The sequence below is a fragment of the Macaca mulatta genome, chromosome 1 (assembly GCF_049350105.2).
Source record: "Macaca mulatta isolate MMU2019108-1 chromosome 1, T2T-MMU8v2.0, whole genome shotgun sequence".
In the NCBI taxonomy this organism is placed as follows: Eukaryota; Metazoa; Chordata; class Mammalia; order Primates; family Cercopithecidae; genus Macaca; species Macaca mulatta.
In genome coordinates, this window is record NC_133406.1 from 82,442,475 (window position 1) to 83,451,475 (window position 1,009,001).

Consider the following 1,009,001-nt stretch of genomic DNA (forward strand, 5'->3'; position numbering starts at 1 on the left):
GAAAGTCTTCCCATAAGCCATTATGGTCTCCTTGCCAGTTAATTTCATTTCAAATGAAGTTGAAAGGTAATCTGATAGGTTTTGTTATTTCTGCAAATAATTCATAAAATCAGATGAACTCAGAACTCTGGCTTAGAATGTAGGAGGATTTCAAAGTCTGACAAGGTGATAATTACCAGGACTGCACTGGAACTGACAGCTAGTATTGGAATGATCTCCTTTTTATTGAAATCCTCAGTGTGATTAGGAAAAAAGACAGTTTAATTCAGTTAATCTGAAGCAGCCAGTAGACCTGAATTGCTTCAGTGCAGACAAGCAGAGCTGATGTGTGTGGAGATGGCAGTCTTTGTGGTTGATTTAGAACGTCATACACAGAAGACTCTCACATTTTACTGATGACAAGAGCAGTTCAGATATGCAGAGAAGAATGGCATGTTCAGTTCCAGAATCCTGAAGCAGCCTTAGAAAGGGAATCCGAATACATTTATTGCACCAGCAAGCTCATTTGTAGTAGGTCCCGCTTTGCTCAGGCTGGAGACATATTGATGCATTAGTTGGTTACATTCATTCTGCAATCTCTCCCCTCTCCATCGCTCCCCTACGGATAGCAGAAAGTGAAGACAACATAAATATTTGTCTGATGGACCAGAGGAAAGATGGTCTTTTATAAACAATAAAGTATTGCTTTATGGTAAGGATACCTAAGCAGATAGAATATCTTCTACAACCTGAAATATGTGTAACCTTATGAAAAAAACACAGTTTATGTAAGTTTAAGTTTCAAGATGACCATACAGGTATTGGATAGAGTGCATATATTAGATAATTAGTACCTGCAAGTTATTCATCTGTTTATTCATTCATGTATTATTTATCCACTCATTCATTCATTCATTCATTCATTTATTCCATACAAGTTTATAAAACCTCTGCCACGTACAACATAAAATGCATAAAGATTAATAAGATGAGGCTTCTTCTGTCAGTCCTCCAGGAGTTCACACCTGTCCATTTCTCTACCTCTGTCTCCATCCATCCATTCATCCACCTAATATGCCCACTGGGAACTCAGTGGCCCTTAGTGATTTAACCAAACTTCAAATCCTCACTATCATAGCTCTGTGAAACTCCAAAGTCCTCCTTATGGTTTCTCTGTGTCCCTGAGGCTTACTCCTTTTCCTGCTCTCTGCCTTTGTGCTTTAGGGCTTCCTGGGTGGTCTTTATTCCAATACATCAGCATGGACACAGAGGCTTGCCCCTTCACTAGTTTCCACTTCTCCAATTGTTGTGTCTCAACTATTTTGTGAGTTTAATAATTTTACTCAAGATGATAGGGAGGGGCAAAGGGAAGAGTCGTATCATGGAGCCTTTGCTCTTCACCCCTTTCTTCTCTGTTTATCTCATTCTTGTGTTTCTTCTCCAAATGCACCAATAAATATGACTTCCAAACCCCCTCCCTCTATATATCCTATAATCTTTTTTCTTTTTTTTTTTTTTGAGATGGAGTCTTGCTCTTTTGCCCACGCTGGAGTGCAGTGGCACGATCTTGGCTCACTGCAACCTCTGCCTGCCAGGTTCAAGCAATTCTCCTGCCTCAGCCTCCTGAGTAGCTGGGATTACAGGCATGCACCACCACACCTGGCTAATTTTTGTATTTTTAGTAGAGACGGGGTTTCACCATGTTGGTCAGGCTGGTCTCAAACTCTTGACCTCGTGATCCGAGGCGTGAGCCACTGTGCCAGGTCTATATCCTACAATCTTATACCAAAGTAAATCATGCCCTGGAGGCTCAACTTTTACCCCAAGTCAGTTGATCAAAAAACCATTTTCTGAAGAACTTTTCCCTAAAAGGATTTCTAGAAAAGAAAATTTCTTGCCACCAGTACTGTATATTATTTATCTGTGTACTTCTGTCTTAAAACCCCAGTCTTAAGACATAGCATGGATAGATGAGTGAATGTGAAGGAAAATAGGTGATTGACAGGCAGGTGAACAAGCAGTAAGCTTTGAAACTAGTGTCAGCTTCTGCATATCTCAGAAAAAGACAATGAAAAACTTTAACAATTATAGTTGTGTTTGCATTTCTTATTAAACTAATGTTTTTAAAGTAAGTATCTTGGCCTGAAATCATAGACAGCAAGGTACAGAAATGCATTCAATTCTCTTTAAACAAAAGAGCATGTATTAGTTATCTATTTCTATGTAATAAATTACTACAAAACCTTGTTGCATAAAACAACAAGCATTCATTATCTCATAGTTTCTGAGGACCAAGAAACTGGGAGATGTGTTGCTGATGGTTCTGGCTCAGGATCCCTGTTGAGGGTGGAGTCCAGATGTTGGCCAGGGCTGCAGCCATCCAAAGGGTTGATCAGGGTGGAGGATTTGCTTCTCAAGTGGCTCCCTCATAGGGCTGTTAGCAGGAGGCCTCAGTTCCTCATAATGTTGGCCCCTTTTCACAACATGGTACGTGGCTTCTACCAGAGTGATTGGAGAGAGGGAGAAGTCAATGTGTTTTATGACCTAGCTTGGGAGGACACTGCAGATGGGCATGGTGGCTAGGAAGTGAGGATCAAGGGCCATCTTGGATGCTGGCTACCACCGGGCATTTACTTACGTGCATCAGAATCAATTTTATGAACATCTGAGAGCACAAAACCAGTTTTATAGGTGGACTGGGAAGACCTAGTGCTCATAGCTTAATATGATCACTTCAGGATCCAACTTCATATACTTTTCAGTTCAGCATTAGCAACAACCATAATAACAATGTATTTTGCTATAATTGTTTTTTGAGACAGGGTCTCACTCTGTCACCCAGTACAGTGTTGCAGTCTTGACTCACTGTAGCCTCAACCTCCTGGGCTCAAGTAATCCTCCCACCTCAGGCCTGGTGGCAAATGCCGGTAGTCCCAGCTACTCAGGAGGCATGAGCCATTGTGCCTGGCTTCACTAATGTATTTTACAATTTTTATTTTTGCAGTGACTAACATTTCTTGAGTGGTTGTTTGTCTATGCAGTGTGTTAACTACATTGCCAAAGTGATTACATTTAATTCCAAAATCATATGCCTATATTACAAATGAGGAAACTGAGAATAAGTGATATGTCAAAGGTTACAGTGCTAAGGTTTCTGTGCCATTCATTTCAAGTTTTTTTTTACGTAGAATATCACTGGTCATTGCCAATCCAGTTTCCATATGTGGCCAGAAAGATGCATGTCATAGCAGAGAGGCTTCCCAATTCTGAGGCTGTGGGCACAACATACTAAGCTAGATGAGAAAATTGAGCATGGCAGGAAAGTTGATTAGCATATTTGCTTCAGTAAAAAATCACTTTGTGTTAAGCCTAGGACCTTGCCTTAATTGCCACCATTAGTAAATAGAAATCTGCTTGTAGAGTATGCAGCTAGCAGCTAAAAGCATTAAAAGTACTCTGAAAGATTTTCTCTCAGAATATCAGCAGTTTAAATGTATGCTACCTTTTTTTCATGTTAATTTTTTGCCATCCTGTGGCTTGCTTTACAGCTACTGAAGAAGCAGGGGGTTTTGAAATGAGATACAAGCAAAAACTCTAGAGGATGGGTCTACGGTGGGTGTGTTTTTCAAGTATACCTCTAGCTCCCCCACCAATAGAGCAGATAAGAAGCCAGGATATCCCCATAAGAAGTAAAGAAATAACTTAAATGCCAAGCACTTCATCCAACTCTACTATATTTTTGTCTCATTCCATCTTTTTATATTTTTACTTTGTTTTTCAGAAAACCAGGGTGGTGAATATCAGGAATGTGGATAAGTAGGAGACAGGAGTTTTCATTCCATTCATTCATTCATTCATTCATTCATTCATTCATTCAACAAACACGTGTTGAGCTTTAGTGTTCAAGGTATTGTGCTGGGGGATGGTGTGTTCAGAATTCATTCACCATCTTCCGATAGTATTTATTGAGTACTTTTTAGCTCCCTGACACCCTGTTCGGTGCTGTGAAAGTTTAGGGAAAAAAAGTGAGTGAGTAAGTTAAGTGAGACAAGCTTCTTGTTCCAAAAATATCTTGAAACATCATTGGGACAAGAGAATCAACATGAACCAATTGAGGAATGAAACAAAGTAGTCATTAAGTGCAAATTTTTGTGGTACAATCTCTGGGAGTACCAGGAGTTTTTAGAGGAGGCTGATGAGGAAGACAGGAGAGCTGGGGAGAATTCTTGGTGGAGGTGTCACTGCACTGGGGCTCTGATGACATAGACCATGCTGCTGTTCTCATAGGGGGCTGCTTCAAAGAGCCAGGAGAGAGAGGTGGGGTCATAAGTAAGGAAAGGGACATTCTGGAGAAAGTCCCACCACTCTGACTTGGTTTCACCCTAAGTCAGACATTTTCCTGTGTACATCTCCTCTTCCCACTCCCCTCTGAAAGTCCAGAGCTAAACTGGGTGCTTGTGATGAACACTCAAGTTCAGACTAGGCCAGGTTAGAACCTTGTGAGCCCTGACACTGCAGCCCACATTCCCCACTGGACTCCGAAGATGAGAATTCCACCCAGAGGTAGGGACAATCCCCTGGAGCCTTTGGTCTTTCTCTGGTTCTAACTGAGGGGCCAGGGGCCAGGATGGGGTGGGGTCAGAGGAGAGTAACCAGGGATGATGGCATGACAGCACAGCTAGAAGGGACTGGTATTATTCAATCCGGAGAACACAGGAAAATGAAATAAAAATGATTCTTAAGTACATCAAAGCTCTTATACTTTGATGTGTATCACCAGTGAGAGGCTGGTGAACTGTGCTGTTTTCTCTGAAGGCATTTGAAGAAATCAAAAGGGCCGTTATAAAACAGAAAGTTTGGGGTTAGCACTGTTGGGCTTCCCCCCCACCACCTTTGACATGACCTGACACCTTGGCACAATCCACCTACGAGGGGACCTTTAGGATTTTCCTAGGGTGGCCAACCATCCCAGTTTGCCCAGGACTTTCAGTGCTAAAACTGGGATGGTCCGGGGCAAACCAGGTACCGAGAACACCTCTCTTGTACTTACCTGCTCAGTTCTGCTTCTCCTCCTGGCCCTGGCTCAGGTGTGGTCCCCTCCAGCACTGCCCAAATAAGGGAATTGTGACCCCTCCAGATGGAAGAGGGTAGTCCCAAATTGAGCTGAGCGGGAATTTGCCCAAGAGCACATGATCTGATGGATCAGGACAGGTTCCTGGTCATAGCTGCAACCCACTGTGCCTTGCAGCAGACCTGGAGGGCACCGAGAGAATAAAACTGGAATCATGAGCAAGGTCTGACGCCAGGGGTGTCGGGCACAAGGAAGATGACACTGCAGAAAATGAATCTATTCTTTTTTGTTTGTTTTGGGTTTTTTTTGTTTGTTCGTTGTTTTTGAGACGGAATCTCGCTCTGTCGCCAGACTAGTGCTGTGGCGCCATCTCGGCTCACTGCAACCTCCAACTCCCTGGTTCAAGGGATTCTCCTACCTCCGCCTCCCGAGTAGCTGGGATTACAGGCATGAGCCACCACACCTAGCTAATTTTTGTATTTTTAGTAGAGATGGGGTTTCACCATGTTGGCCAGGATGGTCTCAATCTCCTGACCTTGTGATCCACCCGCCTTGGCCTCCCAAAGTGCTGGGATTACAGGTGTGAGCCACCACGCTCCACTGAAAGTGAATCTATTCTTGTGCCCAGTTACCCCAGGGCGGGAAAACAGCCCCTGACAAAACGGGCAGATCCGCAGACTCCATCTTTCTCATTCTCGCACCAGTGAACTTAGTCACGAATCTCGCGGCTCCTGCGAGCCTTGTCAGGCACAGTTTCTGACAGTTAACAAGACTGACTTTCTGCTGACTGAACTTACTTTTCAAGGGACCACATTTCTTTGGAATAGTTTTAATTTTATCTTAAACAGAAATAAGTTTTTAAATTTTATTTACTTATTTATTTTTAGACAGAGTCTCACTCTGTCATCCAGGCTGGAGTGCAGTGGTGTGATCTCAGCTCACTGCAACCTCTGCCTCCCAGGGTTCAAACGTTTCTCCTGCCTCAGCCTCTGAGGCAGCTGGGATTATAAGCACCTGCCACCATGTCTGGCTAATTTTCATATTTTCAGTTGAGATGGGGTTTCACCATGTTGGCCAGGCTGGTCTCGAACTCCTGACCTCAAGTGATCCACCCGCCTTGGCCTCCCAAAGTGTTGGGATTACAAGCATGAGCCACTGCGCCCGGCCTGATTTTATTTTAATTGAGTAATTTTAATTACACTTAAGCATTTCTAAATGCTTGGCAACATGCTGAGTACTTCATTTGAATTATTTTACTAAACTCTCACAATAATCCTATGGGTAAAGTGCCTTTATATTCCCTGTATTTACAGGTGAAAAAACTGAGGTCAGGGAAGAGATCACAAGGCCAGCAAGCTGGGAATCAGCCAGTGAGTCTGGCTCCAGAGCCCATGTTTTGAACTGTGCCATGGGCCTGGGTTAACCTGTCGGCTGAAATGAGTTTTAGAGATTCTGGATTTTACTTTGCTGTCCAAGAGATACCCTCTATTTATAGTTGGCTTCAGTAATCAAGTTAATAACCAATAACACTTATATTTAGCTGATTTTATTAGAAACTATCAATAATCCTAAAAATAGTCTCTGTTGGTTATCATGTTGATTCTTTTTCTTCCCCCGCCCCCAAGGCAGAATCTCACTCTGTTGCCCAGAAGTGCAGTGGCGCAATCTTGGCTCACTGCAATCTCTGCCTCCTGGGTTCAAGCAATTCTCCTGCCTCAGTCTCCTGAGTAGCTAGGACTACAGGTGTGCACCACCATGCCCGGCTAAATTTTTTTTTTTTTTTTAGTAGAGACAAGGTTTCACTGTATTGGTCAGGCTGGTCTTGAACTCTTGACCTCAAGTGATTCGCCTGCATCGGCCTCCCAAAGTGCTGGGATTACAGGGGTGAGCCACCATGCCTGGCTGTTGATTCTCATTTTTAAAGGGGCAAAGAGAGGCAAAGCTATGATTCTATTTAAAGGATCATTACTATTTATGCAAATCTCATCCCAAGACCACACTGGGGATGAGAGTTTACTAGTTTAAATGCTATTTTTCATGCATATAATTGAAAGGAACCAAGTTTAGGCAGTCAGAGGAGATGAAAGAGTGATTTGGGACCTGAGTGCTCACTTCAGGAAACTCACAGCTACATCCTCCATGCTTAGACTTCAAGTCCCCAGACAGGATGCAGGAGAAGGAATTCAGCCTGTGCAGGCCTTTAGTTTGAAAAATTTTCAGTGGTTTGAGCCAAACCAAGCACCCCAGGTTACATCCCAGTGATAAAACTTAACTGGATTGTCTAAAACAGTCTGGTCTCTGGGAAAGCGTAAAGTTTTAAGATTTGGCGTGACTATGCGTCAGGTCCTACACAAGGGACAAGGATATAAAGCCAAATAAAACATAGTCCCTGCTTCCAAGAACCATACAATAACTTGTTTCCTCTGAGGGTAGCATGCACATGAACACATGAAACAATGCAGCTGTGACCAAGATTTGGCCTGGCCCTAGGGGAGTAGATGGGAGGGCCTCCTAAACCAGCTCAGGGGTGAGAAGGCTTGGGATTAGGGAGAGTATTCTGGAGGAAGGGGGCCTGAGCTGAAATATGCACTTGGCCCATCTTGGAGCATCTGTAGCTACCCAGAGTTAAGAGTAGTGAAGAGCTTGGGCCCTGATGTCAGCTGGAACTGAGGCTGAATCTTGGCTCTGCCAGTTATTAGCTATGTGACTTAGGTGAGTTACTTGTCCTCTCCAAGTCTCGGTTTTCTGATCTATAAAATAGGAAGATGATAACACCAACTTTCATGGGGGTATTGTGATGAATCAAATAATGTACGTGAAGCTCTTAGCTTCACAGTGCTCAATTCATGGCAATGTTATTGTTGTTATATGTTTGTCTAAGAGTCCCATTGTTATAGGCCCAACAGGTTCATGTGCTCTCTGTGCAATAATAGACCAATACACTGAGACAGCAGGGTTTCCAGCAGACAAAGAGTTTAACAATTGCAAGGCAGCCAAGAAAGGAGATGGGAGTAGACCATCAAATTCATCTTCTGAAGGAGTTTTGGGCTGAGGTTTACAAGATAATTGCAGAGGGCAAGGGGCTGGAAAACTGGGGTTGTGGATTGGTTGCGGTGAGGAGGATGAAATTATCAGGATGTGGAAACTGCATTCTTTGCAAAGTCAGTTTCTCATGGGGCCCTTCAGACCAGCTGATGTCAGTAGTGTCACTGGTGTGCAGGACCTGAAAGAATATCTCAAATAGAAAAATTAACATTTCATAATGCTCAAGTTGTTATCTATAGAGCAGTTACAGGGAACTCTAATCTAGGGTCCATGTGACTCTGAGGCAATAGGCATCAAACAGCTCTGAGGAAGTGGGCTAGAGAGCAGGCTGGCCTCACAATGAATGCTGAGTGTGCTGCAAGCTGGATTTATTTTCATTTCTCTCCCCCTCTTCTTCCCTGATTAACTTTATAAAATTTATAGGGATGGTTTCACCATGTGATGGCTGCTGGGCAGGAGCTCAGTCTCTTGTGTGGGCAACCAGGGGTGTAATTTCAGAAGAGTCAGGGTCACCAGATCCCTCTGGAGCTGCTAAGCCCCTCCTTTATCCTCTCTTAATGTTAGAATGCTATTGACACAAGACAAAGCCTTCCATTTTGTAATCCCATGAGCATTAACCAGGAAGCCATCCAGGAGAAGGCAATTTCAGAGGATGAATCTGCTCCAGGCTTTTTTTTCTCAAAGTAGTTTCTGCACAAACCGTGTTACTACCACATGGGTCATGGTGGAAGGCAGAAAGACAGGAAAAGAATGAGGAGAAAGAAAGTTGGGGGACACAGAATCAAAATTCCCCTGGATTTGTCCAGGTATATGCTTGGTAGTAGCGTGCTTGGGAGGAAAACAGATGGGGAGCTGGCAGGGTCACTCCCTGCATGGTTTGGGTGGACTTGTGCTCCTGGCTATCAGTCAGGTCTCATCCTAGGATCCTGCAGCCTGAGCAAGTGGCCAGCTCAGTGGGGGCTGGGAGTCTGGGCTCCTTGGGATGCTCCATTGCTTATCTTGCTCCCCTTGGCCAGGCCGATTTCCTCATTTTTCCAAAGCTGGAGTCCAGCGATGTGGGGACAGACTGGTCAGATAGTGGCTCCTTCAACCAAAGATTCTGTTGCCAACAGAAGCCTGAAGAATATGATACCAAAGGGCTGGGCAGGGGTGTGGGTTTTTCCTGATGGCAGCCTTGGGCATCGATTTATCTGATTTCTTTGACATTTTCTTCCAGTAGTTCCCCCTCTTGGGGTAAAACATTTCCCTGAATCACTGGCATTGCTTTCCTGCAATGGACTTTAGGGTATTGGCCAGTGACTCATGAATTGCAACTGCACCAAGAAGACCTCATTTCTAGGGTGGCAGTGTCCCAGTGAAGATCCTGGTCCTAGCCATGTCACTATCTCTGTCAATTCCCAGTCCTGACCTTCTGGTCTTTCCTTCTCACACAGCCTTGAGTTGTGTCGTAACACCTCTCTCCGCTTGGAGTTGATTGCTTTTCTGTCCTTTGAGGCCAAGTGGAGTTATATAAATCACCCATTGCAGGTGAGCAGGAACAATATTTTACCGGAAGGGCTGACCTGTATCCAAATAGCCATGTCTAAAATGCAAAAGTGGTGGATAAAAATAAGCCGTGCTCATTAGATGGCTCCCTGCCCTACATAGCTGCTCAAAAACCTACGTCTTGTTCTGCCCAAGTGTAAATAGTTTCCCTATTTAGAAATGGCACAGTGGGAGGTAAATGAATTGGCTAGGAGAAACCAGTCATAACTCATCACATTGAGAAGCTTAAAAACTCTTTATGTGAAATATACTAATGCTGTGAGTTGCTGAAAGCCAGGCAGTGTGCTAGGAGCTTTACATACATTATCTTATTTAATCCTTCCACCGACTCTGCAAGGTTCTCCTTATTCTATTTTACAGATGAGGAAAGTAGGCTCAGCAAAGTTAGGTTAAGCTTGCTCAGGGTCATACAGATAGTGATAGTGAAATTGGCAATCAAATATTGGTCACTCTTGTTGGGACAAAGCCCAGCGTTCTTCTCACTGAACCTCACTGCTAGGGATTGGCCAGGATCATTAGGTTATCAGGTGCATTTAGAGACCTGGTCTCTTATTGTTGTCAAATGACTCTTGGTCTGAGCCTTGACTGAAAGGTGTTCTGCAGTGAGGCTGCTTATATGGAGAATAAAGCTTGAAATTAAATTCCCTCTTGCCATGGTCATGTCCATCCCTCGCTTCCCTGGATCTCAGCCCATTGGCAGGGCTCCTGTTCCCTAACTGATGACCCACGTGGTAATGACACTGTTGTACCCTACCTGCCTCTATGCACTGATCTTTCCTGGATTTCCTAATGAGAATGGCCATTCAGATTTTGAAGCAGTCTGGTAAATAGTGCCCGTGTTCCCTGTCCAGATTCTGAATCAGAAATGAGGCAAAGAGTAAGGAAGCTGTAGGCCAAATCTCATCTTAGTTATGAATAAGGGCTAGATTGGAGAATGTAGTTTACTACAGGAGAAAAATGAATTAATGTTGCAGGGGAGTAGGAAACAAAATCCAAGATGAAGGTTGGCTTGCGGAAGTTTATTAGTTCTTTTGGGATCTACACCCATAGGAGGGGAAGGAATGGAAGCAGGATTGGCAGAGGGAAAAGTCAAGCAGTACTGCAGTCTTATCAAAGGTCTCACCGATCCTGTGGAGCATGCTGGGTCTTTATACTTTTTTTTGGTTTTAATCTGGTCTTCATTTTTACTGAAGTTATCCATGATGAAAAACTCTCAATCGTTATCCTAGGGTTACTACAAACAGCAGATCCTGGCTATGACCACTGTACCAACTGCCAGCTACTATGAGGCAATGACTTACAACCCTTCTGGCTTTAAAAAAATTATTAACTAAAAAAATGCTAATACTGCTATCTGTGAATATTTTAGTTTGAAATAATATCTGTTCATATTTTACTTTGGAAGATGAGTCTCTGAAACCCTCCCAAATTAGTTATATCCTCTTCTTTATTTGCAGCACTCATAGTTGTATTTATTACTTTTTTCATTGACAAATAAAAATTTTATACATTTCTTGTGTACATGATATTTTGAAATATGTATACATTGTGGAAGGGCTAAATCGAGCTATTTAACATATGCATTACCTCACGTACTTATAATTTTTTGTGGTAAGAACACTTAAAATCTACTTTCTTAGCAATTTTCAAGACTCTAATAGATTGTTATTAATGATAATCACTATGTTGTACAATTGTTCTCTTGAATCTGAACCTGGGGAGGCAGCAATCTTCAGTCAAATGCAATTCCCAGAGAGGGCTATTCGCTGAGGGCTGTCAGCCAGCAGCGCTCACCATACAAGGAGAGAAGACCTTCAGTCCCCAAGATGGATCTTGGAGGCTCATGACAGCATTCACTGCATGGACCTATATTTCATACATTTCCGGAAGCAGTGTCTCCAGCATTCCCACAGCCTTGTTCCCTGGCAGGGGATTACAAAATAAAGATTAGTGGGACAAACTACAGCTTCCATCGCAACTGATATTCATTCTCTCTCATCCTCAGGAAATACCTCTGCTGGTTGAGTCACACTTCTTGCCAGTTGGTGTGACTTAGACCCTCATCTCTAATGACTCAAGTCCCTGGACACTATGCCTTCCTCAGGCTCTGGTTGATGAACTTGCACATTGATCATCAAAACTGGTCAGAGGAAGTGCCAAGAGGTGCACAGTGGATCATCTGGGTGCCAGATTTCCTTGTGTCCCTACTGGGCACAGCAGCTCTCTCTCCTCCTGCTGGTCAGGGCCAATTTCCTCTGCCACGGTGGTGACACCACTTCTTGTGAGGGTCCTTGGCACAGGCCCCAAGTGTCCTGGCAGCATGTGCTACATCCTTTGGTAGGAATGTTCCCCCTCTGGAACCTGGACCTCTAAACCTGAAAAGCCCAGAATAGAAGGGATAGGAAGCACAAAGTCCCCAGTGGGTTACAAGCAGTGACAGTAAATGGGGCCATGCCACTATAGTTTCCTACTACTGAACCCTGGAATTAGGTTCGGTAACTCACCCAATCACAGCCCAGTTGGGCCTGGGAATGGTGAAGCAGGGGGGATCAGAGTTACATCAGCTTCCTCCTCCTCCCTTACCCCTGACTTCGTTCTCATACAAGGACAGACTTGGCTCCTGCAAGAACAATGGAGGATGTATACTCTTTGGGGACAGTTCCATTTTTTTTTATTTTTTTGAGATGGAATTTCGCTCTTGTTGCCCAGGCTGGAGTGCAATGGCACGATCTCAGCTCACTGCAGCCTCTGCCTCCCGGCTTCAAGCAATTCTCCTGCCTCAGCCTCCTGAGTAGCTGGGATTACAGGCATGCACCACCATGCTCAGCTAATTTTGTATTTTTAGTAGAGATGGAGTTTCTCCATGTTGGTCAGGCTGGTCTAGAACTCCCAACCTCAGGTGATCCTCCTGCCTCGACCTACCAAAGTGCTGGGATTACAGGCATGAGCCACTGCGCTGGCCAGCAGTTTTATTCTTAAGAGGAAAAGGGAGCAACTGAGCCAAGCATGTCCAATTTGCTCTTCCCAAGTTAATTGATGAGGTATCACGCGACTTCCCCCGTGGCAGAGTGAGTGCAGCGGTGGAGAGATGCTGACAGTGTTATGCCAATGGGGCTCCCTCCACTTGGAAGGAAACAGCAAGGACTGTGAAGAATTTTCTTTCTTCAAAAGCTCCAAAGTGTTGTTTATTGAGCACTTACTCTTTGCCAAGCTCCCTGCTCAGTACTTTTCTTCAGTTATTTTCACAACAATCCTTTGAAGTGGGGACTATTTTTGCCTCCAGTTTATTGATGATTAAATAAAGTACATCCCTGTAAATAAATTGAGAGTCGAACCCAGTCAGGCCCCATGGCCCAGGCTCCGAACCACTAATTTAGTAGCTCTTTGGCTGGTTTGCTTAGGAATCATCTGGGGTAGTTTGTGACAACTCAGATCCTGGACCCACCTTCAAAGATTCTGATGGGCTTGAGGCAAGGTCCAGGAATCTGAATTTTTAAAATAATTTAATTTAATTTAATGTTAAGTTCTGGGATACATGTGCAGGACGTGCAGGTTTGTGTGCCATGGTGGTTTGCTGCATCTATCAACCCATCACCTAGGTATTAAGCCCCACGTGCATTAGCTATTTATCTTGATGCTCTCCCTTTCCTTGCACCCTCCATGACAGGTCCTAGTGTGTGTTGTTCCCCTCCCTGTGTCCATGTGTTCTCATTGTTCAGCTCCCACTTATAAGTGAGAACATGCGGTGTTTGGTTTTCTGTTCCTGTGTTAGTGTGCTGAGGATAATGGCTTCTAGCTTCATTCATGTCCCTGCAAAGGACATGATCTTGTTCCTTTTTATGGCTGCACAGTATTCCATGGTGTATATGTACCACATTTTCTTTATCCAGTCTATCATTGATGGGCATTTGAGTTGATTCTATGTCTTTGCTATCATGAACAGGGCTGGAATGAACATATGAATGCATGCATCTTTATAATAGGATTATTTATATTCCTTTGGGTATATACCCAGTAATGGGATTGCTGGGTCAAATGGTATTTCTGGTTCTAGGTCTTTGAGGAATCACCACACTGTCTTCCACAATGGTTGACCTAATTTACATTTCCACCAACAGTGTAAAAGCATTCCTATTTCTCCAGGAATCTGAATTTTTAACAGGTTCTTCTTTACCCCCCGCCAGGAGAATATGATTTAAGTGACATGACCCCCATCCTTTGAGAAATACTTCATGATACTATACTTTCTTCTCACGTGTAAGCCCAGGGCATGAAAATGAATAAATGCTACCCAATACTTGGGCATCTTTTCTGTTTCCACTGCTGGAGGGAGGGGCAGATGGGTTGGAGGAGCACAATGTGAGGATAGGCAGGTTCACCTTGCTTTTATGGAGCACAGATCACCAAAGATAATGCAGCACACCATAGGTGGAGGGGCTAAACCACGTGACTCAGACTGGAAACACGCTAAGAATTTAGAAAACAGAGCCTCCACTTTAGTGGGACCTGAGTGGTCAGCAAAGGAGTTAGTAGGCAAGCTGGGCTGGTGAAGGAGATACAGCATGTGGGAGTAGGACAGGGAGGAGCTACTTGGAGAATACGTCTAAGGGAAGGAGGTTAGACGTGGGGAACTGTAAGAACAGATGTGATATGGGAAGAAGTAGAAGCAGAGACACATGAGATTATGTCGGCAGTAAGCAGGTGCACAGTAGCATGGGGATGTCAGCCTTCTCATTGTGGAAAGCATGAGCCTCAGCCCCAGAAGAACGTGAAACATCCACAGAGAGCCTGAGAAACCATGAAGACCAAAAAAGGGACAATGGAGCAGCAGCATCCAGTGCATGTTCGACAAGCGTGTATTGCGCGTCAGGCATCGAGTCAGTACTTACGATGCAGGGAGGACTAAGACTCTGTTCCCACTCTCCATAAGACACTACCAAAGTGTAGAGTTAGGGAAGACAACTTCCTTGTGTTCCTTTCTTTCATATATTTAACTAAGTTTTTTAAAAAATTTTATTTTTGAAGCACATAAGGCAGACTTTGTTAGCTTTGAGGGGAATCTGTGCTGGGTAGGGAGGTGGTAAGAAAAGGATGAAAAGAGAAACAGTCTTTTCTCCTAACAAGTTAATGCTTGAATAGGGGGAATGAGACATAATAGGATGTAGAAGCTAAGACTGGATTCCAGTCTTCTGGGATTCCAAGTTCTTCTGCACGAGCTTAATGACAATAAGATTGCTTCTGACTTCACTCCTCGCCTTGACCACACAGATGCAAGGTTTTGGCTGTGTTAGGTCATTGCATGGGGAAAGGTGTCAGTCAGTGTTGGGCAAAAGCAGAGGCAGGATCTGAGGGCAGGACAAACTGGGGGCTCCTGCTTGATTGTCTCTCTTTGGGAGCAAGTTGTGTCCCTGGCCTTTCAGACTTAGGCAGAGGGGAGATTTCAAGTCAGATGGTGCCTGTACAGTCTATGGAATAGGCCCTGTCTTGAAGCTAATGAGGTCTGGAGTTGATGTTGCCTGCGTCTCCTTTCTCTGATCACTTTCATGTCACTCACCCATCCCAGATGCCATGGTGTTCTCAATGCCCCAGTTCGGGGGTTTCCTGCCCCACTCCACCTTTCCCTTCCTGATCCTCAAGAAAACTGACTTCTTTTCCTAGGCCCCCTGTCTCCACTTTGTAAGGGGCATTCTGAGCATGGAGGCTAATCAAGATATTCTGTGTCCAATGGAAGCCTAACGTGCCACCCCTTCCAAGGGCAGTGCATTTTAACTCAGACCCAATGCCCCAACCAAATGAAAGATCTCTAATCTGGAATTTTCAACAATGGACCTGCTGGGTCAGGGTGCACCAGATCTCAGGAGGTTTTTCCAGAAGCCTTTCAAATGCCCCAAGAGGCTGAGTGGTCCACCAAGTGCCTGCGTGTGTGCAATCAGGAAGCTTGAGTCTGGGTTCTCTCCTGGGGCAAGTCGCTACAACTCCCAGACCCTCATTTCTGCTATTTGTAAAATGGAGAAGACACCTCCTATGATGTCAAGTGACCGACTTGTTCCCAGATAAAAATGAAATGGAAAGCTGCTTTGTGAACCAAAATGCATGCTTTTCTTACAGTGTGGGGATGCTGACTGGCAACGGCTGTGAAGCGGAGGCAAGAGGGTGCTGGTGGGAGGAGAGCTGCGGAAGCAGAGTAATCTGCAGAGTTAAAAGCAGGCTGTGTAAGGAAGGGGCAGGTGGCCTTTCCAGAAATCTGTACATGGCTGTCTAATTGCACACAGCATGGGATTTAATGCAACCTGCATGACAGTTCCCTGCCTCCAGCCCCTCCTTCCATCACCCCTGCAGCTGATGGAGAATTTGAGTTTAGGCATTAAAAGGGCCATTTTGCAGCAGCAGAAGTTATTTCTGCTACCTTGCCTCTTATCATTAAAAAAAGAATAGAAAAATTTCCAGAAACGTTATTTTGAGGAGAGGGGCTTGGTTCACCTGCTGACAATGAGGCAGTGAGAGGAAGACACTAGAGAAGGCAGCTCTACATGGAGGGATCCGGGTGGGTGCTGTAAGTCCCAAGGACCCCACAAGACTGCCCGCCTGGGCTGACCTTAGCAAAGTCTGGACCAGCTTGGTAATTATTCAGAGACTATTAAGTGCGTGTTGCTTGTGGATTAATTAGTTTAGAAGAAGGAAGGAATTAAGTGGCATCTTAACATGATGGGAGGCTTTATGATATTATGAACCACATTTAATCTAGCATCTCTGGTAAATTTGTAAGCACACTTAGCAAATAATTGCATCCAATTATAATTGCAATTATGACTGGAGGTAGCTGCAAGTGGTCTTAACACAAGCAAGTCACAGTCTCAAGGATGTGTAATTCACATCAAATATACAGGGCATTTCAGACCCGGTGGGGTTGGGAGAAGGAGGAGGGGAAGAGCAGGAGGAATTGAACAAGGATGCAAGAGAAAAAAATGAAGAAACAGGGCATAACAATGTCCTTTCCTCTGCTGATTGAAATTCAGTAGAGAAGCAAAGAAACTGTGAAAACAGATGGAAATGCAGAGTAGACAATAAAGATTTAATCCCCAAATGAAATTAGTGAGTGGATCTTCCATCACAATGAACACAATGAACCTGTATTGACCTCTGAATTAATTTTCATCTCAGTTGAAAAAGCACTTGTTCTTTACCAGCTATCCGGAGACAACACACACAGTTGCCTTCATTTGGGTTGTGTTGATCCCAGGTTTCTGGAAAGCTTGTCCTTACTCACTTCAAAGGATTATAGTTTCTACTCTGACACTCGAAGAGTAATCCGTTCAGCAGGGTGAAGAGAAAGCCTCGCTGACTACAATCAGATAATGTTGTTAAAAGTCCTTCCAATAAGCCGTCTCATTTAAGGCTACATGAAACCTGAAGAAAAGGGCTGATAAAATTGGAACATACGGTCTTTACACTGTGTCCAGCATGGATAACAATGATGCCTTAGTAATACCTTAAATTATAAAGGGATTTATCCTTAGGAAGATGTTTAGAGCTAGTGGTTTCCACCATTAGAATCACCCAGAGAGCTAAAAAAAAAAAAAAAAAAAAGGCCAAATGCCCCCACAGCTCCACTCCTCAAGATTTTGATTTAATTGATGTAGGGTGGGTTGCGAGCTTGGGTATTTGTTAATCTGCCCAGGTGGTTTTTTATACAGCTAAAGTAGGGAAATGCTGACTTACAAAGTTCACCTGACTGCAGTTCCTTATTGCAGAGGCAGGGCCCACTCTTAGACGTTGATATTTAGTGGGTTTAGGGTGGGCCTGAGAATCTGCATTTCTAACAAGTTCCAGGGTTGTGGTGATGCTGCTGGACCTAAGGACTTCTCTTTGAGAACTACTGTCCTATAGTATTGTGTACGGACCCTGGCCCTTCAGCTTTCTGATGGTTAAACGTGGCCATGCCCAGTGACCTGCAAAGGTGAACTATGGCTACGGTTCCAGCACCATTTTGGATCCTCCCTGAGTTGCTCCAAATTGGCAATTGGCTTCTTTTCTCCTCTGAGTTCTACCTGGCTCCTGACCCATGGCATCCTTCCCCACTAACCAGCAGCATTTGGCTTTTGGCTTGGCTTCCCTGGCTCAGACTCTCTCAGCACTTCTTCAGGTCTTGCCTTGGTCTTTCCCCTCTGACTGTGCTCCTGGATGGCTAAGAAAGGATTCCTGGCCGGGCGCTGTGGCTCCTGCCTGTAATCCCAGCATTTCGGAAGGCTGAGGCAGGCAGATCACCTGAAGTCAGGAGATCGAGACCAACCTGAACAACATGGAGAAACTCCATCTCTGAGAAAAATACAAAATTAGCTGGGCGTGGTGGTGCATGCCTGTAATCCCAGCTACTTGGGAGGCTGAGGCAGGAGAATCACTTGAACCCAGGAGGCGGAGGTTGCGGTGAGCTGAGATCACATCATTGCACTCCAGCCTGGGCAACAAGAGGGAAACTCCGTCTCAAAAAAAAAAAAAAAAAAAAAAAAGAATGGATTCCTATCCCAAGCTGCTGTCCCTGGGGCAACCCTCCAGCACTGGCTCAGTTGCCATGCCTCCTTTGCCCCTACAAGGGCTGAAAGGAAGATGGATGGTGGCAATGCAAACAGTGAGGATACCAGTGTGTTTCTCAACATTGTTCTCATGTTTCTGTCAGTTATCTTATATTCCCAATAACAATCGTAATAATACTGATAGCTAAAGCTCTTTGAATCCACACTATGTGCCAGGCATATGGTATGCTAAATACTTACATGGATAATTTCCCTTTCTGTTTTCTTGTTTGCCCAACTTTACTATAAGTCACCTGAGGCCAAGGATTATGTAATTCACAGGTTGCCGCTGTAATATAGTGGAGCTGATGGTCTTGTGTGTCATTTAGTTAGCCCCCTCACTTTATAATATGTAGTACTTCTCTGATTGACTTGAGAAGTTTAAAGAGAGAGGAAAATGTGAAGCTATGTAACAGGGCAGTCATTTGCCACTGGACATTGCTGTGAATGTTCATGCTAATCCCACCAGCTGGGAGCATGTTGTTGACTTCCTGTCTTCTTGTGTAGTGGATACACTGCTGAGGCTGCTGTGCTGAACACAGGGTTAGTTGCAAGGTGGACTGGAATACTTCTCTTCACACTCTATTAGGGATCCACCACCTTCTGCAGTAAACACTGACGGCATGCATAGAAGTGACATCTATAACTACATCTCTCTTCATCTTGGGACATCTGAAACATCAAGAAAGCCCGATATTGATAGCAATTGTGTGGTTTAGCCAATAGGCAAAGACCCTCAGATTATTTGGTAGTCAAAGGTTCTGGAGTTGCTCCCATCAACTCTCAGGACAGCAAAGGCTTGTCCTAAGGCACGGGGTGAATGTCCAGTCTCCACTCTAAAGTTGTGTTTACATATTTGACATGTGACTCACCCTTGTAATGGATTCGGGCTATTTCTGAGAGTGATATCTGAAGTATCTGAAGGGCTTTCAAGGAGGGATAGTTTATAAAATTGGCTAAAGTGACATTAAGGAGAATAACTGCACATAAATTTCAAGTTAGTAGGTTTTAATTAAAATTTTAAAAATTATGTTGGGGGGCAACATTTGATTCCTCTGTTAGACTAACATAAAAATGACTTTCTTCTGGCTAGGGAGTACCAGTCTTAACATGTGTGGAAACAATTGTAGCTGATTCTATTTTCATTTTTATTCTATCACATCAGAGGGTACATGTAGGGGGATCCAGGGATGGAATTCCCCTACAGTGGGTCTCCTGATTAATCCAGAGTCCTAGAAAAAGATCACAGATCTTTTCTTCAGCTCATTCATTCAGTCTAACCAGCATGACAGGCCACCTGCACACTGGCCCAGCCCTCTGGTTCATAGGGCCAGACATCTGGACAGCAAGCTAATTTGAAACCCCAGTAGTGTGAGCACCTCAGGAGTTAAATTCTTAGGTAGGACTGATAATGGGTTAGAAAGGAGTGCCTTAGTCAAAATTTTTGTATTCAATTTGGGTTAGAGTAAGTGAATGGAATAGAATGGAAAAGATTCTGGAGAATGGCAACTAAAAACAGGTGTTTTTAAAAATCTTAGGGGACTTCTTCAACATTGTTACCTATTGTTCGTTATGCTTAGTCAATTTAAGGCTCGGTAAAGTTTAAAAAAATGTTTTAAGGCATGGAATTTTTTCAAGCTTTTAAGAAACAAATGACTTCCATGCTAATTTCATTTATAGAAGACGCAAAGCCCCCAATCTGTTCTACAAAGCAAAACAAAAGAAAACACAGAAAGCAAATGACCAGCTTCGCTTCTGAATATAGACGAAGACATTCTAAATAAAACATTAGCAAATAGAATGCAGTCTTATTTCCCATAATGCAGTGGGGTGGATGCCAGGAATGATAGGAGTATTCGAATTCAGCGAATACATTCATAGAACTCATAAGAAGAACCTTACTGGTATTGAGGGCTGTCGGGACTACAAACTGGGAGCCCTTGCAAGATCTTGAGCACAGTGAGGTAATGTGATACGTGGTTTAAGTGGACCACTTTGGCTACCGTGTGAAGAAGTGATTTAAGGGAGGTAAGAAACTGGGAGTGAGTTAGGAGGTGTGGTGAGCAGAGTAACGGCCCACAAAGATGTCCACATCCAAATCCTTGGAACCTGTGAAAATGTTATTTTACATGACAAGGAGCAATTAAAGTTACAGATGGAGCTATGGTTGCTAATCAGCTGACCGTGAGGTGGGGAGACGATCTTGGATTATCCAGGTGCATAATGAAATCACAAGGGTCCTTATAAGTGACAGGAAGGCAGGAGAGAGGCAGGCAGGGTGATGCAGTGTGAGAAAGACTTGACCAACTATTGTTGGCTTTGAGATGGAAGGGGCCATGAGCTACACAATGCGAGTCATCTGTAGAAGCTCAATAAGGCAAGAAAATGACTTCTGCTTGGAGTCTCCAGATGGAAAGCAGCCCTGCTGACACCTTGATTTTAGCCCAGTGAAATCCACTTCAGACTTCTGACCTCCAGAACTGTGAGAACATAAATCTGTGTTGCTTTAAGTCACTCAGTTTGAGGAGTTTGTTGCAGTGGCAATAGGCTACTAACACAGGTTGACTACTGCAATAACCCAAGTGGGAGTTGGCAGCAGCTTGGATTGGAATGGTGGCAGAGAAAGTGCCAGGAAGTGGTTGGATTCTGGACATGGTCTGAAGTGAAGTCAATGAGATTTACCAACAAACAAGGTATTTGATTGGGTTTGAGAGAACGAGAAGTCAATGTGAGTCTCAGCGGAGAGGAGACTTCGAGTTTCTGTAAAGAGGCAGTAGAATGTGAAAAAGTGCCCCTAAGAGACTGAGCACTTTCTTCTTCCCCCTTCCAGCCCTACCCCTCATCACACCCAAAGACCAGTGATCTAGACTGAAACCATGCCAAATGGGTTTTGTGGACCATTTTTCTAGACCTACCCCCAAAGGTTGGCCTTTAAGATATTGTCACCTTGATGAAAAGAATGATCAAGAAATAAGTTATTGAATTATGAGATTTACAGCATCTTTCCTATCCTCCTGACTGTGAAGGAAAGAGAATCCTTGAACTTCCCTCCTCCCTTTCTTTCCAAGGGAAACTTTGAATTTGTTAGCTCAATGCTTGGGCAGGAACATCTACTGGGAGAGGCCAGAACATTTCCATCAAAGAGGAGGCAAATATCTAGTGAGAGAAAAAAGTAGTTCCAAGACGGGGAGCTGGGGAGACCACTGGCTTTTGCCATGCCTCCTTTGCCCTACAAGGACTGAAAGGAAGATGGATGGTGACAATGCAAACAGTGAGGATACTGGTGTGTTTCTCAACATTGTTTTCATGTTTCTGACAGTAACCTTATATTCCCAATAACACTCATAATAATACTCATAGCTAAAGCTCTTTGAATCCACACCATGTGCCAGGCATATGGTATGTTAAATACTTACATGGATAATTTCTAGACTTGACTTGAGTTGAGGAGTTGAGAGCCACCTGGATGGTTTACTGGAGAAGTGTTGACAGCAAGCTGGAAATGAAATGGAGAGAGACTCTTTGATCCACAAGGTCTATGAGCAAGATTGAAAGGAAAGAAAGGGAGAGAGGGTTTTAAGCTACGTTGTCATGGATTGGAACTGTATCTTCTGTGACATTCTTTGAGAACATTGGTAAACATTGGCATTGCTTTTAAGTATATAGATGAAAAACATCTTACGCCCTATAACTCATTTGTTAATCCTCCTGTGCTACCCTTCTTTTTTCGAAATTGTAAGTCCTCAGATTGTCAGTCTGTTCTGTTTTCTTAGGTGCTAAAAAATGAAATTACATTGCTTAGCCTTGAAACTGTGCAACCTTTCAACTGCTGATGAAAACAACCTCAGCAAGATGAAAATTTCTCCATTTTCCTGAAACTATCCTGCATCATAAAATTCATTGCGGGTGGTACCTCTAAAAATAAAAGACTTGTAAAAAATGTTTTTGCAATTCTTTTTTTTTTTTTTTTTTTTTTTTTTTGAGATGGAGTCTCGCTCTGCCGCCCAGGCTGGAGTGCAGTGGCCGGATCTCAGCTCACTGCAAGCTCCGCCTCCCGGGTTCACGCCATTCTCCTGCCTCAGCCTCCCGAGTAGTTGGGACTACAGGCACCCGCCACCGCGCCCGGCTAGCTTTTTGTATTTTTTTTTTTTTAGTAGAGACGGGGTTTCACCGTGTTAGCCAGGATGGTCTCGATCTCCTGACCTCGTGATCCGCCCGTCTCGGCCTCCCAAAGTGCTGGGATTACAGGCTTGAGCCACCGCGCCCGGCCTTTGCAATTCTTAATGGTTGTCTTACTTAAGAATTAGTTGTCCTGGTGAGGGAATAATGTTTAAGTCGGTATCTCTGTTTTCTGAAAGGTGTCAGTGTTGTAAGTTTTCATTGATACTTTCTTCTTCCACAGGAATGGACATAAAGATAGGTAAAACCTAAGACTTTGTTAGGTTTCTTATTTTAAACAAAATGTTTGGGTATCTGGGTCTCATTCTCTGTTATCAGACACTTGTATTTGCTGAACCATGTTTCCTGGAATATGATGCTGAGCAGAGACTGGCCTCTGTGATTAACTGATGGGCTCACAGAAAGAATAATTTTCATAAACCTGGGAGAGAATGGGACTGAGCTGATCTCTCCGTACATCCTGGGGAGGTAAAGAAGTCATCCTGAGCAGTAGATTTCCACCACCATTCCCATCCCAAGCTGCATAGGAAAGAAGGGTTGGAGGGGTCCCGAAGCCACTTGAAGAAGGGCCATTTGTCAAGAGAGTGCCTATACCATCCAGCACTCTTCACCTGCTCCTACTAGAGGCTCCTCCTCCAGTCATAGCCCCTCAGCTCTGTCCTTGAAACTGTCTCTGGTTTTGACCCATTTCAGGGAAGAGTAAAATCAGGGAGCAAAAGCCTCACTTCTCCTGAGGTTAGTCAACTTTTCTCCCTATATTTGTTTCTTCTATTGACTCAAGGACTTCTTAATAGCCTGGACTGTTGATGCCACAGTTAAGAGAGATCAATGGAATATCAGGAAATTTTTTCCCAGTATTTTCATGAAACTCTTCCTCTGACCCTTCTCATGGCTTGTGGTATCACCTTTCTCATTGAAAGCTCTATGTATTAATCATGCATTTTAATCTTCTGTATTTTCTGATGTTTTGATATCGGTGGCTTTGCTGATCCCAAGGAGATGTTTACTCCCAGGGCTAACTAGTTCTTAGAGATAGAAAAGGATGGGTTTGCAAGTATACTTCTCATCTGGCCACTAACCAACCCCAGGCCCATATTCCCCAACCACTGCCTTTATCAGATGCTCACAGGGCTCTCACACTCTGGGCTGGAATTCCCCTGTCCTAACCGTCCCAGGACCAGGTCCCAGGCAACTCCGGACAGCTCCTAAACCTCACAGCGTGTCAGACTTATTCACAACTCCTAAACCTCACAGCGTGTCCACTTATGCTGCCCTTCCTGTTCCTTCCAACAGACACCACAGTAAAGGCCCTTCCACACTTCCTCCCTCACTCTGCCTGCTGACTGAGCCTGGTGCTTCCCCATGTGGCCCTGTGTGGTGTGGCATGCACCCTCCTCTGAGGAACTGTGGGTGATATACTATCTTTTCAGTGGCAGTCAACTCCTGATCCCAAATCATAATAAACTCACCATGCCCATATAATAATAAAGCTTGCATTTTGAAACACCCCAGTCTAATGCTGGACACATAAGTGGTGCTCAATACATGTTCATTGAATCAATGGCCAGTGAGATAAGCAACTCGGCAAATCAAGGCTCTTGAATGTAGCTGTTAGGAGACTCTGAAAGTGATCAGGAAATTATTTCAAATAAGCTCTACTCCAAGTTGACTAAATACCAGACCCAAAACTTATGGCCAAGGTTTATTTCACATCTTAAATTACGTTCGGCCATGTCCTTCAACCAAGCTTACCAGACCAAACTATACAAAGGTACAGGTATGCATGGAAAGCTCCGGCACCCACAGCATGCCAGGAGCAAGACATGTCCAAAATTTGCTTATACTCAACAACACGGAAATACTCCTACCATTATCAAATCAATTCATTGTTCCCTTAGAGGAATAGAGATTCCCCCCTACCCCCAAAATTACAGAACATTTTGCCCTTGGATCTCTTCTTCAGGAGCTTCGGGCATCTTCTACTTGAATTCACAGGGCTGTTTCTGCACTTTCAAGGTGGGCTGACTCCAGGCCCAAGCCTCTTCCGAGGTTCCAGGGTGTTACCATGGTACTCAAGAATGTTGCAGCATTATTTAGAAAGAAAATCACCAAATATCTCAACCAAATGTGACTGATGCAGTAGCTAATAATCTGAAGAAATAATTATCTTACATAAGAGCTCATTAAGAAAAGACATCAAAATGGATATGATAAAATTGAACATCTGTTACTAATAAAACCTCTTAAAAATTAAGAATAGATGGACGTTTTTTTCAACTAATTAAAAAGTATGACATTTAATCATCAGCCAGCATCATATGAAACAGTGAAATAGTGAAGAACTAGGCACAAAGTAAGGATGTTCATAACCACCATTGTTTATTTTTTGGGGTGTTCTGGCCAATTTGATATAAATAGAATAAAAAAGAAAGAGGCCTAAATATTGTTAAAGAGGAGAAAAAGGCCATTATTAATTGAAGGTAGAAATGCATCTATTGAAAATCCAAAGGAGTAAAACTGAGAAAAAGATATGAGAATTAACGAGCTCAGTAAGGTGGCTGATTGTGTAATAAATACATAAAATCAATAGCTTGCTTCTACAGTATTAAAAACAAGTTATAAAATATAATAAAAACTGGGATCCTGATTATAATAGCAGAAAAAGTACAAAATGCCTGTAAGCAAACTTAATGATAAAATTGAATGATGTATTTGGAGAAAACTAAAAAATTACAAAATTTTATTGAGAATTGTAAAAGAAAACTTGGGTAGAATTTTGGAATATGTGAAATATGTCAATTCTTTAAAATTTAATTGCTGTATTTAATATATATTTAATTCAATAGTTCAATGTGATATTTTCATAAGTTGAAAAAAATCATTCCTACTTTCACCTGACAGAATAAGCAAGCAAGAACAGCAGTGAGTTAGGAAGGGAATATTAAATTATTAGGTATTAAAATTCAGAAAACTTCAGAAATTGAAAGTGTGATATTTGTGCAAGAATAAATCAGGTACTCTTGCTATGAGCCACCATGGCATTCTTCATATATTTTCTTCAAAGCTATTAGAAATACTATAATTAAGTAATTATTGATTTGTTATTTGTTTAATAAGTCTGCTATCATCCTCCACTGTATCCAGACATTTAGACCAGTATCTGGCATGTGTAGGCACTGAATATTTACTAACTGAGTGAGTGGATAAATAGAAGAAAGCAAAGAAACATATTCTACTACATATAAGAATCTAGTATTTGTCAATGGGAAAGAGAATATCTGTAATAAATGAATTTAGGTTCTATGGTTAGAAAATCGAGAGATAAATTAGTTTGTTCTCATTCCACATACTAAATTCCATACCTTCCATACAGTAGACTGAATTCTTGATGGAATAAAAAGTTAAATATTAACAAATGCAAACTATAGAAAAAAATAGTGGATATTCACTAACCCTCCAAGCTTAGAATAGAGGGAAGATAATATAAATATAATATAAACTTTAAAAACTTTTCTAGGTCCAACAAGCCTGCACACAAACATAAACAAATGCCCCATATTTAAAAATCTCTAAATTGAGGAAAAGATGGCAAAAATAGTAGAACACAATGTATGTCAAGATCCTTAAAAAATATTTGCATCCTCTGATATAATAAAGTACCTGTATCATCTGGACCAAAGGGAAGGGATCTTGGAACAATAAAGTTCTGGGTTTAATTATTGCTTAGCTTTGCATCTTAAAGCAAATTAATGTCTGAGTTTCAGTTTCCTCATCTAGAAGATGGGGATATTATTATTTACCTTGAAAAGTTGTGAGTAGGGATAATGCAAGTTAAATTCCTATAGTAAATGCTCAAAAAGTGATCATTAGCTATATTACTATTTTGTATCTAAAACTCCATTTTAGAACAAAGCTAACTATGAGATTAGCTTTATGCAAAAAGAGTTGACATGAATTATTTTATAGCAAGAAATGCCCTAAATGTTCTCCTAAGGGGAATAGCTACATAAATTAAGATTCATCTTCTCACTGGAATATCATCCAGCCATAAAAATGAATGTTTATGAGGGTTATGTAACATCATGGGAAAATGCTTATGGCTCTTTAGTGGGAAAAAGCTGAGTAAGAAACTGCATTTGTAGTAGGTTTACAATGCTGTAAAATATATATGTATACATAAATAAAAGCCTGGAAGGAAACATAATAAAATGTTAACAATGACTGTGTTTGTGAAGACTATGGATGGTTTATTTCTAATAGTATTTTCTGCATTTCCAGTTTAAAGACTGAGTACAGCATATTTTTTGAAATAAAAATATATACATTGAGAGAAGGAAAAACAAAGACACTAAAAAAAATTGCTTTGGTAATCTGGATATTATTTAAAGAGTCAGTCTTGAGCAGTATGACTGAGGCTCAATATGACACCTCTCACCATCTGAAACATTCTGAAAAGAGAGAAAAAATCTCTTAAGTTCTAAAACTGAAGACTTGTAAGTGACTTCATACATCATTAGAATATCTGAGAATTCAGATGGGAATTTGAATTCCTGGGGAATTCAGAAGGATTGGAAGCACTGGTCAGTAGGAGCCTATTTTCTAGGAGCCAAATTCAAGAAAATTGATTGGCATCTTTAAAGTGTGCTTGGGGAGGGACAAGCTTCCAGGATTCATAAAGAGTAACTCAATAGTGCTGTCTGCATTGCAATTCTGTCTTTTCCCTGCTTCCTTTTTCTCACCTTCTTCCCACCCATCTCTCTATCATCTTCCACCCCTACATAGTCTAGGGGAGAATGTAAAATAGTACAGAATTTCCAGAGGGCAGCTCAGCAATATATATTTTTACCCTTTAATTTTTAAATTTTAATTTATGTATTTATAGTTATTGTAGAGATGGGGTCTCACTATGTTGCCCAGGCTGGTCTTGAACCCCTGGACTCAAGAGATATTCCCAAAGTGTTGAGATCATAGGTGTGATCCATTGTGCCCAGCCCCTACATCCTTTAATAATTTCACTGTTATCAATCAATCCCAGTGAAATAAACAGAGAGGTGTAGGGGAAAAGGTATAAAAAAACTTACTGTTCATCAAACTGTTTATCATAGCAGAAAGCAAAACACAAGATAAGGGCCAACATTGCTGGGGGAGCATTGGTTAAATAAATTAATGTTTATATATTTGATGAACCAGTGTGTAACCATTAAAATGGTTTTTATATTATTTTATATGTTAAATGGGAAATGCAGTAAACTAAATTCCAGATACAATAGGACTCCAATTAAGTAAAAGAAAAACACACAAAATCCCTATAGATGTGTACCTATGTGAGTATAAGTTGACCAGAAGGAATACCCCAGAAAGTTAACAATAGTTCTGTCTAGGTGGCTTCATGATGAGAGATTATTAATTTCTTTATATTTTTTACATGTTTTCAAAAATTATTCTTACAGAAAGATACATTATTTTCACATGCACCAAAAAGGTATTATCTAACAAAGAAACAAAGATAGTAATTATTGTGGAAATGGAAGAATATTTGTTTCTAAGATGATTTATATTCTAAGGAGAAAACCGTTGTCCATCTCCTTGTCTTTTCAGTCCTTTCTGCACCTGGATATCCTCAGCATTAACAGTAACACCATCAACTCACTCACTGGACTTCATGAACGTGTGGTGGAGCCTCCTGAGGATTTAACTTTCAATACCCTGACTTACTGATGAGACTTGTAAATCAACAATAAAACTGGAAGGCCCCCTAACCATCTGCATTAGTCCATTCCTGAGCTGCTATAAAGAACTACCTGAGACTGGGTAATTTATAAAGAAAAGAGGTTTAATTGACTCACGGTTCTGAGAGGTGTACAGGCCTCTGCTTCTGGGGTGGCCTCAGGAAACTTACAATCATAGTGGAAGGTGAAGGGGAAGCAAGCATGTCTTACATGGCAGGAGCAGGAGACAGAAGGTGGGGGAGGTGCCACACACTTTTAAACAACCAGATTTCATGAGAACTCTATCATGAGACAGCACTTGGGAGATGGTGCTAAGCCATTAGAAACCACACACATGAGCCAATCACCTCCCACCAGGCCCCACTTCCAACACTGGGGATTACAATTCAACTTGAGATTTGGATGGGGACTCAGAGTCAAACCATATTACCATCTGAATGGACCCTTCCTCTCGGCCAAGAGCAGTCCAGAATTAATCTGAAAAAGTAGTTCAGGCTGGATGAAGAGGGGATTGGGCATGATGACTCATTCCTCTGCAGCATTAACATCAATACGGACCTTAAGTCTGATAAGAAACATTTACAATCTATTGTCTCTGAAGCTTGCTACTTGGAGGCTTTATCGGCATGATAAAACCTTGGTCTCCATAACTCCAGACATTCCTTTCGACTGATGATAACTTTCTACTGATAATAACTCTTTCAACCAATTGCCAATCAGAAAATGTTGAAATCTACCAATGATCTGGAAGTCCCCCTCCTCAAGTTGTGTTGCCCTTCCAGATCAAACCAGTGTAAATCTTGCATGTATTGGTTGATGTATTATGTCTCCCTAAAATGTATAAAAGCAATCTGTACCCCAATCACCTTGGACACATGTCATCAGGACGTCCTGAGGCTGTGCCATGGGTGTGTCCTTAACCTTGGCAAAATAAACTTTCTAAATTGATTGAGACCTGTCTCAGATACTTTTGGGTTCACAGCCTAAGTATAGGCTCCTTTAATAGTTAAGCGACTCCCTGAAGAGATTTTGTGAATTGTTAAATTCTCCATTCCGGCTTTTAGAGGATGCACAGAAACAACTGGATTGTCTGGAGTCAGCCCCATTGCAGGTCGCTGAGAAAGACAGCTGCAGACTATCTGGAGCTAAAATCACAATGCTAGCTCCACCAAGGTAAGGACTGTGTTTGCCTAACTTATGGCTTTATGCACAGCAACCAGCACATCTACCTACACACATAGGGGTCACTTAATAATATGTGAATTGACTTTGAGTGAGTGAATAAAAGAGTAGATATTTGTTTAACAAAGGAACTAAAAAAAAAGGGTGGTCTATTAATATCTCATTACGTTGTTGGAATGGGAGGCAAGTTTCTATGAATCTCTCATATTTCTTCACATCTAGGCATTAACAGCCACTTTCCTCAGATTTATTTACTTTCCAGAACTGTAAAGATAGTGAGCATGTCTCCCTCCCTGGAGATGGTCTAGGATAATAACGATAAAGACCTCTCTGCTCTTCTTGAGAAAGATTTGTTTACATTGCAGGGTAGTAAGATAACATCTCTCCCTGAGGGAAGGATGGGCAGTTTTCCAGAAGCCCCATTGTGACACAGCCAGGGTTCCTAAGCTCAGGATTCCTCAGCTGTGACGCGGCCCTGCACTCCATGCGTGGTATTCACCAGTGCCAACCTTTGCATCACCCTTGTGAGATCTGGGGGGTAAAGAGAACTAATACAAACAGGAAGCTTCTACCATTGCTGTGCTGTGAGTAATAAAGTATCTAAATCCATCCACGTGGGCTCATTGTGTCCTTACTGGCAGAGACTATGGAGCTGTGATCAGGCAACCTATCAGTTCTCACTGTTCTGCTGCTCAGTGCCTAACTGACCATGGGACATGCCTATCATGTTTTTGCTTGGTATCATGATCCAAGTGAGCTATGGAATTACCTTTTCTATGGGCCTCATATTTAGATGAACTTCTACTATATGATGTTGGGGAAATGACTTTACATTTCTTAGCCTCAGTTTCTACACCTGTAAAATGACTTTCTTATGAGTTTGTTGTCAAGATTAACTATAAAGTGCCCAGCACAATGGCAGGCCCACATTAGTACAGCACCCTACAAAAGCTAATTTACCCTCTTTCCTATAAGTCCAGAAATCATAGATTACAATTTACTTAATTTGCTACTGTAGAATACTCTTTGATAACTTTTAATCCATAATTTCCATTTAAAATAAAATAATTATATTACATTTTTTTCTTAAAATTCTTATTAAAAGCAATCACAGATATTTTACACAATGATATTAAAAATACTTTCATAAAGCAGTTGTAAATATGTAAAAGTATACAGAAATATACAAACTAGCTTATTGTACAAATAGGAATCTTATTTATCTTATTTTCCCAGAGGGAAGAGAAAGGGGAATATTTATGAAGCAGCAATTTTCCAGCCACTTTACATGCATTATGTTACTTAAAACTTTTAGGAATATTCTTTGTTATTATATTGCAAATGAAGAAACAGAGGCTCAGACATATCAAGTAAAATTTGTATGAGATCACACAGTAGTGAAATCAAAACTTGAACCTTGAGTCTATTTGACTTTAAAACATGAACTCTCTCTTTTACAAGTACTTGGAACCCAACTGCAGAAAGTGTTTACTCTGAGTTTCTCATCCTCTGCCCCTAATTCCCTGCCCCCTTCCACACCTCTTGCTGCAATCATAAATGAATTAGCACTGAGTTCCCTGTGTCCTCAAAATGGCAGTGTTTCCTGGTATAACTAAAACTGGAACTTTGAGCCCTTTAGTATGGTGAATTCTACCTCCCTTCAAGTACAGAATCGCACAACTTAATATGCAAAAAGAAGCTTAATATTTATTTGTTTGCTTGTTTGTGCTAAAAGAGAAGAGAGGATCCAGCAAAAGAGCTGGGGGGAAGAGTGATAATGAGTGGGCCACATGGCATCCTGGTGGACATTTGCCATTGCTTTTTTTTCGACCACCCAACTCCTGAATCTACTTTGTATATTTGGGACTTTCCACTGTGTGAGCTGAGATCACTTTTGTGACCTCAAGAGAAGTCCAGACAACTGCTCCCTCAGCCCTCCTGCAGCCTGGGTATGGCAACTGACCAAGGCTTGGGCAATCAGGCAACCCCTGCAAGGACTCTGAATTGGGAAGTAGTGAGCAGGAGGAGGTTAGGGCCAGCGGCTGAAAGATAAGTGTTGCCGACAGACTTTGTCAGTGTCTAGGAACCATCTGCATGAATCTGAGGCTAAGAAACATAGTATCACCCATAGATGGAGAGGGGACTGTCCCTCTACTCTGCTTCCCGAGCCCACTTGGCTATGGCCATGGTACCTCTGGTACCCTGAGGACCCTGGGTTCAGCAGCGAAAGAGGCCTGAGTTTTGGAGGGAGAGTGTCTTCATATCCTCCTGGAGGCCACCAGCAGTGGAGGGGCCAGGAGCTTTGATGAGGAAACTGGAGGAAGGGACATCGGCAGATTTGTTTCTGATTACATACAAGACACTCTGCCAGGGAGGTCCAGAAAGAACCAAGGGAGATCTCAAAGGGCTTGTTTCTGTGTAGGTGAGTGGGCTAAGGGCCATGTGCATTAGGACAAATGAGGTCTGGGATATTCAGGTGACCTGTACAATGAATAGATCTCTTCTAGCAATCCCATCAAAGAGTGTGGGCTTGAAGATGTAAACACTGATTTCACAGCCCACCTCCAACACAAATAAGGTGTGTTGGTGACACATCACAGAGTGAAGTCACAGTGTCTGAATCTGTGAAATGGACATAATAATGAATGTTTATCCAGTTGTTATCGAATGTTGTCGAAGGATTTAGTCTAGGTCCTGTTGCTTGCTGCATGGAAAGTTAATCACTGAGGCAATGATTATTGCCAGGGAGGCTTTATTTGGGTGATGTCAACTGAAGAGATGGAGACAAGCCTCAAGTCTATATCTCCTCCCATCTAAAATTATGGGTTGATATAGCTGGGAAGGAAAACAGAAGGGGCAAGGAAGAGGAGTTGGTCAGCAGGCAGCAGGTGGTCAAATGAGGGTTCTGGTGTCTCACTGTAATTGCATGTGGGAAAACAGGAATTAGGGAGGGGTAAGGAAGAGGAAGTGGTCAGCAGGCAGCAGGTGCGTTTCATTGTACAAAAGTAAGTTTCTCAAGCTTCAGTTCTATGGCCGTCTGGCTGGTTGGAAAATCGGGCTGGTTTTACAGTTTACAGAGCAATTATAAATAAATGAGAGTCTCTAAGTTAAAGAGCAAGACTTTGGGGGAGGAGGGTACCAGGTACCAATTATATCTATACCTTAGAAAACATTTCCTGCCTTAGCTAGTACTAGGAAAGTGAGCGGCATCACGTGGTAAAACTTTAATCTCCTTATATTTGCCTCTAAACGTGATCCACACATGTTTAGAGCATTTTAACCAGGAATCCTGTCCTTTTCCAGTGAGAAGCCTTTGGTTGGAAACACAGTAGAGTGGACACCTGTTTTTGTTTTTGTTTTTTTTTCAATTGTTGTTTCTTTTTGAGGAGGCACAGCATCCCTTATTTAGGGAAACTGCCTCCACAAATCCATGTGGTTCTGATGAGGCTGACAACGTCGGTATTCCAGGGTCCTGACCACAACAAATGGCATTTAGCCTAAGCAGAGAATGTCACTTTCTCTGGAATCTAATCTGGAATAGAGACACTCAGAGCTAAAGGCCATTGGTGCCACATACAACGGCAATACCTCTGAGAAACAGAGACCAGAAACTCCTGCCCACTGCTGTCCACACTGTCGCCATCGTTTCTGTATTTCTGAAACCATTTGTTAGCTTTTCCTTTTTATGTAATACTTTGGATAACTCCCTCTTCCTGTTTATGTTAGAGTTTACTTGTGCTGCTCAAACCCAAAAATATCTTAACAGATAGATTGATTTTTACTTTACGTCATGGAGAAAGAAATGCTATTTAAAACTAAAACTATAAAGCAGCTTTTGAGTTTAAAGGGGAGGGTGGTTTCAAGATGATGGTAACATATTTCTAAGCTGTCCCTTTCCTCTGGCAGAGGCTGGTGGGAGGGTGAGAAAGGGAAGATGGTGCATCTCAGAGCACAGCCATGCAAAAAGAGGTGTGGGGATGGGTTGAGATAAGGGCTTGATTGCTCTGCCTAACAGAGTGGGAAAAGTTGCTGGAAGACAGTAGGCCAAGCCATATGGCAGGAGACTAGAACTTAAGGAGAAAGTGGCCAAAGGAATTTTGAGAAGGAGGATAACATATTTAAAGTTAAGTAGTTTGAATTGTTTCAGTGTCAATCCAACATCCATTTCCTTCTGGGGAATGTCTGTTGCACACAACTTTGTGTATGATCAACTGTGTGTGTGTGTGCCTGTGTCATGTGTGTTTTGTATGTGTGCATTGGGGGAAAGGGGGCTAGAATCTATGTCTGGCATGATGTGTTGCGGAATGGGGATGGAAAAGTAGAGGAAGGCAAGATGATTCATAAACTAAACCACTTTAGCAGAATGGGTGACTTCATTCCCCCTGGAGAGACTGAGAAGCACACAAGCTTGCCTCTACATGTGGTTTCATTTTAATCTCATAGGGCACAGTACTTTAGCTAACATCTGGCTCACATGATTATATATTCACAATCAATACATATACACTTTGATGCTCTGGAGAAGAACTTGGAAAACAAGTAGGAAAGAATCTTATTCCTCTAGAGAAGGGGTTGGCAAACTACTGGCAATTGGTGTAAATAAAGTTTTTCTGGAACATAGCCTGCTCATTCCTTTGCATCGATTTGCCCCAGTTACCTTATGGACCACAACACCTAAAATATTTACTCTCCAGTCCTTTAAGGAAAAATTTGCTTACTTCTGCTTTAGAGGCCAAATGAGGCCTTACAGGAAGGAATAGGTTAGCCTTGTTCTACAAGTTGGACAACTTAAACAATGTACCACTGGCTCAAGGTTTAAAGGTCCTACATATTTGGTCTATAAACCTGAGGTGAGATCCCACTGTTTATTTCAAGAGAAATCAGATAAAATCAGAAACCAAGTACAGAAATGCTTTTTACAAATTTTATTTTAACTTTTGTCTATGGATTTCTTAACTCTCTTCTTCCCTTTTCTGCTATTAAAAGCAGCACGGTAGAGAGTCAAGGGCATGGGTTGGGGATTAAATAGTTACACATATGCAAGCTAGCTTCTCCATGTATTGCTTGTGTGACCTTGGGCAACTTTCCTAATTGAGAGCTATACCTGTTTTCTCATCTGTGAAATGGGCAGCATAGTGCTCATTTCATAGGGCAGTTGTAAAGATGGTAAAGACAATGTTCATAGGGGGTCTAGAATTTTGAAGATTCTCAACTTATATTACTCACACCCCTCCCCACCCTACACCTGGTTCTTTGTTGTACTTTGCGCATGCAATGGAGGGCTTCGTACTCAGCTGGTGTCCTCATGGTCATCTTTTTGCTACTAAACACTCATACTGTCAATTGTTTGGATTTGTGCCAGCAAGAAAATTGGGAGAGGCTGAGGGAATAATATTTACGCATTTGGAATCTTCATGTTATTCTAAGGAGGAATGAGAAATCAGACCTGCCTGGCTCTCTGGGAGTTCTTTAACCTACTAAGCCTGGATTTCCAACTTAGGGCCTCAGTGTGAACCTGGAGAGGAGGAGGTCACGGTCAAGAAGGGTTTGGGGCCAGGTCTGTAGAAGCATTAGTGTCCTGGCATCAGAAAAGTCCAGACAGAGTATTTAAGATTATTTAGGACAAAGAACTTCCCTCTCAATTTGTGGACCAGGTTTAAGATCCCAGAGACCCAAAATCAATGTAAGATTTCTGCTTGAGCAAGGCTATACCCCAAATTATCCCCTACAGAGAAATAACCAGCCTAATGCTTGGAAAGCACTTCACAGATGAAAGTGAACAAATACCATAGATACTAATGTGGCTAAAAAGTCTGGCCTCTTGGAATTGACTATGTCATGAAACTTCCATGCCCTCCACTCTAACTCTGTGAGATAGGAAAGTGCTCTGCCACCTCAGGGCTCTATTTTTTTTTTTTTTTTTTGGTCAAACCAGCTCCCAATAGTGCTGAAGTTAAAGGAAATACAATATCTTGTGTGAAATCCAAGTCTCTTCATTCCTGAATACAAATTAAGACCTCTTTGGCCTAATAAACATCATTGTCATGATTACAGTACCGATAGCTACCATTGGCTGAGCTCATGGTAGGTATGCACCAGGTATTTTACACAGCTATTATTTCCAGACTTCACCCAGCCTGAAAGTTTGGATTTGTTATCCCCATTTTAGAGAGGAAGAAATTGAGGCTCTAAGACATTAAATTTATTAAATTACTCACCTGAGTCAACAGGTAGTCAGATCTGTTTAACCTCAAAGCCACTCTCCCAGGCTTCCTTGCCTAAGCTGTTTTAGCTTTGCTCACAGAGGTCTAGCAATGCCCTAACTGCTCTGACCATTGTGGCAGGCACGGTTTCCCAGGTTCCTCTGCAGGAGAGTCTGATTGAGGGAATTTGGGGTGTAATAGGTGGTTCTTGTCATCAGGGAGCTTGAAAAACACTGATAGTCACCACTCCCCTCCTCCCACAGCTCCAAACTGTGACTCATCCTGAGACCAAAGTGTAGACCTGTGTTTGAGACATGAAGCAAACAGGCTTCCCAAGACACCATCTGATATGGTTTGGCTTTGTCCCCATCCAAATCTCATCTTGAATTATAATCCCCACTTGTCAAGGGAGGGACCTGGTGCGAGGTAATTGTGGTTTCCCCCATGCTGTTCTCATGATAGTGAATGAGTTCTCTCAGATCTGATGGTTTTATAAGTTTTTGACAGTTCCTCCCTCACAGGATCACACTTCCTCACTTGTCGCCATGTAAGATGTGTCTGCTTCCCCTTCCGCCCTGACTGTAACTTTCCTGAGGCCTCCCCAGCCATGGGGAACTGTGAGTCAATTAAACCTCTTTTCTTTATAAATTACCCAGTCTCAGGCAGCTCTTTATAGCAGTGTGAGAACAGACTAACACACCATCCCTATAAACTTTGAACATAAGGAGATAAAGAAGCCTATGTGTGATAACAGTTCCATTTCCTATGGGCTTGCCTTGATTTCTTGGGGATTTGAGATATAAGACATGGACTAATAACACAGGTGAGATAACTGTGCTAAATTAGTTGTTGTGGACTGGCTTTAGCAGATGCCAGCTGTGAAAACCAGCCAAAATAAACTGAGCAAAGCCTTCGAATGACTGAGACAAGCAGACTTCTCGGCTGTATGAACATTGTGCACTCTGTGATTGGTTGTAGATTGCTGAGATGATGAAGCTGCAGAGAAGCTGACATTCTACAGGACGCTATTCCATCAATGGAGAGCACTGAGAGAATAGATTCAGAAATGCCTTTAAATCCAAACTTATGAGAAGTCTTTCATGTGGAGGCAATTATAAGGATTAAAACAAAATCACAGTGTTTATCTCCAGGCAGATACAGGCCTTTCAAAAATAAAATAGAAAAAAAGGGGGGGTGGAACCAAGGGAAATTTTATCACATGTTCTGAAGTGGTATGCAAAAATAGAGATTTTTTTCCCCAATTATCCAGAATAAAAATGTTTGGTCCTACAACCATCCAGATAGTCTTCTCTATTGGTGTTTAATTCTTCCTGAGTTAGAAGATGTATCTGTTAGATTTAGGTACAAATGTGTATAATGAAAATAAATAGGTAAGCAAAACTGGCTTAAACAAGATAGTGTAGTTTTCTCTCTCATAAAAGAAGTTTGGAGGGAGAGTCCAGGGCTACAGTGACCATTCGTGGCCTCAAAAACTCGGGCTCCCAGGCTCGTTCTACTCAACTGTTCTTCCATTAGAATGTGGCTTCTACCCCAAGAAGGCTGCCTAAGACCCAACCATCATGTCCACATTCTAGTCCACAATAATGAGAGAGAGAAAGTGGCAAAGGACGTAAGTTAGCTCTATTTATTTTTATTTTATTTTATTGAGAAAGGGTCTTGCTCTGTCACCCAGCGATATGGTTAGGCTTTGTGTCCCCACCCAAATCTCATCTTGCATTGTAATCCGCACAGGTCAAGGGAGAGACCAGGAGGAGGTAATTGAATCATGGCGGCAGTTGTTTCTCCCATGCTGTTCTCATGATAGTGAGTGAGTTCTCACGAGATCTAATGGTTTTATAACGGGCTCTTCCCCCTTCACTGAGCACTTCTCCTTCCAGTTGCCTTATGAAGAAGGTGCTCTGCTTTCTCTTCGCCTTCTACCATGATTGTGAGTTTCCTGAGGCCGCCCTAGCCATGCTGAACTGTGAATCAACTAAACCTCTTTTCTTCATGAATTACCCAGTCTTGGGCAGTTCTTTATAGCAGTAGGAAAACAGACTAATACACTCAGGCTAGAGTACAGTGGTGACTGGTGTGATTATGGCTTATTGCAACCTCAACCTCTTTGGCTCAAGAGATCCTCCTACCTCAGCCTCCCAAGTAGTTGGGACTGCAGTCCTGGTTAATTAAAAAAAAACCTTTTTTTTAAGACATGGCGGGGTGGGTGTGTGGTCTTGCTTTGTTGCCAGGCTGGTCTGGAACTTCTGGCCTCAAGTGATCCTTGCACCTCAGCCTCCCAGAGTGCTAGCATTGAACCACTGCACCCAGCTGTAAAGAATTTTCCTGGAACTTGCAACCTGGCACTTCTGATTTCATCTAATTGGCCAGCACTGAGCCACATGGCAAGGAAAATGGGAAATTGGTTTTTGGGCACTCATTTGCATAGCTGAAAATTAGGGATGCTATCACTAAGGCACAAGGGTTAATGGATAGTAAAGTAGGCAAATTGTAGTTTTTGCAACAAAATGTAATGTCCAAGCCACAAATAAACAGGTTTGAGGTGATCATGTTACTGTGGGGATCATGTTTGAAGTGATCATGTTATGGTGAGACTACGGGAGGTACAGGCCAGGCAACTACAGGGACCTGAGTATAAGCCTATCGCTACCTGTTGGTTTCACCTGTATCATATTAGCAAATTACTGATTCAGAAAGGAAAGTCTCACCTGTGCACTGCCAGGTGCATTCAGACAACAGGTGCTACTCTGGTGCACTGACTGGCAACCCCCTTGGTAATTATACCACTGGTTCTTCTCACTAGGATGCCTGCTGCCAACCCAGTTGGCCTGAGATCTGGAACTCACACTGCCTCTGTGGCAGACATTGGCCCACCTGTTTTCTCTGGCCCAGAGTGCAAGGATTGGTCACTTAGCTGCCCTCAATGGGGATAAGAAGGTAATATGATGAAGCGGTTGTAGGAAGAGGGTTGCACAGCTCAAAGAGTTGAGTTTTCAGGTTAATAAAAACATCCAATGAGCACTTACTCTATGCCAAGCATCACTCAGCATTTTCTATTTAGTTCTCATAATAATATTGGGGAGAAGATGAACTCACCACGCCCATTTTACAGATGAGAAAACGAGACTTAACGAAACTACTTGCTCAAAGTGAATAAGTGATGTAGTCAGATTTTAAGCCTCGTGTGCCTCTGACACCAGAGAGAGCCCTTCATCCCTACATTATGCCTTCCAGCATCCTAAGGGGCATCTCAGAAACTCATGAGGCAGGAAACAAACTTCCTGATGCTGTTGACAATTGGATGCAGCCACCGCGGAAAAACTGCATGGCTGTGAGTGTTGTGGTAGTGGCAGGCTTCATTCCGCATTGCCATATACGAGTCCATGTGGGGGATTTTTGAGCAAAACTGATGCTGGCTAATTGCTCTAAATAAGACTCTGCCCAATGTAAGCTTGAAAGCGGCAACTTTTTCCCCCCACTTTAGATTTCTACCTCTCTTGCTCTGCTGCTTTTGAGCAGTTGTCAGTGACACTAACAAGCTAGCAGGGGATGTCAAGAAAGGGATAATTTATTCCCCTTCTGCAGCAGTTAAGGACATCACCTCCCTGATGACAGACACTCTCTTTCTACAGGGAGAAAGAGCAAAATCTGGCATTCTAATGAGTGGTCAGCCAGGGTTTCCTGACTAATATTCATTGTGTCGAAAAGGGAAGGGAAGGTTTTATTCCAAGATACGTTTCCATGCTGTCTGAAAGATGTTGGCTTCTGAGGCCTAAGGGCTGGCTCCTGGGACCACCAGGAGCACAGACCCAACTGTCCAGTCAGATAGCTGAAGAGGTCTCTAGCCCAGCCAGCACTGAATTCTTCTCTGAAACCATTGAAAAAGCATTGGCTTGGAAAACAAGAGAATTTTTGTTTGTTTGTTTGCTTGCTTTTTTTTTTAAGTTTGATAACAGAATTTGTCTGTTCGGTTTAGGTAGCCATTTTTCTCATTGTCTATAGCCAGTCAGTACAACCAAATTTGTGGTGACTCTATCAGATTCAAACCAATGGGTAGACTTCATCAGAGTAACAACTTTTTGTTAAAAATTATCTTGTCCAGGTTGATTCCTCTACATGGCTCCTAGTGTTCACAAGGAAAAAAAAAAGTGCATTAGTTGGCCGGGCACGGTGGCTCACACCTGTAATCCCAGTACTTTGGGAGGCTGAGGCAGGTGGATCACTTGAGGTCAGGAGTTTGAGACCAGCCTGGCCAACACAGTGAAGCCCTACCTCTACTAAAAATACAAAAATTAGCTGGGCATGGTGGCATACACCTGTAATCCCAGCTACTCTGAAGGCTGAAGCAGGAGAATGGCTTGAACCCGGGAGGTGGAGGTTGCAGTGAGCAGAGATCGCGCCACTGTACTCCAGCCTGGGTGACAGAGCGAGACTCCGTCTCAAGAAAAAAAGAAAGAAAGAAAGAAAGAAAAGGTGTATTAGCTGCTCAGGAGTTAACATTACTCTTTCTGGATCTGAGACTTTAAAGGAATTTATTTTACGGCTCTTTACAAAGTAGCCTCTGTAGAACAGAACAGTGAACAAGATATCTAGTGATATAGTATTCTCATGATTAGGTTTGCCAGATTTAGCAAATAAAGATACAAGACAGCAGTTAAATTTGAATTTCAGATAGGCAATAAATGACATTTTATTATAAGTATATCCCATGGAATACTTAGGACAAAATTGATACCAAAAATTATTTGATGTTTATCTGAAATTCAAATTTAACTGGGGTTTCTGTATTTTATCTAGCAACTCATGATAGAAAAACACTGAGGCTCATGAGGCTGCTTTTATTTTGTTTAACATTTTATTATCCATGCTATGTATATGCAAAGTTCAGGAAGTCATATAGTTCCATATGGCTTGCTGTAAAACCCCACTTCCTCCATTATTCCCTTCCTTCATTCCCCACAGTCCAAAACAACCTTTTCAGCTCTCCTAACTGATTTTTTTTTTTTTCTGGCAATGGAGTTTCAGCTCCATTTCTCTAAATGCCATGCTTGTATTGCGACATCTTGACTTCCTTCTATGAGAAATGAGAATTTAAACTCGTGCCACCCCCTCCTCAAGCTTACTTCCCTTCTCCACAACTTCCCGATATAGTTGGATGGTAATTTTAATCTGTTCAATATGCAGGGTTTACATTATTATGACCACATATGTCCTATTCATAGCTGAGCCATTTACATTTCCTTTGTGGCGTAACTTTTTCTTTTCTTTATCTTTTTTTTTTAGAGTCAATAATTACCTTGCTTTGCTGAGTTTTAAAGGTACTGATCACTAGCTTGGCCCCAAACCCTCTCCTAGTTGTATAAATCTCCTAATATATTCAAAGCACATTAGGTATCCTATCAATTTTATCTTCTTGAAGAAGTCCCACCCCCTGCTTACCTCCTCCAATTTGAATTGGTTGCTTTCTTGTTCAGCTGCATAGCCTCATCCTAGAATTATTCATTACCAATGGGGATATTCCCTTTGCTTCTTGTACTGGATCACCTATGCCCTGGAGGCAATCAGTGTCTCGTATTTCTTGAATCATTCCCGTATCTTGACATAGAACATCTTCTAATAAGTCCTCAATAACTACTTGAAGAAAGAGTGCATGAGTTAACGAAAACCATCAATGTGTGATGAGGACTGCAGTCCCTTAAAGGCTGCTATAGAGCCCTTCATCTTGCTTTGAACACGTTGTAGTATCTAAGACATGCTCTAGATCCTACCTTTCTGCTCTCATCACCATCACCCTCATTCTTCCCCAGCAGGAAGTATCAAGTTAGGATGTCTTCATTTTCCATATGAAACATCAGGGCAAACAGTACTAATGAGTTAATTGATAAGAGGACCCCAAGTTGCAGGCAGGATGCCTGAATGCTTTGCTGAGTTGGGCACTGCTGAGGGATGTCCAGATTCTCAATTCTTCCTGAGCCTGAGTAGAATCTCACCCCTTCACTGCCCAAATCTTGATTGACTCCCACTATTTCAAACAAAACAGTCTGAACAAAGAGTCATTAAAATGTCATTAGAAGCAGTGGGCACTAGATGATGAAATTACACTAAGAGTGATGAATAATGGAGGTAGAAGGACACTTTCTATGTTTTTTTTTCCTTCTTCACTAGTAATTCACTAGTAATTGATTAAAGGCCTAGCAATTTAATGGCCTCTCTTAATGGTTTGCCTCTCTTCTAATTGAGTGTGGATTGTTGTAAAGGGGATAGATTAGTTTATCTCCAAATCGTAGCTTGACAATGTTTTTCTTTTCTGATTGAAACTCTCGATTTTCATTCATTCACCTTTCCTCCCCCAATAGAATGAACATCATGCAGAATGAGAATCTGAATACTTCCCTCTTTCAATATGCCAGAGTTGTGACCCCAACATCACCTGGTCTGACCAGCACTGTCGGCTACATTTGTCTAGCTAATAAAAATAATATGGCTTGGCTCCATGACTGCAGTGAAGATGTTTTATGGTCCATGCTATCCACATAGATCAAAATTTGATCTTGTTCATTTTTTTTTTTAAAGAGTGGAAGGGACTTTCTTACCTGGAATTGACACATTGGTCATAAAAGACAATAGGAATCCAAACAAATTTTTATTCTGGACTCCCACAGTCGAGCAAGGGCTAGGCCAGCCAGTTTTGTGGATTGAACAGAAGCCAGTTTTGTGGATTGAAGAGACAGAGGGAGAGAATTCACATCTGCATTGAGAAGAAGCACAGAAAATTTCCTCTAGAACAACATAGTTAGAATGAAACATGGAGCCCTGCTGATGGCTGAGATTGTGCAACTTAGAAACCATGTTCAATGATGAACATTGTGAATTTCCATCTATTTAGGGGAAAATAGCTAATACACCTGCTTGTGTGGAATATTGTTCTTGGAGGAAAGTATCTGCATGAAATTACTTTTATTAAAAAAGCAGTCAGGAAAGTTCTAGTTGCCTTCGGTTGTTAATAATAAAGTCCCAAACATAAAGACAATAGTTTTTAGAAAAAGTACTTTTTAGTTCTGTAGCCAGTTAGAAATGCTGAGTCTTTCCCTAAGGCCAACTAGACAAAATGGCACAGATACTATCTGAGGAAAGAGGAAGGCAAGTTTTTAAAAGCAAAAGAAGGAAAAAGATAAAGAATGAAACATAGATGACAGCAAATGTTGAATGACAGAATATTTAGCCACAGTATTATTTAAAATGACAACAAATCCAATAAAGACCAGGAAATTGAGACTCATGGATGTAAGTAGAGATAGATAAGCCATCAAACCACCAGCAAATCTGGGGCTAATCTGTCTAGATGGGCTTTTCCACTCTCTGTCTTTGCTCCCACTGTGTCTTTGGTCTGGTGCACCTTTCTTGCCTTGCTCCAGCTGGCAGGATGACACTCATTCTTAGAGGCCTGTTTCAAATATTCTCTCAACTCCAGAATTTCTGCTTGACTCTTTGTACATCAATTTCTTTGTTAAATTTATCTGATAGGATTCTGAATTCCCTTTCTATGTTATCTTAATTTTCTTTGAGTTTCCTCAGAACAATGATTTTGAATTTTCTGTCTGAAAGGTCACATATCTCTGCCTCTCTGGGATGGGACCCTGCTACCTTATTTAGTTTGTTTGGTGACGTCTTCTTTTTCTGGATGGTCTTGATGCTTGTGGATGTTTGTTGGTGTCTGGGCATTAAAGAGTTAGGTACTTATTATAGTCTTTGCAGACTATAATAAGTATCAGTGCATTTATTATGCACTTTGCAGACTATAATAAATAGGACTTGTTTGTTCCTCTTCTTCTTGGGAAGGCTTTCCAAGTATTCAAAGGCATTTGGGTGTTGTGATCTAAGTTTTTGGTTACTGCAGCCATGTCTGCATTAAGGGGAACTCCAAGCCCAGTGTAACCGTGGTTCTTGCAGAGGCACTGCCTTGGTGGTCTTGGATAAGATCAGAAAGAAGTCCGGGCACAGTGGCTCACACATGTAATCCCAGCACTTTGGGAGGCCTAGGCGGGAGGATCACCTGAGGTTGGGAGTTCAAGACTAGCCTGGCCAACATGGTGAAACCCCGTATCTACTACAAATACAAAAAATTAACTGGGTGCAGTGGCGCGTGCCTGTAATCCCAGGTACTCGGGAAGCTGAGGCAAGAGAATTGCTTGAACCTAGGAGGTGGAGGTTGCGGTGAGCCGAGATCATGCCACTGTACTCCAGCCTGGCCTACAGAGTGAGATTTCATCTCACAAAAAAAAAAAAAAAAAAAAAAAAAAAGATTTATCTGGATTACCAGGCAGAGAATTATTTTCTTCCCTTATATTTTCCCGAACAAATAGATCTCTCTCTCTTTCTATGTTGAGCTGCCTGGAGTTCGGAAAGAAGGGTGACACAAGCACCCCTGTGGCCACCATCACTGGGACTGCACTGGATGACTTAATGCCAGCAAAGCGCTGGGTCTTGCCCAAGGCCTGCTGTAACGACTGTCTAGCTACTATCTATGTCTGCTCAAGGCCCTAGGGCTCCTTAAGCAGCAGGTGGTGAAGCCAGCCAAGTTGTGTCCTCCCCTTAAGAACTACAAGTTCCTCCAGGCCCTGGACAGGTCTGGAGATGCTGCCCTGGAGCCAGGGCCTGGCATTAGAAAACTTAGGAATCGACCTGGTACTCTATTCCACTGTAGCTGAGCAGGCACCAAAACCACAAGAAAAACTTCTTCCCACTCTTTCCTGCCCTTTCCTTAGGCAGAGGAGTCTCTCCCCAAGTCCACCACCACCACGGGCCCATGGGGAATACTGCAAGGGTACCATCAATGTTCACTTAAGTCCCAAGGGCTCTTTGTCAGCTTGTGGCAAGTGCTGCTACGCCTGGGACTCACCCTTCAGGGCAGTGGACTCCCCTCTGGCCCATGTTAGGTCCAGAGATGCCATCGGCCAACGTCTGAAATCAAGGACCCCAAGAGCATGCTTGGTGCTCTTCCCCATTGTGGCCAAGTTGGTACCTAAGCTGCAAGACAAAGTCCCCTTTACTGTTCCCTCTGCTTTTCTTAAGCAGAAGGAGTTTCTCCTCTCAGCCGCCACAGCTGTGAATATGCTGGGTCACACCTGAAGCCAGCATGTCTCAGTCTCACCCAAGGCCCATGGCATGCACTACCTGGGTACCACTGCTGATTATTCAGGGCCCAAGTGCTGTTTAATCAGGAGGCGATAAATCCTATCAGAAATGGGTCCTTCCTTTCAAGGCAGTAGATTCCCTTCTGGCCAAGGTTGTGTCAAGAAATGTCTGGGAGCTAGGGCCTGGAATGGGGGCCTCATGACTCTGCTTGGTGCCCTATCCTACTGTGGCTGAGCTGATATTCAAGTTGCAAGACAAAGTCCTCTTTACTCTTCCCTCTCCTCTCAAGTGGAAGGAGGAGTCTTTTTCAGAGCTGCAAGCTGCACTGCCTGGGGTTAGGGGAAGTTGGTACCAGCACTCCCTTAGCCACTCCAGCTGGTGTCTCACTAGGTTTTATGCCCCCAACGTCTATTGTCTTCAAGCCCAGTACAGTACTAGGATTTGCCTAAGAGTTGCAGTCCTTGCCACCTAGACTGCCTTTCAAGTTTGTTTAGAGCCTCAGAGCACTTTAGCCCGTGGGAGTGAGGCTTGCCAAAACTCAAATTCTGACTGCTGGGATGGTTGATTCCCCTCTGGCTAGGGCAGAATCTAAATGCTCCCTCCATTGGCCTCAGCTGAGTTCTGTCCAGTGTCGGCAGCACTGAGTTCCAATGCAAAGTCCCACAATTGCCATGCTCTCCCTTCACCAACTGCACAAATTCTCTCTCCATGTCACATTGCCACTGCCTGGGAGGGTAGAGGAGGAGTGGTGTTGGCAATTCAAGACTGTCTTTCCTACCTTCTTCAGTGCATCTTTCAGTGATATGAAGTTAAAACCACGTACTGTGGTCACTCACCTGATTTTGGGGGTCTTATGAAGGTACTTTTTCTGTGTAGACATCAAATTTGGTGTTCCTGTGGACAGGACAATTGATGGCGGGTTCTATTTGGACCTCCTGCCCCACCTCCTCTCAAATGGCCTCTCTCCTGGAGAATGCTCATAAGGTGACTTGGGAGCTGCTGCCATGTCTGTACCCATCTCTGATCTCACTATGCTGTCACTGTTCATGTGTCTGCTTTCTGCTAGCAGTGTGCTACCTGTGAGATCATCTTATTCATTTTTATGGCCCTAGCAAATGCTATCATACTTGAAAAACAGTACCTACTTAGTAAATAATTATTGAATGATTTAATAAATGACTTGTTATTTAATAATAATAACTTGCTTTCTAATTGCACTTTATAATTTTCAAAGTACATTCACACACACTATCTCATTTGCTTTTTCGAGCCTACTGTGAAGTAGGCAAGGCAAGTGTTAGTATTAAACAGGAGAGAAAACAAATTCAATCACTCCCTCTTAAGCTTTTAGAGAAGAAATGTGATATAGCCCAACTTATATTGGTTATTGTACAATGAGAAAAAACTGGAAACACTATATGCTTGATCAGATTCCCTTTTGTGGGATTCTTGGAAAAAAGTCTAGGTCACGTCTATATTCCTTCTATCTTTAATTATGAGCATATGGCCCTGCTTCCTGAGTCACGATCTGTGAAGCCTAGGCACACACATATAGAGATTATAAAACCAGTAGTAATGGTTCAAGACTTAAAAAAAAAAAAAATCTGTGTTCTTATCTGGGGTGGGAGCTATGGAGAGCACTAGGTTATACTCCCATTTCTTCATTCATCCCTCTGGGCACACAAGAGTTTGTGGACCACACGTTATGTCCTTCTTGACTCCAAAGAAAGCTACTATTACAGTGGAGGGATCCTTGGGATCGATGCTGAACTTTATTTTTATTTACTTATTTTTTGAGACGGAGTCTTACTGTGTCGCCCAGGCAGGGTAGAGTGCAATGACAGAATCTCGGCTCACTGCAACCTCTGCCTCCTGGGTTCAAGTGATTCTCCTGCCTCAACCTCCTGAGTAACTAGAATTACAGGCACATTCTACCATGCCCGGCTAATTTTTGTATTTTTAGTAGAGACAGGGTTTCACCATGTTGGCCAGGCTGGTCTTGAACTCCTGACCTCAAATGATCTGCCCACCTTGGCCTCCCAAAGTGCTGGGATTAGAGGTGTGAGCCATGACCTGGCCCAGTGGTGAACTTTAATATAGCTGTCTTTGCTCTGAGTTGTGAGAGTATGCTATAAAATCAAGATTCCAAAGAGACCATTGAGAAAAAAGAAAACGGCAATTAACTAAGGTAATGGACTTTCGTGCTTTTTTGTGCCTATTTTTCATTCCTTCTTCTGACACTAACTAATTTTCTTTGAAGAAACACTGTTCGCCTCGTACGGTTTTGGTGGGGCAGATTCCCTGGTAAGTGGGTAGTTGGGGTGGACTAGCTCCAGGAGCAACCATGTGACTTCAACCTGGCCCATGAGCGTCTTCCACCTCCCTAGCCAATGAGCGTCTTCCACCTCCCTAGCCACATTGATTGGCTCAGGGTTGTGCACATGGTTCAAGTTTCTCTACTGAGATTCAGTTCTGAGGCTTTGTTGGAACTATTAGACCAGAGAGGCTCTCTTCCTGAAGATGCTAATTAAAAGGAGACTGTAAACCCAGAGCTGGCCGGGGGTCACTCTGGATAGGTCCTGACTAAGACGAAGACAACTGAGAGCTGAGAAGAGAGAGATGGGCATGGTCTCAATGACTTTTTTGAGCCCCTGAATGCAGTTATACCTAACTTTGGACTTTTCAGTTACATACGCTAATACTTTATAACTGATTTTTATATTTCTGTTTTGTTTGTGTACTTTTGCTATTCAGAATCCTGACCAGAGCATGCATCTTGCAGTGGTGTAGTGAGAGGGTCACATGAAACAGGAAGTTGTTCATCCTGGATTTCCTATCTCACAGCATCTAGGTAGAAAACAGGAAAGGAAGGGGGATTAGAATTCTTATGCATCTTAAGAGGATAGTGTGGGTGTGTATAAATGCAGAGGCAGAAGCGAGTGATACCGCTAAACAATCACATGGTAACGTTATTGGCTGGTGCTGCAGATGGGCACAATGCTAAAGGGGTGTATGGGAATGGTTTGTAAAGACAAGTGGTTGGCATTGTCAATTAGAAATTAGAGGCAATATAGAATTGCTGTTGCTGTGTCTGTATCCAAGGAGCCTTCTTTTATGATCGGGTTGTAAGAAGTGCCTCTGCAATTTGAATGTTTGCTTTGTGCAAATTATTTTCATGACTCACTTTCCTGCATCTGTCACATATGGGAGAGGTAGAGGAGGTGCATTATAACAATAAAACTCTCTTGACCGGGGATTCTTCATCTGGGGTTCATGGCTTTATGTTTATGCTTTAGAGGATCTATGAACCCCTTAAAAGTAGGTGTGAAAATTGCACATATGTGCATTTTTCTGAGAGGGCCCAATTCTCCAAAAGGTAGAAAAAAAGACAGTTGCTTGGACCTGGGATGAACACCTGACCACGTTGGCCAATTAGCCGCCTCTTCTTGTGCATTAAGACTTGAGAGTGAGCAACTTCCTGTCAGTTTCTGAGAGGCTGGAACTGAGGAGAGTAGACACGGGGTGTGAGCTGTTGTGATGGGGGAAAGCAGACACGACACTGCCCATCTGCGGGGGAGAAAGGCAAACGGATGTCACAGAATGAAGACATAAGGACATGTGGCCCCGGAGACAGATGGTGAGAGCTGCTCTCTGAGTTGAGACAGCTTGCCAGCTCTTGGTTCAGGTGCCACGTGATGCCCTGAAGTCTGACTCTGCCCCTGTCTTGCCATCTGTATGTCGCCCCTGTGTCTTTCCAGTACCATTTGATTCTTTTTTTGAGAGGTTGGGGGTGGATTTGGTTATGCCATTTGCAAGTAAAAGAGTCCCCAATAAAATGAGTTACAATAAAAAGACATGACAAGATCCTTGCTGGAAGAGAAAGGAGAGCAAGTGGGGGCTTTCCTGCACCCTTTCTCATTTAATCTTCACCAAATTCCTGCCATTTTACAACTGAGGAAATGGAGTCTCAGAATGGCTAAAAACCTTCTCAAGCTACATAGCTAAGAAGGAGAACATTATAGTGATGTTCTGATAAACTTTGATGAATACTATTTTTATTATAACAATAACTTTGTAGTGGCTCAGGTATTCATATTGCCTCCTTTTGGGCAATGTGAGTGCAAATCGACACTCCTGGAATCTCTGGCTCATCCCAAGAACTTTTCAACTCTTTTCTGTCAAAAATCACTTATCTTCTTTCCTTATTTTAAAATTAATGTTGCCTTTTATCTCTACTAACTTTAATAACTACTTATTTTGTATAAAAATATATTTATATGTTCATCATACAAAATTTGAAAAATGGGAAAATAGGAAGAAAAGCCACCATCCCATTATCCCAAATCAATCACTACTAACATTTAGATATATTTCCTTCTTAACAGATTTTACTGTGCATAGTTTAGGACATTTTGTATTTCATTTTATCTCTTGTCATCGGGACCATCCTGTAATTATAATTGTACTTTACCAAGTTCCTGAGTGCAATAGAACTTTGAGATTGTAGGAAGCATTGGCTATTACTGTTGCTACTATTTTTTCTACTGCTATTGCTACTAGTATTCTTACTACTACTACTACTGTCTCAATTTGGTAAGGTACCTTATATTTATAAGGCACATTTATTTATTTATGTTTTATTTATTCTTATTTTTTACTTATTTTATGTATTCTTTATTTCCTTATATAAATGTATGGAAATGTGTCTTATATTTATAAAAAGCTTTCTTATATGATCTTAACTCATCTTCATCATTCCGTAAATAAGGTGAATCTTTTTTGTTCGCATTTTGAGAAGAAGAAACTGGTGCTTACAGAAACCAAATGACTTGCTCAAGTCCATGTGTATTGAGAGAGAGCTGGGACTAGACCCAGTCTGCTCACTTGGAGTGTAATGCTGTTTCCATAGAACTACCCACTGCTTCTTTGTCCCATCCTCTCCTACAGCCATGGGAGGAGCTGCTGAATGCCTAGTGCTCCTCAGAGGTGGATCACAAATACAAGATGAGGAGTGTAGTTTCAGATGTAAGGGCTACATAAAGCCTTTGACACTTGATATAGTTTGGATTTTTATCGTCTCCAAATCTCGTGTTGAAATGTGACCCCCAGTGTTGGAGGTAGGTCCTGGTGGGAGGTGTTTAAGTCATGGGGTCAGACCCTCATGAATACCTTGGTGCCCTTCCCATGATAATATGTTCATGCAAGACCTCATTGTTAAAAAGAGCCTGGGACTTCCCCTGCTACTTGCCCCCTCCCTTGCTATGTGACACGCCTGCTGCCTTCACTCTCCACCATAAGTAAAAGGTCCTGACCAGAAGCAGATGCTGGCGCATGCTTGTACAGCCTACAGAATCATGAGCCAAATAAACGTTTTTTCTTTATAAATTACCCAACCTCAAGTGTTCCTTTATAGGAACACAAAACAGACTAATATAACACTTCAGACATCATTTTGTGTCTTCAGTCTCCTGTCTTAGTGGCTCCATGCTAAAAAGTTTGAGGGCAACATACTGAGTATATCACCGTGGTTTTGGCCCTCAAGAGATTAGGTGACATTACCTGTCCTTTTTCTTGTGCCATTAGCTGCCCTCTTATTATTAAGCAATATCAAAAATTAAGTGATCTCCAACCTATCTTGTGGTTGCCATGGAGTTTGACTGTGTATCTCTTTAGGCTGGTAAAACCAATTGAGACGGTAGTTGGGCGAGGGGGAGCTGCCTGCGATTGCCAACAGAAAGAGCTCTCAGCAAGCCCACTAAATGATGCTTTCCAGTGGGAGGGAGCATGGGGCATAGCCACACTGCCTGAGCCTGGCAGCATATTCTAAAGCAGAATCAGGGCCAAACATGTTCAAGGAAGTTTCCAAAGAATCTTGAAATAATTTGGGAAATTTATTTTTTTGAGGAGACAGTATAGAAAATAGAAGAACAGATTGGGATTTGAACAAACCAGTGGCTTTCATATGTTTTCTGACATGACTCACAGTAAGAAATATATTGCAACGCTCTATATGTATATGTAAATCAAACAAGTTTCAGCAAATAATAATTTTATTACATGCTATGTATTCTGATCATTCCATTCCAAACCAATCCATTAAGATAAATGTCAGTTATGACTCACTAAATACATTTAGCACCCATTAATCCAATAATGGGTAGTGACCCACAAATCGAAACATATTGAGATAAACCCTAGTTCAAGTTCTGCTCCTCTACAACTTTTCCATCAGTAAAAGGGAAAAGATGATGCCCTCCTCTAGGTGGTTATGTTAATGAAATGCCACCCTGCATTGCATTAATGCAATAGCCGAGCTCTGTGCTTTTTTTCACAACAGTATCCCCTGCACTGAGTATAGAACCTAGTGAACAGAACGTGCTCAATATGTGGTAGCTATTTTCACTACAGTCCGGGCTGTTGGAAGCATGCAGACCACATTAGGGCATCTGTAGTGGGATACAGGGCAGGAGATTTGAGACTTACCATTCTGTGGGCCAATATGAGGAGCAGTATTACAGAGGTTGTTGTAATCAACCAGTTAGCTAAATCTGTATCTATCAAGTGTAAGACCTTGGAGCAGGACCAGGCAGGAATCAAAAGAAACCCTATTTTCTGTAGTCCCACTTACTAGGAGTTTACCTGGTTGAAGAAGTGACACAAAAAACACTAGGAGATGAGTAATGGCACCAGACAAGCTAATCAGTACTGTACACAGAGCACACAGGGATAAAGACTGGAGGACAGAGAATGCCAGCATTTTTGAGTTGATGCAATTTTAGTACACAATTGACCGTGAATATAATAAGAAAGCTCTAAGGAATATATTAATGATTAGATGAATCTATATGTTATTATTCTCTATAGAATGTGTATATATTTCATACTTAGTCCATAGACAATGGATTTGAGGACTCCTAACAATGCCAGGGAGACATTGAGGTCTCACTGCTAAGAGAAAGGGCTTTGGAATCATTCTGATGTGGGTTTGTCCCAGTTCTAACACTTTCTAGGTCTGTGGCCTTTGGCAGATGACAACCTCGGAGTCTCCCAACCTGCTAAATGGGGCTGGTAACTGTACCTCCCAGCAGTGTCTTTGAGATGATTAAATAGACGAAGATGTGTAGAGCTCTCAGCAGGGCTTCCGGCACGGTGAATTTTCAAGAAAGTTAACTGGTGCTCTTGTTGCTGCCCTTCAAGGGCCAAGGCCCTTAGCAGTAGGAGATGAAAGAAGGGGAAAACACAGCCAGGTGGCTGGCTTCCTCTGGCCCCAAAAGCATGTGGTTCTCTCAAAAGTCCTGCAGCCCTGCACGGACATTAGTCATCCTGTAGCAGAGAAGGTAGGAGGCAGCAGAAATTGTTTTCAAGATGGAGGGAATCTGGCACAAAGAGGTTGTGCTGAAGTTTCACATCTTAAAGAAAGTGGAAAAATTGAGCCACACTGAAAAGAGAACAAAACAACAATGGGTTTAAGCTCTGATTTTTCCACTTCATGAACTCTGTGATCCTTGGCAAGTCACAGAAACCATTTTGAGGTCCAATTTCCTCATCGATAAAGGGAGGATAACAACGCCTTCCAGGAACTCTTGGAGGGTGACAGAGGTGAGGGAGATGCAAAGAGAGTACAGTGAACAATTTTATTTTTGGTGACACAAAGTGGGTATAGTCAGCTTGTACTTTTTCCCAGAATAATACTGTATGTGTAATGCCACCCTGGATATATCTGCTTTCAATGTCCTTGTATCCTCCTGCCCTGCACTACTCTGCTTGCCTCACTCTCTCTCCTAATGAACTAAACTCCCACCTCCACACCAGTACCTATCCCACCCTTGGGAATTGCTTCTTCCTGCCTCAGGTGCTTCTCCAGCCCTGCCTGTGAGCCTGGAAAACTGGCTTCATCCTTGCCTTTCTTAATTAAATCCCACCCAGCCCTACACAGGTATGAGTGCTACGTATTTAAAGCTCTTTTCCAGGGGATGAACTACTGAGGGGCCCAAAGGGGCTCTAATCTGTTTTGTGGGAGGATACATGTAAAGAAGAGGGACCCACAGAAGGAGAGCCACACATACCCCAAGCAAACTGTTGCCATCCATCGTAGGTGAGGTGGGGCTAAGGAGCTTGGTCTTGGGTGGCCACACTGATGCTGGTCTGGAGGCAGTCATGGGTTCTTCACATCCAGATACTCACTGCTAGGAAGATGGTTTTGGGGAGTGAGAGGCCTGCCCTGGGGAGACAGCTGTTGACCACCATCAGGAAACAGGGTGCTCTCTGAATGACATGGTAATCCAATGGATGACTTCTAGTTCATCAGCACCTCTAGTGACAACCTACAAAGCTAATTAGATTAAATATGGCCACACATTCTTTGCAACAATTCCCATCCAAAGGGGGAGTCTTATTTCTCTATTCCTTTGAGTCTGGTTTGACCTTGTAACTTGTTTTGACCATTAGAGTGTGTCAGATGTGGCATACTATAACGTATAAGGCTTGGCCTCGAGAGGCTTTGCAGTTTCTGTTCTTACTCACTTGTAATGTTGCCACCCTGAAATTGTCAAACTGTGAAGAGGACTGGGATTAAAGACCACATGGTCCAGCCACCCAATTCAGCCCAGCCCCATGCCATCCCATTGGTTTTATGTGGTAGCCTGAGCTAGTCCAGGCAAGACTGGCAGAAGAACCACCCAGTCAATTCACAGAATTGTGAAAAATAGTAAATCACTTAAGCCACTAAATCTGGGGCTAGTTTGTTATGTAGCAGTAGCTAACTGATAGGGGCACACCTGTAAATTAACAGAGAAATGTGATGTGTGGGCCTAGCTGGCAGCTAGTCCAAGAGATTTAGGGGTAGGACAGGCTCAGAACCCAGACTGAGTGGCTTAAGTGGCTCATTTCACATCACTGTAGTAAAGCATAGGTCATGCCACAGGCCCCAGGGCCGAGATCTCAGCAGCTGAGCTGGTTATCCATCCTCACTTAGGGAATCCAGCTGTCAGTTGGGTTCTAGTCTTGTGCTCTAGCGTGCATTTCTTCTGCATGGGCTTGGGTCAACATCTATGGGTCTGCTTCTTTCACTGTTAAATTAGGATGATGGCAGTGATCTTTCAGTTCTGTTATGATCTTGGGCAAAGGACTTTCCTTCTTTGAGCTTCTATTTCCTTGTTAAAGTGAGAGGTTGGACTAATTGTTCTTCTGCGTCACTTTCAGCAATGAGTTTGTTTCTTTGATTTCTTGACAGGAACACTTTGTGGTTTTTTTAACTTAATATATCAAATGGTAAGTGTTGGGGAGGAACTATATTATACCTCAGTTTTAAAACCATTTCATGTGCTGTTGTCAGTTTAAAACTTACATTCTAATCAATGTGAATTGTAATACCTCAAAAAGATGCATTTTTGGTAATGTGAGCAACTAGCATCTGTATTATATTTTTTAACTTTATTTTGAAATAATTTCAGGCTTAAAAAACACAGCACAAAGAATTCCCATATACCCTTCACTCAGATTTCTCCCAAATTAACATTTTACCACAGTTGCTCAATCATTTGTTCTCTGTCCACAGAAACACACACACACACACATACACACACAGTTATTTTTCTAAGATGTTTGAGAGTAAGCATTGACCTCTATATATTTGAGTGTATAGAGGTCAGTACTTCCCTAAAAACATGGACATTCTCTCACCGAACCACAGTGCAATTATAAAAATCACAGAATTAACATTGTCACAATTCTAATGGAGGACCTTGCTTAAGGTCTGCCAGTTGTCCTACTAACATCCTTTCCTTGGTCCCTGATCACATGCTGCATTGACTTGTCTTGTCTTCTTAGTCTTCTTAATACAGAAGAGTTCCTTGGTCTGTCTTTGTCCTTCCTGACCTTGAAACTTTGAAACAGTACTGGCCAATAGTTATCTACAGCATAGCCCTCAAGTTGGATTTGTCTGATGTTTCTTTAGGCTTAGATTCATGTTACGCATTTTTGGCAAGAATACCAAAGAAGTGATGCTTTGTTCTTCTCAGTGCATGTCAGGAGTCATAGCCTGTCAATTATTTTGATTACCAGTGATGTTGACTTTGATCATGTGATTAAGGTGCTGTCAGCCAGATTTCTAAATTGTAAAGTTAATGTTTTTCCCTTTCCAATTAATAAGTAGTTTAGGGGTAAATACTTTGAAACTATTGAAAATCCTGTTTCTCATGCTTTCTCCCACTATACTTATTTGTGAATGAGTCTAGCCTGAAGCAATTATTACTGTGGTGGCTTACAGTGGTGATTGTCTAATTCTATTATTTCTGCTACTGTATTAGAAGAGCTGTTCCTTCTTTCCATCTATTTACACATTTATATCAATACAGATTTGTGAATTCCTTTGTTTTATTGGATATAGTCCATTGTTGTTGGTGGTGGTGGGGTTCAAATTGCTCCATATTGGGCCAGTGGGAACCCCTTTAAGCTCCTCCCCTATTGTTTTGACAAGCCCTCATCCTGTTTTAAGCTTTCCTTAGCTTCTGACATTACAAGATGTTCCAGGCTTATCTTGTATTTTCAATTCCCCACCCCTGGAATTAGCTATTTCTCAAAGAAGCCCTGGTTCTTCTGAATGGAAAATGGTCTTAAGAAATCAAGTTCTAGGCTGGGGCGCAGTGGCTCATGCCTATAATTCCAGCATTTTGGAAGGCCGACGCAGGTGGATCACTTGAGGTCAGGAGTTCAAGACCAGCCTGGCCAACACAGTGAAACCCTGTCTCTATTAAAAATACAAAAATTAGTTGGGTATTGTGGCACATACCTTTAATCTTAGCTACTGGGGAGGCTGAGGCATGAGAATTGCTTGAACCCAGGAGACGGAGGTTACAGTGAGCTGAGTTCACGCCACCAACAGAGCAAGACTGTCTCAAAAAAAAAGAAAGAAAAAGAAAAAGAAAAAATCAAGTTCTAGACACTAAGTATGCTAATTGGTTTTCCCTTTCCTTGGTGTCATTGTTTCTAGGCCCCCTAAGCAATCAGAGCTAGAAAAATATTTCTTATGTATTTATCAATGTACACACACATATTCATTTCTACATTTGTGCATGTGTGTCTGTGTGTGGGGTGAGAAAGAGAGAATGAGCACTATGAGTCTAAGGTCATACTGATATCTCCCTAATTCCCCTTCCAAAGCCATAGGGTTCATTCTAGCTTCCTCACTGCATTTATTTGTAACTCTTTGCCAACAGTGAGAAAGGTGGTTCTCTCATTATCTGTACTATATTTAATTGCTGTTATTATTATTATTTTATTTATAATAATAATAAATAATATGTTATTATTTATAATTAAATAATTATTACATAATATTATAATATTTAAATAATAATTAAATAAATTAAATAATAATTAAATAATAAATAATATAAATAATATATTATTTTTAATTATATAAATTAAATATATATTATATAAATTTATAAAATAAAATTATATAAATTTAATTATATAAATATAAGGCTGGAGTACAGTGGCTGGATCTTAGCTCACTGCAAGCTCCGCCTCCCGGGTTCATGCCATTCTTCTGCCTCAGCCTCCCAAGTAACTGGGACTACAGGTGCCCGCCACCTTGCCCGGCTAGTTTTTTGTATTTTTAGTAGAGACGGGGTTTCACCGTGTTCGCCAGGATGGTCTTGATCTCCTGACCTCGTGATCCGCCCATCTTGGCCTCTCAAAGTGCTGGGATTATAGGCTTGAGCCACCGCGCCTGACTATATTTAATTATTTGCTCAGTCTTACAATACACTTAGGGGAGTTTTGGAATTGGTAACGTATACCACTCTGAAAACAAATCTAACTCGAGTACGTTACAGTTCTTCAAAATGTGTTCCTTATATTTGTTCTGCACCCTCAGATCCCCTTTCTAAGTTTGGTTATTTTACTCATTTGGAATGTAGTTGGAGTTGTTTGTTTCTGTTTGTATTCCATTTTGAATTCCCTCACCTTGCCCCAGTCCTTGATGATTTTGCTTATTTTTTTGAGTATGCAACATATTATGAAAGTCAGAACTAGGCCAGGTGTGGCTCATCCCCATCATCCCAGCACTTTGGGAGGCCAATGCAGGTGGCCAGGCACTTGAGGCCAGGAGTTTGAGACCAGTCAGGCCAACATGGCAAAACCTCATCTCTACTAAAAATACAAAAGTCAGTCGGATGTGGTGGCATGCTCCTGTCGTCCCAGCTACTCAGGAGACTGAGGCATGAGAATTGCTTGAATCCTGGGAGGCAGAGGTTGCAGTGAGCTGAGATCATGCCACTGTACTCAAGCCTGGACAACAGAGCGAGACCCTGTCTCCAAAATAAATAAACAAATTAATTAAATTAACTGAAAGTCAGAACTATACAAAATACTGAGAAAAGTGTTTACCCCTCTCCCCCCAATCTTTTCTACCCCATTCCCATCCTCCCACCCTTTCCAATCTCTTCCTACCACTTCTGCGGTTAACCAATCTCATTTTTTTTCTGGTTATCCTCCCTGTGATTCTCTTTTGCCAAATTAGCAGACACACGTATAATTTCCAGTCCCTTCTTTCTTACACAAAAGACAGCATACTATGGATACTCTTTTGTGCTTTGCTTTTCTCACTTAGCACAGTGTCCTGGGAAGTGCTCCACTTCAGTTTGTACAGCTACAGGCTACTCCATTGCACTTCTGCTCATTCAACAATTCTCCAACATATGGGCATTTAGATGGTTGCTGCTCTGCCACCTAGAACCCGCTGCTCACTGCCAGAGCTCCTGGCCTTCCTGCTGTCTACCCTTGAGTGTCACCTTCCCTGGATTCCTCACTGTCTGGTCCAGCCCTCCAAGGCCTCAGTAGAGGCCAGGAGTGAGGCCTTGCTCCACCAGAGCTGCCTATGGGCACCCCTTGACTTTGAGTGAGTCCAGGACTGGCAGCAGCAGGGTTCACTGGCTTGACAAAGTACCTGGCCAAGAGTGAGAAGTGCAAAACATAAACAGGACCTAAAGGAGGAAGGTTGAGAGTTGGGAGAGGTGAAAAAGCGAGTGGCCAAACTGGAAGGTAAAAGGATCAGAAACCAGAGAAACAAGTACTAGTTGAAATGAGTCAGGGAGAAATGAGTCTGGGTATTGAAGTTTTGATCAAGAACTATATTATGAGATTTTCTGGGCCGAAGCATCTGAACTCTACCAGATACCCACAGCTGTGCTCGGTGTAACTATAGGGACCCTGCAGTCCACTGGCTCCTGGTGACCATGACTTGCTGTGTCGTGTGTCTGTGCACGTCAGCTTGGCCAGTCTGGACCCATTCTGGAATAAGAAGTGCCCTGCTGGCTTCTGTCCCACCCCAGAGAACTGGCCTATTTCCATAGCTGTTTCCCAGGTGAGGCCATAAGCACTAGGCTCTGCTTGGCGGAATTCTGAGCAGTGCAGTTCCCTTCCCTGATCAGTACCACTCTCTGTGGAACAGGCAAGCCAACTTTGCAGATAAGAAGATGGGAACTTGTAAAGGTCATTTGACTTGCTCAAGGTCACCCAGCTACTTTGCGACACAGAATCAACTTCTCCATTAGGTATAGTAGATGCAGTGACTAAGACCCGTGACACTTTCAGAGGTCTACGAAAACGTTTTCATTTTCATTTTTTTTAAATCAAAAGGAAGAAAAGAATATAATTCTAATCATAAAGAATATGTGATAATGAATTCAGCCTGGATTATATTCATCTCTATACCAACACAGTTGTAAAATACAATCATTAATACTTTTGAATGGAGGAAGAGAATTGCAAAGGCACAGAAGTGACTAGAGTCCCTGAAAGTCATAGCGTGGCCCTGTAGTGGCAGAGTGGGGACTAGAAAGTTCCCCGTTCTGCATGCAGTGTTCTTTGGCTTTAACCAGTGAGGGTCACTACTTCTTGGGTCTTTAAAAACAGGAATCTGAGGGCAGTGTCCATCAGAGTCACACAGGGATGAGGAGAGGAAACTTCCCCTCCCCTAGCAGAGGTCTTCATTCCCATCCCCTACGGTATTGCCAGGAGCCTCAGGCCCCAAGTCAGGAGTGCATGTGGGAGGGGAGGACAGGTTACCCCAGTGGCTATGTGGCCCCAGCATGTGTTTTGAGTATATATTGACCATATATTGAAATGTACATACATCCAGTTACTCTTACTTGCTATTAGCCTTTGGAAGATTTTTAATCTGTAAAACAGAGATAATAATAATTATATGGTTTGGCTGTGTTCTCACCCAAGTCTCATTTTGAATTGTAGCTCCCATAATTCCCAAGTGTTGTGGGAGGGACCCAGTGGGAGGTAATTGAATCATGGGAGTGGGTCTTTCCTGTGCTGTTCTCATGATAGTGAATTAAGTCTCACAAGATCTGATGGTTTTATAAAGAGTTTCCCTGCACAAGTTCTCTCTCTTTACCTGCTGCCATCCATGTAAGACACGACTTGTTCTTCCTTGCCTCCCACCATGATTGTGAGGCCTCCCAAGCCACATGGAACTATGAGTTTATTAAACCTCTTTTTCTTTATAAACTACCCAGTCTCAGGTATGTCTTTATCAGCAGCATGGAAATGGACTAATACAATTTCCCTCACATAATAGTTCAGAAGATGAAATGGAGTAAAGTGGGCCAAGTCCTGAGCGCTCTTCTATGCAGCAGGTGAAGTTAGCTCTTTTCCTCCCTCCTGTGTGCTTGCCACAGACTGGGCACGGGGGTCAGTGTCTCTCTCCCTCGCTCTCCCCATTCTTCCCTCTCCCCATCCCCTGTCTTTGGCTGCCTGAAGCTATCTGTGCTGAAGTTCTTATTGCCTTCTGTTGTACCTGTGACAAGTGGAATGTGAGAACACTCCACTGGATTCATTTTAGATTATAAATAGAAGAATTATTTAAATTTTTTTCAAGTCACTTGCATTTACCCCAACAGTTTGTTACTGAAACATGCAGTCCTGAACACAACAGGACTTGACAATAGAAAATGTAACCTGAAGAATAAGTAATTATTTGCCGCAAAGAACCAAAATAACCACGTCAGGTAGATACCGGCGGATGTTTGTCAGGTTTCAATCAGCGCTGCTGGGTGGTGGAGGGGGAGAGATAATTATAAATGTGACTTCACGTGGCTTGATGCCATTGCCCTCCATGTCCTTTGGTTGACTGTTGCCTCTTTGATTTCAGTGTATTTCATTTCCATGTGTTTCGCATTTCAGAAAGCGAACCTGAAATGAGACACAAACCTGGAGGGGGTCCATCTGTTTGCCCTCTTGCCCTCATGCCTGACTAGGGAGGATGTGGTAGCTGCCTTGGTCCGGCATACACAGGGACTCTGGCAATTCATCTTGTGGGTTTCTCCTGGGTCAACCTGAATGACAGGATGGTGATGTCTCAGATGCGTGGTAGCAGGAGAACAACTTCACATGGAGGCAAGACTGAGCAGCATTGTCATACGTGCTCTTTGAAAGAAGTGTGATGTCTTACCGGTCAGGAGCTACAAAACCCAACCTTGCATGAAGCAGGCGGGGCAGTTCTGATGCCTCACAGAGCTCCTCTCACCTAGGGAAACTCAGCCTTGATGAAAGAGGAACAAAAAGCAGGCAGGGGAGGCCCAGGCTGGGCCCTTGGCTCCCTTGCACCTCAGTAGTTGGCTCATCTTCCACCTTGGGCTGTTCGTCCCAGCAAAGTGCCGGGAACACATCAGGAAGATCTGAATGTCTCTGTTCTCTCCAAATTTAGCTTCTAAATTATAAGATGTCCTGACTTTCTACCTGTAAAATGGGAGTTTATTCAGGTTAGCTGAGAAATAGAAAATAACCCAGCCAGGTGCGGTGACTCATGCTTGTAATCCCAGCAATTTGGGAGGCCGAGACGGGTGGATCACTTGAGGTCAGGCATTTGAAACTAACCTAGCCAACGTGGTGAAATCCTGTCTCTACTAAAAATACAAAAATTAGCTGGGCATAGTGGTGCACACCTGTAATCCCAGCTACTCAGGAGGCTGAGGCAGGAGAATCGCTTGAACTTGGGTGGTGGAGGTTGCAGTGAGTGGAGATCGCACCACTGCACTGCAGCCTGGGTGACAGAGCAACTCTCTCCAAAAAAGGGAAAAAAAAAAAAAATAACCAACAGGTCGCTGCAGCATCCCTGTCCCCCAACCCCAACTCTGCCCCGGCATTCTGTTCCAGGCCAGCTTTGCCCTTCATCAAAACAGATATAAACCTAGCTCCTTTACTGGTACAAAAAAAGCCACTCACTTCAAGCACTGGGTGAGTGCATTCACTTTCATGAAGATTCCAGGGCCCAGGATGAGGTGCCCCAGAGCACACACATCCCTCTTTCATGGCCTCCCATGGAGAAGGAAAGATCTATACCCCACACTCTAGGGCAGATTACCCGTCTTCTCAGCATCTGGGCACCACCACTATCAATGCTGTTCAGAGCCTCTGCCCCTGCTAAGAGCTTATTTGTCAAGATTTTCCTTCCTAAGTACATGAAGCTGTTTCTCTCTACAGATATCAACTACTTTGAGCTTTATTGAAGCTTGTCTGTTTGGTTTTGTTCAATGTGAGGGGCCATTTATTCTTCAAGGTCAAGTCAAATATCACACGGCAGAAACAAAACCTAATTGAGGGAGTTATTCACTGTGCATTTCAAGTTCAAACACAGAGAGTTTGTAGCAATCCTGTGTCAAGATGGCTTACTGATTTTATTACGAAGAGTTGAGAAGAAACTAGAAATCATTTGTTTCTACGTTTTTTTCAGTTTGTGGTTTGCAAAAGCAACTAGTGGGTCAAGGACAACATTTTAAAAAGTGAAGTAAAATGGAACAAAAACAATACAAAATAACACTGTGCTATGTTCTGAATGTTTGTTCTCTTCCCACCCCCAAATTCATATGTCAAAATCTAATCATCACTGTGATGATAGTAGGAGGTCAGGCCTTTGGGGAGGTGATTAGGTCATCGTGGTGGAGCCCTCAGAAATGGGATCCGTGCCCTTGTAAAAGAGGACCGAGGGAGTTTGTTTTCTCCTCCACCATGTGAGGACACAGCAAATGAGAAAACTGCCCCTCCCCCAGATACCGTATCTACTAGCACCTTGATCTTGGGCTTTCTGGCCTCCAGAACTGTGAGAAATAGATTTCTGTTATTTATAAGCTACCCAGTTTATGGAGTTTTGTTATAGCATCTCAAACAGACTAAGACACTGAAAACTATAAAACATTGCTAGAAGAAATCAAAGAAGACACAACTAAATGGAAAGACATGCTGTGCTAATGGATTGGAAGACTTAATAATGTTAAAATGTCCATACTATGCAAAAGCAATCTACAGATTCAATGCAATCCCTATAAAATTCTAATGGCATTAAAAAAATTTTTGTTTTAAGTTCTGGGATACATGTGCAGGATGGGCAGGTTTGTTACATAGGTAAACGTGTGCCATGGTGGTTTGCTTACATAGGTAAACGTGTGCCATGGTGGTTTGCTGCACCTAAGTATTAAGCCCTGCATACATTAGCTGTCTATCCTGATGCTCTCCCTCCCCCCACCCCTACCAACAGGCCCCAGTGTGTGTTGTTCCCCTCCCTGTGTCCATATGTTCTCATTGTTCAGCTTCCACTTATAAGTGAGAACATGCAGTATTTGGTTTTCTGTTCCTGAGTTAGTTTGCTGAGAATAATGGATTCCAGTTTCATCCATGTCTCTGCAAAGGATGTAATCTCATTCCTTTTTATGGCTGCATAGTATCCCACGGTGTATATGTACCATATTTTTGTTATCCAGTCTATCATTGATGGGCATTTGGGTTGATTCTATGTCTTTGTTATTGTGAATAGTGCTGCAGTGAACATACATGTGCATGTATCTTTATAATAGAATGATTTATATTGCTTTGGGTATATACCCAGTAATGGGATTGCTGGGTCAAATGGTGTTTCTGGTTCTAGGTCTTTGAGGAATCACCACACTGTCTTCCACAATGGTTGACCTAATTTACATTCCCACCAACAGTGTAAAAGCTTTCCTGTTTCGCCACAGCCTCACCAGCATCTGATGTTTCTTGACTTTTAAATAATCACTCTAATGACATTTTTTATAGAATAAAAAAAAATCCTAAAACTTGTATGGAACCTCAAGGGACCCTGAATAGTCGAAACAATTTTGAAGAAAAACAAAGTTTGAGGCTTCACATTCTCTGGCTTTAAAACACACTACAAAGCAAAAATAATTAAGATAATGTGGTAGTGGTATTAAGATAGATATAGATGAATGAAACAGAATGAAGAATCCAGAAATAAACCTTTGCATATATGGTCAAATGATTTTTGACAAGGGTAGCAAAACTACACAATTGGAAAAATACAGTCTCTTCAACAAATGGTACTGGGAAAACTGAATATCCACATACAAAAGAATGAAGTTGGATTCTTACTTTATATAATATACACAAATTAACTCAAAATGGATTAAAAACCTAAATCTAAGGGCCAAAACTATTAAACTCCTAGGAGAAGACATAGGGGAAATCTTCAGGGCACTGGATTTGGCAGTTTCTTGGATATGACACCAAAAGCACAGACAACAAAACAATTACACAAATAGGACTAGATCAAGCTTGAAAACTTCTGCACATCAAAAGAAACAGCAGTGGCAAGGCAACCTATGGAATGGGAGAAAATAATTGCATATCGTATATCTTGATATCTAGACTATATAGGGAACTTCAACTCAACAACAAAAACAAAACAAGCTGATTAAGAAATGGGCAAAGGATTTGAATAGACAGTTCTTTAAAGAAAGTATCTGAATGGCCAATAAGTATATGCAAAGATGCTCAGTATCACTAATTATTAGGAAAGTGCAAATCAAAACCACAATGAGATACTTCTTACCCATAAGGATGGCCACTATTAAAAGAACATCCTTGTTAACAAGGATGTCGTGAAATTAGAACCCTTGTACACTGCTGGGAATATGAAATGGTGCAGCCATTATGGAAAACAATATGGTTTTTTTTTTGGAAAACAAACTGGAACTACCAATTGATCCAGCAATTCCACCTCTGGGCATATATTCAAAAAAACACAAAGGAGGACACCAAAGAGATTTTTGCATGGCAATGTTCATCATGGCATTATTCACAATAACCAACAGGTAGAGCAACCCAAATACCCATCAACAGATGAACGGATAAACAAAATGTGGTACATAAATACATACAATGAAATATTATGCAGCCTTAAAGAAGAAAACCCTGTCACATGTTAGAATATAGACGAATCTTGAGGATATTACACTAAGTGAAATAAGCCAGTCTTAAGGACGAATACTATATGATTTCACTCATGAATTATCTGAAGTCATCAAACTCAGAAACAGAAACTAGAATGGTGATGTCTTAGTCAATTCAGGCTGCTATAACAGAATACCACAGACTGGTGACTTAAACAACAGAAATGTATTACTCAGTTCTGGAGGCTGGGAAGTCTAAGATCAAGGCACTGGCAGGTTCGGTGTCTTGTGAGGGCTGGTCTCTGCTTCCAAGATGGTGCCTTGCTCTGTGTCCTCCAGAGGGGAGGGATGCTGTGTCTTCACATGGTAGAAGGCAGAAGGGCAAGATGCCTGAATGCTGCAAGAAGCTTTCTTTATAGGGGCCTTAATCTCACTCATGAGGGAGGAGCCATTATGGTCTAATCACCCTTTAAAGGCCCCACCTCTTACTACTATCACATTGGCCATTAAGTTTCAACATCTGAATTTTGGAGGGAACACATCCAGACAAGAGCAGGTGGTTTCCAAGGGCTGTGGGGAGAGGAGGAGAAGTTAGTGTTTAACGGATATAGAGTTTCAGTTTTGCAAGAAGAAAAAGCTCTGGAGATCTGTGACACAACAATGTGGCTATATTTAACACCACTGAACTATACACTTAAAATGGTTAAGATGGCACATCTAATGTTATGTGTTTTTTACCATAATAAAAAGTACAAAATAAATTGAATGCTTCATACAAGATGAACCCTATATATTGCTTTTAATATATCTGTTTTGATTGTTGTATGTGTGAATATCTTTATATATTTGATCATTGGATCATGATATAAAATCAGTTTCTTACTGAGATCATCCTGAGAAAAGTTTGAAACTCACTGATTCTATTTCATTATTTCTCAAACTGTTCTCTGGATTATTCAAAATTGCATTAGGGAAAGCTTGTTAAAAATGCAGATTCCAGGGTCTGCCTGCTTGGAGTCTGTGAGGTGAGCCTGGGAATATGCACATTTAATAAGTTTCCCCCACTTGAGTTTTATGTTTATGCACTTAAAATCTACTGGGCTCCTTACTCTGTGGCAGGAACAGGTCTTTGTGTTTCATGTGTATTACCAAGTTGTTAATATGAATGGGAAGGCAAGATGTGGAAGGCAAAGCGGTAGGCTGGTATACAGATCAGCCTGGTGCTCAGTGCCACTTCCCCATGTTTTGCTGCCTCTGTATGGTAATAACTGCACTCAAATTTGTGATCCTCTCATTTAAAAAATCATGGAGCAGAGATCCAGAGAATCCCGTGTAGCAATTGCCCAGAGTCACATTAATAGTTAATAGAAGAGCCAAGACCAGGACTCAGGCTCCAACTACAGGCCCACCCCTCTGCTCCCTGAGGATCTGTCTTTCCCCCATGACTGTCTGGCTCCCTGCCTGGGAGACTGTGGTCTTTGATAACTCAAGGGATATCAAGACGGACTTCCTGAGTATCCTGTCCACAAGTGGCATTCCCCCTTCCCTCTCATTCCAACCTCAGCTGCTCTCTTGGGTGACACACTCAATTTTCTGCTAGAAAAAAGGACTTCCCCAAGATCCTTCTACAGAATGGTCTCATTACCAGAGACATCAGTAGCCATTTGGAGTTCCTGGAAACTGGCAAGTGTCTGAACTCAAAGAAGGACAAAATGTATTTCCTTCCAACCCTTGAAATTGAGGTTAGGAATGGTTGCCTTCGTTTTCATATCCATGATTTTTATTTAGATATGACTCCCTGGAAGGATGGATTGAGTCATGATAATTTATTCAAAAATTGAAACCAAATGCTTTTCCACTCAGTACTTGTGATTTGCATTGCTTTGAAACAGTATGAATATGCAGAACTAACAGTGTGTCTTTAAATTTCCCCCAATATTGAATCCCTACATTGCATGCAAAGTTTGTCCTTGAATTCCATTAGCCCAGGGTCCCCATCCAGCTCCCTTCCCTTGCACTCTCCTGCCCATCAGGCACTATGTGCAGGTGCTATAGATAAGTCTTCATCAGCTGAGTCTCTTGGGGTGATGGGTGACTTGGGATTCTTGAGAACAGGGATGTGATGATTAATGTATGTGTCAATTGGGCTGGGCCAAATCAAACATTATTTTGATCAAACATAAGTTTCCATGAGGGTGTTTTTGGATGAGATTAACATTAAAATTAACAGACTTTGAATAAAGAGGATTGCCTTCCCTAATGTGGGTGGGCCTCATTAATCAGTTGAAGACTTAAATAGAACAAAGTACTGACCTCCCTCGAGCAAGAGGAAACTCTAGCAGACAGCCTTCAGGTTTCATCTGTGGCATTAGCTCTTCCTGGTTCTATAACAGACTGCCTTTAGACTCAAACTGCAACTCCTTCCTGAGTCTCCAGTCTGCCAGACTCCTCCATCAGATTTTGGACTTGCAACCTCCACAACTGTGTGAGCCAACTTTTTATAATAAGTCTCTTTCTCTCTTTCTATATATATGCACACACATCCTATTGGTTCTGTTTCTCTGGAGAACTCTGCTTAAAACAAAGGACAAGTGTGTTGCCACTGCTGTAGTCTTCTCCCCCATTAGGGGAACGGGGAGGGTTCTTGTGTTTTCTGCCTTTTGTACATGTAGTCAGAAAAACATTGTTAAGCTCTCAGCTCTTCCCCAAGTAGCCCAGTATTCCCTAGACCTCATGCCCCATGAAGGAAATTAACAGGAATAATAACATTCCCCTGATTTGTGTCCCAAGCAGCACAAGGAAGGATCCTCAGGTCTAATTTAAAATCTTGCCAGTGATTCCTGGAGGTTCCTAGGACTTCTCTCATGAGAACCCTTGAAACTCATGTCATGTACCCCTTGTTAGCCCATGAGGCTCACAGCTGCCACTCCAGGAAGGACCCACCCACAGGGAGGACACACTGCCCATGAAGAGCAGCATCTCTGCTTCCCTGCAGTCTTCCCTGGGCTGAAGTTACCCAAGTCCCAAGCAGAAGAGAGGACATGCCCTTTCCACGTTCTGGTCAGTGCGCGTTCTCCTGTATTGCGCAGAAGCCCCCTGAAACTGCGCCCTTAGCTTCTCCATGCAGCAACTCTCCATGACTGGAGTCCATGAGACCCAGCTTCTTTCCATCCCTTTCTCTTCCCCAAGCCCTGTCCACAATCACGGGCCACGCAAGCTGTTTCCTCCCTTGCTAGATCACTCAGGCAAATAGATGCCTACAGATTCCCCCACTCTATACTCCTCAGATATACCCAGAAAGGTCTGGATCCCAGGTGCAGGCACAGCGCAGACTGCGCCAGGATCCTCATTTAGCTGGGCATTGCATACATGTCCCAGTTGTCTCCCTAAGTAGTTTACAAGTGCAGCAAGGCACCTACCTCTCCTAAGTACCAAACAGAGTGCTAGCACAGACCCTCAGTTGTCCATCGTTGAGTGCAGGAAGCTCTACCTGTGCCTAGAGAGACAGAAAGTCATTGGCATGAGAAACAGGCAGTAAAGGGCAGCACCATCTTAGCATTTCTGTATGAGCTCCACTTCGGAATGCGTGGAGCTTAACCTTTCAAAACCCAAATGCCTAACCAGCTTGTTGTATTCTTTTGCCTTTTGTACCTTGTGGAAGGGGCTGGATACAGCCAGAAGGAAGGAAATGACACATAATCAGAGCTTCCTCCTAGCAGCCTAGTTTACCATAGTTGTGGAGGTGGAAGGGGGTGGAGACAGGTGGTTCCATGGGAGGGGAAGTAGGAAGTTGATTTTTCTCCCCGAATGCATGTGCTGCCCTCAAAGACCAAAATTATCTTCTCAAAAGTACCATTTGAATTGTGTCCTTTCACTCTTCAATCACTTCCTGGGGCCTTAAGATAAAGACTCAAAACTTTAATGTGACCTACCAGGCCCTATGTGTCTGGCCCCTGCCTCTTTCTCCCTGGCCATGTCATCCTGGGTGTTCCCTCCCCCAGACTTTCCTTCAGCCCCTTGAGTACACTCTTGTGCCCTCTCCCCACAAGCCTCAGCCTAACACTCTCTCCTGCTTTCCTTGATTCCCAAACCATCTCCCTGGTATACGCCCTCGCAGTACCATGTGCCCATTTTTGTTCTTATCACAGCGTTAATTAATGCAAAATTCAGTAATATCTGCCTGCCCGGTTAGCTGGCAAGTTCCATGAGACTGAGGACATGTCTGCTTAGCCTCATTGTTTTCAGTTCCTAACCCAGGGTGGAGCACAAGGAGGCCTTCCATGAGCATCTGCAGATTAACAACACTGGAAAAGTTATTTAATGTCTTGCAACCTCAATTATGTTATCTTACGTGTAAGATGGGGGTGATAATATTATCTACCACATAGGAGCATTGTGAGGATTCAGGCTAAGAATGTATAGAAAGTGCTCAGACCAGGGTCTGCCTCCTTAGAAAGCATGCTACAAATGGCAGCCAATATAATTCTATTTACTTGGGGGTAGAAGCTGTGGTAGCTCTGGAGATAGCATTATGAAACAGCCCTTGCAATATTTTATATCAACCAAACAGCTTTCAAGAGAGTTGGTGTTCTGGTTATCTGCTTAACAGACCACCACAGAACAGTGATTTAAAATAATTAATATTTATTTTTGCTCATGTGTCTGGGGTTTGACTGGGCTCAGCTATGCAGATTTTGCAGACAGATGGTGGTGTCTGCATTCATGTGTCTGGGGTTCCTCAGGATCTCTGTCTCTCTGGTTTCCGCACGTGGTGGCTTTGGGGTAGTTGAACCTTCTCATATGCCAATTGAACTGAAGGTTCCCAGAGCAAATGTCTCAGAAGATCAGCTGAAGCTGCAAGGCCTTTCCTGAGCTAGCATTGGAAGTGACAGCATCGCTCTGCTACCTTCTATTTGTCGAGGCAGTCATAGGTTCTGCCCTGACTCAAGGGAAGAGGACATAGACTCCAAAGCTTCATGACAAGATGGCCAAAGAACTTGCAGACACGTTTTGAAACTTCCATGGATGTGGCAAGTGTGTAATGGCCAGATAATGGAACCACAGGCTCTTGGCATTCCAATGATGTTTCTGGATTAAACCCCTAAACATGAATTTACAATTTTAACAGTCTTGTACGTGAGCTATAAAAATGAATCTTACCAGTCAATAATTCACAGTCTTCATTAGACTTTAAATTGGCAAGACTTCCACTGTCAAGACTTGGGCCTCAGTGGAACCATTTCCTTAGATACAAGAGAGAAACACAACTTGCCTTTTAGCACATTGCTGTGTCTGTGAAGTGGGTTATTTTCCATCCATTCCAAATTAGTTATGTTTTGTTGCTTTTTTCCTGAAATGAAAAGTATCCCAAAACATTCAAAACTACTGCACAAATAAGTGAGCTGGTAAACACAGGGCTGGTGACAGCTTTGGAAACACCTGTTAGGTGCGTGGTTGTAATGTTATGCTGAGAGCTGAGGATGGAGGCACCAGCAGGTGGTCTGTGGCTAGTTATCTCCTGGTGGCCTGATCTCAAGGAACTTGGCTCAGCCTGCTTTAGTCGTGTTGCTCATCTGGCTTCTCAGAATCCAGGCCTGAGGTTCTATACAAGACACTCGGTAATGGTTAAAAACTACGCAGATGGAGGCAGTTTATTACTTTCCTTCTGCAGTTTTGATTCCAAAAGAAAGCCAAGCAAGGAATTATTTAGTCTACTCCTTCAAACCAAAAGTAATAGGCCCTAGTTCATCCCACATCAGTCTCTGGCCACATGAGTAGGATTCCTGGAACAGGCATGAGCAAAAGTAGACACTGACTCCCTTACTAAACGTGCCACGGAGCAGATTATTAGATGGAAACCTGGAAAGAGGTTGAAGTCTTGATCAGGAGGGAAGGCCCATGAAAGATCTCCCATTTGAAACACAGAGAGCTCCCCTGATACAGATGAATCAGGTGTGTGGTTGAATGTGGCAAGGTCAGTGAGTGAGCTGCTTTAGTTTTGACCCTGACCCACAGTTGCTAACTAAATAATAATTTGAGCCATTATTGTATTTTTAGGATAAAATCCTGTATCACTTATTCCTATCTAACATACTTTTTAAAAAATTTTATTTTATTTTTGAGACACAGTCTCACTCTGCCGCCCAGGCAGGAGTGCGCTGGTGCAACTTCACCTCCCTGCAGCCTCCGCCTCCCAGGTTCAAGTGATTCTCATCCCTCAGCCTCCTGAGTAGTTGGGATTACAGGCATGCACCACCATGACTGGCTACTTTTTCTATTTTTAGTAGAGATGGGGTTTTGCCATGTCGGCCAGGCTGGTATCGATCTCCTGGCCTCAAGTGATCTGCCTGCCTCAGCCTCCCAAAGTGCTGGAATTACAGGTGTGAGCCACTGTGCCTGGCCCCTATCTAACATACTTTGAATGACATTGTTGAAATATGACACTGCTGAAATAGTTATTTCTTCTTCAGCACCACAGAGCTTTCTTTTAGGCGGCAAATCACTTCTTAGGGATGCTTTCTCTGTGTGCCTTTATTATATGTTGTTCACTCAAGGTTTTTGACTTAGCCTCCCTGATTGATAGGTGGGGTTGATTTCAGGATTTTCTTGCCTCCTAGGATATTAAAGGAGTAGTGTTTTTTAAAAGAGCTTTTCCTTATTAAATTATGATTACAATGACTTTCAGGACTTAAGAGAAATGGTTAAATTGAACACTCTACTTTTCTGTTTTCTTCTAAACTTTCTCCAGGTAAGACATGTCAGTTTGGAAACAGATAAGTTCAAAACTATTCATCTGTGTTCTGAGGTACAATAATGAATTTAAAGAAACTTATATCTTGGGATAGAGGAGAGTATTCCTAAGAAATCTACTAAACACTCTCTTGGGAATGCATGGAAGTGCTGATTAAATTCAATTAAACAAATGCTGTCTATTGTCTAAATTTATTGTGTATTATGCTAGGTCTTGTGAGGGCAACAAAAAAAATTAAATGGCCCTGTCTATTGGGTGCTTATGGTTTTCTTGGAGAGATCACCAAGGGAACACACAGCATTAAATGATCACCCAAGGCACCTTGAATGAGTCGTTTAACCCACCTGACCGAAGCAGGTGCCTAGTGGTGCTCTAGGCAGTAGTTAAGGGTGCATATCGACTCACTCACCAATGGAGCCTTTGATAATACACATGCTCCATCTTAGAAGATTTTAAAAGCTTCTTATTTTAAATGAATTTTAGACTTACAAAAGATTGCAAACATAACATATAGAGTTTCTATATATTGTTCACTCAGTTTTCCCCAAATAACTTCCCATTGCACACTTATATATATTTTTTATTTCAATAGATTTTTGGAGTATGAGTGGTTTTCGGTTACATGGATGAGTTCTTTAGTAGTGAATTCTGAGATTTTGGTGCACTTTTCACTAGAACAGTGTGCACTGGATCCAATATGTTGTCTTTTATCTCTCATCTCTCTCCTGACCTCCCCCCACCAAGTCCCCACAGTCCATGACATCACTCTGTATAGTATATTTTTGCGTTCTCATAGCTTAGCTCCCACTTATACATGAGAACATATGGTATTTGGCTTTTTCATTCCTGAATTACTTAGAGTAATGGCCTCCAGTTCCATTCAAGTTGCTGCAAAAGACATCATTTCATTCCTTTTTATGGCTGAGTAGTATTCCATAGTGTATATACACATTTTCTTTATCCACTCATTTGGGTCAATGGGCACTTAGATTGGTTCCATATCCTTGCAATTGTGAATTGTGCTGCTTTAAACATGCACGTGCATGTGTCTTTTTAATATAATGACTCTTTTCCTTTGGGTAGATACCCAGTAATGGGATTGCTGGATTGAATGGTAGATCATTAGTCTTTAAGGAATCTCCACACTATTTTCCACACTGGTTGTACTAATTTACATTCCCAGCAGCAGTGTAAAAATATTTCCCCTTTTACCATATCCACAACATCTATTTTTTGACTTTTTAATTATGGCCATTCTTGCAGGAGTAAGTTAGTATTTCACTGTGGTTTTAATTTGCATTTCCCTGATGATTGGTGTTGTTGAGCATGTTTTCATATGTTTGTTGGCTGTTTGTGTATCTTCTTTCGAGAAATGCCTATTCATGTCCTTTGCCCACTTTTTGATGGGATTATTTGTTTTTTCTTGCTAACTTGTTTTAGTTCCTTATAGATTCTGGATACTAGTCCTTTGTTGGATACAAAGTTTGCGAATATTTTCTCCCAATCTCTGGATTGTCTGTTTACTCTGCTGATTATTTCTTTTGCTGTGCAGAAGCTTTTTAGTTTAATTAGGTCCCATTTATTTACTTTTGTTGTATTTGCTTTTGGGGTTTTAGTCATGAACTCCTTGCCTAAGCCAATGTCCAGAAGTTTTTCTGACATTATCTTCTAGAATGTTTATGGTTACAAGTCTCAGATTTAAGTCTGTGATCCATCTTGAGTTGATTTTTGTATAAGGCGAGAGATGGGGATTCAGTTTCATTCTTCTACATGTGTCTTGCCAGTTTTCCCAGGACTATTTATTGAATAGAGGGTCCATTCCCCAATTTGTGTTTTTGTATGCTTTGTTGAAGATCAGTTGGTAAGTATTTGGCTTTATTTCTGGGTTCTCTATTCTGCTCTGTTGGTCTAAGTGCCTATTTTTATACCAGTACTATGCTGTTTTGGTAACCATAGTCTTGCAGCATAGTTTGAAATCAGGTAATGGGATGCCTCCAGATTCGTTCTTTTTGCTTAGTATTGCTTTGGCTGTTGTTGCAGGTTGTTTTTGATCCATATGACTTTTCAGATTGTTTTTTCTAGTACTGTGAAAAATGATGATGGTATTTTTATGGGAATTGCGTTAGATCTGTAGATTGCTTTGGGCAGTATGGTCAGTTTCACAATATCTGTTCTTCCTATCCATGAGCATGTTATGTTTGTTTTTCCATTTGTTTGTTTCATCTATGATTTCTTTCAGCAGTGGTTTGTAGTTTTCCTTGCAGATAACTTTCACCTGCTTGGTTAGTATATTCCTAGACATTTTATTTATTTATTTATTTGCAGTTGTTATAAAAGGGATGGAATTCTTGATTTGATTTTCAGCTTGGTCATTGTTGATGTATAGCTGTGCAACTGATTTGTGTACATTGATTTTGTAACCTGAGACTTTACTGAATTCACTTATCACATCTGGGAGACTTTGGGATGAGTGTTTAGAGTTTTCTAGGTGTATAATGTCATCAGCAAACAGCAAAGTTTGACTTGCTCTTTTCCAATTTGGATGCCCTTTATTTCTTTCTCTTGCCTGATTGCTCTGGCTAGGACTTTCGGTATCATGTTAAATAGAAGTGGTGAAAGTGGACATCCTTGTCTTATTCCAGTTATGAGGGGGAATGCTTTTAACTTTTCCCCATTCAGTATTATGTTGGCCGTGGGTTTGTCATAGATGGCTGTTATTACTTTGAGATAAGTTCCTTCTGTGCCTATTTTGTTAAGGGCTTTTATCATAAAGGGTTGCTGGATTTTATCAAATGCTTTTTCTGCATCTATCAAGATGATCATATGGTTTTTGTTTTTAATTCTGTTTATTCTGTTTATTGCACATTTGTTGAAACCAGGAGATTAACATTGACATAATACTATTAATATATAGACTTATTTAAATTTTTGCAAATTAGCCCATAAATATCCTTTTTTTTTTTTTTTTTGGTCTAAGAACTTATAATGCATTAAGTTATAATGTCTCCTTAGTTTCCTCTAATCGGTGTTGATATGGTTTGGCTGTGTGTCCCCACTCAAATCTTACCTTGAATTGTAATAACCCCCATGTGTCAAGGAAGGGTGGGACCAGGTGGAGATAACTGAATGATGGGGGCAGTTTCCCCCACACTGTTCTCTTGAGAGTGACTGAGTTCTCACAGATCTGGTGATTTTATAAGGGGCTTCCCCCTTAGCTTGGCACACATTCTCTCTTCTGCCCTGTGAAGAGGTGCATTCCACCATGATTGTAAATTTCCTGAGGCCTCTGTAGTCCTGCAGAACTGTGAGTCAATTAAACCTCCTTTCTTTATAAATTACCCAGTCTTGGGTATTTCTTCATAGCAACTGTGAATGGACTAATATATGTGTCCTAAGACATTCTTATTTGATAGGTTTGTGGTGAGTCCTAGGAAGGTCTATTTTTCAAAAGCTTCAAGAATGCATGCTCCCCAGTAGAAAATCTCTGCTCTGGCATATAAAGATAAATAATACTAATATTAATACTACTAACATTGCTACTTCTAATAATAGTTAATATTAAGTGATTTTTATGTGCCAGACACTGTTTAATTGTGTTGTATTTTCCACCCACTTAAATCTCACTACAACCCTTAATTAGGCACTATTATACAAGTCTTTCAGAAGAGGAAACAGAAAACTTTAAGTAACTTGTCCCAGGTTACATAGTTGCTTAGCGTTAGAGCTGGGACTTGAGCACAACCAATCTGGCTCAGAAGTCATACAAGATCTTAACTGCTGCAGTATATGCTTCCTCTGGTGGGAAGTGGTCTTTTCTAGAATGCAAACTTCAAAGTTCTGTAGTGTGGTAGACAAGATATGAACCATAAATAATTGTAGCCCTGCTGTGACAGAATTATATTTACAAAGGAGCTCATATCTCTGCCCTGGAGAAACTACAAATGCTCCTCGACTTATGATGGAGCTTACATTTCTTGACTTACAGTCCAATAAACCCATTATAAGTGAAAAATACTATAAGTAAAACATATATTTAGTATACCTAGCCTACTGAACATCACAGTTTAACCTAGCCTACCTTAGATGTGATCAGAACACTTTTATTAACATATAGATGGGCAAAATCATCTAAAACAAAGCCTGTTTTATAATAGAGCATTGAATATCTAGTGTAATTTATTGAACACTATACTGAAAGTGAAAAACAGAATGATTATATGGGCACTGGAAGTATGGTTTCTACCAAATGTGTATTGCTTTTGCACCATCATATAACTGAAAAATGGCAAGTCAAACCATCATTAGTCAAGGACTGTCTATAGTAAAAGCTTCTCAGAACAGACAACTGAGCTCATTATCTTCAGATGAGGTGTTTGCCTCATAAGAGAATAAGGCAAAGGGAGAAGGACCTCCCACGAGGAGAAAACAGCACGAAAGTGTAGAAGGAAGGGAAAGCAATCATGTGCCCCACAAGGTTGGCCACAAGTAGGGCCCAGGGGTGGTGGAAAAGAAACAGGGGATGAGTCCAGAAAGGCAGGCATGACTGTTGGATACATACGAAAGGGCCTTGAATGCCATGTGAAGAACTTGAACTGAACCCTGCAGGGGAGAGATCTGAAGCAGGGGAGTTTTATAAAGATCTCTCTGTCCACAGAATGGAAGACAGATCTGAGGGGTGGGCCTGAAAAATCCTATTTGCCTGGATTACAAGCCTAAATGTGAGTGACTGATACATCATAGGACTAGAGGAGGCCAGAAATGAAAACCACTCAGTCTGAAATGGACACTTGTTATAGTTGTCTGCAGGGAGGAGGAGGAGGAGAGAGAAGGAACCAACTTCATATTAAGCCAGAACTCTGAATATAACGCCCTCACAGAAACCTGATGGGAAGTGCATTAGCTTTCTCATAAGGTAGCTGTTAGCTCTGTTACATGGTGTCCTGGTTTGGGTTCCCTCAGAAGTAGACCCAGAGACAAGGACTCCAAGGCAAATGGTTTATTTAAGAGGGTCAGGAGACACCAGGAGGAAAGAGTGGGTGGCACAGGGAAGAGAAGGCAGCCCAGAAATAGTACATTGTCAAGCCAGCTACCTTTGCGGGTGCCCGGAACTTAATCGCAAGAGAACATTGGATAATTATGTAAAACATATTCCTCAGATTTATCCCACCTAAGGGATGAGGGACTTGGGGTATGTATACACCAGCTCCTGTTGGTCATTGGTTGAGAGCTGCTCCAGGGAAATGGACTGCTCCTTCCCCAGGTCCCTTGGGCTACAGGGAAAGCCTTCAGGCAGAGAGATGCGCATGTCCACCCTTGGAAGTTGGCAGGAGTTCACCAAAATGGTAGATGCCCAAAGAAATATTCTAGATCTGCTAACTACAGGATGGCTAATCTAGCAAATATGCTGTGTTGAGTGAAATAAGATTTAAGAATATGGATCTAAAATATTTCAAAATTGCATATTAAAATGAACTATTTTAATAATTCTACCTGTAAAAGTTTAACTTGTTAGTCACAGATTGTAATACAAGGTGTAAAGGGCTGTCTTGCAGGGTAATCCCTATTTTGTATAAGACCTGAACAAAGGAGAAGACGGGCTCTGAGAGATGTAATGTGGTAAGAATCACCAGAATGGGGCAGTCTGGTATATCCATAGAGAACTTTTAGATGAGAGGATCTGAGAAGGTCTCATGAAGGATGTGGAATTTGGCCCAGGATCTAGGACGGTTAGGATTCTAAGAGGCAAGGGTGGAATCCAGACTGCAACAGCCCAAATGATGGGAGTGAGGTCGAGTGGGGATGGAGTCTTCAGTTTGTTAGGGGAAAGCGTCTTGTGTAGGAAAACTGGGAGATAAACCTAGAAAGGTCAGGGTGAGACTAGGGAAGTGTGGGGAAAGAAAGAGAGATCAGCCTGTTATTGTGTCTATATAGAAAGAAGTAGACATAAGAGACTGCATTTGGTTCTGTATTTGAGATGCTGTTAATCTGTGACCCTACCCCCAACCTTGTCCTTGCAAGAGACATGTGCTGTGGTGACTCAAGGTTTAATGGATTTTGGACTGTGCAGGATGTGTCTTTGTTAAACAAGTGCCTGAAGGCAGCTTGCTGATTAAAAATCCTGCCCGTCCCTGGGCAATGGAACATCTCAGTGTAAAACCCGATTGTATGCTCTGTTTACTGAGATAGGAGAAAACTGACTTACGGCATAAGGTGGGACTTGCTGGTGGGACTTGCTGGCGCAATGCTGCTAAAAGGTTTATGGAGATGTTTGCATATGCGTATCAAGGCACAGCATTTTCCTTTGAACTTACTCATGTCACATAGATCTTTATCCATATGTCTTACTGCTAATTTTCTCCCTAAAATGATCCTATTGTCCTGCCACTCCCTTATCTTTAAGATGGTAAAGATAATTATCAATAAATACTAAGGGAACTCAGAGACCGGTGCCAGCGTGGGTCCTCTGTAAGCTGAGAGCTGGTCCCCCGGGCCCACTTTTTCTTTCTCTATACTTTGTCTCTGTGTCTCATTTCTTTTCTCAAGTCTCTCGTTCCACCTAACAAGAAACGCCCACAGGTGTGAAGGGGCAGGCCACCCCTTCAGGGAAGACTCTCAAATGCCAGATTAAGGCATTGGGACTTGTGTGGCAGGCAATCGGGAATAGCCTAAAGCTGAGAAAGAGAGGTACTCACTTGGAACAGTACTGTTGGAACACTAAGCTGGTAGCTTTTTATCAGATAAACTTGAGGGTAGAGATGAAGGCCAGAACACCTTATTAGGTTATTAAAAACGCTCAGGTCATAAGAAAGTAGAGTATGGAAGTAGCAGTCGAGGAGAATGCAATGAAAAATAAAACTCAGCAGGAAAGGGGTTTGGTTTTGTGGGGGAAGTGGTACTATCAGTGTGGAAAATGGACGGCATCATTAGCAGAATAAAGAAGTCATAAGAAGGGACAGATTTGGAGGGGAAGCAGATGAGTTTGGAGTGATAAACATTGTATTGAAGCCTCGTGTCAAATGCTTTGTTAGATGCTTTGGTAATTTCAAAGCTGAAACATAGACATACACTGTATCCAGAAGAAATGTCTAGTCTAATAAGAAAATTAATACCTGTTCTTAAATTACTATAACACAAGGTAGAAAAGGTAATTGTGAGTAACTAGAGAGGTACAGATGATAAAGAGTCTACAGGAGGGAGGGAGACAGGGAGGCAGGCATCCCTTTCAGCTGCAGGGATTTGGGAAGGCTGCCTGGAAGCATTTTATAGGTAGGATTTGAACAGGTCAAGAGAATAGTGCTCTAGGCTGAGGGAACATCAGGAACCAAGGTATAATGATTTTTTTTTTTTAAGTGGGCTCTGTTAGGAGATCTCAGTGGTTCATTTTGGAGGAGAGTGTGCATGAAAAGAAAAAACAGGAGATGAAGTTGGAACACAGTCTGGGGCCAGATGTCAAGGGCCTCTACTGCTGGATGAATGAATGCAAGTTTTAATTTATAGCTACTGAAGGCTCTTGAACTGGGGACCATCCCTGCCAGAGCATGGACTGGAGAGGGGACACGGAAAGCCCAGTCAGGTGATTGCATGAGGCATGAGATAATGAGATAACTCTAGCAGGATGGAGACAGTAGAAATTGGTAACAGGATCTATTTCAGGAAGATTAATGAGCAGGTGTGTTCAATAAGATGAGTTAGCAAGCCAGAGTATATCTGCATGAGATAAACAGCCCACTTCCAATTTCATGGTGTGCCTTTGAAGCACAGAGCAGAGCTTGCTTTACTTTTGAGGCAAATTCACTGGGGTTGGCCAATCTTGAGTATGTCTTGTCGGTTAATTAGTTTAGGTTTCCTTGCTTTCCAAAGTTTTTATTTTTACACACATAGCCATGGACTATGCTGAATCACTGCCTCATTCTCAGTGGGAAGCTTTAGACAGATCCAAGAGCACCGTTGGTTGAAGTGCACTGACATGCATTCATCCGGTAATTCTGCAAGTAGTTTTATCAAGTGTTTACTGTGATGTAACAAAAGTTTGCTGCAAATGACCTTGAAGAGAATTGGAGCACTGCCCATGTCAACCGTGAACAGATGGAAATTTATGTGCAGACAGCAAGAGAAAAACTTGTTTTGAAAGCTCTTGAAAAATCATGTCACCTACAACGTCAGAACAAGCATCAATGTAAGATCATGCTCTGTGCTGGCATAAAAAATAAGAATCTTATTTTATTCCTGACAAACTGGTTTTTTAAGAAAGCATACAAATGTGTGTTAGTTTTCCTATAAATTATTGATAATTTTTATTTTAATTTTGAACATGTAATTCAAAGAGCAGGACATTTGAAGTTTGCAATTTGAGGTTGACCTAAATACCCTTATGATAATTAAAATGTAAAGAAATAAAATATCTTGATCAGGAGAGCATACAACATCATCACAAGAATCCCTATGGCTGACTGTATTTTCCCTAAATTGAACAGCAATATTTCTGCTTCCACATGTGCTCCCAGAAATTGCCACTCCTCCATGAAGAGATGGAATCTATTTTTCTTCTTCTTGAAGCTAGGGCTAGGGGAACATTGCAATTGCCTCAATCAGTAGAATGTAGTGGACGTGACACTCTGGGACTTCTAAAGCTAGGTCATAAAAGGTGATACGACTTCCATTTGGCTTTCTCTCTCTCTCTCTCATGACACTCACCTTTGAGACCCAGCCACCATGTGGTGAAGAAGCCCAGGCTGCACGGGGAAGCCACGGGTAGTTGTTTTAGCCAACAGCATTAGACAAGTTGACAGCCAGCCTCAACCACCAGACACATGAGTAAGTTAGCCTGCAGCCGATTCCAGTTCCCAGCTCCAAATCATCCCAGCTGAAGCCAAGTGGAACAGAGGCAAGCCTTCTCCACCCAGCCCTGCCAAAATTGCAGATTCATGAGCAAAATAAATGTTGCTATTTTAAGAAGCTGAGTTTTGAGGTAATTGTTATACAGAAATAGGAACTGGAAAAGTCCTTTAATGCCTAAGAGGAAGGGCATGCTAAAAGGGTGCCAGTAAGTGGTATGTGTTGGGCTGAAATTCTTGATCATAAAGAGGCCAGGCAGCAGGTGAGAAACTTAGAATAGTTACAGAGAAGACACGTAGCATTCCAGGCCACAAGAAACCTATAGTCTGGTAAGAAAGGGATACTTATGGGCTTCAGGTGAAACCTCCTAACGGAAGCATGTGCATGAGCAAAAGAGAATGCAGGGCAGCAAGGGTCACAAATGCCTGAAAGGATAGAGGCACCTGGTGACAAATATCCATTTTCCAAGAGGCCTTAGTCATAGATCCTGAAAAGAACATTACCTAAAGGCTCCAGGGAGGATAAACAAAGTAGGAAAAGCAAAAGTTTTTTCTGTTCTCCGTCTAAATTGCAAAGGATAGACACTTGATGGGAAAGATTAATCAGTAATCAATGAAAACATGACATCCACAAAGGCCCCTCTGGTGTGGAATGTGAATGTAATAGGTGACAAATGGTGGGACAAAACCATCACTTCGTGTTCACCTCCATTTCACACCCAGGACAGCTTAGGCAAGTTTAGATACTTCACCCCATCAGTAAAAAGATTTCAAACATATACCATCAATATATGTATTTTATTTGTAAATTATATTCATGTAAACTCTACTGATATGGTATGTACATTTAAAAATGTATACAAAATAAAGATATAAATATTAATAGAATTTTTTAGTTAACAATGTCTTCCTCAATATTGAGTTATCTTGTGTCCCACTTTGGAGACTAATGGATTAAGAGTTTAGATTTTAGACTTAGACCTTAGTAATAATCACGATCAGGACACCACATTTCTGTATGGTTTTGTGTTACTTAACCATTCTAGGTTACATCTCATTATAATAGGATAACTAAGCACTGTACAAATTGATGCCATTACATACTGACTGAAAAACTATAGACACTTACATTGTGCTCAGTTAACAGTCTAAGCAGCTGTTTGGCTAGGCTAGAGGCTTTCCTCCATGCTGTGACTCATGGAACTGGTTCCTTTTCTTTTGGGTCTCTACTCTCCCCTAAAGGTCTTTACATTACACGAATCTAGTCAGTGGAAGAAGAAACAGAGGGTTGAGGATGCACCCTCTCTTAAAAGCTCTGCTTAGGAAGTGGCACCCATCACCTCTATTCTGCAGGAGAAAATTTAGTTATATGCCTAGCTGCAAGGGATGCTGGAAAATGTAGTCTAGCTTTCTATGCCTGGCCACAGGTCTATAATTATGGAAGGAGGGAAGGATAGATTTGACCTCCTCCTTATAAATTATCATCTCCCTATAAATTATTATAATTTTACAAGGGAATAAATTGAATGTGATCTCCTCACATTGAATGTGAGGAGATTATAACATTTTAAGTAATAATGCCTTATCCATGAGATTTATTTGGAGGATTAAAAGTAGAATATCTATGTAGACACTTGGCCCAGTCCTGGGACATTCAAGATGCTAAATAAGCCTCAGCCTCCTAGGGAGAGGGGAGAAGCAGGAATGCTGGGAAGGAGGTTGATGAAAGGAGGAATTGTCTTTAAGGTGGGAGGCCTGGATCTTCAGTGTGACTATGTCACCAGCCAGGGACCTTGGACAACGCACTCTCCCTCTGAGCCTCAGTTTTCTTACCTACGAAATAAGAATATTGAGCCTGTGATTTATGAGTTTCTATATCTTTCCACTTTCAGCTTTCCATTATTATCTCTTATGTTTCAGGGCCATCACTAGACTGACTCCTTTGAGGACAGAGACTGAATCTTTTATCCCTAGAACCGTGTGCTGGGCTGGCTTTCTGCAAACGTGACACCTTTTCTGTTCTCTCCATTTGCCCCACCCCCATCCTGATCCTCAAGCCTGTTATGCTATCCAAGGCCATCTATGATGCTGGAAATATCATTTGATGCCTACCTACCTATCTTATCTGCATGTTACAAGTCCTCATCCCATTGGGTTCCATTTGATCAAAAAGGCCTGAGGTTGGAACTTTGGGTACTTAATGACTGCAGGATCTTTTAGAGCTGGTGGCAGCGGGTGAGGAGTCTTCCTTCAAATTCTACTGCAGTGGCCTTCCCCCCAGAGGATCATAGCCTACAATGAGAAAAGACATTAACTTCATTTTTCTTTCTCTTCCAATTTATCTTTACAGTAAAAACGTTGTTTATTGATAATTTGGAAACTCAGGCCTCCCACCTTCCTCCTCCTGTGCCCCTGGCCAACACGCCCACGTACACACTCTAGTTATAGAGCAAGAAAACCATGGCCAAAGTGGGGACAAACCCAACACTGCTTATAGTGTCCAGATGGCTTACCTATCCCTTCCACATGGGATCCGAATCCACAGGCAGAATAGAAAAATTAACAGAAGGATAGAATGCAAACATTTCTATTATTAGCTGGCCGATGATTTCTGTCGGACTCATTTTCATAAGGGAAATGTCTTGTCTCCAGTTTATCTCATTGGCAGGGAGCAGGGCTGTAACAGGCAATAATAATTGCAGCATTCTGCCATTTACAGAGAGCACTTTCACACTGATTATCTTATTTGAGACTCATCCATGAAGACATGATGCCCAGAGAGGTTGTGACTTGCCCAGGGTCACAGAGCTCATACATGGCAAAGATAGGACTGGCATCCATGTCTTTGGGCTCTTGATCTAGTGTGCTTTCCTGGGCTCAAAGCTACTTTAAAATACAAAACTATTCAAATCAAACATTTTCCTTTCCAAAGGAAGAACCAATCAATGATGTAGAAAAATTGTTTAAGCTTGTTGGCAGAACTTTCCTCCCAAATTCTCATCCTAAACACAGTATTTATAGTCAATTGCCAGGCTGACAGTATTTCCTGCAAACTAGAAATGTTTCCACCTGCTTCCTAAGTGCACCTGTGAAATCTACAAGACACCACTGTCATGATTCAGTTACCAACCAATGTGATGCCTACTCCTGTCCAGCTCTTCTCTCCCTGTTTCCCCACCCCTCCTTTCCTTTTGTTTCATGTAGGAAACCGGAAATGTTCTTATTGGGTAAAGGAGGAGATGGGAATGCAACATTTGCTACTACATCTTTCATTAGACTCCAAAGTTAAAATAATTCATGTAGATGGCAAGGTCATCAGGGCTCTGCCAGTGTATTTTAGAAGAGTCATTTTCTACAATTTAGATGACAGGCTAAATGTCAACTCTAATAAGGCAGAAAATTCTTACAGTGGAAAACTCAGTGTGTGCGTGTTTCTGACTACAAACTCTGAGGGCCCACTGTGCATTGCCTTATTTAGAGATCATTTTTATTTTGTTCTTGCATAATGAAGAGGCTCGATTCCAATCTCAAAGGCAAATGCATATGAAGACATAAAGAATAAAAGGGGTGAGAGGGAGAAGCAATTTAAAACCCCACAGTATCTCTCTCAGCAAAATGAATAATTAAATTTCAGATTTGTCTTCTATCAAAAATGGTAATATGGGTAGAGATTGAGGGAAGTGTGGCCATGGCATGTTAATGATGGATGAAATGAAACATTATATCATTCTATTATTACTATGTGAAGCTAGGTGTGAGAGAAGAGGACCAGCTTACGGAAGCAGAGTGTCCCAGGAGATGAAGGTGCACTGTAGGTTTGTGATCTTACCTTGCCCTTGAGTTCCATTTGGACTAAGGAAAAATTTTATTCGGGTTTTATTATTATTGTTCCTTTCTCTCTCACTCTTTCCATAGCCCTTCACAGCCCTCTCTCTCGTGTGTGTGTGTCTGTGTGTGTGTGTGTGTGTGTGTGTATGTGTGTGTTTTGAGACAAAGTCTAGCTCTGTCAACCAGGATGGAGTGCAGTGGCGTGATCTCAGCTCACTGCAATCTCCCCTCCTGGGTTCAAGTGATTCTCCTGCCTCAGCCTCCAAGTAGCTGGGACTAGAGGCACACGCCACTACACGCAGCCGATTTCTGTATTCCTAGTAGAGATGGGTTTCACCATGCCGGCCAGGATGGTCTCAATCTCTTGACCTCGTGATCTGCCCACCTTGGCCTCCCAAAGTGCTGGGATTACAGGTGTGAGCCACCGCGTCTGGCCCAGCCCTCTGTGTTTAAGATTAGATTGGCTAAATTCAGGCCTGGTTTAAAAACTTTGACCTAGGCCAGGTGCAGGGGCTCACACCTGTAATCCTACCACTTTGGGAGGCCACGGTGGGCGGATCACAAAGTCAGGAGTTCGAGACTAGTCCGACCAACATAATGAAACCCTGTCTCTACTAAAAGTACAAAAAATTAGCCGAGTATGATGGTGTGCACCTGTAATCCCAGCTACTCGGGAGACTGAGGCAGGAGAATTGCATGAGTCTGGAAGGCGGAGGTTGCAGTGAGCCAAGATCGTGCCATTGTACTCCAGACCGGGGTGACAGTATGAGACTCTGTCTCAAAAACAAACAAACACAACAAAACAAAACAAACTTTGACCTATTCCTCGATGCCAAATAAATTAATAGTTTAGGAAATAAGAAATGGTAGAACACTAGTTTTCATATTAACAGCTAACTGGATGTGTCATAGCAGTACTATTCACAGTAACTCCAAACTGGAAATGACCCAAATGCTCATCAAGAGAAGAATAGATAAATTCGAGTGTATTCATCCAATGGAATGCTATGTTCCAGTGAGAACAAATGATCTACAACTTCTTGCTACAATATGGATGAATGTCACATACCCAATGTTGAATTGAAGGAGCTGGGCCCCAAAGAGAATCCACCATGGGAGTCTGTTGATAGACATGGAAAACAAAAATGGGTGAACCGAACCTCTCCTGTTAGAAGCATGGGTTGTACTTATCCTTGCAGGTCAGCAGTGACCAAAAGAGCACAACAGGGGCTTCCTAGGTGCAGATAACATTTTATTTCTGGATTTGGGTGCTGGTTAGTCAGGTGTATTCAGTTTGTGAAAATTCATTGAACCGTTCACTTCAGTGTCCTTTTCTGTATCTATATTCCAATTAAAAACCAAAAGACTTCACTGGGTGGAACTTTAAATGGTGTCTTTCACAAAGAGATTTAGCAAATTATAACATGTGTTCATCCGGGACCCAGGATGGATCGATCTTGGTACAAACGTAGTGCCACCAACAAGTAAAGGTAAACAACTAAAAATAATTAAAATGCAATTCTGGTCTTTCCTCTCCTGCCCTCTCCTTTTCCCTCTCTCACTGCTCTGCTCTGGAGCCTCCTGTTCACTTAAGCCCGATCTCCTCTTCTCCCTGGCCCATCCTTGAGTTCTAAGCCATGTGGCCCTCACGGCTGCTCCTCTGCCTCTCTCCTGATTTTCCAGTCCTGTCTCTTTCAATGCATTCTCTCTCTTATTTGATATTCTTAACACTTCTCTATGCTGCTTCTTTATTAAAATAAGGTACACGAAACCATTACAATAAACCTCTGGAATAGAGCATTCTGAAAGTCTAAGGGACAAGTTAGCAAGGAAAGATATTTTAAAGGTCTCATCCAGGGAGATAACCATGAGGGATTAAAAGGCCTTACTGTGCAGAGATAGTTTGCATCTTGTTTGATATAGAGAAGAATTTGCTTATGAACTTTGGATGAAGGAAGTCAACTGCTAGTATAGTAAATATGATGGTTAAGTTTAGCTTAGAACTCAAGGACTCGATTAAGAAACACCTAGAGCACTGACAAAACATTCCTTCTGGGTGTGTCTGTTAGGGTTTCCAGAGGAGACTGATGTGAGAGACAGTGGACTGAGTGGGGAAGTCCTCCCTCAATGTGAGCAAGCACCATCCAATCAGCTGGGTATCCCAATAGAACAAAAAAGGCAGAGAAAAGGCAACTGTCTCCACCCCTAACTCTCTCTCTCCTGGAACTTGGACATCAGAACTCTAGGCTCTCTGGGCTTTGGATTCTAGGACTTACACCAGTGGTGCCCTGGATTGGGTTCTCAGGTCTCTGGCCTTGGACTGAGCATTACATCATTGGCTTCCCTAGTTCTCAGGCTTTCAGACTTAGGCTGAGCCACGATACCAACATCCCAAGTTCCCCAGCTTGCAGACAGCCTGTTATAGAACTTCTCCACTTCCATAATCATGTGAGCCAAATCCCCTAATAAATCCCCACTCATGTTCTCTCTATATATGCTATTGGTTCTGTCTCTGGAGAACCCTGACTAATATAGTAAGCACTTGCAAATTAACCAGGGGAAGAAATGGATGACTAGTAATAGGATGAAGCAAAAAAAAAAAAAAAAAAGAAAAAGGAAATACAACATTATAAGCATAAGGTAAGATGAAATAAAAAGTTCTTGCCTGGATGAGAGCAATTGCCTCCTAATTGCTCTCCCTGCCACAAGTCTAACCTGTCACATATCCTCCACACAAGACCATGGCAATCTGTGATCACAACCCGACTCCTCCTGTGCCCTTGTGCCCCCATCTTGTATGCTGAGTCATCCACTGGGCAAAGCCCAAATCTGCCACACAGCCTCCCTACCTTGAAGGCTTGCCTTTCGCCACTCTCGTCCATCTTGGAACCTATTGCCAGGACCTCCTTTCTTCTGGGAATTGCTACCCCACACACATCCACATGGTTACCATTCAAGCTGTGGTGTCTATGTAACCTTTGGCCACAGTTGGTTGGTTCTGGGATGGGCACTTGACCAAATAGGGACCAATTACAGTCCCTTCTCCACATCACATCTCCCCTACTACAGTTGGTTGGTCCAGAAGTCAGAACTTAGTTGAAGTAAGTGAATTACAGTGCTTCTCCAGGATGTTTTGGAACTAGAATGGAGAAGGAGAAATAAGTCTTTTTCAGAAGTTAAAGCTATCGTGTTAAAATTTTAAGAACCTTGGCAGCCATGTATCCTGACATCTGGAACAGGGACATCATTAGGAGAAAGAGAGGTTAGAAAGGAAAGAGAGAAAAAGGAGAGAGAAAGAGAGATATCAGAAGAAAGCCAAGCTGAAGGTCGAAAGGGTCTGAGAGTGTTCAAGTTCTTGGTTACATCCCTTTCTGAAGGCCTGTGGCTTCCTTGGAGTTCACAAGAAAGCCCAGTATCCTGAGTATAACCTTCTGTTACTTCTAACCAAGAGTGTTGTTACCTTTAACATTAAGAAATTGCCTTGGTTCCTTGCATATAGTGGGCTAGTAAATGAGCTCTTCGAAAAACAACAAGAGCCAGCACCAGCTGCTGCCACTGCACGGCCCCAAGGTTTCTGGCTTCCTTGTCTTGGGTCATCGGGTTCTCTCTCCTCCTACTGCCCTTCTCATCAGCTTTCTCCCTTGGCTTGGATACCTTTTCAAGGTGTATTTCCTCTACCAGATCTTCTGGGAAGGCTTTTCTAACTCCCTCCCTGTTCCCTTAGCTCCCTTTGTTTGCCACTATTGTAGTACTCAGCATATTGAACTGAATTTATATAAAGACTTATGTGCCCCTCCAGGCTACCAAGGCTATGTCAGTCGTCTCTGTAGCCCCCATGCCAGCCTACATACTTGCTGCCCAGGACTGACTGAGAGTAGCTCTGGGTGCTGTTTGGCAGAAGATCCCTGGGTGAGACACTGCAGTAGGAGCCAAGCCCTTAGGAGACAGCCAGCAGAGTAAAGTCTCAACTAGCCAGAGCCCTGTGTGATGCTTAGTTCAGGACAGCCCTACTGAAATTGCTGGGGGCACTAATGAATCCAGGAAATAAATTATTGTCAGATGGAGCTTAGCTGTTCTCCTTGGAAATTGGCCATGGTCACAATGCATGCAGTACCAGATGTGTCAGGGTGTCATACTCCAAGTATCAAAAAAATCAGTCTTTGTATTGCAAACCAAAAATAAAATCCTAAGCTCCCCCAACCACCTGAACAGACCCTCCCCCTCCTGGCCAAGGAGATCCCAGAGAAATCTGAAACACTAAATTACAGGTCACTGATGGAAGGGAAGTTGGACATGCCTTTCCCTTTTGGAGTTTAGGCACAAATGACCAGCATTGACATTAAAATAGAGACAGAAGACTGACAAAACAGGCTCTTTGTGGCAATTAGATACCAAATTCCAACCTGACTCTGGTATAGCTATCTGAGGGCTGCCAGCTGAGACTTCATCTATATAACAAGGGCCTTGGCTTCCACCACCCTCTTATCTTAGCTCAAATATTCCTTGCTATTGACTTAAGTCTTTAGACAAGCTTAACCATTTCAAATAATTGCCTGTCAGAAAATCTTTTTCTTCTTCTTTTTTTTTTTTTTTTTTTGAGATGGAGTCTCACTCTGTCGCCCAGGCTGGAGTGCAGTGGCGTGATCTCGGCCCACTGCAAGCTCTGCCTCCTGGGTTCAGGCCATTCTCCTGCCTCAGCCTCCTGAGTAGCTGGGACTACAGTCGCCCACCACCATGCCCGGCTATTTTTTTGTATTTTTAGTAGAGACGGGGTTTCACCGTGTTAGCCGGGATAATCTGCCCGCCTCCATCTCCCAAAGTGCTGGGATTACAGGCGTGAGCCACCGCGCCCAGCCAACCAATCAGAAAATCTTTGAATCCACCAATGACCTGTCTACTTCCTCCCCCAAATGCCTGCTTACCCACCACCTTTGAGATGTCCTGCCTTTCGGGTAAACCAATGTATCCCTTACATGTACTGATTTATGTCTTTGCCTGTAACTTTTGTCTCCCTAAAATGTATAAAACCAAACTGTAACCTGACTGCCTCAGGCACATTTTCTCAGGACCTCTTGAGACTGTAACACAGGCTGTGGTCACTCATATTGGCTCACAGTAAGCCTCTTTAAATATTTTGCAGAGTTCAAGTTTTTTGTTAATAATATGTAGGATAAAAGATGTGATGCTGTTTAGTTCCCAAGCCTGTGCACCCTTAAGGGCTGAGAGGCCAAGCCAGCTAGTCTGATTTATAGTGACTCTGTTTGCTAACATCTAAGGACTTTTTATCTATAGCATTCAGTTGCTAATTAATCATTAGTTGATAATTAGTATTTGGATAACTATATACATAACTATTTTACAAACAGAATTTGTTATTACAAAAATTATTATTATTATTTTTGATTCAGAGTTTTTGCTCTTGTTGCCCAGGTTGGAGTGCAATGGCAGAATCTCAGCTCACTGCAACCTCTGCCTCCTGGGTTCAAGCGATTCTCCTGCCTCAGCCTCCCAAGTAGCTGGGATTACAGGCATGTGTCACCATGCCTGGCTAATCTTTGTATTTTTAGTAGAGACGGGGTTTCTCCATGTTGGTCAGGCTGATCTCGAACTTCTGACCTTGGGTAATCTGCCCACCTCGGCCTCCCAAAGTGCTGGGATTACAGACGTGAGCCGCCGTGCCGGGCCGCAAAACTTAATTTTTTATGTAGTTCTCATGATGGTGCCCAGTTTTTAAAGATCGTGTGACCGTGGTTGCATCTTTCTCTATATAACATTCCTCAGTGTCTTTCAGCACACATTGTAATCGGTTTTCTCCTTGAGTGCTCACCTGGGATGATGTTGATGGGCCTCCTCTTTGTGCAGGGCGGACAGCTGGGGGTCTGGGGGCCAGGAAACTGGAGAAAGCATTCATCCAGGCTCATTCATGCTTCAGGGTGGCTGGAGTTTTCAAAATATGAGTTGGTCCTTTCTTCATATCTGAATTAAATGTTATGCAAGACCCCTAAACAGTGCCCAATGACTGATTAGATGGAATAATTAATTTTACATGAGAGTGGAATTTCCTTTAGCCTTCACACAGATGGCACATTATGATAATGTTGCTTAATGCCATGGTTCTAGTTCTGAAGATGGTTTCAGGGGAGAACTATCACAATCAGAGACTTTTACCTTAGGTGAGACCTTTGCACCTGTAGGCTTTTGTCACAATCTGCTTAACTGTCTTGCAAATGGGGTTTCAAAAAAAGAGAGTGTGTAAATTAGTACAGCTGTTATGGAAAACAGTATGGAGTTTCCTCCAAAAGCTAAAAATAGAAGTACCCTATGATCCAGCAATCCCACTGCTGGATATATATATCCAAAGAAAATGAAGTCAGTATGTCAAAGAGATATTTGCACTGTCATGTTTATTGCAGCACTATTCACAATAGCCAAGATATGGGATCTACCTAAGTGTCCATCAACAGATGAATGGATAAAGAAAATTCAGTCTTAAAATAGAAGGAAATCTTGTCATTTGTGACAACATAGCTGAACCTGAAGGACATCATGTTAAGTGAAATAAACCAGGCACAGAAAGACAAATACTACATGATCTCACTTTTATGTGGAACCTAAAAAAGTTGAACTCACAGAAGCAGAGAGTACAATGTTGATTACTAGGGGATGAGGCAGGGATTGGCAGAGATAGAGAAAGGGGAGATAATGGATGAAAAGGTACAAAGTTTCAGTTAGGGGGAATAAGTTCAAAAGATCAATCGTACATCATGGTGACCACAGTTAATAATAATATATTGGGTCAGATGTGGTGGCTCATGCCTGTAATCCCAGCATTTTGAGAAGTTGAACCAGGAGGATCGCTTGAGCCTAGGAGTTCAAGACCAGCCTGAGCAACGTGGTAAAACACTGTCTCTACAAAAAAATACAAAAATGAGCCCGGCATGGTGGGATGCACTTGTAGACCTAGCTACCCAAGAGGCTGAGGTAACAGGATCACCTGAGCTTGGTGAGATTGAGGCCACAGTGAGTTGTGGTCATGCCACTGCACTCCAGCCTGGGCTACAAAGGGAGATCCTGTCACAATGATAATAATATATAATTGAAAATTGCTAAGAGAGTAGATTTTAAGTGTTCTCACCACAAGAAATGATAAGTATGTGAGGTGATACATATGTTAAATTCTTGATTTAGCCACTCCACATTGTATACATGTATCAGAACATCATGTTGTGTCAGAGGCTTTGAACCAGAGCTATTCCATCTTGAATAGGGGCTGGGTAAAATAAGGCGGAGACCTACTGGTTGCATTTACAGGTGGTTAGGCATTCTACATCATGAAATGAGATAGGAGGTCAGCACAAGATACAGGTCATACAGACCTTGCTGATAAAACAGTTTGTGGTGAAGAAATCGGCCAAAACCCACCAAAATCAAGACGGTGACAAAAGTGACCTCTGGTCGCCCTCACTGCTCATGATACACTAATTATAATGCATTAGCATGCTAAAAAGACACACCCACTAGCACCATGACAGTTTACAAGTGCAATGGCAATGTCAGGAAGTTACCCTATATGGTCTAAAAAGGGGAGGAACCCTGAATTCTGGAAATTGCCCACTGTTTTCCTGGAAAACTTAGGAATAATCCACTTCTTGTTTAGCATATAATCAAGAAACAACCATAAAAATGGCCAACCAACAGCCCTTGGGGCTGCTCTGCCTATGGAGTAGCCATTCTTTATTCCTTTACTTTTTAAATAAACTTGTTTTCACTTTACTCTATGGATTCACCTCAAATTCCTTCTTTCATAGGATCCAAGAATCCTCTCTTGGGATTAGGACTCCTTCCCAGTAACAATTGTACACCATAAATACATACAATTTTTACTTGTCAATTTAAAACATTTTTAGAAGAGAATGAGAGAATGAGTCAGTGATCATAATTCAAAAGCAGGCAGATCATGAGGTCAGGAGTTCGAGACCAGCCTGACCAACATGGTGAAACCCCGTCTCTACTAAAAATACAAAAATTAGCAGACGTGCGTGGTGGTGCGCACCTGTAATCCCAGCTACTCAGGAGGCTGAGGCAGGAGAATCACTTGAACCTGGCAGGTGGAGGTTACAGTGAGCTGAGATAGGGCCACTACACTCCAGCCTGGGTGACAGAGCGAGACTCCGTCTCAAAAAAAAAAAGCATATTCCTTGTTGACATCATCATTTTCCAAAATGAATCATACCATCTTTACACTTATCACCCGGTGCTAGATTGAAGGTGCTCTCCTCTGAAGCATTTATCTACAGATCTTACCTGATGGCTGCCTTTTTGAAGTCTGTGTCTGATGACTGAGGGGTCACCATGTTATTGCACCCACACACACGGCTGAGATGGGGCCCAGGTGATGAGGATCTTTGCCTACTGTATCACTGAAGCTCAAACGCACACATGGAGTTTCCATATTGTATTTGGATCACTTTGGTGAACTGGAAACAATAATCTGGCCATGAGGGTAGTAGGTTTTCCCAGTGGGGAAGACACCCCCCTAACCACAGGCGTCCCATTGGTGTGAAGGGAAATGAGCCAGGAGCTTTCATCATCATCGGACCATCAGACCACACACATCCACCCTCACACTCTGCTTCTAAATGCCCCGAGCGCCTTAAAGGTAGAGAAAACACATTTTCTTTGGTTATAAATCTGTGGTATGAATATGTTCTAGGCAGAGGGTGCTAACTCCTTTGCCTTGTTTTGATATTCATTTGTTCAGGGACCATTTATTGAGAGGTATCTACATGCAGACACCGTGTTAAGCTGAGAGCAAATTTGGGGCAGAGCACAATAAATAGTGTTTCTGGCTTTTAAATTGGTGAGCAAATATTCACACAAATAAATGTTCAATTCATCGGGTTGTCACCCTTTTCCATCTCAGACTGAGCTGCAGAATGGGGACCAGGCCATTTCACCTCTGCACCCCAGCATGCAGCCCAGTGTTTGGAGGAGTGCGTGCTGAGAAGTTGACTAAAAGCACCATCCTTGTGCTGTCTAATGTCAGCTCCTGCAAGGGAAGCTTTTGGGTCCCAGCACCAAGGGTAGAGGTCACTGTGGCTGTCCTGCCAAGATATGCTCTCCTGAGGTGGCTGTTGGAGGAACGGCCGAGTAGAGACATGGAGTGCATCTCAGAGCTCAGACCTTGGCCGCTCCTCTGGGATGGTTGCAGCATCTCTCTTCCTGACCGTACTACAAGAGTTGGTAACCAAAAGGAATGTTCTTTGAGCCTTCAGCAGTTACAGAAGTGAGGCCCTAAGCACTGCCCATCCAGTGCAGGCTTGGAATGGGGGTCGTTCCAAGGTGTCCACAGTCAGAGCATCTGCTCCAGGGTGGCTGAGAGCAAGAGAAAAAGTAACTTGCTCAGAGCGCTCAGTACTGACCCATGCTAGTCAGTGACAGCTGCCAATAAACAAGGGGGTGGGGGCTGCGCCTTCCAAGATAGGCCAGCCTAATTCTGTAAAACACTATTAGTTTAAATGTCCCAAAGTGAGCTGTGGACAAGAGCCTCAAAGTCCAGTGTTTTATAATGGGCATAAACACAAGGTGTCAGCTTGGAGTGCTTTCTGCTGATGCCCTCAACAGAGCCAGCTCAGGTATAGTGCCCTCTGCTGGTAATGTGGATCCATATTCAGCAAACCCGGGAAAAAAGGCAGGTCAAGACACTTTTGAGACTCCTTCTCAGACCAACACATGGTGTTTAATGATTATTGTTATATTCTAAGTTGATAGAAGTGCACTCTGGCCCTCAGCTGGGGACCAAAGCAAAGGAGTGGAGAAGAGCTAGGGCAGTAGTGGCACGGGACACCCTCTGAGCAGCAGCTCAGCCCGCCTCTGCCCTGGCCTTTCAGCCCCTCCTCCTGAGTCCTCTCAGCTTACTGCCATGAGGTCTTGTATGTTTCCTCCACGGGGCTGGGGGATCCAAGGGCAGGCGCTACTTTGACTTTCTGCATCTGGAGGCCACAGTAGGTACTGAATACACCTTTGATGGAAGGGCTCATCACCTGTTCCGTTTCCACACTGTTTCCATGACAAATGACTGAATGCAGACTGCTCTCCAGAGGCTCGGACAGCAGGGCCACTCCCACTGCTCTGTTGCCTAAACAGGAAACGGTCCAGCCTAGGGCACTGAAGGCAAAGGAGCAGAGGGGGTTTCTCTCAATTCAGTGAGGGGCACAGAAGGCAACCCACACCCAGCTCATCCCTGGGAGCCCAGAAGCCCATGAAGAAGGCTTTCTGCAGTGTCCCGGTTGCCCAGCATGGTACAGACAGACAGTGGGGCGAGTGAACAGTAGCACACTTTGGCTCCATTGGATCTGGGTTTGAATCCCTGTGCTTTCATATGCCGGCTCTGTGCCTGCTAACATCTCTGAGCTTCTGTTTTCTCATCTAAAAATAGAAACGATGATAATACAGACCTTTTCTGAGGATTACATGAATTTAGCTATGTAATGTGTCACCTAAAATGATGCTTAACACATAGTAGGGGCTCAAACCCGGTTGCCATGGCTGGTGATACGGCTATTCCTAGGAACGTTGTAGAGATGTGGGAGATTCAAATCAAAAATTTAAATTCCAGCCTGCTGTTGCCTACAGTTACCTGCAATACATCATAGACACCATGAAATGGAATAGAACAATTTCAAGATGACATTAATATTTTAGCTTTTACCCTTTGATAAATTGCTTCACATCTTTGGGTCTTGGTTTCTTCATGAGGAAAATGATGTAGTATATGATTCTGTAATCATATGCTATGTAGAGTAATCATGCTGGGATCCTGCACATGAGATCGCATAATACAAACCTAATCTAGGCGGTCCCAGTTTCTTGCAAAGTTGCATTTCACCTTCTCACCTACTCAATTATTCAGTTCTTAACACACACACACACACACACACACACACACACACACACACACACACACACATATATATAAAACTGCCTGCTGCCTTACTTGACTGGTTTAGAAACCAAGCTTCAGCCTGATTTGTTTCCTGATTTCTCTTGGACAACTGAGGCAGCATTTCATCTTATAAAGTCTCCATCTAGTGGTAGTAAAAGAAAATTGCAAGTCCGTAAGTCCCCTTTGCCTATCTGCATTCCTGGTCCTTAGGAAAAGTGGGACGGTATGAATGAATGAATGAATGAATGAATGCTGAGAATAGGACAGATCAGGTAAAACCAACTCAAGATGTGAGCTCTGAGTTGGGTCTTGAAATAAAATAACATAGATTGCCAAAGAAGCATTGTGAACTTTCCTGGTTGGAGGTAAGTCACTCACTAAAGCTCTGCCTTGAGAAGGGGAGTTTGGCATTCTTAGCCAAGAAAGCAACCGTTTGGGTGACAGTGGAGGGCCCATGTTGGTCAGTTGGGAATGACGAGAATGGTGTAACCAGGCAGAAGAGTTTAGACTTGATGTGAGAGTTTTCTAAGATGCCAAATTGGTCTGTTACAGAATCAGCAACCTGTCAGTGGGGTTCCAGATCACACTCTCAAAAGCAGTGTGGCCATGCCCTTCACTGTGGGTCTACAGCTCTCTTCTTAGTGGCACTTATAGAGCTGTTACTCTCCCTCTCATCTTCTGTTAAGTGTGTGGGTTTTGGACTCAGAAAGTCACCTTGTGTTCTTGAGAAAAGTATTAACTTCGTTTTTCTCATCTGTAAAACTGCAGGATGATACAGGTTGATGTGAGGATTAAGTGATGTGGTCTAGAGCATGGAACCTAATATATAGCCTGGCACAAAGTAACAGGCCAATAAACAGCATTATTAATGCTTTTTTTCCCTCTTATGGATCACTTCATTTTCCCCTTCCTTTGAGTTGCTAATTTTTATAAAGGTCTCTTTTGTGTCATGTTTGTGTAACAGGATGTTAAACACAACTTTTTCTATTCTCTTAATGCTTTAGCAAAAGCACTGGGGGCCAAGAACAACAGGTGCTGCACTATAAATGCAACAACTATGAAACCAGCCTTGACCCCTATCCTATCAGCCACCTGGCAGATATGTAAGAAAAGGCAAAGGTTTCATCAAGGGGTTCAAGAGGCCAGGAGAGAGCTGCCAGTGTGCAGTGCACCACCCCCTGCCCCACTCATAGGGGCTGAGGAAGGAGGGCCTTTTCCTTCTGTGTAAGCCCAAGAGCAAGAGAAAACTCACCTAGAGACACTGACATGGGTTCTCTGGCATTTGAGGGATCAACCTGAAAACAACTCTGTCCCAAAAGCCTTTCTGCCAGGGTCAGGCACCTACAGAAGAGAGAAGCTGGGGACACTGTTGGAAGCAGTGACTGGGTTGGGGTGGGGTACGAGAAGCTTGTACACTGTCAGCTGGAGGACCAGCTACACCAGGGAAGGGGGTCCCCAGGAAGAGGGTTCTCCAAAACCCATCAAAGCTCTCAGCCACACCCAGAAGGCCTTTTCTGTCCCTTGCCTCCCCTCCAAACCCCTGAACCACCCTAGAAAGGCCCCCAGGGAGGTAGAGAGCGAGAAAAAGAGGAGTCTAACCCCTGAGGGAGGTCCATGATGGAGCAGGAGGGAAAAATTTAGATTGAATGGGAGTCTAGGGTTTTGATAATAATAGCCGGAAATCTAATTTTATTAGATTACATTTTACTAACTGAAAATAGTCAGAAGAACTGTTATTACTAAAGAGTAATTAGAAAAGCTATGATACAAATCCAAGGTTCTATCCAAGGATGGAGTGGTAGGGATAATGAATTCTTCAGGAGGGGTGGGTTTAAAGGGTGATTATAGCCTCAGAGTCCAACTTATTTAATAAACTGGTAACAGGTGTATTTATCCTATGATTGTTAGCTTTGCTGTAAGTTTAGGAGTTGGCTTTTATCCTGGGAGGACTATGTTGACATGACTGTATCATCATAACATAAATCTTCATGTCTCAGGGATTATTATGCATAATCCTGCCTGGAAACACAAAGATGAAGTAGACTTGATTATTCATTGATATTTATTGTTAACCTGCACTGTAATCAGACAATTAGTACAACAGAAGAAGGGCTTTGGGCCATATAGAGCTCGGCTCAAATCCAGCCCCATTACTTCCTATCTGTGTACTTACGTGCCCTCAGTTTCATCACCTGTACAATGGGTATTACCCATGGGATACCCTTGAAGACTTGCAAGGATTTGATGAAATAATGCATGTCAGAGACCCAGAATGATGGCTGAAACAAGTACAGTGCCTAATCTAGTCAGTGAATAAATGTGGCTGCTATTATTGTATAGGGCAGAGGGTCAAGCCCTATGGGTTACAGAATAATGTACAGTCTCTCTGTTCAAAGAGTTTGCATTCTGGGGAAAGGTAAATGAAATGTGTACATGTATAACTTATGCTGTCAGTTTTTGATGTAGGCTATTATTTACCAAGGCTTTATTGATTTCTTTGTAGACAAAGTGGATAATTGGCTGGGTGTGGTGGCTCACACCTGTAATCCCAGCACTTTAAGAGGTCAAGGTGGGCGGGTCACGAGGTCAGGAGATGACTATCCTGGCTAACATGGGGAAACCCTGTCTCTACTAAAAATACAAAAAATTAGCTGGGCGTGGTGGCAAGCACCTGTAGTCTCAGCCACTTGGGACGCTGAGGCAGGAGAATCATTTGAACCCAGGAGGTGGAGGTTGCAGTGAGCTGAGATCGCACCACTGCACTCCAGCTTGGGTGACAGAGCAAGATTCCATCTCAAAAAAAAAAAAAAAAAAAAAAAAAAGTGGATAATTAGCAATGGGTGTCCATTTTCTCAGGCAAATTTGTAGCTGAATAAAAGACTAAACCCAAATAATCTTTAATTATTGGGTGTGACACAAGAGGCAGAATTAAACAAAAATGATCCTGGGAACTTACCCTAAGTTGTCTGAACAACAAGCCGCTGGGATTTGGGACATCCGTTTCTCTAGTAGGGTGTAACCATGGCATCCTCCCTGGAGCAGATAGGACTGCAGCATCCCATGGGCCTTAGGGTCTCCAGGCACTGGCAGTTTGCTTTCCCTAGGAAGCTCCTGAGATCAGCTGGCACCCAAATCCAGACTGCCCAATGCCCAATAAGTTTGTTCTCAGACTTACCCCAAAAGAATAGAAAGCAGCTGGGGGCCAGGTCCCTCTCCTGGAACAACCTCCATGGTGACGTCAGCTGTAATGCCCTGGCCCCATCTACCTCTCATGATGACCATGAGAGACAGGGAGCCCTACCTTCCCTTTTCTTGTTGACTCTCATTTTGTAAGTTTGCTTCATTTTCTAATAAAGTCCATTTCTTCCCCAGTCGGTTATGTTGTAAAATTCAACCAAGCCTTAGTACATGACTCTGAAGGAATCTGCCTCAGATGAAAATGTGTTAGTTTTAACTGGAGAGGCAGTTTCTTACAGCCTACCCATCACAATTGTCCATCGCAATGCTCTGCTAAGTGATTCGGCTCGGATAAAGATTTGGAAGGCAAGCTGCTCAGATCTGTAAGCAATATGAAGCTAGGACAGTGTGAATAGAGAAAACCCTGGAGGACCAAGTCAAGATACTAAAAGACTTCAATAAGATCTTTTTAAAATGCTGGGCCCATACATTAAAGAGAAAATACCACAAGATCAAATGTAAATTAATTTGGGTTAAAAACATTATAAAGCACAGAATGGGTGGTATGATTTGTCTCTGTGTGCCCACCCAAATCTCACCTTGAATTGTAATAATCCCTATGTGTCAAGAGTGAGACCAGTGGAGACAATTGAATCATGGGGGCAATTCCCCCATATTGTTCTCATGCTAGTGAGTGAGTTCTCACAGGATTTGATGGTTTTATAAGGGGCTTCCCCCTTCACTTAGCTCTCAGGTCTCATCCGCTACCACGTAAGATGTGCCTGTTTTGTCTTTCGCCATGACTGTAGGTTTCCTGAGGCCTCCCTAGCCAAGCACAACTGTGAGTCAATTACACTTCTTTTCTTTATAAATTACCCAGTCTCAGTTATATCTTCAAAGCAGCATGAAAATGGACTAATACAAGAACTTAATAGCAATTCTTATGAAAAATATCTGAAAGTTTAGTAGAGCCAGGTTCCATATGAACCAATAATATTATGTGGTTGACAAAGAAACTATTTCAGCCTCCAGTGATGGAAAGAAGAGAGACAGAGTTAGTTCCCCCAAGTTCTCCACTGGCTGGGTCAGATCTGGAACCAGTGACAACCTCAACAACACTCCGTGGAGTGCAAGAAGAATGTTGTAGGGTTTTATGGGGAAAGATTTACAGAGCTAGAGAAATTTAGCTTGAAAAAGGCAAAACTTCACTATCACTGAACAGCTTTCTTAAAATATTTGAAGGGCTGTTATTCAATTGCTCAATAAAAAATCCACTGTCACACTGAAGGAAAAATGTAGATTTTTTCTCAGTATGGTTTCATGGAACAGAACAAGTACAAATTGGTAAAAGTCATAGGAAAACAATCACCAGAGCCAAAACCAAAACAAAACAAAAGCTTGTAGACATTTGTTGCTCCAAAAATGTGACAAGCTGATTCACAGAGAAGTGCCCTCCTTAGTGCTGAGCCTGGGGGATGGCCATCACAAGAGAGAGTCTGGAGAGGTCCCTGAGCTGTACCAAAAAGGAGAGTGTAAGTCACCAACCCAATGTACATTCTGCCCTTCTTCAGTATAGAATCCTCATTTTACGTAGGCATCAATGCGCCTGGCCAAAAACCAGTGCCTTATTGCTAGGTGTGGCCACATATCTAAGTTCAGGACAAACAGTTATCAATGGAAGGGTTTTGTGGGAAGGCTCATTAAAGAGGGATTAGCAGGGAAGTACACTTTTTTGCCCTTCCTCTTTTATAACATGCTTAGAGTATGGATGTAATGGCTGGTGTACCAGCAGCCATCTTGGACCATGATGTAACTGTGAGGATAGAAACCATGCTCAGGATGGTAGCCGCAAACTACCCATGAACAGAAAGATGAAAAGAAGCTAAGTATCTAATGATGATAGAGCTGCCATTCTGCATATATTTTGGGCGCTATTTACTGTTTTCCAAGAGGTGTTCTAGGCACTTGGTGAACAAAACAGTGTCTGCTTTCACAGACCTTACGCTTGTGAGGAAGGCAAGGCTCTTGCTGCATTATTCAAACTCTGGAGACAGGGAGCATTATCCTAGAATGGAATGATGGCCTCTGAAGTTATGCAAAGAGTGGTCCTGAGGGGAGCTTTCCTCATAGTTGTTTGTTTGTTTGTTTGTTTGTTTATTGAGACAGAATCTCACACTGTTGCCCAGGCTGGAGTGCAATGGCACGATATCGGCTCACTGCAACCTCCACCTCCCAGGTTCAAGCGATTTTCCTGCCTCGGCTTCCTGAGTGGCTGGGATTACAGGTGTCTGCCACCATGCCTGGCTAATTGTTTGTATTTTTAGTAGAGATGGGGTTTCACTATGTTGGCCAGGCTAGTCTTGAACTTCTGACCTCATGAGCCACCCTCCTTGGCTTCCCAAAGTGCTAGGATTACAGGTGTGAGCACTTACAATCTTGATTACATAGATAGGAACATTGAGATTTACAGATATTATTTCCCCAGGTTACTCAAAGAGTGATCAGACTGAGATTCAGACCCAAGTGTGTTGGCTCCAACCTCACTTTTGTAACCACTTCTCTCAACTTGTTCAAAGGCAGGAGATGGGAGAAAGACAGGAATACACTCAGAGAAATAGGAAGGAGAACCAGGAGAGTGCACACTTTAGAAGAAAAGGAGGAGAAGAATTACAAGAAAGAGAGAGGTGAAGAGAAGGAAAGTGAGGACCAATAACGGGTGATAGGATTTGGAGAGTGGACATTAGTGACCTTCAAGAAAATTTTAGTAGAGAATCTTCCTGGCTTACTTTAATTCTTTAAACCTGAGTCTTTTTTTTCTCTCTCTGTAACAGGCTTATAAAACCTTTCATTTTTATCTATTATTGAGATTTATGTTAAAAATAGATTTCAGCAACTGTTTGGTAGTATAATTATTCCTATGACATCATTAGTACATCCAGTACCAATTTTTTTTCAAGCTACCAAATGCCACCAAGAATTGCATATTGTACAGTGGCAGCAGCTGTTTTGCAGGCATTTAAGTATAGAACTGAGACGTTTTTCACAAAAAACTTCTTGTATCCACATCCATGGACCTGAAAGGTGTTTGCACACCATATGCTTCATTTTCTTCAACTGTAGAGTAATAAATAACATTGTCAAAATCACTACTGAAAAGTATGTGCTCATTTTCTTGGGGGTGGAGGGAAGTGGAGTTCATGTTTCTAAAACTATTTCCTCATTTGAATTTATCTTCATCGCTCAGGAGAAAACTGCCCTTCTAATTGTCAAAGAACTGTGGTAGGTTGTAAACATCCCTGGGAATTCCAGTTTTGAATGATATTTCCTATAATGTCTTAAGTCTGAAGGATGAAATGGAAGGAGAGGCAAGGTAAGCTGCAAACTACCCATGACTCTTTTCTCACCCTATCATCTCACCTCCTCCACTCTCATCACTGACTTCCTCCCCTCTACATGCCCACCCTAACCAATTAAAACAGCAAGTTTATTTTCATATTTACCATTGAGAATGAAGACTCTTTAGCATAACAGGTGTTAGTGCCACAAAATATTTCTTGGAAGACAAAAACCACACTTGTTCAGGGTTTGATGAATAAGATGTAGGGCATGTTAATAACATGCCTTGTGCCCAGACAGTAGCACATGAGTAACTGCAGAGGGAGATACTTGCTTTCCTCCTAAGACCTTGTGAAAGGGCCACGTAAATGTGCAGTGGGTGTGTGTAGCGGATATGCGTGGTAAGATAAACTCTATCCTGAGGAAGGGACACATGCCAGTCTCCTGCTCAGGCTGTGGTCACCTGCCATGATGGTGATTGATTTGGTGGGGTCTGGGTGGTTACAAATTAGTCAAACGCAGAGTGGAAAGTACTATTGAATTTAGGATGAAGTTGGTTTTTTCCTTTTAAATTTTGTTTATTTTTTGTCATTTTATCCCACATGAATTTATTATATTAGGGTTCTTTAGAGGGACAGAACTAATAGGATAGATGTATATATAAAGCAGAACTTATTAAGGAGAATTGACTCACATGATCACAAGGTGAGGTCCCACAATAGGCTGTCTGCAAGCTGAGGAGCAAAGAAGCCAGTCTAAGTCCTGAAGCTGAAGAACTTGGAGTCTGATGTTTGAGGGCAGGAAGCATCCAGCACAGGAGAAAGACATGGGCCAGAAGACTAAACCAATCTAGTCTTTCCACATTCTTTTGCCTACTTTTATTCTGGCTGTGCTGGCAGCTGATTAGATTGTACCCACCCAGATTGAGGGTGGGTCTCCCTCTCCCAACCCACTGATTCAAATGTTAATTTCCTTTGGCTGCACCCTCACAGACTCACCTAGGAACAATACTTGACATCCTTCAATCCAATCAAGTTGACACTCAGGATTCTGAGTGTCTGATTCAGGATAACCATCACACTTATACTAGCAAAGAGAAATTAAATTAGTAAAGTCCCTGTTGGTTAGCCCACTGACTGCTGCACTGGGAGTGGGGGATGGTTCCCTTGCTGTGAGGAGAGGTACAGTGAGAGGAAGAGGGAGGAATAAGTTTGCCTTCTTGAAGCTGGACACTTGATACTTTGATGCATTACCTCATTTAATCCTCATGCCTTTGAGGCAGACATTATCTTCTCCATTTTTAGATTAATGAACTGGAATATCAAAAAGGTTAATAAGGTTCTTGTGGTCACACTGTTAATAGACGTGAGCCAGAACTTAAATTTAGTATTTGTTCTCCTTGCTTTTAAACATATTCTTCTGCTAGACTACAACATCACCATGAAAGAAAAGAGTTTTAACAATGGGGAGGGTCTGCTAGGTAACACTCAGACCAGAATATATTCAACATCTCACTTTGTGTGGCAGAAAACTTCAAACCCTTTTCTATCACTGCAGTGGCTCAAAAGCTATGGGAATTTAATTCACAACTCCTGCAGTGCCAGCATGGCACTTTTTCAATAGCAATTTGGGGCAGAAATAAAAATAGCAAGGACAATGGCAATGCAGTTGCTGAACGCTCAGTAGTTGAAGTAGAATATCTGTTTAAGGAGAGGACATGGAAAAGTCACAGACAAGTTAGCATGGCAGATCAGCATGGAAGCCAAACGGAGATCCAGACAGAGGACCCCGATTGGAGAGCAGGTTAACAAACTAGGAGACTCCAGATGGATGACAGAAACACTGCTCCAGCCTCTTTTTTAAGGGCTTCATAAGTTTGTTTGCCAAATATATTGTGCTAACTCTTAGAACTGCGTATGGCTCATTTCCGAAGAGTAATTTTGATTTCGTCACAATTCATACTTTTGTTGCCTTTGAGAACAATGTCGTCACAATTCATACTTTTGTTGCCTTTGAGAACAATGTCCAGATATTCTTAGGAGATAAGTGAATTAGGTGGGCCCTAGTGACATTTATAACTACAATATCATCCTCACAGAACAGTGCCTGAGCAGTTACTACCATTCCCATTTAACCAAATTAACCCTTACTTGGACACAACTTTTAACGCAATTTGACTTAAGGGTTACGTGACCCATTAGGCATGTCTCAAACAGTTCCCTTTCATCTGTAATTCCATAATTAAGGTTTTTTTTTTTTTTCCTTTTAAACCCTGAGTCATCTTTTAAGACCCAGCTAATCACTTACTCCTTCTAGTTCCATTCTATAGATCTTATTTTCCTTGAACTTGCTATTCTTTCCACACAATGAATACATAATCATACAGTGCAGGGGACCTCAGCTATCAAAGCCTTTCTGCAAAAATGGCCTTCAGCTTCCCTGGAAAGAAAAGCAGAGACACGCAGTTCAAGGATGCTTGTTGATTGGCTCTGCTTGTCCCTGCATGTGGAGATGGCCTGGTGGATGCTGAATTAGGTTCAAGAACCAGAGGAGTTCAGCATTTCCTTCAGTGGAAATGCATTCATTTGTATAACTTCCTCTTCACCAGTGATGTGAGCCCCCAGTTAAAAAAAAAGAAGGCCAGGTGTGGTGGCTCATGCCTGTAATCCCAGCACTTTTGGATGCTGAAGCGGGCGGATCACGAGGTCAGGAGATCGAGACCATCCTGGCTAACATGGTGAAATCCTATCTCTACTGAAAATACAAAAAATTAGCCAGGCGTGGTGGCGGGCACCTGTAGTCCCAGCTACTTGGGAGGCTGAGGCAGGAGAATGGTGTGAACCCGGGAAGCGGAGCTTGCAGTGAGCCGAGATGGCGCCCCTGCACTCCAGCCTGGGCGACAGAGCAAGGCTCTGTCTCAAAAAAAAAAAAAAAAAAAAAAAGAAAAAGAAAAAAGAAAAAAAAAGACATAGCTGGAGATAGGCTTCTCTGACCTAGCAAGACCTTCCTTGCGTGAGATGCAGCACAAACAGCTAGACACCTGTTAGGGACTTTGGGGACCCAGGGAAGTGTTATCAAGACAGGTTTCCTTTGCTTCTGTTGTGTGGGACCTCTGCATATCAGCTGCATTGTTGTGTCCTTTTAAAAATACATTGAGAACTTGGTCTAATCTTTCTCTCCCTCTCTCTTTCCACTCCTTATTCATTTATAGGTCACTGAAATGTTGCAGTAACCAGCCAAATTAGCAACTTAATTTCTTTACCCAACATTACATTTTTGAGATCTATCCATGACATAGAATGATAGATATACATGTAGTCCGTTCCCTTTTAACTGCTCTATAATCATTGAATGACTCTACCAGATTTTATTTATTCATTTCTGTATGATGGACATTTAGATTGTTTCTAGTTTTTTTTCCTAATGCAAGCAATGTAGCTGTCCATATCCTCATACCAGTTTCCTGAGAATGGTTGTATGATTTATTCACAATTACTTATTTTCTCAGTCCTTGTCACTGAGCAATGGGTTTATTGTCCAATGAACATAGAAGCTAATACTATGGTACCAGCCTTGGGGGAAAAAAAGCTTTATTGCAAGGAGACAAGAGGCAATGTTAAAATGTGTCTCCCCAAGCAGGGGTCTCGTGGAAGATTTTATAGGGAGGCAGTAACTATGAGGAAGAAAGGAAAATGCAGAAAATTATGATTTGTTTGGGTTTTGCAGAGAGGTGGTGCCTGGCCCTTGGCTCTTAAGTTCACACTGCAACAAAACAGTGCTCCCCTTGCTTCTTAATTTGGTCTGTGCTCTGGAGTCCAGGTACTTAGGTTCTCTATGTGGTTAACCTTTTTGTTGCAGCCACCTCCAGGGTCACTAATCAGACACGCCTGGTTCGTGTGCACATGCTCAGGTTATATGACTTGCAGCCTAGGGGTCCATTGCAACTGAAAAACAACTTATTCTGTTATTGACAAAGTTGAATCAGTTGGAACTGGTTCTGCAGTTACACCCTCGCTAAACTTCTCTATGGGTGGAATATCCTTCCCTTCTGCATTGACTTTGGGCTTGGGTGTATGACCTGCTTTGACCAATGGAGCTTATGCCGTGTCTAAGAAAAATATTTCCATGTATTTAGGGTGGTTTGGCTCTGCTTCCATCGAGGGTCTGTTCTCTGTTATAAGAACATCAAAACCCAAATACTAGCTGTGCCTTTAGCCTGAGAGGCAGTATGAGAGGATACATGCATCCATTTGTATAAGTTCTTCTTAACTAGTGATGTGAGCACCCAAAAAGAACACAGGTCAAGATTGGACTTCTCTGACAAAGACCTTCCATGCATGGACCACATCCCAAATGGTTGCCAAAATGAGCCCAGCCTACCCTGGTCAAGCCCAGCTGAGCCCAGCAACGCCCAGGGGAACCACAACCAACCTGTAGCCCTCGTGCGACACAAGGAAGAGAGAAATGTTTGTTGTAATCCATTGGAATTTGAGGATTGTTAGTTGCTGCAGCAAAAGCTGATTGCTACAGAAATAGTTCCCTAAGAGAAAGCTGACATCATAATAAAACCTAAAATATGTGGCTTTGGCTTCAGGACACTACGATGCATAACAATCTATATTATGCAGTTCATATGGTAAAACCATAAAAAATGTACCTAATGAACTTCTGGGTTTGGGAAAGGAGATTTCAAGGTAGAAAGGTCAGAATTATGAGTTGGTCGTTATTAGCCATATTAGATAAGGTACTAAAAGAAAGGGATATTCATAAAATAACCAGCCTATTTGTTTTGGGTTTTAAATTTTTTATTTATTTTATTTTTATTTTTTTTTAGATAGAGTCTCACTCTGTCATCCAGGTTGGAGTGCAGTGGCACAATCTTGGTTCACTGCAATCTCCGCCTCCTGGGTTCAAATGATTCTCCTGCCTCAGCCTCCCGAGTAGCTGAGATTGCAGGCACGCACCACCATGCCTGGTAATTTTTGTATTTTCAGTAGAGACGGGGTTTTGCCACGTTAGCTAGGCTGGTCTCAAACTCCCGACCTCAGGTGATCCACTTCCCTCAGCCTCCCAAAGTGCTGGGATTACAGGCATGAGTCACCATGCCCAGCTGCCAGCCTATTTGTTTTCTTGTGTTTTTTTGTTTGTTTGTTTGCTTTTTGGTGACGGAGTTTCGCTCTTGTTGCCCAGGCTGGAGTGCAATGGCACGATCTTGGCTCACCGCAACCTCTCCCTCCTGGGTTCAAGCAATTCTCCTGCCTCAGCCTCCCAAGTAGCTGGGATTATAGGCATGCGCCACTATGCCTGGCTAATTTTATATATATATATATTTAGTAGAGATGGGGTTTCTCCATGTTGGTGTAGAATTTGTTACAGTAAAAGCCATCCTTTTTAGTGTACAGTCTGTGAGTTTCGACAAATGCATACAATCATGTGACTATCACCAAACTCAGGATACAGAACCATTCTATCATACTAAAGAATCCTCAGATTCCCTTTGGAGTCAGCCCCCTGGCCCAGCCCCAGCCCCTAGAACTACTAATTTGTTTTCTCTCTATAATTTTGAATTTTCCAGAATGTCCTATAAATGGAATCATACAGTATGTAGCCTTTGAGCCTGGACTCTTTCATTTAGCACAATGCATTTGAAATGCATCCATGTTGTTGCATGTATCAAGAATCTGGTCCTTTTTATTTCTGAGTATTATTTTATTGTATAGGTGTACCTTGATTTATTCACTTGTTGAAAGACATTTGAGTTCTTTCCAGTTTGAGGCTTTTAAAAATTAAGCCACCATAAATATTTTCATACTGATTTGTGTGTGTGTGTGTGTGTGTGAACTTAAGTTTTTATTTCCTTTTATAAATATATAAGAGTGAGATTGCTGGGTCATGCGATAAGTATATGTTTAACTTTATAAGAAACGGCCAAACTGTTTCCAAAGTGGTTGTACATTGTACATTACCATCAATAGTTGCTCTGCATTCTTGCCAACACTTGTTGTTATTAGTCTTTTCAATTTTAGCCATTCCAGTAGCTAAGTAGTTGTATCTCATTGTGATTTAAGTTTGCATTTCCCTAATGACCAATGTTCAAATCATGTTGAACATCTTTCCATGTGCTTATTTGTCAACCATATATCTTTTTGGTGAAGTGTGTGCTCATATCTTTGCCCATTGTCTTAGTTCATTTGTGCTATGATAACAAAATGCCAGAGACTGAGTATAAACAGTTTATAAACAGTAGTAATTTATTTCTCACAGTTCTGGAGGTGAAAGTCCAAGATCAAACTGCTAGTAGGTTCAGTGTCTGCTGCAAGACTCAGTCTCTGCTTCCAAGATGATGCCTTGTTGCTGTGTCCTCCAGAAGTAATAAACACTGTGTCCTCACATGATAGCAGAGCAACTATTGGTGGTAATTTTGTATTTTTTTCTTTTTTTTAGTAGAAGTGCCTCAGCCTCCCAAGTAGCTGGGACTACCCGCCACCACACCTGGCTAATTTTTGTATTTTTTTGGTGGAGACGGGGTTTCACCCTGTTAGGCAGGCTGGTCTCCAACTCCTAACCTTGTGATCCACCCATCTCGACCTCCCAAAGTGCTGGGATTACAGGCGTGGTGGCTTATCCAGCACTCTCAACCCTGGGATGCCAGTGATAGATTTTGGGCCTGCCCCTCAGATGCAAAAGATGCACTGGCTTAGGTACACATTGTTTTCATCTAAACTTGTTTCTCACTTTTTCATGCCACAAGGTTATTGTGGATGAATGGTAGTGTCGAGAGAACCAGACCGGAAGTCAGAAGACCTAGGTGTAGGTCCCTATTGATAAGCTGTGTCTCTCAGCAAGTCAGCGATCTCTACAAAAATGAAGGGGTTGAACCGTTTGACTTCTAAGTTTCTTCCAAGCCATAAACAATGATTTTACTATTTAGTGAATCAATTTTTCTAGTCCATGATTTTGCTATGCTAGATCAGTAACCTGCAAATCTTCAGGGTCTAAAACACCCCAATCTTATTTCTTTTCACTTGTTTACCTTGCTGGATTACCCTGAATAAAAGGACAAGAAGGCATATCTTTTTAAAAGTCAGAGGTATATTTATCCAAGCAAAAGAATATGTTCACAAAAAGACTAATACAAAAATGCCTGCAGCTTCTTTATTTATAATGATTGGAAATGGACCAGGTGTCCATCAACAGGAGACTGAATAAACACAGTGTGCTGTAATCTTATAATGGAATACTACTTAGCAATAACAAGGAATGAACTATTGATACATACAACATAGATGAATTTTAAAACATTGTGCTAAGTGAAAGAAGCCTTAAAAAAACAGTACATATTATATGATCCTGTTGTGATTATAGAGCAGTCCAAACAAATCTACTGTGGATGTAACACTTTTATAATCTGAAACAAACAACATTGAAATATTTGCTTTAAAAATAAAGTGATAAAGTGATGAGGTTCAAATGAAGGGAAGCCCACTCCGATGCCAGGTTGGTGATTGCATCTGAGAGGTGGGGCAGGGATTGACTGGCAAGGAGCATGAGGGAACTTTCTGGGGTTTATGGTAACCTCTGTATCTCAACAGAGGTTTGGGTTACAAAGGTACAAAGGTTAATGCATTGTTCCAAATGCAGTGAATGTACTCTTTCAATGTATATACATTTAATATCTGTAAAATTTACATAAAATACTTCAAAAAATCAAACTTTATTATGAACTATATTAATTATATGCACATTGAAGTATTTTAGAGGAAGTCTACTGATGTCTTCACTTTACTTTGAAATGCATCAAGCAACAAGATGGATTCATGCCTGAATAAAAGGATGACTAGACAGACATGTAATAAAGCAGGCATAGTAAATATTAATAATAGTATTTAAGTGGTGAGTATACCAACGTTTACTGTAACGTTCTTTTAACATTGTTATTTGCTTGTAATTTTTCATGATAAAATATTGAAAGAAATCAAGGTAGTTTTTGTGTTTGTAATTTTAAGAATTGCATTAGATGATGATTAAGAAGACATATATATGAGTATTATGAAATCAGATTAAGAATCACTATTGTCTTATTTCAAAGGTCCATTAAAATCTGTTATTAAAATTAACAGAAACTGATGAGAATGTGGAGAAAAGAGAACTCTTATACACTGTCGGTGGGAATGTAAATTAGTACAGCCACTATGGAAAACAGTATGGAGATTTCTCAAAAACTAAAAATAGAACTACCATACGATCTAGCAATCCCACTACTGGGTATTTATCCAAAGGAAGAAAAATCAACATTTCAAAGATATATCTGCACTCCCATATTTATTGCAGCAGTATTCACAATAGTGAAGATATGGAATCAACCTAAGTGTTCATCGATAGATGAACGGATAATGAAAATGTGGCATATATACACAGTGTAAACTATTCAGCCACAAAAAAAGAATGAAAAATCATGTTATTTGCAGCACCATGGATGGAACTGGAGGTTGTTATGTTAAGTGAAATAAGCCAGACACAGACAGATATTGCATGTTCTCACTCATATGTGAGAGCCAAAAAGTTGATCTCATTGAGATGGGGAGTAGAATGAGAGATACTGGAGGCTGGGAAAGATGTGTGGATGGGATGGGGGAATACAGAGGAGCTGGTTAATGGGTAGAAACAGACAGTGAGATAGAAGGAATAAGTTCTCATGTTTGATAGCAAAGAAGAGTGACTATAGTTAGCAACAAAGTATTGTATATTTGAAAATAACTGAAAGAGAACACTTGAAATGTTCCCAACACATAGGAATGATAAATACTCGAGGTAATGGATATCCCAAATACCCTGACTTGATTATTACTCATTCTTGCACATAACAAAATATTACCTGTACCCCATAAATATGTACAAAATTATGTATCGATAAAAAAATCACCCTTGCAGAGGCAGAATTATATATCTTTACATCTCCCAACAGTGAGCACTTTATTCCTGATTTGCCAGGGAGCTAGTTTGATGGACAGAAGGAAATGTGGTAGACCTTATTCTCTAAGATGGTCCTCATCTCCTGGTATTCATGCACTGTGTCAGCAGTTCCCTTCTCTGCAGTGTGTCTGGACCTACCAATTCAGTTATAACGAATAAAACATGGCAAAAGTAATTGGATGTCATCACCAAGCTTAGGTTATAAAAAGATCGTAGTTCTCATCTTCGGCATTCTCTGGCTCTCTCTCTCTCTCTCTCTCTCTCTCTCTCTCTCTCTCTCTGTGTGTGTGTCTCTCATCAGCAGTTTCCATGTAGTGGGGACACTCAGGCAGCTTAGGGAGAGGCCCACATCCCAAGGAACAGAGGCCTGTTAACAACCATGTGAGTGACCTTAGAAGCAAATCTTCTGAGGCCCCACAATAGCCATGCTAGGGAGTCTGGAAGGGACTCCTCCAGTCCTACTGAAGCCTTCACATGACTGCAGCCCCGGCTGATAGCCTGACTACAAACTCCTGAGCCACCTGGCTAAGCTGCTTCTAAATCCTGACCCACAGAAACTGCATAAGATATTAGTTTGTTGTTTTAAGTTGCTGAATTTGAAGTACTTTACATGTATAATTTTATTTAATCCATACGTGTGGTAGATCCCATAATTATTTTCCTTTCTTAGTTGAGAAAACTGAAGCACAGAGGGGTTAAAGCAGCATAGACAAAATTTCACATCTTGTAAGTGCCAGAGTCAGGCTTGAACCCAGACAACCTGAACTCACTCTTACAGTCTCATTAGAATATGTTACATTCGGTCAACTTTAGGAAGTCTATAGCTTTCCTATCTTTACTCAGCATGGGTAAGGTAAAAAATATCTATTTTAAATTACCTTACTTTTGACTTACTCCTGCTTTTACCTCAAAATATTCATTATGCATTATGGAGAAGGGATTTGTGAATGAAATATGTAAGTATCTTTATTTCATGGTATCATCCTGGGCATGCTACTTGAACTCTCTGAGTCTCAGTTTCTTTTTCTGTAAAATGGGGACAATACCCATGCCTACCTCATAAAGTACTAAATAAGATAAAGCATATGAAGCACTTAGGAAGTGCCCGGCATAGAATATATGTTCAAGCAATTCATTTGTTCGTTCAGTGTAGACTTCTTGGGCATTTAGTAGTCAATAATACATGCCTGATGCCATTCTAGGCTCTGGGGATCCTGTAGTGAGTGAAAAAAGGCCTTGCTCAGATTGAGCTTTCAGTCTGGCGAGGGGAAACAGATATTATGATACGGGTAGCAATAAGGTTTGTGAAGAAAAAGTCCAGCAGGGGAAGGGGATGGAGTGTGTGAGTTTATAGAGGATGGTCACATTTGGGTGGAGACTGAAGGAATTGAGGGAGTGAACCTCTGCCTGCTTTGGGGAAAGGTGCTCTAGGCAGAGGCAACCACAACTGCGAAGGTCCTGGGGTGGGGTCTTGTTTAGTATGTTTAGAATAGGAAGGAGTTGGGGCCGGAGCAGAGAGAGATGAGGGCAGAGAAGTCATGGGAGCCAGATTCTGCAGGGCCTTGAAGACCATTGTTGAGAGTTCACATTTGACTCTGAGTGAGAGGAAGCTATTGGAAGGTTTAAGGTAGACCAGTGATATCGTCAGACTTATGTTTTAAAAGAATTACTTTGTCAGAGCAGGTGGATGGAATACAGGTTGATTGTTGTTTTTATTATTATTACTAGTATTTTTTGTATCTTTCTTCTCTGAGAGAACCAAGCTGTTCTCTCAGAACAGGCATAAAAATGTGAATAAATCCCCCAGAGGTGCTATCATATGGTACAGAGCAGTATTTTGGGGCTGCCTTATTTTCTTACAAAGCTAACTTCTCTTCAGAGCCTATTATAATTTTTTAGACTCTGGTTGAGGAACTTGAAAACAAAATATGTTTAGATTATTTTCTCAAAGAGCGATTGGTACAGATTTTAAACAACAATCAGTGTGTTCAGTAAAATCACTCATGGCCTTATTAGTCAAGCAGCACTTGTGGATTGGTCCAGAAAGCAGAATTTAAAGGATGGGTACATATGTATATTGTGCATGCTTGTTTATGTGCATAAGTGTGCATGCATGTGCAGATGCACAGGTACGTGTATGTGTATTACAGTCCTGGTGTAGGTATGTGAGTGAATGTGTTTCTATGTGCACGTGTAGGGTACATGCATGTGGCATATATGTGTGTGCATATATACATGTGTGCATATGGATGGCTGAGAGTGTATTCTGTGTGTGCACATATGTGTGCTTTATGTGCAGTATATGGATGGCTGAGAGTGTATTCTGTATGTGTGTGCACATATGTGTGCTTTATGTGCATTGTTGAATATTTATAAGCATGTGCAGTGTTCATGGGCCTCTGTTTGATGCAAAACTAAGAAGTGGCTCGTCATCATCTCTGTCCTTGATATATTTTCAATCCAGTTGGGGAGATTCAATATAGAAGCAGCTGTGAAATAGCACTGCCATCAATAGGTCATCTTTTATTGGAAGTTTTCTACAAAGTGTGTCATTATTCATTAGAGTATGCTGCAATAAAATATGGTCTTTGTTTTCTTTATCCATAAAGTTAAAAGGTGGAATTGAATAAGTTTTGGGTTCCCTCCTGTCTAAAGCATAATTTAAACACTCATTTTCCAGTATTACAACCATCATTTAAAAGTCTTCGAGAGCCGGGCGCGGTGGCTCAAGCCTGTAATCCCAGCACTTTGGGAGGCCGAGGCGGGTGGATCACGAGGTCAGGAGATCGAGACCATCCTGGCTAACATGGTGAAACCCCGTCTCTACTAAAAATACAAAAAAAACTAGCCGGGCATGGTGGCGGGCGCCTGTAGTCCCAGCTACTCGGAGGCTGAGGCGGGAGAATGGCGTGAACCCGGGAGGTAGAGCTTGCAGTGAGCCGAGATCGCGCCACTGCACTCCAGCCTGGGCGACAGAGCGAGACTCCGTCTCAAAAAAAAAAAAAAAAAAAAAAGTCTTTGAGAAAAGCAGCAACTGTAAAAAATTTTGCAGTGTTGAGCACCCTGGCCAGGCTTCTGCAGTTTGGAACATTTTCTCTAGCCTCCAAAGGGCTGTGGGGCTGCAGAGCTGAGGCAGGGTGGTTCCACCTCCTTCTCCAGAGAAGTGGTTAGAGCACCTTGAAAGGCTAGGGAAAGGCTTGAGGCTTTAGGGACTCATCCAGCTATGGCTTCTGTCCAGGTCCACTTGTCACCAGGCTTGATGAGTGTGAGTAACCCATCACCTTCACTCATTGACCTCCTTGCATCACTCATTCATTACTCATTCATTCATTCTGTTTCCTTTCTCTTCTCCCTCCCTGTCTCCTCTCCTATTTTTCTCCCTCTCCACTCACCAATTCTCTCCTCTCCTTCACTGAGGAGGCAGGCAAGATCAGACACCCAGGTGTGGGCTGGGCATAAAGAAACATGCATCTGACCTTTTCTACATGACAACTGTAGAAGTCTGCTGCTAAATCTTTCAGATCGACAATTCCTTTTTCCCACCTACAGATTACTCCATGCTTCCTATCTCTTGTCATAAATCCACAGATGCCTCATTTCACAATGAGGAAAACTGAGCCAAGACGGGTTTTAGTGACTCATTTAAAATCTCACTGCTGCTTATGGCACCTCTGATTATCATCCCCAAATAAAGTTTAAAAGCCACCACATCATGGGCTATTTTAAAAGATAGGCACATTAAAATTTTAAAGAGTTTATTTGAGCAGACAGGAATTCATGAATCAATAACACTAGACCACTCACAGTTCAGCACTCCACCATGGGGCGCCTGGAAGGCAGAGAGAGGAAAATTTTATAAGGTGTTTGTGGAAGTAAGAGAAAAAAAATATTTGATTGGCTAAAGTGGAAAGTTCCTAGTTAGAGGTTAACTGGTGGTTTCTGATTGGTTAAGCTTAAGTTTCATTTTTCTGTTTATATTGAGCTTAGGGTTGCTTTTGCAGGAATCTGAGGCGCACGAGTCATCTCAGCCTAATGGACTCATAATTTTTTTTTTTTTTAACAGCTACAGTCAATTTACAGGTTAATCTTTAGGCGAACTCTGGAGCTGAGTTCAAAGTCTTCCTTGTAATCCTGGGAAAGAAGAAATGAGAGGCCAGACCTGGTAATTTCTGAGCCATGGTCAGAGAGCAAAATGTGAGGATCATGTTGACTGTAGACCTAATGCATTTTTATTTTAAAATCCTTTTTCTTAACGAATCCAGACCATTGAAATCTATCTGTAATGGGTTTGCAATTCTACTGGATTTCCTACCCTTGCTCTTTTAAATATTGATTTGATATTGCCTTTAAAAGTTACATTTGGGGCTTGGAGGAGTTTAGACTTCTAATATAATAATATTCAGTAAAAATTGAAATACGGAGGAGATGTGATAATGAAATAGCTGGTGACAGCACAGTGTTCAGTTCATTTTAGAAACAATATGAATGATTATTAAATGAATATGTTGCTCTGTGTATATACATTTATATATAAAGTCCCATCAAAAGTGGTCAAATGGCATTTATAAATGGTAATATTAAATGTAACTATTAAATATAAAATATTGAGTCGAATTAACAACTAGTAGGGTTTTTCTTTTTCTTTTGTAGTGACTTTTGTTTTGACATGAATGCCTGAATGGTTTCTGCCCTAAGCTGAATAAAGGGCAAGGCTTCCCCTCTGGCTGCTGGCTGGGTGACCAGACTGCATACTTCAGTGGTATCACCTGTGAAAAGCAGGTTATGAGCCATGTTAGTCTTGTGGCATCTGTTCTGGACAAGGCTGTATTCGTCTTAAGGCCCCGAGAGGGCTGTGTTAGTATTCAGGCACCTGTTCGCTGTTGGGAGAGGAACAGCCTTTTGCTCAAAATGCTTGATTTATTGCAGGAACAAGCCAGCTTTCTGAACAAGTCTGTCTGGCTTCTAGGGTGAGTTAGAAAAATATTCTAAATGGATCTATTACAAGCATAGAGACTCAGGCATGTCAAACAAGACAGTAGAAACCTAGCACACCAGCAAGGGGCTATGGGCATTTGTTCTAAGTCTATAAAAAGAGTAATTACTTTGGAAAGTAGTTCATTTTCTGCCCCATAAAGACAGCGGTAGATGGGTTATAAAAAAGTAATGGCTCATAATTCATTAAAAACAAGAGGATGGAAAAAGTTTTAAGGGAGCATGAGTTTTAAGGATAACCTTTAAAATGCAAGACAGTGCACTGAGACAGCACAAGTACTTCCCCAAACATGCATCAGAATAACCAAAAGGAGACATTGACTTCCACATGGGGCAGTTTCTTCCAGCTCCCATCTGCAGTGGGCACATTCCTGGGTGTCGTCCTTCTTCCATAGGCACAGGCAGAACACCACACTTGGAATCAGAGGAATTAAATTCAAGTTACTCCCTGTAATCTTAGACAAATCACTTAATGTCCTTGAGCCTCAGTTCTTCAATCGCAAATGAGATAACAGCACCTGACTGACAAGTGGGTTTAAAGCTGCTTGTTTTATTCACTCAACAAATACATGATTTGTAATTGAAGTCCTATTTTATTCCACGTCCTGGGGAAGGTGCTGAGGATGAATCCAGTGCCCCAGAATTCAAAATACTTCCCTCCAGGGCTCACCCTAGACCAGCAGGGTCTGAATCTTTGGGAGTAGGGCCCAAGCATTGGTTTTTTGGTTTTTGTTTTTGAGACAGTCTTGCTCTGTCGCTCAGGCTGGAGTTCAGTGGTGTGTTTGTGGCTCACTGTAGCTTTGACCTCCTGGACTCAAGCAATCCTCCTGTCTCAGCCTCTCAAGTAGCTGGGACCACAGACATGCACCACCATGCTCAGCTAATTTTTAAAATTTTTTAGAGACAGTTCTCACCATATGGCTTAGGCTGGCACTAGTGTTTTTTACAAGATCCCCAGGTGAGCTCAGGGTTAAAGATTACTGGTGTAGGCAATAGTGGTAAGTATCCCAATGGAGGTAACATTAAGTAAATGGAAGTCAAGAGAGGTTTCAGTGAGCTAAGTCTTGAAGAAGGTGTGACAGTTTGCCAGCAGAGGGAACCCAGTGAACAAAGGCAGCATGCATTTGATCTGGTAGTTCAGAGTGGCTGAAGCCTGGGATGCATTTACTCAGGCTTGGGAGATGAGTTTGAGGTATCAGTGAAGGCATAATGCTTGGGCAGCAAAGGAGTGCTGGGCTCTCACAAAGGCAATGGAAGTCCCTGCAAGTTTTAATATTGATATGCTAGGAAAGTGGGGAAATAGGATGCCCTATTCAATAAATGATGCTGGGGAAACTGGCAAGACACATGTAGAAGAAGGAAACTATATCCTCATCTCTCAGCTTATAAAAAAAATCAAGATGGATCAAAGACTTAAGTCTAAGACCTGAGGCCATAAAAATTTCAGAAGAAAGCATTGGAAAAACTCTTCTAGACATTGGCTTAGGCAAAGAATTCATGACTAAGACCCCAAAAGCCAATGCGACAAAAACAAAAATAAATAGATGTGACCCAGTTAAACTAAAAAGCTTCTGCACAGCAAAAGAAATAATCAGTAGAGTAAACAGACAACCCACAGAGTGGGTAAAAATCTTCACAATCTATGCATCCAAAAAAGGACGAATACCCAGAATCTACAAGGAACTCAAATCAAGTAATCCCATCAAAAATTGGGCAAAGGATAAGAATAGATAATTCTCAAAAGAAGATGTGCAAACAGGCAACAAACATGAAAAAGATGCTCAACATTACTAATCAGGGAAACACAAATTAAAACTACAATGAGATAACACCTTACTCCTGCAAGAATGGCCATAATAAAACAATCAAAAAACAGATATTGGCATAGATGTGGTGAAAAGGGAACACTTCTACACTGCTGGTGTGAATATAAACTAGTACAACCACTATGGAAAACAGTATGGAAGCCAGGCACGGTTGCTCATGTCTGTAATCCCAGCACTTTGGGAGGCTGAGGTGGGTGGATCACCTGAGGTCAGGAATTTGAGACCTGCCTGGCCAACATGGAGAAACCCCATCTCTGCTAAAAATACAAAAATTAGCCAGACATGGTGGCTTGTGCCTGTAGTCTCAGCTACTTGGGTGGCTGAGGCAGGAGAATCACTTGAACCTGGGAGGCAGAGGTTGCAGCGAGCCAAGATTCTGCCACTGCACTCTAGCCTGGGCGAGAGAGCGAGACCCCATCTCAAAAAAAGAAAAAAAAAAGTACAGAGATTCCTGAAAGAACTAACAGTAGAACTACCATTTGATCCAGCAATCCAACTACTGGGTATCTCCAAAAGAAAAAGAACTCATTTTATGAAAAAGACACATGCATATGCATGTTTATTGCACAATTCGCAATTGCAAAGATATGGAACCTACCTAAGTGCCTATCAACCAACCCAGTGTATAAAGAAAATGTAGTCTGTATATATATACACACACACACACCATGAAATACTACTCAGCCATGAAATGGAATGAAATAATGGCCTTTGCAGCAACTTGGATGGAGCTAGAGGCCATTATTCTAAGTGAAGTAACTCAGGAATGGAAAATCAAATATTGTATGTTCTCACTTGTAAGTGGGAGTTAAACTATGAGGATGCAAAAGCATAAGAATGATATAATGGACTTTGGGCACTCTGGGGGAAGGTAGAAGCAGGGTGAAGGATAAAAGACTACATATTGGGTACAGTAAACACTGCTTGAGTGTATAAGAACTTATCCATGTAACCAAACACCACTTGTAACCCCAAAACTACTGAAATAAAGAATTTTAAAAAGTTTATATTAAATATATATATTTATTTACATTATGTATATTTATTATGCATTTACATTATATATACATTATATACATTGTATATTTATAGCAAATATATATATTTATAGTAAATATATATTTATATTAAATACATATATATTTCTATTATATATATTTAGATTATATATATATATATATATTTACATGCTAGGAAGCTTGTTCTGACTCTAGAAAGGGAGTGCAAACTGAAGGCAGAGCACCCTGTTACAGTCTTCCAGGTGATATGGCATAGGAAAGAGGTGCACAGACGGGAGGAATTATTATCCCCAGTTAGCAGTGCTCATACTCTTTCCCTGACGGGAGACACAAGGGGTGGAGAGGACTCCACACATTCTTCTTTTCAAAATCTGGAGCATCCCTAGGGAGCTGTCCCTGACCCACAGGCAGGCTTCTTCCCAATGCAGTTTCTCTTCCAGACCTGTCCCTCTTCCTCCTTATTCCCAAGGAAATGATAATCTGTGCCTCTTGCTTTCAGAGCCCATTTGTGTGCAGTGGGTTTGGAGAGGTGGCCATGGCCCAAAGAAATGATCCTGATAGCAGAAATTTTGAGTACCTTTGTTCATACTTTGTGAGATCGCAGTTTATTGTTTGTTTTGTTGTTTTATTTTGCCAAAGCAACCTGCTCCACCCAACACCGGAATGTGAATGACCCAACCACTACTCCTGTGACTCCAGGGGTTTTGTTCCCCCATATGCTCTAGCAGCAGCGTTCCCCAGTTTGAGGTTGAAGCAGGACCACAAGAATGGGGATGGACATCACTGTGCCTCCTGGTGGCCACACCCTTCCCAACCCTCGACACATATACAAACACTGGTCCAGTTCCCTGGAATGTCCTTCTTGCTTTCTCTGACTGGGCAGAGAAACTGACTCATTAGAGAAGAAGCTTAGGAGTTAAGGGCACACATTTGAGCTCCTGCTGCATGGATTCTATTTCTGGCTGGGTCACTTATTAGCTGTGTTAACTTTGGGCAAGTTTCTTAACTTCTCTGTGCCTCTGGTTTCTCACCTACAAATGTGATTTTTAAAAAACCCAACGATTGGTGGGGCACAGTGGCTCACTCCTGTAATCCCAGCACTTTGGGAGGCCAAGGTGGGCAGATCACTTGAGGTCAGGAGTTCGAGACCAGCCTGGCCAACACGGCCAAACGCTGTCTCTACTAAAAATACAAAAATTAGCCAGACGTGGTGGCAGGCACCTGTAGTCCCAGCTACTCAGGAGACTGAGTGAGGAAAATCTCTTGAACCCAGGAGGCAGAGGTTGCAGTGAGCTGAGATCGCAAAACTGTATTCCAGCCTGGGTGACAGAGCAAGACTCCATCTCAAAAAACAAAAAACAAAAAACAAACCAACAATTTTTATCTCATGGCAGTGTGGTTAAGACAAACTGAGCTCCTAATCATAAAGCACTTAGGGTAATGCCCAATACAGAACTGGTAATATGTGTTTGTTATTGTCATTTCCAATCCCTCTCCGAAGCCCCTTCCTCTGTGAGGTTCATCAGTGCCCTGGGATGAATGGCCCTCTGTTATCTCTTACCATTTGTATAGAAATTATTTGTCTATAGTAGTTCCTCTATCCACAGCTTTGCTTTCTGCAGTTTCAGTTACCCGCAGTCAACCACAGTCTGAAAATATTAAGTGGAAAATTCCAGAAATGAACAATTCATAAATTTTAAATTGCACATCATTCTGAGCAGTATGATGAAATCTCATGCTGTCCTGCTCTGTCCTGGGCATCTCAGTCCCTCCTGCCTGAGACATGAATCATTCCTTTGTCCAGTGTATCCAGCTGTCTCTACTCTCTACCGTTAATCACTTAGTAGCTGTCTCAGTTACCAGATTGACTGTCACAGTCTTGGGGTGTTTGTGGTCAAGTAACATTGTTAGCAATCAACAACAACTTTCCATTGTATTTTAAAGACTAAGATCTGATTCTTTCATACGTTGACAAAGGGCTTAGAAAGGCAAAGACATTTAACTACTTCATTTTTTTTCCATTAAAACTTTGGCCTTACTTGTGGCATTTTCTTGCTGCAAATCCTATAAAATATTTAGTTTCCTCAACACCTTGAAATTGAATCCTCATAAAGAAATTTCCATCTGGAAATGTCAGGCATAATTTATTAACTCCTGTTTTTTGCATGTTGATTGTGAAAGTACTGCACATTCTGCAGCTCTGATTGGGAGTGGACTGCAAATACAATACAGATATTGAAATAGACCAATTGCTTTCAAGGTAGAGGTAGAGGAAGTGGCTTGGAATCACTTGCAACTTTAGTGAATATGAGATCTGATGCACAGGATAATTTCAGCTCTCCAGGGCCTTAGCTGTTCCCTCTCTCTGGTGTCCACCTGGCTAATGCCTTCACTCCTTATAGGTCTTTGCTCAAATCTAACAGTATTTCATCCTCCTTAGGCACTCCTGACCACCCCCCTTATGCTTTCTACTTTTTCTTTTTTCCAAACCATTTTATTACCTTCTATAGTCTATATAATTTATTTCCTTATGTTTATTATCTGTCTCACCCCACTAGAATGTAAGCTCATGAGGGCTAGGACTTTTTGTTTTGTTTCAGGATGTAGCCCAAGTGCCTAGAGCATTTTCTGGTATACACTAGGTGCCCAATAAACATTGGTTGTATCAAAAGAAAAACTTATAACAAATTTAATTTAAAGATCAAATTGGCTTTTATTTACAATTTCAGAATCAGGCCACACCTCATTCTGAGACAGCCAGGTTAAAAGGGCTCCCCGGAGAATCTCCAACCAGTTTGCACACTGGGAAGATGGGGTGGAGCCTCGGGAAGTTTGTGCAGTTTGCAGGGTGAGGAGCCTGGCCTCTGCTGCTTCTGGGTGGTAACCAAGGATTCAATCTGTGAGGCAGGAAGTCTGCTAGCAGGATTCTCGCATTGCTGAGATTCCTTGTTTCCCTTTTTTTCCTTTTCACCCAATAAACCCTGCCCTTCTCACCCTTAAAAGTGTCTGCGAACCTAACCTTTCCTGGTCATGTGACAAGAACCCAGTTTTTCCTACAACAATTCTGTAAAATAGAGTGAATTTCCAATGAGCTGAGCAGAGGATGTTGGCTTTATAGAGAAGGGCTGAAGAAAGCAGATTGGTCATTTGAAAGTTACTTTCCATTTAGAATTAAAACAGAGGGGACTTTATTATACTGACACATATTGACTGGAATCTCCTGATTTTCTTTGGGAAACTGGCATGTTTCAAAGTTCAGTTTGATTAAATGACACAGCACAAGTGACTCCATTCTGGTTTGGTTTGGTCTGCCGGTGCCTAGTGCAGGAGGTAATCTAAATGGCCTACGGTATTAGTATGTTCTCACACTACTATAAAGACATACCTGAGACTGGGTAATTTATGGAGAAAAGAAGTTTAGCTGACTCACAGTTCTGCAGGCTGTGCAGTAGTCATAGCTGGGGAGGCCTCGGGAAACTTACAATAATGGTGGAAGGTGAAGGGGAAGCAGGCACAATCTTCACATGGTGGAGCTGGAGAAAGAGAAGGGGGAAGTGCTACATACTCTTTTTTTCTTTTCTTTTTTTTTTTTTTGAGACAGGGTCTCACTCTGTTGTGCAGGCTGGAGTGTAGTGGCATGATCTTGGCTCACTGCAACCTCTGCTTCCTGGGTTCAAGCTATTCTCCAGCCTCACCCTCCCAAGTAGCTGAGACTACAGGTACGTGCTACCACACCCAGCTACTTTTTGTATTTTTTTTGTAGGGACGAGGTTTTGCCATGTTGCCTAGGCTGGTCTCGAATTCCTGAGCTCAAAGTTATTTGCCTGCCTTGGTCTCCCAAACTGTTGGGATCATGAGCATGAGCCACTGCGCCTGGTCAGTGCTACACACGTTTAAACAACCAGATCTCATGAGAAGTCACTCACTACCATAAGAACAGCAAAGGGGAAATCCACTCCCATGATCCAGTCACCACCCACCAGGTCCCTGCCACAACACTGGGGATTCCAATTCAACACGAGATTTGGGTGGAGACACAGACACAAACCATATCACCTCCCATAAATTTTGTTTAACAATTCCCTTTTTTTGGTCACTCTCACCTAGACCATTAGTGCTATTCTCAGTTACCATCATTTTGGGTTTCTGGTCTGAAAACATTATTGTAGGTTATAGTGTCCTCATTAACATACTTTCTTGGAGTTTTCTCAGAGCAAAGATAAATATCTAAGAGGGAAAAGCCACAGGGTTGGGTAGTGTAATGTTTTCACAATGTTTCTTTAATACACAAAAATTTTCTTGAGGCTGGCATGTACCCTAGTGTCAGAACTAACCCTTGCTGTGACTCAGCTTATCCTAACACAGGAGACTTATTTTTAGGTGGCAAGTGCTCTAAGCAGTGTGTAGGTGCCTAACACTTGCCCAGCAGTCAAGTTGTGGCTTTGGCTCTGAGATCCCTTGAGCAACATAGCCAATGATTTCTTCCTACATGGGTAAACAAAAAAATTAATGAAGAGGAAAGAAGTGAAATCACTCATAATTTCTGAGAGCCGGAGTTGCATACCTTCTGTAGTAACAGATTCTTTCTGCAACTGCTGTCAGTTACCTTTAAAACTGCAGCACTTGCCAGTGACTCATCAGTCACCACAAATCCCAAAATGTCATGTGCTCTCTCAGTACAAACTAACCCTGGATTTGAAAGCCAAAAAGATTGGAGAATTTGTGGGGAGGGAGGCAATGCAAAAAAAAAAAAAAAAAAAAAAAAAAAAAAAAAAAAAAAAGAAGAAGAAAGCAAGTCCAACCCTAGAAAAACTTATTTGCAACCCTTGGGGCTCAGTGAGGAAGGCACAGGACCTGAAAGGGGTCAGCAGTGCCTCTCCTGCACTCCCCAAGGGGGCTCAGAAATCAGCAGCAGTCTCCCTTGGCTCCTTTTGTGGTTGCCCAAAACGGTCAAAAGACAATTATAACAAATTTAAAGATATAATTTACTTTTTAATTTTTTTTTTTTGAGATGGAGTCTCACTCTGTTGCCCAGGCTGAAATGCAGTGGCACAATCTCGGCTCACTGCGACCTCTGCCTCCCAGGTTCAAGTGATTCTCCTGCATTAGCCTCCCTAGTAGCTGGGACTACAGGCATGCACCACCATGCCTGGCTAACTTTTGTGTTTTTAGTAGAGATGGGCTTTCACCATGTTGGTCAGGGCGATCTTGAACTCCTGACCTCAAGTGATTTACCTGCCTCGGCCTCCCAAAGTTCTGGGATTATAGTTGTGAGCCACTGCGCCTGGCTGGCTTTTATTTGTTATTCTAGAATTGGGCAACACCTCGTTTTAGAAAATAGAGTGAGTTCAAGGAGCTGAGCATATGAATGTGACTTTATAATAGAAAAGGGCTGAAGAGAGCAGAAATATTGAACAAAGAGCAGATTGGTTATTTCAGAGTTACTTTCTTTAAAAGGTTCAAACAGAGGGGATTTCTTTATCACACTGCCTGGTGTTGACTGAAATCTCCTATATTTTTGGAAAACTGGTCCCTTTCAAAGTTTAGTTAGATTATATGACACTTAGCAAAAATGACTCCATTCTGATTTGGTCTGGTCTGCTGAGGCCTCATGTCAGAGGCTATGACAAAACAGTGACCTCCCATAAATTTGTTGAATAATTATATCAACTGCCAGGTCCCCAGCAATCGCCAATATTAGCTACTAATAAGGCAAAGCTGAGTTTATTGCTCACTGCACTGAGGGAGAGCACCTTGACTGAGCTTGCATAGGGTCTTGAAGGGAGAAAGAAAGACAAATGTATTGAGAACTTTAAGTTTGGTTTAAGGCAAGTCTTTCAATGGAGGGAGGAAAGCTGTCAATAAGGTTTTAATATCTTTATCTGTTTCTATTATCCTGCATGAAAACATAAGGATTCTGATATGGGAAAAAACAACTCGCCTAGGTTCTAAATTGGAATGGACCCCTGTTACAAAAGACAGATTAAATAAGAGGAAAACAAACAGAAGTGTATTAACATGTATATTTCATATATACATGGGAGACACCCAGAGAATGAGTCGTTCTCAAAGAGGTGAATTAGAATTCCAGTTCAAACAGTAAATTTTTAGCATGTGACAAGACAAAGGAAAAGGACTTTGAGTCTCTAAGGGCAGCAACTTGGAGGAAGGAAATAAGTGGCAATAAAGACCAGTAAGTAAAGCTTGTTAATGTAGATTCTTCTGGTACCATCTCTAGTTGTCTTTGGTAGTTAATATTTTTGTTCTTCCCAGTAGAAGGTGGGGCAGGATACCTTTTGTTTTTGCAAATCTATGTCCGCTTTTAGGCAAATAGAGGGAGGGCAGAGACCTTTCTTGCATCTGCTGCTTCTTAACTGCCTTCAGCTCAACAATCCTTCATATTTTCCTGTGGCATATTTCTGGTCTCCCACACTGGATCAAGGAAAATTATTATTACTTATTGTAGCCATAACTGCCTCAGTTCCCCACACCCCAGTTCTTCCCTCTTCTGAGGTGATGTGAGGAGGGCCAGATGGCTGGGCTCTGTGTATAAAGGGGTCTTCTTGTACTACAAGGGAGGAACCCTGAAATTATCCATCTGGCAGTTTACATAGGACAGCTTGCCCAACAGCTTTTCTGAGAGAGAGAAAAAAAATCTCTGCTATAAAGAAACTCTCCTTGAAAAGAGAAGGGGAAGAGCCCTTTGGAATGTAAATAAATGTCTCTGGGGAAAGATAAGACAAGCTTGGCAGAGTTTACAACCTTGGAATGGTTCCATGTCGGGGTTTTACTCTCCTTTGAATCTGCTTCTTACTCTCCTTTGAAATGTAAACACATACCTCCATGGAAGTACCTTCAGGGAGATAAATCTTTCAGTTCTCTGGAGATCCAATGACCCTTTAACTTCCAAGATTCATCCTTTAACCCAGATTCCGTAAAATTTACCCAGGAAGAAGCCCTAACAATGCAGAAACATGAAAATGTTTACTTCCTGACATGACCTTGATTAGGACTGGATAAAGATCATGATCTAACAGTTATGGAAATAAATGAAGACCACTCCAGGGAGAAGAGGCAAAGGCTATTTATTTGGAGCAAGGAAATCAGCCACCATCACTCGCAGTTGGCATTGACTCAAAGGAAGGCAGAGGAGTGGGAACGCTTTATACTGGGAAAGAGGGCATTCACGCATGCCCTGATTGGAGGTTGTTGGCAATGGGAGGTTAAAGGCAGATTGATCAAAATTGGGGCATTCTATTGATTGGTTAGGGCTGCATGTTTAGCTTTCTACAGTTGGTCCTACATTGAAAGCAGGGACAAAAATGAGGTAAGTTGGCAGTTATTAATAAGTCCTGGCTGTTTGGGGTCAATTGTGACAGGGTTATTTTTTGGCTCCTTGGACTGTTTGTAGAGATAGTGGTCTGATTTCTTATACATATGTATTAGTCTGTTCTCATACTGCTAATAAAGACACACCCGGGACTGGGTAATTTATAAAAGAGGTTTAATGGACTCACAATCATGGCAGAAGGTGAAAGAGGGGCAAAGGCATGTCTTACATGGTGGCAGGCAAGAGAGCGTGTGCAGGGTGTAAGGCCCTCTGAGCTGGCTGCACCATGGTCAAGCCATTGTGACATTCCCCCACCTTTGTGATAATGTACTTTGTGATGTTCCCAGTCCTTGTGAATGTCTTTCTAACATCTTCCCCACCCTTGTGACACACACCCTCCCCTGCCCTTGTGAATGTACTTTGTAACATCCTCCCCACCCTTGAGAATGTACTTTGTAACTTTCATCACCTGCCTGCAAAAAATTGCTCCTAACTCCACCGTCTACCCCAAACCTATAAGAACCAATGATAATCCCACCACCCTTCACTGACTCCTTTCTCAGACTCAGCCCCCTTGCACCCAAATGAATAAACAGTCTTGTTGCTCACAGTAAGCCTGCTAGGTGGTCTCTTATACGGACGTGCATAACATTTGGTGCTGAAACCCGGGACAGGGGAACTCCTTCAGGAGAGTGGTCCCCTGTCCTCATGCTCCCTCTATGAAGAGATCCACCTACAACCTCTGGTCATCAGACTAAGGACCATCTCACCAATTTCAAATTGGTAAGCCGTTTTTCACACTCAGGTAAGCCGTTTTTTCACTCTCTGCCTGACCTCTCTCACTTCCCTTCAATCTCTCTCCTTTCAATTTCAGTTTCTCTCCCTTCCTGGTAGAGACAAAAAGCAGACACACTTTATCTATGCATTCAAACACTCCGATGTCAATCACGGACTTGGGAAGACAGTCTTCTCTTGGTGTCTGATCACTGTGGGGATGCCTGCCTTGATCATTCATCCATATTCCCTTAGTGGCAGGTCAACTGCAGGGATACCTGCTTTGGCTGCTCACCCACATTACAGCCCAGGACTCAGTCAGGGACCCCTACTGGAAGCCTGGTAGCTGCCCACCTCCATTTCTCTGTGTCTCTGCCTTCCTCTTTAAACTTAACTTCTCCACTATGGGCAACCTTCTGCCATCCATTCCTCCCTCTTCCCCCTTAGCCTGCATTCTTAAAAACCTAAAACCCCTTCAACTAACACCTGACCTAAAACCTAAATGTCTTATTTTCTTCTGTAATACCGCTTGGTCCCAATACAAATTCGACAATAGTTCCAGGTGGCCAGAGAATGGCACTTTCGATTTGTCTATCCTAAAGAGCTAGATAATTTTTGTTGAAAATTGGGCAAATGGTCTGAGGTGCCTTACGTCCAGGCATTTTTTACACTTCACTCCCTCCCTAGTCTCTGCTCCCAATGCGAATTGTCCCAGATTTTCCTTCTTTCTCTCCCGTCTGCTCCTTCAGTCTCTACCTCAAGCTCAGAGTCCTCTGAATCCTCCTTTTCCACTGACCCCTCTGACCTCTCTCATCCTCCTCTGGCTGCTCCTCGCCAGGCTGAATTGGGCCCCAATTCTTCCACAGCCTCTGCTCCCCCACTTTATAACCCTTCTATTACCTCCCCTCTTCATACCTGGTCTGGCTTACAGTTTCGTTCCGTGACTAGCTCTCCCCCATGTGCCCAACAATTTCCTTTTAGAGAGGTGGCTGGAGCTGAAGGCATACTCCGGGTACATGTGCCTTTTTCTCTATCAGACCTTTCCCAAATCAGCCAGCGTTTAGGCTCTTTCTCATCAGACCCCACTAAATATATACAGGAATTGCGATATCTAACTCAGTCCTACAATTTAACCTGGAGTGACTTAAATGTTACCCTGACCTCTACCCTCTCCCCAGATGAATGAGAAAGAGCTTACTTTCTAGCCCAATCCTACGCAGACACCTGCTGGCTTCATGAGCCAGGCCTCCAAGAGGACTCCAGGGGCAGTTCCCTGAGAGGATCCCTATTGACACTACCAGACGGATTCCCCAGGTACAGCTAGGTAAGATTACATGGTCTCCTGCCTAATCGAGGGGCTCAAAAAGGCAGCATACAAAGCTGTTAATTATGACAAGCTAAAGGAAAGTACCCAAGGTAAAGATGAAAACCCAGCCCAATTCATGTCCCACTTAGCAGCAACCCTTAGACGCTTTACAGCCCTAGACCCACAGGGGCCAGAAGACCGCCTCATTCTTAATATGCATTTTATCACCCAATCCACTCTTGACATTAGAAAAAACTCCAAAAGTTAGATTCTGGCCCTTAAACCACACAACAGGATTTAATCAAACTTGCCTTCCAAGTGTTCGATAACAGAGAAGAAGCCGCCAAGTGGCAACATATCTCTGAGTTACAGCCACTTGCCTCTGCTGTAAGACAACCCACAACTACATCTCCAGCGTACAAAACCTTCAGAACATCCAAGCCATAGCTCCCAGGGGCTCTTTCAAAACCTCCTCATGGACCTTGCTTCAAATGCCAAAAGCCTGGCCACTGGGCCTCGGAATGCCTGTAGCCAGGGATTCCTCCTAAGCCATGCTCTGTCTGTGCAGGTCCCCACTGGAAGTTGGACATCTGACTCACATTGCTGCCACTCCTGAAGCTCTTGGAGCTCAAATCCAATGTTCCTTGGCCGACTCCTTCCCAGATCTCCTCAGCTTAGCGGATGAAGACTGAAACTGCCCGATCCCTTCAGAAGCCCCCTGGATCATCACAGATATTGAGCTTCAGGTAACTCTTACAGTGGAGGGTAAGTCCATCCCATGTTTAATCCATATGGGGGCTACCCACTCCACATTACCTTCTTTTCAAGGGCCTGTTTCCCTTGCCCCCGTAACTGTTGTGGGTATTGATGGCCAGGCTTCTAGACCTCTTAAAACTCCCCAACTCTGGTGCCAACTTGGACAACATTCTTTTATGCACTGCTTTTTAGTTATTCCCACCTGCCCAGTTCCCTTATTAGGCTGAGCCATTTTAACTAAATTATCTGCTCCCTGACTATTCCTGGACTATAGCCACACCTCATTGCTGCCTTTTTGCCCAAACCAAGGCCTCTTTTGAATCCTCCTCTTGTGTCTCCCTACCTTAATCCACAAGTATAGGACACCTTTACTCCCTCCTTGGTGACTGATGAGGCACCCCTTACCATCCCATTAAAACCTAATCACCCTTACCTTGCTCAACGCCAGTACCCCATCCCACAACAGGCTTTAAGAGGACTAAAGCCTGTTATCACTCGCCTGTTACAGCATGGCCTTTTAAAGCCTACAAATTCTCCTTACAACTCCCCTATCCTACCTGTCCAGAAACTGGACAAATCTTACAGGTTGGTTCAGGATCTTTACTTTATTAACAAAATTGTCCTACCTATCCATCCTGTGGTGCCAAACCCATATGCTCTCCTATCCTCAATACCTCCCTCCACAACCCATTATTCCATCCTCGATCTCAAAGATGCTTTCTTCACTATTCCTTTGCACCCCTCATCCCAACCTCTTTTTGCTTTCACATGGACTGACCCTGACACTCACCAATCTCAGCAACTCACCTGGACTGTACTGCCACAAGGCTTCAGAGACAGCCCCCATTACTTTAGTCAAGCTCTTTCTCATTATCTACTTTCTTTCCATCCGTTTCTTGCCTTATTCAGTATACGGACGACCTTCTCCTCTGCAGCCCCTCTTAAGAATTTTCCCAACAGGATACTCTCCTGCTCCTTCAACATCTATTCTCAAAGGGGTATCACGTATCCCCTTCTAAAATCCAAATTTCTTCCCCATCCATTACCTATCTTGGCATAGTCCTTCATCAAAACACACGTGCTCTCCCTGCTAACCATGTCCAGCTAATCTCCAAAACCCTAGCCCCTTCTACAAAGCAACAACTCCTTTCCTTCCTAGACATGATTGGATACTTTCACCTTTGGATACTAGGTTTTGCCATCCTAACTAAACCACTATATAAACTCACAAAGGAAAACCTGACTGACCCCATATACCCTAAGTCCTTTCCCCACTCTTCTTTTTGTTCCTTAAAGACAGCCCTAGAAACAGCTCCCACATTAACACTCCCTAACTTGTCCCAATCCTTCTTCTTACATATGGCTGAAATACAAGGCTGTGCAGTCGGAGTTCTTACACAGGAACCAGGCCCACGACCTGTAGCCTTCCTATCCAAACAACTTAACTTCACAGTTCTAGGCTGGCCCTCATGTCTACGTGAGGTGACAGCCACCGCTTCAATACTTCTAGAGGCCCTCAAGATCACCAACCATGCCCCACTTACTCTCTATATCTCTCATAACTTTCAAAATCTATTTTCCTTCTCACACTTGGCGCATATACTTTCTGCCCCCCTGACTCCTCCAACTTTACTCACTATTCATTGAAACTCCCTACATCACCATGCTGTTATATGGGCAGAAAGAGCCTTGTCACTACGCAAGGCTCCTCCATCCTCAATGCTTCCTTAATAAAAATCCTCCTTAAGGCTGCTCTACTGCCGAAGGAAGCAGGAGTCATTCACTGCAAGGGGCATCAGAGGTCACCAAATCCCACTGCTCGAGGCAATGCTTATGCTGATAATACAGCAAAAGCAGCAGCTAGTATTCCCACATCTGTCCCTAACAGCCAGTTTTTTTCCTTCTCGTCTATCACTCCCACCTGTTCTCCCACTGAAACTATTATCTATCAGTCCTTTCCTACTCAAGGCAAATGGTTCTTGGATCCAGGAAAATTCCTCCTTCCTGCCTCACAGGCTCATTCTATCTTATCGTCCTTCCATAACCTCTTTCATGTGGGTTATAAGCCAATGGCCCATCTCTTAGAACCTTTCATTTCTGTTCCATCATGGAAATCCATCCTCAAGGAAATTACTTCTCAGTGTTCCATCTGCTACTCTACCACCCCTCAGGGATATCTCAGGCCCCCTCCCTTTCCTATACATCAAGCTCAAGGATTTGCCCCCACCCAAGACTGGCAGGTTGACTTTGCCCATATGCGCCGAGTCAAAAAACTAAGATACATTTTGGTCTGGGTAGATACATTCACTGGATGGGTAGAGGCCTTTCCCACAGGGTCTGAGAAGGCCACTGCAGTCATTTCTTCCCTTCTGTCAGACATAATTCCTCGGTTTGGCCTTCCCACCTATATACAGTGCAATAACAGACCGGCCTTCATTAGTCAGGTCACTCAAGCAGTCTCTCAGGCCCTTGGCATCCAGTGGAACCCTCATGCCCCTTACAGTCCTCGATCTTCAGGAAAGGTAGAAAGAACTAATGGTCTTTTAAAAAACACACCTCACCAAGCTCAGCCTTAAAAAAGACTGGATAGTACTTTTACCATTTGACCTCCTTAGAATTAAAGCCTGTCCTTGAGAAGCTACAAGGTATAGTCCATTTGAACTTTTATATGGACATACCTTCTTGTTGGGCCCCAACCTTGTGCCAGACACTAGCCCTCTAGGTGACTATCTGCCAGTCCTCCAGCAGGCTAGACAGGAAATTTGCCAGGCTGCTAATCTTCTCTTGCCTACTCCATATGAAGACACTCCAGCTGGACAATCAGTTCTTGTTAAGAATCTGACCCCTTAAACTCTACAACCTTGATGGACCAGACCGTACTTAGTCATCTATAGTACCCTAACTGCCGTCTGCCTGCAGGACCCTCCCCATTGGGCTCACTGTTCCAGAATAAAGTTGTGTCTGTTGGACAGCCAGCCTGATCTCTCCTCTTCCTCCTGGAAGTCGCAGGTACTCACCCCTACTTCCCTTAAACTCACTTGCATTTCTGAATAACAGTAATAACCCTTATGAGCCTAATACATCCCTTCGTTCTATTAGGTCTATTCGTCCTTACTCTTACTTTTTGCAATAGGGCTTTATGTAGTCACCTCCACTACTTGGACTGTGCCCCCTACTATCTTCTGTCTAGTCATACTCCTATTCACCATTCTCAACCACTTGTAAATGCCTTTCCCTTGTTTACACTGCTGGTTTACACTTTTCCTCCAGACCATCATAATTGATATCTCCTGGTTTTACCTCAAACCCCCACCCTTAACTCTCTCTTGGAGTGGATAGAAGATCTTCAGGGGCAAGGGGGCAAAGTACACTCCAATTCTTCTAACCTGATGAAGTACTTTTTTTCTTTTTTTTACTTTTCTACTCACTCTTATCCTTTGCCCCCATTCTCCAGTCACTCTCTACCTCTCCCTAGTTACCTCCAGCATACTGTCAGTCTCACCCACTCTCTCCTCACTGCCTCCAATCCTTCTCTAGCAAAGAATTGTTGGCTATGCATTTCCCTTTCTTCCTGCTCTTACACAGCCGTCCCTGCTGTACAGGCTGACTGGGCTACCTTTCCTTTCTCCCTGCACCTCCAAACCTCCTTTAATAGCCCTCATCTTTACCTGCCTGAGGAACTTCTTTACTTTCTAGACAGATTTGGTGAGAACTCCCCAGACATTTCACACCAACAAGCTGCCACACTTCTCCGTATCTACTTACAGCACCCTTCTCCTTATGTCAATTCCACACCCCCCCCCACCATATTTGGACCCCTCACCATAAAAACAACTATCCCTGTTGCCACTCCTTTATGTATCTCCCAACAACAGCCTACTGGAATCACTTTAGGCAACCTTCCACCATCCAAACCTTCCTTTACTCTTTATCTCCAGAACCCAGCCACACACATTACCAAACAGATGGGAGCATTCCAACCTCACATTACTGACAAACTAAAAAACATCGGCAGTCACTATTGTTTAGGAAGACACCTACCCTGCATCTCACTCCATCCTTGGCTACCCTCCGCCTGCTCGTCTGACTCTCCTCCTGGCCCCTCCTCTTGCTTGCTTATCCCCAGCCCCATGAATAGCAGTGAAAGGTTACCTGTAGACACTATGCACTTTCTCATACACCATGAGAACCAAACCTCTCCTTCTGCGCAGTTGCACCATCCATCCCCATTACAACCTCTAACGGCTGCTGCCCTTGCTGGAGCTCTAGGATTTTGAGTGCAGGACTCCTCTTTCAGTACACCCTCTCACCTTTTCACTTTACATTTCCAGTTCTGCCTGACACAAGGTCTCTTCTTTTTATGTAGCTCTTCCACCTACATGTGCCTACCTGCCAACTGGATGGGCACATGTAGTCTAGTCTTCCTTACCCCCAAAATCCAGTTTGCAGATGGGAATGAACAACTGCCTGTCCCCCTCATGACACCAACATGACAAAAAAGAGTCATCCCACTAATCCCTTTACTTGTGGGTCTCGGACTTTCTGCCTCCACTATTGCACTTGGAACTGGAATAGCAGGTGTCTCAACCTCTGTCACAACATTCCGCAGCCTCTCTAATGACTTCTCTGCTAGCATTACAGATGTATCACAAACTTTATCTGTCCTCCAAGCCCAGATTGACGCTTTAGCTGCAGTTGTCCTCCAGAACTGCCAAGGCCTCGATTTACTCACTGGTGAAAAAGGATGACTCTGTATACTTCTTAATGAAGACTGTTGTTTTTACTTAAATCAATCTGGCCTGGTATATGATAACATCAAAAAACTCAAAGACAGAGCTCAACAACTCGCTAATCAGGCAACTAATTATACTGGACCCACCTGGCCACTCTCTAACTTGGTATCCTGGCTACTTTCAATCGTTAGTCCTCTAATACCTATCTTCCTCCTTCTCTTATTCGGGCCTTGTGTCTTCTGATTAATCTCTCAATTCCTACGAAATCGCATCCAGACTATCACTAATCACTCTATATGACAAATACTGCTTTTAACAACCCTACAATATCACCCCTTACCCCAAAATCTTACTTCAGTCTCATCTGTCCCACTTTAGGTTCCCACACCACTGCCCCCATCCTGCTTGAAACCGCTCTGAGAAACATCACCCTCACCCCTTCATGCCACCCCCAAAATTTTCACGCCGAGTTTTCACTACTCTTTCTCATTTTATTTCTTCATTATTAATATAAAAAGACAAGAATGTAAAGTTCTCTGAGCTGGCCATACCATGGTCAAGCCATCGTGACATTCCCCTACCCTTGTGATAATGTACTTTGTGATACTCCCCACCCTTGAGAATGTACTTTGTAACATCCATCCCTTGCCCACAAAAAATTGCTCCTAGCTCCATCACCTACCCCAAACCTATAAGAACGAATGATAATCCCACCACCCTCTCCTGACTCCTTTCTCAGACTCACCCCACTTGCACCCAAGTGAATAAACAGCCACGTTGGTTATACTAAGCCTGCTCAGGTGGTCTCTTGTACGGATGCACGTAACACAGGGGAACTATCCTTTTAAAACCATCAGATCTGGTGAGAATTATTCACTATCATGAGAACAGCATGGGAAAACCCACCTCCATGATTCAATTACCTCCCATCGGGTCCTTCCCATGACATGTGGAGATTATGGGAACTATAATTCAAAATGAGATATGAATTATAGCTCATTGGACACAGCCAAACCATGTCAACATCTAACTTGTAGATGGCAGGTTGGATTTCTAGGCTGCTTAATGTCATTAATAAGTTGGTTTCCTCAGCTGGCTGCTACAGATTGTAGATCAGAGTTCTATTTTTGTGTATAGTCTGGCCATTGTCTATTTTCCTATTCAGTCTCTCACAGTTTAGAGTTGGGGAAATAACAAGGCAAAGATTTTAAAGCAAGGAAGTTTTAGGACATAAGCTGTCTGCTGCTGTTCACTATTGAAGAATTGATGAATCCTTTGCAAAGTTCCTAGAATGAGCTTGAGTGAGACTATCCTGAAATGGTAAAGTTGTACTAGTAAGGATAATAAAATAGTAAAATTATGTTAATGTAGATAGTATGGTAGGGGACAGAGGCAGAAAGGTAGGCAGTTTGGTTTTCAGTTGAGTGAATTGAAAGCATGGGAACAAGCATCTGTCTAGTTTAGCAGATATTCCTCAATGTTACTTCCTCTTCGCTTCCACTCAGCTGTGCATGATGCTGTAAGAAAGGTGGGAATATTCCTATGTTTTACGTAAATGAAGAGTCAGAGCTTAAATAAGTTGTCCAACGTCACACTTGAATTGTAGTAAAGTCAGAATTCAAGCCCAATTCTTCAGGACTCCAAAGCCCCATGCTCTTTGCAGAATACCATCATGCTACCATACATAAATTTAAATATTACCCAAATCACCTTTTCATTGCTGTGCATGTGTGTGAATGTGTATATTAATATGTATGTTTTTTGGGGAAAGAAAAATAGTGAGATGGACCTTGGTGTGCCACAAAATAAATACTTTCTGAATTTAGGGATTTTTTTTCTGAGTTTTTTTGGGAGTGAGCTCAATATTTAAACTTGTATTAGCCCTTCATTTCAAATATTCTCTGTTGTAATAGAAGGCCCTTTTAGCTACTGAACTGTAACATATATCTTCTTAATACATGCTTTCTATCTTTTATTTAATTAAGAGCAATTGGTAAAAGTAGCTAGATTTAACTTCAAATAATTAAAAGTATGTAATTCTTGGGAATCATTTCAGATTTTGCAAGTACTATGCAGTTTTTAAGAACTATGGAAATAAAACTTCAGGCTGTGCCTAGATTTACAGTCTTCACAGTTTGTAGTCTATGCTGCTGGCAATTTTACTTAGCTGGTATACTCTCCACAGAACATCATTTTATCTTTTAAAAACAATTACAATTATAATTAGTATTGTTATTACTTTCTCAGCCGTGGCAGGAGAATGCAATGATCCAGTCTTCAGTTCATCAACATGAAATGCTGGGAATGCAGCCATGTTAGGCTGCCAGAGTGGACTCCATGTTGCCTTCAGCTGAGCTAAACTCTGAAACGTTGGGTAGGAAAAACCTCAGGAAGAATATCACATTTGAGGAAGTTAGAGGGAGTCCCCCTAGAGACCACACTTGTAATTTTCTTTTCGTCTTCACTGAGAGGTTATCAACTTTCTCAGTTGCACCCAAACCTGGCCGTACATTGGGATCACCTACGGAGATTTGAAAATTTCTGATTCCCAGGCTGTACTCCAGACCAATTAAATCAGAAGCTCTGTGGGTGGGGGCCCGGTGCGCTGGCTCACGCCTGTAATCCCAGCACTTTGGGAGGCCAAGGTGGACCGATCACCTGAGGTCAGGAATTCGAGACCAGCCTGACCAACATGGAGAAACCCTGTCTCTACTAAAAATACAAAATTAGCCAGGTGTGGTGGTACATGCCTGTAATCCCTGCTACTTGGGAGGCTGAGGCAGGAGAATTGCTTGAACCCAGGAGGCAGAGGTTGCAGTGAGCCGAGATCATGCGCCACTGCACTCCAGCCTGGGCAACAAGAGTGAAATTCCATCTTAAAAAAAAAAAAAAAGAAGCTCTGTGGGTGGGGCAGGCATTAGTAGCTTCTAAAGCTCCTGTTAAAGAAAATGTTATTCAATGATATTTGTTTAAGTATTCTAAAGAAGACCTCATTCAGGACCATCATGACAGGTGTAAGGACCAGTGCAATTGAATTTTGCAGTATGGAAGAGAGATTGGGCTCAACTTTGAATACAGCATGGACAAGTGGAAATTTAAAGCCAAGGAGCAGGGTGGGGCTCATGGATACAAAGTTACTAAGAGGAAATATCAGGAATAAAGGAGATTCTAGCTAAACCAGCCTAACAGGATTCTTGCTGAAGACAGGCCTGGATGTCTTCAACCAGTGGGATGGTGGAGGATGAGGAACCCAATCCAATATTGAGGTTTGATCAGACATCAAGGGTGAAGGGATGACCTAGCAGGGATCTTTGCTAAAGCTGAATTGTATAAGAAAGTGCACAGATAGGCTTAGGAAGAGGTTCAGGAGTCTGACTACAGTTTGATCAGGCAAAGAATCTTTGTTAGTTCCTAGATGATTCCAACTTGCAGTCAAGTTGAAGAACCAGTGAATGATAGCACATTGCAGGTGGGTTTCAGAAACTCTCTGACGGTAGCTCCAGATGATATCCTGGACAGAGGTGGGTAACGGGGAGGCAATCATAGTGGATCTGGGCTATGAGGTGTCAGATGCTGGTACCAGTCTTAAGTCTGCACATAGGGCTGGCTCGTGCTCTGGGATGTGACTGCATGTGTACATTGGACAAACTGACCACTACAGTTCTTGACAGACACTGGATCCAAGCCTGCAGGACCTAAGGACTAGTGGGGATTGGCCTTCTTTGGAATAACTGCTTCTGTAGTAGCTGGCAGAGCTGCAGGTTACTGCTTTATAAGAGTGAGCACTACCTTGCATCTCTATAACCCACATGTCAGGTTGGAGAGACCTGACTTCCAAGTTGGCCTTGGGTACTACCATCCACATACCCAGCACTTCTGAGCAGCCCCAGCCAGCCTCTGCAGCCAGATGTCCTCAGCTTCTGCGACCATGTTCAGGGAAGGAACCAAACAGGCAGCTTACAGCTGAAGGTTTGCATTTGTCTACTTAGGAGCAAGGACACATAGCCACATGGCATGCAAGGCAGCTTTTTAATAGAAGCAGTACACCTCTTCAGTAGACATAAATCCAGATGGGGCCACACCATACAGGTTCCACTAATGACTTAAATGGACTAGGCATCCCAGGCACATCAGGGAGAGAGGTGTGAGAGTCTTGTTAGGGTAGCCTGGATTTTTAGATTTCCCTTCTTACTATGGTTGATGAGAAAGATCAAGTATTTACACACTGCAGACCAGTGGAGCATATTTGTTGTATCCAAATGGAATAGAACAATTGTTTTCAATCTTTACTATTCCACAATATTAAGACTTTTTTCTGTTTTCTCAAAGTTTCAGCAGAAGTGTTACAAAAGAGGCCCCAGAGAGCTGCCTTGCCCTTTCCACAATGTGAAGATACAGCAAGAAGATGCAGTTTCTATGAACCAGGAAACAGGCCCTCACCAGACATCCAATCTGTGGTGGCTTGATGTTGCACTTCCCAGCTCTAGGACTGTGAGAAATAAATTTCTCCTGTTTATATGCTACCCATTTTATGGTCTTCTGTTATAGCAACCTGAACAGACGAAGACAACCCTCATGACCAAATTACTTCCCAAAGGCTCCACTTCCTAATATCATCATATTGCGCGGTAGGATTTAAACATATGAATTTGGAGGGGACACAAACATTCAGTCCATAACAGATGAGAATGAGGTTAGAAGGTTAGAGGAGGCAGTTGATCGCAAATTATTTGAAACCATTTCTAGTATTCTGTGATTAAGAAACAGAAGCTATTTTAGAGATATAGTTTATGCCTCCACTATTCCCACTTTATAACTAGAGAAACCTAGGTCTCCAGAAGTCACATGTCCAGAGTCACAAAGTGATTAGCAGTGTGCTGGGACCACAATAATCATCTCTTAGCTCCAAGCCTCATGCACTTTTCATGCCACAGGACTGACTCATAGTAACCTGACTGTCATAGGAATCCTACTTCTTTCAATTGGATTCAGCAAATAGTTAAGCAGATTCTAAATCAGGCTACAATATTAAATCCAAACAGCCTGTGTAGAAATAAAGACCAACTACGTGAGAACAGGGAGTAGATATGCATTCAGAGATTACTATAGTGAGGGAGTCATCCCTTGCATTTTGGCAGAGATTCAAAGGCAGGCAGAGGAGTGGGAAAGCTTTATATTAGGAAAAAAGAGAATTCATGTGTACTCTGATTGGAAGCTGTTGGCATGGGGAAGTTGCAGACAGACTAACTATAAATGAGGCATCCTATGTAATGTTTAGGGGTGCATATTTGACTTTTTCTGGTAGTTCCTAGATTGGAAGTAGGAAATTTAAAGAAGCTGTCAATTATTGAAGCAAGTGCTGGCCATTTGAGGCCCATTGTTACAGGAGTTATTGTTTGGGTTCCTGGACTGTTTCTTAGAGATAGTAGTCAAATCTCCTGCAAGTCTGACTTGTGTATCATAGACTGGCTTCCTGGGCTGGTTGTTGTAGATAATAGGGTTGTTTCTTGGCCTGATTGCTGCAGGTTGCAGATCAGAGTTCTATTTTTATATAAGTTCTGGCCATTGTCCATTTGTCTATTCAGTCTCTCACTTGTCTCAATCCATTTACCATTCCCATTCTCTCATAATCCAGAATTTTTGTCATGCACTACATTTTCTGATTTATGTACTTGTGGTTTGCAAAGTTGCAGTGGGTGGGAGATTGTTTGGATTTTCTTATTCACAATGCAATGAATGTTTTAATGGGCGAGCAAAGATTGAATCACAAAAATTTCCAGCTCTGAAAAGCTTCACTGTCTGAGAACTGCTGCTTGCTGTTCTCATGAGAACAGTTGCTAAGATAAAATACAGCTTTTCTTTGGACTATTATTACTTTATTCATTATGTCTTTGTAAAATACCTACATCACACAAGAACTATTGCAACAGGGACTATAGGGTTATAAATATGTGTGCCCTTCACAGGGCATACATATGTGAAACACCTGGATAAAAATAATGATAGTGGATTGTTCTGATTTTTAAGTAAATTGGAAAGCATGAAAACTGTTTTATTGGGAAAAAAAGCTTATTGGAAGAAACATCCTAAACAAATAAGAGATGGTTGATTATCCAGAAAAATTCATTTCCTCTCAATTTTATCAGACAAAAGATTATGCATTCCTTAGCCATCAGGGAAATGCAAATCAAAATCACAATGGCATACCACTTTACACCCACTAGGATGGCTGTAATAAAAAGAGAGATAGTAACAAGTGCTGAAGAAATCAGAACCTTCATATACTCCTGGTGGGAAAGTACAATGGTGCAGCTACTTTGGAAAAAGAGTTTGGCAACTCAAAAGATGAAGCATAGAGTCAGTTACCATAAAACCCAGCAATTCCACTCCTAGGTATCTACCCAAGAGAAATAAAAACATACATCCATACCATAACTTGTACATGAATGTTCATAACAGCATTATTTGTAATAGCCCCAAAGTAGAAATCACCCAAACATCTATCAACAGATGAATAGATAAACAGAATGGTGTATCCATACAATGTTATGTAATTCACACATGAAAAGAAATGAAGTACTAATACACACTACAACATGGATAAATCTTGAATATATCAGGCTAAGTAAATAAGTCAGTCATAAAAGACCACATATTTTACGATTCCATTGATATGAAATGTCCAGAATGGGTAGATCTACAGAAATAGAAAGTACATTAGTAGTTGCTTCATGACTGTGGGCTGGGAAGAAATTGAGAATGACTGCTAAATAGTATGGGATTTCTTTTATGTATGATAAAAGTATTTTAATATTGATTATGGTGATGGTTGTACAATTTGGTGCCTATATGAGTACTAAAAACAACTGACTAGCACATTTTAAATGAATACATTATATGGTATGTGAATTATATCTCAATAAAACTTATTTTTAAAAAGACAACATATTGTAGCACTATCTTATGTAGTGAACATAAGTAGTGAACAACACTTCTGTTAAGGAACATTACACAAAACTTTAGAGCTTTAAGAAGAACATGCGTCTTACTTCACCATTATCATAGTCATATGCACAAAGGAGCACAGTACTAACAGATTTGGTGAAAACAAAGTATATGAGGGAGATTTACATGGAATAAGAGTTGATTGAACTACATACATATTTCCTGTAAAGTTCTTGTGTGTGTCCATCATTTTATTAACGGAGTCAGAATGTTCAGATCATCAGTTATCTATCAGATACTATGTTTGGTGCTGGGGAATAAGTAAGCAAATGGAAAAAATTATAAGTTTAAAAATATGCACTTTGGAAGGCCTAGGTGGGAGGATTGCTTGAAGCCAGGAATTCGAGAACAGCCTGGGCAGCAAAGTGAGACCCTGTCTCTAGAAAAAGTAAAAAAAACAAAAACAAAAACAAAAAACTTAGCTGGGTGTGGTGGCATGCACCTGTGGTCCCAGGTACTTGGGAGGCTGAGGTGGGAGGATAGCTTGAGCCCAGCAGTTGGAGGCTGCAGTGAGCTATGATTGCAATGTTGCACTCCATTCTGGGTGACACAGATACCTTGTCTTATAAATAAATTAAATAAAATAAATAAATAAATAAATAAATAAAGTGAGTCAATGCTATAGGACATGTGAAAGTAAAAGCTACTTGCTCTCAAAGAGAGTTTCCCATTTGAGAAAAAAACACAGTCGCATGACCCTACTGGTTGAGCACCTGTACTAATTAGGATTATTAAGTAGCAGGTTGCATAAATTGATCTGAGCAATTGTAAGCCAAAGGGTTTTTCTAAGGGCAGGAATGCAGCTGGGTCTCAGGAAGGAATGGAACTGGAAACCAGAAAACCTTCATCACCACCCCTGCCACTGCCCATAGTGTTTTCTTCCTGCTCGTGGTTCGGTATCTCTCTTCCTGCTGCTGCTCTTTCTCTACAGGCTTCTGCTAATTTATCCACAAGAAAGAGTATGGTCTCTCAGTTTATATGTCCAGCCACAGAGACAATCTATTTTCTCTTTTTCCTCTCTCTCAGCATCTTCAATTTTAAATTCCTTCTATAACCGAAATCAAATTAAGTGACATTCTTTCCACTGTAACTAACAGAAAACCCAGGAAAGAGTGACTTTAGTCTTTGCTACTCCAAGTCTGTGGACCAGCATCATCAGCATCATCAATGGGCTTGCAAGAAAAGCAGAATCTGAGGTACTACTCCAGACCTATGAAATCAGGCTCTCTGCTTTCACAGGACCTCCAAGGGATTTGAATGAACATTAAAGTTTAAGAGCTGGGTTAATCAAGTTAAAAGATTTATTATCTCATTTAACGGGAAGGCCCAAGAATGGTGGTTCCAGGCTGGTTGACTCAGAGGCTCAACTGTGTCATCAGGACCAGTGACGACCAACAGCATCCTTCTACTCTGTTGTTTTCCTCTCAGTTCTTAAGAAGTTTGCAGCCTTTCCAAGCTTCCCATCCATGCATAACAACGTCCTATAGCTGGAGGAAAAGGTATTTATTCTTTGGATACCTTTTTAAGTGGGAGAAGAATCTTCCCAGTGTCCCCTCAGCAGATTTCCCATCACATATCACGGACCATATTGTGTTACACACCTGTTCCTAATGTAGCCACTAGTAAAGGAATTGAATTCTCGTGATTGACAGACTGATCAAGATTCACCCCCTGGATCTGGGGAGGGGCTTAACTTCCCTAGAAGCACCTGGCCTCCTATTCTCTTAACAGAACTGGGCTCTATGAGCAAGGAATGAGGGGAGAATGGGAGTTGGGTAGGCACTCAACAGTGTCTGCCACACCACTCCAGCAATAAGCACCTATGTGTGAAGCATAGCGTAGGAGGTATGAAGCAGAAAGCGCCTACGTGTGAAGCATTAGTAGTAGAAGAGTTGCTGTAACAAATGGGGACCGCACAGAAGGGTTCTTTGATCATTTCACACAAATTCCTCAGCAATCCCTATGTTCATATACTTGCCCGGCAGCCTTTGCTTCCCAACTTGAAAGCAATTTCTTCAAAGACAACCAGATTGAAAGCTCATTGCAACTATATTTTGAAGAGCTGGGAGAGGAATGAGTGAAACTGACATGGATATTTTCTGACATGTAAATTCTCACAATGGGAGGTGGAATGTTTTAGTTTCTCCATAACATCTTAATAAGCTGAACATTGGATTGATATATAACATAATGGAAATTAAAATTTATTTAACATTCATTAGGCACTTGGCAGTATTCTAAACACTATACATAAATTAGGTAATTTAATCCTCCTAACAACCCTATAAAGTATATACTATTATTATCTCCAATTTATAGAGGAAATGCTGAGGTGGAGAAAAAAATAGCTTGCCCAGTTACATACTGTGTAAGACACAGAGGCAGGATATTGGAAAAATGAGAAGCTGTAGGCAGGCTAACTGGAAGTGGGGCATCCTATGTCATTGCTTAGGGGTGTGTATTTGGATTTCTCTGGCTGGTCCTAATTAGGGAAGCTGTCAGCTATTAAGTACTGGTTATTTTGCAGGGGTTGCAGGAGTTATTGTTTGGCTTCCTGGATTGTTTCTTAGAGATGATAGTCTGGATTTAAACCCAGAAGGTCTAACGCCAGGGCTTGTGCTCACAGTCTTTGCAGCAAATGAGCATTCAGTGGTTTTTATGCACATCTCCTTCTGAAACTGGAAAAATCACTGGCTAAAAAGATCTCAGGTACCATTATAAGAATCTGGGATTAACAGCCAAGGAAGATGTCTTTCTCTTAAGCAAATATTAAACCACACAAAAATTCATTGCAAAGTTATAAGCTTAAAGGAGCTTGCTGCCGATTTTGTTTTACTTCATCTGCCTATCTAGTGATGTTATACTTTATTGAATCAACTCAAGGGAAAGAAATGTGCTTGTTATCTAATAATGCTACCTACCATTTTGAACACTTGATAGCCTCTAAAAACCTACATTTGTATATCCCAATTACAGGATAATAACGTGGGGGAAAATGTATTACAGCTAAAACAGCCAAGGGTTAGTATCCCCAGTTTTTCTCTCTCTTGGCTGCTGGTTTTTAGTAGCTACATTTGGATGTGATTTAATAAAATCTGAAGCTAATTTAATGTGTACTCTATATGATAACTATAATTTCATTATTCTTAGGTTGTTTTTGTAAGAAAAAAATTAATAACCTTGTTGTTTTTCAATAAGAATGAAAACCCTTGCTATCTTGACTCAATAAACTAATTAGTTTTTTTTTGTTTTTTTTTTTTTGCTTATAGTACTTAGAGTTATCTAAAGTAATAATATATAATTCTTGGATCTTAGTTAGAAATTTTATTCTGTTAATCACATCCCTTGTCTCTGTGGTGAATTCAAATGGGCAAATATAATTTGAGTTATAAAATTTATGAGTTTTAAAAAATACTAGAGGATCTATTGGTTCACATATAGGAAATTGTTAAGGTATTGGCTAATCAATTATTCATAGAACTAATGAGGAGAAAATTTTATTGACCTCAAATTAAAAGAAAAAAGAAGAAAAAGAAGGAAAAATGTGGTATGTTTTGTACCTGAGTTATTTATTAAGTAATGGTCTACCTAATAAAGAATATTTGGTAGAATTGCACATGTAAATTATCTCATTTAAATTATAATGACTGAATTTTTATTTGAGTACAGTGTTTTTTTTTTTTTTTTTTTTTTTTTTTTTTTTTTTTGCCTTTAGAGCATCTCTAGCATCAATTAATTTAGCAAGGTAAAAACTAACCAAATAGTTTCTAATCACTCAGAGGTTCATTCAACTTGCCAAAGACTCCTGGTTTTATCTTTCCCTATCATTATCTGGTTCATTAAGCACTCACTGGAACTTTCTTTTGCAGAAACTGTGGAAATGTGATACAATATAAGGAAAGGTCAGGTGTGGGCAAGTGCTCATAATCTAAGAGATAAACTGAAAAACCACATATTAAAATTAGCTTATGACTATAAAAACAGGGTTCCTTTCCTGAGTACATTGTTTTGTTTTATTTATTTATTTTTAGAGTTCAGCCTAGGGTGGTCCTGGCCTCAAGTGATTTTCCTGCTTCAGCCTCCCGAATAGCCAGGATTACAGGTGAGAGCCACTAAAAGCCACCGCACCTGGCCACACTTACTTTATTTAATTCAATCTTAATGGATTGATCAAATAGAATGTAGCATATTAATTTTTTCATGGAACCTGAAAGCTTAATGTGAGACATTGTTGACAGTGAAATATCTTTACATGCTGGTTGGCCCCCCTGTGATGAGGCTGATATCATCTTGTATTATCAAACACTTGATTTTCAACCTCTTTTCCATCACTCAGTTTACTCAATGCATTTGCTTTACTCCTTGCAGAGCTTAGACTCAGACAGTAGCCTTTGGGGTTCACAGATAGTACACCTGTGGCTCCTATGTGGTCACCTTTCCCTTTTCTCAGCCCCTGGCAACCCTGCAGACTTAGCCTAAGAATTCTCCAAGTGTGCTCTGGGTCACCATGACCAATCTGTCAGTGTTAAAATGAAACTTAGCACTGATTGCCCTTACTGCCCTAGAGCCTCTCCCAAGTTTCCCTTTCTGCTGAGCATGGTCTCAGCTAAGAATCTTCAATCTTGTCTACTTTTTCTTTCTCATTCTGGGTAGCAGAATAGCTCAGAAAAAAAAAAAAAAAAAAAAATCAACTAACTGCCAATGCACCCAAGCCTCTGCTTGGAAATTCTCTCATTGGTTTCTGGTTTATTTTATAGCATTTCCCTTTTTCTTTTATTTATTTTCCATCAAAACATCCATGATTCCTCTCCATTGCCTTTTTTTTTTTTTTTGAGACAGAGTTTCACTCTTGTTGCCCAGGCTGGAGTGTAATGGCGCGATCTCGGCTCACTGCAACCTCTGCCTCTCGGGTTCAAGAGATTTTCTTGCCTCAGCCTCCTGAGTAGCTGGGATTACAGGCATGCGCCACCACGCCTGGCTAATTTTGTATTTTTATTAGAGACAAGGTTTCTCCATGTTGGCCAGGCTGGTGTTGAACTCCTGACCTCAGGTGATCCACCTGCCTTGGCCTCCCAAAGTGCTGGGATTTCAGGTGTGAGCAACTGTGCCCGGCTTTCTCCATTGCATTTTTTAACTTTCTCCTACATGTATCATATTTTGTTCTATGTTAACTTTTTGGTCTACCTATCTATTCTCAATGGTAAAGACTTTGAAGAAATGTAATTGGTCTCACTCCTCATTGTTTGTTTCACAGTCCCTAGCATAGGCAGTGTTCAATAAATATTTGACACCTATACTGTTGAATGTGAGGGCAGGACCAATTTGGGAATATCAGGGAGGGGGGTTCTGTGCAGCATGCATGCATTCATTCACTCATTCATTTATTCATTTAATAATCATGCCCCAGGTGCTGCAGTGTGTGATGGCTCTTACGGAGTTTCATGATTTACAGAAGTTCCACAAATGGGAAGATGGAGAACTCTTAGAAACAAACTGTTCCCACCACAGCACTTTGTCCAGACATTGCTGAGTGTGGAAGGACTGATGGAAACTAAGTAGGTTCACAGATTTAATTGCAAGTGTCTTATGGCATTAGAAAGTTTAATATATTCTTCACAGTGTGATGAAGGGTTGTAAAATCTCATCTCTAACGATTTCATGAAACAGATACCATGTAAGAAGAAATTTTTGCACCTACTTTCTAGATACACAGTTTCACAAGATTTTTTGGTTGGTTTATATCTGCTCTTCAATGCTGTGTTGAAAATACACTTAAAAGAACCCCATTTTAACCTTGCAGAATGAGTTGCAGGTGTTTTTCCTTATTTCCTTGCCCAAATATCAAGTTGGGAATCTCAGCCTTGTAATTATATACCAATACTACATGAGCTGCTGATTATCTGCATGCGATTCACTAATTGTATTGTCTCCCCTCTTTCCTTACCTAAAGGTTACATTTACATAAAGGATATTCAAGGATAACACTTTATCATCAAAGTGGTTTCTGCCCTTAACATTTAAATTACCAAGTGTAATGAGAAGGACTAATCTGACAGACATCTCAGTCATCCTGGATACAGGCTTTTTGACACTGTCATGAAATTATCTTCATTGAATAGCTATAAAATCCTAATGTCTCAATTACAAGCCTCCCTTCCCACACTTTCTGTCTTTCTACTCTGTCTTTTGTAATCCTCCACTCAATTAAGAGCACAAAAGTGGAGGAATTACAACAAACTTTTGTGCAGTTCCCAAAGTGAGCTGTGCATCAGAATCACCTGAGGGGTTTACACACACACACACACACACACACACACACACACACACACAGAGAGAGAGAGAGAGAGAAAGAGAGACAGACAGACAGACAGACAGAGAGACAGAATAATTCTGTAAATCTAAGTTGTGGCCCAGGAATTGTATTTTAGAAAGCTTCTCAGGTGCTTTTGAGGCAAGCCAGGAGTGTAAAATAATGGCTTAGTTAACAGTGAAGCAAATTATGTAAACGTTGCACCAAAGCAGGGGTTTAATAGTGATACACAAATAGTGTTCCAGCATCTAAGGACTTCTAAAAAAAATAAGGTAGCCATTTTTTTTTTTCAGTTGGGCTCATGCTACAAGCAAATGATTTCTCTCTAAGTCATTTTGGGGTATAAGTATCTCTCTACATCTTCCCTGCCCCAACTACCACTGACTATAGCACCAGAGGATAATAGAGGCAGCTGTACACAATGTAAAAGACATCATTTCCTTAGTAAAAGAGGCAACCTCCATTTCAGAAAGATTTTGTGTTTGATTTTACATTTTTCTTAGCTCAGGTTCCCTCAGACCCCAAGACAAGGACTTAGATGCAAGCGAGAGAGTAGGGAAAGTGAGACAGGGAAGGGAGAAAAGCCAATAAAGGGTGCATCATTGAGCAGGCTGCCTCTGTAGGTAACAGGGGCTCAGTCACCCTGGCTGGGGGATCTCCAGGGAACACTCTTGCCACACCCCATGAGTTCCTCATCAGAAACTGAAAAAGCTAGAATATTTATCCAACAGCAGCAGTCTCAGGCTGATTGATGATGGCCCCTGGTGGCATTAAATCCCAGTCCCCTATTCTTGGGGGATGCCCTGTCATGAACTAGGCATGTATCTACAGTGCCCAAAGAAGCCTTGAGCAGAGAAGCAGAGGTGTGGGTCCTTGAGTGTGGAAATTGTCCATGTACATAAACTGTCCTCCACTGCTGCAGGTGACTTCAGAGTGGGCTGGGGGAATATGGGGCAGGGTGTCTAACATCTGTGACAACATCTAAAGCCTTCATTTTGAGACATTTCCAACTGGATATGGTGTATGGTGTTTAATCTCAAAGGCCCACGTGTACAGAAGTGATTCTGCCAGTACAGACTGATTTGGAACATGGTCAGCAGGAAAGAGAAGACAGGGGAGAACCAAGACAGAGACAGTTCCCTTCACTACAGCCATAGAAAGTGTCACTTAGTCCTAGGTAGGAGATAATGGATGGTGTTCTATTATTGGACTGTCTGCTCTCAGATCCTGTCTTTCCTATGTACTGTATGTCAAGGAATACATTTTCCAGGCACATTTGCTTTCTGGCTTTCTAGATAGGTTTCGTGTTGCCAAAGATTGAAGGGCAGGAGGAAGGGAATGTCAGAGCATTTTTTCCCATTTTTCCCTTCTTTGAGGGCTGTCTCCAGCAGTTCCTCTATTTTCTCTGCTATTCCTGTTCCCACAGGACAGCCTCATTCTCCTGGTCTTAGCTCCCACCAGGCAGCCCTGGCCAGAAATCTAGCTCCTGCTGGAAAGCCCCACACTCTGGAACCCCATTCTCTACCTTACTTTATAGTTCTGGAGCTCAGAATGCCAAAGTGACTCTCACTGGGCTGAAATTGAGAGGTTGGTAGGGCTACATTTCTTTCTAGAAGCTCTAGGAGAGAATGTGTTTTCTTGCCTTTTCTAGCTTCTAAAGGCTGTCCTCATTGCTCCTTACATTTTCAAAGCCAGCAATGGCTGGTTGAGTCTTCATTACATGACACCTTTCTGATCTATTTTTCTGCTTCCCTCTTCCACATTTAAAGACCCTTTGATTTCTTTAGTCCCACCAAGATAGTCCAGAATTATCTCCATATTTTAAGGTCAGCTGATTAGCAAACTTAATTCCATTTACTACCTTAATTCCCCTTTGCCATATAATGTAACACACAGTCATAGTTTCTAGGAATTTAGACACGAACATCTTTGGGAAGCCATTATTTGGCCTGCCATACCACATTTCTCATATATCAGCATCTCTGTTTCTTCTAAAAAAACAATGCCTTCATGTCCTGGAAGTGTGCATAGTTATATCCAAGGAAAAAGAAGAGGCAGCTATGAGGAGCACAATGCAATAGTATTAAGAAGTGGGGCGTTTAGGGGGTGATTAGGTTATCAGGGTATAACCCTTATGAATAGGATTAGTGTTCTCGTAATAGGGCCTAAGGGAGATTATTCACCCCTTCCACCATTAAGGACACAGCAAGAAGGCACTGTCTTTGAAGCAGAAAACCCTTGTCAGACACTACATTTGCTGGTGGCTTGATCTTCGACTTTCCAGCTTCCAGAACTGTGAGAAATAAATTTCTGTTATTTATAGATTACCAGTCTCAGGCATTTTGTTTGTAGCAGCACAAATGCACTAACACAACTAGTGATTCATGTATTTTCTTTTAGCTTAAAAGGAAGATGAGTTCTCATTATATGTTTGTCAAATATTTAGTTCCCATGAACATGATGTTATGTATAAAACATCCTTCCAGTGTAACATGGAGTATATGAAGTTGGATCTGAAATGCTTTTACACTCAAGAAAACTTTAAATCTACCACAGACTTAAACATGTACACAATATAGAAAACTGAATGGAGGGAATGAGAAGAGGTGAGTGAAATTCTGTGTGTTATCACAGAATTGCTAAATCAGTTTCAAACTTCTAAATTCAGACCCTGGTGATGCGTCGATAACCTTAGAAATGTCTTTTAAATATCGTCTTGGGAAGTGGGTAAGGGAAACAAAAGCTCCTGGGAGATTTGGTCACAGGAGGTGAAATATATTACGCTATCTGAATTTCAAATTAAATGTGGGTTTTATTTTCTAATCATTTGGAGTAAATAGGATGCTCCCTTTTCCTATCTTTTTTTACTCCTTATGAATTCGTCTAACAAATAGTTATCATGTGACAGCCATATGGATTTCTCTGTATTGTTTTTTCCTACTCTTTCAGGTCAGTCTCCTGCTTCTCAGTAACTTGCCTTTTTCTATTCCCTGTTTTAAATCCTATTAGATACCTCTCCTTTTCCCCTTTTTGATAGCTATCTGTCCTTCATTTCTGAATAAAGTATTCTACTTTTGAGAAAGAAAAGAAACTTGCTATCTGAAGAATGAAAGCCGCCTTTAATGATTAGGCCCAAAGAGGCATTGGCATCTCACTTCTCCCCTTGAGTGTGCTCTAGGTTAACTGACACCAAGTAGTCATAGAATGCCATATGCTGGACACCATAACTCATACCTTATAGTTCAGCAATGCATAACTAGTCACTAACTGTATTGGTCCATTCTCGTACTGCTATAAAAATACTACCTGAGATTGGGTAATTCAGAAAGAAAGGAGTTTTAATTGACTCACAGTTCTGCATGGCTGGGGAGGCCTCAGGAAACTCACAATCACAGCAGAAGGTGAAGGGAAACTCAGGTACGTCTTACATGGTGGCGGGGGTGGGGGGCGGGGAGGACACTGCCAAACACTTTTGTTTTTTGGAGATGGAGTCTCACTCTGTCACCCAGGCTGGAGTGCAGTGACACAATCTTGGCTCACTGCAACTTCCACCACCTCCTGGATTCAAGCGATTCTTCTGCCCCAGCCTCCCAAGTAACTGGGATTACAGGTGTCACCATGCCCAGCTATTTTTTTGTATTTTTAGTAGAGATGCAGTTTCACCATGTTGGCCGGGCTGGTCTGGAACTCCTGACCTCAAGTGATCCACCTGCCTCAGCCTCCCAAAGTACTGAGATTACAGTTGTCAGCCACTGTCCCTGGCTGCCAAACACTTTTAAACCATCGGATTTCATGAGAACTCACTCCCTGTCATGAGAACAGCATGGGGGAAACCACCCCCATGATCTGATCACTTTCCACTGGCTCCCTCCCTGCACACATGGGAATTAAAATTTGAGATGAGATTTGAATGGGGATATAGAGCCAAACCACATCATTCTGCCCCTGACCCCTCCCAAATCTCATGCCCTTTCCACATTTCAGAACCAACCATGCCTTCTCAACAGTCTCCCAAAGTCTTAACTCATTCTAACATTAACTAAAAAGTCCAAGTCCAAAGTTTTTTCTGAGACAAGGCAAGTCCCTTCTGCCTATAGCCTGTAAAATCAAAAGCAAGTTAGCTACTTCCAAGATACAATGGGGTTACAGGCATTGGGTAAATGATTCCATTCCAAATGGGAGACAGCGTCTAAAACAAAGGGACCACCGACCCCATGCAAGTCTGAAATCCAAAAGGGCAGTCATTAAATCTTAAAAGCTTCAAAATGATTTCCTTTGACTCCATCTCTCACATCCAGGGCACGGTGATGCAAGAGGTGGGCTCCCAAGCCCTTGGGAAGCTCTGCCCTTGCAGTGATGCAGGGCATAGCCCCTTTGGCTGGTTTCATAGGCTGGTGTTGAGTGCCTGTGGCTTTTCTAGGCTCATGGTGCAAGCTGGTTTTGGATCTACCATTCAGGGATTTGGAGGATGGTGGCCCTCTTCTCACAGCTCCACTAGGCAGTGCCCCAGTGGGGACTCTGTGTGGGGGCTGCAATCCCACATTTCCCTTCTCCACTGCCCTAGCAGAGGTTCTCTATGAGGGCTCACCCCTGTAGCAGACTTTTGCCTGGGCATCCTGGCATTTTCTTACATCCTCTGAAATTCTGGCAGAGGTTCCCAAACTCAACTATTGTCTTTTGCTCATTTGCAAACCCAACACCATGTGGAGGCCACCAAAGTATGGGCTTGCATCCTCTGAAGCAATGGCCTGAGCTATACATTGGCCACTTTTAGCCACAGCTAGAGCTGAGCAGCCAGGACGCAGGGCACCATGTCTCAAGGATGCAAGGAGCAGTGGGGCCTCTGGCCCAGCCCATGATTTTTCCCTCCTAGCCCTCCAGACTGTGATGGAAGGGGCTGTTGCCAAGATCTCTGACATGCCCTGGAGTTATTTTCCCCTTTGTCCTGGTGATTAACAGTCGGCTCCTTGTTACTTATGCAAATTTCTGCAGCCAGCTTTAATTCCTCCTCAGAAAATGAGTTTTTCTTTTCTACCACATGGTCAGGCTGCAAATTTTCCAAACCTTTATGCTCTGCTACCATTGTAATCATAAGTTCTAATTTCAAATCATCTCTCTCAAGTTCAAAGTTCCACAAATCTTTAGGGCAGGGGTAAAATGCCACCAGTCTCTTCGCTAAAGCATAGCAAGAGTGACCTTTGCTCCAGTTCCCAATAAGTTCCTAATCTCCATCTGAGACCACCTCAGCCTGGACTTCATGGTCCATATCACTATCAGCATTTTGTTCAAAACTATTCAACAAGTCTCTAGGAAGTTTCAAACTTTCCAATAGCTTCCTGTCTTCAGAGCCTTCCAAACGGTTTCAACTTCTGCCTGTTATTCAGTTCTAAAGTTATTTCCACATTTTCAGGTTACCTTTATAGCAATACCCCACTCCTGGTACCAATTTTTTGTATTAGTCCATTCCCACACTGCTATAAAGATACAACCTGAGACTGGGTAATTTATAAAGAAAGGGGGTTTAATTGACTCACAGTTCTGTGTGACTGGGGAGGTCTTAGGAAACTTACAATCATGGCAGAAGGTGAAGGGGAAGTCAGGCATGTCTTACATGGCAGCAGGAGGACACGGGGGACACTGCCAAACACTTTTAAAACCATCAGATCTCATGAGAACTCACTCATTATCATGAGAACAGCATGGGGAAACCACCCCCATGATCCAATCACTTCCTACCAGGTCTCTTCCTTCACATGTGGGGATTACAATTTGAGATGAGATTTGAGTGGGGACACAGAAACAAATCATATCACTAACCAATGTTATTTCTATAAATCAGTGAGGATTTCTGTGAAACAATGTTGTACAAGCCCATTATTTGTCCCCTTTGCCTTTAAAATCCTATTTGTTGTATCAAAGGCCAAAGGGAGAACTCACTCCCTACAGCAATTTGGAAGTGTATCCCAGTCCTCAACCTTGGCTCACATAAATTTTCCATATTAATTTTGCCTCAGTTTCTTTCTTTAGGTTGACACATCTGTTGTAAGTCAGCAGGATTCAGTGATCCTTCCACTCATGACCACTCAGCATTTCCTGTTGGACTTGGGAGCTTGGCACCAGCATGAACCCATTATGTTCCTCTAATTCCAGAGGATTATTGGGTGAAAAGGGTGAGACCTCCTGATTCTGGAACCTCCCTTTCTTTTCAGGTGAAGTCTAGACTTTATTTGGGCTGTCCTTTCTAATCCTCCCTTTCTAGAATGAAGGTTCCATCTTTGTCTTGTGGACAAAAGATTAGGATTTCAGGGAAAACAAAAGGAAAATTGCCTTTTCCACTTCTGCCTTAGTGCCCGAAGGTCTGGATGAAAAGGTACTGGAAGTTTAGCATAGATTTTTTTTCCTTTGCATGGCACACTTTTAAAATTGAAGCTGTTTCCTGTTATTTAAAATATAGACTTGGATATTCATTTATGACCAATCCCTTAGTTCTAAACTGAAAGGTGAATAAAGATGAGTTCTTTTGCACTGACGTTAAGGAATTTGAAAAATACTTTTTTAGAGAGCTCTCCTTTAACTCCCCAGAAAAACCCTTTAAATTCCCAAACTGCCTGCAGGCTTTTCTCAGTCCATTGGAGACGTAAATCTCGCCACGTCATTGAAGTATTAACATCCAGAGAATAAGCTAAGCAGTGTTCCAGCTGAGATCAGATTTGAAACAAAGTTAAAGTTCTTAAAACCCATCATGAAATTCCTTTTCCTAAAGGATATCTTTAGTTCAGGAGAGAAACGTGTATAAAAATTAGTTTGTTTTAATTTGCTTGTATGAATCTTGACCTTCTAAGATACGTGTTTGTAATCCTTTCTACTGAAGGAAGCTAGAATATTTCTTTCTAAAGTACTGAGGATTGTTGGGCTGCGAAAAGTTAAAATGCTGGGAGACACGCTATTTCTTACTCTGCTTGTCTGATGGCAGGACAGCAATTTACAAAGAGAAAGGGTTTCCTGCCTGCTTATTCCCGCATAAAGATGGGTCCCTTTACAATGCTTGCTCATCAGCTAGGAGACAGCAATACCAGGGAATCTAGGAGCAGACTTAACTCTTCCCACAAATGTACCATCCTATATTTTCCTGCCTTTTGGCACTACCCCACAGGCACCATTTTCCCCCTAGTTTACCAACTCTCTCTAAATATTCCAACTGGACTTTGTGTGTAGACGGTTACCTGAGAAGCTGAGACCCCAGAGAGTATAGTCAGACAGCTGTGGGTTGTACCTCACTTGCAGCTAGGGAAACTTTCTTTTCTTTGAGCTGTGTTTGGGGTGGTTCTGGATATTTTGAGGATTGTGTTGCACATCTTTGGAGATGCCTGGTGAGTCCTTAATTAAGTCATAACCTCAGTTAAGGCGTATTGGTTTGGATGACTCACTTGAAAAGATATCTTTGGTTTAAAAAGGAGAAAAAAAGAAGCAGGAATAAGGCTGTTTGTTCTGGCTGAAATCTGATAAGAGTTTTGAAATTTTTTTTAAAGAGCTCTATAGTCAAAAGATGATTTAGGCTAGGTGCAGTGGCTCATGCCTATAATCCCAGCACTTTGGGAAGCTGAGGCTGGAGGATCACTTCAGGCCAGGAGTTTGAGACCAGCCTGGGCAACATAGTGAGACCCCGTCTCTACAAAAAAAATTTTTTTTTAATTAGGTGGTTGTGGTGGTGCATGCCTGTAGTCCCAGCTGCTTGGGAGGCTGAGGTAAGAGGATTGCTTGAGCCTGGGAAGTTGGGGCTGATCCATGATCACACCACTGCACTCCAGCCTGGGTGATAGAGTAAGACCCTGACTCAAAAAAAAAGTTGATAAAAGCTGGCATTTAGTAGATATATGTGTGTGTGTGTGTGTGTGTGTGTGTATGTAGACTTCTGTTGTCTCTATAGAAGCTCATCAGTCAACTGAATTCATTTCTTCTTTAACCTTTAATTATAGGCACTCCTTTGTTCTGCTTCTCTTTTGATGACATAATTTTTGCCAAAGATAATGTAAAACTTCCTTGACCTTTTGGAAAGCTTAAATTCTCCCTCTACTTTGAAATGTAAATTTTCTATACTGTTTTCTCTCAATTTCAGTAAGAGTTTTGGACATAACTTGTTCCACTTACAGAGGTACAATTTAATCCAAGTGTTCTTTTAAATTAGTGAGTTTTACTTGTCTTATGGCAGAAATTATAAAATGTATACCACAAAATATTTATATTTGTATTTTTACTATACATATATGCACGTCTGTGTTTCTATATTGCCTACCTGGTACCAAATTGACTTGTAAATAAATGAGTACTCATAAAGAATAAGTGCAAAAGCTTTTCAAGTTCACATGACTTTAGTAATCTTTGATAAATAAAGCTAGTTTTAAAATTGCTGATAAAATAAAACTTGAATGTCTTCAGAACAGTCAGTATTAAATACAATTCAGACATTTTGCCTGGGACTACTGGTCAGAAAGGTTTAGACTGTCACTAATAGAAGTTTTCAGGTCATAAAACTCTTGTTTTCTGTGATATTTTTGATAGTTGTTTGGTTTATCTATGATCTTATGTGTTTGGTTTTGAGCCTTCAGATTGTAAGGTCTAGACAAGTGCCCATAATGAGGTCTGGTGACTTAGGCCACCCCAGCTTTGGTGCTGAGCCAAACCCAGGATATCCTCCCTGACTCAGTTGTGTCTCCTAGCCAAGATGGGAGGAATCAGATCCTCCAGGACTTGTCTTCATGGCCTTCTCTGTCCTGGGTTCTACACCTGGTACATAACAATTAAAATTGCTTACTTCCTAGGTTTTTCACTAAGAATTAGGGTTACTAAGAGTTAACATTGTAATTAATATTTGTGATTAAAACTACTGTAAGAGAAACAATTCTGTATATAAAGTGTAAAAGAAAAATAGGATGTGTTTTGGTAAAGAAAGTTTTTTAAAAAGGTATTAAAATGTTTAATAGATAAGTAAGTTTGCCTGGCTTAAAGGTGATTTAAAGGTTATTTAAATTAAAAAAGATAAACTAAGTAGATATAAAAAATTGGGGAAAAAGAAAATGGGAAAAATTGTAATAGGTATAAAAGGCTTATGAAAATCTTATGCTGTGTGATCAAAGCTGATCAAGATTGGATGTATCTGCATATAAGGTTTTATTAAAATTAGATTTAATAAGAATACATTGATACAATTACAGGGTTACATTTGTTTTTTTCTTCTGAACAATATTTTCATATAGTATTAATAAGATACAGTAAAATATTTTTGTTCACCTTTTCAGTAAATTGCAAAATTTTTAAAAGAAGAGGAGAGTGGGAGAGATAATCTGATGCTGCCTTTATTAGGTCTTTTGATTGGAAACTGAGTTGCTGCTCTATTGAGTAAAAGTTTTTGCTTTCTGAAATCTTTGAATTGTCACTTTAGCTAAATAGATGACTATTATTTTAGAGTGACCTGTGATTTATTTTAGTATCAAGTGTCTTAAACCTTTGGTATTTGACATACCTCCCAAAAACAAATTTCAAATTCTAAAATTCAGTCTTTTTGCCCTCAAACTAACTCTTGGACATTCAAAAACATGGAGGGCTCTTGAAAATCCAAGAAGGACATATTAGGCTTATTGGGATGTTAAAGGGATGTTAAAATCATATGGGAAGTATTATCAAATAAGAAATGGTGTTTGACTTTCTTTGAATTATCTTTGTGTGGATGTTATTAATGTATGCTCCAAAATTGTATGAGGTTTTTAAAAAATCTGATATCTCTTGATATATGCAGTAAATCACTTTTTATCCTAAAACCTTTTTTGCAAATTCTAAAGCATTGTGTCTTCAAGGAAATTAATGGAAAGGACTATGACAAGTACTCTTGAATACAGGTTTCTGATAACTTTGGAGATTATACCATTGGACTAGGTAAAAACATTCAGAACTCTAATAAAAAACTGATGGGTTTATAAAAATTGCTAACCCAACTTCAAACAGAGCAAAAGTTAATTATATAGGACTGAACTGATAGAGGACTGAAATAATTTGTTATGACTTCATTTTGTTTGAAATATTGCTGATTGCCTTTATATTTTGCTTTCTAGAGTCAATATATTTTTTTCTTTTAAGCTATTTATAGTTTACAGCAATTGAGTAAAGCGTACTTTTGTGAGAAAAATTGAAACATTTACCTTTCTCTCTACCTGATTTCTCTAGAATTTGAAAACTGTATTCTCATTTTATTGCAATGTAGCTATTTGTGTAAGTTCAATAAGAATCTCTTTTCCTTTTGCAACAGGACACAGTGGAAACACTGGTTATTTTACAAAGGCTTTGACTGGAATGTCATATTTTCAAGTTTTAGCAGACTGCTTTGAGGGATTAATATTGACTTTATAAAACCAAGACTTGGAAAAAATAACTTGGTACCTTGTCTATATGGTTCCTTTGCAGGATCCTGACCTTGGGGTAAGTAATGTCACTTTCTGATAGGCACAGAAACCTCAAGATATTGGGGGACCATTGGAAGATAGGATATTTTGGGACCTTTGGAAGATAGGAATTCAACCAACTTATGAGCTATCCTCAACCTTGACCCAAATAAACTCTCCATATCAACATTGCCTCAGTTTTTTTTTTTTCTTTTGGTCAACACTTTAAAGTCATCTTATCCTTAGAAACTCTTGCCTTTCTAGAGTAATTATTTTATATACTAAAAATTGATCTACATCAAAAATATTACTGCTCCAAAAGTCCTTTTCATAGTGTATGTCATGGCCAGACTGAGATGACCATAGACAGAATAGGAGAGGGGGAGCTAGTTCCAAGAATTAGACTAGAATGAAGGGGAACTATCAGGTGTCAGATAGGACATTTGTGTATAAGTAAAAAAAGCAATTCAAGCTATCAAGTAGCATCTGGAATTCATAAAGGAACTGGAAAATAAGAACTGGAAAGACATCTGCTTCTGTGTGTCTGTTTTATTCTTCTTTATCTGCAGACTGGCTTTCTTGTCAATTCAGTCTCCATTGTTGCATATGGCCCCACACAGAGATTGGCTGTCTCTCAATCCCAATTCCAAATTCTGCAGGAGGTGGGGGAGAATCTGAATGGCCAGTTTGGGTCAAGCATCCAGCCAACTATGGTTAGGAATGCAAGAGCATGACATATGAGTCAGCCATTCCTAAAGAAAGAATAATCCCTGAGAGATTTAAAAGGGCAACAACACTAAATCTGGGCATGTTCAAGTTCAAGTCCAGAAAAGGCAGCTAACTGAAGTTAGCCAAATTTGAGTTTGAAGGCAGAGTCCTCCAGGCTGCCAAGTCTATCCAAAACTTCTGACACAAACTTCAAGTTCACAGGTTTCCCCAGAGTACCCTCAGATTTGATAATTCACTAGAAAGACTCACAGAACTCACTGAAAGATACTATACTCATAGTCACATTTATTACAGGGAAAGGGCATGACTTAGAATTAGCCAAAGGATGACATAGGGCAGAATCTAGGGAAGGTTCCAAATGGAAAACTTTCATCATCCTTACAGGTTACCTTCTTGACATGAGTGAGTGTCAATACACATAGAATATTGCCAAGCTGAGAAGCTCACTCCAGTTTCCGTGTCCACAGATTTCACTGAAGTTTCATTATCTAGGTATGTCTAATTGATTGCTCACATGTTTGAACTCAATCTCCAGCTCCCTTCCCCCAAGGCCAGACTAGTATCAGTGGCCCCAAACCCCAACCTTCTAAGCACAAACAGTTGGTTTTTCTGGCATGGCACCCTAAAACTATTGGGTGTGACCCACCCTACCCTCAGTCATCTTGCTAGCATAAACTATTCGCTGTAGGCAGAGGGACCCACCATCAATAAAAAAAGACACTCTTATGAGGAAATTCCAAGTATTTAGAGATTTCCTCTAAGGAGCTGAAGACAAAGGCCAGATCTCTCTGTACGTGGCCAAATTTCTTACTACACAGCAGCAAATACAGCCACTATTCTGTTTTCATGATCTTAACAAGAAAAGCATGGTAAGGTTGGCTCTAATCTTAATGTAAAGCTACATGTTTTCTGCTCTGTGATGATCATTAAGAATAGAGTCAGAGGCTTGGTGGTGGACACCATCTTTAACTGACATAGGAGAGAGATTCTAGCAGCAGCTCGCAGACGGATTTATGGTAGTCAGCAGTCCATGATGGCTGAACAGGGGGGTAGTACTTGGCACACTAAAGGTATACAGGACAATAGATGGTTCTGAAAGGTATAAAGGGCAATAGATGGTTCTGTTGACTGGGACAGGTTCCAAATCCTTTGGAGTAAGTGAATTTAACCTTCTAGATTCTCCCACATTCCTTTTCTATATTATTTTCTTTATTCACATATTATCTTAGGACCTCACAGCTACCTTCCCAAGGCAGTAGCCCAAACCCCAGGAAGATTGCCCTTCATTTTCTACAACCTGCTCCATTCACATGAACCCAAACCCATAATCAAAATCACTTAGTTTCCAGGGAGAATTGTAATCAGATAAACTAACGCATAATTCAAGTTAAATTGTATATGTTCTTTGAAATCCACTTCTGTTCTATCCATAGGAAAAGAGAGTCAAAGTAAGAATTTAAAATTACAGTCAGGGACCAAGCTGTGAAAGTTATAGAAAGCAAGAAGATTAATCTGTTGTTTTAAACATTTGATGCAAATGAACAATGCTGGGTTTAAAGAACAGAAAATTAAGCAGCATAAATGAATCAGATGGAGAGGAAATTCTCTCTAATTGGAAATAGATTGCTGTAGGGTTTTTCACAAACTCAAGTCATATAGATTCCTGCCTACCTTTTTCTAGTGGGATGGTAAACTGATTATTTCAGCTGAAACATAAAGAATAGATGAGAGAGAGAGAAACCATTCAAATCAATGATTCTGTAAGGTAAGTTTGGTGTAATGAGTCTCTGAGAAGGGACTTGTTCAAACTCTATGGCTTTTCCTGGCTTCTTCTGATTTTCGAGTATACTTCCTACTTGTGTACTGTCAAGAGTTTAGTTCCCAATGAAACTAAACTGTGTAAGTGAATTGTATGGAAGTAGAGAAAGAACTAATCTAGATGGATTTGAGCACTGCAAGAGTTTTAACAGTTAATCCTGTGTAAAAACAATACAGAAGTTGCAAAACTGGATAGAGATCAGCTTTCTCCTGCACTATGAGATGCAAACCCCAGGAGGGATCTCAGGGTGTGGTTTGCCAAAAGGCTTTTCCTGACATAATCTGCAAGTCTGTAGGATTCATGTTTGAGTAGGTTAATCTGGGAACTGTCCATCAATTCAATAGGAAATCCAATAGTTTCCAAAAGACTGCCATATCTAAGACACTAATATTAAATAGCATAGTAGACTCTATCTAGTGAATTGAGAGAGATACCCTCTCTCCATATATGTTACCGGTAAAGGGTCTTGACTGCAAGTTGTCCAGGTTCTTGGTGTTTTGAACAAAGAATTGGACAAAACGTGCAATAAAGGAAAGAATGAAGCAACGAAAGCAGAGATTTATTGAAAAAGAAAGTACACTTCACAGGGTGGGAGTGACCAGAGCAGCGGCTCAAGGGCCCTGGTTACACAATCTTCCGGGGTCCAAATACCCCCTCTAGAGGTTTCCTATTGGTCACTTGATGTACACCCCATGCAAATGAAGCAGTGGCCCACAATCAGAGGCCAAAGTGAAGTTACAAAGTTATACTCCTATACAAATGTCTGCTTGGTTGCTTTCTGCAACCAATCAGAGGTACTTTCAATTTTCCATCTGCCATGTAGAAAGTGTGGGGAGCGGGGGTGTTGCAAAGGGAGTAGCCTTTGGTCCTTTTGTTACTTAGGTATGGAAAGCTAGGGTTTGCCTTTTGATTTAGTTCTAGGAAGTCAGTGTGAACTGGCCTTAGGTTCCTTGCCTCCACACCCTATTCTTCTGCCTCAAATTCACTAGATAATAGGGTATCTCTACACAGGTATTCTCTCTCTCAATTCTCAAAGATAGTAGGATAGAGGATATCTCCACACAGTGGCTTGAATTAGCCCCTACTTGTGTAGAGATATCCTCTATCCTACTATCCTTGGGAAGTATTCTGGACTTGGGCAAATGCTCTTACTGTGGCCTCTGTTACCAACATCAACAACATGTTACCACAGAGGAATCTGCGAAAACTCTTTATTTGGATAACACTGATTTTTAACATGGCTCAAACCTATTATTTCCATAGCTGGCATAGGGAAATCATTAGGTTTCTCTCCAGATGGATAATGATTTTTGTAACTTGATTTACATTTAGGAATTTAAGGTTCTTAATGAAGGTTGACACATTTGTGAATCCAAATTATTGCATAGTTCTACTGATGATAGTAGTCATCTTATATGCTTAGAAAATATTCCTTTGGATAGCTATGTTAATTGCTATAATTTTCTTCTGTCATTTTAAATCAATTTCTTCTTTGTGAAAACAAAATGTTACAAATCACCATTTTGTACTATTAAGTTGTAAATTACAGTGTATTGAACTAAAATGTTTCAGTTGTAACAAAGAATGGAGAAAATTATCAAAATTTACGTCTATACTAAAATAGCTCAATGCTCATTGTCTTTTGTAAACACTGAAATTAAAACAAATAGCTGGGCGTGGTGGCTCACACCTGTAATCCCAGCACTTTGGAAGGCCGAGGTGGGCGGACCACTTGAGGTCGGGAGTTCAAGACCAGCCCGACCAGCATGGAGAAACCCCGCCTCTACTAAAAATACAAAATTAACCAGGTGTGTTGGTGCATGCCTGTAATCCCAGCTCCCTGGGAGGCTGAGGTAGGAGAATTGCTTGAACCCAGGAGGCAGAGGTTGCAGTGGGCTGAGATCGTGCCACTACACTCCAGACTGGGCAACAGAGTGAGACTCCATCTCAAAAAAAACAAAAATAGAAACAAAACCACCCCAAAACAAATAGCAATATTTATGAATTTGTATTTGTTTATAAACACAATTAATTCTATTGATCTATACTTTTCTGGTCTTTATGAAACCCATTGTTCCTTTTGTGATAGTGGGATAGGTTTAGACTATTATGCTCATTTTTATCTTAAATTAAACACGCTTGATAAATATTTATACAGTGCCTACAGTTGCTAGGTACTGCAGGGGACATAAAGGAAATAGACCTGCTTTTTTGTCCTTAAATATTGAGACTCACATAGACATACAGATTCAGGTTCAGAAACTATTATCTAGGGATTTCCATATATCTTCATTTGTGTCACCAGACAACCTCTCAAGGTAGATAAACTACTTTAGGTAGATATACATTATAAGGTAGATAGAAAACTAAGGCCTAAGAGTTGACTTGTTAATGTCACATAGTACATGAAAAGACCCGGATCTGAAATATGTTCTTTTCAGTGCTAGTCTTACACTTTCAGCAAAATTCAAGGCAGAACAGGGTGAGTGACACAGTGCAAAGAAAATGCTATGGGAGTTTGGGGGAGGTCACACAGAAACTTCTAAAAATTTCCTCATAAGGGATAATAATTTCTCCATGTGGGCTTTACTTTCCTCTTAATAGCCTCTCGGCTGAGGACTTCTGACCCCATTATTCTAGTTATTTCTCTTAGAAGAGATAACTTTGGTAGGTATGCCTTCACTTCTTTGACCTGCTTCTCTCTTATGGTCTCTCATTCTTTTTGCCTCTTTTTCCTTCGTATTCTGGGAGAGCTGTTGTGGTTAAACTGCCACATCACTTACTCGCTTTTCTGCAGTAATAGTTTTCCTCTGTACTGCCTCTAGTACAGATTCAAATTCTTCCACAACATTTTTGGTTTCTCTTAAATTTTATTTTGCTAGCTTCTTTTTAAAATTCTGCCTGCATCCAAGTCTATTCTCTTCTTATGTCTCTGTTCCTACAGGAAGGCTGTATTTTCTCGGTTCCTTGGGAAAACCAAGCAGATGTTTTCTAAAATTTTCTTCTACATCTTACAAAAAAAATTTGTTTAGAGGATGTTTTTCTACTGAGTCTTTAGATGAAAAAATTTTCCAAATAAAGACAAGGTGCTGTGAGTTACCTAGCCTCACACAACTTCTTCACTAGAAAAATGATGTCAGTAATGGTACTCACCTCATACAATTAGCATGGGAAGTAAATGAATTAATACATGTAAAGTACTTGCAGTAGTCTGGGTCCAGTAAGGATACAGAAACCAGAGAGTAGGCTAAACTGGGAACGGTTGATGTATAAATGTATCAACAAAAGGGTAATATAGAATATAAGGAAACTCTACATGGTACCCTATGGTTGAGGGAGGCAGGGAAAAAATACTTGGAAGGGGCTCAGACCTTGTTGGAGAAGATGTGATTCGGCCCATTGGATAACAGTGAATTTTGTTGGTTTGGCCAGGCTGGAGCTGACCTGGGGCTGCTGGGCAAACAATAGGCCACCCTCTGGATGGCAGGCTTGCAACCAGCAGCCAGGGGTGTGGTCCTGCAGTGAGAGCCCGGTCATCTTCAGGGATAGGAGCCCTTCAGAGTACATGGGCTGTGTGGGTCTGTGTCCTGAGGGCTGCAGAAAGGCTATTGTCAAGCCAAGTCTTCAGGGTCACAGAGAGACCAGTTTGAGGTGTGTACCCGGGGCAGGCTCTGCCAAAATGGCCTCACTCCTATACTGCTAACTCCAGGTCATGCTGGAAAGGGCAGGAGAGTCTCTTCCTTTAACAATGTTCCTCTACTACCATCTACTGGAAAAAACATAACATTGCATTCACCTTAAAGCGCTTGGGAGTTTCATTATCACAGAGCTATAAACTGAAATGTGTATTCAGAGCTGAACAATCCTATATCGATAACTGACACAGAACTTAAAATCATGCCTGGCACATGGTAAATATCACATTGCTAGAGATAACATTTTGCTATTATTATTGCATTCTTTTCTTTGTTTAATAATCTTTGAACAAAGAGACATCTATCCAGCTTGGTGTGGGCCAAGAGGCCAGGTATACTGAGTGCCTTTAGTTCTTCTCGGTACTAATTTGAGAGCTAGTAGCTTCTCTCTCTCATATCTAGAATGAGCCTCAAGGTTGATGTAAACAACCCTTAGTCACTCTTATAGGCATTGATTTGATGAGCTATCCCTTGCCCTTCTAGCTGATTTTCCTGATTATCAGAGGCTAATGTAGTTTGTAATTTTTCTTTGTACAAATATAAGTCAAAGATACAACTCCTTCACATGCCCCGCTCCCAGGGCCTGTTTTTTGGCCCTGCCCACAGTGCTTCCAAGATAGAATGCCTCATAACATGTAATGCACCCTTTCCTCTGCTGGATGCTGTTGGTTCTGTGGCATCACAGGAGTTGCAGTCTCTGACTGGGTATGTGGGAACAGGGAAGGAGGTCATCAGTCTGCCTGAAGTATTAAATTATTCTGGTGCAGTAAAGACAAAACCCTACGATTTTCTAGTTAGGCCATTCTAAAGACCAAACCTTTACCTACCTTCTTTGTGGCTTTATATTTGCTCTTCTGTTTTAGAAGGTGGGTAGCAGAGTTCAGGAACATATATCTCAGCCAACTGCCATACATTCCACTATTGGTAGACCATCCCAATGGACTCTGGTTTCCAGAGTTGCAGCCACTGTTTGCCATTTTATGTATCATTTCAAATATTTTTTTGAGAAGGTGAGAAAAAGGATATTAGGGAACATTAGCATGCCTTTTTTTCTTTTCTTTTAGAGATGAGGTCTCACTCACTACATTGCTCAGGCTGGCCTTGAACTCCTGGGCTCAAGTGATTGTCCTGCTGCAGCCTCCCATGCCATTTTGTCAGAGGAGTTTGAACCAGAGCAACTCCAACTTAAATAGGGGTTGAGTAAAATAAGGCTAAGACTTACTGGGCTGCATTCCCAGACGGTTAGGCATTCTAGGTCACAGAATGAGACAGGAGGTCAGCACAAGATACAGGTCATAAAGACCTTGCTGATAAAACAGTTGCAGTAAAGAAGCTGGCCAAAACCCACCAAAAACAAGATGGTGGCAAGAGTGACCTCTGGTCATCCTCCCTGCTACACTCCCACCAGCTCCATGACTGTTTACAAATGTCATGGAAATGTCAGGAAGTTACTCTATATGGTCTAAAAAAGGGGAGGTTTGAATAATCCATCCTTTGTTTAGCATATAATCAATAAACAACCACAAAAATGGGCAACCAGCAGTCTTTGGGGCTGCTCTGTCTATGGAGTAGCCATTCTTTAATTCCCCTATTTTCTTAACAAACTTGCTTTTGCTTTGCACTGTGAACTTGCCCTGAATTCTTTCTTGCACGAAACCCAAGACCCCTCTCTTGGAGTCTGGATCGGGACCCATTTCCAATAACATTTTCTGTTAAATCATGAATTTTTCAAAGTATAAATAGTAATAATAGCTACCATTTATTAAGTGCTTGCCATGTAGCAGCTGCCACCTTTTCTCATTTACCTTTAACGTGATACCATGCTGGAACTCAAATTCAGGTTACTGTAACTACAAAGTCCATGTTCTATGTTAGGCTGTACAGCTATACTATTTTACATTTTCTTTTCTTTTTTTTTGGAGACAGAGTCTTGCTCAGTCGCCCAGGCTGGAGTGCAGCCACTCCATCCTGGCTTACTGCAACCTCTGCCCCCGGGTGCAAGGGATTCTCCTGCCTCAGCCTCCCGCACAGCTGGGATTACAGGTGCACACCACCGCGCCCAGATAATTTTTGTATTTTTAGTAGAGATGGGGTTTCACCATGTTGGCCAAGCTGGTCTCAAACTCCTGGCCCCAAGCGATCCACCCACCTCAGCCTCCCAAAGTGCTGGGATTACATAGGTGTGAGCCATCACCTATAATCTATTATAGGCCCAACCTCTATTTTACATTTTCATTCCATACAGTTTTACTTTATTTTTTCCTAGGAAAAGTGTATAGGCTTTGTGATAGGCAGAATAATCACCACCCCAAAAGATAAACATAATCCCTGAAACCTGTGACTGTTACTTTACATGACCAAAAAAAAAAACCCAACAAAAAACTGGGGGGTGGCAGCTTTGTAGGTGTGATTGAGTTAAGGTTCTTGAATTAGGGGATTATCCTAGATTGTCTGGATGACATTGTAATCACACTTCCTTATAAGAGGGAGGCTGGAAGAGACCTGGCATATAGGGGAGGATAAGGTAACGTGACTACAGACGTAGGGACTAGAGTGAAACAGCCACACTGGAGTGAAACAGCCACAAGCCAAAGAATGCCAGCAGCCACCAAAAGCTGGAAGAGGCAAGCGTGGAGCCTCTGCAGACAGCACAGTCCTGCAGGTGCCTGATTTCAGCTTAGTGGAATTAGTTTTAGACTTCTGGTCTACAGAACTGCAAGCATAACATTTTCTTGTTTTAAGAACAAATCTGTGGCCAGGTGCCATGGCTCACACCTGTAATCCCAGCACTTTGGGAGGCTGAGGCAGGCGGATCACCAGAAGTCAGGAATTCGAAACCAGTCTGGCCAACAGGGTGAAACCCTGTCTCTACTAAAAATGCAAAAATTAGCTGGGTGTGGTGGTGGCCACCTGCAATCCCAGTTACTCGAGAGGGTGAGGCAGGAGAATCGCTTGAACCTGGGAGGCGGAGGTTGCAGTGAGCCAAGATCACACCATTGCATTCCAGCCCAGGCAAGAAGAGTGAAACTCCATCTCAAAACAAAACAAAACAAAACAAAACAAAACAAAACAAAACACATTTATTACAGCAGCCACAGAGAATGCTAGCTGGTTTCTAGAGTGTCAACTCCAAACTGTTGGTGATTTCCACAGTATACACACTAGCTCAGTGGTAGAGGAGGTGGTGGAGTATCTGCTGTGGGCATGGTTCATTAGCTCCACAGTATTCCATCCATTAATACTTGTCAGTTAGAAGGGATATTATAACTCATTGACTGTATCTCATCCAATATATCAACTTCCCCTTCAACATTACATTCACATGATTGTCAGGTCTCTGCTTAAACAACTTAGACAAGTCCCCCCACTCTGCTTCAAACAAGTCCTCCCACTGGCAGAGATTTCGCTACTTTTCAAGGTGTGGGATCTATACTTAGAGAGCTTGACTAATCAGACATTTTCCCCCTGATATTTAACGTCAATCTGCCCTCTTATAGTTTTCATGCATGGGCTCTGGTTATATACCCTGGAGCATCAAATAATATGTCTATTCCCACTTCCTCAGGATAGTTGATGAACTTTACCTTCACCCAAATCATAATGTGAACTCAAGAAATTCACAATCAACTAAAACCGTTAAGATTTTGTTCATGATTACTATTGTTAAACCACATCTACCCCCATACGTTTTGGCAAAATTAGCTTTTTGGACCCAACTATATTCTACCCCTATGAAACTAGACCATGTTAGACTTGGTACATTGTTCCAGTTTGTAAAGATTCTCTTTGATCCTGGCTCAGTCATTTATGTACCCATCCTAGTTTCATGTGTGCACCTAAACCAGCATGCCATGATGTCAATATCAAACTCTTTAATAAAAACTTTGAATGGAATTAGGCCAAGGAGAGCCTAGCAATATAGCATTAGAAACCTTTTCCCATGAATTACAAAATTCCTAAGCACAATATCACTTTTGTATCCATAAGGATATCATGAGAATCTTTACCAAATGTCTTGCTAAAAATCCAAATAATACCATATCAATGTCATACTCTTTATCCATTTATGCAGTTCATACTTGAAAGTGCTATTTGAATTTGCTCATATATAAAGTTGTTTTATAAAACTTAAGTCCCTTTATACTTATTCAAGGAATCCAGTGGCCTAATGAGCTTGTCAGAAAAAGAAAATGAGTGAATAAATTCTCAGAAGTTCACTTTTTATTATAGAATTAAAATATCTGTTAGTTTTCTTGAAGTAGAAAAAAGGGTAATATTTTTCAGTGATATTTATGACTGTAAAAGGGCTACACAAGGCTCATAGAAAAAAGCCCCATTAACACTGAAGCATTAGGTAGAAAATAAGCTAATATCCTGAGTATAATGAAGGTGAGTGTTTGAGAGGTTCAACAATTCCAGTCTTCGCTGCAACACTGTCCCCAGTCAGCCAAACCACAATGAGATACCACCTCATGCCAGTCAGAATGGTGATTATTAAAAAGTCAAGAAACAACAGATGCTGGTGAGGCTGTGGAGAAATAGGAACACGTTAACACTGTGGGTAAGAATGTGAATTAGTTCAACCATTGTGGAAGACAGTGTGGTGATTCCTCAAGGATCTAGAGCCAGAAATACCATTTGACCCAGCAATGACATTACTGGGTAATTATATACCCAAAGGAATATAAATTATTCTACTATAAAGACACATGCACACATATGTTTACTGCAGCACTATTTACAATAGCGAAGACATGGAACCAACCCAAATGCCCATCAATGATAGACTGGATAAAGATAATGTAGTATGTATACACCATGGAATACTATGCAGCCATAAAAAGGAACAAGATCATGTCCTTTGCAGGGACATGGATGAAGCTGGAAGACATCATCATCAGCAAACTAACACAGGAACAGAAAGCCAAACATTTTATGTTCTCACTCATAAGTGGGAGTTGAACAATGAGAACACATGGACATGGGAATGGGAACAACACACACCAGGGCCAGTCAAGGATTGGGGAGTAAGGAGAGGGAGAACATTAGGACAAATAGCTAATGCATGTGAGACTTAAAACCCAGATGATGGGTTGATGGGTGCAGCAAACCACCACGGCACATGTATGCCTATGAAACAAACCTACACGTTCTGCACTTGTATCCCAGAACTTAAAGTAAAATTTTAGAAAACAGTTTAGTACACTTTTGCCAATACAATTTTAAAGACAATATTTTCATTTTTTTTTTTTTTTGTCAAAACTGTGAATCTGTGGATTTAGCTCATTTAATTTATGGAAAATGTCTGCTGTATAATTAGCATTGTCAAATCAATTAGCCAAATCAGGCTGGCTTTTTATCATAAAATCTGACTTCATTTTTCCATTGAAATAATTTCATTAACAAACATTTCAAAAATGATTACAGAAAGCACTGGGAAAGAACTTATAAATGCATTTAAAAAATAGATTACTAAAACCAATCAAGTTAAGATTAAATACTATATATATACTTTATTCACTTTTATAGTAAGTTATAAAAAAAGAATAAGCTTATATAACATTTCTCATTACTTAAATTATAATAATGCAATGCAATATAAAATATAAATTATAAAGGCAGGGGTGTGATTAAAAATATGGTATTTCTTTGGTAAATATGGGTGTCAGGTGATCATTGGCCCTTGTTATAAAGTGAGAATCATAGTGACCACCTCAGAAACACTCCATGAATGTCATATGCATCATGATGAAAATATGCATATGCACTTACTGAAAAAGAAAAGTATATGAAGGCAAAAAACCCCCATTTGATACAGCACAGGAAATAAATTTTGTTAACAGTAGATGGAAAATATAACACAATGTATGAAATGAAATAAGATGAACGTTGAATGTAAGGGGGATATATAGTTGATAATATAATTAGATAAATATATTTTAACTAACTTCATATTTATGTAACACATGAATTTTAAAGAAATCACATAACATTTTAGCCCTTCAGGTCTTATCCAGTGTGTTTTCAAGAACCTGGTGGTTTGGTTACATTTAAAATACTTAGTGTCACTAACCAGTACTGCTCTACTGTTTGAAGGTGCTTTGATTTCTAGCTAATGAAATCTGGTAGAAATGAGTATTATGAACAGCTGAAAAACATCGCTTGCATTTTAAGGCATGAAAGAAGCTTTATTTAGTGATTAATATTTCTTACTGATCTTCTCTGTTTTGCATTCATTAAACACTCCATTAAGAGCAAATAATTTTTTGACACTAGTCAGGGTACAGAAGAGACAAGCCCATTAAAAGAAAGTCCTCATTAACTCCACTGCCCACACTGTACAATATATCTGATTCCATGACATTTCAATAGCTGCTTTTTCTAGCACCACTCTTCACTCTTCACAGAAATAAAGACAAAGATGGAGCCCTACAATGTGCTATAGATGCTTTAATTAATTATTATAAGAGGTGCCTTATATCCTGGTTATAATTATTTTTGCATTGGCTCTTTGGCATTCTTGCAGGTTTTTATACCCGGGCAAAGCACAATGGTAGGATTCCAGAGGGGTGAGAGCTTGTCTTTCTCTTGTAAAGTGAGTGAAGGAAGATTTTGAAATGGGGGTGAGGAAAGGCAAATCTTCATGATGTTAGGAAAGAATATATATGAAGACCTGGATCTGTAATTGGATTCTGATTCCTTTAAAACCATCAGTACCCTCAAATCCATGAAAGTCTGGGCTCTCTCCAGAGGTACTGAGTACTGCACCCTGGTTGGAAGACCACTGCTTTGCCTACAGTGGAAACAGTAGAAATGGAACAAAGTGGCAGACTAAACATATAATTTTGTGGATGGAATCCACAGGACCTGGCAACAGATTGAATTGGGGTAGGTAAGACAGCGGGAAATGTCAAGGATGATGCCAGCGATTTTTGGTTTAAGCAAGCAGAACTGCTATTTGCTGAGATGAAGAACACTGGATATGAAGGTGGCTTCGGCGGCCCTTCATAGTCTTGTCTTTTTTGTTGATCTTATTTTGTTTTAGACAGTCTATTGACTGATATTTTATTAAGTTACGACTCTCAACTTTTTGGCCAATTTTATTCAAATGCAAATGATTATTGGCATAAAAAACATTATTTCCAAAAGGATTTTCCTTTTAAAAGTGACATATTTCCTTACCCACCCCAACACCTAAACCCTCTTACCAAACAGCTTCTCAAAGATTCAAATTCATACATAGATTTTATTGTAATATGAGGAATGGTTACACTTTCAAACTTATTAAATATTATAATAAAAATGGGAAGCTGATTTTTAAAATATTAATCACAGCGTTAGATATAATAGGCCCCAACAAATCTCTACACTGTTTTTTTTTTCCTGTGGATCCCACCAAGAAATATGAAGTCGCCCAGGTGTTTTTTGTGCCTAGCTCAGTGCCTGAAACATAGTAAGCGCTCAATAAATATTGTAGCTGTTGAGTGAGTGAAATATAGAACATTAACTTATTAAATTTTTATAAGACGTTTAAAAAGAAATGGGGTATTTTTATATGTAATTATTTTTATCTTAGAATACCTCTTAGACCTGTTTTATTGCATATATATGATCCTTCACTAGTAAGTGAGGCTTTTTAATGAAAGTTCACGCCCACGAGTTGTGAAAATCTTAAGTGTGAGTCACCTCTTTCAGAGGTCTCAGAGCCACCTGTTCTGTAAAGGCACACGTTTCTCCCGCCTTTAGGCCATACTCAGGTTGGTATGCAGGTCAGACTAGAGTCTTTAACTTGGCCACCATATCTGATCTGCCTTCAGCGCACACTTCTGGGCCACTCTCTGAACTCTCAACAACCCCCTTGCCCCCAGCACCGTCGGTTTCACGTCGGGAGCCGCCGCGTAACCGCGGTGGAATCTCGCAAGAGCCGGGGCGCCCCCTCACCTGCCCGCACCCAGGATCCGTTGCGCCGCGTTCGGGACCCCACCCCCATTCTGGCCTCTTCGCCGGGGCTCAGGCGGGGCGCTCGGTCAGGCGGTTACGACCAGGAGGCGTCGGAACCTGGCGTGGTAGGGCTGTGCTGCGCGGTCAGTCCCATTCACCCTCGCCTGGCGCTCTCCGGCGTGGGCGGGCCGGACCTCCGCCGCTTCCAGGAAGGGCCACAACGGCCGTGGGACCCCAGCGAGGCGGGTAAGGTCGTCCGCGTCTTCCTGCCGGCGGGCGGCGGAGGCTCGGCGGGCGGGCGGCGCGTGGGGCCGCCGGTGTCGTACTGCGAGGGCTGCGTGGGCGCGGAGGGCCTGGGCGCTCCCCAGCTGCTGTGGGAGCGCCTCCGAGTCCCCGCGCGGAACCCTCACCAGGCAGATGCTGGCCCATCCACCCAGCGCCTGGCGCCGGCCACGCAGGGGGTCCCGACCGCAGGAGCTCTCAACGCGAGGGTCTTCTGAGTTGCTCTTAACGCGAGGGTCTCCTTAGTTGCTCTCCCTCAGGCGGGCCGCATTCTCTTCTATTCCTGTATTTCTGAGGTTTTTTTTTTCTTTTCCATTTATAAACGAATAATGAGCTCGTTGAAAAACCTTGCCATCACTTACTGTATAATGTGTATATATACACACTCAACACAAATATATACGGATGATTATAAGTGATTTTTTATGTAGAGATATAACTTTTCTAAGAAGTTGATGAATTACATTAAGGACACTAATGGATATTTTACTTGCATTTGTGGGATAGACTAGGCTAGGAAATATGTGTACATATACAGTCATGTGCCTCATAACAGCGGTAGTCCTGTAAGATTATAATGGAGTTGAAAAATTCCTGTTGCCTAGTGATGTCATAGTCAAGGCATTATGTGTTTGTGGTGATGCTGTTGTAAACTGTGCTGCCAGTCATAAAAGTTAGCACATACAATTACGTACAGTATATAGTACTTGATAATAATAGATGAGTATGTTACTTGCTTATGTATTTACTATACCATACTTTTTTTTTTTTTTGAGATGGAGTCTCGCTCTGTCACCCAGGCTGGAGTGCAGTGTGGCAGGATCTGGGCTCACTGCAAGCTCCGCCTCTCGGTTTCACGCCATTCTCCTGCCTCAGCCTCCAGAGTGGCTGGGACTACAGGCGTCCGCCACGACGCCCGGTTAATTTTTTGTAGTTTTAGTAGAGACGGGGTTTCACCGTATTAGCCGGGATGATCTCGGTCTCCTGTCCTCGTGACCTGCCTGCCTTGGCCTCCCAAAGTGCTGGATTGCATATTCCAGAAGAAGGCATTGTTATCATAGGAGATGACAGTTCCAGGTGTTATTACCCCAGAGACCTAGTGGGACAAGATGCGGAGTTGAAAGACAGTGATATTGGTGATACTGATCCTGTCTAGGCCTAGGCTAATGTGTGTGTTTGTATCTTAGTTTATAATTAAAAAGTTTAAAAAGTAAAATAAAATTTTAAAATAGAACAATGCCTATACTAGTAGAATAAGGATATAAAGAAAAGAAATATTTCTGTACAGCTTATTGTACAGCTAAGTATTATTACAAAAGAGTAAGAAATAAAGTTTATAAAGTAAAAATGTTACAAGAAGTTATGATTTATTATTAAAAAATATTTTTGCATTTAAATGTTTTTATTTGTACCAAATTATGAGGTACATGAGAAATGTTGGTACATGTATCTAATGTGTAGTGACCAAATTACTGTACTTAGGTTGTCCATGACCTGAGTACAATATATTTGTATTAAGTATAGTCATTTTACTCCACTATCAAACACTGAATTTATTCCTTATATCTTACTGAGTCTTTGTATCCTTAAGCCCACTTCCGTTCATCCTCCCCCTTCTTGCCATTCACTCTTCTTAGTCTCCGTTATCTATTTTTCCACTCTCTACCTTCATATATTATTCAAATTTTAAACTTAAATTTTATTCAAATTTTGTAGCTCCCACATATAAATGAGAACATGGCATTTGTCTTTTTGTGTCTGACTTAATTCACTTAATAGCTTCCAGTTCCATCTATGTTACTGCAAATGATATGATTTCATTCTTTTTTATGGCTGAATAGTATTTCATTTTGTATATATGTACCACATTTTTTATCCATTCATCCATCAATGGGCACTTAGGTTAATTCTGTATCTTTGCTTTTGTGAATACTGCTGCAATAAATGTGTGAATGCAGGTATTCCTTTTATATATTAATTTCTTTTACTTTGGGTAGATACTCAGTAGTGAATTGCTGAATTGAATGGTAATTGTATTTTTAGTTTTTTGAGAACTCTCCCTACTGCTTTCCATAGTGGCTGTACTAGTTTACATACCCAGTAACAGTGTATAAGAGTTCCCTTTTCTCCACATCCTTACCAACATCTGTTATTTTTTGACTTTCACTTTTTATTAATAGCCATTCTGACTGGGATAGGATGGTATCTCATTCTGGTTTTTGATTTGCATTTCTCTGATTAGTGGTGTTGAGCATTTTTTTCATATACCTATTGGCTGGTTACATGTCTTATTTTGAGAAATGTCTATGCATGTCCTTTGCATTCTTTTTAATGGGATTGTTTGTGCTTTTCCTGTTGAATTGTTTCAGTTCCTTGTATATTATGGATCTTAGTTCCCTGTCAAATGAATAGTTTGCATTTTTTTTCTCCCATTCAACAGGCTGTTTTTTCAGTCTGTTGATTATTTGTTTTGCTGTGTAGAAACTTTCTAGTTTAAGTCCCATTTATCTATTTTTATTTTTATTGCCTGTGCTTTTGAGATCTTAGTCACAAATTATTCGCCTAGACCAATGCCCAGGAGAGTTTTCCCTAGTTTTGGATCTTACATTTAAGTCCTTAATCCATTTTGAGATGATATTTGTATGTAATAAGAGATAGTGGTCCACTTTCATTCTTCTGCATGTGGCTGTCCAGTTTTCCAGGCATCATTTATTGAAAAGGGTATGCTTTTTCCAATGTAGGTTCTTGTCAGTTTTGTTGCAAGTCAGTTGGCTATAAATATGTGGCTTTAATTCTTGGTTCTTTATTTGGTACAATTGGTCTGTTTGTCTCTTTTTATACCAATGCCATACAGTTTGGGTTATTATAGCTTTGCAGTATATTTTGGAGTCAGGTAATGTGATGCCTCCAGCTTTGTTCTTTTTACTCAGGATTTCTTTGACTGTTCAGGCTCTTTTTTGATTCCATATGAATTTGGGGGATTTTTTTTTTCTAATTCTGTTAAGAATGATATTGGTATTTTGATGGGAATTGCATTGAATCTGTAAATTGCTTTTGGCAATATGGTCATTTAAATGATATTAATTCTTCCTATCCATCAGCATGGGATGCTTTTTCATTAGTTTGTGTCATATTCAATTTCTTTTGTTAGTGTTTTATAGTTTTTTATGTAGAGATCTTTTACCTCTTTGGTTAAATTTATTTTTAGGTATTTTTCTTCTGTGGCTATTGAAAATTAGATTGCCATCTTGATTTATTTCTTGGCTAGGTCATTATTAGTGTATAGAAATGCTACTGATTTTTGTACATTGATTTTGTATCCTGCAACTTTACTGAATTCATCTCTAAAATCTAAGCATTGTTTGGTAGAGTTTTTAGGTATTTCTAGATATAAAATCATATGATCAACAGAGAGGAACCATTTGATTTTCTTTTTTACCAATTTGGATGCCTTTTATATCTTGCTCTGGCCTGAATGTTCTAGCTAGGACTTCCAGTATGAGGTTGAATGAGAGTGGTGAAAGGGGACATCCTTATCTTGTTTCAGTTGTTATAGGAAAGGTTTTCAACTTTAATCCATTCAGTATGATGTTAGCTATGGGTCTATCCTATGTGGCCTTTGTTTTTTTGAGGTATGTTCCTTTTATGCCTGGTTTGTTGAGAGTTTTTATCATGAAACGATGAATTTTGTCAAATGCTTGTTCTGCATTTATTGAGATTATCAAATGACTTTTGTCCTTCATTCTGTTGATGTGATGTATCATGTTTATTGATTTGCGTATATTAAACTATCCTTGCTCTCCTGACATAAATCCCACTTGATCATGGTGTATTTTTTTTTTTTTTTTTTTTTTTGATGTGCTGTTGGATTTGGTTTCCTAGTATTTTGCTGAGGAGTTTTGCATCTGTGTTCATCAGGGATATTGACCTCTTGTTTTCTTTTTTGTTGTTGTTGTGTTCTTGTGTATTACAGATACCACTAACATTGTTTACAGCCAAAGAAATCATGCAGAGACTACACTAATACCCACACGCAGACTCAAAGCCAAAGTACCGTACCAGCCAGTACCATAGATACATCTTCAGGAAAAAGTCCTTCCCTATGAAAGTAAATTCAAAAATAGGAAGGAAGTGACTGTTATACCAGATGCACAGATATTAGCATAAAAACATAAAAAACATGCAAAAACAAGGACATATGACACCTCTGAAGGAACACAGTAATCCTCCATCAGTAGATCTTAATAAAAAAATTGTCAAAATCTCAGACATGGAACTCAATATTGATTTTAAAGAATCTCAGTGACATACAAGAGGATTGTTAAAAAAATACAAATAAATCAGAAGAATAATTTAGGGCATGAATGAGAAATTTCTTAAAGAGATAAGATTCTTTTGAAAAGAAACAAAAATTCTGGAACTGAAGAATTTACTGAAGGAAATACAAAATACATTTGAAAGCTTCAACAATTGATTAAATCAGGTAGAAAAAAGAATCTCAGAACTTAAAGATAAGTGTTTTGAAATAATTCAGTCAGAAAAAATAAAGAAGTATAAAAAAGAATAAGCATGCTCATGGATAGGAAGAATCAATATCGTGAAAATGGCCATACTGCCCAAGGTAATTTATAGATTCAATGCCATCCCCATCAAGCTACCAATGACTTTCTTCACAGAATTGGAAAAAACTGCTTTAAAGTTCATATGGAACCAAAAAAGAGCCCGCATCTCCAAGACAATCCTAAATCAAAAGAACAAAGCTGGAGGCATCACGCTACCTGACTTCAAACTATACTACAAGGCTACAGTAACCAAAACAGCATGGTACTGGTACCAAAACAGAGATATAGACCAATGGAACAGAACAGAGTCCTCAGAAATAATACCACACATCTACAGCCATCTGATCTTTGACAAACCTGAGAGAAACAAGAAATGGGGAAAGGATTCCCTATTTAATAAATGGTGCTGGGAAAATTGGCTAGCCATAAGTAGAAAGCTGAAACTGGATCCTTTCCTTACTCCTTATACGAAAATTAATTCAAGATGGATTAGAGACTTAAATGTTAGACCTAATACCATAAAAATCCTAGAGGAAAACCTAGGTAGTACCATACAGGACATAGGCATGGGCAAGGACTTCATGTCTAAAACACCAAAAGCAATGGCAGCAAAAGCCAAAATTGACAAATGGGATCTCATTAAATTAAAGAGCTTCTGCACAGCAAAAGAAACTACCATCAGAGTGAACAGACAACCTACAGAATGGGAGAAAATTTTTGCAATCTACTCATCTGACAAAGGGCTAATATCCAGAACCTACAAAGAACTCAAACAAATTTACAAGAAAAAAACAAACAACCCCATCAAAAAGTGGGCAAAGGATATGAACAGACATTTCTCAAAAGAAGACATTCATACAGCCAACAGACACATGAAAAAATGCTCATCATCACTGGCCATCAGAGAAATGCAAATCAAAACCACAATGAGATACCATCTCACACCAGTTAGAATGGCGATCATTAAAAAGTCAGGAAACAACAGGTGCTGGAGAGGATGTGGAGAAATAGGAACACTTTTACACTGTTGGTGGGATTGTAAACTAGTTCAACCATTATGGCAAACAGTATGGCGATTCCTCAAGGATCTAGAACTAGATGTACCATATGACCCAGCCATCCCATTACTGGGTATATACCCAAAGGATTATAAATTATGCTGCTATAAAGACACATGCACACGTATGTTTATTGCAGCACTATTCACAATAGCAAAGACTTGGAATCAACCCAAATGTCCATCAGTGACAGATTGGATTAAGAAAATGTGGCACATATACACCATGGAATACTATGCAGCCATCAAAAAGGATGAGTTTGCGTCCTTTGTAGGGACATGGATGCAGCTGGAAACCACCATTCTTAGCAAACTATCACAAGAACAGAAAACCAAACACCACATGTTCTCACTCATAGGTGGGAACTGAACAATGAGATCACTTGGACTCAGGAAGGGGAACATCACACACAGGGGCCTATCATGGGGAGGGGGGAGGGGGAGGGATTGCATTGGGAGTTATACCTGATGTAAATGATGAGTTGATGGGTGCAGCACACCAACATGGCACAAGTATACATATGTAACAAACCTGCACGTTGTGCACATGTACCCTACAACTTAAAGTATAATAATAATAAATAAATTAAAAAAAAAAAAAAAGAATAAGCAAAGCCTTCATAACGTTTGGGACAACATAAAGTGACAAAAGTTATGAATTATTGATATCCCCAAGGGCAAAGAGAGAAAGGATTAGAAAACCTGTTTTGCAAAATACTAGATAAAAATTTCCCAAGTCTAGCAAGAGATTTAGACATTCAGACACTAGAGGCTCTGTGATCCTCAGGCAGAAACAATGTGGAAAGATCCCTACGGCACATTATGATCAGACCGTCTAAAGTCAAAGATAAAGAAAGAATCTTAAAAACACCAGGAGAAAAGAGCCTTGTCACCTATAAAGGAAACCCCATTAGATTACTATAGATTTCTCTGCAGAAACCTTACAGGCTAGAAAAGAATGAATGATATATTCAAAGTGCTAAAAGAAAAAATAATGCCAACTGAGAATATTATATCAGCTAAAGTGAAGTGAAGGAGAAATGGGAGTCATTCCTAGATAAATGCTGAAGGAATTCAGGATCACAAAATTGGTCCCCTAAGAAGTGCTCAAGGGAGTCTTAAACCTGAAAGTAAAAGGATGACATTTATCATCATGAACACACATGAAAGTATAAAACTCAGTGGTAAAGCAATCACACAAAGGAGGAAGGGAAAGGACTCAAATGATACCACGGCAGAAATCCGCCAAACCACAACAACAAAAAGAGAAAAATAAAGGAACAAAGAATGTATAAAACAACCAAAAAACAATTCACAATATGACAGGAACAAAGCCTCACATGTCAATAATAACCTTCAACATAAGTGGATTAAATTATTCACTTAAAAGATACAGAATAGCTGAATGGATTTTTAAAAAGATTCAGCTATATGCTGCTTACAAGAAACTCACCTTATCAGTAACGACACATATAGATTGAAAGTAAAGGGATAGAAAAGGATATTCCATGCAAATGGAAACCAAAAGGGAGTAGGAGTAGCCATACTTAGCTAAAACAGACTTTAAGTCAAGAATAGTAGAAAAGACAAGGTCATTATATAATGATAAAGGAATTAATCCAGCAGGAAGATACAACAGTTCTAAATATATGCAACCAACACTGGAGCACCCATATTAATAAAGCAAATATTACTAGCTATAAAGACTGCCATACAATAATAGTAGGGGACTTCAATACCCCACTCTTAGTATTAGACAGATTATCTAGACAGAAAATCAAAAAAGAAACATTAGATTTGAACTGGACTTGAGACCAAATGAACTTAACAAACATTTACAGAACATTCTGTCCAACAACTGCAGAATATATATTCTCATTAGCACATGGAATATTCTCTAGGACAGACTAGATTATTAGGCCACAAAACAAGTCTCAACACATTTTTAAAAATAAAAATCAAGTATCTTTTTTTGACCACATTGGAATAAAACTAGAAAGTAATAAGAACAACTATGGAAACTATAAAAATACATGGAAATTTAACAACTTGCTCCTGAATGACCAGTGAGTCAATGAAGAAATTAAGACAGAAACAAAAAAAATTTTTGAAACAAATGAAAATGGAAACATAATATGCCAAAACCTGTGGAATATATCAAAATAAGTGCTAATGGGGAATTTTATAGCAATGAATACCTACATGAAAAAAAGTAGAAAGATTACTAATTAACAATCTACCGATGTACCTCAAGGAATTAGAAAAGCAAAGACAAATCAAACCCTAAATTAGTAGAAGAAAAGAAATAATGAAGATCAGATCTAAATGAAATAGTGACTAAAAAACATAAAGAGGATCAATGAAATGAAAAGTTGATCATTTGAAAAGAAATAAAATTGATAATTGATAAACCACAACCACCAGCAAGACAAACCAGAAAAGGAGAGAGAAAAGACCTAAATAAACAAAATCAGAAATGAAAAGGAGACACTACAACTGATACCAAAGAAACAAAGAATCATTAGAGATTATTATGAACAACTGCATGCCAAAAAAAAAAAAAAAAAAAAGGAAAACCTAGAAGAAACGGATAAATCCCTGGACATATACAACCTATTAAGATTGAACCATGAAGAAAGAGAGAACATCAATGAACTAATAGTAACAAGTTCAAAGCTGTAATAAAAAGTCCCCCATCAAAGAAAAGCCTGGGACCTGATGCCTTCACTGCTGAATTCTACCAAACATTTAAAGAATAACTAATACTAATCCTACTCCAATCCTTCAAGAAAAGTGAAGAGGAGGGAATACTTCCAACCTCATTCTACAAGGCTGGCATTACCCTGAAGCCCAAACCAGAGAAGGACACACAAAAAAGGAAAACTGTACGCAAGTATCACTGATGAAGATAAATGCAGAAATTCTCAACAAAATTCTAGCAAAACGAATTCAACAACACATAAAAAAAATTATTCACCATGTTCAACTGAGATTCTTGCCAGGGATGTAAAGATGGTTCAACATACACAAATCAGTAAATGTGATACATCACATTAACAGAACCAGGAACAAAAATCACATGATTATTTGATTAGTTGTCAAAAAGCATTTTATAAAATTAAACATCCTTTTATGATAAACATCCTCATCAAAATGGGTATAGAAGGAACATACCACACTTACACTCTCCCAAGACTAAACCAGGAAGAAGTTGAATCCCTGAATAGACCAATAGCAGGCCCTGAAATTGAGGCAATAATTAATAGCCTACCAACCAAAACAAGTCCAGGACCAGTCAGATTTGCAGCCGAATTCTACCAGAGATACAAGGAGGAATTGGTACCATTCCTTCTGAAACTATTCCAATCAATAGAAAAAGAGGGAATCCTCCCTAACTCATTTGATGAGGCCAACATCATCCTGATACCAAAGCCTTGCAGAGACACAACAAAAAAATAGAATTTTAGACCAATATCCCTGATGAACATCGATGCAAAAATCCTCAATAAAATACTGGCAAACCGGATTCAGCAGCACATCAAAAAGCTTATCCACCATGATCAAGTGGGCTTCATCCCTGGGATGCAAGGCTGGTTCAACATACACAAATCAATAAACGTAATCCAGCATATAAACAGAACCAAAGACAAGAACCACACGATTATCTCAATAGATGCAGAAAAGGCTTTTGACAAAATTCAACAGCCCTTCATGCTAAAAATGCTCAATACATTCGGTATTGATGGAACGTACCTCAAAATAATAAGAGCTATTTATGACAAACCCACAGCCAATATCATACTGAATGGGCAAAAACTGGAAAAATTCCCTTTGAAAACTGGCACAAGACAGGGATGCCCTCTCTCACTACTCCTATTCAACATAGTGTTGGAAGTTCTGGCTAGGGCAATCAGGCAAGAGAAAGAAATAAAGGGTATTCAGTTAGGAAAAGGAGAAGTCAAATTGTCCGTGTTTGCAAATAACATGATTATATATTTAGAAAACCCCATTGTCTTAGCCCAATATCTCCTTAAGCTAAGCAACTTCAGCATAGTCTCAGGATACAAAATCAATGTGCAAAAATCATAAGTATTCTTATACACCAGTAACAGACAAACAACCAAATCATGAATGAATTCCCATTCACAATAGCTTCAAAGAGAATAAAATACCTAGGAATCCAACTTACAAGGGATGTAAAGGACCTCTTCAAGGAGAACTACAAACCACTGCTCCGTGAAATAAAAGAGGACACAAACAAATGGAAGAACATACCATGCTCATGGATAGGAAGAATCAATATTGTGAAAATGGCCATACTGCCCAAGGTAATTTATAGATTCAATGCCATCCCCATTAAGCTACCAACGACTTTCATCACAGAATTGGAAAAAACTGCTTTAAAGTTCATATGGAACCACAAAAGAGCCTGCATTGCCAAGACAAACCTAAAGTCAAAAGAACAAAGCTGGAGGCATCACGCTACTTGACTTCAAACTATACTACAAGGCTACAGTAACCAAAACAGCATGGTACTGGTACCAAAACAGAGATATAGACCAATGGAACAGAACAGAGCCCTCAGAAATAATACCACACATCTACAGCCATCTGATCTTTGACAAACCTGAGAAAAACAAAAAATGGGGAAAGGATTCCCTATTTAATAAATGGTGCTGGGAAAATTGGCTAGCCATAAGTAGAAAGCTGAAACTGGATCCTTTCCTTACTCCTTATACGAAAAATAATTCAAGATGGATTAGAGACTTAAATGTTAGACCTAAAACCATAAAAACCCTAGAAGAAACCCTAGGTAATACCATTCAGGACATAGGCATGGGCAAGGACTTCATGTCTAAAACACCAAAAGCAATGGCAACAAAAGCCAAAATTGACAAATGGGATCTAATTAAACTAAAGAGCTTCTGCACAGCAAAACAAACTACCATCACAGTGAACAGGCAACCTATAGAATGGGAGAAAATTTTTGCAATCTACTCATCTGACAAAGGGCTTATATCCAGAACCTATAAAGAACTCAATCAAATTTACAAGAAGAAAACAAACAACCCCATCAAAAAGTGGGCAAAGGATGTGAACAGACACTTCTCAAAAGAAGACATTCATACAGCCAACAGACACATGAAAAAATGCTCATCATCACTGGCCATCAGAGAAATGTAAATCAAAACCACAATGAGATACCATCTCACACCAGTTAGAATGGCAATCATTAAAAAATCAGGAAACAACAGGTGCTGGAGAGGATGTGGAGAAATAGGAACACTTTTACACTGTTGGTGGGACTGTAAACTAATTCAACCATTGTGGAAAACAGTGTGGCGATTCCTCAAGGATCTAGAACTAGAAATACCATTTGACCCAGCCATCCCATTACTGAGGATATACCCAAAGGATTATAAATCATGCTGTTATAAAGACACATGCACATATATGTTTATTGCGGCACTATTCACAATAGCAAAGACTTGGAATCCATCGAAATATCCATCAGTGACAGACTGGATTAAGAAAATGTGGCACGTATACTCCATGGAATACTATGCAGCCATAAGAAAGGATGAATTCATGTCCTTTGTAGGGACATGGATGCAGCTGGAAACCATCATTCTCAGCAAATGCTCACAAGAATAGAAAACCAAACACCACATGTTCTCACTCATAGGTGGGAAATGAACAATGAGATCACTTGGACACAGGAAGGGGATCATCACACACCAGGTCCTATTGTGGGGGGTGGGAAGGGATAGCATTAGGAGATATACCTAATGTAAATGACAAGTTAATGGGTGCAACACACCAACATGGCACATGTATACATATATAACAAACCTACACGTTGTGCACATGTACCCTAGAACTTAAAGTATAATATTAAAAAAAAAAAAGGAAAATGTGGTATGTATACAAAATGGAATACTATTCAGCCATAAAAAAGAACCCTGTTGTTTACAGCAACGTGAATGGAACTAGTGGCTATTATGCTAAGAGAAATAAGCCAAGCACAGAAAGACGGATATCACATGTTCTCACTCATATGTGGGAGCAAAAAAAATGACTCTCATGCAAATAGAGTAGAATGGTAGTTACCAGAGGCCAGGAAGGGGAGGGGGATGAATTGAAAAAGAGGAATAAATATATTTATTACTACTGAACTATACATGTAAAAATGCTAAAGATGGTAAATTATATATGTATATTTTACCTCGTTAAAAAAGAAATAACAATTTTAAAAATAAAATACTTGACTGACAGTTATTTTCTTCTCAGCATTTTGAGGATATTAATTTATTGTTTTCTGGCATCTGTTGTCTCACAAGCCAGTTAAACAATACACTTTTAGTCTTTTTATTTTGACAGAGTAAGTAGAACCCTCAGATTCACTGGATTATACTCTAATCCTTTTCCCCTATACCTTGTCATCATTAATCTTGGCATGGCCCTTTTAAACTAATCAAAAGCAGCCAAGCGTGGTGGTTCATGCCTGTAATTCCAGCACTTTGGGAGGCCCAGGCGGGTGGATCACAAGGTCAGGAGATTGAGACCATCCTGGCTAACATGGTGAAACCCCGTCTCTACTATAAATACACACACAAAAAAAATTAGCTGGGTTTGGGCGCCTGTTGTCCCAGCTGCTCGGGAGGCTGAGGCAGGACAATGGCGTGAACCTGGGAGGTGGAGCTTGTAGTGAGCTGAGATCGCGCCACTGCACTCCAGCCTGGGTGACAGAGCAAGACTCCGTCTCAAAAAAAAAAAAAAAAAAACAGAACTAATCAGAAAACATATTGAAGTAATAAACATCTGCAAACCCACTGTATAACACAAGACAGAATATTGAACAATATTTTTTATCTATGAACTTCTTTTATATGGTTTGGCTCAGTGTCCACACCCACATCTCTTGTTGTATTGTATTTCTTTGTGTTGGAGGAGGGGCCTGGTGGGAGGTGACTAAATCATGGAGGCAGATGAATCCTTTGTCAAATAAATGTTAAATGTTATTTCAGTTGTCTATTACTGTGTGACAAACCACCTTAAACTCTTGTAGCTTCAATTAACAACAGTTTCTCTTGATTCTAGACTGAGCTGAGTAGTTTTGCTGCTCCATATGGCATTGCACTCATTCAGCTGGCTGCATTCATTTGATGGCTGATCTGGGCTGAAGTGAAGAAAGCTTCACTTACATGGTGCTTTAGTGCTTTCTCACATACTATTCCATGTGGCTGACTTGGGTGGTCATGGTCATCTCAGGGTAGTCAGACTTCCCACATAGTGGATAGCTTTAAAAGGGAAAGTGAAAGCTGGCAGGTTTCTTAAGGGCTGGGCCTAGAACTGGCTAATATTATTTTCACAGTATTCTGTTGGTCAAAGGAATTCACTAAGACGAGCCCAGATTCAAAAAGAGGAGAAATAGACCCCACTTTTTGATTAGTGGAGTAGCATCCATGTATATCAATCAATTAATGGTGGTTATCTTTGGAGACTGTGTGTTACATATCTTTTGTAAATATCCCACAGTGTGCAGCTTGTCTTTTTATTTTCTTTTTTTTTTTTTTTTTTTTTTTGAGACGGAGTCTCGCTCTGTAGCCCAGGCTGGAGTGCAGTGGCCGGATCTCAGCTCACTGCAAGCTCTGCCTCCCGGGTTCACGCCATTCTCCGGCCTCAGTCTCCCGAGTAGCTGGGACTACAGGCGCTGCCACCTCGCCCGGCTATTTTTTGTATTTCTTAGTAGAGACGGGGTTTCACCGTGTTAGCCAGGATGGTCTCGATCTCCTGACCTCGTGATCTGCCCATCTCGGCCTCCCAAAGTGCTGGGATTACAGGCTTGAGCCACCGCGCCCGGCCGTCTTTTTATTTTCTTTAGAGTGAGGTTTAATAAATAAATTCCTAATTTTAATACAATTTAGTTTTTGGAATTTTATATTATATTCTTGTTTGTAAGTTATTCACTATCCCTAGATCAGAAAATTGTTCAGTTTTCAAGTTTTACTTCTCACATTTCAGTCACTCTGAAAAACCTTTTTTGTCCTTGTTTTGTTTGTATATTTGGTGTGAGTCAGGAAACGAATCTAATTTCATTTTTTTCTCCTTATGGCTTTTTTTTTTCCTAGCTGGATTATTTTTCCACCTTATTTGATATGTCACTTGTTATATATCAATGTTTCATCTACTTTTTTTTTTTTTGAGACAGAGTCTCGCTCTGTTGCCCAGGCTGGAGTGTAGTGGCACGATCTCGACTCACTGAACCCTCCGCCTCCCGGGTACAAGTGATTGTCCTGCCTCAGCCTCCTGAGTGACTGGGATTACAGGCATGCACCGCCACACCTGACTAATTTTTGTATTTTGAGTAGAGATGGGATTTTACCATGTTAGTCAGGCTGGTCTTGAACTCCCGACCTCAGGTGATCTGTTCTCTTTGGCTTCCCAAAGTGCTGGGATTACAGGTGTGAGCCACTGCTCCCAGCCTCATCTACATTTGGTACTGTTTCTGTGATTTCCATAATGTTATCTGTAAATTTCTGTGTTCCAGTACCATGCTGCCTCAGTTACTAAAGCTTTATTATTATTCTACTATTAGACTCTCCTTCATGTTATTTTTTTCCCAGAAATGTCTTCGCTATTCCTGAGCTTTTATTCTTCTATATACATTTAATCATCTTGACAAGGTCTATCAAACAAACAAACAAAAAAACTGTTGAGATTCTGATTGGAGTTATATTGACTGTAAAGAATTGATGTCTTTGTAAGTTTTTCTACTCAGTAATTTGCTCTTTTGATCCTCTCGATTGTAGGTTTATTTTCTATTTTTAAACATTTCTGCTCTAATCTTTAGTATTATTCTACTTTGGATTTATAAAGTTTTACTTTTTCTAACTTCTTAATTTGGATACTTAATTTAGATAGTATTTCTTGTTTTCTAGTGTAAGCATTTTATGGCTGTATATTTACCTATGAGTACCTCTTTAGCTGCATCTTACAAGTTTTAATTTTAATATTGTAGCATTTGTTTCTTAATATTTTAAATTTTCTATCATTTCTTTTTTTGAAATGTGAGTTATTTAGACATGTGTTTCTTAATTTCCACATTTATGGGGTTTCATGATTCATCTATTTCTACTCTAATTGTATTGTGGTCATAGAATTTGGGCTATATGATGATAAATCATTTCAAATGTGTTGACTTACATTATGATCCAGTAGGTGGTTGATTTTCAAACTATGCCATATGTGCTTAAAATTATATGTATTCTCCACTTCTTGAGTTTTATATAATATATATGTTAAATCAAACTTTTAAATTGGGTTGTTAAAATCTGTATCCTTAATGTTTTTGTTTGTTTGTTAGTTTTGGCAGGAAAAGGTTGGCCTGATTAACTGAAATAAGTTTGTTAAAATGTCTCATTATCATACTAGATTTATTTTTTCTCCCTATGGTTCTTTCAGTTTTTGCAATATGTATTATATGTTTACACATTTGCATTTCATATTTAGAAGCCATGTTGTTAAGTCCAAGTTCCAAACTCTTCTGTTTTATTTTCTGGGCGAAATGAAAATTTAGTCACTATGTAGTGATCCTCTTTCTATCTAGTGACTCTTTCTGCTTGAATATCTTTTTTTCTGATATAAATATAGCTATAATATTTTTATTTTCTTTAATAGTTGCCTGGTATATCTCTTTCCTGTACTTGCATCCTTGTTGTATCCTTATGTTTCAGAAATTTGTCTTTTGAATAGGGTATAACTGAACTTTCTTCTCAATTTTGATATTGTCCTTTTAGATAATTTAGTTCATTTATATTGATTATAATTAGTAATATGTTTCTATTTATTTCTGCCACTTTATTTTGTAGTTTCTCTTTTGTTCTGACTTTTCTGTTTATCTTTCTGTCTCCTCTTAGACTGGTTGCTTATATATTTATTTTTATTTCACCTCCCACCCCCAACTGTTAGCTTGAAATTTATGCATTCTATATATCCTTTAGTCATTACCATAAAAATTTTAAGATGCATACTTATCAAAGCATAAGTTTAATCCATCTGTTTTTCTTCCCCCAGAAAATGCAAGTATCTGAAAACATTTTAGTTCTGATCATTCCCCCTCCTGACCTCTGCACTGTTATTGTTGGATAATTTAGTTCTATCTCACTTTTAATCCCATAATAATTATTGTTTTATGCAGTATTTGTTTAGCTTTACTCATGTATTACTTTTTTTGCTCATAATTTTTTCTTTCATCTGAGTCCTTCCACTTGGGATCATAGTACTTCTTTTTTGAAGTCCTTTAGGATAATTTTTATGTATGTTTATTTTATTTGCCTAGAAATGTCTTTATCTTGCCTTTATTCTTGAAATATATTTTTACCAGTTATAGAATTCCAAGTTGATGGTTATTTTTCCTTAGCACATTGAAAATATTGTATCATTTTCTTGGTTTAGATTTTACCGTCAAGAAGCCCATTCTTAGTCCAGTGATTTTCCAGCTTAAGTAATCTATCTCTAGTACCATTAGGATCTCCTCCTTGTCTTTGGCATTCTGCAGTTTCACTATGTTGGGGGAGTGTGTGTGTGTGTGTGTGTGTGTGTGTGTGTGTGTGTGTGTATGTATCCACATGTGGGTGCTCATGTGTATATATGTATGAACATATGTTCATTCTGCTTAGAATTTGTTGGACTTTGTGAAACTGAAGATTTATGTCTGGAAGATTATTCTCAGTCATTATGGTCCCCATTTCTCTCTCCTTCCAGACTCTTGATTCGTTTTGTCTGATTTATTACTTTATTCTCTGTAATAGTTAACCTGTCTTTTATTTTTTTAGATCTACCTGAACAAAAATAAGATTACTGTTTGGGAAAGTGAAGGAGGAAATGAATATTGTATGGGCAACCTATTAAAGTCAACCACAACTATCCTTTATTTTAAACTTTTTCTCATGTTTTTAATCCCTCTCTTATATAAACACATAGTTTGTTTTGCCTCTGATACTTTGGAAGGTTCATGCATTATTATTTTTCTTCAAGACTTGTAATATAATACATTATATTTCAACCTGTATTTTGTGAGCTATGTATTTTAGATAGCATCTATTGACTGCCCACTGCAAAATGAAGATATTAGAATGTAATTCATGAATTTACCTTTTATCCAATGTCTCCTACTCCCACATTTCCATTGTTTATGTTATAATTTTTGTTCTTCTTATGGATAATTTTACACTTTTTAATAACATATTTAAACTTCCGTTATTTTATTTATCAGCCTTAACCAGTCAGTGTCTGTTGACCTCTGTATCTGAAAGATGAGGAAAACAAATCACTTATGCTACCTACATTCCATCTACCTCCCTTTCCTCCCATCTTGATTTTGTTTTACTTGTACTATTACTTCAATACTCATATTTAGATTTTATTTACTATCTAAATATAAGTATAGAAATAAAATTTTGTTCTGTGTTCATAAGTCCCTTCATTGTTTTGACTTAGTTCTGTATTTAAATGAGTTTAATGCTGTTATTATTATTTTCTTTATTTACAAGTTGTCCTTTTTTAATATCTGTGTTGGTGGGATCTAGTGTCATGTGCCTTTTACAAGAAAGTATTATGAGTGATATTTTTATTGAATTTTTCATGTTTTGAAATGGTTGTTATCTTCATGCTTAAATGAAAACTTGGCTCTGTATAAAATTCTTAAGCTATTCTTTTTATTTCCCTTAGGAAATATTCTGGCATTTGAATGTTGCTGTGGAGAAGTGTGAGGTTAACTTGATGTTTTTTACTTGTATGATATGAAAAAAGTAGCTCATTTAATTTTTTTTACAGTTTGGTTAGTAATGAGTTTGAGCAACCTTTCTTGTTTGTTGGATATTTGTTGGTAATGATGAGAGCATGAATATGTAAGTCACTCCAAAGTCAATGCTGAGGTTGGGGTTAGCATATACTCTCTTAAAGGAGTTGGCAAATGATGGCCTGTCAGCCACATCTGGCCTGCCACCTGTTTTTGTATGTTTATAAGCTAAGAATGGTTTTTACACACGAAAATTCACAACCACTTTAGTGATAGGTAACACTAACTTCGAATCCTAGTTAAGTGAGATGTTATCTTCCCCCAAAGAACACTATTTTTCTTACAGGCCTGTATTACAAAAAAACTACATAATTATTGTTATCACTTATTGAATTTCATCAATAAAACATTTGTGGCAATTTGTTTTCTCTTTTGTTATATGGTACCTATGTAATAGCCTCAATTTTGCCTTTTCACTCACAAAGTCTAAAATATTTATTCTTTGGCTCTTTTTATTTTATTTTATTTTTTTAAAACAGTCTCACTCAGTTGCCCAGGCTGGAGTGCAATGGTGTGATCTCAGCTCATGGCAACCTCTGCCTCCCAGGTTCCAGCGATTTGCCTGCCTCAGCCTCTCAAGTAGCTGGGATTACAGGCATGCACCACCACTCCTGGCTAATTTTTGTATTTTTAGTAGAGGCGGGGTTTTGCCATGTTGCCCAAGCTGGTCTCGAACTCCTGGCATCATATGATCCGCCCACCTTGGCCTCCCAAAGTGCTGGGATTACAGACCTTAGCCACTGCACCTGGCCACTTTGGTTCTTTTTCAAAAAAAGTTTACTGACTCTTGCTTTATTGCAAGTTCAGAATGGATTTGATTTAGGGATTTTTTTTTTTTTTTTTTTTTTTTTTTTTTTTTTTTTTAAATCCAGTGCAATCTACTTCCCTTAGGATCTGTTTCTTCGTCTTATCTCCAGTTATGGTCACAGTTGTATCCTTCAGTTGTTGGCTGCAGTGAATGATCCTTCTGTGGCCTTTCTTGGTATTCTTTGGGTCATGAGTAGGACTCTTTGTGCACCTTGAGTCTTGTCAATAGGTAGACTGTCCTACATTGATGTTATAGTTGTCAGCTTCATACCTACTGTCTAGATTTTTTTTTTTTATGAGACAGAGTCTCCCTCTGTCACCCAGGCTGGAGTGCAGTGGCGCAATCTTGGCTCACTGCAAGCTCCGCCTCCCATGTTCACGCCATTCTCCTGCCTCAGCCTCCCGAGTAGCTGGGACTACGGGTGCCTGCCACCACGCCCGGCTAATTTTTTGTATTTTTACTAGAGACGGGGTTTCACCGTGGGCTCAATCTCCTGACTCGTGATCCACCTGCCTCGGCCTCCCAAACTGCTGGGATTACAGGCGTGAGCCACTGCACCCCGCCGGCATTTCTATTCTAGTAAGAACTACTCTTTTTTTTTTTTTTTTTTTACGACGGAGTCTCGCTCTGCCGCCCAGGATGGAGTACAGTGGCCGGATCTCAGCTCACTGCAAGCTCCGCCTCCCGGGTTCACGCCATTCTCCTGCCTCAGCCTCCCAAGTAGCTGGGACTACAGGCGCCCGCCACCTCGCCCGGCTAGTTTTCTGTATTTTTAGTAGAGAAGGGGTTTCACCGTGTTAGCCAGGATGGTCTCGATTTCCTGACCTCGTGATCCGCCCGTCTCGGCCTCCCAAAGTGCTGTGATTACAGGCTTGAGCCACCGCGCCCGGCTAGTAAGAACTACTCTTACCCCTGGCTTATTTCAGTCTTAGTTGATTTATCTGATGCATATTCATTTGCCAGCTAAAACTTTTTCTATTCTCCATTGATTACAGTCTTTTTTTTTTTATGTCAGTTCTTTATTATTACTTTACTATACTTTTTTTTTATTATTATACTTTAAGATCTAGGGTACATGTGCATAACGTGCAGGTTTGTTACATATGTATACTTGTGCCATGTTGGTGTGCTGCACCCATCAACTCGTCATTTACATCAGGTATAACTCCCAATGCAATCCCTCCCGCCGCCCTCCTCCCCGTGATAGGCCCCGGTGTGTGATGTTCTCCTTCCTGAGTCCAAGTGATCTGGTTGTTCAGTTCCCACCTATGAGTGAGAACATGCGGTGTTTGGTTTTCTGTTCTTGCGATAGTTTGCTGAGAATGGTGGTTTCCAGCTGCATCCATGTCCCTACAAAGGACACAAACTCATCCTTTTTTATGGCTGCATAGTATTCCATGGTGTATATGTGCCACATTTTCTTAATCCAGTCTGTCACTGATAGACATTTGAGTTGATTCCAAGTCTTTGTTATTGTGAATAGTGCCGTAATAAACATACATGTGCATGTGTCTTTATAGCAGCATGATTTATAATCCTTTGGGTATATACCCAGTAATGGGATGGCTGGGTCATATGGTACTTCTAGTTCTAGATCCTTGAGCAATCGCCATACTGTTTTCCATAATGGTTGAACTAGTTTACAATCCCACCAACAGTGTAAAAGTGTTCCTATTTCTCCACATCCTCTCCAGCACCTGTTGTTTCCTGACTTTTTAATGATTGCCATTCTAACTGGTATGAGATGGTATCTCATTGTGGTTTTGATTTACATTTCTCTGATGGCCAGTGATGATGAGCATTTTTTCATGTGTTGTTGGCTGTATGAATGTCCTCTTTTGAGAAATGTCTGTTCATATCCTTTGCCCACTTTTTGATGGGGTTGTTTGTTTTTTTCTTGTAAATTTGATTGAGTTCTTTGTAGGTTCTGGATATTAGCCCTTTGTCAGATGAGTACATTGCAAAATTTTCTCCCATTCTATAGGTTGCCTGTTCACTCTGATGGTAGTTTCTTTTGCTGTGCAGAAGCTCTTTAGTTTAATTAGATCCCATTTGTCAATTTTGGCTTTTGTTGCCATTGCTTTTGGTGTTTTAGACATGAAGTCCTTGCCCTTGCCTATGCCCTGAATGGTATTACCTAGGTTTTCTTCTAGGGTTTTTATGGTATTAGGTCTAACATTTAAGTCTCTAATCCATCTTGAATTAATTTTCGTATAAGGAGTAAGGAAAGGATCCAGTTTCAGCTTTCTAGTTATGGCTAGCCAATTTTCCCAGCACCATTTATTAAATACGGAATCCTTTCCCCATTTCTTGTTTTTCTCAGGTTTGTCAAAGATCAGATGGCTGTAGATGTGTGGTATTATTTCTGAGGACTCTGTTCTGTTCCATTGGTCTATATCTCTGTTTTGGTACCAGTACCATGCTGTTTTGGTTACTGTAGCCTTGTAGTATAGTTTGAAGTCAGGTAGCGTGATGCCTCCAGCTTTGTTCTTTTGACTTAGGATTGTCTTTTAGATGCGGGCTCTTTTTTGGTTCCATATGAACTTTAAAGCAGTTTTTTCCAATTCTGTGAAGAAAGTCGTTGGTAGCTTGATGGGGATGGCATTGAATCTATAAATTACCTTGGGCAGTATGACCATTTTTCGTGATATTGATTCTTCCTATCCATGAGCATGGTATGTTCTTCCATTTGTTTATGTCCTCTTTTATTTCACTGAGCAGTGGTTTGTAGTTCTCCTTGAAGAGGTCCTTTACATCCCTTGTAAGTTGGATTCCTAGGTATTTTATTCTCTTTGAAGCAATTGTGAATGGAAGTTCATTCATGATTTGGCTCTCTGTTTGTCTGTTACTGGTGTATAAGAATGCTTGTGATTTTTGCACATCAATTTTGTATCCTGAGACTTTGCTGAAGTTTCTTATCAGCTTAAGGAGATTTTGGGCTGAGACAATGGGGTTTTCTAAATATACAATCATGTCATCTGCAAACAGGGACAATTTGACTTCTTCTTTTCCTAACTGAATACCCTTGATTTCTTTCTCTTGCCTGATTGCCCTAGCCAGAACTTCCAACACTATGTTGAATAGGAGTGGTGAGAGAGGGCATCCCTGTCTTGTGCCAGTTTTCAAAGGGAATGTTTCCAGTTTTTGCCCATTCAGTATGATATTGGCTGTGGGTTTGTCATAAATAGCTCTTATGATTTTGAGATACGTTCCATCAATACCAAATTTATTGAGAGTTTTTAGCATGAAGGGCTGTTGAATTTTTTTCCGGTCTTAAATTTTTACCTTTAATTCTTCAGTTATGGCGCATGGCCATGTAGCACATCAACTTTATTTAAAGACTTTCTGTATCTTGTTAGATTTCCCTCAGTAATCAGAAAGAAACTCACCTTTTTATATTTCATTACCGACTCCCTTTTGTTCTATTCTATGTGAAGAATGCTGGTAATATATGGATGTGGCCTTTTAGTGCTTAGTGAATGGTGAAATTAGTTCATCAACTTCAGCTACCACTTCTGATGACTTTCGCAAGTTCTTTTTGATAATTTCCCCTAAAAAAATAATCTTAAAACTTACCATTATCTTTAGCATGCTATTTAATGTAAACTAAAATTGTATGTACATAAACCAATGCATGTAAGATGGAAAAAAAATTGCCATAGATAGGAAGTTAGACAATATAGAGATTGCCCTGAGAAAGCTAACTAGCTTTGTGAAGGGTTTGGAAATTATACTGTATATAAGAAACAAAGGCAGTCAGGATATTATATTAAGCCTATTGAGAAGCTGGGAACTATATATGCCATTTTGAATACCAATAGTCGTAGTTGTCAGATTGTATTGTATATTAAAGATAATAATGTGAATTTTTTTTAAAGCCAGTTACTTTGTAGTTTCACTCAGAAAAACATATGGAGACATTTATACCCATTGATTTGACAACTGAAAATCAAGAGATGGACAAGGAGGAAACCAACACAAAACCAAGGTAAAAATAAGATAAAATATAATGAGAGTTTTTTCTAAAGTAAGATTTCAGCAGTGTATGGCTGGTGGTAAGCCATTCTGACAGTGAAAGACTTAAAATATATCAGAATTTACTGATGATTCTAGAGTTTAGAAAAACCTTAGTTTCTCAGGGAGTATTTTCTAACAAGATAGGCAAGTTAACACTGGTTGTTGGCTCCTTCCCCCAGACCAACCTTGGATATGCCAAAACAGTGAGAAGGAGGTTGTTGGATATGAGAAATTAACCAACAACTGAGAAATCCTAGGAAAGCAAAAGGCATCATTTGTAATAGTATTGAAAAATAGGTACATTAGATACATAAATACTTTTTTGTTTTTTGAGACAGAGTCTCGCTCTGTCACCTAGACTGGAATACAGTGGCATGATCTTGGCTCACAGTAACCTCTGCCTCCCAGGTTCAAGTGATTCTCCAACCTCAGCCTCCCTAGTAGCTAGGATTATAGGCACCCACCACCACACCTGGCTAATTTTTTTTGTAGTTTTAGTAGAGAAGGGGTTTCACTATTTTGGCCAGGCTGGTCTTGAACTCCTGACCTCATGATCCACCCACCTCGGCCTCCCAAATAAATACTATTTTTTTAAATGATGTAATTATGCCCTTTATGAAAAAATTATAAAGTTTAATTCAGAATTCAACAAAATTTATATAGAAAAGCAAAGGGTCAAGAATATGTAAAACACTCCTTAAAAAGAAAATCTGATAATCTTGACCTACAACTCTTAAAACTTATTATAAAGCTATCATAATTAAGGAGTGTGCTGTAGAAACAAGGATACACAAATAAAGAATAAAGAACCCAAGAACAGACCATTGTATTCATTTTAAGTGAACATAGACTTGGCGTTATAGGTTAGTGAAGATTAAGTGGGCATGTTCAATAATGGTGCTGTGACAATTGTATATCCTTATTGGCTGGGGGCAGGGGAAGAAATGGAGCCTGTCTCTTATAATATACCCAAAAGTCAAGGATTTAAGGACTTAATGTATTAATTAAAAGACTTGTAAAAGGTAGAACTTTATGTTAGGAAAACATATAAGCTCATTTTGTCATTACCTTGGACTGAGGAAAGATTTCTTAAGAAGTCATAAACAATACAAACCATAAAGGAAAATGCAGATAAATTATATTAAAGTTAGTAACTTCTGTTTATAAAGACATCAAGAAAGTGAAAAGATAATTCCAAATGAGAGATATAAAGTGACAAAAGATTGCTGCTCAAAATGTGTAAATAACTACTACACATTGTTTACAAAATGGCAACAAATTCAGTACCAAAAAAAAAAAAAAAAAAGGTGGGGAGGACAACAGATATAGATAGACATTTTAATGAAGAGGAAGATTTTCAAGATGTTTATAAACAAAGTGGGAACTCAAAACGCTCAAAGGAAAAGGATTTAAGAATAATACCTAATAAGCGATCTATAAATAAGTTCAAAGACATTGTGCTTTCTTTGTCATAGAAAAGAAATATTACCTTCTTAATGATTTGATTAAGTATTTTTCTTTAATATACCAATAGATAAAGTACTTTTTTCCCCTTAATAGTACATATAAGACTTTACAGAACCTAGAATTTTCTCTGCTTTATAAAACTGTGATCTATAATATAAGTCGATTGTAGGCAGTAATTTTGGATTCTGTTCTTATGAAAAAGTTTTTCCAACAGTAGAGAGTTGGCCAATGTCCTGTGAAAAAAAAGGAAGGCAATATATGGGTATGAAATTTCAGAAAATTGTGTTCTAACTTCACTCTGTTTAATTGGGTAACAGTTCTTATCTTCTAAAATGAGATCAAGATTCACAAGGCCCTAACACCAGTTAGACCTATTTAAAATCTAACTAGACTCTCCATGTAAATGTTGCAGATCTTTTTCAAAGTGCCTATCAAAAATATTTGAGTGAATAGATATTATATTGTATTGTAAAGTCAGAATAAATATTTAATCTTTCAGTTATGGAGAATGTTAATCATAGTATTTATTAAACCTAAGAAGCTGTTTTAATTATAAATGTGAAATTGTAGGTAATATGCTAATAGCTCAGTATTTTGTTGGTGTGATTTTTCCATTTATTTTCTTAGAATTGTTTTCTTTGTCATTTAGACTTTTAAAATATGAAGAGAAAAAACATGAAGATATAAAACCATTAGAGACTCAACCAACTGAAATAGCAGAAAAGGAATTGGAATATGAAACAGTTAAAGCGTTCACTGAATCTTTGAAGTCAGAGAAAACAGAAGGTATTTATCAAGATTACTATTTAGGCATGTTGGTTTATATTTTAGTTTATGGAAATTGAAATAAATTTTTCATAGCATTAAATTAAGGAAACAAGTGAAACATATTGAAATATTAGTGTCTACTTTCAAAATATAAAGTTGGGTATTTTACTCACTTCATTAGTCATAGCAGTTAGCAGTGTCTTCAAATACAAAGCTTGCTCTTCAACGGGAACATAATCTAACCATTCATAATAATAATAAAAGTAACAGGAATATTACTAATACCAGTGAAATGTCAGAATATCTGATATGTCTATAGCACTTTACAGTTTCCATCACTTTTTCATGCATATCATGTCATTTTTTTGAGGTACAGACCTTACAGGAGGGTCACGGTTCTCCTAAGTCCCCAGTGCCTCTGACTGTGTTGTGACCTCCTTTATTGCTCTTACCTACTAGTATCTAATTACTCCCTCACATATTTCCATTTTTTAAGTCTTCTTTCCTTCCTCACTCAAATTCTACCATTTCCAGGATTTTATTTTATTTTATTTTATTTATTTATTTATTTATTTTTTGAGACGGAGTCTCGCTCTGTCGCCCAGGCTGGAGTGCAGTGGCCGGATCTCAGCTCACTGCAAGCTCCGCCTCCCGGGTTCACGCCATTCTCCTGCCTCAGCCTCCCAAGTAGCTGGGACTACAGGCGCCCGCCGCCTCGCCCGGCTAGTTTTTTGTATTTTTTTAGTAGAGACGGGGTTTCACCGTGTTAGCCAGGATGGTCTCGATCTCCTGACCTCGTGATCCGCCCGTCTCGGCCTCCCAAAGTGCTGGGATTACAGGCTTGAGCCACCGCGCCCGGCCTTGATTTTATTTTTTACCACAACTTCCTTTCTCATCCAACACTTTTATGTCCTCACTTTTATAAGCTTTCAGCCCCATTTATGGTGCTTGTGTGGGGAAAACTGTACCTCCTCTCCTTTGAAGTAAATCCTACCAGCTCATTTTGGAGCTCTGCTTCTGCCATTTCCTCAGGAAATTGGGGTCCATCAGATATGTTCTCTGATGTCTTTTTTTCTCCTGGCTCTTTTTATGTCAGCACATAAACAAGCTACATGCTTAAACACCTTAAACAAAACAACCCAGAAACATCTTTGGTTCTGTATTGCCTTCTCACAGTTATCAGGATTCTTGAAAGAGTAGCCTAGACTTCCTTACCTCTAATTCATTCCTCAACCTGGATTCTACCTCTTTCCTTTTATTGGTAAGACTCTTTCAAGGTCACCAGATACCTCCTCGTCGCTAATCTTTATAAAATAATTAATTTGTAAATAAAATAATTTGCATTTCACTGCATCATTCCGCAATATTTTATTATTTGACCACTTATTTCCATTTTTTCCCCCTTGACTTTTAAGGAAATACTCACGTGGCTTTCTTTATACTTGTCTATCTGCTCATTTTCAGTCTCTTTTATGGGTTTTTTACTTCTCTGTGTTGCCTTTAAATGTTATTGTTTCTCAGGTGTTTTAGGGTCTGCCAAAATTAGTGTTTCCTCTTCTCTATGGACTAGACCATACTTTGTTTTTAGTAATAATATATAGTCATGTTCTGCATATGGCATTTTGTTCAATGATGGACTGAATATATGATGATGGTCCCATAAGATAATAATACTGTATTTTCACTGTACCTTTTCAACATTGAGATGTGTTTAGATACACAAATACATAGTATAGTGTTACAGTTGCCAACAGTATTCAGTACAGAAATATGCTGTACAGATTTGTAGCCTAGGAGTAATAGTTTATTCCATATAGCCTTGGTGTGTACTAGGCTGTACCACCTAGGTTTGCGTAAGTGCACCCTGTGATGTTTGTGTGACAAAATTGCCGAATGATGCATTTTTCAGAATGTATCCCTGTCATTCAGCAATACATGACTGTATTTCTTCCTATTTTACCTAATAAATGCATACTGCAAACAATATTTAGGTATACCTTTAGTTTTCTTCATCCTCTGCCTGAAGATGGGTGTATTTGATTTCTGGAAGGGGCCTGAGCTTCCAGAATTCTGGCCTTCATTGGGCCAGAATGTTTTAATCTGTGGAGTGCCTAGACCTTACAGATAGCTGTGTTTGCAGGCTTATCAAAGCTTTCCCTCCAACAGAGTGAAAAGTAGAAGGAGTACTCTGAGACTTTTGCTCGTTTTCTTAGGAAAGAGGAAAGAAATATAAGGCTAGATAGGGATACAAATGTTGGGTAAAGCAAGGATTTGCCCACGTTAAGGAATTTTGTCATTATGCTTTGAAGATAAGAGCCATGGAAAGGTTTTAAGCAAGGAGTTAATATGAGGATTTCTGTTTTGCAAAGATCACTCTGGCTGTATATTGAAGAACAGATTGACAGAGAACAAGAATCAATACAGGGGGACCATTTAGGAGGCTGTAGATATTCTGAAGGTACAGTTATCAGTTATGGTGATGGGTTGGTGAGAGAGAAGGAGGTGTCAAAGATGATACCTACACCTTGGGCTTGCTTAAAATAACCAATAGTGGTCCCATTCACTAAGACTGGAAGTCCTTAAAAAAAGGTCAGGAGTTTAGAGGAAGGATCATGAGTTCAATTTTGGACATGTTGAATTTGGAGTACCTTTGACACATGCCAGTGATGTCTAGGAGGCAGTTGAATATATGTGTCAGGAGCTCAGAGAAGTTAGGAGTGAGGTGATGTATTTGGGAGTAATCATGTGTGTGGATGTTTAAGCCATAGCCATTGATGAGATTGACCAGGGACAATGTATAAAGTGAGACTAAAACAGGACCAAGGAAATGTAGCAGTTATGAGCCAGGTAAAGGACAGTGGCAAAGAACATGGGATTGGTCAGAGTTAAGCTGAATAGGATGACAAGAAAGAGAGAGTGGGAAGTGTCACAGCACTCAAAGGAAACAATTGTATCCAAAAGGAGAAGTGGTCTAAAGTATCAAATAACACTGGTAAGTAAAATGAGGACTAGAAAATGTCCATTGAATTTACTGACCTCGAGAATATGGGACTCGAGTGCTGTTTTTGTGACGTTCCAAAGCCAGACCAGATTGGATTAAGAAATGGATAGTAAATGAGAAAATAGAGTTAGTGACTATATGCAACTCTTCAGAGAAGTTTAGCTGTGAAGAAAGGCAGAATATAGACTGATAACCAGAGGGAGCTGTGATTTTATTTGAGATAGGAGCTGCTTGGATATGCAAAAGAAAAAAGGAGTAGTTAATAGTGTAGGCATGAAGAGACAGGATCTAAACAAAATGTGGAAAGGATTGGTCTTGGATGAGAGGAAAACCAGATACCTTTTTACTAAGTCAGGAGGACAGGAAGGAAAGATGGGTGCACAAGTGGGTTGCTTCATTTGCTTGAAAATGGCAAGTTGAAGGAATGCCCACTGATGCTTTTTTGTTCCCTGGGAAGTAGGCATTGAGATCATTTGGAGGAGAAAGACTGAAAGGTAAAGGTTTAGAGATTTGAGGAGCATGGAGAAAATCTGAAATAGTCATTGAAAAGGAAGAAGAGCAAGTTAGACAATAGGATTTTTGGTTTGCATTCAGGGTCCATTTGTGATTAATTAAAATGAATTTTGGGGGTTACCAATCCACATAGGACCTCTTTCTAATAGCACTGGAATGTGCAAATGTATGCAAAGAACACATAGAGTTGTTTTTTTTTTCTTTACTATTATTATACTTTAAGTTCTAGGGTATATGTGCATAACGTGCAGGTTTGTTACATATATATACTTGTGCCATGTTGGTGTGCTGCACCCATCAACTCGTCAGCACCCATGAACTCGTCATTTACATCAGGTATAACTCCCAATGCAATCCCCCCCTCCCCCCGCCATGATAGGCCCGGATGTATGATGTTCCCCTTCCCGAGTCCAAGTGATCTCATTGTTCAGTTCCCACCTATGAGTGAGAACATGTGGTGTTTGGTTTTCTGTTCTTGCGATGGTTTGCTGAGAATGATGGTTTCCAGCTGCATCCATGTCCCTACAAAGGACACAAACTCATCCTTTTTTATGGCTGCATAGTATTCCATAGTGTATCTGTGCCACATTTTCTTTTTTTTTTTTTTAATTAATTTATTATTATTATACTTTAAGTTGTAGGGTACATGTGCATAACGTGCAGGTTTGTTACATATGTATACTTGTGCCATGTTGCTGTGCTGCACCCATCAACTCGTCATTTACATCAGGTATAACTCCCAATGCAATCCCTCCCCCCTGCCCCCTCCCCATGATAGGCCCCGGTGTGTGATGTTCCCCTTCCTGAGTCCGAGTGATCTCATTGTTCAGTTCCCACCTATGAGTGAGAACATGCGGTGTTTGGTTTTCTGTTCTTGTGATAGTTTGCTAAGAATGATGGTTTCCAGCTGCATCCAAGTCCCTATAAAGGACTCAAACTCAACCTCTTTTATGGCTGCATAGTATTCCATGGTGTATATGTGCCACATTTTCTTAATCCAATCTGTCACTGATGGACATTTGGGTTGATTCCAAGTCTTTGCTATTGTGAATAGTGCTGCAATAAACATACGTGTGCATGTGTCTTTATAGCAGCATAATTTATAATCCTTTGGGTATATCCCCAGTAATGGGATGGCTGGGTCATATGGTACTTCCAGTTCTAGATCCTTGAGGAATCGCCATACTGTTTTCCATAATGGTTGAACTAGTTTACAATCCCAACAGCAGTGTTGAAGGGTTCCTATTTCTCCACATCCTCTCCAGCACCGGTTGTTTCCTGACTTTTTAATGATTGCCATTCTAACTGGTGTGAGATGGTATCTCATTGTGGTTTTGATTTGCATTTCTCTGACGGCCAGTGATGATGAGCATTTTTTCATGTGTCTATTGGCTGTATGAATGTCTTCTTTTGAGAAATGTCTGTTCATATCCTTTGCCCACTTTTTGATGGGGTTGTTTGTTTTTTTCTTGTAAATTTGTTTGAGTTCTTTGTAGGTTCTGGATATTAGCCCTTTGTCAGATGAGTAGATTGCAAAAATGTTCTCCCATTCTGTAGGTTGCCTGTTCACTCTGATGGTAGTTTCTTTTGCTGTGCAGAAGCTCTTTAGTTTAATGAGATCCCATTTGTCAATTTTGGCTTTTGTTGCCGTTGCTTTTGGTGTTTTAGACATGAAGTCCTTGCCTATGCCTATGTCCTGAATGGTATTACCTAAGTTTTCTTCTAGGGTTTTTATGGTATTAGGTCTAACATTTAAGTCTCTAATCCATCTTGAATTAATTTTCGTGTAAGGAGTAAGGAAAAGATCCAGTTTCAGCTTTCTACTTATGGCTAGCCAATTTTCCCAGCACCATTTATTAAATAGGGAATCCTTTCCCCATTTCTTGTTTCTCTCAGGTTTGTCAAAGATCAGATGGCTGTAGATGTGTGGTATTATTTCTGAGGACTGTGTTCTGTTCCATTGGTCTATATCTGTTTTGGTACCAGTACCATGCTGTTTTGGTTACTGTAGCCTTGTAGTATAGTTTGAAGTCAAGTAGCGTGATGCCTCCAGCTTTGTTCTTTTGACTTAAGATTGTCTTGGCAATGTGGGCTCTTTTTTGGTTGCATATGAACTTTAAAGTAGTTTTTTCCAATTCTGTGAAGAAATTCATTGGTAGCTTGATGGGGATGGCATTGAATCTATAAATTACCTTGGGCAGTATGGCCATTTTCACGATATTGATTCTTCCTATCCATGAGCATGGTATGTTCTTCCATTTGTTTGTGTCCTCTTTTATTTCACTGAGCAGTGGTTTGTAGTTCTCCTTGAAGAGGTCCTTTACATCCCTTGTAAGTTGGATTCCTAGGTATTTTATTCTCTTTGAAGCAATTGTGAATGGAAGTTCATTCATGATTTGGCTCTCTGTTTGTCTGTTACTGGTGTATAAGAATGCTTGTGATTTTTGCACATCAATTTTGTATCCTGAGACTTTGCTGAAGTTTCTTATCAGCTTAAGGAGATTTTGGGCTGAGACAATGGGGTTTTCTAAATATACAATCATGTCATCTGCAAACAGGGACAATTTGACTTCTTCTTTTCCTAACTGAATACGCTTTATCTCTTTCTCTTGCCTGATTGCCCTAGCCAGAACTTCCAACACTATGTTGAATAGGAGTGGTGAGAGAGGGCATCCCCGTCTTGTGCCAGTTTTCAAAGGGAATTTTTCCAGTTTTTGCCCATTCAGTATGATATTGGCTGTGGGTTTGTCAGTTTGTCATAAATAGATCTTATGATTTTGAGATACATTCCATCAATACCAAATTTATTGAGAGTTTTTAGCATGAAGGGCTGTTGAATTTTGTCGAAGGCCGTTTCTGCATCTATTGAAATAATCATGTGATTTTTGTCTTTGGTTCTGTTTATATGCTGGATTACGTTTATTGATTTGTGTATGTTGAACCAGCTTTGCATCCCAGGGATGAAGCCCACTTGATCATGGTGGATAAGCTTTTTGATGTGCTGCTGGATCCGGTTTGCCAGTATTTTATTGAGGATTTTTGCATCGATGTTCATCAGGGATATTGGTCTAAAATTCTCTTTTTTTACTGTGTCTCTGCCAGGCTTTGGTATCAGGATGATGTTGGCCTCATAAAATGAGTTAGGGAGGATTCCCTCTTTTTCTATTGATTGAAATAGTTTCAGAAGGAATGGTACCAGCTCCTCCTTGTACCTCCAGTAGAATTCAGCTGTGAATCCATCTAGTCCTGGACTTTTTGGTTGGTAGGCTAGTAATTATTGCCTCAATTTCAGAGCCTGCTATTGGTCTATTCAGGGATTCAGCTTCTTCCTGGTTTAATCTTGGGAGAGTGTAAGTGTCCATGAAATTATCCATTTCTTCTAGATTTTCTAGTTTATTTGTGTAGAGGTGTTTTTAGTATTCTCTGATGGTAGTTTGTATTTCTGTGGGGTCGGTGGTAATATCCCCTTTATCATTTTTTATTGCATCTATTTGATTCTTCTCTCTTTTCTTCTTTATTAGTCTTGCTAGCGGTCTATCAATTTTGTTGATCTTTTCAAAAAACCAACTCCTGGATTCATTGATTTTTTGGAGGGTTTTTTGTGTCTCTATCTCCTTCAGTTCTACTCTGATCTTAGTTATTTCTTGCCTTCTGCTAGCTTTTGAATGTGTTTGCTCTTGCTTCTCTAGTTCTTTTAATTTTGATGTTAGAGTGTCAATTTTAGATCTTTCCAGCTTTCTCTTGTGAGCATTTAGTGCTATAAATTTCCCTCTACACACTGCTTTAAATGTGTCCCAGAGATTCTGGTATGTTGTATCTTTGTTCTCATTGGTTTCAAAGAACATCTTTATTTCTGCCTTCATTTCGTTATGTACCCAGTAGTCATTCAGGAGCAGGTTATTCAGTTTCCATGTAGTTGAGCAGTTTTGATTGAGTTTCTTAGTCCTGAGTTCTAGTTTGATTGCACTGTGGTCTGAAAGACAGTTTGTTATAATTTCTGTTCTTGTCCATTTGCTGAGGAGTGCTTTACTTCCAATTATGTGGTCAATTTTGGAATAAGTGTGATGTGGTGCTGAGAAGAATGTATATTCTGTTGATTTGGGGTGGAGAGTTCTATAGATGTCTATTAGGTTCTCCATTTGCTTGGTAGATCTTCCTCCATCCCTTTTTTTTGAGCCTATGTGTGTCTCTGCATGTGAGATGGGTCTCCTGAATACAGCAGACTGATGGGTCTTGACTCTTTATCCAGTTTGCCAGTGTGTGTCTTTTAATTGGAGCATTTAGTCCATTTACTCTTAGGGTTAATATTGTTATGTGTGAACTTGATCCTGCCATTATGATATTAACTGGTTATTTTGCTCGTTAGTTGATGCAGTTTCTTCCTAGCATCGATGGTCTTTACATTTTGGCATGTTTTTGCAATGGCTGGTACCGGTTTTTCCTTTCCATGTTTAGTGCTTCCTTCAGGGTCTGTTGTAAGGCAGGCCTGGTGGTGACAAAATCTCTAAGCATTTGCTTATCTGTAAAGTATCTTATTTCTCCTTCACTTATGAAACTTAGTTTGGCTGGATATGAAATTCTGGGTTTAAAATTCTTTTCTTTAGGAATGTTGAATATTGGCCCCCACTGTCTTCTGGCTTGTAGAGTTTCTGCCGAGAGATCTGCTGTTAGTCTGGTGGGCTTCCCTTTGTGGGTAACCCGACCTTTCTCTCTGGCTGCCCTTAACATTTTTTCCTTCATTTCAACTTTGGTGAATCTGGCAATTATGTGTCTTGGAGTTGCTCTTCTCGAGGAGTATCTTTGTGGCATTCTCTGTATTTCCTGAATTTGAATGTTGGCCTGCCCTACTAGGTTGGGGAAGTTCTCCTGGATGATATCCTGAAGAGTGTTTTCCAACTTGGTTCCATTTTCCTCCTCACTTTCAGCCACCCCAATCAGACGTAGATTTTATCTTTTTACATAATCCCATACTTCTTGAAGGCTTTGTTCATTTCTTTTTCTTCTTTTTTCTTTAGATTTCTCTTCTCGCTTCATTTCATTCGTTTGATCCTCAATTGCTGATACTCTTTCTTCCAGTTGATCAAGTTGGTTACTGAAGCTTGTGCATTTGTCACTTATTTCTCGTGTCATGGTTTCATCTCTGTCAGTTCGTTTATGGCCTTCTCTGCATTAATTATTCTAGTTATCAATTCTTCCACTCTTTTTTCAAGATTTTTAGTTTCTTTGCGCTGGATACGTAATTCCTCCTTTAGCTCTGAGAAGTTTGATGGTCTGAAGCCTTCTTCTCTCATCTCGTCAAAGTAATTCTCCGTCCAGCTTTGATCCGTTGCTGGCGATGAGCTGCGTTCCTTTGCAGGGGGAGATGCGCTCTTATTTTTTGAATTTCCAGCTTTTCTGCCCTGCTTTTTCCCCATCTTTGTGGTTTTATCTGCCTCTGGTCTTTGATGATGGTGACACACTGATGGGGTTTTGGTGTGGGTATCCTTCCTGTTTGTTAGTTTTCCTTCTAACCGTCAGGACCCTCAGCTCTAGGTCTATTGGAGATTGCTTGAGGTCTACTCCCGACCCTGTTTGCCTGGGTATCAGCAGTAGAGGCTGCAGAAGATAGAATATTGCTGAACAGCGAGTGTACCTGTCTGATTCTTGCTTTGGAAGCTTCCTCTCAGGGGTGTACTCCACCGTGTGAGGTGTGGGGTGTTGGTCTGCCCCTAGTGGGGGATGTCTCCCAGTTAGGCTACTCAGGGGTCAGGGACCCACTTGAGCAGGCAGTCTGTCCGTTCTCAGATCTCAGCCTCTGTGTTGGGAGATCCACTGCTCTCTTCAAAGCTGTCAGACAGAGTCGTTTGCATCTGCAGAGGTTTCTGCTGGTTTTGTTGTTGTTGTTGTTGTTTAGCTGTGCCCTGTCCCCAGAGGTGTAGTCTACAGAGACAGGCAGGCCTCCTTGAGCTGCTGTGAGCTCCACCCAGTTCGAGCTTCCCAGCGGCTTTGTTTACCTACTTTAGCCTCAGCAATGGCGGGCGCCCCTCCCCCAGTCTCGCTGCTGCCTTGCAGTTAGATGGCAGACTGCTGTACTGGCAATGAGGGAGGCTCCCTGGGCCTGGGACCCTCTCGGCCAGGTGTGGGATACAATCTCCTGATGTGCCCATTTGCTAAGACCCTTGGTAAAGCGCAGTATTGGGGTGGGAGTTACCCGATTTTCCAGGTGTTGTGTGTCTCAGTTCCCCTGGCTAGGAAAAGGGATTCCCTTCCCCCTTGTGCTTCCCAGGTGAGGCGATGCCTCGCCCTGCTTCAGCTCTCGCTGGTCGGGCTGTAGCAGCTGATCAGCACCGATTGTCCGGCAATCCCTAGTGAGATGAACCCAGTACCTCAGCTGAAAATGCAGAAATCACCTGTCTTCTGTGTTGCTCGTGCTGGGAGCTGGATACTGGAGCTGTTCCTATTCGGCCATCTTGCTCCGCCCCCTAGAGTTGGTTTTATCCAGGGTCAGTGTTTTGCCATACAGGTGAGGCCAACAGATAGAGGGAGTTTTAGGATATTGGCAAGAGTGCTGCGGAAAGACGTAATCTAAGCTGGATAAAGAGAAAGATGAAATAAAATAGAGGGATGATGGATTGTAAGAAAGCAATAGAGCAATGGACTGGAGTTCCTGATGAGCTTAAAGAATGGTCATGTTGGGAGAATTAAACAAGCTGAGAGGATGGAGGGCAAGTGATGACAAGCACTATTATGTAATTGGGAATGTGGTTGGTTGATGTAGAGTTAGTGATGGGAGGACATCCAGAAAAGAGGGGAGGAGAGCACAGCTTTAGACAGGTCTTAATTCATGAACACTGAAGTCATCCACATGATGGCAGATTTAGTATGGTGAAAGTTGGCTCTCCCTTTAGCCAGAGTTCCAGATTGAGTGACCAGGCAATTGGTACTTATCAATAAAGAGTGGAAGAATATAGTGTAATCAAAAAGCATGAGCTTCAAAGGAATAGATTTTTATGTTATTTATTAAAGAAAGAGGGCAAGTTGTAATGATTTGGAAGTGGTGAATGGAGAGTGAGGAGTGTTAAAACAACCTCACTTTCCAATCTTGAGGTAAATGGAGTGTGGGAATATACAGCCACTAACCAGAGGGTTGCATGTCAGTAGTGCCATAGGGAATAACTAGATTTCAACTAAGGTAGAGAGGAATAGAGTTTAAAGATAGAAGAAAGTTTTCACAACTACCTCACGAATCTTTCCACTAATGCCACATTTTTTTTTCATTGTGATCTCCTGAACAATTCTCTTGTTTTCTTATCTTTCTCTCATCCCCAGCTACCCTTCTCCTCACTACCCCACAATTGAAAGCCTTACCACCATTCAACATTTGGTCTTTGGAACAGGAGAGGTCTGTGGTTTCCTCTGATTATACAAGTGGGAAATTGTCTCTCTCTCTTCTGAATTAGGACTACTGGTTGAAATAAAACTTATTATTTATTTCATTTGTACCTCTTTGTTTTGTTTGTAATTATCCTGTCTTTTGCCTTCCTAAATTGTAGCACAGTGCCTTGCACTACAGAAGTATTTGTTAAATGAATGAGAACAAGACAATATATTTCTTTCTTCAAAGCTCTGTTTTTACTATTTTCCCCATTCTTCTATGTGTTAAGTCTACCAATTAGGCAAGCCATAGACAAAATAAGAAATAGACCTTTTGTTACTTTTCTATATTTATATCTAAATATTTTCTCTGCTCAGTTATCAAATTACAGTTAATAAAAAGGGTCATTTCTGTATTTATTTCATGTGAGGATTCACACTTTAAAGATTTAGTATAATATTCAAAAATCACAATTACTTTTGTATCAACCTAATAATAAAGTTAACTAACATTTACCTTAGTAAGCACTTACTGTGTGCTTTAAATGTATTAACTAATTTAATTCTTGTAACAACCTATGAGGTTCTTACTATGACAATTCTCATTTCAAAGGTGAGGAAAGCAAGGCAGATAGGTAACTTACAAAGTAAATCACATGACTATGAGTGTTAAAGCTTGTATATGAGCTTGGAACCCAGGCAGCCTGTGCTCTTAACTACTATGCTATACTGTCTTATATAATCATTAACTGTATTGCTGGGTATGTGGAATTACTATGGTATTATTTATATCTCACACTAGTTATTCAGTTAATAATGGTTTTATTTTCATATTACCTTAAAGAAAATATAACTCAACAACATATGGTTTCTCCAGAACCAGCTTCGCTTAGGGAGAAAGGGAAGTCATGGAGAAAAAAGGATCAAACTCATGCTTGTCCAAAAGTTAGGAAAGCCAGGCCTGTGTCATATGATAGAACAGGTATGTGGTATCATTGAACCAGATTGCTTAGAAATCACTATACTTTTTCAAATTATTCTGTGGTTTGTTTGCTTATATTGGACACTGACTTTAGAAAAAACAGTATTACCGAATTTTATGTGTTTGGTTGCTTAAAGGATTATTAAAATGCTTTTTAAGTTCTTTTTGAAAATCTAAAATATTACATTGAATAATTGACAGAGATTGTTTAATCACTGTTCTTAATTAAGAACAATCTCTGAAGGCTATGATTTTAGAACTATAATATAAACTGTATAGTGTTTTACATATAACTGTAGTAAAACTTGATGATTTCATTTTATTTAACAATTTTATACCTTTGTCTGATAGTTTAAATCTCCAAATAAATAGTTTATTTAAATAGATTTTCTTCCACTAACATCTTCTAGTTTGTGTTTTCTCTATTCCTGAAATTCTTCTTAGTATTAATATTTTAAATTTTATAAGAGAAAGAAAACTTTTCTATTTTCATTGAAACACCATGATACAGAGGTGGATTTATCATAAAGCTATTGAAGCCTAAGCTTCAGGGCCCCTGACTCACACAGGCTTCGCCCTTTCTTTAAATAAATATCCTCAAAATTATAAGTACCTCATACAGCACAAAACTTGCACAGACGTGGTGTTGTTCATGCCCTCATATAATTCTCTCCCCTTAAATGTGGAAAGGACCTGTGAATGCTTCTAACTAATAGGTGATGGGCTGTCAATGCTGTGATTATATTACATTATCCAAGACTCCACCTTGCTGGTGGACTTGTTCTAGAGTCTCTCCCCTTTGCTGGCTTTGAAGAAGCAAGCTACTATGACTCAAATCACAAGGAAACGAGTTCTTACAACCTCAGGGAGCTTGGAAGCAGATCTTTTCCCAATAGAGCCTCCAAATGAGAATCCATTACCAACCAACACCATGATTACAGCCTTTGAGACTTTAAGCAGAGGATGCAGTTAAGCTGTATCTAGACTCCTGACCCACAGAAACTGTGAGATAGTAAATACATGTTGTTTGAAGCCACTAAATTTGCAGTAATTTGTTATGCATTGTTTTAGTCCATTCTCACACTGCTATGCAGAAATACCTGAGACAGGGTATTTTATAAAGGGAAGGGGTTTAATTCACTCACAGTTCTGCATTCCTGGGGAGGCCTCAGAAAACTTACAATCATAGTGGAAGGTAAAGGAGAAGCAGGCACCTTTTTCACAGTGTGGCAGGATGGAGTGAGTGCAAACAGGGGAAATGCCACATGCTTATAAAACAATCAGATCTCGTGAAACTCACTCATTATCATGAGAACAACATGGGGGAAACCACCCCCATGATCCACTTACTCCACCTGGTCCCACTCTTGACACATGGGGATTATGGGGATTACAATTCAAGGTGAGAGATTTGGGTGAGGACACAGAGCCACACCATATCATGCATCCAGGAAACTGATACAGTGGCTTTATTGCAACAAATGTTGCTGTACATTAAGAATTCTTAGTATTTAGTTGCATTGTCCTTTAGTGTTTTGAAACTGGTATCTAGTGTAAGAAAGGCCAGTAATTTAGGTTTAATGGTTGCCAGATAAATAAAATTCTAATTCTTTACTGATTGCATTTCTTTAATTTGCTTCCCTCATTTAGCTTCTATAAATTCATGAATACGTAAACTGGTAAAGACCTAAGTAGCATTTTGTTTAGATTTTAAAACAATTATTAAATATTTCAAATATACAATATAGAGAAAATAATTTAGTATTCATGTACTCATTACCAGGGTTTAACAACATTTAGTCATTTTTTAAAAAAAGGAAGTTGTAGACAGAATTCTAATATGCCCTCCAGTATTCCTACCCTCTGGTGTGCATGCTTTGTGTAATTGCCTACTCCTAAGTGGAAATAGAACCTGTGAATAAGATAGACTGTCACTCCCATGCTTTTATATTATTTATATGGCAAAGGGATTTTCAGATGTATTTAAGACCCTTAATCAGTTGACTTTAAATTTATCAAAGGAGACTATTAGAGGCAAGCCTGACCTAATCAGATAAACCCTTAAGAGACCGCAAGTAGTAGCAGAGGCCCTGCCACTGCCTTTGAAGGAGCAAACTGCCGTGTTGTAGAGAGGGCCACATGGCAAGAACCCTAAAGTTCGCTGAGAACTGTACCCAGCCAACTACCAAGAAAATGGGGACCTCAGTAATACAGCCATAAGGAAACGAATTCCACCTCAAACCTGAGGAGCTTAGAGGCAAGTCTTTCGCTAGCCCAGCCTCCAGATAAGGGCATGGTCAGCTGACACTTTGGTTTCAGTCCTGTAAGACCCTGAGCAGAGGACCCAGCCAAAATTTGCCAGACTCCTGACCTTGTTTCTTTTTAGTAAGCATTCTTGATTCTGTCATGAACTAACCTAACTCTTTTTTAGAAAGATGTTTTCTTTCCAGCTTTTTGAAAGTTATGCCTTCCTTATATTTTACTATTTATTCTAAAAAAGGGTTCTTTATTTGCTGAAATTGCCTCCATTTTTGAACAGTCTTTGTCAGATCTGTTGAATCTGCCAAATCACACTCAAAAATGAAAGTGCTAATTTATGATACTTTCATGATATTACACAAGGGGAATACCCTTGCCAATAGCTGATATTTTCCAATTTTAAATTTTTTGCCAGTCTGAGTGAGATATGTGTTTTAATTTTTATTTTATTTGCAATTCCCTGATTACTAATGAGGTTGAATACTTTTCCATATGTTTATGGGCCGTTTATCTTTTCCTGTAAATTTTTTGTTCATCTTTTTATCAAAATGTTTATTTTTTAATCGTTAAGAATTCTTGAGATATTTGGTATAGTAATCTCTAGCCTGTTATATAGATTATAAACATCTTTTTAAAATGTGTTAATTACATTTTAACTTTGTGTATGGTGGTTTTTCTTGTATATAAGTTGCTAAGTTTGAGCAAGTCAAATGTATCATTGTTTTCCTTTTAACATGCTTTGATTCTTTTTCAAGAAGCCTTCACTACCCCAGTTTTATAAACATATTCTGCCATATTTTCTTCTAGTATTTCTATAATTTGTTTTTCCACATTTACAGCTCTAATCCATCTATAATTTATGCTTGCATATAACTGCATATTTATTTCAAATGGCTAACCACTTTTGCATTATGATTTATTGAATAGTTAATCGTTCTTCTGTTGATTTGAATTATCTTTTTCACTTATTAGATTGGCTTGTATACATAGTTATATTTCGAAACTCTAATTTGTTCTACTTCTTTGCTTTTCTATGTCAATATCACACTATTTTGATTTCTAGAAGGTATATATTTTTATATCTGGGTCTATAATGTTACTTATCCTCTTGTCAGACATACACAGTTGTACCATATCCTTAATACTAATTTTCAATACCTCACCTAGGGCACAAAATGTAAAGAGGGACTCACTCTTAGAGTCATGCAAGTGCCTCATCCTAGTTATCATACTGTCTTATACAAGAGCTCAAGTCTCATTTAATCCTTAGAAAAGAAGTTGTTTTAGTCCAATGTTGTTTGTAATTTCTAGAGGGCCAGAAATATAACTTCTTAGCATGGCTTTCTGTATGCTTCTCTTTCCAAGATTTGTTCTATCAAGAAAATAAGTTTAAGGGCCAACAGGACAACCTGTATAGCATAGTGAATAAAAGCCAAGAAAAGAGACTCTTTCAAGAACGAGAGGATTGTCAACTGTTGGCTAAGAGATTGAGAGATGATCTGAAAGGTGTCTGTGGGATGAGTATCCTTAGGAAAAATATTTCCATCCCACCCTGTCATCCCTGCTTTTCTGATCCAACTGCCCCTCCCCCAGCTTAGGCATTTATTAAGAAAAGCCTTATAACCAGTTCCTGTTCCTAGTCTCTTCTCTTATTACTACCTGTGTAATTATGAATTAGGTCTTTCGTGAAGTCTTTCTTAAATTGATAAATATTATTCCCTCTTTCCAACTTCTGTTAAAACTGAATTTTAAGCTATATTTTCTCCTCTAATAATATAATCGTTTAAGTTACCATTTAGATTTTTTTCTCTATATAGAAATATTTGGAATATTTTGCATTATCCTTAAGTGATGCCCACATTTGCACTTATATTGGATTTTTAAATTGTTCTATACCAGAACCAAAAGATGATGATGTGATAAGAAATATTATTAGGCTACGAGAAAAGCTTGGTTGGCAAACTGTATTACCGCAGCACAGTTTGAAATATGGAAGTTCCAAAATTGCAGTTCAGAAGATTACTTTAAAGGTATTGTTCTATTTTATTTAATTTTGATCTTTAAAAATCAATGTTGAAATTATATTTTTATTTTTATTTCATTTCAGATATTATGTCAAAGTCAAACATTACATTAATATCAAGTTACAATTATTTCATGGTAAATGCAAAAGTATTTGACATCATTTCATTTTACTTATTTAAGAAATGGAGAATAGATCAAGCATATAAACTTTAAGTCTATGACACATCAAAATGTATGTGTTTGTCCCCTCTTATCACTTTCTTTGAGTGAGTCCCCAGGAAAGGTGTATCATCTGCCTGAAACTTGAATCTACTGTTTGGTTTCTGGATATCACTTTTTCTGTGATTTAAGAAGAAATTGTTAGGTAATGTAACATTCTATTCTTCTCACACTCTAACTCCCTGGTACTTGATTTTCTATCTCATCTGGTCTGTGTTTCCTTATGCTATTCATTTTTTTCTTACCCATTAGCCTCTGTCTTCAGAGAAATTTTAGCTTGTCCAAGGTCACATGACCAGAGGGTAGAAGCTGTGGTAAGAACTAAGGTTTGTGTCCTGAGACCTCATTTATTACAGGTGCTCTAAGATTGAACAGGATCATCTCTCCCTACTGTTAGAAAGGGGACTCTCAAAATGTGGTCCCCAGACAAGCAACACTGGAATCACCTTAGAACTTACTAGACATACATATTCTTATCTGCACCCTAGACCCACTGAATCAGAAACCTTTGGAGGCAGAGCCTTGCAATCTGTATTTTATTCAGTTCTCCACGATTCTAATACACAATTAAGAACCACTGCTCCCAACCAAGGATCAGCAGATTTTTTTCTGAAGAGGACCAGGTAATAAATACTTTAGATTTTGCAACTACTCAACTCTGTCACTGTAGTACCAAAGCATTGATAGATAATACATACATAAATGGATGTGACTGTGTTCCAATAAAACTTTATTTACAAAAACAGGCACCTTGCCCTGCTCTACACTGTTACCATGAAGATAAATCATCTTTTGATCATTTTTCAGAGGCAACAATGTGAAGGAAAGTACATGTATAATTGAATCAGATTTACCTAGTTTTGAACCTGTACACTCACCATGTTATCAAGTTCCTAACCTCTTGAGCTTTAGTTTTTTGACCTTGAAATGGAGATAATAATAGTTACCATGGAGGACTGTGAAAATTAAATATATGCCATGGTGCCTGGCAGGTGGTGGGCACAGTAGTTTAAAAACAAAACAAAACCATAGCTGTACATGGGTTCCTTGGACTCTCAAATAAAGTGAATTTCATTTGTGTGTGAAGAAAGGATTGAGAATATGATTAAACACTTGTTTTTAAATGAAAAAATAATTTAACTGGAACATATTTTTATGCTTTTATGATTTGATTTTTTAATTATATATATGATCCATTTGGAAGATTTGTATCTATCTTGTTTCTTAGTAATGTTTTGAAACCTAATTTAGAACATAAATGACTCAAAAAACCAAATAACAATTAAAAAGATTATACAAGTCATCATTTAGAGCTCATTTATTTCCTGTTATTTGCAGTTTTTAAACTTGTTTTTGAGGGTTTAATATTGATTATATTAGAAGCTGAAGTGAGAAAGTGAAACAGCTAAAATAATTGAGAAGAAACAAGTAATCTTCAAGGAAGACAGAATTTTAAAAAGTGTAAAACTGGATCCAAAATTTAAAACTACAATGATTGGAAACCGTTTAGTTACACAATTAAATAGCTTCTGAGGACATCACTAAATACTAAATGCTTTTTTATGGTAAAATTTATCCAGAAAAGACTAAAGTTTTCTTATGATTTTAGAATTTTTTATCCATAAAAGTTAAAAGTTTCAGGAAACTTTTATTTTAAAGCTAAAATAAATACATTTTACTTAAAATTTTCCTTAATGTGTAATGGCTGATTTTTCAATGCCAAGTATGGGAGAGGCATTATAATTTATTGCAATAGCTTAGAATATGGGTTTAGAGTCAGACTTGGATTCACATCCCTAGTTCACCATTTCCTGAATTTGTGACTTTTCTCAAATTATCTAACTTATCAAAATATTCATTTTTTTAAATTTGAAAAACAGGGTCTTTCTCTGTCACCTAGGCTGAAGCCACAATGGTGTGAGTAAAGCTCCCTGCAGCTTCAAACTCTTGGGCTCAAGTGATCTCACCTCAGCCTCCTGAGTAGCTGGGATTACAGACGTGAGCCACCTCACTCAGTTCCCTCAAAGTATTAATTTCTGCAATTGTTTAGTGAGATTAAAAATATCAAGCCTTAGTTTCTTTAAATTTGAGAGGTGAATGTTAATAGATTAAACTCTTATGGTTGTAAAGATAATGTATATGAAAGAGTTATTACTCATTATTTATTACTTAACAAATAATAGCTATTTTTATCTTATACTAAACCGCCATCATTATCAAAATAAATGACAAATTTAATGTGCCCAAAGATTTCTGGTGTTGGCAGACAAATACTGGAAGATGGCATATTATGTAAAAGGTATGTCGTCGAGTTCTTTGGATTAGTAAGCATGTATTATTAAGCGTATAGATATTTTTTTCTGAATTAAGGATCCTTTTTTAAGGATGAAAATTAAATATGTTAAATCTTTCATAAGATTGGTCTTTGTTGAACATTGTTTAGGCACAATTTGATGTTAGCTTTCTCCAAATATAGTATTCTTATTTTTAATCTGTGTTTAAATTGTTTCAATTTAGTGGATAATCAGTTCAGCCATTGTATTAATTTTGTTAATTTAGTCAAATTAATTAAATTTCTTTATTTTTATTTTTTTAAATCTCAGAAACCTTTGGAAGATGATGGAGAATTTGTATATTGCCTTCCTCGGAAAAGTCCTAAAGCCCTTTACAATCCGTATGATCTTCAGGTAGTATCGGCTCATACCGCTAAACATTGCAAAGAATTTTGGGTTATTACTGCTTCATTTATCTCAAAGGTAATGTTTAATGGATGTTTTAAGCTTTCGGAATTACAATACAAAAATATTATCCAATGTAGAATTTAATTGCGTACATTTATCTTTCTGTTTCAGAGATACTTGGTCATTTGTGGAGCAGTTTGTATATAAGAATCTGCTTGGGAGAATGTTATTTAATAGTGAAGTTTTTCCTTTTGTGTAGAGATTTAGGTTTGGAGATTCAACTTTAATAAATTTTTTCATCTATCAAATACTTTGTTAATACTTGGAGTAAATTTTTAAAGGAAGAACTACAAAACAAGCATTTGCTAACATAATGGGAACTATAATAATAAAGAAAAGAATATTCTTTATTGGCACATTTGTCAGAAACTTTATTGCCAGATGTAGAAATCCCCCTTTTACAGTCTTATATAGCATTTTGATATTTATCACAAGTTGAAAATATACAATTACTTGTTTTAATGATTTGTTTAATGTCTGTCTGCCTTTTTCTGCCCTCCCAGCCTCCCAACTAAAATGAACTTTATGCATGGGCAAGACCACATCTTTGTATGAGGTAGATCTGTATGTGCAGATACAGAAATACCTCTAATAGTATCAAGTGAGAATGGAGGAAAAACTTCTATATATATATGAATATACACATAGATACATATGTGCTGATAAAAATATGCATACTTTTATCTCTGGAATAAAATTTTTTTTTTAAATGGTGACATTCAGATAGGGGAGGGCCACTCATGGGAAGAGAGAGAACTCCTTGATGAAGGGCATGTAGTTTTTGAATGTCAATATAGGATATGTGGGTAGTGAGATTATAAACCACTTTGGACTACTGCATCTCTGTAGCTAAAATTAAGTTCATAAATACTACTTTTATAGAAAATGTAAAAATTGTGAGACTCAAATTTGAACAGCTATTTGTGAAAAGTATCTCAGGGTGAGGAGGAAGTTTCTGTCAGAGCACAAGAAATAGCGTTAGAAAATAGCAAGTGGCACAAGTATACATATGTAACAAACCTGCACGTTATGCACATGTACCCTAGAACTTAAAGTATAATAATAATAATAAATAAATAAATAAATAAAAATAAAAAAAATAAAAGAATACAAAAAAAAAAGAAAATAGCAAGTGTAGAAGCAGTGTGTTGAGGGAAATCAAATTTGGGTATAGATAAAATAGCTGAGGATTCATACATGGAAAAACTTAGTTATAAAGTCAAGAAGTTATCAGCCAAATACAGGCTTTCTTAATTTCTTGAAAATGATACATATTTTTAAAATAAATAAAATAATGCTTTTGTGCCTTATTTTGTAGGTCACTAATATCGTTGATAGTATAGAGGAAGTAGAACTCATACCTACTTTGGAATGGCTATCAGAAAGAAGACATTACTATTTATTACGTCAATTCAAGATATTTTCTGATTTCCGGTGAGGTGAAAAAAAATGAAACCAGTTCTTTGTAGTTTGATCCTGTTGAAGGAGCAGTTGCCCGATTGACATCTGGGTCCTACTACAGTAATACCAGTAGAAAATAGTACTAATTCCTTTATCTAAAAAATTTTTATGGAACACCCCATTTCCTCTGTAACTTATGAAGAAATGCCAATAATTTTGGCATTTAAGAAGCATTTTTCCTTTCAGAATTAATAAAGCATTTGTTACCGGTAACTTATGAGGAAATGCCATAAGTTACAGAGGAATGGGATGTTCCATAAAAATTTTTTAGGTGAAGGAAGTTTGCCCTTTTCAGTATTACAACTCTTAATTTTAGTCTTTTTGGATAAATATTGTAAAAATATTTTATAGTCAAGCAAACTTAAATACACCCTACAGTTGACTCTGCCACAATGCAAGGGTTAGCGGCCCTGACCCCCTACACAGTTCAAAATTTGAGTATAACTTTTGACTCTACCCAAACTTTGCTATTAATACTAATAGTCTACTGTTGACAAGAAGCTTTATCAGTAACATAAACAATCATTAACATATTTTGTCTGGTACATGTATACTGTATTCTTACAATAAAGTAAGTTAGAAGAAAGAAAAAGGAAAATCATAAGGGAGAGAAAATAAATTTACTACTCATTAAATGGAAGTAAATCATAATAAAGTTCTTCATCCTTGTCATTGTCACATTGAGTAGGCTGAGGAGGAGGAGGAAAAGTAGAGATTGGTTCTGCTGTCTCAGGGGTGGCAGATGTGGAAGAAAATGTACATGTAAATGGACTTGTGCCATTCAAACCCATGTTGTTCAAGAGTCAGCTATGTTGGCTTGGGTTTGCCTTTTTTTCCGTGCATATATTATATGAATATTTATTGAGAGTCTGTTAAGAACCAGGCATATTCTAGATGCCAGGGATATTGTATTGAACAAACCAAGCAATTGTCCTGCACTCAAATATGTATATCATAGTGGGTGAGAGATAATGAAAAACATGCAAATATGTGAAATATTGAGTGGAGACTAAATGTGGTTGAAGGAAAATAAAACAGAGTAAGGGAGCTGGAGGCAGCTTGTTGATTCAAGTTCATGATTAAAAATTTATCTAGTTTTAAGGTACATTATGTTACATTATGTTATATCACATCACATTAGGATTCCCAAGACTGATTCTTCACAGAGTAGTTCCAGGTTATTGTTCTTTTAGTGTTTGTATCTAGTTCTATAATTTTCTTGTTTCTTCTCTAATGTCTGCTTTTTCTTGTGATATGTTCTTGTCTGCTGGGGACTAGGAAAACAGATAAATAATATTTTAAATTATTTATTTAATATGTAAATAGCTTGAATAACTAAGGACCTGAGAATTTTTTTTTTTTTTGGTAAGAGAAGAAGGATTTTGTGACAGAGAAATTAATTATTGAATAAATGTTATTGTGTACCTGTTTTGTTTCACCTGTGTTAAGAACTGGAGACAGAACTACGAAAAAATATACAAGGTTTCTGTTCATATAGAACTTATATTCTAATGGAAGGAGATAGATAATAATAGGTAAATAAATAATTTCAGATCGTGATGAGGCCTAGAAATATAATAAAACAGAGAATTAGAGATGTGTGTGTGCATTGGTTCTTTAGATAGGATGGTCAGAGATGTGGCATTGAAGCAGAGACCTAAATGATGAAAACTAGGCAGCCCTGTGGGAGCTCCAGAAGATGCAAGTTTCAAAGTTGTGAAGCAGGAACTAGTTTAGTATGGATTTGACAGTAGAAGTGGTGTTCCTGGAATGAAGTTGGTAGGACATGAAGCTGGTTCTGTTATTTTCTGGGACCTGTCACATGTAGCGTAGGTGACTGAGTAACAGTTCTAAGTTTCTCGTCAAAGAGAGGTGATAGTTGCATCCCTGTAATTTAGGAGCTAGAATTGGGGCTAGATAGGTTTTTGATTCTGGGTTATCAATTTAAGATAGTATCCAAAGTAATATTTTCTGTATCTTTTTATTTGAGACTCTGTCAGTGTCAGACTTTCCACTATTATGCTTGCCTTTTGATACATCCTCAGGGTCTGCTGTGCTCTAAATAGTTATCATTTATTAAACTTTTAAAATTCAGCTGCAACTGGGACAAGAATCATCTTTTTACATGACATTTGGTATCAAAGTCTAGAGTCAAAATGATTCACTTTCTTTATTCATGTTAAGAAAAAAATAAATTAAATTTTATATTTACTTAATTTGTACTTAATTTTATATATACTTAATATACTTACTTAATTTTAAATTTTATTTTTAATATTTTCATAGTTTTTCTTAGATCACGATATTGTAAAAGGTAATATTTCAAATAGAAAAATGAGATAAAGATGAAGTGTTAACAACTTAAGCTGGTGATGCCAGTACAGGGGTGATTAGACCATCAGCATCATTGTTTTACTTCATGAAACTTTTCTGGTATATTAGTTTTTGTGACCTGGTGCAGATACGCCTTACACCGTTGGGTTCCCCTCTGATTCTTAAGGATTTTCAGGGATCTTCTAGGGTTCTGAGATACCATGACTCTATGGATTTGGATTAAAGTGAAATAGTAACTTATGTGGAGTGCTTCTTTGGAACTGGATTTAAGGTCAAGGTACTAGATTTTGATTGAGGCAGTCCTGATTTTCAAGGCCTCGGGTGAGCCTGTTTGAAGGATATCATGGGATTCTCTTTGAACTGCTTGGATGGCTCCAGGCCCCTTTCAGCCTTCTTTGATTCAAAATTAGCCAACGTCATCACTAAGATTGGCTGTTTGGCTTCTCAGACACACCCCTATCCCTACGATTTTCTGCTACCCACTAGCTCTCACCAGCTACATAAGTAATCTCAGGTTGGCAAACAAGTATCACATCTCAGTGTTTATTTAAAGGTGGTTGTTTTCCTCTAGATGCAAAGGCTACCAAGGAAGCAATTGTGATACTGCATTAGACTAGTCCCACACGTGCATAATGTAGGTGGCAATATTCATTTACAGTTGAGAGAGATTTGCAGAAACAGTTGGCATGTCTTTTTCAGAATGCATGACAATTATTGATGATGAATCATAACCAGGGAAACTTTCCAATTCCTTCTCATGTAGGTTCTTTGAGTTTTAAAAATTACAAGTGCATTTTTTACATAAGTATTAAATAATATCAAAATGACATACATTACCTTAATTTTCTACTTACCACTATAGAGACTTTTTATCAATGTACCTTTTCATTATTACTGAAAATTGAATCTTGACTTTTCTTGAAGTATGAAGTCTCTTTTCAAAGTAAGCCAATAAACATATAAAGGAAAACAATATTTTAAAAATCATTTTTAATATTTATTGGAATGCTGCAGCTAAGTGAATCCTGCATCTGTGAGAATTATAAGGACTTTCATTTACCTTTACCTTTTGCTCTATATTCTGCTGATAGTTTGGGAGAAAATTTATATGGTTTAGCATTTACTTTAGGTAACTCAGGATGAATGAAATATGTTCTAGAGAATATTCTGATATTACTAAGCTTTTACTAAATTTATTCCATATAAATGGTTTGTGGATATGGAATATAAGAAGCATTTTTCCTTTCAGAATGAATAAAGCATTTGTCACCTGGAAATTGAATGTTAAAAGAATTAAGACAGAGAAGAGCAGGTAAGTTTTGATATGCAATATATTTATAAAAATTTCAAAAGGAAGCTATATGTTTTACATGTAGTGTGGAAGCAGATATAATTTCATTTTCATTCAGTGATTAGAAAGTCACATTCCATTGCTTTATGATGAAACTTAACCCATTTTTATTTTTTAAAGACTATTAAACACTGTATTTTGCAGTATACCATTCTATGGTCATAGAGCTATGGAAAACCTTGATGAGTTCCCTTGGTCACTTTATCTAACTTCTTGCTTCCAGGAAGAATAATAATTAAGTCATTTAAAGTAGACAACAGTAATCTTATTTTGTGAGATCTCCAACAGCCAAATGTTTTTTAAAATTGTTTTTATTAAACTTTTTATTTTGAGATAGTTGTGGATTGAGATGCAGTTATAAGAAATAATAGAGATATCCCATGTACCTTTTACCCAGTTTCCCTCCCAAATGTTGCAAAACTACAGTCTATTTTGACAGCCAGGGCATTGACAATGATATATAATCAATATATAGAACACTTCTATCACCACAGGATCCCCTGTGTTGGCCTTTTATAGCTATACCCCCCTCCCTCCTATTCCTGCTCCCTCCTTGACCTGTGGCAACCACTAATCTGTTAGCTATTTCTGTAATTTTATCTTTTCAAGAATGTTCTTATGATAAATAACAATAAATCAAGAGGAGGGAAGGAAACTTTTGGAGGTGACAGTTTATGGCATAGATTGTTCACAGATGTATACTTATCTCCACATGCACCAATTGTATACATTAAATAGGTACAGCTTTTTGCATGTCAATCATACCTCAATTAAATGGTTTTCAAGAAAAGAATGCTGTATCTGCACAGCAAAGGAAATAATCCACAGGGTGAAGAGACAGCCTGCAGAATGGGCGAACATATTTGGCAACTGTTCATTCTCTAAGGGATTAATATGCAGAATATACAGGGAACTCAACAGTAAAAAATAAATAATCTGATTTAAAAATGGGCAAAGGATCAGAATAGACATTTCTCAAAAGAAGGAATAGAAATGGCCAATAGGTATATGAAAAGATGCTCAACATCCCCAATCATCAGGGCAATGCAAATCAAAACCACAATGAGATATCACCTCACCCCAGATAGAATGACTGTCATCAAAAAGACAAAAAATAAATGCTGATGAGGATATGGAGAAAAGTTAGCTCTTATACACTATTGGTGGGAATGTAAATTAGCCCAACTAAATGAAAAAACAGTATGGAGGTTTCTCAGAAAACTGAAAATAGAACTACCATACAAGCCAACAATCCCACTACTGAGTATTTACGTGAAGGAGGGAAATCCGTACGTATATTGAAGAGACACCTGCATCCCCATGTTTACTGCAGCACTGTTCACAACAGCCAAGATAGGAATCAATCTAAAAGTCCATCAACAGATGAATGAAGACAATGTATATATACACAAAATAGAAAACCAGCCAGAAAAAAAGAATAAAATTCTGTCGTTTATGTTATTTATGGCAACATGGATGAGCTTGGAGGACATTATGTTAAGTTAAATAAGTCAGGCATGGAAGGATAAATATTTCTTGTTCTCACTCACATGTGGGAGCTAAAATATTTGAGCTCATAGAAGTAGAGAGTAGAATTGTGGTTATTAGATGATGAGAAGGGTGTTGTGAAGGGGAGGATAGAGAGAGGTTGGTTAACAGCTAGATGGGAAGAATAAGTTCTAGTGTTCTATAGCTTTGTAGGGTAACTGTGGTAAACAATAATTCATTAAATTTTTTCAAATAGTTAGAAGATTTTGCATTTTATTGTTATTTCCTTTTTTTAGAGACAGAGTCTCAACTCTTGCCCAGGCTGCAGTACAGTCATGTGATCATAGCTCACTACAGCCTCAAACTCCTGGGCTCAAGCAGTCCTCTCACCTCAGCCTCCCGAATACCTGGGGCTACAGGCATGCACCACCATGCCCAGCTATTTTTTATTTTTATTTTGTAGAGATGGGGACTCACTATGTTGCCCAGGCTGGTCACCAACTCCTGGCTTCAAGTAGTCCTCCCACTTTGACCTCCCGAAGTACTGGGATTACAGGCATTAGTCACTGTGGCTGGCCCTTAAAAAAGAGGATATTGAATGTTATCAAGTCAAAGAAATGATAAAGGTTTGAGGTGATGAATATGCTAATTATCCTGATTTACTAACACATTGTGTATATTTATTAAAATATCACAATTATTTGGATTAAGGGTGGGGCAAGATGGCAGAATAGAATCCTCCACTGATTATATCTCATGCAGGAACACCAAATGTGATGGCTATCTACACAAAAAAACCATCTTCATAACCAAAACTCAGGTGAGCAACCACAATACCTGGTTTTAACTTCATATTGCTGAAAGAGGCACTCAAGAGGGAAGGGAACAGTCTTGAATCACTGATCGCATCCTTCCCCCAACCCATGGCAGTGGCTGTGTGGTGGGGAGAGATAATCTGAGCACTTAGAGGAAGGAGAGTGCAATGCTTGTGGGACTGTTAATTGAACTCATTGCTGCCCTGTCACAGCAGAAATCAAAACCTAGCTGAACTCAACTGACAGCCACCCACAGAGGGAGAATTTAGACCAGTTCTAGCCAGATTGGAATCGTCCATCCCAGTGGTTGGAACTTGAGTTCCACCAAGCCTCGCCATTGCAGACTAAAGTGCTATGTGGTCCTCAATAAACTTGAAAGGCAGTGTAGGCCACAAGGACCACAATTCTTGAACAAGTCCTACTGCTGTTTTGGACTTTGAGCCAATGGATGTGGGGGGCCCCAACCTAGTGAGACATCAGCTGGAAAGGCTAAGGAGTGCTTGCACCTACCTCCCCTAACCCCAGGCAGCACACCTCACAGCAAAGAAAGTCACTCCTTTCTTTTGTTGAGGAGAGGAGAGGTAAGACTAAAGAGGACTTTGATTTTTCTTGCATCTTGGAGACCAGCTCAGCCACAGTAGGAGAGGGTACCAGGCAGTCATCAGGTCCCCATTCCAGGTCCTAGATCCCACACATTTATAGACATACCCTGGGCTAGAAGTGAACCCACTGCTGTGAAGGGAAGAACCCAGTTCTGGCAAGATTCATAATCTGCTGACTAAAGAGCCCTTGGGCCCTGAATGACCAGCAGTGTTAACCAGGTAGTACACAGTGGCCTTGGGAGAGACTCTGTGGCATGCTGGCTTCAGGTGAGACCTAGCACATTCACAGCTGTGGTGGCTATAGTGAGACTCTTTCTTAAGAAAAGCAGAGGGAAAAGTAAAGGGGATTTTGTCTTGTACCTTAAGTACTATCTTGGCCACAGTGGGATGGAATACCAAGTGGACTCTTGGTGTCCCCGATTCCAGGCCTTGATTCTTGGATGACATTTCTGGACCTGCAGTGGGGCAGAGGAGAGCACACTGCCCTGAAGGGTGAGTCCCAAGCCTGGCACATTCACCACAAGCTGACTGAGAAGCCCTTGAGAAACATGAGTGGTAGCCTGGAAGTACTCCCTATGGGCCTATGGTGGTGGTAGCCACGGGGATTTCCTCTGCTTGTGGAAAGAGGAGGGAAGAATAGGAAGGACTTTGTCTTGTGGTTTGAGAGCCAGCTCAGTTGCGGTAGTATAGAGCATCACGTCAATTTCTAAGGGTTTGGACTCCAGTCCTTGGCTCCCAGACAGCAACTCTGGACCTATCCAGGGCTTGGGGGAACTCACTGCCATTAAGGGAAGGACGCCAGCCTGGTGGTCTTTGCCACCTGCTGATTGTAGAGCCCTAGGTTCTTGTGTAAACATAGGCAGTAGCCAGGTAGTGGTTACAAGGCTTTGGTGAGACCCGGGACTGTTGGCTTCAGGTTTAACCAGAAGGACACAAGCCTGGCTGGATTTGCCAGCTACTGATTGAAGAGTCTTAGGTCCTTGAGTGAACATACATCTGACCCAGTGCAATCCCAGTGGTGGTGGCCACAGTGGGGCTTGTGTCACCCCACCCCCAGCTCCATGTGGAGGGCTAGGGGAGGGATAGCATTAGGAGAAATGCCTCATGTAGATGACAGGTTAATGGGTGCAGCAAACCACCATGGCACGTGTATACCTATGTAACAAACCTACATGTTCTGCACATGTATCCCAGAACTTAAAAGTATAAATTAAAAAATAAAATAGCTGTATTGGATATTGTTGAATGCTTTTTCTGCATCTATTGAGATGATCATGTGATTTTTGTTTTTAATTCCGTTTATGTGGTGAATCGCATTTATTGACTTGTGTATGTTAAACTTTCCTTGCATCCCTAGTATGAAACCCACTTGATCATGGTGGATCATCTGTTTGATATGTTGTTGGATTCAGTTAGCTAGTATATTGTTAAGGATGTTAGCATCTATGTTCATCAAGGATACCTGTCTGTAGTTTTCTCTTTTGGTTGTGTCTTTTCTTGGTTTTGGAATTAGGGTGATGCTGACTTCATAGCATGAATTAGGGAGGGTTCCTTCTTTCCCTATCTTGTGGAATAGTGTCAAAAGGATGGGTATCAATTCTTCTTTGAATGTCTGGTAGCATTCTGCTGTGAATCTCTCTGGTCCTGGACTTTTTTTTGTTGGTAATTTTTAAATTACCGTTTCAGTCTCGCTGCTTGTTATTGGTCTGTTTAGGGTATCTAATTCTTCCTGATTTAAGCTAGGAGGGTTGTATTTTTCCAGGAATTTACCCATCTCTTCTAGGTTTTCTAGATTATATGGATAAAGGATTTTCTCTCTTCTTTTCTTGGTTAAACTTGCTAATGGTCTATCAATCTTATTTATCTTTTCGAAGAACCAGCTTTTTGTTTCATTTATCTTTTGTATTTTTGGTTTGTTTGTTTCAGTGTCATTTAGTTCTGCTCTGATCTTGGTTTTTCCTTTCTTCTGCTGGTGTTGGGATTCACGCAGGATTGTGGCAGAAATATTAAAGGGAAATATTAGGGAAAGTTATAGGAAATAGTCACAAACCTTTTGGAAGGCTGAAAGCTTACATAGCTTGTAATTATTGAACAGGCTGAAGGCAGCCAGTTTTTACCTTAGAGCATTAGGTCATAGGGTAAATACTAGGGACAATAGAGGCCTCCCCAGTTAAGTCTGTTTACCCTACCTCCATTAACTAACCTTTGAGCAAAATGGCCCTCTCAGGAGGGAGGTCAACTAGGGGTATTGCCCCCTAATGGTATTTACTTTAGACCACCAGTACCTGAGCTTTAATCATTTGTAGAACTACTCTCTTAATCATGTTAATTATTCACAAGTGTGTTGACTCAGCGCTTCTATTGTTAATTGTATACTAAATAAATGCCTGGAGTGCAAGCTGCTTAGTGATAAACCTCTCTTGGTGTGCAGGTGGTCGGACACTCAACTGGACTGGCAAAGCAGAATATCTGTGTGTCAGTGTACGTTTTATCCATCTGGCATTTGGGTCAGGGTCTGCTAATGCACTCTTGTGAGGAACAATACCCAACTGGTGCCCCGTGTAAGGAAAAATACAACATGCGGGGTTTGGGTTTGGTTTGTTCTTGTTTCTCTAGTTCTTTGTGGCGTGACCTTAGATGGTCTATTTGTGCTCTTTCAGACTTTTTCATGTAGTCGTTTAGAGCTACAAATGTTCCTCTTAGCACCACCTTAGCTATATCCCAGAGGTTTTGATAGGTTGTGTTATTATTGTCATTCAGTTTGAAGAATTTTTAAATTTCCATTTTGATTTCATTTTTGACCCAATGCTCATTCAAGACCAGGTTATTTAATTTCCATGTATTTGCATGATTTTGAGGGTTCCTTTTGGAGTTGACTTCCAGTTTTATTCCACCGTGGTCTGAGAAAGTGGTTGATAGAATTTCAGTTTTCCTAAATGTATTGAGGCTTGTTTTATGGCCTATCATGTGGTCTATCTTGGAGAAAGTTCCATGGGCTGTTGAATAGAATGTGTTTTCTGTGGTTGTTGAATGAAATATTCTGTATATATCTGTTAAGTCTGTTTGTTCCAACGTATAGTTTAAATCCATTATTTCTTTGTTGACTTTCTGTTTTGATTACCTGTCTAGTGCTGTGAGTGGGATATTGAAGTCCTCCACTATTATTGTGTTGCTGTCTATCTCATTTCTTAGGTCTATTAGTAATTGTTTTATAAACTTGCAAGCTCTAGTGTTAGGCACATGTATGTTTAGGATTGTGATGTTTTCCTGTTAGATGAGGCCTTTTACCCTTATATAATGTCCCTCTTTGTCTCTTTTAACTGCTGTTGCTTTTAAGTTTGTTTTGTCTGGTATAAGAATAACTACCCCTGCTCACTTTTGGTGACAATTTGCATGAAATGCCTTTTCCACCCCTTTAAGTTTATGTGATTCCTTATGTGTTAGGTGAGGTTATGATCAAAACCGTCAGCAAAATTGGCATACAGGGATATACCTTAGTGTAATAAAAGCCATCTATGACAAACTTGAAGCCAACATAATACTGAATGGGGAAAAGTTGAAAGCATTCCCCCTGAGAACGAGAACAAGACAAGGATGCCCACTCTCATCACTCCTCTCCAACTTAGTACTGGAGGTCTTAGCCAGAGCAGTCCAACAAGAGAAAGAGATAAAGCGCATCCAAATTGGTAAAGAGGAAGTCAAACTGTCCCTATTTGCTGACAGTATGACTGTTTACCTTGAAAACCCTGAGTACTCCTCCAGAAAGCTCCTAGAACTGATAAAAGTATTCTGCAAAGTTTCCAGATACAATATTAATATACACAAATCAGTAGCTCTTCTGTACACTAGCAGTGACCAAGCAAAGAATCAAATCGAGATCTCAACCCCTTTTACAATAGCTGAAAAAAAAAAAGTATGAATATACCTAACAAAGGAGTAGAAAGACCCCTACAAGGAAAACTACAAAACACTGCTAAAAGAAGTCACAGATGACACAAACAATTGGAAACACATCCCTTGCTTATGGATGGGTAGAATCAATATTGTGAAAATGACCATATTGCCAAAAGCAATCTACAAATTCAACACAATACCCATCAAAATATCACCACCATCATTCTTCACAGAGTTAGGAAAAACAATTCTAAAATTCATATGGAACCAAAAAAGAGCCTGCATAGCCAAAGCAAGACTAAGCAAAAAGAACAGATCTGGAGGCATCACACTACCTGATTTCAAACTATACCATAAGGCCAAAACAGCATGGTACTGGTAAAAAAAAAATAGGCACATAGACCAATGAAACAGAAAAGAGAACCTAGAAATAAACCCAAATACTTACACCAACTGATCTTTGACAAAGCAAACAAAAGCATAAAGTGGGGAAAGGACTCCCTTTTCAACAAATGGTGCTGGGATAATTGGCTAGCCACATGTAGGAGAATGAAACTGGTTCCTCATCTCTTACCTTATACAAAAATTGGCTCAAGATGGATTAAGGACTTAAACCTAATACCTGAAACTATAAAAATTCTAGAAGATAACATTGGAAAAACCTTTCTAGCTACTGGCTTAGGCAAGGATTTCATGACCAAAAACACAAAAGCAACTGCAATAAAAACAAAGATAAATAGGTGGGACTTAATTAAACTAAAGAGCTTTTGCACAGCAAAAGGAATAGTCAGCAAACAGACAATCCACAGAGTGGGAGAAAATCTTTACAATATATACATCTGACAAAGAACTAATATCCAGAATCTACAATGAACTTAAACTAATCAGTAAGAAAAAAACAGTCCCATCAAAAAGTGAGCTGACAAAGGACTAATATCCAGAATCTACAATGAATTCCAACAAATCAGTAAGAGAAAAAATAATCCCATCAAAAAGTGGGCTAAGGACATACATAGGAAATTCTCAAAATAAGATATACAAATGGCTAACAAATATATGAAAAAATGCTCAATATCACTAATGATCAGGGAAATGCAAATCAAAACCACAATGCAATACCACCTTACTCCTGTAAGAATGGCCACAATCAAAAATTCAAAAAATAATAGATGTTGGCATGGATGCACCAATCAGGGAACACTTCTACACTGCTGGTGGGAATGTAAACTAGTACGGCTGCTATAGAAAGCAGTGTGGAGATTCCTTAAAGAACTAAAAGTAGAACTATCAATTTGATCCAGCAATCCCACTATTGGGTATCTACTCAGAGGAGAAGAAGTTATTGTTCAAAAAAGATACTTGCACATGCACATTTATAGCAGCACAATTCACAATAGCAAAATCGTGGAACCAACCCAAATGCCCATCAAACAGTAAGTATATAAAGAAACTCTGGTATGTATATGATGGAATACTACTCAGCCATAAAAAGGAATGAATTAACAGCATTTGCAATGACCTGGATGAGATTAGAGACTATTATTCTAAGTAAAGTAACTCAGGAATGGAAAACTAAACATGGTATGTTCTCACTGATATGTGGAAGCTAAGCTATGAGGACGCAAAAGCATAAGAATGATACAGTGGACTTTGGGGACTTGGGGGGAACAGCTGGGTGGGGGCGAGGGGTAAAAGACAACAAATATGGTGCAGTGTATACTGCTCAGGCAATGGGTGCACCAGGTTCTCACAGATCTCCACTAAATAATTTACTCGTGGAACTAGATACCACCTGTACCCCAATAACATCAAAAAATAGAATTAAAAAAATAGCTGTATTGAGTAAGCTCAAAGAAATTCAAGATAACACAGAGAAGGAATTAAGCAATCAGATAAACTTAACAACAAATTGAAATAATCAAAAAGAAGCAGAAATTCTGGAGATGAAAAATGCAGTTGATCTACTGAAGAATGCATGAGTCTTTTAATAGCAGAATTAATCAGGCAGAAGAAAGAATTGGTGAGCTTGAAGACAATTGAAAATATACAGAGAAGATAAAAAAGAATGAAGCTTGCCTACAAAATCTAGAAAATAGCCTCAAAAGGGTGAATCTGAGAGTTATTGACCTTAAAAAAGAGGTTAAAAAAGAGTTAGGGGTAGAAAGTTTATTCAAAGGAATAATAACAGAGAACTTCCCAAACCTAGGGAAGGATATTAATATTCAAGTACAAGAAGATTATAGAACACCAAGGAGATATAACCCAAAGCACACCTGAAAATACCAGTAACAAGTAACAAGATCAAAGCTGTAACAAAAAAAGTCTTCCGGCAAAGAAAACCTTAGGACCTGGTGGCTTCTTCTGAATTTTGCAAACATTTAAAGAAAACTATAGCAATCCTACTCAAACTGTTCTGAAAAATAGAGTAGTTGGGAATATTTCCAGACTCATTGTATGAGGACAGTATTACCCTAATACCAAAACCAGACAAAGACTTATTAAAAAAAAAAAAAAAAAGAGAAAACTACAGGCCAATATCCCTAGAAAAAAGATGCAAAAATCCTCAACAAAGTACTAGCAAACTAAATTCAACAGCATGTTAAAAACTTTGTTCATCATGACCAAATGGAATTTATCCCAGGGATGCAAGGATAGTTGAACATATCAACATTTGCATTTGCAACATTTGCATATTGATTGATATGCAATCAATGTGAAACATTATATCAGCAGAATGAAGGACAAAAACCATATGATCATTTCAATTGATGCTGAAAAAGCATTTGATAAAATCCAACATCCTTTCATGACAAAAATTCCTAAAAACTGGCTATAAAAGGGAACGTACCTCAACATAATAAAAGCCATATATGACAGATTCACAGCTAGCATTGTTGTACTGAATGTGGAAAAATTGGAATTCTTTCCTCTAAGATATGGAGTACAACAAAGATGCCCATCAAACTAGTACTGGAAGTCCTAGCTGGAGTACTCAGACAAGAGAAAGAAATAAAGGCCATCCAAATTGGAAAGTAAAAAATCAAATGATCCTTGTTTGCAGATGATAGGATCTTGTATTTGGAAAAACCTAAGGACTCCACTAAAAATCTATTTGAATTGATAAACAAATTCAGTAATGTTACGGGATACAAAATGAACATACAAAAATCAGTAGTATTTCTATATGCCAACGGCGAATAATCTGAAAAAGAAATCAAGAAAGTAGTCCCATTTACAATAGCTACAAATATATGAGGAGAGAGAGAGAGAGAAAAGGCGGGGTGGGGGGTGGGGAGAGAGAGAGAGACAGAGAGAGAGAGAGAGAGAGACAGAGACAGAGAGAGAGAGAGACAGAGAGAGAGAGAGAGAGACCTGAGACCTGTAGTTGGTAAACTAGAGTCCCAGGAGATCTGATGGTATAGTATAATTCCCCTTCTAGTCTGACTCCAAAGGCCTAAAAACCAACAGAGACAGTGATTTAAGTTCCAGTCCAGGTTCAAATCCAACAACAGGAGAAAGCCATTGTGTCAGCCTGAGGACAGGAAGAGAGAGACAGAATTGTCTCTTACTCAGTATTTTTGTTTTATTCAGACCTCAATGAATTGGATGAGGCCTGTCTCAGTTCATTTTGTATTGCTATAGCAAATACTACAGACTGGATCATTTGTGGAGAAAAGGAAGCGTATTTGTCTTATGGGTCTGGAGGGCTGGGAAGTTCAAGAACTTGACAACTGGCATCTGGTTAGGGCCTTTGTACTGGGTCGTTCCATGGAAGAAGGTGGAAGGCAGAAGGGCAAGCAAGCAAGCTTGTGAGACAGAGGAAATCATGTTGAATTATTTTATTTTATTTTAGTTATTTAAATTTTTTTTTTTTTTAGATGGAGTCTTGCGCTGTCACCCAGGCTGGTATGTAGTGGTGCAATCTTGGCTCGCTGCAACCCCCGCCTCCTGGGATTAAGCGATTCTCCTGCCTCAGCTTCCTAAATAGCTAGGATTACAGGCGTCTACCACCACAACCAGCTAATTTTTTGTATTTTTAGTAGAGATGGGGTTTCACTATGTTGGCCAGGCTCGTCTTGAACTCCCAACCTTGTGATCCACCTCCCTCAGCTTCCCAAAGTGGTAGGATTACAGGTGTGAGCTAAGTTCTGGGGTACATGTGCAGGATGTGCAGGTTTGTTACATAGGTAAATGTGTGCCATGGTGGTTTGCTGCACCTATGAACCCACCACCTAGGTATTAAGCCCAGCATGCATTAGCTATTTCTCCTAATGCTCTCCCTCCCCCAACTCCACCTCTAAGCAGGCCCCAGTGTGTGTTGTTTCCCTCTCTGTGTCCATGTGTTCTCATTGTTCAACTCCCACTTATAAGTGAGGACATGCGGTGTTTGGTTGTTTTTCCTGCGTTGGTTTGCTGAGGATAATGGTTTCCAGCTCCATCTATATCCCTGCAAAAGATATGATCTTGTTCCTTTTAATGGCTGCAAAGTATTCCATGGTATATATGTACCACATTTCCTTTATCCAGTCTATCATTAAGGGATATTTGGGTTGATTCCATGTCTTTGCTATTGTGAATAGTGCTGCAGTGAACATACACGAAAAAGCTCAACATCACTGAACATTAGAGAAATGCAAATCAAAACCACATCTCACGCCAGTTAGAATGGCGATTATTAAAAAGTCAAGAAACGATGAATGCTGGAAAGGCTGTGGGGAAATAAGAACACTTTTGTACTGTTGGTGGGAATGTGAATTAGTTCAACCATTGTGGAAGATGGTGTGGTGAGTCCTCAAAGCTCTAGAACCAGAAATACCATTTGACCCAGCAATTCCATTATTGGGTATATACCCAAAGGAATATAAATCATTCTATTACAAATATATATTTTTAGGAGGATCTCTGTCAGCCAGGCTGGAGTGCAGTGTTGTGATCATGGCTCACTGTAGCCTCAAGCTCCTGTACACAAGCCCTCCTCCTACCTCAGCTTCCCAAGTAGCTGGGACTACAGGCATGTACCACCATACCTGGCTGATTTTTAAAAACATTTTTAGAGATACAGTCTCACTATGTTTCACAGGCTGGTCTGAAATTCCTTATCCTTCTGCCTCAGTCTTCCATTACTGGGATTAGAGGTGTGATCCACTGTGCCCAGCCTGAACTCTTCTTTTTTATCAGGAGCCTACTCCAGCAGTAATAATGCATTCCCTCAATAATGGCATTAATCCATTCATGAGTGCAGAGCCCTAATGACCTTATCACTCTTAATAGTCCTACCTTTTAATATCATCACAGTGGTAATTAAATTACAACATGAATTTTAGAGGGAACATTCAAACCATAGCAAGACCCAACCCCTCTGGAGAGGGCAATCTGTTTTACTCAGTTTACCTACTCAGATACTAATCTCATCCAGAAATACCTCAGAGAAAGACCCAAAATAATGTTTAAATAAAAATCTGGGCAACTGCTGGCTCACTCAAGTTCACACATAAATTTAATCACCAGAAATGTTTTGTTAGATTTGTAACTATTTCATTTTATGTCAAGTAATTATAAATGGGATTGAGTATTTAATTTACATGTTCATGCATTCATTGCTAGTATATAGAAACAAATTGATTTTCATATATTGATCTTATATGCTATAACCTTGTTGAAGTCACTTAATAGTTCTAGGAGTTTTTTGTATATTTTTTGGGATATTCTATATAGAATATTGGTTATCTGTAAATAGGGACAATTTATTTCTTCATTTCTGATCTATACGGCTTTCTTTTCTCTTCTTGCCTTATATAATGGATGGAACTTCCAGCATTATGTCGAATAAGAGTGGTGAAGAATAGACATTGTTGACTTTTTCCCTATCTTAAAGGAAAGGATTGAGTCTTTCACTATTAAAATGTTAGCTATAGATTTTTAATAAATGCTCTTTGTCAAGTTGAGGCAGTTTCTCTCTATTCCTATTTTTCTGAGAGTTTTTATCCTAAAAGTGTGCTAAATTTTGTCACATGCTTTTTTCTGTATAAATTTATTTCATCATGTGATATTTTTCTTCTTTTGTCTATTAATATGGTAAAGTACATTGATAGATTTTTGGATACAAAACCAACTTTGCATCCCTGGAATAAATCCCTATTGGTCATGATGCATAATTCTTTTTATATATTTTAGAGAATTTTCTTGGATAATATTTTGCTACGGATCTTTGCATGAGGAATGATGGTCTGTAGTGTTTTTTTTTTTTTTTAACTTTGCCTGGTTTTGATATCAGGATGTTACTAGCTTCATAAAATGAACTAGGAAGTGTTTCTTCTTCCTCCTGTTTTCCAGGAGAGATTGTGCAGAATTGGTATTAATTTTTCTTTTTTTCTGTCTTAAAAGATATTATATATTTATTTACTTTTATTTTACATTGACAGATTATAGTTATATATATTTAGGGTACAAAATGATGTTAAAGTTTATGAATACAATGTGGAATAATTAAATCAAGCTAGTTAACATATTTATCACCTCAAACACTTATATTTTTGTGGTGAAAACATTTGAAATTTACTCTTAGCACTTTCAAAATATACAGTACACACCATTATTAACTATATTCACCACACCGTGCTATAGATCTCAAAACAACAACTTATTCTTCCCATCTGAGGCTTTGTATCTTTTGACCATAATCTCCCCCATTTCCCCTACCCTCAGCCTGTGGTAAACACCGTCCTACTCCCTGCTTTTTTCAGTTTGATTGCCTGAGATTCTGCTTATGAGAACATGTGTCATTTGTTTTTTTGTGCCTGGCTTATTTAACTTAACATAATGTTCTTCGATTCTATCCATGTTGTGTCATATGACAGAATTTCTTTCTGAATAGTATTCCATTGCATATAGATACCACATTTTCTTTATCTGTCCATCTGTTAATGGGCACTTGGGTTGATTCCATAACCTGGCTGCTGTGAATAGTGCTGCAGTGAATGTGGAAGTGCAGATATCTCTTTGACATACTTATTTCAAATCTTTTGGGTAAATATTTAGAAGTAGGATTGTTGAATAGTATGGTGACTTTATTTTTAGTTTTTTGAGGAACCTCCATACAGTTTTCCATATGGCTGTACTAATTTATATTGTCACAACATTGTATTAACCTTCCCTTTTCTCCAAATCCTTGCCAACACTCGTTTATGTCTCATTTTTTTGATAGTAGCCTTTCGGAGGTGATATTTCATTGTGTTTTTTAATAGGCTGGACTTTGGCTAGATCATTATGGTTTTAATTTGCATTTCCCTAATGATTAGTGATGTTGAGCATTTTGTTTTGTTTTGTTTTTTGAGACGGAGTCTTCCTCTGTTGCCCAGGCCGGAGTGCACTGGCGCGATTTCAGCTCCCTGCGACCTCTGCCTCTCGGGTTCAAGCAGTTCTCCTGTCTCAGCCTCCTGAGTAGCAGGGACTACGGGCATGTGCCACCACACCCGGCTGAGCTGCTGTCTTTGATTAGGGTAGGGAAGCTGGCTGGACTCTACTCTCTGGTGAGACCCCGACTGAGCTCTGCAATCAAGCAGAACTGCTGGCTGGACACTGCAATTGTCTTTTATCTGGCTGAGCCACAACATATATTCCCTGGCCTAATGGTACCACCACTGCAGTTGGGTGGGGTTGTGAGAGGAGCTGCAAGGTTAGGTGGAGTCACTGCTTAGGATGGAGGGGACCAGCTGCTATGCCTAGTACATAATACACAGACAAGGTTTGCCTTCCTGCTTATGCAGGGCCTTGGGGTGGGCTTTGAGCCTGAACTGAGTGTTATTTAACCTTCTGGGTATGGAAGAACTAGCTTCTGTGCTTTGTTACATTGCAGTGTGGTGGGTATTTCTCTCCCTGTATGGGGCGTTGGGGCAGGGTCTGAGGCTGGACTGGAGGCTGAGCCATCTAGGGATATAAGCCAGGTAGAATTTTCCAACACTTCTGAGAGTGACTAGCTAGGATTTGTGAGGGAGCTATGCTGTTAGCTGGTACCTCAGATTGCGTGCTACCTCTGGCAGGTACACAGAGCTGCCATCAAGATCTGCAGGCTAATTGCCATGGGCTCTGTCTCCTTGCTTTATCTCTACCTGACCCCAGGTGGTCTAGCCATGCTGTTACCCTCTGTGTTCCTTAAGAAGTGAGACTGAAGTAGACTTCTTGGGAAGCATATCAGAATGCCAGGTAAATGGGATGTCTGCTTTCTATTCTATTTTCCTGCTGTAGAAACTGTGGGCCCTGGGAAATTTTTTCTTTGTTGCAGTGAGCCATCTTGGGGAAAGGAAGGGCAGTGGGATCAAAGTGAGATAAGTTCTCTTATCCTTCAAAGGCAGTTCTTTTTCTTTCTTTTTTTTTTTTTTTTGGTTCTGTGTTCTGTGGTCCATGCAGCTTTCTCAGGCCTTCCCAAGTTTTGGGAACACAAAGGTGTTCTTGTTTGTGAATAGTTGCTAGTTTAACTTTCTGTGGGAGGTAATAAAGTCCTGAGACCCTGTATTTTGACCCTTTACTGATATCTGTGTTAATTCTTCTTTAAGCATTTGGTAGAAATGTCCAGTGAAGTAATCTGGGCCTGGAGATTGCTTCTTTGGAAGTTTTTAAATTATGAATTCAGTTTTCTTGGTAGGGATAGGGCTACTGAGATTATCTGTTTCACATTGGGTGAGTTGTTGTAGTTTGTGTTTTTTGAGGAATTGGTACATTTCATCTAAGTTGTCAGTTTTATGTATAGAATTATTCATAATATTCCCTTATGATACCTTTGATGTCTACAGAATCAATCTTGATATCCTGTTTCATTCCTGTTCCTGATACTTTGTGTCTTTTCACTTTTTTTCAATTTTATTTGAAGTTTGCTTTATTGATGTTTTCAAAGAATCAGCTCTTTGTTTCATTAATTTTTCTCGATTGTTTTTCTTTTCTCCATTTCATTGATTTCTGCTCCTATCAATGAAATAATTTCTTTCCTCTGTTTGCTTTGGGTTTCATTTGTTCTTTGTTTTCTAAGTTCTTAAAGTGAAAGCCTAGATTATTGATTTTGTAATACCTCTTTAATGTAAGCATTCAGTGCTATAAATTTCTGTCAGCACTGGTTTAGCTGTATACCACGTATTTTGATATGTTGTATTTTCATTCAGTTCACTGAATTTTTAATTTTCCTCGAGTCTTTCTCTTTGACCCATTTAGCAGTGTTTTGTTCAATTTCCACTGTTTAGAGATTTTGTTTTTTTCCTGTTACTAATTTCTAGTTTGATTTCATTGTGGTGAGAAATCAGTCTGTATGATTTTTTAAAAATTTGTTGAGTTGTTGTTGTTGTTTCCAGGATATGGTCTTTATAAGATATATGTTCCATGGGAACTTGAAAAGATTGTGTATTCTTCTGTTGTTGGGTGGAGTATTCTGTAGAACACTGCTTAGACCCACTTGGTTGATAAAGTTGTTTAGCTTTCTAGATCTTTGCTGATCTTCTGCCTAGTTGTTCTGTCAGTTGTTGAGAGAGTGCTGAAGTCTCCAGCTATAATTGTGGATTTGTCTCCTTTTCCTTTCAGTTCAGTTTTTGTTGGACATTTTGCAACCCTATTGTTTGATGCATACACGCTTAGAATTACTCTATCTTCTTGGTGGATTGATGCTTTTAACATTGTATAGTGTCCCTCAGTATTTCTGGTAGTTTTATTTGTTCTTTGTACTGGTAGTTTTCTTTATTTGGTTTTAATATAGCCACTATGTTTTCTTTTGATTAGTGTTTACACAATATATCTTTTCCATCCTTTTACTTTTGATATGCCTATATTTGAAGTGAGTTTCTTATAGACAGCATACAGTTGTGCCATACATTTTTTTTTTTTTTTCGAGATGGAGTTTCACTCTTGTTGCCCAGGCTAGAGTGCAATGGCAAGATCTCAACTCACCACAACTTTGGTCTCCCGGGTTCAAGCCATTCTCCTGCTTCAGCTTCCCAAGTAGCTGGCATCACAGGCGCCCACCATCACGCCCAGCTAATTTTGTATTTGTAGTAGAGACAGGGTTTCTCCATGTTGGTCAGGCTGGTCTCGAACTCCCAACCTCAGGTGATCTGCCCACCTCGACCTCCCAGAATGCTGAGATTACAGGCGTGAGCCACTGTGCCTAACCTATGCCATATTTTAAAACCCATTCTACCAATCTCTGTCTTTTAATTGCCATATTTAGACTATTTAAATTTAATCTGATTATTTATATGGGCTTTAAGTTATAAGTCATTTTTTTTTATTCTGTTAGTTCTCTCTGCTGTTTGTTTCTATGTTTTATGTTTCCTGCCTTGAACATTTTTAAGAATTCTATTTCGATTTATCTATAGTATTTTTCAATGTATCTCTTTGTGTAGCTTTTTTAATGGCTGCTGTAGTATAAGATTATATATACATTACAGTCTACTGGTGTTATAATTTTATCAGTTTGAACATGTAGCAACCTTCATGTTTCTTTACCTTCCTGTTTGTAATATATTGTCTTAGCTTTTATGCATACATTTGAAACTTTATCGATGTTATTATTTTTGTTTCTATCATCAAATAGAATTTAGAGAACTCATGAGAGGAATATTCTGTTTGCTTATATTTTTGTTTATCATGTTTTTTCTTCCTTTTTAATGTAGTGTTCCTTCTTTTATTGTTTGGTTGTTTGATTTCTGTTTAAAGAACTTTCTCTAGACATATTTTTTGTGTAGGTCTGTTAGTACACAAGTTCTTTTACTTTTCCTCTGTCTTAGAATGTCTTAATTTCCTCTTAATTCATGAACATTTTTGCTAGATATAGGATTCTGGGTTGACAGTTCCTTTCTTTCAGCACTTGAAAAACATTGTGTCACTTCTAACCTCCATGGTCATTTGAATTGTTTTTCTCCTATAGATAAAGTGTTTTTCCTCTTGCTGATTTCAAGGTTTTTTTTCTTTGTGTTTAGTTTTCAGAAGTTTGACTTTGATGTGTCTTGGTTGTGGATTTCTTTGTCTTTATCCTGTTTTGAGTTCCCTTAGCTTCTTGAATCTCTAGGTTTGTGTTTCTTTTGACAAATTTAGGATGTTTCAGCCATTATTTCTTCAAGTATTTTTTATTTTTTTTAAGCCCTGTCTTCTTTAACCTCTCCTTCTGGGACTTCAGACACAAATGCTAGATCAGTTTTGTAATTCCACAGGTGAATGTAGATTTGTTCTTTTTTTTTTTTTTTCTTTTTTCTGAGATGGTCACTCTGTTGCCCAGGCTGGATGGAGTGCAGTGGCATGATCTCAGCTCACTACAACCTTTACCTCCTGGGTTCAAGCGATTCACTTCCCTCATTTTTTTTTTTGCTGTTGTTTGAATTGGATAATTTCTGTGTTTCTGTCAGTTCACTCTGTCTACTTCGTTCTATCATTGAGTTAATCCATTGAGTTTTTTGTATTTCTGTCATTGTATTTTTTAATTCTAAAATTTCCATTTGGTTCTTCTTTATGTCTTCTATTTCTTTACATATTACCACCCACTGGGGACAAGTGTCTAAGCTCCCTACTTCGCTTTCCCTGAAAACCCTCTGTGGAGGCATTAAGGGTGCTTTATAACAATTCTCCAAGAGTGGAACTCTAGGCTTCCCACTCACCCTTTTTTCCCTATGGTATTTGGCTGGAATAGAATAGTTACTGAATAAAAGTTTCTGTCATGGTAGGCTGCCCCTGTCCTGGTCCTTTACCTAGACAATGGACTTTTTTTTTCTTAATCTGCACCCATTGGCATTTCTAGGTTACTGGTTTCTTCAGCTTCAAGTCTGGGATATATTGGGCAAAAAGAAAACACAGGGAACTTACCACCATGTCATTTCTAGACACCTTTGCCTTTTCTTCCCCACCCTTCAATGTTTTGTTATGTCGGCTTTAATGTAATATCCAGAGGTTTTAGTTGTGCTGAGCAGGAAGAACAGTGAAAAGTATGTCTATTTCATTTTTCCTGGAGTCCAGTACCTGAGTAGTAATAGTCTTTTGTGGTATGTTCCCTAATACCACACAGTTCTAGTGTGTGTGTGAGTTATGTTGTGTAGAATGTATTTTGTTTTCTTTGGTAATAAAATAGAAATTTGTGGTGAGTTCTTTATAATACTTATGCTTGAAGACAGTCATTAGTCGATGTGCTATTTTTCTCCTGTCAGATAATGCATTACAGCTATAAATTTTTTCATGTTTTCCATTCTTATAATTACTTTTATGTGCACCTTCCCCACTTTCATATCTATGTCGAAATATGCAAACCAAAATTTAGTACATTTTTAAAGGAAAAAAAGAAAACTTTAAACAAACACTGAATAATGTGAGTCTATTATTACCTAAATTTTGATAGTCAACCTCTTGTTAATAAATACTGAGATTGTATTTGCTTTTTGTGATATTTTACTTTCCGTGATGTGCCACATGTCTTTAGCATAATCTCCTTTTCTGTATCAGATACTTAAAGGGATGTCATCAAATTCTTCTGTGTCTAGGAGTAGTTTTATGTTATGTGAGGCTTATATAATTGGGAGGGTTCTTTAAGATAAATAGTACAGGACTTTAGAATAGGCAGTGTAAATGATGAACCCATGAAGCTTAAAATTCACTAGCTTTATAATATATAAAGCCCTCAACTATAAAATAGAAAGAGGGAAGAGATAATTTCTGATTATTATATTTTCTGTATATTTATGAGCTTGATAACCCTTAAAAATCAGCCACTCCAAAGGGATGATTCAGAGCAGAAGGCCCTCTCTTCTCTACACACTGGTGCACAGGGAAGTTTGCTTTACTTGATCCAATTTTTAAGGAACCTCATCTCTTCTACTCTGCCCTTTTCTCCCCAAGTTCTGTCTTTCTGTTATTTCCAGTGTAGTTAGTAGTGATTTGTCTCACCTTTGTGATCATTATTTAGACTAGTAGAAAAAGACAGAAAAGAAAAGGGCCCATCTTCTTTATTTTAGGATATAAGTAGTTGGAAATTTTAAGAAACATTCTCCCAATGGTCTGTAATCCAGTTAGTATTTTTTCCTATAATTGGGAAAAAAGTACATTGAAGGAATTTATTTTGATTTAGTGAATTTAATACATTGAGGACATATAATTCATTTTAGATAATACTTCCTCATATTTCAAAATTAGAACTCAGTGGCATAATAGATTGTCATTACTTGTTCCCCCTCCTCTTTTGTTCTTATTCAACACACCTAGTCCCCAAAGCCTTGCCTACAACATTATCATCCAAACACAACCCCTAATGCTTACTAATCATTATCATTTAAAATGGGGTAGATGTAAAACATTTTGACTATAAGGATATTACCTAAACCATACTACTTACCTCTAAATTAATTTTATTCATTTTGAATGAGAGATAAATCTGTAGAAATTTTTTAACTTTCAGATCATTTTTGTACCACCATCTTTTTTTGGCTGATGACTTATTTCAAGCCTGTTTGCTTTATATAAGAGGACTTTGTGAAGATGCAATTAATCTCAAAAATGATAATGACCATGAAAATAATCTATCTGCCATATGCCTTGTAAAGGTGAGTAGAAGTATACTACTATAAGCTAATATTGGTATATAGAAACTAGGAAGAACATATAGCATTTGAATTAAAAAATATACAGATTTCTAAATTCATAAATAAACCATCTCTTTCGATTACTACTGTTCTAAAATATCTGCAAAGAACATGAGTTCCTTGCAATACATTTTAATAGTTAACATTTCTTGTAGTTTCTTCCTTATGAGTAACCTAAGTCCATAAGACCCTTTATTTTCAAATGTATTTCCAAATGTGTAATATTATTTAAAATAATCAGTTACTTCTTATACATAATTGATAGTTATCAACTATTCTTCCTCCTGTATAGCTGTCAAGATATTATCATAAGCTTCAACTCAGAAGTTTTGGTTAAATTTATGAATTCTCCTATTTCAAGATTCTAGAAAAAGTGAGCCTCTTAATGGAATAATTTAATTTCTATAAGATAGCTCTTTTGAGTGGTTAAGTACCTACAACTAGTCTACAATTGAACAAGATTCTAGCAGTTTTTACTTCACTCACTCAATGTATGAGGGAGAAAAGCAAAATTGGTAGAGTTATCTAGACTAAGAAAGAGGAATTCTTAAGGAGCTTGGACAAGTTAAATATTTGATAATTAGCTCAAAAATCAGTTGTGTTGACTACATGTAACAAGATTAATACTTGTAAATCAACATCTGATGTTTAGAATTGATTATGTGTAGTGATTGATACATAGTAGGTGCTCAACACTAGTCTTTGAATAAAAGAATAAATTAATGAAGGAAGAGGAATTATTACATAGATGTATTTTTTATACCTGTATTGTTTTATTTTTTATACCTATATTGAGAATGTTTATGTTTCAAAAGGATTAAATTCACCTTAAGTGGGAGACGTTTCACAGAGGAATCTTTTTGATTTGGTTTTTATGTAGAAGGAAATAGGATATGGTTTTCATGTAGAAGGAAATAAAATACTCTGTGATATTAGATTGTTTTGTAAATGGCTGAGTGACAAAATTTATTAATTTTTAATGATGGGTGGGAAGGCATAAAACACTTTAAAATACCTTTGAAGTCTGCACCTTAAATGCTAACAAATGATAGAGAACATGACCAGTGATAGAGAAGAAATGTTAGGACTCTTTCCTAGAGACCTTAGGCCATGTCAGCTTTAATATGGAACATCAGGAGGAAGAGAACAAACTTTTCCAGACAATAGGTAAGTATTTATTATCTATTATATGCAAAGTGCTGTGCAAAGGAGATGAATACAAAGTGAAAAGCAAAGCTTTGCTGTTTTCAATCTGCTTACAGTTCATGGGAAGAAATAATTCTTTACATATAAAAATGAAAACGAATTTGAGAGATAGTTTCTTTGTTGTGCTAATCATTCTACCTAATCATTAGCAAAGTATAAGGTAAGAAATGTTTACGTGCAAACAATACTTGTAAAACAGTCATGTTACAGAAATCCAGAGAAGGCAGAGATTAGCCTTATTTGGAATTAAAGTTAGGTCATGCCTCATATTTTGAGCTAGGCTGTACTGGATTTGAATAGCCATAGGGGAGGAGATGAGGCTTTTAAATAAAGAATATTAATGTGAGTAAGGCATTCAGTATATATTTGATTTGAAAATTAGATTGGCTCATGAATGTCAGGCCAAGAATAACACAGTAAGGGAAAAGTAGGATTTCAACCTGCCCATAGGGCAGGGGAACTCCTAGTGGTGATTGTTATGAGGGCAATTTACAAGAATGGGAATTTCTGATACTGTATGTGGAAAAGCCAGGTTTCGATGGAGGAAGAGCAGAGATTCATATCCTGGAGAACCAAGCTGGGGTCAGGAGTCAAAGGTGGCCAGTTGTGCATTAGAATCGGAAGGCTATGCATAGCCCAGGGATGCAGACACCAATGAAGACTGACAATGAGGATGTAAGGAGTATGAAGCAAGGTTATGAATGTGAGGAATGGGATTGTTCAGAAGTTAATGCCATTAATGGTGGTCATATGTGTACTCTGCTGGGATGAAAGCATACCTTTAAAGAGGGCGGAATTTCTTGAACTGGAAGGTAAAGAACATATGTTGTTTGTTCAAATCTTTACTTTCAAATGGATGGAACATTATGTTTTTGTATTACCAGAGATGAATTCTTAGCTTAGTTGATGGAGATTTCTCCTGGCTAGATTCTGAATGAATTTTGAATAAAATTCACCTATTTGAACAAAACTTAGTTCTAGAGAGATTGTCACTTATCCAAGTTGACAGAATCGTGTAGAGTTGAGACTTTGGATTATGTTTCACATTCGAGTGAAATTTGTTTTATTGTGCTGTATTTGGGTGCTTAATAAAAATGTAAATATTTGTGTCCCATTCCTTTTGCAAGAGAGGGCAGTGAGTGGTACTGGTAATCTACATTTTAAATAGGTTCCTCAGTTAACTCTTATGCAGGATAAATTTTGAGAACTACTCTTAAAGAACAACTATTCAAAGTTTTTGAACATAGTATTTTAGGAAATTATTGTAATACTGGTCTTTGGGAAAAATTGGAAGTGGAGAGATACTTGGGTGTAGAGATCAGTTATTATGGTACTGGATAAATGCAGGTATAAGCAATAAAGACTTTAATTAGGATGTTGTCAGTAAGACCAGAATGGCAGGGAGGTTTTGACAAATTCAGACCTGGTAGTCAGATATGGAACCAGGAGAATGGAAACTTAAAGAGGAAATCCAAAATTTTAAGCAAGAGCAGTACTTTTCAATCTTTTTTGTTGTGGGAAGATACATTTATTAATTTTTATAGTATAACTATATGATAAAAAATAAAGATATCTGCATATTTACTAATGAAAATATATTTTGTTCAGAGAATTAACACAGTAGTGGAAAAATAATACTGAAAGAAGGAAGAATGATGGAATACACATGCATGGATGGAACATTATGTTTTTGTATTACCAGAGGTTAATTCATAGCATAGTTGATGGAGATTTCCTCCATATAGAGTCTGACTGAATTGTGAATAAAATTAACTTTGTTTGAATCATGTAATTTTACCCTCTTTTTGCTGTGTTGTGGGAAGTCAGGGACCCCGAATGAAGGGACCGGTTGAAGCCACGGCAGAAAAACATGAATTGTGAAGATTTCATGGACATTTATTAGTTCCCCAAATTAATACTTTTATAATTTCTTATGCCTGTCTTTACTGCAGTCTCTGAACATAAATTGTGAAGCTTTCATGGGCATTTATCACTTCCCCAATCAATACTCTTATAATTTCCTATGCCTGTCTTTACTTTAATCTCTTAATCCTATCATCTGCGTAAGCTGAGGATGTATGTCGCCTCAGGACCCTGTGGTGATTGCATTATCTGCACAAATTGTTTGTAAAACATGTGTGTTTGAACAATATGAAATCTGGTCACCTTGAAAAAGCACAAGATAACAGCAATTTTCAGGGAACAAGGGAGATAACCATAAGGTCCAACTGCCTGTGGGGCCTGGCAGAATAGGGTCATATTTCTCTTCTTGCAGAAAGCGAATAGGAGAAATATTACTGAATTCTTTTCCCAGCAAGGAATAATCCTGGGAAGGGAATGCATTTCCAGGGGGAGGTCTCTAAAATGGCCGCTCTGGGAGTGTCTGTCTTATGCAGTTGAAGATAAGGGATGAAATATGCCCTGGTCTCCTGCAGCGCCCTCAGGCTTGCTAGGATTAGGAAATTCCAGCCTGGCGAATTCTAGTCAGACCGGTTGTCTGCTTTCAAACCCTGTTTCCTGTTAAGATGTTTATCAATGAGAATGCATGTCCAGCGGGACATGGAACCTCATCAGTAATTCTAATTTCGCCCTGGCCTTGTGATCTTGCTCTGCCATTTGTCTTGTGATATTTTATTGCCTTTTGAAGATGTGATGTCTGTGACCAACTTCCTATTCATACACTCCTTCCCCTTTTGAAATCCCTAATAAAAACTTGCTGGGTTTGCAGCTCAGGGGGCATCATGGAACCTGCCAATATGTGATGTCACCCGCAGAGGCCCAGCTGTAAAATTTCTCTATATGTACTCTTTCTCTTTATTTCTCAGACTGACCAACACTTAGGGAAAATAGAAAAGAACCTACGTTGAAATATTGGGGACTGGTTCCCCTGATAATGCTGTATTTTATCTTTGTGTTTTAAATTGTTACAGATAATTGTGGCTTCAAAAGGAAAAGTAGTTTCTGGGATTGGTGGATTTTCTGCATGCATAAATGTTTCAAAAACACATCAACTCTTGAATTTTCTGCTTCGGTTTAATCTTAGTTATTATTTAAAACAATAATATATTTTTCTGTATTTTAATCAAGATTTAGTTAGATTTAACAAGTGTTTAAATTTGAGAAACGTGTAAATCATATGGGATATACAGAACAAAATGTAAAATATGGGGTCTTCCTTATGACATGAAAAGACCAAATGTTTTATCTTTTTTAAATATGAATTTTGACTTTCTAACACTGAACATATACTATCATCTAATTAGCTGGATAGTTCTCGAACATATTCTCTAGATGAATTTTGTGAAGAGCAGTTACAGCAAGCTACCCAGGCATTGAAACAACTTGAGGACATCAGGGATAAGGCAATTTCAGAGATGAAAAGTACTTTTCTAAAGGTAATTCTTTAATTATATCATATTTATCAAAGTTGCAATTTACTGGCTATAGCAATTGATCCAAATTGCATCCCTGGAAAAAGTATCTGAAATGGGAAGGTAAGGAACAAAGGTGGTTAATTAACAACTAACTGGTACTGTGTATTTACTATATACCATAATTTTTCCAGGTATGATGTAAAATGCAAAGAAATATATATTTTTATATATATGAATGCATATATGTGTATATCTATATACAACTTATGAAATTTAATATATTTAAATGAAAAGGATGATGATTCTCAAACTTAGAGTGGCCAAGAGAATCACCTCGAAGGCTTCATAAAACAAGAGATTTCTGTTTCGGTAGGCACAGTCTGAGGATATACATTTCTTTTCTTTCTTTCTTTCTTTTTTTTTTATTTTGATACTTTAAGTTCTGGGATACATGTGCAGATTTGTTACATAGGTATACGTGTGCCATGGTGGTTTGCTGCACCCATCAACCTATCATCTACATTAGTTATTTCTCCTAAAGCTATCCCTCCCCTTACCCCCTACTCCCCGACAGCCCCAGTGTATGATGTTCCCCTCCCTGTGCCTATATGTTCTCATTGTTCAACTCCAACTTATGGTGAGAACATGCAGTGTTTGTTTTTCTGTTCCTGTGTTAGTTTACTGAGAATGATGGTTTCCAGCTTCATTGGCATCCCTGCAAAGGACGTGAACTCATTCTTTTTTATGGTTGTGTAGTTTTCCATGGTGTATATGTGCCATATTTTCCTTTATCCAGGCTAACATTGATGGGCATTTGGATTGCTTCCAAGTCTTTGCTATTGTGGGTAGTGCTGCAGTAAACATACGTGTGCATGTGTCTAGAATAGAATGATTTATAATCCTTTGGGTATATACATAGTAATGAGATTGTTGGGTCAAATGGTATTTCTAGTTCTAGATCCTTGAGGAATCACTGTCTTCCACAATGGTCAAACTAACTTACACCCCCACCAACAGTGTAGAAGCATTCCTATTTCTCCACAGCATCTGTTGTTTCCTGACTTTTTAATGATTGCCATTCTAACTGGCATGAGATGGTATCTTGTTGTTTTTATTTGCATTTCTTTAATGACCAGTGATGATGAGCTTTTTTTTTCATATGTTTGTTTGCTGCATGAATGTCTTCTTTTGAAAAGTGTCTGTTCATATCCTTTGCCCACCTTTTAATGGGGTTATTTTTTTCTTGTATATTTGTTTAAGTTCTTCGTAGATTCTGGATATTAGCCCTTTGTCAGATGGATAGATTGCAAAAGTTTTCTCCCATTCTGTAGGTTGTCTGTTCACTCTGATGATAGTTTCTTTTGCTCTACAGAAGCTCTTTAGTTTAATTAGATCCCATTTGTCAATTTTGGCTTTTGTTGCAATTGCTTTTGGTGTTTTAGTCATGAAGTCTTTGCCCATGCCTCTATTCTGAATGGTATTGCCTAGGTTTTCTTCTAGGGTTTTTATGGTTTTAGGTCTTACATTTAAGTCTTTAATCTGTCTTGAGTTAATTTTTGTATAAGGTATAAAGAAGGGGTCCAGTTTCAGTTTTCTGCATATGGCTAGCCAGTTTTCCCAACACTTTTAATTAAATAGGGAATCCTTTGCCCATTGCTTGTTTTGTCAGGTTTTTCAAAGATCAGATGGTTGTAGATGTGTGGTGTTATTTCTGAGGCCTCTGTTCTGTTCCATTGATCTATATCTCTGTTTTGGTACCAGTACCATGCTGTTTTGGTTACTGTAGCCTTGTAATATATTGAAGTCAGGTAGCATGATGCCTCCAGCTTTGTTCTTTTTGCTTAGGATTGTCTTGGCTATAAAGGCTCTTGTTTGGTTCCATATTAAATTTAAAGTAGTTTTTTCTAATTATGTGAAGAAAGTCAATGGTAGCTTGATGGGAATAGCATTGAATCTGTACATTACTTTGAGAAATATGACCATTTTCACAATATTGATTCTTCCCATCCATGAGCATGGAATGTTTTTCCATTTGTTCGTGTCCTCTCTTATTTCCTTGAACAGTTGTTTGTAGTTCTCCTTGAAGAGGTCCTTCACATCTCTTGTAAGTTGTATTTTATTTTCTTTGAAGCAATTGTGAATGGGAGTTTGCTCATGATTAGGCTCTCTGTTTGTCTATTATTGGTGTATAGGAATGCTTGTGATTTTTGCACATTGATTTTGTATCCTGAGGCTTTGCTGAAGTGTCTTATCAGCGTAAGGAGTTTTTGGGCTGAGACGATGGGGTTTTCTTAATATACGATCATATCATCTGCAAAGAGAGATACTTTGACTTCCTCTCTTCCTGTTTGAATACCCTTTCTTTCTTTCTCTTGCCTGATTGCCCTGGCCAGAACTTCCAATATTATGTTGAATAGGAGTGGTGAGAGAAGGCAACCTTGTCTTGTGCCAGTTTTCAAAGGAAATGCTTCCAGCTTTTGCCTGTTCGTATAATATTGGCTGTGGGTATGTTCCATCAATACCTAGTTTATTGAGACTTTTTAGCTTGAAGGGTGTTGAATTTTATCGAAGGCCTTTTCTGCATCTATTGAGATAATCACGTGGATTTTGTCATTGGTTCTGTTTACGTGATGGACTATGTGTATTGATTTGTGTATGTTGAACCAGCCTTGCATCCTAGGGATGAACCTGACTTAATCGTGGTGGATAAGCTTTTTGATGTGCTGCTGGATTTGGTTTGCCAATATTTTGTTGAGGATTTTTGCATCCATGTTGATCAGGGATGTTGGCCTGAAATTTTCTTTTTTTGCGGTTTCTCTGCCAGGCTTTGGTATTAGGATGATACTGGCCTCAGAAAATGAGTTAGGGAGGAGTCCCTCCTTTTCTGTTGTTTGGAATAGTTTCAGATGGAATGGTACCAGCTCCTCTTTGTACCTCTGGTAGAATTCAGCTGTGAATCCATCTGGTCCTGGACTTTTTTTGGTTGGTAGGCTATTAATTACTGCTTCCATTTCAGAACTTGTTATTGGTCTATTCAGGGATTCATCTTCCTCCTGGTTTAGTCTTGGGAGGTTGTATGTGTCCAGGAATTTGTCCATTTCCTCTAGATTTTCTATTTTATTTTTATAGAAGTATTTACAGTATTCTCTGATGGTAGTTTGTATTTCTGTGGGATCAGTAGTTGTCTCCCCTTTATCATTTTTTATTGTGTCTACTAAATTCTTCTCTCTTTTCTTCTTTATTAGTCTGGCTAGTGGTCTATCCATTTTGTTAATCTTTTGAGAAAAAACCAACTCCTGAATTCATTGATTTTTTGAAGATTTCTTTGTCTCTATCTCCTTCAGTTTTGCTCTGATCTTAGTTATTTCTTGTCTTCTGCTAACTTTTGAATTTATTTGCTCTTGCTTCTCTAGTTCTTTTAATTTTGATGTTAGGGTGTCGATTTTAGATATTTCCTGCTTTCTCCTGTGGGCATTGATTGCTATAAGTTTCCCTCTAAACACTGCTTTAGCTGTGTCTCAGTGATTCTGGTATGTTATGTGTTTGTTCTCTGTCTTTGTTCTTATTGGTTTCAAAGAACTTAATCATTTCTGCCTTAACTTTGTCATTTACCCAGTAGTCATTCAGAAGCAAGTACTATATGGTGGTGAGAAGAATGTGTATTTTGTTGATTTGGGGTGGAGTGTTGTGTAGATGTCTATTAGGTTTTCTTGGTCCAGAGCTGAGTTCAAGTCCTTAATATCCTTGTTAATTTTCTGTCTCATTGATCTATCTAATATTGACAGTGGGATGTTAAAGTCTCCCACTATTATTGTGTGTGAGTCTAAGCCTCTTTGTAGGTCTCTAAGAACTTGCTTTATGAATCTGGGTGCTCCTGTATTAGGTGCATGTATATTTAGGATAGTTAGCCCTTCTTGTTGCATTGATCCCTTTACCATTATGTAATACCCTTCTTTGTCTTTTTTTAATCTTTGTTGGTTTAAGATCTGTTTTATCAGATGCTAGGAATGCAACCTCTGCTTTTTTTTTTTTTTTTGGCTTTCCATTTGCTTGGTAAATCTTCCTGCATCTCTTTATTTTGAGCCTATGTGTGTCTTTCCACATGAGATGTGTCTCCTGAATACAGCACTTGATGGATCTTGACTCTTTATCCAATTTGCCAGTCTGTGTCTTTTAATTGGGGCATTTAGCCTGTGTACATTTAAGGTTAACATTGTTACATGTGAATTTGATCCTGTCATTATGATGCTAGCTGGTTATTTTGCCCATTAGTTGATGCAGTTTCTTCATAGTATCGATGGTCTTTACAATTTGGCATGTTTTTGCGGTGGCTGGTACCAGTTTTTCCTTTCCGTATTTAGTGGTTCTTTCAGGAGCTCTTGTAAGGCTGGCCTGGTGGTGACAAAATCCCTCAGCATTTGCTTGTCTTTAAAGGATATTATTTCTCCTTCACTTGTGAAGCTTAATTTGGCTGGATATGAAATTCTTGGTTGAAAATTCTTTTCTTTAAGAATGTTGAATATTGGCCCCCAGTCTATTCTGTCATGTAGAGTTTCTGCAGTGAGATCTGCTGTTAGTCTGATGGACTTCCCTTTGTAGGTAACTTGACCTTTCTCTCTGCCTGACCTTTACATTTTTTCTTTCATTTCAGCCTTAGTGAATCTGATGATTATATGTCTTGCAGTTGGTATCTTTGTGGTATTCTCTGTATTTCCTGAATTTGAATATTGGCCTGTCTTGCTAGGTTGGGGAAGTTCTCCTAGATAATATCCTGAAGAGTGTTTTCCCACTGGGTTCCATTCTCCCCATCACTTTCAGGTACACCAGTCAAACGTAGCTTTGGTCTTTTCACATAGTCTCATATTTCTTTGAGGCTTTGTTCATTCCTTTTCATTGTTTTTTCTCTAGGCTTGTCTTCACGCTTTATTTCATTAAGTTGATCTTCAATCTCTGATATCCTTTTTCCACTTGATTGCTTTGGCTATTGATGCTTGTGTATGCTTCACAAAGTTGTTGTGCTGAGTTTTTCAGCTCCATCAGGTCATTTATGTTCTTCTGTAAACTGGTTATTCTCGTTAGCAGTTCTTCTAACCTTTTATCAAGGTTCTGACCTTCCTTGCATTGGGTTAGAACATGCTCCTTTAGCTTGGAGGAGTTTGTTATTACCCACTTTCTGAAGCCTACTTCTGTCAGTTCGTCAAACTCATTCTTCATCCAGTTTTGTTCCATTGCTGGTGTGGAGTTGTGATCCTTTGGAGGAGAGGCATTCTGGTTTTTGGAGTTTTCAGCTTTGGTGCACTGGCTTTTCCTCATCTTCGTGGATTTATCTACCTTTGGTCTTTGCTGTTGGTGACCTTCAGATGGAGTTTCTGCATAATCATTTTTTTTGTTGTTGATGTTGATGCTATTGCTTTCTGTTTGTTAGTTTTTCTTCTACCAGTCAGGCCCCTCATCTGTAGGTCTGCTGGAGTTTGCTGGGGGTCCACTCCAGACCCTGTTTGCCTGGGTGTCACCAATGAAGGCTGCAGAACAGCAAAGATTGCTTCCTCCTTCTTCCTCTGGAAGCTTTGTCTCAGGGGGCACCCACCAGATACCAGCTGGAGCTCTCCTGTATGAGGTGTCTTTCAACCCCTGCTGGGAAATGTATCCCAGTCAGGAGGCACGGGGATCAGGGACCCACTTGAGGAGGCAGTCTGTCCCTTAGCAGAGCTTGAGCACTATGCTGGAATATCCATTGCTCTCTTCAAACCTGGCGGGCAGGAACATTTAAGTCTGCTGAAGCTTGCCCACAGCCACCCCGTCCCCCAGATGCTCTGTGCCAGGGAGATGGGAGTTTTATCTATAAGCCCCTGACTGGGGTTGCTGCCTTTCTTTCAGAGATGCCATACCCAGAGAGGAGGAATCTAGAGAGGCAGTCTAGCTACAGTGGCTTTCAGGTGCTGTGGTGGGCTCTGCCCAGTCCAAACTTCCCAGGGGCTTTGTTTACACTGTGAGGGGAAAATTGCCTACTCAAGCCTCAGTAATGGCAGATACCCCTTCCCCCACCAAGCTTGAGCATCCCAGATCGACTTCAGACTGTCGTGCTGGTAGTGAGAATTTCAAGCCGGTGGATCTTAGCTTGCTGGGCTCCTTGGGGGTAGGATCTGTTGAGCAAGACCACTTGGCTCCTTGGCTTCATCCACCTTTCTAGGGGAGTGAATGGTTCTGTCTCGCTGGTGTTCCAGGTGCCACTGAAGTATGAAAAAAACTCCTGCAGCTACCTTGGTGTTTGCTGTACCAGCCATCCGGTTTTGTGTTTGAAACCCACAGCCCTTGTGGTGTAGGCATCTGAGAGAATTTCCTGGTCTGTGCGTTGCCAAGACCGTGGGAAAAATGTAGTATCTGGGCTGGATAGCCTTGTCCTTCATGGCACAGTCTCTCATGGCTTCCCTTGGCTAGGGGAGTGGGTTCTTTGACCCCTTGCACTTCCTGGGTGAGACAACGCCTCACCCTGCTTTGGCTTGCCCTCTGTGGGCTGCATCCACTGTCTAACCAGTCCCAGTGAGATGAACCAGGTACCTCAGTTGGAAGTGCAGAAATCACTCACTTCCTGCGTTGGTCTCACTGGGAGCTGCAGACTGGAGCTGTTTCTATTTGGCCATCTTGTCTCCCTAGTTTTTTGTTGTTTGTTTTTAAGTAGGCACTTATTGCTCTAAATTTGCCTGTTAGTATTGCTTTTGCTGTGTCTTATAGGTTTTGATATATTATGTTTCAATTTTCATTTGGTGAAAGAATTTTAAAATTTCATTCTTAGTTTCTTCACCCATTTGTTGTTCAGGAACTGTTTAATTTTCATGTATTTGCATAGCTTTAACTGTTTCTCTTGTTATTGATGTCTAGCTCCATTCCCTTGTGCTCAGATAAGACACTTGATATGATTTTAATTTCTGAAATGTGTTGAGATTTGTGTTCTAAAATATGATCAATCATGGAGAATGTTACATGTGCTGGTGAAAACAATGTGTGTTCTGCAGCTGTTGGGCAAAATGTTTTGTAAATGTTTGTGAGGTCCATTTAGCCTATTGTTCAGTTCAAATCTGATGTTTCTTTGTTGGTTTTCTATCTAGATTATCTATTTGATGCTGAGAGTGGAATGTTGAAGTCCCAAAGTATTATTATATTAGGGTCTATCTCTTACTTTAGATCTGACAATATTTGCTTTTTAATATCTGGATATTAAAAGATTTAATATCTGGATAGTCCAGTGCTGGGTGCATATATATTTACAATTGTAATATTCTCTTGCTGAGCTGATTCCTTTATTATTATATAATGTCCTCCATTGTCTATTATTATAGGTTTTCACTTTAAATCTGTTTTGTTGATATAACCATAGAGACTTCTGCTTGATTTTGGTTTTCGTTTGCATGGAATATCTTTTTTATCCCTTCACTTTCAGTCTATGCGTATCTTTACAGGTGTGGTAGGTTTCCTGTAGGCAGCGTATAGTTGAGTCTGGTTTTTTAATCACTCAACCAGTCCATATCTTTTAAATGAGAAATGTAATCCATTTACTTGCAAGGTTATTCTTGATAGATGAGGACTTACTCCTGTAATTTTAGATTGTTTTCTGGTTGTTTTTTAATATCCTTTGTTTCTTCCCCTCTTACTGCTATTTTTGCAGTTAGGTGGTTTTCTGTAGTGATAAGGTTTGATTCATTTGCCTCTCTCCTTTGTGTATCAGCTCTACTAGTGAGTTTTATAGTTTCGCATGTCTGCACATGGTGGTTATAATCTTTTCACTTCTACTTTTAAGACTCTCCTGAGCATTTCTTGTAAGTCCATTTTAGAGACGAAGAATTTATTCTGTTTGGGAAATGTGTGAGGGGAGAACAAAAGACACACACACAATACCTTTAAGGGTAAACAACCTTTACCCCATGTAAATGGCAATGTAGATGTAATAAACAAATTATATAATAATTTGCAAATGATATAATAAGCAAATGATATAATAAGCAGATTGATATAATAAGCAAATTGCAATGGGAAAAGGAGAAGGAAAAGATATTTACACTCACCAGACTATGGAGGATTTACCACCAGACTGGGAAGCAACAACCTGGGCTCCAGAGTTGGATACCGTACTCACCATACAATGGAGGATTTACCACCAGAGTGGGAAGCAACAGCCTGGGCTCTAGAGTTGGCCACTCATCTGTGCACAGACAAGGAGAGGTCTCATGTAGCTTTGGTGCAGTCTGGGACTGTAGCTCTTATTGTAACAAGTTTTTTGGCATGAGGTCCAGTCAGGAGAGCTTTTCATGACTGGGCTCAAGGAACACAAAAAGGTCCACTTTTTTTTGTGATTGTCTATTGTTTTTCAATAACTAATTTGTAGGCTCTGAAACAATACTGGATGAACGCCTCAAGCAGCTCACACAACCTCTTCTGGGACTTGGTGACCATTGTCCCTTGGTGTCCATGTTCAATTGAGTTCAAATTTAATATTTAACTTTTCCTCTGCAGAATTCCCTCAGTTTTTGCTTGTCTGTAAAAGATTCTATTTATTCTTCATTTCAGAAGAATTTCTCTACTGGGAGTAATATTCTTGGCTGATAGTTTATTTCTTTCAATATTTTGTATATATCATTCCAATATCTCCTGGCCTATAAACTTTCTGCTGAGAAATCTGCTTATCTAATGGAAATTCCCTTATATGTGACTTGACATTCTTGATGCTTTTAAAATTCTTTCTTTCTCTTTGACTTTGTCAATTTGACTATAATGTGCCCCACAGAGGACATGTTTAAGTTTAATCTCTTTGGGTTTGTTTAGCTTTTTAGACCTGTATGTTCATTTGTCTTCCAAGACATGGGAAATGTTCAGCTATTATTTCATTAAACATATTTTCCTTGCTTTTCTCCTCTCTTCTCTTTCTGCAACAACCATAATCTGAATATTTGTCACTTAATGGTGTTCCCTAAATCCTGTGAGTTTTCTTCATTCTTTTTTCTTTTTCTTTTCTTTTTTGTCTGCCTGTGTTATTTCAAACACCTGGTCTTCAGGTTCAGAAATTTTCTTCTGCTTGGTCTAGTTTGTTGCTGAAGGATTCAGTTGCATTTTTAAATTTCCTTCATTAAATTCTTCAGCTCTAGGATTTCTGTTTGGTTCTTCTCTATGATGTCTTTATTCAATTTTTCATTCAATTTATGAATTGTTTTCCTGTTCTCATTGAATTGTCTATCTATATTCTTATATATTTCACTGAATTTTCCTAAGATTATTATTTTGAATTATTTTTCTGGCATCTTATACATTTCTTTATGACTGGGGCCTGTTACTAGAGTATTATTATTTTCTTTAAATTTATTTTTTATTATTATTATACTTTAAGTTCTAGGGTACATGTGCATAACATGCAGGTTTGTTACATATGTATACTTGTGCCATGTTGCTATGCTGCACCCATCAACTCGTCAGCACCCATGAACTCGTCATTTACATCAGGTATAACTCCCAATGCAATCCCTCCTCCCTCCCACCTCCCCATGATAGGCCCCGGTGTGTGATGTTCCCCTTCTCGAGTCCAAGTGATCTCATTGTTCAGTTCCCACCTATGAGTGAGAACATGCGGTGTTTGGTTTTCTGTTCTTGTGATAGTTTGCTAAGAATGATGGTTTCCAGCTGCATCCATGTCCCTACAAAGGACACAAACTCATCCTTTTTTATGGCTGCATAGTATTCCATGGTGTATATGTGCTACATTTTCTTAATCCAGTCTGTCACTGATGGACATTTGGGTTGATTCCAAGTCTTTGTTATTGTGAATAGTGCCGCAATAAACATATGTGTGCATGTGTCTTTATAGCAGCATGATTTATAATCCTTTGGGTATATACCCAGCAATGGGATGGCTGGGTCATATGGTACATCTAGTTCTAGATCCTTGAGGAATCGCCATACTGTTTTCCATAATGGTTGAACTAGTTTACAATCCCACCAATAGTGTAAAAGTGTTCCTATTTCTCCACATCCTCTCCAGCACCTGTTGTTTCCTGACTTTTTAATGATCGCCATTCTAACTGGTGTGAGATGGTATCTCATTGTGGTTTTGGTTTGCATTTCTCTGACGGCCAGTGATGATGAGCATTTTTTCATGTGTGTGTTGGTTGTACGAATGTCTTCTTTTGAGAAATGTCTGTTCATATCCTTTGCCCACTTTTTGATGGGGTTGTTTGTTTTTTTCTTGTAAATTTGTTTGAGTTCTTTGTAGGTTCTGGATATTAGCCCTTTGTCAGATGAGTAGATTGCAAAAATGTTCTCCCATTCTGTAGGTTGCCTGTTCACTCTGATGGTAGTTTCTTTTGCTGTGCAGAAGCTCTTTAGTTTAATGAGATCCCATTTGTCAATTTTGGCTTTTGCTGCCGTTGCTTTTGGTGTTTTAGACATGAAGTCTTTGCCCATGCCTATGTCCTGAATGGTACTACCTAGGTTTTCCTCTAGGGTTTTTATGGTATTAGGTCTAACATTTAAGTCTCTAATCCATCTTGAATTAATTTTCGTATAAGGAGTAAGGAAAGGATCCAGTTTCAGCTTTCTACTTATGGCTAGCCAATTTTCCCAGCACCATTTATTAAATAGGGAATCCTTTCCCCATTTCTTGTTTTTCTCAGGTTTGTCAAAGATCAGATGGCTGTAGATGTGTGGTATTATTTCTGAGGACTCTGTTCTGTTCCATTGGTCTAGATCTCTGTTTTGGTACCAGTACCATGCTGTTTTGGTTACTGTAGCCTTGTAGTATAGTTTGAAGTCAGGTAGCGTGATGCCTCCAGCTTTGTTCTTTTGATTTAGGATTGTCTTGGAGATGCGGGCTCTTTTTTGGTTCCATATGAACTTTAAAGCAGTTTTTTCCAATTCTGTGAAGAAACTCGTTGGTAGCTTGATGGGGATGGCATTGAATCTATAAATAACCTTGGGCAGTATGGCCTTTTTCACGATATTGATTCTTCCTATCCATGAGCATGGTATGTTCTTCCATTTGTTTGTGTCCTCTTTTATTTCGCTGAGCAGTGGTTTGTAGTTCTCCTTGAAGAGGTCCTTTACATCCCTTGTCAGTTGGATTCCTAGGTATTTTATTCTCTTTGAAGCAATTGTAAATGGAAGTTCATTCATGATTTGGCTCTCTGTTTGACTGTTACTGGTGTATATGAATGCTTGTGATTTTTGCACATTAATTTTATATCCTGAGACTTTGCTGAAGTTTCTTATCAGCTTAAGGAGATTTTGGGCTGAGACAATGGGATTTTCTAAATATACAATCATGTCATCTGCAAACAGGGACAATTTGACTTCTTCTTTTCCTAACTGAATACCCTTGATTTCTTTCTCTTGCCTGATTGCCCTAGCCAGAACTTCCAACACTATGTTGAATAGGAGTGGTGAGAGAGGGCATCCCTGTCTTGTGCCAGTTTTCAAAGGGAATTTTTCCAGTTTTTGTCCATTCAGTATGATATTGGCTGTGGGTTTGTCATAAATAGCTCTTATGATTTTCAGGTACGTTCCATCAATACCGAATTTATTGAGCGTTTTTAGCATGAAGGGCTGTTGAATTTTGTCAAAAGCCTTTTCTGCATATATTGAGATAATCATGTGGTTCTTGTCTTTGGTGCTGTTTATATGCTGGATTATGTTTATTGATTTGCGTATGTTGAACCAGCCTTGCATCCCAGGGATGAAGCCCAGTTGATCATGGTGGATAAGCTTTTTGATGTGCTGCTGAATCCAGTTTGCCGGTATTTTATTGAGGATTTTTGCATCGATGTTCATCAGGGATATTGGTCTAAAATTCTCTTTTTTTGTTGTGTCTCTGCCAGGCTTTGGTATCAAGATGATGTTGGCCTCATAAAATGAGTTAGGGAAGATTCCCTCTTTTTCTATTGATTGGAATAGTTTCAGAAGGAATGGTACCAGCTCCTCCTTGTACCTCTGGTAGAATTCAGCTGTGAATCCATCTGGTCCTGGCCTTTTTTTGGTTGGTAGGCTATTAATTATTGCCTCAATTTCAGAGCCTGCTATTGGTCCATTCAGGGATTCAACTTCTTCCTGGTTTAGTCTTGGAAGAGTGTAAGTGTCCAGGAAATTATCCATTTCTTCTAGATTTTCTAGTTTATTTGTGTAGAGGTGTTTATAGTATTCTCTGATGGTAGTTTGTATTTCTGTGGGGTCGATGGTGATATCCCCTTCATCATTTTTTATTGCATCTATTTGATTCTTCTCTCTTTTCTTCTTTATTAGTCTTGCTAGCGGTCTGTCAATTTTGTTGATCTTTCCAAAAAACCAACTCCTGGATTCATTGATTTTTTGGAGGGTTTTTTGTATCTCTATCTCCTTCAGTTCTGCTCTGATCTTAGTTATTTCTTGCCTTCTGCTAGCTTTTGAATGTGTTTGCTCTTGCTTCTCTAGTTCTTTTAATTGTGATGTTAGAGTGTCAATTTTAGATCTTTCCAGCTTTCTCTTGTGGGCATTTAGTGCTATAAATTTCCCTCTACACACTGCTTTAAATGTGTCCCAGAGATTCTGGTATGTTGTATCTTTGTTCTCATTGGTTTCAAAGAACATCTTTATTTCTGCTTTCATTTCATTATGTACCCAGTAGTCATTCAGGAGCAGGTTGTTCAGTTTCCATGTAGTGGAGCGGTTTTGATTGAGTTTCTTAGTCCTGAGTTCTAGTTTGATTTCACTGTGGTCTGAGAGACAGTTTGTTACCATTTCTGTTCTTGTCCATTTGCTGAGGAGTGCTTTACTTCCAATTATGTGGTCAATTTTGGAATAAGTGTGATGTGGTGCTGAGAAGAATGTATATTCTGTTGATTTGGGGTGGAGAGTTCTATAGATGTCTATTAGGTCTGCTTGCTGCAGAGATGAGTTCAATTCCTGGATATCCTTGTTAACTTTCTGTCTCGTTGATCTGTCTAATGTTGACAGTGGAGTGATGAAGTCTCCCATTATTATTGTATGGGAGTCTAAGTCTCTTTGTAAGTCTCTAAGGACTTGCTTTATGAATCTGGGTGCTCCTGTATTGGGTGCATATATATTAAGATAGTTAGCTCTTCCTGTTGAATTGATCCTTTTACCATTATGTAATGGCCTTCTTTGTCTCTTTTGATCTTTGATGGTTTAAAGTCTGTTTTATCAGAGACTAGTATTGCAATCCCTGCTTTTTTTTGTTCTCCATTTGCTTGGTAAATCTTCCTCCATCCCTTTATTTTGAGCCTATGTATGTCTCTGCGTGTGAGATGGGTCTCCTGAATACAGCAGACTGATGGGTCTTGACTCTTTATCCAGTTTGCCAGTCTGTGTCTTTTAATTGGAGCATTTAGTACATTTACATTTAAGGTTAATATTGTTATGTATGAACTTGATCCTGTCATTATGATATTAACTGGTTATTTTGCTCGTTAGTTGATGCAGTTTCTTCCTAACCTAAATGGTCTTTACATTTTGGCGTGTTTTTGCAATGGCTGGTACCGGTTGTTCCTTTCCATGTTGAGTGTTTCCTTCAGGGTCTCTTGTAAGGCAGGCCTAGTGGTGACAAAATCTCTAAACATTTGCTTACCTGTAAAGGATTTTATTTCTTCTTCACTTATGACACTTAGTTTGGCTGGATATGAAATTCTGGGTTTAAAATTCTTTTCTTTAAGAATGTTGAATATTGTCCCCCACTCTCTTCTGGCTTGTAGAGTTTCTGCCGAGAGATCTGCTGTTAGTCTGATGGACTTCCCTTTGTGGGTAACCCGACCTTTCTCTCTGCCTGCCCTTAAGATTTTTTCCTTCATTTCAACTTTGGTGAATCTGGCAATTATGTGTCTTGGAGTTGCTTTTCTCGAGGAGTATCTTTGTGGCGTTCTCTGTATTTCCTGGATTTGAATGTTGGCCTGCCCTACTAGGTTGGGGAAGTTCTCCTGGATGATATCCTGAAGAGTGTTTTCCAACTTGGTTCCATTTTCTCCTTCACTTTCAGGCACCCCAATCAGACGTAGATTTGGTCTTTTTACATAATCCCATACTTCTTGCAGGCTTTGTTCATTTCTCTTTCTTCTTTTTTCTTTTGGTTTCTCTTCTCGCTTCATTTCGTTCATTTGATCCTCAATCGCTGATACTCTTTCTTCCAGTTGATCGAGTCGGTTACTGAAGCTTGTGCATTTGTCGCCTATTTTTCGTGTCATGGTTTTCCTCTCTTTCATTTCGTTTATGACCTTCTCTGCATTAATTACTCTAGCCACCAATTCTTCCACTTTTTTTTCAAGATTTTTAGTTTCTTTGCGCTGGGTACATAATTCCTCTTTTAGGTCTGAAAAGTTTGATGGACTGAAGCCTTCTTCTCTCATCTCGTCAAACTCATTCTCCGTCACGCTTTGATCCGTTGCTGGCGATGAGCTGCGCTCCTTTGCCGGGGGAGATGCGCTCTTATTTTTGGAATTTCCAGCTTTTCTGCCCTGCTTTTTCCCCATCTTTGTGGTTTTATCTGCCTCCGGTCTTTGATGATGATGGTGACGTACTGATGGGGTTTTGGTGTAGGTGTCCTTCCTGTTTGATAGTTTTCCTTCTAACAGTCAGGACCCTCAGCTGTAGGTCTGTTGGAGATTGCTTGAGGTCCACTCCAGACCCTGTTTGCCTGGGTGTCAGCAGCAGAGGCTGCAGAAGATAGAATATTGCTGAACAGCAAGTGTCTCTGTCTGATTCTTGCTTTGGAGGCTTCCTCTCAGGGGTGTACTCCACCCTGTGAGGTGTGGGGTGTCAGACTGCCCCTAGTGGGAGATGTCTCCCAGTTAGGCTACTCAGGGGTCAGGGACCCACTTAAGCAGGCAGTCTGTCCCTTCTCAGATCTCAACCTCCATGTTGGGAGATCCACTGCTCTCTTCAAAGCTGTCAGACAGAGTCGTTTGCGTCTGCAGAGGTTTCTGCTGCTTTTGTGGTTGTTTACTATGCCCTGTCCCCAGAGGTGGAGTCTACAGAGACAGGCAGGTTTCCTTGAGCTGCTGTGAGCTCCACCCAGTTTGAGCTTCTCAGAGGCCTTGTTTACCTACTTAAGCCTCAGCAATGGCGGGTGCCCCTCCCTCAGCCTCGCTGCTGTCTTGCAGCGAGATCACAGACTGCTGTGCTAGCAATGAGGGAGGCTCCGTGGGTGTGGGACCCTCCCGGACAGGTGTGGGATATAATCTCCTGGTGTGCCTGTTTGCTTAAAGCGCAGTATTGGGGTGGGAGTTACCCAATTTTCCAGGTGTTGTGTGTCTCAGTTCCCCTGGCTAGGAAAAGGGATTCCCTTTCCCCTTGCGCTTCCCAGGTGAGGCGATGCCTCGCCCTGCTTCAGCTCTCGCTGGTCGGGCTGCAGCAGCTGACCAGCACCGATTGTCCGGCACTCCCTAGTGAGATGAACCCAGTACCTCAGTTGAAAATGCAGAAATCACCGGTCTTCTATGTCGCTCGCGCTGGGAGTTGGAGACTGGAGCTGTTCCTATTCGGCCATCTTGCTCCGCCCCCCAATAGCGTTCTCACTAGAGTATTATTGTTTTCATTTTGAAGTGACATAGTTTCTTGTTTTTCAAGATGACATTCACTATGTTGGAGGATGATCCTTTTATGGAGGAACACACAGATATTTATTAGTATATACTTCCTTGTTTGATTTCCGAAACTTAAGTCATGTGCTTATAAGTGAGACACCAAACTTTACAGGCTTCAGCACATGTAAATAGTCTTATTTTTGTCTAATGTTTAAATACAGTGTGAGCATGTAGTAAAAGTTGTAATGAAAGTTGTTGATAAAGTTAAATTCCAATATATGTTAATCAGGCTAATAAAAATACTGTAGACTTTGCTGGGCTGCTGTTGCCAGCAGCCACTGCCATTGTGCTCTCTCATGAGGTCCCTGCTACCCCACTGGAGCACTTTTGCTGGCAGCCTCCTGCCAGAATGTGTTCACTCATGGCACCCCTGGTGCCCCTACCAGAGAACTTCCCACCTGGGTTGCCCATCCTTCCCCCACTGGAACACTTTTGCTGACTGCCTCCCACCAGAGCATGGTTACTAATGACTCCACCACTGCCACATTGGAGTGTTTCCCACCCATGGCTACCCTGCAACCTCTAGTGTAGTGCTATTGCCTGCAGTCTGGGAGCACCTTGGCCTCTCCAGCCCAGCTGGGGCTTGCCCTTGAGTGATCAGAGCACAAAGCCATGGGCCCAGTCCCAGCCACCCAGGGTTAAAGTGTGCTGCCCAGGAGTGTCGAAATGAGAGTTGGCCTGCTGAACACATTCAGAAACAAAGCCTTTCAAGTTTACCCAACTTGCACCACAGCCAAATCCTTGAGAGCAATAAAGAACACAAAAACAAAGCCCAGTCCAAAGAACAACTTCAAAGGAAAAAGGAATATCAGCCTTCACAGATCAGAAACAGACAGTGTAAAGACTCTGCAACTCTAAAAGCCAGAGTGTCTTCTTACCTCCAAACAATCACACTGGCTCTCCAGGAAAGGTTCTTAAACACGCTGAAATTGCTGAAATGTCACATGTTTAATTCAGAATCTGGATGGCAAGGAAGCTCATCGAGGTACAAGAGAAGGTCAAAACCACATCCAAGGAAAACAGTAAAACAATCCAAGAGTTGAAGGACAACCGAACCATTTTAAGAAAGAACCAAACTGAACTTAGGGATATGAAAAATTCATTACAAGAATTTCAAAATATAATTGGAGGCATTAGACCAAGCTGAGGAAAGAATCTCAGAACTGGAAGATTGCTCACTTGAAGCAATGAAAAATAAAGAAAAAAGAAGTTTAAAAATGAACAAAACATTTGAGAAATATGGGATTCTGTAAAGATCTCAAACAGCAAAGGTTCTTAACCAGATTGCCTTTCCTGAAAGAGGAGAGCAAGCCACTTGGAAAACATATTTGAGGATATAGTCCATGACAATTTGGAAATCTTGCTAGAGAGGTCAAGATGCAAATTCAAGAAATTCGGAGAACTACTGTATGAAGGAGTTGATCATCCCCAAGTTCATCATCCCCAAGACACATAATCATCAGATTCCCCAAAGTCAGCATGAAAGAAAAAATCTTAAAGGCAGTTAGAGAGAAGGGGCAGATCACTTGCAAAGTGAACCCCTTCAGGCTAACAGCAGTCCTTTTAGCAGAAACCTTACAAGTCTACAGAGATTGGAGGCCTATTTTCAACATCCTTAAAGAAAAGAAATTCCAACCAAAAATGTCGTATCCCACGAAACTAAGCTTCATAAGCAAAGGAGAAGTGAAATCCTTGTCAGAGAAGCAAATGGTAAGGAAATTTGTTGCCACTAGACCTACCTTACAAGAGGTCCTAAAGGGAGTGCTAAACATGGAAATGAAAGAACGTTCCCTGCGACCACAAAAACACACTTAAGTACATAGGCCATTGACATTATAACACAACTGTATAATTAGGTCTGCATAACAACCAGCTAATAATACAGTAACAAGATCAAATCCTCACATGTTAATATTGACCTTGAATGTAAATGGGCTAAATGCCCCACTTTAAAGGCCAACTGTGGCAAATTGGATGAAGAAGCAAGACCCAACTGTCTGCTGTCTTCAAAAGACCCATCTCACAAGTAACGACACCCATAGACTCAAAGTAGAGGGTTAGAGAAAGACCTATCAGGCAAATGGAAAACAAAAAAAGAGCAGAGGTTGCTATTGTTATATCAGCTAAAACAGACTTTAAACAAACAATGATCAAGAAGGACAAAGAAGGCCATTACATAACAATAAAAAGTTCAGTACTAAAAGACCTAACTATTCTAAATATATGCACACCCAATATTGGAGCACCTAGATTCATTAAACAAGTACTGAGAGTCCTACGAAGAGTTTTAGACAACCACATAATAATAGTGGAGGACTTCGACACCCCAATGACAGCATTAGACAGATTGTTGAGGCAGCAAACTACAAAACTATTCAGGACTTAATCTTGGTACTTGACCAATTGGATCTAACAGGCACCTACAGAACACTACGCCTAACAACAGAATATACATTCTTCTCATCAGCACATGGCACATACTCTAAGACTGACCACATATTTGTCCATAAAGCAAGTCACAACAAAATCACAAAAATCAAAACCATAACAACCACACTGTTGGACCACAGCTCAAGCACAAGCTTCTGTGTGACTTTTGGTTAAAGAATGAAATTAAGGAAGAAATTTAAAAAAATTCTTTGAAACTAAAAACAGACACAACATACCAGAATACTCAGGAAACAACTAAAGAAGGATTAAGAGGAAACTGTATAGTGCTGTACACCTACATCAAGAAGTTAGAAAGATCTCAAATTAAGACTCTAATGATTGCACTTCAAGGAACCAGAAAAACAAGAGAAAACCAACCCCAAAGCTAGCAGAAGAAAATAAATTACAAAAATCAGAGCAGAACTGAACAAAATTGAGGCATGAAAATCCATACAAAAGATCAACAAAACCAAAAGTTGGTTCTTCAGAAGATTAAACAAGTTTGATAGCCTGGTGGCTAGATTTATAAAGAAAAAAATAGAGAAGACCCAAATACACCCAATCAGAAATGACAAAGGTGGCATCATAACTGACCCCAGAGAAATACAAAAAAAATTTCAGCTGGGCAAGTTGGCTCATGCCTGTAATCCCAACACTTTGGGAGGGCGAGGCAGGCAGATCACCTGAGGTCAGGTGAGACCAGACTGGCCAACATGGTGAAACCTCATCTCTAGTAAAAATACAAAAATTAGCCAGGTGTGGTGGCACGTGTCTGTAGTTTCAGCTACTTAGGAGGCTGAGGCAGGAGAATCGCTTGAAACCAGGAGGTGGAGATTGCCGTGAGCCAAGATTGCACCACTGGAATCCAGCCTGGGTGAGCAAGGCTCTGTCTCAAAAAAAAAAAAAAAAAAAAAAAATTCTCAAAGACTGCTATGAACACCTCTCTATATACAAACTAGAAAACCTAGAAGAAATGAGTAAATTCCTGGAAACACATAGTCTTCTGAGGTTAAACCAGGAAGAAATTGAAATCCTGAACAGACCAATAAAGAGTAATAACAGACCAATTGAATCAGTAATAAAACACCTAAAAACCATAACAGCCCTGGACCAGATGGATTTGATTCTACCAAAGGTGCAAATAAGAGCTAGTACCAATCCTACTGAAATTATTTCCAAAAATCAAGGAGGAAGGACTCCTCTGTAACTTATTTTATAAGGCCGGCATCATTCTGATACCAAAACCTGGCAGAGACACAACAAGAAAAGAAAAATTCAGGCCAATATCCCTAATGAACATAGATGCACAAATTATCAACTTAGTACAGCAAACTGAATTGAGTGAGCAGCACCTCAAAAAGTTAATTCACCATGGAGAAGTAGGCTTTATTCCTGGAATGCAAGGTTGGTTTAACATATGCAAATCAATAAGTGTGATTTATTATGTAATCAGAATTAAAAACAAATGCCACATGATCATCTCAACAGATGCAGGAAATACTTTTGATAAAATTCAACATCCCTGCATGTTAAAAACTCTCAACAAGCTAGGCATTGAAGCCACAAACCTCAGAATAATCAGAGCCATATATGGCAAGCACACAGTGAACATCATAGTGAACAGGCAAAAACTGGAACCATTCCCACTGATAACTGGAACAAGAGAAGGATGCCAATTCTTACCACTCCTGTTAAACACAGTATTGGAAATTCTAGCCAGAGCAATTATGCAAGAGAAAGAAACATAACACATTCAGATAGGAAGAGGTCAAACTATCTGTTTGTAGACTGTATGATTATCTAGGAAACCTTACATAGTTTCTGTCCAAGAGCTCCTACATCTGATAAAACAACTTTAGGAAAGTTTCAGGATATAAAATCAATGTACAAAAATCAGTAGCATTTCTATACACCAAAAACATCCAAACTGAGAGCCAAATCAATGCCATTCACAATGGCCACAATAAGAATAAAATATCTAACATTTAACCAAGGTGATGATAGATATCTACAATGAGAATTACAAAGCACTGTTGATAGAAATTAGAGATGACACAAACAAATGGAAAAACATTCCATGCTCGTGAATAGGAAGAATCAATATTGTTAGAATGGCCATACTGCCCAAAACAATTTACAGATTTAATCCTATTCCTATCAAATTACCAACATCATTTTTCACAATTCAAAAAAAAAACTATTCTAAAATTCATGTTGAACCGAAGAACCTGAATTGCTAAAGCAATCCAAAGCAAAAAGAGCAAAGCTGGAGGCATCACGCTACCCAACTTCAAACTATACAAGGCTACGGTAACCAAACAGCATGGTAAGGGTACAAAAACAGACAGGTAGACCAATGGAACAAAGTAGAGAACCCAGAAATAAAGCCACACTGTCTACAGTGACAACAATGGGGAAAGAACTCCCTTTTCAGTAAATGGTTCTGGGATAACTGGCTATCCATATTCAGAAGATTGAAACTGGACCCCCTTCTGTCACTATATACAAAAATTAACACCAGATGGATTAAAGACTTAAATGTAAGACCTAAAATAGTAGAAACCCTAGAAGAAAACCTAGGAAATACCATTCTGGACATCAGCCTTGACAAAGAATTTATGACCTAGTCCCTAAATGCAATTGCAACAAAAACAAAAGTGACAAGTGGGACCTAATGAAACTAAAGAGCTTCTGCATAGCAAGCGAAATTATCAACAGAGTAAACAGACAACTTACAGAATGAGAGAAAATATTCACAATCTGTGCATCTGACAAAGTTCTAACATCCAGAGTCTATAAGGATCTTAAACACCCCAAAAAACAAAAAACCAAGTAACTCCACTAAAACGTGGGCAAAGGATATGAACAGATACTTCTCAAAAGAAGACATACATGTAACCAACAAATATATTAAAAATATACTCATGATCGCCGATCACTAGAGAAATCCAAATTAAAACCACAATGAGATAACATCTTACACCAATCAGAATGGCTATTATTAAAAAGTCAAAAAACAATAGCTGCTGGTGAGAATGTGGCAAAAAGGAAACACCCTGCTGGTAGCAGTGTTAATTAGTTCAGCCCCTGTGGAAAGCAGTGTGGAGATTTCTTAAAGAACTTAAGAGAGAACTACCATTCAACCCAGCAATCCCTCTACTGGGTGTATACCCAATGGAAAATAAATCGTTCTACCAATAAGACACATGCATGCTTATGTTTGTTGCAGCACTATTCACAATAGCAAAGACATGGAATCAACCTAGACGCCCGTCATTGGTGGACTGGATAAAGAAAATGTGGTACATATACACTATGGAATACCACCCAGCCGTGAAAAGAATGATATCATGTCCTTTGCAGCAGCATGGTACAGCTGGAGGATATTATTTTAAGCAAACTGACACAGGAACAGAAACCAAATACCATATATCTTCACGTATTAGTGGGAGATAAACTTTGTTACACATGGGCAGGAAGATGGGAACAATAGACACTGGTGACTGCTTGAGGGAGGAGGGTGAGGGGAAGGTATGGGTTAGAAGGCAAACTATTGTTGACTATGCTCACTACCCATGTGATGGGATAATTCATACCCCAAGCCTCAGCGATACACAATTTAACCATGTAACAAACATACATATGTACCCTCAGAACCTAAAATAAAAGTAGAAGAAAAAACAAAGAAACAAATAAAAACAAAACAAACAAGTAAAAACACGATGTGATTTTCATGTTGTTAAATTTAGATTTGCTATTTTATTATTTGTTTTTGGTTAGTCTCCTCTGTCTTTTTTTTTTTTTCCGCTGTCCTTCCTCTTTTGGCTTCTTTAGTATTATTTAAAGAACTTTTAGAATTCTATTTTAATTCATATGTTGCTTTTTGGGCCTACCCGTTAAATCATTTTTTGCTTGAGGTATTAAACTATCAATTCTTAACATTTACATCTAATTAAAGTTAATATTGGTAAAAATTGTTGTAAACTAGAAATCATATAAACAAAGAAAATCAATACTTGTTTCTCAATTGTTTTTTTAATTGTAGGTTGCAGAAAAGAATGAAATCAAAAGGTATTTTGAGTCAAAACTCTCTGAAGATGACACAACACATTTCAAGCTGCCTAAATATAGACGTTTATTAGAAACATTTTTCAAGTTTGTAATGCTGATTGACTACATATTTCAGGAACTCATTCGTCAACTTATGAACACTGCAGTCACACTACTTTTGGAATTATTTAATGGTTCTGCTGGAATGCCATTTTCAGTGGAAAAGAAGAATGAAAATCTCATCAGGTAAATTATTTTTTTAAACTCAAAAAGTAACTTACAATTATAATATTTTAACATATTGCCACATATGGAGGAGAAATATTCAATAATTTAAGCTAGAGTTTGAAAATTCTCCTGGTGGCAGAGTACATGTACTCATTTTTGCTATTAACAGAAATTATTATTTAGTAATACCTTACTTAATATTGGTGCTATAGGATGCCCAGTAGAATTTTAATTTCACATAAACGATACATAATTTTTAGTATACTTTAAGTATTACCTATGTTAAAAATTATTGTTTATCTGAAATTCAGATTTCTCTGATAATTTAGCAAATATATATTTTATTTGTTATATCTGGCAATTCTGCGCCTAGGTATACTCTGTCTTCCAAGGTCAGAGTTAGTTTTTAAAGATAATGTGAGAATTCTGGAAGGAGCTACAAAGTCCAATTGGAATTTGAGTCAATTCCAAGAAATATCTGTTGAATATTTTCCCAATGAGAAAACTATCTGAAAAACATTTTTACCTTCTAAACACTACTGTTAAAAACAAAGCATTTTTCTTATTTTCAACAACTAGATATATCTACCATAACTAGTGAAACAGGAATATTAATTGAAATGATGGCATACTTTGTAGCTGGTGAAACAGGACTATGAATTGAAATGATGGCATGCTTTAATTTTTATTTATCAAAATTTAATAATGTCATTTTAGGCTAATTACAGTTTTATAACTAGATAGCTGAAAATATATCAATTCAAAAAATTTTAAAGATTATTCAAGATAATATTTTGTTTTTCTAATTATTACTGAATCTACAGAGCTAACGTCACTTATCTAAGGACTTCTAACTGGTTTGAGTCAGTGCCAGGATTTTAACTTATGTAAGAACACAACTATTTAGTGCATTATAATTTTATTTCCTTTAAAACAATGTGTGTGTGTGTTTAGGAGAGGTCTTTATATTCTTAACATAGTTTTTGAAAGATATTATTATAATTAATCATATTATAGCAAATTTAGAAAACAAGTATCACCCTTCATTCTATCACTTGATTACAACATCTTATCATTTTATATTATTTTTATAGTCTTTTCCTATATGGTTTTCCATTGTTGTAATCCTAGTGTACTGTTTTATAGCTCGTTTTTCAAACACAGTGTCTCCTGTATGCATTTTTTATGTTACAGGAAGAATATATATAGGTCAGGCCCAGTGGCTCACGCCTGTAATCACAACACTTTGGGAGACCAATGAGGATGAATTACTTGAGTTCAGGAGTTCAAGATCAGCCTAGGCAACATGGCGAGACCCTGTCTCCACAAAAAATACAAAAATTAGCTGTGCACAGTGGCACTGGCACACACCTGTGGTCCCAGCTACTTGGGAGGCTGTTGTGGGAGGATCACTTCAGCCTGGGAGGTTGAGACTTCAGTGAGCTGTAATCATGCCACTCCACTCCAGCCTGGGCAACAGAGTGAGATCTTATCTCAAAAAAAAAAAATGTATATATATATATATAAAAATATAGGTTTAAGCACATCTTTTTGTGGAGTCAGACCACCTCGGTTTTAATCTCTGATTTGACTCTTGCTAGTTTTACTTAGTTGAGCTATTAACCCAACAGAGGTTGAATAAATTTGGCTGGGCATGGTGGTTCACACCTGTAATCCCAACACTTTGGGAGGCTGAGGTGAGAGGATCACTTGAGTCCAGGAGTTCAAGACCAGTCTGGGCAACAAAGTGAAACCCTGTCTCTACAAAAAAACAAAAACAACAACAACAACAAAAAACTAAGAAAATTAGCCAGGCGTGATACTGCATGCCTGTAGTCCCAGCTACTCAGGAGACTGAGGTGGGAGGATCGCTTGAGCCCAGGAGGTTGAGACTGCAGTGAGCCATGATCACTAAATAAATAAATAAATAAATAATTTAGACTTCAATTTTCTAATCTATAAAATGAAGGTAACAGTAATACCTATGCCATATGTTGTTTGAGAATAAACACAGTAAATGTCTGATAAAAAGCATCAATCATCGTTGAATCTGTTTCCATTGACCTCTTCACAATATTGGTTGGTATAGTAGTTCCATAATGACTAATGATGTTGAACATCTTTGCATGTGCTTTTTGGCCATTTATATACATTCTTTGAGGAAATATCTGTTCAAAATCTTTGTTCATTTTAAAATTGTGTTAGTTAATTCATTAATTTATTTAGATGGGGGTCTTGTGTTTCTCAGACTTGTCTTGAACTCCTGGACTCAAGTGATACTCTCACCTCAGCCTCCCTCATAGCTGGGACTACAGGTTCATGCCATCATGCCCAGCTAAGTTATTTGTCTTTTGATTGCTGAGTTCTAAGAGTTCTTTCTTTATTAGATTCTACGGGTCATCTTTTCTTTTCTTAATAGTATCCTTTGGAGTAAAAAAGTTTTTAATTTTTAATTTTTATTTAATTTTTAATTTTATTTTTATTTAATTTAACTTTTATTTGATTGATTGTGCTTTAAGTGTATCTAAGAAATCATTGCGTAATCCAAAGTCTTGAAGATTTACTCTTGTTTTTATCTAAGATCTTATAACTTTAGCTCTTGCATTTAGGCTTTGATGCATTTTGAGTTAATTTTTGTATATGGTTTGAGATGGGGTCCAAATTTATTCTTTTGTATGTGAATATCCAGTTGTCCCAGTACTATTTGTTGAAAAGAATAACACTATTTCTTTCTCTATTGAATTGTCTTGGCACCCTAGTTGACAATCAGCTGACTAAAATGTATGGGTTTATTTTCAGACACTCTATTTCATTTCATTGCTTCATGTCTGTCCTTATGCCAGTACCATACTGTCTTGATTACTATAGCTTTATAGTAAGTTTTGAAATTGGGAATTGGGAATTTTCTAACATTGCTCTTCTTTTTCAACATTGTTTTGGCTGTTCTGGGTCTCTTGCATTTTCATATGAATTTTAGAATCACCTTGACAATTTCTGCAAATATTCAGCTAGAATTTTGATAGAGACAGCATCAAAACTGGAGATAAATATGGGGAGTATTTTCATTCTAATAGTATAGTCTTCTAATCCATGAACATGGGCTGTCTTTCCATTTATGTAGGCATTCTTTAATTTCTTTCAATATTTTGTGGTTTTCAGTGTATAAGTCATGCATTTTTTTGTTAAAATTATTTGTAAATATTTTATCATTTTGTATGCTGTTGTGAATAGAGTTATTTTTAAATTTTATTTTTTGGTTGTTCATTGCCAGCATATTGAAATACAAATGATTTTTGTATATCGATCTCATATCCTGCTACTTTGTTGAACTTTTTTTATTATCCCTGACAGGTTTTTAAAATTAATTGTTTAGGGTTTTCTATATGCAAAATCATGTCATCTGCAAATAGAGATAATTTTACTTCTTTACCGATCTGATACCTTTTATTTCTTTTTATTGCCTAATTCCCCTGTCTAGTAAGTACTTTAGAGTGTTGAATAGAAATGGTGAAAGCGAACATCCCTATCTTGTTCCAGAGCTCAGGAGGAAAACATACAGTCTTTCATCATTAAATATGATGTGCCTGGGGGTTTTTCACAGATGCTTCCTATCAGGTTGAGGAATTTCTCATCTGTATTAGTTTGTTGTCACATTGTTATAAAAAACTACCTGAGACTAGGTAATTTATAATTACAAGAAGTCTAATTGGCTCATGGTTCCACAGTCTGTACAGGAAACATGTCTGGGAGGCCTCAGGAAACTTATAATCATGTCAGAAGGTGAAGGGGGAAGCAGGCATGTTTTACATGGCTGGATCAGGAGGAAGAGATGTAGGGGGAAGTGCTACACACTCCTTAAAACAACCAGGTCTCATGAGAACTTATTATCATGAAAACAACACAGAGGAAATCTTTCCCCTTAATCCAGTCACCTTCCACCAGACCCTTCCTTCAACACTGGGGATTACAATTTGGCATGAGATTTGGTTGAGAACACAATCCAAACCATATCACCACCTGTCTTACTTGAATGTTTTTGTCATGAAATAGTGTTGGATTTTGTCAAATGCTTTTTGTTTTCTGTGTCTGTTGAGATGACCATGTGTCTTTTACTTTATTCTATTAATATAGCATATTATATTACATACATACATTTTCATAAATGGAACCAATCTTGCATTCTTGGGATAAATCCCACTTAATTTTAGTTTATTATCCTTCGTATATTCTGCTGGATTCAGTTTCGTATTATTTTGTTGAAAATGTTCACATCTATATTTGTAAAGGACATTGGTCGGTAATTTTCTTGTGATGTGTTTGTCTGGTTTTGGATTCAGGATAAGACTCACCTCATAGAGTGAATTGGGTAGCGTTATTACCACCTGTCTTCTGAAAATTTATGAAGGATTGGTGTTAATTCTTCCTGAAATATTTAAAAGATTCATCTGTGAAGTCTGGGCCTCAGCTTTTGTGTGTGTGGGATGTATTAAAATTACTAATTAAATCTCTTTACTTGTTATAGATTTGTTTAGATTTTCTATTTATTCTTGATAAAATTTTGGTAATTTATGTCTTTCTAGGATTTTGTCCATTTTATCTAACTTATTTAAACTGTTGGTATACAGTTGTTTATAGTATTCACTTATAATTGTTTTGATTTCTGTAAGGTCAATAGTGATATCTTCTCTTTCATTACAGATTTTAGTAATTTGAGGCTTTTCTCTTATTTTCTTAATCAGTCTAGTTAAACGTTTGTTTATTTTGTTGATCTTTTTAAAAACCAACTTTTGGTTTTATTGATTTTCTTGTCAATTAAAAAAAAATCCCAAACAAGTTAATTTTAAAATGGGTGAAAGATGTAAGCAGACATTTCATCTAAGAAGAAACAGATTGCAAATTTTTTGTGTTTTAAAGATGCTGTAAATCATTAGACATTAGAGAAATGCAAATTAAAATCACAATGAGACACTTTTACATACCTGCTAGAATGGCTAAAACAATACCAACAATACAAAGTGCTCATGAGGATGAGGAGCAACTGGAACTCTAATACATGGCTGCTGGGAATGCAAAAGGATACAGATGCTCTGGAAAACAGTTGGGCAATTTCTTATAAACATAAACTTACCCTATAATCTAGCAAACCTCCTCCTAGCCATTTACCCTAAAAAACAGAAAACACTTTTCTATGAAAAAAAAAACATATGTAAATATTTATAATGGCTTTATTCATAATTGTTCAAATCTGGAAATAATCTAAATATCTGTAAGTGGATAGCCATGAAGTGGAGTACTTCTCAGCAATAAACATGAGTGAAATATTATACTTATGCAACACGAATGAATCTCTAATGTTAAGTGAAGGAAGCCAGACTCAAAACACTATATATTAGATGATTCCATTTATATAAAATTTCGACAAACCAAAACTGGAAGGGCAGAAATCAAATCAGTGATTGCCATGGGCTAGGTGGGGGTGAGAGGTACCTTCTATAAGGGTGCCTGATAGAACTTTTTAGATGACAGAAATGTACTACATTTAGTCATTGTGCTTATAGTGGTTAACTGTGTGTGACTGACAAAATTCATTAGAACTGCATATCTGAGAAGCATGAATTTTACTGGATATAAATTATACCTCAATAAACCTGACATTAAAAATAAAGTATTATTTATTTAGCACATATCACTTGTCAGATACTTTGTTAGATCCTGGACATACAATGCTGAGCAAAATAGACAGTTTTTGCTCTAATGTAGTTTACAGTCTAGAGGAAGGGAGAGAGATTAATCTACTGACAACACAAATATATTTAACATTACAATAAATGCCACAAAGAAGATGTTTGGAGTATTGTGAGACTGAATCTGGTCTGGGAGAAGATTCATTGATAGGAGTTAATGAGGAAATCAAGAAGAAAGGGTGGTCAAGTGATCCCTAAAAAGTATATCATATACCCTACGAACAAGAAACATATTTGAAAAAGTGAGAAGAAGAGAGTATGACAACAGTAAAATGATAAGAAAATAGCATAAGACATAATGTGATTGATCAAACCTATAAATAATAAATGTCTTTTCTACCATCCTAAAAGTTTCTGAAGAATTTGTTATAAAATCAACTAATCCTAAATCATCATTGCAACCCGTGGATACCAAGTGGAGAGTGTTTCAAAAAGTAAAAGTCTTCATATGTTAGGTGATAAAACAAAATAAACTTAAAATGATTAAAATCATACAAAGTATGTTCTCTGACCAACATAAATTAGAACATAAATTAGAATTAGAAATCAATAACAGAAGAAAGTTTGAGAAAGGTCACAAATACATGGAAATTAAATAACATACTCCTAAATAACCAGTGAGTCAAAGCAGAAATCACAAGGGAAATTAGAATAAAATCCGGTTTTATAAATGAATGAAAATGAAAGCACAACATACCAAACCTTACTATAGGCAGCAAAGGCAGTGCTTAGAGGGAATTTATACATGTAAAAACTACATGATATCTGTGTTCTACCAATGTTTTATCCCAGTTCATAAATTGTCTTAATTTTCTTGTGTCTTTTGATAAACAAGAGTTTTTAATTTTTATGAAGTCCAGTTTAACTATTTTTTCTTTCAAAGGTTTGGCCTTTTGATTTCTGATCTAAAGCATTGTTTCCTAATGCAACAGCAGGATGAATTTTTCCAATATTTTCTTTTAGAAATTTTATACTTCTGAATATTATATTGTATCTGTGATCCTTTTTTGGTTAATTTTTGCAAATAGTGTCAGGTGTGGTTTGAGGTATATATTGTTATATGTAGGTATTTAATCCCTCCAGTAGTTTGTTGAAAAGACAAACTTCCTCCAGACAATTACCTTAACATACTGTAGAAAATTGATTAATTAAATATATTCGTGAGTCTATTTCTGAATGCTTTTTTCTAGTCCAGTGATCTGTGAATCTGTCCTTTCACCAATATCTCATAGTCTTCATAACTATAATTTTATATTAAGTCTTGAAATCCGGTAGTATGTATTCTTCAGCTTTGTTCTTCTTTTTCAAAATTGTTTTAACTATTTAATTCATTGACTTTTTCATGTGTCTTATAATTAACTAGCAGATTTATTCAAAAGGCCTACTGAGATTTTGATTGAGATTGCATTGAATATATAGATCAATTTGGGGAGAATCGACAATATTCAGTCTTTTAAGCCCTGAATATGGTATACTTTTTTCTTTACTTAGATATTCTTTGATTAATCTCATCAGTGTTCTATAGAACTCAGTGTGCAAATATTGCACATTTTTGTTTTAAACTACCTATTTCATATTTTGATAGTATTAAAAATGGTACTCTATTTTAAATACGGTTTCTAATTATTCATTGCTAGTATAAAGAAATACAATTGATTTTGCATATTGACCTTATATCTGTAACCTTACTAAACTCACTTATCGGTTGTAATAACTTTTCTTTGGTAGACAATTTAAGAATTTCTACTTAGACCAAGTGTCAACAAAATATAGCCCATAGGCCAAATCCTGTGGCAGTCAGTTTTTATAAATTAGTTTTGTTGGACTATAGCCACGCCCGTTTGTTTACCCATTGTCTGCAGCTACTTTTGCACTACAAAGGCAAAATTCAGTTGTTGTGACAGACCACCACATGTGGTCCACAAAACGTAAAATATTTTCTATCTTGTCCCTTACAGAAAAGCTTTGCTGACCCATGCTCTCGAGTAACCGCTAAAAGATAGTGATAGGATGTCTAAAAAACTAAGAGAAGGAAAAATATTAAAAGAATAAAAAAACTGATTAAAAGCAGCTCTTCTTACAGGCTAATACAAATTATTTTTGTTACTTTTATCACTTCCATGATACTGCTAAAACTTTAGAACTCTTCAACTCCATTTATTTTTCTCTTGCCTTTTACAGCATTCTTTTACTATATTATAAATACATTTTTAGTTGTTCATATATTTTAACTCCAGAAGACATTAAAAGTATTGTTTTGAATGGTCAATATCCATTTATGTTTATCCATGTAATTACCATTTCTTGTGTTTTTTCCTTTTGCTTGTTTCTGTTTGTGTGGGGTCATTTTCCTTCTTCCTGAAAAACAATCTAGTATTTCTTCCAGTGCGGTAATGCTGGGAAAGAGTTCCCTTGGTTTTTAATTGTTGAAAAAGAACTTTATGTCACCATCATTTATAAAGGATATTTTCACTGGGTGTAGAGTTCTAGGTAATGTGAGACTCTTTTGAAAGACTTCTCAGTTTAATTTTTTTTTAATTTTTATTTTAGGTTTGGGGGTACATGTGAAGGTTTTTACATAAATAAACATGTGTCGTGGGGGTTTGTTGTACATATTATTACATTACTCAGATATTAAGCTCAATACCCAATAATGATCTTTTCTGCCCCCCTCCCTCCTTCCACCTTCCTGGCTCAAGTAGACCCTAGTGTCTGCTGTGTTTCCTTCTCTGTGTTCATAAGTTCTTATCATTTAGCTCCCCCTTATAAGTGAGAACATACAGTATTTGGTTGTATTCTTGCGTTAGTTTGCTAAGGATGATCACCTCTAGCTCCATCCATGTTCCTGTAAAACACATGATCTCGTTCTTTTATATGGCTGCATCATATTCCGTGGTGTATATATACCACATTTTCTTTATCCAGTGTGTCATTGATAGGCATATAGGTTAATTCCATTTCTTTGCTATTGTGAACAGTGCTGCAGTGAACATTGGTGTTCATGTGTCTTTATGGTAGAATGCTTTGTATACCTTTGGGTATGTACCCACTAATGGGACTGCTGGGTCGAATGGTAATTTTCCTTTTAGCTCTTTGAGTAATCGCCATACTGTTTTCCACAATGGTTGAACTAATTTACACTCCCACCAGCAGCATATAAGGGTTCCTTTTCTCCGCAACCTCACCAGTATCCGTTATTTTTTTACTTTTTAATAATAACCATTCTGACTGGTGTGAGATGGTATCTTATTGTGGTTTTGATTTGCATTTTTCTAATGATAAGTGATATTGTGCTCTTTTTCATATGCTTATTGGCTGCTGTACGTATTCTTTTGAGAAGTGTTTGTTCATGTCCTTTGCCCACTTTTTAGTAGGGTTGTGTTTTTCTTATAAATTTAAGTTCCTTATAGATGCTGGATATTAGACCTTTGTCAGATACAAAGTTTGCAAATATTTTCCCCTATTATGTAGGTTGTCTGTTTACTCTGTTGATAGTTTCTTTTCCTGTGCAGATGCTCTTAAGTTTAATTAGATCCTGTTTGTCAATTTTTGCTTTTGTTGCAATGGATTTTTGTGTCTTCATCATTAAATCTTTGTCCATTCCTATGTCCAAAATGGTACTGCTTAGGTTTTCTTCCAGGGTTTTTATAGTTTTGGGTTTTACATTTAAGTCTTTAATCCATCTTGAATTGATGTTTACATATGGTGTAAAGGAGTCCAGCTTCAATCTTCTGCATATGGCTAGCCAGTTATCTCAGCACCGTTTATTGAATAGGGAGTGTTTCCTTCATTGCTTGTTTTTGTCAGCTTTGTCAAAGATCAGATGGTCATAGATATGGGGCCTTATTTCTGGGCTATCTATTCTGTTGCATCGGTCTATGTGCCTGTTTTTGCAGCAGTACCATTCTCTTTTGGTCACTGTAGCCTTGTAGTGTAGTTTGAAGTTGGGTAATGTGATTCTTCCAGCTTTGTTCTTTTTGCTTAGGATTGCATTGGCTATTTGGGCTCTTTTTTGGATCCACATAAATTTTAAAATAATTTTTTCTAATTCTGTGAAGAATGTCATTGATAGTTTGATAGGAATAGCATTGAATCTGTGAATTGCTTTGGTCAGTATAGCCATTTTAATCATATTGATTCTACCTATGAACATGGGATGTTTTTCTATTTCTGTGTCTTCTCTGATTTTTTGAGCAGTGTTTTGTAATTCTCATTGTAGAGATCTTTCACCTCCCTGGTTAGCTGTATTTCCAAGTATTTTATTCTTTTTGTGGCAATTGTGAATGCGAATTCATTCACAATTTGGCTCTTGGCTTGATTGTTGTTAGTATATAGGAATGCTAGCGATTTTTGTATGCTGATTTTGTATCCTTTGCTGAAGCTGTTTATCAGCTGAAGGAGCAGCTTTGGGGCTGAAACTATAGATAAAGAATCAAGTTGTATGCAAACAGATAGTTTGACTTCTGTTTTCCTATTTTGATGCACTTTATTTCTTTCTCTTGCCTGATTGCTCTGGCCAGGACTTCCAGCACTATGTTGAATAGGAGTGGTGAGAGAGGGCATCAGGTCCTGGGCTTTTTTGCTTGGTAGGCTGTTATTACTGATTCAATTTTAGAGCTCATTAATGGTCTGTTCAGGGAATCAGTTTCTTCCCAGCTTAGTCTTGTGAGGGTGTATGTGTCCAAGAATTTATCCATCTCTTCTAGATTTTCTAGTTTGCGTACAGAGGTGTTTCTAGTAGTTTGTGATTTTTTTTTTTTTATTTCTGTGGGGTCAGTAGTAACATTCCCTTCATTGTTTCTAATTGTGTTTATTTGCATCTTCTCTCTTTTCTTCTTAATTAGTGTAGCTAGTGGCCTCTCTTTTATTAATTTTTTCAAAAACAGCTCCTGGATTCTTTGATCTTTTAAATGTTTTTTTTTGTGTGTGTGTCTCAATTTCCTTCTGTTTGGCTCTGATTTTGGTTATTTCTTGTCTTCTGCTAGCTTAGTGGCAGGTAGGTTGTATGTGTCTAACAATTGATCCCTTTTTTCTAGGGTTTCCAATTTGTGGCATGTAGTTGCTCATAGTAGCCTCTAGTGATCCTTTGAATTTCTGCAGTATCAGTTGTAATGTCTCCTTTTTAATCTCTGATTTTATTTATTTGGGTCTTTGTTCTCTTTGTTTTTTTAGTTAGTGTGACTAAAGGTTTGTCAGTTTCCTTTATCTTTTCAAAAACCAGCTTTTTGTTTCATTGATCTTTTCTGTAGTTTTCTTGCTTTGATCTTTATTGTTTCTTTTCTTCTACTAACTTTGGATTTGGTTTCCTCTTGCTTTTCTCATTCTTTGAAATGTATCATTAGGTTGTTTATTTGAAAGTTTTTTTGTTTTGTTTTTTTGAGGTAGAAACTTATGCCTATATACTTCCCTCTTAGTACTGCTTTTGCAGTATCCCATAGGTTTGGGTATGTTATGTTGGTTAAATTCCATGTGTTTGTGTGGTTCCCAGAATTCCTCCTCTGATTGATTTATAGGGTTTTTGTTTTGTTTTGTTTTGTTTGTGGTCAGAGAAGATGCTTGATATTATTTTGATGTTATTGAATGTTTTAAGACTTGTGTTTTGACCTGACATATGGTCTATCCTTGAGAATTATCTGTGTGCTGAGAAGAATGTGTATTCTGTAGTCATTGGATGAAATGTTCTGTAAATATCTATTAGGTCCATTTGGTTTTTCCTGCATTTTAAGTCTGATGTTTCTTTGTTGATTTTCTGTCTGGATGATCTGTCCAAGGCTGAAAGTGTGGTGTTGAAGTCTCTAGCTATTATTGTATTGGGTTTATCTTTCCCTTTAGATCTAATAATTGTAAGAATTAAAGAAAGAGGAAAGAAACACGAAAGGTGGCTTGCCAGTCAAGACAGATTTATTTTAAGGAAAACGAACCTGAGAGGAGCCTTCTGGCTGAGTTAGGTCAGAGACCCACTCTCTTACAGACTAAGAGGTTTTTTTGTTTTTTTGAGACAGAGTCCTACACTGCCACCCGGGCTGGAGTGCAATGTCGAGATCTTGGCTTACTGCAACCTCTGCCTCCCAGGTTCATGCGATTCTCCTGCCTCAGTCTCCCAAATAGCTGGGATTACAGGTGCACACCACCACACCCAGCTAATTTTTTGTATTTTTAGTAGGCACAGGGTTTCACTTTGTTGGCCAGACTGGTCTCAAACTCCGGACCTTATGATCCACCCACCTCAGCCTCCCAAAGTGCTGGGATTATAGGCCTGAGCCACCGTGCCCCGCCCAGACTAAGAGTTTTTAAGGATTCAGGGTGGGAGAGTTTATCAGAGGCTTGGACTGCTTCTGTGTCTCTTTGTTGTGCTTATCTGGGAGAGAGAGTCATTTGTCTGTTCCCATACATCTTTCAGAAGCTGCAAGCATACCCCCCGAGTCTGCTTTTATCTTCCCTATCTTAGTGCGCATGAAGGGAAAGGAATATGCTTATTAAGGCCTACTGTTTTACTGGGGTCCAGTGTATGAGGGTGAAGTTTGGCAGTTACCCAAGAGGCCTTCCCCTCACCTCCCTCTGTGCCTGAGCTGTCTTATCTGTGTTTTACTATCTGCTCTTTCTGGCTGCATGTAATTAGAAGAGAAGTGATTTCCTTGAAATGCGTAAGGCTAGAAAGGGAGCTGGAACTTAAAGTGGCAGTGTTTGTCGAAGATGACAGTGCTCCTGCTCTGTCAATAATACTTGCTTTTTGTATCTGTGTGCTCCAGTGTTGGGTACATGTATATTTACAAGTGTTCTATCTTCTTGCTGAATTGACCACTTTATCATTATATAATGACCCTCTTTGTGTCTTTTTACACTTTTTGTTGTATAATCTATGTTGTCTGATGAAAGTATAACTACTCCTCTTTTATGGTTTCCATTTGTGTGGAATATCTTTTTTCATAGCTTTATTTTCAGTCTGTTTGTCAAGGTGAAGAGTGTTTCTTGTAGGCAGCAGAAGGTTGATTCTTGGTTTTTCATTCATTCTGCCACTCTATATCTTTTGATTAGAGAATTGAGTCCATTTACATCCATTCTTATTATTAAGTAAGGACTTACTCCTGCCAGTTTTTTTTTTTTTTTTTTTTTTTTTTTGAGACGGAGTCTCGCTCTGCCGCCCAGGCTGGAGTGCAGTGGCTGGATCTCAGCTCACTGCAAGCTCCGCCTCCCGGGTTCACGCCATTCTCCTGCCTCAGCCTCCCGAGTAGCTGGGACTACAGGCGCCCGCCACCTCGCCCGGCTAGTTTTTTGTATTTTTAAAGTAGAAACGGGGTTTCACGGTGTCAGCCAGGATGGTCTCGATCTCCTGACCTCGTGATCCGCCCGTCTCGGCCTCCCAAAGTGCTGGGATTACAGGCTTGAGCCACCGCGCCCGGCCAACTCCTGCCAGTTTGTTATTTGTTTTTTTGGTTCTTTTGTGGTGTCCCCTTCCTTCTTTTCTTCCTTCCTGCCTTCCTTTTAGTGAAGGTGATTTTCCCTGGTGATATGTTTTAATTTCTTGCTTCTTTTTTGTGTATCTGTTGTATGTTTATAGATTTTAGGTTACCATGAATCTTGCAATTAATATAACCCATTATTTTAACCTCATGACAACTTAATGTTGATTGTATAAATGAACATACAAACAAGATAAGGAGAGTTATAAAATCTCTATATGTAATCTCCTTGCTTCTTAACTTTTATTGTTTCTTTTTATATCTTATTGTATAATCTGTGTCTTGAAAACTTATTTTGATCAGTTCTTTATCTTTGTACTTAAAATATGAGTAGTTTACACATCACAGTTACAGTGTTATAATATTCTGTGTTTGTTTGTTTGTTTTTTGAGACAGAGTTTCGCTCTTATTGCCCAGGCTGGAGTGCAATGACATAATCTTGGCTCACCACAACCTCCGCCTCCTGGGTTCAGGCAATTCTCCTGCCTCAGCCTCCCGAGTAGCTGAGATTACAGGCATGTGTCACCATGCCTGGCTGATTTTGTATTTTTAGTAGAGACAGGGTTTCTCTATGTTGGTCAGGCTGGTCATGAACTCCCAACTTCAGGTGATCTGCCCACCTCGGCCTCCCAAAGTGCTGGGATTACAGGCATGAGCCACCGTGCCAGGCCAATATTCTGTGTTTTTATGTGTACTTACTGTTACCAGTGAGTTTTGTGCCTTCAGATGATTTCTTATTGCTCATTAGTGTCCTTTTCTTTCAGATTGAAGCACTTCCTTTAGCATTTCTTATAGGATAGATCTGGTATTGATTATAAGTGTCTGGCAAAACCCTTAGGTTTTGTTTGGGAAGATTTTTATTTTTCCTTTGTGTTTGAAAGATATTTTTGCCAGGTGTACCATTCTAGGGTTGAATGTTTTTTTTTGTTTTTGTTTTTGTTTTTTTCCTCTGTACTTTATTTATTTATGTATTTGAGACAGGGTATCACTCTGTCTTGATATTTGGGAGTTTGATTATTAAATGCTTTGGGGTAGTCTTCTTTAGGTTAAATCTTCTTGGTGGTCTATACTCTCCTTGTACTTCCAAGCCTAGCCAATATTTATTATTTTCTGTTTTTTTTTTTTAAATAGCCATCCTAATGGGTATGAGGTGATATAATATCTCAGTGTGTTATGGATTGCATTTCCCTAATGATTAGTAATATTAAGCATCTTTTCTTGTGCTTATTGTCCATTTGGGTATCTTCTTTGGAGAAAGGTCTAGTCAGGTCCTTTGCCTGTTTTTTAATTGGGTTGCTTTTTGTTGTTGAGTTGTACGTGTTCTTTATATATGTAGATATAAATGATTTTTAAATGATTTTTTTCTTCCCATTTCTTAATCCAGAACATTCAAGGACAACTCTTTTCCTACTGGAAAGACAACAAATGATGGTGAAGAACTTGTTGATAATTCAAAGACACATGCTATTTCTGTTCAAAAGTCAGAAGTAAAAACAGACTCTGATATTAGTGAGGTAAAATGATCTTTGAAAAATATAAACATAGATTTTTTGCTATAAAATGAATACATTTTGAAATTTAAAATGTGATTTATGGTTAATACCCAGAACCCCTTGCCCAACATACCCTCCCCAACACACATACACACTCTTACCTGTTCCCACTGTAAAAAGCCATAATGGCACTTATCTCATTTAGTTCATTCGTTCATTCATTCACCATGTGGTTTATTGAGTACTTACTAAGTTCCAGGCACTGAACTAGGTAGGCACTGAAATAACAGCAGTGGGCATAACAAATTCTCTGACCTCTTGGAGCTTATATTTTACCAGAGGAGACAGATAAACGAAGTGATGAGTACTGTGAAGAAAAACGATGGAAAAGAAGGGAATGCAGGAGTGATGTTGTATGCTATTTTACATAGGAATGATAAGGGAAGGCCACCCTATCTAAAGTAGCATCTACCCCCTCCTCCCACTGCTACACTACTCTGTCTTTGCTTTTGTTCAATGGATTTTTGTTGTGTTCTTATCTTAAAAATGGGAGAAGCAAAATAGCAAACCTTGAAAGAATCCTAGATAAACTTTCTTTTTTTTTTTTTTTTTTTTTTTGAGACTGAGTCTGGCTCTGTCGCCCAGGCTGGAGTGCAGTGGCGGGATCTCAGCTCACTGCAAGCTCTGCCTCCCGGGTTCACGCCATTCTCCTGCCTCAGCCTCCAGAGTAGCTGGGACCACAGGCGCTCGCCACTTCGCCCGGCTAGTTTTTTGTATTTTTTTAGTAGAGATGGGGTTTCACCGTGTTAGCCAGGATGGTCTCGATCTCCTGACCTCGTGATCCGCCCGTCTCGGCCTCCCAAAGTGCTGGGATTACAGGCTTGAGCCACCGCGCCCGGCCTAAACTTTCATTAAGAAATCTTTTCTTGCCAGAATTGTTTTTCTCTCCATTGTTATTACTTTGTTGAGATTTAAATTTTATATGTTACGTGCTTATCCTATTTGGTAAAAGTAGCCTTGTATAATATGGCCTTTACATATATATTTTCTTTTTAAACTATTTAGGTAGATTTGATGACAAGGGAAAATATTCACATGTATTAGTAAAACAAACATACACACATACACACTATGTAGTTTGAAGTCTGAAAATATTTGCATCGAAATATTAACAATAGTTATCTGTGGGTGGTAGGAACCTTGAATAATTTTACATATATATATATTTCTAGGTAGTCTAAATTTTGTACAATGCATATGTATTATGTTTATAATGTTTTGTATTAAGTGTACGATACCTGCAAATACAAGCAAACACTCATGTAGGCTTCACCCAACTTAAAAGTATTTAGTGTCTCCTATTCATCCTTTACTGATGAAACAGTTCACTTACCATTCTACTGTTGATAGGCATCTGGGTTATATTCAGTTTTTGTTTTTGCTATTACATATAATTCTACCTTGCACATTCTTGTATATTTCTCCTTTGGTATACATGAACAAGAGTTACTATTTCTTTCTTTATTGCTAAGGTGTGAAATTTCTGGGTAAAAACATGTTATTTTCAACTGTGTTGAGTGACATAAAATTGTTTTTCTAAAATGCTTATACCAGTTTCAGTGACCTTTAGCAATTCATAAATTTTTATTGCTCCATAAGCTTACTAATCCTCATCAATATTTAATGTCAATCAGATAGGTGTGAAATGGCATTTTGCCAAAGTTTTAATTTGAATTTCCCTTATTACTGGTTTGGTTGAGCATTTTTTCATGTAACTTGTATTAGTCAGGGTTCTCCTGAGGGACAGAACCAATAAGATTCACACATCTATTTTATATATGTGTATATATATATATATATACACACACACACACACACACACACACACACACACATGTATGTGTTCAATGCAGGCTGACAGAGTGGAGATTTGGACACAGGCTGCATGAACGAGCAGACTGCCACTAAGGTGGCCTAAATTTATGTCCACTTTTGTCCCATAGCCCAAGTTTGGGCATCTTGCACCTACTTTGCCCTCTAGTATCTGACCTTGGTTTGCTCCTCTTTTTTTCTGTACAGAGCTCAAAATGTTGAAAACATAGGTGTGAATCTCAAGCGAGAGATAAGAGCTAAAGTTGTGGATCTGATAATCATTGGTGCTGTCTCCTCCTTCCTTTCCTAATCCCCATTGTAATCTGTAAAATTTGTAGTTTGATTTAGCTGTGGCTACTCCTCTCTTGTAGTTTACAATCTAGAGGAATAAAACTATTTATTGGTTGATTCTTCTTGGTGCAAAAAGTGTAACAGCTAAGAGATTTCTTCACTACAAAAATATTTTCAGGCCCCAGGTAGTTCATATTATAATGATCGCACAGACCCATGAGTGAACTTCAGCCTTACCACATGCTAGCAATATAGCCTTTGACAAATTAAGCTTCCAGAATTTTTGGTATGTGCAATGAAATTAATAATTTCTGTCTCTTGGGGTTTTTATGAGGATTAGGTGAAGGTAGTAACTTGTTTACTATAGTGATTCACTGTAACCATAATTACACTTAAAGAATGATTTAATGCACAATATTTATATGCAGTAGTATTAGAAGGTGTATATAGCTTAAGGTCCAGTATTCCCAGAGTTAATTAGAGGTTATTTTCCAGAATAAGCTAAGCAGCACATTATATATTTATTAAGAATTGTCTGGGTAGACTTTCTTTTATTGCGATAAAACATACATAACATAAAATTTTCCATTTAACCATTTTTAGGTGTACAGTTTGGTGGTATTAGGTACATTCAGTGTTAGTCAACCATCACCACTTTCCATTTCTACAGCTTTTTCATCATCCTGAACAAACACTATACCCATTTGTGTGAACATTTAAGATTTACAAGTCACCTTCAATATCTACTCATGCTCTTTCCCTGGCAGCTTAGCAAGGTGCTATGAGGTTTATTTATAATGTTAACTGCCTTAATTTGTTAATGACTGGAATCAGAGGTTAAGGTTTCAGCAGATTATTCAAGTGATCACCCTGAGAAACACAGAGGAGTCATATGCAGTAGGTAACTTAAGCATAACTGATTATTTATAAGGTAGGAAGGAGCAGTAGATTGAGAACCCAAGCCTAGACAGAGCCTAAGAACAATTATGTTACATAAATGAGATATTTATCCCCTAGTGTTTTTCACTGGAGATGTCCATATTAGTATATGTATATTAAAGTGAAGAGCTAGGACTTACTGTAGTGAGTTTAAAGTGTGTTTTCTTGATTTGTAGTTCTTAAACCCAGGTGCACAATAGAGTCACCTGTTCAGCTTGTAGATGATTAAGAGTCCTGGGCCCTGCCTCTGACTTTTTAACTCAAAATCTCTGGGGATAGGACCTAAGAATTTGTATTTTAAATAAGCGCTCAGTGACTAGGACTATGATATACTAACTCTGTCATCAATTTACAGTATTTTGGGGGGAACTCCTTCATTACAATGTCATTTGTTTCGCATGTAATTGACTTATTCTAACATGCAAGTTTCAGGTATTTGATAATACAGTGTTACTCGGTTATACTGGAGTTATGATTTCTCATTTAAAATTTTGGTCTGTATTAGTCTAAATTAAATGTTCTGTAATTTATATGTTGTCACTGGCACCCTCACATTATCTGTTAAATTAGATTTTGAATAGTGTTGAAGTGGGGAAGGATTTGAGAAAAACATATGCACCAATATTTGAAGTAAATCTATGCTTGAGAATTCCTGCTGAGAGTGATTCTTCAGAAAATCCTAAAGAGAACTTTCACGAATCTGACCTGTGCCCTGAAGAGTGTGTAATGTTTGAAGAGGAAATGTCAGAAAATAAAGACAAATGTGTCAAAAAACACTCAAGTGAAGAATTGCTCCCAAAAGCCAAGAAACCAAAAGAAATTAGTTACAATCTTGAAGATATTCTTTCAGGTAAGACAATTGAGACTATAAAGAATGAAGGGTTGCCAGGTGTGGTGGCTCATGCCTGCAATCCTGGCACTCTGGGAGGCTAAGGTGGGAGGATCACTTGAGGCCAGAAGTTTGAGACCAGCCTGGGCAACACAGTGAGTCCTTGTGTCTTGGAGGAAAAAAAAAAAAGGAATGAAGGGAAATATCTTATCTTAACAACTGGAAAAAAACAAATGAGAGATCATTTTACTAGTCTGTGTATTATAATTTGTAGATTATGATTTTATAAATCTTAAGGTAAATACTGCTAAAAGTAAGGATAAACTTACAGATCATTATTGTGCATGTAAGTAATGACACCATTATTCATTTTCATCTCAAAACCCAAACAGTTTCTCACCGAAGCAGAGCTGAGGGCCCCGTTCATCAAGAGGAACAACATCTAGGATGTTTGTTCTCAGATCTCTTTAATCAGAGCCTTGGGATGGGGTGTATTGCTTCAGTATTGCCTTTCAAATGACCTCTTGAGTTTATTCTTAGGATATGTGTAAAGCACTGGCATATATTAATTTGTCATTTACCTGACATAAATATCAATCAATTTTGTATTCTCTCTTTCTTTCAATGGATTCTAATAGACACAGAAAGTGAGACTGAGTTTGAGAATAAATACATGTATTATGAGTAAGTATTAGACATTTTAAAAATTACAAGTCATTATATTTTATATAGTAGTTACTATATTTCTCTGAAACATGCTTTTATTGTTTTCTCTGTTAGATTTCCAGAATTTCCTACAAATCTCTTTATAGATCCCAACAGATTGGAGTTTTCAGTAAAAATTCAAAATATGTTGACTAATATGGAAAAATGTATAAGTAAGTGTTTTTAAAGCTTAGTGAAGTGCATTGTCTTCTTTGGCAATATTTTCTTGAATTTAGGCATCTGATGCTTTTACCCAGGGATGTGACAGATGTTACAGAATGTTAGTCTATCATAAATTCACAGTCCTTGGGATCAGGCACTGTGAATTTGGAATTATTTGATGATGTGTGAATTTTACACATAGCCTTAGAGAGCATAAAAGATGGGAATTAGGAAAATATTCAAGGTTTGGATTTTTTCAGTTATGTTCTATAGAATGTTATGACACTTAATACAAATGAGCAAGATCTTTTATGTCATAGTGTAACAAAGATACTGTTTCTACCTTAAAGAGATTTTAATTATTTTGCAGCTGTGTGTACACAATCTGAAATTGCAGGCAATTACTAGCCTGACCAAAGAATTTATTCTTTTCTCACAGTAAGTTTTACAAAGATCTTAAAACAGCAGGACTTTTGGCAACTTCTTAAATGTTGCATCATTCTCCAGTCATGTCACCATAGTTTGCTGAGTTCAGAGGGCTCCTATTTCCAAGCTAAGCTGGTATCTCATGCATTGTTTGATTTTGTTTATGCAAGTCCCAATAATTCAGTCTTTTTCACTATGCTTTGTAACTACCACCACATATTAAGTTACTCCATTTCCCCAAACTGGCCAAAATGTAGTCAGTATGTCCCTTGACATCTCATATTTATTTTAAAGTTTGCATTGTATTATGAAGATGAAATGTGCATAAGAACATGGGCTTGTTTTAAAATCAAGAATTATCACAAAGTTATAATTTTTTACCCAGTCCATTTTGAATCAGCTTGGTAAGGATTTCTTGCTGAGTAAAATCCAGAGATATTAGTATTTTGCAACATTATACACTTATGGACATTATAAACAACTGTGCTGTCTTGATAGGATGACCCCTCCCGTACTCATTTTCTTCAGTAGCCCAAAATTTGTTTTACTGCCTTCTAGCTTTTAATAATGTAAATAAGAAGTCTGATGCTACTGTGATTTTCCTTCCTTTGTATACTTGTGATTTCTGTCTAGTAATTTATCATTTGAAGTAGGAACTTTTCTATAATAAAGTCATATATATAATTCTATGTTCAGCTTTCTTAAAAATCAGTGAGGCTCTTCAGTCTGAAGAACTAAGTTTTTATCGGTCTTTCCATATGTTCCTTTTTTCCGTTTGGATTTTTTGTTTTTCATCTTTAGATTTCCTGGGTCTAAACATCCGATTATTTCTATTTTTTTTTCTTTGTTATGAAATATTTCTACTATTTTATTTAAGTTTCTATTATGAGATAATTTGAGACTTCTGTAAGTTGCAAACATACTACAGAGCTTCTGTATACTCTTTATATGTTTTAATCTAACCACAGTATAGTTATGAAAATGAAGAAATTACTATTAGTATAATAGTATTAATGAAATGATAGATTTTATTTGGATTTTCCCAGTTGTTTCCTTAATGTTCATTTTCTGTGCCAGGATCTAATCCCAGATCACATGTTGCATATATTAATAGTTGTTATGTCTGTTAAATCTTTCCAATCTGTACCAGTTGCTCAGTCTTTCCTTGTCTTTTATGACTTTGAGATCTTTGAAGAGTACTGGTAACTTACTCTACAGATTGTCCATCAATTTTGGATTGTCTGATGTTGTCTCATGATGAGTTTGAGATACACATCTTGGGGGACAATACCATACTGAGTGTGTGCCCTTTTAAGTATACATCAACCTGGTAGTACATGACATTGACGAACCTTTTTACTGGTGATGCTCACCCTGACGACTTGGTTAAAGTCACGTCTGCCAGGTTTCTCCATGATGAAGTTACCACATTTCCTCCTGTAATTAGTAAACTTGGGAGGGGAGGAAAAGTTTTGAGATTATACGCATATCTTATTTCTCCTGAAAATTTTACCTACTAATTCTAACATTTATCAGTGGACCTTGCCTTGCCTGTGACAGTTATTACTGTGGTGTTCTTAATGGTGATTTTCTGTTGATTTTATCCCATATACATTCATAAATTAGAATTCTTCTGTAAGGAGTAGCTGTTCCTTTTCCATTTATTTAATTTTTCAGTCATTTATTTATATGAATATGGACTCACTAATATTTGCATATATACATACATATATGATAATTGCATATACATACATATATACATATGATAATATGTATATATGTATATACATGTATATATGTATGTATATATGTGTGTATATATATTTACCTTAGAAATAATCATTTAAATCACCCCATTTCAACTACCCATATATGACAACTATTTCTTTTTGCAATTTACATTTATATTCATACATTAGTCAAATGTATATTTTAAATGTTATATGATCACTTAGTGTTATATCACAGATATTACAAAGGCATTTAGAACCTCTTCTAGAAGGCTTCAGTGTATGGTATCATAGTTAGAGAGGCCTTCAAAATGATCATATTATAAAATCATTCTCTCACTTATTTTCTAATTCTATTATGATTTCATTTTTATATTTAAATATTTGTTCACTCTGAGATTTATTTGGCATATGTTGTGAAGTAGGACTTTACTTTTAATTTTTTCTCGGATGACTAATCTGCCTGTCCCAACATCATGTATTGACTAATCCATTCCTTATCCCCACTGATTTGAAATGCCACATTTATAATTTTTTATATTCCAGAATGTTTTCCATTTTATTTCTGGGCTATGCAGATGACATGTCTGTAACTTATGTACCAGTATTATACTGTTTTAGTTATTATGTAGCGTTGTACTATTTCTAGCATCTATTAGCCGTCTCCTTTTTCACTTTTTTTCCCCTGGAAATTTCCTGGGTTCATTGATATTTATTTTAGTCTTTAGACTATAATACAGTATTACTGTTATCTATTTTCTTGCTCAAGTTGTTCTGGCTTAGTTTTGAAAGAGTGATTCTCCCCAGTTGGCTCCTGTGCCCTTCAGTGTACCTCCATCCTTTTCTTGTGACTACTTCCTTAGCTTCTGTCACCAAGATGCTTCAGGCTCATCTTGTGTTTTCTCTGCCCAGCCCTGGAATCAACTGTTTCTCCCAGGAACCCTGGATTAAAGAAGGAAATTTAGGAATTAAGAACTACACACTAGATGCGCTCATTGCTACAGGAGTGTCACTACTTCCTAGCCTATCAGAGAAAATACCTAGAAAATATATGTGTGTATACTAGCTCATGCATACACACACAACTATGCTTATTCCTAGATCTTTTTTTTTGTCCATTTTAAACTATGTATTCATACTGATACCTCAGACCCCAGTCCAACTCCTCAGGATTCATTCTAGCCTTTTCCTTATATGTAACTTTTTTCTCTGGCTATGAGAAATCCGGGTGACATAATCAACTAATCAACTAATAACTTGTTTGTTATGCAGTCATGCACTGCATAAAGATGGTTCAATCAATGACAGACCACATGGTAGTCCCATAAGATTATAATAACATGCTTTTGCTGTGTCTTTTCTATGTTTCAATATTTAATCCTTACTACTCTTTTACAATTGCCTACAATATTCTGTATAGTAATATGCGGTACAAGTTTGTAGCTAGGGCAACAGGGTATGCCATATAGCCTAGGTGTGCAGTAGGTTTGTGTAAGTACTCTGTGATAGTCACACAATGATGAAATTGCCTAAGGACACACTTCTCAGAATGTATCCCTGTCATTAATTGCATGGCTGTACATGTAATTTCAGAATTGCTACTCCATACTTCTGTGAAAAACAAATGTATCAACTAAAATACAGTGTGTTTATGTACAGTTTTAAAAAAATATAACCTTAGAGTTTCCAGTCCAAACTTGTTTTCTGAAGTTGCTCATGTTAACTCCTTTCTTTCCCACCCTTTTCAGTGAGGTTATGTAGTTTGTTTGTAATACAGTTAGATTAATTTGTTACAGGCTGCATTCCAACTTGGATTCTCTCAGTAACCTGGTTAACTTTTTATAACTTATATAAAGTACAGTTTTCTCTTCGTGGGTGGTGTTAAGGGTTTTGACAAGTGCACAGGTACATGTCCACCATCACAGATCCATATAAAACAGTTTCATCATCCCCCAGTTCCTTTGTGCAGCCCTTTTGTAGTCACACTCTCCCCATTCCCTTATCTGTGGCAACCACTTATCTGTTTTCTGTCCCTATTGTTATGTCATTTCCAGAACGTCATATAAATGCATATGTAGCTTTTTGGATCTGGCTTCTTTCACATAGAAAAAGACATTTAAAATTCAGCTTTGTTGGCCGTGTACAGTGGTTCACACCTGTAAACCCAGCACTTTGGGAGACCCAGGTGGGTGGATCACTTGAGCCCAGGAGTTCAAGACCAGCCTAGGCAAGATGGTGAAACCCTGTCTCTACAAAATATACAAAAAATTAGCCAGGCATTGTGACACGCACCTGTAATCCCAGCTACTTGGGAGGCTGAGGCAGGAAGATGGCCTGAGCCCAGGAGGTCAAGGTGCAGTGAGCCAAAATTGTACCACTGTACTCCAGCCTGAGTGACAGTGCAAGACCCTATCTCAAAAAAAAAAATAAAAAAAGTATCCATGTTGTTACATGATTCAATAGTCTTTTTTTAAATTGCTGTGCTGTATTCAATTGTCTGGATGTATCACAGATTGCTTATCCATTCACATCTGGGTTGTCTCCAGTTTGGGGAAATTATAAGCAAAATTGCTATACACATTCACATATAGGCTTTTGGATTAATACAAGCTTTCCTTTTTCTTGGACAAATATCTAGGGGTAGGATTGCTGGGTCATATGGTAGTTATATATTTAACTTTATGAGAATGGCCAAACTGTTTTGCAAAGTGGTTGTATGAGTTACAGTTGCTCCATATCTTTGCCAGCACTTGGTATTGCCAGAGTAAAAACAAAAACAAAAAACTTTTAGCCTTCTAATACCTGTGTAGTGATATCTCTTTGTGCTAATTTTCATCACTAGTAACAAATGATATTGTTCATCTTTTATTATGCTAGTTTTCCATCTGCATATCTTGTTTTGCCATATGTCTTTTTAGATCTTTTGCCTATTTTTTTATTATACTTTAAGTTCTAGGGTACATGTGCACAACGCGCAGGTTTGTTACATACATATACATGTGCCATGTTGGGTGCTGCACCCATTAACTCCGCATTTACATTAGGTACATCTCCTAATGCTGTCCCTCCCCTCTCCCCCCACCCCATGACAGGCCCCAGTGTGTGATGTTCCCCACTCTGTGTCCAAGTGTTCTCATTGTTCAATTCCCACCTATGAGTGAGAACATGTGGTGTTTGGTTTTCTGTCCTTCTGATAGTTTGCTCAGAATGATGGTTTCCAGCTGCATCCGTGTCCCTACAAAGGACACAAACTCATCCTTTTTTATGGCTGCATAGTATTCCATGGTGTATATGTGCCACATTTTCTTAATCCAGTCTGTCATTGATGGACATTTGTGTTGGTTCCAAGTCTTTGCTATTGTGAATAGTGCCGCAATAAACTTACGTGTGCACGTGTCTTTATAGCAGCATGATTTATAATCCTTTGGGTATATACCCAGTAATGGGATGGCTGGGTCATATGGTATTTCCAGTTCTAGATCCTTGAGGAATCGCCACACTGTGTTCCACAATGGTTGAACTAGTTTACAGTCACACCAACAGTGTAAAAGTGTTGCTATTTCTCCACATCCTCTGCAGCACCTGCTGTTTCCTGACTTTTTAATGATCACCATTCTAACTGGCATGAGATGGTATCTCATTGTGGTTTTGATTTGCTTTTCTCTGATGGCCAGTGACAATGAGCAGTTTTTCATGTGTCTGTTGGCTCATAAATGTCTTCTTTTGAGAAGTGTCTGTTCATATCCTTTGCCCACTTTTTGATGGGGTGGTTTGATTTTTTCTTCTAAATTTGTTTAAGTTCTTTATAGATTCTGGATATTAGCCCTTTGTCAGATGGGTAGATTGTAAAAATTTTCTCCCATTCTGTAGGTTGGCTATTCATTCTGATGGTAGTTTCTTTTGCTGTGCAGAAGCTGTTTAGTTTAATTAAATCCCCTTTGTCAATTTTGGCTTTTGTTGCCATTGCTTTTGGTGTTTTAGTCATGAAGTCCTTGACCATGCCTATATCCTGAATGGTATTACCTAGGTTTTCTTCTAGGGTTTTTATGGTTGTAGGTCTAACATTTAAGTCTTTAATCCATCTTGAATTAATTTTTGTATAAGGAGTAAGGAAAGGATCCAGCTTCGGCTTTCTACATATGCCTAGCCAGTTTTCCCAGCACCATTTATTAAATAGGGAATGCTTGCCCCATTTCTTGTTTTTGTCAGGTTTGTCAAAGATCAGATGGCTGTAGATGTGTGGTATTATTTCTGAGGGCTCTGTTCTGTTCCATTGGTCTAGATCTCTGTTTTGGTACCAGTACCGTGCTATTTTGGTTACAGTAGCCTGGTAGTATAGTTTGAAGTCAGGTAGCATGATGCCTCCAGCTTTGTTTTTTTGGCTTACGATTGTCTTGGCAATGCAGGCTCTTTTCTGGTTCCATATGAACTTTAAAGTAGTTTTTTCCAATTCTGTGAAGAATGTCATTGGTAGCTTAATGGGGATGGCGTTGAATCTGTAAATTACCTTGGGCAGTATGGCCATTTTCACAATATTGATTCTTACTATCCATAAGTATGAAATGTTCTTCCATTTGTTTGCATCCTCTTTTATTTCGCTGAGCAGTGGTTTGTAGTTCTCCTTGAAGAGTTTCCTCACATCCCTTGTAAGTTTGATTCCTAGGTATTTTATTCTGTTTGAAGCAATTGTGAATGGGAGTTCACTCATGATTTGGCTCTCTCTTTGTCTGTTATTGGTGTATAGGAATGCTTGTGATTTTTGCACTTTGATATTGTATCCTGAGACTTTACTAAAGTTTCTTATCAGCTTAAGGAGATTTTGGGCTGAGACAATGGGATTTTCTAAATATACAATCATGTCATCTGCAAACAGGGACAATTTGACTTCTTCTTTTCCTAACTGAATACCCTTGATTTCTTTCTCTTGCCTGATTGCCCTAGCCAGAACTTCCAACACTATGTTGAATAGGAGTGGTGAGACAGGGCATCCCTGTCTTGTGCGAGTTTTCAAAGGGAATGCTTCCAGTTTTTGCCCGTTCAGTATGATGCTGACTGTGGGTTTGTCATAAATAGCTCTTATTATTTTGAGATACGTTCCATCAATACCGAGTTTATTGAGTGTTTTTAGCATGAAGGGCTGTTGAATTTTTTTGAAGGACTTTTCCGCATATATTGAGATAATCATGTGGTTTTTGTCTTTGGTTCTGTTTATATGCTGGATTACATTTATTGATTTGCATATGTTGAACCAGCCTTGCATCCCAGGGATGAAGCCCACTTGATCATGGTGGATAAGCTTTTTGATGTGCTGTTGGATTCGGTTTGCCAGTATTTTATTGAGAATTTTTGCATCGATGTTCATCAGGGATATTGGTCTAAAATTCTCTTTTTTTGTTGTATCTCTGCCAGGCTTTGGTATCAGGATAATGTTGGCCCCATAAAATGAGTTAGGGAAGATTCCCTCTTTTTCTATTGATTGGAAAATTTCAGAAAGAATGGTACCAGCTCCTCTTTGTACCTCTGGTAGAATTCGGCTGTGAATCTGTCTGGTCCTGAACTTTTTTTGGTTGGTAGGCTATTAATTATTGCCTCAATTTCAGAAACTGTTATTGGTCTATTCAGGGATTCAACTTCTTCCTGGTTTAGTCTTGGGAGGGTGTATGTGTCCAGGAATTTATCCATTTCTTCTAGATTTTCTAGTTTATTTGCGTAAAGGTGTTTATAGTTTTCTCTGATGGTAGTTTGTATTTCTGTGGTATTGGTGGTGATATCCCCTTTACCAATTTTTATTGCATCTATTTGATTCTTCTCTCTTTTCTTCTTTATTAGTCTTGCTAGCAGTCTATCAATTTTGTTGATCTTTTCAAAAAACCAGCTCCTGGATTCATTGACTTTTTGACGGGTTTTTTGTGTCTCTATCTCCTTCAGTTCTGCTCTGATCTTAGTTACTTCTTGCTTTCTGCTAGGTTTTGAATGTGTTTGCTCTTGATTCTCTAGTTCTTTAATTGTGATGTTAGAGTGTCAATTTTAGATCTTTCCTGCTTTCTCTTGTGGGCATTAAGTGCTATAAATTTCCCTCTACATACTGCTTTAAATGTGTCCCAGAGATTCTGGTATGTTGTGTCTTTGTTCTCACTGGTTTCCAAGGACATATTTATTTCTGCCTTCTTTTTCTTATGTACCCCATAGTCTTTTAGGAGCAGGTTGTTCAATTTCCATGTAGTTGAGCGGTTTTGAGTGAGTTTCTTAATCCTGAGTTCTAGTTTGATTGCACTGTGGTCTGAGAGACAGTTTGTTATAATTTCTATTCTTTTACATTTGCTGAAGAGTGCTTTACTTCCAACTATGTGGTCAATTTTGGAAAAAGTGTGATGTGCTGCTGAGAAGAATATATATTCTGTTGATTTGGGGTGGAGAGTTCTGTAGATGTCTATTAGGTCTGCTTGGTGCAGAGTTGAGTTCAATTCCTGGATATCGTTGTTAACTTTCTATCTCGTTGATCTGTCTAATATTGACAGTGGGGTGTTGAAGTCTCCCATTATTATTGTGTGGAAGTCTTAAGTCTCTTTGTAGGTCTCTCAGGACTTGCTTTATGAATCTGCGTGCTCCTGTGTTGGGTTCATATATATTTAAGATAGTTAGCTCTCCTTGTTGAATTGATCCCTTTATCATTATGTAATGGCCTTCTTTGTCTCTTTTGATCTTTGATGGTTTAAAGTCTGTTTTATCAGGGACTAGGAGTGCAACCCCTGCATTTTTTGTTTTCCATTTGTTTGGTAGATCTTCCTCCATCCCTTTATTTTGAGCCTATGTGTGTCTCTGCATGTGAGATGGGTCTCCTGAATACAGCACACTGATGGGTCTTGACTTTTTATCCAGTTTGCCAGTCTGTGTCTTTTAATTGGAGCATTTAGCCCATTTACGTTTAAGGTTAATATTGGTATGTATGAATTTGATCCTGTCATTATGATGTTAGCTGGTTATTTTGCTTGTTAGTTGATGCAGTTTCTTCCTAGCATCAATGGTCTTTACAATTTGGCATGCTTTTGCAATGGCTGGTACCGGTTGTTCCTTTCCATGTTTAGTCCTTCCTTCAGCAGCTCTCGTAAGGCAGGCCTGATGGTGACAAAATGTCTCAGCATTTACTTGTCTGTAGCTTTTATTTCTCCTTCACTTAGGAAGCTTAGTTTGGCTGAATATGAAATTCTGGGTTTAAAATTCTTTTCTTTAAGAATGTTGAATATTGGTCCCCACTCTCTTTTGGCTTATAGAGTTTCCGCCAGGAGATCCGCTGTTAGTCTGATGGGCTTCCCTTTGTGGGTAACCCGACCTTTCTCTCTGGCTGCCCTTAACAATTTTTCCTTCGTTTCAACTTTGGTGAATCTGGCAATTATGTGTCTTGGAGTTGCTCTTCTCGAGGAGTATCTTTGTGGCATTCTCCGTATTTCCTGAATTTGAATGTTGGCCTGCCTTGCTAGGTTGGGGAAGTTCTGCTGGATAATATCCTGAAGAGTGTTTTCCAACTTGGTTCCATTCTCCCCGTCACTTTCAGGTACACCAATCAGACGTAGATTTGGTCTTTCTTTTGTTGTTTTTTCTCTAAACTTCTCTTCTCATTTCATTTCATTCATTTGATCTGCAATCACTGATATCCTTTCTTCCACTTGATTGAATCGGCTTCTGAAGTTTGTTCGTGTGTCACGTGGTTCTCATGCCATGGTTTTCAGCTCCATTAGGTCATTTAAGGTCTTCTCTATGCTGTTTATTCCAGTTAGCCATTCGTCTAATCTTTTGTCAAGGTTTTTAGCTTCTTTGTGATGGGTTCGAACATCTTCCCTTTGTTCGGAGAAGTTTGTTATTACCAATTGTCTGAAGCCTTCTTCTATCAACTCGTCAAAGTCATTCTCTGTCCAGGTTTGTTCCACTGCTGGCGAGCTGTGTTCCTTTGGAGGAGAAGAGGCGCTGTGACTTTTAGAATTTTCAGCTTTTCTGCTCTGGTTTCTCCCCATCTTTGTGGTTGTATCTACCTTTGGTCTTTGATGATGGTGACATACAGATGGGATTTTGGTGTGGATGTCCTTTCTCTTTGTTAGTTTTCCTTCTAATAGTCAGGACGCTCAGCTGCATGTCTGTTGGAGTTTGTTGGAGGTCCGCTTTAGACCCTGTTTGCCTGGGTATCACCAGCAAAAGCTGCAGAACAGCAAATAAGGCAGAATGGCAAATGTTGCTACCTGATCCTTCCTCTGGAAGCTTCATCTCAGAGAGTCACCTGGTTGTATGAGGTGTCAGTCAGCCACTACTGGGAGATGCCTCCCAGTTGGGCTACTTGGGGGTCAGGGACCCACTTGAGGAGGCAGTCTGTCCGTTCTCAGATCTCAGACTCCTTGGGAGAACCACTACTGTCTTCAAAGTTGTCAGACAGGGACGTTTAAGTCTGCAGAAGTTTCTACTGCCTTTTGTTCAGCTATGCCCTGCCCCCAGAGGTGAAGTCTACAGAGACAGTCAGGCCTCCTTGAGCTGTCGTGGGCTCTACCCAGTTTGAGTCTCCCGACTGCTTTGTTTACCTACTCAAGCCTCAGCAAGGGCGGACAGCCCTCCCCCAGCCTCACTGCCACCTTGCAGTTCGATTTCAGACTGCTGTGCTAGCAGTGAGCAAGGCTTTGTGGGCATGGGACCCTCTGATCCAGGAGCGGGATATAGTCTTCTGGTGTTCCATTTGCTAAGACCATTGAAAAAGTGCAGTATTAGGGTAGGAGTGTCCTGATTTTCCGGGTACCATCTGTTACAGCTTCCCTTGGCTAGGAAAGGGAATTCCCTTACCCCTTGCGCTTCCCAGGTGAGACAATGCCCCACCCTGCTTCAGCTCATGCTCCATGGGCTGCACCCAGTGTCCAACAAGCCCCAGTGAGATGAACCCAGTACCTCAGTTGGAAATGCAGAAATCACCCATCTTCTGCATCACTCACGCTGGGAACTGTAAACTGGAGCTGTTCCTATTTGGCCATCTTGGAACCTCCCCTGCTTTTTTTTTTTCCCCTTTTGAGATGGAGTCTTGCTCTGTCACCCAGGCTGGAGTGCAGTGGCACAATCTCAGCTCACTGCAACCTCCGCCTCCCAGGTTCAAACAATTCTCTGCCTCAACCTCTTGAGCAGCTGAGATTACAGGTGCCTACCATCATGCCCAGCTAATTTATTTTTGTATTTTTAGTAGAGACAGGATTTCGCCATCTTGGCCAGGTTGGTCTTAAACTCCTGACCTTGTGATCTACCCGCCTCAGCCTCCCAAAGTGCTGGGATTACAGGCATGAGCCACCACACTCAGCACCTATTTTTTTTAAATTGAGATTTTTGTTTTCTTATTGTTGGTTTGTGAGAGGTCTTTATACATACTCTGAATATAATTCTTTTATCATATATATGACTTGCAAACAATCTGTGTGAGATTTTCTCCCAATCTGTGTCTTATTATTTCATTATCTTTCACAGAGCTTAACTACTTACTTTTGATAAAGTACAGCTCACCGGTTTTTTTCTTTTATGGGTTATACTTTTGGTTTTGTTTCTAAAAACTTTTTGCCTTACTCAAATCACACAGATTTTCTTTCCTATATTTTCTCCTTGATGATTTATGGATTTGTGTTTTATATTTAGGTATATGACTCATCTTGAGTTGAAATTGTTTATAAAGTGTGAGGTATAGGTTGAGGTTTGTTTATCTATCTATCTGTCTGTCTGTCTGTCTATCTAGGCCTGTGGACATCCCGTTGTTCATCTAGACTGTGAACTCTTGAGGCTGTGTCTCCTGATTTTTGTATCCTTGTAATGGTATAATACTCTCCACATAATAGATACATGTCAAATATTTGTAAACTGAATGACTTATTTTCAGTTTATGTTTCAATCATGCCTCCCATCACCTCAACTCAGTTATGTGTGAGTGGCTCTTTTGTTTCTATAATATTAAATCTAAATCTTTACACCTGTTTTTAAATTCCAGTTATAAGTATAGAATGTTGTCTAGCCCTCATAATAAATCAGCCCCCAATTTCAATAGTTCTAGATGTCGTGGATAATTTTGAAGTGTTGCTTTCAATGGCATATCTGAAGTACTGACGTTTAAATTATGTATTTTAGCCACAATTACTCCTCTTTGCCAAGATCCTCACCTGTCTATCTTCATTGATTTGGTTTCAACAATGGATTTACCTAATAAGATAGGAAGCATAATACATTATACAGAGCAGACCAGATGGCCAGATTGTCACATCCTTTTTGAAATGGATCCTGCCTACCAAAATATAGTAAGTTTTAAAACAGTTCATTTTAGGGAATATTTACTTTAAGGAGCAGAGACCCACTGAATTCTTACATGAAATGAATTTATTGAAAAATTAGGGTATCCTATTCATAGCAATTGGAAAATCATTCCCAGCTTATCTTCCCATTTGTTTTCCCCATGATCTGTCATCACTGCTCACCTCTGTGTGATTTTTCCAACTTCTGTGAAAATAAGCTTTCTCTTTTATGGCTCCCTCATAATGTAGACTCATCAGTTGTTGACTTGCCATGCCTTAACTCTTTCCATTAGCAACAACTGGGTATTTTTGTCCAAATTTACAAGAGAATCTAATTGGCTTAGCTTGATTTAGGATTCTACCCTATCTAAATAGTTATGTCTTTGGTGAATTGGGTGAGGTCACATACTATATACCAGCTGCCCTTAACCTTTTTGGCACCAGGGGCTGGTTTTGTGGAATACAGTTTGTCCATGGATAGCAGCTGAGGGGTGGTTTCAGGATGAAACTGTTCCACCTCAGATCATCAGGCATTTGTTAGATTGTCATAAAGGACACACAACCTAGATCCCTCACATGTGCAGTTCACAATAGGGTTCGAGCTCCTATGAGAATCTAATGCCACGGCTGATCTGGCAGGAGGTGGGCCTGAGGCAGTAGTGCTCGCTCACCCACTGCTCACCTCCTGCTGTGTGGCATAGTTCCTAACAGATCATGGACTGGTACTGCTCTCCGGCCTGGGGGTTGGGGCCTGGCCTTTTCTCGGGCTAAGCATAGTGTACTCTAAAACGGGGTAACAAGCAAGGGGATAAATGATTGGTGTCTCCAGTACATGGCTCAAAATAACATGTTAATTATAAAGTTAAATAGCCTAATAAGCCTTTAGGTAAAAGCCATATATTAGAAAGCCATCTAAATTTCTTAAAGTCTTATGTTTCCAATATATTTAGATTTTTAATAGCAGTTCTTAAACTCCACATGGCACTATTATTTTATTTTCTCAGAAACTATTAGCATGTCAAACCATTTTTCACTCTAAAAATAAAAATTCTAACATCTTAACATTCTTATTTACAGATTGTGAATCTCCTGACTATTGTTGGTAATTCAATGGGCCTAGTTAATGCTTACAGCTGCAAGTTTATAAAGTATTGTACCATGGTAGAAAAGGCCAAAATCATGAGTATGAAAATATCATCTATGGGAGAATTAACTTCAAAAGAATTTGAAGCTATTCTAAATAGATTCAGAAATTATTTTAGACATATTGTGAATATGGCCATTGAGAAGCGTATTGGTATTTTCAAGGTTGTAAGTCTTGATTATCAATCAGAATGCTTACCGTATATTGACAACGTCATACATATGAGTCACACCCTCATGCGATCTGTAATTGAAAAAAAGAACAAAAATTTATTGGAAGTAAGTATTTTGAAAATTCTTATTGTGTAATAATGTTTCAGATTAGTAAATTTTAAATTTAAAATATATACTTAGAGAATATATGATATCAGATGTCACATGCAGAGTATGATAAAATTGAAAAAATGAAGATATGCATGATAAATATTATCCTCAGAAAATTTTAATGTGTATTACATTTGTTTGTGTCTTTGATAAAATATCACTTCCTCAAAAAACCTCTGATCACGACTTCTATTGCATTCCATATCACTTTCCTGCTTCTTTCCCTGTTTTATCTTTATGACATACATTACTACCTGATTATGTTATGTATTTGTTTGTTTGTTGGTTGTCTATTCCATTAGAATATAAACTTCATCATACTATGGAGTATCTAAGATAAATCTTTGAATACAGATGAATATTGGAGTTTCACTGTATATTAGGGCTGACCTCTTTAAGGAAGTATTCTGGGTGGGCAGATCTCCTGTGGGACCACAGTGGTTTGGAGACTCTATGGAGATTCCCAAGCTGAGAAAGTATGAAGATCTGGGAGCAAAATAACCTGCCCCTTCATTAATTATTCCTACCTATCATCCATATAAGTTTGTAGGACAGCTTAGATCCTAATAGACCGGCCATTGTCCATACGAGCCACCACAGCTGTACCTCAGACCTGTTTAAGGATATGAATTTTTAATAATACCTACTATTTGTTCATTTGTTAAGTCAGACCACAAATATTTGTTGAGCATTGATCGTGTGCCAGGCATTGTGCTAAGCCCCTGAAATATAATGGTGAGAGGGATAGATTCAATAGAGTCTAATCTAGAAGAATATGCTAGCTGAAATACCTAACATAACCCAGGTGAACAATCACAGACAATTTGCTAGAAAAAGTCTTACCATCTAAAGGAGGAGTGGGAGTTGCCTAGTCAATGGGAGATGGTGTGGAAACACTGGAAAGAAAGGTCAGAATATTGCAGGAGTAGGTTGATTTAATTTAGATTCAGTTGCATATGACAGAAAACGAAAGATAACAGTGGGTTACACAAGTATGAAACTAATTTATCTCTCAGGTAAAATTAGTGGAGAAACAGACCACATAGGGCTAGTATGGCTGGCTTCACGAAGCCATCAGGGACATAGGATGCTTCTAGCTTACCAGTCTGCCTTCCCTAGAGCATGATATTCATGCACTGGTTGTCATATCCTCATTCCAGGCAGCAGGATGGAAGAAGGCAGCAAAGAAAATCTCTCAATTCCACTTGATATTTCCCAGAGGTTCCCCCACACTTTTACTTTTATTTTATTTACTAGAACTTAGTTATGTGCCCTCGCCTAGCTGCAGGACTGACTGAGAATGGTAGTCTTTTAACTGGGAGCATGGTACCCCAAACAAACTCAGGATTTGTTACTAAAGTGGTGAAGGAAAATGAAGTTTGGGGTAGGCGTCAAGCAGAAACTGACATCAGAAAATGGGGACAGCACGTGAAATGTCAAAAGAGAACAAGGCATACCTAAAGAAGACCTGAATGAAGCCAGTTAGGTGGGAATATATTCTGTGAAAAGGGACTGGCAAGAGGTGCAGCTAAGAAATGGAGAAGAGGACCTTGTAAGCCATGTCAGGCACTTGGAACATTATTCTTAAGACTATGGGAATTACTGAGAGGTTTTAAGCCGAGAAGTGACATGATGTAATTTGCATTTTTGTGTGGACCCTCTGGCTGCAGTGTGAAGAATAGATTGAAGTTGGGCAAAACAGGAGGAAAGCTGTTTCCATAATCTAGGGGAGAGGTGACGATAGCCTGATTCAGTGTAGTAACAATGAGAACTCTGAGCAATATATAGATATGAAATACATCTAGGAGATGAATCAAGAGGATATGGTATTGACTGAATATAAGGAATAAGATAAAGTTAATTATGTTTTCAGGTTTTGGGTTGGGCAACAGGGTGGGCAGTGATGCAAATTATTGGGAGGAGGAACATAGTACTTGTTAAATTGCATAATAATATTCAAGTAGGGATAACCAGATATACATATCTGGGTATCAAGAAAGTATCTACACTGGAAATATATATATTTAAATGATCAGAAACAAGTGGTTGTTGAAATCAACAGAGTGAATGACAATGCCCTTGTTTATGTGTATAGGGAGACTAGAAGAGAACCTACAACAGAAACCTAAAGAACCAGGAAATTACAGTTGTGGGGTTCCCAGTGGAGAATCACTGAGGAATCTGTGAGTGCTCCCCATGAGACAGAGTCAGCTCTAAACATCTGCCCAGCTCAGAGACGTGAATGCCAGGTCAGACAGTGGCAGGCAGCAAAGACATTTTCTGCCTCTTCTCTCTCCTCCTGTCTCCTACTATACCCCTGGAGGGGTCAGAAGATGTGGCTAGGAACTGGAAGTAATTGAATAAATAAAAGGCATAGAAATACAAAAGCAGCTAATTACACACCCACCTTCTCTACTGCAGACATTAATTTTAAATAAATTTTGGAGCCTTGACTATTATTAATACATAGGGACTTGATTTTTAATTTATGAATTTTTAAAATTAAAAGTGACCAGAGGACTTTATTATCTCTTTGTGACCAGAAAAGTCTTGGGTATTGATGTATATTTTATCCAAAGGTCTTTTCTTCATTTAAACCCCAAAAGGTGGGAGGAAAAATTAAGTTATGTCATTATAATACTGTCTACTCTTACAAATTAATAGTTTTAGGATATTACATATTTCTTCTATATCCTTATTTATTTTTTGTGTATCAGACATATACAAATCCTGAAAATCTGTTTAAAACTTTTCATTATAATTATGCTTTAAATAAATTTCTTCTTGCATTTCTGGTGATTTTTCCTATATATAGTAGCTTCTATACTGTATGGTTTATGACTGTTTATTTGTTTGTTTGTTTATTTATTTATTTTTGAGACAGAGTCTCACTCTGTCACCTAGGCTGGAGTGCAGTGGCGCGATCTCGGCTCACTGCAACCTACGCCCCTCCAGGTTTAAGCAATTCTCTACCTCAGCCTCCAGAGTAGCTGGGATTACAGGTGCGTGCCACCAGCCTGGCTAATTTTTTTGTATTTTTAGTAGAGACGGGGTTTTACCATCTTGGCCAGGCTGGTCTTGAACTCCTGACCTCGTGATCCACCCACCTCTGCTTCCCAAAGTGCTGAGATTACAGGCGTGAGTCCCCACGCCCAGCCAGTTTATGACTGTTAAATCGTCTTCACAAAGCATGTCGTTTATCAAAACGTTATAAAAATCTTTAAAGTACTTTTAACTTGCCTGATAAAAACTACTTCTGTTTCTTTTGTGTATGTATATTTGCCAAGTTAATTTTTGCCCATTGCTTTATTTTTTATATTCTCTTCAAGTGTGCTTCTTATAAATAGCGTAATTCTGAATTTTGTTTTATAACTCAGTTAATAATTATCTTTTAAAAAGAAAAATGTTTGTTAACTTATAACAATTAATGCACTTTTTTTCCATTTCACCTTATATTTTACTTTTTCCTTAAAGTTTTTGTCCTTATTTTTGCTCTATTGATTGGCTGATCTTCAGTGACCTCCCTCTTTTTTTTTTTCACTATGTTGATTTTGGGAGTTTTATTCTACTCTTAAATTTCTTTAATGATAATCTTCCCTCTCCTGATTCTCACAATAAAATGTATTTATCTGCTATTAAGAGAAAACAAAATGTTTATCCTCTAAGATGCCATATTCCTCCATAGCATTTCCTCAGGCCAATAAAATGAGATCTCAAGAATGGTGTTGCTTTCTAATTCTCCCCTTCTCCAGAAATGAGATGTTGGAACAACCGAACTCCCACTCCCTACTCAACAGTTAGTCTTCACTGAGATGGCTTAGTACTTTCAGTTCTAGACTATTACTGAAATAGAAGTATGTCTTTTCTTTATTTTCAGTGTTGGGGGCTATAGTGCAATGGTGATCATAGCTTACTGCAACCTCAAACTCAAGTGATCCTCCCACCTGGGCCTCCAGAGTAGCTGGGACTATGGGCATGTGCCACTATAGCTAGATTTTTTTTTTTTTTTTTTTAAGATGGGATCTTGTTACGTTGCCCAGGCTGATCTCTAACTCCTGGCCTCAAGTGATCCTTTCAGCCTCCTGAATAGGTGGGATTATAGGCATAAGCCACCACACCTGGTTGTATTTTCTGTTTTAAAAGTCGTTATATAGCACATAAATTACATACTCCCAGAAAGTTCATCTTCATCCATTTAACTATGTAGACAGGAATGAGAATATAATGTTTACAACATTGATTATGATGTGAGACTGCCTAAGTTCAAAATCTGTGATCTAGCCATGCTGGAGAAACAAAGACTGAACTTAACCTCCTTCCATAAAGAACTAAATAAAATAAAGGAAAGAAATACTGGTGGGGTACATTGGTTCATGCCTCTGTAATGCCAGCAATTTGGGAGGCCAAGGCGGGTGGAGTGCTTGAGCTGAAGAGTTCAAGACTAGCCTGGACAATGTAGTGAAAACCTATCTCTACAAAAAGTGCAAGAAAACTAGTCAGGCATGGTGGTGCACACCTGTGGTCCCAGCTACTCAGGAGGCTGAGGTGGGAGGATGGCTTGATCCCAGGAAGTTGAGGCTGCAGTGAGTTGATCATGCCACTGCACTCTAGCATGGTCAACAGAGTAAGACTATTTCTCAAAAAGAGAGAGAGAGAGAGAAAGAGAAATAAATAAATACCTTCAGGTACTGATTAACAGGTAGTACAGGATTATGATTCTGGAAATAAGGGAAACAAGTGAGAGAGAGGATTTCTGCCTGGGGATAGTTTTTGGACTACAAATATGTACAGGGAGGGGGAACTGGCCTCAATAAGTTGAGGAAATGGCTGAAATTTTTAGGGCAGAGTCCTATAAAGAAGGAAGCTATGAAGAAAATAAAAAGCCCCAGAAATCTGCCCTGGGGTCCTGTGACTCTGCTTAGTAGGCAGAATGTTCGTAGGGTGAAAGTTCACAAAGATGAATTGGAACCAGTACTTGTAAGCAGAACAATCTTTAGAAATCACCAAGTTCTGACTGCCCAGAGTGGAGGATCTCAGTGATTGTACAAGGCATTCAGTGTGGACCCCGAATGGGTAAACCTTAGCAATAGAGCCAACTATCCCTAAAGGAAAGTCTGTTTTATACCTACCCTTCCAAAGATTAAAGATAGACCTCAAAGAGATCAAACTGATCTGCATTTAATTACCTGAAGAAATGAAAGACAACACTCTTTAAATGAAAACAGCAAAAATCAGATATATAACATGCAACATTGACAATGCCTGATTTTCAACCAGAAATTATTAAACATGCCCAGAAACAGTAAAATGTGACCTACAACTAAGAGAAAAAAAATCAATGGAAACAGAAATGGCAAAATGGGGCTATCAGAAAAGGACACTAAAACAGATTATATATTTATGTACAAGTATTTAAATGAAAACATGAACATAACAAATAGACAAATGAAAGATATTTAAAAAGAGCAAAATAGCAAAACTTAAAGAGATGAAAAAAACAATACAGTCAGCCCTTTGTATTTGTGGAGGATTGGTTTCAGGGCTCCAAGGATACCAAAACCCACAGATACTCAAGTCCCTTATGTAAATCATGTATTTACATATAACCTACCCACATCCTCCTGTATACTTTAAATCACCTCTAGATTACTTTTAATGCCAAATACAATGTAAATGCTATGTAATTTTTATATGGTATTGTATATTTTTTATTGTTTTAATTTTTTAATTGTTTTTTAAAAACACTTTCCATTTGTGGTTGGTTGAATCCATGGGTGCGAAACCCACAGACATGGATGGCTGAGTGTATCCTAAATGAAAATTTAACTTGATGAGATTAATAGGAGATTAGACACTGCAGAAAAAAATCTGAACTTGAAAAAATAGAAATAGAATCAATTACAACGGAAGCACAGAGAGGAAAGAAGACTAAGAAATCAAACAAAAGCAGAGCCTCAGTTGCCTGTGGGATAATACCAAGTGATCTATCATATGTGTAATTATAGTTCCATGGGAAAAGAGAAGGTGGATGGACAAAAGATATCTGAAAAATGATGAAATAGTTTCCAAATTTGATGAAAAGTATAAACCAATAGATTTGAGGAGCTCAATGAAATTCAATGAAAACAAAAAAGAAAACAATGCCCAAAACATAATAAAATTACTGAAAACCAGTGAAAAGGAGAAAATTGTAAATGCAGCAAGACCTCCTCCCCCAAAAAAGATAAAGAATGAGAAACAGAAAAATAAGAAATTTCACAGACGAAGGGGGGCGGAGCAAGATGGCCGAATAGGAGCAGCTCCAGTCTCCAACTCCCAGTGCGAGCGACACAGAAGACCGGTGATTTCTGCATTTTCAACTGAGGTACTGGGTTCATCTCACTGGGGAGTGCCGGATGATGGTGCTGGTCAGCTGCTGCAGCCCGACCAGCGAGAGCTGAAGCAGGGCAAGGCATCGCCTCACCTGGGAAGCGCAAGGGGGAAGGGAGTCCCTTTTCCTAGCCAGGGGAACTGAGACACACAACACCTGGAAAATCGGGTAACTCCCACCCCAATACTGCGCTTTAAGCAAACAGGCACACCAGGAGATCATATCCCACACCTGGCCGGGAGGGTCCCACACCCACGGAGCCTCCCTCATTGCTAGCACAGCAGTCTGTGATCTACCGGCAAGGCAGCAGCGAGGCTGGGGGAGGGGCGCCCACCATTGCTGAGGCTTAAGTAGGTAAACAAAGCTGCTAGGAAGCTCGAACTGGGTGGAGCTCACAGCAGCTCAAGGAAACCTGCCTGTCTCTGTAGACTCCACCTCTGGGGACAGGGCACAGTAAACTAAACAAACGCAGCAGACACTTCTGCAGACGCAAACGACTCTGTCTGACAGCTTTGAAGAGAGCAGTGGATCTCCCAACACGGAGGTTGAGATCTGAGAAGGGACAGACTCCCTGCTCAAGTGGGTCCCTGACCCCTGAGTAGCCTAACTGGGAGACATCCCCCACTAGGGGCAGTCTGACACCCCACACCTCACAGGGAGGAGTACACCCCTGAGAGGAAGCTTCCAAAGCAAGAATCAGACAGGTACACTCGCTGTTCAGCAATATTCTATCTTCTGCAACCTCTGCTGCTGATACCCAGGCAAACAGGGTCTGGAGTGGACCTCAGGCAATCTCCAACAGACCTACAGCTGAGGGTCCTGACTGTTAGAAGGAAAACTATCAAACAGGAAGGACACCTACACCAAAACCCCATCAGTACGTCACCATCATCAAAGACCAGAGGCAGATAAAACCACAAAGATGGGGAAAAAGCAGGGTAGAAAAGCTGGAAATTCCAAAAATAAGAGCGCATCTCCCCCGGCAAAGGAGCGCAGCTCATCGCCAGCAACGGATCAAAGCTGGACGGAGAATGACTTTGACGAGATGAGAGAAGAAGGCTTCAGTCCATCAAATTTCTCAGAGCTAAAGGAGGAATTACGTACCCAGCGCAAAGAAACTAAAAATCTTGAAAAAAAAAGTGGAAGAATTGATGGCTAGAGTAATTAATGCAGAGAAGGTCCTAAACGAAATGAAAGAGATGAAAACCATGAGACGAGAAATACGTGACAAATGCACAAGCTTCAGTAACCGACTCGATCAACTGGAGGAAAGAGTATCAGCGATTGAGGATCAAATGAATGAAATGAAGCGAGAAGAGAAACCAAAAGAAAAAAGAAGAAAAAGAAATGAACAAAGCCTGCAAGAAGTATGGGATTATGTAAAAAGACCAAACCTACGTCTGATTGGGGTGCCTGAAAGTGAGGAGGAAAATGGAACCAAGTTGGAAAACACTCTTCAGGATATCATCCAGGAGAACTTCCCCAACCTAGTAGGGCAGGCCAACATTCAAATCCAGGAAATACAGAGAACGCCACAAAGATACTTCTCGAGAAGAGCAACTCCAAGACACATAATTGCCAGATTCACCAAAGTTGAAATGAAGGAAAAAATCTTAAGGGCAGCCAGAGAGAAAGGTCGGGTTACCCACAAAGGGAAGCCCATCAGACTAACAGCAGATCTCTCAGCAGAAGCTCTACAAGCCAGAAGAGAGTGGGGGCCAATATTCAACATTCTTAAAGAAAAGAATTTTAAACCCAGAATTTCATATCCAGCCAAAGTAAGTTTCATAAGTGAAGGAGAAATAAAATCCTTTACAGATAAGCAAATGCTTAGAGATTTTGTCACCACTAGGCCTGCCTTACAAGAGACCCTGAAGGAAGCACTCAACATGGAAAGGAACAACTGGTACCAGCCATTGCAAAAACATGCCAAAATGTAAAGACCATCGAGGCTAGGAAGAAACTGCATCAACTAACGAGCAAAATAACCAGTTAATGTCATAATGGCAGGATCAAGTTCACACATAACAATATTAACCTTAAATGTAAATGGACTAAATGCTCCAATTAAAAGACACAGACTGGCAAACTGGATCAAGAGTCAAGACCCATCAGTCTGCTGTATTCAGGAGACCCATCTCACACGCAGAGACATACATAGGCTCAAAATAAAGGGATGGAGGAAGATTTACCAAGCAAAGGGAGAACAAAAAAAAGCAGGGGTTGCAATACTAGTCTCTGATAAAACAGACTTTAAACCATCAAAGATCAAAAGAGACAAAGAAGGCCATTACATAATGGTAAAGGGATCAATTCAACAGGAAGAGCTAACTATCCTAAATATATATGCACCCAATACAGGAGCACCCAGATTCATAAAGCAAGTCCTTAGAGACTTACAAAGAGACTTAGACTCCCATACAATAATAATGGGAGACTTCAACACTCCACTGTCAACATTAGACAGATCAACGAGACAGAAAGTTAACAAGGATATCCAGGAATTGAACTCATCTCTGCAGCAAGCAGACCTAATAGACATCTATAGAACTCTCCACCCCGAATCAACAGAATATACATTCTTCTCAGCACCACATCGTACTTACTCCAAAATTGACCACATAATTGGAAGTAAAGCACTCCTCAGCAAATGTACAAGAACAGAAATTATAACAAACTGTCTCTCAGACCACAGTGCAATCAAACTAGAACTCAGGACTAAGAAACTCAATCAAAACCGCTCAACTACATGGAAACTGAACAACCTGCTCCTGAATGACTATTGGGTACATAACGAAATGAAGGCAGAAATAAAGATGTTCTTTGAAACCAATGAGAACAAAGATACAACATACCAGAATCTCTGGGACACATTTAAAGCAGTGTGTAGAGGGAAATTTATAGCACTAAATGCCCACAAGAGAAAGCAGGAAAGATCTAAAATTGACACTCTAACATCGCAATTAAAAGAACTAGAGAAGCAAGAGCAAACACATTCGAAAGCTAGCAGAAGGCAAGAAATAACTAAGATCAGAGCAGAACTGAAGGAGATAGAGACACAAAAAACCCTCCAAAAAATCAATGAATCCAGGAGTTGGTTTTTTGAAAAGATCAACAAAATTGACAGACCACTAGCAAGACTAATAAAGAAGAAAAGAGATAGGAATCAAATCGACGCAATTAAAAATGATAAAGGGGATATCACCACCGACCCCACAGAAATACAAACTACCATCAGAGAATACTATAAACACCTCTACGCAAATAAACTGGAAAATGTAGAAGAAATGGATAATTTCCTGGACACTTACACTCTTCCAAGACTAAACCAGGAAGAAGTTGAATCCCTGAATAGACCAATAGCAGGCTCTGAAATTGAGGCAATAATTAATAGCCTACCAACCAAAAAAAGTCCAGGACCAGATGGATTCACAGCTGAATTCTACCAGAGGTACAAGGAGGAGTTGGTACCATTCCTTCTGAAACTATTCCAATCAATAGAAAAAGAGGGAATCCTCCCTAACTCATTTGATGAGGCCAACATCATCCTGATACCAAAGCCTGGCAGAGACACAACAAAAAAAGAGAATTTTAGACCAATATCCCTGATGAACATTGACGCAAAAATCCTCAATAAAATACTGGCAAACCGGATTCAGCAGCACATCAAAAAGCTTATCCACCATGATCAAGTGGGCTTCATCCCTGGGATGCAAGGCTGGTTCAACATTCGCAAATCAATAAACGTAATCCAGCATATAAACAGAACCAAAGACAAGAACCACACGATTATCTCAATAGATGCAGAAAAGGCTTTTGACAAAATTCAACAGCCCTTCATGCTAAAAATGCTCAATACATTCGGTATTGATGGAACGTACTTCAAAATCATAAGAGCTATTTATGACAAACCCACAGCCAATATCATACTGAATGGGCAAAAACTGGAAACATTCCCTTTGAAAACTGGCACAAGACAGGGATGCCCTCTCTCACCACTCCTATTCAACATAGTGTTGGAAGTTCTGGCTAGGGCAATCAGGCAAGAGAAAGAAATCAAGGGTATTCAGTTAGGAAAAGAAGAAGTCAAATTGTCCCTGTTTGCAGATGACATGATTGTATATTTAGAAAACCCCATTGTCTCAGCCCAAAATCTCCTTAAGCTGATAAGCAACTTCAGCAAAGTCTCAGGATACAAAATTAATGTGCAAAAATCACAAGCATTCTTATACACCAGTAACAGACAAACAGAGAGCCAAATCATGAATGAACTTCCATTTACAATTGCTTCAAAGAGAATAAAATACCTAGGAATCCAACTGACAAGGGATGTAAAGGACCTCTTCAAGGAGAACTACAAACCACTGCTCAGTGAAATCAAAGAGGACACAAACAAATGGAAGAATATACCATGCTCATGGATAGGAAGAATCAATATCGTGAAAATGGCCATACTGCCCAAGGTAATTTATAGATTCAATGCCATCCCCATCAAGCTACCAATGACTTTCTTCACAGAATTGGAGAAAACTGCTTTAAAGTTCATAGGGAACCAAAAAAGAGCCCGCATCTCCAAGACAATCCTAAGTCAAAAGAACAAAGCTGGAGGCATCATGCTACCTGACTTCAAACTATACTACAAGGCTACAGTAACCAAAACAGCATGGTACTGGTACCAAAACAGAGATATAGACCAATGGAACAGAACAGAGTCCTCAGAAATAATACCACACATCTACAGCCATTTGATCTTTGACAAACCTGAGAGAAACAAGAAATGGGGAAAGGATTCCCTATTTAATAAATGGTGTTGGGAAAATTGGCTAGCCATAAGTAGAAAGCTGAAACTGGATCCTTTCCTTACTCCTTATACGAAAATTAATTCAAGATGGATTAGAGACTTAAATGTTAGATCTAATACCATAAAAACCCTAGAGGAAAACCTAGGTAGTACCATTCAGGACATAGGCATGGGCAAAGACTTCATGTCTAAAACACCAAAAGCAACAGCAGCAAAAGCCAAAATTGACAAATGGGATCTCATTAAACTAAAGAGCTTCTGCACAGCAAAAGAAACTACCATGAGAGTGAACAGGCAACCTACAGAATGGGAGAAAATTTTTGCAATCTACTCATCTGACAAAGGGCTAATATCCAGAACCTACAAAGAACTCAAACAAATTTACAAGAAAAAAACAAACCACCCCATCAAAAAGTGGGCAAAGGATATGAACAGACATTTCTCAAAAGAAGACATTCATACAGCCAACAGACACATGAAAAAATGCTCATCATCACTGGCCATCAGAGAAATGCAAATCAAAACCACAATGAGATACCATCTCACACCAGTTAGAATGGCAATCATTAAAAAGTCAGGAAACAACAGGTGCTGGAGAGGATGTGGAGAAATAGGAACACTTTTACACTGTTGGTGGGATTGTAAACTAGTTCAACCATTATGGAAAACAGTATGGCGATTCCTCAAGGATCTAGAACTAGATGTACCATATGACCCAGCCATCCCATTACTGGGTATATACCTAAAGGATTATAAATTATGCTGCTATAAGGACACATGCACACGTATGTTTATTGCAGCACTATTCACAATAGCAAAGACTTGGAATCATCCCAAATGTCCATCAGTGACAGATTGGATTAAGAAAATGTGGCACATATACACCATGGAATACTATGCAGCCATAAAAAAGGATGAGTTTGAGTCCTTTGTAGGGACTTGGATGCAGCTGGAATCCATCATTCTTAGCAAACTATCACAAGAACAGAAAACCAAACACCGCATGTTCTCACTCATAGGTGGGAACTGAACAATGAGATCACTCGGACTCAGGAAGGGGAACATCACACACCGGGGCCTATCATGGGGAGGGGGGAGGGGGAAGGGGGGAGGGATTGCATTGGGAGTTATACCTGATGTAAATGACGAGTTGATGCGTGCAGCACAGCAACATGGCACAAGTATACATATGTAACAAACCTGCACGTTATGCACATGTACCCTAGAACTTAAAGTATAATAATAATAAATAAATTTAAAAAAAAAAAAAAGAAAAGAAATTTCACAGACTTCTGGTGAGAAATTATGTAAGAAATAAGGCAATGGAGTAACATTTTTAAAGAGAGAAAAATCTCTTTGGATTTTGTGTATCTAACAAAGGTCTTGTATCCATCATACATAAGGAAGACCTCTTACAAGACAAAGTACCAATAAAAATACAAGACAACCCAATAAAAAGTGTGCAAAGTATTTGATCAGACATTTAATGAAAGAAGATGACAAATAGATACAATCTGTGCTAAACATCACAGTGTTCAGGGAAATGTACATTAAAACTCCAATGACAATTCACTGTATAGCCATTGGAATGGCTAAAATTAAAATACTGACAATATCAGATGTTAAAAAAGGTATGGAGAAACTAGAAGTTTCATACATTGCAGGTGATAATGCAAAATGGTACAGTCACTTTGGAAAACTGGCAACTACTTTTAAAGTTAAATACTCACCGGGCCGGGCGCAGTGGCTCACGCCTGTAATCCCAGCACTTTGGGAGGCCGAGGCGGGCGGATCACAAGGTCACGAGATCAAGACCGCGGTGAAAACCCGTCTCTACTAAAAATACAAAAAATTAGCGGGGCGCAGTGGCGGGTGCCTGTAGTCCCAGCTACTCGGGAGGCTGAGGCAGGAGAATGGCGTGAACCCGGGAGGCGGAGCTTGCAGTGAGCCGAGATTGCACAACTGCACTCCAGCCTGGGCGACAGAGCAAGACTCTGTCTCAAAAAAAAAAAAAAAAAAAAAGTTAAATACTCACCATTTAATCCATCAGTTCCATTCCACATTATTCACCCATGAAAAATGAAAACAAGTCCACACAAAGACTTGCACCCAAGTGGTCAGAGAAGCTTTATTTGCAATTGCCAAAACCTGAAAACAATCCAAGTGTATATAAATAGGTGAACAGATAAGAAAAATTTGATATATATTTGATATATTCATGTATTAGAATAGCATGCAGCAGTAAAAAACAAACAAACAAAACCAAACAAAACCACTACTACATGCAACAATTGGGATAAATATCAAAAACATGTTGAACAAAAGAAGCCAGACACAAAGGAGTACCTACTATGTGATTCCATGTACTCATATGAAACTTGACAAGACAAATTTGATCTATAGCAACAATAACTAGACAGATTGTTTTCTGAAGCCAGGGATGGGAGGAGATTGGGATGGGTCACAAGGCATCTTTCTAGGACGGTGAAGTTTTCTATATTTTGTTTATGGAGGTAGTTACAAATATATATGAGTGTTTAAAACTCATCAAAATGAACAATTAGCATTTTTCTATATAAAAATTATGTTTCAATGCAAATGATTTTTTTTAAAAAACTAGCTGTTCTGTTTACTATTTGAAGGAAGGTATTAATAGAGATATCCTGTCTGTACCATAGTTTCCTCAAAGGTAAGTTAGGGATAATATTATTACCCTACCTAGAATGGTTGTGGAATTAAGTTAATCATTGCAAAGCTGTTTCTTAATTTTATTTTTTGTCTTTTTGAAAAGTTTTATTGCAAATGAACAAGTGCATCATGAAATCTTTGCCCATGCCTATGTCCTGAATGGTATTGCCTAGGTTATCTTCCAGAGTTTTTACAGTTTAGGGTTTTACATTGTTGTGTATATTTATATTGTTGTATATATTTATAGGGTACAAAGTGATATAATGATTTATGAACATAAGGAATAATTAAGCTAATTAACATAACCATCATCTCAAATACTTATCATTTTTATGATAAAGACATTTGAAATTTATTCTCTTGGTGACTTTGAAATGTGCAATACACTATTATTAAATATATTCACCATGCTGTGCAATGCATCTCAAAAAAAAAAAAACACACACACACACAAATCTTACTCCTTCCATCTGAGGCTTTGTACCCTTTGACCATCATTCCATTTCCCCCACTCATAGCCTTTAGTAAACACCATTCTCCTCTCTTTTATGAGTTCCACTGTTTGAGATTCCACATATAATTGAGAACATGTGATATTTGTCTTTCAGTGCCTTGCTGTGCCTAGCTTATTTTATTTAGTGTGTCTTCCAGTTCCATCCATATTGACACAAATGACAGATTGAATTTCTTCTTTAAAGCTGAATAGTATTTTATTGTGTACATATAATACCTTTTGTTTGTCCATTCATCTCTTGATAGACAGGTAGTGTCCATAAGTGTCCATAAGTGAATAGTGCTGAAAGGAACATGCAAGTGCAGACATCTCTGAAGTACTTGTTTCAGATCTTTTGGGTAAATACCCAGAAGTGAGATTGTTGGATCATGTGGTAATTCTATTTTTAGTTTTTTGAGGAACCTCCATACAGTTTTCCAAAAGGGCAGTATGAAATTATATTCCAAACAACAGTGTTCAACTGTCCTCTTTTCTCCAAATCCTTGCCACATGTACTTTCATCATTTTGATAATAGCTATTCTGATAGATGTAAGGTGATGACTCATTGTGATTTTAACTTGAATTTCCCTAGTGATTAGTGGTATTGAGCATTTTTTTTTCATATATCTGTTGGCCATTTGTATGTCTTCTCTTGAGACATATCTACTTTTTATTGGATTGTTTATTTTCTTTCTGTAAAGGTATTTGAGTTGCTTATAAATTATCCCCTTATCAGATGTATAGCTTGCAAAATATTTTCTCCAAATTCATAGGCTGTCCCTTCAGTCTATGAATTGTTTCCTTTGGTTTGCAGAAGATTTTTAGTTTGATGTAATCCTATTCATCTCATTTTGCTTTTGTTGCTTGTGCTTTCAGGGTCATATCCAAGAAATCATTGCTTAGACCAACATCATGGAGCTTTGCCCCTGTCTTCTTCTAGAAGTTTTACAGTTTTCAGTCTTCATTTTTTAATTTTTAATTTAATTTTATTATATATTTTTATTTCAATAGTTTTGGGGTACAAGTGATTATTGGTTACATGGATAAGTTCTTTAGTGGTGATTTCTGAAATTTTGGTGCACCTATCAACTGAGCAATATACACTGTACCCAATATGTAGTCTTTTATCTCACACCGCCCTCCTACCCTTCCCACCTGAGTCCCCAAAGTTTATTATATTGTTCTTATGCCTTTGCATCCTTATAGCTTAGCTCCCACGTATAAGTGAGAACATATGATACTTGGTTTTCCATTCCTGGGTTACTTCACTTAGAATAATGTACTCCAGCTCCATCCAAGTTTCTGCAAAAGACATTGTTTTGTTCCTTTTTTATAGTTGAGTGGTATTCCATGATGTGTATATACCGCATTTAATTTACCCACTTATTGGTTGATGGGCACTTAGATTGTTTCCATATTTCTGCAATTGTAAAATGTGGTGCTATAAACGTGTGTACATGTGTCTTTTTTTAACTTTTAAGTTCAGGGGAACGTGCAGAACGTGCAGATTTGTTACATAGGTAAACGTGTCAAAGGAGTTTGTTATACAGATTATTTAATCAGCCTTGTATTAATCCATTACTTATTTTTCCTTACTCTCTCCCTCCTCCCACTTTCCACCCTCCAATAGGCCCCAGTGTGTGTTGTTCCCCTCTATGTGTCCATGTGCTGTCATCATTTAGCTCCTACTTACAAGTGAGAACATGTGGTATTTGGTTTTCTATTCCTGCATTAGTTTGCTAAGGATAATGGCCTCCAGTTTCATCCATGTCCCTGCACAGAATATGATCTCATTCTTTTTATGGCTGCATAATATTCCATAGTATATACATACCATGTTTTCTTCAGCTAGTCTATCACTGATGGGCATTTAGGTTGATTCCATGTCTTTACTATCGTGAACAGTGCTGCAATGGATATATGCATGCATGTGTCTTTATAATAGAATGATTTATATTCCTTTGCATATATACCCAGTAATGGCATTGCTGGGTCAAATGGTAGTTCCATCTTTAGGTCTTTGAAGAATCGCCACACTGTCTTCCACAATGGCTGAACTAATTTACACTCTCATCAACAGTGTATAAGTATTCCTTTTTCTCCACAACCTCACAGGCATCGGTTATTTTTTGACTTTTTAGTAATCGCCATCCTGACTGGTATTAGATGGTAGCTCATCTTTGAAATCTTTGCCCGTGCCTATGTCGTGAATGGTATTGCCTAGGTCATCTTCCAGGGTTTTTATAGTTTGGGGTTTTACATTTAAGTCTTTAATTCATCTTGAGTTAAATTTTGTATATGGCATAAGGAAGGGGTTCAATTTCAATCTTCAGCATGTGGCTAACCAGTTATCCCAGCACCATTTATTGAAGAGGGAATCCTTTCCCCATTGCTTCTCTTTGTCAGGTTTGTCGAAGATCAGATAGTTGTAGGTGTGTGGTCCTATTTCCTGGTTTTCCATTCTGTTCCCTTGGTCTACGTGCCTGTTCTTGTACCAGTACCAGAAGGTTGTTTCTGAGCTATTTTTCAAAGAATCTGTTCTGAAAGTTCTGTTTATTCATCCTCTTTCTGGCTGCTGCTTATCCTGGGTGTATTTATATTTCCTGAGGGTTTTGGTAGCTTCCCTTTATGTGGTTAAATAAAATACTTTTTTTTTATTATTATGCTTTAAGTTCTAGGGTACGTGTGCACAACGTGCAGGTTTGATACATAGGTATACATGTGTCATGTTGGTTTGCTGTACCCATCAACTCATCACTTACATTGAGTATTTTTCCTAATGCTATCCCTCCCCCAGCCCCTCACCCCCACAAAGGCCCCAGTGTGTGATGTTCCCTGCCCTGTGTCCAAGTTGGAAATCATCATTCTCAGCAAACTGTCACAAGGACCGAAAACCAAACACCACATGTTCTCACTCATAGGTGGGAATTGAACAGTAAGAAAGTACTTTCTATTTTTAGCTTGTAAGAGTTTTTTATTGTAAATGAATTTTATCAAATGCTTATTCATTACATCTATTGAGATAATCTTGCAGTTTTCCTTTAACCTTTTTCTGTGGGGAGTTATATTAATTGACTTTCTAAGGGTAATCTCACATCCAAATTGATACATTTACCTTACCAGCATGTGCATACACATGCATACATATTATTTTTAAGGTTTTTGTATTTATGTTCATAAGTGAAAGTTATCTATAATTTTCTTTTACCATCCTTATCTGGTTTTGGTATCAATATGTTGCTAGTGTCATAAATGAAGTTTGGGTATATTTTACCTTTTTATATTCTCTTGGTTTATATGAGATTGGAATTATTTCGTTGTTTGTGATATAAATATGTATTTTAAAATTTGGGGGGCATTTGATTAGTATCTGTATTGCAGTCTAAATAGTTATGTTTACTCAGTCTACTGACATGATCATTCTTGGTGCACCTTCCATGTGCCAGGTACATTATAAGTCCATTACTAAATTATTTTATTTGATCTCCAAAGTACAGATGAGGACAATAAGTTTATTAGAATAAAGCTATTTGCTGAGGTTCATGCAGTTAGTAAATACTGAGGCTGGGATCAAAAATAAGTTTCTCTGATTTTAAGGCCTCCAATATAAACTCTGTGGCAAAGAGACACACACATACCCCATAATAAAATTTCTGATGGATTAACAATGGTAATCTCTCGGTAATGGAATAATAGTTGACCATCTGATAAACTTTTCCATCTTATAAACTTTTGTGTATTGTGATTTTTGCATGAACATTTACTTTAATATCACATTAGACACACACATATATGAAATTAATTCAAGGCTGTGAAGATTAAAAATTGAACTGACTTTCATACCAAAATTACATAAAATTATGCAGGCATACTCCTTAAGAGCTCTTGAAACATGAAAAAATATGACAAAATTGTAATTCCAGCACAGAAATGCAATTACTTCAAGCATTTTATGGAGTAATTTATATACACCTTTGAAAAGTATGGAGGTTATAAATATAATAGATATAAGTATGGTGGAAAATAATGAGATCTGGAATCAATTTGGGTTTGAATCACAGTTCTGTAACTTACTACATTTCTGATCTTGGTACAATAAATCCCTCTAAGACTGAGTTTCCTCCTGTGCAAATTAGAAAAAAATACTTAATTAGGAAATATGCTATCTGAATAAAGTATGATCATGTACCTAAAGAACCTATCACATACATGCTCAAAAAGTTGTAGCAATTATTATGCACCGTTCACATTTCAGTCATAATTTGCCATTTATATTACATTTCTTAAAAATTGTTATTCACAATTTACTTATTTTATGTCTTAATAGCATTTATTTTATATGTGGGATACATTCAAGTGCCTTTTGTTAACAGTAGAAGGATTTGGTCATGTTAATGTCCCAGTACTTAAATAATACTTAGAATTATGTCTAGATTATGTGATATGGTTTGGCTCTGTGTCCCCAGCCAAATCTCATGTCAAATTGTAATCCCCACATGTTGAAATGGGGGCACTGGTGAGAGGTGGTTGAATCATAGGGGTGGACTTCCCCCTTGCTGTTCTCGCAATGGAGTTCTCAGGAGGTCTGGTTGTTTGCTGTTCTTGCAATGGACCTCTCAGGAGGTCTGGTTGTTTGAGAGTGTGTAGCACTCCCACATTCATTCTCTCTCTCTCTCTCTCTCTCTCTCTGTCTCTCTCTTTCTCTCCTCTTTTCTTCCTTGGTAAGATGTGCTTGCTTCCCCTTCACCTTCTGCCATGATTGTAGATTTCCTGAGGCCTCCCAGCCATGCTTCTTGTACAGCCTATGGAACTGTGAGTCAATTAAACCTCTTTTCTTCACAAATTACCCAGTCTCAAGCAGTTCTTTATAGCCGTGTGAGAACAGACTAATATATGATGTTTTTATTATTGTTTGAAATTAGACTTATATAAGTAAGAGAAATTAAAAAGAATAATTAGTCTTCCAAAATGGTGAAAAGTCATTACACAATTATAATTGACATGTTGATTTCAGGTTGTGGAATCATCATTGCAGCAGCTGGAATGTGATCCCACTGAAATAGAAGAATTCGTGGAGCATTTTATTTTTTTGAATACAATTTCCTCAAAAATATCTAAATTAGAAAAAGAGTACTTAACAATTTCTCAGCTATATTCTGTTGTAACCCATCACCAGATCCATATTTCAGAAGAGCAAATTGCAATATTCCAAGTTCTTCATATTAAGTTTAGTCAACTAAAATCATCTATGAAGTTAAGTATAGTAAATAAAGACACTGCTTTAACTAAATTCAGAGATAACTTGGAAGCATGTATCAGTGGTCTACGTGTTGATGTTAGCAATTTAAAAGCCAAGGTAAGTTTTTAGGTTTTTTCGGATTTTTAAAATTAAAAACTTGACCTTAGTCTCATAAGTCCAGGCATTTGGGTATTTGCTTTCAGTGGAATTTTGGCTAAACAATTTAATACAAGTATTCTTAAACTGGGATTCACAGACAGAATTTTGGTGATTTGTGAATTTGAATGGGAAGTAAAATTACATCTCCATTTTCACTAATTTCTAACTGGAACTTAGCATTTTCTCAACTATGAGTGAATGTAGGGAACAAACAGCAGCATGGCTGGTGACTTTTACCATAGGCTTCAAGAGACTGCCAAATGGGCTCATGGCATAAAAAGGACTAAAACCCCCTGAAATCTTTCTGGGCCAGTCTTTATCTTTGTCTGGGCAAAATGGTAATGATAGTTCCAATTTCACTCACTTATCAGGTAAAAGCCTAGATTATGTACAAAAATGCTTTCACTGCCAGTAAAACAGGTATGTTCTAGACATACTGATTTCTCTTAGAAAGTCCTACTCTTATTTTTTAGATAAGAGCTCCTCTTTTGTTATGTGCTGGTACTCAAGTGTCAACGGCAATGGAAATGATCCAGACTCTCTCAGGGGAAGCTGCAAGTTTAACTAACAAAGCTAAAGCATATTCAAGCTATCAGGATTGTTTCAGTGATTCTCAATCTCATATGCAGTCTATTAATGTGGAAGAAATTACACAGATTGTGCTTTCAGAGATCTCTGACATTGAATGTGACTTGACTTTGAGGAAGAAATTATGGGAAGCACAAGAGGAGTGGAGGCAAGCCTCTTCGGAATGGAGGAATTGTTCTCTTCAAAGTATTGATGTTGAATCCGTACAAAAAAATGTTTCAAAACTGATGCACATAATCTCGGTATTAGAAAAAGGTAAAAATGTGTTTCTCAACTTTTCCCACCTAGATCTATGTACCAAATGGCCTTTGGACATCAAGAGCATTGTCCTTGGCTTGTTTCTTTACCTGTTCTCAGGAGGTTGACCATTATGGCTAGAGCTACAGTACAGGAGTATAGGTAGGAATTTTATTGAAGCAAAAAAGAGATTAAGTCCTTGTCAAAAAAGTTTTATTAAGTAATTAACAATTTTTATGTCCTTTAAAAGTTGGTTCCCTGCATAGAACCCCAGCTACCTCACCCTGAGTATGGCCCTTCTTAGGGCACTAGTCGGAGATGTTTTGATGATAAAGGACCATCTGCATAATCATTATCTTTAGGGCAGTGGGTAAACAGTGTAATTTTTAGAGGTTTATTTTATTTTAATTATCAAATTTGAAATCTTGCCAATGCAAAGATACTGCTTTTTGTGAGAGCATTTCTGTAAGATCATATCCCTTTCCAAAAGGGAGATGTTGTTTCACCTGGCCAAGAGAATATCTTTGTATTTTTTTTAAAGACTTCTCCCCTATCACTCAGCTATACCTTAAACTAAAATTTCTTCTCCAGAAAATCCAGAAAAACACTTTATTTCAGTTGTTTTAAAATTATGTAAGAAATATAACAATAGCACAGAAGTTTAGAAAAGAGAGTAATTGGGGGCAAATTGCAGTCTCTTTAACATAACACTCATTGTGTGCATCCCCTCTTAATATTTTGTTATATACATGCTTCGGAGAACAGTAAAGTAACAACTAGATGATACCTTCTTTTACCCATGGTTCCCCAGATAAAATCTTGCTGTTTGCCAAAGTCTAGACTGGCAAAACTAAAGTTACACTCTTGATCTTCTATTTAATCAGGTCTTAAAAACATATTACTATTTAATATGGCTTTATAAAAGAAGCCCCATGTATACAAATTGGTTTTTTGAGTGTATGGGTGAAGTTTTCAGTTCTCCTGAGTCTCTAACTTTGGCCCCCTCCTGTTTCTTTTACAAGTTGAGTAAAAAGGTTGTAAGAGTTGAATCTTCCACTCCATAGGTTTTGAATCCTGTACTTCAGTGGTTTGTCAGTGGCAGAGGACAGACTAGTGCTGGTCTGTGGCAAAGCTGTCACCTACATTTCCTACATTTTGGTGTTAAAGTATTTTTTAATGAAATCGTAGTGATGGTATATTTTTTCCCTTGATGTTCTTCCCTACTTACCAAAACTTTAAAAAACCCAAACCAGCTGAGTACAGTGGCCCATGCCTGTAATCACAGCACTTGGGGAGGCTGAGGTGGGCGGATCATTCAAGGCCAGTAGTTTGAGACCAGTCTGGGCAACACAGCAAGACCTCATCTTGCTATGTTAAGATGTTATTTAAATAAATAAATACCCAGAATCTATGACAGTCTTCTGAATGTTTGTGCTGTGTGTGTGTTTGTGTGTGTGTGCTCACGTGTGTGTGCATGTGCATGTGTATCCATTTGTCTGTATATTTATCATGTCAGGGAAAATCTGGGAAACCTGTGGTAGCTGGCCACTCCTGGTATCAAATTTTCTAAGATAATTTGGTTGTGATAGTTGGGCTTTAGTCACCAGTCCTTATAACTATTTCTCTTTATTTTAATGCATAGTTGATTCTCATGGAAGGGTGATGTTGATAAAGCTCACTGCTTCATGTTATTTTAATGTAGTTTAATAATTGATAAAGTAGTGTTTAACAAATTTGAAAGAAAAAAATCTTTTCTCAATTTTTTTGTTTAAAAAATATAATGAACATATTGTAAGCCTACTGACCCATTGTCATTTATAGGTTTACCTAAAAGCGATATGCTGACACATCTTAAGCAAGTGGTAACAGAGTTTAAACAAGAGCTGCCTATCATTATAGCTCTGGGAAATCCCTGTCTCAAGCCAAGGCATTGGGAGGCTCTCCAGGAGACTATTGGGAAGTCAGTTACCCTTGATAAAAACTGTAAAGTAGAGATACTTCTAGCTCTCAAGGTAAATAAAAATGGTTTTTTAAAAAAATAGGTTGAAATACCAGATGGGCCAATTTTAAATAGGCAAGTAAATATACAATGAATAGGAATTAGGAAAGGAAGTTTATGAGTGCCTGGGAAAATAATAGTACGTTTGTAGAATAATAGGTGATAGGAAATTATTTAATTGGAGATATTGGGTAAGGTATTAATTATTCCATTATTATTTAGGTGATTAAAAAACAGTAATACTGGTTTTCATGTATGACAAATGAAATTAGTCCTTCATTATTTAACAGTACTACTAATACAGAACACATTTTATAGGAATGGAAATATCAAAACCACTGTATTCATTATATGTAAAATGAAAATATGTTAAGACATGTAAGAATTGCCCTACCTTAACATATATATAACTTGACATTATATTTAAAATGCATAATAAACAACTATTTGACTTTCCATGTAAGTTTTATAATAAAAAATACTTTTTTCAATTTTTCCATGATTAAAAATGTTCTATTTTCATGCCTAACTTGCAATAAGCTTCATTTATGTTTAATGTTTCATGGCTGACAACATATAATGTAATCAAAACACGTATTTTATTCCTGTAATTCTCTACTAAATAGTCTGTTGTAATGAGGAACATGGGCACTTTTTTTTTAAGAATTTCAAAAGAAGATTTTTTTAAAAAACAACTTTCATTTTTAAAAATTAGGTTATTTTTTATCACCAGCCCTAATCTCGACTTTCTCCTGAACTCCAAATTCACATATGCAATTTCCTATGTCAAAAACGTATCAAAACATGTCAAAAACATTCACCTTTCATTCTCCATCTCCAAATTCTACTCTTCCTCTGTGTTTCTTATCTCAGTTGATGGTAGCTCCATTCTTCCAATTGTTTACACTAAAAATCATGAAATAATTCTGAATCTTCTTCATAATATTCATCGTATCTAAATATCTCATTTTAGAGCCTCCTAACTGATATACATGCCAAGGGGAATTCAGCAAGGTAGCTAGATGATATCAGAGCATAAGAGCAAATACCAACAGATGAATTTATTTCAAATCAGCATGCATAAAATCTAGCACAATTTTAGTTGTATTTTTATTTCCAGTCTTGGGTTATTGGAACTATTCTTGGGTAAAGTTAGATAAAGGGTGAGAATTTTTCAGACTAAATGTAGCAGCAAGCTATAAAAGTTAGGGTAGATAGGTACATATGGTAGCAGCTGGTGGCCTACATGGGGATGGTGGCCTGTAATAACTCAGAGGGTTCCAATCAGCTATTACATGTCTAACATTAATAGATAGTTTACAAAGGAAGTCCTATGCATTTTTTAGAGGGCCCCAATTAGGACAGTTTGACATGTGAACAAAAGTGAGCAAGGTCTTCAGCCTTTGAAATACTGCAGTGAGGAGTTAGAGGAACTCCTTCTTCTTCTTGAAGATAATTGTAATAATAGAAGGGATAAGAAGGCAATCAGCTGGTAATTTCAAGTGAACTCTAAGAGTTCCTGGATGATTTTGGTCATCCTGTAGAAATTTGACAATGTATCCAGTATAATGTAGATGCCAAAATGGACAGGATTTGGCCCAGAAACTCAGTCTTCATTTATTAAAACTTGCATTTTGGAGGATTGATCCAGAGGTGGTGGTCATGCTGCAAGACTTTCCAAGATAGGTCATATTAGAAGTTTTATTAAATGAATAAAGTATGATGGCTTGCAGTTATATGACAACCATTTTGTCCAAGATGTTGTGCAGGCTCTGAAAAACCTACCACATGAAAAGCATTTCATGAAGTAAATTAAGAGCAAGAGCTCAATGGTATGCATGTGATGAACACTTATCAATCATTTTATGGTTGATAATTTTCACTTTGGAAAGCCATATGCTTTATAATGAAGTTAGATAATTAATTACAACCGTCAAGATTCAGCTGAAACCACCCAGCTATTATCAAGTCAGTTGGAAGATCTGACTATTTGTCAGTCAGGTCCCATACTTTGACCATAAAGACTTGACAAGGCTAGATTCACTTCACTGAAATTTTGCTTTACACGTTATCAGTGTCTGGATTTAGTTTTTAGCAATCTCAGAATGTTAGCATTAGGCACGAACTTTGATGGTTCTATAGTTCTTTATCTGCCTTTGACTGAATAATCTATGTCAAAAGGTAGGCTTCTTTTCCAAAACTGTTACTTAAGGCCATAAGAAGTAACTGATCCCACCATCCTTATAATTCATCTTTGGCAAGCATATAAGAGAAATGATGAAAACTAGTCATATCTATTCATAATCCCCACTGAGTTGCGTTACTAAAACATAGGGATTGGGCATTATTCTTTAACACCATGGAGATGACATACAGGAATGGTGGCAGAGTCTTACCTACCAGCTATAAAACAATAAGCCCAACTAGTTAATTCTAAGATGTGTAGATGAGAAGGTCTCTGAGTATATTATAGTGAGTGACTCTGGAGATCTTATATCAGGATCTTGTCCTATAGGAATTGCAGGGTAGTGCACATGGTAAGAAGGTCTGTATATACTCCACTAATGTATTTTAAGAAACATGTATCCTGAAAGAAATGAGGCAAAGAAATGGAAGCCATGGAAATTGGGATCCATCAGAATTGCATTCTCTTACATGAATATATCCCAAGAATATTGTAGAGAGTAAAAGCATGTCACAAAGTAATTCAGCAGTTGGCATTAGGGCAGAGGAAAGAATGCTGAAGGAAATAATACCACCTACATGTATACAGAAGGTATATACTCTTTATAACTGGCTAGAATCAGAGGAAAGTTGGAAATTTTCACTGATTATGAAAAACGTGAAATAGGATGATTTTAAAGTGCAAAGGGATATGTCATGAAGGTTAGACCATAAAGTTGCTGGTAAGGATGTAAACCTAACTGGAATTAGATCTTCAATATTTTTGATGTGCCTTTCAAAACATGCATTTAAAATTTCCATTTTAGACATATCAGGAATTATTTGCTATACTGGATACTAAAGAATAATTTGTTCATTTTAGATGTTTCAGTATGAAAATGAAATAAATGATATGTCAACTTCAGCAACTAATGAAGCTGCTCTTGAAAAAATGCTATTTAAGATTATTGATTATTGGAACATTACTCCTTTGCATTTAGTTCTTCACCACACAGAGATTTACTCTATCTTCATAATACCATCTATAGATGACATATCAGCTCAGTTAGAAGAGTCTCAAGTCATACTTGCAACAATTAAAGGATCTCCCCACATTGGGCCCATTAAGGTAAGTATTATGGCAAAGGAAAAATGTTTTCTTTTTCCATAGTTTTATTATTTTAATCTTTTGCAGTCTACAGTTTGCCTTTGAATTGTATAAATCATTCATGTACTTATATAAAAATTACATTGAATATTTACTAGTTTGAATACCAAAAATAACTTTTCGTGGAAGCCTTAATTGTTCATGAGGAAATGTCAAAGTTTAATTTTGGCAGAAAAGATAAATTTAGATCATAGAAAAATACGACCTTATTACCGTGACTTTTATCACCAGTGTACAGTGTTCCCTGATAGTCCCTCACTGTGCAACCCCACATCTGGTAATATACCTAATAATTATTTTCAGAGTAAAGAAACTTTAACATGACATGTAATAAAATAGAGATAGTAAGTAGCAAAATTAACATAATCATATACACACATATATGTACGTGCATCTATATAAATAGATGGGGAGAGAGAGAAAGTATATACACAACAAAGGGAACTCACATTATTTGTAGGATTTAGGGAAAATGTCAGTTAACTGAAACTTTGAGGGAAAAAACTCAATAAATTACAGAATAAAGTAAACCCAATACACTTTATTCTTTAATCACATGCAGTACAAAAGAAATGAACAGCAGAAAAACAGCAAAAACGGCAGACAAAACAAAACACCCAAAACAATAGAAATTTAAAAGCAACCATCAGAATATACAGAAAATGTAATCTAATTTTTTTAAATTTAAAAGTAAGGAACAGGAGAAAATCACGTTTCAAACCTGTCACAATTGGCTAGAGCCCTACGAAAATGAATGTTTAAGCATTAAATGCCTCCATTAAAAATGAAAAGTGAATTTAATAAATGATAAATAAGCACATTCAAGAAACTGAAAAGAACAACAACAACAACACACACACACACACACACACACACACACACACACAGCCTTCTACTTCTAAGCAAGATGGAGTATAGGGACCAGATTTACCATCTGTCTTAGTCTACTTAGTGTTGCCTTAACAATACCACACACTAGATGATTTATAACAAAAAGAAATTTATTTGGCTTACGGTTCTGGAGGCTGGGAAGTCCAAGATCATGGGGCTGGCATCTTGCCAGGGCCTTTGTGCTGCATTATTATCTTATGGTGGAGGCAGAAGAGCAAGTGAAAGCACAAGATGGAGAGAGAAAGGGGGCTGAATTCCCACAATAACTAATCCATCCCTGTGATAATGGCAGTAATCTATCCATTAGGGCAGAGCCCTCATTATCTAATAACCTCTTAAAGACCCCAGATGTCACCACTGTTATAATGGCAATTGAATTTCAATATGGGTTTTGGAGGGGACATTCAAACCATAGCACCAGCTTGCCTGAAATAGCCGAATCAGACTAGACAAAATATATGGAACAATGGTTTTTGGGACACTGGACATCAGGCAATGAAGGACAAGGATCCCTGAGAGATGAGAAACACCCAAGGTAAGCCCTACGATTCTACCAACTTATCTTCTTGAGTTTCCAGACCTTGGAGAGGGGAGATAGGGAGGAATACAGGCAGAGCCTGGCAGACTTCTGATATGAGGAGATGCTGTTGAAGGTCTGGAGAACCAATGTAGGCTACAGTATTTAGGATAAACTACCAGGGAAGATAAAGCTGCAGAGACAGAGATCTTCATAGATTTGTGGTGGGTCCCTACACAAGCATTCAGTAGACCCAATCAATGACACGTGAAACTGCCAGAGGTCAGGGAAGCAACTACTTGAGAAAATTAGAGGGAACAATGCCTGGTGCTCACATGGGGCTGGGAATAGTGCCTGCATGCACAGTCGGAACAGAAAGCCTCATAATTCATAAGCACTCAAAGAGTCTTGCCACAGTAATATGGAATAACTAGTCCTGAATTAAATGTTGCTCTTGTCCTCCCTAATAGATCTTAAAAGCAAGACCTAAAATGATGAAACTGTAAGTAATTTAACTGCACCCAGATCAAAGCTCAAGACTATAGAAATATAATAATATCCAGTACCCAATAAGACAAAATGTACAATTTCTAGAATGCCATCAAAGATTAGTAGACATGCAAAAAAGAACCAAAAATAGAACTCATGATGAAAATTTAACCAATGTAAATTGAATCTGAACTGACACAGTTATTAAAATTAGAGAAAAGGACATTAAAATGATTATATATTTATTCCATATATTAAAAAAGTTTAGAGAGAGGTACAAATATAAAAAATACCAAAATTAAACCTCTAGAGATGAAAACATTTACAATGTCTGAAGTGAAAAATACATTGGAGGAAATTAACACAGATTAAACAGTGCAGAAGAAAAGATTGGTGAATTTAAAAATATAACATGGGAAATGATTCCACATGAAACATAGGGAGAAAGAGAAATGTCAAAAATGAAAAGAGCATCAGTGAGCTGTGGGAAAGCTTCAGGCAACCTACTAGATAAATAGTTGGCGTTCCGCAAGAGGAGGAGTGAGACGGAGAAACAGAAAAAATTACTGAGAAAATAATGACCAGAAATTTTCCAAGTGTATTGAAAACCATAAAGCCATAGATTTACACTCATTACATTCTTAAGCACAAGAAACATCATAATTTCTCAAAACCAGTGGGGAAAATAGACAAATGACCAATACTAGGAATAGAAGAGGTGATATTACTACAGATTCTGTAGATATTAAAAGATAAACTGAAATATTAAAAACAACTTTAAGTTAATAAATTTAAGTACTTAAATGGGCAAATTCCTTAAAATACGCAAATTAATAAAGCTTGTTCAAGAAGAAATGGATAACTGGAATAACTATAATATGTACTAAAGATATAGAATTGATAGTTAAAAACGGTTTAAAACTTTTCTACAAGGAATAGTCTTGACCCAGATGGCTTGTGCAAAACTTTTATGAAAAAAATAATATCAGTTATGCACCAACTTTTTCAGAAAAGTGTGGAGAAAGGAATCCTCCGTAACACATTCTGTGAGGCCAGTATTACCCTGACACCAAAGCAAGACCAAGATATTATAAGAAAACAGGCTGGGTGCGGTGACTCACGCCTATAATCCCAGCACTTTGGGAGGCCGAGGCAGGCGGATCACCTGAGGTCAGGAGTTTGAGACCAACCTGGCCAACATGGTGAAACCTCGTCTCTACTAAAAATACAAAAATTAGCTGGGTGTGGTGGGGGGTGCCTGTAATCCCAGCTGCTAGGGAGGCTGAGGCAGGAGAATCGCTTGAACCTGGAAGGCAGAGGTTGCAGTGAGCTAAGATCGTGTATTTGCACTCCAGCCTGGGCAACAAGAGCGAATCAAAAAAAAAAAGAAAAGAAGAAAAAAGAAAGAAAACAGCAGATTTAGAAAGGAGATATTAATAAAATAAAAAAACCCTAGAAATCAATAGCCCTCTTAAATATGGATGCAAACATTGTAAAGAAAAATGTCCAAATCAAGTCCATCAATATATAGAGAATGTTGTATTATTACCAAGAGAGATTAACTTGAGAAATGCAAGGTTGGTTTAACATTCAAAAATCAATCTATAATTTGCCATATTAAACATAAAAAGAAAAACCAGATGATATTCTCAGTACATGTTAAAAAAATTTTACAGAATTTCAACATTCATTCCTGATTAAAATATCTCTCAACAAATTAAGAATAGAAGATAACATTCTGAATAAAGAACATCTATGAAAAACATATTGTCCTTAATGGTGAAAGACTGAACACTTTTCCCCTAAGATCAAGAATAAGGATGTTCTCCCTTACCAATTCTATTCAGTGTTTTACTGGAGTTTCCAGCCAGTATACTGAAGTAAGAAAGAGAAATAAAAGATGTCCGGATTGAAAAAGAAGAAGTAAAATATTATTTATATTCAGATGCCATGATTACCTATGTAACAAAATGAAACAAAATTTACAAACAAACTAAACTTATTTTAGCAAGTTTGCAGGATACATGATTAGTATACAAAGTCAACTTCATTATATATACTGACATTGAGAAATAGCATAAAAATAAGATATATAAACCCGAGAAAAATATATAAGATCTGTACACAAAAAACTTCAAAACCCTGCAGAGAGAAATTAAAGAAGGCTTAAAAAAATGGAAGATACATTGTGTTCATCCATTGAAAGACCTAATAAACATGTCAAATATCACCAAATGGATCTCTAGATTCAATACAATCCTAATCAGAATCCTAGTAGACTACTTGTAGAAATTGACAAGCTGATTATACAATTCTTATGGAAATGTAAAGGTCCTAAAATAGTGTAAACAATTTTACAAAAGAAGAACAAAGTTGGAGTATTAAAACTACTTATTCAGAGGCTCATTATAAGGCCAGCATTATCCAAACAGGTTTTTTTTTTGGTTTAAAAAAAGACAAGAAAGACAGAGTACAGAAATAGACCCACATATGGACAACTGATTTTCAACAAATATGCAAAGATAATTCAGAGAAAAACCAGCCAATTTTTAAAGAAATGGGGCTAACATAATTGAACAATCATATGCAAAACAAACAAAAAACCCTTAAGCCACATCTTACAACATACACAACATTTAACACAAAAAAAGGATTATGGACTTAAATGCAAAACCTAAAACTATAAAACTATGAGAAAAAAACATAAGAGATATTTTTGTGACCTTGCTTTATGCAGATTTCTTCAATATGGCACCAAAAGCACTATCCATAGAAGGAAAATTTATGTATTAGATTTCATCAAAATTAAAAATGTGTGCCCCTAGAAAGACACTTTTAAGTGAACAAAAATACAAACCAGAGACTGGGAGAAAATATTTGTAAAGCATACATCTGATAAAGGACTTGTATCCAGAATATATAAAGAACTATCAAAATTCAATGATAAGAAAACAAAATAATCCTGTAAAGAAATGGGCAAAATATTAAAATAGAGACTTTACCAAAGTGGATATATGACTGGAAAAGAACACATTAAAAGATGTTTAACTACATTAGGGAGATGGTACTATCATGAGATACCACTACACACCTTAAGAAATGACTAATAAAAGATCATCCCAAGTGTTGGTGTGGATATTCAGGAATTAGAACTCTCACACACCGCTGTGCAGAATGTAAAATGTTACAAGCACTTAAAAAGTTAAAAATACATCTATCATATGATCCAGCTATTTCACTCCTAGGTATTTACCCAAGAGAAAGGAAAGCTAGGTTTATATAAAGACTTGTAAATGCAATGTTCATAGCAGTTTTATTTGTAACAGTAAAAACTGGAAACAGCCCAAGTGTACAACAGGTAAGTGATAAGCATTATCATACATGTATACATATACTTTGGAATACTACTTGGCATTAAAAAGGAAATTAAAAATAAAGGAAAAAGATTAAGAGTGAACAAAACCTTCAAGAAATATAGGATTATGTAAAGAGATCAAATCTATGACTCATTGGTGTTCCTGAAAGAGAGGCAGAGAAAGAAAACAACTTAGAAAACATATTTCAGGATATTGTTTATGAAAATTTCTTCAGCTTTACTAGAGGCCAACACTCAAATTCAGGAAACACAGAGAACCCCTGTGAGATACAGTACAAGATGACCATCCCCAAGACACGTAGTCGTCAGATTCTCCAAGTTGGAAATAAGAGAAAAAATGTTAAAGTCAGCTAGAGAGAAGGGGCAGCTCTACAAAGAAAACCCTATCAGGTTAAGAGCAGACGTCTCCGTAGAAACCCTACAAACCAAAAGAGATTGGGGCCTACATTCAGAATTCTTACAAAATAGAAATTCCGACCAAGATTTTCATATCCAGCCAAATTAGATTTCATAAGCAAAGGAGAAATAAGATCCTTTTCGGACAAGCAAATGCTGAGGGAATTTGTTACCACCAAACCTGCCTTAAAAGAGGTCCTGAAGGGAGCACTAAATAAGAAAAGGAAAGACTACTACTGGTCATTAAAATACACACTTAAATACATAGACCATTGACACTATAAAGCAACTACACAATCAAGTCTGAATAATACCCAGCGAACAACACAGTGACAATAAAATATACACATATCACTACTAACCTTGAATGTAAACAGTGTACCCCTATTAAAAGGCAAAGAGTGGCAAGTTGGATAAATAAGACCCAATAACGTACTGTCTTCAAGAGACCCATCTTAACTGCAATGACATCATAGGGTCAAAGAAAAGCATGGAGAAAAATCTACCAAGAAAACAGTAAACAGAAAAAAGCAGGAGTTGCTATTCTAATTTCAGACAAAAGCGACTTTAGAAACCAACAAAGATCAAAAAAGACAAAGAAGGGCTTTACATAATGGTAAAGGGTTCAATTCAACAAGAAGACCTAACTCTTCTAAATATATATGCACCCAACACAGGAGCATATGTAAAGCAAGATATATAGAGATATATAAAGCAAGTTCTTAAAGACCTAGGAAGAAACTTAGATAATGACACAATAATAGTGAGAGAATTCAATGCCCTGCTAACAGTATTAGACAGATTATTGAGGCAGAAAATTAACAAAGATATTTAGGACCTGAACTTTGCACTTGATCAAATGGACCTAATAGAAATCTACAGAACTCTTCACCCCAAAACAACAGAATGTACATTCTTCTCCTATGTACATGGCACAGAAAACAATTCTCAGCAAACTTAAAATAGTTAAATCGTACCAACCACACTCTCAGTCCACAGTGCAATAAAAATAGAAATCAATACTAAGAAAATTTCTCAAAACCATACAATTACATGGAAATTGAATAACCTGATCCTGAATGACTATTGGGTAAATAATGAAATTCAGAGAGAAATTAAGAAATTCTTTGAAACTAATGAGAACAAATATACAACATACCAGATATCTGGGATACAGCTAATGCAATGTTAACAGGGAAATTTATAGCACTAAACTCCCACATGAAAAAGAAAGAGCTCAAATTAACAATCTAAAACTCCCACATGAAAAAGAAAGAGCTCAAATTAACAACCTAACAATACAACCAGAGGAATTAGAGAAACAAGAGCAAACCAACCCCAAAGCTAGGAGAAGATAATAACCCAAATCAGAGCTGAACTGAAGGAAACTGAGATGTGGAAAGCCATCCAAAAGACTGAGTTGAGGAGTTGGTAATTTGGAAAAATTAAGATACACAGACTTCTAGCTACAGTCATAAGAAAAAAATAGAGAAGATCCAAATAAACGCAATTATAAATGACAAAGGGGACATTACCACTGATCTGACAGAAATACAAGAAACCTTCAGTGACTACTATGAACACCACTATGCACACAAACTAGAAACACCAGAAGGAAGAGATGAATTTCTGGGCGCATACAACCTCCAAAGACTGAACCAGGAAGAAATTGAATCATTGAACAGACCAGTAATGAGTTCAAAAATTGAATATGTAATAAAAAGCTCAAGAATAGATCACAGCCAAATTCCACCAGATGTATAAAGGAGCTGGTACCATTCCTACTGAAATGATTCCAAAAAGTTCAGGAGGAGGGACTTCTCCGTGACTCATTCTGTGATGCCAGAATCATCCTGATACCAAAACCTGGCAGAACACAATGAAAAAAAACTTCAGGCCAATATCCTTGACGAACATGGACATACAAATACTAGCAAACTGAATCCAGCAGCACATCAAAAAATCTAAGCCACTCTGATGAAGCAGACTTTATCCTAGGATGCAAAGCTGGCTCAACATACACAAATGAATAAATGTGATTTATCACATAGACAGAACTAAAAACAAAAATCACATGATTATTTCAATAGATGCAGAAAAAGCTTTTGATAAAATTCAACATTCCTTTATGTTAAAAACCCTCAACAAACTAGGCTTTCAAGGAACATACTTCAAAATAATAAAAGCCATATATGACAAACCCACAGCCAACATCATACTGTATAAACAAAAGCTGGAAGCATTCCCCTTGAAGATCAGAAGAAGACAAGGATGCTATCTCTCATCACTCCTATTCACCATAGTGCTAGAAGTTCTAGCCAGAGCAATTAGGGAAGAGAAAGAAATGAAAGGCATCCAAATAGGAAGAAAGGAAGTCAAACTGTCTCAGTTTGTAGACCATATGATTCTCTACCTAGAAAATGCCACGTATTTCTGCACAAAAGCTCCTAGATCTGATAAACAACTTCAGCAAAGTTTCAGGATACAAAGTTAATGTACAAAAATCAGTAGCATTTCTGTACACCAACAACATCCAGCCTGAGAGCCAAATCAAGAATCAGTCCCATTCACAACAGGCACAAAAAGAATATGATACTAGGAATACAGCAAACCAGGAAAGTGAAACATCTTTACAAGAATTACAAAGCTTGCTCAAAGAAATCAGAGATGACACAAACAAAAGAGAAAACCATCCCACGCTCATGGATAGGAAGAATCAATATTACTAAAATGGCCATACTGCCCAAAGCATTTTACAGATTCAGTGCTGTTCTTATCATGCTACCAATGACATTCTTCACAGAATTAGAAAAATGTTTTAAAATTCATATGAAACCAAAAAGAGCCCAAATAGCCAAGTCAATACTAAGCAAAAGAACAAAGCTGGAGGCATTACATCACCTAACTTCAAACTATACTTCAAGGCTACAGTAACCAAAACAGCATGGTACTGGTACAAAAACAGACACATAGAACAGTGGAACAGAATAGAGAACCCAGAAATAAAGCCACACACCTATGACCATCTGATCTTTGACAGAGTTGATGAAAACAAGACACAGGGAAAGAATTTTATATTCTATGGAATAACTGGCTAGCCATATGCAGAAGATTGAAACTGGAACCCTTCCTTTCAACATATACAAAAATCAATTAAACATGGATTAAAGACTTAACTGTAAAACCTATTTCTGTAAAAGCCCTGGAAAATAACCTAGGAAATACCATTCTAGGAGCCAAGGCAAAGGTTTCATAACAAAGTCACCAAAAGCCATTGCAATACAAACAAAAATTGACAAATGGGACCTAATTAAACTAGAGAACTTCTGCACAGGGAAAAACAAAAAACAAAAAACAAACAAAAAAAAAACCTATCAACAGAGTAAACAGACAACCTATAGCATGGGAAAAAATTTTTGCAAACTCTGCATCTGATGAAGGTATAATATCCGGAATCTATAAGGAACTTAAACACATTTACAGGTAAAAAACAAACAACTCCATTAAAAAGTGAGTAAAGGACATGAACAGACACTTTTCAAAAGAAGACATACACATGGCCAACAAGCATATGAAACATTTCTCATCACTAATCATGAGAGAAATACCAATCAAAACCACAGTAAGATACCATCTCACACCAGTCAGAATGGCTATTATTAAAAGGTCAAAAAATAACAGATGCTGGTGAGGTTGCAGAGAAAAGGGAATGCTTATACATTGCTGGTGGGAATGTAAATTAGTGTGGTGATTTCTCAAAGTACCTAAAACAGAACTACCATTCAACCTAGCAATCCCATTATTGGCTATATACCCAAAGGAATATAAAATTGTTCTATCATAAAGACACATGCATGCTTATGTTCATCACAGTACTATTCACAATAGCAAAGATGTGGAATCAACCTAAATGCCCATCAACAGTAGACTGGATAAAGAAAATGTGGTACATATACCCCAAGGGATACTATACAGCCAGAAGAATGAGATCATGTTCTTTGTAGCATCTTGGATGGAGATGGAGGTCATTTTCCTAAGCAAACTAAGACAGGAACAGTAAACCAAATACTGCATGTTCTCACTCATAAATGGGAGCTAAACATTGAGTACACATGGACACAAAGAATGGAACAACAGAGATTGGGGCCTACTTGAGGGTGGAGGGTTGGAGAAGGGTGAGGATAAAAAAGCTACCTATTGTGTGCTATGTTATTACCGGGGTAACAAAATAACCTGTATACCAAATCCCTGTGACATGCAATTTACTTGTATAATCTGCACATGTACTTCTGAACCTAAAAGTTATACAGAAAAAGGGAATGAACTATTGATATAAGTAACAATATGGATCAGTCTCAAAATAATTATGCTAAGTGAAAGAAGTCAGAGCAAAGGGAATACATGTTGTATGATTCTGTTTATATAAAATTCTGGAAAATACAAACTATAGTTTCAGAAAGTAGATCAGTGGTTGCCTAGTGGTAGGGGTAGGAAGGGATAGGAGGAAGGAATTCCAACAGGACACAAAGAACGCTTTCAGGGTAATGGATATGTTTGTTATCTTGATTGTAGTGGTCATTTGACAGGTAGAAGAACATGTTAAAATTCATAGAATTGTATACTTTAATTAATGTATTTATTTTTGATATGGAGTCTTGCTTTGTCACCCAGGCTGGAGTGCAGTGGCACAGTCTCTGCCCACTGAGTATCTGGGATTACCGGCATCTGCCACCATGCCTGGCTAATTTGTTGTTGTTGTTGTTGTTGTTGTATTTTTAGTGGAGATGGGGTTTCACCATGTTGGCCAGGATGGTCTGAAACTCCTGACCTCAAGTGATCTGCATGCCTCATCTTCCCAAAGTGCTGGGATTACAGGTGTGAGCCACCGTGCACGGACAAAATTGTATACTTTAAGTATGTGCAGTTTCTTGTGTATCAGTGATACCTTAATAAAGCTATTGAAATATAAAATAAAGTTAAAAAGTAAGAAATATGGAGGTAAGTACCAGAAGTCAAATATAAATGAGTTATAAATGGTTCCCCATGAGGAGCCAGAGAGTTAGGCGATGGGCAAGTCCACTGGTTTCCAAATAAGCCTTTTAGTATTAATTTATTTTTAACCATTTTCCTATTATTTTAATAAACATAGCAGTTGGAAAAAGACACTATAGCCATACAATGGAATTTTCTGAAATCATTAAAATAGTGAAGAAAACGTGTAAGTACTGACATAAAACCTCTCTAGAAGACATTATTTGTTATGAAATGCAAGTTATAAAACAATGTATATCATATGGTTGTATTTATATTTATATAATACATTAGGGATATTGTATGTGTATCTATATGTGAAATTATGCTTAAAGAAAGGACTGAAATAATATGCATATCACATTTCTGGTTGTTTCCTCTGTGATAAGAAGTAGGAAATAAGTGTTGAATGCTAGACATACATGTTAATTTCTACATGTATATGTGTGTTACTCAAATCTTTTACAAAAATATTTGCTTGTTGTATAATAAATATGACAGCAAATGGATGAACAGGACATCTTAAACCTCTCCTACAACTAAATATAATTAGATCTGTATTCATTTATGTGACCTTCTATTAATTATTTCTGTATGTCAATGACTGATAATCACCTTTGATCTGTTTCTGTTATGTAACTCTTAAAGAAGAATTTTATATATTTAGATTTGTTTGTATATCTGTTTCTATCATTGTAGGATCTTGTGAATGAATGGGATCAAAACTTGACTCTCTTCTCTTACACCCTTGAGGAATGGATGAATTGTCAAAGAAATTGGCTTTATCTTGAACCAATCTTTCATTCTTCAGAAATAAGAAGGTAAAATACCATATACGGGTTAAAAATGCATTGTGAGTAATTTATTTTCTTTAATTCTTGAGAAATCATTTCTTCAATGAACAGTCAAGCTATCCTATCCTACTTATAGACACAGGAGTATAATTTGCTGAATCATTATTATTTTTCTTTCATAAAAGATTATAAGCACATTTTTGTAAACCTTATTACTTGACTATTGGTATAAAAATATAAAGAGCTAAGAAAGAAGGGTTAATACATCATTATTGGCTGGGCACATTCACTAACACCTGTAATCTCAGCACTTTGGGAGGCCGAGGCAGGTGGATCACTTGAGGTCAGGAGTTCAAGACCAGCCTGGCCAACATGGTGAAACCCTGTCTCTATTAAACATACAAAAATTAGGTGGGCATGGTGGTGGGCACCTGCAATCCCAGCTACTCGGGGGGCTGAGGCAGGAGAATCACTTGAATCTGGGAAGTGGAGGTTGCAGTGAGCCAAGATTGTGCCACTGCTCCAGCCTGGGCGACAGAGCATTGCTCTGTATTTTTTAAAAAGTATCAGATACATCATTATAATCCCAAAACTACAATATTATGTGTCTCTTTCGTTCTGGAATACTAGTGTGGTTTTGATGTGAATCATAAACATGTTTTTAGTAGCATTCATACATTAGTAAGAATTTCTTAGGCTGAGTGTGATGGCTCATGCCTGTAATCCCAACACTTTGAGAGGCCAAGATCACCTGAGCACAGGAGTTTGAGACCATCCTGGGCAACATAGGGAAACCACATGTCTAAAAAAAAAAAACAAAAAAACCCAGCAGGGTTGGTATCACATGCCTGTGGTCCCACCCAGCAACTTGGGAGGTTGAGGTGAGAGGATGGCTTGGACCCAGAAGGCCATGGCTGCAATGAGCTGTGACTGCACGATGGCACCCCAGCCTGATCCATACCACAGAGAGACACTGTTTCAAGAAAATAAATAAATAAATAAATAAATTTATTACTATTACTTTGCGCCAGATGGAAGAATAGAGGGCCTGGGCAATTGTTAAAAATTCCACCTTTAAAAAACACCATACCATTCCAATTAATTGACCTCTGACTTTTTAAAGTGATTGGTCTTAAGGGTGCTCAAGTTGAGACAAATAAATTAGGCAGAATTTAAACTATTGATAGCAAATCATACAAGCTAGTTTAGCAACCATTCTGAAATAAGGTAGGAAAACATCGGGTGTGTATTTGAAAGGCCTATTATAGCAATGGAAAATCTGGAAAATCTTATGTCATAATATTGAGGCCATCCTGGGCAACGTAGGGAAACCCCATATCTTAAAAAAAAATACAGCCAGGGTTGCTACATAAATACACAAGTGTAAAATATTATATCATTTTAGCTGGGATTGCAGGTGCCCACCACCATGACCACCTAATTTTTGTATGTTTAGTAGAGACAGGGTTTCAAAATGTTGGCCAGGCTGGTCTTGAACTCCTGACCTCAAGTGATCCACCTGCCTCGGCCTCCCAAAGTGCTGGGATTACAGGCATGAGTGAATGTGCCCAGCCAATAATGATGTATTAGCAATTCTTTCTTAGCTCTTTATATTTTTATACCAATAGTCAAGTAATAAGGCTTAGAAAATAAGTCAAGTAATAAGGCTTACATAAATGCAAAATATTATGTCAAATATTTTGTATTTTATTTTGGAGGCAAAGGGAAGCCATTAGATTACAAAAGGGAACAGTTTAAATATAAGTATTGCTTTGTGGGGAACAATATCCATTTGTATTACACATGTATATTTCTTATATGTGTTACACATGTATATTTTTTATACGAATGCTTGGGATTCTTTTATTTGATTGATCTGTAGTTGTTCTGAAAGTTCTCAAAGGTGAAACCACATATCTAAGGTGTATGTCCTTATGGATGCAACAACGTTGAGCCTTAAGTTTAAACTTTAATACTACCTTTTACTAAAGATCAGAATCCTTGGCAAGAGCGTTCAAAGTGTCACTAAATGGTTCCTTTATAGGATTTTCTGAAGTTGAAAAAGATGTTTTCAACTATAGGATTCTTAAGGCATCTATATAATAGATCTAAAGAAAAGAAAAAGTGGGTCTATAATGGATCTGCCTTTGAGTAATGGAGCAGGATGATGAGCCCTGATACCAGGGAAAAAGCATGAAGAAGAAGAATGGGACAAGAGATGCATTACAGGGGCAGACTATCTAAAGGGAATATATGAGAGTATAGAATGCAGTGCTGTTTACCAGAGCTCCAAACTAACTATGAGGGCTGTGCTAGGACATCCCAGAGACATTGGAAGGATACTTAAGAGAAGGTGAGACTGAAGTCTCCTCCTTGATAGGATTTTTGCTGAGCTACAGAAAACTTCTAGGTCCATCATGCAAGATAGGGAATGGGATAATAGTGGAAGGGTTCTTGGGAGATTTTGACATGTATTTCCCTAGAGTGTAGGGACATTAGAAACCAGCGCTTGCCTCTTCTCTGGAGAATTTTAAAGCAGCCTTTAATAACAGGGCAAGGAAGAAGTACAAGAATACATGGTTATCTTAGACCAGTGGTTTTCAACCAGAGGTGATTTTTTGACCTCTGGGGGACATTTCACAGTCTGGAAACATTTTTACTTGTCACAAGTGAGGGGATACTACTGGCATCTCATGGGTATAGGTCAGGATATTGTTGAACATTCTACAATGCACCAGAACCTCTCCCTACCCCCAACCCCCCACACCAAACAAAGAATTATGTAGTCCAAAATGTCAACAGTGCAGAAACTGAGAAATCCTGACAGACATAGTAGGAGTTTCCAAGCTAGAGCCACCTTGGAAGATCTCCACCCCAAAATGGCAGAACAAGGGAGTCCCAGAAGTGTATTACTTAGAGCAGGAGCTTGAGGAATGGTTGTAAGAGGTCAGCTGGCAAGCGCCAAGAGGTTGCGATATAGAGGTTCCTGTTGGGGTGCTCTGAAATCTCCAGCAATGTAGCTTATGGATATCTGCCATGACAGAGGGCATGCAAGAGGCAAAAGAGGATTCAAAGTAACACTAGCTGAGTTAAGAAAAAAAAGTCCCTCTAAATTCCTCCCCTCTTCAACTTCAGAGCCAAGAGGAGTTTGAATCAGGTTGAGGCTAGGGTGGGAGAGGGGTAGGAAATATAGGTGAAGAGAAAAAAAGTGAAAGAATGCAACTATATTATTGTAGAAAATATCTCCCTCATTCAATTCCAATAACAGCAGAAACAAAACTAAATATATTAATGGTTTATCACCTCACATGTGTGTTTTGCTTCCCTTTTCCAAAGGGAGAAAATAATGATAATATTCTGTAAAGGAAAATTTATATACCAAGGCTGACATGGCCCTTACATTTTCTTATCCTCTAAGATGAGATAACCATTAATAGAACTTCAGTGTTTTTATACATACCTCTATCCTCTTGCTTCTAAGCTGAATGCCATCTGTGTCTTCTATTCACATCAAAGCTCTATTCCTTTAAAACACGGATTAAATAGTGTCTTCTCCAAGAAGCTCTTGGCAGATACCATTTCTGCTCCAGAATGTCAGTAACCCTTTGTTTTATTACATTTCTTAGGACACAAATTATTTCTACTTACCTTACGTAGAATTTCTATATATCTGTCTTCCACTGTATACTAAGTATAATCTTGTTAAATGATGGTTGTTGTGTCTAATTTATCCATTTCTTACTATGTACATCACTTGTACATAATAGGCACTTAAAACCTATCTTTGATGATTTATCAATAAAATTTAACATCAAATGTTTTGTAACTCAAACTATTCCATGGCAATGCATTACATTATAGATTTTAATTATAGTGCCTTCAAAAAAATAAAATGACATCTAATTTTGTTTCTAAAGGCAACTCCCAGCAGAAACAGAACTTTTCTCTCAAGTGATTTCCATGTGGAAAAAAATAATGTCAAAAATACAAAACAAACAGAATGCTTTGCAAATAACCACTTCTGCAGGAGTCCTTGAAATTCTGCAAAATTGTAATATACATCTTGAACATATAAAGAAAAGCCTTGAGGTAAAACTATAGCAATTCTAAAGCAGTGAATCATTTAACAAAAGTAAAGTAAAAGTTATATAATGTAATCTACTGCAGAAGCTAATTCCAGTGCAGATTTTCTTTATTTTAGCTGCCAACAATTTTTTAAACTCTTAGTACCTATAGAGTTAATAAAAATATTATCAAAAGGAAAAGTGTATGGACTAATCTAAATGACCATTGGCAAATTATCAAACTTTTGAATGCCCAGGTTCCCTTACCTTTTATTTTTATTTTATTTATTTATTTATTTATTTTTGACACGGAGTCTTGCTCTGTCGCCCAGGCTGGAGTACAGTGGCGTGATCTTGGCTCACTGCAAGCTTCGCCTGCCAGGTTCACACCATTCTCCTGCCTCAGCCTCCTGAGCAGCTGGAACTACAGGCACCCGCCACCACACCCGGCTAATTTTTTGTATTTTTAGTAGAGACAGGGTTTCACCGTGTTGGCCCGGATGGTCTCGATCTCCTGACCTCATGATCCACCTGTCTCGGCCTCCCAAAGTGTTGGGATTACAGGCGTGAGCCACCGCGCCCGGCCTTACGTTTTATTTTTCAAGAGAGATATCCTATCTTTTTTTTTAATATAAGACATGACTTCCTTCAGAAGGTTAATACTTTTTAAAAATATTGTTAGTTTTTAATTTTTGTAGATACATAGTAGGTGTATATATTTATGGGGTACATGAGATATTTTAATGCAGGCATACAATATAAAATAATCACATCAAGGTAAAAGGGGTATCCATAGCCTCAAGCACTTACCCTTTGTGTTAAAAATAATCCAATGATAATCTTTTAGTTATTTTTAAATGTAAAATTAAATTATTGGTGAGTATGGTCACCCCATTCAACTATCAAATACTAGACCTTATTCATTCTGTTTTTTGTACCCATTAACTATTTCTTCTTCTCTCTCTCCCATTCTCTCCACTACTCCTCCTATCCTCTGGTAATTATCCTTCTACTGTCTGTCTCCATGATTTCAGTTGCTTCAAATTTCAGTTTGAAATTTATTTGTGGGAATTTCAGTTCCCACAAATAAATGAGAACATATGAAGTTTGTGTTTTTGTGCCTGGCTTTTTTTTGCTTAACATAATGACCTCCAGTTCCATCCATGTTGTTGCAGATGACAAGATCTCATTCTTTTTTATGGCCGAATAATACTCCATTTTGTATATATACCACATTTTCTTTATCCATTCATCTGTTGACAGACACTTGGGTTGCTTCCAAATTTTGGTTATTGTGAATAGTGCTGCAATAAACACAGAGTGCAGATACATCTTCAATATACTGATTTCCTTCCTTTTGGGTATATACCTAACAGTGGAGTTGCTGAATCTTATGGTAGCTCTATTTTTGGTTTTTTGAGGAACCTCCAAACTGTTCTCCATAGTGGTTGTACTAATTTACATTCCCACAGTGTTACAAGGGTTCCCTTTTCTCCGTATCCTTGCCAACATTTGTTATTGCCTGTCTTTTAGATAAAAGCCATTTTAACTGAAGTGAGATAATATCTCATTGTCACTTTGATTTGCATTTCCCTGATGATCAGTGATAATAAACACTTTTTCCTATACCTGTGTGATGGTTAGTTTTGTGTCAACTTTACTGTATTAAAGGATGCAAAGTATTGTTCCTGGGTGTGTCTGTGAGGGTGTTGTCAAAGGAGATTAACATTTGAGTCAGTGGACTGGGAGAGTCAGACCCACCCTCAGTCTGGGTGGACACCATCTAATCAGCTGCCAGTGCAGCTAGGATAAAAACAGGGAGAGGAATGTGGAAGGACTAGACTGGCTGAGTCTTCTGGCCTTTATCTTTTTCCCTTGCTGGATGCTTCCTGCCCTTGAACATCAGACTCCAAGTTCTTCAGCTTTTGGACTATTGGACTTACACCAGTGGTTTGCCAGGGGCTCTCAGGCCTTCAGCCACAGACTGAAGGCTACACTGTTGGCTTCCCTACCTTTGAGGTTTTGGGACTCTAACTGACTTTCTTGTTTCTCAGCTTGCAGACGACCTATTGTGGGACTTCACCTTGTGATTTGTGTTAGTCAATACTCCTTAATAAACTCCCTTTCATATATACTTCTATCCAATTAGTCCCTTCCCTCTAGAGAACCCTAATACAACCTGGTAGGCATTTATTTGTATGTCTTCTTTTGAGAAATGTCTGTTCAGATATTTTGCCCATTTTAAAATCAGATTATTAAATTACTATTACTTTTTTTCCTATAGAGCTGTTTGAACTCCATGTATATTCTATTAATAGTTATTAATCCCTTGTCAGATGGATAGTTTAAAAGTATTTTCTCCCATTCTGTGGATTGCCTCTTCATTATTTTGTTGATTGTTTCCTTTGTTGTGCAAAAGCTTTTTAACTTGATATGATCCCATTTGTCCATTTTTCCTGTGGTTGTCTGTGCTCATGAGGTACTACTCAAGAAATCTTTGCCCAGTCTAATATCCTGCAGAATTTCCACAGCATTTTCTTTTAGTAGTTTAATAATTTGAGGTCTCAGTGGTAAATCCATTTTAATTTGATTTTTGTATATGACAAAAGACAGGAGTCTAGTTTTATTCTTCTGCATATGGATATCCAATTTTTCCTGCACCTTTTGTTGAGGAAACTGCCCTTTTTCCAATGTATGTTCTTGGCACCTTGGTCAAAAATGAGTTCACTGTAGACGTATGGATTTGTTTCTGGATTTCTCATTCTGTTCCACTGGTCTGTGTGTCTTTTTTTATGTGGCTACTGTGCTATTTTGGTTACTGTAGTTCTGTGATACAGTTTAAAGTCAGGTAATGTGATTCTTCCAGCTTTGTTCTTTTCGCCCAGGATAGCTTTGGATATTCTGGGTCTTTTGTGGCTCAATATAAATTTTACGATAGTTTTTCTATTTCTGTGAAGAATGTAATTGGTACTCTGATAGGGAGTGCATTGAATCTGTACATTGCTTTGAGTAGTGGGGACATTTTAACAATATTGGTTCTTGCAATTCATGAATATAGAATATCTTTCCATTTTTTGGTGTCCTCATCAATTTCTTGCATCAATGTTTTATATTTTTTACTATAGAGATCTTTCACTTCTTAGGTTGATTCCTAGGTACTTAATTTTATGTGTAGCTATTGTAAATGAGATTACTTTCTTGATTTTTTTTTCAAATTATTCACTCTTGGCATATAGGAAAGGTACTGATTTTTGTATGTTGATTTTTGTATCCTGTAACTTTACTTGTTTATCAGTTCTAATAGTTTTTTGGTGGAGTCTTTAGGTTTTTCCTAATATAAGATCATATCATCTGCAAACAAGGAGAGTTTGACTTCTTTTCCAACTTGGATGCCCTTTGTTTTTCTTTTTTCTGATTGCTCTAGCTAGGACTTCCAGTATTACGTTGAATAACAGTGGGGAAACTGGGCACCCTCTATGACCTTCCAGATTTAGAGAAAAGGCTTTCATTTTCTCCCCATTTAGTGTGATACTAGCTGTGAGTCTGTCATATGTGGCTTTTATTATGTTGGATATGTTTCTTCTATATTCAATGTTGAATTTAATCAAATGCTTTTTCAGCATCAATTGAAATTATCATACGGTTTTTGTTCTTTATTCTGTTGATATGATGTTTCACACTGATTTATTTGCATATTTTGAACCATCATTGCATAACTGGGATGAATCCCACTTGGTCATGATAAATGACCTTTTAAATGTGTTGTTGACTTTGGTTTGCATGCATTTTGTTGAGGATTTTTGCATCAATTTCCACCAGGGATGTGGGCCTGTAGTTTTCTTTTTTAATGTGTCTTTGTCTGCTTTTAGTATCAGGGTAATACTGACATCACAGAATGAGTTTGGAAGTATTCCCTTCTCTATTTTTGGAAGACATTTTGAGGATTGGTATTAGTTCTTCTCTAAATATTTGGCAAAATTCAGCAGTGAAGCATCAGGTCCTGGGCTTTTCTTTTTTTTTTGTTTTTAATTTATTTATTATTATTATACTTTAAGTTGTAGGGTACATGTGCATAACGTGCAGGTTTGTTACATATGTATACTTGTGCCATGTTGGTGTGCTGCACCCATCAACTCGTCATTTACATCAGGTATAACTCCCAGTGCAATCCCTCCCCCCGACCCCCTCCCCATGATAGGCCCCGGTGTGTGATGTTCCCCTTTCTGAGTCCAAGTGATCTCATTGTTCAGTTCCCACCTATGAGTGAGAACATGCGGTGTTTGGTTTTCTGTTCTTGTGACAGTTTGCTAAGACTGATGGTTTCCAGCTGCATCCATGTCTCTACAAAGGACACAAACTCATCCTTTTTTATGGCTGCATAGTATTCCATGGTGTATATGTGCCACATTTTCTTAATCCAGTCTGTCACTGATGGACATTTGGGTTGATTCCAAGTCTTTGCTATTGTGAATAGTGCTGCAATAAACATACGTGTGCATGTGTCTTTATAGCAGCATAATTTATAATCCTTTGGGTATATCCCCAGTAATGGGATGGCTGGGTCATATGGTACATCTAGTTCTAGATCCTTGAGGAATCACCATACTGTTTTCCATAATGGTTGAACTAGTTTACAATCCCACCAACAGTGTAAAAGTGTTCCTATTTCTCCACATCCTCTCCAGCACCTGTTGTTTCCTGACTTTTTAATGATCGCCATTCTAACTGGTGTGAGATGGTATCTCATTGTGGTTTTGATTTGCATTTCTCTGATGGCCAGTGATGATGAGCATTTTTTCATGTGTCTGTTGGCTGTATGAATGTCTTCTTTTGAGAAATGTCTGTTCATATCCTTTGCCCACTTTTTGATGGGGTTGTTTGTTTTTTTCTTGTAAATTTGTTTGAGTTCTTTGTAGGTTCTGGATATTAGCCCTTTGTCAGATGAGTAGATTGCAAAAATTTTCTCCCATTCTGTAGGTTGCCGGTTCACTCTGATGGTAGTTTCTTTTGCTGTGCAGAAGCTCTTTAGTTTAATGAGATCCCATTTGTCAATTTTGGCTTTTGCTGCTGTTGCTTTTGGTGTTTTAGACATGAAGTCTTTGCCCATGCCTATGTCCTGAATGGTACTACCTAGGTTTTCCTCTAGGATTTTTATGGTATTAGGTCTAACATTTAAGTCTCTAATCCATCTTGAATTAATTTTCGTATAAGGAGTAAGGAAAGGATCCAGTTTCCGCTTTCTACTTATGGCTAGCCAATTTTCCCAGCACCATTTATTAAATAGGGAATCCTTTCCCCATTTCTTGTTTCTCTCAGGTTTGTCAAAGATCAGATGGCTGTAGATGTGTGGTATTATTTCTGAGGACTCTGTTCTGTTCCATTGGTCTATATCTCTGTTTTGGTACCAGTACCATGCTGTTTTGGTTACTGTAGCCTTGTAGTATAGTTTGAAGTCAGGTAGCGTGATGCCTCCAGCTTTGTTCTTTTGACTTAGGATTGTCTTGGAGATGTGGGCTCTTTTTTGGTTCCATATGAACTTTAAAGCAGTTTTTTCCAATTCTGTGAAGAAAGTCATTGGTAGCTTGATGGGGATGGCATTGAATCTATAAATTACCTTGGGCAGTATGGCCATTTTCACGATATTGATTCTTCCTATCCATGAGCATGGTATGTTCTTCCATTTGTTTGTGTCCTCTTTTATTTCACTGAGCAGTGGTTTGTAGTTCTCCTTGAAGAGGTCCTTTACATCCCTTGTAAGTTGGATTCCTAGGTATTTTATTCTCTTTGAAGCAATTGTGAATGGAAGTTCATTCCTGATTTGGCTCTCTGTTTGTCTGTTACTGGTGTATAAGAATGCTTGTGATTTTTGCACATTAATTTTGTATCCTGAGACTTTGCTGAAGTTGCTTATCAGCTTAAGGAGATTTTGGGCTGAGACAATGGGGTTTTCTAAATATACAATCATGTCATCTGCAAACAGGGACAATTTGACTTCTTCTTTTCCTAACTGAATACCCTTGATTTCTTTCTCTTGCCTAATTGCCCTAGCCAGAACTTCCAACACTATGTTGAATAGGAGTGGTGAGAGAGGGCATCCCTGTCTTGTGCCAGTTTCCAAAGGGAATTTTTCCAGTTTTTGCCCATTCAGTATGATATTGGCTGTGGGTTTGTCATAAATAGCTCTTATGATTTTGAGGTACGTTCCATCAATACCGAATGTATTGAGCATTTTTAGCATGAAGGGCTGTTGAATTTTGTCAAAAGCCTTTTCTGCGTCAATTGAGATAATCCTGTGGTTCTTGTCTTTGGTTCTGTTTATATGCTGGATTATGTTTATTGATTTGCGAATGTTGAACCAGCCTTGCATCCCAGGGATGAAGCCCACTTGATCGTGGTGGATAAGCTTTTTGATGTGTTGCTGAATCCGGTTTGCCAGTATTTTATTGAGGATTTTTGCGTCAATGTTCATCAGGGATATTGGTCTAAAATTCTCTTTTTTTGTTGTGTCTCTGCCAGGCTTTGGTATCAGGATGATGTTGGCCTCATCAAATGAGTTAGGGAGGATTCCCTCTTTTTCTATTGATTGGAATAGTTTCAGAAGGAATGGTACCAACTCCTCCTTGTACCTCTGGTAGAATTCAGCTGTGAATCCATCTGGTCCTGGACTTTTTTTGGTTGGTAGGCTATTAATTATTGCCTCAATTTCAGAGCCTGCTATTGGTCTATTCAGGGATTCAACTTCTTCCTGGTTTAGTCTTGGAAGAGTGTAAGCGTCCAGGAAATTATCCATTTATTCTAGATTTTCCAGTTTATTTGCGTAGAGGTGTTTATAGTATTCTCTGATGGTAGTTTGTATTTCTGTGGGGTCGGTGGTGATATCCCCTTTATCATTTTTAATTGCGTCGATTTGATTCTTCTCTCTTTTCTTCTTTATTAGTCTTGCTAGTGGTCTGTCAATTTTGTTGATCTTTTCAAAAAACCAACTCCTGGAGTCATTGATTTTTTGGAGAGTTTTTTGTGTCTCTATCTCCTTCAGTTCTGCTCTGATCTTAGTTATTTCTTGCCTTCTGCTAGCTTTCGAATGTGTTTGCTCTTGCTTCTCTAGTTCTTTTAATTGCGATGTTAGAGTGTCAATTTTAGATCTTTCCTGCTTTCTCTTGTGGGCATTTAGTGCTATAAATTTCCCTCTACACACTGCTTTAAATGTGTCCCAGAGATTCTGGTATGTTGTATCTTTGTTCTCATTGGTTTCAAAGAACATCTTTATTTCTGCCTTCATTTTGTTATGTACCCAGTAGTCATTCAGGAGCAGGTTGTTCAGTTTCCATGTAGTTGAGTGGTTTTGATTGAGTTTCTTAGTCCTGAGTTCTAGTTTCATTGCACTGTGGTCTGAGAGACAGTTTGTTATAATTTCTGTTCTTGTACATTTGCTGAGGAGTGCTTTACTTCCAATTACGTGGTCGATTTTGGAGTAAGTACGATGTGGTCCTGAGAAGAATGTATATTCTGTTGATTTGGGGTGGAGAGTTCTATAGATGTCTATTAGGTCTGCTTGCTGCAGAGATGAGTTCAATTCCTGGATATCCTTGTTAACTTTCTGTCTCGTTGATCTGTCTAATGTTGACAGTGGAGTGTTGAAGTCTCCCATTATTATTGTATGGGAGTCTAAATCTCTTTGTAAGTCTCTAAGGACTTGCTTGATGAATCTGGGTGCTCCTGTATTGGGTGCATATATATTAAGGATAGTTAGCTCTTCCTGTTGAATTGATCCCTTTACCATTATGTAATGGCCTTCTTTGTCTCTTTTGATCTTTGATGGTTTAAAGTCTGTTTTATCAGAGACTAGTATTGCAACCCCTGATTTTTTTTGTTCTCCATTTGCTTGGTAAATCTTCCTCCATCCCTTTATTTTGAGCCTATGTATGTCTCTGTGTGTGAGATGGGTCTCCTGAATACAGCAGACTGATGGGTCTTGACTCTTTATCCAGTTTGCCAGTCTGTGTCTTTTAATTGGAGCATTTAGTCCATTTACATTTAAGGTTAAGATTGTTATGTGTGAACTTGATCCTGCCATTATGATATTAACTGGTTATTTTGCTCGTTAGTTGATGCAGTTTCTTCGTAGCCTCGATGGTCTTTACATTTTGGCATGTTTTTGCAATGGCTGGTACCGGTTGTTCCTTTCCATGTTGAGTGCTTCCTTCAGGGTCTCTTGTAAGGCAGGCCTAGTGGTGACAAAATCTCTAAGCATTTGCTTATCTGTAAAGGATTTTATTTCTCCTTCACTTATGAAACTTAGTTTGGCTGGATATGAAATTCTGGGTTTAAAATTCTTTTCTTTAAGAATGTTGAATATTGGCCCCCACTCTCCTCTGGCTTGTAGAGTTTCTGCCGGGAGATCTGCTGTTAGTCTGATGGGCTTCCCTTTGTGGGTAACCCGACCTTTCTCTCTGGCTGCCCTTAAGATTTTTTCCTTCATTTCAACTTTGGTGAATCTGGCAATTATGTGTCTTGGAGTTGCTCTTCTCGAGGAGTATCTTCCTGGCGTTCTCTGTATTTCCTGGGTTTGAATGTTGGCCTGCCCTACTAGGTTGGGGAAGTTCTCCTGGATGATATCCTGAAGAGTGTTTTCCAACTTGGTTCCATTTTCCCCCTCACTTTCAGGCACCCCAATCAGACGTAGATTTGGTCTTTTTACATAATCCCATACTTCTTGCAGGCTTTGTTCATTTCTTTTTCTTCTTTTTTCTTTTGGTTTCTCTTCTCGCTTCATTTCATTCATTTGATCCTCAATCGCAGATACTCTTTCTTCCAGTTGATCGAGTCGGTTACTGAAGCTTGTGCATTTGTCACGTATTTCTCGTCTCATGGTTTTCATCTCTTTCATTTCGTTTAGGACCTTCTCTGCATTAATTACTCTAGCCATCAATTCTTCCACTTTTTTTTTCAAGATTTTTAGTTTCTTTGCGCTGGGTACGTAATTCCTCCTTTAGCTCTGAGAAATTTGATGGACTGAAGCCTTCTTCTCTCATCTCGTCAAAGACATTCTCCGTCCAGCTTTGATCCATTGCTGGTGATGAGCTGCACTCCTTTGCCGGGGGAGATGCGCTCTTATTTTTTGAATTTCCAGCTTTTCTGCCCTGCTTTTTCCCCATCTTTGTGGTTTTATCTGCCTCTGGTCTTTGATGATGGTGATGTACTGATGGGGTTTTGGTGTAGGTGTCCTTCCTGTTTGATAGTTTTCCTTCTAACAGTCAGGACCCTCAGCTGTAGGTCTGTTGGAGATTGCCTGAGGTCCACTCCAGACCCTGTTTGCCTGGGTATCCCGCAGCAGAGGTTGCAGAAGATAGAATATTTCTGAACAGCGAGTGTACCTGTCTGATTCTTGCTTTAGAAGCTTCCTCTCAGGGGTGTACTCCACCCTGTGAGGTGTGGGGTGTCAGACTGCCCCCAGTGGGGGATGTCTCCCAGTTAGGCTACTCAGGGGTCAGGGACCCACTTGAGCAGGGAGTCTGTCCCTTCTCAGATCTCAACCTCCGTATTGGGAGATCCACTGCTCTCTTCAAAGCTGTCAGACAGAGTCGTTTGCGTCTGCAGAGGTTTCGGCTGTGTTTGTTATTGCCCTGTCCCCAGAGGTGGAGTCTACAGAGACAGGCAGGTTTCCTTGAGCTGCTGTGAGCTCCACCCAGTTCGAGCTTCCCAGCAGCTTTGTTTACCTACTTAAGCCTCAGCAATGGCAGGCGCCCCTCCCCCAGCCTCGCTGCTGCCTTGCCGCGAGATCACAGACTGCTGTGCTAGCAATGAGGAAGGCTCCGTGGGTGTGGGACCCTCCCGGCCAGGTGTGGGATATGATCTCCTGGTGTGCCTGTTTGCTTAAAGCGCAGTATTGGGGTGGGAGTTACCCGATTTTCCAGGTGTTGTGTGTCTCAGTTCCCCTGGCTAGGAAAAGGGATTCCCTTCCCCCTTGCGCTTCCCAGGTGAGGCGATGCCTCGCCCTGCTTCAGCTCTCGCTGGTCGGGCTGCAGCAGCTGACCAGCACCCATCGTCCGGCACTCCCCAGTGAGATGAACCCAGTACCTCAGTTGAAAATGCAGAAATCACCGGTCTTCTGTGTCGCTCGCGCTGGGAGTTGGAGACTGGAGCTGTTCCTATTAGGCCATCTTGCTCCGCCCCAGGTCCTGGGCTTTTCTTTGCTGGGAGACTTTTTATTACAGCTTTAATTTCATTACTTGTTATTAGTCTGTTCAGGTTTTATATTTCTTCATGATTCAATCTTGGTAGGTCGTATGTGTTTAGGAATTTATCCATTCCTCCTAGATCTTCCAATTTGTTGGCATATAGTTGCTCATAATAGTCTCTAGTGGTCCTTTGAATTTCTGTGGTAGTGGTTGTCATGTCTCCTTTTTTTTTTTTTATCTGTGATTGTATTTATTTGGGTCTTCTTTCTTTTTTTTTTCTTAGCCTGGCTAAAGGTTTGTCAGTTTTCTTTATTTTTTTTTTTAAAAACAACTTTTCATTTTATTCATCTTTTCTATAGTTTAATTTCATTTATTTCAGTTCTGATATTTATTTTCTTCTACTAATTTTGAGTTTAGTTTACTCTTTTCTAATTCTTTAAGATGCGTTGTCAGGTTATTTGAAGTTTTTCTACTTTTTTGACATAAACACATCTATAAACTCCCCTTTTGGTATATCCCATAGGTTTTGGTATGTTGTGTATCTGTTATTATTTGTTTCAATAAATTTTCCAATTTTCTACTTAATGTCTTCATTGACACTGACATAGTCATTCAGGAGCATATGGTTTAAATTCCATGTGTTTGTAAAATTTCCGTAATTCTTCTTGTAATTGAATTCTAGTTTTATTCCATTGTGGTCAGAAAAGATACTTGGTATTATTTCAATGTTTTTGAATGTTTTAAGACTTATTTTATGGCTTAACATACCATTCCTTGAAAATGATCCATGGGCTGAGTAGAATGTGCCTCCTGCAACCATTGGATGAAATGTTCTGTAAATATCTATTAGGTCCATTTGGTCTCTTGTGCAGATTAATTCCAATGTTTCTTTGTTGATTTTCTGTCTGGATGATCTGTCCAATGCTGAAAGTAGAGTACTGAAGTCTCCAGCTAATGGAATGTGGTGTATCTCTCTCTTTAGCTTGAATAATATTTGCTTTATATATCTGGACCCTTCAGGGTTGGGTGCATTTATATTTATAATTGTTATATCCTCTTGCTGAATTGACCCTTTTATCCCTATATAATGACTTTCTTTGTCTTTTTATGGTTTTGTCATGAAATCTAATTCGTGTGATATAAATAAAGCTATTATTGCTCTTTTTTGGTTTCCATTTGCATGGACTATCTTTTTCCACCCTTTTCAGTCTATGTGTGCCTTTATAGGTGAAGTGTGTTTCTTATAGGAAGGAGATTATTGAGTCTTTTTAAAAATCTATTCCGCCACTCTATGTCCTATTGGAGAGTTTGGTCCACTTACATTCAATGTTATCATTGATAAGTAAGAACTTAGGCTTGTCATTTTTAAAATTTGTTTTCTGGTTGTTTTGTGGTCTTCTCTTCTTTCTTTCCTTCCCTCTTCTCTTCTTTTTAGTGAAGGTGATTTTCTTTGGTGACGTTTTGTAATTTATTGCTTTTTCTTTTTTATGAATCCATTTTATCTTTTTGGATTTGAGGTTACCACGAGGATTGCAAATAATATCATTTAACTGTTATTTTAAATTGGTGACAACATAACACTGATTGCATAAACAAACAAATGAGCAAAAACAAAGCTAATAAAAACTCTACACTTTAACTTTGTCCCCCTTTTTAACTTTTTGTTTCTTTCCATTTATACCATATTGTATGATCGATGTCTTGAAAGGTTGTTCTAGTTATTTTTTATTACTTTGTCTTTTAGCCTTTCTACTTAAGATATAGTAGTTTACACACCACAATTACAGCATTACAATATTTTATGTTTTTCTGATTGATGGACTCTCTTCAACATTTCTTGTATAACAGGTGTCATCTTGTTGAAATCCCTCAGCTTTTGTTTGTTTTGAAAATGTCCCCTTCCTGTTTGAAGGATATTTTGGACAGATATACTATACTAGGGTAAAAGCTTTTTTTCCTTCTGCAGTTCAAATAATTCATGCCACTCTCTCTTGGCCTGTAAGGTTTCCACTGAAAAGTCTACTGCAGGATATATTGGAGTTCCATTGTGTTTTATTTGTTTCTTTCCTCTTGCTGCTTTTAGGGTCCTTTCTTTATCCTTGAATTTTGGAAGTTTGAATATCAAATGCCTTGAGAAGAACCCCTCTTCTTTGGGTTACATCTGTTTGGTATTCTATAACCTTCTTGTACTTCAATACTGATATCTTTCTCTAGGTTTGAGAAGTTTTCTGTTATTATCCATTTCAACCCCTATCTTCATCCCTACCTTCTCTTTAAGGCCAGTAACTGTTAGCTTTCCTATTTTTAGGCTATGTTTTATTTTTCTAGCTGCTATTTTCTAGATCTTGTAGGCATGCTTTATTCTTTTTTATTCTTTTTTTCTGATGCCTCATCTGTATTTTTCAAATAGCCTGTCTTCAAGCTCATTAATTCTCTTCTGCTTGATCAATTCTGCTGCTAAGAGACTCATGCAGTCTTCAGTATGTCAGTTGCATTCAAATCCAGAATTTCTGCTTTATTCTTTTCAGTTATATCAACTTCTTTGTTAAATTTATCTGGAAGGATTCTGAATTCCTTTTCTTTGTTATCTTTAATTTCTTTGAGTTTCCTTAACATAGGTATTTTGAATTCTCTACCTGAAAAGTCACATATCTCTGTCACTTTGGGGTTGGTCCCTGGAGCCTTATTTAGTTTATTTGGTAAGATTTTGTTTTCCTGGGTGGTCTTGTGGCTTTGTCGGTGTTGGCATTGAAGAGTTATGTATTTATTGTAGTTTTACAGTCTGGGCTTGTTTGAACTTACCATTCTTGGGCAGGCCTTCCAGGTAATTTAAGAAACTTGGTTGTTACTTTCTATGTTATTGCTCACTGCAGCTGTATTTTCATTAGGGGGTACCCAAAGCTCAGTAATGCTGTGATTCTTGCAGACATATAGAGGCGCCACCTTGGTGGTCTTGGATAAGATTCAGAAGAATTCTCTGGATTACCAAGCAGAGATTCTTATTCTCTTCCCTTACTTTTTCCCAAACAATGGAGTCACTCTCTGTGTGCTGAGCTGCCTAGAACTGGTGGAGGGGTGACACAGGCATGCACGTGGCCACCATCACTGGAGCTGTGGTGGGTCAGACCTGAAGCCAGCACTGCACTTAGTCTTATGCAAGGCCCACTGTAATCACTGCTTGGCTACTGCCTATGTTTGCTCAAGGCCCTAGAGCTCTATAATCAGCAGGTAGTGAAGCCAGCCAAGCTTGTGTTGTTCCCTTAAGAGTAATGAGTTCCCCCTGGGCCCTGGGCGGTCCAGAGATGCCATCTGGGAACCAGTACCTATAGTCAGAAACCTTAGAAATATACTTCTCTATTCTACTACACCTGAGCTGACACTCAAACCACAAGACACAGTCCTTCCCACTGTTCCTTTCCCTTTCCACAGGCAGAGGAGTCTTTCTCCATGGCCGTCACCACCACAGGTCCATAGGGAGTACTGCAAGGTACAGCTGATGTTCAGTTAAGCCCAAGGACTCTTTAGGTAACTTATAGTAAATGCTGCCAGGCTTTGGACTCACCCTTCAGGGTAGTGGGCTCCATTCTAGCCCAGGGCAGGTCCAGAAATGCCATCCAAGAGGCAAGGCCTAAAATCAGAGACCCCAAGCGCCTGCTTGTAGCCGAGCTGGTACAAGCTGTAAGGCAAAGTCCACTTTACTCTTTCCTGTGCTTTTCTCAAGCAGAGGTCTTCCCTCCTAGCCAAAACAGCTGGGAACATGTTGGGTCACATGTGAAGCCAAGACTCTCAGAGTCTCACCCAAGGCCCATGGCATGTACCACCTGGCTACTGTTGCTGATTATTCAGAGCCCAAGAGCTGTTTAGTTAGCAGGTGATGAATCCTGCTAGGACTGGATCCTTCTGTTCAAGGCAGCAGGTTCCCTTCTGACCCAGAGTGTGTCTAGAAATGTCATCCAGGATCTAGGGCCTAGAATGGGGGACTCATGACTCTGCCAGGTGCCCTATCCTACTATGGCTGAGCCAGTATCCAAGTTGTAAGAAAAGTCCTCTTTAGTCTTCCCTCTCCTGTCCTAAAGTGGAGGTAAGGAGTCTCTTTTGGAGCTGGGAACTGTGCTGCCTGGGGTTGGAGGAGAGGTGATGCAAGCTCTCCTTTAGCTGCTTCAGCTGGAGTCTCAATAGGTCATGTGTCCCCCTAGTCCACTGGCTCTGAGCCCAACATGGCACTAGGACTTGCCTAGGACTTGCAGTCTTTATGGCCTCTGCTGCCTTTCAAGTTTGTTTAGAACCCCAGAGCACTTTAGCCCACAGAAGCAAGGCTTACCAAAACTCAAGTGCTGACTGCTAGAATGGGTGATTACCCTCTGGCTAGGGCTGGTCTGAATGTTCCCTCTGTGGGCTTCAGCTGAGTTATGTGCAGTGTTGGCAGCACTGAGTTTCAATGCAAAATTCAACAGTCACTGTGCTCTCTCTCCCCCAAGCACACACATTCTCTCTCTCTGCTACATGTCCACCACAGGGAGTGGGGGAAGGGTGGCTTCGGCAATTCAAGACTGTTTTTCCTACTCTCTTAAGTGTCTCTTTCAGCAATATAAAGTTAAAACCAGGAACTATGAATGCTCACCTTTTTATGAAGATGCTTTTTCATAGAGATAGTTGTTAAATGTGGTGTATCTGTGGGGAGCACAATCAGTGGAGGAGTCTATTCTGCCGTCTTGCCTTCCTTATCTTTAAGTTGGGAATAATGATAGTGCTACCTTGAAGGGTTTTGTGCTCACTGAGATGATGCATTTAAAGCATAAGTGCTGGCAAAAATAATTGCTTTTTCCCTAACAACGGAGTCTCTCTCTGTGTGCTAAGCTGCCTAGCGCTGGCGGAGGGGTGACACAAGCCCACTGTGGCCACCATCGCTGGAACTGTGGTGGGTCAGACCTGAAGCCAGCACAGCACTGAGTCTTGTGTAGGTTAACTATTTTTATTAGCACTATTAAGTTGATAAATTCTGCAAAAGTTGAAACAGAATGTTTTTATGAGTCCATAAATTAAATTACTGATTCCATATATTTATACATTGTCAGAACATTAAAGTATAAGCTAGACATGTATCCTAAAATACTAGATTTTAATTTTTGAGATTTGTGGTGTGCATATTCACTTTACTTCATGAGCCAAGATTTTTATTCAGGCATTAATTGGTTTTGCTTACTGAACACAAGTAACAGTGGTTGTGATGAGCCCTCTTAAACAACTATAGGCAATCACAGCCTATACAAAATTTTCTGCCCATATAGGCCCTCTTTTATTGAAATCTGCACTCTGGAACAAGCATAAGGGGCTGCAGCCAGATTGATTCTGGTTAATAAAAGCCGGTTTACCAAATCATCATTGAGATAAGCCTTCCAGATATTTCTAGCACATCTTTAGACTATTACTGAGGATCATTACAAACCAATAGCTTTCCATTTATTCATGTATTGAGCACCATTTTGTATCAGGCACTGCTGCTATGTGCTGGTACTACAAAGATGAAAGAAGTATTCCCTACTATTACAGAACTCAAAATCTATTTTAGGAGACAAAAAAAGTAAGGAGATATTACAATGTGATGTATGCTATGATGGGTTGGATAGTATGGCCATATCAAAGAGTACAAATTAACCCAGCCTGGGAGCAATGATAACTGGCCTTGGTCTTGAAAGAAATATAGGTGTTAGATAGGTAAAAGAGTTAGATTAGAGGAGGATGGGTAGCTGGGAAGAGTATTTTAGGCAAAGGTAAAAAGTACAAAGACATGGAGCCATGAGCGGGTATGGCACATTCTGGATTTGTAAGCAGAATGGTACAGATAAAACAGGTTGCAAATGGGAAAGTGGTGAAAGATGAGATTCTCCAGTCAAGCAGAGGACAGAGGGTGAAGGGCCTTGAATATCACAATGAGTTTTTACTTTTATGATAGCCACTGAAGAATTTTAAATAAGAGAGTGAAATAATTAAATCAGAAATATATCTCTGGAAAGAAGCATAGAGGGGATTGGGGACAATGAGAATAGATGTTTAAAAATCAGTTAAAAGACTAGAAATACTGGAGGCTAAAGTAAGGCCATGAGGAAGATGAAAGAAGGTAGAGCTTGGAGCATCAGATAGGAAGTAGAGAATAAAAGAAAGAGGTCCCGGGTTATGCCTAGATATGTTTGGTTCATATTGAAAATCTAATACTTATGGGACATTCAAGTGAACATCTTCAATTAGCAATTGGGTATGTAGATCCAGGGCAGAGAGAAGTAATCTGAGCTGAAGAGCAAGTATGTCTGTATCAAATAGCTCAAGAAGAGCATAATGAGTAGGAAAAGTGATGGGGTTGGAACTCAACAGATGTCAGCATTAAGATGTATGGGTCAAAGAGGGACTTTTGATGGAAAATAATAAGATGTAGCTGAGGGGTGAAAGAGAGTGAAATTTCAGAAGTCAAAATGAAGGACAGAGTCAACAGAATCAAATGCTATGGAAATACCACGTAACACAAGGACTGAAAAGCTCCCAGTAAATTTGGTAATAGTCAGAGCCAGGTGGCAGAACACAAGGCGACTGAGAGATACAAACAATCTGACTTCACAAGTTCTTTTCAAGAACTTCGTGGAGAGAAGACAAGCAAGTAGACAGTAGCTATAGGAGAACAAAAGGAGATGGAGGGTTTCTTATATTGTTATAATGAGAGAAATTTAGGGGGAGGCCTATTGCAAGGGAGAGATTGAAGTTACAAGAGAATAATAAATAAATCAAGAGTATCTTAGTCTGGCATAAGTTAATGGGTATCTCTTCCTCTGAAAAGAAGGGAAGGATTGAGACTGGTGTTAATGCCTCTGAGTTGTAGAAAGGAGTGAGAAATGTAGAAATTCTCTGTACAGTGAATGTAATCTGTGATATGGTAACTTAGTCTATAAAGTGATAACTCCACCTATAGGGAAATAAGAGCAGAAAGAAGTATGGGAAAGCAATGTTGATAAAACCAAAATACAATACTTTATTATTGATCAAGAATAAAATGGTATATGTGTGTCTAAGGGTGAGATTTTCTTGTTTATTTGGGTTGTAGCTTCATTTGTTTTAGTTTAGCTTTATTAAACTTTTTTTTTTTTTTAGCAATTTAAGTATCACTTTCGTTAAGCATGGAATGTTATTTTGACTGATACTACCATATATACTATAACTAATATTGTGACTTTTGTTTATAAGTATAGGTCAAAATGAGGATGTAATTCATATCATGATTAAATATATATTCTGAATTGCATTTCTTTTGATTCTGGACAGGATTACCTTGAAGTTAAAAGATTAATTTTCCCAAGATTTTACTTTCTTAGCAATGCTGAACTTCTTGATATTCTAGCTGATAGCAGAAATCCTGAGTCTGTACAGGTAATAACATATTTCTCTGCTCAGCAATATTATATTAGCAATAGTCAGATCACAATTCAATAATATTACTGACATTTGTTTCTGGTTCACAGCCTCATCTTGTGAAATGTTTTGGAAATGTAAAACAATTATTGATATGGAAACAAGACATTGGCCCTCCTGCTGTAAAAATGCTAATATCTGCTGAAGGGGAAGGTCTCGTGCTGCCAAAGTATGATAAATGTTACAAACTGTTTAGATCCTATACAACCTCATTATTTAAAATCTCTGCTTTGAAATTTTTGATATATTATAAAAGTGCGCTAAGCAAACTATTTCTTCAAAGATTATATCCTTATGTAAATATACTTTTGCCTTTCCATATTCCCTACAATACATAATCTCACCTTTGCTCTAATTAAAGGTTGAGAAAGTAGTCTTCAAACTCCCAGGTGCATTCTAATTTGTGCTTACGTTTGATTCTGTCATTAAATTCTGCCTTAAGTTTCCTACTCTCTTTTTAGTGCTTTCCCCCTTTTTGGTTTTATTATATGAATATAGATAAGAAGAAAATTTGCTATTTGGAGTTGTTGATGCAACTCCCACTACTGCTTCTGCTGATCTCTGGTTTCATTATGGTCTGCTCCCAGGCAATAAAGACAAACTAGGTCCTTCCATTACACTAATTCAATTTGCCAGCCCCAGCAAGGGCTCTCTAACCTTTGGCAAGTGGTCCTGATGTAAGTTGATTTTTTAAAAAAATGCTGTGCCCAACCCTTCTTATCTACCAAAATCCCTATTCCAACCCTGCTGTTTAAAAGATCCAGTGAGGAAGGCTGGGTGCAGTGGCTCACTCCTGTAATCCCAACACTTTGGGAGGCTGAGGCAGGTGAATTACCTGAGGTCAGGAATTTGAGACCAGCCTGACTAACATGGTGAAACCCCATCTCTACTAAAAATACAAAAATTAGCTGAGCATGGTGGCAGGAGCCTGTAATCCCAGCTACTTGGGGGGCTGAGGCAGGAGAATCATTTGAACCCAGGAGGTGGAGGTTACAGTGACCCAAGATGGCACCATTGCACTCCAGCCTGGGCGACAGAACAAGACTCTCTCTCTCAAAAAAAAAAAAAAAAAAAAAAAAAAAAAAAAAATTCCAGTGAGGAATCCAAAACTGTTTTATAACACAATTTGTTTATCTTGTAAATACCATTTTACATGAAACTTATTTATTGTGTAAATTCATGATTTTGATATCAGAATTTCCTAAAGCATGTTCATATGTTTTCTGCATAGTTTTCTAAATTAAGATCTAGAAAAACCAAAAGGCAGTAGTAGTCCTTTGGCCCATGAATATTATTAAAGTATATAGAAAATTTAGTCTACATGCTTGTCAAAGGACTGAAACATGAATTAAAAAATAATTCTTCATGATATTACTTTTGAAACTAATTTTAGGAAAATTCGTGTAAGAAGCGCTGTAGAACAGTGGCTGGTAAATGTAGAAAAAAGCATGTTCGATGTGCTAAAAAAGTAAGTACAATTTTCAAATCCTAAAATTATATATTATATATATCTATATAATGATGATGGCACATGATGACTAAATGGAAAATAATCGCTTTTACAGTGTAACTGTCAGTTTGAGAGTGTTTACATGGACATCCTTCAGATGGCTGTTGTGTACATTGTGATTCAGCTGTATCAGGAAACTGTTCAGGATCTGAACTCTGCTCAGTAGGGCTCCCATTTCAGCACACCTCTCCACTTTGCATTTTGGTTCTACTTTTACTTCCTTGGATTGTTTACTTGGTTTAGTCTTTCTAACATTCTCCTTTTCATATTTAAGTATATCATTGCATCTGTTTAGAATGAAGGAAAAAACCTCAGAGTGTGAACTTTTAAAACTAACTTGACTAGAACTGTTATATTGTATTTCTAATTATTCATTGTTGGTTGTAGAAAGGCTATTGACTTTTAGGTTTTCATATCTATAGTTGTTAATATTATTCTGAAGGCCAATACAAGGTTTCTAGAGCAGAGAAGATTATTATTTACTTACATAAATAACCATTCTGGCTCTCCTTTTCCTCAACTCTTGTAACCACCCAGTGGGTTCACCTTGCTTGCTGCCTGGACGGAGCCAATTTATCAAGACAGGGGAATTGCAATGGAGAAAGAGTAATTCACACAGAGCCAGCTGTGTAGGAGACCGGAGTCTTATTATTAATCAAATCAGTCTTCCAGAGAATTCAGGGATCAGAGTTTTTAAGGATAATTTGGCAGGTAGGGGCTCCGGAAGTGGGGAGTGCTGATTGGTCAGGTTGAAGATGGAGTCCTAGGGGGGTCCAAGTGAGCTTTTCTTGCTGTCTTCTGTTCCTGGATGGGAGCCCAGAACTGGTTGAGCCAGATTACTGGACTGGGTAGTATCAGCTGATCCATCAAGTGCAAGGTCTGCAAAATATCTCAAGCACTGATCTTAGGTTTTACAATAGTGATATTATTCTCGGGAACAATTTTGGGAGGTTCAGACTCTTGCAGCACGAGGCTGCATGACCCCTAAACCATAATTTCTAATCTTGTAGATAATTTGTTAGTCCTACGAAGGCAGACTAGTCCCTAGGCAAGACAGGAGTCTTCAGGAAAGGGCTATTGCCGGTTTTGTTTGAGTCAAATTGTCAACTAAATTCCTTCCCAAGATTGGTTCGGCCTACACCCAGGAATGAACAAGGACAGTTTAAGGGTTAGAAGCAAGATGAAGTTAGTTGCGTCTGATCTCTTTCACTGTCATAATTTCCTAAGTTACAATTTTTGTAAATGCAGTTTCAAACTTATCCCTGGGGTGATGTGATAACAACCAGAGTTATCTTGTATGTAAAGAGAGACTTCTGTAGGCAAGAAACCCTGAAAAAATGAATCTAGGCATTTAAGTAAAAAAGACAAGCAGTTTTTCAATTGTCCTGGGATTTTTCTGGTTAGGCAATTACATCATTTCCTGATAATGATAGTCCTATCTCTTCCTTTGCAATTCTTTTTAAAATGCCATTTTTCATGTTGTTTTAGATGCAAATTTTATTTAACATTGAAAAGTACAACTGACATATTCCTTTTTTTTTCTTAATTTATTGGAAAAGCTTCTAGTGTTTGACCATAATGCATAGGTTTCTGGAATATACACCTCATCAAACTAAAGATATTTCATTCTATTCGTAGTTTGCGGAGTTTTAAAGAGATTTAATGTACTTTTAATTTGTAATTGAGAAATAACAATTGTATCTATTATGGCATACATTGTGCTGTTTTGATACATGTTGTTTTGATACATATATACAATGTAAAATGATTGATTCAAGCTAATTAATATACTCATCACCTCACATCCTTATTTTTTGTGATGAAAACATTTCAAGTTTACTTTTAGCTATTGCAAAACATACAGTACATTATTATTAACTATAGTGACCTGCTGTGCAGTAGATCACTAAAATTTATTCCTAGTCTAACTGAAACTTTGTATCCTTAGACTAACTTCTCCCCTTTCTTCACCCCTCCCCACTTTAACCCTCTGATTAACACCATTCTACTCTCTACTTCTGTGAATAGAGAATGTTTTTTAGATTCTACATGTAAATGAGATCATACAATATTCATCTTTCTTGGCCTGGCTTATTTCACTTAGCATGCATAATGTCCTCCAGGGTTATCTATGTTGTCACAAGTGATAGAATTTACCTCTTTCTTTGGGAGGCCGAGGTGGGTGGATCCCCTGAGGTCAGGAGTTTGAGATGAGTCTGGCCAACATGGTGAAACCCTGTCTCTACTAAAAATACAAAATTTAGCCTGGCACGGTGATGGACACCTGTAGTCCCAGCTACTTAGGAGGCTGAGGCAGGAGAATCCCTAAAACCCAGGAGGCGGAGGTTGCAGTGAGCTGAGATTGTGCCACTGCACTCCAGCCTGGGTGACAGAGCAAGACTCCATCTCAAATAAATAAATAAATAATAAATAAATATTTTTTTTCTAAAGAGAATGTACAGGTACATTCATCAAATGTAACAGATCACTGGCAGTACTTTATCTTACCAGAAAACATCAATAGAAGATTTTTATGCTCCTAAGTCATAGTTCTCACCTGGCTGAGTGATTGTCAGACATTAACTGTAAGATGTTTTCTGATTTCATAAAGATTAAAATGTAGAAAAAAATTTCTGTCTTAGAATTGATGAAGTAATTATTTTAAAGTTTTCTTCCCTCTCCTTTTATTTTAAAGTTAGTACTGCTTTACTTTAGTTTGGGGCTAGGGACTTGTGTTCTTTTTGATGGTACTAGTTTTTCTAAAATATCTGGTCATTCTTAGTTATCTTTTCATATTTGTACTGGTGTGTCCCTCTTCTAAAAGCAAATACTAGTTTCTGACTACAACAACCTATATGCTGTGGTTGCAGATGACAAGCAGGGCATGTGGAAGGACCTAGTCTGTGAGTAACTTGCCTTTCAGTGCATGAAGTTCCTTCCCATTTCTCCTCGAGGTCACAAACTACTTGTGACACTGTACTGTGCCTCTAGGTCAGCACATGTTAAATATTCCATATACTTATATCAGTGCAAGTGTGCAGTAAGATCTTCATTAAAATATTTTGTCAAAAGAGAAATGTAACTATATGTTGTTTGAGATATGTATAACAATGTGACAAAAAAAGTTATGAATAAAAGTCATAAGGATTTTTCATGGAACTGCCAACAAAAAGTGTTTAAAAATAAAATTAAGTGTCAAATGTATTAAATAAAATAAAAAATCATTTGTAATTGATGGAAGAGACATTTCCCACTGACACTGCTTTGAAATGTATAAAAAGTTATAGACATATTTCTCCTCATCAGTAATGATAAATAAGAAAACAAAAATAGCATTTGCAAGCATAACAAAAATTAAAAGGTTCAGTACCTCATTTCAAATATTCATATATATTCTAAATGAATTTTAGAGTGATACATAAAAAAGAAAGCCAAATTAGAAGAAAATAAAATGAAATTTAGTGTTGAGAATTTCTAAGAGATATAGTGTCAATGATTTAAAAATATATATATCATTAACCGATTTGACTATAAGGAAACTTAAAACTCCACATGGAAAAAAATGACAACATTGAAACCTATATACTGTTGGTGCATATACTGTTGTCTTAAATAAAATTGTCTGGATATTTTTCATGAATCCTATTCTGTCCATTATAATTAATTTTAAAAACTAAATACAGGGCTTTACTGTTAAAACTCATCTGGTAGTTTCAGCCAAGTATTCCATTTTGTAGAAATTATTTCAAATATAGATTTTGTCATAAATACTACTAGCAATTCAGAGCTAATATGTGTCATCTCTTTGTGTACATTTTTACCATCTCAGAAACTCAGTGGCCTTATTAGAAAAGTGCAGATAAACTCAAAAAGGAATTTAAGGAATATGGATTATGCTTGAATTAAGGCTCTGTTACCTTTATTTGGTCTGATTTCTACATTAGAACAAAGAAATCAAAGATCTTAAAGGAAAACTCCCCTGTGACCTTGTTATGCTTGGTCATTAAATGGCCACGATCATTTTAGGTATAAATAACATAAATAAATTGTTTAATTTATAGATTTTTAAGTCAAGGGATTGAAGACTGGAACTGCCAGACATTTTCCCAATGGGTGTTATCTCATCCAGGACAAGTGGTACTTACTGTGGTAAGTTAATGCTGCCTTGATGTATGTATACAGGGACACCTTGGAGATATTGCAGGTTCAATTTCAGACCATTGTAATAAAGAGGCTATTCCAATAAAGTGAGTCACATGAATTTTTTTCCCTAGGGCATATAAAAGTTATGTTTACACTATCCTGTAGTCTGTGTTTTTTTGTTTTTTTTTTTTTTCCTGTCACCCAGGCTGGAATGCAGTGGTACAATCTCAGCTCACTGCAACCTCCGCCTCCCAGGTTCAAGTGATTCTGCTGCCTCAGCCTCCTGATTAGCTGGGACTACAGGTGTGCACCGCCATGCCTGGCTAATTTTTGTATTTTTAGTAGAGATGGGGTTTTACAATGGTGGCCAGGCTGGTCTTGAACTCCTGACCTCGGATGACTTGCCCACCTCAGCCTCCCAAAGTGCTAGGATTGCAGGAGTGAGCCACCATGCCTGGCCTCCTGTAGTCTGTTAACTGTACAATAACGTTATGTCTAAAAAATGTGCATGCCTTAATTAAAAATGCTTTGTTACTAAAAAATGCTAACAATCATCTGAGCCTTCAACAAGTCATAATTTTTTTGCTGTTGGAGGGTATTACCTAGATTTTGATGGTTGCTGACTGATCAGGGTGGTGGTTGCTAAAGGTTAGGATGACTGTGGCAATTTCTTAAAATTAGATAATAATGAAGTTTGCCACATGGCTTGACTCTTCCTTTCCCAAAAGATTTCTTTGTAGCGTGTGATATTTTCTGCTAGCACTTTACCCACAATGGAAATTCTTTCAAAATTGGAGTCAGTTCTCTCAGACTCTGCCACTGCTTTATCAACTAAGTTTACATACTATACTAAATCCTGTTTTGTCATTTCAATAATGTTCACAGCAACTTCATTAGGAGTAGATTCTGTCTCAAGAAACAACTTTCTTTGCTTATCCATAAGAGGCAACTTGTCTTCCATTCAAGTTTTGTCATGAGATTGCAGCAATTCCGTCATTATCTTCAGGCTCCACTTTTAATTCTAGTTCTCTTGCTATTTCCACCACATCTACAGTTACTTCCAGTGAAGTGTTGAACCCCTTAAAGTCATCCATGAGAGTTGGAATCAACTTCTTTCAAAGTCCCACTAATGTGGCTATTTTGACCTTCTTCTATGAATCATGAATGTTCTTAATGGCATCTAGGATGGTGAATGCTTTCCAGAAGGTTTTCTATTTACTTTGCCTAGACCCATCAGAGGAATCACTATCTATGGAAGCTATAGCCTTATGAAATGTATTTCTTAAATAATGACTTGGAAGTCAAAAGTACTACTTGACCCATGGGCTACAGAATGGATATTTTGTTATCAGGCATGAAAACAACATTAATCTCCTTGTACATCTCCATCAGAACTCTTGGGCGACTGGATGTGTTGTTAGTGAGCAGTAATATTTTGAAAGAAATCTTTTTTTCTGAAAAGTAGGTCCCAACAGTGGGCTTAAAATATTCAGTAAACCATGCTGAAAACAGATATGCCGTCATACAGGCCTTGCTGTTCCATTTATAGAGCACGGGCAGAGTAGATTAAGCATAATTCTTAAGGGTCCTAGGATTTTCAAAACAGTAAGTGAGCATTGGCTTCAATTTAGAGTCACAGGCTGCATTAGCCTCTAACAAGAGAATCAGCCTGTCATTTGAAGCTTTGAAGCCAGGTATAGACTGCTCTCCAACTACAAAAGTCTTGGATGGCCTCTTCTTCCAACAGAAGGGTATCTCATCTACCTTGAAAATCTGTTGTTCAGTGTATCCACTTTCATCAGTTATGTTAACCTAGGTCTTCTGGATAACTTACTGCAGCTTCCACATCAGCACTTGCTACTTACCTTTGCACTTTTATGTTACTGAGACAGCTTCTTTCTGTAAACCTCATGAGCCAACTTCTGCTAGCTTCAAACTTTTCTTCTGCAGTGTTGCTTATGTCTCTCAGTCTTCACAGAATTCAAAAGAGTTAGAGCCTTGCTCTGGATTAGGCTTTGTCTTAAGGATATTATGGCTGGTTTGATCTTCTATTCAGACCACTAAAATTTTCTCCATATCAGCAATAAGGCTGTTTTGCTTTCTTACCATTAGTGTGTTCACAGGAGTAGCACTTTTAATTTTTTTCAAGAATTTTTTTCCTTTGCATCCACAACTTGACTGTTTGACAGAAGAGGTCTAGCTTTCAGCCTGTTTTGGCTTTTGGCATGCCTTCCTCATTAAGCTTAATCATCTCTAACTTTTAATTTTAAGAGAAGAGAAGGATGTGCGACACTTCTTTTTACTTGAACACTTAGAGGCCGTTGTAAGGTTATTAGTTGGCCTAAATTCAATATTATTGTGTCTCAGGGATTAGGGAAACCCAAGAAGAAGGAGAGAGATGGGGGAATGGCTATTTGGTGAAGAAGATAAGACACAAAGAGCATTTATCGATTAAGTTTGCTGTCTTATATGGGCATCATCTGTGGTCCTTCCAAACAATTACAAATAGTAACATCCAAGATCATTAATCACAGATCACCATAACAGATATAATAATGAAAAGGTTGGAAATATTCTGAGAATTACCAAAATGTGATGCAGAGACATGAAGTGAACACATACTATTGGAAAAATGACACTGATAGACTTGCTCAATGCAGGGTTGCCAGAAATCTTCAATTTGAAAAAAAAATGCAGTATGTGTAAAGTGCAATAAAATGAAGCACAATACAAAAAGGTATGCCTGTATAAGTATTTAGTTTGTGGCTACATTGCCAAGAAAGCAACGATTTGGAAAATAAATCATTATGAAGCGTACTGGTATCTGTAGCTTACTTTGAAATGCATAAGATGAGTAGATTCATGACAAATATAGCAAAAAGTTAATTGTAGAATGTAGGTGGTGAATATATAAGTATTCATTGTATAATTCCTTCAACTTCACTATAGTTTTGAAAATCTTTATAATTTTAAATGAAAGTAGAACTGTTTTCTTAAGCATGTCACTATATTGTATTGCATTAGTTTTCTACTGTTGTTATTAAAAAGTTACAAAAAACTTGGTGGCTTAAAACAACACAGCTTTATTATCTTATAGTTCAGTAGGTTAGAAGGCCAACTGATAGGTCTCCGTGGGCTAAGATCAAGGTGTCAGGAAAGCTGTGTTCCTTTCTAGAGGCTCTTGGGGAAAATCTGTTTCTTTGCCTTTTCAGCTTCCAGAGGCCATTTGGCATTCCTTGGCTCACAGCCCATTCCTCCATTTTCAAAGTCAGCAATGTGCATCTCTCTGACTTTTCTTCAGTAGTCCTCGCTCCCTCTGTTCACAGGTAGAAAAAGTTACCCAGTTTTATGATTACATGTGTTTTATGGATACACATTTGACCCACCCAGATAATCCAGGATAATCTCTCTAGCTCAATTTTCTTAATTCAATTCTATCTGAAAAGTCCCTTTTGCCATTTAAGGTGACATATTCACAGGTTCTGGGAATTAGGAAATGACTTTGTAGAGAACCATTATTCTGCCTACTACATGTATATTTGCTAGAGCTAATTATTGTTTTTCTGGGTCTCATAAGAGAGAGGGAAAACTAGGAAGTTGTGATGTCAATAAAACAAAAATTGGCAGTTATTTTGAGAAGTGTGGTTGGAGCCAGGGGAGTGATAAAAATTTCCCCTATCAGCATGTGTAGAATAAGAGAAGAGGGACAAGGAAAGACCTCAAGCAACATGAACAGCTAAGGAATAGGCAAAAGAAAGGGACTGAAAAAGAGTGGCCAAAAAAGAAAAAAAAATTAGAGTTGTCATGGAAGCTAAAGAGGAAGAAAGGTGTGTTTTTGTTTGTTTCTTTGATTTTTCTCTAGAAAAACTGAGTAATCATTTTTAAAAGTGAGTGGCCATCATTTTAAAAGATCTGTAAACTATATTATATCTGTCAACAGTCATTTTCTGGAGTGATGAAGATAGAAGTCATATTGCCAGGAGGTACCATTATCAAGTTTTTTTTTTTCATCAGCTTTTATTTTAAGTTCAAGGGTACATGTGAAAGATGTGCAGGTTTGTTACATAGGTAAAGGTGTGCCATGCTGCTTTGCTGCACAGATCATCCCATCACCTAGGTATTAAGCCCAGCACCCATTAGCTATTCTTCCTGATGCTCTCCCTGCCTCCACCCATGCAACAGGCCCCAGTGTGTGTTGTTCCTGCCACCCTTCCATCCCATGTGTCTGTGTGTTCTCATCATTCAGCTCCCATTTATAAGTGAGAACATACGGTGTTTGTTTTTTTGTTCCTGCATTAGTTTGCTGAGGGTAACGGCTTCCAGATCCATCTGTGTCCCTGCAAAGGACATGATCTCATTCTTTTTATGGCTTCATAGTATTCCATGATATATGCATACCACATTTTCTTTATCCACTCTATTATTGATGGGCATTTGTGTTGATTTCATGTCTTTGCTATTGTGAATAGTACTGCAATGAATATACATGTGTGCATGTATCTTTATAATAGAATGATTTATATTTTTTGAGTATGTACCCAGCAATGGGATTGCTGGATCAAATGGTATTTCTGCCTCTAGGTCTTTGAGGAATCACCACACTATCTTCCACAATGTTAAACTGATTTACACTCCCACCAGCAGTGTAGCAGTACATAAATGTTCCCTTTTCTCCACAACCTCACCAGCATCTATTTTTTTACTTTTTAACAATAGCCATTCTGATTAGTGTGAGATGGTATCTCATTGTAGTTTTGATTTGCGTTTCTCTAATGATTAGTAATGTTGAGGTTTTTTTCAAATGTTTGTTGGGCACACGTATGTCTTTTTTTTTAGAAGTATCTGTTCATGTCCTTTGCCCACTTTTTAATGGAGTTTTCTTTCTCTGGTAAATGTGTTTAAGTTCCTTGTGAATTCTGGAGATTAGCCCTTTGTCAGATGGAGAGATTGCAAAAATTTTCTCCCATTCTGTAGGTTGTCTGTTCACTCTGATGATAGTTTCTTTTGCTGTCCTGTGCAGAAGCTCTTTAGGTGAGTTCAATCTCATTTGTCAGTTTTCGCTTTTGTTGCAATTGCTTTTGGAATTTTTGTCATGAAGTCTTTGCCTATGCCTATATCCTGACTGGCATTGCCTAGATTTTTTTCTAGGATTTTGATAGTTTTGGTTTTTAGATTTAAGCCTTTATTCCACCTTGAGTTAATTTTTGTATATGGTGTAAGGAAGGGTTCCACTTTCAGTTTTCTACATATGGCTAGCCATTCTCCCAGCACCATTTATTAAATAGGAAATCCTTTCCTCATTGCTTGTTTTGATCATGTTTGTGGAAGATCAAATGGCTGTAGGTGTGAGGTTCTATTTCTGGATTCTCTATTCTGTTACATTGGTCTATGTGTCTGTTTTTGTACCAGTATCATGCTGTTTTGGTCACTGTCACCTTGTAGTACAGTTTGAAGTCAGGTAGTGTAATGCCTCCAGATGTGTTCTTTTTGCTTAGTATTGACTTGGCTATTTGGGCTCTTTTTTGGTTCCATATGAATTTTAAAATAGTTTTTCTAATTCTATGAAGAATGTCAGTGGTAGTTTAATGGGAATAGCATTGAATCTATAAATTACTTTGGGTAGTATGGCTATTTTTATGATACTGATTCTTCCTATCCATGAGCATGGAATGGTTCTCCATTTGTTTGTATCCTCTCTGATTTCCCTGAGCAGTGGTTTGTAGTTCTTCTTGAAGAGGTACTTCATTTCCCTTGTTAGTTGTAATTCCTAGGCATTTTATTCTTTTTGTAGCAATTGTGAATGGGAGTTTATTCATGATTTGGCTCTCTGCTTGCTTGGTGGTATATATAGGAATGCTAGCAATTTTGGCACATTGATTTTATGTCCTGAGACTTTGCTGAAGTTGCTTATCAGCTTAAGAAGCTTTTGGGCTGAGATGATGGGGTTTTCTAGATACAGGATCATGTTATCTGCAAACAAAGATAATTTAACCTCCTCTCTTCCTATTTGAATACCCTTTATTTCTTCCTCTTGCCTGATTGCCCTGGCTGGAACTTCCAATACAATGTTGAATAGGAATGGTGAGAGAGGGCATCCTTGTTTTGTGCCAGTTTTCAAAGAGAATGCTTCCAGCTTTTGCCCATTTAGTATGATATTGGCTGTGGGTTTGTCATATATAGCTCTTATTATTTTGAGGAATGTTCCTCCAATACCTAGTTTATTGAGAGTTTTTAACATGAAGAGATGTTGAATTTTTACAAAGGCCTTTTCTGTATCTATTGAGATAATCATGTGGTTTTTGTCTTTAGTTCTCCTTATGTAATGAATGACATTTATTGATTTGCATATGTTGAACCAACCTTGCATTCTGGGTATAAAGCCAACTTGTTCTTGGTGAATAAGCTTTTTGATGTGCTGCTGGATTTGGATTTGCCAATATTTTATTGAGGATTTTTGCATCAATGTTCATCAGGGATTTTGACCTGAAGTTTTCTTTTTTTGTTGTATCTCTGCCAGATTTTGGTATCAGGGTGATGCTAGTATCATAGAATGAGTTAGGAAAGAGTCCTTCCTCTTCAATTTTTTGGAATAGTTTCAGTAGAAATAGTACCAGCTTCTCTTCATACCTCTGATAGTATTCAGATGTGAATCCATCTGGTCTTGGGATTTTTTTGGTTGGCAGCCTATTTATTACTGCTTCAATTTCACAACTCGTTATTGGTCTATTCAGGGACTTGATTTTTTCCTGGTTCAGTCTTGGGAGGGTGTATTTGTCCAGGAAATTGTCTATTTCCTGTTTTATTTCTGTCGGATCAGTGACGATATCCCCCTAATCATTTCTTATTGTGTTTATTTGATTCTTCTCTTTTTTCATCTTTATTAGCCTAGTGAACGGTGTATCTATTTCTTTTTTAAAAGCTCCTGGATTTGTTAATTTTTTAAAAGGTTTCCCGTGTCTCTATCTCCTTCAACTCAACTCTGATCTTGGTTATTTCTTGTCTTCTGCTAGGTTTGGGGTTTGTTTGCTCTTGGTTCTCTAGTCCTTTTAGTTGAGATGTTAGGCTGTTAACTTGAGGTCTTTCTAGCTTTTTGATGTGGGCATTTAGTGCTATAAATTTCCCTCTTAACACTGCTTTAGCTGTGTCCCAGAGATTCTGGTATGTTGTCTCTTTGTTCTCATTAGTTTCAAAGAACTTCTTAATGTTTGCCTTTATTTTATTTACCCAAGAGTCATTCAGGAGCAGGTTGTTCAATTTCTATGCAGTTGTATGGTTTTGAGTGGATTTCTTAATCTTGAGTTCTAATTTGATTGTACTGTGGTCTGAGAGACCATTATGATTTCAGGTCTTCTGCATTTGCAGAGGAGTGTGATCACTTTCTACTATGTGATCCTATGATGTGACCAATTTTAAAGTAAGTGTTGTGTGGCTGTGAGAAGAGTCTATATTCTGTTGTTTTGGGGTAAAGAGTTCTGTATATGTCTATTAGGTCCATTTGGTCAAGTTCAGGTTCTAAACATCTTTGTTTATTTTCTGTCTCAATGATCTGTCTAATATTGTCAGAGGGGTGTTAAAGTCTCCCACTATTATTGTGCGGGTGACTAAATCTCTTTGTAGGTCTGTAAGAACTTGCTTTCTGAAGCTGGGTGTTCCTGTATTGGGTGCATATATATTTAGGGTAGTTATCACTTGTTGAATTGAGCCCTTCACCATTATGTAATGCTCTTCTTTGTCTTTTTTTTATCTTTGTTGGTTTAAAGTCTGCTTTTTAGAAACTAGGGTTGCTACTCCTGCTTTTTACTGTTTTCCATTTCCTTGGTAAATTTTCCCTTATCCCTTTATTTTGAGCCTATGTGTGTCTTTGCACATGAGATGGGGCTCTTGAAGACAGTATACTGATGAGGCTTGACTCTTTATCCAGCTTGTCATTCTGTGTCTTTTAATTCGGGCATTTAGCCCGTTTATATTTAAGGTTAGTATTGTTATGTGTAAATTGTATCCTGACATCATGATGCTAGCTAGTTATTTTGCAGACTTGTTTTTGTGGTTGCTTCATAGTGTCACTAGTCTGTGTACATCAGTGTGTTTTGTAGTGGCTGATGATGGTTTCTTCTTTTAATATTTAGTGCTTCCTTCAGGAGCTCTTGCAAGGCAGATCTGGTGAGGATGAATTCCCTGAGCATTTGCTTTTCTGAAAAGGATCTTCTTTCTCCTTTGCTTATGATAAGCTTAGTTTGGCCAGATATGAAATTCTGGACTGGAAATTCTTTTCTTTAAGAAGTTGAATATTGGCCCCCAATCTCTTCTGGCTTGCAGGGTTTCCAATGAGAGGTTCACTATTAGTCTGATGGGTTTTACCTTGTAGGTGACCTAGCTTTTCTCTCTGGTTGCCTTTAACATTTTTTCTTTCATTTTGACCATGGAGAATCTCATGATTATGTATCTCAGAGTTGATCTTCTCATGGAATATCTTACTGGGGTTCTCTGCGTTTTCTGAATTTGAATGTTAGCCTGTCTTGCTAGGTTGGGGAAGTTCTCCTGGATGATATACTGAAGTACGTTTTCCAACTTGGTTCCATTCTTCCCATCTGTTTCAGGTACCGCATTCAGTCGTAGGTTTGTTCTCTTTCCATAATCCCATAATTCTCAGAGGTTTTGTTCATTCCTTATTCTTTTTTCATTATTATTTTCTACCTCTCTTATTTCAGAAAGATAGTCTTCAGGCTCTGAGATTCTTTCCTCCCCTTGGTCTATTCTGCTGTTGATACTTGTGATTGCATTGTGAATTTCTCTTGTTTTATTTTTCAGCTCCATTAGGTCAGTTATGTTCCTCTCTAAATTGGTTATTCTGGCTATCAGCTCCTGCATTGTGTTATTATTATTTTAGCTTCTTTATATTGGGTTAGCACATACTCCTTTAACTCAGCAAAGTTAGTTATTACCCACCTTCTGAAGCCTTATTTCTGCCAATTCATCCATCTCAGCCTCAGCCTAGTTCTGTTGAAATCGTTTGAAGGAGAGGCATGCTGGGTTTTTGAGTTTTCAGTGTTTTTGCATTTATTCCTTCTCATCTTTGTGGGTTTATCTACCTTTGATCTTTGAGGTTGCTGACCTTTGAGTGGGGTTTTTGTGGGGTCTTTTTTTGTTGATGTTGTTGTTGTCTGTTTTTTGTTTGTTTTGTTTTGTTTTAAGACAGAGTCTTCCTCTGACACCCAGGCTGGAGTGCAGTGGCACAATCTCAGCTCACTGCAACCTTCATCTCTCAGGTGGAAGTCATTCTCCTGCCTCAGCCTCCTGAGTAGCTGAGGTTACAGGCATGCACCACTACACCCAGCTAATTTTTACATTTTTAGTAGAGACAGTATTTCACCATGTTGGCCAGGCTGGTCTTGAACTCCTGACCTCAGGCGATCCACCCACCTCAGCCTCCCAGAGTGCTGGGATTACAGGCATGAGCCACTGCCTAGCCTCTGTTTGTCTTTCTTTTAACAGGCCATTCTACCATAGGGCTGCTGTGGAGGCTAGGGCCCCCCAGTGGAAGATGTCACCCAGTCAGGAGAAAGAGGATCAGGAACCCATCCAGTGAAGCAGTCTGGTTGCTTCTTGGTAGAGCAGGCATGTTTCACTGGGGGGTGACCCTTCTTTGTAGACCGTCTGTATTTTCCGCAGCCAGCCGGGTAGAATGGCTGAGTTTAGGGAACCTCAGAGATAGCGCTGCCCCTCACCCAGGGATTTCCCTCCCAGGAAGAGATCTCTGTCCACAGAACTGAAGACCCCCCCTAGTGAGGAGGAGTGAGTCGGGCCCCAGTTAAAGATGCAGTCTGGCCATAATCTGGCAAGGCAGCTGCACTGCACTGTGGGAGGGCCCCTCTTCATCTCCACAGCTGAGACTAGCGAACTGCGGATACGGCAGCCGCCCCTCCCCTGGGAGTTCTCTACTAGGGAGAGATCAGAGCTCTGTCCGTGGACCCAAGGACCTGCCCATTGAGGAGTAGTATGTCAGGGCCCTGGTTAAAGAAGCAATATGGCCCCAATCTGGCAAGGCCACAGTATTGCACTGTGGGGGGCCCCTCCTTGTCTGGACCATCTGCACTCTTCACAGCCTGCAAACTGAAACAGCTGTTTCCCCCAAACCGCAGAGATGGCAGCCGCTCTCCCCAACGGATCTCTGTCCTGTCCCTGGTGGACTTCAGCCCTCTGCCATTGGCTGACTGGGATTCCAAGCCAGTGGGTCTTAACCTGTGAGATGCTGTGGAAGTGAGGCCTACAGAAGGACGCTGCTTGGTGCCCTATATTCAGCCCACTTCCTATGGATGTGTATGGGCAGATTTTCCACCTTGGTGGGGATCCTGGGGCTGGAGCATGCAAAACTCCTGGGTCTCTGTGTGCACCTGAGTGGCTGTTTTGCAGACTCCACACAGCTCTGTGTACTGGACCCACAGCCCTGGTGGCGTGGGCTTAGGAGGGGATCTCCTGCTCCACAGGTTGCAAAGATTCGTGGGAGAAGCATGGTTTCCCAGGTGGGGTTTCACAATCATTCACTGCCTTCCCTGGCTGGGGCTGGGGGATTCCTTTGGCTCCATGCTGTTTACTGTTGGGCTGTTGTCCCCCCCTCCCCAACCCCACTGTTTCTCCTCACTCTCCTTGAATCCGAGCTGCTTGCCTATTCATTCCCAATGCGAGAACCCGGATATTTCAGTTAAAGGTGTTGAATTCACTCGCCCCTTTTCATTCTTCTCCAGGAGTGTTGTGGACTGCAGCTACTTCTAATCGATCATCTTAGCCCTCCATAATCAAGTATTTTTAAAGCGTACTTGACTTGTAGTTCTCTGTTCAATTTAAAATTAACATCATATCCTTTTACTTTGCCTTGACTCACAATTTTCAAGTCTTTGTTAAAGTAACTTTGGATTGTGTACGCAAGTTATTATTATCAAATCTTCTTTGTCCCTTTTGTTCTCCACTTGACTGAATATTGAAAATATTCACAGATCTTAAGCTGAGGAACTTACCTAAACTGTTCTTTACAAAGGTGACAAAATTATAATGAATCAATCTGCACACTTCTGTAGTTTAACAGAAATTCAAATAATCAAATCTGCTCTCCTAAGAAAAGATGTTTCTTGGATCCCTCGTCTTCCAAACATGCTTAACATTGATAAGCAGCCTGTATCCTATTTCTAGAAATACTTTATGATAGACTTCAACTTCAATCATTGAATGTTCTTTTGCCAAATTTTTTTCCATGTCTGCCTTACCTACTGCTCATTTTCCATTCCAGGATGCAATTTACAACTCCCCTTTCTCTTGCACTTCTACATATGTCACATGACTAGGAGTTGCCTCTGAATGGATGTAAAAAGACACCTATGGGGGAATGGGAATAATTAGATGTCTGCATGCACTGGCCACTGAGAGAATTTGAAGATATAGTAATTAAAATTCCTTTATGAATAAATAACAAACAAGATATAGTAATTAAAATTCCTTTATAAATAAATAACAAACAAGAATTAAAAACTGGTTCACAATCTCCCTCACCAGAACCAAGTCCTCCTTTACCCTACACTGATACAGCCTAGGGAAGGGTCTCCACCTGTTGGATGTTCTCTCCTGAGGCTACAAATCTTGAATAAATGTCTCAAGGACAGCAGTACTGGCATCTGACCAGACTCTGCCATGACATGGCCTTGACTGTGATTCCTCTTGTCTTCCCAGACTCTTGGTCCTGCCCACTTTCTAACCCTCAGTCTCTAGCCTCCTTTTGATCTGCTCATTATAAGCTTGCAACATCCTTTAAGAAAGCCAGTTCATTTCTGTTGCATGTAACCAATAATGCTGTTGATATAACAAGTTTCTCATCCTGAATGCTGCTATCTCAATCTGGAAAAATCTCACTCTATTAACTTTATGCTAATTATTCCCATACTCATATCTTGATAGCTCTTCTTATGTTTCTTGAACACTTCAAATTTAATATATCCATGAATGAATTCACTGTGCCACTTGCCCGCAGCATACTTTTCCTGCAATAGGTACTGTTGTAGTGAGTTACTGGAATCACAATTTACCCAATGTAAAGCCCAGAAACCTATAAGCTGTCCTCATGTATCCCCCTCTTTTAACTTCCAGAGTCAATCTGACCTTAATCCAGTAGACTTCTTAAAACAGCTCCATTATGTATGACAAGAGTGAGTGTCAAAAGATGGGCTGAATAAGAGAGGTCTATAAACTTTCTGAAAACTATGACTACAAGCTTACTGTGTTCTAGGTATATTACTTCTGAGTTCAACAGAGAAAAGCAGCACTAATTTCATCTCGGAGTTTTCTACCATTTTTACTGTCCCCACATTATTACTTAAGGTTGCTGGTATAAGATTTAGGAAGATTTCAGAATATAAGATTTAGGAAGTACAAATTGATAAGGCCCCCATAAGCATCAATCAGAATTCAATCTTTAGCCCTCAAATACATACAAATGTGTAAGGTCTCTTACACAAACACTCACATACACACCACATGACTTTATGAAAACATCCATTTTAATTTCAAATAAAATGTATGCTTCAATTATATATACACATATAATAACATTATCTTACTTTTTCAGAGCCAGATCATGTTTTATAATGATTGTATTAAAAGTTTTGTGAGTTCTTATTCAAGAGAAAAATTGGAAAAAGTCCACGCTGGTCTGATATGTCATCTAGAAGAGGTTGCACAGCTGGTAGTGCTGGATACTAGTAACTCTCGAACAAAAGCTGTACTAGGGGCACTGCTTACCCTTTATGTTCACTGCAGAGATATAGTGATAAATTTACTACTTAAAAATATCTTCAATGCAGAGGATTTTGAGTGGACAAGGTAGGTGGATCTAAATTATAACTACATACAATAACTTCTCACAAATATATCTTTAGGTAAATTGATTCTCTACCTCACACTTTGTCAAACTCGAGTTTTAATTTTGGGGGCTTTACCAAAATTCTAAGCAAACCAATCTGAGTACATTAGTCCCCCTTTATCTGCAGTTTCACTTTCCAGTTTCAGTTACTGTGGTCAATTGTGGCCCAAAAATAAGTGAGTATTTTACAATAAGATATTTAGAGAGGCAGATCACATTCACATGACATGTGAATGTGAGTATATTTTTCTACTGTTCTATTTTATTATGTCATCGTTGTTCATCTCTTACTGTGCCTCATTTATAAATTAAGCTTTATTGTAGTTATTTATGTATAGGAAAAGTCATAGTATGGTATATAGAGGGTCTGGAACTATATGTGGTCTGAACTATAGGTATCCTCTGTTTGGGCAGCAGCAGGAGGGGGGTCCTGAAATGTATCCCATGCAGATAAGGGGAGATTACTATACCCTATTACTGCTTTTCCTTCTTTCTCTTTTCTACTGTCCCTCCACCTAATTTTTACTTCTTTCTTCTTTGTCTTCCCGACCTGATTAGGCCCTTTTGATAGTTACATTCTCCCATTTCCATCTAGACAGAGGGCAGTATCTTTCCATGGGCAGTCAGAGCTCTACCTCAAGCCTCTTCTTTCCACTGTGCTGTTAATTCTGGAACAGACTGAGGGGAAACAAACTGAAGAACATTTCCAGCCAGCTCCCTAACTCAAAACTGCCTTCTTCCTACCTGGAGTCAATTAGTAAAATATGAAAGTATAGAAAAGTAGAGCCATTCTCACCTTTGGTGGGAAGAGATTGAGCATCAAGCTCCGATAATAAATGTACGGTTAGCATAAATTCTGCAGTTAGCATAAAAGTCCTGATTTTAGGTATGACAGTTTCGTTTAAACTCTAGAAAAAGAAGTAGACAGAGGCTTAAGTATATAACTGAGGCCACTGTTGACTATATTTTATCTGAATACTTTATATCTGATATATATTTACATGTTCATTAAAGCATAAATGTATACTTTCTTAATTGCCAAAAAGGATATACTGTGTTAATGAACCATTACTCTGGAAAAAAGTCTAGTGTGTCATTATTACTTTTTATTAACTCTTTTTAAAAATGGAAATGAAAAAGAGGAAGAGCATATATAGAAAGGTAAACTGGAAAAGAGAAGATCCTGATAAGACTTTGTAAGTGTCTGAGTTTAGGGCTACAGTTCCCAAACTGTGTGTCAAGGTATCCCAAGCCACCATAGACAATTCACAAGGGCACTGCAAGATATTTTAACCTTTTGAGGGAATCACAGCAATGTACAACATCTATCAGACACCAAACATGCTAGCAGCTCAAAATAGTTCTGTTTTAACATCAGATCATGCTACATACCTTTCAGTGACTTCTTATCCCTGCAAAGCTAGGTTTTGGCAGTTGCTCTCATAAAAAAGCAAGTATCCCATGAAAATCAGTGTAGCAAACGAGATTGGCAGTATCCAGTCTGATCCCAAGGTTTGATAAGTGGTGCAGTACACAATAGCCATATCTAAGTAACTGGTTATTTAAAAATGAAATAAGGCCAGGCATGGTGGCTCACACCTGTAATCCCAGCACTTTGGGAGGCTGAGGCCGGTGGATCACTTGAAGTCCAGAGTTGGAGACCAGTCTGGCCAACATGGTGAAACCCTGTCTCTACTAAAAATAAAAATTAGCTGAGCGTAATGGTGCACACCTGTAATCCCAGCTACTCGAAGGCTAAGGCAGGAGAATCACTTGAACCCAGGAGGTGGAGATTCCAGTGAGCTGAGATCGTGCCACTGCACTCCAACCTGGGTGACAGAGCGAGACTCCATCTCAAATAAATAATTTAATTTTTAAAACATTTAATGAAATAATTTTTTTTGTCAATTCATTTGTGTACCTTGTTTCAAGCAACCTACTAAATCATTAAGACAAAAATACTTATTAAACTGTTTTGGACCTAAAATTAAGAAAAGAAACTGTTAGATATTCCTTTTGGTCTAGGGTCATCATGAAAATATTACTGGGTTACTAAGAGTGCAGTGAACTGAGAAAGTTTGAGAAGCTCTGTTCTAAGGGAATACTAATAGAAAGGCAAAGGCTCTGGAAATTGATTTGCTATCAAAATAATGATTTAGCACTTTAGTTGAATCATAAAACAAATACTCGTCCTTAGGATAACAGAATTTCTTCTTTAAAAAACATTTTCTTCCACAAGTATTATACTTTTCTCTTTCTTATGGATATATGCTCTCCCATCTGAGACTTTGCAAGGTAGTTGCTTATAATTTTAAATTTTTCTTTTCTTTTTAATTTAAATTTATTTTTAAAATTTACTCACTTTTCCAGATTTCTTTATAATATTCCCTGTTGTTCCAGAAAAGATTTAAAAGGGCTTACAAGGATAGGCACACTGCTACGTGATAGCATACGTTGAGAGTGAGTGGAATGAGTGAAGAAAGGCAAACAAAGGCAAAAACTAGTGCCTGTGTAAGAGCTTTAATGAATAAATTCTGTGAAGATATTGTACCTGCCTCCACTTGTAATTCAAAATCAAAACAGCACTAAACAATTAAAAATGTGTAGGAATGAGTTTTCGCTGACAATGTTTTAATATTTAAAAAAGTAAAATTATTTACAAAATATTGTTTGATAGTTTTTCATTGATAGTGAAAATTTTTTCACTATCACAAAGGTTTTGTAACTCAAAACCTTCTAGAGGTGAACATTTATGGTTAGCTACACAATTCACAATTCACAGTGCTCATGATATAAATGCAAATCATTTTCTACAAAGTTCAATTTGTTTTGATATGTAGAACAAATAGCATTTCTCTTAAGTACCCTCATAATAAGGATCCAGATTATGATAAACATCATCTTCAATCACAGTCTTATTGAAAACCATAAACTTCAGAGGGATGATTCTTATATAAATCCCCCATTTGGGTTGACATCACACCAAAGCAGCATAATCAGCAAGGCCATTAGCCTCAGAGGGAAGTGTGTTCACATGTTTGTATTCTTCAGTTCTATTTCATACCTAATATGATCAGTCATTGATGAGTTTTATATCACACTTCTCATTTGATTTTAATTTTTTTACTTCTATTTGTTTTTTTAATCAATGCTCCATTTTAAATCCTGATTCTGTTTCTGCATGTGAAAAAAATAAAAATAATTTAACCAAATAATATGAACATTTAAAATTTTGTTTTCAGACATTTGCAATATAAATGGAATGAAAAACAAAAATTGTGCTATGTATCTCAAGGAAATGCCAGCTTTACTTATGGCTATGAGTACTTGGGCTGTACCTCAAGATTGGTTATTACACCTCTCACAGACCGATGCTGGCTAACTCTCATGGAAGCACTACACTTGAATCTAGGAGGCTGTCCTGCTGGTCCAGCTGGTACAGGAAAAACTGAGACTGTCAAAGATCTGGCAAAAGTAAGTGGTTTCTCTATCCAGAATAAAAACTTCTTTTTTTCTTTTTCTGTCACACAAATTTTGATGGTATCTTAAATTTACACCATTCCTGCTATTAAGATGTTCATTGCATTAACAAGCACATTCATTAATTCACATATAATTAATTCATCAATGACGTTTTGAATGCCTGTTGTGTGCTGCATCTTAGAATCTCAATAAGCCAACATATGCTTTTTATTTAGCTGGAAAACTACTTGTGAATGATTAATATTGTTGTTGTGTGTGTGTGTGTGTGTGAGAGAGAGAGAGAGAGAGAGACAGAAAGTGAGACTGAGAGGGACAGAGACAGAAAGAGAGAGAGAGAGACAGACAGACAGATAGAGAGATAAAAGCAGTAGTAGTTACTGATGAAAGCAAAGGATATAGTTTGTAACCTAGAATTTTTTCATAGTTTTTTATTCATAGATTTATGTAAAAACGTGACCTTAATGCTCTATAAACTAATCAACTGAACTGTAACAGTATATGTACATTTATACTATTATATTGAGTTTTGTGAATCTCTAAATTTGATTTTTAATTCATCTCCATCTTGCAAAAGTTTTCTCAAAAACATAGACATTTTATTACTCTCGCAGTTTTAACATTAGTATTTTGTGTCATAATTCAAGAAAGATATTAAAATATTTTTGTTTCCCAGTCCTTAGGCAAACATTGTGTGGTCTTCAACTGTTTTGAGAATCTGGATTATAAGGTAAAGCTTAAACATGTGTCAGGAAGAAATATTGTACACATAAAACGTAAAACAATTCATTGAAGAATAAAAGAACAAGAAAAAATATTTATCTGAGACAAACATCAAGTATTAACAGAACTTTAAATGCTATTATTTCTTTTAAACTAATGGACTAGAAACCTAGAATATAATAGAAATTTAAAACATTATATACGTTGCTTTTATTCAGGTGAACTACTCCTTAAGACAGTGGTTTTCAAACTTTTCAACAGTTGGATTCTTTTCAATAAAAAAATCTTACATGGAACATGAATATATAAAACAACTAAGAGTACTGCTTTATTAACATACATTTATTTTAAGTCCTAACCCCATACATTTATTTACTGAAAAGGTAATTAAGACAAGATTATGATTAACACAAATATTTGAGAGTTTATATAGATGATGATTACAAGTTCCTGTCAGTCTTGTTTTGTTTGCACATTATCTGACATATCTCATAACATTCTGAAATATGTCTCTTACAAATCTACTCAAAGTTTCAAAATACTGCAATTTGTTTTGCATGTTAAGTTCAAACATTATACATTTTATTGCTGTCATTTTGTTTGTGTTCGAAGCACGTTACCTCTGAGATCCTGCATTTCCAATTTGTGCTCATTTAGTACATGAAAAATATCAACATAAATAAGCTGATCAATTATTATTTTTAAGATACTTACCAAATAGACTCTTGCCTCCTTCCTGGAAACTAGCAGTGGGGCCTATGAGGGCTCCACATGAGTGAGGCCAAAAAGCCTGCTAATTAAGATAAATAATATTTAATGCAATATTTTAAAAGTCAGAATTAATGCCCCCAAACGTCCCATGAACAAAATACCAAAATTTTAAATTAAGACAAGATCTGATTCCTGCTGCTCAGTGGAAGGAACCATCTTCTATATCCTTCTCGGTATGAGGCTCTCTCTTACTCGTTCCCATTCCCACTTCCTTTCCTCTTTGCCATACCTAGCATTAGAGTTCAGGCATCCCTCAACTTGCATTCAGCCCACAGAAGTTAGACCTGTCAATATTTTTGTGTGTTTTGTTGCTTTGTTTTAGTTGCTAACATTTACAAACCAGTAGATTTCAATCCCAGACTTTCAGCCTCTCACAGAGCACTGGGTGCACCTGGTCAGCCTGGGCCTGCACTCTGGCAAGTGGCAGAAGCCCAGCAGCAGCTGCGTGCTTTAGCTGGGCCCCCTGCAGTCTTGCCTTATCTGGGCCTGTGGTTCAGTGTTTTGCATTGCCCACCAGCTGCCTGCCACTAAGCCATAAAGCATCTTTGCCTGATCCAGAAAAGGCAGCCCCAGATTCACACACTTTACACCCATCTGCCAGAAAGTTGTTCTGAAGACTCTGCCCCAGGGTGCAGCTCTGTGAGGGAAATGGCTGTCCAGGGGAGGGGTCTGGTGCATCTCTGTACAATCTGTAAGAAGCTGTGGCCCTGTCTTCACGGTCCCTGTGAGCATCAGAGTTTGCTCTGCTGAGTGTTTGGGCTTTTAGAAGGGAAAAGCAGAGTAGTTGACTTGTCTAGCATCTAAGCAGCTGCTGCTTTCAACCCTATAAAAATGCCTAGAAGGGGGAAACGCAAAAGGCCTTTACTTGGTTTGGATAGCATGGGGAGAACATGTACAAATTAACATCTCAGTAAATTTTCTCACCATTATAATAATTTTACTAATCAATCTTTTTTTTTTTTTTAAAGATAGTGAGAAAATTCTTCTTTGGACTAGTTCAGTCAGGAGCTTGGAGTTGTTTCGATGAATTCAATCTAATTGATTTGGAAGTTCTCTCTGTCATTGCTTCACAGATCCTAACAATTAAGGCTGCAAAAGACAACTATTCTGCCAGGTACTTGTTGAATGTGTTTATGCCTTTTGAATTGAAATCTGATGCACACTTACTGTTTAGTTAATTATTGTTAAATATTTTTCCCCAATAAGTGTTTAGGTCTTTCAGGGGTGTGTGTGTGTGTGTGTGTGTGTGTGTTTTAAAGCACACATCAAAGGGAATGGCAGTTATCTTGAATGTTTCCATTACTTGGCAAATAATGTGAATATATTTATAACTCTAATTTTCAGGCCAACTTAGAGGTATCCAAATTCTTGCCCAAGCTTTGGAACAGTCTACTGAGCTACCAGGACACTGATGCAACTATATTTTAATTATTTTTTCAGCTTAAATTCTCATATTATCTTTTTATCTTAGAATATTGCATTTGAAGAACCCAAACAAATGCTGCTTTTTTTAATTTCCACATTTTTTAAACCTTTATTTTAAGTTCAGGGCCACATGTGCAGATTTGTTATATAGGTAAACTGGTATCATGGGGATTTGTTATACAGATTATTTCATCACCCAGGTATGAACTAGTACCCACTAGTAAAGTTTTCTGATTGTCTCCCTCCTCCTACCTTCCACCCTCCAGTAGGCCCCAGTATCAGTTGTTGCTCACTGTAAGTCCATGTGTTCTCATCACTTAGCTCCCACATACAAGTGAGAACATGAGGTATTTGGTTTTCTCCTCCTGCATTAATTTGCTTTTGATAATGGCCTCCAGTTCCATCCATGTTCCTGCAAAGGACATGATCTCATTCTTTTTTATGGCTGCATAGTATTCCATGGTATATATATACCACATTTTCTTTATCCAGTCTACCATGGATGGGCATTTGTGTTGAATCCATGTCTTTGCTATTGTGAATAATGCTGCAATGAACATACTCGGGCATGTGTCATTATGATGGAACAATTTGTATTCCTTTGGGTATATAGCCAGTAATGGGATTGCTGGGTCAAATGGTAGTTCTGTTTTTAGGTCTTTGAGGAATCGCGCCACTGTCTCTCACAATAATTGAACTAATTTATACTCCCACCAACAGTGTATAAGTGTTCCTTTTTCTCCACAACCTTGCGAGCACCTGTTATTTTTTGACTTTTTAGTGATAGCCATTCTGACTCGTGTGAGATGTTGTCTCATTTTGGTTTTGGTTTGCTTTTCTCTAATGATCAGTGACATTGAGCCTTTTTTTTTTTTTTTTTTTTTTTAGACGGAGTCTCACTCTGTTGCCCAGGCTGGAGTGCAATGGCACAATCTTAACTCACTGCAGCATCCGCCTCCCGGGTTCAAGCAATTCTCCTGCCTCAGCCTCCTGAGTAGCTGGGATTATAGGCATGCACCACCATGCCTGGCTAATTTTTGTATTTTTAGTAGAGATGGGGTTTCACCACGTTGGTCAGGCTGGTCTCAAACTCCTGACCTTGTGATCCACCCTCCTTGGCCTCCCAAAGTGCTGGGATTACAGGCGTGAGCCACTGCGCCTAGCCTGAGCTTTCTTTTCGTATGTTTGTTGCCTGCATATATGTCTTCTTTTGAAAAGTCTCCCTTCATGTCCTTTGCCCACTTTTTAATAGAGTTGTTTGTTTTTTGCTTGTAAATTAGTTAAAGTTGCTTATAGATTCTAGATATTAGGCCTTTGTCAGATGCATAGTTTGCAAAAATTTTCTTCCATTCTATGGGTTGTCTGTTTACTCTGTTGATAGTTTCTTTTGCTTTGCAGAAGCTCCTTAGTTTAACTGGATCCCATTTGTCAATCTTTGCTTTTGTTGCAATTGCTTTTGTCAATTGAAAGAGTTCATCATGAAATCTTTGCCTGTTCCTATGTCCAAAATGGTACTGCCTAGGTTGTCTTCCAGGGTTTTTATAGTTTTGGGTTTTACATTTAAGTCTTTAATCCATCTTGAGTTGATTTTTGTATATGGTGAAAGGAAGGGGCCCAGTTTCAATCTTCTGCATCATTTGTTGAATAGGGAGTCTTTTCTCCATTGCTTTTGTCATGTTTGTCAAAGATCAGATGGTTGTATGTGTGCAGCCTTATTTTGGGGCTCTCAACTCTGTTCCATTGGTCTATGTGCCTGTTTTTTGTACCAGTACCATGCTGTTTTGGTAACTGTAGCCTTGTAATATAGTTTGAAGTTGGGTAATGTGATGCTTCCAGCCTTATTCTTTTTGGTTAGGATTGCCTTGGCTTTTCAGACTCATTTTGGTTTCATATGAATTGTAAAATAGTTTTTTCTAATTCTATGAATTAAAATGTCATTGGTAGTTTGATAGGAATAGCATTGAATCTATAAATTACACCGGACAGTATGGTCATTTTAGCAATATTGATTCTTCTTGTCCATAAGAATGGAATGTTTTTCCATTTTCCATTTGATCAGTGTTTTGTAGTTTTCCTTAGAAGAGATCTTTCACCTCCCTGGTTAGCTGTATTCCTACGTATTTTATTGTTTTTGTGGCAACAGTGAATGGGATTGTGTTCCTGATTTGGTTCTTGGCATGGCTGTTGTTGGTGTGTAGGAATGCTAGTGATTTTTGTGCATTGATTTTGTATCCTGAGACTTCACTGAAAGAAGCTTTTGGGCCATGACGATGGGTTTTTCTAGATATAGAATCATGGCATCTGCAAACAGGGATAGCTTGACTTCCTGTCTTCCTATTTGGATGCCCTTTCTTTCTCTTGCTTGATTGCTGTGGCCAGGACTTCCAAGACTATGTTGAATAGGAGTGGTGAGAGAGGGCATACTTGTCTTGTGTCAGTTTTCAAGGGAAATGCTTCCAGTTTTTGCCCATTCAGTATGGTGTTGGCTGTGAGTTTGTCATAAATGACTCATTATTGGTGTTGGCTATGAGTTTGTCATAAATGACTCATTATTTTGAGGTATGTTCCTTCAATACCTAGTTTATTGAGAGTTTTTAACATGAAGCGTGTTGGATTATATCAAAAGCCTTTTCTGCATCTATTGAGATTATCATGTGGTTTTTTTGTCTTTAGTTTTGTTTATGTAATGAATATATTTATTGATTTGCATATATTGAACCAACCTTGCACCCCAGGCATAAAGCCTAGTTAATAGTGGTGGATAAGCTTTTTGATATGCTGCTGGATTCGATTTGCCAGTATTTTGTTGAAGATTCTTTCATTGGTGTTCATGAAGGATATTGGCCTGAAGTTTTTTGTTGTTGTTGTGTCTTTGCCAGGTTTTAGTGTTAGGGTGATGCTGTTCCCACAGAATGAGTTACAGAGGAGTCCCTCCTCCTCGATTTTTTAGAATATTTTCAGTAGGAATGGTACCAGTCAGCTCTTCTTTGTATATCTGATAGAATTTGGCTGTGAATGTGTTCGGTCCTAGGCTTTTTTTGGTTGGTAGGCTATTTATTACTGATTACATTTTGGAGGTCATTATTGGTCTGTTCAGGGCTTCAACTTCTTTCTGGTTCAGCCTTGGGAGAGTATGTATGTTTAGGAACATATCCATTTCTTCCAGATTTTCTAGTTTGTGTGCCTAGAGGTGTTCCTAATATTACCTGATGGTTATTTGTATTTGTTTCCACATACATTTTTTTTTTAAGGCAGACGTCTCACTCTGTTGCCCAAGCTGGAGTCCATTGGCATGATCTCGGCTTACTGCAACCTCTGCCTCCCAGGTTCAAACAATTCTTATGCTGGTATTACAGGTGGCACCACCATGCCTGGCTAATTTTTGTATTTTTAGTAGAGGTGGGGTTTTACCATGTTGGCCAGGCTGGTCTCGAACTCTTGACCTCAGTGTGATCTACCCACTTCGGCCTCCCGAAGTGCTGGAATTACAGGCATGAGCCACCATGCCCAGCGAGATAAAAAGCAAAGTGGGTATACTGGCCACACACCTGAAGAGCCCTCTTGTCTTATTACTCTGAATTAATGTGCTTTTATTGAAAAGCTCTGTAATAACAGTATTTGTTAGTAATGCTAATGTTCAGTAATAAAAGCAAAAAATTTTTCTCTTTAGGTAATTTTAGTACTCATATGATTTATGAACATATAAAATTGTATTATAATCTAATATTTCTAATACAAGCTAATGGATACTAACTTGTGGCTTTTCTCTCATGGATTTTGTTCAAACTGTTAAAGCTAGTATTACAGGACTCATAAACCTGTGGATACAGTTGCGGGGGGGCAGTCACAGTAACATTTCACAGACTCTTTGCTACACCTCAGCCTCTGGAAAGTTTTCCCCATTTATGTCCAGTGAGTTCCCCTCTGTTTTGTCCCAATTGTTTTCCTGTTTTGACCACCCTCTTTGGTATCAGCTGACCAAGAAATCACTATAGGATTTCTCCTATTGTCTCTACCACTGGTGCTGATTGTAGGACACTGATGTTCATGCCAAGCATTCTATCTCATAGTGGTCCCAGAGTTTTTAAACAGGCTAGGGACACTTGGGAGACAGGCTGTGTTCCATGCTGAAGCAGGATGTCTGTGCTGTGCCCCATTCTGTGTTCTACTATATCTTCCAGGCAGAGCTCTTTTCTTCCCCAAGAGTCTCCCCAGGTTCCTTTTACTATGTAAGTCAACTCATTCAGCTAGGTATTTTCCAGCCTCAGGTCCCAGAAACATCTTTGGACATGATCAAATACATCTGAATCCCAGCAGGGGTGACAATTTTGGCTCAGCATGAGCCTCCTATTTCTTCTTTTTTCTCTCACCATTGTTTTTTACAGTGTGCTCTGTTTGCATTTAAATGTAACACAGCCTTAATAAAGTTTCCAAACTCACTTATAGTTTTAACATACTTTGGGGGGACGGAGCAAGATGGCCGAATAGGAACAGCTCCAGTCTCCAACTCCCAGCACGAGCGACACAGAAGACCGGTGATTTCTGCATTTTCAACTGAGGTACTGGGTTCATCTCACTAGGGAGTGCCGGACAATCGGTGCTGGTCAGCTGCTGCAGCCCGACCAGCGAGAGCTGAAGCAGGACGAGGCATCGCCTCACCTGGGAAGCACAAGGGGGAAGGGAATCCCTTTTCCTAGCCAGGGGAACTGAGACACACAACACCTGGAAAATCGGGTAACTCCCACCCCAATACTGCGCTTTAAGCAAACGGGCACACCAGGAGATTGTATCCCACACCTGGCCGGGAGGGTCCCATGCCCACAGAGCCTCCCTCATTGCTAGCACAGCAGTCTGAGATCTAACCGCAAGGCAGCAGCGAGGCTGGGGGAGGGGCGCCTGCCATTGCTGAGGCTTAAGTAGGTAAACAAAGCCCCTGGGAAGCTCGAACTGGGTGGAGCTCACAGCAGCTCAAGGAAACCTGCCTGTCTCTGTAGACTCCACCTCTGGGGACAGGGCACAACTAAACAACAACAAAAGCAGCAGAAACCTCTGCAGACACAAACGACTCTGACAGCTTTGAAGAATCTCCCAACACGGAGGTTGAGATCTGAGAAGGGACAGACTGCCTGCTCAAGTGGGTCCCTGACCCCTGAGTAGCCTAACTGGGAGACATCCCCCACTAGGGGCAGACCGACACCCCACACCTCACAGGGTGGAGTACACCCTGAGAGGAAGCTTCCAAAGCAAGAATCAGACAGGTACACTCGCTGCTCAGCAATATTCTATCTTCTGCAGCCCCTGCTGCTGATACCCAGGCAAACAGGGTCTGGAGTGGACCTCAAGCAATCTCCAACAGACCTACAGCTGAGGGTCCTGACTGTTAGAAGGAAAACTATCAAACAGGAAGGACACCTACACCAAAACCCCATCAGTACGTCACCATCATAAAAGACCAGAGGCAGATAAAACCACAAAGATGGGGAAAAAGCAGAGCAGAAAAGCTGGAAATTCAAAAAATAAGAGCACATCTCCCCTGGCAAAAGGGCGCAGCTCATCGCCAGTAACAGATCAAAGCTGGATGGAGAATGACTTTGACGAGATGAGAGAAGAAGGCCTCAGTCCATCAAACTTCTCAGAGCTAAAGGAGGAATTACATACCCAGCGCAAAGAAACTAAAAATCTTGAAAAAAAAGTGGAAGAATTGATGGCTAGAGTAATTAATGCAGAGAAGGTCATAAACGAAATGAAAGACATGAAAACCATGACACGAGAAATACGTGACAAATGCACAAGCTTCAGTAACCGACTCAATCAACTGGAAGAGAGAGTATCAGCGATTGAGGATCAAATGAATGAAATGAAGCAAGAAGAGAAACCAAAAGAAAAAAGAAGAAAAAGAAATGAACAAAGCCTGCAAGAAGTATGGGATTATGTAAAAAGACCAAATCTACGTCTGATTGGGGTGGCTGAAAGTGAGGGGGAAAATGGAACCAAGTTGGAAAACACTCTTCAGGATATCATCCAGGAGAACTTCCCCAACCTAGTAGGGCAGGCCAACATTCAAATCCAGGAAATACAGAGAACGCCACAAAGATACTCCTCGAGAAGAGCAACTCCAAGACGCATAATTGCCAGATTCACCAAAGTTGAAATGAAGGAAAAAGTCTTAAGGGCAGCCAGAGAGAAAGGTCGGGTTACCCACAAAGGGAAGCCCATCAGACTAACAGCAGATCTCTTGGCAGAAAGTCTACAAGCCAGAAGAGAGTGGAGGCCAATATTCAACATTCTTAAAGAAAAGAATTTTAAACCCAGAATTTCATATCCAGCCAACTAAGTTTCATAAGTGAAGGAGAAATAAAATCCTTTACAGATAAGCAAATGCTTAGAGATTTTGCCACCACTAGGCCTGCCTTACAAGAGACCCTGAAGGAAGCACTCAACATGGAAAGGAACAACCGGTACCAGCCATTGCAAAAACATGCCAAAATGTAAAGACCATCGAGGCTACGAAGAAACTGCATCAACTAACGAGCAAAATAACCAGTTAATATCATAATGGCAGGATCAAGTTCACACATAACAATATTAACCTTAAAGGTAAATGGACTAAATGCTCCAATTAAAAGACACAGACTGGCAAACTGGATCAAGAGTCAAGACCCATCAGTCTGCTGTATTCAGGAGACCCATCTCACACGCAGAGACAAACATAGGCTCAAAATAAAGGGATGGACGAAGATTTACCAAGCAAATGGAGAACAAAAAAAAGCAGGGGTTGCAATACTAGTCTCTGATAAAATAGACTTTAAACCATCAAAGATCAAAAGAGACAAAGAAGGCCATTAAATAATGGTAAAGGGATCAATTCAACAGGAAGAGCTAACTATCCTAAATATATATGCCCCCAATACAGGAGCACCCAGATTCATAAAGCAAGTCCTTAGAGACTTACAAAGAGACTTAGACTCCCATACAATAATAATGGGAGACTTCAACACTCCACTGTCAACATTAGACAGATCAACGAGACAGAAAGTTAACAAGGATATCCAGGAATTGAACTCATCTCTGCAGCAAGCAGACCTAATAGACATCTATAGAACTCTCCACCCCAAATCAACAGAATATACATTCTTCTCAGCACCACATCGCACTTATTCCAAAATTGACCACATAATTGGAAGTAAAGCACTCCTCAGCAAATATACAAGAACAGAAATTATAACAAACTGTCTCTCAGACCACAGTGCAATCAAACTAGAACTCAGGACTAAGAAACTCAATCAAAACCTCTCAACTACATGGAAACTGAACAACCTGCTCCTGAATGACTACTGGGTACATAACGAAATGAAGGCAGAAATAAAGATGTTCTTTGAAACCAATGAGAACAAAGATACAACATACCAGAATCTCTGGGACACATTTAAAGCAGTGTGCAGAGGGAAATTTATAGCACTAAATGCCCACAAGAGAAAGCAGGAAAGATCTAAAACTGACACTCTAACATCACAATTAAAAGAACTAGAGACGCAAGAGCAAACACATTCGAAAGCTAGCAGAAGGCAAGAAATAACTAAGATCAGAGGAGAACTGAAGGAGATAGAGACACAAAAAACCCTCCAAAAAATCAATGAATCCAGGAGCTGATTTTTTGAAAATATCAACAAAATTGACAGACTGCTAGCAAGACCAATATAGAAGAAAAGAGAGAAGAATCAAATAGACGCAATAAAAAATGATGAAGGGGATATCACCACCGACCCCACAGAAATACGAACTACCATCAGAGAATACTATAAACACCTCTACGCAAATAAACTAGAAAATCTAGAATAAATGGATAATTTCCTGGACACTTACACTCTTCCAAGACTAAACCAGGAAGAAGTTGAATCCCTGAATAAACCAATAGCAGGCTCTGAAATTGAGGCAATAATTAATAGCCTACCAACCAAAAAAAGTCCAGGACCAGATGGATTCACAGCTGAATTCTACCAGAGGTACAAGGAGGAGCTGGTACCATTCCTTCTGAAACTATTCCAATCAATAGAAAAAGAGGGAATCCTCCCTAACTCATTTTATGAGGCCAACATCATTCTGATACCAAAGCCTGGCAGAGACACAACAAAAAAAGAGAATTTTAGACCAATATCCCTGATGAACATCGATGCAAAAATCCTCAATAAAATACTGGCAAACCGGATTCAGCAGCACATCAAAAAGCTTATCCACCATGATCAACTGGGCTTCATCCCTGGGATGCAAGGCTGCTTCAACATACACAAATCAATAAACATAATCCAGCATATAAACAGAACCAAAGACAAGAACCACATGGTTATCTCAATAGATGCAGAAAAGGCTTTTGACAAAATTCAACAGCCCTTCATGCTAAAAACTCTCAATAAATTCGGTATTGTTGGAATGTACCTCAAAATCGTAAGAGCTATTTATGACAAACCCACAGCCAATATCATACTGAATGGGCAAAAACTGGAAAAATTCCCTTTGAAAACTGGCACAGGACTGGGATGCCCTCTCTCACCACTCCTATTCAACATAGTGTTGGAAGTTCTGGCTAGGGCCATCAGGCAAGAGAAAGAAATCAAGAGTATTCAGTTAGGAAAAGAAGAAGTCAAATTGTCCCTGTTTGCAGATGACATGATTGTATATTTAGAAAACCCCATCGTCTCAGCCCAAAATCTCCTTAAGCTGATAAGCAACTTCAGCGAAGTCTCAGGATACAAAATTAATGTGCAAAAATCACAAGCATTCGTCTACACCAATAACAGACAAACAGAGAGCCAAATCATAAATGAACTTCCATTCACAATTGCTTCAAAGAGAATAAAATACCTAGGAATCCAACTTACAGGGGATGTAAAGGACCTCTTCAAGGAGAACTATGGGACACAAACAAATGGAAGAACATACCATGCTCATGGATGGGAAGAATCAATATCGTGAAAATGGCCATACTGCCCGAGGTTATTTATAGATTCAATGCCATCCCCATCAAGCTACCAACGAGTTTCTTCACAGAATTGGAAAAAACTGCTTTAAAGTTCATATGGAACCAAAAAAGAGCCCGCATCTAAAAGACAATCCTAAGTCAAAAGAACAAAGCTGGAGGCATCACGCTACCTGACTTCAAACTATACTACAAGGCTACAGTAACCAAAACAGCATGGTACTGGTACCAAAACAGAGATATAGACCAATGGAACAGAACACAGTCCTCAGAAATAATACCACACATCTACAGCCATCTGATCTTTGACAAACCTGAGATAAACAAGAAATGGGGAAAGGATTCCCTATTTAATAAATGGTGCCGGGAAAATTGGCTAGCCATAAGTAGAAAGCTGAAACTGGATCCTTTCCTTACTCCTTATACGAAAATTAATTCAAGATGGATTAGAGACTTAAATGTTAGATCTAATACCATAAAAATCCTAGAAGAAAACCTAGGTAGTACCATTCAGGACATAGGCATGGGCAAAGACTTCATGTCTAAAACACCAAAAGCAATGGCCACAAAAGCCAAAATTGACAAATGGGATCTAATTAAACTAAAGAGCTTCTGCACAGCAAAAGAAACTACCATCAGAGTGAACAGGCAACCTACAGAATGGGAGAAAATTTTTGCAATCTACTCATCTGACAAAGGGCTAATATCCAGAACCTACAAAGAACTCAAACAAATTTACAAGAAAAAAACAAACAACCCCATCAAAAAGTGGGCAAAGGATATGAACAGACATTTCTCAAAAGAAGACATTAATACAGCCAACAGACATAAAAAAATGCTCATCATCACTGGCCATCAGGGAAATGCAAATCAAAACCACAATGAGATACCATCTCACACCAGTTAGAATGGCGATCATTAAAAAGTCAGGAAACAACAGGTGCTAAAGAGGATGTGGAGGAATAGGAACACTTTTACACTGTTGGTGGGATTGTAAACTAGGTCAACCATTATGGAAAACAGTATGGCAATTCCTCAAGGATCTAGAACTAGATGTACCATATGACCCAGCCATCCCATTACTGGGGATATACCCAAAGGATTATAAATCATGCTGCTCTAAAGACACATGCACACGTATGTTTATTGCGGCACTATTCACAATAGCAAAGACTTGGAATCAACCCAGATGTCCATCAGTGACAGACTGGATTAAGAAAATGTGGCACATATACACCATGGAATACTATGCAGCCATAAAAAAGGATGAGTTTGTGTCCTTTGTAGGGACATGGATGCAGCTGGAAACCATCATTTTTAGCAAACTATCACAAGAACAGAAAACATACACTGCATGTTCTCACTCATAGGTGGGAACTGAACAATGAGATCACTTGGACTCGAGAAGGGGAACATCACACACCGGGGCCTATCATGGGGAGGGGGAAGGCGGGAGGGATTGCATTGGGAGTTATACCTGATGTAAATGACGAGTTGATGGGTGCTGACGAGTTGATGGGTGCAGCACAGCAACATGGCACAAGTATACATATGTAACAAACCTGCACGTTATGCACATGTACCCTAGAACTTAAAGTAGAATAATAATAATAAATTAATTTTAAAAAAGCATACTTTGGACTAGAGAAAACAGTGCTAGTGATGAATACTATAATGTCTTTTAGATTTGTACTGGAAGGAAAAGAAATTCGTATCAATATGTCTTGTGCAGTATTTATCACCATGAATCCCAGGTGAGTATCATTGAATATAGTGGGAACAGACACAGACAAAAATCATTTTCTTAAATCTTATCTACAGATGGAGTTGCTTGACATTTGCATCTGTCCCTGCATCTGCCTCCATCATCCTCTGAACACTTCCATTCCCCACACCATTTATGAACAGCTGTACTCTGCACCTGTTCATATGGATAAGGATAATCTCACATTCATTAAGCTACTGATGAAGACATATTTTTACTTCATGAATACCCAGAGAGAAAGGAAAAAGGGTCAGCAGTTTTTCACAAAGAAGACACAGGCAGAAAAACTGATGAGAGTGGCAGGAGGAATAAGACAATAGTGGTTGCAGGGAGTGGAGGTTGGGCAGATTCAGTAAATATCTGATTGAATGCTGTAATAGTCCAGAGAATCAGAGGGAACTAATATGAGGTAAATTGTGGGAGGAGGAACAGGAAGAAAATATGATAAACCAAGAAGCTCTGTAAGATGAAAGGTTACAATAAAAACTATCTTATAAACTAATTTTCAGATAAAGGTCACATAGAACACCAATATGATTATTTTGGGGAAAAGTATGTGATTCCTTATTTGAAAAATTGAAAAGTGGTGTTTTTATTGTTTGTTTTTCTTTTCCTCTTCAGATACAAAGGTGGAGTAGAGCTCCCAGATAACTTAAAATCTCTGTTTCGCCCAGTGGCAATGATGGTGCCCCATTATCAAATGATTGCTGAAATAATATTGTTTTCATTTGGTTTCAAATCTGCAAAGTCACTCTCTGAAAAGTTAACTAACCTTTATGAATTAGCATGCAAACAGCTCTCACAACAGGTAAATAGCTACTTTTCTCAAAATATTTAAAGGTGATTATATAAAAATAACTTTAAGTAATACTTTTCTGGTATTGGTCCAGGGATGACCTGGGACTATACCAAAGAAGGGAGCTAGAATTCCTATCAACACATCAAAATAATGGAACTAGAATTTCCATCAACATGTAAAGTCCATGTATGAGCTTCATATAAGGCAAACTGTAAAATCATTCAAGATTCTAAGTCTTTCCTCCAAGATCCGGAAAGAGTAATTGAGCATTTGTTATTTTTAAATTACGGACTATTTTTTTCCATACAAGGAAGTTAATATCTAGAGCAATTATTCTCAAACTTTATTCTATACCAGAATCATTTGGAGGATTTGTTAAAACACAAAATGCTGGGCCTTACTCCTGAGTTTCTAATTGTGTACATCTGGTGTGGGGTTCAAGAATTTGTATTTCAGACAAGTTCTAAACTGTTACTGATGCTGCTGATCTAGGTTCTACACTTTGACAATTATTGTTCTAGCATATGCCAGAGTATTTGTTGCTAATGCAAAATGGTTTGGACAGCTAACCACATTTTCTCCAAAAGTCCTCCTCTTTTAATTTTCTTTCAATTTATCTCATTCTAGTTCAAAGAAAACTTAATTCAGATACTGATATTTCTTAACACCTTTACTATTTGTTAGTCTTTAAGAGTGAGACTTTAGGAGCATCACTCTGGGAGATAAATGAGAGCATTAGCAGTATAACCAAGGGTTTTTTGGATTCATATCACTGTTTCCCTGCATAGCATAGATTACCTGTAATTTACCTATATACTGTATGCATTTGTTTTCACATTTTTTCTTTAGAAACTTTAATAATTCAAATATTTTAATGTTTGATAGGATCATTATAATTTTGGCTTGAGATCTCTGAAGATAGTTTTAATAATGGCTGGAACGAAGAAACGGGAGTTTAAATGGTCAGTTGAATTTTGAATTGTTAGGTCAAAGGGCAGTTATATATTGCTGGGAAAATAATTTGTAGAATTACAGGTGATGATGCCAAGTTAAAACAAGGAGCCCCCTAGACTGTCATAGTAAAGTAAGGCAGAGATTATTTAAGAATATGAAGGAAGAGTAAGAAAAAATGCACAAAATCAGAGTACTTTTTCCCAATAGAGAGCCTATTCTTTAAAAAAAAAAAAAGTGTTTTACATAATAAAAGATACACTAGAACAAAAGACCTCATTTAGAAGAACAATAACTCAATGAGAAATGTAAAGCCTATATGAATATACCTATGTGACAAATGTGTAAAACCCAAATGAGGAAAACTTTAAAACAGGATTGAAAAAAATGAATATGTATTTAAATGAAATAATATACCACATTAATAAAATCATAACATCTTAAAGGAGATATCCCTTTATGTATTAAGACATATAACAAAGCTTCAATAATTAAAACACTGTGGTACTGGCTCATGAGTAGAAAAGCAAACCATTGGAACAGTATAGAAGGTCCAAAAATAGAACTATTATGCTTTGGGCATTTATTATATCATAAATCCATGGGGAAGAATAGACTTTTTAATGAATGCTTTTGGGAAAACTAAACAGCCATCAGGATAAAGATCAAGTTGGAACCATTGTCCACATCATTTACTAGGATAAACTCTAAAAGGATAAAATAATTTAAATGTAAAAAATTTAAATGTATTTGAAGAAACAAATGTCCTTTGTTCTTGGAGTATGGAAGATCTTTAAAACTAAGACTCTAAATCTAGAATCCACAACAGAAAAGATTTATAAATGGTCAAAAGTACGTTTTTTGAAGTCAAAAGACAATTGATAAACTAGTGAAAAAATTGTAACTCATATTACACATAGCTTATCCTCTTAATATATGAAGATTTTCTAAACATTTGGGGAAAAAATCAATAGGAAAATGGGCAAAGGACATCAATAGATAGTTCTTAGAAAAAGAAATATAAAAGTGTCTTAAGTATATGAAAGTACACTCAACCCCACTCATAATGAAAGAATGCAAATTAAAATGACACCGAAATTCTGTTATTCCCTTAACAGATGGGCAAAAATACAAAGTTGGGCAAAACCTTGGTGAAACTATAGGGAAGCGGACATGCTTTTTCCTTTCTGGGTAGAAAGGGACAAGATATACCTTTTCATATTGGTATGATTGGGGCTATATTCTTGTACTGCCTATTTAAAATGAAATAAAAAGATAAATATGTTGCAAAAGGATATATCAACATGTTAACTATTTCCCTTTTAAAACATAATAATATGGATTGCTTACAGATACATACACATACAATAAAAAAAAGAGAGCAAAGGATAGGGGATAAAGCTGTAATAATTTATTTCTTAAAAATAAAAGAACTGAGGCATATACTGCAAAATGGCCTGTATAATATTGATGGCATGTAAATAGGTGTCTGTTGTTAAATGTTTTATGATTTTTTAATAAAGATAAATAGCACTCATATATGAAACTCAAGTATAGCTCCCTGATGTCCTCAAGTCCTCTGGATTTTATAGTCCTATAGTCACCTAGTTCTTTACATAAGTATTCCAGTGAAAGTAGTACTGCTCTCCATTCAAAGCACTTGATTGTCTTCAAATGACAGGAAATCTAAAGTTCTCATGGGCACCCTTCAATTAGAGTTTCCATTTCCAGTATACAGGAAACTGTCTCCTGCCACTGAAAGCAGCTCCCTTCTCTCTAGTCTGTGCTGCCCTAAATGTGACAGCTCCATTTCTTTGATTCCTTTAAAGCACCACAGAAGCCATGTGATTGTATGAAGATGACTATATTTTAAGAAGGTTGATGAATTTTTTGTTATCAGAGTAAAGCACAGTGAACAACCAAAAAAATAATATTAGACAATTTTACTTTTTGAAAGTTTCTTCACCCTTCTTGACACCAAAATAATAAGTATTGTTCTTACCTGTTTCCTCTTCCCTTCCCTGTCCCTTCCTTTCCTTCTGTCCCACCCTATTCTTCCTAAGGCCTCTGACCATATTTCTTAGCCACCCAAGAATACTACAAATTTGTCTCATTTCCCTAGCATAGTAATTCATCCCTCCCTTTTATTTCTACTTTTTCTTTCTAGATCATGTTGGAAGAACTTAATGTTAATTCTCAAATATACTTTCAGGGTATTTAAATTAAAACAGAAAGCAGTGTATTAATATCCTTGGGCTGCCTTATAAAATTATGACAAAGTTGTGTCTTAAAATAACAGAAAAGTATTTCCTCACAAGACCTGCGGCCAGAAGTCTGACATCCAGGTTGTGGGTAGGGCTGCTTTCTCTCCAGAGACTCTTGGGCAGATTCCATTTCTTGCCTCTTCCAGCTTCTGGTGGTTGCCTGCATTTCCTGGCTTATGACCACAGCACTCTAATCTGTTATTGTTCCTTCAAATTACAGGAAACCTAACGTTTTAAATAGTCACTAAAGTTACATAACCTTAGCTCTAGTCAATCAGTGTATGGCAGTTACTTGGACACAGTGACTCAAAGGTAAACACATCGTCACATCACCCACTCCTCTGTGTGTCCCTGCATCTCTTTGTCTCTTGTTAGGATACGTGTGATTTTATTTACATCTGGATACTCTAGGATAAGCTCCTCTTAAAATTCTCAATCACCTCTTTTGCCATATTAAATAATATTCAGATTCTGGGGATTAAAAAGTTAATGTGCCTTTGTAGGGGGCATTTTTTTTCTTTTAAGGGAAAGAAGCAGTTTTCTCCCTCTTTCCTTTAAAATAATTTTCCAAATCTTTTTGTTTAGAAAACAAACTAATTTTACAACAGCTTAAGTCCAAGACCCTTGTGGTAGGAAAGATTTTCTTGGCAACATCTAGAGAATTAACATCTCTTCAAGTATCCACTTAAAAGATTTATGGTCCTTACCACAATGTTGGGCCACAAAGTGGGTCTCAACTAATTCCAAAAAAGTGGTATCATGAAGACAATCATAATGGGTGCAACAAAGTTACATTAGGTATCTTATTCTTAAATTTTAGTTAGATGTTGACATTAATCTAAAGCTTTCATTATTTATTCTTAAGCTATGACAGATAGACTCTTTGGTAATTTCACATGCCGTTTCCAAAATTACTCTTTTTTGTAATATTTTAATGAGGTGCTACCTTTGTCCAGTAACAGCATATTGTAACAATATTATAACATTTTATTTAAGCTATTTTCTCTCCATATGTATATTTAACACTTGCCCTACTACCAGACATATTGGTCTTCCCTGATTTTTTTCATTTTCCTTTAAGATAAAGCAAGATCTGTCTTGAAAACAAATATTAAAAGGCCACTGTCATTCCCTAGGACCCCAGCAATAAAGTCTGGAACCCTTTTCCATTCTGATGTGGCCCCCTCCCTTTGACTTCAAGTGGACTCTTGCCCTCTCTTTGCCAAAATACATTCAGAAGACTCAACAAGGTATTCTCAGGGAAATGTAAATGACTAAAGTCAATTCCAACCCAGTATAACTCTCCCATTGTAATAATGGAGTGGTTATAGGAATACAATGAGTACAAAATTACAGATAGGAGGAATGTTTTCAGTTCTATTGCAGTGTAAGGTGACTATATGTAGTTAACAGTATTATATATTTCAAAATAACCTGAAAAGAAGATTTTGAATGTTCTCACAAAGAAATGATAAACGTTTGGACACCTTTGTAGGGAACGGTTTCTATCTCTTCCTTTCTATCTCTAATATGGTATCATAGCATGTATAGTTATTTTTCTTCTGATTACATGTTTATACAATATATGCTGAAGTGTTTAGTATGTGAAATATTGTTATTATAGAGTAACATATGTAGTATAACTTAGTAAGCTTTTGTTATGATTAACAGAAAACTCAATTTGGCTTAAATAGTAGAGGGAACTGTTGTTTTTATCCAATCAGAAAATCCAGAGATGGAGCAGGGTATGATCACTTTGACTAAGGTTTCAGTTTAATTTGTCTGAGATATTCTCAGTACTGCAGTCCTCCATACACTGGCTTGCTTTCAGGCTGGCTTCGTTTTTGGTGGCATGATACCTTCTAATAATAACTGGGGCTGTCCATATTACTGAACTAAAGGCCTGAATTTTACTCTGAGTGGACTCGTCACTTGTCTACCCTTGAGTCACTGTGTCCAAGTGACTGCGATAGACTGATTGACTAGAGCTGAGGTTATGTTACTTTAGTGAATATTTGTTATGCCATCTACTTGATTTTCCAAACTCTCTTGTAACTGTGGCTTTGACATACAACCTTGGCAAGTCAGACACAGCTGCATTAGAATCTGAACCTGAAGCTAGTGAAAAAAGAAATGGATACACACAGAGACCATTCTGCTGAGGGTGACAGCAGTGGCAGTAGCTATAGCCATTTACCAGAAATAGCAGAGGCAGTGAACAGTTCTAGTGCCAGCATCAGTCATGTATTGGTATGACAGTCACTGCTATCGGGATCCATTGATGATGACAGACATGTTTTCATAAGACCAGTTCCGTAGATGATTTTGGCCATTGTTCTCAGCTGGATAGCTTGCAAGCCTAGTTCTGGCCCTCCTAGAGATTTTTAAATAAATCAGTGTATTATTTTTTTATTTTACATTAGCCTAAATTCATTTCTGTTATTTGCAACTAAAAACCCTTACTGATACAGTAACTTTCCCTGATTCGGTGTCTGGGGATTGGTGTTGCTCTTATTGTTCTAGACCAGTCAGAGCCTATTTCTGGAGCTGGGGATCTTATTAATTCCACCCAAACCATATGGCTGCTATCCAGTGAGAGAGAGGAGGGAAGGACGTTGGAATAGCCACCCCTAAAAAAGAATGTTAGTGGTCTTTAATGTCTGCAAAGCAGACTCGCTAATTTGTTCTCTATGTTTGTTTTCTTCTGCCATTAAAGTGATACCAGTGACAATCTTTCTGAAGCAGATGAAACCTTGATTGTTATCGAGGCTATAAGAGAAGCTAGTTTGCCAAAATGTCCTCCTGAAGATGTCCCACTTTTTGAAAATATTATAGGAGATATTTTTCCAGAAGTGACAGTTTTAAAAGTAAATCAACTTGCCTTGGAGGTAAAAAGACCTTTGAAAATCATCACCGCTTATTTGGATGTGGAATATCAATTACGAAACTAGATGTGGATTAAAAATATTACAGTTCTTCCTAAATTACGTATTCATGTGGTAATTGAGGGGATAAAAACACTTGGAGATATATAGTGCCCCTTGGGGAAAAAAAGAGCTTTCAGTATATTATGTCCTAATGGAAATAAGAATGAACTGTGTACCTTTAGGCAAGGATGATCATTATATATTTTGTTTCTCAATTTTTTCATCTTTTGAAATAAGGATAATAGTTTCTGTTCTTCCCACTTTGAAAGGGTGCCTAGAGAATCAAATTAGATCAGCGTTATGAAAAAACTTAAATTGTAAATATTTTGTAATTATTAAAATTACATATTATAATGATAAAGACCTTTGTTGTTTCTTTTATGTCTATAGCCTCACAGTCATTGCCTTAGTTTAGGTAAGAACTCAATGTCTCTTGTTAATATTTTTACATAGCTTCCTGCCACACCCTGCATTCCAATATTTTCCCATATGGCCACCAGAGTTGTTTTCCTAAAATATACATTTGATCACGTTAGCAAAGCAACTGTTGGATTAATGTTGCCTGCAGTACAAAATTGAAATTAAGTATTTTGGCATATAATGCCCTTCACAATCTGCTGGACCAGGTTGTCTTTTCAGTATATCCTGTTCTTCCTTCCTCCATCTCTTCCTTTCTTCCCTGTTCTTTCTACCTTGAGCTTCTGTTCTCTAACTTTTCCAGGATTTTATCAGGTCTCAGGCCATTAAACATGTTGATTCCTTTCCCTGAAACCCAACCTGTCTTCAAAAAAATATTTTTAAAATTTATTTAGAAAACAAACCACTTCATAATTATTTGTTCTTTAAATTTAACTAATAGGGCATGTACGTAACTTTATACACAACAAGCACAGAATTCATATTATTTCTGAGCACACATGAGAAACTTACACACACAGAAAGACCATTCATTAGGTGATGTAGGAAAGTTTGAAAGACTGCCTTGAAAACCATCTGGACCAGGAGTTATGAGAGGAAAGCTCTTTCATGGTTCTAATCTGTAAAATTAAATCTAAAATTTATGAATTCAAAATTTATGTCTCTTCTAGTATCAATTTTGTTAAATAAGACAGATACTCCCGTTTCATTCAAGTTTTAAAATATGAATATAGAGTTGAACAAACCACTATCTTAAGATTCTTTCAGTTTCATGTTTCTGAGATTATTTGCTCAATCATTTCTTATTTTCCTAATTTGTGTTTCCTTCCTTGATTACATCATCTAACAGTTTATCTGATATATTATTTTTTCTCAAAAAACTAGCCTTCTTTCTATTCATTTAATATATCTTTTTTCTGTTTCCAAATTCTTTGGTATCTGTGTTAAACTTTTAAAATATCCTTATTCTTCTGGGTTTTGTGTTTTTATTCTGTTTCCAGCTTTTTTAGTAAGAAGTCTAATTCATTTGTTTTCTTCTTCTTTTTACTAATATAAGCTTGTAAGATTTTCAAATTCCCTCTAAGTGCTGCTTTAGTTATATATACCATAAGTTCAGATATGTAGGAATTTCATAGTCATTTTTCATACTCATATTCATCCTGTTGTGATATCAAATACTAGGTCTTATTCATTCTATTTTTTTTTTTGTGCACATTAACCATCCCCACTTTCCTCCCACTTCCCCACTACCCTGCCCAGCCTCTGGTAACCATCCTTCTACTCTGTATCTCCATAAGTTTGTTTTTATTTTTAAGTTGCACAGGTAAGTGAGAACATGCAATGTTTGTCTTTCTGTGCCTGGCTTATTTCACTTAACATAATGACCAATTCCATCCATGTTGTTGCAAATGACAGGATCTCATTGTTTTGTGTGGGTGAATAGTGTTTTTGTGTGTAAGTACCACATTTTCTTTATCCAGTCATTTGTTGATGAACACTTAGGTTGCCCCCAAATCTTGGCTATTGTGAACAGTACTGCAAAAAACATGGAATGCAGATATGTCTTCGATATCTGATTTTCTTTCTTTGGGGTATATACCCAGCAGTGGGATTGCTGGATAATATGGTAGCCTTATTTTAAGTTTTTTTGACCAACCTCCAAACTGTTCTCCATAGTGGTTGTATTAATTTACATTTCCAACCACAATGTATGAGGGTTCCCTTTTCTCCACGTCCTCACCAGCATTTGTTATTGCCTCTCTTTTGGATATAAGCCGTCTTAACTGGGGTGAGAGGATATCTCATTGTAGTTTGATTTGTATTTCTCTGATGATCAATAATTTTGAGCATCTTTTCATTACCCATTTGCTATTTCTAAGTCTTCTGTCTTCTTTTGAGGAATGTCTATTCAAATCTTTTATCCACTTTTTATTGGATTATTAGATTTGCTCCTATAGAGTTGTTTGAGCTCCTTATATATTCTGGTTACCAATTCCATGTCAGATCGGTAGTTTGTAAATATTTTCTCCCATTCTGTGGGTTGTCTCTTCACTTTGTTGATTGCATCCTTTGCTGTGCAGAAGCTTTTTAACTTGATGTGTTTCCATTTACCCATTTTTGCTTTGGTTGCCTGTGCTTGTGGGGTATTACTCAATAAATTTTTGCCCAGACCAATGTCCTAGACATTTTCCCCAATGTTTTCTTGTTAATAGTTTCATAATTTGAGGTCTTAGATTTAAGACTTTAATCCATTTTTATTTGATTTTTATATATGACAAGGGATAGGGATCCAGTTTCATTCTTCTGCATATGGATATCCAGTTTTCCCAGCACCATTTATTGAAGTACGTTCCTGACACCTTTGTTGAAAATGAGTTCACCACAGGTGTGTGTATTTGTTCCTGGGTTTTCTGTTTTGTTCCATTGGTCTATGTGGATATTGGTCTTTGTGTCTATTTTCTGGTCTTTTCCATTGGTCTGTGTGTCTCTTTCTCTGCCAAGACCATGCTATTTGGGCTGCTATAGCTCTGAGGTATAATTTGAAGTCAGGTAATGTGATTCCTCCAGTTTGTTCTTTTTGTTCAGGATAGCTTTGGCTATTCTGGGTTGTTTGTGATTCCATGTAAATTTTAGAATTGTTTTTTCTATTTCTGTGAAGAATGTCATTGGTATTTTGATAGCACTGCATTGAATCTGTAGATTGTTTTGGGTAGTATGAACATTTTAACAATATTGATTCTTGCAATCCATGAACATGGAATATCTTTCCATTTTTTGTTGTCTTCTTCAATTTCACTGTTTTATAGTTTTCGTTATAGAGATGTTTCACTTCTTGAGTTAATTCCTAGGTATTTAATTTTATGTGTAGCTACTATAAATGGGATTACTTTTATTTCTTTTTCAGGTTATTCTCTGTTTGCATATAAAATGCTACTGATTGGCCAGGTGCAGTGGCTCATGCCTGTAATCCCAGCACTTTGGGAGGCCGAGCCTAATGGATCACTTGAGGTCAGGAGTTTGAGACAAGCCTGGTCAACATGGTGAAACCTTATCTATACTAAAAATACAAAAAATTAGTGGGGCATGGTGGCACATGCCTGTAATCCCAGCTACTGGGGAGGATGAGGCAGGAGAATCACTTGAACCCGGGGTCAGAGGTTGCAGTGAGATGAGATTGCACCACTGCACTCCAGCCTGGGAGACAGAATGAGACCCTATCTCAAAAAAAAAAAAAAGAAAAAGGAAAAGAAATGCTACTGATTTTTTATTTATTTGTGTTGCTTTTGTATCCTGCAACTTTACTGACTTTATCAGTTCCAATTGTTTTTTGGTAGAATCTTTAGGTTTTTCCAAATATAAGGTCATATCATCTGCAAACAATGATAATTTGATTTCTTCCTTTCCGGTTTGGATGCTGTTTATTTCTTTCTCTTGTCTGCTTTGCTCCAGCTAGGACTTCCAATGCTATGTTGAATAACAGTGCTGAAAATGGGCACACTTGTTGTGTGCCAGATCTCAGAGAAAAGGCTTTCTGTTTTTCCCAATTTAGTGTGATACTAGCTGTGGGTCTGTCATGTGTGGTTTTATTGTTTTGAGGTATGTTCCTTCTATACACAGTTATTTGAGAGTTTTTATCCAGAAGGATGTTGGATTTTATCAAGTGCATTTTCAGCATCGATTGAAATCATTACATGGTTTTTGTCCTTCATTCTTTTGACATGATGTATCCCATTGATTGATTTGTAATATGTTGAACCATTTTTGTATCCCTGGGATAAATCTGACTTGGTCGTAATGAATGATTTTTAAATGTGTTGTTGAATTTGGTTTGCTAGTATTTCATTGAGAATTTTCATGTCAATGCCCATCTGGGATATTGGCCTATAGTCTTCTTTTTTTGATGTGTCTTTGTCTGGTTTAGGTATCAGGGTAACACTGGCCTTGTGGAATTAGTTTGGAAGTATTACCTCCTCCTCTATATCCTGCAGTTTATATATTTAGCCTTTTGCATGTATCAGGGTTTCCTACATTATCTAATAAATGATCTTTTTTTAGTGCTTATGCTAGAAAATAATATGTTCTGTGCCTATGGGCTATAAAGTTATAAACAAGTATATATAGCCTATTAATTGTATTTTTCAGAGTTTTGATGTCTCTAATTCTTTATTTATCCATCTGTTTCTGCAGGAGGTATATTAAGATTTTAAATCACTGAGATAGCTATTTCTTTTGCACATCTGTCAATTGTTGTTGTATATACTTTAAAGTTGTAAGTTGTATATGTATTCCTATATTCTCTTTTACCAGCATCCTATATCCCTCTTTGGCCCACTGGTGATTTCTTGCTTTAATATATATTCAGTCAGATATTAAAATTTTATCCAACTTTTTGATGCAAGGTTTATCTTTAGAAGTTCTTTTTCCATCCTTTTGTTTTTCAAACTTTTTATATCTTTGTTTGAACTGTCTGTCTTATAGGATATATATTGGTGGCCTTTGTTTTCTTATAATCAAATCTGTGATTATCTGTCCTGTATTTACTGATTTTTAACTTTTTCTGTACAATATATCCTGTTGTCTTAAGATACATTACTGTTATTATTGAATTTATTTTTGCTTCAGTATTTTCTCTCTTTTCCTGCTCACTATGGGGTAGATCGAGTTTTCTTCTTTGTTTGTTATGTTTATTCTCTTTTAGCTGAAGACTGACATTCATGCCTCTTTTAGCTGATGCCTCTTTTAGCTAAAGACTGACATTCGTCATTATTTTCCCCTATGATCAAAATGTTTTCATATCTATATTTGTCCCTTTCAAGATAAGTACTTTAGTACACTCTTTGGTCTTCCCCACACTTCCACTCTCGTTATGTTAATGCTATGTAGAATTATAATTTCTGGTTGTTATAGAAATATTTTCTCTCTCTTTTTTCCTTGGACTTCTGCATACTCATGCTTGTGCTCTCTCTCTTTTAGAAAATAACAAACTAATAAGAAATTGTTTCAAACTTACTTTTTATATCTATTATAGGCTTATGTTCAATTTATTCCTCTTTTCGAGTACTTCTTCCAAGAGAGTTTTCAGAGTAGGTTTTTGTGTAGCAAACCTTCTGAGAACTTTAATATTCAAGACTGTTTTCGATATGCCCTCATATCTGAATGGCAAATTCATTATAAAAGTCTAACTTCAAAGTTATTTTCCTTTAATATATTAAAATCTCTAATTCCTTAAAAATATTATTCCATTTTCCTGTTGCTCCAGGGTCACTCTGAAGAAGGTCAATGTCACTTCAATATTTATTCTTTTATAGTGTATCTACTTTTTCTCTTCGTATGCTCTTAAAATTTTCACTTTACCTTTATGTTCATAATATCACTATAAATTCTCTAGTTGTGAGTTTTGGTACTCTTATTAGCCCTTTTAATATATACTCTTTTATTTTTAGTTCTCTAAATTAACAGGAGTCTTAAACTGTGAGATTCTTTGTTTCACGTGATTGAATGAGTTGGACTTTTCTGGTTCAAGAGTTTGCAGCATCCAAGCTCTAATAAAACTGAGCTATTTTCTTAGTACTTACATGTGTTCTGGATTTTATAGATTTCCTTTGATTTTTTTAATGTTTATTTGTTTGTTTGGTTGGTTTTTGAGACAGGGTTTCAGTCTGTCACCTAGACTTGAGTGCAGTGTCCTGATCTCAGCTCACTGCAGCCTCGACCTCTTAGGCTAAAGCAATCCTCCTGCCTCAGCCCCCCAAGTAGCTAGGACTACAGGCACCCACCACCATGCCAGCTAATTTTTTATATTTTTTGTAGAGACACGGTTTTGCCATGTTGCTCAGGCTGGTCTTGAACTCCTGGGCTCAAGCCGTCCATTTGCCTCAGCCTCCCAAAGTGCTGGGGTTACGGTAGTGAGACACTACGCATGTCCTCGTTTTTTTTTATTTTAATGAAAATGCAATTTGATATTTTTTTCCTTGTTGCTCTGTGAGATTTTCAGAAGTACAATAGATACCTGTCTTTAAACTGGTGCCAAGATTTTGAAGATTTTGATTTATATTTATATTTTGAGAATTTTCATTTGTTTTTTTTTTAAGAAAATAAAAATATCAGTTGGCAGGTTTTGCTCTCTCTCCCTTTTATAAGCATTCTTTCATCTCCCTCTAGCAGGGCCTACAAACTTTCCACTCTTCTCCAGTTATAAGTTTTGGGTGCCTCTTGTGTTAGTTTTAACATTTTTCAAGAATTTCCACATGCGGGCCGGGCGCGGTGGCTCAAGCCTGTAATCCCAGCACTTTGGGAGGCCGAGACGGGCGGATCACGAGGTCAGGAGATCAAGACCATCCTGGCTAACACGGTGAAACCCCGTCTCTACTAAAAAATACAAAAAACTAGCCGGGCGAGGTGGCGGGCGCCTGTAGTCCCAGCTACTCGGGAGGCTGAGGCAGGAGAATGGCGTGAACCCGGGAGGCGGAGCTTGCAGTGAGCCGAGATCGCGCCACTGCACTCCAGCCTGGGCGACAGAGCAAGACTCCGTCTCAAAAAAAAAAAAAAAAAAAAAAGAATTTCCACATGCACATCAATGGTTTTACTTTTGAGCCTTATTACATATTCATCTTTTCATCAGCTTTACAGGTCAGTATATGTGGCAGTCTGAGCTTATGGAAAAGTTTTCTATATAAACACATCAGTTTATTCAGCTACCCCATTTGTATTATACCCACATTTGTATAATTTTTACATTAATAACTATGCAAGCTGTCAACTGTTTAATAAATTGTTACTCACCAAATTATGTGATTCATAGAAATATAGAAATGTCACAAAGATCAAAATTTAAAATTATAATGATTTTAATATTAAATTTGGAGTAATTCAGTTTTTTATTTAATGTTGTATTTTTGATGGCTTACACAGTGACCAGCTATGTGTAACACACCCACATAGTAATATATCTTATTTAAAAATATTCTGTAGTTGTGCTCTTTATACTATTTGCTCACTTGAGGTACAAGAATCTGAATCACATTTAATAGGTAATTGTGATCTGTCTGACTTATTTACATATCTGTCTCTTACATATCCAAAGTGAGTCATTATCTCCAAGTAACTAAAAGATTCACTGAGAATTATTGAAACCGCATCATTGAATAAGAACTACATATAGTTTGCCATCCAGCTGATTCTAAGGAACATCATATATAGTCATGAATCTTTTATAGTAGGATTATGATTTTATTTCAAAACATTCCAAAGTAAGAAATTTGTGAAACTCATTAGCCAGGTGGGATAACCTATCTGAGTATCTCTTTAATTATCCCCACCCTATGATCTGTGCATACAATGCTATTCTTATTCTATACCTGTGTGACTTCTTGCTTATATTAGGTAGGTGTCTAGGCTTATGTTATTAACTGCAGAGGATTCATAAGTTCCGGCCTGAAGTGGGCAGTCTCATAAATTCCACTTAAGAGATCAATTCCATTTAATCTTTTAAAAAATTCTGCCAGCTGATTGCCTACCTGCAGTTCTTGCCATAGAAGCTGCCTTTTTCTCCATTGTACAGTCCTACTGGGTATTTCCTTCACCTGCTTTGTCTCATTGTAGGGATGCAAGGAATGAAAACTGGAATGGAAGAGATCGGTGCAAAAGAAAAGATAAATCCCACTTTTTTCTGTAGACATAGTTACCATTCTATCTACAGTGAAATAAACCCTCCTTTAGAAGGGTTTCCCTTATAATACCTTAGTTAAAATATTAAGTATCTTTCCAAGCTGCAGCTGCTCTTTGGAATATTTTAATTTATAACATCATGTCTTTAATCTTGTAAATTTTATTTACTGTCTTAAAATATTCTTAACATTGAAACACTAAAATAGTCATTACAAAATTGAAAACCTCTCTTAATAGTGATTAGAATTACAAAAAGGTCTAGAACCTTTTATGTTTTCTTTTAGTGTAGGATAATTAGTTGGTTATACACTGGTAACCTCTGGTTTTTCAATGTTAAATAATGGATTCTTAATCTGGGAGAGGATCTATGAATTTGCTATCAGGTGTCTGTGAACATAAAATTTTGTGTTCCCTGTATTTTTCTGGAGACAGTAGTAATAGTTTTCATTATTCTCAGAGACAGAGGTTGGTGAACTAAAAAATCAAGAACTACTATCTTAAAGAGCAGTAATTGGTACCTAGTTAAGAGAGATTTTGGAAGACAAAAATTTAAGGGTTCAATTTGCAATGCATTTTAAATTTATGTATTTATTTCCTTTTAGAAAGTAATATGTATTGCAACTCAGCAATTGGGTTTACAAAACTGGTCATCTCAGAAAGAGAAGATCATACAGTTTTATAATCAACTTCGGGTAAGTATAAAATGACATGTTAGCAATCTTTTGCCTGTGTTTCAATAGGAATTAACAAAATAAAGGGCAAAAATAATAATAATAAAAGAGAGATGTTACAGGTATAATATTTTTTGAATTCAGTGATTTATTAATTGTTAGTCAAGACTTTATTATTTGACTTTCACATAACTCAACAAATGGATCTTTTCACCTTCATCTCCTTAATACATATACATAAAAACTCTGCAAATGTAATGTAAAATATCCTGCATTCCATTGCTATACCTTCTTTGAATTTCCTATTTTCCATGAATGAACCATTTGGATAAACATCAGAATATGCATTTCCCTGATTGCTAGTAAGACTGTATATCCTTTTTTATACTTATTAGCCATTTGAGTTTTCTGTGAATTGCCAGATTATGTTATGTACTCATTTTTAATTGGATTGTTTGTCTTTTTCTTAGCAAACGTATAGATTTTTCATTGTGCATTTATATATCATAATTTTTCTTTTTTTTCTTCTCCTCCTCCTCCTTTCTCCTTTCTTCTTCTTCTCTTTCTCCCTCCTCCTCCTCCTCTTGTTCTTCTTCTTCTTTTTCTTCTTCTTCTTTCTTCTTTCTTTTTTCTTCTTTCTTCTTTCTTCTCCTTCAATAGCGTCTCACTCTGTCACCCAGTCTGGAGTGGAGTGATATAATCATAGCTCACTGCAGCCTCCAACTCCTGGGCTCAAGTGATCTGAATATATAGGGATGCAGGCACATGACACTATGCACGACTAATTCCTTTAGTTTTTGTAGAGGCAGGGTCTTGCTGTGTTGCCCAGGCTGGTCTCAAATTCCTGGCCTTAAGCAACCTTCCTGCCTCGACTTCTCAAAGTACTGGGATCACAGGCATGAACCACCATGTCCAGCCTATATCATAATTATTTATTGGTTACATGCATTGCAAGTAAATTCTCTGTGTCTTTGCTTTTTAGAAATGTCTATGGTGCTCAGTTTTACAGAAGACTTTTTTTTTATTATACTTTAAGTTCTAGGGTACATGTGCACAACGTGCAGGTTTGTTACATATGTATACATGTGCCATGTTGGTTTGCTGCACCCATTAACTCGTCATTTACATTAGGTATATTTCCTAATGCTATCCCTCCCCGCCCCGCACCCCACAGTAGGACCCAGTGTGTGATGTTCCCCTTCCTGTGTCCAAGTGATCTCATTGTTCAATTCCCACCTATGAGTATTATACCACATGTGGTATTTGGTTTTCTGTTCTTGCAATAGTTTGCTGAGAATGATGGTTTCCAGCTGCATCCACGTCCCTACAAAGGACACGAACTCATCCTTTGTTAAGGCTGCATAGTATTCCATTCCAGTGTATATGTGCCACATTTTCTTAATCCAGTCTGTCACTGATGGACATTTGGGTTGATTCCAAGACTTTGCTATTGTGAATAGTGCCGCAATAAACATACATGTGCATGTGTCTTTATAGCCGCATGACTTATAATCCTTTGGGTGTATACCCAGTAATGGGATGCCTGGCTCAAATGGTACTTCTAGTTGTAGAGCCTTGAGGAATCGCCACACTGTTTTCCACAATGGTTGAACTAGTTTACAGTCCAAGCAACAGTGTAAAAGTGTTCCTATTTCTCCACATCCTCTCCTGCACCTGTTGTTTCCTGATTTTTTAATGATTGCCATTCTAACTGGTGTGAGATGGTATCTCATTGTGGTTTTGATTAGCATTTCTCTGATGGCGAGTGATGATGAGCGTTTTTTCATGTGTCTGTTGGCCGTATGAATGTCTTCTTTTGAGAAGTGTCTGTTCATATCCTTTGCCCACTTTTTGATGGGGTTGTTTGTTTTTTTCTTGTAAATTTGATTGAGTCTTTTATAGGTCATGGATATTAGCCCTTTGTCAGATGAGTAGATTGCAAAAATTTTCTCCCATTCTGTAGGTTGCCTGTTCACTCTGATGGTAGTTTCTTTTGCTGTGCAGAAGCCCGTTAGTTTAATGAGATCCCATTTGTCAATTTTGGCTTCTGTTGCCGTTGCTTTTGGTGTTTTAGACGTGAAGTCCTTGCCCATGCCTATGTCCTGAATGATATTACCTAGGTTTTCTTGTAGGGATTTTATGGTTTTAGGTCTAACACTTAAGTCTCTAATCCATCTTGAATTAATTTTCGTATAAGGAATATGGAAAGGATCCAGTTTCAGCTTTCTACTTATGGCTAGCCAATTTTCCCAGCACCATTTATTAAATAGGGAATCCTTTCCCCATTTCTTGTTTTTGTCAGGTTTGTCAAAGGTCAGATGGCTGTAGATGTGTGGTATTATTTCTGAGGGCTCTGTTCTGTTCCATTGGTCTATATCTCTGTTTTGGTACCAGTACCATGCTGGTTTGGTTACTGTAGCCTTGTAGTATAGTTTGAAGTCAGATAGGATGATGCCACCAGCTTTGTTCTTTTGACTTAGGATTGTCTTGACAATGCGGGGTCTTTTTTGGTTCTGTATGAACTTTAAAGCAGTTTTTTCCAATTCTGTGAAGAAAGTCATTGGTAGCTTAATGGGGATGGCATTGAATCTATAAATTACCTTGGGCAGTGTGGCCATTTTCACAATATTGATTCGTCCTATCCATAAGCATGGAATGTTCTTCCATTTGTTTGTGTCGTCTTTTATTTCACTGAGCAGTAGTTTGTAGTTCTCCTTGAAGAAGTCCTTTACATCCCTTGTAAGTTGGATTCCTAGGTATTTTATTCTCTTTGAAGCTATTGTGAATGGAAGTTCATTCATGATTTGACTGTCTGTCTGTCTGTTACTGGTGTATAAGAATGCTTGTGATTTTTGCACATTGATTTTGTATCCTGAGACTTTGCTGAAGTTGCGTATCAGCTTAAGTAGATTTTGGGCTGAGACAATGGGGTTTTCTAAATATATAATCATGTCATCTGCAAAGAGGGACAATTTGACTTCTTCTTTTCCTAACTGAATACCCTTGATTTCTTTCTCTTGCCTGATTGCCCTAGCCAGAACTTCCAACACTATGTTGAATAGGAGTGGTGAGAATGGGCATCCCTGTCTTGTGCCAGTTTTCAAAGAGAATGCTTCCAGTTTTTGCCCATTCAGTATGATATTGGCTGTGCGTTTGTCATAAATAGCTCTTATTATTTTGAGATATGTTCCATCAATACCGAATTTATTGAGAGTTTTTAGCATGAAGGGCTGTTGAATTTTGTGAAAGGCCTTTTCTGCATCTATTGAGATAATCATGTGGTTTTTGTCTTTGGTTCTGTTTATATGCTGGATTACGTTTATTGATTTGCGTATGTTGAACGAGCCTTGCATCCCAGGGATGAAGCCCACTTGATCATGGTGGATAAGCTTTTTGATGTGCTGCTGGATTTGGTTTCCCAGTATTTTATTGAGGATTTTTACATCAATGTTCATCAGGGATATTGATCTAAAATTCTCTTTTTTTGTTGTATCTCTGTCACGCTTTGGTATCAGGATGATGTTGGCCTCATCAAATGAGTTAGGGAGGATTCCCTCTTTTTCTATTGATTGGAATAGTTTCAGAAGGAATGGTACCAACTCCTCCTTGTACCTCTGGTAGAATTCGGCTGTGAATCCATCTGGTCCTGGACTTGTTTTGGTTGGTAGGCTATTAATTATTGCCTCAATTTCAGAGCCTGCTATTGGTCTATTCAGGGATTCAACTTCTTCCTGGTTTAGTCTTGGGAGAGTGTAAGTGTCCAGGAAATTATCCATTTCTTCTAGATTTTCTAGTTTATTTGCATAGACGTGTTTATAGTATTCTCTGATGGTAGATTGCATTTCTGTGGGGTCGGTGGTGATATCCCCTTCATCATTTTTTATTGCGTCTATTTGATTCTTCTCTCTTTTCTTCTTTATTAGTCTTGCTAGTGGTCTGTCAATTTTGTTGATCTTTTCAAAAAACCAACTCCTGGATTCATTGATTTTTTGGAGGGTTTTTTGTGTCTCTATCTCTTCAGTTCTGCTCTGATCTTAGTTATTTCTTGCCTTCTGCTAGCTTTCGAATGTGTTTGCTCTTGCTTCTCTAGTTCTTTTAATTGTGATGTTAGGGTGTCAGTTTTAGATCTTTCCAGCTTTCTCTTGTGGGCATTTAGTGCTATAAATTTCCCTCTACACACTGCTTTAAATGTGTCCCAGAGATTCTGGTATATTGTATATTTGTTCTCATTGGTTTCAAAGAACATCTTTATTTCTGCCTTCATTTTGTTATGTACCCAATAGTCATTCAGGAGCAGGTTGTTCAGTTTCCATGTAGTTGAGCGGTTTTGATTGAGTTTCTTAGTCCTGAGTTGTAGTTTAATTGCACTGTGGTCTGAGAGACAGTTTGTTTTCATTTCTGTTCTTTTACATTTGCTGAGGAATGCTTTACTTCCAACTATGTGGTCAATTTTGGAATAAGTGTGATGTGGTCCTGAGAAGAATGTATATTCTGTTGATTTGGGGTGGAGAGTTCTGTAGATGTCTATTAGGTCCACTTGGTGCAGAGTTGAGTTCAACTCCTGGATATCATTGTTAACTTTCTGTCTCGTTGATCTGTCTAATGTTGACAGTGGGGTGTTAAAGTCTCCCATTATTATTGTATGGGAGTCTAAGTCTCTTTGTAAGTCTCTAAGGACTTGCTTTATGAATCTGGGTGCTCCTGTATTGGGTGCATATATATTTAGGATAGTTAGCTCTTCCTGATGAATTGATCCCTTTACCATTATGGCCTTCTTTGTCTCTTTTGATCTTTGATAGTTTAAAGTCTGTTTTATCAGAGACTAGGATTGCAACCCTGCTTTTGTTTTTGTTTTCCATTTGCTTGGTAGATCTTCCTCCATCCCTTTATTTTGAGCCTGTGTGTGTCTCTGCATGTGAGATGGGTCTTGTGAATACAGGAAACTGATAGGTCTTGACTCTTTATCCAGTTTGCCAGTCTGTCTTTTAATTGGATCATTTTGTCCATTTACATTTAAGGTTAATATTGTTATGTGTGAACTTGATCCTGTCATTATGATATTAGCTGGTTATTTTGCTCGCTAGTTGATACAGTTTCTTCCTAGCATCAATGGACGTTAAGAAGACAGTTTTAATGCAGAAGACATTTTTAATGCAGTAAGAACTATCAGTTTTTTACTTTATGATTTGTATTTTTAGTCCTATTTTTAGAAATATTTTAACTCTATCTTTGAAAAGATATTTCCCATATATTTTTTCTAAAAGTTTTTTTTAGTTTTTCATTTATAATTGATATATAATAATTTTACATATTTACGGGGTACAGTGTAATGTCTCAATGCATGCATACTTTGTATAATGGTTAAATCAGGGTAATTACCCATATCGATTGCTTTAAATGCTTATTATCTATTTGTGGTGACAACATCCAAAATCTTATCTTCTAGCTATTGTGAAATATACACTACTTTGTTGTTTTCTGTAGTCATCTTACTGTGTGATAAAACACCAGAACATATTCTTTCCAAATATGTGCATATTGACAAATGTCTCCTGGTACCCAACCCCAACCCTCCTCTGCCTCTAATAACCACTATTCTTTCTTCTTCTATGAAATGAACTTTATAAGATTCTACATACGATGAGATCATCCAGTGTTTGTTTTTCTGTGCCTGGCTGATTTCACTTAACATAATCATTCATGTTGCTGCAGATGTCAGGATTTCATTTTTATGGCTAAATAATATTCCTGTGTGTGTATTTATGTATGTATATGTTACATATATGTACACATATATATGTGTGTATGTTTGTGTGTATATATATATTTTCTTTATTCATCTGTAGAAGAACATTTAGGCTGATTCCATATCTTGTCTATTATAAATAGTGTTGCAGTAAACATGGGAATGCAGATGTCTCTTCAACATACTGATCCCATTTCTTTTGGATATATACCCAGTAATAGGACTGCTGGATCATATGGTAGTTCTATTTTTGCTTTTGTGAGGAACCTTCATACTGTTTTTCATGATGATTGTACTAATTTACATTTTCACCAACATTGTATAAGAGTTCCCTTTTCTCCACATCTTCACCAACATGTTATTTTTTTGTTTTTCTGATAGTAGTCATTCTACTAGAGTGAGGTGATATCTCATTGTGGTTTTGATTTGCATTTCCCTGATGATTAGTGTTGTGAATATTTTTTCATATATCTGTTGATCATTTGTGTGGCTTCCTTTGAGAAATGTCTATTCAGGTTTTTTGCCCATTTTAAAATCAGATTAGTTTTTTTGCTACTGAGTTGAGTTCCTTATATATTATGGATATTAACCCTTTATAAGATACATAGTTTGCAAATACTTTTTTCCATTCAGTAACTTGTCTCTTCAATTCATTGTTTTCTTAGCTGTGCATAAGCTTTTTGGTTTCATGTAATCCCATTTGTCTATTTTCGCTTTTGTTGCATGTGCTTCTGAGGCCTTATTTTTAAAATTCTTGCCCACTCCAATTTCAGGAAGCATTTCTCCTGTGTTTTCATCTAGTAGTTGCACTACTAGAAGTCTTCAGTCTGTTTAGAGTTGTAAGTCTTCAATCTGTTTAGAGTTGATTTTTGTTTAATATGGTGAGAGATAGGGGTCTAGTTTTTTTCTTTTCTTTGTGGCTATCCAATTTTCCCAGAATTGCTTATTCAATGCACTTATAGATGCAGATGTCTGTTTTTCTGCCCATACCTTGCCATTTTTGTTATTATAGCTTAGTATTATATTTTGAAGTCAGGTGATGTGATGCTTTCAGCCATGTTCTTTTTGTTCAAGATTGCATGAGTTTGGGGTATTTTGCACTTACAGATGAATTTTAAGATTTTTTTCTATTTCTGTGAATAAAGTTATTGTTATTTTGACAGGGATTGATTGCACTGAACCTAAAGATCACTTTGGGCAATGTGGATGTGGACACTTTAACAATATTAATTCTTCCAATCCATGAACACAGGATACCTTTCCATTTATTTGTGTCGTCTTTACTTTCTTTAATAAGTGTTTTATAGATGATGATAGATGTTTTGTAGAGATCTTTCATGTTGTAGGTATTGCATATTTTTGTAGCTATTATAAATAGTATGCTCTCTTGGTTTCTTTCTCAGTCAGTGTTGCTACTGGCATATAGAAATGCTACTGATTTTTGTATGTTGATTTTGTATTCTGCAACCTTATTAAATTCATTTATTAGTTTTAAACGCTTTTTGGTGGAGTCTTTAGTACTTTCTGTATAGATGATCATGTCATCTGTAAATAGGACAGCTTAAATTCCTCCTTTCTAATTTGGATCCTTTTTATCCTTTCTCATGCCTAATTGCTCTGGCTAGAACTTCAGGTAATATTTTGAGGAAAAGTGGTGAAAGTGAGCATCCTCATCTTGTCCCAGATCTTGGAAGAAAGGCTTTCAACGTTTCCCTGTTCAGTATGATGTTAGCTGTGGGTTTGTCATATATTGGCTTTATTGTGTTGATGTATGTCCCTTCTATGCCCAGTTTGTTTAAGGTTTTTTTTTTTATTATAAAGGTATGCTGATTTTTACAAATGCTTTTTAAGCATCTGTAGTAATGATAATGTGGTATTTGTCCCTGATTTTGTTAATGAGATATATCATGTTTACTGTTTTGCATATGTTGAACAATCCTTGCATTGCTGGGATGAATCCCACTTGATCATGGTGAATGATTTTTTAATGTCTTGTTAAATTCAGTTTGCTAGTATTACATTCAGAATTTTTGCAACTATGTTCATCGAGGATATTAGTCAGTGGTTTCCTTTTTTGTTGTGTTCTTGTCTGGTGTTGATATCAGAGTAATGCCAGCTTCATAGAACACATTGGGAATCATTTTCTTGAAGAGTCTGAGTAGAATTGGTATTAGTTCTTCTTTAAATGATTGGTAGAATTCAGCAGTGAAGCCATCACATCCTGGGCTTTTCTTTGATGGAAAACTCTTTATTACTCATTATTGACCTGCGTAGGTTTTCTTTTCTTCATAATTCAATCTTGATAAGTTATATGTGTCCAGGAATATATCCATTTCTTCTAGGTTTTCTAATTTGTTGGGATGTAGTTGTTCATAGTAGTCTTTTATGATCCTTTGTATTTCTGTGTTATCAGCTATAATGTCTCCTTTTTCTTCTCTGATTTTATTTATTTGAGTCTTTTATTGTTAGTCTAGTGAAAGATTTGTTGATTTTTAAAAATCTTTTCAGTAAAGAAGGTGTTTGTTTTATTGATCTTTTGTATTTTTTCCTCCCTATTCTCTCATCTTTATTTTTTTTTCTTCTCATTTGGGTTTTGATTGTTCTTATTTTTCTAGTTTCTTGAGGTGTAAGTGTTGATTTTGGATCTTTTTACTTTTTTGATGTAGATGTTTATTGCTATAAACTTCCTTCTTTTTTTTTTTTTTTTTGAGATGAAGTCTTGCTCTGTCCCCCAAGCTAGAGTGCAGTGGTGCAATCTCAGCTCACTTCTGAGACTTAGTTAGTAAGACTCACAGGATCTGATGGTTATTATTTTCCTGCACAAGCTGTGTACCTCCAGGGTTCAAGCGATTCTCCTGCCTCAGCCTCCTGAGTAGCTGGAACTACAGGCACCCACTGTGCCCAGCTAATTTTTGTATTTTTAGTACAGACAGGGCTTTACTATGTTGCCTAGACTGGTCTTGAACTCCTGACCTCGTGATCCACCCACCTCAGACTCCTGAAGTGCTGGGATTACAGGCGTGAGCCACCACACCCAGCCAAACTTCCTTCTTAAAGGAAGGGATGCACTATGTTTATCCAACTTCCTTCCTTCCCTGCTTTTGCTATATCCTCTTGGTTTGGGTATGTGGTGTTTCCATTTTCATTTGTCTCAAGGAATTTTTAAAATTATTTTTTAATTTTTTTCATTGACCCATTGGTCGTACATGAGCACGTTAATTTCCACGTATTTGTAGTTTCCAAAGTTCGTCCTGTTACTGATTGTTAGTTTTAATCCATTGTTCTCAGAAAAGATACTTGATAGGATCTCCATTTTTTAAAAATTGTGAAGACTTGTTTTGTGGCTCAATATATGGTTTGTCTTTGAAAATGTTCCATGTGCTGTTAAAAATAATGTCTATGTTATATCTGTTGGGTGAAATATTCTGTTAGGTTCATTTGATCTAGAGTGCAGTTTAACTCCTATGTTTATTTATTTTCTGTCTATATGAATTATCCATTGATGACAGTTGCATGTTGAAATCTCCTACTATTATTGTATAATATGGTTTGGCTGTGTCCCAACCCAAATCTCATCTTGAATTCCCACGTGTTGTGGGAGGTAAATGAATTATGGGGGCAGGTCTTTCCCGTGCTGTTCTCATGATAGTTAGTAAGTCTCATGGGATCTGATGGTTATTATAATGGGGAGTTTTCTTGCACAAGCTCTTTTTGCTTACTGCCATCCCATGTAAGAGGTAACTTGCTCTTCCTTGCCATCTGCCATTGTTGTGAGGCTTCCCCAGCCATGTGGAACTGTAAGTTCAATTAAACCTCTTTCTTTTATAAATTGCCCAGTCTTGGGTGTGTCTTTATCAGCAGCATGAAAACAGCTAATGCAGTAAGTTGGTACCAGTAGAGTGGGGTGTTGTTGAAAAGATACCTGAAAATGCGGAAGCGACTTTGGAACTGGGTAACAGGCAGAGATTGGAACAGTTTGGAGGGCTCAGAAGAAGACAGGAAAATGTGGGAAAGTTTGGAACTTCCTAGAGACTTGTTGAATGGCTTTGACCAAAAACCTGATAGCAATATGAAAAATAAGGTCCAAACTGAGGTGGTTTCAAATAGAGATGAGGAACTTGTTGGGAACTGGAGTAAAGATGACTCTTGTTATGTTTTAACAAAGAGACTGGCAGCATTTTGCCCCTGCCCTTGAGATTTGTGGAACTTTGAACTTGAGAAAAATGATTTAGGGTATCTGGCGGAAGAAATTTCTAAGCAGCAAAGCATTCAAGAGCTGATTTGGGTGCTGTTTAAAGGCATTCCATTTCATAAGGGAAGCAGAGCATAAAAGTTTGGAAAATTTGCAGCCTGACAATACAATAGAAAAGAAAATCTCATTTTCTGAGGAGAAATCCAAGCCAGCTGCAGAAATTTGCGTAAGTATGGGGATCCACATGTTAATCCCCAAGACACTGGGGAAAATGTCTCCAGGGCATGTCAGAGGTCTTCACGGCAGCACTTCCCATCACAGGCGTGGAGGCCTAGGAAGAAGAAATGGTTTCATGGGCCAGACCCAGGGTCCCTGTGCTGTGTGCAGCCTGAAAGAGGACAACATAGAGCTCCAGCCATGGCTTCAGAGGGTGCAAGCCTCAAGACTTAGCAGCTTCCATGTGGTGTTGTACCTACAAGTGCACAGAAGTCCGGAACTGGGGTTTGGGAACCTCTGCTTAGATTTCAGAGGATGTATGGAAATGCCTGGATGTCCAGGCAGAAGTTTTCTGCAGTGGTGGGGCTCTCATGGAGAACCTCTGCTAGGGTGGTACAGAAGGGAAATGTGGGGTCAAAGCCCCCACACAGAGTCTTCTGGGGCACCATCTAGTGGAGCTGTTAGAAAAGGGCCACCATCTTCCAGAACCCAGAATGATAGATCCACTGACAGCTTGCACTGTGCACCTGGAAAAGCCATAGACGCTCAATGTTAGCCAATGAAAACAGCCAGGAAAGGGGCTGTACCCTGCAAAGCCACAGGGGCAGAGCTGTCTAAGACGAGCAGAACCCACCTCTTGCATCAACATGATCTGGATGTGAGATGTGAAGTCAAAGGAGATCATTTTGGAGCTTTAAGATTTGACTGCCCTGCTGCATTTTGTACTTACATGAGGCTTGTAGCTCCTTTGTTTTGGCCAATGTCTCCCATTTGGAATGGCTGTGTATTAGTCTGTTTTCATGCTGCTGATAAAGACAGACCCAAGACTGGGAAGAAAAAGAGGTTTCATTGGATTTACAGTTCCACGTGGCTGGGGTGGCCTCAGAACCATGGAGGGAGGCAAAAGGCACTTCTTATATGGTGGTGGCAAGAGCAAAATGAGGAAGAAAAAGTGGAAACACCTGATTAACCCATCAGATCTCATGAGACTTAATTCACTATCACAGGAATAGCAGGGGAAAGACCAGCCCCCATGATTCAATTGCCTCCTCTGGGTCCCTCCCACAACACATGGGATTTCTGGGAGATATAATTCAAGTTGAGATTTGGGTGGGACACAGCCAAATTATATCAGGCTATGTTTATCCAATGCCTGTACCCCCGTTTGTATCTAGGGAGTAACTAACTTGCTTTTGATTTTACAAGCCCATAGGAAGAAGAGACTTGCCTTGTCTCAGATGAGACTTTGGACTGTGAACTTTTGAGTTAATGCTGAAATGAGTTAAGACTTTGGGGGACCTTTGGGAAGGCATGACTGGTTTTGAAATTTGAGGACATGAGATTTGGGAGGGACCAGGGGTGGAATGATGTGGTTTGGCTGTGTCCCCACCCATATATCCCATGTGTTGTGGGAGGGACCCAGTAGGAGGCAATTGAATTATGGATCAAGTCTTTCCCATGCTGTTCTTATGATAGTAAGTCTCGTGAGATCTGATGGTTATTACAAGGGGAAGTTTTCCTGCTCAAGCTCTTTTTGCCTGCTGCCATCCATATAAGGTGTGACTTGCTTCTCCTTGCCTTCTGCCATGATTGTGAGGCTTCCCCAGCCACATGGAACTGTAAAGTCCAATTGAACCTCTTCCTTTTGTAAATTATCCAGTCTTGGATATGTCCTAATTAACAGTGTGATAACAGACTAATACATCATATTGCAGTCAATCTCTCCCTTTAGATCTGTTAATATTTGCTTTATATAATTAGATGATCCAGTGTTGAGTGCATAGATATTTACAATTATTATATTATCTTGTTGTGTTGACACTTTTATCATTATATAATGTCCTTTTTCTCTTTTTACAGTTTTTGACTTAAAATCTATTTTATCTGTATAAGTATTGCTATTCCTGCTGTTTTTGGTTTCCATTTGCATGGAATATCTTTTTCTATGCATTGACTTTCAGTCTATATGTGTCTTTATAGGGGACATGAGTTTCCTGCAGGCAGCTTATAGTTGAGTCTTGTTTTATTTAATCTATTTAGCCCCTCTGTCTTTTAATTGGAGAATTTAGTTCATTTACATTCAGGGTTATTATTGATGTGTAAGAACTTGCTACTGCCATTTTGTTACTTATTTTCTGGTTGTTTTTGTAACTCCTCTTTTCCTTTCTTCTTTTCTTACAATGAAAAGAAACAAACTAAACTATAAATCTCCATATTATAATTCCATCTTCCCCACCTTTCAACTTGTGGATATCTCCATTTACATCTTTTTATACTGTCTATCTCACAATAAATTGTTTTAGTTATTGTTTTTGACATTTTTCTCTTTTAGTCTTCATATTAAAGACATGAATATTTTACACACCACAATTACAGTATTAGGTAATGTGAATTTTGGTATACCTGCTTTTATCAGTGAGCTTTACACCTTCAAATTTCTCTTGTTACATGTTATCATAATTTTCCTTCAGATTGAAGAGCTCCTTTTAGCATTTCTTGTAAGACAGGTCTTATGGTGATGAATCCCCTCAGCTGTTGCATGTCTGAGTAAGTTTTCTAACTCTCCTTCATGTTAGAAGAATGGGTTTTCTGGCTAAAGTATTCTCAGTTGGCAGTTTTTTTCTGTCAGGACTTCAAATATATGATCCCACTGTCTCTGGCCTCTAAGGTTTCCAATGAAAAGTCTGCTGCCAGATGTATCAGGACCCCTTTAAGTGTTACTTGCTTCTTTCTCTTTCTGCTTTTGGGATCCTCTCCTGTCCTTGATCTTTCAGAGTTTATTATATGCCTTGGAGTAGTCTTATTTGAGTTAAATCTGCTTGGTGATCTTTGATCTTTCTGTATCTGGATATTTTTTTCATTCTCTACATTTGTAAAGTTTTCTGTTATTATTTCTTGATTTAAGCATTCTACCCCTTTTTCTTTCTCACTCTCTCTCTTGAAGGCTAGTGACTTTTATATATGCTCTTTTGATGCTATTCCACAGATGTCATGAGCATCCTTCAATTTCATTCTTGTCTGTTACTCTACTCTCACTGTGTGTCTTAGTCTGTTTTGTGTTGCTGTAAAGAAATATCTGAGGCTGAGTAAATTATAAAGAAAAGAGGTTTATTTGGTTCATAATTCTGATGACTGAAAAGTTCAAGATTTGGCACCTGGTGAGGGCCTCTGGCTGCTTCCACGCATGACAGAAAGTGAAAGGGAGCTGCCATGTGTAGATATAACATGGCAAGACAGGAAACAAGAGAGAGATGGGCAAGATGCCAGGCTTTTTTTAATAACCAACTCTTGAAGGAACTGTAATAGGAAGGCATTAATCTATTCATAAAGGATCCTCTACAAGATATAAATACTTCTTATTAGGCCCCATCTCCATCAGACATCAAATTTCAACATGAGTTATGAAGGTGACAAATATTCAAACTGTACCACTGAATACTTTCAAATAGCCTGTCTTTGAGCTCACTTTTGTTCTGATGGATCTGCTCTACTGTTAAGACCCTCTAATGCATTATTTTAAAGTAAGTTTTTATTCTAGACCTACAGGGTACATATACAGGTTTGTTACATGGTTATATTGTGTGATGCTGAGGTTTGGGCTTCTATTTATTCCATTATCCAGATAGTGAACATAGCACACAATAGGAATTTTTTCAACCCTTGCTCCCTTCCCTTCCTCCCTCCTTCTGGAGTCCCTAATGTCTGTTGTTACCAACTTTCTGCCCATGTGTACTTAAGATTTACCTGTTACTTATAAGTGAGAACTTGTGATATTTGGTTTTCCATTTCAGTGCTAATTTGTATAAGATAATAGCCTCCAACTGCATCCATGTTGCTACAAAGGACTTGATTTCATTCTTTTTTATGGATGCATAGTATTTTATGGTGTATATTTGTGACATTTTCTTGATCCAATCCACCATTAATGGGCACCTAGGTTGATTTCGTGTCTTTGCTACTATGAATAGTGCTGCAGTGAACATATGAATGTAGATACCTTTTTGGAATAATGATTAATTTTTCTTTGGGTACATACCCTGTAATAAGATTGCTGGGGCAAATGGTAGTTCTATTTTTAGTTCTTTGAGACATCTCCAAACTGCTTTCCACAGTGACTGAACTAATTTACATTCTCACCAACATTGTATAAGTATGCCCTTTTCTCTACAGCATCACCAGTGTATGTTTTTATTTTGCTTTTTAGTAGCAGTAGCAGCCATTCTAATTAATGTGAAACCAATTCATTGTGGTTTTGATTTCCTTTCTCTGATAATTAGTGATATGAGCATTTTTTCATATGTTTATTGGCCTCTTATATGTCTTCTTTTGAGAAGTGTCTGTTCATCTCCTTTGCCCACTTTTTAAAGGAGTTATTTATTTATTTATTTATTTATTTGTTTGCTTGCTGAATTCTTTAAGTTGCTTATAGATTTTGGATACTGGACCTTTGTCAGATGCATAGTTTACAGTTATCTCCTCCCACTGCTTATTTTTGTCAGTTTTGTTGAAGATCAGATGGTTGTAGATACGTGGCTTTATTTCTCGATTTTCTATTCTGTCCTGTCATTCAGATAAATAAACCAAAAGAACAAAATATAGAAGAAATCGCTGGGTGTGGTGGTGCATGCCTGAAACTCCAGCACTTTGGGAGGCCGAGGCAGGTGGATCACTTGAGGTCAGTGGTTTGAGACCACCCTGGCCAACATGGTGAAACCCTGTCTCTACTAAAAAAATAAAAATACAAAAAGAATTAGCTAGGAATGACAGCATATGCCTGTAATCCCAGCTATCTGAGAGCTGAGGTAGGAGAATCGCTTGAACCCTGGAGGCAGAGGTTGCAGTGAACCAAGATCGCACCATTGCACTCTAGCCTGGGCAACAGGGTGAGATTTCATCTCATAAAATAAAATAAAAAGAAATTAATTAAGAAATTAACCTTATTAAATGTGGACACTTCATACATGATAGAAGTAGCAAACCAGTAAGGAAGAGTCTTGGAAAAATGGTTATTCACATGGGGAAAAATAGATCATCAACTGGCATCTTAAAAAAAAATCCAGACAATTTAAAAATGGGAAATGTGAATGTCTAAAACTTTTAGGGAGGATAAGATAGAGCCAGATGGTGGAATAGAACCTTCAAGGACTCATACCCTTGAAATAACATCAAATTGAACAACTATCCACACAAGAAAATGCCTTCACAAGAGCTAAGTAATTAGGTAAGAGATCAGAGTACCTAATTTTACCATAAAAACAGAAAAGACACATTGGAAAAAGTAGAAAGAACAGTCTCACACTGCCTACACTAGCCCTACCCCAACCCCAGGCAGCACAGAGCCCAGGGAAAGATTCTGTCCACTTGAGAGAGAGAGAGAGGAAAGTGTGTGAGACTTTGCATTTAGTACTGGCCCTGCCACAATAAAAGACAACACTAGGCATAACACCATGGCCCCTGATTCCAGGCTGGTGACCACGAAGAGAGTATTTAGACTCACTGTGGACCAGAAAGGAATCTGTCATCCCAGTGGGAGAAACTCAAGTCCTGACCCAATTCACCCTTGGCTGACTGAAGTGGGCTCAGGTCCCGAATAAAATTCTGTCGTAGGCAGGCCATAGTACAACAGTCCTTGGGTGATGTCAATGCTGTGCTGATCTGTGAGGCTGGGGGCTTTGGGTGTGGCCCTGCATGATATCAACTGCAGCAGCTATGCAGAGCCCATGTCTCTCTTTTCCCAGCTCCAGGCAGTGCAGTGTGAAGGGAGACTCCTTCCACTTAGAAGGAGAGGAAAGGATGCAGGGGACTTTGCCTTGGAACCTAGTACTAGCTCTGCCACTGTAAACTAGAGTACCAGAAGAGCCTTGTGGACCCTGATTCCAGGCAGATACTCCTGAACAGTATTTCTAGACCCAATCTAGGCCAGAAGGGAATCACCTGCCTTGGTAGGATGGATCAGAGTCCTGGCCAGCATCATTACTGGCTAACTAAAGTGGCCTCAGGCAATGAATAAATATCAATGGCAGGTAGGCAGTGGTGGCTGCAGGCCTTGGGCAAGCCCCAGTGCTGCAAAGGTCTAGAAGCCACGGGTAGTGTGGTACCAGCTCTAGGATGTGACAAAAAAGGTATTAAGAGGAAAGTTTACAGCGCTGAATGCCTACATTAAGAAGTTAGAAAGATCTCAAATTAGCAATCTAGCATTGCATCCAATTGAACTATAAAAACAAGAACAAACTAATCCCAAAGCTAGTAGAAGAAAAGAAATAACTAAAATCAGAGCAGAACTGAAGAAAATTGAGAGATTGAAACCCAAACATCTACACAAAGGATCAATGAAACCAAAAGTTGGTTTTTTGAAAGGACAAACAAGATCAATAGACCACTAGCTAGATTAACAAAAAAATAGGAAGATCCAAGTAAGTACAATCAGAAATAACAAAAGTGATGTTATAAGCTACCCTACAGAAATACAAAAGATCCTCAAAGACTATTATGAACACTTCTATTTACACAAAATAGAAAATCTAGAGGAAATGGTTGAATTTCTAGAAACAAACAACCTCCCAAGATTCAATCAGGAAGAAACTGAAACCTGAAAAGGTCAACAACACGTTCCAAAATTGAGTCTGTAACAAATAACCTACTAACCAAAAAAAGCCCTGGACCAGAAAGATTCACAGTCAAATTCTACCAGATGTACAAAGAAGAGCTAATACCAATCTTAATGAAATTATTCAAATAAAAAATCAAGTAGGGATTACTCCCAAAGTCATTATATAAAATCAGTATAATATGACAATGACAAAAGAAAACTACAGACCAATATCTTTGATGAACATAGATGCAAAAATCCTCAACAAAATACTAGCAAACTAAATCCAGCAGGACATCAAAAAACATGAATTCACCATGATCAAGAAGCCTTGATTCCTGGGATGCAAAGTTGGTTCAACATATGCAAATCAATGAATGTGATTCACCACATAAACAGAATTAAAAACCATATGATTGGCTGGGCACAGTGGCTCACACCTGCAATTCCAAGACTTTGGGAGGCAGAGTTGAGTGGATCGCTGGAGCCTAGGAGTTCAAGACTAACCTGGCCAACGTGGGAAACCCCATCTCTACTAAAAATACAATAATTAGCCAGCTGTGGTGGCATGCACCTGTAGTTCCACATACTCAGGAGGCTGAGGCATGAGAATCGCTTGAACCTGGAAAGCAGAGGTTGCAGGGAACCCAGATTGTACCACTGCACACCATCCTGGGCAGCAGAGCAAGACTCTGTCTCAAAGAAAAAAAAAAAAAAAGCAAAACATATGATTGTCTCAGTAGATGCAGAAAAAGCATTTGATAAAATCCAACATCCCTTTTTTGATAAAAACTCTCGACAAACTAGGCATCAAAGGAACATACCTTAAAAAAATAAAAAAAGAGCCATATTGAATAGGTGGAAATTAAAAGCATTCCCCTTAAGAATTAGAATACGACAAGAATGCCCACTCACACCACTCTTAGGCAACACAGTACGGGAAGTCCTAGGCGGAACAACCAGATAAAAGAAAGAAATAAAAAACACCCAAATAGGAAAAGAGGAAGTTAAATTATGCCTCTTCGCTGATGGTATGACTCTGTACCTATTATTAAAATAAAATAAAAATAAAAATAAACATAGCCAAGAGACTCCTAAATCTGGTGAACAACTTCAGCAAAGTTTCAGGACACAAAATCAATGTAAAAGTAGCATTTCTATACACAAATAACATTCATGTTGAGAGCCAAATAAAGAATACAGATTCATTTATTATAGCCACAAAAAAATAAAATAGTTATTGGATGTAGAGATATATTTGTAAATAAACTTAAAATCATTAATGAATGAATAAATCTGTAAATTTTGTTTTAGGTTTGTGTTGGTGTGATGTTAGTGGGCCCAACAGGTGGAGGAAAGACAACAGTCAGAAAAATTTTGGAAAAAGCATTAACACTATTACCAATTGCAGACTTCTTATCAGTTGCAGAAAGAAAATCTGCTTCAAGGGTAAATGTTCTGTTAAATAAAATGTTTCTGTATTTGTTCATATCTTATTTTACCTTTAATTAATATTTTATGTTCTCTTTATATTGGTATTTTCATTACTTATTAAACTTATTGCTAGGAATTTTGTAGTTAAGAATCATAGTGAGTGGGGTTTTAACTTAAACTGAACGTTACTAGTTTAAAGAAACTGTTGTATATTTATTTTGTATCTAGGCACCTTAATAAATGAAGTTTTAATTTCTTATTGTGTTTAGGTATCAATTGAATTATCTCCAAATGAAAATAATTTTGTCTCTTCTTGAATATTTATATAACTTCTATTCTCATCTTAATGAATTAACTTTCCAAGACAATGTTAACTATAATATTTGTTCCTTACTTTATCTGGAATGTATTTAATATTTATGCATTTAATATGATATTTGACCTTGGTCGTTGATAAATATTCCTTTTCACACTTGGGAACTTTCTTTTCGCATTACACTTTGGTTTATTTGGCTGTTACAATTTATTAAATTATTTTCAGCATCTATTTCTTAAATCTTTTAACTGATTAATGTAATAAACTATGTTGATTTATTAATGTTAACTTGTCTTTGAATTCCTTGCATAGTGCCTACTTAGTCATGATATATTTTTATTCAATATAAAGTCAGACTCCACTAAATAGTATGTACTTCAATTACTTAGTTAGTGATTTATTGTTGGTAACATATTCCAAAAATTTAGAAATTCAGATTATTGGTTATGTGGATTTTTTTTCAGTTAGTGGGAAATACCCTGCTTCAAGATGATACACGTAGTAGTTCATACTCTTTTCTCTTTTCCCTTCATGCAAATTTTCCTTCCTGAAAGATCTCAATTAGTTCTTACACAGTTATAACTAATAAGAGGCGAATTATCACAGCAATAATAATAATAACTAATACGTATGGACTACCTAAAAAGGTCCAAGCAGAGTGCTAAAACACTTTTGCTTGAATTATCTTTAATTCTCACAACAACAGTGAAGACAGTAATTCGCTTTATTTAAAACGGTTTTTTAATTCCAAAAATAGTATGTATTATTGTGAGAAATTTGGAATATAAAATGTGAAGGAATAATCACCTAGAATAATAATACAGTAAAATGTGAAAACGGTAACATGTGAAAACATATTACTGTATTAGCTTTGATTATTTATTCTACACTAAATGTATTTTGAAATAACTGAGATAGTACCATGTATAATAAATCTTAGTTTTTCCAACCTTGGAATTTTCACCTAATGTTATATGCTGAGAATTAACCTCATGACATTAAACATTTCTGACAAGTATCCCAATTACTGTATTCTGTATATATGACTATACTATAATTTATTTAATGATTCTCACATGTTTAATAGTTTTAAATTTTTGTTTTTTAAAGATATAATTGTAATAAACATACTTAAGAATGGTGGTAGGACCTGAGGTAATGGAATTATTTTGGTCATACTTAGTTTATGACTTTCTTCTTATTGGTCTGTTCAAGACCTTCTCTTTATTTTAGTGTAGTTTTGTTTAATTTATTTACCTTATTTCCTTATCTTTCTTTTTCCTCCTTATCATAGGAACCCTCCTCGCTATATGCCTTTAGATATGTGTGTGTACTTAAAAATTTGATACCCAGTAATGTAATTGCTGGTTGGCAGGGTATAACTTCACCATGTACTGCCAGGTAAAATTCACACACATTAGATAAACCATTTTAAAGTGTACATTTTGGTGACATTTAATGCATTCACAGTGTTATGCAATTACTACCTCTCTCTAATTTCCAAATATTTTTATCACCCCAGGAAAACACCCCTTTCTCATTAAGAAATCACCCCCTATTCTCCTATCTTCCCATTCCCTGGAAGCCACTAATTGGTTTTCTGTTTCTATAGGTTTGCCTATTTTGGCAGAGATGTATGTATAGATATATATATCTAGGTTGTTTCTGCCTTTTGGTTGTAATGAATATTACTGTTGTAAACATTTGTGTACAAGTTGAGTAGACGTATGCTTTCATTTCCTTTGGATGTATACCTTGGAGTAGAATTGTTGGGTCATATGGTAATTCTGTGTTTAGCTTTTTGAGGAACCACCAAAGTGTTTTCCACGGTAACTACATCATTTTAAATTGCTATTAGCAATGTGTGAGGCTTTTTATTTCTCCATATCCTCACCAACATTTATTATTTCCCATGTTATTTTCCATTCTAGTGGATGTGAAGCACTATCTCATTGTAGTTTTGGTGTTGAATACCTTTTCATATGCTTATTGGCCATTTGTATATCTTCTCTGGAGACATGTCTGTTCATGTCTTTGTCCATTTTTAGATTATATTGTTGTCTTTTTGTTGTTCAGTTGTGAGAGTTCTTTATATGTTCTGGACACAAAACTCTTATCAGATTGTGATCTGCAAATATTTTTTTCCTGTTTTGTGAGATGTCTTTTCCCTTTCTTGATGTGAAGTGTAGGGGTCCAACTTCATTCTTTTACGTAGGGATATCCAGCTCTTCCTGTACCATTTGTTAAAGTCTATTATTTTCCCCCACTAAATGGTCTTGACATTTTTTTTTTGAAAATCAGTTGGCCACAGATGTTTGGGTTTGTTTCTGGTCTCACAGTTCTATTACATTTTTCTGTATGTCTTTCCTTATACCTGAATATATATGTTGTGATTGCTATATGGTTTTATATAGTAGTCTCCCTGTATCCATGGTTTTACTTTGCACAGTTTCAGTTACTCATGGTCAACTGTGGTCCAAAAGCATTAAATGGAAAATTTCAGAAATAAACAATTAATAAGCTTTAAACACTACATTACAATGCCCACATCATTCACCTTAGTTCATCTCTTTATATTGGCATTTTATCATATCATTATCACAGGAAGAGTGAGTATAGTACAATAAGACATTTTGAGGGAAACAAAGATGACATTCATATCAGTTTTAAGTTATTACATATTGTTTTAATTGTTCTATTAATTATTGTTAACATCTTACTGTGCCTAATTTATAAAACTTTATCACAAGTATGTATCTATAGGGAAAAACATAATATATAAATGGTTCTGTAATATCTGTGGTTTCAGGCATCCACTAGGTGCCTTGGAATGTATCCCCTGTGGATAAAGAGGGATTACTGTAGTAAGTTTTGAAACTGAGAAGTGCAAGTTCTCCAACTTTGTGTTTTGTTTTTTGGCTATTTGGTTATTTGGGTCTCTGTGCAATTCCATATGAATTTAAGGATTGGCTTTTCCATTTCTGCAGAAAAGGCCGTTGGAATTTTGATACGAATTGCGTTGATCCTGCAGATCATTTTGGTGAACACTACCATCTTAACAATAAAGTTTTCCAATTGATGAACACAGATGTCTTTCCATTTTTGTATCTTTGATTTCTTCTGCAAAGTTTTCTATTTTTCAGTATGCGAATCTTTCTCCTATCATTAAGTTTATTCCTAGGCATTTTATTCTTTGGAATCCTTGTCTTATTCCTGATTTCAGTCTTTCACCAATTGAGTACAGTGCTAACTGTTGAGTTTCATAAATACCCCTTATCATGTTAAGGAAGTTTACTTCTCTTCCCAGTTTTCTGAGTGTTTTTTTACCATGAAAAGGTGTGAAATTTTGTCAAATGCATTTTCTTTGCCTTTTGATATGATCGTGTGGTTTCTTTCCTTCGTTTTACTATGATAGTGGGTTACATTGATTGATTTTCTTATGTTGAACTACCCTTGCATTCCTGGGATGAATCCCACTTGGTCAAGGTGCATAATCCTTTAAATGTGCTGTTGGATTCAGTTTGCTAGCATCTTTTTGAGGATTTTTGCATATATATTCTTAAGGGGTATTGGTCTGTAGTTTCCTTTTCTTGTGCCGTCTTTGGATATGGTATCATAGTAATGCTGACCTCATAGAATGTATTAGTGTTTCCTAGTTTTCTTTTCTTTTTGCAAGAGTTTGAGTAGGATTGGTGTTAATTCTTCTTTAAGTGTTTGGTGGAATTTACCTACCATTTGTAGTTGGACTGTTCTTTGTTGGAAGCTTTCGATTATTGAATCAAACTATTTGTTATGGATCTTTTGAGATTTTCTATTTCTTCAGTCAGTTTTGGTAATTTGTGTGTTTTTAGGAATTTGTCCATTTCATCTTGCTTGAAAAAACTTTGTTTTACTTTCGAACTGTGTATTTGAACTATTGCCTTTAGGTCTAAAGTCAGTCTCTTGTATGCAACATACATTTGGATCATGTTTTTGTTTCTTCATTATGCCAATTTCTTCTTTAAATTGGCAAACTTAATCTATCATTATGCCAATTTCTTCTTTTAATTGGCAAACTTAATCTATTTTATTTTGATTATTGATGATGGACTTTTGCCTTTTTGTGATTTTGTTCTATGTCTTGTATCTTTTTTGTTTCTCAATTCCTCCAAAATTGCCTTTTGTGTTTGATTTTTTTCTTTTTTTTTTTTTTTTTTTTTTTTTGAGACGGAGTCTCGCTGTGTCGCCCAGGCTGGAGTGCAGTGGCCGGATCTCAGCTCACTGCAAGCTCTGCCTCCCGGGTTTTTATGCCATTCTCCTGCCTCAGCCTCCCAAGTAGCCGGGACTACAGGCGCCCGCCACCTCGCCCGGCTAGTTTTTTGTATTTTTTGGTAGAGACGGGGTTTCACCGTGTTAGCCAGGATGGTCTCGAACTCCTGACCTCATGATCCGCCCGTCTCGGCCTCCCAAAGTGCTGGGATTACAGGCTTGAGCCACCGCGCCCGGCCTTGATTTTTTTCTAATGTAACATTTGGATTCCTTCTTAATTTCCTTTTCATTTTTTACTCATTTTTAAATAGTTACCTGGGAGATTGTAGTTAACATCTGTTAGGGTCTGAATTGTGTCCCCCTACCCAAAATTCATGTGTTAAATCTCCAACCCACAGCACCTCAGTTTGTGTCTCCCTTATTCATGGGGAATACATTTCATGACCCCCAGTGGATGCCTGGGACCACAGATAGTACTGAACCCTATATATACTTTGTTTTTTCCCATAAATATCTATGATGAAGTTTAATTTATAAATTTGACACAGTAAAAGATGAACAATGAATACTAATAATAGAAGAATTTTTAAAAATATGATGTAATAAAAATTATGTGAATGTGGTCTCTATCTCTCAAAATATTTTGTTGTACTGTACTCACCCTTCTTGTGTTCTGTCAATCTGATAACTGAGTTGTTACTGAGTGACTAATTAGCAGGTAGATTTAAGTCCCAGGTGGGACAGAGCAAGATGATGCAAGATTTCATGAAACTACTCAAAATAGCATGAAATTTAAAACTTACAAATTGTTTATTTCTAGAATTTTGCATTTAATATTTTTGGACTGCAGTTAACCACAGGTAAATGCAACTGCAGAATGTGAAACTATAGAAAAGGGAGGATTACAGTATATTTGGAGATACAATCTTTAAAGAGGTGATTAAGTTAAAATGAGGCTATTACAGCAGGCCCTAATCCAATTTGACTTGTGTACTTATAAGAAAAGGAAATTTACAAACACAAAGAGACATCAGAGGTGTGTGTATGCACAGAGAAAAGACCACATGAAGACACAGTGAGAAGGCAGTTATCGGCAAGTCAAGGAGTGAGGCCTTTGAAGAAATCAAACCTGCTATCAACTTGATCTTAGACTTTTACTCTTCAGAATTGTGAGAAAATAAATTTGTTGTTTAAGTTACCCAGGCTGTGGTATTTTGTTGTGGCAGCCCTAGCAAACACTTAACTACCAATCTGGTAGAACTGATACCAACTTAACTTCAATAGCAGACATTAATTCTGCTCCTTCCCAGCTCTGTTCCCTGCTTTATGTTGTTACAAACTGTATCTTTATATATTGTGTACCCATTAATATAGATTCATCATTATTGTTTATGCATTTTTTAATTATATGGGAAAAAAGAGGAGTTACAAATTAAAAATTAAATAATAGTGGCTTTTATATTTACCTTAACTGTAGATCTTTATTTCTTCCTGTGAGTCTGAGTTTTTGTTTATTGTTTTTTTCATTTGAGCCTGAAGCATTTATCCCTTTATCCATTCCTTCAGCATTTTCAGTAGGGCAGGTTTCCCAGGGATGATTTATTTAGCTTCTGTTTATCTGAGAATGCCTTAGTTTGTCCCTCACTTTCATAGGATGGTTTAGCTGCATACAGAATTCTTGGTTGACAGTTTTGGTTTTTGGTTTGTTTGTTTTAGCACTTTGTATCATCCCATGCCTTCTGGCCTTTGTACTTTCTGATGAGAATTGACTTTTAATTTTGCTGAGGATCCCTTGTATTGCCTCTCTCCTGCTACTTTAAAGATTTTGCCTTTGGACATTAATAGTTTGATTATAATGTGTGGATATCTTTGTGTTTATTTTTTTTGGTGTTTCATGAGTTCTTGGATTTGTATTTTATATCTTTCATTAATTGAAAAATTTTGGGCCAGTATTTCTACCAACATTTTTTCTACTTTTTCTCTCTTTTCTTCTTCTGGAATTCCCATAATGTATAGATTGATATGTTTTATGGTTTTCCATAGGTCTCTTGGACTCTATTTTATTTATTTTTCTTCTCTTGAAATGGGTAATTTCAGCTTCCTTATCTTCAGGTTTGCTCATTCTTTTTTCTATCTGCTCAAATCTGCTATTGAATGCCACTGTTGATTTTTTATTTCAACTATTTTATTTTTCAGCTCTATAAACTCTATTTGGTTCCCTTTTATTATTTCTATCTCCTTAATGGTAGTTACTACTTGTTCTTACACTGCTTTCCAGTTTCCTCACACTTGCTCTGTGCTGGGGTAGTTTTTGACTGATTAGCTGTGCCTGCTCTGAGCCTAGTGATCAAGCTAAGATGAAAATTTCAATTCATCTCAGGTCTTTCTGCATACATCTTGATGCATATGGCTTTCAGAATTCCCCTATATGAATATCTAAATTTCCCAAAGATTTTACCCAGGCTTCTCCCTGAGGCCTTATATGGTCTGTCATATGTTTCTGCTGTCATCTCTTGCCCTAGGCTTCCACAGGTGTGTAATCTCTCTGAAGAAGTGCCTGCCAATTTTTCTGCCTGACATCTGAGATACATAAAACGAGACCAGATATTCTGGCAAGACAGGTTAAAATATTGCAAATAAGGTTTATTTCAGGGCCAATTCTGACCTTAAGCTTAAAAGTGTTTTCTACTGTCTTTCACTTCTATACTCAACCCAGTCCCCAGACATGTTACATGCCAGTTTATATACTGTGTTCCTGGATTAGACACAGATTTTTTCCCATTTTTTCTGGGGGTACTGTTTGTAGTATTACAGTTTTTTTAAAGAATGATTTGTATATTATGGCTAATTTTAACAAGTCAATATTTACTGTTCCTTGCAAATTGCTACCTTTATATAAAGTCTTTTTTTTTTTTTTTTTTTTTTGGTGTGAAGGATTTCTCCTGTAACCTTTTAATTCTTATTAGAATGCAAATAAACTAAATAATTGTTCTATAGTTAGTGTCTTTAAAAACTACACTGGATTTTTCTCAGATTTCAGGAAGAAAAGGAAAAGTAGACATTTGTGTTTTAAATCCAAAGTGTATCACTCTCAGTGAACTATATGGACAACTGGATCCTAATACTATGGAATGGACTGATGGATTATTATCAGCAACAATTCGAAGTTATGTATATTTTAACACACCAAAGAACTCAAAGAAAGACATTGATCTCAGACTAAAGTCAAGAATCTCAGATTTATCCAATGTAAGTTTAGTGTTGAATTAATATTTTTATTTAACTAATGTGGATTATTTAATTGCTTATCCAAAGACTGATGTTAAAACGTTAGATATCTAGTAGTGTAAAAGTAAATTTTAAAATGTTATGAATAGTTTTTATAAAGAGAAAAATTGTAAGTTATTAAAAAATGGAAAATCTCCCATTGAATTTTAAAATGGTCAGTAAATGAAAGAATGAAGTTAAAGAAATTTGCTTTTAAAGGAGCACAAAGTGAATTAAGTTTGAATGGAAAATGATCTAGTGATTCCAGCACCTCCAAAATACCTTACAAACTAACGAGACTAAAAAACCCTTTGTTAGAAAAGCGAATGAAGTATTTGATAGAAAATTCATCACAGAATAAATACAAATGGCAAAAAGGAAAATTTTTATTCTCATTAGCATTAACTAGAGATTACTGGTCAATTTCATTAGATAAAACACATTAACAAAGAGATGATGTTTAAAACCAAACAGAGAAGCCAGGTGTGGTGGCATAAACCTGTAATCCCAGTTCCTCTGGAGGCTGAGGCAGTAGGGTCACTTAAGCCTGGCAGTTCAAGACCAGCCTGGTCGATATCACAAGACTCCATCTCAAAGAATAAGAATAAATATTAAAACTAAATAGATTAATAAAGATTTTTAAAATGGGAAAACAATATTTCACATTTACTAGATTGTGAAGTAGAAATTCATATGTGTCTGGAGATAATATTGGGAATATGTATTGAGATTTAAAAACAGACATTCCTTAATATGAAGGAAATAAAATTGTATTGGGTTGTTGCTATTTTTATATTGGTATGAGAATCCTTTCTACATTAAAAAGTAATCATTTATCTGTCATATGTGCTACACATATTTTCTCCAATCTATGAAAATGTTTATCAGTATATTCTTTGATAGATTATAACTTTTCAATCACACCCTGAAAAGGTTATTCTTAGTCTAAGATTATTATGGTAAATTGATAGTTGCATAATAACAAACATATAGTAAACCTATTTAAACCTTTGATCTGTGTGTAATTTATTTTAGTGTAAGTGATTTTTTCCCAAATGGAAAATTTTTCTGACACAATTGAGTAACTGATCTTTTTCCCACTAACATAAAATGATACTAGATACTTATATTTGGGTCTGTTTCTGCATTCTTTACTCTACCTGCCTGTGGCCAGCAAAAAAAAACAATTTTAATTATACTGACTTTATTATAGGTTTTACTATCTAGAATAATAGTCTGTCTTTATCAGTCTTCTTTTTCAAGATTTATTTCATAGTTGTTCTGCAACTTGTGTTTGTTTCCCCTTTGCAAGAAATGCTTGATTTTTTTTTAAGTTCTCAGGTAGTGGAATCTTTATGTTGTTGCTGATTTTATTATTTTATTGTCTTTTATTGCATTGTAATTAGAGAATATTGTCTCTGATGTTTGTCTTATTTTTAGGATAGTTTAGCATTTGCTTAATAATATGAAATAATATTTGCATTTTTATAGGCAGGTTTATTCCATTTACATTATTGGTTGTAACATATGTTTGGGCTTATTGTTGTCATTTGTTTTATATTATGATTCTTTTTAATTATCCAGTGTGTATTTTCTTTGCTTTGATTTCTTTATTCCCTCTGATAATTTGGAAGATCCATAGTCTATTTTATTCTCCTTGGTGTTACTTTTATAGCTATGGTTTTATATAATACCATTAATTTTCCATTTAGATGGTATCTGTGACACTTTTATCATGTCTGTAATCATGAAATTAGTATACTTTTCCTTGTTCCCACTTCCTTTTTGATTTTTCTACCACCTGATTTGGGCAAATTATATTGTTATTACTTTATTCTTACTTTTGCTCATTGTTTTAACTATAAATGGCTTATGATTATATTATTTCACTTTTCAGTTTTAAATAATTACTTGGAATCACCAGCACCCTGCTTTTAGATGAAAATATTGACATAAGCAAATGACTTCTCACCTTTTTTTCACATCTGACTTTTACTAGTTACACCGTTGTATCATTGTGACAGATTATATCTGCATTCTTCACAATAGCCATGTTTTTGGAAATAAAGACTCATTAATATAGAAATGATAATTCTTCATGTATTGAGCTATACATGCAATGCAGTTTTAATCAAAATTTTCAGATTTTGTCAAAACAGCCTTGTTAAGATACAATTCACATGTTACAAAATTCACACATTCAAAATATACAGTTCAACAGATTTTTAGTATATTCCCAGGGCTGAACAACCATCACCATGACCTAATTTTAGAACATTCTCATTAACTCAAAAGTAAACATTCTAATCACTGACATTCACTGCCCATTCCCAAATCACCATCTTCTCCCACCTCCCCAACACCAGCCTTAGGAAACCATTAATCTACTTTCTATCTGTATAGATTTTTTATTCTGGACATTTCATATAAATTAAGTTATATAATATGTAGTCTTTGCGATTAGCTTCTTTGACATAGCATAGTGTTTTCAGGGTGGGCCTATGGTACATCATATAACAGTGCTTCATTCCTTTTTATTGCCGAATAATATTCCATTGTGCTGATAAAACTAACATTTTGTTTATCCTTCAGTTGATGGACACATGGGTGGTTTCTATTTTTTGCCATTATAAATAGTGTTGTTATGATCATTTGCATACCAGTTCTTGTATGAATGTAGGCTTTCATTTCTTATATATATACAGATTAGAGTAGAATTACTGGGTCACATGGTCACTTTATGCTTAACATTTTGAGGAATTGCCAAACTATTTTTTATAGAGGCTGCCTTCTCCCATTTCTCTATAGCCTCAAAACAATTGTGACTGTCTATTTTTTAATTATACCAGTTAGTGGTTGTGCAGTGGTAAGTCATATCCTTTAGTGTGTGTTTGATTTGCATTCTCCTGATGGCTAATGATGTTGAGTGTATTTTTATGTTGCTGTTGGCCATTTGTATATTTCCTTTGGAGAATGTCTGTTCAGAGCCTTGCCTATTTTCAATTGCTTACTTACCCTTTAATTATTGAGTTTTAAGAGTTATTTTTCAATACACATCCCTATTCAGATATATGATTTGCAAATATTTTCTCTCATTCTGTAGGTCATCATTACTTTCTTTGATGGAATTTTTTACAGGACAAAAGTCTTTAACTTTTTTCTTTTTTTATCATTTGTCTTAATATCATATTAAAAAGCTTGCATAACTGACAGTCACAAAAATTTATTTCTATGTTTTATTTTAGGAGTTTTATTGTTTCAACTAATATGTAGGTCTTTGGTCCATTTTGAGTCAATTTTTCTGTGGGGTGTAAATCAGGGACCCCCTCATTCTTTTGTATGTGGATATCCAGGTGTTCCAGCAATATTTGTTGAAAAGACTGTTCTTTCCCTCCATCAAATTATCTTGACACCCTTGTAAAAAAAATCAGTTGATCATAAATGTAAGGATTTATTTCTGGATTTTCTGTTCTGTACCATTGATCTATGTCTGTGTTTCTGTAAATACTACGCTTGATTGCTATAGCTTTGTGGTAAGTTTTGAAATAGGGAAGTGAGGTGATTTTTTTTAAGACCTTGACAAACTGTTTCCAAAATTTATGTGGAACATACATGGTCCATGACACTCCTGAATAAGAGAAAGGATTAGGGTGCTAAGACATACCACATATCAAAAAGTATTATAAAATTAGAATAAAGCAATGTGATATTGTTGCAGAAAAAGATGGCAATTATAAAATAATATGTGCCTATGACATAATGTGAAAATATGCAGAGAAAAAGTTGACAGAATTTAATGGAGAAATTGACAGCTGTGCAACCATAGATTTTATTACATCTTTCTCAGCAACTGAGAAGCAATATGGCACAGTGGCTGTGATAAAATTCTTCGTACTAATAATTTTGAGTTAGAAATTGAAGTAGAAAAAATTATACTAGAAGTGGTACAAATCTATAAAATACAGTTCGATAAATGTAGAAGAAAGGAGCTTGTCCTATGGAGAGTGGGGCAGGGAAACCTATATAATTGAGAAAACTTGAATAAATGAAAGATGCACCACATTCCCATATGGAAGACTTCCATCATAAAAATACCAATCCCTACCAAATTAATGTATACAATAATATCTTTCTAACCAAAATCCCAGTGTTTTTTTTAAAAAAACTGACAAATAAGGGAGGCAGAGCAACATGGCCAAATAGAAGCCTCCATAGATCATCCCCACTTGCCCACAGGAACACAAAATTTAAGAAATATCTACACAAAAATTCACCTTCATAAGAACCAAAAATGAGGTATGTGATTGTAGTACCTGGCTTTAATTTCGTATCACTGAAAAAGGCACTGAAGAGGGTAAGAGAGACAGTCTTGAATTGCCAGTGTCATTGGTCTGCCATTCCCTGGCAGCAGCCATGTGGTATGGAGAAAAAAATCTGTGCACTTGGGAGAGGGAGAGCATAGTGACTATGGGATTTTGCATTGGAACTCAGTGCTGCCAGCACCTGACAGAATTCAGCCAATGCCCATGAAAGGAGTACTGAGACTTGCCCTAGCCAGAAGGGAATAGGTCAGGACTTGAATTTCAGCAACCCTTGTCACTGTAGGCTAAAGGACTCTGATGTCCTAAATTAACTCGACAGGCAGTGTAGGCCATAAAGGACTGCAACTCCTAGGCAAGACCTAGTGCTATGATGGGCTTAGAGCCAGTGGACTTGGGGGGCACGAAACCTAGTGAGACACCAACTGGGGTGGCAAAGGGAGTGCCTGCACCACACCTTCCCCAGCCCCAGGCTGTGCGGCTCACAGCTCCAAATGTGATTCCTTCATCGCACTTGAGAAGAGTGGGAAGAGTAAGGAGAACTTGGTCTTGCAACTTGAATACCAGCTCAGTCACAGTAGGATAAGGCACTAGGCAGAGTTGTGAGGCCCTAACTCCTGGATGACATATGTAGGCACACCCTGGGACAGAAGAGAACCCACTGCCTTGAAGGCAAGACCCAGTCCTGGCAGGATTCATTACTTACTGACTAAAGATCCCTTGGACCCTAAATAAAGAACAGCGTAGAAAAAAGAAGCTAAAAAATTTTAAAAATATATAAAAATACCAAATAAATAACCTAGTGATACATCTTAAAGAACTAGAAAGGCAAGAGTGAACCAAACCCAAAATTGATAGAAGTAATAAAGATCAGAGCAGAAATAAATAAAATTGGACTGAAGGAAGCTATAAAAAAAGATCAACAAAATGAAAAGTTGATTTTTTGAAAAGAGAATGGACATTTACTCTAAGAAAAAAAGAGGACCCAAATATTTAAAATCAGAGATGAAAAAGAAGACACAACAATCAATACTGCAGAAATTCAAAGGATCATTAGAGGCTACCATGTGCAACTATATGCCAGTCAGTTGGAAACCCTAGAAGAAATGGATAAATTCCTATACACAGACAATCTACCAAAACTGGATCATGACAAAACCTGAACAGACCAAAAACAAGTAAAATTATCAATGCCATAATATAAAGTCTCCTAGCAAAGAGAACCCCAAGAACTGATTACTTCACTGCTGAGTTTTATCAAACATTTAAAGAACTAATACCAGTCCTACTCAAACTATTCCAAAAAATATAGGAAGAAGGAATGCTTCCAAACTCTAAGGCCAGTATCACCCTAATACTAAAAGCAGACAAAGACACATCAAAAAAGAAGAGTACAGGCCCATATCCCTGGTGAAAATTGATGCAAAAACCCTCAAAAAAATATTTGCAAAACTAACTCAACAACACATAAAGAAGATCACTCATCATGACCAAGTGGAATTTATCCCAGGGATGCAAGAATGGTTCTACATATGCAAATCAATCAGTGTGATACTGATTGATTCTGATACATCACATCAACAGAATGAAAGACAAAAAACATATGATCATTTCAATTGATGCTGAAAAAGGATTTGATACCATTCAATATCACTTTATCATAAAAACTGTCTAAATACTGGAACATACTCCAACACAATAAAAGCCACATATGACAGACCCACAGCTAGTATCACACTGAATGGGGAAAAACTGAAAGCTTTTTCTCTAAGATCTGGAATAAGAAAAAGATGCCCTTTTCTACCACTGTTATTCAACCACTGTTATTCACTGTTATTCAGCTCCTATTTAGAGCAATCAGACAAGTGAAGGAAATAAAGCCCCTCCAACTTGGAAAGAAAGAAGTTAAGTTATTTTTGTTTGTAGATGATATTATCTTATGCTTGGAAAAACTTAAAGACTCCATCAAAAACTATGAAAACTGATAAACAATATCACTAAAGTTGTGGGATAAGATCAGTACACTAAAATCAGTAGCATCTCTACATGCCAACAGTGAATAATCTGAAAAAAAATTCAAAAGTTAATATCATTTGTAATAGCCACACATGAAATTAAATACCAAGGAATTAATTTAACCAAAGGAGTGAAAGATTTTTACAATGAAGCCTATGAAACATTGATGAAAGAATCAAATAGGACACAAAAATGGAAAGATATTCCATGTTTATGGATTGCAGGAACCAATATTGTTACAATGTCAGTACTACCCAAAGCAATCTACACATTCATTACAGTCTCTATTAAAATAGCAATGACATTATATACAGAAATAGAAAAAATAATTCTAAAATTTATATGGAGCTACAAAAGACCCAGAATAGCCAAAGCTATCCTGAGCAAAAAGAACAAAACTGGAAGAATCACATTACCTGACTTAAATTATACCACAGAGCTATAGTAGCCGAAACAGCATGGTACTGGCATAGAAACAGACATTGACTAGTGCAATAGAATAGAAAACCTAAAAACAAATTCATATAGAACTATAGTGAACTCATTTTGATAAAGGCACCAACAGCATACTTGGGAAAAGACATTCACTTCCATAAATTTTGCTGAGAAAACTAGATATCTATATGCAGAAAAATGAAACTATACATTTGTATACTTGCCATACACAAAAATAAAATAAAAAGGGATTAAAGACTTAAATCTAAGCTCTCAACCTATGAAACTAGTAAAAGAAAACATTGGGAAACTCTCCAGAACATTGGACTGGCAAAGAATTCTTGAATATTCCACAAGCACAGAAAACCAAAGAAAAAAATTAGATCACATCAAGTTAAAAAGCTTTTGCACAGCAAAGGAAACAATTAACAAAGTAAAGAAACAACCCACTGAATGGGAGAAAATATTTGCAAACTATCCATCTGACATGGAATTAGTAACCAAGATATATAAGGAGCTCAAACAACTCTGTAGGAAAAAAATCTAATTATCTAATTTTAAAATGGGCAAACGATCTGAATAGACATTTCTCAAAAGAAGACATACAAACGGCAAACAGGTATTTTAAAAGGTGCTCAACATCGTTGATCATCAGAGAAATACAAATCAAAACTACAATGAGAGATGATCTCACCGCAGTTAAAATGGTGTTTATCTAAAGAGAGGCAATAACAAATGCTGGTGAGGATGTGGAGAAAAAGGAATGCTTGTATATTGGTGCTGGGAATGTAAATTAGTACAACCACTATGGAAAACATTGTGGAGCTTCCCTAAAAAACTACAAATAGAGCTACAATATGACCCAGCAATCCCACTGCTGGGTATATACACAAAAGAAAGGAAATCAGTATAATCAAGAGATATCTGAACTTTTATGTTTATTGCAGCACTATTCACAATAGCCATGAATTGAAACATAAGTATCCATCAACAGATGAATGGATAAAGACAATATGGTACTCATACGCCAGGGCATACCAACCAGCCAAAATAGAAATGAGATCCTGTCCTTTCCAATGACATGGATGGAACTGGAGGTCATTACGTTAGGTGAAATAAGCCAGGCACAGAAAGACAAACTTTATATGTTCTCAATTATTTGTAGGAACTAAAAATCAAGAAATTGAATTCATGGAGATAGGGAGTAGAATGAGGGTTACCTCAGGCTGGGAAGGGTAGTATGGTGGGCTGGGGAATTGGCTAGTGCATACAAAAATATAGTGGGATACAATGAATAAGACCCACTATTTACTAGCATGATAGGGTTACTATAGTTGATAATAATTAATTGTACATTTTTAGTAACTAAGAGTATAATTGCATTGTTTGTAACACAAGGGATGAATCCATGAGGTGATGGAAGTCCCATTTACCTTGATGTGATTATTACACATTGTATACCTGTATCCAAATATCTCATGCATCTGATAAATATATACACCTACTACTATCAGACTAACACCAGATCTCTTGGCAGAAACTCTACAAGCAAGAAGAGAGTGGGGGCCAATATTCAACATTCTTAAAGAATTTTCAACCCAGAATTTCATATCCAGCCAAACTAAGTTTCATAAGTGAAGGAGAAATAAAATCCTTTACAGACAAGCATATGCTGAGAGATTTGGTCACCATCAGGCCTGCCTTACAAGAGCTACTGAAAGAAGCATTAAACATGGAAAGGAACAACTGATACCAGCCACTGCAGAAATATGCCAAATTGTAAAGACCGTCAATGCTAGGAAGAAACTACATCAACTAAATAACAAAATAACCAGCTAAATTCATAATGACATGATCAAATTCACATATAACAATACTAACCTTAAATGTAAATGGGCTAAATGCTCCAATTAAAAGACACAACTGGCAAATTGGATAAAGAGTCAAGACCCATCAGTGTGCTGTATTCAGGAGACCCATCTCACATGCAGAGACATACAAAGGCTCAAAATAGAGGGATGGAGGAAGATCTACCAAGCAAATGGAAAACAAAAAAATGCAGGGGTTGCAATCCTAGTCTCTGATAAAACAGACTTTAAACAAACAAAGATCAAAAGAGACAAGGACATTACATAATGATGAAGGGATCAATTCAACCAGAAGAGCTAACTATCCTAAATTTATATGCACCCATTACAGCAGAGCCCAGATTCATCAAGCAAGTCCTTAGAGACCTACAAAGAGACTTAGACTCCCACACAATAATAATGGGAGACTTTAACACCCCACTGTCAACATTAGACAGATCAATGAGACAGAAAGTGAACAACGATATCCAGGAATTGAACTCAGCTCTGCACCAAGCAGACCTGACAGACATCTACAGAACTCTCCACCCCAAATCAACAGAATATACATTCTTCTCAACACCACATTGCACTCATTCCAAAATTGACCACATAGTTGGAAGTAAAGCACTCCTCAGCAAATATAAAAGAATAGAAATGATAACAAACTGTCTCTCAGACCACAGTGCAATCAAATTAGAACTCAGGATTAAGAAACTCACTCAAAACCGCTCAACTACATGGAAACTGAACAACCTGCTCCTGAATGACTACTGGGTACATAACGAAATGAAGGCAGAAATGAAGACATTGTTTGAAACCAGAAAGACACAACACACCAGAATCTCTGGGACACATTTAAAGCAGTGTGTAGAGGGAAATTTATAGCACTAAATGCCCACAAGAGAAAGCAGGAAAGATCTAAAACTGACACCCTAACATCACAATTAAAAGAACTAGAGAAGCAAGAGCAAGCACATTCAAAAGCTAGCAGAAGGCAAGAAATAACTAAGATCAGAGCAGAACTGAAGGAAATAGAGACACAAAAAACCCTTCAAAAAATCAATGAATCCAGGAGCTGGTTTTTTTTTAAAAGATCAACAAAACTGATAGACCGCTAGCAAGACTAATAAAGAAGAAAAGAGAGAAGGATCAAATGGATGCAATAAAAAATGATAAAGGGGATATCACCACTGACCTCACAGAAATACAAACTACCATCAGAGAATACTATAAACACCTCTGTGCAAATAAACTAGAAAACCTAGAAAAAATGGATGATTTCCTGGACACATACACTCTCCCAAGACTAAACCAGGAAGAAGTTGAATCCCTGAATAGACCAATAACAGGCTCTGAAATTGAGGCAATAATTAATAGCCTTCCAACCAAAAAAAAGTCCAGGACCAGACTGTTTCACAGCTGAATTCTACCAGAGGTACAAGGAGGAGCTGGTACCATTCCTTCTGAAACTATTCCAATCAATAGAAAAAGAGGGAATCCTCCCTAACTCATTTTATGAGGCCAACATCATCCTGATACCAAAGCCTGGCAGAGACACAACAAAAAAAGAGATTTTTAGGCCAATATCCCTGATGAACATCGATGCAAAAATCCTCAATAAAATACTGGGAAACCAAATCCAGCAGCACATCAAAAACCTTATCCACCATGATCATCCCTGGGATGCAAGGCTGGTTCAACGTATGCAAATCAATAAACATAATCCAGCATATAAACAGAACCAAAGACAAAAACCACATGATTATCTCACTAGATGCAGAAAAGGCCTTTGACAAAATTCAACAGCGCTTCATGCTAAAAACTCTCAATAAATTCGGTATTGATGGAATGTATCTCAAAATAATAAGAGCTATTTATGACAAAGTCACAGCCAATATCATACTGAATGGGCAAAAACTGGAAGTGTTCCCCCTTGAAAACTGGCACAAGAGAGGGATGCCCTCTCTCACCACTCCTGTTCAACATAGTATTGGAAGTTCTGGCCAGGGCAATCGGGCAAGAGAAAGAAATAAAGGATATTCAATTAGGAAAAGAGAAAGTCAAATTGTTCCTGTTTGCAGATGACATGATTGTATATTTAGAAAACCCTATCATCTCAGCCCAAAATCTCCTTAAGCTGATAAGCAACTTCAGCAAAGTCTCAGGATACAAAATCAGTGTGCAAAAATCACAAGCATTCTTATACACCAATAACAGACAGAGAGCCAAATCATGAATGAACTCCCATTCACAATTGCTTCAAAGAGAATAAAATACCTAGGAATCCAACTTACAAGGGATGTAAAGGACCTCTTCAAGGGGAACTACAAACCACTGCTCAATGAAATAAAAGAGGACACAAACAAATGGAAGAACATTCCATGCTCATGGATAGGAAGAATCAATATCATGACAATGGCCATACTGCCCAAGGTAATTTATAGATTCAGTGCCATCCCCATTAAGCTACCAATGAGTTTCTTCACAGAATTGGAAAAAACTGCTTTAAAGTTCATATGGAACAAAAAAAGACCCCACATTGTGAAGACAATCCTAAGCCAAAAGAACAAAACTGGAGGCATCACGCTACCTGACTTCAAACTATACTACAAGGCTACAGTAACCAAAACAGCATGGTACTGGTATCAAAACAGTGATCTAGACCAATGGAACAGAACAGAGCCCTCAGAAATAATACCACACATCTACAACCATCTGATCTTTGACAAACCTGACAAAAACAAGAAATGGAGAAAGGATTCCCTATTTAATAAATGGTGCTGGGAAAATTGGCTAGCCATAAGTAGAAAGCTGAAACTGGATCCCTTCCTTACACCTTATACAAAAATTAATTCAAGATGGATTAGAGACTTGAATGTTAGACCTAAAACCATAATAACCCTAGAAGAAAACCTAGGCAAATACTATTCAGGACATAGGCATGGGCAAAGACTTCATGTCTAAAACACCAAAAGCAATGGCAACAAAAGCCAAAATTGATGAATGGGATCTAATTAAACTAAAGAGCTTCTGCACAGCAAAAGAAACTACCATCAGAGTGAACAGGCAACCTATAGAATGGGAGAAAATTTTTGCAATCTACTCATCTGACAAAGAGCTAATATCCAGAACCTACAAAGAACTCAAACAAATTTACAAGAAAACAAAAAAACCATCAAAAAGTGGGCAAAGGATATGAACAGACGCTTCTCAAAAGAAGACATTTATGCAGCCAACAGGCACATGAAAAAATGCTCATCATCACTAGCCATCAGAGAAATGCAAATCAAAACCACAATGAGATATCATCTCACACCAGTAAGAATGGCAATCATTAAAAAGTCAGGAAACAACAGGTGCTGGAGAGGATGTGGAGAAGCAGGAACACTTCTACACTGTTTGTGGGACTTTAAACTCGTTCAACCATTGTGGAAGACAGTGTGACGATTCCTCAAGGATCTAGAACTAGAAATACCATTTGACCCATCCATCCCATTACTGGGTATATACCCCAAGGATTATAAATCATGCTGCTATAAATCAAGACACATGCACACGTATGTTTATTGCAGCACTATTCACAATAGCAAAGACTTGGAACCAACCCAAATGTCAGTCAATGACAGACTGGATTAAGAAAGTGTGGCACATATACACCATGGAATACTATGCAGCCATAAAGAAGGATGAGTTCATGTCCTTTGTAGGGACGTGGATGCAGCTGGAAACCATCATTCTGAGCAAACTATCCCAAGAACAGAAAACCAAACACTGAATGTTCTCACTCATAGGTGGGAATTGAACAGTGAGAACACTTGGACACAGGAAGGGGAACATCACACACTGGGGCCTGTTGTGGGGTGGGGGTAGTGGGAGGGATAGCATTAGAAGATATACCTAATGTAAATGACGAGTTAATGGGTGCAGCATACCAATATGGCACATATATACATATGTAACAAACCTGTATGTTGTGCACATGTACCCTAGAACATAAAGTATAATAAAAAAGTATATATTTACAGTATACAACATGATGTTTTGATAGATGTTTACATTGTGATTACCACATTTGCAAAATTAACATATCCATCCCCTTACATAGTTACCTTTTTTAGTGAGAATATTATGCACATGTACCCTAAAACTTAAAGTATAATAATTAAAAAAAATTTAAAAAAAAGATCTACTCTTAGCAATTTTCAAGTATGTAATACTTTATTGTTAACTGTAGTCACTATGCTCTAGATTTCCAGAACTTATTTAAGCTGTCTAAATGAAAATTTATATTCTTTGACCAACATCCCCCATTTCCTCTCACCTCACCCCCAGCTCCTGGCAACCACCATTCTACTGTCTGCTTCAATTAATTCAATTTTCTTAGATTCCACATATAAGCAAAATTATGCACTGTTTGTCTTTCTGTGCTTGGCTTATTTCACTTAACGTAATGACCTCCAGGTTCATCCATGCTGTCACAATTCACAGGATTTTCTCATATATATGCCACATTTCCTATCCATTCATCCACTGATGGACATGTAGGTTGATTCCACATCTTGGCTATTGTGAAAAGTGCTTCAATGAACATGGGAGTATAGAGTTTTCTTTGACGTACTATTTTTATTCCTTTGGGTATATAGCCAGTAAATGGATTACCAGGTAATTTGGCATTTCTATTTTTAATTTCTCATGGAACCTCCAAATTGTTTTTTATAACATCTAATTTACATTCCCACCAACATCATAACAAACGTTCCCTGTCGCCACATTCTCACCAACATTTGTTATCTTTTGTCTTTTTGATAATAGCCATTCTGAAAGCTGTGAGATGGTAGCTCATTGTAGTTTTAATTTAGTTTCCTTAATGAGCATTTTATCATATACCTGTTGGCTATCTATATGTCTTCTATGAGAAATATTTATTCAGATCTTTTGTCCAAAATTTTTTTTTTTCGAGACGGAGTCTGGCTCTGTCACCCAGGCTGGTGTGCAGTGGCACGATCTCAGCTCACTGCAAGCTCCACCTCCCGGGTTCATGCCATTCTCCTGCCTCAGCCTCCCAAGTAGCTGGGACCACAGACGCCCGCCACCACGCCTGGCTAATTTTTTGTCTTTTTAGTAGAGATGGGGATTCACTGTGTTAGCCAGGATGGTCTCGATTTCCTGACCTCGGATCCACCCGCCTCAGCCTCCCAAAGTGCTGGGATTACAGGCATGAGCCACTGCACCCGGCCCCTTTGTCCAATTTTTAATTGGGTTATTTGTTTTCTTGCTGTCAAGTTGTTTGAGTTCCTTATAGATTTTGAATACTAACTCCTTATTAGACATATGGTTTGGAAATACTTTTTCCCATTTCATGGGTTGCCTCTTCACTCTGATGTTTGCTATGCAGAAGCTTTTTAATTATGTATCCCATTTGTCTATTTTTGCTTTTGTTGCCTATGCTTTTGAGGTCACATCCAAAAAATTGCCCAGACAAATGTCATGGAGCTTTTCCTGTATGTTTTCTTCTGGCAGTTTTATAGAGTCAGGAATTACATTTAAGTCTTTAATCTCTTTTCAGATGGTTTTTGTGTAGATGCAAATTGAATTCAATTTCATTATTCTGCATGTATACAGTTTTCCCATGTCATTTATTGAAGATGCTATCCTTTCCCCATTGAGTATTCTTGGCACCTTTGTTGAAGACCAATTGACTATTAATATGTGGGGGTTTTTTTTCTTTTTAATTGGGTGATTTTAAGATTTATTTGTAAGTGTAAGTGTCCAAGGGTTTGAGAGAATCTGGGCAGAAAATCATAGTGCTTTAGAGTTCTAAAATATTGTAAGTAAACTTTAGAACAAATCTAAATTGTAATCACAACAAGCACTGACACAGAATAGAGTCCAGAAACATATGCAAATATAAAAAGAAATTTGATAATACACCTAAAGTAATATTTCTAATCAGTAAGGAAAGCTTTGCATATTTAATCCTCTCTAAAGTTTGCTATTTTCCTATGTGAAAACATAGACTCCTATCTCTTCCTTGGGCAGAAATAAAATTCCAGATTAGTGAACAATCTAAATGTACAAATAAAATTATAGACATACCATAATATTTAAGGGCATGTTCTCAGGAAGTCCTTATCTAAGACTGGACACCCAGAAATCATAAATAAAAAATAAAAGTATTTGACTATAAATATATATGAAATTTTTTGCAATAGTTACAACAAACAAAGTTAAAGCAAACCACAATCAAGAATAAAATATTTACAAAACTGGCAGACCATGAGTTAATGTCCCTAACATGAAAAAAGAACTTCAAAAATGAATAAGGGGGAGAGAGCCAAGATGGATGACTAGATGCAGCAAGGAAGAACGTCTCCCACTGAGAGAAGAGAACATAGAGTACACTCTGAGCAGCTCTTCAGAGAGAAGACATTGAGGGTGGACAGGGGAAGGGCACAGACTCTGGGCTGAAGTGAGAGGAAGCTGGAAACCCTGCATGGGGCAGCTGAGCACTGAGACTGGCCTTAGTGTCCACTGTGTAAGGGGTGAGTTGAACAGGCCGTCTTCAAGAGACCCATCTCACAAGCAATGACACACATATGCCAAAAGTAAAGAGGTAGAGAGAAGTCTACCAAGAAATGGAAAACAAGAAAAACCAGGGATTGCTATTCTAATTTCAGACAAAACCAACTTTAAAACAACAATTATCAAAAAAAGAAAGAAAAATATTACATAATAGTAAAGGGTTCAATTCAACAAGAAGACTTAAGTATCCATATGCCCCTAACACAGGAGCACCCAGATTTCTAAAACAAGTTCTTAGAGACCTATGAGGAGGGTTAGATAACCACACAATAATAGTGGGAGACTTCAACAACGCACTGACAGTATTAGATTATTCATGCAGAAAACTAACAAAGATATTTGGAGCTGGAACTTGACACTTGACCAAATACATCTAATGGATATCTGCAGAACTCTCCACTCAGAACAGAGTGTACAGTATTCTCATATGCTTGTGCCACAAAAAGCTAAAATCAACCACAAAATCAACCATAAAATTATTCTCTGCAAATTCAACAAAACTGAAATAATAACCACCCTCTTGGACCACAGCACAATAAAAACAGAAACCAATACTAAGAAGATTCCTCCAAACTATACAATTACATGGAAATTAAACAACCTGCTCCAGAATGACAATTAAACTAAGGCAGAAATCAATACATTTTTTAAACTAATGAGAACAAAGATAAGACATACCAAAATCTCTGAAACACAGATAAAGCGTGTTAAGAGGAAAGTTTATAGCACTGAACACCAACATTAAAAAGTCAGAAAGCTCTCAAATTAACAAACTAACATCATTCCTAGAGGAACTAGAAACACAAGAGCAAACCAACCCCAAGGCCAGCAGAAGAAAAGAGATAACCAACATCAGAGCTGAGCTGAAGGAAATAGAGATGAGGGGGGAAAAAAAAAAAGCAATAAAACCAGGAGCTGATTCTTTGAAACAATAAATAAGATTGATAGACCACTAGCTAGACTAATAAAGAAGAAAGAGAGAAGATCCAAGTAAACACAATCAGAAATGACAACAGAGACATTATACCTCACCGCTCAGAAATACAAAAAACCATCAGAGACTATTATGAACACTTCTATGCACACAAACTAGAAAACCTAGAAGAAATGAATACATCCTGGAAACATACAACCTCCCAAGATTGACCCAGGAAGAAACTGAATCCCTCAAGAGACCAATAATGAGTTCCAAAATTGAATCAGTAATAAAAAGCCTACCAACCAGAAAAGGCTGTGGACCAGATGGATTCACAGTTGAATTCTATCAGCTGTATGAAGATGAGCTGGTACCAATACTACTGAAACTATTTCAGAAATTTGAGGAAGAGAGACTCCTTCCTAACTCATTCCGTGAGGCCAGCATCATTCCGATATCAAAATCTGGCAGAAGCACAGAAGATGGAAAACTTAAGGCCAATATTCTTGATGACCATAGATGCAGAAATTATCAATAAAATAATAGCAAATTAAATTCAGCAGCACATCAAAAAGCTAATCCACCTTGATCAAGTAGGCTTTATCCCTGGCATGCAAGGCTTGTTCAAAATACACAAATTAATAAATGTGATTTATCGCATAAACCAAATTTAAAACAAACACCACATGATTATTTCAATAAATGCAGAAAAGGCTTTTGAGAAAATTCAACATCCCTTCATGCTAAACACCTTTAACAAGCTAGGCACTGAAGGAACATACCTTAAAATAATAAGAGCCATCTATGACATACCCACAGCCTACATCATACTGAATGGGGAAAAGCTGGAAGCATTCCACTTCGGAACCAGAACAACACAAGGATGCCCACTATCACCATGCCTATTCAGCATAGTATTGCAATTCCTATCCAGAGCAATCAGGCAATAGAAGGAAATAAATGACATCCAGATAAGAAGAGAGGAAGTTAAACTATCTCTATTTGCAGATAGTATGATTCTATACCTAGAAAACCCCATAGTCTCTGCCCAAATCTCCTAAATCTCATAAACAACTTCAGCAAAGTTTCAGGGTATAAAATCAAGGTACAAAAATTAGTAGCATTTGTATACACCAATAATGTCCAAGCTGAGAGCCAAATCAAGAACACAATCTCATTCACTATAGCCACAAAAAAGTAAAATACCCAGGAATACATCTAACCAAGGAGGTTAAAGATGTCTATAATGAGAATAACAAAACAGTACTGAAAGATATCAGAGATGACACAAACAAATGGAAAAACATTCCATGGTCATGGATTGGAAGATTCGATACTGTTAAAATGGCCATACTGCCCAAAGCAATTACAGACTTAATGCTATTCCTATCAGTTACCAGTGACATTTTCCACAGAATTAGAAAAACTTATTATAAAACTCTTAGGAAACAAAAAAGAGCTGAATAGCCATAGCAATCCTAAGCAAAAAGAATGAAGCTGAAGGCATCATGGTACCCAATTTCAAACTATACTACAAGGCTACAGTAACTAAAACAACATGATACTTATACAAATGCAGACACATAGACAAATAGAGCAGAATAGCCCAGAAATAATGCTGCACACCTACAATCTCTGATCTTTGACAAGTTGACAAAAAGTTGCCAATGTTTGAAAAAATAAGTAGTGGGGTAAGGACTTCCTGTTCAATACATGATGTTGGAATACATGGCTAGACATTTGCAGAAGATTGAAACTGGACCCCTTCCTTTCACGATATACAAAAATCAACTCAAGATAGATTAATGATTTACATGTAAAACCTGAAACTATAGAAGAAACCTAGGAAAACCATTCTGTGCATGTGCCTGGGCAAAGATTTCATGATGAAGACACCAAAAGCAATTGCAGTGAAACAAAAATTGACAAATGCAACCTAATTAAAGAGCTTCTGCACAGAAAGAAAAGGGCTATCAATAGAATAAACAGATAACCTATAGAATGGGAGAAAATATTTGCAAACTGTGTATCTGATAAAGGTCTAATATCTGGAATCCATAAGAAACTTAAACAAATTGGCAAGAAAAAAACATCCCCACTAATAAGTGGGCAAAGGATATGAACAGACACTTCTCCAAAGAAGATATACATTGAGCCAATAAGCATATGAAAAAATGCTCATCATCACTAATGATTAGAAAAATGCAAATGAAAATCACAATGAGATACCATCTCACACCAGTCAGAATGGCTATTACAAGAAGTTAAAAAATAACAGATGCTAGCGAGGTCATGGAGAAAAGGGAACATTTATACACTGCTGGTGGGAATGTAAATTAGTTCAGCCACTGTGGAAAGCACAGTGATTTGGTGATTTCTCAAAGAACTTAGAACTACCATTCAACCCAGCAATCCCATTTTTGGGCATATATACCCAAATTAACATAAATTATTCTACCATAAAGACACGTGCATACATATGTTCATTACAGCACTATACAGAATAGCAAAGACATGGAATTAACCTAGATGCCCATCAATGGTAGACTGGATAAAGAAAATGTGGTACATATACAGCATAGAATACTATAAAGTTGTAAGAATGAGATCATGATCTTTGCAGCTATATGGATGGAGCTGGAGGCCATTATCCTAAGCGAACTAACTGAGGAACAGAAAATCAAATACTACATGTTATTGCTAATAAGTGAAAGTTAAACATTGACTACACACGGACACAAAGATGGGAACAATAGACACTGGGGCTTACTTGAGGGTGGAGGATGGCAGGATGGAGAGGATCAAAAAACTACCTATTGGATACTATGCTTATTACCTGGGTAAAAATCTGTATACCAAACCCCCGAGGCACACAATTTATCTATATAACGAACCTGCACATGTACCCCTGAATCTAAAATAAAAGTTAGGAAAAATCAATAAGGAGCTATCAACTACGTAAATAAGGAAAAGCTATAAATAGAAAATTGATAGAAAAATTACAGTTGTCATTAAATATGTGAATATGTGAAAAGATGCTCAATCCAGCTATTATTCAAAAAAAAGTTACAACAATGATAGGCACTTTTTCTTCTCATCAGGTTTTCAGGCCTTAATAATATTAATAATGAATACTTTCAGTGTTAGCAAGGATATGGAGAATGATGCATTCTTACACCTTGTTGGTGGGAGTGTTATTGCCACACACTTTTGTAAAGTAATCTAATGGAATTTATTAAAAAATAAAATATGTATAACTTTGGACCTACAGTCTAACATTTTTTAAAAACTTTATTTATTTATTTATTTATTTATTTATTTATTTATTTTTATTTCCATAGGTTATTGGGGAACAGGTGGTGTTTGGTTACATGAGTAAGTTCCTTAGTGGTGATTTGTGAGATTTTGCTGAACCCATCACCTGAGCAGTATACACTGCACACAATTTGTAGTCTTTTGCCCCTCACCCCCTTCCTACCCTTTCCCCCGGGTCCCCAAAGTCCATTGTGTCACTCTTATACCTTTGCATCCTCATAGCTTAGCTCCCCCTTATAAGTGAGAGCATATGATGTTTGGTTTTCCATTACTGAGTTACTTCACTTAGAATAATAGTCTCCAATCTCATGCAGACCTCTGCAAACACCATTAATTCATTTTTATGGCTGTAGTATTCCATAGTATACATGTATATACAACAGTTTAGTTATCCACTCGTTGATTGATGGGTATTTGGGTTGGTTTCATGTTTTTGCAATTGTGAATTGGGCTGCCATGAATATATGTGTGCAAGTACCTTTTTCATGTAATGACTTCTTTTCCTCTGGGTAAATACCCAGTAGTGGGATTGCTGGATCAAATGGTAGTTCTACTTTTAGTTCTCTAAGAAATCTCCACAGTGCTTTCCATAGTGGTTGTACTAGTTTACATTCCCACCAGCGGTGTAGAAATGTTCCCTGTTCACCACATCCACACCAACGTCTATTTTTTGATTTTTTGATTTTTTGATTATGGCCATTCTTGCAGGAGTACAGTGATATTGTATTGTGATTTTTATTTGCATTTCCCTGATAATTAGTGATGTTCAGCATTTTTTCATGTTTGTTGGCTGTTTGTATATCTTCTTTTGAGAATTGTCTATTCATGTCTTTAGCCCACTTTTTGATGGGATTGTTTGTTTTCTTCTTGCTAATTTAATAGTATTGTTTGTTTGTTTTTTCTTGCTAATTCACTTGAATTTGTTGTAGATTCTGGATATTAGTCCTTCATCAAATGTATAGAGCATGAAGATTTTCTCCCACTCTGTGTGTTGTCTGTTTAATCTGCTGACTGTTCTTTTGCTGTGCAAAGTTCTTTAGTTTAGTTAAATCCCAGCTATTTATCTTTGTTTTTGTTGCATTTGTTTTGGGGTTCTTGGTCATGAAATCCTTGCCTAAGCCAATGTCTAGAAGGGTTTTTCCAATGATATTTTCTAGAATTTTTATAGTTTCAGGTCTTAGATTTAAGTCCTTGATTCATCTTGAGTTGATTTTTATATAGGGTGAGAGATGAGAATCCAGTTTCATTCTCCTACATGTGGCTTGCCAATTATCCCAGCACCATTTGTTGAGTAAGGTTTCCCACTTTATGTTTCTATTTGTTTTGTCAAATATCAGTTGAGTCTAAGTATTTGGCTTTATTTCTGGGTTCTCTATTCTTTTCTATTGGTCTATGTGCGTATTTTTATACCAGTACCATGCTGTTTTGGTGACTATGGCCTTATAGTATAGTCTGAAATCAAGTAATATGATGCCTCCAGATTTGTTCTTTTTGCTTAGTCTTGCTTTGGCTATGCAGGCTCTTTTTTGGTTCCTTATGAATTTGAGGATTGTTCTTTCTAGTTCTGTGAAGAATGATGGTGGTATTTTGATGGAAATGGTGTTGAATTTGTAGAATGCTTTTTTTGGCAGTATGGTCATTTTTACAATATTGATTCTTCCCATCCATGAGCATGGAATGTGTTTCCATTTGTTTGTGTTGTCTGTGATTTCTTTCTGCAGTGTTTTGTAGTTTTTCTTGTCTTTCACCTCCTTGGTTAGGTATATTCCTAAGTATTTTATTTTTTTTTGCAGCTATTGTAAAAGGTGTTGAGTTCTTGATTTGAGTCTCAGCTTGGTCACTGTTGGTGTATAGAAGATCTACTGATTTGTGTGCATTAATTCTGTATTTAGAAACTTTGCTGAATACTTTTATCATTTCTAGGAGCATTCTGGAGGAGTCTTTAGGGTTTTCTAGGTAAACAATCCTGTCATCAGCAAACAGTGACAGTTTGACTTACTCTTTACTGATTTGGATGCCTTCTATTTCTTTGTCTTGTCTGATTGCTCTGGCTAGGATTTTCAGTACTATATTGAAGAGAAGTGGTGACAGTGGGCATCCTTGTCTAGTTCCAGTTCTCAGAAGGAATGCTTTCAACTTTTTCCCGTTCAGTATTATATTGGCTGTGGGTTTTCCTTAGATGGCTTTTATTACATTGAGATATGTCCCTTGTGTGCCTTTTTTTTTTTTTTTTTTTGAGATGGAGTCTCACTCTGTTGCCCAGGCTGGAGTGCAGTGGTGCGATCTTGGCTCACTGCAAGCTCCACCTCCCAGGTTCACACCATTCTCCTGCCTCAGCCTCCTGAGTAGCTAGGACTACAGGCACCCACCACCATGCCTGGCTAATTTTTTGTATTTTTTAATAGTGACAAGTTTTCACCATGTTAGCCAGGATGGTCTCAATCTCCTGACCTCATGATCCACCCGCCTCAGCCTCCCAAAGTGCTGGGATTACAGACATGAGCCACTGTGGCCGGCCCTTTGTATGCCAATTTTGCTGAGAGTTTTAATCATAAAGCAATGCTGGATTTTGTTTAATGCTTTTTCTTCATCTATTGAGATGATTGTGTGATTTTTTTTAAATTCTGTTTATGTGGTGTATCACATTTATCGACTTGCATATGTTAAATCATCCCTGCATCCCTGAAACCCACTGATCGTGGTAGATTACCTTTTGGATATGTTTGGATTCAGTTAGCTAGTATTTTGTTAAGGATTTTTGCATCTTATGTTCATCAGGGATATTGGTCTGTAGTTTTCTTTTTTGGTTATGTCCTTTCCTGGTTTTGGTATTAGGATGATACTGGCTTCATAGAATGATTTAGGGAGGATTCCCTCTTTCTCTATCTTGTGGAATAGTGTCAATAAGATTGGTACCAACTCTTCTTTGAACGTCTGGTAGAATTCTGCCGTGAATCTGTCTGGTCCTGGACTTTTTTTGTTGGTTATTTTTTCTATTACCATTTTATTCTCACTGTTTGTTATTGGTCTGTACAGGGTATCTAATTCTTCCTTATTTAGGCTAAGAGGGTTGTATCTTTCCAGGAATTTATCCATCTCCTCTAGGTTTTCTAGTTTATGCACATAAAAGTGTTCATAGTGATCTTTTGTGTTTCTGTGGTGTCAGTTTTAATATCTACTGTTTCATTTCCAATTGAGCTTATTTGGATTTGGATTTTCTGTCTTCTTTTCTTGGTTAATCTTTCTAATGGTCTATCAATTTTATTTTTTCAGAGAGCCAGCTTTTTGTTTTACTTATCTTTTGTATATTTTTTTGTTTCAATTTCATTTAGTTCTGCTCTGATCTTGGTTATTTTCTTTCTTCTGCTAGGTTTGGGTTTGGTTTGTTCTTGTTTCTCTAGTTTTTGAAGTGTGACCTTAGAATGTCAGTTTGTGCTCTTTCAGTCTTTATGATGTAAGTGTTTAGGGCATGAACTTTCCTCTTAGCACTGCCTTTGCTGTATCCCAGAGGTTCTGATAGGTTGTGTCACTATTGTCGTTCAGTTCAAAGAATTTTTAAATTTCCATCTTGATTTCATTTTGACCCAGTTATCATTCAGGAACAGGTTAGTTTCCATATATTTGCATAGTTTTAGAGGTTCCTTTTGGAGTTGATTTCCAGTTTTATTCCACTGTGGTCTGAGAGAGTGCTTGATATAATTTCATTTTCTTAAATTTGTTGAGACTTGTTTTGTGGCCTATCATATTGCCTATCTTGCAGAAATTTCCATGCACTGATGAATAGAATGTATATTCTGTGGTTGTTGAGTAGAATGTGCTGTAAATATCTGTTAAGTCCATTTATTACAGGGTATAGTTTAAGTTCATTGTTTCTTTGTTGACTTTCTGTCTGATGACCTCTCTAGTGCTGTCAGTGGAGTATTGAAGTCCCCCACTATCATTGTGTTGTTGTCTATCTGATTTCTTAGGTCTATTATTAATTATTTTATAAATTTGGGAGCTCCACTTTTAGGCACATATATACTTAGGATTGTGATATTTTCCTGTTGGACAAGGCCTTTTATCATTATATAATGTCTCTCTGTCTTTTTTAACTGCTGTTGCTTTAAAGTTTGTTTTGTCTGATATAAGAATAGCTACTCCTGCTCATTTTGTGTGTCCATTTGCATGGAATGTCTTTTTCCACCTCTTTACCTTAAGTTTATGTGAGTCATTGTGTGTTAGGTGAGTCTCTGGAAGGCAGCAGATTGTTGGTGAATTCTTACCCATTCTGCAATTCTGTATCTTTTAAGTGGAGCATTTAGGCCATTTACATTCAATGTTAGTATTGAGTTATGAGGTACCATTCCAGTCATCATGCTATTTGTTGCCTGTATACTTGGTTTTTCATTTTTTTGGTTTTTTCAATTGTATTTTTTTATAGGTTCTGTGAGATTTATGCTTTAAAGAGGTTCTGTTTTGATGTGTTTCCAGGATTTGTTTCAAGATTTAGAGCTCCTTTTAGCAGTTCTTGTAGTGCTGGCTTGGTAGTGGTGAATTCTCTCAGCATTTGTTTGTCTGAAAAAGACTGTATCTTTCCTTCATTTATGAAGCTTAGTTTCACTGGATACAAAATTCTTGGCTGATAATTGTTTTGTTTAAAGAGGCTGAAAATAGGGCCCCAATTCCTTCTAGCTTGCAGGGTTTCTGCTGAGAAATCTGCTGTTAATCTGATAGGTTTTCCTTTATAGGTTACCTGATTCTTTTGCCTCACAGCTCTTAAGATCCTTTCCTTTGTCTTAACTTTAGATATCCTGATGACAGTGTGCCTAGGCGATGATCTTTTTGCAATGAATTTCCCAGGTGTTCATTGAGCTTCTTGTATTTAGATGTCTAGGTCTCTAGCAACGCTGGTGAAGTTTTCCTCAGTTATTCCCCCAAATATCCAAACTTTTAGATTTCTCTTCTTCCTCAAGAATGCCAATTATTCTTAGGTTTGGTCATTTAACATAATCCCAGACTTCTTGCAGGCTTTGTTTATATTTTCTTATTATTATTATAATTTTGTCTTTGTTGGATTGGGTTAATTTGAAAACCTTGTCTTCAAAGTCTGAAGTTCTCCCTTCTGCTTGTTCAATTCTGTTGCTGAGACTTTTTGGAGAATTTTGCATTTCTATAAGGGCATCCACTGTTTCCTGAAGTTTTGATTGTTTTTTATTTATGCTATCTATTTCATTAAAAATGTATCCCCTCATTTCTTATATTATTATTTGACTTCCTTAAATTGGGCTTCACCTTTCTCTGATGCCTCCCTGATTAGCTTAACAACTAACCTGCTGAATTCTTTTTCAGGTAAATCAGGGATTTCTTCTTGGTTTAGATTCATTGCTGGTGAGCTAGTGTGGTTTTTGGGGGCTGCTAAAGAACCTTGTTTTCTCATACTAACAGAGTTGGTTTTGTGGTTCCTTCTCATTTGGGTAGCCTCTGTCAGAGGGAAGGTCTAGGACTCAAGGCTGTTATTCATATTCTTTTGTTCCACAGGGTGTTCCCTTGATGTAGGACTCTCCCCCTTTTCCTAGGGATGTGGCTTGCTGAGAGCCGAGCTGTAGAGATTGTTATCTCTTTTCTGAGTCTAGACACCCAGAAAGTCTACCAGGCTCCAGGCTGGTACTGGGGGTTGTCTGCATAGAGTCCTGTGATGTGAACCATCTATGGGTCTCTCAGCCATGGATACCAGCACCTGCTTCAGTGGAAGTGGCAGGGGGATAAAATGGACTCTATTTAATGCATTATTTTTGTGCTTGTTGGCCTCCTACCAGGAGGTGGCCCGCCCTTCCTTCCTTCCTTCCTTTCTCTTTCTTTCTTTCTTTTCTTTTCTTTCTTTCTCTATCTCTTTCTTTCTTTCTTTCTTTCTTTCTTTCTTTCTTTCTTTCTTTCTTTCTTTCTTTCTTTCTCTTTCTCCCTTCCTTCCTTCCTTCCTTCCTTCCTTCCTTCTTTCCTTTTCTTTTCTTTTCTTTCTTGTTTTTCAGACTAAGTCTTGCTCTCGTCCCCCAGGCTGGAGCGCAATGGTGCAATCTTGGCTCACTGCAACCTCCGCCTCCCAGGTTCAAGCGATTCTCCTGCCTCGGCCTCCCGAGTAGCTGGGATTACAGGTGCCTGCCACTACGCTTGGCTAATTTTTGTATTTTTAGTAGAGATGGGGTTTCACCATGTTGGCCAGGCTGGTCTCAAACTCCTGGCCTCAGGTGATCCACCTGCCTCAGCCTCCCAAAGTGCTGGGATTATAGGTGTGAGCCACTGTGCCTGGCCTAGGGGGTGGCACTTTCAAGAAAGCATCAATTGTGGTAGTATGGGGAGGAACAGGCAGTGGGCAGGCCCTAGAACTCCCAAGAGTATATGCCCTTCATCTTCAGCTACCAGGGTGGGTAGGGAAGGACCATTAGGTGGGGACAAGGCTAGGCATGTCTGAGCTCAGACTCTCCTTGGGCAGGTCTTGCTGTGGCTTCTGTGGGGAATAGGGGTATGGTTCCCAGGTCAATGGAGTTATGTTCCTAGGAGGATTGTGGCTGCCTCTACTGTGTCATGCAGGTTGTCAGGGAAGTAGGGGAAAGCCAGCAGTCACAGGCCTCACCCAGCTCCCACACAACCCAAAAGGCTAGTCTCACTCCCACTGTGTCCCCCCAGTAGCACCGGGTCTGTTTCCAGGCAGTGGGTGAGCAGGACTGAGAACTTGTCCCGGCTGCCCATCTCCCAGCTGCAAAGGCAAGTAGGGTTTTCGCGCTTCCTCCGCCTATGGAGTCTGCACACTGGATTCACGCCTTTCCCTGAGTTCTGACCCAGAGACTTCTCGATCAGTTCAAATTGTTACAGAGTTCAGCTAGAGGTGTTCTTCTCCCTGTGGCCTTTTCCCAATGCCTCTGTCAGCCCCCCCACAAGGACCCCTGTGAGGCAAGGCAGAAATTGCTTGCTAGGGAACCCAGTGAGCCCACAGGGCTTTTCCTGCTGCTTCCTCTACCCCTGTATTTCGCTCAGCTCTCTAAGTTGACTAAGTTCCAGGTAAGGTTCACACAACTCATGCAGATCTTTTTTCATGATCTAGACCTTCAGGTTCCCTAGTGAGGGTGTGTGTTTGGGGGCGGACGATCCCCCTTTGCAACACTTCCACAGTTTGGGCACTCTCAGTATTTCGGCTGTCTCCCCAGTCCTGCAGGAGCAATCCACTTTCTTTTGAAGGTCTGTGGGTTCTCTCGGCTTTCCTGATTTATTCTTGCAGTCATTCTGGAGCAAAAGTTCATAATGTGAGCCTCCACATACTTCTTTGTCCATCCAAGCAGGAGCTGCAATCTAGTCCTGCCTCCATCTGCCATGATCTCTGCAAGTCAAAACAATCTATTTAGAGAAAGAAATGCACTAGAGCATAATGATGTATATCCAAGCATAATAATTACTTTTGAAATAGGAATAATAATTGGAAATAGCCTAGGACTTGCTTACTTTGTGATGAGGCTGGAAATTAGTAGGAACTGATTACTATTTGCTGTATTCCTAGGACCGGGTTGAAACACGAGCACCTTTGTCTCTCATTAGAACCTACACTGTGCCCCCAGCATAGCTCTATTTATTGTTTGGTTTTCTCTCCGACTACTGTTGATGGTTAAGGAAACCAGTGCCAATAAGCTGATGATATATTACTCAGCTCTTTTAGAGAGATGAATAATTAAACCTCCCCATCTCAACATAAAAAGGAGTTAATATGTTAATATACATACATCAGAATGTATCAAAGGTTGGTGTAAAAATAACGTGTATTAGAATAACTCGAGATCATTTAATGTTCATTAAAAGTGAAAAATTCTGGGCTTCATCCCAAACCTATTCAATTAGAATCTCCAAGGATGAGGTGTTACAATCTGTAATTTAACAAACTGCAGGTAATTCTATGTATTCTAAAACTTGAGAACTGATATGACGGAAAGTCTAGAAAAAAAATACACCAAAATATATATGGTGATTGTCTGTGGGTAATGGAAATTCAAAGAACTTTTGCTTTCTTCTTTGTGTTTTTCTGTTTTATTTGACATCCTACAATAAGCATGTACGGTCTTTGCAGGGGGAAAAAAGAAACCAAAGTAAAATAGTTTTCCAAAATAAATAAGCTATAGTCACAAGTCAGTTACATTAGGCTATGCTGGTTATATGTTGGTCTTTACAGTTACAGAACTCTCTGCCTTTTATATTTTTATCACTCAAGAAAGCATATTGACATATAAATCCATTGTGGTTGAAAAGTGTTATTAAATAAAAATTTAAACATTATTGATTACACATTTTAGGTTTTCAAACTTGATGCCTCTGATATGACAGATACTGATGATAATATTTTTGAGGAGATAGAGAAAGTTGTTAAAATTCCAGAAAATCACAGTAAGTGTTACTAAATTCAAGAAAGATGGTTAACTGATATAGAAGACAAACTCTGAACCAATATGAGCTATATTTATATGTTTAAACATGTTTTTGACTGGTAATATTTTGTTCCTGTACCATTTATTTGTTCATATGTTTATTTAAAATTTGTGTAGTATTACCACATATTTTATTACTCTGTGTGTGTGTGTGTGTGTGTGTGTGTAATTACATTATATAAGCACTATAGCTTCAATAGTCCTTCAGTTTACAAAAGAACCAAGTAGATATTAAAAGTAGAAATAAATTATGATGTGAAAAGCAGCAGCGGCAATCTACAATTTGCCACTGGTATTGCCTCTGAAATGGGACTCCAAATAATTTGTACATTTCCAGGCCAAAGCATACAACCCAAGTAGATTTATCTAAAATGAACTACACACCTGTAATATGCCAGACACTTTACTATGTGCCAGTGGGACAAAATATGTATATGACCTTGTCAGTCTACTGGAGGAGCACTGACCATTGCTTTCCCCACCCAGGTTGAACTTCTTATCAACACATCCACTATTAGTACATATATAATCCGGACTTTAAAAGAGATTTCTGCTTCTGCTTCTATTTTACTGAATTTTTGTGTGTTATTTTTGGGAGAGTACAGTGATTAGGCACCATTAGTTTCCTTCATGGGACTTTAAGGCAGTTCCTAGGGCAGGTATTAGAGCCCCTCTTAGCAGTAGTGGCTATATGGATCCTAGCTCTGCTCTTGGATTCTTCTGGGATATTTTAATATCTTTTTGGTGGTTATCTGTTTTCTGTCTGCATAGCGACCTATTCATACCTCCCCTATCCTGACCAATGGATTTTCTAAAACTGTGGAGGACAGTGGTGGGTATAGCATGTGTGCTATGGTCTAAAGGTTTGTGTCCCTCCAAAATCCATGTGTTGAAATTCTAACTCCCAAGGTGATGGTATTAGAAGGCAGGGGGCCGTGGGCAGTTGATTAGATCATGAGAGTAGAGCCCTCATTAAAGCATTAGTGCCCTGAAAAAGGAGCTCAAGAGAAATTCCTCACCCCTTCCACCATCTGAGGACAAAGAATGTGCCCTTCTGTAAACCATTAAGATAGCCCCCCCGGATAAGGAATCTGCTAGTGTCGTGATCTTGGACTTCCAAATCTCCAGAACTGTGAGAAATAAATGTCTATAGTTTATAAGCTATCCAGTCTAAGGCTTTTTGTTACAGCAGCCCAAATGGACTAACACCCTGTGGAAAGAGGAGTAAATGGGTTCCAAGTGTGGTATACTTTAAACTCTGTTTGATTCTTTCTTCAAAGAACATCTAGTTCCCTTTGCTATTCCCCAGGCGCAACATATCTAAAAAATATTCCGGGGTAGGAGGGCAAACTTACAAATCATATTGTTATGCAGAAGGTAAAATTATAGCTGTTTCTCCTAAGCAAATTGTAAGGGTTAATTATCTAATATTTTCTAAGTAAAATAGAAAATTTGCAAGATTGTAATGAAAGAAGACTGACATTATTCTCAGTTACATTAAAAATATTTTTCTCTCCAGATTTTGATTGGCAGTGGATTATCTTAGATGGCCCAGTGGACACCTTTTGGGTAGAAAATCTGAACTCTGTGCTAGATGATACTAGAACATTATGCCTAGCAAACAGTGAGAGAATAGCTTTAACTAATAAAATAAGAGTGATTTTTGAAGTGGACAGTCTCTCTCAGGCCAGTCCTGCTACTGTCAGCCGATGTGCCATGGTCTATATGGTAAGCTTTCAAAAACAAATGTTTTAACAAAGCAAAAATGTTGTTTATGATAGTAACTATTTATTATTTACAGCATTTTATGTTTATTTTATTTTTGCCTTTGTATCCAGCAGCATGAACCCAATAGTTCCAAATCTTTGTGTCTCCCAAAGCCTCATAATCCAGAATTGAATGTGAATTTAATTATTACTGTTCTAATACTACTCTTAGTAATTGGAGTGTCAGTATTTTCCACAACTGGAGTAAACAAATAGACAAATTAGGCTGCTGATATGAATTATTTTTTCAATAGAGGAAGATGTTCCTGGGACCTTTTCATACCCACTCTGACTCTAAGAACTTGGAAAACACATTATGAAGACAGTGGGAAGGAAGTACAAAATATAACATGAAGTTATTAGCTATATTCTCTATTCTCTATACATGAAGTTATTGGCTATAATTAGCCCTATGCTCTAATCTACTTAACTGAATGTTATAAATAAATCTAAATATAGGGCTGACTTCTGGGTAAGCAGTTCCCCTCACCACATACACAGAGCCTCAATACACCTTCCTATACATAATCCCCCAATTGCTTGTTTTCTTGTAAGACCATAGTTAGAAATCACAAATCATTCCAGAGGATGTACCATATTTTTATTTATTTACATAAGATTATATTTTACTTTTTATTATTAGGATCCTGTTGATCTGGGATGGGAGCCTTATGTTAAGTCATGGCTTCTGAAAACTTCTAAAATTATAAGTCAATCAGGAGTGGATTGTCTTGAATTCATGATTAAAAATAGTGTCACAGACGGACTACAATTTATAAAGAATCGTCAGAAATTTCAGCCATATCCTATGGAGGACATAACAATCATCATAACCCTCTGCAGAATTCTTGATGCTTTCTTTGACTTCATGGGTAAAAATGGAGGATTTGAACAAAGTGAGTTTTTCTCTCTAAGTCATGTCAATGATACATCTTAACTAGTCAATGCCAATTTATCACCTTATATTAGATTTTAGAAAATTTCTCAAAGAGCAAGCATTTTTAGTCTATTTGGACCAACAGCAGATATGCACATGGAACAAACTAAAAACCATTTATGGAGTAACATATCAAAAGTAAATTAGTATCATACAAGTGTTGAAGGATCACAGGAAAAATGATTGTAAAGAACCACTAGAGGGTCTCTATTAAAGGAGAATGTTTTCACTGGATTTTAAAGATTTTTAGAGTTAGAAATAGTGAAAAAAACCTGTTCAGAATTCCAGATGTAAGTTGTAATCACACAAAAGCATAATCATGAAAAGTAGTAAAACATATGTAAGGAAGGATAAACAGATTCAGAAAATCATATAGTATTATAGATAAGGTATTGGTATTGTCTTTGAAGTCAGAATCCCTAAATCTAAATGCTGGTTTTATGCAGTTTTTGGTAAGATGGCAGATTAGCACAGGCTCCCAATTCTTTCTCTCAAACCAATTTTGGATTCATCAAACCAATATAGAAATCGTTATAAATCCCTGAGGTGATGTAATATGGTTAGATCCCAACAAGAGGAAGCGGCAACCCTGAACAACCATGGATGCCATGAATAGGAGATAAAGTGGAAGAAAATATTTAGGTGTGTACTTTCCCCATCAACTCAACTCTGAATGGGCTATTGTCCATTGTTTGCCAGTTAGCATACCACAGCACAGCCAGGGGCAGCAACAAAATATCCCATTGGCAGGGAAGCCTATCTAGGTTTAGGGAGTAGGTAAAAACATTTTCTCCTACTGCCACCCCTCTTCAAATCTTAAAGCCAAGATGATTAAAAAAGAGCGACCACACTTAGAAAAAGAACAGTGCCAGAGTAGATACAGATTGTTAACACAAAAGTGACCTGCTTTGAAGAGTGACCACTCCCTCCCTAGATTCACACTTCTAAATTCATCAGAAGTACAACCCAGGAAAGTTACAGTACTGGAAACAAAGCAAAAAGAATCAGTTAAAAAAAATAGCAACTGGAGGATGTGTATTAGTTAAAATAACATAATAAATGGGTTGAATGCTGGATTGATTAGCTGTATAGCAGATTAGTGAGGGCTATAACAACAGCCAAGGAACTCTCAGAATGCGTCAGGAAGAGCTAAAGAGGTTAAATATTATGTATTTTAAATATACAACAAATATGTTTCTATAATACAGAAATAATGTGTATATAGTTGAAAGATTAATAAAAATTGAAAGGTTATTCTGTTATATTATTCATATAACAGAACCTCCAGAAAGATATAGTAAAATAAATAGAGGGGAAGAAATGTTTCAGGGAATAATTGCCTAGGAGTTCAGAGAATTAGAGAAAATGTGAGACCTAAGATTGAATAGGATCCTGGAGCATTAAACATGACAAAATATAAAATCCCACACCTAGAAATGTTATATAGATATATTTTCCTACACCTCTTGGATGTTCTGTTCTTTTTTGTTTGTTTTCTTTTTTCTCTTTGTGTTTGTGTTTGGTTGATTTCTATTGACTTGTCTTCCAGTTTACTGATTCCTTGCTCTGCTGCATGGAGTCTGCTATAAGCCCGTTGAAACAATTCTCATATTTGATATTGTGGATTTTATTTCCAGCATTTCCCTTGACCTTTTCTATAGTTTTCATCTCTCTGCTGGAATTCCCTCTCTATTCATGAATGATTTCTTCCTTCAACATTAGATCTTTTACATTTTAAGCATAGTTTTTTAAAAATAATTCCTGCCTGATAATTTCAACATCTGGGCCATCTCTGGGTCTGTTCCCTTGACTGCTTTTTCTCTTGGCAACATGACTTTTCTTAATCTTGCTTATTTTTATGTCTCATAATTTTTAATTGAATACCAGATATTGTGTATAAAAGAAATTAGAGACTGAGGTATACAGTAGTTATACCTGGAAATGGACATACGTTTTCTTCTGCCACATTGTTCAGGTAGTGGCATGGTGGGTTGAGTCAATACTGACCTAGCTTTGGCTTTTAGTGTTACTATAGTTACCTTCAGTGCAACACAGACTTTAAATTTTCCATGCTCCTGTACCTTTCCTGGCAATAGATTGCTGTTTGTTACTTTGTTCAAGGCTCATGGTGGGAACAGGGGAGATTTATAGATTCTCATGTTATAGCCTCATTTTAAGGCAGGGTCTGTGCACCTGAGCCTCAGGCGTGGCATTTCTCAGCAAAGAAACAATTTATTGTGAATATCTAAGTTCAATATCAATTTATGAATAATACCTAAGATTAAAGAAAAATTCTCAGAAATTTCAGAGTGAGAAAGACAATAACAAGAGGAGATGAACACAAGATTTGTTAATATCAATATGGTTCAAGAAGAAATGAAGTAATGTTTTTAAAGTGTTTTATGTTTAGCTAACATATGATTTAAGCATGAAAAGTGCCAGTCTGCAGGTCCCAGTGAGATCAACACAGAAGGTGGGTGATTTCTGCATTTCCAACTGAGGTACCCAGCTCATCTCATTGGGACTGGTTAGACAGTGAGTACAGCCCACAAAGGGTGAGCAGAAGCAGGGTGGGGCATCACCTCACAAGGGAAGTACAAGGGGTCAGGGAACTCCCTCCCCTAGCCAAGGAAAGTTGTGAGGGACAGTGCCATGAGGAACAGTGCATTCTGGCCCAGATGCACTTTTCCCATGGTCTTTGCAACCTGCAGACCAGGAGATTCCCTTGGGTGCCTACACCACAAGGGCCTTGGGTTTCAAGCACGAAACTGGGTGGCTGTTACAGGAGACACCGAGCTAGCTGCAGTTTTTCTTCATACCCCAGTAGGGTACTTACTAGCCTGGAACGCCAGTAAGACAGAATCATTCACTCCCCTGGAAAGGAGGCTGAAACCAGAAAGCCACGTGATCTAGTTCAGCAGATCCCACCCCCAAGGAGCCCAGCAAACTAAGATTCACTGACTTGAAATTCTCGCTGCCAGCACATCAGTCTGAAGTTGACCTGGGACTCTCGAGCTTGGTATGGGAAGGGGCATCCACCATTACAGAGGCTTGAATAGGTGGTTTTCCCCTTGCTGTGTAAACAAAGGAACTGGGAAGTTCAAACTAGGCGGAGCCCACCACAGCACGCAAAGCCGCTGTAGCCAGACTGCCTCTCAAGATTCCTCCTCTCTGGGCAGTGCATTTCTGAAAGAAAGACAGCACCCCAAGTGAGGGGCTTATAGATAAAACTCCCATCTGCCTGGGACAGAGCAGCTGGGGCAAGGGGTGGCTGCTGCTTCAGCAGACTTAAACATTCCTTCCTCCTGGCTCAGAAGAGAGCAGTAGATCTCCCAGCACAATGCTCGAGCTCTACTAAAGGACAGACTGCCTCCTCAAGTGGGTGCCTGACCCCCAAGTCTCCTGACTGGGATAAACTTCCCAGCAGGGGCCAACGAACACCTTATAGAGGAGAGCCCCGGCTGGCATCTGGTGGGTGCCCCTCTGGGATGAAGCTTACAGAGGAAGCAGCAGGCAGCAATCTTTGCTGTTTGCAACCTCCGCTGCTGATACCCTGGCAAACAGGGTCTGGAGTGGACCTCCAGCAAACTCTAACAGACCTGCAGCCAAGAGTCCTGACTGTTAGATGGAAAACTAACAAACAGAAAGGAAGAGCCTCAACATCAACAAAAAGGAAGTCCACACAGAAACCTCGTCTGAAGGTCACCAGCATCAAAGACCAAAGGTAGATAAGTCCATGAAGATGAGGAAAAACCAGCACACCAAGGCTGAAAATTCCAAAAACCAGAATACCTCTTCTCCTCCAAAGGATTACAATTCCTTGCCAGGAAGGCAACAAAACTGGAAGGAGAATGAGTTTGATGAACTGACAGAAGTAGGCTTCAGAAGGTGGGTAATAACAAACTCCTCTGAGCTAAAGGAGCATGTTCCAACCCAATGAAAGTAAGCTAAGAACCTTGAAAAATGGTTAGAGGAATTGATAAGTAGACTAACCAGTTTAGAGAAGGACATAAATGACCTCATGGGCTAAAAAACACAGCAAGAGAACTTCATGAAGCATACACAAGTTTCAATAACTGAATAGATCAAGCGGAAGAAAGGATATCAGAGATTAAAGAACAATTTGATGAAATAATGCATTAAGATTAGAGAAAAAAGAATGAAAAGGAACAAACAAAGCCTCCAAGAAATATGGAACTATGTGAAAAGACCAAACCTAGGTTTGATTGGTGTACCTGAAAGTGGGGGGGAGAATGGAACCAAGTTGGAAAACAGTCTTCAAGATATTATCCAGAAGAACTTCCCCAACCTAGCAACACAGGCCAAAATTCAAATTCAGGAAATGCAGAGAACAATAAAAAGATACTCCTCGAGAAGAGAAACCCCAAGACACATAATTGTCAGATTCACCAAGGTTGAAATGAAGAAAAAAATCTTACGGGCAACCAGAGAGAAAGGTTGGGTTATCCACAAAGGGAAGCCCATCAGACTAACAGTGGATCTCTCTGCAGAAACCCTACAAGCCAGAAGAGAGTGGGGGCCAATATTCAACCTTCTTAAAGAAAAGAATTTTCAACCCAGAATTTATTTATTTATTTATTTATTTATTTATTTATTTTTATTATACTTTAAGTTCCAGGGTACATGTGCACAACGTGCAGGTTTGTTACATATGTATACCTGTGCCGTGTTGGTGTGCTGCACCCATTAACTCGTCATTTACATTAGGTATATCTCCTAATGCTATCCCTCCTCCCTCCCCCCAACCCCACGACAGGCCCCAGTGTGTGATGTTCCCCTTCCTGTGTCCAAGTGTTCTCATTGTTCAATTCCCACCTATAAGTGAGAACGTGTAGTGTTTAGTTTACTGTCCTTGCAATAGTTTGCTCAGAATGATGGTTTCCAACTTCATCCATGTCCCTACAAAGAATGAACTCATCCTTTTTTATGGCTGCATAGTATTCCACGGTGTATATGTGCCACATTTTCTTAATCAAGTCTGTCATTGATGGACATTTGGATTGGTTCCAAATCTTTGCTATTGTGAATACTGCCCCAATAAACATACGTGTGGATGTGTCTTTATAGCAACATGATTTATAATCCTTTGGGTATATGCCCAGTAATGGGATGGCTGGGTCAAATGATATTTCTAGCTATAGATCCTTGAGGAATCACCATACTGTCTTCCACAATGGTTGAACTAGTTTAAAGTCCCACCAACAGTGTAAAAGTGTTCCTATTTCTCCACATCCTCTGCAGCAACTGTGGTTTCCTGACTTTTTAATGAATATCCTTCTAACTGGTGTGAGATAGTATCTCATTGTGGGTTTGATTTGCATTTCTCTGATGGCCAGTGATGATGAGCATTTTTTCATGTGTCTGTTGGCTGCATAAATGTCTTCTTTTGAGAAGTGTTTCTTCATATCCTTCGCCCACTTTTTGACGGGGTTGTTTGCTTTTTTTCTTGTAAATTTGTTTAAGTTATTTGTAGATTCTGGATATTACACCTTTGTCAGATGGGTAGATTGCAAAAATTTTCTCCCATTCTGTAGGTTGCGTGTTCACTCTGATGGTAGTTTCTTTTGCTGTGCAGAAGCTCTTTACTTTAATTAGATCCCATTTGTCAATTTTGGCTTCTGTTGCCATTGCTTTAGGTGTTTTAGTCATGAAGTCCTTGCCCATGCCTATGTCCTGAATGGTATTTGCCTAGGTTTTCTTCTAGGGTTTTTATGGTTTTAGGTCTAACATTTAAGTATTTAATGCATCTTGAATTAGTTTTTGTATAAGATGTAAGGAAGGGATCCAGTTTCAGCTTCCTACATATGGCTAGCCAGTTTTCCCAGCACCATTTATTAAATAGGGAATCCTTTCCCCATATCTTATTTTTGTCAGGTTTCTCAAAGATCAGATGGTTGTAGATGTGTGGTATTATTTCCAGGCTCTATTCTGTTCCATTTGCCCATATCTCTGTTTCGGTACCAGTACCATGCTGTTTGGGTTACTGTAGCCTTGTAGTGTAGTTTGAGGTCAGATTGCCTGATGCCTCCAGCTTTGTTCTTTTGGCTTAGGATTGTCTTCGCAATACGGGCCCTTTTTTGGTTTCATATGAACCTTAAAGTAGTTTTTTCCAATTCTGTGAAGAAAGTCACTGGTAGCTTGATGAGGATGGCATTGAATCTGTAAATTACCTTGAGTAGTATGGCCATTTTCACAATATTGATTCTTCCTATCCATGAGCATGGAATGTTCTTCCATTTGTTTATGTCCTCTTTTATTTCATTGAGCAGTGGTTTGTAGTTCTCCTTGAAGAGGTCCTTCACATCCCTTGTAGGTTGGATTCCTAGGTATTTTATTCTCTTTGAAGAAATTGTGAATGGGAGTTCATTCATGACTTGGCTCTCTGTTTGTCTGTTATCGGTGTATAAGAATGCTTGTGATTTTTGCACACTGATTTTGTTTCCTGATACATTGCTGAAGTTGCTTATCAGCTTAAGGAGATTTTGGACTGAGATGATGGGGTTTTCTAAACATACAGTCATGTCATCTGCAGACAAGAACAATTTGACTTCCTCTTTTCCTAATTGAGTACCCTTTATTTCTTTCTCTTGCCTGATTGCCCTGGCCAGAACTTCCAACACTATGTTGAATAGGAGTGGTGAGAGAGGGCATTCCTGTCTTGTGCCAGTTTTCAAAGGGAATGCTTCCAGTTTTTGCCCATTCAGTATGATATTGACTGAGTTTGTCATAAATTGCTCTTACTATTTTGAGTTGTGTCCCATCAATACCTAGTTTATTGAGAGTTTTTAGCATGAAGTACTGCTGAATTTTGTCAAAGGCCTTTTCCGCATCTATTGAGATAATCATGTTGCTTTTGTCTTTGGTTCTGTTTATATGATGGATTATATTCATTGATTTGCATATGTTGAACGAACCTTGCATCCCGGGGATGAAACCAACCTGATCATAGTGAATAAGTTTTTTGATGTGCTGCTGGATTCGGTTTGCCAGTATTTTATTGAGGATTTTTGCATCGATGTTCATCAGGGATATTGGTCTAAAATTCTCTTTTTTTGTTGTGTCTCTGCCAGGCTTTGGTATCAGGATGATGTTGGCCTCATAAAATGAATTGGGGAGAACTCCCTCTTTTTCTATTGATTGGAATAGTTTCAGAAGGAACGGTACCAGATCCTCTGTATATCTCTGGTAGAATTCAGCTGTTTATCCATCTGGTCCTGGACTTTTTTTGGTTGGTAGACTATTAATTATTGCCTCAATTTCAGAACCTGTTATTGGTCTATTCAGGGATTCAACTTCTTCCTGGTTTAGTCTTGGAGGGTGTATGTGTCCAGGAATTTATCCATTTCTTCTAGATTTTCTAGTTCATTTGCATAGGGGTGTTTATAGTATTCTCTGATTGTAGTTTTATTTCTACAGGATTGGTGGTGATATCCCCTTTATCATTTTTTATTGCATCTACTTGATTGTCTTCTCTTTTCTTCTTTATAAGTATTGCTAGCAGTCTATCAATTTTGTTGACGTTTTCAATAAACCAGCTCCTGGATTCATTTTTTGAAGAGTTCTTTGTGTCTTTATCTCCTTCAGTTCTGCTCTGATCTTAGTTATTTCTTGCCTTCTGCTAGCTTTTGAATGTGTTTGCTCTTGCTTCTCTAGTTCTTTTAATTGTGATGTTAGGGTGTCAATTTTAGATCTTTCCAGCTTTCTCTTGTGGGCATTTAGTGCTATAAATTTCCCTCTACACACTGCTTTAAATGTGTCCCAGAGATTCTGGTGTGTTGTATCTTTCTGGTTTCAAACAATGTCTTCATTTCTGCCTTCATTTCGTTATGTACCCAGTAGTCATTCAGGAGCAGATTGTTCAGTTTCCATGTAGTTGAGCGGTTTTGAGTGAGTTTCTTAATCCTGAGTTCTAGTTTGATTGCACTGTGGTCTGAGAGACAGTCTGTTATAATTTCTGTTCTTTTATATTTGCTGAGGAGTGCTTTACTTCCAACTATGTGGTCAATTTTGGAATGAGTGCAATGTGGTGTTGAGAAGAATGTATATTCTGTTGATTTGGGGTGGAGAGTTCTGTAGATGTCTGTCAGGTCTGCTTGGTGCAGAGCTGAGTTCAATTCCTGAATATCGTTGTTCACTTTCTGTCTCATTGATCTGTCTAATGTTGACAGTGGGGTGTTAAAGTCTCCCATTATTATTGTGTGGGAGTCTAAGTCTCTTTGTAGGTCTCTAAGGACTTGCTTGATGAATCTGGGCTCTGCTGTAATGGGTGCATATATATTTAGGATAGTTAGCTCTTCTGGTTGAATTGATCCCTTCATCATTATGTAATGTCCTTGTCTCTTTTGATCTTTGTTTGTTTAAAGTCTGTTTTATCAGAGACTAGGATTGCAACCCCTGCCTTTTTTTGTTTTCCATTTGCTTGGTAGATCTTCCTCCATCCCTCTATTTTGAGCCTCTGTGTGTCTCTGCATGTGAGATGGGTCTCCTGAATACAGCACACTGATGGGTCTTGACTCTTTATCCAATTTGCCAGTTGTGTCTTTTAATTGGAGCATTTAGCCCATTTACATTTAAGGTTAGTATTGTTATGTGTGAATTTGATCATGTCATTATGAATTTAGCTGGTTATTTTGCTACTTAGTTGATGTAGTTTCTTCCTAGCATTGACGGTCTTTACAATTTGGCATGTTTTTGCAGTGGCTGGTACCAGTTGTTCCTTTCCATGTTTAATGCTTCTTTCAGCAGCTCTTGTAAGGCAGGCCTGATGGTGACCAAATCTCTCAGCATATGCTTGTCTGTAAAGGATTTTATTTCTCCTTCACTTATGAAACTTAGTTTGGCTGGATATGAAATTCTGGGTTGAAAATTCTTTAAGAATGTTGAATATTGGCTCCCACTCTCTTTTGACTTGTAGAGTTTCTGCCAAGAGGTCCACTGTTAGTCTGATGGGCTTCCCTTTGTGTGTAACCTGACCTTTCTCTCTGGCTGCCCTTTACAATTTTTCCTTCATTTCAACTTTGGCGAATCTGACAATTATGTGTCTTGGAGTTGCTCTTCTCGAGGAGTATCTTTGTGATGTTCTCTGTATTTTCTTAATTTGAATGTTGGCCTGCTTCACTAGGTTGGGGAAGTTCTCCTGGATAATATCCCAAAGAGTGTTTTCTGACTTGGTTCCATTCTCCCTGTCACTTTCAGGTGCACCAATCAGATGTAGATTTGGTCTTTTCACATAGTCCCATATTTCTTGGAGGCTTTATTCATTTCTTTTTACTCTTTTCTCTAAAATTCTCGCTTCATTTCATTCATTTGATCTTCAGTCACTGATACCCTTTCTTCCACTTGATCAAATTGGCTACTGAAGCTTGTGCATGCATCACATAGTTATTGTGCCATTGTTTTCAGTTCCTTCAGGTCATTTAAGGACTTCTCTACACTATTTATTCTAGTTAGCCATTTGTCTAATCTTTTTTCAAGGTTTTTAGCTTCTTTGCGATGGGTTCAAACATCCTCCTTTAGCTCAGAGAAGTTTGTTATGACCAATCTTCTGAAGCCTTCTTCTATCAACTCATCAAAGTCATTCTCTGTCCAGCTTTGTTCCATTGTTGGCGAGGAGCTGCTTTCCTTTGAAGGAGAAGAGACACTCTCATTTTTAGAATTTTCAGCTTTTCTGCTCTGGTTTCTCCCCATCTTCGTGGTTTTATCTACCTTTGGTCTTTGATGATGGTGACTTACAGATGGGATTTTGGTGTGGATGTCCTTTCTGTTTGTTAGTTTTCCTTTGAACAGTCAGGACCCTCAGCTGCAGGTCAGTTGAAATTTGCTAGAGGTCCACTGCAGACCCTGTTTGCTTGGATATAACCAGTGGAGGCTGCAGAACAGCAAATAATGCACAACAGAAAATGTTGCTGTCTGATCCTTCTTCTGGAAGCTTTGTCTCAGAGGGGCTCCTGGCCCTATGAAGTGTCAGTCGGCCCCTACTGGGAAGTGTCTCCCAGTTAGGCTTCTCAGGGGTCAGGGACTCAGTTGAGGAGGCAGTCTGTCCATTCTCAGATCTCAAACTCCATGCTGGGATAAACACTAGTCTCTTCAAAGCTGTCAGACAGGGACGTTTAAGTCTGCAGAAGTTTCTGCTGCCTTTTTTTCAGCTATGCCCTGCTGACAGAGGTGGAGTCTACAGAGGCAGGCAGGCCTCCTTGAACTGCGTTGGGCTCCACCCAATTCGAGCTTCCTGGCTGCTTTATTTACCTACTCAAGCCTCAGCAATGGTGGACACCCCTCTCCCAGCCTTGCTGTTACCTTGCAGTTCAATCTCAGACTGCTGTGCTAGCAGTGAGTGAGTCCCATGGGTGTGGGACCCTCCGAGCCAGGCACAGGATATAATCTCCTGGTGTGCCGTTTGCTAAGGCCATTGGAAAAGTGCAGTATTAGGGTGGGAGTGTCCCGATTTTCCAGCTACCGTCTCTCACGGCCTCCCTTTGCTAGGAAAGGGAATTCCCTGACCCCTTGTGCTTCGTGGGTGAGGCAATGCCCCATCCTGCTCCTTGGGCTGTACCCACTGTCTGACAAGCCCCAGTGAGATGAACCCAGTACCTCAGTTGGATATGCAGAAATCACCCGTCTTCTGCATTGCTTATGCTGGGAGCTGCAGACTGGAGCTGTTCCTATTCGGCCATCTTGGAACCTCCTAGTCCCAACCCAGAATTTAATATCCAGCCAAACTAAGCTTCATAAGCGAAGGAGAAATAAAATCCTTTACAGATAAGCATATACTGAGAGATTTGGTCACCACCAGGCCTGCCTTACAAGAGCTCCTGAAGGAAGCGCTAAATGTGGAAAGGGAAAACTAGTACTAGCCGCTCTGAAAACATACCAAATTGTAAAGACCGTCAACACTATGAAGAAACTACACCAACTAGTGGGCAAAATAACCAGCTAGCATTATATTGATATGGTCAAATTCACACATAACAATATTAATCTTAAATGTAAATGGGCTAAATGCCCCAATTAAAAGACACAGACTGGAACATTGGATAAAGAGTCAAGACCCATTGGTGTGCTGTATTCAGGAGACCCATCTCATGTGCAAAGACACACATAGGCTCAAAATAAAGGAATGGAGGGAGATCTACAAAGCAAATGGAAAAAAAAAAAAAAAAAGAAAGAAAAGCGGTGGTTTTAACCCTCATCTCTGATAAAACAGACTTTAAACCAACAAAGATCAAAAGAGACAAAAAAGGGCATTACATCATGGTAAAGGGATCAGTGCAACAAGAAGAGCTAACTATCCTAAATATATATGCATCCAATACAGGAGCACGCAGATTCATAAAGCAAGTTCTTAGAGACCTACAAAGAGACTTAGACTCCCACACAATAATAGTGGGTGACTTTAACACCCCACAGTCCATATTAGATCAACAAGACAGAAAATTCACAAGGATATTCAGGACTTGAACTCAGCTCTGGACCAAGTGGGCCTAGTACACATCTGCAGAACTCTCCATCCCAAATCAACAAACTATGCCTTCTTCTCAGCACCACATCACACTTATTCTAAAATTGACCACATAATTGGAAGTAAAACACTCCTCAGCAAATGCAAAATAATGGAAATTGTAACAGTCTCTCAGACCACAGTGCAATCAAGGTAGAACTCAGGATTAACAAACTGACTCAAATCCACACAACTACATGGAAACTGACCAACCTGCCTCTGAATGACTACTGGGTAAATAATGAAATTGTTAGCTGGGTAAATACAGAAATGACTACGTTTTTTAAAATGAATGAGAACAAAGACACAACCTTCCAGAATCACTGGGACACAGCTAAAGCAGTGTTTAGAGGGAAATGTGTAGCACTAAATGCTCAAGACAGAAAGCAGAAAAGATCTAAAATCAACACCCTAACATCACAATTAAAAGAACTAGAGAAGCAAGAGCAAACAAACACATTCAAAAGCTAGCAGAAAGCAAGAAATAACTAAAATCAGAGCCGAACTGAAGGAAATAGAGACATGAAAACCCTTCAAAAAATCAGTGAATCCAGGAGCTGGTCTTTCAAAAAAAAAAAAAAGAAAGCAAAATAGATAGACAGCTATATTCTGATAGAAGAAAAGAGAGAAGAATCAAATAGATGCAACAAAAAAATAATAAAGGGGATATCATCACTGATCCCACAGGAATACAAACTACCATCAGAGAACACCATAAACACCTCTATGAAAATAAACTAGAAAATCTAAAAGAAATGAATACATTCCTGGAGACATACACTCTCCCAAGACTAAACCAGGAAGAAGTTGAATCCCTGAATAGACCAATAAATGTTCTGAAATTGAGACAGTAATCAATAACCTATTAACCAAAAAAAGCCCAGGACCAGACAGATTGACATCTGAATTCTACCAGAGGTACAAAGAGGAGCTGGTACCACTTTTTCTGAAATTATTCCAAACAATAGAAAATAGGGACTCTTCTTTAACTCATTTTATGAAGCCAGCATCATCCTGATACCAAAATCTGGCAGAGATGCAACAAAAAAGAAAGTTTCAGGCCAATATCCCTGATGAACATCAATGCAAAAATCCTCAATAAAATACTGGCAAACTGAATCCAGCAGCACACCAGAAAGCTTATCCACAATGATTAAGTCAGCTTCATCCCTACAATGCAAGGCTGGTCCAACATATGCAAATGAATAAACATAATCCATCACATAAACAGAATCAATGTCAAAAATCATGTGATTATCTCAATAGATGCAGAAAAGGCCTTCAGTATAATTCAACACATCTTCATGCTAAAAACACTCAATAAACGAGGTATTGATGGGACATATCTCAAAATAATAAGAGCTATTTATGCCAAACCCACAACCAATGTCATACTGAATGAGCAAAAGCTGGAAGTATTCCCCTTGAAAACTGGCACAAGACAAGAATGCCCTCTCTCACCACTCCTATTCAACATAGTATTGGAAGTTCTGGCCAGGGCAGTCAAGAGAAAGAAATAAACTCTATTCAAATAGGAAGAGAGGATGTCGAATTGCCTCTGTTTGCAAATGACAGGATTGTACACTTAGAAAACCCATTGTCTCAGCTCTAAAACTCCTTAAGCTGATAAGGAACTTCAGCAAAGTCTCAGGATACAAAATCAATGTGCAAAAATCACAAACATTCTTATACACCAATAATAGACAAACAGCCAAATCATGAGTGAACTCTCATTGACAACTGCTACAAAGAAAATAAAATACCTAGGAATACAACTTACATGGGATGTGACGGACCTCTTCAAGGAAAACTACAAACCACTGTTCAAGGAAATAAGAGAGGACATAAACAAATGGAAAAATATTCCCTGCTCGTGGATAGGAAGAATCAATATCTTGAAAGTGACCATACTGCCCAAAGTAATTTATAGATTCAATGCTATTCCTATCAAGCTACCATTGACTTTCTTCACAGAATTAGAAAAAAACTACTTCTTAAATTTCATATGAAACCAAAAAAGAACCTTTATAACTAAGACAGTCCTAAGCAAAAAGAAAAAGCTGGAGGCATCACACTACCTGACTTCAAACTGTACTACAAGGCTTACAGTAACCAAAACAGCATGGTACTGGTACCGAAACAGATATATAGACCAGTGGAACAGAACAGAAGCCTCAGAAATAACACCATACATCTACAACCAACAGATCTTTGGCAAACCTGACAAAAACAAGCAATTGGGAAAGGATTCTCTATTTAATAAATGATGTCACAAAAACTGGCTACCCATATGCAGAAAACAGAAACTGGACTCCTTCCTTACACTATATACAAAAATTAACTCAAGGTGGATTAAAAACTTAAATGTCAGACCTAAAATCCATAAAATCCCTAGAAGAAAACCTAGACAATACCGTTCAGGACACAGGCATGGGCAAAGACTTCACAACTAAGACACCAAAAGCAGTGGCAACACTGCTTTTGCCAAAATTGACAAGTAGTATCTAATTAAACCAAAGAGTTTCTGCACAGCAAAAGAAGCTATCATCAGAGTGAACAGACAACCTACAGATTGGGAGAAAAAATTTGCAATCTGTGCCTCTGACAAAGGGCTAATATCCAGAATCCACAAGGAACTTAAATTTACAAGAACAAAAAACCCCATCAAAAAGTGGGTAAAAGATATGAACAGACTCTTCTTAAAAGAAGACATTTATGCAGCCATCAAACATGAAAAAAAGCTCATCATCACTGGTCATCAGAGAAATGCAAATCAAAGCCACAAAGAGATACCTACCATCTCATGCCAGTTAGAATGGTTACCATTAAAAAGTCAGGAAACAACAGGTACTGTGTTTCTAACCTTCTTGGAAGGCCAGGAGGTTTTGCAAAGCTTCGGGGAAGAATGAACTGAAGGCAGCTTTTCTTACCCAGGGTCAAAGGGCATAGGTACAAAGGAACGTGGAGGGGTTTATCTAAATATCTTGTTTACTCATGTTGTCCTAAAACAGACCTTTGATCATTCACACACAGGACTGCTCTCGATTCAGGGGGTCAACGACGTTCATTACCCACAAATTGTGTTTGTTCCAAGCCTTTGTCATTAAATCTGTACTAAATAAATGCGATTATTGCCAGCTTATCAGGGCTGCACTCTCTCGGCTACTGGACTCCTGTTGGTGGTGCTGAGCTGTGTGGTCCCCTAGCCATGCTGTCAGGCAACCTGTGTCAGCATACTTCTTTCATCTGTCAGTCAGCCAGAGTCTGCAGGACAGACTCAGTGGGTGGTGCCTTGTGCGAGGAGTGCTGCAATGGATCACGTTGGAACCCTCAAAAATGAACGTAAAGAGACTGTGCTGTCAGTAAGTCAGTGAGTCATTGCTGCCTGCTCGGGATTTCCAAGTTTGAGGGAATTGTTCAGGCTAGGGTTTCATCATGGGGCAACAGTTACCAGCTCAACAGCAAAAGTATATAAAAGTATTGAAACAGCTGTGCCTGGAGTTGGTTCCTTCTGGTGGGTTCGTGGTCTCGCTGACTTCAAGAATGAAGCCACGGTCCTTCGCAGTGAGTGTTACAGTCCTTAAAGGTGGCATGGACCCAAAGAGTGAACAGCACCAAGATTTATTGTGAAGAGTGAAAGAACAAAGCTTCCACAACATGGAAGGGGACCCAAGCGGGTTGCCGCTGCTGGCTGGGGTGGCCAGCTTTTGTTCCCTTATTTGTCCCTGCCCATGTCCTGCGGATTGATCCATTTTACAGAGTGCTGATTGGTCCATTTTACAGAGCACTGATTGGTCCATTTTACAGTATGCTGATTGGTCCATTTTACAAACCTCTAGCTAGCCACAGAGCACTGATTGGTGCATTTTTACAGAGTGCTGGTTGGTCCATTTTACATACCTGTAGCTGACCACAGAGCACTGATGGGTGTATTTTTACAGAACACTGGTGCATTTTACAAACCTCTAGCTAGCCACAGAAAAGTTCTTCAAGTCCCCACCCGACCCAGAAGTCCAGCTGGCTTTGCCTCTCACAGCTGCTTAAAGCTGGCAGAGCCTCGGTTTCACAGGCTCAATTTAGGAACCTAATGCAAACTGTTGTGTCCCATAACCCATGGTTCCTGGAAGAGGGTAAGCTAGACATAGAGCTCTGGGAACAAGTGGGGAGAAATTTTAAACAACATCATGCACAAGGGCAGTGGATCCCAGTAACGTCTCTAATATTACGGGCTTTAGTTAGGGCTGCTTTGGTCCACTCTACACAGAAGAGCCTAAAAAGGGAAGGGGGAAGGAACCATCACCTACCTTACCACCTCCTCCTTCTCATTCAGCCCAGCCATTACCAGGCAAAAATAAGAAAGAGAAAGCAGAGGTTTTGCCTGAGCCCCCTCCTGTAAATTGGAAAAAAAGACAAGGGATACACTACAGCTTTGGTACCCTGTCTTAGGCAAGCAGCATTAGAAGGGGAGCTCTTAGCCTGCCTGGTAATGCAAGATTGACAAGACAATCAGGTATATGAACCCATTTCTTTTGACACTTATAAAGAGATAAGAAAAAGCATTTAAGAAAATGGAACCACTAGTCCATTTACAAAAGGGTTAATTGAGATCACTTAAGCAGACCTCTTTCTAGTAATGGCCATTGTTATTCCTCCTCTATCCCTGATGTAGCTCTCTCAAAATCCTATTTGGGTAGAACAGTGACCTTTAAAGGAAGAGAAGTTACAAAGAGCCCATGGATTAGTTGAGGAGCAATTAAAAGTTGACCATATAGAACCATCAAACACCCCTTGGAATTCACCCATTTTCATCATTCCCAAAAGATCTGGCAAATGGAGACTTTTGCATGATTTACAGGATATCAATGCTAATTTGCAACCTATGGGGCCTCTTCAACAGGGCCTCCCTTCCCCCGTGGCAATTCCTGAAGATTGGCCTCTAGTTGTTACTGACTTAAAGGACGACTTCTATACTATCCCCCTTGCAGAACAGGACAGAGAAAAATTTGCCTTTACCATACCAGCTATCAATAATGAAAGACCAGCTCACCAACTTCATTGGAAAGTGCTCCTCAAGGGATATTGAACAGTCCTACTATGTGTCAGTATCATGTAAATCAGGCTTTGCTCCCCAGTAGAAAAGAATTTCCTAATTGCAAGATTATTCATTTTATGGATGATATTTTACTAGCAGCCCCAACAGAGCCAATAGTTTTAAGTTTATATGCCTCCATCATAAAGAATACACAGTTAAGAGGTTTAATCATAGCACCTGAAAAAGTACAATTTTCCTCTCCTTGGAAATATCTTGGATACATACTAACTTCCTGGTCAGTGAGACCTCAAAAGGTTAAATTAAATACTAGCAATTTACACATGTTAAATGATTATAAAAAATTACTGGGTGATATTAATTGGCTTTACCCCACCTTGGGCATAACTACTGATAAGTTACAAATCCTATTTCCTATCCTAAAGGGCAATACAGCCCTAGACTCTCCCACGTATTTAACTCCTGCAGCAAAAAGAGAAATTGAGGAAATAGAGCAAGCTATTTCTCAGAGGCAACTAGATTGCATAGACCCACAATATTCAATTCAATTGCTTGTTTTCCCTACTAAGCATTCCCCAACAGGATTAGTAGGACAGATAGCCCCAGGGCTGCACTTTCTAGAATGGATTTTTTAACTCACATACCATGACTAAAACATTATCCCCCTATATCCAGCTAGTTAGTAAAGTCATCTATTCAGGCCACAGATGATGCAATCAGTTGCTAGGTTATAACCCTGATGTCATCAGAATTCCTTTGAGTAAAAGGCAATTCAAAGCTTATTTCCTCTGTCTCTAGATCTTTAGATAGCACTCTCTGATTATGTAGGCCATATAGGACATGCCTTTCCTGCTGAGAAACTAATTCAGTTCTTATCTCATACTCCTTTAGTTGTGCCTACAAAAGTAGTTCACTCCCCCATACCTAATGCTTTAAGGCTTTTTACTTATGGCTCTGGTAAAAATAGAAAAGGAGCTATTTGGTGGAGATTGCATGATTTCCTCATTCATCCTGGATTTACTGGCACTCAGAAAGCGGAGGTTGGAGCCTTAATATCGTCCCTGGAGACCTAGTCTGCTTAGCCCATCAGTGTTGTTAGTGACTCTGCTTACTCTGTTTATTGCAGAACCTTGAAACAGCCCTCATTAAGTCCACACTCAAGCCCACCCTGTATGCACTTTTTCTTCGACTTCAGCAATTGCTGGATCAACGTACACATCCTATTTTTATCACACATATTCGACCCCACAGCTCACTGCTTGCCCCATTGGCTTATGGCAATGATCAAGGAGACCTGCAAGTTATGACATCACTGCTTGACCAAACCACCCAATTGCATCTATTTTTCCACCAAAATTGGAGAAACTTATCTAAATTTCAACTTACCCAGAGACTCACTAACCAAATTATCCTGCAATTCCCAGTTTGCCAGCTCACAGACATGTCCTCTCCTTCAACAGGTGTTAACCCTAGAGGAATACAACCTAATCAGTTATGGCAAACAGATGTTAAACACATCCCTGAATTTGGAAAACTAAGATATGTACATGTATCTGTTCATACCAATTCTCAATGAGTGCTCATGCTCTTCCTGGAGAGTCCACCCAATGTTATTAAACATCTTCTTTTAACTTTTGTGTTTATGGGGTGTCCCACAAAAATTAAAACTGATAATGGTCCAGCTTATGCCAGCTCACAATTTCAACAATTCTGTCCCACGTAGAACATCCAACATTCCACATGCATCCCATATAATCCCCAAGGACAGGCCATAGTAGAACATGTCCATTCCACTCCTAAAAATATGCTCAGAAAAAAAGGGGGGGGGGGTATGAGTAAAAACCCTTCAATACTGCTAGCACAAACCTTATTTATCCTTAATTTTTAAAATTTAGATGATAAATTTCGATCAGCCATAAAAAAGCACTTTACTAAAGCCCCTCAAAACATTAAAACTTGTGGTTTTGTGGAAAGATGTAAATATCAATGTATGGTGTGGTCCAAATGAATTGCTAACATGGGGAAGAGGTTATGCTTGTGTTCACACCCCCTCAGGTCTTCTTTGGATTCCAGCACAATGCATCAAACCATACCATGGCGTGCTAGGACCCAACCCAGTACCAGAAATGGAGGAAATGTCCCTGCAGGACCCGCAATCCCAGATGATGTGGCTTCCTCGGACAACACAAGCCCCAGACATTACCTGGGGGATGCTGAAGAAGACAACTCAGGAGGCTGAGTGAATCCTGCTCTAGACACAGACACAATTCACTCCAGATAATTTATTCCTTGATATGCTTTCTATTGTACCTTGCAACTCTCATAGGGTATTAACCTTTCTTGTTCTCTCACTCTGCCTGCAATCCGCACCTGCTACTCTCTGTTGGGCTCATCTCTTAGATCCACCTTTCTTCTGCTCTGTTACTTGGGCAGACACCTCCTTCCCAGTCTCTAATAACATAACTGCTTGGCTAGGAGGGATTGACTTACCTCCAGTGGGGTCTCTTATTAATGGCACACATTGGACTAAGGTGCCAGTTAACACTATATATCACTCCACTATCCTTCCACTGTGTGTAAGTTATAAAAGTTCTAACCCTTACTGTGTACCTGCCCAAACACAATTATGACTACATCATGGCAAAGGAAATGCCTTAACATTGTTGGTTGCAGGTAATCTCAAACCATGCAACACAACCAATGCCACCTTCCCAAACATTCCTCCCTGTGCTGAAGAACAAAGCCGGAAAAGTAATGGATTCCACTTTAGCTGGGAGGTCTGTCACAGGGGTCAAGCCCGTAGCTTCCAGTTAGGCAATTATAACATCTTAGACTGGAGCTCCCATGGCCATTTTGAAGGGGGCCTGCCCCTCCACACCTGTGGGTATTTCTCACAAGGTGGAGACGAGAGACTGAGAAAAGAAATAAGACAGAGAGACAAAGTATAGAGGAAGAAAAGTGGGCCCAGGGGACTGGCGCTCAGAAAGTGAGGACCTGCACCGGCACTGGTCTCTGAGTTCCCTCAGTATTTATTGATCTCTATCTCTACTATTCTGGCAAGGGGGATGTGGCAGAACTATAGGGTATTGGTGGGGAGAGGGTCAGCAGGAAAACATATGAACAAAGGACCCTGTGTCATAAATAAGTTTAAGGAAATGTGCTGTCCCTCGTGCATGTAGGCCAGATTTATGTTTGACTTTACACAAACATCTCAATGCAGTAAAGAGCAGTATTGCTCCCAGCATGTCTCACCTCCAGCCATAAGGCAATTTTGTCCTATCTCAGTAAACAGAATGTATGATCAGGTTTTACACTGAGACATTCCATTCCCAGGGACGAGCAGGAGACAGATGCCTTCCTCTTATCTCAACTGCAAAGCGGCCTTCCACTTTCACTAATCCTCCTCAGCACCGACCCTTTATGGGTGTTGGGCTGGGGTATGGTCAGGTCTTTCCCTTCTCACAAGGCCATATATCAGGCTGTCTCAGTAGGGGGAAGCCTTGGACAATACCCAGGCTTTCTTGAGCAAAGGTCCCTGCGGCCTTCCACAGTGCATTGTGTCCCCGGGTACTCGAGAATGGAGAATGGCGATGACTTTTTCCAAGCATACTGCCTGCAAACATGATTTTGACAAAGCATATCCTGCACAGCCGTAAATCCATTAAACCTTGAGTCAATACAGCACATGTTTCTGCAAGCACAGGGTTGGGGCTAGGGTTACAGATTAACAGCATCCCAAGGCAGAATTTTTCTTAGTACAGGTCAAAATGGAGTTTCTTATGTCTTCCTTTTTCTATATAGACACAGTAACAGTCTGATCTCTCTTTCCCCCACATATTTGCAGGGTGACCATACTGATGTCCACATCCATTGTGGCATCAATCACAGTTTTGTAGTCACATCCCGTTCCCCTATGATTTGGGCCAATGAGGAGATGAGATATCCCAGACCCCAAGTAAAGTAGATGCCACCCCAAGACACTTTATGGCACTTGGGACATCTTAGCACCTCCCTTAATATCTGGCATGGGACATATCATAATTCCAGTAACAATTATACTATGACTGTTATTCATAATCACACAGATCAGTGCCTGATTTGCACTACCCATCCATATGTTTTCCTTATGGGAACTAATATTTCCATTACACCCCAAAACTCCAAGTTTGTGACCTGAGTGCAGGGACAGGCTTGGTTCACCTCATGTATCACTAACTACAATATATCTAACTAAAATATTACTAGTGTCATGGTATTAAGGAGAAAATCTGAGGCATTCCTACCAGTCAATTTGACACGTGATGGACAAGGTTCCTCTGCCCTTGCCACCTTAGAACATGCCCTGTCCCAGGTCAGACCCAAAAGACTCATAGGCACACTTATAGCCTTTAAAATCTCAGCTATAGTCATCTTGGCAACTGCTATTGTTGTTGTGGCCTCTATTACTGAATCAGTACAAACAGCTACCTCTGTAGACAACTTGGCAAAAAATGTGTCTAATGAACTTCTCTTACAGCAGGGTATAGATCAAAAGATTCTTGCACGCCTGCAAGCCTTGAGGCTGCCTTGGAATATGTAGAGGAGCGACAAGATGCACTGGCATTCTGACAGCAATTAAACTGTGACTGGGAGCATTAGCATATCTGTGTCACCTCTCTATCTTGGAATCAATCAATAAATAGTTGGGATGAGGTGAAACAACACCTCTGGGGAAACTTACATGATAATTTAATAGCAGACATAAGGCAATTTAAAATTCTAGAATCCCTAAACGCCATAGATCTACATGCCCAACAAACAGCCATATGGAAGGATGTGCAAGGACATCTCTTCTGGATAGACCCCCACTCCTAGGGGTCACTCCTTGATTGGAAAAGAATGATACTGATTATATTCATTTTTGTCTTATGTTATTTACTAATTCTAGGATGCAAAGCCGGAATGCAAATTATAACTGCTGTGCCTGACGAACCTGTTTCTGCACAAAACCTGATGCAAAAAACAGAAAAGGGGGAGATGTGGGAGATTGGTCATGGTGATGGGAGAAATTATAGGGAAAGATTCAAACCTTCTTGGAAGGTCGGGGGGTTTTGCAAAGCTTCAGGGAAGAATGAGCCGAAGGCAGCTGTTCTTACCCAGGGGCAGAGGGCGTAGGTACAAAGGAATGTAGAGGAGTTTATCTAAATAGCATTTTATTCACGTTGTCCTAAAACCAGCCTTTAATCATTCGCATGCAGGGACTTCTGTCTACTCAGGGGGTTGACAAAGTTTATTACCACAAACCATGTTTGCTCCAAGCCTTTGTCATTGAATCTGTACTAAATAAATGTGAGCATTGCTAGCTTATTGGGGCTGCACTCTCTTGGCTGCTGGACTCTGGTCAGCAGTGCTGAGCCATGTGGTTCCCTAGCTGTGCAGTCAGGCAAAATACCTGTGTCCACATACTTCTTTCATCCGTTGCTCAGTCAGAGTCTGTGGGACAGACTCAGCAATGCTGGAGAGGATGTGGAGAGGATGTGGAGAAATAGGAATGCTTTTACACTGTTGGTGGGAGTGTAAATCAGTTCAACCATTGTGGAAGACAGTGTGGTGATTCCTCAAGGATCTGAAACCAGAAATACCATTTGACTCAGCAATCCCATTACTGGGTATATACCCAAAGGATTATAAACCATTCTACTATAAATAAACATGCACATGTATGTTTATTGTAGCACTAATCACAATAGCAAAGACTTGTAACCAACCCAAATGCCCATCAATGATAGACTGGATAAGGAAAATGTGGCACATATACACCATGGAATACTATGCGGCCATAAAAAAGAATGAGTTCATGTCCTTTGCAGTGACATGGATGAAGCTGGAAACCATTCTCAGCAAACTAACACAAGAACAGAAAACCAAATACCACATATCCTCACTCATAAGTTGGAGTTGAACAATGAGAACATATAGGCACAAGCAGGGAACGTCATACACTGGGGCCTGTCGGGGGTGGGGGACAAGGGGAGAGATAGCATTAGGAGGAATACCTGTCAATGATGGGTTGATTAATGCAGCAAACCACCATGGCACATGTATGCCTGTGTAACAAACCTGCACGTTCTGCACATGTATCCCAGAACTTAAAGTATAATAAATATATATATATTTTCATCTTTGGTAGTAGCAGAAGGGGAAGAACACTTAAAGGATCTGTGGAATAAGGGATGCTGAAGTGGGTGATAAAAAATTGATTGAACTTTTCTTGGTGAACTATTTGACACTATATGCTAAAAATATCCATATACTCTGCTCTACTATCTTTTATTCTAGGAAATTATTATAAATAAATAATCAGAGAAGCATAGAAAGATTTATGCACAAGGAGGTTTATTCATAGCAGAATTATTTATAATCATAAAACAATTATTTGAATTCCAACAATGGATGAATGACTTAATAAATTATGATGCAACAAAATCAAGACAGGTCTAAAAAGCAGGATAAGCACCCAACTCTGTTTTTAGTTTTCTATTTAGGTTTACATTTTAAAATGTTATGTTTTTATATAATTTATGTCTTTATATAAAAGCCCATAAAGAAATACATCAATATATTACTAGTTGTTATCTTTAGGTGGTGGAATTATGGGTGATTGTTTCCTTCTGTACACTTTTGTGTATTTTGTAAATGTCCTAAAAGAAGCATTTTTTAATATTAAGAAAACAAATATTATAAAATAAAAATAAGTTACAAGGAAGAATGAATAATTGCTCTTTGTGTTTCTCTGTGGAATGGATTAGTTGGACAAAAAAGGTGGGTAATGGGAATGGGAGGGGGATGACTACAATCTGCCTAACATGCCCCAGTTGAATGTTTGTTTTAATAAATTTGTTACTTGAAAATATGCAGCTTCTTTTTTTATTGCCCTACTTTATGAGGGCCCATTTATTGTTTAGCTTGTATTGTGTACCATATTTGGTCGTAGTCACTTCATTGTTTCAAAGTTTACATTTTGCAACAATCAATCTTATAAAAAAAGGATAGAATAGAATAAAGAACAAATGTATGCAGCTTTATGCTTCAAATAAATAAAAATCAGTTCTGACAATGAAAGAACATTCTCTGCTCTTGTAATTCCCACTTTGTTCTGATAAGTTAATTCTCAGATACCGTATGTGAAATAAAGATGTTCTTCTATGATAATTCACGAATTAAACAATGTTAAAAGTTAAACCTCATTAGTTTACCAGATAAATTTTACATCAGTTGTTAATTATGGAAAAATACTCTTTTCTTTTTAAGGTAATGATTTGAGTGACATGTCATCTAAGGAGGCAAATTCTCGAACAGATTCTGTCACATTCAAGGATATAGAAAAGAGGTCAGTTACATTCCTTCAGAAAACATGTTTTAATAACTATTAGGTGCCAAACCCTCAAATATGCACAGGATTACTTCTTGATAAACCAATACTTCTGTGTTTTCATAGTATCAGAATCCACTTAAATTCATTTTATTCCAACTTAAAGTTCTTTGTATAGCTAATATAAGATACCAGATTTTATGCTACATTTTGAAGTAATATGCCTTATAGGAATGCATTTGTCCAGCCTCTATACATATTTGAGAAAGGAATAAAATTGACATGAATTTATTTCATGAATCTGCCATTTATGAGCTGTGAAATGTTGAATTAGTTGCTAAATGTTTTAAAGCTTTAATTTTTTTTCATTTATTAAACTGGAATAATAATGTGATATGTTATGTATCCAGAATAGAACCTAGTACATAGTAAGAGCTCAATAAATTATAGCAATGTAAATTATTAGTTCTACATTTCTTCAGCCATTTTGTAGGATAGAAGAGTCACTGTTGGGCATCTTATTATGAGTCCTTAAGACATTCATGTCACATTTGCTTTTGAATGATAAAACATTCACTTGTGATTTCTACTCTGCCTGTCAGTTCTGCCTTAAAATCCACTCACTTATCTACATCTTGATTATGGCATTCTAACCCAAACCTCCATCATTTCTTGCCTATACTGTTTGCAATAGCTTCCTAATTGGTTTCCCCAATTTTTCCTGCTCATTCTCAGTGTAACAACAAGGAATTAAATTTTTATTAAATAATGAGTAGCCAAAAAGGGCATTTATAAAACATATATAAGATATAAATAACAATACCATAATCACCCATATATATACCACTCGGCCATAGAAAAAGCATATTATTTTATTTTTGAAGTCCTCTGTATTCTCTCCTAGATCTCAGGGTATCCCATCATCTGAGATAACTACTATTCTGGATTTTGTACTTATTAATATATTTCAAAATAGTATATTTTAGCTTTGTGTGTTTTTAACTTTAAATAGATGAAATCATCCTGTATGATCTTCTGTCACTTGCATCTTTTGTTCAACATTACATCTGTTTAGTCCATTGTGCATATAGCTATTCTTATTTCTTTTCACTGCTACCAACTAGTCCATTGTCATTATATATATAAACTATGATATACATATATGTATACACACACACACATATGTATCACAGGTTATTTATCCATTGGTAAGCATTTGGATTTTCAATTTTTGTTATTAACAATAGTATTATGATTAATACGTTTGTACATGTCTGTTATAGAAGAAGAGTCTTATGCCTCATATAAGAGTACATGTCTCTTATATGGAAGAGTCGATCTTTATAAAACATAATTTAAAATATTTCTTTTCTCTTTTGTAGGGATTTAAGATTTCCCATTACTTTCAAAGTGGAAGAAAAAAATCTTGGCACAGCCTAAAAAGGTTCTGCCTACCTTTCCAGATTCATCTCCTAATCTCTTGCTCTGATTGTGCTTCAGTGACACTTGCTTTTTCTTCAGTTTGTCAAGCCATGATCCTTTGACCTTACGGTCTTGGCACATGTATTCCTTCTGTCCAAGATGTTCTTCCTCCTCTATTTTGCCAAATATCACCCATTCTTTGGTCTCAACTGAATAGTTACTTCTTCAAAGAGACCTTCCCTGACTCCCACATCTAAACTAGTTATCCCTACTATTATTATTCATGCAGTGCTTGACTCTTATTTTAAGTTCAGGGGTACATGTCCAGGACATGCAGGTTTGTTACATAGGTAAATGTGTGCCATGGTCGTTTGCTGCACAAATCATACCATCACCTAGGTATTAAGGCCAGCATTCATTAGCTATTTTTCCTGATGCCCTTCCTCCCCTGACCACCATCCCAACAGGCCCCAGTGTGTGTTGTTCCCCTGCCTATGTGTCCATGTGTTCTCATCCTTCAGCTCCAACTTATACATGAGAGCATATAGTGTTTGGTTTTCTGTTCCTGCATTAGTTTGCTGAGGATAATGGCATCCAGCTCCAACCATGTCCCTGCAAAGGACATGATCTCATTCCTTTTTATGGCTGCATAGTCTTCCATGGTGTATATGTACCACATTTTCTCTATCCAGTCTATCATTGATGGGCATTTAGTTTGATTCCATATCTTTGCTACTGTGAATTATGCTGCAATGAACATATGTGTGCATGTATCTTTATAATAGAATGATTTATATTCCTTTGGGTATATACCCAGTAATGGGATTGCTGGGTCAAATGGTATTTCTGCCTCTAGGTCTTTGAGGAATCACTATACTGTCTTCCACAGTGGTTGAACTCATTTACACTCCCACCAACAAGTGTAAAAGCATTCCTTTTTCTTTGCAACCTTGCCAGCATCTGTTGTTTTTGACTTTTTAGTTATCACCATTCTGACTGGCATGAGATGGTATCTCATTGTGGTTTTGATTTGTATTTCCCTAATGATCAGTGATGTTGAGCTTTCATGTTTGTTGGCCACATGTATGTCTCTTTCCTAGAACTTAAGGTATAATAATAAATAAATAAATAAATAAATAAATAAATAAATAAATAAATAAAAGAAGTATCTGTCCATGTCTTTTGCCCCTTTTTTAATGGTCTATTTTTCTCATAAATCAGCCTAACTTCCTTATAGATTCTGGATATTAGACCTTTTTCTGGATATTAGACCTCTGGATGGATAGACTGCAGAAATTTTCTCCCATTCTGTAAGTTGTCTGTTCACTCTGATGATAGTTTCTTTTGCTGTGCAGATGCTCTTTAGTTTGGTTAGATCCCATTTGTCAATTTTTGCTTTTGTTGCAATTGCTTTTCAAAGTTTTGTCATAAAATTTTTGCCAGTGCCTATATTCTAAATGATATTTGCCTAGATTTTCTTCTAGGGTTTTTGGAGTTTTGGGTTTTACATTTAAGTCTTTAATCTATCTTGTGTTAAGTTTTGTATAAGGTTTAAGGAAGGGGTCCAGTTTCGGTTTTCTGTATATGGCTAGCCAATTCTCCCAGCACCATTTATTAAATAGGGAATCCTTTCCCCATTGCTTGTTTTTGTCACATTTATCAAAGATCAGATGGTTGTAGATGTACAGTCCTGTTTCTGAGTTCTCTATTCTATTCCATTGTTCTCTGTGTCTGTTTTTGTACCAGTACCGTGTTGTTTTGGTTACTGTAGCCTTGTAGTATAGTTTGAAGTTGGGTAATGTGATGCCTCCAGCTTTGTTCTTTTTGCATAGGATTGGTTTGGCTATTCAGGCTCTTTTTTGGTTCCATATGAATTTTAAAGTAATTTTTTTCTAGTTCTGTGAAGAATGTCAATGGTAGTTTAATAGGAATAGTATTGAATCTATAAATTGCTTTGGGCAATATGGTCATTTTCATGATATTGATTCTTCTTATCCATGAGCGTAGAATGCTTTTCCATTTGTTTGTACCCTCTCTGATTTCCTTGAGCAGAGGTTTGTAGTTCCCTTTGAAGAGGTCCTTCGCTTCCCTTGTTAGCTGTATTCCTAGGTATTTTGTTCTTTTTGTAGCTATTGTGAATGGGAGTTTATTCATGATTTGGCTCTCTGCTTGCCTGTTGTTGGTGTACAAGAATGCTAGTGACTTTTGCACATTGATTTTGTATTCTCAGACTTTGCTGAAGTTACTTATCAGCTTAAGAAGCTTTGGGGCTGAGATGATGGGGTTTTCTAGATACAGGATCATGTCATCTACAAAAAAGATAATTTGGCTTCTTCTCTTCCTATATTAATACACTTTATTTCTTTCTCTTGCCTAATTGCCCTGGCCTGAATTTCCAATACTATGTTGAATAGGAGTGGTGAAAGAGGGCATCCTTGTCTTGTGCCAGTTTTCAAGAAGAATCCCTCCAGCTTTTGACCATTCAGTATGATATCGGCTGTGGCTATGTTATATATGGCTCTTATTATTTTTGAGGTATGCTCCTTCAATACCTAATTTATTGAGAGTTTTAAACATGAAAGGGTGTTGAATTATATCAAAAGCCTTTTCTGCATCTATTGAGATAATCATGTGGTTTTTGTCTTTAGTTCTGTTTATGTGATGAATTACATTTATTGATTTGCATATTTTGAAACAACCTTACATCCCGGGGATGTAGCCAACTTGATTGTGGTGGATAAGCTTTTTGAAGAACTGCTGGATTTCGTTTGCCAGTCCTTTTTTTTTTTTTAGGATTTTTGTACTGATGTTCATTAGGAATGGCCTGAAGTTTTCTTTTTTGTTGTATCTTTGCCAAGTTTTGGTATCAGGATAATGATGGCCTCGGGAAAGGAGTTAGGGAGGAATCCCTCGTTTTCAATTGTTTGTAATAGTTTCATTAGACATGATCTTCTTTGTACCTCTAGTAGAATTCAGCTGTGAATCCACCTGATCCTGGGCTTTTTTTGGTTGGTAGGTTATTTGTTAATGCCTCAATTTCAGAACTCATTATTGGCCTATTCAAGGATTTGATTTCTTCCTGGTTCAGTCTTGGGAGGCTGTATGTGTCCAGGAATCTCTCCATTTCTTTTAGATTTTCTAGTTTATATTCATAGAGGTGTTTATAGTATTATCCAATGGTTGGTTGTATTTCTATGGAGTCATTGGTGATACTCCCCTTATCATTTCTGATTGTGGTTATTTGATTCTTATCTTTTCTTCTTTATTAGTCTAAGCAGTCTATTTTATTAATTTTTTCAAAAAATCAGTTACTGCATTCATTGATTTTTGAAGGATTTTTCATGTCTCTATCTCCTTCAGTTCAGGTCTGATCTTGGTTATTTCTTTTCTTCTAGCTTTGGAGTTTGTTTGCTCTTGATTCTCCAGTTCTTTTAGTAGTGATGGTAGCGTGTTGAGATCTTTCTAGCTTTTTGATGTGGGCATTTAGTGCTATAAACATCCCTCAACACCACTTTGGCTGCATCCCAGAGATTCTGTACATTATCTGTTTGTTCGCATTAGTTTCAAAGACCTTCTTGATTTCTACCTTAATTTCGTTATTTACCCAAGAGTCATTCAGGAGCAGGTTGTTCAATTTACAGGTAGTTGTGTGGTTTTGAATGAATTTCTTAATCTTGAGCTCTAATTTGATTGTGCTGTCGTCTGAGAGATGATTTCAGTTCTCTCACATTTGCTGAGGAGTGTTTTACTTCTGATTATGTGATCAATTTTAGAGTAAGCACCATGTGGCAATGAGAAGAATGTATATTGTGTTGTTTTTGGGTGAAGAGTTCTGTAGATATCTACCAGGTCGACTTAATCCAGAGCTGAGTTCAGGTCCTGAATATCTGCGTTAATTTTCTGTCTCAATGATCTGTCTAATATTGTCAGTGGGGTTGTTATCTGGGTGCTCCTGTATTGGGTGCACATATATTTAGGATAGTTAGTTCTTCTTGTCAAATTGAACCCTATACCTGTGAAGAATGTCAATGGTAGTTTAATAGGAATAGCATTGAATCTATAAATTGCTTTGGGCAGCATGGTCATTTTCACGATATTGATTCTTCTTATCCATGAGCATAGAATGTTTTTTCATTTGTTTGTGTCCTCTCTGATTTCCTTGAGCAAGGTTTTGTAGTTCCTGTTGAAGAGGTCCTTCACTTCCCTTTTGTGATTTCATACTCATATGTAATCATATACATAATCATATGTAATGCCCTTGTCTTTCTTTATCTTTGTTGGTTTAAAATCTGTTTTGTCAGAAACTAGGATTGCTACCCTGCTTTTTGTGTTTGTTTGCTTTCCATTTGGTTGGTAAATTTTCCCCCATCCCTTTATTTTCTGCCCATGTATGTCTTTGCACATGAGATGAGTTTCTTGAAGACAGCATACCAATGGGTCTTGTGTGAAATTAATCCTGTCATCATGATGCTATCTGGTTATTTTGCAGACTTCTTTATGTGGTTGCTTCATAGTGTCACTGGTCTGTGTACTTCAGTGCATTTTTATGGTGGCTCATAACGGATTTTTTTTCCCATATTTAGTGCTTCCTTCAGGAGTTCTTGCAAGGCAGGCCTGGTGGTGATGAATACCCTCAGCATTTGTGTATCTGAAAAGGATATTATTTCTCCTTTGCCTATGAAGCTTAGTTTGACTGGATATGAAAGTCTAGGTTGTAAAGTCTAGGAATGTTGGATATTGGCCACCCAATGTCTTCTGGCTTATAGGGCTTTCTCTGAGAAGTCCACTGTTAGTCTGATGTGCTTCACTTTGTAGGTGACCTGGCCTTTCTTTCTGGCTGCCCTTAACATTTTTTCTTTCATTTCAACCTTGGAGAATCTGATGTTTATATGTCTTGGGGTTGATTTTTTTTCATGGAGCACCTTACTGGGTTTCTCTGAATTTCTTGAATTTGAAGGTTGGCCTGTCTTGCTAGGTTAGAAAACTTCTCCTGGATGATATCCTGAAGTATATTTTCCAATTTGGTTCCGTTCTCCCCATCTCTTTCAAGAACCCCAATCAGTCATAGCTTCGGTATCTTTACATAATCCCATAAATCTCAGTGGTTTTTGTTCATTTCATTTCATTTCTTTTTATTGTTTTTTCTCTATTCTTGTCTGCCTGTCTTATTTCAGAAAGATAGTCTTCAAGCTCTGAGATTCTCTCCTCCACTTGGTCTATTCTGCTATTGATACTTGTAATTTTATTGTGAAATTCTAGTATTGTGTTTTCTGGCTTTATCAGGTCAGTTATGTTCCTCTCTAAACTGGCTATTCTGGTTATCAGCTCCTGTATTGTTTTATCACGATTCTTAGCTTCTTTGCATTGGGTTACAACATGCTTCTTTAAGTCATTATTACCCACATTCTGAAGCTTACTTCTGTTAATTCAGCCATCTCATCCTCAGCCTAGTTTTGCGCCTTTGCTGGAGAGATGTTTCAGTCATTTGGAGAATAGGCACTCTGGCTTTTTGAGTTTCCAGCATTTTTGCATTGATTCTTTCTCATCTTTGTGGGCTTATCTACCTTAAATCTTTGATCTTGCTGACCTTCGAGTAGGGTTTTTGTGAGGTATTTTTGTTGATGTTGTTATTGTCATTTTTTGTCTTTTTTTCTTGGAGTCAGATCACTTTTCCATAGGGCAGCTACAGCTTATTGGAGGTCCACTTCAGCCCCTACTTGCCTTAGGTTTTTCCTTACCTGGAGGTATTACCAGTGAAGGCTTTGAAACAGCAAAGATGGTAGCCTATTCCTTCCTCTGGAAACTGTGTCCCAAGGGGTGCTGACCTGTTTCTGGCCTGAACGCTCCTATAGGAAGTGTCTGGAGACCCCTGTTGGGAGGTCTCACCCAGTCAAGAGGAACAGGATCAGGAACTCCCTTAAAGAAGCAGTCTGGCTGCTTCTTGGTAGAGCAGGTGTGCTGCGTGGGGGGTGGTCCCTCCTTGCCCAGACCACCCAGACTCTCCATAGCTGGAAGGCTGAAACAGCTGAGTCAACCAAACCACCGAGACAGCAGCCAACCCTACCTCCAGGAGCTCCATCCCAGGGAAAGATCAGAGTTCTGTCCATATAACCCTGGGTGGAGTGGCTGAAACCTCTGCAGGGAGGCCCCACCCAGTGAGGAGGAATAGATTGGGGTCCCTCCTAAAGAAGCAGTCTGGCCACAATTTGGCAAAGTAGCTGTACTGTGTTGTGGGGAGCCCCTTCTTCTCCTGACCACCTGGACTCTCCAGAGCCATCAGGCTGGAACAGCTGAGTCAACCAAGAGATGGCAGCTTCCCTGCCCCCCTGGGAATTTGGTCCCATCTCACTCAGCCTCCAGCCTATTGCCATTGGGTGGCTGGAATTCCAAGTCAGTGGGTCTTAACTCGTGAGGTGCCTTGGAAGTGGGGCCCAGAGAATGATGCTGGTTGACTCCCTGGATCCAGCCCTTTTCCTATCAGGAATTATGGATAGATTTCCTGCCTTTCTGGGATTCCTGGGGCCAGAGTACATAAAACTCTTAGGTCTCTGTGTGTACCTGAGTGGCTGCTCTGCCAAGATTCCCCACAGCTCTGTGTATGGGACCTAAGCCCCTGGTGGCATTGGCTCACAGGGGATCTCCTGATCTGTGGGTTGCGAAGATCCATGGGAGAAGCATGGTTTCCTTGGTGGTGTTGCACACTCCCTCACTGCTTCCCTTGGCTGGGGGTAGAAGGGGATTCCTTTGGCTATGTGACGCTCACAGGTGGACCATTACCCCACTCTGCTTTTCTTCATTCTCCATGGGTTGAGTTGTTTGCCTAGTCAGTCCCAGTGAGAGAACCTGGGTATTTCAGTTGAAGGTGCTGAATTCTCTCGCTACTTTCATTCCTCCTCATGAGTGCCAAGGGCAGCCGCTGCTTCTAATCGGCCATCTTGGCTCCTTGACCAACTTTTTTCTTTACACTTATCATGGTTTAGCATTAATTCTCCTGTTCTGTAAAAAAGGGATTGTGTCTGTTTTGTTCAGAAAAACCAACACATAATAACTACTCAAATATTTGCTAAGTGAACTATTACATATGGCTAGAAATTTCAGATGGAATTGTACAAATGACCTGTACATTAATGATTGCTAATAAATTCCAGTTTAGTGACATATTTTAGGTTTTTCACAATTTATAAATAGTTTTATGATAGTGCTAAATTCTGAACTATATGAAATGTCTTTAAATCAGGCTCAAATGTCATGTTCAGCCCCATCACCATCACCATAGAATTTCATGATCCCACCAACCATGGATGATCTGGGTTAATCCAGAGTGGAGAAGATTCTCTCCAGATTCAGACTGCCTGGCTTTAGCCAGGTTGAACTAAATCAGCCTCTAGGACTTGGCTGAGAGGAATATAGGGTGAATGACTATTCACTTATGTCTTTCCACATAAAATTAAGAATTATAATTTCCTCTTCCAAAATACAGATAAACTGTCAGTAATAAACTGACCTAAAATAAAAATGAAACATTTTTACATAAATTAAAATATATACATATATTAAACATATGTATATTAAATAACATACTAAAGGTATATTAAATAAAGTATATTATAAATAAAAGTGTATATACATATGTTAAATAAAAACATATTAAATGTATATTTGAAATAAAGTTTGACTATACAAGTTTTATACATATGGTACTTTAAAAATAAAAATAGTAATTGTATAATTTACATGACAGTTATCAAAGGAAACTGAAACTTTTATATTAACACCTAACTGCATTACAATTTTTAATAATGAAACTTTAACATTATATTAAAATAAATTTCTATTCCTAAACTGCTTTCTAAAAATGTTAACCTTCATCCTTCCATACCTGTCTACCCCAGGGATGAAAATACATGGTATCCAGAGAAATATCCTGATAAATTAATAAAAATTATTCAAAAGCTTTTTGTGTTTGCCTTTACTTGGGCATTTGGAGGAGCTTTAAACCGTGAAGATGAACACAGAGAAAATATGCCATTTTGTCCCAGTTTTGAACCTGATTCTCTTGCAAAAGTAACATACGATTTTGACAAACTTATTCATGAATTATTTGGAAGCAATTCACAAGTAGGTAAGTTCTGGGGGGATAATCATAACTATACTTATTTTAAAATATTAATTTAAAGCAATGCTTGGTTTATAATGATTAGGTTCATCTTTTAAAATGTTAAGATTAAAGGAAAAAGAAGGTTTATAATACACCCAATACCCTCCTTGTAGTGAAATAAGCTGAAGAAAATTACACTCCTGTTTGATTTTAGGTGCTACAAAAACCTATAATGCTAGTAAGGCAGAAGATAAAGCTGTAAAACTATGAACTCAGTTACTCTGAGCTCATCTGCTGTGTATCTGGATCTGTATTATCCATACCACCATGTAGCAAGAAATTCTGTAGGATCATAATATTATAGTCTTATATTTCTTTTTTAAAAAAAAAGCAAGTTATTTTATAAAGCCTTAGATTTCTTTAGTACTTGTGTTTTTGAATCAGTTCTAACAAATGGAATCTATCCTATTACTTTGAAACAGTAAACCTTTGCAATTAGCTGTTGTTGACTAAAGGAACTTTGAGTAGATAAAGTGATTGTTGATGCAGGTACCAAAAAGAGACAAAATGTTAAGCATAAATATATTTAGAAGAACTTTGTTAAAGATGAATGCTAACAACATTATACCAAAAATACAAATCCTACTGATTTGTCTGATGTATCTGTTTGAGGTTACAGTCATACATTGCTGAACAACTGTGATATGTTCTGAGAAATGTGCTGTTGGGGGACTTTTTTCATTGTGTGAATGTCAAAGAGTGAACTTACACAAACCTAGATAGTGTAGCCTACTACACACCTAGGCTATATGGCATAACCTATTGCTCTAAGGCTACAAATATGTACAGCATATTACTGTACATATTTGAATACTGTAGGCAATTGTAACAACCTAGTATTTGTGCATCTAAACATATCTAACCATAGAAAAGGTACAGTAAATACTTAGTATAAAAAATTTAAAATATGGTACACCATTCACTTACCATGGATGGAACTTGTGGGACTGGAAGTTGTTCTGAGTTAGTGAGTGACTGGTGAGTGACTGTGAAGGCCTCAGACATTACTGTACACTACTATAGACGTTATAAACTCTGTACACTTAGGCTACACTGAATTTATTTGTAAATTTTTTCTTTCTTCAGGCTGGGTGCAGTAGCCCATGCCTATAATGCCAGCATTTTGGGAGGCCAAGGCAGGAGGATTGCTTGAGCCAGGAGTTCAAGACTAGCTTGGGCAACATAGTAAGACCCACCCATCTCTAAAAGCAAATAAGTGAATAAATAAAAAGCCAGACATAGTGGTATTCTCCCATAGTTTCAGCTACTTGGAAGGCTGAGGTGAGAGGATCGCTTGAGCCCAAGAGTTGGAGGCTGCAGTGAGCCATGATCATGCTCCTGTACTCCAGCCTGGGCAACAGATTAAGACAGCCTCAAAAAAAAAACAAACACAAACACAAAAAAGAACTTGCTTCAATAATAACCTTAGCTTACTATAATTTTTTTCACTCCATAAGATTTTAACTTTTTTTCACTTTTGACTCCTTTGAAACAACACTTAGCTTAAAGCAAAAACACATTGTGTAAAAATATTTTCTTGATATCTTTATTCTGTTTTTATGTTTCATTTTATTTCTTTACTTTTTGAACTTTTTTGTTAAAAGCTAAGACACAAACATACACATTAGCCTAGTCCTACGTGGGGTCAAGTTCATCAATATCGCTGTCTTCCACCTCCATATATTGTCCCACTGGAAGGTCTTCAGGGCAATAATACACACAGAGCTGTCATCTCCTATGATAACAATGCCTTCTTCTGGAATACTGCATGAAGGACCTGCCTGAAGCTGTTTTACGGTTAACTTTATATATAAATAAAAGGAGTGCACTCTAAAATAATGATAAAAAGTGTATTATAAATACATAAACCAGTAACATAGTCATTTATAATCATTATCACATGTTATGTACTGTAGATAATTGTATATGCAACTGGCACCAGAATCACCACAAACATAATTAGTGCATTGTGCTATGACGTTATGACAGCTATAATGTTATGATGACTATGCTGTCACTAGGTGATAGGAATTTTTCAGCTCCATTGTAATCTTGTGGTAACATCATTATATATCCAGTCCACGATTGACTAAAACATGTGACACATTACTGTATTTGTTAAAAGTTCTATTTAAGACATCTGGAAGGCAAAGATTCTATGTTATTTCCTGTGGAAATTAACCTTTAATCCAAAAGCATTGCGTGTTAACTTGTTGAAATGAATGATTCAACTTCATGCCTCTAACTCCTATAGATAAATAAATTGCCTTAATTTATTTGTTAGGCAGAAAGACCTAAAACTCTGTTTGCTTTCCCTGTAAACTAAAAGGCAACTTAATAAATTATTCATTATATTTGAATGCTTATCTTAAAACAATGAATATGAAATTTTGCTTTATCATCTGAAACATCAGTATAAAACTGGGTTAGAATAGGAGGGTAAAAAGGGAAGGAAAGACAAGTAGAAGCAATTATAGAACTATAAAACCACCAAAGTAGAAATAAGGAAAAAGAAAAAAAGGAGGGAGAGCAAAAAAAAATTATAATTACATTGCAAGAAAAAATTGTAAAACACATAAAGAAAACCTAATCTATTAAGGAAGTATACCACCAAAATGGCCCCTCATATTAATTCATCTCGGGGAAAATTATTATGACACAACACAGATTTTAATGTAAGTGTTTAGGGTTCTAAAAAGATAAATGAATGGCATCCATTTTTAATAAATGAGGAATTATGGAACAACAAGTAGAAATTTTAAAAGAACATATAGCTATGAAAAAGAATGAAATAGACATCTGGAAATGAAAAATTTAGTTATTTACAAAGAGAAAGTCTTATCAGCTTAAGGAGTTTTGGGGCTGAGACAATGGGGTTTTCTAAATATACAATCATGTCATCTGCAAACAGAGACAATTTGACATCCTCTCTTCCTATCTGCATACCCTTTATTTCTTTCTCTTGCCTGATTGCCCTGGCCAGAACTTCCAATACTATGTTAAATAGGAGTGGTGAAGAGGGTATTCTTGCCTTGTGCTGGTTTTCAAAGGGAATGTTTCCAGCTTTTGCCCATTCAGTATGATATTGGCTATGGGTTTGTCATAAATAGCTCTTACTATTTCGAGATGTGTTCAATCAATACCTAGTTTATTGAGTGTTTTTTAGCATGAAGGAGTGTTGAATTCATCAAAGGCCTTTTCTGCATCTATTGAGATAATCATATGGTTTTTGTTACTGGTTCTGTTTATGTGATGGATCACGTTTATTGATTTGCGTATGTTGAACCAGCCTTGCATCCCAGGGATGAAGCCAACTTGATTGTCGTGGATAAGCTTTTTAATGTGCTGCTGGATTCATTTTGCCAGTATTTTATTGAGGATTTTTCATCGATGTTCATCAGGGATACTGGCCTGAAATTTTCTTTTTTTTGTTGTGTCTCTGCCAGGTTTTGGCATTAGGATGATGCTGGCTTCATAAAATGAGCTAGGGAGGAGTCCCTCTTTTTCTAGTGTTTGGAATAGTTTCGGAAGGAATAGTACCATCTCCTCTTTGTACCTCTGGTAGAATTCAGATGTGAATCTGTCTAGTCCTAGGCTTTTTTTGGTTGGTAGGTTATTAATTACTGCCTCCATTTCAGAACTTGTTACTGGTCTATTCAGGGATTCATCTTCTTCCTGGTTTAGTCTTGGGAGAGTGTATGTGTCTAGGAATTTATCCATTTCCTATAGGTTTTCTAGTTTATTTGCATAGAGGTTTTTATAGTAATCTCTGATGGTAGTTTGTATTTCTGTGGGACCAGTGATGATATCCCCTTTATCATTTTTTATTGTATCTATTTGATTCATTTATTTTCTTCTTTATTAGTCTGGCTAGTGGTCTATCTATTTTGTTAATCTTTTCCAAAAACCAGCTCCTGGATGGTTGATCTTATGAAGGGTTTTTCGTGTCTCTATCTCCTTCAGTTCTCCTCTGATCTTAGTTATTTCTTGTCTTCTGCTAGCTTTTGAATTCATTTGCTCTTGCTTCTCTAGTTCTTTTAATTGTGATGTTAGGGTGTCGATTTTAGATATTTCCCACTTTCTGATGTGGGCATTTAGTGCTATAAATTTCCCTCTTAACACTGCTTTAGCTCTGACCCAGAGATTCTGGTACATGTGCCTTTGTTCTCATTGGTTTCAAAAAATGTATTTATTTCTGCCTTAATTTTATTATTTACCCAGTAGTCATTCCAGAGCAGGTTGTTCAGTTTCCATGTAGTTGTGTGGTTTTGAGTGAGTTTCTTAATCTTGAGTTCTAATTTGATGGCACTGTGGTCTGTAATTACGCACCTGGGTGTGTAATCAGAATAGATATACTTAGCACTGGCAAACAGCTTCACCTTAATTTCATGACCTGTGGAATAAGATTTATAATGACATGAGAAGCCAAATGAAAGCCCTTCCCACAGTCAATTCTCAGTCCACAGACCTCAAACCAATACTTCATCCTGGAAGAAATGGCAGATATCAATGACATCCTCAGGTCTTCAAAGATGCAGGTGTGAGTTATCCATTATATTCCTACTTAATTCACTAACCTGATCTTTTGAAATAAAAAAAGATGGATCAAGGTGGGTGATGGTGGACTATAATAATCTTAAACAAATAGTAATCCCAGTCACGTTGGCAACTATTTTTACCAGAGTAGGTCATCTCAATTTCTGGCATTTGGTATGTGTTCTTGACCTGGTGAATATGTTTTCAGTCCCTATCAAGAAGGAAAACAAGAAGTATCCTCATTTATTTGTGATGGACAGTAATAAATCATGGCCTTGCCCCAGGTAGTAAATGAAATGAGCCCTTTGATTGCCCCAGCTGTCTACCTGGAGGAGCATTCCAGATGATGGCCCAGGGAAGGGAACCTAAGCAGAGCATAATGGCCTTACTGAACTGAGAAGACAGAGCTTGATTGAGGTATATTTTACATACCATCAAATTCACCCACTTCAAGTATATATATCAGTGATTTTTTAGTAAGTTTACTGAATAATGCACCCACCACCATACATCAGTTTTAGAATATTTTTATCTTTCCATTATGATCTCCATGCCCATTTACAGTTAATCCTTATTCCCATCCCCAACTGTAGGCAATGAATTTGCTGTCTTAGTAAATTAAGCCTTAATAAGCATTTTAAGAAATCAACTCCTACAATATATGGTCTCTTGGGTCTGGTTTATTTCATATATCCTAATGTTTTTGAGGCTCATCCATGATGTATCATCTATCAGTAGTTAATTTGCTGAATAGTATTCCATTCTGTGAATATATCACATCTTGTCTATCCATTTACGAGTTGATGGACATTTAGATTGTTTAAAGTTTTGAGCTATTATGGATAATGCTTTTATGCATCATATGCAAGTCTTTCTATGGACATATGTTTTCATTTCTCTTGGATAGATGCCTAAGACAAGAATTGCTGGGTCATATTGTGGTAGTTTTAGGTTTAATTTTTTAAACAAACTTTTTTCCAAAATGACAGCACTAGTCTACATTCCCACCAACAATATGTTAGGGTTCCTGTTCTCCAAATCCTCCCCAACATTTGGAGGCAATTTGTCATTGTCTTTCTCATTTAGTATAGCCATTCCAGTGGGTATGAAGTGTATCTCACTGTGTTTTTAATCTGCATTTCTCTAATGACTAATGATATATAATAAAGGCATGGACACTTAGTTAAACCAGGGATTAGCATACTACAGCCTGTAAGGCAATTCCAGCTTGTAGCCTACTTCTGTACAGCCTGTAAGCTAAGAATGATTTTTATATTTTTAAGGGATTTGTAAAGGAAAATAAAGGAGAATGTACAACAGAGATTGTATGTGGCATGCTGTTTTTACCATATTCCTTTGGGTGAGGTATGGTGAGGCCAGACTCAGTTCAAGAAAAGGGAACTGGAAAGGGTTTTACAGTTTTGTTATACTCACAGGTTCCTGAAGAGAAAGAACATGACACATTGGGCAACTCAGGAGGGAAGCACTGGGGTCAGTCCCAAGGCAGAGGGAGAAAGAGGAACTGTGGGGAAGTACCTTTATTGTGATTTCTGCAGGAAGCAATGAGGCAGTGTAAATGGGCTTGGGATTGGCTAGTTTGAATAATTTCAGCAAGTTCTGGGGAACAGGGCCATCCCTGGCTATCTGATACCTTGCCTTGGGGTGATATATTTCTGTTGTTCAAGCCACCCAGTCTATGGTATTTTGTTATGGCAGGCCAGGCTAACTAATAGAATAGTCTTTTCAGTAAATAGTACTGGACCAACCGAACATTTATATGTTTAAAAAAAGGAATTTGACAGACTAATATTATACACTAAAATGGACGATAGGCCTAAATATAAATTGTAAAAATATAAACATTTTTTTTGAAGTGGAGTCTTGCTCTTGTCACGTAGGCTATAGTGATCTCAGCTCACTGCAACTTCCATCTCCCAGGTTCAAGTGATTTTCCTGCCTCAGCTTCCCAAGTAGCTGGGATTACAGGCAGCTGTTACCACACCCGGCTAAGTTTTGTATTTTCAGTAGAGACGGGGTTCCACTATGTTGGCCAGGCTGGTCTCAAACTCCTGACCTCAAGTGATCTGCCCACCTTGGCCTACCAAAGGGCAGGGATTACAGGCATAAGCCACCACGCCTGGTCTAAATTATAAAATTCTTAAGAAGGACAAGAAAAAATCCTTTGTGTCCTTCAGGTAGACAAGGAGTTCTTATGCACAACACTGAAAGCATAATCCATAAGAGAAAAAAAATTTAATTAAAACGTTTGCTCTGAAGAACATACCATTAAGAGAATAACAATAAGTAATAGAAAGATAAGCCACAGATTCACAGAACATATATAAATTACATATCAAACAAAGATATATCCAGAATAGATAAAGAACTCTTAAAGCACAATAATAAGAAAACACAATTTATTTTTAGAATGGTAAAAAAATTTACAGACACAATTTTTCAAAGATTTATTTACCATTCAAGTGGTAAGTAAGAATATGTGAAATATTAATATTGTTATTACCTTATGGTGAATCCATGGCTAAATTAGTTTACTTTTATTATTCTATATTTTAAGAATTTTCTAAGAAAATGTATTACTTTTATAATAGAAAGATAAGTGTGATTTACAAATAACAAAGTTCTCTGATATATTGGTTTGACCACAATCAGTATGTTACTGGCATTTAACTGCATCCAAACACATGATAATAATCAAAACTTTGGGGTAAGATTTCAAGGAATGTCAGATCATATTTCACCTTGCTTTCTGGGTATAAAGAGGACAAGAAGTTAATAAAACTTCACTTTTATACATTGAAGATTGGGGGAAAACAGGCCTATTTTATATAGTTGGATATAACCTTTGTGAATGATTATTATTTCTGGTTCAATAATCAAATCTTTCAGAGAGAGTTTTCATGGTTAGTGAAACATTCCATAACTGAACCCCTTTCTTAGTTGAATTTTCATTTTCGGTTGTAGGCATCAACCTACCAACTGGTGAATGTTCTATCTTTGGATATTTTGTGGATATAGAGCAATGTGAATTCATACCTTGGTCAGAGTTAGTTCCTAATGATCAGACACTAATTCAAAGAGGTAAGAATAATTATAAGAATCATACTTGTAACTTTAGAAAATTGGGTATACTCTATTTATAAAAGTAATTATACCAGCAACCTTGAGGATTAATATAAGTTTGTGTAGAGACTAGTTTAGATCTATGTTTATAAAATACATCTTTAAAAACATAACCTTTGAATATTACTTTCTGAGAAATTTAGAATATATTTTATTGAATCAAATGCACATTGCAAAACTGTAGCACACTGAAAGTCTTCCTAGGAGCACTATCTATTTCAATTAGCTGTAATTATTGAGACAAGAAAATGGAAAGGACTACTTGTAAAATGTGAAAAACATTTATGTGAAAACTTGCACTTCATTATAAATGAAAATGCTAATTAGAAAAGAATAGTCATAGTTTCACAAATATACATATATGCTAAATTGTTTTTATTCCCAATCTTCTGCATCTACAGATGTCAGAAAAAAAGAAACTTGTTGCACTTTTACAGCTTGGTAGACATTTGAAGGAGAGGCAGGAATCTAATAATCAAGCCTCTTTAGAGTTCTTGCAAATATTAGAAATTTAATAAATACAAATAGAATTTCTTTGAAGTAGATTTCTCTCATAAAAGAATTTCAGAGTTGGTTATAAGAACTTTTGACAGCAAACAACCAGAGCTATCAGAATGCTAAAGCATCCAGAGAATTTTAACTCTACATTTATTTTCATTGGAAATGCCAAGACTATTTTATTCAATATTTTGTTACAATAAATATTCATGGGCAATCATATTTGTTTACAAGCTGTGAATTGTATTTCATATGTTAGTGCTGATACTGACTCAGAGCCTTAGCTTTTTACCACTATATAGAAAAGTATAACTGAATATCATTAGCATGACTCCACATCTTTGTATACCACTCACATGGGAAACCAGAGCTGTTTTCTCCAAATCTAAAACATTACTTCCTCTGGTTGCCACTTACTTTAATTGCAGGCAAAGAGCTTAAAAGTAGCCAAAACATTCCCTGGCTTTCAAACCCAAACGTGTAACAAGAATTTAAATGTCACCATGTAATTTTTTTAATGGTAAACCGCAATATGATAAATTGTTTGCACATCCTTGATGTGCTTCAAAAGTCTCCTTTTCTGGTTGAGTAGGATTTTTTTTCTTATACTTCTTTACTTATAAAGAGTAATCCTAATGTATTATTATCAGAAGATGTGTTTTGAAGGTCACCCAACATTCATTAATTTCTTTATTCATTCCAGACACATTAATCAATCTATTTTCTAATGTGCTTACCTAACTGTTTGTTGTGTGGGATTATAGAGAAACATGTAAGTGATTCTTTCTTTAATAGCAAGGTAGGAAAATATAAAGGAAAATGATGAAAAAGTTAAATATTAATGTTACCTCTTGCATCAATACCCTGTGTGGCATTCACTGCTGCTTGTCACTCCCATCTCTATTCTTTCCTGTTTCTCTATCATTGGAAGATTCATCTAGCCACTTCATCATTCGGCTAAACCTCCCTTGTAGAGAGGTGTGGTTATGTGACCAGGTTGTAGACAGCAGGATGTGACTAGAGGTAAATCATGCAAATTCCAGATTGTACAATCAAAAGAAAGGAATGTACACATATTATCCAATTTTTTCTCCCCCTTCTTGCTCCTGAGATGTGGTGGTGAGACCTAAAGCAACCACCAAGAACCTAGATATGGAAAGTGCAGGCTAAGGATGGCAGGAAAAAAAGATAAAAGAATCCTGGATTCCTAACACTGTGGAGCTGACATATAGACCATGGGCTGTTACGTAAGAGAGGAATCAAATTCCACCTTTAAAAGCTAAGGTTATATTTGGATATTTGTTAAAGCAGACAGAACTTGTATCATAATTAATATACATTTCAGCTCTGGGGACAGGGCATACCTAAACAAAAAGCAGCAGAAACCTCGGTAGAGGTAAATGCTCCTGTCTGACAGCTTTGAAGAGAGCAGTGGATCTCCCAGCACCGAGGTTGAGATCTGAGAACGGACAGACTGCCTGCTCAAGTGAGTCCCTGACCCCTGAGTAGCCTAACTGGGAGACATCCCCCACTAGGTGCAGACCGACACCTCACACCTCACACAGTGGGGTACACCCCTGAGACGAAGCTTCCAGAGCAAGAATCAGACAGCAACACTCACCGTGCAGCAATATTCTATATTCTGCAGCCTCCACTGCTGATACCCAGGCAAACAGGGTCTGGAGTGGACCTCTAGCAAACTCCAACAGACCTACAGCTGAGGGTTCTGACTGTTAGAAGGAAAACTAACAAATAGAAAGGACACCCACACCAAAACCCCATCAGTACATCACCATCATCAAAAACCAAAGGCAGATAAAACCAAAAAGATGAGGAAAAAGCAGTGCAGAAAAGCTGGAAATACAAAAAATCAGAGTGCATCTCCCCCTCCAAAGGAACGCAGCTCATCACCAGCAACGGATCAAAGCTGGACAGAGAATGACTTTGACGAGTTGAGGGGAGAAGGCTTCAATCGATCAAACTTCTCAGAGCTAAAGAGGAACTATGTAACCAGCACAAAGAAACTAAAAACCTTGAAAAAAGAATGGATGGAAGGATAACTAGAATAATCAATGCAGAGAAGACCTCAAAAGAACTGATAGAGATAAAAACCATAACACGAGAAATATGTGACAAATGCACAGGCTTCAGTAACCAACTCAATCAACTGGAAGAAAGAGTGTCAATGATTGAAGATCAAATGAATGAAATGAAGCGAGAAGACAAGTGTAGAGAAAAGAGAGTAAAAAGAAATGAACAAAGCCTCCAAGAAGTATGGGATTATGTGAAAAAATCCAAATCTACGTCTGATTTGGTGTGCCTGAAAGTGATGGGGAAAATCGAACCAAGTTGGAAAACACTCTGCAGGATATCATCCAGAAGAACTTCTCCAACCTAATAAGGCAGGCCAACATTCAAATTCAGGAAATACAGAGAACACCACAAAGATACTCCTCGAGAAGAGCAACTCCAAGACACATAATTGTCATATTCACCAAAGTGGAAATGAAGGAAAAAATGTTAAGGGCAGCCAGAGAGAAAGGTCAGGTTACCCACAAAGGGAAGCCCATCAGACTAACAGCAGATCTCTTGGCAGAAACTCTACAAGCAAGAAGAGAGTGGGGCCCAATATTCAACATTCTTTAAGAAAAGAATTTTCAGCCCAGAATTTCATATCCAGACAAACTAAGTTTCATCAGTGAAGGAGAAATAAAATCCTTTACAGACAAGCATATGCTTAGAGATTTTGTCACCACCAGGCCTGCCCTACAAGAGATCCTGAAGGAAGCACTAAACATGGAAAGGAACAACGAGTACCAGCCATTGCAAAAACATGTCAAATGTAAAGTCTACTGTTGCTAGAAAGAAACTGCATCAACTAGTGAGCAAAATAACCAGCTAATATCACAATGACAGGATCAAGTTCACACATAACAATATTAACCTTAAATGTAAATGGACTAAATGGTCCAATTAAAAGACACAGACTGGCAAATTGGATAAAGAGTTAAGACCCATCAGTTTGCTGTCTTCAGGAGACTCATCTCACATGCAGAGACACACATAGGCTCAAAATAAAGGGATGGAGGAAGATCTACCAAGCAAATGGAAAACAAAAAAAAGCAGGGGTTGCAATCCTAGTATCTGATAAAACAGACTTTAAACCATCAAAGATCAAAAGAGACAAAGAAGGCCATTACACAATGGTAAAGGGATCAATTCATCAGCAAGAGTTAACTATCCTAAATATATATGCACCCAATACAGGAGCACCCAGATTCACAAAGCAAGTCCTTAGAGGCTTACAAAGAGACTTAGACTCCCATACAATAATAATGGGAGACTTTAACACCCCACTGTCAACATTAGACAGATCAGTGAGACAGAAAGTTGGCAAGGATATCCAGGAATTGAACTCAACTCTGCCCCAAGTGAACCTAATAGACATCTCTATTAGGTTCTAATAGAGAACTATTAGAACTCTCCACCCCAAATCAACAGAATATACATTCTTCTCAGCACCACATCACACGTATTCCAAAATTGACCACATAGTTGGAAGTAAAGCACTCCTCAGCAAATGTAAAAGAACAGAAATTATAACAAACTGTCTCTCAGACCACAGTGCAATTAAACTACAACTCAGGACTAAGAAACTCAATCAAAACCGCTCAACTACATGGAAACTGAACAACCTGCTCCTTAATGAGTACTGGGTACATAATGAAATGAAGGCAGAAATAAAGATGTTCTTTGAAACCAATGAGAACAAAGATACAACATACCAGAATCTCTGGGACACATTTAAAGCAGTGTGTAGAGGGAAATTTATAGCACTAAATGCCCACATTGGTAAGATCTAAAATTGACACCCTAACATCACAATTAAAAGAACTAGAGAAGCAAGAGCAAACACATTCAAAAGCTAGCAGAAGGCAAGAAATAACTAAGATCAGAGCAAAACTGAAGGAGATAGAGACACAAAAAAACCCTCCAAAAAATCAATGAATCCAGGAGCTGGTTTTTTTTAAAAGATCAACAAAATTGATAGACTGCTAGCAAGACTAACAAAGAAGAAAAGAGAGAAGAATCAAATAGATGCAATAAAAAATGATAAAGGGGATATCATCACCAACCCCACAGAAATACAAACTACCATCAGAGAATACTATAAACACCTCTACCCAAATAAACTAGAAAACCTAGAAGAAATGGATAATTTCCTGGACACTTACACTCTCTCAAGACTAAACCAGGAAGAAGCTGAATCCCTGAATAGACCAATAGCAGGCTCTGAAATTGAGGCAATAATTACTAGCCTACCAACCAAAAAAAGTCCAGGACCAGACGGATTCACAGCCAAACTCTACCGGAGGTACAAGGAGGAGTTGGTACCATTCCTTCTGAAACTATTCCAATCAATAGAAAAAGAGGGAATCCTCCCTAACTCATTTTACGAGGCCAACATCATCCTGATACCAAAGCCTGACAAGGATACAACCATAAAAGAGAATTTTAGACCAATATCCCTGATGAACATCGATGCAAAAATCCTCAATAAAATACTGGCAAACTGATTCCAGCAGCACATCAAAAAGCTTATCCACCATGATCAAGTGGGCTTCATCCCTGGGATGCAAGGCTGCTTCAACATACGCAAATCAATAAACATAACCCAGCATATAAACAGAACCAAAGGCAAAAAACCACATGATTATCTCAATAGATGCAGAAAAGGCTTTTGACAAAATTCAACAGCCCTTCATGCTAAAAACGCTCAATAAATTCGGTATTGATGGAACATATCTCAAAATAATAAGGGCTATTTATGACAAACCCACAGCCAATATCATACTGAATGGGCAAAAACTGGAAGCATTCCCTTTGAAAACTGGCACAAGCCGGGGTGCCCTCTTTCACCACTCCTGTTCAATATAGTGTTGGAAGTTCTGGGTAGGGCAATCAGGCAAGAGAAAGAAATCAAGGGTATTCAGTTAGGAAAAGAAGAAGTCAAATTGTCCCTGTTTACAGATTACATGATTGTATGTTTAGAAAACCCCATTGTCTCAGCCCAAAATCTCCTTAAGCTGATAAGCAACTTCAGCAAAGTCTCAGGATACAAAAATCAATGTGTGAATATCACAAGCATTCTTATACACCAGTAACAGACAAACAGAGAGCCAATCACGAATGAACTGCCATTCACAATAGCTCCAAAGAGAATAAAATACCTAGGAATCCAACTTACAAGGGATGTAAAGGACCTCTTCAAGGAGAACTACAAACCACTGCTCAGTGAAATAAAAGAGGACACGATCAAATGGAAGAACATTCCATGCTCATGGATAGGAAGAATCAATATTGTGAAAATGGCTATACTGCCCAAGGTAATTTATAGATTCAATGCCATCCCCATTAAGCTACCAATGACTATCTTCACAGAATTGGAAAAAAACTGCTTTAAAGTTCATATGGAACCAAAGAGACCCCACATTGCCAGGACAATCCTAAGCCAAAAGAACAAAGCTGGAGGCATCACGCTACCTGACTTCAAACTACACAAGGCTACAGTAACCAAAACAGCATGGTACTGGTACCAAAACTGAGATACAGACCAATGGAACAGAACAGAGCCCTCAGAAATAATACCACACATCTACAGCCATCTGATCTTTGACAAACCTGACAAAAACAAGAAATGGGGAAAGGATTCCCTATTTAATAAATGGTGCTGGGAAAATGGCTAGCCATAAGTAGAAAGCTGAAACTGGATCCTTTCCTTACTCCTTATATGAAAATTAGTTCAAGATGGATTAGAGACTTAAATGTTAGACCTAATACCGTAAAAACCCTAGAAGAAAACCTAGGTAATACCATGCAGGACATAGGCATGGGCAAGGACTTCATGTCTAAAACACCAAAAGCAACGGCAACAAAAGCCAAAATTGATAAATGGGATCTAATTAAACTAACGAGCTTCTGCACAGCAAAAGAAACTACCATCAGAGTGAACAGGCAACCTACGGAATGGGAGAAAATTTTTGCAATCTACTCATCTGACAAAGGGCTAATATCCAGAACCTACAAAGAACTCAAACAAATTTACAAGAAAAAAACAAACAACCCCATCAAAAAGTGGGCAAAGGATATGAACAGACATTTCTCAAAAGAAGACATTCATACAGCCAGCAGATACATGAAAAAATGCTCATCATCACTAGCCATCAGAGAAATGCAAATCAAAACCACAATGAGATACCATCTCACACCAGTAAGAATGGCAATCATTAAAAAATCAGGAAACAACAGGTGCTGGAGAGGATGTGGAGAAATAGGAACAGTTTTACACTGTTGGTGGAACTGTAAACTAGGTCAACCATTGTGGAAAACAGTGTGGCGATTCCTCAAGGATCTAGAACTAGAAATACCATTTGACTCAGCCATCCCATTACTGGGTATATACCCAAAGGATTATAAGTCATGCTGCTATAAAGACACATGCACACATATGTTTATTGCAGCACTAGTCACAATAGCAAAGACTTGGAATCAACCCAAATGTCCATCAGTAACAGACTGGATTAAGAAAATATGGCACATATACACCATGGAATACTATGCAGCCATAAAAAAGGATGAGTTCATGTTCTTTGTAGGGACATAGATGCAGCTGGAAACTATCCTTCTCAGGAAACTATCGCAAGAACAGAAAACCGAATACTGCATGTTCTCACTCATAGGTGCCAACTGAACAATGAGATCACTTGGATACAGGAAGGGGAGCATCACACACTGGGTCCTATTGTGGGGAGGGGGTAGGGGGGAAGGATAGCATTAGGAGATATACCTAATGCAAATGATGAGTTAATGGGTGCAGCACACCAACATGGCACATGTATACATATGTAACAAACCTGCATGTTGTGCACATGTACCCTAGAACTTAAAGTATAATAAAATATATATATATATATATACACATTTCAGTAGCTATAAATGACACAATCACATAAAAAATCCTGAAATACCTGACATTGACTTAAAAGTCAGATGCTGGGCAATGAAGACACAGTGTTGCAGATGAATACAGGTAATCCTTTATCTGCCATGGCCAAAACATTGGCAACATTGTTAGCTGTGATATCTGGGAGACAGACCATGTGCTGTAACTCTAGGGAAAATGGCTGGAAGATCAAAACGTTGGTGTGAATTGGCTACTTTTTGTCACTTTTACTGAATTTCAATAAGAGAGGGATGAATTTAGATAAAAGCTAACTCGTTTTTAAGCAAAAATGAAAGATAATAGAGCTCCGGCAAGGGAGACTCTCTCTACCTGAAGCCTACAATCTAAAACTGAGAGTCCGGCATACTGGGCTCTCATAGTTTCAAAAATGTTAACTGTTTCTATCCCCCAAACATCAAAAGGAAGACTGTGGACCTGTTTTTCTCCAGAGCCTCACATTGGATGCTGTCTACTAGGTAGCCAACTTAACAACAAAGGGCAAATTGAGGTATTGCCTACCCACCCAAACTATCATTTCAAATGGCCTCGTGGTAACGACTACTGAGTATAGAAAACAAAGAATAAAGTGGTCAGAACTATGTTTAGACAAGATCTTTTGGTGTAGTTGTTTGCACTGGGAACTAACTGAAAGGGGAAAAAATTCAGACTCTCTCTTCTGGAATCTGTACTCTAAGGGTTTATAAGATGTTGATATATAAATACCAGTATTGAGTACTGATGTGACAGACCATGACACAGAATTCTCTTTCTTGCTATCATGGGGTGGTAGTTATTGGAAGGAAACATTTGCTTGCAGATTAAGATTTGTGTGTTTTATTTTGATTTCTACTAATGTTTGAGGAGTTTAAATGTGAATTTTGTAGTAATGTTCAATCCACAACTAGGAGTGCTGAAAATTGTCCTTTATAGAAATTATTGAGGCTACAATATCCATTTAAAGAATTACATGAGATTTTGATTGAATCAATCAAGTCATTGTGCCATTAGGTTTGCTATTCAAGGATTAAGGATGACAGAAATCAAAGCTTCCTTCCTTCCACTCTTTCTCACATACACATACACATATAATTTAATCTGGGTTAATGAAGAGCTAGACTCTCTATGTGAAGGTGAACTGGATTAAACCAGCCCTTACATATCCAGGTACCCATAATCGGAGGCCAGATATGTTATCCTACATCTAAGGAACCTCCAGTCTTGAATTGGGATTAAGGGAATCCCTGAGTAGTCTCCCAGCATCCAGTTAGAAGCCAATGAACATACTTTCTATAGAGTGGAACTATTATACTACAATTTATATTATTCCTACAAATAATATTTTCAAATGTAATGCCCCTTTAAAGATAATTAGCAGAAACAAGATTGCAGCCACAAATTAATGAGACTTGGATGACTAGAATAAAGGTATATATTCTCAGACAGCCACGCTTGCCATTTTTAAAGAATTAAAAAGAAAGATAGAAAATACCAGAAATGCATGAGAAACTATTAAAAACTGACACAATTTGAAAAAGAACCAAGGAGACCTTCTAGAAATGAAAAATACAACAGAAGTTAAAAGTTTGATAACAACAGCAGAGTCTACTTAAGGGGAAATACTTGAAGCATTACCATTAAAATCCAATTTTTAACTCAATGTTGTTTTGTATATACGAGCCAATGCAATTAAAAAGAGGAATTAGAGATAGAAATTTGGAAAATAAGTGGTTAAATTTTAATTATTTGCAGAAGTTATAATAAAATATCTGGAAAACCAAAGGATCAACTTAAAACTACTATAAGCAATAAGAGAATTTAGTTTTAGTCTAATTACAAAACAATATATAAAAATAATGATTCCACATATATACAAACAACAACCAGTTACAAGGTAAACAATTAAAGAAAAGATCTTATTTAAAGTGTCAAAAACAGAGGGAATTAGTGCGCATGTGTTGGTCATCCAGAAGTTACCGCAGTGGCTGCTGGAGTAAGGTAGACAGCCTGAAGTGAACATTACAAGATTGGCATTGCTTCTGTGGGATGGATTTGGGCTCAACTGCAGCAAGATTGGGTAAGAAAATAAATAAATAAATAAAATAAGAAAATTTTAAAAGCATAAAAAAAAAATAAAATGGCAAAAGCAAAATTTTTTAGAAGATGAAATACAGAAAACTAAATTTAATGAGAAAAATGCAAAATCGATATGAAGTAAACTTGGAAACATTCCTGAGACATAGAAATAAAAAAGCATGCCATGTTCTTGGACAAAAGTTATCATCCTAAACGGGTTAATTCTTCCTAAATTAATCCATGAAGTAAAGATAATTCCAATAAACATACCACACTATAGGTGTGGTGAGGACTAAAGAAGCTGATTCCAAATTCCATACAGAAATGTTAAGTAAGAGAGTTACAGTAGCCAGGAAATAATGAGGACAGAATAGCTCAGTCAAATATAATAGAGTACTTACATAAAACACCAAGCAAAGTACAAGAGCTAATTTCCTTAATATATAAAGGGCCTTTACAAATCAAAGTAAAGGAGCCCATTTGCTATTAAAAAAAAAAATAGGTAGAGACAGAATCTCTGGGACACAACTAACGCATTTTCAGAGGAAAGTTGATAGCAATAACTGTCCACATCAAAAAGTCAGAAAGAGTATGAGTGAGGGATAATTTATGAGATCAGCAGAGATCCCCAGGCACTTGTAAAATTTTGGCTTATTTGTGTATGTTTAAATTGTTTTGTAATGTGCAGACTTTTCCAGAAATTATTATGTTTTGAGGACCTGAAAGATTAGGTGAATATATCCAGTCCACCATAGACTGTGTCACTGCTTTGACCTCTCCAGGGTTAGGGCATCCACCACTGGAAAACTGCCATAATGTGGAAATCCATGAATTTCTGTCGAGCAGCTAAAATTGCCTCTAGTGTCCTCTGTGGTGATGAAAGTGGTGATGAAAGTGACTTGCAGAATGACTTTAACTTAGTGGAAATGACTGTTTCTTCAATACATATGATATTTTGGAACTCGAGGACATAATCAGTGGAGTTTTCTCAGAATAAGAAGACTTTTAAGAGTAACGAACTAATGAATTTTTATGATTGACTATATTGTGACATGATTACATTTTCCTGAAACAAATCTTAACATATTTTATTTCTGCATAGCCATGTACTTTTCTTTCTTCCTTTCTTTCTTTCTCTTTTTTTTTTTTTTTTTTTTTTTTTTTTTTTTTTTGAGACAGAGTCTCACTCTGTCGCCCAGGCTGGAGTGCAGTGGCACAATCTCGGCTCACTGCAAGCTCCGCCTCCTGGGCTCAGGCCATTCACCTGCCTCAGCCTCCCGAGTAGCTGGGACTACAGGCACCCGCCACCTCGCCCGTCTAATTTTTTGTATTTTTAGTAGAGACGGGGTTTCACCTGACCCCCGGGGTTTCTCCTGACCTCGTGATCCGCCCGCCTTGGCCTCCCAAAGTGTTGGGATTACAGGCGTGAGCCACCGCATCCAGCCAGCCATGTACTTTTCATATGTACAATTAATGAAAATAAAAATAATTCTAACGATTTTTTAAAAAAAAGATTAGGTGAATAGTGCTTTCTAGGTCATTTGAAACTTTTTTTAAAATTTTAACTTAGGAACTTCATTACTAACTAATCTTCAAAGATCTGGCGAAAACTTCTTGAAGATAACAGAATGTGGAGAATGCATTAATTATACTGCTACCAGAGACACAACATGCCTTTCTTTTCTCATGAGCCTTCTTTTAAAGAATTCCTGCCCTGTACTTCTCACAGGTATTACAAATATTTAATAGAAGGAGAATTTCAGAGTTAGAAAAAGGTTTACAGATATTTGGTCTAACTATCTTATTTTGTAAGTGGGAAAAATATATACCCTGAAAAGTTCTGGTTACTATATTAATTTATATTCTTACCAGCAGTGTATGAGCACCCATTTTTCCACATATTTTCCAAAATAGGACATTATAAATCTTTTTCATCTTTTCATTACCTGCAGGAGAAATGCCAGAAGTAGAGCTATTGTATTAATAATATATGTTTGGCCTCTGTAGCCTGTGGGCTGAGGTTCTTATTGGTAACATTGATTGGTATACTTACATGTACACATTCAATGGGATTCCCCAATCCAATATGAAGATTTTTCTATCTTTTACCATTATCAAAAGAGTAATTCAATACAGCTCCTACTCTCTTTTAATGCATATGCCAACCCATCAATTACCTTTTCCAATTCTCTAATTCTCTAACTTGTGTTGCATAGCACCAGAGCCAATAGTATCATTTTCCCAGTTCCGTATTCAAAGAATTCAGGCAATGTAACTCTCAGATAACACATACCTTGCCTCTAATTTTGTCTAAGAAAATACTTATCTTTACTTTAATACTTAATGAATTGTAAAATCATTACAGTCCCTACTCTGATTCAACAAAAAGTTTATCATCAAATTTCTTCCTCAAATTGTGTTGGCAGAAATTTTTAATGAATTATGTTTCATGTTGTAGTTCTGTACAAAAGGATTAGTGTGAACATTAGATAAAAATAATAATTAACTCAGTCTATTCTTTTGCAAGAAATGTAAATAATTCAAACAATTTGAGAAGGTTTTATATTAGCTTCCTCATTTAACCACTCAACCACATTTTTTTAAAAAGCAAGAACAAAAACACACTTTTTATGTAATTTTCAATTGAGGGAGAATGTTATTGGTTCATTTTAATGTGTTAACATGTATCATTTTCTTGCATATATCTCTAACCTTATGTATTTTTTCCCTTAGGAGAATCTGGTGTTGGGAAAACTGCTGCCATTAATCAAATGCTTGAAAAGTTAGAGGGTCCAGGAGCATTTGACATAAAACATGGTTCAATTTTAGGAGATACCCTATTGTATAGTGAAACTAAAAAATCAAGGTTGTATATATTAACTTCTAAATTTGATCTGTCTGATTTTTAAAAGTGTGCTTTAATATATAAATGTGCCTATTTTTACAAAAAAAAGCAAATCTGTTATGTAACAATGTGGAATAATTCAAAAGAGGAGATAAGAAGACAATCCTTTTTTTCCTGATTTATCTTTTATTTTTTCGGTTTAAACTTTTATTTTTAATTGACAAATGATAATTGTATGTATTTATGGAGTACAATGTGATGTTTTGATGTGTATACATATTGAGGAATGATTATATCATGTAATTAGCATACATTACCTCACATACTTAAGGTTTTTTAGTGAGAACAATTAAAATCTATTTTTTTAGGAATTTTGAAATATCCAACACATTATTAACTATGGTCACCATGCTGTGCAATAAATGTCAAATTCTTATTCCGCCTGTCTAACTGAAATTTTGTACCCTTTGACCAACATCTCCCCATTCCTTCCCACCTCACCTGTAGCCCCTGGCAACCACTAGTCTACTCTCTGCTTCTATGAGTTAGACTTGTTTAGAATCCACATATAAGGTAGTATTTGTCTTTCTGTGCCTGGCTTATTTCACTAGAATAATGTCCTTCAGGTTCATCCATGTTGTTACAAATGACAGAATTTCCTTCTTTTTAGACACTGAATAGTATTTCATTGTATATATAATGGAATATGTATATATATGCACCACATTTTTAAAAATCCACTTAAATGACAAGATTTCCTTCTTTGAAAAGACTGAATAGTATTCCATTCCATATATATATATATATATATATATACACACACACACACACACACACACCACATTTTAAAAATCCATTCAGGCTGGGCACAGTGTTTCACGCCTGTAATCCCAGCACTTTAGGAGGCAGAGGCAGGTGGATCACCTGAGGTCAGGAGTTTGAGACCAGCCTGGCCAACATGGCTAAACCCCATCTCCACCAAAAATACAAAAGATTAACTGGGCGTGGTGGCGGGCACCTGTAATCCCAGCTACTAGGGAGGCTGAGGCAGGAGAATCACTTGAACCCAGGAGGTGGAGGTTGCAGTGAGCCAAGATTGCACCATTGCACTCCAGCCTGGGCAACAGAGCAAGACTCCATCTCAAAAAAAAAAAAATCCAGTCACTGAACACAGGGTGAGCCCATATCTTGTCTGTTGTGAATAATCCTGCAATGAACACAGGACTGCAGAATAGCCAAAGCAATTGATTGTAAGTGTATGGGTTTATTTCTGGGACCTCTATCCAGTTTCATTGGTCAGTGTGTTGGTTATTATGCCAATGCCATGTTGTTTTGATTACTATAGCTTTGTAGTATATTTTGAAATCAGGTAGTGTGATGCCAAAAGCTTCTTTTATTTTTTATTTTTTCCCCTCAAGATTGCTTTAGCTATTCAGGATCTTTTGTGGTTCCACTGGCAAAATGAAAAATATGTTGGAATTTTGGTAGAGATTGCATTGAATCTGTAGCTCACTTTGGGAAGTATGGACATTTTAACAATACTAATTCTTTCAATCCATGAACACAGGATATCTTTCCACTTATTTGTGTTTTGTTAAATTTATTTCCTCAATTTTTTTTTACTATACTTTAAGTTCTAGGGTACATGTGCATAACGTGCAGGTTTGTTACATATGTATACTTGTGCCATGTTGCTGTGCTGCACCCATCAACTCGCCAGCACCCATCAACTCGTCATTTACATCAGGTATAACTCCCAATGCAATCCCTCGCCCATCTCCCCTCCCCATGATAGGCCCCGGTGTGTGATGTTCCCCTTCCCGAGTCCAAGTGATCCCATTGTTCAGTTCCCACCTATGAGTGAGAACGTGGGGTGTTTGGTTTTCTGTTCTTGTGATAGTTTACTAAGAATGATGGTTTCCAGCTGCATCCATGTCCCTACAAAGGACACAAACTCATCCTTTTTTATGGCTGCATAGTATTCCATGGTGTATATGTGCCACATTTTCTTAATCCAGTCTGTCACTGATGGACATTTGGGTTGATTCCAAGTCTTTGCTATTGTGACTAGTGCCGCAATAAACATACGTGTGCATGTGACTTTATAGCAGCATGATTTATAATCCTTTGGGTATATACCCAGTAATGGGATGGCTGGGTCATATGGTACATCTAGTTCTAGATCCTTGAGGAATCGCCATACTGTTTGCCATAATGGTTGAACTAGTTTATAATCCCACCAACAGTGTAAAAGTGTTCCTATTTCTCCACATCCTCTCCAGCACCTGTTGTTTCCTGACTTTTTAATGATTGCCATTCTAACTGGTATGAGATGGTATCTCATTGTGGTTTTGATTTGCATTTCTCTGATGGCTAGTGATGATGAGCATTTTTTCATATGTCTGTTGGCTGTATGCATGTCTTCTTTTCAGAAATGTCTGTTCATATCCTTTGCCCACTTTTTGATGGGGTTGTTTGTTTTTTTCTTGTAAATTTGTTTGAGTTCTTTGTAGGTTCTGGATATTAGCCCTTTGTCAGATGAGTAGATTGCAAAAATTTTCTCCCATTCTCTAGGTTACCTGTTCACTCTGATGGTAGTTTCTTTTGCTGTGCAGAAGCTCTTTAGTTTAATTAGATCCCATTTGTCAATTTTGGCTTTTGCTGCCGTTGCTTTTGGTGTTTTAGACATGAAGTCTTTGCCCATGCCTATGTCCTGAATGGTACTACCTAGGTTTTCCTCTAGGGTTTTTATGGTATTAGGTCTAACATTTAAGTCTCTAATCCATCTTGAATTAATTTTCGTATTAGGAGTAGGGAAAGGATCCAGTTTCAGCTTTCTACTTATGGCTAGCCAATTTTCCCAGCACCATTTATTAAATAGGGAATCCTTTCCCCATTTCTTGTTTTTGTCAGGTTTGTCAAAGACCAGATGGCTATAGATGTCTGGTATTATTTCTGAGAACTCTGTTCTGTTCCATTGGTCTAGATCTCTGTTTTGGTACCAGTACCGTGCTGTTTTGGTTACTGTAGCCTTGTAGTATAGTTTGAAGTCAGGTAGCATGATGCCTCCAGCTTTGTTCTTTTGACTTAGGATTGTCTTGGAGATGCAGGCTCTTTTTTGGTTCCATATGAACTTTAAAGCAGTTTTTTCCAATTCTGTGAAGAAACTCATTGGTAGCTTGATGGGGATGGCATTGAATCTATAAATAACCTTGGACAGTATGACCATTTTCACGATATTGATTCTTCCTATCCATGAGCATGGTATGTTCTTCCATTTGTTTGTGTCCTCTTTTATTTCACTGAGCAGTGGTTTGTAGTTCTCCTTGAAGAGGTCCTTTACATACCTTGTAAGTTGGATTCCTAGGTATTTTATTCTCTTTGAAGCAATTGTGAATGGAAGTTCATTCATGATTTGGCTCTCTGTTTGTCTGTTATTGGTGTATAAGAATGCTTGTGATTTTTGCACATTAATTTTGTATCCTGAGACTTTGCTGAAGTTTCCTGTCAGCTTAAGGAGATTTTGGGCTGAGACAATGGGGTTTTCTAAATATACAATCATGTCATCTGCAAACGGACAATTTGACTTCTTCTTTTCCTAACTGAATACTCTTGATTTCTTTCTCTTGCCTGATTGCCCTAGCCAGAACTTCCAACACTATGTTGAATAGGAGTGGTGAGAGAGGGCATCCCTGTCTTGTGCCAGTTTTCAAAGGGAATTTTTCCAGTTTTTGCCCATTCAGTATGATATTGGCTGTGGGTTTGTCATAAATAGCTCTTATGATTTTGAGGTACGTTCCATCAATACCGAATTTATTGAGCGTTTTTAGCATCAAGGGCTGTTGAATTTTGTCAAAAGCCTTTTCTGCATCTATTGAGATAATCATGTGGTTCTTGTCTTTGGTTCTGTTTATATGCTGGATTACGTTTATTGATTTGCGAATGTTGAAGCAGCCTTGCATCCCAGGGATGAAGCCCACTTGATCATGGTGGATAAGATTTTTGATGTGCTGCTGAATCCGGTTTGCCAGTATTATATTGAGGATTTTTGCATCGATGTTCATCAGGGATATTGGTCTAAATTCTCTTTTTTTGTTGTGTCTCTGCCAGGCTTTGGTATCAGGATGATGTTGGCCTCATAAAATGAGTTAGGGAGGATTCCCTCTTTTTCTATTGATTGGAATAGTTTCAGAAGGAATGGTACCAGCTCCTCCTTGTACCTCTGGTAGAATTCAGCTGTGAATCCATCTGGTCCTGGACTTTTTTTGGTTGGTAGGCTAGTAATTATTGTCTCAATTTCAGAGCCTGTTATTGGTCTATTCAGGGATTCAATTTCTTCCTGGTTTAGTCTTGGAAGAGTGTAAGTGTCCAGGAAATTATCCATTTCTTCTAGATTTTCTAGTTTATTTGCGTAGAGGTGTTTATAGTATTCTCTGATGGTAGTTTGTATTTCTGTGGGGTCGGTGGTGATATCCACTTCATCATTTTTTATTGCGTCTATTTGATTCTTCTCTCTTTTCTTCTTTATTAGTCTTGCTAGCGGTCTGTCAATTTTGTTGATCTTTTCAAAAAACCAACTCCTGGATTCATTGATTTTTTGGAGGGTTTTTTGTGTCTCTATCTCCTTCAGTTCTGCCCTGATCTTAGTTATTTCTTGCCTTCTGCTACCTTTTGAATGTGTTTGCTCTTGCTTCTCTAGTTCTTTTAATTGTGATGTTAGGGTGTCAATTTTAGATCTTTCCAGCTTTCTCTTGTGGGCATTTAGTGCTATAAATTTCCCTCTACACACTGCTTTAAATGTGTCCCAGAGATTCTGGTATGTTGTATCTTTGTTCTCATTGGTTTCAAAGAACGTCTTTATTTCTGCCTTCATTTCGTTATGTACCCAGTAGTCATTCAGGAGCAGGTTGTTCAGTTTCCATGTAGTTGAGAGGTTTTGATTGAGTTTCTTAGTCCTGAGTTGTAGTTTAATTGCACTGTGGTCTGAGAGACAGTTTGTTATAATTTCTGTTCTTGTACATTTGCTGAGGAGTGCTTTACTTCCAATTATGTGGTCAATTTTGGAATAAGTGCGATGTGGTGCTGAGAAGAATGTATATTCTGTTGATTTGGGGTGGAGAGTCTATAGATGTCTATTAGGTCTGCTTGCTGCAGAGATGAGTTCAATTCCTGGATATCCTTGTTAACTTTCTGTCTCATTGATCTGTCTAATGTTGACAGTGGGGTGTTGAAGTCTCCCATTATTTTTGTATGGGAGTCTAAGTCTCTTTGTAAGTCTCTAAGGACATGCTTTATGAATCTGGGTGCTCCTGTATTTGGTGCATATATATTTAGGATAGTTAGCTCTTCCTGTTGAATTGATCCTTTTACCATTATGTAATGGCCTTCTTTGTCTCTGTTGATCTTTGATGGTTTAAAGTCTGTTTTATCAGAGACTAGTATTGCAACCCCTGCTTTTTTTTGTTCTCCATTTGCTTGGTAAATCTTCCTCCATCCCTTTATTTTGAGCCTATGTATGTCTCTGCGTGTGAGATGGGTCTCCTGAATACAGCAGACTGATGGCTCTTGACTCTTTATCCAGTTTACCAGTCTGTGTCTTTTAATTGGAGCATTTAGTCCATTTACATTTAAGGTTAATATTGTTATGTGTGAACTTGATCCTGCCATTATGATATTAACTGGTTATTTTGCTCGTTAGTTGATGCAGTTTCTTCCTAGCCTAAATGGTCTTTACATTTTGACATGTTTTTGCAATGGCTGGTACCGGTTGTTCCTTTCCATGTTGAGTGCTTCCTTCAGGGTCTCTTGTAAGGCAGGCCTGGTGGTGATAAAATCTCTAAGCATTTGCTTATCTGTAAAGGATTTTATTTCTCCTTCACTGATGAAACTTAGTTTGTCTGGATATGAAATTCTGGGTTGAAAATTCTTTTCTTTAAGAATGTTGAATATTGGCCCCCACTCTCTTCTGGCTTGTAGACTTTCTGCCGAGAGATCTGCTGTTAGTCTGATGGGCTTCCCTTTGTGGGTAACCTGACCTTTCTCTCTGGCTGCCCTTAACATTTTTTCCTTCATTTCAACTTTGGTGAATCTGGCAATTATGTCTCTTGGAGTTGCTCTTCTCGAGGAGTATCTTTGTGGCATTCTCTGTATTTCCTGGATTTGAATGTTGGCCTGCCCTACTAGGTTGGGGAAGTTCTCCTGGATAATATCCTGCAGAGTGTTTTCCAACTTGGTTCCATTTTCCCCCTCACTTTCAGCCACCCCAATCAGACGTAGATTTGGTCTTTTTACATAATCCCATACTTCTTGTAGGCTTTGTTCATTTCTTTTTCTTCTTTTTTCTTTTGGTTTCTCTTCTCACTTCATTTCGTTCATTTGATCCTCAATCGCTGATACTCTTTCTTCCAGTTGATCGAGTCAGTTACTGAAGCCTGTGCATTTGTCACGTATTTCTCGTGTCATGGTTTTCATCTCTTTCATTTCATTTATGACCTTCTCTGCATTAATTACTCTAGCCATCAATTCTTCCACTTTTTTTTCAAGATTTTTAGTTTCTTTGTGCTGGGTACATAATTCCTCCATTAGCTCTGATAAGTTTGATGGACTGAAGCCTTCTTCTCTCATCTCGTCAAACTCATTCTCCATCAAGCTTTGATCCGTTGCTGGCGATGAGCTGCGCTCCTTTGCCGGGGGAGATGCGCTCTTATTTTTTGAATTTCCAGCTTTTCTGCCCTGATTTTTCCCCATCTTTGTGGTTTTATCTGTCTCTGGTCTTTGATGATGATGGTGATGTACTGATGGGGTTTTGGTGTAGGTGTCCTTCCTGTTTGATAGTTTTCCTTCTAACAGTCAGGACCCTCAGCTGTAGGTCTGTTGGATATTGCTTGAGGTCCACTCCAGACCCTGTTTGCCTGGGTGTCAGCAGCAGAGGCTGCAGAAGATAGAATATTGCTGAACAGCGAGTGTACCTGTCTGATTCTTGCTTTGGAGGCTTCCTCTCAGGGGTGTACTCCACCCTGTGAGGTGTGGGGTGTCAGACTGCCCCTAGTGGGGGATGTCTCCCAGTTAGGCTACTCAGGGGTCAGGGACCCACATGAGCAGGCAGTCTGTCCCTTCTCAGATCTCAACCTCCGTGTTGGGAGATCCACTGCTCTCTTCAAAGCTGTCAGACAGAGTCGTTTGCATCTGCAGAGGTTTCGCTGCTTTTGTTGTTGTTTACTTTGCCCTGTCCCCAGAGGTGGAGTCTACAGAGAGGGGCAGGTTTTCTTGAGCTGCTGTGAGCTCCACCCAGTTCAAGCTTCCCAGTGGCTTTGTTTACCTACTTAAGCCTCAGCAATGGCGGGCGCCCCTCCCCCAGCCTCGCTGCTGCCTTGCCGCGAGATCGCAGACTGCTGTGCTAGCAATGAGGGAGGCTCCGTGGGCATGGGACCCTCTCGGCCAGGTGTGGGATATAATCTCCTGGTGTGCCTGTTTGCTTAAAGTGCAGTATTGGGGTGGGAGTTACCCGATTTTCCAGGTGTTGTGTGTCTCAGTTCCCCTGCCTAGGAAAAGGGATTTCCTTTCCCCTTGCACTTCCCAGGTGAGGCGATGCCTCGCCCTGCTTCAGCTCTCGCTGGTCGGGCTGCAGCAGCTGACCAGCACCAATTGTCCAGCACTCCCTAGTGAGATGAACCCAGTACCTCATTTGAAAATGCAGAACTCACCAGTCTTCTCTGTCGCTCACGCTGGGAGTCGGAGACTGGAGCCGTTCCTATTCAGCCATCTTGCTCCGCCCCCTCCTCAATGTTTTATAGTTTTCAATATACAGAATTTTCACCTTTTGGTTATATTTACTCTTAAGTACTCTTTTAATGGTCTTTTTTAGCAGTATTGTAAATGGAATTGTTTTCTTTCTTTCTTTTTCAGGTAGTTCATTGTTGGCTTATAGAAATGTGACTAATTTTTGTATATTGAGTTTGTATCTTACAACTTTATTGCATTCATTGATCAGTTCTAACAGTCTTTTGGTGGCATCTTTAGGGTCTCTATTAATAAGATCATGTCATCAGCAAATAGACAATTTCACTTCTTCTTTTCCTATTCTGATGCCTTTTATTTCTTTCCTTGCCTAATTGCTTTGGCTAGGACTTCCAGTTCTATGTTGAAAAGAAGTAGTGAGAGTGGGTATCCTTGTCTGGTTCCTGATCATAGAGGAATAGCTTTCAGCTTTGGACCACTGAGTATGATGTTAGCTGTGATGTATCATACTTGGCCCTTTATTGTGTTGAAGTACATTCCTTCTATACCTACCTAAGCTGTTGAGAATTTTTTATGAAAAGGTATTCAATTTTGTCAAATGCTTCATCTGTATTTATTAAGATCACCTTATAGTTTTTGTCTTTCATTCTGTTAATATGGAATATCACATTTATTGATTTGTGCATGTTGAATCATACATGAAATTATCTTAGGGATAAATCCCCCCTTGATCATGATGAATAATCCCTTTTTTTTTTTAAATTATACTTTAAGTTCTAGGGTTCATGTGCACAATGTGCAGGTTTGTTACATATGTATACTTGTGTCATGTTGGTGTGCTGCACCCATCAACTCATCAGCACCCATCAACTCGTCATTTACATCAGGTATAGCTCCCAATGCCATCCCTACCCCCGCCCCCCTCCCCATAATAGTCTGTGATGTTACCCTTCCAGAGTCCAACTAATCTCATTGTTCAATTCCCACCTATGAGTGAGAACGTGTGGTATTTGGTTTTCTGTTCTTGCAATAGTTTCCTGAGAATGATGGTTTCCAGCTGCAACCATGTCCCTACAAAGGACACGAACTCATCCTTTTTTATGGCTGCATAGTATTGCATGGTGTATATGTGCCACATTTTCTTAATCCAGTCTGTCACTGATGTACATTTGGGTTGATTCCAAGTCTTTGCTATTGTGAGTAGTGCCGCAACAAACATACGTGTGCATGTGTCTTTATAGCAGCATGATTTATAATCCTTTGGCTATATTCCCAGTAATGGGATGGCTGAGTCAAATGGTATTTCTAGTTCTAGATCCTTGAGGAATCGCCACACTGTTTTCCACAATGGTTGAACCAGTTTACCATCCCCCCAACAGTGTAAAAGTGTTCCTATTTCTCCACATCCTCTCCAGCACCTGTTGTTTCCTGACTTTTTAATGATTGCCATTCTAACTGGTGTGAGATGGTATCTCATTGTGGTTTTGATTTGCATTTCTCTGATGGCCAGTGATGACGAGCATTTTTTCATGTATCTGTTGGCTGTATGCATGTCTTCTTTTGAGAAATGTCTGTTCATATTCTTTGCCCACTTTTTGATGGGGTAGTTTGTATTTCTCTCATAAATTTGTTTGAGTACTTTGTAGGTTCTGGATATTAGCCCTTTGTCAGATGAGTAGATTGCAAAAATTTTCTCCCATTCTGTAGGTTGCCTGTTCACTCTGATGGTAGTTTCTTTTGCTGTGCAGAAGCTCTTTAGTTTAATTAGATCCCATTTGTCAATTTTGGCTTTTGTTGCCATTGCTTTTGGTGTTTTAGTCATGAAGTCCTTGCCCATGCCTATGTCCTGCATGGTATTACCTAGGTTTTTTCTAGGGTTTTTATGGTATTAGGTCTAACATTTAAGTCTCTAATCCATCTTGAATTAATTTTCATATAAGGAGTAAGGAAAGGATCCGGTTTCAGCTTTCTATTTATGGCTAGCCAATTTTCCCAGCACCATTTATTAAATAGGGAATCCTTTCCCCATTTCTTGTTTTTGTCAGGTTTGTCAAAGATCAGATGGCTGTAGATGTGTGGTATTATTTCTGAGGGCTCTGTTCTGTTCCATTGGCCTATCTCTGTTTTGGTAACAATACCATGCTGTTTTGGTTACTGTAGCCTTGTAGTATAGTTTGAAGTCAGGTAGCATGATGCCTCCAGCTTTGTTCTTTTGGCTTAGGATTGTCTTGGCAATGCGGGCTCTTTTTTGGTTCCATATGAACTTTAAAGCAGTTTTTTCCAATTCTGTGAAGAAAGTCATTGGTAACTTAATGGGGATGGCATTGAATCTATAAATTACCTTGGGTAGTATGACCATTTTCACGATATTGATTCTTCCTATCCATGAGCATGGTATGTTCTTCCATTTGATTGTGTCCTCTTTTATTTCACTGTGCAGCGGTTTGTAGTTCTCCTTGAAGAGGTCCTTTACATCCCTTGTAAGTTGGATTCCTAGGTATTTTATTCTCTTTGAAGCAATTATGAATGGAAGTTCATTCATGATTTGGCTCTCTGTTTGTCTGTTACTGGTGTATAAGAATGCTTGTGATTTTTGCACATTAATTTTGTATCCTGAGACTTTGCTGAAGTTGCTTATCAGCTTAAGGAGATTTGGGGCTGAGATGATGGGGTTTTCTAAATATACAATCATGTCATCTGCAAACGGACAATTTGACTTCTTCTTTTCCTAACTGAATACCCTTGATTTCTTTCTCTTGCCTAATTGCCCTAGCCAGAACTTCCAACACTATGTTGAATACGAGTGGTGAGAGAGGGCATCCGTGTCCTATGCCAGTTTTCAAAGGGAATGCTTCCAGTTTTTGCCCATTCAGTATGATATTGGCTGTGGGTTTGTCATAAATAGCTCTTATGATTTTGAGATATGTTCCATCAATACCGAATTTATTGAGAGTTTTTAGCATGAAGGGCTGTTGAATTTTGTCAAAGGCCTTTTCTGCATCTATTGAGATAATCATGTGGTTTTTGTCTTTGGTTCTGTTTATATGCTGGATTATGTTTATTGATTTGCATATGTTGAACCAGCCTTGCATCCCAGGGATGAAGCCCACTTGATCATGGTGGATAAGCTTTTTTTTTTTTTTTTTTTTTTTTTGAGACGGAGTCTCACGCTGTTGCCCAGGCTGGAGTACAGTGGCGCGATCTCGGCTCACTGCAAGCTCCGCCTCCTGGGTTCCCGCCATTCTCCTGCCTCAGCCTCCTGAGTAGCTGGGACTACAGGCGCCCGCCACCGCGCCCGGCTAATTTTTTGTATTTTCAGTAGAGACGGGGTTTCACTGTGGTCTCGATCTCCTGACCTTGTGATCCGCCCGCCTCGGCCTCCCAAAGTGCTGGGATTACAGGCTTGAGCCACCGCGCCCGGCTGTGGATAAGCTTTTTGATGTGCTGCTGGATTTGGTTTGCCTGTATTTTATTGAGGATTTTTGCATCGATGTCCATCAGGGATATTGGTCTAAAATTCTCTTTTTTTGTTGTGTCTCTGCCAGGCTTTGGTATCAGTATGATGTTGGCCTCATAAAATGAGTTAAGGAGGATTCCCTCTTTTTCCATTGATTAGAATAGTTTCAGAAGGAATGGTACCAGCTCCTCCTTGTACCTCCGGTAGAATTCGGCTGTTTGTCCATCTGGTCCTGGACTTTTTTTGGTTGGTAGGCTATTAATTATTGCCTCAATTTCAAAGCCTGCTATTGGTCTATTCAGGGATTCAATTTCTTCCTGGTTTAGTCTTGGAGGGTGTATGTGTCCAGGAAATTATCCATTTCTTCTAAGTTTTCTAGTTTATTTGCGTAGAGCCATTTATAGTATTCTCTCATGGTAGTTTGTATTTCTGTGGGGTTGGTGGTGATATCCCCTTTATCATTGTTTATTATGTCTATTTGATTCTTCTCTCTTTTCTTCTTTATTAGTCTTGCTAGCGGTCTGTCAATTTTGTTGATCTTTTCAAAAAACCAACTCCTGGATCCATTGATTTTTTTGGAGGGTTTTTTGTGTCTCTATCTCCTTCAGTTCTGCCCTGATCTTAGTTATTTCTTGCCTTCTGCTAGCTTTTGAATGTGTTTGCTCTTGCTTCTCTAGTTCTTTTAATTGTAATGTTAGGGTGTCAATTTTAGATCTTTCCAGCCTTCTCTTGTGGGCATTTAGTGCTATAAATTTCCCTCTACACACTGCTTTAAATGTGTCCCAGAGATTCTGGTATGTTGTGTCTTTGTTCTCATTGGTTTCAAAGAACATCTTTATTTCTGCCTTCATTTCATTATGTACCCAGTACTCATTAAGGAGCAGGTTGTTCAGTTTCCATGTAGTTGAGCGGTTTTGATTGATTTTCTCACTCCTGAGTTCTAGTTTGATTGCACTGTGGTCTGAGAGACAGTTTGTTATAATTTCTGTTCTTTTACATTTGCTGAGGAGTGCTTTACTTCCAACTATGTGGTCAATTTTGGAATAAGTGTGATGTGGTGCTGAGAAGAATGTATATTCTGTTGATTTTGGGTGGAGAGTTCTGTAGATGTCTATTAGGTTCTCTTGGTACAGAGTTGAGTTCAATTCCTGGATATCCTTGTTAACTTTCTGTCTCGTTGATCTGTCTAATGTTGACAGTGGGGTGTTAAAGTCTCCCATTATTATTGTGTGGCAGTCTAAGTCTCTTTGTAAGTCTCTAAGGACATGCTTTATGAATCTGGGTGCTCCTGTATTGGGTGCATAAATATTTAGGATAGTTAGCTCTTCCTGTTGAATTGATCCCTTTATCATTATGTAATGGCCTTGTCTCTTTTGATCTTTGATGGTTTAAAGTCTGTTTTTTCAGATACTAGGATTGCAACCCCTGCTTTTTTGTTTTGTTTTGTTTTCCGTTTGCTTGGTAGATCTTCCTCCATCCCTTTATTTTGAGCCTATGTGTGTCTCTGCATGTGAGATGGGTCTTCTGAATACAGCAAACTGATGGGTCTTGACTCTTTTTCCAATTTGCCAGTCTGTGTCTTTTAATTGGACCATTTAGTCCATTTACATTTAAGGTTAATATTGTTATGTGTGAACTTGATCCTGTCATTGTGATATTAGCTGGTTATTTTGCTCATTAGTTGATGCAGTTTCTTCCTAGCATTGATGGTCTTTACATTTTGGCATGTTTTTGCAATGGCTGGTACCGATTGTTCCTTTCCATGTTTAGTGCTTCCTTCAGGATCTCTTGTAGGGCAGGCCTGGTGGTGACAAAATCTCTAAGCATATGCTTGTCTGTAAAGGGTTTTATTTCTCCTTCACTGATGAAACTTAGTTTGGCTGGATATGAAATTCTGGGTTGAAAATTCTTTTCTTTAAGAATGTTGAATATTGGCCCCCACTGTCTTCTGGCTTGTAGAGTTTCTGCCAAGAGATCTGCTGTTAGTCTGATGGGCTTCCCTTTGTGGGTAACCTGACCTTTCTCTCTGGCTGCCCTTAACATTTTTTCCTTCATTTCAACTTTGGTGAATCTGGCAATTATGTGTCTTGGAGTTGCTCTTCCCGAGTAGTATCTTTGTGGTGTTCTCTGTATTTCCTGAATTTGAATGTTGGCCTGCCTTACTAGGTTGGGGAAGTTCTCCTGGATGATATCCTGCAGAGTGTTTTCCAACTTGGTTCCATTTTCCCCCTCACTTTCAGGCACACCAATCAGACTTAGATTTGGTCTTTTCACATAATCTCATATTTCTTAGAGGCTTTGTTCATTTCTTTTTCCTTTTTTTTCTCTAGACTTCTCTTCTCACTTCATTTCATTCATTTGATCTTCAATCATTGATACTCTTCCAGCTGATTGAGTTGGTTACTGAAGCTTGTGCATTTGTCATGTATTTCTTGTGTCATGATTTTTATCTCTGTCAGGTCGTTTATGGCCTTCTCTGCATTGATTATTCTAGTTATCCATTCTTCCATTCTTTTTTCAAGATTTTTAGTTTCTTTGCGCTGGTTACGTAGTTCCTTCTTTAGCTCTGAGAAGTTTGATCGACTGAAGCCTTCTCCTCTCAACTCGTCAAAGTCATTCTCTGTCCAGCTTTGATCCGTTGCTGGCGATGAGCTGCGTTCCTTTGGAGGGGGAGATGCACTCTGATTTTTTGAATTTCCCGCTTTTCTGCACTGCTTTTTCCCCATCTTTGTGGTTTTATCTGCCTTTAGTCTTTGATGCTGGTGATGTGCCGATGGGGTTTTGGTGTGGGTGTCCTTTCTGTTAGTTTTCCTTCTAACAGTCAGGACCCTCAGCTGTAGGTCTGTTGGAGATTGCTTGAGGTCCACTCCAGACCCTGTTTGCCTGGGTATCAGCAGCAGAGGCTGCAGAAGATAAATATTGCTGAACAGCGAGTGCTGCTGTCTGATACTTGCTCCGGAAGCTTCCTCTCAGGGGTGTACCCTGCCATGTGAGGTGTGTGGTGTCCGTCTGCACCTAGTGGGGGATGTCTCCCAGTTAGGCTACTCAGGGATCAGGGACTCACTTGAGCAGGCAGTCTGTCCGTTCTCAGATCTCAACCTCGGTGCTGGGAGATCCACTGCTCTCTTCAAAGCTGTCAGACAGCTGTCAGACTCCACCCGGAGGTGGAGTCTACAGAGTCAGGCAGGCCTCCTTGAGCTGTGGTGGTCTCCACCAAGTTCGAGCTTCCATGAGGTTTTGTTTACCTATTTAAGCCTCAGCAATGGCGGGTGCCCCTCCCCCAGCCTCACTGCCACCTTGCAGTTAGATCTCAGACTGCTGTGCTAGCAATGAGGGAGGCTCCGTGGGTATGGGACCCTCCGGGCCAGGTGTGGGATGTAATCTCCTGGTGTGCCGTTTGCTAAGACCCTTGGTAAAGCACAGTAGTAGGGTGGGAGTTCCCCGATTTTCCAGGTGTTCTGTGTCTCAGTTTCCCTTGGCTAGGAAAAGGGATTCCCTTCCCCCTTGCACTTCCCAGGTGAAGCAGTGCCTCACCCTGCTTCAGCTCTCGCTGGTCGGGCTGCACCAGCTGACCAGCACCGATTGTCTGGCACTCCCCAGTGAGATGAACCCGGTACCTCAGTTGAAAATGCAGAAATCACCCGTCTTCTGTGTCGCTTGCTCTGGGAGCTGGAGGCTGGAGCTGTTCCTATTCGGCCATCTTGCTCCCGACATGGATAATCCTTTTAATGTACTACTGAATTTGGTTTTATTAGTCTTTTGAGGATTTTTGCATCTATGTTCATCATGGATATTGGTCTGTAATTGTCTGTTCTTGTAATGTTCTTTTCTGGCTTTGGTATTAGGATAATGCTGGCCTTGTGAAATGAGTTTGGCAGTATTCCCTCCATTTCAATGTTTTGGAAGAGTTTGAGAAGGATTGGTGTTAGTTCTCTTTTAAATGATTGGTAGAATTCAGCATAAACCTTCCAATTTTGGGCTTTTCTTTAATGGGACACTTTATTACTGATTCAATCTCTTTACTATGATCGGCCATTCCTATTTTCTATTTAGAAGAAAATATTTACTTTTCAAAAGTATTGACAACTAGATTCATTTTTTTAAATGAGAAATTCTGCCCACGGCCATACCACCCTGAAAGTGCCCAATCTTGTCTAAATGAGAAATTATTATATTTATTTTTAAAATAACCAAATTTTAAGTCTTTTCTTGATATAAAGGGCAGCTATAAACTATTTTCCTTCTTGAAAAATGCACCTAAAACATACAAATAAAGCTTTGCATAATATTGGTTTTTGTTGCCTTAGAAATATATGTCCTTATCAAATGTAAAAATACTCTATTCTTCTTTTGTGAAGTGGCTGTTGATGTCATTTGCCCACCTTTTAATGTTTTGGTTTTGGTTTTTTCTTGCTAATTTATTTGAGTTCCTTGTAGATTATGGATATTAGTCCTTTGTCAGATGCATAGTTTGCAAATGTTTTCTCCCGTTCTGTTTTCACAGGTTGTCTGTGTACTCTGTTTATTATTTCTTTGGCGGTGCAGAAGCTTCTTAGTTTAATTAGGTTTCATTTATTTATTTTAGTTTTTGTTGCATTTGCCTTTAGTGTCTTAGTCATAAATTCTTTGTGTAGACCAATGTCCAGAAGAGTTTTTGCTAGGTTTTTTTCTAGAATTCTATGGTTTCAGGTCTTACATTCAAGTCTTTAATCCATCTTGAGATAATTTTTGCACACAGTAAGAGACAGGAATCCAGTTTCATTCTTCTATATGTGGCTATCCAATTTTCCCAGCACCATTTTTGAATAGAATGTATTTCCGCAGTGTATGTTTTTGTCTGGTTTGTCAAAGATCAGTTGGTTGTAAGTATTTGGCTTTATTTCTGGGTTCTCTGTTTTGTTCCATCAATCTATGTGTCTACTTTTATACCAGTACATCCTGTTTTGATTACTATAGCCTTGTAGTATAATCTGAAGTTGGGTAATGTGATGCCTCTAAGTTTGTTCTTTTTGCTTAGGATTGCTTTTGCTATTCAGTGTGTCTTTGATTCCATATAAATTTTAGTATTTTTTTAATCCTGTGAAAAATGACATTGATCTTTTTGTAAGAATTGCATTAAATCTGTAGATTGCTTTGGGCAGTATGGTCATCAAATGTTAAAATGCTCTTGACAAATAACTTTGTCTTTGTCATTCTATTTGTTTCTTCCTGAAGAAAAAAAAGAACAAAAAATAAATCTACCTTATGCAAATAAAACGAAAACATTTTTGAGTTCCTAAGTCTGTTAAAATATTAGAGAAGCCTAGTATTGTTTGAATTACATAAGAAGATGGAATTGTGGAGATACGCATATCAGACTTTTCCTCTAATCATTAGATGCATATATCCTACTATGCAAGATATATGTATATATAAACATGTCACCGTTAACATAACCAAAACATAACTATTGATTTCTCTTCCAAACCTATCCTTCCTCTAGTACTTCTTATCTCAATAAATGGGACCCAGTTATTCAACCCTGAGACCTGGGAATCATCTTTTAATTTCCCCCTTTCCTCTCACCAACCTATCTCTTATAGCCCATCTGATTATCCCTAGGTCCCCATTTTTGCCCTGCACTACATCTAATATTCTACTAGTAATGTCTGTTCTATCTTCACATATATCTTGATTTCCTCTATTTTTTTTTCCAATGCCTCTTTTAGTCCAAGCCACCATCATCTATGTCTTACACTAATTATTTTGGAATAGAATCCTACTACACTTAAATAAGGCCTTAAACATCTGAGAAATAATTTTGAAATATTTAATACCATAACAATCATTCTTTAAGTATCATAAATAATGGAGACTGGAAAAAAGTAAGTTTTACTGTATACTCAATATTTAAGCTGAAGTGAGTTTTAACAATAAAGACAACTATTTTCTATCAAACATAAGAAAAACAAACACATAGAAACAAGACCAGAATAAGATGAATGGGTCTTTGCTGAGTGATCCATAAGTCAAAACACATTTATAAAGGGACACGAGAGGTAATGGCTTACTATTCAGAGAACATATCCAACCATCTGGCATCCTAGGAATTTGCCCAGTTTGTTTTATAAAGTTAGCTTATTTTTTGTTCAGTTTGGTATAAGTTCTAATGGTGACACTAATTTCATCTGTAAAAGTGGAAACAGAAATTTCTTGTGAGAGAAGTAAAATTCACAATATGCTGTTACTTTTTTGTTGTTGTTTAATACACCTATTATGGTAAACAAACTAATTTTGAATCCTTAAAATATTTCATTCCAGTAGCCTGAAACGGAATATCAGCATCTTGATTCCTGAAGCTCATAAGACAGCAACTGGAAGTTCAAGTATGTATTGTAGTACAGTTTCAAAGCTATTCTATGTTTCAAAACTTCACAACCATGTGTATATTATTTCTTACATTCATGAATCTTGGAATAATAGTTTCAATTGGTAATTTAAAATAAAAAGTCTCAAAAAATATCCCACACCCTCTCAAACTGTTCTGTCCTACTCAAAAGTTAGAATGGTTCTGGTAGAGGAGTATTACATCTGCTGATATAATAGATATATTACCTGATACCTGGTGGATATATCAGTGGAACAGTAGACTAAGTCTAGAAGTAACTAAAGGCAATATCTGTCTATTCTACTCTTTGATGCTTTTACATACACTGCAATAGAAAAGGTATGATTCTGTAGGACTTCTCAAGTCAGGCCATGCAATAAATGCATGTGGAGTTTCAGGAGCCTCATCCTTGAAAATTCTGACTCAGTAGTTTTGGGAACAGCAACTCCACTTCTCAAGTGGAAAAGATGGGATGGCCTAGAGATAACTGTAGAAAGGGGAAGGATACCAGACCACCAAATCTTGCCAGAAGAGGTTTTGGTTTTGTTTTCACTTTTAAGTTGCTATAGCTATAGCCTACCCTCTGGATGATCCTCACTCAGGGAATATACCCTAATTTTAATGCCATTGGTGCAGACAACTGCATGCTGCTTTTAGATCTTAAAAAGTTGTATGTGTCTATCCTGCATAAAAGTATGGAGGACTCTTTGAGCTTTTGTACTGTTGCATTTGGTTGCAAAGAGACACTATTTACCATAAAACAGCAAAGAAATATTCCAAAGTTCTATTGGAGTAATTTCTTGAAAATGACAACAAAATAGTAAAATTATGTAATTTTCAAATTTCATGACACATTAAAATAAAGCAAAAATATTCTTAAAGTGTCCTGAATTTGTTTTCTTTCCATAGTTGGCATCACAGATAATCCCACTAAAAAGCCAGAAGTTAGAACTGATAAAAAGTTACTTAAAAATCATGGTCATAAAGGAGTTGTAGTCTCTACAATAAATTTTAGCACCAATATGACAGCTGCCAAAACCAAAGAGATGATTCTTAAGAAGTTAATAAGAAGAACTAAAGATACTCTTGGAGCACCAAAAAACAACAGGGTAAAATATGTCTCATACCTGTTCAATAATCTGCTTAGGCTATTCAAGTGATAGTTTATTTTAATTAATACTAATCAGAAGGAAAATATTTGTATAACACACACTTTTGAACATCCTAGAAGATGCAATGTATAACAGAAACTCTGATTTTCAAATCAATATTATTTGATTTCCAGTATGTTGAATTACACTGATTTAGAATTATTAAGGCCAAAAGAAGCTACTGAAATCTTGCTAAAGATAAGTAGACTGGAAAATGTGTTAGTTGCCAACTGCTTTGTTACTATATATTCTACCACACTTTCTTCCTGTGACCATGGGTTGGGACTCTAAGAGTTTCAATTCAATTTCAGGAGCTTAAGGATTTGCTTCAGATTTCCTTGATTTTAAATGAAGATACAGATAAACTTGGTCTTTGCCTACATGGGTAAACTTTAGGGATTTTGAAAAGGTGAATAACTGAGCAACCTAATCTCACCAATAGAAAATGCAAGCAAGAGAAATTTCAGTCAGTTTGTGATACAAAAGGGGAAAAACTGAGTGTCTTACTAAAAAATATATTTTTTATATATAAAATTATATTTTACAGTTACAAATTAGGTAATTAGGTAATTCCAATCTTATGTTTTACAGTTACAAATTAGGTAATTAGATAATTCCAATCATATGTCTATTTGTGGGTTTTTTACCTTGCTTGTTTTGCAAAAATAAATACAGTCTAAAGGAATTAGTGCACACAGAGATTACAATCAGTACACCTCAGTGCACAATATTTTCAAAGGTGGACATTAACACAGGTTTAAAATTTGGAAATGTATCTGAATTTTCTGCTTATTGTTCATGACAACAGCACTTACAGCGGAATTTTTTAAGTCTGGTTCCAGATGATAGCCTTATTCCTCCTAAACCAGGGTGCATATGGAATAAATAGCTAAATACTACAATAGTGCCTGGCCAATAGTAGGCATTCAGTAAGTAAATCTTGAATGAATAATAGTCATGTTCCTGTGTAATAGCCATAATTACATTGCTTTATCCAGCATCAAATATATTTATAACTATTGTCAGATATAATTTTTATAGATCTATAGAAGGTGAATAAAATGTTTGCTATTTTGAAAACTTATTGTTTTTAAAAATCATATCTTCCAAATAGAATTCGGTCTGCTGTTTCTAAATAGAAAATTAGACATGTTATTACACCTGATTTTGTGCTTACTCTATAGCATAATATTCCTAATTTGTGCTTACCCCAACCATAATATTCCAAATTCATAATTTAAAGAAAGGTATACTAATGTATATTTTAAAACTTTTTGTCTTTCTTAAGATTATAGTATTTATTGATGATATGAATATGCCAGTATCGGATACGTATGGAGCACAACCACCCCTGGAATTGATAAGACAATTGTTAGATTTGGGAGGGGTTTATGATACTGCAAAAAATACATGGAAGGTATAGTATATACTAAGATTTTGTTCACATTAAATATTGTTTCTTACACTAAATTAAATGTTTATAACAATGTTGAGTGAATTACTTGAGAAAGTTAGAAATTCTGGCCATATAGACATGTTAAGCAAAGTTGAGACCCTAAACTAACTATATTAATCATATATTTGCAATTAGGTCCATGGGTTTATAGAAATCTTAATTTTAATAGGTTTAAATCTTAGTAAAAATTGCATGTATGTCCTCGAGATTTGGTTTCTGAGTCAAATAATGCTCATTATTGTTAACTGTATCAGTAGTTAATCAAATTTTTCAAGGCATCAAATTTTAGTTAGTTGTGAGAAAAGCCAGTAAAAATGTGGCCCACCATATACATCCGTAATGTCTGTATAAGACTAGTCTATATCTTTATCTTAAGACCACAGATACAGCATTTTCAGAAATATCACAGTCAAAGAAAAATTCCCAACGAGATATTTCTGTGCAATTGTTTTTGTTACATTCAACCTAAATCAGAATGGCTCTTTTTTTTTTTTCCCCCCCGAGATGATGTCTTGCTCTGTCACCAGGTTGGAGTGCAGTGGTGCTATCTCCGCTCACTGCAAACTCCATCTCCCAGGTTCATGCCATTCTCCTGCCTCAGCCTCCCAAGTAGCTGGGACTACAGGCGCCCGCCACCACGCCCAGCTAATTTTTTGTATTTTTAGTGGAGAGGGGGTTTCACCATGTTAGCCAGCATGGTCTCGATCTCCTGACCTAGTGATCCACCTGCCTTGGCCTCCCAAAATGCTGGGATTATAGGCGTGAGCCACCGTGCCTGGCCAGAGTGGCTTACTTTTTAATGAGATCACTTGGACTCGGGAAGGGGAACATCACACACCGGGGCCTATCATGGGGAGGGGGGAGGGGGGAGGGATTGCATTGGGAGTTATACCTGATGTAAATGACGAGTTGATGGGTGCTGACGAGTTGATGGGTGCAGCACAGCAACATGGCACAAGTGTACATATGTAACAAACCTGCACATTATGCACATGTACCCTAGAACTTAAAGTATAATAATAATAATAAATAAATAAATAAATAAATAAATAGAAAAAAATAAAAAAATTTAAAAATATAGAAATTCAAATGCACTTTTCTCTCTGTTTGGGTCTTTATCTGGAAATCATAAGCCCTATATTTCAGACCTCTTTAACTTTACTTAAACTTTCTAGGGCTCAGATTCCTCATCTATAAAATACAGCGGTTGCATTACAAATGGTTTCATGTCTCAGACAAACTTGGGCCCAGGATCCTGAATAAGGCAAACTGGCATGTGAGGGCTATCAGGTCAGATGTCAGTCAGACTGAAACAACCCACAAGCCAAGGCAGAAGGGAAGAATCCAGGTGCAGCCCACCAGGGAGAATCCAGGAGACTAGAAAAAAGAGAAGGCAAGAAATAGGGTCTGGAATGCCCAGCCAGAACAAGTTCCCTGAACTGACCAGAAAATAGTCACAGCAGGCCTTTTATGGGATTGCTGTGGCCTTGAGCCTGGATATAAGCAGGAAAAAGCCTGGCCATTCTAGAGGCACACTCAATTGGCTCTTCTGATTTCTCACTTATCACCAGAAGCCTCTTTGCTAACCTCAATAACATATTGCTATTTTTGTGTTTTGTTTTCTTTTAAATCAATAAACGAAATCCATGATATAAACAAAACCAAAGACAAAAACCACATGATTATCTCAATATATGCAGAAAAGGCCTTTGACAAAATTCAACAGCCCTTCATGCTAAAAACTCTCAATAAATTAGGTATTGATGGGACATATCTCAAAATAATAAGAGTTATTTATGACAGACCCACAGCCAATATCATACTAAATGGGCAAAAACTGGAAGCATTCCCCTTGAAACCTGGCACAAGACAGGGATGCCCTCTGTCACCACTCGTATTCAACATAGTGTTGGAAGTTCCGGCTAGGGCAATCAGGCAAGAGAAAGAAATCAAGGGTATTCAGTTAGGAAAAGAAGAAGGCAATTTGTCCCTGTTTGCAGATGACATGATTGTATACTTAGAAAGCCCCATCGTCTCAGCCCAAAATCTCCTTAAGCTGATAAGCAACTTCAACAAAGTCTCAGGATACAAAATCAATGTGCAAAAATCACAAGCATTCCTATACACCAATAACAGACAAACAGAGAGCCAAGTCATGACTGAACTCCCATTCACAATTGCTTCAAAGAGAATAAAATACCTAGGAATCCAACTTACAAGGGATGTGAAGGACCTCTTCAAGGAGAACTACAAACCACTGCTCAATGAAATAAAAGAGGACACAAACAAATGGAAGAACATTCCATGCTCATGGATAGGAAGAATCAATATTGTGAAAATGGCCACACTGCCCAAGGTAATTTATAGATTCAATGCCATCCCCATTAAGCTACTAATTGCTTTCTTCACAGAATTGGAAAAAACTACTTTAAAGTTCATATGGAACCAAAAAAGGACCCACATTGTCAAGACAATCCTAAGCCAAAAGAACAAAGCTGGAGGCATCATGCTACCTGACTTCAAACTATACTACAAGGCTACAGTAACCAAAACAGCATGGCACTGGTACCAAAACAGAGATATAGACCAATGGAACAGAACAGAGCCCTCAGAAATAATACCACACATCTACAGCCATCTGATCTTTGACAAACCTGACAAAAACAAGAAATGGGGAAAGGAGTTCCTATATAATAAATGGTGCTGGGAAAACTGGGTAGCCATAAGTAGAAAGTTGAAACTGGATCCCTTCCTTACTCCTTATACAAAAATTAATTCAAGATGGATTAGAGACTTAAATGTTAGACCTAAAGCCATAAAAACCCAGAAGAAAACCTAGGCAATACCATTCAGGACATAGGCATGGACAGGGACTTCATGACTAAAACACCAAAAGCCATGGCAACAAAAGCCAAAATTGACAAATAGGATCTAATTAAACTAAAGAGCTTCTACACAGCAAAAGAAACTACCATCAGAGTGAACAGGCAACCTACAGAATGGGAGAAAATTTTTGCAATCTACTCATCTGACAAAGGGCTAATATCCAGAACCTACAAATAACTTAAACAAATTTATGAGAAAAAAAACAACCCCATCAAAAAGCGGGCAAAGGATATGAACAGATGCTTCTCAAAAGAAGACATTTATGCAGCCAATAGACACATGAAGAAATGCTCATCATCACTAGCCATCAGAGAAATGCAAATCAAAACCACAATGAGATACCATCTCACACCAGTTATAATGGCGATCATTTAATGTGGAGAAATAGGAACACTTTTACACTGTTGGTGGGATTGTAAACTTGTTCAACCATTGTGGAAGACAGTGTGGCAATTCTTCAAGGATCTAGAACTAGAAATACCATTTGACCCAGTCATCCCATTACTGGGGATATACCCAAAGGATTATAAATCATGCTGCTATAAAGACACAGGCACATGTATGTTTATTGTGGCACTATTCACAATAGTAAAGACTTGGAACCAACCCAAATGTCCATCAAAGACTGGATTAAGAAAATGTGGCACATATACACCATGGAATACTATGCAGCCATAAAGAAGGATGAGTTCATGTCCTTTGTAGGGACATGGATGCAGCTGGAAACCATCATTCTGAGCAAACTTATCGCAAGATCAGAAAACCAAACACCGCATGTTCTCACTCATAGGTGGGAATTGAACAATGAGATCACTTGGACACAGGAAGGGGATCATCACACACTGGGGCCTGTTGTTGAGTAGGCATAGGGGGGAGGGATAGCATTAGGAGATATACCTAATGCAAATCACGAGTTAATGGGTGCAGCACACCAACACGGCACATGTATACATATGTACCAAACCTGCACGTTGTGCACATGTACCCTAGAACATAAAGTATAATTTTAAACAATAAGAAAAAGTATAATTTACAAGAGGAAAAAAAAAAAAGAAAACCCCATTGTCTCAGGCCAAAATCTCCTTAAACTGACAAGTAACTTCAGCAAAGTCTCAGGACACAAAATCAATGTGCAAAAATCACAAGCATTCCTATACACCAATAACAGAGAGCCAAATCATGAGTGAAATCCCATTCACAATTGCTTCAAAGAGAATAAAATACCTAGAAATCCAGCTTACAAGGGATGTGAAGGACCTCTTCAAGGAGAATTACAAACCACTGCTTTGTAAAATAAAAGAGGACATAAACAAATGGAAGGACATCCCATGCTCATGGTTAGAAAGAATCAACGTCATGAAAATCGCCATACTGCCCAAGGTAATTTATAGATTCAATGCCATCCCCATCAAGCTACCAATGACTTTCTTCACAGAATTGGAAAAAACTACTTTAAAGTTTATATGGAGCCAAAAAAGAGCCCGCATTGCCAAGAGAATCCTAAGCCAAAAGAACAAAGCTGGAGGCATCACGCTACCTGACTTCAAAGTATACTACAAAGCTACAGTAACCGTGGGTGCAGCACACCAACATGGCACATGTATACATAGGTAACAAACCTGCACCTTGTGCACATGTACCCTAGAACTTAAAGTATAATAATTTTTTTAGAAAGGACCATTTCCTGGTGACATTTAGAAAGCCTTCAAGAAATAACATATCTTGAGATTATATTTTAGGTTGTGTTATTTCTAAGATAGATTTCTATTACCACTGTAATCTTTGTTTTTGCAATAAATAGTAATTACATATTTTTGTCTAAATGTTTTTAAATGTTTTGTTTAATTTGGAACAGTGACGTAGGTACATACTTCACTTCCTACAGATGCATTCAGTTACTCTTCCTTGTTATCCTTATCACAGAATATTCAAGATCTGTCTATAGTTGCAGCTTGTGTTCCAGTTGTGAATGATATCAGCCCACGTCTCCTCAAACACTTTTCCATGCTGGTATTACCTCATCCTTCACAAGACATCTTATGTACTATTTTCCAGGTAACACATCTAGTTCATTTTCTACTGAAAAAAATTAATTTCCCAGAATAAGGAAAAATATGAGAACTTAAATCCACTAATATTGAAAGAAAATTACTTTAAGGGGATAGATTTTATTTCCCCCTATGTTTTCTGGACTATTATAATTTGGTTCTACATATCAAAAGCATAAATTATTATGTGTAAAATAAACACTTGTGGTGTATGTGCAATGCACGTTAAAATGTAGATTTTAGGACTTTATCCTCAGAGATTCTGATCCAGTATATCTGGCATGGCATGCAGAAATCTGCATTTTTAACACACATACCCTGGTTTTTGCCAGAATTGATTTGCTCTTTTCATTTTCTTATGGAATTAAAAAAATGCTACACAAACTATTACCTCGGTCTGAATTGGCATACAGGTAGACTTTCTTCTAAAACAGGATGTTTTTCAGGTGTGAACTATTTACCAACTGTATCAGAATTACCAAGTGCTTTTTGAAAACTTGAATTTAAAAATGAATCTTTAAATTTTATATTAAAGAAGAAAGATTCGTGTTGAAGAGTTTCATAATCTTGCTTAAAATTTTTTTCTAGTTACACTAGATTTCAAGTTGAGTCATCTTTCCAGTAAGATATTTCAGAATTTTTCGAAGAATATATACCTGTATAATCAATCCAGACTGAGGTAATAGTTTTGTCAGTTTACACTTCCTGTAACATCTCATGGAGAGCAAGGAGATGGAAGAATTCCCAGCACACCTGGTGTATATGGAGGGGAAGCATAAATTGTCCCCAGAGAAAACGTATCACATCCCTTCAGAGCATTCAACATACTAGAACCAATTGGAATTTTCTCCAGTTGGCAACCCCTAGAGTGTTTTGTTTTGTTTTCACTAATCTACTATCCTATGTTAAATGGATTTTAATTTTAACATTTAATGAAATTAATCCTCCATTATAGTACACAAGTCTGCTTTTTAGTGGAAGTAGTCAATACCTAAAATTTTTGGCAAACTAAATTATAACATTTCTTTTTAAAGGCTCATTTGGGAATTTATTTCTCCATCAATAACTTCATACCTGAAGTTCAGAAAAGTAAGGATCAGATAATATCTTGTTCCCTAGCTATATACCATCAAGTACGTCAGAATATGTTACCAACTCCAACAAAATGTCACTACATGTTTAATCTTCGAGATATGTTTAAGGTTTGTTTTAATGTTCATTCTCTAGTTTATTTTTTAAAATAAGTTGCTCTCTCTCATACTGTCAACATTAGATTGTTAGAAGGGGAAAAAGGGGAAATGAATGTTGGTTAGTTTTGCTATTTATTAGCAGCTTATCCCATGAGTTTGTTGAAGAAAATTGTTAAAACAATTCCGAGCAAATAATTCAATGATGAAATCCCTAAGAGTGTTAGAATATTGGCTAAGATCCTCAGCAGAGAAAGAAGTGACAAGGTTATAACACAGATTTGGGGTTTGCTTTATTTCTGAGATTTTTTTGTGGCTGTCAGAAAATGAAAGCATGTATGCATTTCATAAACATGCTTGAATTTTCACAGATTTTGCCAACAGTGCTGACTTAGTTATCAGCCATGGCCAAAGAATTTTCAAAATTGAAATGTTAAGAAAATCAATTCTTGAATTTGATATCTTTCTCCCCTGACTGTGGGACTTTAGCCCTAAATAGCACACGTAATCTGTCAAATGGGCTGTAACATTTTTAATCCACATTTAGAATGCTAAAACATATTAACATTAGGAAGTACCTCGATATCACCTGCAACACCCTGCCTCCATGTCAGCACTGTAGTCGAGACTCCCATCCTAGCAAGGCCCCCATTAGATGTGACTGAGGAGTCCCCAAGTCCCCCTCCCTCTAAGAGTGATTCCAAACCAATTTTCCCTGTCTTATCACTTTCCCATCTCATCAAAACTTCAGATTATCACTTGTAGAAATTCACAATTCTTACCTTGGATAATTGCTTCTATTTTTATGGATCATAAACCTGCAAAAATTGAGCCTTCGCTTCACATACTACCCTGCTAATTTTTTTTTAATGTTATTTTTAAATCCCTAACAGCTTCTCCTGGGATTGCTGCAAGCTGACAGGACTGTTATTAACTCCAAAGAGATGGCTGCTCTGCTCTTTGTTCATGAAGTCACCCGAGTATTTCATGATCGCTTAATTGATTTCACTGATAAAAGCCTTTTCTATCGGTTGCTTTCAAAGGAACTTGAGAACTATTTTCAGGTAAATTTACATTTTAAAAATTATTGGCCGGGCGAAGTGGCTCATGCCTGTAATCCCAGCACTTTGGGAGGCCGAGGCGGGCAGATCATGAAGGCAGGAGATCGAGACCATCCTGGCTAACACGTGAAACCCCGTCTCTACTAAAAACACAAAAAATCAGCCGGGCATGGTGGCGGGCATCTGTAGTCCCAGCTACTCGGGAGGCTGAGGCAGAATGGTGTGAATCCAGGAGGAGGAGCTTGCAGTGAGCCAACATGGGGCACTGCACTCCATCCTGGGCAACAGAGTGAGACTCCGTCTCAAAACAACAACAACAACAACAACAAAAATTGTTTTAAGTGGATTATTGGGCAAAATATGTTGCTTCATGAAAGTCCTCAAAAATTTATATAATACTGAAAGAAATGTAATTGTATTAACAATTCCATTTCCACTTGAAAATGTCTAAAACTATAGATATGCTGGAGAGGATAAAATCATTGATGCCTTTGCGCATGCTTTTGGCCCCTTAGCAACCTCAAAACTGTTCATTTTTCTCCAGGACTCGCAGAACTCTCCACTCTCTTGATACTTCAGCAAGATTCCTCATCCTCCTCCATCCCTTTGAACTTTAGTTTTCTTACTGCCTGTCTTTTAATCTAGGTCACAAAGGAATGTGTTTCAATAAACTGATCACACTAAAAGAATGTGACTAAATGGATCAGTGATCTAGGCTCCATTACTAGAATTTTTTGCCATCTCCTTTCAAGAGAATTAAGGAGAACATTTCCTTCCCAAAGGTGGACTCTTTTCTTTTTCTGTCTTCTCTGGTGGTGCCAGCTTCATTCTTCTCATTAACAAAGCCCAGGAAATATGAACATATGTGTGAGTGTGTCTTTATGATAAAACGATTTATATTCCTTTGGAGATATGCCCACTAACGGGATTGCTGGGTCAGATGGTAGTTCTGTTTCTAGAACTTTTAGGAATCACCACACTGTCTTCCACAACGGTTAAACTAATTTCAGTTCCCACCAACAGTGTATAAGTGTTCCTTTTTCTCTGCATCCTCACCAGCATCTGTTATTTTTTGACTGTTTAGTATTAGCCATTCTGACTGGTGTTCAATGGTATCTAATTGTAGTTTTGATTTGCATTTCTTAAAGACAGCTTATTACTATCTTGGGAGAAGTTCCTAAACTCCGTATAAATGCCAACCATAATTCGGTTTTGAGACTTTACCAGACTAAGGAATAGATACAGAGGCAGTAGAAAATGAGCAAGCAAATAGTTAGGGAATTGGATCCTGCCCTAGCAGGGGTCAGTCCTGTGGACAGCAAAAGCGACTACAGTACCCCAAATTCAAGACTATATTGACCAAATCTTTCTTAAGGATGTAAGGATGTAAATTATTCCTGTGAGAATTTCAGTTTATACAGTATCACTTAATTGGTCAGTTAGTTGACTTAAAAAAAAAATAAAACTCTAATAATTAATACAATGTGCCAAGCACAGTGTTAAGAGCTTTACATATCATTACTCACTTTAATCTTAATTCATAACACCCTATGATATAGGTCCTGTTATTCCACCTGATTTTAGGAGAGAGGGAGATGGTCAGACTTCAAATAAGAAGTAACCCATGACCTTGGTGTGAAAGATAAGCAAGAATTTGCCAAGTAAACAAGGAAAGCACATGTAGAAACTTGCAGAACGGTAGTGGTAAACTAAGGGAAGATTCTTTTACTCAGATTGTTGCTGGAACCACAAGATATTTCTAGCAACAGGAGTTCTTAACCTGGGATCCACAGACCCTCAAAGGGTTCTTAAATAAAACTATATTCTAATATATTTGGGGATTTTTATAACCCTTATATTTTGCTATATACATTTTAAAATATTATTCTGAGAAAGGATCCGCAGGCTTCACTGTCAAAAGAAGTTTATAGCACACAAAAAAGTTAAGAACAGGTTAGTCCTAGATCCACTGTGCCAGGAGCTTCTCCAACACAGATATATACTATTAGTGTTGATAACAAATAGAATTGTGCTATTGATGATAGTGTTAAATTCTTATCTTGCAATAGATTCAGTGGACCCAAGAAAACCTGATGAATCACTCAACTGTATTTTTGGACTTCTTGGATATAAACAAGACTCATAGAAGAAAGAGCTATCAGAATACCAATGACTATAATAAACTTGCCAGTGTACTTAATGAATTCCAAATGAAGTTGGGTTCAATTTCTTTGGAGGTAAACACATATACTATATAAAAATCTGAGGAGTACTATATATGTATATATTTATTTATTTTTATATACAAACAGATACGTATATCAAATCAGTATTTTTAAGAGGGGTGTATGTGTGAGAGAGAGAGCGAGAGAGAAAAAGAGAGAGAGAGGGGAAGAGATCAGAGAAAAACGTTTACCTTTGTATTTTAAAGCAGACCATTAGAAGTACAGTTTTATGTTATTTCATCTTATTTTGTCTCATTTGATAGGGTATAATTTTAAAGACAAGGTACACAACTGAGGCTATAGGATGTTGAATGAATAGAGTTCATGAAGATAAATGCAAACCAGAGTGTGGCAACAGGGTCCAAAGTAGCAACAAAGGACAGCAAAGTGGTTGTGGCTCTTTACATCTTTCCCATTGTTGTAGGCAATGATGTGTTGGAACAGAGATACCAACAAAATCACACACACTGTAAACCAACTTTCTGCATCTCTTCCTCCTACCACTTATCCTACTTGCCAAGACAGAACAATAGAAAAGCAGCCTAGGCCAGGTGTGGTGGCTTGTGCCTGTAATCCTAGCACTTTGGGAGGCTGAGGCAGGAGGATCAATTGAACCCCGGAGTTTGAGACCAGCCTGGTCAACATAATGAAACCCTGTCTACACACACACACACACACACACACACACAAATTTAATTAATCTGGCATTGTGGTGCCAGTGCCTGCTTGTAAGTCCCAGCTACACAGGGCTGATGCAAGAGGATCGCTTGAGCCCAGGAAGTCGAGGCTGCAGTAAGCCATGATTGTGCCACTGCACTGCACCTGGATGACAGAGCAAGACCCTGTCTAAAAAAAAAAAAAAGAAAGAAAGAAAAGAAAAAGGAAGGGAAAGGAGAGGAGAGGAGAGGAGAGGAGAGGAGAGGAGGAAGGAAGGAAGGAAGGAAGGAAGGAAGGAAGGAAGGAAGGAAGGAAGGAAGGAAGGAAGGAAGGAAGGAAGGAAGGAAGGGGAAGGGAAGAAAGGGAAGGGAAGGGCACGGAGGAAGGAAAGGAAGGAAAGAAGGAAGCGAAGGGGGAAGGGAAAGGAAGTAGGGGGAAGGGAGAAGGGGGCAGGGGAATGGGAAGGGGTAGGGAATGGGGGTAGGAAATCTAAGTACTATTGTTCACCTCTTCATTATCTTCTCTCAATTCTACCACCACCCTTCTAATCCACTCACAAGAATATTCGCATAGGGACAATCCTTATTGCACAAATTTACCTTCCCTAAATGTTAATGAAAACCAGCTTACTGATCTAGATCTCTGGATTACTAGTTATTCTCCTTTCTGTAAATAAATTGTATGTAAAACCACAGTGCACATTTGATTTTTCTGTACCTATAATCCGTTTATTTGTCACATTTCCTCTGCTAGCTTTCTCATTCCATGGTGTTCTTCAGGGAAGCCATAGAACACATCACAAGAGCAACAAGGGTTCTTCGACAACCAGGGAGCCACATGTTACTGGTAGGAATTTAAAGTTTTCAAGTGGTTTTAAGTTTGCAAAATAAAATAAATCCCAATAAAATCTACTCTACTTACAGAAGTTTTATTTAGTCACACTTTGTGAAAAATCACAATAACTGAGTCATGGGACAGGACTCTTGTCCTCTCTACCGTTTGTATATGAAATTTGTCAGCAAATAAAAATGGTATTTGTTTTTGGAAGGCATTTGATGTGAATAAAACTGCACCATTTCTAGTGTTTGCAGCATTAATACAGTAGCTGTGCAGGTGGATCCTAACTTCAAAAATAGTGCACTTACTTGATTGTTGATTTAGAAATGTGAGTTTTTGCACAATGTTTTGCTTCTCATGAGAACAAGTGGGAGTTAAAATCTTGAAAAATTCCCAAATATCCTTTGAATAGAGAAAATCTTTTGGAAAACTAACTAAAATTTAACATACTTAGCCAATTACATAAAGCATATTAATTACTTTTATTTAATTTATTATTTATGACTAGTTGTTTATTTTATACTTTATAACTGTTTGGTTATTTAATTTGTGCCCTTTTCTCAAAAATAACTTTTTTATATCCAGAACAGCTAGAGCTTTATTTAAACACTCTTTTATTTAAACAGACATCTGCAACAAGATTAATTAAAAGGAATTAAAAATTGGAAAATAGAATTAAGAAAAAATTATGAAGCAAATCTTTCTACCACCAAAACTATTCTTTTACTAACCTGTCTAACTCATAAACGGTATCACCATATATCCACTGGTCTAGCCAGAACCTCCGAGTCACTCAGTTTTGTCACTTTTTCATCATTTGTCACATTCAATTCATCAAGAAGTCCCAGTGATACAACTTGCAAAATGTATTTCAAACCTGCATACTTCTCTGCATCTACACAGCCACCACCCTATTTAAGCCACTGTTATCTTCACCTGGACCACTGTGGTTATCTGTGTTCCCTAATGCACCTCTTTTCTTCCCCTCAGTCCCTATTACTCTGTCTCCTTATTCTGCTTTACTTTTCTTCCTGGTCCTTAGCATTATCTTATATCATATTACACATTAATTTTTCATTTATAATCATCTGTCTCCACATTTAGAACATAAGCTGTACAAGGGCTATAATTTTTGTCTTATTTCAATTATTAACAGATTATTTTTATATTCCTAAAGTGTATATGCTCTCAGTTTAATTATTTTATCACAAAGTGACTCTTTTCTTTAGCATGTTTTTTCTAGCAATAGGTACATTTACAAGTTCTCAATTCTAAAATGCCTGAGAATGTATTCAGAGCAGTTTTCAAAAGCCCACACTCAATTGGAACCTGGCCTTAATAGTTTCTCTATAGATGTGTTCTCATGAACCTATCTTCCCTTTCAGAGCCCCTATTAAAAATACAAGGTAAAACATGGCAAATTCCTGATTCCTCTGGTCCTATTACTGTTGGGTTTTTGGTGTTTGTTGTTGTTGTTGTTTGTTTGTTTGTTTTTTGAGATGAAGTTTCACTCTTGTTACTCAGGCTAGAGTACAATGGCACCACCTCAGCTCACTGCAACCTCCACCTCCCGGGTTCAAGCAATTCTCCTACCTCAGCCTCCTGAGTAGCCTCCTGAGTAAGGATTACAGGTGCCTGCCACCACGCACAACTAATAATTTGTATTTTTAGTAGAGACGGGGTTTCACCATGTTGGGCAGGCTGGTCTTGAATTCCTGACCTCAGGTGATCCTCCCATGTTGGCCTCCCAAAGTGCTGGAATTACAGGCATGAGCCACCACACCCGGCCCCCTATTACTATGTTTGTCCAATTAAACATTATAAATAGATCTTCTTCATGGGTCAAGCTGACACTAGGGTTCAATTTTGCAAAACAGTAATTTAACTGAATGCTAGTCTAGCATGTGGAGCTTCTGCAGGGAGAAGCAACTGGAGGGAGTGTAACGACTTAGTTAAGAATATTTAAGACAGAGAATAAATAATAAAATAATGGTTACCTGGATTGGACAGTTCAAATGAGATCAGTTTAATTTGGTAAACAAGTAAAAGAAGAAATCATACATGAATTTTAAAAGTAAATATTACATAGTTCAACTGGATTACATTGTTGAACTACCAGAACTACCAAAGGAAAACAAGAAAACTAATATTAATTAGTATTTCAATTTAAGGCATTGGTTTAAAAGGTTATTGCATACAATCTATCACATAAATGTTCAGTTTTCAACAAAAATTAAAAGACATGAAACAGATAGGAAAGTGTGAGCTATGCATGGAGAGAAAAAATAGGTAATAGGAACTGTCTTGAAGAGGATCCAGATGTTGGACTTGACAGATATCTGAAATACAGCTCTTGTAAATATACTCAAAAAGCCTAAAGGAAAATATATATTTTTTTAAATTAAAGGAAAGCATACAAAAATGACTCTTCAAATAGAGAATACCGATAAAGGGATATAAATTATTTTACAAATTGGAATGTCATGTCTGGGGTTGAAAATTAAAATAAGTGACATGAAAACTGCACTAGAGAGACTCAACAGCAGATTTAACATGACAGAAAAGAGAATCTATAAACTTAAAAATAGATCTATAAAATGTATCCACACTGAAGAAGAGAAAGAAAAAAAATGAAGAAAAAAACAGAACATCAAAGACCTAAGAGACACTATCAAGTGTATCAAAATATGCTTAACGGGACTCCCGGAAAGAGAAGAAATAGAAGGGGCAGAAAAGATTTCATAGAAATAATGCCCCAATACATTAATCTTCACATCTAAGTTCAATCACGGCCAGGCGTGGTGGCTTACCCCTGTAATCTCAGCACTTTGGGAGGCTGAGGCAGGTGGATCATGAGGTCAGGAAATCAAGACCATCCTGGCTAACATGGTGAAACCCCATCTCTACTAAAAATATAAAAAATTAGCCAGGCGTGGTGGCGGGTGCCTGTAGTCCCAGTTACTCGGGAGGCTGAGTCAGGAGAATGGCGTGAACCTGGGAGGCGGAGCTTGCAGTGAACCAAGATCGCACCACAGCACTCCAGCCTGGGTGACAGATTGAGACTCCATCTCAAAAAAAAAAAAAAAAGTTCAATCACAGCTCAGGAAAGTCTAAGAAGAGTAAGTACAAGTAGATTAAAATAGATTAACACCTAGACACATCATAGTCTACCATTCAAAGACAAAGAGAAAATCATGAAGGCAGCAAGAGAAAAACAACTTCTTGTGTACTAGGAATTCTCAATAAGATTTACAGCTGACTTCTTATCAGACACAATGGAGACGAGAAAGCATTGGAGCAGCATATTCAAAGATAAAAGGAGGAAAAACCTCAAAAATTTTATGTTAATAAAACTATTTTTAAAATGAAATAAAGACATTTCCAGATAAACAGCTCTGATAATTTGTTACAGAAAATACTAAAGTAAATTTTTAGGGTGATGGTGAAAGACACCAAATGGTAACTTAAATCCATGTGAAGAATAATGAGCACCAGTAAGAGCAATTACATAGGTAAATATAGGGCCGTGTGTTAGTTTTTTACTGACTATGAAACACATTACAGCAAATTTGGCAGCTTAAACAAATTTATTATCTTACAGTTTTGCAGGTCAGAAGTATGACATGGAACCCACTAGGCCAAAATTAAGGTATAGGTATGACTGCATTACTTTCCAGAAGCTCTAAGGGAGAATCTGTTCCTTTTCTTTTACTAGCTTCCAGAGGCTTTCTGGATCCCTTGGCTCATAACTGCCTTTATCCATCTGTAAAACCAGCAACATTACATCTCTTTGACCCTTCATCAGTCATAACATCTCTCTCTCTCTCTGATCAAAGCCAGGAAGGGTTCTCTGCTTTCAAGGACTCATGTGATTTAGACTGGGCCCAGCCAGATAATCTAGGATGATCTCACCATTTTAAGGTCTTTAATCTTAATCATGTCTGCAAAGTCTCTTGCCATGTAATATAACATATTCATAGGTTCCAGAGATCATGATGGGGACATATTTGTGGAAAATAGGGGTGGCAAATGCATTTTTCTGCCTACCACAGACTATGTAAATATATTTTTCTTCTTTACTCTTAACTACTTTAAAAGATAATCAGATGGAATGATAATTCTAAAACTATTGTCAGGTTTATAATATATAAAGATGTAATATATGTAACAATGAATAGCACAGAAGAGGAGGGGGAAATGGGGTTATGTTGAAGAAAACTGTCTATATTTTACTGGAATTATTAGTATTAATCTAAAATAGATTATGATTAAAAATCAAAATAAAATAGATTGTGATAAGATACATAATGTAATTCAGTTATGCAAGATGAACAAGTTCTGGAGAACTAATGTACAGTATGGTAATGATAGTTAACAACACTGTATTATATACTTGAAATTTGTTAAGAGGGTAGGTCTTAATATTCATACACACACACAATGGTAACTATGTAGAGGTAGTGGATATTTTAAATAGTGTGATTGTGATGATCATTTAACAATGTACACATATATCAAAACATCAAGTTGTACACCCTAAATATATGTATAGTTTTTATGTCACTATCATCTCAAAAAAAATTGCTAAAAATGCTCAAGGAAAAGGGATAGTTTAACTGTGAACCCAAGCAAGTCAGGGCCAAACACACCGATGGCAGACAAGTTTCAAAAAGAACAGAAGGAAAGCAGACCTTCAGGAGGTCCATGAGCCAGAGTTCCAGGCTTGGGACAGCTATGAAGTTTTGTGCCAGGCCCCCAGCCATCAGGCCTGATTCAAAGCCATTGGACCCCTTCTCCTATATGCATTTTAAGGGAATCTTTAGCTTCTTTTCTGTGTAAAGTTCCCATAGAGTTGTCAGAGCTTAGAACCTGTCCAGTGCTGGCAAGGAAGCTTGAAAATTTTATGTTAGTTTAAGTTCCCCTAGAAGAAAACCCTGAGGCAAGTATTCAATGTTAACTTGAGACATGGTCCCAGAAATCAGGTAGAGGAGTGAGAAAGTGAGACACAAAAGAGACGGTAATCAATACAGTATACATTATCGGCCAGTTATTGTTAGCAACTGGAAGTTAATTACATAAGGGAATCTCTAGGAAATGCTGTAGGAAATGTGCCTCAGAAAGGTGAGAGGGCTGAAGTATTTGGCATATCTATGCAGCAATTTCAGTCAGTCATTATTGAGGGTTGCTAAGGGACAGTGATAGTTACTGCAGGGGCAAACATAGAGATGCAGATACTGGTTGATCAACTTTTCATTTGTTTATTGGTCATTCGGGTCTTCAGTGAATCGTCCATTCATGTGCTTTGCCCATTTTTCTATTAGGTTATCTTTTTCTTATTGATTTGTAGGAGTAATATATTCAGATACTAATATTTTCTTCATTATATGTGTGGCAAATATAATTTTCCAGATTATGGTTCATCTTTTTACCTTATGGTATCATTCAATAAATAGTTATTTTTAATGTAAAAAAAGAAGAGAACTAAAAATATATATAATAAAAAAGCCAAGAAAACGATGATAGAGCTCTGGAAAATATTTAACACAAAAGAATGGAGAAACAAAGGGAAAAAGTACATGAGACATATGGAAAATAACAGTGTGGCAGACAAGCCCCACACTGATCATAACATAAATATAAATGCATTTAAAAACTCCAATAAAAATACAGAGATTATAAAACTAGATTTTTTTAAAGAACAAAATCCAACTATATGCTATCAACAAAAGTCACACTTTAGATTCAAAGATCCAAAATGGCTGAAAATGAAAGGATGGAGAAAAATAATCCATGCAAACAATTACCACAAGAAAGTTGGAGTGGGTATACTAATATCTGACAAAGTAGACTTTCAGGAAAAAATTAAGTGTTCTGAGACCAAAAAAGAAAAAAAAGACATGCTATAATGATGAAAGGATCATAAGATTTGTAAACATATACACACCTAAAAACTTAGTGCCAAATACCTGGAACCAAACCTGACAGAATTTAGGGGAGAAATAATCGATTTAACAATAATAGTTGGATACTTCAATACCTTCACTCTTAATAATTGATAGAGAAACTAGGCATAAAATCAGCAAGGATACAAAGACTTCAACAGTATTGTAAAACAACTTGAACTAATCGACATGATAGAAGACTTCATCCAACAACAGCAAAATACATATTCTTTTGAAGCAAACATATAACATTCTTGAGGAGAGACCAAATGCCAAGCCATAAAACAAGCCTCAGTAAATTTCAGAGGATTGAAATCATACGAAGTATGTTCTTTGACCACAGTAGAACTAAATTAGAAAGTTTCCAACAAAAGGAAAGTTGGGATATTAACAACTATGTGGAACTTTTACAACATACTCCTAAATGGGTGAAAGAAGAAATTGCAGAGAAATTAGAAAATACTTTGAGATACATGAAAACAAACAAAAACATAATATAAAGCTGTTCTTTAAGAGAAATCTATAGCTATAAATACATATATTTAGAAAGAACAACCTCAAATCAATACCCTAACCTTCCACCTTAGGAAAATACCAAAAGGAAAGAAAACCAAACCCAAAGCAAGCAGATGGAAGAAAATAATAAAGATTCGAGAAGAAAGTAGAGAATATAAAACCAGTAGGAAATATCAATAAAACCAAAAGTTGGTTCTTTGAAAAGATCAACAAAATTGACAAGTTTTTTGCTAGACTGACCAAGAAAAAAGGAAGAAAAAACTCAAATTATTAAAATCAGGAATTAAAGAGGGAATATTAAATATATTAAAATCAGGAATTAAAGAGGGAATATCAGTATTACAGAAATAAAAAAAGATTATCAGAGAATACTATGAACAATTGTATGCCAATATATTAGATCACTTGGATAAAATATCTTTCCTAGAAATACATAAATTACTGAAACTGAAGAATTAGAAAATCTAATGGACCAATAGCAAATAAGGAGATTTAATTAGGAATTTTAAAACTTCCCACCAGAAAAGCCCAGAGCCAAATGGATTCACCAGAGATTTCTACCAAACATCTGAGGAAGAATTAACACCATTCCTTCCCAAACTCTTCCAGAAAATAGAAGAGGGAATACTTCCCAATTCATCTATAAGGTCAGTAACATCCTAATACCAAAACTAGACAAAGTCATCATGAGAAAAGTACAGACTAATATCCCCTATGAATATAGTGGAAAAAAATCTGAACAAAATCTTAACAAAAACCAGCAACATATAACAAGTAGTATGCACCATAAGCAAGTGAGATTTATTGCAGGAATGCATATTTGGTTTCATATTTTCTAAAAATCATTAATGCAATATACCTATTAATGGAATTAAAAGTAAAAACCACACAATAATCTCAGGAGATGCAGAAAAGCACAACAAAATCCAACACCATTTTTTTACTCTCAGCCAAAAGGAAAAGAAGGACGCTTCATCAACCCAATAAAGAGCTTCTATGAAAAACTTACAGCGAGCCTTATGCTTAACAGTGAAAGACGAAATGCTTTTCCCCTAAGATCGAGAGCAAAGAAAGAATGTTTTGCCTTAAAAACTGGAAGCATTCCCTTTGAAAACTGACACAAGACGGTGATGCCCTCTCTCACCACTCATATTCAACATAGTGTTGGAAGTTCCGGCTAGGGCAATCAGGCAAGAGAAAGAAATCAAGGGTATTCAGTTAGGAAAAGAAGAAGGCAATTTGTCCCTGTTTGCAGATGACATGATTGTATACTTAGAAAACCCCATCGTCTCAGCCCAAAATCTCCTTAAGCTGATAAGCAACTTCAACAAAGTCTCAGGATACAAAATCAATGTGCAAAAATCACAAGCATTCCTATACACCAATAACAGACAAACAGAGAGCCAAGTCATGACTGAACTCCCATTCACAATTGCTTCAAAGAGAATAAAATACCTAGGAATCCAACTTACAAGGGATGTGAAGGACCTCTTCAAGGAGAACTACAAACCACTGCGCAGTGAAATAAAAGAGGACACAAACAAATGGAAGAACATTCCATGCTCGTGGATAGGAAGAATCAATATTGTGAAAATGGCCATACTACCCAAAGTAATTTATAGATTCAATGCCATCTCCATTAAGCTACTAATGACTTTCTTCACAGAATTGGAAAAAACTGCTTTAAAGTTCATATGGAACCAAAAAAGAGCCCGCATTGCCAAGGCAATCCTAAGCCAAAAGAACAAAGCTGGAGGCATCATGCTACCTGACTTCAAACTATACTACAAGCCTATAGTAACCAAAACAGCATGATACTGGTACCAAAACAGAGATATAGACCAATGGAACAGAATAGAGCCCTCAGAAATAATACCACACATCTACAGCCATCTGATCTTTGACAAACCTGACAAAAACAAGAAATGGGGAAAGGATTCCCTATTTAATAAATGGTGCTGGGAAAATTGACTAGCCATAAGTAGAAAGCTGAAACTAGATCCTTTCCTTACTCTTTATATGAAAATTAATTCAAGATGGATTAGAGACTTAAATGTTAGACCTAAAACCATAAAAATCCTAGAAGAAAACCTAGGTAATACCATTCAGGACATAGGCATGGGCAAGGACTTCATGTCTAAAACACCAAAAGCAATGGCCACAAAAGCCAAAATTGACAAATGGAATCTAATTAAACTAACGAGCTTCTGCACAGAAATGAAACTACCATCAGAGTGAGCAGGCAACCTACAGAATGGGAGAAAATTTTTGCAATCTACTCATCTGACAAAGAGCTAATATCCAGAACCTACAAAGAACTCAAACGAATTTACAAGAAAAAAACAAACAACCCCATCAAAAAGTGGGCAAAGAATATGAACAGTCATTTCTCAAAAGAAGACATTTATGCAGCCAACAGGCACATGAAAAAAATGCTCATCATCACTCACCATCAGAGAAATGCAAATCAAAACCACAATGAGATACCATCTCACACCATTTAGAATGGCAATCATTAAAAAGTCAGGAAACAACAGGTGCTGGAGAGGATGTGGAGAAATAGGAACACTTTTACACTGTTGGTGGGACTGTAAACTAGTTCAACCATTGTGGAAAACAGTGTGGTGATTCCTCAAGGATCTAGAACTAGAAATACCATTTGACCCAGCCATCCCATTACTGGGTATATACCCAAAGGATTATAAATCATGCTGCTATGAAGACACATGTGCACATATGTTTATTGCAGCACTGTTCACAATAGCAAAGACTTGGAATCAACCCAAATGACCATCAGTGACAGACTGGATTAAGAAAATGTGGCACATACACACCATGGAATACTATGCAGCCATAAAAAAGGATGAGTTCGTGTCCTTTGTAGGGACATGGATGCAGCTGGAAACCATCATTCTCAGCAAACTGTCGCAAGAACAGAAAACCAAACACCGCATATTCTCACTCATAGGTGGGAACTGAACAATGAGATCACTTGGACACAGGAAGAGGAACATCACACACCGGGTCCTATTGTGAGGAGGGGGGCGGGTGGAGGGATAGCATTAGGAGATATACCTAATGTAAATGACGAGTTAATGGGTGCAGCACACCAACACAGCACATGTATACATATGTAACAAACCTGCACATTGTGCACATGTACCCTAGAACTTAAAGTATAAAAAAAGAAAAAACAAAAAAATCCTCACTGTTAAAAAAAGAAAAAAAAATGTTTTGCCTTACAATTTCTATTCAACACTATACTATAGGTCTAGCTAGTGCAATTAAATAAGAAAAAGTGGGGAAGGGGCATCCAGATTGGAAAAAACAAAGGGAGCAAACCCATCCTTATTCACATTCCACATGATCCTGTTTGTGGAAAATCCTAAGGACATACAACCCAATTAAAAATAAACAGGCCAGGTGCAGTGGCTCACACCTGTAATCCCAGAAGTTTTGGAGCCCTAGGTGGGTGGATCACTTGAGGCCAGGAGTTTGAGACCAGCCTGGCCAACAGGGTAAGACTCCATCTCTACAAAAATACAAAAATTAGCTGGGCATGGTGGTGCACCTGTTATCTCAGCTACTCAGGAGGGTGACACAGGAGAATCACTTGAACCCAGGAGGCAGAGGTTACAGTGAGCCAAGATCGTGCCACTGCACTCCAGCCTGGGTGATAGAGCGAGACTCTGTCTCAAAAAATAAAAATAAAAATAAACAGATGCTGGCCCAATGTTGTGGCTCATGCTTATAATCCCAGCACTTTGGAAGGGCAATACAGGAGTATTGCTTGAGGTTAGGAGTTCAAGACCAGCCTGGGCCAAATAATGAGACCCCTTCTTACAAAAAAAAATAAATAAAAATAAAAAGTTAGCCAGATATGGTGGCATGTACCTGTAGTCCCAGCTACTCAGGAGGCTGGGGCAGGGGGATACTTAAGCCCAGGAGTTCAAGGCTTCTGTAAGCTGTGATCGCACCACTGCACTCTAGCCTGGGTGACAAAGTGAGACCCTATCTCAAAAAAATAAATTAAGTAAATAAATGAAGAAACAGATACCTTGTTATGGCTGAATGGCATTTTATTGTACATGTATACCACATTTTGTCTATCCATTCTTCTGTTGATGGACATTTGGCTTATTAGCTCTTGTGAATAGTGCTGCAAAAAGTGGCAACATGGGAGAGCCTGGAAGGCCTCATGTTAAGCAAAATAAGTTAGGCAAAGAAAGAGAACTACTGCATGTTCTCACTCGTGTGAAAACTGAGAAAAAAAATTTCAAACTCGTAGAAGTAGAGAGTAGAATTATGGGTATTAGAGGCCAGGAAGGGGACAAGAGGGGAGAATGGGAGAGTTTAGTTAATTAATACAAAATTATTACTACATGGGAGGAATGAGTTCCGGTGTTTTGCAGCAGTGTAGGCTGAATATGGTTTACTATAATTTATTGAATGTTTTCAAAATGCTAGAGGAGAGGATTTTGAATATTCACAACACAAAGGACAATGTTTGAGGTGATGAATGTATTTTCTCCAATTTGATCATTATACATTATATGTTCATACGGAACTATCACTCTGTATCCCATAAATATGTACAATTATCACATGTCAACTAAAAAATAAAAGGAAAAAATAAATACCTTACAAAAGCATATGAAAAGGTGCTCAATATCAATTGTCATTAGGGGAAACAATAATGAGATACCACAACATCCCTATTAAAATGACCAAAATCCAAAGAACTGATAATAGCGATTACTGACAAGAATACAGAGCAATAGGAACTCTCATTCATTGCTGATGGGAAATGAAAATAGCACAGCTACTTTGGAAGACAGTTTAGCAGTTTCCTACAAAGCTAAACATAGTCTTCCCATTTGAGCCAGTAACCATGCTCCTACCTGATTTGAAAACTTACGCCCACATAAAAACCTGCACAGGAATGATTATAGCAACTTTATTCATAATCACCAAAAACTGGAAGCAACCAAGATTCCTTCAATAAAGCAAATGAATAAACACACTGTAGTAGTACATTGATACAATGGAATACTATTCAGAGATAAAAAGAAATGAGCTCTCAAGCCACAAAAAGACATGAGTGAATTTCAAAGGTATATTGCTAAGTGAAAGAAGTCAGTCTGGAAAGGCAACATATTATAGATTCCAATTATATGACATTCTGGAAAAGGCGAAACTACGGAAATGGTAAAAATATTTGTTGCCTAAGGGTTTAGTGGAAAGAAAGGAAAGTGAAACACAAGATTTTTTAGGATGGTAAAAGTTCTGTATACTATAATGGTGAACACATGACACTATATATTTGTCAAAGCCCATAGAACTTGACAACACAAAGAATGAGCCTTATATACAAATTTAGAAAAAAATCACTTTGGAATTCTGGTAATCCCAGGATGGCATTCAGAATGTGAAAGAACAATCAAACCCTGTTGCAAGTGTGTGACACAAACTCACCGAAGAGAATTAGGGGAAAAGGAGCCAATATAAAAAGTGGTTTGGGGGTAAAGTTAACCATTCTAATACCACAATATACATATACTGGAATTGAATAATGAAGTAAATGGATGGCAGATGTTGGAAACCAGTTTTCTCACTATTGGAGGGCAGAGCTAAACAAGGGAAAGAGGCTAGAATGAACATGTAGTAACAGAGTTGGAGACATAAGTTGAACTTATGTTTAGCTTAATATAGGTGATTGGATATAGAAATTTTATAGGAATGTGTGTCTATAAGGATTAATATACAAATATTTGTTTATTTGCTGTGTCAGCTGGGAGGGCTTACGGGCAGTGATCTCCAGTAGCAATGAGTACACCTAGCTCCCAGATCTTGGTTTCTAATACCATTCTCCAATAAAGGGAACCAGGACTCCTTGGGAAAATTGTTGATTATAGGACTGGGACAGGAAATAAACAATATGAGCCTGGAGAATCCTGCAGTGCTACAAGTGAAGTGCTACAATAATCATGGGGTTATGTCAGAGGGACACGAGAGCCGACTAAAAGAGTTCACAGTACCCAAAGCTGGAGCAAGAAAACAAAGAAATAAAGTGGTATTAAATTAAAATCCAAATTGTATAATAAATATCCATGGGCCCATACTTATATAAATAAATGACTAAATAAATAAGTAAATAAGGGAGCATAGACAAATCTGCCATTCAGAAGAAATCCACGTAATGTACGTAGGTAGTCTACCCTCAAGAAACTGGAGCATAACTCCTCACTCATTCACTAAGGACTGCATATATTGACTTTCTCCCAAAGAGTACAGTACGGAAAGGGGGAGAAAATAGTAACTTCACAGTGGAGAAACCTGACAAACACCGTCTTATCTAGGTGATCAAGTTCACCATCAAGATAAATCACAGTGAGTATAATCATGAGAAAAACGCAGGAAAATCCCAGTTGAGTGACATTCCATAAAATACCTGATCAGAACTCCTTGAAACTCTTTATGGCCATCAAAAATAAGGAAAGTGTGAAAAACTGTCACAGCCAAGAGTAGCTTAAGGAGATTTGGCTACTAAATGCAATATAGTATCCTGGAGGAAATTCCGAAGGAGGAAAAAAAAAAAAAAACATTAGGTTAAAAACTAAGGAGATCTGAAAAAAGTATGGACTTCAGTTAATAACAACATATCAATATTCGTTCGTTAATGCTAGCAAATGTAATATACTAATGTTAGATGCTAATAGGGGAAATTGGATGTGGGATATATGACAGTTCCCCATACTATCTTGGCAATTTTTCTGTAAGTCTAAAACTCTTCTAAAATAAGTTTATTTTTTAAAATAGACACAAGATTTGAATAGGTGTTTCACCAAAGACGACACATGAATGGTTAATCAGCCCATAAAAAGATGTTCAGCTTCATTAGTCATTAGGGAAATACAAATTAAAACCACAATAACACTAAACACCCACTTGACTGTCTATAATCAAAAAGATAGCTAATAACAAGCATTGACAAGACTGTGTATAAACTGAACTTTCATACACGGCTTGTGGGAATGTAAAACAGTACAACTACTTTGGAAAATGGTTTGGCTATTTCTTATAAAGTTTAACATAGATTTACCATATAGTTGAGCAATTCCATTTCTCTATCTCTACACAAGGGAAAATAAAACCAGTGTCCACTCAAAGACTTGTATGGAAATGTTCATAGCAGCATTATTCGTAATCAAGAAGCAGAAACAATCCAAATGTTCATCAATGGATAAATAAAATGTGATATGTTCATACAATAGAATACCATTCAGCAATAAAAAGGAACAAACTACTGATACACATACAACACGAAGGAACTTATTCTGCTAAGTAAAATAAATCGAATACATTAAACTTCATGGTATATAATTTCACTTATATGAAATGCCAAAAATAGGCAAATCAATAGAGATGAAAACATATTAGTGATTGGGCCTGAGAGTTGAATGGGGATTGACTGCCAGTGGGCTTGAAAGATCTTTTTGGGTTGAAGGAAATTGTTCCAAAACTGAATTGTGACAAGGGTTGCATAAGTCTGTAAATGTACTACAAAACATTGAATTATACACTTAAAACTGGTATAATCTGTAAATTACACCTAAATAAAGCTGTTTTAAAAACAATACTTTGCCATTATTCCCCAAAAGCATTTATTAAGTACCTATTGCTCAAAATAAAAAGGAAAAGATCTATCTAGTTACTTATAAATGAAGAATCAAATATTGACAGTGATATAAAGATGGTTTATAAGCCTGTCTGTGCTATTTTTCAAGATCATATTCTCTTTCCAGTGAAATTTTCTCGTATATTCAAGAGGCTATGGAAAGATGAAAATATTGAATGTGGATGAGTGCATTATAAAAATTTTGATAAAATATTTAAATTACATTTAATATGCCTTCCAAAAGGTTATAAATAAAAATATTCTGGGGTATTTTTACGGTCAAAATTTCTAGCACAAATAATAAACAGAAAACTATACATTGAAAGGTTCCCAGAAAATATATGTCATATGTTGGATTTCTTTTCTCCCAAAGATTGGAATAGATGGATGTGGGAAAAAAACATGTGCAACCTTGGCCTGTTATCTGACAGATAACAAACTATACCGAGTGCCTATATCTCACAAATGTGCCTACATCGAATTCAAAGAAGTTTTTAAAAAGGTGTTTATTCACGCAGGATTAAAAGGGAAACCCACTGTTCTGATGGTTCCCAATTTAAACATAGAGCAAGTAAGTACTTTTTGTCTTTGTTATTTGCTGAAGTTTGATATCTTCGTGGCTACCCCCTCCCCAGAAATTTAATATTTGAAAAGAAAACAAGAAAATATTTATCAATGGTTCTATTAGCCTACAATATCAGTTTGCTTGCAGTATTCTCTGTTCTTATCCAGTTATTATTTATTTGTAATGATGCCACAGGTAGTTATGAATTAACCCACAGAGTTTATATATTTGTAATGATGCCACAGGTAGTTATGAATTAACATTTCAATAAAGGTATTTTCTATGTCATTATCTTGTTCATTTTAATTGACAGATTGGAAGTAATTTATCTATGTAGCTGAAGTCATCTGTCTTATATCAGAACTAGCTTTAAGATCTGAATTTTAAAAACCCTTTCATCTATATCCAGTATCTGTAATCTACAGTTAGGTATGTAATCTACAATCTGCTCTTACAGCATCCAAGCTTCTGTTTCTCTCCATTACTCTTTTTCTGCTCTAATTTCACTGTCAGATATAGGACTTTCCTTACAGAATATGTTATTTTTGGCATGTATATATATATTTCCTCCAAGTCTGTGGCTCATCTGTTTATTTTCTTTTCAAATTAAATTCAATTAAATGTTTTAAATTGGCATGATAATTGTACATGTGTTTATGGGGTATAGTGATGTTTCAATACATGTAAGAGCAGATTACCATAATTAGCATATTCATCTCAAACGTTTATCATTTTTGTGTTAGGAGCATTCAATATCCTCCTTCTAGCCCTTTGACACTATATAATATATTATCGTTATGTATAGTCATCCTACAATGCTGTAGGATAGTAGAACTTATTCCTCCTCTCTAGCTGTAATTTTGTATCCCTTAAAAAAAATCCTTCACTATCCTTCTCTCCCTTTCCCCTGCCTTTCTCAGCCTCTAGTATCTTCTGTTCCACTTTTCACTCCCATGAGATCCACTTGTTTTTAACTTTTATATATGAGTGAGAGGATGTGGTGTTTAACTTTCTGTTCCTGGCTTACTACACTTAACATAATCATGTTGCCAAAGTGACAGGATTTCATTCTCTTTTATGGCTGAATCATATTCTATGAATTTTATGTACCATCTTTTCTTTAGTCATTCATTAATTGGTGGACACTTAGGTAGATTCTGTATCTTGGCTATTGTGAAAAGAGCTGTTATAAACATGAAGGTACAGATGTTTCCTCGATACACTGATTTCCTTTTCTTTGGATAAATGCCCAGAAGTGGGATTGCTGGATCTTATGATCATTTTATTTGTATCATCATCATCATCATCATCATCATTTTTGTTTTGTTTTGTTTTGTTTTGTTTTGAGACAGGGTCTTCCTCTGTCACCCAGGCTGGAGTGCAGTGGTGCGATCATGGTTCACTGAAGCCCCAACCTCCAAGGCTCAAGTGATCCTCTCACCTTAGCCTCCCAAGTAGCTGAGACTACAAGACTGCACCACCACACCCAGCTAATTTTTTTTATTGAGGTGGGGTCTCACTGTGTTGCCCAGACTCATGTGTAGTTTTTTGAGGACCCTCCATGCTATTTGCGATAATGGCTGTACTAGATTACATTCCCACCAACAGTGTATAAGAGTTCCCTTTCTCCACATCTTTACCATCATTTGCTATTTTTTGTCTATTTGATGATAGCCATCCTGACTGGGGAGAGATGATAACTCATTGTGGTTCTGATTTGCATTTCCCTAACAATTAGTGATATTGAGCATTTATTCATTTTTTTGGCCATTTGTATGTCTTCTTTTGAGAAATATCTGTTCATATCATTTGCCCATTTTTTAATCATGTTTTGTTTTTTGTTCTTTATTTTTTGTTTTTGCTGTTAAGTTTGAGTTCTGGATATGAATCCTCTATTGGATGAATCATTTGCAAATATTTTCTCCTATTCTGTAGTTTGTCTTTTCATTCTATTGTTTCCTTTGCTATACAGAAGGAAATTTACCATCCTTTTGAGTATGATATAATTCCATTTGTTTATTTTTGCTTTTGTTGCCTGCGCTTTTGAGGTCTTATTTATAAATTCTTTTCCAAGACCAATGTCCTGAAGCATTTCCCTTGTTTTCTTCCAGTAGTTTTAGTTTCAGGTCTTACATTTAGCTGTTTAATTAATTTTGAGTTGATTCTTGTATAGGGTGAGAGGTGGGGGTCTACTTTCATTCTTCTGTATATGGATATTCAACTTTCCCAGCACCATTTATTGAAGAATGACTTTTTTCCATTGTATGTTCTCAGTGCATTTGTCAAAAATGAGTTGGCCATTGATACATGAATTAATTTCTGGGTTCTCTATTCTATTCCATTGGTCTATGTGTCTGTTTTTGTTCCCATACCATGCTGTTTTGGTTACTATAGCTTTATAATGTGTTTTGAAGTCTGGTAGTGTGATGCCTCCAACTTTGTTCTTTTTGCTCAGAAAGACCTTTGGATCCTTTGGTTCTTTTTGCTCAGAAAGAATAGCTTTGGATTTCTGAGATATTTTGTGGTTCCATTTGAATTTTAGGAATTTTTCCTATTTCTGTGAAGAATATCATTGGCATTTTTTCAGAGATTGCAACAAATCTGTAGATTGCTTTGGGTAGTATGGTCATCTTAACAATATTAGTTTTTTTGATTCATGAACATGGGGTGTCTTTCCATTTGTTTGTACTCTTTTCAGTTTCTTCTATCAGTGTTTTGCAGCTTTCCTTGTAGAGTTCTTTCATCTCCTTGGTTCAAATTTATTTCCAGGTATTTGATTTTATTTATTGTAACTATTCTAAATGGGATTGCCTTTTTAATTTCTTTTTCACCTAGTTTGCTGTTTGTATATAGAAACATTACTGATTTTTGTATCCTGCAACTTTGCTGAATTCATTTATCAGTTCTAAGAGATTTTTGTCAACCCCATAAAAAAGTGGGCAAAGGACATGAACAGACACTTTTCAAAAGAAGACATTTGGCCAGGTGCAGTGTTTAACCCCTATAATCCCAGCACTTTGGGAAGCCAAGGCAGGAGGATCTCTTGAGCCCGGGAGTTCCAGATCAGCCTGGGCAACATAGTGAGACCTTGTCTCTATTTTTAAGAAAAGATATAGACTGGCTGAATGGATGAAAAACAAGACCCAACTATATGCTGCCTACAAGAAATTCAACACACTTGTAAAGACAGACATAGAGTGACAGTGAAGGGATAGAAAAAGATATTCCATGCAAACAGAAACCAAACACAAGCAGGAGTAGCTATATTTCTATCAGATAAAACAGATTTCTAGTCAAACTGTAAAAAGAGACAAAGAACGTTATATAATAATAAAGTAATCAATTCAGCAAGAGAATATAACTATTGTAAATATATATGCACCCAACACTGGAGCACCCAGATATATAAATCAAATATTATATCTAAAGGAAGAGATGGACCCCAATACAATAATAGTTGGGGATTTCAACACCCCACTCTCAGCATTAAATAGTTCATCTAGACAGAAAATCAGCAAGCATCAGATTTAAACTGCACCATAGACCAAGTGGACCTAACAGACACTTAACGAACATTTCACTCAACAGCCACAGAATACACATTCTTTTCATTAGCACATGGAACATTCTGCACGACTGATTATATGTTAGAACACAAACAAGTCTCAACAAATTTTTTAAAATCAAAATCATATCAAGTATCTTATCTGAATACAATAGAATATGACTAGAAATCAATAACAAGAGCAACATTCAAAACTGTAACATTCATGGACATTAGACAGTATGCTCCTGAATAACAAATGGATGAAGGAAGAAATTAAGAATGAAATTTAAGAATTCCTCAAAACAAATGATAATGGAAACACAACATAACAAAACCTAGGGGTCCAGGAAAAGCAGTATTAAGAGGCAAGTTTATAATAATAAATGCCTACATAAAAAAAGAAAGATTTCAAATAAATAACCCAACAATGCATCTCAGGGAACTAGAAAAAGCAAGAACAAATGAACCCAAAATTAGTAGAGGGAAATATATAATAAAAATCACAGCAAAAATAATTGAAATTGATAATAAAAAACAATACCAAAGATCAACACAACCAAAAGTTTTTTTTGTAAAGAAAAACAAAACCAAACAACTATTAGTTAGACAAACTAACAACAGAAAATATCCAAATAAATAAAAACAGAAGTGAGAAAGAATACATTACAATGGATACCATAGAAATACACAGGATTATTAGAGACTATTATGAATAGCTACACATCAATAAATTAAAAAACCTAGAGGGAATGAATAAATTCATATATAATCTATCAAGATTGAGCCAAGAAGAAATAGAAAACCTGAGCAGACTTATAATAAGTAACAAGATTGATCAGTAATAAAAGCTCTCCCAAAAACAAACAAACAAACAACAACAAAAATTCCACTACTGGATGGCCTCACTGCTAAATTCTACCAACTATTTTTTTTTAAGATGGAGTCAGGCTGGAGTGCAGTGGTGCCATCTCAGCTCATGGCAACCTCTGACTCCTGAGTTCAAGCAATTCTCCTGCCTCAGTATCCTAAGTAGCTGGGATTACAGGCACCTGCTACCACACCTGGCTAATTTTTTTTGTACTTTTAGTAGAGATTGGGTTTCACTATGTTGGCCAGGCTGGTCTTGAACTTTTGACCTCAGGTAATCTGCCTGCCTTGGCCTCCCAAAGTGCTGGGATTACAGGCATGAGCCACTGCTCCCAGTCTCTACCAAACTATTAAAGACAAATTAACATTAATTATTCTCAAGCTATTCCAGAATATTAAGGAGGAAATTATTCCTTACTCATTCTATGAGGTCAGCTTAACACTGTTACCAAAACCAGACAAGGACATGATGAAAAAGGAAAACTACCGGCCAATATTCCTGATGAATCTAGATACAAAAATCCTCAACAAAATACTAGCAAACTGAATCAAACAACACATCAAAAAGATAATACACCATTATCAACTGGGATTTATGTCAGGAATGCAAGGATGGTTCAACATATGCAAATCAATAAACATGATACACTGCATAAACAGAATATAGAGAAAAAACTACGATCATCTCAATAGATGCTGAAAAGGCATTAAATAAAATCCAACATCCCTTCATGATAAAAAAAAAAAAAAAAAAAACTCTCAATAACTTAGCTATAGAAGGAAAGTACCTCAACACAATAAAGGCCATATGTGACAAACCCACAGCTAACATCATAGTGAATAGGGAAAAGCTCAAAGCTTTTCCTCTGTGAGCTAAAACAAGAAAAGAGTGCCCATTCTCACCACTCTTATTCAACATAGCACTGGAAATTCTAGCCAGAGCAATTAGATAAAGGAAAGAAATTAAGGGCATCCAAGTTAAAAAGGAGGAAGTAAAATTGCCCATTTCCAGATGACATGGTCTTATAAATATGTAAAGATTCTACCAAAACCTCTTTTTAAAAAAAAACTTTTATTTTAAGTTCAGAAGTACAAGTGCAAATTTTTTACATAGGTAAACGTGTCATGGGGGTTTGTTGTACAGATTACTTCATCAGCCAGGTATAAAGCCTAGTACTCATTAGTTTTTTTCCTGATTCTCTCCCTCCTCCCACCCTTCACACTCTGAAAGGCCCCAGTGTGTATAGTTCTCCTCTGTGTCCATATGTTCTCATCATTTAACTCCCACTTATAAGTGAAAACATGCAGTATGTGGTTTTCTGTTCCTGTGCTAGTTTGCTAAGGATAATGACTTCGGCTCCATCCATGTCCCAGCAAAAGATATGGTCTTGTTTTCTTTTTTTTTTTTTTTTACAGCTGCATAGTATTCTATGGTGTATATGTCCACGTATTCTTTATCCAGCCTATCACTGATGAACATTTAGGTTGATTTCATGTATTTGCTATTGTGAATAGTGCTGCAATGACATACACATGCATGTGTCTTTATAATAGAATGATTTATATTCCTCTTGGTATATACCCACTAATGGGATTGCTGGGTTGAATGGTATTTCTGTCTTTAGGTCTTTCAGGAACTGACACACTGTCTTCCACAATGGCTGAACCAATTTACACACCCACCAACCGTGTATAAGCATTCCTTTTTCTCCACAACCTCATCAGCATTTGCTATTTTTTGACTTTTTAATAGTAGCCATTCTGACTGGTGTTAGATGGTATCTCATTGTGGTTTTGATTTGCATTTCTCTAACTATCAGTGATGTTGAGCATTTTAAAATATAATTGTTGGCTACATGTATATCTAGTACATGGGAATGTAATCTAGTACAGCCATTATGGCAAATAGTATGGAGGTTCTAATAGTATGGGGAATTTAATCCATTTAAATTCAAGGTTATAATAGATTGATGAGGACCTATTTATCTCATTTTGTTGATTGTTTTCTGGTTGTTTTGTATATCCTTCCTTTCTTATCATTGATTTTTGTGGTGGGTGGTTTTGTTGTTGTTGTTGTTGTTGTTTGTTTTTTGTTTTTTGTTTTTTTTTTTTTTTGGAGTGATAGGGTTCGATTCCTTTCTTTTTTCCCCTTTGTGTATTGGCCACACCAGTGAGTGTTATAGTTTTGCATGTTTTCATAATGGTGGTTATCATCTTTTCACTTCCACTTGTAAGACTCCCTTGAGCATTTCTTGTAAGGCTATGCTAGGCATGATGAATTCCCTCAGGTTTTTGCTTGTCTTGGGAAGATTTTATTTCTCATTCATTTCTGAAGGATAGCATTTGGATATAATTTTCTTGGCTGGCAGTTTCTTTCCTTCAGTTCTTTGAATATCTCATCCTGTTCTCTCCTGTCCTGTAAGGTTTCTGCTGAGAATTCTGCTGTTCTTCTGCTGGGGTTTCCCATTTATATGATGACATTTTTCTCTTGCCATTTTTGGAAATTTCTCTTAGTCTTTGAATTTTGACAGTTTGACTGTAATGTTCCTCAGATAGACTTTTTTGGGGTTGAATCTATTTGGGGATATTGGAGCTTTCTGGATCTGTATGACTAACTCTCTCTGAAGACTTGGGATTGTTTTCAGTTATTATTTAATTAAATGCTTTCTACACCTTTCCCCTTCTCTTCTTCTGGAATGCCCTTAAGTTCAGAAATTCTTTCTTCTGCTTGGTCTTATCTGTCATAGAAGCTCTCAATTATAATATTTTTCATTGAAATCTGTAGCTCTGGGATGTGTTTTTGATCCTTTTTTATGATATACATCTCCCTATTGAATTTCTCATTCAAACCATGAACTGTCTTCCTGATTTTGTTGAATTGTCAATCTTTATCTTGTATCTTATTGCATTTCTTTAAGATTATTATTTTACATTCTTTTTCTGGCATTTTGTATATTTTCTTATGATTGCGACCTGTTACTGGTGAGTTACTGTGTTCCTTTGGAGGTTTCATGTTTGCTTGCTTTTTCATGTTTGATGTGTCCCTTCATTGATTTCTATGCATCTCGAAAAACAATCACCTTTCCAACTTTATGGAGTAGCTTTCATAAGGAAAGACTTATTCATAGGTATGGGTTTTACAGTGTCAGTCATTGGGTGCATGGACTTGATTCTAGATGGATACAGTAGTGTAGTCTCCATGTAGTTTCTTCAGTTGTAATCCGTGCTGGTGACATTTGCAAATGTCTCAGCAGCCTAGGCTGTGAGAGTTTGTGAAGGCAATGGGGCAACTTTGCTGAAGGTGGGCTCACCAGGCTGTTTCTCATGTCAGGGGCATGTGCATGCATGCAGTGAATCAGCCAACTCAGGATCTGGCTCACTTGATTTGGAGCCATAGGACTACTACTCTAGCTGGGGGCATAGGCATACAGTTACTTGGCTGGCCTGGTTGTGTGTCTGCCAGGGTTGCCCATGGGATTGTTTCTTAGGCCCTTAGCACAGGCACAGAGTCATTAGGCAGGCCTGGGGCATGTCTGCAGCATGGGGGATGCACCACAGGGCGGTTTCTTAGGTCCATGAGGTAAGCACAATGCTTCTTGGCCAGCCTGGGAGTGTGCCCACCAGCGGTGACCCATAAGGCTGTTTCTCAAGCCTGAGATATGGGTGCATGGCTGTTCAGCTGGCCTGAAGGGGTTGTGTCTGCCAGGGGCAACCCACGGAGCTATTTTTCAGGCTTAGGATGCAGGCAAAGGTTTGCTTGGCTAGCCTGGGGGTATGTGTTTCAGGGGTAACCTGTAAGGCTGTTTCTCAGGACCTGATTGTGGGCACAGAGCTGTTGGGCAGGCCAGGGGCATGTCCTTAGTGGAGGCACTTGTGGGGCTATTTCTCAGGTCCTGGGCATGGGCATGTAGCACTCTGCCAGCCCAAGAATGTGTCAGCTGTTCAGTGGCTCTGGGACCCCTCCTACTTCAAGAAGAGTACACAGCAGTTTGGCCAGCTCAAGGGTAGGGTCACCCTAAATGGGACTGCCAGATTGTTCCTCTGGCTAAAAGTGCAGGCATTGGGGATTGGTTTCTCTGCTGGCAGGACCACAATCAAAGCCAATCCTGGGCCCAGGCTCTGCACACCTCGGGTTGTGGCATAGAGCCACCCATGGGGACTTGGTGGAAGAATGAAGATGAAGTCCCAGTGCTGGAGAGTTGCATGGCTACTGGCCCCTAGAGCAGGGCCCACTCCAGAGGTAGCTCTGGTCTCAAGATGGTGCGATGCTGCTGTAGCTTGGCTCACAGGGGGAGTGAGGGTGGGTGGGAAGTACACACCTTGTGCTCCCGATCCAGAGCAATGCAGCTGCAAGAATTTCCAGCAGCTCCCTAAAATGGGCCCAGGACTAGAAAGTACTCTGAGATTGTCCTGTATAATGACTGTAGGTGTTTCAATGGCAATGGGGCTGGTGGGGTTCTTCTGCTTACCTTGTCTTCACCAGGAGAAGTCCCTCTTGACTCCCAGCTGATCTGGACAGGGGAGACAGGGCTGCAGAGGCAGGATGCCTCCACATTGTCCTCCTGGGCTTCCAGTCACCACAGGTACCTCTCCATCCTCTCACTGTACTCATGCACTCTCCCATTGACATTCTAGTCAAATCTTAACTGTTTATTTGTTACACTGGTCCTTTCTTATGGGGAAGACTACTTCCAAGTACTTCTAGCCAGCCATCTGGCCAGTCGCCAGGCCCAGAATATACTATATTTATGTACAAGCAAAAATTGCTAATCACTCACTTTTTTTCAGTTCTGTTATTTTTCACAAACTATACTCTTCCATGTCCAAGACAAAATTAGGAATGCCACCTCAGATTGTATTTACTCTTGTGACAAAATTTCAAGGGAACATTGTTTATTGTTTTTGATCCAGACATATGTAGTTATTGAGTATTGTTTCAACCCCTCATCCTGTTTTTTCTCTTAGTGCTGGGCCTTTCTCCATTGAGTTATTTTTTTCATGTCATATTTTTGAGAGCAAATCCAAATGCCATATCATATCTACTATACTCCTCCAGGATTTCTGCTATATCTATATAGTCTCCCTTCACCAAACTTAAATATCCAGCTCTGTTGATCCAGTTGAGGTTTCTGCCACAAAATTTCTTTCTGGATTTTAGATGTAGTTTCTCCCATGCCAGGAGCCCATTGTTCTAATTTAATAAATCAGTTTCAGAAAATCATTTCAGGCTAAAGCTGAAATGAACATGGTTCCTCTACTCTCATGTTACTCAGGACTTCGAGATCATTGGATCTGTTTCCCACACTTTCTAGGCTTCTTCTGGCCATATCATTGCTTTTCATGTGACCCAAAAAGAGTGCGTAACTATCAGTGTGTAACAAGCTTTGGCAGTTCTCCATCACATATGAGGTGAGACAGGAAATAAGTTAGCCCTGTGTTACCTCTGTTGGCCTCTACTGGAGAGCTCCCCACAAGCTCTCTGCCCTTCCCCACCTGAACTGAAATACCATGAACCTATGAGTGTCTCAGTCTCCTGAAGAGAGTCACTAATGCTACCTACTTTTTTAAATGCTTTTTTTTTTTTAAAGAAATCTTGGATTTATTCTCAAAAGCAAAATGTCCTTATGTTTATAATAACTCTTCTGGCAGAGTTTGTTTTCCTACTTTTTCTCATCTGTTACCTTTTCCATTGAATTTGAGGTCCTATATAGATATGAATTCAGTTAAATTAAAATAATCCTTCAGCAATGTTATTTCTAGTTTGTCTACTACTATTCAATCGCAAATGTAGATGTATTGAGGGCTTCTGTGAACTGCCTGAACTGGGTTCCTGCCTAATTCATTATTGTACCCACTCCTCCATACCTCTTTTCTCAGTGCCTGTCGCAGCTATTTGGCATACTCTCCATACCAAGTATATGTTTCTCTAATGTTTGAATGAATGAATGGATGAATGAAGCTTATTTTGACTCAGAAAAAAATATTCTGATGGGTTTGAATGAAAACGTTAGTCTTAGGACAGGCACAGTGGCTGATGCCTATAATCCCAGCACTTTGGGAGGCCAAGGTGGGAAGATGGACCAGCCTGGACATCATAGAGAGACCGAGTCACTACAAGAATATTTTAAAAATTAGCCAAGCATGGTGGCATGCACCTTTCATTCTACCTATTTGGGAGGCTGAGGTGGGAGGATGGCTTAAGCCCAGTAGTTCAAGGCTGCAGTGAGCCATGACTATGCCACTGTACTCCAGACTGAGCAACAGGGTAAGACTTTTGTCTCAAAAAAAAAAAAAAAAAAAAAAAAGGTGGCAGGTGGGGGATATTAGCTTTAAAAAAAAAAAACACTTAGCCTCAGTTCTCCTTAATCGCTATTGCTTTCTTGCTTTCTCAAATTGATGTGGTTAGGGTAGAATATATGAATAATTTACTCATTCCTGATTAAATATGTGTTTTGCCTAAGGATTTATTTTTAGAAGATTTGAACTACATCATCAATTCAGGAAGAATACCTGACCTGTTTGAAAATGTTGAGCTGGATTCTATTGCAATGAAAATCAGATCTCTTACTGAACAGTCTGGTCATATGGATAATAGGCAATCTTTACTTTCACTCTTTCAAAAGGTACTTTTTTGTGACTTGGCTTTATCAAATTGTCATGTTAAAAGTAGACCATGTTTATAATTCTCTACATGATTTTTAAGTTGGATATAATTTCTTTAGATCTTTATATGAGTTTTTAAGGTAAAATAATGAGTACCCTACCCACAGACAAACCATATCCTTAGGTAGGTCAAAAACTTACATGAATCTGAGCCTGTCTGGCTATCAACGATTTTAAAAAATAATACCAGCAGGAGGCAATAAAATGAAAAATAAAATCCCAAGAGTATTTCTTACACAAAGATTCTTTCTCAGATAATGATGTTCTTATTTCATCTTTTTGGTAACAAGTCTGGAAAGGCAAGAAACAAGAAACATTTCATCCTTTAGAATAGTCCTGGAATTGACCAGGAGGTGATGGATACAAAAAGAAATTGACTGGATACAGCAGGTGCTATTCAGAATGAACTCAGCAGCAGAGGAGCTGTGAACAAACTGGTTTGACGAGAGATATAGATTAGTCAAAATGAACTCAACTTTCTGTGTCTTTGAGACGTGATGACTGACCAGTGGCTTAGCGAATATATGGACATGATTACTCAAACTAGAATACTCACTGGGGAAGGACCACAGGTGGATTTATTTCTGGTGCTAGTTTTTGTCTATCATAGGGCAATTTAAAAATTGAATCTGGCCATCCACCATTTCTCACCTTAGTAACAACATTGCTAAGTATCAAACAGATACTTAGTAACCTGTCACAAGAAGATGTTTTAAAAATTCCAAAAATGACTCCACAGTTGATAGAGAACAAGGTAATATGAGTGGATATCCTTAGATTTAGTTAGATTTTTTAATAACATCGTAGAAAGAAGGATAGCATTTATCCTGACAATTGTGGCACTCTTGTGCCTTGTTACTATATTTGGTTTATTCATTAGATTTAAATAATAAGGAAGAAAAAAGAAATTTCAGTTTGGAGTGCAGAGAAGTACTCCAGAAAATGAATAAATAAACCAAGAATCTCAGTTAGAAATCAATTTTAATTATATACATGATATATGTATAATATATATAATACTATGCTTCCAAAACTAATTTGACATGTCCTACAATAATAACAAATAATAAAGGCACACTTTAAACTGCTAACATTTGATATCTCTAGGTAGAAGTTTTGGGAATGTGTAAGAGAGGTATTTTCATTTTTACTTTAAACATTTCCACATTGCATGAATTTTGCACTGAGAAGTTTTATTTGCCTTTATAAATTTGTTAAAGACAAAAAAGAGGAAAAACACTTACCTTTTAGTCTTCTTTCAGCTTTACCATATTTATTTGACAAAATAAGTTGCTTGATACTTAATATTTTGTACAGTTAGACTCTGAGTTAAAAGGAACACTAACTCACTGAGGCTGTTTTCAGTAATGCGGACTTATTGCAAAGTGATATCTGGAAATAAGGAAGAAGGAATCTGTGCCCTGTTGCCAGTCTTGCCAAGAATTCAGCAACAGCAGCAGCACAGCCAGGTCTTATAAGGAAAAGGGCTGAAGGCAAATTGCAAAGAAACTAGCACTTAGCCTAGGGCCTGTAAAACTGTGTAGGTCTCATATTGCTTAGCTGTAATCCTTTAGCTATAGGAGTTTTATTACTACCTCTGGTGCTCTACTCTTATTGTCAGGTTGTTTCTTTCAGCTCTAATTCATCTGACCATTTTCTCACTTTGAGTTTCTGTGGGTCTTAAATGCACACCATCCCAGAGCAAAGAGTTAAATAGTCAGACCCAGCACCATCTGATATAAAGTCCCCTACTGAACAGAACTCTAGCACCAGCCCCCGTCATAAGAGTTGGTTTATGCAAGGGGTGTTCTGGGTCCAGTGCCTCCCCTACTGTTAGTTTCCCTGGGAAGGGCTCTGTTTATGGCAGGCAGTCCATGCACAAATGATCAATCTCTGGTCTACCCACGAAGGAAAGATCTGAAATATGTTTTCCATGAAATTTTTAATGTAATATTTTTTCAAAACAGTGTATTACATTTTAACAATTTATATTTTCATTAATTTTCAGAGAATATATAAAAATCTTCATATTTTTGTGATCATGAGTCCTGAAGGACCTAGCTTCCGCCAAAATTGTAGAGTATATCCTTCTATGATTAGCTCCTGCACGATCGATTGGTACGAGAGGTGGCCAGAAGAAGCTCTCCTTATTGTAGCTAACTCATTCTTAAAAGAAAAAGTCAATTTTGAGAACAGAGAGGTAAATATTTAATACAAGTGAAGGTTTCAGTTTATTGACAGCATCTGATGGTATTATGCCTCTGAAGAGCAAGGAACCATAGATGGACAAAAACAGGCATTTCTAAGCCAGTTTATAATAAAATGGATCAAGTGTTTACATTGATTCCCTATTAATTCCCCATCTCTTGTACCCCTGAATTCACCCTATTTCAAAGATGCCCAGATTCAGATTCTGCAATGCCTGGGTCTCTTCACTATGCTGTCCACATGGTGGAACAGCAGATTTCTATGAAGGAAAACAGTCTCCATTCTGCATACCAGATTCTATGGTAAGGATGCTGCAACCTTCTGTGTATTCCTTGTAAATTGTTCTGGCTTGGCTACAACAGCAAGTCAGCAAAGCAGTGACAGCACAAGCCACAACACAAAATTAACTCAGAATTTATGAGCCAACAGTAAGAAAGAACCTATTCTGGAGTGACTAAACTGAAGATCCCATAAGACCTAGCTGACAGCAAAGGGGGTAAGAAGTGTTGACCAAAGGAGCTGTAAATGCATAGAGAACTGAAATTCAATGTAGGACATTTCTAGGTCCTATGGGACCAATGGGATTGCATCCTTACTTGTCTAAGTGATCAAGGAAAGCAAAGGCCAAGGAGGACAGAGACGGGGTAGAACCAGAAGAAAAAAAAATGCAGCTGAGTTAAAAGTGACCAGTGACTGGTTAGACTTGGACTGGAGATGAGTCATCAGGACTAGCTTATGTCTAAATCAGAATTATCTCCCAATCCAGGCAAAGAGAACATTCTTCGCAGTCTGGTTTTGCTCATCTGCACATCCTTTGGGTCCTTGCATTTTTGTAGCTTTATTTTAAGGAAATTTCCTTGAGTATCCTGCTATTGATAACCACTTTAAGAAAGAAATATAAAAGATAAAGAAGGCTGGGCATGGTGACTCACACCTATAATCCCAGCATTTTGGGAGGCAAGGCAGGAGGATTGGTTGAGGTCAGGAGTTCAAGACCAGCCTGGGCAACATGGTGAAACTCTGTTTCTACAAAAAATTTAGAAAATTAGCCAGTTGTGGTGGCACACATCTGTAGTCCCAGTTACATGGGAGGATGAGGCAGGAGGATCTCTTGAGCCCAAGAGTTTGAGGCTATAGTGAACTATTATTACAACACTGTACTTTGGCCTGGGCAAAAAAGCAAGACCTAGTCTCAAAATAAAAAATAAATAAAAAATGTTAAGACAAAGAAAACATTATAACCCTTGGCCATTGATACCAATGCCCTAAATCTTTGGATGACTATAGTAAAAGTGAGAGTAACATGGGGGTAAAGCCTAGAAGGATGAGTGTGGCATGCCATTCATAGTTAGCTCTACTGTTGCCCCACCACCATCCCAACAATTAAAACTCATATTTTCGGCCAGGCACGGTGGCTCAAGCCTGTAATCCCAGCACTTTGGGAGGCCAAGATGGGAGGATCATGAGGTCAGGAGATCGAGACCATCCTGGCTAACACGGTGAAACCCTGTCTCTACTAAAAAAAAAATACAAAAACCTAGCCGGGGGAGGTGGCGGGCGCCTGTAGTCCCAGCTACTCGGGAGGCTGAGGCAGGAGAATGACGTAAACCCGGGAGGCGGAGCTTGCAGTGAGCTGAGATCCGGCCACTGCACTCCAGCCTGGGTGACAAAGCGAGACTCTGTCTCAACAACAAAAAAAAAAACTCATATTTTCTTTGTCCTGCTCATCCAGGAGCTCTCTCTACATCTCCAGATCTCAGAAATAATAAGCTATTTTAATTAATTCCAAGTGTTCAACTTTCTCTTTTTATGTATATTTGGATTGCTTTCTCTTAATTCTTAAAAATTATTATTCTTCAGAACTTGAAAGAAAAACTTGCCCCAACCTGTGTCCAAATCCACAAAAGCATGAAAGACTTGACCAGAAAATACTTTGAAGAAACTGGAAGATTTTATTATACCACTCCCAGTAGCTACTTGCAATTTATGGAAACATTTGCACACATTTTGAGGGCACGAGAGGAAGAGATGCAAACAAAGAGGTAAGACTTTGAGAACAAATCAGAAATATATTTTATATTGGTGTTTTTGTTTGCGAAAAGAGACACAAATGCAAAATGGTGAGCCAAATCTGCCTTTTTGGTGGGACAAAAAGCCAGAAGCTGCAGAAGATCTTAAAGGAGATAAGGTTGATATCCCCCCTGTGTGCCCTGTGTGCCTTCAAAGGCTGCCCCTGTCAAGGCAAGGCTGACAGACTTGGCCAGTAAATAAACAATTAGTCCCTGTTGCATTCCGACAGTTTATTTCTTACATGGGCAATGAAAGCAAGAGTAACTAACAGTACCAGTCCCCATGTCCTTTGTCTCATGGGATGACAGCAAAATAAAAGGCTTCAGATGACTACAACACCGATAGTGGAACACCTGCTAAGCAGTTTTATAGCCAGCATTGGTACCTGAGGAGGCATGGGAAGAAACATGAAGCAGCAGACCTCACTGCTAATGAGAATACAGGAGACATTGGAAAACTGTCTTATGACAATCTTCCAGGAAGATGGGGAAATTAGTAGGAAATGGCCTTGTAGCATCTACTCACAAGCGCCCCACATTTTTGTGTTCCAGAAAGATCAGGGGTGTCCTGCCAACACTTAGATCAATTGCAGCCAAGCCTTGTCTATATAACCTATATGGAGACATGAAAGGCTGCCGAGGCACCGTGGTGGAACTATTCCCCTCCAAGTCCATCTCCTAAACCTTTCATGTATCTAGCTAATAATTCTTTTTTTAAAATAGCCCATTCCGTCAGATACCCTAACTAATTACTCTGATTGGGGCCTGGGCCAGATTCATTCCATTTGCCATAGGGAACACTGTATGAGAGTGATCATGACTGTGACTCCCACTTGGAGGATAGACCACAGCCAAGCTCCCTGTCTGGAGCTAAGCCAGTTAAAAATGTTATTAATCCAAGTGCATCAAGAGGTATTGGCCATTGCACATTCTCTGTCTCAACTAGCCAGCAGGAAGTCCTGTGCAATGTGATTTTTCATCAGCGCTCGTGCTGGAGAGTGTGAACTAATTTGTGTGCCGCAGGTAAGTATAGGCCTGACATTTACATAAGAAGTAGCAACCTCAATAGCAGCTTTTTGCTAATGTGGGGTCGGGGTCTAATTTTATTAAGTTTTTGTTAACAAGGTCAGGTAGGGCATGATAGATCCAATAACAGTTCATTTTAGAGCAGTTGAAGTAGTCTGAATATAATAATGAGGCTAAAGAGAATCACATCAGTGCTCAGAAAGCTAATCTTGTTCCGTTTCAAGGAAAAGTTGTTCACTCCTGGGATCAGCAGATCCTAAGAGGTTTCTGAGAGTCCTTAGATTAAGATTTTTGTTGGTCAGCAGTTAAATTAAGGATAATGTCAACGGTCTGAGAAAATTGGCCAGATGCCTTACAGGCGAGTCAAGAGAGTTTAATGAACCTTCCTCTCACTCCTAACCTCCTGGGATCTAAGGTGTCCCCTCCCCATCACCCAGGGTTGTAGCTCTCCATTCACAGCTGTGTAATCAGTATGACCAGTCCCTATCACAGTCATTCACCCCTTTTCCAGTCCTCCTCATGTCTTACCCACAACACAACTCTAGATCACTCAGCAGTTTCTTCCGTACGTACCTTGTACTATCGTAGGACATCTTCCACCCCCAATGCATGGGCCATGCAAGGACAGTCTTAAGAGCTATATCACCTTATATGCATAATCATTATTATCAACATCCATAACTGGTTATATCCAGCAAGCATATCTCGGTGGCAAAAGACAGGTTATAGTCTCCCACTGCTCAACTCTTCTTTGCTACTTGGAAATTTCAGTAGTCCAGTTTCCCAGGGGTAGATGTTGGGGGAGAAAAAGCGAGAAGAGTTAATTATATGGTTTGGGTCTCTTACAGCCTATCTGGTCCTCTTTCCCACCCCAAAACTTACAATTAAATATTCTGTTTAAATGAAAGGTACCCTTATGGAGAATTAGTACATTTAAAGCCCAATTTGCCTGTCTTAAGTGTGCTCCAGTGGGAGCTGAGCCTCAGATGCCCATTTCTCATTATTAGTTTTTCCTTTGAGTCCATTTTATTTTTAACAGCATCTGTTCTTCACCAAGTTGAGAAATTTCCCCCTCTTCCTAGTCATCATTAATTTTATCAAATTTTTTTTCTGCATCAATGGATGCTGATGCAGCAGTGAATTTTCTTCTTTATAGCTTGTTACTATAGTGGATTATATTGATTGACTTTCAAATAGTGAGCCAGTCCTGCATCTCTAGAATAAACTCCATTTGGCCATAATTTGAGTAATTCTTTTTATATATTATCAAATTGTATTTGCCAAATTGTGTTATATCTTACACCTTCTTAATACTTTTTCTTCTTCAGGGATCGCTTCCATATGGGTCTATCCACAATCCTGGAAGCAACCACACTAGTTACAGAAATGCAAGAAGAGCTCTTGATTCTTGGCCCTCAAGTAGAACAAAAAACAAAGGTATGTTTGCTTTGAAATCTCTTTTAAAGATTTTATAGTCTAATATAGAACAGTGTTTGAAAGCAAAGGCTCCGATACCTGACAAAGATAGGCTAGAACTCCAGCTTTGTTACCCTATAGTTGTAGACATATGAAAGAAATAACTTGTTTTTTTGTCTCAGTTTATCTGTAAAATGAGAACAAAAAAGCAATAACAGCAAAATAGTAACATTATTACATTTTGATAATTAAGGGTAATAGGTATATAGCTAACTGTAGAAGCTTATGTAGAAAGATTCCCTAGTCAGTTAGTTAAATCCATCTGAAATATGCTGTGATAACTTGCAGTCTATCAACTATTCTAAAAACCATCATTCATCATCACTCTTTGTGTGTAATGCATGAAATATTTACTGTAGTCATCCTAGGCAATATCCCAATGGCAGACCAATGGAAGAGAGCACCAATGGCAGAGAGCTACCATCAAGCATGGTGGATGACAGAGCTTCTAAGAGGGGGCGCAGCTGAGAGCTGGCCAAATGGTGAGAGCTCTTGCTCTCTCCATTTTATTTGTCTCTTGCTCTCTCTCTCATTTTATGCATCTATTAAATATATTTCAGGCTGATTTTAATAAACTTAACCATAGTGAAATGAGATATTTGAATTACTCTTTTAGAAAAGAGATCACGTCTCTTAAAATTCATTCTAAGAACAATTATGTGCTTCATTAGGAAACAGAAACTCTAATGGAAAAACTACGGAAAGATTCACAAGTAGTTGAGAAAGTTCAGATGCTTGTTAAACAGGATGAAGAAATTGTGGCAGAAGAAGTAAGAATTGTGGAAGATTATGCTCAGGTAAAATTAAAATATAGTCAATACAAATAATTTGGAGATTTGAAAAAGTATTCCCTAACCTTCAAGTTTAAAAGTCAGACTGACTGGTCTTAAATATATAGTGCCTCAACTGTGGTTACTTTTCACTGTAATTCCAACAACTATTTACTGAGTCCCTACTACACACAGGATAACATTAAATGAAAATATGAAGTCCAAACATGCGTGTTCCCTGTCCTTGAGGAACCCACAATCTCAGGACGCTTTTCTGATTACAATGAACAGAAACTCATGCAGGCCATACCAAAAGTACATTTGGCCTTCAAGTGTAACATCTGCAAGAAATAAGGCAGCTCAAGAGACTGGGTATTTGGTGTGTGTCACTTCTGTTGCTGACTGAATAATTCTCTCTTTTTAAATTGATCATTCTCCTCCATACACTCCAGTCGGGATCTCAGCAGGAGCCAGTGTGGTTTAGCAAATCACTGAATGCTCAACTCTGGTCTGATCAGTAGCTGTTCCTGCTCAGAGCAAGTCGAGAGTAGAGCTTGTCTTCCGTGTACAAAGGTTTTTAATCAAGCAATTCCATCAATTAAAATACATATGTGAGCCTATACTCTAGTATGTGTGTGAATTATTTATAGATAAATTATATCCATGGGCTACCACCATTAGCTAATAGCCCAAAGCTCAACAAATATCTAGGGCAAGGTTTATTATGAATAACAGTGAATATACATACAGATTGCAAATAGTCCTTTCGGTCATTTCAAAATTTTCTTGTCGGTCTCTTGTCATACCTGATTAGCTCATCATTGCTTTTTACCTTGTAACGTGGTTGAAGAAAAATTTATATCAAGAATAAAAGAAGTGTCAGCCTGCCTTTTGCTTGTTGTTCACTTGTGCTTCCACTGTTAGCATTGCCTTCAATCCAGTGTTTCTTTCAGACATCTTTTTAAGCTACCTGCCCATGTTTTAGGAGCTAGGTTACAGAATAGGCAAACTAGATTACAGAATAGACAAATCCCTCACTTGGACACAAGTAAGCTGCAAGGCTTCCTAACATCCTGAGTATTAAGCAAATAGGGGAGGCCCCACTCCTGAGCCTTCTCAGATGGGGAGCTTCCCCTCTTCCATTAAGATGCCACCTGTCTCACTGAGTGATCCAGAACTTCTGTGATGCCAACCACCTGAAGGTGCCACTGTTGATCAATATATTAAATATGAGTACGGGGCCAAGCGGGGTGGCTCATGCCTGTAATCTCAGCACTTTGGGAGGCCGAGGCAGGCAGATCACGAGGTCAGGAGATCAAGACCATCCTGGCCAACATGGTGAAACCCTGTCTCTACTAAAAATACAAAAATTAGCTGAGTGTGGTGGTGCACGCCTGTAATCCCAGCTACTCGGAAGGCTGAGGCAGGAGAATCGCTTGAACCTAGGAAGCAGAGATTGCAGTAAGCCAAGATCACACCACTGCACTCCAGCCTGGTGAGAGCAAGACTCTGTCTAAATAAATAAATAAATAAATAAACAAGAGTATGGCTTAATTTCAGTATTTAATATTTTATGCCAAATAAAAATTAGTATAGAGAAATTCATGGGGTTCGTTGTTGGTTTTTGTTTTGCTTTGTTTTGTTTTGTTTTTTGCCATACCACAAAGGGTAATCTTTTTTTCTCCCTGGCTTCGGCACAAAGCCAGATACATTAGGGCCTGGGGCCATATTTTTAAAAAGAATACAAAATTACTAGTACACAATTAGGTATGAAAGTAAATATGTACTTGAATAAGTAAAGAAATTACAAGAAGATATAAAATTTTTAAAGCTGACAATTATCACAAACATCACAAAATCTAGAAAATTACCTCACACACTCCTATAATACTTTGTTTAAATTTTTTATTATACTTTTAAGTTCTGGGATACATGTGCAGAATGTGCAAGTTTGTTACCTAGGTATATATGTGCCATGGTTTGCTGCACCCATTAACATGTCATCCATATTAGGCATTTCTCCTAATGCTATCCCTCCCCTCGCCCCTCACCCCGCAACAGGCCCCAGTGTGTGATGTCTCCTCCCTGTGCCCATATGTTCTCATTGTTCAGCTCCCACTTATGAGTAAGAACATGTGGTGTTTGGTTTTCTGTTCTTGTGTTAGTTTGCAGAGAGTGATGGTTTCCAGCTTTATCCATGTCCCTGCAAAGGACATGAACTCATCCTTTTTATGGCTGCATGGTATTCCATGGTGTACATGTGCCACATTTTCTTTATCCAGTCTATCACTGATGGGCATTTGGGTTGATTCCAAGTCTTTGCTATTGTGAATACTCCTGCAATAAATATGCGTGTGCATGTGTCTTTATAGTAGAATGATTTATAATCCTTTCCATATATACCCAGTAATGGGATTGCTGAGTCAAATGGTATTTCTGTTTCTAGATCTTTGAGAAATCGCCACACTGTCTTCCACAGTGGTTGAACTAATTTACATTCCCACCAACAGTGTAAAAGTGTTCCTATTTCTCCACATCCTCTCCAGCATCTATTATTTCCTGACTTATTAATGATCACCATTCTAACTGGTGTGAGATGGTATCTCATTGTGGTTTTGATTTGCATTTCTCTAATGACCAGTGATGATGAGCTTTTTTTTCATATGTTTGTTGACCACATAAATGTCTTCTTTTGAAAAGTGTCTGTTCATATCCTTTGCCCACTTTTTGATGAGGTCGTTTGTTTTTTTCTTGTACATTTCTTTAAGTTCCTTCCAGATTCTGGATATTAGCTCTTTGTCAAATGGATAGACTGCAAAAATTTTCCCCATTCTGTAGGTTGCCTGTTCACTCTGATGATTGTTTCTTTTGCTGTGCAGAAGCTCTTTAATTAGATCCCATTTGTCAATTTTGGCTTTTGTTACAATCGCTTTTGGTGTTTTAGTCATGAAGTCTTTGCCCATACCTATGTCCTGAATGGTATTGCCTAGGTTTTCTTCTAGGGTTTTTATGGTTTTGGGTCTTATATTTAAATCTTTAATCCATCTTGAGTTAATTTTTGTATAAAGTGTAAGGAAGGGATCCAGTTTCAGTTTTCTGCATATAGCTAGCCAATTTTCCCAACATTATTAAATAGGGAAACCTTTCCCCATTGCTGGTTTTGTCCAGTTTGTCAAAGATCAGATAGTTGTAGACGTGTAGGGTTATTTCTGAGACCTCTGTTCTGTTCCATTGGTCTGTATATCTGTTTTTGTACCAGTATCATGCTGTTTTGGTTACTGTAGCCTTGTAGTATACTTTGAAGTCAGGTAGCATGATGCCTCTAGCTTTGTTCTTTTTGCTTAGGATTGTCTTGTATATACAGGCTCTTTTTGGTTCCATATGAAATTTAAAGTAGTTTTTTCTAATTCTGTGAAAAAAAAGTCAATGGTAACTTAATGGGAATAGCATTGAATCTATAAATTACTTTGAGCAGTATGGCCATTTTCATGACAGTGATTCTTCCTATCCATGAGCATGGAATGTTTTTCCATTTGTTTGTGTCCTCTCTTATTTCCTTGAGCTGTGGTTAGTAGTTCTCCTTGAAGAGGTCCTTCACATCCCTTGTAAGTTGTATTCCTAGGTATTTTATTCTCTTTGTAGCAATTGTGAATGGGAATTTGCTCATGATTTGGCTCTCTGTTTGTCTATTATTGGTATACACGAATGCTTGTGATTTTTACACATCAATTTTATATCCTGAGACTTTGCTGAAATTGCTTATCAGCTTAAGGAGTTTTGGGGCTGAGACGATGGGGTATTCTAAATGTCATCTGCAAACAGATACAATTTGACTTCCTCTCTTCCTATTTGAATACTTTTTATTTATTTCTCTCGCCTGATTACGCTGGGCAGAACTTCCAATATTATATCGAATAGGAGTGGTGAGCGAGGGCATCCTTGTCTTGTGCTGGTTTTCAAAGGGAATGCTTCCAGCTTTTGCCCATTCAGTATGATATTGGCTGTAGATTTGTCATAAATATCTCTTATTATTTTGAGGTATGTTCCATCAATACCCAGTTTATTCAGTGTTTTTAACATGAATGGGTGTTGAATTTTATCAAAGGCCTTTTCTGCGTATAATGAGATAATCATACGGTTTTTGTTATTGGTTCTGTTAATGTGATGGATTACGTTTATTGATTTGCATGTGTTCAACCAACCTTGCATCCAGGGATGAAGCCGACTTCATCATGGTGGATAAGCTTTTTAATGTGCTGCTGTATTTGGTTTGCCAGTATTTTTTTGAGGATTTTCACATCAATGTTCATCAGGGATATTGGCCTGAGATTTTCTTTTTTTGTGGTGTCTTTGCCAGGTTTTGGTATCAGGATGATGCTGGCCTCATAAAATGAGTTAGGGAGGAATCCCTCTTTTTCTATTGTTTGAAGTAGTTTCAGAAGGAATGGTACCAGCTCCTCTTTGTACCTCTGTGAATTCGGCTGTTAATCTGTCTGGTCCTGGGCTATTTTTTTTTGGTTGGTAAGCTATTAATTACTCCCTCAATTTCAGAACTTGCTATTGGTCTATTCAGGGATTCAACTTCTTCCTGGTTTAGTCTTGGGAAGATGTACGTGTCCAGGAATTTATCCATTTCTTCTAGATTTTCTAGTTTATTTGCATAGAGGTGTTTATAGTATTCTCTGATGGTAGTTTGTATTTCTGTGGGATGAATGGTGGTCTCCCCTTTATCATTTTTTATTGTGTCTCTTTGATTCTTCTGTCTTTTCTTCTTTATTAGTCTGGCTAGTGGTCTATTTTGTTAATCTTTTCAATAACCCAGCTCATGGATTCATAGATGTTTTGAAGGGTTTTTCCTGTCTCTGTATCCTTCAGTTCTGCTCTGATCCTTGTTATTTCTTGCCTTCTGCTAGCTTTTGAATGTGTTTGCTCTTGCTTCTCTAGTTCTTTTAATTGTGATGTCAAGGTGTCAATTTTAGATCTTTCTTGCTTTCTCCTGTGGGCATTCAGTGCCATAAATTTCCCTCTAAACACTGCTATAGCTGTGTCCCAGAGATTCTGGTACGTTGTGTCTTTGTTCTCATTGGTTTCAAATACCTTATTTATTTCTGCCTTAATTTCATTATTTACCCAGTAGTCATTCAGGAGCAGGTTGTTCAGTTTCCATGTAGTTGTATGGTTTTGAGTGAGTTTCTTAATCTTGAGTTCTAATTTGATGGCACTGTGGTCTGAGAGACTGTTTGTTATGATTTCCATTCTTTTGCATTTGGTGACAAGTGTTTTACTTCCAATTATGTGATCAATTTTAGAATAAGTGCTATGTGTTGCTGAGAAGAATGTATTTTCTGTTGATTTGAGGTGGAGAGTTCTGTAGATGTCTATTAGGTCTGCTTGGTCCTGAGCTGAGTTCAGGTCCTGAGCTGAGGTCATGTCCTGAATATTCTTGTTAATTTTCTGTCCCATTGATCTGTCTAATATTGACAGTGGGATGTTAAAATCTTCCACTATTATTGTGTGGGAGTCTAAGTCTCTTTGTAGATCTCTAAGAACTTGCTTTATGAATCTGGGTGCTCCTGTATTGGGTGCATATGTATTTAGGATAGTTAACTCTTCTTGTTGCATTGATTCCTTTGCCATTATGTAATGCCCTTCTTTATCTTTTTTGATCTTTGTTGGTTTAACGTCTGTTTTATCAGAGACTAGGATTGCAATGCTTGCTTTTTTGCTTTCCATTTGCTTGGTAAATCTTCCTCCAGCCCTTTATCTTGACCCTGTGTGTGTCTTTGCACATGAGATGGGTCTCTTGAATACAGCACACTGATGGATCTTGACTCTTTATCCAATTTGCCAGTCTGTGTCTTTTAATTGGGGCATTTAGCCCATTTACATTTAAGGTTAATATAGTTATGTGTGAATTTGATCCTGTCATTACAATGCTAGCTGGTTATTTTGCCCATTAGTTGATGCAGTTTTTTCATAGTGTTGATGATCTTTACATTTTGGTATGTTTTTGCAGTGGCTGGTACCAGTTTTTCCTTTCCATATTTAGTGCTTCCTTCAGGAGCTCTTATAAGGTAGGCCTGATGGTGACAGAATCCTTCAGCATTTGCTTGTCTGTAAAGGATTTTATTTCTCTTTAAGTTATGAAGATTAGTTAGGCTGGATATGAAATTCTTGGTTGAAAATTCTTTTCTTTAAGAAGGTTGAATATTGGCCCTTACTCTCTTCTAGTTTGTAGGGTTTCTGCAGAGAGATCCACTGTTAGTCTGATGGGCTTCCCTTTGTGGGTAACCCGACCTTTCTCTCTGGCTGCCTTTAACATTTTTTCCTTCATTTCAACCTTGGTGAATCTGAGGATTATGTGTCTTGGGGTTGCTCTTCTTGAGGAGTATCTTTATGGTTTGCTCTGTATTTCCTGAATTTGAATGTTGGCCTGTCTTGCTAGGTTGGGTGAGTTCTCCTGGATGATATCCTGAAGTGCGTTTTCCAGCTGGTTCCATTCTCTCCATCATTTTCAACTACGCCAATCAAATGTTGGTTTAGTCTTTTCACATAGTGCCATATTTCTTGGAGGCTTTGTTCATTCTTTTTCATTCTTTTTTCTCTTAAATTGCCTTCATGCTTTATTTCATTGAGCTGATTTTCAATATCTAATAGCCTTTCTTCCACTTGATTGATGCAGCTATTGATACTTGGGTATGCTTCACGAAGTTCTCATGCTGTGTTTTTCAGCTCCATCAGGTCATTTATGTTCTTCTCTAAACTAGTTATTTTAGTTAGCAATTACTCTAATCTTTTATCAAGGTTCTTAGCTTCCTTGCATTGGGTTAGAACGTGCTCCTTTAGCTCAGAGGAGATTGTTATTGCCCACCTTCAGAACCTATTTTTGTCAATTTGTCAAACTCATTCTCCATCCAGTTTTGTTCCCTTGCTGGCAAGGAGTTGTGATCCTTCAGAGGGGAAGAGGCATTCTGGGTTTTGGAATTTTCAGCATTTTTGTGCTGGTTTTTCCTCATCTTTTTTTTTTTTTTTTTTTTTATACTTTAAGTTCTAGGGTACATGTGCATAACGTGCAGGTTTGTTACATATGTATACTTGTGCAATGTTGGTGTGCTGCACCCATCAACTCGTCATTTACATCAGGTATAACTCCCAATGCAATCCCTCCCCCTTCCCCCCTCCCCATGATAGGCCCTGGTGTGTGATGTTCCCCTTCCCGAGTCCAAGTGATCTCATTGTTCAGTTCCCACCTATGAGTGAGAACATGTGGTGTTTGGTTTTCTGTTCTTGTGATAGTTTGCTGAGAATGATGGTTTCCAGCTGCATCCATGTCCCTACAAAGGACACAAACTCATCCTTTTTTATGGCTGCATAGTATTCCATGGTGTATATGTGCCACATTTTCTTAATCCAGTCTGTCACTGATGGACATTTGGGTTGATTCCAAGTCTTTGCTATTGTGAATAGTGCTGCAAAAAACATACCTGTGCATGTGTCTTTATAGCAGCATGATTTATAATCCTTTGGGTATATACCCAGTAATGGGATGGCTGGGTCATATGGTACATCTAGTTCTAGATCCTTGAGGAATCGCCATACTGTTTGCCATAATGGTTGAACTAGTTTACAATCCCACCAACAGTGTAAAAGTGTTCCTATTTCTCCACATCCTCTCCAGCACCTGTTGTTTCCTGACTTTTTAATCATCTCCATTCTAATTGGTGTGAGATGGTATCTCATTGTGGTTTTGATTTGCATTTCTCTGATGGCCAGTGATGATGAGCATTTTTCATGTGTCTGTTGGCTGTGTGAATGTCTTCTTTTGAGAAATGTCTGTTCATATCCTTTGCCCACTTTTTGATGGGGTTGTTTGTTTTTTTCTTGTAAATTTGTTTGAGTTCTTTGTAGGTTCTGGATATTAGCCCTTTGTCAGATGAGTAGATTGCAAAAATTTTCTCCCATTCTGTAGGTTGCCTGTTCACTCTGATGGTAGTTTCTTTTGCTGTGCAGAAGCTCTTTAGTTTAGTGAGATCCCATTTGTCAATTTTGGCTTTTGCTGCCGTTGCTTTTGGTGTTTTAGACATGAAGTCTTTGCCCATGCCTATGTCCTGAATGGTACTACCTAGGTTTTCCTCTCGGGTTTTTATGGTATTAGGTCTAACATTTAAGTCTCTAATCCACCTTGAATTAATTTTCATATAAGGAGTAAGGAAAGGATCCAGTTTCAGCTTTCTACTTATGGCTAGCCAATTTTCCCAGCACCATTTATTAAATAGGGAATCCTTTCCCCATTTCTTGTTTCTCTCAGGTTTGTCAAAGATCAGATGGCTGTAGATGTGTGGTATTATTTCTGAGGACTCTGTTCTGTTCCATTGGTCTGTATCTCTGTTTTGGTACCAGTACCATGCTGTTTTGGTTACTGTAGCCTGGTAGTATAGTTTGAAGTCAGGTAGCGTGATGCCTCCAGCTTTGTTCTTTTGACTTAGGATTGTCTTGGAGATGCGGGCTCTTTTTTGGTTCCATATGAACTTTAAAGCAGTTTTTTCCAATTCTGTGAAGAAACTCATTGGTAGCTTGATGGGGATGGCATTGAATCTATAAATTACCTTGGGCAGTATGGTCATTTTCACGATATTGATTCTTCCTATCCATGAGCATGGTATGTTCTTCCATTTGTTTGTGTACTCTTTTATTTCACTGAGCAGTGGTTTGTAGTTCTCCTTGAAGAGGTCCTTTACATCCCTTGTAAGTTGGATTCCTAGGTATTTTATTCTCTTTGAAGCAATTATGAATGGAAGTTCATTCATGATTTGGCTCTATGTTTGTCTGTTACTGGTGTATAAGAATGCTTGTGATTTTTGCACATTAATTTTGTATCCTGAAACTTGCTGAAGTTGCTTATCAGCTTAAGGAGATTTTGGACTGAGACAATGGGGTTTTCTAAATATACAATCATGTCATCTGCAAAGAGGGACAATTTGACTTCTTCTTTTCCTAATTGAATACCCTTGATTTCTTTCTCTTGCCTGATTGCCCTAGCCAGAACTTCCAACACTATGTTGAATAGGAGTGGTGAGAGAGGGCATCCCTGTCTTGTGCCAGGTTTCAAAGGGAATTTTTCCAGTTCTTGCTCATTCAGTATGATATTGGCTGTGGGTTTGTCAAAATAGCTCTTATTATTTTGAGGTACATTCCATCAATACCGAATTTATTGAGCATTTTTAGCATGAAGGGCTGTTGAATTTTGTCAAAAGCCTTTTCTGCATCTGTTGAGATAATCATGTGGTTCTTGTCTTTCGTTCTGTTTATATGCTGGATTATGTTTATTGATTTGCGAATGTTGAACCAGCCTTGCATTCCAGGGATGAAGCCCACTTGATCATGGTGGATAAGCTTTTGGATGTGCTGCTGAATCCGGTTTGCCAGTATTTTGTTGAGGATTTTTGCGTCGATGTTCATCAGGGATATTGGTCTAAAATTCTCTTTTTTTGTTGTGTCTCTGCCAGGCTTTGGTATCAGGATGATGTTGGCCTCATAAAATGAGTTAGGGAGGATTCCCTCTTTTTCTATTGATCGGAATAGTTTCAGAAGGAATGGTATCAGCTCCTCCATGTACCTCTGGTAGAATCCAGCTGTGAATCCATCTGGTCCTGGACTTTTTTTGGTTGGTAGGCTATTAATTATTGCCTCAATTTCAGAGCCTGCTATTGGTCTATTCAGGGATTCAACTTCTTCCTGGTTTAGTCTTGGAAGAGTGTAAGTGTCCAGGAAATTATCCATTTCTTCTAGATTTTCTAGTTTATTTGCTGAGACGTGTTTATAGTATTCTCGGATAGTAGTTTGTATTTCTGTGGGGTCAATGGTGATATCCCCTGTATCATTTTTATTGCTTCTATTTGATTCTTCTCTCTTTTCTTCTTTATTAGTCTTGCTAGCAGTCTGTCAATTTTGTTGATCTTTTCAAAAAACCAACTCCTGGATTCATTGATTTTTTGGAGGATTTTTTTGTGTCTCTATCTCCTTCAGTTCTGCTCTGATCTTAGTTATTTCTTGCCTTCTGCTAGCTTTCGAATGTGTTTGCTCTTGCTTCTCTAGTTCTTTTAATTGTGATGTTAGAGTGTCAATTTTAGATCTTTCCTGCTTTCTCTTGTGGGCATTTAGTGCTATAAATTTCCCTCTACACACTGCTTTAAATGTGTCCCAGAGATTCTGGTATGTTGTATCTTTGTTCTCATTGGTTTCAAAGAACATCTTTATTTCTGCCTTCATTTCGTTATGTACCCAGTAGTCATTCAGGAGCAGGTTGTTCAGTTTCCATGTAGTTGAGCAGTTTTGATTGAGTTTCTTAGTCCTGAGTTCTAGTTTGATTGCACTGTGGTCTGAGAGACAGTTTGTTATAATTTCTGTTCTTGTCCATTTGCTGAGGAGTGCTTTACTTCCAAGTATGTGGTCAATTTTGGAATAAGTGCGATGTGGTGCTGAGAAGAATGTATATTCTGTTGATTTGGGGTGGAGAGTTCTATAGATGTCTATTAGGTCTGCTTGCTGCAGAGATGAGTTCAATTCCTGGTTATCCTTGTTAACTTTCTGTCTCGTTGATCTGTCTAATGTTGACAGTGGAGTGTTGAAGTCTCCCATTATTATTGTATGGGAGTCTAAGTCTCTTTGTAAGTCTCTAAGGACTTGCTTTATGAACCTGGGTGCTCCTGCATTGGGTGCATATATATTTAGGATAGTTAGCTCTTCCTGTTGAATTGATCCCTTTACCATTATGTAATGGCCTTCTTTGTCTCTTTTGATCTTTGATGGTTTAAAGTCTGTTTTATCAGAGACTAGTATTGCAACCCCTGCTTTTTTTTGTTCTCCATTTGCTTGGTAAATCTTCCTCCATCCCTTTATTTTGAGCCTATGTGTGTCTCTGCATGTGAGATGGGTCTCCTGAATACAGCAGACTGATGGGTCTTGACTTGTTATCCATTTTGCCAGTCTGTGTCTTTTACTTGGAGGATTTAGTCCATTTACATTTAAGGTTAAGATTGTTATGTGTGAACTTGATCCTGCCATTATGATATTAACTGGTTATTTTGTTCGTTAGTTGATGCAGTTTCTTCCTACCCTAAATGGTCTTTACATTTTGGCATGTTTTTGCAATGGCTGGTACCGGTTGTTCCTTTCCATGTTGAGTGCTTCCTTCAGGGTCTCTTGTAAGGCAGGCCTAGTGGTGACAAAATCCCTAAGCATTTCCTTATCTGTAAAGGATTTTATTTCTCCTTCACTGATCAAACTTAGTTTGGCTGGATATGAAATTCTGGGTTGAAAATTCTTTTCTTAAAGAATGTTGAATATTGGCCCCCACTCTCTTCTGGCTTGTAGAGTTTCTGCCGAGAGATCTGCTGTTAGTCTGATGGGCTTCCCTTTGTGGGTAACTCGACCTTTCTCTCTGCCTGCCCTTAAGATTTTTTCCTTCATTTCAACTTTGGTGAATCTGGCAATTATGTGTCTTGGAGTTGCTCTTCTCGAGGAGTATCTTTGTGGCGTTCTCTGTATTTCCTGGATTTGAATGTTGGCCTGCCCTACTAGGTTGGGGAAGTTCTCCTGGATGATATCCTGAAGAGTGTTTTCCAACTTGGTTCCATTTTCCCCCTCACTTTCAGGCACCCCAATCAGACGTAGATTTGGTCTTTTTACATAATCCCATACTTCTTGCAGGCTTTGTTCATTTCTCTTTCTTCTTTTTTCTTTTGGTTTCTCTTCTCGCTTCATTTCATTCATTTGATCCTCAATCGCTGATACTCTTTCTTCCAGTTGATCGAGTCGGTTACTGAAGCTTGTGCATTTGTCATGTATTTCTCGTGTCATGGTTTTCATCTCTGTCAGTTCGTTTATGACCTTCTCTGCATTAATTACTCTAGCCATCAATTCTTCCACTTTTTTTTCAAGATTTTTAGTTTCTTTGCACTGGGTACGTAATTCCTCCTTTAGCTCTGAGAAGTTTGATGGACTGAAGCCTTCTTCTCTCATCTCGTCAAACTCATTCTCCATCCAGCTTTGATCTGTTGCTGGCGATGAGCTGCGCTCCTTTGCCAGGGGAGATGAGCTCTTATTTTTTGAATTTCCAGCTTTTCTGCCCTGATTTTTCCCCATCTTTGTGATTTTATCTGCCTCTGGTCTTTGATGATGGTGATGTACTGATGGGGTTTTGGTGTAGGTGTCCTTCCTGTTTGGTAGTTTTCCTTCTAACAGTCAGGACCCTCAGCTGTAGGTCTGCTGGAGATTGCTTGAGGTCCACTCCAGACCCTGTTTGCCTGGGTATCAGCAGCAGAGGCTGCAGAAGATAGAATATTGCTGAGCAGCGAGTGTACCTGTCTGATTCTTGCTTTGGAAGCTTCCTCTCAGGGGTGTACTCCACCATGTGAGGTGTGGGGTGTCGGTCTGCCCCTAGTGGGGGATGTCTCCCAGTTAGGCTACTCAGGGGTCAGGGACCCACTTGAGCAGGCAGTCTGTCCCTTCTCAGATCTCAACCTCTGTGTTCGGAGATCCACTGCTCTCTTCAAAGCTGTCAGATGGAGTCGTTTGCATCTGCAGAGGTTTCTACTGCTTTTGTTGTTGTTTAGGTGTGCCCTGTCCCCAGAGGTGGAGTCTACAGAGATAGGCAGGTTTCCTTGAGCTGCTGTGAGCTCCACCCAGTTCGAGCTTCCCAGTGGCTTTGTTTACCTACTTAAGCCTCAGCAATGGCGGGCGCCCCTCCCCCAGCCTCGCTGCTGCCTGCGGTTAGATCACAGACTGCTGTGCTAGCAATGAGGGAGGCTCCGTGGGCATGGGACCCTCCCGGCCAGGTGTGGGATATGATCTCCTGGTGTGCCTGTTTGCTTAAAGCGCAGTATTGGGGTGGGAGTTACCTGATTTTCCAGGTGTTGTGTGTCTCAGTTCCCCTGGCTAGGAAAAGGGATTCCCTTCCCCCTTGCGCTTCCCAGGTGAGGTGATGCCTCGCCCTGCTTCAGCTCTTGCTGGTCGGGCTGCAGCAGCTGACCAGCACCGATTGTCCGGCACTCCCTAGTGAGATGAACCCAGTACCTCAGTTGAAAATGCAGAAATCACCAGTCTTCTGTGTCGCTGGCACTGGGAGCTGGAGACTGGAGCTGTTTCTATTTGGCCATCTTGCTCCACCCCCGCATTTTTCCTCATCTTTATGGATTTATCTACCTATGGTCTTTGTTCTTGATGACCTTCAGATGGAGTTTTTGTGTGGTTGTCCTTTTTGTTAATGTTGATGCTATTGCTTTCTGTTTGTTGGTTTTTCTTTTAACAGTCAGGCCCCTCTTCTGCAGGTCTGCTGGAATTTGCTGGGGGTCCACTCCAGACCCTGTTTGCCTGGGTATCACCAATGGAGGCTGCAGAACAGCAAAGATTGCTGCATGCTCCTTCCTCTGGAAGCTTCATCCCAGAGGGGCACCCACCAGATGACAGCTGGAGCTCTCCTGTCTGTCGACCCCTGCTGGGAAGTGTCTCTCCATCAGGAGGCATGCAGCTCAGGGACCCACTTGAGGCAGCCTGTCTCTTAGCAGAGCTCGAATGCTGTGCTGGGAGATCCACTGCTCTCTTCAGAGCTGGTAGGCAGGAACATTCAAGTCTGCTGAAGCTATGGCCACAGCCACCCCTTCCCTCAAGTGCTCTGTCCCAGGGAGATGGCAGTTTTATCTACAAGCCCCTGATGGGGCTGCTGCCTTTCTTTCAGAGACGTCCTGCTCAGACAGGAGGTATCTGGAGAGAGAGTCTGGCCACAGCAGCTTTGCAGCACTGAGGTTGGCTCTGCCCAATCCAAAATTCAGGGCAGCTTTGTTTACACTGTGAGGGGAAAACTGCCTACTCAAGCCTCAGTAATGGTGGATGCCCCTCCCTCCACCAAGCTTGAGTCCCAGGTCATCTTCAGACTGCTGTGCTGGCAGCGAGAATTTCAAGCCAGTGGATCTTAGCTTGCTGGGCTCCATTGGGGTGGGATCCACTGAGCAAGACCACTTGGATTTCTGGCTTCAGTTCCATTTCCAGGGGATTGAATGGTTCTGTCTTGCCTGCATTCCAGGCACCACTGGGGTATGAAAAAAAACTCCTGCAGCTAGCTTGGTGTCTGCCCAAACAGCTGCCCAGTTTTGTGCTTGAAACTGGGGCCCTTGTGGTGTAGGCACCCAAAGGAATCTCCTGGTCTGTGGGTTGTGAAGACTGGGAAAAGTATAGTATCTGGGCCAGAATGCACTGTCCTTCATGGCACAGTCCCTCATGGCTTCCCTTGGCTATGGGAGGGAGTTCCCTGACCCCTTGTGCTTCCCGGGTGAGGTGATGCCCCACCCTGCTTCAGTTCTCCCTCCGTGGGCTGCACCCACTGTCTAACCAGTCCCAGTGAGATGAACTGGGTACCTCAGTTGGAAATGCAGAAATCACCCACCTTCTGCGTTGGTCTCACTGGAGCTACAGACCGGAGCTGTTCCTATTTGGCCATCTTGGCCTAATCATGCCATACTCCTATAGTACTTTTTTGTACATTTTCTCACCACATACTCTGTGATCATTTCTTCATATTATAGTGATTTTGTAATATCATTTCCTAAAAAATCTTTAGCATAATTGATCAAATGTATTTTTCATTTTTGATAGTTTAGAAGTTTCTTCCAACTTTATAAGTTATTATTGACGATGACATGAATATTTATAGGACTGCTATTGCATTTGGTATAAGCAGCAATGGCTTTTCAAGAGTTCTTGTGCAGTGATTAATTTCAAATACTGTTTGAATCAATGACATTCATTAACCAGTTTTCCATCAATGCTCCCATTATAGCAGTGTTTTCTGATATTTATGTCAATAAATATCATTAATGTTAATATTTCTTGAAAACGCAGCAAGAACTTTAAATTCTTCCAATGTGATCATATGATTCATTCTTCTTCATTACTTGGATAATTAGACAAAACAAGAGCCACTTCATTACTTACGTTCTAAATTTATTTTTTCATTTTAATAAATTTTTGCTTTTGGTATGACCTGAAATTTTTCATTATGATTTGCTCCTCAATATCAGAATAACCTCTACTGATTTTACCACTCACCTTTATTTCATATTTCACACGTTTTTATCTTAATTATATACATGTAAATAAAATTTTTTAATTTTAAAATAAGGCACCTCTCACATATCTATATAAGAAATCTGTAATTTCTCACTTACTTCATTGAAACACTCCAAAACATCTTGCCAAATGCAGTATTTCTTCAAAACCCAGGAATTCTGATGAATTTGATATTATACAATTCCCACTAAAAAAGGGAAAAAATAGTACAGCAGATTTAGAATAGTATATACTGCTTATCAAGTACACTCAAAATGAAGCTTCATTTTGCAAAGGTGTCAATGAAAATCTAACCCTCCACTTACAATTTTATACATCTAATAAGTGGAAATATTTCCACAGAGTAGCTTCTAGACCCATACATTGTAAATCTCATCTCTCCTATACTAACCTGTGGGTTACTTCTGGTGCCAGACCCTATAGGACAAGTTTCTATTACAATATGACCTCTGGACTTAATGTCACCCCACTGGGAAAGTTAGACCAGCAGAAAACAGAAGTATTTCTGGAAGTCATTTCTATTTCAGGCGGCTTACATAGCTTTATTATATAGGGAAGTAACTGTGCGCAATATAAATATAATTCCCAACCCAACTTTTTAGCCAGATCCCAAAATGTCCACAGCCACTCCAGCACCTGATGTGACAGGAAACCTAAGAGTGAGACAAAATGCAAAGAGAAATTGTTCCTAATTGATTGCAGTTCAAATGTCTTACCTTTGCAAAATGAAAACATATGACCCTGCAAATATAATAGCAGGGCAGCTTGCACAACCTTGGAAGGAATGTGTGCAAGTGAGAGGCTGAAGTTTAAGCTTCGTAGCTTCACACTAATTCTACTCTTAACCGGACCATTCCTCAAAAGGGCATTGTTAATTCTACACTGAGTCTAAGAGGTAAGGCAGAAATCACTGTATTTTTGCTTCCCATGTATACCTTCTCATCAAGGACTGAATCATATACATTTTAGGACAATGATACACCTTTCCAACAGTACAAGCATGTGTGTGTATATCTAAGTCATACAAGATGCATAACTTATGGGCATTGTAAAAATTTCAAATTATATTTTCCAAGTTCAGCATATAAAAATTTTAAATATGCAACTATATTGATTCATATATATTTGGGGACCTATATTTTTATTGCAGAAAACTGCCAATGAACTAAAAAGTGTGCTGCCAGCCTTAGACAAGGCAATTGTGGCTCTGAATGCCCTGGATAAAGCTGATGTCGCTGAATTAAGGTAACTCTCCTAAGTTTCTTTTGAATTGGAAAAGCTCAGGAAAAAAAACCATAAATTCATGTTTACTAAGCCTACATTCCATTTTTAGCTTCTATGCTAAGCCTATATTCCATTTTTTAACCTTGGTTTAAGATTTTTTACCCATCTTGGTTAAGTGTTCATTCTGTATGGTATATACTGTATCTTGTCAATTTTATGATGCCTTCAATTGTAAGGTTTATCAGTATTTTTTGTATCCTTAAGAAAAAATGCTGCCAGTTAAACTATGACGTGCTGTTTGTTATAAACTGAATCTCAATCTCTTTGATGTAAAAATGTGCATCTTAAAATTGACAAAATACAATATACAGTGAGCAAGAGGGAGTATCAGGAGATGACATCAGAGAAGTAACAGGGGCCAGTTCTTCCCCAGCACAGCCCCTCATGTACCTCATGACTTTGTTCCAGAAAGTTCTATTCTTTTAGCTTTTTTTTCTAGCGGATATTCCATAGAGAGTGATCAGTTCAAATTCCCTTTAGCCTAATTTCTGAGGGCCAGTGTGTCATAGTGGTTAAGCACATGGGCTCTGATACCAAGCTTCCTGGCTTGGAATCCTGGCACTGCCACTTTCTAGCTATATAAGCTCTCTGTGTCTGAGCTTTCCTTTTGTGCAAGAGTGATTGCAGATGTTGAAAGGACTGAATGAGTTAATACAGGTAAAGTACTTGTAACAGAGGCTGGAATAAGACAACTGCTCAATAAAGGTTACTTTCATGATAAGAGGTTTCCTCTGATCAAGTAGGCCCTTTTCCCTGCCCTAGTAGTACTACAAAAGCTAAGAAAACCAGCCTTGTCTTTGAACTCCTTGAGTATGTCTTGTTTGTTTGTTGTTTGTTTTTAAAGATCCTCCTTTGTTATATTGCTAATGTGTATTTTACTTTGCTCACTCCAAAATGCCACACGAATGAGGATGCCTTATAACCTGATCTCCATTGCTATTCTTGGACATGCAGCAGAGGCATCTAGCAGATGCACAGCTTAGTCCATTCTCTTTCCAAGCTGCTATTTCTATCATCAAAATGCCAATGACTGCCCCATGATAGTTTCATCCTTTGCCACTTTGCAACATGAACCACTAGAAGCAGGAAGTAGACAGTAGAAAATGCAGATTGGAGAAAATCAAGAAAGATCCAAGACAGACTACTACTGTGAAGTAATAAAGAATTTCAAAGCAAATTTCCAGTAGACAAGTCTCACTTTGAATCAAATATTTATTCCTGGAAAGTGGCACAAAGATTGAACTACAGTCAATTTAACCCTGTTTCCCCTTTAATTTAAATTAAATTTCCTAGGTAATACATTTTATCCTACTATTATATTCACATCGTATTTGTTTTAAATAGCGTCAAACCTGGGTAAAATTGAGGAAAGGTTCCTTATTGGAGCGCTCACTTCTCCTTTGTGGACCTTTTCTCTTTTCCTAGTTCCTTGGTTATCTTTCTCATTATTTCAAAAAGGCCAAGCTGATAATCTCAGAAAAGCAACCTGAAAAATTATTTCAGAATAAGGTGCTAATGACTGAGTTATTCAATCCATTTGAAAATGATCTTCATTTTAAAATTAGACTGTTAAAGAAACTAAACATTAAATCAAATGAACACAAAGGTTAGAATTTCTAGTTGTACAGACACTGGAACCTACCTAAGGCTGAAGGATGGAAGGAGGGAGACAGTCAGAAAATGTAACTGTTACGTACTGGGCTTAGTACCAGGGTGATGAAATAACCTGTACAACAAACTCCCATGACACAAGTTTACCTGTATAACAAACCTGCACATGTACTCCTGAAACTAAAATAAAAGTTGAAAAAAAATTCTAGTTGTGAAATTCAAGGCAGGGGACCTTCTTGGTAAGCCCTTTGGATAATGTCATGCATGTAAAGTTGGCTTGGTTTCCTTCCTTCTTTGGGAAGTCTGTGTGATTTTCACTTGGGGAGGCTCATTACCCTGTGTGGACCTACCCTGCCTCGTTCCAAGTTCCAAATGCTGGTGCACAGCAACCATCACCCCCTTGTGATTTCTCTTTGAAACTTGCTTCTTATAAATGTTATTCTGACCCTGACTTTCCAAAGCATCAACTTCTTACCTAACAGTCCAGTGGCCTGTCAACTGATTAAGACATAGTGAAGAGGCAGCTTCCAATGTTCCAATAATAAATACATTATTAATGACTTAAAGGACAAATTCGCATCCACCCTTCCTCCCCTGACTGTTTTATCTGTGATTTTTGCGGTGGGAATTTTAGATCAGGAAGAAGAAATGACAGCATGTGTTTAAGGGGAGTTGGCTGTTACATTACTTCTTAAGTCACGAGAATAGGGCTGACTCCGAGCGCATACACGTGTACGGTGTCTCTGTGAAGCAGTCATCAGTAAATCAACCCTGGACTGAAATAAGAGAGGGGTTTCTATTTTTAAATAACTCTGCATTGAAGACTTTTCTTTTTTTTTTTTTTTTTTTTTTTTTTTTTTTTTTTTTTTTTTTTTTTTTGAGACAGTGTGTCTAGCTTTGTCACCCAGGCTGGAGAACAGTGGCGTGATCTTGGCTCACTCCAGCCTCCGCTTCCTGGGTTCCAGCGATTCTCCTGCTTCAGTCACCAAGTAGCTGGGACTATAGGCACCCGCCACCATACCCAGCTAATTTTTTTATTTTTGTAGAGACAGGGTTTCGCAAAGTTGGCCAGGCTGGTCTCAAACTCCTGACCTCAAGTGATCTGCCCACCTCAGCCTCCCAAAGTGCAGGGATTACAGGCATGAGCCACCATGCCCAGCCCAAGACTTTTTATAATAAAATTAGCCTCTAACTCAGATGTAGTACTTATTTAAGTTTTATGCATTTCCTCTTCCTAAAACTATGATATCCTTATATTTAAGACACCCAATCTTTAAAAAATACCTAAATAATTAAATAGCTATATGTTGACAAATAGTTTTCCTTGTCCAAATGTGTGTTAAAAAATCTGTGTATATTGTCTTCTGAGATATTTACAGGGTGCATTTCATTTTTAATTGTGAAGTTGATGAGATTTTCATCATCTATTACAGAGTATACACACGGCCTCCCTTCCTCGTACTGACTGTCATGAATGCAGTGTGTATACTTCTGCAAAAGAAACCTAACTGGGCAACGGCAAAGTTACTTCTTTCAGAAACAGGTTTCCTGAAAAAATTGATTAACCTTGACAAGGACAGCATACCTGATAAGGTAAAAAGTTGATCTGTAATTGATGCATCTCATATTTACACTCTGTAGGATCAAACAGACCACCTGCCATCTAAATTGTTCTATTCTTAGATGGAGAAACTATTCTCTAGGAAAATAGCTCTATTCTTCCAGGCAAGAGAGGAGATGCCTAGTTGGATAGGGAAAAGAAATCCCAGTCTGAGAAAAATTTCATTCTGATTATGGCTCCCAAAAGTAGATAAGAAACACAGTATATCTAACTCCAAACTGTGTGTGATACCATTTAGAAATAGAGGTGGACCTGTGGGTATGTGACACAGCTAAGGTAGAGAACATCCTCAGAGAGCCCCAGTGTGCCCCAGGTCACATCACCATTACTGACCAGACAGACCTTTGAATAGGGACTGTGCCTTGCCAATATGCCGCCTAGGGGACAGAAGGAAGAGGATGGTATTCCTAGTCACCTCACACCTGAAGTGCACAAGGAGACTTCAGAATTTTCAGACATCAAATTTCTAAAGCTGGAGAAAGTTAATCTGTATTGTTTTTGTTTTAAAAGTTTCTTTTTAAAAAGTATAGCAAAGCTACTGCAACAACAGTAGCAATAGCAGGATGTTTATAACAAAGACTTTTTCTCTCCTGGTACTAGGTTTTGCTGTTGTCATTTTGTTTTGTTTTTTGTTTGTTTTTTGTTTTGAGACGGAGTCTCGCTATGTTGCCCAGGCTGGAGATCTCAGCTCACTGCAACCTCCACCCGCCGGGGTTCAAGCGATTCTCCTGCCTTAGCCTCCTGAGTAGCTGAGACTACAGGTGCCCGCCACTATGCCCAGCTAATTTTGTATTTTTGGTGGAGACAGGGTTTCACCACGTTGGGCAGGCTGGTCTTGAACTCCTGAGCTTGTGATCTGCTCCCCTTGGCCTCCCAAAGTGCTGGGATTACAGGCGGGAACCACCTTGCCCAACCACTAGGGTCATTTTTGTAGCCAGGCATGTGTCTTTGATTCTACTATTAAAGATAAGTTATTTATTTTTTTTTTTTTTTAGACAGAGTCTCACTCTATGCACTTGCTGGAGTACAGTGGTGTGATCTCGGCTCACTGCAACCTCTGCCTCCCGGGTTCAAGTGATTCTCGTGCCTCAGGTTCCCCAGTAGCTAGGATTACAGGCGTGTGCCATCATGCCCAGCTAATTTTTGTATTTTTAGTAGAGACAGGATTTCACCATGTTGGCCAGACTGGTCTCAAACTCCTGACCTCTGGTGACCCACCCACCTTGGCCTCCCAAAGGGCTCGGTTTACAGGCATGAGCCACCATGCCCCACCTGAATATTTTAATATGAAATAAAATTTCAATCTAGTGTAGACTGGGGAAAACTTCAGGTGAATAATATTTCTTTCTAATGTAATACATTAACTGTGTACTCTCTAGGTTTTCATGAAGCTAAAAAAAATTTTAACCTTACCTGATTTCAACCCAAACAAGATTGCACTGGTTTCTGTTGCTTGTTGCTCCCTGTGCCAGTGGGTTATAGCTTTGAATAACTACCATGAAGTACAGAAGGTATGCTTTTCCTCCTAAACATCTGTCATGATTTGAAAGTGGCATGTCAATGTCCCAGAAATAATTTTTATTTAACAATACTCAAGTGAACTTGAGTGGAAAGGATACCTAAGGAGAAACACTTTAATCAAATATATTATTCTAACTCACACAGATGTCAAGTGCTCCCATTAAATTTGTTATTTATTGACAACTATGCTAGTATTTGTTTATTTCATTTTATTGTTTCACCATAATAGGCTACTTTGTACATAGTTCTAGGAAAGTTTAATTGTAACAATGGACATCTGTAAATGTCTTTCAAATATAAATGACATTTTTAACAGTACACCTGACTTTTTTTTGACACTTAAATGTTCTGACATTCTCTTTAAGGTTGTGGGCCCTAAACAAATCCAAGTAGCTGAAGCTCAAAACGTCCTTAAAATTGCGCGACAAAGACTGGCTGAGAAACAAAGAGGTTTACAGCTGGTAAGAAATACTTTTCCTTGTTCAGTTCTCACAATAAGACAAAACACCAGGACAACGTAATTATCTCAGGAGAGCTTATCAGTTTCAGATAAAATGGAAATAATAATATAGGTAGTGAAAAGATTAATTGTGAGGATTAAGTAAATAATATTATTGGTAATAATATTAATAATATATATAAAACTTTTAGTGCCTACCACATAATGAAACACTCTATAGAGTTCATTATTATTGTCTTTATAATATTTTAATTTACTATTTCACCAAATTTCTCTCAGGAGATCTCTACAACTTCAGTTTACCAAAGCCTTAAAGAGTATCAATCTGTGTGGTTTTTTTCTTTTCAATCTGTGTTCTTTTTTTTTTTTTTTTAATGTTTTATTTATTTATTTATTTTTTTATTATTATACTTTGAGTTCTAGGGTACATGTGCATAACGTGCAGGTTTGTTACATATGTATACTTGTGCCATGTTGGTGTGCTGCAACCCTCAACTCGTCAGCACCCATCAACTCGTCATTTACATCAGGTATAACTCCCAATGCAATCCCTCCCCCCTCCCCCCTCCCCATGATAGGCCCCGGTGTGTGATGTTCCCCTTCCCGAGTCCAAGTGATCTCATTGTTCAGTTCCCACCTATGAGTGAGAACATGCGGTGTTTGGTTTTCTGTTCTTGTGATAGTTTGCTAACAATGATGGTTTCCAGCTGCATCCATGTCCCTACAAAGGACACAAACTCATCCTTTTTTATGGCTGCATAGTATTCCATGGTGTATATGTGCCACATTTTCTTAATCCAGTCTGTCACTGATGGACATTTGGGTTGATTCCAAGTCTTTGCTATTGTGAATAGTGCTGCAAAAAACATACCTGTGCATGTGTCTTTATAGCAGCATGATTTATAATCCTTTGGGTATATACCCAGTAATGGGATGGCTGGGTCATATGGTACATCTAGTTCTAGATCCTTGAGGAATCGCCATACTGTTTTCCATAATGGTTGAACTAGTTTACAATCCCACCAACAGTGTAAAAGTGTTCCTATTTCTCCACATCCTCTCCAGCACCTGTTGTTTCCTGACTTTTTAATGATCGCCATTCTAACTGGTGTGAGGTGGTATCTCATTGTGGTTTTGATTTGCATTTCTCTGATGGCCAGTGATGATGAGCATTTTTTCATGTGCCTGTTGGCTGTATGAATGTCTTCTTTTGAGAAATGTCTGTTCATATCCTTTGCCCACTTTTTGATGGGGTTGTTTGTTTTTTTCTTGTAAATTTGTTTGAGTTCTTTGTAGGTTCTGGATATTAGCCCTTTGTCAGATGAGTAGATTGCAAAAATTTTCTCCCATTCTGTAGGTTGCCTGTTCACTCTGATGGTAGTTTCTTTTGCTGTGCAGAAGCTCTTTAGTTTAATTAGATCCCATTTGTCAATTTTGGCTTTTGCTGCCGTTGCTTTTGGTGTTTTAGACATGAAGTCTTTGCCCATGCCTATGTCCTGAATGGTACTACCTAGGTTTTCCTCTCGGGTTTTTATGGTATTAGGTCTAACATTTAAGTCTCTAATCCACCTTGAATTAATTTTCGTATAAGGAGTAAGGAAAGGATCCAGTTTCAGCTTTCTACTTATGGCTAGCCAATTTTCCCAACACCATTTATTAAATAGGGAATCTTTTCCCCATTTCTTGTTTCTCTCAGGTTTGTCAAAGATCAGATGGCTGTAGATGTGTGGTATTATTTCTGAGGACTCTGTTCTGTTCCATTGGTCTGTATCTCTGTTTTGGTACCAGTACCATGCTGGTTTGGTTACTGTAGCCTGGTAGTATAGTTTGAAGTCAGGTAGCGTGATGCCTCCAGCTTTGTTCTTTTGACTTAGGATTGTCTTGGAGATGCGGGCTCTTTTTTGGTTCCATATGAACTTTAAAGCAGTTTTTTCCAATTCTGTGAAGAAACTCATTGGTAGCTTGATGGGGATGGCATTGAATCTATAAATTACCTTGGGCAGTATGGTCATTTTCACGATATTGATTCTTCCTATCCATGAGCATGGTATGTTCTTCCATTTGTTTGTGTACTCTTTTATTTCACTGAGCAGTGGTTTGTAGTTCTCCTTGAAGAGGTCCTTTACATCCCTTGTAAGTTGGATTCCTAGGTATTTTATTCTCTTTGAAGCAATTGTGAATGGAAGTTCATTCATGATTTGGCTCTCCGTTTGTCTATTACTGGTGTATAAGAATGCTTGTGATTTTTGCACATTAATTTTGTATCCTGAGACTTTGCTGAAGTTGCTTATCAGCTTAAGGAGATTTTGGACTGAGACAATGGGGTTTTCTAAATATACAATCATGTCATCTGCAAAGAGGGACAATTTGACTTCTTCTTTTCCTAACTGAATACCCTTGATTTCTTTCTCTTGCCTGATTGCCCTAGCCAGAACTTCCAACACTATGTTGAATAGGAGTGGTGAGAGAGGGCATCCCTGTCTTGTGCCAGTTTTCAAAGGGAATGTTTCCAGTTTTTGCCCATTCAGTATGACATTGGCTGTGCGTTTGTCATAAATAGCTCTTATTATTTTGAGGTACGTTCCATCAATACCGAATTTATTGAGCGTTTTTAGCGTGAAGGGCTGTTGAATTTTGTCAAAAGCCTTTTCTGCATCTATTGAGATAATCATGTGTTCTTTAAAAAACTGTACTTTGTGGGGCGCTGGGGCTCACGCCTGTAATCCCAGCACTTTGGGAGGCTGAGGCAGGTGGATCACCTGAGGTCAGGAGTTCAAGACCAGCCTGGCCAATATGGTGAAACCCCATCTCTACTAAAAATACAAAAATTAGCCAGACGTGGTGGCAGGCGCCTGAAATCCCAGCTACTTCGGAGGCCGAGGCAGGAGAATCTCTTGAACCCGGGAGAAGGAGGTTGCAGTGAGCCAAGACTGCACCATTACACTCCAGCTTGGGCAACAAGAGCAAAATTCCATCTCAAAAAAAAAAAAAAATCCAGCTGTGCTCAACCTGTTTATATCATTACCCTGTTGCTTTGTAAAGGCATGATTATTCCTTAAATGTCTTGATTTTAAATTAAAATACAGTATCATTATCATTATGAGAACTGGAACTAGAATTGCTATCCCTGTTACCTATTTAGCTCACATACATTTTGAGAGTAGGCAAAGTAATACATTTCAGAGATGGCAAACAGGCAAATTCAGTCCATTGACATCTTTTGACCTATTACAGTCTTCCCACTCCTCACCTCATTTTGATATAATCCACATTTTGAAATCTGGGAATTTTACTTAATATCTGATTTTCTGTCTTTTCCTGAAAACTCAGATAGCTGGCAACTCTGGGCTAGCATTCCCACTTGGCTGTAGGCAGCCCCCACTCACTTCAAGCATTTCTGCTACCTGCTTGGCCCCATAGGCATTTCGGGCAAACTGAGATATATTAAAAAGGATTGGCTTAGGATTGTCTTGGAAATGCGGGCTCCTTTTTGGTTCCATATGAACTTTAAAGCAGTTTTTTCCAATTCTGTGAAGAAACTCATTGGTAGCTTGATGGGGATGGCATTGAATCTATAAATTACCTTGGGCAGTATGGCCGTTTTCACGATATTGATTCTTCCTATCCATGAGCATGGTATGTTCTTCCATTTGTTTGCGTCCTCTTTTATTTCACTGAGCAGTGGTTTGTAGTTCTCCTTAAAGAGGTCACTTGGACTCGGGAAGGGGAACATCACACACCGGGGCCTATCACGGGGAGGGGGGAGGGGGGAGGGATTGCATTGGGAGTTATACCTGATGTAAATGACGAGTTGATGGGTGCTGATGAGTTGATGGGTGCAGCACACCAACATGGCACAAGTATATATATGTAACAAACCTGCACGTTATGCACATGTACCCTAGAACTTAAAGTATAATAATAAAAAAATAAATTAATTAATTAATTAAATATTTACAAAAAAAAAGGATTGGATATTTTTGAAGGAAATAAACAAATTTGAACTGAATTTACTTTATATAGATATATCATTTCTTGCTAATATTTTGTTGTAGCTTATAGTCTATAGAGTTTTGTTTTGATGGGTGCTAATAATAGTTAATGTTTATTTAGCACTTACTGTGTTCCAAGCACTGTGCTCATTTAATCCTCATTTAATCCTCACCACAACATTTCAAAGTAGATGTTTATAAATGATAAAACTAAATTTTAAAGATTTAGTAAATTTGTTCAAGATCTTAAGCTAATAAGTGATGGTGCCCATGTTCTAACCTAGGTCTCTCTAACTCTAAAGCCCATGCACTTATTGGCCTTTTAAACTGCTACATTTTAAAATATTTATATCCAGAAGTGATATCCAAAATATTTAGCAACCAATGTGGCATAGGCACCAACTGATCAGAATGGACATTTGTCGTGCAGGTAGAAGCAGAGTCTTGGAGCCTACAGCTGAGTTTGAAGAGAAGGTATGGGGCCAGGATAGGCAATGTGTGGCCATAGAGGTGCTCCCTGGGATATGGAGCAGGACCCGTTAGCAATCACTACAGAAATATGCCAACATTTTCGCAGTTGTTGGTGCCTGTGTAGTTTATACCACTGAATATCAGCCCTATTTCTGTCTCAGGATGGAAGAAACCCAAGAAAGGAAAAAAATTTTTCTTCAAAACTTTAAGAATAATATATTTAAACATTATACAATTTGGAAAAAAGAGCATTCAAGAAGAAATAATTTTTAGTTTAATGAAAGTATTTGTTCCTTTTTTGCAACAATTACTAGAAACTCTATGTAAATAGATTTAAAAACCTGAATGATCTGCCCTGTTTTCTGGGACATTTTTAGTCACTGAGAGTCCATTAAAAAAAAAAAAAAACTTGAAAGCTTAAACAATCCAAAAAGCATGGATTATAAAAGAAATCATAGATAGAACAACCAGAATGAAGACAAGGAAATAGAGAACCTGAACAACTCAGTAAACCAACTAGACCTAACAGACATTTTCAGAATACTCCACCCAACAACAACAGAATACACATTCTTCTCGATTGCACCTGAGATATTCTCCAGGGTAGACCATATGTTAGGCCACAAAATAAGTCTCAATAGATTTTAAAAGACATATGCCACAAAAGCACCTTGTCTGGCAATAATAACATGAAGGTTGAAATTAGTAACAGAGGAAAAATGGAAAATTTACAAGTAGTTGACTAACTCATTTTTAAACAACCAGTGACTCACAGAAGAAATCACAAGGGAAATTAGAAAATACTTGGAGACAAATCAAATGCAACAACCAAAACAAATGGGATACAGCAAAAGAAATGCTCAGAGAGAAATTTATAGTTGTAAATGCCTGCATTTAAAAAGAAAAATATAAAATCAGTAACCTAACTTCACACCGGAAGGAACTAAACAAAGAAGAATGAACCAAACCCAAAGCTAGCAGAAGAAAAGAAATAATAAAGATTAGAGTAGAGATAAACAAAATAGAGAATAGAAAAAAAATAGCAAAAATCAATGAAACCAAAAGTTGGTTCTTTGAAAAGATCATCAAGTGAACAAATCTCTAGGGGAAACAAAAAGAGAGAGAAAGAAAGAAGAAAGAATTTCTAGACTTCAAGACAGGTCTTTTTAAATGACCCAGTCAGATAAAAAAGAGAAAGAAGAAATAATTTAAAAGAACGAAAAAAGCCTTCCTCACATATGGGGCACTATCAAGTGAAAAAATATTCAGATTTTGGGAGTTCCAAGAGAAGAGATGAGAAACGGCATCGAAACCTATTTAATAAAATAATTTCTGAAAACTTCCCAAGTCTTCAGAGAGATATAGACATTCAGATCAGGAAGCTCGTGAATCCCCAAAGAGATTTAGCCCAAACAGTTTCTCTCTGAGATACATTATAGTCAAACTGTCAAAAGTCAAAGGCAAAGAGAAAATTCCAAAAACAGCAAAAGCATCATGTTACATGTAAGGGAACCTCCATGAGAACAAGAGCAGATTTCTTAGCAGAAACAAAAGGCCAGTGGAGAATGTGTATTTATAACACTGTCATTTGTTTTTAATTACAATATTTTTAAATGGTAGGGAGAAAAAGACAAACTGTACATTCCAGCCAGAGCCACATTACTTTCCGTCTCTCAACCACAGCCTTCATGAGAAGTTTCTAGTATTTGAACTCATTAAAATCCAATCAATATACTTAAAATGTATATTTTTTACACTTAATATTTTTAAATTTAGCTTAGTAGTTACCTCCATCAGTTTTAAGCCCTTCATGGAAATTTTCTCCTCACTCAGGTACATACTTCCTTCCACTTAAAAATAGGTCTTTTGTTTGCCTGGATCCTAATATTAAAAAAATATTTCGGGAAAATCTAAGGAATTTTGGGGAAAAAAACAATGCCAGAACTTATTAAATCACATGAGCATTCATCAAAAACATTACCTTTGGGGACTGCAATGCTCACCATATAATAGAACATTTCATATGTTTAAGTTAATCAATAGGCCCCATATGTTAATATTTAAATAACTCATTGGGTTGTAAGTAACATGAGAGGAGTTTTCTCAAAGGAATCGAAATGGGTGATTGAGCAAGCAGACAAAAACAACATAACATATGAAAGTGCAAACAACCCATAATTGTTATGGGTGCGCCAGAAATAAATTCTAAATCATTAAACATGCCAAAAGTAGCATATATATATGTGTGTGTGTGTGTGTGTGTATATATATATATAAAAAAAAATATACACACACACACACATAAATTAGGTATATATTTTCACCAGGATAGCATCTTAAAGAGAAATTACAAATCATAATAAGCACAATTTTGTCTTTATAATTGTGTTGTACATACCATGTTCAAGTCTCCATGCTAAACCCTCAACATAAAGGTAAGACTGTAAGACCACAATCCAAGAGATGGTATCAGGAAACTTAAAATTACTTCTCAAACAACTGTTATAAACAAACATCAGTGTAGATTTGACAAGGTTGAGACTTCATGACAGCTGGAAGTTGATCAGGATATTACAGAATATTTGCCTAGGATTTATACCCCTTTAAGGGAAGGGCCAAGGTATAAAGGATGTGAGCCAAATCCCAGAGACAAGAAGCTTAAGGAATGTTGGGGAGATAAGGAATAAACCAATTTGGATAAAGAGTAATATAATTGGAAAGGAGTAATAAAGGAAATGAAATCGGGAAGGAAGGTTGGGGTCAGGTTGTGGAGGCATTGGTTGACAGCCAAAACTCTGGACTATATCCTTAATCCATTATTTCCATAAGAATTCACCAGATGCTTTTGAGCAGTGGTGTAATCAAGGTAAGTGATAATTTAAAATTATTTTGGGGAAAAGACCATCTCTTCACTAAATGGTGCTGGATATCTATATCCAGGAGAATGAAACTAGACCCCTATCTCTCACCATACACAAAAATTATATCAAAATGAATTACAGATTTAACTCTAATACTTCAAACTATGAAACTTCTATGATAAAACGTTGGGGAAAATCTCCAGGACATTGGTCTGGGCAAAAATTTCTTGAGTAACACCCCACAAGCACAGGTAACCAAAGCAAACATGGGCTAATGGGATCACATTGAGTTAAAAAGCTTTTGCACAGTAAAGGAAACACTCAACAAAGTGAAGAGACAGCCCACAGAATAGGAGAAATTATTTGCAAACTACCCATCTGACAAGGGATAAAAAAACAGAATATATAAGGAGCTCAAACATCTCTATAGAAAAAAATCAAATAATCCAATTTGAAAATGAGTAAAAGGCTTGAATGGATACTTCTCTTTTTTTTTTTTTTTTTCCATTATACTTTAAGTTCTAGGGTACATGTGCATAACGTGCAGGTTTGTTACATATGTATACTTGTGCCATGTTGGTGTGCTGCACCCATCAACTCATCAGCACCCATCAACTCGTCATTTACATCAGGTATAACTCCCAATGCAATCCCTCCCCCCTCCCCCCTCCCCGTGATAGGCCCCGGTGTGTGATGTTCCCCTTCCCGAGTCCAAGTGATCTCATTGTTCAGTTCCCACCTATGAGAACATGCGGTGTTTGGTTTTCTGTTCTTGTGATAGTTTGCTGAGAATGATGGTTTCCAGCTGCATCCATGTCCCTACAAAGGACACAAACTCATCCTTTTTTATGGCTGCATAGTATTCCATGGTGTATATGTGCCACATTTTCTTAATCCAGTCTGTCACTGATGGACATTTGGGTTGATTCAAGACATACCAATGGCAAACAGGCATATAAAAAGGTGCTCATATCACTGATCATCAGAGAAATGCAAATAAAAACTACAATGAGATATCATCTCACCCTAATTAAAATGGCTTTTATCCAAAAGACAGGCAATAACCAAATGCTGATAAGGATGTGGAGAAAAGGGAACCCTTATACACTGCTGGTGGGAACGTAAATTAGGACAACCACTATGGAGAAGTTTGGAGGTTCCTCCAAAAACTAAAAATAGAGCTACCATATGATCCAGCAATTCCGCTGCTAGGTATATACCCAAAAGAAAGGAACTCAGTATATTGAAGAGATAACTGCACTTCCACTTCCATGTTTGTTGCAGCACTGTTCACAGTAGTAAAAATTTGGAAGTAACCCAAGTGTCCATCAACAGATGAATGGATAATGAAAATATTGTGCTTATACACAATGGAGTATTATTCAACCATTAAAAAGAATGAGATCCTGTCATTTGCAACAACATTGGTGGAACTGGAGGTCATTATGCAAGTGAAATAAGCCAGGCGCAGAAAGACAAACATGGCATGTTCTCACTTACTTGTGAGATCTAAAAATCAAAACAATTGAACTCATGGAGATAGAGGGCAGAAAGATGATTACCAGAGGCTGGGAAGGTATGAGGGAGGTAAGGATGGTTAATGGATATGAAAAATAGAAAGAATGAATAAGACCTAGTATGTGATAGAGCAACAGGGTGGTTGTAGTCAATAATAATTTAATTGTACACTTAAAATAACTTAAAGAGTATAATTGGATTGTTTGTAACACAAAGGATAAATGCTCAAGGGGATAGGTACCCCCTTCTCCATGATGTGATGATTACACATTGCATGCCTGTATCAAAACATCTCATGTACCCCCTAAATATATATATACATACTATGTACCCACAAATAAAAATAAAAAATTATTTTGTCAGCTATTCATGAAAATATGTTTTCCACTAACACTGTAAGGATGGTTTAACAGTTGATTCATCATATAGCTTAAATTAAAAAATTCATTCGGTCCCCTGGTCTGTTCAGTACATCTGAGGTGAAAAAAAGTTCAACCATTTTCTTAGAAAAAGAATCTAAATAAGATATAAAATTTTATTCGCGAAAAATAAATCAGAGATTGATGAATCTACAAATGCTAGAATTGTAAAAAAAAAAAAAAAGCCTATTAAAGAAGCAAGATGGCATTTAAAAATATACAAATTTCAATATCAATGAATCATTTCATTTCTACAATGTCCATTTTCATTGGTAATATAATCCCTCCAGAAAGATTTTCCACGATGTGAAAATGAAATGGTAACACTATATTTATATAAATGACAGATAAAGTCTTGAAGCAAAATGAGAGTAAGATATTTTTCTCAATAATGAATTAATTATCTTTCAGATTGAAGAACATTTGCTGTTTTTACAGGCAGCTTACAAAGATACCGTTGCTGAAAAACAACTATTAGCAAATCGGAAAAAAATGGCCAGCAGGCGCTTTCAGTGCGCGTCAGTCTTACTAACTGTCCTGGAAGATGAGAAGGCAGGACTTTCTTTGGTCTTATATCTCCTCCATAATTTCTACTGGGCCCAACAACCCCCAAGATGTTATTTTCACTGCAGGCTGTATCATATACCTTCTAAAGCTATCTTACTATCCAGTTTCTCATTGGGATCAGTAGACATCCTATTCACATAAAGAAATCCTGTTTGAGTCGTCTCAAAACAGAAGTAACAGACTACAAGTATCTGACATTATTTCCTGATCTGAAGACATCAGCACACTTTTGTCTGATGAGGCCCAAAGTAAACCTTTCAATGAAAATGTCATTAGTTTTCCTTTTCTAGCACTGGGACAACCCAAGCTGAACATATAAAACATGGTGGAACCACAAAGGAGAAGATGTCATTAGGAAAGAAAAAGAAAATTCTTTTTTTTTTAAGTGAAAGTAGGTTTATTAAGAAAGTAAAGGAACAAAGAATGGTTACTCCATAGGCAGAGCAGCCAAAAAAGAAAATTTTCTTTTGTTCTGTCAGCCTTCTGAACCCTTTTAGCTCATCTTTTTACTTCTCCTCTGGCTCATCTGGCCTCTCTATGGTTGAATCTCTAGTAAGCCAACTAGAATCTCAGTTTAGTTACACCTCAGCTATCTTAAGGGATGGATGCTATAAAATTCTCAAGATAATTTTAATTTAGTTTAATTTTTTAAATAAATACATATCATAGAAGGTCAAGAGGAAGGATTTTATGAAAACAGACCAATCAAAGGGAGATGATAGCTCTCAGAAGCAGTTGGATGTCCCTGAGAGTCAAGTGTATAGATTGAGAGGCAGTGGAACATCAGCATGTCCCAGATGGTGAGCACCAGAAAAGAGGGCTCTTGCTTAACATGCTTTATTTATCGACCAGTCAAGCACATGCATGATCAAAGAAGCCATATACAGCCAGAGAATATGGGTTCAGAGCCCAGCTGCACCCCTTAGAAGCTTAGTGATCTTGACCAAGTAGTTTAACTTCTCTAAACTCAACTTCAAATGCAGTATCAAATGAAGTTTTCAAAGTAAAATGCCTGGTAGATAAGTAAAGATTCAGTAAATATGGGTTGTTGTTGTTATTATTGTTGTTGTTGAATACTATTAATAGTATATTATAATAAATTGATACTTTATAAACTGTCCTGCTTTGGCTGGGCATGGTGGCTCATGTCTGTAATCCCAGCTCTTTGGGAGGCCAAGGCTGGCGGATTGCTTGAGATCAAGAGTTTAAGACGAACCTGGGCAATGTAGCAAGACCCTGTCTCTAAAAATAAATAAATAAATAACTGAGCCTGGTGGCACATGCCTGTCATCCTAAGCCACTTGGAAGGCTGAGGTGGGAGGAGGATCACATGAGCCCAAGAGATCAAGGCTGTCCAGCCTAGGCTACTAAGAGAAGACCTTGTCTCTAAAAGAAAAAAAAAAAAATTGTCCTGTTTTATTACACAAAGGATTTTAAATGGCTGTGTATCTATCTTAGCAAATATGACACTATTAGCAAACTCAAGAATAAGACTAATTTTTCCCTCAGGAAACAGTTTATTTTTCAATATTATCCATTGTTAACTTTGATACAGCCACAGCTTGAGAACAGCAGTAGTAATTGCAATGATAGATCCAACTTGGAGATTAATTTTAAAATACCTTATGATAATATATTTTATATAGAATAACTCATTTCTATTTTAACATTTAGACTCGATGGCAAGAAACAATCAATCAAATAGATAACAAATTAGAAGGAATTTTGGGTGACATACTTCTTTCAGCAGCATGCATTGTATACAGTGGAATTTTAACACCAGAATTTCGCCAGTTGATTGTGAATAAATGGGAGACTTTCTGCACTGAAAATGGCATTTCTTTGTCTTCCAACTTCTCTTTAATTAAAGTTATGGCACAAAAATATGAGGTAATAACATATTTCTATTATCCAGTTAAGTGGCTATTATTGTTGATTTGGGTTTTAGCTGTATGTGTAGTTTTGGGCTTGGATGTTGTCCCAGAATTATTTTGATAAATGAAAATATTTTGTTAATAGTTTGTTTCAGGTCTTAATTTTTTTTATTTATAGCCCTAATGCCTCAATAAGTTGTATCTCTCCTGTTTCTCATACTGAGCAAAAGTCACAAAATATCTCTTTTCCCACCGTAATCCTATTACCCTGTCTCAGTGAATATAGGCAATTTCTCTCTCTGAAACCTCTTTCATTTAATACAATTGAACTTATTGAACCACAGGGAGTGTTCTTAGACACAGCCAAAAATGTAGAACTACATTTATTAGCTTAGATACTTATTGTCTGTTTATGTAAATCCTATGCGGATGTTTAAAGGATAAAAGAGAAATGCACCTAGCTTTTGTTAATCCTCCAAGAGTAATTTTAGATTGGATCCCCACTGATAATTTCCCTTAAATTGACCATGCAACCTACAAAATCTTAGAAACAAATACTGTCTTCACATTTTCATAATGCTAATAACCAATTTAAACTCAAATATAACAGTTATTACATTAGGTGTAAATGGACTAAATGTTCCAGTAACAAGTCTAAGATTGTGGCCAGGTGCGGTGGCTCATGCCTGTTATGCCAGAACTTTGGGACGCCCAGATAGGAGGAACTCTTGAGTGTAGGAATTCAAGACCAGCCTGTCTCTACAAAAAAATTAAAAAATAGCCAACCTGGGCAATGTAGCAAGACCCTGTCTAAAAAAAAAAAAATTACAGAGCATGGTGCCACATGCCTGTCATCCTAAGCCTAAGCCACTTGGAAGGCTGAGGTGGGAGGATCACATGAGCCCAAGAGATCAAGGCTGCAGTGAGCTATGATGGTGCCCTTGCATTCCAGCCTAGGCTACTGAGAGAAGACCCTGTCTCTAAAAGAAAAAACAATTGTCTTGCTTTGTTACACAAAGGATTTTATCTGTCTTAGCAAATATGACACTATTAGCAAACCCAAGAATAAGATTAATTTTCCTCTCAGGAAACAGTTTATTTTTCAATATTATCCATTATTAACTTTTGTACAATCACAGCTTGAGAACAGCAGTAGTAATTATAATGATAGATCACAATCATTGCAATGATTGCACGTGCACAATGGTGGCACATGCCTATAGTCCTAACTACTTAGGAGGCTGAGGTGGAAGGATCACTTGAGTCCAGGAGGTCAAGGCTGCAGTGAGGCATGATCATGCCATTGCACTCCAGCATGGGAGACAGGCCAAGTCTCTGTCTCTCTCTCTCTACATATATATGTGTGTGTATGTATATATATTTTATATATATGTATACATATAGCATATGTGTATACTACATATGTAGAGAGACCTCAAGAAATCCTCATAAAGTTATGACTATACATATATACTATATATACACATATATACTTATATATACACACACATATACTTGCATGTATATATACACTTATATGTATATACACATATATACATATGTACATACATAATGTATATACATATATACACATATATACATATGTACATGCATGTATGTTATGTGTGTACATACATATATACGTATACCTATATGTATACATACATATATTCATACTTATACATATATGTATATGACTATATATGTATATTTGTAGAGAGACCTCAAGCAATCCTCATATATAAAGTTATAAGACTATATAACAGTATAAACCAAAGCACAAAATAGAAAACATACATTATTTATAAAATAAAACCTACATTATTTATAAAAGACACATCTAAAACATAAAGAAAAGTTGAGAGTCAGAAATGGGAGAGTGTTTACCATAGATCACAAAAACAAAAGGACAAAATAGATGTTAAGGCATAAAAGGATTACTAGACTTAAGCTCACTTTACAATAGGAATTGGTTTAATTCTCCAAGCAAATGTGAACAATTCTAAATTGTTAACCTAATAGCATGATCTCAAATAATATAAAGCAAATATTAAAAGAACTATAGGAAAAAAATAGACAAATCTACAATCATAGTGAAGGATTTTAATACCCTTCTTTCTGTAACTCAGAACAAGCACACAAAATCGGTAAGAATAGAGAAGCTTTGAACAACATGATCAGCAAATGGACTGAATGGGAATAGAGCACCGTAGCCTATACCTGCAGCTGACACATTATATGCAAACACATATAGAACTGCCAAATTGACCATATAACAGGCCACAAATCAAGTTTGACCAAATGTCAGAGGACTGAACTCCTACAGAATATGGCATCTGATCAAAGTGCAGTTAAGCTAAAAGTCAATAATTAAAAGATACTTTGAAAATCCCCATATTTTTGAAATTAGGAAATATACTCCTAAGATAACCGCAGAACAAGATTGAAGTCAGAAACTTTAAAATGATACACTGGTGAAAGATTTTCTTTTGAGATTGGGAAGATGACAAAGGGATGTTCACTATCTCCACTTGTGTTTACTGGAGAGTCTGGGCAGTGAAGTAAGGCAAGGGGAAAAAAGATATTAGCATTGAATAAAAACATAAATTTTTGGAGGTGATATATTATGTATTTATAAAATCCAAGAGAACCTATAGATATATCATGAGAATTAATAAACATTTAGCAAACTTTCTGAAATTAACAAAGTCAAATTGCGTTTCTCTTCAGCAGCAGTAGTGTACAATGTTTTTAGATACCAATGACCTAAAATGGTATCTAAAACACATCTTTTGCACATCAGAATGAATCTCAAAAATGTGAAAAATTTATAGGAAGAAAACTATAAAATACTAAGATGCATTTTAAGAAACTTAAATAAATGAAGAGTTATACCAAGTTCATGAATTGGAAAACTCAATATTCTAAAGTTACTAGACTGACCTATAGATTCAGTGTAATCCCATATATGTATACACACATATATACATATATATACACACATATACATATATGTATAAGACTACACATATATATGTATATATGTAGAGAGACCTCAAGCAACACAACAACATGAATTAAAGCCAGACACAGAAAAAGAAGGAAGATTTCACTTATCTACAGTTCAAAAATAAGCAAAACTAAACTATCGTGTTTAATAAAGAAAAGCATAAAAGTCTGGAGAATGATTCATTTTTGAAAATAGAAACTCTTCTTTGCTATTGGGCTCAGGGCATGTTTCTCTCACCACAATCATGTTTACTCCTGTCTTCTTTGCCTGTATTCAGATGCAAGCTACACTCCAATCAATAGCAATACTTGTATTTTTCAGGATTCTTCATCATCTGTCCTATTTCCTTTTGCATAGAATTTGAGAGCATGCAGTTCTTCACAGGCATAAATGAAAAAACTTTCCTCTGTTCTCAAACTAAAAAGTATGTTTGGCTCCTCCTGGGGAGACCCCTGCTACCTTTTGCTGGAGGGTTTCCTTGGTGTCCTGTTTCTACTCTTACCTCCATAGGCTTCTTGGCCTTTTTCTCCCAACCTGCTGATACTGCCATGAAATTGGAGTGGCAGAAAAAGAGAGGCCATGTAAAGAGTCAAAGCTTACCAGGCTTGAAGTCAGCTTCTGAGTCAAATGGTAGCTCTGCTTCTTATTCTGACAGTATAACCTTAGACAAGTATCTAACGTCTTTTAGCCTCAATTACTCCATCTTAGAAATAAGGGTTATTATAGTAATTTCACTACCTAGTATATATGTATGTGTGGTTGGCAGTTGGTAGGGGCAAAATAAAGTAGCTGTTATTATATTTGTATACTTCTGTATTATTGCATATTTCATATATGCATTAGAGTCTAAAAGCCTTAGAAGCAGGTGCTGTATCTTATTTCCTTTGTGTCCCCCTTGGCATCTTTGTTGTGATGGGCATTATAATGTCCTTATTGTTGAACACAAAAATGTAATTTAGTGCATAATTACTCAGCTTCCCAAAAATTTCATATCTGTTTCTTTAAACTGTTCATTTCCATAGCATTTTAAAACAGTATTTCTTTTTCTAAAGGCAGTGATTCTGTAGGATCTTTTAGTACCCTGTAGGATACTAAAGATGTGAAGACATTTACAAAATAGTGAAAGTACTAATGATTTCGTTGCAGATCAGCCGATGGCATAATCAGGGACTACCTCATGGTCAGTATTCAGTAGAGAATGCCATCTTGATCAAGAATGGCCAGCAGTGGCCACTGCTGATTGACCCACATAGGCAAGCTCACAACTGGATCCGTCAGATGGAAGGATCCAGGCTGCAGAAGCTCTCCATTGAAGACAGCAATTACACCAAAAAAATTGAAAATGCTATGAAGACAGGAGGGAGTGTCCTCCTGCAGGTAAGTGGGCAGTATGGCCTAATTTCCCTTGCAGCTGATACATATGTTGTATGCACTGAGCATAAAGGTTAAAAGTTTTCAGTGACACATAACTGTCAGGGAAAAAATAATAACAGACATACACACATATATACTTAGAGACAGAGAGTGAGTTTTCAATGCTCAGTTCTCTTACAGCTGTCTTTCACTGGAGTCCAGATATTTAATAAAACTTAAATTTTTTAATTTTAATTTTTGTGGGTACATAGTAGGTGTATATAGTTATGGGGTATATGAGATGTTTTTGAAACAGGCATACAATGTGTAATCACATCATGCAGAACGGAGTATCCATTCCCTTGAGCATTATCTTTTGTTACAAACAATCCAATTATACTCTTAGTTATTTTTAAATGTACAATTAAATTATTATTGACTATAGTCACCCTGTTGTGCTATGAAATACTAGGTCTTATTCATTCTTTCTATCTCAACATTTAAATGTTTTAATGCTGCTTTTTTTTTTCCAACCAATTTGTTTTAAGATGATTTTTCTTATTTTTGTCTATTGGGTTTTTCAGAATCTCCTTGAGACAATAGCTCCAGGCTTAAAGGCAATTCTGAAAAAGGATATCTATCAGAAAAAAGGACACTATTTCATAAGGGTTGGTGACGCTGAGATCGAATACAATTCAAATTTTAGGTAATGTGCCACAGCTAAATTGAGTCAAATGTGTATGCTTTTTAAGATAAATAATATTGAATGCCTTGCATTCAGTCCTGTTAAGCTTCTACATGGAGGAAAAAGTAAGATTGTCTTTGGAATATTCTTTTTGTTTTTGTGTTGGCAGAAGTATTCATCAGTATACAGAAAAGATAACCGAATTGTATCAAGTCACTCCAAACCAACACTTTTCAAACTGTGCATGATGAAACCTGTGGGTTTTATGAGGAGTCTTCAGAAGCTATGCAGAGAGGAGCAAGCGAGAAGCCTGGCTCTGCTTCATCTGGAGAAGCTCTGTTTGTTCTGTTTGCCTAACATTTTATTTGGGCGACAAAAGTTTCTGCCTTTTTAAAACACACACACACACAAAATCTATATTTAATATCTAGAGCAAAAAGAGATTTTTGCCTAGGAAGATAAAAAGCATTATATCCATGTTCCCAGCAGTAAAGGGACTCCAGGAAATGGACTCGCACTAGCCAATTTCACACAGCACTGTTACATAGATTTGATTACCATAAAAATGTGACTCCCAAGAAGTAAGATGTTTGAATTGTTCATGGGCATTCTCTCCTTGTAGGCAAAGCCACAGGAAAGGCCATTTATAATAAGAGCCTTGCTGGGTAAGCAAGTAATTGGCAAAGGAAACTAGAAGACTTTAGCCATCATCAGCCTGGTGCTTTTAACTTATTCCCAGGAATTCTGACGTACTGACTCCTTACCAAGCGGTGCTGACTCAAACCTGTTGGTCAGTGTGTCCTCTCCCTTGTGCAGGGCTGCAATCTCTCATGAAATTATTACTCCTTAGAATTCTCTCTTCTGTGGCCAGGCGTGGTGGTGCACGCCTGTAATCCCAGCACTTTGGGAAGCTGAGGCAGGTGGATCACCTGAGGTCAGGAGTTCAAGACCAGCCTGACCAACATGGTGAAACCCCTGTCTCTACTAAATACAAAAAAAAAAAAAAAATTACTCAGGTGTGGTGGTGCATGCCTGTAATCCCAGCTACTTGGGAGGCTGAGGCAGGAGAATCGCTTGAACCTGGGAGGCGAAGGTTGCACCTGGGAGCCAAGATCGCACCATTGCACTCCAGCCTGGGCAACAAGAGCAAAACTCTGTCTGAAATAATAATAAAGATAATAATAATTCTCTCTTCTGTTAATAAAACAGTTTCCAAAGTACGTTCATCAAAACATTTCCATGCTGTAATAGGTGTCACTCAAAAAAGAGATCCCAAGGCTTCTTAAAGTGGGCTAAAGGTAACAGTCCTACAGGACTTAAAACCCCTTTATTCACCAAACCCTCTCCAGAAAATAGTGTTGTATAGACTACACTTTGGAAAACACTGCATTAACCCATTCTTTTTTCTTACTGGATATAATTTGTTTGATTAAGTAACAGCACTAAAAATGCTAATGAAGTAACAGTGCTAAAAATGCTAATTTTCCTGAGTAGATAACCCGGTCCCCATGTTAGGAATGTGTGTTGAGAAGGTGCTGGAGGGCACTGTTGTAGAGGGCAGGCTTCAGTGATGGACCTCACTCTGTCACTTTCTGGCCATGTGATATGGGCAATTTATTTAATATCATTAAGCTTCAATTTCACTCTTCATAAAGTGGAATGAAGAATTGTCTCTGCTTTATTAATCTGCCCACTCTTCAGTATGACTGCCACTGACACCACCCTGCTCCACGCCACCATCATTTCTCACATGTTACCCAGTCTCCCAGCTTCCTTCTTGCTCCTCTGCCTCTCCTCCCAGGCTATTCTCAAGATGGCTGCTACATCTTGGGTACAAGGTACACTGCTCAGGTGATGGATGCACCAAAATTTCAGACTTCACCACCATACAATTCATCCATGTAGCTTTACCCCTAAAGCTATTGAAATTTTTTTTTAAAAAAAGATAGCTGCTAGAGAAGTCTGATTTAAAAAGACCTTGTCACTCCTCCAATCCCTCCATTGGCTTCTCAACTCACTAAGGGTAAAAACCATGGTTTTCACAATGATCTAGTGGCAAGTCAAAACTTCTACTGTTTAACATTTTCTATACTCTGTCCTTATGTGTAAACTAAACATAGCATGTACACAGTCTGTGGTTGTATTTTTTTAAGACTTCAATGCAAATGTATTCACATAGTATACATTGAAAGTGTACTTTGTATACAAAACTGAAAAACACTAAAAATCTTGTGTACTTCCAGGAAAAATGCTTTATGTATTTTTAAATAAATTGTTCATTTTTTTCTTCTATATGTTCTTTGAATAACTGGTGCCTTTCTCATGTTTAGGTTATACTTATCTACAGAAATAGACAACCCCCATTTTCTTCCATCAGTTTATAACTTTGTTACTATGATCAACTTCACTGTAACATTCCAAGGTTTGCAAGATCAACTCTTGTCTACTGTGGTAACTCATGAAGTTCCTCATTTAGAAGATCAACGTTCCAAGTTACTGGAGAGTATTTCCCTTGATGCCGTAACTCTTGAAGAACTAGAGGAAAAAACATTAAATTTACTGCAGAAAGCACAAGGTAAGTCAAGATATTTAGTGATAGTAAGAGATCTTTGCAACGGATAGAATAAAAAGTTATGAGAACCAAATTTTGAATTTGAGCCAAAAATAGCAAATCTCCATTTCCACCAGATAACTGATAAAGGTAGGTGAATCACCCCATTTCTAAACTTAAACATTGTGAATTTTGGTGTCCCTCAGTTCCACTTTTGCTTTAGCTCATTGTGTTGTAGAACATTTGCCACCCTTTAACTGGTATAAGTTGTAAGACAAATTTTACAGAGTCTAGTTAGTTCCCCCCATGTCTGTACTTCAGGTACAGACATCTGTTATAGATCTCAAGTTAGATTACAGAGACTGAATGATTGGGCTTTCCCCAAGTATTAATAACGAAAAGATATTTTATTTTTTATTTATTTATTTATTTATTTATTTATTTATTTATTTATTTTTTAGACAGTCTCACTCCATCACCCAGGCTGGAGTGCAGTGGCGCAATCTCGGTTCACTGCAACCTCCGCCTCCTGGGTTCCAGTGATTCTCCTGCCTCAACTTCCTGAGTACCTGGGATTACCAGCGCATGCCACCACACCCGACTTAATAACTAAAAGATATTTTAAAAGCAAATAATCCAGTGACTTTTATATATCCCATTAAAACATGCTGTTGGCCGGGCACGGTGGCTCACGCCTGTAATCCCAACACTTTGGGAGGCTGAAGCAGGCGGATCACCTGAGGTCAGGAGTTGGAGACCAGCGTGACCAACATGGAGAAACCCCATCTCTACTAAAAATACAAAATTAGCCGGGCTTGGTGGTGCATGCCTGTAATCCCAGCTACTCAGGAGGCTGAGACAGGAGAATCGCTTGAACCCAGGAGGTGGAGGCTGTGGTGAGTCAAGATGGCGCCAGTGCATTCCAGCCTGAGTTAAGAAGAACGAAACTCCGTTTAAAAAAAAAAAAGAAAAGAAGAAAAGGAAAAAAAAAAAAAGACTGTTAATTAAAGTAGCAGTAGAAATTATTTTCCTCTCCAGCACAAAAAAATCTTTACTGCATCTAAACTTCAAGAAACATAAATTCCTGAGTCACACTGATGTAGGCCCCTAACTCAACTGTGATAAAATACAGTTTATCTAACAATGGACTGCCTTTCTGTTTTAACTTGTGACTCATTGGAACCTGAAGGTTTCTCAAACACTTTAGTCCTCAAGAGTATGTATAGAAATCATCTGTAGAATTTATTACTTTTCTTTCTTTTTGAAAAATACAAATGCCCAGTGGCTACCGCCACAGACTTACTGAATCTGAACTTCCACACATTGGGCCCTGGCTTATGTTTATTTTTGAAGCTCTCTACACAATTATTATGTCCGCTTCTGATTACATATTATTTGTCTAATCTAAAGCCCATGGCTGAAATGCAAGTCCATTGTTACCAGATACTGTACTAAAACAAATTAAAAGCTAGTTTTTTTTTAAAGGCAAAATTTTACCAATAGTAATAATTAAGAATGTAATTTTTGAAAGATGAGGAAACCAAGTTTGATAGGGCATGAAGCACCCATACCTTGGGAGCAATATTGACTATTTCAAACATAAAAGAACCCAGGGAATTAAAAAAAAAACAAACAAAAACTACTTGATGATGAAGTCTCACCGACTGAGCAATCAGAATCAGAAAGTGGAAGGAAACCTGAGTGCAGTAACCTCACAGTTCCTGCAGAGAAGCCAATCCATCCTGTTTGAAATTCAAAATGTATTTTTATTTTTTTAAATAGAGATTGAATTCTTTCATTGCTTTCATCATCTTTTCTTATAATCTTAGAATAATGTTTTAGAAACTAATATATATTATATTCAAGAAATGTTTACCTGAGATTCAGCAATTCTGTTTATTCTTTTTCTTAATTCCAGTAAAGGTAAATTTACTAGTTACTTAAAACACAGTATTTATAGTAGGATCCATTTCTCATAAACACACACACACACACACATATTCTGTCTGTCTATCAATCCATTTACTTACCCTTCTATCTGCACATATGTATAGAGAGAGATACTTTGGATGATGTTACCTATGTGTTAACACTGGAACTTTTGGGGCAGTGATGCCATGGGTCCCACCCCCACCCCTCACAGCCTGGGTCCACATTTGCCCGCTTGCCCCTCCTCTCAGCCAGCGCTCACAGGTGCTACTACGTGGTAGCCCGTTCTTTATCATCCAGAGCTGGAACCACATTCACCGTGCTGCCTTGGACTTCCCGGAAGCAAGACAGATCTGTCTGTCTTGTATCAGTGCAATGCCTTGTATCAGTGCAGTGATGAATTTGAGCCGTTCCCACATTGTGGTTACAAACCTTTCTCCACCGAAAGGATATGGCTCCCCGCTATTAGACATTTACCTTAATATTGACATTTCTTCCCTAACAAATTGCTGCAAGTAACAGCACCTTGCTGCGACGTGTGGCCGAAACAAGAATAACTTTGATGAGGAGTTCCAGTGTTGCCTCTGTAAGGTCTGCTAAGATGTGCAGAAAACACTGACTTGTTCAGCATGTTCTTAACCTTTAACAAAGAACTTACATTTTTATGGCATACAACTGCCTTAGTTTGGGGAAATGATTAAGACCTTAGGAGACTTTACATTTTGTTTAAAACCTCAAACAAACAAAAGCTTCAGTAGGGAGAGTAGTGGGGAGGGCATGCCTTTCCTCCTAGGATCCTCCTGAGTGTTGCTGCCTTAGCATGCCATTGTCTTAACCCAATTCCAAAAAGAGATATGTGTTAAACAGAGAATTTTTAAGACAAATAAAGTCTATAACTCAATTTTTACAACCATGTTTACAAAAAAAAGAGCTCAAATTTAATTATATCTTATATTAGAAATACAGGCAAATCCTCATTTAGAAGCATATTTTTATTATGAAATGTTAAATACACATTTATGCCTGGAGGACCTGACTTTATTCCTTTCCAATGTTAATTATACCTAATAAGATGTTTCTTTATAACACATGAATAAATTGTGCTTCTAGTAATAAGGCTAACTACATAGACAAGGCTTCTGTATCTGTTTTTTGTTTGTTTGTTTTGTTTTTTGTTTTTTGGTTTTTGGTTTTCTTGTAAGACTGGAGCCATTGGCTGGTAACTCCTTAGGGAGCAAAACATCTAAGTATTATATAATATACATAGAAGGTGACCATCAAGATTCAGAAGCACAGCCACTCCCATTTTATGAACCACTCATATAACAAGTCATATTTTGCTATAAACTTCACCTGAATTGAACAAAAGATGGATTTCATGAGCTAAGTGAAAAGGTGTTTAAGATAACACTCATTAGGGCACTATATGCTTTTATTGTGCCTTTGCTGTTTATTCTCTACCATTTGTTCCTTGTGGTAGAGTCTGGGTATTTTTTAAAGACTGTGATCTTTGAGTAATAGTGGTTTCAGTAAAAATTGTTCTGGAAAAAAACTAAATTAAGAGACACCTTGATTATATGCATAATTTTTCCTCCTCCTTTCTAGGATTTAGTAAAACTAGGCTTTTTGTTTGTTTGTTTTTTAACTTTTAAGTTCAGGGCTACAAGTGCAGGTTTGTTACATAGGTAAACTTGTGTCATGGGGGTTTGTTGTACAGATTATTTCATCACTCAGGTATTAAGCCTAGGACCCATTAGTTATTTTTCCTGATTCTCTCCCTCCTACTACTCATCACCATCTAATAGGTTCCTGTATATGTTGTTCCCCCGTATGTGTCCATGTGTTCTCATCATTTAGCTCCCACTTACAAGTGAAAACATGGAGTGTTTAGTTTTCTGTTTCTGTGTTAGTTTGCTGAGGGTAATGGCCTCCAGTTCCATCCATGTCCCTGCCAAGGACATGATCTTGTTCTTTTTTATGGCTGCATCGTATGTACCACATTTTCTTCATCCAGTCTATCACTGATGGGCATTTAGGTTGATTACATGCCTTTGCTATTGTGAATAGTGAAAACTAGCCATTCTTATGTTTATTTATTTATTTATTGAGACAGTGTTTCGCTCCATTGCCAGGCTGGAGTACAGTGGCACAATCTCGGCTCACTGCAACCTCCACCTCCCAGGTTCCAGCGATTCTCCTGCCTCAGCCTCCCAAGTAGCTGGGACTACAGGCACGCACCACCACACCCAGCTAATTTTTGTATTTTTAGTAGAGAAGCAGTTTCACCATGTTGGCCAGGATGGTCTCGATCTCTTCACCTCGTGATCCGCCCTTCTCGGCTTCCCAAAGTGCTGAGATTACAGTTGTAAGCTACCCACTGCGCCTGGCCGAAAACTAGCCATTCTTATTGCCTCTTATTTTCTCTTTGGTGTGACTGCCCAACCTCTGTGGGAAATGGTGTGATAGGGTGAGTACTGTGAGAGGTGGTCCATGACTTAGGTCCAGACATTCCTGTAAAAGCTTCACCTGCATCAATAAGAATATGGTACACAGATTGTGGAATATACTAATTTCATTATTCCCAGCAATAGTCATATCAAGCTGAAATACTGTGTTTAGTTCTGGATGCCACATTTTTAAAAGGCTCGTTTCAAACTAAAATGTGTCCAAGGGCAAGAATCAAAGAGGGCTCTAAAAATCATATCATAAGAAAAAAGCAGTTGAGGAAAATGTGGATGTTTAGCCCATAAAACAGAAGAGTTTATAATGGAAACCTGAGAGCTCCCTTAAATATGTGAAGGGAATAGATTTATTATTTGTACTTTCTAGAGAAGTGCTTTTTCAAAAGGTGAGTTGCAATCTGTTCGTGGGTTGAGAAATAAATGTCATTGGCCATGATCAGTTTCATATGTTTAATAAAATAGAATACAAAATATCAGAACACATCACGTGAAATAATGGCATACTTGTTATTTTTTGAAAATTGATTTTAATATTCTGTGTGTATAGTGGGTCATACTGTAAATGTATTCCTTATCATGGAATGGTTACTTATTATATGCCTGTAATAAAAATAGGATCCACCAATACTAAAGTAATATAAAGAAGAGATGAGGGAGTGGGAAGTGAGGTGTACAAACTATTAATCAAAATCTTTTTTTTTTTTTTTTTTTTTTTTTTGAGACGGAGTCTCACACTGTCGCCCAGGCTGGAGTGCAGTGGCCGGATCTCAGCTCACTGCAAGCTCCGCCTCCCGGGTTCACGCCATTCTCCAGCCTCAGCCTCCCGAGTAGCTGGGACTACAGGCGCCCGCCACCACGCCCGGCTAGTTTTTTGTATTTTTTTAGTAGAAACGGGGTTTCACCGTGTTAGCCAGGATGGTCTCGATCTCCTGACCTCGTGATCCGCCTGTCTCGGCCTCCCAAAGTGCTGGGATTACAGGCTTGAGCCACCGCGCCCCGCCTCAAATTCTTATTAGAAATATTACCTAACTTCATTTAAGAGCCCATGTCGGACATAAAGCCAATAAGAAGCCAACAGTAAAAACCCTTACACAAAGAGTGCAGAGTGAGGAAATAGCCATTTACTGTTACAGTAGTCTTTATTTAACTTCACTTTTTGTTTATCTTTAGGATACGCGTTAGATGATGAAGAAATTATAGATACCTTAAGAAAATCCAAAATGACATCAAATGAAATTTCAAAGCGCATTGAAGCAACAAAAAAAGCTGAAAGTGAAATCCAAGCAATACGTAAAAACTATCTCCCCATTGCAACCCGAGGTGCCCTGCTCTACTTTCTAGTAGCTGGTCTCACGCAAATCAACTACATGTACCAGTTCTCCCTAGACTGGTTTCATCAGGTTTTTGTTTTGTCAGTAGTTTCCAAAAGCAAAGAACAAGAACATAGTTTTAAAAGGGAGAAAGTGTCTCCAAAAGAAGTTCATGAGATTATAAATATTTCAACAGAACCCAACTTGGAAAATGAGAAAAATCTCTTAGATAAGCATATTAAAAGTGCAATAGATGTGTTGACAAAAAGTATTTTTAAGGTGAGACATTCTTTAGTGTGGATTTTACTTGTTTATTTAATCTCACTGGATTAATATGTTATATTTTCCCTATAGGTGGTTTCTTCAGCTCTATTTAATGAAGATAAACTTTGCTTCTCTTTTCGGCTTTGTACTGCAATCATGCAAAATAATGCTAATGGAAATCTAATACAGGATGACATTGGATTCCTACCAGAAGAAGAATGGAACATCTTTTTATATTCTGGCATATTGATAAATATTAAAAGTGCATTATCCCAGTCTAGACTTACTAGTAAGTAAAAGTTATTATTCTGGATTCCGTAAAAGTCCATTAAAAGTGTGTTTCCTTCCACTAAGGTGCTCCAAGTCAATGCCTCTATAATTGATTAAAGTAAAAGTAGCTTGAGGTCAAGCACCTCCACTGTTACTCAATAATTTTTTAATGAATGAATGAATACATAAATGATAATTGCTATGATTATTATAATCCTAATCTACAAAGCAGAATATCTAATGGTAGTCAACAGGAGCACACCCAAACATAAACACTGATTGGATACCTTCAGGAGTTAAAACTTCCCCCACCCCTAATTACAGTTGCCCTCATTTTCTTATGAAAACTTGGTTGAAAATTTGAAACGCAAAAGTCATGTTTATCCAAAAAGGTTAGACACAATTATTTAATTATTGAATCTGTTTCTATGTTGTATTTTTATTATGTTTATTATCTAAGCTGTGGTCAAATACATATAACATAGAATTTATCATCTCAATTTTTAAGTGATATTAAATACATTCACGTTGTTATGCTGTAATTTGTAAATTTTAAGTCTGCAAAATGGCAGAGTAGGATGCTATAGGCTCCCTTCCTTCACAGAGATACCAAGGTAACAACAATATACAGATCAGAATACCTCTGCGAGAACTCTAGAGATCAGTTGAGAAGCTACAGCATCCAGGCTATTGTAAAACCAAGAAGAGACTCCAGTGAAAGGGGTAGGAAATTTTCCATCATTTGACACATGCCTATTCATGCCCCTCCCTCTTTGTGGTATAATGTGGAACAACTGACAGGAAATACCCCATATCAGAGCTCTTCCCTCAGATAGAAACAAAAGAGTAGACAGTGCATCCAGTGTTCTGGCTTGTCTAGGGGCCTCCCAAGGGACTGGTTTTTGTCTTGCCTGACTCAGAATATTGGCAAGACTGGCACTGGAGCTTGGAAGCCACTAAAATCCAGATGCAAGCAGCACATTAGACCTACAGTTTCACAGGGAGAAATTAGGGGGAGCAAGGGATTAGAAAAGGTTAAAAAGGTCTTAGAACCTCCAACTAGGCTGGTTGGTGAGGGTTTTCCCCTGCACAAAGCCAGTACCAAAGACTGGGAAAGGTGGTTGTTTTTTCAGATGCCAACCCCGGAAAAAAAGATATTAAGGCAAACAAAGAAACAAGGGGAAATGGTCCAATCAAAGGAACAAAATGAAGCTCCAGAAACCAGTCCCACAGAAATGCAGATCTATGAGCTGCCTGACAAGGAATTTAAAATAACTGTCATAAAGTTGCTCAGTGAGCTAAAATAAATAAATAAATAACAGAGAACTAAATAAAGTCAGTTAAATGATGCATGAACAAAATGAGAATATCAGCAAAGACATAAAAACTATAAAAAAGAAGGAAACAAATTCTGAAGGTGAAAAATGCAAAATCTGAACTGAAAAATTATTACAGGGGTTCAACAGCAGACTTAATCAGACAGAACAAAGAATCAACAAACTTGAAGACAGATCATTTGAAATTATCAAGTCAGAAAAGCAAAAAAAAAAAAAAAAAAGCTAAAAATTTAAAAAGCAAAAAGAGCCTAAGGGACCTATAGGATGCTATTAAGTTGACCAATATATGCATTATGGCACTCCCAGAAGAAGAAAAAAAGAGAGAAAGGGGTAGAGAAATTCTCTGAAGAAACAGTTGCTAAAAACTTCCCAAATCTAAGGAAAGAAAAAAACATACAGGTTCAAAAAATTCAAAGAACTCCACTAGGATGAATCCAAAAAGAAACACAGCAGACACATTATTATCAAACTGTCCAAAGTCAAAGACAATGACAGAATCTTGAAAGCAGCAAGAGAAAAAGTTATTTGTACATACAAGGGAGCTTCTATATGATTACCAGTGACTTCTCAGGAAAACCTTTGCAAACTAGAGGGAGTGAGATATATATTCAAAGTGCTAAAAGAAAAAAACTCTCAACCAATAATACTATATGTGTCAAAACTGCCCTTCAAAAATGAAAGAAAAATTAAGATTTCTCAGATAAACAAACATTGAGGGAGTTTATTACCACTAGAAATGCTCTCCAAGAAATGCTACAGAAACTCCTTTAAGTTGAAGCAAAAGGATAATACACAGCAACATGAAACTATATGAAAAATATAAGGTTCTTCAGTAAAGGTAAATATGTGGAGAAAGATAGTAACCTGTACTATTGTAATTTTGGTAAATGTAACTTAAGTTACAAAAACATTTTTTACTCTATAATTATGTTAATGGGTATGCAATATATAAAAATATAACTTGTGATATCAATAACATAAGGGGGGGTGCTAAAGCCCTAAATTAGTAGATTTTGGTTTTTTTGAAGGCATAGTTTCACTGTCACCCAGGCTAGAATACAGTGATGGGATCATAGCTCACTGTAGCCTCCAACTTCTGGGCTCAAGTGATCCTCTCGCCTCACCTCCCAAGTAGCTGGGACTGCAGGCACATGCCACCATACCCAGCTAATTTTTAAAAATTTTTTGTAGAGATGAGATCTCATTATGTTGCCAGGATGGGAGTAGAATTTTTGTATGAGACTGAAGTTAAGTTGTTGTCAGTTTAAAATAGAATGCTATAAAATTAAGATTAAACTATGTAATTGCAATAGTAACCACAAAGAAAATATCTATAGAATATGCACAAAACAAAATGAGAAGGGAATCAAAGTATATCACTATGAAAATCAACAAAATACCGAAAAAGGCAATAAAAGAGGACAGGAAGGAAGAAAGTTACAAGACATACAGAAAACAACAAATGGCAATAGTAATTCCTTCCCTATGAGTAATTACTTTAAATTTAAATGGATTAAACTCTTCAATAAAAAGGCACAGATTGGCCGAATTAATTTAAAAAACAGTATCTAACTATATGCTGTCTACAGGAGACTCATATCTAAAGGAACACATAGGCTGAAAATGAAAGAATGGAGAAAAATATTCCATGCAAATGGTAACCAAAGAGAGTAGGAGTGGTTATACTAATATCAGATGAAGTAGACTTGAAATCAAAACTGTTACAAAAGACAAAGACAGATGTGAGATAATGATAAAAGGGTCAATTCACCAAGAAGATATGTAGTAATAAATGCTTATGCACTAAACCTCAGAGCTCCCAAATACATGAAGCAAACTTTGACAAATTAAAGGGAGAAATAAGACAGCGACCCAATAATAGTAGGAGACTTCAGTACTCCATTTTCAGTACTGAATAAAACAATGAAACAGAAGCCGTAAGAAAATTGAACAACATAGTAGATCAACTGGATCAAACAGACATACACAGAGCTGTCTTCCCAACAACAGCAGGATGTACATTCTTATTAAGTGCACATACACATTCCCCAGGAGAGACCACATGTTAGACCATAAAACAAATCTTAACAAATTCAAGAAGTCATACCAAGTGTATTTGTCAAACACAATGAAATGATACTAGAAATCAACAGAATGAAAACTGAAAAATCCACAAAGATGTAGAAATTAACACACTCTTAAACACCCAGTAGGTCAAAGACTAAATCACAAGGGAAATTAGAAAATACTTAGGGACAAATGAAAATGCAACCTATTAAAACTTAGGGGATACATTGAAAGCAGTGCTAAGATGAAAGTTTATAACTGTAAATACCTACATTAAAAAAGAAGAAAGTGTACGTAACTTTTACCTCAAGAAACTAGAAAAACAACATATTAAACCCAAAGCTAGCAAAAGGAATGAAATAATAAAGACTAAAGCAGTGATAAACAAAATAGAGAATAGAAAAAGAATAAACAAAACTAACGGTTGGTGTTTTGAAAAGATCAACAAAATTTGCAAACCTTGAGCTCAGTTAACTAAGAAAAAAAGAGAGAAGATGCAAATAATAAAAATCAGGAAAGAAAGGGACAACATTAAAGTAGATTCAGAGAAATAAAAAGATTTCTAAGAGACTACCGTGAACAATTGTATGCCAATGAATTGGATAACCTAGAAGTAATGGATAAATTCCTTGTAGTCTACTGAGACTGAATCATGAAGAAATAGAAAATCTGAACACACCAATAACAAGGAGATTGAACAGGTAATCAAAAACCGCCAAAAAAAAAAGCAAATTTTAGGACCAGTTGGCTGCATTGAATTCTACCAAACATTTAAAAATTAACATAAATTTTCCTGAAGCTCTTTCAAAAAGTGAAGAGACAGAAACACTTTCTAACTCATTCTGTGAGGCCAGTATTATTCTGATACCAAAGCCAGACAAACATACTACAAGTAAACTACAGACCAATATTTCTGAATAACATTGATGCAAAAATCCTCAGCAAAATACTAACAAACCAAATTCAACAGCACATTAAGAAGATTGTACACCATAACCAACTGGGATTTATTCTCAGTTCCACAACAGTATTAATATCTTTAACACTACCAAAGTGTACACTTAAGAATGGTTAAGATGAACTGGGTGTAGTGGCTCATGCCTGTAGTCCCAACACTTTGGGAGGTCAAGGTGGGAGGCAGATCACTTTAGGCCAGGAGTTTGAGATCAGCCTGGCCAACATGGCAAAAAATACAAAAATTAGCCGGGCATTGTGGCACACACCTGTAATCCCAGCTACTTGTGAGGCTGAGGCACAATAATCGCTTGAAACCAGGAAGCAAAGGTTGCAGTGAGCAGAGATCGCACCACTGCACTCCAGCCTGGGTGAGAATGAGACTCTGTCTCAAAAAACAAAAACAAAAAAAGGTTTAGAATGATAAATTTAGTTATATTTTTACCACAATAAAAACAATTACCTCTTATGTAATTTTTATATAAAGTAGCTTTCTGTTTTATTTATGTAAAATATATTTTTATTTCTATAAAATAGTTTTTATATGAAATAGCCTAGCAGCACATCTTTGTCAAGTATCTACTTTGTAATAAATAACTAAAAGGTAAAGGGCTTATCTCTTCTAATGTGATCATTTTTCTTTTTTTATTAGGCACATTTGAAATAGATGAAAGTCAGCATCTTCAGTGGCTGTCAGATTCTAGGTGGAGGCAGTGCCAATATGTCAGCGCTCACCTGGAACCATTTTCACTTCTGTGCAAATCCCTTTTATCAAATGTATCACAATGGGATACTTTTAAGAATAGTAAAGCAGTTTATTCTCTGATCAGCACACCTTTCTCTTCAGAAAATGCTTCATTGGAGGAAAATACAAAACCACCAGAGGAGAGTAAGAAAGCATTCAATGTTTTAACCTAACTTAAGTACGTGTGTATGTGTATGGATTTTCAATTTGTAAATGTCATACAATATCTTACATTATGAAAAAATTGAAGGGAGGAATATAACTACATTTTAAGCATGCACATGTTATTCAATATAACCCTCATAACAATCCATGAAAGGATTATAAAGAACTTCATGAGAAAATCTGATTAGAAATCAGAATTTCAGAGAGATTAAATATACCACACTAGTTTCATTACACCATGCTAGTTTGGAATCTTGGATCTGAACAAACCTACATATATTGTTCATTTTAACAAATGTGTATTTTTAAAATTACATGGGAAAGGATCTTACCTTAAATTCAAATGTCTTACTATTTTTAGCACATCTTTTTCTTTTTCTTTTTCCACTTCGAACTCTCCGTTTTTCCCTACTACCTTCACTCATAACACCCCCACTCAGATCACAACCTAATTTGTTTCCTTCCACATTTTTCTCTACTTCACTTCCTGATTTTTGCCAAAATAAACAATTATATTATGCAATAACATGAACATCCTTATACATTTTTCCTTTGCTTTTATTTCTATAAGATAAATAATCAGAAGTGGAATTGCTGGAACAAAAGGAAATTATTTTTATGTTAACAGTTGCTGCCAAGTTGCTTTCTTTAAAAGTCTATGATAATTTATATTTCCACCAGCAATATGAATGCCCATTTTCCATAGGAGTATTGATTTTTTTTTAATTTTGCCCATCTGAAAAGCTTAAACTCCCATTAGTGTTATAGATAATTCGCTTTTGTCTTATTATATGTATTAACATCTATATTCAAATATTTTTCAGAATTTTTTATTGTCTATTGAATTTGTTTTTATAATACCTATGCTATATGTGTTTAAATGTTTGTATAGTCAATTATGTCTATTTTTTTCTTTTATACATTCTTGATTTCAGGTTCTTATTAAGGTCTCCTCCTCCTGTAGAGTTTTCTCTTTAAGTTGTTATCATTTTATTTTGTTGCATTTATCTCTAATATATGTGGGACCCATAATTTATTATACTGTAAGAGTCAGCAACTTTTATTTAAAAGAATTCTTTATTGACCCTTTTTGTAAAGTGAAGATCTTTTTATTTTGCAAATAACCCCAAATTATCCATTTATAACTATACCTTCATGTATCATGAACTTTTCTTAAGATCAACACATCAATATTATCTGCATTCAAAAAAGCCATTTCTATAACCTAATTTGTATTTAAAGTTAGACATTGGGAAAATACCACAGAAATAAGAGGTAAGTAGAAATGATAACCGTATCCAGGACAGCTGGAAATGAAGACTAGAAGACTTCCCACCTTGCAAAAAATTGTAATCCAGTAGGACTCTATTGTGGTGGTAAGCGGGGTCAGTATTAAATATATGTAGATAGATATAATATTTAATTTTTCAAAAATTTGATAATCTGGTTGCATTTCCATTTGGTTCTCATTTCCCATATCTGTTATAGCTGGATGAATAGAAATCTCCAACCTCTACTCTTATTAGTTTATATTCATCAGAAAGACACCACATATACAGGAACAGGTTATAATGTGTTGACTGGCTGTGCCTTTGGCTTCTCATTTTATTTCTTCATCTGTCCATCATCTTCTTATATTACTATTCATTCACCACTTCAGTCGGTCCAAGTTGAAACTTAAATCTGTCTTAATGTCTCCGTCTTTTGAGGTGTGAAGTGCAGCTAGTGATGCCGTAAAGCTTACGGAAATAAAGCTCACTTTAAAAGTCAGCCATGTTGAGAAAAAAAAAAAAAACTTCATAATTTTATGACAGAAATGTTCATTGTGATATCTTTTAATGATAAAAAGTATTTGACTGTTAATCCCAGTTTCTTTCTCTAAATTATATCTAGCTGAACTTTTGAATGAAAATAAAGAAACATGTAATCCTATAAATTTTCCCTGGGAGAAACTCACTTCATTTCAAAGACTTATTTTGGTAAGATATCTTATGAGGAAATATTAATATTCTAAATATTTTGAGTGCTTTATTAGTAACTTAAGCCCTTCAAAATTAAAATTTTACAAGTCAAATGTATTTTTAAAGTACCTTTTGTGAACGTTAATGTGAGAGGGAAACACACCTCCCCTTAATGCTTCTTTCATATGGAGAGTCCAATGTGAGGAACATTCCTGGAGTCCCTCTGTCCCCTCATTTGTTCTTCCCTAGAGAGGAGGACTCATAGCCCTGTCCCTTTTGGGATTTGTCTGCCTATAACGAGCATACTTTCTGGCTGCTTCTCCATGCCATAAACCATACAGGAACAGACCTTGGTCCTGTAGGGAGAGGCCAGTGGCTGACCAGCACTACTTGTGACAGGTAAGTCTGTCTAATTCTAGATTCTGTATCAGGAAGCACATTGTTGCCTCATACCTAAGCCACATCCACCAGCATGACCTTTATTATTAATAAAATGATATTTTTGCCCAACACCTCTATTTCTCAATTGTTTCGGAACCTGGCTGAGGGTAGAGGTGGGTGGATTATGGGTATGCATGGGTGTCATTTATTAGCACCCCTAACACATGAAGAATTTAGTATGTGTTAAGCACTTTACATATATTATTCCAGTTAATACTTATAATAGTCTTGGAAGGTAGGCACAATTATTTCCCTCATTTTACAGATTAGGAAACCAAGGTTTATAAATTGCCTAATAGAGCCAGGTTGAATCTCAGACAGCTTGGCTCTCATATCTGTGTTCTTGGCAGTCATACTATATTATACTTTCCAGGGTAGATTATCCTAAATTCATCCTTATTGCCTTAAAAAAATCTTTATTTTGACATTTATTCCCTAATTTAGTGAAGGGAAAATCTCTCACCTCATTTAAATTCCTTAAATCCTTAATTTCCTGAAATTCTTGAAAATGCTAACCTGGACAACCAGTAATCCTTTTGATTTCTGCCTTAAACTTTATTTTTGCAACACTTTAAAAATTCGCTCTATGTAAAGATTGCAAAATATGACTGCATCTGGCTTATAAACATGTTTTATTTGGCCTGAAGTTTTGTTTGATTTTTTGCAACTTTTCAGGTGCAATTTATTACTAATCAAATGGATTTGAACCTGTGATCTTGCTTAGAAGATTTCTGTCTTAATTCATTTGGGTTGCTGTAACAAAATAGATTGCTAAAACCCAATAGATTGGGTAATTTATAAACAACGGAAATGTACTGCTCACCACGCTGGAGGCTGGGAGTCCAACATCAAGGACCCAGCAGATTCAGTGTCTGGTGAGGGCTTGCTTCATGGGTGGCATCATCTTGCTGTGTCCTCACAACACGAAAGTCTTTTTCTTTTCTTTTCTTTTTTTAAATTAGGTCTCACTCTGTCATCCAGGCTGTAGGGCTGTAGTGCAGTGGTGTGATCATAGCTCACTGCAGCCTGAAACTCCTGCCTCAGCCACCTGAGTAGCTGAGACTACGGGTGTGCATCACCATGACAGGCTAATTTTTTAAGAGATGAGATCTCACTATGTTGCCCAGGTTCCTCAAGACTTATTTATAAGGGAGCTATCTTTATAAAGGAACTAATCTCACCCTCATGACCTAATCCTCTCCTAAGTTTCCACCTCTTAATACTGACACATTGGAGATTAGGTTTCACCATACAAATTTGGAGGAGACACCAGCATTCAGACCATAGCAACTTCTAAGTTTTTAAGCAAAAATAACTAAAATAAATATCATATATTTTTTTAAAATTATATGTATACATATCTTGAAGTGAGTTGTTTTCTGGGTTTATTGTGATAAAATATAGATACATTATTTCATTTAATCTTCATAATAATCTGTTTTAACCCTTTAAGCATGCAATTCGGTGACATTTAGTATATCTACAATGTTGCATAACTATCATCCTCATACCTTTCCAAAACTTTGTCATTGTCTTAAATAGAAATTCTGTACCTGTTAAATAATAACTCCCCAGTCTCTCCTCCTGACAGTTGCTGGCAACCACCATTCTGCCTTCTGCCTCCCATCATGCTTATGTCTGGCTTATTTCACATAGCATGATGTTTTCAGAGTTCATCCATGTTGTACCATGTGTCAGAATTTCCTCCCATTTTAAGGCTGAGTAATATCCCATTGTGTGTACATATCATGTTTCATTTAGCCATTAATCCATTGATAGACAACGAAGGTTTGTTTCTGCCTTTTGGCTATTGTGAACAATGCTGCTAGGAACATTGATACACACATTTGGTTTTTGTTTTGGTTTGAGTTTGGATTTTTTTTATTTTTGAGCCAAAATTTGAAAATTGAGAGATTTCAAATAAAAATCCAGATTTCTGGCCTTAGGCAACACTGAGCCCACATCCCTCAATGGCAGCAATAGCTAGAGCTGAGTAGTGTCTGTCCCTTTGGCCCAGTGCACTACAGTCTTCACTGCTCCCTGCTACTTCCTGACACTGCAGTTGAATGTTAGTTGCCATTTGCAAATATGATGATATTTGCATCTTTATTTTTCTTTTAGAAGAGGATTTTCTTCTTCTATCCAACCCACTTCTCTAATTTTTATCTACCTGACTACTTTAGACAGATTGATACCTCTACTCTACATGTGGATTATTGACATAGTCGTGACATGAAAATATATTTAAGCTATATTAATTGACAAATACAAAATATTGAACAATCTGTACAGAATAACTTCATTTGTGGAGAAAGGGAGGGAAGGGGAGAGATGCCTGTATATGTGTTGAAAATATCTAGGAGGAGACATAAGAAACAACATATCTGGGGATATATCTGGGGAGTAACAATACAAGAAACAATGTATCTGGGGAGTAAGACCTTCACTTTTTCATTTTTACCTTTTTGCATTGCTTGAATTTTATGTAGCAAGGATGAATTACCTGAACAACAAAAATAACTAGATTTTAAACCTGTGCCACATTATCTTCTCCCAGTAAGTTCCCAGTGATTTTAGTTTATGAACTAGAAATTTTATGAGTATAGTGATCCTATCTTCCAAACCAGAAGTTAGAAGTCATGGTCTGATCAAGTGTTGAGTGTATGCATAGGAAAACTAAGTTAGATATTTAAAACTGAGCCTGACCTGTAAGAGTTAGAAATTGAGATTGTCACATAAAAGATTAAGTTAAAATATATTAGAAAGAAGCTTGCCCTGGAGAAGGAGAATTTCTCAGAGTTCCATGAAGACAAGGACTTTGCCTAGCTTTTCACCCCTCGCCACTGCTATAGCCTATTGGACTGAAAAGAGGGTGTGAAAGAGGACAATGAGGGGATATAGACATGCAGAAAATTTTCAGAATGATTTGTGGTTGCTTAGGAGCTAGTGAAATTGAATTCAACAGAACTCTGTTTATTCTACCTTCCGTTTCTCACCTACCTCTAAAAAAAAAAAAAAAAAGCCTCAAGTTTTAAATTTACAACAGTGGAGAAATGTAACAAAATCTTGATTAATCAATTGAATAAAAAGAGGAGCTAGTGGCACGTTGGTGACAAAAAATTATGATGACCATTTGGGAGCATAGATTCTCAACAGTGATGGTATCGGGGAAACACCTAATCATTTGTTTCACTCAACGATTCTAACACGGTCTCACTAACTGGATATTCTGAGTGAACTCTGCTATTAGACCTAGAGTCTTTGTGTGCTGCCTATTTTCATTTTTAAAAAATATGATACATATAATTAAAAGAAAATTTTAAGAATAATTTTTCCAAAACATAACAGAAAAGAGCAGAATTCAGCATAATGATTAAATGTGCTGTGTTAAATATATAAAATTGCCAATATTTGACAGTTATTGAAAGGTAAAAATGGCAACTTCCCATGGTCCAACCTGGTACATCACACAGACACATAGACATGTGTAGCTTCAGTTTTGCTTTAAATGATGGAGTCCCAGATGTTGAACATGTTCAGGACATATTTTATGGTCATTAGGTAGAGAAATATCATGTAAGTGATTTGTGTAAAACAGTTTTTATGAGAAAGGTCTTTCCTCTGAAGTTTGCAATGATTTCCAGTATACCCTGAACCTCTGTTTACTACACATTTGCACTGTTTCCAAAATCTTTTAGTCCATCTAGCATTCTTTTCAGATTTGTATTCTAATTGCTTAAACATATAAAGATTGTGCTATTTGTTTTCATTTTACTAATGGAAGAATTAATACTCTTCCAGTTGTGTTATCCTGGATTTTCTTCCCTCCAACACCATGGGGTTTTCTTGCTCTAGACATGTATAGCAGAGCAGGAAGAAAACCGAGGGGGAAAAAATTTCTTTTTGCAGAATTAGGGAGTATAACTTGGATCTTTACAAACAAAGCAAGAGCTCACTCAGAGTGTGAAAGAGATAGAGACACAACGACACAAGGTAGCCATGGTATCTAAGAAGGGCCGCATTATGGCCACAGGAACATGGTGTCAGCTTCCCCTCCATGCATAGACTCTCCCATTAAGCTTCCCCAACATGAAAACTCTAGCTGTAAAGCTAAAAAATGAATACTTCTTATTTTTATTTCATTTTACCATAGGGAATATCTACCTGGGCGGTTTTTAATTTTACCTTATCTTCCATATTTTCTCTTTTAGATAAAAATTCTTAGACCAGAAAGTTTAAATAATTCAGTGAGAAAGTTTATAACTGAAAAAATGGGAAATGAATATCTTCAAAGAACTGGAGTTAATTTGAAAGATGCATATAAAGAATCCAATGCCAGAACTCCGCTGATACTTATTCAGTCTCATGGTAAGCTATTTGTGAATAGTTAAGATGATCAATATGGTTTGGCTGTGTGTCCTCACCCAAATCTCACCTTTAATTGTAATCCCCATAATCCTCATGTGTCAAGGGCAAGAGCAGGTGGAGGTAATTGGATCATGGGGGTGGTTCCCCCCATGCTGTTCTCGTGATAGTGAGTGAGTCTCTTGAGATCCGATGGTTTTATAAGAACCTGGTATTTCCCCTCCTGGCACTCATTCCGTCTGGCCACCCTGTGAAGAAGGTGCCTGCTTCTGCTTTGCCTTCTGCCATGATTGTAAGTTTCCTGAGGCCTCCCCAGCCATGCAGAACTGTGAGTGAATTAAACCTACTTACTTTATAAATTACTCAGTCTCAGGTATTTCTTCATAGCAGTGTCAGAACAGACTAATACAATGATGATACAATATCACCCAAGAGATATGGAGAAGTAGGTTCTGTGTCAGATTATTCTGTGTTTACAATATTTTCCTAGCCCTATTTAAAATTTTTGGGAAAGGAGTTAATTACAAGTTTTTACTAAGAATAAATCTCTCTAAAAATATAACAGAGGAATAAAACCTCTCAGACTCACAAATATGGAAAAATTTATCAATGGTGATTTTCTGCACAGAAAATACCTTACTGGTCACCAAGATGGCCAAATAGGAACAGCTCCAGCCTCCAGCTCCCAGCATGAGCGACACAGAAGACAGGTGATTTCTGCATTTCCAACTGAGCCTCCGCTGCTGATACCCAGGCAAACAGGGTCTGGAGTGGACCTCAAGCAAACTCCAACAGACTTGCAGCTGAGGGTCCTGACTGTTAGAAGGAAAACTAACAAAGAGAAAGGACGTCCACACCAAACTCCATCTGTACGTCACCATCATCAAAGACCAAAGGTAGATAAAACCACAAAGATGGGGAAAAGCAGCGCAGAAAAGCTGAAAATTCAAAAATCAGAGCGCATCTCCCCCTCCAAAGGAACACAGCTCCTCGCCAGCAAGAGAACAAAGCTGGATGGAGAATGACTTTGACAAGTTGAGAGAAGAAGGCTTCAGTTGATCAAACTTCTTAGAACTAAAGGGGGAACTACGAACCCAGTGCAAAGAAACTAAAAACCTTGAAAAAAGATTTGACAAATGGATAACCAGAATAACCAGTGCAGAGAAGTCCATAAATGACCTGATAGAGGTGAAAACCATGACACGAGAACTATGTGACAAATGCACAAGTTTCAGTAACAAACTCAATCAACTGGAAGAAAGAGTATCAGTGACTGAAGATCAAATGAATGAAATGAAGGAGAAGAGAAGTTTAGAGAAAAAAGAGTAAAAAAAAATGAACAAAGCCTCCAAGAAATATGGGATTATGTGAAAAAACCAAATCTACATCTGATTGGTGTACCTGAAAGTGACGGGGAAAATGGAACCAAGTTGGAAAACACTCTGCAGGATATTATCCAGGAGAACTTCCCCAACCTAGCAAGGTAGGCCAACATTCAAATTCAGGAAATACAGAGAACACCACAAAGATACTCCTCGAGAAGAGCAACTCCAAGATACATAATTGTCAGATTCACCAAAGCTGAAATGAAGGAAAAAATGTTAAGGGCAGCCAGAGAGAAAGGTCGGGTTACCCACAAAGGGAAGCCCATCAGACTAACAGCAGATCTCTCGGCAGAAACTCTACAAGCAAGAAGAGAGTGGGACCCAATATTCAACATTCTTTAAGAAAAGAATTTTCAACCCAGAATTTCATATCCAGCCAAATTAAGTTTCATAAGTGAAGGAGAAATAAAATCCTTTACAGACAAGCAAATGCTGAGAGATTTTGTCACCATCAGGCCTGCCCTACAAGAGCTCCTGAAGGAAGCACTAAACATGGAAAGGAACAACTGGTACCAGCCATTGCAAAAACATGCCAAAATACAAAGACCATCGATGCTAGGAAGAAACTGCATCAACTAACGAGCAAAATAACCAGCTAACATCATAATGACAGGATCAAGCACACACATAACAATATTAATCTTAAATGTAAATTGACAAATGGTCCAATTAAAAGACATACACTGGCAAATTGGATAAAGAGTCAAGACCTATCAGTTTGCTGTATTCAGGAGACCCATCTCACGTGTAGAGACACACATAGGCTCAAAATAAAGGGATGGAGGAAGATCTAGCAAGCAAATGGAAAACAAAAAAAAGGCAGGGGTTGCAATCCCAGTCTCTGATAAAACAGACTTTAAACCAACAAAGATCAAAAGAGACAAGGCCATTGCATAATGTTAAAGGGATCAATTTAACAAGAAGAGCTAACTATCTTAAATCTATATGCACCCAATACAGGAGCACCCAGATTCCTAAAGCATGTCCTTAGAGACTTACAAAGAGACTTAGACTCCCACACAATAATAATGAACTTTAACAAGGATATCCAGGAATTGAACTCAACTCTGCACCAAGCGAACCTAATAGACATCTACAGAAATCTCCACCCAAAATCAACAGAATATACATTCTTCTCAGCACCACATCGCACTTATTCCAAAATTTACCACATACTTGGAAGTAAAGCACTCCTCAACAAATGTAAAAGAACAGAAATTATAACAAACTGTCTCTCAGACCACAGTGCAATCAAACTAGAACTCAGGACTAAGACACTCAATCAAAACTGCTCAACTACATGGAAACTGAACAACCTGCTCCTGAATGACTACTGGGAACATAACGAAATGAAGGCAGAAATAAAGATGTTCTTTGAAACCAATGAGAACAAAGATACTACATACCAGAATCTCTGGGACACATTTAAAGCAGTGTGTAGAGGAAAATTTATAGCACTAAATGCCCACAAGAGAAAACAGGAAAGATCTAAAATTGACACCCTTACATAACAATTAAAAGAACTAGAGAAGCAAGAGCAAACACATTCAAAAGCTAGCAGAAGGCAAGAAATAACTAAGATCAGGGCAGAACTGAAGGAGATAGAGACACAAAAACCCTTCAAAAAATCAATGATTCCAGGAGCTGGTTTTTTGAAAAGATCAACAAAATTGATAGACCACTAGCAAGACTAATAAAGAAGAAAAGAGAGAAGAATCAAATAGACGCAATAAAAAATGATAAAGGGGATATCACCACCAACCCCACAGAAATACAAACTACCATCAGAGAATACTACAAACTCCGCTACACAAATAAACTAGAAAACCTAGATGAAATGGACAAATTCCTGGACACATACACTCTCCCAAAACTAAACCAGGAAGAAGTTGAATCCCTGAATAGACCAATAGCAGGCTCTGAAATTGAGGCAATAATTAATAGCCTACCAACCAAAACAAGTCCACGACCAGACGGATTCACAGCCGAATTCTACCGGAGGTACAAGGAGGAGGTGGTACCATTCCTTCTGAAACTATTTCAATCAATAGAAAAAGAGGGAATCCTCCCTAACTCATTTTATGAGGCCAACATCATCCTGATACTAAAGCCTGGCAGAGACACAACAAAAAAAAAATAATTTTAGACCAATATCCCTGATGAACATCAATGCAAAAATCCTCAATAAAATACTGGCAAACCAAATCCAGCAGCACATCAAAAAGCTTATCCACCATGATCAAGTGGACTTCATCCCTGGGATGCAAGACTGGTTCAACATATGCAAATCAATAAGTGTAATCCAGCATATAAACAGAATCAAAGACAAAAACCACATGATTATCTCAATCGATGCAGAAAAGGCCTTCAACAAAATTCAACAGCCCTTCATGCTAAAAACTCTCCATAAAGTCGGTATTGAGGGAACGTATCTCAAAATAAAAAAGCTATTTATGACAAACCCACAGCCAGTATCATACTGAATGGGCAAAAACTGGAAGCATTCCCCTTAAAAACTGGCACAAGATAGGGATGCCCTCTCACCACTCCTATTTAACACAGTGTTGGAAGTTCTGGCCAGGGCGATCAGGCAAGATAAAGAAATAAAGGGTATTCAATTAGGAAAAGAGCAAGTCAAATTGTCCCTGTTTGTAGATGACATGATTGTATATTTAGAAAACCCCATCATCTCAGCTCAAAATCTCCTTAAGCTGATAAGCAACCTCAGCAAAGTCTCAGGATAAAAAATCAATGTGCAAAAATCACAAGCATTCTTATACATAGCAATAACAGACAAACAGAGAGCCAAATCATGAATGAACTCCCATTCACAATTGCTTCAAAGAGAATAAAATACCTAGGAATCCAACTTACAAGGGATGTGGAGGACCTCTTCAAGGAGAACTACAAACCACTGCTCAATGGAATAAAAGAGGACACAAACAAATGGAAGAACATTCCATGCTCATGGATAGGAAGAATCAATATCATGAAAATGGCCATACTGCCCAAGGTAATTTATAGATTCAATGCCATCCTCATTAAGCTACCAATGAGTTTCTTCACAGGATTGGAAAAAACTGCTTTAAAGTTCATATGGAACCAAAAAAGAGCCCTCATTGCCAAGACAATCCCAAGTCAAAAGAACAAAGCTGGAGGCATCAAGCTACCTGACTTCAAACTATACTACAAGGCTACAGTAACCAAAACAGCATGGTACTGGTACCAAAACAGAGATCTAGACCAATGGAACAGAACAGAGCCCTCAGAAATAGTACCACACATCTACAACCATCTGATCTTTGACAAACCTGACAAAAACAAGAAATGGGGAAAGGATTCCCTATTTAATAAATGGTGCTGGGAAAATTGGCTAGCCATAAGTAGAAAGCTGAAACTGGATCCCTTCCTTACTCCTTATATAAAAATTAATTCAAGATGGATTAGAGACTTAAACATTACATCTAAAAACCATAAAAACCCTAGAAGAAAACCTAGGCAATACCATTCAGGACATAGGCATGGGCAAGGACTTCATGTCTAAAACACCAAAAACAATGGCAACAAAAGCTAAAATTGACAAATGGGATCTAATTAAACTAAAGAGCTTCTGCACAGCAAAAGAAGCTATCATCAGAGTGAACAGGCAACCTACAGAACGGGAGAAAATTTTTGCAATCTACTTATCTGACAAAGGGCTAATATCCAGAATCTACAAAGAACTCAAACAAATTTACAAGAAAAAAACAAACAACCCCATCAAAAAGTGGGAAAAGGATATGAACAGACACTTCTCAAAAGAAGACATTTATGCAGCCAATAGACACATGAAAAAATGCTCATCATCACTAGCCATCAGAGAAATGCAAATCAAAACCACAATGAGATACCATCTCACACCAGTTAGAATGGCAATCATTAAAAAGTCAGGAAACAACAGGTGCTGGAGAGGATGTGGAGAAATAGGAACACTTCTACACTGTTGGTGGGACTGTATACTAGTTCAACCATTATGGAAGACAGTATGGTGATTCCTCAAGGATCTACAACTAGAAGTACCATTTGACCCAGCCATCCCATTACTGGGTATATACCCCAAGGATTATAAATCATGCTGCTATAAAGACTCATGCACACGTATGTTTATTGCAGCACTATTCACAATAGAAAGACTTGGAACCAACCCAAATGTCCATCAGTGACAGACTGGATTAAGAAAATGTGGCACATATACACCATGGAATACTATGCAGCCATAAAAAAGGACAAGTTCGTGTCCTTTGTAGGGACATGGATGCAGCTGGAAACCATCATTCTCAGCAAACTATCACAAGAACAGAAAACCAAACACCGCATGTTCTCACTCATAGGTGGGAATTGAACATTGAGATCACTTGGACATGGGAAGGGGAACATCACACACCGGGGAGGGGGGGGCAGGGGGGAGGGATAGCATTAGGAGATATACCTAATGTAAATGATGAGTTGATGGGTACAGCACACCAACATGGCACATGTATACATATGTAACAAACCTGCATGTTGTTCACATGTACCCTAGAACATAAAGTATAATAAAAAAAAAAAAGAAAAGAATGAAATAAAGCATTACAAATTGAAAAAAGAAGCAACTATTGATCAGCATCTCAAATATTACATTTAATCATTTAATTACCTCCTTTTATATAAACGTAATAAAACATTTAAATGATATATTGCAAAAAAGAAAAAGAAAATACCTTGCAAACACATACTGTTGCTCTGGAGGTTGGAATTGCCCTTATGTCTATGCATGTGTTTAATAAATATTGACATGTGCAAAAATATATGTTACAAAATAAACTATGAGAAATGAACTAGCAAAATATTTTCTTCATTTATCTTCTGTTCTAAAAATTAAATGTGTCTTTAGAATTCATCATTTCAAACTTTGATTTTATTACATAAAACCTTGTCTGGAGTGCCTCCACCATTCCAGGTTCTCACCTGGAACGTTTCCATGTAAAGCACTTGGCTAGATGCTTGACACACTCATAGTAGGTACTATCCGTTTCTTAAAGACTTAGCCCATGATGGTGGCTAGGGCTCTAGACACCTGATATTCATGTTCCAAACAACAGAATGGAAGCAAGGAAGAAAGGCACACATCCTCCCTTTAAGGAGATACCCAAAGTATTACACAACACTTTTATTTTAATTTAATTTTGTTTCATTTTAAGTTCCGGGATACATGTGCAGGACATGCAGGTTTGTTACATAGGTAAACGTGTGTCATGGTGATTCGCTGCACCTATCCACCCATCACCTAGGTATTAAGCCCCCCATACCTTAGCATTTATCCTGATGTTCTCCCTCCCTACAACCTCCAACAGGTCGTAGTATGTGTTGTTCCCCCCACATTTGTCCATGTGTTCTCATTGCTCAGTTCCCACTTATGGGTGAGAACACGTAGTGTTTGGTTTTCTGTTCCTGTATTTGTTAGTTTGCTGAGATAATGGCTTCCATCTCCATCCATGTCTCTGCAAAGGAAATTATCTTGTTCCTTTCTATGACTGCATAGTGTTCAATGGTATATATGCACCATATTTTCTTTATCCAGTCTATCATTGATGGGCATTTGGGTTGATTCCATGTCTTTGCTATTGAGTATTACACGACACTTTTGCTAACAAAATTTCCTGCCAAAATATATCACAAAACCTAGATGCCCACAGAAGTTAAAAATGTAGTATTTTAGCTGGGCACACGGCCATCTCGAACAACACTGGGGTACAGCTACCGAGGAGGAAAGGACAGGTAAATGCTGGAGAAGACAACCAGCAGGTGCTGCTGTCGTTAGATATTATTATCATCCTCGTGTGTTAGGCTAGTAAGTGGCAGGGCCAAAATTTAAACTCTGGGCTCTAATTTCAAAACCTGTAGTCTTTCCGCTATGGCTATACCTTTTCCCACCACTACTCAATAAATGCTGGATTGTGATTTTTAAGAGGGAATTAAATGAGCTTACAGTTGTATATACCTCTCCAGTTCGTTATACAGGGATCGACCTTACCAATATCCTCCTGAGATTTGCACAAGAGTTAAAAGGAACAACACATCATGTGACCATAATTTCTCTGGGCCGTGACCAGGCAGCGAAAGCTGAAGACCTCATTTTAAAGGCACTAACGAAAACACAACAATGGGTCTTCCTCCAGAACTGCCATCTTGCAGCCTCATTTATGCCAAGGCTTTGCACAATTGTAGAATCGTAAGAATTTTACATTTATTTGTAAGGGATCAGATTGGTTACCAAAACTATAAAGTAAAACTGGAAATGGCAATGTATACTGTGTGTAAACAATAACAAAATGTGTTGAGCCACTCAGATGAAACTTAAGCTATTGGTTTTCTTTTCTCCAGGAACTTGAAAACTACACTAAGAATACATCAGTTTTTACATTTTTTAAGGCCTCTTTAGTTTTTGTTCTCTGTCTTGTATATCAGTTTCTTTCCTCAAATTCTTACTCTCAATAGATACACAAGCCTACACACACATTATATGTACTGATGGATACATAGTTTTTAATATTCTATGTGATGTTCCAAATAGCAGAGCATAATACCTCGTATCTATCCTTTCGGTGATGATTCATTTTTATGGCCTTTACTTAGTATCTATTCTGACTTTCTCTAGCTCAAAATACTTTTCTAGGCTGTACCTCCCAAAGCACTTAGTCACTCATACAGAAATTTTTATACGTTCAGCCTTCTTGTTTGCAGTGGAAGTATTTGAAAGTTTATTGCTATAACTTTGAGTGAAGAATTAGCAATGTTTTGAATCAATAATATTTCAACTAATTACATTCTATAGTTTTTATCCAGCCTTGGTTTTCTTTCCCCTTTTTTTGCATGGCAAATATCCTGTTGTTATTTTTATTTTTATGCTTTGAGCATGCACGAGGAAACTATAAAACCAAAATGCAACTGCATGACTTAAATTTCTAAAAACTTTCCTAATATCATTCATGAGTTACCAGATTGTTAATTCTTTTAGCAGTTTCAAAACTGTATCAGTGGGGCACGGTGGCTCACGCCTATAGTTCCAATGCTTTGGGAAGCCGAGGCAAGATCATTGTTTGGGGCCAGGAGTTCAAGACCAGCCTGGGCAACATAGCGAACCCCACCTGTACAACAATAAATAGATAAATAAATAAATAAATACTACTAAATAATTTCTCTTTTTCACATTTATTTCATGACTTAAGAGAATCAGAAGGCAAAGGTTGCTTAGTTACATGACTTTAATAGATATAAACTTTGAAATTACTTTCTACAATGTCTTTCATTCATTATTCATCCAAAAATGATTTATAGGGCATCTGCTATTTGTCAAGTATTGTGCTAGGCACAAGGACACAGCATGGATCAGGCAAACACTGTAGCAGCTTTCCAGAGGATACTAAGGTGCAAAGAGACAATAGTACAATAGTATGGCAGGTAGCACTGTGCTAATAAAAAAAAAAAAAGAACTTAGAGAAACATTCCTCAGAACAGAATTTCCATCTTAATAAGAGTAATTAATGATACATTAAACATATTCAACATAATCAGAGTATTATTAAAAGAAATTCATACTTCCGGGCCAGGCATGATGGCTCATGCCTGTAATCCCAGTACTTTGGGAGGCCGAGGTAGGCAGATCACCTGAAGTCAAGAGTCTGAAACCAGCCTAACCAACATGGTGAAACCCCATCTCTACTAAAAATACAAAAATTAGCCGGCTGTGGTGGCACAAGCCTGTAGTCCCAGCTACTCGGGAGGCTGAGGCAGGAGAATCACTTGAGCCCAGGGGGCAGAGGTTGCAGTGAGCTGAGATCACGCCACTGCACTCCAGCCTGGGCGACAGAGTGAGACTCCATCTCAAAAAAAAAAAAAAAAGAAAAAGAAATTCATACTTCTTTATTAAATCAAGCCTTTAGATATTTAAGATGATCACTCTACCAGCCCACAGTAGGAGAGGAAAAATGTGAAGAAAAAAATATTTCTTAAATTTCAGAGTTAGAGAAATACATTGACAACATATTGCTAGGAGAAAAATAAAAAGCTACAAACAAAATATGCACTATTACTATTTTTAAAATGAGAGACAGAGAGAGGCAAAAGGAGGAAAAAAAAAGAGAAAAGTGTACCTAAACTCATTTAGTGGGATTACAGGCCATATTTGTTTTCTGTTTCATTTTGTGTTGTGTGTGTTTTTTTTTTCCTTGTAATGATTTGGTTTGCTTTGCAAATTTTTTAAAAATAATTTCACACTTGCAGGGAAGTGGCAAGAATAATACAAAAACTCCCTTATACCCTTCATCTCTATTTCCAAATTCTTAAAATTTACCCTATCATTTCTCTCATATATATATGTAATGTTTTTCTGAATCATTTGGAAGTAAATTGCAGACATGTTGCCACTTGACCTCTAAATAGTTCAGTGTGCATTGTTCATTATTTACTCATGTTTAGTTTATTGTCCCAATAATATCTTTTATTGCAAAATAGAATATAAGTTTTGGTCAAAATTTCAATTCATGATTTCTCATTGTATTAAGTTTTCATGTCTCTTAAGTCTCCTAATAAGTATTTTATTTGTTTGTTTGTCTGTTTATTTAGAGGTGAGGTCTCGCTATGTTGCCCCAGCTGAACTTGAATTCCTGGGCTCAAGTGATCCCCTTGCCCTAACCACCCAGGTAGCTGGAACTATGGGTGCGTGCCACCATACCCTAAATCTCCTTTAATCTATAATAGTTCCTCAGTCTGCCTTTGTCTTTCATAACTTTGATGTTTTTGAAAAGTACAAGTACAAGCTAGTTACAGTGGTCACTGACTATCCACAGGGAATTGTGGATACTGGGATTCTTGGATATTCAAGTCCCTTATATCAAATGATGTAGTATTTGCCTATAATCTACACACATCCTGCTGTATAATTTAAATCATGTCTAGATTACTTATAGTACCTAATACACAGTAAATGCTGTATAAATAGTTATTAATCTGTATTGTTTAGGAAATAATGACAAGGAAAAAAAGTCTGTATAGTTTCAGTACAGATGCAGACATTGTAGGCCTAACTACATGGTACAGGTCAGCAATACCATAACATTTTCTGAAATTTTTTTTCCTGAATATTTTCAATGTGAGTCTGGTTGAATCCATGGATGTGGAACCCATGGATATAGAGAGCTGACTGTATTTTGTAAAGTGTCCCTCAGTTGGGATTTAGCTGATATTTTCTTATGGTTAGATTAAGGCCATGCAGTATTGTAGTAGTATCACAGAAGTAATGTTACATCATTCTTGGTACATCATATCAAGAGGCCTGTGATATCAATCTGTCTCATTCGTGGTGATATTAACTTTGGTCACTTGGTTAAAGTGGTTTCTGCCACTTGTGGGAACTTTCAGACCATATACATACATTAAACTTTCACCTACTGGTTTCTAAAGTTCATTGATAATTTTTGACTGAATTACTACGATATTGTTTACCAAAAGGTAGCTTACTAACTCCACAACTTCTTCTAAATTTATTTAATGATGTTATCCTATACAGGAAGAGCTTTTCTTTCTCTTCCCTTTGTTTATTTATATCAGTATGGCCTCATGGATTTCTATTTTATTCAAGGATTATAATTGGTTACCATCATCATTTATTTTGACATTCAGTTGTCCCAAATTAGATCAGTGGAACTCTTCATTGTGTTCTTAATTTGTAATTGTTTCCAGATTTTTGGCAATGAGTATATGATCACTTTCTGTACTTAGGAGAAAGAAAGCTACTCTTTTAAAATGTTAACTGATGAGTCGTGTGCAAATTCTTGCACAACATGGAAGCTCTTTGGGTAATATAGTAAGATCTTCGGTATTAAAATGATTCATAAGGCCACTTCAAACAATGAAATGCTATGATTCTAAAAACATGTTGGTTTACATTTTTCACATTAAATATTTATAATTTTTTATTTTGCAGCTTTAATAGTCCAGACATGACAATAGACCCTGAGTTTCGGCTATGGTTAAGCTCAAAATCATACAGTTCTTTTCCAATTCCTATTCTTAAAAAGGGTTTAAAGGTAAGAACAAAGTATAACAGATTTAATATTGACTGAGGAGCCTTGTTTGAATGTAAGTTATCTTACATTCAGAACTCTGAGTTTAAAAGAGAGAGCTAATTATGATAAATTCTGAAATGCTAAATTTCTGCTTTGTGCTCAGCCCCATACTGGGGATCAGGAAGAACACTAAAGTAGATTCCTACTTGCAAGGAATTCACAATTTGTATGTTATTTTCTCAAACAAGGATGTTAGACCTCCAATTACTATAAAGAGAAATTTACAATTTGTGTTGCCTTCCTGCCCTTCACTTCTCTAGCATTTCTTATTTCTGCCCTCCTTAACCATATTATCATTAATTCTCTAGAAAGGGTCTGACAGAAAGCAGGCTAAAACTGTTTACTAAAAAGTCCTTATTAAAGATTATCTGGGACTTCTCACATCCACTATTGAGGTTGAATAAATAGTAAGAAAGTCATTTCTGTTAGACCAGGGTCCAGTTGACCAACAGGCGGAGTCCTAATAGCAGAGAAAACTGACTGATGGCATAGGCAGAAGGGGATACCCAGACTGCCGGGCACGTGCACACTACCAGCTTTCACAGAAGTGGGTAGGCATGGAGAAAGTCCGGTGGATGAGGCACTTTCCAGATAGAGCCCCAATCCAGCCTAAGAAACTTCCTGCCACATTGCTTCCCAGCTCTGCCCATCTCCTGTATGTACCTACCCAAACTGACAGTACTGAACCACTTCCCAACAACCCAGCTCCTGGGGCAGACAGAACAGGGACTGGAGAAACCCACAGCTCTTAGTCTGAGACTCGAAAGATTCCACTTATCTCCCAGAGACCAGCAGACCAAGCTCTCAGACAGCCTTGTATCTTTGGTCAGGAGACGGGGATTGGGGGGTGGAGGTAGGGGAATGAAGGGTGTCAGAGAGGAACAGAGATAGCGCTTCAGGGAATATTTCATCCCAAGTAGTCCATCGCTCCACTTCCACTTTAAGTCTCCATCAGCATTTCAAATGTTGCTATAATTAGTGCATACATAAAACTTTATGGGAGTTTTTCATATGCCATTATTTATACGAGATGATAATTTTCTTGATATATTAAAAGAGCACCTACAAATAAGTCAGAAAAACATTAACATTCCATACAAAATGGGCAAAGGACACAAAAGGTCAATAAACATATTTTAAAAATAAAAGTTCAGCCCCTAGGTATCAGAAAAATACAAATCAAAAATTGCATTAAATTGGCTAAGATTATAACTATGATATAGTTAGTGTTATTAAGGATATGATGAAATAACTACTCTCACATAATGCTGACAAGGTAATATCTGGGAGATATTAATCCAGAAAGGAAGGTAATTTCACAGTATATAGATAGTGTTTATAAATTTCATACAATTTAATCATAGCCCACTTCTAGGAAAAGGCCAAATAAATTATGATGCATTTGTGTGATAAAATAGTATGCTGTCACTAAAAATCAAAACTAACTCTCGTTCTCTCTCTCTCTCTCTCTGCTCTCTCTCTCTGCCCTCCTTCCACTCACTTTCCCCTTCAGATATAGTTCCTTAAGGGAGTGGACAGACACCTACTTTTAGATATATGAGAATGAGTTCTTTAAAGAATCAATCATAGCAATCGGGAAACAGTGCTCTATAAATATTTTCTCATTTCTGCACAATTAGGGCTTTCTAAGCAACAATTGCTGGCAACCTGAATTAAAGGATGTTTGAAAGGCAGACATGCCTTGGAAAATAGAGAATATCTCCTCTACTGTGCACAGAGCCATTTGCTCTCATTCTAAGGGTGACAGAGTCAGAGAAGCTTGTCTTCTGCCTCCTGGAGCCACTTACCTTCTCAGGGTGATAAAACAGAGCCATTTGCTTACACTCCAGGGGGTATAAAAACCTAGAGACCTCCTCTTTCCCGGAGAAGATTTCTTTACATTCCAAAGCAAAAGTCTGTCTCTCTTTCTCTATCTCTGAGAAGAGGAAAGGCTGCTTTGCCAGCCATTCTGTAAGCTCCAAGTTTCATAATTTGAGTCCCCCTCTTATGGTACAAATCCCACTATGCACACACAGGACATGGGAATCTGATCCCTGATCCAGAAATCTCATGTTCACACACACACACACACACACACACACACACACACAGCTCTATGCCATATATACATACATTTATATATCATATATAGATATCCATACAACTTATGTGTGTATGTGTGTGTTTATATATAAACTGTGCAAGGAGGGTAACATTTCAGACCCTTCACAATTTCAGACTTAACAGCCACACTCTCAAAAAAGCCCTCCAATTGATTCCCTCCCCACCTCACCCTCAGTCTCGCATCATTTCCATTATTCTAGTTAAGAAGTCAACCAAATGGACTTTCAATGCAACCAAAGAAATTAGTAACATACCCAGTTAATTGTTCTCCTGATGGTTCAGTTAGTGCTGATGCTGCTGTTGATTCAGTTCGTGTTGTTTCCCATGATTTGGGACCCCCTGTATCTGCTGCCTTGCATAGGCCATGCAGCCTGCGTCCTGTTACAGCCTCATAACTGCCATTGACACATAAGTTTAGGCTCCCATAACTCTTCATTTTCAAAGTTCCTAAAATCCCAAGCCCTATACTCTGAGCAAATAAGAGTGCTTTTAATCACAACATTATACTTCCCATTTCAAAATACGAATTGGAGCAATAGAAAATCTGGGACAATCCTTTTAGAGACATTTTTACATGGCAAAAGAATAACACAAGATTTTGGATTTGCCAGTGAGTCTTGAAATAGTTACATTCTTGCCTAGTTCTTTTACCAGTGTTATAGAAAGACAAGTGCCCTATAGACCAGTGCCTGCATCTGTCCTCACATGCCATTTTACTCACATCTGTTTTCAAGATTGCCATGGAATCTCCCCAGGGATTGAAAAGTAATTTACTTCAGACATTTGGATGTACTGGGAGTGGAGAGGTAACAGAAGAGATATTTGAAAATCCTGACTGTGGACAATGGTGGAAAAAACTTTTATTTAGCCTATGTTTTTTCAATGCTGTGATCAATGAAAGAAAAAGTTATGGAATATTGGGCTGGAATATTGCTTATAAATTTAATTCTTCAGACTTGGGGGTAAGTGTAGTCTCTTCAAAACAAACAACAAATAAATAACAATAAGATACAAATTTAGAGCCTACTACGTGCCTACACAAATACTAAGTGTTTTACATGGTGGTAAGAAAATGAACTCTATAACTAGGCAATAAGGGCTAACGTTTAGAAACATGGTCTGTGGGCCGGGCGCGGTGACTCACGCCTGTAATCCCAGCACTTTGGGAGGCCGAGGCGGGCGGATCACGAGGTCAGGAGATCGAGACCATCCTGGCTAACATGGTGAAACCCCGTTTCTACTAAAAATACTAAAAATTAGCCAGATGTGGTGGCGGGCACCTGTAGTCCCAGCTACTCGGGAGGCTGAGGCAGGAGAATGGCCTGAACCTGGGAGGCGGAGCTTGCAGTGAGCCGAGATCGCGCCACTGCACTCCAGCCTGGGCGACAGAGCGAGAGTCCACCTCAAAAAAAAAAAAAAAAAGAAACACGGTCTTTGATGCCAGTTTTTCTGAATTAAATTGCAGCTCCACAACTTACAGCTGTGCAAGTATGTAATCTATTGGGCAAACTAACCTCTCAGAGTCTTAGTTTCCTTGGCCAAAGAAAGCAAACTGGGGGAGACCAAATGTCAGTACTGACTCCAGAGGATCATTATATAATTATAGGCAAACTTGTTAATGTAAGTACAAAGCTCAATCAAAAGGCAAATAATATATTAGGGGGAAACATTTGAACCATATATTAGACATGTCAGGCACATAGAAGAGTGCCTGACAGACATAATTTACTATAAAAATGTTTGTTTGTTAGTATGACTTACTCATTTAAAGCAAGAGACATTCCATTGACCCATTGTTTGGGGAAAAATTTAGCTCAATCGTCTTTCTTTACTATTCTCTATATAGAACCTTCTGTTTGTTGTTTATTGCAGGGTGTTTTCTTTATTGCTAAAATAAACACGTGGTAGCATCTGCTTAAATTTTTCCCAGGTTAACTTTCTTGCAATTGTGCTTCCAGTGTACAACATTACACCCTTGATTACCTATTCATTTATATATATATGACAGCAATTTAAAAAAAAAAAAAACTTTCTGAGGAAAATCTTGATTCTGCCTCTGGATATTTATAACCTAAACCCACTCTAGATGGGTAGCCTTCTTTGTCTTCTATATGTTTCTATTAGGCTTTTTTCAGTTTTGAAAAGAGGCTTTCATATTTACTGCAAGTTCAACTGCCTGTCAGACATAATACTTCTGTACCTAACCAGGAATACAACATAAAACACTGCATTTGGGATATTGATTTAAAAGTATAAGCTCAAGCACCCTTCTGTCAAGGCCTTATTCAAAGCTCAATCAAAAGGCAAATAATATATTAGGGGGAAATATTTGAACCATATATTAGACATGTTGGTGTCTACTGTAAATAATTGATATTTTTATTTAAATAAGAAAATGAATTCAAAGAAAAGAAAAGTCACCTTTAATAGAAACAGTATAATGTCTAAATTAACAAAGAAAAAAGGAAAATAAATAACAATTTGATCAAGATATCAAAATAAAAGGGAGAGAAAAAACAAAGCAAAATAATAACATAAAGCAATATGGAAGGAATGTTATCAGTCATTATATTGAGTGTAAATGGATGCATTCTCTCAATAAAAGGCAAGACTATTAAATCGGGTTACAAAACAAAACCCAGGAATATGCAATTTATAAGAAAAAGTGAAATTAATGAAGAAATTTTGAAACTATCAAGAAAATAACAGAAGAAAGCAGAAATGGCAATATTAATATCAGTCAGAATGTAATGACTGAGAGTGCTATATTCTTCAGACAACAGCATATTGTAGCATATATATATACACATACATATATATACACAGGTATACATGTACATATATATGTATATATGTATATGCAATTATTGTGGGAAATTTCAAAAAACCACCATCAGGATTGTACAGCTCTAATAAACAAAAATAAGACAAAGAATAGAATAATGTAGTCAATAAATTTGATTAACAGATGGATCAAGAGACTACCATCCCTCTAATAAAGAGTACATATTTTTTCAAGTATCCAAGGAACTGTTACACAACTCAATCATGAGCATGGCCACGAAGAAAAACCTTTAATGATTTTATGGGCCACATTATCTGAACACAATTTAATATAATAAAAATTTGACCCCTAAAAATCTTAACAACTTAGATATTAAGAAACATAACTCCAGATAACCTTTTATCAAATAGGATATTAAAAGAGAAATCAGCCAGGCTCGGTGGCTCACAGCTGTAATCTCAGCACTTTGGGAGGGTAAGGTGGGTGGATCACCTGAGGTCAGGAGTTCAAGACCAGCCTGGTCAACATGATGAAACCCGTGCGGTGGCTCATGCCTGTAATCTGAGAGCTTTGGGAGGCCAAGGCGGTTGGATCACCTAAGGTCGGGAGTTCGAAACCAGCCTGACCAACATAGAGTAACCCCATCTCTACTAAAAATAAAAATTAGCCGGGCATGGTGGCACATGCCTGTAATCCCAGCTACTCAGGAGGCAGGAGAATTGCTTGAACCCAGGAGGTGGAGGTTGCGGTGAGCTGAGATCGCAGCACTGCACTCCAGCCTGGGCGACAGAATGAAACTCTGTCTCAAAAACAAAAAACAAACAAACAAACAAACAAAAACAGGGGAAATCACAGGCTGTGCAACATAGAAAGCCCCGTCTGGAAAAAAAAAAAAAAAAAAAAAGCCAGGTGGCACGCCTGTACTCACAGGCACTTGGGAGGCTGAGGCAGGAGGACCACTTGAGCCCAGGAGGTTGAGGCTGCAGTAAGCCATGTTTGGGCCACTGCACTCCAGCCTGGGTGACAGAGCGACACCCTGTCTCAAAAAATAAAAATAAATAAAATCACAAATATCTCAAACACAATAGAAATGAGACTACTTCAGACCAAAAATTACATGACAGAACAAAAGCTGTAGTTAGGAAAAAAAAATGTTTGACCTTAAATGTCTCCACTATTAAAGAAAACATACGGGAAATAAATATCCATCTTAAGAAATTAGAAAACAAAAGAAAATAAAAGCTAATAAAGAAATTCTTTATAAATTTTGAAATTGGATTTTTAAAATTCTTTTCATATATTTTTTAAAGCTTACAGCTATAAAAAAATGGATTTTGATAAGACATAAAATTTGAAAATCTAGATGAAGCCAATGATTTCCTAGAAAATACGAATTATCAAAATTGACTCAAAGAGAAACTGAAATTTTGGTTAGGCCAATTGCCACAAAAGACATTGCAAATGACACCAGAATGAGATGGTTTTACAGCCTAATTCACTCTGAACGTTAAGAAATAGATAGTATTAATATTATATATTCTAGACCTTAGTAAAAGATCACAATCTCCCCAGTTTATTTTATGAAGCAACATAGTGTTAATATGAATACCTGATAAAGATATTAATAATATACATAAGAACTGTAGATTAATTTCACTCAGGACTTGAGATGTAAAGATTCTACATAAAACATAAGTTGATTTCAGCAATGAAACAAAAGAGTAATACACTGTAACCAAGTTGGTTTTATTCCACTAATGCAAGAATGACCCAGTAACTGGAAATTTATAATCCTAATTTATATGATCATCTCAATAGATGTAGAAGAGGCATTTGTTATGAATTTTGGAGCCATTTCTAGTAAAAACCTAAAGTAATAGGATTAAAAGAAACCACTTAAATATGAAAAAGACTACCTAAAAACAACAATGTCCACATGTTCCACATAGTCAAACACTGAAATTGTTTCAAATAAAATCAAGAATTAGATAAGGATGCCCATTATTACCACTGTAATTCAACAGTGTCTTAGAATTTCTAGTAAATGCAATGAGATAAGAAAATTATAATAATTCATATTAACATTGTAAAAAGAGAAAAAACTATCTTTTTATTGATTATATAATTGTACATCTAGAAAACCTAAGATACTAGTAAAACAAAATCTAGTAATCAGAGAATTTTGTAAAGTAACTGGATAAAAATGTAAAGATGTAAAGATCAATAAAGCCTCCCTGGTAATAAACACCCAGGAATGGAAGTAGGCAAAACGTTACTTTCACAGCAGTGATGAAAATATTTAAATACTGAGGAATAAATTTAACATGAAACGTATGGGTCCTAAATAAGGAATAGCATAAATTAAAGAGAAAAGAGAGGCATAACATTTGTTGAGAGCTTAAAATATTTGGATTGCTTTATCCGAATTATTTAATTCCCACAACAACATTATGAGGTAAGAACACTAATTATCCTCATTTTACAGATAGGGATATAGAGGCACAGGCCACCTAAGAAACCTGCCCAAGTTACATAGGTAATAACTGGAAGTCTGATTCCACAGTTCATTTTTTAATCCTGCCTCCCCTAAATAAATACATCAATGTTCTTTATGGGAAGACTTCCCATATCCTAACTATCAATTCTTCCAAAATTAATAATCGAATATACTGCAGTTCCAATTAAAATCCTATTAGAGAAGTTTTGGAATTAATAAAATTCATATGGAAGAACAGATGCTGAAGAATAAGCTAGAAACATACAAAAAAGAAAAATCCTGAAGGGGTTTTCCTTCACCAGATATGAAAACATGGTAAAAATCCACTATACTAAAATCAAGATTGTTTGGCAGAGAAGTAGACAATAAATGGATGAGACATAGTTGAGAGTGCAGAAATCTAAGTTTTTATGAGATTTTAACATTTGACACAGGTAATATTTCAACTCAGGAAAAAGGAATTTTCAAAAAGTAAATGATACTGGCATGACTGGCCATCTAGTTGGAAGAAAATTACTGGTTCCTTTATCTTACATCCTATATAAAAATAAATTCCAGAATGGAATAAAATTTAAATGTATAACAATATAAATAACCAAAATAAATTAGGAGATTACATATACAATCTTGGAGTTGGGAACAAGTAACCCTAATTGAAAACCCAGAACCATAAAAGAAGAGATAGGCATATTTAATTACAAAAAACTTTTATATGGCAAATGGTGGCAAAATAAAGTCAATGGACAAACGCCAGATTTAGGATAACGAAAATGACTGACAGAGAGTTAATATCTGTGATATACAAAGAGCTCTTATCTATTAACAAGAAAAAGACAAACAAGCCAAAGGAAAAATAGGCGGTGTACAGAGAATTGTATTTAAATGACCAACGGACATAAGAAAAGATGCTCAAAATAACCAGCACTAGGTGAAATACAAATTAAACTAACAGCAAATGTACCGCCCATGAGACTGGCAAAAATTAAATAAACCAACATTTCCTGTTAGTGGCAGGGATGAGAGAACAGTGACAAAGAAATTCCTTCACACACTGTTAGTGTAAATATGAATTGTTACAGCCACTGAACATTGATAACCGAAATATATTGTCCAATTGCGGCACAGTGTGTATGCTAAACTAGTATTTGTGGCGGGGAAAAGACAGGAAAACAGAAAGGAAGGGGAAGAGGAGGGCCGGGCGCAGTGGCTCACGCCTGTAATCCCAGCACTTTGGGAAGCCAAGGCCGCCGGATCACAAGTTCAGGAGATCGAGACCATCCTGGCTAACACGGCGAAACCCCGTCCGGGCGAGGTGGCGGGCGCCTGTAGTCCCAGCTACTCGGGAGGCTGAGGCAGGAGAACCGCTTGAACCCGGGAGGTGGAGGTTGCAGTGAACTGAGATCGCGCCACTGTACTCCAGCCTGGGCACAGAGCGAGACTCTCTCAAGAAAGAAAAGAAAGAAGGGAGGAAGGAAGGAAGGGAGGGAGGAAGGGAAAAAGGAAGGAAGGAAGGGGAGGAAGGGAGGGAGGAACGGAGGGAAGGAAGGAAAGGGGAGAGGAAAGGGAGGCGGAGATGAGAAATAGTTGAAGAGCACAAGGAGGATAGAAAGAAGGGAGAGGGGAAGCGAAGGACGGAGAGAGAAGAGAAGAAGTCAACCTATGTGCAACTAGAACGTCTCTGTAAGAATACACAAGAATTCTGTCAATGGTGCCCTCAAGGGAGAGGATCTGACGGCTAAAGTCGGGAGTGGAAGAAATCTTACTTTATCTTGTTTACCTTTTTGCGCTTTTTGAATTCAGTACCACGTGCCTGCTTTGCCTATTCAAACAAATAACAGCAATTAAATAGCTCAATGCCTATTCAACAATAACCAAAAAGAACTAGTGGATAAATGTGAATGTACCAGCGCAGGCACGTGCCTCACGCCTGTAATCTCAGCACTTTGGGAGGCCAAGGCAGACGGATCGCTTGAGCCCAGGAGTTCAAGACTAGCCTGGGCAACATGGCGAAAGCCCATCTCTACAAAAAAATACAAAAATTAGCCAGGCAGGGAGGCTGAGGAAAAAAGCTGAGGTGGGAGGTTCGCTTTAGCTGGAGAGGTCAAGGATGCAGTGAGCCAAGATCAGGCCACTGCACTCCAGCCTGGGCAACAAAGTGAGACCCTGTCTCAAAAAAAAGGTGTGTGTCTCAATATTTGTGTCTTACTATATATATATATATACACACACACACAATTCTAGTAAATATAAACTATTCTAGTAAGACAAATGAAATATATATAATAAAATATATTTGTCTATATATATATTTTCTTCTTCTTCTTCTTCTTCTTCTTCTTCTTCTTTTGAGACGGAGTCTCGCTCTGTCACCCAGGCTGGAGTGCAGTAGCGTGATCTCAGCTGACTGTGACCCCCTATGTCCTGGGTTCAAGTTACTCTCCTGCCTCAGCCTCCCAAGTAGCTAGGATTACAGGCACCCGCCACCACGCCCAGCTAATTTTTGTATTTTTAGTAGAGATGGGGTTTCACCATGTTGGTCAGGCTGGTCTCAAACTCCTGACCTCAAATGATGCGCCTGCCTTGGCCTCCCAAAGTGCCGGGATTACAGGCGTGAGCCACTGTGCCTAGCCTATTTCTATAAATTTTTTAAAAAGAAAATATATGTAGCTGTTTGAGAGTTGATTTTATGTTAAAAAGTCAGAGTGAGTAAGCTGGAAACACATATCGAAATAATAAAGACTCATGGGTTTTCTAAAGGTTGCCATTAAGGTGTTGGAAAATTCCCTGAGAGGACAGCCCAGTATTTCATGGCAAGCACTGCGCTACCTGATTGGAGAAGTGATTTACGGTGGCCGGGTAATTGATAACTGGGACAAGCGATGCTTGAAGACCCTGCTCTACAAATTTTGTAATCCTGAAGTGCTGAAAGATGACTTCAGTTTCTCCAGTGATGGGGTAGGAAAAGAATTAATCTTCTTGCATTTCTCAATAATTTTAAAGTAAACATTGTTGCATTATTTAAAATACATATTTAAATGAATTTTGATGTTCATTTTTAAAGGTTTTTATTAGCTTTCAGTATTAGAAAAGTAATTTACCCATGACTGTATTAAATATAACATTGTGCAGGGCAGTAAACAAAAAGAATGATTTAAAAATAGTTCATGTCCTCTGAGAACCCAAAGTGTAAGATACAAAGCACAAGAGAGCTAACATTTATAAATCAACGATTCCATGCCAGTCACTTGATATATGTTTCTCATTTAATGCTCAAAATAACCATAGGGAAGAGATGCTGTTGTCAGTTTACAGAAATCCCACATCTCTTGTTCTTTATCCCCTCTTCTCCCCCTCAGTTTTTATCCTCTATCCAAACCTTCACATTTGTGGAGCAGAAAACTCCATATTAGACACCAGCAACTGTGTGTGCCTGTTGAGTGGCTGCTAGCAGAGGAAAGAATCCTACAGACCTCTGACCTTAGACTGTGGAGGGTTGGACTTGACGTAAACTTTGATGGGTGGGAATTTGGATAAGAGAGGTGAATGGAAGATGAAAAGGAAGACGACAGCTGTGGGTGATCATTGTGAGCTGGTATAATCAAGAGAAAGAGAGGTCATATCCAGGTTGTCTGTCTGGGGTCTTGAGGATATGGATAGATAAAGAAAATAGTAAAAATATTTTAGGGAGATTCATTCGTAAGGCATCTATAGAATGGATAGCAATGGTCTATGTTGATGACCCTGAGTCAACAAGAAGGCATTAAATTACGTCGTTTATGCACTATTTGCTAAGGAAGAAAAATCTATGAGAGCTTTTTTTTTTTTTTAAGATTTCCATCTAAACAAACAAACAAACAAACGTTTTAAGGCCGGGTGCAGTGGCTCATGCCTGTAATCCCAGCACTTTGGGAAGCTGAGGCAGGTGGACCACTTGAAGCCAAGAGTTCGAGAGCAGCCTGGACAGCATGGTGAAACCCTCATCTCTACTAAAAATACAAAAATTAGCCAGGTGTGATGGTGTGCACCTGTAGTCCCAGCTACTTAAGAGACTGAGGCCTGAGAATCATCTGAACCCGGGAGGTGGAGATTGCAGTGAGCCATGATCACACCACTGCATTCCATCCTGGGCAACAGAGCAAGATCCTGTCTGAAAAAAAAGAAAAAAAAAACTGTTTCAAATAACATTTTAGTTAAATTTAGGGTTCTTTGGCCAAGTGTAGTGGCTCATACCTATAATCCTAGCACTTTGGGAGGCCGAGGAGAGTAGATCACTTGAAGTCAGGAGTTCGAGACCAGCCTGGCCAACATGGTGAGACCGCATCTATACTAAAAATACAAAAATTAGCCAGGCATGGTGACTCATGCCTGTAATCCCAGCTACTTGGGAGGCTGAGGCATGAGAATCACTTGAATTTGTGAAGCAGAGGTTGAAGTGAACCGAGATCATGCCACTGCACTCCAGCCTGGGTGATAGAGTAAGACTCCATCTCAAAAAAAAAAAAAAAAAAAAAAGTTTAGGGTTCTTTAAATTGCCCAAAGAATACAATGTGCATGGTTTCGTACACACTATTACATTAAGTATGCACTAAGAGAATAAGGTATACTGTAACATACAGTATACAATTGCATTGGCAGAATTATATCACATGACAGAAATGTATTCTGAAATTTATATTTCAACTGTTCAGTTGCTTTAAAACACTGGGAATTTTATGACAGTTTCAGCTTGCCAACTCTTCCTGTTTTTTGCCATAATCTTGCTTCTTCTGCAGGTAATTTTTTTTATCAGTGACTGTTATTTGATTTTTCCCTCTGACCTTTATTAATTCTTCAACATTTTACTTAATGATATCAAGAAAGCCACCATTACCCACTTTCCTGACTATATGAACAATGCATTTCTCTTCTTGGTCAGTGATCAGTTATTCTTAAGATCATTCTCACATTCCTTCTATAGGTTTTACTAAAGTAAAGTGATTTGTTCAAGCCTTAATTGCATTCATTATCTATGGGTGGTCAGAATCACCCTCACCTTTAAAGTGTTTTTTTTTTTTCTTTCTCTCTTTTCCCAACAAGAAAGTTATACATGCATATCATATGCACATTACAATACAGTAGTCCCAGATGTTGCTTTCTACAGTGTCTAGAATATACAACATGCAATAAAAAAGCCTTCGGTATAAAATTTCATGGGAAAATATTGTCTTCAAGCATTACTGAAAGTAGATATCTTATTCTGGCAAAAACTAACAAAGTGTTCAGAAGTAGCAGGATTGAAGAAAAAAGCTAACAAAATGGTTAAATTTTCAGATATGTCAGCCAGTTCCAGGATCTGCAAGCATAAAGGACTACATACACATTATCCAGTCCTTACCTGATGACGACCCTCCCGAGGTCTTAGGAATACACCCAGAGGCCATCAGGAGCTGCTGGGAGACCCAAGGCGAAGAGTTTATTGAAAATCTGATTGCCATGCAACCAAAAACTACCACTGCCAACCTCAGGATCAGGTAAGAACTCGCTAAGAAAAACTGTTGGTCAAAAATTATCAGGCTGGGTCTGGCAGTTCACGCCTATATCCCAGCACCTTGGGAGGCTGAGGGGGAAAGATTGCTTGAGCTCAGGAGTTCCAGACCAGCCTGAGCAACATGGTGAAACCCCGTCTCTACAAATAATACAAAAATTAGCCGAGTGTAGTGGTGAGCACCTGTAGTCCCAGAACTTGGGAGGCTGAGACCCTGTCTCAAAAAAAAAAATTCATTTGAAGAGATATGTAGAAAAGTATAGTCTACATGGTAAAGAAACTAAATTCTACTTCAATTAGTTCCTTATGTATTTAAGTTCTAATTTTTCAATTTGTACATCTAACAAATTTTAACACTTTTAAAAGATATTTGAATGTTTGCTCCCATTTATAAACTTAAACATTTTCAAATATATTAATATTCATTATAAAGTTAATGTACTTCAATTTGTCTGCCAGACCTTCTCAAATCTTTGAGTAACTTTTATAAATCTAATAATCAAATAAATGTGGTGAATCTTAAATTCTCTTATTCCCTAATATTATATATCAATCTAATGAGATTTCAACCTAAAATCATAAATCAGTTTCTCAATTATCTTTTTAATCGGGGTCACAAGACTGACCCCAATCTAACACAAGGTATTACGAAGCCCAATTCTCTTAAACATTACAAATATTTAAGATATCAACATATTATAAGGAAATGCTTTTAATAAACATACTAGATATGTTTATTAATGTCCCTTTGGTCACTTTGAGAGGCTATAATTATCCCAATCTTGCTGCCTTTGCTTATTAGAGACTTGTCTGTGGGACTTAATTCAAAAATCTATCATATTCAATGTAATTTCCTTAGTGGTAGCAAATCTTTGCCTTCTGAAGGTAAGTTTGATTTTTGACACCTTTTGACCTTTTGAATTATTTGAAGCCACCTGGATTGAATTCTATGGAGAAAATCAACTTTAAAGTCAAAACAGTATGATGACAAAGTAAGGAGCCATGTGACCTCAGGTGTTCTGTAAACTGGTACCAAAGCAGCACTGTTAGACTAAATACTTCATGGCAGCTTTAAGGTTATTGCTTATCTTGAAGGATGACATTCATTTGACTGTGAAACCTGGAGTGTTTGTTAAAAAGTTAGTCCTGGCCGGGCACGGTAGCTCACACCTGTAATCCCAGCACTTTGCGAGGCCGAGACAGGTGGATCATGAGGTTAGGAGTTCAAGATAAGCCTGGCCAAGATGGTAAAACCCCGTCTCTACTAAAAATACAAAAAAATTAGCCGGCATGGTGGTGGGCACCTATAATCCCAGCTACTCGGGGGCTGAGGCAGAGAATTGCTTGAACCCGGGAGGCAGAGGTTGCTGTGAGCCAAGATTGAACCACTGCACTCCAGCCGGGGCGATAGAGCAAAACTCCGTCTCAAAAAAAAAGAAAAAGAAAAATCAGTCCCTACTAGTAAACAGAACAACAGAAAGAGGGAACTCAAAAGAGATGTGCCCCGTTTCCTACTCATCCACTAACTAAGGAGGTCTTCCCTCTTTCCTGGGCCCTGGTTTCATCATCTTTAAAAGGATTCCAAAGAGCTCTTCCAGCTGTAGTGTTTAGTGGTTTTGTGTAGTATTGCAGCCTCACCTAGGCCTGGACACACACTCCCCCTGTCACCACCCACGGACTGTGTGATTAAGAAGCCCTTCATGTCAGCACAGGAATGGGGCAAGCAGTGGGATCCTCCATGCAGCTGCTTCAGCATGCTCTGTTTAGTTGCCTCCTCTTTTTCATTGTCTTGCAGATGCATTCAGATGATTATTTTACAAAGAAATCCTAACAAAGCTTTTATAATACATATTTCCTTGCAAATGTCTAAAATACATTGGACAGTTTCTCATCTGTAAAATGAATTCCATGGTCTCTGTAACTATACCATAGTATAGTTTTGCGGTTCTGTGAAGATACGTTTATCTTCAGATGGAATTTAAGCAGAGGGCCCTCTAACATTAGATAGATCTGTAGCTTGTCATTCTCTTGATTTCTTTTATTTTCCTTTCCTTTTCTTTTTTTTTTTTTTTTTTTTTCTGAGATAGAGTCTTGCTCTGTCACGCAGGCTGGAGTGCAGTGGCACGACCTTGGCTCATTGCAACCTCCACCTCCTGAGTTCAAGTGATTCTTACGCCTCAGCATCCTGAGTAGCTCGGACTACAGGTGCCCACCATGCCTGGCTAATTTTTGTATTTTTAGTACAGACAGGGTTTTACCATGTTGGCCAGGCTGGTCTCAAACTCCTGACCTCAAGTGATCTGCCTACCTCGGCCTCCCAAAATGCAGGTATTACAGGCATGAGCCACTGCGCCTGGCCAATTTTTATTTTTTTAATTGACATAATAATTGTACATATTTCTGGGGTACATAGTGATGTTTCAATACATACAATGTATAGTGATCAGATCAGGGCAATTCACATGTCCATCATCTCAAACATTTATCCTTTGTGTTGGGAACTTTCAGTATCCTCTCTTCTAGCTAGTTGAAGATATATAATCTATTTTTGTTAACTATAGTCATCCTACAGTGGTATAGAACACTAAACTTATCCCTCCTGTCTACCAGTAATCTTGAATCCTTTAACAAATCTCTCCCCATCTCCCCCTTCCTGTTCTGTGTCTCATTCTTTTCTTGGTTTCTTTTGCAGACCTGAGCAGAGTAAGGATGAACTGGTGATGGAAATTCTATCCGACTTGCTAAAGCGGCTGCCACTGACAGTGGAGAAAGAAGAAAGTGCTGTTGGAACTCCAAGCACATTGAAGAGCATGATGTCAAGCTCCATTTGGGAGTCTCTTTCTAAAAATCTCGAAGGTGAGCATGGGACAGGAGTAAGGCATCAGGAGTAAGGTAAACTTACTCTGGCATCAGGAGTAAGGTAAAGATAGGACAAAAATTCCATAGAAATGAAAAGACTGAGATAAGATGGAAAATTCAGTCTCTGCCTCCTCTCTCCAAGTTGAAAAACAGAGAGCACAAAAGAAAATCATGCTTTATTTGGGGGTGGGTAGCGTGTGGCACTGAAATCAAAAGTGAAGAAATAATAAGTGTAGCAAACCAGAAAGCAGCAACTCTGCTTGAGAGATTCTCAAGAGCTCTTAGGTGCCTGGTCTCTCTGCCTGTCTGCCTTCTGGAACAGCAGAGGTTTAGATGGACCTTCTGCTGAAAGACCACTTGACTCAGAAGCTAAGGGGAATCAGGGCAGGCCCAGGAAGACAGAGGAAGCCTGGTTGCTCAGAGACGGCTCCAAACCCAGCTCTAAGGGGCTAAATTGCTGGACTATGATAATTTTCCCAGTTAAATTTTAATACCCATATTTTATCCCTTTGCAGAAGTTTATTTGGGAACCAAATATTGAGCAATAGTCTATCAAAACAGTATTATTGTTGAGTCTCAATCAAAGGTCGGCAAATTAGGACTCACAGGCCAAGTCCAGCCCAGCATTTGTTTTTGTACAGCCTGTGAACTAAAATGGCTTTTGCATTTTTTTAATGGTTGAAAAAAATCAAAAGAAGAAATATAGTTTGTGACACATAAATGTTATGTGAAATTCAAATTTGAGTGCCCATAAATAAAACTTACTGGAACTCAGCCACACTTACTCATGACATATTGTCTATGTATCTACACATAGTAGATAGTGTGGTTATACCAGTATATAGTGTGGCTGCACCCACACCGCAAGGGGAGAGTCGAGTAGCTTTCAGAGGTGGTATGGTCCCCATACCCTAAAATGTTTGCTATCTGACCTTCTACAGAAAACGTTTATCAACCCCTGGTCAAGATACATGAAATTCCCTTAACTTTCAAAGCCTAAGTCTCTCCATGTAAAGCCTCTTTTTAATCTATAAAATATCAAAATTTTATCTCTTTTTAAAATCCAGATCATGACCCCCTTATCCATTGTGTCTTGCTAACCTTTTTGAAGCAAGAAATTAAACGATTTGATAAGTTATTATTTGTCATACATAAATCCTTAAAAGATCTTCAACTTGCTATAAAAGGAGAGATCATCCTCACCCAAGAATTGGAGGAAATACTTAATTCTTTTCTTAATATGAGAGTGCCTACATTGTGGCAGGTAAGCAATTATTATTATTTCCTATTTTCTTGCTTGCTTGAAATAAATGTCCAACCTCAAGGGAATGGTGAAGGTAAATGGTGCATCTATGTGATGAAATATGTAACTCTTAAAAGATGCTGACATACTTTTTCATATTTTCACATCTCTGAAGTTGGAGTGCCTCTTAACAGTCACCGTTAGCCACAGGCGGCACCGTCATGTAGTTCTCACTCTGTGTGTGTGTGAACTATGTATCATGGGAGTTCATGTCAAAGTAGGTGCACTCTTGGTGTTACTTTAAGTGTTAGGTTTCATTGCTTTTAAAATAGAAACAAAGCTAAACTAAATGATGAAGAAATTGCTGGGTTGTGGTCTTAAACAGAAGACCAGATTGTAAAAACACAAAATTTATTAGACCAGGAATGATAAGCCATAGAAGATCTGGCAGCACAGAGTAGGAAATTAACAAGCTTGATGTTGGACACAAACACTATTTCTCCAGAAATGAACTTCTCCCCTTAGGATTAGCACTGGCCTTTTCCAGAACCCTGAATCCCATACCAGATTAAAAACCTGGTTAAAAACCTGTGGAGACATGTGAAAAGATGTTCAACATCATTTGCTTTTGGGGAAATGCAAGTCAAAGCCGCAATGAGATACGAGTTCACACCTACTAAGATGGAGATAATTAAAAATACACAAAAACAAGCATTGAGAGAAATTGGAACCCTCATGCATCACTCATGGGAATGAAAAATGGTGCAGCTACTTTGGAAATAGTCCAGTAGTTCCTCAAAAAGTTAAACAGATTTACCATTTAGCCCAGCAATTTCACTCCTAGGAATATACTCAAGAGAAATTAAAATATAAATCCAGGTCGGGCACGGGGCCTCATGCTTGTAATCCCAGCACTCTGGAAGGCCAAGGCAGTGGATCACCTGAGGTCAAGAGTTCGAGACCAGCCTGGCCAACATGGTGAAACCCATCTCTACTAAAAATAATAATAATAATAATAATAATAATAATAAATGGCCAGGCATGGTGGTGGGTACCTGTAATCTCAGCTACTTCTGAGGCTAAGGGAGGAGAATTGCTTGAACCCAGAAGGCAGAGGTTGGAGTGAACCAACCTCTCCAGGTTGCACTCCAGCCTGGGCAACAGAGGGAGACTCCGTCTCAAAAAATAAATAAATAAATAAATAAATAAAGTCCACACAAAAACTTGCACATGAATGTTCATGGCAGCATTATTTATAATACCCAAAAGGTGAAGACAATTCAAATGTCCATTGTCTGATGAATGGATAAAATATGATATGTCCCTATAATGAAATATTATTCAGCCAGCAAAACGAATGAAGTACTGACACAGGCTACCATATGGATAAACCTTGAAAACAGTAGTTCTTCTGTGCTAAGTGTAAGAAGACCATCACAAAAGACCATATATTATATCATTTCATTTACAGGAAATGTCCAGAATAGACAAATCCATAGTGACAGAAAGTAGATTATTGGTTGCCTCGGTTTGCGGGTGACAGAGAATTGGAGAATGGATGCTGAGAGGGTTTTCTTTTGGAGTCATGAAAACGTTCTACAATTGACTACAGTGGTAGTTGCACAACTCAGTGACTATACGAAAAACCATTAACTTGTACACTGTTGTACCCTTTAAATAAGTAAGTTGTATGGCATATGAGTTACGTATCAATGAAGTTATTTTAAAACCTATGAGAAAACATGAAGACAGACAAGAGTAAATAATAACAATTATAACTCCTTAAAACTGAATATAAGCTGTGATGAAAAATTGAGATGTAGAAACACATCCAGAATCATAGGACTTCAGAGCTTGAAAGGCTCTTAGGGAACGCCCACTCCAATGAACTTATTTTACAGATATGGAAACTAAAAAGCAGAGAGGCCTTATTACATTCTTAGCAAGCCCCGTGGTGAAACAGCTAGGACTCTACAAGTGCAAAGTAAGGCTGAAAGAACACGGCTGAGTTGGTACACTCTAAGTACAGTCACATGTGGCTGAGACCATTGCTCACTTGACAGAGTGACAAGAGGTAAGATGAGTCAGCTTGGACAAATGGGTAGGAACTAGTGCATTCAGAGACAGGGTGAGCAGAAAGACATGCTGTGTAAGGAACAGATGAAGAAATCCTATTTTGGACATGGAAAGTGTGAGGAGCTAGAGGGGCTCTCAAGTGGAGCTATTGAAAAGCAACGGGACTGATCTTAGTTATTTCTTGCCTTCTGCTAGCTTTTAAATGTGTTTGCTCTTGTTTCTCTAGTTCTTTTAATTGTGATGTTAGGGTGCCAATTTTAGATCTTTCCTGCTTTCTCTTGTGGACATTTGGTGCTATAAATTTCCCTCTACACACTGCTTTAAATGTGTCCCAGAGATTCTGGTATGTTGTGTCTTTGTTCTCATTGGTTTCGAAGAACATCTTTATTTCTGCCTTCATTTCGTTATGTACCCGGTAGTCATTCAGGAGCAGGTTGTTCAGTTTCCATATAGTTGAGCTGTTTTGAGTGAGTTTCTTAATCCTGAGTTCTAGTTTGATTGCACTGTGGTCTGAGAGACAGGTTGTTATAATTTCTGTTCTTTTACATTTGCTGAGGAGTGCTTTACTTCCAACTATGTGGTCAATTTTGGAATAAGTGCGATGTGGTGCGGAGAAGAATGTATATTCTGTTGATTTGGGGTGGAGAGTTCTGTAGATGTCTATTAGGTCTGCTTGGTGCAGTGCTGAGGTCAACTCCTGGGTGTCCTTGTTAACTTTCTATCTCATTGATCTGTCTAATGTTGACAGTGGGGTGTTAAAGTCTCCCATTACTATTGTGTGGGAACTAAGATCAGAGCAGAACTGAAGGAGATAGAGACACAAAAAACCCTTCAAAAAATCAATGAATCCAGGAGCTGGTTTTTTGAAAAGATCAACAAAATCGATAGACTACTAGCAAGACTAATAAAGAAGAAAAGAGAGAAGAATCAAATACACACAATAAAAAATAATAAAGGGGACATCACCACTGATCCCACAGAAATACAAACTACCATCAGAGAATACTATAAACACCTCTATGCAAATAAACTAGAAAATCTAGAAGAAATGGATAAATTCCTGGACACATATACCCTCCCAAGACTAAACCAAGAAGAAGTTGAATCCCTGAATAGACCAATAACTGGTTCTGAAATTGAGTCAATAATTAATAGCCTTCCAACCAAAAAAAGTCCAGGACCAGACAGATTCACAGCCGAATCCTACCAGAGGTACAAGGAGGAGCTGGTACCATTCCTTCTGAAACTATTCCAATCAATAGAAAAAGAGGAAATGCTCCCTAATTCATTTTATGAGGCCAACATCATCCTAATACTGAAGCCTGGCAGAGACACAACGAAAAAAGAGAATTTTAGACCAATATCCCTGATGAACATCGATGCAAAAATCCTCAGTAAAATACTGGCAAACCGAATCCAGTAGCACATCAAAAAGCTTACCTACCATGATCAAGTTGGCTTCATCCCTGGAATGCAAGACTGGTTCAACATACACAAATCAATAAATGTAATCCATCATGTAAACAGAACCAAAGACAAAAACCACATGATTATTTCAATATATGCAGAAAAGTCCTTCAAAAAAATTCAACAGCCTTCATGCTAAAAACACTCAATAAACTTGGTATTGATGGGACGTCTCTCAAAATAATAAGAGTTATTTATGACAAACCCACTGAATGGGCAAAAACTGGAAGCATTCCCTTTGAAAACTGGCACAATACAGGGATGCCCTCTCTCACCACTACTATCCAACATAGTCTTGGAAGTTCTGGCCAGGGCAATCAAGCAAGAGAAAGAAATAAAGGGTATTCAGTTAGGAAAAGAGCAAGTCAAACTGTCCCTGTTTGCAGATGACACAATTGTATATTTAGAAAACCCCATCATCTCAGCCCAAAATTTTCTTAAGCTCGTAAGCAAATTCAGCAAAATCTCAGGATACAAAATCAATGTGCAAAAATCACAAGCATTCTTATACACCAGTAACAGACAAACAGAGAGCCAAATCATGAATGAACTCCCATTCACAATAGCTTCAAAGAGAATAAAATACCTAGGAATCCAACTTACAAGGAATGCGAAGGACCTCTTCAAGGAGAACTACAAACCACTGCTCAATGAAATAAAAGAGGACACAAATGGAAGAACATTCCATGCTCATGGATAGAAAGAAACAATATTGTGAAAATGGCCATACTGCCCAAGGTAATTTATAGATTCAATGCCATCCCCATCAAGCTACCAATGACTTTCTTCACAGAACTGGAAAAAACTACTTTAAAGTTCATATGGAACCAAAAAAGAACACTCATTGCCAAGATCATCATAGCCAAAACAACAAAGCTGGAAGCATTATGCTACCTAACTTCAAAGTATACTACAAGGCTACAGTAACCAAAACAGCATGGTACGGGAACCAAAACAGAGATATAGACCAATGGAACAGAACAGAGCCCCCAGAAGTAATACCACACATCCACAACCATCTTATCTTTGACAAACCTGACAAAAACAAGAAATGGGGAAAGGATTCCCTATTTAATAAATGGTGCTGGGAAAACTGGCTAGCCATATGTAGAAAGCTGAAACTGGATCCCTTCCTTACTCCTTATATAAAAATTAATTCAAGATCGATTAAAGACTTAAATGTTAGACCTAAAACCATAAAAACCCTAGAAGAAAACCTAGGCAATACCATTCAGGACATAGGCATGGGCAAGGACTTCATGACTAAAACACCAAACGCAATGGCAACAGAAGACAAAATTGACGAATGGGATCTAATTAAACTAAAGAGCTTCTGCACAGCAAAAGAAACTACCATCAGAGTGAACAGGCAACCTACAGAGTGGGAGAAAATTTTTACAATCTACCCATCTGACAAAGGGCTAATATCCAGAATCTACAAAGAACTTAAACAAATTTACAAGAAAAAATCAAAAACCCCATCAAACAGTGGGCAAAGGATATGAACAGATGCTTCTCAAAAGAAGACATTTATGCAGCCAACAGACACATGAAAAAATGCTCATCATCACTGGCCATCAGAGAAATGCAAATCAAAACCACAACGAGATACCATCTTACACCAGTTAGAATGGCAATCATTAAAAAGTCAGGAAACAGCAGGTGCTGGAGAGGATGTGGAGAAACAGGAATGCTTTTACACTGTTGGTGGGACTGTAAACTAGTTCAACCATTGTGGAAGATAGTGTGGCGATTCCTCAAGGATCTAGAACTAGAAATACCATTTGACCCAGCCATCCCATTACTGGGCATATACCCAAAGGATTATAAAGCATGCTGCTGTAATACAAAGACACATGCACACATATGTTTATTGTGGCACTATTCACAATAGCAAAGTCTTAGAACCAACCCAAATGTCCATCAGTGATAGACTGGATTAAAAAATGTGGCACAGGCCGGGCGCGGTGGCTCAAGCCTGTAATCCCAGCACTTTGGGAGGCCGAGACGGGCGGATCACGAGGTCAGGAGATCGAGACCATCCTGGCTAACACGGTGAAACCCCATCTCTACTAAAAAATACAAAAATCTAGCCGGGCGAGGTGGCGGGCGCCTGTAGTCCCAGCTGCTCGGGAGGCTGAGGCAGGAGAATGGTGTAAACCCGGGAGGCGGAGCTTGCAGTGAGCTGAGATCCGGCCACTGCAGTCCAGCATGGGCAACAGAGCAAGACTCCGTCTCAAAAAAAAAAAAAAAAAAAAATGTGGCACATATTCACCATGGAATACTATGCAGCCATAAAAAAAGGATGAGTTCATGTCCTTTGTAGGGACATGGATGAAGCTGGAAACCATCATTCTGAGCAAACTATCACAAGGACAGAAAACCAAACACCGCATGTTCTCACTCATAGGCAGGAATTGAGCAATGAGAACACTTGGACACAGGAAGGGGAACCTCACACACCGGGGCCTATTGTGGGGAGACCGGAGCAGGGAGGGATAGCATTAGAAAACATACCTAATGTAAATGACGAGTTAACGGGTGCAGCACACCAATATGGCACATGTATACATATGTAACAAACCTGCACGTTGTGCACATGTACCCTAGAACTTAAAGTATAATAATAAATAAATAAATAAGAAAAGCAATGGGACAAGAGCACGGGCTGCAAAGCGAGTGCTTGGTGTCGCCAACCTAGACAGAGCCATGGATTCAATCTGGGAGAGGGAATATAAAGTAGCAAGAGAAGAGGGCTGAAAGGATTCCAGGCAACACCAGCCTCGAGGGAGGGAAGAAGAGGTGCCAATGAATGGGACCTAAAAAGAAGTAGTTGGAGAATTCAAGAGAAAGCCAGGATGGAGTCTAGTCACAGAAGCCTAGGGGAGAGAGCAGGAGGAAGCAATGAGGTCCGTCAAAAGCTGCAGAGGATATAGTGCGGGGAGTGAGGCTTGAAGATGGAAAATGAAGGTCGCTTGTGATTTCTAATGAAGACTCCAGAAGAGGGGACAGTAAACAAAAGGAGAAATAGGCTAGAGGGCTGCAAGGGTCTCCTCCTCCCCACTTGCAACAAACAGGTAGGATTGAGTGTTGGGTGGTTCGTGTAGTTAAGATGGAAGGGAGCGTTAATAAACAGGGCTAGAGAATGGAAAGCTGAATCCACAGGGGCAAGGGCAGGGGCAGCTAGGCTCAGAACTGGAAGGCAAAGGTAGGTAAGGGAGTAGACAGTGGGTGGGATTTATAGAACTTTGTATAGGGGAAGGCCAGGAAGCTGAAATTGCTCATACCTAATAGCATGTGAAGGTAATCTCCCCAGAGAGGAGGAAAGAAGGTGAGAAAATGAAAAGATTTGAGAAGAGTGATAAAAGCCTTCAGCCAGGATGGAAGCTTCCAAGCGTTTTATCCAAAACACTGTTAAGATAATGTTGTTTTGCCCTGGTAATAAGGTTTAGACTTTTCATTATGTGCTTTCAGTTGGAAAATGACATTCTCCTGCGAAGTTATTTCTGCCTGGCACTTGAGTCTATTACCAAGGTTTGCAGAAATGTTCCTAATGACCCCAAAGACAAGGAAAAAAAATGATGTGACTGTCTTTACATCCCAACAGAAACACGCCTACAGATCATGTAAGCCACTGAGTTCCTGGATTGATGATCTCATCCAGCGACTGAATTTCTTCAATACTTGGGCCAAAGTGGCTTATACTGCAATACAGCGTCGGTATGGATGAAAGCTGCTTTACATTTCTTCCTCATTTTTGCTTAAAGCCCAAAGGTTTATGACATCATTTCCCATGCCTGGTCTCCTTGGGTTGTCACAGTTACATGTGAATTAAGCAAGGGCAGGATTCTTGTCTTCTGTTTGAGCTGAGAAAGTGGGGACCTAATAATGTTGAGTCTTGAGTAAACTCCCTCCACTCCAAGAGACAGAGTTATGACTACAACATAGTACATTTCTCTTTCCTAAGAAATGCACAGGGTGAAATGTGAAAGGAAATAATTAGTTACATGTAATTTTTTTTTTTTTTTTTTGAGACAAGAGTCTCGCTCTATCACCCAGGCTGGAATGCAGTGGCACAATCTCGGCTCACTGCAACCTCCGCCTCCTGGGTTCAAACGATTCTCCTACCTCAGCCTCCCTAGTAGCTGGGATTACAGGCACCTGCCGCCATGCCCAGCTCATTTTTTGTATTTTTAGTAGTGACGGGGTTTCACCATGTTGGCCAGGCTGGTTTTGAACTCCTGACCTCAAGTGATCCATCTGCCTTGGCCTCCCAAAGTGCAGGGATTACGGGCATGAGCCACCGCGCCTAGCCACATGTAATTTTTAAATGTGTTTGTAGTTACAATAAAAATAGCTGGAGAAGCATTAGAGTAGCGACATCTAGCAAGTGCCTCACAGGATATGGTGCATTTCTCTAGGAGCTTTACTCACAGCAGTCCACTCAGTTCTCACAGCAGCCCTGTGATGTGAAGTAGGTGCTATCATTATCATCATCCCCATTTTAGAGATGAGGAAACTGAGTCCAAGGACATGAAATGCCCAAGGCTTCACAACTAGAACATGAAAGTATTGAGATTCAAACCCAGAACTGGTTCCAAAGTCTGTGCCAGGCTGCCTCCTACACCGTTTAACTATAAGTGTAGCAGCAGCACTGCAGACATCTGACCCACATTTCTTTATATCCTTTGGGAGAAGTCTGTGCCTCAAAAACAACAAATGAGATTCCACAAGGTGCAGGCAGGATTCTCACTATAATAATGACATCTCTTGTTACCCAAATCTGTGGCCTTGCAGCCTTTGTGGTCCCCCTTTTCCCTCATGAGCTTAAAATCATAGCTGGCTTCCATTCAAGGACCTGATAAAAGTCCTGCATTGGGGGAGTTGAAATGAAAAGTAAAAGAAGTGCCCTGGGAGGGGAGGGACTGGAGGAAATGGCCCACATCACCCAAAGCTGTGCAATTATTATGACCTTAACCCCTCAACCTGTGGTCTGCCTTCCACTAGGTATATGAGATTTGTCACAATTTGGAAGCAGTCTATTCCATCATCTAGCCAAAAACGCAAACACCCTGAGGAGTCAGAGAACAATTTCCTTGAGGGATTTCCTTCAAGATACTGGCTCCCAGCTTTCTTCTTTCCACAAGGTGAGCATTAGAACCAAGGTCAGCTCCACACCTGGCCCAGACAAGTCTGCACTCAGCCCATCTGTCACTCACCCTTTCACCCTCCCCTTTAGGATGACAACACCTGCGCCTCCACAGGTGTCTGGGTCTCTAGTGTAGATTAGTGTGGAGCAGTCTCTTCTCCCTCCCCACCCACTTCCTTCCCTCACCCCAACCTCCTCACATGCCAAATCCACCCACCCCTATCAGATTTCACCTGCGCCTTGACAGGTCACTGTCTCATCTCTTGGCCACTGCTCCTGTGATGTCAAAAGTCAACACTAGCACCCAGCCCCTCCAAAGGCCATGACAAAGGGGCGGAGATGGGCAGCTTCACAAGATTGACTCTGAGCTTCAGCCATTCATTCATTTATTTCTGTAACAAGATTTGATGACTGAATGTTTGCTGGGACCTAGGCCCGACCTGCTCAGCACAAATGTCCAGCAGGGAAGGCAGACATGAACCGGAGTGCATTCCAACGATGTGTGGTTGGGGGATGGAAAGAGAGTTGTAAAGGGGTGACACTGGGCTGTGAGCTCCATGAAGTCAAGAACCAGGTCTGTTTTCAGTTCTGTGGTGTCCCTAGCACCTGATACAGTCCCCAGCGCACACACACACGCACAAAGCTCTCAATAAATATTTGAAGAATGAATGAATGGCATTCTGAATAGAATATATGAATGGATCAGTACTTGTGGAGCATAAAACAGAGGAACCTTCACTAAGAACCAGGGAAGCCCACTAAGGAAATAACGTCTAGGATGAGTCTTGAATCTTGCTACCAATTAAGTATTATCCAGGTGCGAACAGAGGAAGAAGAGAATAATTCGTGGAGCTTACTTGGTATTTACTGGGTGCCATGCACTGTTCTGAGGATTTTGTATAAAAGGGATAAGACATTTAATTCTCATGGCAATCTTATGAGGTTGTTACTGTAACTATCCCTGTTTTCAGAGAGAAAACCTTAGCACAGAGAAGTTAAGAAATTTGCCCCAAGTCATATCACTAGCAAAAAGTTGAGAGTCTCATCCAAGGTCACTCCACTACTGAGTGAAATGATTCTGGAGGGGAGTGGGGGAAACTAATAGGTGACTGAGTCAAGATTTGAACTCAGCCTGACTTAAAAAGTTGAGTGTTTCAATGACTGGACTAAGCAGGGACAGCATTCTTACTAGAGAAAACACCATTTGCACTAGGAGAAACCAAATGTTCATTATGGCCAAAACAAAAGACCACAAAAGGGAGAATGGTGCAGCTGCAGAGTTGGGCACGGTTGGTCCCCAGGGCTGTGTAAGACACACTGAGAGAGTTGACTCCATCCACAGGATGGCCTGAAGTGTTTCAGGCCAGAGAGGTTATGATCCAGCAGCTACAGGAAGGAAGAAGGGCAGGGGTACATTGGAGAAGAACAAGACTGGGTCCTGGTCATTTAAGGAGTCTGCAAATTAGCCAGGTGTGTTGGTGCACACCTGTAATCTCGGCTACTCAGGAGGCTGAGACAGGAGGATTGCTTGAGCCCAGGAGGTCGAGGCTGCAGTGAGCCATGATCGCGCCACTGTACTCCAGACTGGGCAACAGTGCAAGACCCTGTCTCGTCAAAAAATAAATAAAATAAGGAGTCTGCTTTATTCTCCAGGCAAGAGCTGGTGGTGATCAGAGTAGGGTAGTGGTAGTGAGCAGAAGCGGGGAGTAGGGGGCATTTAGGAAGCAGAACCAACTGGACTCTGTGTTTGGAAGGACAGGGGTAGAGGGGAGAAGGAGATTAAGCATGACTCGTAAGTCTCTGGCTTGGAAAGCTGGGTGGCTGCTGGCATCATTCACTGAAATACAGAGCACAGGGAGAGGAGCAGGCTGATGGCGATTGTAGTGACAGGCATGGTGAGTTCGAGATGTTCTCATTTTTTTCCTACTGCAGGTAGCCTTTCTCCATGCACCCAGGGGGAATCATGGCCACAAGCACCTCAGCAACCCTAGAGGCAATAGAACCTCCCTTTTCCCAGTGTTCGTATGTCATTTCTTGAGGAAGACTCTGACACACTTGGTCTTGTAGTTGCCCCGGGTCCCATCTTTGTTGCTGAGAGGATGAGGTATGATCATCAGCCAAGATTGGCTCAGAAATGGAGAGGGTCTCAGAATTTACAGCCTGTCTATCCCCACAATGAATACAGGAGGGGTGCTGGCCTTGAAAAACAGCCCCCATTCACCAGGAGGCTCCTGCAGCTGGCCAGACCAAAGTCAACAAGGCCTAAGAGGGTGGGTGAACTGGCCCTCTGCTCCCGCCCAGCCCATCTCTTTTGTTCTCTCTTTTTCTTCCACTCTTCCCTTCCTTCGCCATGAGACATCATTGTTGCTAACCCCAGCAGGAGGCCCTGAGACTCACAAGGAACTTGATGGTGTGTGTTCTTCTCCAAAGCCTTTCTTGCTGCTGTGCTTCAAGACTATGGGAGGTCCCGAGGAATCTCTGTGGATACCCTCACCTTCACCCACCATGTGATTTCCGACACCACTGACAAGGATGAGAAGTTCTCCGTATTTATGCCAAAGAAACTCAATATAGTCAGGAGAGCATTTAAGGTACTGGAATATTCAAAGATTAGAAAGGGTAATCATTCATTCATTCATTTATTCAATCAGTTATGCCCTCTACAAACCTTTATTCAGCACTTACCATGTTCCAGGCACAAGAGAGGCAGATCGACAAGGTACAGCCCTGCTTCAAGTCCAAATGCCCTCAGACTTCATGTCTCCCACTCTCTTCCTTGAGGCGGGAGGAAAAAAAGATTATAAATCGTGAATAAAAGATTTAAGTTAATATAATCAACAGACTTTCTAAGTGTCCCCTATTATAAATGAAGACAGAATGCTGCTGAGGTCAGGATTAAAAGGTGATATTTTAAATCAGGGGGCAAACCTGTCCTCGCTGCTCTTGGCTGAAATGCCTGCCCCCACCAACTGGCTTATTTCAGAGCTCAGGCAGGTGCCAAGTGAAAACCTGCACCTACCCGGCCCTCAGCAGTGCAGCAAGTGGGACCCATGGAGGCAGCTTGGGCTGGAGCAGAGTACACAGCACCAGTGAGCCAGATGCACCACACACCCCAGCCCTGCCACTCACGCCACTGTCCCCACTGATTTGAAGGGCCACGGTTGTCATTTTCTAAATTCCAATTTGTTCTGGGAATCTATTTTTCTGCTCCAGGACTAATGCTGGAGAGGAAGAGGGGACAGGGTTGGGAGAGGTTGGTTTAAAGATTTAAAAAAAAAAAGAATGTGAAAGGATGCTCAATATTTTTAGTCAGAGAAATGCAAATCAAAATAATAATGAAATACCATTTTACACCCAGTAGGTTGGCTATAACCAAAAGAATTGAAAAAAATAATAATAAATAAATAAATACAATCATGTACCACTTAACAATGGGGATATGTTCTGAGAAATGCATTGTTAAGAATGTATTTCCACAAACCTACATGGCATAGCCTACTGCTTACCTAGGCTAGATGGGATAGCCTGTTGCTGCCAGGCTACAGACCTGTACAGCATGTTACTGTATTGAACACTGCAGGCAGTGTAACACAATGGTAAGTAATTTGTGTACCCAAACACTTCTACACATGGAAATTCATAGATGCATTGCTCTACATCATCACTAGGCAATAGGAATTTTTCAGCTCCATCATAATCTTATAGGACCAGCCTGGTATATGTGGTCTGTCACTGACACAAATGTTGTTATGGAGCTCATGATTAAATAAATTGAGGGTCATACATAGCCATATATTTATGTTTAGCTTTGGTGTAGATACTGCCAAATGGTTTTTCAACGTGGTTGTACCAATCCACAAGCCCACCAGTAATGTAGAAGATTGCTCCATAGCCCTGCCAACATTTACTTGGTATTTTTAGTGGACGTGCGGTGATATATCTTTTTTTTTTTTTTTTGAGATGGAGTCTTGCTCTGTTGCCCAGGCTGGCAAGCTCCACCTCCTGGGTTCATGCCATTCTCCTGCCTCAGCCTCCTGAGTAGCTGGTACTACAGGTGCCTGCCACCAAACCCGGCTAATTTTTTTGTATTTTTAGTGGAGACGGGGTTTCACCGTGTTAGCCAGGATGGTCTCGATCTCCTGACCTCATGATCCGCCCGCCTCAGCCTCCCAAAGTGCTGGGATCACAGGCGTGAGTGACCGCGCCCAGCTGCAGTGATGTATCTTTATGATTTTAATTTGCATTTCCTTGATGATTAATGAAGTTGGGCACCTTTTAAAATGACTATTGATATTTGGATCTCCTCTTTTGTGAAGTTTCTGTTCAAGACTGTGAACTGCTTTTGTCTTATTGATTTATAGAAATTCTTGTATATTCTGAACATATGCTATCAGATACATGTGTTGAATGTGTTGAAAGCATCTTCTCCCACTGTCCAAATCACTTTCTTAATGGTGTCTTTTGATTAACAAAAACTTTTTTGTTGTAACGAAGTCCAGTGTCTACATCTTTTATTTAGGGTTAATGCTTTTTTATGTTCTGTTTAAGAAATCTTTGCCTACCCTAAACTAAGTTCATGAAAATATTCTCCTGTTACCTTCTAGAAACTATATTGCTTTACCTCTCATTTTCTATGATCTATATATAATTGAAGGCCAGTCATGGTGGCTCACACCTGTAATCCCAGCACTTTGGGAGGTCGAGGCAGGCAGATCACCTGAGGTCAGGAGTTCGAGACCAGCCTGGCCAACATGGCGAAACCTCATCTCTACTAAAAATACAAAACATTAGCCGGGTTTGGTGGTGTGCACGTGTAATCCCAGCTACTTGGGAGGCTGAGGCAGGAGTATCACTTGAACTTGGGAGGCGGATGTTGCAGTGAGCCAAGATTGTGCGACAGAGTGAGACTCTGTCTCAAAAAAAAAAAGTAGAATTGAGTTGTGTATGGTGTGAGGTGAGATCAAAGTTCTTTTGGTTCCATATGGGTACCCAACTGACTCAGCACCATTTATTTTTCATTGAAATGGCCCTTTCCCTACTTCAACTTTGTCATAGATCAAATAATTCTATATGCCTGGGCCTGTTTCTATTGAAATAATCAGATCATTTTTATCCTTTATCTCATTAACATAGTGGATTACATAGAACTATCTGGAGTGTACTTTGTTATAAGGTATGATTCCTATATTAGGAATTTTTTTAATGAAGAATGGAAGCTAAATGTGATGAGAGAGCTTTTCAGGGTTTATGGAGATTATCACATAATTTATCACTTTTATCAATATGATTTATTAAAAGATCCTAAGGTTGAATCATCTTAATTGTAATATTTTTTCAAGATTTTTGTATCAATATTTTATGTGATATTATTCTATAGGATTGGGGTGGGGGGGCTTGAAGAGGGTGATGTTTTTAGTTTTTATTGTGCATATTATTAATGGTGGTTTCCTTATTCTAATCCTGTCTGCCTTCTGTCTTTAGGGATCTCACAGTTTCTGGTCCACTGGGGATACTTCTTGTTTTCCAGTGCTTTTATAGATGCATTCTGGGATTTGGGGTGGGAGGAGGTGGTGGACACTCATGCTGTTTGGCCTCTTGGTCCAGTCCTGGTCTTCCTCTCCTCAGCACTCATCAGACTGCACTGAAGATGATTCCGAGACTACCCAGAATTAGGGAATGTTAGAAACATGTCAGAAGAAGGATGGAACTGGGAGAGTTTGTCCTACAAGGCAAAAGACTGAGGAGAAAAAGAAATATTGAAAAGGGTGATACATGAAGAACTAGACTCTTAATTCTGCTAGAACTCCAACCAGGGGGAGCCCCAAGGAGAAGACACATGCAGTTGATCTAAATTGATGATGATGGTGGAGTGTCCTTTTATAGACAGGGAGTGGCCTGTCACTGGAGCTTTAGGAGAAATCAGGTGACCGCTTGGCAAGAGTACTGACGTGGAAGAAAGCTCAGGTTCAGATGTGTTTTCGACTTGAGGTTTACCCAACTGTTTATTAATTCACTCACTTGAAAGTATGGGTCCAAAACTGCTCTGACTGTTGGAAATACTGAGGTGAACAAAAGAAAGCTCCTGCCCTCCAGAAGATCCCAATCTGCCTGATAATGATGGCACTGATGCTTACTAGCCCACAATGACTGAGTACTATGTGCTAAGCTCTTTACCTGCATTATTTAATCCTCACAAATTATCCTCATTCTGTAGGTCAGGAAACTAAGGTTCCAAGAGGCAGATCGTAAGCTTTGAACCCAAGTCTAGCTGACTCTACACCCATAGCCTAACCTCTTCCTACATAACCCATTAGACATGAAAAGGCTACAAGAGGCAGATGTGCACCAGGGCCTTTACTTATGACTCACAGGGGGAGTGCAGGAGTATGGACTGCCCGCCTAACTTTACTTTTTGCCTCTATCCATCTAATCAGATGTTCTCAGTTATCTCTGCTTTATACAAAGAACCAGCTTCCACTGAGTTGAAGTAAGATTACTTTCATTTATTCTGAGTGGCTCTTTGAAGAGTTAAATCACTCCAAAAGGGGCTGTTTACAAATTACCTACAGTTTAGGTTTTTCAGAGGAAAAACCCATGTAAGCTATGACCAAGTTACGCCAAGTATAAATGGAAGTGACGTTGTCAAATGCGTTAGATTAACTTCTTCCAAGATGGTTAGGAAAGGACAACACTAGAACAAATGCAGCACAGGAAAATCTGCATTTATATAAGTTAAGGGGAAGAGAAGTAAAAATCATTATACAAAGCAATTCCCAGTAAAATTCTTTTTTTTTTTCTTTGAGATGGAGTCTCGCTCTGTCGCCCAGGCTGGACTGCAGTGGCGTGATCTCAGCTCACTGCAACCTCCACCTCCCGCGTTCATGCCATTCTCCTGCTTCAGCCTCCCGAGTAGCTGGGACTACAGGTGCCCACCACCACGCCTGGCCAATTTTTTGTATTTTTAGTAGAGACGGTGTTTCACCGTGTTAGCCAGGATGGTCGCAATCTCCTGACCTCGTGATCTGCCCGCCTCAGCCTTCCAAAGTGCTGGGATTACAGGCATGAGCCACCGCGCCCAGCCAAAATTCTTTTATAGAATAAGCCAAAATAGGAAGTGCTTAATATGAGTTCAGCTTGCACCTCCAGGTAGTCACATTCCAGAGTGGACAACACAGAAGGCGTCACCAGGCACAGCACAGGCTCTTCCACACTGCCGCCCCTGTGTCAACAAGCTGGCCCAGGCTGCATCAAGGGGGAGCTCAGGACAGCGGTGCCCACCCCTTCTCTTCAGAGACCTGCCCCATCAGAGAAGATGGCAGAGCCCTCCAGGGTGGCCAGGTACTTGGCCGCCAGCTCCTCCAGGCTGGGCATCCCTCCAGCACACCTGTAGGAGAGCATGTGGCTTCACAGGCCCACCTTAGGCACACCTGGAGTCACCTGGAATTGGAGCTGCAGGCAACTAAATTTTCTACTTCACAGACCTCATCAGAAACTCATTTTACTTAACCCTTTATCATTAAAATGTAATCATCTATTTAACCTGTATCATTCAAAAATATATGGAACCTGGCCAGGCGTGGTGGCTCACACCTGTAATCCCAGCACTTTGGGAGGCCAAGGGGGACGGATCACTTGAGGTCAGGAGTTCGAGACCAGCCTGGCCAACATGGCGAAACCCATCTCTACTAAAAATACAAAAAATTAGGTGGGTTTGGTGGTGTGCTCCTGTAATCCCAGCTACTCGGGAGGCTGAGGAGAACCACCAAAACCAGGGAGGCGGAGGTTGCAGTGAGCCAAGATCGCACCATTGCACTCCCGCCTGGGTAACAGAGCGAGACTCCGTATCAAAAAAAAAAAAAAAAAAAAACCCTCTTCTACCTTTTTTACATTTCTAGAGCCTTGACAGTAGTTGTGGCCACTATGGTAAAGGTAAGTGACGTTTGAACACAGTGTACTCTGTCACCTTTTGTAACTGTTCTTGCTCTCTCCTAAAAAGCTAGGCTACACAATTACAGTTGTAGAAATTTGCATCTTTATTGTGTTTGAAGGTATTTGTCTTCATGCTGAGGAAGAGCGTCATGGAAAAAATACATATATTTCAGTTCAGGATGATTATATAGATACACCTAAGCCTGTAACGTTTTTAAAGCACTCAGAATAGGAAAAAAAAAATGAAGCATTCACCTTAGAACTTGGGGCAACATGCCTTAGGCAGGACGAGCCCCTCTGGATGCATCGGCTCAGTTCCGGACGGAGCCTCTGGTTGGTCGCTGCTTCTCCTGGGGACCCCTGACACCACCTCTCTTCCGTCTTAGGGCTTGGATTCCTCTCCCACTGGAGTTTACATTTTTGGTTTATTCATCGAGGGGGCAAGATGGAATCGCGAACAAAAGATACTGGAAGACTCGCTGCCTCTGGAGATGTGCTGTGATTTTCCCGACATACACTTTTTGCCAACAAAGGTAACCACCCTGCTATTATCCTGAAATCCTAAACCTCTGGGCATTCCTTCAGTAATATACAAACTACTCTTATTCCCATTCCCTACAATTTCACAAGGGAGATGTGATAATATACTCAGACAACAAAGATTTTAAATCCCCCAAAATGTTACTAAAATCTAAAGTAGATGCTATACTTACATCCCATGTTCTCAATAATATGTACTATAAAGTCATAATACTCTTTAAATTCTCCAGGTATAATTTCCACAGGCTGTTACATTAACCATTTAACCTTAAATGTATCTAATTCATAACAAATCCCCCAAGCCTATAGCATACAAAAATGTGAGCTACTGATTCACTTGAACTACTCAATTTGACTACTGGATTTTTTTTTTTTTTTAAGATTTCTACCGAAACACCAAATGCTTCCAACCAGACAGATTCAGAATGCTATACTTTTGAATGCCCAGTTTACCAGACACCTGAGAGGTCAAGAATTTTAGCAACTACTGGTTTACCAATAAACTTTTTAACATCAGTGTATTTATCAACGAAGAAACCTCCTAGTCACTGGATCACAATGCGGGTTGCATTGCTTTGTGAGAAGAATGAAAAATAAATGTCCATACCAAACCATTTTAATTTTTGACTCTAACCAGACTTACATGTTTCAAGACATTCACGTGTAGTCAACACCCTTTATAAAGTATTTGTGTGTTTAGCCAGACTGAACAGGTGCAGTCTTTATTTCATTTGTACATGAAAACTTCAACCCAGAGGGGAATCTTGCAGCTGCGTTTTATCCTAAGTACCTAAGACCTGACCGTGCAATGTCCCTGTGGTTGGGCTTTAGTACAGGTCAGCACAACCCGCAATACAGCAAATTTGACTCTCCTAACAGTAAAAAGCACGGCACCTGACAGGATATCAGGGCATGCCTTTATGAACTTTTTGGTAAAAATGATTTATAAAATTATATACAATAAAATAAATACACACATGTAGAATAGATCTTTGGAATGCTTCCCCTGGCTTCTCTAAGTAAACACAGAATACTCCACTGCTGACCTAGCTGCAGACTTCTGAAACTAAAGAGAAGGGCCTTCTTCTTTAAAGAAATGCAGTCTGGGCCAGGCATGGTGACTCACGCCTGTAATCCCAGCACTTTGGGAGGCCAAGGCGGGTGGATCACCTGAGGTCAGTACTTCGAAACCAGCCTACACCACCACGACGAAACCCATCTCTACTAAAGATACACAAATTGGCCGGCCGTGGTGGTGCAGGTCTGCAATCCCAGCTCAGGAGGCTGAGGCATGAGAATCACTTGAGCCTGGGAGGCAGAGGTTGCTGTGAGCTGAGACTGTGCACTCCAGCCTAGGTGACAGAGCAAGACTCTTGTCTCAAAGAAAAAAGGAAAAAAAAAATTGCAGTCTGGCTGGGTACAGTGGCTCGTGTCCGTAATCCCAGCACTTTGGGAGGCCAAGGCAAGATGATCACTTAAGGCCAGGAATTCAAGACCAGCCTTGACAACATAATGAGACCCTCTTTACAAAAACTGTTTAAAAAATTAGCCAGGCATGATGAGGCACCTTTAGTCCCAGCTACTCAGAGTCTGAGGTAGGAGGATGGCTTGAGCCCAGGAGGTTGAGGCTGCATTGAGCTATGATCATGCCACTGTACTCCAGCCTGGGAAACAGAGCCAGACCCCACCTCTTTTAAAAAAAAAAAAAAAAAAAAAAGTGCAATATGGTTCTGACTTCACTAGACCTCTTTGCCTACTAAAAGCCAAATCCTGAGAATTTGGTAAGTTCAATGTTTCTATAGGAAGAATGTTACTCTACTAATAATGGCTATCATAACTGAGCACTATGTTGAGCACTAATAATTCCTGTACCATCCTCAGGCCCCTCTATACTATGTGGACGTATCAGCCAGATTTTATACATGAGGAAACCAGTGCTCAGAGATTAATTGCCCACACACACATTGCTAAGAGGGAGCAGAACTAGCATTTGAAGCCACATCTCACTGTCACTTTATCATGGCAATGGTCCATGGGCAGAAAGCATAACTCACATATACACAAATGAAGATCCTTCTCTCCATAGTAAGGGGGGTAGAAAAGGTGGGACTTGTCCCCAGCACTAGACTCTTTAACAGCCATGAACAAAACATGTATTTAATTGTGTCCAGGAAACTGTACCATCTACCTTTAAGTAAATTGCACCTAGAAACACTCCACCTTGTATCTTTTGTTAATATCCTGTACTTCATCATTTGCTCCAAACAGTGCAAAACTAAAGACCAAAATATATATCATATGCTTGGTATTGGTGCATATTCTGACATACCTACATTTTGCAATGTAATGTGGCAATGTAATGTCCCAGCAGGAAGAACTGAGACACGAAGCTGTCTGATCTCATCTCACAATTCAGGATTAGAGTCAACTGGAAATCCAAACGAGCACTAAAGCATGGTCAGCAGGCATAGTACATGTGTGTGTCTCTCACACATGTACTGTCTTTCAGATGCACAGATGCTTCTGTGATTCATACAAATGCATTCCAAAGTATGACTGAATCTACAATAGTTTTAGCATTTCTGTATTTTCTCAAACAGCAAATACTAAATACATGACCATTTTCTGGGAGTTAGGACTCCCAACTAACCCCTTTGAGTTCCAACATTCTGAGTCTTAAAATAAACAGCAGTTGGCCAGGCTCCCAAACAGATGATCCTAGGAAAACAGGAGGCTGGGTGGGGGTGGGAATCTAAGGGCTCCTATCTTGGTCCCAAAAATCCCAGAGTTTCAAGCAAGAAGGGGGGGGGGTGAAAAAAAGGCTCCAAAGTGATCAAAATGTTGCTACATTTTATTTTCAACTTAAAACTTCATTATAAAATTTGCCAAATAAACATGTTAAAAACAAAATTAAAAACAAATTGTAGCTGATATCCAGAAATTACAGCACTGTATTGATAACGCGCTCTTTTCATTACCAGGGAAAGAATTTAATGTCCTTCCTTCCTCCCCAAAAGCTTCCTTGGTGCAATCTAGTACAGAAAACGCTGGGACACCACTTTCTGATGCCAGGATAAAAGCAAAATAAAAAAACTGCTTGCACACATTAGCACTGATAAAACAATGACAATTTCGCTAAAAGAATGTTTAAAGACTACAGGATGCTAGAGCAAACCAACTTCATGATTGCATTAACATAAGCTAAGTTACATACACTTCATGCAGTGTAGAATTAACACTGCATATCTAAATGGCTCATATATAAAATGTGTAATTAAAACCCAAACATACACACTATGTTTATTACATTCCCCTACATTTAAAGTACTAAGAACAATTTAACTTTGAACACAAAAGTTTAGTGAATTTGCTACTGTTCCATTATAGGACAATTAAAAATGAGACTATATCAACTTCACTAGAATTTAATTGCTAAAGCTACCTTATGCACATCTATTAAACTAAAAGAAACGACTTTAACCCCTTAAGTTGTTTTTAAGATAGCACTCCTTTACAGGGAGTAAAGTTTTGTAAATATAAAGGATATATAAAAAATACAGTATAAACTGCATGAGCTTAACAGTAGCAAAAACACTGATGAACTTTTAAAAAGTCAAAAATATATAAAAATACTAGCCTGACATGGCAAATTTTCAAACACCAATCTGTGTAAAAATGTTTAAATATTGATGTTACTCCAAAAATATATACTTATTCTATTTTTTTTTCTATTTGCAACAGTTTATAAAGGCAAACAAACACCTGCAATTGAGGTAGCAAAGCCAAATTCACAAACTTTGGATCAAGAAAAATACCCTTCCTATGTTTTAACAGCATCTTCTATACAATAGTGAATGAATTCTAATTGTTCCAAAATTTTTAATTCACATTACTTTACAAAACTTTATTTAAAATACTGAAAATGTTTTGTTAAAAAGACAGTCCTGACAATCATCTCACATTCAAAATACTGTACAAAAAAATCTGAAGTCACCATATATTACATAAAACTAAGCTATGTATTTACATTTTCAAATGTAGTTTTAGAAGCTGAGGTTAAGCCAACTGCTACAAATGGTCTCCCTTAAACAGTGTCTGCTAATAATCTCATCGCTCTGCACTTTCAGCATTTAATATAGGCCCTTCTTTTTGCTTTCAAATTATATAACTAGTAAAGGATTTAAAGAAAAACAAACGAAAATTCTATTTTCTTACTGAATAAAACATAAATGTACTTTAAATGGAACAGTGTTTTCATTTAAGAAAAGCCAACTGGCCAAAAAACATCAAAATTTGAAAAGTAATCAGAAACCATAAACATCAATAGTATTCTTCACAGTACATTTATATTAAGACTGTCTTCTGTTTTCAGATTTTTAAGGGTTGAAAATTTCCCATTAAAATGCAAATTCTCACATCCTTACTTGTATTTTTCCTATGTTAATTATAATTTAATAAAAGTAAACACAGCTATATTAAAAGATCAACTACTTGGCTCTATAGTCCTGGTTCAAAAAGAAAAAAAAATTTACAGATCCTGTCAGTGCAACAAAAGAAAGTTTGGGATTTTTTCCTCGTTTTTGCAAATGGCAGCTGGAATTGCAGGAGTATTTTGTAGATAAGCCAGAAGAGCATTAGTAGATGTATGGAAATATACGGTAGGGCACACGCTGACAGTACTTTTCCCAAGCCACGCCATATTTCTTTTTACAGTGGTACTCGTCACGAGCTTCTCGGTGGACAAGCAACATGGTGAAATAAATCACATAGAAATAAGGCAGAATGTGGTTAAAACCTGTGGATAATAACGGTACATAGTATTAGATATTTTTATTATCACTACAACGTATTTTTTCCTGCTTTTCCCCAAATTCTCTAAAAATGAACCATAAGGTACTTCATTTTCTCTAATAATGAGGAGAACAATTAAACCAGTCTGTAAAATCCCACTGGGAAGTGGCAGAAGGTCGTATCTAAATTAGAAGCTACTCAAAGACTGGTGAATCCATTCTAACAATCCATCACAATCAAAACATCTGTCCTCATAGTTAATACAAATCTCTCCATTTCTCACCCTTCTTCCCCCAGCGAAGAGAAAAACTGCTGTCCTCCACTACAGGCCAGGCCACCAAACAGGTAGCAGGCATGGGCCAGCCCCCCAACCTCCACCAGCTCCCCTGGATCCCCCTGCTCCCCCAGCTCCCCCAGCTCCACCGACTCCCCGAGGTCCCCCAGCTTCCCAAGATCCCCCTGTTCCCTCAGTTCCCCCAAATCTCCCAGCTCCACCAGTACCTCCAGCTCCCCCTGATACCCCAGCTCCACCAGTACCTCCAGCTCCCCGATACCCCAGCTCCACCAGTACCTCCAGCTCCCCGATACCCCAGCTCCACCAGTACCTCCAGCTCCCCGATACCCCAGCTCCACCAGTACCTCCAGCTCCCCGATACCCCAGCTCCACCAGTACCTCCAGCTCCCACAGCTCCCCCTGCTCCCCTGCTTCCCCAGCTCCCCATGAGGCCAGACACACAAAAAGAAAAACAGAATCTCCTTCTCTTCTTAAAAACCAGTTTTTCCCAATCTATGTACACCGAATCATGAACTAAGAAGCTGAATTAATTTCTATATATTCTACTTAGAAAAAAGCTATCAGGCACAATTGAAAACTTAAAATTTTGCTTTTAGGCTTAAAGTAAAACTTCAGGCTCTGTGAATTCCCAATTCCCCTCAGAAGCCAGAAGAGCTTCTACAGAGGCCAACCTCACAGTAGAAAAGGGCGACAAAAAGACTCACACCCACCTTGGCCACACTGGCCCACACAAAGGACACACACACACCTTTCCAGTGGCTAAAAGGGTCAAACTAGCACTCTTCTGAAATGCTTACCACATGGAAGGGACCACGCCAAGGCCATGATGAGATCACCCAAGTAATTGGGGTGGCGAACAAAGCCCCACCATCCAGAAACTAGAAGATTTTTTCCCGTTGAAGTATGAATGGTTTTTAAATCTATATAAAAATAAAAGTACATTTTTAATGATGTCGAGACAAAAAGAAAACCTTCACGTAATATATATAATATAAACATAAATCAATACTTACGTGCAAGCTTTGGATCACTGGGATTTTTCCGGAATGCATTTTTCTGAGAATTTGCACCACGGAAGATTACATAACCACAAACTGCAATTTTAAAATATTTTCCTATGTTAATAACTTAGTTATACTCTAATGCTTAATAGCATCTGTAATTTCTCTTAAAAATTATCTCTATGCTCTGAGGAAATTTCCAAAGCAGACTCCTAGGCTCAAGAGATCCTCCTGCTTCAGCCTTCCAAAATGCTGGGATTACAGGCATGAGCCACCACACCTGGCCTGATTCTTAAGAACAACTCAAAAACTCTAAATCTCACTATGTAAAAAGATGGTAACCCTTCCAAAATCTATCACACTACTTTAATCATCCACCTAGGGAACACTCTGAAGTCAAAACAAATATAGTTACATCCATGAAAGAGATAAAATCTAAGACAGCCTACATTACAATAAAATCAATACTAGAGTTCGGTATAATCAAAATTACAGGCTATATCATCTGTTAGTTATGATACCTACTGGCCATGGCACAAACATTTTATTAATCAACCACTAGCTTAGAATCAGCACCAGAACATCCTGAACTTTAAATACATGCTGAATCCATTGTAAGTCTACAAGTTCCTAATTTTATCCAAATTTCAGAATGTCAAAAATCAATGTATCAATGATATTTAACTATTATCTAGTCGATCCTCAATAAACTAGTAAGAGAATAACCTCACTTCCTGCTTTGGTTTGAATGTGTCCTCCAAAGTACACGTGTTGGAAACTTAATCCTCAATGCAACAGAGTTGACAGTAGCACCTTCAAGAGATGGTTAGGTCATGAGGGTTCTGCCCTTATGGACAGATTAATGTCGCTATCACAGGAGTGGGCTCAGTATCTCGAGTGGGTTTGTTATAAAAGTATGTTCAGCCTCTCTTGCTCTTCCTCACTCTCTCCTGCCCTCCCTCCCTCTCTCTTGTCCTTCCACCTTCCACCCCGGGATGCTGCAGCAGAAGGGGTCTTGCCAGATTCCAGCACCATGCTCTCTGACTTCTGGCCTCCAGAACCATGAGCCAAATAAATTTCATGACAAATTACCCAGTCTCAGCTATTCTGTTTGAGCAGCACAAAACAGACTAAGACATCCCCCATTTTTAGCTGAACTATAAAATATACTGTCTTGAATCATAAAATGGACATGGACAACCAAATCACTGGTGAAAATAAATCTTAATTTTAACCAATGGTTTGAATTTCTTCTTCTACCACAGATACTAACTAGTGTAGCAAAACTATCTATATTTGAAGTTCACTGCTAATTTTCCCTGCCCAACCTCTAGTACAAGTGTTTAAGGGTTTAATGAACAGGGTAAGGACAAAGAAAATTCATCCTGAAGTAAAATACATGACTGACCCTGGTGAACTGCAGCTGCAGCCAAACTGGACTTCTCCGTCTTTCCCAACCTCATCTCACACTTCCCCACCATACACCCTTGCTGAGCTGTTCCAGTGCCTGACTTTTGGATCTCTCCATCCCATTTTACCCTCTAAAACTCAAATCAAACACCATATCCTCCAATAAGTTCACACTAAAGCTCCCCAGAGAGAAGTCTCTACCTTAAACACCCGTCATCTAAGCCCCTCTCGGTGCTCACTCATGTCTTATTTCTCCTGCTAGAACGCGAGCTCTATGAAGGCAAAATCAATCTTCTCTATAAGATGCCTACCAGAAAAAGCAGGCACTCAAGAGAAAAAACGTAAGGTTACTAAAAACAAATTTAACCAACTTAAATTTATTAAATTTAAAAGCAAGGTGGTTCATTTAAAATAATCTGTTTCAAGTACTACTGAGAACCCAGGTACGAACCATCCATTCTCTTTGCAAAATGCAGACTTTTTATTACTCATCATAAATGGCTTCGAATTGAGCTAATGCTGACCATTCAAAATGGCATGTTTCAAATATGTAGACATCAGAGCATAAAAGCCTCAGTACATAATATTTAATAAATTAAACTGAGACTAAAATTAATACTCACGTTTCAGAACAATAATTAGAGATGCCATTGGCCAAGACACTTCATTTGGATGACTAACTAAGTAAAAGGCTTGGAAGCTGTAAATAAACGGAACCCACACCAAATCTCCAAAAGCCAGCATGAATCCAAATCCATCATGGATGATGTCCATGGTCGTCAACAACGCTTCCTATAAGGATACAGACAGGGGAAAGGGAGAAAGAGCTTCTATGTTTAAAGTATTCAAATAAAGTACTAGTTTACAGGCAAATGTATAAAGTGCTATGGGCAGGTCCACAACCAACATTTTTTTGTTAAAGGGGAGAGAGATTTGGTTCCCCTGGCCTGCTAGGTCTTTCTGCCATCACATTCTCCTGTCACGCTAGCCTCTCGCTCATGTTCCCGAGATAACAGATCTCTAAAGCATTTCCCATGCCCAGGCCCTCCCCTCTGCTGGCAACCCCTCCTCCAACCTGGGCACTTCTCAGATGTCACCACCCACCAGTAGGGCTCAGACCTGGGCACTTCTCAGATGTCACCACCCACCAGTAGGCTACAGCAATTGGGTTACTGTACTTGTCTAGTCACTCTCCACTATACTAAAAGCCTCTAAAAGACAGAGGTTGTGTGTTTCTACCTTTGCGACCCCAGTAACTAGCACAGTGTCCGCCATGGAGAGAAGTGTTCAAAATATGTTTGCTGAAGGAATATGATCACCAACTCTTTTTGTTTCAGTTCCACATGCACCAATCTAATTTCTGATCATAATCTGGCTTTTCATGTAGATTTTCCACAGAAGAAATTAAGCTGCCTGGCAACATGGTGAACTGACAGCTTCACTTCTCATGCAAATTAATAAAAGTGCATTACTCCCTGGTGATTTGCTTAGCGTGAGCCAGTTCGCCTCTGGACCAGGATAAGGGGCAGGCCAGACTCTAGAATACAGACATACCGCCAAGGTCAACACTCTGAAGGTCTGGCCTGAGGGAATCTCCAAACTACCTGGAACCTCACTACAGACCACTGATGTTGAAAAATTAGCCAGTATAGGCCGGGCGCGGTGGCTCACACCTGTAATCCCAGCACTTTGGGAGGCTGAGGCGGGTGGATCACAAGGTCAAGAGTTCGAGACCAAACTGGCCAACATAGTGAAACCCTGTCTCTACTAAAAATACAAAAAAAAAAAAAAAAAAAAAAATAGCCAAGCATGGTGGCGGGCGCATGTAGTCCCAGCTACTCAGGAGGCTGAGGCAGGAGAATCACTTGAACCCAGGAGGCGGAGGTTGTGGTGAGCTGAGATTGCATCACTGCACTTCAGCCTGGACGACAGAGTAAGACTCTGTCTCCAAAAAAAAAACAAAAAAAGAAAGAAAGAAAGAAAAGAAAAAGAAAAATTAGCCAGTATAAGCTCTGTTGGAGAATCAAAGTTCTAGGTTAAAGAAAAAGAGTGGTACCTCCAAATAGGATTTTTTCCAGAAAAGAAAGCAAATAGGCCATGGAACAGAAAAACAGATGTCATATGGAACAGAAACACCAATCCCACAAAATCTACCTCCTTAGGCTTATACTCTTTAGTTACCAGAGTTCTTTATTCTCTTTAAAAAAAATTGACATGTAATAATTGTACATATTTATGGGGTACACAGTGATGCTGCCATACATGTAATATATAGTAATCCAATCTGGATAATTAGCATATCCATCATCTCAAACACACTATTTCTTTGTGTTAGGAATATTCAATATCCTTCTAGCTATTTGCAACTATGTATCACTGTTAACTATAGTCATCCTACAGCAGTACAGAATACTAGAACTTAGAACTTACTCCTCTTATCAAGTGGTAATTTTATATCCTTTAGCAAACCTCTCCCTCCCTATCTTTCCCTTCTCCCTACCCTTCCCACCTTCCCACATCCTCTGTTCTACTTTGTACTTCTATGACATCAACTTTTTTAGCTCTCACATGTAAGTGAGGATACATGGTGTTTTAACTTTCTGTCCCCGAGAGTGTCTTCTTATTCTTCTCTCTCAAGGCCTGTGATCTGATTCCTGGTCCAAAAGAGGATAAAGGTGACAAAACGGAGGGAGCAGATAAAAGCAAGTGTGGTGAGTAGCAGTGAGAGGGCAAAGGGTAAGCACCCAGTGCCAGGTCAGGGGGAGGACCTTAGCCCCACCAGCTCCTGAGCCCCAAGGTTTTCACAGGCTGGACTCAGAGGAAGGGTCATACATATTTAAACTGGTAGTCTCCATTTTCTTAAGGTATAGCACATTCGTGAATACGAGGAATTTCTATCAAGTGACCTAACAAAAAAGTTATTAAGCATCTGCTAATTGCCCAGTGGTATGCCAGAATGCTACAGAAATCATAAAATACAATACTTCCTCAAGAAGATTATCATCATCTGGCTGAGATACTGAGAACAGACAGAAAACAATTTCCTAACTCTAGTTGTCTACCCCTGGGCTATGTTAATTTTGCCTTAAAATGCAAAAAAATTTTCTTTTAACAGAGGTCAGTGTTTGGCTAAATCTATAGAAAATATGAACTTCTAAGCCAATTGAAAAGTGAAGACCACAACATGGCAGAAAGCTATTAACAGATGAAACCAGACGAAATGATCACTTATCAATGGAAAACTACTAGAAAGGAAGTTTTAAAGAAGCCTGAGGTGAGCAAAACAGTGAAATATCATTTGATTTGCAAACTGTTACCTATACGCTCTTTTGGCGATTCATTCTATAACAGCAAACAAAGCTACACTGGTAATAGTAAGTGCATTTACAAAAGAGTTGTTTTTTAATTTCAAAAACATGTTTAATTTTGGATCGACTTGGAATTTTTAAAGTCAATTTGAAGTGCTATCACCACCTTCACAGCTTCCCAGGCTCTGAGCCAGGGTCTGTGAAGTGGTAGGAGGGCAACAGGAACCCGTAATTAGCGGATAGCACTAATCCCACCACTTGTAATTGAGGTTTACCTCAAAGTGGCCCTAATCTTCCTAAATAACAAGAAGATCATCAAACACCAATATCAAACTTGCGAAGTTGTTCTGACTCAATATTCTCTGCAATTTTGCATAGAAGGCCACAATTAAAGACCAGCCGGCAGGGGTGGGGGAGATATATAGTAATGATGGCCAAATAATACACTTTTTTTTTTAATGTTCCAGGCTCAAAGAGAAAAGGTCTTCTCTCAAAATGTCAGCAGACTGTCTCAACACACTGTCATTAAAACTTGTTTTGGAACTTTATGATGTACAGCTGCCAGATTTGTTTTTAATATGGAAAGAAAACTAGACGTGGAATTTGGAGATGATTACAAAGATAACAGTAAATATGATAAAATACTTGTAAAATAAGCCTGAGGAAGAAAAAATTTTTTAAAGGAATATGCTGGTTGAGACACAGAAAACAAACAAAACATTTACCAGTCTTCAACTAGCAGAAAGACTAATCAATGTACGAAAAAAGACACGAGATGAAAACTTAGCCTTATTTCAACAGGCTTCCTCAATGCATCTTGATTTCTGATTTTACGTTCATCTAATTAGAGCTAGTCTTTGTATTTTAAAATACTAACAATAAAACACCTCCCCCATTATTTAAAAACCAGGTGACTCTTGACAATCCAAGAAACACCATACTAATTTGGTAATAATCCATCCATTTTCATGTGATACCATAATTACCACCGCCCACAAAAACAAACCCAAGATCCACCAATCTTATATTGAGAATATTACTTTTAAACACAAGATCAGCTGATAAACACCAAAGCACTCCCAAATGCCTAGAAACTTCCCACCTGTCAGCGCTCCCTCCTCAGCTTCGCATGGATGGCCTCATCGTCCTCACAAGCAGCCTTGGAGGCAGGCCGTGCTCCCCTCACTTTGTGTGCAAGAAGCCGACGCTCTGACAGGTCACTCACCCACTCAAAGCCATCTGACTCCAAGGCCTCGGCTCTTAAAAGTAATTACCTCATTCCAGAGAGCGTCCACCACATAGAGAAGCTGGAAACTATTAACCAAAATCATGGCCAAGGATGGAATAGCACGGTCTTGTATTTTCATTTCAGCCAAAAGCATCACCAAGTTAATAACCACCTGAAATAAAAGGGGAAAGTATATAGCCTCAAAGCACCTCCCCAGGGATCTTAGCACTACAAAGGCATGAGTGAGCTTCACAGCTGAGACACCTGGCAGATGCCACCTTAACACCTACCCGCCACCGGGAATAAGACATCTCAGCACCATGGGCCCCTGGACCCAATGCACTGAGGACACAGTTATCATTTCTGTGTTCCTGTCACAGTGCATAACTTCACCCCAATCAAAGAGAACACTGGAATGACCCAAACTGAGGGACACTCTTACAAAATAACCAACCAGTACTTTCCAAAAAGTATCAAGGTCATGAGAGACAAGGAAAGCCTAAACAACTATTAGACTAGAGAAGACTCAGAAGAAATAACAACCAAATGCATCGTAGAGTCCTGTCGAGGTTCCTGGAACAGAAAAAGGACAACAGCGGAAAGACTGGTGAACTCGACTGAGGCCTGCAAACTCGGTAACTAATGCTGTCGCTATGTTAATCTGCAGTTCTTCATCATTACACACTGGTTTCCTCCGAGGTTAACGTTGTGAGAAATAGAGTGAAGGGTGGAAGGGAACTCTTTGCTATATATCTGCAACTCCAAGCCTAAAACTAGGTAAAAATAAGGTTTTAAAAAAGAGGAAAATGCATCCACACTATCACTTTCCTATATAAATATAAACTGATAATAAAGCAAAGAAAAGATACTTAATTTGTCATATCTTAAACCTCTGGAAAATATTTACAAGAAAATATTTTGATAGATTTATGGAAAGCCATAATTATCCCTAAAAATATACCACCCACTGCTTATTTTTAAATGGTCTACATTTCTTTCTAGCAATTAATTAGACCTATTGAATTGAAATTTAGAAAGAAAAAAAAAAAAGACATACCCATCCAATCAATCCGGGGCGCAATTCACAAAAGTATTTGAGATCAAAAGTACCAATTCGAGGGTTTAATTCACGGCCAATGAAGAAATCATAGACAGCATTTCCTGAGAAGGGAAAAGTGTTTACCCAAACAGTGTTCCAAACCCAGTCAGGAGGCTTTAAAACTGCACTGCTGCCCACTATCCAGGCTCACAATTCAACTGCCTGCAAGTGCCTGAGCAGAGCTCTGGTGATGAGAGGTAGACAGGACGGCACAGACTAGGGGAGACGCCTGCCCAACTGAAAGGGCAGTTACTACAGCCTTTGGGGAGCCGGGGACCCAGATACCCCAGGTTTCTTAAAAAACAACCAAAATCATGGGGGCCCCCCAAAGGACTTTACACTCACAATTTTTTTAGATAGGCGACATTTTTTTAAATACTTTAGCTCAGCATCAACCAATTTGTAACCTCTCGTTTCTTTTGTCTTTTGTTTTGAGATGAAGCCTCGCTCTGTGGCCCAGGCTAGAGTGCAGTGCCACAGTCTCAGCTCACTGCAACGTCCGCCTCCCATGCTCAAGTGATTCTCCTGCCTAAGCCTCCCGAGTAGCTGGCATTACAGGCATGTGCCACCACGCCCAGCTGATTTTTGTATTTTTAGTAGAGACGCGGTTTCACCATATTGGCCAGGCTGGTCTCAAACTCCTGATCTCAAGTGATCTGCCTGCCTTGGCCTCCCAAAGTGCTGGGATTACAGGTGTGAGCCACCTCGCCCAGCCAGCAACCTCTGTTGTTTTGTTTTTGCTTTTTAAAGAGTATTTACTATTTTGGACAAAGAAATAATATTTGTCATAAGTCAAAACGCCTGTAAGTTTACTAAACGTCTTACTGTCATCAAGCAACTGCAAAAAAAAGAAATGAATAAGAAAGTATGAAGGAAAAAGAAAAACATTTTCTTCTTTTAAATTCATATCTCTTTAACTTTTTTCTTCATCTTTTCATTTTTTCTTCTCTTCATTTCCCAAAAATGAAGTTAGAAAAAAAGCAATCTACTCAAATCTGGAAATGGCTGCTGGAGGGCTCTGGGACGCATTCATCCAACACGCGATTCATCACTGCTCACCAGAGCTGGCAGGCGACAGGTCATTCCGGGGTGCTTTCAAAGAGCGCATGTAGAGATACACACTCAAGACCACACAAAAAACAGTGGCCCCAAGTGCAAACTGAAGAAAATGACTGTACACATAATGAAACTCTACGCCCTGGAAGAGAGATGCTCCGATGACTGCAGATGTCAGGATAAAAGCATAGAATCCTTTAAAAAAAAAAAAAAAAAAAAAGGGAAGGGGAAAATTTATGTTAACCCAAGGCTCACAGGAGACGTACGCCATTATGAAACAATACAATGTTCATTTTTAAAGTCTTAATATCATTATTCAGACTAAATACACACAAATATGCAAATAAGCAATGTCCTGAGGTATAATCTTCAATATACATACCATTATCTCTTGTAGAACTTTCCAAATAGTTTAACATATTGATTCTTCTTCAGTTCAAATGGTCATTATTTGCTTTTAATTAAGGGAAAACTGACAAGAAGTGCAACCTGAAAATTCCCACAATCCAAACTCTCAGGCACAAAGTCAAATGGCTAATTATTAACAGAGCTGAGCCAAACACACATTTTAAAGTCTAATGCCATTACCTAAAGGGAGGGTATTATGCACTCACCAGGGGCCAGGCACTGAGCTAGGTTAGTAGTTACAAAATTATAAATATTTATACTTAACCAACTTGTCAATAATGGTTTCAAAAGATTCTAGTTAAACTCTACCATCCAGAACAGAGTTCTTAAGATGCCACCCGCAGAGAAGACGCCACAACACAAATGCTGGAGGCCAGGCAGGGGACTGTGAGTACCCATGGGGTAGGGACAGCAGGTGGGCACATTCACGGGCAATGCCAAGTTAAAAAGCACCCACCCTGTGAGGTTCCAAAGAACTCTCGTTCCAGGCTAGTCCTGCTGCCACACAGAAAGGCTCACTGGGAGATTCAATTTTTCCTTTTGGCTAAAAAAATAGTTTTGTGGCTGGGTGCGGTGGCTCACGCCTGTAATCCCAGCACTTTGGGAGGCCGAGGTGGGCGGATCACGAGGTCAGGAGATCGAGACCATCCTGGCTAACACGGTCAAACCCTGTCTTTACTAAAAATACAAAAAAAATTAGCCAGGCATGGTGGCAGGCGCCTGTAGTCCCAGCTACTCGGGAGGCTGAGCATGAGAATGGCATGAACCCAGGAGGAAGAGGTTGCAGTGAGCCAAGATCACGCCACTGCACTCCAGCCTGGGCAACAGAGCAAGACTCTGTCTCAAAAAAAAAAAAAAAAGAAAAAAAAAGAAAGAAATAGTTTTGCTTTCAAGGGAGCTGAGTGCCTGAAAGAGCTGTGCTCCTAAAAAGTCATCAAATCACATTAGGATAAATGGTCAAACGCAAAAAAGAAGTAGCTGTTATTTATTTGAGAATTCTAAAACCAAACCTTTTGTAAAATAAAATAGTTGTCTCAACTGATCTGAATCCACATTTTCCACAAATACTCCAAATAATAACTTCTAATTTTAAATTCTGACTTTTAAAGATATTCATTTACCTTTCATAAAATGTATATTTTAAAAAAGAATGGTTAGATGAAGCAGTCTTTTGCTCTCTAGTCCACGTGAATTAAAAATAATCATCCAAAATGTCTTAGGAATCTCCTTAGTTAATAATGGTAAAATTCATGAAAAGAAACCTCAATACTTGAACCCGAGTAATTAGATGAGGACATTTTTAAAAAGGATCAAGCAACTTGGCCAGCCACTCCCCCACTGGCTACAAGAGCTCCAAGCACTGTGCTCAGTCTCTGTATGTACCACACCCCTCAGAGGGAAGTGAAAATGTAACACAAGACTACTTAGAAAAGAATCGGTGCCTGCAGAGAAACACACAAAACACTGAAATCAAAGGACCTGGCAGCAAAGTCAACAACCCACCTCGCCCCAGACTCACCTTCCCTGGTGTGGCAAGTGAACCACCAGAGGGAGGGAGGGTGCCAAAGGTTCTAAAACTCGCTCCATCAGCAAAGAATTTGGTAAAAGCAACAAAAAGTCTAACAATACCAACGACAAGTATTAAGCATCCACCAGGGGTCAGATGCTGGAGCTAGGTCAGATGCCTTGTCACGTGACTGGCACTAAAAGGCAGAAGGTGTCTAAACTATCTTTGGCTTCCCTTTTAGAACCCAGGAGAGTGACTGCAGACAGAGTAGATGCTGGGTAAGTCTCTAAACAAAGATCCAAAGTTAGAAAATGAAGAATTGAAAGGATAAAAAGTTCAACCATTAAAATATATAATGTAATTCTCAAGAAAAGGAAAACACTCTACTCCATCTCGTCAAATGGAAAATCATTCAAGGATGACTACAAAATAGATCTGTACTTTGCCAAAGTCTTCAAACGGCAAAGCTGGACTGATGCACTCAGCATATGCTCTTATAGTGCCAGGTGCTGGACCCAGAGGGAGCAAGGTCTACCCATTTATTGAGCTGCTCAGTGAGCTCACAACTCATCCATCCAGCCCTCACATATGAATGAGCACCCACTACGTGCCCATTTTCCTGGCACGAAGCACGTCACAACGAACACAGCCAAGTCCTAGCCCATAAAGCCACATTCTAGTGGAGAGATCCTAATGAAGAGACAAATACACTGATATGTGGAGGCATAAATGTCAGACAGAAAAATAAAACAGAGAAGGGGAGAGAAAAGGACCTGAAGGTTTCTCTCAGCAGAGACGAGATGGAGGTGAAGATGCAGGTGTCAGACATTTGGGGGTAAGTTTTCCAGGCAAAGGCCCAGGAAGAGTGTGTGACGAATATTCAAGGGACAGCCCAGAGGACATGAGCAAGGGCAAGAGCAGCTCACACAGCAGGAGTGGCCTGGATGCCCGCATCCGTGTAACACCTCAGGGTGATAAAATCCTAGACAAGTGCAATGATTTCTAACAGTGATGAACACTACTAAGAAAATAAAACTGGAGAGTGGACAAGAGTGACTAAGAGGCTATGTTACTTTACATGGCATAATTTATACATGTTGGCTACAGGTATAAACAGTTGCCCTTCCGACTACCAAGAGATAATTTACCACTTACTACTCTGGTCTAATCAGCTTTAACAGTTTAACACTTAGAAGTTTAAGCTATCAAATCATCAATTTGAGTCTTAAAAAAAGAAAATCACCATTTAATCTATACTTGAGTCTTCTTCCATCAATAAGAGGCGTTCCTTCTACAACCTTAAAAGAAAAAAAAATTTACAAATTTACAAAGCACATCACCATCATATATACATATATATACACACACATATATATCTTCTAATATCACTTAATTTTCAACACGCCCAAGAAGGAAGATATCTTGTAATAGGGAAATTTTGTAATATATTTCAAAAACCCTAGTGGCAAGCCTTTTAATGATGCAATTCCACCTTCAGGAATTTATCTTAAATACAAATTCAGTAATGACTTCCTAGTGTAGGACCCAGCAACTGCCACAGCCACGCTCCCGGCAACACTCCTGTGTACCACCTCAAGACTAAATGGGCTTAAATACCTTTGTATCTAGTGGACCCCTAGCTCAAACACCTACCAATGGCTGCCCAACACTTACAAAGTAACAGTATGATTCCACTGTCTTCCATTTGTGGGGTCCTTTTCAACTGGGCTCTACCCTGTTGACCCACTCTACTCTGACCCAAGTGCTATTTGATGGCACGTACTCATATGCTTACTTGCTCTGCTATATATTATACATATATTGCCCAGCCAGTTATTTAACCATTTCATGTGATTCTTTTATCTGCAATAAGAGATTGTGAGAGGCCAGGTGTGGTGACTCGTGCCTGTAATCCCAGCACTTTGAGAGGTCAAGGTGGGAGGATCACTTGAGTCCAGGAGTTGAAGACAAGCCTGGGCAACATGGTGAAATCCCCTCTCTACCAAAATACAAAATACAAAAATTAGCCACGCCTGGTGGCATGCGCCTGTGGTCCCAGCTACTCGGGAGTCTGAGGTGGAAAGATGACTTCAGCCCAGGAGGAGGAGGTTGCAGATTGTGCCACTCCATGCCAGCCTGGGCGACAGAGCAAGACACTGTCTCAAGAAAAAAAAAAGAGAGAGAGAGACTGTGAGCATGCATCATGCATCAGAACCATCTCCTCTCTTCATTCAGCATCACCCACAGCATTCAGCATGGTACCCAACTGAACTGGCTGAGTAAAAAGTCCACTTGCTCAATGTAGTCACATTTTACCCCACAAAATAACTATTTAGAAATGTATCAATTCATTTCAAACTGTAAAATATAAATATAGTATCATTTGCTCTTGGCTAACCTACTTTATCCTATCATTAGCTACAGATTTCACTAGCCAGTATTCCTCCTCTCCCAGGAGAAATGTAAAAGCTGTTTGAGATCGCAGGATTAGTAAAATCCCACATGCTAATTTCAGATGATCCTTATCTATTAAAGGTGTCTAGTAAATGCTGTGTTGGGCTTTAATCTGTGAATATACAGATCCAAATATACAGTCAGCCCTCCGTATCCGTGAGATCCACATCGACGGATTCAACCAACCACAGATCCAAAATATTTGGGAAAAAAATTGCATCTGCACTGAATATGTACAGACTTCTTTTTCTTGTCATTATTCCCTAATACAGTATAGTAACTATTTACATGGCACCTACGTTGTATTAGGTATTGTAAGTAACCTAGAGGTAACAAAGTATACAAGGAGGATGTACACAGGTTATATGCAAATACTACACCATTTCTTATCAGGGACTTGAGCATCCTCAGATTTTGGTATGTATAGGAGGTCCTGGAACCACTCCCCAAAGATATCAAGGGATGACAGTATAATATTAATATATTTTAATATATACGCTTTTAGTCACTTTAGTCTATGAGTATATACATATATGACTTTAAACACAAAACTGCTTTCCTTGATACTCTGAAATCACCTTACCCTGAATGAATCTGAATTTAACTGTAGAGCCTTAACGTAAAAATGACTGAAGGTCTTTATCACAAAAATCCTTGCTAGGGCCACTAAAGTTATGGTCTCACTCCACAGTATTAAGCCTGCAGCTCTACCCTCCTATTACTGGCATTCACCAGTAAAAGTGATCCTTTGGTTTACAGACAACTGGCAAACTTGCAAAGCCCTAAGAATAAGATCTTTAAATAAATGATTTATTACTTAGGTAATCTCATGTTTCTTTAAATATATCCAAGTAAAGGATTCTACTGAAAGAAGAAAAAACTACACTTAGCAATGGAGAGACAAATTTTAAAGATATTGCAGGAATCTGAAAACAACATAAAATGTTCTTGACAACAAGAACATCTGAAACCATTTGACATTTGAAACCGTGTGAAACATTTGACAACAAGAGATGAAAATTAGAAACTTTTCATGCTTTTTTAAGTAAAAGATGTAGACTAAAGTCCATCGAGCCCAGCAGCCTATCAATTAATCATTTAAAAGGCTGCATCTGAAATAACGCATACTGAGAGTGAATTTTTTTTCCACAGCAATCTCCACTGAGAGTCAGGCTGCTTTGCAAAACAGCCTATTCTTTTCTATTTGGTTTGAAAAGTTACACAAGACATCTCAGATTTTTTTAAGCTCCTCTTAATAAGCAAGTGTTATATAGACAGCACAAGAGAAATGGCTTCATGAACTAAGTTTTGGGAGTTTTGACCAACAACAGCCTCTAACCTCTGAACTACTGTAAGGCTGGGCAGCATGGCACACGCCTGTGGTCCCAGTGACTCAGGAGGCTGTGGCAAGAGGATCACTTGAGCCCAGAAGTTGGAGACCCACCTGGGCAATATAGCGAGACCTCATCCTATTAAAACAAAACAGAATTACCATAAACGTACCTTTCCAATTGGCAGTAGGTAGAACAGGACTTGAATCAAAAACCACAGGAGGTAGACCCCAAATACTCTGGTTTCCCATAACTCATACAAAGCTGGCAAAGGAGGAGGGAAATTCAGAAGACTGGGATCTTTCTGTTTACATATCAACAGCAACAGGAAGAGGAACACAGGCAGGCCAAACATGATGAGAAACACACCTGCAAACAATTCATGAACATTTGAGGCTCAAATTTCAATCTGGTTTATTCATTTAAGAATCATGTTAGTTTTTTGGGGTTTTTTTTATTTTTTTTTTTTTTTTGAGACAGAGTCTCGCTCTGTCGCCCAGGCTGGAGTGCAGTGGCCGGATCTCAGCTCACTGCAAGCTCTGCCTCCCGGGTTTACGACATTCTCCTGCCTCAGCCTCCCAAGTAGCTGGGACTACAGGTGCCTGCCACCTCGCTCAGCTAGTTTTTTGTATTTTTTTTTTAGTAGAGACAGGGTTTCACCGTGTTAGCCAGGATGGTCTCAATCTCCTGACCTCATGATCCGCCCATCTTGGCCTCCCAAAGTGCTGTCATGTTAGTTTTTTTAAGATCAGAACTCATATATGGCTAGCTGTCTGAAACCAATTTCTAATGTACCATCAAAAACTCCCATCTCTACCTGTCAGCTCTGGTGGCCAGGCAACCATGGGCATCAAAGTAGTTTTAAAAAAAAAAGAAAAGAACAAACAAACAAACAAACAGGGGTCCAACACTGAATAGCTACACCCACCTCAGAAACCAAACTCTAAAACATTTGACCTCCAACCACTAAGGAGCAAATGTGTTGAAACTCCAGCAAACTGAAGATCAGAATATCTAAAAATTATCAGCCTAATCGTAACAAAAAGCTTTATATTCCTAAGTTTCTAACAATTAAAATAGTGTCACGTTCATGTAATGTGTGCAGATTTTAAGTGATGCTGGACAGTATCTGTAATAGACCAGCTAGCCAAAGGTTATAACAAAATACAAAGCAATTAAGCCATGCAGGATTTTGAGCCATTCAGACAAGAAGTCTTTTCTTTTACTAGCTCATAAAATTTCATCAGTTCCACCCACTTAATAACTCCAAAACTCGGCACACTTCAGATCTTTGACCCTTACAATCAACCTGCCTAGCAGGTAGGGCAGCCTTGGGATCCCATTTTATGCAGGCAGCTGACTTCCAGGCTGCTAGGCCCTGCCGCCTCAGGTCTGATTATCAGCAGAGCTCTCTGTCCCTGATAGGTAACCATCTATGCTATACAAACTCCCAGATCAACCTTCATCACTTCTTTGTACTTCTGTGCGCAAATCCTCTGAACAGACTGCTAAAACTTTTAAACACAGCTACAATGGCATCCTTTCTACTCCATAATCCCCCCAAAATACCCCCACCTCAGGCCTTTGCACCCACTGCTCCTTCTCTGGAAGACTCTTCCACAAATTCCCACCTTGCCTGCCTCAGATGTCTTCAGAGAGGCCTTTCCAATTCACCTTGTGGCAACCACCCCTAGCCCACCCCACCTGCCCTCTCTGGGCCCAGCTCTGAGGCCTACCAGGTACTCCTCCAAACTCCAAATCCTTTGCCCGGATGGGAGTCACTTCAAAAGTTCTCACTGCCAGTTCTTTTGCAATGAATTTTTCTTCCTTAGAATCTATTTCTTTTAATTTGACTTCTTCTCTTCTTGGACGAAGGCTATACTGTGTAGATATGTAACTGCTTTCTTGTGACAAACTGAATTTTTCCTAAATGAAAAATTTAAAAATTAAATATCTGTAGTGAACAATTACCACTAATGCTACTGCATTAACTATTTCAGCATCTCAGTACAGCTGTATACTAATTAGAATAAATTTGTGAAATTATATTCAGTCTTAATTTAAGGACAAAATTTTAGGACAGGTTATAAAATATTATAATTTTCAATGTGCTTCTCGAGGGAGAGTCACTTTTAACCCAGAAAAAAATCAACCAAGATGAAAGTGAACACTTTCCCACCTGTGTATTTTTATGAGGTACGTCATTTCTTTCAGTGTGCTCGGGCTCCCCGTTATATCTGCTGATACTATTTCCAAATGGCTTCTAAATTGAAGAATATAAACATTTAATCAAAAGAACTGTAACTTATTAAAAAGAAACATGATGGTAAAAACTTATTATTTTGAAATCAAGCAATAAAACCGATTTTTCACAGCCTTAATTCTGAAGAATTTAACACTCATTTTGTTAAAAATGAAGAGGAATAAAACTGCCTAGAATTCCCCAGTCTCTGAAATACTGGATCTTATAATGTAGATTTCTACATAAAATATTTTATCTGGCCGGCACAGTGGCTCACACCTGTAATCCCAAGCACTTTGGGAGGCCCAGGCGGGTAGATCACCTGAGGTCAGGAGTTCAAGACCAACCTGGCCAACATGGTAAAACCGTCTCTAATAAAAATATAAAAACATTAGCCACGCATGGTGGCAGGCACCTGTAATTCCAGCTACTAGGGAGGCTGAGGCAGGAAAATCTCTGGAACCCAGAGACAGAGGTTGCAGTGAGCCAAGACTGTACCATTGCACTCCAGCCTGGGCAACAAGAATGAAACTTTGCCTCAAAAAAATAAAAAAATCTTTCATCTTTCATGTAATTAGACTGAATGTTATAATTTCATTGATAGACTATATGGGTATTTGCTACGAAAGGCAGATAAAGTAAAAATTGGTAAATTAGTTCATTAACTGGATAAAAAACAAAAGACATTCAAAAAGACATTCACTGCTCCGAAACAGCCAACAATGGAAAATTAAGAAATAGTGGATACTTGTGCAATACACAGTAGGCTCAAGGCTCTACTAGTAAGAAGCAAAGCCAGTCTGTTGTTCTTGTGACACCAGGATCATAAGATTACACTATAAAAATACAGCAGTCATTTTAATATTTTAAATATTAACAGCATCTGTTCCTGGAGTCCCTGGGTAGTAAAGAGAGCCACTAATAGTTAAAATGTTCAAATTCAAAATGTAAGTTAGAACAGTAAGTTGAAAATGTCTGACAGTCACATTCGCCCAAAAAAAAAAAAAAAAAATTATAATACTCAGAATGAGAAACTGGGCATTCATACACTGATACTACTATAAACGTTCTTGACGCAATCTGGCAATATGTATTAAAAGCCTCAGATCTGCACCATATAGCTGACCTAGCAGTTCCACTTGCACCTAAGGAAATAATCAGATATTATATAAAAATACTTGTTTGTAATAGTGAAAATATGGAAGGAAAAACACTAAATGTCTATCAATGAGGGAGCTGACTTTAACGATTAAGTTACATCTATACAATTTACCATATATCCATAACTATAGAATACAAAAATGATGTAGAAAAATATGCTCTGAAAGGTTATCCCCAATATTTTAAAATCTCTTAAAGTTGACTACAGAACAGTATGTACATAATCCAGCTTTTAAAGTATATTAAAAGTCTGTGTGCATTCTATCCAGAAAAGGGGTTAACATTAAGTGAATAGAAGATTACTTTTATTCTTTTTACTTAAAATATTTTCTCTTTCGTCTACTATCTAAATACTCTTTGGACAAGATTTACAGGCTCCATGCACCGATATTTCAAAGCTTACACCTTAAAAGTAATTCCACTAAAATCATCATCTTTGACTAGGTAAAGTGATCAAGTATAATGATGCTAAGAGTAAGAATGTTTCTGTAATACGGGTTTTGTCTTACCATTTCATACATGATATGAACTTTCATACATTGTAAAAACCTTACTCAGTTCAATCTACAAGCTCCATCTATTTCAAATTTGAACACTGCTTTTTTAAAAACTAAAATATTAAACAGCATTTCTGGTAACTCAAGGACATTCTTTTCCATTGATATTTAAAACTTTCTATTCCAAACATTTGTTTTTTATGAAATCTTCCAAAGTCATCGCCTTAGATTTGATACTTCACTGACATTTTAATATTATTAACTGCAAGTAATTCGAGTAAATACATACATAAAGGGGAAGACAAAAGGCTGTATAAGGATAAACACAAGTACCAGAATCAGCGGAGTCAATTTAACTTCCACTTCCCTCCTTGCTTCCTTAATGTTGGCCTGGTGGGAAGCAGAAGCAGATCGGCGGGCACTTTTAGGTGGTCGACCAGGGGATCTGGAGCGTGACCTTGATCGACTCCCTCGGCGTCTGGAAGGGGAACTGGAAGTTGAGCCACCTTTCCTTTGCCTAAAGGAAGTTAAAGGCTAGAAAGGGAGAAGAAGGCAAAGAGCTTTACCACAAATCATAACACATACAGACAGACCCAAACTAGAAGAGGATAACAAAGGCAAGAACTGCTACCATTAACTCTAAAATCATCATGGGAAATCTTAGGATCTAAGAATGGATCAGATGAAGCCAGAAGAAAATGCTTTCATAATGATCCACCTTTCATGAGACAAATGCAGCCTTTCCATTCTTGTTCTTTGAAGGTATTTCCATGAAATGAATGAATCTAAACCAATTAGCTGTACTTATTTCCAACACCATATGCAAGAAGGGTAATAATTAACATGGATTAAAACTAAGAGGATAAGACAAAAGAAATTAGCACACAGACAAAAAAATAATAATACCACAGTTTCACTCTGAACAAAACACATAAGCAGATCTTGAAAATAAAACATGGGCTTGGATGACTGGGAACTGTTTCACCGTGTCCCCACCTACTCCAAATCTCCTTATGTTGCTTCTAGGGATGTAGACAAATTATGCCCCAGGCCAAGTCCCTCACCCCAATTTTTGTGTGGCCTTCCTACTAAGAACGGCTTTTACATCCTTAAATAATTACAAACAAAATCAAAAGAATAGTATTTCCTGACGTGAAAATTATCCAAAAATCTAATTTCAGTATCCATAGTTGTATTGGAACACTGCAATGTCTGCTCCCTTCCATACTGCCTGGAGTTGCTCCCATAAAGCCTAAAATATTTACTATCTGTCGCTTTATTCCTGGTCTAGAGCACTCAAAGTGTCGTCCTCGGCCATGGGTCCTAGAAATGCTTGTTACTAATCTGCGCAAGTACCAAAATCAAGAAAGAGGCATATAGAAATGTTTATAGCATTTTGACAAAGTAATCTCACATCTATCGAATCTGACAGTAAAACTGTGAGGCTTTTATTTTGCATGTCTTTATTTTTCTAGTAATTCATTTTTATGGCATTTTACATAAATGCTTGTATACTATGGATCAGATATCTTAAAACAAAGACACTCACCTGACAGGTTGAAAAGCCCTGGGCTAGACTCGAATCTAATTAATGTCACTCTCCTGATTAAATCCTTGGTGTTCAGGATGAAGCCCAAACCCTTGGGCATGGAATATAAAAGCCCCTCCAGCCTGGCTCCTGCTTAGCCCTCCCCTACCACTCCCTTCCAGCACTTAGCTGACCGTGTCCCCAGACCCCCAACTTTGGCATACTGCACTCTCTGCAGAAGCAGCCCCATTATCAGCTGAGTTTTTCCTATTTGTTCTCAGCACTTGGCTCAGGTGTCACTGCCTCTGAAAGCCTCCCCTGAAGCCCAGGGATCTTCTCTAACCCTTGATATACTCAACACCACCCACAACAAACTCCAGGCACAGAAAGCAGTAAACCCAGGGGACCAACAGATGCAAATGGCTGTCTTTCCCAATAAGTGTGAGCTTCTTGAGAACAAGGCACTATGCCTCATTCATACATTCCAAGAGTCAAAAACAGTATGTGACCCAAAGCAAGAGCTATCCTAAGCTTAGAAACTGGACTTAAGAGTTATTTCCCACTTATGGTAAACATACTCTGACAAGCCAAAGGAACACTTACCTTAATATCATTCTCTTTCAATTCAAGCTCTGTTCCATCTTTATACTTTACAGTGTAAAGCTGGGAGGTGCTGTCGTGGCTCAGAATTTCTACTTCATAATAAAGTGAACTCCCAGGCCATCGACCTCTTACCACTTCACCATCGGCAAATTTCCTACTTGGCATTTTCTATAATTAGCCTGAATAGTTTTAAAGAAAAAAAATTTGAGTCAATACATATACATTTATGTATTTGTCTTTTTCCACAGGCTGATCACTAAAATGCAACTTTCCAGAATTGACTGGTCAGGATTTAGGGCCAGAAAGGCTACATTCAATCTCATTTGGAATCATTTTAGAAGATGATTTAGCCACCACGGTATCTATGTAAGTGACACTAAAGATTAATTATAACAATGTATATAGGCGCCATAAGTTTGCACTACGTAAAATGTTACCCACCTACATGATCATAGTTCTTGTTAATCAAAATTGAGGCACAATCTCACAAAGGACACATTTTCTCATTTGCAAATTTGCATCACAACTTACAATGGCTTTAAAAATGCATTTAATTGTATTTTTAACAAATTGACTTTATTAAAAACAGTAAACTATAAAACAGACTGGGAAAATCAAGGATGTACAATTAACATGACTATAACCCACCAACAGTAAGAAAAATAATTCCAAGTCTGTAATGAATAAATTTGGGGGTTATTAAGCTTTCAACTCTTGCAGCTAAAGTACAAATGCATACCAAGTAACTCTGCCAACCACCCACCTAAGTCAGGGTGTACCTTGCCTTCATCCAAGCTCACCTCTCTCAAGTCTACAGCAGACATCAACCCCCAATTATAAGATTCTTTTCCTCTGTTTCAAAACATGGCCCACAAAGTCCCACAATACTCCAAGAATCCACAATCTATCTGCAAGAACTGCCACTTACGTGAGGCCTGTCTGCCACCCTTTTTGAAATATCAATTGATAGCTGGGTACTCCCAGCTGCCAGACAGTAATGCCACTCCATCCGCTGACCAGCGGATTCATATTTCCACACAACAAAACCAGGGCTGCCAACCTTCCTCAGTACCGCATAAACTAGCTGGGGCCAAGTTCAAGGGGCAGCCAGTAGCACAGATAGGAGCTCTCCCCCAAAGCACCTTCATTTCACCAACTAAGCACTTCCTGATGTATTGTCCAAGCATATCAACGTACATTCCCTACGAGCTCTTGTTAAGAGCTGATGATACAATAAAAGCAACATTTATGAACCTTTGAAGACTCTGGAATTAAGGAGAAAGTTGAATTACCTACTCCAAGGGAGTAGTGGGAGGGTCAGGGGGGAGGCAGGGTGGGGAAGGCCTTTCCTAAGCATCACCTTTTTTCACTGTTAATCGTCTGAGAAAAAACTTAAGCTCTACTAGTTTACAGAGATGGCAGCTAGGTTGGTAGATGAAAGAAAACACAAGTAGTTACCTGGTGATTAGAGGATGTCAGTCAATTAACACCTCAGGTAAGAGAGCCAGCTTTCTTCCCTACACCTACCTGAGATGGCATCACTGGGGTAATAAATGGGTTTGGGCTTGGAGTAGTGGGGAGGAGCCCACAAGTTTTTTGGATGAAGTCAGGCCTGGCTGAGTCACCTGAGGGGCACTTAGGGAGCAGGGGGGTAGTGAACACCTCTGCATGAGGAAGGGCATAAAAACGGAAGGTGACAACATCCAACTTTGCCTATTTCAACATTTAACTCAGAGCCTCCAAGTACAAAGAAAGAGGAAGGAAATGTACCCTCCCTCTCTCTTCTCTTGAGCCCCTTCCCCTCCCTAGACCCCCCAAAATCAAACCACTCTTACTACTACCTCTCCTACACTGGTCAGCCAGGGTTAAAAGAAGGCAATTATGTCTTCCTACATGAAGATGCTCAAGTTGCAAACAACGCTTTATAAACTTTTGAAATACAAGCCCTTCAGGACGCAGGGGCTACTTGAGGTTTTAAAAGACCCTTGAACAGTTTTTGCGTGTTCTTAACTTATTTACGGGCATCTTTCCATTGCACTTACACACCACATACACAGTGTCTGTGTAATATAAACGCAGGCCAGTGCCAAAAAGATTCTTGTTATCAATTAAATATTTTGGGTTAAACAAATTAACGCATATGGTGGATACCTGTTAGGTCTCTAAAGCTTAATTTTTTAAAAGAAGAATTAGGATTTGCTTGAAAAACAAAATGAACCAGCATTCTTCTTAGAAGATCATTATCTTAAACGTAAATGTTCCAAAAGATGAAGCCAGCAATATGATGTGCACCCCCACTTTACACAAGATCCACACACCATTGTCAAACATGAGGATACAGTGCAATCACATCCTAATATACTCCCCCACAGGAGTGAAATAGCCAGGATGGCACAAAAAAGTCCCACATTTGTGCATGTCACTATGCACTCACCTACAGGAGTCAAGATACACACAGGCTTTTCTTACAAGAGATGTTTTAGACAAGTGTGTTTGTAAAGAAAAATTTTGTTCACTGAACACAATGTCCTCATTGCGATAAACAGGAAAATCACGGAGACCCTCAGGCTTTACTGTATTAAACCAGATGCCCGCTAACTTCAGAGTCAACTGGCACTGCAATCCTCACATATTCTAGCTCCAATATGTTACTGTTTATGAACACAACCATTTTTTGCTGCTGTTCTCTACTCATTAGCATTACAGGGGTCTCCGGCTATCTTTCCTTCACTTCTCCAAATTCATATAAACGAGGCATAGAGCAAGACGCTTGAATGAAGTTTGACAGCTTCCTTTTCACACCTGAGCCCCGGTAGCCCTACTAGGCAAAAGGCAAACAGGAACCCTGGGCCTTGTTCCACGCCCTTTGCTTCATGAAGCAACAGAAAGGCCACCTTCCTGGCTGTAAAGGCAGAAGCGCCTTCTTCCCTATAAACACCCTTGGGCAGCTCATCATTCCCCTCCTGCTCGTTGTTCTCCCTCTTCCCAGGCAGCCCTGAGAAACTAAACTTAAACTGGACTTGTTGCCTAGTCTAAATTAGGATCCCTCTGCTCTTCTCCGTAGCTCCATCTTCTCCTACACAGCAGTTACTACAATGCATAACTACAGATCTACACGTGTTTATGTGCAAGGTCCCCGGGGGCCTGTCCACCCTGGCACTGCCCAGGCGCCGCGCCTCTCGCTGCAGGTGTCCACGCGCGCCCCACGGTATCTACCGCGCCCTCGTCCGAACACCCGACCGGGCCCCGTAATCACTCGGGAAAAGCGCCTGCAACAAAGCCCTCCGCAAGCAAGTGCTTACTAAGTGCCCCTTGAGGCTGCTGGCAGTGCGAGGCTGGCTGTCATTAGGAGACCATTTTTCTGAACCTTCAAAAAGGTGAAAAAGCAGCACCGTGCTTTAGCAGGAGCACGCACACCCGCCTAAATACCCGTTTTTCTGAGACTGTCCGGGCGAAAGAATTCAACGCATCGGAGCGAGCAGCCCTGCAGTGCGCCCGGAGAACCACCAAACCGCGAAGACCACGACCCTCAAAGCCAGTGACAAGCAGCGCGAATCTAAGCCCACCTCGGCCGCTGCCCCTTCCCCGTCCTGCCAGGCCGCCGTGCCCCGTCAGCCTCGCTACTGCAGGACCGCGGGGCCGCCCGCTCATCTGTCAGACCGGCGCTCGGAGGGGCCGGGAACCAGGCTGCGGCGGGGCGGGACAAAGGCGCCCACGAACCCTCCCCACCGCCGCAGCGCCGCGCCGCCAACATGGAGGGAAACGTCCGCAGTTTAAAACCCGCAGCTGCATTTCCGCAGCGCGCCCGGCTTGGGCGAGTTCCAGCCTTGCCCGCCGCCGCCCTGACCACCCGACTGGGCCAGGAGAGGCGAGGGGGCGAGGAGGGGAGGAGACGAGGAGGCAAGGAGAGGAGGGGAAGGCCGCCGCGCCAGGCCCCGCGCCCAGGGACCCCGGCCCTGCCGCTGCGCCCACCTCAGGCCTCCTCCCGCAGGGGCCCCTCGAAGGCCGTGCCGCGGGGAGCTGGTAGCAGGACGGGGGTGGAAGCGCTCACCTGCGCCAGGCTCCGGCGGCAACACGGACGGCTCCGGGAGAACAGTCGCACAGCAACCCCGCGGCAGTTCCGCGCGCGCGACGCTGCCCGGCCGCGCTCTCGCGCCCGGCGGTCCCGCAAGCCGGGCGCGCGCTTCACCGGCCCCGCCTCGCCTCGCCTCGCTTCTCCCCTCCCCTCGCCTTCCCTTCCCTCCGGCGAGGCCGCCCGGGGCTCCCATTGGCTCCTCGGCCTTTTGAATCATCCCCGGCGCTGTCGATTGGTCGCGCGCAGTGGCGCGTCCGCCCCGCCCCGCCCCGCGCGGAGGCCTGCAAGCCGGGAAACTCAGCCTTGTGGGGCGGTACGGAGCCTGGCGTTTGCTGCTGCCTTATCTAGGCTGCCCAGGCGCCTTCGCAGCCCACGGAGCCTGCGCGCTCCCGCCCTTTCCCTCCCGGCGCTCGCAGCAGAGTGTTTGGGGTGCCAGGTGGCTTGGCGAACGAGATTTTTTGTTTTTAAGCTACAAAGAAAACTAATACGTTCTTAAAGTGATCACCAAAGATCCGAGCTCGAAAGCGTTTCTCGGTAAAACACTGTGAGTGTCCTCCTCAGCGTTTTAAAATCCCACAGAAGCCCCTGGACCAAGCAGCGGCACCGAAGACGAGCAGGGGCGCTTTTGTCTCCGCGGCCGCTGAACCTGCGTAGAAGCGGACCCGGACGGATGCTGGGGCCGGCGGCGGGAGGGAGGAGGAAGAATGGCCGAGGACTTCTACGACCCACGCTGCGAGGAGGAGGGGCTCGGTTGTTACCCGAGGTGCTGTCGAGATGCAGTAGAAAATCCCCAACACCGCGGAGCGTGTAACAAGAAGTTTTATGCGTTACACACTGAAACACAACTTGACCGGCAACCCACAAGCCTGGTTTTAATTGAACCCCAAAATGCTGAATCATGTCATTGTTGACTCCGAATCTGTTACGGATCCTAAACTTTTTTTTTTTCCTGCTAGTTTTTATTATCAGTTAGTTGATTTCCTTCCTCTGAGATCGAGAGTTGAAAGCAGTCCATTGAAGTTCCCTATTTTGCAGTGTGGTTTTAATCAAAGTATTTCTTAACACCCTAACTAGGTATATTTAGGTGAATTGCTATTTTGGAAGCACTGTCTGTTAAATTGGAATAATGAATAGAAGTTTTCATCTATAGCCAAGCTTCAGCTTTCGTTCTCTCATACTCAGAACCACAAAACACCCAGGTTTACTTCTTTAAATTAAAAAAAAAAAAAAAGTGAATGCATCGGGTTTTCTCAGTCATTCACATGCAGTGTGAATGAGTTCATAAGAGCCTTTCCTGAGAACAAGTTCTGACATCGAATTGTCATTGTCATCGAATTTGCCCTGGGTGGAGATCTGTGCAACAGAAATGCACATTGCACTCCAAAGTCAGAAAATCTTTTATTTTTGACAAATCCTCAAGTCTCAGTTGTCTTAACCCTTAACGTAAGATAATATTAGTCCTACCTCATAGAGTTTTGCAGTAAATTACACAGAAATAAAAGCGCTTATGGGGACCTAAGACAGATCCTATCCCAAATAGCCAAGCAGTGCTACACTATTCGTTTCTCATATGTTCTACCCAGAATCAAGATGTCACTGGATTTCCCTTGAGGTAGACATTTCCTGCAAGATTTCCACTTGTGAAATAAAAGAAGATTCGTTTCCAAAAAACAAAAAAAAACACCTGGCCAGGCGTGGTGGCTCATGCCTATAGTCCCAGCACTTTGGGAGGCCGAGGTGGTTGGATCACCTGAGGTCAGGAGTTCGAGACCAACTTGGCCAACATGGTGAAATCCCGTCTCTACTAAAAATACAAAAATTAGCTGGGCATGGTGGCGAGCACCTGTAGTCCCAGCTACTCAGGAGGCGGAAGCAGAAGAATTGCTTGAACCAGGGAGGCGAAGGTTGCAATGAGCTGAGATCACGCCACTTCCGCCCAGCCTGGGCAAGAAGAGTGAAACTGTCTCAAAAACTAAATTTTTAAAAATTGTAAAAGGCTTATTTTAAAGATCAGGTTTATAAAGTCTCATCATAACAAAATGAAGTCAAAACTTTGTAAATTAACTAAAGTCAGCTTAGCTAACATTTTACCTAATTACTAAAGACATTTTTAAAACAAAACTGATTTGACATCAGGCAAACTAAGCAATAATTTTTGTTCATTTCTACTTCGTGGACTCAAACATACCATGAAAAATCAGATCTATATGTAGGCTGCTTTCTCAACAAAGGAACTGTTTGGTATTTTTCTCTTCTTTTTTTAAGACTACAAAAGGCTGTGTAAACTTGGAAGTGGGGAATTCTCAGAAAGTTCTCAGAAAGATGCTTGTCACTCACAACTAGCAAGTTGTGGGTTTTCAGAATCTATAAACTAAAAGTCACTTAAAGGTCCACATCTTGGCACCATGGTTGTTAATGAGGCCATGAGTGGCGAAGTCCCTTTCCCTTTCATCATTTACATGACGAAAGCAAAGCAAAACCCTTCAGTACTGCGACTAAAGCCAACCAAAACACACATGCGGCCAGGAAGCTTTCATATATGAAATACAGGAACCCCCAGTGGAATGCATTCCAATGTGGCAGTTATTTGGCCCTGGTCTCCAGAGGATCTTGGCTCCCAGGATTAAAACATCTCTTTCAGGAAAGAGGTGTAGGTAAAATTTCACATGGCATGAGATCCAGCTGGATTCCTTTGGTACTGTTACATAAGGAACAAACTTCTGTATGCTGCAAACTGCAGAAAGCCTTTATTCACAAGGTAGAGGTACCTCAAAAGTTGTCTGATAAAAACACATTTCGATTGATGGTGTTTGGTATGGTTTCTATTCACACAGAAATGGAGCTCGCAATTAACATGATGCATTAATTATGTCCATCTCAATAGCGATTTTAACATTATTTGAAACTTCTGCATACTGTATGTATATTTGCAGCACTTATCCTCTCTTCTTATTTTCTTTTTCTTTCTTTTTTTTTTTTCTTGAGATGGTGTCTCCCTCTGTCACCCAGGCTGGTGCACAATGGCACGAACTTGGCTCACTACAGCCTCCACCTCCGGGATTCAAGTAATCCTCTCACCTCAGCCGCAAGTAGCTGGGATTACAGGCATGCACCACCACATCCAGCCTAGTTAAACATTTTCAATATTAAATATTTATTTATTTAATACATAAATTAGAAGGGGAAACTATTTGAATAGATGAAGCTAAGTATACTGCTTCAGCGGAGGAACTTAGAAGACGTGGGATATGTGTGCTTTAATGACGACGATAGAGGGAAAAAAGCAGCAGTAGGATACGATGTAATAAAAATGATAAATAACCTTTATTTATTCAGTTTTTACCTCACCCAGTTGCTGCTCAAAGTGCTCCCTGTGTTCTAACTGATTTACCCTCATAAAAACTGTCCCAGGTAGGTGATCTTCTAGTTGAAGAAACTGAGGAGGTTAATACTTCCCCAGAGTTACCCAAGGCAGTCTGGTTCCATTGCCTCCCAAACCAATTAGCAAAGTGCAGGAGTTCTCAAGGTATGGTCCTTGCTCAGCAGCACGGCTTCCCCTGGGAGCTTCTTAGAAATGCAGCTTCTGGCTGGGCACAGTGGCTCACGCCTGTAATCCCAGTACTTTGGGAGGCCAAGGCGGGCAGATCACTTAAGGTCAGGAGTTCGAGACCAGCCTGGCCAACATGACAAAACCCTATCTCTAATAAAAATACAAAAATTAGCCGGGCATGGTAGTGCACACCTGTAATCCCAACTACTCAGGAGGCTGAGGCAGAAGAATCGCTTAAACCTAGGAGGCAGAGGTTGCAGTGAGCTGAGATTGTCCCACTGTACTCCAGCCTGGGCGATAGAGCAAAACTCCACCAAAACAAAAGAAAGAAAGAGAGAAAGAGAGAGAGAAAGAAATGAATGCAGCTTCTCAGGTCCGCTCCTGAAGCTTGAAGCTTGGAGTGGGCTCAGCCATCCAGCTATCCAGAGGATTCTGATAGAAGCAGGCTCCAGTTGGAGAACCTCTGGCAAAAAGACAGGTCATGGTGACCTTAATGATTTCTTTTCCTTCACGGTTTCCTATCTGAGGCTTTAAACCACTTACTTGATTTATAGAGAGAAATACTAGAAAGCTGTTTTGAAGCTTGTGCAGCACCCGAGTGTCTTCCCAAAGGACCGACAATACGTTGAGCCTTAGATTAACAGTTCATACCTGCTGGCCAGGCTGAAGATACTTGCCAAGAGGTAGGAGGGTAGAGAAAGGGGGCTGTCAGGCATGGGAGTGGCTGCTACCATGCAGCCCTCTCCTCCACTCTGGCCAGAGCATCATGAGATTAACTGTTTTCTTGCTTTGGAAAACTATTCCTTTACTGGCTGTAGAATTAATGTATTCTGAAAACTTCTAAGGAAATTGACTTTTTAAAACATAATAATAAAGAAAACTAAAGGTAAAGGACATTTAAACTGAATGAGGACACTGAGAATCAGAAAGGTTACACAGTGTGTGGCAAGCTGTGCTTCAAACCAAGTTCTTCTGGACTCCAAAGCATATGTTCCCATCATAGGTTCTAGAGCAGGCACCTGCATTAGCAAGGTCAGATGCGTAAGCACATGCAACCTTGATTTACATTACTTATTGCCAGCCGGAAAGAGGAACAGAATTCAGTACCAGAATTTACTAGGTTATAATTCTAGCAAAACCAGGTCTATGTTGCTTTTGTTGATAGTTCTTGGCACATAACAGGTGATTATTTGTTGAATTAATTGATTGATTTGGTGATTGATTGATTAGGTGGAGAGAGGGAGGGAGACAATTCTAAGATTGTTCCAACACTCAGTAAAAGGAGAAATTAGTGAGAAGACCAGCCTGGCTGGGGTGGAGTAACAGCTCATAATAGGAAAAAACTATCAGAATGGTGTTAGTATCATTTGATCTATCAAAAGATCCTCCTGCTTTAACTAAAGGGCATAAAGTGACCATGGAAGTGACAATGGGCCAGGAATGCAGTGTCTGAAGCTCCAGTGCTGCCACTCAGCCCTTATCCAGCAAGTTCTCTAGATCCTGATTTCCTCATCTGTAAAATGGGGATAAAAAGTACCCATTCTGGCCAGGCGCGGTGGCTCACACCTGTAATCCCAGCACTTTGGGAGGCCAAAGCAGGCAGATCACTTGAGGTCAGGAGTTTGGCCAGCCTGGCTAACATGGCGAAACCCATCTCTACTAAAAATACAAAAATTAGCCAGGCATGGTGGCATGTGCGTGTAATCCCAGCTACTCGGGAGACTGAGGCAGAAGAATGGCTTGAACCCGGGAAGCAGAGGTTGCAGTGAACCAAGATCCTGCCACTGCACTCTAGCCTGGGCAACAAGAGTGAAACTCTGTCTCAAAAAAAAAAAAAAAAAAAGTGTACCCATTCCGCACAAGGTACATTAATTAATTGTGAGGATTAAATACGTGTTAGAACATATCAGGCAATCATAACCCTTAGTGTAATCATTTTATTTCAAGTTCATTAAGTCACCATTTTTAGTCAACTATAAATAGATGAAAGAGTATTTTCAGTAGTAGATGTGTCAATAATTTTTTAATGCATTTGTTGTTTTTTCTCTAACCACCTAAATCCTTTGAATCATCCTATAGTGCACATTTAAACATAAAAGACATATCTCCGTCTTTTCATCCATGCTATTCTAACTGAAAAATCTAACCTGCTGGATTAACCCTAAAACTTAAAGGTCCTTGGACTATTCAGGACGTGATTATTATTCACATTTATTTTAATGTTTACTAATGAATAACTGTCTTTAAAAATTAGCCTAAAATGCGTTTGGATATGTAGGGAGTCCTGAAATATTTATCTACAGGAAAAAAACCAAACTTCGTAACATGTCACAGACAAGGCCTTCAAAAACTCACCCTAAGGGATTTCTGGTAGGCTCAATGCCCTTTTCTCTTTCCTACACCTGCCTTCTCTTTCCCACCCCCTCCACCCTCAGTTCTACTAAATTTCTGATGAGTCCTCAGATAAGCCTTTTCCTCTCTTGTTGCTTGGAATGCCTCCTCCTTCTTTTGAGAGTGGCCTGTTCTTGCTCATCCCCAGCAAAACTTCCTAGGGCAGTCCCCACATACATCTGTCATTGCGTTCCCATGTTATGGGCATCTGCACTCCTGAAGGCAGGAAGTGTATTTAACTTCTCCTTGTATCTCTCCCCATTAAGTAAATGAATGTGTTAATCATGAAACTGTGTCGTATATATTCTCCTAAAGGTCAGAAGGTAGTAAACTCTCGTTCCAGTTACTGAATTGCCACAGGCCGGACTGAGGCAAGACGAGATAAAGCTCTGCTGGCACTGACTGTTCCCATCGGCTGGAGGGGTGCGGAAGCCTATCTTCCCTGTCTCTCTTGCTGTCTGCCACAGGCTCACAGCCCCATGGTGGGGACTCTGCTGTGCTTAAATACCCTTCTCTCCACCTGGGTTGCCACCATCTCTCTTAATTCAGAATATGTAACTAAATGTTTCTTTTTAAAGCCTGCAGGGAACACAGGTGCATGGCTTGTTTTGGCATGGTTGCTAAAACTGCCAGTCCCAGAGGGCAGCCTTCTTCCCCACCTCCCACCCAAAGTCTACACTCAGAGGCAGACAGGGGGCTCAATTGTGGAACAGAAAGTACCATCTAGGTAATATGTAATTACCATGTTGCTTCCCTTCTGGATAAGACAAGGCTCAGCCCATCAGTGTTAATGTTTAGCACTTCATGTCTGTCCAGCAATTGCTCCCACTCTATCAACAAAACTACACCCTACCCTTTAGGAAAAGTGTGTAGCAACTACAGTTGGCAACACAGAGGTGGAGAAGAAGAAGGAGAGGGCAGGGGACTCATTTCTAATGAGGCCCTGTTATATGTCACTTACCAGTCCTTACCTTATTTATGGTTCAAATCAACTCAACAAAATAGGCATCACCCCCTCTTTCAGGATGAGGAAACTGAGACTTGTGTCAGCAAACTTGCAGTACGACACACCCACCAAACAGGGGCTGGAACAGAAATTCTAACCCAGGTCTCTGGATTCCAAAGCATATGTTCTTTCCACCCTCCAAACCCATTAGGGTCCCCAAGCAGCCTCTTGGTTCTCTTAGCCATTGACTTCTGGTCACCACACACAATTCATATTATGTAATCCCACTGTCATTGTCAGCTGGAGACATCCCAGGCTAATGAGAATATAGCTTGTGGAAGTTTTGTCTACATTTCTGGGGCAAAGAACACCCATCCCTGCTCTCTCTAAAAGCACCATGCATGTGAACTTACCATTGTCTCTCACCCTTTGATTCTTTCTTCCATGGCTGGTCTATTTTAATCCTGATACCTATTCTGGATTCTGTAGGACTGTCTATGTGTCTTCCTTTCCAGGGACTGTCTTAGAATATTCACTTGTAGGTATTATATCAAGGGAGGATCACTGTAATCCTTGTGCTACACTTAGCACAGTACCCAATGCAATTAAATCTGTTTAAAACACATTTAAGGGGGATAAAACATAAAATATTTGAGATGAATATTTAAAACCAAATTTGCATAATTGTTTTAATTTTTTTTCATTTTACTTGAGCAAGAGGATCCTAATTGATGGTACAACATAAAACCTATTTGGAGCACAGTAGTGTATTGAATCATTTTAGTCATAACACACACCTACATAAATGACTAAAAATATCAATATTATATCCTTTTAAACAGATGACATATAATTGCAATGTAGATTTATTTGAAAGTTGTACAGAGTTGGCTTGATAGTTATTCAACAACTCTAAGTATTAACTGGCATGAGTATTTCAGCAGGAAAAAACTATATATTCATACTAAGTTGCTGAAGATATTTTGCTTGCTTACTTTAAATACAAAAGGCTAGGATCCCAGAAATTTCACTGCTATCGCAAAGCAAGTCATGTTAGTCTGAATTGGCAGTTCCCATTCTCCAGGGTAAGTCATATTGCCAAACACAATGCCATTTTTAGGTCTACTTTAATCCTATTTGACTCTACAGGTCTGTTTTTTATATACTTAGTCCTATGGTTTGAATGTTTGTCTTCACCAAAATTCATTTGAAATTTAGTTGGCATCGTAACAGTGTTGAGAGGTGGGACCTTAAAGATGTGATCGGGTCACGAGGGCTGCACCCTCGTGGGTGGGATTACTGCCATTATAAAAGCACAAGGTCAGCCCCCTTTCATCTCTTGGTCCTTCCACTTTCTGGCCATGGAGTGACACAGCAAGAAGGCCCTCACCAGAGGCAGGCACCTAGATATTGAACTTCCCAGCCTCCAGAACTGTGAGCCAGTTTAGTGCTGTTCATTATAAATTACCTGGTCTGTGTTAGTCTGTTATTCAAAAATGTCATTTCTGCAAATATATAATTCCTCCCCTTTTAAAAAAAAAGTTCTACTTTTTTCTATTTTACTTTTTCTGATGTTTTGTGTGTTCATCTTCTTCATCCTATAGAGAACTCCTATTGCTCCATAAGTCAAGGCCGGAACTCCCATCCTAACCAGAAGGAAAGATGCCCAGTTCCCACATCTCCTTTTGCTAGGCCTGCCAGAAGGGGGCTCCTCTCCCTGGCCAAGGCAGGCTACTCAGATCCATTTGTGTTCATTTTTAAAAAGAAGTGCCATATCCTTAAACACACTTCGGCTGTCCTTGTGCCTGCTGGATAATGTATGAGCTTCTGGAAAAAAAATCTGCAGCACTGACCATGAATTTAACAGGATATCGCTCCCTTCTTAAGGTTTTCAAATCATAAAGTCAGATTAGGGATTCCCATTAACAATTAGTCGTCTTTATTACATTCAAAAGGACAACATAAATTCCTGTCAGTTACTTTGAAAATACTTTGCTCATTAATATCTACTCAACCCAATGATAACTACTACTGACAAAAATTCTCTCCTTAACCAAACTCCACCCAGCCTCCTCTCAGCCCTCTTCTCAACTAAGTGTTATCCTTGGTCTATAAAGACTTGATCAGGCCGAGTGCAGTGGCTCACGCCTATAATTCCCAGTACTTTGGGAGGCTGAGGTAGGTGGATCACCTGAAGTCAGGAGTTCGAGACCAGCCTAGTCAACATGGTGAAATATCGTCTCTACTAAAAATACAAAAATGAGCCAGGCGTTGTGGAGCATGCCTGTATTCCCGGCTACTTGGATGCTAAGGCAGGAGAATTGCTTGAACCTGGGAGGCAGAGGTTGTAGTGAGCTGAGATCATGCCACTGCACTCGAGCCTGGATGACTGCCACAGTGAGACTCTGTCTCAAAAAAAGGACTTGATTGAATGTTAGCATAGTTTCTAACAGCTCAAGGACCCTTCCTTAGGATGGCCCTAGCCCCTCTTACAGTGCCTGCTTGAGAAAACTTGAGGCTGCCCAGGGAATTTACTGTTGGTTCCAGCCAACACCTAAAGACAAGGCCCCCATCTCCCTGCTTCTGTGGGAGGGTAGGAGCCTAACTTCCATAAGCACCAGTAAGTAAACACAGATGGGTTGCACATGGACCAACCCCCACTTCCTGCATTTTGTAATTTTTTTCACAGACCCTCTTGAGCCCTTGCTCACCCACTCCCTATTCCCTCATTCTCCCTTTTTTTTTTTTTTTTTTTTTTTCTGAGACAGAATCTTACTCTGTCACCCAGGCTGGGGTGCAATAGCGCCATCTCAGCTCACTGCAATTTCTGCCTCCAGGGTTCAAGCAATTCTCCTGCCTCAGCCTCCCAAGTAGCTAGGACTACAGGTGCATGCCACCACACCCAGCTAATTTTTGTATTTTTAGTAGAGACAGGGTTTCACTATGTTGGCCATAGTGACCTCATGACCTCATGATCTGCCTGCCTCGTCCTCCCAAAGTGCTGAGATTACAGGTGTGAGCCACTGCACCTGGCCCATCCTCCCTTTAAAATACCATCACCTCTGTACACATTGAAGTTGAGTTTGGACTTTTTTCCCTATTGCAATAGCAATAGTATATTACTGATTAAAGTCTGTCCTTCCACTTCACTGAGTATCCAGCCTTGTTTATCTTTGATACTACCAATCTTCTTTTACTAAAATAAATACTATGATTTCTAAATTTTTTAATCAACTGAGTTATATCAGATATGCTTAGCCAAAGCATGTAGAACCCCACTGAAATTTTGATTTAGCATGTGTCCATTAGATTAAGAATTATTGCTCTAGGAGTCTAAGTGGCATTTGCATCATGCATTTTTTTCAGTACAACATAAAATGGCTTCATATATAATATAGTTCAAAATGTTGTTAATTTCTTCAGGCCAAGAAACATGCAAGCAAATGAAGAACTCTTGCGATTTCCTAGGGAAAATATGGCTTGAGGATGGCTTAAACATAAAATATTAATGGGAGTTAATTAACATAGAAGCAAGCTGTTCCCTCAAGTTGCTTTCATCTCAGCATAATTTTAAGGTGGAAGAGAATTGAACTTCAGAATCTTTTCTCTTACATGGATTGTCCCTTGCAAAGCAAGAAAACATTTTTCCAATGGTGAACGTGTTAGTAAATGCCAGTGAAGCTATAGTTAAGTGATCTGGGTTTCCAAGAAGGAAAGTGAAGTTTCAAACCATGTTTACTGTACACAGCTTTTCAGGGCAAGTATTTTGGACACATAAGCTTTTTTTTTTTTTTAAAGGGTCTTGCTCTGTTACTCAGGCTGGAGTGCAGTGGCAGTTATAGCTCACTGCAGCCTTGAACTCCTGGGCTCAGGGGATGGTCCCGCCTCAGCCTCTGGAGTAACTGGAACTGCATTTTTAAAAGTATAATGCTACATCTGCCAGGAAAATAACTCAGGTGGAGGATGGCTGTTTTCCAATTCAGAGAGCCCATGATTGAAAGAGTTGGAGGAATCCTAACCAGCAGAATTGAGTAACAGAAAGCACGTGGACTTTGGAGTCAGAAACGCCTGTCTTTGAATCCTGGCTTCTGCGCCTACACTTGAAATCTTAGGCAAGGTACTTACATTTTATTTTCAGACTGTTTCCTTATCTGTAAAATGAGAAAACTAATAATACCTGCCTTTCACAGGGCTATTGTGGGACTTAAATTTAACAATAAGCAATCAATAAATAGCTCTGATTCATTGCTTTAACCATTCATTCATTCAGCAAACATGTGTGTCAAACTCTTACAGTGGAAGAAATGTAAAACAAATTCCAGGAGTGCCTGGGATTTTGATGTCTATCAAATGGCATTCAGGTTAATGAGGAAGAGTGAAGAAATGAAGTGCACTGCTTTTGAGGAATTACTTAAAAGGCTTTTCCAAGAGGATTCATGTGGCCGTAGGACATTTAGATGCCTGGAAAGGCCAGTCCAGTAAGCCAGCTGAGTGTTGCTCAGAACACGGCCTCCCACAGCAGGAGACCATTTCCCTGTTCTCTGAATTGGTACTTTGGCTGGAAAATCACCACACTATGCCGGATCCCTGGAGCAATGGACTGAGTATATAGTCATAACTAGATGAGTTCTTTGACATCCCTAAATTGGAAAAATGTCTTTGCTAGAGTTCGGAAATAGCTCAAAACCAAAACCACCATTCTCCCTGAATCTATTTGTAGTGCTGGAGCCACATGTTACTGTAAAATACAAGGGACCAGTTGGCAGGAAGTCTCTTAGACTACTTGAACATGCTCTTTGCCCCTCCATGAACACACCCTGGCCTCCTCTCTGTCCCAGCTTTTAAATACAGTTTGCAGTAAGAACTCACCGAATTCATACCAGGGCCTCTAAGACCTCACCCGCAGGTCAGTAACAACTAAGGATGGATCCGAGGCTGTGGGAAGAAAGTGCTCACCTCAGATGGTGAGGGAATGGGAGATGGGTGCATCCACGTTCAGCAATTGGACTTATGGCTCCTCAGGGTCACATTGCCACCCATGCCCATGTTGAAATCATCTTGCTTTGTCAGGCCATTGGCTCAGGCATGTTTCATGACAATTTCGCTCCCTGTTATTAAGACCTGGGTCGTTTTTAAACGTTTGCAAACGTTAGAAACTCTGAATACTGTGAATTAATAATTGATGATGTCCCTGAGCTCCCTCTACTGGCTCTGCCTCAGCCAGCTACAGCAGGGCGTATTTCTGTTTACATTTATTTCAAGAAAAGAGTGATTTATAATCCACAAGCAGGGATGATAAGGCAAAGACATAAAGAATGGAGGATTTTTTTAAGTAGCTGGAAGTTGGTGGACACTCCCAGACAGGATTTACACTTCCGAGGCAGAAATCTGGGTTGTGTGTCCTGCTCTTGGCCTGGGCAGATGGTGCACAGCTCAGGAACCCTTCTAAAATGTCATTACTGTGTGCAGATACAACCGAAAGCAAAGGGGCTGGAACCCTTTCCGTTTGTTCTGCACCTGAAGGAGTTCAGAGAGAATAAAACAATATCTGGGCCATTTTTTTTTTCTGTTTCAAATTCCTAAACAGAAAGAACAGCAACAACAAAAATACTGATTTGTATGGGAATCACTCCAGGCATGACAGGATCAGGAGGCACTTTATCCTGACGTTCCTCTGAGCCATTCATCGCCATTCTGCAGGTGAAGAAACTGAAAGAATGGTTGAATGACCTGCTCCGGTTGACACAGGGAGTGAGTGGCTGAGCTGGGAAGAGAGATCAAAGGGCATGTAACTGCGAGCCCATGGTGTGTGATGTATGAAGGACTAAGAGAGACTAGCCAGGAGCAGCTGGAATCCCATCTGGAGCCCAAAGAGTTGTCTTTGGTGTGGAAAGTATCTACCCCATCCCTAATTATATACCCAGTGATGGTGGTTGCTTAACATGGCTGTTGGCTCATAAACTGTAAGCACTATGAGAGCAAGTCTTGTCATCTGTGACCTGGATGTCCACCTTGGCGCCATGGGCTATGCCCATGTGCACTAAATACACATATTGCTGTTTGGCCAGCTGTCTTTTGTTTGTTTGTTTGTTTGAGACAGAGTTTCGCTCTTGTTGACCAGGTTGGAGTGCCATGGCATGATCTCAGCTCACTGCAACCTCCGCCTCCTGGGTTCAAATGATTCTCCTGCCTCAGCCTCCCAAGTAGCTGGGATTACAGGCATGCACCACCATGCCAGGCTAATTTTATATTTTTAGTAGAGATTGGGTTTCACCATGTTGGCCAGACTGGTCTCGAACTCCTGACCTCAGGTGATCCACCCGCCTCTGCCTCCCAAAGTGCTGGGATTACAGGTGTGAGGCACCATGCCCAGCCACCCAGCTGTCCTTTTAGGACACTTTCTGTACTCTCTGTAATAACAGAAGTTCCACTCCAGGGCTGACTTTATAGAATCCTAGTTCCAAACTCTCTTAGTTCTATCAGGAAAGCAATTGCTTTTTTTTCCTTTTTTTTTTTCCCCCTAATTACAGGGTCTTGCTCTGTCACCCATGCTGGAGTGCAATGGTGTGATCTCAGCTCACCGCAGCCTCAAACTTCACAGCTCAAGCAATCCTTCCACCTCAGCCTCCCAAGTAGCTGAGACTACAGGCATAAGCCACCATACCCAGCCAGAAAAGCTTTTTCTTTCTTTCTTTCTTTTTTTTTTTTTTTTTTTTTTCTTTTTTTGAGACAGAGTCTTGCTCTGTCACCCAGTCCAGAGTGCAGTGGCACAATCTTGGCTCACTGTAACCTCCGCCTCTCAGATTCAAGCAATTCTCCTGCCTTACCCTCCCAAGTAGCTGGGATTACAGGCATGCACCATCATGCCCGACTAATCTTTGTATTTTTAGTAGAGATGGGGTTTCACCATGTTGGCCAGGCTGGTCTCAAACTCCTCAGGTGATCTACCAGCCTTGGCCTCCCAAAGTGCTGGGATTACAGGCGTGAGCCACTGCACCTGGGCCAGAAAAGCTTTTTCTTAATAGCTCCCCTGGGAACCTCCGTTCTGCCACCAAAGGAATATAGTAACTCCAATAGATAAAAAATTGACACTGTCGTGTATAAATGTAGAGTTGATTCATATTTCATGTCAAAGCCCTGGACTGTGTGCAATTGGCTGGTATTTGTTCCAGAAGCACTTGTTCGTGTTGAAGATGGGGCAATTCTGAGCGGGTAAGCAGGCCGGCGAGCTTGGCTCTGGGAGCCACTTCACTATTGTTTGGGCTCTGCTGTTGACTTCATATCCTGAAGTAAATGGTCGTTGCAGACTAGGCACGTGAGCAGGAAGTGGGCAGGGCTTGCTGCACCGCCTGGGGTTCATGAAAGAAGAAACACAGAAAAGTCATAACCTCTGCGGTTTGGTTTATGTTGTAATATGAAAACCAGGAAGCTTATCTTGCAGGAGGCTGATGTGTAAAAGTTCAGAACAGAGTGGAGCCCTCCCTCTTGGCACCCAGGGCAGGGAGTCACCCTTTGTCTGCCACAGGAAGCACCCAGGTCCTGGCAGCTAGAAAACTATAACATCTTGGAAATATTTCCCAAAATGTCATCATGCCATCAAAGTGAGACAGCCAATTTCTTGCAAAATTGTTTGCAAGAATACAATTTGATCAAAAGTAGACTTAGACTTTTTTTTTTTTTTTGAGACGGAGTTTCGATTTTGTTACCCAAGCTAGAGTACAACGGTGATCTCTGCTCACTGCAACCTCCGCCTGCCAGGTTCAAGCGATTCTCTGCCTCAGCGTCCCGAAGAGCTGGGACTACAGGTGTGCGCCACCATGCCCGGCTAATTTTTGTATTTTTAGTAGGGACCGGGTTTCACCATGTTGGCCAGGCTGGTCTCAAACTCCTGACCTCAAAGTCTGCTGCACAGAGTGTGTAGTGGCCATCTGAATCAGTGCTAACACAGGTGACCTGCCTGCCTCGGCCTCCCAAAGTGCTGGGATTACAAGCGTGAGCCACCATGCCCAGCCGAGTTAGACTTTCTCTAAGAACAGCCCCTCTATGTGTTTTAATCTGAGTGAGGAACAACATGGGTGAGTCAGTGGTTGAAGGCAAGAGAGACACGGGAGAGATACTGATGCCCTGTCCATCCTTTCTCTGGACCTCAGGGCATTCCAGCAGGTAGAGAGCTCTGCTCTCCTGCCTGCCTATCAGTCCGCTTGTTCTTGAAAGTCTGCTGCACAGAGTGGGTAGTGGCCATCTGAATCAGTGCTAACACAAAAGCTAGATAGCAATGCTTACAGGCTAGCCAGGAAAATGTTTTTACCAGAAAATTGCTTGAGAAGAGAACACAGAGTTTCAGTAGGGACATGGCAGTTGAGGATAGAAATGCTTGGTGAAGCAGAACATCCTGGCATAGCCACAAGAAGACACAGTAATAACCTTAAGACAGTCACATCGAAGGCGTCCTGGGGCCCCAGGCAGGGAGAATTTACTCAAGGCGTCTGGGGCCATCAAGTGGGAGAAAAAAACTGAAGCCTAAAGCTCCTGCTACAGCTCTCTGAGCTCCCAGATCCCTGCCACCTGCCACAGCTGGCTCAGCAGGTAACTAAGACTGGGAAGAACAAGATGAGGAGTGGCTCTGCCACACTTATTTGAGAAAATGTCTGAGAAGTATCTCAGCTAGGTCCTCCTGAGTTTCTCATGGCTCTTAAAGATTAGACATCATTAACTGAGTTTCCCAGCAGCACACCTGCCTGAGGTAGATTACAATGTGGGTTATTCCCTGTGAGAAGTTTCCTGCAGCCTAGCGCCAGGGAAGGGCTAACCAAGATTGTCTTTGCAAAACACCTTTTCAGATTGCAGCACCCCCAGGGTGAACTTCAGAGTCACTTTGATCTCAATTAGCATTCTTGGGATTTTAAAAATAAACACCTAGACTCCCAGGGCAGGGGAAATGAGTACCCCAGGAAAATCACAGGAGATGGAATTCTGAGGCCTTTATCACAGGCTGACCATAGAAGGCCACAGGGAGCCCTTAGGCTAGCCAGGGTCACATCTCACCTCTGCCCAGCCACCCCAGGTGTTTCCTAGAACCCCCCTTTCCCCACTTTGGCCTGCCTGGCTCTTTTTGGCTTCTGAAAACAAAAAGAGGAGCTGTATGCAGTCAGCCTGAGACACGTGGGAAGGCAGTTGCTGCCCCTGCTGCCCTTAAAGCTCCGGGAAGACAATGCCACCATGTATTGCGGTAGAGAGCATATTCTGATATGGGAGGAGAGGAAGGCGTCTGCAGACCCTTAGTTCCTAACTCTGGGTCATGGCCAAGGGACCTCCTAGGGAAAAGTGCATGCTAGAGAGCCAGTGAGCCTATCATTAAGTTAGGCCCAAAGGGGACTGGGCGGGTTTCTTCCTCCAGCACCCCTGCTCTTCCCAAGAGGGGCGCCCCTTCCTTCCCTGAGCTCCCCCTTCCCAGGCTCCTGTTTTGACAGAATGCTTGAGTCTGATCACAGCCACAGGCTCGTTTTGGGCTGTGTTCCCCCTGGAGCATATCTGGCCAAGGAATTCTTGGAGCATTTGAGGAAAGGCCCCTTCCCAGCGGCAGTATTCTTCCTGTAATTAAAAGGTTGCGTTTCAAAAACACTTTTAATGACCCCAAATGTTGTTGCCAGAAAGAAAATGCTACAGGAGACGTGACTGAGGGATTGCAGGGGGAGGTTCAGCCCAGTGCTGGTGCAGATCCCCATGAGGACGCAGGAGCAGGGGGTTTTGTCATCTCGAGGACCCAGAGCTGACTGACGTTCATGCATTCAGGAGCATGTGTGCCAGGCACTGGTCTAGTGGGAGAGTCAGAGGAGGTTGCAGCGGGCACAGAGTGGGCGTGCTGTGACGGAGGCCAGGGTCTGCAGGGGAGGACGTCCTTTTCTATGGGACCGGCAGGTAGAGGGGAAGGCACTCCCTAGGGAAGGGCCAGAACAGACCTTAGAAGGATATATACTTGGGATTTAGACAAGGAAGAAACCTCCTTTCCTCTCACTTCCCTCTCTCCTTGTTCTTCCCTCCCCGAGGGTCCCTCCTAACCCACTCCACTGCACTGCCTTCAGCTTGGCCAGAGTTCCTTCCCTCCCAGGACTCACTGTCTCACTGGAGCCTTGAACCCTCTCCCTCCCCAAATTAGGTGCTGGTCTGGAACTGAGCACACACCACAGTGGCCACTTATGGTCAGTCTGTCCCTCTGTTCCTTCTCATCCGAGGACTCGGAAAGCATTCACTGTCCCCGGGCTGCGATCCCAGAACAGCAGCTATTCAAAACATCTTTATAAGGTCTGATTCTGCCTCTGCCTCACCCCAGCCCCACAGAATTCGACTTGGCTCTGGAAATATGATGGATTTTTACTCACTGTTTTATTGGCCAAACACATATCTTCGGGATAAGATCTTCGGAAATCCACAGGGTTTGATGGAAATGCTCACAGCCTTCTTCCACACACATCTCTGTCATCGCTGGCTTCTGGACTTTTCATTACTTTAGCCTGGGATAATATTCATCCTTCGCTTCATCTGACCGACATACAAGGAAAGTTTATGCCTCAAACTACGCACGAAGCAGAGGAAGCTAAGCTTCAGGGCTCTTTGTGAGGTTGTCCTGGATAAGGACCTGTGAATCTCTCAGAATTTTGTCCCCCCAGAGTAAATTCAACCCGGGGACTTGTCATCATTCTGTGGCCTCAGAAGCCTCTCATTCCCAGGCACTGTGACGGGAACACTAGGCTATTGTCTGACAGGGCTAGCTAGCATGTGCACAGCTCTCGGCCGGGGTCAGAGAGAAGTTTGCAGGCAGACCCAAGGTTTTAGAATCACAGAAATCTGTAATCCCAGCACTTTGGGAGGCCGAGACGGGAGGATCACGAGGTCAGGAGATCGAGACCATCCTGGCTAACACGGTGAAACCCCGTCTCTACTAAAAAATACAAAAAAACTAGCCAGGCGAGGTGGCGGGCGCCTGTAGTCCCAGCTACTCGGGAGGCTCAGGCAGGAGAATGGCATAAACCCGGGAGGCGGAGCTTGCAGTGAGCTGAGATCCAGCCACTGCACTCCAGCCTGGGCGACAGAGCGAGACTCTGTCTCAAAAAAAAAAAAAAAAAAAAAAAAAATCACAGAAATCTCATCTCTTCCCTTCCCAGGACCCTCCATCCTGGCTTCTGGCTGAGATTTTAGGAGAAGGATGCTCAGTCCAGTTGGTTTTCAAGTTGTGTCCACTCTGGTGAGAAAAGAGTCAGGCTTGGTGGGGGTGGGCAAGGGTTAACCCTCTCAGGGTCTGAACCTGGGATGGCGTCTTGGTTCCAGCGCCTCCCTCTAATTGAGTCCCAGGCTACTGACCCCCCTGTCTGGATATCCTCATGGTGCCTGGGGCATCCTGCCTTGGGTGCCCACTCTTTCTGTACCCCAAGGGCAAATTCTGTCTTACTTGGTGACCCAGGTGCCACCTTCAGAGTGGGAATTCTGTAAAGACTTTCCCATAAAGCTGAATGAGGGAAGGACCCAGCAAAGGGTGGAAAGCTGAGATTGAGGAGCTGTGCTTGGGGAAAACTCCACATAACTTTGTTCTTTTCAGCCTCTCTGTTTGCTTGGATCTCAGCTTAACTCAACATAACTTTTTGGAGTTTTTGTTTGTTTGTTTGTTTGTTTGTTTCTGAGATGGAGTCTTACTCTGCTGCCCAGGCTGAAGGGCAGTGGTGCCATCTCGGCTCACTGCAACCTCCGCCTTCGGAGTTCAAGCGATTCTCCTGCCTCAGCCTCCCAAGTAGCTGGGACTACAGACGTGCACCACCACACCTGGCTACTTTTTGTATTTTTAGTAGAGATGGGGTTTTGCCATGTTGGTCAGGCTGGTCTCAAACTCCTGACCTCAAGTGATCCGCCCACCTCAGCCTCCCAAAGTTCTGGTATTACAGGCATGAGCCACCACACCCAGCCACAATTTGTTATTTAAAAAAAAAAAACCCACTCTTCACTACTCAATTCAATCATAGGGCCACCTGTATCCTATATGCCACCTCCTAGGCTGGGCATTCACCTGTTGAGCTTAAGGATGAGTCAGAACTCATCCTTGCTCTCTTGGAGCCTGAACTCTAGAGTGGGTTGGGAACAAGGAAAGGCAGGCGCCGACCACCAACCATAGGGGTGCATATCTCAGTGCACAGGCACACCCTTCTCGCCCAGACCTGCCTCCGCCCTGTCCTCCTGGCCCCTGAGGAGCACCTGGGGCAGAGGAGGAGCCCCTAGAAACTTTCCATGACACAGCACAGGAGTCTGCAAGCAGTTGATTTGGTCTATTCTACCCGGCCCCTGCTTCTTTCTGAACCCTGCAACGTCAAGGTAGAGAGTGTTATTCCCATTTTACAGATGAGGACAATCAGATTCAAATAGGTTAGGTGACATGCCCATAGTCACACAGTGGGAAGGTGGCAGAGCTAGGTCTCTGTCGCCTGGAAGGGAAGACTGTGCTCTGCTCACTGGGCAGCACTGCCTCCCTCAACCACTGCCAAGCTCTTATGGCAAAGGAGCAATAGAGTTCACATGTCGGGGACTAGCAAGCAAGGGTGACAGGAGGAGGTGGCATTCCAGAAGGGCCTTGGAGTGTGGGCAGGATTTTAGAAGACAGTAGAAAAGATGGGAAGGTTGACCTGGCAGGGGGCACAGAGAGAACCAAGTCGGGGAGGCAGGACAGTGCAGGCCATGCCCCGCAGAAGCTGATGATCCAGGTTACTCAGGGGCAGCCCCTATGCCTCGCACCTCCAGGGCCCCTCCAAGGCAGAACAAGCTCCTGACACATTTCTCATGATTCTCCAGAATTCCAGGGGGCGTCTTTTCCAGTTATCTAGGGCTATGACATTGTACCACACTGTGAGATAAATAAAATATGTACGAGCATAAGCCACTGTTTCTTCTTTTTTTTTTTTTTTTTTTTTTTTTTTTGAGACGGAGTCTCACTCTTTCGCCCAGGCTGGAGTGCAATTGCGCGATCTCAGCTCACTGCAACCTCCGCCTCCCAGGTTCAAGCAATCCTCCTGCCTTGGCCTCCCAAGTAGCTGGGACTACAGGCGAGCACCACCACACCCAGCTAATTTTTTTGTATTGTTAGTAAAGATGGGGTTTCACCATGTTGGCCAGGCTGGTCTTGAAGTCCTGACCTTAAGTGATCTGCCCACCTCAGCCTCCCAAAGGGTTGGGATTACAGGCATGATCCACCGCATCCGGCTGCGACTGTTTCTTCTGATGAACGTAGCTGTGCCGGTTTCCAGACGGCCTGTGCAAAGCCTGTGCTCACAGCTGTGAGCAGGGGCACTCTCCGAACTGCAATGTATATAACAATCAGTAAACTGCAAAGAGAAAAAGGAAAAAAGGAAACTGCTTTATTGGCACGTAACCAAAAAGTCTAGGGAGAGAGCTGGTGCTTCCGGCTCAGCTTGACCCAGGGACTCATATGGTATCACTGGAGCCAGAGTCTCCCAGCCCTTGCCTCTACTTCTGCTGGAAGATTGGTTTCATTGTCAGGCCGCAGCAGCTTGAGACGCCCTGCATCCTTCCTGCTGCCAGGCCCGGGGAAATCCTCAGACTCAGAGACCCTTCAGAGTCTCATCTCACTGTGCTACTCTGGCTAGGACATTTGCCCCTTGTCCCAGCCAGGGACAAAGGATAAGAGAGAAGCCCGTGACTCGTGCGCCAGACTGTTGCTGAGCTGGATTCGACCCCATCAGAGGTTCAGGAGCTAGGGGTGAGGGAGGGGTGATTCCCTGCTTCCCTGGTGGGTAAAGTGGAGGGTTTCACAGATGTGAGAGGGCAACAAACGGGCTCGTACCACACCAAACTCAGGGCTGAACCCACTGTACCAAAGCTGGCTGCTACCTGGCTCAGGAACATGGGGGAGAGACGGTGACTTTGGAAACGTGCAGCCCCCTCACTGTAGTTTGAGGCCAATGAGGGTGGCCTGTGGCCAGAACCAGGTTACCAGGCCCACCTGCCGGCCTCTGACCAAGCCAGGGGGTGGGCACAGACCACACACCACCACTGAAGGAGAGTCAGGGGACAAGTGAAACCATAGGCACCACCCAAGATGTATGGAGTCAGGAGATGAAAGGTCAAAGGGACAGGAAGGAGCCGGGCAACGGAGGAAGAAGGCAGGAGTTCAGGCCAAGGTGGAAGCCAGTCCTCAGCCCTCTCCTGGGTGGAACCCAGGGTGACAGCTCAGCCCAAAACGCCTCTCCCTGAAGTGCTGCCGCTTCCAAAGGGGCTGGGGGAGGAGCCCATGGCTGCCCCTTCTCTAGCATCAAATGGTCCTGGAGCCCCAACTTTACATTTCCCACCCTCATCCATCCAGGTTGAAAAGATTTCTCCTGAGAATTTTTTTCCCTGTCAAACTATGGCTAAAGCAAACACTCAAGGGAGAGAGATGTGGTCACTACATCATTCCCTACCTACATCTTTCCTTCTCTGCCCAAACGACTGGGGCTGCCTAAGCCTCTGTCTTATGCAAATTAGGGAGAAAAACAAAATCAAACAAAACCAAACCCTTCCTGGGGCAGAAGCAGCCCACACTGGGGCACATGGCCTGAAGCGGGGCACGAGGCTGAATCTCAGCATCCCATGGCCTCTCACCCAGGCGCCCTGCGTGGGCATAACCGGCACAGTCGTTCCTGGCGCCTCTGGCAGGACCATGGGGAAGCAAGAGGCGAGTCCCCACCCCAGCACACCAGCACCCCATAGGGCAGGCAGAAAGAAAGGGGCCAATACCCCTGGCAACTCCTCCCCAAGGTTTTCACCCACTGGTGGGCAAAAATACAATTGTCGCTGAACCAAATCATCTGATTTCTTTCTTTTCTTTTTTTTTTTCTTTTGAGATGGAATCTTACTCTGTTGGCCAGGCTGGCATGCAGTGGCACAGTCTTGGCTCACTGCAACCTCCACCTCCCGGGTTCTAACAATTCTCCTGTCTCAGCCTCCCAAGTAGCTGGGATTACAGGTGCCTACTACCACACCCAGCACATTTTTGTATTTTCAGTGGAGACAGGGTTGCACCATGTTGGCCAGGCTGGTCTTGAACTCCTGACCTCAAGTGATCCACCTGCCTCGGCCTCCCAAAGTGCTGGGATTACAAGTATGAGCCACCGTTCCCAGCCTCATCTGGTTTCTTTATTTGATGAAAGCTCAGCTGTGGGTGAATGGATAATCCCTGTTTTCACAGTACTCTGTGGCTTTCAATGAACATTCACCAGCAGTTTCTCCTTTGATCCTCACAAACTACCTAAGGAATAAAGGGGCAGATAATTTTCACCTCCTTTTTACAAATAAGGAAAACGGGCTCTGAGAGGTTGATTTGCTTATTCATGTCTCAGGGCTAGTAGGAGGCAGAGCCAGAGTCAGAGCCAGACTTGCTGACACCTGGTCCAGTTTTTATTCTTCCACACTCTGTGTTAGAAAAGAAATATCTAACTATCAGGAAATTGTGTTGGCTGTACCTCCAAAATGCTACATATGAAGAACGTGACCACTTCTCAATCCCACGGCCACCATCCCTTGCCTGAATTATTGCAACAGCTCTCTACTGGTCCCCTGCTCTGCTCTTGCCCTGCGAGGCAAAGCCCACCAAATGGGGTCTTGAACTCCTGGTTTCAAGTGATCCTCCCACCTCCACCTCCCAAATTCCTGGGATTACAGGTGTGAGCCACCATGCCAGCCTGGGATTCTTTTTCTTAACAGATTCTTTCTCTTGTTAAAGGTCACGACATTTGTCCCCTTAAAATCTTCCAGTGGCTTCCTGTCTGTATTAGCCTGTTCTCACATTGCTAATAAAGACATACCTGAGACTGGGTAATTTGTAAAGGAAAGAATTTTAATTGACTCACAGTTCCACATGGCTGGGGAAGCCTCACAATCATGGCGGAAGACAAGGAGCAGCAAGTAACATCTTAAATGGCAGCAGGCAAGAGAGAGCTTGTGCAGGGGAACTCCCATTTATAAAACCATCAGATCTCGTGAGACTTATTCACTACAAAGGAAACAGTATGGGGGAAACTGCCCCTATGATTCAATTAGCTCCACCTGGCCCCGCTCTTGACACATGGGGATTATTACAATTCAAGGTGAGATTTGGGTGGGGACACAGCCAAACTATATCACCATCTTTTACCAACGTGCACACAGCCCTTCAGAATCCTCCTTCCCTTCTCTGGCCTCCTCCTCTGACGCTCTTCCTTCTGCTCACTCAGCTCTAGTCACAGTGGCCTCTGTGCTGTTGGATTCCACCTCAGGGCCTTTGCACATGCTGCCCTTGTGACTGGAACACTTCCCCAACACTCCTGAGGCTCTCTCCCTCTCTTCTTCAGGTCTTACCTTTTCAGTGAGGCCTTTCCTGACCACTCTGCTGAAAACTGCAACCCATTACCAGACCCAGTCCCTTTCCTTCCCCGCAGAGCACTTTCCACCACACACATATGTCACTCCTTGTACGCCCATCAGTCTGGGCTGGAAGAACAGCTCCTGCAGGACAGGGGTTTGTATCTGTTTTGTTCGCAACTGCATGCCCAGTCCTAGAACAAAGCTTGTGGGGCCTAGCAGGTTCTCACTAAGTGCTCATGGACTGGCCGAGAGCGGAGTTGACTCATAGGCTATGCCACAGAGTGGCCCTGGGCAGCTTGCTGTCCTTCCTCCACACAGACAGAGGCGGTTGTGGTTTGGTAAGATACCCTCTGAACAGCAAATGTGGGTAAGGAAGCATCCCCCTGTGTGCGGTGATAGCCATCCGCAAGCCCCTGTGGTTCAGCTCCCTGCTCTGGAGGACTGAGTCATTGACCTGGTGGCCTTTTGGAGACACACCTTGAGAGACTCCTTTGTTAGGACAGAACAGGATCTCCTGGAACCTTTATTTAAATTTAAAAAAAAAAAAGGTTTCGAAGAACCAGGCCTTCCGAAACCTTCAGACTGATCCTCACTTTGTCCCCACGTGTCAGAGATGGTTTGGGAAGAAAACAAAGAAAGACGCTGGGAAAGGAAACAAGGTCAGGCTGCGGGGGCAGCGCGGGGGCCTACCTGGATTCCTGCGTGTCAGCGCCATAGCGCCTTCTGAGACTGGCACCCAGCTGGGTTAGGGACGCTCAGTCCAGCCATTCTGGTGTCCAAGAGCAGCAGCGCCCCCTAAAGCAGACTGGGAGTGGGTGCTTCCCAGTGCCAAGCGGGCTGCAAGTGTCTGCCGGCTGCCCATGCCCGCGCGCACCTCCGGGTCCCCGCTTCAGGGTGCTCTCCCCAAATCTTGGCGCTATGTACCTGTGCTGGGCTCCGTTCGGCAGTGGTGCGGCGGCCCCTCTCCTGCCGAACTCGTGCACCACAGGAACTGGAGCTTGCAGGGGCCAGCAGCGGGGGCGGTGAAGCGGCAATAACAAAAAAAACCCCAGTCTGTCCTCGGGGCCTCACCGTCTGATGGGAAAGGCAGCGGTGTAACTATGGCTAAGGGCGGTGGTGGGTGAGGAGAGCGCAGGACATGAAAATTATGGCACCTTCTCCCCACCAGCTCGGGGAGACACGTCACCCTCAGGACCCCAACTGCCCTTCGAGCCCCAGGACACACTCTGGGTGAGGCTTTGATTTCCTTAATCAGTACATAGAACATGCTTCTTACACCCATGTTCATAGCAGCGTTATTGGCAATAGCCAAAAGGGGGAAGCCACCCACGCGTCCCTCAGTGGATGAATGGATGAATAAAACGTTGTATTTTCATGCAATGTAATATCACTCAGCCATTAAAGAAAGACCATGCCCCCACCTGCCACAACATGCACGAACTTCGAGAGCATAATTAAGTAAAAGAAATCAGGCACAAAAGACAAATATTGTAGAATTCCACTTAAACGAGGTTCCTAGACTGGTCAAAATCATCAAGACAGAAAGTAAAATGGGAGTCGCCAGGGCCTAGGGGAAGGGAATGGGGCATTATTATTTAACAGATATAGAGTTTCTGTTTGTGAAGATGAAAATGTTCTGGAGAAGGATGGTGGTGATGGTTACACAACGATGTGAAGGTACTTAATGCCACTGAACTGTACACTTAAAAATTGTTAAAATGATCAATTTTGTGTATGTTTACCACAATAAAAATGAAAAAAACTAATTTCAGGTGCTTAGGAAAATATGTGTTTGGGTGCATCTCATCTGCAGAATAATCCTTTGGGCTGGACACTTCTAGATATTCATTTGGAGGAAGGGGCATAGCATCATGGTCAAAAGCATCAGTTTTGGAGACTGTATGAATCTGTTCTCATGCTGCTAATAAAGACATACCCGAGACTGGATAATTTATAAAGGAGGGGGTTTAATTGACTCACAGTTCCACATGGCAGGGGAGGCCTCACAATCACGGTGGAAGGTGAATGAGGAGCAAAGTCACATCTTACATGGTGGCAGGCAAGAGAGAGCTTGTGTAGGGGAATTCCCATTTATAAAACCATCAGATCTCATAAGCCTTGTTCACTACCATGAGAACAGCATGGGGGAAATTGCCCCTATGATTCGATTATCTCCACCTGGCCCTGCCCTTGACACGTGGGGATTATTACAATTCAAGGTGAGATTCGGGTAGGGACACAGCCAAACCATATCAGAGACGTATTTCCTGGATTGAGACTCCCAGATTCTCATCTGGCAGCAGTGCAACTTTGGGCAAGTGAGTGCTTCTAGCTGCCACAGTGTCCTCATCCATAAAATGAGAATAATGATAGCACCTTCATGAATATGACTTGTTACAGGTAAATAGGAATAATGCATTAAGCACTGGGCATGACTTCTGACATGTAGCAAATCTCTCAGCATATTTTAATGCTAACTAACTATTATATATTATGCACAAAAGAACACAGCACTCTACAGGAAGAGCAGTTACTAAAACCTGCACTCTTGCAAATGTGCCTCACAGTCTAACATTTGGATTAAACAGAACATCCATCAGAAGCTGGCAATGCTCCATCACACACAGTCATGTTTATTTGTTATAACAGGTGCCAGGAATCAGTCAGTAGCTAAATTTGGTAGCAGTTGATGCTGTGCCATTAGTTGATTCAACATATATTTACTGAGAACCTGTGCTGGGTATGAGAACACAGATGGAAAAAGACAGAGCACCCCTGCCCTCCAGGAACGTGTGTTCTCGTGGGAGAGAACAGAGATCAAACAAAAAGTGAACAACTCCTCACCCCCTTCCATTAGTGAGTAATAAGAAAACAAGGTTGCATCACAAAAATATCCACAAACAGGAGAGAATGTGACAAGAACACAACTAAAACATAAAGATGGTCATTCCTGGAAGAGAATGTGGCTCAAGTCAGCTTAGCACAGATACCTTTGCTGCAGGCCATCCCGAGGTTGGCCGGGCAGGGAACTCTCATGGCCACAAAAGCCTTCTCAGTGGAAGCTGCCTCTGGTCATTCAGATCTGAGCTGAAATGTTATCTCCTAAGAGGTCTTCCCCTGGCACCTGACCTGAAGTAGCCCTCCTGGTACTCTCTGGACATTACCGTTGTTTTCCGCTATTAACATTGATATCTGACGTTTGTTTGTTTATTAATGGCCTTTTCCCCACTAGAGTGAAAACTCTACAGAGAGAGGACTTAGCCTCTCATAGGAGCTCAAGGTGCCTGAATGATGAGCTCCAGGAATCTGCATTTAATAAGTGTGCACAGAGATTCAGACAGGCGCTTGCATTCAGGTTCCATTGCCTTCAAAGACCAGTCAACTACCTGACATTTCTCCACTTGTGATTCACACACTGGTGACTCAGCCGCCCATTCGGTCAGGGTGATGGAGAAGTCAGAGAAATGCCAGGACTGTTGTTCAACACAGGCTGGCTGCTCCTGTCACCTCTCCCACGCCACCCACCCCTTACGTCTAGTCTCAGAAAACCAGAACCAGGGTGACAATTGCCCCCAGAGTCCACAGGGAATCAGAATAGCTCTTTAAACAAAAGAATGACTCAGAATGATTGTTAATTTTGAGTGTTGTTCTAAAACACAAGAAAGGGAAGATGTCTGTTTCCCATTAAAGGTAATCAATCCATTTGTAGATAGATTGATGACAGGGGAAGGGAGGAGGAGTTAAAGTATCTTAAAAGGGTCAGGAGCAGTGGCTCACACCTGTAATCCCAGCACTTTGGAGGCTGGGTACGGTGGCTCACGCCTGTAATCCAAGCATTTTGGGAGGCTGAGGCACACAGATCACCTGAAGTCGGGAGTTCAAGACTAGCCTGACCAACATGGAGAAACCCCGTCTCTACTAAAAATACAAAATTAGCCAGGCATCATGGTGCATGCCTATAATCCCAGCTACTTGGGAGGCTGAGGCAGGAGAATCACTTGAACCCAGGAGACAGAGGTGGTGAGCTGAGATTGCACCATTGCACTCCAGCCTAGGCAACAAGAGTGAGACTCCGTCTCAAAAAAAAAAAACCATAAATCCCAGCACTTTGGGAGGCTAAGACAGGAGGATGGCTTAAGCCTAGGAGTTCAAGGCCAGCCTAGGTAACATAGTGAGACCTCGTATGTACAAAAAAATAGAAAAATAAAAATTAGCACATCTAGAGTCCTAGCTACTCAGGAGGCTGAGGTGGGAGGAACACTTGAGCCTGGAAGGTTGAGGCTGCAGGGAGTCATGGTCACATCACTGCACTCCAGCCTAGGAGACAGAGCAAGACTCTATCTTAAATAAATAAATAATAAATAAATAAATAAATAAAGCATCTTAAAAGGAATTGCCCATTCATGTAGATGTTCAAGGGAGCAGGATAGCCAGAACAATCCTGAAAAAGAACGAAGTTGGAGAACTCACACTTTCTGATTTCAAAACTTACTACAAAGCTACAGTAATCAAGACTGTGTGATACTAGCATTAGGATAGAGATATAGATCAATGGAATGGAACTGAGAGTTCAGTTCCATTCTCACATTCACATTCTCACATTTACAGCCAATTAATTCTTGACAAGGATGCCAAGACAATTTTCAATAAATGGCGCTGGGACAACTTAGACATCCACATGTAAAAGAATGAAGTTGGAACACTGCCTCACCTTACACACAAAAATTAGCCTAAAATGGATCAAAGACTTAAATATAAGAAGTAAAATTATACACTTCTGTGATGGTTAATACTGATTGTCAACTTGATTGGATTAAAGGATGCAAAGTATTGCTCCTGGGTGTGTCTGTGAGGGTGTTGCCAAAGGAGATTAACATTTGAGTCAGTGGACTGGGAGAGGCAGACCCACCCTTAATCTGAGTGGGCACCATCTAGTCAGCTGCCAGTGTGGCTAGGATAAAAAGGAGGCAGAAAAACGTGAAAAGACTAGACAGGCCTAGCCTCCCAGCCTACATCTTTCTCCCATGCTGGATGCTTCCTGCCCTTGAACATCGAACTCCAAGTTCTTCACTTTTGGGACATGGACCAGTTCTCCTTGCTCCTCAGCTTGCAGATGGCCTATTGTGGGAGCTTGCGATCATGTGAATTAATACTTAATAAACTCCCATATATATATATATATACACACACACACACGCACGTACACACACACACACATATCCTGTTAGTTCTGTCCCTCTAGAGAACTCTGACGAATACAACTTCTTTGCAGAAAATATAGTCATACATTTTTTACTGACACATAATAATTGTACATATTTATGGAGTACAAGTGATATTTTCACACATGCCTACAATGTGTAATGATCAAATCACAGTAACTGGAATATCCATCACCTCAAAGGTTCATCAATTCTTTGTGTTGGGAACTTTTCACATATCCCTGTCTGTTTTGAAATGTACAATAAATTATTAACTATAGTCACCCTGCTGTGCTATAGAACACTAGAACTTATTCCTTCTGTCTAACTGTACGTTTGTACCCAGTAGTTCAACCTCTCTTCATCCCACTCCCTTTCCCAGCCTCTGGTAACTATCATTCTACTCTCTACCTCCATGAGACATGAGATCAACTTCTTTAGCTCCCACATGAGTGAGAGGACATTTGTGGTTCTGTGTCTGGTTTATTTCACCAACATAATGACCTCTTGGTCCCTCTATGTTGCTGCAAATAACAGAATTTTATTCTTTTTTATGGCTAAATAGTATTCCATTGTGTATATCTACCACAGTTCTTAATTCATTCATCTGTTGATGGACATTTAGTTTGATTCCGTATCTTGGCTATTGTGAGTAGACAAGGGTGGTGCAGGTATTCCTGTAATATATTGATTTCCTTTCCTTTGAAAATACCCATTAGTGAGATTGCTGGATTGTACAGTAATTCTATTTTTAGTTGTTGAGAAACTCCCATACTGTTTTCCAGAATGGCTAAAATAATTTATTTTCCCACCAATAACATCTAAGAGTTCTCCTTTCTCCACATTATAGACATAAATTTTGACACCAAAGTAGGCAATGGTTTTTAAAATATGACACCAAAAATACAAGCAACCAAAGGAAAAACATGGATAAACTGGGCTTCATTCAAATTAAAAAATTTTGTGTTTTAAAAGACACTATCAAGCCAGTGAAAAAACAACCTACAGAATGGAGAAAAGTTTTGCAAATTTATATGCCTAAGAGACTTGTCTCTAGCATATATGAAGAATTCTCACAAACCAATAATAAAAAGATAAACATTCTAATTTAAAATGAGCAAAGGATCTGAATAGACATTTCTCAAGGAAGATATACAAATGGTCAATGAGTACATGAAAAGCTGCTGAACACCATTAGCCATCAGGCAAATGCAAATCAAAACCATGAGATACCACTTCACAGGCATTAGGATGGCCACAGTCAAAAAGACAGATAGTAATGAGTGTGGGTGAGGATGTGGAGAAGTGGAACCCTCATACTTTACAGAGGGGACTGTAAAATAGCACAGCCACTTTGTAAAAGAGTTTGCCAGTTCCTCCAAAAGTGACATAGAGTTACCATATGACTAATATGACTGCTAGGTATATACAGCAACAAAAACATATGTCCACACAGAAACCTGTATAGGAATTTCATAGCAGCATTTTGTATGGACTGTGTGTAATAGTCAAGAGATGAAAACAACCCATGTATTATTCGGTTGACCAGCTGGTGAATGGATACACAAAATGTGGTCTAGTATATCCACACAATGGAATATTAGCTGGCCATAAGAAGGAATGCTACTTGTTACAACAAGGATAAGCCTTGAAACATGCTAAGTGAAAGAAGCTAGTCACAAAAGACTGCATAGAATTGGGTTCCGTTAGTATGAAATGTCCAGAATAGGCAAATCTATAGAGGCAGACAGTAGATTAGTGGCTGCCTAGGGCTGGGAGGGGGTCAGGAGGCAGGAATAAGGAGTGAGTGGTAATGCGCACAGGGTTTCTTTGTGGAGTGATGAAAATGTGCTATAAAATTGGTTGTAAGGTGGTGGCTCACACCTGTAATCCCAGCACTTTGGGAGGTCGAAGCGGGTGGATCACGAGGTCAAGAGATTGAGACCATCCTGGCCAACATGGTGAAACCCCATCTCTACTAAAAACACAAAAATTAGCTGGGCATGGTGGTGCGCACCTGTCATCCCAACTACTCAGGAGGCTGAGGCAGGAGAATCGCTTGAACCCAGAAGGCGGAGGTTGCAGTGAGCCAAGATTGCGCCACTGCACTCCAGCCTGGGAACAGAGTGAGACTCTGTCTCAAGAAAAAATAAATAAAAAGTCGGTTGTGGAGGTGGTCACATAACTCAATGAATGCACTAAAAGCCATTGAATTCTACACTTTAAATCAGTGACTTGTATGGTATGTGAATTACATCTCAATAAAGCTTTTTTTGTTATTGTTATAAAGGAATTATTCACCGAGATGGGAATAGGAAGACCATGGAGGAAGAAAGACCAGTAAGGCAGTAAGGAGGCAACTACAGCTGCTGAGGGTGGGAATGGGGAATGTCAGAGCCACCACTGTGGCAGTGAATGGGACCTGGATCTGGAGATGAGGCAGAGCCCACAGGACTGAGTCACTGGCTGAGTGTGTGTGTGTGTGTGTGTGTGTGTGTGTGTGTGTTGGGGGAAGGGGATTAATAGCTCATTTTTACTGAGCACTATCTGTATGGCTACTTCTAATGGAATATCTCATTGTTTCCTTACTAGAAGTCTCTAAGAGAAGCACTGATGCTATCTGGGAAACTGAGGCACAGAAAGGCTCAGGAACTTGGTAGGATCACACAGGAGGTGGTAGAGCCAGGATTTGAGTATGGTGGTTGACTCCAAAGCCTGCATTCCTCTGACCCCAGGGCTTCTGGGCTGGGTATTTAGGAGGTGACATTACTCTCCGAGTAGAGGATACTGAAGGAGGGGCAAGGATGTGGGGGAAAGGGGACCAGTTCAGTTTGGGACACAATGGAGTTGAGATGCCTCTGGATGTCCAGTCGCAATTCCTACAATGAGTTATCTGAATCAGGAACTTTACAGAGAGGAAGCCTAGAAACAACAGATTTCCGAAGCCTGGGCACGTGTCTGTTCTCCTCCGGAGTGGACAAGCTCAGGTACAGGGGTATGGTTGGGAGAGAAGAGGCTCAAGGATGAGGACCTAAGGTTCTTGCTACTGAAGAAGGGAGCCGAGGAGAGGACCCAGCCGTGGAGGCGGACAGCAGTCCCAGGGTAAAGGAAAGGCGGGAGGGAGCCCCGGAGCTGAGCATGGCCAAGGGAAGGGTGCAGGACCTCGGCGATCCGTAAGATGAAGACTGACAGGAACCACTCTGTTTAGCCACAGAGCTAAACAGGCACAGTCAGATTATCCCGGGGGAGGAATGAATGAGGGTAAAGAAGAGGCGACAGGGAGGCCGATCTGGATTTTCCCACGGAAGGAAATTGCTTTTCAGGCCCCTGGTGGTGAAAGGAGGAACAGAGGGAGCATCTCCAAGAGTCCTTTGCAGCTGCCTCTGGTAGTACCGCTCCCCCCCCCACTCCCGGCCTGTCTGTGTCTGTGGTCTGGGGGCTCCCAGGGCTATTCTCCCTGCAGCCTAGGGTACGGACAGCCACCACCTGCCACCCAGAGCAGCAGCCGTGACGACGGCTTCTGTTGAACTGGTTTAGGAGCATAAACTATAGTTGGCTGAGGTATGGGGATGTTTTAAGCTACAGAGTATTTTACCGAGTTTTGCCAAAGGTTGCATTCTGCTCAGAAACCTAGCCTGTTCCAATTATTCTTTCTTGCCATGCTTCAGGAAAATCTAATCTACCGTAAAATCAGCAACCACAGCTATGAGAGCTAAGCCAGGTGCCACCTGGGGTTAAGGTCCCTCAGCTGCCTTAACCGCTGCAAGCTCCTCTCCTTTGCAGCCACCTCCTGACACCTCATATGACACTGCCCACCCCACAGGGCCTTTGCCACCATTTCCTCAAGATAAACAATTGCTGAATGAATGAATCATCCACCAGCCAGCTCCCCCTGCCAAGAGCAAGGAAGCAGCAAGGCCCCTCCCCTCTGTCACCCACACCTCTCACTGTTACCCCAACAAGGGTGCCACCCAAGGTTTCTAGTTCAAGAAACAAAACCTCCCAGACCCACGTTGCTAATCACACCTACTGAGTATAAGTTAAAAGCGAGCGAGGCTCTCCCTGACCAGTGGGGCGGGGCGGGGCGGGGCGGGGCGGGGCGGGGAGGTGCCTTTCCTGCACAGCTGACATACAGGCACCCCTGGCTGCTGCCTTGCCTGGGCTGTGGAGGTGATTTCACTTCTCCTGCAGCCTCTTCTCTCTGCGTCCAGCTATCCTTGCCTGTTTGATGCGGGACAGCACAGGGAGCTTGCTGCTCTTGCCTGGAGCTAGCTAGAAGGATGAGGTGGCTTTGGAAGGACTTGGAGGACCTACTCCCCACTTCATCATCATCAAAGGTTCCTCTCCATCCAGGTTTGCTGATGTTTACCGGAGTCTGGAGGGCAGGCAAGGGGCAGAGCGGCAGCCGGCCAAGGCCCAAAGGGGTTGCAAGGTCACATAGAGGACCTTGGGCTTCGCTGCACAGCTCCAAACACATTAAAACCCTGAAGGTTCGAAGATGTATGAAACAATCCCCTAAAAATGAAACTGCCCAGGGGAGCCCTCTTTGTAGCTCACCTGCCCCTGCCGCCTTTCTCGTATTTCTTGAGGCTGTGTGCTGTGCTCTCTGGGACCAGATGGCCTGTTGGAGACTTCTGGCAAACGCCCCAGCGCCTCTGCCCAGAAAATGCAGCAATCTCCACTCCCTGCCTGCCCACAGCCAGGCCAGGTTGCAGTGTCTCGAGCCTGCTGGGTTCTCAGACCAGGCTAGAAGAACCTACCCAGTAAATTGTTTTGTCCCAAAGCCAGAGATGTCAGGAGGAGTCTGTGCCCCCTCTGCCCCACCCCATCGCCTGAAGGAGCAACACAGCTTCATTTTATAAAACCAGGATACAGAATGGCCTGGCCCCAAGCCACCCTGGACCCAGCAGGCCAGCCCTGCCCCTCTCCCCTCAGCCCCTTTGTCAGGACTGGTGCGGGCCAGGAAGGTGGGTGGTAACTCTTCAGGAGCAGTCAAGGAGCACAGCTGCTGGCATGTAGGGGTCCAGTCACCCAAAGCATGACAGAATATCTGGTGATTTGGGGACCCACCTACTTGTCGGGAGCAGCAGCTCAAGGGCACGAGAAGGTGTTGAGGGAAGGAGGGTCAAGGTGGCTGGGGCTGGAGATCCTGGATGGCTGGCCATGGAGCCACATCACTCGTCTCCCAGGACCTCCTTCAGCATCCGCACAGCAGGAGCACTGCCCTGCCCTGCCGCCCATGGCCCGCCTCAGCGGAACTGGAGCCAGGGGCCACCTCTCTTCTGACCCTGCCTGCACAGCTCGCCTTCCCCGCTCTCTCCAACCCACAGCCAATGCTGCCCCAGGCCCCGTGGCGGTAGGAATGGCCTCTCCCATATCCCCCTGATGCAATAAAAGCCCAGTTACCTGCAGACCGGCTCAATCCAGCTCCAGATTCCCAGGGAAGAGACTGAACAGCCCACCCTGGCTGGGCTCATGCTCAGGCTGGAGGGTGTCACTGAACCTGCAGCAGTGACAGAGACCAGTGAGGGAGGGTCTCGTTGGGCAAGGGTGGAGGACCGCTCTGGCTAAGGGGTTCGCTGTGGACTAGAAAGATGCTCTCAAAATGTGTTCACCTCAGATGCTGCAACCATCCCGATAAGCTTTATGAAATGAACCTGGGAAGTAGGGAAGGGGAAAAGGAGAATAAACCCAGCTGGCAGCACATCCAGCATTGAGCACGAGGCCAGCCCACTGCCAGACCCGCTTTCTCAGAGGTGCTTGCCTATTGCCCCAGAATCACGTAGACCCTGTGACAAGAGTAAAGTTCCCCGTCACTGTTCTATAGATAACAACTTGAACACTATAAAATGGTAAGTTTTCCATTTGAGATATTCTTTCAGGTCCTTGCATATCAGTGACACTACTGATGTCAGCTAGTCTCAAGGACCCCATGGAAACAGACTTACAAAGAATGGAGTTTCCACCTCCTGGTGGCTTCATTCCCCTCACTCCAACCAATTAAAGACCCCAATCTCCCAAACCCTCACCCTCCATGATCCCCTTAAAAATCCCAGCCCAGAACTCCTCAGGGAGATGAATTTCAGGACTTTCTCCCGTCTCCTGGCTTGGTGCCCTGCTATCATTTCCCTGCTGTCTTGAGGTAATTGACCTGTTACTGCACAGTGGGCGTGCAAACCTGTCGGTCCTAGAGCAATGCCATCTTATGGAGGGGGATTTCGGGAGGAGGCGCAGGCGTGGGGAGAAAAGTGGTGAGTCTGAACAGCCCCTACCGCGTGGAGAGTCTGATGGGATCATGCTCTGCAGAGGCCCACTTGGAGGCATGGATCTGGGAGCCTCCAGTAACCAGGTGGGGAGTGAGGTCATGGGGGTGCAGGAAGAGAGATGAAGGGGCTGAGGAAGAGGCAGAAAGAAGCATCAGCAGCTGAGAACACAGTGGAAGGGGGCAGAGCAGGAGCAGTTAGGGAGGCGGGAGGAAAACAGGCAAAACAGTCTCCCAGGGGAGAGGAGGGAGGGGAGGGAAGAGGTGCACAGGGCCTGGTGCTGCTCAGAGGCCAGGCAGGATAAAGCCTGTGAGGGGACAAGGCTGGAGGAGCGGTTCTCGGAAAGGCCCCTGAGAGGGGTGGGCTGAATCTGGAGAAGCGAGTGGGAGATTCTCAGGTGGAGAATCAGGCAGCCAGGTCTGAAGGATGAGAATACATCCTGTGGAAAGACCCCGAGGAAGCAGAATGCCTCTGGGCAACTTCCAGGGACAAGGAGTTGACACAGGGTGTGGCAGTGGGGAGTGGTAGTGGGTGTGGGAGGTGAGACACTGAACAGACGTAGAAAAGAACCACACGCAAAATGCTCACTGCACTGCTGAAGCCGAGCACGCCTTATTCTGTAGAACGGAACTGCAGCCCTGGGGCCAAATCTGGCTTGATACCTGTTTTTGTGAATAAAGTTTTATCGGAACACACACAGACCTGCCTGTTCATTTGCATACTGCCTGTGGCTCTTTTCACCCCACAAGACCTTACAGCCTGAAAACATTTATAAGTGGCCCTTTAAAGAGAAGGTTTGCCTGCCCCTGCTGTAGACAACGTTTCCCCACTGAGCCACTCTGAGAGATGATCAAGAGGATCAGACCTCACTGGCTGCAGTGGAGGCAGCGCTGGAGGGCAGGAGGCTGGAGGCAGGGGGCCAGGGACCTGGCATGGCTGTCATCCTGGTGACAGCTGATGCCGATCTCAATTCACGGAGTCAGGATTGAGGGCACTTGACGTTCCAGGGAGGGCAAATAAAATCCTTTGTTTAGGCCAGGTGTGGAGGCTGATGCCTGTAATCCCAGCACTTTGGGAGGCCGAGGCGGGCGGATCACCTGAGGTCAGGAGTTCGAGACCAGCCTGGCCAACATGGTGAAACCCTGTCTCTACTAAAAATACGAAAATCAGCCAGGCGAGGTGGCGGACACCTGTAATTCCAGCGACTCAGGAGGCTGAGGCAGGAGAACAGCTTCAACCCAGGAGGCAGAGGTTACAGTAAGCCAAGATCACGCCACTACACTCCAGCCTAGGCGACAAGAGCAAGACTCTGTCTCAATAACTAACTAACTAACTAAATAAATAAGCAAACTTTGGTTAGCGCTGGCCACCTGAAGTGCTGGGTTGAGAAAAACCCCAAGCATGCAGGTTGGCTCAGCGAGAGTTCACAGCATTGTTAACATCACAGGAAAAGGGACCGGGACGGGGTAGCACAGGACCACATAATTTTTCCCCAGTTTAAAATATCTATTTCCGTTGTGTTGAAAACTAAAGCTTGGCCACTGGGATTTCTCCTCTGCTGAAAGATACTTTAAAAATTCATCTTGGGATGTGCTCACGTTTGAAATCTCTAGAATTCCCTGAGACTCTTAATGGCAGAACCTGGGAGGCTTGTCTGGGCTTATACGCAGACCAAAGCCTCTGCCTGCAAGTCAGTCCTGCATTCCAAAGAAGGAAATGAGGGGTGCCGGGGTCTGACCTCACCCAAGGGCTGCAGCGTTCAGCTGCAGAAGGAGGCTGGGGTTTTGAGGCCACTTGCGCTGCTGCAGACTCCAGGAGCCAGGCCTGGGCTTTGACTGGTAGAGTCGGAGCAGTGGAAGCTTGCCAGACCCCAGGAGGGCTGCCGCCTGGGTAGAGCAAGCCAGAGGCCTGTGCATGGGCCACAGGGAAAGAAGGCACAAGCCCAAGGAACCTGGCGGGTGCCTGCGTCTGCTCTGGACGTGCTTACCCAGAGAAGCAGGATCATGGCTCCCAGAGGCGATCTGGGTGTTTGGTGACACTTCCATCTGAGAGCAGGGCCCAGGTGGAAGAGGCAGCCGGATGCAGTTTAGTGGGGCTGGTTCCATGGACATTTGGGGTTGGGTGGGACAGGAAGCGGGATCTGAAAAAACAGTGTGACCATGCCCAGTTAGCTAGGGAAGGAAATACAAAGCCTTTTACAAAGTTTTTTCTGGGTGAGCAAAACGGGCACAGCAATGTGCTCCTGTCCCATTGAGAGCCTGGAGATGCAGGCAGGGCCGTGGGCTGAGGCCTGGGGCTATGAACCACGCAGGACTCCAGCATCAGATATCTTTTCCTGAACCACAGTGCCATGAGACGTCTTTGGTTGAGCGCCTGCCAGATGGCTGTGAAATGAGCTGTATGTGCACAAGAAACGAGGTGACAGGAATGCACCTTCGCCCACCCTGGAAGGACAAACAGGACTTCGTGCCCCTCCTCCAGGCTCCCAGAGTGGGAAGGAAGGATGGGCTTGGGAGCTGATTATCTGTGCTTCAGGGGCTGCCCAGGCAAGAAGGAACCACCTCCCATAGCCAGACCAGAGAGGAATCACTTGAGTTGCCTGAGGCCCAGCAGGAAGGGGGCCTTGGGCTTGGGGTCCTCTGGTAGGAAAGGCCTGCCTCCTGCCCAGGCGGCCAGACTGTCCATGGGCTGTGGCATGGGCCCTGGAAGAGCCACAGAGCTCCCCAGTCTCAAGAGCCCTGAAGGGGTCCCTGGGCACCCAGGGAGGACCCCATGGGGACATCTCTGAGCCCCTGGAGGTAGGGAGACTGTTCAGGGAACAGAGGAGCCGCAGTGGGAGTGCAGCGGTAAGGATGACCAGAAGTCATGGCGCCGGTGGGAGTGTAGCAGCAAGCACGACTAGAGGTCACTCTCATGGCCATCCTGGTTTTGGAGGGCTTTGGCTGGTTTCTTTACTGCAACCTGTTTTATCAGCAAGGTCTTTATGACCTGTATCTTGTGCTGACCTCCTATCTCATCCTGTAACTTCCTTAACCACCTGGGAATGCAGCCCAGTAGTTCTCAGCCTCATTTTCCCCGGCCCCTACACAAGATGGAGTTGCTCTGGTTCACACGCCTCTGACACATGCAGTGAGGACCCCTCCCCGGCCAGGAACCCAGTGGATGATTCCTCTCAGGAGGTGCGGCTGGGATTTAATTTAATTTAGGGAAATGATGTTTGTTTCATGTTCAAGTGTGATGGGGTGGTTACACCAGTGACAGAGGCCCTTTGAACTTACACACACAAAAGGCAACTCATTCGCAGGAAGGTGAGAAAGCAGAAAGAGCCTCAAGACAGGAAGCTCAGCTTGGTGTCACCCAAACGTGTGTCCCCTTGACAAGTCACCTCCCATGATCTGCCCGTCCCCAGGGAGGACAGGCAAGAGGCGGTGATGGGCTGTCGACGTGCATGTGGGTGTGTGGCAGTTGACAGGGCACCTTCGTAGGTTTCTTCTCTTCAACTTGACTGCCACCCCCTCAGAAACTGAGACCCACCAGCGGCCGGCCTGAGGCACCCGTAGCTGCAGGGAGCCGGGCACATCCAGGGCGTTGGGTGTGTCTCTCCTCCACTGTGGTAGAGGCTCCCCTCCACTGTGCCAAGCCCAGGGGGAGCTGGCAGGCCCCATGGGTGTGGCCCAGAAAGATTGGCAGTGTCTGTCCCAGACCTCAGGGCCGCAGACACCAGATAAGTACCCACTGCACTCAAGGCCTGTCTGATAAAGTCCTGTGCCCAGGCTCTCCAAGTCCTGACACTGAGGAGACCCCCAACAGAGGAGGATGGAGCAGCGGGCAAGGCTCTCAGCTCCGGGGACTCACACCCAGCTGCAGAGGCAGGGGGAGCCGCCCTTTCTGTGGCCGGGGAAATTGAGGTCACTTCCTGTCTCGCTTCCGTCTCTCTGTACCGGGTGCATCCTTCAGAAGCGGGGTGGGCGGCTGCAGGGCAGCGCCAGGCAAGGCTGCGAAGAAGCCGGCGCTCCCCGGGTCTAGGACAAAGAACACAGCAGGGGACTCCTCGGCAGTGTCCCTTCACCTCTCTTCCTGCTCCTCGATTGATTCTCCCCACCCCCACCACTGGCCCAGGTGGAGACTCTCGGTGATGAAGGTGCCAGCAGTGAGGGACTTGCAGAGTCCGCATCTCTCCGCAGCTCAAGGGGCTCTCGGAGGCCACTGGGAGCTGGAGAGCGAGGAGGTCAGAGGCCTACAATTGGTTTTGCTGCTTGGAGAAGGAACAGAGGAGGACTTTTCTAGGGCTGTGGCTCCATAAATAGCTCTAACTGTTCCTTCTCTCTCTTTCATGTTCTTTCAAACATAAAGAAAGAAACAAGCTCTAGCAAGGGACTCAAATTAGACCTGCAGGTATTTGCCAAAAGTTAAGGGGCCAGAAAGCCAGAAGGTGGACACAATCTTAGGGACCCTGGGCCATGAGCTGTGAGACCTCTAGGATCAGCAGGGCCTGACAGGGCCACGCAGGAAGCCCTAACTTCAAAGCCACAGGCACCAGGGAGTGGGTGGGGCTCCCCAAAAACCACACACTGCTCCCCAAACTCCTTTTAGAAGTGCCCCAGAAGACCAGGACCTGGCTGTACACAAAAGCACCATGCTGTCCTCAGACCAGATCCCTTGGATGAGGTCCTTAAAGACCCCCTGGAGCTCAGTTTCCTCATCAGTAACTGGAGAGGTTTGCACCAGGTGGTCCTTGAGGGGCTCCCCAGCTCTGAGCCCATGATGGTGCATTTCACCCCTGGACTGTGTGTGAAAACTTGAGAAGGAGTAGGGAATAGGACAGATGTGAAATGTCCTATTCTTGACGGGGTCCCGTACCTGCCCCATAGCTACTGCACTAGAAGCAGGGCCCGGAATCCACACTTCAACAAGCTCACGCTAAAATGCGAGACCATGCCACGCTGGCCTTTGTGGGGCTCCTCAGCCATGTTTTTGCATCTGCTGTTCTCTCTGTCTCCATTATTTCCCCTAGATCTGCACTACTGTGTCCCTGATTTCACTCAGATCACTACCCATTGTCCTCTTCAGAGAGGTCTTTCTTGACTGCCTCCTCTAACAGATAAACAAGTAATTGTTTAACGTAGGTATGTCCCACACAATGTTTGGAAAATACCGATACTAAAAAAATTATTTGTGATTGATCTGAAATTGAAATGTAACTGGACATCTGGTATTTTTATTTCCTACATCCAAATAAAAGGACTCTGCACCCCAGCCCCCAGACTATAGGCCATTTGTGAGCTTGAGTCTCCAGGGGCAGCAGACAGGGCTGCAGCTGCTCCCCCTGCCCAGCCCTTCCCCTCTGCTCCCCTCCAAGAAAGATGCATAAATGCCCAGGGTGGCCTAGGCAATTAAGGCAAATTGTCTTCTGGGCAGTCCTGCATACCTGCAGAGGAGTGTACCTGCAGAGGAGTGTACCTGCAGAGGCGTGTACCTGCAGAGGAGTGTATCTGCAGAGGAGTGTACCTGCAGAGGCGTGTACCTGCAGAGGAGTGTACCTGCAGAGGTGTGTACCTGCAGAGGAGTGTACCTGCAGAGGCGTGTACCTGCAGAGGTGTGTACCTGCAGAGGAGTGTACCTGCAGAGGTGTGTACCTGCAGAGGTGTGTACCTGCAGAGGAGTGTACCTGCAGAGGAGTGTATCTGCAGAGGAGTGTATCTGCAGAGGCGTGTACCTGCAGAGGCGTGTATCTGCAGAGGAGTGTACCTGCAGAGGAGTGTACCTGCAGAGGAGTGTACCTGCAGAGGCGTGTACCTGCAGAGGAGTGTACCTGCAGAGGCGTGTACCTGCAGAGGCGTGTACCTGCAGAGGAGTGTATCTGCAGAGGAGTGTACCTGCAGAGGAGTGTACCTGCAGAGGCGTGTACCTGCAGAGGAGTGTACCTGCAGAGGCGTGTACCTGCAGAGGCGTGTACCTGCAGAGGAGTGTATCTGCAGAGGAGTGTACCTGCAGAGGAGTGTACCTGCAGAGGAGTGTACCTGCAGAGGCGTGTACCTGCAGTGGCGTGTATCTGCAGAGGAGTGTACCTGCAGAGGAGTGTACCTGCAGAGGAGTGTACCTGCAGAGGCGTGTACCTGCAGAGGAGTTTACCTGCAGAGGTGTGTACCTGCAGAGGAGTGTACCTGCAGAGGCGTGTACCTGCAGAGGCGTGTACCTGCAGAGGAGTGTACCTGCAGAGGAGTGTACCTGCAGAGGCGTGTACCTGCAGAGGCGTGTACCTGCAGAGGCGTGTATCTGCAGAGGAGTGTACCTGCAGAGGAGTGTACCTGCAGAGGAGTGTACCTGCAGAGGCGTGTACCTGCAGAGGCGTGTACCTGCAGAGGAGTGTACCTGCAGAGGCGTGTACCTGCAGAGGCGTGTACCTGCAGAGGCGTGTACCTGCAGAGGAGTGTACCTGCAGAGGCGTGTGTCTGCAGAGGCGTGTACCTGCAGAGGAGTGTATCTGCAGAGGATTGTACCTGCAGAGGCGTGTACCTGCAGAGGCGTGTACCTGCAGAGGAGTGTACCTGCAGAGGCGTGTACCTGCAGAGGAGTGTACCTGCAGAGGAGTGTACCTGCAGAGGCGTGTACCTGCAGAGGAGTGTACCTGCAGAGGAGTGTACCTGCAGAGGTGTGTACCTGCAGAGGAGTGTACCTGCAGAGGAGTGTACCTGCAGAGGAGTGTGCCTGCAGAGGAGTGTGCCTGCAGAGGTGTGTGCCTGCAGAGGAGTGTACCTGCAGAGGAGTGTACCTGCAGAGGCGTGTACCTGCAGAGGCGTGTATCTGCAGAGGAGTGTACCTGCAGAGGAGTGTACCTGCAGAGGTGTGTACCTGCAGAGGAGTGTGCCTGCAGAGGAGTGTGCCTGCAGAGGAGTGTACCTGCAGAGGTGTGCACAGGAGTTTCTGGGCCAAGAACAAGACCTAAGGGCTTTCTCCTTCCGTTCTCCCCTCCCTGCCTCCTACCCCACATGTTTAAGGTGCCTTGAGTCCCCAGACGATCACACACTCTAGCCAGCTGTACATATCAGTACATACACACTACAATTAGGCAACTGCTGCATGTGAGAGCCCCTGCCATAGGCAACAGGCACCATGGGCCAGACATAGAAATAGAAGGTGAGGCTCCTGCCAGTAAGCATGACAACCTGGAATTGGGGTGTGTTATAGGTTAAATGGTGTGTTCCCCCAAAATTCATATGCTGAAGTCCTAACCCCCAGGACCTCACAATGTAACCCTGTTGGGAGATAGGGTCTTCACAAAGGTAAATCAAGAGGACATGAGGTCATTAGAGTGGGCCCTAATCCAATATGACTGGTGTTCTTTTACAAAAAGAAACCTGGGGCCAGGCACGGTGGCTCACACCTGTAATCCCAGCACTTTGGGAGGCCAAGTGGGTGGATCACCTGAGGTCAGGAGTTCAAGACCAGTCTGACCAATATGGCGAAACCCCATCTCCACTAAATACAAAAAATTCACCAGGCGTGGTGGTGTGCACTTGTAATCCCAGCTACTCGGGAGGCTGAGGCAGGAGAATCGCTTGAACCCAGGAGGTGGAGCTTGCAGTGAGCTGAGATTGTGCCACTGCACTCTAACCTGGGCAACAAAGCGAGACTCCATCTCAAAAAAAAAAAAAAAGGAAAGGAAAAGAAAAGAAAAGAAAAGAAAAAAGAAAGAAACTTGGACACAAATGCATGCTGTTGGAAGACCGTGGGAAGACACAGGCAGAAGGTGGCCATCTCCAAGCCAGACAGGGGTCTCAGAAGGAGGCCACCCTGCCAACGCCTTGGTTTTGGACTCCAGCGTCCAGAATTTCGAGATCATAAATGGGGGGTGTTGAAGCTGCCCAGTTTGGGGAACTTTGTGACAGCTGCCCTAGAAATCTGATTCACTGTACTTAGCCTCCGTGCTCGGGCTGGCTCCACCCTCTCTCTCCCGGCACCTCCCATTGGGTGGGGACCTGCAGCCATTCCCAGGTGGGGGTCTCCACAAGGACAAGTTTGGGATGAAGCCTCAGGTCACCTGGCTTCCTGGATCTATAAACTCTCATCTAAGCAACAGGCTTGGCTCAGGAAAGCCACTCGGTGCCAACCAGCTTGAGAGCCTAGCTCCCGGAGGCGGACCACCCCGCAGAGAACACATACACTTTCATAACAGCCTTGCTGGGGAAATTTGGCCCCCACTGGCTGCCAAAACCTCACTGGAAGTCAAAAATAGGATTGTCAGATCTTGTGGCTGAATGAAAGAAACTCAGACCAGCAAGGTAAGGAAGACAGAGTTTCTGCTCTCCAGAGCCTGCCTGTGCTCTCAGGACAGGCCTTGGTGGGGCAGCATGTGAACCAGTGGGGCAGTGTTTTTCTTTCTTTTCATGTTCCCAGCACCTGGCACATGGTAGGTGCTCAGACAGTGCTAAGGACTTCTTAAATTCAAACATACACATCCTAACCCATGCAGCAGGGAACGGAGATCATTGGGCACTCGTGAGCTGTCCACTGGTGGTGGGAAATTTGAGCCGCTGTCTTCAGGACCCAGACCAGGCATCAGGGACCCAGATTCTGGAGCAGACAACCATGCCGGCTGACCTCGGACGACGTCTCATGCCGTACTCTGTGTCTCTTGTCCTCTGTGAAATGCAAGAGCCTCCATCCCTAAGGGGGCAGAGTCCTTCCCGGTTTCGAGCTTGGTGCGAAGCTAGAAGGAAGCCCCTTGGCTCCCACCTGCCAGTCACTGCGGGGCACTCCCCCAAGACCTTCTAGCCATCTCCGTTGCTCAGAGCCCCACTGTGGGAGGTCCGAGCTCTCAGAGGCTGCAGGGAAGAGTGACAAGGATGACGCCCCCACCAACCCCATCAGGGTTCCTGCGGGTGCAGATCACACGTGGACCGCCCAGGCTTGTCTTTAGTGTTAAGGGGAGATGAATAGATTGAGTGACTGCCTTGCACCTGCCTCAGGACACAGTAGTGAGCGGTAGGAGGAAGGTGTGGAGGCAAAAGGGGGCTCCAGGGTAACCCCTGAGTGAACTGAGAGTGCACAGGTGGTCATCCCGCACCCAGTCCTCCTGTCAACACCAGTAAGTGGGCGGGCCCCTCCCTGGGCAGGGCAAGACCCCTGGGCCTGAGGGAGATGGGAATGAGAGCAGGTGGCAGGGGTGAACATCTCCACAGGAGGCAGAGCCTGGGAGCCAGCGCCTCCAGTTGGCCCCTACTGCTGGGTGTCATGGGTGTGAAGGGAGACGTGTGGACCGCCCCCAGAAGGGGAAGGGACCTTCCAACCCACAGGCGACCAGCACGCTGGGCCCAGGTGGGGGCCAAGAACCCGGTCTGGAGGTGAGCAAGAAGCTCAGGTCTGACACTGTCACCCAGAAAGACGCAGGTGGCCTTGTTCCAGCCACTTCCACTCTGAGCTTTGCCTGCTGATCACACCAAACTGCAAGGGGAACCCCTGCCCCGCACTGCCACCGCCTCAGGCCCTCTCCAAACCATCCCTGATAGAGCTGAGCCTTGAGGGGCAGGACTCCCCTAAAAACATCCCCTGTCTTCAGCAGGGGTCCAGGGGCCCAGACAGTTGGGGGACCACCCCTTGTTATGGAGTCACTGGGAGGGCCACCCTAAGACAGTCAAGCAGGGGATCACCCCTCCCAGCATGGGCAGACCTAGCAGGGCAGCCCCGGGACTTGGAGCATGAGATCCAGCTTCCTGAGGCTCCACTCCGGGTGGAGGCAGACCAGGCCACCGCTGGCTTTCCAAGGAAGGCACATTGCCCAGCTGTGAGGAGGGTGGTTGGCCTCCAGCTGTTGGCTTCCTCAGGGTCGGCATCTTCTCAGCTCTCGAGGAGTCTGAGCTAGGTGAGGATACAAGGGCCTGACTATTCCGCGCCTGAAGGGCTCCTCTGATGGGCAGCACTGGCTCTGCGTGCCCACTGGGCTGCCAGAAGTGAGTGTGACAGATCCACACTGCAGCCTACCGACCCTCCTGCACACTCTCTCTTTTCTTCATGGGTGTTGCTCCCTCATAAATCTCTCTCTCTCTCTCTCTTGTTTTTTTTTTTTTGAGCCTGGGTCTTGCTCTGTCACCCAGGCTGGAGTTCAGTGGCACAATCCCATCTCGCTGCAGCCTCCACCTCCCGGGCTCATGTGATTCTCCTACTCCAGCCTCCTGAGTAACTGGGACAACGGGCATGTGCCACCACGCCTGGCTAATTTTTGTCTTTTTTGTAGAGACAAGGTCTTGCCACATTGCCCAGTCTGGTCTCAAACTCCTGGTCTTAAGCAATCCACTCACCTTGGCCTCCCCAAGTGTTGGGATTACAGGTGTGAGCCACTGTGCCCGGCTCCTAATAAATCTTTTGCTCCCCTAACTCTGACTCAGGGTTGGCCTCCTGGAGAATCCCACCTGTGGCACCCTCTTCTATACTCCTGTGCCTCCGTTTCCACCTCACAGGTGGTATCCATGCCTCTAACCCAACACTGCAGCAGGACTGAGCCAGAACCCTGTGCTGTGCCCACCTTCCCGAAGCACTCTGACCTCATGATTCCCCTCCTGCCCAGTGAAGAGACGAGACAGCCTCGTGCCCACCCCACAGCACTGGCCATGCCTCCTGCATCGTTCCTAATGATTAGTACCTGTGTCTCCTAAAGATGCTATGAGCACCTTAAAGGGCCTTCCCATATTTATTCTAATTCTTCCAGACCAGTCAGCAAATGGCCAGCCCGGCACTCTCTAGGCCCCCGGTGAGTGGGATGTCCACTTCATGAGGATTCTCCCTCCTCCGGAGGACAGCCCTGGCCAGTGGAATGTTCTGGATTGTAGAAACCTACCACCCCATTCTTCCCATTATTCCTCACACGACTGGATTTCCAAATCCAGTCCCCCACCACTGTGCCCACGCAACCTGAACATGTTGTAGTTTGCTGATGAACTTCAAAAGTGGGGTACCCAGGGCTCAACACAGCTCCCTGGAACGAGCCGATTGGCTGAGCGGAGAAAAAAGGCTCTGTGGATACATTTGTTGACATAACCAAAGGTCATATTCGTTACCTTGGACTTCATGCAGACTCTTCAGTCCGAATACCTGCGTTCATATATCTTCTCAGTCAGCTTCGCCTCGGATGCATTACTTCATGTCTGTGCCTCCGTCTCTCAGCTGTGAAGTAGGATCCTACCAGTACCCTCCAATCGCAAACCGAGAGGCTGGGAAAAGGCAACGACGCCTATCGGCCAGCAGAGGGCGCTGCGCACCCGTGTTGGACGGGGCTCGCTGCGGAGCATGACCGCCAGGGGTCGCCCGAGCGCTGCCGTCCAGGCCCCGGGCTCCGGCAGAGTCTGGCTGGCCTTCCGTGCCCGGCGGACCTGCACCCCTGGGGCCTTGGTACGTGCCGCCCTTCCCTGCTCCTCACTCTCCCCGCTCGCCTGGTAGGCTCCTCGTGGTTCCCTGCAAATCCCCACACCAGCCCGGCTGCGGTGGCCGAGGGCAGATGGGCAGGCTGGGTGAGATTGGCGGGATGGTGTAGGCAGTGATGCCAGCCTTGGAAAGGATGGAAATGACACCGCACAGAGTACAGCAGACCCATCACCTCCAAGGACTCGATGAGGTCGAGGCCAGCTCCTCTCCCTAGCAATGTCTTTTCGTCACCTGCTCCTGAGGCCTGTCCTGGCCCAGGACCTCATGTGCTCCTCCTGGCCAGGTGCCTGTACCATCCACCCTTGCCCGGGGTGCCCTCTGCTCCATTAAATGCCCCGCCTGAGAGCCTGCGAACTCCCAGGACTGCTCCTCCGTGGAGGTCCCCAGGGCCAAGGAAGCAGGCTGGCTTTAGCGGGTACTGCAGAACAACAGACGGGATCCAGAGCTGATGTTAGAATTCTCCTTCCCGGCCGGGCACAGTGGCTCACGCCTGTAATCCCAGCACTTGGGGAGGCCAAGGCGGGAGAATCACTTGGGGCCAGGAGTTCGAGACCAGTCTGGCCAACATGACGAAACCTCATCTCTACTAAACATACAAAAATTAGCCAGGCATGGTGGTGCACACCTGTAATCCCAGCTATTCAGGAGATGAGGTAGGAGAATCGCTTGAACTCTGGAGGCAGAGGTTGCAGTGAACCGAGATCGGGTCATTGCACTCATTGTCAGCCTGGGTGACAAGAGCAAAACTCCATCTCAAAAAATAAAAACAAAAATAATTCTCCTTCCACTTGGTGAGGAAATGGAGATGACACCTCTTTCTGGCCAGATGGGAAATGGCAGTGAATGGTCACAGTTCCCCTTCCTCTTGGTGGCCAAGGAAGCATTTTAATTGGGCCTAAAGTCAAGGAAACTGCTGTTTCCAAAGTGCCTGCTGGGTCCTTGTCAGCCAAGGGAAGACCATCACATATCCAAGAAGATTCATTTTCAGTGTCAACTTGACCATGGGATGCCCAGGCATTTGGTCAGACATGATTCTGGTGTGGCTGTGAGGGTGTTTCTGGATGCAATTTGCATTTTAATGGGCAGACGGAGTACAGCAGATCCTCCTCCCTAGTGTGGGTGGGCCTCATCCAATCAGTTGAAGGCTTGCTAGAGCAAAAAGGCTGACGCTCCCACAGGTAAAAGGACATTACCTGCCTGACTACTTGCGCTGGGACATCATTTTTTTCTTGCCTTCAGACTTGCACTGAGACCTCAGCTCGTCTTACATCTTGAGCCTGCTCGGTTTTGGAATGGAGCTACACCATTGGCTGTCCAGGTCTCCAGCTTGGCAACTCGCACTGCAGCCTCCATCATCAAGTGAGTCAATTCCTTTTCACGAGAGAGAGAGAGAGAGAGAGAGAGAGAGAGAGTGTGTGTGTGTGTGTGTGTGTGTGTGTGTGTGTGAGAATATACTTGTATGTATATGTCTGAATGTTTATTTTCCCCCAAAGTTCGCATGTTGAAATCCTAACTCCCAAGGTGATGGTATCCGGAAGTGGGGCCTCTAGGAGGTGAGGTGGTGAGGGTAAAGCTCACATGAATGGGATTAGTGCTGTTACAAAAGACATATGCACACCACATCCTCTTCGTTCTGCTTCTCTGGAAAGCCCGGACTAAACATCCAAACCAAAAGAGCAACACGAGGGTCAGGTGCGGTGGCTCACGCCTATAATCCCAGCACCTCTGGAGGCTGAGCCAGGTGGATTGCTTGAGCCTGGGAGTTGAAGACCAGCCTGGGCAACATAATGAAACCCTGTTTCCACCAAAATACAAAAAATTAACTGGGCATGGTGGCATGCACCTGTAATCCCAGCTACTCTGGAGGCTGAGGCACAAGAATTGCTTGAACCCGAGAGGCAGAGGTTGCAGTGAGCTGAGATTGCACCAGTGCACTCCAGCCTAGGTGACAGAGTGAGACCCTGAAAAAAAGAAAAAGAAAGAAAGAGAAAGAGGGAGGGAGGGAGGGACGGAAGGAAGGAAGGAAGGAAGAAAGGAAGGCAGGCAGGCAGGCAGGCAGGCTACTTAAAATTATCCCTGAGGTTGAAATGACTGTGTCGAAGTGTTTATGGCAAAATGTCTTGTATTGTTCTCTATCCCTCCTATGTTCCAACTAAACGGGAATTTTCCATTCCCATTCCCTAATTTCTGTACTCCTATAGCACTCTCTGCCTGGGGCACCCTTCACCGTTCACCCCCAAGGTTGCACTCTGATGCCACCTCCCGCATGAAGTCTTCCTCTGCACTCCCACACACCCTGCTTGTGTCTATTAGGAATCCTTTCGGCTGCAAGCAACAGATCCTCTGACTAGCAGTGACTTAAACAAAGAGTGGTTTATTTTTCCTTAAATAAGTATAGGGGTAGGTGGTTGCCGACATGAGTGTGGTGGGTCAGAGATGCCCAGTCTGGCTCTCTGAGATTCTTGACCTTCCCCTCATGATTACAAGATGGCTGCAGTTGCCCAGAGCATCATACACTCCCATCAAGTTCAAGGAAGAGAAGTGAGGGGGTAGAGCAGGGGAGAGCTTTTTCATTTGCCTTCCTTTTATCTGGGAGAAAAAAAAACCTTCCCAGGAGCTTCCAACAGATGTGTCCAGAACTAGGCCACAAGGCCCCCTTCACAGACTGAGGATGGACCTGCATTCCTGAGATCAAGGGAGCTCCACTGAGGCCTACACGAAACGGGGTTCTGGCAGCAGGGAAAAAAGGACGGGGAGGCTTTTGAGGAGGCAGCTTCTCCCACATTGCCAGCTGTCCCTTTCCTACCTCCCGCTGTAGATCACAGGGCTGACCATAAAAGGCACTTAAAACATTCAGACTTCATTTTGATTACAGTCAGGGAGCCTCAAAAGGCCTTGAGCAGGAAGAGGCGTGTTCTGACATGCGGTTCATACGGCTCCCTCCAGCCACAGTGGGCTGTGTGCAGGGCGAGAGAGGAGGAAGCGGGAGACTGCCGTGGAGGTCCAGTGAGAGGTGGAGGGAGGTTGACAGGACTTGGCAGCAAGGCTGGAAACAAGTGGAGCTCCAGGAGGATCATGCGGGAGGCAGATCCATGGGGCCCACTCACTTATGGGCAGGGGAGCCCAGGAGAAAGTAAAAATTGCTTGGGGATCAGAATGGAGGAGGAGTGTGAAGAGTTTGGTTTGGGTCATCTTGGATTTGAGATGCTGCAGGGCTGTCCTGGGGTCTTGTCCCCAGTGGGTAGGACAGTGGCTCTGGTCCTCAAGAGACAGGACAGGGCTGAGACACTCCTTGGAGTTACTGGTGTGTTGATGGAGAAAAGGCAAGAGAAGACACGGGAGAGAACGGGCTCTTCTCCGGAGGCTGAGAGGTGGGTAAGGAACAAAGCCTTCAAAAGCACCAATAGCAGCTGGGCGCAGTGGCTCACGCCTGTAATCCCAGCACTTTGGGAGGCCAAGGCAGGTGGATCATTGAGGTCAGGAGTTCGAGACTAGTCTGGCCAACATGGTGAAACCCCGTATCTACTAAAAATACAAAAATTATTTGGGCATGGTGGCGGGCACCTGTAATCCCAGCTACTCAGGTGGCTGAGGCAAGAGAATCACTTGAACCCAGGAGGTGGAGGCTGCAGTGAGCTGAGATCGTGCCACTGCACTCCAGCCTGGGCGACAGAGTGAGACTCCATCTCAAAAAAAAAAAAAAAAAAAGGGAGGCACCAATAGGAGACTGAGAAGGAGGCCCCCCAAAAAAGAGAGGAGACGGCAGGACAGGGCAGGACAGCTCCCAGGAAAAAGGCTGACACAGCGACACAGCTTGGACTTTATAACTCATAGGGTTCTCATTCCTCTAATTCTGGTCTCCAAGAACCCAGAGTAAATCCAAAATTTACTGAACTTCACTGTAAGTTCAGCCCTATGGATAGAACTTAGATCTAAAAGGATATATTTCAGCTGCTTCTCTGCTGAACCACAGTAGTCAGTGTGGTGCACGCTTGAAACTTTTAAACAAACTGTCACTGTCTTTGGAGAGAAGCAACTAATCTCGATATCTACCTTCTTTCAGTGTTGCAAGAACCATCCTCAGTTCCTTAGGTTCCTCACCTGAGACTATTTCACAAATCTTTTATATACACAAGCCAACAGACACAGATAATCAGTTTTTGTATTAAAACATTTTGATTTGTGGTACACGCAAATATTAATATATTCTGCCAGCCAGGCATGTTGGCTCACGCCTGTAATCCCAGCACTCTGGGAGGCTAAGACGAGGATCACTTGAGCCCAGGAGTTTGAGACTAGCTGGGACAACAGAGTGAGAACCCATTTCTACAAAGTAAAGATAAATTAGCCAGGCATGGTGGCATGCACCTGGAGTCCCAGGTATTCAAAAGGCTAAGGCAGGAGGATCGCTTGAGCCTGGGAGGTTGAGGCTGCAGTGATCTGAGACTGCACCACTGTACGCCAGCCTGGGAGACAGAGCAAGACCCTGTCTCAAAAGTATAAATGTATAGCTGGGCGTGATGGTTCATGCCTATAATCCCAGCACTTTGGGAGGCTGAGGAGGGCAGATCACTTGAGGTCAAGAGTTCAAGACCAGCCTGGCCAACATGGTGAAACCCTGTCTCTACACATACAAAAATTAACTGAGTGTGGTGTTGTGTGCCTATAATCCCAGCTACTCAGGAGGGTGAGGCAGGAGAATCACTTGAACCTGGGAGGTGGGGGTTGCAGTGAGCCAGGATTGTGCCACTGCACTCCAGCCTGGGTGACAGAGTGAGACTCTGTCTCAAAAAAAAAAAAAAAAAAATGGTGGCCGGGTGTGGTGGCTCATGCCTGTAATCCCAGCACTTTGGGAGGCTGAGGCAGGCGGATCACCTGAGGTCGGGAGTTCGAGACCAGCCTGGCCAACGTGGAGAAACCACATCTCTACTAAAAATACAAAATTAGCTGGACATGGTAGCGCATGCCTGTAATCCCAGGTACTCGGGAGGCTGAGGCGGGAGAATCACTTGAACCCGGGAGGCGGAGGTTGTGGTGAGCTGAGATTGCTCCATTGCACTCCAGCCTGGGCAACAAGAGCAAAACTCCTCCGTCAAAAAAAAAGAGGGGGCATAAATATATATTATATTATATTTAATTATATATAAATATAAATCATATATGTTAGATATATTATATAAATATAAATCATATATTAGATTTATATTAACATATCTATATAATAGATATATCACTGCCTACCAGACCATGGATCCAATTTTTAGCACAGAGGTGTGACACACATCAGTGTGACTTTCCAGAACTCCACTTTCCCTAGGCTTGCTTTGGGGTGAAGATGAGGCCCTGGGGTGCCTGTCTGATGGCCACATCCACTGCTCCTTGCTGGGCAGCGAGGAGCTCAGGAAAGCAGGTTGGGTCCTGAGAGATGCATGGTAATTCATCTGAACGGATTAAGGGGATCTCTCCTCTCTGCAGATGGAGAGTAGTGGGATGGGACCAGCTCTGCCTGAGATCTGAAAGTCACAGGGGCCACAGAAAAGTTTCCTGCCTGAGAAAAATGGAAGGGATGCACAAGGAGGAAACCACCTGCTGGGGGCTGAGGCAGCGACAGTGGCACTGAGGAAAGGCAGGAACCTAGCCGTGGCATCCAAAGCTGTGGAATTAAGCCCTCCTACCTCAGGGTTGAGTGTCACGTGTGCTAATAAACCTGTAGGGTAAGACCTAAAATTGAAACCCAACACTATGTGCTGCCTTGATCTCTGCTCCAATTGGAAGGGCCCGGTGTGACCGAGCTGCAAGTTCCCCTCCTCACTCTGTTCTCGAAGATGAGGCCCCCCAGCAAACATCCCTCCTTACCCAGGAGACCAGGCAGGGCTCCTGCTCACCCACGAGTTGTGGGTTTTACTTCCTTACCAGCCTGTGGAATTACTTAAACAAGTCAATCATATTCTCAGGTGGGAACCAGGGGTCACCACACCCTCTTGCTACCACAAAGCCTGCCTCCCACAGCCCCGGCTGGTTCCCTCTGTTCCTGAGTGCAGTTCCCATGGAGCCCTGTGTGGGGCAGTGTCCTCCTCCCCTGAGCTGTGAGTTCAGGTTACTAATAACCTGCTGTCAAGCTTACCTGTCCAGTATCAGGTGCTGTGTGTTTGGCCATTGCTACAATCCCAGGGCAGGAATCCCTCCCTCATTAACAGGTGAAAAGGAGGAAATTAAAACTGTTATTTACATAAGCTGCTTTAAGTCAGGTGTTATTTATAGCTGGACGCAACCTGTCATCTAAGCCCAGATGCTCCCATAATACCAATTACTCCTACTCTGAATGTCTCCCACTTGCCCTTGCTTGACACGGACTCAGGAAAGCATCAAGCCAGTGGGTTTATTTCCTCTGCCCACAGCGTGACAGATCACAGAACCTGATCACCGTGTGGCACATCCATGAATCCAGGTAGCACTGGCATGGCTGCTGTCAACCACTGTCCAGGAAATGAGAGGCCGTTCTGTTTCCTAAAGGGGCCAATATATTATTTTTATTTTCCCTCTGGAATACTTGAAGACAATTTGTATTTGTGAGTTTTTAAAGAGTTATATTTTCTACATACATTCTAAATGTGCAGAAGAACGTGCTTTCTGGCAGACAGGGAGTATGTCACACATTTTTATATCTTCTGTGCCAGAACCTTAAAATTGTTTTCTTTTTAAAATCAGACTAAAATGCTCATTAGGACCTCTGAAGCTCCCTAGAAACCATGGAATCTAATGTGGCATGTGTCGGGATTTCAGAGGACAGAGCAAAATGTTTCCAATTCTTTCCCAACCTCTCCAGCTCACCTCCAGCCTTGCCTCCACCCCACAGCTTATCTCCAACCTCGCCCATTTACAGGGCCTGTTGCAGACCAGCCCATGCACTCTCACACCTGCAAACACTGCTGGTTGCTCTGCCAGAAATACCCTTGCCCCTTTGATGCCCAAGGACACCTGCTCATTCTTAACAGTTCATCTGTTAATTACAGATGAATTGACTTCTCCACCAAGCAGCTGACATTATTTCTCCATCTGTTTCTATATCATTCTGTATAATTGATTACGCTCACATTGTAATTTTTGTTTTGTAAACCAATTTAAGCCAAATTGTTCACTGATCTCCTTGTCTGCCTCCCCCTAAATACACATGGACTTAGGGACCAGGGCTATATTTTAGAGGCAAGTAAATGCTTCTCCCTCTCCCTTGCCTTACAATTCTAGGGAAGGAAGTGTATCATTCCATTCGTATCTGGGTGTTGAGGCCCTTGTGTATTTGTGATGGGGGTTATTATGGGAAGAGAACATTAAGCTGAGCTACCATCTTGGATAAAATCATCTTTTCAAGCTCATTCACATACTTTACATATCACTTGGAACTGGCTCCTGTCTGAATTCCAATTACCCTCCCTCCTCCCCACACTTAGAGCTTCCTCTAAGTGAGATTTGGCAGGGCGGGGGCACTGGCGGGGGACTGAGGCACCAACTCTGACAAGCTGCCTCTTTGAGCCATCGCTGTCTAGCAGGGCTGGAGCTAACGATTTCTATGGTTACCCCAAATTAGGAACTCTGATCGTTCTCCAATCCTTGGCCCTTTGACATGCCCCTTTTATAACCATGCTTTTTGCATTTACAGTTCCAGCCCCATCCTTGCTGTTCAGTACCCACTCCTGCTACGTTAATCCACGAGGACTCCGGAAAGCAGCTCTGAAATTTGGAATTCCAACAATGCCTGCATTTGCTCATTTGGAGGCATTTCAAGCAGCTATTTTTATTCTTTGTTCACATCACCAGGTTTCAAGAAAGCACCCGCGACACTGTGCCATTAAGTGTTGAGTCAGGACAGGAGATCCGCAAGGCAAAAACGAATTCCCCTTCCAGTTCCACCCGCTGTGCACTCACAGCTTCTGGACCCTTCCTGACCAACACGTCTCAGTGTTCACAAGAGAATCTGACACATGGGATTGACATTATGTGGAAAAAGTCTTTTCCCTTTTTTTGAAAACTTAGGAGAGCTAGAGGGCTTTGGGACTTGACCAGCTCCCAGTAAAGTAATAATAGTAATGAATAATCTTTGGCAGTGGCTCATGCCTGTAATCCCAACACTTTGGGAAGCCAGAACAAGAGGATTGCTTGAGACCAGCCTGGACAACATAGCAAGACTACGTCTCTAATTACATTTTTAAAAAGAAAAGCACCTTTTTTTTTTTTTTGAGATGGAATCTCGCTCTGTTGACCAGGTTGCAGTGCAGTGGCGTGATCTCAGCTCATTGGAACCTCTGCCTCCCAGGCTCAAGTGATTCTCCTGCCTCAGCCTCCTGAGTAGCTGGGATTACAGGTGCCCATCACCACGCCCTGCTAATTTTTGTATTTTTAGCAGAGACGGGGTTTCACCATGTTGGCCAGGCTGGTCTCAAACTCCTGAGCTCAGGTGATCCATCCACCTCGGCCTCCCAAAGTGCTGGGATTATAGGTGTGAGCCACTGTACCCGGCCACTTTTTCATACTGCCAAAAATTATTGGCACTTAACACTGGAGATTTGTATCTAACCATCCACTTCATGCCCTAGATTACTAGAAAGAAAGTGGAATCATCTCCTTAAATCAAGCAAATTCCCATCTCATAATGGGGCTGTGGGAATTTCTCTAGAGGACATCTTTTAAGGAAAAACAAAAAAGGCAGCCACTTCCTTGGCCTTTGGGTACGTGCTCTTGCTTCTTGTGCCCTGAGAGTGAGACCATTTTATAATCTGCAGGTCAGGAAGAAATAAATCCATAAATCTGCAACTTGTTAGGTAGCAATTTTAAATGAACTAAAAAAATTAATTTCATTGAGTATAAACTCACCTTCTTGGAGGAAAACAGGCCTTATCTTCTAAGTAAATGCTTACAATAAATGTAGACATGAATAGTATTGTTGTTAAGAGGGAAAGAACGTTGTATTAGAAACTTAATTCCATGTTTCAGGGAAACAGAATGAGACCACAGTTAGTTAGCCGTCCAAGGCAGGTTCGGTTCTTTCACTGGATTGTTCCCTGTGCTGCCGGCGGGGCCATTCACAGAAGCGAGCTACGATGGAGGGAGGCTCGCAGCCCTGCCAGCTGACATGCCCATAAATGGCTCCAGCACTGCTAGGCACGTTTAGAAGTGGGTCAGGATCTACCGAAGCTGAACACAGGCATACGCTGTGACCCACCAACGCTATTCCTAGTCACACACCCAGAAGAAACACGTCCATATGTTCACCAAAGACACATGCTAGAATATTCATAGCAGGACTACCCATAATAGCCCTAAGCTGGGAACTACAATATCACGAGGACAGACGATCCACCACTATACACACTACGGATGATCTCACATGCAATGTTGGGAGAAAGGAACCAAGCACAAAAGAGCAGGATTCCTTTACATCAAGCGCAGACACAGCAACCTTGGGGGTCAGAAGTCAGGAGAGGGGTGATGCTGGGAGGGAATGTCTGGAAGGAAACACGAGGGGGCTTCTGGGGTCCTGACAATGTTGTTTCTCACTTTGGGTGCTGTGCAAATGGGTGTAGTTTGTTAAGACAGTGAGCTGTATGCACACACACACTTTTCTGTCCATATGTTTTACTTTAATAAAGTTTTTTTCTTAAGGCCGAGCATGGTGGCTCATACCTGTAATCCCTGCATTTTGGGAGGCTGAGGTGGGAGGACTGAGCCCAAGAGTTCGAGATCAGCCTGGGGAACATGGCCAGACTCCATCTCTAAAATTAAAAAAAGGTATTTTTTTTTTTAAAAAAAGCCAAAACATGGGGGGCAATCCCAGCTGTGGAGGCCCCTGACAGTGCCCTTTTGTGGGTCTGAGTGGCCTCATCATTGGGGCTCCATCTGTCCCAGGAGGTCTGCTCACCTCGGCTTCCCAGCTGGCTGCGACAGGACCTGTATGCAGGGTTCCAACACTTCCCCCGGCGGCAGGAACTGCGGCAGGAAAGGCCCAACTCAATGCAACACATTGCAAACCAGCTTCCTGGTTTCTCAGGCTCGTTTTTGTCTTGGGGGTTGGGAGTGATGATTTAGAGCTATAATCATCCAAGAAGGATAGACATCACTGTCCTATCCCAGGTGACTTTTAAAAATGCTTTGAAGCATACACCTTCAATGCCTTTATCCACAGGAGTGGCTTTACAATATTAAAATCGGTTCAATGCTGTGTTACTCCTCAGCAAGAGGCCTTTGCCATGATAGCCTGTGGCCAAGGAGAAATGACAAATGAGTGGTTCTTTTTAGCTTGTTCACAGAGAGAAGCCTTGAACTTCACCCACATAACCCCTCCATACTGGTGTCTGCAGCTGGCAGTGCGGTGACAGAGGCTATCTTGCACTCTATGACACTGTCACTGTCAGCCAGGCCACCTGGGTGGGGAGCCTCAGCCAGGTACCCCCAGCATATTGAAACCACAGAAGCTGGAGCTGAAATGACTTCTGAAGACCCAAACACCTCACTCTACAGCTGAGAGGAGAGAAGGCTAAAATACAACTCCCGGACTCAGTGCCCAGGCGCTACGGTGTCCTTGCCCACACTGCCCAGGGCTAGGGTAGGAATCTCATGACAATAAGCTCTAAAAGTCACTGGGAACTGAGGGGCTTCACAAATCTTTTCAGCACATAGTCTCTTAGGGTCTGGCCTGTTTGCTATAACACAATGGGATTCAGCCTAGAATGAAAACATCCAAGAATACAGAAGGCTGGGTCAGCTCATGACTGCAGTGGCAAAACGCATTCCCACACAGCCCCTTTCCGCTGTACGCCAAGGGCTTCTCAGTTGAAAAGGAGAGGAAACAGACATTCAGTCTATTTAGAAATGAGGCTAGCAAAAAAGGAGGTGACAAGTTACTCTGGTTCAGTTGATAAAAGTGCCTGAGCCTTCTTTTCACCTCCCTGACATCAGAGAATGAAAACAAAGACATTATACCGAAAAGTGTGGCCATTAAAAAGATCACACCCTTTACATTAATGTGCCAGCAAGCTCCTCACAAACCACAGACTCCCAGATGTTCTTAGCTGAAAGGCACCTGCCTCTAGGGACCTCCAGTGGGGAGCAGGATGGTCACAAAGTGAGAACACCAAGTCCTTTTTTTTGTTTTGTTTTGTAGAGACAGGATTTCATCATGTCACCCAGGCTGGTCTTGAACTCCTGGACTCAAGCAATCCAACCACCCCTCTCAAAATGCTGGGATTACAGACGTAAGCCACTGTGCCCGGCCTGAGAACACTAAATCTTATGTATGCCTTCAGCTCTTCAAAACCCCAAAGCACTCGCATCATTGTGTAATTTGGCAGTGGTACCAGTACTGGTCCCTGCAGTAAGTATGCTTAATATTAAAATGCACAGGGCATTTGGTCCTGAAGGAAAATAGCATGTGCATACAGCTTGTTCATTTACCAATAGGCTGTTATTTTCACTGGCCTTGGATGCGTCCAGTGAAGAGGTCACCAAGCTTTCCGTCATAGAGCAGCAGCAGCATTCAGGGAAAGGATGGCGGATTGCGAAACACTCCCCTTGGTGACAGGTTGAAATGCAGAAGGACCAGTATAGAATGCTCCTCAAGCTTTTAGAACTGAGCATATTTTAAGGTCAGAATCACAACCAAGGCAACGGAATGCAACTCTTTTCATGTCGTATACCTTTAGTAAATTAAGAGCAACTGGTAAAATAAATACAAGTCTTCTTTGAATTAAGTATTTCATCTTTTTATTTCAAAAGAATAAAGGATACCAAGAAGCAGAAGAATGCAGTTAAAACCAGCAAAGCTGCAAAGTAGGAAAGAAAGCTGAGGGAGAGATGGATCCAATTTCAACGATATGGCCACTTAATGCAAACACAGGGGTCTGATGCTGCAAACCTAAGTCACATAACTCCAGTGACTTCAGCAGGTCCACTGATCCACCACAGTGACAGGGCTAGGCCCCTTCCTGCTGAATCCTAACTTTACACATTCTAGACACATGTCATGCACATACAGGTTACACTTTATGGTTACATGAAATTGCATGCAATTCACACAGAGAATCATTTTGAAGGCACTGTATTTTGCAGCAGGAGCTGCTACTTTCTGGCAAGTCCTTCCTAGGTTGGCTCACAAGTGGTCCTCCTTTTTATTTATTCCTATATGAAACTTTGGTGCAAAAATCAGGTGCAGTCTGATCCTACCCTGCCAGTTATTTTAGTTTCATGTCTCGCCCTCTCTTCCATGTTCCCTTCTTAAATGTAGACGTCAAGCTTAGAAGATGTTTCCTGACAGTGAGATCCTGTTTAATTCAGATTTTCAAACAACTTTAGTCAAGCAAGCAGGAACTTATGTTGATTTAAAACAAGTTGTTACCAGTTTCCCTTACCCTTGAATTCAGCAAGGCCCATAATTCACAAATTCCATGATAAGATACTTGAGGTTCTGTATGCATATTAAATGATTTCTAGTTACAATTAAAATACAGCCTTGTATATGCTTAAGTCAACCTTAACTTTTAAAACATGATTTCAGTATATGCAACCTTAGGCTCATTTCCAGATTATAAAGTCCCATTCATGGAGTGCAAATGTTTACATCATTAGCAAAGAAAATAGCTCTGCATAATCTTTTGACATACATGCACACTTCTAGTTCTAAAATTCAGAGCAAAGCAAGAGATTCCAATTCCAGCGTACACTACGAAAGGTTATGGACTGTGACTATCCATCCTTTTGGACCATAAGAAATTCACCTTTAAATTTTTTCTACTGTGCTGTTCTACTATATACTTTTGGTCTATCAACTTAGTAGGCCTGAAAAAAAATGTATTTAACCTTCTAAATCTCATAATAGAAATTATGTGTTGTTCTTTAGCCAGAAAGGTTCACTGCTGACTCCCCCACCCCTCAAAACACAAAGAAAGAAACAAAAAACCACCACCAAAGCTTTCCGCCATTCATGCACATGCTTATTCTGACCCCACCCCATCCCTACCAAGCGGCAGCAGAAAGCACAATGGTCAAGGAAAAGGGTATTTATTTATTTATTTATTTATTTATTTATTTATTTATTTAAAGGAGACAGGCCTAGCTATGTTGCCCAGGCTGGTCTCCAACTTTGGGCTCAAGTGATCCTCCTGCCTCAGCCCCGCGAGTCAGTGTCTAGGAGCACACGCCCCCACACCTGGCTTAAGCAGAAGATTTTGAAATCTGCCAGAGGCTGAGCAACAGAAAGCTTCCAATGAGAACTCAGAAGGGGTTCACTCTGCCTGAAGTTGTGCTCTGCTCACAGGATGGGCGTGGCTGTCCCTCTCTCTCCCACCAGCTACATAGTAGGGGCTTTCAGGATGCTCCTGTAAATACAGACTCCAGAGAGGCTTCCTCAAAAATTAAAAAAAATTCTGTGCAAATATGTAAGTACAGTAATTGAGGATTACAGAAATACTTCGCATCAACTACAGATGTCTCAAAATAGAATTCTTTCTAGTTCATTCAGTTTTGTTAGAAACACTTCATGTTCTCCAAAAAAGAAAAGCACCTAACAAAAAGCATGTGCTATTCATGCTAACAAGAAATGAATCCCAAAAGACACGCACCAAGAACCAGAGTAAAAGAATGTCAGCAAAACAGGACCCATCTTTTATCATCCCAAACCTTCTATTTCCATCTCTGACTTTCTGCCAAATTATCTTTATCTTCCTAAGATGAAGCAAAGACTCAGAGCCCTCAAATGGCACGGAAGTGGTACCCGGTCTGCCAAGACATTGCTGTTAACGGAGTCTTTTGGATTAAAACCGGGGAAGTCGGAAGGAATGACTACATGGATATAGATGGGTAAGATGGAAGATATAAAATAAGAAGGGCAGGAGGGTAAGATTATTCCTTTTTTCCTTTCAAGGATGACAGTGATAGAATAAACAGCAGCACAGCAGGTTCAGATGATATGAAAACCACTGAATTCTGCCCAGGAATTGAAAGAAGGGCTTCTTCACTTCGTCGAGCTCTGGAAAGTCTGTTTACTTAGAAACAGCTCTTGAATGAGAAGAGTTAAATGGATTTTCTGTTATTCATGTAATTTGAGCATGGATCTCATGTGGTCCCATTACATGATTGGAATCGGTCTTTCTGAATGGCAGAATGTGCTTCCAGGTTGAAGCACAGTGGAGAATGCACTGAAGCCACCACACAGATGCCTGAAATTCAAACTGTGAAAGCACGTGACGCAGAGGAAACTGGCACAGAACAGCATAGCGCTGGTGCTTTATGCAACACCACTGACCTCAAAATGGTCACTCCATTGATTTTTCCACATTGTTTACATCCAGGATGCATGCTGTCCAGTGCAATAGCGTCTATGACTATAAAACAACTAAAAGCTGCACTTAAGATGGGAGAGCCAAACTCAGATCTTTTTTCTCCTTCTCTTCAAAAATCAAAAGAATAAACCAAAAAAGATTAAAAAAGAATAAACCAACCAGTAGCTGCTGAGGATACAATGAAACAGGAAATTCAGAACTAAGCTTTATAGGGGACAGGCACGGTGGTTCACGCCTGTAATCCCAACACTTTGGGAGGCCAAGGTGGGTGGATCACCTGACGTCAGGAGTTCGAGACCAGCCTGGCCAACATGGTGAAAACCTGTCTCCACTAAAAATACAAAAATTAGCCGGGTGTGGTGGCGCATGCCTGTAGTCCCAGCTACTAAGGAGGCTGAGGTAGAAGAATCGCTTGAACTCAGGAGGCAGAGGTTGCAGTGAGCTGAAATCGTGCCACTGCACTCTAGCCTGGACGACAGAGCGAGATTGTCTCAAAATAATAATAACAATAATAATAATACCAAGCTTTATCTACCCTCGCTTGTATAGTGGTGAGGAAAAATTAAAACAAAAGAAAAAGAATTTTTAAAAAGAACTAAATTTTAGAGGTAGAAGGTTCAGAGAGAATGACTGATTAGCCCTGCAGCCTCAAAACTGGTAAAGTCAGTCCCAGTCCAATGACCTGCCCACAACTCCACACGCAAAAAGGACAGAATGAGAGAGACTGAGGGCAGGAGGAACACAGAGAAAGGGAAATCAAGTCCAACAAGGTGGCAAAGACATGGACTCAATGACAATCTTTCTACCATGTTTTCTTTCAGAAACAAGGACATTTTATGTGAGGATCAAATATTCTCCCTTCAAAAATTTCTGCAATTGAAGGCCGGGTGCTGTGGCTCATGCCTGTAATCCCAGCACTTTGGGAGGCCGAGGCAGGCAGATCACCTGAGCTCAGGAGTTCAAGAACAGCCTGGCCAACATGGTGAAATCCCGTCTCTACTAAAAATAAGAAAACTAGTCAGACGTGGTAGCACGCGCCTGTAGTCCCAGCTACTCGGGAGGCTGAGGCAAGAAAATCCCTTTGAAGTCAACGAGCGGAGGTTGCAGTGAGCCGAGATTGCACCACTGCACTCCGACCTGAGTGACAGAGCCAGACTCCATCAAAAAATTTTTTTTGTAATTGAAAAAATGATGAGGCCTAAAGTACCTCTGGGAAGGACACCAAATTGTAAAGTCCTGACTCAGGCCTGAACCTCCCATCCCTCTAGTAATAAATAAGTAAAAAGGAAATGCTACCTAGATTTTAACAGGGCTTTCTTCTCAGTATCTAAGCCTTCCCAATTACTTTCCTCAGATAAATTATAAGCTATTCTTCTCCCTGGAAATTTAAGTGGCAAAGTCAATGGCTATTACCCCATCCATGGGCTGTTGCTGAGGTGCAGAACTAGCCTACAGCTAACTCAAATTCATCACCTCAGACTCACTGTGATGCCCAACCACTGGCACTGGGGTGGCCTCATGACTTACGACATCAAATGAAGTTTGTGAATCCATACTTAAGTTAGCCCACCGCCAAGGATGGACAAACTTCAGACTTGATCAAAGGGTGGAGGGAAACTCCGTATTTAAAATGCCCAGTGCCTCGGTCAGCAGAACCACCTGAGTGACACCTGAGATAAACTGGTGGTAACAATGAAAAGCTGGTATTTCTCACATAAAACAAGTTGAAAAACATTTATTTATTTAGAGATGGAATCTCACTCTGTCACCTTGGCTGTAGTACGGTGGCGTGGTCTCAGCTCACTGCAACCTCCACCTCCCAGATTCAAGTGACTCTTCTGCCTCAGTCTCCCGAATAGCTGGGATTACAGGTGCCCGCCACTATGCCCGGCCAATTTTTTTTGTATTTTTAGTAGAGATGGGGTTTCATGTTGGCCAGGCTGGTCTCGAACTCCTGACCTCAGGTGATCTGCCCACCTTAGCCTCCCAAAGTGCTGGGATTACAGGTGTGAGCCACCACGCCCGGCTGTAAAACATTTATTTTTAAAATGCCTTTAATCTTAAAAAAAGAGGTTTCACAGATGTGACTAAAGCATGGAATGTTAGGCGCTTCAAGACCAAATTTTTAAAAGCTTTCTATAATGTATTTCGCTTGTATGGTTACAACAATGCATATTTTAAGTGTAAGCCAAGACCCTTTCTTTCTGTTTCTGTAGACTTGGATGGAAACTTTTGGACTTGATGGGAAAATTAAATCTCTCTCAATCTAAACACCAGTGAATGTAGACTTTCTTTTCTTCTGAGTGCTTTTTCCTATCGAATTCAAAGTACCAACTATTCAATTTTCCCTATTTTCTAAGCCTTCATAGAACAACTATTTACTAAAACCCAACCAACCTATAACATCATCCATCTCCTTTATTAGTTATTTCTTTATAATATGCTCTCAGAATTGTCATCTACTGCTGAAGAAATCTTTATTGGAATTGAAGGGAAACAGTTAAATCAGATTTACAACATGATAAACTATGAGGTTGTCATTTTTATATAGATCTTTTACAGAATAAATGTAGTCTAACTGGGCTCTAATGAAATATGTAAGCTTTTCTAATAATTTCTATTAAAATGAAAAGCTATATTCTCTTAGAATTTTTTTTTTTTTTTTTTTTTTTGAGAGGTTCTCGCTCTGTCACCCAGACTGGAGTACAGTGGCGTGATCACAGCTCACTGCAGCCTTGTCCTCCCTGGGCTCAGGTGATCCTCCTGCCTCAGTCTCCTGAGTAGCTGGGATTACAGGTGTGCACCACCACTCCTGGCCCAAATTTTTAAATTTTTTTTTTTTTTGAGACAAGTCTTCGTTACCCAGGTTGATCTCAAAACTTGTGGCCTCAAGCGATCCTTCCGCCTCTGACCAGTTTACTGAGCTATTTAGATGTCCTAACTACTAGGAATTATATACCTTTAAATAAAGTGAGGAAAAAGAACAGCACTATTCAAATGGTGTATTCTTTTTACTCTCAGCCACCAATCAGGGCCCTTTTCTCCCACTGCCTAGAATTCCTGTGTCCTGCACTAGAAGCGTCTACGGGCCCTGCTCTCTGCTCTTTTGAGTATTTAACATGCTTTATGGAACTGGGGTGCAGCCCAGTGACTGTGATTCTTTGGTTCAAACACTTAACTGGTGCTTCATCCTTGATTTTTTCTGTATGTTAAACTAGTCAGCAAATACTCAAGGTCTACTATGTGCTTTAAATGATACTAACATTTCCGTTTAGAAGGTTCTGTGCATTACAGAATATCTGTAACGGAGACAGTCCTTTTCCCCTTTCTCAATCTTCACATGTATAGATTCCTTCAGATTTCAACAGAAATAACCAATAAATGTGGCAGACATTCTCACAACACCCTAAGTCATTATGACGGTCATTTATTTACCCTTTTACAATGCTTCTGTTACTTTATAAAGAAAACTATTTAGAAAGACAAATTTACATAGTTAATTCTTTAGTTTTCAAATGTCTCTTCACCAGAAGATTTAATTTTCCTCTTATGTGACTTGACCATTAGCATTCCACAAAGAATTTATCCTGTAACTCATTTATGTTGATGGTGAATATCTGTAACCATCCTAAATTTACTGCATTAATATTTTACTTTCTAATCACTTTTAGGCTTTAATTTGAAGGTTTCATCTTTCCAGTATTGATATTTTAAAAAGTTTTGATGTCTCAAAAATTACCTAGACATAACATAAAGGGGAACACACCTAATAATCCACAGCTTTTGATGTTGGGAACAGAAGAACCTGCATCACAGACTTCCAGCAGTTCTTGGCTCCTATAAACGGCCTTTCTTGAGGGATTACTGACTTCAGCTGCTTAGTTAAATCTACACATCCTCAGAAGAAAACTCTTCTTAAAAGTAAATGTCCTCTACCATGTCTTTACGTAGCCAAAGCTATCTACGTCAATTTCATTCTTTCAGCGTCGTGGAGGTTCCTTATAAATACCTGTATGTCAAGTTTTGACTTTAAAAAGCATCTAACTTATAAATATTAAATGGCTTTCAGTGAAAAGACAGAGGTATTAAACATCAGTCATTTCAATATACTAGGATGCTTTTCTCATTCCTTAGAGCTTTGGAGAGATGTACAGATATGAACTCACCTTTCTATTAAAAACAAAAGTGGTGCTACCAGAAAAATGTTTGGAGTTTGGAAGTGAATTTTATGATAGCTACATAGAGGAATTAAGAGCTCCTACAGAGTTCCTTTGCGACGTTTGCTTTACACAGTTACTTTTACGCTGCTTATAATCGGTAGAATTTAAAGGGTAATGGTGTTAAAAAGTTACAATGGCTACACAGGAACTAAAGAGACCCGGTAGCATACCTTTGCACACTGTGCTTCATAGGGTAACACTTCTTAGAATTAAAGGGCCAATTCTTCATAATGGCACTGAAAGTATATATAAATTTACAAGAGACATAAAAGTTGTAGCTAGGCAAATTTAAAAGGTTAGCATGTTACTTAACTCATTTTTGAATGAGAAGTGACTTTTAATTTGTAGACAAAAATTCTGACTTACATATGAAGAGAAGCAAGAACATGAGACAGGATAGAGCAAAAAAGAAAAAAAAATCAGCTGAAAATTTAACAACTGTCAACTCTGTAATGGCTGCAAAAGTTAATGAATGTTGGGAACATGTGGTCCATGATAAGTGGAGAAGAGAATGGAGGCGGTTGAAAGGGGGAAAATTTGGGTCTGGTCAAAGAAAATAATACAAGGACTGTAATTTTGTATTTCTAAAGAAGACATCAGAATTATAAAATGGAACTCAAAATTAATACTTTATAATAGAGAAAAAGTACTACTGCTTATATGTAGGTTTTAAGAAATCAGCATCATGTATAAACACCATACACATTTTGCTATAAAGTTCAATACTCGATAATGCCCTTTACCACACAATGTCCTTTACCATGCAAACTATATAAAGGAAAATTCTAACTGTATGAATGAGTTTTAAGTATCTGAATGTGTTGCAGAACAAAATGGAATAAAAATTAAACACTTACTATCAACTTGACTGTAAGAAGAAGTTACTGTGTCAAGGTGGGCAAAGAGAAAATAAGAACAGGGAATACCCAACAGTTATTTCACACAAAAAGTAGACACATCATCACGTATTTCTTTTGTATACATTACTTAGTATTCAGGACTTCTATGAAATCTTTAAAGAGTAGTAATGTGACATGTAAACTTTTAAGTAGTAAAGTCTTGGACTTTAAAAGGTGTTTTTCACATCCAATGTAACTTACTTTAAAACAAATTATTTCAGAAGATTATCTAAGTGTCACAAACAAGCAACACATATATACTGCAATTTTATTTCAATCGCACAAACGAAGTTAGCGTGTAGGAAATTGAAGTGAAACAAATTTAAACGAAATAGTTACGGTAAAAATAGAAAACTGAAAATTCTAAGAAGGAAGTACACCTAAAAAGCATGAGAATTCAACATTCATTAGTGTTTCATCTTCAGTTGTGATTGACACTTGATGCTTGCAAATTTTTAAACAAACTTTTAAATCATGATGACTATTCCGAAGAGATTTCAGCACCAGCACTAAGATTTGTACATTCAGTTTGTTTGCAATTGACTTGTGAGCCATTTACATAGTGGATAGTACAGATTTGTCACAGGTCAGATCACAGTGTTGAGGAAAGCAGTACCTTCCTGTCATGAGAAAGGATCCCCTAAACTGTACTCAGCTTAAGACATCCAATGTACAAGAGCACAAAAACCATCATAATAATGTGGTTCCAGGAACATAGTTTTGATAAGGTAAAGAACTTAGGCTTCTGTTTCCCACTGTAATTACTGAAATCTCTAATAATGACACAACTGTCATGTATGTGACAGCAAATGTATATAATAATTCATTCAGACTTCTTGGAAAGAACACATTTAGCAATCTGGGATGATGGAAAATATAGTGTGATTCAACACTGGTTTTTTTTTTTTTGTCATTTTACACAGACATCATGTTAATATTAGACCAAGGCACAAAACGTTTAGTGCATAAACCCAGTTTCTTTTAAGATTTAGCATTTTATTTTAGTCTCTTATCTTAGTTTGGACCACTTGTACCCAGTACTCTACCTACTATAGACTATTTAACTTACCCAACAAAATCAAAAGAGGTTTCTGACCAGATTTATAGGGGACATAACTGATTATATTATCAAAGTGTTTGCATAACCAAAAGTACAATAATAAAGATGAAAATGCCTCCTATTTCTTTTAGAAAATACGTCATAAGCTTGCTGCATCTTTGATGTTTTTACTACTACTGCATGACAATGAATATCTGATAGAAAAAAGAAATGTATACTTGAATTATGATAGCTCATCCATCACAGTTTAATCTAAAAGTGAAATTTCTACAGAAATAGGAACTATTTTAACAAAGAAAAAAAAAACCCTCATCCAAACTTCTTTGTAGTGGTAAATGCTGCAAATTTGCAGCATTTAGAAAACTACACTATCAACAAGCTCTGCTTTATGGACAGAGATGTACAAAATCTAGAAAGCAGATGAAAGTGAATTATTTCAAAATTTTAGTAAAACTTCTGATAATCAGAGTTCAAAGCAAATATGGCACATAACAACTCAAGCATAAATCAAGATGGAGAGCCTGGAGAGTTTGATTTCTTAAATTTTCCAAAAAGCTATCATTGCAACATACAGGATTTCTCCCTTATTTTAACCTTGCCAGTTTCAAAGGAAAGAAAAGTGGCTTCCATATAGACAGCATGTGCGCGAGGGCAACACACACAGGGTGGCAGGCAGAGAGTCTAATTCCTTCTTCCCACCACCCTCAAGTCTCACTTTACTTATTATAAGAAAACTGCAAAACTCCTTATTGGTTTTCCTTTACCTAATGATTTCTGTGACCTTAATTGCTGCCATCATTGTTATTTCTTGCATTTCAACATAACAAAATTCAAAAGCAGCTTCATTCAGGAGCATGTATCTAAACACCTGTGTAACAGCAGGGGACCTAGGTAATAATAACTGCCAAATTCAGTGATCAAACTTTTGAGTTCCACAGTAAGATATTATGTGAAGCTCTGAATCATGTTTCAGACCATTGAAATTACTGGTTAAAATACAAATAGCTGAAGACATGATGTAAAAGATTAAGTACTTGGTTTTGTAACATATTTACCAATTAAAGTCACAAAATATTCCTCATTATTATTCATGCAGGTAACTGAGAAAAAGATAGTGCAGAAATCAAGTTCAAATAAAAAATTATTCCTCCCCTTCCTCCCACTCCCCTATACTCTACAAAATGTTTTCCCTGGGACTAGGCCTTGAAAAGGCCACTACATATTAGTGTGACATGCATTACTGTCTGCAATTAAAAAAGCTAACTTTGTGGTGATTGTAATTACATTATAAAAATGTCCACATGCATAAATCTAAAAAAGGTTGAAAACCTACAGTAAATCTACAATATAGTGTTTACATTTGACCACTGGTTTGTGTTATGTAGAAGTCATAGATTTGGTAAAGCATTGTAACAATTTAGGAAGGCATCTAAATCTTTAAATTCTGGACAAATTTTATGTTTTAATCTACAAAATTGCATGAAGGCTAACTTGAGAGACTTCCTATCATTCTAAAATTCCTCAAGCTGAAGATATCATTTTTCGGACACTTTCTTATAAATATTACCCTTTGAAAGCACTTACAATTCCATTTGTTCCACTTATTATGATCTTAACTTACATAGGCCTGATCTCAATTATTCATGGAATATCAAACATGATAGGAAGAACAAACCTGAGAGAAACATTACAATACAATAGCAAACTTGCTCAATTCTTTACCAGCACTCTCTGCAAAAAAACTTCCTAAGCCTTTCTCCTCTTTATTTTAGCAATGTATTGTGGAAAATGTGCAATTTTATCTTGACATGAAAATATTTCAATGCACGGTGATTTTGCCTGATGGGTTTTAGTATTTTCTGCATAACTGTTACAGGAACTCTTATATGATTCTCTTCCATTCTGTTGTAAAGGCCAGAAAAAAGCAGCAAACCGAGAGGGAAAAGAGCTTATCGCCAGAGTCATAATGTTTGAAGGCTTTCAGAGTAGGTTGGTTTTTCCCTCCTTCTGTTTGTCTCCATTTTCTTCTTACAGCTCATAAAATGTAGGGATTTGCTGTTGTGAACAGTTGTTGTTTGTAGGATTTTTTTCCTTCAGATTAAAGTCCTATCTCTCCTTAGTCTGTTCCTCTATGCAGTATTTGACTTGCTCAGTTCCTGCCTGATTGCTGGATGGAAAAGAACAAGTATTGAAAATAAATATAATGGTAAAGTAAGATAAATGAGTGGCTCATTCTTAAGAAACTTTAAGGATTGTGCTCAAACTCACAGTAATAAAAAAATTAACTTTGCATCTTTCATTGCACACATCTTTAATACTAGAAAGATGATACTAATTTCTATATATTTTCTCCTTTTGTATACAAAATGAAAACACGGAGTATGTGGGCTCAAAAAGAAGAGGGCACTGGGATAGGTGAGCAGGGGTAACCTAGAGAAAGATCTGTTCATGTGGATTTCCATCTAAGACAAGACAACATCTGAATTGAGGGATTTTGTTTAATCCCTATTTATAAAAATAATTTCCATTATATGAAGGAGAAACCTCCTCCCCAAAACCCTAATCCTAAAAGGGCAGGACTATGGAAGTCATTGCCCTCAAGTAATCAACTGGGCATTTCCTTATTTGCATTTTCTTAAAAATGGTGAATCTTAAACATTGTTTATAGGAATAGGAATAGTAAATTTGTCCAGATACTTACCATCAATGAGCTCTTCTTTTAGCTTTGTTAACTCCTTTCTCATTTCATCTAAAATGTCCTAAAATATTAGAGAAAAATATCAGAAATACAGAAAAAAAAATACTGCTAAAAAGATTCTTACTCATATAAAATTTTAAGAATGTCATGAAGTATGATGTGTAGTTTTTTTTTGTTTCCAGAGCCACAATTCTATTTCTTGGAAGACTAGCCTTGGTAAATTTTGTTTTAATATTCTTCCCTTCCCAATCCTGGCTTATTCTAGCCTAGCAATATGTGAAATAGAATGCTTCCTAAAATTAAGATAATTACTCTGTCATCCAGTGAAAGATATGATTCAGATAGTTTCTAGAAATGATAACAGCTGTGCTTTCAATCTAGTCCTCTGGGAACAATCTCAGAGGTGATGCAAAGGAAGTTTAGAGGATGAAGATATCACAATAAACTGGACAATCGGCTCTTGGCAAATCTGTTCTTTTGTTTGAAGTATGGAGATTTCTTAGGAATCACCATAGCTGCCAAACCATATTTCAAGGAGTCTAGGATTTCCCTGAAGGGACCTCAGAGATTGCCCTAATGGGTAGGCAGGAAGGTGGGCGAGGCCCTGGTTGACCCATGCTGTCCAATACGGCAGGCACCAGCCATATGCAGCTGCTGAAATGAGGCTAATCTGAAATGAGACGTGCTGTAAGTGTAAAGCACACACCAGAGTTCTCAGATTTAATATGATGAAAACAATGTAAAATAACTCGTTAGTAATTTATAAAAATTGACTACATATTAAAACATACTTTAAATACATTATTAAGTTTCTAAATTAATGTTGTCCTTTTGTTTTGTATTTTTAAAATGCGGCTACTAGAAAAAATTTAAAATATATACATAGCCCACATTATACTTCTATTAACTGTGGTGCTCTGGGCCCTCCTTCAAGAACTGCAGATTTGGCCGGGTGCGGTGGCTCATGCCTGTAATCCCAGCACTTTGGGAGGCTGAGGCAGACAGATCACCTGAGGCTGGGAAATTTGAGACCAGCCTGGCCAACATGGTGAAACCCCGTCTCTACAAAAACTACAAAAGTTAGCCGGGCGTGGTAGTGTACACCTGTAATCCCAGCTACTTGGGAGGCTGAGGCAGGAGAATCGCTTGAACCTGGGAGGCAGAGGCTGCAGTGAGCCAAGATCGCACCACTGCACTTCAGCCTGGGTGGTAGAGTGAGACTCTGTCTCAAAAACAAAAAACAAACAAAAAACCCCCCTGCAGATTCAAGATTGGAGGTCCTATGACAAAGTGACACAATTTTAGTGTGTGAAAAGTAACAGCTGTCCTTTGGAAGGATTAGTTTTGAATTGTGTGACTTTAACACTGAATACCCCAGGAAAAATTAAATTGCTCTGTTAAAGTTTACCTTTTGAAAAGCTTCTCATGTTTAAAATAAAACTATCAATTAAAGTCTTCATTTTAACAATGGAAAAGACTGAGACACAGAAGTTATTAAATAAACTCACAGATATCCTGATCCAAATTACTCTTTACATCTCATTCCCCAAATCAAATCTATTCCTCTGTTATCCTCCAATTCTTCAGGAAACCAAGAATTGACCATGTTTTGAAGTGTGTGGAAGTGCTCTATTTTAAAATATTTTTCAAGAAAGCCACATTCAATACAGAGCAAAACAAGGGCTTGATTTTCAATGACCACATGTTCCCCTTTAAGATCATGTAACTGAATTTAACTTTTCAAATAGCTTTGCAGTATGAAAATTCAGTTTATCTAAAAAATGTATTTCATCTCTTCTGTGAATAAGGTATTTTAAATCACAATCCTATCACTTACTACTTCTTCCTGAGTACACAGGTATTAAATATAATGCATATGTACCCAAATGTGGACAGTATCTTTTTTTATATAAAATTGAGATAACTGTACACATCTGTTTTGTTACCTAACACAGGCAAGTATTCACAATTTACTATTAAGCATACTAAATTATGATCCCTTGAAGCCTACAGAGCCTCTACTCTACCCACTATAGCTTTGTATACTTCCACAATATTTTCTTTGAATAAATTCCTGGAATTCATATCACTGAGTTCAAGGTAAGACATTTATTTTTCAGGCTTTTGATTTTGTTTTTCCAAACTGCTTTTTAGAAAGCCGACGTATAGAAGAGTGCCTATTTCCTCGCACTCTTGCCAAAATCAGATTTGTTGCGTTCGATTTTGCCAATACAGTAACTGAAAAGCAAAAGCCCCATTGTTTTCTTTACAACTGCATACCATGCACTTACATTTAAACCTTATGCTGTTATCACTGAACCACAGCCCCACCCTCCACTACCTCTGGAACTTCATGCAAACTCAATGAACTGAAGTGTAGATTTGAAAAAATACAGTACTACTAATGCCACTGTTTAATTTGTATAACAATAGCTCTATGGTTTTTCTAAGTACATTCAGGATCCATGTCAAAGATATGCATATAAGATATTTTTTTAAAAGAAACAAGTACAAATAAAGCTGCCACTGAGCGCCCACCTGCTTCAGCCTGTCATAGTCAAGTCCTTCCGTCTGGACTCCATTGGCACTGGGCTGTGATAAGGGTGTGGATTTTGGTCTGCATAAATGAAATTTCCAGGACAGGTAAACAACATTCTTAACACTTAATGAGTTCATAAATAATTGCAAATTTGCCAACCCAACACCAGATTTAAATACATTTCTTTAAAATAGCCATTTTGTTAAAAATTATCAAAATTGTAGGGCTGATTAGGACATAAAACAAAATTTTTTCACTTTTCTCAGTATTTCTTATTTATAAAAGAACTAGAAAAAGGTGACAAGATGGTAAGACTTCTTCAGAAAAGAGTAGACGATGGTATTCTTTGGGCATGAGGTAACCAGATAACGTGGCATGTTGACCAAGACAGTGATGAAGAGGCCAGCTGGAACATCTGAGGCTCAAATAACACAATCTTGTTTTGTCTTTCTTTTGAACTTTTACATTATCTACTTAAATACCTGGGCAAACCAGTGAAAGGAGAAACATAAAGACTTGAATGTTTTACACTAACATAAATCAGCTTACAAAGTTGATGCCTTGGATTGCAGGAAGAAAACATTTTTAGTGAGCATGATTTGCTTTATACATATTATTCCATTTCAAGCATCAAAATAAAAAATGTTTTAAAAATGTTTATTAGATTAGACTATGTGACTATTTCCTTGTGAAAATTTTATGGAGACGTCATTTGAATGCTGTGTTTCAGGCTAACTACTTCCACACATTTATTTTATTAAATAAAAAGGAAATGCCAAACAGAAGCAGATTGTCAATTATTATTGCACTTTCAAAAGTTTAGTTTCTATTATAATTCTTAATAAGTCAATGATTAGGTATATTTTAAACAAGTTTCAGCACCAAATAAACCAGTCATGGTGCCCTCTCCAATTGTGGCAATAAAAGAATCCTCAGCGGAAAACCTAGAGTTTTAATTGGGCACGCCTCTGGGTTCTGGTTTAGTCTAGTACGAGCCACGAATAAATACAACTTAAAACCATCAGGCAAATCATATATTCCCAATTTTGCAGAGTACCAACGTTAGCCATCTGAAGCAAGACCCAAAAGGCGTAATAAATTTTTCCAAGTTATAATTTTATAACTCTTATAAGACATAAAATACTTTAAACCCATAGGCATGGTTCCTGAAGATTAAACACTGAGTTAATCTTTTTGTTGTTGTTGCTGCTGTTTATGAGATGCAGTCTTGCTCTGTCTCCCAGGCTGGAGTGCAGTGGTGTGATCTCGGCTCACTGCAGCCTCTGCCTCCTGGGTTCAAGTGATTCTCCTGCCTCAGCCTCCGGAGTAGCTGGGATTACAGGTGCGCCACAAGGACTGGCTAATTTTTTTTTGTATTTTGAGTAGAGACGGGGTTTCACCATGTTGGCCAGGCTGGTCTCGAACTCCTGACTTCATAATTTGTCTGCTTCAGCCTCCCAAATTGCTGGGTGTAGGTGTGAGCCACCATGCCCGGCCTGTTAATCTGCTTTACTATCAAAATGTATTACTGCTTAAAAGACTGTTAGGAAGCAAGTCGTCCAATTTTACCTTATTAGGTATCTGCTTATATGAGTGGGGGAAATAATAACTTTCAGAAAACTTCATTCAATACGCACTGAGCTAGGCACTGTAGGGAATAAGATTTATATGAAATATTTCCTTTCCTCTTGTGAGGCTACACCTTCTTACTTTGCTAGGGAAGACTACTAAATTCCAAGGTCACTTAAGATTTACTGAGATCCATAAAATGCAAGTCATGGTGCCCTATGCAGAGCCATGTCTGGCAAATAGTCTTACAGTTTAGGACACCATCATTTCATATACTCACTCATGCTACCTATTCCTGTTCTCTAGAATTAAACTATAATTCATACTCTGCTTTTCTTTTACATTTCTCATTTAAGTGGTCCATTTAGCTAGTTATTTTCTCAAGTTATACAATGAATACCTCTGAAATTCACATGAACAACTACAGTCTGCTATTTAATTGGGCAAGTATGTTACGAATATATCCATATTTACTAGGCAATGTAAAATATTATTGTCATGTAATAAAAACAATTGTGGAGACATGCAAATTTTTAAAAATTTAATTCATGCTAACATGCAATCCATCACCACCACCACCATGATAATTAACTAAAGGGGGGAACTTTTCATACTGAAGGAAAGATGTAATCACCACTTTTTTTCTTAACTTTTACCAAAAAAGTTTATCAGTAACATTATCCCAGGGGGTACTATGTGTGAAAGCAGCAAGATAACTGAGCAGATTTACTACATTAAAAAAATATATATATATTTGAACACAGGGTCTCATTCTGTCACGCAGGCTGCAGTGCAGTGGCATGATCTCAGCTCACTGCAGCCTTGACCTCCTGGGCTCAAGCCTTCTTCCCACCTCAGCCTCCCACAGGCACATGCAACCATGCCCAGCTAATTTTTGTATGTTTTATAGAGACAGGGTTTAACCACGTTGCCTAGGCTAGTCTCAAGCTCCTGGACTCAAGTGATCCTCCTGCCTAGGCCTCCCAAAGAGCTGGGATTATAGGCATGAGCTATGGTACCCAGCCTTAAAAATTTCATTGTTAAATGCTATTTTTCTATGTACTAGCAAATTTTCTAAAGAAATCTTTTGGCCAAAACAAACCACCTCAAAAAAAAAAAAAAAAAAAAAAAAGCAGAAAAAACTATTTCACTAGTGGAATATAAACATTCTGTGAAGATTTAACTGGCTGACAAAATTAACTTGTTAAGTAGTTCGATCATTAATAGCATAAAAATAATTTTAGCAAGTAAGAATTTGGCCAGAGTCTGCTTACTGAACTCCCAACTCACTGTGATACACCATCCACTATGAACAGCATTTAATTCATATTCCCAGTGGACCTGATGTATATTAAAAAAAAAAAAAAGATGTATAAAATAACATAAATATATTTCAGTTATTTCTAACCTATGGGTTTTCATCATAATTGATCACAAAATGAGGGTTTCTCAGGTTTTTATTTTACTTTTTTTTTTTTTTTTAAAGAGAGTGTCTCATTTTGTCACCCAGGCTAGGGTGCAGTGGTGTGATCATGCCTCACTGCAGCCTCTTAACTCCTATGCACAAGATATCTTCCTGTCTTAGCCTCCTGAGTAGCTGGGACTACAGGCACAAGCCACCAGGCCCAGCTAGTTTTTTCATTTTTTGTAAAGATGGGGTCTCGCTAAGTTTCCCAGGCTGGTCTTGAACTCCTGGCCCCAAATGATCATCCAGCCTTGGCTTCCCAAGGTGCCAAAACTATAGGTGTGAACCACCGTGCTGGGCCAGTTTTTATTATTTTATGATGAGAGTGTTGCCTTTTAAACATCTGCCTATAAAATGTACTACTATATTTAAGTCCCTATTCTGCCACATTAATTGTGTAAGTAACTGAAAAGCATTTGAGGATTTTTTTTTTAGCTGTCAATTTTTTTAATTAAGAAAAAACTAGTTCATATCTTAAGTGTTCTTAATTAAAAAATGGTATAATAGGGCTCATCTAGAAAACAATCTACTCAGGGTGTTAGATGTTAAATTGTCCAAGATAATTTACTACAAAGTATCTAGGAAACAGAGATTTTCCTCAAAGAAACCACAACCGTGGCTTTAATATTAGCCCATGTTCCAGTAACAGATGGAAAAGGATCTTCTATCTACTTTTTTGAAACCTTGTCTTATAATCATAAGGCAAACAGCCTTTAAAAGAAAATGCTTAAGCTACAAATGGCCTAGATAATATATGTGGCCTTAGATTCCCAGTCTAGTATTTCGAATATGTTTACCATTTGTATTTATCCTAATCCAACTGTGAAGTGATGGCAGAATTTTTAAAAGGTATTCAAAATAAAGAAAAAAAAATCTCCCTTGTGGTGATTACCAATCCAGGTAGAAAAAGCTCAGCCCTATCCTGAACATGTTATTTAAAAGTCTCAAATCACAACGTCACAGCAGGATGATACCTGTGTAATGAATCATAGGACCTGTTGTCAAAAACAATCTGATTTTTCCTTGGAGAATCCCGTCTATGAAGGGGAAAACCATTGAAAGGGATACACAATAGAACTTTAAAAAATAATTCTCATTATGTTACTGTTTTATAGGTTGTTAATAGCAAACCAAACAATAATTGAGTCTATTAACCTTAAAATAACCAATTTTTCCCCAATAAAAAAGATATTTTAAAACTACTTTTAGTTATGTGAAGATATCAGTTACAGAAAATTTTAAAAATCATTACACAATGGCTACTTTTTATAGGTTGTTAGGCACAGTAAGTATATAAAAGTATAAAAAATTAACTCTTCTCAGGAGGCATGTAAAGGACTAGTTTTCCCATCTTGAATACAAGATCTGTCAGGTCTTAATAATCACAGATGAATGCACCAACCTTCCAAATGTTATAATCCAGTCATAGTTTAAAGCATTTTTAACCAAACATTCTTGCTTTTACTCTTAACAAATACAGCAATATGCAATATCTCATGTATATTATGGGATATTAATCCATCTTACCACTAACATAATTTTGACAAAGTTATTCCAAAGATAAATGGGCACCTTCACTACAATGCAAGGATGAGACATACTTAAAGCAGCTAATATACCTGCTTTCTGAAGGAACAGGGAGATAACTTAGGAAGAAAAGCAATATAGTTCTTACTCTTTTCAACGTATTTTTAAAATCCTTTATGGTTTAAAACAGCTTTTGTGAAATTTTAAAACCTACATACCAGTAGTTGGATCAAATCTATCAAAAGATATATGAGTGGTCAGGAAATAATCAGGGTTTCAGAATTTCTATTTTGGGAAATGGGAGGAAAACCACCTAACAGAATTGGAACATGATTATGGTGCACTATTAGATACTAAGAATCAAGATTCAACTCATTTATATAAAATTATTTTCAAAATGGTGACCTTTAGAGCACTTACTAAATTTCCAAGTCTGGAAAAAAAAAAAAAAAAAAAGTCTTTTTTCTCCCTACTCTGGAATTAGGAAAAATAAAAAAATCTTTCAAAGAACAACTTTTCCTTTACTAAATGGACCAAATACATCAAAGAACGTATTCCATTTGGAGAACCTCATCCATGTCCATTCTAAGACATGACTTCTGCCATCAACATAGGCTTAGCTTTATTTAATTCACTATGGAATGCAGATCAACGAAGCAGGATGAAGAGAAAGGACAAATGACACGTGACAGGTCTGCAGACTGGAGTGCAATAGCGCGATATCAGCTCACTGCAACCTCCGTCTCCCAGGTTCAAGTGATTCTCGTGTCTCAGCCTCCCAAGTAGCTGGGATTGCAGGCGTGTGCCACCATGCCCAGTTAATTTTGGTATTTTTAGTAGAGATGGGGTTTCATCATGTTAGCCAAGCTGGTCTCTAATTCGTGACCTCAAGTGATCCCCCCACCTCAGCCTCCCAAAGTGCTGGGATTACAGGCATGAGCCACCACGCCTGGCCAGCCCCTTGTTATGGGCTTGATAAATCAGCACTTCATAATGTGGTACTGAAGAAAATCCATAACCGGTAGAGATATGTTAGAAGGCCATCTCAGTTAGGAGTCTGAGAAACACAAATGTGCAATTTTTCTACTCTACTGAAAACACATGTACACCAAAAGCAATTCCCCTCTTTCTTCTAAAGTAAAATATGATCATCTTTCAATCACTTAGAAACTAAAAGCTTTTATACATTCCAAAAGGTCTAGTTTCTTTGTGGAGCTTAAACAATTGTGTCATTACCAAATCTTCTTTCCGACTAGCAGAAAGCAGCACATAGAAAGCCAAATCCAAATTCAGACTTAGACTAACACAGAACAGGTCTACAAGTCTATCCTTGTACTTCTCTTTATTAGGTTTCTATAATTAGAGTCAAGTTGCTTTTTACAAGACAAAAATAAGGCAAATAGCTCAGAAAGAAAAGACAAAATACTTTTTAGTTTCTAAATACATACTTTTTTTTTTTTTCTGGGAAAAATACAAGTCCTTTAAACTTTATACAAGTCTCATAAACCAAGAAAAGGTTTCATCTGTGTTCAGGAGCTGTGATATAAATTTAGTCATGAAAATAAAGTATGCCTAGCTAAAGGAAGAACAAATTTGCCTAAACATGCCCACATGTACTTGTAGAAACAAGTATTAGCTAGCCTTGTTTCTGGATACTATCTTTTCTAACTTGATTACACTTACACATTTCAAATGAGATAGGGAAATACATGTTTCTACTTTATAAATTCAAAGACGTAGGTTTCATTTTGCTCTTTTCTCTCCAGCTGATTTTCAGGTTTAAAAAAGGCTCCAAAATACACACACACACACACACACACACACACACACACACACACACACACACACACACTCTCTATGTCATTGGGACTAATGGGGAAATGTGACTATATACTATATTAGATAATATTATTGTTCAATGTTAAATTTCTTGAGAGTAATAATGGTGTTCTGGTTACAAAGCAGATGTCCTGGTTCTTCCAAAAAACACTAAAGTATTTAGGGTGAAACACTTCTTATTTGTGAACTGCTTTCAAACTAATCAGAGGGGAAAAAAGTGTAGATATGTAGATAGTTAAGACAAGTGGGGCAAAACGTTGACAACTGTTAAACCTAGGAAATGGGTATACACATATTCACTGTACTATCCTTTTAATTTTTCTGTAGTTTTGAATTTTTCAAAATACAAATTGGGAAAGACAAAGCTATCTTAAAATCTCAGATCATCTGGTTAATAAATGTAGGGTAGAATTTATCAATCACTAGTAATGTAGATGAGTAATATATAATGAGGCTTGGTGGTTGTCCAATACTAGGAGGATCATGAGAGTTTTATGGACTCCTTGTATAATTTCTTACCATTCAATTCTTTTCTACACTAAGAATGCACTAATTTCTTTTTTTATACAAATAAAATATAAAACTTAAGAGAAAAAAGTTGATACCTGGAGATAACAGGTGACTTGCTGCCATTCATTGTATTTGTTCTTTCCCAAGGTTTTCTTGTTGGTTCTTTAAAAACAAAGAACAGAAGTTATTAAATATACGCTTCCAGAGTTATTATAAAACAAAAAACAAAATACTAAATCTCATTATACCTGTTTACATAGCAGTAATATAAATAAAAATTTAAATTCTAAACTTTAGTTGAAATCTGTAAGGATTCTAATTTGCACAACGCCAGACCTCAAAATGAGAAGAAATTATAAACCAGTACGGGAAGTTTCCAAGGAAAAACTTACATTGTTAAGTCTAAAATATTATACTTCTATAAACTGGATGGTAAGGAGTTTCTCTAATAAAGAAAGGATAGTAAGAATAAAGTAGGATAATTTTGAAATTAGGATAGTTCAATTAATTAAAATGGAGTAGTATTACTGACATTGTCTTAAATTACTTTTAGTGCCAATGATAAAAACAGTAAGTATAACTTATAATATGTTCATGTATTTCAACAATTAATCTAAATCCAAATAGTCCCTCTTAGGAAAAAAAAATAGGAGCAACTCAAATTAAATTTCAGAATCCTGAAATTCTACTATACTTCCTTGATTCTTAAACAATGAATTATTGGGACTTAGCCAATAATTCCAGTTAAATATAAACAAGTTCACTCTAAGCTCTTATTACAAAAGACACTATGTAGTCAGTGACTCACTAGCTGGCTGTCTATTGTGCTTGAATTGTTTTTCTAATCTGGGCTGACTCACTGATGCTGTCACTGGCCTCACTACATGACTGGGTAAAATCAGAAGTGGAATCTTGTCATGGAGGAAAGAATTTGGGCCACATGAGAATGAAGTCTATTCATGAGTTGTGATCTCATTGTGTAGTTTTAACTAAAACTGCTCTGAGTTCCAATTCAGCTCCTCAACTGGCTTCTGCACATTCTCAGGTAGCTTATGGTCTCTTCAAAGTGCACTTACGCAAAAATAAACTCACACTCTTCCATGAAGCCCTGCTTTTGGTTCTGGATTTCTGTTGCATGCAGGCATTAGGTGTGAAACCTTGAAGTCATTATTGATCTTGCTTTACTCCTCATCAACCAAATTCCTTCTTTTTTATATTCCTTCTTTTGTATTCTAACAGCTAACACAGTCTCTCAATGACCGCCACAGTGGTGGCAAGTTCCACACATGACCAGGAAGATCAAATTGGATGGGGTTTGGGACAGGCAGAATCAGAAACATATCCAATTGACACCAGTCCAAGCAGGTGAAAAGAGGTAAGTCCTGAATGAAACTGAGGGACACCTGGACAGGGAGGGGAACGGTCATCGGACACTGTCACTAAAGAGGTGGCAGGTGGAAGGATGAGGGAGTAATTCCAAAGTGGATAAGATGTAGCAAGTGCTACCTTTTAACAGCTGGCTGAGGTCCTTTCCCAGTCAGCCAAACCAGAACCATCTTTTAGTCTTAAAGGTCATCTGGTTGTGAGAAAGAGCTGTTCAGCTGGCTCTGTGGAAGCTGAGAAGCAAGGGCCTCTTCTCTCTAAGGAGCTCAGCTGTGTTTCAGGAGGGGCAAGGGCTGGGTTCCCTTCAGAGGATCTTTACTGGCATGCATATAGAGCTTCCTAATTGGTCTGCCTATCTCAATCCTCCCTAGTTTTAATGGGAAAACCACAAGTGCCATTTTAATGTGCCTCAGTTTCAGTGGATTAAATGTCCACTGAACTCAGTACTTGCAGGATAAAGTCTAAACTCTTGATAATTTTATAAAAGGCTCTCAACATTTTTGTTTCTAACTCATATTTCCAAACTTTCCCCCACAATACTCCTCAAAAAGAATTCCCTGTTCTAGTCTATTTCCTATTTCTTAATCTCTTCTTGCTCATCTCCAACTCCATACCTTTGCTCAAGCTATACTTACATTCTGAAATATCACACCTTCCCTCACTTTCAGCCAAACTAAATACTCTTCAAGGCATACTAAGATATCACTTTTCTCTACAAAGGTGACTCAGGTGACTCGTATGTGTCATCTCCTCCCTCTTTGACACACATTACTTAGTATTCAACATGTGGTTGTAAAAGGTTAACTTTACACCTGTGTGTCTCATCTTCCCAGCTGGACCAAGAGTTTTTTCGTGCTTAGAACCTGTACCTTTCACTTCAGGTGCCTGACACAATGTCAATTTAAAAACGGAATGAAACAAGTGACAAAAGAGGCCCTGCCCTTTTTGCTTTTATATATATATATATATATATATATATATATATATATATATATATATGAGACACACACACAAAACCTGCATATTTTTTCATATTTTTGTTGTTGTTGTTGAGACAGTCTCGCTTTGTCGCCCAGACTGGAGTGCAGTGGCGGATCTCAGCTCACTGCAAGCTCCGCCTCCCGGGTTCACGCCATTCTCCTGCCTCAGCCTCCCGAGTAGCTGGGACTACAGGCGCCCGCCACCTCGCCCGGCTAGGTTTTTGTATTTTTTAGTAGAGACGGGGTTTCACCGTGTTAGCCAGGATGGTCTCGATCTCCTGACCTTGTGATCCGCCCGTCTCGGCCTCCCAAAGTGCTGGGATTACAGGCTTGAGCCACCGCGCCCGGCCTATTTTTTCATATTTTATATAAGGGGTTATACATTATAAGGAATTTTTAACTTGGAGTCCACGGATAACCTTCAAGAAATTCATGAACATTCTGAAATTATGAACAAATCTGAATAAAAATACAATTTTCCCCCCTGGAAAAAGGATCTATAGCTCTCATCATATTCTAAAGGTTCTGTGACCCTGAAGTATGGTTCAGATTTACAACATCTATGCGGTACTAATGACAGCATATATGATTACTTTTGGCTTACAGAAAGAAGGATAAAGCTAAAATAAGTGGGTCACAAAGCACTGAATTTTTAATTAAAGTAACATAAATTGAGTCCTATTCAGAGGGAAAACAAAGCCATGATGTTAATTATGGTACAGCAATCAGTCTACTGAAGAGTCACTATTTAATAATGAGAATGAGGAATGGGGGGTGGGGGTGTGAAAAGATGGATTACAATCACAAAAAACAAAAACAGAAGTACTTAAAAAAAAAAAACAAAGGGAATTCTAGGTGGCACATTGTGGCTCATGCCTGTAATCCCAGCACTTTGGGAGACTGAAACAGCTGGATCACTTGAGTTCAGGAGTTTGAGACCAGCCTGGGCAACATGGTGAAACCCTGTCTCTACCAAAAATGCAAACAATTAGCCAGGAGTGGTGCTATGCACCTGGGGCCTCAGCTACTTGGGGGGTTGGGGGCTAAGGTGGGAGGATCACTTGAGCCTAGGAGGTAGAGGATGCAGTGAGCCAAGATCGCACCATTGCACTCCAGCCTGGGCAACAGAGTGAGACCCCATCTCAAAAAAATAAAACAATGAAAATTAAAAAGGTAACTGTAGATGCAGTTGGTTGTCTTTAAATCAAAACTGTAGGAATATAAGCATTTCTCTATACTGGTTTCCTATGGACCACTCTAGATATTAACTCATCAAGTTTATTTATGTTGTTTCATTCCAGAATAGATAAGGAGTTGGATAGTCCAGCCCTTAGTCTTTAATCAAATATGAAGAAATAACTTGTGAATATGTAATGAGTTCATATTCTCATCTTGGATACAGCACTCATCAAGTACCTCTAGTGAAATATACTTTGTTAATAATCTAGGTGATTTACTGGATGCTCAAGAATTCTCAATGTCAGAAATTTCACTGAATTCAAGAACACTTCCCCAAAATTTTAAGGAGACTTTTTAAATTTACAAATCAGAAACTTTATTCCCTTAATTATCAATATCACCCAAATGAATGGCTAGGATACCCTTCTCAATTTGAGAATGTTCTGAGGGAGACTGCAGTACTAACTAACATGCTCACTTTATTTTTACCTTTAGGAAAACAATTATGAAAAATACTTCTCGTCATCTAATAGTACATTAATATTTTCCTTGTTTTAGTAAGTAACCTCAAGAAAGTAACAGCAGCTTCCAGGAGGAAAAAAGTTAATTAATGCTTTCAGGTGTGAACAAAGAACTCTGGCATTTTGGTGTCTAGTCACTTGGTCCAAACATGGGGAAAGGAGGAATTTTTAACTGGGGAGTATTAATACTTTCAGAGAAAGTCTATAAAGGTTAAAATATTTATCTTGAACTTACCAGGTGTACTTGTTGAAGAGGCCTTAGAAGTTACAGGCTCTGAATCTTCCTAAATGTACAGATACATATTAATATCACATCTACCAGTCCCCTGCTGCTATATACATTTAGTGTTTTACACGTGCACTTCTAATATTCTTTCTGCCACTCCCCACTTTCTCTTTCATCGGTCTTCTCTCCCTTTCATTTCAGCTTAGACTTCTTTCTTCTCCTGTTTTCAATCACCTCCCCTTCAACCCTCCCCACAGTTCCTTTCCTCATGTGTTCTCCCTGAGAACTTTCACTAGCCAATGCTACAAAGCCAGACACAAGAGACAGATTTGAGGAATGGTATCAAAGGCAGCCAAATGGAGCAAGGGAAACATATTATTTGTTGCACGCCAATATATAGCACAGACAAAGCAGAGTGTGCCCAGCTGAATCAGGGAGGAGGGCATGAAGGATACACTCTTAAGGGGCACAGCCAATAACCATCGAGCTCCTAGGGGAAATATATGAATTTAGGCTAATTCCTTCCTTTTAAATTAATGCAAGGGAAATGAAATGTCATTCACTCATTTAAGGAACAGAATTAAACTCCACAGGTTTGAACTTCAATGCTTTTCCCACAACTCCAAATACTCAACTCATTTTACTAAGACTGCCATTTAAAATTTATAAATAACAGTCAAAACAAGCCACTTCACATGCATAAATAGTTAAAAATTAGCAAATATAAGTTCAAGCTAATTAAGTTCAAATTAAATAAATGCTGACACTATTTCCTGAATGGGCTGTGCTTGAATACCATATTTTAAGATAGACTATCTTTATTAACTTACACCTTTGTCCTCTTTCTGTTCTGTTTCTACTGTTGATCCCTTTTCAGCAATTCTTCTCCTACAAAGAAGGCAAATCCAATTTTTAAAAATATTATCTGATTCAGTATAAAAACCACTTCTCTATGAGGAAAGAAGTGCATCTAGTTAGTTGTATTCGGAATAAAATTAAAATCCTCTCAATTCTGGGCATGTCCATTATAATGAAATTCCTTACCTCCTGGCCAGCAGGGCACTCATTTCTTCCATTAAACCACTACCCCCTAAAGGAAGGGGTCCATTTCCACGGCCTGTATCTGCTTTAGATGAGGCCGAGTTCACACCAATAGCATTCCCTCCACTTGGGAAAGAGGCATCCTCCATCTTAATGAGAATACACAGACATAATCAACTCCTATGTTAGACAACCGTATTTTTATTAATATATTACATCTAAAACAGAAGGAAACATCAGCATTAATTTTTAAAAACCTAAATATTATTTGTAAGCTTTAAGAACCAATAGATTTTTAGTATTGATTTTATATACCAACAAAAGTTTATCAAAACTACTATCAACAAGAATGCAATTAAACAGTATCATGTGTCTCTTCCTGTGTTGCCCTGAAAAGGGCATAACTTTGCTTTGATAATATTCCTGCTAAAACAACCCCTGCATAACTTGAATCTAATCTTGAGGAAAAATCAGATAAGCCAAACTGAAGGATACCAGGCAAAATAACTGCCTACAGTCTTCAAAAATGCTAGTATTGCGAAAGATTGAGGAATTATCATAAAGTAGATCAAAGAGACATTAGAACTAAATGCAATAATGATCTTGCACTATGAAAAAAACTGTCACTAAAGACGTCATTGGACTATAGATGAAATTTGAATATTAATACATTTGTAGATTACAGTATTCTATCAATGTTAACTTTCCTGATTTTGATAATTACATTACTGGTTATGCAGGTAAATGTCCTTGTTCTTGTAAAATTCACACTGAGGTACTTAGGAAAATAGAAGCTTGTGTCTCTGAGTTACTCTCAAATCATTCAAACAAAAGTGCATGTGTAGGCCAGGTGCGATGGCTCACAACTGTAATCCCAGCATTTTGGGAGGCTGAGGCGGGTGGATCACCTGAGGTCAGGATTTCAAGACCAGCCTGGTCAACATCACGAAACCCTATCTCTACTAAAAATACAAAAATTAGCTGGGCATGGTGGTTGGCGCCTGTGATCCCAGCTACTCAGGAGGCTGAGGCAGAATCGCTTGAACCTGGGAGGTGGAGATTGCAGTGAGCTGAGATCGCGCCACTGTACTCCAGTCTGGATAACAAGAGTGAAACTCCGTCTCAAAAGAAAAAAAAAAAATGCATGTGTAAAGAAGGAAACATACCCGAAGAAGGAATAAAAAAGCAAATACTGGTAAAATGTTAATGGGTGAACCTACGTGATTAATTTATAGAAATTATTTATACTATTTTTACAACTTTACTATAAAAATTTTAATTATATCAATTCTTAATTTTTTATTTATTTTATGTTTTGAAACTAAGTCTCACTCTGTCACCCAGGCTGGAGTGCAGTGGCACGATCTCGGTTCACTGCAACCTCTACCTCCCGGGTTCCAGTGATTCTCCTGCCTCCGCCTCCTGAACAGCTGGGATTATAGGCACGTGTCACACACCTGGCTAAGTTTTGTATTTTTAGTGAGATAGGGTTTCACCATGTTGGCCAGCCTGGTCTCTAACTCCTGACCTCAGGTGATCCGCCCACCTCAGCCTCTCAAAGTGCAGGGATTATACAGGTGTAAGCCATTGCGCCCAGTTAAATTATTTCAATTTGTTAAATAAATGAAGTTCCTAACAGTTCATAAAATTAGAATACAATAAATTCAACATTTTAGATATTTAGGAAGAATAAGACATATTAAAAAAAAATTTCAGAAAGCTACTTACCCGTGACACTTTCCTAAGTTTTGCTCCGGCAATTGCAGCTGCAAGTCCAGTTAAAGGGCGATTGTCTTCTGACACAGATGCCAAAAAGAATCCAGATGCAGGGAGGGGTGGGGCAGGAGGTGGTGGAGGAGGAGGGGGTACTTGATTAGGGAGAGGAGGGGGAGGAGGGGGCGGTGGAGGCCCAGTGGATGGCAGTGGAGGAGGTGGAGGGGGCCCTGGGGGAGGAGGGAGTGCTACTGTAGCCTGTGCAGGCCCTGGTGGGAGTGGTGGAGGAGGTGGAGGTGCAAGTGGTCCCAAGACAATGCCTGAGAGAGAGAAATGTTAAGTAAGACCATCAACAATAGAGCTGAGTGATATTATTTTATGTGGGAAGGTACGCAGAATGCCATGCTAAATTACACTGACTCATGTATTTACTTAAGGAGTTCAATTTATCATACTTGTAAAATTCCAGTCAGTTTTGAAAGATACTGAAATGTAAGGTCCAAGTATATATAACTACTTACTTTATGTTAGAGCTTTAGTAATAGAACTATGCAACAGATCATCTAAGATTTTTCGTTCATGGGGATTTGGTAAATAAGCAAAATAAATACTTATAAAATTTGGAAGAGAGGTAAGCATCCCTGAAAACACAAACTAGTATATACAAAGGCAGTTAGCACTACTTGAAATAACAGACCCAAAATAATCCACATTAACCTTAAGTATTGAGACAGTAAATTCAGTAACAGTGAACACATATATTTAGTTGTTTACAGTCAAAGTGGCTGGATTAAAAACATGAAGGAGGAGTAAGTCCCAGGCTTCAGTATTTTAAAAATACTTAACATTTAAATTCAATGGATAGCCAAGGTTAAGATTCACTGAAGTAAAGGAATTTACTAGTACAAAGTAAAACCTCAAAATAATGCTCAGAAATAAATACCATAGGATTTGAAGCAGAGTTGTTTTATCCCACAAAATGGGAGCCAAGAAGAGAAATATTCAAATGTTATAAAATCACAAAAGGAGTGAACAAAAATTTATTTAATAACAGAATACTGAAATAGTAGATGCTTCTTTAGTTAAGGTTTAAGAGGGGTGTTTTCAGAATGAATAAAATGCTATTTTGCACACTGGGTGATAATTGCTAACTTTTTCAGCTTGAGCCGTTACACAAGCAGAAAACATAAATTGTTGAAAGAAGCATCTAGAAATAGTCTGTGCCTTCTGCAGGGGTTGTTAAGAGTTCTGAGGGTACAGCAGGTCACTTTGTCAGGCTGGCTGTGCCCATTTTTTGTCACGGTGAAACCAAACTGAATATCTTAGAATTCTGACTAACCTTGTAAACAAATTTGATAAGTCAACAATTACCCCTTCAAGCCACTACTTATTGTAATTTTGGACCTTGGAACTCTTTAGGGCATATGCCAAGCCTGCCATCCTCTCTACTCCTCCTGCAAAGTCATAATGCTGCAAGGGTTAGGGTGACACCTATCCTGAAAGTCCAACATGGAGCATCTAATATAGGAAAGGCAAGAAGGAAACAGGGCCCAAGATCAGAATTGCTCCAAAGGAAACTCTGGGATGATGTACCTAATGACTACAGTTGGGCACTAAATATATCTCTCTAAGTGTCCCAGAAAATAAAGGAAAAAAATTTTGATCATGTATTTATTGTGTGGTAGATCAATGTGTCAAGCAAAGTTTTCCCAGTGAAAGAATGTACTGTCTGGGTGCGGTGGCTCACACCCATAATGCCAGCAACTTTGGGAGGCCAAAGGGGGCATATCACATGAGGTCAGGAGTTCAAGACCAGCCTGGCCAACATGACAAAACCCCGTCTCTACTAAAAATACAAAAATCACCTGGGCGTGGTGGCATGTGCCTGTAACCCCAGCTACTCAGTTGGCTGAGGCAGGAGAATTGCCGCAACCCAGGAGGCAGAGGTTGCAGTGAGCTGAGATCATGCCACTATACTCCAGCCTGGGCAACACAAGACTGTGTCTCAAAAAAAAAAAAAAAAGAATAGGAAAAAGAAAAAAATAAAGAAATGTATTATGAGGGCTCTTAAATACTAGAAAACATCTTTAACTGTGATACTATAAAAGATATCAAAACCTAATTCAATATGGAAGTTCATCCAAATGCAATTAATCCAACAGGAAAAACATTTTTCTACTTTAATTTTTTTAATAAAAAAAACCAAAACATGGCATTGGCATATAAATGTTCAAGGATCAAAACCATCCTACCCATCCATTCAGGTAATTAAAGTTGCTGCTATATAACATTTTCAAGTGATTAGCTGTTAGTAGCAATAACGAAAGCCTTACCCTGTTGGGCTGGAGTCTCGGCCGGCTGAGAGGCTGCCTGCAAGCCTGGCTCAGAAGCAGAAGAGTCTCCCAGCACAGAGTTTAGAGGAGTCTCAACAGAGGCAGGGGCAGCTGCAGAGGGAGAAGGGAGAACACTAGGCTTGGATGAGGGAGTTGAGGCAATAGGGGTGCTTGGAGGAGGAGAAGCTTGAGATCCACAGTGTGAGAGTGAAGCGAGGGAAGGCAGTGGAGGCGGCGGCGGAGGAGCTGCTGGCCCTGAGGTAGGCGGTGGAGACACTGGATATGTTACAGAGTCAACCAGCCCATTGGGTGCTGTCGGTGATGGAGGCATTTGGGGCACAGGAGAAGAAACACAAACAGGGAGGACAGGCCTTGGACCAGTAGCTTTGCCTGGGGGGCTGCTAATCATTATTGGAGGAGATGGAGGGAGGGGCGAAAAATTGGAAGTAGACCAGGCACAGGGCTTCGTAGCTGGAGGCTGAGAAGAGGGTGTGTTCACAGGAGAAGAAGGTCGAGAGTTTTTGTTCAGAGGACGAGGAACTGTAGCGTAATGGGGAAGAACAGGGTGGAAGGCTGAACCTAAAGATGTTGCAAAACGTGTCGCTGAGTGTCGCAGTGGTGGTGTAGGGGGTGTGGAAGTAGGTGGCAAAGCAGTCACTACAGCATAATCAGGAGTGGCATCTGACACTGGAGCTGAGATGACTTTAGCGTATGATGGAGGAGGTGCTGAAGGAGGCTGGCAACTGGAATACTCAGGAAGTGGAGCGTTATACAGGGAGCTGTCTGAAGATGGAGCTGGACAGAAGGTGGAAAGCAGCAGCAAAAGACAGGATAAAAAAGGAGAGAGAAAAAGGGAGCTAGTGAAGCCACAAAACCAGCATTCAGACACAATGTATAAATGTAGACTACAGTTAGTATCAGAGAATTAGGCACAAATGCAAATAACTATTTTCACCCAAGAATATTTTAACTTGTAAATACATTTTGAGATTCAGAAGGGGATGAAATAAGTTTCCTTTTTATCTAATAAGTGGATTAACAAATTTAACTGACTAATTTCTTTTACAAGAAAAAGCTAGTATTAGTCTTAATTTTTATTTAGACAAGAAAAAGGACATTAAAATCACAATAGGACCATAAACAGAAGAATAAATTTAGTGTTTTTTTAAAAAACAACAAGTAGCAAAACTAGTAAAGTTGGTAAAACATTTAATATGAAGGGTGAGAAACCTCCTACTCAATGTTTACTTGTGGAAAAGTTTTGTTTTGTTGGTCATAACTCCAGAAAATAATTAGGTAGCTAAAAATACATAAATTAACTTAATAAACCAACCAACCAACCAACCACTATTTAATCAAACCACATTGAAACTTTTTATATAGGCCATAAGGAGTATTCTTAAATCCTATAATGAATGTTAATTTTAATAAATGTTAAAATATCTCAAACTTTCAGCCATATATTAACCCTTATGTCTTTCAGTAAATTCCATCAGATTTCATAATTTTCACTAATTTTTCGTAATACTAGAAAGTATATTTAAATAACTAGTCAGTTTTAGAGAATAGTTCTCTAAAATAATTCTTCCTCCAAAATCTTTAGAATGTAATCAAGCAAATTTCTTGCTGAATGGTACTATAGTACTATAGTATTTGAGACAATTTAAGTGATCTCATGAGGGAAATATATTTGAAGTTCATCCAGTATAAAAAATTTCCCATAAAAACACACTTACACTTTATAGCCAATTTATAGGGAGTCAGAAGAATTAGAATGGCAGAATAAAAATTTCCAAGAGCTTTCTTTAAGTCTCCAAGCAATAAAAGCAATACAGAGAAATAAAAAGAAAATGTTAAAGTAGTAATTGCTACATATTTTTCATAATTTCAAATTGTATGGCTTAATCCCAAACATCTCAAATGTGAAATATTTTAACACATGACTGCACAAGAGACATCATCCAAGCTCAGATACAAGAACACAGAAGAGTTTGTAAACTTCTTACCAGCACTTGATATTCTGCGCTCTCTCTCCCATTCCAGCTGTTCCCTTTCTAACTGTTCTTGTCGCTCCCTCTCTTGCCGCTCCCGTTCCAGTCTCTCCAGCCTCTCTCGTTCTTGTCTTTCTTGCCTCTCCCGATCTAGGCGTTCCTGCCGCTCCAGGCGTTCCTGCCGTTCCCGTTCTTGTCTCTCTCTCTCCAGCTGTTCTTGTTCCAGTCGCTCCCTCTCCAGCCTTTCCCTTTCTAACCTCTCTCTCTCCAACCTTTCTCTTTCCATTCTTTCTCGCTCCAGCCTTTCCCGCTCCAGCTCCTTTTGCCGTTGCTGTTCTTGCAGTTGTCTGGGAAAAAAAAAAAGGTAAAAACATGCATCTACGGCTACTCATCATGAAAAAGTGATTCTTTTCACCTATGTAAACTTTATTTCTGAGTCAAATAAAAGCAATGTAGAGCATGGAAACATCTCTCCTCCCACATGAAGACTACCTTGGATAGAGACTGTTGCATACAAATAAAAATCATTTCTCCTATTAGCATCATACTGGCTGAATGCTTCAGCACATTACACTAACATTTCATTTTATTCTGTACTTTTCATGAGTACTGTTGCAAGTAAATGAATTTTCCAAATAACATACCACTTTAATAACCAAGTCATTATTTTAATCATTTAATGAAAAACTTTGTAAAATTGTAATATCCTTCTTAACATCAAATTTAACTGTACAAATAATAATTATCATTTCAGAAAATACAATGGTTGGCCACAGCAGTAGCTCAATAAATATTTACTGAATGGGTCGGGTGCCGTGACTCACACCTCTAATCCCAGCACTTTGGGAGGCCGAGACGGGTGGATGACCTGAGGTCAGGAGTTCAAGATCAGGATGTCCTGGCCAATATGGGGAAACCCCATCTCTACCAAAAATATAAAAAATTAGCCAGGCGTGGTGGCGTGCGCCTATAATTCCAGCTACTTGGGAGGCTGAGGTAGAAGAATCGCTTGAACCTAGGAGGCAGAGGCTGCAGTGAGCTGAGATTGTGCCACTGCACTCCCGCCTGGGTAACAGAGTGAGACTCCATCTCAAAAAAAAAAAAAAAAGTTTACTGAATGAAAAAGAGTCAAGAAAGAAGAAATAAACTTTAAATGATTAAAATCTCATATCCAGAGGCAACTATCATCAACATATGTATATAAAGATACACAGGTCTACGTATACACATATACATACACACACACACACACACCCTCCCCCGATAGACTTTCCCTCGTGTAAAAATACACACATAAACTTTAAAAATGTAATAAAATGTGATCATTTCCCGCTACTGTGAAATCTGCTTTCCTTTCTCTCACTTAATATATTGTGAAAGTTGGTCTGGGTGAAGTGGCTCAGGCCAGTAATCCTAGCACTTTGGGAGGCTGAGGTGGGAGGACTGTTTGAGGCCAAGAGTTCAAGATGGGCCTGGGCAATGAAGCAAGACCCATCTCTACAAAAAAATTTAAAATCAGCCAGGCATGGTGGCATGCACCTGTGTTCCCAGCTACTTGGGAGGCTGAGGGAGAAGGATTGCTTGGGCCTAGGAGTCTGAGGCTATAGTAAGCTAAGATTGCATCACCACTCATCAGCCCCAGGCAACAGAACGAGACCTTGTCTCAAAAAACAATGAAAGAAAAGGAGGAACGGAAGAAGGAAAAAAAGAAGGGAAGGAAGGAAGGAGACATAAGCTAGTAAAATTGAGGCTATCTAGGATGAGGACGTGCCTGTGTGTACAACTCTTGACTGGAATCACACACACACATGCGCGCACACACACACACACACACACACACACAGAGAGAGAGAGAGAGAGAGAGAGAGAGAGAGAGAGAGAGAGAAAGAGAGAAAGAGAGAGAGAGAGAGTGTTATCCTAAGGCACTTAGTTCAGCATCTTTATTTGCCATGAGTGCATAATAATATTCTATTGTTTAGCTGTCCAGAGTCTAAGCAATCTCCTATAGTAGGATATTAAGTTATCCTAACACTATTGGCAATACTGCAACAACATTTGTCTTCATCTTTGAATCTTTTTCTGTTTCTATAGGATCAATAAGGACACAAATTTTGCTAGGTGAAAAGGTATGAATTTAAGATTTTTGACACATGGTTCCAAATTGTCTTTAGGAAAAGTGTCAATTAACTTTCCCTAAAAAAAAGTTATCTTTGCCAGGCATGGTGGCTCATGCCTATAATCCCAGCACTTTGGGAAGCCGAGGCCAGTGGATCACCTGAGGTCAGGAGTTCGAGACTAGCCTGGCCAACATGGTGGAACCCTGTCTCTACTAAAATTACAAAAATTAGCCGGGCCTGGTGGTATGTGCCTGTAATCCCAGCTACTTGGGAGGCTGAGGCAGGAGGATCACTTGAACCCTGGGGATGGAGGTGGCTGTGACATTGTCACATTGTCCTCCTGGGGATGCAGGTGGCTGTGACATTGTCAAGAGCTAACAATGTGCCCCTGTACCCCAGCCTGGGTGACAGAGTAAGACCCTGTCTCCCCCCGCCCCCAAAAAGGTATCTTTATCTTACACATATATATTTCATAGCACTGTGGGGAAGATTAAATGAAGTAATACCTAAAAAGCTCTTTAAGTACTTGGAACATAAGAACTCTCAATGTGGGTTACAACAATAATTATTATTTGGAAATTTCGAATTGGAACCTTCTGGACTGGCTAAGAAACTGTGTGGGTTCTAGTTAGAGACAGAGCTAAATGACAGCACATGCATGCTATCCTTTGTTCCTTCCAGAGGTACCAACACACCAGTAAGATCTTTCCAAAAAGCTCTCTCCTTCATGTTTCCTAAGCTGGCTACAGAACAAAAGAAAAGGCCCATTTGACAAATGCATCAACCCCACTGCTCTCACAAAACACACAGCCTCTCCTGGACATACCACCACACTTAACAATGACTGCAAGAGAAAAACACAGGAAACTGAGTTTATGAGTAGTTATTTATTTATGAGTAGTTGTTTGAGATATTGGCTACCAATAAAATGAGATTTTCAGGATCTAGTACTGACTTCATTACGCTATTTGATAAATCACTAGCTGCCAAAGTTTTTGAGGGATAACAATATTCCTGCAGGGACGAGGGGAAGAAATCAGATGTATTCAAAAGAACGTTTTTAATAATAAACAGAGAAAAGTCAGGGTTGGTTGTTGTTGTTTTTCCAGTAACCTGCAGCTAATAAACTCAGCTGGAGCTTGTATTAAATTTCAAACATTTGACACGTATCAAAAACTATTGGCCATTTTAAATATAATGCTCTAAGCAATCTGTTGGGTCCAAAGGGCAAAAGATACACACATATTATTCTAATTAGAACAAATTTAAATAAAGAAGCTAAAGAAAAATAAGAGCACAGTAGCTGTCCCAAGAAATCTATGATGAAAAAAATCTAAGATTTAGATCTTTGAACATTTGTTACTTCTTCTATTTTATCAAAATAACACAAATACATAGTTTTTAAAATTTATAACAAAAATCAGTAGTTCACTGCCCCAACCCTCCCACCCATTTCCTACTTTTGTAGCTGTTTCTTACATTTTAGCTTTCGCTATCTACTTTCTAACAGGAAGAGGCCTTCTACAACTCCCTCACTACACTCATGCTTCTCCCAGTATGGAAAATCAATATTCAAGGCTTATTAACATGATAATGTAAATACTGCTCCCAGCTGAACCAAACAGTAGTCTATGACTACATTTCATTTCTCATTCAAGTTCTTAGTTGTAGGTTTTAACTACCAAGTTAATGGCTGTTTCTCTAAGCAACACAATGCTTTCAACACATACAAAAAGTAAGCTTAAGTCACAGGCAGAAGGCCAGGCATGAGTGAGATGAATCTGAAAGAATTATTGAATAACAGTGTTTACAGCTAGGGTGTATTGACTTAAGAAGTTTGTTCCACATGTCATCATATTCCAGGGTTTTCAGGCTATAAAAGGAGTGTCTACTGATACAGGAAAAGGGCACAATGCTGGAGAATATTTCTAAGTTCACAGACAGATGATTCAAGCAGGCAATTCATATAGCTGCAGGAGATTCTTACTATTTTCTTGTTCTGAAGGTAAGAAAAGAAAGTGTTGAACACTTTAAGCTAATTTTTAGCCTGCTTGCTGAAAAGATGCCCATCTAAATGGATTTCCCAAAATAGTGATTCAAGCAGAGTATCTCTGGCTTCCGAATCTTGTGTGGCATGAATAATTCCCACCTAAATTGGATGGTTTATAAATTTGACTCTCATGTTTTGACCTCTAACGCAAGACATTTGTGTAGCTTTCTAGGAGGAGTTTCCAAATTTATAAACTTTGCTTTTCCTCAGAATTATTCCTGCCAATTCACACACTGGAAATGCTCATGGCTCCTCTTCCTAGAGTTCTCTCTCCAACTGTTTTCTTCAGTCATTAATAGAATCGTCTGAGGACTTTTTTCAAAGAACGAGTGCCTTAATTCTGAACCAAGGAAAAATCCTGACAGACTACTTTAATTTTCCTTTTAAGCTAGGCCTGTATATTCTACAATAATTTGAAAGTTTCTGAGAATACAAATTTTATTCAGAAACAATTATAGTGCAAATGACCAGTATTATTTTTAATCATTTAAAAAAATCACAGTTCCTCCCACCACCCAAATACCTATTTCTCTCCAAAACAGCTATCCCCAAATGTAAATAGATGCACAAAGCACCAGCCCACACTGAGATTTAAATATATATTCATTATTTCGTTTATGTTGACTCAAAGACATTTCTTGAAATAAGTAAAATGTAAGTAACATCAGTTCAAAATACATTTCACCCAGCTTTACCTGTAATGAATAATGTATTTACTAGGTAAATAAGAGTGATTTCAATTTTAACAAAATGAAGTAGGAACAGTCTAGGAAAAATGTTCTGAGTTGTTAACATTTAGTAACACTGTTATTATTGACATTTCTCAGAAAATAAAATTACACAGATATGGTTTGATTGTATAACATGGGCATTTCACTTCACTATCAGTAAACAAACAAAAAATGGATAAAATGTAATCAGATAGCTAAGTTTTAATATTACAAAGCTGCTGAGGCAAGAGCTGATACTCACAAGAGAAGGCGGTCAACTTTCGGTCCATCCTGCCTCTGAAGGCCAATAGGAGGGCTATACACTCTCATTGCTCTAACTGCTCAGTTCTGTGCCACAATTATTATTCCCCTTTTATAACTTTCAGGTAGTACTGGTGATTTGTGAACTATTTATAGATATTAACTATATTAAGGTTCTATGTGGAGACTAACATAGGACTGACTCATGTTTCTTAGAATATGTTTTCTCATCATGGCCAAGTCAAATATTAATTATATGAGCAGGAACCAAAAACTATTTAATAATGATATAATAATAAAGGGTATTGGACTAAAAAGAATTAACACTTAGACATTTACTCTACTGACTCTATTAAAAATAAAACAAACATAACAGTAGTAATATATAACTTATAAAGCCAAATTATAAGACTTATAACAAAACAGTAATCTTACTAACGCTCACCACTTCTGATTTTGCTCCCCAGAAGCAATTATTTTCAATACTCTGGTACTTACCTCGTTTCTAAATACAGTAATTCATTTAGAACTATTACTTTCAGATTTTTCATATTTAGATGTTATCTACTGACTTCCTACTATACAAATGATTTAATTCCTACATCCCTAGCCCCCCAAAACTTTTTCTTCTCCATTTTTCCAATAAACTCATTACACCACTTTGGATACACCAATATTCACGTATCACATAATTCGCTGCTGATCACACTTACTTTCTAGAACAATTTCTTTCTTACTCTAGTGCTACAAAGTAGTACTTTTTAAATTTGATTCTTTTTCTATATACCTATCCCTACTTCACCCCAGACTCTCCATTAGAACTGTAATCCCAATCAACATAGTCCAACATAGCAGAACCATAGTCAGGTTTTTCTATTCTTTTGTTTTGCTTTCCCTCAGAAACACCCCGTCCGGAGCCTTCAGCCCTCCTGGCACCAACTGGCAACTGCTCCCTAGGTTTTGATTTCACCTTAATAGAGCTGGGAATTGCCCATCTCTTTCCTAAGGTGGATTTCTTATCTCCTCGATGCTGTCATGGGTTCATCATTCTTGCTTCACTCTTTCATCTTAACGAAACACATCTTCCAATAGCTTCTTAGGAAGTTGTGCAGAAGAGATCTCCTCTCAGGATAGAGATTCTCTCAGGATTTTGAAGCTCCCCCACACCTTAGTCGCTCCCACCACCCCTTACCAAGCATTTGAAATCTTACTTATTCCAGGACATTCTAAAATTCCACAGTGAGAGGCCTTGGTGGGAGGTCTTTGTATTTTTCCCAGTTACTGGGCTGGATTTTTGGCAGGCTTTTTTGACCTAGATCAGAAGCTAGCAAACTGTATACAGCCCTACGGTCAAATCTGGCTACACCCATTTATTTCCATGTTGTCTATGGTGAGCTACAAAGGAAGGGTCTAGCAAATGACACAGATGGGCCACAAAGCCTAAAATGTTTACTACCTGGCCCTTCCCAGAAAAAGTTTGCGGACCTTTGATCTAGATGATCAATGAGTTCCAGCAAATTTTCTTGTTATTTATTTGCAAATTCAATTTCTTCATGTTTTTGTTCTCCTCCCCACTCCCCAAATAATAACAGAACTTCTATTATTTGGATGCTGAACCTTCTAATCTGTTCTTCTTTCTTTACTTTCTTTCTCATATGCCACCTCTTAGTTTTAGGACTATTTTCAGAGAATAAATTCCTCAACCTTAGTTCTCAAAACTTACATTTCTTTCTTTCTTTCTTTCTTTCTTTCTTTCTTTGAGATGGAATTTCACTCTGTCGCCAGGCTAAGGTGCAATGGCACGAACTCAGCTAAATGCAACTTCCACCTCCCAGGTTCAAGCAATTCTTCTGTCTCAGCCTCTCAAATGGCTGGAACTATAGGTGCGTGCCACCAGGCCTGGCTAATTTTTGCATTTTTAGTAGAGACCGGGTTTGACCATATTGGCCAGGTTGGTCTTTGGAACTCCTGACCTAATGATCTGCCCGCCTCAGCCTCCCAAAGTGCTGGGATTATAGGCGTGAGCCACAGTGCGCCGGCTCTTCTATTTCTCAAAAAAAAAAAAAAAAGGTAAGGTAGTTTTTAAAAAAAGTTTCCAAGTTTACTTTCTTGTTCTCTGAGTGATCCATTTAAAATAACTATCAATTTTTATTTCATCAATGAAATATACTCTCCTGGTTCTCTGAAGCTATTGCATGCAGTATATTTTTAGGTTTTCTTCTGCTCCCTGCATTGCATCTGTTTCATACAATTTCATACAATTTCAACTCTTTGTTTTGGTCTTTCTTTTATAGAAGTTGGCCTGAAAGGTTTGATGATCCTTGGCTGTCTGTTCATATTTATAAGTAGCACCAAAATTATCAGAGGCCCTTAAGTAAATGAGCTTCACTGGCAAGGATGAGTGTCAACATCTCTGTCTTCTCTTGGCCATGGCAATTTTCCCAAAGAGGAATCTTAGTTTCTTGCTGGGCTCTACAAGTCTGGCTACCAGTATCTAGGAGCTGAGCAAGGGAAAGAAACCAAGTTGGCCAACTTTCACCTAATTCCTCTTTTCATTTGGCATCTCACCCACATCCTCACAGCTGTGAATTTATAATGCAAACTGATGTTTCTCATTACACATTCCAGTAATAGTATAGAAAAAGGCCAGTTAAACAGCCGAAGTTAACGGACAATTTCACTCAGTTTATGAAGTATAAAGTTGGCCTGAGGGTATTTTATTGTGCCTCTGAAGATTAAATCAAGTTTTAAAAAATGATTTTTATATAAATAACCACATGAAATAAATTTTGGAAATATAATTTCTACTGGGAACCAAACTTCACACTAGATTGTGCTATACATCCTTCCCATTTGCTAGTCTGCACAACCGGATCCAGTCATGCACTACTATCAGCTGAAAGAAAGTGAAAACCAGTACTAAGCGTCTATATAAATATTTAGTATATATTTTAGAGTTTTGTAGTATCTTTTTCCAAGTATAGTTTAACCACAGGCAAAAACAGATTGTATGGGATATATGTCAAAGGAAAATGACAAATACCTTTCTTATCATTTGAAATTTACTAAAGTGATAGAAAGCAAGATGCTTTTTTAGTATATCACAAATTCAGGAAAAGAGTTTTAAAAAGCAATTTCTTAGCACAGTATAGAAGGCCCTTACAAGGTGGACACAACCTCATCTAACCATACCATTGGTCCTGGAAGGGAAAGGAGGAAGCGTACTCACATTGCATGTGTGTTTGCATCTCCTTGCCTTTACACGCCTACTCTTTCTTCCTGGAATGCTTTTCCCTTCTATGACTGGAAACTCCTACTTTATTGCCTCTTTAGGCACAGCTCAAAGAGCACCTCCTCCATGAACCTCCCACCAACTCCCAAAAAACACAGAAAATCCTAGGCAGCAAGAAAAGAGTATGTTATCTTAATCAACTCAACAACCTTCCTAGGTAATGCCTTCCCTAGCACCTGGGAAGTCTCTAAAAGGCCGTTTACCAGCTAAACGTCAATAATTTCTCCTCCAAACCATGGTTTAGAGTGGGGGAAAAATTAGGCAAAAGTGAAGAAAATTACTACATTAAAGGTCAAACATATATTTTCTGTCTTATACCCCAAAACCTGCATATGAATTAATTCAGTACCAGAAATTTCTTGACTTTTTATTAGAAATTTTATTGAGATTTCTACTCTCAAATTAGCCCATAATGTTCACTGCAGAGGTAATACTCAAATGTAAAATAAACAATTAGGAAGAAAATACAAAATATTGTGTGATTAAGTTACAGGAATTCAGAAAAGAAGAACATCAGTGTGCCTGGAAAAGAGTTTACAGAAAATGACAATGTAGAAAGGATATGAGAAGAACATATCAGAAGAGGTGAATGCCACACACAAATACAGAGGGAAAGATGAGTATGGTGTACACAGAGACAGTCATGAGGGGTGAAACACAAACACGGGGTGAGTTCCTAAATGCCAGGCCAAAGAAGCAAACTGGATGCGAGGAGAGGCAGCCATAAGGAATGCTGAGCAGGGAGATGAGAAGACAGGAGTGTCTGGACTCTTATTCAGGTTGGTAGATTGAGCAGTCCTGTAATCTTCCCCAAAATTCTACTAAAATTCCAGAAACATCATTAAAATGCATTTAAATAAATCCATGACCAAGTAGAAAACTGAAGGTGGTGGTCATTAGTAGGACAAATTTATCATGAGATTTCTGGAAGACAGAAAGGGTAGGAAAGAGTTATATGTTTAGAATTCTTCCCTAGTCTCCTAGAGATTAATATTCAACATCTCTACTTACATGTCCAGTAAAAACCTGAACCTAACATCCTCAAAATTCATCTCTGACATCCCCCAACAAGGCGTGCTCCACAGTCTTTCTCAACTATTAATGGCAACTCCATCCTTCCCACTAGCTTAGCCTAAAAACCTCAACCCCTCTCCTTCCCTCATACCCCACCATACAATCCACCAAGACATATAAGGATCTGACTTCTCAACACCCACTTCTATTACCTGGTGGAAGCCACCATTATCTCCTGCCTAGTTCACTGCAAAAGTCTCTTAACTGGCATTCTTGTTGAGCTGCTGTCACAACCCTGTACCTGCCTCAAGTCGTCTCTCAATAGTGTAGGCTCAACAGAGCAGCCTGACTGATTCTGCTAAAATTTTAAGTCAGATCATGCCTATGTTCAAAACTGTACGGTGATTCTCCTTTCTCTCAGAGTAAAGGTTAAATTCTTCACAGTAGCCTGCAAGGTCCTGCATGATCTGACCTCTATTACGCCTTTGACCTCATCTCCTAATACTCTCTTCTGCTCCAGCCTCCACGGCCTCCTTGTTTTCCCTTGTACACACAAGCACCATCCTTCCTTAAGGCCTCTGCATAGAATGCATTTACATAGATATCTGCTTGGTTAATTCCTTCTTTTCATCTCAATGAGATCTACTACCCTGACCAATCTATTTAAACTCACAAGTACTGAGACTAATAAGTAATGGATGGAAAAATAAAATAAAATTACAACCAGCACTTCCCTCTGCCCCTCCACAACATAAAATCCTCTTTACTCTGTTCCATTTTTCCCCATAGCATTTACCATCTTCTAGCATATCATGTCATGTTTATTGTCTGATGAGTTTAAGGCTTTTTGTTCCCTCCACTCCCTCCCCCTTCCCAATATAACTTAAGCACTTAGAACAAACAATGCCTGTGACACAAATAAATGGAGCAGTGGAGGCATCCATAACCCAGAACACATACTGAAGACGGTCAAAGCAGACATGGGAAGAGGAACCTGGGGAAGATCTAACTTGAGATTAACAAGTAGAGAGAACGGGAATGAGCAGTGCCACAATAATCAAGCTGATTAATAAGTATATACACTGTCCGCAGAACAGCTGTATGTACCAGCTCCTCCCCTGTCCTCCCCAACCCCAGCTCAATGGATGGAATGGCATTTACCACGGAAGACTATAAAGAAACTGAAGAAGCTGCCTCAGATGAATTGGGGCTTCCGGTGGAGCTTTAAGTAGCTCAGCATTTGTGCGGTTCTGAGGCCTGCCTGCTCCCCATCCTGGTACTCCAAAGGTTAGCCTGTCAGCCTACTTACTCTGCCCACTTTCAGAGAACTCCCAGTCATGGAAGAATGCTGCCCAGCAGAGAATGATTTTGTATTCTACTACAAAACCCTATAGTAATATCTGAAGATAAATGTGTTACAGAAACAGCCAACACTATTTTCAACTTTTTAGTTAAATTCGTCACATGAAAACCACAGTAGTCACAGATCACGTTATAATTACAAAAGTAAGACTTCTTGAACCATAAAACATTTTGAATTCTGTTAAGTGTATTTACAATATTTTCAACGTACCTTGAGTAGAATTTTTACAAAAAAAAAAACAAAAAAAAAACAGGTATGAAATTTTATAACATCTCATGTCCAGCATAACAAGTATCTGGTAACTTATTAATGATAGTTGCAAAACTTACTAATATAAGAATAAAAGTTGTGACTCTTAAACAGCTGACAAGACTTAAACACAGGATATTCAGTTTTGTCTTCTGAAGCATGAAGAAAAAGCACAAACAATAACTTGCAAATTTACCTTCTCTGAATTTCCAATTCTTCTTGGGATGGGCCATTTTGAACTTGAGCAGGTAGTTGTGAGTTTTGTCTAGGCAATGTTGGCCCTACAGAGGGAAAAAACATTACAGATGAACATTATCTTCATATCTAGCTGGATAGAGGAGATAAAATCATAAGAATAACATAAAATCATCACATATTTACAAACGTGTCTTCTTTTTGTCTAGCAAAATAAAATATAAGCTTTACATAACACAGAGCAAATGAAAGACTGCAACATAATACTGTCATCATCTCCAGAAGGCTTACTTGAAACAAATGGAAAACATCAACAATAAGGAAAAAGAAACATTTATATATGAAGAGCTTGAGTAAAACAAGTGTTCGATGAGCATCTGAAGAGGCACCTAAGCTTGACATTTTCTAAGACAATGAGACATTCTCTTTGGGGTAATTATTCATGAAGTGGAGAGGGAAAACTTAAATGAAAAATCAGAATTCAAAAACTCACCTAAATAGAACACTGGAAATGAAAAACAGGAGAGAGAGAGAGCATGAGAACCTTATTACTAGACTCCAGTATGCTAAAGCATTTATCAAATTTGCCCAATTTAAGCTGCCATTTTTGTCTAATGGCCTAGCATTTCCAGCACTGGTGAAAACAAACATTTGCTAAACTTCCATATAGTAATTAACCTACTGAACTGAATTTTTTAATGTAACAGGTAATTTTAAGTTTTCATTTAGGGTAAGAAGGAAAAAAAAAAAACTTGCATTCATACAACATGGTTCTGTCATGAGACACTAATGACCATCCATTCCCACATACCATGTACAATGCAGACCTGCTTTTTGCATCTTAGATAGAATGCCACTGAATTATGGGACATCTTAATGTCATTGGATATAAAAATTAAATCTGTCACAAAATGAGATAAATACTGGAGCTAATATATAATACCTAGGGTTAAAATAGAACAATCTTAAAGTCTAATCCAGTAAACAAGAAAGTAAAGAAACAGTAGTTATCTTCCACTCTTGGAGAAGAAAATATGAGTAATGCCATACTACATGTATTTGTGAATTCTAGTGTACCAGCAAATGCTCCTAACAGATATTTTGAAAGATTTGTAGACAACTGGTATTTAAAAGTTACAAAATAAATGCTTCTGTGTACTAAATTCTTGTAATCTATGGGCTAATCATGCAAAGTATTTTATACTAGTGGAGTAGATTTCACAACCGGAAGATTTACTAGGATGTAATGCAGTACTGGTGTATAACAAGTGTGGAAAAAACAGAATTAACTTGATCTGAACTTACCTAACTTTTTTTCTCACCTCTTTACAAATGTTTTTAGATTAATCATTTCATTTGTCCTCTAAAGACAAACTGATGACAACTGCAGTGATATATTAGATTTCCTAAGACTCTGCTATTTTGAGAACCAAATAAAGGAAATATAAAAAAAATTAATCCTATGTAATCAATAACCAAAAAAAAAAAATCCAAAACTTTTGAAATTAAATACACACGTAAATGTTTGTATAAATGAAAATACATGATTGCTGTCTAACAAACAGACTAGAGTTCTTTTCTTGGGAAATTAAAATAATGATGTAAAAACAGACTCTCCCATTAGGCTATACACGAATGTTTAATACTTTACAGGGAAAAGACCTCTCTTCTGGGGACATACAAAGTGCAGGAGGTGGGGGGTAAATCTGAGGTAGCATGAAATTATTTGGGGAATGTACTTTATATATCCAAAGTACTAAATGTGAGCATTTAGCATGGGCAACACACATGACTATTATGTTTTAACTATTTTTTAAAATAATGTTTACTTGAGTATTTAAGTTGAAAGCCTCAGGCTGCTTAAATAATGAAACAGCTGAATGTGAGTAGGTTAGACTTGTTTAGCATCTACCTCAAAGAAGAATGCAATTGTACTATTCACATCTAGGACAGGTGTTATATATCAAAAGTAATATTAATGAATTAAATTTGCCAATTAAAATCTCAGCTTTAATTCAAACTTATAGATTCAAAAAACATCAAAATTTCAACTCAATCCTATTTATTTTATTTAACAGGTTTTTAAAAAACTAACACAAGTTTAATGTAACTCACAAAAGCTGAGAAAATCTTTTAGCAATTTACAGAACCTGCTTTGGAATATTTCTTTTTAAGCTTTTTAAAAGGTTACTAAGCAAATCTGTTCAGAAAGGAGATATTTTAGATGTGGGTAGTATTTTGTGGCTGTTATCATATAAAAAAAATTTCCTACAGTTTATTACTGCAGCTGCGATGAAAAGCTTCAAGGAAGATCCTTTTAAAGTGGGGAGAATTCTGATCCTAGAACAACTCTTAACAATTCTTTTCTACATGGTTCTTTGTGATGATAATGGATTTTTGGGCTTTTTGTCTTTCCAGATATCCTTTAAATGGGGTGTGTGTGTGTGTGTGTGTGTGTGTGTGTGTGTGCACGGAATCACTCCCCTTGGCACCTTTTCACATGTACATTTAATCTGGTTGTTCTGTTTGTTTCTTCTTCAAATTGTCAGGTTGCAGTAACTAGCACATTGAAATTTATGTGCATTTAAAAATTAATACAAACATACTATAAACATTAAAAGTTCCAGGTAAATATAAACTTAAGGTACACAATTACATTTTTCCTTCTTGTCAAACATTCTAATGGGCTATAAAATTGTTAAGTAATACCAAAGGCACCCCACATGACATGAAGCAGCAACTAGGATAAGGCAGTCTGTCAGCTGCTGCTGTATGTTCAGGAATATAAACATTACTTTACACAGGTCACATTCCTAAATAAGTATCTGTGTTCTCATAAAATGCAAAATAGGTACTTTCATAACCATTTCAGTGGGCAAATGACAATATTTTATGAGCATCATGTGGTGGTTAACAGCCCTTTGGGGAGGGGAAAAAGAGGGAAGAACAACCAAGGTTAAGAAATCAGTGAACCTGCTTTGCTCTTTTCTATGTTATCATAAAGAATAGCAGCTGTTTGAGAGTTGTTCTCTCCCTCACAGCCAAAGATAGTGGCTGATCTTAATTTGTCCTGACTACAAGAAGAAGATATATAGCAAAGTTTGTGAGTTACTGTTTGTAACAGAGAAATGTGGCAATGTCACTGATACAGTATCCTATAAATGATGAAAATCAGATCAGGAGACTCTGTAATAGGAGCTACATGTCAGTCTTGCCTTCAATATTGAGTTTTGGTTAAAACACATTTCACTTAATGTCACATTTTAATTTTCACAATTAGCCACAGACTATTTAAAAACACAGGACTAAAAGACAAATCGGTGTTATTATATACACAATACAATCAAGTTTAAACTTAGCAACGTGGTAATTATATTGTTTGCACACAGTTAAATTAAAGGTAATAATGGGGGGAAATCTGCTTTTTAACACATTATTTTACAACTTTAAAGATTCACCTTCACTTAGGTCAAATCAATACTTTCTCTGCAATTGGGTAAAGTATCCATTATTCTGCATATGGACCTCAACATATTAAGCAGAAAGGTATACAACACTGGGTGGGTTTTCAAAATGAGCTAAAGAGAGTTCTAATAACACAAATATCAATAATCACTCATGGCTAGTTCAAAAGATAGCCCGGAAAAACCCCCAGGAGGAGGCAGAAAAATGAGGAGAAAAAGTTACTGATTACATACTTAATCTGCAGTGTTTAATTGTGGGATCTCGGAGAGAGAGGAGGAATTTACGAACAGCCACACAATAGGTTCACTACTGTAACTGTGACCTCTGGAACAATCCTAAAATAAAACTTTAAGTGACTAACAAATACATTAGCCTTTTCTTTTCTTTCCTTTTTTTTTTTAAGAAATTTGCAACACATACTTCTTTGCCTAAACCAGAAAGTACATACATTTTAAAATAATTCTCTTCATAGGTTAAAAAAAACAGTATCATTAGTATTGAGGAGTCACATTAAAAATTCTGAGTCACATAAAGTACATACACAGAGCTGAACACTTTATGTAAAATTGGAGCAATACTGTATATCATTTAATAACTATCTCTCATAAAATAATCTGGCTAGCAAGGTACACATGAGTCAGAAAGGTATATATGAGGTTTCTTTTCAAAGCTCAAGTAATTAAAGATAACTCTTTGGAACTTGGGTTTTTAAAACAGAAAGTTTCAGAAACAAATGGAAATAAAAAGAATTTAGACAAGGATATGTATCTATCTGTGTATACACAGATAGATATGTATCCTTAGGTATATATCTTATTATCTCTAATTTGGGGTGGCTAAGTGACATACCTGGTTTGTCCATGCAAACAATACAAATATGTGCACACATGTGCATGAGAGTGAGAGTGAAAGAAAACAATCAATAAGCCTAAATTCACTCTTAAGTCACAGATCTCTAACCTACTGAATAAAGGAGGCTGTCAATCAGAAATCAACCTATTAAAGCAAGTAATAGCTTACATCTGCCTCACAACATGCATATCTAAAATTAATTCAAGTTAAGCAAAAGTTCCCTTTGCTAAGGCACATTTACATTCCTCAAAACATATTAAGATGGACATAAATTTTTTCTTTAAACTCTAAATCAAAAATTTGCTCCCAAACAAAATAACTAAAAACAAAAATGTACAAACAAACAAAAACCCCTCTCATTTGTGTTGGAAAAGGTGGACGAGAATAGTTTTAAGAACCTAATTCTAACTAATTCTAATCCTCACTAACAAGCCAACTCAGAGCTGACCAAATCACCTACATGAACCACAACAAATATCACAACATAAAAACAATAGCTTGCTATATATCCCAAATGTCACAAACCAGACTATGGCCTAAAAAAACAAAAGTTATGGAAATGCGCAAGTAGCATGTACCACAGCTTGAAAAAGTAATGTAAACATAATGTTGCTTACCACAGAAAATACATCGCAAATTAGTGCTGTCCTGGGTAGCAGTAACCTTGCTCTGGGCTGCAACAGACACCTTGGTGTTAGAAGCTTCGAAGGACAACGGGGCCATCTGAAGAACTTCACATAAACTAAAAGGTGCTTTGAAATGTTCAAAATGTATTTATACATACGTCCTATCTAGATCCTCATCCTGGAAGCTCTGTAATTTAATAAAAACGCATCCTCTTTAACATAGGCTCTTAAAAAAAAATTATGCAATCTTTTTTTTGTGGAAAAACCCTATAAGCAGCCATAGATCAAATGATGCACGTACAACTTAGTTATTTCCTAAGTTATATGGTCAAAGAGCACAACCAGCATTTTAGGGTTATATATTTTTTAAGTCAATGAAGATAAGGTAGAGGAAGTCAAGATCTATGGCCATTAGTGTTAATTTCACAAGATCTATCCTCTCATTTAGGAGAACTGAATCCGAAAAAAATTTAGGCTTGGAAGTGCTTAAGATTAACTCATTCCTACTAGTTGGAAAAAGACCAAAGCCATTATAAACGGCCCACTGCAATAAAGAGTTTTATATTCATTGATACAAAATAAGAGTATCTTTGGTTTGCTAAAAATCAGCTATTCATTTTTTACCAAGCCACAATTTACTATTTTTTTCTCAATATATATACATACTTGACAAAATGTCTTATTAAAAAAGTATGGCCGGATCAAACAGCCATTTATTTAGGCTATTTACATTAAATTTTAGCTTAAGTGTCAATGAAGTATATTCTTTTTAGGAGAAAAAACTCAATGAGAAGGTGATAATCTATGAAAAGGGGAAGGATTTATCTGAAATCAAAGTGACACTCAAAATTGGGATGAGAAAAACAAAACTTTTTTTTAACTATTACTTTAGTGACATCCAAAACTTTACATAAATAATTTTCTGTAAAATCTGAAAGAAATTCTTTTCAGCATGAGCAAGATTTTCTTTTTCCGTTGGTATTCACCAAGAAACAATTAGTGGTTAAAATGCACTGGGGCTTAAGAAAGCCCACATAAAGGCAAACAAGACAGTGCTTTAGATCTCCTCTAAGACTGTATTATTTAAAACATACAACTCGTGCTAACTAAAAGTTTTAGAAAAATCAGAACCAAACCAATATAATTTAAATAACACACATCTAAAAATTGTAATGTCTTAAATAAGATAATTTTTCATCATTTTTAGAAATTAGATTTAACATAATCCAATTAAGTCTTGCTTTGAAAATATGACATATACTGTATATATTTTTTGCAAACACAAAATAAGATTGATAAATGTCACCTTTGCTAAGTACTTCCAACCACCCAATCTATTATTAAAGTTGCATGCACAATATTTATTTACAGTAATGACATAAGATATAGAAAGACCACAGGCGTACATATAAAATGTCTACCAAGCTAATGAGATCATTCCACAGGAGATAAACAATTTAGAATATTTTCAATCACTATATTTTAAGTTTAAACTGTTTTTTAAAGATCTGTCTTACCAATGTTTGCAAATGGCTACTTCTATAAAACCTTTATTAAAGAAACATGCCTAGTCTTCAGGTTTTACCCTTCAGTTCCTTTATTCCATATTTAAAGAGGAAAAAAAGCCCCATAAGGACAATTTTAAAAACTTACAAGAAAAACCTGAGAAATTATCTCTTCTTTGACAGCAAAGAAGCTGCCACATCCCATTACCAATCATGTTGGCAAAAAGTCATCTGACAAGTGTCAGAATGCAGGTAAATCATTATTGTTGCGTAAGACAAAATATTTCCAACCAAGAATTCCCAGTCTTTCTCACAGTTTAAACTATTAACATTCTTGCACTTCGTTATCTTTAAGCATCTTCTTTCCAGACTTTAACTTCATACTATCATGTAAAATATTGATCTAAATTCTGATAGGTTGCTTAAATTCTACTGCAGTTTGCATTTCCTGAAGATACTAAATTATTCATTCCATTATATGCATAAGCCTAACAGAACTTCCTGCTTAATACTGATGCCATTAACTCTTTCTTCATTCAGTCAGGGGAGCAGAGCAGAATAAGGGAAAGAACACTTATTGTCCAGGTTGAGTAAATTCAGTAATACGATGTTTTCAACATAGTTTTTAACACTAGCACTGATGTTACATAGACCTTATATTTTACCTATGAAAGGACATTTCTCTTTAAGTTAGCCATATTAACTTTTTTTTTTTTTTTTTTTTTTTTTTTTGCATGGCTGTCCCTTTATCGCTAATGCAGTTTTCAAACAGCCATCCTTCAGGCTTACCCCTGACTTTAACATACTTTACCATTAGGTGTTTTGTATGAGCCGGGAAATGCAGAAATGGTTGGGTGAGTACCAGTAGTGGAAAATGACAGGCTGTTTAGATTTGATTGGCATGACTGTATTTTGTTACTATATATAATTACTATAGTAAACTCTGCATTCATGATTTTTACAACCAGCAGTTTCTCCTATTAGCAATTAGTCCCAAGGCAATTGGTAATGGGGATATGACCCATCCTAGCATTGTTTCTTATGATTAACTGAGATAATGTTTGCTTAAAGACTGGCTTGAATCTGACTTGCATTCTCTGGAAGGCTGGTCAGTTGAGTGGGTGAGTGAGCACAACATCAGCATCTAAATTAGTGGTGTTCACACTTCAGACCATCAATAATGCCCCCAGGTATTTCTCACATGATTACAAAGTTCTATGCAATACATTTTTTAGACAGTGAAAGCAAATGTGTTTATGTTTGCTCAAAGGTATCTAGAATAGAAGGGAGGCAGATACTGCTGTGGTACAGTTGCTGCATTAAAAAAAAAAAAGTTACCACATTGCAGGGCACTGTGCTAGGAGGCATAAGGATTACCAACAGTAAATTTTATTCAAAGCAATGCATTTTTAAAGTGGCATTTTGAAACATTTTCAAAAATATTATTTCAAGTTTTAAAATTTGATAAACTTTTATATATATCAGGAAATGGAGTGCATATATGGCTATACATGAAAATGTACCATCATAAACATCTTCCCCCCCCCCCTTTTTTTTTAACTCAACCTTAAGGCAAAACTGTATATATGATTGGGTTTTTTCCCATTCTTTATTTCTTGTAATCCTCTCTCAAATTATGACTCAAATGCATTTTATTCCCTTCTAAGCCAATATGAAAATGACTGCTAACAGTTGATAACTTGCTGACAAATTATTCATCTGCACTGGCAATAGCCTTAATATGTTCCTCAGTCCACCATGTTTCGTAAGCCATTTATTTTTAGTTGTGAAATGAATGGCCCTGCCTCTAGCTAAAGACACTTGAAGAGGCAACAAGAAGTTGAGGGGCCTATCATTTACCAATCCTGTCATATCCTAATGCCTCCAAAGGCAAGAGTAACCTGTGTCCTCAGGTTCACTGCTCTGCTTCCTCTTCCTGAACACAGATCAAGACTTGCCCATCAAATGCCCTCCTACCATTTGTTACTAAGGGCATTATTAAGCATATGCTCAGAAAAACCACCACATTCTGGTAGAATGCTACTTTAACACAATTAGCTTCTATCAGAGTGTTTGTTGACTCTTTTATCAGTGCTCTTATCTATTCACTTACACAAACCAGAAATCCACTACCTTTTCTTTTACTCCTATTTAACCAATTTTCAAGTCCTGTTAATGCAACCTCGTAATTTCTCTCTCCAAATTATCTCCATTGCCACTATTCTTGTTTGACGATCCCTTGCTTAGTCATGTTCAGGGTGGGGCAACTTGTATCCCAGAAGCTTAACATACATCAGTTGGGGCAGGGAAGAAAATAGTAGCACTTCATTAATTTTTCTCATCCATTTTACTGTTTTTGAAAGTCTTATAATGTACTCAACATGTCAACAACAAAGTACATACATATAAATGATAAACACACATTTACCAGGGGATAAGCTCAAAAACTGAGAGACCACCGACCTAGACAATTACATTAGCATCATCTAATTAAGTTGCCCATTCCAATCTTGGTATCTGTCCCCCTCCCCACAGCAGCCAGTGATGCTTTAATAATTAACCAGATCAAATCATCGCTTAGTAAAAACTCTTCAACTGCTGCCCACTGCTCTTAAGATAAATACCAAAATCCAGTGCTTGTCCCCCATGTGATTGCCACATATCTCATTCAATTCCTACTCTATTGCTCTCTAGGCTCTAGGTACACTGTCTCTCAATTTCTCAAACATGCTGTATCACCTTTCTTCTGCAGAGCCTTTCTGACATATGCTGTGCCTTCTACTTCTGATATTCTTTTCTTGGTCAACTGGTATGCCTCTTTTTGTACCAACTAGAACTTTCTGGCAGTCAACACTCAGAGTTACTATTAGCCCTCAGAAAACTAAAATAATTAGTTCTTCTTTCACTAGGAATCTCACTTCCTACTTCAGGTTTTACTGTACATGTTTTTTTCTGATTAGCCACTTCAAGAGATTTGAAAGGAGAGAAGCATAAATATAAAATTAGATAATATCCAATTTCCTAAGAAATATGAGGAATCTGTCTAAAGACTCTCAGGAGAAAAATTTTAGAATGATATTAAAATTATGCAAAAAGCTTCAAACTTACATTTGGGTACAAAAGAAAGAGGGTTTGTTTTGGTTTCTTTCACTCTGGATGCGAGTGGGCAACAGAGAGAAAATAAACCTGGAATAGCCTAAAAGGCTGAAGTTTTAGGGGAAAATGATAAAGGCGCCCAATTCCATAGGTAAAGGTGGGGACATTCAAGGTAAGAGAATACCTCACATCATTTTAAGGAAACATAATTTCACTCTTTTATCCACATGTAAAAAACTGAATCTCCTTTAACCAAGATAGGGGTTTTTATTCTTTAAAAGTATTTTAAAAGACTTTCAAAGACCATGTCTGTTTTCTCCCACTTTTATAGGAGAAAAAAAGAATTAAGAGAAAGACAAAGGCACGAGGTTTCTGATAACTAAACTAACATACTTAGGGGTGGGAAAAAATGAAGGCAGTGGAGGTAGGGCAATTTTGGGCAAGAAAACTGAGCCTGGACCAAGAGAATAAACCTCAGACATTTCCACAATTTGGTCAAGAATTCATCCCTGTTTACATTCAATCTGGTACTGAAAATGCTACACAATTCTCCTTTACGTAATTTACCAAGTTTTAAAATGTTTATTAAAAAGAAAACAACTAAAGAATCTGAGGAAGGCTTCTTGCTTTGATTTTAATCACTTTTAAAATTCTTAAGATTTAGCCGTTACTTTTCACTATACACCACACTCACACAATTAAAATGAGCCAATAACTAAAACTAAGAAAGCATGCCTAGATACATGAATACATGCTTTTTAACTAAGATTTGCTTTTCAAAATGCCATGCATGATAAATGCTACAAGATGTATGAGCCCTGAAAACAGTACACTAATTGAAAGCCAGTCAAAAAAAAACTCACATATTTTATGATTCCATTTATATCAAACATCCAGAACTGGCGAATCTTCAGTGACAGAAATTATATTAGTAGTTGCCAGATGCTGGGAGGTATGGAGGAATTGGGGGTAAAGGGACAATGACTTAAGGGTAGAGGGTTTCTTTCTGCTGTGATTAAAAACGTTCTAAAATTGGCCAGGCACGGTGGCTCAGGCCTATAATCCCAGTACTTTGGGAGGCCAACGTGTGCAGATCACGAGGTCAGGAGATCGAGAGCATCCTGGCTAACATGGTGAAACCCCATCTCTACTAAAAATACAAAAAGTAGCCAGGTGTGGTGGCGGGCACCTGTAGTCCCAGCTACTGGAGGCTGAGGCAGGAGAATTGCTTGAACCCGGGAGCCAGAGGTTGCAGTGAGCCAAGATAGCACCACTGCACTCCAGCCTGGGCGACAAAGTGAGACTCTGTCTCAGAAAAACACAAAATGTTCTAAAATTGTGGCAAAGGTTGCACAACCCTGTGAATATACTAAAACCACTGAATGGTACCCTTTAAACGGGTAAACCGTATGGTATGTGAAGTAAAGCTCAATAAAGCTGTTACGGAAAATAACAAGTGCCATGCTGTGCATCTGTTCTTCATCTCACAATTGTTTATAACACAAAGTTTAAAAATATCCCAATGCCTACTGCTTTTTCCATTTTGAAAAATATTAAGAGGTGATTGGTGGAATTTTCGGTATTTTTATTTTCTTCTTCATGCTTTTCTATACTGCTTAAATTTTTATAAATAGCACATGACTTTATCATCAGAAAAAAAGAACTTATTCTCATTTGAAAAACAAAATGCTATGGAAATTACAGTTCTGTTAACAAGAGTGGTTCTAGATGGATGGAGCTCTAACTGGCTCTACTTTGTTTTTTGTTTTGTTTTGAGGCAGGGTCTTACTTCAATTGCCCAGACTGAAGTGAAGTGGTGAGTTCCAGTGCAGTGGAACCTCAAACTCCCAGGCTTAAATGACCCTCCCACCTCAATCTCTTGAGTAGTTGGGACTATAGGTGCATGCCACCACAACCAGCTAATTTTTTAATTTTTTTGAAGAGACAAGGCCTCACTATGTTGCCCAAGCTGGTCTTAAAATCTTGGCCTCAAGTGATCCTTTCACCTTGGCCTCCCGAACTGCTGGGATTACAGGCATGAGTCACTGCGCCTGGCCTAGCTCTAGTTTCTAACAAGAGAACTGGACATAAAGAATGAAGTGACTCTATGAATAACGCCAACATGACCCCAAATGTTTAGAAAGACTGCAAAGCCAGGACCTGAATACCCTTTCCAAACACCAGAGCTGGTTGAGAGAAGGCATACAGTGGCTGTTCTGCCACAACACTACTTTCCAGGAGGAATTAAACCCAAAGGCATTTTTTAGGTCATGACTCTCTCAGTACATATCCATTCACGATGGTTCATCAAAAACCAGGACTGTCCTAGTTAAACAAAGACAGCTGTCTCCTTTTCCATGGAATCATATTGCCCTTGCTCTTCTCTATCTCTCTGCACAATAATTTCTGGTATTTCAACAAGCTGCTTACCAAGAAGCAATCTCTATCTAAAACAACACAAGACAGCTAATATTTAAATGACAAAATTGTCCACATTTACTTTTTGAAATTCAAAAATATGTAAAATTCTATTAAAATAGTTTGGTTGAATACATAAAAATCAAATAAACTGGGTTTGTCTCACATGGGATTTACTAAATAGAATTAAAGATGGCCAGGAGCAGTGGCTCATTGTCTGTAATCCTAACACTTTGGGAGACTGAGGCAGGACATTGAGGCCAGGAGTTCAAGCGCAGCCTGAGCAACGTAGCGAGGCCTCATCTCTACAAAAAAATTAAAAATTAGGTGGGTGCAGTGGCATGCACCTGTAGTCCCAGCTACTTAGGAGGTTGAGGCAGAAGGATCCTTTAAGCCCAGGAATTCGAGGTTACAGTGAGTTATGATCGCACCACTGCACTCCAGATTGGGCAACAAAGCAAGACTCTCTCTTAAAAAAAATATTCTGTACTTTATTCAAGATTGACAGGAAGCCATGGCAGGGTTATCAGAGCATACTACAATAGTTATGCAAAAACTCACTCTACCATCTTCCCAGCAATATAAGGCCAATTAAATTAGTTACCTGCAAAAGAGACTGGAAAGGCTTGAGGAAAACTTTAAATCAATAGGAAACCAGAGACTATTTCTGAATAAGAAAAAGTAATTCTCTGTTACAATATTACCACAGCAAAGAGCAGGATAGTGTTTGCAAAATAAACTCCTTCATAAAAAATGTATTTCTTCCTACATGAATGACAATGTCATAACCAAATACTCTTGAAATTTTCCAGAAAACAGAAGTCATTTGTTTCTCATGTGAATCATTTCAGAAATTACAAAAGCTCACAGAAATATCAGGTCTACCTTGTAAGAATTATTTTTGGTACCTTTACATGAGTAGCATTCTATATTTGTTTCCTAACTACCATTCTGCACCATTCATAGTACTTACACTGCCTTGTGGATATTTTTGACCATGACTTATCCTCTCTACACAATTAACAGCTCCATTAAGACCAAAAATTTTCAATTATTTGTTTCTCTCATATCACGTAACATAGTACCTTAACAGGAGTACAAATAATTCCAGTTAACTATAGCATTTCTTCTCTTAGATTAGAACAGCATCTACTTCTTAGAAATTCATGTATTAATGAAATAATGCCACAATATTTTTCATATATGAAATACCAACCGACTTCAAAGATACTGCTATTTAACACCATCTTCAAAAGACTCCTTAGAATTTTTCTACCTTGCCTAGATTATGAAAGCAGGAATGCCCAATGTTAACTGAGAGGCAATGCCCCAAAATATGTACATGGGCAGCCTGACAGGGCACTATCACGCTTCCAAATGCAGAAAAGCACAGCCAAGATTAAGCTGTAAAAATCGTGGAACAGGTTTGGCTGCTGCTGTGTGTTGTGAATGGTCTCATCAGACTGGAAGTGGTTCCTGCAATTCATCTCTTATCATCAATGGAAAACAAGACAGACTATTAAAGCCTCTCTTTATTTTTGTTTTAGGAGGAAAATGTTCCACACAGAGGTATCAAAATTTTTGACTATTTAACATCCAGCAAATGCTTCTTCAATTTATGAGCAATAAAGGATAAAAATTCATGAATAAAGATAAAGTAATTACATGCAAATTACTATCCTCATGTAGGAAAGCATGCAAATAACCAGAGATGACATCCTCAGGTCATTGTAGCACCACTGAATAAAGATCAAGCCTATTGTAAAATAAGCCTGGAAGAACTGAAGTCACTAGCTGGACATGCATCAGACAATAGATTATAAGGTGCCTAATTGCCAGAGACACAAGGATGCAAAGAAAAGGGAATGAAAGGCAGACAGAATATAGTGCCTGTATGACAACAAACTCCAGGCTAAAATAACTTTCTATAAGACATGAAACCCATATTTATCACAGAAATAGTATCTGCCTCTTTTTAGCCATTTAATCATTCCCACCTTGAAGCAGGACACGATATCTTAAGTTCCACAGCGTAAGACTAAATGCTGTGCTCATGAAAAATGAGGCATCAGGTATGATTACACTAAAGCAGCTTTCCCAGACAGTTAGTGAACAAGAACTTAAAGGTCACAGAAGTTAATATATTAAAATGTATTTATTATAATTTAGTATAAACAATTTACAAATCCACATATATGAATATGTAATTCATATATAATTATGAAAAATCACCAAAAAATCACAAAAATAAAAATCACAAATGTACTAAGAGCTAGAAACAGCTAGTAACAACAGTTAGTGCTATTAAATAGATGGTGGTTACAAAGCTAATTGCTGGGCAATTTTTACATATTAAGCATCAAAAAGGCCATCAGACCTACATTTTCCCTTTCGTTGACAGATGATGAGAGCAATCAGGAATAATTTTTGCCACTTCTGTGACTTGTAAAGTCCCACTTCTGGCCAGCCCTCCATGATGTCTTCGTGGGGGAGGAGAGAAGATGAAATACAGAAAGGAAAAAGACAGGAAGAAAGACTTCTCTGTTACAGTCAAAGCTAGGCATGTCTACCGACACTGAAGGGACAAAAAATATGGAATAGTCAAGCCCATCTGACAGACAACCTCTAAGATTTCTTTGCTTTGCTAGGCTGTTTGGAAAAGATAAAAAGACTATAAAAATTCCATTCTTAGTCAATAGCTGACCCTGCTAAGTTGTGACAGTAGTTTTCAAAGGTCTTATTCCTAGGATCCACTTATACTCCTAACAATTATTAAAGACACTAAAGAGCTTTTGCTTATGTGGGTTGTATCTATCATTATTTACTATATTAAATAACTAAATTACATGTTTCAACTTTTAGGAATTCAGTTTTAAAATAACTAAAAAGCAGTTACATAAAAAAATAACATTTTAATGAAAAATAACTATTTCCCAGAACAAAAAATATTAAGTGATTAGAATGCCATGGTTTTACAAATCTCTTTAGCATTTAATACTAAATATTAAATAATAATCCAGACAGCTATATTTTTTCATTTGCTTTTGTATTCAGTATGCTGTGGCATGCTGTTCTGGCTGAAGTACAATGAAGAAGATCTCTTGAAAGGGTCCAAAGGGGGACCCTCAAGAGTTGCCATGGACCACACTTTTTGAATCCCTGAGTTAGAGGTTTAAATTCAAGATTCCCAATTTTACACCTGATTTAACCCAAAGGAATTTAAAACATGGAGAACCACCAAGAACAAAATAATCTAGGCCTTATTAGTTCTAATGATTAGGACATCTGTAAACTTTCTTTTTTTTTTTTTTTTTTAAAGACACAGGGCCTCACTGTAGCCCAGGCTGGAGTGCAGTGGCACAATCATAGCTCGCTGTAACCTCAAACTCCCAGGCTCAAGTGATCCTCCTGCCTCAGCCTCCCAAGAAGCTAGGGCTATAAGTGTACGCCATCATGCCCACCTATTTTTATTTATTTATTTATTTTTTTGATGGAGTCTCACTCTGTCACCCAGGCTGGAGTGCAGTGGCGCAATCTTGGCTCACTGCAAGCTCTGCCTCCTGGGTTCACCCATTCTCCTACCTCAGCCTCCCAAGTAGCTGGGACCACCACGCCCGGCTAATTTTTTTTATTTTTTTATTTTTTAGCAGAGACGGAGTTTCACCATGTTAGCCAGGATGGTCTCGATCTTCTGACCTCATGATCCACCCGCCTCGGCTTCCCAAAGTGCTGGGATTACAGGAGTGAGACACTGCACCCAGCCATAATTTTTAATATATATATATATATTTAAAGACAGGATCTCACTGTGTTGCCCAGGTTGGTCTGAAACTCCTGGCCTCAAGAGATCTTTCCAAAAACACTGAGGTTACAGGCCTGAGCCACCATGCCTGACCCTAGTGAGAAGAGAATCAGCCTGGCCTGACGTCTGTAAACTTTTAAGAGGATAAGCTACTATCAAATATTCACTCAAACTTTCCTTTTAGTGACTATGAATTATTAGATATAATTTCAAGCATTAATCAACACAAATATTAGAAGATAAAGCTATAGTCATTTTCTGGTCCCAATTCCAACCCAGAACTTCAAGGTTGTTCTTGTATGTAAATGCAGGATCAGAAAACAGAAGCATAAGGGGAGGGCAACGAAAGAGAACAGAAGAGAAACATCCTTCCAAGAGAGTCTGGCCCTAACACATCCACGGTAGGTAAAGAATACCTAAATACAGTCCTTGGGAGAACTGATATTAGTTACTTAAACAATTTTCCTTAGAGTTTAACTGTTTCACAACCCTGGTTGAGAAAGGCTAAGGAAGGGGCTGAAAATTGAGGCTTTGAGGTGTAACAGGTAGGCTACAGGATCTGGAGGCCTAATTCAGTAGCTCCCAACCTTTTCAACAGCTAGAAACCCTTTTATACTGTAATTAACCCCCTTGAACTCAATATTTAGAGTGAATCTGCCCAAATAAAGTATATTTACCATTAATCTTAAGAAATTAATGAAGTTTCTTTTGTCACATTGTGAACTATTTAAAGCCAGAATTGTGTCTATGTACCTTTCTTTCTAAAACCCGGACTAAGGCTCACAGAAAAACTCAAGCTGAATTACATTTTCATTTTTACCTGTTTCTCCCAAAGTACTGATTTTCTTGATATAGTAGAAATAATTTTAGGTGTCACACACATTACATTCAAACATACATGATACTCTCCTGGAGGCCTCTTTTTTTTTTTTTTAAGATGGACTCTCGCTCTGCCGCCCAGGCTAGAGTGCAGTGGCACGATCTCGGCTCACTGTAACCTCCACCTCCTGGGTTCAAGTGATTCTCCTGCCTCAGCCTCCTGAGTAGCTGGGATTACAGGCATTCACCACCATGCCCAGCTAATTTTCTTATTTTTAGTAGAGACAGGGTTTCACCATGTTGGTCAGGCTGGTCTCGAACTCCTGACCTCATGATCCAACCGCCTCAGCCTCCCAAAATGCTGGGATTACAGACGTGAGCCATTGCACCTGGCCGAGACCTCTATTATTAACATGTGAGAATGGGTGGCCAGAATTCTTTCTTAATGAAAAAGTTACGAAGTACAATCAGAACCACATTGGTTTTCTGTTTAAATTCACCTCATTCTACCATTGTTTGAATTTTCTTCTCTATTTCTGCCTCTACTCAGGAACTGAATGCTTAACTTACAGCCTTCAGCAGCTCCCTTTTCAAACCACAGCTAGCTTTCTGGAGTACAGCTTTGCTCACATTATCACTCTTGCTTGACAACTTACACTGAATCTCTATCACCCAAAGGCCCTCCTTGATCACCTACCTTTCTGAATTTATTCCCACCAGGCCAAATAATTCCCTGTTCTACAAACACAGCTTATTCTTCCCACTCTTTGTACATGTATGCTATTCCTCAGGCCTGATATGGCTTTCCCCTTTGTCTTCCCATGCCTACAGTATGCCCAACTTTCAAAATCCAAACCTGAAAGTCAGCTCGTCACTAACATGTTCCCAGCTGCTCCAGTGAAAAGAAGGCTCATCCCCTTCACACACCCAATACAGTATGTTATCTGTCCTCAGACTGGGTTTCTCTTGTATGTTACGGTTGTGTCTTATCTCCCCTGTGAGAGGAGAAAGAAGATCCATGAGGACAAGACTTGTGTCTAGTTTGCCCTGGTATACAGATGCACTCAAATGATGGATGAATTAATTTTTCTATAGGAAAAAAAAAAACACACCCAAAAGATATGTCTTTACTGGACAGTTAAGACAAAGCAGATGTTGGAGAAAATTTGTAAGTCTACCTTTTTTTTCCCCCTCTAAGTTAATCCACATAGAATTTTCATTTTTTTTTTTTTGGACATTAGCATTCAAAATAACATTTTATAGTTTAATACTATGCCATTGCCTTGTTTAATTCCCATGATACCCTGACATAAATATTCTCATGATTCACATTTTATAAATTAGGAAATAGCTTTAGAGAAGGCAACCTGCCACCGGAGGAAGAGACAGAACTAGAGTCTTTTGACTCTAAACTCAAGTTCTTTCTACTAAATCACAATAAAGTAACATTTTACTTAAAAACACAAAACTAAAAGTAAATTCAAGTTTTCTCTTTCCTAATTTCTCATTCTAACTAACTTCCCTCAAAGGCATTTTTAAAAATGCTTCAAAGATCTTGAATTGAAGGCCAAACTCAATAAAAAGAAATGGCCTAAAGGCTCGAAAACCCAATCCTCTTTGTGCCTCCCTTTCTAGGTATGGACAACCTGGGGAAATCCCATCTCTCCAGGTCAATCCTCCTAATTGGAAATTGGGAGTAACAACAGACATATTAACCTCACATTACTGTGATTCACAAAAGGGGACAACTGTGAGAGGTAAGTATGAGAATAAAGGAGAGCAGGCAGACATACAAAAAGACTGTCTCCATCTACCCAATCCCCAAACCTGTTAGTCATTTAATACTTAATGAACAGATTTTTTTTTTTTTTTTTGAGACAGAGTTTTTGCTCTTGTCACCCAGGCTGGAGTGCAGTGGTGCCATCTCAGCTCACTGCAACCTCCACCTCCCGGGTTCAAGCAATTCTCCTGCCTCAGCCTCCCGAGTAACTGGGACTACAGGCGCCCGCCACCATGCCCAGCTAATTTTTGTATTTTTAGTAGAGATGGGGTTTCACCATATTGGCCAGGCTGGTCTCGAACTCCTGGTCTCAGGTGATCCGCCTGCCTTGGCCTCCGATAGTGCTGGGATTACAGGCGTGAGCCTGCCGAACCCAGCCGAACAGATAGATTTTATAGGGTTCAAAATGTTATACCCGGTCATACAGATAGGTTTTATAGGGTTCAAAATGTTAATCCTCCAATAAGATTAGTTGTTTCGCAAAGCTAAACTAAAAAACTTTGTCCAAGATTATCTTTGGGATTCTTTTCAGGTCCAAATTTTTAAGGTTTCATGAAAGCATTAATAAAGAACCCCAAATGCAGTATATCCAGAACCAAATGTGTTATCTACAGCACAGTATTTCCTCTTCTACCCTCTTCCACTCTGTCTCTGGTTAACAGTACCATCTTTATCGGAGTCCCAAACTGACACACCTGGTCATCATTTTAAAACACTGTTCTCTCCTTCCTGGCCTGCCCATTACATCTTACTGACAAAGAGAAAAGAGGTTGAGTTCTAAGATCTCGGTACAAAAGCCACTAATGCCACTATCTAGCTGTGGGTCCTTGCACCACTACAGTGACCTTCTGTAAGTGCCAATCTCATTTCTAAAACAAGGATAATACCACCAACCTTGTAGGGTTGTTATAAAGATGATTGGTTATGTATATGCCAGATTAAGACCAGGCACATAGAAGGTGACCAATAAATAGATCACTATTCCTGCCTCAGAATGGCTTTAATTTCTATGTGAGGACAAAGGTAGAAAGCTAGAACACTGCCATGGCAGGTATAGCCAGCACTAAATGAAAGCTGGTCACCTCCTCTTCATTCTGCTCCTCTCCTCTACTTTGTCAGTTCAGGCCTCATCTTTCTCACCGGTATTATCACAACAGTGTCCTGAATTGATCTTCATGCATGTAACTTGCATGCTCACCACACTTGTCCTAAAGCACAAACTTGATCATATTAATCCTTTATTTAGCATCCTTCGATGACTCTTCACCACCTCCATGATAAAATGCATACTCATCAGCACCAGGCCCTTCCCAACCTTATCTCTTGGGATGCCCTACTCCTGACCCCCATCACATAAATTCTCATGTCCAAGCCACATCATAGTGTATTTGTTATTTCCCGATTGCTCCATGCTCTCATGCTTCCAAACCTATCTAGAATGTTCTATCACTGATGAGCCCTCTCCATTCTTAAAAACATAGCTGAAACATCACCTTCTCTTCAAAGCTTTCCCTGACCCTAGAATTTTCTTTGGTATTCCGAAGGCCTTTCTTCATACTACATTTGCAAGCCGTATCCTAATTTTGCTGGCCTTGTTTCTGGCAGCTGTAGCCCAACTGTGACATCAGGCAAGGGACAGGATTTATCTATCATTTTCGTATTATTCCCAGTGCCTAACACAGTTTGTAAAAAATACATTTTATTGAAAATATTTTTGTGATAAGTTTAATACTGTTTGCATTAATATCAACAATCTGAAAGACTAAAAAACAAAACTGTCACTATAACGTATTTCTAGAAACTATTGAGATTTTTTTTAATCCTATTAATTCCAAATATAAAGAGATTTTTAAATGCTGTGATAAAACTCATACAAATGCACATATTGGAAGGTACGTCAGGCCAAATTATCATTAAAAAATGAAATCTCAGTATTATAAAACCTGAAGAAAATTTCAACCATAAGGAAGGTATGACTTTTGACTATGTTCTCACGTTCAATAGATTAAAAAATAAAACCCAGCAAAAGTAGTCTTTTAGATAATGGTAAAATACTTATTTTGGGGTGTTCTTTTTGAAAAGGCATGTTTCATCTTGGCTGAGAACAAAAGCAGTGGGATTATCTTACGGGTTATGCATATAATTTTCTTTTTTTTTGGATTTAAAAAATTATTTCCTATTTTCAAATGATTTAAACCTTTTACAAAAATATAACAGTTGGGCAAATTTGCCTCCACCAACTATCACAAAAATTAACTTTGTAGTTTATATAATCCATAACTATTACTTACAAAAATCTATAAATACTGAATAATAGAGAAATCAAAAATATCACTTTAGGTAATACACCCATTTAAAATTGAATCCATTTCCATGGAGAAAGGAAAAAATACACAGTAGCATTTGGTATAAAAGGAAGAGCACTAATTCAGCTCTTTTTCAAAAATGTTAGAACATGTGATTTGTGTTTTTTTAACTTCCAAATATAACTCACTGTATTTAGCACCTTCTGTACTTTCCAGTATATTAGATAATTGCATACCAAGTTAAAAACAAAATAAAGGAAAACATTTCTGCCACCCACCATTTTCATTAAAAAAATGGAAGTATTACACAAACACACAGAGCACCTCGTAAAGGTTGGTATGACTAGCCCCCCAGAAAACTGTTTTTTATAAATTTTAAAAATTTGAGGATTTAGGGGACATGGGAGAAGAGGAAATGAGAATTATGTGATTATTGGTTTTAACACAAAATGTGAGCTAGTAATTTTCAAATTCAGTTCTAGAGAACCATGGAGGTGTCTCAGAGGTTGCAGATCCTGAACCCCACATCAATTAGAGAAGCTCCATATTTTTTGTCCATTTATAGACTGAACTACCAAATATCTCATTTGCACAAAAATCTCCGTAACTTTTAAAAGTCTGAAAAATCACTGAGAAGGATTAGCCGATGACAACCGTGGATAATATTGATATTAGCACCTAATAAATAAAAATACAAACAAATGTTTTATATGGAAAAATGTTTTACAAAGTGCTAAAAACATTAAGAAACAGGCAAGACTAGTATTTGTAGTTACTTTATCAATAAGTTTATTCTGCTTCTCATCAGTTTTATCAGGCTACAGTTTGTAAAGGGAAGGGACATGTAAGTTAAGCTTTTTCAACTTGCTTTTGGAAGAAAGACAGTAGATGATTTCAGCAGCGAACTGGCTGTGAACCCAAAGCAAAGATTTTTGGCAGGGTATGACCACGCTGAGAGGCGACATTAGTGGGTATGTTTGTTTAGATAAAGGGGAGGTGGCCCATATAATGTTGGGGTAGGGTACACAGCTTTTCTACATTGGAGAATCTGCGTAAGAAATGATATCTATTCCCAAGAACACTCCTGATTCTTAACATCTTACTCTCTCCTATGCTTCTACTTCCACACTAATAAAGGCCATCAAAAATAAGAAATAGTACTTAACTACAGTAATTTATGAAAAGTCGTTTTCTAAGTAAATCAGACTATTTAGAACTCAGCCATTCTATATGCTTTGTTTTCCATGATGAAAAAACTACAGAACTAAAAGCTTCCTTGCCAGTGACCTGATCCACAATACCAGAAGGAAGCTGTGATGGACTCATTTCTTCCATTATCTCTCTTTCCTCAGCCCCTAGTATGAGTGGTTGAGATTGTGACTGAGAAAAGAATAAAGTACCAAAATCATCTAACAAGAATCCTATTTTTTTCCCACACTAAAATGCTTGTGTAGCTTATGAAATGATGGTCGATTTTCCTATTTGCCAAACTTTCTATAATGTGGAACATTGTTTCTTAAAGCTTATTACTTTACAATAGAGAATGTAATTGCGTCTCTCCACATTGATTCATTAATTTGAAAAGATCAAGATAAAAAAAAAAAAAAAAAAAAGGCTGTGCACGGTGGCTCACGCCTGTAATCCCAGCACTTGGGGAGGCCAAGGTGGGCAGATCACTTGAGGTCATAAGTTTGAAACCAGCCTGGCCAATATGGTGAAACGCCATCTCTATTAAAAATACAAAAATTAGCTGGGCATGGTGGTGAGTGCCTGCAATCCCAGCTACTTAGGAGGTTAAGGAGGGAGAATCACTTGGACCCGGGAGGCAGAGGTTGCAGTGAGCCAAGATCGCGCCACTGCACTCCAGCCTAGGCAACAGAGCTAGGCTCTTGTCCCAAAAAAAAACAAAACAAACAAACAAAAATCAGAAAAAAAAAAAAAAAAAAAAAACTACATTAACTGGCATTTGCATTTTGAAATCAAACCATATGACTACTCATTGATAGAAACAATCCTTTCCATTTGGCTAAAAACTAAAAATCAAAAGTCAATGACAATAATAATAATGTTAACTACTTTTAAAAAAGGAACATTTAGTTCTTAACATAAGTTCCTAATATCAGTAACATTTAGTTCCTAATATCAATGGATACTCTTTTGAAAGTTCAGAAATAAAAACAATGCTAGTTTGTTCTAAAACATGGGAAATTCAAATGTCATACATCTACTCTCCAAACTTTGGTACCTTAATTATTTATCATGTAACTGACCCATCCAACAAGATATTAAGAATCACAATTCTAGTTTCTTCTCTATGGTAAATGAAAAGCAATTCTATACCTATGATAGTATGCCAATAAAATACTGACACCTGCAAGAGAAGTACAGAGACTCAGAGAAATGACCTACATACAAGACCGTACAGACTTTCCTATGCTATTTTCTGGACTTAGAGACAAACCAGGCCAAGTTCTAGTGGTTTATTTTCTCAAACTAGACACAATATGCAAACTATGTATAAGTTATGTATTGATATTAATTTCCTCAAAAGAAGATCTGATACAAAACATCTAAAGCCATAACAACTTTAAGTTTTTGCAAGATCCCAAAATGTCTTCTTGCTCTGAAACTAGTATTTGACAGACTAACACATGAGCTAGATGCTTGAATCCTTTTTAGTATAAGGCAACATATAAATTTTTAATGTATTTATAACAGATTTTGATATTCTATACTTTCAACAAAGTATCAAATTTTCATCTGACTGCAACTCCTTCCTCTTAAAATATATATTGATTACAGTACATTTATATCATTAAAATCATTACTAAATATACAATATAGGCAAGAGTAATCATATTTGTTTTTATACGTAACAATTATTTTCTGATTATAAAATCTATCTCTTCAAAGAAATAACCACACACTGGTACATTTTTCTATTTTTTTAAACCAAGACAAAACTAAGCTTATCCTTGACATATATATAGTTTTTAAAAACTGGGATTTTTTAAAAAAGTGATTTCTACATATCTTTCTAACCAATATGCATTATCAGAGGAGATGCAATTCATGACTTGTACCACCTGAGGGCACTCCTAAAATCTTTAAAAAAACCAAGAATCACATTTTTACCTACTAGGAAAAAGACCTAGTCCTACTTCAAGTTCATGGTTTGAAAAACAACTTTCAGAAAACATGTGTTTCTTTACACAAAGATGATAAATAAGCATAATTCCTATCCACTGCATAGTCTCTGGGCTTCATGTACTCTCAACAAAAGTGTTTCTAAAGCAGGATGAAACACATCTAAATACTTCAAATAAAAGGGTTACAAATTAAAGAGAACTAAACTCACAGGACTGTCTTTCTAGATTATACATTTATCATCAGTAAAAAGTTGATATTTCTATAGAAAATAAAAATTCAAGAACTACTTCAAATATATACAAGATCTAAAAGTTAACAAAAAGATTTGCTCTTTAACATATACACGGCACTTCAGATCAAGAATACAAGTAAACCTTCAGTTTTGCTTTGTCTCTGGAAAAAGAAAGAAAATACAAGTAAACCATGGGCACCTTACCTGTTTCCTGTGAATTTAACACTTCTAAGGCATGCATCATGGCACTTGCGAAGACATTGGCATCCTCTTTGCTGCCAAAGTTGAGACCATACACCTGTCTAGCATCTCGCCACTGGTGGAAGGTCTGTGTAGCTTGATTGTACTTCAATCCTTTAGGAATGGCACAATTTATCACGACCTAAAAAATAGTAAGTCTTTATAAAGTCAAACCAATAATTGGCAAAGTCAAGGATGTCAACAAATGCTGACTATATATTCATTCAAATGTGTTCCTAATAGACCTTGACAAAAATGGTTTAAACAATTATCTAGGGTAAAATCTACAGAAATATCAATCTGATAGAAGTTAAGCTTTTTGCTGATTACAAAGGTCTGCCATAAAACAGTAAATCAGCAAAACAAAACAAAACAAAATCTATTTTCCTCATTAAATATATTTTAACTTGTTTGCTGAAGTTTTACAAATACAAAAAAGTATACACAACATAAAAGTGTATCTGTGAATGTTCACATGAAGTCAGTACCCTAATTAAGAAATCAAACAGCAACACCAGAAGCCCATCTTCTTAATTCCTCCCACCTCCCAAAAGGTACTAGCCACACTTCTAACATCATAAATTACTACATTTATATGAAATCCAAAACCAACGTATCAATCTGAGGAGGGTCTTGAGTATCTATAGGGGTCTTAAGTATCTTTCATTAGATTTATTTTCTATTATTAATCAAGTTTTGTAGGTTTTTAGATTTTATAAAAGTGGAGTTATACAACATGTATTATAACGTATCTGCTCTCTTATCCTCAAAATTGTTTGTAAGAGCCATCCACTTGTTGCATGCAGCTGTGGTTTGTTCATTTTCATTGCTGTATGGTAGTCCTTTGTATAAATCATGCTTATTTAAGCATTCTCCCATTAATGAACATTTAGATTATTTGCAGTTTAGGTTATTAAAAATTGTGATGTTATGAACTTTCTACTGCATGTCTTTTGGTACAAACAAGCATTCATTTTTGTTGGGCATATACCCAGGAGTGGAAATATCACAGGACATGTGTATGTTCAGCTTTAGTAGAAAATTCCAAGTAGCCTTCCAAATTGGTTCTAGTAATTTACACTTCCACAAGAGTATACAAGAGCTTGTGCTACTTCCACATAACTATGCAACATTACAACTGGTACTATCAGTCTTTATTTTAGCAATTCTGGTGGGTATGAATGCTTTATCACTGCAGTTTTAGTTTGCATTTCCCTGATTTTTATTAGCTATCTAGATGTCTCTTTTTGTGAATATCTGCTTGAATTAAGTCTCTTGCCCATTTTTCTCCCGAGTTGTCAATTTTTTTCTTCTTTGATTTCTAAGCCCTTTATATATTCTAGATATGATATCATTGTTGGTTATCTATGTTGCACATATCTTATGCTATTCTATGAATCACCTTTTCACTCTTAACGGTTTCTGGATGGATTTAAGTTCTTCACTTTGATTCTGTTCAAATTAGCAATCTTTTTCTTTATAGTTACTGCTTTAGTGCTGTTTAAGAAATGTTTCTCAATCACAAGGTCATGAAAATATTGTCCTATATTATCTTGCAAAAGCTTTATTATTTTACTTTTCACATTTCTATCCCCAATCCAGCTGGAATTGGTCTGTGCCTATGGTGTGAGGTAGGGATCAAGTTTGCTATTTGTTTCAATATGGCTGTAAAAATGATCCAGCACTATCAATGTGCTACAAGTTTGCCTGCAGCACATAAATTAAGTGTCTATGTGGCTCTATTTTCTCCTACAGATCAATATGCCTTTTTGCCAACTCTACAATGTCTTAATTGTTGTAGCTTTATACGAAATCTAGATGACCATTAGAGTGTGTCTTCCTGTTTCATTCTTCAAAATTGCTTTGGCTCTTCTTAGTCCTTTGTGTGTAGCTAGTTTTACATTCTGATTATCAGTTTCTATCAAAGAAATTTTGGGGACGTTGAGGTTGCATGAAAGCTAACATATCAATCTGAGGAGGTTCTTAAGTATCTTTATGGGGGTCTTGAGTATCCTTCATTAGATTTATTATTTTCTATTATTAATTGAGTTCTAAGTATTAGAATCTTCTATTATTCCTAATAATTTACATTAAGGTTTTTTCCTCTAAATACACAACCATGTAATCTGCAACTGACAGCTTTATTTCTTCCTTTCCAATCCATGCATGATGTATTTAACTTCATACACCTACTAGAAATCACACTACAATGCTGAAAAAAAGTGTTCATAACAAGTATCTTTATTTCCTGATTTTAGAAAGAAAGCTTTCTCAATTAAACCGTTAAAAGTATGATCTTTCACACCAGGCGAGGTGAATCACGCCTGTAATTCCAGCATTTTGGGAGGCCGAGGCAGGTGGATCACTTGACGTCAAGAATTCAAGACCGGCCTGGCCAACATGGTGAAACTCCAGTCTCTACTAAAAATACAAAAATTAGCCACGTGTGGTGGCATGTGCCTGTAATCCCAGCTACTTGGGAGGCTGAGGCAGAAGAATCACTTGAACCTGGGAAGAAGAGGTTGCAGTGAGCTGAGAGTCTGCCACTGCACTCCAATCTGGGCAACAGAGTGACACTCTGTCTCAAAAAATAAATAAATACATAAATAAATGACCTTTCATGTAATAATCTTATTGATACCTTTTATCTGGGGAGAAACCCTCCTATTACTTGACAGCTAAGGGTTTCCATCATGATTGAATACTGCATTTTATCGAGTGCTCCCCAACATACCTTGAGGTGACTGGCTCTTCTGTTTTTTTGTGCAGTTAATTACACTGATTATTTTCTAGTATTCAACCAACCAACCTTACATTCCTAGGATAAACAACATTGGTCCCCACATATCAATTTTTATAAATCTCTAGATTTGTTTGATAGTCCTCTGTTTGAAATTTTTATATCTACTTTTATGAATGAGATTAACCTCACTATTGTATTCATGTATTCATTGTATTAATGCCAGGTTTTGACAGCAAAGTAATGCTGGACTTAAAATGAACTGGCACTGTAGACTTGGCAAAAAGATAGGCATCCTCTTTGTGTATTCTCTGGAAAAAAGTATGTAATATTGGTGTTCTTTAGTTGTTAAAGGTTTGGTTGAAAAGGACACCACCAGTAGAGCCAGCTAAACGAAGTTTTTCTTCCTTTTACTTCTTTTCATCATAGTCTTAATTTCTTTAAAGTGTTTTCCTAAGAACTTCTACATCTACATTTTCAAAATTACTAAAATAAAGTTGCTCAAAATACTCCCCTTAATCACTTAAATGTCTCTAAGATTCATAGTGATGTCGCTTCTTTCTTCATAATGGCTATTTAAACCATTCCCTTTTTTTTTTCCAAGAGCTGTCCCTCACAAGGACTTTAGAGACAAACCTCTCCTTAGTGTGTTTCCTTTCTACTGCATTAATTTTGGCTCTTATCTTTATTGTTACGCTCTTTCTATTAATATTTTATATGGCTTTAATGGTCTATTCTTTAATTTCTTGAGATGCATCCTGAGTCTGGCTGAAAAGTCAACAATACTTATTTTCCAAGATAACATTTCAGCCTCTAAATTTCACTTTAATCAGAAGTTTAGTAGCATTCTACTGGTGTTAATATGTGGCATGTTCATCATTATTTAGCTCAACTAATTTTTCTTATTTCGTTGTGATTTCTTCTCTGACTCATGGACTATTCAGAAAGGTATTTCTTAACACCTACACCTATGGGATTCTCTATTATCTTACTTCCAGATTAATTCTGCCGTGACCACACACTTTGTATGATTTTAATCCTTTGAAATTTGTTGACACTTTCTTTAGGGCCAAGCATACATACAATTTTGAAATTGTGACATGTACATTTGAAAGGTATGTGGTATATATGCCAATTAGGGTAGGGAAGTAATTGTATTGTTCAAACCTTCTATATATTCTTACAGGCCTTTTTTTCTGACTGCCTGTTCCATCAGTTACTAACAGAGGTAAGTTAAAGTCTCCTGCTGTGATTCGTACATTTGTAACCAGAACAAGAGAAACTTTGACACCTCTGGTTCCAAAATGGCAGCGCAGAAGCAAGCTATGGCAAAAATCGCAATTACTTTTGCATCAACCTAACAGTTCTCTACTCTCCCCGCGCCCCCCAACAAAACAAAATCAAGTACACAGCACCAAAATTATCACCAGCAATATCCCACAACTTAAATAGGAGTAGGACACAGTTCCTGGAGACACAAAGAAATAAAAAAGCTCTCAGCAGACAGTAAGATAATCAGACCTCCATATCCACAATGGCCCTCCACACAGCCTGGCACCAAGCATGCAGAAATCTTCCCCAACTCACGCCTTCTACACTGGAAAAAGTGAGATCAAGATAAACAACAAACTTTTCCACCATCTTGGGTTCATGGCAAAAGACCCATCTGTCATCTCAAACCATGGGAAGCACTGGGAGTTCCAGAAGGGAGAAATACCCCTAAGAACAGCCAGAGACAAAGTGGGGAAGCAGGACTAGCCCAGAAAGTCTGCTCTGTAACTTGGCCAAAGGAGACACTGAGTCCAAGTGGCTGTTCAGCAGCACCATGCTGTTGGAGGTTTGTTCCACAGGTCTCCTGGGCATGAACCCCTAGCCAGCCTTCCCACACTACCAGGACATCCCCATTGGGACCTCCTCAATTTGGGATGGGTAGCACTCTGATTGTTTACTAGAACCTAGGCAAATCTGAACTTTTTTTTTGAGATAGGAGCTACCCCAAGGCTGGAGGTAGCTCATGCCTGTAATTCCAGCACTTTGGGAGGCCAAGGCAGGTGGATCACTTGAGGTCAGGAGTTCAAGACCAGCTTAGCCAACATGGCAAAACCCTGTCTCTACTAAAAATATAAAAATTAGCCAGGCGTGGTGGCACACGCCTGTAATCCAGCTACTTGGGAGATTGAGGCAGGAGAATCACTTGAAACGAGGAGGCAAAGGTTGCAGTGAGCTGAGATCAAGCCATTGCACTGCAGCCTGGGTGACAGAGTGAGACTCTGACTCAAAAAAAAAAGATTAAAACGTTATGCACATTTTACTATAACGTAAGGCTGGAGTGAAGTGGCTATTCACAGGCACAATCATAGGACATGACAGTCTTGAACTCCTGGTCCTAGGCAGTTCTCCTGCCTCAGCCTCCCGAATAGCTGGGACTATAGGCACAAGCCACTGTGCCCACCCTCCTGATGTGGTTTTTATAAATATTGGGGTAAGGGTGTCACGATTCTTTAGGAGATACTAGAAACCCAAAGCTACTAAAATTTAACATTATCAGAAAATTGGAAGACCCTTTTAAGGCAAATCAATATCCCTGCTTGGCAAATAGCTTAAAATGGCAGACAAGAGAAAAGATGTGTTACATCTACTTTTTCAATTGTTCACAACAGAATGTTAGAAAAAGTTGTGGAAAATATTACTAGGATCAAAATTATATAAACTACTGTTTCATTTTCCCAATATAAAAATTTTAAATCTGGGGCCAGGCGTGGTGGCTTACGCCTGTAATCCCAGCACTTTGGGAGGCCAAGGTGGGCAGATCACGATGTCAAGAGATTGAGACCATCCTGGCCAATATAGTGAAACCCTGTCTCTACTAAATATACAAAAATTAGCTGGGCTTGGTGGCACGTGCCTGTAATCCCTGCTACTCGGGAGGCTGAAGCAGAAGAATAGCTTGAGGAGGTTGCAGTGAGCACAGATCACACTCCAGCCTGGCGACAGAGCAAGACTCTGTCTCAAAAACAGAAACAAAAAAAAATTTTTTTAATCTGAATTAATTCTTTCACTCATCTAACCATTGAGGATAGACAGTACTACAAATAATCTTTAAAAGTATTAAAATTAAATATTTTCAGGCTGGGCGCAAGGGCTTACACCTGTAACCCCAGCACTCTGGGAGGTGGAGGCGAGTGGATCGTGAGGTCAGGAGATCAAAACCAACCCGGCCAACATGGTGAAACCCTGTCTCTACTAAAAATATAAAAATTAGCCAGGCGTGGTGGCACATTCCTGTAATCCCAGCTGCTCCGGAGGCTGAGGCAGGAGAATCGCTTGAACCAGGAAGGTGGAGGTTGCAGTGAGCTGAGATGGCGCCACTGCACTCCAGCCTGGCGACAGAGTGAGATTCCGTCTCAAAAAAAAAATTAAATAAGTAAGTATTTTCACTTAATAACTACTTATTGGCTGTCCACTGAGCATACTGTCAGGTTTGGACTACATCATAATCCTAAATTCTGTGCTTCAGATCCAGTGAGCTTGAGTCTAGCCTGGAGGTGATATTCCATCTTACACATGCCTATCCATTTTTAGCCTGACCATAACAGAGTAAACACTGCAGTAAACACCCACACTTCCTTGTGACCTGGCTCAACATCTTATCCTGTCTATGAGGTCATCCATGACCCTTTCTCCTATCTTCTCAACAAACTGATGATGCTTTTATGCCCTCACTGTGCTCTATTCTATACTTATCACAACTGAAACATTTAACTGGGGTTCTTTGCTTATGTGCTTAACATCCCCATCCTGCCTCAGCCTCCTGAGTAGCTGGGATTACAGGCACGCGCCACCACGCCTGGCTAATTTTTGTATTTTTAGTAGAGACAGGGTTTCACCATGTTGGTCAGGCTCTTCTCAAACTACTGACCTCGTGATCCGCTCGCCTTGGCCTCCCAAAGTGCTGGGATTATAGGCATAAGCCACTGCATCCAGACAACATCCCCATTCTTTTTTTTTTTTTTTTTTTCTTGAGACGGAGTCTCGCTCTGTCGCCCAGGCTGGAGTGCAGTGGCGCGATCTCGGCTCACAGCCGCGCCCGGCTAATTTTTTGTATTTTTAGTAGAGACGGGGTTTCACCGTGGTCTCGATCTCCTGACCTTGTGATCCGCCCGCCTCGGCCTCCCAAAGTGCTGGGATTACAGGCGTGAGCCACCGCGCCCGGCCAACATCCCCATTCTTTACTGCATCTTTCATTCAAGGTCAGGAACAATATTCTAATATAAAACCCAAGCATAGTACCCATAAGCACTTAATAAATGTTAGGTTGGAAAATGAAGTATTTTAATATGCTTATATAATATATTTATATAATTGTACATATTCAATTTTACAAGTAAATGGTGGGTGGTTTTAACAGCTCTTACTATAGAAAGTTTAGGTGTTTAGTAAATTATAACAACATGTGCCCACTTACAACAGACTGATAACCATTAAGATATGTAAGAATGATGGCCAGCCACAGTGGCTCATGCCTATAATCCCAGCTACTCGGGAGACTGAGGCAGAAGGATCACTTGATCCCAGGAGGTCAAGGCTGCAGTGAGCTATGGTCAAACCACTGCACTCCAGCCTTGGCAACAGAGCAAGACTCTGTCTCAAAAGAGGCCGGGCGCGGTGGCTCACGCCTGTAATTCCAGCACTTTGGGAGCCCAAGGCGAGTGAATCACAAGGTCAGGAGATCAAGACCATCCTGGCTAACACGGTGAAACCCCATCTCTACTAAAAATACACACAAAATTAGCTGGGTGTGGTGGTGGGCACCTGTAGTCCCAGCTACTCAGGAGGCTGAGGCAGGACAATGGTGTGAACCCGGGAGGTGGAACTTGCAGTGAGCCGAGATTGCGCCACTGCACTCCGTCTGGGTGACTGGGCAAGACTCCGTCTCAAAAAAAAAAAAAAAAAAAGAAATGCAAGAATGGAAGAAAGAAAACCAATTATCTATCAGATTTATTCTTAGGGATGGTGTTTTTTTAATTATCATTATATTAATAAAATTATATTTTCTAATTATTTACTACTTATACAAAAATGCGAGTGTTTTTTATATACTGATCATGTAACCAGCAACCTCACTGAACAATCTTGTTGGTTCTAATAGTTTATCTGCAGATACTCCTGGGAGATTTTTATGCAGACAATTACATCATTGGTGAGTAACCAGCTGCTTCTTTCTTATCAATTCTTACAGCTTCTATTTCTTAAACTTTGTATGGCTAGGTTATCTAGTACCTCATCTTTAACACTAAATGAAAACGGTTAGAGCGGAAATGCTCAATTTATTCACAAGTTTAATGGAAAGGCTCTCAACACTGTACGATCCTGTAAGATACCTGATGTATGCTTCTATTGTCCACCCATATCAGCTTAAGAACATTAATTTTATGCCTAATGTGATGAGAACTGTTATGTATTGATTCAAATTTTATCAAATGCTTTTTCCAGAACCTCTTGCTTTTGTAGGTTTTCTCCTGGGAAATAATATTAGTAAGTTATCTAATGTTAACCATCCTTATATTACTGAGGCAAACAGCGATAAGCCCTATTTGATCAAGAAGTGGTTTTGTTTTGTTTTTTACTCATTACTACATTTGGTCTGCTAATATCTTATTGAGGACTATTATATCTAGGTATACATTCACAACTGAAGACTGGCTCCTCTCCCAAACTTGTTCTATGTTTTGGATATCAAAATTATCCAAGCCTTATAAAATATCACTCTCTACAATGGTTACATAAAACAGAAAACACAGTGACATTTTAGATCTCATTTGTAAATGCTCTGTACTCCCCTGCAGCTTTTTAAAATTTGGGGGGCAGATTATTTACTATTGATTTATTTCATGATTGTAGGTCTATCATGTTTTCCTACTCTTCAGTTTTAAAAAGTTACGTTTTTCTACAAAATGGCCCATTTATTGGCATAAAGTTTTTCATAATATTTTATTTCCTTAGGTAACTATAGTGGTATTCTTTATTTCATTCCTAAAATTGGTTATTTGTACTGTTCCTTTTTTTCGTTTGATTCTGCAAGTTTTTTTTTGTTTGTTTGTTTTTGACATGGTCTTGTTCTGTCTCCCAGGTTGGAGTGCAGTGGCACAATCACACTCACTACAGTCTCCACCTTCCAGGCTTAAGTGATTCTTCCACGTCAGCCTCTCAAGTAGCTGGGACTACAGGCACACACATTGCACCTGGCTAGTTGTTTGGGTTTTTTGTTTGTTTGTTTTTTGATTTTGTTTTTTCTTTGAGATGGAGTTTCACTCTTGTTGCCCAGGCTGGAGTGCAATGGCACAATCTCAGCTCATTGCAACCTCTGCCTCCCAGGTACACGTGATTCTCCTATCTCAGCCTCCCAAGTAGCTCAAATTACAGGCATGCGCCACCACACCCAGCTAATTTTTTTTTTTCTAGTAGAGACAGGGTTTCACCATGTTAGTCAGGCTGGTTGCAAACTCCTGACCTCAGGTGATCCACCCGCCTTGGTCTCCTGAAGTGCTGGGATTACAGACATGTGCCACCGCGCCTGGCCTGTTTAGGTTTTAAAAAATAGTTTTGTAGAGACAGAGTCTCATTATGTTGACCAGGCTGGTCCTGAACTCTTGGGCAGGCAATCTTCCTGCCTTGGCCTCTCAAACAGCTGGGATTATAGGTGTGAGCCACCATGCCAGCTAGTTTGTCTTTTCAATGAAGCAGCTTTTGTATTAACAAATACTATTTATTTCTATTTAATTAATATCTTTCTAATATTTTCTTCTGCTTTCTTTGGGTTAAGCTCATCGTTTTTTAGTTTCCCTTTTTTTCCTACTACATACAATTAAGACTTGCGCATCTAAGGACACAATTAGATGTCCTACAGGTTTCTATATGTAATATCACTCAGGCCTCAGTGTTTTCTTATTTTCTAATATTCATAATAATTTCCTCTTAATGTCACAATTTAGCACAGTTTTAATTTTGTCATGTTTTAAGAAACATTCTACTTGCCAATATCTAAGAGTCATAAGATAGTTTACTTCTCCTAGAAATAAAAATTTTAGTATTTCATATGCAAATTTCCTAGCTTAATCTTCTTTCCAGGCCGGGCGCAGTGGCTCACGCCTGTAATTCCAGCACTTTGGGAGGCTGAGGCAGGCGGATCACCTGAGGCTGGGAGTTCGAGACGAGCCTGACCAACACGGAGAAATCCCATCTCTACTAAAAATACAAAATTAGCCAGGCGTGGTGGTACATGCCTGTAATCCCAGCTATTCAGGAGGCTGAGGCAGGAGACTCACTTGAACCCGGGAGATGGAGGTTGCAGTGAGCCAAGATCACGCCGTTGTACGCCAGCCTGGGCAACAACAGCAAAACTCCGTCTCAGAAAAAAAAAAAAAAAAAAAATTTCTTTCTGATTATCTTCAAATATTCTTTTTCGTTTTTGTAAATATAGGATTATTCATCAGTACTTTTCAAATAACCAATTCACTAAATTTACCAAAAATGTAGTTACTTTACAGCTATTAGTTTGCAATGTTGTATTAAGAAGGTTCAACAATTTCTACAAAATCTTAATTGTCCAGTTTTCTTTTTTTCCCCCCATAATTAATATCTTGGGGCATATTTGATTTATCTCTGGCCTAAGTCGCTGCTGGAACAAAGACAAAGATGAGAGAGTGCTCAGCAGAACCTGGACTACAAATGGGACAGAGGGGGCTCTTGGTAAAAAGCCTGAGAGACCAGAAAAAGGCTGTGCAACACAACAAGGAAACTGGAGCCCAGAGGAAACGCCAGGAAGACTAAGGAGGGGAAAGAAGAGAGTAAGAGGGCGGGGCACAGGGGAGAGATAGGGAGAAGGCAGCCAGAGAGGGCAGAAAGAGGGGCAGGCCGAAACCGTTTGTATAAATGGATAAATGTGGTAAATTCAGTGAATTGCTCTTTCTACAGACTGACTCAGAACTGTGAAAGTTCATCTCCACGCCGGCACTGCATTTGTTTTTACCACATGCCCCAACAGTTTCAGTGCTCTACAACCAGTGTTTTCCTAATTTCTTGGCTGAAGTTGCTTAAGTGAAGGAGTTTCTCATTTCTCGGGGGAGCTTCTAAGTCAGCTAAGAAAGCAACAAACTCCTTTGCTTCCCTGTGCTGATAGGAGGATTTCTCTTAGCCCTCTTTCTATGGGGTGTAGTCCCTCTAAGACTGCCAGTTTTTTGTTTGTTTATATGTTTGTTTTTGCCAAAATACCAGTTTCACAGCCCAAACTCTTATAGGCCCACAGTCCCTATATGCATACATGACAAATCTTACCAATCCATAATCACCATCCTAAAACCCAAGGCTAATGCAGCATCTGTTTACACCATGCTACCACCCAATGTAGGGGAAACCTAGGAACCTACCTTTCTTTATAAGAGCTCAGCTGGGCAATGAAGAAGAAAATTTGTTACATTCTTTCTGCATGTGTAGCAGGATGATTTTTAAAGTCAGTTGATTCCAACTTCTTTGGTAAATATTTTTTCCCAAAGTATTTTGTAAATCTACTCTTTACAAAAGTTCTTACTATTAGTATATAGTTAATGCTAGTAAGACCTTATCTGCCTTTTCCTCTATCTACTGCTCTTGATCTGTTAAGGCCCAAGAAATCAAGTAATCAGATAATCCAGCTACTTTCTAGGAAATCCGAAGCAAGGAATTAGTAAAAGCTTAGCTGTCGCCCCAGACATAAACTGCAAAAGTCGAACTATTCCAGCAACCTCAATACTTACTATTTTTCTATCATATGTGAATTTAACAGTATTTTCTGAAACTATTTATACTTTCAACTCCCTCCTCTAACCCCATACCCCAAACTTTGCAGGAAACGAATTCCATAAACATACAATCTGCCACTTAAGTAGGGTTTTGTTTCTGTTTGTCCTTATTTTGCTTTAGATTTCAAAAACTAACTAATTGAAGGCCAGAAGATCTAATGAAAATTCATCATAAAAGAACTTATACTTCTACTTTTGTACAATTTTTTCTAAATCGTTGTTTAAGTTCAGGCTTCATAAAAGGTAGAAAGGGTGGAGAGACAATTTTATATTCAGTTTTTCCCAGAGAGACTATTTTGCTTAGAGTTTTAAAACTACTTTATTTTACGGAATATACCAAGTCCTTTTGTAATACTAAATCATTTTTAACAAGAATTGTAGTAAAGCCTTACCTGATGGTCCTGAATCTTCCTGCCCACCACTCTGAATGTGTTGTTGCCTGTATGGTGATAGATATGAACTCTGCTGAACCCAGTTGAGCCACCAGCTGGCACCCACTTCTTATTGGCATCATCATAAACCATCACAGCAGCTCTTGCCTGACAGATACTCTGTTCACTGTAAAAATAAAATAAAATATTCAAACTTACAATATTAAATATGCTAAGTGTTCCACATAGCCACATAAACCTAGAAGTCAGTCAACAATCCGTGCTGTTACTGGGTGCTGGAAACAACAATGGACAAGACAGAGGCTTCCTACCTTTATGCGTAGAGTCTAATGGTGAAGACAAACCAAAAAAAAATAAAGTATGATTAAAAGACCAAAAGGAGAGCAGGATCCATGAAGAACACTTAGATAAGCAACACAACAAATGGTTTCTTCTAAATTTGAGTATCTAATTCATTCACTAAACTGAATACAACTATTATGTTGGTTCAAAAATAATTGCACTTTTTGCTATTTTAATGGCAAAAACTGCAATTACTTTTGCACCAACCTAATACAAGTGTAAATTAATCATCTGCTTAATTGCATACATGTTTAGTATATTGATGACATGTCTGTGATAACACCTTCTTTACTAAGAAAATTATTTTTATTCCGGGCTTGCTTTAAAGTCTGTAACAAAAAGTCTGATAATCAACCATCTGCCCCTTGAGACACAGAGTGGCCGTTAACAACCAATGGATGGCAGTGTAACTAAATTCCTCATTCCCCTTGGGCAAGATAACATCCTATGCTTCCAATTTCTTCATTTAAAAATGAAAATGTAAAATGAGATAATTTCTAAAGACCCCACTATATTTTAAATTCTAGCCTCCACGGATAAATATTAAAGGGGAAAAGGCCAATTCTTAAACATTAGCTTCATCTATCTCAATTATTTGTTGCCAAGTGAGACTGAGATACACAAATAAATAAAACAGAGACGCCGGGCACGGTGGCTCAATGCCTGTAATCCCAGCACTTTGGGAAGTCAAGGTGGGAGAATAACCTGAGGCCAGGAGTTCAAAACCAGCCTGGGCAATATATCAAGACCCCATATCTATATTTAAAATAAAATATAAAGATAATCTCAATTTGATCTTAAGCAATGGGTTCATCTTTCAAATATTCTAGGGTATTAGAATAGGTACATCAACTCTATGCTATTAACCCAATTAAAATAACTCAACCTCAATACAGACAAACCTTCTGATAACTCCTGATGACTTAACAGTCGTTAATGGAAATCCTCTGAAGCAGCTCATGTAACCATATCCTTCACAAAAGCACTGCTTATTCTACCAATTTTATCTCAAAAATTTTAAACAATAAATCATGTGGGTTCTTTCCTAAAAATTCTCAGAAACAGAAAGTCTTCCTCACACTCTCCCCTCTTACTCGTGCATCTGCCCCACCTCTTAACCCATCCAAGAGAGATAATGAAATGCAACTTTGCAGGAGATAGCGTTTTATTCTTGTCCTTGGTGACAGAAGATCACTGAAGGCCTAAAGAGGTCACAGCACCGAGTAATAAAATTGCTTCAGAACAACAGGGTTATAATTATTTGTAATTTTCCATTAGAAAAATGTTTACAAAAACTAACTTGCAACAGTATTTGTGCAGCAAACCCACGGTAATGTCTAAATTTTTATGCTGCACTGACATTTTTGGTAAAATACTTATGGGAATAAAAACAAGCCAATGACTAAAACTTGAATTATTTTTAAAAGATGGATTAAAGGGCATTTGTCAGTAGCAGTTGAAAAATCTCTCCCATCATTCACAACAGAAATATTTTTTATGTGATGACATTTACATAATCCTATGGAAAGATTACATGAAACAAGCTAAGGCAAAGTGCCTCTTATACCTTACAATTCAAGCAACAAATTTACTGCTAAATGTAAATAACAATTCAATAAACAAATCTAGAATAATACAGGATAGTATTTTCCAGTTTTCAAATAATATTTTTGCAGTTACATTGTTTCCAAGATTCCCAAGATTCCCAAGAAATAATGTCTTGGGGTGTGGGGGCTGGGGAGGGACAGCATTAGGAGAAATACCTAATGTAAATGACGAGCTGATGGGTGCAGCAAACCAACATGGCACATGTATACTTATGTAACAAACCTGCACGTTGTGCACATGTACCCTAGAACTTAAAGTTTAATAATAAAAAAAAGTAAAATAAAATAATGTCTCTTTAAGAAGTGTCATTAAGATCACATAAGCTAAAGGAATACCTCGTTTTGTAAATAGGTCACTTCATGCTTCAAAAAACATTTTTAAGTATAAGAAATCTAAAATAAGAAAAGTTAGCTTTAATGGCCCAAAGTTTTCCTCTACTTTTTTTCTCCAAATGAACCTATCCAAGTAGCAAAGGAAAGTCAAAACTGCAAAAAAGTAATTGGTTTTCTGATGAAGATGAAAAGAAGTCTTCAAAATGAAATGTTAAACATTTCCAATTCTGAACAAAGCTGAGAATAAGAGAAGAAAAAATAAGCTATGGGTAAGAGCCGAGGTGTTACTGGAGAGGTGGTAATAGCCATGTGGGTATGTGGCACACTGTGAAGGGATTGGCTAAACCCAAATAACTGTGTAGTCCTAGAAGATATCAGGCACTGGCGGGGCACAGTGGCTCACACCTGTAATCCCAGCACTCTGGGAGGCCAAGGCAGGTGGATCATCTGAGTTCAGGAATTTGAGACCAGCCTGGCCAAGATGGGGAAACCCCGTCTCTACTAAAAATACAAAAATTAGCTGGGTGTGGTGGCAGGCACCTGTAATCCCAGTTACTTGGGAGGCTGAAGCAGGAGAATCATGATCACACCACTGCACTCTAGCCTGGGCAACAGAGCAAGCCTCCATTTCAAAAAAAAAGACATTAGGCACTCAGAGAAGCCACATCAAGGCCCAGCCAGGAAGAGATGGCACTGCCTGCTGGGGTTTAGTGACAAATGCAACTCAATCCTCTTATTCCTTTCCACAACATCTGAGGACCTCTTCTCACTAGAGACATCCTGTCGTGTAATAAAAATACAGCTGACCATTGAACAACATGGGAACTGCACAGGTCCACTTATACACAGACTTTTTTTTCCAGTGTGTTTTTCAGTATTTTTTCCAGTGTTACACTGGAAAAACTGTTCCTGCCTTCCCTTCCACCTCCTTCACCTCTCCCACTTACCCTTCCCAAGACAGCAAGGCCAAGCCCTCCTCTTCCTGCCCCTCCTCAGCCTGCTCAACATGAAGACAAGGATGAAGATCTCTATAATGATTCACGTCCACCTCATGAAAAGTAAATATATTTTCTCCTTCTTGTGATTTTTTAATCTTTTTTTAAATAACATGTTCTTTTCTCTAGATTACTAGAGAAAAGTAATCTAGAGATTACTTTACAGGCTCACGCCTGTAATCCTAGCACTTTGGGAGGCCGAGGCAGGCAGATCACCTGAAGTGAGGAGTTGGAGACCAGCCTGACCAACATGGAGAAACCCCGTCTCTACTAAAAATGCAAAAAAAAATTAGTCAGGTGTGGTGGCAGGAGCCTGTAACCCCAGCTACTCGGGAGGCTGAGGCAGGAGAATCGCTTGAACCTGGGAGGCAGAGGTTACGGTGAGCTAAGATCGCGTCATTGCACTCCAGCCTAGGCAACAAGAGTGAAACTCTGTCTCAAAAAGAATATGGTATAAAACACATATAACATAACAAAATATGTGTTGATCAACTGTTTATGGATATCTATAAAGCTTCTACTCAACAGTAAGCTATTGGTAGTTAAGTTTTTGAGGATTCAAAAGTTGCACTTGGGCCGGGCACAGTGGCTCATGCCTGTAATCCCAGCACTTTGGGAGGCCAAGGTGGGCAGATCATTTGAAGTCAGGAGACCAGCCTGGCCAACATGGTGAAACTGCATCTCTACTAAAAATACAAAAATTAGCCTGGCATGGTGGCATGCACCTGTGGTCCCAGCTACTCGGGTGGCTGAAGCATAAGAATCGCTTGAATCTGGGAGGAGGAGGTTGCAATGAGCCAAGATAGCACTGCTAAACTCCAGCCTGGGTGACAAAGTGAGACTCTGTCTCAAAAAAAAAAAAAAAAAAAAAAAAAGTTGCACTTGGGTGCCAGAGTCCCTAACCTCCTCCACCCCTCTACTCGCCTTTTTTAAATTTTACAGTTCAAGGGTCAACTGTATTTGGTCTGGGGTCCTCAGTTCCTAGTACAGGGCTCCTTAAAGTGTCTTTGGTATACTAATGAGATGATTCTTGGCTGAGGGGCTTCTAGGTGGCCTCAGATGGGGCCAAGTAGCCAGAAATATCATGGCATGATTGGAAAGCTGGAACTCAGGCCCACACTTCCCACCCCATTACCTCCCCCTGCCAACAACTGGGGAAGGGAGATGGACTAGAGATGGAGTTCAATCACAATGGACAATGATTTCATCGATCATGTCTATGTAATGAAACTTCCATAAAAACCCTGAATGACAGGGTCAGAGGGCTTCCGGGTTGATCAACATATGAAGGTGCTGTGAGAGTCACACTTGGAAAGGGTAGGAAAAGACTCAACCCCCACACCCTCACACCTTGCCCTATGCCTCTCTTCCATTTGGCTATTCCTAAATTATATCCTTTATAATAAATGGTAATAGTGAAGTGCTTTCCTGAGTTCTGGGAATCATTCTAGCAAATTACCAAATGTGGGTTGGGTGGTTTCAGGAACCTCAGTATTTGCAGTTGGCTAAGCAGATGTGGGTAGCCTGGGCACTCCATTTGCAGCTGGTATCTGAAGCAGGAGCAGCCTTATGGAACTAAGCCCTTAACCTGTGGGGTCTATGTTAACTCTGCATAGTGTCAGAGTGAACTGAATTGTTGGACACCCAGCTGGTGAAGGAGAAGAGACTGCTGAAGTAAGGAAAAAAGTCACTCACATACTAACTCCGATTATAGGTGTGATGCACAAAATAAATTAGCGGTAAGCAGTTTTAGACTTCATGGAGCCATGAACATCAAAAGCAGAGTAGATAAATCAATACAGAACTGGCTGCCAATATTTTGCCCTACTTGCCAGGTATGTGATGGGGCAGTGGTGGGGACCAACATAACTTATTTAAAATGATATTTTTGGAATCTAAAAATAGGAATATTTCAAAACAAAGACAAATCATTAAATGCAATAACATGAGCTTTCTAGACAATTCCCTCTATTATCTGTAGATTTTTTTCCCCCCATCTCTCCCTGGACCAGTGAAATGCTTAGCCAAGGGCCTGCTTTAAAATATGGCTGGCCTTAGCCACAAGGGACAGTATTGCTGCATGGACACTGGTGAACAAATAATAGAGCAATGCATCATTTTACTACCATCCTATCTGCATCATGACAAGCCTCAAAATGAATACCCGGTCAAAGTCTTCAAGATTCTGAGTCAGTGAAGCAACTACGCAAAAGATTAAATTAGTAAATTACCAAGCAGTACTTTTGTGAAGATTAGGCACTAAATTAGTTATAAACAAAAACTTCACTTTTGTGACCCAATGCAATTGGTATATATAGTTAATTATACTTCATCTTCTGATGTTAATTTTGGTATTTTAAAATAAAATATGGCATTAAAAGGCTAGAAACAGCTCGTTTAACAGAGGGGAAAAAAAGGTCTAAAAACCAAGACACCAAATTACAATTTTGTGATTTTGTCAGCTGGTTCATTTCTGAATATAGTTAAGTTGACTGAGCAGGTATATGTGATGAGAACGCTTGCCAAGTTCTATTCTCATAGGTACCAGTGAATGAAGCAGTTCCTGGTACTTAAGCAGACTAAGGATTGCTAGGCTAGTCTTGTATATACTATTTACTGAGATCACAGTAAAACCAAGTTGTTAACAAATATCAATTTTCAAAGATATCACTTATTAATCATTACTTGTCAAAGAAAGCATGAATATGACAATACGTAGCACATAGTAGGCACTCTTCAAATGCTTTTTCAGCACATACTGTAATCTAACAAAATCCGACTCATCAAGACCTGGATCAAATACTATTCCTCTTATTAATTCTTTCTGGGGTTCCCAAAGCCAGAACTAATTGCTCCTTCCTCTGAGTTATCAGAATATTCATTAATCTCTCAACAACCAAGAACTCTCTGAGGAGGCAATATTTAAGCCATGGAAAGGACTTGAGTTTTACTCCAAGTGTACACTGGGAAGCCACTGAAGGGCTTTAAGCAGAACATGACCTACATTTTAAAGATAACTGTACCTACTACGTAGAGAAAGAATTCAAGAAAGTGGCAGCAAAATCAAAACAGAAGCACAAATACCAGACTAGAAAAAAAGGAGGAACAGGAAAGCACCGGAGATGTATGTTGTAAGTACAACAGAAAGGATCTGTAGATAGATAGGATGCAAAGGAGGAGGCAATCAAAAGGAGGAAAAAGATTATGGATGCACCTAGTATTTGAATGATACTCCCAGTTAGTATGTGATAAGCTGTAAAGTATTAAAATGTACCACCACTGAAAGTCATGACCCAACTCATTTATTTAGAAACATGTCTTCATCACCTTTGAAAATGGAAAATATGTCATTCCTTCTTGAATCCCCTATGTGCAGCACAGAGTCTAGTCTGTAGTGAGTTATCAACATGTGCACAATAAGCTACTATACTATCAGCCTCTTAAAAGAATGTATCCTAAAGAAAGAGAATTAGCATCACGTCTGTTATGATACTGAGTCATTCTATGAACTAAGATGTCATTTATTCAGAAGATAAAATACTAAGAAATGACACTAAAAACTTTGGAATTTTAAAGACAGGATTTCCATCTTATTATCTGATGTCAATTTATTGGGTTAAGTCTACAATATTAGGACATTTCAAACATTAAAGAGGCTCAGAGTAAACACAACTGTGTTAGGTTTCAACTCAATTCCACAAATATTGTTCACATTTTTAACACAGGTCCTGGCATATAGGAAAAGTGAGTAAGACCATCTCAGTTAGAAAAGATTGTGGGCCGGGTGCGGTGGCTCACACCTGTAATCCCAGCACATTGGGACGCTGAGGCGGGTGGATCACCTGAGGTCAGGATTTCGAGACCAGCCTGGCCAACATGGCAAAACCCCGTCTCTACTAAAAACATAAAAAATTAGCCAGGCGTGGTGCCTTGTGCCTGCAGTCCCAGCTACTTGGGAGGCTGAGACATGAGATTTGCTTGAACCCGGGAGGCAGAGGCTGCAGTGAGCCGACAGTGCGCCACTGCACTCCAGCCTGGGTGACAGAGTGAGACTCTGTCTCCAAAAAAAATAAAAAATAAAAAAATAAAGATTGTGCATTCAGATAGGAATAAAAAACAGTTTCCCCAAATAGGAAAGTGAACAATAAATAGCATGTGCTATATATTGTGTTAAGCACTAGATTAGCCTTTTCCTAGTCCATAGCACCAACACCACCACTCTGAAATCACCATCCTACAAATAAATGGAGGGATCACTCCAGAATCCTCCATGACCCTCACTGCTCCACACACACAGTCACCAAGGCCTGTCAATTATATTTCCAAAAGACTCCTACGATGCATCAGTATCCTTTGTTCACAATGCTCAAAAGCTTTAATTTGGGCCCTCCCTAGTTCCTCAACTGGATTATTTCAGTAATCTCCTTACCTGTATCTCTCATTGCAATCTTATTCTCCCCTCCCAATGCTTCTAGAGGGAAACTTTTACAAATAAAATCTGATCATGCCACTCTTCTGGTTAAGATACCTCAAAGATTCATTTCAGGATAAACTCTGGCTTCACAGCATCACATACAGGGTCCACTATAATTAGGCCTCTGTCTTCCTCAACATTTATTCTTTCTTTAAAATACTTATTAAGCATGTAATGTGTGCCAGACATTATTCTACCATCCTAGTGCTGGGAGCACATTGGTGTTCAAAATAGTTCAACACTACAGCAATAACACGCCTTCCCCTCTTCCTGACCTATCTGCCCCATTTTCATCTTCCCAGATACCTTCTAATTCTGACCTGTCCTTGAGAATTCAGAAAATCACCTCTTCTTGAAAGCTTTTACACTCCCCCAAAACAAGAACTTATTTCCTGTGCTCTCACAATATATTGTGCACATCATCTCTACCAGTATCAGATGTTAAACCCATGAAGGACTAGCACTGTATTTCTCCTAATTAAAGATTTGTGAGAGAAGTGGCCTGAAAAGTGGTGAGAGATACTAAGTATAAAAAGCAAAAATCTGTAAACTTGGAGTAAGAGCCCTGAAATACGACAGTGAAAGCTTCCTTTTCTGACCTCCAATGCCCAAATGGACAATCTCTCCACTCCTCCCCTTCCCATCCACAAACCATACCACTAGCACTCTAAATGCTCAGAGCTCAACTCATCACTCTGCACTGTTCTGCTCCCAGAGGTTAGACTGTACTTGAGAATCAGCTGTGCAGCCTGGGCAACATAGCAAGACTCCCACCTCTACAGAAATGAAAAATTTAAAACATCAGCTGGGCACAGGGGCACATGCCTGTAGTCTTAGCTACTTGGGAGGTTGAGGTGGGAAGATCACTTGAGCCAGGAGTTCAAGACCACAGTGAGTCATGATCATGTCACTGCACTCTAGCCTGGGTGACAGAGCGAGACTGTCTCAAACAAAACAAAACAAAACAAAAAAACCCAAAAAAACAAACAAAAAGAATCAGCTGTGTTTGTGATCAAATGTATTCATTGTAATTGTACTTGTAAGTCTGCAATCTAAATATTATATAAATTGATATGATGTGAATATACAGAAATACTATAAAAATTAAGTTAAATGTTTTGAAAAGTCTTTATCAAGGTAGGTCACTAAAAGGATCATACAAGTCTAGCAGAATTCTGTATTCAGAATGCTTTGCATATGTCTAAGTTCTCTCTCCACTTCAAAGAAACCAAAGCTGAAACATCATTATCTGCTGGGACATGTTTTAGGAAGAAAAACAATATAGAGTTCTCATCACCAGACTAACACTAAAGAAAAAGCTTTACAGCAAAAGACTAAAGAATTAATTAATGCATACGATATAACAGAGACTAGAGTATTTAAAAAATGAGAGACACAACAGGAGCAAGCACACAGAGGGACAGCCATATGAAGAGGCAGCAAGAAGGCGGCCATCTGCAAGCCAAGGAGAGAGGCCTCAGAGGAAACCAGCCATACCAGCACATCAATCTCAGACTTCCAGTCTTCAGAGTTGTGAGAAAATAAATTGCTGGGCCAGGCGCAGTGCCTCACGCCTGTAATCCCAGCACTTTGGGAGGCTGAGGCAGGTGGACTGCTTAAGCCCAGGAGTTCAAGACCAGGCTGGGCAACATAGCAAAACCCCATTCTCTACAAAAAATACAAAACTTAGCCGAGCAGGGTGGCAGGCACCTGTGGTCCCAGCTATGGAGGCTGAGGTGGGAGGATCACTGAAGCCTTGAGCCAAGATTGTGCCACTGCACTCCAACGTGGATGACAGCATTAAGACACTATCTCAAAAAAATTTTTTTTAAAATTTAAAAATCTGCTTAAGCTTCCAAAAATAAATGAAAAATATTTAAAGTTATATGTCATTTTTAAGGATACCAAACTTTATTTCAATTAACCAACCACTATCACTATTAGACCAAATTAGAGACTTATCTCCTTTGCCATTCCATTAAAAAAAGAAAGAAAAAAAATCTTGCTAAGAATCAGGGGAAAAAAATCTGCTTGCTAGTTACAATTAGGTTCTGCCACAATGGCTGAGAGATTGAGGAATACAACAAAAACACTGTGAATGCCACTGACAATCAGCAGATGCAAATAACAGCAGCCTACAAAGTTATTTTCTGCAAGGCAAGAAAACCATCTGGAATGCAGCAGTACCAAATATGCAGAAAGGCAAAACTTCCTTAAAGACCACATTAATATTTCACTCATCTTTCTGAGAAACAGAATAAATAAAAGGTAAAAATATCAATATGGCACTATTAAACTCTTTGTCCTACAACATGTGCAAAGTACAAATGCAGTCTAGTATGATGGATCCAGATTCACCAAAGAAAATGATCAGTCTAAATGATCATCGAAAGCAAGATGGTGTGATTTAAAAGAAAACATTTCAGCAAATCTATTGGATCATTCTGCAGGATGAAAAAAATCTCTTAAAGTTGGGGAAAATGTTAAGGTTAAATACAATAATATGTAGAAAAAGTACTTTAGAGAATGTACCTACCACATGTAGTCATGTGTGCTTAGGAGTAATCTTTTTTCAATAGGGAGTAATCTTTCAGGGAGTAATCTTTTCTCAATAATTCTTATGGTACTATTTGACTTCAATCATGAGTTCCTCTTACTTAAGTGACTCGGGCGATAAAAAGAACCTGTCCCTATCTGCAACATACCTGGAGACAGAGAATAATAAAGACAATGAGAATGCACAATTTCCATATTCTTAGAACCACAAGAGAGACAGAGAAACTTGTAAAACTTATAAAAGCTCTGGAGACAGAAAAAAATAAAAAGAAACATTAACAGGCTGGGTACAGTGGCTCAGGCCTATAATCCCAGCACTCTGAGAAGCCAAGGCAGGAAGATCACTTCAGCCCAGGAGTTAGCGAACAGCCTGGACAAAATAAAGTGAGACTCTGTCTCCACAAGAAATAAAAAATAAAATAAATTAGCCAGGCACAATGGTGTGCACCTGTAGTCCCAGCTACTTGGGAGGCTGAGGTAGAAGGATCACTTCAGCCCAGGAGTTCAAGGTTACAGTGAGCTATTATTGAGCCACTGAATTTTAGCCTGGACAACCGAGTGAGACACTATCTCCTAAAAAAAGAAGAAAAGAAAGAAATATTAACAAACTAGTAAGATTAAGTATCTAGGATGGGAACCTGCTTTGTGTGTGCAACTCTAGCTGCACATCTACATAATGATGAAGACTTGGCCTGCTGCTAAGCAGCACAGAAAAAATTCAAACAATCCTCTCTTTCTTGTAATATGAAAGACTAATTAACAATGATAAAGCAAATGTAAAAATTAAAACCAGCTGGGCGCGGTGGCTCATGTCTGTAATCCTAGCACTTTGGGAGGCCGAGGCGGACGGATCACGAGGTCAGGAGATCAAGACCATCCTGGCTAACACGGTGAAACCCCGTCTCTACTAAAAAATACAAAAAATTAGCCGGGTGTGGTGGCAGGCGCCTGTAGTCCCAGCTACTCAGGAGGCTGAGGCAGGAGAATGGCGTGAACCTGGGAGGCAGAGCTTGCTTGCAGTAAGCTGAGATCCGGCCACTGCACTCCAGCCTGGGCGACAGAGCGAGACACCATCTCAAAACAAAACAAAATAAAATAAAACCAACTGTTTCAGAAGAATGCATTCTACAACTGTCTATAAATATTTCAGAGGCTATATTTCAGAGTACTAACTGTAGGCACAAAAAATCCTATCAATTAAGAAAAATGTATCAGTTAATTACTGTCTAATAGAGACTAACTGCTCCCCAGTTAGTCAGTCATAAAGAATCTAAATCTCTTGGTTTACATTATGAAAGACCTAAACCCCAGAGACAATTAAGTGACATAAATAATTACTGAGCCAGTGTTGATACTAATACTACTAATAATAATAGTAAAAAAAAAAGGATATGTATATAGTACTTACTAAGTGCCATATATGGTTCTATGTGCTTTGCCTTTATTAATTCACTTATCTTTTCAACAACCTTATTTGGTAGGTACCGTTAATATCCCCATTTTACAGATAGGAAATTGAGACCCAAGAAGTGAATTAACTTGACTAAAGACATACTGTAGGGAGAGGCAGAAATGGGACTCAAAGCAGCCAGTCTGCTTCCAGGACTGGACTTGCAACCACTCTACTAAAAAAGGAAAGATTCTGGCCGGGTGCGGTGGCTCAGGCCTGTAACCCCAGCACTTTGGGAGGCTGAGGCGGGCAGATCATGAGGTCAGGAGATCGAGACCATTCTGGTGAACACAGTGAAACCCCGTCTCTACTGAAAATACAAAAAATTAGCCGGGCGTGGTGGCAGGCGCCTGTAGTCCCAGCTTCCAGGGAGGCTGAGGCAGGAGAATGGCGTGAATCCGGGAGGCAGCAGAGCTTGCAGTGAGCTGAGATTGCACCACTGCACTCCAGCCTGGGCGACAGAGCGAGACTCCGTCCCAAAAAAAAAAAAAAAAGAAAGAAAGATTCTATCAACTATATTAGTTCCACAAAATTACTTCTTCGTATATTTTCTATTATTTCCACATTGTACTTCACGTTATATTAAATTTGAAGCTAAGAGGAAAGAATTTATTTGCTGAAATTTATGTTCTTTTCAGAAATAACCCAGGTTTATTTTAAAAGATTTCATTACTGAAGATATAATATTAACCTATAACAAAAACATGTCTAGAATATCAGATTTTTTTAAGGTAGAAAGAAGAAACTTATTTATAAAATTAATACTCCAGGGAAAGTTTCCTTCAAATAGAATCTCAACTTTCTTCAAAGAATTACATGAAAGACAAAATCTGTGGGAAACATTTTAGACATCAAACTATAGATACAGACAGAGATTCACACAGGCATGCACACAGAAACATGAAGAATAAAATAGCAGCTACTGTTCCATGATTTTAAACTACTCCAATTTTGTTACTACACAATGTATCAGTTTAGCACATTACAGGAAGCACATGAACTTTGAAATCTATTAGACAATTAGAAGAATATTTCTTTCCATCTTTCAAAAAGAACAGGTAAAAAGAAATAATATACTTTCAGTTATAAATATTTTCATCCAAGTCAGTGTAGAAAAATATTGACTAGAAAATTAAGATAAAACTTCAACCTAAAACTACAGAAAAAGACCCTTTCAATGTTTAAAGTTTTGTTATGCTCCTTTGAGATGCTTTGCTGTTCTTATGTAAGACATCACAGAGCTTCCTAATGATAAACTTTGCTTTTAAAATTTCTCACCCTGCTGTGTGATTCTGGCTCCTACTCTAAGTATACACTGTAAGAAATAAAAATTTATACCTGCTTCTTCTTCCACACACCCTCAACTCACCAACAAAAAAAAACAGCTATTAATGATCTGCACACCTCCTGGTATTCATGCCCAGAGACTTGCCCCTACTGAACAGAGTATGGCAAAAATAATAATAATAAATAATAATAATAATACATACACATACATATATGGAATAATGAAGGAATTATCAGGAATAAAATGAAGCCCTCAGTCTAACAGCTGGCATGCAACTAAATCCAACCCATTAATGTGAATGAGCTTAGAAGCAGATCCTCCTCCCCCCGTGATGACTTCAGTTGAGACTGCAGCCCTCGCCAACATCTTGACTGCATTTGTGAAAGACCCTGAGTTAGAGGATCTACCTAAGCCAAACCCAGAATCCTGACCCTCAGAAACCGTGTAATACATATGTGATGTTTTCAGCCACTAAAACTTTTGGTGTAATTTATTGTGTAGCTATAAATAATACACCACCCCTTCACTCCCTCTTGCCTGACCCCAAGACCTTAAACTACTTAAAAGCCAAGGTTGGGCCGGGTGCGGTTCACTCCTGTACTCCCAGCACTTTGGGAGGCCAAGGTGGGCGGATCATTTGAGGTCAGGACTTCGAGACCAGCCTGGTCAACATGGTGAAACCCTGTCTCTACTAAAAATACAAAAATTAGCCAGGCATGGTGTCTTGTGCCTGTAATCCCAGCTACTTGGGAGGCTGAAGCAGGAGAACTGCTTAAGCCTGGGAGGTGGAAGTTGCAGTGAGCCAAGATGGCATCACTGTACTCCAGCCTAGGCAACAGAGAGAGACTCCTTCTCAAAAAAAAAAAAAAAGCCAAGACTACCTGAGATTTCATAAGCTCCATGACTTTTAGCACACATATAGGCACACAGGGCTCAGATTCTTTGTCTGGCCACCCATCTTTTTTTAATTGGACTTGTAATTTTCAAAGATCAATTCCCAGTGCATCAGCAAACCTAAACCATCATTCACAGCATTAGAGTTCACAAAAAGTATAGACACCTAGAAATGGTCACAGAAAAAAAAAAAATGTGGGAAAACACTTCACTTGGCAACACATACTTCCCTATCTTAGTAAATTCTCCCATTAACAAGAAACTTTTCTCAGTAACTGAATAGATTATTTCACCTGTTTCCTGTAGTTCTTCTTTTCCTCACATTATTTTCATGAAGTTATATGGCAAAGCCTCTCAAAATACTTTCCAAGCACCATAGAGTTAAAAATACCAAGTGTGGCTAATTTTAGCTATAATAAAGGCACCAGACAGAGCCAACTTAGGACAGATGTGGAAATAAAAATGGGGGATGAAAGATGGGGTGGGGGTGGAGGGTGGAGGGTGAGCCACACTGTTTTTATATTTTCACTTTGCAAAGTTATTACTTTCAATGAATGGTGTCAGCAAAAAACAAGTACCATATGAGACCAAGAAAGAAAACCTGAAGCAGAATACTATAGAATCTCAATCTGTTTTTCTCAAAGTGTAAGCAGGGAGGGTTCTGCTTCTGGCCAAGTAATGGCCACCTTTCCAAATGACCCTCCCATAGATAAAACTATAAACTCTGGATTAAAATTTAATAACAATTTTTTTTTGAGACACGGTTTCACTCTGTCACCCAGGCTAGAGTGCAGTGGCACTCACTGCAGCCTCTACCTCCCAGGCCCAAGCAATCCTCCCACCTCAGCCTCCCAAGCAGCTGGGACCACAGGCACGCACCACCACACCCAGTTATTTTTCTTTTTTTTAATTTTTAGTAGAGATGGGATCTCCCTATCTTGCCCAGGCTGGTCTCAAACTCCTGAGCTCAAGCAATCCTCACCTCTGCATAAAATTTATAGAACAACTATATGAAATGATATGATTTGGATCTGTGTCCCTGCCCAAATGTCATGTCATTGTAATCCCCAATGTTAGAGATGGGGCCTGGTGTGAGGTGACAGGATAATGAGGGTGGTCCTTTCATGAATGGTTTAGCAACATCCCCTTGGTGCTATTCCTCTGATAGTAAGTTCTCATGAGATCTGGTTGTCTTCCTCCTCTCTCTCTTGCTCCTGTTCCAGCCACGGGACGTGCCAGCTCCCCCTTTGCCTTCCACCATGATTGTAAGTTTCCTGAGGCCTCCTCAGAAGCCAGCATCATGATTCCTGTAAAACCGTAAGCCAATTAAACATCTGTTCTTTATAAATTACCCAGGCTCAGGTATTTATTTATAGCAGTGAAAGAATACACTAATGCAGGAAAGCACTGGAGAACGAGAAGAAGGGAGTCAACTCTTTTCAGAAAGGAATAATATGGGGAGAGTTCTCTGATGTTTACAGCTTTTAGCCTGACAACTGGTCCTGGCCTGTGCTACATGGGAGAGCTAAAACTCCAACAGAAACCCCCACAGACTTTCTAGCTTAAAGATAAAAGGATAGAGTTCAGGGCAATCTATAGCTGCTGCAAAATGAGAGGATATTCCTGGGTGGAAAATGACCTAGTGGGCAGGAAGGAACCCCAAATTCTGTATATAAACTCTGCCTAAATTTCTGGACGATCCCTGATCTACTCATGTGTGGGCCGTTTCCAAGTAACTCAAAGAGCTGAACCAAAATATGACCCACTGCCTAAAAGACAGAATTTGCTGTTTGAGTCCAACCAAGTTATACATATCTGTGGGACAGTATCATCGGGGCTAACATATTAATATGTGCAAGAATCTGGGACAACTCCCCACTCTCCGCAAAAAAAGAGCAAACCATCTAAAACATCTAAAAAGCATCTAAAAACAACCACAAGTAGGTATATCACAGTTGAAGACGAAGATACTTGAAATGGCTAGAGAAAAATGAAACTTTACATACAAAAGAACAATAAATTGGATGACCACAGACATCTTCATACTGTACTGCAGAAACAAAAGAGAGTGGACACAGTAAAACGACGTCTTTAAAGAGCTCAAATACGGCCGGGCGCGGTGGCTCAAGCCTGTAATCCCAGCACTTTGGGAGGCCGAGACGGGCGGATCATGAGGTCAGAAGATCGAGACCATCCTGGCTAACACGGTGAAACCCCGTCTCTACTAAAAAATACAAAAAACTAGCCGGGCGAGGTGGCGGGCGCCTGTAGTCCCAGCTACTCGGGAGGCTGAGGCAGGAGAATGGCGTAAACCCGGGAGGCGGAGCTTGCAGTGAGCTGAGATCCGGCCACAGCACCCCAGCCTGGGCGACAGAGCGAGACTCCGTCTCAAAAAAATAAATAAATAAAAATAAAGAGCTCAAATACAAAGCTGCCAATCCAGAATTCCACATCCAGAGAAAATATTCTTTAAAAATGAAGGCAAATAAAGATATATTAAGAAAAAAAGAGGCCAGGCGAGGTGGCTCACACCTGTAATCTCAGCACTCTGGGAGGCCACAGCGGGCAGATCACCTGAGGTCAGGAATTCAAGACTAGCCTGGCCAACATGGTGAAACCTCGTCTCTACAAAAATACAAAAATTAGCCTGGCATGATGGTGGGTGCCTGTAATCCCAGCTACTCGGGAGGCTGAGGTGGGTATATCGCTTGAACCCAGGAGGTGGAGTTGCAGTGAGCCAAGATCGTGCCATTGTACTCCAGCCTGGGCAACAGAGCAAGACCCTGTCCCAAAAAAAAAATAAAAAAGAAAGAAAAGAAAAATAAAAGAGAAAAAAGAAAAGAGAATTATTCAAGTTGAAAGAAAATGGTATCAGACAGACACTCGAATAATCTGTAAGAAATGAAGAGCATTAGTCTGGGTGCGGTGGCACACACCTGTAATCCCAGCACTTTGGGAGGCAGAGGCAGGCGGATTACCTGAGGTCAGGAGTTCATGACCAGCTTTACATGGTGAAACCCTGTCTCTACTAAATACAAAAAAATTAGCCAGGCATGGTGGCGCATGCCTGTAATCTGAGCTACCTGGGAGGCTGAGACAGGAGAAACACTTGTACCTGGGAGGTGGAGGCTGCAGTGAGCTGAGATTGCACCATTGTACTCCAGCCTGGGCAACAAGAGTGAAACTCCATCTCAAAAAAAAAAAAAAAAAAAAAAGACAAGAAATGAAGAGCATCAAAAATGGTAAATATAGGCCGGGCACAGTGGCTCACACCTGTAATCCCAGCACTTTGGGAGGCTGAGGCAGGCAGAGATCACTTTAGGCCAGGGGTTCAAGACCAGCCTGGCAAACAAGGCAAAACCCCATCTCTACTAAAAATACAAAAATTAGTGAGGCATGGTGGTGCACACCTATAATCCCAGCTATCTGGGAGGCTGAGACACAAGCATCGCTTGAACCCGGGAGGTGGGGGTTGCAGTGAGCCAAGATTGTGCCACTGCACACAAGCCTGGGCGACAGGGCAAGACCGTGTTTCAAAAACAAAAAATGTAAATACAGGGTAAATATAAATTAGATTGTGTTCTTTTAAGGCAAAACTTGTAACGTTATCTTAAGAAGTTTCAAATTATGCAGACGGGATATATCAGACAAATACAGCAAAATAAACGGGGGGGAACAAACCTAGAGAGTTGCAAGGTTTCTACGTTTTATGTGAAGTGCTACAACATTAACTCTAAGTAAATGGTAAAAGTGAAAGCAATAGCTAATAGGGGAAAGAAAATGCAAAGTGGTATAGCAAAAAAGTCAGTAGAAAAATTAAAATAGAATTCTAAAGGTTTTCAATTTATCCCCCAAAAAGGCAGAAAAGGAGTAACAAAGGAGTGAAAACAGAAGGGACAAACAGAATACAAATATTAAAATGGTAGACCGAAGTCCAACCTCTTCATAATTACATTAAATATTAATGACTAAACACTCTCATTAAAAGGCAGACATTAGATAATAAAGAATCAATTACATGCTGCCCACAGAGATGTACTTTAAATATACAGAAAGCAGGTAGGTTCAAAGTAAATAAACACTGGTAAGCAACAGAATCTTCAAAGTAACATTAAAAAAAGGAAAAAAGTAAATAAAACATTATATGCCATGAAAACAGTATGCATATAGTAATATCAGAATTGATACATGAGTATCAGATAAAGTAGACTTTTAAGCAGAGGAACTTTTCAAAATTATAAAACAGTCAATTCATCAGAAATAAGTAACAATCCTGAATGTGCAGCCACCTAATCACCGACTCTAAATACATAAAGCAAAAATTGACAGCATTAAAGGGAAAAATCTCAGTACTTTGAGAGGCTGAGGCGGAGTTCCTGACATCTGAGGTCAGGAGTTCAAGACCATCCCGGCCAACATGGTGAAACCATACCTCTACTAAAAATACAAAAATTATCCAGGCAGTAGTGGCATGCGCCTATAATCCCAGCTACTTGGGAGGCTGAGGCAGTAGAATCACTTGAGCCTGAGAGGCAGAGGTTGCAGTGAGCTGAGACCACGCCACTGCACTCCAGTCTGGGCGACAGAGTGATACCCTGTCACCAAAAAAAAAAAAAAAAAAAAAAAAAAAAAAAAGGGAGAGAAAGAGAAAAAGACATTTTCACAGTATTAGTTGCAAATTTTAACACCCCCTTAAACTGATGAACTAGACAACAGAAGTACACAAAAAAATTTGCAAGCACATAAATGAAGGTTATTAATCACTTTGACTCGTTTGATATTTTAAAGACACTATACAAAACAACTACAGAACACACAATCATTTCAAGTACACCTATAATCACCAAGATAGATGATATGCTGGGCCATAAAAAAATATTCAATAAATTGGCCAGGTGCAGGGGCTCATGCCTATAATCCCAGCACTTTGGGAGGCCGAGGCGGTGAATCACCTGAGGTCGGGAGTTCGAGACCAACCTGACCAACATGGAGAAATCCCATCTCTACTAAAAAAATACAAAATTAGTCAGGTGTGGTGGCAGGTGCCTGTAATCCCAGCTACTCGGGAGGCCGAGGCAGGAGAATTGCTTGAACCTGGGAGGCAGAGGTTGCAGTGAGCCAGGATCACGCCACTGCACTCCAGCCTGGGCAACAAGAGTGAAACTCTGTCTAAAAAAAAAAAAAAAAATCAACAAATTTTAAATAACTGCAAGCATAGAGAGTATGCTCTCTGACCAAATAGGAATTAAATTCAAAATCAAAATTAACCATAAGATACCTCAGAATACATGTATGATATTTGGAAAATTTTAAGTGCATGCATAAGAAATCCATGGGTGAAAGAAGAAAACAAAGAAAATTAGGACCAAGCATAGTGGTTCATGCCTGTAGTCTCAGCACTTTGAGAGGCCAAGGTGGATCACTTGAGCTGGGGAGTTCAAGACCAGCCTGAGTATCATATGAGAGCCTATCAGCACCAAAAAAAGGTAAAAATTAGCCAGGCATGGTGATGCATGCCTGCAGTCCCAACAACTTAGGAGGCTGAGGTGGGGGAATCATTTGAACCCAGGAGATGGAGGCTGCAGTGAGCTATGAGCACTTCAGCCTGGGTGACAGAGTGAGACCCTGTCATTCATTCATTCACTTATACATACATAAATTGGGAAATTAGGAAATATTTCTAACTAAATCATTATGAAAATTTGGCAAATAAAAATCATGAGCTACATCCAGGTGCAGTGGCTCATGCCTGTAATCCCAATACTTTGGGAGGACAAGGTGTGAGCATCACTTGAGGCCAAGAGTTCAAGACCAGCCTGGGCAACACAGTGAGATGCCGTCTCTACAAAAAAATTTAAAAACTAGCTGGGTATGGTGGCGTGCACCTGTAGTCCCTGCTACCCAGAAAGCTGAGGTGGGAGAATTGCTTGAGCCCAGGAGGCTGAGGCTGTAGTGAGGCATGTCTGTACCACTGCACTCCAGCCTGGGAGACAGAGAGAGACCCTGTGTAAGAAATAATAATAAATAAATAAGAAAAAAAATCATGAGATGCAGCTAAAGCAGTGACGAATGGGAAATTTATAGTTGTAAATGCATATATGAGAAAAGAAAGGCCTAAAGGCAAAGATTTAAGCTTCGTTCTTAAGTTAGAAAAGAATGGGCATGGTGGCTCATGCCTGTAAATCTCAGCACCTTGGGAGGTCAAGGGAGGTCAAGGTGGAAGAACTGAGCCCAGGAGCTTGAGACCAGCCCGGGCAACAAGGTCAGACTCTATCTCTATTAAAAAAATTAAAAATTGTCCAGGCATGGTTGTGTGCACCTGCAGTCCCAGCTACTTGGGAGGATGAGGCGGGAGGATCACCTGAGCCAAGGAACTCAAGGCTGAGGCATAAGAATTGCTTGAACCCGGAAGGCAGAGGCTGCAGTGAGCCGAGGTCGCACCACTGCACTCCAGCCTGGGAGACAGAGTGAGACCATCTCAAAAGACAGACAGACGAAAGAAAGACAGAAAGAAAGACAGATGAAAGAAAGGAAGAAGGAAAGAAGAGGAAGGAAGGAAGGAAGGAAGGAAGGAAGGAAGGAAGGAAGGAAGGAAGGAAGGAAGGAAGGAAGGAAGGAAGGAAAGAAGGAAAGAAGGAAAGAAGGAAAGACAGAAAGACAGACAGAAAGACAGACAGAAAGAAAGACAGAAAGGAAGGAAGGAAGGAAGGAAGGAAGGAAGGAAGGAAAGAAGGAAAGAAGGAAAGAAAGAAAGACAGAAAGACAGAAAGAAAGACAGACAGAAAGAAAGAAAGACAGAAAGAAAGACAGAAAGGAAGGAAGGAAGGAAGGAAGGAAGGAAGGAAGGAAGGAAGACAGACAGAAAGAAAAAGACAGAAAGAAAGAAAGACAAAGACAGAAAGACAGACAGAAAGAAAGACAGAAAAAGAGAAAGAGAGAGAAAGAAAGAAAGAAGAAAGACAAAGACAGAAAGACAGAAAAGAAGGAAGGACGGAAGGAAGGAAGGAAGGAGGGAGGGAGGGAGGGAGGGAGGGAGAAGAAAAGAAGGAAGAGGAGGGGGAAGGAAAAGGGAAAAGTAGAGGGAAAAGGAAGAAATAAATTGATATATTGAGCTCCTCACAAACAAAACTCCAGGCACATGGTTTCACTACTGAATTGTGTGAAATAGCTCAGGAAAAAACAGCCCTGGTATTACATAAACTCTCAAAAAAATAAAGAAAATATTTCCAGCTTGATTTATGAGACCAGTGTGATCCCAACATCAAAGCCACACAGATATTACAAATAAAGAAAATTATATTATCCTTCAATAATATATGAAATTTCTTAACAAAATAGTATCAAAGTTGGCAATATTAAAATACTAACACATCATGACAATGTAGGGTTTATTCCAGGAAGGCAAGATTGGTTTAACATCTGAAAATCAAGGTAATTCACCATAACAGAGTAAAGGAGAAAAACAATGTAATGCAAAAGAGGCAGAAAAAGGCCAGGCCCGGTGGCTCACCCGTTATCCCAGCACTTTGGGAAGTCAAGGCAGGCGGACCGCTTGAGGTCAGGAGTTCAAGACCAGCCTGGCCAACATGGTGAAACCCTGTCTCTACTAAAAATACAAAAATTAGCCGGGCGTGGTGGCACATGCCTGTAGACCCAGCTACTCAGGAGGCTGAAAATCTCAAAAAAAAAAAAAAAAGGGGGGGGGTACAGAAAAAGCAGGATAAAATGCAACGTCTGTCTTGACAAAAACTCTCAGAAAAGTAGGAAGAGAAGTGATTTTCCCTAATGTGATAAAGATCATATGCAAAAATATCTAGAACATCATACTTAATTTTGAAATACTGAATTCCTTTCCCCCTAAGGTCAGGTAGAAGGCAAGGATGTTCTTTCTAACCACTTCTGTTCAACATTGTATTGGTGGTCCTAGCCTTTGCACTAAAGCAAAGAAAAAAAAAAAAAAGAAAGGACAGAAAGACAGAAAGGGAAAATAGCCTCCACTTGCAGATGACGAATTGTTGGTTATAGAAAATCCTAAGGAATCTACAAAGCAGCAAATTAGTAAGTGAATTTAGCAAGGTCACAAGATTCAAGTTTAATTTAAAAAATCAGTTGCATTTTTTATATAGTAGCAACAACAAACTAGAAAAATAAAGTTTTAAAAACTACATTTGCAATAGCACTCAAAAAAGAAAATCTTAATAATATCATGTGTAAAATCTCTATGCTAAAAACTAAAACACACTGGTAAGAGAAATTTTTAAAAACTTAAATATAAACATAACACAATGTTCATGGATTGGAAGGCTCAATGTTGTTAAGATGTCAAGTCTCTCCTAAATTAATCTATAGGTTGAATGCAATCACAGTGAAAAATCCCATCAAGACATTTTTGTAGAAACTAATTATAAAATTCATATGGAAATGAATATCTAAAACAACTTTAAAAAAAAGAATAATGATAGAAGTCTATCTAATAATGATAGAAGTCAAGATTACAAAGCTACAGCAATTAAGAGGGTATGGTAGTGGCCTCAAAAATAGACAAATATATCAATGAAGCAGGACAGAGTCCAGAAATCAACACATATAGAGACAACTAATTTTTTAAAAAGACATCAGTGGAGAAAAGATAGTCTTTTCAGTAAGTGATGCTGGAACAAGTGGATATATATGCAGAAAAAAAACTCAATGCATACATCACACCATACAAAAAAAATTATTCAAGATATATCAATTTAAACCTAAAAGCTAGACCAATAAACTTGGAGAAGGAAACCTAGGAGAAAAATCATCGTGCGTAGGCAAAAGTTCTTCTCAATCATCATAGGAAAAAAAGGCAAATTAAAATTTTCTCCCATAAAAAGACACCTTTAAGAAAATGCATAGAGTATAAAAATTTTCTCTCAATAAAGTTGTTACAGGAAGAAAGAGAGGGAAGAGGGAAAAAGGGAGAGAATGCATACCTAGGCAAGGCACAGATGAGGAAAAAATCTAAAAAACATAAATCTGATATGAATCCAACATTTCTGAAACGCCAACAACCAATAAAACATTGGGCAAATAAGTCGAACAGATATCACAAAACATGATATATAAATGCTCAGTAAATTTGTGTTAAATCATTAATCATCAGAGACACGCCAGTTAAAGTCATAATAAGATGCCACTACATAACCAGCAGGATGGCTAAAACATGGTTTAACCTTAACTCCCACACAGCAATGGTGAGAGTATAAAATGGTTCAACAAACTTTGAAAGAAAAGTTGGGGCCAGACATAGTGGCTCACGCCTATAATCCCAACACTTTGGGAGGCCAAGGTGGGCAAATCATGAAGTCAGGAGACTGAGATCATCCTGACCAACATGCTGAAACCCTGTCTCTACTAAAAATAGAAAAATTAGCCGAGCTTGGCAGTGCATGCCTGTAGTCCCAGCTACTCAGGAGGCTGAAGCAGAATCGCCTGAACATGGGAGGCAGAGATTGCAGTGAGCCGAGATCGCGACACTGCACTCCAGCCTGGCGACAGAGCAAGAGTCCATATGAAAAAAAAAAAAAAGTTGGCAGTTTCTTACAGAATTAAACAAACACCTACCCTCTGACAAGTCAATTTCAATGTTAAGTATTGCCCAAAACTGGAAACAGCCCAGGTATCCATCAACAAGATCCTGATGGATAAATTGTGGTGTATTCACACAAAGATTCATCAGAAAACAAGAAAAACAAACAACTGATATATGACATGATAAACTGCAAAAACATCACACTGTAAAGAAAGCCTTACACAAGAGTATATATTTTACGGTTCCTAGATGAAATTCTGGAACAGGATAAAAAAGCTAATCTATAGTAGACTAAAACTCTACGGGCAGCAGGGGAGGCAAAGCGAGGAGTGACACGGGAAGGGGCTTCAGTGAATTTTGGCATCACCCCCAGAACATTCTGTAATCTTGAAAGGAGTTTGAGTTACACATGTTTGCATCTGTCAAAACTTGCTCAATAATCTTGCATTCCGCTATATATATATATTTATTACAAAAGGAAAAAAATAAGCATTATTGAACCCTAGGTAATGATATAAATACTGACATACTTAGACAATAGTGTGCTGATGACTACAACTTACTTCTTATTTAGAAATGCATCTAAATAAATAAATTACAGTCAGCCCTCAGTATCCTCGGAGGAATTGGCTGCAGGACTCCCACAGATACTAAAATCTGCAAATACTCAAGTCCCTTATATAAAATGGTATAGTATTTACATATAACCTATACACATCCTCTGGTATACTTTAAATCTCTGGATTACTTATAATACTTAATACACTGTAAATAGTTGTTATACTGCATTGTATTTTTATGTGTATTACTGTTGCATTGTTTTTTAATATTTTTGATCCGTGGATATGAAACCCATAGAGGGCCAACTGTATAGGGAAAAGGATGGAGAGACACATGTGTGATGAAGCAAATATAGTAAAATGTTAATATTAACAGTAGGCTGTAGATTGTGGGTATACATATGTTAACAGAAAAATTCAACCATTCTGTATTCTTGAAATTTTTCATAATAAAATGTTGAGGGGAAAATTAACCATGTGTGCGCTCCCTGTGCAGCTTTTTCTAATGAAAGAACTCATTATGCACAGACTTCATTAGAGGGGAAAAGAGTGGCATGTTTTATTTCTCCATATTCATTCAACTAAGTACTCTAAGAATTTTATATCAAATGGGTTGAGAAACAACATATAAATGAAAATAAAATTTGGTAGATGCTGTGGTGACTAATCTCCTCCCCTCATCACTCAACACACACACACACACACACACACACACACACACACACACACACACACACACACACACACAAACACACACACACAGTGCCAAGGTTTAAACAGAGTCCATATTCACCATTTCAACTAATACCTGTTAAAAAGTGCCAAACGGGCCAGGCGTGGTGGCTCACACCTGTAATCCCAGCACTTTAGAATGCCGAATCACTTGAGGCCAGGAGTTCGAGACCTCCTTCGCCAACATGGTGAGACACTGTCTCAACTAAAAAATACAAAAATTACCCGGGTATGGTGGCACACACCTACTCGGGAGGCTGAGGCTCAAGAATCACTTGAGCCTGGGAGGTGGAGTTCCAGTGAGCTGAGATCTCACCACTGTACTGTAGCCTGAAAAGGGAAGGGGAAGGGGAAGGGGAAGGGGAGGGGAAGGGGAAGGGAATCTAAACTTCCCATTCTGCCAGTCTGATATGTGGGGAGTGAACATGACCAATTCCCCATGCAGCAAGTGAGCTTGGTGAACTTCCTATGAAGTGCATCCCAATGAGGCTCTCTTCATTTTCACTCTTCCCTGGACGCTCATTTTATGTGGTGGGTATTCTAAGCTACAGTGGTTATCTGTCAATATGAGAATTTACGATGTTTAGCACATCTCTATGGACTGAAATACAATTCTAACTTCTTGTTTCAGTTTAAGTTAACTGCTACTGCATGTGACTTAAGGTTTATGTACTTTTCAAGTCCTAAGAAATTGTCTTTTTTTGTGTTTTAGTATTTGGATTAAAAGTCAACTTGAAATAAAACATAAATGAATACAACTAAATCAATTATGAACTGCTGCTTCTTATGCTTAAATATAATCACTTGAGGAAAGCCTGGTTTTACTATTATCCTAAGGAAACCCTTAATTTTCCAAGAGCCTTTCTTGGACATTTGTGGCCGCAGACTAGATATTTATAGTTTGGCAAATACATACAACATTTGCCAGCTGCCAACTCCTGCTCACAACTACTTTATAAAAGTTGTAAAATTCCGTCCTGAAAAACAGCCTGTCCACTACAGCTGGGGAAGGGTATCTCTTGCTCTCTCCACATCTAGTTCTTCCACATAGACAAGGAATACAGCCCCTAAACATGACATGCCAGATCACCCCAGCACAAATTTGCTATATCAAACGAAGTTCAAAATACTTTAGTTCCAAGGACTAGACTAGCTGTAACTACCATATAACAAAAATGCCAGAAAAGATTATTTGATAAGAGATGGCACATAGTAGAACTTCCACACACACACAGACTAAAGATGTCTAGCCAGCCTGAAGAGCAAACAGATTTCTCAGGAGTTTCGTAGTTCATATTAAAATTGAATGAGTATTTTATAATTCACCCCATTACACTGCCTATTTCAATATAATGTTCTCTCCATAAATCTTTCAGTAGAATTGATCTTCCAGGTAGATATGTCACTTTTGTCATCTACAGTGTGCTCCATATGCTTGCACACCGCAGCATGCCCCTGTGGGGCAGGTGCAAGTGCCCTAGTATGAGAACCCAGAAGTACCAAAGAATGTTTGTGACAAGAGGAAGACTGAATGTTAAGGCAAATACCAAAACTTTATGCATGCTTTGAGAAGTGGAAGAGTAAGTATAGAATGCAGTGTCACGCGGTTGATGCTACCAACAGAACAAATATGAAAGCTAAGAGTGATTTGGGAATCACTAGCGTATGATGTTTTGTTCACACACTTTGGCAGTGTGTTCAGGAAGTAATTTTAGCACAGGCATAATCAAAGAGAATTACTGGCCATAATCTGAAAAACAGCAGCCCACTTTTATCATTCGTCTTCAGCTCATTACGAACTGCATGACATTCAAAAGATTCTGGAATTTCTTGTTCTGTGCTTCCACAAAAGGTTAAAACAAGGTAGAATAGTAATTATTACAATTTTTTTAAGCTGCTTGACTAGAAGAAGGCCTTAATGTTGTGCTTTTCTGATAATATCAATAAGGTGTAGTTATTAACAATCAACAGTTGCTTGCAAAGACTACTGGAACCTACTGAAGAAGTCACCAAATCGATGTGCCTTGAGATTACACTTAGTATTCTTGCATGGTTTTCAGTTATAAAAATTCCCTTTTCAATCTCCTTAGGCAGAAGGTAAAATGAGTGAGCCTGCCATAAATATTGGCGTGAAGCTAGAAATTCAGAGATGATCTTGTTATCTTGAGAACCAATCACATTGCTTCTCTGGCATACTGCTAGATTCAAAGTTTAAGGACAAACTGTTCTTAAATGGATGTGAAAGTGACAGGCACATGCAATATATTTTACTTCTAACTGGAGTGAGGACATCTTCAAACACTGCTCAAAGTCTCCGTTTAGGGGAAATTTCAATGAAATTACATCATTACAACAATCTATTAAATCCTATCATTCCCACTGGGACAACAGTCTCACTTCTCTCCACTCGTTCAATCATGCTATTCCTGATTGTCAAATAAGAAAATCCTTCCTTTCCTCCACCACCTTCTTAATTGTTACTACTCAATTGTATCTCCCAGTTCACATCCAAGTAGTCTACTCAGACTGCCCTCTTCCAAAAACATCCCTCTGGGAGGCAGGTCTCCAAGCACCACAGAACTGCAGGGATACTCCTATCACAGCATGATCCTCACTCTATTATGATGATTTGTTGATTATACACTTCCCAGTGGAGAGAACTGCATCACCTCTATCTACAATATTAATATCTGAAGCATATTCAAGCATTTGCTGAATGTCAAATTAATAAATGGAACACAATGCCCAGCAGGAACCATGGATAACCACTATTTTAATCTTTTTAAGCTTTATTAGAGATCACTTTCAATGAAAATAATACGCAATTCTGTATTTGAAGTTTCTCTTTATAGACATCTTTGCTATAAGCACAAAATTATTTCATAGACAGCTTTGCTAAGAGCACAATCAATGAAGGTTAGAAACTACATATGCTCTCAATAAACAGAGAATTAATATAGTCAAGAAAAAATAGGTATACAGAAAACACATACAGTATCAGAGCTATTTAATTGTAGCTTGGGAGCAACTCAATCTTAAAACTACTAAATCAACCATAGCACAAAGAATCAAACTAAGTATTTAGGTAAATTTTAATCAGGCCAGGCACGGTGGCTCAAGTCTGTAATCCCAGCACTTTGGGAGGCCAAGGCAGGTGGATCACGAGGTTAGGAGTTCGAGACCAGCCTGACCAACATGGTGAAACTTTGTCTCTACTAAAAATACAAAAATTAGCCAGGCGTGGTGGCACACACCTGTAATCCCAGCTACTCAGGAGGCTGAGGCCAGAGAACCCGGGAGGCGGAGGTTGCAGTGAGCTAAGATCATGCCATTGCACTCTAGCCTGGGCAACAGAGCAAGACTCCGTCTCAAAAAAAAAAAAAAAAAAATTATCAAATGAAATACAAAAGCTGAAGTTGGTAATACAATTTATCTTGACAGGAGTAGCTGGTCACAGTTACTCTAATTGCTATCAAAATGAGGGGAGAATACTCTCAGCTCTCCAACAGAAAACCTAAAGTCAGTCTCCTAATCATGAAATGTGGTATGTCATGACAAATAGGTGCCTAAAACAAGGGCAGGCACTACCCAGAACATTTTAAAATATGATATTCATACCCTTTAAGAATTTTTATTCCCATGTGTTAGGATCTCTTCATTTGTATCAGCTGGCATAGGACCCAAATCATGATCCTACTGCTCCAAGTAATTCACATACATCTCCAAGCAACAGCTGTGTAATCTTTATAGTACAGCTAAAAATACAAAGTTCAAAACATTAAATGAATTTCATCTAACATTTAGGAATATGACTGAAAAAGAATACAGTTAATTCATGCTAAAGGAGTAATTTAGCAGAAGGCAACATTCAAAATGATGAGTAATCCAATTCATAAAAAATAAAAATGTTATGGGCTATATTTTAATTTTAGAAGTGTCCTCTTTTTTCCTCAAGATACGCAATGTCTGCAACTGAACTTAAGCATTTTTTCTCATTATTATTTCCCTACTACTAAAGAGGATACCCTTTTGGTTAAAAATTTAGAAACTATAGTTTTCTCAGCATCTTGACATAATTCTACGCCCTCCCACAATTTTTCTTATAAGAAAGACTCTTCTGAAGCTAGCTTACTTTTTTGTTCCTTGACTGACCTCATAAGCCGCTTAGCTGCAAAAGACTCATGATATCTTTTAATACTCTACCCTGGAAATCCCATTGCTAGTGAGACAGACAGCTATGTCTAACAGAAAGTACTCTTCATTGAAAAACCCAATTTTCAGATATTTTCCCCCCTTAGTGATAACCAGGAACTTATATTTTACTTAGGGTACGCCTGCCAGGCAAACCCACCTGACTGATCCTTCTACAAGTCAGAACTAACACTTAATCAGCAAAGAGTCAGGACTCAAGTTGAGTTTAGCCCTCTCTGGTTTTTAATATCCTGATCTCTAAAACAAAAGGTTCCTGAAATCACACCGGCCTTATTACAAAACCAGGAGGACCATATATAGCCATAGTAAAACTAAACAGCTTCAGATTAAGGAGAAGGAAGTGAAAAAAACTGGCTTCCAAAGTACTCTTGTTCAACAAGTTTAACTATACTCCTCAAATTATGCAACAACAATAAAAGACTAGAAAATGCTGAGAAAACTATAGTTTCTCAATTTTTAACCAAAAGGGTATCCTCTTTAATAGTAGGGAAATAATAATAAGAAAAAATGCTCAAGTTCAGATTTATATACATTGCTCTAAATCCGTTGTAATGTTTCTATGAAGTTTCATTTATTCTAGAAATACACTTTGAAAACTTGATTTTACAGATAGTCACAAAATAAAAACATCATAATCAGGTGATACAGGTACAACTTGGGCAGTGAAGGGTTAAAAATTACTGTTTATCTGCAGTTGGACAGTCTACTCCTTACACACAACTGACATCTTAAGACTTCAACCTTTCTTTAAATATTCAAATGAAAATTAAAACATCTGACCGGTGGGATAAAAATGGCAAATAAATTGAACATGTGGCCACAGCTGTGAGGTGTACTGTTTCTGTCATTCTGATGAGATCTAGAAGACTTCTAAATCCCCTTCCCACCTCTCCCCTTCTTAATAAAAGCCTTCAATTCAAATACTGAACATCAATCCTACATGTAGGATGTATACCCAAAATAGCCGATTATTTATGTTTCCATTCCGCCATGAACCAAGTATTCTACCCATGGTAAAATACAAGAATTTAAACATTAACACCATATTAAATCATGAGTCTCCATGTTTCATAATAGTAGTGCCTTGGAACAAGGTCAATACTGAAATAAAATATAACCCAAAGTGGGAGATGTTAGACAAAATAAATAGTTGTTATTCATCAAAAATATCTATGTTAAGAAAGACTGAGGAACTGTTCTATATCAAAAGACACTAAAGAAGGCCAGGCACAGTGGCTCACACCTATAATCTCAACACCTTGAAAGGCCGAGGCAAGAGGATCTCTTGAGCCCAGGAGTTCAAGACCAGCTTGGGTAATATAGAAAGACCCTGTTTCTACAAATTTAAAAGTTAGCTGGGCATGATGGTGCACACCTGTAGTCCCAGCTACTCAGGAGCCCGAGACAGGAGGATCACTTGACCCCTGGGAGGTACAGGCTGCAGTGAGCCATGACTGCGCCACTGCCCTCCAGCCTGGGCGATAGTGCGAGAGCATCTCAAAAAAAAAAAAAAAAAGGCACTAAAGAGATGTGACGGTGAAACCCAATGTGCCATGTGAATTGAATCCTGGGCCAGAAAAACAAAAAAGAGTATTTTTCTTCTTTTGCTACACTGAAACTGAACAAAATATTAACAGATGATGCATAAGGCCTATCGAAGGTCCATTTTAAGATCATATTCTACTGAGAGCTAGATCTGAAATCAACCTGTTTAACTTTTTATTTAAATCCTTACTTTCTAATCAATGACATTTTAAGAGTTTCTCTCTGCTTAACTTTTTTTGCAAATATTAATATTCTTTTCTAGTTCCATGCTTCTATGCTACCTGAATCCTCACAAAACCTCTGCAAGGTCAGTATTCTTCACTTCTTTCTTAAGATAAGGAGACAGTTAATGTAAAGAACTGAAGAAACCTACCTTCTTCAGAGCACCCGGCTGGACCTAAAGCCACTTCCCAGTGTTTAACACACTAATGACTCATGCATGTGGTAGAGTTCTTCTACTTACAAGAGGATTCCTATCCTTGCATACATACATATCAAAAATTTTTAATTATTCTCATTTGGAAAGAGAATATAAAGTAAATTATATAATATCCTGCTGTTTTCTAAAAGAGAATCTACACAAGAGTGAAAAATAGAACAGGACAGTGAGAAAGAAGGGAAAGAGAGTAAAGGGGGGAGGCACAAATACAGAGAGAGTGAAAGAAAAGGGAAAAGACAAAAAGTATATCCATAATTTAAAAAACTAAAAATTCTAGATTAACATCAACTTGGCTGGGTGAGGAGAGACCTTGCCCAAGAACACAGAATGAAATAAAGTACCTATCTTATTAAAGAAAAGATAGTAACATTATTAAATTTTTTAAATCAACAGGAATAAACATGTCTATGTTTTAAGGGCAAAACTTGATTTCCCAATAATGGGAAAACTGCCATCAGGGGCCTCCAGATGATGGACTGAAAAGAACACATCACTAGGTAATACAATAAATAGTCCTGCCCAAAAATGTTTAGCCTGAATCCATTCATGAAAAAAACAATGAAACAAATCCAAAATGAAACATATCAAAGAGAATAGATCTTTACAAAACAACTGGCCTGGCCTCCTAAAAGTGGCAACATCAAGAAAGAAAAACAAAGCTAAAGAGAGACTGAAGAGACATGAAAATGAAATGTCATAGTAGAATCCTGAATGGAGAAGGAAGAAGGCTAAAGGGAGAAGGGCAGTAAGAAATATCATTGGGAAATCCAAGAAAATCTGGGTATGGAAGGTATATTAGATGATATTAAATTTCCAGAGTATGATAACTGTATTGTGATTATGTAGGAGAATGCCTGTGTTATTTACACTGCGGAGTAAAGTGCTGTAAGTGACTTAAATGGTTTGGATGTTTGTACCCTCCAACTTTCAAGTTAAAATGTGATTCCCGGCTGGGCTCGGTGGCTCACGCCCGGAATCCTTGCACTTTGGGAGGCCGCGGCACTGAGATCACCTGAGGTCGGGAGTTTGAGACCAGCCTGACCAACATGGTGAAACCCCGCCTCTACTAAAAACACAAAAAAATTAGCCACGCACCTGTAATCCCAGCTACTCGGAAGGCTGAGGCAAGAGAATCGTTTGAACCCCGGAGGCAGAGGTTGCGGTGAGCCCAGATTGCACCACTACACTCTAATCTGGGCGCCAGGGCCGAGACTCCGTCTCAAAAACAAAAAACAAAAAACAAAAAAAAACAGTGACACCCGTTATTGGAGGTGGGGCGTGGAGGAAGCTGTCTGGATCATGGGGGAGGATCCCTAGGAATGGCTTGGTGCCCTCCTTGTAGTAATAAAGTAAGTTCTTGTTCTGTCAGCTCACTTGAGAGCTGGGAATGCTGTTTTTTGTTTTTGTTTTTTGTTGAGACAGAGTCTTGCTTTGCCCCCCAGGCAGGCTGGAGTGCAGTGGCGCGATATCGGCTCACTGCAAGCTCTGCCTCCCAGGCTCATGCCATTCTCCTGCCTCAGCCTCCTGAGTAGCTGGGACTACAGGCGCCCGCCACTACGCCCGGCTTATTTTTTGTAGTTTTTGGTAGAGACGGGGTTTCACTGTATTAGCCCAGGATGATCTCAATCTCCTGACCTCATGATCTGGCCACCTCGGCCTCCCAGAGTGCTGGGATTACAGGTGTGAGCCACCGCGCCCAGCGGGAATGCTGGTTATTTAACAGAGTCTGGGTTCTCCTCTTCTCTCTCCCCATGTGACATGCCTACTCCCACTTCACTTTCTGCCCTGAGTAAAAGCTCCCTGAGGCCTCACAAGAAACCAACCAGATACAGGCACCACACTTCCTGTAAAGCCTGCAGAACCATGAGCCAATTAAACCTCTTCTCTTTATAAATTACCCAGTCTCAGCTATTTCTTTAGAGCAACACAAAATGGACTAACACGGTGACTAACTCTCAAATGGTGCAGTCAACACACACGTAGAAAATGAGTAAGACCGCTATTCAGGAGACTGAGGCGGGAGGATCACTTCAGCCCAGGAGGTCAAGGCTGCAGTGAGCCATGTTGGTGCCACTGCACTCTAGCCTGGGTGACAGACCCTGTCTAAAAAATAATAAATAAGAAAAAAAATTAGATGCAAGTACAGTAGTGTTTAATGGGAAATTTATAGTTTTAAATCCTTAGGTTGGTGCAAAAGTAATTGTGCGTTTTGCCATTAAAAGTGGCAAAACCGCAATTACTTTTGCACCAACCTAACAGGCCTAAAAGCAACGACCTAAGTAAGCGTCCTTCTTAAGTTAGAAAAGGCTGAGCATAGTAGCTCATGCCTGTGATCTGAGCGCTTTGAGAAGCTGACGTGGGAGGGCTGCTTGAGCCCAAGGGTTCAAGACCAGCCTGGGCAACAAGGTAAGACTCTCTTTCTACAAAAAAATTTAAAAATTAGCCAGGCATGTGGTGTGTGCCTGTAGTCCCAGCTACTGGGGGGAATGAGGTGGGAGGATCATTTGGGCTCAAGACTGCAGTAAGCTATGATCACAACACTGCACTGCAACCTGGGAGACTTAAGAGGAAAATAAATAGCTTTAAACATTTACCAGGAAATAAAAAAGGCTAAAAAACAAAAAAAAAGAAAAAGAAAGAATATTAATTGGTAAATCTCTATGATGAGCAAAATAATTTTCTTTGTAACATTCTTACAACATTCTTTTTAAAAGTCTGAAATTTCACCCCAAAAACAGCAAATTAAAAGGGATTTAAAAATACATAAAGAAGAGGCTATATACTGGTGAAAATGACAAGAGAATATATCTACCCACCATAAACAAACTCACTTCAAACAACAGGCCTTAAAATATATTCAACAATTAACAGAACTGTCAGAGAAAAATCAACAATTACTCTTAATCAACTCTGTTCAGAACTACTGACAGATTAAGCAGACAAAATATAAGCAAAAAAATTCAAGTCCTCAACAGTACTAACAGAAGGTTCCAATTATGGCCAGGCGCGGTGGCTCATTACTGCAATCCCAGCACTTTGGGAGGCCGAAGTGGGCAGATCACGGAGGTCAGGAGATTGGGACCATCCTGGCTAACATGATCAAGACCATCCTGGCTAACACAGTGAAACCCCGTCTCTACTGAAATTACAAAAAATTAGCCGGGCGTGGTGGCGGACGCCTGTAGTCCCAGCTACTTGGGAGGCTGAGGCAGGAGAATGGCGTGAACCTGGGAGGCAGAGCTTGCTGTGAGCCAAGATCCTGCCACTGCACTCCAGCCAGGGCGACAGAGCGAGACTCCGTCTCCTTTTAAAAAAAAAAAAAAAAAAAAAAAAAAGTTCCAATTACAAAATACTTATATTAAAAAAGGAAGGCCTACTAGCAATTACCTACGCTTCCTTAGGTCAAAGAAATATTACATTCCAATGGGCAGGGGATACATTCTTTTTCTCACATACCCTAAACATTTATATTACTAAACCATGTAGAAGGCATAAGGGCATACAGATTATGTTCTAATATAATACAATGAACTCAGGAATCAGTAATTTTTTAAATTCTTCAAATTTGGAAACTAAAAAAATATAACTTAATAACCTTTATGTTAAAAAGGAAATCAATAAAAATCAGGAAACATTTAGAAAATATATGTTAGAGCCAACGAAGAACTTAAGAGGAAAACATATAGCTTTAAACATTTACCAGAAATAAAAAGATGAAAAAAAAAAGAAAAGAAAAACCTAACAGAGAAAAGCCAAAGAAATAAAAAGGAAAGAAATAATAAAGGACAGAAATCAATGAAAATCTAGTCCAAATGAACAATTAAGAAGATAACAAAACCAAAAGCTGTATCTTGGTAAATATTAATAGCCTAGATAAAATTCTAGTAAGATTCATCAAGAAAAAGACAAAGAAGATCCAAAAGAAGAGGAATAACAAAATTATCACAAGAAATGAAGAGGATTTGAATGGATTGAAAGAAAATAGGTTAAAAATAGATCAAAAGATTAAAGGAACTGAAATGGCAATGCACCTCTCCAAACAAAGTAAAAACCAACTCCGCGATGAGACTTTTTTAATAGGTGGATTCTACTAAGCTTTTAAGAAACATTCTATTCTTATCTTATACAAGTTTTTTCAGAAAGTTAAAAAGAACAAAAACTACCTAGGTCGTTTTTATCAGGCTAGTAAATTGAATCTAAAATCAAATAACAACACTATAAAGTTAGAGCCTAAATAAAATACTGACTAATCAAATCCAACAGTGTTTTTTTGTTGTTAATTATTAAAGGCTCAAAGAAAAAACTCACGTGGTTATCTTGATAGAAGCAGGAAAATAACTGGACAAAATAAGCACCTAATTAATAAGTTTTTTAATCTATGCAAACCTGGAATAGAAAGGAGTTTCCTTAATTTAGCAAAGGATATATATATACATACACACACACACACACACACACATATATATAAAAACCTGTAACAAATATAAAATAACACAGAAACTTCAGAAGCCTTTCCCTAAGTCAACAAATATGACCATGCTGTCTAGCACAGTGCCAGACTGGCCAACGCTGTAAAAAATAAAGAGTGTAACATTTGAAAAGAAAGAGAGAAAACTGTCACTGCTGCCAATGACATCATCATCTATCTAGAAGTACCAAAACAATCCACAAATAGAATAACATTTCTCCACCAAAATCAATCTATAAATGTAATGGAATCTCAAATTGCCAATTTGATTCTTTAAGGAATTCAATAAGCAGCCTAAAATGTTCATGCTAAAATAAAGGTTAACCAACAGCTAAATCAACCTCAAAAAATAATAATAATAATAAACTTGCTTGACCAGATATTAAAACATACTATGAAGTATAGCCAACAGTGAGAGATACGAGCACAAAAACAAATGCCCAAATAGAACCAAATAAAAACTAACTCTAGGACACAAAGAACTAAATGATAATAAAAGATTAAAAGGTACCCACAAATCAATGGCAAAAACAACAGAAATTAGTTAATGGTTCTTGGCTATCCAAAAAGTGAAGACTCAACCTTTAAACAGTCATTCTCCCTAAGTAAAAATAAATAATTAAGCAAATATTTAGAATTATAACTTCTTAAAAGCTCAAAAGTTTAACTACACAGATCGTTCTTTATTATATAGAATCTGAGATACATATTTTAAAGCTCCTAAATTATTAAAGGAATAACCCCGAAATACATTGAAATATGGTAATTTGCAGCTTCTATAAAATTACTTTTATTAATAATTACACATTAACACTCAAAAATACTCAATGAAAGTTAGAAAAAAATGTACCTGCAAATATAACCGTGCTTTTCCCTTTCTCCAAACCTACAGCTCTGTTCATCTTTAAATTCAGCACTAGTATCAAACTTCCATTTCAAAAGGAAAGGAACTGCTATGTTTATTCTACCACAGCCTCAAAATGTACAAAAGGCATTTATTACAGGCATGCTCTGGCTACCCAAGTGCTATGAGTCATGTTTATTTTCAAAGACAACACTTTGAAATCAATCAGAAGGACTGTGAAAAAGTACATTAAGAAAAACATTGGTATTTACCAAATGTAAAGTTTTCAAAATTACAGCATCAGCCAAGATACAAACTTGTAAAACTGAAATCACTACACAGAATTTCACAAATTTAAGTAGCTAATAGCTATGGGTTTAAATGGTCAAAATAAAAACTGCTGATCACTTAGAATCAACCATAAGGAACAAAAAGAGTATGGTGAAATCACACGTGTGTTATATAAAATTAATGAAATTATTACCCAGTAGCCTTTTGCATACCGGGTTTTCAGGGGGTCACTCATTCTAAATCTTACTTATTCAAAACTTTTTGTGAGTGCTATAATTTCAACTAGAAACTTCTAATAAGCAAAAACTTGCATGTATGCCAAAGAATCTTTAATAACAGTACACACTATGAGTAATAACACTGTCATTCTACTAATTAAACTCAAATTTAAACAAGCTACTTTCAGTGGCAGACGTAAAAACCAAAATTCCACATTGATTTTGAAAATAACACTCTTAGGAGGTATTCTGGGCATAATTAAAGTCCAGGCTCTCTCACCATTTTTATTCAGTGAAGTTATTACTGTTCTCTTAACTTTGGAAAATGTCAAAGACTTGCTGAGGGAGAACAGGCAGGCAGAGCTAAAGGAGGAAAATAAGGGTTTAATATAAATGGGGGGGGTAAATAGGTGGGAAAATATGCCCCAGACAGCTATTATAAAAAGGGAGACTACATATTGTGTGCCTTATCCACTACAAAAACAATATTTTAAAATTGTACAAGGGTGGCCAGGCACAGTGGCTCACACCTATAATCCCAGCACTTTGGGAGGCCGAGGCAGGCAGATCACTTGAGGTCAGGAGTTCGAGACCAGCCTGGCCAACATGGTAAAACCCCGTCTCTACTAAAAATACAAAAAAAAAAAAAATTAGCCAGGCATGGTGTTGGGCGCCTGTAGTCCCATCTACTTGAGAGGCTGAGGCGGAGAATCGCTTAAGCAGTAAGCCGAGATTGCACCACTGCACTCCAGCCTGGGCAACACAGCAAGACCCTGTGTTGGGTCTTGCTCAACAAAAACAAAAACAAACAAACAAAAAAAGGACAATTGATAAAAGATTTAGAGAGGGCTGATAAAGACGAAAAACATTAATGTTGGCTAGTAAAGAAATGCAAGTTAAATAAAACAAGATATCCTTTTAGACTTTGATAATTAGGAGAAAACAGTAGAGTGGGAAAAAGGCATCCTCATATATTGCTGATAAAAAAGCAAAGGCTGTTGTCCTTATGCATCAAGAGCCTTTGAAATGTAAATATCCACTGACTCAGCAGATTACACTTCTGTAGGTTTCACTTAAAGTATGTAAAATGTTAAACTGAACTATATGATGGCTGGAAATTCTGACAAGCCACTGGGTAAATATATTTGTAGATTGAATCTTAAGAAACTGCTGATACTCAACCACTTGTGAATAGAAAGACTAAGCAATTTTAAAATGATACATATGTACATTTGAAATTGACACCTTCTGATATTAAATAAGGGTGAAAGACACAAAACACTACTTTGGGGAGTGGAGGAGAGAAAAGACAAGTAAGAACGTAATATTTAGAAGTCAACTCAATGTCAGGCACTTTTAACATACATTGTCCTTAGATTTCTTACCATCACTCTGTGATGTACAGTTACTCCCAGTTCATAGATTCAGAAGCAAGTCTCAGAGAAGTTACAAAAATTTAGGGAACTATTAAGAGGCAAGGCTGGAGTTCAAACCAGGCCTACCTATCTGACTACAATGTCCGAGCTATTTCCACTTCATCACACTAATACATTCCTTTCTGAAGTGTATCGGAAATGATACTCCTTTAAATGCATGAGATAATAAAAATATTTGTTATGTGCTGAACTGTGCCCCTCCAACATCCACCAAATTCACATGTTAAAATCCTAACCCCCATTACCTCAGAATGTGACTGTATTTGAAGACAGGGCCTTAAAGAGATAACTGAGGCAAACTGAGTATAACAGGTGGGCCCTAATCCAATACGAATGGTGCCCTTATAAGAAGACAAGATTAGGACAGATCACTGGACACAGAGAGGAGAGCCATCTGCAAGCCAAGAAAGAGGCCTCAGAAGGAACCAACCCTGCCAACACCTTGACGTTCTAGCCTCCAGAATTGTGAGGAAAGTATTGTTTAAGCCACCTGGTCTGTGGTATTTTGTTATGGTAGCCCTAACAAACTACTACAACACTCTTATCTAAAAATACTGAACATCTTAAAAACCTAAACCTCACATTCCCCTTTTATTATTATTTTTTAATGTTCCTTTTGGATAGATTATGCTTAAAATACCAAAATGGAATTTTTCACAAATACTTTTAATGTTATATTAGACCATTTAAAAAATATACCTGAATGTGACCTATTAGAATTATCATATTTTGGCCAGATGCAGTGGCTCATGCTTGTAATCCCAGCACTTTGGAAGGCCAAGGCAGGTGGATCATCTGGGTTCAGGAGTTCGAGACCAGTATGGCGAACACAACAAAACCCCATCTCTACTAAAAATACAAAAATTAGCTATGAGTGGTGGCAGGCACCTGTAAACCCAGGTACTCGGGACGCTGAGGCAGGAGAACTGCTTGAACCCAGGAGGCAGAGGTTGCAGCGAGCTGAGAACGCACCACTGCACTCCAGCCTGGGCAACCCAGAGCAAGACTCCATCTCAAAAAAAAAAAAAAAAGAATTACCATATTTTAATGTATTAGTTGATAAGCACTCGTAGTAAGCTATAATGTAGCCTATTCAAAGTCAGTCAACTTTTGGCCAGATGCAGTGGTTCACGCCTGTAATTCTAACACTTTGGGAGGCCAAGGCAGGCGAATTAGTTGAGGCCAGGAGACCAGCCTAGCCAACATGGCAAAACCTCGTCTCTACTAAAAATACAAAAACTAGATGGACGTGGTGGTGCACACCTGTAGTCCCAGCTACTAGGGAGGCTGAAGCAGCAGAATCCCTTCAACCCAGGAGGCAGGGATTGCAGTGAGCCACCATAGCACCACTGCACTCCATCCTGGGCGACAGAACAAGACTCTGTCTCAAAAAAAAACAAGGCCAATTTTCAATAAACTTAACCAATCACAAAACTAGCCCTTCTCACATAAATCCAATAAAATAACTACCCACACCCCAAGGTCCTAAATAATGTAGCTGAGAGTGCCAGGCACACAGACCTGGGAAGGCCTCACCATAACAGCTCACCCTTTCCTCGGCAGAGTGGAGTAGAGTGTTTCTTACAAGTCCAACACTAAATAATAAATAATTTATAAATGCAGAGACCACAAACAAAAAAAAAAGAAGACACTACAGCAGACTCTAGATCAGGAGTGTGCCATCTTTTGCCTTCCCTAGACCACACTGGAAGAAGTGTCTTGGGCCACACATAAAATACACTAACACCAACGACAGCTGATGAGCTTAAAAAAAAAAAAAAATCGTTCAACAAAAATCTCATGTTTTAAGAAAGTTTATGAATTTGTGCTGGGCCACATTCAAAGCCATCCTGGGTCACATGTGGCCCAGAGGCCGTGGGTTGGACAAGCTTGCTCTAGATATAAGCATAATTTTGAAAGCCGGAAAGCAGTTAGATTAGAGGTAACTGACTTAGACTGAAGAAAACAGAAACTGTCTAGCAGAATTACTGAGGGAATGCACCAAGAATAAAGCCTAGAAAAGTTCAGGAATCCAGAGCAGGGCTGGGTGGGGCCGTGGCGGGGTTGAGGGGAACTGGTTGAAACTCTAGATAAGGAGCCATTCATCAAAATCCCAGATACCACAACCCAAACAATGCCATCAGACACTCAGCCCATTACTCTGGGAAGTTTACACAGGAGAGACTCTAAACAAAGGCATTCTGAGGGAGGTATGACGGGAATTAAATGCACGTCTAAATACTGAATGATAACTAACCACCCACCCACCACCCTCCTTTTCCCCAATTCACCACAGAATTCTGGGAGTCAAGCTTAGACAGGAAAACAAAACAGCCTAAAAAACAGAGGCCTGGAGACACTGACAGCTGAGGGTCCCACGGAAAGCCAGACTCACCAGTTCATCCCTCAGAGAGGAAGATCATGTCACAGGCCCATGCCATGGAAAGACTTCCCAATTTGCTTTAAAAATAAAAAAAATTTTTCAAAGCCTCATGCTTAAGTCTGAACAGATAGGCAAGGAACATCGACCATTTAAGAAAACCTTTAATTTGAAAGGTAGGAATCAAAACAGAGCAAGAAAAAAAAAAAAAAAAAAACGCAAAGAACAGAATCATAATATCCTCAAAGGGTCAAAAAAAAAGACACGTATCCGTGAAATAAGAATGATTAAAAGAAACATTCATGAAAGAAAAGCTTTTGAAATTAAAGACAGTAGAAACTTTAAATCCAATAAAGGAGTTGGAATATAAAGAACAGCAAAAAAAAAAGAGACAAAATCAGACAGCAAAGAGAAGATAAAAGAATTCAGAAGACCCAAAAACCCCCTAATAAGGAGTTCTCCCTTTTCAGAGTCCATTACCAAAGAAACAACTTTCTAAGCATTGAAGGGCATATAAAAAGATCCATCAAGGGCACAGCACAATGCACTTTTTTTTTTTTTAAAAACAAAGACTCACATTAAGAAATATCACTGTAAAATTTCAGAACACCAGGAATAAGAGAAGATCCTAAAGGTTTCCAGAAAGAAAAAAACAGGTTTCTTATAAAGGTCTTGCAGGCCGGGCGCCCTGGCTCAGGCCTGTAATCCCAGCACTTTGGGAGGCAGAGACGGATGGATTACCTGAGGTCAGGAGCTCGAGAACAGACTGACCAACATGGCGAAACTCTGTCTCTACTAAAAATACAAAAATTAGCCGGGTGTGGTGGCAGGCGCCTGTAATCCCAACTACTCCGGAGGCTGAGGCAGGAAAATTGCTTGAACCCGGGAGGTGGAGGTTGCAGTGAACTGAGATCATACCATTGCACTCCAGCCTGGATGTCAGAGTGAGACTCCATCTCAAAAAAAAAAAAAAAAAAGTCAGGCGCGGCGAGTCTTGGAATCAAAATGACATCAGACTTTTCAGACTTTTCAGAGCAACTCTAGAAACAAGTCACTTGAGTTATGCCTTCAAAATTTTGAAGAAAAATAATTTCCAACCTTGACTTGTAAATATAGCCAAGTTATCTATCAAGAGTAGGCTCTAATAGATATTCTCAAATATTCTAGGTCTCAAAGAATTTGCTTCCCATGCTTCATTTCTAAGGGAGCTACAACGAAAAGCAACAGAATAAGGCTGGAAGAATTCCCATGAAGATGGTAAAAATCTCACTACAGGAAGCAAGCCAAGAAGGCAATCAGTTCAACTGGAACAGAAAGTTAGAAGTATCCAAAATAAAAAATAAAAAGAAACTGAAAGATTACCTGATGTGTTTATTGTACTAAAAGGAGAGTTAAACTTTAGTAGGACAGTCTGAGCTGAGTAAGTGATGAACGCACGGAAAACAAATAAACACAAAGATTCATTAAATCCAGCTAAAACAAAAAGCTGTTTCAAAAAAAAAAAAAAGTAACCATATTAAAATAGTACACAGCATGGCTCCAATGTGAATAGTTATATAAACTTTTATTAACCAAAATTGGTTATACAACCATATATAGAAGACGGAAAGTACGCATCGTGGGGAGAAGAAAATGTAAAACAGCTAAACCACTATCTTCCATCATGGCAAGTCAAAAGATAAACCTAAAATTCAAAGAGTCAAAAAAGGTTAAACATGTTATCTGGAAATAAAAAACTACCAAAGAAACAAGTCAATGTTGATAGTGTTTCCTCTTGAGAGCTGGATTCTAGCAGGAAAGGGAATGGACGTTGTTTTTTTTCTTTTGAGATGGAGTCTCTCTGTCGCCGAGGCTGGAGTGCAGTGGCGTGATCTCGGCTCACTGCAACCTCCACCTCCCAGGTTCAAGCGATCCTCCTGCCTCAGCCTCCCGAGTATCTGGGAGTATAGACATGCGCCACCAGGCCCAGCTAATTTTTTTATATTTTTAGTAGAGACAAGGTTCTGCTGTGTTGGCCAGGCTGGTCTTGAACTCCTGGCCTCAAGTGATCTGCCTGCCTCGGCCTCCCAAAGTGCTGGGATTACAGGCATGAGCCACCTCGCCCAGCCTACTTTTATTATTATTAGCCTTATAAAACTACATGACTTTATAAATTATTAATATGTACATGTACACCATTTTGATAAAAATTAAATTTTTAAATCATGCTCAAATTTTTTAAAACCATGCTTTAGAATAATATTTAATTACAGAGGAAAGTATTCACAGTATATTTAGGGGAAATCACATTAAAGAACATTATGTTCAATTAAAAAAAACTAGTATTGCCTAAAAACAAACAGGAAGTGTACATACTAAAGTGGTTTTCTCTCAAGTAGTGGCATTTTTTTGATTTTCTTATGTAATTTTCAAATTTTTTATAATGTATATGCATTATTTTGTAATTTTAAAAGAAAGTAAGAAAAGATATAGAAGGTTACTAGAGCTCAAAAACCAAACAATTAAAACAATATTGCTTTCTGTTCCAATTAGTCTCCAGGACCTACTGTGGGGTTATAATAAATTTGTGATTTTATAATTACTATAAAAATATTGGGGGATACTCAACATTTGGTAAAAAAAGAAAAGAATAATAGGTCCCCAGTAAGAAAATACTCTCTTTTTTTCAAGTATGCTTGCATTTCATTCATCTTAAACTTCATACCAAGATTATGTGACTCAGAGAGCTGACTTCCAATTTTAAAACTCTGGATGAAGAGGTTACAATCCAAACTTAAAACTAACCAAATAAATGAACAAAAGAAAACCACTTACAACTTCTCCATGCCTAAACAGAACTAAAATTAAAAGAAAAAAAAAAAAGAAACAGCCAACAAAGTAGAGGAATTATTTATACCAATGGCGACATTTTAACGCTAGTACAACCACTCCAAAAGCTGTATTTGGCCCACACACACGCTCAAGAAAAAACAAATAGCAGAAATAGCTCAAGAAAAAACAAATGCAGAATATAACAATAAATTATAATGTCTTATAATTTAGACATTATAAGATCCAAAAACTGCAACCAATCCAAATGTCCATCAGCCTTAGAATGAATAAACGAGTATTTCACACAATGCAATAAAATGTAAAAGCCAGATACAGAATATGTACCATGTGATTCTATTCACATGAGTACAAAAGCAGGCAAAACTAATCTACGCTGTTCTGGGTCAGATAGGGTTACTCTTTGGTGAAAGAGTAACTGTAACTGGAAGAGGGCATAAAGTGATAGTTACACGGGTGTATTGAATTGGTGCTATGTGCCCTTTTTTGTACATCTTATACTTCAATAAAAATTTCAAGTTGAAAAAAGGTAATAGTCCCTGTAATCCCAGCACTTTGGGAGCCAAAGGTGGAAGGACTGCATGAACCTAGGAGTTCTAGACCAGCCTAAGCAACCTTGTCTCTATTAAAAAAAAAAAAATTGTATTTATTTATTTACATATTTATTTATTTATTTATTGAGACAGAGTCTTGCTCTGTTGCCCAGGCTGGGGTGCAGTGGCGTAATCTCGGGTCACTGCAACCTCTGCCTCCCAGATTCAAGTGTCTCCTCCCTCAGCCTCCCGAGTAGCTGGGACTACAAGCACGTGTCATTTTTATATATTTTGTAGAGATGGGGTTTCACTATGTTGGCCAGGCTGGTCTTGAACTCCTGACCTTGGGTGATCCACCTGCCTCGAGCCTCCCAAAGTGCTGGGATTATAGGCGTGAGCTACCATGCCCAGACAAAAAAAAATGTTTTAATTAGCCAGGTGTGGTGGCACATACCTTTGGTCCTAGCTACTCAGGAGGCTGAGGTAGGAGGATCAGTTGAGCTCAGGAGGTCAAGGCTGCAGTGAGCTATGTTCACACCACTGCACTCCAGCACAGGTTACAGAGTGACAAAAAGATAGTACTCAATGGCCAACAAGCACATGAAGAGATGCTGAATATTTTTAGTCATTAGGGAAATGAAAATCAAAAACCACAATGAGGTACTACTTCACAGTCACTAGGATGGCCATGATAAAAAACAAAACACACAAAAAATTAAAAATAACGTTATCATGAGGATATGGAGAAATGAGAACCCTCATACACTGCTGGTGAGAATGTAAAATCAGGCAGCCAAGGGGGAAACCAGTTTGGCCAGTCCTCAATGAGCTAAATGGAAAATTACCTGTCATGTGACCCGGCCAATTCCATTCCTAGATATATGTCCAAAAAAACTGAAAACAGGTATTCAAATACCTGTACATAAATCTTCACAGCAGCTCTATTCACAATAGCCAAATGGTGGAAATGGCCCAATGTCCATCAAGAGATGAATGATCAAAATGTGGTATATCCAAACAATAGAATATTAGTCATAAAAAGGGAAGATGTACTGACACTGCTATGACATGGATGAACCCTGAAAACTTTATGCTTAGTCACAGAAGGCAGCAGACACAAAAGGCCATGTACTATATAATTCCATTTACATGGAATGTCCAGAATAGGCAAAGGAGACAGAAAGCAGATTCATGGCTGCCAGGGGTTGGTGGGGAACAGGGATTGGGAAATGACTGCTTAATGGGTACAGGATTTTCCACTTAGGGTGATGAAAAAGTTCTGGAAGTAGACAGTGGCAATGGTTGCACAACACTGTGGATTTATTTAATGCCACAGAATTGTATACTTTAAATGGTTACCATGGTAAATTTTATGTTATCTGTATTTTTCCACAGCAAAAAAAAAATTCAAAACAAAAATAATACTTAATGCTGGCCAGGATACAGTAAACACTCTCTACACTTTGGTAATTGGAACATAAACTAAAGCTTTTGCCAAATATTCTGGTAATAAATACTAAATAATTCATATCTTTGCCCCAGTTTATATTTTGCCTTCTGAGGACCAACCATAAGAAGCAAAAAAGTTTTATATCCAAAGTGCTCACTGTAACACTTATAATAATACACAAAAGGGGGAGGGATCTAAATGCCAAACTATTGGGGAATGGATAAGTCAACCACGATACATTTACAAAATTAATTGTGTTGACACTAAAGATGTTTACTAAGGTATGAAATGAAGAATATTCATATTATGAAGCAAATATTAAAACAGAATACAAATTCTATAAATACAAGCCAAAGTATGCATCTACAAAGACTCAAAAAGTATGTTCCCTATGGACACTATTTTCTTCCTACTTTCTGTCCCTTGAACAAAGCAAGCTCATTTTCAATGCAAGGCCTTTGGACCTCTTCTGCTTTAGAGTACTGTCCTCCTGCTCTCCAATGACTGCCTCCTCATCTTTCAGGTCAACTCAAATGTCCCTCCCTAAGAAGCCTTCCATGACCATCCCAACCAAGTTAGGCCTTGCCTTCACCACCCATATTTTCTCACTACACATTTTATCTTCTTCACACTTATTGAGAATAACTGACTTATTGGTACATCCTTCTCCATTCAGCTACCAGAATGTAAGCCCCCTGGGTACATGACTTAACTCCATTTCCCCAGGGCAGAGAACAGTGCCTGGCGGTAATAATAAATATCTGTCAAGATAATAAATATTTGTTGATTAACTTGTTCCTTCTACTTTTTCAGTTTGTCAATTTTGTGTGTAATAAACACGTTTTCTTTTTTAATACTATTTTTTAAATATACAACTAGGTCAACAAACAACACTTACTGAACCAAAGAAAATGTGTAACTTTGCTAGATATTTTCTAAGAACAAAGCAAAGGTCTGGTTCAGTCATAACAACAAAAATAACTAATTATAAACCCTTCCTAATAAGGGATAATGCTCTACTACACCTTATAGCGTATTTTATTATAAAGATAGGTGAAAAAAAACTGTTTTTTCTACCCTCACACAACATACTTCTGACACCAGATTATCTGGCAGACACCAAGTGACTTATGATTTAATTCAATTCTGACACTATGTGGAAATAGCATCACATCCCATAGGTTAAGGGATCAGTTCCAGAAGACCACGCCAACTTCTAATGCCAATCTCATGCCCCGGGTTGTGTCCTGTGCTTCTGGCCCAATAGCTGTAATCAGGGTTCCCATAAGTTCTCCCCAGAGTTTAATTTGCTAGCGCAGCTCACAGAACTCAGGAAAACACTTTACTTATGTTTATGCATTTATTACAAAGATTTTTTTTTTTTTTTGAGACGGAGTCTCATTCTGTCGCCCAGGATGGAGTGCAATGGCGCGATCTCTGCTCACTGGAACCTCCACCTCCTGGGTTCAAGCAATTCTCCTGCCTCAGCCTCCTAAGTAGCTGGGATTACAGGCGCCCACCACCATGCATGGCTAATTTTTGTATTTTTAGTAGAGATGGGGTTTCACCATGTTGGGGAGGATGATCTCGAACTCCTAACTTCAGGTGATCCACCCACCTCGGCCTCCTAAAGTGCTGGGATTACAGGTGTGAGCCACTGTGCCCAGCCAATACTAATTATTTTAAAGGATACAAATGAATAGCCAGACGAAGAGATACATGGGGTAAGGTCTGGAAGGGTCCTAAGAGCAAGAACTTCTGACCTCCTGTAGCTGGGATGTACCCCCAATCCCTGCACTTGGATGTGTTCTTGCTCATCCATCTGGAAGCTCTCCAGACTCTATCCTTTGGGTTTGTATAGAGGCTTCATTAGGTAGACATCACTTGCCACTGGTTATCAACTCATCCTTCAGGCTCCTCCTCTTTCCCCTCCCATGAGATTGGTTGGTTGGTTTCCCTAGCAACCAGCTCCCCTACCCTGAAGCTATTCAGGAGCCACAGCCACCAGTCATCTCATTAGCATACAAAAAGCCATTTATTACAGTACTTTGGTCAGTCCGAGGGTTTTAAGAGCTGTGTGCCAGGAACCAGGAACAGAAACCAAATATATATTTCTTATTATATTACAATTCCACATTTACCTATTTTCAGCACTCAGAAACCTGTCTCAAATTTCCTATTCCATAAGGTACTTAGTAACCCTTCTTCCAACACCAATCCTATTTCTATTCCACAACCCCAATACCCTTCCCCCTACACAAATAAATCCTTAAGAGTAATACTTTAAAATAGTCACACTTAAGGCATGAGAATTATTTCAGACTCATTGGTGACAATATGCCAATATTAAATAATGTCGAGAAAAAAATTTTAATGAATTTGAGTTTATTCATACAAGTAAATTTCAAATTAAAATACATTTTAAAAGGACCCTAACTACAACTAATCTTCTATGTTGATGTATGGTTGAAATGCGGATTCACAAGTACATGCTATATATAGTATTTATAATTATATATTGCATCTATATATAAAAATTGAAGAGAAAATATCCTTCTATGAAAAGATAAGCTAATTGAGATGCTCAAAAATCAAAAGTGATACCACCAATCAGAACTCCAAAGTCAATCTAAGTATCTCTGGAGGTGGTAATTCCAGACTCCAGTAAAATATAAGCATTCAAAATTTATGGTTACTGAGTTTCTACTAGTGATTGGAAAACTGACTCCATCCATCAAATTAAGATTTGAAGCCAGGCATGGTGGCTCAGGCCTGTAATCCCAACACTTCAGGAGGCCGAGGCAGGCAGATCACCTGGAGTCAGGAGTTCAAGACCAGCCTAGCCAAGTGGAGAAATCCCATCTCTACTAAAAATACAAAAATTAGCCAGACATGGTGGCAGGCACCTATAATTCCAGCTACTTGGGAGGCTGAGGCAGGAGAATTGCTTGAACGCGGGAGGCAGAGGTTGCAGTGAGCCGAGATCGTGTCACTGCACTCCAGCCTGGGCAACAGAGCAGGGCTCCATCTCAATAATAAAAATAAAAATAAAAATAAAAAAAAGATTTGAAGATGTCCAACTTAAATGCTGACCTCAGACCAACAAATGCAAATGCATTATCAGACATGAAAAAGAAAGGAACATTTCCATCTGTCATTCTTGTAGTTAGTTGAAATACACATGTCCACTGACAACTATGACATCATTTCTAAAAGTGAATTTAAATTCTACTCACAAAGTAACAACCAAACAAGCAAATATGTAAATGTACTTCCAGGCCCTGTACGTTATCCTTCCATACCACAAGAGATGTTCTAGTACTGAATGACAGCTTTTAAAAGGTTATGCTTAGATAGAGATTGGGGTTATTAGGATCCTGGCTCAGGATTTTAGATACATTATCCGATATATAAAGGTCAGCGTAGACCCAAATTAAAAGCACCCATTGAAAGTTCTTATATCTGTGGTATTAAAAAAGTATTTTTTTAAAAACTTAAAACTTAAAAAATGAAAGGATCTTAGCTGTACAGTGCTAAGTGGACAGTGTGGTCACAGGATGGCAATTAATTTAGTCGCCTCCTTAAACTCGACTTAATTTGTATCATCACAGTAGGTCAGAGGTATGATTCACACATGCAACTCCAACCCACTAGTAAGCTTACGAACAGCCAGCTAAGTAAATTTTACTACTAATGCTTCCAAAGGTTTTTAGAATTTACATTCCAACACACAATATGAATAAATCTCGTGTGATACTGCCATCTAAATGATCAGAAAGCACCTTAAGTCTCTCCCATCACCAAAATGGTTAGATAATATACAGTAATTTTGAACTGAAACGTTCTGTTACCACCAACCTATGATTAAATCCTGAGCAAAATCTTAAGGGAAGGCATAACATTTTTAATTGCTCATCGTAGCTATCAATTATTCTTTCAAGGAAGCTCTCTTAAAAGAGAAAGGTTTTATCAGTTAGAAGCATTACCAGCCAAAGCTAAGTGAATGTAACTGGAATGAGCAGAAAAACATTTATCCTTGAGGCAAAGGAACATAATTTCAGGAACCAGGAGGCAGATTTCCACTACATACCAACTTGCACCTAATCCCAAACAGATTGTTCAGCAGCTGTTGCCCTTGCCAAAGCGGTCTCCATTCTCATCCAAACATCTCCCTGGAGGAAAATGACAATTCCCTGAAAGCAATCAGCCTTACTAGCAATCAACTTTTCCAATAACTGGGGAGAAAGAAAAAGTGAACCATGGGCCAATATCCCTAAAACCTAATAAAACAATATCCTGCCAGCAGCTCTTTATATGAAAGGCTTATCCATGTCTCTTAAAAAAGAATGGTCATCCAGATACAAAATTGGCCACAGGGACTTCTTTCAATCATCCAGCGGCCAATTTGGAACCTTTTTCTCCTCACCTCTCCAAGACAGCACAGCACAGAAAAAAAAAAGGGGGGGAAGATAATCACCTCTCTGTTCCTACTATCACTTCTGCTTCATCATTCACTAATAAGTAGTTCACTGACCCTAGACAGGTGCTCAGGACTGTCTCCACCCACTCCACAAATCTATCAAGTGCCTACCTACCAGGAATTAGTCTTTCTTGTTTTCCCCTGAAATACAGATGAATTCTCAGTGATCACTCTACAAAAACTTATAAAGTTTCACGTTCTACTTACAAAGTGAAATGAGAACACTATCTCTGTGCTTTAGGTTTTCTGTTTTTAACCACCTATACCAGCAACTACCAGGAATCACCTTTAAAAAAATTCCACAGGATTCTACTCTATACTAAACTACATTACATTACATGCAGGTAGTAAAGGAAAGACATGAGGCAGAGTTCAGAGGAGTTTGATGGCACCAGTGGACAGAGAGAAGGTCTACTTTCTGGCCCACGATAGGAAGGTCCCAGGACCCCTACAATGGCTTACCTTCAATCCCCAAGATGCCCAACCTACATCAATTCATCTCCCAAATCAGTATTACTCAAATTTTTAAGGCCTGTGATAAATACACTGCATATACAACCCAGTACAAACACACACACACACACAAATGCACAGAGACTAAATGTTTCATAAAACAACACTTGCCATTACCATGTGCAATGTTTCTTGAATATTTTCTATTCTCATTTGTGATAACTCCTGCTAATAACCTACAGTTAGAAAAACACCATCCTTGCCAGGCGCAGTGGCTGACGCCTGTAATCCCAGCACTTTGAGAGGCCAAGGTGCGCAGATCACTTGAGATCAGGAGTTCGAGACCAGCCTGGCCAACATGGTAAAACCCTGTCTCTACTAAAAAATACTAAAATTAGCTGGGCATGGTGGCAAGCGTCTGTAGTCCCAGCTACTCAGGAGGCTGAGGCAGGAGAATCACTTGAACCCGTGAGGCAGAGGTTGCAGTGAGCCGAGATCCTGCCACTGCACTCCTGCCTGGGCAACAGAGTGAGACCCCATCTCAAAAAAAGAGAAAAAGAAAAACACCACCCTAAAATACTCCCACCTCCCTAGTCTTATTTTGGGGATGGGGGAAAGGAGGATGACTGTAGAGAAAAAACCCATCAGAACCTTGGGATTAAGGAGGATCCCTGGGGCAGAAGGGCCTTCAATCTCAGACATCCCAATGTAAAACCCTGAATGGTCTCAGAGAAATGCTTTTAAAACACAGCTATCAGGTCAATTCTGCAGTCTCAGTGTTTTGTCAAATAAACGAATTATAGACATCAAATGTCTGGTGATACCAAAAACTACTTGTACCCTAAAAGTACTGAAATAAAAAGTACATAAATGATAATAAATTTTAAAAATTCACTAAGCTAAAAAAATGTCTGGTGATAATTAAATGTACTGGATTGAACCATATGAAATTGCCAACGTCTGGTGATTTCTGACTTCCAAAAACAGTAATTTCTTATAGTTTAGCCTAATAGTGTAACACATACTTCAAAGATACAATGCATTAAATGGTCTTGTGTGTACCACCTGAGAACCTACTAGCCCTCATTATAACATAGTTCCCACAGAAAGATACGTGCTAAGCTCCTACCAAAAATCTGATTTGAAAGCTGGAACTATCTGCAATTAAGACGTAATATGATCTAGTATCTCTGAATGCTTTTCAGTGTGACCACTACTGGTTTCAACACTTGATCACCAGAAGAGTCCCAGGCCTTGCACAGTGGTTCACACCTGTAATCCCAGCACTGTCGGAGGCTGAGGCAGGTAGATCACGAGGTCAGGAGATCAAGACCAGCCTGGACAACATGGTGAAACCCCGTCTCTACCAAAAATACAAAAATTAGCTGGGCGTGGTGCCACGTGCCTGCAGTCCCAGCTACTTAGGAAGCTGAGGCAGGAGAATTGCTTGTACTGGGGGCCAGAAGTTGCAGTGAGCCAAGATCAGTCACCGCACTCCAGCCTAGGTGGGTGACAAGAGTGAAACTCTGTCTCAAAAAGAAAAAAAAAGTCCCAGGCCTCTAATATAAACCCACTACTTTTCCATGAAACTTGGGATACTTGATTCATTCTTGTTTTCACACAATTACCAAATCTGGAGCCTCAATCTCAGCCTGCTACTTTCTATCAGATCTATCTTATTTTCTGAAAGTATCTTCACTTCAATCAGATCATAAGCTCCTTAACGTGGAGATAGGGCCAGGCGCAGTGGCTCACACTTGTAATCTCAGCACTTTGGGATGCCAAGGTGGGCGGATCACCTGAGGTCAAGAGTTCAAGATCAGCCTGGCCAACATGGTGAAACCCCGTCTCTACTAAAAACACAAAAATTAGCCGGGCGTGGTGGCGGGTACCTGTAGTCCTAGCTACTCAGGAGGCTGAGGCAGGAGAATTGCTCGAACCTGGGAGGCAGAGATTGCAGTGAGCTGTCATCTCGTCACTGCACTCCAGCCTGGGTGACACAGCAAGACTCCGTCTCAAAAAAAAAAAAAAAAAAAAAATTATGGAGATAGTCCTTTGTACTCTTTGAAAGCCTCCTTCCATAGTGATATATTATCGTTTGATAAAATGTGTCCTGAATTAAAATAAATCTGGGGAAAATCCTTGCCCATGTCCACTTGCCTAAAATCATCTTTTTAGGAGTCACAATGCTATCATCCTATTACCAAATTCCAGAACCCTGGTGTGACCTTTCACACCAACCATTCTCATTATACTTATCACCCTTTTGACTCAGTATGGCCATGGGAATTACTTCCTTAAACCTATCTGTTAATCAACCACAAAGATTATTTTACACATACACCATAAGGGCCCAGTCACTCAATCTTCCAAATCCTTAACTGGCTTTTCTTTAACTGCATACATCATCAAATATAAACATTTCCCACATGCTACATGGACCTCTAACTGAATAAATCCCAAGCAGTCACTCTTAAATTTACCATTTACCTTAGCACGCAGCTTCAGTTTCATCTAATCAGAAATTAGCTGCTCTCTGTGACATACCTATCCTCCTTCTCAAAGCTCTACTCAGTCCTTGGAGACAGGAGTATTTGCCTTGGAAGAGGGGAGACCATTCAGAACTACCTGTGCTCTCTTTGATTCTCTCATAGCCTCCCTCTTCGTATCTCTCACTTTAAAAGAAGCTAAAAATGTTTCTACTTATAACATGAAGCAATCTATGTACTATCATCTTAGATGTGTAAAGAACGTGTTTTTAACATGCCATTGCTCAACTCTTTAAAAAGTCATACTATTAAGATCATGTGACGACATGGAAAAGTGTTCATGGTCATGTTCACTGAAAAAGGACACCAAAGGTTATTATACATATTGAGTGTTAGAGCTTATGGGGTGATGTCCCTTCAAATTTGTGTTCATATGGTTACATATTAGGAGTGGATATGTTTGCTATCTTGATTGTACACCTTAAATATGTGACATTTATTGTATGTCAATTATACCTCAATAAAGCTGTTGGCCAGGTACTGTGACTCAAGCCTATAATCCAGCACTTTGGGAGGCTGAGGCAGGAGGATCCCTTGAGTGCAGGAGTTCGAGACCAGTCTGGGCAACATGACAAGACCCCATCTCTATTTTATTAAAGCTGTTAAATGTTATAAATTGTATTAAATATTTGATAAGCCATGTGTCTTAGTTGTTCCTGCTGCTACAACAAAATACCTTAGACTGAGTAATTTATAAACAATATCAATGTATTGCTCACAGCTCTGGAGGCTGGGGAAGTCCAAGATCAAATTGCCAACAGATATGGTGTTTGGTGAGGGCACGCTGTTCAGGGATGGCACCTTCTATTTGTCCTCACATGGCAGAAGGGCAAAAGGGGCCAGCTCCCCCGACCTAATCACCTCCCAAAGTCCCCACCCTCTTAATACCATCACCTTGGGGTTTAGGTTTCAACCTAAGAATCTTGGGAGGATACACATATTCAGACCATAGCACTATGGCAGAATGACATAACCACAAGCCTTAAGCATGTAAGGGCAGCTTATAAGAGCTGGGGGATAGAGGATCACAGAGAGTAATTTGCTCCAGAAAGTAACTCAAAGGATGGATTTCAAAAGGAAAAAACTAGCAACAGTGAGGGGCACAGGGTAAGACATAAAGAGAAATCCTCCACCCCACCACCCCCACCGTGGCCCAGTTTACAGAACCTTCTCAACTTGGAAGCACAAAAACTTGCAAGTTAAGATTTTAAAAGTAGGGGAACATTTTTATTACAGAAAAGGTTCTGGATTATGCTAAAATGCAAAAGAAAGGCAGCTAGAATTTTTCAAGACACTAGAGTTCTTACCATGGATTTAAGAGATCTCTGAAAAAATAAGCTTGAGAAAAATAAAACAAAGGTGGTTTTAATTTTGTCTATAATTAGCAAAGTAAATTCATTTCTTTGTTTTTCTAAATTACATTTCCCAATTTTTCTGTTTGGCTTAATATTGGTAAAAATGCTTCCCCTAAGGCTGTTAGATTATAGGTTACCTCATTTATGTTGTTGAGCTCACCAGTATTAACCTGGTGACTGAGAAAAGAAAAAAGGAAATTAAGTCTTTATCAGCAAAGACTCATAATTTCATCTGAATATTCAAAAATACGATAATAACTTCCATTAACAAATATTTCTTTTTTTTTAGATTCAGGGGTATGCAGGTTTGTTACACAGGTACACTGCATGATGCTGAGGTTTGGGTTTCCTGCCCCCAAGTTGTGAACATAGTACCCAATAAGTAGTTTTTCACTCTTGACTTCCTCCCCTGCTTTTGGAATCCCCCGTGTTTATTGTTCCCATCTTTGTGTCTGTGTGTACCCAGTGTTTAGCTCCTACTTATAAGTGAGAACATGCGGTATTTGGTTTTTTGTTTCTATATTAATTTGCTTAGGCTAATGGCCTCCAGCTGCAAAGAACATGATTTTGTTCTTTTTTATGGCTGCAACAAATCTCTTGAAAAACATAAAAACTTTAAATACTAAAAGCTTCATAGGCTGAGCACTGTGGCTCATACCTATAATTCCACCACTTTGGGAGGCCAAGAGAGGAGGATTGCTTAAGTCCAGGAGTTCGAGACCAGCCTGGGCAACACAGCAAGACCCTGTCTTTAGAAAAAAAAAATTAAGATTAGCTGGTAGAGGAAGAAAAGGACAAAGAAATATTTAAAAAATAAATATGGCCAGGCGTGGTGCCTCACACCTGTAATCCCAGCATTTTGGGAGGCTGAGGCAGGCAGATCACTTGAGGTCAGAAGTTTGAGACCAGCCTGGCCAACATGGTGAAACCCCGTCTCTAATAAAAATACAAAAATTAGCTGGGCAGGTGGTGGGCGCCTGTAATACCAGCTACTTGGGAGGCTGAGGAAGGAGAATCGCTTGAACCTGGGAGGTAGAAGTTGCAGTGAGCCGAGATCGCACCACTGCACTCCAGCCTGGGCGACAGAATAAGACCCTGCCACTAAATCAATTAACAAATAAATAAATCAATATTTTAAAAATAAATAAAAATTCCCCGAGTGTGGTGGCGCAGGTCTGTAATCTTAGCTACAACCTGTCCTAGACAATGAAAAGATGCTCTGATCTCAACACTGGACTCTATCTACCATGGATGAAGAAGCCGAGATTAAGGTCCCCTAAAAGGAAAATACCCCAGGATTTGGCTTGTGTTATTTGTCACAGGGTTGATTCTTCCCAGGTCACAATCTAACATGGTTTCTACATCACTGCATCACCAAATAAGTGGGAAAGCTAAGGAACTAAGTGCTCATCTAACCTGGTGGGATGTGAAATGACTCACCCCTCGATGTGACTCATAGCTGATGGCGGAGAACTGTGGTCAACAATGGGGATGTTGGATGTTCGGAATTCCAGTGTCCCTATTCTCACACATAACCCGTTCCTGAAAAGCGTGTGAAAGCAGAAGAGCTGAGCGATAGGCTAAATTTCTTTTTTTTTTTTTTTTTTTTTTTGAGACGGAGTCTCGCTCTGTCGCCCAGGCTGGAGTGCAGTGGCGCGATCTCGGCTCACTGCAAGCTCCGCCTCCCGGGTTCACGCCATTCTCCTGCCTCAGCCTCCCGAGTAGCTGGGACTACAGGCGCCCACAACCGCGCCCGGCTAATTTTTTGTATTTTTAGTAGAGACGGGGTTTCACCGTGGTCTCGATCTCCTGACCTTGTGATCCGCCCGCCTCGGCCTCCCAAAGTGCTGGGATTACAGGCGTGAGCCACCGCGTCCGGCCTATAGGCTAAATTTCAAAATGGGTTTTCATTCCAGGAGTCAAAAGATACGAAAAATCCTTAGTTAGGCTATGAATGTTTAGTTTTAAAAGGGTATAAGCAATCACTTAAAACAAGATAAAGTAAATATGAAATGCAGATAAAATTAATTTTCTTAAATTCTTAGCTCAAATTCTAGTCTTCTTGGCACACCTAAAGCAATATTTAGTAGACAAAAGTAATTTTTAAAAAAACTGCTCAGAGACTTTGCAAGAAATGAGATGTCTTACCAATTTTCTTTAAAAAATATCTTAAGACACAGTTGAACTCCTGCCTTTTCTTCTTTTTTAAAAAAAGAAGTCTTGCAAGTTACATTCCTCCACAAATTCTATGGTCCTGTCAATATAACAGATTACTAAAACAATCAACACGTTTCCTGTATTTTTGTTTATTTTTTGAGACGGAATTTCGCTATTGTTGCCCAGGCTGCAGTGTAATGGCATGATCTTAGCTCACCCCAACCTCCACCTCCTGGGTTCAAGCAATTCTCAGCCTCCCAATTAGCTAGGATTATAGGCATGTGCCAACATGCCCGGCTAATTGTTTGTATTTTTAGTAGAGACAGGGTTTCACCATGTTGGTCAGGCTAGTCTCAAACTCCTGACCCCAGGTGATCCACCCAACCTCAGCCTCCCAAAGTGCTGGGATTACAGGCATGAGCCACCACACCTAGCCTCCTGTATTTTTTAAATATAACTTAATTTTGCTATTGTCCTCTTTAGTTGAATATCATAGTAGATATCCATTGCCAGCATTCCTTCTTCCATTTTAGAACTCTGTTCCTTCTACCTACTAGTGCCCACCACAGTACCTCATCCCCCAATAAAAAAGGGACAAAGATCCAAGTCGGACTTTACCAGTCTTTTTCAGGATTTTCCTCCCTGAAGATTACAGGAAACATCCTTTGACTCTCCATTTATGAAAGCTGGAAGAATGGGAATCTAGAAAAACCATGAAGAAAGACTTCAGGGAAAAAAAACAAAGCTAAGCAAATATAAGAGAGTAACTCCCATTTAACCAAAATGGTCAGCTCTGTTCTCATCCTTGAGGTCCTCAAGCTGCCCCCAGCTCCAGCAACTCTCACTTTGACTCTACCAGGAGAGCTAACTTGAGTTTCTATCAGTGCCAACAAAAAAATCTTGTCTGATAAACAGTCAGCTTAAGCACAAACTGGGTTATCGTTCTACTGAGGTTAAATGCTATGGTTTGAATGTATGTGTCTCTCCAAAATCCCTACATTGAAACTAATCACCAAGGTGATGACATTACAAGGTGGGGCCTTTGGGAGGTGAATAGGTCACAAGGCCTCCAATCTCGTGAATGGCATTTATGCCCTTAAAAAAGAGCTAGGCCCTCCTGCCTAAGCGCCTTCTACCATGTGAGAATGCAGCAACAAGGCGTCATCTATGAAGCAGAGAGCAGCATTCAACCAAACACCGAATCTCCTGGCACCTTAATATTGGGCTTCCCAGGCTCCAAAACTGTGAGAAATAAATTTGTGTTTATAAATTACCCAGTCTAAGATGTTTTGTTACAGCAGCAAGAACAGACTAAACCACCAAAGAATTACCACTTTTGGAAAACCAAGTGACTTCCATCTTTATCTCAACTGTGTTAGCATTAACATTTCCTTTCTTCTATTCTCTACTCATTTTTATAAAGGCAAAACCACAATAACGTTCAAATAAATACACTACAAAGGCATTGATACTAGTGAAAATGAGCTGAGTGGGCAAGTTGTATCACCATCACCATGCAATACAGTTCAAATCATTGTCAGCTGACATATGAAATGCTAAACTGAGAAAGAGGAATGGTTTTTCATAACACAAGTACATATCATATGAAAAACCACAAAAATAAAATCCTCTAGTGAGAATTTTTGTTCTTAGTCATTGGGAAGGAAATAGGTAAACTTTCTTCTGGCCTATCAGAAGGAAAATTATGGGCTCTACAGTTTATAAAATGAGAAAGACGGTTTTAATACAATATGTCTTAAATTGATATTATTTATAATGTAGCCCCTGCGTTACTTTTACGGTTGAAACTTTGGGAAAAACGTTACCGAAACACCTAAGTATAAACTTGTATGAAAATATCACAACACTCTGATTTGGACACATGGTATTTAAGGTGCCTATTAGTTACACAAAGAGAATTAAGGTGCCAGCAGGGCTCAGGAGCAAGAGCTAGGTAAAAAATAAATCTGGGAATCAGCAGCACACAGGTTGTAAAAGCCCAGGGAGTGAGTAACATTGTGGAGGAGGGGAAGTCTGATGAGAAGAAAATGAAAAAGGAGGAAAGGAACAAGAGATACAGCCAATGAGATAAGGAGAGAACCAAGGGAGCTTAAAATCACTGCAAAGTGGCTCGAGGCCAGAATGGTCAACTGTGCTGAATGTTGTTATGAGGCCAGAGGAGACCAGATAAGACCTCCCTGTTATCAACTTTCAGTAGGAATGGTGTCCCCTGATCCTCCTTCTATTCAGGGAGAAAAATTTCCATCCATACTTAACACTAAATTATCTAACAAGTTCTTAGGGAAAAGCTACTTTACCTCCAGAGTTGTTAATGATTTTCTAGCTAAAGAAGTAGCAGTGACTCAGGCTACATCTAAGTAGCACTCCTGGACAAGGTGGCTACCGAATGTGACTTTTAGATGCCTCCATACACACCAAGTCCAGTGGTGGAGTGGAGAAAAGAGCCAAACCTATCCCAGCTCTCAAGGGAAATGTCATGTGAAACATACACTGTTTTGTCCCCTATCAACTTATAAACATACACTGTTTTGTCCCCTACCAACTTTTCAAAATAATTAACGGGGCTGAAAAGCAGAAAAAGGCAGTTACTTCATGTTTCCAAAAGGATGCACCTTAACTGGGCAAAACAGAATATAAGCAGCTGAAGGAGGAGAAACTGGTAAACCTGGCTTTCCTTCTTTCTAATCCAATCTCAACCACGATTATAATTCTGGGTGTAATTCAGGATAGAAGCCTAGCAGAGCTGTAAATCAATTCTTCTTAGATTTAAAGGTCAGCATCAAAACATTCCCTCCTATTGCTGGCTGAGGTGAAATGGACACTCCATATATTTGCTGGCTGGCATGAAAACTGGTACAACACTTTTGGAAAGCATTTTGGCAACAGGATTCAAGAGCTTTTAAAACTGTTTCTATTCCTTCAGGGATCTAATACTATTTCTGGAAATCCATCTTAAGAAATTAGTCTGCAATTAGGAGGGGAAAAAAAAACCTTTGGGTTTATGAAAGCATTATTCATTATACAAAATCACTGTAAACCACATAAATAGCCGTTTTAAAGGAAATAGGTAAATTACAGTGAAATATGTAACTAATAGAATCCTAAGTTTTTAAAAAACATAGAAAATGCAAAACATATCAAATGAACAAGGCAAAAAAATGTATCAAGTATAATCACACATATATAAATGCACAAAAATAAAAGAAGAAAAATTTTTTAAAAGATGGTGCAACTGTGAACAGATATGAAAAGCAAACTGACTATAGAGTAAGTCTGGTTGAGCAAGACAGAAATATGGGCCAGGCGCAGTAGCTCACCACTGTAATCCCAAGACTTTGGGAAGCCAAGGTGAGCAAATAACGAGGTCAAGAGTTCGAGACCAGCCTGGTCAACATGGTGAAACCCCATCTCTACTAAGAATACAAAAATTAGACGGGCGGCCGGGCGCGGTGGCTCAAGCCTGTAATCCCAGCACTTTGGGAGGCCGAGACGGGCGGATCACGAGGTCAGGAGTTCGAGACCATCCTGGCTAACACGGTGAAACCCCGTCTCTACTAAAAAATACAAAAAACTAGCCGGGCGAGGTGGCGGGCGCCTGTAGTCCCGGCTACTCGGGAGGCTGAGGCAGGAGAATGGCGTAAAAACCCGGGAGGCAGAGCTTGCAGTGAGCTGAGATCCAGCCACTGCACTCCAGCCTGGGCGACACAGCGAGACTCCGTCTCAAAAAAAAAAAAAAAAAATTAGACGGGCATGGTGGACCGTGCCTGTAATACCACCTACTCAGGAGGCTGAGGCAGGAGAATCACTTGAATCCAGGAGGCAGAGGTTGCAGTGAGCCGAGACCACGCCACTGCACTTCAGCCTGGGTGACAGAGCGAGACTCCGTCTCGGAAGAAAAAAAAAGAAGGCAGGGAAAGGCCGGGCACTGTGGCTCACGCCTGTAATCCCAGTACTTTGGGAGGCCGAGGCAGGTGAATCATTTGAGGTTGGGAATTCGTGACCAGCCTGGCCAACATGGTGAAACCCCGTCTCTACTAAAAAAGCAAAAATTAGCCAGGTGGTAGTGGAGTGTGCCTGTAATCTCAGCTACTCGGGAGGCTGAGCCAGGAGAATCACTTGAATCCGGAAAGCGGAGGTTGCGGTGAGCCGAGATCACGCCACTGCACTCCAGTCTGGGCAACAGAGTGAGACCCTGTTCCAAAAAAAAAGTAGAAGGTGGGGAAAAAAAATCAAAGAAGGAAAGGTAAGCTCCTTAAAGAATGGTAGTAGAGATATTACATGGCAGAAAAAAAAGCAGACTGCAAAAACTCATCCCTATTCATCAGCTGGAAGTTAAATGACTCCTTGCAATGCTTTTCTCCCTTTTTACTCCTCCCTACTGCTCTTTATTCTAAACTGCCAATACTACAATTAACTCCAGATTATTCATGAAAAAAAAAGATCATAAATTTAGAGAATACTAAGTGGATGATCCAATGCCAACTGGCTTTAGTCTCTGGATGGCATCATATTAAAATTCTCTAACAACAGTATACCTTCCTATTTATATTAAATGACCAGAAAATAATTTGCATTCTATATTGGAAGGAATGGCATAGAAAAATAGTCCAGAAACAAAGTGAAAAAGGAAAGTATATCCTTTCTATATAATTAACCATAATATGTATAATTTCATATACAAATAACATAATATATAATAACATAAACTGCATCCTTTTGAAGTATTTAGAAAAAAAGTCTAGAAGATTGCAGGGATTTATAGCCAAACTAAATTCATTAACAGTCCAAAATGCTGTTAAACTGTATTAACTTTACTTGGAAAAGCTACAGAAAGTTTTTTTTTTTAAATCAAAGATCTTACCACTAAACAAAAAAGAAAGTAATTCCAAAAGAGGGTAACATAGCATAATAGTTGAGAGCACAGAAGAGTTGGACTGTTGGTGACTGAATTCCGGCTCCACTAATTACTACTTTCGTGTTCCTTTTTGGGCCTCACTTTTCTCATTTGGAACAAAAGTACTTATCATACAGGGCTCTTATGAAGATTAAATGAATTAAAGGATTTAGAAGACAGCCTGGACTAAGTTACTAAATGGGATGCAAAAGGTTGTTCCAGGAGATGAAGAGGTGATGTTTGCACAACTATGTGAAACACTCGAAATGGTTAAAACGGTAAATTTTGTGTTATATATATTTTATCGCAATTTTTAAAAGGCTATTAGCCATCACCCATTTGCTATAAAGGCATTTTAATTTCTCCTGGCAGAAAATAAATTATCATACATGAGACTCCATACAAGTTTAGGGCTCGTATTTAAAAAATTTTATCAATAAAAGGGTTTTTTTGGGTTGTTTTTCAAAACTAAATTTAAAAATAATATGATGTGCTTACAACAAACTTCTGATGTTCAAATTACACAACTTGAATTCTGAAGCTAAAATTTACTCTTTGGAAGTTGGCAATATTACCCCTGTTACAGTAACAAAACAAAAATACATTGCTCTAACCTGAAACAACTTGGAAACAGATCTACAAACCCTTTGAACACTAGCATTTTATTGTATCTTCTAATAAGTACAGAGAGGCTTCACAGACCTTAAATATAACCAATTACAAATAGCAACAAAAATTTTTAAGTGCTTGTTTTAAAATAAAACCTTGCAAACTAGCCCCAAACCACTTCTCTCAGATTACAAAATGAGCATGTGGTGAAAAGGGACAGAGAATACCAATTTACTATACCCTATACTGACTGACAATTTTTGTTGCATAGCAACAAGATTCTGCAGTCTGAAAACAGCACAGAACTCCTTTTCTTGATTTGCCAAGCCACAATTAACCCCATCAAGGCTGAGAAGTATTCAAAACAAATTTGTATAAGGGCCAGGCACTGTGGCTCATGCCTGTAATCCCAGCACTTTGGGAGGCGTGTGGATCACCTGAGGTCAGGAGTTTGAGACCAGCCTGACCAACAACACATAGTGAAACTCTGTCTCTACTAAAAAAAAAAAAAAAAAAAAAGTAGCTGGGCGTAGTGGCACACGCCTGTAGTCCCAGCTACTTGGGAAGCTGAGGCAGGAGAATCACTTGAACTCGGGAGACGGAGGTTGCAGTGAGTCGAGATTGTACCACTACACTCCAATCTGGGTGACAGAGCAAGACGCCGTCTCTCAAAAAAAAAAAAAAAAAAAATTTGCATAAACTACTACCAATATTAAAAGTCTAATGATATAAATTCTAAAACTATAAAATTACAAGCCCAAATTCCAGCCTATTTACAACTTGAAAGTACTAATATGCCTTCACTCTGAAAGTTTCTCCATGTACCAGCAAAAAGTGCCAATGCTCATTTTTGGACTACATTTCTTTTGAAAGCATCATCTGCAAGAGTTAGCAGTTTTGTTTTTTTAATCCTAGGTAACACCATACCCACAGATTTAGTTTCATAATTTTAAAGACATCATTTGACCCTTTCAGTTTATTTTCTAAAAATTATAATTTATAAAAAAGGACTATAACGTCCTAACAGTTTAAGTTTTTCTCCTACTCATAATTTGTTTGTACTATTTTTATGGATTGCCTTTGTACGTAACCAGTAACAATCGACAAAAAGTTGTGTTTTTTCCCCAAAATTCTACTTCACCTAGACAACAAAAAACAAGATTGCATTTATTCTTGCCGTAGCTTTAAATACTTTCATTGTTTAGAGTTTCCTCCTCTATTTTGAGAATGTTAAATGGCTGCCAATCAAGAGACAGATTAAATATAGAAAAAATCTATGTAAAACAGTGGTTCTCAGCTGGGTGCAGTGAGTGGCTCACACCTGTAATCCCAGCACTTTGGGAGGCCGAAGTGGACAGATCACCTGAGGTCAGGAATTCAAGACCAGCCTGGCCAAGTGGAGAAACCCCATCTCTACTGAAAATACAAAAATTAGTTGGGCGTGGTGGCGGGCATCTATAATCCCAGCTACTCGGGAGATTGAGGCAGGAGAATCGCTTGAACCCAAGAGGCAGAGGCAGCAGAGGGCCGAGATTGCGCCACTGCACTCCAACCTGGGTGACAGAGCAAGACTCCGTTTCAAAAAAAAAAAGTAGTTCTCAACATTTCCAAAGATGAAAAGACCCTTTAACTTCATGAATAATTGTTCTACTTTTAATACTGCGTATGTTGACTGAAAAAATATTTTAAAAGCACATTAAATTTGCAAGATTTTAAATGAATCAGAACATTATCAGAAAAGCACATATACTTGAAATACAATGGCTGGTATCTTTGGATTACAGACAAATCTTGCTATACCTAGGGGTTCAACTATTCTTTAAAGGAATGGCGCAGATGCCCCCCAGCGCTCACAAACTGGAAGTCATTAATCCACTGGAAAAGTTCAAATTATTTTGAATAAAACACTTAGGGTAAGAAGCATATAAGCTTGGAAATGAGACAAAGGTGGGTTCAGGTCTCGGTGCCACTACTTACTACCCATGCAGGTTTGGCATTAATGAAATGTTCCCTGCATGGTGGCTTACGGACTGGAAGACATAATGTACAGGAAGTACGTGGCATGTTAGTTTCGTTCCTTAAACTGTCATTCAAAGTCTTTTTTTAGACAGAGTCTCTCTCTGTCACCCAGCGCCCAGGCTGGAGTGCTGTGGCGCAATCTCGGCTCACTGCAAGCTCCGCCTCTCGGGTTCACGCCATTCTCCTGCCTCAGTCTCCCGAGTAGCTGGGACTACAGGTACCCGCCACCATGCTGAGCTAATTTTTTTTTTCATGTATTTTTAGTAGAGACGGGGTTTCACCGTGTTAGCCAGGATGGTCTTGATCTCCTGACCTCATGATCCGCCTGCCTCGGCCTCCCAAAGTGCTGGGATTACAGGCGCGAGCCACCGCACCCGGCCAACTATCACTCAAAAGTCTTAAACAACCCAGCCCAACTGCCATATTTTCTACTGCTTCCAACACAAACTCCAACATGAGACTTGAGACAGCATTGGATGTAATCTTAAAGATGAAAAATGAAATCTGAGAAACAGCATTGAAAGGTAAAATAATAAGAGGCTATAGAAAGTATTAAGAGCAAGGGCTTTGGAGTTATGCAGGACTTAGATCTGAATTTCAGCTGTCATTTATCTACTGTATGACTTCAGCCAAGTCAGTTAAGTACACTAAGCCTTGGTTTCCTACACTGTAAAACAGCAATGAAGACATGAATCTCGTGGCTTATTTGAATCCATTGAATGAAATTATCTATGTGAAGTTGCCTGGCCTATCTTTAAATATTCAACAAATAATACCTATTAATATTACTTATCAAAGTTATCATATGTAATTGGTTAGACCACTTAATTTGCACCAGAGGTGAACAAACATTATCCAAAGGTTAGCCTCAGAGATGCTCTGGCCTGTGGCGAAGGACTTACACCCTGTGGCAGGCATGTTTTGGATATTCAGCTATCAGGCCTCTGGATCAGTAAGGACATTTAATATCAGGTCTTTGGAACTCAAAAGCTAATCTTTAAAAATAAGTTTAAGTATTTGCAATAAATTAACAATGAAGTACCTAAACTTCTTTGAAAGTGTTTTATTTTTTCCATTTCACTTACGTTAAAATTCAAAAGCTGATTTTTTTTCTTCAGGCAGTTCCAATTTATAAATGAGCTTATGATTTTTAGGATACAAACTGATTTTTAGGATACAAACTTGAAACTGCTTATAATTGTGGCTGGGGTACTAAGACAGCCTATTAAAGTTGAGGCAACCAAACAGGTATGTCCATTTTGTAATGAAAGTAAGAAACGGCATGAATGCCCCCTCATTTCACTTAAACATAAAGCATTTAAGAGTTTAAAATAGGGCCGGGCGCGGTGGCTCAAGCCTGTAATCCCAGCACTTCGGGAGGCCGAGACGGGCGGATCACGAGGTCAGGAGATCGAGACCATCCTGGCTAACACGGTGAAACCCCGTCTCTACTAAAAATACAAAAAACTAGCCGGGCGAGGTGGCGGGCGCCTGTAGTCCCAGCTACTCAGGAGGCTGAGGCAGGAGAATGGCGTAAACCTGGGAGGTGGAGCTTGCAGTGAGCTGAGATCCGGCCACTGCACTCCAGCCTGGGCGACAGAGCGAGACTCCGTCTCAAAAAAAAACAAAGAGTTTAAAATATGTTGAACAGATTTTTTAAATGTGTAACTTATATAGTAGTTGCTGACATTTTACAGAATTTAAAGAGGTTCTCCAAGAGTGATTTTAGCCCTCATAAACATTTGGCAGTGTGTAGAGACATGCTGGTTGTCTCTTCTCAGGGGAGAAAGGTTAAGGGGTGTGTGCTACTGGTATATGGTGGGTACAAACTAGGGATACTGCTAAACATCCCACAATTCACAGTACAACCCTGTAACAGGGAATTATCTGGCCCCAAACATCAATAGTGTTGAGGTTGAGAAACTGTGAAAGTAGGCACTGATGTTTTAGGGAAAAAAACACCAAACTCTCTTTGAAAAGACCTGGGAATATAATTTCCCTAGCATCATTTGAAAAGATTATCCTTTCTCCCCGGAGAAAGTTCTTGTCACAGTCATCAAAAATCTATCGAATGTGAGGGTTTATTGGGTTATTCTATTCACTGGTCTATAGATCTGTCCTTACTATACCTTTACCTGTTTTGATTACTGTTAACTACAAAGTTAAGTTTTGAAATCGGGAAGTGTCTCCTCCAACTTTGTTCTTTCTCAAAATTATTTTGGCTATTCGGGGTCCCTTGAAATTCTGTATGAATTATTTTTGCAAAAAAACGCCATTGGGATTTTGATAGGGATTACATTGTGTCTGCATATCAATTTGGGTAGTACTGTCACCTTAACAATATCAAGTCTTTAAATTCATGAAGACAAAGTCTTTTCATTTATTGACGTATTTCTTTCAGTAATATTTTATAGTTTCGGTGTACAAGTCTTTTACTTTCATTTTTTTTTTTTTTTGAGACGGAGTCTCACGCTGTTGCCCAGGCTGGAGTGCAGTGGCGCGATCTCGGCTCACTGCAAGCTCCGCCTCCCGGGTTCCCGCCATTCTCCTGCCTCAGCCTCCTGAGTAGCTGGGACTACAGGCGCCCGCCACCGCGCCCGGCTAATTTTTTGTATTTTTAGTAGAGACGGGGTTTCACTGTGGTCTCGATCTCCTGACCTTGTGATCCGCCCGCCTCGGCCTCCCAAAGTGCTGGGATTACAGGCTTGAGCCACCGCGCCCGGCCAAGTCTTTTACTTTCTTGGTTAAATTTATTCCTAGGTGTTTATTTCTTTAGATGCTACGTAAATGAAACTGTTTTTATATAAAACTTATTTTTAAAGAGACAGTCTATGTTGCCCAGGCTGGTCTCAAATTCCTGGCCTCAAGTGATCCTCCCATCATAGCCTCCCAAAGTGCTGGGAATTACAGACACAAGCCTGAAATTGTTTTTTTTTCAATTGTTCATTGCAGGTGTATAGAAATAACTGATTTTTGTGTAACAATTTTGTACCCTTCCACTTTGCTGAATTTGTTCATTAGCTCTAGCTGCTTTACTGTGGAATCTTTGCATAGATTTTTAATGTGTGCATGCATGTCTCCCTCTGTATCTGTCATCTGAGACAATTAGTTCATCTGACTAATGAGAGAGATGAATGAGATCATTGTGGTCCATACCCAAAGAGGAAACTCAGACAAGAGGTTGATGTTGAAGTCCTAAACCTCGGTACATCACAATGTGACCTCATTTACAAGCAGGGTCTTTGTGTAATTAGTTAAGATGAGGTCATACCAGAGTAGAGTGGACCTCTTAATCCAATATGGCTGGTGCCTTTATAAGAGGAGGAAAACATCAACTGAAGACAGACACGGAAAAGACAGCCATGTGACTGTAGAAGCATGAGACTGAAGTGATGGACCTACAAGCCCAGGAATGCCAAAGACTGCCAGCAAACTCAAGCCAGAGAAAGCAATTCTGCCTCAAAACTAACACAGAAATCCTCCTGTTTCAGTTTCCAGTTACTGACCTGCTCTGCAAATTTCAGACTCAAGATGCAACGTCATTTATCTTGCCTGAGTTTCCAGCCTACCTGTTGGCCTTACAAATTTCAGGCTCCCATAATCATGTAAGCCAATTCCTTTAAATAAACAAATACTGGTTCTGTTTCTCTGGAGAACCCTGGCTGATAATGATGGGAGCATTTATGGAAACAGGGGAAGAGTAGATGTCGAGGTCACAAAAATAAACTGCTACCTCGGAAGTGTACCCAAGATCTGCATAAATTTATGTACTTATAAAGTTTTTATAAAGCCCTTACTTTATTAGTTTTTAATTTTAGTAACTTTTTACAGACTCAGAAAAAACTAACAGTCAATATGCTAAAGGGAAACAATTGCTGATTGGGTGACAAGATTCTTATTTTGTATAACATTTCCAGGCAGGAAAAATAAAACCAAATATATTTGATGTCTTGTCTTTACATTTTCAAGTGCATATTAAAAATTTTTGTTAAAATGTTATACCATGACATCTTCACTTTGTCACTTACCAAAACATACTATGTACAATATAAAATTGTTTAAAGGACTGTCCCAATACCTTTATTAAAAATCAGATGATTTAGCTAAAGAATAAAATGAGGGTTCAGTGGCTCACAGCCATAATTCCAGCACTTTGGAAGACTGAGGTGGGAGGATCACTAGAAGTCAGGAATTTGAGACCAACCTGGGCAACAAAGCAAGACTCTCATCTCTACAAGAAATAAAGAACAGGCCGGGCGCAGTGGCTCACGCCTGTAATCGCAGCACTTTGGGAGGCCGAGACGGGTGGATCACGAAGTCAGGAGATGGAGATCATCCTGGCTAACACGGTGAAACCCTGTCTCTACTAAAAATACAAAAAAAATTAGCCAGGCATGGTGGCGGGCGCCTGTAGTCCCAGCTACTCAGGAGGCTGAGACAGAAGAATGGCATGAACCTGGGAGGCGGAGCTTGCAGTTAGCCGAGATTGTGCCACTGCACTCCAGCCTGGGCGACAGAGCGAGACTCCATCTCAAAAAAAAAAAAAAAAAGAACAAAATGAGAAGGCCTAAAACAATCAATAGTCATGAGTTTAGTTTTTTAATTTGTTCAAAAAGGTTATTAAAAGTATTTCAATGAACCCAGCATGATATAAAGTGTTCAGAGAAATGTGTCATGAGCTCTTGCTCCATTTTTTTAAGGGAAAAATGTATGTATGACATATGAAAAGAGCTAGTCAACAGAAACTATGAAAAGAGAGAGACTCAGCCTGTAACAATCACTAAAGACAAACCAGAAGAGGAAACTAAAGCAAGAATGAGATTGAGGTGAGCACAGAGAAGGCAGCTTTCCAGAAGACAGAGAGAATAAAAGTAATGAAACCAAGACTTCACTGGTACCTTTGGAAAACAATAAACGACCGTTAGGAAGTGAATTCACATAGGGAGTTCTGAAAGGCACCACTGAACTGTTTTTCGAGGGCCCTGAAGGCCAGGTTAAGACATCTCTTCCATGTGCCCCAGGGTGCAGGGGAAGGTTTTTTCAGTAAATTGTTGTTTTTTGTTTTCTGTTGTTGTTGTAGTTTTGTTGTGAAACAGGATCTCATTCTGTCACCCAGGCCGGAGTGAAGTGGTGCGGTCTCTGCTCACTGCAACCTCTGTCTCCCGGGTTCTAACTATTCTCATGCCTCAGCCTCCCGAGTAGCTGGGATTATAGGCATGCGCCATCACGCCCAGCTAATTTTTGTATTTTTAGTAGAGACGGGGTTTCACCAGTTAGCCAGGCTGGTCTAGAACTCCTGGCCTCAAATGATCCACCCACCTCAGCCTCCCAAAGTGCTGGGATTACAGACATGAGTCACCGTGCATGGCCTTTTTTTCAGAGGAAAGTTTAAATAGGATGGCTGACCACACGGGAACCACACATTATGAAGGGAAGGGAGGGTGACAGATCTAGGGGAAGAACTTGTTCTAAGTAATGCAAATAACCATTCCATGTCTGGGTGCTGGTTTTTAATTTAAATACTCATCTTAAATTATAAACATCATTTTAAAATACAGGAACTCTAAGAATTTAACTGGCCATTTGCTTTCAGAGTGCCTAAAAAACAGAAACTTTCATATTAAAAGTTAAAAAAGGCACACTGGGTGTGGTAGCAGGTGCCTATAGTCCCAGCTCCTCAGGAAGCCGAGATGCAAGGATGGCTTGAGCCCAGGAGTTACAGGTTGCAGTGAGCTATGATCGCGCCACTGCATTCCAGCCTGTGTAACAAAGTGAGGCCCTGTCTCAAAACAAGAAAAAGAAAGCAAGCAAGAAAGAAAAAAGGCAAAACAACATTCAGAAGCTTGAACTTTATTTCTTGTTTTAATCTCATGGTACAACACAAAGAAAACAATAAATAGAATATGCCCAATCCATAAAACCTCTAACTACATTATGGCAAATCTTAAAACAAGGCAATGAATTATTAATTCCATTTTACAGAAAAAGAAATTAAGGTTTGGGAAAGTCAAGGTCTCACAGCCAGTAAATAGCAGAATGGCTTTGAAGTCAATGCTGATTCTATTAAACTTGACTAACCCCAAAATGCAAAAACCTTGAAAAAAAAACTGCCTCAACCTTCCGGGCTCAAGTGATTCTCCTACCTCAACCTCCTGCGTAGCTGGGACTACAGGTGTGTGCCACCACACCCAGCTAATACTATTTTTCGTAGAGATAGGGTTTTGCCATGTTGCCTAAGCTGGTCTTGAACTCTTGGGCTCAACTGATCCACCCACCTCGGCCTCCCAGACTGCTGGGATTATGGGCATTAGACACTGTGCTCTGCCAGCTCTTGAAAATTAATGCCTCCTCCCCCACTAAACTGTAAGCCTAAGGCAATGGGTCATACCTATGCACACTTTTACTTTTTTGTAAGTTATTGTTGAGGATTTTTCTTATTGAGTCATTTTACTTACTTCGGAATCACTGAGAAAGGAAAATCATGCAGGACTTAAGCCACAATGAGGAGGAGACTGGTGGAGCTTGTTCTTAATTCCAAGAGCAATGGGAAGGCACTGAAGTAGTTCAGACTCAAGGTTGAGCTGATCAAATCTAAATTTCATAAAGATCTAACAGCTCACAGCTAACAGACTGCATGGGAGTAATAGACCAATGCAATAAATTAGAGAATCTAGAACAATATATATGTAAAAATGTAATACAGAACAAAATAGGTACAAGGGTCTTACAATGAAAGTTCATTATCAGATTCACAGAAGTTGCCAGGGAAGCAAAAGCAGTCTTAACACAAAAATATCCACTAATGAACTAAACATTTATAATATCAGTCCCCATTAAACATCCCTCCCAAAGCAGCATTAGCCTCTATGTCAGGCCATTTCACCTTTGCCCTGTCAGGCTCTCAATGACTGACAGGTTATTTCAATTACAAAGCAACACAATGCATATCATCTACAAAGTGAAACTGCAAACATTCCAAAATATGTAGGCCTTTATGAACTCACTGAAAATGATGAAAACTCTTTACAAAGCAACTGAAAAAAATGAGTATTTGGAAAGATACTGACTGGGAAGGGGCATTAGGGAACTTAATGGCCTAAGTGTCTTCTGTATCCAGACCTGGTTGGTGGCTACACAGGTATGTATACATAGTAAGAATGTACCAAGCTATATGTATACATGATTTATGCATTTAGCTGTATATAAATGATACCTTAGAGTTGCTATGGTTTGAATCTTGAAACTCATGTTGAAATTTAACTGTAACAGTACTAAGAAATGATTCAGCCATGGGCATCCACACCCATCAATCGATTAATACCATTATGATGGGAGTGGGTTAGTTACCACAGGAATTCAACCCTTTTCTTCTGTTTTGAGCATATACCATCTCACTGTGTGACGCCTTCCACCATGTTATGAGACAGCAAGAAGGCCCTCACCAGATGCAGCCCCTTGATCTTGGACTTCTCAGCCTCCAGAACTGTGAACCACATAAATCTCTTTCCTTCATAAATTACCCAGTCTGTGATTATCTGTTATAGCAGCATAAAATGGACTATGGCAGGACTAAAAGACACACAAGAAGGATGGTCCTACTTCCTCCAAGAATTACTGGGTCTGAATTTGAATCCTGGAAGCCCTATGGTCTACCTGTTACCAATATAAAGATGAGTGAATACCAAAGATGGCAAAATGTACCTGTGTCCTCAAAGACATCAGTGACCCACTGACTGTAGTATGTGTGGAGCCTACCCTGCCTCTGGACCTCAATTATATGAGATAAATCTTCTCAATATTTAAGCACTTTAAGTCGTAAACAGTTACTTGCAGCTGAAAGCATTTTAACAGATTGTAGTTAATAACTGGAGAACTAACAAAGATGAGATTACCAAGAGGTCAAAAGAAAATGTGAAAATCAAAGTAAAGTCAGGAAAACTAATGAAGCCCTTGAATATTTTGGCAAAAAGGACTGTCTTTATGATCATACTGCAAAAGTCCATCATAACATGGATGGTTTCACGTGATCTTGCAATTTTCTCAGAAAAATTATGTAAAACTTTTTAAGCAACCAACACTTGATCCATTCTTCTTTCATTTTAAGAATTTAACACATAATTGCAACCGTAACATGAATGTTTTCATAATTTTGTTTCATTTTTCAAGATTAAACCCAAATAAAGGCTTTTCTCCCCACCCCAACTATGTACTATTATCTCTGAAATGTTCTAGGTCAATTCATCCTACAAGATCTTGTTCTTATGCCAATTATTTTCAGAGAATAAAGACCCCCTAAACAATGAAATCACAAGAAGAAATAAATTACTCACACATTAACATTTGGAAAATTCAAATATATGCTTCAGTTCAAAAGTTAACCATTACAAAGAGTTATGTGGTTAAAAAGAGCTTACTGGTTAAAAACCATGGGCTCTGGAACCAGACTGCCTGAGATGGAATCCCAGTTCCACTGTCTACTAACTGGGTGACCCTGGGCAAGTCACTTAACTCTCTGTGGCTCAATTTCCTCATCTATAAAATGGAGACAACAGTTCCATCAGTGTTAAATGAGTTAATACATAAAGGTTTCAAACAGTAAGCACTCAATAACAGTTAGCTATTACATTTTTTTAAACTCTAAGAAAACTGAAGAATATAAATGCCAACAATGAAATTAAGTTAATTAGCAAAGGAAAAACATTTTTTAAAAACATAAGCTTTACGGTTTAAATACAAGTACATACTTTTTTTTTTTTTTTTGAGACAGTCTCTCGCTCTGTCGCCCAGGCTGGAGTGCAATGGCACCATCTGGGCTCACTGCAAGCTCCGCCTCCCGGGTTCACACCATTCTCCTGCCTCAGCCTCCTGAGTAGCTGGGACTATAGGCACCGGCCACCACGCCTGACTAATTTTTTGTATTTTTAGTAGAGACGGAGTTTCACCATGTTAGCCAGGATGGACTCGATCTCCTGACCTCGTGATCCACCTGCCTCAGCCTCCCAAAGTGCTGGGATTACAGGCATGAGCCACCGCGCCCGGCCAAATACAAGTACATACATTTTAGATAAAATTAAGACAAAGAAAAATGAGAACAAATGTACTTCTAAAAAAAAAAATAGCTAAAAGTATATCATATATGCTTTTATGTCTATATAGTAAAAAAATATGCATTTTACTACTAAACATGTAAGAATTGTTTTTAAAGGTACCATGTTAAACCTATTAAACTAGAAACTAAGCCAAGCACTGTGGTTCAGTAATTCCAGCACTTTCGGAGGTGAAGGCAAGCAGATCACTCTAGGCCAAGAGTTGAAGACTAACTTGAGCAACACAGCAAGACCCCATCTTTAATTAAAAAAAAGAAACAAATGAGTTGCTGTACACTTAAGACAAAATTTTAAATCTTAATATATGGAGGAAAAAAAGAATGGAAAACTTGGGATTACAGAAGATACAAGGCTGAGTGCAGTGGCTCACATTTGTAATCCCAGCACTTCGGGTGGCCGAGGCAGGCAGATCACGTGAGGTCAGGAGTTTGAAACCAACCTGGCCAACGTGAAACCCAGTCTGTACTAAAAACACAAAAAAAGCTGGGCGGCGTGGCTCACACCTGTAATCCCAGCACTTTGGGAGGCCGAGGCAGGCAGATCACTTAAGGTCAGGAGTTCAAGACCAGCCTGGCCAACATGGTGAAACCCTGTCTCTACTAAAAATACGAAAATCACCTGGGCGTGATCTCGTACATCTACTCGGAGGCTGAGGCAGGAGAATCACTTGAACCTGGGAAGCAGAGGTTGCAGTAAGCTAAGACTGCAGCACTGCACTCCGGCCTGGGCGACACAGCGAGACTCCATCTCAAAAATAAAAATAAAAATAAATACAAAAAAAATTAGCCAGGCATGGTGATGCACGCCTGTAATCCTACTCAGGAGACTGAGGTAGTAGGACTGTTTGAACCCAGGAGGCAGAGGTTGCAGTGAGCTGTGATTGCACGACTGCACACACTCCAGCCTGGGTGACAGACAGCGAGACTTCATCTCAAAAAAAAAAAAAAAAGAAGAAGATACATATAGTAAATTTTATATTATGACCACCAACGAATCACACCTCTTGATCTGTCCCCTTGTGTAATCGCCTCCCCCACTGACTTTGGGCTTGACCATATTACTTGTTTTGGCCAAAGAAACATAAGCAAACAGGATGCAAGCTGAAGTTCGATAAGAGCTTTCATACTAGGGCATGCTGTCATGAGGAGGCTGCTACTGTTAAGTGAGCGATGAGGCAGAGGGATGGGACACACACACCAGATGAACCTAAGTGAATGAAAACACACGAATGAGTCCAGGTAAGAAGAGCTGCCCAGCCAACCCATATAGCACATCTGTAGTCTCAGCTACTCAGGAGGTTGAGGTGGGAGGATCACTTGCGCCCAGGAGTTCAAGGCTGCAGTAAGCTATGACTGAACCACTGCGATCCAGCCTGGGTGACAGTTTTACTAGGATTTGAGATGCTTTGTTAAACAGCAGTAGATATCGGATACGATATATGTATATGCACTATGAAGAGTTAATATCCTCATTATTATAAATCATTAGAAGAAAAACTAAACATCTCATTGGGAAAATAGAAAAAGCACATGAACAGACATCCACACAAAAATAAAGATGTCCAATAAACAAAGAGACCCTACAAGTAATCAAAGAAATACAAATTAAAACGATAACACCTTTTGCCTATCACACTGGCAAAGATTAAAAGACTGATAATGGCCTGAGCTGGCCAGAATGTGGGATAACCAGAACTCTCATCTACTCTTGCATATTTGGTATTGTGTATCAAAAACTGATACAACTCCTTTCAGTCATTTTATTATTCACTCAAATACTTACTGCATACTCACACAGGCCTGTGTGGGGAACTTGGAATGCAGAGCCAGGTCATGCAAGACCTTAATAATTTTGGTTTTATGACTAATTTGGGTTTTAGTCTAAGATGCCACTGAAGGCTTTAGGTGGGAAATAACAATATCTGATTTCCACTTTAAGAGTATTCTGAGTGATGCATGGAGAATAGGGGACATGAATGGAAATGAGGAAACACTAATAGTTTAGGTAAGAGACAACAGTGGCCTGAACTTGAGGCAGTGAGATGGACAGAAGCAAGTGAAGGTAACCTGGTAGGACAATGATAGACTGGATACAGAAAAGTAGAGCAATAAAAAATTTTTTAAAAAAAGCACTACTTCTTGATTTTATTTCTAGGAATGTATCCTAAAACCAAATCAGATATGTACCCAAAGACATATAACCAAAGATGTTCATAGCAGTGTTTTTTATAATAATAAAAACAATGGAACAAATCTAAAAGTCCATCTTTAAGATTTAAGTAGACAAAGTCATCCATCCAAAGCAATGGAATATTATGCGGTCACTTAAAGTTATGTAGCTATATAGTTAGGAACAAGAATTACTAGCTGGGCACAGCAGCTCATGCCTGTAATCCTAGTGCTTGGGGAGGCTGAAATGGGAGGATGACTTGAGGCCAGGAGTTCAAGACCAGCCTGGGCAACATAGCAAGACCTTGTCTCTACAAAAAAAAAACTAAAAATTAGAGTGCGTGGTGGCACACATCTGTAGTCTCAGCTACTCAGGAGGCTGAGATGGGAGGATGGCTTGAGCCCAGGAGTTCAAGGCTGCAGTAAGCTATGATTGCACCACTGCACTCCAGCCTGGGTGATGGTTCAAGACCCTATTTAAAAAATAAAAATAATAAAATGTAAAGAAATATAGATATTATATATATGGAAAGGGACCAGCTACAGAATACACAATACAAATATAGTATAAGTCCATTTTCAAATAGTATCTTACTTTTATATATAACATATGCACACGCGCAATGATGGCTGCAAATGCACTACAAAAAGTTTAGAAATCTACACATTAAAATATTAAAATTCTAGATGGCTTGGATTTAACATTTCATAAATGTTTTATACTTCCCATGCCTTCTAAAATCTGTACTACTTTATAATAGAAGGGAAAACGTAATTTAAAAAAATACCAGACATATGGACAATAGTCACTGATTTATTTTTCTAAAAATACTGCAAAGACCACAATTAAGTAGACTGTAAGTAAAAGTTTTAAATGAAAACTCAAGACACATAACTCTTAAATTGTTAAAAACTGAACAGTCACAATTTTGCTTGCAATATCAGTCTAACATGTGAATTTGGGGGAGGAGAAGAAAGACTGCAGAACAAAGCAGATATTCAAATAACCAGTATTTAATAATTATTAAACCTGCATAGAAAGATCCCTTCACTGAACTGTAAAGGAACAATTTGGACTCCCTTGAGATCTGACCTAAAGAGCCACTCATTTTATTTTACTTATGTTCTTGGTTCTTTATAAAGTTCCCCTCCTGCCAAATTGCAAATATAACAGATACCAAAAAGGACAGAAGACTGGGGACCTCTAAAGCACAAAGGTAGTCATTTGATTTCATATCATCATATGTATTCTTACCAAGACCAGATGTTCCTTAAGGCCTTTACCACTGGAAAAGGGCTCAGTTTATTTAAAAATATCATGATTACCTCATTCCCCAAAGACAAAACTTTTGGTATTTGAGACTACTGTAAACAAACCCCAGAAAATCACCACCCAGATTTAAGTTTGCTGAAGATTCTGATGGATTTGCTTCATCACATTTTACTGGTGACCTTAGTCATCCTTACTTACAACAGGCCTACCAAAGAGATGGCTGTCTCCTCAGCACGAATATACAGCTCCAAAATTTGTTCAGGCCTTTCAATGGCGCCACTATCAAGGTTTCCACCTCAGCACTCCCACCTGCTTGTTTCCCTACAGAGAAATGTCCAGTGGTTCTATCTTCAATCTCTCTTCTTTAAAAAGGATGAAGATGACAATTTAAAATATTAATCCAAAGTAATATGTCAGAAACAACTTAATGAGATATTCTCGTGTTATTATATAGATCTGCCTATTCTGGACATTTCATATAAATGGAATCACGGCATATATCGCCTTTTGTGTCTGGCTTCTTTCACTTAGCATAATGCTTCCATCTATGCTGTGGCATGTATCAGAACTCCATTCCTTTTGATGGCCAAATATTATTCTGTTGTATGGACATACCACATTTTGATGATCTATTCATGAACTGAGACACATCTGGATTATTTCTGCTTTTTGGCTATTACAAATAATGATACTATAAACATTTGTGTACAAGTTTTCCTGTGGACAAATGTTTTCATTTCTAGGAATGGAATTGCTGGGTCATATGACAACTCTATGTTTAACTTTTTGAGGAACTGCCAAACTGTTTTCTAAAGCAGCTGCACCATTTTACATGGTTTTTCACATTCTTAACATAAACTTAAGAGATGTCAGACTTTCATAGAAATAGGGGATTTACTCTTACCAAGCTCATTTTGTGTGCCAAGTGTTATGCCAGAATTTTATTTAATTTTCCCAACAACTCTATAATTCACAAAGTATCTCTATTTTACATAAGAAATTCAATCCCAAAAAATGTTTATAACCCACTCAAAAATAAATTATTTAGTAAATGTCAAACTAGAGTCAAACCCAGAGTTGACTTCAAAGCCTGTCCGCTTTATCCTACACCATTCAATCTCTACACTGAGATATATGTACAGTGCCTCATACCCAAAGTAGTCTTTGGAAAAGATGCCTGTTAATAAAACTTACTTAAATAATTGTAAAATAGAAGGTTCCCAATGTAAAGATATTTCTAGAAAATTTAACAGATAACCTTGTATAAATCAATTAACCCCCCCCAATTTATCTTCTTTAGCAAACAATTTCTGGTTACTTAAAACAAAACTTATCTAAAATTCATCTAAACATTAAACAAATTATTTTCTTCCAAAGTTGTATGCGCTGACAAAAAAAAAAAATGTAGTTATCTTCTGCTATAGAATTAACTGTGTTCCCCTAAAATTTATATGTTAATACCCTAACCCTCAATATTTGGAAAAAGGGCTTTTAGGAGGTAACTAATGTTAAATTAAGTTATAAGGGTAGGGCCCTAATTCAATAGGATTAGTGGCCTTATGAAATGAGGAGAAGAGAAATTCCCCCCCATCTCCCCGACCCCAGGATTCCCATACCCGCCCTACCAAGCGAGGACACAGAGAGGAGGATATCCTCTGCAAGCCAGGAAGAGAACCCTCACCAAAACCCATCCACACTGGCAATCTGTTCTCTGACCTCCAGCCTCCAGAACCATAAAATAAATTTCTAGGCCGGGTGCCGTGGCTCCCGCCTCTAATCCCACAAGGTCAGGAAATCGAGACCATCCTGGCTAACACAGCGAAACACCGTCTCTACTAAAAAGTACAAAAAAATGGCCGGGCGTGGTGGCTCACGCCTGTAATCCCAGCACTTTGGGAGGTCAAGGCGAGCAGATCACAAGGTCAGGAGATCGAGACCGTCCTGGCTAACACTGTGAAACCCCGTCTCTACTAAAAAAAAAACAAAAAATTAACCGGACGTGGCAGCAGGCGCCTGTAGTACCAGCTACTAGGGAGGCTGAGGCAGGAGAATGGCGTGAACCCAGGAGGTGGAGCTTGCAGTGAGCCGAGATCGCGCCATTGCACTTCAGCCTGGGAGACAGAGAGAGACTCATCTCAAAAAAAAAAAAAAAAATTAGCCGGGCATGCCGGCAGATGCCTGTGGTCTCAGCTGCTCAGAAGGCTGAGGCAGGAGAATGGCGTGAACCCAGGAGGCAGAGCTTACAATGAGCCGAGATCACCCAGGCGACAGAGAGAGAGACTGTCTCAAAAAATATATAAAAATAAAAATAAAAAATAAATTTCTGTTGTTTAAGCCACCTGGCCTATGGTATTTTGTTATGGCAGCCCACACTAATACTTCAAGAGTATCATGCACTACCCAATGATTAGTATTTGAAGCACTGATAAGAATCAAAACAAAGCAAGCACTAAATGGGGTAAAAATAAGAGATGCATATGCTTGTAACTCGAAAATACAAGTTCTTTGGTCAATGAGACTTAAAAACAGATTTGATGGCCCTTTTAGTAATTGAGAATTTAATCATGAAGTCAAGGAAATATGGTATCCTCCAAAGGGCTTAGGATTTAGACAATCCTGACACTTGTAGCCACTTCTGAGCTCTATGTTAAGAGTAAGAAATAAATTCTGGCCAGGTGAATTCAAAACCTGCCTGGTCAACACGGCAAGACCTCGTCTCTACAAAATAAAAATTAAATTAAAATTTAAAAAAGAAAGAAAGAAAACCAAATTCTACACCTATTCCTGCAGTCAGGATGCGAGCTTTTGCTTGCTTAATTAAATATTATTAACATTTAGTATCCACCAAATACTACACTACACCCTACAATATCCAGTATAGCTTCTAGAACACTACAGGTATTCCAAAAACGGGATTGTTAGTGAATAGATTCTATACAAGGACAACGAAGTCAAAGTCAAACACTTACACAGGCCACCCACTATTTGCCAAGTATTTTGCTAGTACCATAAATATAAAAATGCAGTCCCTGTCTTCAAGGAACTTAAAAGGAAGAGGGACAAAACAAACCACATAATTATAAAACAACAGAATAAATGCAATAGGAAAAAACATGGAAAGTGCACTGGAACACACAGGAATAGTGGGGGACAAGGGGGTTGGGAGAGCATGTTAGGAGCAAGTCAAGGACTATACTCCAAGTCTGACAAGGAATCCCCTTGTTTCTAGTCGGGATAATTTCATAAACCCTCATCTGAAGAAGTATCCACTGAAGTACAGCCTCAGCTCATATTCTCTAACTTTTACTTCCATTCAATTCCATTCATCAATTTCAAACAAGGGTGAGAAAAGAGAGGAAAAGACAACTTTAAGTTGGCACAAGTAGGGTTTAAGTACCCTTTTACTCCCTGACAACCAGGTAAAAATTGAAATCACATTTTTTCAAATCTTTCTTACACTCATGATAAAGACTAGATGTTTTACAAGTTATACAATCACCCGTTTTAAGCCTTCTGTAAGATAAATCACCAAAACCTATTCAGTATGTAATTTCTTCTATACAAGCCAAATGGTGCCTCCATAGTTATTTTGCTTAATCCAAGTGGGCCAACAAGGTATCCAACACCTTGAATACTGAATAAACTTCAGTGAATTTTCTCCATTAATCCACACCCTTATTCAAGATTTATTCAATTAGTAAATTCCTACAATACAATACTGACATTCAAAAAATGAAGATTTGGCTCTTGCTCCTAAAATAAACCTCTGTGGGAAAGTCACACATCCAACAGCTACGAGTATAAATGAAGACCCATGGGAACAAAGAGACTACTATTTGTATCCTTTCATGGATATCTCACTTGACACTTCACAAAACAATCCTGTGAAATATAAGATTATCTTCTTTTTTTTTTTTTTTTAAACCAGTTTGCTCAATTAACAGGTCAGCATATAAAACCTGGATCTTCTGACCCTTGAATGTACCACACTCTAAAATGTATATAAAATTTATCGTTACCACAAATGAAGATACTTCAAAAACCCTAAGGAAGGAAACACACAAGAAGGAAACAGCTTCCTCACCTATAATTAAGCAAAATGTGGCCTTTTTGACATCTTTGAGCTAAATAAGGTCGCAAGGTGGAGCCCACTGCCCAGAAGTTTTACCCAACTAGTCTAACATAGAAATAGGCCTGGAAACTGGAGGAGTAACATAAATTTAAGGTTTACCAGTATATAAAGCATCTTCTATTATCATTTGATCCTCACTACTCAGTTAAGAATTATCTCTATTTTTACATATTTTTTAAAAATGCATCAGTGGAATAATGTAATTAGTTCAAGGTCACCCAGTTAGTAAATGGCTTGGACAAATCCTCATAACCCTATTACACCTTTTTATATGAGAAAGTCAGAGTAGCTAGTGGAAGCCTGGACTATTTAATACGGATCCAAGAATGTAAATACAAAATCTTCTGAGCTCTCCTTAGCCACTAGGCTACATGCAACTATTTTAGATGAGACAAGCTCCTCTTTCAGTAAAAAAAATATATATATATCTTAAGTAACGAACCAACTAATTTTAAAAATGCACTTAAAAGGCACACAATGTACATGCATGCACACGCATTCACATACATACACACACTTCAATCACAAAGCATCTTACACTTTTAAAACATTGCATAAATGAAAAATAAGAATAGAACTAAACAGTCAGATAGGACACTAAAAGTACCAGCTTTTTGGTCTCAACCTATGCACTGTCCTGTACAAGTAATATGCTTTTTCATTTTTTAAATATTCATCTTTAAACAAATTATTAACAAGTAAATCTACATACTGCATTTTACTAATGTAAAATGCCTATGACTGTTTCAGGAACATAAACTATTATTCAGTTCTCTTCTGTGTAAGATTACATTATACACAGTGAGCATGCTATTCCTAAAATTAAAGTCATCTGAGAGATATCACTAATATTTATACCATAATGTATTTATCATATCCTCTGTTCAAGATTCTGACCCACTTAATTGGAAATTCCTGTTCACGCATTCCTATTTCTAGGTGGCCTTTGAAACATCAGAAATACTTAATATAACCAAAAAGGACTCAACTTAAAAGACTAACATTTATGTCCCACAGGCCTTGAAAACATGAAGACTAAGCATATATTAATACAACCTGAAAAGCACTTTCTTAAGCACCAAAATATTCCAAAGAATATTTCAAAGACTTTTTTGCAAGCAGCACAAGAACGTTCTATCTCATACCAATCTCACTTTTACAGGTATCTAAGCATTCTAAGCACTACCTAACCACCTACCAAATAATCCAGTTCCTTCCAAAGTGAAAAGCTGACCCTCTTTCCTGCTCTTACTCAAAATTAGTGTATAAAGAATTACGGTAGACTGCTTAAATAAACTTTTCAGACCTGTGTACCAAGTTCTATATTTACGTTACTGGAAAACATCAGTGTGGTTCCTCTCTCTCTACACTTCACAAGGAACAGAGCAAGAAAAGAGCTTAAAAAACAGAAGTTACTTTTTATTAGAAAAGGAATTTTCAAGTGAAGACATAATTTACCTGTGACAGACTGACATCTATACATGACAGTGATTAAACTTTACTGAATACCCAAAACGGCAACTTTTTTTAGTTCACAATCTTTGAATTACACAACTATACCTGTTTTTATTTAAAAATAACCCACTTTTGGCCAGGCACGGTGGCTCACGCCTGTAATCCCAGCACTTTGGGAGGCCGAAGCGGGTGGATCACAAGGTCCAGAGATGGAGACCATCCTGGCTAACAAGGTGAAACCCTGTCTCTACTAAAAATACAAAAAATCAGCCGGGCATGGTGACACGCGCCTGTAATCCCAGCTACTTGGGAGGCTGAGGCAGGAGAATCGCTTGAACCCGGAGGCGGAGGTTGCAGTGAGCCAAGATCGCACCACTGCACTCCATGGGCGACAGAGCAAGACTGTATCTTTAAAAAAAAAAAAAAAAAAAAAAACTTTCACTGTTTTATATTTCTCAATGTTAAGCTAAGTTTACCCAAAGTTTGAAACAACTGATAACTTCTGGTCTGTAAGATCCCTACGGCATTAGATCTCTAAAACAGAAACCAACAACATATAATATTACAAGATACAACAATATGTATATTATAGTTCCTGAGTTTTCAAGGACATCAGTAAAAAAAGTCATGCTCAAACATATGACTGAAAGTTTTCAAGCCATATTTTACAAAGACTGTTTTTTGGTTTGTATGCTATAACTACTATTTAAACTGATCGCTTATATTTGAAAATAACTTGTGCGAAATCATCAAGGGAAAAGGGGTCAGTCACCTAGAGACACAACATTAAACTCACTCTTTAAGGCCATCATAAATACAGGTAACTTGGAATCAGAGAAAAAAATTCAAATTCACAGTAAGCGAAAGTGAAAATTCAACACAGATATATCACAAAATATATACATACAAAAGCCAAATGGAAACACGCTCAACCTTGATAGAAAAAAAATGAAAAGCAAAGTTTAAAATGGAAACCACCGAAATTGAGAAAGAATTCCAATGACATGACATTTTCTTGCCAAAGCGAAGGAATTTGTCGATTATATCATTCAAATCTCATTGTATTACATTATAAAGGTCTTGGCAACGGTTGACCATTAATCTTTAACACAAAGGAGATTCAAATCCAAATGAACTGTAAGACTATCTCTTCCAGGAGAGAGAAATGGAGTAATTTACTTTATCCACAATTGTTTAACCCAAAAGGAAGGCCTTTAAGGATGATAACGCAGAATGGATCAGCCTTCAGTCTACCAAGTCCCATTTCTCACGAAGTCTTGCACCAATCCGAAAAGAGAAGGTTATGGACACAAAACAGGCTTAGGAAAGGCTGGAAGAAAAAAATCTCCAATGAATGACACACCACATCATGGTTTATTCTCCTACACAATTTGAGAAACAATAAAGAAAAATATCACACCATATGTTTCAACGTATCAATTAAAAAAATATTTTACGACAGTACATTCAATTCTCTTCTTCGGGGCCGCAAAAATAATTTAGCTCCTGTTTTACTGATTACAGAGCAAAGGGCAAAAGCAGCTGCTGCAATGCAACACAGGCTGCTACAGAGGAAGGGGAGAAAAGGCTTTTCCAAACAAATCCGTTCCCCGCCCCCGCTTACACACCCCTACCAACTTATCCCAGTCTTTTACTGCCCCCACCACGTGAACCTAATCAATTCTTTCCCTTCCCCCACCATCGTGAAATTTCACCTTTTACAGCTCCTTTACCCACCCCTACCAGAGGCACTTTATTACCCGCAGAGATTTCAGACCTTTCAAACTTTTCCTCCTTTTATAATTAAACACGAGAGTTCGGAGGCAAAAGTGCATGAAATTTTTACATATATACGAAAAAATACCTGTTTCCCAGCAACATGCACGCTTCGATTCTCGAACCCCTCCCCATCTCCCGGGTTTCGCTTGCAAAGGCTGGGGGGAGGGAGCCAGGCGCAAATTAAATTTAGGAAGGGAAATCCTGGGTGAAAGAAGAGCATTTGAGGAAAAATGAGAGAACGATGAAAGGAGACCCCCAAACCACAGGGGTTGGGGAGGTTTCCAAGAAAGAAAGAGAAATTGGAAGGGACAAAAGGGGGAGGGGGGAGAAACAGACCGGAGACCTGGGAGACGCGCCGGGCCAGCAGAGGGAAGGCGGGGTCCAAGGAGAACGAGGGTCGCGGCTCCCGCGGCACAATGGCCCGCCCGGCCCCCGCCCCGCGCGCCCCTCACCTCATGGTGCCGGCGGCGTAGAGGCTTCCCCACCAGCTGGGAGACGCGGAAGGCGCCGAGCCGAGGGGGTCTCTCCTCCAGGGGTGGGGAGCAGCTCGGAGACTGGAGACAAGTGTTCGGCTCCTCCTTCGGCGGCCAGGGGGCTACACCATCTCCTCGCACAATGCCGAGGCGCCGGCCCGGAGTGTGGGAGAAGAGGGTGAGAGAAAGGCTGGGGAGGGGGCGGAGAGGACGAGGCGCGGAGCGGGTCCCCAGGCGGCCGCCGCCTCCCACCTCCTCGTGGTCCTGCTCCTCCTCCCGGAGCTTCCTCGGCCGCCCTCGGAGGGGTGCCCGCCGGGGCCGCGCGCCCGGCCGCCGCTCCACAGGCCCGCGCCCGCCGCGCCGCCGCCGAGGCCGTGTGCAACCGGCAGCTGCTGCAGCCGCGGGAGGAGAGTCGGGATCGCCGCGAGGAGCCCGGGAGGAGGCGGGGCGCGCGGCGGAGGAACACGCAGGCGCCGCCCTCCTCGCCTCCTTCCCCCGGGGGCGAGGGGGCGGTGCGGGGGGAGGGGAGGAGAGGGGAGGAAAGGGGAGGCGGGGGGCCGGGCGCGCTCCCCCGCGCCGGCGGCCGGGCCCCCGCCGGACTGCGGAGAGCTGACTGGGCGGGAGCGAGCGCGGCGGCGGCGGCGACGACGAAGAGAGGCTCTTTGTTGCCTCCCTACCCCGCCCCCTGCAACCTCCTGGGATTCGGGCCGGCCCCCCCCCACCCCCACCCAAAACGTCCCGTCCGCTGTCGGCCGGGGTTCCTCGCCGGGGGGTTCCTTGCCCGGAGTTGTCCTTGACTGTCGGCCCCCTCCCCGTCGCCTCCCGCTCCCCAGAGGCTTGGGGAACTCCGGGGCCTCCCCCACGGCCGCGGTGCGGAGACCTAGGCGCCGAGACCTCCTAGGCGCCGGACCCGCAGGCACCGGCGTGGGGAGCTGGGACGCGTGACTGACTGGGTACAGGGCCGGGCCAGGATACTCCGGGTCGGCTCGCGGCCGAGTGCCTCGCGCGGGGCGAGTGCTCAGCCCGCCCTGTTGCGGTCTCAGGACTGGGACGAGGGAATCGGGGGGCATCCCGGTCAGCCCAACCGCCCGACCCCGCCGCGGCCGCGCCCAGCGATTCCTGCGGAGTTGAGGAGGGGCATATAAATGGAAAATATGGTCATCATTGTTCCCTTCGCTCCTTCCCGAGGAATCCCAGCGTGCTGCGCCGATGGAACAAGCTGATGTGCACACTAGGTATAGGGATGACTTCATCCCCAAACGAACGCAGCCGACTCTGGGGGAAACGCAGTCGCCGGAGACGCGCGCGGAACCGTGTGTTGCCGTAAGAGTGGAAGAAGAGAAACGCAGCCAGTGGAACCGCTTTCCAGCGTCATTAGCAGAGGGAATCCCGGGCAGGGGCGGGGAGAAAGAGGAACTAATGATAATTTTAAATCTTCCGTCATTCCCAATGGTCTTGAAGTCACCTCCCTTAAAAAGTAGATATAAAATACTGGCAAGGCAATTTCAAGTCAAGTCGGGGAGGAGGGCATCCAGGAAGCCAGAATTGATAGTTGTTGTTGAGGTTTTTTTGGTTTTTTTTTTTAATCTAAAAACAAATCCAATAATAAAAAATTTAACTGTACGAATTACAGCCCCCTTTTAGTCCCGAAGACAGGGATGTACTTTCTGTATAAAAGATGAGGATGAGAAAGGATTGTTGCTACAGGGATCCTGTTGCTGAAGGATCTCATCCAAAATGGAGGACCTGCCATGACTCCAGGAATCCGTTCAAAAGTTTCGGTGTTTTGTTTTAAGATGCAGGTACCATTCAAAAGATAGTTATAAAGGTTGGGATAATGTACACTTCCAAATGAAAAGACAAGTTATAGTGATCCACGGTCAATGCCTGACTTGCCTGTAATAGAACTGTGTAGCCCATTTTTAACCATAAAAAAGCTTCCTGGTTTCAGTCGGGTGCGGTGGCTCACACCTGTAATCCCAGCACTTTGGGAGGCTGAGGCGGGTGAATCATCTGAAGTCAGGAGTTCCAGACCACCCTGGCCAACATGGCAAGACCCTGTCTCTACTAAAAATACAAAAAAAAAAAAAAAAAGAAATAGCCGAGTGTGGTGGTGCACGCCTGTAATCCCAGCTACTGGGGAGGCTGAGTCAAGAGAATCACTTGAACCCGGGAAAAGGAGGTTGTAGTGAGCTCAGATCATACCACTGCACTGCAGCCTAGGTGACAGAGCAAGACTCCATCTCAAAAATAAAAAATAAAAAAAGCTTCCTGGTTTCAGAGCTAAATACCGAGTTATTTTCTTTTTTTAACTGGCAGCCTTAGACCAACAGCCCTATAGAAGCAGTGACCTAGAGCTATGGCACAGGATCAAGGTGGCCTCAGGTAGCAGAAAGCATGATGCCTCTGCCTTAAACATGGTGTACTTGAAGAACGCTAATTTCCACCCACGTATCTAATTACAGCTTACCATTACAGAGGACATTTTATTCAAGGATCTCCAAGCACTGGAGAGAAAACAAACTTGCCAGTCAAATGTCCTAGTTGCCATATTGCAGGTAGAGACAGGGAAACAGAGCTCAAGTAACTGAATCAATCAGTGCAACAGGCATGATTAAAAATCATAGCTACCAACTATGAGGGTCATTGTCTTACAAAAGTTTCTCCCTGTAGTTTGAAACACATACCTCAAGTATTTGAACATGTGCTGTAGAGACTTTTTTCTTAGAAAAATTAAGATATATTGAACCATCTTGGAAAAGTATTAATAAAACATAATTGACCAAAAAGAAGTCACACCAATTTGCCTTAGTCCATTCATAGCAATACAGTAAATCCAACAGAGCTTATGTTTCAGGGAAAACTTACAAAGGGCCAAAAGGGGTGGAGAGAGTGCTGTAATGACTCAAGCTATCTCCTGCCAGACACAAGAAACAAGGATAAAAATTCCTTACAGATGACTCCATAACCTACTTCTCATTTGTGAAAGTTAATCCATCCTGCGCTAAATAAGTGATATATCACATCATCTTTATTCTAACAGCAAATGTTCCAATGGTATGGGCACCAAATTAAGCAATCCAAGTGGAAAATGCTGTTCTTATTTTCTATGTTTATTAAAAATGTACCAGCCAAGAATTTTGGCTGCCTACAACCATTTCCATCCTTTTGGATGGCAGCCTGCCAGTTCACAAATTGGTCATAGCATTGCCTTTTGGATTTAGATATTGCAATGGGTGGCCTGACCTCCAAAGGTCATTCTGTGGAAGGGCAATTTGTTGGCTGTGACAAAATGTTATTGCTTCTTGTTCATATTTGGTTTAACATTCAAAGAGGGCAAAAGGGATACTTGAGGTAGGAAGTCACAGACTAATTCTGGTCACAAAGGAAATGCTGTGGAATGTGTTACCATATAGAATAAAAGAATTTTAGAGATGGAAGGAATCTTCAGTCCAGCCCACTCATTTTTCAGAAAAGAAATGTGAGATCCAGAGAGGTTAAGTAACTTGCCCACAACTTAAATTCAGAATTTCCAATTCTTGGTCCATTGTTCCTTCTACTGTATCAAACTACCTTCCTATGGGATGAGAGTGCATTAAGGCAATAAAAATTAAAGCTAATTCTCTTCTCATAAACTCTGGTTAAAAATTAGGTCTGGGCCTGGCATGATGGCTCATGCTGGTAAACCCAGAACTTTGGGAGGCTGAGGCAGGCAGATCACAGGAGTTCGACACCAGCCTGGTCAACATGGCAAGACACCGTTTCTACAAAATTTTTTACAGATAAGCCAGGTAGCTGGGCACGGTGGCTCATACCTGTAATCCCAGCACTTTGGGAGGCCGAGGCGGGTGGATCACTAGGTCAGGAGTTGGAGACCAGCCTAGCCAACATGGTGAAACCCAGTCTCTATTAAAAATACAAAAAATTAGCCAAGTATGGTGGTGGGAGCCTGTAATCCCAGCTACTGGGGAGGCTGAGGCAGGAGAATCACTTGAACCCGGGAGGCAGAGGTGGCAGTGAGCCAAGATTGTGCCACTGTACTCCAGCCTGGGCGACAGAGCAAGACTCCATCTCAGAAAAAAAAAAGAGCCAAAGAGCCAGGTATCATAGCACACTCCTATGGTCCCAGCTACTCAGGAGGCTGAGGCAAGAAGATTGTTTGAGCCAGGGATTCGAGGCTTCGAGGCTGCAGTGAGCTATGATCTGGCCACTGCACTCCAGCCTGAGAGACAGACTCTGTCTCTAAACAATTAAAATCAAAAACCAAAAATTAGCTGAGGTTGTGTTGGCTTGGCTGAATTGTGGAAATCATTTGAACTCTTCTCTCATAAGGGTTGCCAGCCCAAGGCCCAGTGGCTGGCCCATCATGTAGGCACCTAGGTATTTAAAAGGTGAATGAATAAATGAGTGAATGACTTCTCTAATTAAAGAGAAAACTATTCATCAAAAGAAATATACTCTGTTCTTAACATCAAGTATATAGAACTCAACTTTCCCTCAGATAAACTTTCACCCATGCTTTTTTTTTTTTTTTTTTTAGACGGACTTTTGCTCTGTTGCCCAGGCTGGAGGGCAGTAGTGAGAGCTCTGCTCACTGTAGCCTCTGCCTCCCAGGTTCGAGCGATTCTCCTGCCTCAGCCTCCCCAGTAGCTGGGATTACAGGCGCCTGCCACCACACCCAGCTAATTTTCATATTTTTAGTAGAGACAGGTTTTACCATGTTGGCCAGGCAGGTCTCTAACTCCTTACCTCAGGTGATCTACCCACTACAGCCTCCCCAAAGTGCTGGAATTGGGAGAATTCCAGCACTCCCAAAGTGCTGGAATTACAGGCATGGGCCACCACGCCCAGCCACCCCTGCCTAATGTCACAGTAGGAGGCCTGCTCCAAGCCCTAGGTGTACAGTACAGAGCCATCACATTGGCCTATATATTTGTTAGCAGTGTGTACTCAGAAAAGGAAATAAAACTTGCTTCTGTTGAAGATGAGTTTGCTGCAGGAGTGTTGTCAGTCTGGCTCTGAGGGTTCACTTGGAACATGCCTTGTTTAAATTCATCTGATAGCATCAGTGTAGGCTTGTCCTCCATGTATGGGCATGAGGAGGATGCATGACTAATGCTACTCAGCAGTCAGGAAATCAATGCTAAGGATTGTAGGCACAGTCTCCCCCATCATCCAAAAAAAAAGGCTCTCCCTCGAAAAATTAAGAGTTACTTTACGGATGGGTGAGGAAGAGAAGGTAGTTTGGAGTGAATTTGATTGTACACTTTCTGCTTACACCTAACAGTATTGTGTTTTCTTTTGTGGCGGTTAGTTCACAGTGTAATTTTTGTTTGTGTCCCCAAGAATGGAAAAAAAAAATAAGGTAGAACATGATATTCTGGTAGGATTCAAGATATTTTTATTTCTCATCTTTCAGCTTTAGCTGCCCATATATAATCTTGGCTCTAAAATATTATCAGGAGACACAGACATTAGAGGAAACTATTTGCCTCTCTGCCTTTTGCATTTTTCTTCCATTTGTCATTTTTCTCCCTTCCAAATTAGGATTTATTCAGTTACTTTCATTTCATCTTCCCCAGAGTCTCTTTCTTTTCTTAGCTCTACAGTGTTTAGATTTGGCAGAAGATTCCCATAGTCTGAATGGTTTTGGAGTAACATTAGTCTATAGAGGCCATATTCTATAAAATGCAATGCGTTTTTTCCCCACAAAATTCAGCTATGGCTGCGGTTTAAAGAATATGGCAAGTGGGCCCCATATCTAGATAACAGTCAAATCATAGTGCGTTAGAAATTGGATTGATGGCCGGGCGTGGTGGCTCAAGCCTGTAATCCCAGCACTTTGGGAGGCCAAGATGGGCGGATCACAAGGTCAGGAGATCGAGACCATCCTGGCTAACACGGTGAAACCCTGTCTCTACTAAAAAATACAAAAAACTAGCCAGGTGAGGTGGCAGCCGCCTGTAGTCCCAGCTACTAGGGAGGCTGAGGCAGGAGAATGGCGTAAACCCAGGAGGCGGAGCTTGCAGTGAGCTGAGATCCAGCCACTGCACTCCAGCCCGGGCGACAGAGCAAGACTCTGTATCAAAAAAAAAAAAAAAAGAAAGAAATTAGATTGAAAATAAGTATTGAGCCTGGTGCAGTGCCTCATGCTTGTAATCTTGACCCTTTGGAAGGGTGAGGCAGGAGAATCACTTGAGCCCAGAAGTTCGAGACCAGGCTGGGTAATATAGTGAGACTCCATCTCTATAAAAAATAAAATTCTAGCTAGGCATGGTGACATGCACCTGTAGACCCAACTACATAGGAGGCTGAGGGTAGAGGATGGCTCAAGCCAGGAGGTTAAGGCTGCAGTGAGCCATAATCACACCACTGCACTCCAGCCTGGGTGACAGAGCAAGACCCTGTCCTAAAAAATAAAAAGAAAATAGAAAAGAACTATCATCAGCCAGACGTGGTAGCTCACGCCTATAATCCCAGCACTTTAGGAGGCCGAGGCAGTCGGACCACCTGACGTCAGGAGTTCGAGACCAGCCTGACCAACATGGAGAAACCCCATATCTACTAAAAATACAAAAATATTAGCTGGGAGTGGTGCTGCATGCCTGTAATCCCAGCTACTCAGGAGGCTGAGGCAGGAGAATCTCTTTAACCCAGGAGGTGGAGGTTGCGGTGAGCCAAGATCGCGCCATTGCAATCCAGCCTGGGCAACAAGAGCAAAAGTCCATCAAGAAAGAAAGACAGAAAGAGAGGGAGAAATGAACTATCATCATAATATAATTCTGAACTCTTAGCTCCTATGTTATAAAATCTAGCTGGTAGCTAGGAAAAAAAAAAAAGATTAGTACCCTCTTTCTTGCATTGAAGTGATTTATTGTAACAAAACTAGAGAATACCACTTAATTTTCACAGACAATACGATCAGGTGACAACTGACCTTAGAGTATTTCCTCAAAGGAGATCAGAAAAAAAGTTATTAAAGATTATTTTCTGACTAATCACAGTACAGAAGAAAGATATTACCACTAGGATGTGTCCTAAGCAAGCTGTCTAAAATTAATTCACAGGCTGGGCGCTGTGGCTCACACCTGTAATCCCAGGACTTTGGGAGGCTGAGGTGGGCAGATCACGAGGTCAGGAGATCGAGACCACCCTGGCCAACGTGGTGAAACCCCGTCTCTACTAAAAATACAAAAATTAGCTGAGCATAGTGGTGTGCGCCTGTAGTCCCAGCTACTCGGGAGGCTGAGGCAGGAGAATCACTTAAACGTGGGTGGCAGAGGTTGCAGTGAGCCGAGATTGTGCCATTGCACTCCAGCCTGGGCAACAGAGTGAGACTCTGCCTCAAAAAAAAAAAAAAAAATTAATTCACACTGCTTAACACCACACTTTTATCCCACCTTTCAGGTAAGTTTCAAAGCTTATTAAAAATCTCAATTCTCTTTCTCTTTGAAACTATTGCTAAGCATGGTGACCTAGCCAAATTCTACTTTGAGAAATTATCTTCAAATGTTCATTTTCTTGGGCTTAATGTCCAAATTCAACCTCTAGTCAAGTCTTTCTAAAATTGAAAGGAAGGAAATATTCAAAAAAATAATGTCATTATGTGTCATTAGTTATAATACTTTCATTTGGCCTCCAAACATTCTAATACCCTTAACTCATTTATCATGAGTACCAACTTTTAATGAAGTAAAATGTTGATATTGTACTCATTTTGTATATGAAGCTGTTGGGTTCTTTGATCAAAGTAGGCAGTGATTGAATACTCTATTTGGTAGTAAATGAATTGAACTGCAAATCAAAAATTAAAGCCATTGAGGGAAGAATTTAAATTTAACCTCTTATTTCAGGGCCCTCTGTACCTCTCTGTGGGAATACCTACCTTAGATGGAATCTGACACGAACAAGCTTTCTATTTGAGAAAAATAATGTTATTTGAGTGGCAGGAATGTAAGAGATGAATGTAGCTAAGTGATTGGTTGACCAATAGTGATATTTACTCACCTGCTAGGCACTTACTTATGTTAACTCCATTAATCATCACAATATTCCTGTGAAGTGGATATCATTATAGTCATGCCTGCTATACAACTCATGAAAGTGAGGCACAGAAAGGTTAAGAGATTCGCCCAAAGTCACACAGCTAGTAAATGAGAAAGAAAGGCCAGTTTCATAGCCCACACTCCTAACCTCTGCACCACAGGATCTCTTCTATTTCACTTTACTTCCTCTGATTAAAAAAAGAGAGAAAAAAAAAAAAGAAAAAAAAAAAGCCTCAAGTCCCACTTAGGAAATGGAAGGTAAAAATAAAACAAACAAAATTCTCTCAATTCCTTAACTTCCTCATTCTGCTGCTAGAAACTACAGAGATATCCCATCTGGCAAATCATGACACTTCTATCTCCCAAGCAATAAATAAGGTCTTCCCTTAAACACAGATTTGATTCCCAGTGCCTAGGCTTGTGGCTTTGTGCACTTTAGGGGCTCAATAAATGAGTTAAATGAGCCTCCAAATTAACGTTAGGACTTCATTTCCAAAACAGTAATGCTACTGAGAAGTAGCCCATAGCCATTCATTCATTCAGCACTCCTTCAACTTGGATACTTCAGGCATACAACTAGTGGAGGTTTTATAAAGCTTATAGGGGTAGAGTTACTTAAACCAACTCAGTATACAAAAAACTCATAGAAATGCTAACATTTTTTTGTTGAACACAGAGTGATAAACAAAGCCAAGCCAGTGAATACATGTGTGTTATCTCTTGTGTTTTTGTAGTTTTTTTAAAAAAAGACTGCCTATATTTAATGTATAGAATTTGCTGAGTTTGGATATATGCATGTACCTGTAAGCCAGTGTGTTTTTAAAGGTGTTCTGAGAATGTCTAACATTCTCTTTATTAACGTTCTAATTAGAATCAGAGAGTAACTAAGGGATACTGAACCCCAAAAGTAACCTCACGCTATATTTAGCTTTGGTTGTCTGCAAAGCAATTTGGCATAAAAGTCTTACTCTAGGATGAGATGTACCAAAATCTTTCACAATAACTCATCTATTTCTTCATTTATATTCTTGTGAAAAACTTTTTTTTAGGACTTGCTCATTTAAAATTTATCACCAGTGAGGGTGCTTATATTTCAGGGAAAGGTCCTGAATAGAAAACTGCTATCCTAGCTTCCCATTGAGGTTTTCTTGTCTAACTCAGGTGGCATTTTATATCTGTCAACATCTCACAATTAGTCTTTGAATAGCTCCTGTTTTGTGCGGTTTTTTGTAATGTTCACTGAGCATCTCATTGTACTTGATTTTTTTCAGTGTGTCTCACTTGCAAATAATATTTCCCTTCAAAAGTTCACAGTCTGGTCTTTTCCTTCTAATTTTTCATTTTATTTTCTCTCCTCCTACTAGTGAGATGGTGATTCTTGATTTGCTTTATTTGAGTTATTTATATCTTCCGGCCTCTGTTTAATATCAAGTCTGGCTTGGCATTCTTTTCCTACTGAATGATGCCCAAATTAAGTTAAGAACCAATTCCTAAGAAAGCTGGCCTGTGATTCTTCATGGTCTTCTGGTATCCCAAGCACTGGACAGTCTGTTTAATTTTGAAAGTTGATGTAACTAGCTAAGTTAATAGTTTATGTCAGGTTTGATTCAAAAGTTGCTTTCCAGAGTAACTCTGTTCCAAAACTAGATGAGGAGATAGAGTAGGGAAGAAAGAATTAAAGCAGTCTAGGTAGAGGTGGCTCACACCTGTAATCCCAGCACTTTGGGAGGCCAAGGCGGGCAATTGCTTGAGTCCAAGAGTTCAAGACCAGCCTGGGCAACATGGAAAAACTTTGCCTCTACCAAAAATACAAAAATTAGCCGGGCTTGGTGCATGCCTTGTAGATCCAGCTACTTAGGAGGCTGAGGTGGGAGGATGGCTTGAGCCCAGGAGGCAGAGGTTTCAGTGAGCTGATATCATGCCACTGTACTCCAACCTGAGCCACAGAGCCAGATCCTGTCTCAATAAATAAATAAATAAAGTTAGTGAGGCAGTTTGCTCTCTTGGTTAAGTCCTACTCACTTGGCATCAACCAATAGAATATAAGGCCCTTCGTGGTAGCAGGTACCTGTAATCCCAGCTACCCAGGAGGCTGAGGCAGGAGAATTGCTTGAACCCGGGAGGCAGAGGTTGCAGTGAGCCGAGATCAGCCGCTACACTCCAGCCTGGGTGACAGAGCTAGACTCTGTCTCAAAAAAAAAAAAAAAAAAAAAAAAAAGAATATAAGGCCCTTAACTGGCTCTCAATGATGGGGCTCCAAGAGAGAACAGTCAATGGAGTATAATAACGAGGGGTCCTGATGCCCTTAACTACTCCCACCATTACCATCATCCCCATTAAAGAAAAGGAGCTTTTCTGCTTTTACCTTCTATCTGGTCTTTTTGTTAGGATTCTGGTTGCCGGTGATAGAAATCCAATTCAAAGTAGCTTAATGTTACTGCATATTTTCAGTATGCTCTTCCGGCTAGCTAGATCAGGGGCTCAAACAATGGCATCCTCTCCATCTTTTAGTTCTGCCTATCTTTGCCTTTCTTTGTGTTTTGACCTATTTTCTCCTCCTATATATAGTCCCAACCGCACTTTCTACCAGTTCTGTGATCCCAAAGCTAGATAATCTGTCCAAGTAACAAGGTCTCTCTGATTGGACCAGCAGGAGTCACATGGTCATCCTGAACCACTGGCTGCAACCAGGGTGAAGAGGTTCTCTTATTGGCCAGAACCAAATCATGGGCCCACCCTTGGTCAGAAAGACAGCTCTCTTACCGGAAGGGATGGATCATAAAATAATATACTGGGCAACCAAATCCAAAACTACTCAAAGGGCCTCCAGCTAGGGAGCGTGGGTTTAACTAAACAAGAACAACATTCTTGAATGAGGTAGGAGGAATGGGTAAGGGAATAATTTTTCTTTGGTGGTGGGAGTCAATTTACAAAGAACAGACGAGGTGGCTCACGCCTGTGTAATCCCAACTTTTTGGGAGGCCAAGGCGGGCAGATCTCCTGAGGTCAGGAGTGCGAGACCAGCGTAGCCAACATGGTGAAACCCCATCTCTACTAAAAATACTAAAATTAGCCGGGTGTAGTGGCACATGCCTATAGTCCCACCTACTCGGGAGGCTGAGGCAGGAGAATGGTGTGGGCCCGGGAGGCAGAGCTTGCAGTGAGCCGAGATCGTGACACTGCACTCCAGCCTGGGCAACAGAGCGAGACTCCGTCTCAAAAAAATAAAATAAAATAAAATAAAAGCTAACTGATAGATCCATTCTTTTCTTCAACAACTTCCCATAAGTCCTTGAATAGAATAATGACTCCTGCACCGAGAGGAGTATTTGTGGTTGAAGCTCTTGCTCCAGCTGAAAGATGTTCACTTTCAGCCGGGCACAGTGGCTCACACCTGTAATCCCAGCACTTTGGGAGGCTAAGGCAGGCAGATCACCTGAGGTCAGGAGTTCGAGACTAGCCTGACCAACATGAAGAAACACCGTCTCTACAAAAATACAAAATTAGCTGGGTGTGGTGGCGCATGCCTGTAATCCCAGCTACTTGGGAGGCTGGGGCAGGAGAATCGTTTGAACCTGGGAGGTGGAGGTTGCAGTGAGCCAAGATCGCTCCATTGCACTCCAGCCTGGGCAACAGGAACGAAACTCTGTCTCAAAAAGAAAAGAAAAAAAGAAAGATGTTCACTTTTGCCCAAGATCTCATATCCAGGCATATTCTTAAGACTTTGCAGAGACCATGAGCCTTGATGTACCACAACTACTCACCACTGGTTCGTTGACTGATATTCTTTGGAGTTCTTCCTCCAGAAGGGAGCAGAAAATCCAAGATGGGAAGGATGAGAATAATAAAAAGGTGGAAACTCTGAGGGCACCAGATTACATACAGTTAAGGCAGGAGTTATTATTTATTTATTTATTTTATGTATTTACGTATTTATTTATTTATTTAATTTTTTTTGACACAGAGTCTTACTCTGTTGCCCAGGCTGGAGTGCAGTGGTGCGATCTCGGCTCACTGCAAGCTCCGCCTCCCGGGTTCACACCATTCTCCTGCCTCAGCCTCCCCAGTAGCTGGGACTATAGGCGCCCGCCACTACACCCGGCTAATTTTTTGTATTTTTAGTAGAGACGGGGTTTCACCGTGTTAGGCAGGATGGTCTCGATCTCCTGACCTCGTGATCCGCCCGCCTCGGCCTCCCAAAGTGCTGGGATTACAGGCATGAGTCACCATGCCCGAAATTTTATTTATTTTGAGACAGAATCTCGCTCTGTCACCTGGGCATCATTCAGTGGTGCGATCTCAGGCCACTGCAACCTCTGCCTCCTGGGTTCAAGTGATTCTCCTGCTTCAGCCTCCTGAGTTGCTGGGACTACAGGCATGCGCCACCACGCCCAGCTAATTTTTGTATTTTCAGTAGAGACAGGGTTTCACCGCGTTGGCCAGAATGGTCTCAAATGCCTGACCTCAGGTGATCCCCCCTCTCCGCCTCCCAAATTGCTGGGATTACAGGCGGGAGCCACTGTGCCTGGCCCTATTTATTTATTTATTTATTTATTATTTTATTTTTGTCGAGACAGAGTCCCACTCAGTCACCCAGGCTGGAGTGCAGTGGTGCGATCTCAGCTCAACACAACCTCCATCTCCCTGGTTCAAGAGATTCTCATGCCTTAGCCTCCCAAGTAGCTGAAATTACAGGTGCTCTACCATGCCCAGCTAATTTTTGCATTTTCAGTAGAGACAGGTTGGCCAGGCTGGTCTTGAATTCCTGACCTCGTGATCCGCCCGCCTCAGCCTCCCAAAATGCTGGGATTACAGGACTGAGCCACCACGCCTGGCCCTATTTATTTATTTTTGAGACAGGGTCTCACTCTGTTGCCCAGGTTGAAGGTAGGCGTTCTTGAGGCCATGACAAGAGCTGTAACTTGATGTCAGATGATCTAGATTCTTATTTCCCCCTCTGCTTATTTTCCTTTTGTTTTCCAGAAATCTTTGGTAAAGTTTTGTTGGAATGTTCCAAATTGCTCTCAGCTGATCCACAAGTTAGTAAAGGAAGAGTCTTTGTCCATGCTGAAGTTCAAGTTTCTAAGGAGAACAGCACCCCTCTCATGCTATCAGGTTGATGGCAGAGGAAGATACTCTCTTTAGTCCACCTAATAAATTCCTTAGGAATAAACACTTAGGAATCAGCTTCTACTCAGATACGCTTGGCAGAGTTCTCAGTGAGAGGCCATTGTCCATATGTCATGGCTAAGGAGGTGGGCATGAGTTGGGATAAAACTCATGTTTCTTTCCAATTTGAAAAAGACACTGAGGTCATCCCTCAGAAGAGTTCAGTGAGGCCATTTCTCTCGAACGGGGGAAGAAGGAAGGAAGCTGATATTCCTGGAGGTCTCAGAACAGTATTTTAGATCGTGGCCTCCAGACTTACTAGGCAGCAGTCCAGTGGAGTAACTGCAGTGAAGTTAGATTATATGAGGTCCAAGAAGGCTGTAATAAGGGAACGGAGAGCTCAAGACACTTAGATCTCAATAGAAGCTGACATCTGGGTCAGGAAGAGGAAAGAATCAAGGCTAATAGGAGGGGGAGGGAAATTCTTTACAAATACCTGCAATGTAGCCGTCTGGAAGGGGTCCTGGGAACCAACTATATTGCATATCAATATAAAGCCGACCTCACAGGAGGAACCCTCAGTTTTTTTCACTGGGGACCCAAGCCACTCTCTGCTGCTTTGGAAAGATTAACTATATTATGATCGATGCCAGAGGACGTATATATATATCTTGTCCACCTCAGCTTCCCAAAGTGCTGGGATTACAGGCATTAGCAACTGTACCCAGCCCAAGAAACCTATATTAATTACTCCTTTTAAAAAAGATTTCAATGACAGCCAGTTTGAACTAAGAGAATTCTTTCTCATGTAATGAAATCTCAGGAAAGGCAGGGATGAACAGCATCTCAAACAGGTCAGAACTCTTTCTGTCTTCCTTTTTTTTTTTTTTTTTTTTTGAGATGGAGTCTTGCTGTGTCGCCGGGGCTGGAGTGCAGTGGCCGGATCTCAGCTCACTGCAAGCTCCGCCTCCTGGGTTTACGCCATTCTCCTGCCTCAGCCTCCCGAGTAGCTGGGACTACAGGCACCCGCCACCTCGCCCGGCTAGTTTTTTGTATTTTTAGTAGAGACGGGGTTTCACCGTGTTAGCCAGGATGGTCTCGATCTCCTGACCTCGTGATCCACCCGTCTCGGCCTCCCAAAGTGCTGGGATTACAGGCTTGAGCCACCGCGCCCGGCCTGTCTTCCATTTTTTACTTCTCTGTGAGTATTAGCTTCTTTTTTTCAGGTTGGCTTCTTCGCAAAGCTGTAACCACAACAGCCAGCAGCTCCTGGCTCGCCTCTTCCTTGGCCACCAGAGAAGGACGGACTCTTCCCCCAATAAACTATAGGTGGGGGGAAACTGGGGAAAGGCTCTGATTGACTTACTTGGGTCATGTGCCCATATCCCACCCAAACACTGGTCAGGAGGTAAAGTACTTTCATTGATTCTTCTCAGGTCACATGCCCAGCTTCAGAGCCCTCCTAAAATCCTTGGAGGCAGGGAAGAGAGACTGTCCTTCAAAGAAGGGAGGGATTACTCCCTGAAGACAGACATGAAACAATGCTAAGTTCTGATTTTCTTACCAAGTTCTGCTGCTTCCCAATGGATCACACATTTAAGGAGTAAGATGGAAAATAATAGAGAAAAACCTAAAATAATGGTATAATAACAAGCTCTGAGCAATGTCTTTCTCTTTTTTTTCACTTTATCACCCTCTGTATTTTACTTTTTCCCTAGATGTGTAATAAAAATTGTGAAAAGAAGAATGAAAATAAAAAGGAATAAATAATTTTTTGAAACCAGCAGTATTAAAGATAACCCAGTCATTGTATTAGGCCTAAATACATAAATAAAGCAGCAGAGATGCACTTGAATGTAGAAAAAATGACATCATCAACATTGAGGGAAAAAATAAATAAATGTAGAAAAATATTTTTAAAAAACTCTTCTAAGGAATGGAAGGGGTTACAAGAAGCCCTTAAAATAAATTCTTTCCAGTTTCAGGGGAGTTTATTAATATCACATTAACATTTAGTTGAGTTGTTTTTTGCTAACATTGGAACTGGAGCTCTGTATTGTATTGGCTACTGAGTTTTACTGCATAAATCCCTCCCCTCGATTAGCTGAAGGGAGTGAGAATCCTTTCTAAGTTTGTTTCCGTCTGTTTGGACTGCATTAAGACATCAATTCATGATTACACAGAACCAAGGGAAAAGCCTGTAAAATCAGATCAACTACCGTGTTGTTAGTTTATTCCATTAACCATCTAAATTCAATTATTTTTAATGAAATATATTGTGATATAACTTATATATAATAAAAGGCTCCTGTTAAATCTATATTATCAGTTTTGACAAATGTATATGATCATGTGACCACCATCACAATCAAGGTAGAGAACAACCCCGTTACCCCCCAAAATTTCCTGTAATCCTTCCTAGTTAATCTTGCTCTCAACCTCAGCCTGGTCTGCTCTCTGTTACTATAGATTAGATTTGTCTTTTCTAGAGTTCCATACAAATGTAATCATGTAGTATGTACTCTTGTGTCAGTTTCTTTCACACAGCATAATGGATTTATGGTATCAGCAGATCATTCCTCTTTACTGCTAAGTAATATTCCATTGTATGGATATACCACAATTTGTTTAAATTTGTTGATACATTTATGTATTATTGGACATTTGGCTTGTTTCCAGTTTGGGGACTATTATGCATACAGTTGGCATGTACATACATATACAAGTCTTTGGGCATATATTTTCATTTATCTTGGGTAAATAATTAGGATTGGAATGGCCAGATCACGTGGTAAGTGTATATTTAAAGAAAACTGCCAAGTTGTTTTCCAAAAATGTTGTGTCATTTTACATTCCCACCAGCAATATATGAGTTTTATTTGCATCACATCCTGGCCAACACTTGGTATGATCAGTTTTTAAAATTTTGACCATTCTAGTGGATATGTAGTGGTATCTCATTGTGGTTTATTTTTATTTATTTATTTATTTATTTATTTATTTATTTATTTATTGTTTTGAGATAGAATCTCACTCTGTCACCAGGCTGGAGTGGAGTGGCGCGATCTCGGCTCACTGCAACCTCCACCTCCTGGGTTCAAGTGATTCTCCTGCCTCAGCCTCCCAAGTAGCTGGGACTACAGGTGCATGCCACCATGCCCAGCTGATTTTTGTATTTTTAGTAGAGATGAGGTTTCACCATGTTGGCCAAGATGATCTTCATCTCTTGATCTCCTAATCCACCTGCCTCAGCCTCCCAAAGTGCTGGGATCACAGGCGTGAGCCACGGTGCCTGGCCTGTTTATTTATTTGTATTTATTTGGTTTTTTGTTTGTTTATTTGTGTTTTGTTTGTTTGTTTTTTTGGAAACAGAGTCTCCTTCTGTCACCCAGACTGGAGTTCAGTGGTGCTGTCTCAGCTCACTACAACCTCCACCTCCCAGGCTCAAGCAATTCTCATGTCTCAGCCAACCAAGTAGCTGGAATAACAGGTGCACGCCATCATGGCTGGCTAATTTTTCTATTTTTAGTCGAGATGGGGTTTTACCATGTTGGTCAGGCTGGTTTCAAACTCCTAACTTCATGTGATCCACCCGTCTCGGCCTCCCAAAGTGCTGGGATTACAGGCGTGAGCCACCACGCCAGCCCTTATTGTGGTTTTAATTTGCATTTTTCTGATGACTAATGGTATTGTGTTGAACATCTTTTGATGTGCTTACTGGCCATCCATATACCTTTTCTGTTCCTCATTATTGCCACTCTTCCACATTTAGGCTTGTGATGGTTAATATCGGGTGTCAACTTGATTGGATTGAAGGATGTAAAGTATTGTTCCTGGGTGTGTCTGTGAGGATGTTGCCAAAGGAGATAAACATTTGAGTCAGTGGACTGGGAGAGGCAGACCCACCCTCAGTCTGAGTGGGCACCATCTGATCAGCTGCCAGCATAAAAGCAGGCATGGAAAGAGCAGATTTCCTGAGTCTTCTGGACTCCATCTTTCTCCTGTGCTGGATGCTTCCTGCCCTCTAACATCAGACTCCAAGTTCTCCAGCTTTTAGACTCTTGGACTTACACCAGTGATTTGCCAGGGGCTATTGGGCCTTCCGCCAAAGACTGAAAGCTGCGCTATCAGCTTCCCTACTTTTGAGGTTTTGGGACTTGGACTGGCTTCCTGGCTCTTTAGCTTGCAGACAGCCTATTGTGGGACTTCACCTTGTGATCCTGCGAGTCAATTCTCCTAATAAACTCCCCATTCATACATTCATCTATCCTATTAGTTCTGTCCCTTTAGAGAACCCTGACTAATACAAGGCTCTCATCATCTCCTTTCTAAAATATAAAATTCTAATTCATCTCCAGCATAAACCAAGGTTTGATTGTGTCCTAACCCTATTTATAAGCCTTCCCTGGAGCCCTATTTTCTCAGAATAAAGTCCACACTTCTTAGAATGACATTTAAGGCTTTTACCAAATTAGCCACAAAAGACTAAAAGACCAATTTCCTTTAACTGGGGTAATTTGGGTAGGGTAATTTTTCTTCCCCACCTTTTCTGCTTGACCCCACACCCTCCACACTTGCACATTGGACTGTTGACTATTCCCTAATTTTCTCACACATGATCATGGGGTTGTGGCTTTGCTCATGCTGTTTATCCTACCTGGTTGCCCTTTGCTCTTTTCTTTTTTTTTTTTTTTGAGATGGAGTCTGGCTCTGTTGCCCAGGCTGGAGTGCAGTGGCCCGATCTCGGCTCACTGCAAGCTCTGCCTCCTGGGTTCACGCCATTCTCCTGCCTCAGCCTCCCAAGTAGCTGGGACTAGGCGCCCACCACCACGCCCAGCTAATTTTTTGTATTTTTAGTAGAGACAGGGTTTCACTATGTTGGCCAGGATGGTCTCAATCTCCTGACCTCGTGATCTGCCTGCCTCGGCCTCCCAAAGTGCTGGGATTACAGGCGTGAGCCACCGCGCCCGGCTTGCTCCTTTCTACATGACGGCATGTTGATACTTTAAGGCCCAGCTCAAAAGTCTGCTCTTCTGTGAAGCCGTCTCAGCCTCATGAAGTAGAATCGACAGCTATTTGTGCTCTTTGGTAGCTCTTAGTCCATAATTCTCACAAGCTCCTCACCACAGACTACTTACTGTATTAGTCGGTTGAGGGACTCCTGTCTCTCTTTGCTGGAGCTTAACTCCTTAAGAACAGCGGTGGTATCTTACTCTTTTTACATCCTGAGGGCCTCATATTAACTCCTGCTTGGTAACATGGTTGACTGAATGTGCGGATGAATAACTGAGGAAATAAATGAAAAGAAATCTGCCTTGGCTGGGCATGGTGGCTCATGCCTATAATCACAACACTTTGGGAGGCCATGGCAGGTGGGTCACCTGAGGTCAGTAGTTCGAGACCAGCCTGGCCAACATGGTAAAACCCCATCTCTACTAAAAATGCAAAATTAGCTGGGTGCGGTGGCATATGCTTGTGATCCTAGCTACTTGGGAGGTTGAGGCAGGAGAATTGCTGGAACCTGGGAGGCAGAGGTTGCAGTGAGCCGAGATTTCCCCACTGCACTCCAGCTTGGGTGACAGAGCAAGACTCCATCTCAAAAAAAAAAAAAAAAGAAAGAAAGAAAGAACGAACGGACTCTGCCTTTAAGCAAGTTGTTTACCCTCTCTAGACCTCCATTCCCTTATCTGTAAATTGAGAGAGCTAAAATCATTGATTTATAATACCTTTCCAGTTCTTTTCTTTTTTTGAGACAGGATCTTGCTCTGTCACCCAGGCTGTGATCATAGCTCTGCAGACTCCAGCTCAGCCTGGCTCAAGTAATCTTCCCACCTCAGCCTCCAAGTAGCTGGGACTACAAGTGTGCACCACCACATCCAGCTAATTTTTAATTTTTTTTTTTTTTTTTTTGGTAGAGACGGGGTCTCTGCTTTGTTGACCACCCTGGACTTGAACTCTTAGCCTCAAGTGATTCTCCTGCCTCAGCCACTCAAAGTGCTGGGATTATGGGTGTGAGCCACCATACCCAGCCTCTTTCCACTTCTAATATATTTGATTTATTTTATTTTGTTTCTAATGTATTTTAAATTCTATGTTAATATTTTCAAATCCAGTAAAATAGTATATTTGAATGTATCCCACAACTGGATGATGGATCAGATGTGCTAATTAGATAATGCTGGATTATCAGTGACACTTTGAGGGGCCACATCCTATTCCCTGTGAATTATAAGATGAAAATAGTGGGACCTTCCTCGGTTAACTTTGCTGGCAGATGTGATCGTGAAGAATTATGATTTGTCACTATATTTAGTCTGAATCTACAATGCAGCAGCAACAGTACATTCTCGCACATTCCTATAAATTTATGCCTTTATATATGTCTACATATTGTGGGTTTTTTCTTCTTTTATGGTCTGGGGAAAGACAAAAGGAAGAAGAATGATAATACTTAGGAAGCTGTAATCTACCATTTAGTTTTATTAGGAATTATTACTTAAATTGTAATTTATAGTATTTATAATGGAAAAAAGTTGTTTACACAAGTATATCAAGTTTAAAATATATAATGAAGGCTGGGCACGGTGGCTCACGCCTGTAACCCCAGCATTTTGGGAGGCTAAGGCAGATGGATCACATAAGGTCAGAAGTTCAAGACCAGCCTGGCCAACATGGTGAAACCCCGTCTCTATTAAAAATGCAAAGATTAGCCAGGTGTGGTGGTGGGCACCTGTAGTCCCAACTACTCGGGAGGATGAGGCAGGAGAATCACTTGAACCCAGGAAGCGGAGGTTGTAGTGGGCTGAAATCTCACCACTGCACTCCAGCCTAGGTGACAGAGCGAGACTCCATCTCAAAAAAAATAAAAAATAAAATATATGATGAAGATTTGTTTTCATATAGAATATAACAAATATTGCATTTTATTTTTAAATAATGCAAACATTCTATCATATTTTTTTGTCCTATAAACCCAGGAGTTTCTTTTCTACATGATTATCCTGTAGAAATATTATCTGTAGAAATATTATCCTGTACAAATATTATCTTTTCTACATGATTATCCTGTAGACATTGAGGCAGTCTATGATAGCGTCTTAACTTCTTTCCAGTATTACAGCTTTCATTAGCTGGCAACAACCAGAGCCAAATCCACAATTTGGATTTCAGATTCAGTAAGTGGTAAATCATTTGTAAGACGCAAGACACACAAAGCTGCAGCAGTGACAATATCCTCCCCAAGCATTTCAGGAGGATCACAAGCACACTGCCAGTATTTATTAATTGCTCTATAAAAAGACACACATGAAGGCATGAGCCCCAAAAGGTCTGACAATGTCAAAACGTCACTGGGATTACTGTTAACTGTCATTTAATTCTGAAGCAAAAGCTGTTCATGGAATTATAGAACAATTAATAAACCTCCAGGTCTCCTTCATATATTTAAAGAGTTTTTGTCCAAATTATGGATTTTCTTCCTCCTCTGACAGTTTGAATGCTGCATTGAATTAACCTATTCTGCATGTCTCTTTCCCATACGAATATTGTTGCCCAATAGTCCTGCCATTTACAATCCAGGATCTAGAGATCCTCTGTAGGTGTCTTTCACATCTGTGAAATGGGGGTAACACTCTTGAAAAAGAGTCTACCTGGCCACACTCCTGTAAAAACTAAAAACAGGTTTATTAATTTCCTTTTTTTTTTTTTTTTTTTTTTGAGCCAGGTGGTCTTATTATGTTGTCTAAGCTGGTCTCAAACTCTTGGCCTCAAGCGATCCTCCCATCTCAGCCTCCTACCTGGATTATAGGCAGGAGCCACAGCACCTGTCTTAATTTTTTTTAACCCTGTAGTATCCCCAAGAAAGTCAAGTACATGAAAACCTCCCAAACAGATGATGAGTGATTATATTTTTAAGGATTCTTACTAGACAGCTATTAAATGGTATGTATCTAAAGATTATGTGAAGATATGATGACATGGGAAATGCTCTTAACATATTATGAAATGAGAAAACCAGACTACCAAACTGTAAGAATGGAATGATGACAATTTTTAGAAACCACGGTGTGTGCACACATAGATGGATGTGTGTGTGAATGTATGTGTGTATATATACATATATAGAACGGAGGGGATGCACCAACATGTTCATTAAAATGATCTCTGAACAGTGGGATTATTGGTGACTCTTCTTTTATTTACTTTTCTATAATTCCCAAATTTTCTACAATGAACACCTATTGTTTGTAATAAGTTAATTTTCAAAATATATTTTTAAAGAGTCCATTATAGGCTTCTTTTAAATAGCTACTCTGTACATTTAAAATATGATTTTTGGGCCGGGCGCGGTGGCTCAAGCCTGTAATCCCAGCACTTTGGGAGGCCGAGACGGGCGGATCACGAGGTCAGGAGATCGAGACCTTCCTGGCTAACACGGTGAAACCCCGTCTCTACTAAAAAATACAAAAAACTAGCCGGGCGTGGTGGCGGCGCCTGTAGTCCCAGCTACTAGGGAGGCAAAGGCAGGAGAATGGCGTGAACCCGGGAGGCGGAGCTTGCAGCGAGCTGAGATCCGGCCACTGCACTCCAGCCTGGGCGGCAGAGCGAGACTCCATCTCAAAAAAATAAAATAAAATAAAATAAAATAAAATAAAATATGATTTTTGGCCAGGCGTGGTGGCTCACACCTGTAATCCCAGCTCTTTGGGAGGCCGAGGCAGGTGGATCATCTGAGGTCAGGACTTCAAGACAAGCCTGGCCAACATGGTGAAACCCTGTCTCTACAAAAAATACAAAAATTAGCTGGGCATGATGATGGGTGGCTATAATCCCAGCTACTCGGGAGGCGGGGGTTGCAGTGAGCCAAGATGGCACCACTGCACTCCAGCCTGGGCGACAGAGCAAGTCTCTCTCTCTCTATATATATATATCTGTCTCTCATATATATCATATATATGATTTTTATTATTACAACTAATATGCAAAGCTAGACATGTCTACATAAGTTATTGATTCATGTTGGAAACACCCCCACCAATCTAGAGATCTGAAAGCCAGTAATTTTCACTCTCTAAAAGACAACTGAGAACCAATAAATTAGCAAAAAAGGCATCTGTCAGAAAAATAACAAGTGTGGGTGAGGATTTGGAGAAATTGGAGACTTTGTGCACTGTTGGTGGGAGTATAAAACAGCGCAGCCACTACAGAAAACAGTATGGCCGCTCCAAAAAAAAAAAAGTATAAATAGAATTACCATGTGATTCTGCAATTCCACTTCTGAGTGTATACCCAAAAGGAATGAAAGCAGGGTCTTAAAGAGATATCTGCACACTCATTTTCATAGCAGCATTATTCACAAAAGCTAAAACCCAAGTGTCCGTTGATGGATGAATGGACAAAGTAAATGTGGTCTATTAATACAATGGAATATACTTCAGTCTTAATACAGAATACAGAATACAATGGAATATTCTTCAGTCTTAAAACAGAAGGAAATTCTGACATGTGCTACAATATGCATGTAGCATATTAGAACAGTATGTTAAATGAAATAAGCCAGTCACGAAAAGTCAAAAACTGTGTGATTCTACCTGCATGAGGTACATACAGTTGTCATATTCATAGAGACATAAAGCAGAATGGTGGTTGGCAGGGACTGTGGGGAGAAGAGAACAGAAAAGTGTTTAATGGGCATGGGGTTTCAGTTTTGCAAGATGAAAGTTCCAGAGATGGATGGTGGTGATGATTGCACAACAATGTGAACTGTCTTAATGCCTCTGAACTGTATAGTTAAAAATGGTCAAGATTGTCCAGGTGCGGTGGCTCATGACTGTAATCCCAGCACTTTGGGAGGCCGAGGCGGGTGGACCACTTGAGGTCAGGAGTTCGAGACCAGCCTGGTCAACATGGTGAAACCATGTCTCTACTAAAAAAATACAAAAATTAGCTGGCTGTGGTAGCGTGCACCTGTAGTCCCAGCTACTTGGGAGGCTGAGGCAGGAGAATCACTTGAACCTGGGAGGTGGAGGTTGCAGTGAACCAAGATTGCAGAGATCATGCCACTGTACTCCAGCCCAGGAGGTACTCTGTCTCAAAAAAAAAAAAAAAAAAAAAAAAAAAAATCAAGGTGGTAAATTTTATGTTATGTGTATTTTGCCACAATTTAAAGAATGATAATTTTAAAAAGGTATTTGAATGGTTTTAAAAATCAATGTACAAGAGCTCAGCCTTGACATATTCATATGAGGATTTCTTGGGCTATTTATTTATTTGAGATAGAGTCACACTTTGTCACGCAGGCTGGAGGGCAGTGGCACGATCTCCACTCACTGCTACCTCCGCCTCCCAGGTTCAAGCGATTCTCCTGCCTCAGCCTCCCGAGTAGCTGGGATTACAGGCATCTGCCACCATGCCCGGCTAATTTTTGTATTTTTAGTAGAGACGGGGTTTCACCATGTTGGCCAGGCTGGTCTTGAACTCCTGACCTCAGGTGATCCACTCGCCTTAGCCTCCCAAAGAGCTGGGATTACAGGTGTGAGCCACCGTTCCCGGCCTTCTTGGGCTATTTATTAGTGTTATTTCTAATCAATTCTGAGAAGTTTGACACTGGCTCCCTGGCCCTATACAATTAAAGACAGTAAAATAGAGAAAAAGGCCTCAAGAGATAGCGATGGGTGCGATAGCAGAGCGAGCCTGAGCTGACAAACAGGTGGTGGGGTGGGGCGGAGAGGCGGGCAGATGAGGGTAGCCGAGGAGTCCCGCACACCTTAGAGGTCCTGAGCTGAAACAGCGAAAGAGCCTCAGCAACGAGGACCAAGAGCCTGCCACATCAGGGTCAATGAAACGAATACATGTTTCAAAAACAAAAATGTTTTTAAAATTTGCAGCTTGGGTTCTTAAAGAAAGAAGTTGCTGTACCCGGAAGATTCACCAAAATTCATCAATACCGAGGAGTTTTTCTCCTCCCCCAGTGCTAGACAAAGGAGGTGTGATTTGTCCTTCGCTCGCAGCCGTTTGAGCCACCCCACACGTAGGCTAGCCTCGCAAGCGCCTCGGTTACAGCCCTTCCCGCAAGGCTTCATTCAGTGGCGCCGGGTCCGGGGGCGCTGCCTTCTCCCGAGCGGGTGCTTCGGCCCTCCAGACTCCGCCCAGGACTGATCCCCGCAGCAGCCCAGCCTCTCCGGAAGGCTGAAGGGGGCAGGCGCAGCCACAGCCGCGCTCCAAGGGTTGGTTCCTCGGACTCTGCGGCCTTCGCGGGAGCCGCCGCCGGCCCTGGCTTAGAGAGAGAATTGATGGACACGTTGAAATCACATGTTGCACACGTTACTTGCCACTCCATCCGCTCATCGAAAGGGAATCCCCTGTTTCTCCTTTCTTTCCCTCTGGGTCACAGACCGTTTAATATGTGTAGCGAGTAGCATTTTAATTGCTCGACGACCACTTAAGGCTGGTCCCAGGGCAATCACCAGAAACAGAGAGATACAACCCCATTTGGAGTTGGGTGACTTTCTTAGAGAAAGCAGTTTTGAAGGATTTGCGGGGGGTCGTGGAGCGGGGAGGTGGGAAATAACCAGCTTTGCCGCACAACAGGTAAATACCACCCTGATGGCTTGAGGGGAGAGAGGGCGCCAAAGTGAGCTTCCATAAGGCTCATAAAGGCTTGGGGAAGTTCCAGTCAAACTAACAAGCAGTTGATTCCACCTAGGATCCCTTAGGTCAAGCTGTGGAAAGCACCCCACTAGGGGAAGTTTCAGGAGTCGTTAGCCCCTTGGATCAGAGCAGTTTTGCCTTTGTTAGTTTTAAATTCTGAATACACTTGCCTTCGAAAAACCATAAACAGGCCGCGCGCAGTGGCTCACGCCTGTAATCCCAGCACTTTGGGAGGCCGATGCGGGCGGATCACGAGGTCAGGAAATTGAGAACATCCTGGCTAAAGCGGTGAAACCCCGTCTATACTAAAAATACAACAAATTAGCAGGGCGTGGTGGGGGCGGGTGCCTGTAGTCCCAGCTACTCGGGAGACGGAGGCAGGAGAATCGTGTGAACCCGGGAGGCGGAGCTTGCAGTGAGCCGAGATCGGGCCACTGCACTCCAGTCTGGGCTACAGAGCGAGACTCCATCTCAAAAAACAAAAAAAGAAGAAAAGAAAAACCATAAACAAAACTTAAAAAAAAAAAGTTTCTGCTTCTAGAATGCAGGTAAAGGTTGAGGACACTTCAGTTGGAAGTTTGGGTTACATCCTATGCTCACTAGTTCCCAGGCAAGTCAACTGCTTGAGCCCTAGTTTCCAAGGATGAGAGGTGGAAATCATGCTATTTGTCTCACATGAGGTAACATGAAAACAGCTTGCAAGTTAGTAATACTTCACCCAGTCCATAGCGCTATTCAGCCTACCTCTGTCACTTCTTCCAGGATTAAAAACAACCAGCCTTGCTGGTCTCCAACTCCTGACCTCAAGTGATCCGCCTGCCTCAGCGTCCCAAAGTGCTGGGATTACAGGCAAGAGCCACCGCGCCCAGCCCCAATGCTGCCATAATCTTAGACTTGTCATCTAGCTCTTCTTAAATGTAGTTTCCTCACTTGTAAAATGTTTGTTAATACCTGCCTTATCCTCCCCATAGGTTTATTGTGAAAACCAAATGAAGCAACACTTAAGCTTTCGTGTTTCAATTGATGTAAAAATATTTATGTTGAATGTGTTAATGTACTGAAATTGTCAACATTTTTACTTACAAAATGTCTTACAGCATAATTTGCCCAAGGCCTGATGTTATGAACTGCCTCTTTTTTTCTTTTTAATTCATGAAGAACTTGTAACATAATCCCATTTCAGTCAAATTGAAAACTCAGGTTTAAAACATTGCTGTTCAGAGGTAATGGGGGATTGGAACTTGCATTCCCTAATTGCTCATCTGGACAGGATTAAAATGGTCACACTATACTCTGGTTTCTCTTCAAATCATATAAATCTTTCACTTTAAAATGGTCACACTGGCTTTATTATTTCTGTTAAAGGTTTTTCTGGTAGGCTTCAGTGGAATTTTATTAGTTAGAAATATTAACGTAATTCTTTTTTTTTTTTTTTTGAGATGGAGTCTCGCTCTGTTGCCCAGGCTGGAGTGCAGTGGCCGGATCTCAGCTCACTGCAACCTGTGCCTCCCGGTTTCAAGTGACTCTCCTGCCTCAGCCTCCCGAGTAGCTGGGATTACAGGCATACGCCACCATGCCTGGCTAATTTTGTATTTTTAGTAGAGACGAGGTTTCTCCATGTTGGTCAGGCTGGTCTCGAACTCCTACCACAGGTGATCTGCCCGCCTCAGCCTCGCAAAGTGCTAAGATTACAGGTGTGAGCCACTGTGTCCAGCCAGAAATATTAATGTAATTCTAAAGACACCTAAATCTCTCTCTTTATTTATTTATTTATTTGTTTATTTATTTTGACAGTGTATCACTCTGTTGCTGAGGCTGGAGTGTGGTGATGCAATCGCCACCCATTGCAGCCTCAAGCAATCCTCCCACTTCAGCCTTTCGAGTAGCTGGGACTACAAGTACTCATGCTCAGCTATTTTTTTTTTTTTTTTAAGATACAGGGTCTCACTATGTTGCCCAGGCTAATCTTGAACTCCTGGGCTCAAGCAACCTCTAGCCTCAGTCTCCCAAAGTGCTGGGAATACAGACGTAAGCCACCGTGTCTGGCCCTGAATCTCTTTAAACCATGGGTTCTAAACATGGGGGTAAAGGATACCTATGATAAACTGCTGCTGGTAGAACTTTTCTGGCAGATCTTGCTGCTGCCTACCTGGCTTCTCAGGGGAGCGGAGCCTGAATCGAGCATGGTCCTCTCTGCCTCACTCTGCATAGCATAGACATGTGGTTGCGCATACTGCCTCCTCTTTCTCTCCTCACCCGCCTCACCTCCAACCCGCCCCCTACTCCGACTCCCGAGTTGTGTCCAGCTCTGTCTAGTGATCTGGAGATGGGAGACGTCAGAAAATGAAAAGGTATAGAAAGTAACATCTTAGGTGGAAACAACCTGTGTCTATTAATGGATTAACGGATAAACACAACGTGATCTACACATGCAATGGAATATTCTTCAGTCTTATAAAGGAATTAAATTCTGACACACGTTACAACACAGATGAACTGTGAAGACACTATGCTAAGTGAAATCAGCCAGATACAAAAGAACAATATTGCATGATTCCACTTTCCACTTATATGAGGTACGTAGAATAGTCAAATTCATAGAGACAGAAAGTAGAGTGATTTTTGCTAGAAGCTGGGGGAGAGGGGGATGGGAAGTTACTGTCTAAGGAGTACAGTTGCAGTTTTCGCAAGATGAATGGTAGTGATGGTTGCATGACAATATGAATAAACTTAATGCCACTGAATTGTACACTTAAAAATGGTTAATATGGTAAATTTTATGTTAGGTATATTTTACCATAGTTTTTTTTAACGTAACATCTCCTAACAGAAAATTTAAGGACACCTAGTGACGTGCCTTTTTTCTCCCACCAAAAGATCAAACTCAGGACCAGTTCAAGTTCCCTGATCAAAGTGTTAGAAATCAAAGTTAAGTGCCTATTACTTCTCTAGAATATCTTGCTTTGTTCCACTTATTATAGGACTGGCTTAGCCAGTAAATTATATCTTTATTTCTCATTCACCAATCAGCAGGAATTATAAGTGGATAAGTAGGATTTAGGCATATACTGAAAGTATAATTGCGCTGGTAACCTAAACTCTAGCAAATACTCTTAGCAATACAGGAAACCGCTAGCTACTTTTCCCTGTAAAATGTTTTCAAAAATCTCAGGTGTCTTTGTACCCTTTCAAAAAATTAAGATAGTATTGTGGTACTTTACTACCTGCTCATTTATAAATTCATTTGTATTAAAGGCAAATAATGTTGATGGAACCCCCCAAATTCAGTACTTTAAAGGCCTGAATACACTGGGCTGTATAACAAGGAATGCAGACGAATACTTGATTTAATTATAATGTTTGGTCCAATACTCCTAGCCTGGTTTAAAGGAGAGATTGCCTTTTTCAGTGGAATGACTTCTTTAACAATGAGCCATTCATTCTCTTGTGATAGCACCAGAAGGAGAGAATTATTGGTTCTTTAAAATCTCTTTTTAAAGCAAGAAATTAACCTTTTGGAGTGAGGAGGGCTAGAAACAGGTAAGGGTTAGGAAATCGGATCTAGGCCACCTGGGACTTGGAAGCCAGTTCCCAAACTCAAATTATCTGAATTCTAAACTAGGGACCCTATTCCTGTGTTTCACTGTTGTTGTTGTTTTCTCACTCTGTCACCCAGACAGGCATGCTCATGACTCACTGCAGCCTTGACCTCCTGGGTTCTAGCAATCCTCCCACCTCAGCCTCCAAAAGCACTAGGATTACAGGCGTATACAATTGCACCCAGCCCTATTCCTGTTTTTAATGTAAATAAACCTCTATCACACTGAACACAACTGACACTCCTGAACACTTTAGCTGGTCTCCCCAGCAGAAGAAGCAAAAGCTAAGGGGGCCAAGTGACCTTCTGCCCCTCTATCTCGAAGCCATGGTGGGGACAGGCGTGGAGGTGATGAAAGAAGGAGAACACTTTCTCATCCTCTTCAGAGGACCGTTGTTCCTCCAGAATTGTCTACATAGCATCCTTCATCTGAACTGAAGACTCCTCAAAGTAAAACGTCTGTATTTAGGGGCATGAGGAATTTGTACTGATGAGGAAAAATGAGGTTTTGGATGAGGACAAGAGACAGTTCTGGCACAGAGAGCCAGTTAGAATGAGGAGAGGACTGGCTGGGTGCGATGGCTCACACCTGTAATCCCAGCATTTTGGGGGGCCGAGGCAGGCGGATCTCTTGAGGTCAGGAGTTCGAGACCAGCTTGGCCAACATGGTGAAACCCCATCTCTACTGAAAATACAAAAATTAGCTTGGTATGGTGGCCCGCACCTGTAATCCCAGCTACTCGAGAAGCTGAAACAGGAGAATCGGTTGAGCCCAAGAGGCAGAGGTTGCAGTGAGCCAAGATTGTGACACTGCACTCAAGCCTGGGTAACAGAGTGAGACTCCATCTCAAGCTGAGCCTGCTCACAAGAGAAGGAATGGGCAGGCATCAGCCAATAACTCAAGCACTGTACCCACATTTTATACATGAGAACAGAAACCATCTCCCTCCATTCCCACCCATACAGTTTGGACATGAGGACCGAAACCTCATGCTGTCTACATTAACCCAATTTTTTTTTTTTTTTTTTTTTGAGACGGAGTTTCACTCTTGTTGCCCAGGCTGGAGTGCAGTGGCACGATCTCGGCTCACTGCAACTTCCGCCTCCCAGGTTCAAGCAATTCTCCTGCCTCAGCCTCCCTAGTAGCTGGGATTATAGGCGCCCACCACCACGCCCAGCTAATTTTGTATTTTTAGTAGACAAGGGGTTTCTCCATGTTGGTTAGGCTGGTCTTGAACTCCCGACCTCAGGTGATCCACCCTCCTCGAACTCCCAAAGTGCTGGGATTACAGGCGTGAGCCACTGTGCCCGGCCCAACTTTATGATTAAATTGTGTTTATCAGAATTGCTTTTCTATTTTAGGAGATTTCCCGGGCAAATAACTTTATTGTTCATTACAGAAACTTCCAACTGTTTTCATAGAAAGCATCAACAGTTTATGTCCTAAGATTCTTTGAAAACTTGTCTCAAAATCCTCAGCCAACTATTGCCACCAACACTAAACCATCCTTTCAAAAAATTAAGAATTGGGTAATTCTTACCCAATCCTACCAAAGCCACATCGAAAGACCTGCTCTAAACCAAATTTCAAATTCTCGACAAATTCCAACCTTATCTTTTCCCCTCCAAGACCCTATCAAAGCTCTATGGACAAGGTGTTCTCCCTAACCACAGTAAGCAATGAACTCAGCTATGTCTTACCAACAGGCTGTGCTGGTGATATTTGCAGATCCAGCATTCGACATCCTAATATGCACAGTACATTAGAAGGTTAATTGATAATCATTGCCGGCACTTCAATAGATGAAAAATAGAATATTTAACATAGTATTATAGGGCTTTACAATTTACAGAAGGCTTTCCCATGGGTGATTTCACTGGGCTCATTTACAGTGCACTGTGAGAGGTGAGTGGGGTAAATATTAGTATCATGACCAAGTCACACATGAGAACACAGCCCAAAGACGGGACGTGATTTATCTGTGGCTGAATGGATCAATTAAAAGGCAGGGTAGAATCTTTATTCTAGGTCTCCCGATTTTAAATATTGACTATTAACCTTCAGAAGTCCTAATGACAATATTTAGTATTTACATTAAGAGATTAAGCATTTTCTTAAATCTTAAAGAGCCAAAGTGTATTCATTTGCTAGGGCTTCTGAACAAAGTCCCACAAACAGAGTGACTTTGTGGCACCAAGGGGTTAATTTGATCTGGTCTGCCTGCCCTGCTTGCTTTTGCTCACTAGTTTTTTCTTTTTTCCTTTTTCCATGAAGTAGAAGGCCGTGGTAGTTGAAGGTCTTGCCACTGAACTCTGAAACTTAACCTTCACTGGCCACTTTATATATAACATTCATACATTACTATGGTAATGGCTGCTTCGGTTGTTTTTCAGGAACTTGGGCCAGCTCCTATTCAGTTCAAACTAGTTGAGACCACCAACTGACCCTTCCACCCACCTCAGCCTCCCAAAGTGCTGGGATTGCAGGCGTGAGCCACCACACCCGGCCAGTCCTCTCCTCATTCTAACTTGCTCTCTGTGCCAAAACTGTCTCTTGTCCTCATCTAAAACCTCATTTTTCCTCCTCATCACAGATTCCTCATGCCTCCAAATAGAGCTGTTTTATTTTGAGGAGTCTTCAATTCAGATTGAAGGATGCAGGCACTGGGCCCGCACAAGTGCCCGAGAAGTGGCCTTTTGATATTGGAGGGCCCAAAACTCCACCCTCTTGATCATGCTAACAGCACCATTTTCTGTGCATACGTCCTACAAAATGCCACAAACCCCAACTATGCTTGCACAGCGTGAACCCATATCTTCATTTTTCTCCACCGCCAATCACCTCCCCCTGCACCTTAGACCACCCCACTCCCCTAACCCATCAATATCCCTAAGCTTTATCTTCGGGGAGGCAGATCTGAGAACTGTTCTCCCACCTCCTTGCTTGGCAGCCTCACAAATCTTTTCTCTTTTGCAAAACCCGTGTCACAGTGATTGATTTACTGTGCACAGGCAGAATGGACCTGGACCTGGCTGGTGACATTAGAAGAACCAAAATTTGTTGTCTCACAGTTCTGGAGACGAGAAGTCCAAGATGAGGGTGTTGGCAGGGTTGGGTCTTTCTGAGGGCTGAGAAGGAGAATCTGTTCCAGGTCTCTCTTCTCACTTCTGGTGGTTTGCTGGTTTGCTGGCCATCTTTGGTGCTCTTTGGCTTCTGTTGCATCACCCGGTCTCTGCCTCCATTGTCACATGGTATTCTGCTTGTGCGTGTGTCTGTGTTCCCCCAATATTTTTTTTTTGAGACTACGTCTCCCTCTGTCACCCAGGTTGGAGTGCAGTGGCACAACGATAGCTCTCTGGAGCCTTGACCTCCCAGACTCAAGTGATCCTCCTGCATCAGCCTCTTGAATAGCCGGGACTACAGGCATGCATCACTATACATGGCTAATTTCTTATTTTTTTTTATAAGCAGGGTCTCATTTTGTTGCCCAGGGTGGTCTCAAACTCTTAGGCTCAAGCGATGCTCCTGCCTCCACCTTTCAAAGTGCTGGGATGATACACATGAGCCACTGCACTCAGCCACATTTCCCCTTTATGTAAAGACACCAGTTATATTGGATTCAGGGCCCAGCCTACACTAGTATGACCTCATCATACTTTAACTAATTACATCTGCAATGACCCTATTTTCAGAGCCCAGATGCTAAGCATTACACGATGACCCTATTTTCAAATAAGGAAATCTAAGGTACTGGGCTTAGGACTTCAACATGTGAGCTGGAGTAGGGGGGGAACACGCAATTCAACCCACAGCACAAAGATAATGAAAGTTTGGTCCACCTCTGCAAGCCCAGCAGTTCATAATTGATCCTTGTATTCCAGTAAATCCTTGGGACTAGGGATGGCTTTTAAGACAGGGAAATTTGCTTTAGTGCAGTAATGCTTATTACCTTAGGCAGATAGATTTCCTGGGCTGCTATGTGGCTAATTTTATTTTATTCTCACTAATAAGTAATCATGAATACTTCATGAATTATTGAGCAAAATGCATGTCTGAAAGCCACTGTTTGTATTCAGTTTAAAGAATAGGTCCATTTGAACTGAATTTTGAGTGATAGCAGTAAATAAATTGTGTCCACTGGTGGCTCATACCTATAATCCCAGCACTTTGGGAGGCTGAGGCAGGAGGATCACTTGAGGTCAGGAGTTCTATACCAGCCTGGGTAATATAGCAAGATCCCATCTCTACAAAAAATATAAAAATTAGCTGGGTATGGCAGCACACACCTGTAGTCCCAGCTATTCAGGAAGCCAAAGTGGGAGGATCACTTGAGCTCAAGAGATAAAGGCTGCAATGAGCTGAGATCGCACCATTGCACTCCAGCCTGGGTAACAGAACAAGACCCTGTCTCAAAAAAAAAAATTGTGTCCACAAAATAACTTGGTCCAGTCTGGTGCATGCTACATGCTACACTCCTACTGGTAAAGATGGGTTTGTGTAAAAATATAGCTTGAAGAAAATGATCTGTTTTAGTCTACAAAAGTAGATGGGGAACATGGTCTGTTACTAACTTGGGTGAATTTATTCTGAAACCTTTTCTGCTTTAACATTCAAAGGTTGATCCCAGGAGAAAACATTCTACTCCTCGACATGGGTCTTGCCTGATTCATTTACCAACTATAACAGTAAGTACTGATCCATTTAGTCAACGCTTTAAAAAAACCAGTGACGACAGCCTAGACGGGCTGTTCTTTTTCTTCCTCTCCTTTTTAGTCCTTTTTTGTTGATTTTGATGGAAATCTCTATTTTGAGGGAAAGAAATATATTTGCTTACCGTACTCAGATGTTTTTTGAGCCAGTGCATTAGATGTTTTTATGGTTATATCAATTTTAGTTTTATATAATATTGAATATATTTAAGTATTACATAAATGTATATATACACACGAAATCTATCTGTAAATTATAAACTAATAATAGAATAAACATATGGGAAAACCACTTTCGACAACTTAAGAATCAGAATATAACTCTCATAGCTGTGTTCTATATTCTATGTTCAAACAGAACCAGTAACTTTCTTCTTTCCTCCAGGGGTAATCACTCTCCTAAATTTGTGACTTCTTTGCCTTTAAAAAGTTTTCTTTATCTTTTTTAATCGACATATCATAGTTGTACATATTTTTGGAGTAAATGTGGTATAAAAAAGTTGGCCGGGCACAGGGACTAATGCCTGTAATACCAGCACTTTGGGAGGCTGAGGCGGGCGGATCACCTGAGGTCAAGAGTTCGAAGCCAGCCTGGCCAACATGGTGAAACCCCATCTCTATTAAAAATACAAAAAAAATTAGCTGGGTGTGGTGGCAGGTGCCTGTAATTCCAGCTACTCAGGAGGCTGAGGCAGGAGAATCGCTTGTACCTGGGAGGCGGAGGTTGCAGTGAGCTGAGACCGCACCATTGTACTCCAGCCTGAGCAACAAGAGCAAAACTCTGTCTCAAAAAAAAAAAAAAAAGTTTTGCCACATATGGATTTATGTTGTTTTGTTTTGTTTTGCTGATTGGGGGTTTTATAAAAATAACATACTATTTTAGTCTTCTGTGACCAGCTCTTTTCTCTCAACATTGTGTTTCTGGGATTCACTCACATTGTTGCATGTAGCAATAGTTCATTCCTTTTCATTGTTGTGTAATAGACAATTGTGTCAATGTTCCACAATTTATTTATCCATATTCCTGGCAATGGACATTTGAGTTGTCTGCAGTTTTCTGGTCTTGTGAATAATGAACATTCTACATTTCTCCAGGTACATGTGTCAAAGAGTTACATTACAGGGCATTGGTTTCCAGACTTTAAAAAATTGTAATGTGTTTTATACACATATATTTTACAAGTACCATAAATACTTTACATCACAAGTTGTACACACCTGGTGCACATATATGTGAAACCAACAATTTATGAAACAAAACTTACTCTTTTTTTTTTTTCACTCTAGCACTCAGGTTGGAGCGCAGTGGTGCAATCACAAGGCTCACAGCAGCCTCGACCTCCCAGACTTAAGTGATCCTCCCATCTCAGCTTCCCAAGCAGCTGGAACTACAGGCATGGACCACCATGCCCAGCTAATTTTTGTATTTTTTGTAGGGACAAGGTTTCACCACATTGCCCAGGCTAATAAAATTTACTCTTACTATACTAAGTTTTTCCACTCTATTGAATTTTATTTTGTTTGTTTAAAAAAATTAAGTTGGTTGAGGCCAGAAGCAGTAGTTCACATCTATAATCCTAGTGCTTTGGGAGGCTGAGGCAGGAGGATCACTTGAGTCCAGATGTTCAAGACCAGCCTGGGTAACATAGTGAGAGCCCATCTCCACAAAAATAAAAAAAGTTAGCTAGGCTCAGCTTAATGGTGTGTGCCTGTAGTTCCAGCTACTCAGGAGGCTGAGGTATGAAGATTGCTTGAGCCCAGGAGTTGGAAGCTGCAGTGAGCTATGATTGCACCACTGTACTCCAGTCCAGGTGATAGAGCAAGACCCGGTCTCTGAAGAGAAAGAAAAAAAAAAAAAGGTTGTTTGGACCACCCAATTGTAGATGTTTGAAAAAATCCAGATCTGGAATACTATACCCAACAGTGAAACTGCTAGCTCCTGGTTACATGCATGTTTGCCTTTACAACAAAATGACACATCGTTTATACCAAACTGTTTATAACAATTTACATGCCCATTAGGAATGTGAAATAATTCCTGTAGTTTCACACCCTCTCCCACACTTGGTATCATCAGTGTTCTTAATTTTTGCTAATCTGGTAGATGTAAAAGAGTATCTCACTGCATCTGCATTTGCAATTACCTGAGGAATAATTAGCTGGGAGATTTTTTTTTTCCCTGTTTGAAACAGGTCTCACTCTGTCACCCAGCTGGAGTGCAGTGGCTCACTCAGCCTTGACTTCCTTCTCAGCTCACTGCAACCTTGACTTCCTGAGCCCAAGAGATCCTCCTACTTCAGCTTCCCCAGTAGCTGGGACTACAAGTGCATGCCACTGCACCTGGCTATTTTTAAAAATTCTTTATAGAGACAGGGTCTTGCTGTGTTTCTCGGCTGGAGTCAAACTCCTGGCCTCAAGCAATCCTCTGGTCTTGACCTCTCAAAGCGCTGGAATTATAGGTGTGAGCCACTATGCCCAGCCAGCTTGAATATCTTTTGGATCTACTCACCCCCTTTGTGAAATGCCTATTCATGTTTTTTGCTCACTTTTTCTGTTTGAATTTTTTTTTTTTTTTTTTTTTAGATGGAGTCTCATTCTGTTGCCCAGGCTGGAGTGCAGTGGTGCGATCTTGGCTTACTGCAACCTACGCCTCCCAGGTTCAAGCGATTCTCCTGCCTCAGCCTCCTGAGTAGCTGGGATTACAGACGATTACAGACACCCACCACCACAACTGACTAATTTTTGTATTTTTAGTAGAGACCGGGTTTCACCACGTTGGCCAGGCTGGTCTCAATCTCCTGACCTCAAGTTATCCGCCCACCTCTGCCTTTCAAAGTGCTGGGATTATAGGCATGAGCCACCGTGCCTGGCTTTGTTGGAATTTTTACAAGGCACCTGTTGGAGAATTTGCATTACATTCTGTGGCATTTTGTGTATTTAATCCAGGCTTAAATTGGAAGATTATTCCTTTGGGGAAGGATTAGGAGTCAAGAAACTTGATTTGGTCTGACAGGGTGTAGGAGGAAAACTATGGCTGCGTTTTTTGTTTTAGCCTTGTATTTCCTCTTGCCAGGAATCAAGCTGTGTCAGGAATACTCTCCTCTCTTAGCTAGGCCTGGCACCTCTTTTTTTCTCTTTTTTGAGGGTATAATAGCTGCTGAAGACAGTAGCAAGGAGGGTGTCAACCATTCTTCACTGTTGCTGCTTCAATATGGACAGCAGCCCCGCTCCCCATTTCCTGCCTCGTCTCTCTTTGACCTCAACTGAGTATCTTACTCCTTTGCCCATCTAGCACTGGGATTATGGGCTCCTGAATGCTCCAGAGCTCCTTTTAATGTCATTCATAATTAAATCTTGAGCTACAGTTCTTGGTCTTTTGGTTCACACACTTCATTCTTCCTGCATATTTCACTATAAGTAGAGAGAAAAATGCTGGTCACTGGGTGCTGGTGGTAGCCATGCTCTGACCAGGGAGTCCCTGTTCATGCCTTTTGTCCAGGTCCCTGCAGTTCTGTTCTGTAGTTGTCTCTGGGCCAGGGTGGGCCTTTTCCCACCAGTGCTTTTGGTAGCAACGCATTCCATGCAACTGCTTCATAAAGCAGATGATATTTTTCCAGGGTAGCCGTGTTATAATTAGGGTTTGTGTTATTAACTAAATCAATCATAATATAAAGCCAATCCAATATCATAAAAATAAAAAGCAAGTGACACACAAACCTCTGTAATAATTATGACCCACATTAGGAGTACAGTTCATATCTGACACTGGTATGATCTGGAGCATTATTTCATCATTGTAGTGTTCATAGTGGCCCTAGTTTTGCTTTGATGACATCATCCTTGGTGTTAGCATTGGGCCCTACTTCCCATATCTCAAATTGGGTTCATTGGAACCCAACTCTTCTGGAGGAAAACTTTTGAGTTGACACCCAGTCCCTCAGTGTCATTCCGTAAGACACCAAGACAATGAAAGCAAGGAGGATACATGGGTGGCCAGAGCCTTGGGCCCACTCTGTTTCAACCAGAGCAGTCTTTAAAAATATACACACACGTGCGCGCACACACAAACACACACACAAACACAGAGAATCCCATGTAATAGTTCATTTTTATAAATGCACCTTCAGTTTAGAAAGTGTGAACATCCCTGGAGCAGCTCATCTTGAGGCCAAGGTCTTTAAAATAGCTGGGGCTGTAGCTGAAGAGGAAAAGCAACTGATGTTTGCTGATGGTTTGTCTTCCTTCAAATAGACATACGGTTTCTGAAAATTAGACCGTTTTTTCTTTCCTGCTCCCACGACATTTTTGATGCCTGGTCAAGGGTCCATACGTGCTTCCCCCTGTCCCAGTTGGTAGAGTCTTCTGGTTCCTTACTGTGGCTGACTTTGGGCTATCTCCCAAAATCTATGTTCCCTTCTTCCATAATAATAGAGTTTCAGCCCACACATCACTGCCCAGCCAGAAGCTTCATTTTCCAGCCTCCCTTATGGTTCAAGGTGACTATGTTCTCACCAATGGCCAGCACAAGGGATGTGCATAATTCCCACATCATTTGCTTAAAAGAAAATTGCTTACCTAGGAGCCCAGGAGCTGTGGCTCATGCCTATAATCCCAGCACTTTGGAAGGCCGAGGCAGGCAGATCACCTGAGGTCAGGAGTTCAAGACCAGCCTGACCAACATGGCGAAACCCTGTCTCTACTAAAAATATGAAAATCAGTCAGGCATGATGGGCAGCCTGTAATCCCAGCTACTTGGGAGGCCGAGGCATGAGAATCGCTTGAACCTGGGAGGTTGAGGTTGCAGTGAGACAAGATCGTGCCACCGCACTCTAGCCTGGGCAACAGAGTAGGACTCCATCTCCAAAAAAAAAAAAAAAAGAGAAGAAAAAGAAAAAAAGAAAACTGCTTATTTAGGACTCTTCTTTCACTTTTCCATCTTCCCACAAGTTGAGCATTGACATGGTGCTTATGCTGCACACACACACCTTTACCCCGCTGCCGTGCAGACAAGGACAACCCTGGAGGATGGTGGGGAAACAAGACAGAAAAGGCTGAGTCCTGAAGGCTGTGCGAAGCTCAGGTGCCCCACGCAGCTGGAACAGCTCGCCTCCAGATTGTAATAAGGTTCTGTAGTCATTTGCCACATAAGTGGTCTGCAACCCTAGTTTCTAATGGAATTAGCAAGTCCAAGAACTTTAGAACTGAGAGAAATCTCAGGGTCATTGAAATGAGTTCTAGAATTTGCATCCTTTTTGGGTTGATAAGCTACTTTTGGATTTCTGAGGTCTTGAGATCATTGAGATTTGGGGTTTGAAGTAGAAACATGTTTTACCCACAGCCTGGGAAGGCAGAGGGCTGCTAAGAGTACCTCCCTCCCTGCCTGGATGTGTAGCTGACTGCACGGGGTATAGGAAGGGGAGCAGGAGGGACCCAGGCCAGGCTTGGCTTGCAGCAACACCACTAGCTTTGGTCCTCTGGCAAGCATTTGGGACCTTTGGAGATTCCTATCCTGGTCCAACCTTCTCTGTTTATAGAGAAAGAAATTGAGCCCAAGTTTCTTGTCAAAGGTCACATGGTGATTTAATGGCAAAATTGGGACTAGAACCCAGGTATCCTGACTATCTGAAGCTATGATAGCATGCTACTTTTGCAGTTGTCCTGACTGGCCCCAGATGTTCCCCATTGCTTTCAAGACAGCTAGGCTGATGCTTCTGGGCCCCAGCCCTGAAGTATAAGCTATATCAACAAGCCACGACAAAATGTTTGATCACATTTTGTAATCCTTCTGGAGTTTCTTCCCTAGAGCCCTGCCCTTAGCTGGGTGGCCCCCTTCTCCATCTTTTGGCACTCTCTGCATTCCCTCCCTTGACTTAGCAGACCCAGCTTTCTGATTGATCCTACTCCCTGGCCTCTTGCTTTTTATATATATATTTTTTTCTTTTGAGACAGGGTCTCACTCTGTCATTCAGGCCAGGGTGTAGTGGAGCGATCACAGCTCACTGCAGCCTCAATCTGCCAGGCTCAAGCAATCCTCCCCACTTAGATCCCTGAGTAGCTGGGACTACAGGTACACACCACCATGCCTGGCTAATGCTTAAAATTTTTTTGTAGAGACAGGGTCTCACTATGTTGCCCAGGCTGGCCATGCACTCCTGTGCTCAAGCAATCCTCCTGCATTGGCCTCCCAAAGTTCCACGCTTCTTTTCTCTCTTTCTCCTATCTCAGTACAGCATAAAAATGGGGAGTGACCAGGGATCCCTCAGACGTCAGCCCGTAAGACACCAAGACAAATAGGGACAGATTACTGAAAAGTACAATCTAAAGAAGTCCAGGCCCGGCATGATGGCTCATGCCTGTAATACCAGCAGGATCACTGGGATCGCGATGGCTCATACCTGTAATCCCAGGTGGATCACTTGAGGTCGGGAGTTCGAGACCAGCCTGGCCAACATGGTGAAACCCCATCTCTACTAAAATACAAAAATTATCTGGGTGCGGTGGCAGACGTCTGTAATCCCAGCTACTCAGGAGGCTGAGGCAGGAAAATTACTTGAACCCGGGAAGTGGAGGTTTCAGTGAGCCGAGATTGCGCCACTGCACTCTAGCCTGGGCGACAGAGCGAGACTCTATCTCAAAAAATAAAATAAAATAAAATAAAATAAAATAGAAGCCCAGGGACAAATGAACCCACCTCCACTGTAGACACTGGGAGCCACATTCTCAAAATGAGTAACTACAGGGAAAAGACAGAATTCTCACAAGAGGGCATAACCTCCGCTCTTCATACATTTCTCCTGTAACACCTTTCTGATTGAAAAGAAAAAAGAAAGCTGTGCTTGACTTTCGCTCTAGTGCTTTTTAAGATCAAGCAGGAATCTTATATTCTTTCGTTGCCTTCTACATTTCTTTTCCTTCTTCCCTGTCCTCTTTCTTTTTAAATTCAGATCATTTAACAGACAAGGGTCATAGCTAAAAATAAATCTTCATTGTACTGAGCTACCTGTGATGTCATTTACTGTATTCTTAGGTCTCCAGAGTCAACACTCCAGGCATGTAGAAACACACAGGAGAATAAAACCTCAGTTCCCAGGCAACTTCCAGAAGCTGTTGCATTGCTGTGGCCTGAGGCCTTGACTTTCCCAGGGGATAGGTATCCATATAGTTTGTGCCCTTCCAGATCACCTTTCATTCAGAGGTCTTACCTGGATTGGTAGCCAAGCATTGATACTCACACCTCCCCAAAGAGGTAAATTTTAGTAGGAAACTGAAGGAAACTGAGGCCCAACAAAATGAGGTGACTAGGCTGAGTGACTGGGGAAGTTTCCAGCCAAGTCAGATATAAAATTTGTACTGTGAAAAACTTTTATCTGTTTTTTGGTAAATACTATCAAAAAACAGTATTGCCATGATCACTGCCATGATTACTCCATGCAGTGGGTTAAACTTGTAGGGGAAATAAATTCTGTGGTATCAACTCAGAACAGAACATATTGGGAATGCATAATAGAAAAACCGTACTCTCACTCAGCTTCATAACTCCAGCAAATTTGTGGATTAGGGTTAACCAAGTCTGGAATTCCAGAACTCAAGTTACCCAAGCGTGGCAGGCCAGGGGAATTTCTACTGGCTGGATGGGAAATCTTCAAAGTCAGCATTTATTTTCATCTGCACTCAATATTTTGGCCCAATATGTAAGTAACTTGCTTTCCATTCTTGTGTTGATAAGGAGCCTAAACACCTGGAACAGAGAAAGGAAAAGTTGGTCTCCACTTTGGTCTAAATGTGATCATCAGTCATGGAAAATGCTGACTATGACTATTCCCAATCAGCTTCTCATGCTTGGCACTAAGAGACACTGGACACGTTGGGCTGCAATGACTGCATTGTGCGTTTGTCACTTTACCATAAGCTGCATGAGTCCCCAGCTGGCTGTGTTAAAATGCTCCATCTTCCCAACAGCCATGTGTCCCTTGAAGGCAGGAACTCTTTTACACTTCTTCTGCAGCTCTCATGGTGCACCATGTTGCTTATTCTTTTTTTTATTTTATTTTTTTAAAATTCTTTTTAAATTTATTTATTTTTAGAGATGGGGTCCTGCTATATTGCCCAGGCTGGTCTCGAACTCCTGGCCTCAAGACACCCACCTTGGCTTCCCAAAGTGTTGTACAGGTGTGCGACACCATGCCCAGCCCATGTTGTTGTTCTCTCTGTCAGGACCCAACCAGGGAAGCAGAACCATGTGTAAGTTTTGAAGGATATATTAGGCGATGGTGGGAGAAGCTGAGGAAGGGTGCATGACAAAGAGTTAAAGGATCAGTCACAAGCCAGCCTTTCTGAAGCACTGGTGTGGATGGAACAAAGTTTGCCAAGGAATATAGGTAGCTAGGCACATCCAGTTGCTGAAGTGGGACAGTGAAAGTAGAGCTGGTAGAAAAGTCTATGTTTCTGATGGTGAGCCTGGCCCCACTAATGGTCTTAGGAAGAGTTGCTGGATGTGGAATGGGAAACTGAACAAGCTGGAACCCACCAGCACCCCTGCACCTACCAGCCGTAGCATCAAACCACAATGACCTTCAGAGAGTAGTGGCTGTTGCTTTACTTCCACCTTCCTAATCTTGCACAAATTTCTCTTTTGACCAACTCTCACCCAGAGGCATACAAAGAAAGGAACTTGAGAAAAACATTCCAGTTAAAGCAAGTCAACCCAGCACAGTCCAAAATCCGTGCAGGTATGTACTAGTTGCTCAGAGCTCATTCAGTTTCCAGCATTGTGAGAAAAGTCCTGATCTAAAGTCAGGATATCTAGGACTTCTGGTCATAGTTCTACCTCTAAAAATGTGTCTTGGGCTAAAATGTTAACCTCTCTGCCCCTCAGGTCCTTAGGGAAAGAAAACGATGACTCATCAACTCTTAGAGGGTGCATACAGAAGTGGAGGAGTTAAAATGTTAGCAATGAAACTGTCAAACAGTACGAATGGGGAGAAAAAAAACTTCCATCCAGAGGTTCTAAAAGATGCTAGATTCTGTAATGTTATTTTCTCTGATTTTCCTACTGTGTGTGTAAAGCATGTTTATTTACAGCTGAGTCTCCCTGCTAAAGCATGGGTTTGAAAATGAGAAATTCTAGGCTGGGTGTGGTGGCTTACACCTATAATCCCGGCACTTTGGGAGGCTGAGGTGGGTGGATCATCTGAGGTCAGGAATTTGAGACCAGCCTGGCCAACATGGTGAAACCCCGTCTCTACTAAAAAAATACAAAATTAGCCGGGTGTGGTGGTGGGCACCTGTAATCCCAGCTACTCAGGAGGCTGAGGCAGGAGAATCGCTTGAACCCAGGAGGCGGAGGTTGCAGTGAGCCGAGATTACATCACTGCATTCCAGCTATTCAACAAGAGTGACATTCCATCTCAAAAAAAAAAAAAAAAAAAAAAAAGAAAAGAAAAGAAAATGAGAAATTCTAGTTATTTTTTCCTGTAACTATAATCTCGGTGTGCTATGAAATTTGGAACAAGTCATTAAACCATTTTTTGTCAACATTTACTTATATACAGAATGGGATTAATAATATTCTAACAATAGTAATTGACCATTAGCTAAGTCCTTTAAAGAAATGAAGTCTCCAACATTTGTTGCGTCAAGGCCCTGCAGAGCTGTATGAGCTTCAGCCGCCGCTGAGTTCTACTAGACTCCAGGGCTTGCCTCTGTTATCTCCAACAGATAAGATCATGCCAGAGCACATGAAGTCAGCACTCGCCCCATTTAACCTTAAGTCAACACTATAGGGTTTGCTTCCTTTTACCAAGTACCAGCATACATAGAAAAACAATCAGTTTCCTGGTTCCAGTCTGATCTGCTGCAAAGAACAAAGAAGGGCCCGCCTTACTTTATCTACTGGATAAAGGGAACAGGGAGCCAAAAAATGATGTAGGAGATGATGCCAGGCCAGGGTTGAGGAAACAGGACAGAACCCAGGAATTTGCTTTCTCCCTGGACCTACTGCTTTCTACAGAGGGTCAGAGAGTTCGGCCAGAAACCTCCTCCAAGACCAAGGTTATGTGTGTGCCTCCTTAATTAGAAAAACAGGCCAGACACAGCAGCTCACACCTACAAGTCCAGTACTTTGGAAGGCCAAGGTATGAGGATCACTTGAGGCCAGAAATTCAAGACCTGCTTGGGTGACATAGTGAAACCTTATAACTACAAAAAAAAAAAAAAAAAAGCCAGTATATTAGTTCATTTTCACGCTGCTGATAAAAGACATACCTGAGACTGGGCAATTTACAAAAGAAAGACGTTTTATTGGACTTACAGTTCCATGTGGCTAGGGAAGCCTAACAATCATGGCAGAAGGCAAGGAGAAGCAAGTCACATCTTACATGGATGGCAGCAGGCAAAGAAAGAACTTGCGAAGCAAAACTCCCCCTTATAATAACCATCAGATCTCGTGAGACTGACTCAGTATCATGAGAACAGCATGGGAAAGACCTGCCCCCATGATTCAATTACCTCCCAACGGGTCCCTCCCACAACACGTAGGAATTCAAGATGAGATTTGGGTGGGGACACAGCCGAACCATATCACCAGGTGTGGTGGCATGTGCCTGTAGTCCCAGCTACTCAGGAGGCTAAGGTTGGAGGATTGCTTGAGCCTAGGAGTTTGACGCTGTGGGGAGCCATGATCGTGTCACTGCACTCCAGCCTGGGTAACAGAGCGAGATCCCGTCTTAAAAAAGAAAGAAAAAAAAATGACTACCCCAATAACTCTGAAGGACACAAACTTCAAACACACACACACATACACACACACACACTCTTCATGAATTTCACCCCTTAGATCTGGAGGGTTAACTTCATGGCAAACATAGGGGTTACAAAAACAACACACCAAAATATTTCCCCCCAAGTTTTTCATTAACAACATGAGCCTTCCTAGGTCTGAGCACTTTAGTGTCTATCCTTAATAATTAATATCTGGGCATTAAAAGTTTCAGCTCTTCCTACCTAGCATCTGTTAAGTGTCAACCAGAACCTACTAACAAATGTGAACATACAACATTTGAACATAAAGTAATATCTCTGGCCTTCAAAGGTGACAAAACTCAGAGTAGGATTTCTCATCCTAAGCTTCCAGCTGTTGGCCTGAGCATATTCACAAAGGTGAAGCCTCGTACTACACCATCCACATTCTCTCCCATGTCTCTGCAGGGCAGGAGCATGCTTCAGCAAGTTGGCTGATGGTCTGAAGAGTTACATAGAGTCAAGGATAAACATATTTTGTTTTTTTTAAAACCCAGCATAAAAATAGCAGTACAAATATTTCACAATAAAAATAATCATTTCTTTTATTAGCCCTTTATTAGTTTGCCCCCTTTCTTAACTGGAAGATTTTTAAGTGACTTACAGCATTTAGGTCCAATGTCATGTTTGTTATGTTTATATAGTAACCAAAAACTCTGGATAAATATTTATGTAGTTACAAAACTTTTAATGGGCCCCAAACTTGGAATAATCCAAAAGAAACACAACGCTCCATTTTGGACAGTTGTAAATCCCCTGTTGTCAACATAACTCGGACACTGGAAAGGAGGGAGTAAGCCTGAATGGCTCCCATATGTTTGCCACGAGTAGGCTTCGAAGGATGGGGGTGGAAGGGAGAAAGGAGGAAGGGGCTGCCATGGCTGGCCCGCATCAAGTGTCCTGACAGTCTGGTAATGTGCAGCACATTGTTTTGCACTTGTCAGCTGTTGCCCAGGGATGCCTGTGTGATAAATGAATAATGGGCTCCACAGGGCTCTCCTTACACTAAAAAATTCAGCACATGTGGTTCTGGCCAGTTTTCTATCCATCCTATCTTTTGGTCAGTCTGGAAGTACATTTGTTCCCTGGGCCATAAAAAAGAATATTATAGCTTTTAAGAGAGAATTGAGGCCAACAATTCGGAGCATCAGTCTTTAGGGACATGACATAAAGAAATCATATGTGAAACCTAGATGCAAGATCATCTAGAAAAGTACCCAGGATCAATGGGTTGGGAGAGTGGAAATAAAGGAAAATAATTTAACAAAGATTGCTCCCTTGAATACGTAAAGACCCAGACTTACTTTTTTGTTTTATTTATTTTTTGAGACAAGAGTCTCACTGTTACCCAGGTTGGAGTGCAGTGGCACGATAATGATAGCCTCAAATTCCTGGGCTCAAGAGATCTTCCTGCCTCAGCTTCTAAAATAGCTGGAACTACAAGTGCGTGCCACCAGGCCTAGCTAATTTAAAAAAAATTTTTTTTTAGAGGCAGGGTCCCAATAGGTGCTTGGGCTGCTCTTGAACTCCTGAGCTCAAGTGATCCCCCCATCTTGGCCTCCCAAAGCACTGGGATTATAACCCTGAACCACTGCACCTATCTGGCTCAAACTTGCTCATTTTTAACTGGTAATCATTTGAGAAATTTTATGAGAGAGAGAGAGAGAAAGCAGAGGACGCTCCTAGGCCTGTACATACAACAAGTTGGCTGTGGAGTCACAGTAATTTGGGGCCAGTACTCTATAAAATAGTAATAATAACTGTGCTACCTCATAAGGTTGTTGTGAGACATATCTACAGCAATACAGAAGTTGCTTAGCACAATGTCAGGCACAGAGTAAGTGGTAATCAATGCTAGCTAGTATTATTCTTCCTCAACTCTTCAGACTCTCACTGCAGGGAAAGAGTTAATTTTAGCCATATTTAGCTGGAACGACTAGAAAAATTGAGCAGAAGATCTTTCAAAAAAGTTTTGACTTGGAGAAAGGAGGTTTATGGTTCTGTTTCCTGAAAGCTATAGGCCTAGCAGGGGACAGTCTCTGCCCAGCAGGAGAGAAACCCTACCCTCACTGAGGCTAACTTAGCAGAATGCTGGTCTCTTAAGAATGGAGGCTGGGAGGGCCTTTTGGTCTTTGGATGGTTCAAAGCATTTCTCAAAGCTTTGCTAGTGGGGCAAGAAATACTCAGTAAAACCTGAAATAGTCCCTGCCAGGACCGACAGCCAACAGCTGTGGGAATGGCAGCTGCTGTGACCCACGTCACTGCACCTGACCCAGGCATGGGGATCCCTGACAAGTGGTCATGAGAGTCTCACATTTTTAATCTGTCTGGAAGCCAATGAGAAGTGTAAGGAAGCCAGATTCTGATCCCAAACAGTGGCATCCAATCAATGTGCGTAAATTTCTCATCGTGATCCCTTCCTCCTTACCATGGAGTGGAGAGAAAGGGAGAATTCCCACACTTTGGCAATATGAAAGGACTATTCTGTAATCCTATTTTCAGGACAGTTTTCCTTCCTTTTAAAAATTCAGGTTGGTAACTCACGCCTGTAATCCCAGCACTTTGGGAGGCCGAGGTGGGCAGATCACGAGGTCAGGAGATCAAAACCATACTGGCTAACACTGTGAAACCCCGTCTGTACTAAAAAATACAAAAAATTAGCTGGGCATGGTGGTGAACGCCTGTAGTCCCAGCTACTCGGGAGGCTGAGGCAGAAGAATGGTGTGAACCCGGGAAGCAGAGCCTCTTGTGAGCTGAGATCGTACCACTGCCTGGGTGACAGAGTGAGACTCCGTCTCAAAAAAAAAAAAAAAAAATTCCTCCTGTAATCCCATCACTCTGGGAGGCTGAGGCGGGTGGATCATGAGGTCAGGAGTTCAAGGCCAACCTGGCCAAGATGGAGAAACCCTGTCTCTACTAAAAATACAAAAAAAATTAGCTGGGCATGGTGGTGGGCGCCTGTAATCCCAGCTGAGGCAAGAATTGTTTGAACCCAGGAAGCAGAGCTTGCAGTGAGCTGAGATCACGCCACTGCACTCCAGTCTGGGTGAAAAAGCGAGACTCCATCTAAAAAAAAAAAAAAAATCATATAAATTTCTCATCAGAATTGCATTCTATACCTGGGGCCCTCTGAATACTGCTTTGAATGTTGAACATCATTTGAGGTGAAATAATGATGCTAACTCACATTTATTAAGCATTTACAATATATCTTGCACTCCTGCAGGCACTTTATATCTATTTAATTTAATCTTATAAAGCTTATCTCTAATACCAAGGTTACATACTAGTGAGTGCCAAAGGTAGAATCCAACTCACCTTTTTTTTTCTTTCTTTCTTTTTTTTTTTTTTTGCGATGGTCTCACTCTGCCACCCAGGCTGGAGTGCAGTGATACGAGTTTGGGTCGCTGCAACATTCGCCTCCTGGGTTCAAGCGACTCTCTTGCCTCAGCCTCCCAAGTAGCTGGGATTACAGGTGTGTGCCACCAGGCCCAGCTAATTTTTATATTTTTAGTAGAGATGAGGTTTCACCACGTTGGCCAGGCTGGTCTTGAACTACTAACCTCAAGGGATCCTCCTGCCTCAGCCTCTCAAAATTCTGGGATTACAGGTATGAGCCACCGTGCCTGGCCTAACTCACCTTTTTCTTTATAGAAAGCTGCCTGGTTTTTGAAGGAAGTCTTGAAATATTTTTTTTCTCTTAAAAGTATTTTATAAAGTCTTTTGATTATAAAAAGAATGTATGCTTATAACAGAAATTTTGGAAAATGCAAAATGTGTAAATAAGTAGTAATTCTACTACTCCACACATAACTGCTGTTAGTATTTTAAATTTTCCTAAGGTATTTTTCTGCACATATATTGATAATATTTCTTTTTTCTCCAAATTGTTATCTTAAAACTTTTAGACTTTCCAAAGATTTTTTAAACTTCTTTGAAATACCGGAAAACCCATCTAACCCAGTGAAGCAAGTATGGACTTTTGAAGTTCAAACATAGTTTGGAAAATTAACCACACGGTTTCCAAGAGGACATTAAAATTGGCAAAATGCCCTTTACCACCCTGATAAGGGCGTTAAATGCCTGACCATTTGTTTTGCTGGCAGCAGGACCACTTTTTAGTGGCAACCAATGACTATTAGTGCCAATAAAAGTTCTTAAACCCCTTACAGCATTAATCATGCTCCAGATGTTACAAAAGTTGAGTGACTGAAAATGTACATACATTAAAGTCTTCAGCTGCTGCCTCAAGGTCAGGGGAATTTCAGCTTCATCCTCTTAATTCAGAGTTAAGCCAGACCCCATCAGTGAGATTTCAGCCCCATTATACACCACAGAGGCTTCATTTTGCATATATTTCAGTATTTTCTATTTTCCTTTGGCCACTCTCATAGCGTATGTGTTCCTTTAAAACATCTCCTATTTGATGAATAGTCCTTCCTAGGGCCCTTTTGTAGGCATGAGAGATTATACTCTGTTTGGATTCTATCTTTGCCCCTGAGATACCAACCAGTAGCATTCTTCCCACTTTGTCTGATCAAATGGAATTATTTTTAGAAGAAGCTGCTGTGTCTGAAAGACAGCTTATAATCTTAAAAAAGCCCTTTACATTACAGACATATGGGCTTCTTGACAGTGTGTGTCTAGAATTGCAATGTTTTCTCTGCCCGGAGGACTACCTTTGAATTCACCCTTTCTGCTTGTATGTGTCTGTAAAAATAAATGAATTGCTTTGGCACTGAATATAGTAACTGTAGCGTGCATCATTTCTGACAACTACTTCCTGAACTTCTTTCCTGAATGTTGTACGAACTGTGAAACCCCATCTCTACTAAAAAGTACAAAAAATTAGCCAGGCGTGGTGGTGAACGCCTGTAGTCCCACTTACTCGGGAGGCTAAGGCAGGAGAATGGCGTGAACCCGGGAAGTGGAGCCTGCAGTGAGCTGAGATCGCACCACTGCACTCCAGCCTGGGTGACAGAGCTGCGGATTGGTTCTCCACAGAGCTCCTGGCACAGAGGAAAATGGACATCAGGTAGCGGTAGCAGGCTGGCGACCATGGCTTTTACACATTGCTTCACACAACCCTGTCCAGGAGTTTTACACACTCACTAAACAAACAGAAGGCACCATCCAATTCACTGGAGCTCTGCTGGATAAATATGGAAAGAATGTGGGAGATATGTCATGAACCACAATGGTTTTGTGTTCTGTGTAATTTGAAGATGAGATTCCTTTGCTGTGTGTCACCTCCCATATTACCACTGTCGCCCAACATTTCGTAACCATCAACTCTTTGCCAGTGCCCACATGCAAAGATGGGTTTGTATTAAAAAATAAATGAGAACAGCACATTCTGATGTGGTGTAGTATATCAGCATTTTCCACGAAGGCTCGTCGCCGGCCTTCCCCTTTTAGGAAACAAAGGACCCATGACAGAGCCTGCTTATCCCATTACAGCTCCTGGTGAGAAGGGCGAAGCGATGTCAGAAATAATAGAAAAGTCTTTTTCTTTGAAATATCTAGATGTTCAAAGATGGGAATGGCCACAGCAGGGAGAAGACTGTGCTATGCAAGTTGATCTGATTTTGTGGACCATCCATTTCCAATTGGGAAGCTCACTTACTTTCAACTTGAAGCATCAGAAAACCAGACTTACAGCAGCTTCAGCCTATAGGGGTTTATTTTTCTCATGTAACAAGAACAGAAGTGGACAGTCCAGGCCTAATCCTCAAGGACTCAGTTTCTTTCTGTCCCATCAACCTTACCTTGTTGGATTTTCATCTTTGTGCTTGTTGCCTTATGGTGGTAAGATGGCTGCAGCACCTCTGGGACTCACGATTGATTTTTAAGGTAGGAAGAAGGGGACAGAACTGTATTAGTCAGACGGCCTCCTTTCATCTGGAAAGCAAAAGGTTTCCCTGAATCCTCAGCAGATTTCTGCTGTCTTCCCATTGGCCAGAACTGTGTCACATGGCCATTTTTAATAGGGCTAAAAATGAGTTTTTCCTGGGAATATTGCTGCTTGAACTAAATTGTGGTTCTGTTAGTGCAAAAGAAGAGGAGTGGGTGGAGTTTGGTCACATACCTCACACAGCCACTCTTCTTAAGATGTTACTTAGAGGATGGTAGCGACTGAGAGGAGGAGGCAAAAGAAGCATAGCGACCTCTCTGACTGTCTACATCATGTGTTTGTAGAGCCATGGGAATCACAAATAACTCTTTCGATAGGATAGCAGTCCCAAACTTTTTGTTCATATGTGAAAATCTCTGTAATGAATTGTTAGTTCCCTGTTACAATTATTATGAAAATTGGTTGTGTTTAAATTATTGGGAAAGTGTAAGTGTGACTTTTAAAAGGCAAATCTGACCATTTTGCCCAGCCCCAGCTTAAAACCCTTCAGGAGATTTCCATGGCTCTTGACATAAAATGCACCGTCCTTGGCATGGGCTCTAGAGACCTGCAGGACACTATTTCAGCAGCCTCCTGTGTGTCTCTCTGCTCCAGGGCTCTCTCTCTGTCCCTCCTTCTCCCTAGAACCCTCTTTCCCCATTTGGGGCCTTGCAGCCCCTGCTCAATCTTCAGCTCTAAGATGAAGGATTCCTTAGAGAAGCATTCCCTTACCCATCAGCCTAGCTTTGGGGACCCCAATAGGAGCGCTGAGTATTCTGATCTTCTCCTTAGCATTATTTTTTACTTTTTATTTATTTGATTTTATTTTTGAGATGGAGTTTTGCTTTTGTTGCCCAGGCTGGAGTGCAGTGGCATGATCTCGGCTCACTGCAACCTCTGCCTCCTGGGTTCAAGCAATTCTCTACCTCAGCCTCCCCAGTAGCTGGGATTACAGGCGCCCACCACCACGCCCAGCTAATTTTTTTGTATTTTTAGTAGAGATGGGGTTTCACCACGTTGGCCAGGCTGGTCTTGAACTCCTGACGTCAGGTGATCCACCTCCCTTGGCCTCCCAAAGTGCTGGGATTACAGGGGTGAGCCACCACTCCCAGTGGTATTTATTTTTATAATTAATTATAAAAATTAATTAATTTTCAGTTAATTGTTTCAACTCTGCTTTTCCTGCTAGAATGTTAACTTCATGAAGGCCCCCTTGTTCTTTTTTCCTACTTGATTTGTAGCACCTAGTTGGGTGCCTGCTATGTAGTAAGCACTTAAAAAATGTATATTGAATGAATGAAATGAAAATTTAAAAGTATGAAGCTGCTTTGTTGATACCACATATTGGTGCCCATCAAAATACTATCCTTGAAGTGGTGTTGGCCTGCAAACTGTTCACTATTCATGTGGAACAAGATAAGTACAGAAATTGAAAGGATTTAGACACTCATAACAATTATCAAATTGTTTGTATGCACTGATTAGGACATTTTTTTTCTTTTTTGAGACAGGGTCCTGCTCTGTCACCCAGGCTGGGGTGCAGTGGCACGATCAAAGCTCACTGCAACCTTGAATTCCTGGGCTCAAGTGATCCTCTTGCCTCAGCCTTCTGAATAGCAGCTGGGACTATAGGTGTGAGCCACCACACCCAGCTAATTCTTTTTTCTTTTTTTTAAGAGATGGGGGTCTCATGTTTCCCAGGCTAGTCTTGAACTCCTGGGCTAAAGGGATCCTCCCATCTCAGCCTCCCAAAATGCTGGATTTACAAGTGTAAGCCTTTGTGCCTAGCCAAAAAAAATTTTTTTTTTAAGATGGAGTTTTGCCCTTGTTGCCCAGGCTGGAGTGCAATAGCACGATCCGAGCTCACTGCAACCTCCACCTCCCGGGTTCAAGCAATTCTCCTGCCTCAGCCTCCTGAGTAGCTGGGATTACAGACGCCTGCCACCACACCCAGATAATTTTTGTATTTTAGTAGAGATGGAGTTTCACCATGTTGGCCAGGCTGGTCTTGGACTCCTGACCTCAGGTGATTTACCCACTTAGGCCTCTCAAAGTGCTGGGATTACAGGCATGAACCACCGTGCCCGGCCCCCAGAAATTTTTAAAAATAAAATCAAATTGGCTGGGCGCGGTGGCTCATACCTGTAATCCCAGCACTTTGGGAGGCCAAGGTGGGCGGATCACAAGGTCAGGAGATTGAGACCATCCTGACTAACACGGTGAAACCCCATCTCTACTAAAAACACAAAAAAATTAGCAGGGCATGGTGGCGGGCACCTGTGGTCCCAATTACTCGGGAGGCTGAGGCAGGAGAATGGTGTGAACCCGGGAGGTGGAGCCTGCAGTGAGCCGAGATCAGGCCACTGCACTCCAGCCTGGGCCACAGAGTGAGATTCTGTCTCAAAAAAAAAAAAAAAAGGCCGGGCGCGGTGGCTCAAGCCTGTAATCCCAGCACTTTGGGAGGCCGAGACGGGCGGATCACGAGGTCAGGAGATCGAGACCATCCTGGCTAACACGGTGAAACCCCGTCTCTACTAAAAAATACAAAAAACTAGCCGGGCGCGGTGGCAGGCGCCTGTAGTCCCAACTACTCGGGAGGCTGAGGCAGGAGAATGGCGTGAACCCGGGAGGCGGAGCTTGCAGTGAGCTGAGATCCGGCCACTGCACTCCAGCCTGGGCGGTAGAGCGAGACTCCGTCTCAAAAAAAAAAAAAAAAAAATCAAATCAGTCCTTTGCACAGTTTGAGAAACACTGCTATGGGTTAGATACCACAAACTATCATTACACTAATAGAATGTAAACATTTCTGAAGCTTCAGGAGCTCAGAAGCCACTGTCAGTAGCATGGGAAGCCGGCAGGTCAATGAGAACTTCCTGCAAGAGGGAAGCCATGTAACTGCCCCCACCCTGCCCCCACTTCCTGAGTGGAATCCTAACTCCCTAACTTCCCAGCAAGTTATTTAACCCAGCTGCCTCAGTTTCCTCATGTGTAAATGGGGATTATAAAAGAACCTTCTTCACAGTGTTATTTTGAAAGATTACGTGGGGGCAACTATATGCAAAGCATTTAGTGCAGAATCTGTCTCCAGTATACACTAGCTAAGCGTCTGCTATTATTATTACTTGCAAATCATTTTGCAAAAAATAAAAGAGGATCTTTTTTTTAAAAAAAACATAGTTTTGATTAAAATAACACCTCAAATATAACAGCACACTGAACAGAGATGGTATCAAGCCTACACTGAGAGCAAAGTGCCTACTGGGAGGATATGCGGTTGTGTGTGCCCGAGGCCTGGCTCTGACCTCATATCAAGGAAAATATTTGCATGGCAGAGCTGTTATATTCATGCATGATTCTTTTTTCCTTTTCTTTTCTTTCTTTTTTTTTTTTTTTTGAGGTGGAATTTCGCTTTTGTTGCCCAGGCTGGAGTGCAATGGCACGACCTTGGCTGACTGCAACCTCCGCCTCCCAGATTCAAGTGAGTCTCCTGTCTTAGCCTCTGGAGTAGCTGGGATTACAGGCACGCACCACCATGCCTGGCTAATTTTTTGTATTTTCAGTAGAGACGGGGTTTCATCTTGTTGGCCAGACTGATTTCGAACTCCTGACCTCCGGTGATCCACCCTCCTTGGCCTCCCAAAGTGCTGGGATTACAGGCATAAGCCACCGAGCCCAGCCTCATGCATGATTCTTATAGGGGAAAACTTGCAAACTGAACAGAGAGAGGGATGACTCTTCTTTTGGTTTTTCGTTACTGTTATATTCTTTTCTAACTCAGGAAATGGCTGAAATTCTATCATTAAGACTGCAGGCCCTGTGCAGTGGCTCACACCATCTCAGCACTTTTGGGAGGCCGAGGCAGGCGGATCACCTGAGGTCAGGAGTTGGAAACCAGCCAGGCCAACATGGTGGTCTCTACTGAAAATACAAAATTAGCTGGGCATGGTGGCGCATGCCTGTAATCCCAGCTACTTGGGAGGCTGAGGCAGGAGAATCGCTTGAACCCGGGAGGCGGAGGTTGCAGTGAGCCAGGATCACTCCACTACACTCCAGCCTGGGCAACAAGAGCGAAACTCCATCTCAAAAAAGACAAAAAAAAACAAAAAAAACACTGCATCTTCTTAGTTGAAGTCTTTAATGTAAAATGCAAGTACAACGTAAATAGGTTACATTTTTAGTCCTTCTCAGTCATTTACATTTTAATGTGAAGAAAATCTCTGAAGGAATCTTAGATGGTAGAGGCCTTGCCCCTGTCTTACTGTAACCTGGCACTTGCTTCCCAACTCCACTCCCACTCCCTAAAATCCCACCCATCATAGAGTTTATCTTAGCTTGTACCTTAAGCTTCAAGATTTCTTTGCATGTTCCAGCCTGGCTGTTCTCTCTCTTCCCTGATGGGAAGCACAGTCTGTGCCATATAACTTGGCCTAATATACTGCCATCCACTGTTCAGTAGAGTTCCGTGTGTGTGTCTTAGTCACACCTCTGAGTTCAGAGGCCACTTTTTGATAACTTCCTTCCCCACCACCGGGCTGCACACAGAACAGGTACTCAATAAACCGTTGTTGGACGATGGGGAAGGTGAGGCAGAAACCTGGGGCATATGTATCAGTAGAGAGTAGGGGCAAGCCTCAAACATGAGCTGGACTAAGTCATTTGTGACCTTAAAGAAAGCGTGTTCAATATAGATGGGAAGGAGAGGGAGCCGGGAGGAAAGAGCGAGAGGGTGAAAACAATGGAGGCAGAAAGTATAGTGGAAAATCCTTTTTAAAATAATTTGTTGGCCAGGCGCAGTGGCTCACACTTGTAATCCCAGCACTTGGGGAGGCGAGGGTGGGCGGATCGCTCAAACCCAGGAGTTCAAGACCAGACTGGGCAACATAGTGAAACCCTGTCTCTACAAAAAATACAAAAATTATCCAGGCATGGTGGCACATGCCTGTGGTCCCAGCTACTTGGGAGGCTGAAGCAGGAGGATCACTTGGGCCCAGGAGGTAGGGATTGCAGTGAGCTTTGATCGCACTGCTGCACTCCAGCCTGGGTGACAGGAGTGAGACCCTGTATCAAAAGAAAAAGAAAAGAAAAAGTCACGATGTTTTCAAGACAAGAAACTTCATTCAGTTTGTGTATCTGTAGAAAGGAAGGAGACCACAGAGAGGATGCTGTTAAACGGGAAGACAAGGGGACAATGGGTTCATGATGATTCCTAAGAGGCATAGAACCAAGGGCTCTCATAGAAGGGCTAACCTTGGCTGGAAGGAGTGACCCCTCCTCTTCTGACACAGAAAGGAAGGCAAGGTGGGTAAGTGATGATACATTGATGCTAAGGGGTGGAGAAGAAATGAATGAGGGAGGGAGCTGGTAGACTTGACCTCAGAAAATACAGAATCCACGTTCTGTTCCAAAGGAAGGTCACCCCACCTCTTTTCTCCTCCACCCCCTGGCTCAGAGTTTGAGGCTTGGCAGTGGAAAGAATGTGTGGGTCAGTGTTGAGCTGTCAGAAAAGAGGTGCTTAAAAAGCTTACGCGGTAACCTCTGAGGACCAGGTTTCTACTGGCTGCATGGATATGTAGAAGAACCAGTGGCCCATTCATTCACTCAACAATCATGTGTCCTCCGTTCATTCACCAACAATCACGTGTCCTCCGTTCATTCACCCAGCAATCACGTGTCCTCTGTTCGTTCACCAACAATCACGTGTCCTCCGTTCATTCACCCAGCAATCACGTGTCCTCCGTTCATTCACCAACAATCACGTGTCCTCCGTTCATTCACCCAACAATCATGTGTCCTCCGTTCATTCACCCAACAATCACGTGTCCTCCGTTCATTCACCCAGCAATCACATGTCCATTTATTCACTCAACAATCATGTGTCCTCCATTTATTCACTCAACAATCACGTGTCCTCCATTTATTCACCCAACAATCACGTGTCCTCCATTTATTCACCCCACAACCACCTGTCCTCCATTCATTCACCCCACAATCACATGTCCTCCATTCATTCACCCAACAATCCCATATCCTCCATTTATTCACCCCACAATCACCTGTCCTCCATTTATTCACCCCGCAATCACATGTCCTCCATTTATTCACCCAACAATCACATGTCCTCCGTTTATTCACCGAGCAATCACATGTCCTCCATTCATTTACCCAGCAATCACATGTCCTCCATTCATTCACCCAGCAGTCACATGTCCAGCACCTACCTCGAGCCAGGTGCTACTTAGAGCCTTGTTCAGCAGTGAACAAAAGAGGCTGAGTCCCTTCATCAAGGAGTTTGTAGACTAGATGAGAAGACAGGCAAACAGGCAGTTGGAGCACAGTGTGGGGAATGTTACAGTAGGGTAAATAAGGGGAGCTGTCGGGGGGATGGCCCCAGTGGTAACAAAAACTTAAGGCTGCAAAGATTAATCTATTTAGAGTGAGTGGCAGAATCAAAGGCCCAAAGACAACAAGGAGCCTGGCTTTTTGGAAAGTAAAAGTGGAGCTGTGTGGCTGGAGCGAAGGGAGGTGGCGAAGAAGAGAAAAGACCTGAGGTTGGAGAGGTAAGCAAGGGCCGATCACAGGGAGCAGAGCCTGCCCCTCCAGTCTCACCCAACCTGCCTAGATTCTGTGTTTTATCCAGGAGAAGGGAGGGAGTTGGAAACAAGAAGGCCAGTTACAAGAGAGTAGTGACTGTGTAAGTGAAAAGAAACAAATGGAGTTGAGAGATTTATAGGCGGGATAATGGACAGGCCTTGTTAATTGATTGGATAAAGAAGAAGTAAAGGGAGACTCTCAAGTTTCTAGCGTGGGCAACTGGGTCAAGGGAGATGCCGTTCACTGAAATAGGAAACAGGAGGAAGGACTAGTTTATGGGGGAAGATGAAGAGCTTATTTTGAACATGTGGATGTTGAGGGGCCTGTGGGGAATGTAAATGGGGAATGGCAGCAGACAGCTGGATTTATGTGTCTGGAGCCTGGGAGAGAGGTCTGGACTGGCGGCACTGGATGATTGATTTCCAGCTGTAGATGATAATGGAAGCCTCAGAATCATTGGGATGAACCAGAGGAGAGGGAAGAGTAAGAAGAGAACAAAATGAGGGCTAGACCAGGAGAAAATACAGCCACTTAGGGATGAGCAGAAGCTGAAGAACTCACAAAGGGAGAGGAGCCCACACAGGACACTGGGAGGAGGGACTGGGAAAGTAGGCGTGAAAGGAGTTAAAGAGCAGGATGTCCTGAAGTCAAGGGATGAAAAGCACATCAAAGGAGGAACAATAAGCAACTTGGGAAGCTACTGAGAGGTCAAGGAAGAAAAGACTCAAGGCAGTCACTGGATCAAGCCACAGGAAGGTTTTAGTGACCTTGCTAAGTCTGACTCCAACAAGTGCTGGGTGGATGCAGAAAGGAACGGAGGAAAACAGCGTCACAGAGACCATGAATGCGAGCTACTCTTCAAAGATTGCAGTTGAGAAAGAATGACAGATGGAGGGGCAGGTGAGGTCAAGGAAAGTTCTTAATTACATTGTCATTTTAAAAAATTGAAGTAAATTCTATTTGTTTATATGGTGATGGGTAGGAGGCTGTAGAAGAAAGGCTGAAGGAACAGGGAGAGTGAATAACTGATAGAAGCGGAGTTTCTGAAAAGGCAAGACACCATGGAAGGCATTGGCCTTGGACAGAAATGATAAGAATAGTAACAGCAATATTAATAATTAAAGAAAGTTTCTCGTGCCAGGCACCATGTGCCTTTTCCATTATGTCTTTTTGTTTGTTTGTTTGTTTGTTTGTTTGAGACAAGGTCTTGCTCAGTTGTCCAGGTTGGAGTGCAGTGGTACAATCACGGCTCACTGCAGCCTCGACCTCCTGGGCTCAAGCGGACGTCCTCCCACCTTAGTCTCCCAAGTAGCGGAGACTACAGATGTGTGCCACCATGCCCAGCTAATTTTTAAAATTTCTTTTAGAGATGAAGTCTCACCATGTTACCCAGGATGGTCTCAGACTCCTGGGTTCAAGCAATCCTTCCGCCTCAACTTCCCAAAGTGCTGGGATTACATGCATGAGCCACTGCATTTGGCTCTATCATCTCATTTAATGACCACAACCACCCTAGAGAGTAGGTACTATTCTTCTCATTTAAAAGTGGGGACCATCCTTGGCCAGGCGCAGTGACTCCCGTCTGTAATCCCAGCACTTTGGGAGGCCGAGGCGGGCGGATCACAAGGTCAGGAGATCGAGACCATCCTGACTAACATGGTGAAACCTGTCTCTACTAAAAACACAAAAAAATTAGCCAGGCGTGGTAGCGGGCGCCTGTAGTCCCAGCTAGTTGGGAAGCTGAGGCAGGAGAATGGCATGAACCCAGGAGGCAGAGCTTGCAGTGAGCCGAGATCGCACCACTGCACTCCATCCTGGGAGACAGAGCGAGACTCCATCTCAAAAAAATAAAAAATAAAAAATAAAAAAAGTGGGGACCATGTCAGCACTTTGGGAGGCCGAGGCGGGCAGATTACGAGGTCAGGAGATCGAGACCATCCTGACCCACATGGTGAAACCCCGTCTCCACTAAAATATAAAAAATTAGCTGGGCATGGTGGTACATGCCTGTAGTCCCAGCTACTTGGGAGGCTGAGGCAGGAGAATTGCTTGAACCTGGGAGGCAGAGGTTGCAGTGAGCCGAGATCGTGCCACTGCACTCCATCCTGGAGACAGAGCGAGACTCCGTCTCAAAAAAAAAAAAAAAAAAAAAAAAAAGTGGGGGCAATCTTTAACTGAAGCCCTCACAATTGCTCCATGTCACAGAGCTAATAAATGATGCAGCTGGGGCTCGTTCCATCCTTAACAGAGGAATAAAAGGGAAGATGGACTCAGGTGCAGTAACTTTGCAGGTTTGGTGACTGTGGGCATTGTCCTCTGATTACCTCTATCTCCTTTGAAGTAGGAGGTGGTGGTGGTGGTGGTGGGAGGGGCCGGTGGGAGGGAGAGGTTACCCAATCACCTGTAGTGAATGCTGTGACAGATGAGCAGCTGTGAGGGCCATATCTCCAGTAGCTCCTGCAGCCAGCGGGCAGAAGCAGGAGGAGTCGGTGACACAGGACTGGGACTGGTTCTCACTTGTCTCTCCCTGTTTTTAACCTTCCAAACCTGAGGGAGGGCCTGCCTTGGAGGTGTACTAACTGGAGTGCCAATTTAGTTCCAGAAAGGAAGAGGAATCTCTGGTTACCTGCCAATGTTAATACATGTCAGAACAATAGTCCTGCTTGGGTCCTGGAAAACTGTGGTACAACACCCATGTCATTATCGTCCTTATAATTTTTCACAGGCTTTGTAGCAACTTTGTAATTTGTGCAGAATTTCATTGACATACCAAATCTCAACAGCACAATACTTTTTAGCTCTGAAATGTTTCTTTCATTCCATCTTTCATTTATTCATTGCACAAATATTTATTGAGAGTCAGGCAGTAGTGGCCAATACATCCAATGTTCCTGTCCTCACAAACGAAGAAAACACACCTATTTTAACTAGTCTAGATGTGTGTCCCATGAGGTCATGGGCTTTGATTATTTTATTCACTGCTTCATTCTGAGTGCCTGAAACAGTGCTTGGCATGTAAGGGATGCTCAATAAATGTTCGTTTGCAAAGGTGCATTTATCATGAAACTAAACAGAGTTTAAGCTTCATGGCCCCTCAACTGCACTGTCCTCTTTCATGGCTCTGGGAGGGGACTACTGTGTGCTCTCATGGTAATCTGTTTTTATAAAAATTTCAAAGTTAAGATAAGTTAACTAGTTCTCTGTCTCTACCCTAACTTCCCCTCCACCACTTTCTGCTGATGTTAATGACATTGGAGAGGCCATGGGCATCCTGGAGATCCAGCTAAGAGGAAGTTGCATTGGGACTACATTTAGTATGGGATGTTGGAGACATATTTATGGGATGTGGGAGACATATATGGTATGCTGTCACTTAAGTAGATATGAAGTTATTGCTAGCTATATCAGTACAGGGATGACATCCAGGAATACTCTTTTACTCACTGTAAAGACCCACGTGGCATATCATAAAGGTACAGGGTCAGATGTGATGTCACAAAATGAGCCTGTCCTGGGCTCCTGGCACTAGAAGTTTGGGGGTGGTAGAGAAACAAGAGCTTTTTAAAAAGAAGGCCTCCAAAATTGTCCAAGCTTCAAGCCCCTCAAAATGTGAATCTGCCCTTGACTAGATACGGATAAATCTAAATCAGCTCATACTTTATTTTCTCTCACATTTACACACTACAGAGCCTAATAATGTGTCAAATCCTTCCAGTGAATGGTATGGCTTCCTAAATGACACACTTGTGAGAACAGCTGGACCTACCTGTCTAAAGGACAGCTAGCTTCCAGCCAGATTTTCAGAGCTGATCTATCAAAATCTAATTCCTTTTACAGAATAACTAAATAAATATTTTCACTGGCAAATTATTCACACCAAATGCTGTACAAGCAAAATCATTATACCTTAGCTAATGACTGTATTATATTAGTAGATTTCTAGTGGTGTTCATTCATTCATTCACTCATTTGATAAATACACGAAGTCCTTACTACAAGTCAGGTATTGGGGGTAATACATTAACTAAGACACAGTCCCCTTCTTCAAAGAGTCTAGTGGGGGAGTGAGACATTTAAACAGGCGATGACAATCCATGATTCACATTAAGATTGGGGGTGATGATGAGCACAGCATTTTCGAAGCACTTGGGTGGAGCTCCCACCTCGGCAAGGCAAGTCAGGGAATGCTTCTTGGAAAAGCTGAGTCAGCCTCTTGGCAGGGATGCTGGAGCACTGGGTGGGAGGGTGAACTGGATCAAAAGTTCCCAAACCTGGCTGAGCATCAGAATCACCTGGGGGAGCTTTGAGAGTCCCAGGCCTGTCCCCAACCTACTGACTCAGAATTTCACTGGGGTGAATTTCAGGAATCTGTCTCTAAAAAAATAAAAGCATGCCTGGTGGGTTTTTGATCCACCAAATTTGGTGAAGTGAATGACTTGTGATTTTGGGGAGAGGGCCCAAGGCAGGAAGGGGTAGATTGAAAAAGCCCACAGGGGGCTGCAGAATGCCCTATGGAAGAGGCAGAGTAAGGAGGGGCTAAGGCACAGGTGGGCAGAGGAGACCTTCCAGGCAAGGAGAGCAAGAACCTTCTAGATGGGCTGTTTGAAGGAGGTCAGGCCTTTTTAGAACAGTCACTCAGCATGACTGGCAGCTCACAGGGCCACTGGCTAACTCGGGTTCTAAAAATCATTTAGCAACCTCATAGAGACCACAGAGCCGGCTGTGTTTCACATCGGGGAAAGGGGCAGGAATGCCTGCACTGTAGGGCAGGAAGGAAAAGGTTCAGGCTGCCCCTGTGACCTTGCAGGGACTTTGGTCCCCTGAAAGCTTTGCACTAGTCCAACTTCCAATGCTCTGATTTAAGAGACCTCCTTGTGTCATTTGCCTTTTCTTTCTTTTCTTTTTTTTTTTTTTTTTTTTGAGATGGTCTTGCACTGTTGCCCAGGCTGTAGAGCAGGGTGTGATCACAGTTCACTGCAGCCTTGACCTCCCAGGCTCAAGCTATCCTCCCACCTCAACCTCCCGAGTAGCCGGGACCACAGGCATGCACCACCACACATTTTTGCATTTTTTTGTAGATACGGGTTTTTACCATGTTGCCCAGGCTGGTCTCAAATTCCTGAGCTCAAGCAATCTTCCTGTCTTGGCCTCCCAAAGTGCTGGGATTATAGGCATGAGCCGCCACACCCAGCCTTTTTTTCTTTTTTCTTTTCTAATACTTTAAGTTCTGGGATACAGGTGCAGAACCTGCAGGTTTGTTACATAGTTATACATGTGCCATGGTGGTTTGCTGCACTATCAAACCGTCATCTAGGTTTTAAGCCCCGCATGCATTAGGTATTTGTTCAGATGCTGTCCGTCCCCTTGCCCCCTATCCTTTTATTTTCTTTTCCTTTCCTTTTTTTATTTTTTAGAGATGGTGTCTCATTATGTTGCCCAGGCTGGTCTCCCAACTTCTGGGCTCAAGCAATCCTCCTGCCTCAGCTTCCCAAGTAGCTGGGATTGCAGGCACAGACCAACACATCCGGCCCCTTTTCTTTTTCTAATAACAGCTTTACTTAGATGTACTTTACATGCCATAAAATTCACCCTTTTAAAGCATACAATTAAGTGATTTTTAGTATATTCACAGAATTGTGCAACCATAACTACTATTTAATTTTAGAACATTTCATCACTGCAAAAAGAAACCAGCACCTATCAAGCCACTTTTCATTTCCCCACCCCATCCCCATCCCCTAGCAACCACCAATCTACTTTCTATCTCTATAAATTTGACTATTCTGGATATTTCATGTAAATAGAATGATACAATATATAGCCACTTCTTTTTTTTTTTTTTTTTTTTTTTTTTGAGACAGGGTCTCGCTCTGTAGCCCAGGTTGGAGTGCAGTGGAGCGATCTTGACTCACTGCAACCTCTGCCTCCTGGGTTCAAGCCATTCTCCTGCCTCACCCTCCCGAGTAGCTGCGACTACAGGCACCCGCCACCATGCCTGTCTAATTTTTTGTATTTTTAGTGAGACGGAGTTTCACCATGTTAGCCAGGATGGTCTTGATCTCCCGACCTCGTGATCCACCCGCCTCAGCCTCCCAAAGTGCTGGGATTACAGGAGTGAGCCACCGTGCCCAGCCATCTGGCTTCTTTTACTTATTAGCATATTTTCGAAGTTCAACCATGTTGTATGCATCAGTACTTCATTCCTTTTGGTGGCTCAATAATCCTCCATTGTATGGATTTGGTTTATTCATCCATCAGTTGATAGATATTTTGGTTGTTTCTTCCTTTTGGCTGTTAGGGATAACACTGCTATGAACATTTGTGTACAAGGTTCTGCATCAACATAGGTTTTTAATTCCCTTGGATATATATAGGAGTGAAATTTCTGGGTCATATGGTAATTTTATTTAATTTTTTGAGGAACTACCAAATTGTGTTCCAAAGCAGTTGCCCTGTTTTACGTTCCCACCAGCAATGTATGAGGTTTCTGATTTCTCTATATCCTCCCCAACACTTTTTTTTTTTTCTTTTGAGATGGAGACCTGATCTATCCCCCAGGCTGGAATGCAGTGGTGCAATCTCGGCTCACTGCAACCTCCGCGTTCCTGGTTCAAGCCATTCTCCTGGCTCAGCCTTCCGAGTAACTGGGAGAATAGGCGTGCACTACCACACCAGGCTAATTTTTGTATTTTTAGTAGATACAGGGTTTCACCATGTTGGCCAGGCTGATCTTGAACTCATGACCTCAGAAGACTGGTTCGCCTCATCCTCCCAAAGTACTGGGATTATAGGTGTGAGCCACTGCGCCCGGTCCCAATACTTATAGTATTGTAAGAGTTCTTACAAGAGCTATATCTATATTCTAGATATAAGTCCTTTATTAGATATATGATGTGCAAATATTTTCTCCCAGTTTGTAGGTTGTCTTTTCACTTTCTTTATGATGTCCTTTGAAGCATAAAAGTTTTAAATTTTGATGGAAATTCAATTTATCATTTTTTTCCTTAGTTACTTGTGCTTATGGTGTCATATTCTGAAAACTATTGTATGATCCAAATGAAGATTTATTCCTATGTTTTTTCCTAGGAGTTTTGTCATTTCACTCTTACATTTAGGTCTACAATCCTTTTTTTTTTTTTTTTTTTCTTGAGATGGAGTCTCGCTCTGTCGCCCAGGCTGGAGTGCAGTGGTGGTACAATCTCAGCTCACTACAATTTCCGCCTCCTGGGTTCAAGCAATTCCCCTGCCTCAGCCTCCCAAGTAGCTGGGACTACAGGCATGCACCACCACACCTGGCTAATTCTTTTTTCTTTTTTATTTTAGTAGAGACGGGGTTTCACCATGTTGGCCAGGATGGTCTTGATCTCCTGACCTCGTGATCTGCCCTCCTCAACCTCCCAAGGTGCTGGGGTTATAGGCGTGAGCCACTACACCCGGACTTTTTTTTTTTTTTTTTTTTTTGAGACGGAGTTTTGCTCTGTTGCCCAGGCTGGAGTGCTGTAGCACAATCTCGGCTCACTGCAACCTCTGCCTCCCAGGTTCAAGCGATTTTCCTGTCTCAGCCTCCTGAGTAGCTGGGATTACAGGTGTGCACCACCATGCCCAGCTAATTTTTGTATTTTTAGTAGAGACTAGGTTTTGCCATGTTGGCCAGGCTGGTTTCAAGCTCCTGACCTCAGGTGATCTGCCCGCCTCAGCCTCCCAAACTTCTGGGATTACAGGTGTGAACCACTGCACCGGCCTACAATCCATTTTGAATTAAAAAAAAATTTTTTTTTTTGAGAGATAGAGAAGGTCTCTCTCTGGCACCCCAGCTGGAATGAGGTGGCATGAACATGGTTCACTGCAATCTCAGCCTCCTGGGCTCAAGTGATCCTACTGCCCCAGCCTCCCCAGTAGCAGGGCCCACAGATTGTACCACCATGCCAGGCTAATTAAAAATTTTTTTTTCTTGTAGACATAGGGTTTTGCTGTGTTGCTGAGGCTGGTCTCGAACTCCTAGGCTCTTTCTGCCTCGGCCTCCCAAAGTGCTGGGATTACAGGTGTAAGTCACTATACTCAGCCTTAAATTAATTTTGATATGATATGATATGATATTAGGGGGTTCAATTTCATTGTTTTGCATGAGGAAATCCAGTTACCCCCACGCCATTTGTTGAAACGATTATTTTTCTTCATTGAATTGTCTTGCCACTCTTGTTGAAAATCAACTAACCATATTTGACAGTGTATTTCTGGACTCTCAATTATGTGCCATTACTCTCTATCCTTATTATAGGACCCTGCTGTCTTGACTATTGTAGCTTTGTAGTAAGTTTTGAAATTGGGAGGTGTGAGTCCTCCAACTTTGTTCTTCTTTTCCAAGATTGTTTTGGCTATTCTGAGTCCCTTGTATATTCATATAAATTTTAGGATCAGTTTGTCAATTTCTGCAAAAAAATAAAAAAAGGGCAGCTAAAATTTTGATAGGGATATTGTTGAAATTATTTATTATTGAAGTAGTTCCATGAGGCCACTAACAGGTCACAGTGGGAAACAACTATTTATTATCTATTTGACAGGAAAACTGAGACACAAACAGTGAAGTTTAAAACTTCCTCAGCCTGACGGTGCTGCTTTCAACAGTAGAACAGATATCTCCCAAATCCCATGATGCCAATTTCCTTCTCTGTCCTTATTACAAGCAAATATTTCCAGAGTGTTTGCTCTGTGCCAGGCACAGTTCCAGGTCCTCAACAATGTAGAGGTCAAGCCTGAGAAAGAACCATATAAAACTTGCCGTCAGGCCGAGTGTGGTGGTCCACGCCTGTAATCCCAGCACTTTGGGAGGCTGAGGTGGGTGGATCACTTGAGGTCAGGAGTTCGAGACCAGCCTGGCCAACATAGTGAAACCCTGTCTCTACTAAAAATACAACAATTAGCTAGGCTTGATGGCAGATGCCTGTAATCTCAGCTACTCGGGAGGCTGAGGCAGGAGAATCATTTGAGTCTGGGAGGCAGAGGGTGCAGTGAGCTGGGATCATGCCACTGCACTCCAGCTTGGACGACAAAGTGAGACTGTCTCAAAAAAAACAAAAAACAAAAAAACTTGCTGTCAAATCAATTGCTCTTTCCAAGAGAGGTGATGTCCATCAGGAATTTTCATTCTCCCTACTATACAGTGTATACCAACCAAATTTTCTTTTAACTTAATAATTTACTATTTTTCTTTTCCTGATTATCACAGAAAATTTAAAAGATACAAAAATTCCAAAGAACAAAATGAAAATTACCTATAATCCCATAAATCAGAGACAGTCGTTATTAACATACTGCTCTAAGACTCTAAACTCTTTAATAATAATAGATAACATGGTGGTGACTGTGTCTCTGGCCTGTTTAAATACTTTACATTCAGCCGGGTGTGGTGGCTCACGCCTGTAATCCCAGCACTTTGGGAGGCCAAGGCGGGTGGATCACGAGGTCAGGAGATCGAGACCATCCTGGCTAACACGGTGAAACCCCATCTCTACTAAAAATGCAAAAAATTAGCCGGGCGTGGCAGTGAGCACCTGTAGTCCCAGCTACTTGGGAGGCTGAGGCAGGAGAATGACATGAACCTGGGAGGCGGAGCTTGCAGTGAGCTGAGATGGCACCACTACACTCCAGCCTGGGCGACAGAGTGAGAATCCGTCTCAAAAAAAAAAAAAATACTTTACATTCATCAATTCAGTTTAATCCTCATAATAACCCAAGTTAGGTATTTATTTATTTATTTGTTTACTTATTCAAGACATGTTTTTCAGCCCCCATTATGTGTTGGGTCCTTAGCTAGGTGCTTAGTATGCATTAGTAAATCAAACGAATAAAAATATCTGTCCTCTTTGATTTCACATTCTAGCAGGGGAAATTGCTACTAAACAATATGATAAATAGGTTAATTATATACTACATTAGAAGATGTTAAGTGACATAGATAGGGATGGGAGTGGAGAGGAGGTGGTATGGGTTGCCTCATTGAGTAGTAAATAGGATAGTCAGGTCTGTTTATCTGTTTACCATGATTGTAGTGGATGCTCTGGTTCTGTCTAGGTGCCCTTTCAGGATTGGAGACTATTCCCACAGTTGCTGACAGTGTGGTCAGCCCTCAATTGTCAGTCCTCTTTGGGAATTGCCTTGGATGAAGAAAGTCACCTCACCCAAGATCACTCCAACTCCTGGGACCCACATCCAATGACTGGCCAATATGGGGACTCAAAGGCCTGGTCCCCCTTCCCCAACTTGAGACTACTCTGAAGGATCACCCAGCTTCAGAGCTTCCCATGACTGAGACTTTTAGCCTTTGTTGTGGTCCAACCAAACTCTTCCTATACACAGTCCTCACTCCTTCACTTCCCTCCTGGCACTTCCTAACAAACTTCCCTAGGAACTCAACCCAAGATTGCTGATACCAGCAGT

The 1,009,001-nt window shown here is 39.5% G+C and overlaps 3 protein-coding genes and 2 long non-coding RNA genes across 24 annotated transcripts; 2 read left to right on the forward strand and 3 right to left on the reverse strand.

The window, feature by feature from the left end:
- The first annotated feature begins 192,874 nt into the window (after positions 1-192,874).
- DNAH14 (dynein axonemal heavy chain 14) lies at positions 192,875-690,736 on the forward strand. Of its 5 annotated transcripts, XM_077938650.1 has the most exons (85): positions 192,875-192,951; positions 195,097-195,233; positions 206,915-207,064; positions 211,223-211,353; positions 214,171-214,323; positions 215,627-215,742; positions 219,353-219,415; positions 239,668-239,812; positions 244,321-244,452; positions 266,512-266,762; positions 281,333-281,462; positions 285,114-285,393; positions 286,011-286,056; positions 286,153-286,250; positions 298,530-298,696; positions 299,768-300,112; positions 319,525-319,866; positions 320,382-320,751; positions 322,555-322,745; positions 325,779-326,024; positions 337,463-337,584; positions 341,475-341,646; positions 359,108-359,212; positions 359,305-359,423; positions 360,648-360,722; positions 364,826-364,913; positions 377,518-377,771; positions 381,054-381,285; positions 381,968-382,021; positions 383,754-383,899; positions 394,870-394,938; positions 395,571-395,757; positions 396,634-396,710; positions 401,680-401,851; positions 410,578-410,667; positions 428,704-428,838; positions 436,421-436,636; positions 464,400-464,490; positions 466,051-466,259; positions 466,941-467,193; positions 491,093-491,171; positions 500,468-500,697; positions 508,252-508,368; positions 519,555-519,713; positions 520,718-520,850; positions 538,324-538,388; positions 539,312-539,499; positions 540,830-540,958; positions 545,807-545,938; positions 546,966-547,133; positions 548,012-548,182; positions 550,249-550,416; positions 551,815-551,907; positions 566,408-566,605; positions 577,475-577,636; positions 579,685-579,876; positions 581,745-581,926; positions 584,308-584,416; positions 585,127-585,252; positions 601,499-601,593; positions 604,677-604,836; positions 606,244-606,375; positions 606,751-606,846; positions 616,518-616,658; positions 618,348-618,563; positions 622,704-622,934; positions 623,495-623,616; positions 625,926-626,170; positions 631,708-632,126; positions 632,202-632,400; positions 637,392-637,628; positions 639,543-639,628; positions 644,263-644,419; positions 651,841-652,051; positions 655,805-655,907; positions 658,805-659,032; positions 666,110-666,307; positions 668,663-668,862; positions 671,569-671,732; positions 672,803-672,999; positions 680,129-680,241; positions 681,529-681,668; positions 684,101-684,261; positions 689,986-690,132; positions 690,521-690,736. In XM_077938650.1, the coding sequence occupies exons 1-85, from the start codon at positions 192,875-192,877 to the stop codon at positions 690,734-690,736; spliced, it is 13,851 nt and encodes a 4,616-aa protein (XP_077794776.1). The 5 variants fall into 5 exon arrangements, with proteins under 5 accessions (XP_077794776.1, XP_077794777.1, XP_077794778.1 ...); XM_077938651.1 differs by lacking the exons at positions 364,826-364,913; positions 550,249-550,416; positions 551,815-551,907 and adding an exon at positions 506,746-506,793 and having other exon boundaries at positions 360,648-360,725; positions 377,475-377,771; positions 401,689-401,851; positions 666,110-666,299; positions 668,682-668,862; XM_077938652.1 differs by lacking the exons at positions 281,333-281,462; positions 285,114-285,393; positions 286,011-286,056; ... (70 more) ...; positions 689,986-690,132; positions 690,521-690,736 and having other exon boundaries at positions 214,171-214,254; positions 266,512-266,766.
- A 2,233-nt stretch (positions 690,737-692,969) lies between these two features.
- On the reverse strand, positions 692,970-720,236 carry LBR (lamin B receptor). Of its 3 annotated transcripts, none has more exons than XM_077954438.1 (14): positions 720,031-720,194; positions 716,059-716,237; positions 714,261-714,461; positions 712,207-712,290; positions 711,764-711,953; positions 710,200-710,396; positions 707,486-707,540; positions 704,331-704,522; positions 703,230-703,333; positions 702,219-702,344; positions 698,260-698,428; positions 696,239-696,319; positions 696,023-696,145; positions 692,970-694,934 (listed from the first exon to the last, which is right to left on the reverse strand). In XM_077954438.1, exons 2-14 carry the CDS (start codon positions 716,221-716,223, stop codon positions 694,774-694,776), a joined length of 1,848 nt encoding a protein of 615 aa, XP_077810564.1. In that variant the 5' UTR covers positions 716,224-716,237; positions 720,031-720,194; the 3' UTR covers positions 692,970-694,773.
- A 16,389-nt stretch (positions 720,237-736,625) lies between these two features.
- On the reverse strand, positions 736,626-740,381 carry LOC144329726 (uncharacterized). The gene is made up of 3 exons (XR_013395346.1): positions 740,211-740,381; positions 737,400-737,559; positions 736,626-736,957 (listed from the first exon to the last, which is right to left on the reverse strand). It is a non-coding gene; the product is annotated as an uncharacterized LOC144329726 (long non-coding RNA).
- Positions 740,382-769,293: 28,912 nt separating this feature from the next.
- Positions 769,294-775,939, forward strand: LOC144329728 (uncharacterized). The gene is made up of 2 exons (XR_013395352.1): positions 769,294-769,650; positions 773,937-775,939. It is a non-coding gene; the product is annotated as an uncharacterized LOC144329728 (long non-coding RNA).
- A 9,855-nt stretch (positions 775,940-785,794) lies between these two features.
- On the reverse strand, positions 785,795-942,585 carry ENAH (ENAH actin regulator). Of its 14 annotated transcripts, none has more exons than XM_077938663.1 (16): positions 942,152-942,585; positions 857,811-857,976; positions 845,806-845,983; positions 826,485-826,541; positions 821,552-821,636; positions 810,315-810,646; positions 808,309-808,419; positions 805,991-806,295; positions 804,266-804,411; positions 804,052-804,109; positions 803,231-803,279; positions 799,028-799,094; positions 796,031-796,093; positions 792,022-792,100; positions 789,487-789,544; positions 785,795-788,952 (listed from the first exon to the last, which is right to left on the reverse strand). In XM_077938663.1, the coding sequence occupies exons 1-16, from the start codon at positions 942,154-942,156 to the stop codon at positions 788,915-788,917; spliced, it is 1,797 nt and encodes a 598-aa protein (XP_077794789.1). In that variant the 5' UTR covers positions 942,157-942,585; the 3' UTR covers positions 785,795-788,914. The 14 variants fall into 14 exon arrangements, with proteins under 14 accessions (XP_077794789.1, XP_077794781.1, XP_077794790.1 ...); XM_077938655.1 differs by having other exon boundaries at positions 808,309-809,103; XM_077938664.1 differs by lacking the exon at positions 826,485-826,541.
- Between the last annotated feature and the right edge of the window lie 66,416 nt (positions 942,586-1,009,001).

Coding starts and splice junctions, on each gene's coding strand:
- ENAH (XM_077938655.1), bottom strand. Junction 845,984..857,810: donor GGAAGATTCAGGACCATCAG/GTAAGGCTTTAC, acceptor ACTATTTTTTAG/GTCGTGATAAATTGTGCCAT. Junction 804,110..804,265: donor AGTGCCCTGCTGGCCAGGAG/GTAAGGAATTTC, acceptor CCTTCTTTGTAG/GAGAAGAATTGCTGAAAAGG.
- DNAH14 (XM_077938650.1), top strand. CDS start 192,875: ATGGAGACATTTATACCCATTGATTTGACAACTGAAAATCAAGAGATG. Junction 520,851..538,323: donor AGTGAAACTAAAAAATCAAG/GTTGTATATATT, acceptor ATTTCATTCCAG/TAGCCTGAAACGGAATATCA. Junction 681,669..684,100: donor AGCTTTCTTCTTTCCACAAG/GTGAGCATTAGA, acceptor TCTTCTCCAAAG/CCTTTCTTGCTGCTGTGCTT.
- LBR (XM_077954438.1), bottom strand. CDS start 716,223: ATGCCAAGTAGGAAATTTGCCGATGGTGAAGTGGTAAGAGGTCGATGG. Junction 714,462..716,058: donor TGAAAGAGAATGATATTAAG/GTAAGTGTTCCT, acceptor CTCCCTTTCTAG/CCTTTAACTTCCTTTAGGCA. Junction 711,954..712,206: donor TACCTCATAAAAATACACAG/GTGGGAAAGTGT, acceptor TTTTTCATTTAG/GAAAAATTCAGTTTGTCACA.